At 38.7% G+C, this 1,140,872-nt stretch overlaps 2 protein-coding genes and 1 long non-coding RNA gene across 7 annotated transcripts; 2 read left to right on the forward strand and 1 right to left on the reverse strand.

The window, feature by feature from the left end:
• Positions 1 to 125,375: 125,375 nt before the first annotated feature.
• CTNNA2 (catenin alpha 2) lies at positions 125,376 to 661,110 on the reverse strand. Of its 4 annotated transcripts, none has more exons than XM_075752786.1 (19): positions 661,092 to 661,110; positions 568,527 to 568,633; positions 525,387 to 525,582; positions 498,188 to 498,354; positions 493,631 to 493,750; positions 491,298 to 491,564; positions 476,547 to 476,750; positions 243,584 to 243,664; positions 228,422 to 228,574; positions 189,765 to 189,857; positions 189,325 to 189,481; positions 185,986 to 186,186; positions 170,836 to 170,987; positions 164,095 to 164,208; positions 161,112 to 161,293; positions 158,258 to 158,363; positions 155,114 to 155,248; positions 142,403 to 142,546; positions 125,376 to 126,516 (listed from the first exon to the last, which is right to left on the reverse strand). In XM_075752786.1, exons 2-19 carry the CDS (start codon positions 568,626 to 568,628, stop codon positions 126,229 to 126,231), a joined length of 2,862 nt encoding a protein of 953 aa, XP_075608901.1. In that variant the 5' UTR covers positions 568,629 to 568,633; positions 661,092 to 661,110; the 3' UTR covers positions 125,376 to 126,228. The 4 variants fall into 4 exon arrangements, with proteins under 4 accessions (XP_075608901.1, XP_075608900.1, XP_075608902.1 ...); XM_075752785.1 differs by lacking the exon at positions 661,092 to 661,110 and adding an exon at positions 626,806 to 626,939 and having other exon boundaries at positions 525,387 to 525,574; positions 568,519 to 568,633; XM_075752787.1 differs by lacking the exons at positions 142,403 to 142,546; positions 661,092 to 661,110 and adding an exon at positions 626,806 to 626,891.
• Positions 283,173 to 286,444, forward strand: LRRTM1 (leucine rich repeat transmembrane neuronal 1). Of its 2 annotated transcripts, XM_075752783.1 has the most exons (2): positions 283,173 to 283,750; positions 284,257 to 286,444. In XM_075752783.1, exons 1-2 carry the CDS (start codon positions 283,720 to 283,722, stop codon positions 285,645 to 285,647), a joined length of 1,422 nt encoding a protein of 473 aa, XP_075608898.1. In that variant the 5' UTR covers positions 283,173 to 283,719; the 3' UTR covers positions 285,648 to 286,444. The 2 variants fall into 2 exon arrangements, with proteins under 2 accessions (XP_075608898.1, XP_010298475.1); XM_010300173.2 differs by having other exon boundaries at positions 283,173 to 286,444.
• Positions 626,965 to 636,286, forward strand: LOC142601797 (uncharacterized). Its single transcript, XR_012835444.1, has 3 exons — positions 626,965 to 627,226; positions 627,774 to 628,133; positions 634,657 to 636,286. It is a non-coding gene; the product is annotated as an uncharacterized LOC142601797 (long non-coding RNA).
• Positions 661,111 to 1,140,872: the final 479,762 nt, after the last annotated feature.

A 1,140,872-nucleotide genomic window follows, 5' to 3' on the forward strand; every position in this document is an offset into this window, starting at 1 on the left:
CAACATAATAGACCAACATATTGGTCTGGGTATACACGAATTGTAAAAGCAGTACCTGGTCATTTCATATTTGGAATACATCTCTGGGAGTCTTCTGTATACTGTGGAGCTGCTGTGGACAAGTGAAAGAGCAAGTCACCTTTGTGCTGTGGAGGAGCAGAGGAAGATGTCCATCTGTGTTGTGGGTCACACAGATGAAGTTTATAATGATTAAGTAGAAAAGGGACCCATCCACACTGTGGAACGAGGTGGTACAGATTTCTTTTCTCTCCTTAGAGCTGTCCTGATCTTTAGCAGATTGGGGGACAACTAGGGGACTAGAGGACTGGGGAAGTGAGCTGTGAGGTCAATCACAGTCTGTTCATACTTCCCTTTTATTTAGCAACAGAGACCAACCTTCAGTGGCTGAGAATTACAGTGATAGCTGAAGAACTATTTCTGATCACAGCAAGCAGGGCAAACAATTCAGTTTGGCTAAGAGTATGAAATTCTGGACTAGTATTGCAAAAAAGAAAGACTGCTCTTACTTGAAAGCAGATGCTAAACCCATGTATGCTTTTATGGTAAACTCTCTCCCAGCATTTCCCACCCAGCCCTGAGAAGTTTTTGAGGTTTGGTTCCCATATATAAACTGAACCCTTCTGGATCCTGCACCTAGGACAGCAAGGGTTCCTCGCCCTCTGCCTGCAGAAGATGTAGGTAAAATAATAAAAACAACAGTAAGTTCATATGGAATCAGGTCTTACCAAATGCTGGGCAGTTCCTTCAACCCTCAAAGTAATGAAAGTTCAGAAAATATTGTAGGAATGTAAACAATTCCAATTATTTTTTTCCCAAAGAACCTAGGGGATTTATCTAGGGCCACAGAGAGTTGATGAGTGGAGCTCTCCAGCCCTGCTCATCTTGACTCTTTATAGTGTCTGAAGCTGAAGAGGTTGGCTCCATTTCACCTGGCTGTGAAATAATTCAGCACTTAATCCTAGTTGCTTTCTAGTAGGGCTGATTCTGAATCTGGTGGTGTGCCAAAGTATAAGGACAGGATAAGGAAACAAGTGATCACTTGAGGAGACTCTGGACATAAAAAGCTAAGTTCTGTGTAATATGGTATTGTTATTATTGCTAATATTTGTGGCTATCACAGTGCCTGGAAATCCTAGTCCTAGACCATGATCACACTCCACTAAATACCACAGTTTCTACAATTAAAAAAAAAAAAAAAAAAAAGGTGACTAACTTCTCTTCAGGGAGAATACATGTTATTTTATTCCTTAGGGAGCATTTTCCTTCTGTTAATAAAGTCTACTAATAAAGATAAACCAACAGCATCTTAATTTGGGATGGACTGCTGCATCTTGTTTCCATTGACAGGAACCCTGGAGAATCCAATTTCATATCAATGCAATAACACCCCCTAAGTCCTAGCTGATTTCTCTATGTTCCCGCTACCTGAGAGAGTTCAGCTTTACAGATCAGAAAACTGAAGTATAGAAAGGAATTACTTGTCCAAAGTCACAGGGCAAGTTCTGGCAGAAACAGGAATAGAAACTGTGGATGGCAAGTCACACCACCTACTCTAAAGAACAGACCAAAGTGTCTTCTCATTCTTCAGCTTTCTCTCATGCATCTAGGCAATTACAGGACAAAGTCAAGGAACGATGCTCTTTTAAGTTCTTTGTTTTCTTTTTTGGAATTAAAAAAAGACAACTTTGTTTAGATGTCATTGTTAGTTATTGGAAATACTTTGGGTTTCTTTTGTTCAAAAGGTAAGGAGGGATCAAAACAATTCTATTTAATTACTGCTGTAATTTTACTTGCATAGTGCAGAAAAATAGTTTATCAAGTTGACAGGGAAGGAATTTATAAACCTAATTGTACTTGGAATAAAAAAAATATATCACATAACAATTAATCAGAAAGAAGAGTTCTGATTTCTTAAAATTGTGCAAAAGCTTGAAATATAATGGAAAATAATGAATTGTTCCTAGATTCCAGCAATGGAGTTCCTCCTTTTTCATGCTAATGAACAATGAAAGAAAAGTATGTCATCAAAGTGTAATCAAAGCTAGATTGTTTTGTAAATCATTGACAGGGACAGAAGCAGAACTTGGATTTTTTTCAATCTCACACTAATACTTCAGTGAGACACTGAAATGCACTGCGTTAACAAAGCTAATACTTCCCCAGAATATTTAAAAATGCAAATATACTACATGTCTCCCATTTCATTATATTAATATAAGCTCAACACATCAGCACATAAGTAAGACAGAGTTTGGAAACTGAAACTATTAGTCCCAAACTAACACAGTAGGGTATGAAATACAAATTACATAATGTATTTATGCCACCTGAATAATTTTTTACACCCCATTGGTAGGGGATGATCGACTGAGCAGGGATGTAAGAAATACACTGGCTAATCAGAACCCTCATTAGCTGCAAACTGAAGTAGACTCGTGAAGGAAATCAATACCACCTCAGCATCAGGATAATGACAGTGAACCTTCATCTGCAAATCCTCATTCATGGCAATTGAGGTTTCTCATGCAGCTGGTCCCTATTCAAGTAAAAAGGGACTAACATCACAGTAAAGATTTATAGGGTGAGATCCACAATGAAGTTTTCATTCTGGTTTTGCCCAGAATGAAGAATATTGAGTCTTAAGTAATCATTAAAGCAAACCGAGCAGGTTATACCATAAGGACAGCTCATTTTCCTTTATTAAAAGGAAAGAATTAGATGTGAAAAGGGCCCAAAGATTTAAGGAACAAGACCGATCAATCAGTTGATATGATCATGCCTGGGCAGTTCTAAATGAGAAGCAGAAACATGAAAAGATTGAGAAATTTTCATGGAGGCATCTTGCTCTACTGGTAGATACAAATGGGATTTCTGAAGACTGATAACTGTAAAACTACCAGGGACAAAAAGACCCAAATGTTTCACAAAAATACTTCACACTGATGCTAGGGGAGTCCAACGTATAACTGATCTCTATATGCTTGAACTATTAGCAGTGAAGTATATCTTAGAATCTTAGAATCACAGAATGGTTTGGATTAGAAGGGACCTTAAAAATCATCTAGTTCCAACCCCCCTGCCATGGGCAAGGACACCTTCCACTAGACCAAATTTATAATGAATTAAATTATTTGTTTGATATCCAGGGGTAGGTGGGGAGAGGAACTGTAGGAATCATGTTTCACCTTGAGGGCTGTACATGTTGGGGTGGTATTTATCAAGATTTCATCAGAGTTTTTTGGGTGTGGTAACTCTAAAATAAAAGCAAGTTACTTTTGAGAATGAGAGGAAAAGTTTACTTTTTTGGTTAATACCTAGCAAAAAAGGGGCATTCATCCTTTCTACTTCTCAAAGTTAGCATTTGATACATAACTCTGACTTTTTTGTCTCATTTAGGAACAAAGCAATCTTTTCTATAAGTTGGAACTCCTTTATTAGTCACCTCAGAAATATGTACCAGGAAAACAAACTGATCTGTGTTTACAGTATGATTTTAATTTTGATCCTTCAAAAGAATAAAGTATTTTGAAAAAAGGATAACCGTATCTAATATTTTCTTTTTTTTTTTTTTTTTTTTTTTTTTTTTACCCTCTTCTCCATCTGCCACAGAAATTTATAATGGATGGAGGGAACAACACAAAATGATACAGTGAATTTTATGTTGCCACCTCCTTCAGCTTCCATCTTCAAGAAACATCCATAGACTAGAAAAGAAGACTTGTGATTGATAGAAATTAATGCCAACCCTAACTGTGCTGCTTTGATGCATAGAGAGTTCTTCCCTAGAACTTGTATTAAATTCTGAGCCTCTTTACGGAGAGCTACAGAAGAGTCAAAATTTATTTTGACTTTATCACTGACCCACAGTGAGTAAGAAGTAGAATTACAGAATTAGAAGTAAAATGACCTAACATCTGTTTGAAATGCCTTGTACTTCAGAGACCAATGCTTGTCCTGTATTGTATTTTTATCTATCCTTCTTTAGCTTAAACCCATTACCCCTTGTCCTATCACTACACTCCCTGATAAACAGTCCCTGTCCAGCTTTCCTGGAGCCCATTTAGGGACTGGAAGGGGCTCTAAGGTCTCCCCGGAGCCTTCTCTTCTCCAGGCTGAACAAGCCCAACTCTCTCAGCCTGTCTCCATAGCAGAGGTGCTCCAGCCCTCCGATCATCTCCGTGTCCTCCTCTGGACTCGCTCCAACAGCTCCATGTCCTCCTTGTCCCAGAACTGGACACAGTACTGTAGGTGGGATCTCACAAGAGTGGAGTAGAGGGGCAGGATCACCTTCCTCAACCTGCTGGTCACACTTCTTTTGATGCAGCCCAGGACATGGTTGGCTATATATATGTCTCTATATAAATATAAATATTTATACCTCAAGATACCTGACTTCCTCTGAGAATCTACCGCTCCTGTTTTTCACAAGATCAAGGTCTATAAGAATGTCAGAAGAACAGATGAAAAATCACATGCCTTGCTAGAATAAATATTATACTACATGATATTATACTGTACTAATTCATCATAAACTGCCAGAAAAGTGACAGTTTCAGATTGCAGAAACAATATCTTTGTCCTCTAATTTTTTAAACTGAAGAACAGCTTGATATATAACTGGAAGCTGGAAGAAAGAGATTTAATGCAACTTCTGCATTAGTTTCCATGGGATGGAAATGTTCTGGCAAAAAAGAATGATGTCTCATATTGTAACCTAATAGGAAATATCTCATTTTGAATACTTTTAGCAACATTTACAATTTCTGATAAGAAAATGTTTGGTAGAAAACTTAGCATCTCATCAGGGTATTTGTCAGTGTGAAGTCAAAAGTGTGACAATTTTTGACTGTATGATTTTTTGTGTTATACAGACCTGTGTAAAAAAAGATAAACTCATGTTAGACAGATGATCTGAGGGTTTCTCCTTTTACAGACACTTTGCAAGAGGGGCAACAGAATTTTTACTTGTATGTTGAGGGGAATCACTCAAGAAAATTTACTTGCCTTATAAAATGCACAATTTAGTGTTAAGGTCAGCCCTACATAAAGATACTAAAAGGCCTCCTTCAGTTAGGTTCTGGTTCCCCAGAATGACTCAAACCGGTCATGAGAATTTATCTCACTGTGCTACCATTCATTGGCTCAATCAAGCTACTTAGATAAGAGTATTGGTGGAAATTTATAGGTTTGTTTAACTCACCGGTATTACAGACTTTCTCTTCTATGCAGCGTATAGAAGAACTACTTTCTTTGATCTTCTGATCCCCCTTTCAATTTCTTGAATTGCCTTGATGGGAGAGGATGGATGCTTGTCCAAATAGCACTGTTACATTTGCAAAAAAATGATTTCTCTTCCTTTGATTACAAAGGTGTTTTCTTTGAAACGTAATCTGTTTTGCTTTGGATGCTTGTAATCTCTCTAGACTAATCAAAGGATAAAATAAAAAGAATGAAGAGAAATGTCTGATAAAGTTGGGTATAAATTTCTGGTTAAGGTTTTAATGAGAAAATTGAAGTTTGGATTGATTGAAATTTTATGAATTACTGATGAACTGCTTAGTTAAAATCGTCTTTTAATTGTCTTTCAGAAGTTGAATTCTGTCTTTTTAACACAGCAGTGCCATTTCTCTATCTTCATATATTTTTGTCTCAGTTTTTATCTGAGTAGAAAGTATTAGGGTTTTGTTAAAATAAACAAGTAAAATTAATTTTTCAAATTACCTATGAAAATGTTTATTTAAAGCTTAATATTCTGCTTAAATAGGTTAATCTAAAATTAAAAAACTACAACCCTGATTAGTCAATTAAATTAACATTAGAAAAATCTGTTACCAACACAGTTCCAGCTGCTATTCAGTAATAAGTACATTTTTAACGATCAGTTAGTTACGAACAAAAAAGTTTCCAAATGAAACTTTTTTTTCCCCAGAAAATAAGAAAAATCTGAAAGATCAAGATACTATTTTCTTAATTTAGACATATTAAAATATGTAAAGATCAAAGGAATTGACAGAAACCTTGCAAGGAAAGTGATTGTGACTTTAAGTGAAAAAAAAACAAACCAAACATCAAACCCCAAACCCAAACCCTTTCACTTTAATAGGTGTAACTTAAAATGTCAGATTCAAGAAAGTATGAATGCATAATGCAAGTTCATTAAAGCATGTACATGGCCAAGTTTGGTCCAAATGTTCGTAAAATTTATTCTCAAATTTTAAATTAGGTTATATTTATTCAAGGATTTCTGTAAATCCCTTTATTAATCACACAGCTTCCTGGAACGGGTAGATTTCATGATTCAGAGTATGGGCACAAAATATATGAAGTTCAGTTTTTCTCTAGTGACCTGTTTGTATCTGTTGTGTTTTCATCAACTTCAGCAGTATTCGGACTGATTTTGACCACTTTATCCATGAGAAAGATCAAAACAAAGGTCTATTTCAAGGCCATTCACTCTGGAAAGATATGTGAGAATATTTATTTTTATTCTCTGCATCTCCATTTTCCTATAAGATGTTACAGACTCAGTTGTGATCTATAAGTCACAACCACATTATCTAATGTGTCCTCAAACCCAGAAATCTTTTTTTGCTGTAAAGCTGATTACTGGAAGATATATCCACCTTCAGCTCCTGCTCTGTCTCTTTCTGGCCAGCATGGGTTAGGTGGACATACACTGAACAACCTCTAGAAGAGGGACAGGGTGCTGGGCTTTGTGTGAGCAAGGAGATCCATCCCTTTCCCGACCATAAAAATCTCCACTTATGACCCACCTGGAGCCATTTTTCATGAAAGCAATTAAAATTTACCTCCAGCATCAAACCAATAACACAACAACAAAGGTTTATGAAGACACAGGTAGGTGATATGGGGGGGAGGGGACAGAAGAAAATTAAGAGAACTAAGAATGCTTAATCTAATTATCCTAAGATCAAATCCAAAAGTCTTTGTGTCTGTCTGATGTGTTGTCAACCTTTGCTTTACTCCCATGGCCAGCGACACGTTCTCTTGCCCATTCTGTGTGCAACTTGAGTTGCTATAACAGGAAACAGGCTTTTCTTGGCAAAGTGTGCTAGTTTTTATGTTCAATCCTTTTCTTAAATCTCCCTGGGGTTCCATTTGGATTAAAATCCTCCTTCCTCCCACCAAACATTATTGATCCTTAATTTATTTAGGAGGCAGTTTCAGCACTCCTTCTTCCAGGTATTGACTGCCCTTACTGCCTCAGAAATGATAATGGCCCTTCAGAAAAATAGGTGCTATCTCTCACACTTGAGTAGACATTAGAAAAATATTAACAGTTCTCCCCCACTTGGACAGACAATGAGTAAATCTCCTTGTGAAGTTTTTCTATACACTGAGCCTTATATTTCATATAAACGTGTAAACTCCTAATCATACATCAATGGAATTGATGCTGGTAGCTCATTAGTGGGTGTTGGTTGAGACAGAACTGAAAGCAAAAAGATAGAAGTAGGGCTTAGTAAAGTTGACTAAACAATTTGCTTAAGGAAAAAAAACAAACCAGGTCTCTCAGTTCTTTACATCAGGACCTGTACAAAACCTATGTGCAATTGCAACATTAGCATTAGCTGTCTGAAGTATCTTCTCATCAGACTCTCCCTCCTGAAGTTACAAAGCACAAGTCTATTATCCTAAAAAAGAGTTCATGAGTTAACTGTAACACCTGCAGGCTTTGCATATCCTGCCAGAGATAATAATTGCATCCTGTCATTTTTAGGAAAGACTGTCTCTCATGTATCACATTGTAGAATGCTAGTCACCTGTTTAATTACACCTCTAAACCCAGAAATACTCCTTAAAACAACCTCAAAGAATTCTCGGAAAACTTCTGTGGCATCACAGTTGACAGCAACTGACTGTCTAGCTTCACTACCCTGAAAACATTTAAAGCAGAGGAAATGCGTGTTCATCGCCTGCTGGACAGAGGAAAACTTGCACTTGAAAAATAATCGTTCTGCAGAATGATCTGTCCACGTTCTTATATACTCCTTGTTCCACATCAGTGTCTGAGATCTCATAATGCATGTTAATGAACTGAAGCCCACACTATGTCAGTGATACAGGAAAGTATCCATGTTCCCTGGCTTTACAGATGAAGAAATGATTGAGACCAGGAGAACCTAGAAGCACCCCCACTCCATGGCATGCAGCAAGGATTTGGGTGTCCCTGAACAGTATCACAACGTATTGGCCACCTCTCCTCTTCCGACTTCTCTGTATTTACAAACATGGCTGGGAGAACGGACACCCTAACCTTAAAAAAAATCCATCATGAAAATTTCCTTGGTGTTTTCATTTTGCCTTAAATGAAAGGCAAATACTCTCTGTGACAAACTTTGCTGGGTAATTACATTTGCTACAAAAAATGTTTGTTCTCAGCTATTGTTCCATGTGTTTATTAAAATAAATCAGGGCTAATGCAATCATCTCTGAGTGAATTCATCTCCTGGCAAAGGATTTCATTTCTAGCCTAGACTATCACTAAACAAGGATGTGGACTTCAACACATAAAAGCAATATGGATGGGCTCTCTGACAGTAAAACTTATCATTAACGTAATAGGTATCATGCCCCATTACTTTTAATGGATTGATTAATAACAATTATTACAGCCTTTTCATAATAATTTTGGAAAGTAATAAATGTGCTAATATTTGACTTGCAAAAGTGAAGCATTCATTTCTAATTGTTACTGTTTCCTCATCAAGTACTTGGCAGAAGCAACTGTCCTCCTTTAACCCATACATCCTTTGACTGGAATCCAGTGATTAGCTAGATTAGACTGTCACTTTCCTGAATCAGCCATCTTGTGATTGCCCCTGCACGAAAGGAAAAGGGAGCCTGCATGCTTAAGGGATATAAAATTGGAAGGCTAAATTCTCCAAACTTCTGTGCTACTGAGTCCAACTATCTTCCCCCCACAAACTGCCCAAACCTGCTCTCTAGGAGGAAGAAATTGATTATTAGTTGTATGTATGGTACCACCTTCCCCTCTGTGTACATCTGCAGAAATGTCTTATCCTCCAGCAGAAAGAAAATAGGACATAAACAAGAAAATTTATTTTTCTTTTTTTTTTTTTTTTTCTTTTCCCCATGTCTTTCTGTGTATTCATTGCAGATATAGGTCAATACCTGAAATATCTCTTGTTACTGATTTCAGATCACCCATGTTCAATTTGCTGGAGCGAGTCCAGAGGAGGCCACGGAGATGCTCAGAGGGCTGGAGCACCTCTGCTATGGAGACAGGCTGAGAGAGTTGGGCTTGTTCAGCCTGGAGAAGAGAAGGCTCCGGGGAGACCTTAGAGCCCCTTCCAGTCCCTACAGGGGCTCCAGGAAAGCTGGAGAGGGACTGGTGACAAGGGCAGGGAGTGACAGGCCAAGGGGAACGGCCTGAAGCTGCAGGAGGGGAGATGGAGATGAGATGTGAGGCAGAAATCCTTCCCTGTGAGGGTGCTGAGGCCCTGGCCCAGGTTGCCCAGAGAAGCTGTGGCTGCCCCTGGCTCCCTGGCAGTGGTCAAGGCCAGGTTGGATGGGGCTTTGGGCAACCTGGGCTAGTGGAGGGTGTCCCTGCCCATGGCAGGGGGGTGGAACTAGGTGGGCTTTGAGGTCCCTTCCAACACAAACCAGTCTGTGATTCTACGATTCTATGATTCAGTTGCCCCATTAAAAATGGTGATGCATGCTGACACACCCATCTCAATGATTGAGAAGTTAACACTTATAGTTATATTCTGAATTTGGTAAGTCAAACATGAAAGCATCAGACAGAAATACCACACATCTATGCAAAAATGTACAAGAAGAAAAAGCCTACCAGTGCTGCAGCTTCTGGTCAGTCTAGCTCATCTTCCCAATTAACAACCAGTATTACATATGCAGAAAAAAGAATACAGCAAAGAAACCAAATCCTTGGAGTCTGATATTTTGCCAGTATGTAAGAAAAGCTATCTAATTCAAAGAGCTTTACATCATGGTCACTATCATTTTGAGGTAGAGCAGAAGCAGAATTCAAAACCACGCAAAATAAGAGAGAAAGGGTATTGACCGTGTTTTCCAGCCCTGGTATTAGAGCCTTTCAAACAATACTGAGGTTTTCACTAATGTGATTTAACAGCTGTGGGTTGTACCTTCTCCAAGGGAATAAAGGTGCTGAGCTCATGCTCGGTGTGGAGAAGCATTACATTGATCCCCATTCCCAACCCCAGCCCTCATGCTGTCTGGGCTGGGAGATGTGCTGCCAGCAAAGCTGTGACTAGCACGACTCCCAGAACCATAAAATATCCTCAAACTTCCACTAAATCAAAGATGCTCTGGGAGCCAAGATGATAGAGGAAGAGCACTGAGCAAATGCAACAGACTCCAGATGTGATTTATCGGTTTAGAAAAGAAAAAGCCATAACCTTGAAAGAAAGGAGTGAGTGCAAGGAGCAACCTGCAAGCTTCTGCAGTGCTCAGACCCAGGCAGGAACAGTCCCATGTGAATCTCTCCATCCATGGCATCACAGAGGGAAAAGCGTGTCTGAAGGTATGACAGACCAGCACCCAGGGCCTGCAGAATAATACAAAAATCTCACTACAAAATGATTAGTCACAGTTTGAGCCCCAGGGCACATAAGTATAAGAAAAGATGAGCAACAAGAGAGGGAAGTGCCGAGCTGTCCAAACTCCAGAAGTGATTACACACAGGAGGAGAATGAGAAAGGGAGATGCTGCAGGGGCTTAGGCAAAATGAGAATGCTACAAAGCAGCCTTCCCATAGCCTCTGTTCCCAGATTCCTTACTTCTAACATTAAAAAGCATTTCAGTGATAACAGGGTGAGGACCCAACATAAGTGAGAAAATTTGGGAGTGTACTGACATAAATGATTTTAAGATAAAATTTTTAGAAATTATCTGTTCTATAGAAATGCAGCTTTAAGGCACTGACAACCAGAAAACTCAAAATAAGACTTGTAAGCTATAGTTTGTGTAGCTATAGCTTTAAGTTTATAGCTACAGGCTACTATTTTGCTCTTGAACATATCATTTAATCCCAAATCTTAAAGTTTAAAGCTAAATGGGCTTTCCCACTGGAATTAGATGCTTGTGTAACTTTGAAGATACAGGCCTTTGTTTGTTAACTGGAAACTGGAGAATAAAGGTGATGTCCTATGCCACATAAATTGTGAGGATAACTGTAATAAAGGTTATAAATAAAATCATGCAATACAACAGTGGATTCCAAGTAAACCTTGAAAAACGTGTTTTACAAACTCTCCATTGTATTTCCAGCAGAAGCAAACATTATTCTTCAGACTCCAGGTAAGATACTGAATTTTGAAAATGAAAACACAGTATGCAGTACCACGCTGAGCAAAGAGCCTATCTGGACTGCAGCATGCAGAAGTGACTTAAGAAGAACATACAGTACAGTCGATGATAAAATGTTTGTTGTTACCTCCCTGGAAGTTGTAGAAAATCAATATACCCATCAGTACCAGGCCCACTGGTTCTAACAGGCTCAGCCTTGCTGCAGGCTTTGATTTCTTACGTTCCGTCTGCATCCTGAGTAGGGAGGGAAGTGCTGTGCGTGTGTCGGTGCCTGGGTGTGTGCCTGTGAGTGAGAGATGTGCAGCGAGCTGGAAACCAATTAAACTGTAGTGTTAGATAGGTGACGAAAAGGGCTCTATAAAAGCAGGATGGTGCCAGAAGCCAGATTTAATATAGCAACTGGCATACAGTGAATAATAATAACATTAAAAATGTTCTGAACTGATTTATTTGTAGGGAGAGCTGGAATAAAGAAAAAAAAGCAAAGTTCAATCAAAATGTCAAGTTCAGGCAACAAACCTGGAGAAAAAGCTGAAGGAATCTCACCTCTGATGTTTTAAAAAATGCCCAGAAGTATAAAAGAGCAGTTAACAATTAAAGGCTTGTGGACTACCAAATACTGACTGCCAAATCTCCATTAAAAATTACCCTAAAATGTTACGTGATTGTAAAAGACTCTAATTAGGTGTGGTGGGGGGAGTATGAGTCATTACAGTCACTTTGCCAAATCTCTTGAATTTATCATCAGTATCCTCAAAAGATACTGATCCTCAAAAGATACTGGTCCTCAAAAGATACCGGTCCTCAAAAGATACTGGTCCTCAAAGGCCAGTGTGGCTTTTGGGCAATTGCAAGTGGAAATGTGGTACGATTTGCCTAGACTTTCAGCCGACCCCACCATGCTCTTTGGGCTGCTGCATGTGCACTTCACTTCCCCTATTTCAGGGCGAGAAGAGCTGCAATTCCTGCTGCCTCCTAGCCAGCAGTGTGGAAGGCAATAGAGACAGTAGGAGAGAGTTTCAGCTAGAAAGTCAAATGGCCATGGTCCCTCTGCCTGAGAAACAACTTGAACTGTCTAACCTGGAAGCCTGATCGTCAGTGTAGAGACATCAATGGAGACGCCAATAGAGAGTCACCTCCAGAGGTTGACTGAGGTTATGGGAAAACCAATTCATCTTGTTTTCCATATTATTATTTCTCTGTCCTTTATGCACCTTCTACTCTCTTAGTTTGCTCTAATCTTCATCTCTGCTTCCCCATTTGTAGCCCGGTCTAGCCTTGACACCAGGAGAGCTGCAGCACCATTCTTGGAGATCATCTTTGCCTCTCAGACTACCACACCCATCAGCCATATAGCTGGGTCAGGCACGTCTACCACTTAATTTTCTAAAGAATAAATAAAACAAGTCTCTCTCCATTGCCCCAGCCTTACAGGATGAGGAGAAGGGAGAAAGAAAGGTTTCCTCAGCACATTCAGTCCTCACACTTACCCACGGCTGTTGAAAACAGTCAGGATGCTCAGGGAAAGAATTCAGAAACATCTTTCAGCCCTGAGCTGCCTCTGGCAAGAAGCCGAATAAAAAACTGAACCAACATGGTATCCGCTTTATTAGATGCTCTGAGCAAGTGCACAGGCTTAGAGAATAGCCATATTCATAGGGGTTTAGGTGGTTTCGCTGGACGAGCTTCAGCATAAGACCGAACAAGAGCAATTAAAAGTGGCACTGGCAGGTTGTAACTGTAAAACACCTTTGGAGGTTCTTGTCTTTTTGGGATATCTTAGTAATAATGTTCCCATTGGGATATCTATTTAGATACCCTAAAAAGACAAATCTTTGAAAGCATAAACTGTCCCATTTCACTCCCACAGATTTGTAAGCTGAATAGCTAACTGTCATATTCCCTTGAATCTCTCAGCCTTCATGGACAAATACAGGAAGACAGAAAAAAACATTCCTTCTAACCGTAATGGAGCTCCAGTTGGTAGCTCACCATTCAGCAGTAACTATTCCATTCTGCATCTCTCAGCAAGAAAGATGGGACACAATAGGATTTCACCAAATCTGTTATAATGGTAGAATAATTGGAATAAGTCTACCAGAACACCGGAAGGGACTGATGGAGTATAAATACCATTTCCATTAGGAAGTAGATATGAGTCAAGCTCGCCTGCCAGCCAAAAAGCTCTCACATCTGACTAAGATTTAGCTCTGCTTGGTATCTCTTTTTCAATTTTTGTGACAGTTAGTATTATTTCTGCTTGCATGACATACAGGTTTTCTTTTTCTTTTCTTTTCTTTTCTTTTCTTTTCTTTTCTTTTCTTTTCTTTTCTTTTCTTTTCTTTTCTTTTCTTTTCTTTTCTTTTCTTTTCTTTTCTTTTCTTTTCTTTTCTTTTCTTTTCTTTTCTTTTCTTTTCTTTTCTTTTCTTTTCTTTTCTTTTCTTTTCTTTTCTTTTCTTCTTTTCTTTTTTTTTTTCCCTTTTAAATGAGTATGTAGGTTATTATTTAGGCATGGTAGGGAATAATGCAGTCACCTGTCTGTAGAAATAAAAGCACAATTCATGTAATTTAACTGGTCATTATTTCAATATGGTTCATATACACTGCTCTAACAGGCTGCCAAATTGCTGTTCCTTCATCAGCCCTGTTTTGCATAAAGAGTAACGCAGGAAAATTATTCAGGGGGGGCTTCTCTTTAGCTGTAAAACATTTTCAAGCCAGTCTTCCCTTCCTCTCTCTAACACATAAGTAAGTAATTTAACAAAATACCACAGAGCACAACAGAATTGAATGGAGGAGAACTAATTTTGAAAAGTTCCTTTTGAGAACTTTTCAATGCTAAGACACTGTAAAGATCCAATGCACAGAAGGTGTTTAAATGTTGTCTGGATAGTTAAATACAAACCCGAAGGGCTCAAGAACTCATTGATGACTGAAAACTTCCTGAATAACAAAACAAAACAACCAAAACAAACCAGAAAAGAAGAGCTGTTGCATTCTGTTGTTGAAACATCAGTAGATGAAAATGGAGATGACCGTTTGGAATAACTCTCAAATCTTCTATAGGTCCCTGAACTCCAGGAGACTTTCCTATCCTGCAGGAAAAACTGAGTTCTGTATTCCCAAATGTATCATGTATCCCAAATATATCAGAATATATTTTGTTGAATTTTGACCATTTTCCCAGGCATCTCAGGGCATGCCAACATTATTTATATCTCAGCAATCTGTCTGCTGTACTGTGATTTGACAAGATATAGGTCATTGGATATAGGACTGGAATCCATGAGAAACAATTTCTTTAATGACATCTTCCCATTAAGAACTTAATTTGCGATCTGTCCGTTATAAAGTTATTAATCCACCTAATGTTCTTTGTTCATTCTATGTAGGGAAAGTTTCTTTTATTCAAATGTCAGATAGTCATATGTCAAATGCTTTAGAGAAAACCAAAGTTTCTCTATCACAAACACTTTTTCAGCTAGACCTGAAATTCTGTCAAATAAAACATGCTATTGTTTTACAAAAACTTCTTTCTTTAAAGCTATACTGACATTAATCTCATGGGTTTTTTTCTTCTAGCCCTTTGCTGCTGGAGTCTTCTTCCATATTTTACCAGTTATATTAAATCATCTAGAATAAAACAACTGATTGATGCAATATGTTTCCCTACTTAATTCATTTTAGGCCTTTGCATTATTGAAATTAGTAATCTTCCAAACTTTGGAATCCAAACTTAGTTACTAACAAACATTCATGATTCAGAGGGTCCCTTGGCTAACTGATAGAAGTTACCTTGATTTGCTAACCTATTAGGGTTTGCAAGTTTTCTATTCCATCTACAAGACCCGAGAAAGCTCGATCATCTCTTGCAGCGGGGATAAACAGCTTGCAGCTCACACACGACAAAGGACCAGCAGCCTATTTTTCTTCCTCACACTATTTAGGGTGGTAGCAGTATATGCCTCTGTCATTAACGAGCAGCTCTCCACTCTACCTACATAAGCAGTGACATCTGTTTTCCCACTTCCACCTCTCAAGGTATGCCTGGACAGATGGACTACCCCTTCCCAAACAGAGCAACAGCCCCTCTCTGCACTTGCCGTCATCACTTGCAGTCCATTTGCATTTGACATAAGCTGCAGCCTCACCTTCTGCATCAGCAGTTGTCTCCTCTTTACTTTCTAAACGAGCCGAGCAGTCCTCCCCTTCCTATTGTTCCCAGACTTTGGGGAAGGTAAATCTATTTAGAAGATGTCCTATTTCAGTTTTTTAATGCTGATGCCTGTTGTAGTTCACCGCTTCCTTTGATTTCATTTGTAGCATTCCCACCATTTTGGTGGCCACAAATTCTTTCCACAAAACAAGTTTGACCAGGCAATAATCATGGGATACTTTCAGAGTTGCTGTATTTTAAATTAGTGATTAACTTTTTATTCAGAATATAAAAATTATCCCTTGCTACAGGACTTCACTGTATTTCTGATGTTTTGAGAATTAAGTGCCTTTTTTTGCAATGTCTGATTAGTATTCCTCAGCTAAAATTGCTTGGTGTAGCACAATTTTTGATGTAGTTCAGGTCATTCTTTAGAGAGGTTAGGTAGTGTGTAATAAATTCCTGCCCAGCAATTTCATTACATACAACTTTAATGAATTAGTATTTAGAGTCCTGTAATTCTCAGTGGTCTCCAATTAGGAGCATCTGATATTGACCCCGGCAATTCTCCTTGCATTCTGATTCTTGAGAATCACCAGCTCCATCACATTTCCTTTCTGAGTACAGTGTTGGCAACAGTGCATATATACTTGTTCTTAGTAGGCAATATGGGGTTTGACTTCGTCAGACGTAAAGGATTCCCAGCTCAGATTTCATGCCTGAGTATTCAGAAATGATCAGTCCATTTTTAGCCTTCTCTCTCTTGTTTGTTTGTTTAAATGTCTCTTGACTGTGAAAAGGCCAGCATATTCTTACAACCTATTCTCCCTATACTTGGCCCAATATTCCTTGGTCAAAACTATCCGTCTGGTGCCTTTTAAACACTTTGTTTCAGAATCGCCCAACTCTTTTTCTCCCTATACTGCAGGATAGTAGGTTTTCTGGGAAATTCATGGATAGCCTGGATATTTTTAACTTTTATCTTTCTACCCAGATTATTCAAGCTTTCCAGAATCTGAGGCACAGCACCAGATGCTGTCTCACTGATGCCAATAGAGATGGAGCCAAAGGTAGCCTCAATTTTCAGTCCTAAATTCTTGCTGATCCCTGAGTCATGGTGTTTGCCTTCATTCCCGAAAGGGAACAAATTGACTTGATATCCTCCCAATTTTACGCTAAGTCCTGTACACTTCTCTTAGCATTCTCTGCTTTGTGACAATTGCCAGTTATGGATACTCTGTTAGTCATATCTGTGCTTTATTCTGTTTTGAGTTGGGCTGTTTTGCCTACATCAACCATCGAAGACCTCTGCCAAGAGCACTCTCTGCATAGCCTTCATTAACACAACTGTGCCTTTGGAGGGGGAAACAGGCTGTGACTCACTTCAGCATCTGCTGACACCATAAGGGGATCTGAATGGATGGGTGGGTGGGTGGATGGACAAAGCTTTCCGAATTCACCTGCCAAACAGACAGAGGAGTCTTTCAGTTCCAGTGACAACTTCTGAACACGCCATCTCCCAGCTTTCATACCCTCCGTTGGCAGCTGAGTTGTGGACCTGACCCATCAATATGTCACATTCACACTGAAGTTTAAGGACAGAAGAAGAACAAGACTGTGGGGCTTCTGGCATTCACAATTCTTTTGCTTCTAACATTTTCCTGGCACAGCTCAATGGGAAGTTAAAAGAAATTACATTCCTTGTTCTCAGACTTTCTCTTCTCTACCCTCCCACAACAGTGTGGACCAGCATGTAGGACACAAGGATAGTAGAGCCTTGTGCAAAGTGTATGAATTTTTCCCATTATTAAAAGACACTATAATTATTAAAAGGGATTATGAAGAGGGTGGTGGATAACAGCCGCTTGAAAGGTGAAATATGGCACTTTCTGCAAGCAGGAGAGTAGTACACTTCAGCTCTAATCAACACAGAGCATCACATTTCAGAGCGTTACTGACAGCCAAACAAAAACCACTTCCAGGTCACAAAGTTTAACAGACTGAAAGAAAGACCGGACATCAATAAGACTACAAAAAATATGTAGAGCTGTAGTAGCTAATGCTAATAAGTTCTGAAAGGTTATTTAGCACCATGGTTCAGTTTTAATACAGACTTTGCATATTAGAGATTAACAGAAGAAATAATGTAAATAACAGATTATTACACTTCTGCCTAATGTACCTTTTTCTGTGAAATCTTGTACCATGCACTGTAGGACACTGGATTCTGTACTGGGCATCTCAGGCTTGAGCCTATATTGCCTTGTTAACTTGATTGATAGCAAATATTCCCAGCTGCTTAAGAAACAGCACTGGCAGGCTTTAAAAGGGAATTTCTCTATAGCAGGAAAGGGAATTCCTTTAAAAGGGAATTTCTCTATAGTCTCTGCCTAGAAGATACTGCCTTTAGGGGACCAGGACTCAAACCAAGAAAGGTAGGGGTCAAATCACAGGTTTTTTTTTTCAGAACGCCACTGGATAACTGCAAAATCTGAGGGATGTAGAAGTGGGAGGCAATATAAAAGGTTTAGAGACATGAAAGGAAAATTTCTCAAAGATTAATAATTTTGACTTGGATAGACACCCTGCTCAAAGCTATTCACAAATATCGTTTAGACAACTGAGATAGTTGTATCACATACATCCCTGGGACTTCAACAGCAAGAGTTGCACAGCTAAGGCTAGAGCTAAGACCTTTGCACTCCTGAAAATTTTAGTTAACCTGAGCCAGTCATCCCTGCAAATGAATAATTATTAACTTATTGTTATGGACTTGCAGACTGAGGCAGAGCAGAGGAGCTATTTTTCCCCAAAACTGCATGTCAAGTTTATTCCACCCTGCTTTCTTGAAGGCCTTTATTTATTTAACCTGGCTACCATTCTTCTTGCTTCTTCACCTGAATGCTATGAGCATGGAATAGTCACTCTTGTATTCAAATGTGTACGGTATGTTAAGAAATTCTTTAACAGAAAGCAGTAACTTAAATGACAAACATTTTCCACTCCCTAATTCTTGGGGTACGCTTTCCTCCTAAAATTTGGTGGTAACTGGATGATCGACATCAGTAGTGGTAGCATAAAACCCTTACATCTGTGTTCAAAGATCTAACTTTGCTAGATTGTACAGATAGCATGGTAAAAACCATGGATAAACAGGCTCCATATCTTCCAATTATATTTCAAATTAGTCAGAAAGTTACATCTTTCCTTACTGAATTTGAAAAAGCTTGTTAAAATGAATAAAATTGGATATTAATTCTAACCCAAACAAGAGTAATTGTTTTCAATTATGTTAACAAATCTGTCCTGTACATTCTTTGCATCTGCTGAAGTGTTAGAGCTGGATTTCATTTCCCTTGAGTATAGGCTGTAGGAAACAAGTCATGGGCTCTGCTGAAAGCCTTTTACATTATTTGCAGATTTTTTCTTTTTAAGAAACCCACAACATCCATAGGAAGTGAAAGAAATAGTGATTGAAACTTCTGCATTTTAAGCAGCAAAGAAAAATATCTCTAACAGCTGATACACTGGGCACATAATTCAAACTGTCCCTCATTACAGACCTAAATTTATCTTCCATTCCACACAGATTTCTACTCTATCACACTTTTTTGACTCAAAATTATTCACATCAGAAATGTAGGCTCATGAAATGCAGGGTAGCAAAAGTGTTATTTATGCTAAAGAAACCAATCCCACTTCTTATTCAAGCTTTCTGACTGTGGGTTTATTGCGTCCTCCCTCTTGGGGGTAAGTCCCATATGGTATCTCACATTTGCACCCAAGCAGATTGCAAATATGGTGTCTTTGCCTCTGACAGCTTGAATTAATATACTAGGACTCAGTCATAACGTACTATAAAGAGCTAGAGGCTTTATTGACTTTAAGCTCTCTGGATGCATTTTTGCCATGTGAATTATTTAAAGTCCTTTGCAAGCTTCCCTGGGGCCTTTTGAAAAGAAACTCACAATCGCCTTCAAATATGCTGTGGCCAGCCCTCCCTTAAAAAATCTGCTGTCTCTAAACACCATGAATTCTGGCAGCATCTACCCACCCCTGTGAGGAAAGTGGAGTCCAATAGTCAATATTTTCAGACCACTATATGGTTAGAAGTAATTCTACTCTAAATGACTGGCAATTTTATTTTTCCAAGATAATAGATAAAAAAATCTGCTAATAATTAGAGCTGTTCTGATGGCCTTTCTTCTGTACACAAGATTTGTCTTCATAGGGAATATGACAAGCAATGTTATTTGAGAATTGCACATACATTGCATTATGCGGTCATACAAGTTCAAAAATACTTGGGTTTGGTTAATTTGCATTAAATCTATTTAATAAAGTCACCATCATTCAGAAATTATTTCAGAATAATAATAAGATTTTCATTTCACAGTCTTTTTCAAGAATAATTTCTCCATTAAAATGAATTCAAAATTATATGGGGCACAGGAATTCATTATGAAAGAGTTCTGATAATAGAGTCTGATGATTACCCCAAACAATGCTTCCGGGGAACTTTGTTCCCAAAAGCTTTCAATTGATGAATCCAAGAGTTCAGTCTTAATATTATCTGTAGGAAATACAGCAATAAAAAAAGCTAAATCACCACCAATATGCAGATGAATTATGGCTTTAATTCTTTTTTCCATCAGACAACAGTGGAAGTATTTTTATTTTTTTTCTGTTCCTATAAACTGAAGCAACACTTTTTTTTTCTTTTTTTTTTTTTTTTTATTTATGGCTAATGGGGAAATCATGTTGTAACACATCAGCCAATTCAGGACACCGTGAAGAAGCATCATTACCCTGGTTTATCATCTTTGTTCCTTCATCTCTCCTCTTCATCACCTGTGATGATATCAGCCCCCACTCAAGCCCAGATAGAAATTCTTCACCTGTCCATACACGCTAGTTAGACTCTGAATAAACAATTTTATCAACTATGCCTGCCCTCTCTTCCATTTTCCTTTCTCTTTTTGAATTTCTGGCTCAGGCAGGGTTTGTCTAATGAGTTCATCCAAGGCTTACCAGGGAAAACCTGCCTTGACTTATGTTTGTTATGCACCACTTGCAGTGACAGTCTCAATAAATAATAAGTATTGATAATAAGAACACCACCATTACCCAAGCACTTTTCTTGAGCTGACAACTGTGACACAAGCTGTTAACAACACAAGAAACCACTTTATTCACCAAACAATCTTGACATTAACTTCTCCAGCAATAAATAATTATCTAAATTATTTGTGAAATTGTCAAGTAGCAACCTGCATTTTCCTTTGCAGATCCCACTTACATGATGAAATTGCCATTTGCATCACATTACAATATTTAAATTGAAGTGTCTTGGATGCTTATAAGATACTACTCTTACCCTGAAGAAAGATCCTTACCTGATGCAATTTAAGATTTCTTTCTCCTTTGAGGTTAATACTGGATAGCACTAGATGAGGATCTAGCCAACACTTTTAGTAGGGCTTGAACCCAACATTGTAAGAAACCTACCTCTTGTGTCGGAAGCAATAGATTTCTTTCTTCCCTGCAGAGAATTCTTGGTACAGAAAAAAGTACACTACCTTGAGTAACTGTGGGATAATGACAATTTACTCTCATAAGGAAGGTGGATTTTTGAGATTCCTAGATTTCATGCAATTCTATTCTAGGGCTAAAGTTAAAAGGCAAAGGTATAATCAGAAATTCAGAAGGAAGATCTCATTTCTTCCTAAACTGAGACAATCTGGTATTGCTGTCTCTAGAGAATGAATTTAATTAAATCTATCATGAGGAATTTGTTTTCTACTATACCTTTGCAGTAATGCACTTACTCATCTCTTGAATTCAGGTTCTGATTCAGGAAAATAGATAAGACTGATTCTTACTTTAATGTTGGAATTTTTGTCTCAATCAAAGACAAAAACCCCGTTATGTTGCAGGTTTATATTTACTTCAAAAAAATCACTCATGGATTGTCAGAATATTTCTAATAATGCACTGATTCTCTAAACAGTCTTTTCAGTGTCCTGAAAATAATTTATAACTGTGGAGAAAAATCAATTTCTCCTTTACACATTAAAACCAATCAGCAGGTAGAAGATCTTGAAATCTTCCAATATTGCAGTTTCTTGTAATACTAAGATTGTCAGACACTGACCAAACAGGTATTAAGACAAAACAAACCAGTGGGAAGACATTTCTAGTTCTTATATTCTTCTGGCAGTGGAACTCTACATGCATCTGCAGGAATATACTGATTATTTTTCTTATAATATATCTGTGTCTGGGAAAACTGTGAGGGAAAAATCTCTCATTGAAAGTAAAAACAAATATATATAAAAAATAATAAATTGCAGTAGGAGGAGCAGTTCAGAGATTATAAAAGTCACAATACCAAAGTCTGCATGGGGACTCATCGGCCAGAAAAAATAAATAAATTAAAAAAAAAAAAAAAATTTCCTACTCATGTCCTCAAGATCTTGCTCTTTTCTAAAAAAAACCCCAAACCCAGCCTCAGACAAACACAAATCACCACTTCAGCATTTCCAGCTGAAGACATCTTGAAGAACGGGATTTTTTATTAGAAGTTTTCTACTTCTCACTGTATCCCCTACTCCAAGGACCTACCTAAGTAGGAACGCAGAAATCTTTTACAAACTCTTTGTTCCCCGAAAAATGACCAGAATGAGATTTACCACTTACACTCAGAGGGGAATTTTCTATCAAATAATGATTTGCACCTAAATTAGAAAGCAACTTTCTTTGCTTCCCAACGGCAAGTAGTAAGTACAGTACGTGTTTCAGACTGGTGGGAAAGGAAAGTAACATTGCTTCCTACCTTACAGATGGAAAAATCTCTAACTAGAATTTTTCTTTGCTGTTGTGTTCTCCTCTCTTCATGCTTAAACAAGACACAGGAACAATCTGATCCCTTCTTGTGCGTGAACAATCATATCATTTTCTGACAGCAGATACAATAGATCCTGCAACTACTTTGGTTTGTGTTTGTTTGAATTATGGAAAAAACCTCCAGATATTTCAATACATAATCATATGGGTTCAGTTTTTAAGTAAATAGTAAATCAATTAATAAATTAAATTAATCTTTTTTTCATCATAGCACCTTAATCAAATCAGGAGATTAAAAATCCGTTAAGGTTACAAAAGTCTGATTTAGTAAACAATACATTCTGTAACACCATGTTCTAGATACTGTCAGGATCATTTACACATCGAGCTTCTGTCCCAGCAGTGCAAATGGTGGTCTCTCATTCCCCTCCCTTTTGCAGCACATAATTCACCTGTTTAGCTCTTAAATAAAACTCATATTTTACAAACTCTTTGCCTTCATTTAACTGTTCAATGAGCTTTCAGTGGGCCTGCACAGCTTAATATTCTCAGAAGTGGTGCAGTATGATTGAACCTGATCATAATTGCATATTAAATTGTGAATGCAACTTTAAATTGGAAAGGTACAAAAATAAGTGAACAGAAATTAAGAAACCATACTGATAAAGCTAAGGCTTGAATCTCTCAGTAAGAATTCACTATCAAATCACACTGAAAATACCTATTGAACAGCATATAATCTCATTAACTAAAAGAGAAAATTACATGTAATTCTTATTCTCTGAAGGTATGAGTTATAATAAATCCTACTGACATACCAGTGCATGGGCCCAGGAGCTGGGATCTATTATAATCTACTTACCCTCTGAGAACCTAATTTCCACTTGAAATAATAATTAAAAAAAAAAAAACCAACCTTAAATACATTGACCTCTAATACATTCAAAATGTTGGAATAAATCAAGTAGCAGAGTTAATAATTGACTCTTTACTAATGTGCTCTCATGAAAGAAAAGAATTCAATATGCTTAGCGCTATCCCTAATTTGAAGCTCTGTCTAATAGTCCATTCCTCATATTATTCATCCTGCCAATTTCCAAGGTAAACCTTCTTAAGCATTTGCAAGAGGGAACAAAGGTGAAATAAGAGTATAGTTGTAGCTACAGTACGGTGGTTGGAAAGTGTACGTAATTCGTTATTTTATGCCATATTTCCCACAGCAGATAAACAATATTTGTCATTTACCTTGCAATAGAAACACAGGAGCTTCATCACTGCAAATGTTATCACAAGACATCACATTTTAAACAGGCAAGACATAAAAAGATTGAAAGAAATCAAGCTACGTTTTTCCCATTTTAGAGGATGAAGTATGTAATGTACAGAGAGAAGAAACTGGGCAAAAGTCACACTAAAAACTTCAGACAAAGCAGAAAGTGGAGGCAATATGTTCCGGCTGTTAATCAAGTAGTCTAACTAAATAAGCATCCTCCTTCCCTCATCAGTTCAGCGGATGATTATCTGCATACCGAATATAAAATGTGCATACACGCATCCATTCTCTTTCTAAAGTTACCAGAGCCATTGATAAAAAAAATAAATAAGCAAGCTTATCTATGAAGGAGGGAATTTTCAGCATAAATAATAAACAGTAAAAAATACAATGTTATTTTTTTTTTCATTATTTGTATCAAGGTGAGTGAGACAGAATATCTTGGGGGGGGGGGGAAATTAATTTTTTATTAGACACATTACCAAGATTTTTTCCCAAGATATTTAAGGATGGAAGTGGTCATTTACATTGGTTCTGCAACTGAGTTTTATGTCAAAGTGTTTTGAGATGCAGTACCTATGATATCCTTGTGAAATGCAGCACTGTAACAAGTCACTAGGGCTGCTAGTTTTGACATGAAAAAATTTTTGACATGTAAATGTCAATAGAGGTTTTCATTGCAATGGTTTTTGACCGAATAGGAACACAACATATGCAAAGCTAATAATTATATGCTCCACAGACATTATTTTTATAATTTTTTTCCTTCTTTTTTCCTTTACATTTATTTTGTAGATGAAATAGATGGGAAAATATCTTTTCCTTTGGAAGTGGAGATATTTAAGAAATTATTTACATTAAAAAATCTTCACATTTAGAAATGACATGATGACATTAAAATCTCTGTTAAGTATCCATTCATTAAATAAAGGCATTAGTAAAATTCTTAACTGTGATCTTCCCAATTATGATCTGCATTGATTGTATAGTCGCATCAAAACACTTGATTATATTTGCAAAGGCATAGAAAGTCAAGAACAGGTAAAATGCTGTGTGACTGTCATTGACTGTCTGCGTACATGTATCATAATTTTATCATATAATTAATTAAAAGCTTCTAGAAAGTATATTTCTTCCATATCTGTGAAAGTATATGCACCGTCTTGTCTTTAGTTTTTTGTCATATTAACTGTCATATAATTCTTTATAATGTAGCTCTTTTAGATCTTACCAGGTATGGATAATACAAGCTGCTTGCTTAAATTCTACACGTAGGGGAAAGAATGTTTATGTCTAGGACTCTGTTTTTCACTACCTTTCACAGTACTTAGGTGTCTGTTGATCTGGTCAAAAGCTCTTCCATGGATATTATTTTGTTCAGCTTTGTTCAACTTGATCAACTTTCTGTTATTTGCTTGCCCACAATCGGATTGTGTGGCCCAACAGACCCAAAATGCAAATTTGAATGCTCAAATTATCAAACACATCTAAATTACTTTGGAGCTACAGCAACTTCAAAGCTGAATATTTTGATCCCTAAATCACAGAAATGCTTTAAAAAAATGTGATAGCAGAGCTTGGTTTCTCAGTTTCCGGCAAAATGTTACTTTATTGAGACCAGTAGCTATTGCTACAATAATCCCTTTATACTATTAGTATTTAAGTAACTGAAGCATTTTACCTTGTAGTTTGATTTTAACCTCTTTAAAAGTCAATGCTTTCAGAGAATGAACAAACTGTATCATGAATTAAAGTATTTCTATTTCTAACCTAATCTAGGTATTATTTCCTAGATAAAGAGTTGCTCAAGCATGCACCTCATCTTTCTCTTCATTAAAGTCACTTGTCACTCTGAATTAAGCATACCTAAAGACATATCAAATTGCTAGTAGATTCATGATCTATGACAAAGGATGACAACATGTTTTATACCAGCTGGGTAAACCTGCAACTCTGATTCACTTGGAGTTAATTAATTACGTCTTTCCCTCACATATGCTGATATTTAAATCCGTGTCTTTGGTGCTAATATTACAGGAGGACTTGTCACATCAATGTGCTTTCAAGTTTAAGTCTCCCTGCACTGAGCAAAAATGTGCACTGGTGCACGGACATGCAGACAATGCTGGGAAGGTCTGGAGTGAGCATCGCCTAGAGAAAGCATGGAAGTGTGAGACAGACCTGTGGTCTTTTGCAAGAGTATTGACAGGCATCAGCGCTCAAACGCAGATGCCAAGTACCAGGAAGTCAAATGAAATGAGTAATCATGAAACAGAGGCATACTCAACAGGACCTGACCCGATGATACCAGAGAGTATAACCTTCAGGATGGACAGGGTGATCAGGTTTGTGAGTTTGTAGGCTTCAAATTCGTGACTGCTGATGTCCTCTAATAGGTTAACGGGACAAAAGAGACTGGGCAGTAAGGTGACAGTGTTTGTCTTCCTGCAACTGTTGTGTAAACTTGCAGACATTTCTGCAAACTGTGGTAACATTATACATTTAGCAGTAGGAAATGGGAAGGGAGGAGTAGGTCCCATACCTTTGCTGCTCTGAGTACTTGTCTATCTGGGTAAGCTATGTTATAGTGGACCCCCAGAAACCCAATATGAACGAGTAGGTAAATACTTTCCTCATGTTTTCAAAGGTTTTGGCTTCCTGGAGCCTCTTCTGGAAAATAAAGGTGGTCCCAAACCTCCTTTTTGTGCAATGCACAGAGTCATGGGTAAGCCTTCAGTTACTCATTCATGTAAAGTACCATTCCCCAACACAGTTCTTTGCCCCCAGACATTAATTCCCATGGCCAAGCTGAGAGTGTCTGTTCAAAAAAATAACAGTTGTGAAAAGAGATATTCAAAAAGGCATTACTTTCCCGTGATTTCACACTCATTTGACTATTTCAAGTTAAAATCTAGCAAAGATTCAAGTTCATTAGAATGTTTAACACATTGTGTAGAGAACTTTGCATTGTACCCGCCTCTTGAAACATTTTCTTCCTGCTACACATCCTAAATCTTTGTTGTGATTTAACCCCAGCCAGCAACTAAGCACCACACAGCCGCTCGCCCACTCCCCATCAGTGTGATGGGAAGAGAATCGGAAGGGTAGAAGCAAGTTACACCAGTTACTGTCAGTTAAAACAGGTTACAACACATTAGTATCTTTCAAGGAAAGACTGATGTTTGGAAATATAAACTGTCAGAAGTCTAAATTCAGTCATCTAGAAACAGTTTGCTAATTACTTATACAACGGAAATCAAGTCAGTCTTCAGAAATCGGCAGCAACTGTGGCTCTTCAGGGAACTGGAATTCAGCAGCAGATAATCAGTTACATTCTCTGTTTAGAAGGACGACACAACACTTTTTATGAAATGCTGCCATAGACTTATAAGCATTGGTAAATATTTGAAAGCTACTTCAGCTTGTATTTAGAGCCATAGGTGCACTCTTCTCCTATTAGTGTGTGCATAATATGCTACAGCTACTATTTCACATTTATCCTTGCAGTACAGCAGTAAACTTTTGTTATTATGTATATTATCATTTTGTAATTCACATGCGGACTTGTATCCTGTTACTTTTTAGGAGTTTCCATAATAAAACCCATTTGTTCTGCCTGGGTTGCTATATATTTCAGCATGGTCATATGTGCCATAGATTTTTCTCCCGGAGTCATTCGGAAGGTGCCTAGCCAAGGGAGATCAGCCCAACCACACTGAGCAAACTGGGCAGATCGGAGCCATTTTTTTTTTTCTCCCCTTTTTATTCCTCTGTTGATTCTTCCAAACCAACAGGACCGGTCATGAAAGCAGCAACTCAACGAGGTTTAGAGAACAGTGCTCCTTCCTTCCCTCTTGAAAAGAGCTCCACAGTAGTCTCTATGTAACTGCAGGATATCAGAATCTCTGCAATGAGCAGAGAATTGCTGAAAAGCTGCAGTTCTGATATCAGGGACATTCAGGGCCTTACAGAAAAGAGAGTAGACTCTCTACCCTAAAAGCTCTTCTAAAAAGATTCTGCTCTAAACAGCTACAGTGTCAAGATCTGGAAGCTGAAGTTGGAAGTTAATACGAGATAAACAGGCAATGGAAGACAGTGAAAATATGTGCATTCTACACCACCTATGAACTATTTATAAAAATTATTGTAGATGAGATTCCTCAAAAGCATTGCAGATGCTCTTTATAAGCAGTGGCAGGAGTCATAGAGTCATAGAATGGTTTGGGTTGGAAGAGACCTTAAAGCCCATCTAGTTCCAACCCCCTGCCATGGGCAGGGACACCCTCCTCTAGACCAACACCCTCCACCAGATCATGTCTGGTGGGCCCCAAAAGAGCCCAGGCAGAGAGCTGCCAAGCAAGAGCACAAGGAGAGGATGACTTTGTAATAAAGAAAGTGTTAGGTGTATTTACCTAACTCAACGATAACATAAACGATATCGAAGGCCACAGCAAGTGGGAGAAACATAGAACAAGAGCTAACACTCCACAGAGGATGTGATACAGTCTCTAGATGAAATTAGTTCTCCCTGTTATTGATATTTCTATTAAAATGGCTGATGAGGCATAGGAGAGGTGAAGAAAACAGCAGACAGCCAGCTGTAAAAAATGGAAGAAACAGCACAAGTGGCAGAACTAGGATGCAAGAACATGAGAACCAAGACTCCCTTACAACAAATCAGAAAGCCTCCTAAGACTCATCTTAATGGGGCATCAGGACACCAATGGGGCACATCTAAATCCATAATCCAGAAAAATCTCTCTCAGATAAGAGCTGCAATGATCAGCTTCAGAATTAAGTGAAACTTGTTTGCCTTTGTTCACTGGTGTTGGGCATAATTTATAAAAGAGCAAAACTCCGGAACTTTTGTGATGGACAACACAAGACAAGGAGCAAGGAGGCATTATTTGCACGGCACAAACTGTTAGGAATATTAGTCTGCTTTAGATGCTTTGACTCAGTCAAACTACACAAATCAGCCATAAGCTTGATTTCACTGTTATTGCTGCTTTTTACCAACATAGTAAAACAGCTGGAGTACATTGATGAATCTAGCCCATTTCTTACATATTTTACAACTATCATCTAGTCCATCTGCTTTCATAGACAGAGGGGGTTTTTTTATATACTGGATACTTTCTCGGTCTTTAGTTGATTTTTCGACTGCTTTCACAGTTCAATAAGTATCCAGCCCAGGAGATGTATTTTTCCCTTCCCTGCATATATATTTCAATGTGTTTGCATTTGTCATTTGCTAAATGCATTATGATACACCATGGCTTCGATTCCCTAAAGAATTCCTCAGATGATACAGTGATTTGGAAAGCAGCTGATGAAGGCACTGGGCTTATTAAGCTCCTAGTAATAGCTAAATCCATACGCTTCAGCAAGGTAACAGCAGATGTTAAAATGCACTATTGCTACTGGATAAGTACAGTTTGCAAAAATAATTTCCAGTAACAGGCTTCCAGTTTTCAATTGCCAGCACATTTATTCTGGTTATAAAATATATACAGAATGCTTTGTAGAAATACACTCAGTAACTGTGCAGCCATTCCAGAGTGCCTTGATCACTGTGTTACCATCAGGATGAATTTCTGCTTACTCCAGCTGCCAGACCCTCTTGAGAATATCTGAAGTACAATGAGGCATATCTTCATCTTAAATGAATCTGGTTTTAAATGAGGAGAGACCAGTGGGAACAATTCTGCTCCATGACCTAATTGCACGTTCCCATTCATAACTCCTACAGTTTAAGCCTGTGCTACTGGCAATCAAATTCTGCTATCAAGTATGACCCCAGGGCGTATCCAAAGTGACTCCAAAATTAGTACTCGACTACTGCAAAACAGTTCTTATCTTGGAGAATGAAATCTCAAATGCAGACAAGGATTTACGTACCATCATATTCAATACTAGAACACCTCATTTTAGGGGACTTCACCTTCATTACCCACATAAGGAATCTACTCGGACTGCCAACTGAGACACTACTTTTGATATGTTCACCAAGGAGAGCTTAAAGAAAAGCAAGCAGGGCATTCTCAGCTATGTGGGCAAATACCTGCTCCAGCTTACTGTGAGACTCTGAAGCACAGATAGAGTAGCATGCCATTTCACCAGTATTTCATTATCAAAGACTACAGGATACAGTACATTTATTTAGCAACTACTACAAATTAGCAGAGCTATAATTAAGTGAGGTACTTCAAATGTATTGCATCACCACAGGGGACTGTGGGTCCTTGTTTCTTGATGTTATTAGGTCAGAACTTGCTTCCTTCTGATTCCTTCTTCATTTTCTTCTCTAATTATTAATTTCTTATAGACTCCTAGTTGCAACTGTGGAACAAATTTCTCTGTTGGAATAGAGGCACTTTCAAATTCACCTTTGTTATCCCTTATCTCTCACTTCTTGTGGTTTTGATCATCATATCACCTGCTCCTTTTTCTTGGATTGTTTTTGGTTTGGTTGGTTGTTTTTTTTCCCCTCTATTTCCAAAGCCCCATGCTCTGGCTATGTAAAAAACAGTGAGACAATACAAGTTATGCTTTGTCATAGTGTAAGCTTTTCTGCCTAGTTCTTTGCCTGCCAGCTCTATGACTGGGTTACTTTAGGTCCCGCACTGGAAACAGGGTACCTAAAATCGAGTGAAGGGCAGCTTTCCTCTTTGATCTGCTGAGTTATTCACCTATGGAGTTAAGATATCCACCTACTCTGCTCCAGAAAAACGAGAGCTCTCACCCTTAGGTGATGAACTGAACATGTATGTTCTCTGACTCAGCCAACTAACCCCTGTGGTGACATGAATGAATGTCTAATTCATGGTTCCTGATGAGGCTTAAATACATCCTGTTGAGTGAGGTGCTCACCAAAAACACAGGATGAGAAGGAAGATTATCAGATACAGGTTTAGCAAAGAGAGGCTATATTCTCTGCAGCCTGTATTGAAATGGATTCATGAACATTAACCCAATATTTATCTTTATGCCACACTCAGACTCAAAAGGCCAAATAATGCCAGCAGTAGCATTTTCTAAAGGGACGGTATCCCAAGGGTGTGATGTATGCATCTGTGGTGTTGATGACATGAGAGCTTTAGTGGTCTGGTCATATCCAGAAGCAGAAATTCAGGTGCTTGGGAAAATAACATTGAAAACTAGAGTTTAAGAGCATCTGGGGTAAAGTGACAGCCGAATGGAGGGGGTTTAAGGATTGCAGTTTTGGTTTCAGATAGTCAAAACTGGAGGTGGGCTGGAGCTTATGAATGAAGGAAAGATAGCAGGAGGGAAAATAAATATATACTATTTATATATGCCTGTGACATTTAATAATTGAAAGAAATATAGCAAGTGAATTCCATCCATCTGTCCCACGAACCACCATTAGTTAGTAGATTTCTTATAAGTCCCGTATCAAAATAGGGTATTGAGATTTTTTTTATTTTTTCCTCTTTTTTCACTTTGCCTTATGGATCACAGTAATGAATCACTATTTTTCCAAGTATTCCCATTTCTTCTTCAAAGTGGCACTTCATACTTCTTAACTCCAGTTTTAATTATCTCTTAAGTAAGAGGCTTCACTATACGTGATTTATTGTACACAGGAATTAAAAAATAGACAAAGTCCATTACTTAATTCTTTCCTTCTTGCATTTTTCCTACACTGAATTACAAGGTGGAAGGTGAAAATTGATAAGAATAGTCTGCCGGTCCATATAAATTTGATGCCAGTCTTACAATTTCTTAATGTACAAATTGACTGTGGTTTTATGAAACAATAAGTTAAAATAGTAAATTAGCTGTTGTAATTGCTAATAACCAAAGTAATACGTTGGTAGTCAATGTATATATGCAAATAACAAAAATACTATGTTACAGTAAGTCTCTCCGTCTCCTACTTTTAACCCAAAATTATTTCAAAACCAGAAATATGTATAATTATTGACTATACATGCAATTCCAGGTCTGATATTTGGGTAAGTAAGTCACTGCTTATCTTTTGTTCTCAATTAACTTTAAATTGAAATATTAAATACTAAAAACCAAACTGAGGAAAACAAGGAAAGGATAGATCTTGGCAATAAGTAAAATCTTATCTAGTTCTTAAAAATATAGTAAATGCATATTTCTGTCATGTGTTGATCCAGGCAGAGGAGATCATCTGACTATTTGACAATAAAAGTATCTTTTCTCACTCTTTTATCTGCAAATTATCACAGTTTAGCCACTTCATTAACACAATGTTTTGAATATTTTACTAGAAATTTTCTCCAAGCTATTGCTACATCAAAATTAAAAACTTGTACTTGACCTAGAATGTCTTTTAGAAAGTCATTAATTTTCAATTCAAAGAAGATAAATGATAGAGTTGTTGTTGTAATGACTAATGATACTAATTGTTAAAATTGTGCATTCTACAGCTTCTTATAGTTTTTTTTGGTTTTTTTTTCCTGATGGGCTAAAGTGCCCTTTAGTTTCAGAAGTCTGCTCCCCATGTGGATGAATTTACATAGAACATCAGTAGGTCCTCTCTTAACCTTCATCTGATAAGTTAAATACTTGAACGTTTTATGTTTTTATTAATTTATTACTGTTAGGCTGATTTTCCAGAACTATAGGTTTTTTGTTTTTTTTTTTCTTTTTCTGAACCTTTTGAATTCAGCAATGTTCACAGTTTAACACTTTATCTATAAGAAATAATTCTTTTGTATTGCTAGCCAGTATTGCCCTGATTTTACACGCGGCACTGTATTTGGTAATTTAATGATGACCTCATCCTCTAAACCTTATTGCTTATCACACAAAGACAAGAAATGTTTTGTAAGAATATACACCTTTCATTTAACCCACTTCCTCTATCACATGACAATTTGAAATACATTTTCTGAAGTTTCAAAGTTCCCTAATGTAGAGCAATAGAAAGATATACATAAACACCGAATTAAGGGAACGAACGGTGAGATTTAGCTCACAGACTAACGTGCTCAAAACTTAGCTTTGTGGTGGGGTTGGTGGATAAGATGCAGGATCTGGAAAAGACTCATGTCCCTTCTGACCAATAATTGGGGATCAGACTGGACACCAGTGACACGAGGAACCTATGTGTGGAGAACTGAACGAAGCCCTGAGCCAATACAGTCAGTGGAATCTGGAAAGCTGCAGAGCTCACTAACGTACATCTACTGCGGGGGACCTGAATACCTGCACTGGCTGTGTTGATTAGATCTCCTTCTACTATAATACGAGCTTAGACAGCCCAAACTGGCAGATGTGCTCACATTGGCACATTGGTTTAGGTGTCTAAATCTTGAAGCTGAACCCCGTCTGAAATGGCTAAATTGTAATGATTTACAAATGACAGGGTAGGAGAAAGAGCTATTTCTCTGCTGCTTTGCAATGGAAAATAAATAAGGAAAATGGTATTTGAAGTACTAGACATTAATGCAATAATTTTTTTTCCTGCCTTGTAGTGTATGCTATATTGTAACTTGAGGACCATGTTGTCCTTATTTTCCCTTTTGAAGCTACACAAAGCTGCTCAGGTAGCACTGCCTTATGCCTGCTTCAAGGAACTACTGTTTCAGATCTGGATATAAGTATTTATGGTCCAAGCTAAAATTTGCAAGTGAACTTTCCTTTTTAAATTTACTTTCTACATTTGTTGCACACAACTGGCACAGAGTTCTATGTGAAGCAGCACTGTTCTCTTTTAAATGTTAGAGCCATTGTTATCAGAGTGAACTGAGAAAAGCTGAAAGTATTTTGAATTTTTAAACTACGTTTTAATGAAGAAAATGTTGAAAATACGAAAATCTGGAGGGGAAAAAAAAGATTTGATTTTACTATAGTTAACCAACTAAACTCAGCTTGAAATCTTATATTTTGCACTCTGGCATTTTTGTACCTGCTTGTCTCTCTAATTATAGAAAAATAACCTTCAAATATTTTTCTTCAATGCTCAGAAATCCATCAGAGTCCATGATCTGACAGACATCCGTTTCATTCAAACTCTGAACGTTAAGTGACCACAAATGTGTAACTCGCCCTTCTGTGAGGTCCTTACCGGTTCATAGCAGAGCTGCACCTGATAGTAGCTCATCAGGTTCAAACTTTCATGAAACGGCACAAGCCTCAGTGAGCAAAACAGTGATTTGGTGATAGAAAGTTGGAATGGTAAAATGTGTCAGGGCACAGAGCTCCCGACAGTTTATTTCCAAGTCTATTGGTTTCAACCAAGTGTATAATTACCCATAAAGCATGAAACCAGTTTAAAAAATCAGTATTAGCCCCTCTGTTCAGCTCCATTTATCATCCCAGTAGTTTAAAATGCTGAAATCCTGAATGGCATTTAGCACCAGGACAGAAAGGAAATTTAACAAAATTACAGATCACGGGTGAAGAAGTGAAATCATATAGGAAACATATTCAAAAGGTTTGTTCTACAGAAAGAGTGGAGTATGATTCTGTGTGAAAGAGAGATAGTTTCAGCATTTTCCTCAGTCCTCCCACAAATCCAGAGGGAAAGCAGGATTGTAAAATCTGCCTAAGGTTCTGCAAATATGTGAGTGTCTTTGAAAACAATACAGATATCCAAGCACTGCTGTGGTCCAGACACTTGGTAGGGTTCCATAAAATAATGAAATGTGGAGATGAAAGATCATCAGAATCACCGTGCTCACAAACCTCATCCATCTAAAATGAGTCACCATCACGATCACCAAACTGTAACAGCTGGCTACTTTTAAGTACAAGAGCTGCACTTCATACCTGAAGGTGGTTCATCAATGGAATGTGCAAAACCCAAGATCTACTACATGTTATACAATCTTTCATGAAGAATGAGAACACCCTTTTGTGTGCTGGGTTGCATTATATGGCTGGTACAACTGTTATTTTAAAGTTTGGTGCCAGCTTCAATAAACAAGTAGAAGAATTGCTGTCACCTGCTTTGGAACTATACAGTATGGAAGTTTCTGTCACGAATTGAAAAACTCTCCAACAGGCAAGGTTTCTTACTGAAATTTGTTAAAATAAGAGAAGTAGTAATTTAAGTCTCAAAGCGTGTCAAATCTGTGTATAATCTTTGAAGAAGGTATATTGAGATAAACCTATTAAAAATCAGATCGATTCATGTTATGAGCACACTAGATAATCTATTTGGTTTTCTTTTTATGCAGGAGTTCCAAGTAGACAGTCAATAATTAATAACTCTGAGTAGTACAGGTTTCAGAGTCTATCCAATTCTAACACCAGCCTCAGTAAGTTATAGCTGAATGGTGGAATCTCTTTTAAGAAAGACACTTGGTCTTGATTCAGAACATGGCCTGAGAGGATATTATTTTTTTCTTGGACTGTTCAAAAGCTGTATTATACCCTCTCTGTGGCTTGTTCAGCTTCTGCCTTTAAGCTACTGGAAATTAAGATGCTTCTGTTATTTCACAGACCCCAGTATCAGATACTTTCTCATTTGTTCTGTCTTAAACAGCTAATTATACTGATTTTATAAAACTCTCCAAGCTTTTGAGCAATTTCTGTATCTCTTTCATGAAATCTTCAAACCTGTACTTGTACAGTTACTACAAAATTTACAATTTCAGGTTATATTATCATAAAAGATATGGATAAAACTGGATTTATAACTACTCACTGGATGACTGAAAAGGACAGACCATCATTAATACACGGTAATATATCACTTTCTTTAAAATTACCTTGAGGTCCAATGTCAAGCCAACTTTTAACATGTCTTATGCCATGTAAACTGAATTGTCCTAAGTATGCCATCAACTTAAAAAAAAAAAATAAAAAAAAGTCTGCTATTCTCTGAAAAAGAACTAAACAGCTGTGTAAAATGACAAAGAAAGTGCAGAGTATTTTACAGGGGTGGGATCAAAATAAGGCTAGTAGCCTCCAAAAATATTTCATCTAATACAGCTCATCACTATTGAAATTTTAAACCTTCAGAAAGAAAATATCAGGCTGTAAATGTGAAGCACCTGCAGCTTTGTAATTATCAGTTCACAGTCACACTTCAAACACAAATATCACTGGACATGTATCTTACTCTTAAGTGCTAAGAGCAACCTATTATTCACGATTTCACTTTTAGTGACAGAACCACTCTAACCGGATTTCTCAGGTCTGTCATTCAGAGTGTTTAAAGATCACACTCTTAGCACTCAAGAATAAATTTATCTGGAGCTAAAGATAAAATATATTACAAACTTGGCATCAAGTTAAAGTATTCAAGCAGGGAAAAGAGGTTAAAAAAAAAAAGGTCAAAGCAGATAGATGTATAAAGATACAAATGTTGGCATTACCTTCTTAGTTAGGTTCCTTATGCTCACAGGACTGTAAATACCTAGACAGAAAAATTGAGAAAATACATCTGAACCCTCCAGCCATTAAAAATTAAACTGATCTGAACATTGATGTAAATACATGTATAATAAAATTTGGAACACAACTCAGGAAAAAAGGAAATCTTCCAGTTTAGCAGACAAATTTTTCATACTGTCTGAGTTGATTAATTAACATTTTCCCACAATTGTTATGATGGAATCAGGAAAAACAATGAGAACTTTTCTGTTTTGAGGCGGCATCCTGATGTACACAAGAAGACCACTTCTTCCTCAGGAAAAACACTATTTAGGAAGAATATAAACTTGGACATCTAAATATACAAAAAAACCCACAAACCAACACAAATAGACCAAACAAAATCCCCAACAAAGCTTAGTGGAATCTTATCTCCATTTAATGTAAGAGGAATTGAAAGGCAGAATCATGAAGCATATTCCCAAGGCTACGCAGGTGAGGCACTAGGAAATGTAGTGATCTATGTAGTAAAGACAAGTAAAGGAGCCGAGTTTCCTGTGTCCTTCCTTACTCCAGGCACTAATGGAGTGGCATGGAGTAACTCCTAAGCACCTTATTCGAGGTGGGGAAGATGAGGGTAAAGACAAGTAAATGCAATTTACAACCTCTGCTATAGAATATGTAACAGATATTTATTTTTCCGATATATCAAATAAGAGAATTCATGATTTTTCTCTTTACCATAGCAGCATCACATATGATTAGGTATGCAACACATTTGAATTCTGTACGACTTCAAAACTGAGGGCAAGAAACTGACATCCAGCTTCCAAAATCTACAAGCTAAACTTGTCTTCTAGTCCAGAGCTATTCATAGCACATAAGAGTCTTTACACTTCTACTCATTTACTTCTTATTACCGGCATTCAGTTCCCAATTGTTCACATGGTTCCCCCTTTTCCTTAGATATAAAAGGATTCTGCTCATAAACAAGAAAATGTTATTTCTGTACACAGTCCATATGATCTTGGAAAGGGAAACAGAGGCACTGGGCAGTGAACTGAAGTGGGTATTTTAGTTGCTGTGGGTTCCAGTACACAAATCGGGCAGAATACTGGATAAGCTAAACAGCAGTCAAAAAACCAAACATCACCAACGAAGCACTCTTGAACTCTGTAGATTTTTTCATTTTCACTTTATCACACACTTCATCCAAGGATCTCAAAACTCTTAAAAATATTTATGAAATCTTACAGCACTCCTGAGAGGCATATTATCATGAGTTGCCACTTTAAAGAGTGGTGCACTGAAATTAAAAGCCAACTCAGCACTAGAGCTAGGAAAAGAATTTCACACATCTAACACTTTCCCTTCAGTTCTGAATAAAAAATTCCTAAGTTGTGTATAATGGCAAGTATTCAGAGACACCCTGGCAGCTCTGAGAAGACACATTTATATTGTCTATTAAATTATAAAAATACATGTTTTGCGTTAATTGATTTTCTGTCTTGCTATCCCTTCTCTACTCTGAAGAGTCAGTTAAGTGCTAGAGTTCTCAGAACTGAACAGGTATATACCCCGTTCCATGAAATGCCTCATCTTAAATAGAATTTTCAGTACAGATTCACAGAAACAATGAGAGAGGTGACTGAATGTTCAGTGTCACAGGGTGATATTTTCTTTATCAGTCTCCGAAACAAAATGTGTAAATGAAATTATTGACTGAAATGGAATGAGACTGGGATAACGTTATAATATTTCCACTGATTTGATTGAAGTTCCTTTGTATTATCTCAGTGTAATGGAGCAGAATTTGGCCAAAACCCTTGCATTAACTTTGAAGTACTGAAAAGTGAAACCCAAGAAGGAAGAATTCCACTGAGAAAGATGGAATATGCTACACTATGGAGAACAGTAAGTTAGACATGGTTTTGTGGTGGCTGGTTGCAAATGCGATGGAAACATGAGCAAATCTTAGAACCTTATTTTTCCATCAGTATTGGCCTGTTTTGTTTAATGAGACAGTAGCTGTTTAGGAAACGGACAGCCTCTTCATGCATTTTGCAGATACATAGCCCTGATGCCCATGTCTTTAACTGGAACTGGAACATTAACGACAGGACTCACTCTCAATCATGGTTAAAACACTAAAAACATTTTCAAGCTTGCAATATACATAGTCACCAAAGGCAATTTTTCACTGATCAGCAATGGTGGAGTTTTTTGGTTTGGCAGTTGGGGTTTTTTTGTCCCATAGCTGTTCTTTGGACAGATAAATTAATTCAACAGAAAGTACGTATTCATGAATTGAACCAAAGCAAAGAAAAATAGGAATGTTTTGATCTAGTGCTTCTTGTTTCCTTGTGCTATTTTAGGTGTGAGCAGTGCATAGCTCAGAACCAGCTAAGGCTAACTGTAAATTATATGGCTGTGCTCTAATCTATTCCTCAATTTCAGAAAGAAGAGAGTGAAAATGAGGGATGGGTTTCTTGAGAAGTAAATACTTTTGTGGGGTTGCGTGTTTTTGGCTTTTTTTCTCTGTTGTTTGGGGTTGGTTTTTTTTTCCTTTTCCAAATGAGATCCATACTTTCTTACTGGGCACCAGAAACACACACACTTTGTCATGCTTTAGCATGGACTACGAATCAATGAGATGTATAAAATGGCTGGACACAGATTATACATTATGCAGCTTTCTGACTTAAGTTATAGTGAAAGCTGAGATCTAAAGGTTGTGAAGGGAAGGTAGAATGTGCTTTAATCTTTTTTTTTTCTTTTTTTTTTTTTTTTTTTTTTAAGGATTTCTTTCTCTATATCTCACATTTAATACAAGGGAATTCTTTGCCTGTTGTGATAGATGTACCTCATGAACACAATTATGTATTCTGCCCTTGAGGTTGAAAGTGTTGTCAAAGTTGTTCCTATTACTAAGAGGAGGGGAAAAAAAACCCCTTAAAGAGTGTAACGCTTTTTACAGTTTATCAATCCCAATCAGTGGGGCTAACTGTCCATTGATTTACTGACAGCCCCTAATAAATTTTTAAGAAATGACTGCATGTCCTGAAAAAAAAAAATATTACTGTTCAGAATTTTTCAGTCCTGAAGGGCATAATTTTTAATACTTTAGACTGTGGTGTATTCTTCACTGTCAGCATTAATGCTCAGTCTTAAATCAGAGTTGCAGACCTGCAGATATTTTCTCTCATATCAGTAAATGTGATTGCAAGGTCACCAATTAGTTTGCAGCTCTGCTACTAGTCTGATTTCATTGGATTCACAAGCTAAACAAAGTCAGTACCTGTTAATATTTAGTAAGAAGACTTCCAGCATATTAACATATGCACATCTATAAGAGTTGCCTGCAATGTAGCTGTTTTAATAATTATTTTAGTTCGGAGGTAAGGGATTCCTCTGCCAAGACCTGGACTAGAGTATATCCTATATCATTCATTCTTCTCCTGCTCTTTCTCTGTGATAACAAGATCTGAATAGCACATATTCACTGCCGGCTGAACCTCGTACCCTTTGAGAAGGAAGGTCTTCTCTTTTTGCAAAGAGATGAGGTGACTTGTCCTCAATTGCTTAGACAAAACGTGGACTGTACAAGTGACTCTAGAGCTCCTTAATATGTCACAAAGCCACAATCATCCATGGCTAAACCTCCTTCCCCAACGCCTGCCAAATGCTTCTCCTCATATGTTGACCCACGCTGTATGGATCTTTTCATTCCCTCCCTTTCGATCTTTTCCTTTTTTTAATGTTCTGTCTCTAAATTTCTCTTCTGTTGTGCCCCCTTATCATTGTTGTGTTCATCCTGATCCTACCATCAAACCGAAATCAAAACTCCCATGGTCAGCACATATTCTTTGCCATGTCAGCACAGATGGCCTACAAGATCTCAGAGACTGGCTAGAACATCAGTACGCAGCCCAAATGAGTGTCCTGCACATCTAGTACATCCACCCAACAAAGGTGGAAGAGCTTTCTCAGTTGTGGACTCCACTTGTTGAAATGGAAGGAATGGACACTATGGTTGGACCTTCATTAACTTCCTCGTAATGCAAGATTATTGCCATTCCTATCATGGAGCACTGGCACACCATACAGCACGGCTTCTGCAAAAAAAGTGGTACAGAGACTACTTCAGCCCTCTGAAACATATGCCAGACCACCCACAGTGATCCATGGTACAGAGCTCATCGCCATCTGTTGCAGAGATACAGATGCTTGTCACTTGAATTAGGGAGACATTTGTTAGCTATAGCAATATTAAGCTGCAATGACTTGAGGATGACATGCCTAATGGACTATTTAGAGAGGTGCAGCCATACGCAAGCCAGGCATAAAATTGCAATCATGAAACATTCTTGGGTAAGCCCCAGAAAGTGGCGGAGGAATCCAGCTTCCCATGTCATCACTGAATTGGGTGGAAATAAGGGAAAAGGACTATCTGGCACCCTTTTTCCTTGCCCCTCTGAAACTCTAAAAAGACAACGTTGTCATATTAATAAGGAGGAATTGTTTAATTTATTGATTCATCTTTAAAAATGATGGGTGATGCTGTGTACCTAGTCATGACATCTTTTCTTAATTTGATGCATTAAGCAATGTTATATTCAGTTTCATTAAATGATCTCCCTTAATTATGACAATGGGTAACGATGGTCATTAAAGTAATGACATTTGTCACTATCAGCAGTGGCAAGGATAATGAATAATGAAGAAGGCAAATTTTCACAGAGGCTTTATTGTCTTATATTCCACTTAGCAGCAGGCTAGAAAAACACAGAAATGAGATAGTTCCCTGAGGACAAAAAAGTTTGAGGAAGCCAACAGAGAAGTTTTCTCTTTAAAATACTGAACCACACTAACCAAGAAAAAATAAGGATTAGTGATGTTGAATAAAGAACCCACCAAAACTTAAAAATATTGTGAGCAAATCCATCTTATTAGGTCTGCAATACTATCACCCCATATATTCTTTTCATAAAGAAACACGAAACAATTTTTAATGTGATTGGGAAAAGAAACAGCAATTCATTGTGTATTCTATTGTCAGATAGACAAGACAAATGCATGTTACAGTACCTGGACAAGCTGGAAGAGTGGGCTAGCAAGAACAGTACAAAGTTCAACAAAGACAAGTGCAAAGTCCTGCACCTGGGATGGAATAACTAGAGACACTAGCATCTGTGTGGCTAGGGAGTAGCCTTTCTGAAAGGGACCTGGGGGTCCTGGTGGAAAATAAGCTGAACATAAGTCGGCAGTGAAACGCTGCAGCAACAAAGGCAAATCAGACCCTGGGCTGCATCCACAGAGGCATTACTAGCAGAGACAGAGATGTGATCGTCCCACTGTACTCAGGGCTTGCCAGGCCACACCTGGAGTACCATGTCCAGTTCCGGTCCCTACAATTCAAGAAAGACGTGAACAGGCTGGAGACAGTCCAAAGGAGGGCCACAAAGATGATCAAAAGGCTGGAGAATCTGTCCTATGATGGAAGACTGAAGGAGGTAGGTTTTTTTTCCCTGGAGAAGAGAAGACTCTGGGGGACCTCATCACACTAGTCCAGTACTTAAAAGGTGGCTACAAAGAGGGTGGAGGCTCTCTCTTCACAAGGAGCCACATGGAGAAGACAAGGAGCAACAGATACAAGTTGTACCAGAATAGAAATCATCTTGATATAAGAAAATTTTTTACAGTGAGAACAATCAATTACTGAAACCACCTCCACACGAACATGGTAGAGTCCCCATTACTGGAGGTTTTCAAGATTAGAGTGGACAGGGTGCTAGATAATCTCTTTCCACAAAAGGATAGACCAGATGATCTTTCAAGGTCCTTTCCAATCTGTTCTATGTGCTCTTCTGTGATTTTATGATTTTACACTGAATCCCAGAGGTTGTTTAAATCATGATCTTGAACAAAATACAAACTAAATAAAGAATGCAGGCATGTATTTTGAGACTTAAGAGAATTGTCATTTGTCCACCTACAAAAGTAACTGACTCAATTTTACAGTTAACCTGTCTCTGTGGTACCTGATTTTTTTTTTCCTGCATGTAAGTACAACGGATTCCACATATAATAATCTTTTATTTTCTTTTTTTACATGTACATTCAATGTATATGCAGAAGAGTACTGCACATGTGTCTTTCAATTACATGTTAAACTCTTCCATGAAAACAGATGCAATATTGCATAGCGTGTATTTCTGTAAAGAGGCATGAGGAAATGTCTAGGGCAAAAAGCAGTGTAGGTAGTCTTAAACTTCATACCATAAATATCACCAAATCTGGCTGTATGTTCATTTTCTCTGAACAGAAAAGGAGACCAAGCACCTTATTAGTGTTCATTCTCTTTGCCCAGATTCTCTATCGAGCTATAGGACAAAGCAGGGAGGATATCTAAACTGAACAAAAGCAGTGATTGCAGATTAACTATCATTATGCACAATCTCTTCTACTACCTGCAGGACCTATTGCCCATTTAAAAATTGGCAAGGAGAATACTTAAGGCTGCTCTGACATGTGCTTTTCTAGGATATCACATAACTCTTCTGATTTAAAATGAAAGTACACTTTATAATAAATGCCTTGCTAGCTTTTAATCAGATGATGCATTATTAGCAAAGATTAAAAGAACTAATTATGTACAACATAGCTGAATGATGGCTGGGGGGAGAGAAAAGATAACTATCTCAGTGTATTTGAAAACCAAGCGCCAAGAAAAGAAAAGATTATGGATTTTTAAGGCAGCAGATAGGGGAAAGACTTCATTAAAAAAAACCCCAAAACCCCCAAAAAACCACCAACCAACCAACCAAAAAAAATCCCCAAAAAACCCCACAGCTGGAAATTCAGTAAAGATAAGTTTGAGGTCAATAGGAAATGGCTATTAGTCTGCAAACTAAACTTCTCAAAGTGATCCCGAAATCTCTGCGACCTTGGCTATTAAAAAGTCAACAAGAAAAAGTATTTGAGAAGAACCCAAAGGTTTATTTGTTGAACATGGAAACCAGATTGTCTGGATACATCTTAGACATAATGGGCAGCTGTGCCAGGAGCAAGGTCAGCGTCTGGGCAGTGAGAACGATAATTCCTCCTGCTAGTCTCATGAGTGTGATTTAGTTGTTATCATGTGGGGGTCCACAGCCTGTGATATGAAAAAGATCACGTTAGAAGACCACAAAACCATTTTCCTGGCATACAAATCTGTGATCTCAGGCTTCTTTAAGCACAGTTTTGACATCATTTTAAGTGGTTTAGAAGTGAAAACATTTAAAACTGAGTTTAAATAGCAGTTGTGACCACCAAAGTAGACATCATCTTTCATTAACTGTGCTAGCGGGCAGTAGAACTGTATTCTAATATAAAAAAATATGCTTTTAAACAAAATAAATGGCATAAAAATTATGTTGAAGTGAAACCTAAAAGATCATAAATTTGAGCATGCAGTAAAAAGATTCGAAAATTTGACCTGGCACGGATAAAGAGTTTCACTAATTTCAGAATGGAATTTGCTAATTTTTTGTTTGCCCATGAAAGAGGAGGGCTTGCTGCAACTTCCCAGGAAATGTCTGCCTCCGACTACATCCCACGGCCATATCAAATGAAGAAAACCGTTCATGAACGGAGCCTCAAAAGCAATGGAAGTTGAAAACAATCAACTATTTCTTCTTGGATGGAGCATATCTATCCCCACATACTGCTAGGCAGCATGGAGAAGAGCTGGAATAGTGTTTCAGTAAATGCCCTGTTCTCTTTATCCAGGGCAGTAAAGCATTTTCATTCACTGTTTCTTTTTCCCATACTCAGACTATTGTTAGAGACAGGCATGACTTAATGCTGTTATTTCCCCCCTCCTCCCCAGCCTTCTCCCTCCAAGGAGCAGGAGTAAAGGGGAAATAGCTGATGCTATTACTCCCAAGGCAGGCTCAGTCCATCAGGAAATGAAAACCAAGTCTATGATTAATGTGATTAATTAAAAAAAAAAAGGTCCTTCAGCTTCAAGAAAACCTTTTTTTTCCCCCATTATGAATGTCTTATTCAGCTGAGGACAGTAAACAGTCTTATGTTCAGTGACAGATGTTACATTCAAATGGACTGGAAATGTGATGAACTATCCGGTTTTGTCCCACAAATGCTACAGGAAGTACTGGAGTGAAACACTGAGAAAATGGCAACCAACCAGCCGAGATTTATGAGCAATCCAGAGGATAGGGAATATGGAACATGATCAAGAACATAAAATATCTGAACTTCTTTAAAATATTGAACCTTTAGAACATTATGTTCACTAAATAAGACTTAGTTGACAAAAAAATGAACAGGTATGAACACTATGTGGATTAGCTTGGAGATGATTTAGTGCTGAGTGAACAGTCCGAAGTACATTTTCTCTGCTCATTTGGCTTTCTGTTTGCAAATTGTCTGTGCCTAAGAACTAAAAAAGAAGATATAGGAAATTGAATTAGACCAGAATTACTACTTTGCACCATATTAAAAATTTTAAGAAGCTCAACAGAAGTTGAATCAGAAAGGACTTGAAAGCAAACAAACAAATATGTTATGTTTGATGTGGAAAAGGAGGACTCATGGACAACCAGGAAAAATGGATAATATGATCAGAGCAATGAGGTAGGAAGAACATCTTACACGAGCCTTTGAAGTAAATTGTAGGGGTAAGACAAACATTGTCTAGGGCATACAAAGAGGAGGTTGTAGTAATGAAGATTCCAGACAATAAGGTATTGTGAATGTTACTTGCAATTTTCGATCAGGTCTAGCACAAATGCTATGATCTGTGAGAAGAATATGAGCAATTTAGTTTGGAAGCACGTTCTTTTTTCTCTCCTATGGTATGACTGTATTTTTTTCCTTTAATAGATACTGCAATACGGTTAGTGGGTAGGAGAGGCCATGTGCTTTGTTTCCTTACTGTAACGTCCTCTTTCTCAAAGAGAAAACTACAAAACCCCCCAAACCTAACTATTTTATGGTTGATCTCCCAAACCGAGAAAGTACCAACTCTGAAATCAGAACAATAGCACACAATTGTTTGCTTTCTTACCACAGTGTTTCCAGAGTGGAGCAGAGTGAGAATCTGAGTTTAATCTGAATTAGTCTCATTCTAAATCCCCATGTTATATACACTCTCACGTCACAATTTTTGTTATACTTAACAAGAGTTAAATAATCTTTCAGAAAGTTGGCATCAGAACTAGGGGCTTGATAAAAAAGTTTAAGAACCATGGTTGGTTCCTAGTAAAATGGACATATTTCATCCAGGCACCATTTGTCCGATTTTAATAGAGACCCTTACTAAAAGCTGACTGTTAAAAGGCAATCAGAGTTTATGCTGGAAGACTAAAAAAAAAACCCAAAAAACCAGCACTCCCTCCCCCAAATAAATCCAATAAACAAGGTAAATAAAATGAAATTATAAATGAAGAAACATAACCAAAACTGGCAAAGGGAAAAATACATGATTGGTGTAATTCCACAAAAGGCAGGAATATTAACTAAGACCTAGACAGTATATGTAGAAATCTTTTGTGTATTATATTCTGTGATGTGATAGAATTCAGATAATTTATTTTTTAATGATTAATGAAGTCAGAATCATTAGCATTTGTTTTTTTCCTACAAAGAATGAAGCAGATGGATCTGTCGGGGCTTTGTAATGTTCAAATTAAAGATGAGGATTTTCCTCTCCGCTGTTTGCCTTCATTCTACGGGGGAGGAGGGCTGTGAGAAGGAAGAGTAACTGCTATTTCTTTGATCAAATAAATTTAAGATTCTGCATGAATTCTGAATAAACCTCTAGGTGTTGGGTTTTTTGGATTTTTTTAAGCATTTGGGTTTTTAAGCAGGTAAACTGTATTTTATTCCTTCTCAAGAAATTTATATTCTTATTTCTTAATAAGCCATTCCCAAAAGTCTTTCAAGACAGTTGCATTGCAATGGGGGCTTATTGCTATACAGTTGTATTGTCACAAGAATTCAGTCTCTGACTGAATAAAAGGCCTATAGGCAAAACTAAATCAATTTAATCCAATTTAACATCCTCCAGGGTCTTCAGGAGAGGTATCATTGCACAGGCATTTGAGCTCTTTTTAGCTTATGCAGCTGTAAATCAGAGCAAAATACCCACACTACTCCTGGGATTTCTAGAACAGAAATAATTGCCCAAGACATCATACGTAGCACATGTGTAGTGACGGTGTTTAACTTATATATCCAGCCTTCTTCATAGGTGCATGGTGGCTTTTCTCTTCCCTATCAGATTTACTAATCATGACAGTTAATGTTCTGAAGTTTCTTGATACACAGTTATCACACTGCTGTAGCTCTTTCTTTGTCAAGACTATCAGACTTCCAAATAATTCAAACCAAGGTAGGAAATCCTCACATCTGCTCTAGAAAATTTTCTAAGTGGAAATAAGAGCAGTGTAAAGGCTACATGCACGTCCAGACATGCAGACTACTTACTCAGACTAATACTAGTGCAGGTGCTTTATCACACTCCCACTGTCTCCTAATGACAAATCACCTCTCTACGGGGTTTTTAATACCTACCAGGTTGAACAGAGAGACAACTATGACAATTGATATGTATAAATTTGTTTGTCTCTGGGACTCAAGTGCCCACGTGACAAACTGGAGACCTACCATCTAGGTGATGTTCTCAGAAATGCTGTCCCACAATGACATCCAACTTTTCCCTGGTGTGAGTTGCTGCTTCCCGGAGTTTTGGGAGCTACAAGCTGGAAAGGTCTCAGCTCTTGGAGCCAAACCTTCCTGTTTGTACAGGCTAGCTACAGAATTGCCAAAACCATCTGGGAGCCAAATAGAAGCATCTTTGCACTATATCACCCTTCAGGAAGCCCAGTGATGACCTCTTCTATAAAACACAGAAAAATAAAATTCCTGGAAGAAAGAGTTTGAATTCAGGTTTTCTCCTGTCCCAAGGAAGCAAGGTCATGCTTCAATACCTCTAAAGAATCTTAAACTCTCTTGCATAGTGACACTTCTTCACTTGGATTTGATGAAACTTTTAGTCTTTGCATAGTGACACTTCTTCACTTTACTTAGATTTAATGAACCTTTTAGTCTTTGCAGTCTTTTTAAGTTGAAGGGGGCTAAGGTTGCAATATGGGGTAGGTGTGCAGCGTTTACTCCAGCAGCGCACAGGCAGGTTCAGAGGGACAGGATCAGACCCTACAGCAGACGTGGGCAGAAGGAATATCACAGAGGCTCAAGCACTAAGATCACCAGCCCCACCAAGAGGGACCGGTGCTGGTTGTACGTAAGAATAGTGGAACAGCTACGGACACATTCACAAATAGCTCAGGCATTTCTCTGCAATACTGCATTGAGCTACGTAGACGAATCTTAGTAAATTGGTTATGAGTTTTGAGGATCACAGTCAGACTCAGGCAGCTAAAGCGCACACCAAGTACCTTGGTGGTCTCATGGATTTTTCCTTCACCCTTAATTCAAGTACTTATCTCTGCTCATTTGCTTTGGAGATACTGTGAACCTGGCTGTCACCAGTCTAGGACTGACAATCACAGAGTCACTCTAACACAAAACTGAAATATGACATCAGAGCCTGAAGTAAGCTAAAATTAATTAGATTTATCTGGGATTAAAGAAATACCTTGTTATAATTAGAATGCTTTCCTGGACATTATCTGCTTAATCACACATCAGTCTGCCTGATTAGTTAATTGAATCCACTTAATTAATTTTCCACTGTCCACCACCCCACTCTATTTGGAAAAAAAAACACTTCCCAGCAGATTTCAAACAAGAATTGCATAAAATCTTTTTGAAAACTGTTCTGATAGAAATCATCTTAATGAAAACTTGCATGCAAAATTTGAAACAAAATATGAACATGAAGATATTATCCATATCTCCTACTGAAAAAACGTACAGGTTTCAATGTCATTGCAAGCAGTTACCTAAAGAGTTACGAAAGACTTTGTAGATATACCTGTCGGCAGTAGTAGCCTATGTGTTACAAGAGAAAGAGAGCCTGCTGTAAGAATAAAAACCTCTAATAAGATGAGAGACTTTTACCAAGCCACTCATGCTTGGAGTCTATTGAAAGATAATCTTTGGTACAGTACTTCCAGAAAAGCAGTGAACCAAAATCAATATTCAGTAAAAAATAGATTAAAGAGATGAAACTAAAGAAATCAGAAGTTGCTCAGCAGAACAGACATACTTCTTAAAGTTTATAATTCGTCATGAAAGCATGGGGCCTTTTTACCTCTTGGGAGAGAATGCTGTCTAAGGATGACACCCTGATTCCTCTTCTCTTTCACTGAAGGTAAAAGCCCATATATTACAATGAATTTTAAATCTCCACATTTTAATTTAAAATACAGTGGGTGAAGAAAAAAAAAAAAGCTTCAGAGATCAGCTGATCATGGGGAGAAAACCTATTTTTGTACAAAAAAGGAGCGTCTTTTTCCTCACACATTTGAATATGTCTTTGGTTTCTTGCTCTATGGAAAGAGATAATTTCTTTATTCTTGAGATGAGAGATGATCTTGCGGCTGGGGAACTGGATGAACATTCAGCAAAAGGGAGGTTATTACCAACTTCTTCAGAGACCTTCGGCCAATCTAATCACTCCATGATGCCATTCCCAAATGCAAAATGTCAGTAGTAATAGCGTACATCCTTCCTACTCAGATGGTCAACTCTTTGGACCTGCCATAAACTCTTACCATGAAAGTAAGCGTATAACTTCTTAACACAAAATTATATGTATTATGAAGGTATTCTCTGATTTCTCTTTCAATACATTTAATATTACTTCTAATTTGGAAAATAATATCAGCAGAAAAATAACATAGAAATCTATTTTGCTCTTCACTAAAGTGTATTTAGTATTGAACATTGTTTTAATATTTCCAACGTACATCCATAATTTTTTGAGTTTTTATTTGGCAGAGAGTAACTCTCAGTCCCAAAAAACCAAACTTCAAAATAAATTCAGATACTCATTACAACTCTACATGTTTACTGATGTAAGAAGGAAACTATTTTTAAAACATATGCCGCTAACTTTGCTTGTTTTTCTTTTCCTCTGGATTATCTTTTTCTTATTTTAAAACTTTCTTCGGACATTTCCTAAAAAAACCCATAAATTCATATTTATAAATGTTTTGGGTTTGTTTTTGGTTTTTTCATTCTCCTTCCCTATTTTTTTCTTTTTTTTTTACCCTTACAAGAAATAAAAGTTTAAATATTTGAACACATAAGACCTCCCCAAAGCTTTACAACCTTGAAATCCAATCCTCCTTCTGCCATAAAAATAGACTCTTTTCCTCCCCAGGATTGGAATTTAAATTTGCTACAGTAAGGTGAAGCTTCTCCTCCCACCATATCCTTCCTTCCACAGCTGCTTACATACAGACATTTTTTTTTTTTCTCCTTATGCTTTCAAAAGAAAAAGAAATGGCAAAACATGAAATAAAGGATAGCTGAAATTGTCTTCCACAAAATGCAAAAAACCTGAAAACACAGCTTGGAGAAGGCAATGATCAGACATTTGATCCTTTTCCTCTATTCAACACTAGGGAGACTCACAGATATACTGGAGCTAGTCCAGCAAAGGACCACAATGATGATTAAGGAATTGGAGCATTTGTCATATGGGAAAAAGCTGAGATCACTTGGGTTGCTCAGCCTGAAGAAGAGAAGGTTCAGGGGGATCTTATCAACATGTATAAACACCTGATGGGTGGTAACGAAGGAAAGAGAGCCTGGCTCTTCTCAGTGGTGGTCAGTGAATGGACAAGAGGCAATGGGCACTAACTGAAACACAGGAAATTCCATTTAAGCATAAGAAAAACCTTTTTTGTTGTCAAAGTGATTGAACATTGGAATAGGTTGCCTGGAGATGTTTTAGGGTCTCCATTGCCAGTGCCCTCCAACCTCTATGATTCTGTGATTCTACAGTTTACAGGTAAATGCTGAACTTTAAAAAAAAAAAAAAAAAAAGCGATACAAATACCTTAATTGTTTATTTGGTCATATTTTAATAAGAGCTAGTAAGCATACTGCATCCCAAGCTTGCTTCTAATATCCCTCAGAAGAAAGCATTCCCAGATGTGCCATCCCAGTTGACAAAGCCTCCAAGTTTTTTGCTTTTTAAATAATCTTCCTGGAAATCTTGCTTCTCCATCAAAAACAAACAAACAAACAAACAAAAAAACAAACAAAAACCCCACCCCCAAAAAAAACCCCAAACAACCAAACAAAAAACCCCCAAACCCAAAACAACCCAAAAAAACCCAACCACAAAACCAAAAACACAGAAAAAGATAAATATTATCTACAAAACAAGGCCTATCTTAGTGCCTATTCAACTTGTGCATGCCTGCTTAGCTTTCCACCATTTTAAATGATGTTTCCGCTGACTTTCTAGCACAAACAATATATTCGCTAATTCTGTACAGTGGCAGATTATCTGAGACTGATTATAAATAGGTGTACGAAGCTACGAGGTCACAATAGCTACTATGCAATTCACTGCTAGACTTCCGTGAACTCCTGGGCCAACTGCACCATCCCCTTGTTTCTCACAGCTTCTGCAACCTATAACAAAGGAGACATTCATCCTGTGATCTTTTGCCTGTCAGCTTTTCTTTTGTTCTTTCCCCCACCCTCCATTCCCCTGATGTTAAAGGAAAGCTATATTTTCACTGCAGAGCTTCACGGAGCATTTCTTGTGTGTACCTTGAGTCTTACACTCAACAGTTCACAGGTCAGAACTCTCACCTCCCATGACCAAGCATGGCCTTCAGCCTGTACTTCCGGTTTCATAGACTTGGCCTAGCTAGAAGCTTGAATTTGGGACAGCTCGTTATAATTCAAAGCAATAGAATACCCACTCTGAAATAAGGGAAAATGAGTCCCTTGCATTGACAGCTCTCCAGCTGTTTTCTTCCATTTTCTCCTTGTGCTCTCATGTCCAGGCACATTGCCTCCCGATCCATCTCCTATCAAGGTGGCACACCCAAGAGAGTCTCTGAAACAGATGTGCTGTCTTGAGTTAGACTTGCCTAGCAGCTCTTCCCTCCCTTTTTGACCCAACAAACTGAAGATGGAGGCTTACACCACCATTATGGCTTAATACAAAAGGAAGGGCAAATTCCTGGTGTGTAACCAAGTCAACTTCACAGTGTAAATGCTCAATGACAGGCTGGCTTAACCTTGCTGCTCAAATCTGGATGGTGATTACTTAAACTGACTTTGCAAGGCAAACATACCCTAAAATAAACATTACAAAGCTCCCAGAAAGTGCAAACTAAGCAAATTGCACCACATCCTTATGTCTGTTTATATCTGAGCTCCTTGGGGTTTTTTGCTAACTAGCTCTCAATTAAAATAGTGTACATATATTTGCTGATGTCAGAAGGCAAAACATTTTAGAGCTTTTCATCAGGAGAGGGTCCTGAATGGTATGTGAGAAGGAAAGTGGAAAGCAGAGGTGTATAAGACAGTTGCGTGCAGGAGGAATTCAGTGTAATCACATTTTAAGTGTTTCTGCTTCAGTACGTAGTCATAAGTGTCAGCTGAAAGTTAACTTTGTTGTTTATTAAATGTATGTTAATAATGTCATTGGAAATCTAAGTGCTCTATTGATTGCAAATGTAAATTGGCAATGCTGTGGTCTCTATCTGCCAGTCAATCACAGCTGTATGAGTTAGGGAGGTAAAAACAGAATAAGGGAGATGATTATGGAAGGCATTGAAAGAAAAGATAGATGGCAGAGAATATTTTTTGTATTTAGCAGTATCATCAGACACCCTACAATATAACTCTTCATGCAGCAGCTGATAAAGAGCCAAACCCTATATCCTATTTCTTTCAACTTAAAGCTCGCATGAGACACACACATACACCCCACCTCCTTTAGAAAAGAGCGAGAAGTGATACTGGGTTATAGGAGACAGCCCCTCAGACCACCATCTAGACCTACAGCTGCTGGATGGGATCAGGGACTCCTAAACATCTCCCTTTTCTTCCCTGCCATACATTTACTGATAAAATTGGCATAAAACTTTTTGTGCTAAAACTTCTGAGTGACCACAACCAGAGCAAACAGTAGCTAGCAACTAGCCATATCTCAAGAGGGTGATCAAAAATCTTCATGTGGGAATAGAGAAGATAGCCAGCCTTCTTGTAAAAATGGGCTGGAGTTTCAATCCTGCTTTTCTATCCGTGAACTACAAAGGCTTTGGCAAAATCCTCGTTAGTGAATGTGAAGTCCTTAATATTGCTTTATTTTTTATATTAACAAAAATTCATTTAGCATCAACAAAGGCTTACTATGTGCTGGAGTCAACAAGCACTTAAAATCTTAGGTTTATAACTTAGCCCTCTCTGCCTTAGACTCCCAGCTATCAAAGAGCATAACATTATTTTGTAAATCTTCTATGAATGTCTTCCTATATTGTTTACAATAATAAGGCTTCAAATTCATTTGAGCTCCTAATTACCAGTGTAGTCTGAGTAATAGTAAATCAGAACCACATTATTGTAGTATTATGCAGAAAGGGTCATAAGTGCTATTTGATTGACGCTATTTGTTTCCTGTACACAAATGAGAGTTTCCCTCTGAGCACAGCAGATACTGTCTTGAACAATATTGTTATGGAGATAAAGCACTGTAGAGACATCTTTTAGAGGAGAATTAAAATAACTCATAAGCAGCTGAAATAAAGCCGCCTGCTTTCCTGTGGATTTGAGTCCTATCTCCTACTGCTTTCCCTCATCATCTGTTCCCAAACCCTTTTTCCTGTGGCAATACTGAGTACAGGGCAAGCCACCGCAATGCTCCATCTGCCTTGTCATGGGTCCGGACTATTCCTTGGGAGCTGTAATGCTAGGACAAGGGGTAATGGGTTTAAGCTAAAGGAGAGTAGATTTAGATCAGATGTTAGAAAGAAATTCTTTACTGTGAGGGCGGTGAGGCACTGGCACAGGTTGCCCACAGAAGCTGTGGATGCCACATCCCTGGCAGAGTTCAAGGCCAGGTTGGATGGGGCTTTGGGCAACCTGGGCTAGTGGAGGGTGTCCGTGCCCATGGCAGGGGGGTTAGAACTAGATGGGCTTTGAGGTGCCTTCCAACCCAAACCATACTGTGATTCTATGAGCTGTACCTGTTTTAAGCTACCGATATGTCAGTCAGCAAGCACCAAGTGTGTGCTGATTGATACACTGGCTGGCTAAAGAGAATAGACTGAGCTTATATATTTTCTCTAAGGTTAGAGACACTAGTTTGGGTCGTTTGCATGTTCAGACCGAATTTTCACAAAACATTCTAACCTTTATCTGTCTGGAGGTGTTGCCACTTCTGACAAATGGAGCAATAATGGTCAACAGATTCAAAAAGCATAAAGAGGAAATTAAGCATCAGATACACAAATAACTTGATCTGATCAGCCTCGTTTACACACAAAATTATTCTAACTCCCTTCTTCAAATTTTACTTTTAAAAGATTTATTTCAAACTCAACCAAAACTGCTAAGACACAGGCAAATATATAATAATCTGCTAACAATTATTTTTGCAAACATGTAATCTGCTAATTTCAGACAAATGTGTAAGATAACTCTATGTCAAATTTCTAATACTGGAAAAAAAGATCTCAGATAAAGAGAAAGCAGTTTTGTTAGGTACACAATAACAATGCTGTAAAAAACCCTGAAGTCTTAAAATGTCAAGTGACAAATTATTTCATAAATGACTATTTAAGTCAAGTAGTAGTTGACTTGATTTTTCAAAAAGACCCTATAATTGAAGTACTTTACAATTTTTTTGCTGCCTATATAAAATAAAATAATTGCATAATTAGCACATAATTACATTCAGGAGTGACTAATTTTGGATTCTATTAAGTATGTATTAATTGCTATGCTTGCAACAGAAAAAAAAAAAAAAAGTGAAAAAGTAAAAGCCTTCCCTTATCAAGGTCAGCATTTGCATTGTAAGACAGTCAAAATAGTGTTAAATCAATTAAATAGTCCAATATTCAATGGCTGCAAGGCATGAGGCAGTGAAATGGAAGGACAACCATAGGACTCATAAGGCATTGCTGGCAGGATTCAATCTGACCTCAGACTCAAAGGTCTGGTGTTGCACCCTTGTAAAGACAAATGCTTCCGATGACTTTACTGGAGCAGGATTAGGTCCACTGAAATGTTACCTATTGACTGATGTTCATTAGCTATGCAGAGTCCACTCTGAAACCTCTTGTTCATAGTCTATCATACATAATTACTCCTATTGTTCATTCTGAGGAGTTACAGAATCATAGAATGATTTAGGTTGGAAAAGACCTTTAAGATCATCGAGTCTGACTGTAAACCTAGCACTACCAAGTCAAAGTAAAACTCGTGGGTTGAGATAAAGACAGTTTAACAGGACAGAAAAGGAAGACGATGATAATCAACGTCATCATAAAGAATATACAAACCAAGTGATGAACAGCACAATTTCTCATCACCCGAAGCTGATACTCCACAAGACCCCAAGCTGCCCCCTCTCCCAGTTATATACACAGCATGATGTCATATGGTATGGAATATCCCTTTGGCCAGTCTGGGTCAGCTGTCTTGGCTGTGTCCCCTCCCAGCTTCTTGGGTGCCCCTCGCCTTCTCATTGGCAGGGCAGTATGAGAAGCTGAAAAGTCCTTGACTGCTGGCAACAACTAAAACCATCAGTGTGTTATCAACATTATTCTCATCCTAAATCCAAAGCACAGCACTATAACAGCTACTAGAAAGAAAATTAACTCTATCCCTGCCAAAACCACTTACTTCTCTGATCCTCTCCCCCTTTGCGCCTTGGGAAGAGTGAGCGAGCGGCTGTGTGGTGCTTAGTTGCCCGCTGGAGTTAAACCACAACAGCATCTAAAATTTTCTACTGGTCTGGACAACTGTTTTTTCCAGTAATAACCACTCTGCAGTCACATTTGCAATAATTTTGGAGGGAGGAGGATCACCCCCACAGGTAACAGGCACACTAAAATCCTTCTGTCTTCCTAATGCAATGCTTTGGAAAAAAGGAAAAGTTACATAAACTGATTGGGCCAGGCAACAGTTTTCAAAAATAATTATTCTTATTGAAAAGCATAAATATGGCCTTCAACTAACAAAAAAATACATAAGCTGAACAGATAATTGTTTTGAGATACTTTCTCCTCATTATGAAGACTGACCTGAATATTTCCATCTTGCGTGAAGTGATTACTTCAGGTGCACAGAAAGTGGTACATTAAAGAGAAGATCAGTATATCGCTGTATTCAAAATAAATCAATAATCCTTTCCCCCCTCTCCTGATAAATTTACCAAATCATATTATTCAGTGACAACTTCTGCCTTACATAAGAAAACCTATGTTGACTATTATTAAGACGTGTTATGAATAAGAAAGGATTTTTAAAAGGGTCCTCTTAGCTTTCTTGATTTCAAGTAGAGTTAGATATTTAAGTAAGTTTGTTATGCCAAGTAGATTCTCTGTCATTTGCAAAACAAAGCCTGCAACATTTTAAAATTAGCTTTTAGGTCTTCAGTAAAGATTTTAAAAATGTTACATGATGAAGTAAATGTCAATGGATGGTAATGAGCTATTCCCTTTTTCTGCAGAAACATCTATACCTCACCAACAAATATTTTCCTTTGGCATAAATTAATTCAATTCAAAATGCTATGAAGGCATAAATAATTCAGTCTGGTTTTTAAAGACATTGAAAAAAGGACCTTTGCTCATATCTGTTGCAACCCTACTGAAAATGTTCATCGCTATATTTAAGAGTAAATGTCTATTTTGTATGGATGGAGACCATATTAAACATTGCAATAAAAATGCAACAGTAGCTGGAGAAAACCAAATGATCCTTGAGGAGCAGGTTAATTAATAATTAATTAATTTTATCAAAGACAACTAGAACCCAAAGCTGCTCTCTGAATCAACAAACCAGATTTTGGAAAGCTGCTGGTGGAGGAGAAACAAGATCTTCCACAGCTTGGATGCAAAATCTGGTATGCTGCAACTAGGGACTGGATGACAGCATGGGTATTCCCAGCAATAAGGGGAAAAGGGAGTGAAGGGAGAGAGGTTCAGTTCAGTTTCTCAGTTCCAGCCAGAGTTTATAGAAACATAGTCACTCAGCCTTAGAACTCCTCAGGAAGCATCACGTTATGTGAGCTAACCTTGAAGAGCATCTTTCCCTAAGGGAGGTGCCTCATACGTTCTGTACCCTTCTCTGAATCAGCATGTCAGAGAAAAACCTCAAAACCTACAGGTGACTACTGACTGAAAGAGTAAACTTAACCTACTTCATGGTCTATGCTAATTCTTCAGACTGTTTTCATACTGATTTTATCTGAAGATGTGTTTACTTGCTGCATATTCAGTACAAGCCCTTATAAAATATAAGTATGCTCGATATGGAATACATGTCTCTTACATTGCATCCTGTCCAGTATCTGCTTACACATCATTGTTGAACTTTGACGTCTCTAACAAGTCCAGGCTCCCAGGCTCTCACATACATACATCACACAACATAAGCTCTGTCTTGTCTTGGCATCCTTCAGTTAGAATATTTCCCTATACCTCTTTACTGTGTGTTGCCTTGATTGCGAAGCAAGTTGGAGACAATCTATTATTATTATTTTTTTAATAATCCATTGTTCTATTCACTGAGTCACACTGATTTGTGAATTGTTGTGCTGTTAAAATGTTTTTGATTGACTAATTTTTTCAACAAAAAAACCAAACAAACGACCCACACAGTTACATACCATTTTTGTCTCCTAGGACATCAGGAAAACTTAACATGTTCCTACGGTTAACTAAATGTATTAGCACTGCATGTGTTTCTGACAAGACCTTCTTTAACAGGAGGTCAAACCCCATTTGGTCTTTGAAACTTGCTCCTTTTTGGTTTTTACAGCTTTGATAATAACACCTTTCTTAAGATCCTGAAATCACCCAAGATAGCTGAGGCACTGATAATATCAGATATTTTAGTCACCTCTCATTAATATATTAATTGTCATGGAATTAATATACACATAATAATAATAATTAATAATAACATAATAATTACATCTAACATAATAACAATAATAACATAATAATTAATAATTACATATAATATCAATATTTTATATTAATAAATATATTATATATAATATATTAATATAATATATTAATTTTACATATAATATCAATATTTTAGTCACCTCTCATTAATATTACAGTCAAAAAAGACCGAATTACTATTTATTTTTTTTAATGTTGCATCCTTTTGCATTTAAACCTACTTAAAAATAAACCAGTATTTATTTATCTGAAATACTAGCAGGTCTGCTTGCAGACTTTTGGCCTGAACGTGGTCACATTAATACCAGCCTTGCAGTGTCTTGCAGGCAGCTATTTTCACTTCTGCCATTCCTTCTCTGGATCCCATCTGTATTTCAGGTATCTCAAAGTGATAATTAGCTGTACTGGTCAGTCTCACCTGTAGATCGACCACGAGTCATATAAATGACTGTGGAATAATCTAAATATCTCAAAAATCCTAAAAAACCAAGTCACTGCTAAGTTCAATCTACCTTTGGACAGTAGCAATAGAAGGAAACAATATGAGTGAAAGACCTTTTTGCAAGTCTTTCATGGAGGGTGAACTTCAATGTACTCAGACCGCGTGAGAGCAGGCAACTCCTGCCAACGAGATGAAATCGTCGAAGTGAATGAATTTAAAACCTCGGTTTTAACTTTCTGCCTATTTACATATCACACGGAGTTTAACGATTAGCAAATTAGACACAAATCATGTGCAAATCAATGCAAATTGCTGGTTCACACACACAATGTAAACTTCATTTTTCATGTTGGGATGTAGCCAGTTCTTAGTTAACAAGAATATGGATTTCAGATCTGGGGTAAATGATCTTCTTCGTCACAAGCCAGAACTTCCCTTCTCTTCCACCTTCATCCCCCTCCCAGTTCCTCCACTTGGCACAAAACCATCAGACTGCTAATTCAATCCACATGCTTGCCTTATGTCAGACTTCATGTAGCCAGGTAATAACTTCTAGAGTCATTAAATTAGGCTACGCTTTCTCTAATTTGTGCTTTTTGGTTAGAGTTTTGTGGTCACTTACACTAATTAGAAATGCTTGGTTTATAAACAGAAGATATATACACTTTGGAAAGCCCCTTGAGATCACCAAATTATTTATAGAACCCTGCAACTTTTGTTTTCTTGACTTTTGTACTACGTCGTACATAACTACTCTCAACTGAGCTGACAAAAGCCCTTTGATCTCATCCTCATAATTAGAAAAACCATGGCAGTCACTGCTTCTCCGGTGTCACGTTTTATTTCAGAGGGGGTCTCGCTTTCCCCAGAAGAGATTACATACAATCAGAATCACAGAATTGGGCAAGAGTTGTGTCTGGAAGGACCTTCGGAGGTCCATTCTGCAAACTCTTGCTCAAAGCAGGAGCAACATCAAAGATAAATCAGATTCCTTGGGAAATTGTGCAGCTGAGTTTGGAGAAATCGGCAGGGTCTGCAATTCCACTACCCCCTCACTGGGCCCCTGTTCCTGTGTGTAAACCATGTGATGGGGTAAAAACGAAATTCCTAATATCCAGTCGGAGTTTCCATTGCTGAAACTTGTGGCCTTTGCCTCTTGACCTTTCATTGTACAACCCCAAGAAGAGTCTGCGTCTTTCTTCTCTCTGCGTGCCCATAGGCAGTGGAAGGTTGCTGTGATTCCCCTTGCAACTTCTCTCATCCCATCCAGAAGTATCCTGTGCTCCAGCCCCCAACTCTGTGCCGTGCTCACGCCAGTTTCTCATCTTTGCGGGACTTCTGCAAGGTCTCATAGACCCCTCAGTAACAGATAAAATACATTACTGTCCATTGGTGTGCTGTTTTCCAATTATCTCTGAAGTCTGAATAATAAGCTTCTTATACAGTTACCAACCATGGTTTTTCTCCTTCTCAGCCAATCTGTGTAACAGAGACCTTCCTTAAAGGCCGGGTAGAGAAAAGGGCACCTGGAAAACTCTGTTTCTCACCCTCAAACTGACTTTGATGTGTTTCAGACAGGGAAGATCAAAACAGACAAATCAAGGGAGTGTGCTCACTGACAACATCCAATTCTTAAAACTCCAGTGTATCTCACAGAAAATCGCAAAAAAATATGTACATGCAGCTAAAGCTGAACTCTAACCATTGCTGAAGTCACAGCATCCATTTAAACTGCCTCAGGCTGGAGCCTCTAACTGGTCATGAGTGATTTCAATCCCTATCAGATGTGAATAACAAATAATCAAAGAAATATGTCTTCTCTGACATGACCCTTAATCACTGCAAAAAAAACCCCAAACACAAAAAAAGATGCTGACCTTGATTAACATTGTGCTGCTGAATTTGATATCAGAGATCCTGTTGAACACGGATTCAAACAACTGGGGCTATGCAGAGCCTTTATTTTCTTCCCTATGTGTAGTACCTATAGAAGCTAAAGTATGATCAAAACAGAGGAGAATATTACACAGGTTGCATCCATGATTTTCTGCTCCCTACGAATATGAAGTTCTTACTTTTTTTTGTATAAGATAAGAAAGAAATACTCATATAACCAGGGCTCAAGAGGAAATGCCAGTTAAGTTTCCATTGTGTGTGCAGGATGACAGAGTTAAATTTGTGTAGATAGCTCGGCTGGTAACATTTTGTTAATTTTTGTAATTTCTACAATCTAAAAAAATGAAATGTGCAGATTTATTTATTTATTTAAAAAAGGATTTTAACCTTAAGAGTCAGCGTTTAATCAGAAAGATGTTATAGTGTTCTGTAGCAGTACTGGCACTCTTCTACAACATACTGAAATTTATTAATTGTATGCTTTTTAAAAATTGTTAAAATTAATACCTTTTCCATGACAATTTTTTTAAAGCTTGTTCCTTTCACATCTCATCCCTCTTGATCTAAGCTCCTCTTTCCTTTGCTCTTTGCCTTGCTGCCCAAAGAAATTAATTCTGTCATGCCTGTGGTTTTGCATGTATAAAACATCAGATATCAGTGAGCATTTTCTGACCTTCTATTTCTTACAAAAGTCTGTTCATTATTCTGTGGCTTCAGACAACCAGGTACTATTCATATTTTTTAGATTTCACGATCACCCATCTGATGTGTCAAATGTTTTAAGAGGCTTAGCCAACAAATGTACAGCAAGCTGAAATTTGCAGAAAGCAGTTATAATCTGAATCTCAGTCAAAAAAAATGTCTACAAATGATTATAGACTGGTAGTGACCTGTCTCATGAGCCCCAGACATAGTCAAAGAGACCATGGTTATAGCTATATTCTAAATTCAGTATTCCTGCCAACACGTACAGCCCCAAAAGCTAACTGCAGTGGAAAGGATACGCCGCTCTAGAGCCTTAAAAAACAATAGCTGATTGCAAACTGTTGGGAACGACCTCTGCAATGTCCTGACTCCTAAATCATGCTCTGAATTTGCTTCACAGAAAGCTTGTTAGTGAGTTCAGGTCACCATGTGGATGTAACCTATGGTCTAGGTCCTGGAGGTAGCAAAGGGGAGGCACATAATGGCTAATGATTTTAACAATAGTTAGAAAATCTTTTATAGTACATTGGAAAGTGAACAGGGAGTTGCTTGCAGCTTCGGTTACTTGAGTTGCTTTTGAAAGCCGGCCCTCCTGCAGACATCCACTTCTGAAAACCCCTCAGTGCTTTGGGTTTAGGAATTAACCTACATGAGGACCATAGTGACAGTATTACTTCCTCAGCTGGGAGACTTCTTCATTTACAGCCCTGCATTTGAGATTTTTGCCCCTGTTGGAGTATATAACAGAAACTCATTAAATGAGGTGTCTGCGAGTCACTCGCTTTCTATCTAAAAATAAATTCTGTGCCTTATTTCTACCATGTGATCAATCCAAGAGGGAGATGTTTTTCTTCAGAAATCAAAATGTACCATCATGAACGCTGCATGTTTTTATCTCAGAAACCATATGGATTCACAGAGCAAGCAAAAAGGTTGTGGGTTTTGTTGGGTTTTTTTTTGTTTGGGTTTGTTTTTTTGGTTGGGGTTTTTTTTTTTTTTTTTTCCCCTCCATCCTCCTTTTCTTCCCTTTTGCTAGGGTTTTCTTTTAACCTCTTAAGTCTGGGCATTATAGAGGAAGGTTGAGCGCTAAACTGCACCCACGTAGTACATACAGCAGTACCCAGGCCTGGGTCCAGTGCTGCTATTGAATCAAAATAAACTGATATAAGCTGGACAATAAAATGACTGGGTTTGTGCTGTCATAGCTTTTAAACTGCTGTTGAGGTCGAGCTGTGATCAGACTGAAGTTTAACAAAATAAAGCAAAGAAAAACCCTCCTGAAACAACTCTCTCTGGCTTTGAATGAATGCTATTTTTCACTGGCGAACTTATGCCTTTCTTCTATGTGTTCATTCTGTGCACTTTATCTGCTTCCAGGATTGCTTCATTGTAAAGATGAAGACAAGTATGATACTGCTCTGAGCCATACTTCCTTTCAAAGGATCTATCAGGCAAAGCCATTGCTTTCTCAGCTTCTGCAGAAAAATCACTCCAACTATATATCTCATCTTAAACACATTTGCCTTTTTTTTTTTTTTTTTTTTTAAGTACATCTCCCTCTCTCCAAGTAAATGCAGCTTCTGTTGTAGCTCAGACGTAAAGCCTTAGATCTGAAGCAGGGAGAATCATGATCAGACTTACCAGGACATGATGACTTTGACTGTGGCTTCCATTCCAAATTAGCTGCTTTTCCTTCATAGCTGTTCTTTTAATCTTTTCCACAGACGTCACCTCCAGATAGTTTTTCAACCATGTAGTTATCTGTGCAGGATATTTGAATACTGTCTGTCCCTTGATATGGTATTTATTAATAGTCTGGTACCAATACAATATTTGGACACAAAAATTGTTCTGCTTGCACCCCAAGTCTCCAACACGTGCCTTTCAATTGTCGTTGCAGGTATAGCAATTTGATTTTTTTTCCACAGTTTCCCATCTCTCCCAGAAATGGAGGAGCAGGGGAGGAGTTTTACCTCATGCCCCTAGTGACTGTAGGACCTCTCATGATGGGATGAAATCAATTTGGGGAAGAATTATTAGAATCATTTAGGTTGGAAAAGGCCCTGAAGATCACCAAGTCCAACCGTCAACCTAGGCTGCCAAGTCCATTACTAAACCATGTCCCTAAACACCACATCTACATGCTTTTTAAATACCTCCAGGGGTGGTGACTCAACCACTTCCCTGGGCTGCCTGTTCCAGTGATTGACAACCCTTTCAGTCAAGAAATTTTTCCTTATATCCAATCTAAACCTCCCCTGGAACAACTGGAGGCCATTTCCTCTTGTCCTATCACTTGTTACTTGGGAGAAGAGACCAACACCCACCTGGCTACAACCTCCTTTCAGGTAGTTGTAGAGAGTGATAAGGTCTCCCCTCAACCTCCTTTTCTCCAGGCTAAACCACCCCAGTTCCCTCAGCTGCTCCTCATCTGACTTGTGCTCCAGACCCTTCATCACTTCGTTGCCCTTCTCTGGACACGCTCCAGCACCTCAATGTCCTTCCTGTCATGAGGGCCCCAAAACTGAACCCAGCACTCGAGGTGCAGCCTCACCAGTGCTGAGTACGGGGAGACGGTCACTGCCCTGATCCTGCTGGCCACACTATTTCTGATACAAGCCAGGATGCTCTTGGCCTTCTTGCCTATATGGTAGGTTAAGAAGTTAGAGAAATATGTTGACTGCAAAGTAGAAGACAGACAGATGATGTGAGCCTTGGACAAAAGTAAACCCATGCCACTGCACAGGCTGAGGGTCAAAAAGGACTAGAGTCAAAAAGGACTTGGGTATCCTGGCAGAGAAGCTGAACATGAGTCAGCGTATACCTTAACCACAGCAATGATAAACTGAATAGCTGCATTCGAAAGAGTTTGACCAATCAATTAAAGGAAATTATTTTTGTCCTTACTCCAGCATTTGTGAGACTGTGTCTGCAGTAAAACACAGATGAAGAAACTGGAGAGATGCACACAAAAGGATGAGGAAATAGGGCTTGTTTAGCCTGGAAAAGAGAAGACTTCATTAAATTTTAAAGTTGTCTTTATTTAAAAGAAGGAAGGTACAAGAAAATAGAATTCAGTAAAAGCACAAGAGGCAAAATCGTGCAAGGAAAACTCTGGTAAGAGGGGGGAAAAATAGTACCAGAACAGAGGGCCAAAAGAGCAGTTTCAGTCTTCACCCTTGGAGATTTTCAAGACTTAGCTGAGCACAGCCCTGAGGAACGTGCTCTGACTTTGGAGTTAGTCATTTTTTGAGCAGGAGGTTGGCCTACAGACCTCCAAAGGTCCCTCACAACCTAATATTTGTATTATAGTACATAGACTATTTGTGCCAACCAGAGATGGGATTAAGTATGTGCAAATTAAACCCACAAATGTATAGAACAGCTTCTTTAAACTTTCAGTTAACTCTGTAGACTGCTCTTGCTCATTGGCTTCAACAGAAAGGTGGACTGAGATACAGGCCAGTGTCTGCAGGTGGTAGTGTTTGATTGTGCTGCTGTTATTTAGCAGAAAGAAGGAGCTGATGGCATTGATTTAAGGTTCATGATTTTAAATAACTGACAAGCCAGGCAGAGTCTGTGGATGGATGCTTTCTATTGCAGTCAAATCAAAACAAATAATATAGTTAAGAGGCCATGCAAACTGTTTTCGTTATTGTCATATCATTACATGGTTTCTATTTCTGACAAACATTACTTACATTTCAAAACACTTTTTTTCCTCAGCTTTACATATGTCAGCTGCTATAAAGAAACACTAGAGTTAAGTGGAAAGAAAATTAAAATTATTATTTTTCTAGTCTCTGATCTTTAGATGCCCAGAGAAAAGCCCAGACACTGAAATGTGTGCTAAATGTCCAGCTCTACCCACAACTCTAGGACAACTCTACTGCCTTGAAGGATTGTCCGAGCACTGGAGGACTGCAGCAAATAACAAACCCATACCTTTCCCAGGCATTGCTTCAGTCATTCAAAACTCAGCTAAAATAGAGGGTTCAAGGTTGAGATCAAGATTCTTCCAATTCATGTGAATGCTAAATATATCAATCTCTTGGAGACTGTCTCAGGAGAGACAACAAGCTGGTCTATAGTGTTAATAAGCAGTGTTAAAAAGTTGAAAATAAGAAATCAAAAGAAACAATACATACTCTAATACAAAGTGGCACAGTGGGAAAATTTGGCAGAGAAGTAATCTTCTGGATGATTATTCAGGCCCTGTATCTGAAATGCCAAATTAAGTTCAGATCAGTCATCCCATGCAGGTACAATCATAGAATGGTTTGGGTTGGAAAGGACCTTTAATTATCATCTAGTCCAACCCTCTTGCCATGGGCAGAAACATTTTTCACTAGATTAGGTTGCTCAAAGCCCCATCCACCCTAACCTGAACACTTCCAACGACAGGGCGTCCACAACTTCTCGTGCAACTTGTCCCCATTTACTTTATAGGCAACCTAAAAAGCACATTTTGGGACCTAAACCAAGATAAAACCTACTTCATCTCCAATTCTTCTTGAACTAGCATGAAAAACATTTTGCAAGTCTTGTACTCACCCTAACTCAAGGTTTTGCTTATGTTCTCTTTACATAAAGATTTCCATAATACAGTTCATGCAGCAAGGTAGCATAAAAGCACCTCATCCCAAGTCAACACTTATCAGACAATTTAATAACCCCATGGCAACATCCCATGAATAGTTGCAAAATTTATTTAATTTCAAAGAAGACATAATGTTTTCATTACAGTTATACAATACCTGACAAACTAAGTTTAAGAAAATACAGTATTACGTGTGCTGTGTACGGCAGCGTGTCCAAAGAAACATTGAAGGCAATAATACATGGTATAAATGATTAGTCTGAGAAGTTACATGAGCACATAATCACGTATGGTCTTTAAAGTTTCATAAGAATGAACAAGAACTGCTCCTAAATGGCTGTTTAAAGCCAATTTCAGGTCATAAGAAAGGCGGCATCCATCTAACATGCTTCTGTTTCATCTAAAACTAAGCTCCAGGGAGCATGAACAAACACAAAAAGGAGAAAGTGCTGAAACTATTGCAGTTTTAAAGAATTTTTTTTTTTTTTTTTTTTTTGAATTAGCAGAAAGGATATTATTCTGGAGTTCTCTTGACCTATTATGGAAAATGGTTTCTGAAAATTCAGGTAAGTGGTAAGTAGTCTAGTGGGCATAGTGCTAAGGACAAGAAATCACTCACTGTAATTAGCAATATAAATGCAGATTTCAACAGGTGAGTGACAAGCAATTGCTGAAGTTAGATGTACTTTCAGTTTTAAATTCAGATAGTAATATGAGACAGCTACAGCATGTTAATGTAAAAAGCTACTCAAACAGTTAAGATGAAGGTTAAAGCCTACTTTGAGCATGTACCCTTCAGTTTCAAATTCATTGATGGATACAAATAGAAGAACAGCTTACTCACACAATAGCTTTACAGTTCCTGATTTCACGTGTAGGAAAAAGCATAAGTGCCAACCTCATGCTAATAGATTGCAGAGAAACAAAAGCAAAGTAAAAGATGATCTACTTTGCTGAAAGACATAAGGTTTGATACCAGTGGGCAATTTATTCTAGACAGGTTACACCATGCAGTCAGCGAAGCACAGAGTTTGCAAGATTGTGCATATGCGAGCTCACAATGAAAATATGGCCAACAAATCAGTTCTTACCTTGAGCTTGTCACCAGCTTCCCTTACATTACCCTTTTCTTTCCTCTCTATAGTAGCACCTACACTGCACATTATGTCTCCTCTTTTCTGCAAGAGATTACCCAGATTCCTCCAGTTTTCTTCAGAGACAACATTTCTAGATTCCTTATCACTCTTAATGCTTTCTTCTTCAGTTGATCCATGTTACCATTGATTATTTCTACCTGAGTATGGAAATTTGAACTTATCCCTGATGAATCTCAACCATTTTTTTCCAGGCCATATCTCCAATTTGTCAGGATCATTCTGAATTCTCATCCTGTCCTCCCAAGTGCTTGCAGTTTCTCCCAGCTTGGTGCAGCCTGAAATTCAATAAGTGAAGTTTCTATTCCATCATTTGGATCTTAATGAAAATATTTATTAGTACCACACTGGGACATATCCCTGAAGAGCCTCACTTGATTCATGATTCCATTTCTGTCTGACTCATTCTAAATACTCTCTGAAAACTGATCTTTAACCAGATTTGCACCCCATCAATAGTAATTTTATATGCACCAGGAATTCACAAGTTTGGTTTTTATTATTATTATTTCCCCTGGGTACAAGTATGAGTCCTGGAAGACAGTGCTATTGGAAAGAATGGTGGTGGATGGCAACAGTTCTGATAGTGACCTGGATCAGACTTGCTTATGAGAATATTTTGTCTTAAATATTGCTGCTTCTTCCTCCTGATAGCTCCTCTAAAGGACAAAAAAAATTTGAGAATGAAGCATACAGCAGCCTAAGTTCACCAATCCTAGCCAATCTAAATATGTGTTTTTTTCTTCATATCCCTCTTGCAGAAAGAGAACTTGCTGTTACAGATGCTAACTGATCTAATTGCGGTTTTCCTTCCCAGAATGACTGATGCAGAAAAGCATTAGTCCTTTAAGCCTTCTCCTCCCCACCTCCCCTATCTGTAGATAGCATTTCCTCCTCTCCCAGTTGTGGACCAACAGCTTCATTCATTTTTCCTGTTACTAGTAATGAACCTCTCTAGAGCGTTGTCTTGTTACCACACCCAAAGACCACAAAATACCTTTTCTTTTGGCTTCAGCTTTTCCAGGTCTACCCTTACAATCTGTCTTGAATCAACAAGATTACTTTCCATTTTTTTGTCTTTTAATAATACATATGAGCTCTTCCTTAGTTTCATTATTCAATTAATTTCATCTCTACTACACTTTGTGTTCTTCCACTGCTTTAAGCGGCTTGTACTTATGTCTGTAATACCGCCAATGCCAAGAACTGAAGGGGAAGAGTGGAAAAGTCTTCCACTAAGGATTAGGATGGTAAATTTTTCACACCAGTCAGTGAAAAATAGTATTAATGGGCTCCAAATTAACATTGTGGAACACTCCTTTTCTATCTGACCAATCATTGTAGCTTAATTATATAGAGACTGAAAAACTTAATATTCCTGAGAGGTAAGTGGCTTACAAATTACAACTTTGCCTTAAATTTAGGCATGGGTGGGGGTTTTTGTTTTGTTTTTTTGTTGTGGGTTTTTGCTTTGTTTTGTTTTTAAGGCTTTTAAACAATTACAACCAGTTTAAGATGAGCTGATTCAATCAGTCTTTGTTTGGGACAAATTAGCATAGTGCCAGTATTAATGATATATTTTTATCTACACAGGCAATTACATAAGCGTAAACATAAAATGCCTTCTGACCTCATACTTTCTGAGGGCTAAAGTACCTGATGTTTCTGTCAAATACTACTTCTCCCCTCCCAAAAATATATATTTATCTGTGTAGGCTTTTATATTTACCCTTATCGTCCTATTACGCCGATCCAGCCAAATGGAGGCATCTAAGTGGCTTCACATTAGAAACAAAATCCAAGAAGAAAAAGGTTGCTAATTCACTGGGCCTTTCATAGATCTAGAGATTTTTAATATAGTTACAGCTGACCTTGAAACTTTCTCTCAGATTTGTGGCCTAAGAAATAATGGCAGAAGTGCTGATAGACTAACTAGTGTTTTGGGATATGAATCTTTGTTGAGTTTACTCCCAGTAGCAGTATATCATTCTGTATCTGAAGTATTACTTATTCTAGTACTCTTACCTCTGTCAGCAGTATGAGTAGTTATCTCCCTCCATATCATTAAGGGAGAAAAATCCTGTAGAGTGGCAGGAAACAATTTACACTTTGGAACAAGAAAAAAAAAAGGGGGGGGGGGGGGAAGAGAAAGATAACACAATTTGAGTGAGAGCCATAAACCATGTTGCAGTGAGAAAGGACTGTAGTCTCAAAAACTGACTGAAAACAAGAGTCTGTTGTTACTTCACTATTACAAGAGATTAAAACAATCTTAAGATGCTCCAAGGGGTTTTTTGTTGTTTTTTTTCCTTTTAATTTCCAAATAATTCAAGCAGAATATTGATTACCTTACCCATTTTCTCAGAGACAGAATATAAGGGATAAAAACTAATATTTTCAAGCTTTACTGTATGAAATCAGGTTATTTTAGTGGCAGGCGGTGTGTTCAACATCTTTTCGAACTATATCACTTATCCTTTAAAATTCTGAGTCTCAAATTCTCATGACAACAAAAGCACTGAAGTTCAGTTTAATTACTGGGACCAGATCATCAAAAGAAGCGTAGCTATTTACATGCAGCTATGCAAACACATCAACTGATATACCATCATGTATTGAAAGAGAATAAAACAAAGCATAATAATTTTTTATATCCTAGGAATCAACTGCTTCCACCAGAGCATCAAGTAGCAGTGTAAAATTTCCTTCAGGTTCTGATGGCAGTTATTAAAAATTAAAATAAATAAATGAAATTAGAAAACCCTAAAAGATCATATAACATTTCTGGATGCTTATAAAGGTACTGAGCCATGAGTTAGAGGGATCATTTCTGGAGTTATGCAGTTCTTCAGTGTTCATGGCCATCCAGACCTTGACATCTCTGGTAGGAAAACAAGCATAGGCATCCACTATCAACAGCTCCCATAGTTGTTCAAGGTAGGCATTTGGCATTTAAAAAACACACTGAGGTCTCTGGTGCTCAGCAGATAGCACTGAGAGAAGCAACAGCTCTGCTACAGAGAGGTTAGAAAGCTCTTTGTTTAGATGTCTTCCATAAACATACCAAGATCTAAATAACTGCCTGCACTGATTTACACTGATCTGTGTCTCCTGGAATTGAAGTAAACTTTTACTCATATGATCCTTAATAACCCAAAGGATCTCGTAAGCAAAGGAATGATGGTGCTATGAGACCTGAACAGAGACATAAAGCTTCAAAATTAAGTTTGGAGCAAATTGCAGTCGTGTCCAAATGAATAGGCTGTACAGTGAAAACTAAGTATCCAAAACTGAGAGTCCATACAACTGTTAATTTGTGAGTACTGTGGTCATGTTACATCAGAATTAGGGATTGCATCGTATAATTATGGTTTTCTCAATATTTACAATTTGCTTTAGCACAGGCTAATCCCTACACATGCCATCCTAGCATGCTCCTAACCAAAACCGCCATTTCCTTGAGTTCACAGAGGTTCTACTTTTTCTTTACACTTCAGGCTACAGTGGTGGCTCTGGTTAACTCCAAATTATTTCAGTTGTTCAATAGTAATCTATTCTGGTATATTATGTCCAGTGCTTGTCTGAAGAAACAATATTGAAACATAACTTTAAAAAAATGGATCAGGACATAGAAAATATATTACAAGTTGCACATCAAGATGATCAGCCAGGACAATTTTAAAGCAGCCAATTTTCATGCAACCCTAAGAGAGTCAAGGGAACATGCTTTTAATCAATAAACCTGTCTGACACACTGCCAAAGATATGTTTTGGACTTACAGAAGTTCTGAGAATGATTTGTAAACAATTTGCTGCCAAGGTTTATTTTAAAAACCCATAACGTAATATCTAAATACAGGGGAAAAAAAGAATCAGGAACATTTAAAATACTTCTCCAAATGAAGTGTGGGAAAAGAATTAGTTCCCCGAATTTGAGACAAATTGGCCAAGCATATCTTAATGCTCTGCTACTCACGAGAGCCTGCCCTGGGCACCCCTGAAGGGGGACCGAATCAGCCACCCCAGAGACACACACTGCCTGAGCGGGAGGGAAAGGATGAAAACACAAGGGCTTATAGTCCCCACCAGTGACTTGGGCTGCAGAAAGATCCTGAAAATTGTTGTGACTATTGCAAACAAATGAAACTAGTAAAATTAAGTTTTCTGTTATCAGGCACAGCCATGAGTCCAGGGAGAGGGAAGGCACTCAGGGGTACTACAAGGGATGGATGATGCTGGGTTGATGCTCAGCCCGGTGTACGGTGATGGTCAGGAACTATGCGACTGTCTAGGAAATTACTACTCTCAGCATGTGCATAGCAGAGAAGGTAATTGCTAGCAACCATTAAATATGTAAATGACGCCATTGGCTGACTGGAAAAAGTGCCCTCTAAATGAAAGTGGGCAAAGTTACATGTAATATTAGAACTGTGATGGAGGGCATGAGGATGGATGGTGAGGAATATACTCGCCTTCTTCTACACACTTGATATTATTGTACTCATGATTAATACGTTGTCCATTTCTTTTTCTGGCCAAGTTTAGTAAAACTGAATTCTGTCCTACTCCTGCACATTCATTCTGTTCCAGCAGTCAAATAAGGCTCCAAACATTTCAAAGCACAGATTTTAACTATACTGTACCATAACCAATTGGGTAAGACCACTGAGGTAAAGCAGATAATATTCTGCAATCACAAAATAACTGCTTTGCCAGTGAACAGACTGTTGAGTCACGACCCAAGAGCCTCAAGTTCTACTTTTTCCTCTGCAGGGTAGCCTTGGACAATTACTTTGCTTCTTCCCCACCTCTGCAAAGGAAAATTATCTGTTTCCAGCAAGTGCTGCAAGAGATGCAGATGTTCTTTAACTGCAGAAGTCATGTAGCCAGGTAGTGCTACCTACTTAACTGACCCTTATCTCCCAAAGCAAATATTCTTTTGCTGTTAAGAACAACAATAACCTGGAAAAGGCACCAACAAAGATGCTTTATTAATATGGAATTAAGATTATACTTATGTTCTTCCAAGATTGTTGGAAGTAGTATTCTGCCAGCTAGGGAACACAAATTATATGGCAATGAAATCTTGACTCTGTACTTCCTGAGAAGCTCAAACACTTTGTTCTTGCAGATTTCACACTTCTTATGGAATGGAGGGTCCATGATAATTATTGATTACTATTTAAATTCCCTCTCCCTTGAAAAGGGAGAAGCTGTCTAGCTGAACCCTACTAGAGAAGGTACCTGTCACTCCAAGTCCCTAGCTTTCTCCTAGGATCATCTTCACACCTCTTTTGCAACCCATTCCCTGCTATCCCATGCTGTGCTCTCCTGCCCACCACTGCAGCTACAGTCTGCAAGAGTATCACATTTTACCGTCTCAACGGCAATACTCAGGACACAGATTCTGAGCCACCCAGTATTGACAAGGACCTTCAATCACACAGCAACAGCAGAGCATCACCAGTAGCTGCTGGCACACCTCTCCTCATCTCACACAATCCCTGTTTGCTGCTCCCTCTGCTTCCATCACAGCTACCTTGGGCAAAGCAAAAGCAGGTTGGTGACTGCAGGTAGACACCAAACACTAGTTTGGGTGTAGAAAGAGTCTGCTTGCCATTAGTATTTATCATTTGGGTATTTTCTCTTTTTCAAACATTTGAGTGTCACTACTGGTGTTCTGGAAAGGCAGATAAAGGAAAAAGCAATCTGAACTCTGCCTAATGAGCTTGTATTAACAAATAAAAGAAGCGGTCTGTGCTGTACTCTTAAATTTAAGTTTTTAATTTTTTTCTGATAACTGCAGTGGTATTAGAACAGGTCTCTTTGTACTGAGAAAGTGGAATTCATAGTTGTAATCTAAATTGTATTTTTATTGGTGAGCTAGAAAGAGAACAGAGTCTATAATATCATATTGTCGGTGCGCTTCCACATTTGCTGCTTATTTATTTCCCAAGAGCCCAGGACGTTTTTACTTTCATCAGTAAAAAACCAGCAACTTCCCTTAATATCCTTTGGGTCATACAATGTCCATACTGAGGCCATCACATATTGGTTTTTCATTTGTGGTGTTTTATTGTGGATTTTTGGGGTTTTTTTCTTTTTCTTTTTTTCTTTTTTTTGGGGGGAGGGGGGAAGAGGGAGAGGGAACAGCATTTGAGAAAGAATTGTGTAACAGACTACACCCTCTAGCCGTCAGTCGGCAACTCCCAGGCAACAAATTCTGCATCCAAGACACTCGATTTTAAATGAAGAATTAATTACTGGATTTAATTTTAAGGGAGGGAGGGAGGGAGAAGAAGAAAAAACTACACACCTAGTTATTCCAACTTTCAGTAATTAAATATTGAGCCATAATATGATTTAAGGTATCCTATTCCTGTTTCAGCCGGGTCATGTGCACCTTAAGAGATTTATACAAATACTGGTACATAATCATTAGCAATTTGTCTTCATCTGTCACAAACCATACAAGTCTCATTCGCATCAAGAGTGATCTTGCTGTGGCTCTTTCTGTCTATGCAGCTGACAATTGTCACGTTCTGGAGCTTTAAACAGCATAAAGGCTTCACTGCTACTGTGTCTAATGGATTCATGCACTTCTGCATTCACATTAATATTTACTGCTAATTATTGTTGTCAATACAGAGTAAGTAAATGAACTGTTGGATTCATCCGGCTGTCTGAGTGAGGCCAACATTTCACAGCAATATCTTAAAGCCTCAATATGTCCCATGAAGCTTTATCAGACTTGTGCCATACAGCACAATGGAAATAAATGCCAAAGGCATTAAAAATATAGTCCCGTACTTTTCTTTGAAAAACTGGCTCTATGATCACATTATAGCATAGAATGTAACTTTGTACTTCAAATATTTTTAGTTTCCGTCTGTGTGCATGAGTGTGTTGATAAGATAGTGAAACATAAAAATAAGATATAACTCAACAGCTTTCCTGTATGTGCAGCTATGCAAGTTGAAAAGATCAAAATCAGCAGCAGGAATAAAGCAGCCAAAAATCACAGTTTATAAAGGTCTTATGAGAAGATTATTGCATTACCTCCAGTGCAGAAGAGATACAGATCTGATTTAAACTGATTCCAAATCCATTTGGACTTCAGAATACTTTGGAATGATCTGTTTTGCTCCATTTTGCTGCGAGAGCTCATCTTTAAACACGTATCATAAATAATAGGGTTTCAGAGAGGCATAAAATGCCAGCCCACCCACTGCCATTTGCCTGGGCTGAATCAACCTTACCTAGCTCAGTTTTGATTAGAACCACCTACCATGAAAAAGCAGCATGATATAATTTGGGCAGCATCCTCCAGCCGGTCCTTGTAGCAACTGACTGTCAAGGACCACGTGGGGAACCCTGCACCGTAGCACGTCCTACCTGTGACTGACAACTTTGGATCATGGCCATGCCTTTAAACACAAAGCTTGTTGTCTGACATGAGATGCTGTGGTCTGGTAGAGCAGACTCAGTAGGACCTGGATATTTATAGGAGGTGATAGCGAGCAAAGGTATAGCTGGTCACTTAAAGCAAGCTCAAGAAAAAGTTAAACAAGTTAATCTAATTTTAAGAAATACAGAAAAGCACAACACATCAAGATCTTAAATTGAAACATCTTGAAGCGTACATGTTAACAGTATTTCCTGCCAAATTCAATGAAGTTTAATCACTAGCTTTCACCCAATTAGCTTTCTCTTTCATATCTCATTTTTCCTCACTTCAGTTCCCAAATCCTGCAATAGAGCGAGATCTAGCAAGTGGTTAATGGCTGACATGCTTTCAGCCAGAGGAAGCTACGTCAGGTGTGTGTTACTGATCCTCGTACAGATTTCAACTACCAGCTCACCTTAAGAACACTTGAAGAGTAAAGTTCACTTGCGTTAAGTTTATTAATGTAAAATTGACTGCTGAGCTGAATGCGTTACTGTGCTAGAAGAACAAGTGATCAAAACACAACAATGATTTTTCCCTCTCTTCTTTAAGAAACATTGCAGTCTGCTAAAACCATTCCTGCTGAAGTACTTCTTATCCTGAGAGGTTCACAAATAGCAGGTTTTATTCTCTACACTCACAAGTGGCAAGGTGGTTAGTTTTCAGATTTCATCTTTCCAGCAAGATCGTTTTCCCTAGTGATTCAGCACTTTGGCATTTTATTTTCTCTCTAAAAAAGGGGGAAAATGTCTAGTGGGAACACACAGACACACAAATTTTTGGAGACAAGATAGGAAAGGGTCAGACACTTTCTGTTATGCCAAGGAAATGATTGCACTAACTGTTGTTTTATTAAGTCACAGTGCAGACAGCTTGCAGTTTGTCCATTAGAACAGTCTTGCTCTTAATTACATTGACTTTTGAAAGCTTTGATTAATTATGATACAGAGCAAAGGTTTCAAGCAGAGAGATGATTATGTCAGACGACAGCTACTGGTTCTGACCAGTTTGGGTTAGTGTTTACAGAATTTTATGTCCCATAATACACTAGAGACAAAGTTGTCACTAGCAGGGTTGTAGATGCTAAGAAATATTTATACTGATCAAAGAGGTCCATGATTGCAGAAGAGTAGCAATTTATTTATTTATTTTAATTGGTGGAACTGAATGAAAGGAAAGAGACAAATAACAGATTTTTGGTTCAGTCACTGGAATGAAAATAAATCAGATTAAATGCATGTATTTCGTGTAGAGATGGAATTTTTCTCCCTCAACAAAGTGAAAGAATGTTCTGATTTTTTTCCAATTTTGGAAAATTCATTAACCATGTGGGGATTGCTTTGATCCCTATACTGAACTGCAATCATTTGAGAGCCTATGTAAACTGTACAGACAGCGAGATGCTCTCTGTATCTACCTCATTTCCGTCAAAACCCTCAGTGGCTTTCAGAGGTTGGTGCTAGTCCTTTCTGATATCTATGGCACTATTATAAAAAATGATATGCTTTCCTGAGTTGCATAAGAAAAAAATTTGCATTCAATTCCCCAAATAGCCATATAAGGTTTACATGTCCTTGAAAGCATCACTTAAAGTAGGATTCATTGAAACCTAACTGATAGTCAAGCTTTTCAATGGCTTTAGGAAGCCAACAGAGGAAAATTGAATTGCCCTCTGCAAGTGCTGCTGTCTCTCCAGGAACTATAGATGGAAGCTAGATGACAAGGTTAGACTAGATGCGTAGAGTTGCAAGACCTGTGTGTCTCTGCCTCATTTTCTACACCTTTAATTTGGTAATGGCAGCAATTCCCAGGGCTGCTATATGAGGGCATATTCATTAACATTTCAAGTCCTGCTACTAATGACAAGTATAGGTGAAAGATTTAAGAGAGTGACACTCTGGCTTCTTGACTGATTTTGCAGTGCTGATATTTGTGGCTTCTTAAATCTTACTGTTGCAGCCATTCCCATCGTCTCTGCGTATAGTGAGTGTTTTTCCAACCCCCTAATAATTTTTGGTGTTCTTTTTCTCCTTTACCTACGTGTCCTCTTTTGATGTCACCACAGTGATTACTTCTTATTTAAATGATCCCTAGAAATAGATATGCTCAGATTTTTTTCCTGATAAACAGATATTCCTATTTTTTATTATATTCAGTTTTAATATTACTAGTTGAGTTGTAAACTATGAACTGCAGTACTAGTTTCAAGACTGAAACATAAGCCTATTTGAGTTAGCTTTATATGACATTTTTCTTTGTCAACTATACCGTTACCCCATCAACCTTCAGACAAAAGCTTAGTGGAAATAGTCTATAGTACTGTTAGCTCAGGCTTCTAAATCTCTGTGCTTGAATTTCAAGCTCTTATTAAATCTGAACTACTCCCCAACTTTTTAAACTGCTAGTGGAAAGCAGGTCAACTGGGGAAGAAAACAGTATCTCAGGAGAGCATACATCAGCATCTTTGGGGGTCAGGCAATATAACACAAGAGACACAGAGAAAATTCAAGAGTCAGCTCATGATGTATTGCTTTCCTTACTGCCTTCAAAATGGGGCTCTATCACAAGCAGTACAGTGATATATTGATGCTGCATTTTCCTCGTTCACCCCACCAACTCCCCCTCTCCAGATCTGACATGAGTCTTGATCCAAAATAGAGCCTACACTTTTTCTAAACTCGTCTCTGGGATGTCCCTTTAGTTTAGGGAAAGTTTACCACTAAGAGTTCAAGTTCAGAAATTCAGCTACGTGCCCTCACTGGATTTTAGGGCCAAGCAGTCACGGGACATTGGAAATATAAAACATATTAGTGTCTTGATGGGAACACCTTCAAGGCCTTGGAAGGAGTTGCCTTCAGAGAAGGCATCTAAACAGCACATTTTCTACCTGTACTGGGGCAACAAACATTAGATGACCAAGATCAGCATATAGCCCTGCGTGTTCTCCAAAGGCTGCCCCTCAGACACTAATTACAGAGAAGTAAAGGACTCACAGCAGCGTCAGTGTGGGTAATAAAACCGAGCACTCTTGAGAAAAAAACAAAACAAAAAAACCCAACTCTCTAACAACCATCACTTGAAAAATCATATGCCATACTTCAAGTCATAGTCACACACATAGCTTTCCAATCTGATGTTTAGCATTAAACAGAATACCTGATGTTATATATATATACTCTGCATACAGAAACACCAGTACAGAGAGCCAACCACAGGGGAGCACGCATAGCCAGTGACTTAGCAGAAGTAACCTGAACATATGCAAGGACATCTAAGTGAAAGGAGAACTCAAACTTCTCTGCAATTAGACCTTCCCCTCACTGCACAGGATTTTATTTCTGACAATAAAGCTGTAAGCATCTTCCGAAAATTAAGAGGTCCAACTTGTCATCTACAGTCTTAGTTATAGGAACAAATTTTACAGTTTAACTTCCAACATTGAATATCATTGCAACAAGCAGTTCAATGAAAAACAAAACTATTAAAGCTTAATTATCTATAGCCTTGATTTAACAGTTGAATAACAAAACCTACCTCTCTTCTGTCTTTCCTTGCATAGACCTTTCTCAGCATAACAGCCACCAACCTGCCTCCTTTTCCCCCTTCCTCTCACTAGGGGACAGAATGGGCTATTTACAGGCCTGCCCATGCCGATTGCTTGAGTAGCTATTTTCTCCTGGCTACCACGTGGGTGTTACATACTGCAGTTATGTGCAATATATTGCACCTGTTGTAAGAAACGAGCCAACATTCCATCCTTTTGGCAAATTTGTATAATCTCTTCTGTCTTCTCTCCATAGGGTAATAGGTTCATAACAGAGAACAAAAATGAAAGCACTGAAAGATGCCAGATCCTCAGAAGTATTGAGTCAGAAATTCTCCAATGGTTGTAGAAGGGGCAGAAAATGAGCTTTTCCTGATGGCAATGATCTTTAAATTACTGCCCTAATTAAACATTTCCCAACCTGAATCCAGAAGTTCTTAATCAGAGATAGGAGTATGTATTTCACCAAGGGCTATGCTACAGCTGTAGCAAAAGAGTATCCTCTCGGTTTCCTGTGTTCTGGGTAGCTTCACTCCCTATCCCCTCCTAATAGTTAGAGTTTTATTTGTTTGTATTTGTGTTGCCAAAAAGCCAACTCTCCCCACTCGTTCTTAACCCACTTCTCTCCATTTCTAGAGCAAGGCCAACCTATCTGTACTGCTTTGGGGTTCTTTTTCCTTTTCTATGAAGTTTCTCTAATGACTTTTTGTCCTTCTCTCATCTGTCTCGAGCCTCTCCCACTCTAATGTCTATGACAGTTCTTTTAAAAAAACTTACTATGTTCTCATCAAAACCTACCTTCAGTGTGACACTTTGTAGCCACTGTAACAAAGACAGCACAAATGACCAAGCTCCAGAGAACAAATTCACAGAAAATGTTACTTGTGGTTTATTAGGAGAAGGACATAAACAAACCAAAAATAAAACGGACCCCTCTAGGCTGAGTTTGTCAAAAACTATCTTGAAAATGCTGTCCTCCAACTCTCACTCAAAATTAGTGAGATTCAAACATTTAGTAACACAGGTGTTATTTTATACGCTGCTATACTTAATCTTCAAGTTCAGCGAAGGCACCGTCTCTTTTCTTTGGGTTTGCACAGGACTTAGCACAGTGAAGTCTAGAATTGCTCTCCCTCTGTGCTACAAATGATGATTACAGTCTCTCTTCTCTAGGAGTAATTTATTTATATTTTTCTAAATGACCATTAGTGAAACATTATTGAACTCATGAAAAAAGGAATGAAGGATAAATTATGTTCCACTAACAAAGACATAGAGAGATTCATGATTTTTTCTTTTGTATCTCACATCCCCATTGGAATTTACCAGAAGAAAATTTGACGTAACATCTCATGAAATTTTATTTACAACCTACATACTAGCGTATATACCCATGCCATATAATCTGAGAAAACAGGGAAAATAAGAAGAATATATTAAACAGGAGTGCAACAGTAGGAGTAAAGCCTCTAATACAATACTCTAAAAACCTGGGTTATGCTAGATCTTAGAATTACTCAAGATTTTCAAGTGATAATGAAATTTCAGCACTAAAAATCATTCTTTTCAATTGGCAGGAAAGAATTTGATGATACTTTTGTAAAATTTTCTTTCTTGTTTTCAGCTACTTATATTTCTTTCAGATGACTTTAAAAATTCAGAAAGAAGAGGGGAGGGTAAACAAACATTTTTAAACTACGTATGATTTTCTCCTTTTTCCTTGGCCAGCTCTATTTTCTAGAGATAATAATAATTTTCTATTGTCTTCATTACATAATCTCAAAAGAAAAAAGGAAAAAAAAAAGAAAAAAATCATCTTGCCAATACTGCTGAAACACATCAAACTTGGAAGGGCTGAATACACCCAGCAGAGCAAGAACATACAAAAGAATTTTAAAACATTTGTGAAATGCTTAAGTCTTAAATCTGCAAATTTCTTTTTATTTTTAGCAACAAAACCAAGACAGAATCCATCCAATTTCATTAGTCTTCTCAACCTAATTAAGGAAGAGAAAAGCATCCACTTGAAGGACTATTTGGCTAACTAACACCACCAAAGACTGATGAGAAATTATTGGGCCGTAGCCAGTCCTGTTCCTAGTAACACCTTCTCTTCAGCTGAATCAATTATATCAAAGGGGTTTTTATATTCAGGGACATGTATTGTCACTAGTGAGTTTCTTTTATGGCACCATCTTCTTATCTTCAGGCTACCCAGCTACATTGGTTCCTGTAATTGAAGTTTTGAGAAAAGTTCATTACTTTCCAATTTTTTTCCTTCTATCAATGCAAATTTATTTCAGATATGCTCCTTAGATCTTCCAGTTCTCCTTTCTATATGCTGAGAGAGACTTCTTCTCCCATTTTGTGGTTACTTTCTTGCTTCCTGGGACTCCTTTCATAGCCTTTTTCTGCAAAGATGTAGGACAGAAAGAATTCAAAACTTTAGTCTCCTTCCCACAAAAAAAAAATAAGGCATTTACTCCAGTTTTTGGAACAACTGCTTAATCTCTCAGGTCTTTATCATAAGTCATCTTGAAAACACAACCGGAAAATCACACAGCCTGACTACATCTTTCCCAGGATAGCCTACTGCAGATGTGAGGTTAGCAAGTCTGCTCACAAACAGACTTTATCATCATCACCAGGTTTAATTCCATAAGCCATATGCATTAGTCACCCATGGGAAGTCCTGTTTCACTTTTAGACCATGATCTCAAAAGAACTTAACACCATTGGCAGTTTCCATGTTAATACTCATCCTCCTGTAAATTACCAGCTGTGGAGAGCAATGTGGGACCTTGGCACTGATTCTTCTCTCCCTTCAGTTGTCAGAAATCAGTTTAACTTGGTGGAATTGCATTAGTGGAAAACCAGATAATGGTCCTAACTCAATAAGGAACAATATTTGTTTGCTTTTTATCTGGTGCTAGTCCCATTGAAGTTAACCAGCCTTGAGCATATTCCAGAATAACAATGCTTTTTGAGTAAGGATTGGAATCTAAAGCTATTTAGCCTGAATACTTCCCCCCTAACCTAATATAGAACTATATGTTTATAATTTTGGAACCTATGATTTAGGACAGAGAGAGAGAGAGGGAGAGAGAGAGAAAAAAGAGCTGACGTAAATAACTTCATTGATGTGCCTGTGATAGAGGGCTTTCTTAGGAATGGAGAACTGTTATGCAAAAGGGCCAAATTAGCAGCTAGACATGCATTCCCAAGAGGCATACATGCACACACAATGCACTATGTGCACATGTAAACACAATAGGACACACAAATTAAGACGGAAACTCTCATGCAAACACAGATGGCACAAACAGGCCGATGCTGTTTCCCCCTGTGGCTGATGAGGATGATGATCCATCAATGGCAAATACATACATTATACAATCCAGGTCTTCCTGGCTTAAACAGTCTGTTCAGTAACTGGTCCCTTGTTCCTCCATCTCTCCCTGCCGCATGCACACAAACCCATATCCAAACAGGTCTCACAGTTGACTCGCAGGCCTCACAATTCCTCCTGTATTTGGTTTTGATCTTTCTGATCCCCCCAGTTGTCAAGTTGCAGACCCTCTGGTCTCTCTAGCATCTGTCCCAGACTTAGGTTTTCCTTGATATCTGGCTCCCAAGCCTCTTACTCTACTTGAAGGATGGATCACCTTGATGTTCACTAGCAATTATACAGTGACTTGTGCACCTCCACTAAACGTATGCACCCCAATTGCTCCAGCTGCTGGCACCACAGACATACGGACCCCTCTGACCCATGGTCTGACTCCAGTTGCTGGCGCTCAGCACCCCCTTACAGGCACATGCACACAGAATAGGCACCCTCTTACCCAGTAAAATAGTTAGAAATTGAGTTTAATGAGAAAAAAAGTCAGACTGTGCTGATCATGTGCAGGGCACAGCCAGTCAAGCACACAAGTGTTATGCAGACATAAATGCATTGGCTTTATGAGACTTGGCTTACCATGAAATGCTGATGAGGTTAAAAGTTCTGTTTTCATTTCAGTAAGATGTCTTCATAAGTGACCACAGCTAGAGCTGGACATAATGTTTAGAGTTTTCTTTCCTCCAAGAAAGCTGCAACTCAAAATGAAAAAAAATGCAACCACCAAATAAATATCTCAGAATAAATCTGACCATCAAGAAAAAATACATAATATGTAAAAACAGTGAAGTAAATAGCACAAAGAAAATGGCAGAAAGCTGGTTTCTTCGATCACTTTTAGAAACCCTAAATTAAAGCGCTGATGCCATAGCACACTACTAGGCATTGGAAGTAAAACTGGGCTAAGCAGTCTGGAGCATACTCCATCTTTCATTTCAAAAGAGTAAATCCAGCTCCCATTTCTACCAGTCCAAATCTAACACACCTCGACTAATTCACCATAAATGTTAATTGTGCAGTCCAGAGCAAAAATAATAATCTGAAGAAAAATCTAGTCTTCATTGGTTACTCCTGATCAATTTTAGAATGCCTCTAATTTTATCCCCAAATTAACTGACAATTATTATCAAACCAGAATGCCTATGGACAGGAGGTCCCTTCCACAAGTTGGTCGGTCTGTCTTATAAAACAAGACTCATAGTAAGTCCATACAATCTTCAAGTCACATGAAGAACTGTATTTTAAGCCTTCTCAGACAAACACAGCTGACTGACTGCCTTATCTCTAAGTATGAACACTATAATAAATTGATAGTAATGTACGTAGGTGTCCAAATAACGGGGTATAATGAAGAGGAGATTAGAATGATGTAAAAACTGTTACGTACTATTTTGAATGAATACAGTCTCAAGACACATTACCAAATTAAAAGAAAAATGTTTTGATTGCATTCTGTGTGATCAAGATTTTGTCTGCTTTGGAAATTGTGAGCAGTTATACTATATCAGTGGCAGCTAATTTGTGAAGGAGCTCTGAAATAATATACACACACAAAAATCAAAGCCTGCAAAGGAATATGCAAGATTTTCAGATCTATCTTTGAAGCAGGGAAAACAAGAATATCTTTATACCGTTGCTAGAAGAAGGTGTGAAGATTTAGTAGTTGAACTCACTTTTTTAAATAACCTAAAGCCTTCTTGAAGCATAGCAAATATTTAAAAGCACAATTGAGTTTTTACCATAGTAGAGGTTGGAAGTTCCTTTAGGACAAATGGAGGATGGTTTGGGCTTTGCATTACAAGTTTTAAGACAAGTTCTCTGCTCCTCAACAGACTTTCTCTGTGACTTAAGTTCTTATCTCTTATGCCTTAGTTCCCTATTTCTAAAAATAGGGATAATAGCATTTTTCTGCCTCTCAGGAATTCTGGGTGGATCAATACACTAAAGATGCAAGGCATTCAGATATTGAGGTGATGTGGGCTGTACATCTCCTAGATGGATGGCTGCTGAGTGGAAGCCAAAACTAGAGTTTTAGAATATCAGAGAGATTTATTATTCTGGTCCTTAAACAGGGTAGAGCTGCATGAAGAAAATATGACCTCGAGATTCTGCAACTCCTATTTTGATTGCCTCAGTGCCCAGAAAAAGACTGCAAATTAACCCAGACCCCCTCAATTTTCTGCTTCATTTGGGATTTCCATTAAGTGACCATCCACCTGCACTGACCATTACCCTCTTACACTGTTATGTAAAAGGGAAGAAAAAGTATCATCTCCTTAATATGGTTGTGCACCTTGGCCTGATACGATGACAGAGATTGTAACATCAAGTGCAATCTGGTGATACTCTGGGTCTATAAAAAACTCACAATCCCCCACAGGAAATAAGTGTGTCACCTACACATTAAAGTGTCACTCCTCATACGCCAGTGACTCTCCCATAGCTTTGCTTCTCAGTTCCCCATGAGCTACAAAAAAAAACTCATTTAAAAAAAAAAAAAATCCTTCTTTTCTTCTATCCCATTTTCCTGATCCATCCAGATATTCCAGCAAAGGCTATTGCAAATATAGAGAACTGGAACAAACTTGTGAAAAAAATGGAGATGTATGTGGTCCTATTTGGTTTAACTTTTTCATTGCACTTCAAAATGTTAAAGCAAGTCTACCAATGTGACCTACTAAACCCAATACATGTCTAATGAAAGATAAAATGGACAAAATACTCTCTTAAAGAACTATTACAGCTGACTAAGGATTCAGTTCAGGGTCAGAAAACAGAATTCAGATCATTGTTTCCTAAACAGATAAATTGGAGTTGGGGATGTAAAAATCCAGACCTGGAAATCCAGAAATCCAGAAATATGACTAGAAGCAGCAAGCAAGAACAATGTCTGAGAGGGCAAGGTGCTAGAAGTTCAAGTTTTATATTCCTTATTTTAACATGACGGGGGGATTAGGAAGTGTTCTTTCCTTCCTTATGTTCATTCGCAGAAAGGTGTTAAAATACCAGAGGTTTGGGGGTTTTTTTGTTTGGGTTTTGTTTGTTTGTTTGTTTGGTGGATTTTTTTTGCACTGAATGAGTGGAAACTATGAACATAAATAAAGTACAGTGTATATTTTGATCTTAATTAAATGCTTTCCCATCACATCCTCAGTACAAAGTTCATCTGCTGTCACAGAAATATACTGCCAAACAAAAGAGAAAGGGAATGAGTCAAAGTGATTGAAATCTCAGATAACAGACCATGAATGGTTACTAGATTCATATTCTTCATACAACAGCTAATTTGTTCAGTGTTTATCGATTCACTTGACCAATACTGATGCTACACACATAACAAATAAGCTGTAAGGGAAACCAATATATCATTGTCTCCTATTTATGCATAGGCACTCCAAGAATTCTCACAAAGCCTTAGTATAAGATAACTTAATCACATAATAAATAAAATATATTATAGTCAGGACTAGCCAGCTTGGCTACTAGAGCATTTATAAAACAAAAACATAGAAATTGCACCACAGGATTGCTAAGGTCACAGAATCAAAACCACAAAAATCAGCCAAAGTACTTCAACGTGCATTATAATATATTTTCTCATTACATTAGCTCATGATAATTATTTTTTGTTGCTTTCCACAGAGTGGATAGTGCTCAGTTTCCCCCTGATTTCTTCAGTGATGCTTATTACTATAGTAGCCATATGCTCCATAAACATTAGTTCATTTTCAAAACATTTATGTGGAATGAAAGCTGTCTGGACATGGTCCTGGACAACTGGCTCTAGGTGGCCCTTTTTGGACCACGTGACCAGAGGTCCCTTCCAATCTCAGCCATTCTGTGATTCTGTGAAAAATACTATTGCCCTAATTTTGTTAAAAGGGAACTAAGGTAGAGGGAGATTAAGACAGCTCTTTTTGGATCTCCCTCTCTAAACACCTCTGTATAATGTTTTAGGCATATTTGCATTTGTCTCTTCAAAGAATAGCTCTCTCCATCTTTAGCTTAGTATTTTTGCAGGTGAGATACAGAGTTTTTCCTCGAGAGCCGAAGAATTGACGGTCTCAAAGCTGAACCAGCACTCACAGAGGGGGCAGCTAGTAACCTTTCCTAGCATTACCTGAGGAGTTCGTAAGATTTTCTTTGGGGTGAACCCATCTCCAAGGAGTTTCTAACATTTTTAAATCATGAAACAATATAATCAGCTCTGCATTTCATTTGGTAAATCCATCCAAGAACAGCTCTGGGTTAATGTTATGTCTTGCACATAAGACTTTTCCATACACACAGTGAATAAACAGTAGTCCCAAGAAGGTGTAAAGGGGAGTATCTCCATGTCTTATATTCACTTGTTGTAATTGTGATGTATAAATGCACGGAAACTAATTTAGGGTTGCAGAGACAACCACTGTTCTGACAATTACTGACTTTTGTGCTTGAACTAAGACGCAGGATTCCTAAGATAATAAATGCAGTTTTCTAGTGTTTAAAGCTAACTGTAAACAAAAAATACATCCAACCCCAGTATAAGAAATTATACTGACATCCACATGGTTCACAAGTGTGTTTGGTGACTCATTTCCATCAGACAACTCTTTGCTAAGTAAGCTAGCAAAGTTACTGATAATGTTAGGGGACATTCATCCTTTACAGGAATCAATAGAAGAGCAGAACAGACGCAGTGCATTTCTCAGGTATTTGCTGAAAACAGAACTCTTTCCTCAGATGAGGTTTGAAACCATACCAAGATGTAAAATGCCTTACACCCCTGGATACAAATGTGCTTGTTCCCAGACTTGAGTTGTTCTTCTTCTATGACCTCCCTTTTCTTAAACCTGCTTGAAAGTTTCCTGATACCCTGTTCAGTAATCAGACCATCCATTCCCATTTTCTCCATTTTGATTTTCTCTTTCATCATCCTTGACTGATTATCTTCCCTTTCTCCAGCCAGCTCCTGCTTTCAAGTGCCCCTCTTTAGCTCTTCAGGAGATACCAGTCTCCCTTCTCTCTCAGTCCAACCAGTCAGTCCCCAAGCCTAATACCAATCAGTCCCAGATCTTTTATTTTTCTTGCTTGCTCTCCAGTTCTCAGGATGCTCATCCTAATCTATTAATCCCTAAACCTAAAGCTGTAATCTTATTAAGGTGTTTTTACCAGATAGTTTTCTCTAAATTAGCATCTCTACATTTTGTATTTACTGTAGGGAAAAAAGGCAGAGACTTCTGTGAGTGTCCTTTCTTCTTCAAAACCAGCCCAGAAAATTCAGCACAGAGAAGTCAGCAAGAATAGAAAACTTCAGCTCAAAAAAAAAAAAGCTAAATCTTGTAAAGCTGTAAACAGCTGAACACATAGCTTTACAACAGGGAGAGTGAAGAAACAATGTTATTGAGTCACTAAAATATAAAATGATACTACTTTTATTAAATGCATTTCTTGATTGGTAAATGGGTTACACATCTAGGTGCAAACAGTGCACTTACCAAAATTGAAGAGGGTATTATAGTGCATTTCTCACGTGACTAAGCCAATGTCTATCCTGTTCTGTCTCTGCTTTCTGCATTGAACTTCTTGTTCAACCCACAACATACAGACCCAGTGCTAGAACAATACCTGCTACAGAAGAAAAAGACAAAAAATAAATTGGGGAGGGTGTTGCCTTTTTTCCCCCAGATTGTTGAATCCCAGGTGTAGAAACATGATTATTACTTTCAAAGCACACCAGCACCAGAATGCCAACCTATCACAGCAATCTATCGCATTTGAATTGGAGGTCATAGGCTCAGCTGCTGTGAAGGAGAAAGAGCCCAAAGACAAATAGAAGTTTTAAAAAGAGGAAAAATCTGAAAAACAGATATCTAAAAATTAGAGTCCAATACATGCAGAAAAAGTTTAATTCACAAAGCATTTAGCTAAAGCAGTTTCATAGTAGCCTGTTCCTCAGTTAGGTTACAACTGCTCTAAATTAGGATAGGATTTTGTACCAGATGAGCCTCAAAGGTAAAAAGAAGCTTTGGGGTATGAGCTTTTGCCTAAAGCTTGGCTTTTCTAGCTGGAACTTTAGGGGCTAAGGAACTTTGTCTTGCCTAACATCACAGCTGAGATAAAACCAGTCGGTATTACACCAATAGTCCAATTCAGGGACTGCCAGAGCCAGGCTTCCAGCCTGGGGTCAGAGTTTCAGAGCCAGCAGCCCCTGGATAAAGCAAGCTCCAGTGCTGTGCTGACTTTTTCCAGCTTGGCAAAGCTTTGCCAGTGTCATGCAACTCCAGCCATTTGGCAGGCAGCAAACTACTTCATCAAATTAGTCCCATTGAGTTCAAATCATTAAACAAACCCTCAGAAAAAGCAAGAAATTAGTTATCATAAACTTCCGATTTTGTTATTTATATCAACAATGATAGCCAAATAACCATGTTCTTGGGAGTCTGTATCCTAACAGGCACACTCGTATGATTTTTTCAAAATTATGCTGGTGCCAGATTGAAAGTACAGTTACAATAAGCAGAAAAACTCAGGTTTTTCCTTTTTAAATTCTTATTTTTCTTTCTAGATCTTTCCAGTAACTTCCTAGCTGCTATTCAACACCCCCCCTTTGGCACCACCACGTCAACTTCCAGCAGGCCCACGTTCACAGTGGAAGCTCCAAATCCCTACAACTTGCTCTTCCCCATCTACCAACTTCACCGGGATACGAAGAGTAATTCCACCTACTTTAACACCTCTCTTCGCACGAAGCGTATAGCTGGGTCAGGCAGGCAATGTCTCTGCAAACAACCTGGTAGAATTTAGCAACCGAAGCAGAAATAGCTGACGACATCCTCAATATTTTCTCGAAGTGCTGACAACAAGCTCGTGGTTTTGAGTAATAATGCCAGCAGATTAATTAAATACTGATGAGAGTCTAAGAAGCAGGACCAAGTAAAATAGATATCATTGCAGTAGGAGCAGAGAAATACAGAATAAAATCCTTTTTTGGGGGTTCTTATACCCCAGACTGTGCGGAACACATGCCTTATTGACAGTAGAGCCTCTATGGCATCTTTTCTTCCTGCATTGTCACAGGCAAACAAAAACATGAAGAGGAGGATTAAAAGAGCTTGCACCCAGTAGAAAAATTAGCATAAAGGTAGCTAAAAAAGAGGTAAATATTTTATTCCGTTCCAGGGTTGTATCTACAGTGTTGGCTGAATTTTCTGTCTCCGCTGCTAATTTACTGTCTATGCAATTGAGTCTTAGTCCTTTCTCACTAAGGCCACTCCATGCCCATCTTACTGTCCCTGTGGGATCCTGCTCAGCTCATGTAGTTTCCTTTTTCTTAAAGTTATTCCTCTTGCAGGAAGGAAAATCCCATTGTTGCTCCTTATGCCTTTACTTCTTGCTATGACCAGAGCTTTAACATTAACTTTGCTATTCACTTTGTTCATTCAAGTGCTAGGTACTATATCCTCTGCCCATCTTGTTTATTTGGGCGACAATTCTTCAGTACAAGTTTTGTCAATGTTTCTGGTTTTGCATAAACTTTAGTGCTAGATGCCATATTTTTAATGGTAATTATAACACAACATAACAAAATACACGAGCCGTAAAAGGAGTACTTCAGGATAGAAAATAAGAACAGTCCTGGAAGAAAAGCCTTCAGGCTCATTCAGACTTGAAAAGAAATTAAGGATGGAATTTGTGGCATTATTTAGGACAGCAATAAATGTATGCAGTAGTATCCTATATTATTTTCATTTTTTGGACTAGCTATGATCATATAAAAATATGACTTTTTTTACTGAGCAAAGTTAGAGTCTAGATAAACCCAGGCTAAGCCTGTGCTTTCTTGGAATTCTGTAGAATTACGTGGGGATACTGCAAAGACTTGAGTCCTTGCAGGCTTGAGGCTCAAAAGTTCTCTAAAAAGAAAGTAAGTTTTGGAAATTACATGGAAACTGAGTGCAGTTTCTACTGGTTAAGAATTGTAACAAACCAGGTTAGTCAAGAGAATGTGTTTATACCGCATTGATGTCATATATGTATTCTACGGATGCATTTTAAAAACCCCTTTTGAGACAGACAAACTTTATTATTCCCGTTTTATAGAGGATTGAGGTACAGAAAGAAGAGCTTATCATCGTACTCTAAATCTGCAGTAGGTCAAAAATTAAAACAGTGGTGTTGTTCAAACCACAAAACTATGCTTCAAATACAAATTGCTAGACAATAAACATTTTCATGAAGTACTAATTGATTACGCAGTACTGCTGGATGTTGCTTTTAATGTGCTACAGATGTTTGGATACTTTACACACTAGATTTCAAATCGTTCATAAAATGGATGACCAGGTATAGAGAACCTCATAAGAATATTTAATGTCTTAGCTATTATGTTGGGTGTTTTTTTCCTTGCAGTTTCATACAGTGAAGCTAAGGATACCCATATTTTTAATTTTCTTTCTTCTCTAATGTGCCTTTATAAATTATATAATTGTGCAAACATCTACACAGAAATATAATATATATGCATGTGAAAAGAGCTCTGTGGTATCATAGAATACTAGTGTACCCTGCAGCTTTTTATTACTAAATAAATTTACTACTAGAGAGGCACTGATTTTACTGATGCAGAAAGCATCACCTTCTCAAGGTAGGTCTATTTTTTTAATAATCCAGTATTATGCCTACCATTTTCACCGAGTGGTAGGCATTCACCCCTTCTGCCGTGATGTTTTCTCCTTATATAAAATGTCTTCACAGCTTCATTACAAAGAACGAAACGTCACTCCCGTTTGGAGTTTTGTGCGGTGGCCAGAGCTGTGTCCAAAGCACAGAACAGGGGATTATTCAGATTACTTGCTCTGGTGCTGACCTCCTAGGTGACCTTTTAGTTACTTCATACATACTTAAACATTAACATTCCCAAATAAATCTCTGTATAATATCAGTTTACCCACTACACTTTTTTTGGGGCAGGCAATTTCTTGCGTAGTTGTGTGAGGTGAAACTGGGGAGTTTGAGACAATCATCTCGTCCTGTTGCTGTTGAGAGAAGTGACAGTAGAAGACATCAGAAGATTCATCAACCCATATGTGTCAGATCTGCTAAAGTTTTATAATGGATTTGGGTTGGCAGACCGCCTGTTCTTGGTTTGCACATGGAGAGGTGAAATATCAGTTCTGATGTTTGGCAGTGAACAAGACCACTCGTGGGTAAAGGAAAAGGAAGAAAATCTCCAAAAATGAAGGAGAGAAGACATATGTATGCCATCTCAGTATTCTGCCCTGTTTAGATGCTGCGCAGAACCATAGATGAAGCAAAAGGATTACTGACAAAACCCTCCTCCTTCAGGCTAGGGACACAGGGAAAATATCTTTTTTGAAGTCTGCAGCTGAGCAGATATTCCACAGACCTCATTTACTACCGAAATGTAGGATGTAGGACCAACACAGCAATTAAGTATCTAAAGTCATAAGTGGATCAAAGTGCATTTAAGAACAGAAAGCAAATATTTAAGTCTTTAGAATTAAGAGTTTTAAATAGTGAATATATATAAGGATTAGAGAATATATATAAATCCTCCACATTTCCTAAGGAGCTTTCCTTGATGCCATGCATAAAATAACTGCCTGCTGTACAGTATTTTGCATTATCTGCCAACCACCACCAAGCACAATATGCTGAAGTAAATGAAACTTCAAGTCATGGCCTGATGGCAATTCCTTTTTTCTTATGAATAGTCTAATGGAAAGGTCTCTTCCACAAAAAGCAACCCAGATAATACAGTTCTTGAATTTCCGTCGTGGGTATTCAAGTAGCCGTACTTTGGCATTGTGACCCAAACCAGATGAAGTGTGAACAGAAGTGTAGAACCCACATATGATTTTAACATAATCATGTTTTCTGAAGGTTGGGAGATAAAAAGAAAGATCTAGTTACATCTTAAGATGAGAAATAATTATTCCATTCAAACAATCTAAATAGAAGAGTACAATTTTAATTATTATAACAGGATGTAATTGTGACTAAATTGAGAAGTTGATTATTCACAAAATAATTGTGCCATTCTTCTACAAATAAAATGAGACAAAATGTGTTTTGTTGTTCTAAAGTTTAGCTAATACTAATGCAGTCACTATATTTACTGATGTGAATCTTATTCAATAGTCAAGTGAGTTCCAATCAATTTTCTCATATAAGCTGCATGTACAAATTTTAACTGGCAAATTAGATAGATGTCATCTGTTGGCTCTTTTGGGAAATAAGAAATCCCTCTACAAGATCATCAAATTAGTTTTCACCAATTGTATGAAATGATATGAAGTAATACCAGACTATGTTTTATTTATTCAAAAGTCTGCGTCAGGAATTGATAAGTCAAACCCAGCAAAACAATCCCAAGTGTAATTTTTGTGAAAATGTCTATTATTTCAAACCATTGAGTGAATGTGACCATTTTTAATCACTCGGGCACGTGTATGACTCACACACAACCTCTGTAACAGATTAGGAGACGGAGCTAGATTTACATCCCAGCTGAACCACTAGAAACTCAGTGATCTGGAGGTATAACCAGGCATATTCTGCTCCTCCTTGATGGGAAGCTCCAAATCACGTAGCCATTTTAAATCATCTGATGAGGGAGATTATCACCTAGCAGTAAGCAATAATGTAGGGATGAGAAAGCCTCATAGATCTCGCCAGCAAATTTTTGCATCATATAATACCACTTCTAAAACTCTTAAATACTTGACTACAAATAGGTCAAAAACTGGCATCTTCACAACCTCAGCCAGAATCCTTGACTATCTATCTGAACTAAACAAAAGCTTTTGCATCTCGCATAGAAACCTAGTTTACCAAATTAAGTTACTGTCAGATACATGACCACATTTATTAAATCAAAGTGTATCTATTCCAAAAAACCTTAAATGACATTAGAAGTTATTTTTGTGTAAAGACGGAGTGAAATTTGTGATCTGAGAACTGCAGCTATCCATTATGAATGAAAAGGGAACTCCACAGATGAAGACACCTAACCTGAAGTAGGCAAATAAAGAATTTTCTAGAGGTGTGACTAAACCACTTGGGGACTGAATAGGATAGACTTGTTTTGTGGTCATGTAACTAAAAATTATTTTCTTTTCCCATTTCCCATATTGTCAACTTCCTCTTAAAATTAACTATGAATTATTAATATTAATTTATTATGCCTATGCAAATCCAATCATTGGGGATTTTTACAGTCTTTTATAAACTTATTTTGGTTAAAATTACTCTATTTCAGTCTCAACTCAAAAATACTTTAGTTGTTCAATGTTCATTAATACTCATAAAAACCAACCCAAACCAAATGAACTACCTAACCAATAAACCACCTAACCATATTCCTAATAAATTCTTGTGGATTTTCTAAAATAAAAATGGTGTGTTATCTCTCTATGTAGTCAATGGGGAGAGGTAGGTACCTCCAAAGGACAAGTCACAGCAGAAATTACAACTGACATGGATAGTGTAGACCCTCTACGTGGGTCAGATCAGCCAATGATGTCCTGAGAGTATGTTGTTACAGCCTAACCTCCATGGAAAATGGAAAATAGAAGGGGGGGATCTGTTTCTCTCATATGCTACTTTATAAATTCATTATACATTGATCTAAGAATACACATTCAGGCTATTGTTTTTAAGGGCTTGAAAAGAATATCTATCTACATCCTTACCAACAGTGCTGATAGATCATTTCAATATCTGGCACCACTTACTACCTTCTAAGTCTTATGCAGTGCCAAAGAACAGCCAGGTTTTTTGCAGTATGCAGAAGAAGACACTATTCCCTAAGGGTTTGTAGGTGAGGAATGCACCTCGGCCATCGTGCTTCCAAGGGACTCCAAGTACCAGTACTGACTGGTCTCAAAGGGGGCAGGGAGGAGGGGAAGGTGTGAGAGAGCCAACTGGTGTAGCAAGAGAAACACCCAGTGGACTGTGTTCCTCTTCGAAGGCTTCAGTTAACTTGTTCTACTTCTATTTTATGCCATTCCCACACAGAAAAATGATATTCACTGTGAACATAATGAATGCATATTGAGAGCTAAGTATAAGTAAACATATAAGTGTTTTCTAAAGATATGGCAAAAATTACACAAACAGTACAATAACTGGGAAAACAAGAGCTATAACAGGAAATTCTGAAATACAGTTAATCAAAAAAATTTTGCTATTTTTGCAGAAATATTGGGCGTACAGCACATAACCAGAGTTCCTCAAATAACTTAAATGCCATTCTGCCAGAATTTTCTAAAGGGGGATGACAAATAAATGACCTTTAAAAGAGTATTTATCTGGGACAATAGACAATAAATAGCAGCAATTACAATATTCCTGTTATTAAATTATATCACTGTAGCCTAAATTAGTCAAGGAGATGTGACTGCTGAAGCTACAATACTTTGTTTTAAAACATCTAATTTTTGTGTATAGTAATGAATTCTAATATAGGAGATGAAATCTGTATGCTGTACCATTTATTCAATAACCTGTGATATATGATCCACCTATACATGGTGAAATAAATCACAAAACTCCCACTAACTTCAGCGAAGATATATATGCACACACACACATACACATGTATATACATGTGTATAAAACACCTCGTACAGATAGCCAGAATATTGGTTGCTAAACAGAGACTTGGTACAGAGACAGATTTGATGTTTTAGTCTTATCCTCCTGCATAAGGCCTAGGAAGATAAAATTGATGCCACCTTCAGCTGGATTTAGAAAGACTCAAGAAATTGTTCTGGTATAACCCTTAAAGCTTAACTGTGTGTAAAAGCTTCGTATTCTTCACTTTGGCAAAAGTTACTTCTGCTTGCATGGATTTAGTGACGCAGCAAAATGTCACTGAGTCTTCTGCTTCTATAAAGATCCAACATTTCAGAGTGAAAATCTGCCTGCACTGGAGTCAGAAGGAGTTTTGCAGTGTATTGACACAGAGCCAAGCTTCCTTCTTTGCATTTGAGAGTTAGGACTGAAGGCAAATCGCTATGGCTGATGACTAAGCCCTGGCTTGAGGTTAGGGAAAAAAAAGAGGCCCTAATAGCATTGGCAACTACTTCATAACAGTATGCACTAGGCACAGAAGAGAGTGGGTCAATCAATAAAAAGATGCATCTTATTAGGATACAGGTTTAAACTAATTTAAGCTTACTGAAATTATTCTAATGATTTTAAATTGTTTATCCTAAATAAGTTTTGAGTTAAATGGTACGATCTCCAAAAAATTCTGATCATATTAAACTCCAAAGGTTTGAAAAGTTACATCGCATTTCTCAAATAATTTCAGTAGGAAAAAGATAAAGTACATTTCAGAAAGGCCAAAATATTATGTGTTGGTGTACTCAAAGCAAACTTATTCAATTTTGCACCTTGAAACAATATTCCTGTCCAAAATCAACATGAAACAGTTAAAAAGAGGCTACTCATAACCAGATTTTTTGAGGGGGTCAGCTGGAACCAAAGTGAAACTCTTTTTTTTTTGCACAGCTCCAGGTATGAGTTGCATATTCAGCCGGCACTGAGCAGCAGGCTCGGCAGGAGAAAGAAATTAAAACGGAGAATGAAATACCAACCTCCTCATCGTGGTCCTTCCAGATCGTTCCTGAAGTATACAGAAGCTTTTACTGCCATCGTCTACACAGTACTTGCCTGCTTTGTCATTAACGGGGTGAATCAGTCATCATGGGTCCTGAATCCATTGGAAAATATTGGTTAGTGGAGCTATGCCAGCTCAGAAAAAAATGGCCCATTGACTTCTCCCTTTCAGTGACAAAGGGAAAGGTTCTTTCAGTAACAGGCAGAATTGACAACCTTTTCCTGTTGATTATAAAGGTCAAAAGTCTGAAGGAAAAATACAGCAAATGGACAGAGAAAAACTATCTTTGCTAAAGAGCCCATGAGCTATCCCTGGCACCGAATGCTTTGCTTTAGTTTGCATTGACATGCTCAGCGAAGTTCCCTAACCGCCTTCTCCCTGCCCTTATTTACCCAATAACCGTAGCGATATATTAAGGACACTGACTCATTTCTTGCTACAAATACTATTCCAAATTTGAGGGCCTTAATCTGATCCTTTGGATCAATAATACATCCAGAACTTGTTTCCACACATCAGCGCAGAAATGCAGCAACAGGAAGCACGGTCTGAAATAACACTGTGTCCTGAAATAACGCTGGATTTTCCCCAGGTCCTTTCTGACCGACTGTGATGGCCTCTTGCTGCTTGCACCAGACGAGGCGCGAATGACCATCCTCTCCTTTCCCAAGGAGAACCAACAGTCCTTTGATCTCACAGCTTTTTCCTACAGCGTTGCAGTAGGGAGGACGTTGACTACACACTGGAGTCCAGGCTTTTTAAGTGTCCTCGAGGCTGCAGATCTCCCATCATTTTTGCCCACTACCTCAACCACCACAACGCTTCTAGCACAGATTTCTGTAACTGACTCTTAGTCCTTACGCTGGCTGTCCTTCTCCTGCCTGGATTTGCCACCTGCATCTCCACAGTTGCACTTTAGTCCTGGTGTGCCTCTTTATCCAGTCTGACAAGCTGGGAATTGCCACTGTGATAAATATGAACCATACATTGTCCTTAATATTTTGAGACCATTTAATTGGGCCTCCTTGTCTTGTACTGGAGAAGCCGACATATCCTCACAGAACAGCAGTATATGTATATTGGTAGGCCATGTAAGATTGTGTATTTTTTTAAAAATGTGTTGTGGAGCTTTTATCTGTTGGGGTTTTTTTATATATATACAACTGCTTGATCTCTTTTCAGTGCTAACCCTGTGCAGAAAGCACAGTTGCAACATGTACCATCCCAGCAAGGTTTCCTGGGAGCGCAGAAACAAATCTCCTTGAGCAGATCAGTTTATGTGCAACTCCAAGCACGTGCTAATTTGACCTGATTTATTGATGCCAGCATCTCACCCAGCGTGTGGCAGCAGCTGCCCCACTTTAAAGGATTCATAACGTGCCGACGGGGGTAAACAGCTCTGCATCCTATCATCCCTTTCCTCTTCCCTGCTCCAGGCATTATCTTTTGTGCTAGCCCCCGGGCTCCCTGATCTCAGGGAGCACACCCGTGTCTAGCCTGGAGTAGGATCTCCCGAGGGAGCTGGGAAAGCTTGTTTGCACTTGTCTCCCGTTTCCCTAGCACCCACACATGGTAAGGCACAATCAAGCCTGTTGTGTTTGAACAACTCTTGTATTCATTTTTCTCCCCCTGGGAGCTCACAGCTTGAGTAAAAGCTTATCTTTTATCTGGATGAAAGGAATACCAGCTGAATTTAGCGGCTTTTCTTGCATTCAGCTTGCACTAGGGGGTCTGATCTGAAACCTACGTCAGCTTTTCCAGTTATTTCAAAGAGATTTGGATTGTGCTTTTAGCAACGGGATTCTCTTCTGATGAACGTAATTGTCCCACAGAGGATGATGAGGTGCACACGGCCAAACTGTCCGAGGCTGTCATTACCACTCACAAGTTAAGCTGGGTGGCCCTGTGAGTACATCTAACAGAGTGAAAAGGGTAATGTGACATTTTTCCAAGCACTGTGGTGTCTGCAGCTGACAGAAGGGATTTTCTGTTTACCCTGGGTAAGAAAGCCAGTTGCTGATTCCGTGTCTACTGATTCAGTAATTTATTTCAATAATCTCTTGATTCCACTACTGCTGCAGAGACCAGTAAGTAGAAACCAAGGATTCATGCAGCATGTGCCATTCAACCTTCTTCTAAAATTTACCAGTAATTATGGGTACTATCCTGGAGATAAGGTATCCCCGAATGTTAGTCCACATTGAACAGGTAAGTCTTGATTCAAAGGCAATTTTAAGAGAGAAACTTATACATTAAAATATTCCCTGGTTTACACAACATATTTTAGGAAGATCAGATGGCTTCTGGTTCTCTCTGCGTGTGTAGGAGAAGAACATATTAAATTTCCTGTACATCCACAGAATAGCTTCCTGTGTTAACATTTGGATGCTTCAGCCCAGAGGTCTGCATCAACCTTGTGTGAATGACATCTGTACAGACACAATCTGGTAGACATTTTCACACCCATTAGAATAAAAGAAACCATATAAATATAGCTTCTTTTTAAAGAAAACATCTACTTCTTTCTTAAAAATAAATCTACTTTTTACTAAAAAAAATAAAAGAAAAACCCCAAACCTAGAATTATTCAGCCATGGGACACAGAGGGTCTAGAATATAAATGCTCAGCCTTTTTAAGGGACATCTATTCTCTTTGGTTTATTCTAAATTCCTTTAATACCTGAAATCTTTTTAGAAGAAAACCTGGCACTAGAGAGATCTAGGAAATGTGCATCGTCCCTACCATGCCTCACTGGGGAAGAGAAATATCAGTAAGTTATGACATTAATTCCTTCAACAAATGTCATAAGGAGAATATAAATCAAAGAGAAACCACAGTGTCTTCAAGGAGAAGAGTTGACAGTGCTGAGGATATCTGAAAACCAGCCCCATTGTATCCTATTTCACAGAGCTCTCCATCAGTTTATACTTCCCGTTCCATAGCACCAGTATCATAAGATCCCTGTAAGTCTTTATTTGATGGTCTTTGAGAGGCATGAAGCTCACTGTGGAGTTTTTACCAGATTTTTGAAGATGTCTGTCTAATGGGGCACATATTGAGCTAAAGAGATTTTTCAGAAGTATCTGCATCTTGCTGTATGACTTGGTAGAAGGAATAACATTAAAGTTCCTGAAACATGGACACCTACCTGCTTTTAGTCATCTTTCTAGACTTCTATTTGTATCTTCAGGCACCCACACATGTCGACAATTCAGGTCCTTTGCTATTGCAAATAGGAAACAAAATAAGAGATAATACCATGGTATGATGTAACTGTAACGATACTATACACAGGTATAATTTCCATGCACTCTGATTTTTAGTTCACCCAGACCAACCAGAGTATAAATTACATGGCATAAATACTGCTGTCCTGCTTAACCAGGGATGTAGAATTTACAATTTATTTTGCTTTTGGGCCCAAAGAAAAAGAAAAAAAAGCAATCAACCAACAAAACCCCCACAAACACCCCCCCCCCCCGCAAATTTATGTTCAAAGTAGAAGACATCGTTATTTTATAATTATATAATACACCATACTAAATGCAAGCAATGTTGAAGATAAACTGCTTTGGAAGAAATCACTCAAGACCCATGACCTTAAGAATCAGACCTAGGGATTTTCTTGCAAGCAAGAATACACTTTCAGATTTGTCCTGGCCATCCATTTCCCAAAACATATAGCTGTGAAACTCTTACTTCCCCAAATTCAGTTGAAACCCCCCATGCCCCAGACCAACTCAAGTGCACTTCTATTATGTGACTAAGTTGCTCAGCAATTTTGGCCTGATGAGAACAGGTAAGTGTTTCTTTCCAAGTCACTTGCACAGCAATACAGAGAAGAAATAAAAACATTGGGTAGCCTTGTATTGCTTGTATTTATGTCAGCAGTGGGAGGCTTTTTTTTTTTTTTTTTTTTAAACATAGTGGACAACATAAAAATCGGGGTTTTTGTTAAAAAAACCAACTACATGAAGGGTTGATTCCATCTTGCCAATACATCAGCTAGTGGAGCTAAGCCAACCTGAGTGAACATTGAAGAGCTGGCACAGCTTCCTATCCTCCAGAGCAAGGATGAAGCAAGGACCAGTGTTTGAACTCCCGAAGTTCACAATTTGGATGCAGCTCTGCTTGCCAGGTAGCAAAACTGTGCATAGCCCCTCAGTAAAGTCTAAAATGACTTCAATTAGCTGCCCCTGTAGTTTGATTAGCAGTATTTAAAGGCGTTTTTGTACTTTTACAACCCAGTAGGCAATACCATCTTAGAGAAAGGATATGTATTATATTAACAAATCGAGATGAAAATGATACATAAACACCAGAAGATTTATTGCACGTTTCCAACACTCTGGGACCTTACATTGTAAAGACTAGAGACAACGCAATGCTTCAGTCTTAGGAAAGCTCAGGTCTGATCCTAAAAAAACCCACCTTGCATATACTCGCACCTACATTCAGAGGGTGAGACTGGTTTCCTTATGCATCATTTACACCAAGTTTTGCACTAAAGTGTCAAGCTCCCCAGTGAGAAGTCAGGCAACTCATGGAAGAGACTGAAGGGTTAATTACAGCGTAATAAGTATTATTATCCACAGCAAGAGGAAAGTAGGACCATATGTCACCTTGCACAACACCAGCTCCTGATTTCAGAATGGCCCAATTTTAGGCAGAGTTGCTAGTGATGCGAATTAATAAGGAGATGAATAAGTTGGCTAATGTAAAAAGGTTGGCTTCTTTGTCAGTATGACTGTCTCATAGGATTAAAAGGTCTCATCCCTGCTAAAGGCAGAAACTTTATTATAGGTTACAGAAAGTGCATGAGATCCCTCTTATTTTAATACTGCTTTAATTCAAAATGAAGGATTCAGTTGATACACACGTATTTCAGCTATTGATGTGCTGTTGAACATTATCTTTTACTGTTGTTCATTCTTTCTTTTGTTGTGTAAAGAATAAACCCTGCATATCTGCCTAACCTTGCTCACCTTTCTAGTCTTATTTCATTTTTTTCTTTTTTTTTTTTTTATTCTATCACATATAATTATGGTAATTAGTAAAAAAAATAAATAAAATCAGAATTTTTCTTTCTCCCCCCCCCCAAGCTTTCATTTGCTCTCATATCACTCTCTCTCCTTTCTTACATTAACATCAAACAGTTCATCTGTGAAGACAGTCACTCATCAAAATCACTTGGAGTAATTTCAATTTCACACTGATCACGCAGATCTGAAACCTCTCCAAGCAGAGATTTTCATCATAAGAGAAAATTTGGTCTCCTGTTGGGGTTGTTGGTATTTCAGGTCTGTCTCTTGTTAGCTCTTGGAATAGATGTGTCATGGGAGCTTACCTACAAAATTGAATTGATTGCAACAATGATTCAGGATTAAACAAGATTATTGTATTTCTTTCCAATGAGCATTTGTGCTGCATCTTTTTCTTTTCTTCTTTTTTTTTTTTTTTTTTTCTTTTTCCCTCTCTTCTTTTTCATTTTGAAACTTGGCCATTTTGGACAGTATAAAATCAGTTTCTGGTTTTGTCCCACCTTCTTACTGCTTCTTTTGATCCTCCTCTTCTGTTGTTTTCATGTTATTAATTATGTTGCAGCTGCACTTAGAGTCCTCAATCAGGAGAAGCAGTGATGACAGGTACTTCACAAATTGTGAAGACTATGCCCACAGCTTTCCAATACAAAAACCAAAGGCACAGAAAATGGAGCAGAAAGAAAAAAGGCATGTCTTATGACCCATGAATCTGTCCCAGATCTGAATTATCTGGCCATGCTCTGTTTATGTCTTCTGCTGTATTATTAGCTATACGCAGATTTGCAACTGTTTTCTGTAGACTGTGAGATTGTTGATACTAATCAAACCTCTTATTTGCATGTTTGGAAGCTGCTATATGAATATAAATCATTAATTAACCATAGACCACAATAACTAAGGTGACTAAATTTTATCATAAAAAAATATTTACTCTTTTTAACTAACTTTATAAAACTAGCCCAAGCCAGTTAAATATGTTGATTGTGAAGGCATTATTCACAGATTAATTTGTCAGAATACAGAAGAATTAAATGCTTTGGGTGTTATATATTCAATGTTTTTTCAGATTTCACAAAAGAATTTTTGTTGAATTTAAAAAATTTTGGACATTTTGGACATTTTGGACAAAAAGGAATATTTTAGATACTGTGATAATGAAGTATATGAAAAAGACACTGATGATTAAGTGACCAGAAAGATGAATTTCCAGAGCAATCTCAACAATGTTACTTTAAAAAAAAGAAATGGATCCTGGAGAGTAAGTATGAATATTAATCTCTCTTCAAAGTTCTTCAAGAAAGATTAAAAGTAAACAGTATATCAGTTTATCTCACTTTTCTATGACTTTAAATCTGGTACAGGTGAAGTTCAAAAGCTAGGACATTTATTCAAGCTTATCCAATTTAATGAAGTCTTACCTTTTCTTTCATAGAAATCTGTACTTCAAGTGAAATCTTTAGCCTCTACGATATTCCAAAGAGCCAGCTCTGATGAGTCTCTGTTTTACTCTTTTTTGTAGGTTTTTGTTTGTTTGTTTGTTTTGGTTTTGATGGTGGTGGTTTTGGTTTGGGGTATTTTTTGTTGGGGTTTTTTTTTGTGGGGGGGAGGTTGGGGAGGGAGGAGTTGTAAGGGTCTTCTCTGGACAAAGATTTGCTCCGAAATAAATTCTGCATTATGTGCAAAACAAAGTTTGCATTATATTCAGTTCTTATTTGGCATTTTGATAGTACTGCCTGGAAACAGAGGAAATACTGAAAAATTCTGTAATCCTCTAGGAGATAAATAAATGCAGATGACATGTAAAGGTGTCTGAATTCATTTAGATAAGAATTACAGGGGATGAAGCACACTGCTGGATCCAGATGGTGTGCAACCTAGCAAGCCTTGTATTCTTGAACAAGAGATGGTCCTGTGGGTAAGCATACCTTCATTACATGATTTTTGCAGGTAATGACTGCTTATCTATCTTCAGGCATGAATCAGATATCTCTTCATCAGATCACAACCTCTGGGAGACTTCAGGTGTTTGGAGAATAAATTAGGAAGATTGTCACTGATTTGGTTTCTAATCTTATAAATTAGAGATTATCCTGCGGATCAATATAAATATATTCAAAACTACAGGCTGAGGGTGATTATCATAAATTGCAGCAAGGGAAATTCCAATTAGATATTAGAGAAAACATTTTCACCATAAGGATATTCAAACGTTGGAACAAGTTGCCCAGAGAAGCTGTGGAATCTCCATCCCTGGAGAAATCCCAGGACCAGGCCCTGAAAAATTGGTCTAACTTAAAAGTTAAATGCGACTTTGATGGCCTGGTCTAAGCAGAAGGCAGGTCTCAATGACATCCAGAGGTCCCTTCCAGGCTGCATGACTCTGAGTCTTTGATGTTGAGTTTATTCTTCAGCTCTTGCTCTTACCCAGAAAAGAAGATTGTCTCAATTTTCTTCAACAGCTCAGAACTTAGCGCACTCAGCCAGGATGTGGAATACATGCCTGATTTACTCCTTCCCTGAGAGGATTCAAACGCACGTCTTTCTCCAGGAGAATGCACTAACCACCAGACTACAACTATTCCAGGGTGAAAAGCAGGAAGGAAATCCTTGACCCCTTCCTTTTCCACTTCATATAATACAATTAAAGATTCATTATGTTAGAGGGAGAGAGAGAGAGTTTACATCTCTAGCCCAGTGGTTGATTACTTTATCTGGGAAAGCTCTGATTTGTGTTTTCTGCTGTAAAAACTTATGCTATATTTTATACAGTAACTGTTTCATTGAGAAGACATCATCAGTCATTGGTGTTTAGGTACTGATGGGAAGAGGAAACCAAGTTATAAACAATAGTGCAATTACAGAATTTTTTTCTCATACTTTCACCCCCTACCTCTCAGATGAATCACTGCTTTCTGTATATCATATGGAAAAGGTTCAAGAAGACTTTATGTTTAGGTCATGGAGGCATGAAGATGAAGGACAGAAGGGGGGTAACTCCCTTTCTTCCACAATACCTTAAGCACCAAGCTATATGCAAGGGCTTCACCTTGTCTCCTCTCCTCCAGTGAACGCAATGCTAGCTACTGTGACTTCGTTAGAACTCGAGATAGGAAGCGAGCTCATTACAGGGTGACCTTATCAGGGCCTTCAAGCAAAACAGACAATGGAATTCCTCCTCAGTTTTGACTTCTGGTAGGGCCTGGGCATTTGGATGTTTGGTGGCAGATAGTAGACCCTTGAAATCCTTTATGGATTGAGCCTTGGGAGATAGACCTTGCCTAAGGCTACCCAGGAAATCTTTGGAAAAGTTGAATCCCACTTTTTCTGGATTCGTGAACTATTCCTCTACCACCTCCCTTCTGAAGAATGCAGTGTATGGAGGTAAGAATGAAGAAAACAATACAAGATGTATATACCTAGTTTAAATCTTCAGACAATTCCTCACATCTCTGTTGTATTTTTTGTGACGTATGGCAAATTTCAGCCTCAGACATACTGTATGGATAAAGCAGAACCTTATACTTCCTGCTATGCCTCATTTAGAATACCTGCCTACCAATATTCTATTGCAGCATAATCTGTTAATATATGCTCTTCTTCTCCTCCATACGACCAGAATAATCTTCCAGTAACAATAACTTCAACAAACAACCAATCTTCAAATGGCATCTCAGTATTATCTGACTTCCAGTTGAGAGACTGTTATACTACTGAATAACGCAGTGAACAGAAAAATATTTGTATATGTATTTGTTATAAATAACACGAAATATTTATTTTCCTAATATTTAAAGGTTAAAGAAGAATAGATACAATCAGGAAGAGAAAAGCTATACCAACTTAGATTACAGACGGAGACATATTTGTCCTATAAAAAAAGCAGAAAACATACTAGGAACCATACGTTGTTTTCAAGGGGTAAAGTAAGCAGCTTTTAAATGCTGGCATAGAAATCTCTTCTTTTTAATTTTCACACTCCTCTCATCTTTTAGAAAATATTGCACTAGGAAATGCTGGACTTACTCATAAAAAAACATTGCAGGAGTTCTAATCCTGGCCTCCTTAGCTGTGGAAAGGCTTGAAAAAGCTAAACTTTTCTCACAAGATGCAACATACTTTACTCATCTATGCGCTCATCAAGCTTAATTTATCCTTCAGTGGAAGAGTTGATACAAAGTTCATTTTCATCTCAAAACAACCCTGACAGTCAGGAAGAACCACAAGAAAGAATTTTTGGGTTTTTTTATTCTCTTATTTAAGATAAAGCATTGTGATTGTCTCCTTATTTTCATTATGAAAATAGTGTTAGTCCCTCACCTGCTTATGCATTCTCTAATGTTCTCTCTTCTGGTGGGTGCAGATTAGGGTTCACATCTCCTAACTTTATATAACTCCTGAGCAAGTCACTTCAGGTTCCCTTTTTTGCCAAAGGACAAAAACAGTTAGTGAGGTTTGCCTGACCAAAGGTAGTTGTCACCTTTAGGATGGAATTAAGAGCACCTTACAGTTGCTTGCTTTTTTTTTTTACTATAAGAGGAGTCTTCAGTGACTCACTGCAATAATTCAAATATCTGCACTGTAGAAGTCTATCTTTGCTCAGGCAAATCTTATCCCTGACATGAGACTCATACAATGCATTTTTAGCTAGTTAAACTCTGAGCATCTAATCTCCAATCATTAGGGCTTCCTCTGGGGACATCAAGACTTAGTATGTCAGACACAAATCAGCCAGTTCTATACTGCGCATTCTGTGCAATGCCTGTTGCACATGTATCCTGATATATTCAACCACTTAAATGCCCAGGTAAAACAGAATATCTGAATGTACAATAGCTTCCTTTTCCCAAAATACCATAGGATTTATTTTTGGAGAGGACAGAAGGGCTCTGCAGAATGCGTCCCAGTGATGCCAACACTTGTTCATCTCCCCAAGGAACATGAGATAATAGCAGCTGCCACATTACCACAGTACACAAGAATAGCCAGAACTTTTCACAAGAAGGCAAAAACACCTTCTTCGTAGTGCAGCCCATGAGAGCAGCACAGCGAGGTTATTCTCTTTAGAGCCCCTTCTTTCTCAATATGTTATTAGCTACTCCTCATTGTACAGCAACTTCATTAAAGGATGTAGTTTCACCAAATTGCTTTACATAGACATATAATCTGTTCTTATTTCTTCCCACAAAAACAAGCTCCGATGTGGCTCATGTCTAAAAACCCATCTGTAAGAATATGGGGGGTTTCTTTCAATATTTTCCCTAGAGAATTCAGATTTTCTGTGTATTCCTTGTCTCCAACAAAAAGCTGAGCAGAACAAGCTATTGTCCTCAAAGATGAATCCTGTTTCATTGCCACTGACAAGTTTAAGATTTTCATGATTGGGTAGAAATGGAATATAAGACAACAAAAAGAGGTCTTTCTGTGGTCAAAAGTATGAGCTAAAAATTGCAGGAGAATTCAAGGAGTGACTGTTTAATGGAAAGTTAAATCTGTAATAGCAGGTCATAAAACTTCTTTCAGCATAACTAGAATTTTGTTGTCACACAAAATTGCACAAACAATTATGACACCAACAAGGGAAGTGATGTTGTCAGAGTAGGTTTGAAAATTTAGTCCTTGGTGGCTTTTACTTTTCTATTCATGTCAAAGTCATTGAATTTTTTTTCTGTTATCGGCTTTTCTCTAATGACCTATTTATTAAATAAGCAAGATTCCTACCCTTTTACTTTTTTTTTTTTTTTTTTTTTTAATTGCCTATGATTATTAGAGAGCCACCTACTTTCAGTCACTGTTTTGGTGTTCTCTCAGCTGAAGACTGTAGTTAACTCACTTTATATTACAGTAATTTTACACACATCAGAAGTGTCAATAAAATAAAAACAGCCAGTTATAAGCTTCCGTCTGTTTTATCACATGCTGTATCCATGCACTGTAAAAGGTGTTCTTCCCTGTAAGAGCTGGAAGCTGATAAGTTGCTGACATTTAAAGAGGAGGCTGTGTGGTCTGGGAAAGATGTGCTTTCAAATTAGAAATGTTGGTAACAGAGACCTCTGAAGCTATGCAAGGAGTTTTTTATGTGTTCACAGATTGTCAGTCGCCATTTGAAAAAAATCTGAATACATCTAAAAGTATCTAAATTCACCAGATAATTCTATCAGAATCTCATCTAAAAGATTCATTCTCTCTTCAAGCCAGCAAAGCCATTACTAAATTTTCAAACTTAAACGTCCCATCTTAGGTGATTTATACATCTTTATAAGCACCATTCCTTGAAATTAAATTTCAGATAGTTTACATGGTCAAATGATCTGCAAAAGCCAGAGGCAGGAGCTGTGAGATGTAGAAGATATTGGAAGGGTATGAAAGGCTAAGGGGAGGCAGAGGGTTTGGGGCTATTGGAGTTAAGGGTCACATTGCTAGGAACCAGGGATTTGGCTGCTGTGCCCTTCTCTTTACGTTACCTGCCCACATGTGTAACTGCAATGGTATTGCATCAGGGACCCTTAAACTGTTCATCCTCATGAAAACACCACCTGCATGAACTGCATCTCGGAGAGGTCCTCAGTGCCCTCTGCAGGCCTTGACACTGGTGATGAGTGATGTCCCAAAGTGGTGAAGCCCTACTGAAGTCTTTGTAAGTTCTCTTCAGGAATCAGACACATCTTATCCTGGCCAGAAACACCACTAATTTAAATTGGCATAGCCAAAGAAATAAAATAATTAAAAAAAAAAAAAAAAAGAAAAAGAAAAAGAAATACAATCAGAATCATTCTGCATGGAGGTGGATTTAACTTGAGAGCACATTGCTGTTTCCCAGCCATTCTCCTTCGGCGGTTCTAAATTGTGACATTTTACTCCCATGATCACAAATGAGTTTAGAGTCAGCACGGTACACAGGAAATTAAAAGCAGCGCTACTGAGAAGGGATTCCTCTGTGAAATTTCCCTGCCAACACACAAATGCAACCTGAACACTGCTAGTGCTGGTAGACAACACTATCAGAGCCTGGATAGATAAACCGGTAGATTAAATTGAAACCAGGGAGTTGAAGCTAATGGGAGGTGGAATCACTTTTTAACTGGCAGAGGCCTTCAGCAGTTTGAAGATTCAACTCCAGAACTGATATTGATTCCTTAAAATGAATACCAGTAATAAAAAATAAAGAAAAGTGTACAAGCAATCAGACAGGATAGGAAGCGGGGGTGGAGCAGATGGGGGATAGGGTGGAAAGAGACCATCTTGAGCAAGAACAAGCAGTTCTGAGGAAGGGGAATGCTAAATTATACATCCTCAGCTAGTCTGTGATGTCTGATAGATGTTTCCTGGGAGTTATGTAACACAGTAATTGCTGTTATTTTTTTCATACCACGCTGATTTTATTAAACCATTCAGCAAATGCTAATTTCAGAGTAGCTTTTCCAATTAGTCACGACATTTCATGGGTATCTCTGCTAGTGTGCAGATTCTTCAACCTTTGCTCCTACTGAGCAGTGTTTTTACACCCTCAGATAATGCCTTGTGCTTCTCAGGGTAAAGGTGGTAGAATCTGCCCTCAACACTTTGCCATATACAAGTCATTTGCTTCATCTTAGGGTCAATAGAAAAAAAAAAAGATTACTCTTGTATATGGTGGTCTTCATAGCCAATAGGAAAATTATATCTCAATCTAAATTTTGATAGATGAAACAAACTTTTTCGCTTATAACCAGAACTTAAAAAAAAAAAAAAAAAAAGATGTTTTCAGGGAAGGGAGATAAGAAATCAGTGCTTTTCCATGTTAACTAGTTCAGATGTGGCTCTTCCCAATATGCAGATTTTCTTCTGAAAGATGAAAAAAACCCCCTTCATAATTGTCAGTACCAAAAAAAAAAACCCAAACACCCAAACCCTCTTTTTTGTCAGATTGCTTAAAAAAAACTTTCTTTTAAAAAAAATGTCCAATAGAACATTTTCAAGCAGCACTACTAAGTATGATCACAGCATGCTATTCATTATTTTTTTGCAGGTAGATATTGCACTGAAGAATGATAACTTATCTGGCACAAGGAGAATGGCTGATCTATTGTATATTTTAACAATTCCTAGTTTATTTTATTTAGCAATGAACATTACTTTCTTTACATTACCTCTATGATGCACAATACTGGGGAAATGGCATTTTATGGTATGTGAATTTCTGTTGTCTATAATATAACTGACCTCAATTTCTCTATCTGTAAAACAGAGAAAATGGTTGTGTTTATTTTTTCCCCTCACATTTTTACCCTTTTTAAAAAAATAAAATTTCACTGATGAAAAGTGCTATGTGAGAATCAAAGCTTTTATCCCTGAAACATTTTCAGTACAGTTGCATTTTGGTTAAAAAAAAATTGTAATGATTAGTTGCAATTATTGCGGGACAGGATTATTTTCACAAGCACACTGAATACATGAAATCTGGGGACTTGAAGTACATCTTCCTTCATGATATCCCTCAACATATGTTCCATTAGTTTATCATAAGCTAAATCTCATGAGGCCATCACTAGCTGACCCAACCTGGTTCCTTACATCACAGGAATAATGACCTGACAAAGAAACTTGTATTTCTTAGGGACGGAAAGTCAGGCGGTCAGCTTTACACAGATGTTGTTAATATGTAAACTGTGCGTCTGCGCTGATGTTCCGCTTTGATACTTCTTTGTCTCCTTCCAGTATTCAAAAAATTTAAAACGTTTTCTTGATTAACATGCTTTGCTCATTTTTTCCTCCTTTTCCAGTTGAAAGAGGACAATTTGAAAAAATTTCAAATTATTTTAATAAGGGAAAGTAATTTATTTTCACAGGGTAAAAAAGGTTCTAAAAAAAGCTTTCACAATAAAATTCCATAGAAAAAAAGTAGTCCAATTTTACACTTACCTGATTTCCTGGGGCTCAGGACAGACAGAAAGGTAATTGATTTTGTCTCACACCTCATTCACAGAACTGGATGGACAACGCTCACTTAATCAACTGCCACTTGATACTCTCATCTTTTAGTTTATTGGCCCTTCCTTTATTTACTCTGCCCTAGTCAACTTCAGCTTCAAAAACATAATTATTAATTTCTTCCTGAACCTTCTAGGGTGCTCATCACTAGAGAAACCAAGAACTTCACAAATATTAAGTTACCCTTGCTGGGAAGCAACAATATCTCCATTCTACCAACGGGCAGCTGAAGCACAAAGAGATTAAAATCAAATATATATGTTCAGTCTGAAACACCTGGAATGTTATTTTTTTCAGGGTACGTATCCATATATGATGGTTTTTGCAAGCACAATACTCAATGACTTCGTTGGTTACTGCAGGAGCTCAGACTCCTGCCAGTGATCACCCAGGGTCTTAAGGTGAGAGACCAGGATAAGAGAGACACTCAGTGACCATTTGTGTAAAGTTTGGTTCAAGTGACTTGCTGGGTACCACACAAGTTGAAGGCAGAGGTTGAAATATAATTAACTCCCTAGAGCAGCATGCAGCTACCTCACCATGAGGCCATCTCTTCTTTCTGCAAGCCTTTGGCTTTCCCGGTATTATTTCTGTCAGAAAGTGAGCATGAAGTCTGACAGACAGCCTCCTCTACTATGCAGTCATGATATACCCCCACAAGTCCATCCCACATGTGGAATAAGACAGGATTTTGTGCAAAAAAATTGTCTGTACTTAAATAATTAAAGATAGTGCCATAGTCTAGACCAACCAGGGAACAGAAATCGGGCTGTGCAAGGTAGCAGATAGTGAGACATCTTAACTTTGAGTTTTGCCTAATTTTGTGATATTAAGGATGTGTTAGCTATGTGTGGTATGCGTACATCTGGATTGCGATTTCCTGCTTGGCAGTCACTAATCATACCACACTTCCCTAAGAAACATCGCTCAGCTGATAGGCTTTGGTTTTCTTCCATTGTCCTATTTACTTTCTTCGAACAATATTTAATTTGAGAAGTTGACAGTGTGGACACCTATGAGCAAATCTTCCTAAACTGCCTTCATAACCAACAGTGAGAAATATGCATTTCCGAGGGCTCAGTTAATCTCACATATTTCATGATTATATGTTAGGATGTAATGAACTGCAGCTCAGCTGAACCTAGCAGTGTCATCTTTGACTGCAAGATTTATACATCCACATTAGGCCAGATGAATGTGTTTGATTTCCAATCTTTGAAAAAATAAATCTGAGAACACAGCAATCCCACAGCAATTCTCTGTGCCCTGCATCCACATTCTTCAAATGGAGATTGTGTTAGTATTTAGATAAACAAAGTAATTACAGCCACATCAGCCTGACAGTGGTTCTGAGGAAAATAATGGTTGACACAGGATATAGCAGATAAAAAACCTAAAGGAAGGGACTATAATTCACATTTTCTTCTGAGAGCAAATCCTATCAAGCTAATTTGATACGATCGTTCATGAAGGTTTCACATGGTTTCATGGTATCATGAAGGTTTCATGTGGGCACTAGTGATAGAGCCAGGAGCTGTCTGAGGAGCTTCAAGAAGGATTACAGAGCCCTGGGAGCAGCAGTAAGGGACTCTGAAGTTTTTTTCATCAATCCTCCTGGTCAAGGGAAGTGGTTTGAAAGGGCTGGTTGAATCTGGTGAGTCAACAAACGGTTACAGGACTGGTGCACCGCCAGGGGTTCGGCTACTTAGACCGTGGGACTCGCTTTGAGAAACCTGGTCTGCTGGGGGTTGATGGGGACCATCTGTCAGAGAAGGGGAAGAGCATCTTCGGTCATAGGCTTGCTAAGATGGTGAAGAGGGCTTTAAACTAAAGTTGCCAGGGGAGGGGAACCTCAATCCATCCCACTCCTACCAGTTTGATGCCAGTGCCAGCAATAGATGCCCAGAGCTGGGAGAAGCATCACAGGTCAACAGGAGAGAACCTCCAAGTGGAAACGTGTGACGAGTAGCGTTCCTTGGGGTCAGTACTGGGACTGGCACTGTTTAAAATCTTTCTTGGTGACATGGGCAGCAGGATCGAGTGCACCCTCAGCAAGTTTGCCAATGACACCAAGCTGTGTGGTTCAGTCGACACTCTGGAGGGAAGGGATGCCATCCGGAGGGACCTTGACAGGCTGGAGAGAACTGCATGAAGTTCAACAAGGCCAAGTGCAAGGTCCTGCATGTGGGTTGGGGCAATCCCAAGCACAACTACAGGCTGGGCTGAGAATGGATTGAAAGCAGCCCTGAGGAGAAGGACTTGGGGGTGTTGGTGGACCAAAAGCTCAACATGACCCAGCAACATGCGCTTGCAGCCCAGAAAGCCAACCGTGTCCTGGGTTGCATCAAAAGAGGTGTGACCAGCAGGTCGAGGGAGGTGATCCTGCCCCTCTACTCCACTCTTGTGAGATCCCACCTACAGTACTGCATCCAGCTCTGGGGACCCCAGGACAAGAAGGACATGGAGCTGTTGGAGTGAGTCCAGAGAAGGCCACGAAGATGATCAGAGGGCTGGAACACCTCTCCTTTGAAGGCAGACTGAGAGAGTTGGGGTTGTTCAGCCTGGAGAAGAGAGGGCTCCAGGGAGACCTTAGAGCACCTTCCAGTCCCTAAATGGGCTACAGGAAAGCTGGAGAGGGACTGGTTTAATAGGGAGTGTAGTGATAGGACAAGGGGTAATGGCTTTAAGCTGAAGGAAGGTAGATTTAGATTAGATATTAGGAAGAAATTCTTCACTCGTGGTAAGGGATTGGCACAGGTTGCCCAGAGAAGCTGTGGCTGCCCCTGGCTCCCTGGCAGTGTTCAAGGCCAGGCTGGATGGGGCTTTGGGCAACCTGGGCTAGTGGAGAGTGTCCCTGACCATGGCAGGGGGGTGGAACTAGATGGTCTTTAAGGTCCCTTCCAACCCAAACCAGTCTGTGATTTTATGTTTCTATGAAATTGCAAGTTTGGGTGATTGTAAAAGTTTATGGTGTTACTTTTGCATATTGAGATTTCTAAAAGCCTTTTTCATGGGATCACACACCATTTGGGTAAAAAAAAATAAATCAGAATAATCTCTAAATCACAGAAGGTATATTTAACATGATGAAAAAACAACTAGCCAATTGCTTAGCTCTGTACTGAAATGCAATTGTACATGAAGAATCGTCACTGCAAAGATGTTCCCTAATAGAAAGATGCTCTTGTTTCTTTTACACATATTTTCTCAGAGCCAATGTGAGCATCCCTACAAAAGCTATGCTATTTAAACCTACCCTAGAAGCCATTTGCATTAATGACACCAATGACATATTGCAATGCTCCATTTACACGGTGAAGGAAACACAGCTGACACGAGGCAGTGGTCCTCAGAGATACCTGCACAGGCAAAGCAGGACCAAGGGTGGTGGGTTTGGCTCCAGACAGTGGAGAAAAAGCCCTCTCTCCAGGGAGATTGACACTGTTTGTATTTACCCAGAGCAAAGCAATGCATTTTTTTTCTACTCTTATCCTCATATGGGACAGAATTGGTCAAGGTAATTTTTTTTAATTTTTTTTCCAGCTGGTTCTTAAACACTCAGTGCAGAAGCTGTCAGTCCTAAAGGCTATAGTTTGGTAAAATTGCCAGCATCCGAAAAGTGGGTCTTCTAAAGGCATGTATTGTCTAACTGTCCCAGTATGCAGATCCTGGTGAATCCTGCCTATAATACTGCAAGTGAAGAGTACAGTAAACTATCACGTCGTTAAAATCTTACCAGGTAATAACTTATAAGACCTTAAAGAGATTAACTTTTGATGTCAGTGTGGCTATTCGTGCTTAAATCAGAAGAAGCTGCTCTTTGTGACAAAGTCTCTGATTCTCTTGAAAACAGAACTAGTTGGAAATACATTGTTAAATTTCTCCTCCAGAGAAAAAAAAGTTCTTTTTTCATAGAAAGCTTTGTTTGATTTAAAATTTGACAGCAGGAAGATCAGTTGCTCACTGTAATCCTTCAATGCCTCAGTAAAGATTTTTCTAACTGAGAGGGGAAATAGATTAGGTATTTTGGGAAACTATAGTTATTGGATTTTTTTTTCCCTAAATTAAATGCTCAGAAAATATCTATGAAGTAATGTAATAAATATTTTTCCCTCAAAGTAAATACTGACAGTTTCCTAGCCAGGTCTGCTTGAAAAGAATGCAATTCAAAGCAAGTAATATTTTTTATATGATGTTTGTCTTTTCTTATATTTATTTTAAGGTAGAACTGACAGGACAGAGGGAGAATTTTGCTTAAGGATATAGCATCAAAATAAAGAGGTTTACTCTCACTTATAGTACTACACTTTCTACTAGGAAGATAAGGAGCAAAAAATCTTTCAAGCCTTGGATATATTCTATAAACTAAAGCCTTCACCAGTAGCTCTTAGAAACTTATTGCAAAATTATTCTTCCTTTCTATGGCAGAGGTGTTGATAAGGCACATAATTTGAATAATACCTCATTTCTTGTCCTCCTCTAGAAAAATGAATATACAGGTTCTGCCCAGTAAGAGTCAGAGGTTGTTAGATAGAGACCAGAACTGCCAATGGCTCTTTCTTGCAGGGAACATCACAAGTCTTCTCTGTCTTAGAAACACAAAGAGTGGCAAGAGACTCCTCAGTTTGCACTGAAATGTTATAAAATACAGAAAGCAAATTGCTTCCAGACTTCATTTTCTCCACCTATCTGTACATTTCCCCTACTTGACATTTAACTCTGTTGATGTCAAGGTGCTCTGTGTTTCAGGAGTTATTCTTAAATACTCCAACTTTAACACAGACACGTACTCATTAGTAACACGGTTCTCTGATTTCCTTTTTAGTTTTATGATCAGAGACAGCGCTTTGCCTTGTGTTCATGGTATGTTTGTAAAAGTAGGTTTAAATGCCAGCAGCAAGACCTCTTTGAATAAAACCAGAAATCTTGGTGAAGTCACAGTGCAATAATAAAGATACGTGCATGAGGACAACTGTAGTCAACATTAAACCCTCAGCCATCAATTACTGATGAAATGTTCTCCTTGTGCTTGCATAAGATTGTTTGTCAGGATCTTATTATTTAGAATTCTTAGTGAGATTTCATCAAATAGATACTGTTTCCTGCAGTTTGAATGCCTTTGAAGTTCACCTCTAGAAACTTTAGGGGTTTTAATGCTGGGGTCTTTTTTAGCTTATCTGAACTCTCTGATTCAAATAGCCTGCTGCTGAAACCAGAGCTGTCTAAATGTGGGACCACATTCTGCTCCTGCTTGCATCAAGAGAAGTCTCACAAATTTGTATAGATGTAGAAGTTTACAAAATGTAAAAAAAAAAAAAAAAAAAAGTACATAAAACTGTATAGATGAATCTGGGTCTGATGCTGCATTAGTCTAGTTAAATATCAGTAGTTACCTCCTTCCCCTGGAGAGGGGTTCATCAACAGGGCTGAGTAATTTCTTAAGCTGTTTTACATATGGAGAATTCAAAAGGCATAAGACTTATGGAGTTGGTGATCTCTTCAAAGACATGTTGCCAGAAAAAAAGGCAGGGCAAGCATTTGGAACATGCCAGGAATGCCTGCCATGGTGCAAAACAGTCCTTCAGCTACTCCTACCCAACAGCTTCCCACCTCCTTACTCTGGTGCTTCTTTGGCTTCTTGCATAATATGGATTAGTCATTAGGTTACTTAAACCTATAACACAGTTGTCTGCCCAGTAAGAGCAAGCAGCCAAGCTTCAGTGGCCAAGCATTCCCAGAGCTACCTGTGAAAGATGTTTAAGGAAAACCTGGGCTAGCATTTTAAATTTTATGCCGAAAAAAAAAATCCATTAAAACTGCAACCGGATTCCACAAAGGTAGCAAGCTGCCATTGATTGATATTAAACAGATTAAAGTAAAGAAAGAAACATTCCCTTCTTTAAAATTAAACATAATCCAAACACAACACTGCTCTTTGAAAAGATGTCCTTGCTAGTGCAAATTTAAATCTGGGTCAAATCACTACTGTTAAGAGAAAATAGATGTATAAGAACAAGATCTTTATTCAGTATCAGCATATTATAAGCTAAGCTAACTTATGACTGAAGGGTCATTGTGACAAAATAATTACAGGCAATTTATGCTAAAGAGAGTATTTTTAATTTTCTTCTGTTTAATTTGTATACATAGGGATATAAAGTCACTTTAATGTTACTGAAAGAATCCACAGTTATGAAGCATTTATATTACAAAATGATACACGGTTTCTTAACAGAACCTCAGGCAAAGATAATTAGAATAAAGGATGTTTGTGACAATTTCAAATAAGATTAATATAATCTCCCGATAAAATTCTTCACAAGGGGCTGCAGCATTAGTGATATGACTCATTGCTTTAGTATTAGCCATTCTCTACTAGCGCCTAATCTGCCAATGTATGGATTTTAATATAGAATTAATTGCGGATAGAAGATTTTACATAGCATATTTCTGAAGTTCCTGTTCATTTTGTGATTTTTTTTTTTACCTTGATATATACGTATGACTTCAGAAGTTGCTCTTTTGCAATTTCTTGATCACTTATTGTCAAATTTAAATTGGTTTCTGAAGCTTCCTCAGGCAGAGAGCTTCTGTACGCAAGTGACCTCGTACAGACATACAGTTAGATCATGCAGGTTAATGAGACAGGCAGGCAGAAGTGAGAATAAAAGCAAAGTAAACAGGTTAAACAAATCTTCACTGAGATTCATGCTATTGCACACAGGCTGCTTCTGGTCCCCAACCTGCTTGGCTAGCTCTACGCAGTCATGGATTTATTCTGAACACACAGGCAGGCAGCATGAAAAACTTCAACACCAAACTTGACCACGAAAGGCAACCCAAACCACCTCCATTTAGAAGTCCTGGGTGTTTTGAAGAGATGAGATTAACTTATATCTCCCACCCTTACTTTTCAATGATGGTTTGGTTTTCTTCACCACCTCCACCACTAGTTCTCACGTCTGCCAGGCTTCTATATGTTTTCCTAAAGTGTCATATTGCTTAAAAAATAAACAGAAGCTTAGCTGCACCTCCAAATCCAACCTCATGTAAATAATTATGTTAGATGCCCCAATACTGTCTTTTATGCCCTACTTGCATAAAACAACCCAGTGATTTATTGTTACTCAGCATACATGTTTCTATACCGCAAACTGCAAGCAAATTTTGTGAGTCTTACAGACAAAGGTATTAGCCTAAAAATGGAGCCAAATCGAGTGACTACGACAAATAAAACACCACTTCAGGGTCTGTCTGTCCTGATGAGAGATTAAAAGCCTAGAAAAAAGATTTACAGACAAAGGAAGCTCTTGCTAAGAAGGCCAATGCTGAGTAGTTGGTGCACACAGTAAGTTGAGCCATGCAAGGCACAATTTCAGTTCAGTAGGACACAAGTGTCCCTGTCACATAAAACATAGAAACTAATCTCTCTCATCAAAGTCCACTTAGAGAAATTTCACCTTGACATCAACCATGTGCAAAAAGAAAATAAAGTTGCCCTAAAACAGAGCCTGGGGCAGAGACTCTCAAGTCATCTTCGAGTAGAGAGAGAAATGTTAGGAAAAGTAGGTCCTCCTTGGAGAAAGGGGAAAATCAGATTCCAGAAGGGTGGCAGAACAAAGGGGAAAGACAAGGGAGCGGGAAGCATGTAGTTCAGAGAAGGGCATCTGTGTGATGCAGGTACCAGATGTGCAGTCCAGGCACTGAAGGAGATGGGGAGGGAGATGGGGAGGACTGATTTTGCTGCCAGTCAGAAAGCTGATGATTGATGGAAACTAAGCCTGAATGCAAGGAACCAGCTGCAATAGTGGAGTGGACAAAAGGTAAAGTTGCTTTTTTTTTTTTTTTATATATATATATATAAAATAAATATCCTGTTTGCTGAAGGCATGTTTGCATTTTGGTTATGTTAAGAAATATTATGGCATACATCTTAATGAATCTTGACTTTTACTGTTGTTTTGATCCCCTTTGGAAAGAATACTACAGAGAAAAATCGTGTCATTTCTGTGTTGAAACTCTGAATAACTTTGACTTCTTTCAGCCAGTCTAATAATGCTGCTTAGCAGGGTTTTACTTGCACAGAATATGTTTGTGATGCAGTTATACTGCTTCAGGTTTCAGGCACAACCAATTTGGTTAACTTCAAGTCATGCTCCGTGGCACAAGATAGACACAATCGTAGAAAACAACACAGAAAATAAAGAGAAACTAGTCTAGAGCCTGGACCCATCTGAATGGTGCAAGAGGAAGATCCATGAGAATCTCCTGTGTCATTGAAACCTTTGTGCTGTAGAGGTACTTGGTCCAAGCTTTCTCTTGCAGAAATGTATGATGAAAGATAAAGATGTTTGACAACAAACTTTCCTGTATCCCCAGCTACTGACAAAGCTTCCTGATGGTATCACAGGTGGGATATGATAAGATGCCCACTCAATTAGGTCAATCTAAATAATGATGCTTCCTCCTGAACACAAAATGCTTGGGGAGGGGAGAGAAAAAAAAAAAAAAAAAAAAGTCATAGTGGCTATACTCCAGACAAAACGCTAGAGAGTTTTAAACCCATAAAATCATCAGTAATCAAGTCTTTATTTAAGCAAGAACAGACCTTTCAGTAGCTTGACTGCATAACCTAAAATCTCTTGGCTTTGGCAGGAATGAGAAGAATCTGAAAGCAAAAAATTAGAAAGCAAAGTGCTCTGCATGATGGAATTAATAATGTAGAAAAGACTTCCCAAATAAGAAACACCAATCCTGCAAGAAAAAAGAAAACTTCTCTACAATCTAAAATAATTCATCAATAATAAATGAAATTCACTTTTGAATGAATTCTCTTAGCTCATTGTTTCCTGTAGAAATGCTGTGAATACGAGTAACCTTTGTCATATCACAAAAGCTGCATTCTGCTTTCCAGTTCAGCTGTATCTCACAACCTGATTACGAGCCTTTGAAGCCTCTTCCATCGCCCTTGCAGCAAGCAAGTCCACATACCAAACAGATTAATGTGAAAGTCTCCCTTGCCAATAGCCACACCTTTACCACTCTTTCCTATACAGAAAGCACCTCTCATTCAACTAAGTGGGCTTTTACCAGGAGAGCCTCAGGGGAAGCAATTAAATTTAATGGAAGGCGTAACTCCGAAATAAATCCATCTCTTAGCCAAGGCATCAGAAAGCAAAGTCTAGCTTACCCTCTGCAGCATGCAAGATACTCTGAGACATTCCCACATCAACTTCAGCATTTCCATTTCTCTTTCCATGTTTAATTTATGTCCTCATTTCCTAATGAGCTGCACTAAAGCAATAAGCCTTGATGAGGCAGGCATTATCATGAGACAACTCAGTATGCCCAACACATGATCTTCTACAGGTCAATTATAAGGTCAATTAACAAACCATATTCTCAGTCAGACATTTTTGGTAGTAGGAACAGTATAAATTAACAGGCTTTGGAACTGCCCTAGTAATTTTCTTTTTCTTTAAGTCTGAAAAGCATTTGAGAAGGAGATTAAGAAAAAAAAAAAGTCATTTAAGGAGTGATTTCTTCACATCTTCATTAAACCAAGGCAGTAGCTTCTGAAATGGAGAAAATATCAATGTCACTCTTTTACAGTTATATTTGAGTCTGGAAGCAGCTTTTCAGCTTTATCTTTCTGTAGCTGAAGGAAAGAACTTAAAAATCATTGTGACTAGCTATACACAACTACATGATATGGGAACAGGAGTGTCCTGGTTTCAGCTGAGAGTCAGGTCATTTTTTCTCAGTCTAATTTATATTTTCACCTAGATTCAGCCTGGCCAATACAACTCCAATATGAAAATCTTTATCCATGAAGTCACTTTACACGTATCATATAATTTCAGACCTAGATTTGAAAATTTCCCATAATCTGCAAAATTCATATCTAGAAAATTGAAAATAGTTTGACTTTGAAAGATGGTGAGAACAGAGTGTATCCCTTTAAGGAGGTGAGTTGCAGGTGTTATGTGTTTGGTCTATGGTACAGTACTGGTAGATCTGATATCTGGAAGAATCAACAGACAATGAAATATGTATCAAGGTGTTCTTTTTGTTTTATTTTGGTGAGGGTTTTTTTTAAGTGTTTTCTCTTGACTTGTGCTTGACAGGAAAAACTCCATAAGTTTTTGTTGTTTGGTTTTTTTTTTTTTTAAGATTCTTAGAAATCACACTAGATAAATAAAAATCAGTTGATGAAATGGATTGTGATAAAGTAGGATGTAGTAACAATGCGTGTCTGAAAATCCAACCCACCACAACGAAAAAAAAATTTTTTCAGTGATGAAACATGTTTCACACAGATTACTGATTTACATGTGAATATCTGTGTGGGTATAGACTTAGATTAATACTTGACATTTGATTTTGGGGATTTTTACCATCAACTGGGTTATGGGGGTTAAGCGGGAGTTTCCATTATCTACTTCTCATTCAAGGGAGACAGCAGCCGTCGTTGTTTGGGACTTTTTTAGTCTAAGAATTTATACAAAACCTTTGCAGACAATTTTTTTTTTTTAAACTTTAATTTTCTTCTTGAATATATGGTAAAACATATTTGCCCTGTCTGTAGATCACAGAGTAAGCGACGCTGTGTCTGCTAGAGCCCAGGTCTCTGCAGGGGTTACAGCCCTCTGCCTGCCTGGTCCTGACCCTACACGGCCACACGCCAGCTATAGGAGTCCCGGCTGTTGATGTCTATATTGAACAAGGTTGGTCCAGCTCTAAACTCCTACAGACGACTCTTACAGTAGTGATGCTGGCACCTGTCCAAACACTGTTCTGTGGACCCGTGGTATATACGCCAAGTTGGAGAGGAAACATTGCATCAGCCTGGGCAAGCACCATGTGCTCATCTGAATGCTGATACCACCATGACCAATCCTTGGGACAGTGAGAAAGGGTGGAGAGAGACACTGAAGATTCATCAAAACCTTGTGTTTCCTACATTCTTCCTTAAGGGTTATTAAATTTTAAATTATAAAGCCTCCATACACTCCTCTTTTTAAAATTTATCATCAGTTAAGCTGCATCCAAATAAATACTTCTTTAAAGTTATTTAACTTTTTTTCTTCATTTATTTCCAAGGAAATAGGCATTTTTTACTTCACCCTGACACAGCTTTGAGATGAAAATGTCTGTCTATTTTCTATTTTATCTCAGGATTTGGTTTTTCAGACTTCATTCCAGAGTGTCTTTTCAGAGATGCTAGAACAAAATGCTTTTTCTCCTCCTCCTAAAGACACTCATTTAAAAGTTTTCAAGGTACAAAGTATAATGGCTTTCACACAAAGCCTGTCATACAGATATGGCATATAAGACCCTTTTCATGACTCTTTTAAATGTAATCAGAAAAATGATTGCGTTGATTGCGCAAAACACAAATACCAGCCCTAAAATTTTAATGTGAGAGTTATCCAAGACCCCTTCAATCATAAGACTCTCCACTGTTTCAGTCCTTTAAATGAGCTCTCCTGTCCATAACACTTGTATTTACACTTGCACTACAGCTTCTTCATGCTGAAGGGATAACAGTTTACCTGTAAAAGAGAAAGAACAGGTTGAGATGGATCAGTCAAAGCAGGGAAGAAAACCATCAAGAAATAGAAAGAGAAAAAGCAACCAGCAGGGTCTAACCCAATGCAGGTTTTTTGAGTCAAGAACATACCTATGATTTATGAACTTACGTACCTCCTTCCCCTTCCCGTAGGTATTTCTTTCATATTGTGTATATGTAAAATAGGTGCTGAGATGTAAGTTGGCTTTTCTTCCTACTTGATCATTTGACAAGTCACTATTGTAGCTGAAAGAAAAAAGATTATTTCTATGAGCAATAGAAGATGCCCACACTGAGAAAAGCTAAAATCTCTTCCTGTGGAATGGTGACAAGTATTCAATGTGCAATATAGCTGATGTGTAAGATACATGTAGCACACCCTATGATCTCAGGCGAGGAATGTTTCCACCAATCATAACCCTAAATACAAACATAAACCTGTAGTTTAAACTGCTCTCAGGGAAAGGCAGCTCCCACAGTGCGTGACATCTAGCTGATGTGATTTTTGAGATATCATTGCCAGTGAAGAGAGATCATAAATGTCCCCTTGCCCCCCAACATAGACAATTGTGTGAGCAGCCAAATCAGGTCAGATCAGAGCACTAGGGAAAGCTGGAGGAGCTTTTCTTCACAGGGTGAATAAATGACTCGCTGAAATACCAATGAGCTTCTCCGAGCTCTTAGCTGTGCGTACTGCAGATTTAAACCCCTGTCTTAAGGGACAAATGAAACTAAAAGCACATAGGCTTCACATAGCTCTATGACAAAGTCTAGTGATTTTAATTTATTCCACAATTATGGCCCAAATAATGGATCTTCCTTATGGTCTCAGTTGTAGACCAGGGCCTAATTAATAATGAAAATTGTATATGACAACTAGCAGGGTCTCCGTTAGCTCCTGCAGGTTCCAGACACCGGGCTCGTAACACTGACTAATGCTGGGCCGTAACGCTGCTGGCAAGCTAATGAAAACAAGGAGCCAACGCTTTACCTGAACCTGGCTTGACTTCCATATAGCCAAATATACATATATATATACACATACACACACACCCATACATATATGAATACATATATACATGTATATGGGCGTACATACATAGAGATATCCGTATTTGAAAAGTCAGGCATTGGGATCTTCAGAGATCTTAAAAACTCTATACATCCCATACAGATGGTCTTGTGACATTCTTGTGATATTCCAGCTAAATAAATGTTACACCTGACTTTTAAAAAAAAAAAAAAAAAAAAAGAGATTTTTTTTTTTACCCATTTATCCTCCTGTTAGCAGCCAAATCTATGGTTCAGTGAGGAGCTAGAGCCATTAAGACAATTTAATATGGCCTCCTGGAAATGCAGGCCAAAGAACTATTTTTTTAAAATTTCTGCATGAAATGTTTCAGAAAAAATAATAGATCAAATACCTCCTTCTAGCAAAGTCATTACCTCTGAATATCATAGGGGGCTTTGGAAGCACTACTTCATTTCTCTTTCTTCCTTGCTTTTAATTTTTAGCGAGCTGGGACAAAGCAGGTAAGTATAAACATTTCACATTCTGCAAAGCTGCACCTCTCTTCAAGCCATTATTGTGCAGGAATTAATTGCCAAACAACACTGCAACTTTGAAATTTTACCCGAAGGGAGAGGCTAATATTAGGTAGCAGCTACTCACCTGTGACACCTCACCTGACATTATCAAAAGGAGGAAACATTGCTCAAGTAATTAAATATTTATTCCTTTAAAAGTATAACTAGAGCATGAAAATATATTTCTACCTCCCACAGCTTTTATCAAGCTGTCAAGTTCTCCATAGCTTGGTGTTAACTGAGTCATAAAGGGAAAAATATCTAAAGCAGAAGAAATGTGTGAACCCTTGCTTGAGGATGCACTTGGTCATTCAGTGAGAAACCAGAAAAATTCTTGACTCTTCCTGATTTCTGCAAGTACAAATCAGCAGCAAGCTCGGTATGTGCTTAACTTCCAAATAAATGCTTGACTTCACTGCTAAGATGACGGGGGATAATCTGTCTGTCCTTGGACACAGCTTCAGCTGTGACCTTTCTCTTCTGGACAAACTACTGATGAGGTTTGAACCGAAAAACTTCTCCACTTTCTCTCTTCCAGCTTCCTTTCTGCTCCACACATGCATTCATCCTCTGCCTTGGAAAAATACCTCAACAATCAGGTCTGATCTGAAAGGTTCTTTGAAGGCATATTTACAGAGTGAAAGGAGATACACTGCCTTATTTCCAATATAAGCCTTTAATTTAGATTCATACAGGGGGCTTCATTTAAAAAAAAAACAAACACAAAAAACCCCAAACCCACCCAAAAAACAACCCACAAAACACCACACGATTTTTGCTCTAAAAATCCATTGAAAACTACATTTTTAGATGCAGAAATGTCATTTTAAGCCTATATATACATCCTCTTTATTAAACTTGAGTTTCGTAGAGACACAAGAGACTTGTTTTGGCCAGCTTTCATGTGGAGCTATAAAACAATGTGCTAGATATAAAAATATCCACCCAGTATTTTTGTGTTTGTGGGATTGTTTCCCACTGCACTTCCACACCTTTGTCCACCTCTTTTTTTAAAATGTAAAAGAACTGAACTATTGATCGGTATTTCACACTCTAAGGACACAGTAGCAAGAAAATACTGGATCAAAGTGTATCTGTGCTGAGCTTTATCCCCTGCTTCCTTATTATCAAAGCATTTGTTCAGCTTTAAGCATATGAAAACTACCATTTATATGCAGCCAAGCACTTAAACTCATGTATAAGTTTAATGATGTAATTGAGACCACCGGGGATTAAGGATAAGAAAGTGCTATATATGGCTAATGTACTAAGTTATTTTACTACACTGAGGTTTCATTTCTTTGCCCCATCCAAAACCTCTATTTTGTAGTAATATGCCTTGCTCAGTAGCTCCTTGACTACTGGCTCCTTGACCTCAAATACATACTCAGCTATTTTAACCCTTCTTCTCACTTTCAAATTCTTAAGTTAAGAAGTAAATCAATAAGGAAAAAAAAATATCTTCTTTTGAATGTTATCTAAAAGTTGTCAGGCTTTCTGTTTTCTCTGACTTCTTAATTCAGAAATTGGCTGCTGTTCTTGTTGAAGAAGTATATTATAAATGGAAATATTCTGCTAGTCCTTTTTCCATACTTTATTAAGATGGGAAATAAGCCAAACTCCTTTCTCTAGCCTTCTCCTCATGGCCACAGGTCAAAGACACAGCTGTTTCTGGAAGAAGCATATAACTCACTCTGGTAGCTTGGGTTTCTAGTTTCTTGTAGAGAAGAAACAATTCCTTGCATGTGAATAACAAGAAGAGTGACCACAGCATGGAAGACTACACTAGAAGAGAAACTGCCCCTAGCTCAGGGATACCTGCCTGACCTCCATGCTGATCTTCAAACCAGTCATTCGCTGTACATTCATCTGCTGGAAGCAAATAATTATTTATAAATAACTAAATTTTGTCATCAAGAAGGATAAAATTGTAAATTTTATGCAATGTAATTGCTTCTCTTGCATTGTAGGTACAATTTGAAAAGAAAATATTCGAGGTTGTATGTATACAGGAATATGTATGGTACCCATACATTTGGCTTGTGAACCAAGGTGATATTCATGAGAATCAGATGTGACCTTCTGATTGAAGGTTGTGGAGGCCCATCAGTTCTTCATTACATTATGCTGGTAGTATGAGTTCCCCTACATCAGTGGAGGACTGGCTGTAGTGAGCATTTTCAAAATCCACATACATTATTTTATATCTACATTTTATATTAGACTTAAAGGTCTTCTAGATCTTTAAGATCTGAAAGATTTCAAGATGGAAAGTCTGTGGGAGGAATTCTTGGTTCATGTAGTCAATGGAATTACTATCATTGCGGCAACTGTGACATTGTGAAAATGAATTCCACAATTTACTTATTTAAAACAATAATGTATTTTTTTATATTGAATTTGCTGTTTGATAGTTCATTGTGTCACTCCTAATTTTTGAGTTATAAGGATCAGTGATTACTTGTTCTTTATTTATTCATCTCATAGCCTCACTATTGATGACTCTGAGGAAACTGGAGACTCTTACCTTATTTAGTCTCTCCTTATACAAAAGTAATGTCAGACTCGGTAATCCTTCTCACATTTCCATGTACATTTCTATCTTATATCATTTCTTCTTTCAGATGAGTCGATAAAAAACATGTGACATATTCAAACATAGGCACATCCCTGATGTATAGTATCATCCAGTATTTTCCTCTGTCTCTATTAAACCTCTTCTCATCGATCATAACATTCTATTGGCTTTACTACATGACCTGAGCACTGAACCGGTATGTTCTGGGTTTTGGTTTGTTTTGGGTTTTTTTTTGTTTTTGTTCTTATTTTCATGTGCATTACTCTTCATTTATCAATCATAGATGGGCTCCCTCAAAAAGCAAATAATTCAAGTGAACTAACTTACCCAATATCATTCTGGGGTTTACCTTCACAAACTCTAATTTTCCTTATCATTTTGCAGACACCATCACTATTTTACTGAGTAACTGATAATGGATTCCTTTTATTACAGTCTTCCTCTTTAGCCATGGACCTTTAATCAGGGGAGACTCTACAAGACATGTTCATAGATCTCATTGTCTGTATGCTTTCTTCTAAACATCTCTAATTTTGAGATGCCTCTTACAGCAACAATATAATTTTAAAACAACCATCCATCACAGTTGTAGACCAAAACATTTCTAAAGAATTGCTAAGAACTTATTTGTGGCCAGTTGACTATTTTCTTTTTTCATGACCATACTGGGCCATTTTTATTTGTCTGTTATTTGCAATTTTTTCCTTAAACTCAGCATCCATCTTTTGTCTCTGTAACTTCATTTGTAAAGATCCCAATTACTTTTAGGTAGCTTATTGGTACCACAAGTAGTGCCAGCCTATGCCAGACTACATGGTGTTATAGCAAAAGCTCTTCAAGGACTTCCCCAGATCTTCTAATGTGTTTTGATCACATGCACACTCACCAGTTCTGATTGGAGGACCTTTTTATTATACAGTACAACTAAACAAAGCAAAAATAGTAATTTCCTAAAAGGCCTCTGAGAGTACATTTCTTTATAAAGACTGTGTAGGAGGGCAATAGAACAAAATTTGGTATGTTGCTATTCTGAGGAATAATCAGCATATCTGAGATGAGCATCCAAATATCTCTTAAAAAACTCTGTAAGGGATCTACAGATCACTTATGGTGAACCTCACTGTTTCTCACAGTGTTTCAAATCCCTTAAGAGGTCGTGAATGTTCTCTTGTTAGTATTTAATTATAAGAAAAATAAATCCATGCTCATTGTTTTATTTTCATATGTACCAAGACCTTTTTATAACAATAATACAATCTCAGTAGTTGAGCCAACTGTTGGGGCCAAAATGGAATAAAAATAGATACTTTATTTCTTTGTGCAGCGGTTTTTATACAGGTCTATACAGTGTGGCACAGCAGATGATTTCCAAGGTTCTGAGATATCCATCTTATAAGTTTAATAAATTGAATTATCTTTACGCTGTTTCCGAGGTGTTGTATTCAAACAAATAATTTCTTCCCACACTTGACACGTACATCTCATATGTATTGAGGTTTAAATCTGTCTCAGATTTAAACTCTGGTTTTGACCCACTGATCATGTTTGGCTATCCTTGTTATAAAAAATTAGAAAATGAATGTAATATGTTGCCTTTCCTTAAAAAAAAAAAAAAAAAAAAGGAAAAGAGGAAGCATGAGGCAAAATTAATCACTGTCTAGATCAACTTTGATGCAGGAGATAGCTGCGCATTAAAAGAGACGAGCCGTATTGAGGATCCAAGGTTAAATGAGTTTATTGAGTTAGTGGTTACAATGGTATGTCAGATACCTGTAATCCAAGCTACACCTACATATTTGCCTCTAAATTCTCACACTGTCAGTTTCCGTGTCTCTAAACATTCCACCATCAGGTCTTCTATTACTAATATAATAATAATCATAATATAAAAGGCAATGTCAATCACCATATTGTGCTTCATACTCCACCATAAGGAATTCAATTGGCAAAAGTAAACCTCTGGTCATATTAATGGGATTAATCGAAATGTGAGCAATCATAACACTACTAGAATATAAAGAACAAAATATGGTTTAAAAGAAGCATTTTTAAGATTAATTAGTTTGTATCTGTTTTAAAAATTCACATACTATAATGAAGATGACTTAAAAGTTATATCATTTAATTATTGGGCCACACATTTAAGCATATTGGCTAGTACATTTTTGCACTGGAACAGAAGCAATACAAGCTTTATGGTCTACCATTACAATTCCATTTTTTGTCACTTAATATACCTGCCAACCTAATGTTTCTTGCATGCATAAAAATTTCTGGGTTTAGACTTGAATTTATTAGTTAATCCACACGTACCCCTGTGATGCAAATTCTTTGGCCAATTTAATGCTATAGTTTAGTTTAAAAAGTAAGCTTGGAATAAGTCCATTTAACATCAGAAGAGAATGCCCTAAATTTTGGCATTGCAGAAAGTTTAGTTACTTCAATAGAGTCCCAGGTCGCATGCAAATTGACACTGCTTCCCCCCACCCCATGCCAGACGCATACAAGTCGGCAGGTATGCATACAAAAAGAATATAAAACCCTCCTGGTAAAGCTTAGTGGTTTAGAATGAATCCATAGCTTTAAATTCACTTAAGGCCTGTACAGGGGAAATATGTTTCTTCTGGGACCCTCTTCTCACTCTTGTCTGATATTCTTCTGGTTTTTCTCTCTTTACTAGAGGTTTCTTCTCAGGGGCCTTCATCTTCCAAGATACAACTGGTGAGTTCACTGCAGCAGTACCATAGACCTTCTGATATTTAGTAGAAGCCACATACGATGCTTTCACTGTAAGGACCACAGCGTTCATCAGATTTTTAGCTGCCTGGATGAGAGAAGTGGCACTGTCCAGCTATAAATAGAAAAGAAAATGAAATACAGCAAGGTTATTCCAGGACTGGATCACTGGACCATTTCCTGACTGAAGCCTGGATACTCTCAGATCTCCTTAAAGATGAAATGAATCCTCTCCCTCAGGATTAATCAAGTAGCTTGTAGTAACAAGCACCAGCAACATCATGTACCTAACAGTAAAGGTAAGACTGTGGTACCTCACATTATTATTTTTTTTTTTTTTAAATTCAAAGGAAAAGCTTGTGTTGGCTATTTTTTTTTGTTGTTGATTCTTTTTCTATGGGTGAAGAAGTCTCCTCTTTCTTCACAAAAACCCGATGACTTCTCACATAAACCTTTAAAATTTTACTTTTACATGTCAGATACTGCAAAACAGGTCAACAGGGATTTTTCCAAGTGTTCAAGTTTGTTCTAATTATTCCTATCAAGCCCAGAATAACACCCCCAATGATGTCTACAGGAACAGTGTGAGGCCAGTGCTGAGCTTGTTAGAGAATTCCATCTGAAAAGATGAAAGGAGATTTTGAAACCCCTAAAGAAATAAAAAGATGAAACAGTTAACTGCAGGTTTTTGTAGCTACTGTAATATTTGAGCTAGTTATGTTCACAAGGAATCTTACTTTATGATTAGCAGGCTTTTCGTACATATACCTTTGTGTTTCTCCCATGCAAGAGTCTGCCTGAGGTTCCTGGGTCCTTTGGATGTAAGAGGCCTTAAGAACTTGTTGAACATCAAACCGTTGGGACTTCCAGTCAACAAGCTTCCATCATACACTGAAATCAATTACGTATACCTGGCCAAATTTTTCAAAAGTCCAGTTTGTAGGAACAATTTTGGATGTAATATTATTACTCTTCAATGCCACCCCACTCGCTCAGTAAGTTCTTAGCTATTATTTAATTAGTATAAAAGTCTTGCCTCCCTTCAAATCTTTCCTGCTCCATATTTGGGGAACATATGTGTTTCCTTAACATAAATGCTAAGCAAGGTAACCAGGATAAATACTGATAAGGCAATAACAAAAACCATATTATACTTCACCTCAAGTGTTTTGAATCATTAACAGAAGAATAATTCAGAAGAAACCTCTTTCTGAAGTGTCAGTGGCTGATGTGAACAAGAACAAACATTACAGAAAGCCTGTGTCTAGAACGACATTAATCTGTAGACTTACCTATTATTTTTTATTTCCTCAGCTGTAGTCTTATACTCATTATGATTCATTAAATACATAAACAGCTACATACAGTGAGGTGAAAAACAAAAAAGCATTTTAATGATTTTCACGTACTTGGTGTCATTCCCTGAAATGCATAGTTAATTGCCTGCCCCCAGTAAATATTTTTCCTCAGGACTAATTTGTATTTTCTGTTAGTAATAGAAACTAAGTTAAAAGATGGAAAATTACATTATATAGAAGAAACATGACTGTTCAATAGGGAGTAATGAAATATAATTCACTATAGTGTTATTCTATAACCACACTACTGCATGATTTATAAGGCAATCTGTATGTTTGTTGGCAAATAACAGATCATACTCTATTAAATTAGGATATTCTAATTTACTGCAGAGATCTACAATCAAGCATTATTCATTGTTAAACGATTCTTTTTGAAACACTGGTGGATTGATATTGAATATAAGTGGTACCATCAAATAGTGTTTTCTTCATAATCAATGTAGATAAACTGACTGGATCAAGCCTATATTGCACATTCCTGAATGAATTCTTTTTTGTTGAAGGTTTCTAATAGCCTCACATTTTCCAGCATTTCTTTATGAAAAGAGTTCTGGTAGCTATTTTAGATGGGACATATATTAAGGAACAAAATGATTAAAGGAAGCATTTTGAAATGAGGAGGCACCTAAATTAGATGCTTAAAATCATACAAAGGACACAATCTACGTCTTTAAACACATTAGTAATTTTATGGAGTATATCAATAAAGCTGTGCAGAAGCACGTACTGCAAGACTGGATGCGGGTTGCAATGATGTCTTTTAGAAAACCATGTTATATATTTTGATGCCACTTTAATTACCTTTAGTTTCAATCTGCTGTTACAGTACATAAGAGCTCTCGATTTTCACCATTATTAATCACATTTTAACATGCAGATACTTAGTCCTTGCCCTTAATATCCATTCATATTGTAAAATGCTTTCAATTCTTGGAATCAGAAAAGAGACATAAAACTCCCATAACAGTATTAGGCTGTGAGTGTTCTCCAAAATCTGCTGGTAGCCATCCCATGTATCCAAATTGGCTACCTAAGCACTTCCAGTGATTTTCTTATTGCCTCCAGCTCCTTGCTTGTCTTATGGCTCAGTAAAGAAGAATTAAACTGAATGAACATCATTCAATTAACATTTAGATCTTACTACACCACTGCGTTACTTCAGTTTTAAGCTGTGCTTTGTAATCAGCAGAGCTACAGTGGCATAAAAGTGGAACGAGGCAGCAGTGAATCAAGCCCTTAGCGCGTTAATTCCTTACAAAATCTGGGCACAGAAACATATGCACTTTTCCAAACAGATAATGTTAATAAAAAAAAAAAAAAAAAAAAAAAAAGAAGAAGGTAAATTAACATTTCAAATAAAAGTACCACTAGGAAATTATTGCACAGTACAGAAGGCAAACTTCACTCCCTAGCAATAGTTAGGGAATTATGAATATAACGATAGCTTTCCGTGCTAACAGCTAACAGAGCCTTTGACTTGCTACACAAAGTAATAATGTTCTGCTACTTAGATCTCTACAAATACATTTCCTTCCATTTAGGAAAAAAAGCCCTCTTAAACATAAGAGATAAATTTAGGTTATTGGCCCATAAAACTCCAAGAACAGAGAATGCTGGTGAAAATTCAAAATCCATAAAGAAACTAAGAATCACTGCACTGGAGTCGGACACTTATCCAGGTTAAAACTGCCATCTACCCAGGGAAGGCATAAATCATTAAGAAAAAAAATTTAAAAAAGATTTTGTTACAAGCTTATATTGTAATTAGTGAATGCAAGGGTAGAGCACTGGAGCAGCAGAGCCTATTATCTGCCAAGAAGATAATTTCAGGGTTTTCTTCACCAAAAAATGCATAAGGCTTTGAGGAGTTTTTGATCTCCTTATAAACTGTGCTGCATTTTTCCTACACTATATGCAGAATTTTCCAGAATCTTGTGACAATTAAGATCTCTTGCTTTTACGTATACACATAATCTAAGTAAAATAACCAGCAATTACAATACCAAAATAGCTGAAGAAGCAGGAAAGAATAAAACGGGGGTTTTCTCCTTGATAGTAAAGCAAATAAAATGAGATGTTCTCCCTGCATTGTCACACCACTGTAATGGGGAAGAATTATACCAGTTTTCAGAAAGGAGAAAATTTAATTTCCAGAGATTTCTTCATATTTATAGTCAGAAATATACTATAAACAGTAGGGAAAATAGAGGAAAAACCCCTGTATTTCCAGTGAGCAAAGATATATTATAGGTGATTTTAAAAGAGCTGGTTGTTTAAGAATGGTCTATATCATTATTGTCGATTTTAATAAACCTTGAAAAGTGAGGGAAGACATCAAAAGAATTGTAGATAGTTCCTAGTCTGGAAATATTTGAGCAGGGCAAATAGAATGACCTGTGAAATTATAGGCCAGTTCAGCTGACAGCAGTCCCAAATAAAATGATGCAATGTCTATGAAACACTGCATAAATAAAGGATGGAAAGAAATACAGTTAATAGTAACCAAAAGGTTTTGTGGGTACAAATATTTTCAAAGTAACTTACATCATATTTTGATGTGATTAAACTTTGGATGGCTTAAAATAATGCTGTTGATATAATTGAACCTTTGAAAGGTGTTTTGCTTGGTACTTCATGACAGTTTGATTAAAAACTCAGCTGATGATACAAAATTAACAAGGCACATACAGAATGATTCCACATCCTCTAATAGCTAAGTTTCCAAAAATATATATATATATATATTAAAAAAAAAAAAAATCATTGCTAAACGGTGACTTTTGCAGTGGGGTCTTGGAGAAACCATTTGTCAGCATTACAATATTAATATTTCTGTTAAAAACTTGGAAAGAATTAACTAATGAATTTTGCAGATAACATAAGAATTGGGAAAGTGGTAAGTCATAGACAGGGCATGTGATTGATATCTAATAAGCTGGTAAAAGTCAGAAATGTAGATTTCAGTTTGGCCAGCTTAATCGCAGATGATACCTACTTATACAATAAGGAACTTTTTCGTAGGCAATCACTCCTTGAGTATAAAAAAAGGAGGACACTGATGAAATACGTTAAATTATCACATTCAGGTTTTGTGTGTCCACGGTTATGGAATACTGAGTCCTCTTCTCAATGCAAGAACAACACAGGGGAACTGGAAAGAATTTAAAGAACCTCAAGAATAAAAAACATCTTTTACAGGAAACATGCAGTCAGCTCTGTTTTTTCCATTAATAATGTGAATGATTAAAAAATTAGTTGATTGAAATTAGCAAGCACATAGTAACAGAGAGCTGATAATATTTCAAGTTCAACAGATTAGACAAAGATATAACAGAACTTAATGGCTGAAAGGTGAAGCAGGTCATCTTAGTTATTAATTAGCTGAAAATTTTTAGCAGTGATATTAATTACACACAAGAACTCATGAAAGATAGCGATTCTATCTCTAGAAAATGTGAAATCAATATTGGATGTTTTTGCTTAATATGTACATTCTAGTTTAAACGTAACCATTGGACATTTTTAATGCACTTTAATTCAGGGAGCCTATGCATCAATTACGTAGGAAAGCAGCTTAGATGATAACAATGGCCCATATTGACCTTAAAATGTAAAAATACAAAAAATTACTATTAGTAATTATTGATTATTAAGTTCAGTCTGGTTTACTTTGTACAGACCAGGAGGAGCAATCGTCATTTATTTAACATGCTGAAAAAGAACCTGTAACCCTTTGAATACTCTTGGCTAAGACTTGATTTGTCTGCCTTCGGCAAGTAGTTTACGCATTGCCAAGCTCTCAAGGCTAGCTGTGAATTCTGGGTGCATTCCCTGCTTCTCCTCCTTTTCAAAGCAAGTTCAAACTTTTGTGAACAGGTACAGTTCCTGTTACCTCAAACCAAAAGTCAACTAACTTGCCTCTAGAGCAACTGAATTTACTTGAAGCAATTATGGATCTGGGGGGTGAATCAGGAATACCATTTTCCCAGATTATATTCTTATTCAACAGAACATTTTCCTCTCAGCTGTGCATAATAGTAAATCCAGTCCTACATATGTAAGTAAGATATATGTAAGAAAAAGATCTTATTCATAATACTTATGTCTCACATTTCATGCATAAAACATGATACTATTAGTGACAGCCAATGCAAGAATGGCCTATTTGCTATTCAGATGCACTCATCCCTATGGTAGGAGACATCTGCTATTTATCAGCACTACTACGCAATGTCTGAAGCCGTATTTCAGTCATTTACTTGAAAACGTGCATAAGGGTTTTGCTAGATATTGATCCATTGTGAGAAAACTATCCTACCTATTTGAAATTCTATAACAAACAAAATGTCATTATTTGGAATGTAATGTGGTTACAATGGTGTTAAAAAGGGATCTGTGGCTATGCAGAGAAAATAGTATTCTACTCCTTTTTTCCTAGCTATTTATTTTCACATTTGAATGCAATTAACGTATCCCCTTATACATGTTGGGTATTTAATTCATTCTGGGGGTAGTTCTGTTTTATAGGCGGCCAGTCCACTGAATAACTGTCCTCATCTGCATTTCTACAGTTACAGGTGAGAAACCCACAGGGATTCTCAAGACCATTTGGTTGTATTTAAGAAAGGCTGCCATCTCTTAGGCCAACAGAAAGCACACAAGTGTACCAAGGACTATGAGTATCTTCTGTCTTCTCTGGACCACTGCCATTTTCAAACACACATTTAGTTTACAAGGTCAATACGTTACCAACTGCTTTGTGCCAGTTTGAAAACATATAAGCATATAAAAATACTCCCAGTACTGGCGTTCCCAATAAAAGATGTCAAAGAGACATAATGCAGAGAATTTGTAGAGATGCATTTATACAGTTGATTTACTTATCCCAGGCTATGTTAAAAGAAAAAAGATAAATAATGATATCCCAATTCATTTGCTTTGAGGAGAAAACTTAATACGAAACTAAAAGCGATATGTAGATATAAATATAATCATAAAATACAATTCACCACTGGATGTCACTAGAATTGGGGGTCAGGGTGAGTTTCTACTTCATTCACTCAATAAAGAGGTTTGAAGAAGTAATCTGATTTTATGATAAAATAAGAATACTAACCCTGTAAAGTTAAGGAATACCACCTAAATGCCCTCAAATGTATCTGGAAGTAGCAATACATAAAGGCGACTTCACTGAAACACCAGGAGCCCAGCATAACTTTTGTTTCTGGATCAGCATCCAAAATAGTAAGTCATGCAGTAACTCAGAAATGCTCAGCTAGCAGAGACCGTACTTAAATTTCACAGTGGGTGCCAGAAAACTTACACATATTTCTTTTTTTTTGAGGAAAAAAAGTATTTTTTTGCCTTCTCAGTTGAGAGACCAAAACATGGGCTTCAACGTCATGATCAATTGCCTATTCACCCGTCTTTGCTTTGTCCTCTCCTCTCCCCTCATCACTAGCTACAAGTGGATGGATCTTTAACAGGAGGCCTTGCAAAAATCCTCACTCCCAGGTTATAGTCTGAAGGATACTGAATCCAGTTGGTTTTGGCCCAAGAGCATAGTACACCACTAGAGATATTAGACATCTCCAACTCTGCCATCCAGCCAGCTCTCATAAGTTATGTATGCACTGAAATTGCTTACTGGGTCATCCAGTAACATAGTGAAGTACTCAATTGTAAATCCTGATGAGATACGTAGACTGAATTTTAGGCAAGGCTCAGACACTTACTTTGACTTTATTCCATCTAGTTTTACATATGATTTGTTGTACTGGTGGAAATCACTAAACACCTTTCTGATTTAGACATTATTAAAATGATATTTTTAAATCAATGTCTGATGTTCCATATTGTCAGTGTTTGTCCTAATGAGCTAGCATGAAAGCTTGTATTTTAACATTTGAAATGGTGAAATGAAAAATAGGACAATTGGAAACAACTAAAAGTTAACATTATCCAATTCTTTTCGTGAAATATTATTACTAACTTCTCTCCATCTGGCAGGTCCAAAGGTGAAAAATATATTTTGGAATTATTTTATAGATATTAAAGGTTTTCTATTCTTCAATTGTACTTACAGTCAATAAATTATTTATCCAATGTGACATTACTGTAATAACACAAAATTTACATTTTTTTCTTGTAAATACTTAATGTAGATTATTTCCTCAATATTTAATATTAAGTTAATATATTGTTGCATTCTTTTCAGAATTTAATCAGGGAAAATATTTTGACACATAATGAAAAATTTCTCAGAATCAGTTCTTTTTCTTCTGCTCATTATCTGCAACTGCAGAGCAGGAAAAAAATGAAAAGAAAATCATACACCAGAAACACTGTAAGGACAAGAAATCGTATATAGCATTGAATTTTTTTAATAAGCTTGCTTTATCAGTAATTTTCATGGTACAATAACGCCCCAAAAATTTGCGTAAACATCTGGAACAATTCCACAGACCAAGGAAGAAATCCTCAGTCAACGAAGTCAAAGGAGTTTTGTAGATGGGAACAGGATTTCACCTTGCAACTTTGCCAGCACTATGGTGGCATATACTACACATTTTCTTTGCTAAGGTAATGTAGAGAAAGAAACACTTTCTACATCAATCCACAATTGACAAACACGTGAATGAGTCTCCTGCCATGATGGCTCAAGGTTTTCTTCTTCTATATTTGCCTCCTTCTATATAGAATTAATGACGGAGGATGGTGCCAATGATGGAATGTCATGGACAAAAAAATGATTCTTTAATGGCACCACAGTTGCATTATTAATTATAGCAAAATTAGTACAATCACATTTACGACTTCAAAATCATTCTATCCTGTGGAATGGTTTGATCTGAATTTTTGTGTGGTTAATGGGAAAAAGACTTTCGTATCATAGACTCCTAGAATGGTTTGGGTTGGAAGGGACCTTAAGGATCATCCAGTTCCAGCCTCCTGCCATGGGCAGGGACACCCTCCACTAGCCCAGGTTGCCCAAAGCCCCATCCAACCTGGCCTTGAACACTGCCAGGGAGCCAGGGGCAGCCACAGCTTCTCTGGGCAACCTGGGCCAGGGCCTCACCACCCTCACAGGGAAGGATTTCTGCCTCCCATCTCATCTCCATCTCCCCTCCTGCAGCTTCAGGCCATTCCCCTTGGCCTGTCACTCCCTGCCCTTGTCACCCGTCCCTCTCCAGCTTTCCTGTAGCCCCTGTAGGGACTGGAAGGGGCTCCAAGGTCTCCCTGGAGCCTTCTCTTCTCCAGGCTGAACAAGCCCAACTCTCTCAGCCTGTCTCCATAGCAGAGGTGCTCCAGCCCTCAGATCACCTTCGTGGCCTCCTCTGGACGCACTCCAATACGTATGACTGATTTGAAGATAGGCTCCTACCTAATCTTCGAGGAGAAGACAAAAAGTCTGCAACAAAGATCAAGTCCAAACTATATTTGACAGGATAGGCTAACTCAAACTATAACTAAGATTTTTTTGATATTGCCAGGAGGGTTACTAAAGAAAATTAGAGTAAGTCTGTTGAAGTTCAGTATCAGGACCAATAAAAAAAAGTCATTAATCAAAACTTTATGTAAGTAGTCTGTGTATCGCCAGGACTGTATACACCATTTTACACAGAGATTCATATGCCAGAAGTCTACACAATATACAGCATTGTCTCAACCTGACGTCGCAGAGTGAAAAGCGCAGACAGGACTCTGTCAAAAGCATCTCAGTACAAATTTCCACTTTCATATCCAATTGCAGTTAAATCTGAAAGAGGAAATATAGGATGTCTAACTACTCTGTGCTATGGACCTCCCTCCTCCTGACTTGAATTCTGACTAGTATGTAATCTGAAGATAGATATGATTTTTAAAAGCCCAAAATAATCTAGTGCTTTTTCAAATTGAGTTTTGGAAGCAAACCTTTTGTTCTTTGTCTAGAGAACTGGTATAATAACAGGAAAAGCGTGTCTTTCCTACAGTCTTACCTGAAGGGAGTCCAAATCATGTCTGGTTGGTTGGAAATTGTACTCTCAGTGATAAAATGCAGGAGACTTTAGATAAAAGAAAATCAATAAAGCATAGAAACACTATATTCTTTACATGAGAATGTGCTATCTCCTACTATTCGTCCTGATTTTGTCACAATGAAAACAAAAAGAAAAGCAGCATAGTGCAGGATTTCAGACTGCAATGCTGAGAAATGTGTTATTTTCCCAACTTCTTTTTTAATTTGTAAAAGTGTCAGAATGGTATCTGTATACGAGTTATCTCTGTGTCTTCAACTGTGAGGATCTGTCACATTTCGAGGCAAATTCGCTCCTTCAGCTAGCTTCATATCTCTAAAGTTACGCTTGCCCAGGTCATCACAGAGACACTTTGAAGACAGCTGTTCTATGGGCATAGCTGGCTTTTCTCAGGAAAGGGCTTGGAAACAACGCATCACACAGAGTCAAAATGAATAAAACAAAATCCTCTTGTAGAATGGAAAATAGTATCAGGGCAATTCTTCCTTGCTTCCTAAAGTTTGCCTGCTGTTGTTCATGTATATTTTATGTCTCACAGAAGCCGACAAAGGGCTCGCTCATTCAAGATATTGATCACTTCTGAGGTGCTAAAAGGCTTTTACTTCCTTGGAGTTGAGGGTGTGACTCAGCCCAGTCAGTGAAAACACTCCTTTCTCCGTTTGAGTCCCTGAGCACTTTCTAGGACTTTACAGTAGTATGCAATGAAATAAAGAAACAAAATTAAATCTCCACAGTAGTCTTCAAGAGACAGACCCACTTCAGCTTTTCAGAAAACTCCCAGCATTGACAGAGCTAGCGTCATAATATATGGCAAATAATTGGCAAAGGAAATTCTAACATTTTATTCCAAATACATTATTCACAATTAACTGTTCTATTTGTTAGACCAGTTCAATCAATGGTTAAATAAGATTCAGTAATTCTAGTAATGTTCCTTACTAGAAGGTTTTTTTCCCCTGGTCAATTACTGAATATAAAATTTGTGAATGCAATTGTTTGTTACATTTTTAACTTTAGCTAACACTAGATGTTATTTAAAAAACAGCCAAACAGGTAAGAATTACTGAAGACTGCAAACAAATGAAAACAGAACAAAACAGAAACAATTGTAAAGGCTGTTGCAGTTCACAAGGAAAGAACAAGGAAAGACAACAGCAAATTAAGAATAAAGCAGAATGAGTAAAATCTTGCTGTGAATTGTAAAGGCTCATTTATTACTCACATTTTATTATGCAAATAGTCATCTAGTCCAATGCCCTCTTTGCAACAAATTGAATTAGATGAAGTTTTTCAGGATTTTGCTCAACTTCAGAGGATGTTCAAGGATGGATAGTCTCCCACATCTCTGGACTAGAGATGTCCACCCTGCACTTGAATTTCACTACCCTTGAGGTAAAACTTTTATTCCTTATATCTAATTGGTATTTCCCATGTTAAAACTTGTGGTTGTTGCCCTTTTCCTGTCACTATGTACCTCTGACAAGTCTGTATCTGGCTCTTCTAGATCCTCTTGCTAGGTAGTTCTGGACAACAATATCTCCTTCAGCCTCTCTTCTGTATACATGCAAATGTATCTAAAAGAGTCGTGTAGATGATGTTGGCGATGTCATTTTCACTGTTACAAGAGCAAATGTCTTACCCAAAGGGAAAAACTGCATAGCTGTAGAAGGGAGGAAAAAATATTTAATAGCTCACTCAAGTTGGTTAAGTCCTGTACTACTCTCTTCAGAAAATATTCGTGTTAGGAAATCCTAATTTACTTGGTCTCTGTTTTGTTTTGCGATTCAGTACTTTAGATAGCATTTTCCCTGAACAACAAATGCAGAAGTACTTATAGCCTCAATGATTCACATAACCCAAATGGTTTCTGTGCTTTTCACCTCAGGACAATCTTCCCTACACAAAAACAAATTAATTCAACCACATCTCCAAATCTTCCCTCTAATCCAGAATTTATGTAAAGGAGATGAAGGTATAAACTCAGCTGTTATTTAGAAGAATGGTGAAATGAAAAAGCATTTGCACTAGCTCTTTTCTTATAAAGCTCTTACCTAATTTAAATATCGTACGTTAGTCATGATTATCTATAGACTTGTCTGCACTTACTCGGCATCAGAAAAATTGTGACTGAATGCATCTTAGTATTAGTCAGGATCCAAGAACTATTCATACCTTGTGCACTAGAACCCCCAGAAGCATTTTTTCAGATGTCTGTAACTGAACAATTTCTCAAAGAATGTGGGCATGAAAAATAGGGCTGCTCATAAAAACCATTGAGACGATGTGTTCAGTGACCTAGGTGAGGTTTTCAGAGTTTCCATTTCTTCTATAAATGAAGTCTTATCCTGCACTCATCCTACCTAATTCTAGGTGCTGAACCAAGGCATTCCAGGCTCCTCCTGTGCTTGGTGGAGAAGACCAGGAACCATGGAGCACCTGAGATATTTCATGGGTTCATTTTCTATGGAGATGGGCCAGAGTACCCCACCTTTTTTATTATACTGAGATATATTAAATTGCATTAGAATCCTAAAGACAGTACAGTGAATCTGGGCAGAGATGCTCAACATCTGCAAAAAATTGTCCTTGGATTTGACCCAGTAGTCCAAGAATTCAAACAAACTTCATGAATATTTTTGAGATTGCGTTCCTTAATTCTTCTGATTCCCAAAAGTGTCAGATGGGGGAAAAAACACATACTACAAAACATTTCAATTTCTCCAGCCCACAGAAATTAATGAGATTGGGGCCCCAAGAGAGCTACTTTATAAGATAAATGTTCCTTACAAGAGAATTTAAATATTGCTGTCCAGAAAAAAAATAAAAATAGGCAGTTTCCTTTCTGCAGCAGCTAAGTTCATAGAAAGTTTACATCTCTTATGTATGAATATATACCCTCAAAAGACCCAAGGCTAAACCCCCTGACTCTGTGCTTGTCTGAATACATGGTTTAATTCACTTGCCCAGGTAAGTGAACTCTTTCTCCTGTTTTTATTTTTTTAATTGTTATTTGGCCATCCAGAGTGGAAAATGGAATATAGAAGGGAAGACAGAGAAATGCTGGTCTTGAAAATTATCTGAGTCTTGGAGAAGGATGTAGTGTTTGAAACTCATCATGATTCTACAGATCTTTTCTGCCTTGAGTGTGGCTCAGCATTCTCATTAGCAGAAGGGAAATAATGACAATATTTGCTTGTTTCCAGTTTTACACTGTCTTTGCTTTGAGATGCTCAGATGGGATTGATAAAAATCCAAAGGATTATGATTGAACAGAATCGTGTTTAATATCTTTGAGATGAAACTGTCCCGGAAACAGAAAGTCCGGGGTGTTAATGCAGTCCTAGCTTCCTCCAACCACTCCAACTCAGTCCAAGTGCTATTAAGCATTTTTGTTGACAATTCAAATGAGCTGAGGTCGAAGTTTAAAAGGATCGCAATTTAAATCAACACAAACAGTCCTCTAGAATGCTGTGCACCATCGTTATGACTTCTTTTGCTTAAACAAGAATAAATCAAAAGTAATTCGTTTTGAGTCAGTGGTGTTATACCAGCCTAAAACTGCAGTAAGAGAGGGCAGGGTGATGAGCATCTATCTGCCAGCTGACACGGTTTGTGAACAGATGGTGCATTTCACAGCTCTCCCTCACTTCTCAGATAGAAAAAGAAGAAGGTAAGAACCAACCCACGAAGTTTTAATTCAAATTGTGAGAGAAATCAGCCTGGCAAATACAGAAAATGGGAATTTTACATAGCTACCTTAATCATACAGAAAAAATATTTGATCCCTATTTATGACCTTACATCATTAAAGTATTGCTCACACCTTGCCAGCATGAGTGAGGAACAAATCTGTAATTTAAATGCTGGCCTGCTTAAATATATAGGTATAAATATACTAGTTCCTGTCTTTGCTTCGAGTCAGTAATACACAATGTGTTTGCCAACATAAACCAACACAATTTTTAAGAATGCCTTATTGTAAAGTAACTTTCAGTTTGCAAAATATTTGTGGAGATTTAACTCATTTAAATTAGCATATATTGGAACAAGTTACTCAGATATTTGCTTTCATAACTTTTCATATTACACACTAAATAAAATCAGCTGAAATCTAGGCCTTATTATATTTTACTTTAATTTATGTACATGTAAATAAATACAGTTAAAACAAACGTTACAATTGACTGAATACACATTCAAGCCAAAGCTGTAAAATACAAGAATCAGTGCATTTTAGACATTTTAATATATTTCTTTTTTTTTTTAATCATAGCTGCCAGTAAAATAATTTATCAGGGGAATTAGCTCAGTAAATGTAAAACTAGGCTATTCATTCTCCCAGTGTTAGGTTACTCAGGCAAACCCACATCCTGGGGTTGCATGGACAAAAATTTATTAGATTTGGCACAGGCAGATTCCAGGTTAATTATCACAACAGTTTATGTCATTTTGAATATCATTCCTTCTCCAAACTCCTCCTTATACATAAGTCAGTCAACTGCTAATTTGCTCATCTTAAAAGATAAATGTAGAGAGCAAATTTCTCTGGATTTACAGTAATCCACTGACATCTCTCTTCCATAATATTTCCTTAGGCGCGGATCGGTATATCTAATTCACCTTAATTACTGAATTATACCAGTTCTGACTTCCTGGTCCCAATCCTTATATGACTTTTAAAAAGAATTTCCCTCTCTATGCCACTGAAATGCTTTCATATCATTGAAGTGAGATTAGAGGCACTGTGCAGTTGGTCCTTATGTTTTACTTCTTCTGCGCAAAAAAATTAGAGTCTTCTGCATTATGCAAATATAATTATGTGCAAAACCAATTTATAAACACATCAGCAAAAGGTGTGTTTAGGATCTTAATTAAATTTTATACCAAAGCATTTGCCTCTGAAAAGAACATCCTCAAACCCTCTCTAACAACAGCAATTTCTATAAAGTTTTCCCAATGAAACATTAGAGATTGACTAACCTGCTTTTCCCTTCCTACTTTAATGATCAAAGTTTGCTGGGGAAGCTAAATTTGCCAGACAAGTTCTTGGCTTTGCAAAGGAAGATTTGGGACTTCACTGTTTGGTTCACTAAAGGAATAAGCAGTAGTTATAAAACTCCTTGCACACATTATTCAAAGCTGGAATAAAAGCTACCACCTGTCAGGGAGCCAATTTTTACATTCTTTGTCCTTAGTTTTCTCTCTGACAGGAAGGGAAACAGTCATTAGTGAGAGTTTTGGTAGCTTTGTAAACAAGACTTTTGTTCTCCCAGAATTTCATTCGGATCTCCTATGCATCGACACAAAGAGCATCACTGCATCATCAGGGAGAAATATCTATCCATCACTACTGACCAATCCCAACTACGTGCCACTGACCAGAAGATGGAAGGCTCTGCATCCTATACCCAATTCCTCAAAGCCACCTAGTCACCTGAAGATAGAAGTACTTCATCAATCAGCCTACGGACCACCTCTGCTGAAAGGGCTGTGATTGCACTCTCTTTGCCCTTGATTCATAGAGTATGCATTGCTGCCTTTTAGTGTCTTTCACTGAGATATGACAAGACCCCACACAGAGCTGGTAGAGAGCTTTAACTGAACAAGAACAGCAAGATTTGCAGTATCCCTAGGGGTCAAAACCTTCATATGATCCTTCTTCTGCGCTTTAGTATGAAAGTTCTGACATCTTGACAGTTTTAATAGATACCCAAGAGGCAGAACACGAAAGGAAGATCTTCGTAGTCCATCTTGTCTTTTTTAAAATGCTGAGGGATATTAAAAGTGAAGTAGCAATACTTGGGGACAAGGGAAATAGGTAACATGACAGTGTTTTAAAGTGAAATAGTAATGTATAGGTGGTGACACAAGAAAAACACCAAGAAATTCAGTTAGCAATATCCCTGCCCATCTCAAATTCTTATCACAGAAAAAATCAAATGCTTTGATTTATAATTTCAAAGGTTAAATCTCAGTTATGCCTCCTGGGATTTGATTCCCTGCTTAATTTCACATCTTCCACAATTTACTTTTGAATTTTATATAATCTATAAAATAGGTCTTATAATTGGCCTATTGTCAATACACGGCTTCATAAACATTCTGGATAAAGCAAATAAAAACAGTAACAGAGAATACAGAAAATAAAAATCTTGTCCTGTATAAACAGGCGTTATCCACAGTCAGCAATGATAAATATATAAATAACACCATCTATTTTTAATCTAAAGGACTTTAGAAAAATGATGGCCCAGCACTCCTGTAATTCAATTAATGGCAGTTTAGCAATTGAGTTCAAGGGGACCAGAGTCTGCCTTTTCACAATGCAATATAAACATTGAAGGATCCGTTTAACCACCAGTAAATGGACCACCTCTGCAAAGAAACATGATCATTGCTTTATAGATGACGTTAACCCTAGGATTTAGAATAGGAAGGAAATTATTTTTTTCCCAGGTGACTAAAACACAACACATGCAATTCATTCTGTGAGCCCTATGGTTAATTAAAAGAAAAAAAAAAAAGAGGCTAACAACAAAATCTCCCATTCTCATGTCTTTTCCCTCCACCCCCAGATCTATAGAGAGAGTTAAAGATAGAGATGAGACAGGAGGTTACTCACCGTCGAGGAGTCACTGCTTCCGGTCTCAAGCGTAGCTCCCTCAGCACAGGTGGGTGGGTGGGTAGAAAGTTGACTAGCCCTGCCCCCATCTATGACATCACACTCTACCTCATAAAAGGTAGTGAAAGTGCTCTGAACTCCAGTCTGATTTCCGAGAGATACAGAAAAGAGATAGTGAGAGAGAGAGCAAGAGAAATATTGTGCCGTAGCGTAGAGGTGAGGAGAGAGGAAAACGTGTGCTGACGGAGCTATGCTTGGTCAAGGAAACAGGGACTCTTCCACGATGAGTAACCCCGCTGTCTGGTGGTTCCTTTCACTTGCTCCCATAGCACAGGTTAGGCATGCAAGCCCCGTAGGGTTTGCTGATTGGGAAAGGGGATAAATTTTGGCACCTTTTCATGAAAACCAGAGAGGATAGAAAGCTCTATCCCCAGTAAAAGGTGACTGACATCAGATCGGGCATGACTTTGATAGACTTCCAAGTAGCATTATTTTGTGTATGGTTTTGAACAGCCAAACTGCATAAAAATATAAACACTGATGCAAGCAGCTGAAATTCCAGTGTCTAAAACTGGAATTACACTTGCGTCCACCAGTGCTGAATAAACATTACAAGGCCCAGACCTCTGGGCTGACCCTTGAATAGAGTGAGCCAGAGGGTAGGTCACCTATAGCACTATATGGAGGAGGTCAGGAAAGAATTATGTTTTTCTCGCATTGAAAATGAGAAATGACAAACTGTGCTGAAAGAACAAGTGAGGGAAGTATAAAAATTCTGGGCATACATTTATTTACAGAGCACACTTTAAAGTTCCAGAAAATATCAACAAATTTGCAAAGAGGTTATGCTTTTAAAGACTGTACATTTTTAGACAACGACAACCTTACAGGCTGAAGCTCATTTTTTTTTTTTCCAAACAAATTCCCAAGAACTGAAACTGGAGGGCTTAAAATGGGATATTCATTCTAATTTACTGTAAATGGAATCTTTATCATCCAAATTCTGGAAAAGCAGGTTTGAAAGTAAACATAATTGCTTATATTATCCACTGGGATTTTCTTAATAACCTAGCTGTATACTAAAATTGAAAAAAAAAATAGTATATGCTGCTAAATGTAACTCCATTAAATAAAACTGCTCAGAGAATGGGGGACTATTCAGTGCCAGTAAAGAGTGCTAGCGTAAGATCCTGCCTTTTGGAAGAGGAAAAAATGAATGCTCTTTAAATCTTTTTTAAGAGTATGCATTATAAGCACACAGAGTTAATATTGATGTTTTCCTGTAGGCTTTTTGTTGCTACAAGGATCATGTAAATTGTAATCATGATTATTTTTTCAGTCTTTGTAATGATTAATGTGTATTCCCTGCTCTGTTTGTGTGCTCTTTGTTTTTCTCTCCTTTCCTTCTATTGAAAAAAGAAAGTGTGTGACTAATGTCTAGTACCAGTCACTTCACCTAACCACAGAAGTCAAGTATTTTTCTTCTTAACCTTCAAAACTTTTGTCATAATGTAATCCTGTAGGATCTGCAGATGCTACTTTAAACCAGTATATTTGAGAATTTAAAAACTCAACAAATGGGCTAGTCTACTTGACTAAATGAAGAGCTGTTGTGCCTGTTAATATATAACTTCAGGAACACAATGCAAAACTAGGCTGCATCTGAGTAATGCAAAGTGATGGTAGTGCTGTGAATTTCAGTTCATAATTGAATTAAATACATGTCTCTCTGATTTCTCATTACCTCACCTTGATTTCAAACTATTTGCATGTATGAAGATAGAGAGGAGGACAAACACCTCTGGTACCCTGTATTGCATCTACTCCTCATTAACATATATGTCTACTAGTCTGCCAAAGAGAAAAGATAAATTGAACTTTTAAAGGCTTTTATGGTAAAAAGTACCAAGTAGAATTCATTAATTCATAACTTAGGTAACCTATGACTTGACTATTGCACCACAGTTGTTTTTGCCAAATAAAGTAGGAATATATTTCAAACTCCTGTGACTACCAGACCTTACGAAGCCTAAGCAAGCTTGCTCATTCTGATAAAGAGAAGGATGTTCAGATGACATATCCTTAAATAAGAGAAATATTACACTTGTAGTAGCAGTTCTAAGATCTCCTAAAAAGAAATAAATTGTCTTTTATTGGAATAGAAACTTATGGAAGCAGCACGATTAAATTCCAGAAGACAGTATAGCCAAGAAAATTCTCCACTAATAACACAAGATGAGAAGTATGGAGAAATATGGTAGATTCCATCATGATAATGCAATATAAACAGTTCAATAGATTAGGTGGCAGATAATATCCCAGATGGTATTTTGGGGTTAGCACTGCTCAAATCTGAAATCTTGTTTTGACCTCCTTAGTATGATATCTGTAGTTGATAAAGAGAAAATTAAGGGAGGAGCAGAAAAGACAAGACTGATTTGTCAACATATGCTAGAACACATTACTTGCCTAAACAGTGAACAAAAGCAGAAAAAGAATATACCTAACGGAAAACATTTTAAAAATGTGTATACATGCAAGAAAGGAGAGGAATCGTTCAAGCGTTCCAAGGAATACAACTAAGATTAATTAAATGATTGCATGGAAATGCAAAGAGAGAGTAAGCGAAGACTTTAATACTCTAAAATATTTTCTTAAGGGACGTAAGTTAAGCCTAACAGCATAAGAAAACTATGTGAACACAAATCAAGTCATGATTTAATTACTTTCACCCAGGCACTAGAAATCAAGTTAAAAAAAGGGTCCATGTTCAGTTTGACATCGAAGAGCTGTTGGAAAAACACCAAAGTGCTTGCTTTCTTACTTAAAAAGATGGACAGATGATGGGGAATGGGCAGGTACCGCTAAGGTACCAGTAGCTGCTGTCTATAAAGTTTGAATACAGCAAGACAGTGAAAAGCTGAGGAGTACCAACCGCGCAGAAACATGATACGTACTACTGGTATACCTACACAACTTAAAATTTTATATATTTTAAGAAACTGAAACAACAGCTTGAAAAGGCCATGGAAAAATGCCATGCTGACACATATAAAAGATCGAGACCTTAACACAGACATGCCTCTGACCCAGAGATATCCTGTTGCTGTAGTGGATCAGCTTGAGGGATGAACAGAAAAATCTTTTTTGTTCATTATTTGTCATAGCTAAGTAATGATGAAATATGTAACATCCCATCTGAGATTGAGTAAAGCTGTAACTTCTCTAATTTTTTGACGATGGGAACGTTGCATGTAAAAAAAAAAAAAAAAGGATGAAAATGTTTCTGCATTTTTTTGAATGGAGTATTGATGCTCTAATCCAATTTTATAAAGTTCTAATTTGGTCTTCAATGAGATTTAGGACAAATCACTTGTATGTTGCATCTCATTTTCTAGTGATAATATTACCTACCTGGCAACTGAGTTCACAAGGTGTTTTGATGATGTGTTAGCAAAATCAGAAAGAATCGATGTTAAAAGAAAGCATTTGAGAATATGTAACAGTAAAATGTTAGGACTGATTTTTCTGACACTGGGTAGTTTTTTATTTTGACTCCATATCAATGCCTTAAACACATTATACAAAACAAATGCTTTTTGTTGACGCAACTGCTTATCAGTTGTGTAAGATTAACGATGTGATGTGAGAACAGACATATTTTTCCTTTGCTCCTATGAGATTCAGAAATAATAACAGTAATAGTAATAATAATCTGTTCCAAATGTGGAAGAAAATATTTCAGAGGGTAAAGATATAAGGGAAATTTTAACCTTCCTCACTCAGTTTGAACTCTTCCTAAAGGCTATTATGACCTCCCACATTTAATGGAAATACATCCTAGTGTGAGTTTTATTAAATACTTTGTTGTAAGCTGTTTTGTTCAGTATTTCCAACTGAATCTGCTCAGGCTGGGAAAACCTGTAATGGTTTCCCTTGAGGGTATGTCTTCTTGTCTGTGAGTGTTTCTGTGTGTGTGTTACTCATCTGCAACTCAGGTTGTCAAGAACTATAATTAAAGTGAAAGAAACTGATGAGTCTGAACTGACGTTTTCTTTTAGTATCTGCAAAAGCAACACCTGATAGTACTTTTAGAAGTGAGATTAAGTGTCACCACTATCCAAATCAAGAAGTTAAATAATTGCAAGAGCTAAAAGATGTACTTCTGTATAAGAAACGCAGTCCAAAATCTCCTATTGTGTTCGAAATCTGTCATTATGTAAATTCAGTTCTCCATAATTCCATGCTCAAGAAACAAACCTAATTTTTATTTAAAACCTCGGGATGTATCTGAGAATGCCCCAGGGGAAAGGAATTCTTATTTAATACAAAATGCTGAAGCTTGGTCCCAAACCACCTCCTTTAAAGGCAGTAAGACAGGAAAAGAAGTGAACCTGAGATAGCACTGAAGTCCTCTCTTTCTTTACAGCAATTTTTATAGGAATAGTCCTTCAGGACCATGTCTTAGGGTATGACAGAATGGTCCCTAGGCCTTGCTAATTATTGCAGGGCTGGTGCAGTTTGTGTGTCGGAAAGTCTCCCATCTCATTCAGCATGACCTGGAATAGGAAAACAAGCTGGACTGAAGCCATCACTGCTGTAGCAGGCGAGCTTTGGATTTTAGAGCGGTTACTATTTTTAAAACAAATGCTGCATGTAATGAAGCATATACGTTAATATTTCCTTCGATTCTCTGATCTTTTCTATGATCATACTTGTTTCAAGCCTCAATCTTGAATCCATAACACTTTGCTTGGTTCTCATGGAATTAAATGGCTTAACATTATTTGGTATCAGAAATGCTTTTCTTTGCAGAAAACTCTTCTAATGAGAAATTTCAATAAATGTAATCTTCAGAAATTCATGAATATTTGTTACCTGATAAAGCACAAGAGTGTGTTCCCTGTAGCCAAAATGCTTCTTAACAAGAATAAAAGTCTGACCTGTCTAAATTTTAACCTACTAAATGTAGACATATAGATTGTGTGTGTGCTTCTTGTCTCCATGAATATATTCTAATGAAGACAAGTTCGGTGTGATTTTGCTTTGCAAATGAAGCTCTAGATAACATCTTTCCATTTATGCAGGTTACATTGTTTCATATTTATATGTACGTGTGTTTACATGTGCATTTATATAGAATGAGATATTTTCTTAGTCCTGAAAATAGCCTTATATCAAAACACTGTCGCTTCAAAGGAACTGAGATTATTTCATAAAAAATATTTTCTTGTTGAGTTTTTTAGTTATGTCTTAAGCTTCATTCATCTACTTTTCCTTACATAACGCAAGCTCGGCCCACCACCAATCCACCTTCACTCAGCTGCTTTGAATAACCATAACACTAATAAAAACAAATCGGCCTTTCTAAAGTCTTCTGTGCTATTCTTTATGCGGATCATACTTAAGACCCCCCAGATGCCAAAGCTTGAGATATATACGATTGCCCAATCTAGCAACAGTTACCAAGGTAAAATCTTGTGAACTCAGAGATGTAGAAATAAGATCCTATGGGATCTTTCACTTATCTGAATCAAACCACCATACAAGTGTCACTTAAAAGAGACCTCTGGAGGTCTCTTGTACAACTTTTGACTTGAAACGAGTTGATTACCAACATTAGATCCGCTCAGCTGCTCCATTGTCTACCTGGGGCTTGAAGCCCTCCAAGGATGCCAACTGCATAAACTCTCTGGGCTCCTGGTCCGCACTACCTTTCCTGGGAAGCAACAGGTAAGCGTCATCTAATGAACTAAATCTTTAGTATTGTTGTATATTTGAAAGAGGTATTGTAAATGGCTTTAAAGCTGCTATAGATACATCTATTTATGTCTTCTTTTTCTGTTTGTTTTTGAGCTGCTTCATAGGATAATTAGGAATTCTTCACTGTTTTAACTTTCAGAAAGCCCTAAGACAGTGTTTCCATAAAATACATCATATATAATGAATATATGACCATGAGGGATTTTATCAGCACTCATTTTGATTAACCTGCATAACTCACTGATGCCTTTATCCTTTAGGAGTAGTAAATTGACTCAGTGTCAGGATGATAAATTTTTTATGTTACCCCATCACCCGGTAGTCCCTTTCTTGGACAGTGTATTGCGGGATACAGCCTGTGCCAGCAGGAGTTGGGAGACTCCTGTATTAGTCACAAATAGAAAAGCTCAAACAATTTGTTCCATATAAAGGCTTATCAAAACCTGTATATTTATAAGTATCATGTGCTTCATATAGCCATATATTTTGGAACAGAGTACACTTACAATGGCTTTATTTCCCCCTCTCCTACATCAGTATGCCTGCATACATTCAAACACACGTGCAAAGCTTACTTAAATACATCTCCATCCCAAAAGGCACAGCTGAAACATCTCCCTGTATTTTTCATTTCTTTAATTTCTTCCAAAGCAGATGATGTGAGCTAGTTGAATACACAATGTAAATCAAGGTTTCTCACTTTCCGCACCTAGCCCCAGCCTTCCTGTCCTGGAAGCTGTGTTTTTACAGCAGAGCCAAAATAAAGACCCCGAGTTGTTATTTTCCCTCCTTGCTTGTTCTACTAGGAGAGTAGAGATTACTGTGGACTCCAACCAGCTTTATGGTCCTGGCTTTCTCTCAGTCCTTTCCCATCATTGCAATTCTTTGATTTCATGTTCCTATCTTGCTTTTGGGTTGGCTTTTTCTTCCCCTGACCCTTTCCTATATTTCAAGTGTCTTGGCTTACTTCCTTCTTATTTCCAAAGTCCTCTCCTTTACCCACTGCTTTCGTTCCAAGTCTCAAAGCAGAATTTATTTCCACCAATGCCATCCTAAACAAATATCTTTCCATGAGACCAATGTCACATTATTTTCACAGCATTGGTACATACGGTATACTGTTCATATTTGCAAACTCCCTTTTTTTCCATTCTAACTTTTTACTACAATCTTGTAGGTGAAACAATGAATAAACATGAAAAGCAACTTGCAAAAAAAAAAAAAAAATCCCCTAAATTAAAAAAGAAAATCACAAAAGTAAAATTATATTCTTAAGCAATTTAGTAATTATCTGTAGGGTCTCTGGGTCTGTCTTTCACTTCCCTTTACCAATTTGAATATATTAACTTGCGTTATAGGCACTTGTCATGTATTACCACAACCCAAACCCTAGTCTTGCAATGGTGTCAGCTTAGACATAGGACTACATCTCTTCCTTGCGGTGTGTAACTCTTTGAGCACCCACTGTCCAATAACCACGAACACAGTAGTTATTTAGGAATAACTGCTCTTACTCTCAGCTCCAAATAAATTGAATCACTAGCAGACAAAACACAAAATTTCTATTAGTGATATCTATTAATCATTAAGTATAGCTAGGTCTTCACTCAGGTGTTTTCTACTGAAAACGCTGACAGCTTGCCAGGCCAAGCAGCCCAGCCCAGAAATATCTACAACCCCTGTTTTGTCACACTGCTTCTGTGAGTATACTTCACGTAGTATTCTTCTATTGCTGTTATAAATCAATAGTAAAACTAATTTTGTTGCTAGCTAAATAACAGGAGTAACCTTTTTGCACTCCTGAGAATCTTGAAGAAAAGGAACCCGACAGTTTTGTCAATTTGCCAACTCTCCCTTCAGCAAACTTTCTTTTACATAGTGCTAAATTCTTGCCTGATTCGGGAGGAATTAAATTACTTTATTTACCGAACTCCAAACCAACATTTTCTCTGTAGTCTTAAGCATTTTAAATGCAAAGGGTCTCTCCGATCGCCTACTTGAAAACAAACAAACAAAAGAAAAAAAAAAAAAAAAACGGAAAGGCTTTCTGATGCAGGGAAATGAAATACCACATCAGTGGCTCTTAAGCAACTGCTTATGCACAGGCTCTTAATCCCAATTCAATGAGACAGCCTTACTTGCTTTTAATAGCAGGTGTACCTTAAATTACCTGACTTTGAGTCTATAGAATTCATAAGTAGCAACTTGATACTCCACTGCCCATATGCATACCAACTTGCTTTTACAGCGTGAGGTAGTTTAAGGTGATTCAGCCTTAAATGAAAGAAAAGTAGGACCTTTCAACCATTTTGGTTTACTAGCTGTGAGATCCATAGGCAGAACTGACAGGGAACCTGTTTGCCAGCTCACCTGAAGGAACTGCTGGATGCACACTGTTATTCTGTCATAAATAATAACAGGCTCATTCTTTTTTGATGAGGACTATCTATTTCCAGTTCCCTTATTCTTATCACTGATCAAGAATAAACATACAATTATTTTGCGGTATATCCAATAGCTGTTAAAATTTTTATGTATCCAACCTCCCAGTCCAGGCGTTAAAGGAACTTTCATGATGTCCTACCCAAAGTTAATGGCGTGGCTCCGGCCCCTTTACCTTCCTTTTTCCCCCCAAAGTCCTCACTTAAATTCACCAAGCAAGAACTCTTAGATAAAGTCACAATCTTAACTGAACTGCCTTGTATCTTCAAGATGTCATAAGAATCTTTCTCTTAGTATTGTAGCTGAGCCTATTATGCTAAGATAAATGGGCTTTTGAAAATAATTGGAAATTGGACCCAGCTAAAGTATGCGTTTGAGTGTGCTTTGGCTATTGATTCGGTGGTTTTGGACGGTGTTCAAAGGTACATGGCTGTTACTCTGTACGCCACTGCATATCTCTCCGGCTCAGAAGTTTAAGACTCTTTGGGCAAATTTTCTGATAATACAGCTGATTTTATCTGTAGAGTTCTAAATCAAACCTGAACACGATAGGGGGCTGCCTTGGATAAGGGATTTTCTCAGATTCTGTTCAATATAATCCTGCAGGGAAGATTGTAGCAAAGCTACTAACATAAACAAGAACTTTAAAAAATGCAAGCTCATAGCCTAAATGGATAGTAGGCAAATGAGCTGATCAGCTTCGGAGCAGCACTAAACAGAACAAGTGGGTATTTATTCTAGAGTAAGAAATGAATATATAGATCTGTTTTATTGTAATGGCCTAGCTAACAAGAGTCAGACAGGAATACTAAAAAAATAAAGCAGCCCTAGAGTTAGTAGAAGTTTGAATTTTTATCCAAATAACAAACATCATGGTTAAACCCAATTCTATTCAACAATCACAAAATGGCTATCATCTATCAGCATGAGCTAAGTATATGTAAATGGTATTTACTTCACTGAGAGTAGCATATGCTCAGCACCTCAGAGGATTCATTCCAATACAATGGTGCAACTAATTTTGACGCAAATATACATTACATTAAATAAACTAAGGCAAGAGGCAAAGAAAATTATTCTGAAGTGCTTTTAGTCTGTGATTTTATTAAAAGAGGTTGTTTATTTTTAGAGGGGAATTAGAAATTGAATATTCAAATTTAAAATTACAGAAACATATCTCTTTATGGACCAAGGTCAAAGATACTTTTATTAGGAACAAGGATATCATCTACACAGATTAGAAATATTTTTTAAAATCTTTTGCATTTTTTTTAATATTAATTCCTTCTTGTTTTTAATCTAACTTCCTCCTCATCCCTTTTCTTTCTTCTCTATAATCTTCTTCAAGTCTACAAGGCTTCTCACTGGTATCGCATAGTTTTTCCTTATTTTACTTTTCAAAATTCAATTGGAATCAGGAACTAAGAGTCTCACCTTGCAATGTAAAGGGCCAAGTCAACAGTCTAAATTGGCCGTGCTCCGTTGATATTAATGAGGTTAGGCTGATGTATGCTAACTCTCATCTGCCAGTTCTTACTTATCTGGTAAAAATAATTTTGCTATCTGCATGCAGGGAATTTGATGGGAAAGATCAAAGAAAGAACTGAGGGGAAAGGAATGGAAGAAAGACGGAAAAACAACAGTGGGTTCTCTCCTTTACTGAAATAATTTACACTTCAGGAATGTGACATTTTCTTACTTTTTGATCTGTTTTTCTACTTGCAGCAAAGTCAATGATGCCAAAAAGAACCCCTTCATATGCTATGCTAGTATCATATCAATCTATAGAGGAAAAAGCAAACAAAATCAGCTTCATACTTATTTGCAGAGATAAACCATACTGAACTACTGAATCTTATGGGGAAAAAAAGAAATCAAATTTTCACCAAAAGATATATAGCACATTATATGTTACGTACACAGTATTTTTTAAGTTGTTGCAACACATTTTTCTCTAACAGAACTATAAGAACTGTTGGGTGGCTTTCATCTGTCTTTTAAGTTTTAATTGGTTTTATGTCTCTTTCCTTTTTACATAAATATACATATGTCCACACATGGATTCATACATAAGCATACATTCATTTCATTTATAAATATTAATATTCTTAATAATGCAAAACTCTAAGCAGAGATTGTACTCCACATAATAGTTCTGAATCATAACTCGTCTTTTGGATCAATCTTAATTATATTGCGGTTCTTTGTAAACACAGTAGTAAATTACAATATTGTAATAATCATTCTGGTGCTTGATATTTGCATCAAAACACTTAAATACGGTGAATTCACATAAACTTACTTCTGTAGTCATAGGTTGGGAGCTTGAATTCTGGATTTGTATTGTACTTCTAACATTGTACTGTATGCAAGTTGCCAAATAATGGTATTTCATTTTAATGTAAATAAAATACTGTTTATTTGTAATTGGCTATCCAAGAGAAAATGAAGAAGAAGATGGAAGCTGAAGCAGCAAGTAGACAAGCAGATGTAGATGTGCACTTGTATACCAGATCTCTGGATAGCAAAGGAGCATACAGTACCCAGCACCTTGAAGATAAACAGCTTCAGGAAAGCACTCTGCTGACTGTGTTATACCAGATAACAAGATAATGCTCTCAAAAAGGGATGCACAGGAGTTCAACTCTCTATATCACCTCCTGTTCAGAGCAACAGTGAAGAAGCAAGCTGGGCAATCTTAAATTTTTCTGTACGTCAGTACTACTGAGTCTTTGGAGCAGACCCAAATAATTTCTGTGGTTGAAGCTAGTTATGCCTTTGTCTGCTACTGACTATGAAAACCCAACCAAACAGAAACACAATGGTGATGAAGCCTGGTAAGCAGCAGATGCTAACAATGCCAGACTGGAAATGATGAAGTCAAGCGATTCGGCCACTTAAATTTCACAACGGATGGTGATGTTCCAGTAACGAATAGATGCTAGAGATTCACAATGGCTTATTCAGCATCCACATACACTGAATAAAGAGACTTGAAAAAGAAACACACACAACCACAAAAGCCAAGCTGGTAGAAGCACTGATTTGGGTAATTGCTGTAGATAGATGAATATGACAACTCAATGGGTATGAAAAGCTGGACCCAGATGGCAGTAGGTAAGAAAAGATCATAGCGTTTACTATGCAGCATAGCTGTCAACGATACAAGGACAGATCACTCCATTACTATCAGGAAAATGGAAGAGGATCTTTTCATTGCTGTGGGAAGATCAAGGTATTAAAATTACATATGTACATACGTCAAGAAGTGAAGACCAATTGCAGGACAGACACAGGAACATTTAAGCAGCTCCTTTTAGGATTGCATATATGACTTGAGAATGTTTGATCCAAGAAAGCCTGGCAAATGTTTAAGACCTTCTATAGTACTTTGCAAAAAATCAAAATGTTATGTAATTGAGAACATTTGCTCTGACTTCTGACACGTGTGAGGAAGGCCAGTGATTTCACTGGGGAATCTTATGGATGAAATGAAGGGCACAAGTTAGTTGTCCTAACAATCTTCGTACTTGATTGGGCTTAAACAATGAAAGGGTGCTTTTTCAAAACCGCATTTGAAAACAATCTTGTTTCAAGTATCCTGGGTCTCACAAATCGTCATCATTTTGAAAACACACTCAGGAGAGTGAAACATATTATACATTTACATACATATGGTCTGTATTTGAGTTAGAATACAACAAAGGTGTCGTGGGGCTACTACTAGGGTGATTAGTTAAAAGAACAAAACAAGAAAATCGTGAAGAGCAGCAACTGCTACTGCTTGGATCTAGTAATCTCCCAGAGGCACAGAGGAGAAGGAAAGAAAAAATAGTTAAAAAATGTAGAAAACTCATCCTTTATAACATTACTGCTGCTGCACATTCCTGTCTCGATTTCTAAAAAAGATTGTGTGTAAAAAGTTTGTAGTGTTCATTGAAAATAACTGAAATAACTGGACGGGAATTAGAGTATATAATCATTGTGCTTGCCAATAGTATTTGAAAACAGCACGTGCATCATAAAATAAAATATTTTGCCGGCCTTCCAGAGTTTTTGCTAAACCTAGTGTGCATTGGAACCTGAGTGAATGAAATCCCATTAGTCATCACCATCTTAACAATATGCACTTCATACAGAGCTGGCTTCTGCACAGAGGAAGGAAATTACCAGTACTAACAAAGGAAAGAAGATTTATAATGAGCAAATATACAAAAGCTCCAAATAATTATAATATTCACAGCTTGGCAATGACTTTCTAGGCTATGAAATTACTTTTCTTTTGGAAGAATGAAGATTTTACAAGGTTAGTATAAACAAAGGGTAATTGGAAAACCAAATTGCTCTATGCAAGTTATTGTAAGGTCTGGAATAATGGCGATAACATTTTAAAAAGCTTGCTTATGAATCACTGTATTTTTGTTTTGTACATTATTGCCATCAAAAATGCTCCCTTTCAAGTGCTACATGGGAAACATAAATGGCTAAATACAAATACCAGCTTACCCCTGATACAATAAGTTCTCCTCCCAGGTTCTGAACTTCTGCCTTCACTTTGCTGCAGATATTGAGTTGATGGCAGTAGAGGGCAATGCGCTGCAGGTAGGCTAGCAGATCCTGTTTGCAGGCTGAGTCTGGGCACTACAGACAAAAGAAATATGTCATTAGATGTAGCTGACTTTATATGATTAGAGAGAGGTAATCAGAGGAGATAGTGGCAATGTGTGTGTATTAGGTGGATCCGTTTCACTTCGTCTTTACATGAGATACTTGATGAAATGTGAAAATTCAAACTCTACCTTTCAGTTAACTCAACTTCTAATTGTCTAATTGAAGATGCACTATACCTTTTTGTAAAAAGAAGAAACCTCCCTGTCAATCACTAACGAAAGACAAATAATATGCTTGCTATGTTTGTGGGGGAGGTTCACTTACGATACCAGTTTGTACAAAACAGAAGAATCTACTGAGCAGCCAAAAGACCAAGTTTGACCTGACACTCTAGGTTGCTTGCTGGGTGTCCAGGTTAAGGTACAACATGGACTAGTTAAAGTCCACATAAACCCAGTTCTGACTGATGACATCCACTCTAATGACAACTCTTGTCTGTCTTGCCAGCTTCCCCGGCATTTGTGCAGACCTTCAGAGGACACAGCTCTGCTTCAGACTTGGCAGAAGCCAGGCCCCTTACTGACACACTAAGGACTCGCGAGGCAGATGTGAGGCTGCTTGGGTTTGGTATTGACAGATTTGGCAAGCTTATTGGTAATGCATAAATACCTTAATCTGTGCCAGAAGACAATTATTTACTAAAGTGTAAGTGAGATATTACAGAGTCTCTCAGCAGATGACATCAGTATTGCAGCCCTCTCAAGAACACAATGAGGTAAGTTGGTCCCTCTGCACATCTAAAGGATACCTCTTCATACCAGAGGGAAGGCTGTCTACAGTCCTGTATCGTTTTGGATGCTGCGCATCTTAAATGTATTTTGATAAAATTACATCAGGTCAAATATGGTAGACTCAGTGAAGGTTTTATAATCAATATAACTAGAAAAGGCCCAAGTACAATTTATTCATAGTCTTTGGGACTCAATAGAAACTGCATCACCCCCCACGATATCAACAGCATAATAAACAACACTCTTGTAGTTAATATTCAAAGTCTAGCCTCAAGAGAACAGACCTCAGTAATTCACACTGATGAAACATTGCTGAAAGGGTCCATTGCTAACAGCTTGTCTCCAATAAATACTCTTTGGGGCTACCCAATCAAATCTGACTGACAATATTCTTTGAATGTATAGCTTGGGGAACAAAGATTCCAGACGTTTCTTTTTAGCATTTTACAAAGTTTATGCTCAACTTTTGTAAAGTATTGTCAGAGCACTTCAACAAAACCCAATAGAACTGAACACACGTGAGTCAACAGCATCACAGCCTCTGGCTTGAGATGACTGCTCTAGCCCCAACAGCTGCTGCTGGCAAGGAACATGTTTGCAGTGAAGTAGTTGCATATACTGTCATCTACAACCCTGAAAGCAGTCACTTTGCTTTTTTCTCTCCTTTTAAAGCTAACAATAAACAAAGCTGGAGGTTCATTGTGGCTCTTAGGTTTAATCTGTTCTATGCTTATGGCAGTGCTGTAATGCCTCTTCTTGCTCAGACAGTTGCCACATCTTTCAGGCATGGAGCCCTAAAAGACCTCTTCTCCCTACTGGTGACAATTTAATACAGAAATATTTACCCTACTTTTGAAGTCTATGAACTGACAGAAACGAACTTTAAAGCAATACTTCTTGAGAGCTGACAAGGCTTTAAATACAAGTACTTTGGAGCAAATGAAAATGTAAGATATCTTTCATTGGAACAGTAATTAAAAATGCAACTGTCCATAAAAAGTTTATATTGCACAAGTGTCTCCAAAGTTCTGTAAAGTATCATCGAAGTGGAAGCATTAAAACAAACCCTTCATTCTCATAGTTATTAAAGTGTGGATGCTAGAGTCATGTGAAATTTAAAATGTGACTCAAGCCAATTCACTCTAAGCATAGCAAGTCTCTTTGTGTTTCTTTCTTTAAAATATTCCACCTCTGCGAATACTGTAGACTCGGAATTTCGTCAGCTGACAGATGGATTTCTTCTTTCTTATGCTAAAATGAACAGATGCTACATTTGACGGACTGGAATGGGTTAACTACAGGAAAAAATGCTTGCTAATAATGAAGAAAACCTAAACCCAAAATTTCTGAGGTTATAGGAAAATGGGCAACTTCAGGTTTCTTGCCACTCTGACCCATATTCTTTAGCACAATGTGTTACACAACATTACATGCTTACTTGAAGAAGAAATAGAAATACTTATTTTGAAGAGAAAGACTAGAGGCAAGGAAGTTATCAGTTCCCACTTCCAGCAAAATTTCTCCTGATGACAATGACAGGAAAGAAACTACAGGAAGTTTACAAGGGGAAAAATAGTCAAATTTAATTTCCTAAATCTATAATTAGCTATGTAGAACCTGGATTTGAAATTTGGCTCTTGATTTCTACTATGATGCTGCTTCTTGCTCTCCAGATGGATAGAGAATCCAATGTGAAAGAAAGGGGCTGAATATAGAAGGTTCATTTTTCCAGTTGTGACATGAATTTGGTAAGGGGACTGAGGCCATAGACCCCAGACCACGGAGCAGGGGACTGTAAGGTGAAAGCACAATACCCTGATGCAAAGCAGAAGAAAGGGAGTCAGGGAATCTTGAAAAAGAAAAGTGTCATATCAAGGGAAATTGCTAGAAGAATGAGCTGAAAAGAATATTCCTAGGCGTATGGCAAGGGTAGAAGAGCATCCAAGTCTCTACTGCTTTCATGACAGCAAATATATCAGCCTAGTACTAATACAATCACCTGGGCCCCAAAGTGAGGCGGCGGAGCAATTCAGATATTGTTGAGGTTTAGAGAGATTCATTTATGACTTTCCTGTACTGCGAAACTCAAGCTGATTGGTAAAGAAACAACTTGTATTCAATGGGTAGATCAGTATCCAGGCAGTGACTTTCAGCAGGTAATTTTCTGCCAAGTAGAGATAACCTTTTTCTGCAAAAGGCAACTCATTGATAGAGGTTACATTACATTCCAGCTCATTTTTGCTGTTACCTGATCAGCTACCGCCCGTGCCAATTTGTCCATCCTCGATCCTGCCTCTGCAATTTTCTTGGCTGCATTAATGACATCTGATGTATTCTTCAGGGGGCCTTTACCTCTGCGAAATACAATACAATTATGCACAATCTAAATAAATCATGAAAGGAAACAGTTTTGGTGACCCTGTTTAGTGTTTGATTTTAAAATAGTAACACAAATGACTTCTTAATTTATTACAGTTTCACCTTTTAACTACTTTATAGCACAGCTTGATTAAGAAATCGGTCTGCTATATTTCCTCTCTCTCACAAAATGCCTCACTAGCAATTTAGTCTGATGGCGCCTTCAAGCACATGAGCCATACTTCATAGTATATGCATTTTTAAGTGCTCATTAAGCCAACATTCTTTCTGGAATACACGACTATTTCAAAATTATGTTATTCCCAAGCCAGTGCTAGATGTTAAGCCTGTCACGTCCAGAGCAAGATGTCACATTTTAGAAAACCTTTGTTAGTAGATTTTTGTAAGAAAACAAAGATAAGCATAATACTTATATACATAACACTTAAATTTTACACTTAAAATGTGTACAATTCGCCTTAAGACTGATACTTCTAAGATGCTGCACAAAACTGATTTTAGTCATTCAAGTTACCAGAACATTTATAGACAAAAAGTAAAAAAAAAAACCTGCAGGCTTTTCTGAGTTTGCTTCAGATTCAAAACTTTAATTTAAATTTAATAAATTTGCTACTCCTCCTGAGACTGGCTCAGTTGGAAGTGAGCTGATTTTCCTTTTTTTGTTTGTTTGGCTTTTTTTGTTTTATACTATGTGGAGAAATATAGCTTCAGACAAGACTGATGGAAAATCATTGTGTGATCAAACTTAGGGTTTTTTAAACTAAAACTGAAGGCATTTTTGCTAAGCACAACATAATATTTTTTTTTCCTTTTTTTTTTTTTCATCTGTAATGCCAAGAATAACATACTGAAACATATTTCCATTTTTATCTTCTTTCCATACTTTCACTTCCACCTTAAACAGATGTTGAAATACAAGTATCCCACTTGTGCTGAACTTAAATTGTAGCAAAAATCCGTCACAGTGACCTCGTATGCTTCTACATTAATTACATCAGCAGACCTGACTGTCACAAGTTCCATGCATTTGAAAAATTATTCTATTTTAACACTGCTGAGGTTACAGTCAACTAAAAATGTGTGAAAGGCTTTGTTCTGTTTTAATGGAATATATTAAACAAGTTTTTATTGAATCTGATGTAGACGGAAGTGCACTTTGATATATATTTTTTTTTTTTAATTTACTTCAAATGCAACCGTAGTTTTCTCTCATTCTCATATTAGTTCTGTTCTTTTGATGGTAGAAAATGTAATTACAAAACTTTCAATTTGATGTTCAATGTATCAAAGGTTGTCCGTGAGGTTGCAGCAAGTGTTCATATTCTGGGCTGTTGCTTTAGAACATTATTTCTTCCTTCCATGAAATGATGGCACTGTTTGGATAGACTTTCACTCTGGTTTTGGGCAGAAGGATCAGAGACCCAAAGACAATTCAAATGCAAAAGTAATTCAGATTCCTCTAAAATATCACCCTTCACAGGAGGTTCTACACTGGCATTTGGTATACAGGAGTGATGGGCTTACTGCAAAAAGAACAGTTGTAAAAGCACAAACTGAGAGAAAAACAAATAAGCTGAGAGAATAATTACTTGGAAAGAAGTACAGTAGTAATCTATTAAAGTAAGCAAATTTCTATATGCATAACAATTTAAAATGGATAAAAATGTTTGCTGTTACCTATTACCAATTAACTATGCAAGTGCAAATAATCAAGCTATTTGCAAATTAACAGTATTTATACACACACACTCTCCTATCTATCCATCCATCCATCCATCCACGAGGTATGTGCGAGCCCTGTACTGTCAATGCAGAGACTGTCTCCTCTGAAAGGGGTTGATGGCTCCAGACCCAGGGCATGTGATCAGTTGGAGATTAAGAAATCTATTTGAGCATCTCGGTGAGATGAATAAATGGAGGTCTTATTTTAATTCTTTAGGAAAACATGAAGATTTTTGTCCAGTTTTGTCTAATCACATTTTGATAAATACCATTTAAACTTTCAAACTCTCACTAAAAATAAACACTGAAAAACCTTTAATTTATTACGGTGATCTGTAATTCAAAGAATCTTGCAAAAATTTTCTCCCTGGTGTGATTAACAATATGACTATATTTAAACAAAATAATTATGTTTATATGATATCATTAATGAATGGCCTTTTGATGCTTTGCGATTAGAAAAGAACAAGACATCAACAGACAAAAAAGAAATGAAAGCAAAAAAAAAAAAAAAAAATCATTACTGACAGGCTCCAGTAGAGTATTAGATCAAAATAGTTTCATTTCATTTGCGATATTTTTGGAAAGAAGTTCAGTGTTCAAAATGATATAAATAGTTTTGCCATTATTTTTGATTGACACAAATTACGTTGAAATGTTGAAAGTTCAGAGAGGCACATGCATTTAGATGGGTACTAAACGAAATGTCAGTTGAGTGTCTGTAAGGTCACAGACGATCTTTGCTGCTGAAATTCAATATGATCTGCAAATAAAACAGATTCGCAAATAGGACAAAAACTTCATGTGATTAATCCCATTTGGGGAAATCTCCAGAGCAGTCATTTGTAGAGAACTGTACAACTCATCCCTTTATGCATGATGTGTGTCACCTGGCTTTGCATCCCCCAACACACAGCACACCATCTCAATAGGCTATAAATTGCAACAAAAAGATGTGGGATGTCTGAAGAAGTCCCCAGCACGGGGTATTTTGTCCTTACCTAGTAAAGTCTGTCATTTCCATCATAATCATGCACATCTGCTTTGCCAACACGATGATGTCATTACCACTGTCATCCCACTTGGCCACCTCCGCATCCAGTTTGCTCTTTTCTTGGTGGAATATCTCTACCTGTTCAGCAATCTTAGCCTTCTCTTCCTGGGGAAGCTGAGCCATGATAGCCTGGAGAAGAAAAGGAGGAAGTTGGACATGAAAAAAGGAAGGTAGAAACTATACATTGCCGGTGGTCTAAAGAGCATGCTCAACTTCTACTTTCTTTTTATGGGAGTTGAAGATACCAAGCAAAATCCAGTAGGTATTTGATTTCTGTTAGGACAGGCAAAAAAACCCACCAGACAAAATACAGGATGTTTATAGCTCTTCTTATACCTTCAATAATTTTAAAAAAAATAATATATGAAGCTATAATAGACAGATTATTCACCAGAAGATAGGGGAAAATTCCTGTTAAATCTTAACGTTTAGGAAGAGGAAAATGAATGACATCTATGGGAAAAGGCAGACTAATTTGCCAGTATCTCCCCCAGTTTCATTCTCTGTCAGAAATAGAGGTTTTCTGCTTAACTCAACACTAAAATAAGCTATGACATGCAAGACAATACATTTGAAGTGAATTGTAATGAATGTACCTTTCAATGATATTTAGTGGTCTAATTGTCTTTTGGAAGCTATGCAAAAAGGCACTACACAGGTTGATACTAATCTGCCTCGACATTATCAACAAAGCAGAAAGTTCCCTGTCCCCCCCACCAAAAAAAAAAAAAAAAAAAAAAAAGAAAACCTTGCAAAATTATAATAATTACTTTTGAAGATCAAATGGACATTTCCAATAATGCTTTCCAAGTTGAGCTACTATTTGGCTTTAGGGGTTCTGAAGACCACATTATGCATTTAATGGGGTGTGACATATATTTAAGTGTCATTAAATTTTTCTTGTTTATGTCACTTTCAATCAGCCGAAGTCTTTCTCTACATATTCTTAAAATGCTCTTGGCTTTTAAAAATTCATAATTGACCTTTTCCAAAACTGAAATTAAAAAAGGTTATAACAGTAGATCAGAAAATGAGAAATTTGCAAGTTAATCAAATTAAAATTCAACACATGAGTTTTAATTAGGCCTTATCAATGTAACTCAGCAGTTTCAAATGTTAGCGTTCTAGTCTTTCCGCAGAAAAATGCAGTGGAAGTCAAGCTAATAAACATACGAAATACACATAAAACACTCGAAAAGATGAATTAACTGAAATTAAGAGAATGTGATAGGAGTAGTAAAATTTGGAAAGCTGATCCGCATGTCTTGCATGTGGCTTCTTTCTGTGGGCAGCTTCACCTGCACACCCTTTATATATACAGCGTTTTAACATTCCTATTCCAGCTGCAGATGTATTTTCAAAGGAGCTATATTCTATAGCAAATGCAGCTCATATATTCAAGTTTTATTTGTATTGAAGACCAACACAAGTCTTTCTAGTGAAATCCTAATAGCTTTATGGAGTAAGCATATTAAACAAATCCATTACATTCCACACATAAAAATGTAGCTTTTATGTAGAAAAGGTTCAAATAAGATACTATTCTGCTTAGCAGACTCATTTCAATGAGTCACTCAAGAGTGTGGACTGGGTAGCTTCTGCTTAACGTGTTTTCATTCTAGATTTTCATCGTTTGTTGCTTCTTGTGACATATTGCATTCTACATTATTCAGGAATGGGACTGTCTTTATAATGTATTATGTTTATACAGTGTGTAGCTGATCAAAGTAGAAGGTTTTAAGTGCAGCAGTGATAATAACCGCAATAAATGTAATGGAATTTAAGACTCCTAAGTCCCTAGGTGAACTAGATTCTGAGTAAAAATATTACTGCAGTGTTTACTTGGTTTTCAGATCAAGAAAAGATGATAATGCTACCCAATCCTAGATGTAACTGAAAAAAAATAAAAAAGACTGTGAAATAACTATACTGTATCTCAATACTTTTGCAGCCGAGACTTACTTTAGTAGTCAATTCTTTGAATATATCAAACAGGACTTTATGCTCTTTAAAATACAAAAAGTTACCAGCTTTTCCTATAGTGTTTGAGTATTCACTTTTAGCACTTATCAGAAGAAACCGCAGACCTGTGCAACACAGCCACGAAAATTATTCAGGTAATTCCCAGTTCCCCACTGGTTCTCTGCTGGAAAATTTTAAGGCTTCTTTTTTGTTAAACTCTCTTTCCAGTCAAATATATCTTCATGATGTCATTTGCCCCCCCAAATTATATTCTGATGTTGATTTTTTTTATAATCTGAGCCAAGCAGCCTATTTAACAAAAGGTAAACATTCATCAGATGGTGGCTTAATCCTGAGCATTAACAAACTTCATTTCTCCAACACCTGTGACCCCTGAAGCACTCATCAACTTAATTTGCAATCCCCATGCACAAGCCGAGGTCGCAAATCACAATGACTTGAGTTTATCATGATGTAATTACCCTGGTAAAATTACATTGACTCAGTAACAAATGTCTTCAATTACAATTAAATTACAGGCACTACTCGGTAACTTAAACAGATCTTCTTGACAGGTTTGTACGCTGGGAAACATGACTAATGTAAGATTTCTCTGGTTACAGCACATGGTGCCTGATGGGATTTATTTATTTATTTATTTATTTTAATTTACTGACTGCTCCTACGGATTCAACATGTTCCAAACCTGCAAGGTCTTCTCCTACAGCACTAGCAGGAGCAAAAGGTTGATACAAGGCATTCCATAAGCCCAAGGAAGACCATTCAATAAAGTCAGTGCTTTTCAAATAGGTGAGACATAAAAAAATTTTAAACACCATGGTCAACTTACTCCTATCCTTTCTTAAGTGACCCTGAAGATTTGAAGTCACTGCATTTGCTTTCCGAGGCATAGCTCTTTATTTGTAGCTATACAGATGCTTAATGTAGTACGTGGGTTTTATACTCACCCTTGCACTCTGGCCAGCAATAAGCTGGTCATCTTCAGTCTGAACACTTGTTCGGCTGCGAACATCATAATCTTCCTGCTCAAAGTCTGAATCATCCTCCAGCTCTTCAGGGGTCTAGAGAGAGACACAGGCAGAGAAAGCAAAAGAGAGGAGATGACAAGCTTATAGAGGATACAAAGTCCTATGTACAGTAAGCTCTTATTTCATCGACTACCTGCCCAGGAAATGCTCTTTCTCTTTCTTTTTAAATTAACTTCTCTGCCCAAGCAGTCAAGAACTGAAAATGAATTGTCTCAAAAATTAAGTTGTTTCAACTCTAGTTTTCTTTACAAATGGCTTTTATCATTACCTTGCTGCAACTTTTCTTAACTCTGTTAACATGATGAATACAGTTCCAGGAACAAATATCCTTTGGAAACACTAACAACCGGAATGCAGTATTTCAAAATAATGCTATTTCATATATAAATGGACACTAAATGCTATTATATTACCAGAATCTCCATGTTATCTTCAAAAGAGAAAGTAAACACCGGGGAAAAAGTAACTAACATCCTGGAGGAATAAGTTATCAAAGCAAATAAGAAATTTCCCCTTGAAAGAAAACATAAATGATGTCAACTGGTTTTCAAGCAAATGTAAAGTCTATAATGTGCTTTTTCTTATTGGCTCACATGATTCTTTTCAGTTACAGACCTTTGGAATTTGCCTCATCCCCTAAACTCAAACCACATTATGTCCATTGCTGGTGCTACGAATGGTGTAAGGGTCGCTGGGCAGGTTGATTGAATCTAGACATGTATATGTTGGCTTCAGATTGTTTAAAATGTTGGAAGGTTAGAGGGAAAAAAAAAACCAAAAACCACAACTGATGGATCTGTTTGTTTGGTTTTTTTCACCTTCTAGCAAAAAATTAGGAGGAAACCCCCAAATTTCCTCATGTATGTACAGACAGCCTACCTTAAATTCACTATTTAGTACCAAATTTAATACAGATGGTGCAACACCAGAAATAGTCTTTAGAAGGAAGATTATAGTCTATTGTGTGCTTGAATAGCATCTAGTACAACAATCTGGCCACGAACAACTTCTGTAGGTATAACACATGATAGTGGTAATAGAAAAAAAGATCACAGTGACTGTGCAGAGAAATCCTCACCTTACTGGGTACCCATATGCCTCAGTGTTAACCTAGAGGGCCAACCATTACAGAAGAAATCATCCATGCTGGCATTTCATGCTTGGAGGCAACGTCAAGTTTGCTAGCAGAGGTGCTAATCATTGCCAGTTGTCATTACGGCTCTGTCTTGAAGATGCTCAGTCACCAGGAACTGGTCCAAACCCTCTAACATAATGTAGAGAAGTCTTTTGGCGCCGTTTATGTTACAGCCTGGTTTTCCGAGATGAAGTGCACATCCCTGTTTGTAATGGAAAACCAGCTGCTTTGCTAGCTACATGGTGAAGTGCACATGATGGGGAGAGCAAAACACAGCCATCTTCATTTGGCTGAAAGAGTATGAATTAAATACGTGTTTTGATGCTGAGCGCTGGAGGAAGAAATAACCAACTATGACAGTATGGTAATGAAACGCAGGCTGCATCTCTGCAGAGATGCATGTACAAATAGTGTACATAACAGGATAGACAGGAGTTGAAGGTTAGGTGAAAAAATGAATTTATCTTTTCTCTACTGCCACAGGAAAAAAAAGAAAGATTGGTACCCGTCATTATAATATCTAATGGTCTTGATTTCCAATCGCCTTTAATCACTTTATTTTCTCTGCTCAGCTTCCCGAGGGCAGGATAGGACTTTAAAATCTGCCATAAGCAAACCAGCTACTAATCATACAACTCTCAACACTATAACCAGTAAGGACATGAGGATGCCTCTTGAAAAGCTACAATATTCTGAAAATGCTATGTTTCAGGGATTTATTCTTAAAGAAGAAGAAACATTCAGAAAAAAACTGATTGTCGTTACTGCCTGACATTCATAATCTTAAAATTTGTGGTCTTTAAAGATTGAAACTTAATGAGTATAGATGTTGAACTTGGAGAAAATATAGTGCAAACCAAAAGGACAAGTTAAGGCAATTGTTAATAATACTATAAGCACAAGAAATCTTCATATTTCCCCTCTGTACAAGTGAGATCTAATTCAAAACTCGCTTTCAGATTCACGCTCTTCAGGTTTTCAAGTGTGGTGAATTGAACACCCTCCTTTTCTTCCAGAAATAGCTACATGAAGAACAATAGTCAACTGTTATCTGTATGCTGCCATTTCAAACATGTGGTGTGCTTTTCACTCTTGCCCTGTTTGTTTTATCCAATTTCTCTATACTATATATAATAGGGTCTCCTATGTGTTTGGACACAAAGGTATAAAAAAAGAAATATTATATTGAAGTACCTTGACTTGAAGATTTTTACTTTTAGCAGGGCCTTCTAAACATACCATAATAATTCTAATTGTGCACAACTAACTGGTCCCTGGTATTTAAAACCCAGTTTCCAAGACAACAAAGTCTGGAAATTAATTTATCTGAGTTGGAAGACAGAAGGACTGAATCAGTCTTGCAGACACCTGAACCGATGGTCACACAGACATAGGAAACATGGAGACAGCTTCCAAACAAAACTAAGACAACCATCAGTGGCAGAAGGAGCTAGAGTAATTTTCAAAATTAATAGATTTTGAACTCATTGGTTTCAGCAGAAAAATGGACCATTTTCATAATTTTTAGTCTGTCTGTTCTGTAGCACAGGCCGTAAGACTTCCCAGGACTATTTTTTTGTCAAATACATTATCTCTACTACACATAGAGCATATTCTTTAATTCATTCATCTAATTCAGATGAATTCTCCCAGTGAAGAAGAACCTTTCACAATCTCAAATAAATCACCCAGTAAATATTCTCTTTTAAGATGCATGCTTTATTTCTAATATGTGGCTTTGTTTTGGGTTTTTTTTTTTTTTTTTATGATAGCTCTCTGGCTGCTAGACTGAAGATCTTGGTGTAAACAAAATATCTTCCATCAATATGATTTTGATTTATCTCTTATAACTAAGTATAAAAACGTGAATTATGCATCTATAAGTCATAATATGGCATATATATGTGGATTTCTAAATGCTATTTGTTTAATATTTCACCAATTCAAATATACTTGATGAAATAGAAACCCCACTATGTTATACTGCTATATGCACTTTAAAATTGTAAGATGCAATTATAAGAATTTCAGCACCATAAACACCAAGTCAAGCTAACCTTGTAATGAGAGGAAAGAAAGACTTAAGAAATATTCCCCCCCTTTTTTTTTTTACCATGAAAATACCCTCTAATTCTAAAAGACGGAGAAGAAAAAATCCTTTATAATATGCACTTCTATTCAACTCCATGCTATTCTGTTAATTTGTTTTTGTACAAAAAGGCAATTGCAACACCTGAGCGGCAAAGCCAGAGAACCTCTCTCACAGCAGGTCTTCAGCTGTTTAACGATTCACAGTAAAATTGAACACTAAATTCAACCTGAGAAGCAACAAGCAGTCGATGTAGACAAGGGACCCCGTAGCACCCACTGGAGGTAAGCTATTTAAAAAGATGATGGGATTCTGCACCAAGTCTAATTTTCCAGAGGATCTGAGACGTTACAGCACTTTGGATTTCACCACAATGGCTACCCCATGGGTGATCACGGCTAAGCCTACACTGACAAGTGTGGAAGAGTAGAAGAGGATTTATACATCCAAACCGCTGGTGCTAAGGACCCCACATTTGCACTGCCCTCATTTAATTTTTATTCAGGCTCACTCTAGTCTGTTCCCATGGACTGAAATTCCCTGAATGATAGAATAGAAATGCATTTAAGATGCTCCTAGAGCACATCTTCCAGGATCACCCCAAAGAATCAATTTTATATACTTCAAGACTAATCTGTAACTAAAGCACTGCAAGAGGGAACAACTGGAGATTGGCTCCAAAAGTGCACTCCTGATCCAAACAAATGTAACACTAATGCTAACGTAGATGCAACTAACTGTGAGGTTGCCAATAGCAAAGACCATACGTGAAGAGAGAAGACTGGCCTTGGAGATACATAAGAAAGAGAAAAGGTGCCATTGTGATTCTTCCTAAGTGTAGAGAGGGTTTCTGTCTAATAACTGTGAGAATTTCATAAGTACCTATGGAAAAAAAAAGTGTAATTTGATCCCGACTCAGTAATATAAAAGATGTTGGTACTAAGTTATTATTTTCTATCTTATCTTTAGGTTCTATAATTACACTCCTAAATTTATTTATACTACTTCTTAAGTTGTGAAAGAGATTTTTTTCTTCTATATAGATCATAATAACAGTCCCCAATGCAAAAATGAGTCTCCTTTCTCCTCCAAAACGACAATAAAATCTCCCCTTTTCAAGGGAAAAGAGAAGAACAGAGATTATCTCCCTTTCCTTCAGCTTACTAAAAGTAATAATACCAACAAAAATTAATTTAAGAAGTGGCTTTATTTCCTCCATGGAATGAGGGAATCATCTCAGATAAATTCAATCTTTCATGGCATGCACATGAACAATTACTGCCTGAAAATAATTGTTTATGTCAGATGCTCTAAAAAGTTCGCAAGGTTGAGGTTTTTTGTTTGGGTTTTTTTGTGTGGTTTTTTTTTTTTTTTATAGTTCTGCAAGAAGCTTTACAGCATGAATTAAAGCGGTACATGAGATTTAATGGATTATTAGATAAAAATATTCTAAAGACTGTCTTTTACAACTTAATGCTCACCCTTTAATTATAGATTCCATTTCAATGTGAGATGTTCTGATGGGAATACTAAAGAGTGTCTCAAACTGAAAATAATTTTGTTTTCTACAGAAAATAAAGTTCTGATTCAGCAAACTCTGGTCTATGTAAGCTTATATATGTGGATTTTCCCAGTTAATTCACAAGGATAATGAGTCCATTTATGTCCTTTAGTTCTCTGCCTGGGTAAGGAGCACTACATTTAGCTCCATAAATAAGTTAATTGTCTGAATGCAAAAATGCATCTTCCTAATCTGAGTAAGCAGAATTCATTAACTCATATCACACAAGGAGCGGAAAGTGGTGGTGATACAATGGCAAAAGCAACCTGGGATGTTTCTAAGGAGACTGCAAAGCCTGCATGCTGATCAGCCTTCCAAGCTAGTGGTTAATATAACAATAAGACAGCAATGAAATAAGTGAACGTGCCTCCAGAATTTAAAATGGTGCTTTGTGCTCAGCAGAAACATCTCACCCAGTATGGACAGTGTCATGGCAACCTCTCTGGGACAGCTCTGATGTACAGGTGGGTGCTGGAAGCCAGAACTCTGCATACGGGATGGGAAAGCATGGGGCGATAGCAGAGCCCACCTGATGGTTGTGTCTCATGAGGCAGTTTAAAATGACTCACGAGAGACTATAAAAATATTAAAATGTGCTTAGAAGTGGTTCTTGTCCTAAGAGAAGTTTGGAAACTGCTGTTACTGACTAAGGGACTGGGTAATCAAAGGAAAAACGGAGATCCTTTCCTACGCAGATCTTTCGTTTCCATCGCAGTCGAGAAGAGTTGCAAATACCCCAGTGGTGCAAACCTAGAAAACAGGGTGGGTTTGTCCCCATCGTCAGTCATGACTATCATTCAGGCTACCTGAGATTAGCACTGGGTAGGGGACAGCATTTATGTTTCGCAGTTATAAAATTAAGCCCGTCAAAAAGCTTTTTGGGTAAATGTTAATACATAGTGACAGATGACTGAAATGAAGCTATTTTGGAGGAGTGCTCCAATTGCCTGAAGTCTTACATACTACATACATGACTTACATACTACTTGCCATACTACGCTCACAACCACAAGTGTGTGGTACCTGTTTGCCCAAAGCGATGAGCTGTTATTTTAGCACTGTTGTTTGCTTCATCAGTTTTCTCTGTGATTTTCACCATAGCTTTATTTGGACGTGACTTTCTGTGGTGGGCTGACACTTTCACTGGGGTGGATATACGGTAATTTAGGTTTCAGATAAGTTTCAATTGCTGAAGAGATGTCCAAACCAGGTTTGGTTTGTTGGTTTTGGGTTTGTTGTTTTTTTTTTTTTAATCTTTGATTGCAGACTACACTGAAAAGCAAGACATGCATCTACTCTAACAATAATTTCGTTGTTCTGTGGGGGTTTTTATTTATTTGTTTGGTTTTTTAAAAAGATGCCTAAGCAAATTGAATCAACTGGTTAGTCGACGTTGAAATGACACATTCTTTACCTCAGTAAGCATTCAAAACCATCCCTGCAGAGGCTCACTGGAGCAGCAAGAAAATTTATTTATTCATTTAGATTTTAACCAGACTTACCTCATATTCTAGGCAGCACACATACATTAGGAAAAAAACAAACAACAAAATTCTACACAAACTTTGAAGATCTTTGCAAATTAATGCTATTACTATGGAAACAGTAATGAAGTTTCCATCTATTGGCAGTTGTGATCAAATCTTCTCCTAGGTGATTAACAAATTAACCATAGTTCATGCCCTAAGATACCCTCATCTCTTTACTTACAAATTCTTTTTTGCTGCACATACTTCTGTTTCATACTTGCTTCAGTGTCAAGTTTTCTGTCTTATTCTGAAACAAAGTTGATTCCAAGAAGCTTTTATGTTCCTCTCATCCAATGTGACACTTCCCTGTAAGTCCCAGTTTTTATTTCCCAGGTACCTTACATACCCTTATCATCAGAACAGCTTTCCTGATGTCACGAACTCCGTCATAAACCAAGCGGGAGGCATCTATGAACTCATTCTCTTCGAATGGCTGGGGCACATTTGCACTCAAAGCTTCAATGGCAACCTCAACTTGTTCAGCAAAACGTGGCATGACTAGATTAAACAAAATGAAAGGCAGTCAGATTAGACACCTTCTTTCGTGAGCATTTTTCCCCTGCCCTTGGGCATAAATACCTTCCAGTAGACATGGTACATACTGTTGTTACAATTTCAAGACCCAGGAAGGCTCATGGGGTGAGTTTATACCGACTCGACACATGCAGAGCACACTGTCTGAAAGCATGAAAATAGCCATCTTCATATTCTGTCTGCCAATTGCACAACAAAGAACGTAAAGCTTCCTTTGAAAAGTGTGATTTCCTAACTTTTAAACGACTGCAAGCTATCTAAGCTATCAGTAAAGAACATTTAAAACATTTACAACTTGGAATGAACACAGTACATATTTATACCAAATAATCAAAGCAAAAAGTAGCCATTATGCCTACTAATTTAGATAATTAACTTCAATCTAGCTCATAATGGATAATAATAATTGTATAAGGGACAAAATATCTTTAGAATGCAAAGTCTAGTAAATGACTTTTGTGAAGGCACATAAACTAACATCCTGTTTCTTCACTTTCATCGTGTATATAACATAAAAAATAACCATAGATATAAGCTAATGGTATTATAAGCTGTGTTATGTCCTTCATGAATACATATCTTAAAGCAATTATTTACATATGTAAAATTCTTTGAAGTAACCAGAGGCTTTTCTTCACATTTTATACAGGATTCCTTTGAAGGTGTAATCACTTTCTGCATATCACATATGCCGAAAGATAAATGTTCCCCAAATCAGTCCTCTAACAACTGAAACCCAAATCCTACAAACAGGAACATGAACATCAGGTGCCGATAATTACAATACACCTATACTCCTGTACTTAGTTACTCCTGTTCTTCAATATTTTAACATCAACATTGGAGGACTGGGGTCTCATACACCACAGGAAAAAATAGAATCAATGCTTCATTAGAAACCTAGACACAAAATCCATTGGAATTATTTCTTACAAATTTAAAGAACTTGTGTCAAGCTTGAGTTTTATAGATAACCATCTTTTCATTATATTTACATCTTTTTTATTATTTGCCACCTGCTAGCATCTAGGTATCGAGATCATGTACCATCGGCTTTATAATTTTGGCACATTAATTGGAAGATCAAGAAAAGATGATTCCTAACTCAGTTGCCTTTTTTGTTACAATATTATCTTGCTTTATCATCTTTTCCCTAGACCCTAGTTTTACTACACTTTTTTGTAGCCTGATGAATACAAAGAGAAATCCCCACTGTCATTTTCATCAAGAGCAGTGATAATCTTTCCTAGGAAGTAAACTGTCACTGTGGCAGGAAACCACATTTTCTTCTTCACTGAACATCCTTAAATGTGTCTTACTCATAATGAAAACTATGTTTTATGCATCTTACTTAGTATCTGATTTAAAGTAAAAAAACCCACAAAAACAATATGATTCAAGAATAGTTTACATTTTGAAGAATAACTAACAGCAACAATGAGCTCAACATTCCTGTTTCCAGCATTTAAGTATCACTCACTGGATGTTAAAAGGGAACCCTTTAAAGGGATATATCTATTCAAATCTTGTTTATTCTGCCTATGTATATACAAATATATATATATATGTTTGTTCATGAACACAGATGAAAGAACAGAATTGTATCTTTCATGTAGATAATGTTCAATACGCGCAGTCAGTCCTTGAGATATATTGGAGAAAACAGGAAAAAGTGACAGCAACAATAGACTTAAGAAAAGTAAACATTAACAAAACATTGTTAGGCAGAAGGGAAACATTTTAAGTAAAAAAGGAGTTTGAGAGCTGAAGTTTTGGAAAGAGTATTCATAAATGCATATATCAAATTATCTTAATTAATGGAACACTTGAAAGCGTAGTAGGAGAGTAATATGATTGCATAAGGAAGTCTTTAGCCTGAAAATCAAAAAGCAATCATTAAAAATACAATGAAAACAACTAAACATAAAGAATAAAAGAAAAGTTATTTAGAGTCATAGGGATAAAACAGGTAAAGCTAGAGATGCAAAAAATGGCAACAGAAAAGGAGGCAAAGAGCCCTAATATTTAGGGTCCTTACATTTCTGTTTAGAATTTCAGAAATAGCAGAGGTGGTCAGGTATTTAACATAATTAATAGTAAGCACAACAGACCTGAATTAGGAAAGGTCAGTTTGGAGAACATCTACATAAACATAAAGAAATGTATCTATTAAATATGTCTTCAAGTTAACAGAGCATAGTAAGATTGACACTGCGGTTCTTAAGAAAATAATCAAAACAATTTCTGAACCATCTTTGAGAATGCAAGAAAAACAATAACAGTAAAAGTTCCAGAGATTTAGAAAAAGAAGAAAAAGCAGATAACTATTTTTATAAAGGTAGGGAAGAAAAGAAGGAAGAATTATAGGATATTCGACCTAATTTCAGTACACAGAAAATGAAACATGATGTAAAGCAATTAATGTTTCATTATCCTGTAAACAATAAGCAGATGTTAGACAGGTAACGGACTTGTCAAAATAGGTTGCATCAAGCTGTTGCAATATTTTCCTTGACAGGGCAGCTAACTAGTGGGTTGGGGGAAGCAGTAGATATGACACAACTTGACTTTGGTAAGATTTTTGACATGGCCACACATGACATTCTTAGGAGCAAAACAAGGGAAATGTAAATTAAACTCCTATAAGGTGGACATGGAACTCATGAGAAAAAACATCTCAAGGAATAATTCTGTGGTATGTTGTCAAACCAGAAAGACAAGTCAAATGGATTTTTGTAATGTGTCTAACAATGGGATGCTATTGTAAAAATTAGCAAAGGTCAATCGATTACAATATATAAAAAAGACTTGGGAGAAGATACTGTGAAGTTGCACAGTGAGGTTCTAGTTGGAGTACTATGCCCATTTTTGAGTGCCCAACTGAGATTTTTGTAGTGTGTGTACCAGATGTGAAAATGTTTTTTTTTTAAAAATCCATATTTTGTGGCTGTATCCAGACATATATTTCTATTTTTTGATAACATAATTTAGTCCAAATGACATAAACGCTTCTATATGCTTTATCTAGAAGCTATTTCTGAATCATGTTTGAAATACTCAAATGAAGGAATTTCCACCAACTCCTCAAGGAAATTTTTCATAGCCTGATAGAGTTCACTGCAAAGATTTTTTTCCAAAAAAAAAAGATAAAAACGCTTTTTTTAGTTGACCAGTGCAATTAATTTCTCTTCTTGCCATATATATTGTAATTTACATTTAACACCTAAACATTTTATTCAGGCTACAATTATTGACCTATGAATATGAAAGCACACAGCAAAAGCAGGCAGGGATACACGCTGCATTTGTTATGCTAGTCTGGCTACAACCAGACCCTCTGAAGTTGTAGTCTTAGGCACAAAGATCTACAAGGGAGATATAGAAGTGAAATATTTTAAGACATTATTTACTTGCTAAACCAGAACTCCCCCCGGTATCATGGAAATTGTTGTCAAAGTATATAGTAGGCAGCTACAGGGTTTTTGCACCAGATCGTGCAAAATGTGACACAACAAACGCTCCTCACCAGAAATAAACATTTAATTTCTGAGAGCTGTTTTAAATTCATACATTACTTAACATTATTGGACTTACAACCACCCTTTGCTTGGAACGAATGTACGAGGAACACATAGGTAGAGGACAAAGCAGAGCTCAGTTGTCAAAGGATGACAGGGAAACTGGAGAGGGACTGGTGACAAGGACAGAGAGTGACAGGCCAAGGGGAATGGCCTGAAGCTGCAGGAGGGCAGATGGAGATGAGATGGGAGGCAGAAATCCTTCCCTGTGAGGGTGCTGAGGCCCTGGCCCAGGTTGCCCAGAGAAGCTGTGGCTGCCCCTGGCTCCCTGGCAGTGTTCAAGGCCAGGTTGGATGGGGCTTTGGGCAACCTGGGCTAGTGGAGGGTGTCCCTGCCCATGGCAGGGGACTGGAACTAGATGGGCTGTGAGGTCCCTTCCAACCCAAACCATACTCTGATTCTATGATATTTTTCCATATTCTCTATGGGATTTATTTTTCCCTTTCCACCTAAATTTTAAAGACCTTCTTCAGCTCAGCCAATGAAGCCTTACACCAAAAATGTTCTGGCTTGAAGCCCCACAGGCAATTTTTCTCACTACAGCTCTGGAAAGATGTCAATAGTCATGACTCCATTCTTTCATTCAAGCAGCAGCAGTAGAAGATTCATAAGCATCATGCCACAGGGAGCATATGGAAAGTTACATTTTGCTTGTTTTGGTGAACAAGAGGTACTTGTTCTTGACCACATGTATTACCACGGGGACTGCCCATTGGGTATGAAAACTCGTTTCAACAATTTTGACCTTGCAGACCTGGCTATAATTTAGTCCTTAATTTACATTAGTAAACAATAACATTATCTGCTGTTTCAAAATGGAAATAGCTATTAAACCATATTATGAATTGTTTGCTTGCCAATTACATTTTTACATCATTGCTCATTTCTTATTACACAAGAAAAAAACATCTTAAACTAATAAGATACTATTCCTTATAGTTTCTCTAAGCATATGTTGTCATTTAATGCAGTAAAGTTTTTGGAAATTAAGTTAAGATTTGTAATATTCTCCAGTTAAGGTCATTGAGCCACACTTGAGGAGCTCCATTACAGTTACGTATGGGGAATAACCGAATTCAGCTGCACCCACAAAACCTTCAGTCTATCTTTTCTGTCATTTACTGTACAAAGAAGGATATTCTTATGCCGACAGTGAAAGAGCTACAAGCAAAGGCATAAAATCTGAATCTGGCATTGAAACTTGTAGCTGGATCAGAAAGAGGATGATTCATTTATTATGTACAGAGAGATTGGCTATGAATTTCAGATTCAGAAGCAAATCAATACCTTGGGGGAAAAATTAAATATTGTTTTCTTAGTTTGAGCTGTGGTCTTGAAAACAGTTATGCATACACTTAGACTGAATAATGTGATCCACTAACATCTCTCAGTCTAACTACATGAATTAATTAGGCACCTGCATAAATGTTGACAGAATCAGGTCCCAAGTTAATACCAACATGTCTAATTCACTGACTTTGTCATTCTAACAAATAAAGATTTTAAAGCCTTTCTGTAAATGAGTTTTCAATGGCACTGAAAGTAAGATCACTGCCAACAAAATCTCGGCTGAACTGCTGCTGGAGAAAAACTGGGAAACAATAAAGTTAAAATTACTTTCATTTCATCTATTGATTATTTTAAAAAAAAAAAAAATATTACCAGCATAATAGAAAAATAGCATATCACCATGGGTGAATTCATGTCTTGATAACAACCTGTATTTTCTTGTGAACCATCCTGCTCCACATAGAAAATATTTTCTCTAAAGCTTTTCTTGTTTTTCTCCCACCCCACCTGTATCTCCTACATATTCAAATTATCAACTAATTATTGATTTGCTAAAAATATATTCTCTGTTGACTTTTTCTCCTATGGTAATCACTTTGTACTGCAGTGTTTGTACTTAAAAACATAGCCACAAATTTTGTTTAATGATATGGGAACAATAAGATCACTTGATAGACAGGCAAAAGTTACATAATAACATTATTGATATTGTTAAAAAAAAAAGTTTGGGCTTTATTGTTTATAGCATTAGAATATTAAGTTTCATTATATACAAGATTAAATGAATGCTTAGCTAATTTTAACACTTTTATGGCCTTATTATTGAGGAATGCAAATTCCTTACAAACTTGAGTAGATGTGAAAGTTCGGTAACCTAGAAAGGGAGAGTTGAGAGACAAAAAAGCGATAAAGGTCAAGGTCCGTCTCCAAGTGCACCGATTTCTAATTCCCAGTAGCATCAATAGGAGTTAGGAACCTTGGCCTGGTTTCATCTCACTGCGAACATTTGAAAGTCAGCAATCTGCATTTCCCTATACCAAATGGAGAGCAATAGATGTTCCCATTAGACTATTAATCATGCGGATTTTAAGAAAGCAGTTCAAGTTCAGCTGAATCACATTCTGATATTCCTCTGCCCATTGAACAGAAAGGGAGGTCAGACGACTGGCTTTGACCAGATGTCTGCTTTGGACAACCAAGTTTAGGCATAAATAAATCCCATTCTTGCACCAAATCCTGGAACACTCTTGGCTCTAAACGAGAAGGGTGCCCAGGAGGGCACTGGCAGAGGAAGAAGTGGCTACTTTTCATCCAAACCTCACTGGAACCGAACGGTTCCCAAAGGTCTCAACTTTGGGGCATTTTTTCTATCCGGAAGACTATTTTTGACAAGCACCTAATCGAGTCTCTAGTATCCAGGGGTTTGGATCTAAGGGAATCACCCGCCTCAAAGACCAGAGGTTGTTCTCTGGAGCCAGACTGGCCTCAGACAAACCAGATGCTTGATCCCCAGAGAAGTGACTGATCTCATATACCCCTGTATATTCAGTTCTGCCCTCGGGCTCAGTCTCGGTAGCTCTGCGTTCATTTAAACATTTGTAGCTGCCATTCAGAAATTTGATTTTCCCTATGCCACGTTCATAGAGATGTAGACATGTAATTTTAGGTGCCAATCACCTGATCGAAATAGCCCTTAAGTGCCTGTAAAAATCTGGTCTGATTTGGGTAAGATTATTCGAGAATGAGGTGGCAGTCTAAAGGTTTGGACTGCTACACTGCTAAAAGATGAAGGACGGATCCCTGAAAATCTCTTGCAGAGAATCTGTGCTTCTACTGAACATCACAGTTGTGTATGTCACGTATCCAGAATGATTGGCAGTACTGTAAGCTAAGGGTTATCAAGGAAGACTAGTAAATCAAAAATCCATGAATGACGCGCTACATTTAAAAAATGATGCTCTGTTAGGAAAAGAACCCAATCATTATCCAGATTTAAGAGGTTTTAGTACAGGAAATTCACAAAGCTATAGCTTAAAATTTCAGAGTTTTCAATGAAATTTCTTCTAGTGTTTAGGTTTTTGGTTTTTTGGGTTTGGAGTTTTTTGGGTTTTGTTTTGGGTTTTTTTGTGGGTTTTTTTTTTTTTACTTAATTGAGGAAAGAATACAGTCTGTTACTGGAAAGTTTAAGTATTTTAAACAGGTATTTAAAAATAATTCCTATGGGATAACTGACATACTCTGTTGAAGACAGCATAGTTTCTCAATTTAGTTTGAAGGATGAATAAGGAATCAAAAATGACACCTTATTTAGCTTGAAAGGTTTGTCAAAGTCTCTTTCTAGAAGAACTATAAATTCCTTATCAGAAGATTCTAAATATTTCACAAAATGTTTATTAAACCCTGGTTTCATATCATAATTTACAACATTTCACTCATGATTATTATATTGCTAATTAAAAATAAAAAAGTTTTATAAATTAAACAATATATAACAGTATTAGACCAACTGGTTTTCTGAGAAGTAGATTTGATTTAAATATTTTGTTCCTTGGGCTGATGTATGCTTCCATCTATGTATCTTTGTAGTGCACACTGTGCATAGACATATCATGCATACACGTACATATATTAATAATATTTTGGTTGTCATGGATGAAGAAATGCCCATATATAATTATGTCTGTGTCTTACATCGCTGGATTGTGTTTTCAGAGTGTTTATCACTCAGAGAACAGTCACTGACTTCTGTTACAGCTAAATACTCATCAGTAAAAATGTGAATCCTCACCAGTTCTGGGTATCAAACCCTATGCATCTCACATTGGTCACTCAGGGAAAAGGAAAAGCAAAATTAGGGTAAAATTTGCAGCATGCTGGTTTAAGTGCTATGGCATGGAAAAGGATGAAACATCACAGTCCAAAGCACAAGATCATCTTTTTCTTTTCTTGCTGTTTACTGATTCACTTTCTTCCCAATGAAATGGTTAAAGGATAGATGTAAAATAATGAAACCACATACCCTATAGAGTTTTGCAGTAAACACAAGACTTTCAGGAAGAATCAGCCTTCACTGCCAATATACTGCACCACTGGTTTAGTCACAGACCATAAAACCAATGTTCTCAAGGTGCCTTGAATTTACAGCCAAGTCCTGACCCTTTGGCCCATATGTGTTAAGTGAGTCTTCTGGCACTTCACAGAAAGCTTCTACTTTATTGTGGGCATACACAACTATGCAATATAGACATAGTAATGCAACACTTTGATTTCCTCATGTGCAGTACAGGTGAGCTGCACATTATAGAAATTAATGAGATGGCTGGAGTTACATTACCAAGTATTGTGAGATATGGACACACATAAAATTAAAAAAAAACAACCACCCCAAAACCCCCCAAACAAACAAAAACCAAACCAAACCAACAAAAACCCAAAACCCCCCAAAAAACAAACAAAAAAATATCCCTAGACCAACCCCTTCAAACTTTGTCCTGATTGAATTGTCATTCGCAGAAAGATAAAATGTCAGGGGAGAACCAAGGTAAGCGGTGTCTGCAGGGAGGTGCCTCGTGGCCAGCAGAGTAGGCAATCACGTCACGACAGCCTACACATCACAAAGCATACAAAGAAGGATAACCAATGATGACTGCAGGGACATATATGTCTCACCAATTTCAGATGTCTCACTCATTCTCCTGCCTACTTGTGCAAATAAAGACTACATACAGTGAGCACCCCCAAAATATTATTACTACTAAACGGAACTCCCTTCTGGTTAATACTTCAAATAAACCTAGCTGCAGCTCTTCAAAAAATCCCCTTAAGAAAACAGTTGCATGATGTGGACAAAAAATGGCTTATATAACACAAGCAAAACACTCTGTCTGGCTTTAGTTGTAAGTTTGTGTATATCTGTTCGTAGGTGTGCGTAGGCAAGGGAACGCAAGGAATGCCAGTGTTTTTATTTTAAAAGATTATTGTACAATTCACACATATTCACAAAACATTCTGGTGGAACTAGTCAATATGCACTGCATTTTTCTGCCTATATTTTCTACACTCGGTATCCTCCACATCCACCCTCCTTACTTTAAAAAATGGCTCTTAAGAACACAAGATGTTTTTCTGAGAAAAGATTTGAACCACAACTAAATAATAATGGTCTATGAAAATGGGCACTTCTATCATACTAATCTACTGTTCATTATCCAAGGTGCCTGCCACATCCAAAATAGATATTCCTAGTCTTTTTAAACTCTAGTAGAGTTAATTTACCTCCAAATCCCCATATTTCTTTAATTTTGTCATCCTCATATCTTGAACTTCTTCCATTTCTGGAAGATCTTCAGGTTGTGGAGATCAAAACTGAAACAACTCTTTGGGGCATTCAGTGCATATCCTCCTTAATGTACAGGCTAACATCCTACACACTGATGAGAGGGCTGTTGTGCATGGAAGAGGTATCTTTGCCCAGTTGTCCATAATGATGCCATATTTTTTTCTGAGGATATGTATTAGCTGAGAGCCTTCCTGTCAGTGTAGACAATAGGGTTAAAAATTGTTCTATTTACCTAGAGAAATTAAATAAGACTATCTTTTATTATTTTCTTTCTGATAAGGAAACTCTCCTACTCCCACCAACCAAACCAGGATTTTCCTTTTGGCAAATTTTGCTTCTGTCTATTCACCTGTTAATTAATACATTATACAACACCAACCACAGCGCTGACCTCGGAAGCATCACAGGATTTATCCTTTCTGCCTGCTGAGCTATGGTCATTTATGCCTTGCTTGTGCCTTGTAACCAGTTCTTAATCCATCAAAGGCCTTAACACTCACTCCATGGTTACGCATTTTCCAAACAGCTGTGTGTGCAGGACTTTATGAAAAGCCTTTGAAAATCTAAATCAATTACGTTATATTCTCCTTTAGTACTATATTCTATTTTTAAACTCTAAAAGTGGAAAGAAAAAGAAATAGTATTTAAGCTTTTAGACACCATGGTGATTTATTCATCTCTTATGGTCTTGCATTTAATTGTTTGAGAATATATTTTACATGATTTCTTACTGTATTCCTCTGCATATCGAAGGCAGTCTGTCTGGTTAAAAATTCTTTGGATCAAACCAAGCACTGGTGGAACATAATATTGGGTATTCTCTGGTCCTTTTGTAAAATACCAATTTTTTAAATAATGCATTAAATGTTTTGTGGGGTCTTTTTTGTGATACCTTGACCTTTGGATTTCAGTTTAGCAAAACTTTAAAGAAAATGCTACAGTGCTTTGCAGAATGAAAGCCGTTATTTCATCAAAACCATTGGATAAATGATCTCATGTTCTCAGGATGATGGTGCCCATAAGTTGTACTATAACCACCTGAAATGCCCATAAAACATGAATTTAACATAATTTATTTTTTAAATAGGCTCCATTTTGCAATTTTTAGCTTTCCCTCTGATTCAATATGCTTTTTTTTTTTTTTTTTTTTGGTTACAGCTATGCTTAAATTAATCTTCTTGCTTCTACATTTTGTTTCCCTTCACATCACTTCTGAAAAAATCCATCTTTACCACATTTTAGTATTAGCTTTGATAATATCATTGAGCTGCCTTTTCCTAGTGATAAATATCTTTAAAGTTTGTCCTACTCTTCCTGATAAAACTCTCACAGGCTTACTGCTGAATTGCCAGGAGTGCTGACTTTGAACTTTAGTCCATTCTGATAAAGACAAAATAAAAAAAAAATTAGTCAAAACAGAAGTCAGAGAGTGACCTACTTAAAAACAGCTAGTTACAAAGTTACTATGATAATTTAAAAACATGCTTAAAGCTGGAACTCTAATTTCTGGTATGAATTAGATTATTTCAAATTTCCAACATCCTTCCCAGGAGTGAGTAACCCAAGTACTGTGGTACTGGCTCTTCCAGGATCAGTTAGAGACATCCCAATGCAAACTGAAGGCAAGGCAAGGCAAGGCAAGGCAAGGCAAGGCAAGGCAAGGGGAAAGGCAAGAGGAAAGGCAAGGGGAAAGGCAAGGGGAAAGGCAAGGGGAAAGGCAAGGGGAAAGGCAAGGAAAGGCAAGGGGAAAGTTTTTACAACCCTTCTCAGCTAGTTGTGGTCCCATTTGTTCTGCTTTTTCTCCTTCGCTTCCCATTCACTCCCTTTCAGTACAACCCTGCAAAGCCTACTAATTTAAATTCAACCCTCTGAACTTCAAAGAATGTCACAGCTTTTTCTCTTCCCTGCATTTCAGAAATCTTAAAAAAAACCCATTCAACCTCATTGCCTGTTACTTGATTTATTTCTATGGACAATTCTTTTTACCCATTTAGAATCTCATGCTTCTTCCCTTCAGTTGTTACCGCTTCTCAAACAATGGTTGAGCAGACTTCAGTCTCCTCCTTACGAGAGTCCATGGGACACTCTCAGCTGGCCTCGGTCACTGCTAGGACAGGGTGCTGAGCGGTACGAAAGATCTCAATATTCAAACAGAAATTGTGTTCTGTTTTCTCTTATTCTATTCCCTTGCTTTTCACCTTTTTTCTTCACCTTTTCTTTCTCCTCTCTTTTCCTTCCCACCCTTCTCGCCGTCCTTTTTTCATGGACCATCTGTACTAGGATAATTGTATACTTCTCTAGAAGTGCTGAAGACCAACATAACATTTAACAGGAGCCATCAGCATGGCCCTGCCTACCGATCCCTGGGCTGTGTCTGACCCCAGTTACCCCAGTGGGCCTGATCCTGACTCCCACCGCTGGGACATCCCAGCCTGGCCTCAGGCCATCCCTGTCCCCACCGAGGTGCCTGATGCCCAGGGCTGGGGCTGCCCCAGGGAGACCCTGGCCCTTGCTCTTTAGGAAACCAAGCCAAAGATCTTAGTAAAACTTCACAGTGCCCAAAAAAGCAAATAAAAAAAATAAACCCTGAAGCTCTGGTTTACTCCTGCACACAATTAATATCCACTAAAATCCCTGAGTTTTGCCTTTGTTCCCAGTAAGCCTCACAGACTCTGTGGTTTTATGGTTTTCATCTTGGATTTATAAGAAAGTCAGCAAGCGAGAGTCAAGTTTTCATTTTGGTTTTAAAGGAAAAAGTAAAGTGCGCAATTTTAAAAAGCCATTAACCAATACGTCACTACTAATACTGCTGTCAGAGATAAGAATCTAGCCTCTACCAAGTACTTGGCTATAAAGGCAGTGGGTTAGTCAAGCACAGGCAAGAAAGCACTAAACCACTGAAACAAACCAGCCCATGTATTCCAAATGCTGTAAATTAAAACAATAAACAAATAAAACTTTAAGGTGAAATCAGTCATTGAAGTAAGGTTTACATAGTTTCAATTTCTCAGAACCTACCATTATTACTTTCATTAAAGATGTATTTTCTCCTGCCCCCCAAAAATCCCATTAGCAAGGTGTTTCTCTTTCCAAAATAGTGTTCTGTGAATCAAACCCAGTACTCACATAATAATATGAAAACCCAGAGGGTTGGGGTTTGCCCCCGTGCAGCTCAAAGGTAAAGAAATAAGGTTTGCTGCTGCTTTTTCCTCAAAGTTTAGTGTCATGTGTTTTTTAGGTGGGTTGATATGAAAATTGTTTTTATTAGTCCCCCTATTTTTTACTACCCAATAAGGGATCAATGGAATGAGTACTGTAATTTTAGCTTAGTTAAAAAGTCTATGAACTGGTATTATGAATTCACAGAAAGAAAATACTCTGTACAGTTTGATATGGTAAAATATTTTGTTGTAATCTTGTGTTAAAGCCTCCTTTTGGTAGAAGAGAGATTTTGAAGAATTCTTCCTATTGCTAAGATTTCTTTATTAAGCAAAACTTATCTTCAGGCTTTTTATTCGGCTAAAATTCTGACCTAGTGTTCTGTAAATTTTTTTTGTTAATAATTTTTCAACAGACTAACTGACAGTTATAAAGCACAGTCATATAGATCAATAATAGGCACAGTAAATATTTACATCCTGTACTTAATGCACTTTTTGATATAATTTGAAATATAACTAAGTGCTAGAAGCTCTGGACTAAGTGCATCTTAACAACATCAACTTGTTAATGCTGAGATTCAGTACTTAAGACTGAGCCTTTGTTCCTCAAAGTCAAAGTTATTACTGATTTTGTATTTTGTAAAATGTAAGCAAACTTGTGAGTAATAAAAAAAAATAATTAAAAAATATCACGTTTTAAATGTTAAGGACTGTACGTCATGTACAAATTGTGCAGCAGAAGTTCAGAAGACGGAATGGGCCCAAATTCAATGGAGCCAATGAAGCTAAAACAATTTACGCCAGATGTGAATGTGGATCATTAGTATTACAGCACAATTTCTGACTGCAGCTTTTCAGGCCATTTACAAAGGCATTGATTATTATTTCTCTATGATTGTTGATTAAAAAAGGTAGAATTTACTGACTCATTTCTTCAACCTAGAATGAAGTGGTGAAAATGGTATTTAGCTCACCCTATGCCCGTTTATACTCTGCCCTCTCCCCTAGGGCTGGTCTCTGTCTACATATGCCTCAGTGTACCTATGGATAGAGAGCAATGGGTATCTAGGAGTACGTGCATATTTTTATATGGGTTCAGCCAGATGTAAAGGGAACGTGGATGCTGCGGAGGAAATGGCTGCGTAGCGCCAAATGGGATGCGTACCATAGGCTGAAGATCATGGTCCTGATTTCTGACCTCTCTACAAAAACGTCTTTCTGCAGATTTCCCAGGAAAGAGTCTGCGACAGTTAATTTCTACCAGAGTCAAATCGTTGGCATAAATTCGCAAGGACTTTGGGTATTCGAGCACAACTTTCTAGTCATAATCGCCATCACAAGCATCCACCCTTCAGCTATAATTTCCAATAAATCATAAAGAAAGGTCAGAAAAAGAAGAAATGCTTGATTTTGGACATTGGGATTTATCTGTGCAATTAGGGTTTGGGGTCCCTCTTAGGGCTAAAAAATAATAAGCTGGGGACAACAATAACACAAGTTCTATTAAATCATCCTAACATTTTTTTTAGCCAATTTTGCTGATTTCTGTTCTCAAAGCTAACACAAGGGCTGCCAGAGCTACAACAGGTTTTGCTTTTCTATCTCACAGAGAGATTTCGTCTGAACGTTGCATTTGTCGTGTCCTGAACTGGTACATTCTCATTTGTTCCTTCGAAAATAATCTTGATGATTTTAAAGCCCAGATGAGCAAGAGCAGCCAGATCAGGGAGGATCAGCTCAGACATTTTCAGACATCTGCAGAACACACACCTATATCACAGCTGGTCACTTGTACAGCGAGCGGAGACCCGGTCCGTAAAGTTAATGAAATTCAAAGCATGATTCATCGGAACAAATGTAGACCACTGCTTTAAGATGAGAGCACTTGATAGTACTGCCTGCACTGAACAATTCAGACGCACATAGCAACAGATAATACTGAGTATAAAGGAGTCTAAAATGACCAGCTTAGACGTAATCACCTATACTTAGATGAATCCAACCCCTGCTCTGTGAAGGTAAAAACAGGTTAAAAAAATAAAATAAAATCAGTGTTTTTTCCAGCCTAGCCATCTAGCAGACTTTTCTATTGCTATAGAAACTGTTTATTTTACAGTTTTTGTATTTTTTATATAACGTAGTAGACTCTTATATTTTTTCAATCAGTTAATAAATTTTCACTTGCTCAAATGAATTTTCAATGTAAAATTGTTCTGTTTAGAAACACAACTTCAGTCACCGACAAGTACATTCACCTGCACAGACCACAGCGTAACGTTTGTAATCATTTTCTAGAGACACATAATACACAATCAACTTGAAGAAAAGGCTGTGTATTATTTACTCAAATCATTGAAACTTTGATGAAGTAGACTAGCCTTGATGGGTTACTGAATCTCTTCTCTTCTACGGCTTTTGTCAATATGACTTCTCCAGTAACATTGAGTAGAGAATAAAAAAACCCACTCATGGTCATTAATTTATTGTTTATGTCTTGTTTTCAAGCACAGGTTCCCCTCTGAGTTACAGATTTCAGAGAACTAACTGAAAGTTTTAAGTGACTTAATATTGAACAATATTTCAAGTAAGCTTACCGGTTTCAGAGAGCAGTTTGGTAGCTTCCAGTACCTTCTCAGTATAAACTCCAGTTTCATAGTTTTCCATCTCTGCATTAATGATGTGAATAACTCTGGCTGCACGGCCTCGGATGGCACCCGCAGTTCTGTCTAGTGTATCGACATCCCCCTCTTGGAGAGCAATCACACACTTATTCACATCTTCCAGAATATGGTTTTCTGGAATGTAGGAGAAAAAAAAAAAACCCACAAAAAAAGCTCATTTCATTTCGTTCTCCCTCATAGCAAAGCTTACTGATTTGAGTAAAAGGCAAATGTCAGTACATTAAAAAATTGATATCAATCCTTACCCAGTTCTGCAAAATAAATAGCATTCTGTGATGCTATGCCACAAAACAGTAAAAATCCCAAGTGTGATATTTATCTTTAAAAGGGGACTGGGCTACATCCTCTAACCTATACTGGGAGTTGCAACCTGTAATTCTTTGAAAAACAGTCACAACATCACGCTGAATTCTATTATAGAGAAAGTGTAATAAAAAGCAATCCCAAAAGAAAAGTGGTCAAATATTATGCAGATGCTCTACTAAATAGTTGGGCAATTTTCTGGAGATGAATTTACACATTCCTATGAACGGTTAATATATTTGGTTCAACGGTGCCTAAATAAGTTAGAAAAGCAAATAAATCATTTTGAAAAGAGAACAGCAAATGGCCTTTGTAGATAGCAGGAGCCTGTGCACAAGCAGTTCATCTCCTTTGCTCTAAGCCAGAGATTAAGGTGTGAACTTTTCATGGCACACAGAATAATCATATATGACTGTGCGTATTCTGAAATAAGAGTCGACAACAGCGAGTCTGCTCAGATGATGTAATATCAAGAAGGTTTATTGAAATCTTGGGAGCTTTATTGTTTTTTCTCAGCTCAGATTCAGGCCATCTACTCTCACGTGCTGCAGTATCATATTTTATGTAGTATTCTCACATAGAGATAATGTGAAAGGACGAAGCAGATTTTGACTAGCTCAGACATTATTTCCCTGCAGCCTATACAGTTAAAAATCATTTCAATAATAAAAATATGACTGAATTTCATATTTGAGCAAATTCACTCCGAGAAACTCAGTGATTCTAAACAACAACTTACTTTTCTACCACAGACACATCGAAACTGAGAATGAAATGCTGTTCTTTGTAGTAATAAATAAAACAAAATCAATCAGTTCACCAACTGCTTTTTGTTAATTATTCTTGGCCACAAAAATAAAATGACACAATAATCTTCACTGTTAAAAACCCCAAGGTTAGATCATTTGAGGGTTTCAGAAATGTTTCACATGATGTTGAATTTTAAACTGTAACAAGTCTGAATGAAAAATGAAAGTCCCCTGAGCTGTGAATCAGAGTAACTTGTAAGGCAAAATCCTTTGTCTAAAAAACTCTCTATCCACATTTTCAAAATGTTGCTTTGCTAAAATATTTCTTCCTCTTCACAATCTCTGTTTTCTTTACCACGGCATAACCAAATTTTGCCCAACAAGAAGTACCTTCTGAATACAAACGTCCGCCGCATTTGGAATATAAAGTAATTGATTAAAATCATGGTCAACCTCTTTTTAGTAGCCCCTGTATTCATAAAACATGCCAACATGACACTCAACATGGAGAGGAGGAGGTGTCATTTCTGAGGTACGTTTAACCGGACACAAGCCCATTTTGAACGCTTCACTGGTTTAACATCCAAAAATAAAACTACCCTGTGTAAGCTGAGGCTTCCAAGCTTACAGCTAGCAGAAACAGACTTTCTGGATACATGAGATAGTTTCCTATTTTTAATAGATAGAGATGTCTATGGACAGTATTAGAAAGAAATCTAAACCCAACAGAATTACTGCTTCTCATCTCCCTTGGGAAGTTTGGATCTAAGTCAAGACTATCTCAAAAAACATGTTAGAAGAAAATATGATTTGAGAAAAACAAAAAATAAAAGTGTCATCCGTTCAAATAACTTCTGATTTTATGGATACAAGTGCTCGGAGTGAACAAAGCCCTCAAACAAATAACCAAATGGCCATTTAAGTGTGTTTGCCAGCTCTTTGGCTTGTGGACCCGGTCTGCATTTTACAGCTTGGTCTGCCCTTCCGTTGCAGGTCTGTTGAAAAGTGTTTGCCAGCTTCAAATCTCAAATGAAAATCGATGTGCTACCAAATTCTGAAGTACCCTTTTATTCTGAGAGTTCATTTTCATTTTCTCATCATGGCTTGCAGTAAACACTCTAGCAGTGGTGTTGAATAGTGGAGTGTAATTATACTAAACCAAATAGTTTCCCTGTTGCTAATAATAGCAGGATACAACCAAACATAACAAAGGGGAGGGCAAAAAAGAAAATTAAGGATTATTTATTTTAAGGATTTTTTTTCTCCAAAGATCTTAAATTTTTATTAGGTAATTTTAGGAAATGTCAAAGAAAAGAATTTAAAACGAAACATAAAATTAAGACCACACTATTTCTTGATGTTTGGCTCTTCTGTAACATTAGAATAAGCTAAGCACACTTGGCACACTCTATGTCCTTATTCACAACAACGAAATTCACCTCTTTCAATCCATAATAGGAAAATGAGTTTTCTGCAGCAGACAATTAACCCAAGACACGCAGCACTTGGCAATTACAGTACTCATTGTGTATGACTATATGATAACAATACGCTCTGCCACAAGTTGTAGCACTTGACAAGGAGGATGGAGAAAAGACTGTGACACAAGGTGTCAATGTCCTTCTCTTCTGGGACCCAGCCGTGCTTCCCAGCTCTCTGGAAATGTACGCTCTGGGCATGCCCTGACAACATACCTAGATGGGACTGCTTATTTCCCTTCCTCCTACCCCCCTCCAGGGCCTGGTCACCCAGGATGGATGATCAGGGGGCCAGGACTGGGTGGTACATCCGTCCCACTGATCAGACACAGCTGATCTGAGCAAAGCTACAAAATAAAGGAAAGTTCATCTTTCCCACAGCTACACGGGGACTTTAAACAATTTTTGCAAATACTGTCAGCCTGTCACAGGTCTGCAAAACATTTTTAAAAGGTGGCCAAAATCCTACTTTGTGCCTGAGTTGAAACAAAACTTCTCTAGAAACAGAAGCACAAATAGGATGCTATTTTCTCAGAGAGGGAAAGCTAACCATTGCTGCCAGGGATTAACTGGTGTGGCTTGGTTCCTCCTACTGAGTGTAGAAGATCAGCATTCCAATAAGGATGGACTAATGATGCTTTAGTAATTATAGCTTTTCTCTGCTCCAACCCATTACTTTAATTTAGCAGTATATTTTTAGAAGACTCCCTTGATCCCAGTACCTGAAACGGAGAGGAAATCATCCACCGAAGTGATGTCATCAACAGCTTCAGTGAGAACTCGCACTTGTTTCTCCCACTGATCTTTAAAGACATCCATGTTGTCCTGTGCTACTTTGCTCTGGGGTCTGGCAGCCAATGTAAGTGCAGCATTTATTACCTGTTATTCAAAATCATTTGTTACAAGGAGTAGCAAAATTTGTCACAAGGGAAAGAACAGATAGATTACGGTATGTGTTCAAAAATACAGCGTTACACCCCATTCGATATGCAGGTCTCAAGATATGAATGTATTTTTCACAGTTCATGGAAAGCAGGCAACAATGGAATGACAAAGGAAAGGCTATAATCTTCATCTAGGCTTTTTTTCCCTGTCATAGCTAACTGATGCTTTTTAATGCCAAAAGAGTTCTCAAGCACTTTTTAAGAGGAATTTTACTTACCTGTGGGCACAGACTATCAATTTGTGTTGCTGCCATACGGACTAACTTCACACCTTCTTCATTATTTGAGATTGAACAGGCCAGATTTGCAACCTGCAATGAAATCAGCAGAATGAGAATCAAGTTTTAGGCAAGCGGGCCATTTCATACCTTTCTCTCTTCTTACTGAGCCTTGCCTAGAATGAAATAATTGTATACAGGAGGAATGAAACGGCATCTTTTGTGCTGGTGAACAGGAACTCATGCAGATTATTTCCTTACTAGCAAACTGAACTAGCCATCTTCATTTGATTTTTATCAAAAATCTCCCCTCACTGTCAAGTGTTTCATATCCTCCTCTAAAGCATGAAAATAACCTCCTGAGAAGTCATACAGATAATGTAGATCATCCAGACAATCATCTATAAATTTCCTTTCCTCACACTTTCTTTTTCCTTGTATTCACCATGTCCATTATGAATACTAATAATCGGGCTAATCCATATACTCTGAGCTTTGCAAAATAAGGAATCTTTGATGTCCTAACGTACGGAATTCTGCTCTTCCACCCATAAACAAAACTCTGATACCTTCACTGATACTGAGAAGTTACATATTTCTCAAGTATCGTCATTGTTTCAGATCCTGATGGTTTTATGCATGTTCAAATTGTTTTAAATCTCAGGTGAACTTCTTTATTTCTATGTGATTTTCTGCCCTAGAGCAAAATGTCCATTAGCAAGAATATCATAACTCGGTCATGTGAAATGTCTCTGTTGAAAGCCTCATTCTGTAATGTATGCCTGAAGATCTCCTTCAAAGGTGTAGGAGTCTGCTCTGGCACAGCTTTGGGAAGTCTGAACCTCACAAGACTGCAGGCTGTTTGGATAAGATGAAGACGGGGGAGACTTAGAGAGACACCTGAATGAGACCTAGCAACCAGACGATGCCTCCAGACACTGCAGAGCTGCATCTCTGCGTCTTGGGTGCAAGTGGCAGAGTAATGTTCTCCTAGCTCATACAGTGCTGCTTGAAAAAAATCATGCCCAAAAGCTTTGTGCCAAGTCCATGACTCTGCCATGGGTTTTCCAAACAGCAATTCATGTCACACCACACATAATTAAGCTCATCAGTGATATTTAAATCACAAAGGTACATTCTGGGAGAGGGGGGAGACAAGATTTTATTTTTTTTTTAATCATCCAAAAGTATGGCTCTTAATTCTAATCTACATTAAAACAAACTTATAAAATTTTAAATATGCTTCCTTGATATTATTCACTGTGCCTGAAGGCATAACTATCAGTTGGAAATGATTCATGAATTAGTTCAAATACCCCCATCTTTACAATTTTCCTCCAGTCTCCCCTTGTGGTATTAATCTGTTCTTGTCTCCAGTGCACATCGCCACATTAGCCCTGGTCCATCTGTTCTGCATAGAACCTATTTCACTTCACAGTTATGCAGAACGTGGTTTGCATACATCAGAGCGCCAAAGCCCAGGGAAGAAAACAACCTAAGGCTTCAAAGAGTCTTGCAGGCATTTCCTAGTCAAGATTTTATCATAATGTTGTGATTTTTATTTTCATTTCATGGTGAGACAAATGAGTTAGTCTGTTTGTTAACAGCCTTACAGCGCTCATGTCAAAAACGTTCTTCTAAGCTGACATCTTCCAATTAATTTACCATTTTCTGTAGTCACTTCTTTGCACACATCAAACAGACCACTTTAATCTTCATGAGAAACAAAAGCTAAGCAAGATAATAATTAGAATGCATTAACATGAGTGAAAATTACAGACCTTTAAAACTAGCAAACGGCATTAAGTTCAGCAAAAGCCATCTTCCTGCATTTTAAATAAGTGGTTTTTCAGATTGCCCTTTCATTTTGTGATTATCGTGATGAAAATCTGTCCTAAGGCTTCAGATGCACCAAATATCTTATTTTTTTCTTAGATAGCAGTGAGATATGTGACTGAAAGGGGCTGGGTGTCATGAAATGGCAATCAAACTATTAAGCAAGTCTTTGAGTTCTCTTGGAAGATATTTTTGCAGGAAAATCACTGAAAATAAAACTTATTTCTTCTCTGTCTCTGTTAATTACTCTTGCTTTAGAATCTGATGAGATAATATTTGGATATTGTAAAGTGTCCTGATTTTTCAAGGAAGGATACAGACATAACCAGCGAAAACTTTTTCTGCTTTTTTAAAAAAATAATTTAGAGGTAGTACATTGTTTCGGATGTCACTATCAATACAGAAGGAGTACAAATGTAATCTAGGCTACATTATATATTCATCAAAAGAGCATTACAGTTATCATTTTAAAAAAATGAAAGTGATACATATCATGTATAATCCTAATCTAAATAGTTTCTGTGGTATATTTCAAGTTTTGCATAAATATAGTCCTGTATCATCAGCAGTCAGAAAGCAATACTACTTTCCCAATTCAGCAGGGAGTATGCCAGCCTGTACCATGGGAAGATCTGATTATGTCAAATAAGCATAGAGATAAGCAAATCCTACAAAGGTAGATGCAATCTGAATAAAATTAAGATACTATGACTTTACTCAGAACTTACTTTTAAAACATGGCAAGAAATAGACATTGCTTGCTAAAGCCTGCATTTCAGTGCCATCATGTAAGCATAGATTTATGAAACAGTACAAGGTTTAAGTGCACTCAATCACCAGATACAGCACTATTTAATTATTTTGATTGACTTTGTTATCAAATACACAACCAAGTTACCATCAATTAAGATTCTTGGCACAGCAAGGCCCATATGCATGCTCTCAGTCGATAGAAACCATGAGGTAATTCAACATGCTTTAGCCTACTGTAAATTCAGCAACTTCAAATATTTTTCCTACCTAAACTATGACCAAAAAATCTTAGACCCAATTCCACCCTCATTTAGCTGAGACCCTTTGGGTAGGTGCCAAACTGATCTCTTTGGATAATGGATAAAAAGAGAAACGCACTTCCAGAGACTGGAAAGTCTCTTTCAGGTCTTTGGTTGACTATCTCATCCTCTAGACGTATCTAGTTTCGATTTAAACTTAAATTATAGCTGGCCCTGACGATTGCTGAAAACGGTATTACTGAAATAAAAACCGTTTTAATGGTACATTATAACTTGTTTTGCATGTGCACATTTAATATAACATGTTTTGTGAAGTACCCAGACTCTTCAAGGTTGGGAATTTGTCTAACACACCACTCTTGAGTTAGATGGAGCAGATGATAGCTTGGAAAGGAAAATAAAAAGTCTGTATGTATTGTAGCTGCCAATTTGCCAAAACTTTGATTTGACAGCCTTTACCTTTATGCTTCAAGTGCTCTGTCTCCACCAAAGCATTGAAGAGGAGATTTCATGAGAGGCTGTGGAAGTAACCAGGTAATTAATTTTTTTTTTTTTTTTTTTTCTGTTTACTAAGTTCCTTGAGCATACTGGATTCACTGATTGCCTAAACAGAACTCAAGTTTGTATTAAGATCAATGCGAACTGTCTGAAGAGTATTTATATGAATGAATACATTTTAAATACCAAAATTAATGAACTATGAATCATCCTCAAAATGCATGGAAAACTTAATAACAGTGGAACTGCTGTGTAGATAAACATTATTGTCCAGAATTTCAGGTCTGCTAAGCTACTCTTACACCATCAAAACAATTGCTAAACACCTTAAACCTGTCCTGCAAGAGCACAGAAAAGTAATGTGCAAGAAATTAAACACTCCAGCTCCAGCGATGCTGTATTCTTCTGCAATCACCCAAGCCACTGAACCAATCCTAGAACTGAGGAGGTGAAAAAGTGCCTACCAACTCCTTTATATTAATTTCCTATCACTGGCACTGATAGTTCAAGATGCGATTCTGCAGCTTGCTACGTATCTATCTTTAATCATGCAAATAGTCCCATTAGTTTCAATTGTTCATAATATATGCAGGATCAGTCCCAATAAAATGTATTTGCATGTATTTGGGTGCATTTTACCCTCAAGCAGTTTCTGCTGAATAGCAGATGGGGGTAGTGAAGGATTTTGTTTCTAATGTAAATTTTTATTACCCTTGTTGAAAAGACATACTACGGACAGGATTTATTCTACAGATATATGGCAGCTGGAAGTATAAGTACTGTATGGACAGGCAGTGCCTACACTAGTTTTCCACTAGCTAGCAACTGAAGCACAGATTAGCATTTTTTTCACTGTTTTTGCCACACATACTACCTAAGACAGAAAAACTATATTCCTGCCATAAAATTGCACTCCAAGTTACAAAAGTAATGAAGGATCTTTCATACCAATTTTTACACTGATGAAAATCAAGTGTAGTTAGCTTGACTTGTGTTTTTAAACTAGACTATTTCCGATTTTGACTAGAGCTCTTTGAATTATTAAAGGTAATTATGACTGTCAAAATGTATTGTCCTCTGGTTCAACCTTAAATTCAAAGATTTAACATGGCTACTCTGAATTTAATGTAAGTGAAAAGGTGCAAAAAAAGAAGTCCATTGCTTAGAGCAAAAAATGTAAAAAAAGGGACCAGTATACGCTATAGCAAAGGGGCAACATCAACACAAAAGCTGCAGAATATTATTGCTATTGTAGGTAGTCTATTTTTAAATTTTTTATTTTATTCTTTTTTTCTACCATAGATTGCTTAGAAGAAATGATACAAAAAAAGCTCTATTCAGCTTCCCCAACCATTTAACCATTTGAAGGTAGAGAATGCAATCTATTTATATCTTAGTTTTGTGTATTCTTTGTAAATATGGGTGAGGTTTTTTACTTTTGTTATACACATCTTTCCTACTTATATAATTTCTTTTTTCACCGTAGTTAATTGATTGAAATATTAGGAAGAAGAATATTTACAGCAAGTTATTATTTTTTTTTTAGGGAAATATAGTATAACTTAAATCCAAGACACCGTCAAACTTACCTCTCTACACCACGGATTTGAGAAACAAACTCTTGAAGGTGGCTTAAGTAAGAGTCTTCTAAAACATTCAGAATGGACTAAAGCCAAGGAAATAATCGGTTACCATATTTCAGTTGATGAGTTGTAACTTGCAGAACTATGGTATCTTGGCTATTTGTAATTATTTATGCATCCACTTAGTAATTTATCTAGATATTGTTCCAATCTCTGTATCCTTCAAAATTTTGACATATATTAACGCTGGTACTGCTGTAGGCACTCCAGTGATATTATTCATGGAGCCACAACTAAGACATTTTTTCTAAAGGAGAGCGCAGAGTTGAAGCTAAGTTACCCAAGATCTTCAACTTAATTATCCTCACCCTATTCACTCCAACATTAGATTATGAGCAAAATCCTATTTATCACTAGATGGGATGGTTTTGCACATACACAAACAAGTGGCAAAAGTCAAAATATCACTGCGAGTACATATTGCAGCAGATTCCTCTTCGTGCAGTGCAGTGCCAGTTTGTACTCCCATGAAATATTAGACTGTGGTCTCTTTCTCAGTACCTATTCCATATAGCATGGGAGGAACCTCATACTGGATCACATTGCCCATTGCCCCTCATTTATATTAACTAGTCACATAGCCCTATCTAAATAAGAGACGTATCTTTACGTTGCTCCCACGTATGTACATTCACCTGTATTAAAAAATCCAACTATATGCACAGCAGTAAAAAAGGCATTTCTTTTGTAAATTAGTAATGATCTAATTCACTGAGTTTGACATTTGCTCTGAAAATTTTTTAATACCAAACCTTGAACATATTTAATATAAACTGCTCAGACATTTACAATACTCTACACATATCTAAGCAGGTCAATAACAGCAGGACGTTAGAAAGCTACAGAGAATTTTAAGCCCAACAGTTAAATGTTTTATTTCATGTCCTATATACTGCCCACTGAACCTGTGAAAAACTCTTTTCACTTCTCAAAAGGTTAACAGCATATTCACTCATCCCTACTACAGGAATAAGGCTTTTCCACTCACTCAAACTCCCTTGAGACTTCCTCCAGATCAGAGTTAGTTGCAAGAGCCTTAAGAGATTTCTGCTTTTGGTAAAGTTCACAGTAACTCTGACTTGAATAAATTCAGTGGGTCTGGGACTGAGATTTTTGAAAGAAACTTAAGAGTATTAGAAGCCTCATGTGTACCGAAAGCTCAATTCAAAATGCAAAAATCCTAGCTTTAGACATTTTCGGTGAAGTTTTGTTAATGTAACCTGAATGTCCTCCATTTTCTAGGACCGTTCTGATATGTGCCATGATTATTGCCTATAGGATGGAATAGAAGTGAGACCAGAAGTGAAACACCTTGAAAAATCCTTCTACTTTACTATTTTCATAACTGAAAACAACTCACATTGTTTCATGTTCAATTACAGACCTGCCAGTAAAGAATACAAGAAAAGGTTATTGTATTATGCCTGATTCTTTAAGTTTAATATTAGACAATAATAATGATTTTAGATATGAATAAAAAGATATTCTCCAGGAGTAAATACTGACTCCTTTTTTTTCTTTCTTTCCCTTTTTACATGGAATTTGACCATACAACTGTTTCTTCCTGAAACAGGTCAAGTTTATGACTTGATCATAAACAGGTCAACAGCTCAAGAAATGTCTTAAGTTTCATTTGTAAAATTATTCAAGTAATGCTGTAGGACGCTTAGAGTGGAGCACTGCCCAGAACTATCAACCAGTTCCAGTTACCATACCCGAAGACCTGATCCCACAACTAAAAGTTTAGGCATACATCTGATAGGGGTTCTGTGTTGCACCAGCTCCGAATAGCCTGAAATTCAAGGACTTCAGAAAAAGTGGGTGTGGATGTTAATTCCCAGAGCTGGAATCAATAGAAACGCTTTCTGCTTTGACAGAAAACTCCCTTAGGAATTAGAGATGATCCTCCCTCATTTTCATAAGAGCATGTTTCTGAGGCATTCAGCTGGAATACAATTAACTGATAGTCAGGAGCAGTGGGGAACCCGTGCACCTCCCGGCTGGGCAGCACAGAGGGAGATGAGGACAACAGAAAAGTGCTTTTCTCCTGAGGTTCACTCCCACAGGAGTTGGGAAGTGCAGTGGGGAACTCAGCTTCAGACATGTGGGATCTGTCCCTTCAATGATGTGCTCACTACATTGATGTAATTTCTGAATTTTCTCTGTGTACATGGGCATCCATTTGCTGAAGAAATATACAGCAAACAGGTGTCATAAACCAGGAAGAAGAGCAGGACTCGGTCTCAAAAACAGAGTTAAGATCAGATTTCTACTTTAATTTTAAATAGTCCTGAGCAATATAGCATTGCACTGATAAAATGCAGCAAGTTTCCTCCTACAAGAAAGCAGCTTATAAAGCTGTAGGGAATCTGTTCTCTATTGTCCATCTATTCAGGCGGGCCATGAAGCAGATATCCTGTTCTAAACCGCATAGCTAACACGACTGCTGAGTCTGGGTCATACAGCCAGAATTGATTAATTTGATTTACTGATTTTCTGAGTTACAGGTATAAATGTGTTTGACATTGCAATGGTACACATTTATTTTCTTCCTTTCACAGAAAGCAAACATAACATGTTCAACTTGAAGAATTCCTGCTGTGTAGGTTGGAGACCGGTGACCCATCTCAGTGCTCTTTTACCTCTGTTAGCAGGATCAGGTTAATTTTCTATTTAATTTGACAACAGGTAAAGGCTTTCTTATACCATTCTTCCATACCTTGTTAATTTCTGAAAAAAAACAGTGACCAAAGAATATAGTGGAACATCAAAACCTATAGCAACATCTCTGAAATATCAGACAACAGAACCTTTAACCAACAGTAACTTTTATGCTCCAAAACACACAAAAATAATTTCTTGGTTTGGTATACCAAAAAACTAGGAAGAAATTCAAGGTGTTTGTGTATTAATCCTTTCTGGTCAATCTGCAATCAAGGCCAGTGCGATTCAAACTCATAATGAATTATGAACAATGTATACGGAAATATTCAAGGGGCAAGAGGGAGGTTGGTGTTCCATGGAAACAAGATTTGGAAGACTGCAATGTGTATGAGTTGATCCCAGAAAGCAATGTGGACAACGTACCCCTGGCAGTGCTATCGTTAATAGATTTTAATAGCAAGTAGTTACCAAAGCAATACATCTACCTGATAACAGTCCACTATTTTGGCAAACTGTTCAGTGACCCTAGAACAGGGATGCATGACTGACTAGGCTGTGTTAATTAAACGTTAGTTATATTATCAGGACACTATATTTTGACAGTTGTTGAAGAAAAACAGAGGGTTGTGGTAGGAATTCAAAGTTCACGATAGTAACAGAAGTTTTGAAGATATTAACACAGTGTGATATCAGACACCCCAGGGTATAAACAAATCACAAATTATAATTACGATCCCTAAAGAAACATAACTCGTGAGTTAGATGGAACCAATTTTAGGGCTGAAGTTGAGCAGATAAAGAAAGAATTCCATAACAATCTATTACAGCTGCTAGTGACTGATAGCACAGGTGGGGACACCTTTAAATTCTGTATAAGCATCCAACAATAGCAACTTGTTGTTCACATGAAAACCTGAAAATTGGGTATGCAGAACTAGTCACTCTGCTATCCTGCATTGCTATCTACATAAATATTACTTTATTATCATTAAGGAGAAACGTACCTCTAGTCCTTGTGCTTCATCCATGACCCTGCCTTTGAGGCAAGGTTAAGCTTTGTGACCAGTGTGCTGGTCATCCCCTAAGTGACATGAAAGACCACATCTGTGTAGAAGTAAGTGTCCCACTGAGGGAGAATTCAGCTTTTTGCTTATTTGGCCTATTTGACAGCCTAGAAGTACTGGTAAGCTCAAACACTTACTCAGCCACAGCTCATGCTGCGTTTGCCCAGCTATAAAATGAAATATAAATAGAAAACATGGAAGGAAGCTTTGAAGACAAGATGAGGAAGTTAATGGGGATGAAAGAATATGGGCATAGATGGCAACTGGAGACATTGCAAAAGTAGAGATGGTGATACACCATCGTAAGGACTGGAGAAAAACTGTAGGTATTGCATGAGAAGGAAGATTGCTACTGCGAAAGAAATCTGAGATTATCGTGGCAATGCAAATTTATTTTTAAGAAATCAAGACTTATTAGTCCCCTTGCTCACAGACAAAACCTTGTAAAATACTATGATTGCCTTCATAGGGGCGAGTGAAGAGATTTTTTTTATTTAGGACATATTTTAAAGGCTTACAAAGTCAGATTCAGAGAAAGATTGATTTTACTTGTATCCAATCTTTGTGCAATAATAGCCTATAAAATATTTTTACAATAATTTAGTAACAATTGAACAGTAATGCGAAATGATGTCATCTGCCCAGAACCAGAATGTGTAGACAAGGAAACAGAACTAGATGTTCCCTTTTCTATTCCTGCTGTCAGTATGCTTTAACCCTAGCATGGAGAGAGCTCATACTGGCTCGAAATAGCATTTAGTTTACTTAACTACTGAGTAGCTTTTTTCCCAGCTAATACATCCCCTTTTCTCTTGGAAAAGTCATATTTATGATAATTATTTTTTACAAGATGAGTGTCTGACACCAAGAAACAAAGACCCAGAGTATTAAACAGAAAACAATATGTGGATGTAAGAGGTATTTTCCCATTTCTGTGTTGCAGAAAAAAATGGTCAGTCAATTACTCTTCCTCTTTTGTCCTATCACTGTATAGCCATACTTTTTGTATGATCAGAAACAGAGACCCAAACAGATGTTTAACAGCAGCTGCAATTAAGTGAGCTAACCAGAGCCAAGACACAGACCTGAGCATTTGCACACACTCATCCACATTTTTCAACGGTAAACATAATCCTTAGCACAGTTTTAGTCTAAACTACCCCGTCCATATAACACATGGTCTCGCGTACATCTATTAAAAAGATGTGGGCAAAAGAGATGGCACTGAGAAACCTTATGTCTCGATCTGTTCTTACAGGTAAGTAAAGAACAATGAGGTGAGAAAAACTGCATTTATATTTAGTTCTTACTCCTCTTCTGAAAGGGGAATACATTAAAAAAAGCAGTATTAATTATTCAGTGTGCTGGAGTTTATATCCTCAAATTATATTTTCTCTTAATTTAAGACTGCATTCTTATGGGTTTTTTTAATAGAAATTTGTTTCTGTTCTAGTACTAATAAAAATGTGGAAATTTTCATCTTAGTTGCAAAAACAATCATATGGTTTATTTGATTAAGAACTGTTATTTGCTGACTCAGTCTTACATTTTATCCCAGTTCTCACACATTTGCAGTTCTGTGCATGAAAGCTGATTACCTTTTCAAAGGATCATCATTAGCTCATAAATATCCAAACCCATTTGAACAAAAACAGGATTATTGCTTGTGTTTTAGAATGCTTTTTCTGGCTTTTTGACTCTTCAAAAAGAAAAAAATGTCATATGCATGCAGCTCACACGCACATAGTTTTTAATAATGAGTTTTGATATCAAGAGCTCTTCATGTGACTTTTACCGTTAAACACAAAATGGGAACAAGCGTATATCTAAGAAATCAAAACTGATGTCAAAATTCTAAATAGGACTGCAGAGATCTTTAATTCACCGTGCTCTGATTTATGGTCCTCTTGGCATGCAGAGATCAGTGTAAGTAGTCCATTGTCTTTGCTATTAGACTTAACGGCAATATCAGTATGCATTTGGGCTCCTTCGTAAACTGCTAATTCAAAGTCTGAGGCCAGTGGGTCCGTGATAAAGCTGCAGAGAGTCTCTCCACCAGTCCATCTTAATTTTTTAAGCTTTTAATTAATTTAATTCAATTAATTTTTTTATAGGGACTCCTGACCTTTGTGATATGGTTAAGCCAAGACTGTTAATATCACTCCAGACATGTGAAACTCTAGGTTGAGCTGAGGAGTTGCTCCTCACTTTGGTATCTTGTGTCTGTAAGAACTTTTCAGTAAATCACCTTTAAAATTAATTACAGGTGAATGAATGAGTTATTAGAGGAGATTCCCCCCCCCCCCCCCCCCCCCGTGTTGATTAGGAAGCTTCATCAAATTACAGGTCATCATTCAGTTTTCCAAGAGCTGTCTTTATATTAACTGATTCCCAAGATATCATCCTGGAACAGGAAAAAACTGGAAAAACATTGGAAATGCAAGGACATATACAATAAAATGGAGCATTACTGAGTCCCCTCCTTTCAGGCCTATTCCATGCTGTTTGGAGAAGCAGTAATTGCATCCATGAATAGGTCTAGATGAGGTGATGGATGTTAACAGCCCTTTTTTTTTTATTTTTAACCCATAGATTGCTTATCCATGTAGCAGGTGAGGAATAACACCTCCTTATGATGTTCTACAGGTGTAGGCAAATCAATTTCTTTTAACGTTGGGAACATTCTGGCCAAATTTGCTTAATTTCATCAGGAGATTAGATACCACAGGAACATCCGTTTCACTACATTGATGTTAATATAATATTACTACAAGTCATGGAAATTGGAGCTGAAAGCAACCTTGACAGATGATGCTCCTGTCTGACGGCAGGATCAGCTGTAGCTAAACCATTCCTGGCAGATGTTTGTTTCACTTAATCTCACAATTCGGCATTGATACCAGTTGTATGGATTTCTATTCCTGTACATGAAACATTTAATTAAGGAAAACAAATAGCAATAGTGTGTGACGAGGTCAGATTTACTAGGCCAACTGCAATGAGTGTGCACTAATCTGCGCTCAGGGCCCATTCAAATACATATTAAGAGATTAAGGAATGACAGCAAGAAGTTAAAAAAAACCCCAAACAACAACAAAAAAACCCCACAAAACAAAAAACAAAACCGAAATATTTTTTCTTTCCTCTGCCTACTTCTCCTTTGCAGACTCAATGTTAGCTAAAACATGGATCGGAGCTATTAGACTTTGTGAGTGAAGAGAACAAGGAAAAAAACCCATTTATCTACTGTACAGCAGTAAGGTTATTTGCATCCATTAGGACTATCTTTACATGCTTATAATAAATTCACAGAACTTCAGTCCCTTAAAAAAATAGAAACCAAAAAACCCTTAAAATGGGCCTTACCACGAAGCTTCATACATCAGTGTATGTGGCATTTTTAGCTAAAAAAAATTCACATCCCTTCATACTGTCTTTTTTGGCATGTGCATTTCTGTGCTTGAAAGACCACCACAAAAGATTATGGGTTGCGTCTAAAGAATTCATCTTGTAAATTAAATTTCCACATACTACCCAGGCTTTTACAATATCTTTATGCACTTGGAAGACCAAAGAAAAAAAAATACAACATATCTTTGAAGGATTTTTCTTTCTCTGACACGTTATCTTCAGAACAGGTGACATGCTGGTTCCTCTGAACTGTTTAATGTATTGTTATTGCTGTCTCTACTCAGATATCTGTAGTGCCTTAGACTCCCCAAATAATGCAAATACAATGATAAAAGTTTTGATCACTACTTAAGTTATTTAAAATGGACTATGGTCAACTCAGTTCTCTTTATTTGAAAACCAATCCCTGTTTGCACAGTGAGAAACACCAACAGAAGTCCTCAACATATTAAAACGTGTTAGCAAATTTTAAATATAAATTCTTTAAATTGTGCGTGTGAGAGTAAGAGATGGAGAGGCTTCAAGTGCAGCTATAAAAACAAACAATTAGGCACTTGCACAGTAATGAACTGCAGATCACATTCAACATTTCACTCGATATAATTCTGAAGTAGAAATACAAACCTCACCAACTGTAACATAAAATGACCAAGTTTCTTCATTCAATGCTTCCAATGAGATGGAGATGAAGATCCCCAACTGATGTACAGCAGCTTTGTTCCACTTCAGCGATTTACAACTGCCTTGGCTCATACAACACACTCTTTGGTCAATATTTCGTAGCTTTGACAAACCAAGGTAGAAATGAATTCCGCAATCAATCCACCAACGATACACAAATGGTGGTAGATGTTGCTCTGTTTTCACTTCTCTACGTGTACAATGGCATTCCAGAAATGTTTACAGGACTCTATATAGAAGTTTCTCTGTAGCACCAGTCCACATATAGAAAGAGGTAAATAAAATAGGATTTTCTAAATGTGCCAATTGATCACAAAAGTTTTTTTTTCCACTGGCGTGAAAAAGACACAATTGGTTGACTGAAGAATGTGTTGTATTTTATATATATATAAAAATGTGCATATCATTGCTACCAGAAATAATGAATAATGTATTAAAACCCCATATTGTTCCTCTATCTTTTCATTCTTCTAACGTGTATCTTTTTAATGGTTAATTTATTATGAATTCAATGAACAACCATCAGCATATATTTCCACTGCTACAAACTGGAATTTATTCATCTAGCTGCGCACTGGGATTTGTTTAGTTATCAGGGGTCAGTGAACATGTAACACAGTTTTATAAACTGATATTGAACAGGAAGAAACTGCATGAGAATGAAGCCAGAATAACAATAAGACAAAGAGTCAGGTGAGTGTTTCTTGCTTCAGCTGTTATATACACATATTTTTTTTCCACTGTCAGGAAACTGATGCTTTTATTTTATTTGATTTTAAAAATCTTACTTACTTTCTATTACAAACTTTTTTTAGCTGTTTAAACCCCTTGGAAGCTACCACGATGACAGCCTCCTGCCAGCCAAAAGGGCAGGGGAAGGAACGGCCCCAGCGGTCTGACAGCGTGCGGCTGAACCCAGCAGATGACGGGGTTTCATCCCAGAGACAGCGATTCCCAAATGGCAACGCGTGTTGCAACTTTTCAGTGCTAAAACCTCTTTCTTCAAAAATTACAGTCTGCTATCAAATCATTGATTCTTTTCTTCCCCTATATTTAGCATTACATGGTCATCAGCTTCAGTAGAATTAATCCTGATTTACATCAGTGTGAATGACAGGAGAAATGAGCTCAGAAGTTTGAGGATAACGGCTGTTGAAAGTGTTTATTTGCATAAACACAAGGAAACCAATTCCATTTCTGAGTCAGTGGAAACATGACCCACCCTAGGCTGTTCCCACCTGAAATACTCCCTCTTCTGAGAGAATGACAGTCAATAGTCTGTAAGCTATTACCTGCTGCCTATGATACGAACATCGTGCTATAGTCTTAAGAAATACATCAAGAAATCATACAGAATTGTGCAGTGACACAAGAGTGCCATTCAAATTAGTTGTGAATATATTGCTGTGATGCATGGTCACCTGTTTGGTTAAAATTACAAATATAGCATCTCAGACACACATGGGCTCACAGCTGTTCAGGATTCTTTGATTATAAAAATCTGAAGAAAAAATATTTTTCAGTTTATCAATTGGGGCCAAGTTTCCTAAATTTTCTTTTCCTAGGTTTCAAAATCCAATATAAATAATGGTAAATAGACTTGTGCCGAGCATATTTGGATAGAACATATGTTGAGAAAACACTGATGTACTTAAGATCAGCTTTACTGCTTTTGGAAGTTCACAGAAGAACAGCTGATTTTCGTGTTGTGTTATTCCCAGTTTAGGCAAGCATTCAATTTGAGAAGGGAGCACAGAGGTGATTTACATTGAATATCTCGATCTCATTTCGAGAGAATGGCTTAAATGCCAACACAGTCAGGTTGAAAGTCTTAATGTTCTACTTGAATTCACATGATTTATGGGAGGAAAAAAAACCTATACTGTTTCAACAGGCTGAGAAATGCTAGTTTCATCTACATGGACTAAAGGAACCCAAATTCAAACAACAAACACTCAAACTAACATTTAACACTCCAGCTGACATTCAACATTGACATTCAAACTAACTTTCTGGCTAAGAATAAATCTTTTGAAAAATTCTAAAGTAGGGCAGATATTGCATTCATCTATACTGGTATAATTAGACATACTGGACTGAATTCATGTTCTTACTCTGGATTTACACCGTGTAATTGAAGCCTACCCTTCAGTCTTGAGATAAATGCCAAATATGCCACTGAGAGTCCTCAAGTGACAGTTCTTTCTGCTCAGAAACATTGTTCAAATTGGAATTAAGAAAAGATACCCAAATATGCCAATGCAAGGTTGCAGTATTATTGTGAAAGTTTCCAAAGTATTTTGAAGCATTTTTATCTGTTTTCAGAATCACTTGCTGGCTTTAGTAAGCTGTTCTTCACATTTGAACTGCACTCTTGTATTCTCAAATGGCCTATAGGGAAGTACAGCTTTTCCTTCTGGCTTAATAAATGGCTCTACTTTTCAAGGGACGGCAGCGTCTGCTTTCCAGTTCTCTATATATTAATCTCAGTATATGCAAGGTGACCATATAATGGCAAAAGTTGACAATCCTTACTTGCACATCTCTGTTCCCACCAGAACAGTAGTTAGTCCCTGCCATGCTGATATCATAGAATCGTTTTGGTTGGAAAAGACCTTTAAGATCATGAAGTCCCACTGTTACCCTAGCACTGCCAAGCCCACCACTAAACCATGTCCCTAAGCACCACATCTACACATCTTTTAAATACCTCCAGGGATGGTGACTCAACCATTTCCCTGGGCAGCCTGTTGCCTGATTGACAACCCCTTCGGTGAAGAATTTTTTCTTAATATCCAATCTAAACCTTCCCTGCTGCAACTTGAGGCCATTTCCTCTTGTCCTATCAGTCATTTCTCAGGAGAAGAGACTGACACCCACCTGGCTAGCAATTCTCATACTCATATTCAATCAGCTGTCAACCAACACGCCCAGGTCCTTTTCTGCCAGGCAGCTTTCCAGCCACTCTGCCCCCAGACTGTAGCATTGTGTGGGGTGGTTGTGACCAAAGTGCAGGGCCCAACACTGAGCCTTGTTAAATCTCATACAGTTGGCCTCAGCCCATCGATCCAGCCTGTCCAGATCCCTCTGTAGAGTCTTCCTGCCCTCAAGCAGATCACTCCTGCCCAACTTGGTGTCACCTGCAAACTTACTGAGGGTGCGCTCAATCCCCACGTCCAGATCATTGACAAAGATATTAAAGAGAACTGGCCCCAATACTGACCCCTGGGGAACACCACTTGTGACTGGCTGCTAACCGGATTTAACTCCATTCACCACAACTCTTTGGACGCGGACATCCAGCCACTTTTTTACCCAGCGAAGTGTATGCCCATCCAAGCCATGAACAACCAGTTTCTCTGGGAGAATGCCATGTGAAACCACGTCAAAGGCTTTACTAAACTCTAGGCAGACAACATCCACAGCCTTTCCCTCATCCACTAAGCAGGTACCTTTTCCATTCCTTGCTTTGCTTTGCTTGTGCGCGCGGCTTTTGCTTTATCTATTAAACTGTTTTTATCTCAACCCATGAGTTTTCTCACTTTAACTTTTCTAATTCTCTTCCCCATCCCGATGTGGGGGGAGTGAACGAGCGGCTGCGTGGTGCTCAGCTGCCGGCTGGGGTAAAACCATGACAGAAGGAGATCAGGTTAGTCAAGCAGGACCTACCTTTCATAAAGCCATGCTAACTGGGCCTGATCACCTGGTTGTCCTATACGTGCTGTGTGACGGCACTCAAGATGATCTGCTCCATAACCTTCCTTAGCACCAAGGTCAGATTGACAGACTTGTAGTTCCCTGGATCCTCCTTCTGGCCCTTCTAGATGGGCATCACATTTGCTAACCTACAGTCAACAGACCTCCTCGGTTAGCCAGAACTGCTAAGTGATGGAAAGTGTCTTGATGAGCACTTGCACCAGCTCCCTCAGTACCCTTGAGTGGATCTCTTCCACCCCCATAGACTTCTGTGCATCCAAGTGGTGTAGCAGGTCTCTAACCATTTCCCCTTGGATTCTGAGGGTATCATTCTGCTCCCTGTCCCTGTCTTCCAGCTCAGGGGCCTGGTACCCAGAGAACAACTGGTCTTCACTGGAGAAAAGCAAAGCTAATCACTCACAAAATCAACCTAATGAGCATATACAGAATGATGAGCTTGCTTTCCAGACAAAAGCTAGTGTATTAGACCACAGGCTTCCATAAAGCTCCTTAAACATGGGTGAAGATGGAAGAAATACTAACATCACAAGCATCAAGCAGGTCCCTGAGAGTCTACCTTTTATAAGGTGTCTAGCATTTACTTGGCAGAATAGAAGCTCTTTATTAAATAACACAAACTCTCTTATTTTCTCCACTCTAATTCGGAGGAAAACTTTTCTTTATACAGTGGATAAGCCATTTAGAAAAGAATTCCTACCCAAGCCAGATAAATAACTATTGTATCAAACTTGAGAACAATTTGCAAGGATTTGTGGGACTAGAGGTTTCTTCTCTAGATTGCTGGCACACAGGTGGTTTTCAAATTAACTAAGATAATCATCTTCCTTAATATTCACTGATAGCACAGCTGCTGCTGCTGCTATCAAGCAGTTTTCTTCCTTAGCAAGTTAAAACCTCAAGTCCACTGTAAAAAGGTAGATAATGTATAATTAACTGGTCTAATCTGGAGAGCATTTTAACTTATCAGTGATGTCTCAACTCTGCCTTACAGGGAAGTTTGTTTGTTTTTTTTTTTTTTTTATTACAGACAAAAGAAAGTACTGACAAAGATGAACCAGAGACAATAACTATCATAGGGTTTTTTTGCTACTACATTATTTTTTCTAAGTTAGTTCAACATGTCAGGTGGTTATGAAGGGCTATGCAAGTTTGGAAGGGAGGATCAGGGAGGGCTCAGCTTCTGTCTATAATATTACAAATTTGAAATTTAGTTGCTATAGCTGATTAAAAACTTGTGTACCCAGAAGACATTATTTTTTCTCCACCTTTACCAATTTGCTTAACAAAAACTGGAAAACTACTCTAAGTCAGGGTCTCAGAACTCAGGTAGACTACCATTGCTTTCTGTAGCCAAAGGAACACTTTGGGTTTTCATTCAGCATTAACAGTGAAAACTGGCCTCAAGATCTCAGAGCAGTTTGTAGGAAACCAACTTTACAGAATCTCAACCTGGTTTTGCTCTCATAGCACAGATGAGCGAATCAAGGGAAAACCTCTGTACCAAAGGCTCACAGCTGACAACGTTTTCCAGGAGGTGAGAACGTATGTCCTCTCACATTCTACCTTCCCAACAGCAGTGTTGTCTCCTTGATTTTGAAATATGTTGGGAAGAAGTGTTAATATAGTCTCATCTTTGTACAACAACTTAGGTTTTAGACATCTAGGACTATTTCCATTCTTTGCCTGAAGGTCCTCAAACCCACAGCTCTAACCTCTGTAGACAATGCCCAAACCACCAGGCTACAAAGCACTTGTCCTTGCTGCCTTTGCACCAAAGTTTTAACACTAAGCAGACAAACCTTTAAGATTCAGTGAAAATCTAGAGTAGGTTTTGTTCTGAACCCAAATACAGTCAGTTACACATAATTCAGAACCTCCTTCAAATGGAGTTTTGAACAAAACAGTCATCCTTTGGTAAAACTCAGACTAAAGCGGCTAAAACTGCTAGGGCAAGGAAATTTTAGTTGTTGAAAATCACAGCAATCCTACTCATTCATTTATGTCTCAAAAAGGAAAAAAAAAAATCAGCATTTTTTTATTGGCATTTTTCTCCAACAGTTAGTGAAATTGAGTTTAATTTATGACAGTAATTACACATAATCTTTTATGGCTAGAGTATATGATCCTGTATTAAACTGTTACAGGGTTTACAAGTACAAACATATATACTTTTTCCAATCACTACAACGTTAGCTTTTTTTTTTTTTAAAATAAAGATAATCCATTACTTCAACATAAGTAAAATACATATTTACAGGATTTCCTTTCTATTTCAAGTGATAGATCATGTGTCTCAGTCCACTGAATTCCAAGTAAAAAGACAGACAAACATAGGAAATGAAACATTATAAATTGTTTCCTTGTAATGATTTTGTTGCTCCTGGCCAACTGTGGCTCACTGAACACCTTAAAAAAACCCTAAGTTGACATCAAGAAATAACCAAGATCATATCATCCTGTTATAGTAATTTTTCCCCCCTAATCTATGCATTAAATACAGTGTAGAGATCAATTTTATTGTCTTTAATATCTATATGCTATTTTTCATCAAACACAGCTAATAATTTTTTGTCTTTCCAAAAAAGTCTGGTGGCTTTTGTAATGGAGTATATCAGCTGCTTACAAAAAAAACCCAAAAAAACCCAAAAAACCACAAACCTGGCAATTTCACTTTTAAGATTAAGGAAGTAAATGAAGAATATATTAACTACACAAAAATGAGGGAGATTGAGTAAAATAGTTTCAACAGTAATTAGTCAGGGCTTTATGTTTGATAGTACACACTACTGCAGGAAACAGGACCATGTTTCTAAAATATGTGAGAATTCCCACACAATTTCAAAAGATATCATTAATACATGAATTTATCCTTGTATCTTTCCTCCAGATCATTATTGTTAGTTAAGAAGAATATATACATGGGTGAGGGTTGAGACTTATTATGAACATATGACAGATTCGGGAAAATTCTTTCCTAGTAAGAGAATAAAAACACAGAAACTGTGCCAGACAGACTATCTGTATATGAAATATGTGCCAAAAAAATTAGAACTGTTTAAATAATACCTTTTTCTGTTAAGTGGCTGCAATGAAAAATAATTACAAAAAATGGTCTCAGGTCGATACCATATATTTCTAGTGGCCAAATTCAGTAAATTTTCACAAATAGTTTATGTTGTCCTAAAACTGCATTTCTTACCGGGAAAGAACTCATGAAAAATTTCACCCACTTATCTCTAGTTTCAGGTTTTCCCAGAATAACTCAAATCCATAATTATACAGTATGCATTTCTGTGTTTCACATCCCCAACGTATATTTGTTTAGAGTGCTCGGAAGACTTTGTGTTCAGCTGTATAGATTCATTGCATCAGCTTTAGAATGGCCCCACCTGTTACCATGCAAATAAACCCACTGCTTTTCCCTGCCACGTACAAGCTTTACCCTTTATTATCAAGGCTATTCTCTTTGTGTTTAGATTAGCATCTGACACCGCCAACAAAATTTAATAAGCTGTCTTATTTTTCAACTGAGAGCCCTTTTCATTGAAAATTTCCACAAATTTTTCAGGGAACTGACATTTTGCTGCACCATCCTGCCATTTTTCAGCCTTATATAGTCACACACTGTAGGTGCAAGTATATTTATCAAACAATTATCATCGATTACCTGAGAGTTCGAGCTTCACAGACATTTTATGAATTCCCGAGATTTTCCAGGGTACTGACATGACAAAATACACGTCAGTATGTTCTAAATAGTCGAAACTGCATAGCCAAAAAATGATGTGGAAAAAAAAAAGTTCAGATTAAGTACCACTTGCTGCTGCCATTATCATTCTGCCTGTGCAGACTTCAAACAGTACTCTGGGAAGGAACCTTTCTTTTCAAGAAGGACGGTCTCACAGAGTCTCCAGGCACAAAGTGATTTCCACAAATGATTAAACACTGTCTCTCTGTCCCTTTAGATTATACATATGTGTCTGATAGATCCTTCTTGCCTTAAAGCGTAACTCGCTTATGTTACAAGGGATGTAAATGGTTGCTTCGAGAAAGAGATGTTATACTATGTCTATATTGTTAAATAAGATAATTCTACTGAATGATCTCAGCTCTTGCATCAACTCTCTGCTTCTCTTTTATTCAGAATTATAGATGTATCTATCAAAGCCAAAAGGCTTGGACTTAACTCTCCGAGGAACTGCCAAAGGAACATGGATTACCTCAATGTCCATCAGAGCAAGAAACTGCAGAGCACGGAAAAGATTAAGCAGAAATAGAAATTATATTGCCTGATCAATCATAAGGAATTATAACAACTCTGACAGGTTACAAACACAGATGATAATCTATCATAAGAGCCATACTTATGTAATCAATTTTAAAGACTAAACAGACCAGATCAGAGATAAAGTATCCAAGACACAGGAGTAGATAAATATGTTAGGGGAAAAAGTCAATAGTGATAATTTAAGAAAATATATTAAGTTTTTAGTACAAACCATTGCAAAGCTTCACTTAGAACACTCATATCCATAAAAAGAGTGTGAACTGCACAAGTATAAAGAGTTTCTAGGAAGGCTGGGGAAACAGGACATTAGAGGAAGTGACAATAGCTTTTTACAAATGCATTTGAGAAAAAATAATTAGAGCTTCACATTCTGGAAAGATTTTCCAAATGAAATTTAGAAGATTTGTGATCATTATGGGAATTAAATTCACCTTACAAATAGCTCTTTGAGCTTGAAAGTTTCTGGAATTACAGACTAGAAATTGGACTGGAATTAGAAATTAGAATATGGAATATTTAGAGAATTTGATCCGATGTTTTACCATTCTTGATGATCTTTCTTGCACTTCATTTCTATAACATTCAGCACATAGGCAGGGTTTTCAACATCACCTGTTAAGGCTTCTCCCTCCCCTCCCTGACTTTACAGGCAGCCTCCTGCACCTTCATAGCAGGTATTCTGCTCTCCTGGTAAGTGCAGGACGTCATACATCCTATGAGAAGAATTTAAGAAAATTCTGCCTTCTAAAACAATGAAAGGGTCTCTTAGACTTCGAGACCAAAAAAAAAAAAAAAAAAAAAGAAAAAAAGAAAAAATAATTATCCTGTAAGTATGACAGAGTTGCAGAATGAGGTACAAACATGAAATTTAATTTGATCACAAAATGATCTTGAAGATGATTATTTAATTATTTATATAATATACATATTCTTACTTTGTATTATAGTTTCTTATAAAATGAAAGTAGAATTTCAAATCATAATACTCTTCCTTTATTTCTCTCTCCCCTGCAAGCCTTCTACAAATCACCTCAATAAAGATTAAATAACTCCCTCTTGTAAGGTTCCGATTTCCATTACTTTATGCACAGAAATAAAGATGGGCTTTTTTTTTTCCAAATCAATATTACAACAAAAATGCCATAATTAAAGTATAGGGTATGAAGAACAACACATAAGAGCTTGGTTTTATTCATTATATTACTGAAGAAAAAGGCAAGCAGGAAGAATAAAAACAAGTACAAAAATCTGTACAGAAAAAGCTTTAGAGAACAGGATCAGTAAGTAAAAATATAGATTTCTGCCTCCCTACTATAAAAACTGCTGTGAATGTCATCTTTATTATTTAATTGCATAAAGTTGTTTTGTCCTTTTTCTTTGAAAACACTGGAAAAAAAAAAAGTTAAGCCATCTAGAACTAAACTTAAAAAGCATGCTCACATTTGGTTAAGGAAGATCAGTTTTACCATGTCTGTGTCTTAGATTGTGGTACAGGTACATCTGTAACTATGTGTGCAATATTTATAGTTGGTATAATTGGAAAAAAACCCACCAAAACCCAAACAAAACCCCACCAGACAAAGGCCCTTCTACAAAGCACATTATATATTCACAGCACCTCAAAGAAAGTAAATATTCAAATACATTGCTGTGTTATATCAGTCTTTCAGATTTTTATTTTACAACCAAGTATTCCATAAATATTGCATACTTGTGAAGAATGTGTCACACATTTTTAATATATGCTCATTGATTTGATTATGTCATTTTTAAAATATTTGAAACCCCAATCAGTGTTTGCCAAAGCGTGAGTTAATTAAAATGCATCTGCACTTCAGTCTGACAAATGGGATAGGAGCTGGAAGGATGGAGCCTAAATTCCTGTATGAAAAATGAATCCTGAACATGAAAAGGTGTAATAATAACAAGCTCTAAAGATCAAAAAGTGTTGACAAAGTGTAAAAATTGCTAATGAGACCTTCATCCTTTTGTCAGAAGCCAAGGTGTACGGGGCAAGCATCCTTTTTAACTGCTTATTAATAACTATTCTCTTCTGATCTTCACATTGTATAGATATATAAAAACTTATAGTGTTTATTTATCTTGAGGGGATGGTATCCTTGAGTTTTGCAATGGTATTCTTGAGTTCCTCCAGGAAGTCTCTGGCAGAAAATAAAACCTGGCCTGCTAAAGATTTAGAGGTGGTAGCTGGTGCTAGAGCTACAGCCAGTAGAGCTGGTGTTACGACACAGCTTAAAAGGAGGGTAAATAACTGGAGAAAAGGGGGCATCAGGAACTGAAAACAACAGAACAAAGGCACTAAAAAAGAAAACCTTCTCCAGAAAGTGATAGTCTTGAGATTAAGTGTGTTGACCAGTTTTAGCACAATTTTTTACTTCCTCATGTTGCAAGCCCTGTTTGTCTCAATCTCTTTTCAGTGATACTGAAAAATAAGAGTCTGACTTTGGAAACACACACTAATGAAGCCTGTGTGCACTACTACCGATGTTATTTTGGCTTCCTTGTCTTAGTCAGAAGAAAAACATAAGTTTTCTAGGCATTTCATCCCTATGGTTCTCATTAAAGTCAATGGAAGCATCTTTCAATCCCATGAAACCGTTATGAAAACTGACCTCTTCATCTATTGCAATTACAGGATTGCAACTGGCACTTGTTAGCTATTCAGCTTGGTCCACAGTGTAAGAAATTCTTGGAAGTTTATTTTGTGGTAATAAAATCAGTTTAGCTATTTAAATGCTGAAAGTAGAGGTCAGCCAAGTTGCACTGTGTCCCATCTGTTGTGTTAAAGTTACATGCCAAGATAGTTTTCAATGCACATAAGATGAAACAGGAGCAACTTTGACAGACACTGCAGACTAAAATAATCTGAGAGAGCTCAAACAGGTTAAGATTCAGCCGACCACAGGCAGTGGCTTCAGGATATTATTTTTTTTGCTGCCTCTTAAAAGAAAATATTAGAGAAACATATCTTTAGCCTGCATGAGGTGGGAAATCTTGATGCTCCCCTTAGACATACGTGCCACTGGTTGTCTCACTTTTAAAGAGACTTGGTATTATAGTGTTATTACACAGGAAGAATTTGATGCAAATGAAGCATTCTGGACTTTCACAAGAAGGTAGTTACAAGAACATAACATCTTCACTGCAAGTAACTGAGGGCAGAATGAGATGTACACCACAGTGACTTCTGAGTTAAAAATCTTTTATCACAGACGTGACACTTTTGTCATTACGGATAGAGGTTCACCATACGTAACTCAACATTAGCTGTCTAAAGGCATTTATTACCACCTATTTGCATAGGATCCCCAGAAAGTTGCACAAAGGTATCTTCAGAGTCAATGCATCCCACATATTTTGACTGATAACCCTACTTTCTGATGGTAAGAAACATCTTTTAGAAGTACATCTCTCCGCAGTGATGACCCAGAGGCCGTAGACAATAGCTAGGCTAAAAAACTAGTCTAAGGCAAAAGCTAGGCAAAATTAATTTCATCTTCTATGTTTAAAAGGTTCTAGCTATTTAACATTAATCCTGGAAGTATACTATGTTTACTTTTACTGGCTTATATATAGTAAAGTGTAGGCTGTATGTAATGGCTTCTAAATGCTCGAAGCTTTTTGCTCACTTGTATTTTAAGTGATATGTAAATAACAAGCCAATGAAAATTCAAAAGAGAGTACAGATAAAATCCAGAAACTGGAACAAGGAGTGTGAAAGTCTCACTGATGAAACACTGATAGAAATCACAGTAATCAGATTCTTTTTCTAGATCTGCCACACTTCCACTAATACACTCTGGGCAAATCATTTCACCTTCTAGGATGTTACCTACCAAATGTAGATAATATTAACGATTAAATTTAAAAAGCATTTTGAATTGAACAATAACAACAACAAATCTCTCATGTAATACAGACTTTTTTTGCTCTTAAGCACTAAGAGGTGTTTGAGGCAAGAAGCATCACTCAAATCCTAAGATGACCTGAGTTCTTAGTTCTAAGTTCAGTCAAGCTAGACACCTTAGATTTACAACTGGTTAATGGAGACCAACATTGATCTTGTGAAGATGGAGGAAGTCTTATTTTATACCAACTGAGCAATATACCAAACATTTTTGTGTTAAACATTAAAAATGTGAAGGAATAAAGTTCGCTGTTCTCCTATTTTGAACAGGAAGAACTAGAATTCTTCTCTAAAAGAATTTCTTCTAGAAGAAAGAATTCTTCTCTGAAAGAGAAGAGTCTTTGTGAAGGTAAAGAGGCAGGTATAGATAAGTAATGTGATTGTATTCAGCAAAAATATCGAGGAAGAAGTTTTTGTATTTGTAACTTTAATGCATACAAAAGATGATTCATTCTAATGATTGCTACCAAATTTGGGTATATTTAGATAACACCTTATTCATTTGCAAATCAGCAAATTCAAAAGTGGGGAAAGGGATGCAAGTTTCTCAGCAGAATTCTGAGTTTTACTAAAAATAAAAGTAAAAGACGATTATTTTTTTTTCCCATGATATGGATGAGATGAAGGTAACTTCTGCAGAAAATAGCAAAGACAGAAAGATGTAAGGTAAGACTTAAGATAAAACTATACTTACACACTGCATTCCAGAGCTCCTACTGCTTTCTGGCTTTTTGCCATCTCATTCTCTGTACATCATTTCAGATGGGAAAACTGCTATCAGCGACTTTCAGAAGCAAAAATATATGGCGTGACTCAGAAGTTCCTCTCTAATCCAAAAAGGGATAAAGAGGAGATACCTGGGGCGGGGTGTGTGTGGAAATAATGAGTTCTAGAATATTATAGTACATTTGAAAGATTCATTAACCTCAGTTTTCAATTGAGCAGACAATAAATAAAAGACTGACTGAAAATAATCAGATTAAATTAATGATTTATGGTCTTAATGCTTTTATCTGTTAGGCTTTTGAAAATCATGTGTCACAAATTAGTATAATAGATATTTTGCACTGATGTAGAACCTTTTGTATAAGGTTGCCAGTGATCTATTCATGCTATCTAGATTTACCATTATTCAATGAAATGGGCAAAAGTTACAGTAATGTTGAGATATTTGTGTACAACCTAAGGTACAAAATTTCATCTCTTCTTCCTTTCTCTTACACAGACTGTGAACGTGAAATGTTACAGCTTCCTACTTGTGTTATTTAAGTGTTTGGCTTTCTTTAAACCAGTGGATGTCAAGGTAACTCAGCAATTAATTCCCACACTATGTACAATTAGAGGTTTAATATTATACAATATTGTAAGTACCGTGGTCAGTAGCAGCTATTCCTACCATTTCTTGTGTACATTCAAATTTTTATTACAAACATTCTTTTGTTAAAAGGGAAGTCCTTTGCTACTCTTATCTGAGAGGGATAACACAAAGCCTCAGCTCTTTGCTGCTGCTACATCAACTGTACTCAGCTATACTGGCATCCCAGTAAAAATAATTATCCCACTGAGGAAGTTACACTCTGAGACAAGTAAGGTATCGTTATTGCTTCTTTCTTATTCCCCCTCTCACCTGTCTAAAAATAATTTCCTTGTTCTTTTGTTAACATACTTTGCTGAGCACCTTCATCTTCCTTCTGACATTATGGCAATAGAATATATACATATATATATATATTTTTTTTTGGTAACAAAAACACATCCATGGGACTTTTCAGTCATGTCACAAACAGTGGTTTAAGGTCTTATAGCAGCTCTTAACTGTTTCCTTGGGCATGGTAAAAATTACAAATCCATCTAAGTTATACAACAGTACGCATTGTGTATTGGAAAGGTAACACATGATCTGCTACACACTCTGCAATACCCATGAGTAAGAATTGTACTTACTTTCATTACAAGAAAAACTTGAGTCATTTAATTGGTACCTCAAAGGGTATGACGAAGGAATTATGCACTACAAGGAGACACGTAACATCACCATTTTTTGCTCAATGATAATAGGTTCATATTATAAAACAGTAACTTGACTTTCTTACCTAGGTGTAATGATCCAGACATTAGGGTGATATCACTAGCCTGTAAGTATCTGATCTTTTAGACGCAGGGTCTCTGCTCCACAATCCTTTTGACTGCAAGAAGTATGGTCATGGATAAAATCTTGACTTTTCCTTCCTTCTCTATCTTGTGCTTTCAAGCATAATATATTGTAAAGAGACTAAGGCTTACACAACCTCTTTTACTGAACTTTCGAAGTCTTGAAACCACTTCAGGATCATCAAAACACAGTTTTACCTGGATTTTTATAGCCTGTGTACTGTGAAACTAAACTTCCTGTTGAGATTACGCTTTCATGCTAAAATCCTTTTCTCAGATGCTTATAAGTTTCTTACAAAGTTGTCCTCAGGTTGAAGTTCCTCATGCTTGCTCTGAGACAATAGGAAGAACTTTCTGGAACTTTGAAGGAAATCCATTTAATTATTTTATTTGATTTTCAGAACTCTGAACTTGGAAATAAACCAATAAAACCAATGACTTCGCATGCTAAGCCATTAAGTCAGTCTTTATTTATTGTGGTTTTTGTTTGGAAACATCTCTGAATTAAGGTACAAAAACTATTTTCAAACACTAAGAAAACTTGTTATTAGGATTGTAGTATTTTACTCAGTAATATCTAGTTATTTTCTGAACGAGTTTAGTACTTTTTTAACTAATAAGGTATAACAGGGTTGCAGCACTATAGGTTTTCCAATGTGTCTCTTCCCTCATCATGAGCTCAAGTTTTTACCTAGGAAGACTACGACCAAGAACACTTACTTTCTGGATCCATATCTACATGAAATGTTGAATTTTCTTGTTGAATGCATGGGCTGTCAATAAGTAAAAAAAAAAATAAAAATGACTAAACTCTAAAAAAATAAATCTAGTCCCATATGTACTTGACATTCAGCAGCAGCATTACAAACACATTTAAATAACATCACTGAAAATTTACCCTAAAACCTTCTCCTCTCCCAAAAGCCCTCCCAGACTCTTGTTTCTCACAGCTTGCTGTGTCCATTCATAGCATCACCCTGATCTCATTGCCATTTCCCTCACGCAATTCTGTAGCAAAAGCTTCCAGCAAAAGATGTAAGTTTTGCCCAAATAACAACTATCCTTGGGGAAACAAAGACAGTTTATCTGACTCTGCTGGTAATCTTGAGGATCTATTTTGACAGAAAAATATTTTAAGGCTGCACAGGCCATCCAAGGCTTAGACTATAGGTGTGAAAACACAACAACAACAGTTATTGAACTTATCCAAAATGGCAAAAGGTGCATTTCATTACTGAAAACACCTGGAATTCCAGGAAAAGACAGAAAACATATTGATGTGACAAGATTTTTTCATTCAAGTAAAGCCACAAAACACTATGCCTACAGATATTACTTCCATCTAGTAAGTGGTAAGAAAAAGTAGGAAATTTTATGTTTGTACATAGACGTACTAGTGGAATAGCTGAAAAAACAGGTGACATAGAGAGGAGTCAGGTAATTAAACTTTTGGGGAAAAAATGGTTTATAGGAAGAGATCAAAGAACTCCATTTAACAACCTAAAGTTAGGGAGTTGTTGGATCAGAATTTGCAAGTATCTACGTGGAGAATAGATTTATTATAAGAAAGGTCCCTCTTAACAAGGGTGCAGATAAAACGTGGAACAAATTGTAAGGGCTAAAAATATGAAATATCCCTCTTTAGATTACAGATAAAGTAATAAAGTTTATTACTGAGGGGAATTCACTGTTGAAGTTACTTGGCATAATTGATTATGGATTTGGTATCAGTGAAAGGTTTCTAATAAAAACTTAGGATGGAGGAGTTTTGGTGTTCTCAAATAAGAAACACACAAGGGTATTGTAAATATCCCAACGGAAATGGATGTGGGTGCCACTATGAACATGCAACAAACTGTGTTTGATAAGGTCCCAGTGTACCCCTCTGGAACAGGAAGGTCGAAAAGCCAACACAGCCAGCAACACTGACCGGAAAATTTAGGCAATAAGGATTGTTATGACATTCACACGCTACCAAGTAAACACCTACAGACTTGGCACTGTAGTAGAAGCAGTAGGATATACCTATGATGTGTACATCATCATAACCCAAATATTTGTTAGAATCTAGCTAATGGGATACAGGGAAAAACCAATAGGATAAGATACACTATGACCCACATATTGCATAAGCTGAAGCAACGCAGACACTCCTGTACAACCCTAGTGTACCTAAAATACTAATATTTGGAGATAACGATTTCTGCATTTTCACACTTTGTTCTGGATTAATAAACTTTATTACTTGAGGGTCTATATTTGAAATTTTGCCATATATATCTCAACTGTAATCTTTTTTAGAATCAAAGGTGCCATGACTTTTGTTCAAAATCATCAGATTTCTTGATTACAATTTCTTCTTTTACATCAGTTCAAAACTCCATCATTAACCATGACATTCTGTCCTCAAGTCTTTGATGTGGCTTTTCCTTGTACATCTTCTGCTGATTTTTTGAGCATGTTTGAATGCTTTATTTCTGACTCATTTTCTTGTAAATGCACTTTTCAGAGCTCAGAAGTACTTACTGCTTGTACTGAACTTTTTGGCTTCTTAAATAGTTCTAGTCGCTCTATCTCCATCCTGCATGTTGGAAATGGCTCAATCATGGATGACAAATTCCTTTTCTCTATAGTAATATAAGCTGGGGTTTTTTGTTTCCTATTTTGTCATGAGTTTGGAATACCAGCGTAGCTTCTTGTATTTCATCCTTTCTTTTATTCCCCACAACTCCCCTTATTTCTCTTAAGTTTCATGCTCTAAGACAGGTTATTTGATTAAACTCTTCTTTCTTACAGTGAAACCTAAGATGCATATGCAAAAGCACAGTTCTTAATATTCACTGACTGAAATATAACTGTGCTAATACATCACGGAACAAAAGCTGGGATGCTAAGAATTTTACGTAGTATTAAAATATTAACCTGTCTTGAGTAGCAAAACTTAATCCAAACATACAGCTTCTAGGGCCTAGGTTGAAGTACCCTTTTTAAAGGAACACTGTGAAAAGCAGCTGTCATGGTTAGGGCTTGTTACCAAAGACAAAAACATGCGAGTAAAAACAAAGAATGAGGGTAGCTAGGTGGGGCTGTCTAGAAAATATCACCTTTGAATAACTAACATGCCAAGTTTCAAAAGCACATATTCCCTTCAGATCCCCACAGCTGGCAACTGCAAGTAGGAAAGATGTCTGCATTACACAGCACTTTGAGGATAGTCAAATGAAATGACGAGATTAAGAAGTTAATGGATAGAAGCCATTCTGAATATTAAAAACACAGTAATAAAAGAGCCTTGCTCTGGGTTCATCTTGAAAACTTACCCAGTACCCTTTCTACATCTGAAATGGGTTGAAAGATGAGGAAGCTAGTAGTACTCGGCTGCGGCACTAGTTGTATTTCTACCAGATAGATCCTAATCAAAGGATATGCTGTTAGTCCAAAGAGATAGATTTGCTCAAATTAATCTTTGGCCCTTTTAGCTCCAGCTGTGTATCTTACTAGAGATCACCCTACCTCTTGTAACAAATCCTTCTTCCAGTTGCGAGAAAGAGCAGTCAATGGGAGAGGAAAGGGTAGTCTCATAACTGATGCCCTCCTGACACATGAATGAAACAAGTCAAGCCATATGACTGTCAGAAGGACAGGCAGTTACCATCATCTTTTATTAAACTCTCAGAGGTTAATAACACTTGATGAACTTCCCACTTCCAATCACAATCCATTTTTTGGGGCGAGAGATCACTTTCCTCCATGTTGCCAGAAAACTAATAGGTTGGTCAGTGCAAAATGCTAGCAATAAATTTCATCAGCTAAGTGAAGAGGCTTTCATATTTTCTGACTTGTGAGAAGAAATATAAAAAACCTCCAAATCTAAAAGAAACAGAGGGTAGGTAAACCACACACCTGCCAGTATTGATTTCTAGCTGCTAAACAGAGTGGGCTGAGCAGTCGTACAGCTGGGAATTTTACACCATGTCAGCACACAGATGCCATGGGTTCATCCTGACAATTTGAGAGCAATGCCTCTGATAACTAGTTTTACTTCTCTCATTGAAGAGGGAGTAATTAAGGCTTGTATCTGTCTCAGGAGCTTCTATTTATTTTCATCTCTTTCATGATGGAAGAGATTACATGTCTGTAAATAAAAATCATGTCTATCAGAAGTGCTTAAGTTCAAAGTAAAAGGACATTTATGTTCCAGAAGGCCCCTTCTACTAATAGGTTCATATATCCACTCCCTTCAAAGCACTTCTTCCTATGGAAGAGTTAGGGGATGATTTCCAGCCTAGATGTTGTATGGTGTCTTAGTGTACTAAGGTTACAAATTCAAAACAACTGATTAGGAGGAGCTAAACTCATAATTCATATAATCAATTAATTAAAATGGTATCAAAAGCTCTTGATTGTATTATTAACAAGTTTTAAATCACATAGACTGCTACGTGATTGGATTGTATGAGATAGTAGACATAAATGGATACTAGAGTTTGTAGGAGTCGTATTATTTTGGGAAAGTGTACGACATGATTCATATAGCACAGTAGCATGAGAAGTGAGTCCCTAGCTAAGCAGGTGTTATTCACTAGGAAAATATTCCTAAAAAATTACTCAGTGATTAAAAAGGGCATAATTGGACTTCATTTCTTTTACAGAGGCTGCAAATAAGCATGGTTAAAAGTTAATTATCTTTTTTAAAAAATCAGCTAACTGGAAAATATTGGGAAATTACTAGGAATAAGTTTTTCTGCAAGGAGAAAGTCAGATATTTCTCAAGAAAACAATTAATAGAGTATACAAAGAAAAGATATGTTAAAGAATAACAATAAAAAAGTGAGGAAGTGGCTAAAGTACATTTTAATTTGAGGAAGATTATCCAACTATTTTTCTTAATGACTAAAACCACATAATAAAATAGTGCAGTCATTTCCTAAAGAATGATGGACCTATCGGAAATCAGATAACAGAACAAGCACAGCACTAGCTTTATGTCTACAGTCCCAAAGCTAGAGATGCATTCAATATGACGTGCAAATTCTGCAGCAATTTACCACTTATTTTTTTAAATTTTTTAATCTTGTACTCTCCTCCTGGGAAGGAAAAAAGAACCGTCATTACCCACAGGTTGCTAACTTTATGTAGCATGTGCTTATTATGTACATTACAAAAAGATTGGAACAAATAAAATTATCCTTCAACCCTTTTGGTGTTGCTATGAGATGCAGAAACTTAGCAAGCTAAGAATAAAGAAAAGGGACAAATGAAGAGAAAATTATTCCTCAGAATAATACTAATAGCCTTACAGATTCTGGTACTTGTTTACCTGGGTGTTTATTCGTGGGAAGAAATTATAGAAAGAGGACTATATTGCCAAAGTAGCTGTGAGATAAGGAAGCTCCTTCCCTTTCAGCCATCCTGGATTCCTGGGTTTCATGAGAAACCTACTAAGGGCAGGTGTTGAGGGATCAGCATCCAGGGTCTTCAGCATCTGCTCTAATCAAGTTCTCCACTGCCAAATTTTCTTCATTTCACCCATGTTTCCTTGTTAACAATACAGCCTGCAGATCACAGGCAGGTTCTGCAACTGCCTCCTGCTACAGCAGAGATGGCTTTTGGATGAAAGCAAACTTGAAAATGTAGGCATTGATCATTTAACTCCTTTAATAACCTATCTTCTTCAGGAAGAAGTACACAACAGGCTCAAAAAGTGACAAGGCAGCAATCATTTCTGTGCCTCACCTTTTCAATAAGGCAATTTGATTTCATTTCAGTGTTAATCTAGAAGCCAGAAGATGAAACTGGCATGTATTGCCTAGATCCCAGTGGACTACCAATATCCAGTGGCTAACGTAAGTAAAAAAAAGCCAGTGTAAAGAGTTCACCAGTGACATTGCATTACCAGAAAGTTTTATCCTGAAAGACTTTGAGTTCACTTTATCTCTTAACCTTGAAGGTGAAGAGATGGACAAACTAGATCCGGCTGCAGCAGGGACTGAGAAGAAATAAATGCAAAGAGTTCAAGCTTTTCACGCTCTCATTGCACATAATTGGGCTCCTGGTTTTAGCTACCGTCAATATACTCATGATGTTTACTAGGAATTAAGAACATCTGTTGTCCACGCAGGGAAGAAAGACCTGAGATGGAAATTAAAACTAAAATGAGCAGATGAAACACTAGGACACAGAGGTAGCCCACAGCTTTAATTTCAAATAAAATCTCTCAACTTGAAGGGCTTGAATTAAACTAATCTATGACCTTCTTAACACTCCTTGATTAGAACCAAGGATTACTATCTTCTAAATATTATTTCTTATCAAGCATAATGTCAACTAAAAGAAAAATACAAGAATAAAAGCTGATCAGTCTGTAAGAGCAAACCCAGGGATGTATACATTTTTCATGAGCGAAGTTGGATATAGAAACTATGAAAGAATATTGACACTTTTTCTTCATTACCAGAAGCAAACAGGTAGTTGATACTCCGATAATGCAGTGATGTGCACTTAAATAAAAAAAAAAAAAGAAAAAGAACATTTCAAGTAAGGACGGTATTCGTGAAATATATCGGTAGGAACATGCTCTGTTCCTTGAACTAACGGTGCAGAAATAAATGAGCCAATCTTTTTCCTCTTAGGCTTCTGACTGGGTTTGGTCTGTCTTAAGTGAAAATCCAACTCAGTTCATGAACTTATACAATATTTACAAAAGCACAAACAAAACATTATTATATATTCCTTATGAAGATCACTAGTACATCCTGAAAGTGAGCTAGAGTGCCACACTGCAAACGGTCAGAGCTCCATCCATCTCAAGTGCATTGCAGATTTACACCAAAGATCTTCACTCCCTACGAGAAAGTCTAGCTTTGTGTTTCTTAGGGAACAAACGCTCCGCATGTTTTTCTGAGAGATATTTCAGGAATGAAAAAAAATTCTGGCTTGGGTATTGGTTCTGTTCCTGCTGATGTAAATCTAGATTAAATTCATTGTCCACCACTACAGTAAAATTTCCTTCCACACTCACCCCTCTCTCCTCTCATTACCAAATGAGGTAAGCAGGGGTCACCGAGCAGGTCCGATTGCTTGGTTTGTGTGCTGTGTATGCAAGCAGTGGGTTTCCCCCCCCCACTTGTCTTCAGTGTACAAGCCTCTTTCCACATTTATGATGGGAAAACATAAAATCAGTCTGAATTAGGGAGCTACAAATAATGCAAGTAATGCTTGGAAAATGAAGGATAGCCTGCATCATATCTTATAAAGTTCAAACACTAACTTTTATTTTTGCTTGACATTGTAAAGGAAAAAAAAAAAAGAAAACAAAAAACCACCCCTGAACTCCTAAAAGTAACCCCAGTATCCACTTCAAAGTGGCAATTAGATTGTCAGGAGAAAGTTAAAGACTCCTGCAAGCCTAATGGACAAAGAGACTATAAAACAGAAACGCTGCTGTTAGGTTTCATCTGCTACAAATTACTCTCCAACCTTGTGATACTATTGATTTGCTTGCACTATATCAAATTTTAATCACCATAAACCATTGCCTAACAGTTCTTCCACTAGCCAAGTGTTCTTAGAAGATAACTACGATTATTTTGGGTGTCTCCAGAAATCTTCTATGAGAGATGAAACTGATAGATACACGTAGCCTCCACAAAATTCTTCTAAAAATTAATTCATACAAAATTGGTAAGGCACTGTCTTTTCAAAAGATTATTTTTAGCTGTTTCAAATTTGGTGCTGCATGAGTTCATGCTAAAGAAAAAAATCCCCTTCATTCCAATTTTGTTGGAAATAAGTTTCAAGGAAGAATAATGCAACTGGTTTTAACTCTGGTAAATGTTCACTGATCACCAAATTGTGAAGTCCTTCCGTAAAAATATTTTAAAACCCCAAAACTTTAATGATTAATAGAACTCACTTGGACTTTTCTCCATCCTTGTAAGGATGGAAATTCTGATCCAATCCACTAATTTAACTAGAAGGCTCTATAATCTGAATTTTCTCAGTTCTTAATTAAATGTCAAACATGTTGAAGTTTCCTATTGAAAGCCAATAAACAACTTGCTATCATGGCTTTTAAGAATGGCTGCTGAATTTCATGTCCCAGGAAAAATGGTTGGATTTAATAATTTAATTTTGAAAAAACAAAAAACCCCTACTAAACAGTCCAGAGGACTAACAGTTAAACCAAGGAAGATTTACTAAACAGAATAATAATAATAAAATTAATTAGCTCCCATAGAGTGCTTTGATAGATGCATTGAATAAATCTGAGCTGATTTATCAGTCAAGTGCCTTTATGTGGTAGGTATTAGAATTATCTGTCATTAACCTTATGCTACAAATGAAGGTGCCTGGGTACAGAAGTTAAATGACTTCCCAAGGTCACATTTGAAGCTGGCAATACAACTCAGGCATTTTCTGACTTGCAATCATTAGAGATAATTCTTTTAAAAACATTAAAAGGATTCATGAGGTAAAGATCATGACCTGGAAAGGCACTATCACTTCTCTATCTTCAGTTTCAGAAGGCAGAAAAGATGAAAAATGACTGCTGAAATATGATTTGAAGAAAAGGAGTTAGCCATCCAAGTCTGGAATGGTACCATCTAAATTCCGTTTTATTTTATTATTATTTTTTACCTCAAGTATCTGTATGACAATTTGAGTTATTTTTGATGATTCACATCATAATTAAGCTGGGTCTCATTCATGAGGTGCTCTGCCTTCTTGGACTCTAGAGGGACCCTGAGACAAGAAGGCTTCTAAATATAGGTGTCACATATAAAGTGCCTCAAGTTTCATGGGATGACACATTACTCTGGGTTTCCAACACAACCCATAGACAAAACTGGTTGTCCATGAACGTCTAGAAAAATAGGAATTCATCTTTGTGGTTATCATTCTCAAACAAGGAATATCATAGCAAAACAAGTGAAAAGCAAAAGCCAAAATGTTGTAAGAGGTGGGGAAGGGAAAATACAGAAATGATTAAAGAAGCTTTTAAGAGAAGATTTAGGTATTCTGCAATACGGACTATATAAAAGAAAGTTAACTCCCATAAGCCTCATTCATACAGCAGATATTTTTGAAAGTGTATTGGCTATGCAAAGAAAAGTTTGCCATGTGTATTCATCAAATATCAAGAAATGTATTTTTTTCTTAGAAAGGTAAAAAGTAGCTTTTACATAAAGAAGTATTAAAACATCACTTATTTTCCCTGACCTCTTGACAGACTTTCTATTGAGCCTTGTAAGACATCCAAGAAATTCAGATTCTGGTTTTTAAAATAATGATTAATATCACAGAGTTCTCACTGTATTGGATTTGCAGTGACAAATTCCTCTAACATACGCAAGGGCAACTCCATATAGTTCAATGGAACTGTGTTCGCGTATATTAGCAAGCAATTCTGGCCCTGTGCCTCGGAAAGGATCTTACATTCCATAGTCACTTGATTATGTCTCATCTTTAAACAGCATTTTACTATTTGCAAAATACTTGACCCACAAAACCATAGAAGCCCATCTGCTAAGATACCATTGTGCATCATTAAGTAAAAATGATGAAACTATTTTAAGTGCAAAATCTCGTGTACAAGGGACATAAATCTATTCCAGATATTTATTTTTCTGTGCAGTCTGATGAACCTGAAACTTGGGTTTCAAAATTCAACTTGCACTAGAAATTAATTTCTTCAAGATTACCCAAAACATAAAGAATCCTTACAAATAAAAAGCTAATATCCATCTACAAGAACTCATCCTTGAAAAAGAGTAAGGATGGACCCACAGTCTAGTACCAGATGTCAGACATACAAGAATCAGTTAAGTATCTGCTTCTAATAGTCTAGAACAGCCTAAATGGAATAAAAATATTAGGTATTAGGGCCAAGACATTGTTACTATCAGCATTTTTTTATTGGTGGAGTACCTAAAGTGATCACATAATGCTCAAAAATCAGGAATAACCAACTTCAAATACAAGTCTAATGTGATGCTAGGCTTGCAAACCAAAGCAAGATAACTATAACCACTCTCTTGTTAGGTTTCGTCCAGTTGGAGGTGGGTTTGGTTTTTTTTGTTTTGGGAAGAGGGCTGGTTTATTTAACTATAGGCTTTAATAGGTATTTTTCCAACTTTTATGTCATCATCTCTTATTATCTTTTTAATAAGATCTACTTAGTAAATTTTAACTTTTTAGTAATGCTATTAGACCTGTAACTGCAACACTTTGTTGCAAAGCTATGAGGGGACTGCTATAATACTAATCATATATGTTCATTGCATATTATGTATAAGGCTCCAACTCTGACTGCCACTACAATATAACCATGTTTGTTTGTTTTTTTCCTCTCTTTATATACCTACTGGCTATTTCCTTTCTCATTGCCACAGCTCCAGTCACCGGGCGGCAGTAACAAATCTTTGCATAAGTCAGAAGAGTTGGAACTGAAAGCTGCCGACAGTCCTGTGCTCCTCTTGCAGATAACAGTAATAAACCTTACTGTATTCAGGATTTTACAGAATCCATACAGTAATAAACCTTACTGTATTCAGCATTTTACAGAATCCAGAGCTTTTAAACCCCAGGAACTACCTTTAGGTGCCTACAAGTGCTATAGGAAACATCTGACTCCCAGACCCTGGATGAGGTACCTCAATTCCCTGTTTTGTACATGGGAGGAGTGAGATGCTCCAGAACAGCACCTTACTCCCACTAAAAATACACCCCACCCCACCCCCAAACACACACATTTGTCAGGGAACAGTCTGTCTCTAGTCAATAGTAATTGAGAAACCTTTACTCCTTGCTACAGCTCAGGGACTAAAGAATTAGGACAATGCCTGCTTTAAGAACAGAAGCCATTCAAAACTATAGTTCAATACTTGTCACATCAGTAGTTCCCAAATAGCATTTTCCCTTGCTAAATAACACATAGTATGGCTAGAGAGAAAGGATGTTACAAAGGGGCTACATATTCTTCAAAATAATGCTAGTACACAGAAGTCAATAATGCCACATACTGGCAAGCTGAGTTATATTTGTCTTCAGGAAATACAAGCATGTTTCGTTGTTCTTGATCTGTTAAAGGGCAAACAGAGATAAGCATTATCATGATTTTATTAAAAGTCCATTCAATGAACATCCAGGTTTCAATCACTATGTTTTATACTCCCGATGGTAGTACAGAGTTATTTCAATGTCATCCCTGAAGACTTGAAATTATCATTTGACTTTAGACAGTAGGTTTCTTCAGAAAGAGAAGATACTATAGATATTTGTAATACAGATCTTTCAAGAGTAAATATGATCTTAAGGCTATGCTTTCTCTATATGCCCTTTTCCATAATTTACTTCAGCATGATGAGCTCTTAAGTCTAGAGCAGCCTTTGGCCAGTACCAGATACAGTATGAAACACCTGTTTGGCTTTTCACTTAATAAAGATTAAGATCTATTGTACTGTTAGTAAAACTGAACTGAAATTTACTTGTTGTTGCACATGACTTTTGACAAAATACTGGAAATACCATTTTTAACATGCTCAATTTCGTTAATAAGCTACTAAAACACAGCACGTGCTCCTCTCTGCCAGTCATCCAGACATTCGCTGTGCAATCGCCTGGATAAAGTTGACCAAAACTCCTGAAATTACAGAATTATTGCAGAAATGCTACCTCGAACATTTCAGCCAGTATATCATTTTCCTTACCTCTCCTAGAGAGTCAAGATGGAAATCTAGCTGTGTCAATAGGGTCACTTACCTCAACTAACTTGTTGGCGTGTTCACGGAAGACCTGAGCATACTCCTTCACTTCTTTCTCATTACCACTTTTTGCAGCTTCAATGAGAACCAGTAATGGGACATTGGTTTCCAGGAATGAATCCGATATATGATCCATTACTGCCTTCCGTAGCTGTGACAAAAGAAAGCAGACCAGTAAATAAAAGTAGAATTATCAATATACATGCCCATTGTATTCATTAGCTACTTATATTTAAGCATTGATCTGTCGCATCTTACAGCATTGTATGGGAGTTTGGGCTTTTTTCTTTCTTCCTTTCCTCCAATTATATATTTGCAGCAAGCTTATAAATATCTAACATTTAAGGACCTAGGCTCTCCAAAACCCTCCTGAGATTCGTGCTGACTCACACACCTAATCCTACTGGCCTGAATGGATCTATATAGGACGATAGTGATTATCCACATAATACATTGCAAATTGATGAGAATTGAAAGCTGCACGCTACTTTAAAAAAACAGTTCGGCTCACTTAAGATAAATATGGATTAAGGAGCTTAACTTCAAGCAACCATTAAAAATATTAGCTTGAATATTTCTAAGCCTCCTCTAATTCCTGCACTGAATACTATTCTACGCAATAATGAGTATTTCGTTTAGCACATGCCTTGTGCTTTGTATTCTTGTTCAAATATCTCCAACAGGTAGATACAGAAAGCCTTTCTAAGCATTTTCCAGGCAGTTTAGAAAATACACTACAATTTATTCTGAAGGAAAAAAAACCCCAAACAACCACCCTACAAGTTACTGAAGATTAAACACCTGTTATTTCATAAAAACATCTGTTTGAAACAATACTACTGTAAGAATGATGTCACTAACCTTGCTAATAACCACTAATTAATGTCAAACTTCACTAAAACTTGAAAGACAGCCAGAAAGATGACTGAAATCGTAAGTTATTCTTCCTGGAAACTTAATTGCTTTATAGGAACATGGATCAGAAACATTTTTAGCATGTTTTCTCCAGCTTTTTGGTTGTTAAGAATGAAAAACTGTGGACTCAAATGCAAGCTGGGAGCTATTCAGCCTGGAGGTCTGGCTAGCTATTAGTGCCCTTAAATCATGCATTTTTAGTTAGGTGAAACATCAGGAAAGGTAATTTTCTCTGTTTTGCAGTCCAGACAGGAAAGCTCTAACTAGACAAGGTGTCACCAAAACACCCAATCATATTGAAAACTGCTATATTGTTAGGCACTGTAAATACATGATCCAAGATGCATTTGCTGTTTGACAGCAGCAATTGTCAGCTCTGTTTGAATAAGGAGAACGCTAACTTTGAATATTTCCATTCAATCCCTGAGCGGCGCAGTAAAAACAAGCAAAGCAAAATAGCATACCTGTGTTTGCATGCAGTATTCCTTTTATTTCTATTGCAACTAAAGCAGCTAATGTAGAACAGTAATACTTAATTTCTCTAAAAAATTTCATTAGACTCAGATTTTACCTGGAAAGTATTTTTCCATTTTCCAAAGTTATTAAAGGACTCAGAATAGCTATCACAGTAATACATACAAACAGGGGGAAAAAAGACAAAAATAGAGAAGAAGAATATATCAAAGAGACCTGCCAACAGTTGGGAAGCTGGCATGTAGTAGCTACTACCTATCATGTTGTCACCTTGTACTCTTTCTTTTTTTCTTTCATCAATCTGCTGATATCCACTTGCTGACTCTTGTTTCATCCTTATATCGAGATCTCTTTCAGACCGTCCTTTGGGTCTGTTTGCACAGCATCTAGTACCACGAGATTCTGATCCATGAATAGTATATCAATCCCTCCCTACTAAATGGTTTCATCTATAGCCAGCATCAAGGGAGAGATACTGACAGAGAGGGTTCATCTCACATTTGCTTCATCACCCTCTGCAGGTGTCCATCTCCCAAAACTTGCTAAAAAACTCTACTCTCTAGTTAGACGCCTCACTTTACCACCTACAGTTCGACTTTCGATGTCCATTATACTGAAATAGGCCAAATGGTAGCGTTTCCAAAGGAACACACACAGGTTATAAGTTTCCCGTCTCATTCTTAGCAAAAATCCTTAAAAATCCTCTTGCTCAAGTTCATTTCAAGCGTCAGTAAAACCTACTGTCCACTACACTGAAAAAAACCCCCTCTTAAATAAACACCGACATTTTTCTGTTTATATCATTCCATAAGGAGGTATCTGTTTCAAAGGGTTGTGCTCAACGAACAAGCAATTCAATTTCTAATCAAGGTTAATGTGGTATTATAGATCGGATTATAAAAATACGCCCTATAGAACTGTAAGAAAAGTCTCAGCATGTTTAAGTATGCAGTTTATTTTCATCAGTATTAAATATCTTCAGCCTATAACTACATACCAGAAATCAATAAAAAGGACAGTAAAAGCATCAGCTAACCAGCAATTTGGGGTTTACGATTGTAAATATACAGTAGAGTTATATCTGAATCAAAATAGAAGAGTAAAATGGATATCTTGTTTCTAATGGTAACTGTATGTTGCCTTCTACAGTTCAGACTTGCAGCAGCCAAAAAAAAAAAAAAATCTGAATTCTGTCACAGGTTTGATAAATATAAAATTAACAAATTCTATTTTCCTATGCTATGTTAATCAGAGATGGCAGCAGCATATTTCTGACCCCTCTTATAAACATGCATTATAATGTCTTTAGAAATTGGTTATCTGAGTTTTAGGACGCCCTTGCATTGAAGTTGAAAGGTATAGTTAACGGGTTTTATATACACAGGAGACCACAAATTTTGCTATCCATCACCACAAGCTATAAAGAATGACTTGACAAAATCATTTGTTAAATGTGCCAGGAGTACGAACATAAGACATTCATCCAATAGCTCAAATGGATACATGACAAGGTAATATTAATTGCACAAGACAAGACATTTAAAAGTATTAGCTCAGCATTACCAGTCTGTTTGATCCAATTAGAGCTATTCATCAAGGTAAATAACTACTGCAAAACTAATCTTGTATGTTCCTCTGCAACAAAGTCCAGCCAAAGAGATTGCTTACGCATCCACAGATTTTACCGCTTCATACAACTAACCTCTGTTCAGAAGGGAATGGGAGAAGCCTCTGACTTGAATTTAAATGGCCATAAAACATGCAGCAAAACCATGTCAAGGTTTAGTCTAAAACCAGCATGAGATATTGCGCTCATACATACATTAAAAAACGTCTTTGCAATGCCTTAATTTACCCTGCATTCTGATGTAAATATTATGACACAAACTATTACTCATAAGACAACGCTTCAGGGTTTTTTCCCTCCAGTGAATTTTTAAGTTAGAGGTGACTTCAAAGTGTGGGTAGTTTCCACTACATGAAACTCCATTTGTCAGAGGAGAAAACACATTAAATAAAGGTCTTGCTTAATTCATTTTGTCATGGAGAACACTTAATTCATTAACATATAGCTAAAAGAATAAGAAGTTAGCCAAACCAGCACAAAGATATGAAAGGAAAATATCAAGACCTGCAAATATTTTTAAAAATATGAATGGTGTACCACACGGCAGATTTTATGCCTTTCCAGTTCAGTCGATTTAGTCAGTTTATGGCGCACGGAGTCAGCTGCTGGTTTTGATAGCATCATGTTCTACTGTTCTAAGCACTATTTAGGGCTGTTTTATCATTGTCGATTCACAGCTATAATTGAGCTCAAAGAGGTTAAACTGCCCACTGAAATGATGTTTTCCATGGCTATATAACAATTTTAGAACCAAAATGTCTCAGTGCTACTTACAGTCTAGTAGAGAATTAAATGTCTAATCCTGACACTGGAAGGTAAAGTCACAGCAGGAGATTAATGACTAACAGGTTGTTAAACTTTATAAAGACTGGCAGTATAAAGCTATCTGTAACAAAAGTTTACCAAGGAGCACCTTATTCACCATTTTCTATTTAACGTGTATTACAAGCTGAACCTAACTCCAGTTTGCAGCTGCAAAGCACTCCCAAACAGGTATTCATTTAATTGAAAAAGATGAAAATAAAGCCTTCTCCACTGCAATTAAATTGAGTCTCCTCCAATATATTGTAAAATTGAGTTCTGGGGAATAAGACAGTGATCGTTAGAAGCTACTGCAGTATAGCACTAAAGAGAAAGTCTCAGTCGATTCTGCACATTACAACCTATAGATGTGTGACCAAAAAATGGTAGATTGGGGGATGTGGACATTAATGCCATCAGTTATGTCTTGATAGATTAAACAGCAAAGAGATTAACATTTAAAGCACATATCACACCTGGACACCCAAACTACAGATTTCTGGAATATACTAAATAAAAATATTTAAGATTTGAATCTAAGATAAAAAGTCAGGAAGAAATGCTGTTAGAAAACCTGATCATATTTCTTCATATATTTTTCTGTGTGCGAGCTTTCTTCTCTCTACAGAGAAACTTGCCTAGTCAGGGAGAGACTGAGGATGAATCTACAACTTGAAGTGACAAGTTTTGACCAGAGATTTGAAAGAGAATAAGACACACACAAAAGTGTTCCTCCTAGTTGTAGGTCACCACAAAGGATTTCTCAAAATGGTAACTAAGTTCTTCTGATTTTTTTTTTAATTTTTTTTTTTTATACTGCCTTTTCAAAAAATCTATTTTGGCAAGTGCAAGCCTTAGGCTTGCTAACAACATTAGGGCAATTACACAAAAGCAGAGAAAAATGTATAAGCTTGGGGGACAGATATCCACATACACCCCAAATATATGAATATTATCAGGGAAAGAACTCTGTCTTGTGTCATGTCTAGAGAGAACAATAAAATCCCAGTGCCAATTGGGTGCTGGGATAGTACCAAATATTTATTATTTCTAACAATAAAGAATGAGACAGGGCATTAAAGTGTAGAGGACAGTACAGTGATTACCATCAAAAATGATGGAAAAACAGGAGGACAGAAATACAGGTAGAGCCTGAACAGTTAGCAGAAAGCATTAATGAAATAAAAATAATCCACCAGTGAAAGAGCATGATTAACTTTCACCTTCTGTACGACCTGGGAGGGCAGAACCGTGAGAAGGAGAATACAGAAGGATGAAGTTGTAGAACAGGACATTACACGTAGGAACAAAGAAGAAGGGAATGATTGTAGGAGGTTACCCCAGTAGAGAAGAAAAGGGATAGGAATTTGAAAACTATCCTTGTGAAAACCGAGGAGGAGGAGGAGGCCTGTAAAGTGTCAAAAATGTCACCAAGACCACAAGCCGAGAGGGTCTGATGCAAAAGAGGAGAGAGGTGTGACAAAGAAGAGGGCACCGAGGAAGAATAAAAATCATGCCTTAAACATCCATGGATTAAACTGAGAACTACAGCATATTGTGTATCTTCATGAATTGTCTCAGGCTCTGTTGAAATGATATTTAAATCAAGTAGAATGGCTTTGGAGCTTTATGTTTTTTATAAATATAGTAAATAAAAAAACAATATTGGGGACAAAACTGCTCTGGGGAGATTAAATAGCTATGTGGTCACAAATGGGAAGGAAGTTGTTTATGAAAACCCTTCATGAAGTTATCCTCATTATGATAAGCTTGTGTAGTAACTTCATTTAAAAGCAGTTAGATCAAATAAACTTTAACAGGTTGATAGAGTGTTACACGTGTCACACTTGCACTCCCACCCACCCCAGCTGCATGAACAGGTTGGCGTACTAAATATTATCATCAGCTTCTCTAAGACCTAGAGATTTAGCCCCAAGGGAAGCTGATGACAGCTGTCTTTTGTAGACCTGTCTATTGGAGTTCCAGACAATGGCTGAAAGAAGATTAAAAATTGATTGTGTTCTGCAAAAATGGATTTCTCATCATCCTTTCCAGGAGTCAAAGTCACAAACTGATCCTGCCCCGGGGACAGAGGTGATTGATATCTAATATTATCAATTATCATCCATAGCTTTCAAAAAAGGCTGTACTGCAGTGAGATTTTTCATGGGTTTGTTTTGTTTGGGTTTTTATTCCTTCCCCTTCACAGTAATTTCTATCAAGCAAAAACTGAAAACAAAACTTTTTATATCGCTGGTTATTTATTATTAAGTAACATTAAAGACATTTTATAATACTTTAGAAATAGTATTACTGAACTAAATTAATGTCAATTAAGAAATAAATGCAATGTTGAAATCCCATTTGGAAATTAAATTCTGCGTACTTCGCCATTGCTCATAAGTCCATTAGGAGGACAGAATTATAGAAGTGTTTGGAAAAGGACTGTGTTTTCCTCTACATTTATAGTGCTCCCTACTTCATGCTACTGTATTATTGATAATGAACATCAAAATTTGAAGCTGTCTTTATGAATCCAAGCTTCTATAAACTTCTTTAGCTGATACGACTACGGTCATACTCGAGCAGACACTATGGAACAGCGAAAGCTTCTTTATGTAAAACTATCATCAATAGAAATTTCTTGGAACAGGTTTTTGTTGTTTGATTTCTTTTCATTTGGTTATACGCTTCTGCTGAGCTTCTCCCACATTTACAGTGTCTCTCATTAAAAAAAGTTTTAAAAACTCCATACTTGTTTTTCTGCAGTGATTACCGAGGGAGGCATCTTCTAAAGTTCCTGGAGTGAGTACAAAGAGTTGTTGAAATATGTGAGCTTTTATGAAGACTCATTATTTGAGGAATAATAGACAAACTATGTGCAGTAATCTACTCTAACGCAATGTAGCTGTCACCGAGTTTTGCCTCATAATTCCTCACAAGCCACTTTGAAAAGCCAATCCACTGTGCTCACAACTTCATTCAGTTAAAAAAAAAATCAAATCCTTATATCAAAAAGCAAAAGCAGCTATAGGTACCGCACTCTTTGGATTTTACCAGACAAAAATAATCCATCATAACTATTATGTCGCAGATCAAAGTTTTCTTCATTTGACAAAAATGTTACACACTGTAGTCTTACACAAAAATACCTGATATGGGTATAGTTTCCTGAAATATGGCACCATATGTGCATCAGTAAACATTATGTGTAGAGTAAATTAAACCGAGCCTTATAATTAGGCAGTAAGGAAATTACTGCAGACCTGAAAGAGTAAATCAGCAGTATTAAAACACTCTCCATTTCCTCTGAAGCACTTCAGAGCACCATAAAAACCTCAATGTCACAGTGATAAACATCTAGAAGAAATGCATTTTGAGGGAGACAAAGACACATGAATTCAAATAAGTTCAAGTCAAAATCACGATTAAGAGCAATTGAAATAACAGTTCATTGCCTCTAACTTTTTAGACATTTTTCTAAAACTCCCTTCCTAAAGTAAATACACCAGTTAGTCTATCAAACGGGAGCAGACAAAAAGTGGATGCAGTATTGAACAGCATGTCAGGAGCTTACGTTTCAGTTCAAGCTGGTGAAATTCAGAGTATGCCTACTTCTGTTGCTTTAAGGAGTGGCTATAAATTCAGTGGAAGCTGAAAAAGCAGATGACTTTACCAAGCGGAGCATTACTATCTCTGCTTTATAACCCAGTATTACACCACACTCTTGTCTAATACCTTTGTACGAGCTGCTAGAGAAACCCGGTAAAGAAGCACTGATGTACACGCAATGCGGCACACCCGCATTAAATGAATACAAAAAAATAAACATGTAGTGCTGGCAGAGAAATAAATCTTTATTAGCATTTGATAGACTGCTTTCAGAAAGCCAGCTTCCAGATTTCCATAATCAAGAGCACTAGAGTCACTGCAGGTGAAAACATAACCTATTAAGCAACAAGGAAAAGGTGATGAGTTTCTAATGAGCAAGGGCTGATGCCGCAGGTGGCCTTATGTTCAAAGACATTTAGATTGACTTATGGCTGGCTCCCTTTAAAAAAATGCCAACATTATGTCAAGAAGCATTTTCATGCAACAGAATGAGGCAATATCACCAATCACACTACACTTTCCCTTGGGAGCAACCAATACCTCATCTTTGGCAATGTAACACAACCTTAGCAAGACTCCTGTGGATGATCTATTTAAGTATGACCTTGCTTCAACTTTGCCTTCACAAAATAAATCTTTAGTAAACATTCACGCAAGACTAAACTTTGAAGTTACAACCTTCTTGGATATTCTGCTACTACTTAACACTTGCATGAAGTTTTGCATCTTCAAAACACTGTATCAACGCTCTTACAAATTCTCAGTCTTATGTGAGCTGTGTAAAGTCCATGACCCTCTCTCTTTGTGTTTTTAGCCCTTCTTAAATTATACAGATCTTGAATTAAAAAAACCCCACCTTCAGGATTTATAACTGTAACCAGTGCCCTCTTCTCTGCAACAAAGGGTACATCAGAACCTGCTTTTATGGTAACAAGAAGTAGAGCTTTCTTCCCCGGTCCTCCAAACAACATGCACCTATTGCTGCAGTGTTGACTGTCCCTATAGCTTGACAGTGAAAGGATTATCCATACAAACCTACCTTTAGGCTCCCATCATTGGGTGCCTAAATTAGGACGCAGTTTGTTCATGACTCCTTATATATGAAGAAAGACGAGCTTTTGAGAACATGTCCTTGAAACCCCAAACCACCATCTGAAAGTGAACTCTATTGACTGTATGAGAGATTGAAGAAAAAGCAGCTTCCTTATATTATCACCCAATTTCCATACTTGACATCAGCTGGTGTGAATTCTCAGGGTTCTCTCCTTTTTTCTTTCCCCCACCCCCTCAATATGAGTTTTTGTTTCTTTGCGTGTGTTGTTCAGCTTCTCAAAGGAGCCGAAAGGAATTGGGTAAACCTATTAATTTTGATTAGAATTGGGTACGCTGTTTTCTTCTGAAGATCTTAGTTTTGTTATGTTTTCTGAGTACTCATACTTCCCTTGGGCTTATATCTTAATGTACAGATGCTGTGTACCTCTTCAAGCTGGTACAACACAGAATACCTAAGTTGAGGCAGCTTCACCTTCAGAAGCAACTTTATTTTTCTGTGTTTCAGATTATTTGTCTGAAAACTGAACAATAAATCTTGCTCGTCTTCACAGAGCATTTGAGAAGGGAGAGAGGATAAACAAAAAATTTAAGTCAGTAAATCATGATTCAGGGCAGCAAGGTTTAATTTCTAGGTGCCACTGGCCCTCCCTACAGCATTTGACAAGTCATCTGGTCTCTATATGAGACAGTAGCTTGGCTGCAAAATGATGATGATAAAATTTCCTCTTTTGGAGGGGGTCCTGTGTTTTTTTCAAAGCGTTTACATACTGTAAAGAAGCAAGCTATCCATATACTTGAAAAGACAGAGATTTAAGTCCAAACACTGAAAACATTATATAAGAGTCTATCCATAATAAAATTTGCATTATATGGGTTAGATATGATAAAATCCATTCCAACGGAAGATTTTTTTTTCAGTTTTAGGTGTCCCTTTAGTCTAATTGCATGAGATAATATTCATGTTTTTTATTCTGAGAGTCCCTCTAGAGTCTACGTCAATTTTTGGCAGGTTTCAAAGTGCTAAACAATTTTTTTTTTACCGTAAATAACATTCATAAACAGTAGTGATACAACTTAATCTAAGTGGAAGTGACTGACATAAAAAGCAAATGGAGATACGCTGCCTCTCAAGAGCTAGAAAAAAAGATACGACAAATAAGCCTGAGAACATTATGAAGGCTGTTATCTAATTCAATCTGTTGTAACCCATATTAAAGAAAGCACGCTGAACTGCGAGCACTTACAGCGACCTACGAAGTAGGTAAAAGCTGAGTACGATCAAGAAGTTCTCTCCAAGATCTTTGTTGTACTATATTCGCATGAATAAATTACAGGAGGTATTTTTCTCATCTACCTTTAACCTTTTAAAAGTTTGACTTACACCTAATACAGCTACTGAAACAGTACTATTGCGGGCTATAAGGAGTATAATAATTGTAGCTGTGCAACTGAAGGGAGGTATGCTGAAGAATATGGCTGATAACAAATTAGTGAACACCATGTCTGTAGCCCACCAAGCGCCTTACAAAGATTTGTATTTGTATTTGTATTTGCGAGAGGACAGCTTAGCACAAGGATAATGTAAATGATCAATCAAAAATATATAAGGGTCATGTGAAAGGATGTATTAACTACATGATACATAAAGAATTGATTAGACGTATAGAAAGGGCAAACATAACTTGGATATATATATTTTTTTTAATTTAGGCTGCTGCAAAGTATGTGACTGAGCAAGTCTGAGTATGTGGTTGACAGAAAGACACCATAGGACAGTCATTATTAATAATAGTCTATGCATAAATAGCTAAACCTGATCCTGAGTACCCAAAAGCACGTCACCATTCCTAGGGTGCTAGTACTGACTATTGGGAGAAAGCAGACACTGATAAGAAGCAAGCAACATCCTAAGCTTCATCAATATTGGTAAGAAAGAGGGAGACAACTCATCCAAACCAATACAGAAATCATGGAGGTGCCTATCCTTCAGCTTTCAGCCTACAAAGTAGCTGAAATTAAATAACCAGCTTTTAAAGGACAAATCACAGCCACACATGAAACCCATTTTTGGAAAATCATATGGGAAAACAAGCTGCATGCCGCTGTAGAAATCATATTGCAGGGCTTATTTACGGATAATAACATACTATAGTTATACAATACCAGTATTACTGGCAAGGTAGCACAGTAGGGGGTCCTAAAATTAAATATAACTTCGAAAATTTGGAGTGTTGGTGCAGATAACAGAGTGAAACAGAACAGGATCATAGTCTTGACCATAAAGGCTTTTGTTTCTAGACCTGTTTTCTGAGGAAATGAGGCTCATTACAGTGACTGTCCATTTTGTCCAATATATTTTAATCTCTTGGCCAATCTTAAAACAATCCCACAGACATAAAAGCTTCTGAAGATGGTAAATAGCTGGAGTTTGATGAAAAAATGTTTGGGTAGAATGGTGACCCAAATTAGAGTCCTATGGAGGGAAATTTGTTATGTGAAGTCAGTAGCTGGCTGGCCAGCGTACCGCCATAGGTATCAGCTGGCTGACCACCACGCGGGGACCAGCTGGCCAGTTGGCAGAGGAGGTGCCAAAACTGGCCTCACATCTTCCTGCATTTCACCGACCCGCCTGGAGAAACAAGATGAGGTAGCAGCAGAGAGGAGAAAGATGGATGTGAGAAAATGAGAAGAGATATTAATATATTTTACAATAAAATTTTGTTGCCTAAAACTACAAGGAAGAACCCGAAATCCAACTTTAAGAAAAATACAGTACGTTTTAATTTTTGCTTTATTCTACTTTGGAATGAAACATGAAAATTTCAAAATTATCGAAATGTCTTAAAGCAATGGAAAACGTTCTTGACAATTCTGAAAATGTGTTTTAATTTTCAATATTTATTTATATTTATATATTTATATTTGCAATGCTAAGCTAAAATAAACTACTAACTTTCAAAATAAAAATCTGAAACTAAAAAGAAAATCCAAATGTGACTTTTCAACACCGTCAGGCCTTTTTTATTAGTATTATTTTCAAAATTAAATTTCTGGATAATTTCTGTTGGTTTTCAGTTTTAAAGAAAGTAAAAATTTTCTGTTGAGTATTTATTTCATAAAATATTTCTAGCTAGCTTTACTAATGACATAAACCTACGTCTGCAGGAGGTGGATGAATTGTCCTTAACAACTATATGAGACCATCATTTCCAGTATAAACTGAGAATTGCTGGTAAAAAAAAATCTTCTTATTTCTTTACAATTCCTTACACTTGCACGCATACAAAGTATTAGTCTGGTGTGAATGGACAAAAATGAAGAATTATTTGATTTCAGTCTACTGTATAGAATACTCCAGACAGGCTGCTCTGTTAAAATTAGTAGCAGTACGGATATCTGCTCTTTAAGAGAAAACTAATGGGTTTGGTTATTACACCTTGGGGGGAAACCGACTGGCTAAGACAGACTGAACAAGCTCAGCTGATCAACTGGAACAGGACACGAGGCGAAGAGATGATGGCAGCAGGGCAGGAGGCAGCGGCACTGACAGGTGGGACACCAGTGGTGGTGACAGCAGAACAGCTGGTGCCCCGCTCACACAACTCCAAATGATCTATAGACCGTGTTGGTCCTCGCTAGGCATCCAGTTCGTCTGTTAGCCAAATTCTTTGGTGTGTCCTTCTTGCTTATCTTTGTTTCAATGTCAATGCAGAGTTGCAATGCTTGACATACCGTGAGTGTGTGATGCTTTGTGATTAGCTGTAGTATTTAAACTATAGGGTTAGTATTATTTTTTTTCCCCTATGGAGGTAAAACAAACAAACAAACTAACTGGCATCAACAAGCACCCTGTCACTGGTCTAGCTTGCTGTACCACACAGTGAAAGATGCTTTTGTTTAGCTTTTAGGTTTTGTATATGTTGGGGTTTTTTTTGTTGTTTGGTTTGTTGGGTTTTTTTTGACAGACTTGCATACCAGGGGGGGAAAAGACCCCAAATCCTGCCAATTGGCACAACTTGTTATCAGACACAGAACTCTGTGCTTTTTCCAAATTGTTCAAAGTAAAGTAAGAAATGGCAGCAGTAAGCTTTGGGCTGGTGAGACTTGTCTGCTTCCAAGAACTTGTTCAGTCAGACTTAGGCTGATGTTCTTGCTGGCAGTTTGTATTAAGACATATAATTACATGTCCATAATAGTTTTCCAATGCCCAGGAGAGTTTAAATGATGAGTATAAAAGATGTAATTCCACCAGAATAAGAAATACTGATGTGACTGTAACTCGTGAGATGGAATTTTAGCACTGTGTAGCCCAACCACAAGCACTTCACAATTCTGCGTGTTCTGTAGATAATCAAATAAAATCTCAGAAATAAAGAGCTAAGTAACCTAGGGAGAAAAAGAAAAAATCAGTCTTAAATGGTGGACTACCGAAGCCTTGCAAGGGAGCCTGACTACCAAATGAAATATATATACCTTCTTCAATACCAAAACATATTTTGTAGATTGTCCAGTTTTACGGTAGTAGCATTAAGCTTCATAAATCTGCCAAGGAAAGCTGCTTTTAAAAAAGGGATTCATTAAAAACGAAAGGCATCATGGTATTCAAAGTTGGTTGCCTCTCCCATGATTTAGCAACACTGCAATCCCAACTGTGGTTCCTTTCTTCTTAATCCTCAAGCCCCTTGCCTCAGCCATTAAACTAAGCCCTCAGAGACATCCCCATATTCTGAAATTTAGCAGGGGTTGTACAGGCAGGTCTGGGTAGACATGCACATGTATATTGTTGATTATAAATGTGATGAAGCAGAACATTGATTATGATACTAAAGGATAATGATTTATCGTCAGAACACACATTGTTGAAAGCAGACACTCCATCTTCCTCTATGCTTGTGCAAACCTAGCACAATTATGATCTAATCTTGATTAGTTTACTAGCAACTGCCAAAATATAATAAACATTCTATGTATGTGATTAACTTTCATAAATATCAGAAACTATATTAAAAGCTTCATCTCCAAGCAGGAAAATATTTATATATGTGCTTCACTTTACCCACATACAGAGTTCCAACCTTTCTGAGATTGAATTCAACACCCATGGGGCTGAATATACACGAGAAGCAGACAGTTTATTAAGAAAGGTGCCATTTTTATATCACGTTTCAGAGTAAATTTGGCTTTAGAGATGAGTAATTCAGGCAACTGCTGAGAGCCTCACACAGTACAGCAACTCATGTGTTAGTCTGCTACTTCCTTCAAGCAATAAGAACAGAGGTGGGAGGCAACACATGGTACGAGCTCCACTGCAGAACCTAGAATCCCACAAATTTGGAGGTCAGAACAGCAGAGATCTTTCTTCTGTCATTAGCTGAGCAACAGATGTGATGTTAGGCTTTATACAGGAGAGTCAATGATTCATATTGTCTTAAGTCCGTTGTAATATTATTATTATTTGGAGAAATAAGCTCTGCGAATATGATCCTCAAACATGTTTGCTGAGAGTTAAGGAAGCGATGAAATGAGCTGGTTTAGCAGTGCAGAGCACTGATTTCAAAATGCCTATAGGGGCCACTCTTTCTGAAACTATCATGTTGCAAATAGGTATCTGAAGGTACATTGAAGTTCTTACTTGGTTTTGCAGATATGTATATTTTAGATCATTTTCACAGAGGCAACCTTTGACTATTTTTTTATTGATTTTACCAAAAATGCAGAATTGGGATCATCTCAAAAGGAGAAAAAAGAAGTAAAAATAGGCAATGCCTCCTGCCTTAGCTTTAAAAATGTAAAGAGAAATCTATAGATGGTTTCTCCCTTTTATTTCCAATCTCCCTTTTATTCTTTTCCATCTGAAGCTTTTTAAACAAATCTTTCAGTCTTATTACCAAACACAATGATAAACATAACATAAGAAAGTCAATCTATATGCTTTAGAGTTATTCATAGAATCATAAAATGGTTTGGGTTGGAAGGGACCACTAAAGGCCATCTAGTCCAACCCCCCTGCAGTAAGCAGGGACATCTTCACCTAGATCAGGTTGCTCAGAGCCCCGTCCAACCCAACCTTGAGCGTTTCCAGGGATGGAACATCTCCCACCTCTCTGGGCAACCTATAATTTATTATAGGGCATAATAATAATTTATTATTATTATGGCATAACCTATATTATTATTATAGGGCATAACCTATAATTTATTATAGGTTGCCCAGAGAGGTGGCAACCTTCTCCATATTTTCATGGAGATCCTTCTCCATATTTTCATAGGATCTTTATTTAATGCAGTACCTCAGAAGTTTTCTTTGAAAATATTCAGCTCATACAAACTTTTTCATATTCTGTTCGTCATTCCTGTTATTACAATGAGAGTATTCAAATAAATACAAATAAGCACATATGCCAGTGTTTTTATGACTGGGGTTGCTGGGCTGCAAAGGCAGTGAAGGTCTGGCCAATCTGCCTACCCTCCCACACATTAAGACCATTGGGAGTTACGCTTGGAATATGTCTCAGTCTCCCTTTTTTGGCTCTTTGCTTAATGTCAACTGTAATGTAGTGTCATATCTAAATAAGGACACAAATTCTTTATATCTCTACAGGTGGCAAAACCAGCCTGAAGTTTAAAAGCAATGACTTCCTCGGAAAATCAAGAAGCATTACGAAAAGCATAGATTACCTGTCTTCGAAGGTCCCGTGTTTTCTTGGTCATCTTGTCAATAGCAATGTTGAGCGGGTCTCCCTTCTCCTTCCTTCCAGTCTGTTAAAATTAAATTTTGGAGTTAGCGAAAAACACTCCAGAAAATATACACTTTTAAAAAAAAAAAGAGTACAGATTTATCAAAGGAAATCTATGCATCTCTTTTTGTTTGCTTCCATCAAGTTGTTATTTCCAATGCAATGTTTTTCACATGTTTACACGTGGGGGGCATAGCAGACTATTTTAAAACAATCCTAAAATGATAAGGAGAAAGATTAAGGTGACTCACTGGAGAGTTCAGAACTTTTCCACCAATAAATTATGTGCATATATTATAACCCATGCTCCAAAAATCTGGCAAGACCTTTCACTATAAAAGGAATATTAAGAGTTTCTAATCTCCATCCTGCCAGGCACCGGGAATGTTCAACATGATAATAAGCAGCAACACAGCTTGAGGACAGAAGGAAAATGGTCCCTACGCCTGTAACAAGAATCATATTGGCAGACATTAGGTGCAGTATAAAGAAGACTTCCACTTAAAACACTTTCCTGCAGGAACTCTCAAAGCAAAAATGCTCATGAAGATTAAAAAGGGGGGAAAAAACCTTTTTGTGGCTCATAACGAATGAAAAAAAATATTTTTTTTAGGTTCAATGGCACAAAAAGCATTAAGTGACTTTGTCAGCTGTATTACCTTTCTCTTAAGAGAAAAGTGCTTCTCTAAAGATTTGTCACATCTCTTACCACATTGAACTCTGTTTGATAGCTTTTCATCAAGAATCAAAATGATCTTCCATTCTTTCTGGCAGTACTCTTTCCTTCCCAACGCTATTTTCAAATACTCCTATTTAGAATTGTTCCTTGCATATGATTAAGAGCGATTTTGTATTTCCAGCTGAGCCTAATAGCATATGTTTCTGGGAACTATTGAGAAGTCACTTTTGGGGCGGGATGGGGATTAAACATACCCTTTCAATAATGATCTCTCAAATGTACAGCACTGTTATCAGCTCTACATGGCCACATTGGCAAGTGGCCTGCGTTCCAGTCTTCTGCTTTAAGCATTCATTCAAGGGAACGCCTGCGTTCTATTATTGTCTGTAATTCTAATTATGACATGAGGCCGATGCATTCGTGATCTTTTAGATATCTGTAAAACCTATCCCCTTATTTTATTTAGAAATTCAAACATAAAAATATCAAGTGCCACCAGAATTTAATGTAAAACATAAATTTACCTCTTAGGTTTTAAAAAAAGAATCAATTACAAATTCTGGAGTTAATCATACAAATTGACGCCAGAAAAGAGAGAGAAAGCATTTGCTATGATACAAGAGGAGGCATCTGTGTAACCCACTGATATTTTTATCTCACTTTTCTTGTGTTCATCCTTTGACTGAGTTCTTCTGGTCCCCAGATAACTATGGCTCTTTAGCCTAAACAATTTCAGCACATGCTTTTAGTTTTAGATGTCCTGAATTCAGTCCCTGGTATTTTGTCCAAGACAGCAGCTGTCATATGTGCACACAATCTATAGTTTTTCAAGCTGAAATTTCAAAATAAAAATGAGGCAGATAAGTTTGGTACAGGAAGCCTCTGCTAACTGTTGAAATGGTACAGCAGGGACTGCCAGATGAGTTAGTCTCAGCCAAGTTCCTAGTCTGTTAGACTATAAAGCTATATTCTAAGAAAAAATTCAATTACTCTGGCTGTATGCTGTGTACTAGCTGAACCAAGTATCCTTGGCGACGTTAGCATTCTGGGATGCTTTATTTTCCCAGTAAAATAATTAAATTTCTGTAATATTGTTTAAAATCTTCTCTTCCTTCTTATTGTTTAAGCTTTAATGCATTGGCTTAGAAAGATACGTAACCACACAAAATATTTTAAGATGTTTTGCTGGGGCAAAACCAACTTTCCTCCCCCCCCCCCCAAAAAAAAATCAGGGAATAATCTGCTAAACTGTGCAAATTGCAGTGAATATTAACATAATCAAAAAGCAAACACCGTGACACTTAAGGCTACATTGGGATGGTATTTTACAGCTCTCAAACAAAACAACTAGTTAACAATTCTTCACTGATCTCATGCAGGGCAGATGCATTTTGTGTTCACCACTAACATGCAAGATTAAGCACTTAAAGCTTGTCACACATTTAGCGGGTCAGAAAATTGTCCTGAATAGGCCCTTGGGACTTCTTCCAGGGTAGTCAGCTAGAGCATAGAACACTAAATAAATTAGGCACCTGATAAACTGCACTGTTTAGGAGCAAAGGCTCCGGACATTCCTTAAATGGTCACTGGAAAAAAGTAGAAATTTGGAGATTGACTCTAAAAGTTTGTAATTTGGGTTCCTAATGGGTGATTTGTATTGCACATAGGAGGAAACCATCATGGAGAGTAGGCCCATGGCAGCCTACATCTAGCACCTCTCTTAATTTGTCCTGTAACTTTATCAAATTTACCCTATAACTTTTTTAGTCTAGTTTTAAATTACGTAAACAGTGGCCCTTAAGGTACACCCAACACAAGACAACTGGAAACCCTTCTGTGACCCTTAGGCCACACAATGCAAACTGGCAATATCCATCTGGCCAGCCCCTTCTCCCTCCAAAACAGACAAAAGCCTCATCTACATTGCTTCCTGAAAAAGTCCCTGCTCTGTGAACTGCCCGAACCATGCCCACACACCCTCTGAGATGCTAAATGTCACGAACCAGTTTGTACTGGAAAACAGGCCAACGAACCAAGTCAGAGACCCAGCTGAGCTCTCTCACTGGCAGTATTTTATTAACACAGATCAATACGGATGAAGTCGTAGAGGCGCTTCTCATGTTCTGCACAATTTTTACTTATCTGGGAATGTTGAGTGTCCTTCACCTGTTATTAAAATGGCTACTGCCTTTTAATCTGGATACAAACCCCCTTCTTCACTGTACGATTTCAAAGAAGGAGAAATTTGTTTAGTAAATCACATTATTGAAAAATAAATAGCATGGCATGTGATGTTACATAGCTTCAGGCAGGTCTGTCAAACACCATCTGCTCTGTGCTGAAAATATAAGTTTATTAAAGTTTATTTATTTAAGTCCTTAAATACTCTTATATTAATGTTGCTCTGTGATAATTTTTTGGCCTTCATTCCTAGAAGGGATTGAAAGGAATGTAGTGGTTTCCTGTGTTTCTGAAAAAAACGTAAAGCTTGGTATTGAGCCTTATAGCCTTTCACTGTTAATCTCTTTCTGCAAAGGGAAGAAAGATATTTTGGAAATGGGATAAAAAGGAAGTAAAAAATTGCTTCTGGCATTGGGATAAAAAGAGAAGGAGGAGAAATGCACAGAATTCCTTGAATGCCAAAATACTAGTATTCAGAGTTCCTGTGGACAGAATTACATCTGTTCATGATGTAATAAGGAGAACTTTGCTACAGGAGAATATATTAATCTGGTCTCTAATTTCTACTGACCATTAGTATTTGCATACTGTTTTTACCCAATTTATTTTCAAATGATTCTCTCAATCTATGTTACTCCCATCCTAGTTTCCTTAGAGCTTTGCCCTGCCTGTTTGATTTATTCTCAGTTGATCAGGATGAGCTAATTTCCATGGGCTCTCGACCAGGGGCTGTGCTGTCTGCAGAGTCCCCCAGGTCAGGAATGGGTCTTCTATTGCACTTCTACCCCAAGGCTGTGGTCTCCCTCCCAGATCACACAACATAAGATATTCAACTCCCTAAATATATTTTTCAAGCATTTTTAAGCCTGATTTCCCACCTGGCATCAGAGGTTGAGTAGTTTTTTTCAACACATTCATGTCCAAGTAGTGGAAGAAATCCAGGTACTGCTGTTTTATTCTAGAAAATGCCTACAGTTGCAACCACTGTCAACAATATTACTTGAACAATACAACGAATACAGAATACAATCATTGCCTTCCTTATATTAAACAAAGTCTAAAAACCTTCACAGCTAAAACTGCCTAATATTAAGGTAAGCATTTAGTTATATTAGGAACTTCATATTTAGGGAACTTCAACTTCATTAAGTTAGGAAGAGAAATAAAATAATAACAAAAAGCACTTAAGCATCGTAAGAAATTTCAGCATCTGCTAAAATGATCTCTGCTAAGATATAGCATTGTTTTTTCTTTTGAAAAAAACCCAAGCTTTTTCTCTCTTTTTCTTCTTTTCATGAGCTATTCACTGTTTATACTGTTGGAGTAAAATAAAAATATCCCAAATTATTTTTTGCAACTATTAAGGACATTTATATCCCTCGACTTGCTCACTATAGAATTCTTAAAAAAAAAAAAAAAAAAAAAAAAAAATTAAAAGTGTTTAAAAAAAAATCAGCACAAGGTACTATATAGGACGCTCTTTTCTAACCCTAGAGAATATCACAGAATCAAGACATGGAGAGTCAAGCCAATCAGCCTAGAGACATAGCGCATTTTGGATGAGACACAGTCAACCTTGGAAGAAGATTCTTCAGACTGGAACTGTGCTGTTAGTTTAGAATAATTCCAAATACCACCAATATGGAAATCATAAAGCTGAAATTTCAGCACATGAAACAGAGAAAATTACTACTACCAAAAGTATTATAAAGAAGGCTTAGATGTTATGGTAATGAATATCCTTACATTGAAAAGTTAGGATTGCCTACAGTTGTGTGAGATGCAACTGCAGGCCTCCAACATAGTCACAGACAAAAAAACGTGCATGACAATTAACAAGAGACGTTAGAGAGAGCTATTGTCCTTTTTCTTTAAAATGCATAATTTAGAAGTTCAGTGTTTCAATTTACCCATAATAATAATAATGGTGATTATAATAATAATAATAGCCTAAAACTGTAAGAAATTTTGGGACCACTATTTTCACACATTCCCCTGTCTTCTCTGCTGCTTTAGATATAAGCCAAAATACCTGGGAGAGCTCAGTCTCCTACCATAGTACATGTTGCATGTCCAAGACATCTTCACTACCATTAATCGAGTAATTTAGCCTCCAAGAGACAGGTGGAAAGATTATCTATTGATCCAAAAGCTACCAAACCTTGATATACTTTTATATTTTCATCATCCCCTAGGTAGATGGTTCCATTATTTACAGTTTATTCAGAACTTCAATATCACCATGTTTTATTAAAGCGTAAATTGCTGCTCAAAAATATATCTGTCCTAATATTTTAGTTTAAATGTTGAACAACATGACTCTTTAAAAACTATGCTCATGTTCAATAGCCCTTTTAAAAGTGATGAAGGGAAGCTTAGTACTAAGAAGAAAAACATTTTGAACAACACACATAAGCTGCATCAGTGCTTTTAAGCAGAAAGCTAGGTTTAAATATACCAATACATAGCCTCCTTCTGACAGGTTAAGAAGACTAATTTTGGGTCAGGAAAAGGCTAACCTATATATCCTAGCAGAAGTGAGTAGAGACTTAATTTCACTGGAATTTGAAAATTGTAGCTATTAGCTAGGGAGATGGGTCAGGAAAACATATTTTAGAAAATTTGTGTGGTCCCTCTATGGATGAGCTGAAGAAGACATCTTAGAATAAATAAATAATTTTTTATTTTTTTTTTTTTTTTTTAAACAATAGTGAGAAAAGCTCTTAGGAGCATGGTGTGAATGTGAGTTACTGTTCTATTCACCTTACTGACTTTATCCATTCCTTATGTTTATTCCTATGAATGATTTTCATTGTTTTAGATTTTATTCCAAGTAACTAGATAGAAGGTTCTGCAATTATTTGTTTTCCATCTTTCGTTTTGCTAAAGAATCACCTTATGTGGAATAAAAATGTGTACATTCCCTTTTCCTTTTAATCATTCATTTTTTCTTGAGGGAAAAAAAAAGATTTTGCATAAATGGGGGGAAAAGGTTGCTTAGATATCCTTTTTCTACTCAGGTCTTTTGGCCTTTGTTTAAGCAGTTGCAAAGGAGAAAGGTTCGGTCACCACAGAGAAAGGACAAGACTGAAAGAACCTGGTATGTATACTATCTTGCCATCATAGAACCTTTAAGGTTGACCTCTACGATCGTCAAGTCCAACCATCAACCCAACACCACCACGTCTACTAGACCATGTCCGGAAGTGCTGTGTGTACATGTTTTTTCAACACCTCAAGGGATGGTGACTCCACCACCTCTTTGGGGACCCTGTTCCAATGTCTGACCACCCTTTCAATGAAGAAATTTTGCAATAAAATACTCACTTACAGGCTTTCTTCATGGAGCTTCCACAATACTACTCAGATCTAGAATGCCATTCACTAAATAACTTGCTCATAAATGTACGTTACAGACAAGACGTTCTCCTAAAACAAAACAATTGCTTTCAGCAGTGATTAATTACCTTACAAAATTGTGACCAGATCACAGTGAGTGTAATTGGTTCCAGTGTGGCATAAATAATCACAACTATGCAGAAAACTGGATAAGCCACATCCTTGCAATCCCAGATAGTAAATAAACTCAATAAAATATAAATGAACCATGAGCTGGACATGATATCAGTACCTGAGGTGCACAAATCTTGGCCTTGGCCTGGATCCAAGCAAGATTTATTTAGATCTGTAGACAATTAAAACTGAGTGTATAATGAAATAAAGAGATTATAAAAAGTGAATATGTAAATGGTGGAAGAATAATCTCTTTTTCTATTTTATGTATGTTTTCTAGTGGGATTTTCCTAAGTTACAAGGCAAGTGTAAAATACAAATCTCATTGATTTTCATTAGGTAAAACATATGCATTGGTTCTTTTTCGGGGGTAGGTGGGGGAAAGTCATACATCTATTAGAAATTCTTCCCCAAGGCAAGAATATCCTGCATTCATTTAAGAGTTGTGTCATTTAATTAAATCCAGATCATAATGTAGCGCACACTGCCATTCGAGAAAGCAGTGATAGTTTTCAGGGTAGCACCATCTCATTTAATTTTGCTATCTAGAAATATTGAATCAAATCTAGTTATTTTTGTTTCTTCTATATTCAATACATAGTGACAGGCATTTTTAGAGCACCCAACTGTCTAACATATTTATTTTAATATCGGATACATATCACCACATGGGGTTGCTTCACTCCATTGACAATGGAGAGGGTCTTGTGGTACTAGATGATTAATTCTTAAACAACTAAGTTTCATGAGAAAAAAAATCCTTAGTAACTACAAAGATTGTCCATCTCTCCTAAGGATCTGGCTAGAGACTGCATCTTCACAGAATCCCAGACTGGTAGAGGTTGGAAGGGACCTCTGGAGGTCATCTAGTCCAACCCCCCTGCTAAAGCAGGGTCACCTACAGCAGGTTGCACAGGATCACATCCAGGCAGGTTTTGAATCTCTGCAGAGGAGGAGACTCCACAACCTCTCTGGGCAGCCTGTCCCAGTGCTCGGTCACCCTCAGACTGAAGAAGTTTATCCTGGAAAATTTATGTACGGTTCGGATTATTTTCTTCCAGAGAATTTAAAAATATTAGCATTGTGAGGGCACCTTTTTTACAAGCTTCCCCAAAAGACATTCCTGGACTTTCAGGTTGTGAGATTTTGAGGTTCTGTAAATAATTCACTTTCTTCCCTCTGTCTAAAAGAAACACACTTCATAAATCTTAGATGAAGTGTTGCATCTTAACAATCTTGCCTGTTTCTCCATGCTCATTTTCACCCTTCAAAACCCTTAAAATACAAACACATACACACAGAACACTTTATTACTTTGGTCATCACTACCAATGGCCTTAGGACAACGCTGTGTAAAAGCTGTTTCATATCCTTGTAATTATAGGTGTGATTGCAAGAGACAGACAGTTGCTGGTCACACAAATATCACACCTGAATGAACAAAACAAAACAAAACAAAACAAACAAATGCTATATCTGGATTTCTCTAATCTGAGCTTTCTCAGATAAAGACACATGCCAACATTACCCTAATTTGGAACGGAAGTTTGCCGATAATAGGGGAAAACAAGGAAATGCAGTTGGAGGAGCCAGGACTGATAACCTGAGACAGGTTTTCTGATATGTCCTCAAGAAATCTCTCCGAGACGTGTGCAATGTGACCTATATCACTGCAAATGCAGGTGGTACGAGTGTTGGCATGCAAGTGTACTTCTGGTCCAGGTTTCTGTCCTAATGTCCTTGAGAACCAATGTCTCTGAAGCTTTCCCTCATTCCTTTCCGTCTGAGAGGGGTGCCTTTGTAACAATATGTGTTGCAACATTGACCTGCAGAATATTTCTTGTAGTTAGAGCATCTTTTCCTTGGCAATGCTTACTCAGGGGACTCAGAGAGGGAAACATCAGGGTTTTCATAGAACAAACTGCGTATTTCTATTCAAAAGATGTCAGTATACAAAATTGATGCTGTTACACTTAAACGCATACAAAAAAAATTAGAATTTTAGAGGAAAGCAATGTGGATGGTGCAAACTGTTATAAAACCATCAGCTTCACTGAAGACACACTAATTTACACCAGCTGAGAATCTCCCCACTCATCAGTTAAATGAAATCTTGCAGATGCTTCCATTTAGAAGGTCAGAAATGTTTACTCCAGAATTTGAAATTATTCTAATTTCCTCACAGACATCCACTCGCAAAGGTTCCACTACAAATTCATCATTTAACCACCAACTGCTTTCCAGCTGTAAATTGCAATCTGCTTTTAAATTGCTTCTGGATGGCTTCTCTTAATCTAAAATAACTGGAGGAAAAGGAGATAGCACACATTTTTTCTTTCCCTTCAGATATGGAAGACCGCAGTGAAGGACTATGTAAATAAAAAGTGTTAAAATTTACCCATTTTGATACATGCTCTTGAGAAAAGTCTATTCTATTAATATAAGCATAATAATTAATGTTACTAAGTAATGTTATTAATAGTTATTAATAAAGCTTCCTATCATATTTTCTATTAAAATGTTATATGTTAAAAAGTTTAAGTAATATCAGGCAACTAAGAAAAGAGGACTGGTAGAAAAGGTCAGGACTTCTTACATTATGTAACAAACAATATCACATGCATCTAAACTCGGAAAATTTATTGGGTAAATCTTTGTTACCTCTCTGTTACAAATTAGTGGAAATACTTGTTGGAACTCTTGACTGAAGTTGATATTGATGTCTGGTATGGCCACTGGGCTCAGTTTTATGTCTCGTTCCCTAGAAAGCACCTGTAGCCAATCTCTTCCTGGTTGATTTTAGATTAAAGGTTATATTATGAGTCACAAGGATGACTGTTACTCACTGAATTAAATGGAGGACTTTCTAAGACATCTCAGCACCCCTTGAAAACATCTTTTTAGTATTTTTCAGGTCTCCCTCTCAAGTGGAATAGGAGAACCACATAATGTTATTCAGTTGAAAGCAAAGACCTTTTAATTTGTTGATGTGTTTAAGAAAAGGGTCCATTTGATGACATATTTGACTGTTATGTTGGGTTCTGTAGTGCGGAGCTTTATGCATTTTTTTTTCAGCAAAGGAGCTTTTTAAACAAGTAGACCTCTCTGACAAATGGCATGACTGTTGTAAGTACATCAAAGAGTTCACAACATTTACAGGTATTAAACGAACATTTATAATGAACATAGTGATTCTATGCCATTCTGTTTAGATGCAGAATTGTTGTTAAAGACGTAAAGACAGGTAGTATATAGCCTTAGCGTTCAAAACCCCCAAATCTGGCCTGTCTGTAGGAGGGACAAATTATCTTGACTGCACTTACAGTGCTTTGATTATCAAATATCACTAAACAATAGGATTTCAACTAGTTGGTTGCATTGGTCACTATCTAATAAATCTCTTTATGAGAGATGTATCAAATATTACATCTGCATATCTTTCTTCCTAATTGCATCGCGCTGATATTCCTCGGATGATCTGCAAGGCAACAAGGGCTTGTTTATTTCCTGTCGAAAATGTATTCATCAATGTACGCAGCTGGAAGTTAATGCTAACTCACTATTTGTACTTATAACAGAGAATTAAATGCTTTTTCAAATTCATTGCTACTTTCTTTTCCTTTATCTTGCCAGTTCCCTCCAGACCACTGGGGTGTGTTTCTCTGTGAGGTTTTTTTTTCTGTTTTTCTCTTCATCTTCCAACCTGTTCTGAACATTTTCAATCACAGTCTACACCAAAACAATATTTGCAATTATTTTGGTGGATGTTTCTTGCAGCCAGTGAAACCACTGCGACTTTCCAGCTCTGACACCCTACTTGGCAGTGTACTGTGCAGCCTACACAATATCAGGGTAGTGCCTGTGTCAGACTTTCTGAGGGCAGTGGCGTGTGTCTGGCAGCAAGGCTTTTCAGTCTGGCACATCTCCAGTGAAATCCCCACCTGCAAGCAAACAATGCGCGTGAGGTTTAATTGGACACACACTGTAACTTTAGCGACTGTTTTGAATGAATGGAGAGAGAGGAAAGCCTGGGAAAGACAATAACTCAATCCTCATTATAGTAATTAATTGGTCACTTTGAGTACTGGCTTCTTTGTGTCCACATGTTCCTTTGTAGGACATCACAACCATGAGGCATTAGTGCTGAAACAAAACAAACCAAAATAAAAATAAAAGAACTATTTAAACTCTAACCAGACATTCAAAAGAATGTGAGAGCAAAGGACCGGCTCCTTCTATTTTTACAGAGCAAAGCCATCGTCTATTCCTGTCACCACCTCAGATCAATGTGCTAAGTGATATCCATTCAAATTACTTGCTAGTTTAATCAGAGGAAGTGAAACACAATTACAGGGCATTAGCGTAAAAGCCAGCACAAAATAACAGAATGTCCATGTGGGATATCTGAAGCAAAAGCCTGTTGAAAATAACTCTGTGACATTTTCATCAACAGTCTTTTTATAGAAAAAAAAAAAAACAAAAACAAAAAACCTTTGTAAATGCTATTACAAACTAATTAGGCATAAAATAATCCTTTAAATCTATAAACTGATTAGAGTCCTTATTTCTCCTTGTAGATATCAGAATTTTTTTTTCTTTTGTTCTGTTCTTAGAAAAAACCTAAATGAACAGAGGTAAAGACCTTTACTGAATGGATAACTGGTGCATTTACAAAGCCTCCCTCTGCTCCCTCTCAAGTCAGCAAGAGTTTTACCATTATTTCCATTGAATGATTTGAACATTCGCTTTTCACGGACAGTCCAAATTTCCACTGAATATAAGCTGTGGTTTTGGAATCATGAAACAGATGACTTGCATTCAGTGGATGAAACGGGAGCAGGGAAGGAACTCCTTCTTCTTCCCCTGAAGACAGGGATGCAAGACCGGTGGATTCCAAAGGACAAACAAATGCAAACCTGCCCCTGAAGCCTTGCTTGGAGTCCTCAGGTGGGATATGCTGGGGTGGGCTCTGGTGCCTGGAGTCCCTCTGACTCTTTCATCCCAAGCTGCACCACAGCTCTGTTTCAGTGGGATAAGTAAAAATATACTCCCAGTCCGGAGGAATAAAGGAAATAAGGATTTGTGAAGCCCCACAACAAAGAATCAGACCGAAGCCTCTCATTTTGTGGGTGATACCCAGCTATTAAACCTTCTTCCAGCCCTAACTTGCTTTTTAAGATCCAGAAGGCGTGGGGGCTCAGACTCTACCCAGCACAGTTAATCTCCTGGATTGAGGTGACTTCACTTTTTTCAATAGTCACAATGCATAGCCCAGGTCTTTGTACCCCTGTGGTAAAAAAATCACTTAAAATGTTCATGTTGTAATTCCGAGCTCATAAACTCTGAGGTCTTTAATTGAATTTGGCCCTTTATCTTCTATATTCATGAGACAGTAATTAATTTGACCATCCCTGCCTAGTCTACAGGGTAATTGAATGAATAGCTCGGCACTTCCACATAAATGCCTCCAAAAAGAGTTATTACTATGAATGTGCAATATGACAAGTTAACGCTGCTACGTTGCTAATGATGGCATTGAAACTGTTAAGCTAAGTGCGATTGGAGCCCATCTCATAGCTAATGGAAAGGGAAGAATGTGTATGAACAGGCAACGCACAAAACCACTGTACAATTTACACTCTGTCTAGACTTTTAAAATAAAAAAGATAAAGTTAATCCTATTTTTCAAATTGCCTTGATACACCTTCATCTTCTGGAACAACAAAAATCCCCAAAATATTGCAGAAGGGGTTAAAAGCAAGATAGTTCTTTTGGTAGATTGCCACAAAGACTTTCTGTCGGAAATGAAGTGTAAAATATTTTAAAGAATGTTAAATGAAATCACAGCAGACTGAAACCTGTGGTTCCAGTGCAAGATCTGAAATAACTTTTGAAACAGATGCTAATTGGCACCACCTTCATTCTGATGTTCATAAATGAAACCGAACGAGCCTTCAAAGGTGCCAAAGGAACACTAGCTGTCCAAAGAACATTAAAATGTGCTTGGATTCGGTTTGTCAGCTCCAAAGTTATTTATATCTTGCTAAGTTATTTAGATGCTTTTGAAAATTCACCCAATGAGACAAGTGTGTACATTTTCAAACGGGTTGAAAGTCTGTGGAATTATCCTGGATATGCCTGCATTACCAATTAGCATTGGCTTTGGAGGTGAACTACCGATCTGGACTTGTACTGAGTTATTCACTGCAGGAGATTTTTTTTTACCAGGGAATAGTTCATGGTTTGTACCAAGAAAACGTGGTAGTTTGTGAGTCTCAGTACAAATTATGCACTATCAAAAGTTATCCAGAGACATCTGCAGCTGTTTAGAATACCTTTTCACAACAGATGTATATAGAAACTAATTGCAAGTAGTAAAAGTGCCAACTGACTTCTACATCTGGTTTTCTTCTTTCCCTCCTAAATAACTTAAACTTTGATGTTCCAAATTAAACTTATTTTTAATATATAAGGATATAAACCATTTTAAATAGTATTATTTTAGTAATTCACTAATTTGGCTCTGCAGTGACTTCAATAGCAATTTCAGTATTCATACAATGTAGCATTCCACACTTCCTATTTATTACTCTCTTCTTATATGCAATACCCTATAATTTCATTGGAATCATCTACAACATTATAATTGGATAAACATTTCCTATAAAAATCAATGATTTCAATAAAACAGGAACAATTGTAGAGATTCTTCTGCATGTTACACACGGGCATGATATACACCAGCAAGATAGCAACTGAATGCACCGTCTATGGGAACCAGACTCTACTTCCAGTTCCCAGTCCAGTTCTGTTTCTAATAGATTATATTTTAGCGAAGTTTTCTTTAGTATGGCAATTAGCGTTAAGGGTGAGTCAATTCCATGATGATCAAACGCCCAAAGAAATTTAAAAAAATAAACTAAAGCCCGGCAGGAGAAGCTCTGCGGCTTTCCACACCGCATGATGCTTTTCACTTCAAAACTATTAAGTAAATTACTGAGAAAAAGTTACTGTGAATAAAATGGGCCGCACTGTGTTAAGTAATTATTTCTAAAGTGTGAAATGGGTAGGAAGTATCTCATCTTAAAGTAGTGCCATGATGCATATTACCTCTCTAGTATAAAGTGAACAGTATTTTTTTATATTTTTTTTTCTTTATCTTGCAGGAGCAAGCACAGGAATGAAAACTTTATTTTTCTAATGATCTTTTATGTGGGAGAGAAGTGTAAAGACTCAACCTGTGAAACTATGCTGTACTCTGCTATTTGTACCGTGCTACTGTTTCTGGAAGAATCTTCTAGAGTTTCATGAGCGATCAGGAAATGCCCAGTAAATGATAAATATATTTGGTTAATGCCCCCCATTTAAGGAATGCATGATGGAGACATGATCTCCTATGCTAAGGACCAGCATTTCTGGAAGCATTAAGGGATGCACCCCAGTTAAGATTTAATTTGTGAAGCAATGCAGAACACAGCTTGCCTTTAAGTATGTCTTGCAGTATGTCATGCTGCACCCCCATTCTGCTCCTCTGTCTTGAAAACCAGTGGTAAAAAAAGGTCATTTTAATAGAAAAGTTATGATCACAGCATGGGTAAGGTAAATACCCTTATGATGCTTCTGAGAGAACTGAGGGGATTCTTGCAATTAATTAATACCTAGATGCATAATAACAGGCTATTTCACCAAGAAGAAAAGCTTATTTTTTCTTCTGGGGTTTTTTTGGTTGATTGGTTGGTTGGTTTTTTTGACCACGGCTATTAAAAGTTGCAGGGATGGAGGATAAGAAAGAGGAAAACCACACCAGAATTAAAAAAGAGCTTTCTCCAAGACAAAAGGTGACACAAATTGGCAGTAATGACTTGTGTATATAAGTTGGATAAAATGCTGTTGTCCATTTAAATGATAATTGCACATACATTGTAATATTTACGCAGAGTACATATGAAATCAGTCCCAGATCAAAAATAAGAGGTAGTAGAGATTTAATAAGAGAGTACTAGTCTGGGTTGAATGACCAACAAGCATAATTTAGAGAAAATATTTTTTCTTAATAATTCCTTTCAATAACATGCAATACAGGTTTTTGTTTTGTCCATGTACATAAGAGATTCATTCCAAAAAGATCAGAAAGGGTTATTTTCTCAGATTAAATATCGTATGGATATCCAAATTATACTTTGCGAGGGCAAGACTTCTGAACGCACAAGGGGCCGTTTAGTGACCTGCTGAGGAGAAAGAGTAAAAGTGTATCTACAAAGCGTAAACTCATTTTGGCCTCAGTCCTGAAACTGTCTTTGAGGTTTGACCTTCAGAAGAACTTCACGTAACACAGATGGGTTGACTAGGGTTGGCCACAGGAAAGTGTTTAACAAGTCAGTGTTGCAAAGCACTCCGTAACGATGCAGAACAAGTCTCTAAATATATCAAGTGAGCTCTTCTCTGCTGAAATATCTCTATGTTAATAGCTTGTTCTCCGGGATCAGGAGGTGTTACATCCAGGAAACGAATGGATAGAACACAAGAATTTCAATGCATGGCGTTGACATTATATTTTATTACTTCAAATTTAATACTTTAATATCTAATTAATCTGATAATTTAATAATTTGATAATTTAATAATTTAATTAGTTTAAATAATTTTATAAATTTGTATACTTTCATATACAGAAATTGTAAGGTGGGGTTAATCTGTATTTAGAGCTAAGCAATGGCCAATGCCAAGTCCTTTTGGAAGCTTCCCCACAATGTAGGAAAATTAGGCAAATTAGGCAAAGTCGACAATACTACAGCAGACGGTTGCTCTGGCCATCATGTACACTCACTGATGGTTGTAGCCCTGATGTGCATGGACAAGAGGGGGAGTGGACAACCTCAAATCCATGACCATCTTATGCCAAAATATCAGGTGAGGTACTTATAAATGTTTCTGGTGAGCCTGTTTTACTAATATCACAGGCTCACACGAAACAAAAAGTACTGCATTTACAAAATGAATATTTCCTGGGCTTCTCTTTAGTCAAAGAGATCTATTCTTTTTTTAAAAAATTGCCTTAAATGCACAACTATGTGCACATTTCACCGATATTTCTATACTCAAGGATGAACTTTCATTTTGTTGATAACTTCCTAAATCAAGATAAGAATTGCAATCAATCATGTAATATAGCTAAAGAGTAGAAATTTTGGACAGGAGTGGTTTTTTCTTTTAAAATTGAGGCTAGCAGAATGACTGCCTATGCCAGTATTCATTTTGACTGATGAATTCCAGGGCAGTTTACTACAACAAATAGCATCTCCTAGTAAAATTATCTACTTCTAATATCATTCTGCTCTCCAAAAACATATATTTTGACATCAGAAACAAATTGCAATGAGATATAGAAGAATGAGCTGTTGCCTTAGAAAGCTATTTCCAATATTCCACATAACTTCAAATTTTATCAAGACAAAAAGAAAGCTGCATGACGTGTATTTATGCATTTGTGTGTGTAATGTTTTTGTCATTCAAATCCACTATATTTTACCTTTATACAATCAAAATAAATTAAACAAAATCAAAATAACCATGTTTTCTTGACTAGCATATTTAGCATTTTCGGTGCTAAGAAAGGCAATGCCCAATATTAGGCATTACGTTAAATATCTTATTTCAACTTCTACTTGTTTTTTTATGCCAAAATTTGTTCAAATTGCTGAACCACAGACTTGAAAATAAAACACTAATATTGCAGCTGCCTGCTTAGCTACACTTTCCCCTGTTTTAATACAATTATATGATCAGATCTTAATTTTTCCACAGGAACTCTGCTAATGTGCACAGGATAGATGAGCTTCATTTCTTGCTCCATTGTTTATATAGCTAAAAATGTTGTGTGCAAAATTAACATAGATTAATATAGTACGCTAAAAATGTTGCTGGATATTTCATCAGTTTCTTATAAAACCAAAACCACGATTTAGTTGTGAGAAAACATAGTATTTCAGATTGTAGGCATGGCAGACCAGAACAAATCTCACTTTTGAAATTTCAGAGGGAATGTTTCCATAAGCAAAATGGTATTGTTCGAGTTGGCATTCATGTAGGATTTACTAAGTAATGTCAAGTGTCACCGGGATGTTCAGTTATCACATCTGCTCTGCCCTGTTTGCACTTTAGAACAAAAAAGAAGCTCCCCAGGAGTGATGGGGAGAGAGTTGAGCTGTAATGATGCTGCAGAGAAAGTATTTAAAACTCATGAAATTATGAAATTAATTCACTATTTATAAGTCATGAAATAATGAAATTTATTCACCATTAAGTAAGTATCTGCAGAGAAATGCTGTAGCACAGCAAAAACTGGCGTGGGAAAATATTTTCTTCTGAATACAGAATATCACAAAAGGTTTTGGTGTGGTGTCCTCATGACTTGTAACTTAACTTGACATTCGAATTATACCGACTTAAGTGGTTTTGCTATCACTTCTGATATCTTTTCTTATACGAAAAGACAAGCATTATTACGTTTTGTTACTTTTGTAAACCTTCAGTCTAATACGTTAAATGTGACCATGATTCTTCCCTTCAGAAATAAATCCTAATAACCCAACTAGATTTCTATCAGCCTATTATATAGTACGTTCCTGAATGCAGACCGATTTCCAGTTCCTTGGACTAGAAATCATGATCATGTCTAATCTCTCTGTGCCTGACAATAAGTTTATGATGGTGAATGGGAAAGCTCACTGACTTCAGAGGTCACTGAATGAGATCACAAACTATTTTATACAGCACAGTTATTAGTTAAAAATAAATAAATAAAAATAGAGCAGTAAGAATAACAGACAAATACTCCTATTGCCATTTATGTTGCTCTACACTACATGGATTTTATAGGCTACATTATTCCTCAGATGACATACTGAAATAAATACAGAAACTCAGAGCAAATGGAGATTTTTTACTTTTTTTTTCCACAAGTCTTTTAGGAATTTCAAAGTTCAAATTTTGAAGCTGGATGCCCCCTCCCTGGAATTCTTCAAGGTCAGGTTGGATGGAGCTTTAAAAGCAACCTGATCTAGTGAAAGATGTTCCTGCTCATGGCAGGGGGTGTTGGATAAGATGATCTTTAAAGGTCCCTTCTCACCCAAACTATTCTATGATTCTGGGATTTGTTGGGATTTTGGTATGTATTTTTGATTATTTTTTTTTCCTAATCAGAATAGTTGAAATTAATCAAGTTCTGCCCTCTGTATTACCAGAATGAGAATTAATCCACTAGTCTAAGGAACAAAACTTATATTTCTGATTCTGCCATACTAGATGGAGTATTTGTGTGGTAGCTGTGAGATCCCGCTGTGCTCTGCTGGGAAACGATGCACAGCAGTGGTAGGATCAACTGGGTAATTCAGTGACCTGGAATGAGAATTTGGGCACATATGATATCTCTCACCAGTAAACACAAGGCACGTCTCCACCTAAACTGAAATAATAAGAACAGCCACTTTGTGATTTCCTGCACAGATAGACACCATAAAAATTATTACTTTTGAAAGTTATGCATTGTATTTAATTGAACACTGTAAAATCAGTGTTTAGATACAATAATCTTTTTAAAAGAACGCACTGAAAATGAACAGACCTGTTTACTGCTTCATAAACAGAGGGTGAAATATTCTGGTTTGTAAATACGAACTGCAAATCTTTATTTTAAAAAGCCAGTAACCTAAACATTCTTCTACCCAAGGTTTTGGGTTTTTTTTTAAAAAAATGTCAGTTAGTTACATCACAGAGTAATCATATAGCTAAATGATGCTTTAACCAGCTTGCTATGATAAGTGTTCTATGACTGCAACAGAGTATCTACAAAATGTTTTCCGTTTGATCCAGCTGTAGGACTTGTGTTGAACCAGTAAACCAGGGGAAGGGGAATAAATTCTTATACCGATTCCTAGAACACATATTACAAACACAGTAGGAAAATTTCAACAAATTTTGATATTTCATATCTTTCCAAATTTCTTTTCTGAGCACCCTTCTGGAGTGACTATCCTCTTTATATCCCTTGCAGATACCATTAGCGTACTGTACTGAACATAAAAAAAGATATGATCCCTAGACAGAATAGTCAGTCTGAAGAGTTTAAAACCATAATATAGACGATGAAAACAAAAGAATGCTGCTTAAAATACACAAGCTTTCTAAAAAAGTACTACTTTTTTGTGTTATACTTATTTGCCTTTTGGCTTTATGTCTTAAGGAACTGTGTTTCAAATATTTGTATGCATGCCTGTCCTGGTTTCAGCAGGGATAGAGTTAACTTTCTTCCTACCAGCTGTTACAGTGCTGTGCTTTGGATTTAGGAGGAGAATAATGTTGATAACACACTGATGGTTTTAGTTGTTGCCAGCAGTGAAGGACTTTTCAGCTTCTCTACTGCCCTGCCAATGAGAAGGTGGGGGGTGCCCAAGAACCTGGGGGGGGACACAGCCAGGACAGCTGACCCAGACTGGCCAAAGGGATATCCCATACCACATGTATATATACCCCATGTATAACTGGTGGATTTGGCTGGGAGGCGGGGTGGCTCAGGAACTAGCTGAGCATCAGCTTCAGGTGGTGAGAAATTGTGCTGTGCATCATTTGTTTTGTATATTATTATTATTATTATTGTTATCATCATTATTATCCTTTTCTGTCCCATTAAACTGTCTTTCAAGCAACAAGTTTTACTTTTTTTAATTTTTTTTTTATTCCCTCCCCCAATCCACTGGGGAAGGGGACAATGAGCAAAGGGTCTTAGCTGCCTGCGAGGTTAACCCATGACAATACCCATCGGTGAGAAGTTGCCTTTATTAAAACAAAATTAAGAACATTTTGCATGAAAGAAAGATATGGGATTTTAGAGAAAAGTTAAATATTTGGAGACACAGAAACAGAAGAATTAGCTACAGTAACTACAAAACATAAACAATATTTGCAATCTTAATTATCCTCCTACTCTCTCATATCATCAAACCCCTTCTCTGTTCTAGGGCAGTAACCACCTACTCCCTCTAAATCACTTCAGTGAAGCCTGCAAATGCTATCTAACATTTATTTTCTGTTAGATAAACATATGCAAATGCTTATCCATATGCATAAGCACATAGACACACCTCCAGAATAAAACTCAAATCCCTTCATCAAGGTCAGAGTCCTTAACTCATAGCTCCCATCCCAAAGAGTCTAATTGAGACGTGCGTTACAGTGAGCGAGGAAGGACAGGGTGAAGGCAGATTGGGAATAATAATATTGTCATAGAGGCTAGTTACAGGAATGATAGCTTGACGGTTTAGTTGTTTGTCTCTTCAGTTCCTAGATTCTTACGACTCTTCTACTATTTCTTGGCCACATCAAAAGTATGATTCAAGGCTTGCTCCTGTTAGTGGCATTTCTATTGTTTAATTTCTTTCCATAGAAACAATCTCTAATTGACCGCCTAGCTAGGTTATGAGTAATTTTTCTTACAACATAATCAAAATCATCTTCACGGTCTTTTTCATAAGTTCATTACTCCCTTTCCATATACCCACTAAAGAAGCTGGGGTTTGTCTGTTGACACTCAATATTCTGCAGAACACCTATGTGTGCTCAAGAATTTGCTTCAGTTCCACAACAGTGTGGTTTTGTTCCCTGAGTAGAGATGCTACCATGGCTGAGTGTGCTTTCTTATGCCTCCTTGCTCATCCAAGTCATTCCTTTTTACTCATGAAAAAGTTTCTGGACTTGCATCTTGCCAACACCTAAAGAGCTCACGAGGCTTCAATGGAGACACCTCCTGGTTTCTTAAGACACTCTACTGAAAATGCAGTCCCTCAAAATATCTCAAAACCTCTCCTCTGCCTTGTTGCTTCCATTTCTTTACTGCAGCGGTGTCCCAAATTTTTGGAGCAATGGACTATTCAGCCCTCAGTCTCTCCTGTCATACACGATAAATACAAAGAGTTACTCTGAACGGCAGGTTTGAATGTTGTTCGATGAGTAGTCTGACTGCCGTCATAGATAGACATGAATATCAATTAAATCTGGGAAGGAAGTAAAAAATGTATGGGAACATTTCACATGCTAGGCAAATATTATTTAAAAAATTGAAATTCTGTATATTCTTTTTTTCAGTGATTTAGTACGGCAATTAGTATTATAGCTATTTGTATCTGTGCAAACATAATAAAAAGGATTGAAGCACAAAATGTTACAAACTAAACAAAATAATAGCATCAGTCATCTCTGAAATCATTATCACAGTTGAAGAACATAATAAAATTCAAGTGTATGGGACTTTCCTGGAAATTTCCCACACACATTTTTAAGACATCTGTTCAAAGCAGAAATGTAGGGTAAACTTCTGGAGGTGGAAAAAAACAAAAAACCCCAGTCTCTTTCTTATTCCCCCTATAGATTACACAGTTTAGAGCAATTTCTTTGGGGCATTACATGACCTTTTCCGCTTGCATGAATTTCTCCTAGGCTCTGGGGCACTCACAGAGAAGCATTGAATCAGCTCTGTGACGCTTTTCCATGAGGAACAGCAACGGACTTTTAGCTTGGCTCTCTGTGTCTACAGACACAGACCCATATTTAACTCATTTGTCCCACTTAAATCAAGTGCTTGTTATAAAGGGACATCCCCCACCACCCACAGGAACCTGATGCTGACTGCACTGTGAACGGATTTCTTTTCTATGCTGATCTAAGGATAGCATATTGCGCTGATCAAAACCGCATTAAACACTGCCACATTCGCAAAGAGAGGCAAGAATTTAATTTAAATGTCATTTTAAACTTCCACTAGACTTCCGCTTAGACTTCCTCACTATTACTACTCTCTTTTTTTTTTTTTCTTTATTCCAAAGCTACCGAGTATCTTTATGTTCACAGATTTTAATTTTAATTGCATACTCAACTATCCCAAATTACTAGGCAACATACCAAGGTAGCAGCAAATTGGCATTATACTGTTTTCTCTAAGCAGGTCAAACTGTATCACCCATATGCGATATTCCTCTCTGATGTGAGTAAAGCCAATGAACACAGTCTTTGTATCTCTACAACAGACTGCAGAATTGCTTCAGCAGATCTTGAGGTACCGGCACCAGTTTGTAAATCAGTCTTATTGGGCGCATTTTTCTCTTAAATTACAAAAACTAGATCACTAGACATGTATATTCGCATAGCTTCTGTCTCCAAAATTAGTTTCCACCAGTCCTATGAAATTCCTGCAACTTTCTTGCAATATCAGTACCTGTAAATTTATGGGGTTTTTTTTTCTGCCTTTGTCCAATATTGTATTTCTCCATATCAACAACTTTCTGCTTTAAATCCTTCTGAATCAATTTTGCCTTTATTTTCTCTCTTCTCTCCTTACTCACAATCTCGACCGCACAAATTGGCAGCCTCTGCTTTCCTGCCTTTCAAAGCCAGATGTAATTTCTGACTCTAGATTTATAAGCTGTGCTTTAAGCCAGCTCCTCACCAAGAGCCGAGAAGCATTGACCAGTTTGAGCTTATTCTGCCCATACGAATGCTTGAGATGATTCGCCAGAGAGGAGAACGAGTTACGAGTGTTGTCAGCGGTGCCTGCCTTAAAATTCCCAATTTACAGGTGTTTTGTCCAGTTCCAGTTCTGAGATTCCATTTGGAGCAGAAACAGGAGCATCTCAGGTTTCCTGATTTGGGAACAAAAGTATGGGGCACAGAGAAGGGAGCTTAGAGAAAGTACTGCGGGGGAACGTGTAACCATAAGGAAAGAAGTTCATGCCCAAAATACACACTCATCTGCAGGGCAAAATGGTCCTTTTTTGAGGCGGTGGTGGCAAAACTCCTCTCAGCAAAGCTTTCCCCATGTCTGTGCCACAGCTGGGTCCAAGCAAAGAAAATACGGTGCAGAGATTTGCTCCTTTTTCTGTAATCCGTGACAGCGAGTAAGCGCAAGACATGATGCATCTGCAAATATTCAACTGCTGTCCAGGAACTGGTCTACCTCCCTTTCCCAGGCCAGTCAAGCAAGACACGGTGCAACAGGAGACACGCTCTGCATTACCTGGTTCAAGGGATGCGCAGGTCCCAAAGGCATTGGGATTGCCATTAGGAGCTTCGCTATGGGTGATGCTCGGGTGCAGCTCTGCGTGGCTGTTGGCATGTGGCCATCTCCCGCTGCAACCTCCCCCCCCCCCAAAAAAAAAACCAACCCCAAAGCAGTAGGACTGGCTCATGCCCTACAGGAAGGAGCGGCAGCAAGATTAAATGAGAAGAAAATCACAGTTAGCAATAGAAATGATAGATTTTACCACATTGGGGGAAAAAAAATAATCCCTCAGGGGTTTAATAAGGGACATGAGATTTGAAGCTGCACTGGGGGAAATTTCATATTATACAGAGCATTTAAAAACTGTAGCATGATTCAGCAAAATACTTCTATAGAGATTTTAAACCTCTGATATCAAAAGGATTGAGCAGAATAGCTCCGAGTCAACCTGCAGCCAGCCCTTTGCAGACCCCATGGTGGAAAAGTATGCCTAGAAGACAGCAGGACTTATCTGGTCTGCCACGGGCTGACGAGATGGGGCATGCGAGAGCCTGCGTGTTGGGACAGTCAGCAACAAACCCCATATGTGACAGTCAACCTCCTCTGAGAGGCAGGCTACAATGAAACAAAACCTGAGATAAAAATAAAAGAATGAGAAATACAAAAGGATAAGCCAGGTCTGGACAAGCGGTTCTTTTTCCTTTACGTGCCTGATTAAGGTATTATGACCTCCTAGGCATGAAAACCAAATTGCTATGTGAGGATGAGCTGAGAATGATGTGTTTTATACAACAAGCTCCAGAAAAAAAGGATTGGATGCCCGGGGTGCCAGTTTATGACTCCTGAAGCACAAATTCTCTGCTTCAGCATAGGATTCCTGCGTGGTGTTTGTCATGTTAGTTTAGTCTCTGTCTACCTTCTCTATCTATTTATAAGCAGGAATATTTCAAACAGGTATTTTGAAGATAAATGACATAAAGAAAAATATTGGAAGTGCAAAAATATTACTGTACTGGAAGCTATAGAAGTACTTTAGATAGCCAGAAGTGTCTAGAGTATTGGACAGGTGTCAAATAAATTGAAAGTAATAATATAATAGATTATACCACATGAGCCAAAGTTTGATGGTAATGCTGTTTAGATAACAAAAAATCATATCAGCTTGTCATTTATTGTTTGTGTGGGGGCTTGTAAATAACCATCCCAACGAACCAAAACAAAACTCTTTTACTATATTCCCAGGAGAATAATAGTACTAAAAAAATTTCAACTCAGCAAACCAAAGCTGTAAAAGAGAGTCTCCTAGATGAATATATTCTGCATAGATGATGGTCACTGACTAACTGGGATGACATTGAAGTGTTACAGTTTAAGGCAGGTAAATATACATGCAACTTAATGGATATAACATATTCCAGGACTATACTGAACTAGTTAATGCCTTTGAGAGTCCTCAGGGACATAGCTGTCCATGAATTTTTACACATAATGCAGGTAATCAGTAATTCAAATGTTACGTCCACCTCACAGAGACAGGATATGTGAATGTAGTGTGTCTTCTCACAGAGACTTTACAGCTAGAAATGAGGAGATGTATCTATTTCCACAGCAGACCACTGAAAATGTTTTTTATAATCTTATTTCATATTAAAATAAAAGTTATGAACATGCACAATTCAGCACAAAGTGATTTGTGCATTTAAGCGAATACCTAGCATCGCCCAGCTCTATGGGAACGGCTGCTACGCAATTGAAATGGCAAAGATGGGGGCTGCAGGCGTGTGAGCATCCATGGGATCAGAGCAAATGGGAAGAAAATCCCTTTTATTGTAAGTCCTTGCAAGTTTCCTTATTTAAATTACAGAGTTTATTTGTGTTCTACAGACTTTCTGGGCAGGCAGAGGAATGAAGCATGTCTTACATTACTTTCTTTCTCATTACAGGATTCTAAATGCCCAGCTCAGTCCTAGAATGACAAGGAGAAAATTTGTTTTGTTCTCCCTGTGTCCTGCCTGTGAGCCTTAGATGGTACCGAAGCACAGTCAGATGACTTCAACTCAGGCAGGAATTGAGAGGAGAAAAGGAAATCTCTGTGTAGGTTGAGTTCTTCTTCCATCATCACTGTTAGATGTGGATTACTTCCTTCTTTTCCACAGTTTCATTAATATAATATAATTATCCATGCCATATCATGAGCTTGCTACCTAAAAGCAATTCTTTGACTCACTTAGAAATGACACAGAAAGGTCTTTTCTGGGTCCATCAATGTTTCATATTGTCATTAATGACCTAGGTGATAGAACACGGAATACGCTTATTAAATTTGGAGGTGACACCAAGCTGAGAGGCATTGAAAGTACTCTGGAGGGCAGAATAAAAATTCAAAATGCTTCTGACAAATTGCACTTATGTCCTCAAAAAAAAAAAAAAAAAAAAAAAAGAAAAAAAGAAAAAAAGAAGAGATGCTATCCAACAGGGTCATGTGCAAGATGTTCACTCAGTCAGGAATAACCAGCCATAAAACACAGAACAAGTAGTAGCTACGTAGAAAATCTGCAGAAAAGGTTCCAGGGGCTTTTGTGAATCACAGGCTGAACATGAGTCACCAGTGTCACCCAGCTGCAGAAAAGGCAAGCATTGTTCTCAGGCAGAAAAACCCAACCGCAGCCAGGGAGATGCTGTTCTCCGAACTAGCAAGGTCTCACCTCGAATACCGAGATTTTTTTTGGCACTGCGTATCAAGAAAATGTGGACCATTTAGAATGGATCCAAAAAAGATCAAAAGCAGTTACCAAAGATCAGCAAGAAACTCCACCAATACTAAAAGCTTGGACGCACGGGGCTTGTTAAGCTCTCAGTTTAATGAGAGTTTCAAATTTGAAAAGTGAAGCATTGGAATAGATTTCCTTGAGAAGTCTTCAGTTCTGGAGTTTACAGGAGGAGCCAATGTGTCAAGAATGACAAAACTAATGCTGTCTCAGAGCAAAAAGAGGGACCAGGTGATTTCTTAAATCCATTGCCTGTCTATGAACGAAGGTTTATGTCACAATGACTTGCCCAGCTATAACCGATAGAAAGAATCGCGTTAAATAGAGCAGAGGGGCTTTTTAACTCTTATTCATAGAATCACAGAATGTTTACCTTTCTTTAGGAAGACTGGGTTAGATGGGAACTGCCAAGTAAAAGATTATTTATAAGGAGGCTCCAAAATACTGTTGAGGCTGAGACTCAAAGCTTTAAAGGTACTTCGGACCTCCACATCCCATGATTTTGGTGAGAATCCATTTCAGCTCCAGAGGGTCTTTAAGAACACACGTCCTTAAATGCTGTCTGTTCTCCATATTCTAACAAAACAACACTGAAGTCTAACTTATTTTAGATTTAAAGTAGAAAGATTTTTAAAAGATAAAAATAGAACAAGCACCTAAAATAAGCTCCACTATTGTATTGGACCACTACTGTCTAAAGCGGAAACTAAATGGAGAAAGTTCATGCAAAGGGTGATGTCTCATATCTTGACTGAAACTCTGCTTTTTTTTTCCCTAGACATTAAATGTAACGTAAGAGAAATGGATCTTAGGGACATGGTTGAGCGGTGGATTTGGCAGTGTTAAGTTTACAGTTGGACTCGATGATCTTAAAGGTCTTTTCCATCCTAAATGATTCTACAGTTCTATACATACTGCATCTGTACATATTTTGTTCTATTTCTTGATATTTTAATTAAGCTGACTGGATTACAAATTTCATGTGAAGGTGTTTTTTTCTTCCTACTATGTGAAATGTTGTTTCAACCTTACAAACTGTCAAGAAAAACTTACCTATATACAGAATTTACTCAATTAGCCTTGCTATGATGTTGTCTAAAATGATATTCTCTAAAATTGCAATACCAAATAAACACATTGCAAGAAAGAAAATATATTTTTAGTCTGCTGTAGTTTCTAAACCGTTCTATTCTGTTTGTGGAGAAACATCTGAAAAATCTACTTTGGAATGAAAAGTAAGGAGTGTGGTGTGTGGTATACAGCAAAAGGAGAAGAATTTTTTTTCAATTCCTGCAGTTGTTAGGCTGGAAATAAACTGTGCAAATGGTTATAGGGAAAATTTCACTGTATATATAAAATAATTATTTATATTTAATATTGGACTACAGGTATAGCAGTTAAAGTGCAATATCCATCCTAACACTCACCGTCTGATTCAAATTTTAATGGCACCTCTTAGGTAATGTTGCATTTGAAATGTCTGAACATAGCACTCAGGGAAAATCCAGTCAGCAAGAAAAAATAAGATGAGAATGTGAATGTGCTTGTGAGCTATCCAAGTAATGCGCTGGAAGACTTTGTCCTTGAAAAGCACAAAGAAAAGCCAAACACCTGTCTGCCTCTTATCCATTACCAATCTCTTTTTAATATCAATCACTTCTGCATTTCAACAGATACTTCAATCTGTAAAAACACTGAAAGAGAAAAAATGCTTCTATACTTCTACATTTTGTAAACTTCACCTCACAATTTTTTAAAACCAGATCACTAATGGGAAAGCTAGCAATTTGGTTTTGGGATCATAAATCCAAAGTCTTTTCTAAGTCAATATTTTAATCTTACCATCAACACGAGCAGATTTTCCAAACTAGAAAAAAACACAAAAACCAGTTGTTTTTACTTATTGAAGAACTGCATGTTTCAGAAATACTTGCTCCTATGAGTAGGACAGAAATTTTAAGGAAGGCATTTTTTATGATGAGGATGGTAAAACACTGGCACAGGTTGCCCAGAGAGGTGGTAGATGCCCCGTCCCTGGAAACACTCAAGGTCAGGTTGGACGGGGCTCTGAGCAACCTGGTCAAGCTGAAGATGCCCCTGCTCATTGCAAAGGAGTTGGACTAGATGGCCTTTAGAGGTCCCTTCCATCCAAACCATCCATAGTTCTATGATAGGCAAAGATAAGCAATGCTGATCCTGATTGGATAACTTAGGAGCAGGAGCAAGGATTTGCAGGAGGAAATGGTATTTCCACGCTACCCCTCTCATAAATACTGTACTCACACCAGGAGAATGAGCTGTAGGATTTTAATGGCTTTTGCCAGTAGGAGCACCACAGAAATTATCTTGATGCTTTGCTTGTGCTCCATATTTTAATCGGAAATAAATGGCAACCATCTCCCTAACTCACGAGATCTTCAGGATACACTTCTAAACCACATCCTTCATTGATGCACGTGGCAATTCAATCAGTTTTTAGTGGATAATAATATCTAGTTGTACAGTTTGAGTGTGGGGAAAGAGCTTCAAATGTATGCTCTGCATTTACTAATAGGAGCACAAGGTCTTTTCAATACTGGAATAGAATTTTTGATGAAGTGCCTGGTGGCGAATTTGAAATACTAGCCTGGGGGCCCCAATGAGACATAATTCATTCCAGTAGCTAGAACAAATCTAGCTTCTACATCCATTCCTCTAAAGTCATTATTGACCCAAGGGAAAATGCTAGCCTTAAGCAAGTTTTAATAAAGACTCTGGTGGAGTAGTTTCTGTAGCACTAAATGCGATAATGAGAAACAAGCCACTTAGCTGCAATAGACCCAGGACCTGTATATAACCCGAAAGTCAGTTTTCTGAGGTTCTTGGGATTCTTTCCAGAGATGAAACAGGCATCCAAAAGAGATTTAATTACCTTGCTCACTAATTTGTTACATAAAAATCAGTCAGGCTTAAATGGACCAATATTCTGCTTGTCCTATATGAGCATAATTTATTTTAATACTGTTTCTGTGAAGTAAAAATGTCCACAGACTAATCAAGTCTGGGTTGAAACTCAAGATTTTTACTAAACTAATAAAAGTACGAACATCTAAATCTGGCCTTAAACATTGCTCTGCTTTATAACTTTTTGCAGTTTATTTTAAACAATAAATGTTTGTATCTGTCTGTGACTGTAAGACCTAGTATCAAACAGCATCACTGACGCGACAGGCTGTGGCAGTTGGAAAGTTTCTTATGCGATTACTGAAAACTCTCTATGGATGAAGTAGGTAAAAAACAACAGCAAAACCTGGTAAGTAGCATGTATTCTTCTGAAGTTAGATCTGTGTTTATTTAAAAAAAAATAATAAAAAAATAAAAAAGAATAAACCATCCCTCACTGTGCCCCTTTTTAACCATTGACTGCAAAATAAAACCTTGCTAGACATGGTGGAAGTGATTTGAAAATTAAAGTACAGGCTTGATATAGAGAGATAGAGAAAGGACCTTTGTGTGACTGTTATGATCATTAGTCTCCATCCCAGGCAGAGCAATCACAATCTTTTGTGCCTGTTGTTGATGTCTGGCATTCATTCACAGAGAGATGCTTTGTTTTATGTCTTCAAATTCTACAGGCAAGTATTTAAGTTGTGAAACTCAGCAGAGGAAAATGGAGAAATAGACTCCTCTGCGTTGATGCTTTGGTAATACAATTGATGGGATGGAATAAAAGCCCCAAGGAGATAGGCTGGATGTAAGATAGGCTGGATATAGCAGTGATTTGAGTAAGAGGGGGAATCTGAGAAGATTCTCATATCCTGTACAACACAGTAAAACCCCTGGTCCTGCTCTTCCCCTCACCCAAGCCAATCCACATCTAGGTACATCATCATCATATTCACAAAGAGATATCATTTGCAACTTTTAAAAAGTCTGATCAAGTATTTACTGTGCATAGCAAAAATAAATAACATTAAGGAAGGGGAGGTGTGGACTATATGCTTTACAGTCAAACCATCAAACTTAAAGCCAGCATGCTGTATTTGCAGCCAATGCATTCATTTACTTCACATAAAAAGAAGTTTTGGGTACTAATCCTTTTTATGAAAACACCTAAAATATTTTTAAAAGTTATGGGGGAATCAGTGTGTGCTTTATGATCCAGGAGGATTGGTGCTTACTGATCTCTTTTCTTTTTTTTTTTTTTTCTTTTTTTGGTACAGTTTGAGTTCAAATAAGATACTATGTGGTGATTGCAATAAAAAGTAAAATTGAATCACGTTTCTGTGAAACTCTGGGCCATTTATATAGATGAGATGCGGGGGGGAGTAGGGGGGGTGCAGAAAATACTTCTAGTTTGAATGGAGATTAAATGTCAAGAAGACAGGAGTTGCCATCTACTGGAGTGCGCGAAGAATGACAACTGACACGCAAAAATCCTGAACTGAAAGCATTAGTCACGTTAACAGTCTAGGTATATCGTATATTTACTTCATAACTAAAAAATAAAATAAAATAAAAAGTTATAAAGGAAATCGCCAAAGAGAAGGAATTATCCTCTAGTCTTAGCTTTTGGAAAGTCAGCAGATGCGTGAGGAGGCTGTGCTAGAACAATCTCATTTGCCTACATCATTTATCCACATTCAGCAAAAGATTATATTTATCACTTCTCATCAGAACACAGATAATTCCGCTTTCCAGCTTCAAAAGCACAAAACAATGTCAGAATCTGAAAAAGGAGAGAATGATAAATTCTTAAAATATAAGCACCTAATCATTGCCGCATTTTTAAACAACCACTTTGTAATACTAGGTAATATTACAGAATATGTTCAGTTGATGAAACACTGACAAACATAACAAAAATCGTCTTAGAATTGCTTATCATCAGGGATGGTTACTCAATATCCACTGTGCAGTTCCAATAATGTATAATAATTTCAAATGCAGGGAAAAAGTATTCGCTTTTATGTTTGTAGCTGATCTAAAGCGGAGTTTTTATTTCCTATATACAGATCCTGCAAAAGACCCATTATTTACATAAGGAAATTAATAAAATAAGTGTTTAAAACTGGACAGACAGACAAACCAGATCTCTCCAGGGGAGTTCAGAGGAGAACAGAAAGGAAAAAAGTCCTTAAAGTGATATGAATTAAATTACAAAGAATTAGCAGGAGACATGATGTTAATGACGGCTACAGCCTAGAAATTCAGTGCATTTGTAGACATGAGCACCAGACCAAAACCTAGTTAAAAACTACATGGGCACTGGGATTTTTTGAAAGTAGTTTAATATTTTCTCATATTTAGTGAAGATGTTTATTAGTCTCTTACTAAATGTAGAGTATGAAGTGACTGGACAGAAGTAGCTGACATATGAACTATGTTATTATGATTAATGGAGTTCATACATAAAGGGTTATTTCTCTGGAAAACGTCAGATTGAATAATTACTGGAATTAATCCCAAAGGGCTTTAGAAAATTTTCTGCCCAGTTTCAAGTCACATTTTTATCACATTTTTCTTTTGACTAGAGGGCGATCTTTAATTGCAGTTTTAAGTAAAACAAGTACTGTAAGCAATTCATCAACCATTATGAAAAATGATGTATTTCTCTAACAGTCCTTGAAAGTAGCTAATTCACTTTTTACCCTCATCTCTAGGCAATATAGCAAAATCCTATCAATAAATAAACTGGTTTTGTTCTTCTTCTGAAACAAAAAAGCATACCGTCCCTATTTTTCATGCATCAGGTTAGGTATAGAATACCCTGGAATTGATATATAGGAATATTACTGGCAATATTATTAAGATAAGTAGGGAACAGATGATGGCATTATTTGGTCTCTTGGATTTCTTAAATCTAATCAGTATTTAATGGACAGAACGGTGCCAGCAAATCCAGAAAGTCAGAGAACACATCTCAAAAGACTCAGAGATGAATGTGTTTCAGGGAAGTATCCCAAGGTCAGCATTACTTTGCGATGCTGCAGATGCATCCAACAAGCTCTGCAGTCCAGCAGACTGAGGACCAAGAAAAAGAAGCATGTATCAGAGGGTTGGTTTGTTGGGGGGTTTTTGGGTTGGTTTTTGTTGCTGCTGTTGGGGTTTTTTTTCTGAGAAATGTTTTTATAACCGTTGCCAATATGATTTTCTTTGGGCACAACGTAAAGAAGCAAATACCTCCCAACTTCTTCCCTCTGGCACTAGGGAAGTTTCTTCCCACTACATCTTCCATGTCTTCTGATGCTCCTTGCCTTCACGGCCCTCATGGCCATGAAAACAGCTATAAGTGATTTCTGCTGACCTAATGTCAGTGCATGGTCCAAGCTCGGCTAACAAAACCAGCTGCAAAAAGACAACGTGACCAAACCTCAGTTGTATAGATGACATATCTGGGAGCATTGTAATTCACTAATTCTTGTCCGACAATTATTGCCTTGAACACCCAAGCTGTGTTGATTATTGTCATATTCATTAGGACTTAGCAAAAGAGAGTCCATGCCGGGCATTATACAGAGACACAGGAAGAGACAATCCCTGAAATTAAGAGCTGGAAACAGAGAAAAGAAGCAACCTAGATGTTGGAAGAATAAGTGCATAGAACAAACAAAAAAAAAGTTATAGACAATTAGAAGGAGCAAAGTGAGGATCAGGACACATAGTGCTGCTTCCAGGATTATTATTTTTTCTAAAACTAAGTATCTTTAACGCCCCTCTGCTCAGACACTGCTAGTTCCAGGTTTTTTAAGTATGGAAACGATGCCCGTTTGCCATTCTCACTCCCCTTCTGATCTCTGTCGGCATACTTGGCAATCACTATCGTAGCTTGCTTAATCACCTTTTGCCCCTACCTGCCGATTCCCCAATTGAGACCCCGCTGAGCGATGTACGTGGTGATGCCGGTACAGGTTCTGGGGCTGAAGGATGATGCTGGGGAAGATTTGGGAGCTGCTCCTCTGCCCATCATCCGGAGGGCTGGGGGCAGAATGGGAACACTGGGTACAACATGCCATGGGACATGAACCCGCAGCCAGCGTTTATAGACCGCACCAAAGAGATGCATAATTCAAGAGTTTCACACCAATGATTGCCCACATCTTTAGGATTGCTGTTAGGAACATTACCGATGTAATCATGAAAAATGGTTATTCTTCCACAGCCATGCATGCAACATACAGTATCCACTTAAATACATAAACACCTTTTCATAGACAAAAATCTCTGAATAATGGGGAAAGAACTACCATATATCTTGAGCCACAGGCATTTCACAGATACTGACCTTTGATTTTGATTTAGAGGCTCTAACTAATAAAGCTTGGCTCTACACCAAATCTGAAGAAGAAAATCAAGCACTCTCTTGTCAAATTATAATTAATTTGCACTACAAAAAAAGAGCAGAAGTAAGCCAAGTGTTCTTTAAAAATGGTCTCTAGAATTCAAAACACACAGTAAAATGCCCTATATCTTGAAAAACAGGCTGATCTTTTCCTGTCTTTTTGAGTTGATTACGCATCTTTCCACTCATTTAAAATATAATTTGAGCTTTAAAAAACAATAAGCTCTTCATTTTACATGAATATTAAAGATTCAGAATCAGCAGCAGGAGAGGAAATATGATTCTGAAACATATCTGAAGTAAATCCTACAGCTTTGTTATGATTTGCCCCCCAAATCTGCTATTTCACCTTTAATAACATATATAATGTGAGGGTAATTTACATTCATATTATTGTATGTATGTTGAGAATGTGGCTTACATATGCCTTCTATAGCTTTGCAGGTAAATTCAGAATCTTAGGATATGTTATTAGAATTTACTATACTTTTCTATACATTTATTGAGAGTAAAGGCAAAACACAGTTTTGACTACATTGTAGATATCTTCCTTATAAGGCCTAAAAGGTCTTTAGCACAGGCACATAAATACTTTGAAATAAAACCGAACAAGGGTCAGAAAGGCACGTTTCAAAGATTGCCATTGGATCTCACAACATTAAATTAGCTGTTGAGCAAAGCTGGGTTTCTAAAGATTACACACACACACCACACACAAACCACCCCCACCATATTGAAACTGTTCAGTATTGCCTCAGTATTTTTAAGTTGTTTTTTTTTTTTTTTTTTTAAAAATAAAGGTCAGGTTATTCTCCTTTTTTTAGAAGGCATGACTATCTTTTGTTATGCCTTTAAATACGTCCTTCCGAGACTCCTGACCCGTGATTATTGCTCTTAGACATTACATCAGTTGCAAATAATACGTAATGAAGCCATAAATATTTCAGGTAGTCAACAAACTGTCGTCTTTAAGTTTGCAAAAACCACAGTGACTTCTATCTGCAATGTGAGTCTCCAACCTGGTTTCTGCATTGTTACTTCTGTGTAAAAGCTAATGATTCAGATTCCCTCTAATCTCCCAATAAGATGCTATACACAAACAGCCATAATTTCAACACATTTTATCCGGAGTTTTCCCTTCAGATTATGGATATCATCAAGGCAGAAGGGTGGAAACATAAAAATTCTGCCTTCTCTATCTGCCAAAATCTACCAAGAAGCACACATAACTGCGAATAATACAGTCTGCCAAAGATCCGATTGCCTGTTTGCTATAGACGCTCTGCTGCAGTCCAACATCTATTTCCACAACTACATAATCTAGCTCATATTATTCACATCTTCAGTAATTCCAGGAGCCAGATCTATTCTATAATTCTATAATTTCCAGGTAATATTATCCAAAAGCAGAGTTTCCCAACAAAACTCCCTTAGGAGTCAATTCAAATGGTACCCTCTGTGATGGAAGAGAGATCAATCAAAGTCCTTATTCGATTTTTAAAATACTAGTTTAGCACCAACTTTACCACCAACCTATACTTCTTGCAATAATGTATCTACAAAGGCCAGCATAATGTTTGTTATGTTTCCTGATTGTGCTTTAAAATACATTTGGAAAGGAGCAAAAGAAAAGGATTAAGAACAACTGATTGTCTAATACTGAAAAGAACAGATTTTCTGCTCTGGGAAAATTTTCCAAGAGCAGTTCATCCATTTGTAAAAAGACTTTCCAGGAGACTGCCAGGAACAGTGTTTAACTTGTTCATTCTAGCTTTTAATAATTGATTTCATAAACTCCTCTCAGTTCTCTCTACTTCCTGCACCTTGAAAGTCTGAAAAGTGTTTACTGCTGCTAAAGTTATGTCCTTGATAAAAAGAGTGAACTGTTCTGCATCGGGAAGGCTATCCCAACGTAACACCAATGACTTCTCTACAGCAGGAGTTTGCTGGCATGGTTATGCTTGCATCTCCAGGTAGGACTTGCCAGCTTCCTGAGCAAGCCAAGTTTTTCTGGAGAAGGACACAAAATGTTGGTAAATCATAGACACACGATAGGATTAGAGTCATAACCGGTTTGGCCACGGGGGAGCCCACCTGCTAACCAACCCTGCTATTCTGTCATTTTGTAGTGTCTTTATGGTTAAACCATCATCCAACCTCTCTCAGGCTTGATGAATCTCAGTAAATACACCCAGATAAGACAACCAACCAACACGAGATGCAATGGTGTCAATCTCGGATTAGCTGCATCCAAGTAAGAACAGAATCCTTTCAGTAAAAAGGAGTCTTAAAACGCAAATAAAAGACCATTTAGCACTAGAGTTTGTTCAAAAATAACCCTTGCAGATGAACTATCAACAGTAGAAGAGGGCAAACTAGATGCATTCAAGTGTATGGATAACTGTGGCCCCCTTTTTCTTAAGCTAATTGGAAATCAATCACCGTTCGTTTGCTGGCACCTCCAGAAATGCTTGGGAAGGTCTTGAGGCAAACCTTTCTGGAGTGTCTAGCTTAGCATTTCTGAAGGTGGAACTAATTGATTTCCAATTAAATATGACTAACTAAAACCTTTACAATTGCTAATCATTGCAATCTACATGTGCTTCCTGAAAGACTTCCCAATACATTTTTTGAGATATAAATTAGCAAGAGTTAATTGAAAACCAAGGTTTCAATTTCTACTTTCCCTATAAACCAGGAGTTCCAACAACCCGGTAACCTGACAGTAACATACCAGTCTTTGCTTAACCAGGATGCTACATGATCACCAGCAATGTATTGATGGATCACAAAAGTATAGCTTTTACTTGTTGTAACACAAGTCATTTTTTCCATTATACCTGGACATTCACAACCAATAACACTGACAGCACATCCAGAAATCCATAGGTAATTTCACAGCTACTTAAGACAGTCAGTAACTCTTTAGCTTATTCAAGTAGCCTATCAGTAATGAATGGAGGAGAGGAACACTTCAGCTGAGCACTGATATATTTTCCTGAAAATTGACATTTCCGCACTGCATTGACAATTCCGCACGTAGGTCTCTTCTGTGGGTGACTTTATAGAGCTACACGTGACTACCTGCTATTGAATGTGGCTGATGATGAGGATGAATGACTGCGATGAGATAGAAAAGTGTTTATCACATTGTCAAAAACTATAAGGTGATTTACGTAAGAATATCTATTATTTAAGGATAGTAACAAATCCAATGTGCCTGCACTACAAGAATTTAATGGTAGTTATCACTTTTTGACCTCTGGAGTCGCCAGGAGTATTTTGGTCAAAAACTTGCATAATATAGGGCATTTTTATTTTTACCAAAAAAGACATGTTATGTAGGTGATGGACCTCTTATCAGCTGAAACCCCAAATTCTATGCAGAAAGGACAGCTGGCCAAATGTCAGGGATGACTGAGATATAAATACCAGAGAAATAACAGATTTAATTTGCTTTACTTGGAGTCATATCTTTTTCTTCCCTTTTCTGTTTTTAAATGTTTCCTTTATACAAAATGACATGGTTCAATGCACTTGAAAATTAAAGACTACCAGGTAAGATCAAGGTTTGAGTCTGTCCATTCATGAAAGGAAATTAAAATCACCACTAAAAGTCCCACTATTTATTATACCAATATAAACCCCTCAGAAAATACCAGAAGGAAGAAATATACTCAGTATTTTATATACCATTTTGGTTCTTTGGTTTTTTTCGGTTTTTTGGTTAATATATTAAAACATACATATATGCATAGTTAGACATTAGCGGCCAGATTCTGATCTTATTTACTCTGTCCCAACCCCATCTGTACTGGATTGCAAACTCAGGCAGATTAAATATCTAGGCACAAACGGTAATGCCACTCAATACAAGGAATTAGTAAGAATGAAATCATTCTGAGGCTAGTTAAACGATAGGTGACATTAAACTGAACACAATATTAAAAATGTGTAGACTAAATACATTGAAAAATGGTTTCCTTTTTCAACCTGAACAATTTCGACAATCACTGCAGGGTGTTGCCAGGAAATTACACTTGTCATGACTCCAAGAAATAGCTTCCCAGAGAAACTTTCTAAAACTTTACTCATGTTGTTCTTCTGTAACCTACTTTACGTTGATTTAATCAATCTCCCCTAAACACATAAAAACTTAGTTTGCACTTCTTAAAATGTTTTATAATAGCACATTTAATAAAGCTAATTTAAATCTGCTAATTTATAGAGATTTGCCAGAGGCTTTGAAACTTCAGAAAATGTGTAAACTTAACAGTTTGGCTGTGATAACAGCTCAGACAGTGGAAATTAAGCCCTTTGCATTACAATCATGTTCAAAGTGGATTCCTGGTTTTATTGCAAAGAAAAGTGCATTTCAAAAACATAGAAGAAAACCAAATTTACAGCAGATATTTCAGGGCTAAAACATATATTCGCCCAAGTTTGTCTTTTCAGATCCACGTGCCACAATTCTTGAATTTGGTCACTACTCTGCCTCAACATCACAGCCCCAAACATATGTCGGGGGTTCTCGTTTTAAGGCTACCTGGCTTCTTTTTTAAAACAAATTTTGGATAACTAAGAGCAAATAAGAGCAGAGTCCCTCATGCAATAAACCTCTGACAGAGCTGTGAGATAGCATGCTTGGGGCCATTCATTCCGGGTCCCTAATTCTAAGTTGTCAGCCTTCAAGCTGATGCTGCATAGGTTTGGTACCGTCTGCTCTTATTTCTACCTCCGGAAACCAAACGATAATAGATTATATGCCAGTGTGGGAATAGGCAGATTGGTTAGGATCCAGGCTGTATCCCAGGTGATCGCAGGAAGCAGCAGTGAAAAAAAGTATTCAGCTCTTCACAGGGATGTAGCAAGGAGTTTCAACTCTACTAGAGGAATTCTTCACTTTATGCATAGCATTTAGATGGTAACTAAGTGATCATTATCATCATCTGATTTGCAGAAAATGTCAGTTTTCCTTGAAGACATAGTTGAAATTTTTAAGGCTACGGTTGCAGATCTCTCCCCAAATTGTTACGTGGGAGAGGGCAGTAAGAGCTACCCCATGAAGACTCGCAGGGTGGCTCTCTTTACGGGATACAGCCTTATCGCTTTCAACCTTTTTTTTCGGCATCTGTAAAGGTGAAGTACTCTCTTTAAATTATTTTCCTCCTAATTGCATCAAAATATTCGGCAATGTAATCCGGAATGTATTCTTGGACAAGGTTTTTTTAGTCTCTTCTCCTGCTTCAATGCTCTTTCTCCTGCTTCTGTCATTGCTTTCCCTCCTGCTTTTGTGTGCTGAGAAACAGAATTAAGGTGTGCTGCAACCAGTGGGCACTTGCATAAACAGCCTGCTTTGAATAAAACAACATCATCCTGGGAGAGGAAGAACGCATTCAGCTTTCCTGCCCAAATGCTAAAACCTATAAGAGGTTCCTATACTATTAAAGCATCACGGTTTTGCTTTGAGATCACTGAGATGCAAGGGCTGCGAATAGCAGACAAATGTAAATAAACCGAATCGGGGACAGGAAAGCACATTGATTCCCAGGTTCTGAAACCGCAGTCCAAAAGTGGTTTATATTTGTAATTTATTTAAGGCTTTTTTTTGGCCAATACATTTGCAACGAATCTCCTTCACACATTTTTGTGCACGAGAGCTTAAGCCTTCCAGGACTTCTGTAAAACAACTTTTACTGCATCAAATTACTGCATTCCTTGATCTCTACCAGCACACGCTCACAGCAGCCAGCCACACTCAAACACAACGAACAGCTCCAGGATTTCATAGCTCTGCAACAGATACTTCAAAAAGAAGATTTTTTTTTTTTTTTTTTAAATTAATACAGTCGTGAAAAAGAAAGCAAATGTAACGGCTTTGCCCTGCCTCCCGCATTTCACAACTGATGCTGACTTAAAATTAGCCCGATCCTCTGCGATACTTGTATTTCCATGTGAAACTTCTTCGTAGAGAATTCATGCCGAATGGTGAGCTGTCAGCTCTGATCGCATTCACCAGCACACGAGCGTTAGACTCTATTTCATAATAGGAAAAGATGGCCAGCGTTTTCCTGACAGAAGTATCGGATATTTTTCAGTCAGTAAAAATTACAGAGAGAGCTCATTGTCGATGCATTTCCCATAGATAATGAGGACTGCAAATTATCAGGCAAGGATTTTTTTGGTACACGGAACAAAACCCAGCACAGTCTGCAGAACTTACTAACTAATCGGGTTTTAAACCCCTGCTTTGCATGCTGCCGACATGGTCAGAGTAACCTACACGTTGATCTTATTCCAAAAGCACAGTAATCTTTATGCTGAGAGAATTATAGTTTTGTGTGCCGTAGCGTACGCTGCAATAAAAAAAAAAAAAAAAAAAAAAAAAAGCCTTTAGGAAAGGCATGTGCTGAACACACACAAAATATGCAGGATGGAAAAAGACCAAATGTAATTAAAGCTTATATGAAACCAGACATTCCTATTTGCAGAGCTCTGGCTGCATTTCTATGAGAAAGAACGCACAGAATTTCAAATCATGCTCTATTTAGACAATGTCAGAAGAAAAACACATCCCCCCCCCACCCCCCCCCCCCCCACCCCCCCAATCCCCCACCCCAAGACTCCAAAAGGCAAATCTCATCATCAGAATTAGAGAGAAAAAGCAATCCGAAGATACTGGTTTACATATTCCTTCCCAAACCATGAAATCAAGTATCTCACTCTCCCGGCTAACAGTTTATAAATTCAGACTTTAAACAAAAGCAAAAAAAAAAACAAAAAAAAAAAAAAAGAAGAAATCCTAATTCTCAAGCTTCCTACTTAGCACTGCCTCGCCGTTGATGATTTGTGCGGCTGTGTGTGCGTGCCTGTTTGAGAAATGGCGAGATAGGCTTAAAGTATTTTCCATTTCATCAAAGAGCATATATTACTTTCCCGGTTCGCTCCACTGTTGGTTTTATGCCCACCCCTTTTCAATCTGCCCATGCCTGAGATGCACAGTGCAGGCGTACAATCCTGAGCAGCTTACGACACTCAGTGAACACTAGGTGCCTCTGCATGCTCTAGCAACACACTGCTCAGCTGAAGGGAAGGGATTCTCGCTGTCTCTCTCTGCTCTAAGCATCACCTAACAAGCAAAGCGAACAAAGAATGGGAAATAAAGCTACCCTTAGCCGGTCAGTGAATGAATGGTAATCTCTCTCTGGAGTAAAGGTTGTGCCGGTCAATGGTCGTTGCAAATGATGGACATTAAAAAGATTGACAAATCCTGTGGAGTCGTTAGTAAAGAGTTTGGAGTTTTTTTCACGCCACAGTGTTAACTGCAGAGAAAAGGACAGAGGGAGAAGGAGAAGATCAAGCTCATGTACATAGTTCTGAAACTTGCAGGTCCTAGGAGTCAGCTAAAAAGCTAGCTGGACAAGCCTTTCGCTCGTTGAGCAGAAGCGAAGTGAGACATTGTGAGCTTGCCAGCCTTGCACAAAATTGAAAGGGACTGAATTTGTAGCACAGAGGGGTCTTTTTTAGCTCTGCATATAATTAGTCCAAACACAAAGGAAGCAACTGAATGGAGGTTGTCACTCTCTGGAAAAGGGTGGGTAAGACACTTTTTAATTAAATTCTTTCATGAAGAAAGATTTTTTTTTTTTTCTTTGCTGCAGCATTTAACATGAACAAAATCACTATCATTTTACCTTTGAATGTCTGTGAACTTTAATGCTGCACAGCTCCTGCATGCTGTAAAGTGAAATATTTGCCTCTGTGTTTGTTCTGTTTGCTGTTTTGCTTTGGTTTTCTGGCTTTGTTTTGTTTTGGGGTTTTGGGGGCTTTTTTTTTTTTTTTTTTTTTTTTCCCCTTAAATAAAATATGATGTAGAATTTGAAAAGATTCAATGGACATTCTCAAGCATATTTGGAAATATTCTTGCTAATGGATTTCCTTCTTATTGGTCTCTGTTTAAACTGGCTGCTGAGGAAGCCCCCGGGGTTGATATTGTGTACGCTGGGTATCTTTTCTAAAATGCTTCCAGCCGTGAATAGTGGGTGTCCACAGCTCTGTCGGTGTGAGGGCAGGCTTTTGTACTGTGAATCACTGAATCTTACAGAGATGCCTCGCAACCTGTCGGGCATGATGGGCTTGTCTCTGCGGTACAACAGCCTTTCAGAGCTGCATGATGGACAGTTCACAGGGTTAATGCAGCTCACGTGGCTCTATCTGGATCACAATCACATTTGCTCAGTGGAGGGGAATGCCTTTCAAAAATTGCGGCGAGTTAAAGAGCTCACCCTGAGTTCCAACAAAATAACCCAACTGCCCAACACCACTTTCCGACCCATGCCAAACTTGCGCAGTGTGGATTTATCGTACAACAACCTCCAGTCTTTGGAGCCTGACCTGTTTCACGGGCTGAGAAAACTAACAACTTTGCACATGCGGTCGAACGCCATCAAGTTCGTGCCAGTGAGAATTTTTCAGGACTGTCGCAGCCTGAAGTTTCTAGACATAGGATACAATCAGTTAAAGAGCCTGGCTCGAAACTCTTTTGCAGGCTTGTTCAAACTCACTGAGCTGCACCTCGAGCACAATGACTTGGTAAAGGTGAATTTAGCCCATTTTCCCAGGCTCATCTCCCTGCACTCTCTCTGCTTGCGAAGGAATAAAGTTACCATCGTAGTAAACACTTTGGACTGGATATGGCAACTCGAGAAAATGGATCTCTCCGGCAACGAAATCGAATACATCGAACCTCACGTTTTCGAAAGCGTACCTCACCTCAAATCCCTGCAGCTGGACTCCAACCGGCTGACCTACATCGACTCCCGAGTCCTCGACTCCTGGAAGTCCCTCACTAGCATCAGCCTTTCTGCAAACGCCTGGGATTGCAGCCGGAACGTCTGCGCCCTGGCCTCCTGGCTGAGCAACTTCAAGGGTCGCTACGACAGCAATCTGCTCTGTGCCACCCCCGAGTACGCGCAGGGCGAGGATGTTTTGGACGCGGTGTACGCTTTTCACTTGTGTGAAGACGCGGCAGACCCCACGAGCGTTAACACCCTCTCCCCGGTAACCAACAACAGCGAGCAACCGTTCGGCTACGGCTCTGCCACCGCCACGTACGACGTGCAGGACAGCGAAGGGGACCGCACGACATACGCCATAACCGTGACCATGCCCGGCGAGAACTCGGAGAACGCCGTTCAGATTCATAAGGTGGTGACGGGGACCATGGCGCTGATTTTTTCCTTCCTCATCGTGGTTTTAGTGTTGTACGTCTCCTGGAAGTGCTTTCCAGCCAGCTTGAGGCAACTAAGACAGTGCTTTGTAACACAGCGCAGAAAGCAGAAGCAAAAACAGACCATGCATCAAATGGCTGCCATGTCAGCCCAGGAGTATTACGTTGATTACAAACCCAACCACATTGAGGGAGCCCTGGTGATCATTAATGAGTACGGATCTTGTTCCTGTCACCAGCAGCCAGCGAGGGAATGCGAGGTGTGATTTTCCTTGGGGATTTAAACAGTGTGCAACCAAATAACGGCGTGCAGGCAGACAGTGGCACGGGGGGGGGGGGGTTGCTGTGCTTTGCTGGTGATTTCTGACGGGCTCCTCTGCCGAAATCGTTAAGAGGGGCTGTCTCAAAGACTCGATATTTTAGCTTTATTGTGTCTTAAAAATCTTCAGGACAGTCAATCTTAAGATTTCATATGCTAATACTCCCTTTGAAGATCTGTCAATATTCAGGAATCTGAGAGTGTAAAAAGGTACCAATTATTGATCTTTTGTAAACTAAGAAAACTGTTTAAAATAAAAAAAAAAATAGCATTTACAGTTTTTACAGACTGGTGTATATTACATGAATTGTTCCCTGTATACGAGATGCAACAGTTTAACCTCTTTTTCTCTTCGTACTGAGTGTTGAAAAGAAAGTCTAGGAGCAAAGAAGCCACATAAAATAGAAAGCTTAAAATTAACCAGATGGCTTCACGTTGTAATTAGTACATGTTCACTTACATCATGTTACTGAAGATATGAAGCATGTCACAGGAATTTTATTTTTGTTAATGTGCTACGTGTACAACAGTGCACCTCAGAAAGGCTAAAGTTTTGCCTGTGTCCCTGGGACGGGATTTCTGAGGATTTTGAAGTACAGCTCACTTGTTACTTGCTGTAAGATCCATAAAAACTGCATCGTAACCCCTAAAAGGATTTTATATCAAACCTGATCCTATTGCAAAGTCTCACTAAAAAGAAAAAAGAAACAAAGCAACAAACCCCAAACAACTGAAACACTGCCAGTGCTCGTCATCGTTTTCTTTAAAATAAAAAAGCCAAAAAAATCTGAATTTAAGGGCTTTTACTAGCATTTCCCACTTTTATGCTTGTTTTGAGATGTGCTAAGAGGGCAGAAACCCTTGCTCTGTGCACTGTGGTGCCATGGTGAATGGAGGAGAGCAAAAGCTATTTGGTTCTCAGTGGTGAAACCTCTGTGTGTTTCAAGAGTAAAACCTCAGCTGTAACACTGTCAGAGTAAGCCAGAGAGTTACTAGAGCGTGCTTCTGGGTCCTATAGTAAACTGCTAGCAAAGCCCATCTCATGTCCCTCCCTTTCACCACCCGCCTTCACTAACAACTCTAAAATCTCTGCAGAGGCTGAAAGTACACGAACCCTCCTTACTAACGACTGATAAATGGAATTGATGGATATAAGCAGTGATTTAATAATGTAGAATCACACAGCTGTTTCATTTGACTGCCCTTAAATAAAGGCTTCCTTTCCTTGGATTTGGGATTTTTCATTCCAGGATGTGAACAGCCTACTGAATGATTTTTTCGACACCTCCACTCATACTAATGAAGAGGAGGTGGGTTTATAACATCAGGCAGAGCATCTTGAAATTTTCTTCATACAGCATTACATGCTAACAAAATGTTACAGATAATGAATTGGCTAACATTGCTATGCTTTGTACATATTTCCCTATCCTTAGGTTACCACCAATAGAGGAAAAATTCAGAAATCTAAGATATATTTTAATTTAACACAGGTTTTTTTCTTCTTGAGAGCATCAAAGTGCCACCTACTCCTAAATGGTACAGCTACAGCAGACTTAGGAAGCAGAGAATAGGCACAGAATAAACCATTTTTCTGCACAGTAGGTTTTAGCTATTGATTTTAAACAGAAACAGTGAATTTCATATTTTTTTTCTGACTGAGACTATTTTTAAAGAGTCAGAACTTATTTTCCTCTATGTGGTATATCTCAGCCTGTTTAATATTAAATATGATGTTAGCCTCTTAACCAAAATTTTTATTTACTGAGACTATAACGTCATCTGTGAAAGCCATGAGACTATCTATAGGGAGAGGACTTTTTTTTTTTTTTTGTAAGAAATTTAATGACAATCAACTGCTTTTTTTATTAAAGCCACTGAAAATTCACCCACAGCTTTGGAACAAGCTAGCTCTGTTAAAACTAGGCTTCCCCCCCCCCCCCCCCCCCCACCTTTAAAACAATGCACATTTCTGTCTCTGTGCCTCAAATCCACAAGGATTTGATCCTGATCCATCCCGAAACCCCCAAGTGACCTGAGGGGTTGAGCGTCCATGTATGAACCTAAACAGTGAGGGCAGAGAGTAGGTAAGGAACCCCTCGTCTCTTTGGGTGCCTGATCAGATTTTTGAGAGAAAATACTTTATGCCCCGCTAACTGAGGACCAAACCTGATGCATTTTCCCCATTAAGCCCTTGTCCGAAATCAATAGGGAATTTAACCATGACAAATCGGCTCTCTGACTTTGGGTTATGTGGTATGTTCCTCAAATCAACATGCAGCACTGCAGCCAGAAGGACTGGTTACAGCTAGTTGCCAGGAAGCTTCGGAAACCAACCAAGATGGTCAAAATATTGTCTGCCTATGGTAAAAAAATTAAATAAATATATGAATTAGCTTTATTTCTACAGTGCCCCCCTGTTGCTATAAGGAAACGTTTTAATTCAGTCATGGTTTTGCCCCTGTAAATCTGATGCAAGACTGATAGCGACAAACAATCATGCCGTGGTTGTATTTCTATGTATTTTTAGCATATTTGTGGGTTGTATTTTAAACACACTAGTGATTGCACCCCTCTGGAATTATTCCTGCTGTTTATTGGTGTTAGCAACCTCAAGCTACGTTTGCAAAGACGTGAGCAATTCCGCCTTTGGAATTTATTCACCTCTGTGCTTCATGTATCTTGCATTGACAGCTCAAGTAAACTGAACAGAACATTTTTCTTTAAAGGTGCAGTGATTTCCTAAGTGAGAGCTGATTTCGGTATTGCCTGTTGCCATTTCTCCTGACGAGAGGTAATGACCACCAATGACTTGCCACCCTTAGCAGGATGATGGATGGATCCTCCATGTAGAGCAGAGAACTTATTAAACTTCAGAAAACAATATATTTCAAAATCTTCATGCAAAAACCTTTGCTAAGGGTAATATCTCCCAGAGACATCCTCCTAATGATCTCCAGAGGATATCTGGTGATCTGGATACCCTCTGAATATCTACTGGTGGAGAGAGGGGTGGCATTGCTATTACATGGCATGAAGGTACTCCACAAGGTGCCCACATCTATTCTGAAAGTTTACATGAAAAATATATGGGTTGTAAAGAAATAAAGGAGCAAGTATTTCATTTCAATCCAGCTATTGTAAACCCAGTTACTCATCCTGCTCCAGGCTGCTTGCATTGGTATATATGAGAGTTATTATATTCGGACTGCATTTATAGCAATTGCAGGGACAAATTTTCCCTATTCCTTTCTTCCAAATTTCATGTTCTCCAACTGTCCAGAGATATGTCATTCCCTCTCTTTTGATGCCCTTATTCTGGCTTAAGAAATGGCTCCAAAAAAAAAAAAAAAAAGATGCTTTTGGGGTTAGTTGTGACAGTTTTTTTCTTCAGGAGATGCTTGGGGAATATTGAAAGAATGAAAATATTTTAAATATTCCCTTTTTAATGTTCCACTTAATAGGACTAATCTCCCTTTTATAAATAGTTAATTAACATTATTTTCTTTTTTATTTGTGTCTTTTAACACGCAAGACAGGGTGAAAGGCAAGCAAAAGAACTACCTTTTTTGAGGATGGTTAACACTACCAGTGTTATAGATCTCAAATATGCAATCTCTTGCTGCTAACATCAATACACACTCACAGTGCACCCAGTGATGAAGGAACTGTTGCTGTGTATGCTTTGAATGTATATAAGGGATGATTTATTTTCCTTTCTGTCTTTTTTCCTTCCTTTCTGTACTACTTTAAAAAAAAAAAAAGAATTGATATGAAACCACAGAATCAATGCTAATGTACCACATTCTGTTTCTGGCCTGAATATATAAAATACAAAAGAAATTCCGTGTTAAAGCTGCAAATTCCCTCCTTTACCATGCTGTTTGAGTGCTGCAGGGGGTTAGACCAAGGGGATGAGCTGTTCCTCCATGTGCACAGCAACAGCTCGGATGCTCCGTACGAGTCCGAAGATGCAGTCCCATGCCTGCTTCACAGCTGCCTTGCACACGTGTGCCAGAGAAGGATCACCACTGATATCTGAGGATATTTTTGTATGCTTTAATATATTCTGTATGTTTTTATGGCCAAGGCATTGAGGGACACTTGAAAAGTGCCTGTTTGATCATTTTCTTTGGTTCTGATAAAAAAGCCCTTCATTTGCTTTTGAGATGGACTAAATTGGTTTCTTGTATGTGTCTCATTCCACATTAATAGCAAAAGGATGCTCTGAGTACCCCTCCCCTTCCCCCAGCTTCTCCAATGGCATTCAGAATGGCAAATAAGAAGGAGTATTTAATTAGAAAGCTTATTTCTAGGGCTACAATAATAATAATAACAGTAATAATAATAAAAGAAATTAAGAGGAGACAAAAGGTGAGAGAAGAGACTGGAGTAAGGACAACTAAATCAGGTCGTTGCTGGCTCCCCATGCCTTTTCTTTTTTAAAGATGGTAAATCTGAAGGACTAGCACAGATGAAAAACCAAGACTGAAAGTGGGTGGAGAAAGCAGTTTTAAAACCTGTGCAAGCAGGGATGAAACAGCTTCTGGCAAGGAGGGTACAACACTAAATAGCTTCATTGAGCAAGAAAGAGAAAAGGAAAGGGTGAGGGGACAGGATGAAAGGGACGAGGAGAAGGCAAGGGGATCACTGTGCGCACGGGGAAAACGAGATTTTTCAGTGCCTTCACCTCCCACGTTAAGACCGTGGCAAGGACAACAGCAGAGATTTAAGGGAGATGCCCAGCATCTCTCTCTCTCTCCCTGTCTTTTCCAACTCCCAGTCACACTCTCTCATTCGCAGAGGTGCGGACAGACATGCGTTCCCAAACACACGGCACCCCGTCAGTCATTTCCTCTGCCCCCCCGGCCCTGGGAGCACAACGTCCCCCTCATCCATCATTTCGGTGGCTGAACTCCAGCACCGTGCCTCTTCCACTCATTTTTTTTTGGCTGGACCTCTTCACTATCCTAGTCAGCGCTCACCACAGACTTTCTAGAAAATCAGAGTTTTCTACCCAAAATATCTCTTTTTTCCCCCCATCCCTTAAGAAACGCTGGTTTAGAGACAGAGGTGATCTTGAGCAATAGAAGATTCTCCTGCTAATTATATCCACACTCACTCTCCTTCATATTCAGCTTTCATATTCACAGCTATTATGACAAACAGATCGGAGATATTTTCGCCGTGTTCAGTTTATCATTATGTACCAAGGTTACACTTTTCCTTGACCTGCTCAACCCAGTCTAATATTAACAAATTGAGCGTTTATACGGGTTCCTTTCCAAGCATGAAGTTGATTAGGAATTTAGGAAATGGTGGTGATTTAAAGATTAACCTTTCATATAATTACTGACATAAACCAGAGCTATTAAGGTTTTAGAAATGATTATTCAGAGCATATTCTAAGTTAAAAAATACCACATTTAGAACCATGCAAAAGACCTTCCGTATCAGCCATTTTTTGTTATTTTTTTTTATTTTATTTTTTTTTTTAACAGCAGAAAACCCTGGTGAAAGGAAAGGAGTAAGTGCAGTCTACCTCTAAAGTTAGAGGAAAGTAAGGCTACAAAAATATTACAGAAACCAAGCAACAGTCTTCTGCTGGCAAGACACAGCCTGTAATTGGGTGGGTGGCTGTGAAGATCCAAGCTGAACGCTGCAGAGCACTGTAATTTTATTGCAGTGTGTCTGCTTTAAAGTGAACATATTTGCAATGAAATCCGAATTTCCGTGAGAACGGGGCAATTGTTTTTGTTATAAAGATAACGTCACTTGTTGGCATTCAGACACAATTATTCAGCCTTTAAAGCAATTACTGTTCTTACTCGCTTTTGCTGGTGGGATAGTTTGGAGAGACAGACAAATGTAACAGGGAGGTTGAGTTCAAAGTACCCAGATTTGCATTACAAGAGAAAGAAATTCAGTTTAAAATAAACACCTTTTCCACCGTTTCTCCTCTTCCCAAAAATCCAAATAGGTACATCACTTAGAGAAATTAGAGATAATTGGCAGTGGCTAAAGGATAATATAATGTGCGTCTGTGCTTGGCAAACAGCACCTACTAGTCTGCTAAAGCACTTTTTATTTTAAACCATTTCGCTGCTCTCATGTTCTTCACATCCTCACCAGACACAGTAACTACCGCCAGAAAGATGTCTTTCAACACGGCTGCTATGGGAACGTGACCGATTCGGTTCCATTTCTGAGCTAACAAAGACTAAATCCAAGATTTCAAAGGTAATAGGTAAGTATAAAAATCTACTTCCTCACCGAATTACCATTTTCAGCGCGGCAGATTTCTCCGACCGACGTGGTTGGACACCGAGCCTGGTCGTTCATTATGACAAACTTTGTTGCGGCCTTTTTCAAGACGTACCTTTCTCTTAATAGCAAATAAAAGCGTGACACCGGAGAGAGGACTGAAAACTGTATTTTCAGTAGAACGTGAGCTAAAAAAAAATATATGCATGGACATATCAAATTGATTTGAGGGCTTGTCCGAGGAAGGCGATGCCGTTTGTATATACGGAATGCCCCCGAAGCAGCGCACCTCTGTACCCCAGTGGTTACAATAAGGTATGAGCCAACATCCTCCCAATAGCTGGGGGAACTCAAACTGGAAGCAGATTTCTGAATATCTTTTAAAATATATGCTTTCGCCCTAATTTTTATCCCTTCTCACCCACTCTCCCTTTTTTCATTCCCCAAACCTCACAGGCAGAATGGAACAAAAGGCGGGGGGGGGGGGGGGGCAAGAGGGAAACCCTGAAAATCCCAAACTGAACTGCAAGAACAGTCCACGGCTGTTGAATTCCAGAGGGTTTGATTCTTTTAACAATTGCCAGCCCTTTGAAACACATCTGCTATCAACCCTCTTTGCAAGACGAGAGGTAAAGTGAGCTCCCGGGAGTAAACCCGAATCTGTCTCTGTAGTGCAGTGCCTCTACTCACAGTCTGGCTTGCTAAGAGAGCCTGGTAAATATAAAAGAAAGTTAATAATAATGAGATGAACCACCTGGGAATTCCCCCCCCCCCCTTTTTTTTTAAACTTGGCTCCGTACTAAAGTTTATCTTGACAGAAAATTTACTTCTCTGATCTAGATTATTTCCCAAAGCAAATTTTTTTTTAAACAGCAAACAAATGTGTGGCTGCTGCTAAAAGGTTTGCAATCCCCATGCCATGAGGCCACCTCATGTCAAATGTTTACCTTAATTTCATGTAAACGTCACTCCAGATTGGACATTCTGTATTTCTTTAGCACCATATGCAACTGCCTCCATCCTCGCAAACCTTCTCCTTGCACCCAAACTACCTTTACAAGCAGCCCGGAACCCAATGCTACTGTCAGATCCAATTCCCAAACAACAACAGGATGTAATGAATTTATTATGTAATTGCTGGAGTCTAATAAATTGAATGTGAATCCTATGGCCTGAAACACAAAGAAATAATGGAGACAATAAATGAATAGAAGAAATGCATCTGACATGCTCTCTGTGGGGAAAAAAAAAACCCCGCAAAACAAAAAACGCTTTGTCAGAAAATGCTTAAGCTTGCAGAAGGTGGAGGGCATCGAGCACAGCTGCAAAAAGGTGAATTAGGTGGGATAGAGAAAATCACTGCTAAAAAATAAAAGGGGAAATCGAAATGGAGACAGTGCCCATAGCAGATTAATCAGCAAGAGAATTAGGTGAAAACCAGCACAGGAGAAACTCATCAAGGGCAAACAAAGCGCTGTGGTGATATTTGATGGCAAACGGAGTCTAGGCAAACGTGTATTTGCGGTGGGGGAAACAGCAATCCATGAAGGCCCATCACGCTGAACCCTGAGCTTTTTCCTTTGTCCATCTTTGCTCTGTCACCATGGGCTTTTTGGTATATTTTTAAAACTCTTAACTATTTTATTGCTCGCATGCACAGAACTGAACCCTTGGAGATGGTGCTTTTACTGTCTGTGAAATATGCTAAGCCAATAGTTGTTTTTTGGATGGACGGCACTTCTACGCTGAAGTAAACCCTATTGTATTGGGTTTCTGAATGTATTTCCTTGCTTCCAGCAACTGTGAGGGATTACATCAGGTTATTCTAGTTGATGGAATGAAGATCTTCCCAAAGAAGTTCATCTAAGTAGTTCTATGAATTTATCTTTCATAAAAAAGGGAGTTGAAAACTTTTCTCTTTTTTTCCCTGGTTATGTTTTCCCCTTATGTAGAATAATCTAGCCCAAATCTGTCATTTTTCATTAGCAAAGGAGTCAAGCTATGGCTCTTAATGACAACTCTTAATGAGAATTTGATGAATAAGTCCTGGAAAATCAAACTTGAAACAAAGCCTAAAATCTATCTCAAATCTATTGTTTCCAGGTAATAGAGATGTTAGCAATCGGTAAATAAAAGTGAGTGTGTTTAAAGCAAACTAGGGCATTTAAAACAACAAATCAGTAGGTCCAAATACTGTTTATCAAGAAATTAAGAAAAAAGAAAAAGTTTAAAAATGAAGTGGAGGAGCTGGTAAAAAAAAAAAGCAGATTTCTAGTAAAAGTAGCAGTTGCACCAAAACCTGAATAACTAAAAATACACTGCAGTTCCCCTAATTTAGAGCTGATTAGAGATGGTCATTACAGACAGGTAAGCCTTATCTCAGCAGCTGTTAAGTTTGTTTCGAGATTTGTTAAGGTCTGTAGTACGGCCCAATAGGGATAACTGACTGGTCATCCGTGGAGTAACATCACGGTTCTCTAATAACCTGCAGTCCCGAACCTTTGGACTGCCGTAACAATATTAACAAAGTGGTATAGAGAAAAGGCAATTTTATAGTGGGACTTTTAAAGAGCTTTTGACAAAATGCCTTTAAAGGATGTGCAGTTTCCTATAAATAAGACAAGCTCTATGGTCATAGGAAACCAGCTAGGCATCAAATAATCCGGCGGCCTTTTACTCAATACAGAGAAAAAACAGAGTGCAGTCCAAGGCCAGGGCTGCTGAATCATCCCAGCTACGGTCAGGAAACGTATGGCATTTTTCAAATGACAGATTATTTATATCACAAAAGTAATGAAAATCATAAGGATGTGCAAAGGGACTTCCAAAGGCTGAAGATTCTATAAGCTTTGATGGGTGAAATTCTGAACTGCCAAATACAAAGCAAAAGACACAATATAAGGAAAACTGTTCGTCCATGCCTTGAAGATGTAATTTATATGCAACAATTGGATAACTATCTTGCTGGCTATTGCATTGAAAATCTCTGCTCAGTGTGCAGAGAAAAATAAAAATTAAAAAAAAAAAAAAAAGGAGGGAAAGCCAAAAGTAGAATAACATCTCAAATGTATATGCAACGGAACAGCTCTCGAGAAATTAAATAGCTTGATATAAATCACTACTATGCCTTCAGTTAGAAAACAGTCCCCAGTTCAGTTAAGAATAAGTTAGGAAAGGATCTAAGTGCTAGATAAGGCGAAGCTACTGCCAAGTAGAAGGATGAACGATTCGGGGAAAGTTTGTGTGTAAGGAGAGAGGGAAGAGAACCTGGACCTGCAACTGCGGCACGAGAGCAAAACGTGTATCCATCCCCCCTCTAGTGGCCACTCCACACCGGGCTACTGCAAAACGAAAAGCAAACCACGGAGGGGAAAGGCAATACACTGGCAATTGATTTTAAAACAAGTACACACCCCCTCTATTTTATTCCCCTTGCAATTTTATGTTGCTTCGCTTCATATTATTATTACTATTATTTGCTATTCCTCATTAAACTGCCTGCTGAATTCCTTCGTTGTTTCTTGTCATCGCTTAGCGCTGAAGCTGTTCTACAGCAGAGGTAATTTTTTTCTTGTGATATGCTTGTACCTACCTGCAAGAAGAGGTTATGGAGTGTGACAGGGGCCCATGTACATTCTAACGTTAGAAATAATCATAAATTAAAAAAAAAAAATAAACTTTGGAACTCATTGTATAAGACATCACTGATGCAAAAAATAGGCATTTAAAAAAAAGGAATAGTTGTACAGAAATGGGAACATTGAATTAAATTTGTACGTATACCACTAAAATGTTTTAGATTAAAAAAGGTGCTTTTTTTTAGGAACAGCATGCGGTGGAAACGGTCCTTTTAATTTCCTACTTATGGAGCAATCACTGAATTTCAGTGTTTCTAACTAACCTGCACAGCTACAGTCACCTGAAGAAACCGAGGCCAGATGAACCCTTCACATCCCAACACAGCAAATAAACACAGGTTCTTCGTGGTCAGTTACTGCTTCCTCTTTCTTCTATAGGACAGTTGCTAAAACTGAAAGAATCCTCATTTTTACCAATTTCTCTGAATCATAGAATCATACAGGTTGGAAAAGACCCTTAAGATCATGGAGTCCAGAATAATGCAATATAACCGACCACCTTCTGTTCCTGCCTTAAAGGCATCCTACCCTAGAACATGTGATGGGCCGAAGGAGCTGAGATGCTAAGCTGGATGCACTGAGGGATGCTGCTGAGGACTGAAAAGGAGCTGGGCTCTGTTTCTGGTTGAGATAACGCCAAACACCTGGTTAGGACTGTATGTTCTAAATTCAGGTTCTCTAAAAAAAAAAAAAATAAAAAAAATAAATAAATAAAGAAAGAAACCTGGTGGCTTGGAGCAGATGTGAACATCCCTTGGTTGCCCTTTCAAGGGACCTACTACATCCTCAAGCTAATAAACTCCAGTGTAACAGGCTGGGGTTACAGGGAAGATGAGAAGTAGCAAGGGATTAAGTTTTGCTCTTGTAAAATATTTCCTTCTGGCAAAGACGAAGAACTAGTTTAGATGGAGTTCAGAGCTAGCACTTCTATGTTAATTTTAATGTGTTGTTATTAATTTGTTCAACTGAAACTAAAGAATAATACAACAAACAAGGCACAGTTTGACTTCTCACGTCTTAAATTTAAAAAATGAACCCATTTCCAATGCGTCTTAATAATTTTACCTAATTAAAAATATTTAAAATCAGATTATTCAAATGATTTGTATATAATAATGTAAGTACTCTGCTCTTCCAGCATAAAATTAATTCATTACTATCCACAGTCAGAGCAAATTTGATAGTCTGTCCCTTACGATGCAATTACAGACAACACTTGTATTCATAATGCCCGCTGTCAAGACTAAAGAATATAAGGAACTGCACAGATAATTTAAAAAATAAAAAAAAAGGCCCTTGAGTACTATGGTGATGGGTGCAAGTAGAAGCACAAGCTTACAGGGAAACCTAAAGAAAACTGATTCTCTGCTCCGTATGGAAAGAAGACATCCAGACTGATCTGTTAAGGACACCTCTTTCTCCACCGACGCTTACAGAGAGGCATATACATATTTCTGGAAATTACAGAAGCTATTGCGAGTGGGTGACTTGGAGTATTTGATCGAGCACCTCATGCTGGGTGGGAATTCTTTACCTGTTGTTTAAGCGCAATAATATGCTCTGTTTCATACAGAAAATGCATATTTTCAAACATAGAACTTATTCTTCTCAGTCTAACTCTGTCAAATAATAAATATTTTTTTCCTAGAGTTCCCCTCACAGCAGACAAAAGGCAACGCCTGATTTTTAGGTGAAGAGATACAAGTTTCTACAAATTGAAGAAAAGGGGCTCTTCAGAATGACAGCCTAGTGTAGTCTGTGATTTCCCTTGAATGCCATTACTGGGGTAAATTAAGTGTCAGGTTCCAGACTAATTCATCACTTATTAATTAACAATATCAATGATTCTTTTTTCATCACAGATAACACATTTTACAGACTACCAGAAGCATTTTTTATTACTAAAGTTATCTCAAAGGCTCTTCCCCAATATCTGCCACAATAAAAAAAAAAAAAAAAAGAAAACATTCCATCATAATTTTAGTGATAGATCACTTTTCCCTTGACTAAAATTAAATCTTAAAAGCCATTTAATTAAACTGAATGATAACTGAATTACTTTAACCACACAAAGAATTAAAACTAAGGATGGTCTCTCCCCAGACACTAAAATATGGCATGGCAATGTTTTACCACGAGGAAGCAAAACTTAACAAAGCAAACCATTCTGAGTGGGTGTTTCTTATACCTAAATAAAACCCCTCTTCAACAACCTCATTTCTTTGTTTTTTCAAATTGCAAATTTATACCTGCGTCTTTTTTGTAACGCGCAGAATGACACCACCTTGCTCAAGTCGGACTGCGTGCTCTGAACAACAGCAAAGAGTAACACTTCAAAAAAAGGTCCAGGTTCCGTTTGGTATCTCACTAATTTTAGTAAAAGAAGGAGTAAGTTTTATGCTAACTACCTGCTTAAGTCTCCTGCTGTGCCTTACAAACACAACTCTCATTACATTATTAAATCAGCCTTGGCCCAGATTTACAATATATAGTATATGAATACTTTTTTGTGTAACTTCTGCATGATGTTCAACCCCATCCTAAAGACTGTTTGCAACCAGTAGTAAAGACTTAGTTGGTATAATTTCTTCTTCTTTTTAAATGGTGTATCTATTTGATCCTACTGCAGAAGTTTTATCTAACCTGTAGCTAACCTTGAGTGTTTGTTTTTCTCTTCCAGGAGTTAAAAAGAGAAAGTTTCTTTATAATTCATATATAATTTGCTAAGTCTCTTATGTGTGTATTCTGTGCTTCCAGAGGATTAAAGAAGGAATTTTATCACCGAAAGAATAGGAAAATAGATTTGCAGATGTAGCAATCTTGTAAAACCCAGAGTTCAGAAAAACATTCACGCTACCATCAAGGAGGAAAAGTCATTTCCCAAATTGTCCCAATCTCTTCCTACAGAGATTAAAAGGACAATGATGCAACTCCTACGTGACTCCTTTCAACTGTTTATAACCACAGACCAGCTTCAGTTCCATCCCTGCGATGATGCTCTCAGGATTATTTCACGCCTGTCTCTTGGTTCCTATATTCATTGATGTTAGGCATTTTTTGCAAGGTGAACACAAGTTATTTTATTCAGAGGTGTGAAAAAAAACAAACCCTGTTCCTTCATGCATTAGTCAGATTTCCATCACTACAAAGTAAAGCATCAATTGGGATTAAACCTCTAGAAATCACATTTTTTGAAACTCTTGCCAACTACATAATTATGCCCCAAATGATTTTGTGCCAGGTGGTTTGGCTAACAGATGGAATGGTATATTTGTTCACTCTTCATAAACCAAGCTCCACTCCAAAAACTGTGAGCCAGAAGTATCTAAATTATTGATTGACAGTTACATATGCCTAATAATTAATTAAACCCTAGCTACAAATTGCAGTGAGTCCTGTGAGCACTTAAGAAAAAAAAATCATATAGAAAATGTGTGATATTGTCTTTACAGTAACGTTTTTAAATCATGGCAGCTAAAAATAATGGTACGCAATGATGCACTACAGACAAAAGAGCTTTGGTATGAAGCATCTTTAAAATGCTTAAAGAAGCATACGTTATATAACTTTACATATTGTTCCTGTAAGATTATTTTTCGCAACTCCAAACTTCACCAAATGCTTACTAAACCCACCCAGGAGTTGTGCCCAGACCTAACAACCGCAGTCAGGTTCAGACGACTCTTCCCAGAACACATATATGCTATATAATCACCATTAATGCTCTGGAGGGAGAAATCAAACTGAGCTCAAACCGTGAGCGAGCCGTTGCTTTATACATCCTGAATTAGGGGTTATCTGAGGCTCGTGTATTTCCTGCCTGCAAACCCCAGATGGAAATACGGACACCTTTGTCAGCCAGCGTACGGCCAGAGAGCCCATTTCATCTGGATTTATCAAAATTATTGTGTGCGCGTGCTCGACCGGTAACGAAGGCAAAGACGGTAAATCCAACGCGGTCTGAAGGTGTTGGACTTCCAGCATACACGCAGATTAATTGTGCTGAGGACGCACGGCAGGCATTTCAGGTTGATGAATAGCACATGTCATCAGTCATTCTCAAGCTGGAAACAGGCTGGACTTTCTGCTCCTGTGCCGATCCGCTGGGTCACAAAGGTACAAGAAGTCTACAGCGGAGCTGACCCTGTCCCGTTCAACATTTCCCTAAACGCCTGCAAACATCACCGACTTTCCAGCCCGTGCAACGGCCCTCATCAGAATCCCACCAAGCTGAGGGTAACAGTGTATATATTTCCCACCCCCCTATGGGAAAATAGTAATTAATGTAAAAAACAGAGAATGAGAAAAGCTTTTTGTCATAGTATATTAATATCCCTACTTCTGCTATCACAAAGCTGTGCCAGAAACACTGATTTAATAGGCACTGCAAAGCAATTACCATGCAAATAATATTAACCAGCAATTTATTATTTTTTTAGTAAAGCCCTTGTTTTGGCTAGCAGACCACAGTAACAGATTCCAATAAAACTGGGTAATTGAAAGAAATTTCAAGTCTCTAAATAGCTGTGACACCGAACATATGAAGCAACAGTTCTCAGACTGGCCTGTTGGTCCGCTTGCAATTTCAAGTACGGACAACCTGGGGAGCCACCAAACAACTTAGCAGAAAGAGAGCGCTGAAGGGATGGGAAGGAAAGATGTTCAGGAAAACTTACTTTCACTAGTGACATTAGCAAGGAGGACACTGGAGAATAACGTAGAGGGTTTTAAGCCACTTAGGGAATAGCTTTCCTGCCATAACTCCTGCCTTTGCCTCTGCTCTTCAAAAGAAACGTTTTAATGGAGTAAGCAAGTCCATCATTTTAAGTAACATAGACTGGTCTATTTATAGCACAGGATTGGAAACTTGCTTAGATTCACCAAAGTGCTAAGCTCCATGTTCAGCTTTAGATGTTTGCCGGCAATGCTCTTGTCTTGCATTGATTGGAGCTATAGGATTTTACCTTAATTCGCTTAATTTTTCTGTTCTTCATTTCAGTACCAGAAAATGAACAAAGTTGCTTAATTCACACCAGAGTGCTTTGACACTCACTCTGAACTTTTATTCTATAATGACTGGTCAAAATATGATGATTCTTGTTCCTTAAATCCGACATGATTTTGCCTAATCAAATTAGTGAAAGAACAGATTTGATTGTGTGTTATCTCTGCAGCTAAAGATGAGTTAATTAAGATTCAACTTCCAGATACAAGGCAGGACTCAATATTTTTTTCTTATTCCCCTGTTGTAGGATGCTGATTATGTAGCATATAAAAATACAGTATAAGAATACATACCTTTGCTATGGTTCCCTTACCGCTTTAAAATTCAAATTCCTCTTTTAATTAACAATCTAAATACTCCAAATATAGAAACACATTTCTGTGCATTTTATGAGGAGAAAAAGCAAAACAACACTAGCATGTGTCCTAAAACTTCTAAATATTTTTGGGAGGAACAAAAGAATATTACTTTCTAGTTTAACTGATGAATATACAAATATTGACATTGTTGTGCTCAAGATCAAGTACAAATTGAATCTGTGATTTCATTTATGGAAATAGGTAAGCTGGGAAATGCAATTACTATCTATAAATCATTTTGCTATAACCTTCTACTTCAATATCCTTAAATAGCAAAATGCAACTGAAGCTATTTTAGTTAAAGCCCGAACAAAATAAATCCTTGTGGCAACACTCATCTGTCAGGGGATTTGATGTTCTCCAAAGTACTTGTTGGTATTAAGCAAGCAATCTCTCACTTCTAACAGACTTTCTTATTGATATGTATGAGCTAAGTAGTTTATTATTTATAGTTAAGTGTGAAATGATATGTCAAAGAAAAACAGAAAATTAGGGAAACTGCATATTACAAGATCTAAAATATTTAATTCCCATACAAAACAGCTACTAACAGTTGTGTACTTGGAGACATAATAACGTGGCTAACAACTAAATGGTGCCTCCTAGGAAATCTGGGACAAGAAAATATGTCACGGTCAAGCCTGTCATGCCTGGAAAGACTATGAAGATCAACATATATGCATGCACTTTTCAGCAGGCCCAGCAGAAGCAAGAAAGATCACCAAAAAACTAGTAAAAATGCCAACAGTAAAAAGAGATAAACAATTTTTACACAAAACTTGCCGACTATTTGAGACAGTGAAAACCTCACCAACGATCCAGCACTCAATTCACTACAATCTGAATCAAGAAACAATGCAATGGTAATGATCCTATTGATGACTAAGATGCTCAGAGGGCTGGAGCACCTCTGCTATGGAGACAGGCTGAGAGAGTTGGGCTTGTTAAGCCTGGAGAAGAGAGGGCTCTGGGGAGACCTTAGAGCCCCTTCCAGTCCCTACAGGGGCTCCAGGAAAGCTGGAGAGGGACTGGTGACAAGGGCAGGGAGGGACAGCCCAAGGGGAATGGCCTGAAGCTGCAGGAGGGGAGATGAAGATGAGATGTTAGGCAGAAATCCTTCCCTGTGAGGGTGCTGAGGCCCTGGCCCAGGTTGCCCAGAGAAGCTGTGGCTGCCCCTGGCTCCCTGGCAGTGTTCAAGGCCAGGTTGGATGGGGCTTTGGGCAACCTGGGCTAGTGGAGGGTGTCCCTGCCCATGGCAGGGGGGTGGAACTAAATGATCTTTGAGGTCCCTTCCAACACAAACCAGGCTGTGATTCTATGATTCCATGTTGTGTAGTGCAGGTTTATGCACAAGCTCAGTGTCTTTTACTGAATCCATCTTAATATAAGTGAATAAACATAAATATATATGAAAGTATATGCCTTCTTTGAAATAAATACCAGTCTTAATTTCTTTTTATCTCTAATAATCTTATCTTAACCTTATTTTATGCAGATACCTCTGCTTGCATGGTAATTGAATTAATACTTCAGTATTTTGCAATTGAAATCTCCTTCATTTCCTCAACAGTTCTGCAGGCAGAATGGCAGCTGACATGACAAAATCAGGCAGGAACACATTTGGCATTTGCCACAAACCTATATCAAGATACGTAGTCTTGACTCTCTAGCTTTGCCAAGGAGTAGGAGTATTCACAGGCGAAGATCCCAGTTTTAGACACAAGATTTAAAATACAATATTGGTGGTTAATAAAGCACGAACTGTCTATACCTGAATATACTGCACAACGTCAAAGCTTGTCTGTCTTTTTACAAATTGGTGGATCATATTGTTGGACTGATTCTGTCACTGTTATTTCAGACATGATTTTTTTTTTTTTGGTATAAAACAAACTTAGGGTCATTGATGAGAAGCTGCCATTAGCATTGCTGTTTCCATCTGATGTGAACAGTAGGACGTTCCCCTATCCAAACACGGATCAAGTGCTGTGTTTTCCCAGGGAATGGCGGATGGCCTAGAAATGCTGTGGCATTAACATCTGAAATCACACTATCTGTAGGTGAGTTGATTACACTCCTCACCACAGGAGTCTTGTAGGAAGCCAAGCTAATTGTGCTTAACGTAGCTCAATCGCAGTCCTCCTATTCGGTGTAGGTTTTCATAGCCAACAGGTTATTTCTGCACCTGTCCTGAGAAGTTTGCGCTCAACTCAGTTAATTTCCAAGTCTAATTTTATCACAGGAATTTAAAAGATTGACAATTATACCAGTATCACGGAGAAACCAGAACCTCTTTGGTTACGAAGCTTTTTCCCTTTGCCTCTCTGGTGGGAGTACGCCTCATTTCTACAGATGGGAGCTTTGCGTTGATGATGCTGATTAAACTGGAGCACGTCTGGAAGGATCCGGAGGAAGATATTATGTTTTTCTGAAACACATCACTCCATCAAGGATTTGGTTAGATCTCATACTAATCTTTAATTCTCACCTATCAGTATAGTGCTCCTAAATAAGCTTCTTGTTGTCTTGTTTCACTGTCAGTGGCTACCTCTATTAAACAGTGCTTGACAGCTAAGAAAATATAAACATAGACGATTAGACCATTCTTTTAGAACTCTGTGAAAGAGGTTGGTTGTAGCTTAAAGAGATTTTAAATTAATATATCAGGGTCATCGAATAATAATTTTTTTTTTTTTTTTTTTTTTTTTCTGTTTTACTTCTGCCATGGTATCTAAAAGGCTTGATTCTCAGATCACAGGTAGTCTGGTTAATCCAGAAGGTTTCCACTTCTCTAGTGATGCTACAGGCTTCATTTTGCTGGAAGTTTCTGCTAAATTTGTGTATTCAGCTGGCTGGCTGCAGATATTTCAAAGATGAGTGAAGTTTCTCCAGAATTATCCTGGCAAGGGAGTATCAGCTCATCCCAGAGATCTGCAAAATTCTTGGGAATGCGAAGCCAGGGCTACGGACAACGACATTTCCTCACACAGATAGAAAATGCACGGACTCCTATTTCGGAGCCAAGGAGGAACAGCCTCCAAGCCACACAAGGACATGTACGTCTCACCAGAGAGGACAGCAGCTTGCTGAAAGTGACTTTGAACAGCTACTTCCAGAAGCAGCCATAATTTCAGCAGCAAATTCCACTGAAATAACCGAAATCACCTCCAGCAAGGTCCTTTATCTCTGACTGATTGGGTAATACAAGTTTCCCCATCAGGGCTCAGGAATTGGTGCACTCAAATTCACACCCTACTTCAGAGTCATTTCCTCAAGTAAGTGGGTAATGTCGTTTGAAAATATAGATTTGCTTAATGTCAGAAAAGAAAAAAAGAATTCCTTCTAATAAGGTACTGCCATTGGCATCTGAAATGGCTGAATTAAAGCTGATTGAATACTTCCAATTTAGGATAGGCTAAACAGTCGGTAGAATAGCATCAGAGGATATTCACAGGATAAGAAACTATTCTAGAGAAACGTGGCTCTGAAAAAGGACACAAGGTTTTCGAATCCTTTATAAGGGAAACTGCATTCAATCTTCCTCTATGTCTACGCAGGGTAAGATAAGTAATCAGCTCAATTTGCAACAAAGGAGATTTGGGTTACATATTAGAAAGCATTTTCTAACTGCAAATAGAGTTCAGCACAGAAGATTAAACAACTTCTATTTGTGCCAAGAATTTTGGCATTTTAATCCTTTATTGCAACTGAACTGTATTAGGACTCTTCCAAATAACTGTCCACATTATATCGCTTTTTAGGAACAACAAGAACACTTTGTATTTTAATTTTCAAAATTAAGACCTTTTTCACTTACTGCCATCTCAGCAATTTTCTTAATTCAGACATCTATGCGCACAAATATTTAAGTGAAATATATATATGTGCATGCACATGTATTCATAAGTTTTTGACAGCATGCAAACTGACATGTAATGAAACCATTAAATCGGACTAAGGTAATTGGCAGGGAACAACTAACCTTTACATTAAAGCTAGTCTGTGGAAATCCATACGCTTGCATTGGTACGTATGCGTGCACCATTTTGAGCTGTGAAATTACTGAGTGGCCATCAACCTTCGATCAGGTGAGCAGGCGGCTGCAGTGAGAATCTTACAGCAAGGTTTGATCTAAAAAGGGGTGTCGCTCGGGGAAACACAAACTCCCATTTTCATTGTAAGTGCATCTACATATTGTCGTTAATACAATACAGGTAGACTTTACACTGCTTATCTCCAGGTCAATGGAAATTCCTGTTGACTTGACGGCACAGGCAGACCACTGCTTAGTGATCTGGAAAATAAAGTGCAAGTTTGAGATAGAAACAAGGACATGCGATGTTAGTTTTATTCTATTTGCTTATTTTATGCATAATATAAAGGCAAAGTAGGACAGAGGTATAAATCCCTCGTTTTATTTTAGTGAGCTACTAGTTTATAAACTGGACTTGTTTTGATCCCTGCATTCTTCATTTGCCTTTTCTTCCAAGAATTTTTGTTCTTTTGCAGTAGTTTAAAGAAGAAAGACTGCCAGGAGAAAGAATGGGTATCACTAACTCAGACTTTTCATATTCAGAACAGGACTAAAATTATAACAATTCCAGATGGGTTCGACAACAAATACAGTTTAATTCAAAGACATCTTTGTACTTTCATTTTCTAAAATATTGTATTCAAGTGTATTAAATATTGTTATTTAGCAGCTAAAATGATAGAAAAAATAATTGAAAGCATTTTAAGAAGCTATTTAGCTCCCTTTCCTACAACAAGGCAAAATCAATTGTATCATTCCAGAGAAACGTTTAGCTGTTATCAAACCCCTCCACTGATAAGGATTTTGCAGTATCCTCAGGCAATATTCTGCTGTGCTGAACTCCCTTTACTCCTAATACATTTTCCTTAATTCAAATCTGAATCTTCCCCGCTGCAATGTTATTCCGGAACTATTTCTTCTGTCCAGCAGGAAAATGAAACCTGTTTATTCTCTTTTACTTTGCAGGAGCATTTTACATAGTTCAGGACTTAGAGAAAAATGGTAGCAATTTTCACTTCTCCAGACAAAACACCACCAGTTCACTCAATCTTCTCTCATCAGACATATTTTTTCTGGGGCTTTGATCATTATTTTTACTTTCCTTTTCAATCAGACTTCATCTTTCTTGCAGTCTGTACCCCAAATTGACACAATACTTCAGCAAAGGTCTTACAGAGGCAGTTAGGCGATATATCCCGCTTAGGCACGGCTGGCCTGGATCAGATTATGGTGTACTGTAACTCACCTACATCCTTTTCTACAGAATCTCTGCTTCCTTAATCAGTTGTTTCTTTTTTATAAGATGCGTATTTTGTTATGTAAAGATATTTAGGGAAGCAGATCAAGAAAACATATTTAGGATTTTGCTTTCGTACGTATAAATATTGAAACTATGCATATCCACGCTTACAAATAATTTTAAAAAATCTTTTTTTTTTTCTCTCGCTATAGTCTGTGTTTTGTTTCATTAATATCTCAGTTGCATTCATAAAGTTCAGTTCTCTCAATACTGTGTATACACTGAACTACACTCTTTTACGGAACCACTTTTCTTTTAACGAAGCAGCTCGTTTGCCTGAATTGACCACAGATAAACACATTTGCACAAGCAGGGTTGTTAACTTCTCTGCCTACTTCAGCCAGGCACTTAATCATATCTTTAATGGGAGATATACTTTACAGTGACCTAAAACTGAGAGTAAGCCAGTCATTCAATATAAAATAATAAATCCTTCCTCTCAGAAACTACAGTCCGGAAATACATTGTATTGGAAAGCGCTTTTAAAAATTATTTTAAGACAACAATTTTGTTGCAGAAAATAATTTAGTCATAGAAACAACAATATATTGGACAAGACACTACTAAACAATATTCTTTTTTAAAGTATATTGAGAATTTTTTTATTTTTTTTTCCATATGAAGACAGAGGTTTCATTTTCTTATCCCTTCCAGAGAACGGCAGCTCTCCTGACAGTGCTGCAGTGCTGCGTCTGGATGCGACCCAAGCACGCTGACGTTTGAGAGACGTTACGGAGCTGAGAGGAACTATGTCAATTATTAAGAAAAGCCAAAGCTGTCTTCAGAAGATCTCAAACAACATCATGTCATTCAGTATTGTTTAAAACATATTGGGGTTAAATTACACCCCAAATATTATTTTAAGCTCCGATCTTTTAATTAAACAAAATAAACCATGCATTGGGAATAATGCTTTGGTGAGACTATGAATATTCAGTGGGGAGACGTGAATCTGTTTAACTGGTGAGCGCGCTGAGGTGCCTCCATGCCCTGATTCAAAGCCCACTGAAACAAAGAGAAAAACTTCACGTATTAATCAGCCCAGGATCAGCCTCATCCGTCAATATTCACAAAGTTACCTTACACAAACTTCTGATTTTTGTCATAAATTCTCTGTTTTTCTTTCCCTCCCACCCTTGAAATAGCTGTGCGCACACACAAATCTGCCCTTTTCTCTGTCTCCCAGCCATTCTTATGCACTTTCCCACTTAAACAAATTTCATTTCACTACATTTTTCTTGGCTGAATTTTTTTTCACCCCTTCTTGTGTGTTTTCACACCTGGCACCAGCATCTCTTCCTCAACTGTCTCTTATCTCCAACTCTTTCCTAGTCCACATTATTACTAGCAAAAACATCTTCACGTGAGCTCTCAAGAAAGTCTCTCACTATGCATCTCCCTTGGCTACAGACCTGATTTTTAAGACTAATTTCTCCTATCTAGCCACATCCCCATGTTTTCATTTTTTCTCTGCTACAACTCTTCCTCTTTCTTCGCTTTTTTGCTAATCTATCTGATGCATACATTTCCTGAAAAAGCATCGCAACCTGAAGGCTCACTGTTACTCCCTGCGTATATTGAGCTAGAATGACTTCCAAATATATCAACTTTCTACGTAGAGCTGTGATGTCAGGTTTTCAGGCATTTGATCCAGTTTCTGTTTGGGTTGTAATCTCTTTGGGACATACTTTGTGTCTGTATTTGTGTTCTGGACGTAACGTGATAAATTATTTAAAAAAAATAAATTAAAAAATGTAGGGGTTTGTTGTTGTAATTTGTGGCTTTAGCATTAAAGCTAGTATCTGGAAAAGCTCAGTCTTTACAATGTTTCTATTCAGTTCTAATTCAGGCAAAATTTGACTGGATTTAATGAAATCCCTGACTAAATGCAGACCGATGTAATACTTAGAACTGTGAACGCTGGAAGTTTTCCATTACGTAAATGAATCCAGAGAAATAATCTAGAGACACATTATGAACGAGCATACATATATATATATATATATAAAAAAAAAATTTAATGCTAAAAACTGATTGGATATACTTTTTTTTGTACATGCATGTATGAGTAACTATAGCCTGGTACTTCCTGAGTTTTACTGCTTTTTCATTACAGTTATTCCTAAAAATGATTACTGTGTGGAAGCAGACAGAAATGCTGATTACCACAAATTAGAAATTTTATTTTGTGTATTCAGGATTAAATATCTTTTTGATGAACATTATTTTTTAACTATCATATTTTCAGACTTTAGAGCAAGGACTGCCAAGAGTTTGCATTCAATCAATTTATTTGGGAGGTCACATGAGTAATTTGTATAAACCAGTTTTATGTTTCACATAGATGCTCCAAGACTGTTAAAAGCTGCAGTTCATCTCTTAGCTCCAACGCAATCACAAGCTGAATTAATGAATTCACAGCCCGACCTTAACACTTTACTATTTGGTTTAGCACAGGCAGAGTAAGTATCACGTATAATCTCTCCCCGCCACCTCTCTCCCCCCCATATATAAGTGTATATATAGGCTTATATATACTATATATATATACACACACAGAAGAGAGATATATGTGTATATATATTCATACTGACTGATATTTCTGTTCCAGCCATGCTATTCATTATTAGGCATGATAATCTTGAAGAATCTACTGAATTACTTGTATTGCATTTATAACAATTTAATATTATCAAGGAGTTCATACTTATCAGCTTGCTTTGGAGCTCTTAGAATTAATTTTACCAGCAAAGCTAAGAGTCTGCCCATCCTGCTAAAAAAACAGATGCAGCGAAGAGAGCGAATCTTCAGGAGAAAAAGAGTCTGTATTATAAGGATGGAACTAATACTTCCTTTAGTTCCTCATTACTTATCTATTTTTAACTGATGCTATTGTTTTCCCTTTTCCAAACACATAACCTTAGTGAAGGCCTATCCATGATTACTAGTCAAAATCTGGCAAAGATCCCAAGGAGATTTGCAATCTTATCAGATGATAATCCTTCTGCTAAAAGCAAGCAGCCACTCTACGGGGATCTTTATGTGGCTTTGCTAAAACATTTTCTTTCTGACTTGTCAGCAGTCAAATAACAGGACTTCAGTGACAAATGATCTACTTAACCCTCCAGAAAGGAAACCTGACTTGTTTTTTAGGACAGTTTTCATTTTTAAGTCTGAAAGATCAGACAAAGACACATTACCTTTCAAGGAAAGTGATGATGCAACTGCAACATTTGGAAAAGAATCTCATTCCACCTGAGTGTTTTTGTCTTTTTGTTTGATTGCTTTTGGGGAAGGAGGAGGATATATACAGAATGTAATAAAAATCTGATCTGCAATGGAAATATTGTCCTAAATTTCTGACATATTATTTCCCTAATGCAGTAGGACAAATTATCTATGTTTTTAACTTTAAGAGGTAGAACCTGGAACAACCACATGTCTCCACAGATTTGAAGTGTCGTTAATGAGTTGATGCAATGACAGAGTCCTCCAAACCTCCAGAAATCCCCTCCATCTTCAACCATTCTGTGATCCTGTGATTCATAGAATCATGGCATGGGTTGGGTTGGAAGGGACCTTTAAAGCTCATCTAGACCAAATCCCTGCAGTGAGCAGGGATGTCTTCCACTCAATCAGGTTGCCCAGAGCCCTGTCCAACCTGACCGTGAATGTTTCCAGGGATGGGGCATCTACCACCTCTCTGGGCAACCTGTGCCAGCGTTTCACTACTCTGTAAAAAATTTCTTCCTCATATCTTGTTTAAATCTCGTCTCTTTTAGTTTAAAACCATTGCCCCTTGTCCTATCACAACAGACCCTCCTAAAAAGTTTGTCCCCAAAAGCAGTCAAAGAGAACAGGTATAGACGAGACCTTTGGAGGTGATTCAGTGTCTCCCTTTCTCCTTGGCCATTGTCTCCTGACCCTATGTCACCCAGAGGATCATTTGTTTCCGAATCTCAGACTTTTCAACAAAGCGAGTTTGCTTCAGTTACTGGGTTTATATTCAAAGAAAGGAAGAGAAAAAGATTTGGTAAAGACCTACTTGTAAGAGAGGTCTTTCTGTAAGGGAGTCTTGACTAAAGCAGTTGATTTTCACAGGTACATAAAAAATGAATCAGGAGATATCTGCAAAGCCCTTATACAACTCCCAGAGAAGGCAACAATATGTTCTTATTGATTTCAGCGTAAGGTGTATTAATTCCATTACCAGGAAATTATTTTTACCTATAAGTAAATGGTTCAAGGGAGTTCTACTCATTATCATTACTGAGCTTGGAGTAATTCCATATTTGTCTTGACCTTCTTAATGAAGACATTGCTGATCTTCAGCCTTAACCCTTCTTGGATTCATCTCATTTCTTCTCACCAAGTTACACACCACTGGAACTAAGTTACATAATCCGCTTCAACAATTTATCTTTTTTTTTTTTTTTTTTCATATTCATGCTTTTCAAACACCTACATACATATCACATCCTCCTTAGTTGCTCTAATTCCAATGTTTTAACTAATTCTTCATGACAGGATGTCAATGTCAAGTATTATTGAGCCTTAAACAGAGTCAGGGATTGCCAAATGTAATGTTCAAGCACCTTCCCAACCATTATGTAGCAAACTGTTTAGAGCTGATTGTGGGGAGGGCTTAATTCAGCTGCACTTACATTTCTGAGAACAGCTTTTTAACCTCTTTTTTCTGTAAGGTTTGTTTCTGCTTCTTTTTTTCTGAAAGGTGCAGTAATCTATTGCAGTAAGGGTTTGTATGAAAATTATGTTCAATTTTCATCACTGGAGCAGAAGAGGCTATGAAGCCAAGGCACAGTGAAGAAGCTCTTGACAAATAATGCGTGGTCTACTTTCCTCTTCCTTCGTAAACATAATGGAAATGATATGATGGTGCAGTTCACAGGAGTTTTTCATGGGGTCTTGAAAAATAAATATGAAACTTAAAATTGTCTTCAAATTTTGAATTAAATGTACTTTAACAACCATTGTTAAGGTGGATGATTCATAAATGCATAAAAACTATTACAGGAGCAGGAAAACAAAATTGTGCAAATAAAGCAGATTCATTTTTAAAATTGCTGTAATATTTCACTAAACCATTTTTATACATACATCCTAAGAAAATAATAACAAAAAATCAAGCCAGGCCACACAAGTAGAAATCTGGCATAATTATTACTCTTTTGACAACTGTGAAACTATTATTTTCAATTTGTAATTCAGCTGAGCTGATGACAGATTTCTCTTCATCATCTTTGATTTATGAGCTCATCTTGTCAACTTTTCCCCCCCTTCCCACATTATTTACACAAGTTGAGGCATTTTTTTTCTCTTAGAACAAATGGCAACATTTCAAGAAACACTATCAAATTGTGTAAATCCACAACTGCCTTTTGAAATTAAACAGATTTTCTCTGGATGCTATAGCTCAAGTACTATAACACTCAGAAATAATTAGAAAGCAAAACTAACAGAGTACGATATGATGAGAGTCCGAAAGTACTGAATGTCTTTCTCTTCTTTTTCTCACTCCAAAAACCAGCGTGCCTCCTATCACGACCACCTTCCCTGGGACTGTTCATTAGGACTAAGTAGATCACAACAGGTATGAAAAGTATATTTGAATCTAAAAATCCAGTCTTTCAAGATACGCAGGTTTTTGGGGTTTAGGTTTTTTTGATTGGTTGGTTGGTTGGTTGGTTGGGGTTTTTTTAAGATGGATCTGATAGTTTATTCCTATTCTATTTTAATAAAAGGACATTTATGAAAAGCAAATGAGTTGTTGGATCATTAATTAACACACTGCTACTAAGCATATGTATAATAAAATGAGCAATAATTCATCTTTTATACTACTGATATCAATCTGAAGATGAGAAATGTTCAAGAAGTATCTATCTTACATAATTATAAACTTAGTTGATAATGAAAGATTTCACATTCCACAGTAAAAAGGAAGCTATTAAAGGGTAACTCCAATAGAAGTTGGAGATTTGAATCAGCATGCTTAACTGATTTGCATTAGATCGTTAAAAGATCTAGATGGTCAGTGCTCTAGGATGTAAGGGGAATAAATACGGAAAGAAGAGTGGCCCTATGAAACAAACTTCAGAAGTTAAACCAAACACAAGGGGAAAGGGGAATTCTGTAACAGTTATTTTCAGGCTGGAATTTTTACAGCTTTAGACAGTGACATTTCACTGAACATTTGAACTTCTTTCCAAACGTTTCAAAATCCCAGCATTTAATTTCTCAAAATAAAACATATCAACCAATTCTTCTTGTCTGCCCTTCTGTTATCTTCTACAATTTATATAATCTTTTTGACCTTACACCTCCAACATGAAGGATAAGGGTTGGAAGACATAATGTAGACATGTAATTACGATACTTTTATTAGTAGATAGTATATCTTGTATGAAATTGGGAAACAATAGCAGGTAAAAGTGCCTTCCTGTCTTTTGATTAGCTGAATAATCAAGCTGTTGTTTCTTTGAATGACCTTTCCTGTTATGATATAGCTTATTATCAGCTTCCCTACAATGCCTGTCCTCTAAATACTGTTCTCTCTATTGTAATTTCTTTCTTGACTCCGGAAAATATATTTTCTCCCTTTTTTTCTATTGAAATTGTCAGCATCTCCCACAATGCTAACTCTTTGACCTATTAGATCAAGGTAATTGAATGCTTATCTCTTATTTAAATGATACTATTTAAAGTCTCATTTTAATATCAGTCTTATTTCATACTACGTATAATTTACACAAGCTTCTATAACCCTGTCAGCATATGAAATTTTTTCAGAAATACCAGGGTCAGCTAAGGCTTTCCATTCAGTTGTCAAGCACCATATTACTTCACTTAGCCTGAAATACATACAGGAATTTGTTAATTGTATTCAGATGCCAAGCTCTAAAAAACCTTGCAAGAAGGATATTGTGTAAGAGTTTCTGGGGTATGTGGTCCAGTAATAGTAGCGTGGAAAAGTCCAGTATCTTTAAATAATGGTACTTGCAAGAACAAGGATATTTAGTATGAATAACTACCGGAGGGCCAGGTCCATCATTTGTGTATGCTGCTTTTCGCTCTTGGTCCTACAGAGACAATTTAGTTTACCTGTCTCAAATTCTGGGGAGGAAAAAAAAAAAAAAAAGGTGCAAATAGGTTTTTGTTGATGTAATTTATGGAGCTACTTTAGAAAAAAACACATAATGTCAGCAAAGGGAACTATTTTTATCACAGTATATTGTTTAACAACCCTTCACGGTCATCAAATTTAGTGCACCTATAAAATGTGAGGCAGCTGCAGAGGATGAACCAGCAGTTTAAAAATACTAAAGAGCCAAAAATTGTCCAATTCCCCATGTCCCTGCTCCACTGATATTGTTAGTTCTGCACAGAAGTCATGTGTATACACAGCATTTACAAAAAGTTGCCAGAGTTTTAAAATTAGACAATTTTATTAATCAATCTAAGCAACTATTAAAATTAGGAGAGCGAGTGACTGTCTGGAGTTACAAGCTGAGTTAATGTCCTCAGAAATACTTTCTTCTGAATAAATCAGTGAAGTTCTTATAAGCATGAGGTAGGATTCACGCCACTGAAGTATGTTGGTGTCAAGACATCTGCAGATCAGATCTAGAGAGCCAAATTCACACTTAACGTGAGCTGCTCAATTTCATTAACTTCTGAGGAGCTGTGCTAATTGCCATCACAGTAATACAGAAACCTGACGTATAACTGGAAACTGTTAATGGCCCACACCCCCACAAACCAATTCTTTATAAAAATAATATTGTGGGGGTTTTGATCTTGGTTTTGCTTTGATCTGCATCCTGATGGCATGTGTAACAATTAATCATTGTGCTCACTCTCCCATTTACTGGGGAAAAAAAGGCATCGCTCAAAAAACCCTTGCTTTTTCTTTTTTTTTTTTTTTCCCCTATTCCTTTAGCTTTCATCTAGCCTCCAAATATTTGGCTCCATGTTAACTATTCTCTCAGCTTCCATTTCTGCTGCTGTCAAGCCCACATCCATTCTTTCCCCCACTGAAATCTCCATCACTAGTTCTGCCCTTCAACCCCCCTACCTGCTCCTCTTCCCATCACTCTTTCAAGATTTCACCTCTTCACCTGGAGTCAAAGACACATTTCAAAGATTCAGGTAGAAAAAAATACTGCTGTGAAAAGCTAACTAAAATCCTAAGCAAAAGAAAAATCACAACAACAAGGAATTGGATGCCTGTTCCGAGAAGGAATGAAGGAGAACCCTTCCACACCTGGAAGGCCTGGAAGCCAGCACTGAGTATGGCATCGGGGCAATGACCGTATTAATGCTTCACTGAGTAGTATTTAGCTTAGAAACCCGCTGTATGTAGTAGTCAATAAATATTTGCTCTGCACTCTTAAACTGCGTGTATACTGCTTGGACAGGTTCCCTGAACACGGCAAAAGATGCCCAAAGAAAAGTGGTGCAGAGGGGAAGGAATACATAGGCAGCGAACTAGGATTTTTCTCATCTTGGCAGGGCTAAATTTTCCTAACGATTTTACTAGTGATAGAGCTGGTGACACGTGATCTGATGCCATTGGAAAGATAACCCAATCTCAGCCAAAATCCCACCATTCCGAAGAAAAATCACAGTCATCGTCAATATTTTGCAGCAGCTTGATAAGTACTTACTGTATTTATGCAGACTAACGATTCAATTTTATTTTATGAATGCTATTTTATCTTCCGTTTTGTGCTGAAACCTTCAAAAGAGTAACAAACAACCCTGCATCTACCACAGCACTAGACATGGAGAACAATAAGAGTCCGTAAGGCGGCTGATTTTTCATTCCAATGGAAACAGCATGGCACAAATAGCTGGCCACTACCCCGAAGAAACAGTCCTGCCAGGTTGCTTTGTAATCCTTCATTTAAAGCTGGATCAGCTGGTCTGCTTTCCCTGCTTATCTGGGAGTCGTTTTCAACTAACGTTCCCTTATTGCAAGGACCCAGGACCAATTTTTAATAGTCTATTGTACTTGTAGCTTTTGGTCTTTCCCTAATGAACTGAAATTTCCTAGAGGGTGTTCAAAAGCTTTTCTTTGAGTAGGTGGCCTATGAATTCTCCTCCTGTTGATAATTTTGAACTCAGCCAAGAGAAAGTGGGTTTGGTTGTGGGGTTTTTTGGGGTTGTTCTGGGGTTTTTTTTTTTTTTTTTTGTTTTGTTTTGTTTTGTTTTGTTTTTTAAAGGATTAATTAAAATCAGAAAAAAAAAAATCAGCAGGAGAAGTAAAAAAGGAATATCTTGGTTCCTAAATGACCTTCCATAGCCTGGTTTTGCTGATTTTCATACAGAAATCTAATGCTACTTAGTCATAGACTCCTTTTTTTTTTTTTTTTTAAAGCATATCAAAGTGACAAAATCTATTTCAATCTGACAAAAATATACCAGACATAAAGCGCTATTGTACAATCGCATACAGTTAACTCTTCTCCTCACATCTTCTCTTTGGCAGTCAGTGAGATTTCTACATACTGGTACTTATTATTGCTGCCTTTCAGAGGCCTCGGATCTCTCTTTTCACATTTTGCAAAGTGAAATTTGTTTTCGGCTGTAATGGTCCCTCTAAAATCTAAAAGTCATTGTTGATAATCAAAAGCCTGAAGTTTTTTGTGTCTGTGGATCTTTGACTTCAAAATACCTACATGCAAATGAGTGCAAATGAAACAGCTTGGAATTTCCCTGAATTTCTCAGGCAATTCATCCAGACAACCTTGGCCGGTTACAGTATAGAGACAGTGTTAATCAGAAATATTATCAATTAATAAGTGCCAAATTTACACATACATAAGCTTTGGTCTTATCATCCCTGAATTATGAAGTCATCCAGCTCTTTCAGAAACATTGCATTTCTGCTTGCCTTTCATGCCACAACCTTTGCTGTTGTGTATAAATCAAAACATTTCAGTTAATAGTACATATCAACAAGTGGACATAACACATGAAAAAAAGTAAAAAATCCTAGCATGAAGGATTGGAATATAGGATGTTAAAGATGAAACCTGGTCTGTTTAGGAAAGGGTTGATGTAAGCTGGTAGCTGGTGTTAGAAAGGGATGGGTTTCTGTAAATCAGGGAGCCCTTTCCTGCTCCCTACTTTCTAATCCTGGGGTCTTATAATGGGTACAAGAGGAATATTTTCTACAAGCATATAATAATATGTTTACCACTATCATAGATGTGGATGCTCGACAGCAAATGCTTTACGCAAGACTGCAGTGCAGTCACTGCTACAGTCCGATTTCCCTCTGCTCATCACTTCTGCAAATCTTCACACTCCTCGTATTTGTTTTTCTCAAAAGGTATTTACACTTCTCTGAACGGAATAGATAGTTCCAATAAGAACATGAAAAATAGCGACAAAATAAAATGGAAACAAAACCAGAAAATAAGCGTAAGGCAGCTCGGCGTTCACAGCTGAACTCAGCCTGTGTGTGAGAGCCAGGAGGGGACACAATGTGAAAGTCCTCTGAGTATAACGACCATAGCTTTGAGGATCAATTGAAATCATGACTGTGAGGAAAAAGAGGTGGCTCCTTCACATTTTTGCAGCGCTATGAAATATTCTGTCGATTCAAAGCTTTCCTGAGCTAATTTCTGAGTTAGAGCTGCAAAGCCATGTGCAGGGAATACCCATCAGAACATCAAACAAATGAATTACTTTCATTCATTCATTAAAATGGGAAAGACAGTTATGGCATAAACCCATTATTCTCAGCTTACTCACCAGCCTCACTATTTACTTTTCCTAGACCTGGCCATGATACTCCATCTCTCAAGCGAACGGGTGACAATAGACCTCGTCTGGGAAGATAAACTGATCTAGAGACACACGTCTTTTCAGTGCTAATCTTCTCCCTCAAAAAGACACATAAACAACAGCGCCGAGAACTCCTACATAAATCGCACAGCTCAATAAGTTAGCCACCTGCATATTTATCTCATGTTCTCTTAAAAGATGCTGTAACCTTCCATAACAGAAAAAGGAAGTTCTTTGTCTCTGTAAATGATTTGCAAACAGAAAATGAACACTGTAGATAGCTTGAAGTCAATGTTTGGGATTTTTTTTTTTTTTTAATAGAGAATCCTGATTCATCAGGATTTGACAATTTTGTCAAGACTTTTCTTCACTCTCCTGAATGCACTTTCTGGAATGAGGAAGACAGACATAAAATCATTCAGATAGATAAAGGGCAGAATAAATAATTCCTCTCTATGTAGACCAATGAATCTTTAATTGTGTATACAAACTGAAAGCTGCAATGGGAAACATTAATTCCACACTCTTATGGTCCTGGTAATTGTTTGATTGCCAGGTTCAAATTCCTCCATCAATTTTGGTACAGCAAAGTCTGTGTTTCCCACGTCCCTCAGTTATTCTGTGTTAAGAGTAGTACGGGTCCACGTGTCAAAATACCTTTTGCATATCCTTTTGCTTCGCAGGATAAGAAATAGCTTTTGACGCTCATTTTTAGCAATTCGTTCTGGTATATAGACACAAACACACACACACATCTCTATATACACATCGATAAAACCACAAAGGCACCATGTGAATGAAAGACATAACTGAAAACCACAAAAAGCAATGTATGAAATTATGATTTGATTAAAAAAGATTATTTTCATTATTAGTAATAACACTCTATTAATATTAATTTAAGCCTAAATAACTGCAGTGCTTAATTATTAGATTAATCAAGCAGCAAGCTCTTCTTGGATCCTTTCAAGAAACTATTCCAAGCCATCAAGACTGAGATCTCTCGTGGCTCAGATGTTGTGACAGCAAATCATGAAGGGAGTTGGGTTTTTCTTCTCCTATATTCTTTCCTCAAGTCTGAAAATATGGATTTTGGGAAGATGAGGAGAAGAGTACAGTGAGAGAAAATTCTGGGAAAAGCAGACTAGAGAACTGTACAAGAACAATACCATACAGTAATGAATAAAACTTCCTTTTGTCTTTTTTTTTTTTTTTTTTTAAGTAACGTGTATGTATTTTGCAATCTAGGCATTTAACCATTAAAAATAAACATTAAAAGAAAAAGCTTTCATATGGTACCTGAACCGTGTAACCATAATAGAATCTGATTTAATTGATTTAAAAGACTCTTAACGGTCCTCCAACCTACACATCTCTTCCATTTAACTCTGCTTGGTGCCAGGTACCAAAGGGATTCTGGTTTTGCACCTGTTAGAAATAATTGATTTAGGATGAGCAAAAAGCTCATTCTAAGCATAGCAGTGATAACCAGATGTGGATGCAATCCTCAGAGAAATACGCATCCTCTGTATGAATAAACAGTGATTTAGGGAAAATTAAACCTGGACGCCAATTCCGAAGGCTGCAGAGAATGATGCCCAGACTTGGAAGCGATACATCCGTGATATCAATGTCATTCTCACAAGGAATTGTAAAAATCTAGGGATTGTACTGAAGATTACAGAGGGAAGTCCTCTGCCCATACTCAGAAGGCTTTCCAAATTGTTTAACTAAGTCCTAATAAAGTGAAGACACTAGTAGCCATGTTTAGGCTAAGCAGCACAATAAACAATTAGCGGAATAGAAAATTCAATATTAAGTGAACGGTCTGCCAACCACGCTCCCAATAGTTTGCTGGTGCATACCACAGAGACCATCCCTAAGGGCGCTGGTAAAGGTTGGGTGTTGTGGAACCAGACGCACAGTCACTTACTCTCACCCTCCCTCCGCCCACGCTCACGTTTTCTTTTCCATTCTCACTGCCCGTGAATCTTTAGTGGCTCTTTTCTCACCCCTTAATTCCATATAAATATTTTTCAGACGCTGCTTCAAATGTGCAAAAAGAATAATTGAAACTCAAGCAACCTAACCAATCTAAACACTAATTTTAGCCATTTTATTTGCAAGGAAAATTTGATTTTTTACCCACACTGACTTCCCTGGTATAACTGCTAAATGCTTCGTGGCAGAGGCTCTCACATCCTGACTCTGCCTATTGCTCGCTGCAAAACAATACTTCATCTCAAACTGTCTCCTGGTGTTTTTGTTTTATTACCAAATAAGTAATAATACTGGCTGAAAATAAATTAACCTATTAGCATTGATTGAATGAAGAAGGGTATAATTGAATTAAAAAGAGAGTTAATACCTCCTAGTCAGTCAGAAGAATCAAAAAGAAAATTAATTAGTAACATTTCTGCCAAGATTCATGGGTTTTATAAAAGAAGTTTGATATACCTTTTTGCTTCAGAAGCCTTATAACAAAGTTATATTCTACAATGTCTTTTTAGGAATGATTAGCTATCCAAAGTGAATGTGATTTTTTTAATTATTTATTTATTTAGAGGAAACTCTTTATATATTAAATAATCAGAGATTACTAATCTAAGAAACTGGTTCACCACTTATTTCAAATAAACTCAGTTTTAAAGGTTAAATTGAACTTTCTACTGTAAAGTTATAGACTGTTAGGAAGTCTGTGAAAAAAATGTAAATTTTTGGTATCCTATAGAATTTCTATCATCACTAAAAAGTCATGACATTCAGTTCATAAGCTACAAAGCCCATTCTAAAAATTAAAAGGAAAAGAGAATCTGAAACAAATGACATGGCCTTCAGTTCCTTACAACCGAACAGAAGTTAAAGGGATATTACATGCTCCTCATACCCAGATAGCATTAACATTACAAAAAAATACTGAAAGCATTTACAGCAACTCCAGCAGAATTTGACACCCTAAATTTTTGGAAATCTAAAAGCTTGGATGATAATATAGCATGCTTATCAGAATCACATATATTAAGCCAACATACTTTTAAAAACTCATTCAAATCTACAACATCTGTGTAGAAAACCCCAACCTTTTGGTATCCGTGACCTTCAGTAACTCAATCAGTGAAATATCATAAACGCACACGAACATTTCCCACCTATTATCAGTAGAGAAACAATGGCAAACAGCAGGTATGGTAATTTATAGCCTTCGGCCTGCCTGAGGATAGATTGCAAAGTGTCATCCTGTCAAGATCATTTCCCACTGAAGTATTGGTGCATCAAGGCTTGAAATCAAATACCGGCCCCGTGGTCAACACACCATTTTTCTTTCTAGCATATCATTTGGTCAGAGTGTAGAAATGTGATCTTGAAAATTGGAAAACCCTGAGTCGTAGATTATTCCCCACCTTTGCCAAGTGGCTGGGTACTAGAGCAGCTGGAAAGCTTAACTATTTAATCCAGTTTAATGCGACAACGAAAGCATGTTGACATCCCTGAGCCACGCATAGGAGCTTCGCCTCAACTGGATGACTTCACAACTATGTTTCCTCAAGATGCAGTAGTAACAAAATGTAATAAAAATGTTAATGAGGTAAATTAAGTGCAAGAAGTTAAATGATGCTGATAATATCATAACTCTGTGTCAGCTATCTTGTGTATAACATTCACACTAAGTCAAAGGAAGGAGGTGGGGTAAGCTATTCTTTGCATCGAGCGTGACAGTTTTTGAAACATAAACAATTTTCTCAGATAATGAATTCACAACAGAAAGTCAGGAAGAAAATACTTTTCTGTGGTGTAGAAAATCTTTTGTTCAGATTTTAATTTTCCATTTGTTTTAGGCCTACTAAGGGAAGGAAGGAAGGAGGGAAGGAAGGAAGGAAGGAAGGAAGGAGAGAAAGAAAGAGAAAAAGAAAGAAAGAAAGAAAGAAAGAAAGAAAGAAAGAAAGAAAGAAAGAAAGAAAGAAGAAAGAAAGAAAAGAAGGAAAGAAGGAAAGAGAGAAGGAAAAAGAGAGAGAGAGAGAAAGAGAAACAGAGAAGGAAAGAAGGAAAGAAAGAAGGAAAGAAGGAAAGAAGGAAAGAGAAAAAGACAGAGAAAGAGAAAGAAAGAAAGAGAGAAAGAAAGAAAGAAAAAGAAAGAAACTTGTAATATACCCAAATACATGCCAAATAGAAACTGGTGACAGTAATCTGGGTTCTTTCTTACTCTGCTTCCCCTGTATTTTCACAGGAGCTGGAGCGTGCTTGAATTGCCACGTACCTAAATTGCAGGATACAGCGAAACTCCTCTCATTGACATAAGTCTCCTTTCGGTAAAATCCTAGAGGAGCAAAATGACAGGCAGAAACTCCGCATCCCGCTGCTGACTCCTCTGCGCCTTTGCCCAAGCTCACACAGGCCCAAAGGAATATATGAATACCAAAAAGCTTCAAATACTGATTGTAAAGTTTAAGGTAAGCTGCTTCTGATTTCTAGAAATGCGGAGCACCTCAATGGTCCCAAATGACTTGACTGAAGTTGTCTGAAATTGGAAACTCAAAAAAGAAGAAAAAAGAAAGAAGAAAAAAGAAGAAAAAAAAAGAAAAAAAAAAAGGCACTGAAAACATTTGTTCCGACTGAAAATGCTGGCCATGAACTCTGGGTTGCTTCACTATACTCTGGGCAGTTTTGTCATTTCACAGCAAGCAAGTATCAGCTTCAGTGGACAGAAGCAAAATTTACATTTTATAGCAATAAACTGCAAATTCCCTCTTTCCAACTGTACTCTAAAATATGTATTATTGATAATTTAAGCACTATACACCTTGCACTGGGTAATTTCTTGATTGTACAACTAGACTGGTTCATTACCGACATAAATACTGGCATACGTGCTGTAAGTATATAATGCAGCATATACCAAAATGCTGTATCTACAGCTAAATTGCAATCATATGCATCCCAGTGCATATATACATATATATGCACATATATATGTATATATACTATTTTTTTCTTGTCTCTTTTTCGTATCCTAATCACTCGCTACCCATATTCCTCCCTCTTAGCTCTACGCATGTCACTGCACCCTATTTTATCCGTTTGCGCTGTTAATATTCATTCCACGCATGCACTTCCTGACCTGCGGGGGCACAGGGTTATCAGTATGGAGTTCAGCACAAAGACATGGTATTGACTGCCATCATATTTTAATTTATTTGCTTTCAAGTGCACTCAAGTGGTTCTCAAGTAAGAATTAATTCTGGTTTATTTTTCCATGGTTGGATGAGACTTGACTTCACATTGATGATTTTTCTCCACCAGACAGTGGCCGTGAAGGTCTTTGAATTGCTTATGTCTAGTTTTATTTCACTTTCTTGCACCAAGTTTTTCCATACCTGCCTGGCTCTAACATTGGCCCCTCTTTTACTACCATACTACTATACTTCCATAGTTCTCTACTAAGAGTCTCTGGTTTCATCTACTCTGCTGTCCTAGATCTATAGCTGCTGCATATGGTTTCTGGCTCACCGCAGCCTCAGCTGCTGTCTTTCCCAATATATGTGACTTTTTGAGGGCTGAACCATCGATTCATCATACATCTCAGTTTCTTGTCTCCTTTGCTGTATTAGGTGCCAACACAACCTCATTATCTCTTAGTAGGTTCTGTCTCCTTTTTATTACTTTGATTTTCTATACTTCTGTTATTCTGGTATTGCTCTTTCTCTGTTGTTTTGGAATTCCCATCCTTGATATCCAAAACTTGCCCAGATAAGACCTTGAGCAACCTGATCTAAGATGATGAGAGGCTTGGACCAGAGACCTTCACGAGTTCCTTCCAACCTAATTATTTTGTGATTATCTCACTGTGCAGTGGACAACTAAATGCAAAGCAGAATCTGGGTTGTCTGGTCTGTCTCAATGTATGACCCCTGAAATCTATACAGCACTACCCAACTTTGCTCTATATTTTCTTGACTTGCTTTCTTTTGTATTGAAGTCTTGCTTACTTTTTTTTCCTTTGCCACCAACGCCTTTTGTTACTTTGTGGATATCGAGATGAAGTCAGCCTGTACTCAAATTCCATCTATAGCTCTCTGTCCTTGCTATTTGGAGGAATTTCATTTGCTCAGATTTGCTTTTCTCAGCAAATGATTCACAATTCCCATGAACACTCCTGCTTCTAATTAGAGATTCGTTAACATTTTCAAGGCTATTCCCAGATATCACAGCTCTAACACTGCAGTGTCTACTCTTTTGCTTTTTATTCCATGCAAGAGAAAATGTAGAGAGCTTATGAACAATGATCCCAACCCATGGAAGGCAGGAATCATCAAAACACATATAATTCCTTACCTTACAATTTTTCCCCTAAAATAGGGTAAAAAATTCTTACTTCTGAACTTGTCATTTTTGTGACACAAAATGCACGCACTGAGTGCTTTTATGTCGGTGGCATGACCAGTGACCCTGGTAGCAAAACTTATGGAATTTGTTTGCCTATTGCTCACACTTTCTTCCACATTTTGGGATTCACCAGACAGACCGTGATCACTTGGTTTGGCCTGTTTCAGGTAAAAGCATTTCAGAGACCCCATGCCAGTGCAATCAAACTCTCGCTTCATAAGGGGGCACTGGTAAAGATTCTGCGACTGAAGGTTGCCTTCAAGACTGGCTTTCCTTTATCTCCTCCAAACATTTATTTCCTGCACCTGACCATTTCTCCAGCTGTGAGACAGATCATTGTAAATACAAAATTTAAAAGATGTAAAAAGTTTGCAGTAGGACCATTGGAGAGCAGAGATTCACAAGTACATTTAGCTTTAGAATACTGGGATTAAGAAAAAATATCTCTTTTGGGGAAGAGCCTTACTTTTTTAATTTGGCTGTCTTCATTGATAGAAGTTTTAATACAGTTCCATAAATAATTTCATTGAGAAGCACAACTGGAAGGCAGCTTCATGTGGCATGAGAGTGAAAATGAGCAACTGGATAACTGAAATTCTTGAATCACAATTATTTTACCAGAGGAAGAGTAATGTGAAGCTCTCCCCTAAAGGAAATTCTTATGCAAACCAGAGTGGATTACCAGCGTGGCCCCAGCTGCTCATTTATTAAAACACGTATCTGCAGTTGCAGATATTAGAATCATCCAGAACCTGAAATCGATGTCCTTAGTACGATGCTATAAAGGACAAAATCTCAGACCTGTACGGTCTGATCAAAACCCTTCCTACATCTGAGAAGGGTCTTACTGATTTTTATGGACTTGACCTATTTCTTATTGGAATAGTAGGTTTTTTGCTGGAGGAAGATACGGTACATTGTTCTGCAATTTATAAGTTAAAAAACATGTCTTGAATACTTCAATTAAAAAAAAAAAAAAATTCAATTACAACTTTCTGCTGATTTATCCCACTTCAATTTCATGTAGATCATTCAGCAGTAAATCTGATTAACCGCATTGGATTTTTTTTTTTCCCAACATTTTTCTAATACCCCAAAATGATCAAGAAGGCAAACTGTAATGGAGTTGGCTACTTTCACTATCTGACTATCAAGTTGTAGCTTTATACTTAGGGTTCATGTTGCAAGTAGCAAGTGAAATAATATTTCTTTTCAAGAATATTTAACAGCAGCAATGGAAAAATCACAACTGAACACCTTAGTTTTCCTTGCATCAACAAGACAATAAAACAAAAATATCAGAGCAGTAAAAGTGGAGCTCAGCCACATGGTAAGGTAGGTTGAGAAGAATATTTATGGGATGATCAAGTAAATTTAAATTTTCCCTATTTAAAATAAACAATGAAAACAATGATTGCAAAACATTCCTGAAGATAATTCAGCTTTAAGTAAGACTCTAAAGACAAAAATATAATTTTATCTATTAAAAAAAATATCATTTTTTATTTACAATTATGATGAAAGATGGAGAAAGTAGAAATGTAGGAAAATTAAATTAAGGAAAAAATAAATCTATTTGGAGTTTAAAAAATAAGATCCAACATCTGTTTTCATATTGGTTTTCTGCATTACTATTACACATCTCCAATGTAGGTTTCCTCTGCTTTGCTTTTTTTTTAATTGCCTTTTCAAAGAACTCTGTTCTTTGCTTCTTCGCATATTCCATTTTTCACTTCTTTGCCTCTCATTGCATTCTCTCTCTCTTTTCTTTTCCCTGGCAGGTAATCATGTGGTTTTGCCCTTATGGTCCAACCTATCCCATACTGCTGCTACCCTGCTCCATCTAGTGGGATTACTGCAGGATGGGCTCCAAAGACCTCTACCGCACTGGAAAAGAGATGAAGAGCACAGAAACCAGCCCGGCCACCGATAACAGCCAGCTTCCAAAGACTGCAGCTTGTTACGTGGCTAGATTTAACTCTAGAGGCCACAGTTTATTCTACAAAATGTGGAGCACATGCCAAAATCACTTCTCGTATTACCTGAATTTCGTAGCAAGCTTTATACTTCTGAAGACCTATGGATTATGCAGAACATTGCAACTGGGTTTTTGTCTCACTTGTATCAAACAAAAGTAAATGCAGATCTGCAGCTTAATATTAATGCCCGAAGAGCCAGCCCTGCCTAAAGATTTATTACTGAAAGGGTATTCCTACAGACTCTGAACGCCAATTTGGTCAATAAAGTATTTAAGCCCTCAGTGCTATGTGGTCTGTTGTAAGATTAATTTTTGAAAGTCTTTGGCAGTGTAAAAAGGTCTTTAACTTATTTTCACTCTAAGCATCGTGGCCAGCACCAGTGCCGGAAACTTGCTTTCCAGTTATTCTTTTAATATCAAGGCTTTTGTGATCTGGTGGACAAGGCAGAACTCACGCTTATACCTTTCGCTTCAAGGTATATTCACTGTGCATTGAGCCCTGAAGCGCTGACTCGAGGAAAGTCTGTCCTTATCACACACTAAATAAATACAGATCTCACTGTCAGGCTCAGATTTACTCATGGTGGTGACAGCTGAGTCAGCACGTCGGGTGAATTTGGAATTTAAGTCGTTCGGGTTTTCGGGCCAGCGGAGTGAGCTCGCCTGCCTCTGGGCCCAGCCGGGAGAGGGTCTGCAAATTACTTTTTAATTGTACTTATTTATTCTGAGCATGCATTTTACATCAACCTTTTCAAGAAACTTGAGCAGAAGATACAGATGTGCAAACACCACCACCTTCCAACTGCCACTTACTGTTTGCAAAGCGATCCAATATTCTTGTTAAAATTCATTATATCAAAGTAGCAGCACATCTATAATCACCCCATAATCAGAAGATAAAGCATGGCAACTGGGACTGGTTTCTTGAGCTGCCTACTGATTTAAGTGGTTTTAAGCAGTTTTGGAAACTCATGCTTGTACTGAATGTAGTGTCTAGAAGGATACATGGTGAGACCATAGCAAAGCAGAGACTACTGTAGTCATCATGGGGCCTACAGGAAAGATGGTGAGGGACTGGTTAAAAGGGAGTGTAGTGACAGGACAAGGGGAATGGCTGGAAGCTGCAGGAGGGCAGATGGAGATGAGATGGGAGGCAGAAATCCTTCCCTGTGAGGGTGCTGAGGCCCTGGCCCAGGTTGCCCAGAGAAGCTGTGGCTGCCCCTGGCTCCCTGGCAGTGGTCAAGGCCAGGTTGGATGGGGCTTTGGGCAACCTGGGCTAGTGGAGGGTGTCCCTGCCCATGGCAGGGGGTGGCACTGGATGGGCTGTGAGGTCCCTGCCCACCCAAACCATTCTATGATTCTGTGATGGTTTTGCTGTGCTGCATGTGTATGTGTTTATTTAATAACTCCAGGAGTTATTCTGACTTCAGCATCCTGCAGTCCCTGACCCAATATGCCACTCCACTGGATATAAAAGCCACGTGATCAGGCACAGAGTGGCCTGCGGATCCCGTTAGTAGTAAACAGGACTGCTTTGCAAGTCCCATCTGCTGGGAGGTCAAGACTTCATTATCAGAACCAGTGAATGAGAGATTAAAATGGACTCTGGCCAATTTAGCGCATCTGCCATGGAGGAACATCAACCACTGGTGCTTTCAGGGGAGATGATAGGTTATTAAACGAAGTTTCTCCAGAGATATAAAAGATATGAAAGACACAGTAATGCATCAGCTGCCTCTTGCTGGGACAAACCTTCCTGATCCACCATCCCCACAAACATCCTTGGATGTATTGTAACTCTGCATGTTCACTGAGTTGACTGTACTCCCAGGTCTATCCTGTTAACAAGCAGCGACATAACTAAATCTTTCTGGCACGTACCTGCTCATTTGATGATCAGACACAAAACAGTTTTTGGAAAATTCTTCAGTGCAGCCCATGAACAAATGAATACAACAGACATGAGTTAGGCTCATACTAAAGACAAAAAAATTAGAATAACATCCCACAAGAGTATCATTTCCAAAATGAACCCAAATCATCTTGTAAATGGAAACCAACATCTATCTGCTAAGATGTAGACCAAGTACATGCACCCTAGTGAGCATATGATGCTGCAAATGGTCATTCTAGTAATTTATTATTTTCATTTTCTTCAATAAGTTTAAGAACTGAACTGTATTTCTATTAGGGAATCAAATTTGACTATAAGACACTTGTTTCCTTAACCCTGATCCATCTGCAGAAAGAAGGAAAGCATATTCCATATTTTTCTTTACTGACGTTTTGATGCACCAGTAAAACAATGTTTAAAGTTCCCAATCAATGTATGACTCAAAAGAACCCCTAAGAAAACATCTCCTCGGACTAATACAGAAGAATAACTGACCTGTTTGATGAAATAAACCCCAGTATAATTAATTCGCTATTATTTTGAGTAATGACACTACACCTTGAGAAAGACTGTGATTACAGCCAAATACAACAGATATTCTGGGGTTTTTTGTCAGAAAAAGATGCTTTCCTTTTTTTCCATAGTATAGTTTAGTATAATAATTCTCACGTAAAGATAAACCGATTTTTTTAGCATTAAAAGTACCAAAAATTACTGTATTTATAATTCTAAGTCCTGCAACCTCAAGAAGTATAAAATAAATATTGAGTGGAAAAGCGTAGAGGCTGAAAAAGGCTTTGTGCTCCCTCTTGTTACAGTCCCACCATGACTATTGTTTTTTTTAACAGGAAGAGCAACTCAGTAATGATACAAAATTCTCATATCTGTAACTAGAACAAGAGGAATGGTAGAGTTTTAACAGCTCCAGGAATATTTTTTTCCTTTCGACTCCAATCACGAACAGTTTTGTAGGCTTAGGTACATTCCTGTAGTTAAGGTTAAACTCCACTAGGTGTCATCTACCACTGTATTTCTACAGGGAATAACAAAATGCTGGCTCCTAAGATGTCTTGCATTAATATTTCTATATATTAGTCATTCCTTGTGTTAAGTTCTGGGGATGTGTCTATAAATTCCTGTTCTATATACTACTTATGCACATATCTTATTATTACAACACTGCTGCTACTCTTAATTAAGCTTATTTTGGTAGAAAATGTACTTTCTTGAAGGTATGGAAAGCTGTCACGTTCTCAGAAAAAAACATATACAAGCTAACTCCAAAAGACAACAAAACCTGTTCCCTGCCTTTTTATACAACATTCCTTATGCCTGAAGAGTGCTATTTCTTGATGAACACACCATTTCTGAGATACAGCTAGAAATTATTTCAGACTTGTAATAATACTACCCTGAATGTTGCTGAGAGCTTATAATTCAATGTATATTTCTGCATAGTCTGACAGCATCATAGAAACTGCATTGCTGAGAGACTGATGCTCATCAGTTAAGTAGCTGGAGCAGGCTAGCTAGTGCAAAAAAAAACATGTTAGTCCAGACAAACGAAACTATCTACCTTTAGTGTTCTGACTTTCTACATGAGACAATCTTTGCAACAGCCCCTGTATAATTTCAATCTACATCTGGTCATAATTTATGCAAATAAAATGTTCAGCTGAGATTTGAAGCCAGCAAATAGCAAGATAAATATGGTTTTCTGATGCATGATGGAGTTCATGCATAAGCCAGTATAGAAAGGTATCATTACTGCTCTTTGAGGCATTGATACTGAAAGACGATAAATAATTCCATCATTCCTGTTCAAGACCTATACACCCCAAATATAAGTACTGAAAGAAAATTGCTGTCAGAGCACGCCGAAGCACAGGACTGTCTAGGCAAGGAACGGGGTCCCGAGGAACCTGCTGTGTTTAGAAGAGCAAATAAAACCAGAAGGACATAATATTATGGACAGCCAAGACCTCCAAAAGAAGCAAAGGCTGATTCAAGCTAGAGGGAAATTCTGCCCCAAGAACAACTAGATACGATAAGCAATTAATTTAAGTTAATTCAGAAAGGATAAATAACCATTAAAACGTTAAGGTTTCTGAAATGACTTCTCAGCTGGGAGTAATAGCTGGCCAACTATTGGTAAGGTGGACATTTCTCAGTTTATCAAAGTTATATGATACAATTCCTGTTGGAAGAGGTTAGGGAAAAAAATAAAAGTCAATGAATCAATTTTCTGAAGTAATTGAGTTAATATCATTTTTTTATTTGCATTGTTGACATAAGACATGGAAATAAATGCATACCATAAAATTAATCTGATTTTTCTTTTATTATGTTTACACATTTTACTATCTTAAAACTTTTCATCTATTTTCTCCCTCAATGAAACAACACACCATAATGTAGTAATCATTTATCTGTGATAAGGAACAAGATGGTACTAGTGAAGAATAATTTTCATTCCTTCTTATTGTATTATTTATTAGGAACTGACATGTGAGCAGCTACCAGTGGGGTTCTAATAAATTTTAATGAATTTCTTTATATTTGTATATACAACATTATCTTATAACTGTACTTGTGTGGCCAGGTTTTGGTAGCAGGGCGGGCTACATGGGTGGCTTCTGTGAGAAGCTGCTAGAAGCTTCCCCTGTGTCTGACAGAGCCAATGCCAGCCGGCTCCAAGATGGACCTGTTGATGGCCAAGGCCGAGCCCATCAATGATGGTGGTAGCACCTCTGGGATAACAGAGTTAAGAAGGGGAGGAAAAAACCAGAAGGAATTGCAGTCAGAGAGAGGAGTGAGAAGATGTGAGAGGAACAACTCTGCAGACACCAAGGTCAGTGCAGAAGGAGGGGGAGGAGGTGCTCCAGGCACTGGAGCAGAGATTCCCCTGCAGCCCATGGTAAAGACCATGGTGAGCAGGTTGTCCTCCTGCAGCCCATGGAGGTCCATGGTGGAGCAGATATCCACCTGCAGCCCATGGAGGACCCCACGCCGGAGCAGGTGGAGGCACCTGAAGGAGGCTGTGACCCTGTGGGAAGCCTGGAGCAAGCTCCTGGCAGGACCTGTGGCCCTGTGGAGAGAGAAGCCCACACTGGAGCAGGTTTTCTGGCAGGACTTGTGACCCTGTGGGGGACCCACGCTGGAGCAGTCTGCTCCAGAAGGTCTGCACCCTGTGGAAGGAACCCACGCTGGAGCCATTTGTAAAGAACTGCAGCCTGTGGGACGGACTCACGTTGGAGAAGTTTGTGGAGGACTGTCTCCCATGGGAAGGACCCCATGCTGGAGCAGGGAGGAGTGTGAGGAGTCCTCCTGTAACTGATGTGTTTAATTTTTTTAACCATGGTGATCTGATAGGTTATGTGTAGTCTTTGTAACCAGGGTGATGGGACCAAGGTGATGAGATTATTAGCAATAGTAAGGTAATGGTCGAATGGTTGTGTTGTTAGGAACCAGTCATGCTGCTATGGCCCCTGTACGGCCCCAACCTAACAGGTAACCAATAAAAACATTTTAAGAATGAGAACCTGAGAGCTTGGTGGTACCATGGAGCTGATAAATTGTGTGGTTGGTACATGAGCCAAGTAATATTTCATTTTCTGTCAAAATCATGTCCTTTGAGTGAACTTTGTTCATTATAATCTAATTATAATACCAAAATACACCTCCATTCTAAAAGCTACCCACCTCCAAGGTACGACCACCCCTCACTGGGCACACTCGCTGAATTTCTTTAAGTCTAGAGCTTTAAAAGCAAAGTGAGAAAGTTTTACACCAATCATAAGGAAGTAGCTACGTGATGTAATCGTAACTATGCATGTTTTGAGAATATAAATCTGTGTATGTTTGCAGGCTGGGTGGAGAGATCCCCCATGCACCCAGTGCTGAATAAACCAGTGTTGGCTTTCTAAATTGCATGTCTGTTTGGAAAGTTTTTATTGCCGTTTGAGCAGTAACGCTCCCCCCGAGGAGGAAGGAGCAGCAGAGACACCGTGTGATGAACTGACCACAACCCCCATTCCTCATCCCCCTGTGCCGCTGGGGGAGGAGGCAGAGAAATGGGGAATAAAGATGAGCCCTGGAAGAAGGGAGGGGTGGGGGGAGGTGGTTTAAGATTTGGTTTTATTTCTTATTACTCTACTCTGATTTGTTCAGCAATAAATTAAATTAATTTCCCCAAGTCGAGTCTGTTTTGCCTGTAACAGTATTTGCTGAGTGATCTCTCCCCATCCTCATCTCAACCCACGAGCCTTTCGTTATATTTTCTCTCCCCATCCAGCTGAGGAGGAGAGTAATGGAGCGACTTTGGTGGACACCTGGTGTCCATCCAGGGTCAACCCACCACAATAACTTATATTTAAGTACACTATGTTACTAACTAGATGTCATAGCAATATCATAACATGTTTATAATCCGAGGCCCATAGGCTACAGTTTTTAAAATGTTGATTTTTAAATACTGCAAAACAGTTACCTTCTTTTGCACAGACTTTATGGTACACACTGGACACTGGATTTGCAGGATTTATAAGTCAATATACCTCTTTCGTGATTAATTTACTCCTCTAACTTATATATTGCCTTAATGCTTGGCACACACTGTACAATTAAACTAGGAGGTATCTTGAATTGTGCTTTACACAGGTGGTAGGCACTTAAAAAGAGAAAAACATAAAGTAAATAAAATCCAAAATTAAACAAAAAAATATTACAGGCAAAATGCAAACATGAAATCTTCAGGCTGAAATATGAGTACTGGTAAAGAACGAAGAAGCCCAGATAACAAAGAAGGAAAATATTCTAGAAAATTAAGCAGAACTTGCCCTGGCACTGTATGAGATGGACCAGCTGTGTCGATGGGTAACGGCGTAACTCCAAATACCGTAACGTCACGTGCTTCAATGCATACGCTCCCCACCAGATAACGTTTGTGCAGGCAGGAGAAGGCAAGACCCCCCTCTGCTGCCGTTATACAGGCACTTCTGCTGTCACACTCTTGGATCAGAACAGTTTCTTACAGCCACATACTCTGCAGCTATATTTTCCTATGATGTTTCACAAAAGAGCCAAACTGGAAACTTTTCTAAAGTTTCCAACTTCAAGGTGTCTTTTGGGAATCGTATTTAGCAAACTAACTGAAAGAATCAGGGTTAAAAAAAAAAAAAAAAGGCAAAAAAAAGCAAGCTATCTCTGCAGAGATTTAATTTCTTATTTTTTGTAACTTCATCCATGCAATCAGACAATGTTTAACTCAATGTAAAGTGTTTCCTTTATTATTAACAAAGATGGTGCTGCCTGGGTGGCTTCCTATACAGGTCTCTATTGTATCTCTACTCCTATAGTTTCTCTTTACCTTTTTCTAGCGACTTCTTTCATTTCAGTCTTTGTATTAAGAATGCTCGTAAAATATCAGAGCGTTGAACAAATAATGCAGAGTCACACCATATATTTGTACTTCGAATTTCATACGCTAAATTCACAAACGAGTTTTCAAATGGCTTCTCTCAATAGTCACGTAGTGACAAGCTTTATACAGCCCACAGATACCTAAGTATCTGAATCAGCTTAAATTCCCAATATTAGGGAAAACTTTTCTCCCTCACCTCCCATGTACATTTATTTGTATTATTTCCATATAAGTAGTGCTTTATAAAAGATGCAGTAGCTGGGCTGTTGAAAGCACATGCCTTCGAACAAAATAACACTGTTACCCATGAATTCAGTCAGAACAGCTCCTAAAACAGTCCTAAAAGCCACATTATTTTATTTTTCTCACAATAGCCCTGCACAAACCCCTCAGGATGGGGAACCCACATCCTAATTAACAGCTGGTCTTCTGCTGTTCCCCCTTTTCCCACTCAATCAACTCACTATTAGCACGAAGCAGAAACATCTCAACTTACTAAATATCTTGCCATTTGCCAGGCAAACCCCACAAAATACAAGTGCTTCCCTTTGATCTTAGAAACATTTGGAAATTTGAGGTGTGAAGACCACAGTCTCCAAAGAGACTTCAAGAGCACACAGGAATCTGTAATGAATTCAAGCAAACTGGTGAAAATTCAAATTAAGAGATAAATCTAATGCTCCCACATGAAAGCGGAAGGAATGATTTATTCTGCTTGCAGCTTGGCTTTTCAAGCCCTGCCCCTCAAGTACAGAAGGATGCACATCATTTCCATGATTGAGACCCTGTATTTTTGGTATTAAGTTGTATTTCCAGAAAATGCATGTCTAGCACTAAATACTACGGATTGTTTGTAAAACGGAAAAGTGTAACTTGAAAAAATCGTTTTAATGAAGAAATGTTTCCACAAACCCTCATGTGAACCAGACCTTCTGACATTTGACAAGCAACACCGAGGTCACAAACTGGGTGACAGTTTTTTCTAACACGGAGCATAAAAGCTAGAACTTCACCAGAACAGAATATTATATCAAGGTGAGACATTAATCTTGCACCATGAAGATCTGCTTGTGGTTGATTTTCCAAACACATTGTACACTGTCTACCAGTGTAATTATCAAGATGTAAGAATTATTTACACCCCCTTCCTCTTTGAACCTAAATCCTTCATTGATGAGGGTGAAGCTAGAGCAGACACCTAGAGCAACAAGCTCACAAAAAGAGAAAAAGAAGAGTAATAGTTATTTTTCTAATTAAAAAATATGCATGTCTTTAAAAAAGGTTGAACCCCAGGTGTGTAATTACAGGGGGAATCTCATGGAACTTCTGATTTCTCATTAACACTTTCCATATCCAACAGCAGGGGTAAAATTGCAATATTTCTGCCCTGCACTGAAGAAACCACTCTGTCAGCATTGTAACTACCCTGCTCAAAGTCCTGCCGGCTTGGGGTGTACAAAGAGTTCAAACAGTCATTGCTTTGGGGGTTTAGTCTGTACAACGACAGCTGCATAATGGCAGGTTTCATCCAGGAAAGGTTACAAGTTGCACAAAGAAGTACCACACCTCTGCACTCCCGCTCATGTGAAAATGCCTATTTTCTCTTTGTACATAGATAGACGGCAACATTTGCAAAGTTTCCAAATTATTTCATTTTCTTGGGAGAGAGACTGTAATTGGGTGGGCTGTGCAAGCTCATTCTTCCTTCTGCTACTTAAGTCACAGACGTTCATCTTTCCACAAAGAGCCCAAATTGTTCCCATCTGCGCCGTATGTTTTGTTGTCTCATTTTAACTGACCTATTAGACCATAAAGAGCAGAACAAGGCCTCCACATCTCTTAATTGGTGTCATTAGGAGTCCTTTCTCATTTCCTATGAAAAAGGACTAACATCTCCTAGAGAAAAACTGAAAGCCTTATGTACGACCTCTTGGATTTGAAGTCAGAGGCAACGCTGATTAAATATAATTCTTCATTAAAAGATACAAAGTAGCTGGGGCTGGCTTTTTGAGTATACAGACATTTCTTATTAAAGTTCAAACAAATAAATAAAGTTTCTCTTGCTGTTTTCTTTATCTTGCATTATTCCCCTTGCAGCACAGGCTGCTGGCTCACTGTGAAGGAGAGCAGCAGAATTATATTCATGTGACTGAAGTTTCACCTACGTCTCCCAAATAAAATACATTATTTCCAATACACCCACTGCCAGAAAACATATATCAGCTCAACGCTTTGAAACTTCAATTAACAAATGACCTGTAGGCAGCGTTGCCTCGCCGTGATCCGTGAACACCCATAAAGCAGCGTATTAAACCACTGTTATATTAAGCAGCTTCACAGAGCACTGAACACCCGAAGACAACCTGTTCTCTTTCTACCTTCACAAAAGACTTTGTTCCTTTCCCAATACCGCACGACACAAACCGTCCTTAGTAAGGTACACCGATTGCAAAACACGGCGCTGACACCGACGGCTGGACGGCACAGAAGGACATTAACAAAGCCGTGATCCAGTCCCTCGAGAGATCCGCCGCTATCCAGGTAGTTAACAAGGACATTATACGGCATGAATATCCAATAATAAGGTCATCGCTCCTTTGCTTGGCCTTGTTAATAAGATAAACGGATGCTGGCTGAGCGGAGGTGGTTAAAGGCACGCAGGAGGAATGTGCGGGAGGGCTGAAAGGCGGCCGAAGCGCTGGATGCTACGGCCGGAGCCTGGCGGCTCTGTGTTACGGCAAAGCGGTGGCCAAGCTGCGCCACCGAAGGGGATACAACAGCAAAGAGCAGACTTGGAGATATTTGGTGGCAGCACTGAAAAGGCCTGTAAGTAAGATAAAATGCCTGCTGCTAGGCGCATTTTTAAACATTCTGGCTTAGACTTGGCTTTTTACCAATTTTCGCGTCTACACTGGAAAACAAAACAGCAACTAGAAAATCCTGTAATGTATTCAAGTACCTGATTAAATTACATGATGTAACAATTCTGTTGGACTTTCTGGGGCTGATATCTGTTAATCAGGCAGTTTATAGAGCTCTTTTGTAGAAACATATTGTAGCTCAACAACTATTCAGTAATTCTCATTCCATAGGTGATGAGGTCTGTCTCCAATGCCTTTCAGAAGTGCATCACGAGCCTGCTTCCTGACTATCTTCCTAATTTTTCTGATTTAAAACAAGCAACAACAACATTTTTGGCAGGATTTGGAAAAGGAAAGCTTTCTCTTGACTGCTAATGATGCAAATAATAACAACAATCTAGGGTTTAATTTGCCCTCTGCACAAAACTTGGAGTCACAGAAATTGTATTCACTCAGTTAACAGCAGAATTTCACTCCCAGTTAATAAATAAAAGCACTTGTATAATATAATCAAAGAAATAAACAAGTTGTAGCACTTCTGTATGTCTTTTCATCCAGGGCTATATTTTAACAGGTCTTCAAATAAAATGCCAGACTGTTCCTTGCTAAGGGGTTTTTTTTGTTTCGATAATCATCTGATGACCCACATACAGAGTGAAATCCTATATATCAAGGCGATTTCTGTTCTGTCTGGTCTTGTCAACTTTCTTACCCCTTTATTGCCCTGCAAACTTGCCAGGAATCGATGGGTAGCTGGGTCACCTGGTCAGCTAGCTCCCTTCAGCATCCAGATCCTATGCTCTGAAATATCAGCAAGTAAAGGAACATGAGGGGTCATCTAGCCTGGGGGCTGCTTCTGCAGAAAGACTAGAAATAGGAGAGATCTCAAAAACACCAGGTTTATGTGGTTCACACCTTTTATTTTTTTAATAGGCACCTTCAGTGGATTCATTATCCTTTATCAGAGCTATTTAAGATAATAACCAAAAGGAACAGTCCCAAAGGTGAATGTCCTTTCCATTGACCAGGCTGGGGCTTGGCCATCATCGTAGAGAAGACGCCTACATTTATATGGTTGAGGCCAGTTGGAGTCAATGTCATGCATTGCAGAAGATTTAACATCAAGATACACTGAGAGGAAAAAACAACATAAGTATATTAATTTTAAAATACTTTTTAATGTTCATTGATTAAAAATGCCTTGAAATAGAAGGATCCATTATTATACCAGCAGCAATCAGTAACTCAGAAAAATTTACTAGTCTTATCCCTGTAACAGTTGCTCTGACCATGTTTTCAAGATGTCTCTTGTGTCGGACAACTGCACGTATGGACTGCTTGCTGCCAAAAGTTGCAGTCCTGCTCCTATTAACACCAATGCAACATGATTTGGAAAAAAAAATAATTCTACACCAAAATGCGATCCCCAAGAAAAGAGAAAACAATAACTCTGTAACAATTTTCTTGGATTTGTTTTAATGACACTTGGTAATTAATCTCTGCAGGGAGGCAAGTTAACATTAACGGGGTTCATCCATCCAAATACGGACAAAAAAAAAAAGGCTCTGTTGAATAGCTATAAGTAGAACTGAGGCACTGATAACCCAACTGCTTTCCCTGAGACATTTTATAATCTTCAGGTAGAATCTTTTGGGTATTTATTTTGATAGATTGACTCAAAAGCAAAAGCCTGCATACGGATAGACTTATCCCAGATATCTTGCAAACTTCACATGGAATGCAAATAGTGTGTCCTTCTGATCCAGTTTCATCCTCAGTTTTACTCCTCTCTATACGAGGAAAAATTCTGACTCTACCTGTGATGGTTGATAGAGATCTATACAGAAGATTGAATACTTGGCTATTGGAACTAAACACTTTCAGAATACCAATAAACTCTTAAGCAAGAATAATAAACCCAAAGGAAAAGTGATCAAAGCTCAGTGCAATCTTAAGATGAAAGCTGCATGGGAAGGGTTCATATCAACTAATTTGAGCTACTTAAAGTATGAGGCCAGTCCAAACCAGAGTCCAGGCAGTGGGGATAGACAAGACCCCCAGTGGGCAGCTCAATTTATTACGTCTTAAGTAACTGAACACGTGGGATGAATCTTTCTTTTTTCCACTTACTTAAGAAAGCTGAGACTATATGACTATTTTTTTGAGAGATGAAGTTAGGTGAGATACATTATTCATCACCTTTCAAAGAAGCACAGGCTTAATCATCAGACCTAATGCAGGTGGAAATTTATGTCATATGTTATGCCAAAGGTCAGATTACACATAATCAGAATGGCCCTTTTGACTTTAAAATCTATAATGGTTACAGATTAGGAACAGCTCCGTTGAAGGCAACGCAGTTACATGGATGGGGAATTGATGTGAGATGAAAGTCATTCATGACAACTCTGTTATATTTCTTTTTAATAATGGATGTCCATAAAGAACAGCTCAGTTCATTTTTAAATGACTGAACTTTCTGAAGCGATCTGCTAATGGCTCCAATGACATTGACAAAAGCTGAAAAACATTTATCAGGTACATAAAGCTGAGAACATGGTTTGTACCTTGCATCAGAGAAATTTATCCTAAGTTGTCCCATACTTGCTGACATCTTTAAAAAAAATGGCTTTTTTACCCAATAAATATTAATACTGTCTCAAGAGACAGATAATATAAAATTCTTCCATTTCCCAACAAACCAATATATTTTATCTGTGTAGAATATTGTTTTTTGACTTGTGTCTGGAAATAATGCAAACAAGCAAATTAATAAACATAATAACTCAGTTGAGCGTGTGGGGGGAAAGCTGAGTAACCTCAGATTTACACCCTTTTTAAATAAAGATTGTTTGACAAGCTTGTAATATTTTACCTCATTCAGTTTGGATGTTTTCACTGGGATTTGCCAGATGCGTGCACCTAAATAAGCAGGAATGAGATATAACTGTGTACAGGACTGGAATTTACTGGTAAAATAGATATATCACAAGAGAATCAGAGAACATATTTTTCTTAAAATGTGTTCTATAAACCCTTCATATTTTGGCATCTTCATGATTCGTATTTAAATATGATTATTTTCCCCAGTCAGAATAATAAAACAGACTATTATTTTAAAAAAAAAAATGGCAGGAGTTCTCCATTGACAAAATAGAATGATGTACTTTAGTCATATAATGACATTTTTATTAATACACTGACATAACAGAAACAAAATAATAAACCACAAGAGAAATTATTATTTAGCATGGCTGTGAAGGGTAGAGATGTTCAGTGGATAGGAGAAGCCAGATCTTATAGCTACAATTTTTCTCTGAAGCATTGTTAATATAATTTCATTTCTCAGTAATTTCCTTATCTAAAGACTATTAAGAAATTACTATAAAAACAATTGGGACTCTCAGAAGAACTTTGAAACATAGAATTGAACTGGACCACTAGGCAGTCTGCAACAGTTGCCTCAGGGATTACATAAAACACTTTTAAAACCCCTACAATTAATTGAAAGCCTAAATTCTGAGTGCAAAAGTTACAAGTAAACCCGACAGCAGGGAGAGAACATGGCAGCTTAGAGCCATCACCATTGTCCTTGCTCCCTTGAACCATATGGATTGCATGGAACAAGGCAGTTCCAAAAAGTAGAACAGATAACTCAGTCCCAAAAAATCCTTGTTAATTTTTCTTAATAAAGAAAAAAAATCTTACTAACCAGAAATCTGGTGACTCTAACATCCTTAAGGAGAAGAACTTAATCCCAGCAGGAGTACCCTGTCTGTAACACATCTCTAGGTGAGATTCTCCAATAGCTCACAGCAAGCCAAAAGAGTCAGAGAAATGATGATATCAAAGCAGTAGGAGGAGTAATGTCTTAATGATCATGAGAAGCCTTGGATTATGAGATGAATATAATATAAACACACTCCAAATCTTAGGTATATCAAAAGGTTGTATTGTAAAGATAAATGTTCTCTGGAAATCAAGTCTCTTTATTCTTATCGTCATAATCATTGCCAGGAAAATGGGTAAATAAAGTCTTTGTTTATAGTTGTCTTCAAATTTTGATTAAATTTACTCAGATTTAGGTCCTGTTTCTCTTCCATTTACTATCAAAATTTTCTTACCCAATTGTACAAATAAGTGTTTTAGTCTGTTCATATCTCCATATTTATCAAGTTTGATATTTTAAGATCCATCTACTGCATACAAAAGCCTCACCAGGCAAGGGCAGATGACGAGCAAGGTATAAGTAAGCTTTTTATGGCAGTTTAACAGTACTACCACATCAGTAGGATTTTGTGATTGATCCCTTAACAGAAGCTCTACAAGAAACTATTTGGTACACGGGAGAATTCCCTCATAGATTTGTATCCTGTTAAAAGACCAAAGATGATCAATTTTCCCAACGAGGGAAAGTTATTAGCAGAATCCCACAGGGATCTGCTTTGGGTCTTGGCTCACCTTTATGTCCATAATTGATCTAGAGCTGGTGAGGTAGTGAAATTTGCTTATTCACCATCGTCAAAACTAATCGACAGCGTGAAAAGTTGCAAGGCACTTGGAAACAACCAACCAAAAAAATCCCCCAAACAACCAAAAAACCCTCAACCATCAAAAACCACCAAGCTGAAATCCAGTATTAAAGTTCTTGCAGCACCTGAACAGTACATTTATAACAGTATTTCCTACTTTAGCAATTCACTCAGGAAGGAAATCTTGTGTCAGTTTGGTTGTTCTCTGAAAGCACAGCTATAATGTTCTGGGATGACGACGAACACAAACAGAAGGAACTATTTTGAAAGAGTTAGAGAACAACACAGAGAGCATCGCCATGAAACCATCCAGATGTGGGGTGTGCCTGTGCCTGCAATGCCACAGCTGAACCAAAGAACAAAAATACAGACAAGACTAATAAAGGTATAAAAATTCTTCCATTCAAAATGAGCTTTGTGGACAAAGGAGACAAAAAAAAAAAAAATATAAAAAGGCAGACCTGTGCATTTATAAACTTAATGGAAAAGGTGAATAGAAGGTAATTATTCATTGTTCTCATTATACAAGACCTTGGGGACAACTGCTCTGAATGATTAGACAGAGGAAAATAAATACTTTCTCACATACAAACATTTGTCACAGATATCTTGGAGCCATATATAAAAGGACTCAAAAAGCAGTAAAACAAATTCAAGAATTATTACACAAGATGTCCCAGATGCAACTTTTATCTCAAAATTTCCTTGATTCTAAAAGAGAAGGATCTCTCAGCACTTGTCCTGCTTTATTGTTTACTTAAGCAGCTGTTAGCAGCTACTCTCAGAAACAGGTTAAGCCTAGAGACCTTTGGTTCCTCTACCTCTCCAGATATAACTGCCTTCTTCATTTGTGGCAAACACCCTTACTTCTCTCCACTCCACATTCCTTACTCTGAGTCCCCAACATATCCCAACATTTCAAACTGCTCTCCACAAAGAACCCATCACTTCATGCTGTCCCCAAATCCTCTCTACATCATTCATAATGTCTCTTCCCACCCAATCTTCTCAGCCTGTGATGAATCCCAAACCCTTCCATAAAACCCTGAGCTCTTCCCATGCTCCTGCCTCACGTTCCTTAACCCAGAGAGCCCTTCCTGGCTGTTACAGCTCCTCCTGCTCTGTTTGATGAGGCCCCAAATTGTGCACCGACAGCCATCGCTGTTGGCTACTCTCTGATGCTGAGCTCTCCTACAAGTTTCGCTATCCCTGGAGAACTAAAGCCCTTGCACTTGCTCTCACAAAGATCAAAACCCAACGAAAACCCTCAGGCAGAAAGGTGTTATCAAAAAATGGCATGAGTCTGGAAGCCAAAAGGAGGACATAAAGGAGAAAAACAGGTATAGCTTGTTTCCAGGCAGAATAGGTTGGGGTGACTAATTTTCAGAACATTTGCAACATTTGCTTCTCTTTTCAGTGCTTGGTTTGGGGGGGGGGGGAACATCCTGTGTCATTTACTAACACAAAATGCTCTTCTGAAGTGTGAATGCTTAGTATCTTTAACAATCAGGCAATTTATTCAAATGTCTAAAAATGGATATAATAGAAAATGATTTCCTTTCTGTCAGCTTTTATAAAAAAAAAAAAGTACACTGAGATTCAATGGCTTCTGTACTTTTGTATCTTATCTTAGAAAGGCTTAAAAAAACCCTTGAGAACTCCACAACAAGCCTGTGGATGGGTTACACTTTTGTGTTAAAAATGCTTCTTTTCCAGAAGGCATAAATAATTGCTGGGAGAATGATCATAAGTCTCATCCAAAGTCAGTAGGAAGACTCCTACTGACATCATCATACCTGGATCAAGCCCAGGGTTTGTATTATAGCCTAATGTATTTTTATACTGTCACTGCAATGAATTCCAACAAAAATAAAGTTTTAAAATGTTAAAGGGGAAAGAATAGGTTACACTGCTAAATCCAGGGAAATTTTGAAATGGATGTGCTTCCTACACGCAGAGCATCAATTCTGCTCTTCTATTCCTGTCTACAACAACATAAAAGTCCCAGTAGGTGTAAAAATCTTCTCATAATGCTGTCTCCTTTTCAATACATACAAGACAAAATGCACTCCCTAAACATATTTCTCTTCAGAAAGTGGTAGTTAAGTAACAATTTCATCTCCTCTCCTCCTTATTTAACTCCCGTCTCCCCTTTCTCTAGCTCTAAACATTTAAAGAGCTTTATACTGCTGCTGATCCCTGTTTGATTAAATTTGCAAGGCTGTTTATTTCTTGCAGTGATTTGAGAAATAATCTATCAACGGAGCTTTCAGCTTCTCAATAGCATATACTTGGGAACACGTGCTCTTTTCTTTAGGGGACAAATCGGTTTTTCAGATGCCACAGCTTAACTCAGGCTGAGAGGCATCCAAATTCTTTGAGGAAGTTTCTTAGTGGAGGTAAGATAAACATTTTGATAAAAGTAGTTGTGCTTTAAGGTGGAAACCTTTACCTAAAACCACAAACTATCACCAGATTAAAAATCTAACCCAAAATAAGGTATGTTCCTCTAGGGATTATTAGTGATTTCATATTTTGCACTTTCAAAACGTGCCAGGGAAGAATTGGTGAGCACGTTTACGATACTTGATTAAAACTATAGAGATGTTCTGACAGAAAGCATGGGAATTTTTTCATCAGAGAAGAAACAGCGGTGAAATCTCATTCCCTCACAAATGTCAGGTCAGCTAGGATCATGAATCTTGAATCTGAGCATCATTTTTTCTCACAGCACATCAGATGCAGCTGCTGGAATTGGGATGTGGTAGTTGGTTTGAGATCCAGTGGTGGACATCATGAATTTCAGAGTGGAATGTTGTCTGAGAGATGAAAGACTGTAGAAATAAAAGATTAAGGGCAAGAGGGGGGAATTCATCAATATTTGTACTTCTAGCGTGTATGTGTACTTTGGCCACATACTCCTGCAGCATCACTGTATGGTCCTTAATGCAAACAGCCTTGTTTTTTTTTTTCTTTTTCCCCTTCCTCGGTGAAAAATGGTGGTAATTATATAAAACTGCATAGCTACCAAGAATTTAATTTTGTGCTTTAACAATACAGAAATTAGGCACCAGCACAGCTTCTCTAAATGAGATTCGCTTCATTTCCCTGTCTCCTAGACAGAATGCTCCCTCCTTCCTGAATAAAATACGCAGAAATCTGCAATAGCCCAAGGGAATCCCCTCGAGGACGGATCCTCTCCAGAATATGGGCTCATGGAAAGAGAAATATTGGGAAGCTCCAGGTAGCAGCCTGAAGGAAACCCAAGGCATATGCCTGTACCCAACCCCCTACTTTTTCTAGAATAAATAAATAGAATAAATTTTCACCTTAGCCCAAGTCTACTAATTCCTCCTAGGCTTAATATCAAGTTTCTTCAGATGTAGGTTAAACATTTTTCAGCTGGTGAGCTAAGGCACAACTGCAGATCGCAGCAGGATCTGTTTCTCAGCTGGTAAATGCAGCAAACTGAGCCCTGTGGAAAGACTCGATGGGTAACGGCGTTCTGAGAGCAACTCATAACTTGATCACCAATGCCAGCATGCCAGATGACGCCATATTTCATTGATACACAGAAGTAGAATTATTTCAGTGGAACAGGATTTGTAAATGATGACTTAAGCATCAGAATTTGGGCTGGTTTGGGAGGGTGGGGCTGTTGTTTTGGTTTTTAACTTGACCAAAGTTATAATATTCTAAGAGTGAAAAAATTACTGAAAAATTACTGATTGTATTACTGAACAAATCAAATAAAGGGGAGTATACTGTCAATATTACACTGTATTTTAATTCTTTGTGTCTCAATAAAATAATCTGAAATGCCTATCCTTCCTCCAATAATTTATCTTGCAGAAAATTTTTACAATGAATATTAATGCCCTTTGCTGATCTGATGTCACTGATATCGGTATTTATTGCAGCTTTTTATTAGCTCTGCTATTATAATTCACAGAAAACAAGGCACAGCACATATAAGAAATGCTGTAAATTGCTATAGAAAGCAAAACCAATCAGGTTCCTATCAAGGCGTGCATTTTAGACCCAGTTCTAATACAGCATTTTATTGTGCACATAGGCTAAGCCCATCTATATGGTTTAGATAGGCACAGAATTTTACCTGCTTTATCACATCAAAACTAAACTTTGAGATATGTGAATGGGAGAAAGAGTGGTCATTATTAAAAAGTGACTGTGCTACAATCAGAACTGGGTTGCATGGGAGATATGCAACTCCACCTACAGTACTGCATCCGGCTCTGGGGTCCCCAGGACAAGGGGGACATGGAGCTGTTGGAGCAAGTCCAGAGGAGGCCACGGAGATGATCCGAGGGCTGGAACACCTCTGCTGTGGAGACAGGCTGAGAGAGTTGGGCTTGTTCAGCCTGGAGAAGAGAAGGCTCCGGGGAGACCTTATTGCAGCCTTTCAGTACTAAAAGGAGGCTTAGAAGAAAGATGGGGACAGACATTTTAGCAGGGCCTGTTGTGATAGGACAAGGGGCAATGCTTTTCAACTAAAAGAGAGGAGATTCAGACTAGATACAAGGATACGATGAGAGCGGTGGAACACTGGCACAGGTTGCCTAGAGAGGTGGTAGCTGCCCCATCCCTGGAAATACTCAAGGTCAGGTTGGATGGGGCTCTGAGCAACCTGGTCAAGCTGAAGATGTCCCTGCTCATTGAAGGGGGTTGGAACTAGATGGCCTTTAAAGGTCTCTTCCAACCCAACCTAGTCTATGATTCTATGATTCTATATCAAAGTATTTCCCTTTAAGTTATTTGGAGCAGTCAAGGATTATGGTGTGTCTTGGAGACTGTTCACATTGTTCCAGTGGCCAAAGTACACCCACTCCTTGAGAGAAGAAGCCTAACTAGCAGATATCTGAGAATACAGTAGTATAAACAAATATATGATAAATACTCTGTCAAATCTAACAAAAAAGAAACTAAGAACTTACAGGTTTTGGCAGAGCACCTGATTCTATAAAAAAAAAGAAAAAGAAAGAACACATAGTGCAGCTTTAAGCTTTTTTAATAGAGTGCGTTTGTGTTTAAACCTTTTTCAAAGACTGGCACTTGTCCCAAGCTGTGTCAATGTGAACATGGGAAGCAATCTTAAAAGCAGCGCTACTGCTTCTCCACCCACATGGAGCTTTACAAGGGTTTTCAGACAGTCATGCCTGCCTCAGACGCCAAACCCATTTGGTTTTTCCATCAGCGAGCTTAGCATGATGCTTTAATTATTCCTTAGGTGGCAGGCATAAATATATAGGGGTGCTTAACTTAGTGACAGAATTATAATGCAAGTTATGGAAAATTTATTCCGCTTTTAAAATACATGAGTGGAAATTATCAAGTAATTCTATGGATGATTTAATTTCATGTATTTATTTATTTACTTACTTATGGGCAGAAAAGAGGGGTGACTGGTAAATTTATAAATTTATAAACCCAAAAATTATCTTGATATTATTGCCATGTAAATATTCAATGAGAAGTTCTACAGAAGTTGAAAGGAAGTTCACTACCTTGGCAATATTTGGCACACTGATTTCTGGAAACTGTGACAGTGTTAGAGAGATTTCATTTAAACAAAACTCTATTATAAAGAGCTTGGTTTATAATGAAGTAGACAGAAATTGTAGGGAAGAAAAGAGCAGAAGCCAATATGTGAGGCTGATTAAACATTCTACAGAAGTCAGTTTTATATCATAAGGGAGAATCTGCAAGCAAATTTCCATTGCAAATGTCATTTATCTATAAATACTAATGCATAAATATTAGCTACAACTATTTCGTACAGCTGCATTAACACAACTTGCATATCCATGATGTAAATATAATAGCTTATTATTTTTAATTTTATTACTTGTAAGGAATGATTTCTGGATACGTTTTATATAACTACATTATATAATTCACTAAATAAAATTATAATACCATGTGCCTAGGATGAAACATGGGATTCATTATCGCAGGTATACTTACAGTTCATCGGAAAAAATTGTGACCATATTAAAGATAGTAGTAAAACCTAAACTTCAATGAGCAATATTATATTGCTTCTTAAGATATACAATTAAGAATGCTCTACAGATAACTATAATACTGTAACACCAGTTGTAACTATAACCATAATACTGGTTGAACCTCATTCAAAAAGCAGCCTAAAACTTTCTAAGGTCTGCCAAGTGAAGTATGTTGAAGGTGGAACATACTCCTGGGGTAAGAGGCAGAGGATCTTTACTTGGCAAATTTTAAAATGTCACAGTAGAAGAAAAATCCTGATTTTATATGAAAAAGGAATGAATGACTTAAAATGGCATTTCATTCATCCTGCGAAAACACTGTCAAGAGATGGAGGAAAATTACTGCCCAAATTGGTAATGCTCCCCTGTAAGTGAATCAGAGTGAATAACATGCTCTCCTATCAATTTGGGACGGACATTCCCACAGCAGAGAACACCAAAACCAGGACCTCCAGCATGACCATGAAAGCAGAGAAAGGAAAGGAGCACAAAATTTATCTTACCTGATGTGAGCCACCCTAAAGTCGAGCTTATAAACTACATTAGATGGGAAGAAGAAATGCACATTCAGAGCCTGATTCAGAAATGCACATTCAGAGCCCATTCCTCCCTTGGGTGTTGCAGGCACCCAAGCCAGGGGATAAAATTATCCCGTTGCCTCCTTTTGCTGACAATATGAAAAACATAGAGATTTTAATTGTCTAAAGAGCAGGTGAACTCCAGAAAGGGCAGAGCCCTGGCTGGGTACCTGCAACAGCCCAGCGCAGCCAAATCAGCACAGGGTGGGAAATCAGAGGAAAGGTCTATAAGCAATATTTTGATGAAATTTCTTCATGCATATAAAGAACACCACAGATAAATTTCATCCCTACCTCGGTCCTGGAATAACACAATTGCAGGCTGCCTTGTTTTTCAGGGTGAAATACCTGAGTTTGCCCCAACCATATGTGGTCGTTATTGTTCTGATCATGCATACCGGAAAACAAATACAGGGAAGAACCATAGCAGGTACGGACTGAACTCCAGTCACGCTCTGAAAGTTGGTCTAAGCATCGTGTTAATTGAATTATGAAAAATACATCAGTGATCACTCGGCATTGATTTGTGTTTGATTCAGTCTGTTAAAAGAAAAAAATAATAAAATAACTGCACTCCAGGTATAGCATACAATTAAGGAATACAGTTTTACCTATTTAATGCTTTTAATACAGATTGAGGTTGTTGAAAACAGAACAATGTACCAGTGAAAGAATAATGTACCACTGTTTTAAAACCAAAGTCCAGGTGTTAACATAGTCTTTGCAGATAGTTTGAAAAATAGGAACCGCATATAAATGACCAATTCGTTCCATGCGTACTTGGAAAACCCTTGAAAGGAAATCTACAGGGACAGCAGTGATCAAAAATTGAAATAACTCCAGATGAGAACAATTCCTTCAAGCTGAACCAATCAGTTCATTTCCAATTCATAACCACAGCATGATTTTCTCTAGATTTATTACTTACTTTTACATTGTATGTGGAGACCACAGCCTGGGTGAACCACAATCTGGTAGTCAGTGTATAAAGTCGTATTAACTTACATAGTCTAAGAACACACAGAGATATTTTTCAGATGACTGCAGGGGGGTTGGTGTCAACTATAATTTAATATTTTTTCCTGTCATTTATTAACTTTTATTTTCTCAGTTGTAGACAGGGAAAAAATGAGGGGAACTTTCTATGACATATGCAAACTTATGCATATTGAACTATCTGCAAACCAACATAGTTTGGGATAGGCTAAAAATAGACTATATTGCTCTTAAAAAAACAATAAAATATCAGATAGAGAACTCTGCCCTGGTAATCGATAATGTGGGCTGAGTGTTAATGCCTGCTAATGTCTCCATTCCCACCCCTCGGAGGTGATACAGCCAGTTGAAACATCTTATCCTGCAAATCCCCTACAAAACATTGACAAAGAGGAGTGAAATATAAACTGATTTTATTTAGTGTTTATTCAGCTTCTTGCTACCATATCTGCCAGTTTCACTAACCAAGAAATGGGATAGAAACAGCATGTTCTGAGAAAAATTGGGACTATCTGGATCTATGATTGTGGTTCGCATTTTTATATGCATTGTGCCTGCCACAGGTACCGTACTTTTGCAACTAGCTATTAATAAAGAATTTCCCATTGCCTGCACAGGCAGTCATTTCCATGATGCAAGAAACTTAGAGTCACAGTCTTAGCTGTCTTATGATAACTTTCTATCATTCAAATAATTCTACTGCATAAATATCTGTGAAATAAATACCAGGGTTTGATTAAAAAGTCAAAAATGCAAGAGCGGCAAATTGCATCCAATATTCTGTTTAGGAAAATACATAAATGAAGCTATTGCTTTAGGGCAGGAAATGTAATTTTCTTTCAGTATAGAGCATTTAGCATCATGGGATCCAAATCTGGCTGATAAATATGTCTAGCCAAATAAAAGAGTCTTTTCCAGGAAATCTGAATACTTTTAATCAACTTGTTTATCACAACTAAATATTTATTTACTAATTAAAACCTTAAACACAGGGCTTTTAAACTTAAGGGAATTTAGCACAGTAGGTCTGTATTTGTTGAATACGAATCCTACGTTGTTTGCAGTCTGCAGTCTCAAGTAACTGAGGTTTGTGCACTCACGCGTGCTGTTGTGAACCCATCTACAGCCTTTTGTACATGTACGTGAACTTAAATGTTATCATAGAACAGAATCATGGCATGGGTTGGGTTGGAAGAGACGTTTAAAGGCCATCTAGTCCAACCGCCCTGCAGTGAGCAGGGACATCTTCAACTAGATCAGGTTGCTCAGAGCCCCGTCCAACCTGACCTTGAATGTTTCCAGGGATGGGGCATCTACCACCTCTCTGGGCAACCTGTGCCAGTGTTTCACCACTCTCATCATATCCTTACATCTAGTCTGAATCTCCTCTCTTTTAGCTGAAAAGCATTGCCCCTTGTCCTATCACAACAGGCCCTGCTAAAATGTCTGTCCCCATCTTTCTTCTAAGCCTCCTTTTAGTACTGAAAAGCTGCAATAAGGTCTCCCTGGAGCCTTCTCCAGGAAAAGTTCTCTCAAGAGAACTCACGAACCCCCCACTCAGCTTTGTTATAAGTTAATAGAAGGGTAATAGCAGCTCTGAAGATACCTAACTTTTGAAAATACATATTCAGGAAGGTAGAGGAGAGACATCCTATTTGTTCTGCCCCTTATAAAAAGGCTGTAAGGTAAACTCAACCTTTACAATTCACCAGGGAACCCAACCACAAGCCCCACACCTCTGAGACAACTTCAGTAGTTCGGTTACCCACAGAAGTCAGTCTTGGCTAGATTTAAGAGTACAAGGTTTAACTAAACTGAGGTGGTAAAAAATCTATTTAATTCAACTTGGCTAAAGAATTTTCCATTTGGGGATGAAATTGTGTCTGTCCAATGATGCTAACAGTTACCAGAAAAACTGAGCTTTTAGTACTGGGCTTGGTCCAAATCCCATTAATGTCAACTGAAATGTTGCAATTTCAGTTTCTTTGTGGAGAACCAAATCTCACTCCATTGGCTTTACACTAACCACCATATTTTTCAGCAACTTGTTTTCCTCTCATACTTTGTCACTACAGATATTACAAAAAAAAAAAATGCTTAAATACCGAAATACTACTGAAAGAACAAAAAAATTAATCCTAAAGTATCTTCAGTGGGTTTTTTCCTCTCTCTTTCCAGTTTTGCAAGGCTAATCAGAACTTGATCCTGCTCATAATTCTGAATGGCTCTGATGATTTTTTTTTCAGAGTGAGAGAAGGTTCTTAATTTAATTCCTCAGTTTATTTGGGATCAGTTTTCTTGGATGACTTCGGCTTGTCCAAAGTTTGTTGGGCACATTTTGAGTCAGTCTTAAGCAACCTTAAGTTCTGCTGGTGCTTTTCACTGTGGAAGGGTTATTACTCAAGCCATTCAGTTATGCAAAGAATGCTTGATTTACAGCCAGGGTAACGAGCAGTAAACCAATGAATTATATTACAATAAAAACAACTGACAAGTGATCCTGGTTTAAAAAGTTTGCTAGAACCTCCCTAGCTAAACAATTAGGAACTGGTTTATCTTTGAGTTTCATCTGCTCAATCTGCTAAATCCTGCCACTTTCCAACAATTTTACCCACTACTGCAGAACAGGATTATCACATACCAGAGTATTATTTTATGAACGGTGCAAAACACACTCAATACTTTACAGAGAAAAGAGGTATGAGTGTGACTCTGCTATAGCGGCATTCTCCATGCTCCATGGAATTTTCTCCTCACCATTCCCCCTTTTCCCCAAATTCCCTCTATAATACCCAATACTGCATATTCCAAAAAGAAGAAAATTGAAATCAGAAAAGGATCAGTTCTTGAAAAGCATATTTATTAGCCAAGGTAAAACCATCTTATGCAGGGCTGATTCACAAATATACATAGAGGAGAATCAATATAAGAGCAGGGAAGTCTTTCTATAATATTTTTCTTAATTCTGAAAACATATAGAAATATATAGATACACAGAGAGAAATACAGGTGTGTATATCACACACAGTAACTTAGCTCTGAGTACACTTCAAGGTCTTAATAGCACCATATGCTTTTGTTTCCTCAAGCAGTAAGGTAGTTGGTAGTAGCAAGGTAGACATGAATAGTCCACTCAAATGAATAACATTACTCCTAAGTTTAAAGACAGGTATACATTAAAGACCTTTACGGTGAGAAACCTGAATGGTACGAAACTAAAAATGCTTCTGACACAGCATACTTTCGGCACGGTTCACATTGTCTGCCACACAACAATACACACAATCATGCCTCTATGTCTCTCTCTCTATTTTTAAATGACATGTACATTTACAAGTTTGATGTCAAACTATGCATTGAACGTGTGATTCAAATGTAACCTAACATCTCCTGCTTTTGTTTAAAGGTTCCTTCCTGTGCTTTTGATTCCTTCCCTGATTTCTCTTCCTTCCCTTGTGAAAAACCACCCTCATGCTTGCACTCTATCTGACTTCGCAGACTGTACAGTGGGGAGATCTCATCTTTACTGTTGTAAAATCATTGAATATAATAGCAATATATTCAGGGAAACATCCCCAGGACAAACCAGTCCTCCTTTACTCTTCCCGAAATGGGTTTCTCGCAGCAACTGAACAGTTCTTTGCAAAGGAAACATTACTAGTGGGGCTCGGGGAATACACCGCTACTGAAAACAAGTTCAAGCACCATATCTTGCCAGATCACATACAGAATCACTCATACAAATAACATTTTTATTTAAAAAAAAAAAAAAAAAAAGATCAGATTAGACTGTCAGGATTCCAAATTCAGAAATGTAATTAATGCTGCAGGCTTGAAGAAAATCACCCACCCATGGAAACTGGTTTCCTCTGGGACCCGCTAATGTAGACGTAGAAAATAAAGAATGCTGCTAATAAAAAGGCCTCAAACCTATGCTAGGTGGGAAGGCAGAGTATGTTCAGAGCTACTTGTCCATTTTGCACATCTGAAATGGCCGACATTTTTATATTCATGGAAGCAGCAGCATCATGCAACTCAGAACAAACACCTTCCTGCACAGAGCCCAGACAAGTAACAGCAAAATCCCTTCTTCTTAGGGCAAATAAAATTTATCATACAGAAAATGGTTCTTACAATTTTAATACCTATAATATAAATATTCAAAACAGCTCTCATTTTAAGACGGCAATTAAGAGAAGGGAAAAGAAAAAAAAACCCTAAAACTTTTCAGAATGTCATTTGAAATTAATTTATCTCCATGTTAAAATGGAAATTTATTAAGTTTGTCAAGTGTTTTAATGAGACCTTCTTCTTAGAGCTAACACAGAATCGATGTCTGAAGGGAAGTCCAGCTCATCAGACTGCACTAGCAATACTTGCTGATGTATTCTCCCTTTAATAATATATTATCTTGACTTATACTTCATATGAGTTGTCTTGTCTTAACAACAGTAAATAAACCTACAAAGCAATAAGAAATACCGGCAGGATGATGACACTAATTGTACTGTCTTGACTTGAATTAAAATTGCTGAACAGTAAATGAGATTACTAGCCTAAGGATAATCTTAATTTAAATGTGCAGCTGCATTTATCTCATCTCAGATGCAATTTTCCAAAGTGCTTAAAAAAAATAGTACCAGGCAGCCATCTAATAGAAACCTTTATTTCTGAAGGTTTTAAAGATAATTAAAAGTGCCCTCATATGTTTTGTTCTATTGCCATATTTTATAACAAGCAGTAATTTATACATCAGAATAGAAAAATCAGGTAATTTCTTAAATTGTTATAATTTTTCCTGCCTTTGATATGGTCTTCTAATTTTTGTTGGACATTTCCAACATGGAATGTCTTTGATGAATAGAGGAACAAATAGTTAAAATAGATGAAATTTCACACACTCTTGACTTATGGATAGTCTATCCCGGATCATATAATTTTTTGTAAGTATGGTAAAGCATTAGAAAAGCTTTATGAAAATAATTTTAAAGTATTACTTAGCCTACCAATTCTAAATAGCATTTGTTTTCATTAAAAGTGTATGCTGACAAGCTTAATTAGAAGATTCACAAACAGAAATCATGCTTTCATTGTATTTGCACATATATCTTTCCCCAGAACATATGAAATGTCTCTGAAAACATTTTTTCTTTTTTTTTTTGCTTGTTCTTTTTAATAAACACTAGACACATATTGAATATGTGCAATACACCCTGCCAACATATTTGCAATCCAAGTTCATTTGCAGATACTCGGGCAAGAGGGAGGATCCCAACCGGTACAATGCAAAGCTTCAAAATTAAAAAAAAACAAACTCAAATGAAACCATCTGAAAGAGATACTTCTGAACAGATTAAAATCTTGTTTTAACATTTTAAGTTGCAGATTTTCACCAGATAAGGGTCAGCATCTTTGTGAAAATATCTCATGCATTCTTTAAGCTCTCTTCCAAAATTCCTAAACCTTTATCACTCTGAAGTAATAGTTATTACTAATTATGTTACTTCAGAGTAGCTAGGGAGTATTTTCTATACCCCAAAAGTCTTCAAGCACCTTTCTTTCCAGTGTAAAATTGGATAAGGGCTGCACATAGTTCCATTTGGAGTGGAAAATACTATTTTCAACTGCAAGGACTCTTGTACATAACATGACCTGGAACACACCTGGTATATTAAAAGTTTTAAGGGTTGTGCAGGCTGCTATCATTTGAGCTCTTTTTTTTTCCATAAACAAATTCACAAATGAATTCTATGTCTGTTAATGTGATATTTTTTCTCACAAAAAATGTCAGCTTGAAGAGCAATAAACTACAAGCGCTATAATAAAATAAAACAGTGGGGGAATGTAGCAATTATTTCTTAAAAAATGCATTTTAATCTGAGCATAGAAATATATTTACAATATAGAGATCTACTCTGATAGATGTCTAAAGTCCCTATACAGTGAATAGGGCCAGGGCCCTTTTAGGACGCTACAAACCCATCTTCAGATAGTTGTGTAAAACACCTCAGCTGAACCACCTGCTACAATTCCTGGTTTTCCCATTAACTACGGGAGCGTTACAGCCAGCTCACATGTAGGCTTCCACACTGTGAGAGCTGAAACAACGGTGAGATGACTTCTACTGCTCTTGCAAAGGACTGGTGGCTGTGGCTTTTTGAAAGACTATACGAACCGTTACCTACTTTGGGGTCAAGCATACTACCAGGCATCCACTCACCCTTGACAGGCAAACTTCACTGGTATAGTTGCATAAAATCCTCAAAAGATAGCTTACGTCATCATCACATCGCAACATCCCTTTCCCGTTTGCACAGCTTAGAAACGACAAATATTCTGTTGAATGCCTGCCTTTCTGTGAGCTATCTGTCTCCCAACAGGTTGCAATGCTCTTCCTGCAGACTTACACACAGTAGAAAGTGGCCTCCTTCACCCTGCCATCGCTCGTGCTGTCAGAATACAAATACTTCCCTGCGTTCCTGCATTTGAATGCTTTTGCGTGTCGCTCAGTTTGTCTCAATATGAGGATTTGTATTGATCTTCATTTGAAAGGCAATTCTTTTCACAATTGATAATCTTTCATGGCTTCATAACTCCAGGCTGGCATTTAACAACAGACTCCAGCAGACTGTGGAAGTGCTGAAACGTAAAGGTCAAGGACAAAACAGAAGCTTTCACGAATTGCAGGTCTCACACCATGTTCCTTACAAACATGCTTTTTGAATTACCAAGAGCTGTTGATGCTGAGCAGATGTAAGGAAACGGACCTGGTTTGTCATCTGAGTTACATTAAATAAAACATTTTATTCCACCTAGCTCAGAACGCCTTACTGTTCTGTCCGTCCACGGTACCGGCCTTGAATTTGCCACCTCTCGTACAAGACGCACGCCAATTCTGAAACACTTAGCTCTCACAAGTCGTAAAAAGCAAATGCTAACTGTAGTTCACATTGTTGTGATAAAATGTCCCAAGATGAATGAATCGGTAGCAAAAAAAAATCTTTTCCTTTCTCTACCTTTGCTGGTAAAAAGGTCGGAGATTTAATCAATTAAATCCCCTTCTCTCCTCCAAATGTACACAAACTTTGAGGCAGTAGACTTATCCCTTCCTCAATTACAACCCGCTCCCCCTTAAAAAGTAATCTTAAACCCATCTATGTCACCCTTCCTAGAAGCATCCAGGTTCTAACCACAAGGATCAATCAACTCAAAGTCTAGATTTACTTTTTTTTTCTTTTTAAAACCCCTCTTCCCTCTGGGTAGATGCAGTTGCATATTGGTAAAAGCAAAAAGAACTCACATTTTTCTGGTATAATATTCAGTTATTAATACTCTGTGCTCCGTTCTTTTCTCCACCAAAACATACATTTATAAACTATATTCATTATTCTTTAATTCTGCTATTAATATTATGATATCCAATGATATGTTCTAAGCAAATGCAAACAGTCTCTGAATTTGGCATGACTGCATGATATCATAGTATTTATTAATCTTGGTGACTCTACTTACTCCACTTTTTATAATGATTCCATGAAAGTTGTTCTATTAATTTTAAAAATGTAATTGTTTGAAAGCAATTCTTATAGATCTTATGAATTATGGTTAAAACTGACGTAAGTGATGTTACCTGTTTACACGTACTACATAATGGATATTCATCACAGAATCTATGGAATTTGATATAGGAAAGTTTGCATGCATTCATATATTTTCTTTCCCTATAGTTCTGTTGTCATTATACATTTCTAAAGTCTATTCTTTCTTGCTCTTTTCTTAATTGTGGGAGGGGGGTTTGTGTTGGGGTGGGGAGTTTTTTGTTGTTTTGTTTTGTTATTTTTAATAATTCCTAGCATTTTAGCACTATGCATTTAGAAGACTGCTTCCATTTAGAGATCTAGCTTCTGGTCTTTGAGTAATTCTTTCATGACTATTTGTAAAGATAAACTCTATAGTGAATCACATATATGACTCATCTAATTAATAGGCATAAAGTGTCATAATAAAGAACTTAATTCAAAACATAGTCTCTTTCAAACTGACCTTCTTCTGTGCTAACAATGTCTACAATAACGTCAACATATGAGGCAGCTGGGAGTTCCTAGAAAGAAGACTAACAAGTGGAAGGGTGGAGGAGATGTAAAACACAAATCTAAAAATCTTTCCATTTCCTTGGAAAAAAAAAATAAAATTACAATACCAGATAGTTTGTTATTATTTTCTTTTAGGAAATGATGAAGGCTCTATTGAGTACTTTTTTTCATTACGATTTCTGAGGAGTAAAATGCAAAATATGATTAAACATATCAATTTTTGCCTTCTGCACCACTGATCACCTATCCTGTTTCTCTTCTTTATGACTCCTGAAGTGTTATGTACTTGTATGCTGCAACACAATCAGCTCTCTGTCATATCTAATTATTGCTTCTATGGGAAAAACATGAAAATAAAATATTAATACATTAATTGGCATATGAAAAATCCACAGAAAAAGGGTTGGTTTCATTTCATCTAACCACGAACGTGTAAAATCAAGGTATCCAGGCTAAGCTAGTTACCTAGGCTGTCTTCAGAAACATGGAAGAGAGGAAGGCTTCTTCAGAAGTGCAACCATCATGAGCAACTATTCTAGATCAGAGGGAATCCCCTTCAGAAGATAACTCTACTGACTGTAGAGGGATCATAAAAAACAAGATTACAGATGATGCTTGCATTTAAGATGGTTAGAATTTGGAGACAAATTCCACTCTCTGTGACTTTCCTAAGACTATATAGCATGGCTATAGTAGAATTAAAAGAGAACTGGTCTCATGAGTCCCTTAACCACAAGAACTTCTGGGAAGCCGTATGACTCAAATGTTTTCTGTAACAGACACAGCTGTTGCATCACACAGGAGAAACTGATAGTCAATTCAGTTACCAAAAATGGAATTTCCAAGCTATAATTTGGCCAAGTGGACAACACAGTTGATCCTCATTGATATTTCACAGAACATAGTTGATGTGCCCAGAGAAATAAAGTCCCCAGAGGCCATTCACTCACAGTTGTATTGAGCATATAGACCTGTATGTAACTGGTAGCACACCACATTTCATGGCTTTCTGAGACTGGGTAGAAAATGTGAATGAAAAGTTCCAGCTCCCTATATACTGTGGCCAAACTTTCAGAAAAGTTTGGAAAAATTTGAAAAAATATGGAACTTTTAGAAAGAAATATGATTTTTTTTTTCAATGTTAAGACTATGCCTACATATCATTTATCAAGAACAGCAGAAAAATGAAATGTCATTTTTTATCCTTTCCTTTTTCTTAGAATTCCCTCCACACGTGTTCTTTCTTCAATGACCCTATCTATGTCTGCAAAAAAATTCTGGTTTCAAGAACTTTTTCCTCTTTTACCCTAAAGCTTTCTAAATATCATGGTAGAAGTCTCCCATATCTGACTAATGTACCCCCAAATTGTTTTTTACAATACTACTTTTTATAAAAAAGTACTTTAAAGTATTTTTAAAAGTATACTTTATAAGAAAAAAGGTGTTACTTGTTTAAGAAGGTCCATTATTCCATTTCATAGAATCATAGAATCCCAGACGGGTTTGGGTTGGAAGAGACCTCAAAGCCCATCTAGTCCCAACCCCTGCCATGGGCAGGGACACCCTCCACTAGCCCAGGTTGCCCAAAGCCCCATCCAACCTGGCCTTGAACACTGCCAGGGAGCAAGGGGCAGCCACAGCTTCTCTGGGCAACCTGGGCAAGGGTCTCAGCACCCTCACAGGGAAGGATTTCTGCCTCCCATCCCATCTCCATCTCCCCTCCTGCAGCTTCAGGCCATTCCCCTTGGGCTGTCCCTCCCTGCCCTTGTCACCAGCCCCTCTCCAGCTTTCCTGGAGCCCCTGTAGGGACTGGAAGGGGCTCTAAGGTCTCCCCAGAGCCCTCTCTTCTCCAGGCTGAACAAGCCCAACTCTCTCAACCTGTCTCCATAGCAGAGGTGCTCCAGCCCTCGCATCATCTTCGTGGCCTCCTCTGGACTTGCTCCAACAGGTCCATGTCCTTCTTGTCCTGGGGCCCCCAGAACTGGACGCAGTACTCCAGGTGGGGTCTCACGAGAGCAGAGTAGAGGGGGAGGATGAACTGTGTTGTCCACTTGGACAAATTTGAAGATCTAAACATCATTCTCATCTATGTGATAAAAAATATCACGTTAGTAGACGTGCCGTAGGAATTGTAGATGAATCCTTCATGAGGATCTTGTGTTGCAGAAGAAAATATTAAACAACTGCTGATTTTCTTAACCCATGGCATTTCATCCACTAACATGCATCCATAAAGTAGAACATGTGTTATAGAAATAACACAGAAATAATAATGTCCAAGTCAGTGAGTTATTGGAGTGAAGCAGAGGTAGGCTAGGCTCAAGAGAAAAAAGGATTCTGTCTGTTCTTGCACTTCTGCAATATCCTCTTGGATACTTTAAATTATATGACACATATACTCTGATCCTGAAAAATTAAGGGATAGTCTCTGGACAGTAAAGGCAAACTTGAAGAAAGAGTGTCAAAAATAATATTACATGGACTTTGTTTCGTTTCCTGCTTGAGGAAAAAGCCCCCATCAAACACAGGCTTCGCAGCATCTATAAAAACACATGCTTCCCTGGGGCTACAAAGGCAAGTTCTATTTTACCTTTCCCTTTACATCAATTTTCTAGTGCTATTCTGCTGGTTTTTAGCTTGTGTATTTTTTTTTTTTTTCTTCTTCTTCTTCTTTTCTCCAAGCTCAGTTTCCTGGCTGCCTTTCTTTTCCCTTGGGTTCTTAATCTTGAACTAATATAACAGTCTTTCCTTTATATTTTATTTTATAATCCCCTTCCGTGATTTCACAAGCTCACCTACCACTGGAGTGTTCCTGAGTCAACTAGTTCTACTGAGAGACATGAGAAGGATCGAATGTTCCTTTACCACATGCATGTGTCTCATCTTTACGCTATTTCATCCATTACCTTATTTACATACCTTCATATGAGTGAAATGGTCCATGAAAATATCTTACATTTCCCCTGTTATGCCCTGAGCTTTGACTATATTGAGCTCATCTTGTTTCCCCCCACCTATCTCTTGTCATTCCCGTGTCCTCTGTAAACACATGCCAATAATGCCCCATGGGTCTTGAATTTTCAAATCCTATTTCTATTTCTATGCACTCTGCCCCCCCTATTGTGAGAATATCTCCTGATTCCTCTTCTGTTTTACATGCTAGATTCACCTGTCTTCTCTTCTGCTGGTAGTAAAATAGCTTAACTGTTGCTATAAGCAAATTCATCACCACCTGCAACATCTACTAAAGACAGTAACCACCTTAATAATGGATGCAGTCTCTATTCTACAGAGACTGATATGATTTATTTTAGCAAAGTGTATTTATGGAGAAAGTATCCCAACTTTCTTGGCAATGAGCAGATTTAAAAAAAAAAAAAAAAGCAAAATTAGAAATACAGGACTTAAAATGGCATAACACAGCTGAAAATGCTGTTTCCAGACTATCCCAGAGTTTTGTGTGATTTTCCGGATTGCTGTAGCACTCAGGAACTTTGCCTGAGCTCAGCTCTTTGCTCGCTTCTGATATTGCAGCAACATTAAATACAAGCTCCCTAGCGCATCCACGCTTTCTCAGCTGGCACAGAATGGCACCTCTACGTTATTCAAACGCTTGAGCGTACAGGAAGGAACATATTCACTACCGTGCCTTCAAGTACTGCCTACAGCAAAGGTAACGGCGGTACTTCGTGCACACATGGAGTAGCCTAGCAGCGGTCAGTACTTACACAGAAAGCCTCCAAGAGCAATCGGGGCGTTGCAGAAAGCGGTGGCGTTGGTGCAAGATTGCAGCTGGCCTGCGTCTCTCCACGCCAATAGTAAACTAAAGACTTAGCACAGACTGAGACAGTGGTGAGCTATTACATGTACTACTATTGAACGACACCAAATCAAATAAAGTCTGAACAGCTCGAGGTCAATGAAGATGGCGACGTAAGCGTTGCAAGAAAAAAAAAGATGGAAATCGTGGTGATGTAATTAAGACATTCTGTTGACGAACAGACGTCTCGCATGACTTGGGATATGACATCAGATTTCTGAAACAAAGATAGTGCTGTTCAAGTTAACAGTTATTCTACCTGATGGGACTACTTGTGTAGTAAGAAGTTATTTAATGGGACTATCAGCAAAAAGTCTTCTTCCCTGTAGCCTAGCTTATCATAAAATTAAACTGATAAAATGCCCTTTATTCATTGCTTACTTAGAGAGTACGTTCTTTAGAGCAGAATTTTTTCTTTAGGATGTTGTGATGTCTACTGCCATGGGCCTCCAAAATGCTTCTGGTAAGTCCAAAAAAAATCTAATTTATTTGTTTTTCTCCAGCCGCAATACTTCCATATTTTCCAAATGCTGTTGTATTTTTTGAAACTGCTACAACCGTTCAAAGGATGGCTGCATTTTGGCAATAACAAAAAAAAATTAGTGGGTGAAATGTTTTGTATGCTTTGAAGGGAAAAGAGATGTATATAACTCATCATTATTAAAAAAAAAAAGTACATCTTAGGAGGCACATGGAGGTATTCTTCGGCTGCTGTTTTAAACCTAAGAAGAAAAGAGAGAGGGAAAGACACAAAAAGGGAGGAGAGGAGAAGAAGACAATAACAAAGAGAAAGAGAAAGTTAAGTGAAATAAATACCTTGAAAGTGACTGAAAGTGGAAGGAAAATACGTGAATCTGCAAACATCACTTCTAAAAGCAATATAATCTTCACTCTCTCTTTGCTAGACTACCTTCTCTCAATTTCTTTTTTCCCTTTTTTGGGAAAAAAAAAACCCTTAAGCTTTTCTTGTTTTGGAATATGTGTCCTCACAACTTAATATTCTAACCTCAGTTTTGCATGATGACTTTAGTTTCTTTCCCAGGTCCTCTTAAGAATTGTTAGCAGATATGAGGAAACAGTATCAATCCCTTTATTAAGGTCATTTAACAATCCTCATGATATTCATTTCCCCAGCTATTTTCTTAATAACCCTAATAATTTTATAATTTACAATGGTACTTTGAAATTTATCCAAGACTTAGCAGCCATCAAGGAGATGTCCTCAAGCTAGCCTGTTTGTGCTTGGCCAAATTATAAGTTTCAAGAAATCATTATTTGCACTGTTTGCTGTGACTGTAAGAGCTTGCCAGAAGCATGCTGCTAAAACCTTTCAAGTTTATCATAAGGTCCATAATTTTCTACTAACCTGATTTGATTAGCCTTTGTTTGTCAAAATACTTATTGGTGGACCAATCCCACAAAACTACACAAACCAGAAACAGAACTGTATTTCTAATATAAGAGCAGTGTCTCATGCAACCCAGTGATGCTCTAAGAGTTGTATGGAAACTGGAATTCCTATTTCAGAAAAAAAAAAAATATCCCTGGAGATGCAGAGGAGATTATTTTTGAACAAATATCACATTCCTCATCATGTCGAAATGCCAGAGTTTTTTAGGAAAACTCAAGCTACCATCCAATTATCAAATATTTTCAGCCTTCCAGAACTATCTGGAGCGTCCTCGCCGAGAGCAAGCACTGCAAAAGTGAACAGGGAGCTTGGAAAGCCGATATAATCAGAATTTAGCCAAAACTGAGACTTTCGATCTCAGTATTTCCCATGAAAAAAAAAAGTTATACTTGGAAATTTCCAATCAACTTGGGTTATCCTCTTTTCAGAGAGCTCGGCCACACTGCACAGCAAAGGGGAGAGAGATCTAGAAGTCATGTTTCCTTCAGATCGTACATCAACATCAGAGGTAACACATTCACATCTATTACCATTTTCAAAGCAATTGTCAGGAGTAAAGGAGCTCAGTCTGGGCACTAAGAAAAGGCTACCCACCTTGACAAATACCACATAAAAAAATTCTTGAGCAATTATTTAGCATCAAAACTGAAGGCAGGACCCTGAGGCTTACCCACAAGGCTTCTTATCATTTTCTTTTGACTTCTTGCTGACTATTCCTGTTTCCAACTATTCAACTCATACAGTTAATGAAGTAAGGAGCCTACAGAAGTAGCCTCATTCATTATATAACACATCTCAAAACAGAAGTCACTCATCAGTGGCTATGGTCAAAGGCTTAAATATTTAAGTTTAACTAAAAGACAAGTTATGCTGAGGCTAATCCCCATCATTTAATCTGAGAGCTGAAACTCGCCCTTTATATTCAGCCATTCACTTCAGGATTTTTCCAGGTTTAATTTTTGGGGTCCCTCTCCCACACCTAATCTTTTCTCATATCTATTTTTCACAACTAGGTCTTTGTATTTGAACTTTGGTAGGATGGAAGAGTGAGAGACACCATGAGATATTTCCAGCTTGTATTTTATAATGATTGAATTTCTTAATGCTAGCTAGTTAACAAAATCATGTTAAAAAAACATGACACTGCTTTGAAATCATAAAAGCAGAACTATTTGATTATTGAAAAGCAAAGATTTTTGGTTTATTCTGTTTAGTATATATTCTTTAAGCTTAACTAGACAGCTTGCAAGAGAAGAAAATTAAATGCCATTGTAGAGACTGTAAAACAGAGAACTGAGACGACTGCCATTTAACTACTAAACTCACCTAACATACAAAATAGACAGACATCATTATTATTTTATGTTAAAGGCAAAGACATGATGTGTAAAATACAGTATTAAAAGTGAAAATGGGACATTATAGTTTTGCATTGATTTATCTTAGGAGAAAGCTATACCAGCTTAATAGTCGCATCTTCTCTGTTAGGAAAAGAATTAAAAATACACCAAAACCCAACAAAAACCCAACAGTCCATTTCTGTACAGCACATACATGGAGAAGAGATGAATCATTTATAAACTTCAAATCAGCGGAGGGAATTTTTATATAGCAAGTGTAAAACTTTACAAATTATTGTTTAGTCAATTCTTTCTCCTACAGTGTACAATTTTTCAGCACCGTATCTTTTTTCGCTTCTTTCCTCCCACATAATAAATCAGCAATATTTTCTGGCATTTTCCAGGGACAACAGATGCAATATTTACACTGGTTTCTGATAATGCTGAAAAGTACTTTAAGCAGTAAATATTCAGCTTTGCTGCCAACCACTCTGGTTTTCTATTTTTTATACATATATTTGTAGTTTATGTATTTATATATATAAAAATGAAAACTCTAGACTTCCTCACATGCACACATACACACATTTAGATACATCTATGTTTAAATATCTAGTGAAAGATAACAACCCAATTTTTAAGTATTTAGTTGCTCTTGTTGTAAAATGCAGACACTTAAAAAATTATTATTTTACTAAAATATTAAAGGATCTTAATTTTTTTTGGCACAATGTCACCACCTGTATAAATCTACGGACTTGAAACTTTTTTCTACAGTCCCTCAATCATTTTGACCTGGGATGCAAATTTTCCCAGACTGCCAAACCTCTCTGCAGATAATTATGCAAAATGAAATAAAATTATACATGTTTCAGGTGATGCTTTTTGGATGCAGCTCTGATCCAGCTCTCACTATAACTAAGGTGAATTGTGAAATCTAACCTATGAGCCTCACTAGCCTGTAAAAATTTATTTTTGCTAGGAACTGGTTAATTTTTTTTTTTTTTTTTTTTCTTTCCCTAAACTGTAGCTACTGATCTTTTAAAACCACTGAATGTTTAAAGAGTTTGAATTCCACAGATATATCACAGTTCCTAATAATTCACAAAGCGCTGGACAACCATTGTGATTGGGGAACATGAAAAATCCTCACGGATAAGGATTTTTCCAGAAGATAAAAGACACTATAAGTTCATAGCAAAGCTTATTTTGTGACAAGAATACAAAGGTATATACTGAAAAGATTTAATAATAAATTTTGTAAGAAGGGTTAAGAGTCTCTAGCAGTCATAATAAAGATCCTTATGCTGTAAATCCTGGAAGATTTTTGAGGGGAAAAAAGTACAAAATGGGGTAAAGGCATGATAATTTCTGTGATAAGTATTAAAACATGAATAAATGCTATGAGGACTGCAACAAATACTAACCATTAATATGCCTAGAAATGTATCTTTTGTTTTCTTTCTCTTTGAGAAGTTCCTTCCTATTTCCTAGGAAGTTCTGCTTAATGCAGTATTTGCCCTCCAGTTGCAGAGTAACAGAAGGAAGAGAGTTAAGAGAAAGAATTAAATACAAAAGATATTTACTTAAAGAAAAGATAAAAAGAGGAAAAAATCTACAGCTATTGCACAAAGCACCTTTAATAGTGATGAAGTGCAAATATCAATTTCATCTATGAGTAAACCCTTCTCCTAGGATGAGCAACAGGCCAAGCATTCTTGTCAAGAGGAGAGGATGCTAAAAGCTGATTCTTTCTTTCTTTTCCTGAAAAAATAGCAAGAAAAGGTAATTTTGAAAAGCATTAATTTGAATGGGACCCCGTGACAGAGAAAGCCATTTAGAGTTTATTGCTTATTTTAAATAGCACTACAGATTTTATACATGATTCAACCTAAAGTTATGAGTGGTAACGGAAATCCAGTTTGGGTTGAAAACATATTGGGAGCGGCATGTTCCAATGGACAAAGCCTTAGACATGGCAAATATCTTGGGATATTGCTGTAGTCTTCTGTGACTTTGAGTAAAATAACAGATAGTACTTAGTTTCCCTATCTGCAAAATTCAACAGTGATACTTCTTATCCTTTGTCATGTATTTTGACATCTCCAGATAAAAGGTATAAAGGCAGATAAGTAATATTAAATTCTTCATTTGTGATGAATGTAATTATCTTCATCCACACAACTTTCTCTGACTTTTTTTTTTTTACTTTTTTTTCTTTTTTTTTTTTTTAATCTCAGCAGTTAGTTACAGGGAGTTTCAAAATCCAACTTTATATTATGCTAAATGATATTATTCTAGAAAAAAGAAAGAATAAAAGATCATTACACTTGACAGTTCCAAGGGATAATTCATCCCATCACAAATAGGTGTCTTAAACAGTCTATGACTTTTTTTTTTCTCTGCACATCTCCCCATTGACTACCCAAGGATGACTATCTTACATTAGGTGCGTAACTTTAACACAGCTGAAAGAACCCTATAAACACAGAAAATCAGGATTTGGGGTGTAACCTCACAGTTTTGGGGTTGCAAACTACACAAGTGCACAGTGTTTACAGTATGCAATTTTGCAGCTAAACACATTAAAAAAATGCAAGTGTGAACCTTCTTTACTTTTCCAATGTCATTAATGTGATTATATGGGGAGTAGAATTTTACTGCTGATGTGTTACAAAATCATATTTTTAACTGGAGGAGGATAAAAGCATACTAGATATTATGATGTAGGGTCTTGATCTGTGTATTTGAAGAGTTTATTGCCAATATTTTATTTTGGCTATGGATTATTCCTCTCTCAGTTGTCTAGAGGGGCTATCGATCGCTGAGCCACTGCTCAAGGGAATTCTGTGGAATCACTGTGCCAGGGGAATAAAAATAAGCTTGATATAATTATTTGCAAATGAATCTTAAACTGTCTTAAAAATTTCCACTGCTTTATGGTTTTGAATTAAGTTTTAAAAATACGGCATTTTTCTCTTTGTACGTATGGCATTATGACTTCTCTTTAACCCTTTCAAATCTGAGAGAATCCCTCTGCATATAGATAGGTACTTACATACCTAGATGAAGTCCCTCACTATTTACTATCAACTCACTTCAGAAAAAGAAAATAACAAGAAGTGTTTGAGTGAACTATCTGGATATAAACCCTGCATACTAATATATGCATATAAACTCCTTTATAAACAAACCATACTTTTCCACTCGTTTACAAATATACATAATTGTCCATGCTTAGAGTTGTCTCGCCTTTCGAGCTGAAAAGCTGATATAAACAATTCTCTCTATACAGTTCAGCTATCAAAATAACAAAGACATTTTAATATTGCTAATGTGGCTAAGGACAGTATTTGTTCTGTAGCGATAGTGTATGTTGTTTTCTTCTCTACAATATTTTGAACTGTTACAGAGACACCTCTGTATTAAAACTAATGGGTTTCAAATTAATTCGACATTTATATTCCGATAACATTTTCTATCATAAATCTGAAAGGATGCACTCTGCTGATGGTAAAGGGCTATAGGAAACAATACTGATTATTTCGAATTAAAATGGCTAAATTGAAGCTATTTTAGGCTGAAAGGAGCCTATTGGTGCCTTTCTTTGCTAGGTGCAGTCAAGTCACTGACACAAGGACCAAGTAGGTGACAACTAAAGGGACTGGGTGTTTGACCTTCCCAGTGCTCAGCAAGGGGGGACACAACCCCTCATGCCTCTCGCTGCTCCCCGCAGGCTGTACGGCTGATGGGGTTAAAGCAATTGCTGCTAGGGTTGAAAACCATGGTGTGATGGTTCTGACTTCCTCGTCCCTTCTCCAGCCATCTTTGCAGAGCGGCCAGGAAAGCTCTGGAAACTTCATCCTGCTTTTAATTCTACCACTGCAGTAGAATTCTAACAGTAAATAGTAAATCTCAGAGCTGCGGGGTAACTCGGTCTCATATGTACTGACCCTATGCATTAGCAACCAATAAATTGTAAAGGGACACACATACACAGGAGCGCTAAATGATGAAATCACACCATATAAGTACTAAATACCATCAACCAATATTTCAGATATCTCTTTATGTATATGTAATGCAATGATATGTAGCAATATGTAATAATATGTAATTAAATAATTACATATAAAATATATGTAATATAAAGTATGGAACGTACGTAATAAAAATCAGCTCTGGGGTCCCCAGGACAAGAAGGACATGGAGCTGTCGGGGTGAGTCCAGAGGAAGCCACAAAGATGATGCAAGGGCTGGAGCACCTCTGCTATGGAGACAGGCTGAGAGAGTTGGGCTTGTTCAGCCTGGAGAAAAGAAGGCTGCGGGGAGACCTTAGAGCCCCTTCCAGTCCCTACAGGGGCTCCAGGAAAGCTGGAGAGGGACTGGTGACAAGGGCAGGGAGTGACAGGCCAAGGGGAATGGCCTGAAGCTGCAGGAGGGGAGATGGAGATGAGATGGGAGGCAGAAATCCTTCCCTGTGAGGGTGCTGAGGCCCTGGCCCAGGTTGCCCAGAGAAGCTGTGGCTGCCCCTGGCTCCCTGGCAGTGTTCAAGGCCAGGTTGGATGGGGCTTTGGGCAACCTGGGCTAGTGGAGGGTGTCCCTGCCCATGGCAGGGGGGTTGGAACTGGATGGGCTGTGAGGTCCCTGCCAACTCAAACCAGTCTGTCACTCTATGATTCCATAATTATATGCATATGCAGAAATAATTTTTGCATACTATTTCAGGTGTGGCCTCACAAGTGCTAAGTGCAGAGCAATAAGCGTCCCTTGGTCTCCTGGCTGCTCTCTTGCTGATGCAGCCCAGGAGAGTCTTAGCTTTTTGGCTGCAAGGGCAGCACTGCTGACTCACGTTGTGTCTTTTCCTGAGCCTGCCTGTAGTTAATGTACAGGCAAGCACTAATGGCAGTCTGACCCAAATAGAGTAAATTTATGAGCCCTTGTTCTTCATCATCATCACCATCATCATCAGAAAGGTATCTACACAATTGTGAGACTGGGATGTTTTGTCATAAGAAAAGGCAGAGGTAGCTGCACTACTCATTGTATTTAGCTATATTACACCAAAAGACATAACAAAGACAATTGCCAAGTGCAAGTCCTTACATCGGAATCATTCTGTGGACTAACACAATAATCAGTAATCGGCACGACTCCATTTTAAGGTCAGAACATCATTTGCCCTTGCAACCATTATCTGCCCATTAGATAGCTTGAACAAACAAACAAACAAACAAACAAAAAAACCCCAACTAGGCATTACTACTAAAAAGGCAGAACTTTGCACTTTTAGAGTTTTATTAATATAGTTTAATTGCTTGGTACTCCACATTATTTGCATTTGGCTAATTATCTGTATACCGGTTTGCCACACTGCCTATTTTTGTATTTCTAATATACGACTGGCTATCTTCAACGGGTGAAAGGCTATATATCTACATAAATCAAAATATTAAAAAGCAAAAATGTTAAGCTTATTAAAATTATGCTTTAGACATAAACCTGTCTTGGACATTTCCACGGCCTTTTTTCCTCCCTACAGACTTCATTTTGACAATTCTTTTAGATAAGTATAAAAGAGAATTTGAGAGTTTCCACTTCAGAAATTGTAATGTCCTCCAATTGCTTCTGGGTTTTTCTCCACCACAAAAGATTTGTAGTCTTCTACATTGCTGAAGGTCATGGATGGTTTTATCATCCAGCCAAGCAAATAACCAGAATTTGGCCGGGCAGCAGAAAGTCATTTTTCAAGTTCTGCAGCTGCCTGCCACAGAGAGATGATCAGGCCTGGAGACTTCATTTTAATTAGTCTCTCTTCTCCCTCAAGCTGATCTCCCCTTGATTCAAAAAGGGTCAAAACCTGACCTCGTCCATGACTGCAGAGATTGTTTGGAAATTTTAATAATAATTCACCTGAAGGTGGGATTAACTGCCTCAAATCTTCTCAAATGACAGCCAGATACTTTGTACTCAGTTAAGGAAAAAAAAATAAAAAATCGCATTAACTTTATTTTTAAGCTAGTCTTGCTCCATGAGAGAAATCTCTTACCCAACACAAGATGCTACATATACATGCCTTCAAATGAATGTTTGTGTGACAGTGAAAGTGCATAATAATACAGTATTTTGATTCCAAACTTACATCTGGTTTACAAAATCACCTTCCTCAGTTCGTTTCCATCATCTAATTATGATCCTTAACACACCTGCTTTACTTTACAATTAATAATGTTTACAGCTTCCCACTGAGACTCATCTAACAATGGCAGAGTCCACAGTGACTATGGACTGGCCTTTTGCCAGGTAGAAGCAATGATCCTCTAACAGAATAACACTTTTCTAGGTCAAAATACAACAAAGTAATGTGTAATTCATCCCTGTGCCCACGCCAACCAACTGAAACACCTCAAACTCTTCCTCACCATCCAACAAGGTTTGACTTTCAATTATTGCCTACAATTGTACTTCAATCAAGACAAGTATCTTAAAGCAATAACAAAAAAGTCTGTCTAATTAAACATAATAAACGAAATTAATTTTCCAGTGAGTTATACATCCTAAAACTGATGGATAGATATTAATTCAGGAATGTAAAAGTTATTTTTCCTTTGTAAAACCTGTAACCAACTTTCTCCCTTCCTGCTGGGAAAGAAACCATCACCCTACTGGGAAGCTCTACCTAGAAGAGAGCAGCATAGTGAACAGCACTGATTTCCCAGCCACACAGGCTGCAGAGAGAACAGCAAATCTGTCCTACACTCCTGTGACAAAGGTAAAACTCTTCACTGCAGGAGACAGCTTTTTATTGCTCAGCTTGAAACTGTAGGGGAAAAAAAAAGAAAAAAACTGCAGAAAATAATGCAAATGTCTATGTTCGATAAAAATATAGAGAAGGCTAAAGAATATATAAAGATATAGACACATACAGACAAAAATAAAGCTACAGATATAGGAAGATGAGGAAGCAGATCTGGAGAAGAATGTCCAGAAAATTAAACATTAATAACGCAATGTCTATCTTACAGACAAAATTATTTTTACTCTGAAAAGGATTAGAGGAAGCATAAATAGTTCATGGCAGCTGTTTGACATATCACTAAATATACTTTACTGGAAAACACTACAATAATAGTGAGATGCAAGAAGCAGAAACTGCTAAGCATGAGAGCAAGAAAATTTAGGGATTTCAACAGTTGGACCTTTTAAAAATAATTGAGATTTCAAATTTGACTGCATGACTATAATTTACATGAAAAAAACATGTATTCATTAGGAAATTGGTCATAAAATTCTCCAGTGCAACAGAGATGTAAAGAATTATCAGTTAAAAAAAAAACAAAACAAAACACTAAAAAAACCCAAAAAACCCCGAACAAACAAACCCAGCTGAATTTCAACAAGCTATTACAAGTGCCAAAAGTAAAGGAAACTGGTTGGAAAAAATATGCCTATGTCATTCATGACATGATAAAGAAAATCCAGTTTACAAATATGAGAAAAAAGAATCTGAATCTGGAGGGAGCAAATCGCAGCAGTCAGAATGAAGCATTGACATCTCCCAACATCCACTTCACCTTCCCTACCATCACTTTGATTTTATTTTTTTAAAGCACCTTAAAAAAAAAAAAAAAAAAAAAAAAATCAGTGGATGACCCCAGCTGGCTTGAGGTGTAAGCTGAGCTGTGAACCTGCTGGATCTGCACTTCTCTCTCTCCTTTGGGCTGGTTTTCTGTACCGACCTTTCTACCTGCATCCAGAATTTCAACGGCATCAAACAAGACTGCTGCTATTCCACTTCTCTTTGGCACACAAGCCTACTTCTCATAGCAACCCCAAACCCAAAATCCAGACTGACTTCACTGAAGCAAATAGCTTATTCCACCTGGCTATCAAGCACTTTACGCTGGCAGTTTAGACATTAGTGACTGGGAGTAAAGGACTAGACTCGTGTTTCAGTTTACCTGAGAAGTTGTTTAAATTACGATGAAGCTTTTTTTCCAAACCATACTCTTTCATCATTCAGCATAATAAAATCTCACTCAAAAAGAGATTATTTTTGTTGTTTTTCTTAATCCAGACTCCTAAATGAAGCCCTCCTGCAGTTAACTCTAGTTTAAATTATCTTTCTAATGTGTCATAGGATTCATCTATGTGAGAACACTATTTCAATTTAACCACTCACAATTTGATTTAGTGGAATGCAACCTTGCTTTATTTCAATTTATCTTGTTACAGTTTAAGTTAATGGGGAATTGACTGAAGCTCTGGCTCAGCTGCATGGAAGCAAACAGCTGTAGTGATTTAAGATGTTCCTGTTCTCCAGCTGCTCACTCTGTCCCTCTGCCAGATATTATTGTCCCTAGAAATTCGGCAAAAGGGAGCCCGTGCTCAAGCCCTGGCCACTGTACATTCGTACATATCGATATAACGTTTTCTCTGCTGAACCTACGAAAGCAGCAATAACCTTCAGAGAAGGGACACATTTGAAGATGGCTTTCTGCTGCTTACCTCTTGCTGAGCAACATTTAACACCCCACACAGGGGACCTTATAGAAACTGTCCTTCCACTGGCATGAGAAAAGTACCCCATGTTGCTAAGTCTCCAAAAGTTTTCAAATATTTTGCTTAATTTATAGATTTATCTGCACGTGCTGGTCTGCCTCAATTCCTTGCTCTCACGGAAACTATATGTCTTGTATCTGCCAGGCTCATTTCAACACAAAAAAAAGAAGTTAATTGATTAAAACAACAGTAAGAGATTAAATTATTGATTCAAAAAAATGGGAAACAAAGTTACAAAAGGGAAACATTTAATACAGTATGATAACACCTTAGACACGATCTCCCTTCCAAGATGCCGACAGGATTTCTTTGTGAACTCTCCTGAGAAAAGGCAAGAGGACGGAGCAGCACTCCATTCCTGAGCAGCCACCTTTCAAAACTGACCTTTACAACAGGGGAAGGGAAGAGAGTGCCCATCTACTCAACACTTCAAGTCCAGGACCAGTTTGTTTTGAGATATGTTGTGTATCTGTATCCTTCCTTGTTTCCTTGCTCAAGACAGGAACCCAGAAACACACTGGCAGAGGGATTATTTTTAGAATAGCCTTCCTGCCCTTCACAACATTTTCATCTTTGGTGGAATATTTTTATAAAATGAGTGTGTAACTTTCCAAAGTTATCATTTTGCTGTCAGATCTTCCTAAAGACTATTGATGGCGTAGTACAGGTGAAAGCTTATGCACGCCAAGTATTTTCTCCAAAATCATCCTCCCATCAACATTTCAGGGCTCATGATGTCATAGCAACTACCTAAACGTCCACACAGCCAGATCTGCCTTAGAGCCCATCTGTCACAACTCTGTCTAAAATTACATTAGTGACTCTTCAGAGAAAACAAGACTGAATGTGAGAGGTTGCATCATTTAACAATTTCATTTTTTTTTAATAGATACATTGACTGTTTGGGCAAAGTCGTAGGGAAGGTGGAACAGAAGATCTAAAATGCCTAAAGATTTTTATATTGATTCTGAGCAACTGGTGACTCTAGTGAAATGCAACTAATCATCATGGTAAAACATGCTGTTAGCCACTACCTACCAACATCTCCTGATACTACAGTAAACTTCAGGTTTTGTTTGTTTCTTTTTCCATGTATTTAGCTTTTTTTCCCTTAGAACTCAAAGGTTATTTCATATACTACAAAGCGCCTTCAAGTAATTATAAATATCTAACTGCTTTGGGGCTCCAGCATCACTTCACGTTGTAGTCTTGAAAACACACTTGTTTGCTGAGGGCTATTATTCTTTAGGTTTTACAGAATTATTTATTACCTGGAGTTTATTTTCTTAACTGATTAATTGACAAAACTATATTGTGCAGAAAAAAATATCCTACTTCAGCTTTCACCTATTTGTTTTTAAAACAAAAGTTATTAAACTTTAATAAAGGTGTTTATTACTGTAATTCTTCCCTTAAAAGTACAAAAGCTAAACCAGAAATCCTTTAAAAGCATCTCAGCATCTCTAACATTTTATCTTCTGGCCCTGAAGATTTGCTTATGTTAGATGCAGCAGTCCTTTTTAAAAAATAATAATAATAAAATCAGTTTCTTTTTTTAAAAGAAAGATATTTAAGACAGCAGCCTTTTGTAAGGCTAAGAGGGAGGAATGTTTATCTCATGTCTCACCACTCCAGGAATAAATAGTGCTATCCCAAGGACTTTTTCCAGCCTTTCCTCATTGCATGGTTTATCACCTGATATACAATATAGCAAGAGCTACCTCTGTCCAGTGCTTTTCTGCTGACCACACTATACTCAGAGTCACAGGAGACTTTGTTTTCTTGCTATTATCCACCATCTTGACTAGCAAGACTTTGCTTAAAGATACTAGCCAAATTATCTAACAGAAACTTCTTCACTCCGTTGGTTACGGCACCTCAGCATAAGGTAAAATATCACGTACTGTTTATCTGCATTGAATAAAAGCACAGTACGACAGCATCTGACCTAGTGTGGAACAAAGCTGGAACATTTAGACAGTGAAATAGAGCATGAGACAAATGCGCAGTTGGTTTTGCTTGGGTGGGTTGGTCCTGCTCCATCAACTGACTCCTACTCAACAAAGAACCCTTTGGTAAGGTCCATCTGCAGAATCCCAAGTTATATAGATAGAAGCATCGATGAGAAAAAAGCCAAACAAACATTTTGCAACTTAAGAGGAACCAGTGTTCTTCTTGCATGAAGTCACAAGGTCACTCTTTGTATTATAATGTGAGAATTATTTAACAATACAGGTAAAAATGGTAAAATGTTAAGGATATTATATAGTACATGAGTCTGAATATATACATACATATCTAAATATACATCTATGTACAAAAGCACGAATTCACGGTGAAAATTCAGGCTGCCAAACAATGATTCCAAACGATTCCACCCATTCCTCCTGTAATGCCAAAAAACCCTGTAGAAATTCTAGGAACAACTGGAATTTAATATCACAAAAAAAAAAGGTGAAGATATCAACTGATTTCTTCAACACATCCACGCTTACAGATTCACCCTGCAAGAACATCATTCCAGCCTTCTCCTGGCCCGTGTACTCCGTTTTCTGGTGCTTTACTCCACTTGTTGCAAGCAGAACTGCAGACGGATTGCCAACACCCACGAAGAGGGAGGCTGCCCACGTCTTTCTACTGCAACGTGCTAAATGGACTCTTAGGTAAAATGAAAATGGAAACTGTTTATGAACAACGCTACAACCTACCACTGAGGAAAGCAAGATCTGTTAAGCTTTATATAAAACAGAAGAGTGAACTGAAAATTTAATATGAAAGGCAATTTACCAAGAAATCTGATACAATGTCATGAGTGGCTATAGGGAGGAAACAGTCTGGTTAGTCGATTAAAAGATTGACAAATGTTTCTTAGGGATCTGAAGATGGACAGCACTAGATAAATGCTTAATACTGTTCAAGGGAGTCAATTATTTCCAAACCAGTAAATATGACATAAGGTATTAGGTTAGATACCTGTATTTACCTTATAACTAGTTCAAGTATTTTCACAATAACTTTTTCTACAGCACACAGGTACTCAGATATTGACTTCATCCGAATTCCCCAGGAGAGTATTAAGTCCTTACGTCCTCATCAACCATCACCGAGTTTCATTGCACTTCATCCAGGTCTGCAACTGGGTATAGAGAAGAGGGGGAAAGAAGCAACAAGGAAGGAGGATGATCTCTTCAGCATCTCCCCCTACTCATCTTCCCACCTGCACTCCTGAACTGGTTCCTAGAATGGTGAAAACTTGTTCGAGATCACAAAGGTAAGGAATCTTTTCTTCCTTTTGTCAAAGGAGGCAGAATTTGATCTGCAAAAGCATTTAATTATGGCATTTAATAATTTGTTTTTCCTGAATGCAGAGAGAAAACAGATTAGACACCAATAATTTTTTTAACCTTGATTTTGAGGGAGAAAAATAGAGAAATGCATTAAAATGAGAAATTGTGATTAAGGGGAAAATAAACACTACAAATCATCTCTTCTAATGTCTTAGTGCAGCATTTCAGCCATCTGCAAACCACCTTGTAGCCTCCCACTAATCTGACTTTTCTAACACACTGCAGGGTGACATCTATTGGCATCAGACTTTAAAAATGCTTCAATCAAGATCTGTATAATCCTCATAACTAAAATGTCTTTGTTCTGGTTTATGATCAAACATTTCTGAAAACACAGCCACCAGTCCCAGCAAGCATTCAAGATGCTCACAGGTGAGTTAAAGCACAATAAAAAGCACAGTAATCTAGCAAATCTCCTTGGAGAATGTGGTGTTTATCACCATGCCTGCAGACTCTCACACTACAAACGTATTGGCAACCATTTCTAGCAGATCATATACAAAGACATGAATGTAATTTGAAAAGTTTAGAGATGCACAGAAAAAGCAATCAACAGCCTCAATAGGAATTTTCAGGAAAAAGTAAAATGATTTGGTAAACATGAATGGTTGTTAAGTCCTTCAGTGGAAAAAAAAAAGGAGGTGGGGGGGGTGGGAATTGGAGAGGCAATGACCTCTTGTGCCCATCCTTCAAGTAGCAGTTTTTAGAAACTTTTGTATTGCCCATAAAATTAACTAGAAGATAAATCTCACTATGGTGATTTGCTCTTTATAAGTCCAAAGCCAGTGTTCTGAGTTCTCACTGTATAATTACTTCAATATAGATAAAGCATGAGTCATCTGTTCTAGCCTAACCTTTGCATTTAAATTTGAATTTTATTCTTGCTTATCTTTTTTTCTAAATTGATATTACTGTCTACCATGTTTATTAAAAACAACTTAAAGCCACAGCGCATGTCAAACCCTGCACTGAGGCACCATTTGTTCTGTTATTTTAATTAACATGTCTCAGGGAGATTACAACTCTAATAATTTCTATTAACTATGTCAAAGTTTTCTTTTTCTTAAATGTCAGATTTTGTGTCCCATTTCAAATTATGCCTTAATACTCAAGAGGCTTTTAGTAAATGCTCTGCACACCCAGGTATGAAACTCAGAGGCACTGTCTTGTTTTCCTGCTAACATCACAACCACGGCGTGCATCTTTACGCGTACATACACAACAGGCAGTATCTTTAGCAGGGTCCCAAATTTGCCCCCTCTGGATCTTTCTCTTCTCCCATTCTTAGTGAGACAGCACCGGACTCAAAGGGAAATTAAAAAGAAAGTCCCCCACATCTAGACTACGGTGACGGAAGATTTTAAGGGTAAATCCTTGGTGGTCTCCATACAATTTTGCCCATGACTTACCACAATCCTCCTAACGCACACTTGGGTAGTAAACTGGATCTCAGTGTACGTAAATGGCTGCAGGATGAGCTGCTACGCACAGAGAAAAGATTCAGTTAATACCTTGTTTAAGTGAATTTCTTACAAGGCTTGGCCCCAGGTATCTAACAGTGCTCTAAGCCACTGAAAGAAGAAGAAGGAAAAAAAAAAAAACCCACCTTCCTAGACTTAAGTGGGTTGCTGTGGTTATTTTTAAAAGTTTCCTTTCTCGCCTTGGCCCTTCCTTTTCAGTGACCCAACCATGGTATCTATTATTTTTCCCCAGCCATTATGGAACTGCATAGTAACACTTTCTGCTGATCTGAATAAACGAAACCACAGGACTTATTCAGCATTTAGAATGGGATTCCCTTACTTCATTAAATACTCTTTTTTTTTTTTTTTCCATGACCAATGGATATGAGCCGACTGGAAGAAGCGCTACGCAGCAGCGAGAGCTCGGTGCTCATCACAGCTGTCAGGCTCCCCTGCAGGGAGCTGAATCTGGAGAAGGTTTTGCAAATCACTAGCAGAGAAAGCAGACAAAGGCATGTCAGTCTCAAAGACTCCCACACACCACACGAAGACGCTACATCAATAACTTTTTTTAATGTCCCTTTTTTTTTAATTAAAGGATGAGTGGTCCATTTACAACCATCAAGACAGTTTCCCAGTCTGAAAGACGATGCGATTCTTTCAGCTCATAGTTTTGAGACAGGGGGATGTACCAACATGTGCAACTTGACGACTGCTAATTAAATTCACCATTGCTGTCTGCTGTTCCTTTGGAAATCCAGACAAAATTAATTGATTCTAGACTGATTTTTTTCTTTAGTCTTAAAATAAAGAAAAAAGAAAAAAAAAAAGTGGAAGTTTGGTACAAAACTCAGTCTTATTGTGCAACTAATCTGCCACCATGTAAAAGCAGACCTTTTACTGCAGATTTCTCTTGTTTATAAATAGAGGTCAGGATCTTTGAATGAAAAAGATTGAATTCTCACCGGTGAAAAAAAATTCCCGAAGTCTTTACACAAAGCTAGGTGTTTTGCTTCCCCTTTTGTTGTGTAATGCAAGAGAGACTACAAGAAAAATCCCATTATTGTGCCTCCAGCTGTATCCTTCAGATATGTTTAAAACCAAACAAACTCCTTTAATTCTACCCATCTCACCTTTTCATTCTTACTTAAAAGCATGGTATACTTTCCATCCTCTTAATCACTTCTCACAATTTTTTGCTCAATCCGTTTTTCTATTTTTCTCTGAATTTCCTGAAATATGTTGATCCAAGTAACCAGAGCCCTACAATTATTAGCAAGATTCTAGATGGGCTTTCACAATTATTTGGCGGTGCTGGAAGTCTTTGCCTAGCTTTCTATATCATAGCAGGTACAACCTGCTGAAATCAGCAGTGTAATGCTCTCTGAGGTTCACTGGAGGAGGGTATCACTTTACTTTGCACTTTCTAGCACACTCATGGACTTTTTCCAAACATTTTCTCTAAACTCTTTTTTGTTTTTCTTGACACTTGAATGTAGTTTTCTCACTTTCCCCCTTCTGGTGAAAAAAATGCAGTTTGGTCCCTCAGCGCGTGTTCAGAAAGCACATTTTGAAAAAAACAGCACACGTAGGAATGAGGACATGCAAGAGCTCTTTTAGCCTAAAAACTTACAAGTCGACACACAAAATATTCAGCTCAAATCCATCAGCTTTTCTAGCAGTTCTTCAACGATACTCTAGTAACATTCACGTTTATTCACCCATCACTTCGGTCCCTGAGCAAGATATATCCAAGCACTATTCAAACTGGGGAGAATGGAGGTTGTCTCCCAAATGCAAGGCTGTGTTTCACCCTTTCTGCTTAAACCCCCCAAAACTAACAGGAAAGAAGAGGAAAAAGAGGTTCCTATGTGGTTACACATACTGTAGATCAATGCCGGCCTGAGGTTCCTACATGTACTGTAGATCAACGGCAGTCTTTTTAGAAATTGCAGTCCTTTCCAGCTCAGCATGTACAAAGAGCGAGAGTAACTGCTGAGCACAAATATTTCCCATCCCTCAGCTGCTGAGGTTTCCTATAAACACATTGGAAGAGTACAGTCTGTTCTCAGTCTCCTGCATTAAAGACCTGAACCGACACCAAACTGGGGTGGAGTAAGGGCTTCCCCTGCCCTCAGACTCTACTGTAACCCTAAGGAGACCATGACCCAAAGTTTTAGACCTCCTGAAGCCAGTCGATGCTGGCAAGATTGCAAAGGGCACTTGAAATGACACAGGATTTCAGGCCAGAGAGATGCACGTCTTTCCCATCCTTGTTTGCCTCAAGGCTCATCGGACTGAAGTAGCCAAGAAGAAAGGACAATAACCATAAATCCAGAAAAAATAATTTTACTGTCTGAAACTCAAAACACAACACTGGCCTTACTTTTGTCTACCTGGCAGGCAGTCTGGCAGAGGAGGGCAGTCGAGCAAGAGGGAAGCAGATAAATTTGGACACTGTGACATGCTCTACGATCTGCCCTCCTGGGAACTGTGTTGTATAAACATCATTTAAGAGTTCCTAACATCCCTTTCAGACCTTTGTGGGTGTGCATTTCATAGGTGAAGGGCTCTCCTCTCACTAAATTAGACTCTGGATTTAGAAAAACACCGGTACCGCCTATGTCACTGCAGGAACTCTTAAGCACAACTTGGCCATAAGCCTATTCAGCGACTTAGTGAAGTAGTATTTAAAGCACTTCATGGAATTTGACAGCTTTCCCAGAATAACCTCTTCACTAATCAGTGAGATGCAAAATTACTTTTTCTAAGAAGTGGACTCTTACAATTTTAGACCAGATTTTTTTAAAACACAGTGTAAGGAAAGTCTTTGCATCTGACCAACAACTAAATTTTACACTTCAGAAGAGGGTAAAGTAAAAAAAAAACAAGAAGAGAAAAAAAAAAAGGAAAAAATAAAAGAAAAAGCAGCTTTCAATTCTAAGCATTCAAGATGAATTACAAAGGAGGCATAAAACACATACTCTAAAGGCATATGTTTAAAATCTGTTCTCAGAAGAAGAGCTGAATGGGAAAAGAGGAGAGGGAAAATCTGAGGAAGAATTCATCTAGGCAAATTATTTTCTGTCCATATCCGTCTGCTTAGCCTTCAGTGCATTTGTCCACGTAAGTCTTTACCAAAGCTTGGAACAGGATGGGACTGTAACACAGTGGGACTAATAAATAAGTAAAATATTTTGACTTTTTGTGTGTGTGTCATTGCTGATCCTGAAGCAGTTTCCAGGTTGATGGTACCGACCTGCACCTACAAGGTACATATAGATTTTGGCACTATTTCAATACCGAGCAAACTCTTGCAAAGGAGAGTTAAACCACTTTGCTAAAAGTTGCAGAGTTTGGCAGAGCCATATGATTAATGTCTTGTTGCTTTTCCCTTTTTCATCAAAGTATTCAAAATAATGTGATATGAAATGAATTATTTTTGTTTGTTTGGCAGCTATCCAGCATTTAAATAGCAGGGTGGCTGCTGTGCTCAGGATGGAATTGTCCCAGCACATTATATTTGTACAATTTCATCTCTGTAGTACACAAGCAGGCAAGGGAATAACAAAAAGTTTTTTAATATTCTGTCTTTACAACACACAAACAACCCGGAAGAGTGGATTTCAAATTTCGGCTGGGGATTAACATAAAAAATATTCTGAAAATTAGGGATATAATTATGTGAAGTCAATTAGAATTTTCAATTACATATTTCCTAGGGCTTTATATTAAGCAACGCTGGGCATCCTGGGCTTGTAACTCCTCACAGTCCTTTGCGTCATCTATCAACAAAGAAACACCACAACCAAGTGACTCAAAAGAAGATGTTAAGAATTTTTTGGGTAAGCGAAAGTGAAAAAAATAGTTGTGTGTCTCAGCTTCAAAAAGTACATGGGGCTCTTGGCCATCCAAAGTTTTCACTATGCTATGGTCATAGCAATACAAAGCTGAGGACTCAGAAATATTTTTTTTTTCATTCCTGGATCTGTTTATTTTTAAATAAATTTATCAATTAATAAAATAAATGTGTTTGTGTGTGTGTGTCTTTCTCAAACTTTATTCACAGTTTATATGTAATAAAGAAGTGGGAGTCAATTAACTGTATTGAATGTAATCACAAGCCCATAAATTCTTTTTACTGTATTTAGTTACAGCTTTGCATACTAATGGTTCATATTCATCTTTTTTTTTTTCCTAGAAATTTTGACATGGTAATTACATAAATTGCAGCATTCTTTTTTAGTGGCCACTGGAAAAAAGTAGTTATGAATTTTAAAACAGTCATTGTTTCCTTGCTTTTAAGATAATCCCACATATGTAGACCCATGCATCACATGTTCGAAGAGAGCACTGTAAGGAAATATCAGCCACTTCCATGACTGGAGAAGTCAATTCAAGTATTTTCTGGAATTAGAAGAGTCAACAACAAAGACAGACAATGACAAAGGAAAGGTGAGAGTGGTGGGTAAATAGATCCTCAGATACAGAATTGAGTCCATTTAGGGCATCATATTTTAAGATAACTGCAAACTTCTCGGAGAACATACAAAGGGAAACTGCAAGCACATTGAAGAGATAGAGGAAACACATCCTACAAGAGAAGATTCTTTGTTTAGTCTTAAGAAGAAAAAAAAGGATGGATAATTACATATTAGTCAAGTACAGCATGAGTAATGCCAACCTTAAGAGGACCTTAGCAGGCCAAAAGAACATCTTTTGGAGAAGAACTCTATTTTATCCTGCCGTTAAATGAGAAGAAGGGATAGAGTGATTTCTTTAGGTGTCTTGTAGGCAACGCTACGATTCTTTGAAAAGAAGATGAAAAGGCAAATCTGAAATTGAAAGAAGCCTTAAACTATTTCATCTGAGTTCTTAAGATCTACAAAAGCTAAACAACTTTAATTTCTAGGTTACATAAACCGTAATTTACTATATGTCTGTTACATGACTACAAATAGCAAAACATATTTAAATTATGCATGGCTACAAAAATTGCCATGTTTGTCCAGCAAGTTACTGAATACCTTTAGCATGCCTCATAATTGTTTCTATACACTAATGACCAAAATCATTGTTAGTATTATTTTCACTATTCACTTACTACTGCTCAGTTTTGGAATATAAAGTGCGCTTGATAAAATAAAGAGTTTTCATCAGTTACGTACTGCCAGCTAGCAAAGCAGAAAATAGAGAAAATGGCCATTCTTATTTCATATCGCTTAATATCCATCACTTTAATGGAAATGAGATAAAGTAGATAATGGTAAAAAGAATAGTAGTAGCAGCACATACATATATATTGCATATTTCTCAGAGGTACCATTGTTGTACCATTTACACTGTTAATATTAAAATGTCTCAAGCAGTACAACCCAATGTAACCAACTATAAATATTACCTTTAATATAAAAGAGTTGAATGAGCTTTTAACCTTGAATTTGATACAATGTTGAAAATAACTTTTATACTTATATGGCATAGCTCATGTGAATAGCTAAGTACTTTTTCCCTCAAATAAATCTTTCTCCAAAGTAAAACTTCCTTGGACTATTCTTAGCAGTAATGTCTACTGCACATTAAGGGATCGTAGACCTTTTCTGTACTTCTTGTAAGTGTAACTCAGAGGCAGAAATGTCAATTTAGACGAAACCTTTGTAAGTAATATTAAATACAAAGAAACACTTTAAGGAATGTTCCATTTTAGGGTTATTTCATTAAAGAATAATGTTCAGGAAGGTTATCCACATGTCCAAATATCCAAGTCCAAGTAGAAATGTGATTTAAAATGGCTTTTGAATCAGAAGATTTTACAAAAAAAAAAAAAAAAAAAAAAAAAGGAAGGGGTAAGAGAAAAGGAAGGAGTTTTGGTTCTTTAAAATCAGCATCACTTGGATCATAGAAACATTCAGGTTGGAAGAGCCCTCAGGAGGTCGCTACTCCAACCTCCTGTTCAAAGAAGGGTCAGCTATGAGAGATCAGATCAGTCTTCTCAGGGCTTCCTCCAGCTTGTCCCATGTATTTGTACCGTGTTGGGCTAAACATTGAGGACAGGAATTAGAGAAGTAGAAATGCATGTTGCACTCAGAGTGTAGTTCTGTGCAAAGGAGCCTGCGAGGGAGCACGTCTTCACTTTGCTCATCCAAAGGCAACAAGGTCAGGAACAAGGCAAAACTGGGAAGTCTGAGCACAAAACATTAACGGCAGGGTTAGGAAGAAGGCGATTGTTTGATCCTATCTGCAGGGTGCTGCAATATGACCAAGGACGAAATGGCAGGGCACAGCCTGGGCAAGGGAGAAATAGGAAAATCAGTGCAGGAAAGAAGTGAACTCACTGCCAAATGGTACGAGCAAATGGACGTATAGAGTGTGCGCTATCCTCTGGCTCACACTGCTGGCATGACTATTTTTATAAAACTAAGATGATAGGTGTGATACTTTTAATTTCAATTTAGCTAAATAAGTATCAAAAAAACCCATATTTATTTAGCATAATGTATGTCAATTTAATGTAGACGATATAAAGTATATAGTACCCTCAGATATACAAGCTGGCAGTCATGAAATTTGATTACGCAGAAAAAATGGAGGGAATCTTCAATTTGATTGATTTGAATGACTATCACGGTGAAGAACTGGATAACCGTGAGGTTTAAATATAAGACGTAGGTTAGAAATTAAGAGTTTGAAGCTCAACTTCTTACACTAGGGACTATTGATAAGAATATTTTGTAAGTCAGATATAACCATCAGGTGGTAATGGAGGGAAGACCTAGTACTCTTAATAAGTATAATCTACCAGTACAATGTGCCTGTGAATAAGGCAAATGCAATACTAGGTGTGTTGGACAAGCAGAGATCGGAACTGTTAATGATATTGCATGAGGCAGCGGTGAGTTTTTACCTGGAACATTGTGCACTTGCAGTCATTTACATTCAAGAAAGAGGAATTTAAATGAGCAAAGCAGAAAAAAGGAGTTAGGAGGATGTGCTAAGATACAATTGCTGAAAAAAAGCTACAAAAGCTGGGATTGTGTCGTTTTAGCAAAAGGAAGGCTGCGAGGGGACACTGTAGGACTGCTCCGTTGAAAGATATCATTAAATGAAACTGTATAGAGTAAGATTTATTTAACATGAAGTGCACTGTTGGCAGAAAATGAATCAGGTATGAATTGTCTAGAACTAAATACAATCCGAAACTACAAAGTTTCTGAAAATACCAAGACTAGGGTGCTGAAACAGCCCTTCAAGAAGTGTTGGGGCAAAAATAACCTTAAATTTAACGAGAATCTTCATGGAAAGGAAGATTAAAAGACATGTGTGCAATAGTGGGGCATCTGGTCATAGGATATATACGAGGCTTCTTTTTGGCTTGTATTTCTTCTCTCACAAATCTCTACATAAGGATACATCAATTGTTTATCAGTGTGGTGCTTTCACTCACTATGCAAAGACAAAAACTCCATGGTGCAACAGGAAGAACAGAAGTCCTCTATTAAGAACACAGGTACTGTTTTATTTTTTGTAAAATGCTATGATGGAGTGATACAGCAACCAGGAAAAAAAAAAAAAATCAACTTCAGATCTCCCAAGAATGACATTAAAAAGTTAAGCAGCACTTAGTCTTCTTTAAGATGTCATTTCTGTTCAGTGTAACTGTTAGATGCTTAATGTGGATAGATGGGCTAAGCAGACTCTGCGAAGACAAAATTTCCTCCTTTACATCCACCCTAAAAGCTTTTAAAATCTCCCTGTCAGGAACAATTTGACTGCATATCAATTGCATTCCCCTACTACTGCAAAACTTATAATAAAGGAATATCACGGGGAAGAAAAAACACATTTTGATAACTCTGACAGTAAAATGAAACACTGTCAATCTAATCGGCTGGAAAGCTGGGACTGTACATTAACCTCACTTTGCTCATTAAAGTTCTCATTCAATTAAAATAGCAGCTGGGATACGTCTGAGTGATGCCACACTGTTGTGCTGCCAACAAGTTCATTTCTGGTGTTTCTCTGTTGACCTCCTGAAGAACAGGCTCTGGGACTTTAAAGTTTTTAATCCAGATCAATTAACAAAATACAAACTGCTTACCTATATCCCTGACACAAAGGATGCGCAGTGCCTATATGTAAGAAATGAGTCAGACATTTTCCTGTCATTTTCAACATACAGATGATGTTTTATAGAGCTCTTCTTTAAGTATAGGATTTATATAGACAAAATCACTCTGAAAATGAAAGATGTGGAATGGGTCTTCATATTCTGCTATTTTTGTTCTGTTGGTTTTCTTTCATATTTAGAGAAGAAGAAATATAAATTTCATAATTTAGCCTGGAGTTATCAAAAGAACAACAACAAAAAAATCCATTTTATCCACAACAATATATATTTATCAACATACTAAAAGGAGAATAATTGAATCATCTTCCATATATATCATTAAGAACAATAAAACTGATCCTCAGGGAGACATTATAGTGGGGGTCTGCTACAGGCCGCTCGACCAGGAAGGCCAAGTGTATGAGGCCCTCTATAGACAGATAGGAGCAGCCTCACGTTCACAAGCCCTGGTCCTCATGGGAAACTTCAACCACCCAGATATCTCTTGGAGGGACAACACAGCAGGGCATAAGCAACCCAGGAGATTCTGGAACAGGTTGATGATAACTTTCTTTTCCAAGTGATAGAGGAGGCAATGAGGAGACGTGACATGCTGAACCTTGTTCTCACCAACAAGGTGCTCAAGGGCAGCCTTGGCTGCAGTGACCGCAAAATGGTGGAGTTCAGGACCCTCAGGGCAGCGAGGAGGGTGCACAGCAAGCTTACTGCCCTGGACTTCAGGACAGCAGACTTTGACCTCTTCAGGGATCTGCTTGATAGACTATCATGGGACGAAGCCCTGGAGGGAAGAGGGGCCCAAGAAAACTGGTTAGTATTCGAGGATCACCTCCTCCATGCTCAGGAATGATGCATCCCAACAAAGAGGAAGCAAGGTAAGAACACCAAGAGGCCTGCATGGATGAACAAGGAGCTCCTGGGCAAACTGAAACACAAAAAGGAAGCCTACAGAGGGTCGAAGCAAGGGCAGGCAGCCTGGGAGGAACACAGAGAAACTGCCTGAGCAGCCAGGGATCAGGTTAGGAAAGCGAAAACCCTGATAGAATTAAATCTGGCCAGGGATGTCAAGGACAACAATAAAAGCTTCTATAGGTACATCAATGACAAAAGGAAGAACAGGGATAATGTGGGCCCTCTCTGGAAGGAAATGGGAGACCTGGTTACCTGGGATATGGAGAAGGCTGAGGTACTCAAGGACTTTTTTGCTTCAGTCTTCACCGGCAAGTGCTCTAGCCACACTGCTCAAGTCACAAAAGGAAAAGCCAGGGACTGGGAGAATGCAGAACCGCCCACTGTAGGAGAAGATCAGGTTTGAGAATATCTAAGGAACCTGAAGGTGCACAAGTCCATGGGACCTGATGACATACATCCGTGGGTCCTGAGGAAACTTGAGGTGAAGTTACTCAGCCCCTTTCCACCATATTTGAGAAGTCCTGGCAGTCTGGTGAAGTTCCCACTGACTGGAAAGAGGGAAACATAGCCCCCATTTATAAGAAGGGAAAAAAGGAAGACCCAGGGAACTACAGGCCGGTCGGTCTCACCTCTGTGCCCAGGAAGATCATGGAGCAGATCCTCCTGGAAACTATGCTCAGGCACATGGAAAATAAGGAGGTGATTGGTGACAGCCAACATGGCTTCACTAAGGGTAAATTGGGCCTGACAAATCTGGTGGCCTTCCATGATGCTGTTGGTGGATAGGGGAAAAGCAAGTGACGTCATCTACCTGGACTTGTGAAAGGCATTTGACACTGTCCCCCATGACATCCTTATCTCTAAACTGGAGAGACTTGTAGTGGAGTTGATGGATGGACCACTCGATGGATAAGGAATTGGCTGGATGGTCGCACTCAAAGAGTTGCGGTCAACAACTCGATGTCCAAGTGAAGACGGTTGATGAGTGGTCATCCTCAGCAGTCAGCATTGGGACTGGCAATGTTTAACATCTTTGTCAGCAACAGGGACAGTGGGATCGAGTGCACCCTCAGCAAGTTTGCCGATGACACCAAGCTGTGCAGTGCAGTCAACACGCTGGAGGGAAGGGATGCCATCCAGAGGGACCTTGACAGGCTGGAGAGGTAGGCCCGTGCAAACTTCATGAGGTTCAACAAGGCTAAGTGCAAGGTCCTGCACATGAGTTGGCACAATCCCAAGCACAACTACAGGCTGGGTAGAGAATGGATTGAAAGCAGCCCTGAGGAGAAGGACTTGGGGGTGTTGGGGTATGAGAAGCTCAACATGACCCATCAATGTGCTCTTGCAGCCCAGAAAGCCAACTGTGTCCTGGGCTGCAGTATCAACAGCGTGACCAGCAGGTCGAGGGAGGGGATTCTGCCCCTCTGCTCTGCTCTCATGAGACCCCACCTAGAGTACTGCGTCCAGCTCGGGGGTCCCAGGACAAGAAGGACATGGACCTGTTGGATCGAGTCCAGAGGAGGGCACGGAGATGATCTGAGGGCTGTAGCACCTCTGCTATGGAGACAGGCTGAGAGAGTTGGGGTGGTTCAGCTCGGAGACGAGAAGGTTCCGGGGAGACCTTAGAGCACCTCCCAGTCCCTACAGGGGCTCCAGGAAAGCTGGAGAGGGGCTGGTGACAAGGGCAGGGAGTGACAGGCCAAGGGGAATGGCCTGAAGCTGCAGGAGGGGAGATGGAGATGAGATGGGAGGCAGAAATCCTTCCCTGTGAGGGTGCTGAGGCCCTGGCCCAGGTTGCCCAGAGAAGCTGTGGCTGCCCCTGGCTCCCTGGCAGTGGTCAAGGCCAGGTTGGATGGGGCTTTGGGCAACCTGGGCTACTGGATTGGGGTTGGAACTAGATGACCTTTGAGGTCCCTTCCGACCCAAACCATTCTATGATTCTGTGATTCCCCAAATGCCTATATCCTTTATATCAGTAAAATTATAATTCTCCTCACACAGTCTCCATTTAGCTTGTAATTTTCACAATGCCTCTAATAAACAGCAATAACAGTGGATATTTCCAAAGGACAAACTGGTGGCTTTATTCTCAATTCACAGTACTGCCTAAGCCAAAGCAAAAAATGAAATAAATGTTATACATGCGGGGAAGATTGGGAGCAGCTCCATTAATGCCAGTTGTTATACATAAAAATACATAGAACTGGGGAAAGAATAATAAGAAATGTCTTTAGATAATCTATGAGAATCACAGTATGAACCCTCAGCAGAGATACATCTACAAAGAGAAGTTAGTCAAGAGAACCAATTTTTAACTTGCAATTTCAAGCTAAAGGGGGAAAGAATAAAAATTTCATAACATCAGCATTGTCTGAAGAACTCTTTTGTGCTTAAATAGTATGTCCTGAACACTTTTAAAGCTCAAAGTGTGGAAATTAGCATGACAATCCATTGTGTCTACTGCTTTCATTTGTGAATGGAGGTTATTATTTAGCAGGACTGTCAATTTGGCATCTTCAGTGACCAATGCATTGCTTAAAAAGAAATAGGTCTTATTAGCCAAAGACAAAGTATTTGCATTATTTTCAAAAGCTTTAAAAAGTGATATTTTTTCATGGTTTAAAAAAGTTGCAAGCATCTCTGATTTTCACCTTTGGACCAACTCAGGATTAGCAATAGCAGTGCTGATCTGAACTGCAAGTGTATTGATAAAAGAGACATCAATGACACTTCTAAAACACGTATTTTGACATAGCCTTCCACTTTCGTAGGAATATATGAGAGGCTGCATGGAGTTTATTAAACAAAAAATCACTGTAAACTGCTGGACCGGAAAGCTGGGCTGGAGGAAGGGACCTACAAGGACACAGTAAGCAGGGAGACTGATTTCCAAACTTCTCCATTAAATGCTGCACTATGCCTTTCAAGTCTTCTCTACTTGTCTGTTTAAAGAGTTACAATATTCTGGCTTAGGATTTTGTGTTCTTAAGAAAAAAAACCAAAACAAAACAAAAAACCAACCACACAACAACAACAACAACCAAAAAAAAGAAAACCAACAAAGCTTAGTAGATTAGAAAGCTCCTTATTCATCTCAGTGTGCTTCCACTCAACCAGAGGAAGTTGTCATATGGCTCTTGCCAGCTCAGCATCTTCTCAGGTTTACACCCTTATCTTGACAGAGAGCGAGACTTCTCTAACCAAACAGACATGTCTCCAACACAGACACAAGATGTCTATATTAGAGCTAGCTGTCTGAGATCTCCTTAGAGTCAGTAAGAGGAAAACAAAACTTTCAGGTTACCATACATGGCTCTCTAAAGTATCTCTAAGAGAATCTATTTCTCCTTAAGAAAACTTATTTTCTTCTTTGCCTAGAGAGTGAGCCCAAGGTGAGAATCATTTCAGGGGACATTGATCTCACCCAGAATGTCTTGTAGAGGCACATCCTCATGAAAATATGGGGAGCATGCTTTCTGTTCATTTTTTCTTGCCAAAGACAATTGATAGCACTGATGAATATTGTTTTACCATAAGAATGTCTACATGTGATTCCAGCATGAATTTGTTCATGTGGCTCTAGCTATGGTCTGCTAACAAGGTGCTTTCTGCAAGAACGGAGGGGGAGAACATTTGTATTGTCAGTGACCATCTGCATTGCTCTTCACAAGGCGCTTGGGTTTCAGTGCTAGGACAGCCTCCTGAGAAGCATATTCTTCACTAATATTAGTGACGAGCTTCAGACATTAGGGAGAAGATGAACAGATTTTTACCACCATGACAGAATTGCCAGATACTACAAGGAATAAATATCCTGATAAAATTAGTTTAAAGAACAAAAAACAATTTTAATGGGCATTTTTTTCAGGTATCAATAGGTTTTTAATCTCTAAATTCTAATCTTCTGTCTCCTTAAGAAGCAAGATCTACACAAACCATGCATTAACATAACATCACTCTTCCTTGTTTTGCTCCACATGCATTATTTGACCTAATACTTGTACGTGTCTCTTTTTTAACATTTGTTTCCAAGGTCTTTCCCTTGCTGACTAGTAACTGCATTCATAACGGCTCTTCACTGTTTTTCAGGCAGCGTCACTGAAATGCTGAAAATGTCAGATCCCATAAAACCAAAGTCTCAGAGCAATACAAACTATTTTTGCTGGAGAAAAGCCAATTTAGCAATGGAACTGGGTACTGCATTGTCTCTTCTCTCCAGTTGCCAAGTAACTACCCTCTATACAAGCCTTGGTTTCTTCTCTCTCCCCCATCCACCTGCTCCACCCTCTCCCTTCACCAAAACAATTAGCATTGACTTGACCAGTAGAAGGGACATCCTCCACTGATAAATCACTGCTGCAGTGGATAAATTAGACCAGATTACCCCATGCAATGTTCACAGGAGTGCAACTCAAGGTACAGAGACTCTATTCCCAGTGCTGCCATTTGTCTTTGAATGATGCTGTACAAGTTGTACCACCCTTCTGTCCTTCAGTTTTCCATCTAAAATGGAGTTATTAATACTCAGTCTTTTATAATGTAATTTGAAGTCTACAGCTGAAATGAGATACTATTCTTTTTTTTTTCTTTTTTCTTTTTCATCATTGACCCCTCAGATTTTCTAATTTATTTTGGTCCCACTCTTCATTCTAAATTTGTTGGTGGAGTAGGAGGGAGTTAAACAGGTTTGGTAGCATGTTGAGTTCAAGTCTTTCGCACTGAGCCTTTAAGGTGTACATTCAATCTCCAAGATCCAAGAAACTCAAGAGTGGTTACATGGTGAATGCAATCGGTTTAACTTTAACAAACACATTCAAGCTTTATGGTGCTCCAGATACTCCTCAAATAGTTGTTTGCTTTTAAGCAAGATTTTTTTTTTTTTTAAATAATACATATACTGAATCAATAAAATGCCATCTCTTGCTGCATATTTTACACAGCTCTCACCTAGCAGTTCAAAACATTCAATTGATTTATAATGAACTTCATTGTCCCCAGCTGCACTTGGTTTTTCCATCCTTTCACACCTAATCCTCACCATCTGCACATGCAAGATTAGACATGATCCCTGGTGGACCTTGCAGCGTACGAGCCTCCAGCTCAGTGGTTCTAACAAATTTCTCTCATCAGTCAAACCACATCCCATGCACCTACAATTACTTCATAGCATTAGAGAGAGAGAGGGACTCAGTTGAGTCAGAGGACTACATTAATATTACTTTGCAATTATTTGGTACCTGGGAGAATTATACTTTTAAATCACTCATAAATTGTTAGCATATGAGATGTTACAGGTTTTCAGGTATTTTAAAATTTTATAACTAAAGTTTAATGTCTGTTTATCACCGTATTAAGACAGGGCCTGCCTTCTTATACTAGATTTAGACTTTAAAATAGAAGTTTTATTGTTCAAAACAATCTGGGTACAAAGTGTATAGAAATATCTTTTAAAGGTCAATTCTAAAATGATCATTATGGTTTTGGCATTTTAGATTTTTTGCACTTATTTGAAATCTTAGTCCTAGAGCTATTTGCACAGAAAAACAAGCAATGCAGTTAGATAGCTCTAAATACTTAAGAGAGTAGGTGCCATATAATTCACCTTTCACATCATTCAAAGATACTTCTACAGCTTTCATTAACATTGCAAAGTTAGCAGCAATATTCTTGGCTACGATGCCTTTGAAGACATTGTTATCTCTGGCTGTAAAATCAAACAATAAGCCGACATATTGGCTAACTCATTAAATGCTGTCTCCTTTGTTGTTGTTTTATGGCTGGTTTGTTTTTTTTTTTAATTATTTATTTCTAAGAAAGAGATTCTATGTCCTTTTTCATGTGAGAATTAAAGCCTGAAGGATGCAGTCCAGCATTAACGCCCATGTGATCTACATGAGAGTCCAATTATGTAGCTACTTTTGCATGCAGTGATTTAAGAAACAGAAACCTAGGGTTACCAAACCAGTGCGTTTCTTTTTCTTACTGAACATGTAAAATTCAACTGAAGAGTGCAGGAAGTAATGGTGCTACTGCTCCCAACCAAGGGAGTGACGTAAAGCTAGATTACCAGCACAGAGCCACGGTAACTGAATACGACAGCATCCTTTTAACTCTCCAGCATCAGCATAGCCCCTAAGTTCATGGCATGCTCCACATCCCAAATGCTTTGAGCTGGGAGAACGGTTTTACATGCTGGTCCGCATGCAGGACCAAATTCATTCCAGCGGTCAGACGAAGCCAGGACAGAAAGTGCTCGAAGCTAGTCCTGCTACACAGTTAATGCACAACTCTATGTGCTAGTGGATCTGAGGGTTGAGAATACTCCTGCATCCTTCTGTTTAGATATATCTTCAAGTCGTCTGGGTCCTTTCTATCATTTATTTACACTTCAGTAGAGTCCCAGGTACACCTTGAACGGGGAGTTAAAATGCAGTCTGTATCTTCAGAACAAGCTACTACTTAAATAAAAATAAAATAATGATAAAAAAAAAAAAAAAAAAGCATACAGGAGTTGGTCTCCACCACGAAGTAAAACTAGCAACGTTTTCAATTTAATGTAACAACTCTCTTCCTGTCTAAAAATTGTGGCTCTCAAAGAAGTTTGAATCTATAGGAAATACCAATTTTGTCCTACTGTATTTTCCTTGATACTTTCAAAATAATGAATAGTTTTAAACAAGAGAGAAAAGAAAGTTGTAATTGCTGCCCTGGGAAAAACACCTCTATTTTCTGAACAGCAATGAGCATGTTTATCTTCTATTGAAGTACAAGAATAATAGGTATTAATGATGGCACTTCTACTAATTTCAGAACCCTTTCTCCCAGCTGAGTGAAACAGGCTTTATTCAACAACCCTCAATGAGTTTAAACATTTGAACATCGTACAGTAGCGCCACTGCAACAGCATCATACAGCATACCCAAATACTGCAAATACATGTATTTTAGCTAGCTGCAATAGACAATAGATTAGCTATATTTGCACTCCTCAATAGAAAATGCTCTTGAAAAGAAAATTAGCCTTTAGAAAGAATATTTCAAAGGCGTCAGTGAACCCGTATAGCTCGGGGAAATGCAATGCAAAGTTTGCAAGAATATATCTTGCAATTCCATTTTATCGCCTTCCGTGATTTTTCCATAGATTTCCAAATCCCTAATTTTAGAAAACATTTGTCTCCCTCATCAGTTTCTTGAATATAAAAGAGTCATCTCTAGGAACATGAAATATGGATGTCAAAACACCTCATGTACTAGACAGAGTTATTCTCTCTTAGAAGTAACCATAAGAAAGCAATGAGCACTGACACAAAATTCCTGGTTCATAGATCTGAAAGTTAATATGAATTGTTTTAACAAACGGGAGTCTTATTATTCTTTGACCTACACAAAATGGGTCAATTTACAATCAAAGTCAATCTGCATCTGTTCAATACCCGTACTACAACACTGAAGTTAAGGTACCTGGAGCTGTACTGCACCACTCGCATCCCAACTGAACAAAACTTTCTGTCAACTTCAGTCTTGGATTTCTGCAAGTCAAGTTGGAAATCAGTTCATGACACGTATCTGTAATCAGGAAGAGTGCCGCTGTTTTCACACAAGCATGGGTCTGTTGAATGCCAAGGAACTGTTCTTGAGATGTCAAGAAAAAATACCTTGGCCATAACTATTTCTTCAGGAACTTCCCAAGGACGTTAAGGAGATGGGGAAGGGAAGGGGACCTGGAAATAGGATCAGAAAGGAGAAAGAAGGACAGTCGGAAGGCTAAGGTGAGTGGTACCAGAGAGGGTTGGCTAAAAGAGGTGGAAATTTGCAGCTGATGGGAAGTGAATGAGACAGGCTTTCTGCTGGGCTGACAGCATATGATAGGGTAATTAAATATTTACCATAATGAGTAGTCACAAGGGAGTGTCCATATGCAAAACTCGTATTTCCTTCTGACTGCTTGGCCTTGCGACCCTAACAGTGCTCTGTTAACGACGCGGGGGGTGTGCGTGCGTGTGTATTAAATGTAATTATACACACACGCACTTCACACCACATGCCAGTTTTCATATGGGGATATTAACATTCCTTACAAATTAATTAAGCCTAACAAGACACCCATAATTAGACTGCTAAGGTTTATTATTTCTGTTTTACTATTGGGAAACAGACCCAGTGAGATTAAGTGCCTTATCTAAGTAAATGAACCTCTAAATTACGGTGGGAAGACAGTCCAAGGGCCCTGATTCCCAACCAAATGACTATTTAAGCTTTGAAGGCTCTGTGCATGGGCATAAACCAAATTTGTCTGTGTTTAGTTTTGAATGTGCCCTTTTCTGGATGAAAAATTGCTTCTACAATTGGATATTAACAGTAATAGCTGTGAATCTTTTCCTTAAAAGATTAAATCAACCCAACACCTTTCTGAACTTCCTCTCATGGTCTTAATTTTGTGTGTTTGCCTGCAGATGACTTTCAGCAACACATAGTCCATTTACACCCATCTCTGTGAGATGCAGGAACAGCGCCTTTACTAAGCCACTGCTCTAATTAATGGAAATGTTTTTGTAGATTGACAAATACATTAGATAAATTACAGTTTCTTCCATCTAGCTGTCTGATCAATTTAGACAGGAGCACATACAGGTACTGAGGCGTTATCTGGTTATTTTTTAAGCTTCAGCTACACAGGACTTGGTAAAAGCAATGAGATTTTAGGAAATGTTTCTTCTTTTAGATCACAAACAAATGCTAATTAAGTACTGAAACACGACCTTGAGGTCACCATCATTTTCACAGGCCATTTCTAACAACTGCAGATTAAAATACGGAGAAAAACTTTTTTTTTTTTTTTTTTAAAAAAAAGCTATAAGTAATGCAAGTTGCAAGAGTGCAGAGGAACTGAAAGACCATTAGTCTAATCCAAAGTGGCAGTTCCTATATTCCTAATGAAAAGAAGCCATATAACAACCTACAGTCAAATCCTTTACTAAAAGTAATGACCTATTAACCTCAAATCACATTTTCTTACTCTCTGTTTAATTGCAAGATCACTGAACAACTGCAATTTCAGATCATCTGCATCCAGCTCCTTATAAAACCTCTACGTATGGGCGAGCCCTAAGCGGTCCTCGTGACGGAGACTGTCACAGAACACGTCAACTTACCTTTGCATACCACCTGAGAACTTGAACGAAAACCAGACAGTTGTCTTTAGGCTTGAAATCCCTCATTATTGATCCATGGAACATTAATGTATTTCACGGTTTGTTCATTCCATAAAAATAGTAACTAGATTGTGTTAAAGCACCGCTTTTTAAAGAAACAACAAAACACAAAACAAAGCGAGACAAGCCTCAGCGGGCAATTAGGTTCTGCTGACGCTCTTGGAAAAGGTCAAGACCGTCAACTTCCACTTCAGAAAAGCCAAAGCAAGTGATTTCTCAACAGCCCCACAACACTGATGTATTTGTCTCGGCTCTTGGCCAGTCCTGGGCACCAAGCAGACACTTCAAAGGGTACAGAAACATCCTCTGCTCTTTGGGAATCTCCTGTGGTATCTGAAAGCTGCAATTTGACTGAGCTCTTCTGGTTTTCTCTCCTCCGGCTCTACAATCTTCCCAGTGCACAAACCCGTCCTGGCCCTTCATGTTGCTTCTTTACCTTCCCCTGCCTTCTGCCAGGGAGGTGACGGCTCAGTGGCTCTTTGGCGTGTATCGCTATTTCATGCACAGAGTCCTAATATGATAAAAATGTGGAATTATTGCCTGCATCAATCATTCCAGAAACAGAAACCGGAATTTGTACCCTAAGCAGCTATATCAGCAAATCTTTTTTTTTTTTTTTTTTTTTTTTTTTTTGCATAACTAGCCTTGTTTTTCCCTGCTGCCAAAGCAGCAGGCACTCCATAACCACTCCGTTGCTCTCTTCTTGCTGATCTATCTTCCGTTGTGACTTACTGCTCTGCTGCAAGTACTCTCAAAACAGCCTGGCAGGAGATGTGAACACAGAGAAACACAAGAATGACCTCCACGAGCAGTACTGGGAAACAGAATAATTTTGACAAAGCGCAAGTACAGCATCACCTTGTCAAACACAACAGATAATGAGCTTGGAATCAGCCTCCAAGCTACTTGAACCAAAAAAGATGAAAGCTGGCCAAATACTGGTTAGTTATTACAAATTGTTCAAAATCTGTCAGTCACAAAGGAACCTTTTGACAGATGATAGCTTTTCCCACTCCTAAAAATGACAAATAAAAAGAAAATATCAAGAAAGAACGATTTTATTTACTCAGCTCTCCAACCCGCGAGTTGAAAAGGAGTGCCTAGAAGTCCTCTGGTTTCTCTCCTGATCTACAGAGCCCCTCAGAAAGGCTCCAAAATCATCTGCAGACATGGAGAGTTATCAACCACCTCAGCTACCTGCTCCCCCAGACTCCTGCTCTGCTTCTGGCCCCAGAAGGAGGAAGCGGGCTAAATGACAGACAAAAATATGAGAATAAACAATAACTGGATGGTGAAACTACCACATTCAGACAAGAAAGAAGTATACTTTTTAAACAATGAGAATAATTAATCATTAGAAACGATGAAAGGATTTCTTTCCGGAAGATATGCTCTACTTTAAATAGAAATTTAATGAGGGAAATTCTTTTCTCTGTGTTATGTAGAGGTCAAAACAGATGATCAAAATGATTCTTTCTTGATTCACCATCTGCAAATCTATGTCTGTCTTTTGCTAGGAATTGTATTTATTTCCTTCTGGAGGAGGATGAGAATGAAAGATACTTCACGAAGGTAGAACGAAGTAAAATCTTGGGAAATTTTATTCGTGCTGCACAGCAATCTACACCAATGACAGCAGAGTCACATTTTTGTTTTGTTGTTTTTTTGTTTTTTTTTTTTTGTTAAGGAAACATATTGTGCAAAGGCTATGCTGTGTTTATTATTATTCAGTGCCACTTAAAGTAAAAGTAGCCTAAATTTGGAAAAATCATTTCAAACTGTTCATAAATCCTTAACTGTTGAAACAGGGAAAGGTAAAGTGATCTTTAACTTAATGTGATATGCACTAGTATATTAAATAACACAGTTATAAGCCATACAGAAACATATAAAAATAGGGTAACCTAATTCTAGACTTAATACATGGTGACCTATCTGATAATTATAAGATGTACAATATCGTAATGACATCCATTGAACTTGCACACAAGATAATACAGACTCCTAACTTCTGCTGCATGCGTTCACCCAAAATACACCAAAATACATTTCTTTTGGAAGTTAAATGTAAATATTTCTCCTTAGTAATATGGTGCTGGTACTGTCTTGGTCCCAGCTATGGTGCCTGGAATACTACTGCTTTCACGGTTGTTTTCATTTGTGCGGTTTTCAGCGCTGCTTTCTGGTACATAGGCAGATTATATTATACTCAGCCCTCGGAAATATTTTTCATAGCTTTATGCACTCTTCTAGTGGAAAAGTAGGACCCAACAGTATCTTCTCTGCTTGCTAATAAGCTTAGTTCTGAGCAATATTCTTTGTATTGATCTTTTTCCCCCTATAGTTGAAACAAAAAGCTGTCAGAGCTGAAGATTTACAAACAATGCGCATGACATTCTTCTCACCTATTCCCCCTCCCTTTATTCTCCTTCCTCACTTGCCTTTTTCTAACTTACTTTATTTAATTGCACCACCTACATTTCCTTTTTTCTATCCATCCTCCTTTCCTTCTCCCTGCTTTTACTTTCTCTACCAATTTACTCTCACTTTCTCTAGCAATCCCTTTTCCCCAGCAGGCAGGTGCTTGTGCTTTGCGGATGGAGTGGCCAAACCTCTTAGTCAGGTTATCAAAAACAGGGAGAGGATGAGGGGAAAAACAAAAACAAACAAAAAAAAAAAAGGTAAGAGAAAGAAAATAACAACACTTTAGAAAAGAAATAGAAATACAGTGGGTTTAAGCTGAATAATGACGCTTACACCAAGAACAAAAGCACTGTGAGTCACAGAACTAAAGATCCTCCTTTGGAAGAAATAATGTTTGAGTTTCCAAAACAAACAAACAAACAAAAGACCCTACAAGATGAATTTGTGATTGTGGACTGAAACAGTGTAGGAAAATATAATGCAGAGGAAGGATTTAAATGCTGCCAGTTTTTCAAAGCAACCCTTCACTTCATGATCTAGAGCTTTGACACTCCCTGTCTGAAAATTCAACTTATATTGGCATTTTCTTCTTTCCCTCCCGGGTGAGCTTTAGCCGTGAATCACCTGCTCTGCCGCTCCTGAAGGCAAGATGCTGTTAACAATTTGACGTTCCTCCCGCTGTGCTCTAACCACATTCCAGCTCTTGCTCCTACTGATTGGCAACAGGGCATAGGGTTATCGCAGATAAACATATTTATTATGCTATCACAACGCCTGGTCACACTTATGCCTTGACGGCTAGCAGTACCTATCCAGCAATACAAATCTGAGGAATAAGCAACTCTGACACGGAGCACAAAGTTGTGGGATGGACAATTCATACCTCCTAAAATACAGAATTGTCTCCAGTGGCTTCATGTTTATTTTATATTAAATGTCCATGTTGAAAAGGATAGTAACATAGTTTTATCCTAAAGTGCTTACAATCTGAAAGACAAGAGACACAAACACGCACAGTGTGATGGAGAATGATGACACCATAAATGTGTGATCGAATTATAATTGTAAATATGAATGGTAAATGAAATCATATTGATGCCAGTTAGTCTTCATGTCTTCTAGCAAAAACCTGGTGTCCTGAACAAGAGACCAGATCCACCAAGCAATTTCAGTATATCTTATTCTTATTTATCTAAACTGCTTGAGTTTTTAAACAACTTTGTGCCCAAATTCCTGTGCTATGCAATACTTAAATAAATTCACATTAAATCTTTGCCTCGGTTTCCCTTTTATACTTGACTGCAGCAACAGATAGCATTTCATTTCCACTGCAAAGCTATGTTCATCCTCTAATTATCACTAATGACCACCCTGCTTTATAAAAGATCAAGGGTTGTGAAGGTACAGGAAATAAATATACCTGGAGGTATAAAAAAGCTGGCTGAGAGATACCGAAAAGCAGATGGAAAAAGAAAAACTTGACAGTTTGTTTTTTTCTGTCTTGGGGGGGGGGGGGGGGGGGGGGGGGGGGGGGGGGGGGGGAGAGGGCCGCAAAGACAATAAAGAGAATACTAAAATTATCTTGTTTATGAAAAGAGAGGAAATATGCCTGTGACATACGGAGTGGCTGGTTTTGCTGCCTTGTATTTACAAATAATTCAACACTTGGGGAACATTTAGGTATGATCCCACCCCTTGCCCCCCCCCCCCCCCCCAAACCTCTAGTTAAAAGATAGACTAAAAAAAATCTCATTCATCGATAAATATATGGAAACTTTTAAGTTACCAGAATAAATGTGCTAAAAATAGATACTAAATTAAATGCTAAAGCATAACATAGAGATATTTTTCATCCTGCTTTTACTTTCCCATTCCTATATATATACATATTGCTTTTGGAGGGGGGTTATACTTCTGCATTCTAATCCCCATCCTAACAAACATGGTTTTTTCCATGTACAGCTCTGCACTAAAGAGCAGAAACATTACACTCAACGCTATCATTGCACCAGCTGATTCAGCAAGCATCACGCCATTTAAAACAACAACAAAAATCGTGACCTAGGAGAGAAGTCTGTCTGAAAAATAAAAAAATAAAAAAACCAGAGGAGAGAGGGCATCATCTTAAGGAAGCCAGTCCACCATCCACATCCCTTTATACCAAGACTGTCCGTGAGGTCAGTCCTGCAGCTTCAGATTTTGACCTTAATGGGTTTTCTTTAGCTTCTGTTGGATAAAATGCCTCATTTTTCCCCTTCTGTCAAAGACAGTTTAAATTTCTTTGGTCAGCCATGACGACGCCACCATGTTTGACACCATTCTTACAGTTTTGAGGGGAACTGGAAAAATTTCCATAGTGTGGAAAACACAACTTACTGTATGCAAGGAAAAGAAACCTCCAACTAATATGCCAAACGCTGTTGTTTATTTTCACGGGTAGGAAACTAGGGGTCAGAGACGACTGTAGCAAAGTCAAGAGAGATCAAAAGGCAGCGCAAGCAGTGAGTCCAATCCTCGCTGCTTCAATTCCTACACAACAGTCACCAATCATCATCTCTCAGCGTTGCAGGGACGTAACAGCTGCTTATTCTATAGAGAGCTGGAAATAAGCACCTCTAAGAAGACATTAGGTCACATTGCACGTTGGACGTTGTAACCCATCCTATTCCCAACGTTGGAGTCGGTTGACAGGACCCCAAGTGCTGCAGAAGACACCGCGGCTGCTGGGCCAGGCACACCGGGCTTTGCCAATCTACGTTGCACGTGCCTGGTGAATGGAAATTAAAAGCTGACACCAACATGAGCCCAGAATCCCTGTAAGTACTGATTACAGGAGAGGACCCTGCCTCGGCACGCGCTCCTCCTGCTCAGTCCGTGACGATCCCTTTCCTCCTCACGTGCCACAGTCATAGGGTGCAGCAGAAAGACCTTCAAATTATAAAGTCTGGAAGAAGAGATTTACCTGTCAGATAAGAGATGTGGTGGCTTCTTTTATTCATTTAAACCCATTAAACCACAGACATAATTTCCCTATGGTCTGTTAGCTCACAAGTAGAAAGCAATGCTCTCCAGGGTTTCAGTGCTATAGCTACAGCCCTTTCTCACATTCTTTGCTGTGGCTTTGTTTAGTTAAGAATTTTGCATGAAACTTGAACAGGACACCTGATACATATGTACAAACACATAATTTATTTTTTTTTTTTTAACTCCATTCCCGCTCTTGTTTAGTGAAATGATGGCATCTATCACAAAAGCAGCAACAGAGTAGACTGTTACAACTCTACTACTAAGAGGAAAAGTGTGAAGAAATGATTCTGAATGCAGAAAATTGTAGCAGAGATCTTTTAATTGCTGTTTGTACTGTGGCACGTGCTTCAGGCTACACCAAAAAACAAAGGGCAGATCCCTATCCGTTATTCATTAAGCCAATTTTCTTACGCACAATAAGCTATTCAGGTAATAATGAATATCCTTTAAAAGCAATTTAAGAAAACAGAAGAGATACACACCACAGTCAAGCCCTTTCTTGTAGTACACGAAACTTGTTCTCTACTTCATCGAGCGCCCACGACTTTAAGTTTTTCTTCCGCAACGCACTTTTATAAGCAAGCCAGAGGATTTATCCTGACTTCACTCTCTATACACTAAGGTAGACAGAAAACTAAGAGCACGTGCTGCGGCACATTTGCTTCCTACAAAACAAATTTCTGGCAACTTCAGCAAGAATATAGATTCTCGCAGCATGCAGTTAACCTCTTGGGCAAAACAGTATTTCTAAATACATCTCCATGAATTTGGAGACAAGAAACAGGCAGTATAATTTTGTGTTGGCTTTGAAATACACAAAAATATTTTATTGGGCCAACATAGCTTTCGGCACTGACTCTCTGAGGTACCCAGTAACGCAGAGAGAAGAAAAGGGACAAGGCTGGAATTAATTTACTGTAGCACCATACATGGGCTTCAGTCCTTCACACGCAGTAAGGAGTTTAGTTTCTTTCAATTCACACGTATAATTATGTTTCATTTTTGTTACACAGACTCTGCAGGAAGGGTTTTGTTGGTGGGTGCTTTTGTCCTTTTTCCTTCACATTTCTCCTGGCTCACAGGAAGACAGAGTTCATTATGAGAGACAGCAGTAAGTTGTTTTTTTTTTTTTCCCAAAACAAACCTTTATCATATAAAAATATAATGCAGCTTTTGTTTTTTAGCCTTAGCATGTGGTGGCATGAGATACAGTTACAAACTAAACATTCAACATGTCCTGCAGGATATAAAGAAGCCACGCTAAAATCTTCAGCTTTCAGGTACTCTTTGAGAAACGCACATTTCTGCCTCAGAGACCTTTAACTCCTGTTGCCATTCATGGAATCACAGAACAGTTTGGGTGGGAAGGGACCTCTGAAGGCCACCTAGTCCAACCCCCGTCCCGCAGCGAGCGGGGACATCTTCAACCAGCCCAGGTTGCTCAGAGCCCCGTCCAACCTGACCTTGAATGTTTCCAGGGATGGGGCAGCTACCACCTCTCTGGGCAACCTGCCCCAGTGTTTCACCATCCTCATCGTAAACAATTTCTTCTCTACATCTAGTCTGAATCTCCCTTCTTTTAATTTAAAACCATTACCCCTTCTCCTATCGCTAATCCCCCTTTAATTATTGAAAGGCTGCTCTAAGGTCTCCCCGGAGCCTTCTCTTCCCCAGGCTGAACAAGCCCAACTCTCTCAGCCTGTCTCCATAGCAGAGGTGCTCCAGCCCTCTGAGCATCTTCCTGGCCTCCTCTGGACTTGCTCCAACAGCTCCATGTCCTTCTTGTGCTGGGGACCCCAGAGCCGCATGCAGTACTGCAGGTGGGGGAATTATACCACCCGGTCTGACAGCACTGCCTGGTGCAATTGCACCAAGGACAGTGTGACTCCCCAGAAACACAAATCTCAGGCATGAAGGGGTTATAGATATGACCACGGCTTCATCTCTTGCTTGCTGACTCTCTTACATGATTTTTTTTTTTTTTTTTAAAGAAGGAAAGACACCGCAAAATATACCTATCTGGAATAGGTCAAGGAGCTGAAAGACATTCATATGCAAAGCTGATCAATTCCTAAATCACTTCAATACAGGATTGAAGCCCTAGCATTTCTTTGACACTGCCTGGGTGAAGCTACATCTCTGCAGTAGCTCTTTCCCATACTTCATTTTCTCATGGCAATAACAATTTAACCTATGCCAATAGGTGACTGTCAATTGATGTGACACTTTTCAGGTAGGAATGAAATTATGGCTGCTCTAAGTTTGTTCCTCAAAGGCAAAATCCTAAATATAATTATAGCAAAACGGTATACTGGTCCGTGGGATCTACCCTACTTTTAAAGCCAGGTTATTGCAAAACATCCCCTCCCTTTCTCTTTTAAAACCAAGTAATTTTTTAAAATTTAAATTTTCAAAAGTGAGCTAAGAGAATCAGGGAGGGGTTAGCCATTCGATGTTAAAGACGAGTGAAGAGAGGGGTTTTGCGTAACCAGATATCAGTAATCAGTAGTTTTAACTGACTTCATCAAATCATGCATTTTTATCATTTAGTTAGTTCAAACTCAACATCTGACGCATGGTTGCCTTTGATTCAAGACATTCAGAGTGACAAGAAAAAAGTTTACTGTTAAAGATTAATCATGTTCTTCTCTTCCCACTCTCCTTCTGCTCTTAGATTTAGGAGGATGCACTCAACTGTAGCTTTATTTTCACATTATGAAAAAAATCCCGTTTAGATTCTGTTTATTTGTAATTTATTCTTCCCCATTTCTTACTCAATAGACACAAGTGTACATTCTGCATGTAATAAACATTCATTTCATTCATTATTTTTGTACTTGACTAATAAATGGTAACAACTTTCACAAAGTCCTTGCGTTTATCCATGATTCTAAAATGTGTAGCTTGTCTTTTTAATTCTTTGTTCTTCTCACCTTTAAGATGTCCTTATGGCCATTAACTCTCAATTTAGTATCACTTGGCAAAATTCTTACTCCTGCCTTCCTGCTTTTGGTACAGCAAGCATCGCTACTTACTCTTTTTCAATTGTTTTAAGGCGCAACTCCACTCCTCATCATGCTGTAAGAAAATGCACGTGCTGTGCGCCCTACTTATCGTCCACAGGTTCTAACACCAAAATATGACATTTTCCTCTTTAGCATACATGATTTTTATCTTCATTCACTATAAAGATTACTATATCGGGAGCAGAGAGCCTGACATCCCAAAACTGACCGTTTGTTTACCGAATCACATTCATTAATAACAAAAAAGGAAATAAACCCAATTTTTCTGTTCAAAATATCTCATCCATTTCTTATCCTAAGCCTAACAAAGCCATATTTTCATGGTAAGTAACAATACTTCCCACATGATTCCCATCAATGTCTACCAAATTCTAGCTTTTATTTTAAATGATATTAAAAGGGATTCTGTCATTTAGAGTTGCAAAGATAACTGCTGAAACCTGAAAGCAAGAGTATCAATGCCATAGCTGCCTCCTGACAGCTGCAATGCCTCTGCTGCTGCTCAGAATGAGATGCCAAGCAGCCAAAGTGATTCAAAAAAAAAAAAAAAAAAAAATTAAAAACAAAACAAAAAAGCAACTTTTCTCACTTTTTCAGACTACCTCCTCCCCACTTGCTGTTGCTCCTAAAAAACTCGCAAGCAAACTCCTTTCTTTTCTGCGTGTCTGGCATGCCAGCTTCTGATGATAAAAAGAGACAATTAGAAAGAACTGGAATTGAAAAGCATTCCTCTTTCTAAAGGCAAGCACGGTGTCCTGCACAAAGGAAAAGAGAGAAAAAGATGGGATCGGGGGGAGGAAGGGGGAGGACGGTGGGTCGCTTAGTTCCACTTTGATGCTCGCTCTGCTGTTGCGATGCTTTTTATTCTTTTTGGACTTTCACCAACAGGAGCCCGTTGCCCCACGCGGAGTTTTTCAGCTGCAGGCAGTTAGCAGGTACCCCTGACCTGAAGGATGCAAACACGTTTGTGCAACCTCTACCTACGCCACTGCGGTCATCTCTTTTACCGGTGAAGGATGTAACGGCTGTGACATCAGAGCTCTCTGATAACACACTCTGCCCCACTCAGAAAATGTTAACTCATCTGAACCTAAGACTTAAAATCCAATTCTAAAAACATTTATTTCAACAACAGCAACAACAAAACCCCCCAAACAAACCAAAACCACAAACCAACCCTCAAACAGTTTCTTTCAAAATGGAGGTAATCAAATACTTCGGCTATGGTGCTGCTGATGGGTTTTACCTGATTAAATTCCTCTTGGGAGGACAGCTGGTGTCTCACATTGGTGAGATGAGAAGAGAAGAGATGAATGTCGAAACAGTACAACATAGTAAAACTACTGTGCATGATGTATCAGCAAAATCCTGACAGTCAAGGGGTTAACTGCCATACGTGAATGCAATATATACGAGTAATCACTTTTTATTGTCAATTATTTGCAAATGTGTAGATAAGCAAAGTAACTGAATGTGGCATTTTCCTTTCAATAAGCCAAATACCGGATACCACATGTCACCGGTGATTAGACAATTTAGCTGTCTATTGAATGACTGAAGTAAATACAATAGTCCAAAACAGAGTACCTCTTTAAAGCATGAAGAAACTGTATTTCTGGCTAAAGGAATAGGTAACAGTGGAATTAAAACTGGGTAAACCTCAGTTACACAATTACATTAGCAATTACAGCAGCCCTACAGAGTTAGTTATTGCTCAATGATTGACTAAATCTTTCCGTGGTAATGGTCATTGCATTCAAAACTGAAGGATGATATTTTTATGGACTCCTGGAGGCTTTTAATTCCTTTATAGCACATTAAAATATAGTCAGTCTTTTAGCCATTTTAACCTTGTTTAGCACAAATGGTTGAACTTGAAATTCATCGACTTATATGGTCCATGGAAGATATCATTAAGAATTGCCGTACTGGATTTTTTTTTTTTTTTTTTACTTCTAATGCATTTAATTATTGATGTCCCTCTATCATTTATGGCCCATTGTTTTTCAGATTTTCCACATCTTTCACCTTACCATTTCAAAGAGTTCCAGGAGCCATAACATAATATTCCAGATATAGACAAAGACATTCACTGTTATCACTAGATTCTGCATTAGTCAAAAGTGGCCACACTTTGAGTCCTGGTGATTATACAAATATACAAGGTTAAACTGCATAATAACCTGAGGGCAAAGCTATCATATGCACAAGACAGTCTGGAGATATTATATGCTCATACTCCATAGAATGTATTTTTCATGCATATATATATATATGCATTATTTTAGTTGTTATTCCTTTAGGATAAGATGACCTCTGAAAGTAATTTTATTTATGTTTCTGTGACCTACCGTACAAATGCAGGAATACAGGTTAACTCTCCGATTTTCAGTAACAAGAGGGCCTGTAACCTTCACAGGTTATTAATTTTCATCACTTTGCCTTGAACAGCTTCAGTGTTGTTAGATTTTAACCTGTGATCTGCAAAAGCTGATCTTCTTTCTGTAAAATTCAATAGCAGAGTGAGGAGCAGGACTTGCTTTTGAAAGAGGAAAGGGAAAAAAAAGTCCCATAAAACCCAGCTCCATTCATCTAGATGATACTTGTCTTTTACTTCTCTATAGGCTAAAACAATGATTTCTTTTGTAACATTGCTGAAGGAATCAAGGACGGTCTCTTGTTTGTTTGTTTGTTTGTTTGGGGGTTTGTTGTTGGTTTTTCTCTCTGTACAAGAAGAAAACTGTATGAATAAACCACCAAACATAGAGTTATCTACTTGTCTTTCTTTCAATCATCAGGTATTGGCCACTGTTTTGTAAATAAAACTGGACCGGGTCTTCCAACAAACCTCTTCCCTCTGGCAGGTATTTCCCAGCTGCACACCAAAACCTAAATTCTTGTCTCTCGGCTGGGTATAACGTACCCCAGGCCCGTGAGAGCAGCCCTAAACCAACGACAGTGCTCCAGGTCTCACCACCATCATCTCCAACATCCAAAGGAATAGCTGGAGCCTGTCAGTGGGTAGGAAGAAAGTGAAACACCTGTGGAAGGAAGCGACTGAGCCGAAGGAGCAGCCAGATTTAAAATATCCGGAAAGATTAGACTGGGGGAAAAGGAGGGAATAATAGAGATGGGAGCCCAAACCTCTGCCAATTTACTAAGGAAAAACATTTATATGAAAATACATGTTATATATCTTGAGAAAAAAAAAATAAGGTTCATTTCATGCAACATGGGCCCATCAATACTATTAAGAAAAAAATATAATTTCTCTACGGCTTGAGTACAGTTTTCTGTGCTATTTTACATAGTTTTCAATAGCCTGTGAGATTGACCATCACTGATACATCAACAGGGTCCCATCTCACCTCCTTTCTTTCCTGATCTTTGAGGAAAATTACTTGACAAGATATCAGGAAGCCCAGAGCTCCCAGACTGCTGCCACTGGTAGAACTCATATGTTTGCCCAATTTTTTGGCAAGCCATCTCTGGGAGTCAAGAAGCCAAGATGATGCAGGGGAAGAGAACACTTTTTTTTTTTTTTTTTTAAATGTAGTTTTCAGAATAAATCTAGAAAATACAGAACATTTGGCACCGACCATTAAAGTGATGGGAAGTCCAGCATTTCTGCTGTGGACACAATAAAAGCTGGCGTAGCGAGAAGTTTGTTTCAGTAAAAGAGTATCTGGATATCTTTCAGCTGCACCAACGAGTACAAATGGCTTCGCTCCAGCAGCTAGGAATTTTTTTTTCTTTCCTTTCCAGGACATGCTCTCACACAAGCCTAATTACTACAAAAGATCAATTTAGCAGCTTCCAGTGGAGCACTAATTGCCACAAGTTCACATCAGCTTTCATACCAAAAAGCAGAAACACAATAGCAGAGAGTTCAGTATTGTAAACTTACAACCTTGAGCACACATCTCTGTACATAAAGCAAGATAAGACATATCAAAAAAAAAACCCAAAACAAAATAGTCTTTTTTTTCCTTTCATTTTTCCTTTTAATTTTTTAAGTTCTTTATAACTTGTTTGTGATGCTGCTTGATAACTCAATGAAACAAAAGAATCCATTGACTCTTGCAAAAGAAAAAAATCATGTAAATGTTAAAAGCAACAAAGGGAGTAAGGATACTTGAAAACACTTTTCATTGCACAGATCTATTTTTATGACCTATGCCTTTCCATGAAGGTATATTTTCTACTGAAATAAAAAAAGCTGAAATAACAATAAAATTTAAATTTATGACATTAAGTCAGCATGAATATATGTCTCCATTTGGAAAAACACATCTATGGAAACACCTTATAAATAAAGTAATGAAAATATTTTGTGCATCTGGATACAAATTTGGATTTACTTACCAAAAAAATGCAACAAAGAATAACAGTATCCAGTGAACCACAACAGCACAGAATCGTGTACATTATATCCACGTTTTTAATATCTGCACAAGCAAGTGCTGGAAATAAAACTTTTCCACTAACTTTTTAACAACCGTATTTTCATTTTCAGTCTCATCGTACTGTACAAGCTGTGATTTAGCACAGGCTGGGGAAGCATTCTAGGGAACCATCACTCCCCACTTGTTCTATGGAGATATTTTTTTTCCTAGGCACCTCCTGTTGCCCATGCTATGTTTTCACAAAGTCGTAGGAATCTTATTAGAAAATGTTTTTCCAAAGAAGCTATGCAATTCATTGGGCATATTGGGGGGGGGGGGGGGGGGGGGGGAAGCGCATATGCAAGAGTCCTACAGGCTTCTTTCCGAGCTGGGAATACAGAGGCAGCAGCAAAAGCTGCAATATTACATATATATTTAGGTCTGGTAATTCAGTACAAGCAGAACAGAAGGTATTTTCTATACAGGAAGTAAAAAATCAAAACAAAAGTAAAACCTGCTCAGTTTGGCCACGGAATAGCCAAGTATAGTTCTAAAATTCCTGCATAGTGATGAAGAGAACCCAAAGCTTTCAAAGTGAGAAAAGAAAAATTTTAACACAGTACTTTTCTTCTTTTACATTCAACATCACATTTTATACCCATACAGTACTAAAAATAATAATATCAAATCAACAACTAGGTCTGTTAAGTCCATTCATTCCAATTTGATAAGAAAATAGAGCTCTCATCTTCAGTGAAGAAGAGTTAAACTATATGTTTTATTTCTGGGATTTCTTCAATAAATAATCCATATCGAATAATCAATACAGCATGACAGCAAGTGATCTCGTCTACAGACAGAGAATTTCTTTCAGGTTTTAATTTCCGAAGTTTCACTGGTTTCTATCATAATTGCTCTGTTTATAAAAATGCAATTACTCAGATATGTGTATTTAGATTATGAGATATATATATATATCTCTTTCTAAAATGTCTGCTTATTCATTACTTTACCTAAATGAAATATTACGTCACAAAGAGACTAATCTATGCCAAACTGTTCCCAAGGGGTTTAAAATGTTCCTGCACAATACTCATTATAAATGGAATATTAATGAGAAAACTTGTTTAAAAATTGTCTCCAGTTTCCCAGGGGCTTAAGATTAACATTTTAAAAGTGAATGCAAACTCATTTTGATATGTCACAGTCCTTAGCAATAAGTAAGTCATATTGTTTCTCAAAATTACTACTAAATTGATCTTGCGGTGTTTTTGTCAATTTAATATTACTATAGCATCTCAACAGACTGACACAGTAAACACTTACTGAAACTATATCACCCTTACAAAATAATCCTTTCAAATTCTGTTTTCCAAGTTAATAAGTCTAGGAATGTTTAGCCATATTGCTCATGAATATGTGCACAGATAGCGTGTAAACTCTAAATTTAGACAAGCCCAGTATGTAATGTGACATAAATATATGTATACAAATAGAAAAAAAAAAAAAAAAAAGAATAAAAGAAAGGGAATTAATTAATAAATAAGAGAAAGAGTAAATGCCTGGTCTGATTTTCACAGAAAGAAAATAATTCCAACTGGAAAAGGAAGAAAGTGGTGATTTTGCTTTTTTGATCCTAGGTGTTCAAGCTGTAGAGATCATCAAGAGTAGAATAAACTAATAAATATTTCGATTCTAAGACAGGAAGACTAATGAGTACGATGGCCTTCCCACGAAATTCCTGGCTGGGCAGTTAGAAAGTCTGATCGTACCATATTCCTACTTTAGGAAAAATAAATCAGTGTGACCTCAAAAGACACCAAGAACTGAAACGCCATTAAAGGTCACAGATAACTTCAGACTTGATAGGAACAACGAGACCTCTCTCCTATTTTTGTTGTTGTTTCTGGTGTACTTTTTGATGTCCCAAAGGCATCAGGGATGTCCTATGTGCTGGGTTCTCCCCGTTCTACAAAGAGACCGATTTCAGCTCACTCTTTAGTATTTCCAAAGAGAAAACAGGCAGAAGACCTGCCGCATCACTGGTACTGCAAATCATTTAGAGTCCAAAAGTAAGTTCAAGTAAACTTCTTACCCTCTCATTTTACTCAAAATACATAAAAACCCAAGAAAGCCAGACTACGTGACCACAAGCTAGTCCCTTTTCCTGTGGCACTCAACCTCATGCGGAAATTTCTCCATTTCTCTCAATTTCTCACCTAGATTTTCTTGTTGCTGCTGAAGTGTGTGGATGGGAGGGAAATCACATGATACTTCTCATCCTCTGGTCAAAATGTGAGATAAGGATTTTCCCCAATGTCAGGGAGATTACTCATGGATACAGCAATACTGTATCTTCAGCTTCGGTCATCCAAAGCGCTAACCTATTGGCTTGGTGCGAATCAATGACGGCAAATACAAAGTTTCGTGTTTCTTCCACAAGAAATTACAGCTTGAATTATATAATCCATGGAGCTTCTCAATTTACTATTACTTACAAATATAAAAAAAAAAAAAATAGAATTTTGGAAATGCCATTTTTCTTCTTTTGTCAACACCAACAGGAGTCCGTTAAAGCAAAGCATTGCAGAGCTGGCACTGAACGCTTCCTTTCTCTTGACTCAACTCTTAATCCAAAGTGAACTCTTAGGTTTTGTACATTATAATCCAAGGAAGGTGTTATAATCGAGCTCATTGTGTGTGTGTGGGAGGGGGAATGAGGAGCGTGCGTGGTTCTGAGTATATTTAAAGGAGAGCTGAGAAGTTTTCTAGTGAAAGGCTCTGTTGATAAATGGTGGTTAGAAGAAGAAAATTGGTTATTCAATGAACAAAGTGGTGTGTAATTTATTTTACTTCATTAGATGCTGAATTCTTCAAACAGTGCTAGGAATTAGAATGCTTTGAAACTAATTATTGTAAGTACATTTAATCATAGCTTTGAAGTTACTTTCAACATAGCATGCTCTTTTAGATTAAATTGTATCTTTCTGTTATTCCGCTGCGACTACCCGGTTCAAGGGCAAAAGAGGAGCAACAAAAACCCTGTTAAACGTTATAAGTAAACAAAAGAATAGCTTTGCCCTGTTTTTTTGAGAAGTATTTCCATAGCCTCCTATTGCTACAAGTCTACCAGTTCCCGCAGAAACTCAACTACAATTTGGAATACATAAAAAATATCATAAAATTCAACAATTATGTTATTATATATAGTATGAGTAATCGTAAGCAAAAAAGTAAAATAGCAGGGAGCACCAAGATGAGAAAAAATGCGCTTGCAAGGTGCACGGATTTGCTGGAGCAAAGATTGAAGGAGTTTAGTATACTCTGTCCCTCACCCTCATACACATGGTGCTGGTAATTCAAGCACTCGGTTACCGGATATTTCTCTTTATAACGGTCAATGCTTTCTGAAAGGAGCTAGTTTGGGTTGGGCCTGCTTCCTGCTTGAAAGAAAATGTTGGTTCAGTGATTTAAAGGAAAGCAGAGCACCATGAATCTCCTCCCTAATCAGGAGCTTGACTTTGAAGTTATCTACAGAGCGAGCTAGCTGTTTGCGTGCGTGCAAGCAACTTGAACTTTTATCAGTCTGACGAAAGAAAGCAAATACAGTTTCAAGCAGCTTGGCCGATCTCACCGATTTCCAATCACCTTTCCTATTTTGAAATGCGCACATAGTACTTCAGTGATTTCACTGGATTTTAACTGGTTCAGGCTAAAGCCCTAAGTGAAGAGACAGAGTGGTTTTCTCCTCATCTCTCTGGCTATTTTCTCTCTCTTTTCTCTTTCTGTGCAAAACACCAGTACAATAGTGCAGGCATAGGCACTACGTTAGAAAAGTCCCATCATCTCCCAGACAACTAACATGAGGAAGGACAGAATAGTCCTTTCACTTCTATTCTTTTTTAGGTTTATGAACTGTCCGCATAGCATCTAACAATAAACGGTAAAACTACCTATGGTAGAAATTAATATCGTTCATAGTTTAATATTAAATTATACGTTTTCTAGTAGTACCAACTCTGCAACACGGGCAATTTATTGCACTTGTCTGAAGAGTTGGGAAGGTTAACTGCGTAAGATTTATTTTGTATTTCTCTGCAGAGAAACCTGTACAGCAAAAAAGTGCCACAGACATAGACAGACATAGGTAAATACCCATTGGCTAAATGGTCCTAGTTTCACGATAGGAAATAGGAAAAAATCTGTTTATGATGTGGATCAACAGAACTAAAATATTTCCAAAAGCAAGAAAGTGGAAAATGGCAAAGCATGGCCTGGAGACAGGGACTTGTGAGGGCAATTAGAAACATCCAGAGAAAAAGTAGGTGAAAGAGGTAAAATAAGAAGCAATGGCTTAGCTGACCAAATACAGGGTGCAGTAGTATACAAATAATGAAATGTAAAAGGGAAACAAAAGAACGTGTACCGAATATTATCAGCAGCATATGGAGAAAAATAGAAAATGAGAGAACATCTCTTCCTCCTTCAAGTCAAAAGCACAATATTCAACAAATAATTGCAGCCTATCCCCAAAATGTCACCCAACTGAAAAAAAAAATAAAAATCCTTAATGGCACAAAGCAGTGGTTCTGCTTGTTCTTTTTACTTTTTTTCTTTCTTTCTTAATGGCATATTCCATCAGTTCTGAATTTGTCAGAAGCAGTGATTAGAGGAGGAAAAAAAAAAAATCTCTTTTGTTATCCTCTGCCTAAAACTTCAAATCAGCAGTGACAGCGAGTGAAACACAACCCTACCAAAGTGAGCATTTTTCATTTTCTAAGATTGATATTTACAAGTTTACAAGACTTTCCTAATCACGCTTCCCAGAACTACCACAAGAGCAGAACATCACAGAAACCGCAACTATTCGGACGCATCTAGTTCTATTTTGCCACGATCCGAGGGCTTCAGTGTACACAAACTGTCTCAAGAGTTGGGAGAAAATAATAATAATAAAAAAAATACCTTCCTCCATTAACAGAGAAAGAGTCATGAAATGTTGTTGGGTACCATTTCACACACACTCGGCGACTTTCATTAACTTCAAGCGCTGGCCAACCGCTTCAACTCTACTTGTTTTACAAGGAATTTGCTTCGCAAAGGTCCCACATCCCTACTCCTCCTGCCTTTCCCTTGTGACCCCGGTGTGTTATTCTCTGCCATCATGTTCAGCCTATCTTTGAACGTCCAGATCACTAGGATCTGAAATAATCTCCTAATCTGTTTTGCACAGGATACTGATAAACCATTACGAGCTTCCCAATCAAGAAAGAAATCCCCATTATGTAACTTAAATTAACTGTTGGATAATTTTGAACGAAACTGAAGGACTCCCTAACATTTGAGCGCTCTGAAGCTAAAGAAGAGGCAATTCTAGACAATAACCCGAACGCACAATATGCACGATGTCTCCTTTGACAGAGTGAGGAAAAAAAAAATGTGTAAAGGTTCTTCCGTAGACATTTGCAGTTGCATAAGATTCAGAAGAGTGACCTAATATTTTCTTTCGGTTTTATACGGAATTCAGTCATTGTTGTAATAAATGAGCTTAAGTTTGGTATTGGAACCACATTTTTAGACTGAAAATCACTAAATCCTGTATTTTCTTAAAGACATTTTCAAATAATTTTAATCATAAAAAGCTCTTCCTATATAACTTTATTGGAGAAAAGATCATGCCTTAGTGTTTTAATTAACTTTTATCGCATACATTTGGTGCAAGAATCCATTCTGAATATATGGAAATTATTTTTGAAATAAGATGTGAATATTGAGAAGCATAAAAGTATGTAAACCAAAATAATATATTTTAATCATTTGAATTCTTACAGTGTTTCCATCTATCTTATAGCAAGATACAGCAATGAAGATTTTCCAAAGGGTAGAAAAAAAAACCCAAACAATTCTTCAGCATTTTGAATTCCCTGAAATCAAACTTTAATAGCCATTAGTTTATGAGATGCTACAAACTGATACATTTATTCCCCAGTCCTTACTGACAGAATAAAATGAAACAGGAAACATCTATGCCGCAAATACCAAAACCAAACTGCTAAATAAAAAGTAATTTAAAGTCTGTTTGTTGTGGGTCATATAATTAGGAATATGATTTTAATAAGATTCTAATTCTTAAGCCTCTGATACTGCTAAGTTCTGAAATAATAATATACACTTTTATTGCTTCCAAGCTCTGTTTTTAAAGTAGCAATATTCATGTAAAATATGCCACACTTTACATATCTGCATTATATGGGCTTCTGATTAATCCTATTTATTTTTTAGTTGTCTGCATCTTCTTTACATTTTACAAAGCCACCTTCTCATATGTAGCAGTTTTAGATAACTAATTGTAGCAATTGCATATTTTTAAATCACAGTCAGGTTTGAAACGAAACATATACTAGTAAATTTATGGTTATGCCTAGACATTTTTTTCTTAAAGCCTCTATAAATGTATTCTCTTCACTTTGCTTTGGTTCCCTTGTATTATTGTATTATTGTGCAGGAAAACAGGATGAGCTTTTTGGACAGACTTGCTATCAAAGAGCTTGCAAACTTGTAACTTAAACATTTCTATACCGGATAATGAAAAGCCGCATATAGTGCTGTAAGTACATTCCTTTTACACATTCAAAATTTCCTATATTATTCTGGATTTTATTTTTAATTCATTATTATTTGTAAGGTATTCTTCAAGATTTTGCAGACTGCAAGTTTTCATATTTCATGTACCAATCAATATCAGCACTGTTATATCTAGAGGTTTAGTTTTCCAACATAATTATAATGGATTGCTAGTCTGCTCAACCAATCTTACAGAGAATTGTCAACAGCCAAATAAAAAAAAAAAAGTAAAGATATTTCTAGTTTAAAAAATAATTACAGAGGAAAAAGGAAGAAAGCGTTTAACACATTTAAATTCTTATTGTAGGAGGAATTCAATTTAAATTAAAATATATATATATATATTGTCAATCTATCATGTAGATTGATACTCCAGTAGTCTAAGAGCTCTACAAGATGGCATCATGTAGAGCTGCCTAGGAAAAACTCACCATGTTAGGAAGCTTGACAATTCAGTCTTTTACCCACATTGGAAAGAGAATCGACTTTAAAATAGTATCAACAGGTGTGGATTTTAGTCCCACACTAACTTCAGGACTGTGACCTTCATACAAAGTCTTGGCAATCTCAGAGTCAGTACAACTCATCCAGGATACCAAGGAGACGCATTGATGGTCAGCACAGTTTAATTCCTCTGATTAAATTCAAAATACAGAATCAGATTTTCACTCTGCATTTTCTTGTGCTTTCCAATCTAAATTCTCTTTGGTAACTAAAGAATAAAAAAAAAAATAAAAAAAAAAAATTAAGAGACATATTATCCTACAGTAACCATACCAGGTAGTTTACAGCTGGCTTAATTTATAACAATGATGTTCAGACTATCACTGTAATGACAAGAGTAAAGACGGAAAGAACAACCAGCAAAAATGAATAAACATGGCAGTGTTAAAGGAAGACTTAACAACAACAATATACGGTGAAATGTTAATGCTACAAATGTAACTATTATTTTTACAAAACACAGTAACAAGAAAGTTGAAAATATATAGCAGAAAAGTACCATTAAGAACAGTGGCATAATGTTGTAAAAAAATCTATGATGGCTATGTGAAATAACATTTTAATAAAAACTCCCTCTCCGATGTGGCAGTTTTTAGATGAAGTCAACAAAACCAAAACAAATATAGTCTTATCTGAAAATAACAAACCCCTCAGAAATATTCTATTAAAGGCTTATTAAAGAAAATAGCCATGAAAAAGATTGACTTAGTATCAGATATTCCATTATACTACTGTATATAAAAAACAAGATAAAAGTATTCATCCTGCACCTAATTCATCATCTGAATGACGGCAAATTGACCATGCTCAGGCACCTACAACAAACTGTTTGTTTGAGGGATACTTTAGTTTTTGATTGAAAAATAAAGATATTTGTGAGAAAAAAAATATTTAGAATTTATATTTCCATTAGGGCTTTACAAAATCTTATCTTACTTAAGTAGTACAAAAGAAGAGATTGTGGGTATGTAGCAATGTTCAAGCCCTTCTCCTATGAAGACAGACTGTTGGGGTTTTTCAACCTGGAGAAGAGAAGGCTCCAGGGAGCCAAGAGAAGCTGTGGCTGCCCCTGGCTCCCTGGCAGGGTTCAAGGCCAGGTTGGATGGGGCTTTGGGCAACGTGGGCTAGTGGAGGGTGTCCCTGCCCATGGCAGGGGGGTGGAACTAGATGGGCTTTGAGGTCCCTTCCAACCCAAACCAATCTGGGATTCTAAGAAATGCGTCCAACCCCCATCCTCAGTGCTTTCATGGACGCTGCAGTCACAGTAATCCAAAGAACCAAGATCCTCAATGGGACCAAGCCAATGTGGAACCACGGTACCGCAAATTGGATGAACGATGCAAAAAGCCATCACTTTTTCAGCCTCAAGTATCTCATGTATGTTGCCAGTTACTCAGACTGACGGCTCTCCCTACTTGTCACCAAGGCCTTAGTATAAACTTTGCTTGTGAACAAGCCGTCTTGTGGTGAAATCTAAAAAAGCCTAAACCTTGTAAAACAAATAATATTAACTCATTTTACAAACATTTTACATTATTATGGTCAAAGTTGATAGTATAATTGTGCAATAAGTACCACCATTTATAAAGAGTAAAGAGATGTTTTCATTCTAATACCTAATTGTAACTCTGTAATGAAAGTATCGGGTATCTAAGGTGAGAGTATAATGCAGACACTCAGCCAACAAGAAAAATCTAATTTGTCTGCCATGCTCATCAAAAAGAAATCAAAGTGAAAAAGATCAAGATCACCTGGCAATAGCAGATGGTTGATGATAGTTCTTGTCATGGGTTTTGCAATATTTTTCCAGAAAGGGGAAGATCAGAAATAAGCCAATCACTACTGTTCATTCTCTTTATCATTATTTATACAGATCTATACTTTTTCAACTCTCACATGTAGGAAAAAAAAAAAAAAAATACCCTTCACTGCAGAGAATCAGTACATTGCAGATTTATGAGGGCCTCATATTTCTACAGAAAACATCAAAAATACTTCACATACTAAAAGTTAAAATGCTGTCTACAATCTACTCACTTTAACAGATGGGCTGTTTGTAGTACAGAAGAAGGGAAGGAAGGAAATGAATTACATCAAAGCACAAACCACAGTGTTCGTGTGACCGGCTGTTCGGCGATGCACAGAGCCCCAGATAACATACACATCACTCCTGCTCAGGTTCTAGAATATTCAGTATTTTCCAGAACAAATTTGCCACTATTTCTGGGAAATGATTCTATGGGGAAAAGAATCACAAGGAACTTCTGCTCTTATGTTGTCAACAGTTTTCATGCACAACAAAAACCATATAGCCCTGAACTCTCAGTCCCTAACGGACCTAGTAGCTAATATCTAATACCTAGCTGTAACTGTTTTTTAATGTACATCATCTAATAATTCATATATTAAAGATCAGTGATTCAAAGTAAACAGTTTACTTACTGCTCATTTTTATGACTAACATAAAAAAATAATTAAAATGTCAGTATGTCATTTTTTTAGACTGCAGTTCAGATGCAAAATACGTCTCAGCTGGTGATGGCTTTGCTGCTTCCAAGAGCCACATCCACAGCGGCATCCAAGCTGCATGCACAGTGAACCCCATTTTTGTACCTTAAAAATTACTCCCATGATTCCCAAACACTGTCACAGAGGTACCTTCAGGAACGCCGGCTTTTCCTCAAGCTTTTGTTGCATCCCCTGCATAGTCCTATCACTCACACTACACCCCATTTTTTTATGGCATTCAGATTCACCATATTTGGGTAAATCTGTGAGTCTGTCTCAGAGCTCTCCTTATCACCACTCCCTCAGCCTCCTTACTCATCTCATGGGCTAGGCGTGCCCCCACTTCCTAGTTTTCCCAAGATGGAACACGAAGAGGGACCTGCAGAAGAGGCTCAAAAACACCTAAAAAGACTACAGGTCAAATGTCTTCCAAAAGAGGAAATTCAGAGGTGCCCAGTATCTGGAACAAGCGTGATTTGTGGAAGAAAAATTAAAGTTTTGTGACATTATAAGTGTGAACAGAGAATGCAGGTGTCTAGGGCATAAGAACTTTATTCTTGGCAAATGCAAACCACCTTGGGAATGCTCCATAAATAACCTCAGGCAAGAGACAGACCAGCACAGTTATACTAAAAATAACATTTCCAGAGCCCTGACATCCTCTGACAATTTAGCAACTATCCAATCTAATTTCTGAGGCTGCCTTAAAGCACTCTAGAACTTACTTATTAAAGGAAACATAACAGCCTGCATCACACCTCTGCAAATTGCAGTCAGCGACCACTTGATATAACACAACCTGAACTAGGTGTTTGTCTTGACGAGCGTTAAGAAATGCTCCAAAAGAAAGCTTCAGAGTTTGCTGCTTCTGGTAACATTCATGTCTCTTGCATGAGCTCTTATGGTTTCAAAAGTTCATTTTAAAACAGATCCTTAACTGAGAACTTCAGAATTATTCCAATATTTCTTGAGCTACTTAACATCTCACCACACAAGCTGATAAACCATGCAAAGCCACAACAAAGTAAGTAACTATGATTTAAAATTAAATGTCCAAGAATGTTGTGTCATATCTACTATAACAACAAAAGCAGATTTGTTTCTGCAAAGCTGTATTGTTTGGGATTTTTTTCTTTTTTTTTTTCCCCAAAGCACAGCCTCGAAGTACAAAACAGCGTTGGGTCACTTCAGGCTTTCGTACCGTGCTGCATGCTGCTGTCAGACTATCAATAAACTGTAGGGAAGAAAATGATAATGCTTAAAAAAATTAGTTTAAGGAAAAGCCTATGATTCTGTCTGTTCTATGCAGGCCCTGTTCCAGAACAAATGGCCCGTGATAGCTTTTTTTTTTTTTCAGGTTTTAACTTACCTCATTAATGAGAAAAGTTTGACTAATTGGAAAGTCCAACTTCCCACTTACTTTGCTTTACCTATTGCCTTTCTAATTAATTTCTAGATTTTCACATTTCTATTTTCACTGCTTAAAATGGCAAAATGATGTCTGTGATTGGACAAGTGTCTTTCTTAATATACCATATGACATGGTATTTCCTAGTTTGACAATATTTAACAAGAAAAGATCTGCTCATTTCTGTAAATCCCGTGTTGTCCAAGACCTTGATTAGACAAAATGTTTCTGTGAAATTCAGCAATATGTAATTAGCCTGTTTGATTATTTGAAATAAAATCAAGTCTCCAAAATTATTAAATCACCATGTACTTTTCCATCGCATTAATTTGCTGTAAGTAGGGAAAACCTGAGTACTTCTCAGCGCACAAAAAGAATGACAAATCTATGGATCTACACCCATGTGCCCAAGCTAAAACACCAGTGACAACTTGCGATAAGCAGTCCATACCGTATTTAAAGGAACAGGTAAAAGGAGATTCCTGTTAGATGAGAAACAGGGACAGATTGAAGCCTTGGACACCTCTACCCGCAGCCCTTTACTCTTCCACCTCACAAAGAGGGACAGTGAAAGCATCTCGCACATGGAAAGCCTCCAGAAGTATCTGCAACCTTTCCTCTTTAGCACTCACTCCTGCCTGCTCTTCTCACGACAGTCTTTCTCCAATGGAAATACCATCATCTTGTTACGGCTTTAATTTGGAATTTCTTTTAAAGCACAGCCTCTTTACCATGTTCGGAAAGCGCCGTGTGCGTAGCATACTATTGCATGTGTATTGCCTTCAATCTCTCTTCACTGATTTCGTATCTTCATGATGCTTGGAACTCAAGGCACTGCACCATGTAGTCACTCACAGGGAGGTTTCATCCCTTGACCTCATCTACTTAGCAACCACATAACGCCCTGGGAAAATCCATTCACATGATGGAAAATTTCATTTTTAACAGAAAGGGAATAAAAGATGATATGTTCCAAATAATCTCATTTTGCTCTTCCATATTAAAATTCTGTTGGACTCCCTCCTACTCGTGATTAATCTCATTACTCTTCAATTAATTTGGGAAGACCAGCAACTCATTTTACACTGCCGTAATTATTTCTATAATGCTAGCAAAAGCAAATTACCTTAATACATTACAAATTAACACATGATGGCCCACATTAAAGTTTTTTCCTCTAAAAAATACACATGGATTAAGGAAATCTAAGGAACGTGCCTAACACTGCAAATGAATCTAGGCAAAATGGAGAGAATGCATGTCAAATCTGCAAACTTATTTTCCCCATCATCACATCCCATTAAACAGCTAGCTGTAACTTTATTACTCTTTCTCATTTTTTTTTCCCAAGCACCCACGTCTTATTTTGATCCCTTGTTTGTTGTTAAAATGGTAGTAATGTTTTACAGAAATAGCCTAAAATTAAGGCATTGTGCTTATTGCTGCAAGTTTTCAATTCCTTCCTCGATATCTTTTTCCAACATTGCAATGAAACCTCCCGAAAATCTAATTTCAAGAGTAATTAGCAAATTGTATTAAAAACAAATTGAACTGATCCACCCTGAGTTGTCAATAGTATTCAGCTGTAGCAAACTGTCAGACAAAGGTCACTCAAAGATAATAAACTGTGTAACATCAGCATAAACTTGTCGTGTTATACTTCAGTGCTGCCGTCGGCGGTTGTGAATACCAAAGTAGATACCTTCTCTGGATACTCACCATTCCAGTCTAGTACCATTTTCTTAATAACAACAAAGCCAATTCTAAAAAAAAAAAAACCAAAAAAAAAAAAACAAAACGCTTGGCTGAAATTGTGCTCTATCTAGGTTTGGATTTGACCTCGTTCTTTTCAATTCTGTGAAGATGCAAAGCAATTCTCTAACTGTCCACCTAAGGTTAATAAGTTGTACTGCTTGACTTATCACAACATCTTTCTTTGAAGATATTATTCAGTCGAATATGAGCACTGCCTCCACATGTTTTAAATCACCTTATTAAATAGCACCAAGTTACTAAACATTGTATGAAAAAGGATAGGTTAAAAAGATAATCATATACACATTGTAGGACCAGGGTATTCTTTCTTTAAGAATAAAAATGACAAAGTAAAATATACATTTGAGGGCTCAGCATCTCTTAAGAGAGTGGTAGATGCAGCAGTTCAGGTTCTAAAGAAAGAAAACGGTCATTAAGTCCGCAAAAGAGCGAAAAGAGAGAGATCGTTATTTTGTAACTTGGCTACTAATCAATAAATTAGGAGATCTAAAATAGGATAATCAGGTAGGACATTTAAAATGAACAACAATAATTACTATTTCATACAATACCTAATTAATTTCAGGAATTCATTGTTGCAGGGAAGGTCAAACATATGAGTGGGTTCAGTAAGTCTTTAGAAAAATGACTGGATTATAGGTCCATTGTTGGCTATTAAAACAGTGATTCAGATGCTAATTTCAGCTCAGGAAGTTTCTAAATCACAGCTGCGTGGAAACTTGGAGGATATAGCAAGGAAAAGCTCACCCCACGCTTTCCTCGCTCCTTGTACTCTTTGCTAGAGCATGTGCTACCGGCAAATACCAACACCAGGACAGCGAGCTAAAGTTCTACTGGTCTGACCCACTGAGACAATTGTGTCCTGGACTTATTTTTTCTTTTTTTTCTTTTCTTTTCTTTTTTTTTTTTTTTTTTCCATAATCTCATTTCTCTCTTTGCATTTTTTTTTTGTGTTTTTTTTTTTTTCCCCTCTTAAAAATAAAAGGAAAATATTGAGCCCTTTGACTTCTAATAGCTGGCAAGAAATGAAAAAAATACTTTGTATTATTATCTCAAAAAAAAAAAAATCTGCTTTAACCTTTGGATCTAGCTGATGAGCAAATATTTTCTGCCTAATTTGACATGTGGATACACTCTTAAATATTTCCCAGAGATGCTTCTCAAATTTCGAGCACAAGCTTGCTTACTTCTGTGAGATGTTCCTGGCTCATGTGGTGGTGTATGTAAGTAGACAGATTTTATCATTTTCCAAATATAACCCTCATGATCTTTCTAAGTAGGAACCAAGGTTTCAACAGTAAAGGTCACAGACACGCAATACAAAGTTACCAACAAGACAGTCTTTTCTTGGAGGTGAGGTGGGCTTTTTGCATATTTCTCCCGTGAATAGCAGTGAAAATTTAATCTAAACCCAAAAATTCCACTGGCATTTTCAACTCTCTCCTTCTCAAAGCTATCTTGTATCTGTTATTTTACTTGCTTTGACATTAAGTTCACAATGATTCTGACAATTTCACTTTTAAATTCATTGTGCAGTAGAATAATGCTGACCAAATTATACAAATATGTTTTAAAAAAAAATCAATCACCACCACCACTTCATCCTATAAATAAATGTTGAAATATAAATGGTAATAATGTCTTTTCAGTCTGCATGAGAGAATTCTATTACCCTCCAAATATATCCCAACTCATTTTCATCTTACACACTGAATGCTGGGCAGCCTCTAGTTATAAGTGAACCCTAAAGTCACTCCAGTTTAATTAAACTTTGCAATGAACAAGAATGACACATAAGGTCTTGATTATAACATGTGAGATGGCAATTTATCTTTGAATGTTTGAATTGATACAGACAATATGTGCTGGTGGTGCTGGTAATAGTTCTCACAATATCACATTCATTTAATGATTTAAACTACTATATGACCTAAACACTTTTTTTCTTTTCCAAGAGAATGTAACAATCAAAATGCAAAGCACAACAAGTAAACTTTTATTATCATAAAATTTCAGTACTTTATCAGTGTGATTAAATTCTCTGTTTAAGATGGAAAAATAATTATCCATCAATCCCAGGAAAGTGATTTTTTTCTGCATGCATACTCCCAGGACAAAGTAGAGTATTTCATTTAATTTTGGAGAAGATTACCTCCTACCAGAAAACGGATATAAAATGCAGTAAATCAAATTATGAGCAATAACACTGATTTTTATTTTTTTTTCCCCAGTATTTTCATTTTTATTTTAGTTTTGTAGTGACAGCTTTTTAAAATGTAATTGTGTTATTTGAACATATAAGAAACAACACCTGGCACTTAGAATTCCATATTATTTGTGAATTCTTTTGAAAATAACAATGATTTGATTCATGGGCATCAAGTGGAAACTACTAGTCATAATATGACAGAGAAGAAAAAAATGTTTAACGAGAGGAACAGTTATGATATGTGACTCCAAAGCTGGAGTGGAGATTCATCTGCCCAGATGTCGCTGTATAGATAAAACTCCATAGAGAAACATTTTGGCAACCACGAGTGACTCTACATCTGCATTTTAGGATTGTGCCTCTGTTGGTTCCCATTTACTGCACTTGGGTTCATACCACGGCATGGTCTTCAGATATACGGACTGGACTAATTCCAAATAAAACTAAACGAGGTGGTGTAATTCAGGAGCTCCAGCCGCTGCCAGGTGTTCACGCCATGAGTACAGACTAGACCTAGGTCATCACAAACCCTTCTGAAATGGGTGTGATGCGGACACCAGGTCCTCAGCACCAACTCCTTTGTCCTACAGATGCATTCGTTTTTCTACAGGTCTGCCTCTATCACACAACTTTCCACCAAGTTTTTCTCAGCTCTGACACTAGAGTCTTGTTTTACCCTAGACTAATATGAATTTTATTTTACAATCAGTTTGGTAATGTAAAACTGTTGCCAAGGGAAGCCTGTTCTATCACTTTTTTGGTGCTGTGACTTTGTCACTTCAAAGACACAAGGAAATTCTTTGGGTTTGATACAATCTTAATCAGTGATTTGTTCGGACTAAATCTTGAGATTGGCAAACCTTACACTTTCAGTAAGGTTGAAGTTAATTTATACTAGTAAAACTACGCAGAGAAGTTAACTCTCACTCGATATATAAGAATTTAGCTTATGAAAATTCAAAAATATGAGTAACAGATTTCCTGAAATTTGTTAAATTATTACCCCAATGCTCAACAGATAATTGCATGCTGCTTAGTGCCAACAAAACATTCAGACTGCTTCAAAAATTTTACAGTATTAGAAAATAGAGACAAACAAATAAGGCAACAGTACAGACAAAAATTATATTAATTTACTGGTATGGAAGTTCTGCACCATTCTACTGTTTGCTTGCTGACAGCTCAGTTTATCTTCTATGCCACCACTCTCTGTCCATGTTGTCTCCATTTCTGACTACCTTTAAGGTTCAATTCCACATGTCCTTTTCTTTCCATTCTTTCTCCAACTTTTGGGGAATTTAGACATAATAAAGGAAAACCTGACAGCACTGAAGGAGCAGAGGAATCAAACTGACGAAAGGGACCAAAGTCTCCCTTAGACCTTTAACTTTCAAAGAATGTCCCTTTAGTGATATCAGTATGGATGCTTTCTGTACTGAGAAGTAAATTGAGGGAAACCAAAGAATGAGAGTCCCAGTGGAAGAAATGAAGAATGGGAGATTTGACAGAAAAAAAAAAGAAAAAAAAAAAAAAGTAAAAGCAAAACCCCCAAAAAATATACATCAGGTTTTGAAAGCAAGAGAGGAAAGAAAAGAAGCAGGAAGCAAACAAAACAAGATGTTTCAGTGAAGAAAAGAACTCAGCTAAGCATTTCATTTAAACTGTGAAGTACGTACGAAATAATAAAGCATGTATCCTGATCTTTGAACAGTTTCAAAAATAACTGTTCAAACAACCTTGAACGAGCTACGAGTTGCACTTGTAAAATCTGAAGCCTCATTTTGAAGACTAAGCAAAGACAAAAGCAAAATTTTGTTGAAATGCATTACTTGTCCAGTACTTTTGAAACACTGTAATTGTGCTTACTCTGAACTCCTGCATGCAACATTGAGTTCATCAGCCTGCTGCCAGGTTTTCATTCCACATTGTATATTATTGGAGTGTAAAACTGCTGAATGTGTTCCAATGCGATTTTAATCATATTATAGAAAATGTTCCAAGCTGATGTAATCAAATGCTTTTAATTATGGCAATCAAATGTATTATCAGTTTACTATTGCTAACCCATAGTCAGTACACAAACCCCAGCCTGAACTACAGCATGGAATACCAGGGTCTGCTGTTTATACATGACTTAGTTCAAGCTTATGGTAAAATGCCTCTTTCAGTTTAGGTGCAAATATTTTAGTCTCTCTTCACCAATTACTTTAGAAAAAAAAAATTACTTTAATGGAAATGGATACTTTATATAGTTTTCATAAAAAAAAAAAAAAAAAAAGACAGATCATTGCATGGCAAATTCACAAAACAAAAGCTATTTATCCCAGATTCCCATTGCAGACAGGGGGAAAGCACCCCTGGAGAGGACCATGCCAAAACGTTCGAAACACGTGCAGAACCAGACACCTCCTCATGCTCTGGGCAAGACTCCAGTACCCAAATCCACCCCGTCAACTCAAACTGAATTTGACTGATGTCCAGATAAAGCCTAAGATACTGTGAAAATAAAGTTGCCCAACCAAATTGTGGAGTGTCTACCCTTGGAGACAGCGTGAGAGGACAAGGCCCTGAACAACCTAATGCAGCACTGAAGGTAGCTTTGCTTTCAGCAGATTTCAACCAGATGACATCCACTCATTCACTCCATCCAAAATTATTCTCTGATTCTGTATTAGTGCAGTAATCGTTGTTCATAAACCTCAAATCTATGCGCTAATGTTGAAAGAAAAAAACCTCTAATGACATTATGCTACTGAGAAGATAATTCACAGTTAGAACTTCTAAGAGAGCATTAAGTTTCCTTGTTAAGTACATTGAGTTTATTTTTTTAAATAAATCATAGTTTCTTACTAATCAGACAATCTTTGCAGCAAAATACAACAAGAAGCTGCCATAGTTACACGAGTGAATCAGTTTGAGGGGGCCGTGCGAGTTGTCAAGATATTAGGAATTCTATTTAGGGAAATAATTATCCACTCACGATGAAAATATCAATCACCTCAAAGTTAGTAACAAATGTGCAATGTAATATGGCTCATTAGTATCCATGATGCAGATAGACAAAACAGAAAGTTTCTTTGTCACCGATAGTTACAAGTACTGCAATATGGTTTCGCTTGTCTGAAACAGATAGGAGTTCTGCAGAAGAACAAAACATCCTCCTTTTATCCCAAAATAGTGTCAGGAGTCAGGATTCTTGCACTGTTGCAAGGCTATAAAAGGAAAAACCTCACCACCTGTGATACACTCAGAATATCTGGCAGCACTGTGAAGGTAACTGCCCCCTCAGTTAGCACGAAATAATAGCCACGTCTGCCAAGACAACTCAAAATGTATAGGTGACATAAGCACTGGAATATTCACAATAGGAGAAGATCAGCAAGCCCTTCTGAGGAGCTAGTGCGGGGTAATTTTAGCATTTTGAAGACAGGAATGGGATTCATTGACAACGCTGACATGAAAGACTGAGTCATTGACAGGGACTCACTCATTGACAAAGATTTTAAAATACTCTTCCCAACTGCAGTATGCTCTGAAGTTGCAGGTTGGAAAAAATATAGGTCAAAAAGAGAATCGATTTTAAATGGATTGGGACAAATGCTGGGATACCAGCACCTGGATATAGAAATAGCATGGTTACTAGTGGCAGGAGCAGCATTTATTTCTCTTCTTAGCACAGCAAAACTCTTGTCTTTAAGAAATTATCCTGGTTTTTTTATTAAAGTAGTTACCTAATTATGAAGACAGCTCTGTTTCTCCGTAATGGACCTGATTCATGACCTAACCTCAATCCACAAATGATTTTTTTAATTACTTTTTTTTTTTTTTTTAAGTGTGGGAATGGGTATTTGAATGTGGCTACTGAACATACAGTATCTCTTGCAGATGTGGAACCAGTTTCTCCATAAGACATCAGATTCATGTTTTCTTGAGGAAGATGGTTTTCTTGTGATTTTTGTCCATTGCTGGCTGTGTCTGCATTAGTAACTAGGGTAGGGTAATGAGAACAGGAGAAATTGAGACAAATGCAAGATTTTACAAGGCTCATGAAATCCTGAATTAAGTAGAGAAGAACTGTCAAAATCAGAGTAATAAGAATTTTAAACCAGGATATTTGAAATCCTAATTTCTTTTTTTTAAAACAAACTGGGGGGCCCAGTACAGGAGAGACATGGAGCTGTTGGAGTGAGTCCAGAGGAGACCAGGAAGCTGATCAGAGGGCTGGAGCACCTCTGCTATGGAGACAGGCTGAGAGAGTTGGGGTTGTTCAGCCTGGAGAAAAGGCGGCTCCGGGGAGATCTAATTGCGGCTTACCAGTACCTGAAGGGGCCTACAGGAAAGATGGTGAGGGACTGTTTATCAGGGAGTGTAGTGACAGGACAAGGGGTAATGGGTTTAAGCTGAAGGAGGGTCGATTTAGACTAGATGTTAGAAAGAAATCCTTCCCTGTGAGGGTGCTGAGGCCCTGGCCCAGGTTGCCCAGAGAAGCTGTGGCTGCCCCTGGCTCCCTGGCAGTGTTCAAGGCCAGGTTGGATGGGGCTTTGGGCAACCTGGGCTAGTGGAGGGTGTCCCTGCCCATGGCAGGGGGGTGGGACTAGATGATCTTTGAGGTCCCTTCCAATCCAAACCATTCTATGAATCTACAATTCTATGAATTAAAATTTCTCCAAACAAAAGTAAATATAACAGCAAGTTTTGGAGAGGGAAAAAAAATGCTACAGTAGACTAGTTAGTAAGATCAAAGCCTGCTGATATTTAAGTTTTTTGGGTTATGTTAATGTCAGAAGAAACATGCCTCCTTACTACTTACAAGTTGAACACTGGCAAACTTTACCGGAAGATAGATCAGAGGTTAGAACTGTCCATGTAAACATCTTTAAGAAGACAAATTCACCCCTCAAAGCTCTAAAAACTCACACAAAATCCCATTATAGATCCACGCTCCAAAGTTGGATTTGGATTTGTATGCTGGGAAATATTAGATATTGATTCTGGACTTTTATTCTTACTTCTAAGAAGGAGCATTGCTACCGCTGCTGCTGAAGATGTTATCTGATGTGTGCTTGTTAGAAAATTACAAAAGCAATGATGAAAGATAATAGCCAAATATACAATTTTATGAGCTCAACTACTTATGAAAGAATGTGTATTTAAATACACTACCTCAAGGCAGGATTATCATCACTTTGTGCCAAAAGGTCAACTATTTCAATTCAGATGTTTGGCATTTCTAAGTTTATCACTTGGCATTACTTAATTCCCAGGTAAGACTCTGGATCTCAAAATGTTGTCTGCTGAAATAGGCTTAATGAAAAGCTTAGGACCAGATTATCTGACCATGTAGTCTGCAAAGTTAAAAGCAGAAGTGTCACAATTTTTTTATAAATTCCATGAGAAAAATGAAAGAGGAAATGCAGTTTAATAAAGGAACACATAAATTAAAGCCTCTGCAACCACAAGACTATCTGCAATTGAGCAGGCGCAGTACAGGCTTCCAACTCATGAAAAAATCAACCCGAGGAGAGAGAGTGAACCAGAGATCAGCAGTGGAAGGAAACGAGCACCATCCGGACTTGTTATCTTGGGCAGCTTTGACTATAAACCGTATTTGACTTCAAACCACAGAAGAACAAGTCAGATAATATCTGAGAGCTCATGAAGAACAGAATAGCTTACCATTCAACATATTATTCCTCTTTTGTAGGAGAATGCATAAGGCAACGGCTCTTTGAGGCAAACTGCATTGAAATGTAAGAAGGAACAATCCAAATATATTTTGGTTGAGAAGATGTATATTTAACATATATTTTCGACTTTCAAATATTTTCCTCACAAGTTATTTCCCCTAATGTTCACTAACTTGCTATTCGTTTAAGAGCTTCATTATTTGCAGACTGTCTCAGAAAACTCATTAATCACCTCCTAGAAACACTACGCCAATTAGTATGTATGGCACCTTCCCGAGCGGAGCTCTGAACTACGGCGTTGTTACCTACTTCCTTCTGTAATAAACTCTGCTGTCATCATCATGACTTGTAACGGCGACCCAGCGTAGACATTTTACAACACCCTGGTAAAACACCACGTTTTAAAACTGTCATCTCTTTAGGAAATGAGTTCTTCAAGATCCAATTAGAAGAAAAGAAAAAAAAAAAGATACAGGTTCACTAAGTTAATAAAAGAGTTCCACAAATTTGAAATTCAGTGCTGTTTTTCTCTTCTTAATAGAACTAGCTAATATAAAGAGGAACTCATATATAGCCAACAAGATATCTCTTTAAATCTTGCTTTAACAAGCTGAATTGACATGCAGGAGATTTATATGCAGCATATCAAAGTAAGAATTTCTCTGTTTTGCTATTAGTGTGAGTTTGATTTAAAAATTAAGAAAAAACCCCTAAGGAATTAAAGAGGATGATTTACTGAAAAGATTTAATTCATTTAAAGGAAAAGATTAAAATGCCTTTGAAATAAAAGCAAAAAAACTAATACCAAATCTTAGTTCTGAAGAGAAATACAGTCTCTGCAACACACAGACAGCTAAAATATCCTTAGGTTACTTATGTTATTCACAATTAGTAGCAGCCTATGCTACCATTACAAATTGCAACAAAGCCTTTCTTTATGAGAACATCTTCTTTCATTTCCAACTAACAATGTAAAAAATATACTACCTTAACTAAAATATGAACTGTATCACCTCTAAAAATACATTGGGATCTATATGTGTTCCTTCACTGAAGACATTTTTAGCGATATAACCAGGCAGCATCCCAACAGCTCTTTCAAGAATCAACAGGAAGCAGAAAGGGGTAAAAATATCTATTTCACTTAGGTCAGGCAGCCTCATGTAGCATCGTATGATTTCTACAGGCTGCCAGGCAACAACATGCTGTCTGGCAATTCTCATCTCCACTTCCTAAATTTCTCAAATTCGAGGAGCAGAACAGTACAAAACGTGCATTAATGAGCAGAGCATTCCCATTTGTGTACCTTCCTCCCCAATTCCACCCACTGGTCCTCTCCTCTAACTCACTTGTTTCAATTCTTGCTTGCAGATTTTGTACTTTTAAAGGTTAAGTTCAAAAAAAACCCAAAAAAACCCAAACACAAAACCAAACACCAAAGGAAAAAAAACCACACCACCACAAAAAAACACCAAAACAGGACAGAAAAGGAGAAAAGGGGAAAACAGAGAAAAATGCATGAATACAGTTCAGTAGTAAATCAACTAGTGTAGCCCAAAGGACTGTTAAAAGGTATTCATTGCTTTCAAAATATCTTTAAATGATTTGAATATTGCTTAGCAACACCAACACTATTTAAAGGGCTGTGACAATAACATATGTATGAGTAGGTCCAGAACATAACAGCTTCATGGCATTCATAGCAGTGCTTTATCCAGAAAGCAGGGTTCTGTCTTGTGTCCTTCCTCTCTCGAAGGAGGAAGTTCTCATCCCAGAACCCAAGTGAGATTTACGGGATCTGTATGTAGCAGAGTAAAATGACATTGCACGGGCCATGCACTTCTGGCTTTAAAATGCTGAAGAACACAGTTCTTATAAACAGGTTATCACTGAACTTATTGTTTCTCCTTTGGTAGGAGAAATGACCACAAGTTCTGTCCTGTGATTATGAAACCCTAGAAGATCTTTAAAAAATGATAAAGTGAGGATTTCCTTAATAGATAGAAATAAATAGGTAAAAGAGATGCAGTGCAAGTCCTGTTACTACATCAGGTTGTGAAGAGGGGACTGGAGAGATGATAGAGGGACGGTCATGCCAGCCTAACTTCTCACAACAGCCTACTTCATTCCCACATGGAGCTGGATGATGCAAACAAGACAGCAATTGTCAAAACCAAAATGGAGGCAGCAAGTCACATAACATCCATTTATTAAAAATAAAGCAGAGAATGGGATTTTCCACGCAATATGGCTTTATCAGTTTAATGCGATGTAATTGCTGCATGTGTTTTACAGTTAACCCACAATATGGGATTGAAGAACAGATCTCAATAACAACAATGACAACAAAAAAAAAAAAGAAAAAAAAAGAACAAAAAAAGAACTGATATACATTTGACTATGGAATATAACAGCAGACATCATCATAGGACAATATACACATAGAATGGAGATTTGGGGACATTATTCTCTCCAAGTGGTAAATCATAGGCATGAAAAGGATGAGAAATTCAGTATTATCGCAAAGAGTTTTGCAAAAGAAGCCTTTTGCAATGCACAGTAAGTTTTATTCAGCCTACAAAATCCATCAACAATGCTGCAGGGCTGCCACCTACTGGAACTTGATAATATACAACTATAGACAGGATTGATAAATCAGTGATGGCTGGATGGAGAAAAAGAGGGAGTGGCTGGTTACAAGGCAAATTGTGATATTTATAGTAAGTGCATCCAGATAAAATTGGATTAGATTCCCACATCTGAGAAAAGAGCAATGATACACTCTCTAAGTCCTTCAGACAAAATTACATTTAGGAATCCAGACTTCAGCGACTTCTCTGCACTTATCAGGAAGGTTTTTTTTCCAAAGGGCTTGGGCAATGGTCCAAGACATGTAAAAAAAGATGGAAGAGCAAGCAGAATGCACATCCTAGCCCAGAAGCATTCCTCCTACCACAATGCAACTCAGCCGTAAAGCTCTACCATTAGCAGAGTTCTAATACTATGAAAACATCAGAAAAGACATGAATTAAAGTGGGTTTTGGTTTTTTTAGTATTTCCACTGAATGGAAAAAAATATTCTTATTTTTACACAAATTGATGAAACTATCCGGCATTTCAGGTTTAAAAAGTATAGCTTTTCCAAATGTGACAGAATTTCTGAACCAAAAAGATATCTAAATATTGATTGTCTTACAACTTAATGCACTGCCGCATGTCTTCCTTTTTCCTTTACTGTTCTATATCTCCTTCTTTGTCTCTACCTTTTCATCTTCTTCCTACAGTTCCTCTTACTTTTAATGTTTCCATGGCAATGACAGCTAAAGAAAAGATTAAATATCCTTTGTGCATTTCTTTCTTTTTTACATAAAATTTTGAAAGATGATGAAGAAAAAAAAAAATCACATGTCCCTCAGAGAATAATACAAGCGTTAGGACAATAACTCATTATGCAATCACAAAGATTTAATAGCTAACAGCTATTTGTAAACTCATTTTCATAAACATTTTTAAATGAGAATAACAATTGTAAAAACATCATGTTAAAAAAACAGAGGGAGAGAAAGTAAGAAAGTATAATCCAATGGAGAGCAAAAGTTAAACTGTTTAACTTGAGCTCTTAAGTGTTAGTGCCTGTTGTATACCTTTAGGATAACCTCCAAAGTGCCTTCTGCATTTTGTTTCATCGAAGTCTTTACATTATGGCAAAAATTTGCAGATCTGCAGTTAAGAATAAATAGAGTTTTGCATCCTGAGTTAAAAATCAAGAAATTCACTTGGAGGAGCCTATCCAGCATCTGCATTTTTTTAACCCTTCTCAAAGCACAGAGTCGTCCTTTAATAGCTCATTAGTTTGAAAAGGAATTCTGCGATCAGGCTGCAATCACTACAGCTCAGGAACCTGGCAGATGCATTAAAGAGGTAGCTGAGACTGTTTATGTTACGAATAATTCAGAACTTAACAAGAATAAACTAATTCTATTTTTTAAAATCCTTCTCCTGAAGCACCCACGGATCAATAGCAGACATTCCCAACTCTTTCATGTTAACAAAGACACACTATATATCTTCAGTACAACTCCTACAAATACATACAGATGTGTACATCAATGCAATATAAGAAGAGAACAGACCATTTGGGGAACTCAAACTATGATACTTTTTCATTTGCAACTATGGGACCCCAGTAAATCTGGGCTAAACATAATCCAGCTTTTGGTGTTACAATGGACAAAAACATCCAAATCGCAAGATGGCTCCCTTTTTTATTTTATTTAAAAATGGTTCAGACCAAAGCTAATTCAAGTCTCCCTCAAGCTTTTCTTTTAGATATCCACTTTAGAGTACTTTGGTCCCTTTTGACACAGAGGAATATGCTGCGAGTCTTCTCTTTTCATTTCTTGCTTCAGTATTCAAACTGTAGTAAATGCTGGTGCACTGATATTTAGAGAACTTGTCTATTTACAGAGGAAAAAAATATTTATATTTCTCAGTGAGTTCAAGTACCAAATATATGTACCCACATACAAGGTTGTAAACCCTAGAAATTCCACTTCCATGATTTAGAACAAATATTTCTCTCAAGCACTGTTAATTTAATCACATAGTTATGATATCTAAACATACTATATACCATCTTTCAAAAATTAAAATGTGTTTGAAATTACAAGGAAAATTGGTTATTTCCTGCCTATGCAGAATATGTCTTAACTTGAAAGGTTCAAATAACTTTTAAGCTTTTTTTTCCTATCTACCTCTAGTCTGTAAAAGATCCACCACCACCTTAATCAATGTGAAATGCCCCAGTGTTTTGCTCTTGCAAATTCTATTGAATCAAAAGGTTTGAGTGTGTGTTTTTTAAGTTTTCAAGATTCCCACAAAATTAACACCATTCCTGTATATATATATGGATCTTCAAATATAATGGAGAACACTGATTAACCCTTAAAACATATTTTGATCCACAGAGAGTTTATACAAATAACCACAGAAAATCAAGTTTTCCAATATTAAATTTCTGATGATATGTTTAAAGCAGCCCATTATAAGAAAACAATAAATGTTAGAAAAGTAGACATTACTAGTGACTGATTTCCATCCCATGTCTACAACTGCATACACAATTAACCGATTGACATGAAGATTTCTTATTAATAAGAATTCTGGAATCTGTGTGCCAAGACGTTTAAATGCTAATATGATATATTACTTGATTTGTCTGCAGAAAAATAACCATACTGGCTTGTCATTGCATATGTAACCATCTATTTAATGTTCATAATAGAGTTCTTATAATTTGAGCAATTCATCTTTATCGACCTTTTTGTGACTAATTTCATTGTTCTCCCCCAGTAAATACTCAGCCAAGTGACAATAGGTGCTTTTATAAGAAAAAAAAAAATGATGATATGAGGATATACTAAATTAAATTTCAGAATGTAATATATTACATCATATATTTTTCTTAAGCAGAATCCATATTAAAGTGCATAGAATGGTTTGGGTTGGAAGGGACCTTCAAGCCCATCTAGTTCCAGCCCCTGCCATGGGCAGGGACACCCTCCACTAGCCCAGGTTGCCCAAAGCCCCATCCAACCTGGCCTTGAACACTGCCAGGGAGCCAGGGGCAGCCACAGCTTCTCTGGGCAACCTGGGCCAGGGCCTCAGCACCCTCCCAGGGAAGGATTTCTGCCTCACATCTCATCTCCATCTCCCCTCCTGCAGCTTCAGGCCATTCCCCTTGGCCTGTCACTCCCTGCCCTTGTCACCAGTCCCTCTCCAGCTTTCCTGGAGCCCCTGTAGGGACTGGAAGGGGCTCTAAGGTCTCCCCGGAGCCTTCTCTTCTCCAGGCTGAACAAGCCCAACTCTCTCAACCTGTCTCCATAGCAGAGGTGCTCCAGCCCTCCGATCAGCTTCGTGGCCTCCTCTGGACTCTCTCCAACAGCTCAATGTCTCTACTGTACTGGGGACCCCAGAGCTGGACACGGTACTGCAGGGGGGTCTCACCAAGGCAGAGTAGAGGGGGAGAAACATATCTGTGTTTCTTTTGAGGTTTGCTTGGTTTTTTATTCACTGTGACTGTTTGCAAAGGGTAATGCAATTTATGGAGCAACCTTAATTTTGAAACCTTTCAGGCCTCCTTGCCCTCTGATGCAAGTTTTCTGTAGATGGGACTACAGTTCTATCCCTCTTGGGAATCTTCACAGTTACAAGTCACATTAAGGAGTTTGCATTGAAGCCTGTAAACTCTTTTCCTTTAGAAACCTGTGACAGAATAAATTTCCACTAAACAAAACTGTTTTCTTACAGAAGCAGTTCTTTCCAAAAATAAAGCAGAATTTAACTGCAAGGTAAGCACACAACTTCAGAAGATTAAAATTTCTTTCTTTCTAACATGCATACTTATTGTCTCCACTGTTTATTAACTTAACTTGTCTAAGTATAATTCAGCTTAGTTTCAAAAATCTCCTTTTTGCACCCAAGAGTCTGTACTACGCAGATCCACTCCCTATTTTTGTATTGAGTCGTGCGTCATTCTGCTCAGGCAGTTGACAGTCCTTTCTTCAGATCCCATCCCTTATTTGCAAGATGAATTCCTTAACTGTCCACCGGGCTTCGACTGCCGCCTTTGCCGCTTTTCCAGTGCTGTCACCTAAACTGCTGTGCACTAAATCAGCATCTTCCTCATAATTAATTACTCTGCCAACCGAGGTTGAAGTGTTGCTTGTCTAGATCACTATTTTGACTTTTACCCATTTTGATCTGACATAACACAGACTAGATCGTCTTAAACAGGCAGCCAGAATGGACAGAGAGAAAATATTAATAAAATAAGGATACAACTACGTTCACGCATGCATGGAGCTGGTCTCTGCTGGCTGGTCTTTCTTTTCTGGATAAGACAGCATATAGGTTTTCTTGCACTGACAGACCTGAACCTTTATAGATGTAAATAACTGGAACAAATAATTATTCTGGAGTCACAACAATCTCAAGCCTTTTCCCTCATCCTTCTGGTTACTTTATATTCCTTTTTTATATTCCTTTTTATATTCCTTTCTCTCTATTCCCTTGGCATTCAGTCTTTCACCTATGCGGGTCCATCACTTCTTTGCTCAGTTTTTTAAAATCTTTACTATAAAACATTATTTTCCAACACAATGCAATACTATTCCTCACCTGCCAACACATCACTGTACCTATTTCTAAAGAGACAAATAGCACACACATCTTTTAGGGCTGGGAATACAGACTCCAAGAGCGTGATGTAGCTGTGAGGTTCATTTCTCAAATAAGCTGGTGGCTAAAGAAACCCATACTCCTATGAGAAAAGAAGAAAACAGGTAGGAGTGAGAGAAGGCCAAGTACCTATTAACAACAAGAACAGCCTTAGACACTCAGCAGCTGAGTCCAAGCAGCTCTAAGTGATGTAATTCCTACCTGACGCCTTCCAATGCCATCATGGTGGCATCAGTGATGAGGATGGATGTGTCAACTGGGGAAGATAACCATGTAGGATTATTTTAACCCAGAAAGGCTCACAAACTGGTAAGAGGAAATTCTCTGAGAGTGGAAAGTATCAATTTGGTCCATCATGTTCTTAGGGTGTTATAAGAGTCTGAATGATTTCCCATAGAATTTTTCAAACAGGGAAATAATCTCTTGCAAAGAAAAAAAAAAAAAAAGTGTTTAATATCAGGGCACTTGCAAATACTCTGTACATTCTCATACTTTTACATTTAACTGAGGTTAAATAGAAAAAAAAAAAAAAGAGCTAGGAATATATAATAAACTAAATACAAAGAAAAGCAGGGAAAACCACCATTTAGAGAGGCCCATATCATTCCACAAGGAATTTACAAAGGAAAACTACACACAGGGAGGTTTAAACTGCTAATTTCAAAAACTATGTGAAGGTTGTCTATTAGAAATTATTCTTAATGGTATTTGTGACAGCTTAATTTGCCTATTTAAAATAAATATACTCCAATTCCTTTTTCAAATGTTCTTCTCCCACTCTTAAATGGTACAAGCTCATTTAACAACTGGTAGTCAAACATGTTCCAACAATAGCAAAGCAAACTGCTGAGGATTATTACAGACAAAAATAATTCTGCCATTCTAAAAAAAGTGGCTGGCAATTAGTGATTTCAGTTGGCCTTTTCCCCACAGTGTTTAGCAGAATGTTATATTTAAGACTTACTAAAATGTACAGAGATTCTCAAATCTTAAATATAGATTTCCTTGCTAATTCTCTTTCAAAGTCAAATAGATAAAACATAAATGTGGAAACAATCTTAGACAAAAGAAATGGAAAGGCCACATTATAAAAGAAATCCTTCTATTAATATACCTACATTGTCTGTATCAGTTTTTGATATTCCAGAAGAGTACTTTTTTGAACAGTGAGGTTAAACCCTATTTTTATGTAAGAGTATCCTGAAACCTAACAGGGTCAAGAGAGGATGAAAATAACCACTTTTAGAGTATATTTATATGTATTACATTTAAGCTGTTGGCTTTTTCCCTCTCTGAGTTTAAACTCACAACTCCTCATGCATCTTCTTTACGTCCTAGAAAATCCACTGCTGCTTTTGTCAGAAAGTGTCTACTCATAATTGAGGGCCTGGAGAAAACATGGATGTACTAGATTACCTGAGGTTCTTTAAATTATATTCTTGATTCATTTCTACATTAATCTCAACATTTATTTGTACAATATGAAGGCATTTAAGTTTACTTGTCTTGCTTTTTCATCAAAATAAAATGTAGCATCTGATTCTGATTTTGTTACTCAATCATAACGAGATGCAAGTGCCCCACACAATGCCATATTTTCTGTTTGTTTTTGTCAAACAAACAAACAAAAAAAAGGTAGTGAGCTAGGCTTAGAAGAGACAAGCACAGATTGTCTTCAAAAGTTTTCACTTTTGCGAGAGGAATTGGTGGAGGGCATAAAACCTCACAGCAACTTCATAATCATCTTTCTACTGTGTTTCCAGAGGAAGAAAGTTTAGGGGGGGGGGGGGGGGAAGTCATAACAATGACCCATAACTATATTCCTTGGGGCTGTGCACAGGCAGTTAAACACTAGATACACATTCTAGACTGTCTCTTGCTTGCCCTTAGTGCATAAACAAAGATGATTTAAAGCAGTTTTTATGGTAAAGTTCCTTTAGATTCTACAAGCTATAGAGCCCACGTGGAATAAGGAAACAAAGATTGGATCCAATTAAAGACTCGTATATTTTTCTTTCTGATATACTAGAAAAGCTGCAAAAGGGGGCAAATATCTAGCTATCTTGCATCACTTATCACAGTATTATATTTTAAGAGTTCTATTACTTTTCAGCTCTAAGTCTGTGCAGGCTCCTCCTTCCCCTGCCCTGCAGATCCTTCACCCTGGCTACCCCTGGCATACAGATAACGTAGACGTGGCACTTCGGGACATGGTTTAGTAGACACGGTGGTGTTGGGTTGACGGTTGCACTTGATCTTAGAGGTCTTTTCCAACCTTAAAGATTCTATGACTCTATTCTATGATTCTATAATGAAAATCTTGTCTCTGTTCCATTCTCTCTCGGTCCACGGTGCAGGAACAGCCTGCAGTGAAGACCTTCACTTGTCTTCACTACTTCTGTCTTTGCTAATAGTGACTGTTACTACCGCTGGATGGGCCTCTCATTCCTTTCCCCACTTATTGCCTCCCCCGCCACTATGTCAAACCGTAGCACAAATATTAATGTGGAGGAAAAATATAGATCAGAGAGAAAGTCTATGTCATTAACCAGTGAAGAACAGACTGCCTTCTGGAATATAGCGTTTCAGTGGCACACTAACACAAGGATGCAATGCAATCTCTGGCAAATACTTAAAAAGAAACATTTTGAAAAAAGTTGCCATTTCTTCCTTTGACTTCTTAACCAAAATTGAACCACAAAACCTACTTCAATTGTTATAAGGTCTCTCACTGACTATACAGCGAAGACAAAAAATTAGAAACAGTCTAATCACAAAGAGTGGAATAATAACGGTAGAAATTAATGCAATTAACTATGTACTCCTGACTATCCAGCGCAAGCATAATCATTTACTTTCTGTACGTGCTGAGCTTAAAAGTTAGAATAATGTTCTTTTTGATGAAAATTTCATTGAGCAAAGACATTCTTTGTCCCTTTAATAAGAAGTTAGGATATGTATACTAAGGAATTAATACAGGAGGCAAGCCTGCAAATTAGTGTGGTGAAAACATTTGCAGAATAAGGATAATACTATTTACTGCCTTTCCAAATTTTTATGCTATGCATAAAACCTCCCCAGTATTATAAAGAGTATTTCAGAGACAGGTGATAGAAAAAAGTTGCTAGAATGTCTATGTTTCCATTTTGAGAATGTGTGCTTATTTTACATATTAATAAATATCAGTGAGATTAAGTCAAAATAACATATATGGGCAATTGAGCAAGAAGTTTCTGAATCATTAGGGATTGCTAGTATACTTATTTATAGGAGCACGAAACAAATCTGTGATTATATTAAAATACAGGTGAAGCCTACATTCATGCAGAGGAGGTATAATGAAGACTAAAAAGACAATACACCTATACTATTCTTACAATGAGCAAAGAAAAAAATTACCATTTCTCATTCAACAGGGAAAAAAAAGTCAGTTTCTCAGTTCATTAAGAAGAATGAAGTGAAAAACAAATTTTGCACATATTAGAAATTCTTCACAGGTTTAAAGACATTAACAGTAGAAGATGCAATTCTGATCACATTTTTTTGGCCTTCAATCCTAAAAAAATAGGTAAGAAATTCCACTGAGTGTTTTGAAACAAGATTATAATCTCTGCTAGATGAAATGAGGAGAAATAAAAATATGTCTGTCTGTTTCTGTTTACTTTATACATTATTTCAGATAGTGAAATGTACTTCAGAAACAAGTGACAAATGTCTCTAAATAAAGCAATTCAATAGATTTTTGTGCTGCATAAATGCTAACACAGGTTTGCCATCACGTAATTTTCCCTGAGACCTGGATGATGGCTCATTAGGTGGTTCGCTTATGGTTCAGTTTTGGATAAATGTCTTCATGTGTGTGCAAGATGCTTCTCCAAAAGCAATGGGACACCTACTTATGTGCATCTTCTGAATCAAGACCACAGGATGTGGGCTGATGAAATATGTTACACCTCAGCATACTCTAATTAACCAATATGGAGGTCTTTCTCTAAATCCAATGCAGTTTCTGGGCACTTTACTACGGATGAATACGCACATGATCTTTACTATATAGAACTGTTTCAATCCAACTGCTTCAATCTTTCATCCTTTTCCTTCAACATCCTTCTCCTTAGTCGATCCTTGAACTTTCTGGACACTTTAAGGCCCTATGGATCTCACTTCCCACACAGGCAACCACAGCAGATACACTGCCCACCCTGTCCTGCTGAAGATGGAAAAACATAACTGTTTTTCAGCTTCCTTGATGCTATGGCCATGTCCTTTTTCTCTCTAGCATCCTCATTTTCCCAACCCTCAACACTTGAAGGAACATCTTCCTTTTTCTCTTGCAATCCAGAGACCCCATTTCCCAGAAATTACATTTTAGCATCTAAGATATGTATTTTGAAGGCCACAATCACTTGGTTTTGGATGTGATGAAATATTACACTTTCTAACCTTTTCTCTTCCCATATTTAAATCAGACAGACTTAAATACAATACAAGCCCCACCTCTTCATTTTGAAAAGCACAGGCAGAATTTATACAGAAGCTTCTCCTTACTGTCAGGGCACCTGTCCTCAGAAGAGGTCTAGGTGGACACTACCCATGCAGGTAAGACACCTCATATTTCTCCCCGTTCCCCATAGTGTCAGTGGAAGATGGGGGAATTAACATATGCCGTTTGGTATTTTTGGAGAATTAACTTTTCTCTAACAAAAAGAACCACAGTTGCTGTTTTAAAGCAAAGTTCTCCATCTGGATCCAGGTGAAGAAAATTTCAGTGAGACATTACCTGCGAGAAGGACCTATTAAACAGAATTGCTTTTCTCCCAAATGTTTGTTCTCCTTATGGTTTAGGAACTCCACTAAACTTCACTGTACAGGAGATCGGTAAAGCAAGAAGGAAAACCCAAAACCTGATATATTTGAATGGCAATTATTTTCTATCCCCTAGCTGTTTCTAGCAGTTATTTCAAAATGTCAGAGAATTCATTGCATCTTGATGAAGGCACTTGTTATTTCTTATTTGTGAACAATACAGTCCAGGGCGCAAAGTTCAAAAGATAGCATTCGCAGAAGGAAATAATTAGAACTAGTTGACTACACTAAGATGCTATTGCAATTGAACAGCTCTGTCTGCTAGTAGTAGGGTCAGAAATTTAATGTTGCACCATTTGGTGTAATGGCTATGATAACTGCTTGCTTATTTTCACACCTATAGTAGAAGGTAATTAAAGTAATATCTTTTTATTTGCAATTAGGTGTCAGTATTCATTTAACAAAAAAATGAGAAAAGTAAAGGATCAGAAACACGAAGAAAGTATCAGATTTTATAATTAGCAGGTCACTACCTTCCCTAGCCCGAATTTATGTCAGAAAACAAAATTATTTAGTAAATGCCTGAGAATTAAATGCCTCTGGACTTTATTCTTTTTTCTTCAAAATATCAAAAAGACTAGAGAAGGAATGGAATGTGATTTTTATATTTTTTAAATAGAGCTTTTATATTTTACTCTTAGGAAGCAATTGCATAAAAATGAAAGTAGAAAAATATTATGTTTTATTATTTGGTACCGCTTAATATTTTGATTCCACACCATCCTCTTGGGATAATGGACAAATCCTTCGATATACATAGAAGAAAAACAGGCTCTGAACCTACAGATTCCTTTCTGTATTTGTAAGAAATTTCCTTTAACTGTTGAATTTCATTTCATAACCTTCCTGGACCTCTGATGAGGTAAAAGCTTGCACTGAGATTAGAAAGGGAATCAGCATGATTTGACAAGCCATTTGATGTATTTGCCTGTAATAACTTTGGCATCGCAACCTTCAAGGGGATAGAAAGCTGACAGCCAGAGAGAGGAGGCAAAGAATGTAGTTCTGTGACTAAAACCAGTCTCAAATAAAAGGCTCTGGGTTTTTTATGAGGGGGAAAAAAAAGAGACACATTTATTAAGCTTTTTTTTAAACTTCTCTCATTCTGAAAACAAAGAACATCTGATTGCTAGATATACCTAGTGATCAAGATAAAAACTTGTAATAGTTTGAGCATAAAATAGTCAAAATGTTCCGCACATGAAGATAATTAGAGTATCTGAATGCACAAATCAATATTATGTAACTGTTGGAGGTGTTTGGACTTTAGAATCAGATAAAACTCTTAAAGAACTAAAATCGTTTCACTGCTAATGGGGCAATGCTAGGTCACCAGAAAAACCTCAAAGACTTTTTCTTATTTTTCTCTTCTTCCCTTATTTTTTTACTTTTACTTAATTTTTTAAAACTGTGAGTTTTACTGCTTCTTTGAGATTCTTGTTTTGACCATCTTGAATACTTCCAGCTATTTGCCCTCAGAATGGATTTCTGCCTGGCTCATTCTGCAAACACTGAAGATGATAGCGCAGAAATGTAGATCCCTGTAGAAGTCCACAGAGCTCATTGTCTAACACCTTTGTTCAGTTCCTGAAGTATTTTATTCTTCATGTAATGCTGTAACAATTGGCAAAACTATTTATGTAATGAAGCATATAAAGAAAAGTGAGCAACACAGCCCAATGCAATCATTATAAAAATCAGAATAATTCTGCATGGGATTTATTTATGCTTTCTCCACTCCATTAATTTGAAATGAAAATATAAGTACCAAGTCACTGAAAATCTCTCTTCTTAAATATGCAGATGTGTCTCCTGGATTTCCCAGTCTTGAGTCATGCAAGCTGTACATAATCATTGAAATATTGAAATACCATAAACTTGTTAAAGGTCAAGCTTTTCCTCAATGAAATGCAGAAATGGAAGTACATCAACTAAATTTTCTCATTTAATTTTCATCTATTGGAACTTAAAATTCTCTGTATAAGCTTGGCTGAAGACAAATGTTAATGCTGGGGAGAAATTCCCAAGTAGAGTTACTAGAGGAAACATTAAGTATTCTCTTATCAAGCAACATGAATTTTGTGCACAACAAAATCCTGACTATGAAATCAATGTGAGACTTCCATAACAAGAAAAGCTTATAACTGCATGTCTAAGGAAGTGTCATTTATTCAGGGTAAATGGTTTTAAAAATGCTAGAATATTAGCAGCATCTTTATGTACCAGAAAAGAGTAGTAATCTGGGGAAGGAAAAAAGAAAAAAAAAAAAAGTAAAGGCTGCTATGATTATTTATCAATTCAATTGAAAGTTTAACAAAATGCTTCAATGTTCACACCACCTAAATTTATACAAAACTACAATGTTACTGGTTTTCAATTCTAAGTAGCAATGATTTTACCTTTGACAGTACCCAAGAAGTATGAGGCAAGTTTTTTGTACAAAATGCCTGATTCCCTGTCTTGAAATGTTTTCCAACTAAAGTCACGGGCTTCCTTAAACCTGCTTACATGGGTAAAAGTCTAGTTAGAAACAGGAGTCAAAACATTATCCAAGGCAAAAGAAATATTTTCAGAAACTATTAATCAAGTTCCTGGTTTTTCTCTTAAGTTTTTAAACCTGCAATCCCCTCCCTCAGATATAGGTATAGATGTGTTACCGAGAAATAACAAGGAAACTACTTCATAAAATATTATTAAATAATACTCTTCCAAAAATCCATTTCAGTAATAGTACATATCAAGCTCAAGAATAAAAGTACAGCCAGCAGTAGCTTCTGCAAACATGATTTACTCCTGCTACTTAGCACGCTCTCATTTCTTACCTGATTTTGCCTAAGGGAAGAGATTCACAAACTCTAGTACCAACTGAAATTACTGTCAATACGCAGGCAAATGATTGTAAAAGTAGGGCACTGAAATGATGATGAAGTAAAAAGGCAGGGCAGAACAACCCCATGAAAGCCTGAGAGTCAAGCAGAACGGGAATAAAAGAGTATATATAACCCACCAGTATGAACCTACTCTCACAAAGAAATAACATATTTGTATGTAAGTGGCAGTAGGATTGTCCAACAATGTATTTAGAAGAGAACAGTTTGGGAGATATTGGAGATATTCAAAACTCTACTAGACATGGACTTGGAAATCTGGACTAGTTGGTCATGCTCTGAGCAGAGGGGTTGGACTAGAGGCTCTCCAAAGGCACCTTCCAACCTCAACAACTCTGTGATATCAGTGGTACGTATTAAAGGAAGAATGAATCAAACTTGGCCTATAGAGCCAACTTCAATGGTTTGGTGGTTTGGTTTTGGTTTGGGTTTTTTTGTTGTTCTTTTTTTTTTTTTTTTTTTGAGTTGATGTGGGATACACTGAGGTCCAAAATTAGTTCTTTGGAACTGAGAATCTTGATTATAACATATAAAGTCTAAAATTGTTGAAAACCAGGTTACAGTAGATATCCTCCATCTTTACACTGCTGAGATGACACTGTTGGGATCTACTTGGGCATTCACACTCTTCCCTACACATGAAAGCTACTAGCACTGAATGTTCTGAAGAGTCCTTCATTTCCAAAGCTAGCCTCTGGCCTTGTTGCACAGCCCTGTGTTCTCCCTCTTCTCTAAGGTTTCTCTAAAGATACTTAGTTCAGAGCAGGCTGAGATAAGTATATTCGGAAGCAATCTTTTGTTCTCTCATGACATTTCTGTCATAGAAGTGCTCACACAGGTGTTTATCCTTGCACTGTCAAAATTTTGAAGGAAATGAAAATAAAATATTAGATCATTTTAAGCTCTGCTTATCTTTTTGCCTAAGACAATAATAATTAAAAAAACCCACAAAAAACCACAAAACAAAAACAAACCACTGAGAATGTATATATTTTAGTAGACCATAAAAGAAGAAGAAAAACATGCTTTGTAACTATTATTCCTCCTTACTCAATAAATGGTCTCAGTAACATTCATCATTAATTAAAAATGATTCATCTCCCTTGGCCTTTATTCCCTGCTTAATGTTTCTAATGAACTTAATGTAGCAAGTGATGTAATCAGACAAAAGCATGGTAAGAGCTCTTTCTGCCACTGTAGGCACAATCATATTTAATTAAGAATTTAGTGTTAGAAGTTATTAGTTAACTATTACAGACCCAAGATATTGTCTACCTTAGAGAAGCATTCTCCTCATTAACAAACAAGAACTAGGATCTAATTGTTGCCTCTTTAAACTGCTAGGTGTATTAGTGTCTCATTAAATGTGCCTCACCGAACAAAAGTATTTCTTTGATATTATTGGAAAGGATTAACAAAACCATAATAAATTCTTGGAGGCTTTATCCAGGATCCATTTACAAAGGAACAGGTATAACTACCCATTAATTATAGCATACCTGAAAACCATAAATAAAATTACATTCTGCTGACTGAAGCATGGATAAAAGTTTCAATCTGTAACCAGTGTTTATTGATGAATTGTACATTTTCCTCTGCAGACAGCTGTTAAAACAGCTCAGTGATTGAAGAATAACATCTAGCATGTCCTAATTTAGTCTTCTATTTCTACATACATTTCAGAAAAATATTTCACTTAGATTCCAACATGCATAGCTTGACACCACTCCTTTCTTCTCTATGCACTACACTATGGAATGAAATAAAAGCATAACAACTTTAATTTTGTGTTTGTTTTTTTCTTTTTGTTTAATTTTGCAAAAAGGTAATCACCATTCCAGATCCTGTTGGGTTTTTTCCCTTCATTTCACGAATAACCTTTCCATAATTTCATAGATAAGCATCCCTGTGATTACCATGGATGTAGGATATCTGTTAGAAGTTATATGTCTCTGTTTTCAAATAGGCACTATGATCTCTCACGAAGCAGGTCCCTAAAATGCTTGGTTTTCCACAGCGAGAAAAGAAATACTGCCTGTTATTAAACAGGCATGGTGAGGCATGCAGGACATGTTTACTGTGCTCTCATCATATCAGCTTCAATATCAGATGGTATCCAGGAAAAAAATTCCAACTCTACCTCTAGCACATCCTTCAAGTAATTTTGACTTAGGGATTCACTGAGCACATCTGTTTATACAAAATTATTAGGTCCTAAAACTTGGTAACACAGATAACAGTTAAAGATTTAAAGTAATCCCATACTGGGCTTTGGTTAATTTTCAATAAGTAACTTGTGCAAGCTAATGCTGTGGAGATAAAAAAAAAGCTGATTGCATGTCTGCGATAAAAGAAATTTTGTCTGAATAACAATACTTAAAAAAATAACTCTCAGAGCTATCAGGTTTTTTTGCAGAGATGCACTGATTTTTCACTGGAGAATGTCAGCAGGTCAGAAATACAAATACCATAAAATATAATTTCAGTTCTTTCTTACACTCTTTAATGACTAATTTCATTCATTATTGCAGTCTTGAAAAAGTGAATCAGAGTACTTCATATTTAATGGAAATGCTTCTAAGTAGTTTCCTCTAAAATATGTCTTGCTATGTTTGTTTTTATGGTATTTTTTGCAATGTTCCCCCTGCAAAATATGTGCAAAGCAGCATGTAATAAAATATATCATTTTGATACTAGTAAATGATAAAAAAAATCTCAGAATCTTCCTGTTGTTGTCTTCTAACCAAGACATATCTACAGAATCTACTAACAAGTTAAACCTAACACAAGGAAACTAAAAAGTTCAGAAGATAGCCCAAAAATCGTGTATACAATGTTTTGAAGACAAAAAAAGATTAAGAAGTGAGGAATTGTGAATAACTAGCAAAATGGGCAATGAATTACATGCTCGCTTTATGCTTAGAGTTGCTCTTTCAATCTACAATGTCAGGTTCATTTTTAAGGAACTACTGCTGCTAACAGTGACACAAAAAAGTGTAAAGAAATGGGACTTTTTCTTAATTTGCTTTTCACGAGAACATGCAAATGTTTGATTATTTATTTATCTATGGCTAGCAGTGGGAAATTCTTATCAGTATACAACAGTGTCCAAATTACATTGTGTGTTTGCCTTTTCCATGGTTAGATTCAATGTCGGTGAACTGCAAAGGCTTTTTATTACTGATTACGTCAGGTCAAGATTTCACCTACAAGCTCAATTCTGAAAAACTTGCAGGTTCAAATGGCAAGTAACACAAAAGGCATTTTTCAGAGATATGGAATAAAAATACTAATTCAAAATACATGTATACTTATAGTAGAAACCAGAGATCTTATTTGGGACAGAACTCATGAAAATTACATTTCCCTACATTTTTTTTCAATCTTTTTTCAATTTAAGGGTATGCTGGGGCAGAGTTACATAGAAAAAAAATAGGATGTAACCCTCTTACTAGCTTCATTAGAAAATGGTCTAATAAACATATACCATACATGCATACATTTAAAAATAGTAACAATTCACTGATTTTATCAGTGCCTTAGAATTCTTATGAAATTTGGTCATTGGATACAAAAGTGAAAGAAATGTAAGACCTTCCATGAGGAAATGGTATAATTCCTCATTAGTCTGCATTCATGCAATGTGCAGGTTAGAAATTCTTCCGGTGATTAGACACCACCAAACATTCTACCGTCCTTGGATTTAAATAATCCTTCTTTGAAATAATTTAAATTTCTGCCTTCAAAACATCTAAAGGCAAAAAATTCTACAAATATGACATGCAAAAGAAATCACTTACGTCTTCTTTGCTTTAAATCTGATTTCTTAAACATTTCTTTATTTCTTTATGGACCAATACATTGAAAAATCATTCCCAATTTACTTTTCCCATAACATTCTTGGTTTTATAAGATCTCCTACATTACCTCCCTTCAATCATCCCTTGAGCAAGATGACGAATAATATATCTTTCCTCTTTAGAAACATCTCTATATTTCTAATCATCTTTGTTAATCTTCCTTGAACCTCCTTTGTTCTTCTTAATATACAAATAGGACTACACTTCAAATTCAAAAATTAATTTATACAGGTGTAACAAGGCATTTACCACCTTGTTGACTCTTCCTTCACCAATAATTCCTAGTACTCCATTTGCCTTTTGAGGCCACCGGCCTGATGTTTTCATAGAAGTATCTACAATGACTCCAAGTCTTCCCCCTTTCTCTCTGCTACCCCACCCTGAGTGACAAGAGCTAATGTAGAGTTTGGGACTGCGAATTGAGTCATCTTCTCTTTAATCACAAGTTGCAACTCAACAAGACTGAATTTATCGCCACTGAATTGCATCCAATTCCTTTCTGTGAAGCCTCTCCGCGCGATGCCATCCTGACTGTTCTAAACAATGCTGTACTAGCTGCACACTTCATTACTTTATTACTTACACCTTTTCTAAATCGTTAATATATACATACATGTTTAGCCTGGGAGTCAGACCTGCTAGGAGTTCCACTTATTCCTTAGGCCTCTCTCTAAAGCCGAGTCGTATTTGGCACCTTCCTCTCCTCTAGTACCAATGTCAAATCAGGCAAGAGGTAAAAAAATCACAGTTAGTACTTCAACAATTTCACAGTTAGGCTTGTTTTAGATATTTCCATGCTCATGGCTTACCTCGGTGTATTATTGTTCAGTACAATACAATCTCTTCTACTGACATTTCAGCTTGAGACACTTTCATCAGTTTATCCACTTTAAAGAGTAGCTCTGGCATGGGAACCTCCCCGAGCTCCTACACACGCAGTATTAGAAATTAGTTTAAACATACTCAGGACTTCTTTTATACCATAAGTCATTTACTACCTCTGAGACATTTCCTTCTTCCGGTATATTTGAAACCAACTTGCCCTCAGCAACACGCTACTCATCTCTTGTTACGGCTTTACATTCAATTTACCTTTCAGTTATCTATTTTCTTCATTAGCATCTGGCTTCAACTTTTTAAAGAATGTCCTTTTATTTACGGGACACTTTTTCTTTGCTATGGAATCATGTGGGCGTGTGTTCATTAAGACTGTTTCTTGGGAGTTTTCTGTTTGCACTTAGCTGCATGTCTCAGTATATTTAAAATTTCTCCATAATGCTTGTAAACATGTTAACCAATTGACTGTTCTTGTAACTAACAACTGATTATTTTTTTTTTATATTTTTTTTTGTACGAAAATTGAGTGATGGGGGGCACTTTTCATCCCTTTTAATGAATTTTGACAACTGTCCAGTAGCAATATCTTGAACAAAGTCTGGTCCCTAAGAATGATCAGATAAATTGTTCTCTCTCTTCTTGCTGGTTTCTTAACTAGTTGCTCCAAGAACTAATCATTTTAGTGTCAAACACCTCAAGATGATGTCCAGTGTATATAGAAATAATGAGGTCATTTCCAGAGGCTCCAATTGTGTTTTCCTATCACAGACATTTCCACCAAAGTGGTTGGGAGTCCAACAAAATAGGTCTAACACTGACAATAGTTCTGTACTCTAAAATTCCCCTTTTGGCACTGAATTTCATTCCAGAGTTTCTATGGCAAATTTTTGTTCAATAACTCCCTTACCTGATTTGACTCACATGTTTCTTTTTTAAGTGCATGGCAAGACTGAGCCTATTATCCTTTATAATTTCCACCATGGCATTACAGAGTTCATTGTAAACTTTAAGCCCTATTGACAAGAGCAGAAGTTGTTTTCTGGGTGAGGAAACAGGCTAATACTCAGACAAGTAAATACATACTGTTTTGTTATTGATCCACGGATCAATAGAAAACAAAGCCAAAGAGGACCATTAGATCATCTAGTGTGATACCTAGTATAACTCACATGATTGTATTTCATCCAAATATGCTACGTAAAGAAGAATTCAGTTGAGTTAAATATTTCAAATCCTCTCTGCCTTGGAACTAGATGATCTTTGAGGTCCCTTCCAACCCAAACCATTCTATGATTCTATGATTATCCTTCCAAACAAACAAAGCACACCACAGTAAGAAAATAAAAAAGGCATAGGCAACTGCAATGGCAGAGAACTAATTAGTAGAGAGAGGTAAAAGTGATGCTAGCAAAAGGGTGACAGAGAAAGGCAAAAGCAAACAAATAAAGCAAGCATAGAAAGTTTCCCTGCCCACTTAAGCTGGGAGAAGATTCAATCACGTTTCCATCTCTAGAAGTTGCCCCTGTTAATGATTTGGGAGACACATCACAGAGGTCAGGTTCAAAAGGTACATTATTACTAGCAGACCCAATCAAAGTGTTTTAAGCCTTTAGTTAAAAAAAGCAGGTTTCTGGCAGTAAAGTGTAAACTTAAAAAACCCCAACAAATAAACAAAACCAAAACCCAACAAAACCTTATGAGTAAACTTAAAATGTGTGAATATTAAGATACTGTACATGACTCCATCCCACAAGTTGGCAGTCCAGCTACCTATCCCCAGGAACCCGTCCTGACTCACCAGTCCTCCTGTAGCCATCACCCGTAGTCATTCATTTCACAAATTCCCACCAAAGACGGAGACCTCGTGGGTTTCAGCCTAATCCTCCAGGACAAACACAACAGAACAACCAAACCCATGGGAATATATGGAAAGGTTTTACAGCGTTCTAAACACATCATCGCTTTTAGTCATTGAACAAAACCCAAGGTGTTACAGATCGGTAGAAAAGCTGAATACATCCCATCCCTCTTGGAGGTTCACTAATTCCCTTTGGTGCTCCGAGAGTCTGGAAGCACTGAGGAAAGGCAGGAGCCTTGTCCAGCTACTGATACAAGCACCTTACCACCATCTTGTACAGCAGAAGAGGACCAAGAAGAGAGGAAATGGGTCAGAGATCCCTTTTATCATTCTCTTCCTCTGCCAAATCAATGATTAGCTTCTTTCAGACAATAACAGAGGATTTTGTTGCCAAGGTGACCTCATTTCTGAGAACCCAGATCTCTTCCAGGGTGATTACATTTCCATGCTATAGCCCTGAAGGAAAAAAAAGTCTTCGATGCTTGTATTTATTTTAATCTCTGCACTGATCTATAATTTTTAAAGGAGAAATTAGTTAACACATTAAAAAATTGAGTTAGTGGCCCATTAAAGACACACAGAGTCTCAATGTCCCACTACATGTACAACAGAATCTTAACATCCCACTACATTTACAACGGACAGGTAGATTTTTCCAAACTTGTACAGTACAGAGAGGAGACTGCGAGCAACAGATCAGTCACATCCTCCTGAATGTCACTTACTTTCACCTCGGTGAAGGCAGAGAACAAAGGAACAATTCCGCTGCTTTCCCAAATCTCAATTTCCCCACTGAATAACGTAATCATTATGCCTTAAACATTCACCTGAAGTGCCTGTCTTAGAAGACTGGATAACAATTATTGTCTTAAAGTAGTGTGAAAGGTATTGTAAACATGTTGAGATCCATACAAGAAAACTTGTGTGTGTTTTTTTTTGTTTATTTTTTTTCTCCACAAAACCCAGGGAAGAAAAGAAGTGAACAGAGAATTTGTGATTTCTCTTACTCCATTGAATATGGGTTTAAAAGATTCTTCCACAAACTAGAGCATAATATTCATTTCATTATGCTGAGCATTTAAAAGTTTTTAAAACGACAATTGTTTATTTTTCTTTTTTTTTGATAAAAATTAAGAACACGACCCATACAGAAAAAGAAAATAAAAGAACTAAAGATGTAAACAAACAAGCAGATTGTGCTGTAAACAATCCCCTGCCCACAAACTTTCTACTTTCTCGTATTCTACAGAAAAGTGAAAAGTACTTTCAACCCCCCCCAAAAAGGGCCAGGATCCTGGTTAGCACGGTGAACTGTAAGTAGGGAGGCTGGCGTTCAGATCCTCTCCAAGCAAAGGACAGAACTAACTTTTCCCCCTCCTGGCCACATGTTCAAGTAGTGAAGAAGCAGAGAGGAGCACTGAAGCGGCATTACTAAACATCAGTCACATCATCGCCCTCACAAAAAAAAGGAAAATGAAAGGAATAGCGAAGCATAGGAACCTCTGCCTGGAGCCTGGACTGGCAAAAAAATGTCTTTTGGACTGAAAACAGAATTTCTGAAAACAGAATGAGAAAGTTCTTATTCCTGACCGTTATTTGAAAATCAAATGTTCTATTCAACATCACGGCTCCAGTCAAATCTTATCAGTGTGGCCTGTTACACAGGACAAAAGCAGGCACAACCTCATTATTGCTATTATACATCTCTGAATGTATCTTAAAAAGTGTTAATTCTTCTCATCCTCGCATGGAACACGCAGACCTCTCAATCTCCAACAAATGATCAACAACTAAAGAATGGTTCAGGATTTTTCTGTTCCCAAGTGAACCTCTACAGTATTAATATTTAAATGATTAATTACTTATAGTATCTCCTTTACTAATTAAATACATACTATTAGTAAAGAAGTATGCAAACCCTAACATCATGATTTAAAGTTATTGTGGCTTTTCTATGAAGTTAAAATCAGTGACAGTCTAACAACATTCTGATTCCACAGTAAATGATCATTAAATTAGTTCCAGTAAATTCATTAAAATAATCAAACATTAATTGGTTTCTTAACTAAAATTACACTCATACCCAATGCCACCTAAGTCCACTTTTATTTCAAATATCTGAGTTCTTTAGAAAACACCTTGGGAAAAACAAATAGGATATTATTGGATAGAGCTCTTTAAAAGCCCACTAATTTTAAACTGGAAATCTTTTTTGCCGGGGACAGAACACTCCTTTCAATTGTTTTTCTTTACATGTTCTTAACTTTGGGGAGTCAGTTATTTTTTTTTAAATATTTTTAATCTTTTTTAAAAGGCTTGCATCACAAAAAATGAATAGGTAAAGAAAAGCCTATATTCTCATAAATCACATTTTAAAAGCCTGCTTCCTATAGAAGGCAGTTTCATTTTCATAGTTTGAACATAGTTTATGTGACAATCAATGTGGTTTAATTACGTTAGCTAAAAACACAACTCACAAGGGATTGTCACAGAATTCAAAGAACATTAGTGAAAAACAAGCAATGGAAACTTATTTTAAAGGTGAGTTCTTGGCTTAAAAATTAGCATGGCCAAAGACAATCCAATGCAAATCATTGTTTCAACAGATTTGCTAAACAAAAAAAGACACCCTGCGAAAACTGAAACTTTCACACAGAATCTCAATTTATTCTCTAAAATAAAGATGGCCCTCTTTAATCCAGGTTGGTAAATCCAGGTTGGTAAAGTGATTCAAGAGTTTCAAGTTAGAAAACATCAAAAGGCTTATTTTTTCTTCTTTTTTATGATACATATATTATTCTGAAATATACTTTGCTTGTAGCATTCAGGGCTCACACAAAGACCCAATGCACACTTCTTATGCACTGCATTTATTTCACAAAGCTGTAAGACATTGGTTACAGCCAGTGCAGTAAAGACCTTTTTTATTTTTATTTTTATTTTAAATTTTTAATTTGAGAAAAAAAAAGATACTAGCACTATGACTCTTCTTCATTACATTAATCAGCAAAAGTGAAGCAAAAGTATCCAACATTTGCTTTTAGCTTAAAAATTGGCAGAGGCATATAGGGAATCAACCGTGACTTAAGTGTACCTTCGTACCATCCTTCTGCAAGAAATCAGTATCCATTTTTAATCAATATCGTACTTCTGTGCTACTTCATCAGTTGACGGGAATATCAGTTCTACCACACTCTGCAGAATGCCAGAAATACAAACTGCCGTCAGCTGGAAACGTATGGGAGCTCTGAATGTCAAATGGGCTGTTGCTGTGCCCAAACTCCCTTAACTGTCATAGCATCATAAAATAATTCAGTCTGGAGGGGAATTCAGAGGTCACCCAGTCCAACCTCCTACTCCATGCAGGATCAGCTATGAGCCCAAACCAGGTTGCTCAGAGATTATCCAGTCTGGTCTCGAAAAGCTCTGTAGATGGAGACCGAACAACCTCTCTGGGCAACCTGTTCCAATGCTTGACTGTGCTCTTGGAGGAAATCTCCTCATCCGTGGAAGTGTTCAAGGACAGGCTGGATGGGGCTTTGGGCAACCTGGGCTAGTGGAGGGTGTCCCTGCCCATGGCAGGGGGGTTGGAACTAGATGGGCTTTGAAGTCCCTTCCAACCCAAACCAGTCTGTGATTCTATGAAAACTGATACTCTTGTTAAACGTCAAATCACTTCACAAACCAAGGAAGAAGATACAAAGTGAAGCTTGCTGGGGAGTTTGCCATATTTCCTTAGAGTTCCCCTGTTAGAAGTTATAGGTGCTAGCTAGCAACTCAGTAAGAAACCCAGCAACTGGAAGATCAACTCTTCCAATAGATGTAGACTTCCTTGGGGACTGTCCTGCTTCCTCTACTTCAATTTCATTAGTTAAGTCCAAGAAGCTTTTAGCTACAAAGTTCCTTTCATCAGGCCAACAAAGCGTGCAGTGTTTATGGGCTGGTAAACCTGCACATATGTCCCTTAGCCACCTTGGTACAATAACAATAATAATGAAAAACAGATACTGATTCCACATACACCCCCCCCCATAATGCCCTCTATACACAGAAGAGTATTTTAAAAGTACTCATTGAAAATGTTTTTAGGTTTTAAAAAGGATAGGAAAAAAATCAGGTTTTCCCAATAGTCATGACCCACTTCTGCCCCATTACTTATTTAAGAAAATAAATATACTAGGATAGGAAGAAATATTATTTCTAGAACCTGGAGGAAAATTGAAAATATTTATAGGTCCCCCAAAATCATAAAATTTCAGATATGAGGAAAAAAAAATTAAGACTGTTATAAAGCAAAATCTGATCAGTTTATAAGTTATCTCAACTATACTTTTTACCATCCCCCTCAGAGAAGTGTGATCACAGGTGCCAGACACACTTTAATATCATAAAGTGACAGGCGAAGGTTGCATTTCATATCCCAGTGTCAGGCTCCTTCTGCTCCTTTTCAGCTGAGGTCTTCCCGCATTATGTTCCAGGTAGATCTTGTCAGTTATATGTCAGGAAATTTGGAAAGGAGACAGGGAAATGAAAACGACTCTACTAAGAGTAATACAGACATCAAGATCGAGATGAAAATGGTAAGAATTGTTCTGAATTCTTAATAACTCTTTCAAAAGGTCATTTAGCAACTCTGAGTTTAGGTACTTCTTCCACAAAGGAGAACTGAATGAACTAAAAAAGACAAATTTTAGTACTGTTTTCCCAAAACTTACTAAAATATACCCTTTTGCATCATGTGCTATATATGGCGCAAAGTGCATACAGTATATAATTTTTTTTACAATAACGCATCACAAAATGAAAAATCTACCTTCTTGCCTCTCTCTTAATAAAGGTTTGCAATCCACAGAAAGCTACACCAAAAAAAATGCTGAGAACATGAACTGAAGACTTGGGCACTATAACCATCCATCTATGTGTTGTGAAACCCAATCCTCTAGTAGTCCAGTAGTACTCTTTTTGCATTAGGCTACGATGACCCCACAAAGGATGCAAGTTTCTCCCTTCTTTGGATTCACAAAATCCAGTTATAGCAACCCTTAGGAGAATGCCATGAATTAGATGAGCCATAATAAATACATTTGCCTTTGGTATCCAGCAAAACAATAAAAGTAAAATTTGCACCTCAACTGCTGATTTGGATGTCCAGAATCAAACAATAAAGTTCTTTCATCTGGTATTCAAATAAAAGGTCAATAAGGAAGCCAAGGGGTTCTCCTCCCCATGTTGGTGACCTGGAAGATCAGGCTGTTAGCTAAGGGTAAATACTGTGTTTAAAGAAGACTGATGAGGAATCCAAGCGAAGACAGTCATTTTTATTTTCTTCAAGAAAACAATTAAACAAACCAAGAAATATCTCTAAGTCAAGGATCTTGTTGCCATTACTGGGAGATTTACTTCAGACTGGCAATGTTGGGGCATTGTATAACGCACATTAACGCAGGAGCTCATTTCCCTCTTGTACCATAGAGCTGTCATAAAAGCCTGTGCAAGCACCAAAAAATAGGTACTTATGCCTCTTGTTTTCAGAGGCTTCATCGAGTACCTCTGTCTCGGCCTACTCCATGTCTCGGCCCACTCCATGTGCAGGCTCTGAATGTGCTAACACACACACACAACACACATATATATATATGTCAGAATGTATGTTAATGTCAAGCTGCTGCCTTTAGTTTGAGCTTTTGAAAAGTTATAATACTTCTTTCACAACTCCCAATTATCTGTATTTTCCATGGTCATGACAGTTACTGTGGAGAAATAGCACTCCCTGACAAGAGCGGAAGCTCTTTGGTTTAGGAGGAAGGCTGTAAACTAAATTCAGGTGGTTTGGGGTTATTTTTTGTTGGTTTGGGGTTTTTTTGGGTTTGTTGGGGGTTTTTTTTTGGTGAGGTGGTTTGTTTTTTTTTTTAATTTGGTTTTAAGTTCATTATCTAAAAAAAAAAAAAAAGACAAGATGACAAGACAATGAAAAAAATGACATTCCTCTCAAAAGGCCTCATTGCTAACCAACTCTACAAGTGATGTAAATCTTTCATGCCTTTTACAAAAATTTTCTTGTGCCAAATTTCCAGCCCTCACTAATGTTAATTAACTTTTCTCTCCAATTAAAATAGATCTGTTATTTTTCTTTATATTTCCCCATCCTTTTTCAAGCTATCCTTGTCCTATTCTCATTATTGGGCCTCTTAAGCAAGCACAGGGATCTGAAAATACAACCCTACTATCTGTTCATACAGTAACAGGTTGTTAAAGACACTACCAAATGCTAAAATAGAAATTGGAAAAAGTAAAGATAATATATGGAAGGACAACATGTGAATTATGAATGCTTTAAGAGCCAAATTGCTCTCAGTATCCTGACAGTTGTGCAGGCAGTAATATTTCAACCCTATGACTGCAAATATATAGACTGTATATTTATTTCTAGGGCTTATTTTTTTTTAAACAAACTATCACTCAGTGACTGAAATCAACAGGATGAATTTCTTATCGAAAGTGATTCTTGATGTTGTTTAAATGTTAACACTTCAAGGTCCTGAAAATTCCAGTTATGCTGTACTTGTGTAAGCATGAAAGCACGGCCAATTTATATTTTCCCACCAAAGGGCTGGAGGTTTTTGTGTGTGTCTGTCACCACGAATGTGAAGATATTTAAGAAACATTGTGAGATATTTTGTAGAATATAAATTTCACAATAGTGTGGTTGGAGATGCATTTCTTTTAGGAACTTCTTGTTGAGAATCGAAGAAAAATTACCTGATTGTTAGCTGATATACAGGAAGTATTGGTGGATGAAAAGCTCAACACGACCCGGCAACGTGCACTTGCAGAAACCGTGTCCTGGGCTGCATCCCCAGCAGCGTGACCAGCAGGTCGAGGGAGGGGATTCTGCCCCTCTGCTCCGCTCTGGTGAGACCCCACCTGGAGTACCGTGTCCAGCTCTGGGGTCCCCAGGACAAGAAGAACATGGAGCTGTTGGAGCGAGTCCAGAGGAGGTCACAGAGATGATCGGAGGGCTGGAGCACCTCTGCTATGGAGACAGGCTGAGAGAGTTGGGCTTGTTCAGCCTGGAGAAGAGAAGGCTTCGGGGAGACCTTAGAGCCCCTTCCAGTCCCTACAGGGGCTCCAGGAAAGCTGGAGAGGGACTGGTGACAAGGGCAGGGAGTGACAGGCCAAGGGGAATGGCCTGAAGCTGCAGGAGGGGAGATGGAGATGAGATGGGAGGCAGAAATCCTTCCCTGTGAGGGTGCTGAGGCCCTGGCCCAGGTTGCCCAGAGAAGCTGCGGCTGCCCCTGGCTCCCTGGCAGTGTTCAAGGCCAGGTTGGATGGGGCTTTGGGCAACCTGGGCTAGTGGAGGGTGTCCCTGCCCATGGCAGGGGGGTGGAACTGGATGGGCTGTGAGGTCCCTTCCCATCCAAAGCATTCTGTGATTCTATGATTCCATTGCTATAACAAATACCTACTTTTTGTTTATACCTTGTTGTAATTGAACATTATAAAACTAGAAAACTCTGTTGTATTCTGTTCTTTGTGGACATCACTTCTTTATTACTGAAGATAGATTTAATTTCATTTCCATCAGCTGGTGTTGCACTTCAGTTATTATAGTTCCAATGGGTGTAATGAAATGTCACTGCACTGCAATACTAGAGTCAGAAACAACATTATAAAATCAATATGATGGTTAGGCTATTCTTGGCATTCATAATACTTATGGTTTATTTTATAAAAATAGTGAGTGCTAACTGTATTAAGGTTTCTTCCCCTTATATCCTCTGGTTTTCAATTTCTTATGGTATTGAAAAACTTCAACTGTTCAACAGAAATTCTCCACATTTGGCTAACCTAGTGTTAGTTCCTTTCAGAAAATCTCACAGGTATTGCCTTTCTGAATACGCAAGACAAAAGATGCAGAAAACAGCAAATTTAACTCAATTTAACCCCTATACTATGTATTGCTGAAAGCTCCTTCCCTTTCTTTCATCAGATTCTTATCTGGGTTCAGTGACGACAATCAGCCAGGGACTAAACCAGTGCTTGAGTGGTCAGGAAAATGATCCAGCCTACCCAAGGCTCCATCTGAAATCAAACCTTAATGTGTCCTTCAGCCAGCTCCCCGTGCCTTGTTTCTGCCGAAAGCTGGAAATTTGGATTAGCTCAGCTCTGCTGCTGGTCACACAGGACAGTCAGAAACGCGTTCATGGCTTGCAAGGGATGATGCGTGGCTCAAGCACTGCAGCTGGGCACCGAAAAGGTTACCATTTACACATGGATAGCGGAACTGTTTTGCACCTTAACTTCCCAAATATTCAAATTATTCAGATTTGCCTGAAAAAATATCAAGAGTAAATTTGAGGAAGATGATGTACATAATTCAAGTCACACACTCATTATCCAATGTCATCATCAATACTCCTTAATGTATATGTATTTGTTACCTTCATTAATATGGATTTTAGAGACATTTATTTCATTGAAGAGCTGGGGAGAATTGGTTATACTTTTCCAGACATATCAGTTAACAAGAAGAATACTGATGGTAAACTGACTTCAGGCTGAAATAAAACAAACTAATATAATCTCTGGCTCTGTGCATGTGTCAGGGACAACTACAAAAACATGACACAACTCGATACTGGAATGCAAACGCAACCCAGACAGCTCCTGCCGCCTGACCTGAACACTAGGCGCAGGTTTTTAGTCTGATTGTTTCTCTCTGTTAATTCTCAACTACCCAGATTAACATTGTGTCTACTGTATGTTAAAGATGTTGCCATGACAAAAAGATTGGAGTGTCTCATCATGAATTTGGATGGAAAAGGTAGAGGCCATGTTTTGACGTAACAGACATGAACAGGAGAGAAATCTCCTATTTTAATTGCCATGTTTTCCTCCTCCTTGTTTTCTTAGATTGACCCTGCAACGAGCGTAGAATTATAATCAAAGCATTCCTCCTTTCTTCCCCTGACCAAAATTAAAAAATGACACCACGCAGTGAGAAATTGTTTTAAAGACTGCAGTACTGAGGGTCTTCTAAATCTATTTTAGCAGGTTTTGAACAGATTCTCCTCCTTTAACGCAGTGAGTGAGATGATAATGCTGCACTTCACCCAGTCGCTCTGGTCTCCCTTAGATCAGAGCGTGCAGATCACTACCCAAACACCTGTATGCATTGGCTAAATGTTAATGTATTCTGTCAAAACCAGATTACCTTCCACACTAAATTATTCAATGTCATTATCTGTATCGGCCATCTGCAAGCCTAATGCCCTTGTGTTCTAAAATTCTGAGCACCTGCTGTATTATTTTTGGTTTACATTCCTGCATAAATCCGTTAAACTCAATATGTTACAGCAAATTCACAAAATCAAATGCAATCTGCTGGCCTATAAAACACCAGTTACTGAAAATCGAAGGATTTAATATAGTAACAATTCAAGAAGTCAGTAAGCAGTCTTTGTGCGCTGAAGGTCGAACCACATGCTAAGTAACAAGTTAGATAATCCACGCTGTAAAACAAGGTATGTATTTGCTATACATAGCGTGGCCTTGAACCCGTTCGTGTATTTCATATCTAATAAAAATCTGAACAGTTGGTCTGATTGGATTTTAAGTGATGCAAATTTGGAAATCAAATAGGCAGACTCCCTTTAGACTTGGTCTATTTAAACTATAATTGTAAAGAACTGCAGATTACATTTACAGTGCTGCTGAATTCCCAAGAGATTCAGTAAGAATTTTACAGAAGGAAAAGTATTTATGATTTTAAATTTGTTATTAACAAAAATGTACACAGCACATGACGCTGTATCATTTTGTTACTACAATTTTGCTTACATGGCAGTAAAAGTGTAACCAATCTTCAGTGAATGGAATGCTTTTTAGTTTTCATTTAATTACATGGTTTGACAAAACCCAGTTATATTATTGTCATTCAGTTACTCTGGCAACACTAAGTAAAGAGAAAAAAATACCACTTACATTTCCCAAACTCCAAATTAAGGTATGATTTGGAAACCAGATTCACATTCTCAATTAGAAAGTAGAAATTTCATCTTCACAAAGAAATTTTAAAAGCAACAGTGGACTTGAATATCATTTTCTACCTAACAGCATTCAGTGAGAGACTTAATTTATCTTTGGTTAAGAGAGAGAGAAGCTAAAACCATGAGATACACAGCCCGATACGTTGTGAAATGTGAACTCATATAAACATGAGCTCAAAGCAGGATGAAAAAAACACCACCTCTTCTTTTTCACTGTGATTATAGTATGTCCATCAGATAACCCATGTCCTAGCTCTTGTAGACAGGAGATTTATGAACATTGGAAAATCACAACAGTGTTAAGATTTTCTTGCCCTTTCACATCTAAAATTCATTTATTTTTCTCATGTTTTGACACTGCTTTTATTCCTTCTCTCTGGAGAAAGTTAGCTTGTGCACCATAAATTGCTGGAGGCTAAGATAATAAATTTTGCAAAGAAGAATCACAATCACAGTATGTTTGCCAGGTTCCTATACTCTTCTTTAGTCATCCCCCGTGACCATTATCAGAGATAAGATACTAGGCCAGATAAAGCTTTATTCTCAGCCATTTTATGTTCTTATTCCCCCAAATGTTGTCACCTTCTTTGAAGATAAGAGCAATTTTCAGTGCTAAGAACCTATATACAATTATCTAACATCATCGCAACAAACTCCCATATGATATGAGCAAACCATCACAGGAAGTTATTCACAGTAACAGAGGCTAACAATTTGCTACATCACAATTTCATTCAAATGTGGGATGGCTGAAAGGACCATGGGTGCTCATTTGCACAATATGTTTGAAACACACTTTCGAAACCATATTGCTGACGTTGTCCTTCATCAACTGCCCTGCATATCTTTGGGCCTGTTCTCTACGTAGATTTTTAAGTCATTTCCAAACTTGCCTTTTGTATGATTTAGTCAATGGTAAGAGAAAAGCATCCCCAGCAAATAGTCCAGGTCACCTGGAGTATGTTTTGAGAGTGACAGTCTCTTTCATCCGACTTGGAGGAATCCACAATGACCTGGTTCCTCAGACGCCTGAAAAAGGTTTCTGGAGCGATATGAGACCAGGCCCAAATGAACAACCGTTCCTCATCCTAATCACCTGAAACATCTTAAAACCATAAAGAGAGGCAAAAATTCTTTAAGAAAACGCATATTAAAAAGCAAATATTATTCTTGCACTGTCACCCGTGCAGAATCATTCTTCTTTTGCATTTTACACATAAGTAGTTTCATACGTACTCAGAAATGAGGCAATAAGAATGGGTTTGTTTATTTATCTATTGAAACAAAATCCAATATAGATAAAGACAGTTGGAATAACTTTCTAGCCCAAACGGTGTCCAGGGAGGATAGCATCTAAAGACTCTGATCACTACAAACCAACCAAAATACTAGAAATTGATATAAACCTGTAAGAACTACAGTCACCTTAGCCATTTAAAGGCAAAATACTTTGTTTTACAGTTCTACAAAAAGTTGTCCCTCTAGCTCCTGTTTGTAAAAACGGAAGAGAAAGAGAGAAAGAGAGAAAAGAAAAAGAAGAGCAATTTGCCTAAAAGTCTAAATCACGCTAATGCAGTTAGACTACTGTGGGGTTAGCCATCTGGCTTCGTGGCTCATTAGTAGAGAAATGACCCCTACGCATAAAACACAGTTGGGTCATTCCAAGCTAATGAGCCTTCAAGTTTTATTGTTTGGTACATACAAATGGTTGGATGTAGATCTACTTTGTAAGTCTAGTCTTACACGCTTGCAATCAGGCATACCTTTTATTTATTCATTCATTTATTTATTTATTTATTTTGAAAGAAGAGAAGAAAATTGCTTGAGGAGAGAAATAAAATTTATATTCATCAAACGTGTGGGCAGATTTCTTTAAACAAAGTTCCTTAATAGCTTCTAACAAAAAAAAACACAACAACAACAACAAAAAAAAACAACCAAAAAACCCACCACAACCCAAACCAAACAACCCCCCCAAACAGAAAAAAAAAAAGAAAGAAAAGAAAAAAGAAAGAAAAAAGCCTCTGTATTTCTGCTTCAAAATGTATTTCACTAGTTAAAGCATGATATGACATTGCAAATCATTAACTTCTTTATTCTTTGGTTTTTTAAACATCTGATTTCATAACTCTAATTTAAATCCACACTGACAAAATGCTTACAATTGAACATTTGGATTATTAATTAACCACTGAGAACACATCAGGACAAACCAGCTCCCGTTAAACCCAACCCCCAAATTTAACAATGTATATAATTAAGTTTTAAATCTTGAGAGTTAGCCTTACTGCCTTTCCTGGGGATATCTATATACTGAAAGTCAGGCATTTTATACTCCCGACTGAATCCTTTACGCATTTGTGTACCAATGAATGACTTTCCACTGACATCCATGGGATTTGGGTCTATGGTCCTCATCCTGTATGCAGAAATCAGAAGCACTGCATGAGGCATAAGGGTTTGTGCTCACCTACCCCGTCAGAAGATGACATAATTTTGTAACAAACTAATGGAGTTATGACTGACATCAACAACAAAAAATTCCTCCTCCCACTATCTTGCTCTTTTTTTTTTTTTTTCTCTTTTCCTTCTTTCCTTATTTATGTAGGAATTTATTTAAAAAAAAAAAAAAGAAATACTCTTTTTGGATACTCACAGCTACTATGGAGTCTTATGACACAGACCCTTGGTTTTACTTATGTAATAAATTACTCACATTAAAGTTTGCATTACAATGCCTTTAGTCACTAAATATATTGTTCAGTTTTAAATGATAAAAAATGTGTTTAAAGATAAAATAATGGAATAAGAAATGAGTTCAAGTGCTTGAATTTTGTAACTTTTTAAAAATTTTAATCATTTGAATGTGCCTATATGGAAGACAAAAGGAAGTTAAAAGGTCATGCATCTGATAAAAATAGAATTCCACTGAGCTAAACCATCATAAGGTAGTTCATAGAGAAAAGAAATGCACAGGCAAGTGTCCTGGCCATTTCACATCACAGCAGCTTCTGTTCTGCTCTCTACGAACCAACCCCCACCTTTCAACTGCCTCAGGAAATTCCCCGCGTGACTGGTCCCACCCGCTTGGGAAAACTCAGTTTTGGACTTTTTGTTTCTTCGTTTTCTTTCCCTTCAAATTGTTATCATAACATATAACTAATGATTATTTGGGTTTTTTTCCAGTTTCTTAGGGTTATGGTGCTCCAGATCATGCGATTATGTTACTATGTGTTTCTGTGCCTACGTTAGATACCATCGTTCGTCTCACCTATCAGTCAATCTCTTTTACTCTACCACGACATCTCTTTTCAACAAGAGATTGTACGGTGTTTAATACAATAGCTTTAAGAGAATCAAAGGTTTCATTACGTTAATACGTCTCTGGTTAATTCTACCTTATCTACTTATTCAGCTTACCCTTAAAACCCCATTAATATCTAATTTATCTGATCCCAGGATTCAAATACTATCTGGCAATGCATTTGACAGCCTTATAGTAACTACGTTACTACACATAATGCCCCAAGGTATTTTAGATCATGTCAGATAGAGCTCAGTCATTGTCCACTTAAAGCCACACGATTATACTTTGGGGATCTCTGATTTTACACTGAAATGTATAAATTTCATCGCAATGTTAATGCAATTATAATGCATCCATCTCGGTTGTCACTCTCCTAGTGTTGTTTTGCTTTTCTTTTTAAATAATTGCTGAACAAATGAAATAATTCATCGAGGTAGCAGTTAAGTAATCTGACAACCACATAAAAACCCTACGTAAGTATTGTGAAGATGTATGGTCAGTATGTTACCCTAAACTTAATCGCAGCTTACCTCATAAAGCAGATAAGCTTAAAACTATTATAGATAAATGAATTTCACAAAATATTTCATTTCATTCTGTCGAAACGCATGCAAAAATATTTTAAAACAGTTGCAACATCTATTAAAAGGAAGGGTTCTGATAAAGTTTTCATATGCTACTGAATGTTATGAAAACTGGATCGATATTTAAAATTCCAAACCAAAACGAAAAATACTTATTCCTCTAGCTCAGTCACCTTAAAAGAAATGAAACAGTACTCTCTCACTCCTACTGGTTCACTAAGGAAGTTTCAGGGAACTGATTACGGTAGAGATGCTTTTTCTGTCTTTCATTTCTCAAGTAAAAATATAAAAATAAATGGCTCCCTGTGTCTGGCTAACACACAGTTATGGAAAAAATGTCAAGTTACTGTGGCACAAGACACGATGCCCTTCCACTTCTACTGTATTGTGGAAGTCGTACGATAACTTCCCAGGTCAAATATCAAATCCCACTAAACATCGATATATCTCATTTCACATTCTCATACAGTCGGCTGTTGTAGAAAGCAACTTGTAAATTAGCTTGGAATATAATGCGTATGTTCTGTGCTCTGCATCATACACGTGCGTCTGAAATAATTTCAGAAAGGCAGGAGAGGCTCTTGCCCCTTGCCTGCCAAATTCCTTATTGAAATGAAAACATCAATGCCTTTCAAAAATACAAGTAGAATTTAAGACCTCATCTCTATTTGATAGTTCATGCACTTAATATTAATTTGATTAAAATATATACATTTTCCCCAAATCTTTTGAATCTTTTTTTTTTTTTTTCCTAAAGATCCCATAACTACTAACAAGGTAACCTCTTAATTTTCTGTATTAGTACATTTTCTTTGATTGCAGCTATACCACATCAGCACGCAGATCTTTAGTGATGCACAAAACATTTCTGGTGTGCAAGTGTGCCCTCTCCTGGACATCTAATACAATCATTTCAGATGAGAAGTCTCTAAATTACATTGAATTCTCCCCTCCCTAACTTGCAGTGCCTTGTTCTCATTTGTAAAAACACTCCTTGTGTAAACAAAACCCAAATAACGCAAACCAATGCAGGATACATAAAGCGCGGGTTTACACACACTTCTGCCATTTTCTGCTTTTGTAGTTTTGGTTGCTAATCAAAGTGTAAATACAGCAACGGCACTGCTCATATGAAAGGAGTTCTGACTTTTGCCTGTGGTAAAGTGTATCCTTGACTATCAAAATAATGATCTAATGTACTAAATGGGACAAATTTCACTTCGCATTCTCTATCCTTCCCCTAATTCGACGTGACTTCCTACCAGCTTTTAATGAATCATAGAATCACAGAAGGGTTTGGGTGGGAAGGGACCTTTAAATGTCATCTAGCCCAACCCCCTGCCATGGGCAGGGACACCTTCAACTAGACCAGGTTGCTCACAGCCCCGTCCAACCTGACCTTGAATGTTTCCAGGGATGGGGCATCTACCACCTCTCTGGGCAACCTGCTCCAGTGCCTCACCACTCTCATAGTGATAAATTTCTTCCTTATATCTAGTCTGAATCTCCCCTCTTTTAGTTTAAAAAAAAATTACCCCTTGTCCTATTGCAACATCCCTGCTAAAACTTTTGCCTCCACCTTTCTTCTAAGCCCCCTTTAAGTATTGACAGGCTGCAATAAGGTGTCCCCGGAGCCCTCCCTTCTCCAGGCTGTACTCATAGCAGAGGTGTTCCATCCCTCTGGTCAGAATGAAGACAGACTACTACAAAGTGCTCAAAGCTGATTTAATCAGGGACAGTGTCTACCCGCAGACCTGCTTCTCTGAGGGAGACCGACTCGAAATGGTTCTCTTGTGGTACTCCCTTTATACCCAACTCAAACCCGACCTGTGGTCATATGTGGTCTCCTCCCATTGGCCAAAGACCTCAGCTTCATCAGCTGCCAAGCAAAATGACCACTGCCCTGTGGGCATAATTCAAACTGTGGTGGGAAGGTGCGTGTGCCACAAATGTCTATCGTGATGTTAATACAGTTGGCTACATCAGATTTTGACAACGCTCACGAGGAGTTATTTGGATTTATTTCCTAAATTAGGGCAAACGTACAATTAAGAATACGTTGCATGGAGCCCAAGCCTCTTTACAGCTACTCCCTCCTCTGCTCACCTGCAGAACAATAATATCTCAGAGAATAAGCGTGCATCACCAATATACTCTTTGTGTTTCCATTGCTGCCTTCAGGTTTTCCACATGATTACCAGAATTTGGACACGTTATGCATACAAAAAGAAAAAAACCCCAACCTTAAGTGACAGAAAATGTTATGTAGCCTCCAGGAGACACAGATTTTGATGTGAGTTTCTGAAAGCTCACTAATTTCAGTAGGTCCATGCTTATTTTATTTCAATGCATTTCCAAAAAAACTCTATAAGCATTGGGAATATTTTTCTTCGCATCCCAAAAAAAAAAATAATAATGCGCAACACTGTTAGTCTGGACTGTACAAATATTGAAAGTAGGATCCATACACCAAAAGCAGATATACATGGAGCTAATAATCATATTGCTGTTGGTATAGTATAAAATGTATTAAAAACCTCTCACGTACTGATATTGACTTGCAGACATGGAAAAACAACAAATTAATGACCCATAAATGCTAAGTTCAGTACAAAGAAAAATTATAGAAGTTATGAATCACACTATATGCATGAGATTGTTAAAGGACTTTTCTACAGGTGAACAAATCGCTTTAACAACATTCTTTCCAGATAGCCTAAGTCTTGCAAACATTAAGAAAGACAATGATTTCCTGCCTATTAAAAGCACTGATGCAGAACTCAATACTTGTGTAAGAATACACTTTAGAAAAAAACAAAACTAATTAATGTAAAATAACACGAGTTAAAACATGAAAATCACTAGAAGAAACTTCAATACTTTTTTTTTTTTTCCTAAAAAACCCCTATTTTTTGTCTGAATACACTGAGTTTAAAATGAGCCCATACTCTGATAAGGTATCAGAAGTATAGCCAGACATTTTGTATGCACACATACGTACATGAGGTAGAACAGAGAGGAATAATAAATACATTTGTCAAAAAAGGAAACTTTTCTGGAGGCAAAGTATTGATGAACTTGGGCTCGACTTAATAAATCATTTATTCCAAACTATGGCATGTAGGAAATTAATATCACATTTTATAGGAAAGAAGTTTGGGTTGTTGGTCAGAAACAAACAAAAAAAATCATCAACATGAAATCCCACGTAACTTCCCCATGACTGTTGTGCCCACTTCATTCTGCATCGTGTCATTCCTCTAATAGGCAAACAAAAACCAACCAACCAACCAAAAAATCATTATTTGCCTATTTATAGCAAAAAATCAGTACAAGTGCTAAGGAGATTCAGGTAGTCTTTAAGGAGGAAGAAATCAAATTGAAAATCATCGCTCTTTGAAGAGACAAACATGCATACCCTCCACCCGTCAAACACTACAGTTATACAAATACTGCAGTATTATTACAGATTTTTATTTTTATTTTATGTGTAAATATCAAGGCACTTAAACTTTAATGAATTAAGTCTAACATGACCTCAAATTTTAATGTTGGAGTAACGGAAGCCCAGAAAGACTGTTATATGAACATACAAAAACAGTGATAAAGGGAAAATAACTTTACTTCCAGGCCTGTGACTTAACAATTAGTCATTCCTTCCTACTAAGATAAATAGCAAAGAAAGGAAGAAATGTAATTTATAGAATTCTCCTCCATATTTAAATTGTTTATGAGACTGAAACATTTGAATTTACATGTGGAAAAAACCAGTTTCCTGATTAGGCATAGAGTACTTTTAAAGGCAAAGACAGGGAAAAAGTGGAAAATCCAGAGAAAACAAGATCTGATAGAAATCTAGAATATATTAGAATTACAAATGATTAAAAAAGATGATACAAGACACCAAGAAAATAATTATTCTTTAATATAATTCTTAGAAGTTGAATTAGCTAATGCTAGATTAATTTTTATTTTCTTTTGTGAACTGACAAGGATGTCAAGAGGCAGGTGGAAAATACAATACCTCTGGCTGAACTGCAGTTTGGAAGTTGTCAGCCCTCATGACCCCAAGGAACTGAAACTGTTAATATAATAAACTTGGGTAAAAAATTTAAACTTGTGACTAAATCCCACCAAAACTTAACAGAGTTTTAATTTAAAATGTGCATAGGATGTAGTGGGACCTGAGAAGTAAAACCAGATGAAGATCATTAAAAACCACCACCAACACCACCACCACAGTGTTGAAGACAATTGTTTATGGCTTAATTGCAAATCCAGTCATTCTATATTTTAAATTTTCCCAAAACTATTTATTATCATTATAAAGAAAGTTATATTTATTAGTATATACACATATCATTATTTTCTAAAAATATATTGTTTTCAATCGTTCTTATAAACTGCTTCATAGCAGTGGAAAATAAATGCATAAGAATTATCTTTAATATTTCTTGAAAAGCTAGACATTATATATGTAAATATAAAATGGCAATTTGAATACACTGCAGTGGAACCTAGAGAAGATAACAGAAAGAACTTTGATATTGCACATTTGTGATCAAAACTGTGTGTCAATTCTATTGACATCTTTCAAGAATCTAGTTCCATCTCCAATTTCCTTGTATTTAATTACTCACAGGTCTCCTAAATATTTTATGAGCCTACCCATATTGGCATATACCTACATAGAATTTTAAAAAAATACAACCCTTTCATATTTGTCAGTATCAGATGAGATTTGGAATATTATTTATTTTTTTCTTTTCAATTCACAGAATTTTGAGAAGGGAAGTGGGAGTTGCCTTTCCCATTTCTATGTTAGTGACCAATACAAAAAAACCATCATCAACCTTCCCACCCCCCAAAAAAATTTGCTTTTGGAAAGATGTTTCAGAGAAAAAATAAAAAAGTGAGAATGGCTTTGAAAAGGTAAACCGTTCTGTCTCTTGAACCAGCTCTGTGTGTAACTTAGATTGAAAATCATTTATATATGTGTGTTTGTACATATATATAAGGCTTTTGTCACGTAGTTTAACCCTCTTCTCCAAAACTTGTCAGATGTACTTCTATCACTCCTCTTACCTACTCTTTAAAAACATCTGGTGACAGAGATTACATAATCTTCCTGGGCAATATATTCACGGAATATTACCTGAATTAGAAGAGGTATTTTAGAATGCCACAAAATATAGAATCATAGAATCATTTAGATTGGAAAAGACCTTTAAGATAAGATACAGTACTTTTAAAAGCTCAATTCCTATGAACAGAGCATACACCGTCTGAAAAATCATACTGATCCCTGGCTTGCTTTCTGTTTGGTTTTCTACTAATTTCCAATAAGAAAAGAAGTTGTGGGATATAAAATACAGAAAAATCTGGAAAAAAAAAAAATAATTATCAGCAGCAGCTTAGAACCGAATGGTTTGGACAGTCCCAATCACCGTATCCAAAGTAACACCGACAGAACACTAAGTGGCATAGACAGGATAAACATGGAAGTAGCAAGATGGAGCTCCTTGATATCTTATCAGATCTACGTGAGATGGTCTGCTCTGCAAAACATTACTCAGAAACTACGCCGAGACATTAAGGTCTATAGAGTTTTGTACTCACATAAATGGAATAAAATACATGCCGCCCCTGCACCCTTCGTTTCCTATGATTTGGCAAGTTAAGTTGGAAAGCCTGTTAGCCTCATGACCCACCATCTACTGAGATGTCTGGAAAGGAAAAAGCGTCGGACAAGTCTACACGCATTAGTCTGCTGCAATGTTTGCAACTCTGAGGAAGTTCACCTTCACTCTTCAGTTATGGAAACACTAAATTCATGGTTTCAAATAATGTGCATGTCGGGATTTAAACAGATCCTTAAAAGCGAGTTCACTTAATAATGAAATAACAATAAACTGATAATAAGATAATTCAGTGAGGCACTGGAACATAACATGATTTAGATCTTTTTTTCCAACCCTTCAGGTCAATCAATGGGCTTCATTAATTATATAGAGCCATAAAAGGAAGTGAGAAAATAAGTCCTCACACACAGGCACTTGGTTGGATTTACAGGCAGTCCTGAAAATTTCCACGCTAATTTGGAAGGAAATATCTTGTCAGAAACATCACTCAACCAAATACAGTAATTCAGCCTTACATTCCAAAAACCCTCATGTGATTTATTTACATTTTAACAAGAAATACAAACCTTTTTTCATGACGCATCATGATCTGTCTTTAAAGACAAAGAGCATAAAGGAGGCACCTATAAAATGTTCTCCAGGGGACACCACCAGGGAAAAGCTATCAGTACTGTCGTTCAGAAACAGCTTTTCCTCCCACAAATATTAATTCAGGAAATTTAAAAATCTACTCATCCAAACATATAAAACACCATAGGGCTGTGGAAATTTGCAACCACCAGAACCTGAAGTAAAGACAAATTTTTAGCATATTTGTCATTTCCAAGTCATAAAGTCCCACTTTCTCACAGAGTTCTTCTATTTGTTTCTGATGGAGAACATCAGCGTGGTTCTCTGTATCTGCTAGGAAAAACAAAACAAACACCGAACAGGGACCTGCAAACCCAGAAAATACAGGAATGAACAAATAAATCAAAACTCACTTGTGCCATTGTAAACGGCGCAGCATTTCTGTAAAACTATCAAAAAATACTGGGCGTCCCCTGCAAGGCCCTGATGTTATCAACGAAAAAGAAGAGTCAGAAGGTTCCGTAAAAGATGGCTTAAATTAGATTGTAGGTAGCATACTTAGACAGTTATTTATGTACAGTCACGAGAAGTCGAGGCACTGAGGAAGGACGCACAAATGCAAAGAAACCTGAATTGACTGTGAAGTAATGCCGTGACACATCATAAAACATTTGCCCGTTTGGGAACACATCCTATTCCTCCAGTAAGAACTACTGTGTTTCTACTTATTTCTTCCAAGTTAAGAAAGACAAAATTGCTCATATAGCCTCTAAAAGAGCAAAATGAAGAGTAAAGTAGCTTATATCCAGCTAGAAATAGAGTAGAAAGCTTCAAACAAGCCATTGTCCTCTAACAATTATTCAGAAAGCTAGGAACTCAACAATGGTACCGATGGAAAAATTGTCCTCCTGAGCCGGTCATGCCTAAATCAGGCGATCCTGATGACCCAGCAGTCAATCTCTTGTCACTCATCCTTGATTACTCATCTCAGGACAGCTACGGACATTTCTCTGTCTCATAAGTCTAATTTCCTGCTCATTGTCACCCAGATTAACCTCATGCAAGTCAGCACCAGAACTGAAACATACACCAGAATTATTACTTCTCTCTCAAATATGAATTCAGATGGAGCTGCTATATATGGAAGCTGACAGTATCTTGAGAGTTTATAGATTTTCGTTTGCTATCATGTTTTTCATTCTCCAATCAAACACAACAACTTCAGCTGTCCGTTAAGGACATTTCATTTTCATGTACTGCAGCACTATAATTTTACTTTGAGCGATTCAAATTTTGCACTGATCTATTTGTGAAGAAAAACTGCCCGCAGATTTGTGTTTTCTCGTTCGTTCTTCTTATATTTTGCATTTTCAAGATATGACATTTTCTTCTCTGTAGGAAATGGGAATTAGAGCCTATAGCATCTCGGTTACAGTGAACAGACATCAGGAATGAGTAGTAGCTTTAGAGAATGAGATTACAAAGAGCAGACACTGAGCAATGCTATTCCTATGGTAATATCAGTAAAATATCAACAAAAAAAACCCCCAAAAGCCTACCCTGCAGTTCTCTGGCCCTCAACTCTATACATTAAATCATCAGTAGTAATACAAGGACTTGAGAAAGGACTGTTCATTCCACTTGGATACACAGAAATATTCTCTGTCCCCAAACCCAATTACAATGAAAAGAAACCTCAGGCTCTTCCGAAATGTTGGCAGTGGCTGGTGGCAGGAGCACTGGCTGAGAGGAAACGGAAGGCATGAGAATGAAGGTTGGCTTAATAATCCAAAAGTATTAAGAAGGTAACCTTGCATTTGAACCAGATAGGAAATACCTTTTCAAATGGTGACTTGAATTATCGCCAAGCCAGTGTTCAAGTGATTACAGAGTTCTTTAACAGTCATGGCTTACCCACTTGTCAACTGGTTTCCAAATTTCTCTTTAATACACCCCAATAATCGAAAATTTAATTTTATTTTGCTTGGCACAGAAATCAATTATGTCAGAGGAATTTCAAAGCATCCATTTTTAAGTATATTTTTCTAAAGATATCATTTTCTTCCTTTCTTGTCTTAATCAGACATCGGCACAGCAGTACCCTGATGCTTGCTAGAAAGGTTGCCCAGCGTTGGGTTATATGAGTTTGGCAGTGTGTTTCTAATCCTAGAGTCTGAGTTTAAGAGCTGGAACTCCCACATTTCTAAGATTTTTTTTTTTTTCCCCTGACAGCCTGCAATACAAATCATGAAGGATCCAGGAGAGTAAACCAGCAGGAAACTAGACCACAATCAGAACTAACCATCCATTAAATAATTTTTTCATTTAGACAAATGGAAAACAATTGCATTAAGAGCTTCTGTGGAGCTGTATTTAGTTCTTCTCTGTAGGACAGAAGTCTAGAAATGTAATTTTATTTTGAAAAAAATTATGAGATTTATCACATATACATAACAATCTGTAAAAAAGCCCTATCAATTTTCTGTGAGGGACTGGAAAAAAAAGTCATATGACCTAGCAGACTGAGAGTTCTCCTGTCCCAGCTTCCCAGAAATAAAAGATTGTAAAGTTCAGCTGAGTTCACCGCAGAAATAATAGATACCATGCTGGGAAAATATTTTGACAGAGTTACTGATAAGACAAATAAAACTAATATATATTGCTAGATACACAAACAATAATGAAACTGTTTACATCTCACGTACTGTGAGGCTCCAGTCAGTGCAATATACTATACAAATACCTAATTATTCATAGAACTGGTAAAGATCCTAGGGACTAATTTTCCCGTAGCAATAATCATTCAAAAACCTCCTACAACAATAATTCCATAAATAACCTCTGAATTGAGACCAGAACATCTGAATATTTGTGAAGTTAGCTTGAAAAAAAAAAAAAAAAATTAAAAATCTTATTTGACATGTAGGAAATGAAACAAACCAACATTTGTCTGCAGAGAAGGAAGGAGGAACCAAAACACATCTCTCCAACTGCGTCTTTTCACAGTCCTCTAAATACATTTCTGTCACTTTTCCTAAAACCTTTATAACATAAAATAATGAAGCTGCAAAACCAGCATTATTTTTACTCATCTACATTGAAATCTACCCTATCCTCCTCTTTACAGAATTTCTTTTCATATTTTTCTTTGATTGCCAACATTTTGAAAGTGAGTATCTACAATTTTTTTTTTTTTTTAAACTCATATCCCTATACCTTACAGCTTGAAGCTTTGTTTCACCAACCTTGGCTCCTCCTCACCAAATGATACGATTACCTGTGGCATCTGCCCATCTACTTTCCTGAATTGCAAAACAGCTTTAACTTTCTCCAGTAAACCTCTGGATTACACACAGAGAGATTTTACCCTTGGCATAATTGCAAGACCACCATTATCTACTTGTTAGTCTGTGATGGATCCATAAAAACTGGGTAGAGGAACGGGGAGAACAATGTTGTTATGTGTGTTAAATTATACCTTGCTATGTAGCAGAGCATATTCATCCACTAAAGTCTGGTAAAGCACCTAGCAACCAAATAGATCTCAGGTGCAGGGAATATACCAGCAGATACGATGGATGTACTTAAAACGCCCCATGGGAGCGCAGAAGATAAGATGCATCCCTCTCTACAGGGAACTTTCTAAGAAAGAGATGGGCACAGGAGGGAGGTTCTGCAGGTGGAGGAGGTTTTCTTATACTTCTTATACTACTTAAAAGGCAGAAGTTCCTACATTGTTCAATTGGAAGTTATTTCCCTTTCTTGTACACAAAACCTGGGAAAACCCATTTTTCTCTTTGCACTGCCTTCAGCATTCATCATTTGAAGTGCTAGAAAGCACGACGCAGCATCACATAACCAACCCTGTATTTCATACAGCTCCCTATAAACCTTCCAGTTTCCGATTCCTGCCTGCAATACCATCCACTGGTGCAAAAGCAAAAGATCAGTGGAGCTTCAAGAACAATGTCTCCATTCTGAGTGTGTTTTTTTGCAGTCAGTATTTTACTTAGCTTCCATGAAAATTTAATATAGGATAGAACACAAACCACAACCACACAAACCACAATCGATTTATATGGTTCACTTTGCAATGTAAACATCCAACAGGTAAAAGGGAATACAGAATCTACTTAACAACCAAAAAAATAGAAATTCTCTTGTATACAAAAAGAAACACCCTTCTGAACCCAAATCATGGGAGTAGGTAACTTGAAAGGAATGATTTTAAGTTGAAGAAGGATTGAACAACATTCACTGTACAGCACACTGCCAGTACCCTGCACTTCATTGTGTGTATCTTTCAAATACGACCACAAAATATTTAATTTGTTTTATGTTCTCTGTATTTAACGGCTAACATCGAACCCAGCACATTTGATTGACTATCACCAGCCAAAAATGATCTATCATTTTCCAGGTATCATCAAACAGCAAAAAACCCAAAGCATCAACATCTGAGTAAATTTCAGAGTCTTTCTAGTGAGAGCATATCGCAGTGGTTTAAGGCTGTATGCGCAGAAGACGTTAAACATGTCCATCTTTGAAAAATCGTCTCAAAGCTAACATGCTCTGACAGTCTAGCCACCTCTTGATCAGACTTACAACCGTGTTACGTTTGGGGTGTGTCTTTCAGTTTTACCGTCTGGAAACCCATCCAAGCTTTTAAAAAACTTTCCAGGTGAAATCTTTTATCATAATGAACATGCCTAGCATTACTGTGAACCCAAGAAAATCCATCCCCAGGTTACGAATAAATGGTTAAATACTAAAGCAAATTCTGCCATGGGCAGACAAATGTGTGAAAGTCAGTCTCTAGATAGATTCCTAAACCGGAGCCGCCTACAAGCTAGGTATCTTCCATCCTAGTTAATGGAGATTTAGTTAATATAGAGTTATTTAACTTATCCCATATTAGATTATAACACCTAGTCATCTGAATGGCTCTTCATGTTCCCTCAGCAGTATTGATCTGATCTCCACAAATTATAACAAGAGTTTAGGCAACTGAAGCTGAAAGGAATTGATAAAGGTAGGACTCTGGCCATTTGTTCTTCCCTAGACCATACGTGACATGGAAGTGGGGCTGGCAGATACGACACAAGAGCCACGGTAGGTCCAAACACTTCTGTTCAAATGAGCACTGGACTATTTAAACAGGTATTTTTAAATGGCAGTAGGCATCTATTTTAAACAACTGATTTGAGACCTCTAGTTTACCTATCTGTACTTACGTGTCTTAATCTGTAAATTGAACCTCATCCCTTTTATCTGCTGAGATCAGCTTGGAAAACATTTAATGCAATATCATTCTCAAATCCTACAATCCCAGATGTGTTTAAATTAGAAGTACTTCACTTTATGTAACTTAAGTATACATTCAGTTCTTACAATGTTTACTCAATAGCTGTAAAAATAGCTTAAACTGATTACATTCCAATATAAAGCAGAAAAAAAAAAAGAAAAAAAGGAAGGGTGCAGCTCAGACTAATTAGAACGGGGGGTGGAGGTGAAGAAAAAAGGAGGAAGACAAATTAAAAAAAACGTACTGCAGTAACCATAAAAACAGATGCTCAAACCACTATGTGTTTAAGTACAAATCATGAAACTATATTAGCCACCTTCAGTGTGGTCATGAATGCCTACAGTCATTTAAAACTCTCCTTCCTTTGTAAATGTGGTCAGAAATAAAATAAAAATGTTTCTGGTCCAGGGGCAAATTGCATTGTTACCAAAAACCTGTGTACTTAAAAAAAGGCACCAGAACAAAATAAGAAGTCACAATCCATCGGTTCTCAAGGTTTTTTTGAAAGACTACAACTAACATTTCTTTAAAGATTACACCTAACAGTTCTACAAAGCAAGACTCTGCAGGAAGCAGTCCGGCAAGTCCTCTTCCACCACAGTCTCATCACCTGTTATTTAATGCTCTCTTTATAATTTCTATCCCATAATACAACGACATAGACTTTGCTTACATTCACAGTATAAGAACCTTTCAACTATCACTTCATAAAAACCAAAAAACAAATAATATACGCTTTTAAATTCTGCACCATCAGAAACAGCTGCTCCGTGAGGTGACTCTGTTAGATGGAATAATACCTTAAAACCATCATAGTTTTGAACTGTACGGTAAAACGACTAACGGACTGAAGTTTGCACTATCGACACTGCATTGTGTCACTCCACCAACTAACCATAACTACCAATGAAAATAACAATGTTAGACGTTCATCCTTGAACAGCCTCTTCAACGTTCTTTTGATGATTTTAGCAAAACGGGATGAAAATATGCCACCTTATACTCTGGTAGCAATGACAGACAAGAAACAGCAAAGTATCAGATGCTCAGTTTGATACCTGTATGCAAACATGTCCATGTTTATAAAGGTTGTTGATGTACCTTAGGACTTCATCACACATTCTCCAGACGACACAGCGATAGTACTTACAAGTTTTAATTCATAACGTTAGGCAGACAGAATTTTCTGGGATAAGTTCCGCAGAACAAAGGTCACACGCTACGGCTTAACACCACATTGAACAATTTAACACCTCTTCAAACCCTACACAGATTTTCTTTGTGTGAACAGCACCAGCGCTAAACTCATGAGTTTCAAGGCACCTGAATATTGAATAGCTCCAACAGCAAGGGAAGACCTTCAGTGGTTTAACCCACACAGCAAAGAGACAATCTCACATCAGCTATCTACAGGTAACATCCTCATGAACAAACACAATGACCACCACCACCCAGTGGAAATCAAGTGGGAAATCAACTGCATTCACTTTCATGAAGAAAATAATTCTTAGGCCAATTCCCACTTATATTGCTTGCCATTAGGTTTCCTTTTAAAAGTATTTTACCTCAAAAGGAATACTTGTTGGCTATTTATTACCTAAGAAGAAACTTTAATGCTAAAGCTATGGGGAGCATGGAGTTCCTTCGCAGGTAAAAAAACATTCCCGTGAGCTTCTGATTGTATCAAACTTCTGTCAAACATTTGCAATATATTAAAAAGTTAAATAATTCAAGTAGCATTACCATTAAAAAGTTAAATAATTCAAGTAGCATTACCTTTACTCCTGGTATAAAGACGCACTGTTGTTTTTGTTAAATATTAAAGTCATAACATTAGCCTCAGAAAGGTTTAATCATCTACTGAAGAAGAAGCCAGTAGTAAGAGCGTATGACTTACGTTATTCATATACTCGCTGAGCAGATCCTGCAGAGCCTGCCGCACGGCATTGCACTCAGCTACGATTCGCTCCCGGCGGTCGTCTCGCGTGCATGAAGAGTCCGCCATCAGCGCTGCTCCGCTGATGATACTCTCCAGCCTTTCTTCAAGAGACGGTCTGAAGCGGGCCTCACTGAAAGTCATTGGGTCTAAAATAATTTTGTTCTAAAAGACAAAATATGAGTGGGAAAATTATGAGCGTGCACGGGTCTTGGGCATTTTTTAAGTGTCTCTTATTTCAGTGGCTTCACGGGGTTTTTAGTCTTTTGTATAAATAAATTATCAACCAAATTCCTGAAAAATCTATATTACAGGAGTATCTGGTAGCTCTGAAATCCCAATGTATAAATAAAATTTAAAATAATTATGTATACAAATAACTCACAACTTACAGTTATAAAAGACTACTGTAAAGAGCAACACAACCGGTTCAAATATGTATTTGGGAACCACATAGTACAAAACAAGTCAACAAATCATAAACTACTGTAGTATGCATGCAAAATGTGTGTGTGTCTCTACCTCTATCATATGCATATATTTCATCTTGAAGTAAACCAGTATTATTCTTCTCTGAATCTTCTGAAAATTCGTATGAATAGTCAGAAAATTCATATGAAGGGTGCAAGTTATTTATGACTGAACAGACAGTAGAATAGTCTCTGTTAACTAATTGCTTCATTTTGATTATTTTTATTAGTAGACCACACTGCTGAAATGCTACTAGATTTTCTCAGTATGAAAAAAAAAAGGAAATTGTCATTAACACTACAAGAAAAACATTATTAGATAATCACACAGAGAAAAATGTGAAATATCTCTGATTCCCATTCTGTAGAACATCTTTTAAAAACCTTTTTCCAAAGGCTTTTACAAGCTTGTTGTTTTGGTTTGATTTTGGGGTTTTTTTCCCCCCAATCGGGGAAAAAGTCCTGGATTACTTAACTAAAAAGAGAGCACTACAGGAAGACAAACTGAAAATATCTTTAATTTATCAAATAGCCTACTGTTTAGCAAAATATCTTTATTCCACTAGAAAAAAAAATAAAATTGGTTTTCAAAGACTGTTTTCTATTAAAGACATTTTAATTCTTAAATTATGATCACTGCTAAACACTTGTCTACTTTATATATATCAAACTTATTACCAAATATCAAATAGGGCTAAATCACACAGATTCTGCCCCTATTAGTGTAGAACCTTATGTAGCATTATGAGTTTCGAGTCACCACTCTATTATATTCTGACTTGTTTTTCTCCCTTTCTAGTTCAAGGTAACAACTACAAAAGAAATAATTTCCTTCTCCCACTTACAGGCACGTTAGCGACACCGTGTAATTCAGTAACCTTTTGCTGCAATCATGGAAAGAAGTTTCATAATTGCATATTACCTAGAAATGCTCTGTAAACCCTGAACTTCTTATTTGAGCTTTAAAAGAAAATTAATCATGAAACAGGAATATAGGAGGCAGATCTAAAAAAGTTAAAAGTATTCTGTTTTCTAATAATCACACCTATTTGAAAGCACATTGGATTTTCGTTAATGAACCATTTGAATTTTCACAACATTTTGATAACTTTATGATTAGTCTATTTCCTTTAATATCCAAAAGCAATCAACGAGTGCAAGCCAAATGACACGGTTAATTTGAAAAAAAATACACCATGGTATATTAAAATCAGGATTTAGGGACATGATACATAACCAACATCTGCCTCTAACACTGAAAACTGTATCTGTTGTTATGAATCAAAATATGCTCAAATGAACTCATTCTCGGCTAAATTCTGATTCCGAGTGAATATGCTTTCTTTAATTCAGTGGGACAAGGCTTTTACAAGAAGTCTGCTTATTTCTCAATAAAACTTCCAATTAACTCCACACATAAAAAACCATACCTCTCATTACTATACAGGCAAAGAGGATCAAACTTTCAGCAATCTATAACTTAACTGAATGCGTAGCCATTAAAAAGTAATAAACATTAGGATGTGGGGAAATTTATGAAGATTCATTATTTAATAAAAAGGACAAACAAGAATTTTAACCAGATAGCATATTGTTCCAACTCCAGGAACCGCTGACTTAACAGAAACAAATGCAGCAATACCCAGAATGCGAAATAATGTCTCATATGTATCTTCTAGGGTCTATGTTTCACAGCAGTAACCAGAGCAGTTTTACAAGCATCTAAATTAGAAATTACTTCTCTACGAGTTGAGCTTATGCACATTTATGTAGCTGTGATTTTCAGTCAAATGATAATACTTAAAGAACAGAGCTCACCACCACACTTTTCTTCAGAAGCACTGGGATTTTCAGAAGCTAACTATATCGATTCATCTTCACAACAGCATATTCAATTCAGTAATAGCAAGACTGAAATTGCATCAAATGAACTATGTTAGCAATTTTAGCCATTAGTAAGAAAAAGTTATTAAAAAAAAATTAGCAGCATATTTGAAAAAAAGTGTTTTCTTTTTTCAAATCTGGTTGTGTTTTGTTTTGGGGTTTGGTTTTTGGTTTGTTGTTGTTTTTTTTTTTTTTTTTAAATGACCAGAGAATGGTCATGTTAGTGGTTATGTGTTCTTTTTTTTAAAAAAAAAATATCATAAAAATTGTCATTAACAAAGACAGGAAGTACTCTTTACTAGAGACTAGAGGATTTCCAATAGTCAACATAGATTCTACTTGTAGCAAATCTCTTTCTTAATCCATAGACTTGATCAAAGCAATATCCGTACAGCATTATTCCAATTTTCATGTTGCAGTTATAGCAACATAAACATTCCTTCCAGAAATGCCTCACTTTTCCTCCTCTTCCTCATAGCCGTAGGTATAAGGCTCTCTACCTACACAGCAAATTTCAAACTTTAAATCTCACACCTCTCAGCAAGTTATGAATCTCATTTTTTCTTCTTAGAGGTTTGAAGACCCCACACTCAGTCTTTTGTGAGACCCAAGAACCTACCAAGAATGTATTCCTGGAATATTTCCATCCTTTCCAAGCCTCGAGGATGAACAATCTGCAGATCAAATATCTCAAATATCTCTGATCACTGAAACCCCGCTCACTATTTTCACAAGCAGTTACGTCATACTCCATGAATAAATTTAGGAAATTCTGTGCAGGCTACATGCAAATACCGTTTACATTTTAAATAATACAGTGTGTATCACTGAGGCTATGTAATTAATCCAAGCGAGCTTTCCTCGCTGTGAAACATAGAAAAGGAATGTATTTGTGGGGTTTTTTTCTAAATAAGAAATCTTTACAATCATCAAACCTTAGCTCATGAAGAATAAAAGGCATTGAGTTGCACTCAGTAATTTTTCATCCATATCCCACAAAAATGTTTGTTTATAATGAATTTCTAGGCTTAAGAAGTCAGTTAAATATTTGTTTGAGATATTCCATTAATGATAATTCAGAATCACAGAATAATTTCGGTTGGAATGGACTTCTCAAGGTTATCATCTGCATTAAAAACCCCTTTAAAGCAGAGTCAACTTTGACATTAGGCCACGTTGCTCAAGACTTAATCCACTTAAGATGAAATCTCCATCCTTGGAGATTTTTCAAATCTTTCTGCCCCCCTTTCAGTGTTTGATGACATTCACGGTGTGGGGTCTTTTTTCTCCCCAATATCCAAACAGAATTTTCCTTCAATCAGCTTCTACCAGTTGACTCTCGTCCCCATCCCATGAACCTCAAAGTAGACTCTAGCTCCATGTTCTCTACACCATCCTACTAGGCAGCTGAAGACCCCAAGATGCTCCTCAAAGCCTCTTATTCTGCAGTTCAAAAGATTCCCAGCTCTGCCAGCCCCTCCCCATTTGTCACGTCCTGCAACCCCTTCACCATCTTGCATTCTCTGCTGGATCTGTTTAAGTATGTCAGTCTTCCTTGCACCAGACTGGATCTGGATGGCCTGATGCAATTTCATACGTGCCAAATACAGGGGCAAAGCTCACTCTCCTTGACCTACTGCCCACACTCTTACTAACGCAGCTCCATAGGCAGCTCACCTGCACGACCTGCTCTGCTGATTCAGGTTGAATTTGCTGTCCACCAGGATCATCAAATGTTTGTTTGGGGTTTTTTGCCTCACTGTTTTCTTAACCCTAATGTCACACAAAATGACCAGAACCAACTTTTAGGCCTCTCTCAATTCGATTTTATAACAAGAAGCACTGCTGGGAAGACAACCTTAGAGATTCTAAGGAAAGAAACAGAACAACTATGCTTTGTTTAAAATATAATAAATAACAATGTAGTTACTTTCTGATGGGTGGTTATAAATAAATGATATTTTAGATGATTATTTTAAACTCTAAACATTTCTTGAATATCTCACAAGGACAACAGGTTTTTGAGCTTTGGGAAAAACAGAACGGGGATGAGAAGCTGCTACATGACATTCAGTTCCCAAAGAGACACTATTTTTTTGCTTCTGAAAGGTTTTACTCCTTTTCAAAGAAAGCTTGGTATCGAAATGCAACTTCAGGTTATGTTACTGACACATACAAAATGCGTAATATATATACGCATATATGAACAGTAGTTAACAAGGAAACAGGGTCTTCTTGGAAGGAAGAACAAATAGTTGCCAGGAAATTTGGCTAAGTAAGTTCCTTCAAAAGTCTCAAGTTCCCGTCACTTCTTGATAGCCACTTAATGAACGATGAATGTAAATGAATTGGAACATTTTACATTTCTAATTAGTTAACTAACATTAGAGCCACAAATCAAGGATTCACACCATAATTCAGGCCTTATAATTAAGTGTTTCAAACCTCTTCACAATTGTAGACAGATTAGTGCAAACATACTCATTTTTTGCTTCAGTTGCTGAAACAAAGTCTATGAAAATTTATTTAAATATAATTGGAGACTCACTTGAAAACTATTTAAACTTGTGAGTATATCTTCTTTAAGCATATTATAGTTAACTATTTTCTCTTGTAGTCTCCGTTTTTTAATTGTATAAAGGTGTGTTTATAGAATAGTTGCAATGTTTTCATAAAGAATAAAAACTTTTAGAAAATAGACGTTTTCATACTGATAAATACTATAAAACATCTTCATTTTGCTGAAACAGGAATAAACTATCACGAACACTAATAAACTACAGGGCACTACTTCTGAAATTTAAAATATCAGACAAATTATTCACACTCTAACTAAAAATATGAAAATAACCACAAAGCCTACATAAATGTATGTGTATTGTATTATCGGAGAGCACATAATTATTGAAATTTGGTGAAATTTATCTGCACATAATGAAATTTGGTAAAATTTATCTGGATTAGAATATCTTTTTCAACATTACCAAAAAAATCCCAGTTTTAATTAGAAATATAAACTTAAAAAAAACCCAAAACATTAAATTAATCTTTTAAAACAATTTTAAAACTCAAAAAGAGCTACGATTACTGTATCACTGCCTGCGTCTTCCAAATTAAGTATGTGCTCTTGCAAAAATTTGCTTATTATGTGCATTGCCTTATTGCTCGTGAAAAATCTGCTCATCTACTGGTTTCCGTAAGTAGAAAGTCCTAAGGAAATCTCAGCAGCTTCTTCAGAACCACAGCTTTATTTAATTTTGAAACATATAAGTAAAGTTCATGATTTGGGAGGCTGGAGGGAGGAAGTTCCATTTTGGAAAAAGTTGAAAATCAGCCAACGTAAAATGTATCCAAATTCATTCCTAAGGCAATGGATAGACTCATCAACTTTGACAGAGCTCAGCATTTTGGCACGCTTGGAAAAAAGCACATGGAAAGCCAAATTTTTTTCAAATTTCTAAATAGCGTTAATGAAACCACCACTACTACTACAACCACCTTGGAGCTGGTAAATTATAGCTCTGCTATAACTCACAATGAAATTGTGACAAATAACATTCTTGAAGAAAAGAACCCAAACCAAACAAAAAACCCAAACCACACCTCCATCAAACTGGTCTGCAGAGATTTCCTGTTTGTACAGTTGTGTGTCTGTACGCAAAAGGGAAGGTCAGGTTCTTACCTTCGTACAGAGACTCCTTTCTAGAATTCCCCACTGAATTACCTCTCACTGAGAGAAGGAGGAGGAATTCAATATTTCCTTGTACTTCCTTAATATTTCTATTAAGATGGCGCGAGTAACGATGGCCTCTATTGGGCCCTTTATACAATTTACTGTGCTCTGTTCTTTAAAACACACGAAAATCCCCAATTAAACAAAAGATATTTCCTCTTGTAATTGAGTAAAAGTGAATTTTAAAAGAAACTATCAAATCATATAAAAGCAGTCCAATATCAGCTTGTTCTGTTCTAATGGGAAACAACCTTCTTATTTAAGAAAAGGAACAGTTTGAAAGCGGTGACTAGAAAATACACACACACAAAGAGAAAAACAACAAAAAAACCCCCAACAAACACATCATGCTCTTCTATAGAGCTGGGGAAGGAAAGCTGAAATGATTTTTCAGACTCATATTCTCAAAGAGAGGAAAGGCATAATGAAACAGTTGTGAATCTAGCATGAGAAGCTACGAGAAAAAAACCAACCACACGAATGCAAAGTTTGAAAAGTATTTAGAGAAGACAACGTCGTGGCATAAAACTGATGAAGCAGCAGCTGCAATCCTAGGTGCAGGTGGAGGAATTCTCCTAGGCAGAACAGAAACGTCTTTCAAATAAGAAAATTCCGTACAACACAGTTTTATAAAAATTTACATCTAAGATAATCCCAGTAAATCCCAGTACAAGTACGGAGCAGAGTGAGCAGCACAGTACAGCAGCAGAGACATTTAACTGGAATTTCGGGCTCTTTGGCTCCTGTATTGACTCTTGTGTTAATCTGCTGTGTGACTCTGGACAAATGATACCTTCTTTCCTCCGTTTCTCTTTGTACACTTTATGAATTCATCTATTTAGAATGTAAAACCTTCAGGGCAGAGATCATTTCCTAACATGCTTCTCAGTGATTTAGCACAATGAAAACACGATTTTTAAGGCAAATGCCACTGCAAAGTGAACAATATGTCAGAGGAGGGAACGAAAAACTCAGTGGCAAATGCCATTAAAAACTTAAATTGATAGATATCTTAGATAAAAAACGCCACAACCACAAGGCAGTAGGGAAAATTGTGGAGCATGTAATATACTGAGAGACACAGTTTTTCAGAGCAATCCGGTGACACGACTGTATAAATAAGGGGGTTCAATGATTTCTTTGCCAGAAGTGCCTGCACTACCGTGAAAACAAAGGCAGCGTGCTCGCAGGTTTGGGTACGTACGTCAGCGTCCCCCAAAGCGCTAACAAGGCTATTTAGTTCTCGTTCAGCGATAAATCAAATGTTCCCACCCGTCGCTACGCTGCGTTTCACAGCCGTGCCCCACAGCCATGATTTGAAGAAAGAGGAACAGTGTGACAGTGTGATGCCACGCTGCTGCTGGCGATGAGCCGGTCCGATGCGTTAGAAGAACAGAGAACTAATTCAGAGAAACAAGGGAATATATTTAACAGTTCAGTTATTCACACTTATTATTAACAATGAAATGAGCAACCTGTAATAAATTGAATAATGGAATAATTGCATTGCTACAGAACACACATTTCTTCATAGAAACGTCGATTAAGGTTTTTTTGAAGTGTGTTTCCTTTGTGTGTTTCTACTATCTCCAACAAATTTGTTTAGATGAGGGTTAACTACAAAAACTCCTTTGCAAATAAAGTGGTTCCTGCCCTACGACGAACAGGTTAAACACAAAGCACATGCTGCGATGGCGTACTACATTTTTCCTGTTAAAACAAGTGGTAGCAATGCGGTATGATTAAAATTACAAACAATATTTTTGATTGCTAAATCTTTTTACAATACTAATTTACTACACAGGAATATTTCAGGGGGGGAAAACCTAAAATCAAGAAACCCACTAGATGGTGCTCTTATACAGCAAATACATTCTCCCTGCTGACGGGGCAGGACGGTAACAAGACCCTAACTGCTAGTAAGGAAGGGTCCAGAGGTCACATTTCTGCTGTGCTTTCGAGACCAAAATCCTGTCATTTCCAGTGCTCGCCATTGTACTCTGGAGCTCACATGTCCGCAATAACATATATACCTTTCCATACATCGATAAGCACAGATAAACCGGTAACTGTAATACACCATAAAGCCAACTACTAAGATTAAAAGTAGATTGAACTTCTGAAACAGGTGGTTAAAACAATTTAGAATCATAGACTTATCATAGAAACACAGTATGGTTTGGGTGGGAAGGGATCTCAAAGCCCATCTAGTTCCAGCCCCCTGCCATGGGCAGGGACACCCTCCACTAGCCCAGGTTGCCCAAAGCCCCATCCAACCTGGCCTTGAACACTGCCAGGGAGCCAGGGGCAGCCACAGCTTCTCTGGACAGCCTGGGCCAGGGCCTCACCACTCTCACAGTCAACAATTTCTTTCTAACATCTAATCTAAATCGACCCTCCTTCAGCTTAAACCCATTACCCCTTGTCCTGTCACCACACTCCCTGATAAACAGTCCCTCACCATCTTTCCTGTAGGCCCCTTCAGGTACTGGTAAGCCACAATTAGATCTCCCCGGAGCCGCCTTTTCTCCAGGCTGAACAAGCCCAACTCTCTCAGCCTGTCCTCATAGGAGAGGTGCTCCAGCCCTCTGATCAGCTTCGTGGCCTCCTCTGGACTCGCTCCAACAGCTCCATGTCTCTCCTGTACTGGGGCCCCCAGAGCTGGACACAGTACTGCAGGAGGGGTTTTATACAGAAAGGTTTGCATGGGAAGGGACCCAGCAGCTCTCTGAACAGATGCATTTACTTAACTCACCTTGCATCTTATCCCGATGGTTTACTAACTTAGTACTTAGAATCATAAAATCATGGAATGATTTGGGTGGGAAGGGACCTCTAAAGGCCATCTAGTCCAACCCCCTGCAATGAGCAGGGACATCTTCAACTAGATCAGGTTGCTCAGAGCCCCATCCAACCTGACCTTGAATGTTTCCAGGGATGGGGCATCTACCACCTCTATGGGCAACCTGTGCCAGTGTTTCACCATCCTCATTGTAAAAAAATTTCCTTCTTATATCTAGTCTGAATCTAAACTCACTTTGAGCTTCTTGCTGCTAAACTACTTCCATTCTGCATGGAAAATTCTGGGGAAAATAAACCCAAAAGTAGCACACAGAAGGGGTTGTAGTGGGCAGGAAAGTGCAGTAATGACACGGAAGAAAAATTTTGTTTGGCCACCTTAGTGTCATCAGGAGCCTGAACATTTACTCTGCTTATTCCTCTCTTGAAAGGTCAGTTCAGCATCCTCAAACATATTTTTTTGCAAACAGGTGAAGTTTTTAGGTATACTGTAAAGTGCCAAAGGATCTCACTACTGAGTCGGAGCTTTTGAAGCGTCGGGACGCAGCCCTGCTGCCGTCACAGGTGACACGACGGACTCGACACCATTCCAGTTTAAAAGCTATTTCAGCTCCACAAGGAAAAAAAAAACCAAACAACTGCATTTCATTCCAAGTCACATATGAGGTTATCTGAATTTGCAACACGCTTTCTCCGAGCACAGGCTAACACGGGTGTCCCTGTTTAAATTCCACATAACTGCTACTGTACGGAAACGGCCATCTGATTGTACTTCCCTAGACACTAGAGAGCAACAAGTGCATCTTCAAATTGCTGTCAGACAGGCAGTCATATTTCTGCAATTGTTTCTTATGATTTCAATATTGAAACAAACACGTTTCAATTCTTATTCTGAAGCTCACATTTTGTCCTTTTATCTCCAGCATCACAAATCTCTTTTTTTGAAGAACATATTTACAAGTAAACTGAGATTCCGTAAATATTGTGCAAAAATCCATTCTCGGGCTGAAGATCTTGTACAGTTATCTGTCTAAAAAGCAACAACATTTTAAAAAGTCACTTAATGATACAGCATCTCTTCTGTCCGCTACCTTTATGTCACATTTTGACTGCTCTTAATTTTATTACCAAAAATGCATCCTTTGCTATTGTTGTACCCAAGTATTTTGTCTTTTCAATTTCTATGGTGGTTTTTTGTTTTGAGGGTTTTTTATTTTCATTATATACCTATTAGATCTTTCACTCTGTTTAAGGAGCACTGCATTCACTGTAAAATATTCCCAAAGGATTATTAATAACTTCAAGAAATATGCTATGATAGTCTATTTATTAAGTATGAACTTCATTTTACAGCCTGGAGGACAGTGACCAGTGTCATCAGACACTTTTTTTCTCATAAAAGGTAGTTGTCTCCCAAATGTTAGACTTGCACTGTTGAAAAAAATAGTAAAGATTGAGTTATTCTGCCTGGAATTTTTCTGTTCAAATCCTTCTCATAACAAAACATGGTATATTTTCAGTACCTCGAGGTCCATCCCAAATATAGAAATACCTCATGTAGCAAAAATAATTTTAACCACCTCTTTCAGTTCTCAACCAGATCAATCCCTTTATAAATCAAATTATTTCCATATTCATTCAAGTCTCCATGTGATTTTGAAATCAGAAAGTAAAGGGGTGACACAGGCAGAGCAACAGAAAATGTAAGATGGATCAATGTTGCTGGTGAGCAACTTTAAAGACAAATGGATATGTGCACACACACAAACAATAAATCATCACAGTATTCAAATGGAATATTAAAATAACATCAAGTCTAGGGTATATCTGTTTGGATTAAAATGCATTAAAAAGCAAGCAGTATATATACATTTTAACAAATACAATATCATTTTATTCCGTTGATAGATACAGAACTTGCCAATTTATTATGTACACACGCACAAACACAAAACTCAAGGAGAAAGTCAGCTAAGCAGTCGCATCAGTTCTGATATTTTCTTTCTGAACCAACACGAAAGACAAGAGATAAGCAGACTTTTTAGACCTTTTTTCCTTTACATATCTCTTCTCCCCTCTTCGTAAGTCACAGGCTTTATTAATTTATTTTATCCTTGACTCATAATTTATTGTAGACAATCCAAGCCTTGCTCCAAACCCAGAAATACTCCTTTCTATGGGTCTACGCTGCATGCATAGTAAACATTTTTACATTGACAAAACTTACACCTACCCTCACAGTACTGTACAAGAATTATTATCCTCCTTTTTCATACCAAAATCTAAAGCACAATATTTAGAATTGTTTAAAGTATTAAGTACTTTAAGGTGCCCCATCTGAAACCCCTAGAATTTGAATTTCCGCAGTAGTTAGCACTTCTAAAGTTTTGTCAGCACATCCCACCGACACAGCTACGGTTCTAGAAACTAGGAAATCACAGTCTCAATCCACGTTCTGAACGGAGGCACTCTCCTGCTCATCGGAGATCCCTCTCCATTCCGTCACGCAGAACACGTCCCCCTCCTATCTGTCTCCAGCCCTTGCTGTGGTTCACACCCATCACTCTGCATCTATTTATCGAGTTGTCCACCCCACATCGGAGTGTCGACACCATCTATCTTCAGCTCAGTTTTCATCTAGCACAGATTTCCTGGTCCTTCTCATTTCATTTCTTTGCAATCAGTAATTTTACTATCTTTTTATCTACCTCCTCACTGCACTCCAGTGTGATGGGTCGGTCCCGTCTCTCGTACACGTCGTGACGGCTATAGGGAGAGTACGGAGGGTACAGGATGAATCAATCCCACAGCACTCAGCATGTGCCAACACAGCAGTCGCTTGATAAGCAGAAAGGTTGAGAGCTTACCAGACCAAAACTACCATTTCCTCAGCAAAAATAGAATACGTTCAGAATTCACAATAAGTTCTCAATTAACTCCTCGACGTAACTTGAATGAATCTGGGCAGGTGTCACGAAAGGAGATAAAAGGTGCATCCTTAGTTGCAGTAAGAACGCAGAAATATTTAACAAGCATAAAATATATACCAAGTTTTACTAAAAAATTACTAATAAAACCAGGGATAGCTGGATTTAAATGATCTAAAATTAAAAAAGGAACATTTACGCTAAAAGACAAAAAAAGAGGCATTAAGCATATACTTTTGTAATCAGTCAACTTCAAACAGCACTTTAAAGCAGAAAATCTGATACGAAACAGATTCGTGAACTCTCTTAATTTCTACATAAATTATCTCCGAGAAGCAATAAATGATAACTCTTTCCAAAACTTTGTTACTAACAACTCTCAGGTGACTCTATACCAGAACTCACCATTGTATAGAGTACGACAATTAACATCACACCTATTTAAACACAATAGCTGAAGTGCTTAAAACAGATGGAATGACTATTAATATTAAAAGTGATGATATTTGGATTGAGAAAGTATTCAGACAATTTACACTGCAGTTATTTGAAGCAGTAAGCCGCAGAAGGCTGATTCGGAAATTTGAAACAACGAAGCCTGCGAAGTATTAAACATTATGGAAAAATAAACTTATTTTTAATATAGAAGAATTATCTTGTCACATAATACAAGGTTTAGTATGCACTTCATACCAAATACAAATCGATCTCAGTCAATATGACTGATACTCTAAAATTATTTTCACTAGAAAATATGAACTTCCTTTCCCTTGCTGAAGTAATATATTACCAGTATGAAAATTAAACTTTTTTCTCCACCATGTTTTTACCCATGACACAGTTTCACTAGTCTGGCAATTTTTCTTGCTTGCTTTCTTCTAAAACACAAGGGTAAATTCACAATCATCCCACCGTCGCAGCTAGAAATTTCGGCTTTCCCTGGAGTTCAGTTTTTCTGTTGCAAAATTAGGCGTGAATAAATCTCATTCAACAGGTAAGTAGTGAGGCAAAACAGGAAATATGGCTAGAAAGCAGAGAAAACAATAGCTTCAATCTTTATATCCTCAGTAAGTCAGAGGAAAAAGTTTTCATTTAGGTTCTTAAAATTAGAAAGAGAAAACTCTCAAAAAAGACGGGCTGTTTGTGCACACGTACTTGTGAACAGAACAGGATATTACGGCTTTATGTCTCACACAGGCACTCAGGATGCCTGCAACATCATGTAAAGCGGAAAAGACTTTACCTGAGGAGAAAAATGATGAACAAATATCCTCACAAAGAGGCAGGGGACAATATCAGACGTCTCACATATAGTCTTCACAGACCCAGGAATCGCTGGAGTTACTCGCACCAGCCCGCCGCCTCTCTTGGCATTGAACAGATCGAACAGAACGGCCCTTTCCAGAGAGCAGCACTTTGGGACTGAGCACTCACATGTTTGCTGTGAGTGTCTGTCAAACCTTCTGCTGTCCATCACATGCAAAGTCCCACACAAAAGCCAGAGCACAATTGGACCGAACAGGGATATTATTCTCGGGATCTTACTAGTAAGGGAGCTGTGAGCTGAGAAGGCCCTGAAAACTAGGCAAAATTACTTAAATCTTGATCCACAATAATTTTACAGGAAAAAACTATAGGTCTAGAAATAGATATTAGAAATAATAATAAAGAGATCAGCATAGTCAATGCAGGCAGTACTGTTTCACTTACTTGCAAAGTGTGATGGAACTCTAGTCAACCCTGCAGCAGATCTGAATGGTTTTACCCTCTTTGTTTGTCTCTTCCTACGCCTATCCACACAGTTTCTGCTGTCATGTTTCCACACCTAATCCCATTTCCCTTTGCTATTATTTGTGTACTCATTCTCTGCCTTTTTCCAGTATCTCATTCAGTCCCGGATCTTCCCTTGATCCTATAACATTTACCTTTTCTACTGCCGTCTCCAAAGCAGACCCAAGGACAGTAAGCCATCGATGCAGAAGAGAAGCCCAGTCCAACACGACATGAGATGAACTACCTGTACTACACCTCCATTTTCGACCCTGAATACAGCAGGACTGAGTACCTCCCGACTGCGCGTGACAGATGCTTGTCTTGCAACGGTAGATATTAATCAAAGTGAAAAGGACACCGTTCTCATAATTATAATTTTAACAAACACTTACCTAAAGTCAGAATGAAAGAGAAAAAACATATTTTCAGATATTGTCTGTAATTTTTTTTTTTTTTCCACTTTCTAAAGAACACTCCTCAACTGTAAGATAGGGAAAAATCGTACTATAGGACTGGCAATGACATTAACAGTGAAACAATTAGCTGTTAGGAAAGTTGTTGAAGCAAAACTGTAGCTATTTCTGGAACAGAGGCTGCAGCACCTTGCCTGCAGGTGAAGGGACTGGTATGAACTGTGTTTGAAAGATGCTTTTTACATGTCTTTGATTAACATAATTCATGATGCAAGTTGAATGTTAATGTTTCCGGGATGCTCAGCTCCACCACCGTTGTTATTTTATTCTCCTGATTTGGCAGATAAATATGATTTACTGTTCAACCAATCACAGATCTTGGTCACAGAACTAAACTGCCAGATTAATCAGACTTTGCATTACTTAGAACTACGTAGCTAGATTTTTCAAGGACACTAGGGCAAAAGATGACTTCTTTCTATCACAGCCGCTGCATATTAGCGCAAATAACTCCTTATAATTCAAGTCCAGCAGCAGCAAACTATTCCTCATTAAAAATAACACAAATCAATGTCTGCACTTTGCCTCTGCAGTCTGAGGAGATGGACCTGAATAAAAAGGGAAATTTGAGTCCTGTTTAAGAAGCACTGAGTCAAAAGCAGCGTAGATTTCATGGAGAAACACTTCATTTTCCATACGCTTCTGATACTTACATCAAATTCATTTAATGCAGCAGCAAGCTCTCCTATGCCAGTGTGCCCCTTGTTCTCATCGGTGGGCGAGGTGGCCTGGGCAGCATTGGAGATGCCAGCGATCGCTTCTTGTACTTGCTTGAAGACGTAGTCTCTGTTGGCCCTGGTGGCTGCAACGTCAGGGTGACGGAGAAATGCTTGGGATGCAGTATACAACATCGTGGCGTTCTTCTTCAGAGCACCTCGAGCTGCAGCCATTTCATCCCTGCAGTGAGGGTCTTTCAGTTCCTATACAAAACCATGCAATTTTTATAGTTGTAAACGAAAGGTTTCACGTTAGAATGTATTGTCTATACCGCTTAAGCGTCTCTGCATAAATGCTGTCCAGTGACTTTGCAGAGATGGAGTCAATGACAGAATCTACCATAAATGACAGAAAGAAATCCCCCTCCTGCCCAAGAAAGTCCATTCCTTCTGCGTAGCTACATCCTGCTCACCATATCTATCTTATACTTCCCTCAAAGACCTGCAGAAAATTTATATGAAAGATTCAAAATTACTCTTCCTGATTGACTGGATTCAGTCTGCTGATTCCATAAAGGCAACACGAGCGCAACAATCCTGTTGGAGCAAGTGCCATATTTTTGAAAGCACTATGCCCATATCCTTTATAAAATCATCGTAAGGTAGACCTTTAAAAAAAAATCCAAATAAAAATATTACATTGAAGAATATGTTTTTAGTTCTTAAAGACCTAATAAATATGCCTCTAATTATTTTTAGCCTTTCCTTCATATTTTGTTTTACTCCTCATACCATTTAATGTTTGTTTTACTAACATATATACTTTTGTTTCCCCTGACAACAAGCATCACATACTGTACAATACGTTACCAGAACAAGATGACACTGTATTATTGCTATTTAATCCATTAATTTATTTAATTATAGGATATATCCCACTGTCCATGGGATATATCCCACTGTCTATGAAAGCCGTGCAAACATTAGGTAAGGTAGTCCTAACAATATTCATAAGGAATAACGAAACATTATTTCTCCTGTTTTAAAACTATGAACAAAGAGGTCTGGAGAGCTGAATAGTTTACTTGTGTTCACACATAGAATGTACAGCGAAAATTTAAAAAATCCTAGGATTTAAAGGGTCTACTCATCGGCCAATTTCAACCACACATGACTGACAGATAACAGCTTTCAGAGAGAATTAAGTTCCTAAAAACTTTATCAGGCTAAAAACTAGAAGAGATGAAAGGAAAATGTACAAACATCTATGTAGTAAGTTCTAATGCTGTCAGATTTTCCACAGTTATATGGAAAACCTTACGGCATCATAAAAATATGCCTAGAAAATTTTAAAAAGCCTATAACTAATATTTTCTTTTACCTTTTCATACATCCAGTAAGACCTTAAAAGACATATAGCTTTATCAGTTTTCACATTTTTCTCTTCTTCCCCTCTTTGTAGCTATGCTTCCCCAAGGGAAGTGTCTGAACTAGTGACTAGATTTTACATTTTTAACTTATTTAATTTCAGTATAACTCTGAATATATTATATTTAATAAAAAAAATACAATAATGACACAGAAGTAAATTGTCATGACTATAATGCAGAAAATAAATGGACAGATGAATATGGAAAGCCAGCTTTCTAAATCGGGGGTGCGATACGTAGATAACACATCCCTGAATGATCGGTGGTATTCAGATACAATCGAAGTTGGAGAGACCTTACACAACTCCACAGCGACAGCATTGTCTGGACTCTTAAAAAGAACAGCGTGAAAGAGAAAGTTATCTTTATTGCAAAGTTGTATAAATTGCGGGCACTGAATAAATGTTATCGTGACTTTCTGGTCTTTTTTCCATCTACCTTAATAATGAATGAATTGAGTACTTGTTGGGTTTTTTTTAAAGTATCTGAAAATTAATAATGATGGCTTTTAAACACAAAGTAGATTTCCGTTCTTCCTGAATTTGAATTATACTAGACTTCCAAAGAACTCGTGTTTTACCAGCTGTCAGAGTGACCTCAAATCTGCATAGGTTAGAATTAAATGGGAATAATCATCAAATGAAAACTATCCTTAACCTCCTGAATCACTTGCCTTTTCACTCTTCATTCTGTTATTAACTGAAGCCACTTGGAAAACATTCTTAAAGAAATTACATTTTTTAAAAACTTAATCACATTCAAAAAACCCTCAATGTGATGAAGTTATAGGCCACGACACAGCAATTACTTATCGTACATTTGAAACCAGACTTGGAGATAAAATACAAGTTCTTCAGAACCAAGACTAACTTTTTCACCCACTGCTTAAAACGTACTCACCTGTTGCCGTCTAGCAGCTACGTAGTTCAGTTTTACCATCTCTTTTCCAAATTCTTTAAAGCGATTCGCTAAATCTTGCTCATTTGTTGCGTTTTTCACTGCTTCTAGTGCTTCCTCTACCTAGAACATAATACATCGACTGTGTTAGCATTTTAATCCGGGTGCACTCTTTGACAAAGTCTAAACTTTTTCTACCCAATGCTCTCCATTATATGGATCCAATTTAGCTTTTACCTCCACCACTGTAGAGTGGCTTTATGATAGTCCCCCTAACTTTAATTAGGTTTCTTAATAGAGAAGCTGTCTGATTGTCATTCTGCATTACTTGCCGTGTCTTGTACTTCGGTATCACGTAAAACTAATGTAAAGGGCATAACTATATTAATTTCCCCACTCACACTTATCAGATGAAATGTTTCATATCTGCAGGTTTTAAAACAAAATAGATGAATACGTTCTCAACGTGTGGCACAGGCTTTATGGGAAAACAAAGGGAAGTTATTAATTCTGGACAAGAAATAACGTTTAAAAAGGAAACTCAAACTTACCACCAGCATTTAAATTTACCTTGATATATTCAAAACATTGTATCTTTACGAAATAAATGGAACAACAATAGATTCAACCCAGAATATATTTCTTATTTCTTTTTCTCAGCTTTCTTTTTCCAGTTACTTCAAAATCACGAAAAAAAGCTACCAAAGAAAACATACCTGCCGTTACTGACTTGTCCTGTAGCTAACAGGCAAAGATAGAAAAGCCCAGTTATACCAACAAGTTAATCTACCAAATCTATTGTCAAACTTCACCTTAGGTACAGCAAGAAAAAAATATCTGAAGGGATAAAATGCTCTTTTCATACAATAAGTAAAGGAGATTTTTCCTGTGACTAGATGAAAATTCAAAGTTGTATTTCTCTCCGTCACAAGATAAAAATGCGATTCCAAGCAAAAAGATTGAGAACTGAAAAGCTTCTATTCATCCTCCTTTCTAAAACCTATTGCTTCAAGTCACGACAACGTGTATAAGCTTTCAACAACAGACAATTCTTCCCCTCGAAGAGAAACAGCTAATTCCGAAAGGGACGTGGCTCCTATGCAAGAACAGAGGTTTGCAGCTTACTCTCCAAACGCCTCTGGGAATCCATAAATTCAGCACTAGCTGGCGCCTAATGAATTTAGAAATGCACAATTATGTGCAGAACTAGCCTTTTTATCATTTGTGTTGCTATAACTGTGTTTTCCTGCCAACGAGAGAGGATATTTTTATTTGGAACTTTTACCTGCTTACTGTGGATTTACAAATCACAGGGCAGTAGAGTAGCAAACCCATACTTTTCTATTGGAAAATATATAATTAATTCAAGCACGTAAAGCCATAACTGTTATGTTGGAAATTCTATACTAAGCCTGAGAGTTGCAAGCTACACCTTATTCAGATTCCAATTACCTCTTCTTTTACTCTTTTTAAAAGAACAGCAGTTTTTAAAGCTTGAACTATCTTAACTGCCTTAACCATTAACACAAATTACAAATGCATCATTGTACTAATTGCTTCTTGCAGGATTCCTTGCAAAATAAGAACATCTTCCTTGCAAATCAAGAAGTGTTTATATTAAACTACATGAAACTTTCATCTTTAATACGTTTGCAATGCCAAGCACCGGCATGACAAACTGATACACGGGTTTGTAAGTCCTGCCAGCTCCCTATTCAATAAAATTGCTAGAGAATTTCTTAGAATCCACTCCAATAATCAGGTTTCGAAAGATGTTGATCATACTGTAATCGTGTCTGTCTGGGCTCAAGCCCACAAAATTCCAAAATGAAGAACCTGGTTATGAGAAGTATTAGAAAGGACATGGGCACAAACACCTTTTTTTATTACAATTTCTTTTATAAATCTATGTTGGAGCAAGTTCTCTATCCTCAAAAAAAACCAGGACTTCACTCAACTCTACAGATGTGTTCCTCTGATTAACTAGCATGTAATTAATTACAATAGACTCATAATTCTGTATGTGCATGATCACATACCATGTTAGTATACGCTATTTTATGAGTGCTAGACAAGCTGCACTGCAATAAGCACTATCACTAACTTCAGTAAGGCAAAAGATAATCTGAAAGAAACGACCGAGTGTCCTTCCAGAAAGCATCTGCATACATTGGCTCTAAAACATTAATTAAAATGCACTATTTCCCGTGATGTGCGAAGCATAACTCACTCCTTTGACGTGCTTTCAGTGAAAACTGATTACAGCACGTTTCACTATAAATCAGGCGTCATAACTTTGACACGCAGAATGATCTTAGTTTATTAATTTTAAGGTGAACTGACACCAGTCTTTGAATGTTACCTTTGAGTCAATACCAGAGCTGTTCCTTTGTCAATTTTGTAAACTATAAACACTTTTTTTTGTCCTGGAATTTTAATTTTTATTCATCTAAAACTAATTTGCATTATAAAATGGTAGGATACAAATATTTACACTGTCAATCTTCAGAAATAAATTACCTTTTTTAACGTGAAAAAAAATATATAATTAAGGTCTTTAAGTTGAATTTTGCTAAAAATAACCGGAGATATCTGGCTTGGCAACAGGATTCATAATAACATCTGACAAACCACGTTGCCATACACTGCCCTTGCAAACCAAGGCTGCAAACCGTGTGAGTAAATACACCCACTTACAAAAGGGTATCGGACATTTGTGTTTTAAATAACACAGTGCACTGCTGTGACAGAAGGAAGAAATTTTACATGTGAGAACAATAATTCTCATCGCCTGTGAAAGAGCTTGAATCGGGATTTTAATCACAACGTTTAGAAAAATCTGTTGTTTATAACATTAAAGTGTTAGTATCACTAGCAAAGGATCATTTGAATTACAGTTGCATGGAGTACTATAGCGGGGAAAAATTAGAGCAGATTAGAGAGAGACGATGCTTACACTGCTCGTAATCACAGTCACATGCTGACAATTGCAAGAACAGCGTTCTGTTCGTTAGAGCAGAGCTCACTAGAATCTGTGCAGAAAAATCTGCCTTTTTCATTTCGAAAACTGTTTTCAAACTATTTAGCTTTTCTGCACAGTTTGCACGTTGAAGGGTTCTCATCGTTTTTCTAGAATATAATATTGTTGTACAGTTACACTCTTAAAAAGATAATTAAAAAAAAGAAAGTACTTTCTGGACAGTTATTGAAGTAACTCTCAATCTCTGCTACAATCACACGTGCACTCTGGAGGCTTTAAGTATTCTGTATATAAGTTTGTGTAGAATTTCCCTTTCTTTTTTCAGAAGTTTTTGTTTATTTCTTTATGCAATAAACATGAAATAATCTAATAGCTAGCAAAAATTAATTACATTTCCCAGTTTCAACTGCGAAGCCTGTTAATATTACCGCATAAAACCATGAATGGTGGCAGCCAAAAGTGAAAACAAATCCATACCAAACTGTCTGGCAATTTCTACATCCTCTTTATTATATTTTTCCTCTCTGATGACTGATTAGGCACTTGTGCTATTGTCTCACTCCAAATTAAAGATTCAATCTTTTAATACATCCAGAAGTCGAGCAGAAAAAAAGTAGAACTGTAGTACCTAAACTCTGCCACAAGATAGCAATACTTTACAAGTAAAAGCAGTGTGACCAGCAGGTCGACAGAGAGGATTGTGCCCCTCTACTCCGCTCTGGGGAGACCCCACCTGCAGTGCTGCGTCCAGCTCTGGGGTCCCCAGGACAAGAAGGACATGGAGCTGTGGGAGCGAGTCCAGAGGAGGCCACGGAGATGATGCGAGGGCTGGAGCACCTCTGCTATGGAGACAGGCTGAGAGAGTTGGGCTTGTTCAGCCTGGAGAAGAGAAGGCTCCGGGGAGACCTTAGAGCCCCTTCCAGTCCCTACAGGGGCTCCAGGAAAGCTGGAGAGGGACTGGTGACAAGGGCAGGGAGTGACAGGCCAAAGGGAACGGGCTTAGACTAAAAGAGAGTAGATTTAGATTAGATATTAGGAAGAAATTCTTTACTATGAGGGTGGTGAAACATTGACACAGGTTGCCCAGAGAGGTGGTAGATGCCCCATCCCTGGAAACATTCAAGGTCAGGTTGGACAGGGCTCTGAGCAACCTGATCTAGTTGAAGATGTCCCTGCTCATTGCAGGGGGTTGGACTAGATGGCCTTTAGAGGTCCCTTCCCACCCAAACCATTCCATAGGATTCTAAGTTAGTAAGCCATTGGGATAAGATGCAAGGTGAGTTAAGTAAATGCATCTGTTCAGTTCAGAGAGCTGCTTAATAGCAGTACTAATCCAGTCATTGAAGATATCTGACAATTTTTATTTTAAGTCTTTAAAAATTAATTTCTGCAAAATAAGAAAATGAGTAAGATTAACGTATAAATGTGTTATCTCCTACATCTTGTTCAGCATTTTAAGAAAAAAGCCCAACAGTAAAACAGAGTAAGAAATGTGAACAGTGACATCCATTATGGATTTGTTCCCTATTTTTCTACACATAAAACATGCAAAACCAATACATAATGCTAAAAATGCATACAATTTTCAGATGTGATAGAAGCCTCATGACATCAGCCATATCAGCCAGGATGAGTAAGCGAGTGACAGCAGAAAGCAAGGCACGAGCAGCCCGCACCATGGTGCCCCGCTTCACCGAGGAGCACGGGTCGTCAGCAAACTCCGAAGAGGCAATTCTCATTGTTTCTCCTAGAATTGGAAAAAAAAAAAAAAAAAAAAAAAGGGTAATTAAAGAATTAAAGACAAGTTTTACACTTGTACTTTTTTCCAGAAAGTATAAATCACTCACTAAGTAAGCTAACTGCTGTTAGGAAAAAAATAATGGCTTAGTTACTGAATATTGAATTGCTCAGGAGAAATTTTTTTTTTAAAACACGTGCAGCACCCGCCTTGATACTCCCTGACTTTTTTTCTTTATTCCCAAACTGTTGTTCTTCTAGAGCAGTCACCTGTAAACAACTAAAAGGGAAACCAAAACACCAAGACAGACTGCTGAGCATAACCAGTACAACATAAGAAAAACAGCAGTGTGTGTTATAGAAATACAGAACTCACCTGCGCTGGTAGGGAGGACAGGACAGCACCCCAACAGTATCATCCCATTTGCATCTCTCTACAATTCAGCCTTCCAACTACATCATTCTCCTTCACTCCCGCTCCCTAGTCCTCGCCGTCTTGCTCAGATACTTACTCTGTTCTCCTACACCTAGAAGAGCTATCACTCCTCTTAAACATTTCCCCCCCAAATCACAGAAAATCATAGAGTCATTTAGGTTGGAAAAGACCTTTAAGATCACCAAGTCCAACCGTTAACCTCACACTGCCAAGCCCACCACTAAACCATGTCCCTGAGCACCACATCTGTGCATCTTTTAAATCCCTTCAGGGATGGTGACTCACCACTTCCCTGGGCAGCCTGTTCCAGGGATTGACAGCCCTTTCAGTCAAGAAATTTTTCCCAATATCCAATCTAAACCTCCCCTGGCACAACTGAAGGCCATTTCCTCTTGTCCCATCACTTGTTACTTGGGAGAAGAGACCAACACCCACCTGGCTACAACCTCCTTTCAGGCAGCTGTAGAGAGTGATCAGGTCTCCCCTCAACCTCCTTTTCTCCAGGCTGAACAACCCCAGTTGCCTCAGCTGCTCCTCATCAGACTTGTGCTCCAGACCCTTCATCACTTGGTTGCCCTTCTCTGGACATGCTCCAGCACCTCAATGTCCTTTCTGTAGTGAGGGGCCCAAAACTGAACGCAGCACTCAAGGTGTGGCCTCACCAGTGCCGAGTACAGGGGGACAATCACCACGCTGGTCCTGCTGGCCACACTGTTTCTGATACAAGCCAGGATGCTCTTGGCCTTCTTGGCCACCTGGGCACACTGCTGGCTCATAGTCAGCCAGCTGTCGACCAACGCCCCCAGGTCCTTTTCTGCTCGGCAGCTTTGCAGCCACTCTGCCCCAAGCCTGTAGCGTTGCCTGGGGTTGGTGGGACCCAAGTGCAGGATCGGCCCTGAGCCTTGTTGAACCTCACGATTCCCTTTGTGACCATCGCTGCTATGATTTACTGTGCAGTCTTCTCTACTCTACTACCCACCACCCCAAACTGCCCACATATCCCTCTTGCTGCCTCTGTGGACAAAGCAAAACACTCTCCTGTACAACAAATGAAACATGCTGGTGCCTGGAAACATTATTCTTGTTTAATTCCAGCAACAAACATCTTATTCACCATGGTACCTGGTAACTAAATCAAGATTTTTAAGGATGAACTTTTTAGCAGATGGAAGTACTAAGAAAGAATAAGCAGTATTTAATGCTCCCAGCACAGAAAGGGCTTGAGGTCTTTCTGTAAAGCTGAGATCTAATAGCTTTCAGCTACTAAAGGAAATGGTGCTTTTAAAGGAGTAAGGCTAGGACTAGGTTGGAGTACGGTAGCAAAAGGAGGAGAGGGAGAAGCTGAAGGAAATACCTGACTGGAACGGAGGGTGAGCACAAGGCATTCAGAGAAGCAGGCAAGATACCAATGGCAAAGGCCTTGAAATCAAAGTGGCAATCTTTTTCTCCCCTTATTTACAGGAAGGACTAAGTTGCATAACTGGGCATGAAAGATTTTTTTTTAAATCATAACCATCTTCCAAAGATCTGATCATCTAATTTAAGCCAACACAGAACACGAAGCTCAACCAAAAAGCTAAACGTTACGTTAAATTACACATAAATGTGGTTAACATCACAGGGAGACCAGGTAAATTCTGATATGTAAGAAACACTTAATAAATGTAAAATAAACAGCACAGCGCTGGAAGTCAAATAAACTAATAGTTTAATGCAGTGGTAATTGAAAAAGAATGCACGTATCTTTTCCTTTCATATATGACTCACAGAAGACAGTGAAGGGACTTCTGCCATCGGACGCTTCTTTTTTTGAAACTACCAGAAAAGCAACAATACATCACATAGACCATGCAGAAGTGTAGAACATATATCAGCCCATAATTTTCCAATGCAATTCCAAACACCTAAAAAAATAACATTTTCACTAATCATCTGGAAAACAGAATGATGCATTTATATTTCACAAGTTACTCGCAAAATAGTATCGTTCTAGATATAGGAACAGGAACCTGGACATATCATTAAAACTAAAATCTACAAATTTATACTAATAACTATACTTCAAGTATTATTGTAACAGCAGAACTGAAATCCAGCTGATTCCTAGATGTGATGTGAACATCAAGGATGAATTGACTAGAACACGTAAAATAAATTTTACATAAAATGCTGAGGCCCCCAGAAAAATTCACAGGTTCAGAAAGGTTATTAGAATGTTTTTGAGTAAACCGCAATCTTAAAAATTATTATGAACTAAAAGAATGTTATTTTAGGCAACAGGGAAAACAAGCATCACTTGCTAGCACCTTCATCCTTGTAGGAAATGGGTGATTACACTACCTTACTTCTTAACAGTGTCAGCTGAAAAATAATGAAGTGAAAATGCATCATCTTCCTTCATAATTCAAGAAATGAGAGAAAAAATATGCATTAAAAAATAGAAATTCAGAGATGATACCATGAATCTGATCTATGAGAAAAACCCTTGCGTGTTTTAAAGGACTCGAAGAGCCTATGGGAAACAACCCACTACAGAAAGCTCTAAACCCAAATCCCAGGCGCTCGCTGTCTCTGCGGTCGGAAGCAACTTAGCGGTGTCTGCGCAGCGCCACGTGCCAGCTGATGAGTCCCGCTCAGTTCTAATTAGGTTTGACTGTGCCGTGCTGATGACTCAAGATCCAAGCTAGTGTCGCTGCGTAGGGCCGCCCTGCTGTTAGGCAGCTTTCCCAACTTCAGACGAGCTTGGGTATCTCCAAAACGTATTGCGTTCTGCTGTGTAGACTTGATAAAAGTATTTAAAAAAAGCTAGCCCAGCTGTGGAGTGCAATCCCATCGATATATTACCTGGAATTATATTGTGGCTATGCCAAGCAAAAACTTGAGTTTTAAGACGATCTACTGACTTAGCTTTCTTTATCCTTTGCTGAAAGCAAGCTCTGTATGCAAGTGCCTTTCTTTAAAACTCAGCATCATCTAAATGCATCATAAAATTTCAGCAGTTTCTATATTTAAGTTTGGTTGTTATGACCTTCTTTTCAAATCACAATTTTATTAATTCACACAATAAAAGTTTGTGCCTGCGCAGCTGAATTAATAGGTTTATGTTAATTTTCATCTATCTTGCTACGGTATTGCCTGAAAAGCCATTCCGTCGTATTTTCTCCATGACGCTTTCAGTCAGAGAGACACAGCACGTGCTCTGCCAGGACTACGCATGCGTTGCCCGACCAGGCAGCCAGCGGCAAAGACGATATTGAATTGCACCTGCCTTGCTCTTGGTGTGAACACAAGTCAGAGGTTTTATTTTGTTGCTGATTTTTTATTTATTTTTTTTTAATTGTGTTTACATTCTTTCGCGTGGATTGAAACTGGACAACAGTTTAAATATATTAGGAGTTACCAACAGATCAATAATTATGCAAGCCTCATTTCCCCAGGAAATCAAGCTGAAAGAAGAGCAAATACCATTTCAAATGAGATTTTACATTAACCCAAAGTTTGCTATTATTAAAATAAAATAAAAAAAAAAAAAAAATCCTGTTTGTCTCCAGTGCGAAGCTGAGAAATAAAGTGCTTCTAATGTGAAATCAAAACATATTTACATTGCTTTTAAGACCATTATAACAGCATTAAAAAAAAAATCCCAGATGACATCTTCCCATAAGACGATGCAAACAGCGGAGGAATGACTTAAGACTGTCACAGTGAATAATTCCCATCAGAACTCTTTTCCTTATTATATGACCATTAGGACCACGTGTTCTTATTATAATTTGTGTGTAGTATGTCTTGGATGATAAACTTGGTAATATACAATTTCAGTAGGAAAATTCAGATGGCTCATTTCTAAGGCAGCATACTTTTCTTAGATTTCCATAAGGTTGCCAAAATTCTCAAAGGAATTCTTAAAACAAAAGGAACAAACAATCATTGTCAGATAAAGAGAAAACAAAACAAAATTCTAAACATGCTTAAATGCTCAGCGTCACAGAGTCAAAGTTCTAGGTACCTGCTCCCTGCAGAGAAACAAGAAGGTTTCTATGGAGGACCACCACAGTTTCGTCCCTACGCTCCCATCCATTTCACCTGTGTGCCAAAAATCACTGAAACGAGGAGCAAAGAACTCTGAGGCCACAAAGATTTTTCTGATACATACTTTAAATCAGTTCTTGGAAAAAAAAAATCAGCAACTCTCGGCTGAGAGTGTGCTAAAAATTGGGAATGAAATTTCCCCAAATCTTCTTTCTTTTTATTATTTTTGAGTCAGTGACTCAAAATATTCCATGTAAAAGGAGAGGCTGAGAGTGATCACAGAATAGCTTAGAGTCTAGCGTGTAGGCAAGGGTTACATTAGAATTTCCTAACGGGGGACTTTGATCCAAAATGTGGATGACTGGATTCATCTAATCAGTGTAACAGTTGGGAAGGCATCATAAGCTTTGGTTATTTATTAAATGAAACCAACTATTACAGCTTTATGTAGAAAGTTTGATCCAATGTGCACTGTTAGAGCATACCTAGCTGATGGAACCCAAGGAGATACATGGAACTGTATGAAAAGCCCAGCAAGGCATTTTGTTATTTAAGCTCCAAGTTGGATTCAGATGAGTTGGAAGTGATTCTGAGCATCCAGCAACAAACATTTCGTGTGTGAAAATACTTGAACTTTAGGTGTATCCAAGGTGAAATGGCAGCCAAAGCAAGCTTAGATTTTGGAATCAGATGCTTAAGAATTGTGTAGCTTCCATTTTGGTACTGAAGACATTTTACTGTTTTCTGCCAAATTATGAGTCTTTAGCTTTAGATAAATATTAACATTGAACTATGAAAGAAGGAAATAATATTTGGTAATTGGCTAGTGGTACCAGGAGAGCAAGCAGGAAAATTATCTTCTTAAGCTTGAGTATCCACGCAGATACAACCACCAAATGTATTTTAAAATCAACACTGGTGGACAGAGGGAAAATACATGGAGGGTCAAAACAACAGTTTAAAAAGATTGGATTAATTATCTAACTTTACAAAGCTAAATTTAGGTGAAATAAATCTCCAAAATAATTAAGTAGAAAGTATTAAATAGACATAAACAAATAAGCAAATAATAAAAAAAGTATTAATATAAATGTTCATAGCAGGTTCTTTAAACCTTATAAAGAACTAGCAGTTCACAATTTAAAATCTAAGAATCTAGAAAGCCAACTGTTATTGGGGAGGAAGGATTTTCTATCTCATTGCCAATTAACATATTTTTATCCTTGTACAGCAATGGTATCAAACTACTCTTAGGCCAAAGGTAATGTTGGAGCTACAGTTAGTCATATTATTTTTCAGAGAAACCTTTTTATCTGGAAAAAGCCAAGCCAACTTCAGTTATCCATTTCTTTTCAAATTCATTTCAAGTTATTCCGTAATCTATATTAAATTACTTTCAGTGAAAATTAGGTCAACACAAGAAACACAGACGTCTTGAGTCATCAGGTCTGCTTCCTTGCCACTGCAGACAGTCATGTCATAATATAATTAATAATAATCTTAATATGATAATAACTACACTCACAAACTTATCAAGCTTCCATCTTAGAAACAGCTCAGACATTTAACCCAAATTAATCCTACTGGAAGTAGGAAACTCATTCCAAAATGAACTCCAGAATCTGACAGGTTTTTTTTCATTAGAGACACTGTAATTCCATACCAACTGTATTTGTAGATAATTTAGATGCACTTCTTCTCATGCCCCATTTGTCTTTCCATTTAAGTAAGCAGTATTCTTCCACTGGGTCTCCTATTGTCCCTTTCTCCCTTCCTGCATTTTTGCGATGAGTCATGACAGATTAAAGGCAGTACTTCAGTCTCCCCTTTTGCGTGGAAAATCCATTCCTGTAGTCATTTCAGCAGCCCTATGGAACAATTATGTTTCTGGAATACATGAGATAAGATCTGCAGTTTTCTAGAAGATATCATTTGCAGCTACGAGAAATACTTCACCTGATACCTTGCAGCATCCATATACCTTGTTTGTTAGGCAAATACTGTCAGACACTTTCTCGCTAAGACCCACATACTAAATTCTTTGGCACCTCGCTTTGAGAAGAAAGTGTGCATTTGATTTACATTTTGTAAATGAGGAGTCTCAGTTGGGTTAGAAAGTGATTTAAAAAACCTAGAACATTCAGTGGAGAAAGTCCCAATTAGCCACATTAAGAAAGGCTCATCATAAAAAGAAAACACACAAACCAAAACCAAAAGCAAGCAAACCCACCCACCCTCCCCAAAAAACCCTCTCAACACTGAAATCCAGCTTAATTCCTGAATTCTAATGATTACTGGTAGAACTGCTGACTGTGTGAAAATAGGACTCATAGCTGGACAACAATTCATGTGCTTAGATGCATTTTGGATGAGGGCGAAAGGCTTTTATTTCTTTTAGAATTCTTTTCTTTTTGCCTACTGCAGCCTGGGATACGAGTGGCCTTCTTTGCAGTATTGCCTGCAGGTGGAGGAGGTGGTCCTCCCCCTCTGCTCAGCACTGGTGAGGCCACACCTGGAGCACTGTGTCCGGTGCTGGGCTCCCCAGTACGAGAGAGACACGGACAGACTGGAGAGAGTCCAGCCAAGGGCCATGGAGATGGTGAAGGGACTGGAGCATCTCTGCTATGAGGACAGGCTGAGAGAGCTGGGGCTGTTCAGCCTGGAGCAGAGAAGGCTCCGGGGGGTCTCCTCAACGTCTGTAAATCCCTGAAGGGAGGGTGCAAAGAGGACAGAGCCAGGCTCTTTCCAGCAGTGCCCAGTGACAGGAGAAGGGGCAATGGGCACAAACGGAGATACAGGAGGGTCCCTCTGGACATCAGGAAACACTTGTTGACTGGGACGAAGACTGAACACTGAAACAGGTTGCCCAGAGAGAGGTTGTGGAGTCTCCATCCTTGGACATATTCAAAAGTCGTCTGAACACAGTCCTGACCAACCAGCTTGAGAAGGATGGTTAGACCAGATGACTTCCAGACATCCCTTCCAACCTCAGGCATTCTATGATTCTGTGAATCTGATAACAGCCTCACAACAAGCCACTTTCCTGCACTTAAGTAAGGACTAGAAGATGTGTCCAAAGTCATTATTTAGGTTCGGGGATTACATCAGCCTGAGAAGGTTAAAACCTACAGCTACTGTCTCTCAACATCACTATCAAACCACTTAACTTGCTCTGATAGGATTTAACTGGGGGACCTACTCTATCTATCCTGCCCAGAGGGGTAATGCAAGATTACATTTAGTCATACTCAGTTACTTTCTCCTAACAAAGTTACAGCACCAAGAAACAGAATTTTTTAGACCTGATTCTCAAAAAAACTCCCTTTTGCTTTACATTTTCAAAATAAGAAAATTTCATTTCAGATATTAAATTCAGACACTCAGAGGAGCAGTTAAAAATGTCTTAACATATATTTAACCAGAATGTACACATACAAGTCACCTGGTAATTCAAGTACTACGAGCTTAACGTCTGCAAAAAGTTATCAACAGATGATTGCAAAGGTCACCAAAATTCTGAATGATTCAGTATAACCCAAACCCTGAAGATTTCAAAAAACAAACATCAAAAGGGCAAAAAGAAGGTACAGTCTACTGCATGTCTCATGCTGAATCCTATTCAAATTTCTACTATTCATCATTAAAGTCTTAAAATGGAATAAGGTCCCAAACAACTGGAAAGGTGTTAAGTGATTACTACATATCAAAAGTGAAAATCAACCTGAGGGAAGAAAAAAAAAAAATCATCTGTTTTTATGAAGTCAACAAATCTATGTATTTTTTCCTATAATTGTATATATTTATATACACATATTCAAAACCTATATATATACACACATCCATTCAGAAATTTTTTATTTTCTGAACATATTTCCAGAAACTATGAGGCTGATTGCTTTTTACTGAAAAGAAAATATTTTTCTTACACCAGTAGTTAGGGAAAGTGTTAATAAACAACAGAAATGTGTAAGTATTCCATGATGTTCTTAGACAGATATACACACAAAAATATATGTACATACCTCTGCATGTATATCAAAGAGAAATTAAAGGATGCTGACATGATTTTTTTTCCAGAAAATAAATAACCTGCAAGTGTAACTGACAAAAAGTAACCATGCTATTTTCATAAATGGGGGCTTTCATAGAAGATAATTTACAAACAAATATTCTGATAAAAACCTATTTAAAAATAGTAGTGTGGCCATACTAAGTGGAGTAACAGAACCTTTAAAGACCACCTAGTCCAACCCTCCTGCCATGGGCACTAGATCAGGTTGCTCAAAGCCTTGTCCAACTTGACCTTGAACACAAGGAGAGCAGGGGATTGTTGCTTATCTTGACTTTAGTAAGACTTTTCACATTATTTCCTGTAACCTCTCCATAGACAAACTAATGAAGTATGAGCTTGCTAAGTGGGTAGTGAGGTGCACTGAAAATTGGCCAAACTGCTGGCCTCACAGAGTTGTGATCAGTGGCGTGAAGTCCAGCTGGAGGCAAGTCAATAGTGGAGTATCCCATGGGTCAATACAGGGGCCAAGACAGTTTAACCTCATCATTAATGACCTAGGTGATGGGACAGGGAAGAAGTTTGCCAATGATACAAAACTCGGAGGGGTGGTTGATATACCAGATGGTTGTGCTGCCATTTAGAGGGAGGTCAACACTGCAGAAAAATGAGCAAATAGAAACTTAATGAGGACAAATAAAGTGAAATGCAAGGTGCTGTGACTGGGCAGGAGTAACTCCAGGCATCAGCACATGCTGAGGATCCACAAGCTGCAGAGGAGGACCCAAGGATCCTGGTGGATCATAACATGAACATGAATCAGCAATGCACCCTTGTGGCAAAGGTCAACAGCATCCTGGGCTGCATTAAGAACAGCGTTGCCATCAAGGTCAAGGGAGGTAATCCTTCTTCTCTATTCGGCACAGGTGAGACCACGCCTGAAGTGCTGTGTCCAGTTCTGGGTTCCCCAATAGAAGAAAGACACCAACATATTGTGGCACAAACCAACAAAGGGCCACTAGATGATTAAGGGATTGGGGTATCTGTCATATGAGGACAGGCTGAGAGCTGGATGGCTCAGGGAGATCTTATCCATGCACACAAATATCTAATAGGAGGGAATGAAGAACAAGGTTCTTCGCAGTGGAATTTAATAAAAGGACAAAAAGCAACGGACATAAACTGAAATGGATTTTCCATGTTTGTTTGTTTTTTAATTTTTTTTATTGTAAGAGTGATTGAAAACCAGAATAGGCTTCCCAGAGAGGTTGTGAAGTCACTATCAGTGGAGATACCCAAAACCTAACTGGACATGGTTCTGGGCAACTTGCTCTAGCTGACCCTGCTTTAAGTAGAGGCAGTGAACTAGACTGTCTCTAGAGGTCTCCCCCAGCCTCTGTGATTCTGTGAAATCTCTCCTTCCTCCAGTCATCAAACAACTTCAAGAGCATGCGCTACGGCTGGTACCACCGGATCTGGATCTTATCAGCTCTTTTCTTCAGATGCAATCACACGATGTTTAACAGCAGTGACTAAACCAAATGCTTTGATCATGGCTTCTTTAGGACTAATATGTAATTTGCAGTATCTTGAAAAACAAGGGCACAGTCGCTTTGCTTTATGGATACAGAACTGGAATCCTGTTTAAAAACGTTACTCTAACCAATTTTCTTATGATACATGACTAAGCTGGCGCATCGACAATTGTGTTTCCTTTGCCCGACACACACATGCACAGTCCTGCTGCCTTCACTCTGCCAAGTCTGGCAGGCATTTCCCAGTATGGTAAATCAGTTTTCTACAAGCTGGCAAAAACCTAACCAGACAGAAAAAAAACCCAACCCATTTTCTACTTGTTCATCAAATTGAACTGTCTTCTCTCACATCAGACAAAATGCCAAAGCCAACACGATGGGTTGAAAACACATTGAAAAATAATTGTAAAATGTATAGTATTTAAGTAACAAACAATGATTTTGATTTCATGCAGCTTACAAAAAAAAAAAAAATCCTGTAGAGATAGATGCATTTCATTTACACACATGAAAAGCTGTCAATTTTTATACACCATTTCCTACGGTAATCATTGACTGGACTCATCATGGGTAAAGAAGATGTTGTCTGATCCATGTCTTGAAATAGTAATCCCTATTTTAGCCTAGTACAACTTGCTGGGCATGGCATACAGGAAAAAAAAAAGAGTAAAGGGATGGCTGAGGGGTACCAATGTTGATTACTGGCACATTTTTTGGTAGGGCTGTATAAACATGCTGCATTGGGCTACTGGAACTTTTGGAATCATAAGCAGACTTAAAGGTAAGCATCTAACTATGAAGAAAGGAATGGACTACAGCTTTTAATGGTTAATACACTGAGGAAATTCCATTTTTTCCAAAGCTTTGAAGTGTTTATTAAGAGATAGAAGATTGTGGGCACAAAGCAGCAATCTAGAGAACAGCTATGATCAGTAGGGGATGCTGACAATACTCCAAACACCTGGAAATAATTAAGGAAACAATGACAGCTTGATTGTACGTACCATTCCTGAGGAGTTCTCAAATGGAAGAAATTAATAAAGCTATAGTCTAATTAATCCATCTCTTTTAGATTTTGTCTTTCATTTTACATGTCCAAGACTAAAAAGACGTGACAACTGATCCATGACCTAATTAAAGTATTTTAGATGGCTCTCCTTGCAATTAGAGCAAAAGCATTATTATGAAGCTATTCTAAATTATAATCAGGTACAGGCTCAAACCAAGTTGCAGATTCCATATAGAACAGTGTTGATGATACTAAATGATAATATGATAGATTTGAATAACCTGTAATTGCTAATAGGGTATATTTAAATAACGTAAGCAGGTTTTTTATCCTTTCCTCATGGATGCTGACTTGGTATTAAAAACAAACCAACCCAAGCCCTTCAGGATGCAAAAATCTGCAAATTTATTGCCTTTGGACTTGTCTAGAAACTCACCAGAGTAGGACCACCTACTGTCCATTCCAGTATACTTGCCAACAGTCAAGTTTCTGATTCAGGAATAATGAACTAAATCTGGTCTTTGATGGTTGGCTTCTCACTGTCTATATTCCTCCTACCTTAATCATCATATTGATTATTTACTCTGTATCCTAAAACATCACATCTTGTTTGCAGTCCTTTAAAATCCATGCTCCATATCTGAAAATGGTTCATTTCAGTAGTAATCTCTATTTGTCATTGTATAATATTTTTAAAAATTTGGGAAGTAATTTGTAGAGTATTTTTGTACTGAAGAATGTTATATAATTACTAAATATAAATATGCATTGAAAATGCTATTCAGAATTCCCAAAGCTTCACACGAGTATCTGTTAAACCTTCATCTCCCCCTCCTTAACATTTTTCTTTTAAATCTTTACTACTCTGTCCCCTAAACCCATTTCCCCCTTCACTTGCAGTTGGGATTTTGCTCTCCGTCTGTGGAAGAATGACCACCGTTCTCTAAATATTAATAGATTTCAAGGCCAGAAAAGGCCATGTATGATCTAGTCTGATCTTTTCCCATTACATTACAGCTACTAGAGCTGCGTCTCTCTGGAATTGATTATACAGACAATCTAGTGCACTTAAATTTGACTCACTTTATGTTTGACATTTAGATAGGGCGACGGAAGATGAATCACTATGTATTTTAAAGCACAATGGATATCCTTAAAGCTAGCACGTATTTTAAATTCAATATTCACATTTAGATCCAATAGCACACCATCACATTCACTTCACAGACCATTAAAATGTATACTTTTAATTAACCCAACTACTTCTTTCCTAAGGGACAGTAAAATACCAAGAATATAGAACTTTAAGATATTTAGCCACATATCTATGACAATCTAAAGCAATTATTTCACAAATGTTACATTTTAGAAAGAACTTTTCTAATTAATAGTCAGATTAATAGTGCATTTGAAACATCACTGATACTCGTAAGTACAATAAAGCATTAATTAAATTTCAATTCAAAAGTAAATTGTTTTTGATGTGAGAATACATTACCATTTCTAATCCCTCTTTGTCTGCAGCTCTCCGCTACTCCACAGTTTAACATCCTTCAGGGATAAACTAATCAACTGATTAGCCTCCACTGAACTGGAGAGTTCATGAACATCAACATGAACATTTTAGATGTTCAACATTGTGGTTGGTGCTAGGGAACATGTAACCACACTGGACCTCTTAAGATATCTATAAATACAGAAGCAAATTTAGAAATTGAAACTCAACCGAATTACAGCATAGACTCATTTGTATCCTGGCCAAAATCATGCAATTGAACTTCCATGTTCTACAGAAGTCAAGGAAAATGTTTCTTTTTATCTCAAAGTAGCATCTGTATTGCCAAATTAGCTCCTTGCTTTGTTCCAATGGCCTGATAAACCTGATCATCCGAGGCTGTACACAAGCTAGTTAGCTCTCACGCTCCAATAAAATAACATCCTTTCCTAGGAAAACTGGGTGTGCTCCTTCGCGTGGTTCAGACACCGAAAGCGGCAGGACTGTCCTTCAACAATCAGTACGAAGCAGAGCAGATTTCTGCCATGCAGCAAGATACTGGGGTGCATGATTCAGCACTGCAGGAAGCCTGTTGTTTCTTTGTTCAGTTAGTAGTTCTTCCACGGCTTCTATCTTTATACTAAAAATCTGAGATTTTAATTAAAAATAAGTGTTTCCTTCTTTACCAGATAGCTGCAGAACTGAGACAAGAAACACATTCAAAATGAGTAGAATATTTCATGCCATAAACAAGACAAAACTATTCAAATAATGACAGTGGCAATTGCTAGGAAAAGTTGCCATCTTTTTGGCAAACTGTGCATAGTACATTTATTAAAATAATTATTGTAAAAAGGGACTAAAATGAATGTAACTGACAAAGAAAAATCTTTTTCTGTGAGCCCTACCAATTAGAGTCTTCAATTTAATCATTTAATGGGTTTCTGCATAACAATTTATGAATTGTATAGAGAATCGTGATTAATAAAATTTGGGTGAAACCTATCAGGTATAGAAAGGAACAACATTTGAAAAGCACACACAACTTCCTAACAGGCATAGAAAAGGAAGAGCTCTGAGAAAAGTACTGTGGCATTCTCCATTAGGCAGGCAGCTTCCATCATTCTGGATATTATTTTCATTCTGGGACTCGAAGAGGCTTACATATTCTCTATAGCCAAGCGAGGTAGTGTGTAGATTATATCTATGCCCCAGGCACTGTGAACTAAGTTCAAAATCATAATTAGAATCAGTTCTATCATTCTCTATTATCACATTAAAAAAAATGCCCAATGAAAAGTTTAGATGAAATTGATATTTTTTGAGATAAGCCTGAGTTTCAAAGGGTTGGTATTTTCCAGCAAGCTACGTTTTCGTAACAAAATTTCTCAAAAACTCCCAGGGAGCTCTGAGAAAACACGGAACAGCAAGTTACTAATGTCGACTCATGTGAGGAGATGGGTAGGATTGATGATGAGATTGGTTGGTCTAGTGGATTGATCACCTCACTAGATGTTCTAAGGGGTTGGTTTTGTATCCCTGCTAATTTATCCTTTTTTCTTATACTTAGTTTCTATCTGTGAATGACTTGATGGAAGCAGTAAGAGAAGTAGGGACCACGTGGCTCTGAACAGAGCACGTTTCCAAGGACAATGTAGCCTGGGGATTAATATTGCAAGAGGTATTGCTGCCTGCCGATCACCCAGCTTCTGATGAGCCTGAGATAAAGGGAATGGGCAGATTATGAAAATGATAGAGGCATACAGCATATTCTTAACATTGTTATTAAAATTCTGGGGAACAAACACCGCTAAAAGTAAAAAAAAAACCCACCTTTCCGCAACACCCTGACTGGGATTAAGGGAACAGGCACATTAATGCTAATTAATTAATTAATTTAGGGTTTTGTGGGCAAGACAGAAAAGTAACAGGAAAAATTTAAATATAAAAATTGAAAAAGTAACTCCAGTATGAGATAGCATAAGAAAGGAGAAAAGCAGACCAAGGAGAGTCACCAGCACAGGGTAAGTCTATAGTATAGGTATAAGAAAAGATAAGAGAAAGAAGAAAACAGAGAATACAAAGGAAAGCCCTTGCAGGTTTACACAGAGCAGGGGCTAGACGGTACAATACCATTTTTAAAAAATTAAGTTATTTCGTTTCTACTATCTGTTCACATAATCTGCACACATTCTTTACAGTAACTTATATCTGAGACCCAACGCAGTTATATTTACACCATAAAAGAATTTGCCAAGGATTTCTGAAATCATGTCCAAAGCATCCACCTATATGAAAACTAAGCCTGTCTTTCCAAAATTGGGAATTACATCAGAAAAAAAATTAATTCAAAGACTATAGCAATCTTTCATCTGAACTTGACTTGGTAACATACCCTCATACTTTATTGCCAGTTTCAATCAGAATTCATATACCATAGAGGTGTTAATATAACATAGCCTTTTCTACACACATTGCACGAATGTTTAAAAACTACAAGAGCTTCTGTGCAGAGAGATAACGAGATACCTGAACTTCACACTGGGACATTACACTCTGGTGCAGGGCTCAAAAACACAAAGCCGATCTAGGGACCACCGCCACCACCACCTAGAAAGGCAGACCAGTGTGTTCCATATAATAAAAGGTTCATAAACAATTATGAAGGAGGGTTGATTTAGATTAGAAGTTAGAAAGAAATTCTTTACTGTCAGAGTGGTGAGGTACTGGAACAGGTTGCCCAGAGAGGTTGTGGAGGCCCCATCCCTGGAAGTGTTGAAGGCCAGGTTGGATGAGGCTTTGGGCAACGTGGTCTAGTGGAGGGTGTCCCTGCCCATGGCAGGGGCTTGGAACTAGATGATCTTTAAGGTCCCTTCCAACCCAAACCATTCTATGATTCTATGATTATTCTTAGATTTTTAAAGAGAATAGAAAAAAAAAAACCCAACCAAACAACAATCATTAGTGAGAGCTGCAAGTATAGGTGTCACTGTGGAAGTATATTAAGGAACATGAGAGCTTAACTATCAGGAACAGTCATCAGCTGCATCTGTTCGATGCCCTTGTCAGCAGGTATATTAGTCCATATAGATTTCTGTGCTAACCTAGCTAGGGCATTTTTGCTCCTTAAATTAGCATATTTAGAGCTAATTGAGTATTCCCACTTCACATTGAACTGAAAAAAAAAAAAATCAAACCAAAAAACCCAAACCCAAACAAATCACACAGCTCTAGTTTGCACTGAGGCAAAGGCAGAAAAAGGAGATTGGATTAGTCAGGAAAATCACAGTCAAAGTGCGGGCGGTGGTGGGGGCGTGAAAGAAGGGCAAGACAGTGGAAATAAAGATAAATGAACAAAAAAATTAAAAGGTTTTTCCTATCATGCATCCTTTGGATAGAATTAAAAATGGGCCAAAATGATTTTCTAAGTACCGTGTTTGACCCTTGCACTCAACCAGATCATGTTGTATGCGGGAGCCCAGAACTGGAAGGATTCCTACACCATCGTGTCTGGCTACTTGCTTCCACCTGCACTCCTAGCATACAGTCCCAGTATTCATCATCAACACACAGATTTATTCTACAACTCCCTCACCACCTTCTGCCTCTGTTCTTGCTACGTCTGGGTTATTCCAGAACCTTATTCCTCTGACTTTGAAACTTTCTTTTAATTTCTCAGCATATGGGATTTCTATATTTATATACATGTGTTTATATGAGGAATGTATACCTATTTCTTTTCGTTTCAACATTGTACTATAAATTCAACATAATTTCTGCCATGCCCAGGTATCTATATATAAAGGACAGTCCTAATTCTCAAACAGTAATTGTTTCTGTCAGCTATACAGACTCAGAACAAATAGAAAGAGGGTTGTTCTGCACAGAAAGCATTCTTGGAAGTAGAAGCAAACACAAGACAAATGAGAGGAGCAAATGGAAACTGCTCCAACCAGTGGGAAATATATTAAGATTAACCGAACAGTAGCTTAATTCAGGCATGTGCTTGTGGACAATCATAACTAGCTTGTTAGCCATAAAATAACAGCATGATCAAAGTAATAAAAGAGTGATTTAGAACAATAAGGTCCAGGAGAAACAGGTGAAAGGAAGATAGGGTCGATATATTTTTGTGGAGAAAAACAGCGTATGCTTCTTCAAATGCTGTAGAAATCAAATAATAATATAAACAGAGGATATAAACTGAAGTCTCCGCAATTAAAATAAACATGAAAAAAAGCCAAGCACAGCTCCCGAAGTCAAATTTGGAACAATTATGGATGAACGAGATTTGCAAACATCACAAATCAAAATCAGTGGAGAGTCTAGACTTTTATTTTTAGTAGTTATAAAAATAATTCTAAATTCCATAGGCACTACAGAACGGTCTCCTTTTCCAGTTTTCATATACAAACAGCAGCCATAAGATCTTGCAGACTTAAGTTTCAGAAGTACTTGTCTCTGACAAAGGGCCTAAAGCTGAGAGAGAACAAGATAGCTGGCACTCAGAATACTATAATTTGATACCGCTCAGAGGAAAGCAGCGCGTGTTATTTGATTATAACATTTTATATTCCCTCACTCTGTAAAGTATTACTTAGGATACTGGCCTTTGTAAAAAACGTATTCCAGACAAAGACGTGTTCAAAATGGTAAATGGAAAGACAATAAATTAAAAACTTTTATACATTGACTAATCACCTTTTAGGATTCAGACATTAGGAAGCATATTTCAAATTTTCATGCTGTCATTTTTATTACTTTTCTCATCGACTACCACTTTCTGAAACCATATCCAAAATTAAAGCCTAATCCGTATGGGAGAATGAAGCTTCTTCGCAACTGCTTTTAAAGTTGGATGGCTGCCATGGAAAATTCAGTCCAAAATAAAGACCACAGGAGGAAACACACTTTAGGCAAAGAGGAGGACCGAGGAGGGTGCAAGGAAGACTCCCAGATAAAGTTTACTGCTCCAAGGATTGCTTACATCTTTCTCATTAAATATGACTGGGTAAGTAGCAGAAATAATCCTGGTAACACAGATCAGAACCCAAGGTTCCTACTTTTTTTAGGTGAATTACTGCAGTATTTACAATGATATTCTGAACAACAAAAACCTTGCTTTTTTAAGTTGAAAATATATTTTACCACCTCATTTACAACACTTACTCAACAGAATGAAAAATTTTTGTATGAATTTATTAGTGACTTTTTTCTGTGTCATTACCAAATCACTCTCGAAATTTTCCAGTTACAGTTTTTGAAAGACTAATAAAAATCCCGTTTTCATCATTCAGCACAGCGAGGGGGGGAAGGACTGGAGAGGCGGAGGCAACAACAACAGGACAGGGTCACAGTGGCGGTGCAGAAGGAAACCAGTCTTTCCCTTCGGGTGCAGGTTGGCTTTGTAACACATCCCACAGTATCCACCAGCTCTTCATTTGAAGCAATGCAACTGAAGCATAAAGTAATGATCATACTCAAGCTCACCTCCTTGACTTCCTCCATTGGATGGACTACTTCCCAACTCACGTCTCCAAGACAATGTCTCTGCAGCGCTGCGGATCACCCTCCCACCCAGTTTCCCTAACCCTGTCCATCGCTACATCAGACAGCTGGTGAAACTCATATTACCTTTGCTCTGTTAAAAAACTCCATCACTAGTGATGGAAGTTTTGGAGGGCACCTACACGCAGTCATCTGAGGTCGCTCCATTGCCAAGCTGAAAAGAATCTCCTTCCAAATACTTTCAGTCCGACTGAGGCTGTAAAATAACTGATTTTCCAGTTCAAAGGGTGAATCAAAATTTTTATTTTCTTTCTTTTTTTAACGTTGGGCTGAACAAAAAGAAATTCAGTTCAGAATTTCTGCCCAAGGAATCAATAGTGATTTCAAGCACTCAGCTGTGATCCAGATGATGTTTCACTAGCACATAAATCAGAACAGCTTCAAAAGGAGAGGCCGAGATGCTCATCCCACCGTGCTCTATAGCTTCACAGTAACTGCGTTTTTCTGAGGGGTCAGAGACTTCAATTCAAATCTCTATATTGAATTATGCACAGAGAGGACTTAAATACAGATTTCATGCATGTCAAAAAATCTTCTTGCAGAACATTGCTCGTGGTTATCTCAAAACTTAATTAAAAGGCCATACCTTTAATACTGCTGGGGATTACTGGCTGTGGACTAAGCCTACCCAGTTCTGAAATTACTGCTGGAAGACAGAACAGGGCAAGATAACTGCCGATGGTACCTCTTCCAATTTGTAAGAGCCTTTTTTTGTTTGGTTTTTTTTTTTTTTTCCAATTCTAGTGAAACTATTTTCCAAATTTGACCTGAATTAAGAAATTTCATGCATACTAATACTACACCGTGATGGGTGGTGCAGCAAAACATTTACCGAAAAACATGCTCTAGTTATAATCCCTTGATAGGTTATTTTTTTAACTGTGTTGTATTTCCTTTCTCAAACAAAACCTTTCTTAACAGAAATATTGTTTCTAAAAGAACAAGTAGTAATTTTAGGATCTGATTTTAGAACTCAAGTCAAATATTTCTGGAAGAAACACTATTTCTATAACTTTCAATTTGTGAGTATAATTTAATTTTTGACAACTGTCAGAAGTCGACATTCTAAAGTAATTTTATTCTTTCCTGCTAGAGAGTCATGATAGAAATAAAATCTTCAGGAAATACAACAAAAATATTATGAAAAAGGAAAAAAATCACCTAATAGTTTATATTATTTTTTAAACGTATATCACTGTGCTTTTGTAAAATCTGTCTCAAACTGTCATATCCGGGCAATATATCACACACCAACCACCCTTTATAACAAACATTTCTGGGAGATGTAAGTCGCTGTCATAAATTTAAACTAACAAGAGCTTAAATAAAATATTGAAAAGCGAAATGAATACTAGAAAAGCTCTAACTAAGGCTGGAACAGAAATAAATCTTTTGAAAACGCTGCAGAGAAAAGCTCAGGCTCCCAGTCCTCAGCTGGCTTTAACAAGAACCAGTATTACCGTCAGTTCAAGACCTCCCCAACTGCCTGAACCATTAAGGACGGGTGCAGAAGATCATCTGTACACATTTCATTTTTCTCTATTTTTAGCTTCCTGCTGAAGGATACAGGGCTCATCATGGGATGCAGGGGAAGAACGTTTTAGGACTGCACAAGACTTGTAATGGGATGTCCAGGGAAGGAACCAAAGGTGAGGAAAAGGAAGGACCGAGATGATTTGGGGAGGAACAGGAATGGAGGTGTAAGAGGATAAAAGCCCAGCCGTGTGTGAACAGATTGCTGCTCAGTGCTTTTGTCCGGCCATGCCTTGGCCCAGATTTCAGATTTCCAGCTGCTGGAGAGACCACAGCGTCTGGAGGTCAGCTGAGACATCTGCTTCCATGTGTTTGTGTCCTGGGGGTCTTTGGGAGTGGGGCAACTGGGATCTGGGGGCCAGCGATGGGACAGACTGAGAAGCTAAACCCAGCTACCGGAGGGACCTACATTAGATACAAATACAGCTATTTCCCACTAACGGACCTCCGATCCCAATCAGCCGAGGCGGGGAAGAGGATAAGACACTTGGTGCTGTTGGGTTATTGCCAGTGCCGAGTGTCTGATGCGTGTGGTCAGTATATATGTATACGTGAGCTATATATGTGTATTTGTGTGCAGGTGCCTACTGAGAATGTAGGCTCAGGCTCAGCACCGCGGGCACCCGGGGCCACGGAGCTGCAGCAGCCTCACCACTGGATTCGGGAAGCCCCGACGCTACTTGTCTGTACAACAGCTCTTTGAGATTCTATACAACGTCTGCTCTTTCATCAGAAGTGTTCTAAATCATCTCAGAAAAGGAACTTTAAAGTCTTTCAGAAGCTAAATTCTCTGAGAACTGAGAGATAATTAATGGATTTGAAAAGTGTCTGAAAAAGCTAGTATTAGAGTATTTGCATAGAATGACATTTAGCATGCCATATTTCTTAGGATGAGCACTGCAAACATGAATAACAATTGAAGTCACTTCCAAATGTAACAAGCAATTCAAAATAGATTATGAATATTTTTGAATAACAAGATAGAGTTTTCAGGCCACAGCTTCAGTGTCTTGCTGAATATAAGATTTCAAATCTCCATGCTCAAAGCTTCCTGTTGGACAGGTGTGAGCCATCGGAGAGACTGGAAAAAACCAAGTTGCAGAGTACCTCATCATAGGTACTATTGGCAAAATAGAGAATATGGTTATTGCACACGCAGGTTCTTCCAAAGCGCAGACCATGACTCATTCTCCCAGTAAGCAGGACTGAACCACAAGCTTTACTTCATCTTTCAGAAATTAATATAAAGTCCATTGTCTCAAATAACTGCTTTTCAGTGATTTCTTTACACACACTTTTTTCCTCTATCTAGAAACAGTGGTCACTAACTCCTATAAGCAAAAATAAGATAAGTTCTTACATACCTTAGTGAAGAGCATTAGAAATAAACTTAGGGAGAACATAGATTTAAGTGATATGACCAGACAATTTCTTTTCTAAAAAAGATTTCTCTAGATCCTAACCCAGATAAGAAACAGGTTATGTAGACAAATTCTAAGCGATAAAATATTAGTATAGATGGACTAATTTCTTTTAAAGAACCCATTATTCCTCTTTCATACTTGCCAGATTCAAACCCGATATCCTACAGTTCTTTCATTCAACTCAGACTTTGGGAATAACAATCAGCCAGAAAGACTCAGAAAAATGCCAAAAAAGCCCTGAAGTGATCAGTGCTTAGTTATTACAGCAAGATACCTTTAAGTATATTCAATTGCAGATCGTCATTTTGAATCCTGTCACTGGGACTCAGATTTGAAAACAGATGCAGAAATCAGACAATACTTCATCATCTGCTTTCTCCATAAAAAGAGTTTCCCCTCCACATCAATTAATAGTTATATTGTGACATGTCCTTTAATGGCTTCTACAGAAACACCCTCATGAAGTAATTCCACTTCCATATATTTTCTAAACTAGGAAAAATGCTGAAGAACTAGCAGAGAGAAAGAGGGAGCAAGCCTACACCCATTAGTTGAATTCTTAGTAATCAAATGAACCAAAGTGTAATGTGTTCAGCTAAGGCTGTTTGTATTTTAAATGTCATTTTAAGTGAACACCCAAACTATTCCAGGAAATCGTTCAGATACTAATGGGTACAAATCTTTCTTTTTTTTCTTTTTTTTTTTTTTTTTTTTCCCTCTTTATAAACAAATCAAGACAACAGAGAGAGTAGATTGGGTAAATCAGGGCTCCTGGAAAGCCTGCTGCAGCTCCGCTAAGCAAGTACGTTTGAGGCATCAGCGTAACACGCTACGCAAGAAGATGTTCACACCCTTGGCTTAAATGTAAATAAGACAGGCTTACTTGTAATGCTTTCACTGTGAGAAAGGAAGGAAATTTAGGGGAAAAAGGGACAGGATGGATAAAAATAAGTACCATCAGATGGATGGGCTAAGAGAACAGTGTGAAGAAGGCATCCAGGGGCAGAGAAGGATTCAGAGAGGAGTGTAAGCTACTGGTAGAGAAAACAATGACAACAAACAAGGTATGTTAAGTTGTAAAGTAAAGGGGGAGGAAAAGTGATCAGTAAAAAGATTTTTTTTTTTTTTTCTACTTTGCATTACAAAACCTTGAACAAGAGAGACAAGGAGAAGGACCTCATGCGAATACAGAACTAGGGTATGAGAACGAGACAGAAGAAAGAAGGGTTAACGGAGAATGGGAGATCTGCAGAGACCGTAAGACAGGAGAACTTTCCGGCCTTGAATTGCAAGACAGATAAAATAAGTGTATGACCACTGAAGGTAGTAAAGAAAAGGAGAGGGAAATGGAAGGGGAGTATAGAGGAGAGCAGTATAGGCTCCTTGGGAAACAGAGATGGCTGTTAAGAGTTCTCTGTAAGGCAGGTTAAAAAGGAAAATTGATTGGATCAGAGAGCAGGGGAAAAAAAAAAAGTCTGAAGAGAGTGGAAAAGTTTTAAGGCAGGCAAAATCTGAGCAGAGACTTTCTGCTTCAGTCAGGAGAGTCAAGACTTCCAGGCAGCAAGTCTTAAAGACTTGGGATAGCACGCAACTGCGGGGACTGGGGTTTAGGGAGGAACTGTTGGTCTAACAAGATCTAACAGAAAGAAAATTGTACAATCAGGAAAGGTCTCCTGAAATACAAATTGTCAGCTGAACTGGGTGCTGTTTTAAGCCTCAAAGAACGCTGTGCATTCAGCCAAGAGTTCCGCAGTCTCCGGGAACACAAAAATGAGAGGGTTGTTACACTACGTGACATTACAAATAGGAAGGTAGAACCTGTCTCTCTCCATGTCATACTGCCGTCGTTGGAATCAGAACAGCTTGAATGAGCTTAAATAGCATTAGAAATTGTTATAAAAGCAACCAGCATCCCGTGCATGTATATTTTGGAGTTTGGTCCCACCACCCGAGATATGCAGATTCCCTGCTTTTCTCCCACGGTACCTGAAGACAGGGAGCAGTAAGGAAGGACACCTTTCACAGGGTTTACTTTAAAATCTTTGTTTAAAAAGTTTTAAAAACTAGGTAGTTAAAAGCATTAAAGCATTAAAAATATTACCTCTTAGTATGTTCCAAAGAGAAAAAAAAGTTACCAAGAAAGTTAAATTTATTTTTGTGTGCCGGATGTTGATATATACTTTCAAGTTTACTAACAGTCAAGGAGTACATGGATCATATTTTTTTAATGCAATGTGCATAAATCTGCACGAACAAAAAATTAAGTCTACTTCAAGTTTACCTGTCTTCAAACACAAAAAACATGAACAGCTATTTTCTGTCCCTTGACTGCAGTATAAATTTCAGATTACTGTGTGAAGTTGTATCTACGTTGCTTGAAAAGCAAAAAATTTAAACAAAACAACCAGCTGCTAGACTAAATCATGGTTTTAATGGAAATTTTAGCTGTATGCCAGAAAACTTCTAGGAAAATTATAATAAAGTCAGGCAGTCACTAGCACATATCTACAAGACGGACAATGCTGATAGACATTAAATAGTCATTTAATAGATAGAATTAATTTACCTAAATATAATCTATTCCCTTGTTTTGCTTTCCTCAGTACCCTAGACTGTTTCTTAATAAATTTAAGCAGACCTGAGCCCAACAGACCAGCAGTTCTTTGTAATTTTTCTGTGTGAATCACAACCTGAATGTCTCCTCCATAGGGAATTTCCTCCTTCTGTAATGATCAAGAAGGGAGCAGTTGCATTTAGACACCTGTGCCATGAGAACATACCCTCCTGCTCCCCTCCCCGGAAGGTATTTCTTATTTCTGAGGAGTTCTTCACCTCCCCGCACGACTCAGGCTTTGTACCTTCAGGGCCGAGGGTTACTATAACCAAAAAACCATACAAAAATCTCACTCCTCCCAAAACTTCCCTATGCAGAAGACTGTCTGCTTTGCTTCACCTCTAATGTAAGATGACATGGATGACAAACATCAGCGTTTCCTAGGTCTCATTTGTGCCCCATCTGGGAGATCTTTTACACGGCTCTGACAACATCGGAATAACTAACCCATACAGCAAAGTATTCAATGGCACAGCAATTGCATAATTGCATTTAGATGGTTTGGAACTGTAAGGCCAAAGTATTCCTATTATGGAATTATTGCAGGATAAATACATACACACACATACTTACACAGTTATGAGTTTTATACATAAAATATTTATTCCTTTTCATTAAATTGGTGGGGGGGGAATATTAAAAATCTATCTTCTTACTCTTAGGTTTTTTTAGAATTCAACTTCGCAAATCAAAACTGTTGATGATCAGAGTTTTGTACAGCTATACAAATATAATTTACCCTTCCACATTATTAAAGTAACAAGCATCTTAAAGCTATATACTCTTTGCATCCATTTTCATTCCAAAGTATTTTGCAAATGATACATACATTCATTTCATACCTATCAACAGAAAGCAACTCTCTCCTGGATGAATTGCAACACCTGCTATAGTAGCCTATAATAGTATACAGCAATATAGGGAAGGAAATGAGGAGCACACCAGAGCCAGCTGTAACTGCAGGAGACGTTTTTAGGTTGACGGTGTAATTATCCAAGTTGGAATTTTGCCAGAAAATCAACTAGCAATACTCTGGCAAAACACAGCCTCGGTTCATTAATCCAGCTCTTTATGTCACTGAGCTAAACATATCATTTCACTTTGCACCAAGGCTGGTCTAGTTTACGCAGCTCGTGTGCGCTAATAATGGTGTGTGGTGTCTCCTGCTCTCCTAATTATGGACTCGTGTTGTACAGACCCAAAAAAAGCTGCTCCACTTTTCTGACACTTTTTTCTAGCCTGTACTGTTGACAAAAGATGAATGCCTGCATCATTCCGCGTAATACTGTTTATGGTCTTTTTTCTTCTCTTTTTTCTTCTTTTCATTGTTTGTTTTGTGGGTTTTTTAATGCAGATTTAAAAAAAAAATAAAATATAAGGCTTATTATCAATTAAAAAATCAGAAATTCAGTCAAGACAAAAACCAAATCCTCTCAGATGCCTCCAGCTTTACAAAGAACAACTCTACATAGAAATCACCGTTAACTAATACAAACCTCTAACGACAAAGATAATACGCAGCTCTGACACAATGCTCACGAACGTGGTATATTTGCCTACATCAGAGAGCATGCACCAGTCTAGGTTGATGACTCTAACTCGGTGGAAGGCGCCTGGGGAGAAGCTAGAAAAACTGAGTCAGCCCCGCAGCCCCCAAAGGGAGAGAGCGATAAATTCAGCGGGAACGAGGGCACTCGCGTCAGCGCTGAAGATGCCGTACTAGAATTTGACATAACACAAAATAAGTAATGTAAGCAAGGGGAAACTGAAGTAGTTGACAAATGAAACTGCGTGCTGGAACAACCAGGCATCAGCATTAAAATTATAAAAACAGAACAAAAACCAAAACTAACCCAAAAACCTAAATAACAACAACAACAAAAACCCACAACAGAAAAACCCACCAGAATACTGGCAAAACACTGTATATAGAGTATACAGCAAATACTCAACCTATTATGATGTATTAGCAATTGAATGTTGTTGGAAAAAAAAAAAAACAAACAGCAACAAAAACCCAAAAAACCACATAGGAACAGGAAAACAGTGAAACCAAATACACATATAGCGGATAGGAGGAAGAAATAGCCTAAGGATAGAACAGACTGGAATATTCACTAATCAGTGTTTATGTATACAAGATTTTAACCCTGCCTGCTCATATGCTCATTTGAGTCCAATTTTTAAGAAGTTAAAAAAACATCGTATGGTTACGGGAAGCCTAATGCACTGAAAATCAGTATTTTATACTAAAGTCCTTTAGAATCCTTTTGAAAGCCCAGCTGGAGATCTGCCAGTCTTGTTCCAAAATCCAGGACTGATGATACTGGCAGATGGTATCTTTAGATTATAATATTTATAACAGAAAAAACCTGAAAGGTACTTAATGCTGCTGCAATAAAGATAATTACAATCAAAGTCAATAAAAGGGAAAAGTTTTGGGTTGAGCATATATTGAAAACATATTTTTTTTTCCCCTATCACACATATAAATTTACAAACATCTGACATACATTTTACATTTTGAAGGAAAATTGTCAGGATATCTATGATATCTCTAAAATTTCAAACCCTTACTTGAAAGCAGTTTTCTTAGAATACAAATTAAAACTTCAAATATTAAATCAGGCAAAATCAGGATTTTTTTTCTGCCAGTAATGAAAATGTTATTATCCCATGCCTGAGTCCCACACCCAGCTAGGCAATTTTTTGTGACGTTGCGTATCTTGAAACTAAAAAGTTTAACCTATGCAGTACGCAAACTAATGTTAACTTCTATCTTACTAGCACCAACACCTAGAAAGAAAAATGTTTTAATATTGCTATTATCTGTATATTTTCAGACTTTGATAATCATTGTATATATTTCAATATATACTTGAAATCACAAGTAATTCTACATTGTACTATTTGGTCAATAATTGTTGGAATGTTAAGAAAGGTATGCGCCATAATCCTAACTCTACATTTGCATCCATGGGTTTTAAACCACTGCTCAAATTTAGTAAAGTGAAAAAACATGTCATTTTGTTATACAGCAGAATAAAAAACAAGTGGAAAATTAAACTATAAGCTTTGGCACTGGGCAGCACGGCTGCTAAGTAATATCTGAATTCGCTATTTGGTGACAGAACAGCTAAAAGAGGGGAAAAAAGAAACCATCACAAAACAATTCCCATTTTTTAGCCAAAGTTAGAACATTCTTTATACTCATTGCCATCCACAAAGGTATAGCTATTTTAATACTTATATGCCATATTACGGATATACTGTAATACAGGACATAGTTTCAGTAACATTATCAGAGCAGCTGATACTCATTTCAGAAGAAATCTTGAAAAACATCAAATAAAGCCGTTACCCCGTTAAGCATTTTGTTCCACGTACCTTGTTTGCGTACATCCTCTACAGCAGCAACCAATTCTTCCTTGAGATCCTGGCTCTCTTTAGCAATTTGATCTCCTTTTTCTAAAAAGTTTTGAGTGGCCTGCTCTACGGAAGCAGCCAACACGTGAGCCTTCTTAGAGCGCCCTTTCTTTTTGCCAGATGGTCCTTTATTGCTTGTGTTAACAAGCGTTGTTACCTTTGGGAAAGAAAAACAAGGTTTTGTCAGTTTGAACAATTCTTCGATTATTAATAACACTATAGGTGGTCACCTAATTCAATACCCCCGCTATTTTCTTTCCCGTTGAAACGATGCATGTAGTGAATAAAGAAAATTTAAAGTTTAAAATCCAAAGCGTGGCGGTACATACCCTCAAAAAAGGTTTTTCCTTTTAACCTATATTTAGTCTGGGCTAAGCAAATCACAGTCAAGCAGTGAGGGAGAAAAAGATAAGAAATAGGTATGGAAGGGCAGTGGTGCTAAAGCATCATTTTTGTCACTGTTTTTCACTTTTACAAAAATGAATACGCTGATAAAATGAAACCCTAACACATGGGGGTCAGAAACCATTCAAAAAGCAATCGTCCCTTGAGATAAGCACTGCCAGTTACACGCAAGTGGTGACAAAAACATTGTGGCTGTTTTCCAGACGTTAAGGAACGAATAGCTCCTGCTGCAAAGATTATACCGGTTAAAACTATTCAGCTTAGTATTGCCCCAGTATGTTTATAATATATTATATTGACAGATAGTGAAATGATCCTGCTTTCTCCCTAGTATTTAAAACCAAAGAAAATCTGGTTCCATGTTTGTAGAATCTCCTAAAGGAATTCCTTACCGAGCTGTCAATAAACTGATTAGAAACTTTAACCACAAAGATTAACGATACAAACCAGCGTATGCCACAGATTTTGCTGGACCAAAAAAAAAAAATCTTCTATCAGTTCAGCAGTAGAAGGCTGCCTTTCTGTAAAACAGGAACACCAAATTGGATATCATCAGGTGTTAAATGCATGAAAAAATAGCGACGGATCCGTCATGCTCAGGGATGCAATTCCCCCTAACCAGGACACAAGCCAGGGCAGTTGAAGATACGTATCGGTGTGCTAACCCAGGAATTTACTGTAAGAAAATAAAAACCTTTGCAATAAAGACAGTGCGCTACAAAGGAAAAGATTTCAAAACAAAGTATAAAAATTCACTGTCATCCCATTCTATTAGAAGAAGCGTGACAAGGTATTTGGTACGGTTGCGACCAAAGAGCCATTTGTCACGCTCTTTGTGCTACAGGTTTTTCTCTTTGAGCTCTGTTGGGTTGTGGGGTTCTTTTTTGCTTTGTTTGGTTTTTTTCAAATCGCAACTGAAAACTATAGACTATGGAAGAAGAAAATAAAAAATAAAAAAGAAAAAAAAAAAGGATTATCAGGGCTTGGCAAGACCATATGTATAGATGCAGGGATGTATTGGGTGAACAAAATGTATTCCAGAGCCGCCTTTCAGGAAGGAGTCAGCCTGGCTACAGGAAGGTAATATTCTTCCATCATCTGTTTTTTTTCCACTATTTATATCTAGAAATAATATTTCCGTTATTAGTTTTCTCTTTAAATTATTCTTCATAAAATTTCCTGAAGATCATTTCATGGTTGATCATTGTCTGTTTAAGGATTTTAGAATTTTATAAACAAACGAGGCCGCCTCTGTAACCTAACTCAGGTTTCGCAGATGGAAAGGATTTGTCCAGCGCATCGTAAGGATGACTAAGAAAAGCTTTCACGTACAGCAGGCAATAAAATTGTTTCAGTATATGCTGAAATTCACGTAGGAGACTCGAAGATCAAAAGAATAATGTTGGAACTTGGTCTTAATTATTTGCACAAACTAGAACTAGATTGCCAGAATAGTTCAGATGGTATAGAGAAGAAAAAAATCTGAAGTGAAAAAAAAGTGGTCAATAAATTAAATCAAATCAGACAATTTCATAGGTCTTTATTAGGTAGCTACGGGGGTCATAGCAAAAAAAATACTTGAAATAGCACAACCACAAAGAAGTTGTAGCTGGCAGAACTGCTGGAGTCCTGTGAAGACATAGGAATTGCCTGGATTGCAGATTTCTTTTGGTACCCTAAAATTGCAAAGTTTCCCATTAAAATTCAACAAAATCAGTGTTACTGGATTTTAAGTCTGCAAATCTGCTCCTTCTGTGCAGGATTCAACTATCAGTTGGGATTCTTTTCACTTAACTTTACCTACAAAAAAGTTACACATCTATCGTAAGATCATCTACAAGCGCTGAACTAACGCAGTCAATGAACGGGAAGAGGGACCACAGCTGTCATCGAACAGGATAGATTTGTGCCCAGGGATAGACAGTCGATGACACATCATTAACAAGGAAGGGCACCCAGAAAATCAGATTGAGAACACGCAAATCGGTATTAGATTGCTAAATTAACTGAAATAAATCCTGAACAAATATTTTACCATGATAATCTCCAAAATGTTTTGGTGGTGTATAAATAAATATGTGTTTTTATATATATATATGGATATGTATACAGATATAGACACATATACATAGAGTGTATGTGTGTGTGTACTTTAACAAAATGTTTCTACATACCGGATTTACTACAATGGTCTGAGCAGAACTACAAACCATTTTACATACAGCCTTCAAAACACAGCAATTATCTCCAGGCAATTTTAAATAAAATGTACTTCGAAAAGTAAATATCCTCATTTAATTTACACCAACTGCCTTGAGTGACAAGCGAGGCTTTCCTCCTAAAACTGCTAAGTATGAGGCAAGTCCTGCAAAAATCCATTGCTTGAATGGGTAAGCGTGAAATATGCAAAGGAAAAAAAGTAATTGGCTGAACATACATTGATTTTTATTATGTGCGTGTGTGGTTTAATGGGAGCTGGCTGGTCATCAGTTATCACTGGGTGGTTTTGGTTTTGTTTTTTTTTCAAGAAAGCATAAGGACAAAAGCAAAATTTGGATTTTCTTACATAGTCAGAGTGAACTTCGGGACATGGTTTAGTGGTGGACTTGGCGGTGCTAGGTTACACATTCTGGGTTAGGAAAACACCAGCAAAAACAATTAGATCTTTTCACAGTACTATTAAAAAAAAAAAATTAAAAAATCAACTTAAATGGTTGGAACTTTAAGATATAGCTAAAATGTTTTCCCATGGGAAAAATATCCCCTATGGGGAAAAAAAAAACCAAAAAAACAACATCCAAACAAAAAAAATTCTAAGATCAAAGAAAAAGCTGATGGAGATTAATGAAAAAGTATTTCTTAATAGAAACTACAAAAAGAAGGAAGAGCAATATAATCTTCAGTGTGCACCTCTGGAACATCTTAACATCTCTTCCTCTAACATGTCCTGTGGATGAGAACAGCAGAGAGAAGACATCTGTTCTAGTCCCAGCACCGTCACTGACCTTGTACACATCACGTCTCCTATCTATGATTTAATTTCATTTCTCTATTCCAGATACTTCCATCTGCCTGGAAAATTATTCAATATCGTGTTCACTGAAATGAACTTAATAGATAAAATTAATTTTTATGCTGAATCCGGGTCCCAGACTAATTTGATCAAAACAATATTATTCATTCCTTTCAGAGACTGTCTCATTTACAGCTCTAGATGCAAACACTGGAGCTTAGTTTCCTGAAGAAAACAAAACACACACTGCACCCAGACTTAATGTAACAGATGCATCTTTCAGCTACTTTTAACAAAAGAATAAATTGAAATCTCTGCTGCATATAATAATTTGCACATGTAAATACATGTCCTTCAAGAACACCTCCACATTCTGAATTTATCCATCGCTGCCAGTATAGGTGTAAACACAGCGCAATGTGGCCCAACACAGACTACTCCCAATGTATAGTTGCAAAAATTAATTGGCATATCAAAACTAGATGATGCAAACTTATGAGAACAGCAACAAATCTAAAAACTTTTACAGGTTTTTAAAAGTACAACTTATGAGCAAACAAGAAAGCCTCAGGACGCTGAAGTGACGTATACAGTAAAGAAAGCATTGAGAGTAAACACAAAGAGTCTTTCCAAAATGTAAATATTTTCCAAAGAACATGACGAAATTTCCTAATCTTGCACCATGAGCTAGAAATCCCTACTGTAATTGTCGCTGCTATGCCTAGAAAGCTGAGCACCTTCTTCTATGAACATTGGCGGTCATCTTCTGCATGCAATGAGTCAGAAAAAACCATCATGGACTTACTGTACTACTGAAAGGATTTTATAGTGAGCATGTCTTGTGTTCCTCTGCATTTATTTTTAGATGACTTAATCCCCACAATTAGGGACAGAGATGACCTGGTGCCAACAATGGAGTGCATGCTCATCGAGTCGCGGGTGATGGATTGCAGGTATCAGTCAATACGCTTCAGGGCAGGGCTGTCACTCAGAGGAACCTGATAAAAGTCAACAAGGACAAGTGCACAGTCCTGCACCGGTAGAGGAGGAATCCTTGGCAACAAAACACGAGAGGGACTTGACTGGCTGGGAAATAAATCTGCTTCAAGGGACTTTTGTAGACAGCAAGCTGTCAGCAGTGTGCCCTGGCACACCTGGAATATCATGTTCGGTTTTGGGGTCTCCAACAGCAGACAGACAGGCACAAGTTGAAACAAGAGAGCTTCGAACTGGATATAAAGAAAAACTCTTACCATGATTTACACAAGTACAATGAATTTCATTTATAAGGCAGGTTTTATTTAAGGTCTCCTAAAGTATTTTGTAAAATTTAAGATGATGGCCTAATAAAAAGGGCAAAGACAAGTAGAAGTTTGGACCTTCCTGATGCAAAGGAGATCTTCCCCTTCCCAAGGAAATATTGTAATCAATGAACCATAAGCTAACTGGAACGGTGGGGTTTGCTTCTCTCTAAACAAAGCTGGGCCATCATGCTGCAAGAGCGAGAAGACTCATACGACTGAAAGGCAGGAAGCAAGGAGAGGAATCATCCTGAACGTGGGGCTAGGACTTTCACTTGGGCAAGGGCAATTCTGCATTCCAGCCTTTGCACTAACAGGTTGGGTTCTGCATAATACACAGCCCTTAGAGGAAGAAAATCACTCAAAAACTGGAATCTTGCAATTTTGCCCACCTTGTGTCAGCTGCTTTTAAATTACATTAAATTACCAGTTTGAAATGCTGAGAAAGGAGTCTGTTCCAAAATTAGAAATATCATTCAGAAAAGTCAGCCATACTGGGAGAGGGGAAGGGGGGAGCAAGACTTCTTATATCCATAACAGAAAAAAAATCATTGCATATTAGCTACTTTCCCCTTTTAAAAAAACCATACATCAACCTATAACTTAACAGAAGTTGTATGATAAAAAGAAAAAAAAATAATAACCTGTTATCTTGTTAGCACTATGCTTGAGTTTTTCAGAAGTGTCTATCCAGAGCATTTTAACTGCATTTGTTTAAAAAAAAAAAAAAAAAAAAAGAAAGAAAGAAAGAAAGAAAAAGGATAAAGACAAGACAAGAACACAGCTCAGTTTTCTGGCAGGCCTTTAAAGCTAACTGGTTTATCTTAAATATCTTATCCCACCTATGCTGGTACAAAGGAAAGAATGTCTCTATCAGCTTCCGTTACCAATTAATGCAGACCTCACCCAAAATTCTATACAATTATCAAATATATCACTTGATAATTACCATAAGCTCATTTGGCAACCCTATAATGATCCTGGCTTTATGATCACACTAGGGAACCTTGCTCTTTTATTTTATTAAAGCAGCTTCACACAGTTCTAGCGTAGGTCTCTGTTGGAAAAACAGAACTTCACTAATTAATAGTTCAGTCCCATCCTGAATTAAGTCTTCCTTATGCAGCTCCAGCAGCACAAAAGAAAGGTGAGGATGTCTTTGCTAAGAGCAGAAAATTCTATTAGCATGGATTTCCCTATTGCAGAGGTCACGTGCGGGCAGGGATGCCAGAAGTGAAAGGGGATAGAGCTAGATCACATACTCATCAAATTAATCCCGAGTCAGCAGCTACAGTTTATAGAAAAACATTCCTGGCTCTGTGAATTAAACTGGCTTCCCTACAGATTTCTGAAATGCATCGGCCAAAAGTTTAAGAATTTTAATACTTCCCCCCACCCTCTTTCCTCAAAATCTGCTTGAATTGCATTATTTACTTAAGATTTTTCATAACCACATTACAAAATACATTTATATTCACAATTTTTGGAGAAAATATTGATATGCGCTTTTTTTCTATTATACTATTAATCCCTGTGGTTTGTCACTGATCACCCACCTAGGACTGAAGCCTTATTATCTCTTCAGTACAGACTGGATGATGAAAAGATTGAGAGCAGCCCTGCGGAGAAGGACTTGGGGGTATTGGCGGATAAAAAATTAGGTATGACCCAGCAATGTGCGCTGGCAGCCCAGAAAGCCAACCGTGTCCTGGGCTGCGTGTCCAGCAGCGTGACCAGCAGGTCGAGGGAGGGGATTCTGCCCCTCTGCTCTGCTCTGGGGAGACCCCCCTGCAGTGCTGCGTCCAGCTCTGAGGGCCCCAGCACAAGAAGGACATGGAGCTGTTGGAGCAAGTCCAGAGGAGGCCACGGAGATGATCCGAGGGCTGGAGCACCTCTGCTATGGAGACAGGCTGAGAGAGTTGGGCTTGTTCAGCCTGGAGAAGAGAAGGCTGCGGGGAGACCTTAGAGCCCCTTCCAGTCCCTACAGGGGCTCCAGGAAAGCTGGAGAGGAACTGGTGACAAGGGCAGGGAGTGACAGGCCAAGGGGAATGGCCTGAAGCTGCAGGAGGGCAGATTCAGACTAGATATAAGGAAGAATTTGGTTTGGGGTTTTTTGTGACAATGAGGGTGGTGAGGCACTGGAACAGGTTCCCAGAGAAGCTGTGGCTGCCCCATCCCTGGATGTATTCAACACCAGCTTCGACAGGGCTCTAGGCAACCTGATCCTAGTGAAGGATGTCCCTGTGCATGGCAAGGGGACTAGACCAGATGATCTTTAAGGTCCCTTCCAAATCACATAATTTTATGGTTCTGGGAGTCTATGCTTTTTAAATATCAGTGACAAAGGCTGCTGGAGTTTTTCAGAGGGCGGACAGCATTTATCTGTTTGCTTGGTTTTAATAAACCAAAGCAGGTAAATCGAATATGGCTATGCAAACGGACATTATGAAAACCATTCACACAAACACTTTGGTTTGGTTGTGACAGATGAAATCAATGTAAAAGGGTTTCTCTGAAAGATCATTAATTATTTGCAAGAAATTTCACTGTTCTCCCCTACGTCCCCTCTATTTTCAAGTAAATATTACTTGCTCTTCCCAGTGGCATTTCTTGAATATGAACAGCTACAAGTTATTCCTCTCTTCTCATATATCACCAAGCTGCTGGAAACACTCAATGACCTGAAAAAAGACAGCCCTGACATTTTAGTGTAAGGGCCCTTTTCCTTCTAGATATAAGGCTACCCTTCCACTCGAATGCACCATCTTACTGCCTCGCTGGTTGTACTAATGGTATCCCCTTGAGTGTTGTTTTTCAAAATCCTCCTGTTGCTGAAAGAAGTTTGTTTCATCAAAGAAAAAAAATCACTGCAACTGTCTGGAAAACAAGAACTTCATTTTCCAAACTGTCTCAGGGTTGGGATTTTTTGTTTGTTTGTTTGTTTCCTTTGGCAGCAGGATGAAACAGAGACCTGTCAAAATACTTTGGGAGAGAAACAGATTGCGTTATGGGTTAAAGCACTGACATGGGCTAAAGCATTGGCATGGGTGTAGGAAGATCAAATTCAATTCATTGCTCAAAATGAAGCAGAGAACAGACCTAAACACTGTGTTTGTGACCTTCTTCACCTTCGCCATCCAGAACCAGAGCAAAAACACATGGGATTTTGCTTTATATATTCCCAACTCTGCACACCATAACTTCCTTTATGACATGGCTCTCAGCAGTAGCTCATTAGGTACTCCTGATCCAACTACAAGATATTATTGAGCAAAATACAGTAGAAAATACTTTCAACAATTACTTCTACTCCATTCACGTACAAAACAGAGAAGCAGCTAACTTGGGTTTTTTTCCAAATTTGTGCTTTTTCTCTAGTAGTATGTAAAAAACTGGGCGTTTTTTCCTTATTACACAATATAATTGTGAACACAGATGTTCTGCTGAGCACGATTCAGTCCTTAATATAACTCCTTTTTTTGATAATAATCGTTCTTCAATTTAGTCTATCAACTTAGAGTAATTTGCCACTGTCCTTAGCCCATAAATCATAACAGCTTACATAATTAACTCTTGTAATTATCTCCACACAATTAGCACCAGCTGTCTACCTAATTCATAAAACTGAAATTCTTTCTCTATTATATCTAGACATTTGAATTTTCATTGGCAAATATAGCTTTCGCTATCCACATCAGATTCCAGTGTTTTAACCCAGTCTGTTTGTACTCCTTCCAGTTCCCTTCAGTGTTTGCAAACACCTGCTGGTTAGAAGAATTAATAAATAAGCAGTCTATTCTCTCTAATGTATAAATTAATAGCTAGGATGTTAAAAAATGCCAGTGACACACCTAGCTTTTGGATGCAAAGTACATAGATAACTCAGGCAACACTGATTAGAGCCCGTATATTTTAATCCCATCTAGCTTGGGGACAGCTAGCTGCTCTGATTCACGTTTCCTCTGCCAAATACAAATTCCTGAACAAATTTGCATATTTCTATTCTGTCTACACGATGTACCTTTAGGATGTAATTTAGAGATAGCAACACTGTTACTGTTAATTTATATTCTTCTTATCAGTGTTCATACCATGGGAAGAGGCTTATATCCTAGCCAATGTGAATGAATATTATATAAGGCACTTTTAAAGTTCTTCAGCAAGTATTTTAAAGTTCTTCAGCTGAAGAACTTTAAAATACTTGCTGAAGTTCTTCAGCAAGTATTAATCCCCTATGGAATTTCCTACTTGTTCTGTTAACAAAAAGAAGGAAAAAAACCCAATAAAAAACCAACTCGTCATACTTATTTTCCTCCTAGAAATCTTCCTGAAATATTATCTTTTATATAACAGACATACAAACTTGCAATATGTTTTCACTGACTTTCCCACAACTGAAAGAAGAACAGATATAAGTTAAGCTAATAAAATGTCTCCCCTGATATATATTTTGGCTAATTTGTAACAAATTAGGAGCAAAAATTTTTAAATTCGCCTTTTGTGACAAAGTTTTACTGTTAATAATTGGCACTAAACTACTGTGATGCTATTTAGAAGGCAAATATGAATTCCAGCTTCTTTTCTTATAACTCCATCACATAAGGAGTTACCTGGTAGACAGGAAAAAGAGATTATGTTAATATTCCACTCATGAAAGACAACAGATTTGTGTTCCTCAAGTTTCCTATGGATTCACTTGCTTGTGTACGTGACTCGAGGTTCCCCACACCACCCAGACAACTTGCCTCAACTGTAATCCCAGGAAAATCCCTAAAAATACAGAAATATTTGTTCAATTGCTACAGCTTGTTCAACCCCTGGGCAAAGCCTGACAAGAAGAACGCCAATTAGTGCCATTTATGGCGGTGCCGCGCTGTGGTGTGGACACTTGTCAACTGGTAACACCACTGGGACCAAGACCAAGAGCATGGAACTGGCAGTACAAACAGCAACATTAATTACAAAATATCCTCTCTGCCTCCGTGCTGTTAAAAGAAAGGTTTTGCAGTCCTAAGAAAACCTAAATAATCCCCTTCCTAAATACAGGTTTCTAGTATCTTGTTAGGAATTTTGATAATTCCAGCTTTTGCCAAGCTAGAAAACCTTAAGCAGGTGTTTAACTGGAGGAATTACACAAAGGCTCACTATCACTTTGAGAAAACAGTCTTCAACAAAACCATTGGTTTAATCTGACTCGTAAAGAATCTGCTCAATGCCTTTAATGCAACCAAAATATAAAAGTCAAGTTTTAAGATGTCCCTCTCTATTTCTAATACGCTGTTGTTCTAACTGCACAAAAGAGCTTGCTCCCAGTCAAGTGCAACTGCCAAGACAGTATGAAATACACAGATTCCCGTTATTTCCGTTTTTTTAGGTTACATCAAGCAAGTAAGGCTGCACCATTTCAAAAATTTAAATTTATGATTAGTGTTAAACATGTATTTTCTGACATCTGTTTCTTCATTATGGATAAGAATAGCTGATTCTATACTAAGATGGATAGATGAACAAGAATTCTTCCCCACATAATGGCATAACTTTAGCAGGATGGCTATCTTCCGTAGCTTTGAGACCAGGCTATGAACTGCTGGGTATAGCATTGTCTTGGGGGGGCGGGGGTAAGAAATGTGGGTTTGAAGTACACCTCAGACTCAGGAGAGAAGTGAGCCAAGTCTTCTTCCTTCATGGGTGAATACCTTAACATCTAGAATATTACATAAGAAGGTGGGCTGCAACACAAGTGTGGTCAGCTTTGAAAGGAGAAGAATGAGCCGCTTTTTCATCTTGAAGGAGGACTTAGACTAACTCCAAGCAAACTTGCTGTCTGTTCATCACCATATGACATAAGCTCCCCTCTGTGGGCTCACAGTTGAGCATATAACTTCCAGAAAGGGACAGAATTTCAAAAAGTCCACTTTCTTTGACATCTCTCCCACTTGCCATCTTATAAATCTCACTCCTAAGCATCTCTCTTCTCCATGTGTTGTACAGGGAGCCTAATCAGGTAACTTTGCTTTATGAATTGCACTCCAGGAGCTGGGTGCCTAAAAGCACTTGGCATCTCCATACCTTAGAGGCTTCCAAAGCTCTAAATCAAAGATGCTTATGGGTTTTATATAGCATAGATGATTGAATTTTAATTGGAGCCACATTTGGAGATGCCAGTCCTTCCTGCCTGTGATCTTGTGACCATCTTCCTTCTGTTTATCATTGTCCTAGTAAGACATCATGTATCCATGTGGGAACTTAAAATGTTGAAACCAGTAAAGGCAACCTAGCTAGCTCCACATGATCATCTCTGTGCAACTCAGCAGTGGTTAACAGGCTACAATTCAAAAAAATGTTCCCTTAAACAGTGAAATATGAGGTTCACCTTACCTCAGCTAGAAGTAATAAGAAAGCTAAAGTCTATCTGATAATCAGTAAATACACGTTAAGTGGTAAGGACCTCAAAAGCAGACAGAAATGTTAACTTTCAGTGCTCTGTCCAATGGTCTTAGCAACAACTGAGCAGTAATTGAAGATGAAGTAATTTTTTGCATTCAGTAACGTTAATTTATTTAACTTTTCACAGTTAATAAATTATTACCAATGCAAAGCCCCTATGGCATATGTTATTTTCCTTGTTAATTAAAACAGTAAATGTCACACATGCCATAAGTCCATTTTCCTAGTTTTCTCCAATTTTGCCAATTTTTAATTTGGGGCAAAAACTTTCCTAAGTACAAGAAAAGTCATTATCATACGCAATTTGCTGTAAGGATATGAAACCTTCAAGAAAAGCTGCTAGCAATCTACTTGAATGATGAGAAATAAAAAATAAAAAAATAACACCTTATTAACTCTAATTCCTTCCAAAACTGAATACAGAACTAATAGTCAAGCTCACAAGCACATAGCATGCATGATGTGAGATATGTAGAGTAGCTAGCTAGGTATTATTATCACAAAATTAAGTTTTGTGGTACTCAAATGGTATCTAGTGTAAAAGACTACTGGTATTAGAATGAACTAGATGATCTTTAAGGTCCCTTCCAACGCAAACCATTCCATGATTCTGTGATTCTATTATATATTATGTGGGTGAAAACCATCAAAGTTTCCATTTCTATAGTAGAGTTATCAGTATTAACCAATCAGACATGAAGCCACGTTGTCCTAAATCTGAGTAAGCAGACTCACAAAATCTTAAAAAACAAGACAAGCAAAATGTACACATCCGCTGTTGAACCAGAACAAAATGCAAATATATTTGTACTCATCTCCATGTACCAAATCATTTGAGACCTGTACAACAAAAGAAATACCAAAGATCTGCTTAGCGTCAAACCATCTCCCATTTAGCTAATCGTCTTTATTTCTCCCAGTTCTTTAGTAGAATAGACAATAAATTCAAAGGGTGTCTGACTCATTCAGGGAAGATACTTAATTTAACCACATGAGGGCACAGCACACTAGAGTAATAGTAGAACACGCTACCTTTGAAATCCCTGGGTTTAGTGTACTTTGTGCTCTATCGCTGGATCTGTATGAGACTTGTCACTATAAGCACTTACTTCACAAAGTGAAATTGTTAGTTGATATTTAAATGTACCATTTTCTTGACACTTCTTTTTGGTTTTAAAAAAAAACCTGTTAACAATCTTAAAGGCAGCGTTATTTAAGATTTAGTTCTCAAAAAGGAACTCGACCACAAAGCAGGCAACAGTTTTATTGGATAGGAGGAAAAAAAAAAGTACAAAAAAGAGATGGTAATTTCCTTACTTTTTTTTTACAGCTTTTTCTAACTTCTTCTGGGGTTATTTATGTTGGGGGGGGGGGGAATAAATAAATAATTTCCTACCTTAGTAGATATTGGATCTAGAATAGAAACTTTATCTATCTTTGGGTTTTTTCCCAATGTCTAAGACATTGTATTAGAGGAAATAACATAAGAGGATTTAAATAATCCTTAACTGAACACTAAACTAAGACAGTAGGCAACTATAAAGGCAGGTTTAGAAGTTTATCATAGGCAAGCTGTTGTCCCCAAGGCTTCCACTAGCCGAAGAAGAGAAGCTGGTGCTCCTGGGAGTGCTCTCCACTAGCTATTGATGGACCCTCAAAGGCTAGCTCCCCCAGGGTACCGTTATTGTTTGTGAAAGAGCATTTAAAACAATCATCTTATACATCACTGAAAACCTAAGGAAAAAGATTCCCAGGAGTTTCAATTTCAGTTAATGTAAAGTACTGGAAGTGAAGGAAGTAAAATACTTCAGGCATATGCAGGGAGTTAGTACTCTAGTTTCTCTGTAACAAGTAATACATTTTTTCTTAATGAAAACCTTTCCCATAAAGAACAGCAGAAAACAGAAGCAAACAATCTTCCATGCTATTTATACAATAGATTAACTCAAAATCCTCAAAAATGGATATTATTTCATTTTCTGGGAGTTCTATTTCCAATAGTATGAAGAATAATGAAATTAACTTATTCTTTGAGTCTTTTTTTTTTTTAATAGTAAACAAATGGGGAAAATTAAGAAAATCATTAAAAATGACTACCGTGAAAATGAAGAAAATATTTTTTTCCAAGAAGACTGTATAAACTTATTTAAAGCAAAATGTGGACATGTTATTTCAATCTATATCCAAAACAAATTTATTTAAATGAAATCATAGCTCTACAAAATGGTACAATCTGAGACAGATCAGATGAGACCAGACTATTATACTTTTTATTTTCTTTTCCTACCATTTTTTACCTTTATTTAATCAATAAGCAGACACTCAGGTATCCAGTTTGGAGAAAGAACGACCTGAATTATAGAGTTTGAACAAAATAACATTTCTGATCATGAATTTTCACATGCTGGCACAGTTCACCTTCAGCCACCCATTTCATGGCGATGACAACCTCCAGAATAAGTGCAAGTACACAGGCAGATGGAAATAACTGTTTCAGTCTTTCCATTTTAGTTTGCCAATTGTTTCAGTTCCAAAATAATTTGAAATGCAGTCTTGAAAGAATCACACATCATCATCATCATCAATAGCCACGCCATCATTAAATTGCACTCATGCTAACATGAACAACAAAGAACAAGCTGCAGAGATTGTAAATATAGAGCACCTATAAATTCTCAGTCAAAAAGACAGAAGAGAGTATTCCCTGAATGGTGCTTTTTGTAGGCTGCTTATTTGGCCCATTTCACACATTGTATAAAATCTCCCTTGCCAACTTAAGATTCAAAAATTATGTTGCTATACATACCATCATAAGTTCATTTTGGCTGGAAGGGACCTCTGGAGGTCTTTAGAGCAGGCCGTCATCAAAGCAGGGCCAACTTTGATGTAAGATAAGGACTCATTCCAGGATAGCAACATCCTGTTTACTCGTGAGCCTCAAACAGGACTCAGAACTGCAGATGTGGTCTTACAACTACTGATTAGAGGGGAGCAATCACTTACGTTTACCTTCTGGTTATGCTTATGCTAAAACCACCAAAATAGCTCAGTATCTTGGGCCTTCTTTCCCACAATGTTGCACTCCAGTCTCATGTTCAATTGGTAGGACTCTCACGTCCTTTTCTGCAGAGCAGTTCCCAGACAGCCCATCCCCAGCCCTTATCATGACATCAGATTACTCCATACCACCGCACGACTTTGCATTGGCTTTAACTGAGCTTCATTAGGTTTCTGTCAGCCCATTTCCTCACCCTGCTGAGATATGCCTCATGGCAGCCCTGGCTTTTGAGCATATCAACCTTCCTCCCAAATCGGTGTTGGCTGGAAATGTATTGAGGGCACATTTCATCCTGTTGCCCAAACCAATGACAAGACATTAAACAGTATGAGCTTGACACCAAGCCCTGTGAGACAGCCCCTCTCAACTGTTGGCCATCAACCTTTGACCGCTATTCTTGAAGTCCAGAAGTCTGGCCAGTTTTGGGGCAGCTTTGTAGCCCACCTATATCCCCTGTACATTGTACAGAGGCTGAGGAGGCTAAGCCTGTATTTCGTCTAGAATCAAGATCAGCTCCCTTGACAGCACTCCATTACTCTCCATTGTGTACCTTTTGCACAGCGATAAAGGAAAGAAAGCTATCCTAAAAAAACAGAAGAAGAATACAATTGTGCTATTACAAATAACTTGTGTGAGAGACTTGAAGAAATTTATTGAAAGGTTGCTTTCTTTTTTCTGTTTGTTTTGGGGTTTTTTTCTATAATATCAGCTGACTGAGCTTTCAAGTTATTACTATTCAACTAAAACGAGATTCAAAGCTGTCTTTTGACAGTCAAATACGTGGTGCATCTGCCACTAGAGAACAACCATCTCATCCATCTGAGCTGGGAGAGGATACTATTCTTCAGTAGAGCATATTCCGTACATTAAAAGGGTACTGTGCTATGCTGGCACACAAACATATTTAATTTTATTTTAGAATTTCAACACTGAGGATCTGCGATGGCGGTACAGCTTGCTAATTCAAAGAGCTTATTCAGAGACAGAATTCTAGATATGACAAAAGAGAACCTCTCCAGAAACCAGCTTTGGTCAAACTAGAAGCAAGTATTGGTTTTTCTCCCAGGCTTTGCCAGGAACAGAAACCATCTCTGTATTCCCTCTGCTGATCTTGATTTTTTGTCAGAAGAACAGAGAGCAGCAACATCATCCCACACAGCTCTAACAGCTACTTCTGTCCCACACATTCCACAGATAGATGTAGTTGAGTAGACATCAACAATTCTTTCATTGTTTGTTTCAACAAAACCATGAGTAATACAACTAATTATCCCGCTGCATATGGTACCTAAACCTTTCTAATCACCACAGTACTAGGCATTTGTCTGCCTACCTGATAACTGAATTTAGGTTTGTGGTTTTGCCCCCAACAGTAAAGAGATCAGATTATTTTCCCCTTTGCTGCAAATGAAATAGTCCTTCCTAACCCACTGGCTCTTACCTTTACCACTATCAGCATCAATTTTCTGAATAGTAACGCAGTAACAATAGCTTTGGATTAAACTTAACCATATGGAGAAGGAAAGACCAAAATTACAAATTTAAGGGAAAATAACCCCAACTGGCAGTGACAGCCAATAAAAGTCTTAGAGATATACAAGAAAAGAATCTGATATATATATTCCCAGCAGTAAGTGGTAATTGGCAGAACAGAACAGCAGGTGCCAAAGAGAACGTGTTATGTCTGAAACACAGAAGTGACATTAAGTTGGTTTTCAACTCATTCCAGCACAAGCAACAAAGGCACACAAAATAAGCTTTCCTTAAGGAACGAACGTATTAATTAACATTAAAGTATATGGACTTCAGGCTGTATTTTTAACAATAAGCTATTTAACAAGGATGTCATCCCTAACAATATATAATTCCATACTACATTTTTATACCAATTATCTCAGTAGGTTATTGCTGCTAAAATTTAAAAAAAAAAAAAAGTAGATTTTTTTCCCCATTCAGCTTCCTAACAAGCACCTCTTAACTATGTTTCCTTTAATTACGAAAAGCCTTTGCAAAATGCCAAAATTCTCTAACATAACTGTTACAGAAGAGAACGTAACTGTTCTGTAACTTAACTTTCTTCTGCCGCTAATTACTGCTCAAGGAAAGAATGGTAGTTCTTCACAAACGATACTAGACATGTGAAAAACCGCCCAACGTAGTCTCTGAGGACACAGTTTAGGTTCTTCATCTGCCAAGCAATGCATAGGAGTCAGTCGAAATTTGTAGATCTCTAACTAGGAAAAAAGAAAGGATTGACTCACAGAATACCAAAAATTTGTAAATAAATACATCTGAATGTACAATATAGAAAGTTTCAGGCAGTTAACGCAGGGAATGTGTAACAGGTTGTAAAAATATTATCTGTAGTATATATAACCTAGGAGACTCTAGAGATTAGGAACAGAAATATTAAGATGAGTATCTATGTGTGGAAATGTTTGTTAAGCACCACACTGAAAGTAGAGCAAAGGATTAAAAGATCATTTAGTCAAACTAAACATAAAAATTCGTCCACTCTGCCACTTGAAAGATTACGCATTAGGCTAAGTACTACTCTGCTGTTTCAAGGAGTGTATTTGTACTCGGGTTGGGGATTGTTTGTGTACTTTTATCTTAGATACAATGAAATGTAATGAATTACTACTTTTTTTTTTTATTAACCCTGTTAATTGAATAAAGTTACACTTAAATACGAATGTGTCTCCTGCGCTGTTTCTAGATAACTCCTCATTTTTGCTATTTGCTATAAACTATATGAACATCATTATCAAGGAAGGAACAAAAAACCTAATTTTCCTTCTATCTTTTTATGAAGCACATGGTTCTGAGTTGCTACAGAAAACATTCCCTTATAAATGTAGAGGGAATTACACTTATATTGTGCAATATATGGATTAACCTAGGTACATTCTGGAGGCCAACAAAAGGTGATTTTGCTGTTGAATCACTACACAACATAATTCTACATCACTGAACATCAGTTTCACTAAGATTAATCTATCAATGCAAATTCTATATGTTTTTATTTATGGGAATTATCCACAAAGATGACAGAATGATGTGTTCAGCCTGTCATTGAAGCTAAAACATTACTTTTTTGCTAATGTATGAAGTTTATGAGGTGTCACCGGAGGTTCTTGAAACAGAAGGAAAAAAAGAAATATAAAAGCCTAGTATAAAACAACCCCATTTATTCTGGATTGTTCTAACTCTGTACTTGAGGGTAGATCTGTACTAGAAAGATTCACTGCCAGAACTGTTGCTGATTGCTGAAGCAAGAGTCCTTACGCAAAGATTGATTGTATTACTTCAATGTTTAGATACTGCTCCAGATTTAACGATCAAAAAATTACAATCTTTTAATTTTCCATTCAATATGTAAATCTTGGATTTCCTCAAGGCAATTTTCTTTGGTCAACTTGACATTTAAAATACAATAACGGTAGAAGGACCAAGTGAACTTTCTTACATTTGATGCAGGTCAACACATTCTGACTCAATTTTTATCCATTGTAACACCACATTTAAAAGTTCAAGTAGGTTTTGTTCTTTTTTTCCAATTTTTTATTTTGTCTCACTACTTTTGGCATCAAGTTCTCTAATAAAAACCCACGCAAACGTTTTCTGTACACACCAGTTTTCATGACAGAGCACTAACTAAAGGTGTTTCCTGAGTACTAGCATTAAGGATTGAAGATTAAATGTCAGTCTAACAAATTATACTTATTTGGTACTATTTATTAAGTAAACCATTTAGTATTAAAAATATCTAGTTTTAAGTCTGAAGGTCTTTGTTAAGTGAACTAGTTTTCCATTAAATTCTAGGCCAAACAAATGTGATTCGCTGTGTTGACAAGCTGTGAGAAAAGTGGAAAGAGGTTTTAGAAGTAGAGGTGGGAGTATCATATACAAAAGCACATGCCTAACAGATGTTGGGGGTTTGGGGTTTGTTTGGTTTTAATATCTGAACTGGAAGACAAAAATATGGAACACATCCTGTGGAATACCCTTTTGAAAAGATTGAACAGTTCTACATTATTTAGTGCCAGTTACTTGTGTTCTTTTGAAAGCTAAATGCAGGTTAGATTTAATTAGGTCATTAGAGTATATTTGACATAATTTCATTTGAATTCTCAGTTTCACCCTATCTCAAATCACGACTCCCAAGAAAGAAGAAAGGGACTGCTCATTGCACGTATTTCAGCCAAATAAAAATATCAGCACTCAAACTCCAGAAGTTATGAGATTCCTGAAACCTGTGTGCTTTACAGAAAGAACCTGCACTTCAATACATATTGCCTCAACCCTGCTAAGTAATTTTTTTCAGCTGGTTGGTCAGATTGTTTCTAAAGTAGGAAAACGCAATCTCCAGAAACAACTTCATTTACGCTGAATTGTTGAGAGCTAATCCATAACTTCAAGAGAAACTTGGAAGAAGAACAATCTTACTGCACTCATCCCACCAGACAGACAGGTCTGCAAAAGAGTGACTATGTTCAAAATATATGAACACAATTAGTAAAGTTATTAATTTGTAAGGAAAGAGTAGGAGAATTCTGCTTCAACTGTTGTTAGCTAACAAGAAACGCTGTAAAGCTTGATGAACATTTAACAAACGTTTTGAAAAACATCTTGACAACATCAGCAATTTAGAAGGATGAGTTTAAAGAGGACAAACATCTTTCTTGGAGGTGTTTGTATGAAATTAAGAAAGGGATTATACACATTAAATAGCAGGAAATGTTTCTTTTCAGGAAGATAAATAGATCAGTGTGCCATATAAGAATAATTAGGAAGATTTACATTTCCTGGGTGTCATCCTCTCTTATCTAATATTCCTCTGTGTATTCAAGGTTTGTTGTTATCGTTGGTTTTAACAATTTGAAAAATTTTCACCCATGACTGTGAATACAAACAGTGTGGAAATTGATTAATTAAAATACAATCAGCAGGAAAGGTTCCATTCTTAAGTAGGTAAATCAACTCAAGTTAACATCCAGAGATATCCTCCCATGTTAGACAGACAGTTTTATTAATACATTCAGATTTTCAGAAGACCTAAAAGCTGCTCAGTACTGGAATAGACATTGGCATGCTTATTCTCTTGAAAGGCTTGTTCAGGAATTCAAAATTCAGAGAAAGTTTTGTGGGTTTTTTTTAAAATAATATTGACTACAAATTAGATAAGTTAGAATTAAGTTACATAGAAAATAAAAATTGATAGCATAGCATGAAAACAAGTGGCAAACAATAAATCTTGCCTCTAACTGAGGCAGGATTTGCCACTAAATGACAAATTTATTTTTTTCAGAATTCACACACAGATCTTCAATATTTCCAGTACCTGGCACCAACATCCAAACTCAAAGCGTAAATCGAAATAACCTGATGGTTCCTACATAGGCAAATGTAGGTAGAAGTAACGTGTTCAAGAGGCTTATTCATTTTCATTTCATAAATGAAACTGAAATCACAGAGAGGACATCAAGTTAGACAACCTTAGAAAATTACCGTAGAAATCCAGTTTACATTTGCTAAATATTTTTGGCCAGAATATGAATTCAAGCAGTTAAGTATTTATGATCTCTTTCACATAATCAGTTATGAATGGAAAATTGATTAATTTTAATGTTTGATTGCACCAGTAAAGATTTCACACCTATTAACTTTTAAAACCCAAAATATTTCCTATTTAACCACAGAAGCTCCGAAGGATGTTTCCCCCGCCTCTATTTCAATGTCTTTGAAAAAATTTCTAGCTTCAGTAGCAGCCTTGCCTTTTGTTTCAAACAATCCGCTCTTAAACAGCTTTATAAAAATTCCCGATGCTGAATTTAACAGACAGATGCGCGACGAACTAACAAAACAGGAAAGTAGCACAGACTAGAGGAGCGAAAAGCTCTTGAAAGTACAAACAGTCACTTTGTTGTGAATTTGTACGGCACACGGCGCAACGGAGCTCTGATCCACAGCAGCACAGGCTAGAAGTTACTGAAGTCCAAATACGTGACATTATTCATTAGGCATATGATGCTAATGCCTGAGCATTTCGTAATGAATCACAACTTCGCTTCGCTAAGACTCGGGGGCACAGCTTGCACTCAAAGATAAAGTCCCCATTTAAAATCCTGTTACCACAGGAAGAATGTCTGCTGATTTATCTCCGGCTGATAAATTTCCCAATTTTTAAGAAGGCATTAGGTTGCTTATTAGTCTCAAACTTGAGCAGCAGCTGAGGTTGGGGCGGAGGGGGGGAAGCCAGAAGTTCCTTCCCAAGAATATTAGGCTCTTTCAGACTAAGTGGAAGGAAATAAGTTGCTACCAGAATAAGAAGCTGACCTGAAACTCTGCAGTCTCAAAATAATAAAAATGAACCCCCCACAGACACACACACACACTCCAGGAGCACATTCCCTGATTGTTTTTAATACAGAAAAAAAGAATTGCTCTTGAAAGAGATGGCAGGGAATTTTCACAGAAAAAGGCAAAACTCCCACAATATTTAGTTAAAATTTGATAGCTCGTTATTTCTGATTATCAGTCTCTGAGTGAGGACAAACCTTGTGGTTGTTTATTCTTGACCCAGTCCTTGATGTCAACCCCAACACTTAATAAAAATCTACAGCTTTCTTAGAATAGTAGAATCTGCCAATCTTTTTCTTCTTAAAGAAAAATGTCTTCAGAATTAAAACGAGCGAAAGGTCAAAAAAAGCATTGTGACCTTTCCTGCTTTCTCTATTATAAAAATCTTAATATTATGCCTTGTGTTTGTTCACATCCTTTTTTTCACAAAATTGCTCAGATTGTAATCATAACCTTTCACAAACCCCAGAATAACATAAGTCAATAATAAAAGTAATTAAAATGTAACAGCTAAGTTCCCTGGACCCAAGATCTTACATGCAGAGTATCTCTGATCATCAAAGGTCTCCATCAGTTTCCTTACCTCCTCTTGGGCCTGCAAGAGAGATTTTTAACTGAAATACTTCGGCCTTCAAATTTAGCAAAGGACATATGAAAGATGCTGGAGAATTTAGGAATAATTCTGGTGTTTGATATATGAATAAAGTGGAAAAGAAACAGATGACACAGTAAGCATAAAATACTACATTATGTTAATGAAATTAATTAAAAACTAAAGCTGACCACATAGAAGCACAGAGGGTGCTTGCTGAATTTGATGATAAAATGGCAGATAAACTTCAATACTGAAAAAATAAAGGTACACACAGTGAGGAAAAAACAAGGATATATACTAAGCTATCAATACTCAGAAGAGATCAAAGAGATGCTGTGAATGACTCTCGGCATGCCAAATGCTACCACTCACTGATGGCGAAAAAGGTAAAGACTTAACAGGAAAGAAAGAGAAGGGAAAGAAGGTGGTGGTGGGGGAAACCCAACCAAACCAACACTGCCCCCACCCCAGCAAAACATTCTGCCACCACATGCGTGGAAAGGACCTCAAAAACATATCTGGGCTATCTCAGCCCAAAACAGAATCAGCTCTACCTCCACCATTCCTGACAGTGCTATGGCAGGACCATTCTCCACTCCAGTTTTAAAGACCCTGAATACCGTCCATTGCATGACTTCCTTGGGCAATCTATCTCAATGCTTCACTAGTCTTACAATGAGAAAGATTTTTCTGATATCTATCTGGAATCTTCCCCTCTGCAATTTAGGTTCATTATTTCTCATTCTATCCACTACAGGCACGGAGGACAAATTGTCCCATTCTCTCTCCATGTATTTGAGAGCTGTTAGATTCCACTACAGTCTTCTTCCCTTAGAATAACAGCTCCAATTTGTCCAACCTTTTGCAGGATGTCATGTTTTCTAGACTTCTGGTCTTTGTTATCCCTCTTCTCTAGACTCCTTGTAACTGTTCAAATCTTTGCTGAAATGTGGTGCTTAAATTAGCTTATTGCATCTTACTTGACCAGCACAGCCTTCCCAGTGCTGAAAAGCATGGGGGGATTAGTTTTCAGGAAGGTGGATTTCTGTTTACAGCTGAATTTAGTGCATGCCTGTTTAGTAAATCACGACACTCTCAGCTATGATCCACTACCATTCCTTACCTCCTCTACTACGGCAGGTCACTGACGTGTATTTATGCAGTTAAATATGCCTGGCCAAGTGCAGAGCTTTCTAATTGCCTGTACTGAATGGCATTCTATGTTTTGAGATTATCATCTGCAATTTGCCAAGGTTACGTCAACTCCCAATTCTGTCTACCAGCATACTTCCAGACCCAACTCTAGCTTGGTTATCTCTGCAAAGGTAGGTGTCTCCATTCCATTGTCTGGACTGTAAGTTAAAATATTGAAAGAAGAATACCGTTCGGTTGACTCACCTATATTGACAGTGAAAGCTAGCAATAAATCTCATTTCATAGCATTTTCATCTAAACCATGGATTCGTTCTCAGAATGCCATTTCAGGCAGTATTAAAAGTCTTAAAGAAGTCAAGATATATGATAACAAATTCTCCTCACTCAGTTAACTTTCCTCCCTGGCAGTGTTCAAGGCCAGGTTGGATGAAGCTTTGGGCAACCTGGGCTAGTGGAGGGTGTCCCTGCCCATGGCAGGGGGTTGGACCTAGATGATTTTTGAGGCCCCTTCCAACCCAAACCATTCTATGATTCTATCATTCCGAGTCTAGTCCCTGTTACAGGAGGTAATTGCAAGAATCCAATTGGGGTTTTTTGCCACCAAAAAATTATTTCTTGGCTACCAGAGTACTAAAAAGCATATTCAGTCCCACCTGAAAAATCTGTTTGAAAATTGCCTAGCAACTGGGTCATTCGACTCCACTGATATGGTAACAAATGGTAATAAATCTGCCCGAGTCTACTATTGCATTTGGTAGCGACGAAAGCAAAGGTAGTTCGGAGTGGCTGAATGAGTAATGTAAAACATTACTCATATGTGCAGTGGCAGAGTCTGGCAACAAACACCTCTCCTGCAGCATCATATTTTAATTACCTTTTTGCAGTCTCTGCAGAGTTATGGACATACCACATATTTTTTTCTTCTAAGGTGTAGAAAAATAGAATTTTAAAGCTTGAATATCTCTTTTAGTAAAATACACAATTTAATAAATAAATAAATAAAGACTTCTAGCTTTTTTTAGATTTTTATTTTATACATAATTTACTGTTAGATGTTAACAACAAAGTTAATGCAAATCTTTCAAATCTTGTCACACAACTATAAAAAGAATTAAGATTATAGCACTTAAAAAAAAAATGCCTATTTATTTTGTACAGGTACAGAAATCAATCCAGGACAGCCTTATTGATTTCCACCGTCACAAGCTAAAAGGAATTGGATCCTGCCACCTTTTTTTTTTACTTTTTTTTTTTTTTTTTTTTTTAACTGGCACTTGTACATAACCAAACAAGAGCTAAAAAGAAACGGGACTGAAAGTTACAGTTCTTATCAGGAAGCCATCTCAACAAAATACCTCTAGTCAGGATGGCACTTAAGTATATACCTAGCATGAAACAAGTACTTATAGTAGAATTAATAGGAATTTCAATTGTTTTCATCAGTCCAGTGAATAAGAATGACCCAGTGCATTGCTCGCAGTAAATCCCAGAGCCATGCAACAGAATTATAAGAAAACATGTTGTAAATGAGAAAGATAGCTTCTTAGCTACAATATTTCTAACAATACAAACTTGTAAGAACTAGAAAGTAGAAATTTGAATTACTCTCAGCTGATAAACAAACAAATAGGTAGTGAGTATTAGACTTGAGACAATCTACTACTAATATTCTGTTTTCAAGTATTCATAAACTTGCATGAAATTATATCTTCCCATTTGCTCCACTTTCCCACTCTGGGTGTACATATTATACTACGTTTTTGTGAAGAGGATCGTCAGCAATGGTTTTACTATCTCCAGACCACTATCACTCAGAATGTGTTATTTTGCCAATATCCGATAGCCCTTTTGTCGAGGAGACTCGGTGCCCCCATCTCTTGCATTGCAGACACGCAATTTCTGACGGTGCAAGAGGGAGAAGAGGCTGCCCAGCAAGAACGTGGCGATGACCGGTTTTGCTTTTACTGCCACTTTGAAGTGATTTTTGCACCTCTCTACTGCAGAAATTTCAAAGTGAACAGTAACCCAGGACAATTCAGAAGGTCACACCAGAGCTTTTCCCGATTCCTTAGTTTATTAAAAATTAATAATTTCACTCTCCTATATCACAGACTATAACAAATCATTGATTTAAGTAATGCAGATCTTAAGCCAGCAACTTTTGCATAACTTAGTAATAACAGTGTAGCGCTTGCAAAGTATTCTGATTTTGGATTAGGTGATACACCTTGGACGAAAAGAATGTATTATAATTGTACCCCACAGTTGGGCAAGCATTCCAGAAAAAAACAAATACTGGTAAAAGCCTATGGAACAAACACCAGTGTTTTTCAGTAAATTTATTTCAAAGTGTGTTGGTATAATATCATTGCAGTGCCACAGCACCTCAAAACAGACCTCACAAAACAGCAATCTCTCTTTTGAGCTCTAAAAATTTCAAATTGCCTATGGCATTCTCCAAACACTTAGGGTTTTTTTTTTTTTTCAGCTTTCAAGAAGCAAGACAACTGCTCATCTGTCTCATCTAGGAATTTTTTTTCCCTTCGGCCATTTAGGAAGCAAGGCAAAAGCAGGTCAGATTTTCATTGTAAGTAGATTATGCTAATCTTTTATACAAGTCTGGTAAGAGACCTAGGGACAACCTTGTTATCATATCAAAATTTACCATGGGAGGATGAGTCTTAAAGTGGTTTCTTTGTTTTGGATGAAGTGCTGAGAATAAGACAAGACTGTTCTGTGAGCACCTGTTCTATGAGCATCTTATTCTCCAACGTGTTTTGTCTTTCCAGCTCCCCATCACTTGCTTCCCAGTACGCCCAATCCGCACAGCTCCCGGTGCAGATGGGCTGACTGGCTCGCTGCCGCTTGCATGGGAATTGGTCAGCTGGCTTATGTTTCTCTGTGCGGAATGACTTGTAAAAATAAAGTATATGTTAAATGCATAAATATATGGCAAACAACAAATACCTGATAAATAATGAACTATCATACGCACTTCATCTCTAAGTAAAACCAATTTTTGAATATAAATTGTGCTGGGGAATACAATATAATATCAAGTCTTATATGGGGAAGAAATGTCCAAAATATGTTTTCCAAATTCCTTTAAGACCAGAACTAAACAATCTGATGAAGTAAAACTTTTTTTTTTCCTTTTTTTTTTGTTGGTTGGGGGTGTGTGGTGTGTGTGACATTGACAGATGACATCCCTCTAAAAGACCTCCTATAAAAGTAAAAGTATTTGAGTAATGTGTGACTCTTGCCATAAAAGTAATTGAATATTTAAGTCTAAGGTGGTTAATCAGAATTGATCAATACTGTCAACAGAACATGTTGACTTGATCAATATGGAAAACGTAATGTAAAATGTCAGTATTTTTTCATATATGCACCTTATATCAAGACAGAATCTTTACTAAACCCAGAATCTATTAAATCTAGATCTCTACTAAGTCACCGAAACATTTGGAATATATAGATTTAGTTACTTAAAAAACAAGAATAAAACTCAATTAAAAAAAGCCTCTGATCATGTTATTTATGTAATGGTCTTCAGTATCTTGTATGAGATTTACTAAATTAGGACAGTAGATAAATTTACAAGGACAAGCAACATCATAAAAAAATCATGAAAAGTGAAAATTTAGTAGTATAAAATCTAGTTATAAATGTTAATAAAGGTTATATGAATATCAAGTTGCCCACACACTCTCAGTGAAACTTAATGGATCCAGCATAAGGTACATTTTGAGGAAACAGCTTTTTGACAGTTCCACCCTACATAAATGGAAATGCAGGAACCCAGCATAAGCTTCCCTGTTGGACTTTTGTGAAATTAGATGCTGATTACCTATATTAATTTTGTGGCTAAATAAGCTTCTTGCAGAGTGTTCAGACACTGCGGTGACAAATACATCATCTCATACAGAGGGTGCACAGTGACCGTATCACATACCTACACAGCAAACCATATAACCTCAAAGTTTACATCATGTAAGCTTACAGCAGCCACCGACAAATCAAGGAAGATAATGTTCTATACTGTATTTGGGTAGTGTGATGGAGGAAAGGGATCATTAAAAAAAAGAGGATATATTGTGTCCAAATATATATCTTCTTAATATGTGGTCTTTGAAGCCTCAGCTTTCTGATGGCCACATCAGTAAAAGAAACACACTTCAGAAGAGCAGCTGACTCACTGCGACTGGGTTGACTCATAAAGAGTATATATTACCTAGGTATATGCCAGCAGTTCAATAGAAAATTTGTAATTAAATTTGCAGTTCAGACCGCCAAGTATACAGAACATTTGTAACATGACTGATTTTCCAGTGAATGAATGAGATTTCTTTAAATGAGACTTATAAAACTCAATATATAACCAGCTGATGAATTCAGACCCAACAGCTTGTTAACCTGAAACACTTTTCTCTAAAACAGGAAATTCTAAACGAAAAATGCAACTCTGCTCATTCCTGCCCTTTTCTGTAATAAAAACACACTAGCCCAAAAGCTGTGTCAGAGTGAAGAGTAAAGAATTACCTAGGACCCAGACGTTACCATGGGAGCCTTGAGGAACTACTGACGTACCTACTGGAAAAGCAAGGGCTTACTAAGAGTTTGGCAGAAAGAAATACAGACCACCACAGAGTGCGGCCTGAAGAAAGGCACAAAAATTTCTGGGTTAAAAGCAGCAGTCATTTTTTTCATGCAATGATTTTAACAGAATCTAGAGTACCCAGATGTTATAACCAGGAAGAATAGAGAGGAAGAAAAAAAAGGAAAATAATTATCACAGGACATAGATTGATGATGTAATCACTAGAAATTTTTTGGCCAAGGGAAATATTTGAAGGAGTAGACAGAAATAGTCTAGTCAAATGGGAATAGTAAGACAATCCTGCATAAAATTATGATAGGGAACTAAAAACTGAAATTAAACTTATAAAACAATCACCTCCAAAGTTCTAAAACTGCTTCTCTCTACTAAATTTCCACCTCATAAAGAATGAGGGCTTAACTATTTTCAGTACTTTTCCTTCCAGTTCAAAAGTATTTAATAACACTTTCTTGACATGCTATTCATAAGTTTTATTGGTATTTTGGAACAGAATGGTGCCTGGGGAAAAAACCAAGCAATTGGGAAAAGCAAAGGATTGCAGGGCCAGGAGGACGAGGAGATGAGAGGACCACATTATGTAAACTTAAAGATCCCTTGGTTTCCCTGCCATGGCTTAACATTTGGTATGAAGTCCAGTGGAAGCCACAAGCTGTAGGTCAGCAGAAGCAGTAGCAGATAATCATTTCAAGTCAAGGTTTTGTCCTTCACAGCAGCAGCTCTACAGTCGCACCTGATTCTAATATGGGATGAAGAAATACCCTCTGTAAAATGACTTCTTTTCTGCTATTGGAATACAGACTCCTGAGAAGCACCAAGGTTTTTGCATTTTTAAAACATTTTAGGGAGCTTCTTGAAATTTGAGATTTAACAAAAAAAACTACTACCCAAAAATGAAAGGGTTTGATTGGTTTTCTAAGGATGCTGAAAAAAACATAGTGTGGGTATGACCACTGGCTATTCTAGTGGCCTCTCTTTATATTGGCTGAGTCCACAGCCTCTACTGGATGTGACCGTGGTATGTATTTACTAATAAGTCACTCAACACTATGCAAGATTTTAGAACAGAAATAAAAAGGTAAAGTGTCAGAGAACCGTACTCCAGACAAAAGTATATGTGCTGCGGTCATTGAAGCCCTCAGTCTCAAGTAGCGGAGGGACTGTAGTGAATCAGCAATTAACGAGGTAATGGATTCACAACTACATGCGAACAGTGCATTAGCACATACCTTCTTCAACTGATGATTTTTAAATGTACAAGACCAAAAAGCTCTCGACCAGCACTCAGGACCATGCCACTCGTAGCAACTTGCACTTTGATTCCTCTCAGGAGTAGTGATCCCATTTCCAAAAGAGTTAAGCTCCAAATTATTGGCTACTTAATAGGACTTCTATGGGCATCAGCTCACAAGATCACTGACAGAGACATCCGCAGGACTCCTGTTACAATCAGTGGTGGCTTGTATCTACCTCCCCAGAGAGAAGAATGTCAGGCTTGCTTCCTTTGCTTCTCAGGAGACTTGGAGGAAAGGTTGCAGACAGAACAACTCTGAAGGATGCGTCCTGCTTCAAGGCAAATCGGCATTAGAAGCATCACTGTTAATGAACAGGGAAGCATCATCTAAGCATCTTAATTTATTCTGACTTAGTTTCTGACATAATTGTTTTAGAATTTCTCTGCTGAGAGAAGCATGTATAAAAATACACCTTTCTAATTATTTGATTATACAGAAAACTCACACTGCTCAGTACAAACTGATACTATGGGCTTCCTATCTCATTTCCATGAGGGACGTAAAATAAATGATCTATGGATGTTTAATGTCCTTGCTGGCTCAGCTAGCCTAATCGGCTTTTGCTGGGGTATAAAACCAAAACAGATGTAAAACAAAAAAAAAAAAGAAAGAAAAAAAGAAAAAACCCAACGAACCAACCAAACAAAAAACCACACACATAAAAACCACAACCAGAAAAGGCAAAAAACCCTCACACTAATTCAGGATACTCTCCAAAGTCTAAAGAGAAAACTGCAGGGCCAATCACTTGAATAGAGAACACAATTGTGTAAGTTAATTATACCAATTTTACTCTTGATCATTTTTAGTTTAATGAAAAAGGCTGAGAGGTGTGAAGAACATATGCATTACTAAGCTTTCATTAAAGATGTATAAAATATTATGCAGTGACTACTATATTGAGCTGAAAATTTCAGTCTTCAGGTTCAAAGTGCTTAGTAACTTTTGTCCAGTAAAATTTAAACACTCACAAAACCTCTAGGATGATGACTGCAATCATAATTTCCATTCTTGTAGTTTGTCCGCTGCAAGAAGAAAGTCAATTTTTTACAGGAGACTATAGACCCTAAAGACCAGTAAAACTTCTGCAATTGTTTTAGTGCCACAAAGTACCCACCCCACCTTTCTCTTTAACAAAACTCTCTCACTACTTTCCATATAATATTCAAAACAAACTAAAACATAAATAAAGAGAAGCACTCCCAACATGCCCTTTGAGAGAAAAAGAAATAGCTTTGAGCTGTATCAGTCCACTCTGTATATCATTCTACTGGTATATATCTATCAACAAAGTTGACAGGCACTAATGGAAGCATGTACAGCTCCAAGCATTCTGCCCAAATAATTTATAATACTTGAGAAACAGGGTATGTTAATAACAAAAATATGAGGCCTGCCACATTAGCAGGTACGCATACTTCAAAACCAGGTCTGGCCTTTTCAGTTTCAAGTAATGGTCCAAACCAACAATGGCTGAGGAACGATGGTAAAGTGCTGAGGCTCCTAAATTTTACCTTGATTTAGAAGAGAAGACCAAGTTTTCACTCTCCATGATATGGCACTGCAGCTTTCTACCTACCTTTACTGCAGGTGATGAACCCAAGAAAACCTGACAGGTAATCAAGCCAAGAACACAGGAAAGTCCCTAAGAAAGACCGAAAGCCTCTAGCAACGAGACAGCAACCAACATAGGAAAATAGAAAATAACGTTCCTAACTCCTTTTACTTATCCCAGCAAGCTAGCAAGGAAGTAGAAACTTCTGTCTCCACCTAAGACTGCAGCGTGGGGAAGCAGCCAGATGAAGCTCACATCCTAGAGTTTCTTGTTGTTTGTCCAAACACACACACACAATCAAATTATCGTTTCTGAATTCCTGATACTTGAAATAATGCAATTAAAACCATGCATTCGTTTCTGGTTGGAAATAAATGATGTAGCCCAGATAAATCTTGAACAAACAAGCTAAAATGCTGTTGACTTCAGAAACTCAAAACAAAGATAACTATTTGAGAGTGAATTTATTCTTCACATAAGTGGCTCATAAAGAAAAACATATTTTACAGGGCACGGACCACATTATAAAATGAACTAACTGATCATAATCAGTACTACACCAAGAATAAATCTGCATGTTTTCAGTTACTCTAACAAGTACTTCAGTTATGTCAGACAGGAACTTCTCAAATAAAGCCCATTTCCATCAAAGTGCAAAAGTCAACAATATCATATTTCACATATGTGAAAACACCAAGTCCCTGAGTTTAAAAAGAAATTAAAAAAAAAAAAAAAATGATACAAATATTAGAGCTTCATGGAAGCATGCAAAGATATCTTATGTAATGGAAGATATGAAGGAAGCAGATTAAAAGAATATGGACTGAGTAGAAGACAGGAAGGAAAAAATAAATCGTGCATATATATATATGGGGGGGGGTATATACATATATGTAGTGTCTCATGCATTCATTTTCCTCAAGTTTTTTGAGCCAATTGCTTTTTTCGGAAAAGTAAAAAAACTACCCGGCAATTAAAACATTTCAAGCAGAGTAGTAAAAGCTTAATCATTCTGCACTACAGAGTGCAGATATGTGTAATTCATTGGGAAAAACTGAATAGGTTAATACGTATCCCCTGGAAACAACTCAATATTCAGTAACCATTCAGTACACTGGATTCATTATGCTTCTATATGAATACCTTCTAATAAAAGAACTTACTATTAGCATAAGCAGATACAATACATTTTCATTACTATAGACCAAAATGAAATGAATCAGGAAAATTAATTCCTGTTGCAAATCTCATTTCTCCAAAATCCTGCTCTGAAAACTTACAATTTAACCATTTGTACAAGCAGATAAGGTTTTAGAGCAAGAAAATGTACATGTTTAATAATATCATCACAGAATCATAGAATGGTTCGGGTTGGAAGGGACCTCAAAGATCATCTAGTTCCACCCCCCTGCCATGGGCAGGGACACCCTCCACTAGCCCAGGTTGCCCAAAGCCCCATCCAACCTGGCCTTGACCACTGCCAGGGAGCCAGGGGCAGCCACAGTTTCTCTGGGCAACCTGGGCCAGGGCCTCAGCACCCTCACAGGGAAGGATTTCTGCCTCCCATCTCATCTCCATCTCCCCTCCTGCAGCTTCAGGCCATTCCCCTTGGCCTGTCACTCCCTGCCCTTGTCACCAGCCCCTCTCCAGCTTTCCTGTAGGCCCCCTTCAGATATCGGAAGGATATACGATCTATAATATGATAGGATATTTGATGCTCACAAGCAGAAGGCTAGCTTGCAATTTCACAGTTTGAAAGGTCAGTATATCGTATGTTCTAAGGATCACGAACTCACTTTGAAAGGTTGACTGACTCCCAATCTGATTGTTGCTTTGCGAATGGAATTAGACGACACCTGGACTTGGTGCAACAAGTGCTCCCTGGTAAGTCAGAGAAAGTGCATGACCAGCTCTGTCAGGAAGACAGTCTCAAGGATTCATCTGTTCTGCACCCCTTCCAACCCAAATGCATGCTGACAGGCAAGATAAAGTTTAGGGGAAAAGCAAACAAATAGAAAAACAGAACATGGGCTGAATATGGCATCGGATGTCAAGAGTTTTCAAGATGGGGCAAAAGGTGGAAAAATCTTCAAATGTTGTATCATATGATACAGGAGAATAGAAGCGGTCAAATGACTCCGGTTACACGAAAGCTGTGTAAGATCCCAGGTCAACAACCAAGTGTTCTTGGGAAGGGGCTACCCCAGGCTGGTGCCAAGCAAAGGTCAAGTAGGAGACACCAACTTGGGTTGGGCGCAGCTGTACCACAGCTCTCCTGCTCCAGGATCCACCACGTCAGGAGCAGCCCAGAGCAAGGGACACGGCACAGGACACTGCTAAGCCACATATACCAAGTATCAGTGCTGCGGCAGGTGGTTTGGAAAAGGAGAGCAGATTTAGTGCAATCTGAAGAGTCATGTCTACAGTAACTTTTATCAGGTGAGGAATTATTTATAGTTTATCCTCTTCCACACTAACAGTTTATTAAGCTAAAATTAAGCTGTGTTTCTTGGTTTAAAAGGGTCTGTAAAATCAATTCCATCTCTTTTCATATTTAAAACTAATTTCTAAAGAAAAATACTCACATAAAATAAGGTGTCAGGGCTACTTTGTTACAATTATGCTTTTTTGCTAAATAGTCTTTTAGTTATGAACTAGCTATCGGCCAAGAGTGAAAATTTGAACAACTAATCCCTTGCTCCACACTGGCCCAACAAACTAAAGAATGAAAATTCTAGTACTGACTTCATTTAGGACTTTAAAAAAGACTTTCTCTAAAAAACAGATATCTACAAAAAGGAAACTTTCTACTCAGCAAAGCAATAATGCTTGTATATTCTTCAAAGGTCATCTGCACAATATTGAACACATCTGTGTTGAACATGCTTAGCATGAGGTGCATATGCTTAAAAACCCCATTAATTAGTAGTAAAAGGTTTGAGAAGTCTCATCAATGAGTCCTGAATGACTATAGTAGTACACAGAAATATATTAGAGACAAACTTCAATACATCAAGGGGAAAATATTAATCATCCCATTGAAAGAGGAGGATATTCCCTCACAATCTGAGCATTTGCTGCTCAGACACATAATATTCAAGAACATCAACCACTTATGAGGTTGTGGGAAGAGATACTAAAAATTAACTTACCAGACAGGAAACTAAACAATGGTAATTTAGACCATGTGCTTAAGGCAAAACTGCAAAACATTTCTAAGTTTCTTTGGATGAAAATCAATGTCTTGTTTAAAATACACCAAAAGCTCAAATCTCTCTCGTTCCATACTACTGCTTTTTATAAAACATTCAAAGATCGCTACAAAATGTATTTCGATCCATTAAAAAATGCACACCCAACATAATCAATATTCCAAAGAAATTAACATAGAAAAGAAAAAAAGAAAAGAAGAAGAAGAAAAAAAAGATCCATGTATCCATGCCCTGAATTCTATGAACTGCAAATAAATCAGTCAAACTTCAGAAATATATATTGAAGGGAAATGGAAAAAAAATTACCATTGCTTTTCAGAACATGCATCTATTATAATTAGGTTAATTAACACCTCAAAGCAAAATCTTGTAATTAGTGTATCCTTTTTGTAATCAGGCTTATTTTGCAGCCTTTCTAACTTTAGCGGATTGATGACATACAGCAGATTAAGTTAATGAAAAATAAGAAAGCGAATAAAATTTTTACATCACTCTCAAGAATGAAGCTAAGATGGATTAAACACTTTAATATTCAAATGGCTTCCAAAGTCATTAGAAGCATACCGATTTAATCACACAGGTTCTGTATATATATTTTCTCTTTTTCCTCTCAAATCTGATCAGAAAACAAGAAATCCTGCTCCTGCTTCCACCTTGATTCATAAAGTGAGTAGCCCCATCATTGCACAGCGTTTTGTTCTTCCAGTAATTCTTTTCCCAGTTTCATAACTCCTGGCATGTCCTTCAACAACATATCCAGTTTTTAACCAAAGATTCTGCTAGGACTGAGTTGCCAACCATTCTAGGAGAACTATTCCAGCAGGTACGTTATTTATAGTTTATTTACAGTTTGTATTTATTTATAGTGTTGGTTTCCAGCCAGAGGATTTTGTCAGATAAAAACCCCTTCACTACGATAAAATTTTCTGCTCATACAGAAATGTATCTTGGTTGAGATCATAATACCTCTTAACTTGCTACAGCCTACTCCTGTAAGTACTTACTTCAAAATTCTTACTGAATATCATTTTAATGATGGCATGGTTTAGTTTCAGAGTGTGAATCCCATTTTTTTAATTTAGGTTAAATTAATTCTAGAATGTTATTTACACTATAAGTGCTATCAGAAATAGTCTTAAAATCTATCCTGGCAGTTAATTTATTACTATTTCCTTTTATTGATAAACCTGCATATAAACAAAATACATCCAAAGACTTTAGTCTGCCATTAAAAGACAAAACTCAAATCATTCACATAATTCTTCTCTGGTCTCCTTCCAATTTGTCAAGATCTTTTCTGCAAATAGGGAATCCTTCCATAACAATCTCATTAATGCTATGTTATAACAATAATACTGCCTCGCTAAATTTATTTATATCCACCAGCTGTTCCACTTAAGGATCATATTATCTTTCCTTATGATGAGCTCACATTCACTTGGATATCGTAACAGCTAGTTTGAAGTTGCTGCTTACCAAACCATACCAAGTCCCTGCATATACGGTGTGTGACTGACATTATTTATTGTTAATACATTTGATTCACATTTGGTGATATTAAAAACATTTTTTCCAGTTAACCCCCTTCCTAAGCACTCAGTTACATTATCAAACTGTCCTAGATTTAGAACTATTATAGTTATATAAATTATTGTATTAGCAGTTATATCTGCTGCAATAATTTTGACATCTTTTATTTTAACCACTGGAAGAAACGTGTCAAATACTTTTAGTAAGTACAGGTTTATGATACAAACAAGAAATTGCTTATCAGCCAAACTGAAAATCCATTACTTCTTTTGTAACAAGGCCACTGGCTATTAACTATGAAATCATTTTATAAAACAAAAGCTGATAAACCTATCCTGCTTCAATTAGCATTTTTGACATAAAAGAAAAAAGACTGTAATTTGCTAACACATTTGTTGACTGTGAGAATTTTTGGAAGTGACATGTAGCTCACAAGATATTCTGAAAAATCAAAACATATAACTGCTTTTCAAGCAAATTGAAAAGAATTAACTAAAAATGTAACCAAAGCAAATTTTCCCTCAAAACTGTTAGATGTCCCCCTTCTACGGCGATGACCCCATAGATTGTTCTACGGCGACGACCCCGATAATTGTTCATATCAGTTTGATCTTCTTGCTTAGAGTTTGGAAATCCCAGGCAAGAACACTATTTTCTGAAAACTCTTCCACGACACATTTGCAAGAAAACTGTATGCAAGAAAAGAATACGGTTAGGAAAATGGCTAGACAAGTGTCGAAACTTCAAGCTGTACTATATGAGTAGCGTAGAATAGAGTAGAATAATTTCCGTTGGAAGTGACCTACAACAATCATCTAGTCCAACTGCCTGACCAATTCAGGGCTGACCAAAAGTTAAAGCATGTTACTAAGGGCATTGTCCAAACGCCTCTTAACCACTGACAGGCTTGGGGCACCGACCACAGCCCCAGGAAGCCTGTTCCAGTGTTCGACCACCCTCTCAGTAAAGAAATGCTTCCTAACATCCCGTCTAAACCTCCCCTGGTGCAGCTTTGAACCATTCCCACGCATCCTGTCACTGGATACCAGGCAGTAGTCAAGATGAAGACAGCATCGGGGAATTTCCCAGCTATGCAATTGCTTGCACTGATTCTTCCCTGATGAATGCCCTACACTTACAGGAAAGATTAATCCGGCTTCCCCCTGCCCCGATCTCTCCACTGCAACTCATTCATTCTTGCAACGGAGCCACAACTGGAAATACCAGCAAAACTTCTCAGTGCTTACTCTAGCTTGATATTCAGCTCTCTCTCTTTCCTTGTTGTTTATGTATTACACTTCTTTTCAGTCAAGACACTAGCCCCGTTATGATTACACTCTAATCAGCCATGATGGGGGAAACTTTACAGCAGTTCTCTCTCTTGAAGTTAAAAGTCCAGCTCTTTGCAAGGACAACTGGTACCCCTGCTTAGCTGAGCGATGAGGTTTGGGGCTGGGGGATTATATGAATGTGCACACCATCCACATAAAGCTGTGTTTCTACATGGTGTATGTCTTCTTGTCATTAGATACATATTTAGTCCCTGTGTCTCTTCTCTTGGTTTGGCTTTGATGAGAAGATTTCAGAAGCCTGGACCCAAAAGAGAGTCCAACTTCAAGAATACAGATGGATCTCAATTTGTAAGAAGAGCTAACTCTGTAGCTGGGAAAAAGTGTCTATCTTCTGCTCATATAATAGTCAAGGGCATGACACAACCTACACAAATGCATCAAATCAGATAGTTTATTTACTCACTGAATTTGCAAATACATCCAGCAAGTTCCTTCTCAGAACTTACTCATTGCACTTGGATATATTCATGTCATACACAGCAAACCTGCTTCATAAGATCAGACTACCTGTCAGACTGACGAGTCACAGCAGTAAATGTTTAAGTTAAATCGTGATGAAAACAGTTTTGCCCACATCATGTAAAGTCGAAACCGCTTTCTGGTAACCCTGAACCACTAATAATTTGCTAATCATGAACAAGATCGATGAGTTTGTCAATGGATGGAAAGTCTAGCATGTAAGAATACAAAGAGTTACTCAGTAGAGTAGGTCTATTTTAGCCGTAAGCCTTTTCAGTCACCATTTACTGCACACCTATGATATTCTCATCATAACTTGCATTTCCCGTTATGACACACCAATAATAAATTTTCTCACCGTCTCTCCATATTAGCTTGTGTGGCAGAAGAAAAGAAAAAGTAGCCATTGTGTTTCATAGCTCTGAGTTTAAGCACCATTATTCCATAAAAACGGAACACAGGAGTAATGGATGAGATCTAAAGCCCTCTGAGTCTTCATTTTCCTCCCAGCAAATGCTAACCTGCATATACATCAACTCAGAAGTACAAATACATACATAAACACCTCTAAACAGTGAATAAAATCACTGGGAGGCATAGACTGACAAGGTCCAGACCTTACAGGACACTACCTACTATAAGTAGTACACAATTTTCCAGCAAGGGAGAATAAAAATAGAAAAGATAAAATTTAGTTTAAGGTTCTCTTAGCCAGCACAAAAAGTCTCCATACTGACAAGATCCCACCTAGAGTTTACAGAGAGGCACAGATGTTACTGAATCCGATGGCAAAGAGGAAACAGTGGTGGCCAGAATACAGGAGATGTTTCTTGCAGAATCTAACGGATGAAAAAAACACCCAGAAGTAAATAGGCACCTGCTAGTTTTTAGTTCAGAAATTATTTTAAGTGATAAATAGCATACTGATGGAGAAAGTAAGGTGCATTCTGTTCCTATTCAACAAAATAACTTCATAAACAATGTTTAAAGTTCAATTTCAGTCAGAAAAGAAAAATTCAAAATTCATGGTCTGATAGGATTCGTCTTTGATTCCCCGACACGAATGGCCATCCCCTAACTAGCCCATGCCAAGGAAGACTGATGTGCAGTCTGACCTCCCACACTCCCAGAAACACCACAGATCTGCAAGCGCTTCGATATAAACAGAGCTTAAACAGAAACTAACTGCACAATTGGGAAAATAGTCCTGTTTCAGTTAAAAAAAAAATAAAAAAATTGACCTTATTGCACAGCTGAATTGAGCTCAAATGATCACAGAATCACAGACTGGTTTGGGTGGGAAGGGACCTCACAGCCCATCTAGTCCCACCCCCCTGCCATGGGCAGGGACACCCTCCACTAGCCCAGGTTGCCCAAAGCCCCATCCAACCTGGCCTTGAACACTGCCAGGGAGCCAGGGGCAGCCACAGCTTCTCTGGGCAGCCTGGGCCAGGGCCTCAGCACCCTCACAGGGAAGGATTTCTGCTTCCCATCTCATCTCCATCTCCCCTCCTGCAGCTTCAGGCCATTCCCCTTGGCCTGTCACTCCCTGCCCTTGTCACCAGTCCCTCTCCAGCTGTCCTGTAGGTCCCTTCCAGTACCGGAAGGTTAGAATGATCAAAAAATAAACCTTTATAATTAACTTTCCCTTTGGTGTGTCTTGAAGAAACTTCAGCTGAAACCAGCTACCAAAGAGAGAAATTGCTCGAAAATTCTGCGCAGTTACCAGCACAGGCGGAACGTGTATCAGGCATACAGTGCTCCGTTACCAGTTCCTCAACTTTTCTCCAAGGCATTTGAAACATTCATGCTTGTTCACAAACCCTCCAAAAGTAAAGCCGTGTGTGTACGTGCATAGGCGTTGTTCAGATGCTGCTCCTTGACAATAATAATCAATATTTGGCATGGAAATTAGTTAGCACAGCAGATTTAGGGCTCGAATGCAATAAAAACAAGGTTTATTGAATATAAATAACATCTGCATCAACTGGAATGGTTGGGAATATATTTATGTTTCTCACAGCAACACAGAAATTAGTCCATTTTCCAAATATACTGCACAAGCAATTAGATTAGGCACAAGTTCTTTGAGAGGAAATCATGAAGTATAACATCAGCCGTAATTACTATGATTTTCTAAATAAATTGCACTAGTTAAAACTATTTGGAATTTTATATAATGACTTGTTTATTTTATAGATATAAGTTACTTAATTTTACTGAGTGATACTATATTTAAAAAAAAAAAGCAAGATCATTATTCAATTATTTTTGTCTGCCTTACAGCATATTATTGTTTCATTCTAAGTTACTATAACGGGCATCTTAAATTCACTGGAGGAAAAAAAACCCAAACGAAACACACACAAAAAACCCCAAAACACATGCAGTGTAATTCCGAATTGTCCCTTCACAGCAACTCCAGAAGGACAGAAATGTGTCATGCTGAAGGAACACATAATCAGTCATGCAAAATCTGCAACAGGAACACTCGCTACTATTTGTGTTATTGTTACAATTCCGAAATAATGCATAATAGTCCAAAAATGAAAAAATCAAAGATCTTTAAAAGCACAACTACTGGACGGCTCTGGTAATAGAGGCACGTTTGTAAAACAACCACACTGCTATTTAAAAATACCTGGGAAAAACTACCGAGAATAACCACAGGTTGACACTAGAAAATTGAAATCTCATCAAGAGAGCAGATCTTATCTTCAAAAACTACACACAACTCCTTCATCTTTTCATCTATGTGTTCACACGAGTATTTTTGATGTTTCTCAAAAAGAAAATTGCATTAATGTTGCTGGCTTATGGTTGGGTTTTTTCCCCTCTCCTTAACATATATATGTTGCATTCATATTTGTATTTCATTATTGTGCAAAACCACCAGAAACAAAAAAAAAATATCCCCTGAGTACTTATAGGCAACCTCGACAAGCACTATTTTCTGGCATATAAAATATCAGATAATGGCATATAAAATATCAGATAATGGCAGTTAAGCCCTTCCTAAAAATGTAATGATTTTTTTCTTATGAAAATCATCTACAGTCTGACAAATAGAATTGTAATGCATTTTGGTTAGCATGCATGAAGGTGAGAATAAGAGGCAGTATCCCTTGAAGATGTATTTTAGTTATACATTTCCTCATAAAAATTTCATAGAATTAAAAATTGTAAGAGTTATAGTAAAAAAAATTAACTATTATCAACTCAGAAAACAAACCTATCAATAAATACAATTACTTTTTACTTTTAGCTAATTGCAACACTGAAGCCAGAGAAAAGAAACATATTTCAATTATTAAATTCAATATTGTTGAGAACAGAAATTCTAATAAATTTTTCAATCACACATTTCTTACAAATTCTCAGTAATATTAATGTGATAAAAAACATGTGACAGGGCATATCTGTTACTCTTTAAACATGACAACAAGCTCTGGGAAACAGGTAACTCAGCAAGCTCTAATACTCTTACATCTCTGACAGCCAGAGAAAGTTTTAATTAGTTTGCTAGTTCAGGGCTTCCTAGAATAAATGCAATTCTCTCATTTCTAATGCATTCTCATGATCAGTTAATGGATTTTTTTTTTCTTTTTTTTTGCCTCCAGCTCAGACAACCTTCCTGTCTTATAATTTCTTCTAAATCAATTCATAGGTTATCCATATTTTCTCATCCAGAACACTAATGAGCTTGTCTAAAATTCAGTTTTAATGCATCATCCTCCTGACTCACTGCGGTGTTCTTTTTCAAATGCACATCGCATTTCCGTATTACTCCCCAAAATTTCAGTAGAAATCAGTGGATGCACCACCATTTGAAAATCTGTCACTCGTGTGTCTATATATACACCAAGTTCAGAGCCTAAATCACACACACAGAGACACAAAAGGCTTGATTAGCATTTTTGGAGCCCAACAACTTGTGTACAACTGTTTCTAGTTTTCCAAGCATTCCCCAAAATCATACACAGCTTGGATAACAAGAGGTTATTCTAAATATTCAAGTGTGAATGCCAAAATAGAACATGGATTTGTCATGGTGGTGCTAGAAATCACAGAATCAGACAAATTCTGGCTGTACAGGATCTTGGGATGTCATCTACTCCAAACTCCTGGTGAAAGTCAGATCAAGTTGCTCAGGAACTTGTGCAGCACAGTTCTGCTGCATTTTGTGGCCATTAAATCACTCTCTTCTATCCAGTGACCTGTTTTCAATGACTTCTGGTAGAACTTCACATCTCTCTGATTTCTGTGTTAAGCAGCTCTTATGAATCTACAGTGAACTTCAGAGTTCAGACTGAACAGGGATTAAATATTTATGTATTTATTTTTCTGCCAAGATAAACTTTAAAATTAGATGTTCTCTTTAGGAAGGAAAGTGCTTTGAAACTTTTTAAGGAGATCCAAATCTTTGCATGTGGAATGTACACATGGTATCTCGTGGTGGTTGTCACTGCATAGGCAGATTACAATCTAAGCCCAAACAGAGGTAAACAAGATACTATTGTTGACTTTGCCAGATTGTATATGCAATTTTAAGCAGAAAAAAGAAAAGCCTTTAAACTAGCATAAGTGTTAACTTATCTGAGAAAAGCAGAAAGAGCAGCTGAATAACTCAAGCTAAAAATGCAACAGATGATAAACACAATTTGAAGGTAGCACATTTCTCATCATTTGAAGCTTTCATTTGTGTGGCTCACAAAAAGATGCGTTAGTCAAGTATACTTTACTGGATTCAAAATAGAGGAAAATAAGTAAAACTACTTATGTGTCTAATAGAAGAAATTAAATTATATGTTCAAAAAAGTTTTTTTTATATGTCCATACTATCTAGAAACCTATGAAATGAAGAAATCAGAACAGAAATATTCATAAATGTTGAATAAAACAATAGCCAAACATTTCTTTTACTCCTCTTACTGCACTTTATTTTCTCTAGTCTTCCTGACATACTGCTAAAATACAAATACATTGCTCCTCATCAAAATACAAGGGTAAGGATCTTGGGGACCTTAGTTTCCACCACTGAAGAAATCCATGCCCTGTAGCTCAGCTAGTAATTATTTGCATTTGTTGAGGTGTGCTACCAAATATAAATCTAGCTAAACAAAAAGTTAAGCAACTTGAGAAACTACAGAACTACAAATGTACTTTCTTTCACTTCTTGGCTGATGTATTCTCCTTTTTGGGCAAGGTGTTGGAAAACAAAGTGAAAGGAAAACAGGAAATTCACTCACAGAAAGCTCAGAAATTTGTTCTTTTCACAACAGATTGTGGTTCACAGCAGCTTCACTTCCTGTGCCAACACCAGGATCAGAATAACAGAGAGCTCATAACCTCATTTTCAGTTGGTATCAAAATGAATTCAGGATTTTAGTCAACAACAAAATTATCAAGATTTATAATGAAAGTTAATTACCACGTTATCAACAGCTATATGAAATGAAACATCTTTGTCTTTTGAGTCTGTAAAGTTGTGTACATTATTAGAGATGTTCCTGTCCAGAAAAATTTGTAGAAAGATAACGTGGTGGGTTTCTTGGTTTTGATTTAAAAAAAAAAAAAAAAAAAAAAAAAAAAAAAAAAAAGAAAGAATAGGTGTGATTTCTTTGGAAAGTGGGTCAGTCTAAGGAGCGCAGGAACCAAAGAGAGACATCATTTTTGTGGAATTAAAGAAGTAGCAATTTATATTTTATCTCTGTTTTATTCTGAAAACAAAAGCATCAAGTCTGGTGTCAGTATCAAAAGAAGACCGACATTTCTATCCAGCAGACCAACCTCAAGATCCACAACATCTATGAGAAAACCATTAGTAACAGGTGGATGGACAGATGGGGTTAGCTGGCATTCATTTTTAATATAATGAGCATTCCTAGAAGAAAAATCACTTGCGCGTGTATTTTACATATTGGGGCTACCCATCTTGAACCTTACTAGAATAGAATTACGTAACCAGCTTCCATTATTCATGGCAACTCAGAAACAGAAAGGCACCGGGCCACAGACTCAGCAAATTCCACTGACGGTGACAGAAGTTCGATGTCTACTGCCATATTTCTCCGGATCGCGCTGCTCCTGCCCCTGCCCATGCACTCGCGGCACACGCAAGTTTGTACAGACGCGCAAAACGTGATGTGCATAGATACGCAAAGATTTTCTCTGACAATAAAGAAATTGGTTTACCTGGTTAAAACTAATATATACATTATACATGTTAACTAAAATCACTGTCATCTTGCTCTTTTTAGAGCATTGGACAAATGTTTTACCTTCTTTTAGCAAATTTTACTCAGTTCAAAGATAACTTGTTGAGCATACACTCCTAATCAATCACAGCATGAAATGAAATGGGTTTTAATAGTTTCTTTAATTTGGTTAGTTTTGTTTGTTTTTAATGTGAACCTGTCTTCCATGGTATAACAACAAACCACGAGTATGTACTCAGTCAATCCCTGTCTTAAACTGACTGTTTCATAAATTTCTAAACTGGTTTTGAAAGACAAACATAAGTAAATAGTTTCTATTTACTACTGTAGTCTCGCTCACACTTTCAGACTGTAAATTATTTAGAGCAAGAACCTCTAAACATGTTTGAACAGAGCTTTCCACTAGAGATCATGAACAAAAACTGTTCAAGTTTTTATTATCAAAGATTACCAAGATAATTATGTAAAATGAGTAAATATAGCACCAGGCTACAGGAAGAAGCAAAACAAATCGAAGATACTTGCCTGGGTAACAAGTGGCTCCAATAGCCTCTCTACTGTGAGAGTCCTGATTTCCAAACTTTTGGGGTCCCATTTCAAAATGATAGGTGACGTTGCAGAAGTCATACTCCCTAGAACAGACAAAAATTACAACATCCATGAAAATTATTAGCATAATATCCAAATACTGCATATACTGTATATGCTGTTCCCGTTCACATATAAAATACTTCTCCATAATCTTGCCAGCGTTCCTCTACTGAGGACTCCCAGGCGCACCACTGCCACATCTGCTGAATGCTTAAACATTTATATTCAGAATTTTATTCTCTCCTATACCGCATAAGAATAGATACCCTATCATGCTGCATACATGCTGGTTTGGGTGCATATGGCAGGGTTTTGGTAGACGGGGGGCTGCAAGGCGGGTCCTGTGAGAAGAGGCCAGGGGTTGTCCCATCCTGGACACAGCATGGACCCACCACAGGACACTGCTGAGCCCTTCAGCGATGCTGGTGACACCTCTGGGAAAACACATTTAAGACAGGACAAAATGTGGCCTGGCAGCGTGAGGAGCGAGGTGAAGAAAGTGTGAGAAACAATCCCGCAAACCCCAAAGTCAGAGAAGGAGAAGGCGTAGGAGGTGCTCCAGGTACCAGAGCAGAGATTCCCTTGCAGCCCGTGGAGAAGACCATGGTGAAGCAGGTACTTCCCTACAGCCCATGGAGGACCACATGGGAGCAGATATTCCTGCAGGCAATGGAGGACCCAACGCCACAACAGATGGATATGTCCTGAAGGAACTGCATCCTGTAGAGCAGGTTAATCCTGAAGGACGGCAGCTCGTAAAGATGACCCACACTGGAGCAGGGGAAAAGTGTGAGGAAGGAGCAGCAGAGATGAAGCATTATGAACTGACTGCAACGCCCATTCCCCGTCCCCCCCGCGCCACTCGGGGAGGGAGAAGCAAGGGGTTAGAAGACTCAGGAGTGAAGGAGTGAAGACGAGACTGGGAAAAAAGTGAAGGTGGGGGAAGGTGATATAGATTTTGTGGTTTTATTCTCATGATCCAACTCTATTTTAATCAACAATAAATTTATTTTCCCTAACTCAAGTCTGGTTTGCCCATGGCGGTAACTGGTAAGTAATCTCCCTGTCTTTATGTCCACCCAAGAGGTTTTCATCCTGTCTTCTCCCCTTGTCCGATTGAGGAGGGGGAGTGAGAGCATGGCTTGGTGGGCACCTGGGAGCCAGCCAAGGTCAACCCACCAACACGGGCAATACAACAAATCCAACACGGCTGTTCAGCTTTTTGAGTAAAACTTCCCCACAGTATTCAGGATTTCATAATTTTGCACCAAAACCAGTAGTATTCATTTAAAAAATAAAAGGATTCTCCAGACCATTTTAGGCTTAAAAGCTTAAACAAAGCCTAAAACAAAGGCAACAGCAAGTTGCCGTCATTTTATTTGCCATTTCAGGTTTTCATTAAATTTTCTTGAGAGACTTGACTTCCTTTTTGAAATTCCAAATGCCGAAAAATCTAGCTGCCAAGCTGTAAGAGACGTACAATGCACCTCATGGAGCTGGAAAGTGATACAAGTATGTGGTGACAAGCAATGCCACATGTAAACTAGCTTGTCTATGAAAAAAATAAAAAGAGGGAGAAAAAATATCAGGGGAAAAAAATTTTAAAAGTTCTAGTTTAAATATTTCCCTTTATTTTAAAATTAAAATAAAATAATAAAAGTCTCATATACCTAGAACACCCTGAGAATTCTAGCAGGGAAAGACAAACCAATATCATATTGTACATTGCATAAGTGAGATCCAAATCAAGCTCTCTGTATATAATATCCCAAATGTTTAAAAATGTTTTCTCCAGAAAGTTATGTTTAACTGACAAGCTCATTTCAGTAATATTAAAAAAACCACAAACATCCCCAAAGAAGGGGGAGGGGGGTGCGGGGAATCAAAAGAAGTTCAGCTATTGCTCCTTAAATAACAATCCACTTTACAAAGCTTAATTCAATCAGGAACATATTCAGTACTTTACAACATTATCTGGTATATACAAAGTAAGTTCTACTGCTTTATTCAGGAGAATGTCTTGACTAATTACTATCACTCAAAACTACCAGGCTAGTAAGTCTATGCAAAATTCATTCACAGTCTGCAGAAGATTGTCACTGTATTACTAGCAGACAAAACACTTGCTCAAAACGAGAGGCGTATCAGAAATCATATATAAAACCAGCCCTCAACCTCCTCTCATTTGCAAACATTTGTTAGCAGAATTATCTGATAAGATCTAGCATGTGCTAAAATTGCTATTATTCAGTTTCTACTCTTACGCAAAAATTTGTTCGGCTTCAGGCTTCACAACGCCGAAAGCACCCATACACGTGATTAAAGAAAACTAGGAGACAGTTTCTAGTTGCTGTAAACATGGTTAATGTGGGAGCTACTCTCATTTTTCTAACAGACAACGTTTAATCATCTTTCAGAACCTGTTTCTTTTTTATATAAAGATGGTTGCTACTCCAGTTGGCCTCTGTATTCAAACAGTTTTAAGTAGACATCATTCTAGTCAATAATTTATGAGTTATGATACTTTTAAATGTGTCAAATACAGTTTCTTCCTTTTTAATAAGCACGCTTTTCCTCACTAACTATTAACATGAGTACTCAAACATACACCTCTCATTATACAAAAATATAGTTAAAGTTGTAACGTAGTCCAAAGCCTACAAAAGCAAATTAATTTCAGTGGATGGCAATTGTACAGGTGCCACAAAAGATAACCTGGATGATCAGTTGTTTCAATCTGCCTCAGTCTCAACCTTTATTAAGAACCAGAAAAAAAAAAAAAATCCTTCAAAATTCAATATAAAAGGGTGAGTAATGCTTTCAACTTTAAAAAGAATACATACAAGAAAAAGCCTCGTTAAAGACCTATAAGAAAGTTTTTCTCTTGCAGTAAAAATCTACCCCACAGTAGCAAACAAATAAAATTAAAAAGTCAAATTAGTGCATTTCCCTCAACATTCCTCCAGCTGCTGTCACAACAGCAGTTTTAAATGACAAAAGACTAAAAAGACATTACCTGCCCAAGTGTACGTATACGAAAAGATGGAATATTTCTTCCTCGCCATTTCTACAACAATCTTCCTAGACTGAACAGGTGAACGGGGACTGCTCGGGTGGATAAAGGAAAGGATGCTAACGAGATCTTATGCCTATTTGACCAATTATTCCCCAAACAATTAGCTTGAAGTACTTCATTGGAAACATAAATTACTTCATAGGTTATACATGGCTTGTGGTTGTGCAGTACCTGTGAGGAAGATAATCCATGTGAGCGGAGGAAAATGGCATCCCATAACATTTTTCATGTAAATATAAAAGTGTATTATCGTAGAATCATAGAATGGTTTGGGTTGGAAGGGACCTCAAAGATGATCTAGTTCCAACGCCCCTGCAGCCACAAGTAAGAGATCTCTCCTTTCCTATTACTTTCTAGACTAGACTGATATCCACTATGTTCACAGCGGATATGAACACTATGCACCAAAGTGTTCATCTACTATGTTAAGTACATTAATTTTTATTTTTTTTTCATTTCCCTGGAGTTTCCAACTTATTGTCATGTTTTTAAATAGCAACATACTTGGACAACAATCCATTCTTTCTTCAAAATGTGAAATTAGGTTTGTCATCTGAATTCCAGCATCTGTAATTTAGAAACACGTACTAATTGTTCTTTGGGGTAAATCTCACTGAATTAAAATGCGCGTGTTGTTCTTATGATTGCAGAGTTAGAAAATATTTGTAGCAGAAAGTTTCAGTGAAACTTATTCTCTGCTCTTCACATACATTATCAACTGGCAATGCACGATTAAGTTTGAATGTGAAATTTGATATTATCAAATAAGGAAAGTAAGTTTATAGCGCTGTTAATAATAATACTTCTAAAGAAGTATACAGATGAGTGCCATCCTAATCCTGAAACTAGCTCCATATTTTTTCAAGAGTATATTTATTGAATTCTATTCCCTAACTGTACTTTTTCTTCCTAGAACATGTGCCAAAATATGTCCATCTCTTGTTTTAAGATTTAGCTTTTCCTAAATATTGCAAAACAGAAATGCCTAGCCAGTCTGGTAACTATTGTTCAATGGGAACATTTGTTTAGGCAGTCTGTCTTCAAAGCTTATCTGTAAAGAAAATAAGTATTTACTTAAGCCAACGATTCATTAGAGTGGATTCCTATATTATAGCCAAAAATCTAACTATGTCATTGGAATTCTTCATTAACATAACATTCACCAAAAAACTCACCCCACGACCACCTTTATCACCAATCTTTTCACATAGCAGAATTTTACTGTTTGGAATCTTCTACAAAACCAAAATATTTTGCATGTGAAATTACTTGTTTGTCTATTACACTATAACATCACTTCCACAATAGTCCTGCTTTTCTCAAAACTTACACAAATATATATTCTGACGGTCAGAAACTGCTCACAAGTGGCTGTACATCTCATTTCTCTGCTGCAATTCAAATGTAGAGTTAACATATTTTTACTGTTACATGAGCAAAAGCAACGTTTGCTGAAGATAACTGATAATTTTTTAGAAATATAAGCATTGCCAGCCAAGAATAGGCCTCCAGTTGTTAGTCCAGTTCTCATCTGCAATGCAGAACACTGCAGACATGACAAATGCTAAACATTTCATACTGAATAAAGAACAAAAACATTCTACCTGATCCATAGCAAACCTGTAGGATTAATCTTTTGGCAATACTAGATTGGCAAGACTGGCAGCACGGTTCTGTACTTCCAACGGTATATTTGCTACTGGAGGGCAAAGAATGGTCTTCACGGGTGAGAAAAAAAAAGATGTCCCACAAGGTAGCAAGACAGTAAGATGAGAGGAGGCAAAAGGCAAAATAATAATAATTTGGCCCTCATTTCCAAATATTAAACTTGTAATAGGCCTAATAATTCAAGAGAATTATACAGACTATTAAAAAAAGTACGCTTTGTAGATGATTCTCCCACATCAATCACCATCTTGGCTTTCAGTCCACATGTCCAGACTAACGGGGCACTCCCACCCATGCTTCACACCCATCTTCTCCTGCACAGCTGAGGGGCCAGTTCAGCTCTTTCTCCATGTTTCCATCCTTTGGTAACAGCACTGTAAATTCTATCAAGAACATCACCCGGTTGAACACTAACTAATCCAACAAAAGAAAAACGAGTTTTCAGTTCCCTGCAGGATCGCAGAGCTATGTGAGTGACAGCACCAGTGAGAAGTGAAGCTCCAAGTACAGCAGCAGAGGTGAAGGCCAGGACAGGATTGCATTTTCAGCAGCAGCATGGGCACAAACTGGTTGAGGATGACTGAGAAACTGAATGAAAGACTGTCTGTGCTTTCTTGGTTTGCATCCTTAGTTTGAGAACCATGTCAAAACAAACACCTCTACGCACAGCCAGGCTTACGTGAAGAATACGGAATTCCTCACAGCAGGATACACAATCTCTTGAGACAGATACAGAAAAATTCTGACTGACTTCACAGACGTGTTTCCATGTTCCACTGGGAGCTAGAAATCTAAATACTATATGGCTAGATCCTTGACTATGCCTACGGACTATAACAGCGTGACATTAGAGAGATGCAAGCTGGCTCTGAAATATCTACTACAGGTGCAGGGTCGGTTGGAGCACAGGACACGCTGGCTCAGGCATTAGATATCCTACCAATGTGCGCAGCCCTAGAAACCCCACCTCTTGGCTGCTGTGGCTGGCAGGGGACTGCAGTGATACCTGGGCGCATATATAGCTGAGATTCTGCCGTTACCTTACGTCTATCTGCAGTATTGAGCAATGCAGACGTAGGTCGACCTGAGCAGCGTAAAATACAGTTGCAAGAGGTCTGATATCCAAGGGAGCCTGGTTTCCAACACTATTCGCAATCCATTTGCCCATTCTCTGTTTCTAGTAATACGAGAATACAAGTGGAGACAAAAGGGCAGAAGAATGAGCGCGTAACAATTGCAAAGAAGGGAAATAAAGGGAAAATGCTAAGAGGTCAGAGACTAATAACGAGGAATAAGAGAACAATGGAAAAGGGAATAGAGAACATCCCTTTCTACAGATAAAAGCACCTATCATTAGTCAATGACAGCCCAGTACAGCCTCCAGCAGATCAGGCTGGAGGAATATCTGTCTCCACATGTTTGAACCACAAGTTTTTGACATGCTTGTTTATCTTGTCTCATAAAAGTGACTCTTCTCTCTTCTTTCCTAAAACTTAGGCAGGAAAAAACAATCCAAAATAAACCTTTAGGTTCCACTTTCAAGCTTAACCACGCAGAGAATTTTTAATTTGAGCTTTTCTAAGCTCTCAATTTCCTTTTGGATTCACAGCCCCCTCCCCTTCTGCTAATCCCTCCACCTCCACATTGGGTTGAGATTCTGGTCTGGCCTCAACAAAACGAAGTTCTTAAATGGAAGCAGCCCCTTACACAAACCCAGACTTCTAGCCAATAAACCATTAAGTAAGGAGGAAAAAGGCCTTGACAAGAGGAGGATTACCTTGGTAACAAAGCCAGCGGGATGGTGACCATGGAGTGCCCTGACACAGAAACAGGAAAGCTATAAAAAGGCAATGGCTGAGTCATTCACACTTTTCAGTCACATTAACCAGCCCAGTCTTGGAGACAACTGCCTACACCAAGACCCGACTGAGCCAGGAGGGAAAACTGCTTTCAGAAATCAAAAAGGCCACGAAGAACTCAGAGGGAAGGTGCAAACTGCAGTGTAAGGGTCAGTGTAACAGAAAGGTTCCACTTGCACCCACTCGCAGGACCTACTTCCTCTTCTGCTTTAACTAAAAACAGTGATAATATGCTTCAAAATTCTGTGCAAAGCCTAGCTGTGGGCAAAGTCCAAATTGTTTTTATCAACTATATGGCTTGGCAAAATAATTCTACTTTAAAGGCTCACACATTTATAGCTACAGGCTCTTACATCAGCACTGCTTGAGATGATGGCCCTGAGGAACGTGGTACTGTGATGTGGCAGTGGTTGTACATCCCATTTGGTCCAGCAAACCTTTGAGCTGCATCCAGTCCCTCAGAGGGACGTCTCAGAAGGTTTACACAAACTATAATATGAATCTGAGAACAATCTATGGACACTGGGACAAGGAGTTGGACTATGAATTCAACTCTCAGGTCAAGTTTACGACACAGAAGATCCTCACTCTAGGACAATGTTAGATATAATACCCAATTCTTAAAACATCTAAAAATCTAATGGTTGGCTTTCCATGAGTAAGCTGGTGATTTGGGGAGAGCCATCAGTAGGAAAGATGAAAAATACGGGGAGATTCACATTTTTTTTCCGCTAACAAACATTAGGAGTAGAATTGCTTGATGTGAAAGGTAATTTACTCCAAGTAAGCAATTAAAATGCTTGATAGCTGTTTTAAACAGCCATAAATAAAATCCTTATATTAAAATAATTTCTTGCATTGTTCCTAAGAACATGCTTTTGTCCACTAAATAACTTTCACTGTCAAGGTATGGGAATTTCTTAAAATGCTTACTGAATTTGGAGATTTTAAGGAACCTATACCAAAAGGGAGCCCAAGCCCCAGCAAAAGTGACTTCTGTACAACCGAAGATTTTTCCACGAATCGCTCTGTATTCACACAGCTCTTCAGCGCTTCCTAATAAAAGTCTTCTCACAGAGTTCTGGATGTGATCAAAGCCTCTGAGTTCACTGCTGCTGGGATGTTGGTTCATGTAGGGTCACATTGCAAGCCCAGGAAAACCAAAAGATTTTAAATCAGGTCATTGGTGCAGATCCTATGTTCTGCGTTCTCTCTCCATTATATTTCCCCTCAAATGACTGCAAATTAGACATTTAGATTACTGTAGATATGATCAATTTCCATAAATGGTCCTCCTTTTTAGTAATAAACCCATAATTTTTTAAAATTTTTTCAAGTTCTGTTCCTTCTTAAGAAAACATAATCTCAAATCTTGCAGAAAAAAATACAAAACTTTTATTCACTGAATCTATTTAACCACTTATTTTTATTCACTGTATTAAACTGGCATTAGGAATAGCAGCTGATATTTTACAAGAGCATGGAAGTACTAAGCAAGTTTGGTTTAAACTAAACTAACGCATGTTTGCTCCCCTTGTAACCATGAGTTTGCAAGCTTCTGCTTCGGCATGTAGGGGTCATTCCGCCACTGAAAGTATCCTACCTACAATTCCTCATACTTGGAAACTACAATTAACCTTACCTCTGTATTTCCCTGCAGCTTTTCTTCATTTCTCTGAAAGAGAACTCTTTATTCCACCAGATCAACTGTTGCTACCTTCAAATGAAACAATTTACATTTTTTCCTATGGAGAGTCAAAGCTTTAGGGGGTTTTGGGTGGTTTTGGTTTGACTGTCTTTTTAAGGAGACTATTTCCCTGCTGGTTTCACCACAATAGGAATACTGCTAGTTTCATCTCTATGTGCCTTTCTCCTTCATTAACCTTTAAATTATCTAACTACTAAATATTTTGATGAAGAGTTTTTTTGCTCTTCTTCCTACACACGCAACACTATTTCCCTGCACTGAACAGAATCTTTTAGTTGTCTGAACTACAGACACAACCAGCCCAAAGCTTGTACAATTTCGCTGTGACATACTGGATGACAACCGTTTCCACTTGTCCTTGTAAAGTCTACAAGCTTCCATACTATGGAGAAGGAGCTGTTCCATTTTCCAATTCCATAATTAACACAGTAGACAGGATTGTTTTCAAACAAAGCCCTGTGGGAGCACAGCTGACATTTTCCTCAGCAATTAATATTAAGGGCCATTAATAGTCCTTCTGAATGTTCCCACCAACCTCTAGATGCACACATTGTCTTGTTGCTGGTATCTGCATTTGGCAATCTGTTCATCAATTGCCTCTGAGAAATTCCTCAAAGTCTTAGGGAAATTTATCATCTAACCTTGTGTTCATTAAATTTGCTCTCACTTTAAACACGTTAAAGAAAGTTGCTCTATCCCTAGTAAACCCATTCAGAACAGACCTCACATTTTGCTAGAAGCCACATGTACCATCCCATAATTATTTACCACTGTTCCACTAATACACAAAAAAAAAAAAAAAAAAGGACAAAGTAAAAATCTGTAATGATGTAAATACACTTTAAGAATAAGAACTAAATTGTTTAATTCTGCTTGATCTCTTATTACTGAAACTTCTCCTGATGTTATTCTTAGGCTGACGGATGTTTTAAATAAAGCACAATGCATAAATCACCATCCACGATGATATTGAAAAACTTTTATCTTCCCCAGCTGTGTGTTCACAGGATTTGCTGTAGTTTTGTTAGTCTGGAAATACTGAAATACAATGTGGCATAAGAATCACATCACCATTGTAATTAATTTAATTAAAGATAATAAAGGTCTGTGTTTCCTATTCAGAATAGTCCTTTATTCAGAAGGAAATAAGCAATGTAGACAGAGAGCACATATGACTCCTAACGTAAAAGACAGCATCCAAAGCCATAACAATACAGATGACATGCTTAATGGAAACAGTAAAAAGTAGCTGTTTCTCTGAAAACCTACAGACAATTTTGGAAAAATCTAATGTAAAGAGAGAGACCAGAGCTCATAACACCTGTCCTCTCTCTTTAATCTATTATATTGTTGGACTAATTTTGATTTTTCCTTAAAATATGGAGCACTGAAGACTTTCCAGAAGAGTAGAAAAAAAACCAAAAAACTTGTGCCTTTGTTTAAAATTGAAAGATGGAACAACTTCAGAGTAAGGCCGTCAATCCAACATCAATCTCTCACAAAACAATGGGAAAAGTAGGTACTTGAATCTGTTAACAAAGAATTACACAGGCATTACAAAATTACTGTTGGTATCATAGATTTATAATTAAGAGAACTTTAGATATCATTTTAAAAAAAAAAATAAATTATTGTAACAGACACCTTGATCCAGGCCAAGTTGTACTAAAATCCAGTCAGTGAAAGCCAAAATTAACCAAGTCCTTAATAGAAATAAACAGCTTTTAAAATATTTTTAACTAGGGAAAATATTTACGGGAAGCGATTTACAAGGACCTGAGATGGATTTCCCATCACTGCTTATTTTAAATTCTGAACTTCACTGCCTCAGAGGTAAGGATTACTTTAAAACAGGACCGACTTCATTAAAACATAGGGTGCATGTTATGCAGGTGATTAGACTAATCGCATCTCTTCCTTCCAGCATGCCATTCTGTCTGCTTAGAGTTTTGTAGAGGGGCTGCTTGGTTTCAATCAAAATATAAAAATATTACTGTATTGCACCTGGAGAATGTTGCTACTTAACCTCATATGCATCACAAGACATAAAAAACCAAAAAACAACTTAACAAAAAAAAAGCAAAGGATGGGATCTGACTTCATTTCAGAAAAATCTGTACAGCTATGGGAACACTTTGAAGGTCATTTTATGGTACCCAACAAACCACCAGGTTTCCAGAGAAGCTGATTCACATGCCCCAGCAATAACTAAATTCCAGAACTCGAACTCTAGCAGTGAACACTGTATACAATCTACAACGCTACTTTCCATTAAGATAAGAAGCATGTAGATTTAAGAGTTCCCACTAATTACAAATGTGCTGGTACGGGTCAGACAGGCCAGTGACATCTAGAGATTTGCGCTCCATGAGAACATAATTCATATGGCTGGAAAGCCACTGGCACTGACTGGTACAAACCGCTATTTCTTTAAAACTACCCATAAAATACAGACAATTATTTGATGTGAAGAGTGAACACGTTGGGGTTTGTTTGTTTTAAGCAATGTTTCTCTAGCTTTAGCTAAAGGGATTACTTACATAAGGGAGAGATGGAAAGATAACAACCTAGTGACAGCTGATATTTACATTATACATACAGAGCAGCAGCATGAAAAGTTACTATCATTGTAGCTAATTTCCTAACCATACCACTATTTTAAAGTTTCCTCCTTTATATATTACTATGGGGAAAAAACCAGTTTTCAAGACAGCAAATCCATTTTATTTGGCTCACATCCATGTCTTTAATAACTTCAGTGTATGTTGCCAGCTATCGCAATGATGCATGAATGTTCTTGGGTTTTACTAGGGTCCCCACAGTAGAATTGAGAAAAACAAAGAAGATAATGCAATAGCAGCAAGTGTCATCGTTATTTCTCTTCATTGCACGGCATGGAAAGTATCCAATATCACCATTTGTCCCTGATCATGGTATGTTCATTCTTTAAGCCAGAGTAATTTTGGGGTTTGTGCACTGTATTCAAATATCTAACCAATAGGTGATTTTCCAGCTCTCGCTAATCCATAGCATCCCATCACTTGTTCTGCTGCCATGTACAAAGCACTGTAAGCTTGTCCCTTGTGGCTATTTTGTTGTTCAATTAGTTTTTCCTACATGTTTACATCCCACTCTTTAAATTCCCTATTTGTCTTCACATAATTCCACTGTGGCATACTCTTTTTTTTTAAAAAAATAATTCTTATCAGTGCAGCTCCAGCTTTCTAACGTCTGAGACCAGACGAGATGTGGCTGCTTCCAGTCTACTCAGCAATTCTATTAATACTCCAGTTTGCAATATGATATCTAATGTATTATCATCAGTCCGTATTTTTTGTTTTCTGTGTAGTACTCATAGCTAAACATTTTTTCCCCTTCTCATCCATGAAGGAACTGTAGAAGGAAACAGCCATCCCAAGGACAAATAAGAGTTTACTACTATTATATCCCTATTCATACATTTCGTGACTTATTCATTCCTTTTCGTCTGAGATGTAATTGTGTTGTCCTCTTAGCATCAATTTGGAGTCCAAGTCAACAATACCTGTAACACCTGCAGAACATAAATGGCGTTTCAATAACATTGTGCTTTTCAAAGGGCCAAAAATCATCTTTTTAAAAACAATAATTTCCTCAGATTTGTGTTATTAATCAACACCTGAAATAGGTAGAAGAACAAACAAACAAAACAACAACAAACACCCCACCCAAGCAAAACACATACTATAGTGGCGAACAAAATTTGCAATTTTCTAGTTTTTGTCAGCCAATTGTCATACATATGGACATGTTATCTATATTAGCTGGAAAGTCTACAGTCATTGTTCTAGAAATCTTTAGGTAAAAATCTTTTTTTAAAATTAGCTGCTGATATCTATGGTATGACCGCAAGTGAACACAAGACAGTTGCAATAAAATTAGTGGCCAGTCTAGACTACATCTGCAATTGCCAACAGATTGAGAGAATTTCTCAGATTCATCACTGTGACTGTAACTGGGCCCTACATCAACCACTACTTTAAGCTGGATCTACTTATAGCTTTTCTTTCAATTAATCGAACCAAAAATACTACAAGGGCTTTGAATTAGTAAAACTAGATTTTATTAGAACACAGCTTGGCCATTACAACAAAGAAAATTCAGAAAGACAGAACCAAAATGAAAGGGATTTATGAACAATTGTATCTCCTTTCTACCGTGTCCTTCCAGGGTAGATCTTTTCCTTTGGTCTTGCTCTCAGGTCTAGCACTTTGTGGAAGCTGGTTGGGTAGCAACGCATTTTACTATGTCTTTGATAGCCTGAAAAAGCCCGTTTCCAACACTGTTATAACACATCTTCTTGGGTGTCTAGTCATTACTTCTTAAGAAGGCATCAGGTTTCTGCTAATGCTCCAGGTTCCAGACTTGCTTCTGTGCCTCATGCTGCCTCCCTGAGCCACCATACTCTTATCATTCAAACAAACTATAGATAGTCCGTTTTATTTTCTTTTACTTTCATGTCCTTTTCCCCTCCTCTTGTGTTTCTGAGAAACTTAGTTACTTGCAATAAATTAACTGATCTCAGGACTGAATACAACATCTACTGAAGGGCACAATGCCAACTCACATAATCTGATCATTTAACTGTTTCTGCCTTTTTACTTCCTTCCACGCAAACAAGAACCATAGAGCAGAATTGCTTTGAAGTTCATAAAGTGGCTATGAAAAAGATAGATGAAATTTAACTTTAATAAACATGAAGTGATAAAAAAACAGGAAAAAGGACCAGGATCCTGATTACATACATAACGACGGACTCTGAAATTGGTTATTAATACCCAGGAATGCAATCTGTGAATTATAACAGCTGTATGTAAATGCCAGCCTAACACAGAGTAGCAATCAAAAATAAAGTGAGGAATTATTCTGAAAAGGAAAGAGAACAAAACAGAAAACACCATTATGCCATTATAAATCCATATCATTAATACAATTTGGCCACCGCTTTTCCACCAAGAATGTCACAAAACTGAGAAAAACACGGTGGCAACAAGGACGATCAAGGACTTCAAGAAACAACTAAATAGATTAAAAATTTTCATTCTGTAGAAGAAAAGACTGAGGAGGAATACAATACAGCCAACGAAACCTGAAGTATCATGGATAAAGTGAAACAATCTATTGCTTTTGTCTTTTTCAATGAAAAAAAAAAGAAAGAAAAAGTAAAATAAAAACCTACTATGTTATCAGCAAAGGTTTTGGAACTCCTTGTCATGGGTACTGCACATGCTAGAAGTTTACATCAGCTCATAAATTAACTCAATACATTCATGAAAGGGAAAGGAGGGAAAAAAAAGACCCAGGAAACAAACAAAAAACCCCTAACAGATTGACCTTAAGTCCCTGAGCTGCAGGCTGTCTGAGGCTTGGAGGGTAGTCCACTAAAGTATCCCGCGGGGAGTGCTTTCTCCACAGTTTTGCTCTGAGGGATCAACTGTTTCATCTCCTCATTAAACGGAGTCTAAAACTGTTGACACTCTGGCCTACTGTCTACCCTGGTAGAAAGAGAAAGACAAATCACTTGGAGACAATCTCCAGCAAGATAAGGAAACCTCAAGGGAATGAAAGATTGGGCCAACTGTTTAGAGTGAGATAAATCTACTCCCTTTCCTATTTTTGTGTGACAAAATAACTAGGGCAGTTGGTGCCAAGCTATTACAGCAGGAATAGCTTTGCCCTGACAAGGCAGATCAGGAATCGAGTAACCCAGTAGATAGTGAGGGTAAACACAGAGATGACAGCTCCAATTTGCCTTTCAAGCACGAGCAGCTTCATTTACCAAAAGAGGCACACAGAGAAATCATTCAGCTTGGCACACAGGCACTCAAGCAAATGACTTCATATCATAGATCTACAACGTTCCTGGAAGTGAGGAATCGGTACTGAGAATGACAGGCACGGAGAATAACTCAAGTGTTGAACTGGTGGTGACACTTACAGTGGTAAGTTACACACGATACAGTGGTACTGCTTTCAATGCCTCTCACACCACTAGAAGTCAAGAGAGAAGTTCAGACAACACTATGGGCTGCTGGTGAAAAAAGAGATAGTAAATGCATCAGAGACAATGTAGATGTAGACCATGTAGATGTAAACATGACCTATTCATTAGTCAAGACAAGGACTGTTTTTGTCTTGTCCGTAGACATAGTGCATGTGCCCTTCTCTCCCCTTCAGCACCAAAATGTAAAGGCTCCTTGTTAGTCCATTTCAGGTTGAACAGCTCCTTCCTATCATTTTAGTTTGACAGTAAAATGTCATCTCCAATCAAATATTCACATTCTTTTCTGCACTTCTTCCCTTCTCTAGTCCCAGCTTGTAAAGGACCTCAATAGTTCACACATTCTCAAAACTCGCACGCAATATAGGTTTAAATCCTCTACACTACTTTTAATCCATGATGATCTTGCACAATTACTTAATAGTAAGATAGTAGCTAATGAGAAAATTCAAAAGGAAGTCATTTCAAGAAATAGGATTCTATTTAACAGCATTTAATTACTTCCTTAGATCACAGAAAGGAATTCAAACATTCATACCAGCTAATTTCTTTTTTTAATGTAATAACGGCAAACTCTTCTGAAACCAGATATTATTAAGAAAATACTTTCCCTTTGAAACTTTTGGGTTTTTTCATTTCTGTATGTCATGGATAGAAAAGTATCCCACTGCAATATTTGAAAATAATATAATCTAACAAATCAAATAGATGCCTTAGCAATAAACCACTTCATTTCTGGATGGCTCTTGCAATTGTCTTTCATTTGTCATCTACTATAACATTAGTGTAAAAGACATTGCTTCTCTCCAAATATAAAATTATTACCAAATTAACTGCCCCCAATTTCTTCTTAATAAATTGTTTCAAAAATATATGCCATTCCCCCCCCCCAATTTAACTCTAAAAAACTCCCAACATGTAAAATATGCTATAATCAAAAAGATATCAGTAAACTACTACTGTTCTAATTTTTTCAACATTAAAAAAACCAAAAACATTCTTAAATTCTCACAGTGGGGAAAAAATGAATAATCAATGAGGCCATACTATGAAAACCTGTGAAATTATCCCCAGCTTTCCTGTTTATATTTCCTCTCATTCTGTTAAAATGCTTACATGTTTAATTGCTACTAAGAAAAAAAATAGCTTGTGCAATGCCCAGATAAATTACCAAATCCAGCTTTGTTACAAAAAAGACTGCAGTACAAATGCCAGCAAAATTACCACAAAAGAAATACTTCCATCCATTTCTTTTTATTTATCTCTTTTGTTATCTCTCCCCTAAGTTATCTCTAGTGACAGCATCTATGACATTAAAACTTTCCAAGAGCAGTAGCATCATAAATTTACTGGTTCTTAGCCCATTTTGCTCTTTCTATTGTTCCATTAGAACCACTTCAGCTTCTCCTAGAAGTTCATTGTGAATTTGAAATATTGAACCTTCCATAACTTCAAAACTCCTTGTTGTATACGAGCTAGGTATGAATTTGGGAACACCACCACAGAGGTGGCATCATAAGGAAGCTTTTGGTAACCACTAATACAAGTTTGGAATTAAAAAATAGTTATACATAATTTCACTAGTTTATTTCAAGTAAGCCAATTAAATTAAAATATTAACTGAAGATAAATCTTAGCTGTGTAAGCCTTGCAACAATATAATGCATCACAACAAAGGGCAAATTTAATCAAAGCCATAAATGCATCTAATCTATTAACATATGCAAAATTCAAGCCATTTCTATACAGTATATTACTGAATCATACAAAATGCTAATCCCAAAAGGCTATAATTTTGCCTACCTCTATGTAGCAAAATTTATTTATGGAAAGACAGGTTTGAAATCTATAACTACATGGGGTAACTCAAGGTAGTATTTGCTAAAAATTAGAATATTGTAAATAAGATTTATGGACCACAGGATTTTGCTAGCACTATCACAGAAATAGCATACGTGTGCATTATTTTAAATTGAGTTAGGCAGGATTTCAACGTACTTATTCATTTTCCTACCAAAATAATAATACTGAAAAGTAAAAATCATAAAGAAGAAAAGCTTAACGTTTTATTTTTATTGCCACTGAAATATCACATTCAAAGCCTGAGTTCAAGAAGATCATACAATGCCATTATGGTAAATATCTCACATTATCAGACATCTTGATAGCACTTATTTGGGAAGGGTAGCAAAATTTATGACATGTCCTAATCTTTCCTCTCATTTGTACACATCTCAGGACAAAAGGAGCATTGCCTCCAAGAATATGATGACCTAAAGGGAACAGACCTTCAGCATTCTTCTTCACTTTTATAGTTACAATGTCACCTTTTGCAATTTCTATACAATTCTCTTCAGATTGGGAGCCACAAACTTATCTCTTTTCATTAATATTTTTGATGCTACGTATTTTGTTTAGAAGCACAGTATTCATGCCTGAGAAGAAAGCATGAAGTCAAAAGAGATTATTTTGTGGAATTAATTTTGATTCTGTCAGTGAGAAAAGTGCCTAAGAGGGGAAACAATGACAATTTCTTAAATGTTCTTGATACAATCATGTCCTAATCACCACTCCTGTGTCCTACTTTCATTCAGACTTATCTATCCATCATCCGTAGTTCCATTCTCTTAAAACGCCTTAAGATAATCCGTTTCATTTTACCAGCAAGTAGAGGAATGAAAAGTAGCCTAGCTTATCCTGGCCAGATAAAAGCCATACCCTGAATGGATCCAGCTACTTCTAGTCCCATTAAAATAAACTTAATTAATTTAAATGTAACATTTTCAGAATAAGCTTTATACACAGTTGACCTTGCTCTCTGAAGAAGCCTTTTACACCATCCTGCTTGAATCACATAAATTGTCTCCTCTGTCACCCCAATTCCCTACGGCTATGATTCTTCTTTCTCACATCCTGTCCTTATCAGTTGCCTAACTACAAATATATCTCATAAATTAGAGTGCCTCAAAGGACCATAGTATAATTTTCTACTGTTGTAAACTACAGGTTAAAATTACAACGACAAAAAAAAATGTATGGAAATATAGTTATATGCAAAATATTTAATTCACCTTCTCATGAAATAATATGAATATATTTCTATGAATGAAAGATTGTTGTTCTTTAGGAATTATTTCCTCTTTTTCTTTATTCGTGCTCGCACCACCACCACCAAAATATAAAGCAAACAAAGAAAAAGTAGGTGTACTTTAAAAAATAACCTAGGAAATTCAAGTTAATCCTTCTCGGGAAAAAAAAAGCAAGTATGATTGCTCCTGAAATTGAAAAGATCAATTTGACAAGTTACTCTTAATTTCCACATTTCCCACAGAAGAACATAATACACGGATAAGTTTTTTTAGGAACACTAAACTATACAAAGCCAACTTTCTACTGTAAGAGACAAATCAACATTTTTGTGCCTTTCGTTGTTAAACAAGAAGGAGCACTGACTTACTTACCAAGCATTTATATACTCTTTAACTCCTTCTCCTCAAATGTGGCAATTACTGAAGTGTTTAAACATAAAATTACACATAACAGCATTAAAATTTTATATAAATCTCTCCAATCACAATTCTGGTTTTGCATTCAAAATCAGAAATTCCCTCTGATTGCTGGTCAACAAAATTTCAAAGCAATTTCAATTCTACCAAAGCGATGTTGGATTGGGAGGTTCCACACATTACCTGCCTTTCCCAGTGTCCACTTTCAGCATTCCAGTGTCTACTGGTTTTCCAGCCAGAACTGATAGCACCAGAGCCCTTTTCTAATCTCACCTCTTACAGAGACCCGGCTTGCTCAGACTTGCCAAGCCATACAATTCAAGCTGAAATGGGATTTGTTACACAGGATTTTTTCATGTAGTACCCAGAAAGCTTAACACTCCACATTGCTGATCCAACAGAACACACATTGCTGATCCAACAGAACAGTCTAGCACCTAACTATACAGAAGCCTGAATCCAAAAAAATCTGAATCATGGCTCCTGTTTACAAGCGTCTGATGAGTTCTTTATGCATTTGCCTATAAGTTACCATTTCCTTTATGCACCATTAGACACGAATGGTTAATTAGTTTTTCCCATATGCCAACACACACAAAAATTCCAATTATTAGCAGTGTTAGATCATCAGTTTACACAAATTATCTTTAAATCTAATATTTGCATATCTTCAGTCTGCATATCCTCCTCCAGACAACAGCATATATGTTTCAGAGGATTTTATTAGTTCTTTGAAGAGATATATGCTTCCTGATATTTAACCAAGTATTTAAATTGTCATCACTTACATCACCAAGGTCTTCATTACTTCAGCTGAAAAACTACAAAATTTGTCCTAGGCTCACATACTGTAATTGAAGGGCACAATAATGCTGCTTCACATATAACATCATTTCTGCTCAATGCAATAGTAAGACTCATAAACCTGAGAGCGCTGGATGGAATTTCCAGATAAGGCTGAATGGCATTTCCGATTTCACTAAAACAAAGTAAAAGGCATAGCGTTCTTCCACCTCAAATCACTGAAATCTCCATTTATTGAACTCTTGCTCTTAGTCTTCAGTTGTGGTGTAAAACAGAAACGCTAAAACCGTACTTCCAAAAAGAAGTTGGCTGAAGGAGAGAGAGACAAGAAGGAAACCAACCTTTTTTTGTTCCTTTGTAGAAATGGTAGCAAGTACTAAATATTGAACAGTTAAGGCATGGTTTACATTTCAGGCCAGTAGAATAGGATCTATGCCTGGTACGAACACGGTTTAGAAACACTAGCACCTGACTGCGTGCTCATACCAGAATACTAAGTTCAGCTTGTTGGATGAATATGTTTGCTCAAGCACAATCCCAAGCTATGAGAACTTCTACCATTTTGAGACCAAAAGTGTACCATCACTTCCCATCTAGAAAACAAGCAGTGCCATCTGCCAGCTGGGTGATTCCATCTTACCCCTTGAATCTCATCTCAAAATGCGTTCTGGCTTACTGTCACGGTTTGACATAATTAACGTGAAAGAGTATATAAAAACAGAACCTACAAAGAGTATTCGAAAGTGTCATAATTCAGACAGACATAGTACCTTAACAGTGTTAACTTTATCAAGAAAATAAGGAATTATATTTGATTAATGACTCCACCAGCCGTAGTGGAATCCTCTGGGCACAGAACACACACTCGACTTCATACTGGTGCCAAGCTTCACTTTGTAGGTAGCTACTTTTTCTTTTTTTTTTTTTTTTTTTTTTTTTTAATAACCTGGGTATTGACTCCATGGGTAATTCAGGTAGCTCGTACATGACAAAATGCTCAAAAATCAGATTATAAGTAAAATATAGAGTCAGGTTCTCTAATGACTATTTACTTTATAAGGTATAATGGGAAGGGGAAAGTAGTTAAAATGTGCCAGCAACTCTAGAAAAGCTAAATGAAAAGCTAAGTTCCCATTGACAGCCACATTATGATTGTTGAGATTTTTCATGAAAGGTCTTCGGGGAGAAAAAATGCTAAGCTCCATAAAATAATAAGCAGAACAAACCAAGGTAAAAAAAAAAAAAAATATATATATATATTTCACTTAGAACTCTAGTATTATAAACCACTTCAGCTTTGCCTTATGCTGTGTAACTCCTACAGAAACTACCGAGTTATCTTCTTGTACTGCAGCAAAATGCCTTAATTTTTCCCAATGTATCTGCTAAGTTTTTTGCTCTCCTTTGCTAACTATGGAACTTAGGTAACACGGAAACATCCCAGCAAGGTTTTGGATGGAAAAAATTTCAGTATCAGCCATGGATACACATATGCTTAGTCATGCCAAAATGTTATAATGGCATTCACTATGTAACACAAAAGAAGCAATCATCTGAAATAAGGACCGCGCAGAAGACAATCTTGTTACCCAAGGAAACAGAACAGCAAAGTATCTCATTTTTCACACCAGATTACACAAGCAGCTACAAATTCTAAAGGAAGTATGCTAAAAGGGCTACTTTCCACTAAAAGAGAAAGGATAAGATTTTACAAGCCCAATATTATGTTTTCATTCATAAAGTCTGGGAACAGGGCCAGACCTGACTGCATACATTCAATTTGACCTTTCAGGAACGTTTATTTCACTGCAAAACCTCCACACTAATACATAACTTTGAATTATACGACTAATGCCAGTCACAGATATCGCCTCCCAGTGAAGTAGCATTTAATTAAATAATCCTTCTGGGACCATCACTCGTAAAGTATCCGTCCTACAGATTACACCAAAGAGCCTGGTTGTCTAAAGAAAGTGACAGTTTTGGATGCTAGCGATGCAGTTCACTACATTGTGTTGATTAACACAGAATCTTGCAATAATGGTAGTGACTGTGTCCAAGAGAATAACTCCACTTTTCTACGACTGTTCAGTTCAATGGTGCCCAAACTTTTCAGCCACGAGTATTAGCTTACCCTATTGACAGGAGGTGGCTGCAATAACAGCAAGATCAAGCCACCCATAGATAGAAGTCATCATAGACAGAAGTCAAAATATCCGCAATGACTATCTGTTCTGCATGAACTCTACGGTGCTTGCACGCAAAGATGCGTCCCAGACCAGGATCCCTCATCCGAACTAGTTGTTCTTTTACTAGCAGAACAACACGTAAGTCTCACACTCACCTTCTAATTTCCTCGGAGACCTTGAGAGAGCAAGCTCTAGCACAGATACTTTTCCTTCTGGGCATACGTTAGATAGTTTGGAGTGTAACTGATACAGAACTGGATTAGAAGCCACAAAATTTTGTTACAAATCCTTCCTCAGCTTTAGATTTTTTTAGTAACTTCAAGATGTCATCTCCTCTGCGTTATTCTTTTTCCTTGCAATAAACAAATAGAGTGTATCCTCCAGTCCACCAAAGTACTAGAAAAAAAATTTTGTGACTGTGAGATGTTCAACATTATGATTTCAGAACCATACAGCTATACATTGATATTATGCATGAAAAAAGAATATATACAATGTAGAATGAAACTTTGGTGTACTCAAAGTAAGTGGATGTGGTCACTTGAAGTGACCAGCAAAAAGAATATAGAAACTGTAGAATGAAACTTTGGTGTACTCACAGCGGACTTGGTCACTTGAAGTGAGCATCTCATTCATCCAGACTCTAAAAGAGGGGTCTAGTAGGATTACTTTTCATTGTATTTCAGACTCTCTAAAAGTCTAAATCTTTGTATAATTCAATTTCTCTAACAGTCAGTATTTTTTTTCATAACAAAATCTAGCACCAATTACTTTTCTGATAACATTCCACTAGTAAAATCAGTGTAAAAGAAAATTGGAAACTGTATTTGTTCTGGGACACTCTCTTATTCTTTTAGATGTATCACTTTTTAATAAATTGCCAATTTACTGGCAATAACTGAAACAATGCATACAATTTATTTATCTATGGAGCCATGCCATCTCAGTAGATTCATTAAAAACCTTGGCAACATAAAATTTTAAAAAATCTGACCACTTATATAGTATACAAATTTCAAAAACTAACCAGACTTTAATAGGATTTTTTTCAGACTTTTTATCCTGAACCTAATGACAAACCTGAGACTCAAGTCTCAAATGATACCTCATCGTTCTTCAGATTGTTTGAAATAACTTTAGGTTTCTTTTTAGACTATACTTACTGGTACTGCAGTCAATCCACCACATTTAAGTGATAATTATGACCCCCAATGCTGCACATTAAGACAGCATTCATCAGTTCTTTGGCAATACAAAAGAGCGTGTCATACACGAAGGGATCTTAGAAGAGAGGGAATTTTTTTCTCCCCTTACAGACCATGACAGGGGTTCCAATCCTGTTTTATTGAAACCATTAGCAAATTTCTCTATTGCCTTCAACAGGAAAAAGATGAGAGTTCCTGTTACGCAAGATTGATGATGACTACATGGTGACTAAAGCACCAAAAATTCTCACGCATGATTTACTCAATCTTTTTGAAGACAATCTCTTTTTTCTTTTTTTTCTTGTTTCCTGTTTTCCATTCCCTTTCTATTATATGCACATCTAATTGCTTTATTAACAACCTTGCAAGAATATTTCTAAATTTGATTTTTCAGATCAATTCTTTCTTATTAGTGCTCAAAAACTTTTCTAAAAGCACCTTTTCCCATCAACACAGCCTTTAAAAGATGTAAGTTACTTTCTGTTGACAGTTTCTGATTATCAACACTGTATTTTTGTTTGTTTTAAAGTGAAATATACAGAGAACACGGTACATTTAAGTGTTTGAAAATAAAGTTAATTCTGTATATACAAAAAAAAACCCAAAAATGGGAAAACAGATTTTTATTCATTCTTGTCCCCTTTTATAATATTAAGCTGATGGTGTGTGATACACTTAGCAGAACTGAATTATGGATTTCACATAATCCTTCACAATAATCAGAAGAAACTTCTCCCTACTTACAACATCACACATTTTAGAACCAGCTATATGAACAATAATCACTGTTGAATTATATTGTCAGGTCTTTGCTTACTAACTTTGGTCTAGAAAGCTCACAATGCTTTAAGATCCGATTCAGGGAAAGAAAACGCTCTATTTACAAAGAAATATGTGTTACTGAGGAGGATACTTGACCTAGATCCATTCATTTTAAAGGCCGGCGAAGCAACTGCTGCACTATTGAGCTTCAAGGGAAACCTGGACCTCGAAGGCTACTCGTGTGTGGGGTTAATAACAACTTTATTCTTCCTAATATCTAATATGGCCTATTTATCCCAGTTAGCCAAATTTTCCTGGAAAAATAACCTATTGTACCACTAACACTGAAGCGTAGAGACAATTTGTGAACAGAATAGATATAAAGCAAAAAGGAACAGGACAGTGCTAGGCAACCTAGAATTCGATGATTATTCTGAGTACTCCCACTAAAAGGTTTACTTCTATTTTTCAAACTTTCTCTGTAATTTCTTCTGTTATTTAAATGCCTCATTACATACATAACAAAAGCCCAGCAAAAAAAAAGAATTTCCATAGCAACTATTCTAAGCAACACAGTTCAGCAAGTGATACCATAAAATTTTGTATACTTTGACCACTGCTTTTATCTAGATGGATTTCTTTATCTATTTTAAAGCGGAAATATTACTATTTGATGTGTAGACTTTCACCTTAACACATTATTAAAAACTAAACTTTACCCAGAAGAATATTCCATGATCCTTACAGAAATTGTGATGTAACCTTCCAAAGTTTAGCTTTTCCAAAACTCTAAGGTGATTCTAAAGATGTTTCAAGTAAGAATTCGGTTTAGTATTTGAAACATCTACAGTGACATCACATAAAAATACAGACAGAATTTATACAGATTTTTACATTAAACAAGAATTTTCCACAGCAAGAAGATAGAGAAGCAAAGCTTCTGATTGAAGAAGCCTGAATCCATATTTAGACTGAGTGCAAAGTTTTTGATTTTTATTTTTTTTTCCATTTAGAATTACTTTTTTTTTTTTTTAAAGTTTGGAGTAGATTAGTTTTACAAATCCTTTGGTGATTTATACGGTATCCTTTTGCTCTCTCATGGCAACATATTAATGCCAGCATGCTATGTAGTGTATAATCATTTTTTTAGATAAACAAATATAAAGAATTATTAAACTGTCAACCTCAAAAACCTCAGAACAGATTCTCATTGTACTGTGACCAGAAAAATCTTTAGTACAATCTTAGTCTCAAAATATGAGATTTTTAGGCTCATAACAGTAGAGCTGACAAAATACATGATATTCCAACATAAGCTCATTTAAGTGAGATTATTTACTTAACATATACCTGGTTGTATTCTTCCCTATAGCAAAATACATTTAGATTACTTTTCTTGATTAGGGAAAAAAAAAAAAAAGATATAGTTCTTATCAAGAGAAAATTCCTATCTAACAGTGCAAAATATCATTGCCGTTTCCTACTAGGGAATCCCCTAATTTAGGAACGAAGGTACATTCCAACAATATTTTTACCTTCACTTTCACAAGAAAATTCCAGCTGGCAAACCACACTGGAGATTAGAAACAGAGGAATATAGACACCTCACATGCAATTTTTTGTTGGTTTTTTCATGACCTGCGTGTCGTTCTGTCGAAGCCACCAGATTCACATGAGAACCTGTCAAAAAACTTCCTTATTACTGAGTAAAGTCTCACGTCATTTTCTTTGCAATACTGAACTTTTCTGAAGGAACCTACCAGTGGAGTTCAGTATTTAAGCTGCCTCTGTGATAAACAGAGCCTCAAAGAGCCTCAAATTAGCCACGCGCGGAGCACAATGTCATCTGAAATAGCTGTCTGGAAACAGAAAAGAGTTTATCTTGAGCACGCTTTCTCTTCAAGGCTTTAGACTTTGCTCCAGATGACAGTGCTGCACATCGCGATTCAGAACGGGCAGCCCCCTCCTACAGGAATCCGTCCCATCCAAACAGGAGCGACGGGCACTCTAAACCGAGAGACGTAAGGAGCAGTCATGGTGTCTCACCACTCAGCTCATGGTTACAAGTCTTCATACAGACTGGGAGAAAGCTGTCGCCGATACTTTTCTCAGCCCAGAGTCCTTATTCCCTAGGAAAATGTCCAAAGCAACAGATCACAGCCTCCTTTCCTCTACACCCCCCCAGCCTTTTTGTCCTTACAGTGGTAGGACTTCCCAAGCGCTAAGATATGCTACTTAGAACAAAACTTCATGGAAAAAAAATATTAAAATCTGAAAAATAATTACAGTTAAGGGTATGTACTCAAAATTCATAATAGTCTGAGAAATTTCTGGTTTTAAGACACTAAAGAGTCGTAGTGGGCGGTTTTTTTTTTATTATGTTCATTAATAGATAACGACACTTAAATGCAAAAGTACCAAAGCATCTAATGTTCCAGCAACATCTGAAGAAACAATTAGTTAATGCTGAAAGTGAAGTTTTCAATCAAAACCAAGACAAAGAGTATTCTTATAACCGAATGGCCATAGAAATTGTTAACTGTTTCATTAAAAATACACAGACAAATGTGTTTCCAGTTTCATAAATAATACTCGCTCATACTTAAGTACTGGTAGGGATAGAGAAGTGATTACAGGTATCTCAACCTTTGGTCTAGGATGCCTCATCATTATGAAATAGTTTTAGCGCATTTAGATGGGACATGTTAAACACAACAGAAATTCATGTAAAGTTCAAGAGAAAGATCAAATAAAGTTGTCATGGTAGAAAGGAGAAAAGGAGAGTTTGCAACATGTCTATCTATCTAGAGGGATCACAAAGTCATAGAAGAAAGAAAAGGAAAATTACTGATTGAAGGAAGGACAGAAGCTTTACAAAGAGCAGAGAACAAATCAGGGAACTTGAGAAGAGGATGCTCCAAGGTGTTCCTCTGCTGCTTTAACCACCGATTAAAAAAATAAAATAAAAAAATTAAAAAAAAATCACAGAACCAGGAAATCCAAACACATCCCAAGGTATTAAAGTCCAAAGGCTTTGAACTGTAAATTATTCACACTAAGTCGTCTATAAATAGCTGTGACGTAAAGAAAAGAGGGAAAAAAAATAAAAAAGGAAAAGTAAGAACGTGAAAAGGCCAAGTATAGAAATGATGTGATTCTCTTTAATCACATCAACCTCTCAAAAAGAAACAGTTACAGGAATGCATGAATGCATGAACGCATGTCCAAATTAAACAAAATAATACTAGCCATAACTTCAATAAACTGAAAATACCTGGACCATCAGCAGCAACACTGAGCTCTCCACAAAGAGCAAAAATTAAAGCAAGAAAGGCCAAAAAGCTCATTTGATTATGTAGAACGTCTCGTTTTAATCAAGCAATCAGTTGATTACTCTAGAGTGAGAGGTCACTTAAAAATAAAACAAAAGAGAAAAACATTGACTCATTAAAGGAGTGGGGAGAAGAGGCAGGAGCAAATAAAAATTTTTCCAACCTTATCCCAAAAATGCTTTTAAAATTTGCTGTTCTCCAGCTTCCTGGTACATTTTCAATAGAGGAATGCACACTTTTACCTAATGGGGATATTTATATGCTTCAGAACCCATGTAGATATGCATTGTGGATGGTCTGAATTACTGCCTTTTAAATGTGTTTCTACATTTTTTTATTCTTTATTCATTGTTTCAAGGAAAAGCGTTTCCCAAGAATCTGCTTACAGTGAGCTCCACTGGAAGGAACTGAACAGATGGGTTCTTGTAAGCAGGCAGTTTGTAACGGAGGATTTGCAGGTAAGGGCAGAAAAATATTCTTCCACCGATACAAACCCCTCTCCCTTAAAATACAGTATCACTATTTATGATCAAGCCTTCCAATGTATGGACTTTACATTCATCATATCTTGAGAGGAAATAGTCTTTTTTTGTCTGTGTTCTGCATAGAAGCTGTTCATGGTCAGAAGGGCAGCTACAGTAAGAAAAAAAAAAAAAAACACCACACCAACTTCTCCAGAGGCAACTGAAATATGACTGGTCATGCCTTTTTTACTCAGATACATATATAAAAAATATCACCCTATAGGCAAGTATCACAGTGCAACTGTGGCTGCTCCATCTTCCCCATTTTTACGTAACAGTTTTGGTGTGAAACCTGACTTCGCATTCCTGAGAGATGATCTTAAAATAATATATAAAGGGAGTATTGGTTAGTAAAGCTATCAATATTATATTAAATTAAGCCTCAAAAATTCAGTAAAAAAAAATAAGTAAATTAGCAAGATACAATGTGTTATTCAATGTCCTAGCTACCTGTTCTATAACATGAATTATTACATCTGCATAGATATCATCCATCTGAGCAAATTAACAAAATCCTATTGTATTTTGAAACAGAAATCACATCAGAGATCAACAGTGGTTTGTGTTGTCACATAGTACTTACGGTTTTTAATCACATAGGTTTTAGAACTTCTGATCAATACACAGCACTTCTAGCTCACTAAGATGAAAACTAATGAGCAAAACTAATTTAAATTTGCAAGTTCATCAATTTATAACAAAGCAGAGGATAAAAAACTGTTTTGTTTTAATTGCATATCTTTAGAAACCAAAATTTTGCTTTCAGACAACTTATAATGACTATCTTGTAAAACTTAGCAAGAGAAAGTAAGAGAACACTTCGTTCTAAAAATTCACTCAATAGTTTGGTAAAGGGTCAGAAACATGTCAGACTAGTGAAATGAAAGAGTGGGAGGAAAAAAGGTAGATTCAGAAGAATTATTTACTGAAAAAAATTTTCATATTTCCTTATATATTCCAGGAATACTTTTCAAAATCATATTTTTTGCTATAAATACAATATTAAATTTTAAGCCAAGCCTCAATATACTTGTTACCCTCATGCAAAATAAACAGCTAAGCAGAGTGTAAAACTGCCCTGTACTCTCTGTAGGAGTTATCAAGGTCAGAACTGAGGTTCCAGCTGCATTTTTTAGGGCTACGCATATACTCTAAATCACAGTTGGGTTTATGTTTCTACTTTACAATATACTTCATATAGAATATACACATGCTACACAAACCAGCGTTATAAAAAACTGGTAAACTATTTAAAGAAAATTATCAAGGGAGAAAAAGTCATCGTAAAGGAGTGACGGAATGTAAAGACATTAATATCTAAATGTAACACATTCACTACATGCACCCTAACGAAAGCCAAACTTAAAGTGGAAGAATTCACTGCCTAAATAGTTGGAGGGAAATGATGGAAAGCTTTGTTTCTTCTATTCATCTGGGCATTTGCCAGGAAAAAAAAAAAAAGAGGGAAAAAAATAATCATTATAATAACCTGAGCTCTACCAGAAATCTACCTTTTCTAAAACTTCAAGGATATGATGAACATACACACACAAAAAAATAAAGTCATTCGTAACTACAGATAACATTTGTTACACTGATTTAAATGGTAAGAAAAATAATGTAATCATTCTGCATATACATTTTATTAAAATAAGAACCATTTAAATACCAATTTTATGCATTTTAATTAAAATTTCCATTCAAAAGTTCAACAAAAATATTCATCTATCAAATAACATTATCCAGCACTTTTTAAATGTAAATTATTAAAAATTAAAATACTAAGCAAAGGAATTTAAAAAGCTCATAAGTAGACAGCCAAAGTGAAAGACCACAAAGGAAATTTAGAAGGTGACTACATTGGGTCAGTTTGTCAAGTTTGTGTTCTCATGAAAAATATGCCTCATTAAAATTAGATTTCAATTTTAATGTAGTATTTTCCATATCTATAATGTTTAAAATAAATTCATTTTAGAGTGATAGACAAAAAGTAATGTTTAAATATGAATATTGTGGAGCCTCCTGGCTTTATTTTCATTAGGAATGTAAATGATGGATTGTAGTTCAATGTAAATAAACAGATCAAGAATGATTTGCCACTTAGAAGAGTAACTGATGAGGGTAAAACCAGTACAAACTTCAAATTATTTTTTTTTAAAATGACAATTTTTTAACATGAATGAGAAGACAAGGAAACAACAAAACTGGAGATATATGATGTCTTTCCAGTGGTGAACTGTATTTAGAGACTGTGGAGAAGAATGCTGGAAAAGCGTTTGTGATTAGAACAGGCACATGTATTTGAAAATGTTGTTTAAGGGAAAAAAAATACTGCATTGTCAAGAAAATAATCTGTACAAACTTGACAGGTCTTTTCCCACTCTAATTCCTGGGATTTCAGTATTTGCAGATCATACATTACTCCACAATAAAACAGAGTAAGAAGTGTTTAAGACATAGCTCTACTGCCTGAAATGTCAGCAATAAAATACCAGAAAAGAGATGATCTCCTTTCAGATTTAATTGTGTCTGCCAGCAGTGTGTGCCTACGTTACACAGATTCACTTGTAGCATTCTTGTGCCCTTTTAAACTATCTAATAATTAAAAACAAAAGCACATAGATATCTATATCTGTTACACACCTACCTTTTCACACAAACGTGCCTAATGCCATCGCATTCCATATCAAATATGGAACAACTATTCCATACTTGTAAGAATACCACTAATCGGAAAAAAAACGAAATGAAAAAGCTTAATCCACTCTACACACTCTATATAGAAATATATAAAGAGAAATATATACAGTCAAATAATAATGATGCTATAATCATTTTCAGATAGGGTAAGTTGTCTTTATTATTCTTTAACTACCTACCTAAGAATATCTCTACTAAATGAAACTTTGAGACTTTCAAGTAAAAGAATTGTGTTCATGATTTATTTCTGCCATTTCCAAACATTATTCCACAGTCCAGACTAGTGTTTCAGGCTATTTTCAACCTTTATCTTCTTCAAAAAAAGAAAAACATGTTTTACGACATTGTAAATGTGGGTTTAAAGCAGTCATTTGAAGCCATTCTGGATTTAAATAAGTTTGAGTGTAACAGAACTTCTTGGAAAACATATTTGAGACAAAGATGAGCAATAAATTCAAATTAAGCGATTAAGCATCTTTCTCACGCACAGCACCTCCAGAGCAGAGGTGCAATAAAATATCTTACTGCTGGCCTTAAATTCATAAGGACCTGAAATTAGAGTTTTGACAGCTGGAATGACATTAGCTCTCTGCCTCGTGTTGATCGTGGTTGGTTTGCATTGTTGCTTCAGAGAGTAAGGAGGAGACAGATTTTTAAGAGGAATGATTCAGTGAATTCCTAAAGCAGAACCTGGGGGAAGGAGAAAGAGATCTATCAATCTACCTTCCAATAATAAGAGATCAAATAACTCCAAAGGTTGAGGCAGAAAAATCCATATGTCCAGAACCGGTGGGGGCGGGGAAGATGTCCTTTGGGCAGATTTCTCACGAGCCAGTGGCATCAGTTAGGGTGTAAGTAATATCCCTGGATCTGAAAACTGAGCTCCACATGAGGTACAAATGTAACCTCTAACTTTGCTTCAAAGAAAGACTCTCCTACCAACTCTCAGCCTATTTCAGCTCTGTCACTTACTAGAACAAGGATGGTAAACTTGGCATCTCTTATAAGCAAAAAGGTACATACGATTTCTCCAAATCCTTGCCTACATTTCCCATACTTCCCTATTTAATAAAACAGGTCTCAAAGTTATATTTCCACACAGCAGAAACGACAAATCCATGTACACACATGTATGTTTGAAAAGAGTATGTATTTCTGGAACACGTTCTTCTGCAGCGCCAGCTCGCGCTCCAGAGCGCCTAAAACCCAGCATGCAACAACCACGTACCAAAGAGTAACGTGAACCGCAGAAATTCTTCCCAATTCATATGAGTTATTCTTTTACTTTTCATTTTGATCTTTATGAGACCCAAGCTACTGGATTTTTTTTTTTTTAATTTGTTTTACTTTTTTAAAAAATATTTCTACAGCAATTTCAGAGACTCGGAGGTCGAGAAGTTGCAGTATTGAAAGTAAATTTGATCCCAAAATTTCCATTTCTGAAACTCAGGTATAATACAGGAATAATCAGAACTAAAAGAGCGGTGACTAATTTTTCCTTAATATATGAAAATCACTATGTGTCTATAAACTCCATATTCTAAAGAACTGCTGATCTTTTCAATAAATAGACCTAATGAAGAAAGAGAAAGCCGTCAGAGGAGAAATTGGTTAAAATGTGTGACAGAAAACCAAGGCTCTTCATTTTAATAATGATAATTACAGAAATGGAATAATGCTGGCAATGGCATGATAATAATTATACACAGAAAAAGTGAATTAAGGGAATAAAATAATTTTAACATTACTTAGAAAAGCTGCCTCATGAAAATATGTACTTTCAATTTTTTTATGTTTTAGGCAGGAAATGTAATATCACTTTTTTTTTTAATAGATGTGATTATTGTTCATTTCTCTTAGAAAAAACAATTTGTGACATCACTTATAGATTTATGATCTACATTTTCCAAAACCATCGGCTTCATATCAATAGTGAAATAGCAAAATTTAACACAACTAAAAAACCCTATGTTAACTAAATTACTATAGTCCAAAACTTAATCCCAATCAAAAAAAAGCACCATTTGAAGCCATTTCTTCTTGAAGCAGAACTACCTTGATGTGCTGCTTAGAAATCTAAATAGAGCTCTAACAAATGTGGTTTTTATTCCAGTTGCTAATTCAAATTTGCTACACATGACATCTTGGGAAGAACCAGTTCAGCACAGCCTCCTTGACCACAGTAGTCCTGCCAGAGCAACATCCTGGTGCAGAAGCTGCCTTGTCGTCTCTTCTCTTTCCACCTTTCATCCCAGCCCAGTTCTTTTGTCACATGGCCCACCAACATTTCTTCACACACTGCGATGGTGGGCTACTTGAACATCCCAATTTTTTGCATCTATGTAAGAGATGCTCAAAAAAACCCGTTATGCTGTTTTGCAGATGCTAGTGGGAAGAGGTTTGCTGAGGGGTAATCTTGATTTTTTTTGCTCTGGCATGCTAGAGGAGCACCTGGCTGCTGCTACGGGTGCCCTTACAGTGCTCATAACCTACTCAACCTCTCACCAATGAGTTGTTCCTCATCAAGTAGAAACACGTGTTGAGTTTCTTACACGTCTCTGATGTGGGTTTACGCACAGGGAAACCAAAGGCCTTTTCTTCAGCTCCTGCTTCTGCTTCCCAGGCACAGCCTGAACATCACTTTCATCCTCAAGGTAGCGCAAACGGCTGCACGTCCTGAGCTGCTCCTCTCCCACACAGCACGGACAACTGCGCGTGAACTACAAACGGTGCCTGAAGTACAGGAGCAAAATACAGGGACTAAACAGGTGAAATTGCACATTGCAACTTCCAATTTTTTATTTTAGACTTTCTGGTGTGCACAAATTAATAAACTGTTACTAACCCAAGTCAAAACTAAAGTAGCGGAGGAAGAGATTGGAGGAAATTTCAGATGCCGCTGAATTGGCACTTATCTAATGAACTTGCTAGTTTGAATTCCTGGCTACAATTAGAAACTGGATATATCGCTTTTCTGGTAGAGACTGCTCATAAAACCTACCAGCCAACACAAACTGCTATTCACTTTTTACGATGACACTATTTTTTTCAACCATGAAGCCTGTAACTTCATACCATTGGCAAGATTGCTACAACACTACTAAAAGCGCTATTACTCTAAATGCTTAAAGGGATATAGTATAACCAGAAAAAGAATTTAATTTTTTTAAATTAAATTCCAAATTAAAAAATTTCAATACATTCAATACAATTATTTGTTGTATCTAACAATAGGCCCAGGATTTTCCTTTGCCAATCCCACAGTTCTGATTTGCCTTGAAGGGAACCAAGAAATCCTTCCCTGTCTCTCAGAGCAACTGTCTTTTGATTCCAGCCTTTGCACGTCCCAGATGAGATTTCTTAAGTCACTTAAGACTTCGTGCCACATAAAGAAGTTTACCAGCCAGATTGGAAATTCAGCATTTAGGCAAATCAGGAGTTCCTTTGAACCCAATAAATACTTTTTTAATCGAGAAAGAAGTTTACAAAAATATTATAAAAATTGTGTCATGTGTTTGTTTGTTTGCTTGGTTTTTGTAAATCATCAGCACGCTATGCTACTTTAAAAGTATTGGGGAATAGTTTTTAATACTGCAGTTTCACCGTGGAAGAGCTTGACTGTATTTGTATTACCCTGTAAATGGAAAATTAACTCTCTTAAACTTGCTAATTCATATAATGGTTCTAAAATCCAATTATTTTTTTAAAAGGCAAATTTTGACTACAGAGGCATTTTCAGTTCCATTTAAGCCAACATTTATGTTGTACTAACTTTTCAAAATTTCTGCAATGATTCTAAGTTCCCTCAGTCTCTGAGAACACCACACAAGCATGTCCTGCATGAAACCTTTCACAAAATTATACCTAGAGCATCTTTAATTTGGAGGGCAGGGCAGGAGTGTTTAATATCACACATTAACTGAATACATTCTACCTGATTATTTTATGTGCCAGCTTACAAGTGTAATTTAAAGTTCCTTCAAAAGCATGTATGAGGACAAAAAGTAATATAGCTGATGATGTATACCTACTTTTCCTCAGGCTTCTACTAATACGGTGAATGCAGCAATAAACAACAACTGATGTAAATTACTGAAATTACCAGTTACTGTTTACATATATCTCTGCTCAAATTCTGACTTAATCAGCTCTTAATCTATGCAGAAACCATGCTTAGCCTTGCAGGTAAAGTCAAAAAGTATTCAGTAACAGAATTTTCACTTGTTCTAAGTTATCCTCTACATTAATCCAGTGTTAGTCCCCCCCATACCCCCCAACCTCCCCCCCCCCAAAAAAAAATCAATAAAAATATCTTCACTGCTACAAAATACAGAAGTACCATTTAAGAACATCTGCACATGAAAGTTTAATGTGGATCAACTGGCAAAGGCTTACATCAAAATTCAGGTGACCAACATAACGATGCTTTACTGCTTTACCTTCCTTTTACCATGACGAATGAGCATTGATCAAATCAAAAGCTTTAATTATCTGCTACAAGTATTTCCCCCCCCCCCAAAAAAAAAAAGTCTTCCTGCCATAATGAATTTATCTACCTCAAGAGAATCAGTTTAGCTCTTGGTATGAGTTCTCAGGTAGAAGAAAAATTTTCAGGCTCGTGATCCATTACTTGAAATAAAATATTTTCCCAAGCACCTTATATTTTCTACAGAAGAAAGATTTAAAAAAAGGAAAAGAAAAAAAATCACAGGTGAAATGGTAAAAACTGCAAACACTGCAAAGATAAACAGACACCAATGAAAATAGCGCAGCCACAAAATCTGGAGTTATTTGGTAAACTGGGATCATTCAAGAAAACTGTTGTAATATAACAAAAATGCAAAAATATAAAGCAAGAAAGAAAAAAACTGACTACTTCTGCAGAGAGTGGGAATAGTGTGAAAAGTAATGACTGAAAGATTTTTAAGGTCATATGGAAAGCAAGAGAACTGCCATACTGCATTCAGTCCTGATACTCAGATTTTAGAGCGGTTACCAAGAAACTAGAGAGTTATAGAAGGAAGTCACATGGCTTCTGTACCTTGTATTGGGATAATCATATCCACAGTCAAAAATGAAATTATTCTCTGTCCTGTTATACAGGTATTATTTTTTTATTTCCTTTTATGTCATCCAATCCAAGCTACACATAAATATTTCTGTTATTATACTCTTCTGACATTCTGCTTCATCCATTTACCTGAAGCTAAACTTCTTCCCCTCCTCTTTTAGATATTATCATCCTGCATCTCACTTTCTGTACTTTCTGTTAAGGGCAATCTTAGTCTATCATATGCACTCAGAAAACTATTGCAAAGCTACTCTAGGTTTTTGTAAAGTCAGTGCTTTCTCAAACTTCTGCCACTAACTGCATCACCTTTCTGCATCCTATTGCTCACCTTCACTTCTAAAGCTTTTCAAAACTTTACTACAGACAACTACCGGGGTATAGTTTAACGAGCCTTTCCTTCTACAGCAGTGATGGTTTCAGCAGGATCCACCTATTCCTCACCACCTCTTCCTATCCCCGTGCTCTGCTGAGTTTCGCTCATACAAGTACTTCTGCAGGTGCATAATGAACCAGATGAAACCAAGAAAAAAAATCCACGTTTAAAACAAACTTCTTTTTTTTAAACAAAGAAAGTTAATTTAGTACAGATCAGCTGTGCACAAATATTACAGCATAGCTCAAGAGGTGGCACAGAACGAGAATTATCAAGAGCAGCTGCTTAAGTTGGCCCTGGAGCTAAAGAATTAAAGAAAATAAGCCTTCTGCAATAGGAAGTTGACTTCAGCTATTACATCCCATAAAGCAGCTGACTAAATTGTTAAACAGGTAACTTCACACCTTCTCAAAAGCTGTGCTTGACACCTGCAAGGAAACTCTCCCAAAGATCTGTCTCCTCATTGCTTTCTTTTAATCTTCTCCCAGTACTTTTCTTCGCTGCACCATGTAAAGAAAAGGGTGGTTGGGTTGGGATGGGTTGTTGTCACCAAGCCTTACCTTGCTGATCAATTCTAACTCGACCTGTGCACTCCATCTGTCTAAATCCAGCTGTTGTCTTTCATAGCATCACAGAATGGTTTGGGTTGGAAGGGACCTCATAGATCACCTCATCCAATCCCGTGCCATGGGCAGGGACACCTTCCACTAGCCCAGGTTGCCCAAAGCCCCATCCAACCTGGCCTTGACCACTGCCAGGGAGCCAGGGGCAGCCACAGCTTCTCCGGGCAACCTGGGCCAGGGCCTCAGCACCCTCACAGGGAAGGATTTCTGCCTCCCATCCCATCTCCATCTCCCCTCCTGCAGCTTCAGGCCATTCCCCTTGGCCTGTCACTCCCTGCCCTTGTCACCAGCCCCTCTCCAGCTTTCATTTTGAACAGAGAGACTGAGTCTGGTTTTGCCGGGTATTTACATAGTACTTAGCACACACAGAATGTGATCTTTGTCCAAGACTCAAACGTACTAAAATATATGAAAGCCAGCATCCCCCTCCCTTTGAAAGAATCATAAAAACCATCACGACTCACATATGTATAACAGCTACAAGGCGAAGTTCTCTTGCTGCCCCCCCTTTTTTAAAACAGGAATTAAATCTGGAAGCACTGGCATAACGTTATGCATTATGGATCAAGTTCTTGCTATACAGACATAGATACAGGAAGCAAAATAAGTAAATGGAGAATAATGAAAAATAGAGAAAAATAATATTTTGGGGGATTACTAAATAGATGTAATTTAACTTAGATTGAACTTTAAAAAAAAATCAAATATATTGATCACTATTTATTGAACTTTGAAATGAATGCTTAAAGAGCTGTTGCCCTATTTAAGCATGCAGATAGAATTAAAAGAAAAATAATTACTGATAAAATATTTTTTAGTCCATAAACTAAACTTTTTTTTTTCTCATCATACAGAGAACCCTAATCTGACATTTTTTTCTCTCTGAACAAGCGAGTCTGGATTTTTTTAGTACAATTTTTGCAAACTGCATGTCTTCCTGAACAGGAGGAAAGGCTGTTTGGAGAGCATTTTTCTGCAAATAAAATTTGATTGGTTCAACATGGACCTTCCATGTAATGTTCTTATAATGAATAAATTAGTAAGTGATATAAAACCGCAAATGGAAAGACTAATGGAAAGCTTAATATGCTTTTTACAGCAATGCTGAAAAAAGTGATGCCATGTTTAAGTTGATCATGTTTTTATTCACACCCCCAGGCAAACCGGCAACAACTCAATGAGTGGTGTGATTTTATTAAATATATTTATAATGAACAATTTTCTTCTCCTTCGAAAACAACTGACTTGAAGGAAGACTCTAGCATAGTGACTGCCTGGGTACTACAGGCTTTTCAATTTGCACAGGATTCCCTATTATTGACTGAAGGTGAAAAAGCACAAACACAGAGAGAGAAGAGAAAAAGCAGATTTAAGAAGCCAGGAGCACATGAATTTTAAACAGATGAGAAAAGTATAGCAACTTTGTAGGAGTTGGTGGGAAGCGTGCTAGACTTAGAAAGCTGTTCAAACATCCCCTCTGCTGAGCCTATAAGAGGATGCTCAGGACACCCATTGACTTCAAAGAAATCTGCAATCATCATGGATTAGAATCTGCCTTGATTGCATCCATTTGTACCAGAAGCAGGACAGCACTTGTCTTGTCAAAACACACTACGAAACGTTAGAGACAATATACTTAGCTTTCTGGATATAAATCTCTGCTCTTGAGAATGATGGAGCAAAGGGATATCAGACAATTACACAAACGTAAATCGACTTACTTGGTGTCATCCTAAATCCGCAGAAGAAAAAAAACCAACTGGCTGACCTTGAATATTCAGAAAAATCCATATGCCAGAAAAGAAGTAGAACTTAAATACGGGATCTTTCTATATCTCTTACATAAAGAGGTCTGAAGAACAGTGCTCGATCCTTAAAATATCCATCACTCTACAACTGTACTTTTTGAACCAGAAGACATATATAAACACACATGGATACAGGCTGTACAGTTCCAGAGAGAGAGATATTGTCAGATATTTAACTGAGAATCCTCAAAATTCATTCATCTGGAAAAGTAACAGCCATATCCATATGGTCAAATTACTTAAATCTGAGATGTTTTCGGTTCTGCATTCCCAAGTTCTGTAAGTAGCCATTTCAAAATTAATATGAAAACTTAAAAAAAAAAATCTACAAAAATCTGGAATTTCTAACATAAAAATTTCAAACTTTATTACATGAGGTTCTTCTCTATGTAAGGATATTTTAAGGAATTAAAAGCATTTTCTCACTGGTGCTATTCTCGGAAGGAAACCGATTTCATCACTAATGACTCTGGGAAGAATCTTGAGAAGCCACACAAAAGGGAGTAGTGTCAACTCAGAAAAAAAAGAATACATAAAGATATCCAGATATTTAACCGCAATAAATATTTTCCATGCCTTTAAATCGAGGAAAAAAAGGTACAGTAACTGCAGTGTTGTATTTTGAATTGTGTGCAACCTGTCCAAGCGATTACCATCCCTATGTGCCCTGGCAACAGAGGAAACCATCATCTCTAACCTGGTTCTTTTTCAGTCTTCAAAACACCTTTCCAGTCTGACTACAAAATGATTGTAACAGGAACTGAATATCCCCTGAACTTAAGACAGAAAGACAGACAGAAAATTCATTTTCTTCCCTACTGACATTAAAACATGAAGTAACTTCTTGCATAAATACATAAAAGTCTGCAAATTACAGTGAGAATAATTAACAAGTGACTAGTCTTTCCAGGCTAAAGGAAACACAAGAAGTAAACAGGTGACAATAAAGTGCCAGTTCTTCAAAAAAAAGTAATTTAGCTAACGCCAGATTAATTTTTCCACATAAGAACTTTTCTTTTTGTACACAGTTTCCATCTTGATAGTGAATCTTTGATCAATGTGTCTGAAAAAATAATCTCTGTGAAGATTAAGAGCACAAAGGAACACAGATAAACTGGAAAATGGCAATGAAACTTTTCAGGTCATCAGGTAAATAAACTACTACAGGCACCTTAATGGAATACAAATAGGTTTTAAATAGGATTATAATGGAAAATGAAATGTTTTAAAATAAAACAAAACAAGGCAAAACTGTTACCTTATATATCTTTTCAAACAAAGCAATACATTAAGCATTACTAAAAACTGGCAAAAATCAGATGTCAATCCAAGAATTATAAAAGAAGTTAAAATAAAACTAATTAATTCTCACTGTGCTATAAAACTTTGTTGTATCTGAGACAGAGAGCAGCAAGTGTGAGACCAATCATTAAAAAAAATAAAGTGGTGATCTTAAAAAAATAAATAAATAAATAAATAAACAAAACACCACCATTCGATTTTAGTGACCTGATACTATTCATTGTATCTATTTCCTCTAAAACACTTTTAATTAACATTTCAGTCTCAGACACCTTTCCTGTAAGCGCCTCTGTGGAAATCCTCCGTATGCTGTTCCACAGCTAACAAGGATGCACAGAATCTCCCTGTTTTTTCTGCTGGGCCTCGAGCTCCGTGAGTCCACCTTCTCTACCCCGCTTGTCTACCGGCTGCCAACTCACTGGAACACTTCTGGCTTCCAAAGGATTTGAAAGAGATTCATAACTGGTTTTCAAGTCTTGAACATTTTTGCAGAATTATTTTTGGCCTCCCTTATAATATTTTGGGCATTGAATACTTCCACACTATAATACCTTTCAAAAAAAATATTTACTTATCTAAAACTAGCTTTCTCTGTTGTCCTGATTTCTCATTGCCTCTTCTTCATTTTCTATTTTAATGTATATTACTTATTTTCCCTACTGCCTTGAAATGTCTTAAGAACAAAAACCCAAAATAAATTAATATGTCTTAGTGTTCATTTTAATTTCCTTGTAAGCCTGTCTCCCTGTATGTGCAGTTCCTTTTGGAGATTAAATACTACTATAGTGAATTTAGCTTTTTTTCCCCCATCTCCTACAAGGCTTTGAACCAAAATGTGTATGATCATTGCTTCAGGGGTTTTCAGTAGCAATGGTTTTAGTCCTGTGCTTGTCCAAACCAAGAGTCTTCCTCTTCTGTGATCCCTGACAACTTCTGCCTCATCATCGGTGAGCTTTTCCTACTTCATCACAGAACTTCAGTCCATAACAATATAACTATACTGCCTATTAAAATAGTTAACTTTCTTATCTAACTAGATTCTAAGCTTTCTGGGAGGTAAAGCACAACCCCATATCTTCCCTACATAACTTGTATAGTATCACTAGTCCACAGACTGAATTTCTGCCACCACTTGGGGGTAAAAAAAAAAAAAAAAAAAAAAGGAGGTGAAGAGTGAAGTGACTACTTGCTAATGATAAAAGAAAAAAAAAAATCAGAATATTCCAGTATAAAACTCATTACACAAAATTGCAGATCTGATCAAGCTCAGTGACCGGGACAAAAATGGCAAATAAAAATGTATTTTCCACCATTGTAAAATATGGGGAACAACATGGGGAAAAAGCAACCCTATTTTACATACAAAATGATCGGCTTGAAGTTAGCAGCTGATCCTGGAGTCACAGTTGGAGCCTTCTAAAAACCAGCAGTTCTACACAGCTTTGTTCAGGAAAAGGGGAATACTTGTACATCACTGTATAAATCTATTACACATTTACATCTTTAATGCCACGTGCACTTCCACCTCCAAAAAGGTCTGGTAGAATTAGAAGATGTATCTATAAAGTCTCCATGAGGCATTGAATGCTTTCCATATAAAGAGAGTCTAAACACACTTCAGTCTTCAATTTTCAATATAAATTACAGAGAAGCAGTACAATTAAAAATCATGTGAACACAGACAGCACAGAGATGAATAGAACTCAATATTTCCTACAAGAACTTAAATATATCTCAAATTCTTCAGCCATCAGGATTTTAAGTATCAAATAGGCAGTACTTCTCTCAGAAGTGGAGATTGTGGAACCAATTGCAGCAGGATGTTTCAGAGATGAAGGGAACATTAACGACAGAAGTTATGAAACAATAACTCATCTGTCCTCAATTAAAAACTATTGTCCAGTTGCTACCCTGACACTCAGGAACTCCACAAACAGCTCGCTCTTACAGGCTAGGATGGAATAACCAGGGATGAATCAACCTATACACGTCCTCTTTGTTTTCAAGGTATTCTTTTTTTTCTTTACAGAAAGAATACCAGCTTTTGTTATTAACTTTGCCTATATTCACCCTGTTTAATATTTTCTGAGTTGCAGAAATCTTTGTACGACATGTACTTGAACTTGTGCAAAGTTTGGCATTCATATATGTTATCAGATCAACTCGCATTTCTGCTAAAATCCTATACTACTTCTAACACAAGCTACTTAATAGTCGAGGGGCTTCATCAAGCTTTTGGTGTTCAGTCCACTTCCAAACTTTTTAGGCATCCTTGTGTTTGTGTTTAGCAATCAAAGTTCCTTAAATAGCGTCAACGGAGGCACCTCCAAAAATGATCCAAAACAGCTTGGGCAGACATTCCTAGTCGTAGTTGAGTCCTACTAAATCCAGTTCATCCCAATATTAGCAGATTTATAAATGTGAGAGCAGCACTTCCCAAGTCTAATTAAAAAAAAATTTCTAACTTGCACAGCTGTTAAAAGCAAAAATATACCCCAAAAAATAAAATCCCCCAAAACACAATAATAACAAACTACATGCTTCACTTCACATTCATTCACAAATGTATCAGGTTTTATTCTCAACAGAAGATGACTCACTGAATGTTCACTCCCTTCAGTCTTCAAACATTTTGTTAATATATGCAGGAAACAGCTACAATAGTTTGCTTATAAAAAGAGTGGGTTTTTTATAAACTAGGAGCTTGCAAAGGATGGAAGAATTCTACTTGTACAGAAAAGAATATTTAATATACAAGAGAATATTTAGTTACAAAGACATACTTTCATTGTAATTTATCCATGTCTCTCAAACCAACAGAGAAATAATAATAATGAGGAACTATTACTCCATGAAAGAGAAATTATCAAGTAAGTTTGGCCCAAATCTAGAGGGAAGTATCAACCAATCATTGATAGTGATTGACCAAGGTTACCGTTTCATTTACGTAAGAAATGAACAGAAATAACCAAAGCCACAAAAGCGTACTTGTAGTCTGAATTTTATAACAATACGCTACTCTTGGCCAAAATGTAATGGAGAAGGCGAGAATGCTGAAAACAGTAAAAACCAGAATTTACTCTCAGTCTTTCATCACAGACTATTTTTATGTTATTTGACAGGAAGCCACCCTAGCAGCTCCTAAAAAGTAAGAATGTCACAAATCTTAGTTTTATTGTCCTTTTCATAGAAAGTTCTTCAAAAGCTCATGTTTCATACATCTTTTTACTCAAGATTTTTTTAACTTTAATGTTAGCTTTTTAAACATACAGGTATTTTAAACTGCCTTTCATGTTGTGTTTCCCAGTTGCACATAATAGCATCCAACCTCCCTCCATAAGTCAGAATTCCTTCTGCTCATTTTTATTTCTTAATGCAAGCCAGAAAAATGCCTCAATTACTTTTTAAGTCCCTGTTCTGTACATAGCAGAAATCTCTGATTTCAAATCAAACAAAGGAAATAGAGACAGCTGTAAGAAACAAGACAGCTTCTCATATTAACAGAGGAAACGTATCTCTGTTTTTCTCAAAAGCACTCAGACAAAGACCTATGATTTTACCTCTTCTGGGGAAGAAATAAAATCTACAATTCCTTTAAATAACGCCATAGGCTACAGCCTATATTATCAATCATAACTATTACTCAAATCTAACTGATCCCAACATCCACTGGCCTTCTCTTCTCTCAGGCACTGTCAGTAAAAGCAGCAAGACCATTTTTCAAACTGAAATACTATTTAACTCTAACGGTGGCAGATGAGAGAGAGCAAAATAAAAGTAAAATGAAGAATACACTTATGTAGGTCCTACCATCCTGTGGTAACTGATGAGGCCACTGTTGTTCCTCCCAAATCTTCAATGAACTGAAAATTTACTTCCATTGGCTCACAGAGTTGGCAAAAACTGCTTATAAATGGATGCATGGAATTAGTACATTAAAATGCAAGCTTTTTCTGTAAGTAACCTCCACCATGTTTTCCTGAAGGCTGCTTTTCTAGAGCTACTTGGAATATAACGGAAGACAGATTCCGGCTGACTCTTCCCCACTTCTTACTAAATGAGTTTATGATCATATTCCATTCCAATGTCCTGTGGTGCAAAACCCGTTTTCTACAAAAATCTGTTTCCCCACCTCAAAAGCAGTCTAAGCTAAGGCAAGAAACGATAGCTCAGCTGGAAGATAGAGAACTTGACACTTATGACTATTAGAATAGTCTGCACTCCACAGCCTCCAGGTTAACATTCCTTTAAAAAAAAAAAAGCCAGTATTAAACCAAAACAAACAAAAATCCCTCTAAAAATTGGGTTTGTATTCTTCATCTTATATGGATCTTTGGCAAAAGGAAAATGATTGCTGTTTTCAAATAATATCTGTTTAAAATTGATCACAAGAGCTTACATTGTCCAGTGACCATCACTTACTCCATATTTTTTTCCCCATTTACCACTATATTACCATGGAAAAAGTTAGCTCTCTTTCTAGGGTAGTTGTTACCACTTGACCTCTAAATACAAATTATTCGACAGCGCTTAATGCAGGTAAGTCTCAGAAAACTGGTCACTTGAGCTGCAGGCTCCCAGGTAATAAAAATTTGATAAAGGGCTTTCATTTTCTTTGCCTCTGAGGTACCCCAGTCTTTGAGACAGATGCAACACAACTCTTGATGAAGAAAGAGACCTGCTGTGCTATGGGGAAAACTCAGGTTTTGCCTTAAAACCAGTTCAAACCATGTAATAATTTAAAAAAAAAAAAAAAAATTATTTAGCTGTTTCTGGTTTGTCACCGATTGGATTTAAATGGAAGTAGAAATTCGGGTTCTTTGTTCATTACAGAATGTTTATGAAACCGCACAGAAATAATTCACAGTGCTGGACTGCGACAGCAAAACTGTTGGAAAAACAACAATAAAGGAGACAGTGATTTCATTTCAAACACACCTCAGCGAACCGTAGGTGGATGCTCCTAGAAAAAAGGAGAACCTCCTAGAAAAAAGGAGAACCATCATTGCTGACAAGACTGCTTCAACCTCCCCCTAATCTAGGGTGCCGATTTGGGCAGAAGGGCTATAAAACCCAGGAGTCATGGATTAAAAAGTGACATTCTTTCTAGAGGACAGGCAGCTGTTGCTTAGAAACTGTTTACAGACAGATCCTGCTGGTGTATCTAAAAAAAAATTTAGGTCATTCTTGGCTCTAGGTAGGAGAGATCTGTATTGATATCAAGTCCTCTACATCTTCTCGTTATGTTTACTGCCAATAATTAAAAATGTTTTAGGAAAGCTGCTTGGATGCTCTTTTTACCAATGCCTGCACATTCCCCATGGCAGAATTACCAATTTTTAAATAATCTGGTGGATAAACAGAGTGGATTCGCATCACAGTTCACTCAGCGGCTGAGCCCAGGCTCCAGGCTTAGGGATCATCTTAGGAGAGGACTAGCATCAAAAGAAAAATCAAAAGAGAAATCAAAAGAAGGGGGGCAAAAGTGCAGTTGCTCTTCTCATCCATCTCTCAATTGTTGTGGGGAAAAAAAACCCACAGAAATTAAGAAAAGAACACGCCAGTACCACCAGACCAGGAAAAATCTCAGTTCTACTTTTAAAATGTATGATGAAACCAGGTCTGCTAAAAATGAAAGGGGAAAGGCCGTAACACTCTTCTTTGAAGCCATGAGGGAACAAAGTTTGCCTTGAAGAACAGAAGGTGAGGTCTGAATCAGATCATTTTATCAGGGGAAATGGTACAAGGAGCTCCTTGGTGTCTCAAAGTTGCAACACTCACTGCACAGAGAAAACAAATTAGTTCAGAGAAGATGGGAAAGAAAAATTATCTTAATCCAGAGCCAGTTTTCTCCCCTGCATAAATAATCCACACTTGAACAGTTTTTCCTCATATAAATAACTACATTTATAAGAAGCCTCAAGTAAGAAGGCTCTTATATCATTATTCACTTAAAAACCACTCAAAAAATTCAGACAAATCACTGCTTTCTAACTAAAAGAAAATAAAATGCACAGCTTGTGGTAATAAACAGCTCATTGTCATCATTCCAGAGAAAGTCATTTTTTTCCTCTTCACTTAAGAATAAATGTAGCACGGGCTTGTTTTCTTATATTAAGCAAATCCTACAAAATAAATACAAGAAAAGTACCACCACATGGCACCTAAGGTAGCGAAGGTCCAGATGTGATAGCGATAACCCCAAAAAAGCAAAGCTGGTGTTTAAGAACAAGTGCCTCTCCGGTTTAAACTTCAGGGGCAGATCTCAAATGCAGTTAACAAAGCACACATTCTCTATAGCGTCAACATAAGGTCACCATACCGTTCTTTAGGCAGGAAAAACACGGATCACGAAAGCATGTGTAATTTAATCACTGTTGCTTAATTCAAAGACCCTGTGTTCCGACGCTGTGAGTGACAAAGAAGTTCTCTTAAGACGACTTGTGGAAACTATAGGTGGAGTTAACACACGAGATATATGTTTGGGTTTCAAGGGTTATCACAACGTACCACAAGTTCAAAGTCTGTGAAAATTGTTTAACTCCCTCGTTCAATGCATGGCTTCCCACAGAAGGAAGGCGGCTAATGGGGTAAGATCCTACTCGCATGCTAGAAATATAGAAAAAAACAACAAAACCCAAGAAAAGCCTCTACAGAACTGCAACTTTAATTATCCACAAATTAATCTAGAAATATACGTTTGATAAAAATAATCACACAGAGAACGTTAATTATTTACAAAATTGAAGATAATGTGGCCCGTTTCCCAAAGGTTCATAAAGCCACACAGGAGACTTCTGAAGCGTGGAGGAGAGGCCAACCAGATTTTTATTCATGTATTTCTGTGCTTATCTACATGGAAAACAGAATTCCTTTGTATTTAGCCCTCTGTCAGGTTTTTCAGTTATTAAAATAACCATTAATGAAATCACAAGCCTTCACTACAAAAAGCAGTAACGAAAATAGCAATAGGACAGCAAATATTGGACCGTAGCAACTCTGAGCAAGCGTGTAGCAAAAAAGCATCTCTTTACATTAAGTTGTCTTGAAATAAACCACCAGGAATAATAAATTTCACTTTACTGAGGCCTCACTACAATGATAAGCACTTGCTAACAGTTTTCACACAAATACAGCTCTTAACTGCTGTTTTCCTTTGGTTTAAGAAGATAACTTCGCATGAAATAGTTCAGTAGTGGAGCTGTTCATTACGTTAACACATAAGATACCCAGAAATGACCCGAAGCATATACAATTTATTATGATAAAAAATAGGGTTGTCTATTTTACATCTTTTCCGCTGTATTCCCCAAAACTAATTTTTAACACATTCAAATGTTTTTAACTCTAAAAATACTACCAACATAAAATTTTCATTAAATTACTTAGAGCTATAGAGACATTTTGGACTGAAGTTTGGACTAAAGTTTAGGATTGACTATAGACAAAGACTGTCTTTAACAGAAGTAAAACCTGGCGGTTTTTTGTTTTGCTTTGCACTTTCAGATAAGAGGACCTTGATAAATGTGGCTAAAAACCAACACTATGTTTAGCGGTGATTAAACACATGCAAGGACTGCACATGGGAGTATCACTGTTGTGACAGAAGAAATCTAAGTGATTAAAAACCTTCATCAAATTCATCTATTTTATTTAGTGGAACCAAAAATTAAAATGCAATAGTTGTTCTTCAGACACCAACATTTCCTTGGAGAAACTAATAACGAAACCTTTCTAACACACTGACTATGATCACCATCCTTGACATATCTTGCATCTCACTTTGTAATATTTTCCATAGTACTCTCTGTATTTAAAACACAGACCCACAACAAATTTAAATCCTTCCTACAGGATATTCTGCATATGAGATACATACACCTATAACACACACAATTTCAAGACAACATTCATAATTCTCCCTATTTCCACTTATCTGAGGGATCTCTGAAATGTCAGTACCCTCACCAAATTTCATAATTATTTAATTTACCTTGCCACACTAAAGACTAACCAAGAATTGTGGTTCCTCCCGTGGCATTTTTCCACCAACATTAGCACCATTTGAAATAAATATAATGAAACTCATCAAGTAACTCAATGCTCCGATACATTTGGGGTTTTCTTTCCACCACTGAGACGAGCTATATAATACAGGACATTGTACAGAAGCAAGACAGCAGCGACAGATACGACAGAGGACCTGCATGAAACCCATCACCTAACTGAAGAGCAAGCTGAATACAGTGTCTACAACGGCGTGCTATGAGTTCATGTTTAGGTAACTGAGTCCACCTGTAATGTTTTGTTCAACTGGCCCAACATGACAGAACAAGTTTCTCGGATCAGAGGAAAAGTTATCTTTACATCAACATAGGAACAAAAAATAGGTCATTTAAAATAAATGATACAAAAATATACAATACGCATTTGAGCAGTGCGTATTGTATATTTGCAGCACATAAGAAATCAGATGCAAAGAAGAGCTGATGTACTGGACACTTATTACCTTTTTTTTTTTTTTTAACTGTTGAAAAGTTAAAAAAAAAAATCCTACTTATAGAAATCATTTGCCTTCTAGAGCATGTAACAGATAGAATTAGTACTCATAACAACTCTGTAAGGTAACACAGATAAGCATTTGAATTTTCCAGAGACGTAAGCAACTTTTGTATCATTGTAATGCCACACAGGACTGGCTCCTGCTACACCTAGAAGATACCAACGCAGCCCTCAGCCAAAGGCAGAGCCAGCTCCACAAGTGTTGGGTAAGAGCTCTGCAATATTAATGGCAATTCTGTAATTACTTTTAAAGGATCAAGGATTTAATCTTGCATAATCTGAATACCCAAACTAGTCCCCTAGCTAAAATACCCAGAAACCCATCTGCAATGCTGGAAGAGGCCCTCGGTAAAATTAATCTTTCTACTTGGTCACTGTGAAGTCTCTCTCATGTTTTGCACATTTCTTGAGATTGGAGAAACATATTTCAGATTCAGGGCACTTAAATTCCTACAAAAGGAGTATTATGTAAACACCAGAGCTCAGAGTCAATATGGTGCTCTTTTTGTGTGTGTGTGTATTTGATTTTTTTTAATGCATAAAGGAAGTTCATCTACTCAAGACACAGTATTTTATTTTTTGTTGTATTTACATACTTTCCTCTTATTTAAAGGAGCTCTAAGTACTAGAAGCTATTGAAAGTCTTCCTGCAACGTACACAGCAGCTATGCTTTGTCTGCATTTCCTATACTCTAGCTGTAATGGCCAAGAGGTGACTTCAATTCTAAGCGTTTTTTAGTCATTTCTAATTAAAGCTAGGTGGAAATGATTAAAAATATATTTTTAAAAGAATAATCTAAAAATTCTTTTTTCACTTACATGATCTTGGTTTCATCCCAGTAAAGAAAACTTCTTAATGAAGAACAGCAATAAGAAACATCCAAACCAGCACAGCCGACAGCTGAGAGGACAAGGTCACTCAAAATCTTGGAGACCCGGGTTCAAACTCCAAATTCAGATCACTAATTTCAAGCACACCTGGAGAAGTGTTTAAACTCCAACATCTTGTTTCTTTGGGGAATGTGGCTTTCAGGTCTTCCTTAGAAGCTGTTCCTTTTGTGTAATCAAATACTAATTGTTCTGATCCACCCATGTCCTAATCATTACAGAGTTGGTCTTGCTCATGCTCTGTTTCAAGAAATAATTATTGTGGATTAGCTCCCAAGGGTTGATCAGGAAAGGCTTCAGCCATCACAAGTCCTGCAACATCCTTAGGTACAACATATCTTTCTGCTGGATATCATGGAAATAGAATGGACCTCACACCACCCCCAATACTTTTATGGTGCAGAGAGTGATCAAAACTAAGACAGCCCAATTTTTACACCGTTATGGAAAACTCATTTAAAAAAAAAAACAAAAAACCACAACAAAAAAACCAAACATCTCTAGTGTTTCCCCTTCTTCCTGACTGATCTTTTTATGGAAAACTGGCCAAGAAGCTGTTCTTGGGCTATGTAATTTTGTTTCTTTTGGCTGACTGTCAACCACCCAGCAAAAATAAACTCATTAAGCTGAGAGGAGACCTGAACACACTCCTGTTGTCAGTGCATCTCAGCATCATTTTCGTGAACCCAAAAGCCACAAAACAATTAAAGTGAAGCTGACTCCACCCTTAGGGTGCAACCAAGTTTGGAAAGATGTGTCAGTCCAAAGTCAGTCTCTCGCAACTTCTGAGCTAAAGGGTACAACTTCAGCACCTGTCGAGCCAAAACAGTTCTAAAACTAGTAGCAAACAAGGAGAACATGGAGTGCGGAGCCTCAAAAAAGTATTTGTGTCATCATTACAGGTCTCAACCAAATTGGGTTTGCAAGCTTGCTATTTTTGCATCCAAACCACACTGCTTGTCATGTGTTGAATCTGTCCACACATCTATGATTTTTCTTTTGTTGCCACCAAATTTGTAGCTTGCTGAACAGATATCCCGTTTAAGGCTCTCACATAAAGGCTAGTAAACAGTGATGTTTCTACTTAAAGGCAAAAAAAAAAAGTCACCATGGCTACTAAAGTCTCTCTGCTTTCTCAACTACTTCAAGACATTAATTCTGAAGGCTTTTTGGCTATGTTTGTGCAAAAGGTATGCTTTGGTATTACTCTGTCATGTAAATGAGGTTATGCTGCAGCATTTGAGATCACCTGGGACCATACAATACCTCTGGCTGGCATTCCAAGAAGACTCCGCAAGAAGCAAGGTGATAGTTTCCCTACTCACATTAAGGAAATTATAACGAAATATATGAAACATAATAAAAATTAATCATAAAATTCTATTTCTTACCCTGCCTACTGCAGGTAAATATTGAACACAGATATCCCATATATTTTCTGGTTCTTAGGCTGAATTTGTAAACAAAAATACTCTTGGTAGTAAATACAGAATTAGAACAAGGCAAGCGAAAAAGTATTTGTAAGGCTGTAGAAAATGCTCTGGAAATACACTTAAGTTATTTAGAAGATGAGGAAAGCACACAGGGGAATGATAAAATTTATATAAGGTTTGATGCTGGTTTTCACACAAACAGAGCATGAGTAGAAGACAATCCTGCTCAGGACTCGTGTCCCAGCTACTCTTTAGCACCTAGAAAACACCCGTACAGTTCCATTACTCTGACCTGCGCTGACCCAATATTGCCTGGGCTCAGGCCTGAACACAAGGGTTTGAATTTGAGTATATTAAAAAAAACAAAAAACCCAAAACAACCTTTGTTCAAGGATGCAAGTCACCTAAAAACTTTTCAGCGTGAAAGAGCAGATTAAAGCATCCAGGGATCCAGCATGCTGGCGAGCTTAGCCATGCACTGAATCCTCCTTACGCCACGCAAATAAAATTGAATCATAAGACAGCAAGAGTTTTTCTCTCCTTTTTTTTTTTTTTTTTAAATGTTCCTGTTCTTGCTAGATATCAGATGTGACCCAGAAACATTATTTAGCAAGTCCAAAACATTTTGTCAGCTGAACGGAATAGGCTTGCATTTTACAGACAGCATGGGGAGCCCACCCAAGCACAAGTGCCAGCGCCGCGTACTGCTGAGGCTCCCAACTTCTTCGTGGGGCAAAGCGCTCCCAGCCAACGAGAATCTATTTATTCCTATTCTACCCCTACACAGCCTCATCTTCCTTCATTCATGGACTTCCTGACAATTCATTTTTCTTAGAAGTATTTCTGCATAGCATCTAAGCACTGGAAATGTAGATTACAGAGACAATAGATATGTTTAAAATTAGCCTAGGCAGCTGTAATTCTGAATTTGCATTTCTGACTTGATTATAGTAAGCACTCAAGTCTATTTGTACAAGAACTAGAAATGACTTCATATGCTGCAATAAATATACATGAATCTCTCTGACTTTGACCCCAACCAAAAAAACCCCAAACAACTGGGTAACAAATGGAAGTTGTTTCTTTCTAACCAGTAACAAATGGAGTTGTTTCTTTGCAATTCTGTAACTTCGTTTTAAAGATTCACCTGTGGATTTTAATCACACGAATTAAATTAGCCGGCTTTCCTATATTTTACAAATGGAAGAACTATTCCCCTACTTACTCTGGATTTTTCTCACTTCAAATTTTAGTTGTTATCTATTTTATAAGTTTCCTTGAAATGCTGAACAGTCTTTTGTTATCTAAACAGCCAACATTTGTAACCACCGGATAACCATTTATGAAGTGTTTTGATAAATACTCTATCAAAATCAAGCACATATGACACCATTTATTTTACTTAAATATTCTGGCACAACCAAAAAAAGTTATTAATCAATGCTTTTCTATTTCAGTAAAAACTGAAGTAACCATTTTCACCATACAATTTTTACAGAGATGTAGAATAAAAAAAAAAAAAAGACAATTGGGTTCTATATTCAGATTTTCTCAATAAATATAGTGGCATATGTTAAAGCAACTGCAGGTTTTGCTTCCAGGAGTTAAAGCATGAGATCTAGTCATCTCAACAGGAAATATGTATTATGTTTCTTTTATCTAACAAAATAATCAGATGTTGTATTACACAGCACTGGCCATAAACAAATTTCACCTCCGTGCATTAGCCCCATCTTGCTTACAGATGTAATATTGCATCCAGCGGGGAACGTGTAACGGTAGAGATATGAACTCAAATGAAGAATTAACCATGGGTAACTCATCACAGCTGATCATATTTATATCAGAAAGAAAGACCACCCAATAAACATTCAAGGAAGACAATAGTTAATGACAGAGAACATCGCAGCTATTCTCTATTTAATTTCACGCATTTTCTTAATACTATTTAATTACAGAAAACTCTAAACTGACTCAAAAGTTACAGAACAACTTTAAGAGGATATCTTACTATACTAAGAAGCAAACAACAAAATGTTTTTCCAGAGGCAGCAAAGGAACAAAAAATATCTCACCAGATAAGTATGTCTGCCTCAGATTATTTAAGCAAGTTAAAACTGCAAATAAATTTTTTGGCTCTTTTCAAGAATTTTATTCATATTTGTTAATGTGGTTCCTCTGGAAAGGACACAACTATTGCTACTAACATGATGCTACAATAAAAATAAAACCAGTGCTTACTAAAATTTTGTAGTCGTATTTTACTCCATAATCTAACTTGAAAGTTAAATCTTTAGGAAGGGGGTCTTCTGGAGTTTCTTTTGATGTTTGAAGAGATTTAGAGAACTGATAAAAGTGGTTTTCTCATCTCTGCACAGGATGGATACAGTTTCTGTATTTAAAATATAAGAAATAAAATATTTCCAATTGATCCATTTCTTATAAGCAAAACTTAGAGAATTGAAAGATTTAGCTGCCTTTGCTGTGCTAAATGGGCTTTAAGGGAGAACTTCCATAAAGGCAGATTCAATGGAATATAGAGCAGTGGCTTTTTAATAATTAAAATTTAAAGTTGATTAGTTGTAGAAAAGAACAAACTGATTAATCCATTTACAAGAAGCTTTAAGTAACTTAAAAGCTTTAGCCCCATTTGCAGAAGTCACCTGGGCAACTGGGAGCCTAGCCTGACCGAAACCACTTCCACTTTCTGCTTATAAAAGTGTATTCAGAATTTAAGTTCCACTTACATTGAAATTGTCTTCTGTTCTAAAATTCTTGTCTACTTTAAGCATAAGGTAACATAAACTTGTTTTTAAAATACAGAAAAGGACAAGCACACAGGAGAAAGAAATGACACATAATAATTATCATAACACCACTGATAACAGATCGGAATATCTGTAAAAATAGCTTGAAAACACTCTGAATACAGAGATTCTTTTGTATAACTGCAAAATCTACTGTTTTTCTTACCTCTCAAATGAAAACCCTGTGAGATGTTCCTACTGTTGCAGGATTCAGCTTCACTTAATAATTCTCATTACTTAATAAGCCTGAAAACTTGGGCAGTCTCTGCAGCAATGTTGAAAATGTTTCTGTACTGTTCTCAATACTAGAATACTAATGCAAGGGGTGATGTGACTGAAAAGCATAGCTAGCCAAAAAATATTCCAAAGATTAAAAAAAAACCCAAACAAAACTAAACAAAACCAAAAAACCTTGCTGTCAGAAAATTCTGATTCAGCAGAGTTAAAGTACTTAAGAAAAAGTGTGTTTTCTCAACACACCCAATGAAAAACTACTGAAAAATCTTTCCTCCTGCCCTCTATAAAGTCAAAATGCTTTGTCTGATGACAGGATATGAAATTTGAAACAAAATATGTATCTTGGGGGTTGGTAGGGGGTGGTGATATTCCTACCAGGGGAAAGGATTTTCATTGTGTTGGAAATTTTAAACTTCACCAGCTTGTTCCAACCCAAAGGAAAACACGATTCCTAAACATGAGGAACACGAAAATCCTGACTTTCAACCCACTGTATTGGTAAGTGATGGTCACAATAATTTCATTTCCTAGAGCTGCTGATCTTTTATTACGTAAATATGACTTCAACGGATCTTACTGTTTGAAAACTTTCAAGAGCGCCTTCTTGTATACAACCATTGTTTGGAACCAGATAACTTGGTAGTCTCTCAATGGCTCATCTATGAAGAAACTATTTAGAAAACTGAGATGTAGAGCTTTTACCCAGAAACCCAAGACAAAACTCATTTATATCCATAGAGTGCTGAGTCTGCTCAACTGAAGATTCACTACAAGAGTGTAATCACCCTTTGAGATATATTTAGATGTGTTATGAACTCCCATAAGACAATAAGAAGCTGGAATACAAGAATAACTTAGTTATTAACCACTTCTTTAACAGGCTAAAAACTGGTTTCTGTTCTTTGTTGTCATGTCTTCAACGTATGTGTTACAGCAGTCTTAAACACTTTTGTCTTTTCAGTTTCCATCAAGGTTCGATGGAACCGCTAGACTTAGAAGCGGTTTGATCTCCGTCAGGTTCACGGTGGTGTTGATACAGCTGGAGGACCTCACCCATCAGTAACGCAGCTCCCCAGAAGAACTCGGGGCTCAGCCACTTCTGCTCCCTGCAGAAGCCTGCTGTGTTGGAAACCGTGCCTGGGGAAAGTTCTCGCTGGTCAATTGATACACTTTACTGTTTAGCTAATTCCTCAGGAAAGTTTATCCTAAAACAACATTTTGTTTATACGAAATTAACAGATTTATTTTAGGCAAGAAGCAGCTCTTAGCTAGCCTCTAAACCACAACTTTCTTTTTGCCACTTTCATCTTCCCCTCCAATTTTGTTCTTTTTATATCTTCTTCGTGCATCTTACCTCAAATTAGCTTTAGGGGAACAATTTCTACAGACCTGAGCCATAAAAACTCCAATCAAGTTATAACCTAAGTATGCTACTGTACTTACCCTTAGGTTAATGTTGTTATTCTTGATTTCTGTATGCCTTCCCTTCCTCTTTCCAACTACACATTGTATTATTTATTTCTGTATCCTTGCCCTTCATATTTCCACTGCCACTCGGTCTTATATCTAAAACCAAAGTATGTCCTATGCTTTGTATTGCCTCTGAACAAATTATGGAGAAAATAAATAAAGAGCTTAACTCTCTTTAGCCAAGCCTTGAAACATGCTATCTTAAAAGCAAAAGCCTCTTCCTCTGCAATGTAATAAATTGTATGGCTCTGTCATTGTACACAGAAAAAAAATAATCTCACACTCGCATGTTCAGACAGCATGTAATACCTAGAAGGCATTGTCATAACTACTACAATTTGGCAACAAAACAGATTTCAACAAATACTGCTATTAAAAGTAAGAAGCCATACATAACAAGAAAAAAAAACTATTAAGGGATACAAAATTGCATGTTTTTTGAATCAGTAAGTGTAAAATTTGATTGGAGAGGATGAAGACATTTCATGGCAACAGGGAAAAAACAGGGGGGGATTTGTAAGAACAAAAGAAATCTCAGCCCTCACACAGGTGTGCTACTAAACAGGGACTCTGCCACACTCATAGTGCAAAAGGGCAGATGCATTCAGTAAGTAATTCACTTTGTAAAGAAGTGAGATGTTTTGCTGGTACCTCATGAGAATGACGAATTCCTTCTTCAGTCCATTACAAGTACAACCTCAAAACATTATTACTTTGCAATAAACATTTTTGACCAGCAGGACTAAAGATCTCCATAGAAGGCTGTTCTCACAGAAGCATCCAAGGAAATGTCTATCCCACCAACATGAATTTTTTAGCAATTCTGAAAATACCAGGGAAATTTCAGAAGTCTGAATGAACGCTAACGTTGCAACCATGCTCTAAAAGAGCTAGTGAGAGACTGTTTATAGCTATGGGAAGGTTAGAACGATGGCAGTCCTGAGCAAAACAATAATAAGAAAAAAAAAAAATCATGTGAGATTCAACTGATATGTCAGATCTATATAACAAATAATAGGAAGCAAAATTAATGAAAATAGCTCTTCTTAAATGAATCTGGTTTTATTCTTTGACAAAATTGATACTTCCAATTGGTAAAAATGTCTGTATAAACTTCTATGGCACTTGGTGTAGTATTCTGTGACAGCTTAATGACAAAATAACACCCATTAAACAGGTCAAGAACCAGTTAAGTGCCATCTCAAAGAGAAAAAAAAAACAGCTCTCAAGAAGAACACATCACAACATAACGCAGATTAACATGAAGTTCCCCAAAGGTGGAGCCCCTATCACAAAACACTTGTTCAATTATTTGTAAGTCTACACAATCAATCGGGACAAAATTTGCACAAGTTATAAACTGATAGAATGCTACATAACTGAGATAAAACAGTTACAAAAAGCAATCGGAAGTGTTTGATATATTCAACCCATGCTAGAAAGAAAACATTCTTAAAAAAAAAAAAAAAAGAACCCAAAGTTATAAAGCTACAATCAAGAAACACATGCTAGTCTATAGAATGATGAACTCTTGTGGAAAGAAACAGTCCTGCAAAGGGTTTGCCACAGTGAGCATACCCAGTGAAAAGGGGATCAAAATGTAGTGCTGCAGAGGAAGGGTTAATATGTAAATACAACGTATAAACAGAAGAGTAACACTACAGAGGTAATATTTAAACTCACAAAACACTCCTGAGACAAGGCATTGGCATGCTGTATCCAGCTCACGTTTTCACAAAAATGCTGAAAAAGTGGATGTGGAAAAAAAAACCACAGAAACTGAGTTGGGAGGAAAATGCATGCAGTGACAAATTTAAAGAATTTTAGTCCAGTTATTTTTTTACAAATAGTAAAGAGAGGGAATACTAGGTTACAGCAGAGAAATACCTCCATGGTAAGAAAATACTTTGAGTTCTTTAGCATAGTGGAGAAAGGCACATCAGTAACCAGTGACCAGAAGCTGAAGCCAAATAACTTAATGAACAGCAGATTCTCCACCTCTTGCTGTCTTCCGATCAAAATTCCAATTTTTCTGGAAAATACGTTTTAGTCAAATACATGTTATCACACTCAAAAGTAACTGGATAAAATCCAACTGACTATAATAGAAAAGGGGTCAGAGCAGAAGATCTAATTGCTTCCTTTGGCTTTAAAGTCTCAGTCTATGAATACTCTTGGTTTTCAGTGGTTCAAAGGCATTTCAGTAGTATCGTACATGCTCATCGTTAATATTAAAAAAAGAGCTTTCAGAAAGCTGCATAAATTAGGCTTGTGTTTCTATTAAGGGCTCAAGTGACACTGGAGCTTTCCTGGTGAGGCTTTTGTCATCAACAGAGCCCATTAATGGAATTACAGCTATCTTGTAAACAGCTGAGGTGGTATTTCTGTAAACAATGATTTACACAATCGAGTGCAAAAGTTCATCCTTCAGGTCAGTACTTCTCCTCTAGAAAGAATTGTGTTTGACCTGGAGTATAAAAAGCCTGATACAATACATAGTATCAACCATAGACACTATAGGTGAAAAGGGAAACCAGCAGCATCGTCATAGCTACAAACCCAGTAAAATCTGTTGTTTGCATCAGCAACGTCATTTAAGACTACTCGTTTATGTTACTTATCTACCTCATACTCCAAAACACAGAACATTCGCTGCAATCTTGACGAGTTAACAGAATCAACATTTCTCAGGGAATACATGCCAAGATAGTGTGTAACATGCATGTGTTTATATTGTTCAGGCTGATAGTTTGGCTATAGTATTGGCTGCTGTGGTATCTATAGATTTCTAAAACAACAGGGGTTTTGAAATGTATCTATCCTGATGAAGTATAAACAAACTTCTAATTCAGCAAACAGAGGCTAAAAAAAGGCTACAATTGTCTGAAGCACGCTAAAAAAAAAAAAAATCAAATAAACGTTCTGCCGCTACACAACTGATGCAGAGAGAAATAAACCCACCAACTGATGATTTCAACTGACGGAGCATCACCTTAAAAAGAAAACAGGCATCGCGCACAGCCAGCGAGACACGAGGGAGCGCGTTCACCCCTCCAAGCTACAGAGAAGCAGGTGCGTGCTACCTACTCCTCACGCTACCCCCCACCGTAAATACGTAAAAGTTACTTTCCCAAACCCTTGGCTTATGGACGCTCCCCTAAGAACACGCATCCACAACACCAACTCCCAAAGGGGCAAGGCAGCCGGGGAAGACTCGCAGCAGCGACGCTGCTTCCCACCACCACGTCTAAGCAAAACTTCTTCCACTCCTGAAGCCACGCAACGAGACACTTTGGCCGTCGCCTTTCAGCCACCATCCACGCAGCTTTTCGCCATCCCCAGCGCGCTCCACGTAAAGACAAAGCCGCGTTTTAAACTTTCACTCTTTGCCACAGGAGGCAAATCCTTTGACGGGAGCTGGCACCTTTCGGGTTGGATTCCGGATGGGATACCAAGCGGGTGGTTGGAAAGGTCTCAGACCCTGGAGGAGGCCTAGAGGGAAGGGATGGAGGAAGCTGCTTTCTGCCGTCGCCCCCTCCCCAGCGCACAGCACCGCTCCCCGCGCCCCTTCCCCGCCGGCTCCCGGCTCAGACAATCAGAGCAGCAGCGACTGTAAATTACAGAGACGCACAGTGGACGGATAAAAGGGAGGAAGAAATCTCTGATGCCTGAAGAAAGGAGAATAATTTAAAAAAAAAATTAAAAAAGGCTTAAAATAATAGGGAGCTAGGTTTCACCTCAAAGTGATGCTAGGTAAATAGATGAATAAGTGAAACAACACACCTTTGACCCTTTCTTTTCTTCCCTAAATATAATCCCCTGCCTCCCATAATACACACACCACAAAATGACCATTAATTCAAACCCATTCTTTAAAGGAGGGGGGATTATCTCTGTCTGTGGCCGACTCTGTCTCTTTCTCTCTCCCTCTTTCACTGGGCAAGAATGAAAATTGCATTTAAAAAAGGAAAAGGGGAGGAAAAAAAATTAAAAAAGAAGGCATGATTATTATTTCTGGTGGGTGCGAAATGTGGGCATGGGGAGAAGGAGTCTGGGGGATGGGGAGGAGTGGAGAAAGGTGGCTAAGGAGAGAAGAAAGGAAAGGAGGACCAGGAAGCGCAAGGAAGGATGAGGGAAAGGCGAGATAAGGGGGAAGGAGGATAAGGAAAGAAGGATGAAAGGAAGGAGCTCGGGGAGGGGGGGAGGAAGGATGAAAAGGAGGAAGGGATGAGGGGAAGAAAGGAGGATGCTATGCCCTGGCCTCACCTCAGCTCGGTGGGTGGGGGTGGGAGAATCTCTCGCCGCCACCGCCGCCGCCGCCTCCTCCGCCTCCTCCTCCCCAGCAGCGACGGTTACTGACGGGCTGGGTGTGCGGCACGGCTCCTTCACACAGCGCCCGGCCCCAGCCCACGGCCCCCGCCTCCCGCCCTCGCCGCCCGCCTCCCGCTGCCGGCCCGAGCCGCGCTCGCTCGGCTCTGAGGGAACCCGGGAGCTGCCGCCGCGGCCGCCAGCCTCCCCGCGGCAGCCACTAGGGGAGGAGGCAGCGCGCCTGCGCCACCGCCGCCGCCGGGCGCGGGGAGCTGCCCGCCGAGGGGGTGACGGGGCGGGGGGAGGCCTTGCCGCCGCTGCCGGTCCCGGCTAAACGGGTGCCCAGGCCGGCTGCGGGCCGCCTCAGTGCGCAGTTGCTGTGAGTATGGAAACGGCGTTACCAAGCGGCCGGGAGGGGGAGAGAGGGGGCGGCGCGGCGGAGGAGGCATGGGGCTGGGGGTGTGAGGGGAGGGGAGCGGGGCCTGCGGGAGGCGCCCGAGGGGGAGGGCCGCGGCTGCTCTGTGGGCCTGGAGGGGGCTCGGAGGGAGGCCCGGGGTGGTGGGGGCCACCCGTGGCGGGTGGGGAGCTGAGGCGAGGGCACCCTGGCTGGCCGGGCGCTGTGGGGGAAACCGGGCTGCGCCGGCCGCAGTCCGGCTGCCTGGAAAGCGGCACCGCGGGGGGATGGCGCGTCCCGGCACCGCGGCGGGGCGAGGTGCGTTCAGTGGCCGTGGCGTGTCCATCTTGTGCGGGTGGGGAGGCGGAGGAGGTCGGGGGGGGCAGCTGTGCCTGGCAGCGGGGGCTTCGCAAGCGCAGCCCGGTCGCCGAGGGACAGCGCTGGAAGCTGTGGCAGGAGGGGCCGGCGAACAAAGAGCTGGGAGGGTGTTTGCGTGGATTTATTCGCGTAATGATCTCTTGTGCTGCTTCAGATACTGCGCAGGGGGAAGAGAGTTGCTTTATGAGTGTACCGCAGGACCGATTGCAAGGATTTCGGTTCTCCTCTTAAACTACGAAAACTTTGCTTACGGCTTTCTCGTTACTTGGGTGTTGTAGAGCCCTACGTCCTCTATACCAAATGTCAGGGTTTGCCCCTCTCTGCAAAGCCTTACACTTTTCTTTTTTCTGTTACTTCACTTGCATTGCTGATCTTACCAAGCTTAAGTTTTTTTCACTATGCTCCAGCACCTTCTTCTGCTCTTTCTTTTGGATGGAACGTGCTGCCACCATCCTGCTCCAAAAGCACCAAGTCTGAAGTCCCGTAAGCCCCAGTGGCGGAGGATCCCTGTGGAGTAGGTGTCGTTGAAGGGGACTTTGCTGTTTTGAGGCAGTGTGAATTCCATTTACGTGCTGTTGTTCCACGCATCCTTTGCACTTCTTGTGGCTTCCATCTGGTTCTCCAGCTTCTACGTAAACTGGCAACAAGGAGAGGGATGAGTCCTTCCACGCTTTTACTTTTCTTGCCTGTTTTAGGCTTGGAAGGAACTTGCCAAAACAATTTCCCTGCCTCAGCCTGTAAAGGAACGATGTTAGTAGTTCAGGTATCTGTCAGGCCTCAAGTAGAGGCAGTAGTTGCCAGTCTTTTTCTTCTCTCTTCCACAGCCTGAGAAAAATATTGTCAGGATCTACATTCATTTTTACAATGAATAAATGAGGAAGGGAGCTTTACTGGAACCTTTTATTAAGGCAAAACAGCAGAGTCCAGGGAGAGATTGAAGCAGGGAACAGAATTTCTTAGGCAAGGACTCATTTAAATATGAATTTAAATGTGATCAGATATATCATGGCACATACTTGGTACAGCCATATAACAGATGTGACTAGTCATAGTCAGTAGTATACAGAAATACTTTGAATTATTTTAACCTCACAGTATCATTTAGGACCGAAACATGACCTATTCTGCATGTGTAAACAGCGATCATGCTAGGCTGATCTCTCCTTTATGATGATGTCTAAATTATTGCTGTAAGGCAAACTAGGCATTTAGTTTGTGTCTTTAATAGTCTTTCAGGTTGCATCAAATAACTTTTCTAGGTACTGGTATTGTCTTTCCCATCCTATTGAATGAAGCCATGTGATGTTAGGAAACCTTTACCTACAGACCTTCTGTCTCGTGCCTTCATTTCTGTACTCCATATCTCGGACCTGCAGTGCTAGGTTAACGGTTAGACTGGATGATCTTAAAGGTCTTTTCCAACCTAAACAATTCTATGATTCTCTGATTTTTTTTGGATTGCTAGTTCTTCTAGGTAGGGGCAGTGCCTTACTTTGTTGTAACTGGCTAGTCTATTGTGAATATTAATGGAAACAAGCGGGGTGCCCAAATAGAACATAGTAAATTACCTACTCCTTTATCACAGTACATCACTAATTGAATGTCAGCTAAATGTTTCTCCAGACATTTGACTAAAATAAGCGTGAGCTATAGTGTACATATAAGAACCACAAATAGCAAATAAGTATGATTATGAAAAATGATATAACTTCCTCCCTTCACGAGTAACTAAGCTGCAAATACATCTCTTGTAAATTTGAACCAAAGGACTCATTCAACTATCTGAGCATGTTTCTGTTTAAAGTGTGTCAGTTTAAGAAACAAATCAGATTATTTACCTAGTCCAGATTACTTTTATCTAAGACAGAAGACATGGATTGCTGGACTGTTGCCGAGAGGTCTGCCAGAGCGCGATAAAGAAATCTGAAAATCTGGAAGAGCTGTATGAACTTTTTTCATGGTCCTGAAAGAGGGCTCTGTCCGCTGTTTCGACATTTCTTTCCTTCCTTTAGGTTATTAACCAATTTCTAAAACTACCCTTATTTTATATCACTGTTAACTGTCTCAAAGAAAAGGAAGAAAACTGAATTCGTTACCACTGTTTACTAAAAACTGAGATAAGCTGCTAAGCTGCTCTGTAAATGAATGTAGCACTTACCAGCCAAGGGAGCCCAATTGACAGCTCCTAACAAACGGCCATGGGATCTCCCACTGCCAACATTCAGCTACATATAGAGACATCACCAAAGCATCAGAAATATTGGGCACTTTGATTAGCAAGACAGACAAAAAGACTATTCAGCTTTAGTGAACCATGCGTGGATGCTTTTTGTAAATGTATATTGTTGGTTTTTTAGTTCTGTGCCAACTGTGGAACTGTCACAACATAGAACCCAAATATTAAGCATGTATATGGAAAACAAGAATGAATAGAATAAGATCTGCAGAAAAATACAAACAAGGCATACTTCGCATTTGTCAGTGAGGCTGCTCCCCGTTGGCCGTTTAATCTTTACCCTTCCTGTACTTAAGATTTTCATGTTGAGTTCTGCAATACCTAGTTACTCAAAGGAGTAACTAGTCAGATACAAGTTGCATTCACTTTGCAATCAGCTTTTACTGAGAGCAGCTGATTGAAGTGGAAAGGAAATGTGCAGAATTCAGGGGAGAACACGCACTCCGAGACACAAAAATACGCGTGGGCAAAAGGTCCTGGGAGAGTTGGGGTTTTTGAAGCAGCAACCCACAGCCTCAGCCCGCCATGTGCCCCTCTGATTGTGTCCGGTCACCTCACGTAGGTGTAGTAGTCCTTAGCTATATAAAAGGCCATCAGGAAATGAGTGGGATCATTGTGGAAAGACGTTAATGCAGGACCAAGACCTGTAATAGCAGTATGATCAACCAGAGGGTAGATGTACAGGAGAAACCGTGCTGTCTTAAGACCTCCATAGACAATTTGCAGTATTTACGTGGAGGAAACTGCATGGCAGAAAGAGCAGCACTTTGCTGCTTTTGAAGAACTCAAACCTGCATGATCCCTGGGATAAAAAGTGAAGGAAATCAAGGGGGTTTTAAGTTTCTCTGCTTAAGGAACTATATGTTAGCATTTATGGTTATATAGGCAGATTGTTGGTTCCAAGGGTATTGCGTAGCAAATTTCAGAACATGGCAGTCCTGGTTTTCGAATACTGACTTATAGTTTACTCATACCCAGACAGATCTGAACTTGACTTTCTAAATCATCTGTTGAATATTTTTCTATCTGTTTGGGGTTTTGTTTGTTTGTTTGTTTTATGACAACATTAGATAGCAGGTACCTTGACATGATGTAATGTACTGGAAATCATTTTCTTCTGTGTACCCTTTAAATCTGTAGCAATCAAGCCATTGTCTGTTACCTATTATTACAATAGCTGTGACATGATATCCAGCAAATACAGGCTTTGTCCATAAAATTACATGTTACATGTGTTCCTGACAAGGTTATTTTTGGAGCATGGGGATAATAATCTAGACTTTTCATATTCTCCAGAATACAAACAGAATTTACACTGAGGGTAGATCTAAAATTAATCTGAGCATATTTAGATAATCACAATATTATATCTTAATGCTAATTCAATCTTTCTTTTCTTTTTTATAATATAGCAAACAATTTATCTTATTTTTTCCCCGTGTTTGTCTTAACTACTGGGAGTTTAACTTTGGCTCTAATATATCTATCATGTCATTTAGCTCTTTTTCTCTATTTTCTTCTGTTTTCCTAGCATCCAAATACTGTACAATATCAACTTCTTCAGTAGGACTGAATATTTGATGCGTTTCAGTCTTAAGATAGGTTAGTCCACTTCTTGAAATATTACAAAGTCTGGTTTTATTTTTGCATCCAGGTCCCAAAAAAGCACCACAGCAGGAATTATCCCCCTTACCCCCTTTACTGCATAAAGTCTCAGCATTCTGTCTGCATACACACCAAAAAAAAAAAACAAAACCCTCCACACCTTTTGCTCATCTTTTCTCTTGTAGAACATTCTTCTATATGAAGAGAGATTATTGCTAAAAACGATCTTGATTGGTTGCTTCAAGAACATGAATTTTTTGAGTTCTTTTTCCTTTGTTGTGATCTCAATACCTCTTTGTGTCTAGATGGACTTCATTTTTTTCGTCACCTAATCCTGAACCCCTGTTCCTATTTGGACATTTGTGCTTTATTGAAAAAGAGATTTTCTGAGAATGGGAAAGCTATGACTAGTGGGGATTTTAGTGGAAAGAATCAGTTAACTAATATCTATGTCAGAGAAATTGAGGAGGATCTGTATCTCTTAGGCAACTCAAGCAGACTTTGAAAGCTGCAGGTGGAACTTAGAATGCTTTAAGCTTCTCTTAGGATCAGTTATCTTTAAAGACAAACCAACTAACAGATTGTTTCTTTAGAGTAGATTGTTACTTGCCTATACTGAAGGGACATTGTCAGCAGCTCTGAAAGGTATTTCAGTGCCTTGTATTAATAAGACATTACCTTTCGGACTTGATTGTCTGAGTGCACTTAAATATGCAGGAATTGACTAAGATCATTCACCATCCCTGCACACATTTGGGCACCTTTTGGGTAGGTATTTGAGACACCTGTATTTTGGTTTAGGTATGTCATTTCTGGCACATTTGCTTGAGCGGTTGGTTGCGAATATTTCTTGCTTCTCCTCTGCAGCGAGACACTGCCGTGCTAGATATTAGCATGAGCAGCGCAGTAAGCAACAGTAAAGCCTTCACACCCTGCAGGTCATTTAAATTGGATACTGTATAAAGAGTCATATGCCAGGTGGGTTCTGACACTGAGCCTCCTGCCTGCCGTGCCCTCTGCCACCCCTTTTGACTGTTTTCTCTGGCTCAAAAGAATCTGCCAGTCAGAGTATCCAGGGACTTAACCTGACTTGTATCTCTGAGGTAACTAGAAGGCAAGTAGCAGATGCAGTTTGTTTTGAAAAAAACACAGGGGGTATGTCTATGCACCTTTTCATGCTGGAGAGGATGGGCAACTACCTTTACTTCTTTCAGAAAGCTGATGTAAAAGTTCAAAAGAAATGCAAAGAAGACATCTGCTCTTTGTTGTTGTCGGACTAATGTTGACTAGATTAATGAACACCATAGCCAACTATTACAAGGCCTTTTCCTTAAATCATTAGTTCTCCAAACCACAGGAATAGATTTTAAATTTTGTTAAAATTTTATTTTGAACTTCAGTTAATGCCACCTATTAGCAGGGCAGGGATGTGTGTTTGTAGAGGTCATCTCTCATCCTTTAATTGCCAGAAGGTCAATGTGCGGTAGATTTATTGTACCTCCATATTTTGAAGAGGGGTGGAGAAAGAAGGGTTTAGAAATTTTGCCTATATTCAGAGAAAGTGCTATAAACTTTTGAATATTCAATTCAAATGCCATAAAATCTCTCTTTTACATTTTTAAAATGAATCGTGTTCTACCTGGACAGGGGTAGCAGTTACGGAAAAAGAATGGGACTCAGGAACATGTAACTTCTCAGCTCTTCCTCAAGCCTCCTTGAATAACTGACTTGATTTCTTTAAAGCTGCCTCAGTTTCTCTATATCCAAGTTGTCTTAAGTATACATCTATCAGAAAAAAATATTTTTTATATCTTTCCTTAAGGCTCTCTGCTCCTAGAAAAACCTCAATCGGACAAGCAGCTCTTAAGCAGAGCGCGCTGCTTTTCATGTTGACCACCACCTTCTAGCTGTTTCCCATCTGTTGTTTGTAAACACTTCGTGTCTTGTGCTGCTGATGTTGTTAGCTCCTTGGAAAACAAGCTCTATTTTCTTATGTTTGCACACTGCATCAAAACAACAGGAAATCTGTCCATGACTGTGAATCCTAGGCAATGCCAGAACATAGGGTTTTTTTCTTGCTAGAAATCTCAATTAGTGAAACTTATCAGAGGTAAACAATTATGTTGCAAACTGTAAGACAATGTAGTTCATTGTATATGTATATGTTCAAGTAGTCTCATCTATGGGGGAGAAGATGACAAGTGGGAGAGAGACCAAAGGCGGGAGCAGGGCTGCGTGTGTGAGAGAAGGGACAGGAGGTGGTAGAGGAACTAGGGAGAAGGTGCACAGATTAAAAACTGCAGTATGTATTTTTGTCTCACGCCTTGCAGGGCTAGTTGAAGTTGTCTTCTGGAACTGCTCTGGCCCTAGAATTCCTTTCTTTTCCTAACCAAAGAAAGACTTAAGGGGAAGGATTAATATCCAGATCCTAATAACTGTCACAGAGTAAGAATGACTCTCTCCAAAATTCTCAGTCTGAGAACAGAAGGGTTTTCTGTGCTGCCACAGCTCCAAATGCAGTTCATTAAGTATTCCTCTGCTGAAGAAAACAGCCAATGGATTTGCTTCACATCAGGAAAATTACTGTCCTCAACCTTCTGCTTTTTCGATTATTACATCCGGTTGTGCTTTCTATACATATGAGGTGGAATGGAAGGCTGTCTGCTACTTGCTCATCCATGTGAAAATTGCTGGATTCCTCCGCTGAATCATAGTACTTTTCTGCAATGTCATTTACGAGTATTGGGCTAAGTTTTGATCCTTTCTCAGTCCTTACTAATACAAATTCCTGTTGTCTTTATGAGACTTTCAGTAGACAAAACATGACAGGGAATATTCATATCTGACATTACATCTTGGTAATCTAGAGGTAACTAGCTGTAGAACTTTTGGTCTACAAGAAAAATAAACTTGTTTTTCTTTTTATTAACCTTTCTTTTTGTTTATAATTTCTGGTTTGCCCTACATTAAAGATACTCTGTACTTAATTAAGCATTAAAACAGATACTTATATTACTAAACGTTTTTTATCAAAAGAAATGCAATCACTTAAATATATTTTCTATCTTATGGGCACAAAGCAATGGTGAGATAGAATCAAGATTTGGTTTAGACACAATAATGTTTACAGAAATTATCTCCCACATCTTTGAAGTATGTAAAATTTCTAATTTCTTTTTTTTTTTTCTATTGACAGAAGCCCAAGACGATGCATCTTGCCATTAACATCTGTAAAAATCCACAAAAGAGTTTTAACTAAAACGTGGCCTGAAGAAAGTTAATGAAGTCATTAGTGGTTGCATCCACAAATGAAAACACTATGGATGATTTTGGTGTTATCCTTCAGGCCTTGATGAATCATGAAAATGACAGAAAGTTAATTTTGGTTTGTTTGTGTTTAAAGGAGCAGTAGCTGTAAGTAAAAGGAGAAAAATCAAGAACAAAATTAAATATTGGAAAGCTGATGACAAGAGCTACTACTAGTAGCGACCAGTTTCCTGTAAACTCAAATTTTCTTGCATCTTAATGGACCTTTTGACCTAATTTACAGAGTTTCATGTTAATTAACTTTTTTAGAAAGGTCAAACCTTTTTTTCTGCAAAGATAATGTACTTCAACTAAGGAATCTTTTATCATCTACAGTAGGAATACAGCAACATAAAATTCAGGTTTTTTTGAATATGAACAAATTAATAAATCACGAGCAGTAAGCCTGGAGTATTTCATACCCCTTTGCTCTGTCCTCACTTTTTCTTGACAGTTAAAGAATGATATAAAGAATTCCTTTTTGTGTTTGTCTGTTTGTCATGACCAGTGCGAATAATCACACAGGCTTATGAAAGCAGACAGGTTATCTATAAGCAGGCTCATCCACTTCCAGTTTGGAGATGGGTATAGTTTCAAACAGAAAGAAAATGACGTTCTGAAAATCCACATGGACCTCTTAATTGTGGGAGAAGTGCGAGAAGAATGCTCCATGTAAAATGAGCATGCCACATCTAGATAAAAATTTCGATTTCAATATCAAAAATGCTTATTATGCAGCTTATTACTTCTGAAAATTGTTGTACCTCTTGATCGATCAGGTCAAGAGTTACATGAAGCCTTACATGCTTTACATACAGCACACCTCAAATGGGAATGACACGGCAGGAATATTTACATTTTCAAAGCATTCTTCATATTTGAATGACAGCTGAATGAACCATCCCTTAAAAAGAGAAAGAAAGAAAACAGACAATACTTTTTCATTAAATTAATGAACATGATAAGAAATATTGAAGGAACATCTAGCAAACTATAATGATCATAGGACTTGCAATAATAGACTGTGGGAGCAAAAAAACCTACCACTCTCTTAATTGGGAAATTTCCCTGACCGAGTACTAGGATCCATTCCATTTCGTGATTTCTTCATGCAAACTGCATAAAATACTTTGTAAAAACTGAGTAATTTCCATAACAGAATTTTGGCAAATTAAATCAAAACAGGTTGCTATGACAGTTCCTACAAATATTTCTATTTTAGCTTTATTTTGTGTTATAAATATGTCAAGATGAAGCCATTTCTGTCAAAACAGAAATTTTTCCTCTTGGGAAAATTTTCCAGGCATTTTTTCAATGCCCTAATTTTCAGTATCCGTCAAAGTCAAGATGAAGGCTAATTTCAAATGCTCTAACTTACATCTGCATAATCATAAACCCACGAGACATAGCTTTAGTCTTATAAACGAGTAATGTCATTAGATGCAGTGTTGTTAGTTTAATTGACTTTGTTTACTGCTCTGTATAACAAGTGACTGAAAAATAAATGACACTTAACATTGGGTAAACTGTTTCTAGTGTTTTCTGAAATGGAAGTCAATGGTATAGATACGAGCCATTGCCAGCAAATGTTAACAGTTCTGCTTTTTTTGTTCCAGTAGCACAATGGCAAGTGAAATCTAAGTGGATACAGGGAATTGCGTCTAGTCCTTTGTAAATAAGAAACAGGTGAACTCTCAAAGGTACAGACATAAAAATAGCACAGATTTATTGTACAGGCTTCATTGATGAAATCTTACATAAGGAACTCATTTAATATTGGTGCCAGTGGACCACTGTAAGTGTTAGGCAATAGTGCAAGTAAAAAAAAATTAAAAAAAAAATTTCTTTATGTGTCAGTGCATTTACAATAGGATAAAGTTGACTCAGAGTTTTTATGGTGGATAGTAATTACCAAATTGGTAGTTGAGTCTTCACGCTCAGAGATATAGAAAGGAGTGGGTATTTTCAGGTTTTAGATTTTTTTGACATCAGATCATAAGAACTATAGGTTGGAGAAGGAGGTGCCAAAGATAGAGTTCACTTGTTTGGGGCAATAAAGTTGATAAATTATAGTTAAAGATATTTCTTTAATTAAAATTTATAGATACGCCTCCCTGAAATTAACCCAGATGTGTCCTATACACGTGGGTAAATCATGGGGTTTAATGCAAAGGGGTTTTTTGGATTATTGATTGATTATATCTCTTAAGACTAGCTGACATCTATGATGGTTTATGCCACAGGCTCCCAGAATGTGGTTCAAGAACTACGATATGGCAGCAATATATGCTTGAGTTCTGTCAAGATATTTGAAATCATTTGATTAATGGCAGCTTATTTCTGGTGCTCTGAAGTTGCTAAGAAAGAAGGAAAAGGGAATATCTGGAAGCAAGGAACAGGATAACCAGAGAGCATATTGAAAAAGAAGGGGGAGACAGGCAGAAGGTGTAATATTCTGACAAAGCAGGTAGAAAAGAGCTGATTTAAGATAGGTGAGCTGAGGAGCTGCAGGAACCAGTGTTACCTGCATTTTTTTAGCACATGTTAAAAGGGATAGAACACAGACATTTTTCTTGTTCTTTTCTCCCTCAAACGGTGGAGTTGTCTCAGAGATGTTAAGCAGTTGGGAATGGAAGAGAAAGATGGTCCATATAACTATTTGAGATGTTACGTAGTCCTATGAAAAGTGCTTCATGTCATGAAATGTTAGAGAAACTCCTGATATTTTTTCTAAAGTCAAGCTCTAGCTAACTTCGCTCTTTCCTCCCACACACACACATGCTGACATTAATAGGACTTTTGCAGTTGACTTAGAAGGAGCAAGATATGTTTATTTTATGCTTTTATTTTAATGTTTCAATGTTTTTGTGATGTTAGCAGGTTATAGATGCATATGGTTTGGGAGAGCTTGGAGTAATAGGAAGTAAAATGGAAAGTGCTCCTGGGAAATTGGTGATTTGTATAAAGTTGATGAGAAAACAAGTGCTTTATGTGAGGGCTCTGACTCTGTTAAAGGACATTTGGCTTGAGAACAGAGTAGTTGGCACACACATTTAGGTTTGTCTGTTATCACTCTACTTCGTATTGTGCACAGAAAAACTGTATGTCAGATGCTTTTTATTATGTATCTTTGCTATATGTGTCAGCATGTATTGGGAGTATACAGACAAATTGATTCTTTGTATGTGTATGTCCAAAGAAGATTTCTGCTATCACTAAGAGCTGTCATGCATTCAGTGGAGCTCTAGACATGGAGAAACTATGTAAAACTGGGAGTCAGCACATGTAACACAACTTTAAAGGCTCAACAAGTGTAAATTTGTGTAGCAGTAAAAAAGGGTATGACTACTAAATATCTTTAATTGCTACACTAGCTATGAATATGTTTGAGGGAGCACAATCATAGAAATACACTCATCATAAGAGTAAATGACAATATAAAGATGTTCAAAGTGAAGTGGAAAGGAAAATAAAAAGAAAGCTTACCATTCAGCATCTTGTTTTCTGAAAGTCAACGGCCAGTACAGGCCATCCCGTGAAGAGTGCTCAAGCTGTGTGTTACTGATACTTTCTCAACTTACCTAACAGTAAAAAGCTGTCAGAGTAGTTAAAATCTGTGATTTATCTGACTCTACAAGGGTTTTAAAAATCTTACTAATTATTTAAGAAAAAGACATGCACACAATCCTAAAAGATGAGCGTTATTTAAAAGTAAATGTGTGTGGTGCCTTGACTCCATTTAGAATATTAAGAAGTATGCTGCATTAAAGTATTGAATATATATTGGCATTATTTATTGAGTGGCCAAAAATATCTTAAGAGCCTTTTAGGTAGTGTGTAATAACATCCCTTTCCCAAAAATGGATTAAAGCTTATGTAGCCTGCATTTACAACGTGAGTCCCACTTAAAAAAAAAAAATCCCAACCGTACGGAAGGAGCTAACACAACAAAGGGTCCAAATCCTGTGTGTCTCAAGTGAGTACCTCCTTTGGCCTTGATATGCCTAAACCTGGAGTAATAGCCACAGGATGTGGTCTAGTATATATTAATGAAAAATTATCTTGAACTCTTTATGACTTCAGTGCTGCAAAAGCATGATGATAATGTATACTGGCTCCTCGGTCTGCCCTCCAGATGAAAATCCCTCTTTCCCATTAGAAGAACAACAGGGAGCCTCTGATGATAGGAGGGAGATCTGCCAGGTTACTGCCCACGACGCAAGATTGTGTCAGAACAAAGGAGCAGCACGATCTGAATTTGACATAATGAAGCACCCAATCCTAGTAACAGTGATGAAAAGGGAAGAAGTGAGCAAAGGTTGTTCTCACAAGATCCTCCGTTTGTTCAGTTAAGGCCTTAATTGTTGTACCTTTTATTATTTGCAGGGAATTATAAAGATGTAAATTACAAGGTAGTTTGATGAGTTTTAGCTCCATGGACATCAGATCTAAGCTGAAACTGTAAAAGTAAGATACTGAGCAAATAAGCTTTAATACTATCATATTCTGCATCTCGCCTCTCCTTGCCAGAGCTTTTTGTAATGGTATTTCCAAACGGTATGTTTCAGGAAGAATGTTTTCATAGTATGCAAACATTTAGGTATTCCAGTACATTCTAACACGCTGAGGGCTTCTATAACAATCTTTCTTTTTCTTTATAAGGTGACAGCAGATATCTCTTGAAAAATTGCCTAATCTCTCTCTGTTTTATCTCCAGATTCTCTCTGAAAACTCTATCATTATAAATTATAATGAAACTCAAAAAGCAACCAGAATAGTAATTGAAAGAACATTTAGAATCTTCAAAATGAGACTTAGATGCTTAGATAAATGTGGAGGAACAGAACTAAACTGCCCTTCAAGAAAGTTCAGAGTAGTCCTGGTAGGTGTATGTTATGTAATACAGCCATTAAATATGGTTTGTCTGTAAAGATGAAGCAATTTAATGAGTCAATCCAAATTACTGAAGTAAGCGACCATAATGATGTACACTTGGAATTCCAATTATGTCAAGATAGCACAGAGGAAGTTAAAAGTAAGGTGCTGGCTATCTGGAACCAAAGTGTAAGCTGAAGTAAACCTGACGCCTTTATTCTGAAGCGGTGCGATAGTAATGGAGTGCTTGGACGTGGGACTGGAGCGCAGGAGAGGAGGTGCTGTTTCTGGCTGTTACACAGACCTCCCGCGTGTTGGCTCATAGGCGCCTTCTGAGCCTCCTGTGTCTTTACATTTCATCCTAGAAACATTGTAGTGTCAGTAAAATGGAAATTATAAATACCATCTTTCCAATGCTGAAGGAAAAGGGGACTGCAGACCAGTAGACTACAGTTTCAGGCAATAAATGGATTCCAGGTTCTTTACTTCTCGTGCCAAGCAGCTCCCTTCTGCAGTCTACTCAGTGAGCAAGAAGGCTCTAGCAAATGCTACAGAATTAGGTTCCTGGGTGGTTTTTATTATTTATTGTCTGCAAAAGTCCCAAAATTATGTGTTTCTGTATGTATATGCCAGGTTCAGCTACGGCAGGACAGGCAGTTCTAACAATTATGTCAGCACTTCCAGCTTTGTGCCCAGTCCTTGAAGTGGCAACTGTGGGTTTGAAATCCCTCAGACTGGCCTCCAACCCAGATGTTCTTCCCAAACAACAGGTTGGCTTCGCTCTGCCCCTTTACCGGGCTAACCAAGGAAGGCGGCTGATTGATTGCTGCTTCTTGTCCTACCCGTCCTGTGCTGGAACAGATCCATCAGCTCAGGTTCCTCAGGTGATCCGGAGGTATGTTTCTGAATTGTGTGTAGCCTTGGGCTACAAGTAGCCACTGATGCAATCAAGGTGATCATGCTTTGTGCAGTGTAGGAGAAATTTAGGTGGTTTAGTAAGTTCTCTCGGGAGGATGTGTGTAATTACAGCTTCTTAGGAACCAAAGTAGTTACGCTATAGCAATATCCCTCTTTAGGAACTGGGTCTTGCAATCAAATAAACACCTAAGGTACCCAAATTCTTTATCAATTCTTCTCTCGCCAAATTCTTCACGGTACTATAGGGGCAACACCACTTCCCATAAGAAAAAACCCTGTACTCAGGTGCACGGGGGGCATAATTTTTGGCACTGCAAATTTAAATAGAGGGAAGAAAAAAGTTTTCAGCCATAGTCTCTTCTGTATTTATAAAAATCAACTCAAAATTATCTAATAATTAAATAACCTTAATATAGACAAAGTATTGCAGCTCTTCTAGGAAAACTTATGTTAAAAGAACTCCAGTATTCATTTATGCATAAAGTGCAATAAGTTCTTGCATTAATAGTATCGAAAGACATATCTTTCTGTGGATTTCTGTCCTATATTTTCTATACATGCTCCTCAAAATCTTTACGTATCCCCTGCTTTTGTTGTGTCCAGGTTTTTGACTCCTTCATTTCAAGAAATGGGATATGCTACGTAAAGCTTTGCATATGCCAGTTACCCTGCTAATACGCATATGTTGTCGGACCAGCTGGCTGTTGGCAAACCGCAGAGGTAAATGTCAAGTCTTTGCCTGTCCCCCTACTATGAGGACAGCACGGAACTATTTTTCTGTAAACAGCACAGTATAATTTTAGTCCACTGATTCCGTTTTGTTTAGGTAGTTTACAATATTGCAGAAAGTAAACAGCAATAAAGGGGTCAGTCACATTTACAGAAAGAAGGAAGTGCTCTGCAATTAATTTCTCATGAGAAATTTAAATTTAGTGGTTTTAATTAAGTTTTCCCAACTTAATCCAGGTGGTGTTACACAAGAACTGATGAACAGTCTTCAGAGCTAATGCGTTTTTTTTTTTTCCCTGTCTGTAAAAATGTATTTATTTCTTACTAATGAGAAACGAAGGGCTAAATCATCAGATGGGAGAAAGCTGTGTTACTCCATTCAACTAAAAAGAGATCAATTTGTACCAGATTTATATCTGGCACTTGTTAGTTCTGGTCTGCTTATATGCCTCCAGGGTTGAAAGGAAAAGAAATCCTCCTATGTGATTTTGTCAGAACTGTCGTGTTAGGGATCAGTTTGACCTTCTCCTCCACCATTCACGTTTTGGAGTTCCTAGCCACATCAGGGCCATCAGCAGACTGAGAGGATAATGGAATAGTGGGGAGTTGCGCTCTGACATTTTGGGGGGGTCGTGCACAGCTGCGGGATGGGCAAGGACAGATGTTACAGCAGGATTAATTGTTCATAAACCTGGGGTAGAAAATGTGTTGAAAATGCTTGTTGTAGGAAAAAGGAGTGAGGAATGTTCTTGCTCCATGGACTGGGTGGGCTGTACAAGACATTCAGAATAAATGTGGCTGTTGAACAGCTAGTGACACCACATGAAAAGAGCTTTAGCAGGGGAACAAAAGCGATACTGTTTTATCTTTACTGCTGCTTAAAGTCTGTAAGTACTGTATCTGCAAAAGTATGCACATTTTAAACAAAAACCTGCACGATGTCACAAGCAAGAAAAACAAGTCACAGGGTGCAAGGCAAAGCTTTCCTCCAAGGCATTGATGTTCAATCAGTCTGCTGTTACTGTCCCTCTCTCACAGTGACTACAGTGTCATCCGAGTTGTGGATTTACTGCATTGTGCCAAACAGTTGCCATAATCCAGCTGTTTAACACTTTCCTATGCTCAGCGGAACCACGAGAAATACTAAGTCTGGAGTAAATAGAAAGTTTTTTAACTGAAACTACCTTTCAATGAAAGATAGGTTCATCCTGAAATAACTCGCCATACCCAACATCCCCTCCAAGTATGAAAAAAACAAAAAAAGAAGACCAGACATTAAAAAAAATGAAAACAGAATGCCATAGGAAAAATAATCAATGACATACTGTTAAAGAAAGTCACTCTGTGGAACAGATTTAGTGTAGCAAAAATCAGTCATAGTTTTAAAAAAGGTAGTACATAACAGATAAGGAGATCCGGAGAAACTCTAGAGAGAGGTTTACTCGGTATTAAATGATAATGAAACATCTGTACATTCCATCTGTATCATCCATCACTGATTATGTGAAAGAACATTTGATTCGGCAAATTACAGAAGCCTAACCCTCTAGCTTTTACACAGAAAAAAAAAAGGAACAGGTTATACAACCTTGAAAATATCCAATCTTTCTTTTGTGTACACAGAAGCAAAATAATGTGCGAGTTTTTGTATACTAGGCTGTTTCTGAACACTTAGTCATTAAAAATATCGGGTTTTTTCTCCTAGAATGAACAGTTTTCAAATATACTGAGAAAATGTGTTTTATTTAAAAATATACATGTTTAAAGATAAAAGTGCAGATTCAGATCCCTACGTACAAAAGGCTCCAGATCTACGTTGCCAAACTTGAACCTGTTCCTGCAGTTGTAGTCCATGCTTCTACCCAGAACTATCCATTTTTCCTTCCTAATGCTCACACAGAGCCATCCATCACACTGACCCTCAGTGAAGTCTTTTCTATCCCTATCTATTTTATATTGCTCTGTTCATGTTTATAAATTTATTTTTTTTTAAGTCCTTTTCAAAAAGCATCTTTCTTTACTAGTTTTCCACCAAAGCAATTAGATTGTGACATCTGGCACAATCACTGCAACAGGCAACTACAAAGAGCCACCCAATTTTCTAAGTTTTCAGTTTCATTCACAAAAATAGCAATGATGCTGAATTTTAAGTTATCCCACAGCCAGATCTTTGAACCTTAGCCCAGAGTTAGTCCTAGCCCAAGTATTGCTTTACTTGGTCTAATCTGTAAGGTTGTATTCAGATCCAACAGGAAAGTACTGAGTCTTCCAAGTTTCAGCGTGACATTTCTTCATGGGTGTGCCCTTGCCCTGTAAAAGAAGTAAGCCAACGAAGAGAAGTTTGATTTTCTTTCATTCTAGGATGGCTTAAGTCAAATTAATTTGCACGTGATATGGATGCACACACAGACAGTGAACCACAATTCTGTCATACGTGGTTACGTGGTAAGTGTTGGTAACTTCACCATGATGCTTTACCAGACAGCTAAGGGAAAGCTAATCAGCAGACAGTGTACTAAATGTGTCTGTGTAACACGCTTCCCTAAAGAGTATCTTCAAGATTGAAAGTCTGATTAGTCTTTGCTCAATCTGACATGAAGCTGGGTTGCTTGAAATTGCTTTTTGATCTGAATAAAGGCTGTGATACAAGAGCGATGTTGTAGCAAAGGCATTTTGGGGTAGCATCAGAAGAGCATCACCTCAAAGGAATTGCCAATTATTTTTTCCACTTCTACAGTGTACAAAGTTCAAGACAAAAGTTACTTTGAGAATGTGAATCAGGTTATAACATTTCCAAAATGCACGGCTAAGCAAGAAATGTCATTCACTCAAGCCATCATCGAAATGTTTCTAATTACATCCGTGACTAATTACATTACCGTATACTTTTTAAGTAGTGGTTTTAAAATTACACCACTTGGCTCAAAATTGATTCCTTATTTTTAGGCAATTCTTCCTATCAGCTTGAACCAACAGTGCTTAATCAGATGATAAGTTTTCACGTAGAATTGCTGATTATAGTCCCAAACCTGCAAAGTGCCGCAGGATCAGAAGCAGACAAGAAGAGGAGGGGGTGAAAAAAAAAAAAAAGGAAAAAAACAACCCCCAAAAGGTTCACTTCGTTCTATAATTCAGCTAGGAATAATTAGTGCAGTTATTTTATATGATATCCTAAGGATATACTGAAACTCTGTGTCTTTTGTGTGGTATCAAGAAAGGACACTGAAAATAGGCCAGAAATTTGAGATTGTTGCTCCCCACCAGCATTTCTGCCACTGAATGGGACATTCCCTTAGAGCTAGAAAGTCCTGTGTCTGCAGAACACGTCATACACCTTAGTTGGTCATCACAGGAGACAAATCTAATGCTGTGCTGTTATCTTCTGGGTTTTAAATAGTCAATTTGGCTTTGATGGCATGAAGAAGCTAACCATCATTCTAGAAGCCTACAACAACTTTGCACTGTCCGGTTCTCATGTACAGCTCAGGAGTGGGTGCAGAGCACCAGCGGCTTTGGATAGGCATGACCTGTGAGAGCAAATCGTGACTCAACAGGAAGATTGTCTTTCCAAATGCCAATTAAAAATAAAATAAATAAATAAATACATGTACTCTACCTATTTTTTACCTGACTGCACTAGATACCTAGATAGATAGTGGGTTGCTCCTTGGTCGGATGTTTTGTTTTCTCTTCTACACACATTTCCCGACAGCAGCCATGTGCAGTCAGCTCAATACTCCCCAAGTAATTGTACACGTGTTCCCAAGAGGGTTTGGCTTTGAAAACCATTTACAGCATACCAAAAGGTGAATTTTCCTCTCCAAAGCTGCTCCAGCATTTTTCAGACCTTTAAGCTGACACCTTAACTAAATTTTCTGATGTTGTCTTGCTAAAGATTTAAACTAATGGGTATAGATAAATCCTTTAAGGAATACATGATCTCTTGCCAACATTCTTGGCAAAATTTATGCTCTTGTTAATAGTTTTGTACTCATACATTAAACAGCCCTTAAGTGCTTCCACTTGGCTATATAAATACGATCATTTTATTTATGTGAATATTTCTGTTCAGTATATTTGTTGTGAGGTACCTGATCTCAGTTTAAATCTGGATAAGACAGGAAAGGTAGGCGATTTCCGTCCCTTCCTGGCATTTGGTTTGGACGATGAATAAAAAGGTCGTACTAAGGTCCGGACTTTTTTGTGGCAGGTGTTGCAGAAACACATCGTTGCCCAGCACACTTTGCAGATTAAGACACGAACACATGAAACAAGACACGAAGGTTGAATTTGCACTTAAATGAATGGAGGAAAGAAGTATTACAATGTTTTCTGTTCCATTTATGTTTCTGAGTATGGGAAATTTTCCCTATTGAATCTATTTGATGAAAACCAAAAGAAGATGAATCATATCAACCGAAATATGTGAATACTATTTGAAAAAAGGGAAAAAGCTAGAAACAATAATTTTTAAATAAAAATAATGTTTAAAAAAATCAATTCCTTTATAATAAAAAAATGGAGCTTAAGAAACAATTTGAATTACTTTGTTTAGGGTCAAACAAATACTTTTTCAATTCAAAATAGTTTCATCTTTCTTTTCATTTTTGCCAGACTGACTATAAATGAAAGTAAAATGAATTATCAAAAGAACATATTGATTTTTATTTTTTTTTTTTTTCATTTCAGTCCACGGACAATAACAAAAATGAAATCAGGTATTCACGCATTCCTAGTATTTTTGTTGTTGCGAATGCAAGGGTAGAGGTTGGAAGTAAACAAGTAGCAAGAAAGGAAGACGTGAGTAGGTTACATGAGAGAGATGAGCTGTAAATCAGGGTTTGAGGAAAGATGAGGTAATGAATGTTTGGATTTTAGTATGGAGCTTTTCCTGTGTTTAGAAGCACAGTACAGGGGAAAGTGTGGATATACAGGATAAGTTGACGGCTGGACAGTAAAATCTGAGAGTGTTGGGAAAGGTCAACATCCTAACAGGGTAATGAGTCAAACAGGCTGGAGCTGGCTAACGAAGGGGCTTGACTTTAAAGACAAGAAGCTGTTACTTGGTATAGACATGAAATTGGAGCTCGCATTTGAGTATTCTAGTATTTGGCAAGCTCCCTCATATAAGAAATGAAAGTACTAAGTGTTGTGGATTTAATGTGCCCCATTTGCTTTCCTCACTCACGCTGATTTTGCTGTCAAAAAACCCCAGTGGCATTTGGCTAGCTAACTTGGTATATAAGCCGTATGGTTTCAACTGGCTTTTCAAAGTAATTCTTATTTGCCAGAGGGGAGAAAATGAAAAAAAAAAAAAAAATCGTATTTCCAGGACTGTTTCTGTGGTACTAGAAATGTACAATGTAATCTGTCCGTTATTTCCCATTGCCACCAAGGTCACACCTATCTGGCAAAAAGCCTTGATTAGAGGCTATTTTACCAGACATATTTTAGCTGTTCAGAGTTAGACATCGTTTTGCTATTGTGTGGACAAAGATTATAGTGTTTAAAAACCATGTTCACCCCCAGATAATTTGTCTTTATTACAGTAAATTTATATATTGATCTTTTACTACAGTAGCATCTAACATTATGTTTAGCATCCATATTCTATCATGCAGGCCTCTGCACAGCTATAAGAATGTACTCTAGGTATGGTGGATATATTATTACATATATATAAAATTTAGAATTATATATAATATAGAATTATATATGTCTGAGGGAGGAGGTTTTTTCTGGGATCCCATTGACTGTAACACTTAGAAAATACTTCCTCTGGGGGTTTTTTATTCCCCTTTCATAAGGATTTTTTTTTCCTTAATTAATTTTTTGGCAAATTTCTCAGAAATTTTCTACCTATTATATATCTATACATTTTTCTTTCTTCTTCTTTTTTAACATTCTCACACTTCTTTGCATTTGGAAGGATATCAAAATACTAGAGAGGCCATACTACTTTCATTGGCCCTTTCAATGAAGAAAAATATAGTCAGACATAATAAATAGACATAGAAGAAAAATTAAGTACTATTTCTCTGAAGAACATATAAAAAGTGAGCCTATATATATAGGCTCAAGTCATATATAAATGACTTGATGCATATTTTTATTTAAGGGTTTGCAGGAAGATGGATCCCAGCCCATTAAAACTAAAATTTCCAGAAAGACAGGCACTCTGATGTATCATCTGTCAAGGTAAGGGTACGAAGAACCACTAGCTGACTGATATGATGGATTTTCATTTTCTTACTTGCTTTTCGAAGGAAGAAAGTGTGGAGCTGAACAGCTGGTAACATTTGCTAAAAGATTATGGTGCTGAGATTCTGATTTAAATTTGACTTCTTGGCCATAAACATATGAACAACACACGAAATGTTCCTATTCCTTAACATATTTTCATTTGAGAAGAATTACTTCAACTGCTTCCTATATAAAAAGTGTATAGGAGTAAAGAGCAAAGTAGTCTCCAACTGAAAAACCCTGCATTTCCTGTAAAAGGAAGTCATATAAGAGGCACAAAGCTTTCTTTAGGGTAGCTGCTACCACCTTCTGTAAGACTGTTGAAACACATGTAAATGAGAAGAAAGGTTAAGAAAAAATTAAAAAAAATATTTGGCAATATAGTAAGACTCTTCCCTAGATTGTCTCCTTTAGGCTTAGAGCTACAAAAGCCTTTCCTTATAGATGTGACAGGGTAACCAAGTCAAAATATCTCTGACTACTCCACCGTATGATGTAGCTTGGCAATATTTTAGAAATGGTGTGAAACTAGCTCATATGCTGTCACAAATACTGTTAGCACCTCTCATATGTGCAGGTAAAGAAAGTAGTCTGTGGTATTTGCAGCCTTTGACCCATCAGTACGTAAACTCTACTGGCTGGACAGTGGGATCGAGTGCACCCTCAGCAAGTTTGCCGACGACACCAAGCTGTGTGGTGTGGTCGACACGCTGGAGGGAAGGGATGCCATCCAGAGGGACCTTGACAGGCTGGAGAGGTGGGCCTGTGTGAACTGCATGAAGTTCAACAAGGCCAAGTGCAAGGTCCTGCACATGGGTTGGGGCAATCCCAAGCATGACTACAGACTGGGCAGAGGATGGATTGAGAGCAGCCCTGGGGAGAAGGACTTGGGAGTGTTGGTGGACAAGAAGCTCAGCATGACCCAGCAACATGCGCTTGCAGCCCAGAAAGCCAACTGTGTCCTGGGCTGCATCAAAAGAGGGGTGACCAGCAGGTCGAGGGAGGGGATCCTGCCCCTCTACTCTGCTCTGGTGAGACACCACCTGGAGTACTGCGTCCAGCTCTGGGGGCCCCAGGGCAAGAGAGACATTGAGCTGTTGGAGCGAGTCCAGAGGAGGGCCACGAAGCTGATCTGAGGGCTGGAGCATCTCTGCTATGAGGACAGGCTGAGAGAGTTGGGGTTGTTCAGCCTGGGGAAAAGGCGGCTCCGGGGAGATCTAATTGTGGCTTACCAGTACCTGAAGGGGCCTACAGGAAAGATGGTGAGGGACTGTTTATCAGGGAGTGTGGTGACAGGACAAGGGGTAATGGGTTCAAGCTGAAGGAGGGTCGATTTAGATTAGATATTAGAAAGAAATTGTTGACTGTTAGAGTGGTGAGGCCCTGGCCCAGGTTGCCCAGAGAAGCTGTGGCTGCCCCTGGCTCCCTGGCAGTGTTCAAGGCCAGGTTGGATGGGGCTTTGGGCAACCTGGGCTAGTGGAGGGTGTCCCTGCCCGTGGCAGGGGGGTGGAACTGGATGGGCTGTGAGGTCCCTTCCAACCCAAACCATTCTGAGATTCTATGATTCTGGTAAAATTTAGAGGAAGATGTTTGCTCACTAAAACTAGCCTGAGACCACCAAACTTGTTTAATTATAAGCAAATAAATAATTAAATAAAGTCATAGCATTTTCCAAGCTTTGTCATCAGAAGTTGTCTATGAAAGCCATCCAGAAGCGCAAGGCTGGACCAGTATGTGGAACTGGGATAACAATACATACAAGGAAGAACACTGTTCTGTTTTTCTGAGAGGAGTCCTTGCAAACATAGTGTGAACATTAGAAATCTCTAAAAACCTAAATAAAATCTGGATCATAACTGTACTGCACTGTAGATCTGAGGTAAGTGATCAGACAGCATGCCTACGGTAATTGTCAATGAGAGCTTTGAGTTATAAGAAAATTGCAGCGAAGGGCTGATTTCACAGAGCATTCTGAATCATTTGATGAGGCGACCTGATTTAAGCTACAGAAATTTCAGTAAAACCAGGAAAAGTCATACAAATAGAAGTAGAAAATATGTCAGATATTTCAAATATGGAACTGTATCTTGCGAAGCGGAGAGTCTAGAAGAGTGTTTGGATTTATAGAAGTCTGGAAAGCCACCTTTACAGTCAAAGACTAAACAAGATCAATTTAGTTTATCTGAGAAAAGATTATGATTAAGTCACCTTCTAATCTATAAGTAGGAACATGGGGAGAAGACTTCTGATAATGGAAAGCTCTTTAATCTAGCTGACAGAAGCAGGGCAAGAGCCAATGGACAAAATCATTTAAATCATTTTGGAAATACAACACACATTTTTAAACCATGGGGGCTCTGTGTAACAAATTACTAAAGCACGTTATTGATTCCCCATCATTTTAAGTCTTTATGGTGGGATATTTTTCTAGGAGAAGAGTCCTAACGCTGCCAAAAGTGAGAGCCTTGATGCAAGAAGTGCTTAGTGAAATATATACATATATATATAGTGAACTGTACCAAAGATCAGACTAGGTGAACATAATGATGTCTTCTGAGTTTATAATTGATAAATCTTCAATATTACATCATGGTTTATGCACTTCCATAGCTTCTGTGTGTGATAAGTTGCATTGTCCTCTGGGGAAAATTAAAAATAGATAATTCTTTTGTGTTCTTTTCCTTTTCATTTTGTGGAATCTTCTAACCTAGCTGGCTAGTTTGTGCCTGCTGAAGAGGAGAGTTGGTATCATTTAGCGCTTCACAAACCTGTGGCATATGTTTCTGGGCTTCATTTTGTACACTACAGCTCACTGACTCTAAGATTTAATATCTTGTACCCTTCATTCTCCCACGCACCTCACTTTTGTTGTTGTTGTTGTCGTCCCTGATATTTTTAAGAAATGCAAAAAAAACCTTCCTGCAGAGCAACTGCACCTAAATACTCATGAGCTTCATTTCTGTGATACATTGGGTCATCTCTGCATCTATCACCTGCAGCTGAAGTTGTGGATGTGGTTTTAAAAGTCTAGAGCAGGAGCAGAATGTGTGGGAATATTAGAGGAGGTTGCTAAGAAAAAAATGTATTGACAGTCACATCAGTTTATTGAGTAGCAGGCAAGAATTTAATGGCGTTTGCTAATATAGTAGTTTGTAATTGTTTTGTTTAGTAAAAAAAAAGTAAGATAGGCTGTTTCCATAGAGCAAAGCAAACGTAGATATTCAGCTGTAAGGGGGTGTGTAGAGGGTGTCTTAAGTTGTGCTCATCAAGTGGTGAAAGATTTTACTGAGCTGAGGTTTGGTAGAAGTCTTCAGAGAGGGTACATCAGTGCTGGTAAAGAGAATTGGTGAGAAATGATTTTTAACGAATAACGCAGGAAGTGGCAGTAATTGTAACAAACAGTTCTGCTGGCGGGGATTGACTCATTCCCACAGTCAAGACGTCGTTGATAGAAGTACTTTCACTCACATTAGGATCCTGACTACCCGAAATCATCCCAGACATAATGGCTTGCTTTGAAAGAGCAGGAGGCATTAAACAGATTGGCCAATCCAGGACAAATAACCGTACTAAAATTTATTGAAAGCTTGTTCACCAAATAATATATCCTGCAGTTGAATCCAGTGGCTTTTGGTCTCCACATACTTGTAACCCAGCCTGTGATTTCAACTCAATAGCACTCAATAGATTCTGTAAAATATGTCTTTGGAAGACTGTAATACTAGTAGAAATTTTGGGTCAAGGACTACATAAAGACAGAAGCAACAACAAAATTGTAGTTCTGTAAAGAGGAGGGAGACCGGTACACTAACAGTATGATTCATCCTCCTTAACTCCAGCCATCCAAAAGGTAGGTGTTGAATCAAAGTTAGTCATCCCTTTTTTGTCACTTACGGAGGAAGATGTATCCTGCCTGCTTTAGACAGCTACTTTGGGAATTGCTCTTTAGAAAGACTTCCCTCCCTCCGTTGCCGGTGAAGGACACCCAGGGGAGCAGCCACTGGAAAGCTACATCTTCCAACCTAAACCCAGACAAGAAGTCTGCTCTTAAGGTCCACTCTGTGCTGAAACCAAGGATCTGTGGCTCAGTCTGTTCAAGGGATACGTACAAGGGTACGTTGGTTTCAGTGCATGCACAAGTTTCAGTTAAAATAATTAAAATAGAAGAGAAAGCAAGGGAGAGGCAGAGACAAAGTAAAATTAAGTTAACCACAAGACCTCAAGAATCACGCTTGCCTCTTCAGCCGATAGCAAAAATAAGAACATGATCCTATTCTCAATGAATTGAAACAAGGAGAAAAATTGTGTCCAAATGAGGGGATTCAACCAATATACTGTCATAGTGTTGTTGGGGGTTCAATTAAAAAAAAAAAAAAATCAGCAGAGAAAGTATAATAAAGCATTGAAAGAGAAGTTTGGATTGGCATTTCGCTTTTTATCAGCTCTCTGCTACAGAATGATTTACTGCAGGGTTTGTATTGATTTACAGTTATTGGACAATTTGTAATTTATGTTGATAAAGCAATAAGGGAGTACTGAAAATATTTATTAAATATGAGAAACTCTGTAGCACTTGGGCATTAATCAAAGCTGATCATCTACAATATATGTGCTAATAAACCATTAGTGAATATTTAACCTGCAAACACAAGACAACAAGCTGATAGATCACCTCCTTCAGGAGCAGATAGACTTCATCTAGAAGATGAAGAATCTTAGAATTATTTAGCTTGTGACGCAGCACAGGAATTAAGAGTGGGAAGCAATTTTACCCTGTGAATTTCTTTTTTAGTGACGGAGTTCTTTAAGAAAAGAGTGCTAGAACTATTTTTGTTTCTTGTTGATTTCAACATCAGCAATCCTGGGGTTTGCAAAAATCTTAAAAGATATTTATAAGGGTGAGTCAGATACTCTATTGTATAATATAATCAGGTGGCCGCCTTTGATTTTAATACAGAAAGCGTAATAAAACGTGAGTATGAGAACAACTTCATGAGAAAAGCCGAAAGGAACTGAGGCTTCTCAGCACTTCATTGCAGGTGTCAGAGAAGTATTAGGGGTCAGTTTAGCTCTTGTGTGAGTGTCCTGGTTAATCAGAGATTAATGAATCGTTTGTTCAACAAATGGTGCAAAAGACTGGGCACCCTTTTCTGACCAGCTGAGCTAGTCCCTTGCTAGGCAGATCTCCAGGTCAGGGGACAGGTTTCTTGCTGGCCCTGTCCTTGAAGGGGTGGAGGGTTGCTGGAAGGGACACTGCCTAGGAAGGAGTTAAGCCATTAATGCCTCCTGGTTGATTCATTTTCTGCTTCAACTCATTTTAATTCTCATTCTAATTGTTTCCTTTCAAGAAGGGCATTTGTAGAAAGGTTATCAGCTTCTTGGAAGGACACACCAAAGCCACCAAGCACAAACCTAGCTCACTTTTCCAAATGAAACAAGCTATAGCCAGACAAATCCTGGCTTCATTCATGTGAATGGGAGTTTTCCCCGTCAACGAAGACCAGAATTTGGCCCTAAGCAAAAAGTTTCAGCTCTGAGTGACATGCATATTACAAGTGTTAAAAGATGGTTGCTTTTAAATTAGGAATAGGGAAAGGAGGAAATGGGCTTCTACAATCCGTATTCAGTGATGGTGGGCCATATAACCAAGAGCCAACAGCAGCAGCAAACTGCTGTTACCGGGGGAGCATAATATGGGATGTGAAACATTAAGCTTTATAGATGTGGAGACTCACTACACAGAAGTTAGCATTATAATTACCGGAGGAAATGATAACATTATGGCAGATACTGAGGGCGTGTATGATGCATTTATGAGACAAGGAATTACTATGAATTGCAAAGGCATCCCTTAAACTATCTTAACTAAAGACCTTTCAAAACTGCCATTAAAACCTTTTTTAGAGAGGCTGCAAAAGTTCACCATGCATTAAAAATTCCTTTTGCAAAGTTTCAACCTGTGAAGCATTAATATTTCCTTTAATTTAGCTTGTGTGCTATTTACAAATTAGAATTGACTGCCTATGTAAACAGAGCAGTTGTAGGTAGTTATTCCGTTATACGGAATGATTGCTTTTGTTATTCCCCACCACCCCCCCAGTTAAAACTGCCAGACTATACCACTTACTCACAGGAATGACTCTTCACGAAGATTTTTATTTCCCAATCACAATATTGATACAAAATATATTCAATTCTTAGTAGGTATTCCTGGCACACACTGTAACAGTCCATCTGTTACTAACACCCTGCTATGCATAATGTTTAAACTGTGTGGCTTAGGGGTAAGAATGGTTGGGATTTTTTTTTTTTTTTTTTTTTTTTTTTTTTTTGGACCATACCTGTCATTTGTTTAGCACAGTGGGCATGGGAGGAAGGAGAAGCCGGCTTGGCTGAGGTGTAGGTGCTGCCGAAGTGTGTGTTAGGAGGTGCAGTAGCAGGACATGTCCTAATAATACAATCAAGCACAGCTATAGAGTAGCGGGACTGTTGGCAGAAATCTGGTTTTAAAATACAGAGATGTTCTGCTATAGCTTCTGAGGACCCTGCTCACAGGTGTAATGGATGATAGAGGTATAACCTGTCCTCTCATACACCTTGTCTGGTGACAGCAGCACCGATGGTTCCCAAGCCTTTTCCCACACCATGTTTGTGTCCATGATTCCTCTGCTATCTCACTTTGACATTCACTGATCTACTTCTGTTGTTCAATGTAAAGATGTCAAGGGGACCCAATAAGGGTTGAAGACTTCTTTCACTTTATGCTATTTAGGAAATATATTTATAAACAAATGCAAAGCTGCAAAAGATTTTTTTTTTTTTGTTTTGCCCAGAAGGATGGCATATCAGAGTTTCCATTTATGTCTCTAGATATGCTGGAGGAGGGGTGGTGAGAAAAGACCTTGTAGGTACATCCAGTGATTTTTCTCCACGGCGGCATTTAAAAAAAAGGAAACAAAAAAGTTTATCCAATGCATGCTTCAGTGCCCTAAATTTTAAACACAAATGCTGCTTGCCCCCAATGTTTTTACGAGTTCCAGGTGGAAGTTCTATAGCCTCAATGATTCAGCAATATCTGGAGATAGCGCAAGCCCATCAAAGGTGCAGGAATTACCCCAATCCTTCCTTTCTGTTGCCAGTAGAATACACAGCTAGCAATTCCCAAAGCCTCCCTCCAGCATTTCTCTGTTGGATTCACATAACATGTCAAAAGAAATGGTTTTTCTCTTTGATTACTGCACTAAAATAAAAAGCACCGGAAAAAGCAACATCTCAAAAACTTCCATCGCAGTTACATGAAAAATCCAGCTCCCTGTAAAAAAGCGTAGTAACTCGGGAGTCACAGTTGCTGCTCCTTGTTACAGCACTTTAGTATTACAATGCCATTTTGAGGTCCTTAAGTAAGAAAGGGCAAGTCAGCAATCAACTTCATAGGCCAATAGACTAAAATATATCAAGTCCAGCTTTAGTGCATGTGGACTCTGCAGAAGTTCTCTTCGGTAGCTTAACTGCAGAGCCTGGAGGAGAACAACGTTTTCCTTTCCTGTTGGCTTGTAGTTAAAGCAGGACATGAAGTTCTGGCTCTAAAGGTCTAAGATTTATTGTCTTAAGCGATCATAGACAAATATATAAAATTATACACACAGCTTTAAGTGTATTTAGGTGCTTAAGTTTTACTAAAGCAATTTGGAATTAGGCAACTAAATACCTTTCAGAAGCTTGAAGATCCCTTTCAAGCTCTGCTGCTGCCTTTTTTTCCTTCTTTTAAATTTCTAAGACAACAAGAAACATCTGTGTTAGTGGCTTTATTTTCAGCACTGCCAATTATGTGCTGTTCTAATTAGAGTCAACGAGAGGTGTGGGCTTTTACTTCCCTTGTAAAAACATTATCAAATGAAACAGGGCATTTTATTCCAGCCTTCTCACTTGATTCAGCACATCAGAGGTGCGGGGTGGTGAAGATGTGAACGCACGTTTTGAAGACCTGAGAATGAGGAGAGCAGGAGGAGCTGATCCCGTGTGTTACAAGCAGCGCTACAGCCATTTGATTACTCTGGATTTACAGCAGGACTGAGGTAAAGATGGAACAAGCACACGCTGAGCCCCAGACCCAAAGGTGGAACACCAAAAGGTGGAACAAGCACATGCTGACCTCCCAAAGAGTTCAGGCTTGGCTATGCAAGACCATATCTACAAACAAAAGCCCTTAAAGGACTCAACCTCAGCCCAAGCACTTTGCAATTAGCAACAACTTTGTAATTAGTGTGACATTTTCAGTACAGAAGGACATTTGAGGTCAAGATCTCAGTATCCCCTGTTCAACACTTAGGATTTCCCTTTCTTCCTCCAGCTACCATTGCTGCTACTAGGCTTGGCTGGCTCCACACCAAATTGCCAATTTTTTCCTCTTTGCACCGAACAACCAATTCAAAAAACGGCCACGTGGATGATGGATACAAAGGCAGGGAGGGATTTAAATCAGTTGGGAAATACGGAGATTGGAAATGTTTGTAGCAAAGGGAAACTAATGGGTCTTACTGAGTAGGACCATCTTCAGCTCGGCTTTCTCACCCCTATTACCCATCAAATAGGACTGAAGTTACATATTTATCTGGGGAAGGATAATGAAGAAACTGTGAGTAGAAAACAAAGAGCTTGTTACAAGTCAAAGATTAGCTCATGTTGTAGCCCAGACATCTCCCTGCGAGCAATATAGTCAGCAGAGCATAAAACTACGTTTTACTTTCCAGGTGCATTCAGATACTGTAGCAACAGCAGAAAAACACACAGCTTTCTAACAAGACAGCAGAATAACTCAGCTTTCTTCATTGGCTAGGAGATCAATTTACCCACAGCCACAGGATGCCAGATACTCAATAGGAAAGCAGATTCCTCCGTGGAGTTGTTTGCCCCGTCAAAACCCACTGGATCGAGTTGTCATTGGGAGGCAATCCTCGTTCACCTAGGTGAGTGGGTTACGCACCAGTTGCCTAGTTTGGGGATTGCTGATTAACTTGAAGAAATACAGCATGCTTATTTGGAAACAATAGTGAAGTTACCGCTGGAGGAAGATCTGACGTGTGTTATACCACAAATCTGAGTCACCAGTAGCGCACGCAAGATTTGGCATAGAGTGTCAGTAGAAGAGAGTATGTGATAAAACAACATTCAGGATGCAAAGGAATTACAGTAATATTGATTCTTTATGGCTCTGGGATGCTTTCTAATTAATTATTCAGAGAAAAAGAATAAAACTGCTGGTTCCCACTGGAAATACAGAACAAAGTTATTTAATGAGCCACCGTAAAACATAAACAAGTTCAGTTGGCATTATGCAGATAAACTCAAAGAACTTTTTCAAGATAATAGTTTAAAAAAGGGAACATACTTCAGAAGTTATAATAACATTACCTCACAGTCCAGCTGTTTACATTGTACTTTCAGCTTCTTTGAAATGATGCCAAAATAAAGCAAATTTGAATATTATCTGCAGAGAAGTTCTCTATGGAATAATCACCAGAATGCTTTTCATTATAACACAATTATATCATCAGCTTCTAATGATCAGAATGCAGAGCAGCTGATTATTTTCATAATGCAATTACTTCATAACATTTTAGAAAACTCAGCTGCATGCAAACAGTTCTCTCCAAATACCTCATTTGTCTGATTAATCGTATGATGGGAACTCCTCTCTCTTGCCCCCTTCTAAATGTTCACCTGTTTTCAGGGTGCTTGGTGATTACAGCAATAAACGCCCAGGAGGAAGATGGGTTGTTTCTCAAGAATATACAGACTGATCCTAATGGGCAGATTTGCAAAGTGAGGCAAACGCAATTGTTCACGGATATTTGCCCTTGCCATTTTTTTATGTGTGCAAACCTCAAGGTACGCATATAAATCAGGTATTTGTGCGTGGGTTTTATGAGTTTACAAATGCAGAGAGCTGACGTGCTGCTCCGTTGTACACACGCCCAAGTACTTGACGTGTCTAATGGGTATTTTTATATACAGACAATTCCAAATAGCTGACTTTAACCCTCCGGTCCTCGCTGTCAACACGAATCTCCAAGGCTTTTGTTAATAATGCTGTCTTTCATGTATATTTTAAAATAACTGTAATCCTAGTGGAACTAACCACATCATAAGAAAATATAAAAGGCTGCAGTATTTGATTGTTCAGCAAGATCATTTATACATAGATGTTGGAATAAAAATAATTAGCACTTCTAGGGACTTTCAGCTGAAGATCTGAAACCTTCTTTGTAACAGACGAGTTAGTCTTACATTTAGTCCCTTCCTTTGCAAAACTCCCTGACTTAAATAGAGAAGATACATGTGGGCCGTTATCCTGTTTCACTACTGAGGCGTTTGGGGGGTTTTAAGGTGCTTTGCTAAAGTTCACAAATCTTAAATGAGAGGGCCAAGAGCAGGACTGCATCTCCAGATGCCCAGTCCCTCTCCCGGCGAGATAACCACGTTACCTCTACGGATCAATAACGTTCTGAGAAGGTGAGAACTTCTGAAGGAAAAGATTTCAGGCAAGTCTACTGAAGCCTAGACATAATAAGCATGGATATTTACTTGAAAAGGGATCTGAATTAAATGCAAATATGAGAAGCAGACTTATGAGAAAAGAAAATTATTGTAACAATTATAATGGTAATAACAATGCTATTAGAGATAAGACTCCTATTGTAAATGCCTGTGTCATTTTAGGTGAATAATTTATTCATTTTAATTTCCTTAGACTGAAAGTATGCAGATTATCAGCTTTACTCAAAAGAGTTTCTTCACAATTTGGAAGGGGGAAAAATTGGTAAAATTACAGCTACTTAAGCTTGAACTCTAATTACAGTTAGAGAATCCCCTCTGCCTAACATTTTATTTCATATTGGTTCAAGTCACATATTCCACACCTGGATTTCTCTACAGCTATTAGCACCTCTGCATTTTAATTTTACCAGGCAAGTGATGAATGGCAAATCTAGGCTCAGTTTTTAAATAGAACCTTACACTGAATGCATTTTTACCATTTCCTATTTAAGAAAGAAAAAACCCAGCGATAAATATTCTTGCCTGTGCTTTATTCTGAGAAGCAGGAACCTCACTTAGGAAAATAATTTGTTTTAAACCAGCTTCCAACTCCTCCCTGAACATTTCTGGAAAAAAAAAAAAAAAAACCAAACCCCAAAAAAAACCCAAACCTGTCAATATCTAGCAGAGATTTTCCCCGCATCCCACAAAATCCCCTTCAATATGTGACACGTGGTTCTGCCCAGCGGGAGACATCACATCACCAACATAAAAACAAATAAACAACATGTTTTATCTGCTGCTCAGATTCCAATCCAATGCATTAAACTAGTTAAACTGGCTCTTTATGCAATTTGTTTATAGATTTGAAGAACTTCTATAAAAGGGTTTACCTGAAGCCAATGTAATTGGGGAAAAAAATGGCAAAAGAGAAGAAAAAAAAATGAAAGCCAAATAGAGCTCAGAGGCAGCTTTTGTCTGCGCTGTAGGAGGATATGTACATCCTCGCTGGGTGGCTCGTAACGGGTTTTTAGGATACAGGAAAGCATTTTAGGGAGCTTTAACTAAAACTGGGGATGCTCATGACTTGAGCTGTGGAAGCTCCGATCCTTTTGTCCTCGGCGCGCCTGCCGCTGGGTTCCCGGCATACATCCGGAGCCTTGCCTATGGAAAACGCGTCCTGTTGCATCAGTGGGACGCAAACTTCTTCCTAAACCTGGAGCCAGGCTGCCTCTGACCAAGCAGTAGGCAAGATGTTGCCTTTTCCCTCCATCTGCTGGCAAGCAGATTTGGTAAATATAGAAATAATTTCTTCAGGATTCTCCTTCTTGGGATTCTCCTTCTCAACTGCTCTTATTCCTAGCAGCTCTGGGAGGCTGTTAGTTGAACGCCTTCCCATTTTCTTCAGCACTTTAAATCAAGCCATTTTCAGTTAGTCATTTTTTACACTGTTTTTTAAATACATTGTCACCAAAAGATTGGCTGAATTTGTAACAGAAAACCTACTTTTGTGGCAAATAAAGCATTTAGACAATCATTTTGGAAACATCTAAATAAAAAAATACCTATTTATGAATAGTTTGAAGGACGCGAACTTTTCATAACATTTAAGGGAATGAAAAAGTCTTTTGGATCTTCCCAAAATAGCATGGGAAAAATTTTGATGGAATGTAGTAACTTCACATCGTACATGACAGGCCAACATACAGTAATAAAAAACTATCTGTATCCTTCATTAGGTGCTGTATGTGCGTGTTGTTTAATGAAACATGTCACTGGTAGTGTACAAGGGAAGCAGTACCCTGCGCAAATCTCTCCTTTCACTCAGCTGGACTTTTGCCACTGGTTTCAAAGACAGCATGTTATCTCATAATTAGAGAAAGCCCAGCAAAAACAGAAAAATAGGTCATCATGTTCAAAACAACTATGATTCGATGCTTCTGGCCAGTTATTTTTGTACACTGTGATTAATTTAAATTAATTTAATTTAGCTTGTTTTAATAATTGCATAACTTTTATCCGGATGCCCATGCCAGATGGCTCAACCAGCCTGAAAACAGGAAAGATGCTGTAATTGTGGCAGCGTAATAACATTTATTTACTACAAGTCTGACTGTCTCTGATGCTCATTAGAACTCTGCAGTATTGTGCCTTGCAGTATATTGCTTCAGTGCATTTCACTTTTATTCCACACAGCCTTTTTCTTCTTCAAAATGATTTGTGTAAATTTGGGAGGGGGCGTTAATGCACTTTTCCCCTTTTGTGCTTCTTATGAGAACTCCACCAGATCTCCCAGTTCTGGGTTCTGCCTCCACGCCGCTGCAAATCATCGGTGTTACTTCAGGGTTAAACTGGTGCCAAATCAATTCCTGGACTAATCATTGCCTGGATGACTTCTATGCTTCAGGAATTCTCTCTTAACGTTTGGATGATAAATACATCTTCAGGTTGTTAATTCCCTGATTCAGAATGGAGGAGATATTCTCCCTCTAAGTTCTTACTCAAAATCTTTCATTTGTAGAGCTGAGAAATCAGGAACTTTCTGCTTCCAATCAAGCAGCATGTCCTTTGGCTTCTTTCTGCTTATTATTTGATTTACATCTGCACACAGTAGGAAGCAAAAGTCATTTTTAATCTCAGATTTAGCATTAATGATTTCCAATGTTCCTCATTGCCCATGTGCACCCCAAAATTCATGCCAAAACTCTTGCATGATTTTTCAGAGACTGAGCAGTGATGTCAGAAAGATGGAAATATAACTGAATTAGCTTGTTTGAAGGGAAACATCTGAATTTTGGAGCAATTTGGGTGCGTTCAGCTTAGTTTCTCTTCACTACTACCCCTTTGCAGTTACTCCACTGCAGATCGTCTGCCCTGGTGGTTTGCTGACCCACCCGGATGCTCTTGTGCAGAGAGAGGACGGGTATCTGCCAGGTGCCAGACTTAGGTGTTTGTGCAGATTGCCAGTGGCTCTGCTCTTGGAGGAAGTCGTGTATCTCTTCTTTGGAAGCAACGTGTACATACCTGCTACTCCTGTCCTCAAAGAGGTCACGAGCAAAACTCATGACAGCTTCAGCTGGAACGAGAACAGGAGCCTGGTAGTCTATCTAGAACAAAATGCTGACCCTATCAAGCCACATACAAAAATTGTAGATTTTCTAGAAAAATCAAATGCTGCTGCTGGTTTTCTATATTAATGGAGAAAGAGATAGTTATAAATACACATCTTTGAGTATGTCAATGCAAAACGTTTGTTTAAATAAAATAAATCCATCAATATGCGGTTATTTGGGGCATTTCATGCTGTCATGCCCATCTGTGTTGTGCTACCAGAGATCCAAGTACTTTTGCCAAACACACATCAACAGGTCCTGTAGAACCATCGGGTTTTTTCTCACTTCTTCTGTATGTGATAATTTTGTACTGAAATAACAGATAATTTTAACGAAGCTTTTTAGGTAATGGGGGCAGGTTTTATTGCTGAAGTGACTGAAATACTTTCCTTAGAAGAACTGAAATCAATTGATTTGAGGAGAGAATTCATTAGCATGGACCAAAACCTATTTTCACTGAAATCAGATCAGCGGGAAATTTGATATGCATGATCAGGGGCCCACATTCTAATTACAATTAATCAGTTATCCGGTGTATTTGGCTGCTCTTTTTCTGTTCACAAATAATTTCGCAAATCACACTGATTTTCTTGCATACTTATTTCTTGTTTGTAATTGTTCAATGACTAATTTAAGCAAACACATTTCAGCTCATGATGTGTTCATGCACTATTTATTTAGATTTCAGGAGGGGTGTGTGCTTTGCTGTTTCTGAATGAGACATGCTACTTTTCTCTCTTTGAATAGATGTCTGAAAATTTCAAAGTGGGGATGATTCAAAAAGAAATGAGCATAATTCATTTGGAACACTCGTCTTGTTTGTTTATTAACCGAACAAAATGTAGTTGGGTTTTCATTTTCTTTCCCTGTTATCTATTAAAAGTCATGGGGAAAAGAAAGATAAGGGAAAATAAAGAAGACAAGAGCCAAAAATACTGGTGTGTCTTTTTTTTTCTGATTGAAAAACCAATGGCTGCAAAATGCTGGGCAAAGTGAAAAATAGGAGTCCTTGAGAAATGGTGGTTTTGTTAAAAAAAAAAAAAAAAAAAAAAAAGTCAGTGATATTTCATCAGAGGATAATGAATAATGAATGGCAAATAACAATAATATAATATCATACACATGAGAGTGCAGAACAGCTGTTCATTGGGCACATACCTGATTACACACTTTTTAGTGACAAAAAAGGACAGAGGCTGAACTGAGCAATCATTCTGACCAAAAATGAATGTTTTTGAATGCTGATTTTACAGCAGTTAGGCAGCTCTAGACTTGTTTTCTTGGGAACAGATAAATTAGGAAACGACCCAATGCCCGTTGAATGTCAATGAAAAAATTCCTTTTGATGTGAATGGACCTTGGGTGAAGAAAGGAAATAATGAAATGTAAAATGGAAAGAATCAGTAGTATGGGAAGCAACTGCTGGGGTAAGTAAACCAGTCCATAGATGGGCTCTTAATTATATATGCATAAGCCCCAATTTGCTAAACACAACTCTGAATAGATGTCAGTGCTGGGGGACTGGCATCCTGTGAACGCTTCGCAGGATACAAAGCAGAGACCTTTAGGCTTTACATTTTAACAGGGCTAAATTCTCTAACCGCCTCCAGTTTACTATATGTAGCATGTCATTTAATATACCACCTTCGTTCTTGGCATTTTCACGGTTGTTATTTAAGTCATTCAGGAAAATTTACAAATGAACTTTCCAAACATGTTATATCAGATAGCCCATTTAATTTGTCTTTATGGTGTCCCAGGCTGATTAATTATCTTCTGTAAGTGCTATGTGTATCTCAGACTTCTGTTTTACTGAATTTTTAGTGTTACTCTACGTTGCCTGAGAATGCACCTGCTTCTAATTATATGCAGATGATATACAATTACATCTTTAGAGGGATTCAAATGGCAACGTTTCCCTGACTTTTAGTGCTGCCTTTCTGACATAAAGCTCTGGTTTAGTACAGGTATTAACAAAGCTAAAATCAATTAATCATATACCTTGAAATACCTTGGCTTAGGCATTGTGAATGAAAAAAAAATTGAAAGCTGGGGCCTCAATTATGAGTTGGGCAAGTATCAGGGGAAGGTTGCATGAATATTTTAATTTTAAGTGCTTTTAAATCACTATGGTATTTTCAAAAATTCTCATTCTCACAGGCAACTGTACCAGCAGAATTTTGGAAATCAATTTAGAAATTAGTAACAGCCTCATTAGAAACCTAATTCTATGATTTACAGTCATCCAAAAAATGATTTTAAGCATATAAAATGATGTCTTTGAGCATCACTGAGTCTTTGAATACAGAATTATTACAATCAAATGTTGACTAATGAGCTATAGAAAATACTCAGCTATGGATACAAATAATGTTTTCCAAAGAAATCATAACATGGATAATTCAAGAAACAGAAATACATAGAATTCAGAAAACACTTTTTTTTTTCCCACTTATTTATTTCCTATTATCATTTTAGTAGATATCTAAGTATTTTCTGCATGTTGGTAGCATGTCTAGAATTAGGACATGTCAAAATGCATGTGTGTACAGAAGCATGTACTCATTGCATACTGTCTTAGCACAGCTACTTTCAAAGCAGAAATGCATTGGTCCTAAAAATACCTCTTAATTCTCTCCTCCTGCCAGGTGTCTTCATCTACATGCTGCCAGATCTGCAGGCATGTTGCCAGGATGATATGTCATGCCAGGAAGTGCCGCATTTCCACTAGCCGTCTCAGTCTCGACAAGGAGAGATAAACGGATGCTTCAAGTCAATTTTTGATTTCCATAAACCATTTTGGAGTGACATGATTAAAGATGGCAGTTCAGCCAAAAATTCAGAGAAGGTTTTGTTATTTAATAGCTCTGCAGTATCCTTAGTAACAATAAAAACCTAATGTCGTTAAGAACATATGTAGATTGGCAAAAGGCATCCATTCCTGGTACAGAACAAGAAATTTACTGAAAAGCCAGAAATACCTGCTGCACTGGTTTTGGCATCATTTACTTATGCCTCATCTATTAGCTAACACAGAAAGGTAATTGTTTTCCCAGCTACCCTAGACATGAGACGGGGATTCCTCTACTACGTTTGAATCAAACCCAAATATTTATCTACAAGGTCCCATAGCTCACACAGACACTACAGGATTGATCCAAAAATTCTGGGTGACGGTCTTGTCTTCAAGTGGAAGGTGGCTGATGAAATCAGGTACAACAGCCGTAGCTTAGTGAAGCACTGATAGCTGATTTTGTACGGTGTGTTACTTATGCTTTATTCCATTTAGCTGGGAAATAATATGCACAGACCTGTGTTTTAAGAGGATCTGTCTCAAATGAAAGAGGGAAACGGTTGTTTCATTATACGGTGGCTTCCATCATTTCATGCCAGTTGGTAAAAATGCTTGCAAACCTCTGGGCTGAGTGATTCCTAAATGATACTTTCCACATCTGCCCTTCCATTGCACTCTCTGTCCATCTTGTCCACTTATCACTGAGTGTAACTGAGGCTCTGGAGCTATTTATTATCATTTTCAGTGGAACACAATTGACCTTGTGTTTGTAGAAAATTTCTTTTGACCCATCCACTTTAAAGAAAAAAACACCTCCAATTAGTTTATAATGTTGAAACAGAGGGAGAAATATAATGGTATTGATGAAATGGATAGAAGAATACTTAGGCTGCATTTTAATTCAGTCATGGTGTGGTTTGCATCTAATAAAATTCCTCTCAGGAAATTTTTTAAGCTGACCTCTTCAAAGTAAATCACAGCATGATTCACCGTACGCCACACAGCCAGTTTTCATAATCACAGTCTGTGAGATAAAGTAGTATTGAAGCGAGGCATGCAACTAGAGGACAATTGCAAACTATGATCCCACTAAGAATGAGCGGAGAAATTCAATTAATGTTCCACTTTTTAAGAAGAATCAGAGAGGATGCATTGTATTTGTTCAGAATAAGAAATGACATTCAGGATTTCAGCATTCAGGTCCTAGCACTGCTACCATCCCTCTAGAGATGATTTTACTAATGGAAAGACCACAGTTCCTCTCCAGTTGTGGCTTTCTGTGATGGTCTGTGGCCATTACTGCATTGCCAAGTAATATGATACAATAAGAACAGAACTATAGGGTGAAATATTCAGTGCTGAGCCCCCAGTGTCCATGTTGTGTACGTTTCAGGTGTTTTCACGCTGGTTGTAACACTAGTCCTCCAAACAGAATGTGTGGCAGCTCCTCCAAAGCCAGTCCATGATGTGAACTAACTCGTGCTAGGAGGAGATAGTTCAACTCCACATCAAGTGATTATCCAAACTAGACATGCAACCTCTGTGGGCCTGACCTGAAAGGATAAGCAGATACTGTCCACGGATTATGAAACATCCCCTCACATGGCAATACTTAAATGATGTAAAAAAATGTGCTTTTTGGTTCTGTAAACTGTGGGTGAATTCCACACTGGTGATCTGAGAAGAAGACACGAGTTTTAATGCTGAGTTTTACACTATAAGATGATTTGCAATAAAACCACTTCAAAGAAGAAACAGCTTTAAAATCCTTCTTAACTTAAGCTCTTCCTCCTTCTCCCCAGACTTAGCGCAGTTTTATTTACTTTTTAGATAGGGATCCACTTATAGGATGGTATTGGATGGTTGCCTCAGACAGGCTCTGTTGAAACTATATTTGCTTACTGCATATGTCATGTTATGAGGCTTAAGACAACTTTTAAAGGAAGAAAAATCAACTGCAGTTGCTGATATTTTCAACCGTATGGTCCTAATTTCCTAACATTCAGGGATCAAAACACAGAGGGAGAGAATGCTGAAATAGCAGAGTCTTATAAATTTTGTAACAGCAAATACGAGATAGAAAACAGACCCTTACCCACTAGTGCTTTGGGTGCAGGCAAGGCAAGTAAACAGAAGTTGAATACATTTTTTTTTTTTTTTTTCCTAGTGAGATTGCATAGAGCAAAGGAAAGGAGAAGACTCAGATCCTTCTCTTCCTCACCCCGTTCAGTCCCTACCCAGGTACTGGTCCTCACCTTCATGGCAATGGCTGAATCCTCTTTCTTGCAAGGAAAGGCACATCACTGTCTCCTTACTGGGTAGCCTGAATTGATTGCAACTGGGGCTGCTGGCACATGCTAGTTCTCTTCACATTAAAATCAGACTTTTTTCCACTGAGACGCTGTGGGAAATACACATACGGGCCTGTGGGAGTTCAGTCAAACTCCAGAAAAAGAAATTAAAACAACATCATGGTTATTTATAGGGAAGATCCTGATGAGTCTGGAGTCATGAGTTGGACTGAATCACTTGTATTTTTTTCACATCTTTGCTTAAGTTCTTACTGCCTCATGTTCAGTTACCTACATCTGTGACAGATGGTAAAGAAGTTTGATTTGTCCTTGTACAATTTATTAGCACATGTACATTTTACAGCCTGTTCAAATATTGTGAGGGTGGGCAGTGGAGAAGAGGGCTGCTGTTCTTTTCCTGATGGCAGCTGAACACGTCCAGGCTGAAGAAATAGGATGGGGCTGTGACAGAGAGAGATTAAACTGCAGTTTATGGGCAGACTGAAAGACCTCTGGGAAGTATGAAGATAGTTTTGGAAGGGACCCAAAGTTAAACTTTGCAGATGGTGGGAGAAGAAAGACTCCCAAAAGGACAGTTTTCCAAAGCAGGTAAAAAAGGAAAGCTGGAAATCAGTACTGGGGGAAGGGACCTATACTGCAAGGACATAAGGAACAGGCAGTTTTACAGTCTTCAGTGTCATCTGTCTCACCTAGCGAATTTGAGATTTCCCTATGTATAGAGGTCTCTTGTTCTAGTTTAGTGGTTTGCGTTACAATAAACATAACGGTAGCACTTATAAACCTTCAGGGTCTCTTCTTGTAAATGAGGATGATGCAAGTGTGTCCATGTATTTGTATAAGCAAGTGAGAGTGGAGATGGACTTCAGCTCAGACTAGAGCTTTGTAGATAGCCCTCACAAACCTCTTGGAAAGGAGGACATCATCCTTCCACGTTGATTGAGGTTCTTTCTCCTCTGTACTCCTTTCAAGGCAGCAACTGCAAAAGACACACAACAAGGGAGAATCAATATCCTTCGACATTTTTTCTTATGCATTTTGTTTGTAGTTTGGTTGCATTCCTCCTGTCTTTTCAGCTTGACTTCAAAGTACTTTCTCAGAATGATTCCAGAAAATGAAGCTCTGGTCTAAAGTTATTAGATTTCTGCTGACTTCAGAGGAGCTGTAATTTTGCAAGTGTCATATCTGGTTTTCTGGCGAAAAGCTCTGTTGATGCTATGTGGGAGGGAGATGGGACTCCTACTGTTGTCAGACTCCTGAATCCTGCGAAGACAAAGCACAGAGCTACAGGAAGATCAGCCACCTATATGTATCTATCTGGTCAAAAAACATTTTATCCCCAGATGAGTTTTAAGAGCAGTATCAGTTAATGTCCAGGGAATGTGTAGCATTTCCATAGCAGCTAGTGACGTGAGATAGAAGAATTTAGAAGTCAAACAGAATGGGAGACACAAGACTGCAGAATATACCCTGTTACGGGAAGAAATCCCGATCTGCACAGGTGACTCATCATAACACAAACATTCTCCCACGGGAAAGTCAGGGGATGCAAAATGACAGAAGGAAAATCCACAGACACATCAGCACACATACACTTGCAGACACACTGGCCCACCCTCCTTATTTTCTTGAAATACCTGTTCATTTACTGTTGTGCGTAGTGCGGATAAAATGTTAGCAAACCACGATGGGTCTCTGAGTCACCCCTGCAAAAGTGCCTGATTCGACCACCCCCATATTCTACCGATTTCACTCTCTTACTGATTCCTTCTTGCTGTGGAAGACACTCACAGCATTGTTGATACCTTGCAAAATTATAACAATACCAAGGCTGCCCCAGAATCAACTGCTGGAAAAAAATGGGCTTGTTTCTTTCAGGTGAGTTGTTATTTTAAAGTAATTCTTCACAGGAAAAAGAAAAATCATGAGGAATATGAGAAGCCACTATAACTTCCAACACTTTGATATTGCAATCTGTAGTACTACATACTCATAGGGACCCTTAAATGTTTCAAATTATTTGCCTTATGCTTATTCTTCTCAAAGTGGTTGTGCACAACTCAGCTTTCATTAAAAGCAGAATTTCTTTCATCATGAGCTTTTTAACTCTTTGACTTTGAACCTGGAAATCTTTAAATGCAATCAGTACAGAACCCATTTTTACCAACTAATTCTTCTTTGTATTATTCTTTATTGTGATGGTTATGTATCTCAAAAGAACATCGTGGTGAATGCTTGGCTGCCACTAGCTGTGATTGTGTTTTCAGCAGGAATGGTTAGCATGAAGAACTTCATTCAGTATAGAAAATAAATAAGTTCCCACATGCATTTCAGTGCCTGCCAGAAATCATCTTTCTATTTACAACTGAATGACCTGAATTACCTTTTTACATATATAGATGAACCAAGACTCTGTAGGTAATCAAAAGAGCATTGCACAATTTTAGATGCTGATCTCTGAAGTAGAATGGCAAGAAGTCCAGAACTGTGTTTAGTGGAAAATTCAGGTTTCAAAATACATTTTCCAGTGTGATACAGAACAGAACTGAAGTTTTGCAAATGTGTTTTCAGTTACATGTACAAAACAACCCCTTGCCTTCCCTAGAATAATAAATACACTGACAGTCTGGTGTCTAGAACCCTACTCTGAGGTGTGGGATGACCGGATTCATATTCCTCATCTGCTCAAATGGGATAGAGAGAAGTGATCCTGGGCATCCACCTTCTCAGAGTTTCCTGGATTATTCTGTTATTATCCTATATTGAGCATTTTCTTGGGGAATACTAAGAAAAATTGCATGTGGGTGGGGTAATTTTTTCACTAAAGTATATGCACTCCTTGGGAAAGTTTTAATTGGACAAACAATTTGAAGTCTCGTGTGCATCTGCGTGCGAAGGTGCCCCTTTTCTCCTCCCCTTTCCGTGCACACTGTTCTTTGCTAACCCGGTGCGAGTATCGCTTCGGGCTTCTGCTGGCACAGTGGCACGTACCTCTTCCGTCAGAGGCAGCAGCGGGACAAACCGCTCACGCGCTCCCCAGCAAGGCTCACTAACAACCACAGCCTCTCCGCCTTCATGAGACGTGCTTCTGAGCTTGGGAAACCCTCACTAAAATTTCAGGTATCCACGACGTAACCGTTATTATCTGCAAACTCCCCAGCCAGCTCCATTCGATATCATGTAATGCAAACCGGATATTTATCCTTTTTAAAAAAAAAATTATTATGGCATATTGACTCCCATCATCTGTCCATGCTCTGGAACTGATGAGATTGCAGCTGTTTGTGGCATGCCTCACCTAAATTTTATAGAGTGCCTTCCACTCTTGATTTTCAATTGCAAAAACCCACCAAAGATGTGCTGCTTGGGGCTCTGAGTCATGGGAGTTAAAGTGCATATTGGAAGAGTAAATTGGTTTTTTTACTTTAAATTGAAGGAAAGTCATCGTTGGGGTAGAGAAGAAATAATAACTCTGCTTTCTGGAACAAATAACAGCTCTCATGGTTTCCAGCAATAAAATCAGGAAGAAAGGCCTAAAGACATGAACATTTAAACAAACAAGTTGAAGATCTTAAAAAAGAAATGACAGTGGGAGCTCGGAAAACCATTGCCAACTTTCCAAGAAAGCCTCCTTTGTTTGTTTGGGTTGTTTTTGTACAGGAAGGTGGTAGGGGGAGAGAAAGCATTTTAAATAAGGACTTCCTAACCACATGGGTTGAGGTAGGAGACTGTGCTTTCATACTGGTTGCATGCAGAGAAATAGTTATTTTAACATTTTAAAGGGGAAACTGTTAAAAAATAAACAGGGGGCAGAAAAACAGAGAGCAATAGCAACCTAACAGCACACTCTCTGAAATTTGAAGCTTTGGGGAAGAGTAAACAACCAAAAATATGTCACTGGTAGATGTTTCCCTACCATAAGAAAAGTTCAGGAAGAGGACATTGCCCAAATCTCTTATTCATTCTTCTATACTCCTTGGTGTCCAGAGGCTCAACTATATCCACAGATGTATCTGCATTTCTTTTTGGGACAACATGAACCTTGGTTCCTGGAGTCTGTGCTTTATAACCTGCAGTGTATCTCCTTCCTCCATACTCCTGTGATAGCCAAAACCCTACAGGCAACCTTCTGTCTTGGATGCAGATCTGCCTTCCTAAATTAAATCCTTGAGGAAGGAAAGGATAACTATATTGCAGGCTCTTTTTTGCCTCTCTTGCTTTCTTTGTTTCATTTATGACCCTTTTGCAAGTCTATGCCAAGCCTTAATTCAACAGAGGTTCAACAAAGACATCTCTGTTAGAGACAGGGCCTGCCACAAAACTGAAAACTCTCCATAAATATGTTACTTATTTTTCACATCTCATGTATTCTCTCAAAATTGCTGCACTTTATTTGGAAGCTGAGCAAAATGGACCAGACTCCACAGTAATATTTCATTAACTTTGGTGGAGTGACACCACTCCTTTGGTGCGCTATGTTATCCAATACTTAGCCACAGACCCCACTGTCAAATGCCAGCATTCTTTCTAGAAAAAACAGTATTCAAGTTAAGAATTTTCACATTGCCATTTAATTATTAATTGTGCTTTAATTGGCTGTCATAAATTCATTTGCCCTTTTATCTGCAACAATGATTCTTTGGAATTGTTATGACTGCCTGCAAGTATGAGTAATGAGTTTGACTTCAAGCAAAGATGTCAGAAGAGCGTTGCTGTTACAGCTGAGGTGGCTGAAGGAAGTCAAGTTGTAGAGGTAGCGGGAGGACGGAGAAGTTGCAGTCTTCCAGCATTTCAAAGCATGATTATTTCACACCAGAGAAGAGTTAGGTGTAGACCAGCCAGCCAGAATAGTGACTGCAATCTACACAACTGTCTGTTATTGTAAATGAAAATTAATAGAAAATAAAGGGGGGAAAAATAAAGAAAGGAGCTAAAAGGTGCTTCCTTTAAAAAAGATGGGTCAAGTGATCTGACCGGTCAGGTAAACTGGGAGGTTGGTGTGCATCACTGAACTATGGCTCAGGTTGAGCCATAAATCTCAGATGGCTTAATGCAATGTGATACCAATATATAAATATATTTATATAATACATAAAATATAAATCTGTCAGGTAATGCTTTATAAAAGCTGCATATTTTCTGAGTGTATGGACACAGCGCACTGGAGTTAATGAGAAGAGCTCTTCAGAAGGCAGTCCTGGAAGAGACGCTCTGCGCTCGGAGTCCAGTCCCCTGAGCGCGGGCGGTCTGGCAACAGACTCTTAAGCCCGGCAAAGTCTCACATCCCTTCCTGTCACTCCCGCACATCACAAGACACAAACTCCTCCAGGAAACACCCTATAGCAAACACAGATACTTACACGAAATGCCAAAAGCCACAAAACTATATGGAGGCTCATAAAAATAAATCTTTTTAGCTCTAGTGTATAGCTATATATAAAAAAATCTGTAAAAGAATATATTATTCTCTGATTTCTCTGATAAGTTTTCCAATGGAAAATGCATACAATGAGCATAATAACGCATCCCAGGCCAGTACTAGCACTAGCTGCTGACTTCTGTATGAGCAAGTTGGCAGCAGATTTGATCCAGGTCAGTAGTTAGAGCGAGAACATCCAATTGAATTACATAACTTGGCAAACTCCTTCCTTTTCCAATCTCTTGCATATTCAATGTACCTTACTCCTAGCAACTTGAAAGTACAGGCTTTGGGGGAAGATTTTGCTTTAACATTGGATTTTCTACATCCTGCTCTGAAATAACCTCCCCGTGTCCTACACATTCACTTGAAAGAAGCTCCTTTTGTACACCACAGACTTTTTGCTCGCATGGATCCAACCAAGCTGAGGGCCAGATGATACCTGGCTCCATTTGCAAGAAGGCAACTTCCCGTCACGCTTGCTGCCACAGACATTGCACTCCATCTCCAAGGAAACAGGCAGGGAGAGATGCTTTCATTCCCCAGCCGCTTTCCAGAGATGCCCAGGAAGGATGGGTGTCCTCTCTCTAGGGCAACAAACTGGGATTTTTCACATTCTTTCACCACTGTTGCTCCCAAGCTGTTGTGTGACCTTGGGGTGAGTCGTTTTCCCCTCTTACTTTTTGGCATTTCTAATTCTTAACTCAGTCAGGAGATGTGTTTTTTGCCTTTTCTTTTTTTTCTTTTCTTTCTTAATCTTATATTAGATTTTTAAAAAAAATCAAAACACTGAGATTTATGTAATTCTGAAGTTCTTCTGCTACTGCTTCTCGCAAAGTGAAAATGAAGAGAAAATAATAAACTCACTAATGTCTGTCATGGGCATCTTCAAAAAACATCCCTGGTGTCCTGAGGGAATGAATAGATCTAAATGCCAGAGGAATTCAAAGAAAGAATGAAACTCCATCCTGCTACAGGAGTTCTCTTTATTGCAACAAACAGTAGTGAAAAAGTTCTCAATTTCTTTATGCATCTCTGTGTGTTGGGGATGAGGGAGGATTGTTTTTAATTTCATCTTTAAAGAGAGGGTCAGCCTGACACAGGAAAGATTCGGAGTTTTTCCTCCCAAGACATCTTACCCCTTGCGTCAGGCAGCTTCTGCCTCCAGCGCACCCACCCACCCGCCCGGCACCCTGCCATGCGCTCGAATAAACAGCACTCACCACTTTCACACCTCGAAGTGTCGAGAGGCTTCTCTCTTGGCGATGGCAGAGCAAGGAATTTATGCCTGAACGCTGCTGAATGATAGGAAGAAAGAAAAGCCCCACAGAAGCACAAGTAAAGAAGCAGCACGGAATCCCCCTCTGATGCTGACCTATTGTTCCAGTCCCATGAGGAAAGCAAGAGACGTCGGACAGCCCAAATCTCCCATTGCTGGCGTGTGGTCTCACCTTTTGAAACCTTGATTCTCATGTAGAAGATGGAGATGATCCTCAGACCAAGGGCATGCAAGGAGAATTAATTAGTGCTCGTAAGGTGCTTGCAAGACTGCCAAATATTTGGAGCAATGAAAAAATAAACACAACATTGCCGACATTTTGGGGAGACACTGAATTCATCAGGTGAAATTGTCAGCATGTGTTGGGGGAGCTCTTCTGACTCAGTCCTTTCCCCTTTGTGCTTCTATTCACCGTGTAGGAATCCATTTTCACATGTCCCCACTAATTATAACTGCCTCAGTTTATGGGTACTCATTGCCTTTTCCGGGTTGTGAGTATCTGCAGACTTCACTGATTTCAACCAAATTTGTTGGCTTTGAGTACCTTTGGAAATTAGCAGCCTTGGCATCAGAACCAAGAGGCTTTTTTTCTAGATTTTTACAGATTTAATGATTTAGTCAAGGAAACATAGAAGTGATGCTATTATAAAGCAGAAAAAAGAATCCACAGTCCAAGCTTCCTGATTTAAACTCAGAAAAGTGTTTTTCTGAATTATTTCTAGGGAAATGGCACATTTCTATTTTATTTAAAGGAGACACAGCATATTTTCATTACCAGTAATAAAACTTTTCAAATTAAAAAGAAGCTATGAATGCACATCCTTCTTCCAATAAACTCCCTTCATTTAATGCGAATTTTACATAACCTAACTTCTCTATACCACTGATATCAGACTTTATTCTTTAGTAATTACTGGAAGTGCGCACAGTCATCAAGCATTAGTGCTTTTTCATCTCTCTGAAGCATTGAAATTTCCATGTCTAGGATAAGCAGTATTCTTTGCCTTTGATTCATTTAAACTCAAAGCATTTTGCACTCAGAGCAAGTGCAATAATTCAAACAAAGTGCTTTTTCTCAGCAAAGTCTGGGAGTCACCAGTAATGACAGCCTCAGAAATGCGCGCTGTCTCGAGCAGCGGTGATGGCAGCAGCTCCCATTAGCATCCTGTGGTCAGTCACATTTGCTTGCATTACCGTCTCTCGAGTTTAGCCTTACATCACCTCCTCATGGGAGCCTCGGGGCAAGCTTGGCTGCAAGTCGCCCACGGGCAGCGGAAAGCTGTTCATCTCCATCGAAACCTCCACCCTACTTAACCTTTGTGTGTTTGGAGAGGTGGAGAACGGGAAGCGATGATTCACATCATGAAAAATGGGGTTTCATGTAGTTGTGCAAATGAATTTGAGTTTATGTAGATTTATTTGTGGTTTGTCTTTACATTGTGTCAAGCTTCCTTCAGGTGCAATATATATATTTTCGTCACTTCTCTCCAGGCCAGGCTTAGCTGCCCTCATACCCATCCCTGCATATGTTCTGTGGCTGATTTTAGGGGATAGATTTCCAGAACAAAGCACTACTCGCTGTGAGGAAGAGGACCTGGATGACACCTGCACATGCTCCCTCAAACCCTGCATCATTCCATCAGTAGCTGGAAAGCCTCGGGAGCAGAACTGTAAGCCTCCGTGCTGTCTCTGCCAGCTGCAGATTTTCCAGCCTTAAACAGATTTGTAACGATCAGCAGTTCCCAGTTTCCAGAGGGACACAGCTACGTGTTCCTGGAACATTGCTAGGTTTTGTTTTTTTTTTTTTATCTGAAAGCTCTTCCCCAACAAATTAAAAAAAAAAAAAAAAATTAAAAAAATCTCAGGGCAAAAGCTCACACACTTCAAGGACTACCTCTTTCCTCAGGTTCCCCTGAGCCTGCCCAGCGTCCATCAGCCTGTTATCACAGCTGCCCAGCATGATGAGCCCTCTCTGAAAAGTAAGACCAAAAGCAGAAGAAATAAAGGATAGGGGAAAAAAAAAAAAGAAAAAAAAAAGAAGAAAAAAAAGGAGAACAGACTGAATATCCCTTCCAAAAAAAGTGATGTTCCAGAATTTTAATGCAAGAGAAGCTTAGATATTCCAAAAGCTTTACAACAGACTTGGTTTGTATTCTTTTTTTTCCTTGTGGATATAACATCTTTGTTGAACAATGGTTGGTTTAAGAAAAATGCTTCTGAGAAAAAAATTGCCCTTTGAAATTATTGACTTTTCCAATGTGGCCTATATTTTTAGTGCAAATATTTTTAGTGCAAATACAAGGCTAATTTATTACAGTAAAATACATGGCACTGCAAACACATAAGGATGTGAGGAAAAAAAGAAAAAAGTATGTGTTTATTCCACACAACAAAATGGAAACCATTTCGATTTTCAGAAAACTAATTTCCCTGTGGTTTTACCTGTTACATTTAGATATGTCTAACAATCGTAACATGTAAGTTCTGACACATTTTTGGAATTACAAAGCCTAATCAGAAGCCTGAGCTGCCAAGTTACGTGATGCAGGAATGGGAGCAATTGAGGTCAGGCAAAATCTGATGCTTGTACAATATTAAGATTCTCCAAATACAAGCAACACTTCTGAAGGGCTCATTTTTTAGTAGTTCTGGAGTATACACCGTGAGAGAAGAAGTGTATTCAAGAAGAAATAATAACCCCCCCCCTAAAGTAGTTGACAGAATATAAAGGGCAAAAGAAAACACTCTCTCTTACAGGTATTTGAAGTCAGAAATATTAGCTGGAGGTTGATTTGACTTGCAGATAAAAAGAAATTCTGTGAATCTTAAATAGGCACAGATACATACAGCAAAAAAAAATATTGCAGATACACTACAGGAATGTCATTTAAGCTGTTTCCACTTCAGGCATTTCACCTAATTGATCACTGCTGCCTTTTCGCAAAACCCACATCCAATATGCAGCTACTGGCACAAGAGCTGGCAGACCCCGGTGATGGTGACTCCTAATATTGAAGATGGAGGGCAGGTCCCAATAAAGGACAGAAACTCAGAGAAGAATTTGTGTAAAATTAAAGAACATTATGGATCATAAATTGTGATCCATACAATCTCTGGCTCTGTTTGTAACTCAAAAAAAAAAAAAAAAAAAAAAAAAAAAAAAAAAAAAAAAAGCAGCATCTCAAAGATTAATGTCCTTATAAAGAACCGTCCATCCCGTAATAAGAATTTTAACATCTCTGTTAATTCTCTGACTTAAGCTGGAATAGAGTCAAGGAATGTTGAGGACCCCAAACTAATAAACACCTTCATAGGAGATACCCAAAGATAGATATGATTGTGATCTTTGTCTTAAAATGTAGTAATGTAGTGAACAGTACATTCATCCAAGAGGTGTGGGTTCTGAGCTGAAATCTGTCCTCAGCCTGAGAGCTGTCAATCTCATCTGTGCCACCTTGCAGAAGATGACAGTAATCAACTGCTGACATCTATGGATCATACATGGGGTGATGTAGGAATATTGCAGTGAGCTATTTGCCATTACGCTATTTTGAAGCTGCTGCTCTTTGCAGCCAAGAATCTAGAAGTCAGGGGGCCAGGGAAGATAATAATGTAAAAAAGAGGTGACTGCAAATTTTTGCTGACAGGTCAGAGAAAAAAGGTAATTCTGGGTTCTCTCCATTTTTATCTGGGCAGTTTAAGCGTGTTATATAATGGCTGTTAAATTACAGAAACTGTCCCAGGAAAGCAACTGCAAAACAGACCTTCCCATGTCAAATAAAGCACTAGGCTAGAGAGACACCTTTATGGCATTTTCCTCTCCGGTACACAAGTATCGAGTAGTAGCATTAAGAAGTGAAGCACAAAGTACCCAGAATAGCCCAAAGTTGAAAAAGATTAAACTTCTGTTCTGTGAGGTGAAGGATGTGGGCTGAAACCCTTTCTGACTGAAAGGGAAAGTGAACTGAGTCTTCTGCTTTCATCTTGAGTTCTTCAGCCACCGCTAAACAACGTGAAAGGTGAGCAGTGCCACAGCACAGTTTTAAAAGACAGCAGTGAATTCTGATCGTATTTTTCAAAGAGAGGGAGGTTATTTCAGTAGACTCCTTTTATGTAAGGACACCTTAAATATTTGTACGTTCTTAATGCAAGGGTTTGGCATATGCATCTAGCTCTGGCATTTGTACAGGGAGTAATCCTTCAATGCATCAGGTTTACTCTGTCTCCTTACAAGTCTGTACAAACTGAGGCACCTTGCTAGGTGAATAGTACTGACTCCCTAAGGCTGAACTGGTCAGGGATGTCAGAATATGAAGACGACAGTGAAAGGACCAATGGAAGAGGTTTCAGAGAGATCCAATGCCACATTTAAAATGTAGCAGAAATACTGTAGAAACCACAGACTAGCTCATCATTCACGTATTAATGTATTAAGGTAAGCGCTGCCAAATAACCCGTTCGGTGGGCAGAGTCATCTCTCTATGGTCCTCCCTTCCCCTAAGCTGCAGGGAACTTGCACAAGGCTGAGGTGACTTTCAGAACCAAAAAGGTGCCAAATGCTAGAAAACAAGGTCCTATTTGCTGTGTGTCTACCTTGGAGCACACAGAAGCTAAGCTCTGGGATCCTTGGTGGTGCTGAATAGCATGGACACCCAAGCTTGGGCACCTCTACCACTGCATCATCTGTCCAACACCTCCTCTACCCCTAACTGTGTGTGTAACAGCTCTAATGTGGTCTTGCTACAGCTCTGATGCAAACTTGACAGGTGGGAACCAGAGCTTTCCAGAGTTTTCAGGACTGTGAGAGACTTCTGTTGAACATCCTATCCCTAAGAGAGAGTTTCATGGTTCACTGGCCCATTTTTGTCAAAGATGCTCTCTATTTAAGAGTACTCAGATTAAATCTCAGTGAGTTTAATTTTGTTTCGATACTTATGGAATAACTCCCAAATGATTATGAAAGGCCATGTTTATTTTTTTTATTTTGTGTTATCCCTCTTCTGTGCAGTGTGTGTAGCATAATTACTTTGCCTGATTGCCGTGCTCAAGTTCTTGGTACAATTTTGCTGTGTGTCCATTTATTTAACATTTCTTATGCCAGAATAAACTAATATTTTATTAGGTGCAGTTCTGTGGCAGGTTCACCAGGTCAGTGGTGGGACATTATTACATCAGATTGCAATATAATAGTAAACTGCTTTTGCTTAATCATGTTCTGTCTTCCAAGGGGCAAATGCTCCCATTTTCTCCATTTTTTACAACTATAACAGGCTCATAAAATGTCAGCTTAACACTACTCTGAAAATACATGTAAACATAATGCCTCATTTCAGAACCATGAGGAAACAAATCAGTTTTTGCCCCAGAAATGTGGGTCCAAGAATAAATAAAGCCAATGGCCATACGCATTTATTTCTAAAGCAGTTTCATCGGAGCACTTTGATATAAGCATAATTAATTGTAGCATTGTGCAACAGAGTGGGACAAATAAATAGGATAAAAGTATTTTGAACATTTATGCAAATAAAAGGCTGACCAGCCTGTTGCTGAGATATCTGTAACTCGGTTTTGTTCAAGAACGTTCAGGTGGATGCACTGATATGTATCACGATGTGGGCAGAAAACAAAAGCTTCCCAGATATTGTAAGCGTGCCAGAATAGTCTCAATGGGACTGCACTCACAAACATTTTGGAAAGCTCTCCTTTCAAAAAAATCACTTTGCTAGTGGATTATATCGTGTTGTGGCCATGTCTCATCCTTGCATGTGATTAGATTTAGTGGGTCAGTGAAAATTATTTTGGGACGCACAGAAGTTGTGCTCTGTCTGCATTACGGAACAGTCAAAGGGGAACAGAAGGAAATATAATGGTAATCTGAGAATAATTACCCAGGATCACTTGTTTATACTCCTAATGCTGGAGGCTGGGAACCTTCAAAGCCTGAAGGCTTGATTCAGTTTGCAAAAAATGGCTGATTCATAACTCATAAGGAAAGGGGGGGTGGGGGGGGTGGGGGAGAAAAAAAAAGAAAGGATTTTCTTATTTTAGAAATATGCCATACAAAGATGGTGATATCCTACACAGATAGGCCATGGATAATCTGCTATGTCCTCCTCAGGAAGATAGGTCTAGAAGTAGAAATATCTTCCTGCTAAAGATAGTTCGGTATCAGAGCAGAGAAGAAGATGGATTCTTCACTACTATATACTTTAAAGAAGTGGTTAAACCAGCCTTTGTCAGTGACAGTTGAAACACATTCAATTTGTCCTCAAAACATTGGTTTTACCTCTGTGACTGGATTCTATAGCAAGATCCATATAGCATTTTCCAAATGAGATTTCAATATATAGGACATGCAAGTGGCTTCGGAAGGGAATGGGAGCATGGGTTTTGAGCTGAACCGGTGTAACATAATTCCCTTTTGATGATGCAGTGCTTGTGCCAACTCTGAATGCCTCATGGAGCAGATATTGCATGGAAAGCTTCTCTCATCCAGTTTGTTATAGCTGTATGGCAGCTTGGCGGATGTCACATCTTAAAGAGTAAGAACGGAGGCATTTGCAAATGGATGACTGTAAGCATAAGTTTGTCAATTTGAAATTGAAGCCAAAGGTGTGAGGATAGTTTTCAAAACCAATGTGATTTATCTCAATCACTTCATCAGGAAGATATGCCTGCTGATAAAATGGACATATTTAAGAAGTTAAGGAACTTGCTTGCTCTTGTTATAACAAATTTGGTTACTCTTCAAGCTAGCAGGACTGTTGCATAGTGATTAGTGAATAAAAGTAAATCATTATCTCCACCCACCAACAACATAGCCAGATAGGATAATACATATGGATATTATTCAAACTTACTGTTCCATTTATCTAAGTACTTACAGTAATATTCATGATTCATAATGATTTAGGAAAAAAAGTAATTGCAATCAAGAAAGCTCAAGCTATAAACTGATTGGCAGACTCCTTTATTCCCTTGCTTCTTTCCTCCCTCTCCCTTTTGTATGGCAAAAGGCAACGGAAAATGAATCTCACTAAGCCGGCACTAAGAGATGCTATGTACATAAATAAGGACAGTTGTCTGTTTTGTCACACTAATAAGCCAGAGGGCAGAGAAACATCTCCAGGACACTAAAGATCAGGAGGAGAAAGAAAGCGTGCAAAGGTTAACAAAGTGCAGTCCATATGGTATTTGGCTCATATATTGTCAAAATAATAGGAGGAGAGCAGTTTTCTAACTTTGAAACTGTCCTTACAGAGCAAATGGTGGTGTTCAATGGGGGTATTCAATACGTTATTTATGTCCTGTTTTGAGGACTCATGGTATGTAGTGATGAGGTAATCACTGCTGTCAGTAGCTGCTGCTAGCTTGGGGTGCAGGATGCCCTCGTGGTGACTGCTTCACTCTCATGCTGACCTTGAGCTGCAAGACAACACAAAAGATGGATAGAATTTGGACAAGAAAAATATGCAAAATTTCAGAGGAAAAAATGAGAAAAACTCCTCTTTTTTTCATTTTTAGATACCACCAACTGCAAAGTGCTATGTTTTTTTACACGGTATGCTAAGAGATGAGCACCAAGCCCAATGCCATAGGGTAAACTGTGTCTTGCTAAGCCTTTTGGAAAGTAGTGCTTTGACTGTGATGTAACTACGTTTATTTGCGTTGGTCGACTTCTTGAACTGTCTGGGCAAATGTTCACTCTTGAGACAGGCAATCTGTATCAGCTTTCAGTGATGCATAGTAAAACCACCCACCCCAAAACTGAACTCAAGGTATGGGTAAACAACCACCTGAAGCTGTTTTACCATGAGTTGTAGACCATTCTCTCAACAACAGTCACTGCCTGTAAAATCACCCTGGTTAGAGGAAACCTCGGGACATCTCAAAGCCCAATCTCCAGCTCAGAGCAAGGTCAGCTGAGAGATCAAATCGGATTGCTCAAGGCTTTGTCAATTCAACTCTTCAAGCAAAGCATGTGCCCATATCTAGGCTCTGTATCTGTTGCACATAAGTGCATGTGTTTATTTAAATTGAGGTGGGTAAAGTTAACTTGTTTTCCCTTGTATTTGCAATGGGATAAGAGTATGCAAAAGACCGGTGAGTGTAGCTTGACACTGCATTACCCACAGTAATGTCAATACTTGTAATATTTCTAGAGGGACCTACCTGCACAAACAATATTTACCTGAAGAGACTGTTGACCCAGCTTACAGCTTCTAGATGCTACTGGAAAAATAGGAAATTAACACTACAATAATTGAAGTAAATAAGCATCCTATGGGCTAGAATCGGGTTCTTACACAGTAGCCTTCATAAATTTAGTTCCATCTTACAGTTGCAAGTACATCTTATAGTTCCAAGTACAGTTGCAGAGTAGGTTAATTTTCAACACTACATATTTAGCATAAAATAGATTATATTGGTGATGGCAGTTTCTTTTTGCAGGGAGGTGGTCTTATAACTATTGAACGCACCAAAATATAGCTCTGCTACTTAGCTATATGTACAGGGGTAGCTACCATGTGGAAATGGAGAGATTATGTGTCTGAAAGAAGAACTCGATAGCAGTATATTTCTATAGTGTGTACATTTTTAAGGTAAGGTAGGTCTCTCTAAAGAAAGAAAACAAAGTATTACCCAGGGCTGTTTGGGACGTTTCTAAGAAATTGCCTTTTCTTTGATAAAATGCAGTTTCATCAATTTTTTTTTGTTTGTTTTTTTTTTTTTTTTTTCCCCCTTGAAGCAAACTAGATATCTGTTTTCTCAGAAAAGGCATTAGGGTGCAGGCAGACTTTCTTGCCAAACTGAAGAAGAATGGGGGTAAGGGGCACAGAGACACTGTCAGCTATTCCAAAGAGCCATTCATTCCATGGAAAAGGGATACTAGGCACTGCATCATGTATTCATAATGCAAGTAGGTAAATGTGTGTGGGTCTACGTGCTATAAAGTAGCAATATGCAACACCACTTGGTTTCCTCTGTCTACATATTTTTTTTTTGCAAAAGAAATTTCAAGAGGAACCTGAGTTCCAGCCACCTCCCCTTGAGACAGTGTCTGAACCACTGAGGCACTGATATCATGAAATCTTTTTGGAAATCTTTCGACTTTACATAAAATTGAGTGAATGTTTGTTAGAACATATTAGGACTTCTCTTTCAGTCTGTTCCTTTCCAATCTCCTAACGACCAGACTTACCTACAAGATAAGTCTGTCTGTCTTTCTAATTTTTCATGATCAACATTGTTGTGAAGTTCGTCTCTATACACACAGGTACCATTCTTCAAATCGCACACATTTTTGCAAAGACAGAAAAACTGCTTCCTGCCCTGCTCTGATATTAACTGGCTGGCACCTCAGTTTTGATCCCATTGTTGCTCTCTGCACATAAATCTTGTTTAGTCGATAGCATTTGCCTGCCTGAAGGAATGCATGATCAACTGCATAGAGAAGCATAAAATAGATTTTTGTGCTTCAGATCCTTAAAATGTTTTTGTCGGGAAATAATTCCCAAAGCGGTATTTGGCTAATATTTCTTTTCCTTGACTGAACTTTTTTCTTACATTTTTTGCTTGCTGAAGGATATGAACTTTCATCTCATTTATCAAGTCTTCTGGTCTAAATTTTACCTTTCCTTCTATATTCTAAGTTTGCTGTATTTTAACACTTATTTTGACATCTTTATTTTAACATTTTGGCATTGATGCATTCTCTTGCAAGAAGTTTGTGTAGAGTAATGCTAATTCACCAATCATTGAGTCAGGTGGGTTATTCTAAAGTAATCCAGCACAAAAACATAACATTGCACATTGAAGCAACTTGGCAATATTCCAAAAAACTTGAGAGTAATGGAATGTAGTAATACTGTATAATAGCTGGTTGTGCAAAATTTTGTTAGCATGCTCTGCCAGTGATGTACCTCTACATGAGCTAGCTATGATACATCTGCTAATGCAATACATCGGTTGCAAATGGCATGAAATTCTCTGGGATATCGTCAGTAAATTAGAGAACCTGCAGTGTAAAAACCAGAGAGGTCTTTAATGAATATGAAATATATTCAATAACCTGGCCAGAGGGGATGCTTCCTCCAAATGTCCTCATTGGCCATTTGGCTGCCATCCTTTTGGTTGATTATGTCTCTTCTTAGTGATACCTATGTCTAAGTTGGAATGTTATTAAGTTACTTCTGAAAGTGGTTAAGCTCTTGAACTGAGTTTTTGTAGGATTACATGTAGGTATTTGTAGGTTGTATATGTGATTTACAAAAAAATTCTCAGAAATTTACTTCTATCAGTTCATCTTTTAGCCCCATATAGCTAACCCCATAATGTGTGCTGCAGGAGAGGGGGAACTGAGCTTTTCCATTCATATTTGTGTTGCTGATTTTAATGTTACCCTCACATCTTTTATCTGAATCCTTTCTTTTTCCAACAAATTACTTCTGAAGGGGGCTGACCACAATTGGTCACAATGTTCAAGGTGACCGAACACCATTGACTTAGGCCATGGCATTATAATACTTCCAGTCTTAAACCTAACCATCTCTTAATATATCTTGACATTTTGTTTGCTTCTTGATCACTGCTATGCACTGAGCAGATGTTTTCATGGAGCTGTCTACAGTGACAGCAAGATCTTTTTCTTGAGTGATTACAGTTAATTTATAACTCAGCTATGCGTATGAGCAGTTGAATTGTCCTTTCCAGCGTGTATCACCTTGAATTTATCTGCAGTGAATTTCATCTGTCATGAATGTTCTGCAGAGAGTTTAGTCTGGCCATCTAGAAATCTCTAAAGTCTTATTTAGTCTTGGCTGATCTAAATTATGTCACATAAAATACACTTTTCCTGGCAAAAAAAAAAAAAAATGTTCTGCTGCTAAAGGCCTTGTTCCAGATTATTAACAATATTTACTGCTATTCGTCTCAGCTACTGCCTGGACTATGCAAGATATTTTCCAAGTCAAAAAGAAAGCAAGAGCTATCCTCCAAGGAGTTCAGCTATTAAACACAGTTTTGAGGCAAGGGATCCACAACATCACTGGAATATTCAGGATGATCATTACACCTTGTTTAGAAAAAAAAAAAAAAAAAAAAAAAAAAAAAAAAAAAAAAAAAAGAAGCTATAAGATTCTTTTCAGACTGCTCAGTGTACATAGCTAGTATCCCTGTAGGCAACATCAGAGAGTTTCATTGCTGTTGTGGATTCCTGTGACAATTGTCCTTCTGTGATGAAATGTGACTATCAAGTCTGACCCTTTTTTATCTTTTTACCAGTTTTTAACCCCAGGCAGAACTTTGCCCCATGATAAATTAGTTTCTTGAGCAGGTTTTTGTAAGGAATGCTGTTAAAAGCTTTTTAATAAATAATGTTAACTGCCTCTCCTCTAACCACTATTTTAACAACATCCTCAGGCTCAAATTCAGCAGTCAATCCATATTTAGCAGAACACTTCATCACAAGCTAAAAACTAAACACATGGCCTACTGATTTGCTGAAGAGAGTTGGACTTCAGCATGTTTTTGGCTTTGCTGAACAGGGGACTTACAGAGTAGATTAAGCAAAAGCTGAGCAGAGACTTTCACATTCAAAATACTCTTTATATTGTTATCTTAATCTCTCAACCTCTGTCTTTTTTTTTTTTTTTTCATCACAACCACCTGCTTATGTATGTAATACATTGATTGTAATCCTCCTAGGACATTGACTGCTTTGCTTTGCTACCTACCTGTATGACACCTGGTTCAAGAAAATACCCGTCCCCACTTGGGTGTTCTATATGACATGTAGAAATCTATGGTGCTACTGTTAGTAGACTAGTAGCTAGTAGCTTTTCCAGTAATTTGGAAAGGCACAGAACCCATCTGTGTGCCTGCTTAATATTTGTAAGTGTAATATCTCCATGGAATTGAGATTGCCACATTCCACTCTTGTATAGCCTCGGTGGAGAAGTGGCTATCCATTTTGCTGGAAAGCAAGATAAGAAGTGTTCATTCTTCTGTAGCTAATTCCCAGCGAGAGAAAGTTTCAATATGTCACTTGTGCCTCCAGAAGTCGAACATTCACTGTAGCCCACAGATCACCCAAACAGCTTTCAGCTGTAGTTCTGTTTCTTCCTTCTTTCCCCACTTTATGCCATATCAATATTCTGCAAATTATTTCAATGTCTGGCAACACAGAAGATTGGTGTAGCTCAGGGTTCTCAATATACCCCATCACCAACTTGGCAACGATAGGCAAACAGAAGAGCCTTTTACAGCAGTGAATGAAGACTAAATCTATAAAAATTTAATTAACCTCTGAAGAGCTTATTGAATCCTAACTGAGTTTAATCACATTTTTTTGTAAGTTAGGAAATGCTTGGTGTATTTTTGACTCTTGTACAATAGTTTTAATTGGGTATATATACAAACCAAATTTATAAAACGAAACAAATAGATGCTGTTATTAGGATTTACTGGTGTAGGAATTGCCACCTACATGTACAAGCAAAAAACCATTCTGCTATAAATACAGCTTTTATTTATTTTCCTAAAATACAGATAACCAAAAAAGAAGAAAAACAAAATCAAAAAAGGTGACATGAATCAATGCATGGAAACAAAATAGTAACATATATTATTTTCTACTGACTGGGCTTAACATAGCTTGTGCTCTTTTGGTCCCATAGATGTCATTGTGAGTTATGTCAGTTCACGCTGAAAGAGTGGACTGAAAATTAGTTGGTCTGGGTTGATCCATCCCCCTCTTCAGTTTCAAGAGGATTACGTTAAAAACTCTTACTTCAGAACTAAAGACCTATCAAAGTTACCTTTGTTATTTATAGTTTTTTATAGCTGTCACATCTCTATCTCAAGGTCATTGACCAAGACTCCATTGAGCAAGGTAATGTGGACAAAGCGGGGTGGGGGAGAACATGTTTTGGCATTGGGAGATTAGCTTTGAGAATTAAAGGATACCACTGAGTCAGAAGGAAGTATGAGGAAGGAATAAAATGGTGCTGGTCAGCCTGGAGGAGTAGGCAGCATGGCTCTACTAAGCTGCTGGAAAGGAGTCAGTGGGCAGCTCCTTCCTGTGGGGACAGACAGACTGACATCACAGCTGATGGGCCTGAATAACTGGCAGAGGAGTGATTGTGTCCACAGAGACAGAGAAAAGGTAAGAGGGAGGGTCTGAAGGAAAGATGAAGAAACTTGTCTTAATTATTTTGAGGTTGACTTGACAGCTGCAGGTTTGCAAGGCCAAGATGTTATCATGGGCAGGAAGAGTCAAATTTGGAAAGGAAGGATTGATTTTGGTCATCCCTGAAGCGGCCAGGCAGTTGGACTAGATGATCAACAGAAACATTCTGTTCTGTTCTATTCTATTCATAGAATCATAGAATACCAGCTTGGAAGGGATCTCAAGGATCATCTGGTCCAACCTTTCTTGGCAAAAGCTGTCTGGACAAAAGCACTGCCTAGACAAGATTGCCCAGCACCCCATCCAGCTGAATCTTAAAAATGTCCAATGTTGGGGAATCTTCCCTGGGGAGATTATTCCAATGGCTGATTGTTCTCATTCTGAAAAATTTTCTTCTTGTGTCCAGCCGGATCGTCCCCAGGAGCAACTTGTACCCGTTACCCCTTGTCTTTTCCATATGACTCCTTGTAAAAAGGGAGTCTCTATCTTCTTTGTAGCCACCCATTTTCACCATTGAACAGACTACACTTTTTGTCTTTTTAAATGAACTCAGCTTCTTGACTAAGATAGATTCATCATAAATTTTCTATTTGTTTAAAGAAAAAATAAGACATATTTGTTTTCCATTCATGAACTCACTTGTTATCTTCAAGACTTAGGATGTAGGCTCAGAATATCTAAAAGACCATGTAAATCTCCAGAGTAAATATCATGGCCAAAAAGTTCATTTCTTTGCCACACCATGACTTTCTTCAATAGAGTAAAAGGTCAGATGTGCAGTAAATTCACTGAGGCCAGGACACCGTCCTTATAAATCTTACCATCTTCATGTCAAAGTGCCAGATACTTGCTTTTTATTCTATTTTTTCACTCCTCCATAAAAATATATCAATTTACTAAAAGACATCCAGCCTCCATGTACCCTAATTAATGACATTCTAAAAAATAAAAACAAAACTGACCCCACAACGCTTTGAAAGAGGCACTTCGCTGCACATCCTTGTCTTGCTACAGAGACAGGAGAAGAACAAATGTGACAAATTATATCATGTTGCTCAGTGTGGTATTGGAAAGCATTCAGATGTTATGGAGGTGATCTCAGCATCTATATAAAAGACTCCAAAATGGAAGAAAAGTGATCTTGGACCAGTCTCCAAATTTCAAGTCTACTCATGAAACACAGATAATATTTTTTCACCATTCTAACTTCAAAATACTTATTTCAAGAGCTGCTGTTCACATCACGCAGTGTTTCTCTGTCTAATCAGAAATGGAAGATTTTCAATGCTGAAATATCTTATTTCAGATCATCAGCCGGCAAAAATCAGCCAGTTGCCATTACATACCTATTTGCACCAGCTGAGGTTCTGACCACAGCTGTTTTCCTGCCAGTGAGTAGGAAACGAGCATTCATGTGAAGCAAAAAGAGTAACCTGAAAGCTAGAGAGCTCTCTATAAACTATTCATGGCTAGAACAAAAGAAGCGCTGTATGTTCCTATCCACAGATGCTCTTAACTTTTGGACAACTCTATAACACAGGGAAGAGGGAAGCAGGACTGTCCACATTTGCAGTACTGTGTTACTCGTGATTAGGGAAAACAGATTAAATATGGCTCAGAGCTTTTAGTGACTCATTTTTCACTCCATATGTGCAGTCATGTGCTTCAGTTACCATTAGGCCAGCTAGAAAGGATGAAGAGATAGGAGAAATCTAACCTAATATTTGAAAACCCTTTAATGCACAATAAGCAAAACCAGTGTTTTCTGTAATTGGAGAGCAACACACATTATCGATCATAGTTTGGGATCTAGGGGCAAATGCTGGACCTGTTATGGAGCTGGAGATCTTCATTTTGCAATGACAAAATTCCTCTACTTGCTTCTAGACTCTGTGTATTATAAGATACTTGATTTTCAACTTGCATAGAAACACTATTGTTCGTTCTGCATTGAACTGAGAGTACCCTAATCTCAGGCAAGAAAAATTCCATGTTTAGGCAAAATGGAGAAAAAGCCCCAGAAGCTTTACATGGTTATGTTTAAAATAATATAGCGGCTGCTTGAAGCCATTCAGAGATTTTGAAAGTTGGAAGGAACTCAGGGAGAGAAATAGACTGAAGGCTACAGTGCAGGTGAGGAAGGCATAAAAATGCAATTTATCACCTGCTTATGAAGTTTATTACATGAATATCAACACCAGGTGGGTTTTTAAATGAGATGTGCATATATTCCTAAGCCTTTCTAGCAAAACATCATCAACCTTCACAGTAGTTTAGCGCTGGATGCAAGTGCATTAGAATACAGGATACTGGGACTTCTCAGTATATCAAATATATATACTCACATTTTGCAGTAATGGTCATTACCATGGGCTATAGGACAAAGAGATTTCAATGGATCTTTTAAAAATCCATTTTAAATACTGCCAGGAAATGACAAATGTGCTATCTAGTTGCAGGGAGACCTTGGGAAAGGAAAATGTATTATCCAAACATGCGTTTAGCTCAGAAAGGGCGCTGAATGCTCCTAACACTTGTGAGCAATACCACGAGAATAGCTTGTTACAGGCTGTCAGGGACTTGTCAATTTAGAATGTTTAATTATATATATCTTATAATTACACCTTGTTAGTAGCTTTGGTTGTTCTATTGTCAAGACATTTTAATGATTCCCATTTCCAGATAAACCATAACCAAATAAAAATAACCTGTTAAATGGTTATCTTTGCTAGTAGAAAACAATTTAGCCGAAATTATTGTTTTTTTCAAAGGGCTGGTAACTATTTATTCTTTTCTGCTTACTTTAACAGGGCTTTTTTTTGCTGAGAGTAAATGTATTTTCCATCCTGGCTCTTAGCCAAAGAAAGGAAAAAGCTGGAGGGTAAAAGGAGAGAGAACTTTGGTCATCAATCTGTAACCTTCATGAGCATAAAGGCATAATAGTTATCTATCACTTTGTTCTGCATTCCCCAGGTAGGAAAAATGGCCATTGCTAAGAACAAGGATTGCCATACCTGGTGATACATATCAAGTATAACCATTGCTGCCAGTTGGCTCTCATTACTAAGAACAGGATTCCTTTCCAAGTCAAATTTGATTTCGTTTTCCATATATTGGAAATTTTCCCAATTTCCTTTTGTTACTCAAAGCACCATAACTCGGGATTCATAGGCTGCCTTCTATTGCTGCTTAGTGATTTTTTGTGGAGAAAGGTACTTTTACTATTAGATGCTTTATTTAGGAATTAAGTGTTTAGTGTTCATTCCACATGTAAGTGATGGAGAGAGGCAGATACTCGGCTTGGATGCTCTGCCCTTCGGAGTCCCCATGGGCCATAAACTATATAATTAATAGTAGTATATAATTAAACCAGAGTAAATATTTCTTTTATAAGGACTTCTCAAAAAGCCCCATTTAAGATCATGGTCTTGCTAAGCTAAGTATGGTATAAACACACAGGAAGAGATAGATGGGCCTTGCTTACTCAGAGAAGAAATGGAGGTACAGAAATCTGAAATGGCATTGCTAGTTTCTGACAAAAACCTTTCGCTTGGATCTTAAGATTGTCCTCTTTCTGCCCCTCTTGGCTTTACAAGTCATTGTATGGAAAACAAGTATAAAGTTGATAAGCATACCCATTGGTACCAAGAGGAGACTCCCAATCCTGCTTTGTGACCTCTAGAATCAAACTGTCTTAGTAGAAAAGTAAAATAAAATTTCCATCAAAAAAGTAGGAAATTAGTAAACAGCATTCTTTGTTTATATTATGGTGGTCCTTTAGGTGTATTAGGCCCTACACAAATGCACAGACACTCAGATCAGGTCCTCAGGTAGTGGACATTATTATAGCTTTCAATGATTCTTGGGTTTTTACTTCACAGGAATTACAATGGTTGATACCAGATGTAGGTGTGATCCTCTTCCTAGGTGGCATTCTCATCAGCACGTATCTCATACTGTTCAAATGGTATTGAGGGCCTAAAATAGATTCACTGAGGTCACATCTGTTCTGCACGCAGAAAAGATGGAGTGAAAACTTCAAGGTGGTGTGAATAATAGGGGATTTGTCGGTATTTTTTTTGTGGTGGCTATCAGTGGGAGCTCTGCCTGTTAGCACAGCATCAGAGTCAAAAAAGCCCTCAGTGTACGAGAGATTATCATGGGTTTAGCTAACCCAGGTTCTTACAGAAAAGTCATGAATGAAGAAGTGGAAATGAAGAATGGCAGTGTTTTGGCTGCATCATTTGAGGTTTTGGGAGGCTTTGCTGCCTTATTTTTAAAGGTAGTAAGATGCAGCTCCTGTAGATGACTGGAGCTTTTCCAGGGGTAAGATGGTGACTGGGAGCCAGAAGTTCAAGACTGTGGTGGGAAGGAGGGAGAATTTGAAGTGAAGCCTCAGGCGGGGTTGTTGTGGGGTTTAAATATGTAGAGTATAATTGGGAACTAGGACACGGCAAGCGTAAGGTAGGACAGAGGAAGAAGAATTTTATCATCCTTGCTTATGTAGCAGAATTTTGGACATGAAAAAAATAAACTCAATCTCTGTAGAGGTTTTGGGACACCCAACTGATTTGGGCTAGTAAAAGAGAGAGGGATCTCTGTTTCTGTACAAACTGATCCCTGTTGCACTACTCCCCTCCTTTGCACACTAAAAGCACAGTCAGATCTTCCTCAGGATAAATTCCTTTAATTTAGGCCCCAAAGTCACAGAAATTAACTGTGATTTGGTGCCACACTGGGGCATGGGTATGTTCTCAGTTAAGTTGGATCCCAGCCTGTTCCCAAGGCCAGACATTTTCAGGAGCAGAGATGTGGAACAAGCCATAATTTCTTTTGGGGAAGCATGTGCACGTTGTTGTGCATGCAGGATCTCATCCATGTGCTCTGGATGCCCTTCTGCTCACCAGCAACTACTGATGAACAGGATGCTAGGCATAAGGTGTCTCTTCTGAACCCACATTACAACAGGGTGGCTCTCGTGTCTCAGGTCTTCGTGTGCCTCTGCTGTCCTCCCCTTAGCTCCTGTAACACCAGGGGTCCAGAGCAAGAACCTCATTTACCAGGAGGCAAAATATCATAGGATGTGATAGAGCAGGACAAGCCCGCAGAAAGCTGGAGGGCAGAAGAGAACAGCAGGATAAAATTGGGGGCAGCACGGGCCTGCTTTGCCAACAAGCAGCCACTAGTTATGATACAGTCTTCTATTAAATAATGATGACTCACTCTCCAGACAGTAATTTATTTATATGCCTTCTTTAATGTTTTGCAAATCACTGCTTTAAAAAATGCCCAGCTGGAAGACAGGAAGGCTTGGGAGACAGAGAATCAGCTTGATAGAGCATCAGATTAAATAAAAATGACATGGAATTTGACAGCCAGTGCACGTGGTTGGAAATAAAAAACATAACCATCCCCCAAGCAGAAATGCGGCCTCATTGCTGGGACTGGTTGCTGTAGCTTGAGAGACCCAGTTTTTACTCTATCTAGTGAAAGAACAAATTGAAAAAGATAGGAAGAGGAAAAGAGGCATTGGCTTATATTTAGTGACAGCCTTTCTTCCTGTCTGAAACACCCATGACCTTACAGTTTTTCAAGCCAGAAGGGACTACTTTAATATCATAGTCTGAATTTTGAAAACTATGGTTGTGCCTTAAAAGAAAAGACCAGTGGAACCAGTAAGAGAGAGAAGATACTTTTAAAATGTAATCAATGTAGAAATGTGTATAGCTTGCGGATAGCAAATTAGCATATGGACCACACAGGAGGCTTCAGTGGATGTTGTAGCAGGTGCAACAGTCTGGGTTTGGCCTCTGGATTGGAAAACAGATAAGGACAAGTGGATGAGACAAGGCTAAAATTCCTATTTGATTTCTAATTATGCCACTGAGGATTTCCTGTGCCTGTGTGCCTTGAGTCCTCTAAGACCATGGGGAGGGTAATGCCTTCCTTTGTAAAGTGCATTGAGCTTCACAGGTATAAACTGCTTTATCAAGGGCCAAAGTGGGGATTTCCAAGGGACTGACTCTGTTTCAAAGGCAACAGGGCTGAGCATCACACATACTACTGGTGCTTTTGAAAATCTCCCCTAACTGCAAATAATATTAAAGCACTTCAGCTGATGCCTTCAGTTTCTGTCCCAGGTGGTTCCTCTGTTCTCTTCATGCCTATGACTTGCTGGAAGTTACTCCAGTAGCTGTGTAGCCTGGAACTCCTCATCTCCTCTTGGTGTTTTGCTTTGTGATGATTATTAACTTTAATATATCCTGATTTTATTGTCACCACTTCCGTATCTATCCACCTGCCTTTCCCTGTGCCTGGATGCACAACCCTCAATCTGAGCTGGTGCTCAAACCCAGACAGGGATTTTATTGTTTGCTGGACAGCAAGAACTTGGCCAACTGCATTCACTCTCTTTATAAGCTAAATTACAGTTGCTCCGACAACATGGCCAAACAACAGGACTGTCTATTGTCTGCCTTTAAAAGGGGTCAGATGCTTCATTGAAGATTTAAATGTAACCAAGGTCGTGCCTGCATGGGTGGTGCAGACAGTCCCAGCCTCCTCTGCCCAAGCTCTTAGTTGGCTGGATATGAGCCAGCTCCTGTCAGGAAACCATAAAGCTCGTAAGTCTTACCCGGTTAGTCTTCTCCAGAAGTACTAATGTGCTAAGGTGGTTATGCAACTTCGGGATGGGAGTGCAATGAGAGAAACTCAGGTCTTGGTTTATGTTGATATAGCAATGCTTTCTCCTCAAATGTTCACATACTGATGCTTCACTTAGTTTGTGTTCTCCAGAAAGCTACTGAGAAAGTCTGAACCCCTGTATTTTATTCCCCCTCCCAGCCGCTGACATTGAGATCCCTGTTGCCTTAGTTCACATCCTCTGCACATACATTTTTTTAGGGGTATCCTGAGCTCATCTGAAGATTCAGAGGTCCTTTGGTTGGAGGCCAAATGCAAGTGGAAAGAATGACTCCTTATCATCATAATTCTCTTAATTCCAGGATAATAAAAGAGCATAGAATGGTGTATTTTGATGTTAAATTATTATTTTCCATGTTGTTTCCATTATCAGGAGGGCACAGTAATAAATCAGTTAAAAACCAGCTTTGGATAAATCCAGAGGTGCAAAACCAAATGATGCTCTGGATTTGTGCCGCAATCTGTTTTCAAGTGATCCGCTTGTCCATGGGAGAGTGGTTGTCCTGCTTGGGAATCTCATTGCCTATCTTCAGCCTTTGCAAAATTTGTCACCTAATCTTAGGAAGGCATGTGTTTTTAAGGATAAAATGAATGCACCTCTGGAATTACCTACTGCTCTCCATTGGCTATAGCAGGGGCACAAGTACTTGGCTTTCACTAAACACCTGACTTAAAGATCTATGAAGTGACTGAGCTTTAGACTTCAGCAGGCATTTGTAACATTAGCTACAGGACACAGACATGACATGGGGCTCTGATGTGCCCCTTGAATTCAAATTTTTTTTATCATTAACATTTATTTAAGCACTGTTCGTTGAAAATATAATTAACCACAAAATTAGGAGGAAAACACATAGTAGCCAGTGATCTTCTCACATCTGTTCTTCACTCCTGTGACTCTAAGCTTGTTGTTACTTGTGCTGAGCTTTTGTAGTGATGGAGAAGCATTCTCTGTGGTAACTGCTGCGCAAAACCTGTAGCTCCTTTTACACATTGGGATAAGTCAGACCTCCGCCAGGTCTGTGCTTTCTGTACGCAGTGATCTATCCTAGACCACGGCATAATTGATTTAATTCTGCATTTCTCTTTAATGTGTCCAGCAGCAATTGACATCAAACCCGTTCCATCAGTTGGTGGCAAAGTGCTCATCACTAAAACCTAGCCTAGAGACTGCTTTAAAAAGTAGAAAAACATCTGGATTTGGGGCTCAATTGCATGTTTAAGCCACCTGTGGAGGGCAGGGCAGTATGTGAGGCACAGCACCATAAGGGAGGGCTGATAGTGAGATTCCCCCAGGAGGTCTGGGACAATGTAGGTGACAGCGCCCTTGGGAATGGCAAGCATGGATAGAGACGGGGGGTGTATGGGGGTGGGTCCTGCCTTCTGCCTCTCTGTACAGATACACACAGCCAGCACCCGCATGGGATCCAAGTAAATGTGACCTTTCAAGGTGCAATTCAATTGCTCTCATTATGATTATTGCATCGGGTGCTGTTATCCTCAATTTGTCTGCTTTTCTGCTTGTTACTATCTTTTTATTTTTTCCCCGCTGTTCTTCTCTTTGGCTAGATGGCTGTTGAGAGCATTCAGTTCCACTTAGTTTTGATTTCAGTGAAATACTTTCTGACGTACAGAAAAAGCTAGGTTGGGGATTTTGTTCTCTGTCCTTTTTCCGTGGTACGTGCATTTGCTCCTGTACTGCTGTGTGGACTATATACAGGTTTTGCTCCTCAAGAGAGAGGGAGGAATATTGTTTTGATCTCCAGACACTTTGCAATGTCATAATCTCTTTGTGCAACACATTCAAAATTTAATGGTAAGAAAAATTAGGATATGTGTAGGATGAACTATACGCCACAGCAGTGAGTCCTTGTAATTTTCCATCTGAAATGTGACCTTGAATAAGCTTAAATTTAATTTATTTGTTTCCCCTTCCCTTTGCTCCAGAATTCATATCAATATTACAGCACTGTTCAAATCCTGCTTGCCGAGCCTACTTTCATTTGGGCCTGGAGTCAGGATCCTGAGTTTAGTGGAATTACCCCCATGTAAGACCACAGTGAACAAGGAATTGCAGCTCTTTGGTCTTGGCTCTTTTTCCTAGGCTCCCCTCTCGACGTTTTCTCAAGAAACATGTACACTTGAGAAGTTCTTTGGTGGATACCTGCTAAAGTGCTCATACTATATGGCTCAAATTTTTGCACAAGATATGATGTAGATTAAAATACTGTATTTTTGATAAATTTACTGGTCTCTGGTTTCCTACCATCACAAGAAGCTGGTTTTAAAAAGGCAAAAATTAGAATGTGATGGTCAAGAAAAGACCTGAGTTATAAAAAGCACAGCATATCGGCACAGACTGCTCCTTTTGGGAAGGTGTTCTTGGCCTGATATCTATAATTACTGCAACAATCAGAAGAAACTTACTTTCCCTCATCTCCCGCCAAGCAAATTAAAAGCGTTATCTTCATCTACACCTATGCCAGAGCTGGTTTGGGTTTTTTTTTACTCTGATAAATATTTTTTTTTTCTTTTCACTGGTCTTGGCCTTGTTTAAATGCAGTCTAATAAAATCCAGAATGGCAGTAGATTCTTCTTTAATTTATCAAAATCCCATCTGGCAAGCTTTAGGCCAGGTCACTTACTTGCTTTCAGTCCCTGCCTTAATCTCCAGCTTCCTCATTATCTACCTGGAGTCTTTGGTGTGCAAAACTTGATTTTAAAAATATGCAATTCCAGCCAGAAGGATTAAGCCACCTTTATCGCGTGTTCTACTAGTCCAACCCTCTTTTTGAGCACAGTGACACCACCAGCAACTTAGAAAAGGCCTTTTGCCTGATTTTTTTTTGTATTCTCAGTTATCATTTACCCAGAAAGCAGAGAAATCACTATGGGAAAATGGAAAGGAAACTCCATTTCCCAAGATTTCACAGACCATCTTATCTTGTTAGAAAAAAAATATAAATTGTATTAACTGGGAAATAAGACACAAGTCTCAGCGGGATATAGTGTTTTGATAATCTGAATCTATTTGGCATTGTAGGATGTGTCTCTCTTAGTTAATCAATATGTTTTTGGCAAATGGCACATTACTGACACCCTATTGGGATACATTATTCTCTGTTCACTGTTTGACCCACGCTGGCTCTTGCAGGCTAGCTGGAAGCGTGCTCCAGCTCCTTGCATCCCCAGCTTGTGCCAGGTTGCAAATCCCATGGTTTTAGTGGTGAATCACCCTCATTTGAACCTATTGCTGCCAAGAAAAGAATATGTCCATGCTTGTCATACTGACATGAGCTCTCTCTTAATATCAGATGAGCTCGAAGAAAACATTTTATTCTAAGACAGCGAAGTTTTTTTCTGTTAGAATATTGGTTGCATATATAACATTTATAACAATGTTAAAGCAGGAAGCACCAATGAAGTGTAATTGTAGATCATGCTTTCTTAGCTGTTCCAATACATCAGAAATTTAAAGCCTGGCTGTCTGCTTCCCCCTAGTCTCAGTCTTCTTTAGTCTCAGAATATATCATGAGTCAAAGTGGAATCTCCCTTTCTCACTTGTATCTCATTTTAATTTCCTTCTACCAAACGAGAATGTAATATTGTATGTTTAATATCTCTATTGAACAGGAGTGGCTAGAACTGTATGTGCAGCTCCAGATGAGAAAAGACTGCTGCTTTGGAAAGCGTAATTAATATTTCCTGATATCTATTTGAAGCATTCAACCTGATACCCCCTAGAATCACATTTGTCTTTTCCATAGCCATACCGTGTGGGTGGCTCACAGCCATACTCTGATTGACTAATATACCATGTTATATTTTCCTGTCAGCTGTTTGCACCGTAAAGCTTGAAGCTTTACTAGATTAATAGTTCCTAGTCTCCCAAGTGTGTGACCTTATAAATTCAAAGTATTGAATCTCATCCCATTTCTGTTATTTCAGTTCCTGTTCAATTATTTCAGTAGCACTCCTCTGTGTCAGTGATGTCTCCCAGTTTTTGTCATCAGTTTAATTAGCATACTCCTAATTTTGCCAACTTTATTAGTGAAAGCATTAAACAAGATCATTGCCAGAACCCCATACTGGAAAGTCTCCTCAGAAAACCTCTTTCCTTCTCCTTCAGCCCAGTCCACTGACATCCTCTCATTCCCTTTCATCTCTTACTTATCTTGTAGCTACTGTTTTTCTCTTGTTCTTCCACTGAAGTAAACACTTTCTTTGGAACATCTTACTAAAAATTTCACTTATATTTAAATGAGCTAATCTACCATCTAAATCAGCATTTTCCAGAAGATGAATGTATATGACAACAAAGAACTCTTTTCCATATCAGTGGCAAAGGAGAAAGTACTTTTCCCTTTATGATATCAAGGTTCATAACTAATGACATATGCCACGCAGTGTTCTATCCCCTTGGAAAGATGACATATGCTTCGAGTATGAGGTTGGACTACATAAATCCCTGAGGTCCCCTTCAAAAGGAACTGTTTCTGTGATAAAAAGTCAGACTTGAGAGACAAGGAAAGGAGAATAGCACTACTGCTTGGCCATGAGAACAGGCTTCCTAGATGGGGTGCACGGTCTCCAGCCTTTCTCTAGGCTGGACAAAGCCTTGTGTAACCTGGTCTGACCTCAGAGTTGATCTTGCTTTGACTCATGATGGTCCTTCCAACCTGAGTTTTTCTATGACCCTGTGATCACACATCTTGCTTTACTTTATCTATTGAAAAATGATATTTCTAGGCTCCAGGTTACCCACATCATAGAGGGAAAAACATTTCTCCAAAGGCAAAGCTTCCCATATATACATTCTCAGTTGGAATGAACTGGCTATGACTCTTCACTAGTTCCCTAGAGGAAGCTTATAAGAGCACAGCTTAGATTAGCTGTGACTTTACATGGTTAAGGTTGGTCAGATGAATCCTGCCTTAGTGTAGTTCACTGTACCATATATTTCACATGTTGCTAAAATAAACACGATGCAAGAGACTGCCTTTGGATTACAATTACATCCATGTAAACCTTCACAGGGTGCCTCAACTGACTTTTTTTGGATGGATAAGTTTGTTTTACTTCCAGAACTGAGAATGTGAAAAAAGGGAAAGGTGTCTGAATATCTTCTGTTGTTTTTTTGGGGGAGTTTTTTGTTTCTGTTTCTTTCCCAATATAATTCGATATAGGAAACTCCTCGTTCACCACTCTGTCTAGCATTGTTATGAAAAAGCTTTCTGCACGTACATGTTCAGAGAGCATAAGGCTGCTTGAATTGCTAGGAACAAACTTCATGTTCCTCACATACACACAAAACCAACCGCCACGTACATATAGCACGCTGTCTGCACTCTGTCCCAGCCTATAAACACTGACTGTGGAGGGAAAACGTGGTAAAATATCACCTAGAGGTAGAGGGTTACTGAGACTGTGAATGCAATGCCTGGAGCTAAAGGCTGAAATTTTTTCATATAATACTTTTTTTTTTTTTTTTTCCTTTCTGTCCTGAGGGCAATATTTCACTCTGCAGTTCCTCAAAATAAAAGGCCAAAGAAATATTATGATGACTCCCCCTGCAATTTTTTGCCACACAAACGTGTATAGCCCACATGATTTTATTCCATTTCCTTTTAAACACCAGCTATTAATGAATAAAGTGCAGGTTGAATGTGTTTCATATACGTAATAGAAAATAACTAGAAGAAAAAAAAATGCTTAGGCTATAAAGTCAAATAAGTAAAACTCAGGAAATGCCACAGTTAAGGCGGTTCATGCAACTTGACCTTGAGTCTCTTGTGGCTGTGCCCTGGGTTGCAGTTATTGCATGTTATTTTCCAAAGGCACATGTTACAATTATGCTATTTCAATCTGTTTCTTTGTGCCCCCACTAAAAAGTATCACATTACCAAAAAGCTCCTACTCCACAGTCTGCTTATTTTCACTTTGAGTCTTCGAGCCTTCTGTCCCTCTTGTCCTCAACTTCTGCCCTTCCTGAAAAATAATATAAAACAAAATAAATGAATAAACCAACCAATGAAAGTAGGGATAAAGTACGCCTTGCAATTTTTTTTTTACATGAAATTAGGAGAGCCAGGGGCATTGCATACTTTAGCTTTATTTTGGCCCTTGTGTGAGAAAGCTCTGTTTGAAATTAAGTGGAAGGTGGCAGTGGAAATCGTTACGTCCTTCCACAGGTCCTCTTGAACAGAGCAGTGTTATCCATTGGATTACTGGGGGCTGGCACTGCTTTGAGGGATTCAGAGTTCCAGCAATGAGTGCTGTTTCTACGGTCTTGGGAAGGTTACAAAGGGTGTTTGCCGTCATAGAGATAGGAAGGGAACAAGGCATTGAATCACAGCTCAGCACCTTCATTTCAGGACCCTTCTCCTAATTTTCTCAAACTCTTTTCCTTCTTAATTTCTCCATCAAACACTAGGATTACCCTGGGGATGAGCATGGTACAAATGCCCTCACAAAACATCTTACACTGCTTGTAAGATGGTTTATGATTCTCTTGTGAAACTACCTCTCACAGATTTTTGAAAACTACATTTCCCTTTCTATTAGTTTTCTTTCTTAGCCTTGTAAACACATATGGAGTGAATTAATTTTACACAGTTATTGTCTGTCAGTTATTACTTTATGCGTCATGAGGTTTATTTGGAAAAGAAAATTAGGGTGCTGCTCCTTCAAGCATTAAGCAGATGTTCAATGCTAGCAGTGAAAGCAGCCCCCCCCCGAAATCAATTAAATTACTGGTATGTGGGAGGCTAAACAAACCTGCCTGCATTTGCAGGAATGGGGACCTCAGTTAAAAATAATACTTGTATTGGGTAAATGTCCAAGATTTCCAGTTAAGACACCTGGTCCAGAACTAGCCATAGAGATACTGCTTGCTCTGTTGTGGATTGGTTTTTTGGGGTTTTTTGGGTTTTTTTTTGTTTTTTGCTTTTCCCCACTGACCTCCTTATTAAATATATACTGGAAAAAGGGCAGCAGATATACCTAGACACAGAAATAGCAATGTTTTACTGTATTTTTCTGTGTATTTTCAGATATCGCCAGCATATGGTGGCTCCCCCTCCACAGCCAATCTTCTCCTCCCCCAATCTAATTAAAATTGACTGAGAAGGGAGCTATGAATCTTTTTTTTTTTTTTTTTTGGCATCACATATTAAAAGGTGACAGCTCTATCATATCATAGCAGCGAACCTTTGCCTGATGCCTGAGTCATACTACATTTCTCCAGGCAGAGAGACCTGTTATTATTCTTACACTTTTGAACACATGTGGCCACATTGTATATACCATGTTGTTGCTCTAATATATTCAGTAATTTGTGCTGCCTGTACTTTGTTTATGTAATTTTAGAGCTATTTCCATGTTGACTTCCTTAGAATGTACTATAGAGCCATTTCAACTGTTCATGTTAGTGCCTACCAGTAATTTTCAGATACCTAAAGCATATAAATATTTGCATTTACTTTTTTTATTAATTCTTTAAATAACCTAAGAAAGAAAATTTTATGGTTTTTTAAATGTTTTAATTAATGTTAAATTTTATGGTTTTTAAAATAGCATATTTGGTTCTCTATTCCTTTAAATATCCTTTAATATAGCCTTCATTTTCTTTCTGATAGGAAATGGGGATGGAGTTGGAGCAGACTCCAAATTTTGTCCCATAGTGAGAATTGGACCATATTGCTGAAGTGTTTTGCACTTCAGTTTCCTCATTTGCAAACTAGAAATACTAATGATGTTGGTTTGGGGACATGACCTATATTAAAGTGATATCCAAATTCCCGTTAATACAGAAGAGGAGTCTTGCTTAACTCCAACTCCGACCCAGTATCCTGAGGGGAGCGGTGAAGAGATTGTGTAGCCTTCCCTCCCCAGCTTCGGAAGCGCACACTGAACGAAGTGCAATCCTACACGACCAGTTTTGCACTTGATTTTACCCAGAGCATTTCTAATTTCCTTGATCAGTGCAGGCAAAGTCTGTCTGGGAACCCCTTCTCCTCCCCTCATGTCATGCCATGCCTTAAGTCTCTGGTGGTAGGATTTTTTTCTAGCCTAATAGTCCTCATTGAAATCACTCCTTGACTTATGGCAGTGACAAGAGTTTTGCAAATCCCCCTGCCTTTGTACCAGGGAGCCAGACAGCACAAACTCCCTTAAACCTTTGTATTTATAACAAGGACAGAAAGAGCTGTGGGCACACACCCACGCAAACCACAGAACCTGAGAACTTCACATCCCTCTGCAAACTTCAGCTGCTTTGACAACATGCTGCACATTCTAATTTTTCATGAACAGCAACTTTCTGGCCCTCAATTGCAATTGCAGATGTAGAAACAATTGCAACACCAAAACCAAACCAAACCAACAACAAAAAAAAAAAAAAAAAGAAAAAAAAGAAAAAAAAAAGACCATTACCCAAGCTAAGAAATTACAGCATGCGTGAGCCCTCTTAAATCCAGCACAATTTTCCTCAGGTATTCATTTGCATGAGACTGCAGTAAGAAAATGATGGTATAATTTGACTATTTATGTTAAATTTTGTTTAATGCCTTTAAAATGAAGGAGGTAGGGAAAGAAGAATTTTGGAAGGGAAGGGGTGAGAAAACAATGGAAAAAACTGATTAATATTGTCTTGAATAAATAGCTGCCTTCAGGGGACAACAAACTGGGTTGATGTACTGCGCATACCAGAAGCTGAAAAGATTTTCAGAGCTTGGGAATTCATTTGCTGCTTTTTCCAGAGTACTTTTTACTTCCTTCCTCTCCCCCACCTCTAGTCAGGAAAACAAGCTAGTCCAGGGGTGTGGAAGTTGAGATGCTACTTGCTGAAGTAATTCATGCAGTAATATATGTTAAATTTTTGATGTGGAGAAAAAAACCTTGCCTTAAATGCCAAGCACATCTCTACATATTTACATTTATCTTAATCTGTTTCTTCACAATTAGTCTACCGAAAATCAGGGGCCTGGTTTTGTACAGCACACAGAACAAGAAAGAAACGTCACTTACATAAAGCATTGCAGATTAGGTGGCAAGGACTGAACATGAGGCTCATTCAGTACATGATCCTACTTTGGAGACATCTGAACTCCTTCATCAGAGGTCTCAGCATACAAGCTTGCACAGAATCAGGCCCAGATAGCTGAATTAAAATGTTAAGGATAGCATAGCACCTTTAATTTCTTTGACTTCTTGGCCTTGTTGTCTCATTTCTTCCTTGACATATTGTCCTCAGCTTTTATTGAGGGGTTCAGGCAATATCAGACCAGACTTCTTCCTCTCCAATGACAAAACTCACAGAAGTAAAAAAATGAAATATTTTCCTGCTTACATTTAATTTTTCTTACTCTTCTTGAATTTCCCGCTAAGTGATGAAGAGGGAAGCTTTGAAATGAAACAAACTTCCTCCAAGCCAGGACAGTGTAGAAGCTAATATACATCCTTAAGCAGATTAATGAACCACTGGGTCAAATTTTAAGCCTACCCTATGAGACAGTGACCTTTCCAGGGCCTCCACCTTACAATCTCATCTCAGACGTGACTTCTGCAACCAGCTTGTCCTCCTTGCACCTAAAGCTTTTTATTCAAACCATTATCCAATAAAGATAAAAAATGAAAAGGGAAAATGAAAGTGAAATGGAAATGAAAGATTTATTCTTGTGAAGTGGCTAATGTGATTAGCTTTATTGTAAAGAAGAGCTGGTGAAGCTGTAGTTTTGATCTCTCTTTAGCTGGGGAACTGTAGCCATGTTGTACAGCATGCTTTAAGATCTCAGTGCTCTGGGCAAGGGGACCGGCCCTTTGAAGTGCTTTTTTTTCCTCTGCTTCTCTCTCTTTTTTTTTCTTGGGTGGACAGGAACACTACAGAATGTATTTAAACAGCCTAGATTTTTTCACTGTCTGTACTGATCTCTGGGTAGCGATAGTCCTTGCGGTTTGAGTTGCGACCACCAGCATCAGGACTGTTTGTCTGGAGCTCTTGGCTTTGTGCTGAATGTAGTGATAATAGTCCCTTAAGTCCCAAAGTGCTTTGTAGAGGTAAAAGGACAAGCCCTGTTTCACAAATGGGATATTTGAGGTACAGGGAGGTTAAGAAACCTCTTCATTTTCTGCAGCGAGTCAGTAATGGAGCTAAGAATATTCAACACATCTCTCTCATTTTGGAAATGAAGTACAAAAGTAGAAAGTACACAAAGAAAACAATCGAATCATAAAAATTCCCTGCCACTACCACCACCTCCATCACCAATATGTTAAGCAAAGTTTTCTTTAGGAGCTGGAGCACCTTCCGCTGGTCCTACTCTGCGCTTATTGTTCCCTGGAGTGCTGTTCTCCACCAGCGTTGCTGAACTTTTCTCTGTTTTGCCTGGTGCGATCACAATGGTTGTTGTTTTAAACTGGATTTGAAGGGCTAAAGTCTGTGCTTTGCCAGGAGGTTTGTGCATACAGCATTTGCTTGAAGTCAGTGAAATTCTTGCAAAGTAAGTTGGTAAATGCAGCTTCTTCTTAATTAGTTAGTCAAGACTTGACTTACTAGTCAAAAAATCTGCCAATAGTTTGCCTGTGAACTAGCTCTTTATCATCCCTTTACAGTCAATAGACATAAACAAATGCTCCTACAGCACAATTTATCTCACCACAAGTAGATACCTAAAGTATGTACTGTGATTCTCTGTGCTGTGAACTCCTGTGAGAGCCAGTTAAATGACTAACTCAGCTGTAGACATAAACACTACCTAAAGTCAAAAATCTAGAAGGAAAGTGAATCCCACCCAAAATATCTTTATCTACAAAACTTTTTTTCCTAACTTTATATCTTGGCTTGTAAATATTTTCTTTTGCCTGAGTTTATATAAATTCTATAGATGTCTATGGATCTGGATGGAGAAATAATTACAAGAAAACAAATGCTGAGAAGAGGAAATGTGTGTGCTGAGAAGCTAGTGGATGAAATTTCCAAAGGAATTATAAGGTCTGGAGACTAGTATGATCTGCAAGAGCTGATAAATTCAGGAACCAAGAGGACTATGGTAAAACTGGAAACTTACTTAGATGAGAAAATAAGCATGTGCAGGTAGGTAGCTCATAGGAGACCGTACCCCTGAGGGGACATGAAGTTGTTGGCATAGCTGGTGGGGAATGTTGCAGAATAGTGAATAGATCAGAAGGGTAATCCACGGGTGGTGTGATATGATGTACCTGTGTCCTTGACCTCTACAAGGCAGAATGCCAGAGGCTATGAAATAATGGACCTTCCCTTTAGCTCAAATCGCATTTTGGCGCAAAAGATCCCAAGCGTATTAACTGTTGACAAGGAAATCAATAAGGCAGCATTATGCAGCAGACATGATGATTGCAAAATCTTATTATTACTAAGTCTCAAGGAAAAAAATGACCGATGCAACTTAGTCATTACTAATTATTTGCATGACTGTTATCTCCTAGAGATCCTACGTGATGGTCACGGGCAGGACCTGTCTGTATTGACAGTAAGAAAGTCTGTAGCTGGAGACCTTATTCATCCTTGTACTAAAATGAGAAATGGGTGCAGAAACCACTTGTTCAACAGAAGACTAGAAGCTGTCCTTCCACACAAACAGTTTAGGTGCCTTTTTGCTGTTGATTACTGTAAATGAAGTCCCTCTGTTGAAGATAAGACCTTGGTGGTACATGCTTCCTTCTGTATGTTTTATTTTGCTAATGCAGTTTTGTCCTTGATACTAGCAAAGTGCAAAATATCAAAGTGATAGTTTTATAAGGACAAAGTTTCATGCAGAATTTCAGCACTGGGATACAAGGTAAATACACCTTACAAAGCCTCTCTGCAAATTCAAAGTTAAAAATAAGACTGTAACAGTATATCCTATTGGTGTCTGCAGTTCACTGTTTTCACCATCAACCTCCCTGTTTTATAGGATTCATAAATCAGCTTTGAAAATTTACTCCAGGCTAAATTTTGGCATAGAAGGTCACAGCCAAGACTTGGTTTCACTAAAACTCATTAAAAATGGTTTGATGTTTTAAATTACATTGAAGCAAGAGAGGAAAAATTCTATTTCTGTGGCTTTCAGCATTTCCTCCCCCGCAGTCCCATCCAATTTGAATTAAAATGCATCTGAATAACTGTGTTGTGGTACCACTTTCTTTTTTTGTGGTGTTGCCATCCAGTCTTTCTGTGGGTAAGAGAGCCCCTTTCTAATCTCTAGAATGTGCAGCTCAGCTGTTGAACATGTTTGGAAAATATTTCTATTTCAGAAGTGGTTTTCCACTTCGAAAATGTTGTAAAATCTATGGCAACCTAATACCATCTGGGTCCAACTGAAAGCCCATCTAATTCTCTCTACTGACCTCAGTGTACACTGGAAGAAGCAGTGTAAGAACCAAATATCACTGCTTTGGATAATTTTTTATTTAGATTATGATATGGGTGGCTGGAAGAGGGAATGGCATATGAAATTAAGCATTGCTAAACACAAAGTAACCCAAGTGGAAAGAAGCAACCATAAATATCCATTTTCAATTAAAGGCTCTACATGAATTATTGGCACTCGGAGCAGGGATCTTGGAGAGACTGCAGACTGGTGCAGCGCTTTAGAAGGTGTTCAGATGCAGAAAGGATCTTAGGGACTGTTAGGATGGGAATGGAGATCCAAACCACCACCACAACTCTGTTTAAATCCACATCTACAGTGTCTCCTGAGAATTATGTTATCTCAGAATGGATAATTCCCCTCAGGAGGAAGGGGGAAAAAACATGCAAAGATGGCAAACATGACCAGAGATGTGTTACAACTTCTGCAATAAGGAAGAACCTTATAAAATAGTCTCTTTAGCTTGGCAATGATTGGGATGGACATGATCACAGATGTAGAAAACAATGAATGACATTGGAAAAGTGAGCAGGGAATCATTCTTCCTTTCTTGAAATACACAGAATAGGGGCCACACAATTCAATTATCAGGTAAGAAGTTCAAAAAAATCTAAGTGAACTACTTTTTCATATGGACTGTAATTAAATTGCCCCAGAAAGTTGTGGAAATTTGAATGAATGTGCTCAAAACCTGACTAGACTTTTTCAATGAGTATGTATCGGTTAGGAGCTATTAATTGCGGCGGCAAGTCCTTATACCCCTGCCTGCCTGAAGGATTTGCCAGGGAAAAGATTTCACTATAAATGTTGTCTTTGTTATACACTTTCCCTAAGGATCTGCTACTGGCCAGTATCAGAGATAAGGAATTAGCCTAGATGAATTTTGTATATGGCTCTATACAGCTGTTTTTAAGTTCTTTTCTTATTTTATTTTTGGCTTTATAAATTCCTGTACTGGAAAAATGTGTTTGATTAATTTAAGTTTATAGCCTGTGGGAAGGGAAGTCAGTTCCGAAAAGCTTAAAAACACATATAAATCTACCAAGAAATGTTCAGCTTGGAGAGACTATAGAGATGGGAGGGTCAATTTTGAGCAATAATTGTAACTGGATGCATCCAGTTATTCATCCACTTAGCCCTCATCCTGCATCTTTGCAGGCAGTTTCTACATCCACACCGAAATTTCCAACCATCCTTGCCATTGGATGGTTGGGATAATGAATGTGAACAGCTGGTGTATTCCTGTTAAAAAGTAAAGCAATATATACATTTATGTCAACTTTGAAAGCAGGATGGGACTCAGGGTCACACATTTCATAACCGATTACTGCTCCTGAAAAACATAACCAGTTTATTTATCAGGTATGACAAGGTTCTAAATTGGTTTTGCCAGCTCTTGAGATGTTGTCATTTTTAATGCCACATCTTCAAAAGTCATGTCATTATGGGGGAATCTCAGTTCACACTTAAGAAAAAGAAATGTAAGGATGAGATTCATCCTGCCTATTGCTGAACAGCTACAAATGGAGTGCTCAGTCAAGGTTTCTTCGATAGTCAATGAAATCACGAACTCCTTACAGATTCTACCTCGTGAAGGCTGTTGGAGGTGCCTTCTTGCTATGCAGAAAGACCCCTAATGTTCAGAAAGTTGGAGATATCAGAGATAAAGCCTAACTTAAACTGTAGTTGTTTAAAAAAAAAAAAAAATGCTGCTAAAAATTAGTCAGAAAGGGCAAAAATACACTTGAAATCACCACGTGAAATATCAAGACATAGAACTCATCATAAGTCTTTTTTTTTTTTTTAAAGGGTTGAAGCTGTTTAGCTTTGGGAAGGCATATCAGGAAAAAAAAATCCCTATAAAAGGAGAAGCTCAGAAGTGTTGCGAGTGCTGTAAGTATGATAGTTATGATTACACAGCTCATTATTGCTCTATGATTTACACATTAGCTTTAGTCAACCCAAAGCTGAAAAGATGACAGGAAAAGAGAATTAATTGTTTGTGTCAGTGTTTCACTGACTCAAAACTGTTTCGCACTGTTTTAAAAAGAGATTCTTGTCCCATAGCATAGGTTCCTCAAGAGTTTTTTATTGCACAAGAGTCTGGCTGAGACCAGGTTATGAGTTAGTTATTGAGTTGTATCACGTGATTTACGGCATCAGGTTATTGTTTTTTCTTAGTGCATCAAATTGTGTAATGAAGTTTTTGAAAAATCTCTGCTTTTACCTAAAAGGAATTGCTGTTCTCATAGTAACTGAAGAAAAGCCTGAAGAGACAACCTTGCAATAACATGAATGCTCAGAAAATAAATAAAAAGAATATCGACCTGATCGGTTCTAGCAACTTTGTGCAGTAGGGACCAAGCTTTGGGTTTGTAATACCTTTGGAAAGTGTTTATCTTCCTACACATTCCTCTTTTATTGATTTAAAATCTTTTTCAATAGTTATTATGTATAACAACAATTTCTGAAGATTTGGATTAAGCGTGGAGTCAAATAAGGGAACATCAAAACCCCTGCTGTGATTCAGGAGGCCTGACTTTGTAAAAATACCCCTCTACAATCTACCATGCTTCAGAGGACCAAACTAGATGTACTATACCAATAGATTACTTTATCTTTGAGGAGTTATCACATGCTTAATTTAATGCACTAAGAGTAGCTGAGTTCATGAATTTAATCTTCAGAGATAGTGAATTTTCATTCTGAAGATTCTGCTTTTTCTTAAAATGAAGAATTTTCTCCAAGAATATTATTTTCCTCTTAAGGTTTGCAGGTTGGGGCTTTTTTTTTTTTGGGGGGGGGGGGTTGTGGGGTTTTTTGTTTGTTTGTTTGTTTTCAATTTTATTTCCCTTTGAGGAGAAATAGCCACCAAACCTCCTTTAAGATCTCCACTTAAAAGGTATCATATTTTGAAACTGGTCACCGTAATAGAAATCAGCAGTTGAATACAATCTTAAAACAGAAAAAAAAAAGGAGCTGTTTAACACATCTGAAATGCTTTATTCTTCTGAAAAATTGTATTTTACTTCAGGGGCTTCTTTTTTTCTGATAAATATCCAGACAGTATATATAAAACTCAAGAAATCTATTTTTTATCAGAAATTCTCATTAGTGGAAAATTGGTTTAGACCAGTTCTACAAAACATGTTCCTCAAGATGAACACTTGTACAAGCTTGTTGCCATGGACTCGGTTTCTTATTTAAGAGCACAGACTCATGTTGGTTTTTGTTAAAAAAAAGAGCCCTTCAACACATCAGCATTTCGAAACCTCTCTGCAAGAGTTTTCGGTAGACATTCTCAGGTATTATGCTGGTTGCATTTAGTTGGAACATAGCGAAGAGATTTTACGTGATGGTGACACCAGTTTAAGTCTATTTGCTTTTGTTCTAAATAGTACTGGGCTTTTTTTGCCCTAAACCATAGCAAAGTCAAAGTAATGAATCGCTAGACATAGCTACAAAAAGGCATTTTATGGCCTTTTGTTATTGCAGAGGAGAAAAAAAAAAATCTGGCTGTATTGTGTTTAATACTTAGTGTGCACCCAACCTATAATTATTAAAAGATGCAGTCAAATACCAATATGACCTGAAATGCTTCATTGCATTCTGCTACAGTACCTGCAGCTTGTGCTTTATAAACCATATTCACAAGGATTTAAGTGCTGAGCCCAAGTAATATTTGTGTGAGAGTGTTCCCCAAGGAAAACTCAGACGCTGCAGTTAGCGATGTTATCAAACAGTGAGCAGCACTACCGATCACACCTAGTCAGGATGAACCACTCTCTCTACACAGTGTAAAGGGTTGCCACCTCAAAATTATTCTGCAAGTGCAGGGAATGACTAAGAACACGACTGGGTGAATGAAGAGTGTGTGAAATAACAGGAAACTAAAATAGCTTCATATCCCCAAAATGATTGCATAATGCTCTACTACTACATAGTTAAACAGTGGGGTGTGGAAACAGCTATTTGAGCTGTAACACAAGTTAATGCCTGACACAGGAATTAACAGTTTTCATTCTTTACGTTACTGGTAGGCACCTAAAGGTTTTTTGGTGGAGTTGTGAATCCTACAAAGTTAATACCTATATATTGAGTCTGTGCTGGCCGAAAGGCCTCTAGAAGTTCTCTGTAGACTAACCAGTGTCTGCAGATCATGGGATGAAAATCACAGTTAATTACTGAAACCTGAATAAGTTCAGGATGGAAATCAGAATGAAGTTTCTAACTGCAAGATGACTGTGGTTGTGTGTCAGAGCCGTCCAAGAGAAAGAATGGCAGCATGAATCCTAATTGGCTTCCAAGCTTGACTGATTTATGAATGACATGATAAAAGCCATAAGAATTTAATTTTAGGACTACTTTATAACTGTATTTTCCTGTATTTATCCTTGAAATCTTCCTAGAAGATTGATCAACATGAGAAGCCTTTTAAAATTTAGCTGGAATTTTTGAACATTCAGCAGTCCTAGAAATTATTTTTCATGCTGCTGAACATTTCCCTGGGGAAAATTTTAGATAAAACTAGAGACTATGTGCATTGTCACACATTTAGAACTGCTTCATAGTTAAGACTTGTGGATGTATGGCAGCAAGCTGGAGTTTCTATACCTCCATGGTGAACATATGGGCATATGCAATAATTCTGATGATTTTGGAAAGCATCAGTCACCACACAGACTCTGCACGTTTGGATGGGCCTAAGGTATCTATGTTGCCCAGTTTTTTCCATAGAGGTCTTCAGTATATCCAATACCATACTTTCCATTTCTAGACAGCATTCACTAGTTTTGTACCCTGAGATATATGGACATAGGCCACGATAGGTCTGGCTTAAATCATAAGCTACTGACTTGAACAAAATCAGGATATGTTTGGAAAATTAAAAGCAATAGAACTAATGTTCATTGAGAAAATCCCACCTACTACATGAGATAGATTAAGTGAACATGGTCTGATTTTAGTATCACTTAGATTTTGAGGTAAAGACAGTTTATCTTAAATAATTCTGAGTGTGATTTACCTAAACCATGTTATAGCACAAGTGAAGTGACTTGAGCATGACACAGCCAGAGTTGCCTTCTCTGGCCACGTCATCAACTGTAACTTCCTTTAGATCCATTAAGAAAAATGTAAATTTGTTCACGTGGATTTGCAATATGTTTTCAACATATAAATTGCTTTAAAGGACAATTTAGTTAGACAAGCACATTTTTAACATATGTAATACATTCTTTCAAGGCTATCCTTCTGCTGACTTGAACCCTGCTGCATTTTTAAACTCAAACAGCCTGGGATGCGGCTTTTTGCCTCAATCCTTATTCTAGTGAAGGCAATGGCAAAAGTCCACTCACTTCAAGGGGAAAAAAGATCTGGCACTAGTGGAGAAGCTTGGCTGAAGTGCCTTTGGCTGAAAATCATTTGCCTGGGGTGTGACCCAGACATTAGGGTCACCTCTCGAGAGTCTTTCTGCATGGGTACAGTCCGCAAAGTGTATACTGAAGGTTATGTGGCTAAATTGTTAGTGATGACAGTTAAGCTAAGCTTCCGTTTTACAGAGCTAACTTAGCTTATTCTTTTACTGACTAAACTGGAGTTGAGGGAAACAGAAATGTCACACGAGGCCTGAGCTCCTGGAAAACATTTGTTACCTGTGAGGCAGATTGGTGCAATGCAGTGCATGGACTCACTTTTGATGTTGAGTCAGAAAGGACAACCCATGTTTTTTTAGATATCATATGTTCCCGTTTGGCCTCAAGGATATATTTCTGCTTCACCAGAGCCAGGTAGTTCAGACAACTGCATGTTCTTCCCTTCTCCCACTTCTCCTGACCAGTATGCAGAAGGTATTTCTTCAGATTAAAGGGTGTCCCTTCATCCTCGTGGTGTTTGCACTAAGAGGAAGGGGGAGCTTGCTTACCTGCAAGATATCCTATAAACTGGCGCTTAAAGCCTGGCTGTGGAAAGACACAGCTTTTTATTTCCTTGGACTGAGGTGGAAATTAAAGTTATGTTAGCTGTCTCCTGGGATATTGATCTAAACATTGCTGCCATTTGAAGGCTGCTGATGTGCACTTTTTGCATAGATGACCTTAGTGATAAGTGTACTCAACCAGAGCCCCCTTGCAGCCAGCAAGGCTTGCTGGATTCCCAGGGACAGGAGCTGTGACTTTGTAGCCTGCTGGCTAGGACACTTAGATAGGGGTAAGGAAAACAGGTTTGTTTTCTTTAAGCTCCTTCTGCTTTTCCTTTCTGCTTCTTTAATCCAAAAATTATCTAAGGTAAAGTATGTAATCAGTTGATAGAGAAAATAGTGACTTAAGCAACTGAAATTGTTTCCTGCTCTTTAGGTCTAAATTGTAATAATGCACAGCTCTGTAGTTGCAGCCTTCCGAGACATGTCCTCAGTCATGCACAAGACAGGTTAAAGCGCAAACAAAACAACTCCTGTTGATATTTCTTGCCATGTTAATGCCATAACTCTCAATCGGGATGTTAGTGCTCCCCAGAGCTCATGTAGCTGCATAGGTGCTTTGCCCTGTTTTGTGATATTTCATCCCTGAGATGGTTATCTAACTTTAAACAGTAGGCAGTGCTGACGGTTGCAGTGCCAAATTCCTCTTGTAATTCAGTGTCTCCTCGTTAACAGGGGAAGGTATTGTTTCATTCCTGTGACGTCTTGTGAGGCTGATGGCATCTTTTGAGGAACTGGCCAAACTAGATCAGGTTGCTTAGGGCCTTGCCCAGTTGAATTTTGGGTATCTTCAAGGAAATTAGTCCACCTCTCTGGGCCCCTGTGCCAATGCTTGTCAACCTTCATGACGTGAAAAGTTTCCTTCTATCTAATTGGATAACACCTTGTGTCTGCTGCCTTTTGTGCTTGCACTGTGCACCCTTGAGAAGCATCTGGCTCTGTCTTACCTAAATCCTCCCACTTTGTAGTTGTGGACAACAGTAACGTCTACACTAAGACTTTTCTTCTGAAAACTGAGCAAATCCAATTGCCTCATTCTCTCCTATGATATATGACAGGTGCTCACTTAACTATAGGATGCCCCATGAATATATAAAAAGAGAAGGATTGATGGAAGGGCTCTAAACAGGCTCTCCTTTCCCTCCCTCTCTCCCCAGACCAGGGCAACTCTTTCTGTATCTTTTCTGACAGATTTTATTTACCTTATTCTAAAAACATGTCCTGCGGTGGCAGTTGCAGTCTCCCTAAATGCTGGAGTCCTATGATGACTCTTGGTCTCAGCCTCCTCTTCCTTCAGCTTGACAATTCCGTCAAACGACTTGATCACTCTCAGTTCTCCTTTCTGGATTCCATCCAGCTGGACCATATTTTTCTTCAGCTATGGTGTCCATAACTGGACACAGTGTTTATTGGAGCAGAAAGGCCTGTTTATGCCTCCCAGAGGGTTCTTGTCTCTGCAAGTGCCTTTCTCATTTCTAAGTCTTTCACTAATCCTGGGGTTCCAGCCAACGGGCAAAATGTTTGCTTAGGAAAAAGCAGGATGCAAATGTGTGGTAAATCCTTGCTTTGGATAAAGGGTAATGTGTATCTTAAGGTTTTGAAGTTTTTGATGAATAGGGATGTCCAGGACAACTGCATAGAGGGGTCACTTAACCTGGTATGAGTCAGAGTAAACTCCCTTGTCTGCTCAGCCACTGCAAACCTGGCTCCATCCCTGCCTTCTTTCTTCTGGTAGGTACCAGGATGTCTTATCCTCCCTTGGTGTAAGGAGCTTTAACGTGCTGAGGTGTGAAATGCGAGGCTGCCACTCAGAAATGGGCTCGTCATGTCAGAAGGTCATACGGTTGTATTTGCACTGATCACTTTAGGAGCCGTTGGAGAATTTGGTTTGAAATAGTTCCTCACAGCTGGTTGACAGCAGCCTGATAGAGGTTTGTGAATGTTTCTCTGTCCATCCTCAGCTCTTTTATTACTTCATTGCTTATTTGCCATTCACAGTAGTAAAGTTTCATAATCATAAACTCTGACCAGAATTCAGTCTTACTTGCTAAAAAAACCCCCTATAGTTTATCATAATTTTAAGACTTAATGCCTAAATAGACAAACAAAAATAGATTAAAACCAAAACAAAACCAACTAAAAAAGAGGGGTTTAGAGATAAATTAATAGTCTTTTGTGGGGTTTTCCTTGAATTTTCCTGTAATATTTGAAATATGGCCTCTTTGTGACAAACACCAATCTTGCATCTCTAGCGTGTATAGTAGGCTGCAGGCTCTAGGCTGATAGTTCTAATTTCTAACGTCTAATAGTTCTGATTTCTTTACAGGATATCTGTGCTCACAACTGATATAATCAAAGACAGTTCATAAGAGGCAAACGCTTGTTCACTGATAAAACATCTTAATTTTACATGACCAAGATTTTCTAATCTGGGAGCTTCAAGTTAAGCAATTATATGCAAGCGTTTAGGGAAATGCCCTTGATTTCAAGAACAATGATTCACATGGGGACGGGTTTTCTAGAAATGCTTCACAAACCCCTCACAAATTACCAATTCATGGGCAGTTAATATCAGGTATATAGATATGAATAAGTTGTCTACAATTAAATCCTTTGCTTGAAAACTGGGGCCGATTTTACTTAAACCTTAAATTTAAACCTGGGTTTGATGATACTGTCCATATCAGATATACACATGTCCAGATCAGCTCCCATATCTTGAAAACAGTTTCTTGTTGAGCAAAGAATTTAAAGGTCCTAGATCAGGAAAGTTTATGAGTTCGTATAACATTTCGGGAAGCTTGCCAAAGCTGTAATGCAATCCTGGCCTTTTTAAAGCTCACTGAGTTGTATTATTAACCTTGGAATAAAAAAATATAGGACCATTTGCAAATCTTATTTTGATAATTAACATGCAGAAGTGATAGAAAGCAAACAGCAACCTTCCCCTGGACACCTACTCCTCATTTGCGCATGCTAATTACTTACATTTGCATAGATATATGAAAACACAGCGCTTTCTCCATTAGTACTGATCACATTCCTCATTAAGTTAAGTAAATACCCCCAAAATACAAACACGGTTGTAGCTAATTTTAACATTGTTTTACATAGACTAACAGCCAATGCACTCTTTAGGCTTTTTGGCTCTCCTGGATAGTAACGTTAAAAGAAAAAGAAAAAAAAAAAACAACAAACCAACTGCATGCTTTGATACTGGAAACAAATCAAACTCTGGCCGGGTCACCTCCTGACACTGTTATGGTTTTGGTCGGCAGTTGTCAGATGTTGGGAAGCTGAGCAGCTCATCTGCATGCAGCTCAGATAACGTCTCCTCTGTGCGAATTGTGAATATAACTTTATTCAGCCCTCGCTTCACTTCTGAATTGCCACGGGCTCCGCAGACCCCTCTGTTCTAAATATTGAGAGAGTTCAGAGGGGAGGGTGAGAATAAAGATATTACATTTCTGCCTGGAAGTTTGGATGGACATTGCATAATTATAGGTGCTAGATTGTGGGTCGGACATTGCTGGGTCTGGCTAAGGAGTATGGAGATCAGTTTAACAACTGTGCAGTGAAGTCATTCAGACTACCACTCAAACCTCTTGCTGCCACAAAAATTTAGCTCAAGAGATGATGGATGAATAGGTCATCACACCGGGATGAATATTTAGCTTCAACTCTCAGTTTACGTTAGAAGAGTAATACCTAAATATACTATACACTCTGAAAATAGCTCAGGTCTGTTCTGAATTTTCCAAGACATGGGGTCTGCAGCAATCTCATTGCTCTCCTACCCTAACCTGAGCCAGCCAGCTGAGCTGGGTTTACATCACCAGAGCAAGGCGAAGCAGTCACAGAATACCAATGTATCTGTCCTGGTCTGTGCATGCACTGCTGCTTCCAGGTATACCTGGAATATTCCAAGTAGAAGTGTTGGCATAAAGATGGCGATTTGCTGAAACTCTTCAGTACCTCATTAAGGAGTAGGGATACAATCAAAATTCTCATTTTTTCCTCATGGCAAGAAGATATCAGTGAAGAAACTGAAATATATGCCTGAAAAAAATGATATTGTTTAAAGTATGCTTTAATAATGTACAAGATTATTATTATTCCATGATTCTAAGATACGGTGAGCAGGGAAAGAGCAGGAAAATTTGTAGGTAACAATTACTATGATTTCCAAGGTAGGAGAAATCTAGGCACAAGGAGTCTTCCAAGCTGGATAAACAGAAGAGGAAATTCAATGTTGAGATACAAAAATAATGGACAGTATCTTGAAATACCCATGTGTTTATTTGATACAGCTGGTATGCAAATTCTACATTAACTGTTTCACCTCTAGTAGATGATCTGTGAATCATTATAAATAATTCAATGAAAATCGTACTGTGGAGGCAAGTTCAACTGAACAAAATTGCTAGCATGCATAAAGAGCATAATGGAGAACAATAAAGAAAATTATACAGACCTGTGTAAATCAAAATACCCTTGGATGCCATGTGCAGTTCCAGGCACCTAAACTCAAAAGTGGACTCAGCAAAAATGGAAATGATTCTGTAATTTGTAGCAACAACTATTAAACAGTGAGATCATTCACTTTAGAGAGGAAAAATAAATTAGCCAGACCATACTAAATGTATTTCAATAAATAAGCTATACAGATGAAGTACTGGAGACCTCTGATTAGCACTTTCTTAAAATGTTAAAACAAATAGAAATTCCTGAAATTGAAAGGCAACAAATTTTAAACTGGAAACCAAAAGAATTTTTGCGATAAAATCATAATTAACCTTTGGAATGTATTGCTACATGATATTGTGGTGCTCATTGTTTAGCAGAGCTAACAAACCTGAGATTCCTACATATTTGTATTCTAAATCCCTCCTCTTCCCTTGGCTCATTGCCACGTCTCCCACCTGCTGGATTAAGAAAGTGGCCTGTGTTCTCCTGATTCCCATCTGTCCTGGGCAGCACACACATACTGGTTAGTTAGTGGGTATTTCCTCAAAGGATGAGATTAACATGTTAACAAAAACTTCCCTCTTTCTTCTTTCATTCTAAAAGGCTGGTGGAGCTTGACAGCTTGGAGACTTCTCTGGTTGAAGCTGAGCAAGATGTTCAAAAGAGAAACAGGTAGATAGGTTATCAGATCAAAAGAAATAAGGATAAAAGAGTCCTGCTTTTCCCTAGGGAAATATAATTTTCTCTAGGTTGCAGTTCAGTTTTCATCCTGGGGTAGCCTCTGAGGAGAGTGATCCCAGAATTCCACCAGGTCTGGGATATTGCAGAAGATTTTGTGAGCATTTCCACTATTGGCTGAGCACTGAAGTCAGACAGTGCTCCAGCGTTGGCTGGACAGGGAGCCAGGAACACGTCACCAACGAGGACAGCTCTTCTCTTGCCCCCTGCCCAGCTTCAAAGCCAGCTGGAGGGACATGGTGAGAGATGGAGAGCCGTGCCTGACTGAATGCAGAGGCGAAGGATCAGTAGGTTTCCTGGGGGAAAGCCAGGGCTGAAGCCCAAATTTGGCATATGAGAACTTGAAAAAGTTGCAGAGCAGCTAGATGAGGAAATTTTGCCAATGTATTTCTGTTGAAAAGATCACGTGTCAAGCTAAGGTTGCTAACTCCTTCCTAATTGAAAGAGTCACATTCTCCAGTAGTTGTGAATATTTGCTTTATATTCAAATAAGCTTTTATTTTCTCTGACCTTTTCTCTGAGAAATAAGGATGTTTTGTTTCTGAGACTTCTTTTCCAACTTGCAATACTAAAAGAGCATATGCTGTTTCAAGAGAGTGAAGAGCATGTACTTTCAATCCAGCATCAATTACTTGGGATCAAACAAAACCATGTGCAAGAAAAAAATATCTCCAAAAGACATTTTATTGTCGTTACACATCTCTCCTGTAAAAACGTGGAACAGTTTGGAAAATAAAATGTCTTCTGTCATCACACACAGGTCGAGATTTTTCAAAATCAGAAAGCACAATAAAAAGCAGACAAAGTTTACCGAGCTGTGGAGCATCTTGTGCAAATAACCTAGTTTTTATCTTCACCCTACTAGTATTTCCGGAGATCAGTGTTGAAAGATTTAAGTAATACATTTTGATCTAGAGCCCTCTGTATCCTCTAGTTTGCAGAGAAAACGCTTCCATTAGTGCTCCTTAAGCCTACTGTGAAACAACCTGAGGAGCTGAGTCTGCAAGCCATGTTGTATCTTCTTGATCTGCCTTTACTGTAGAGACCAAATAGATTGGGTGCTGCGATAAGTTTTGAAAAGTAGGTATTGTGGGGCCTCAGTGTGAACAGAGTTCCATGAAAGGGTCCCATTTGTTACCATTGCAAAAATCTGCGTTTGATATAACTTGAAAGATAACTGTACTTTTAGTGACTACCTGTGTAGCATCTGTAAACTTACTGAGACAGTCCTTTTGTGGGATTTACATGGAAAAAACCAAAGAAATGAATGAGTTTTACTAAGAGGTCAGACATATTTGCAACTTATTCAAGGGAGATTAAGTAGCAAGACTTTGAAGTGGGAGGTGTAGAAATGCATCCTTGAAATTCTCATTTTTCTGTCGTTTTAGGAAATGTATGTGTGTGCCAAAGTATCTCGTTGTTCTGATGTTTTTATCAGATCCATGAGAAATGCATTTGGTTCCAGCCTTGAAATGCAAATTTGTCTTACACTGCTCTTGCTGCCAGTAGGAAGACTAAAAATACATATGTAATGATGTTCCTGGAACACTTGCAAATGCCTTTAGATGATGATTCCATTTTTTTTTCCTGCTATCCAAAATAGTGTTAATTTCACAGGCTCATTTTGGCCAAAATGGATGGAGTTGTATTTAAATTAAAAATTCCTCTGAGGATAAAATGACCTAATTATTAGAAGAAATTTGCCAAGTAGGTAGGTCACCAAAGTGGAGCCTGAAAAAAAAAAAAAAAAAGTTTATTTTATTGCACCAAGGTTTAATTTAGGTTTAATTTAGGTTTAATTTATTATGCTTACATCTGGTTTCATGATTTTCTTGTTACTTTAAACATTCTGTGAAGTATTAGAATCCCAAAACAGCCCACAAGCCTGGTAATTCAGGAAGGCTTATAATTGAGGCTTATTTAATTTCATTGAACAGAGAAAAATGAGAAAAGTAACAAAAAAGTTAGAAAAAGAAGCATAATCATCATAACCAAAGGCAGTTGTTACAAAGGCTTCTCACTAATGCCAACAGAGATTTTGAAATTGGGGACATTTTAAGTCTGGTGCCTAAAAATATGGATTTAGGAAAGCATACGAAAGTGACTATTTAAAGCTTGGACTCAGGAAATTTAAAAACCATATTTAAAAACTAGCCTGAATGGAGGCACAACTTGATTGATTTCAAGAGCCAAGATACTTTTTTTCAAGGAGATCGTATGTCCCTGTATTTATTTTGAAAAACAGTCGTTTTAAAGATTTTGATCACATAAAACCTAGAAGGGCAAGATGGGACACATTTGGATTTGGGTCAATGTCATATTTTTAAATACAAATGTAATTGTGGAATTCATTTTGCCCAACTTCAAATAAACATTGAACAGAATGTGTTTCTGTTTGACTTGCTTGTCCACTTTGCTTTCAGGCAGTGGAGAGAGGCATGACAGAGAATGAATCATCTCATCCTTAAGTAGGTATCTAAACCTGGTCACATGAATCTTCCCCTACAAGGGCACATTTCTCTCTATGCTTCTAAAAGGAGTGTAGCATGGGTGTCAACACCACAGATGTCTCAAATTTTAAGAGATACATCTTGTCCCGGATACTAAAATCCAAGTACCAACCTGTGAACATTTTACTTCAAATTTTATTCTTCCTTTCACTGCTTTTAATGTATGATACGATGATGTCCATTTAATGATTTCTTTTCCATGGTGTGCACAGGTGGAAGAGATTTATGCTACTTGGTAAATTTAACTTCATACTTGGTGCAATAAAGAAAGTGAAAGTGCACTTAAGAGTTATAAAAAATCTTGGCTCTCAAACCGTAAAATTTCTGCAGTGTGAGTATTTCAGGTGTCTTATTGCTGAAGGTGCTTAAACTAGCCTAAATGGTCATTGATGATAGGAAATCAGCATCAGTAGTATAGTAAATCTATGTGTTGTCTAGATAGCAGTGAGAGGTTAAATGCCATGAGCAATGATATCAGCTAATGGTACACGGAGAGTTTCGAGAAATACCACCTACAAAACTCTGGAGAAAGAGGCTTCAAGATAACGCTAATAAAACAGATACGTCGCTAACCTGATGTGATTCAAGGTGAAATTCAACTCCGAGAAAATTCTTGGTCCTTTGACGAGAGCACACTGCTGTTGTAACTGCAGTTTCTAAAAATGCATGGCAGTATCACTCAGACTTAAAACTAAATATAGTTTGATAATTAGCTGCAGAAAAGGATTTGAAATTATATACAGTACCAACAAAGAAAATAAGTGACTGAAATGCTTAACAAAATTACAGGTTTTTAATGAGAATCAACTCAGCTTCATTTTAAATTACTATAGAGACTGAAGGTCATTTCAGTCATCAGACAGTCATGATTTATTCCCTAGAAAGTAATAGGCACACTCCAAACCTAAACAGAAATGAAGGATTTGCAGCATATTACAGTATTACATATTGGCACTTAGGAGGAAGGCTTCTTGCATGAAGGAAAATTTTTTTTTTTTAGCTGTAGCATGGTAGTTCCTTGAAGAACAACAACAAAACCCCAACAAAAAAAGCAGCAAGCTATTTCTAAAATATAATGCACCACAAAATAAGAAATGGAATTGAGTGAGAAAAATACATCTGCTGAGGACAGAATCAGGAGGGAGAATTTATAGCCCTGTGCTAATTTCATAATCTCAGACCCTGAGATGGATGGAAGAATGACAGAAAAGGACTTAATCTAATAGATACGGCAGAAGTGGTGAGATTGAAAGATGATAATCTTCATCTGAACTGCTACCAAAGATTCATATTCATAGAGTTAAATGTTAAACTTTCTCATAAAAGTGAAGTGTTTGCACTTAATATATTTAGAAATTAGAACCAGGAAGTGCTTCTCCTTCCATCTCATCTTCTGTAGCTTTTCGGCATAAACTAAATGTCTTAAACATGCTAGGGAAATCAGGTAAGTGGATGCTGGGCCTGTTTGCTCATTCACTTACATTACCGAATTGAAAGAGTTGTAAATGTGTTTGTAAACAGTAAGTTATGGGCTTATGAATTTGCTGTGCTTCGGAATTATCCAAGTCACGTAGTCTTGTAAATTTACTCTTGCAGCGTTTTCAAACAAGATCAGGCAGGGTTTCTGAGGAGATGGGAGGCCCATTTGCTGAAGAAACATTAGGGTCAATGTTTCACTAGCTGGCAGCCTGCCCTTTAAAATAGTAGAGCAACAGGGAATGAATCTGCTTTACCAGTATTTAAATCTCAACCTTTTACTTAATTGCATAAGTGTAATTTAGTCTAAGTTTTGCTTAAACTTCTGAAAAACTAAAGCAAGCTGCTAGCATGCATGCAGCATGGCGTTGGGGTCTCTTTTGCCCTCAACTCTTTGACCTCTCTCTCCTGTTGTAAGGTCAGCCTAGCCAGCAGCATCTTACATTCAACATTTCCTAGCTTGATCTATGGCACTGACCACCGGAATATTCCTAGTGGACCTAAAATCAGTATAGTCAAAACCACATTCTTATCTTTTCCCCTACCAAACTCACTCTGTTTCTGCACCCACAGGGAACTTGCTTGTTCCTCTCTGTTGCTCTGCTGGGTAGGTTTGGCTTGAGCCTGACTCATCTCTGAGCCCTCCCAGCGCAGCCAGATCTAAGCTGTGCCATTTTGGGGGATGCAATGTCGTCAGGATCGAGCTTGTCTGCAGGGGAAACGTCTTGTTCAGGTCGTTCTCATCTCACATCCTCATTTCGCCCTCTTACCCCTGACAACCTCTTCTTCATTCACGTACAGACTTTTAAAATAGAGGTGAATGTTCCTGTAGTTCATCAGTTAGGGGAATAAAGCACCTTGTCCCTGTTTTGCATTCCTTCACTGGAAATCTCCTGCACAGCATTCAGCACAAAGCACTTGTGCGCTTTCTCAGACCTCCGCAGCCTTTCCCAACCCTGCTGATGGCCTCCTACACCTGCTGAGGTGCTGCCACTCAGGCACAGTCTACAGACATCATGACTGTCTGTTAAAAATATTAGCTGCTGCTTTTTCCTCCTTTCTTCTCTTCAATCCCTTAACTAGGGGGAGTAGACTAGATGACTTCCTCAACTCCTTTCCAACCCTTTTTTCTGTAACTCTGTAGGTAAAACCCACAACCTATTCATAGAGCAATTCACTGCTCACCTTCCCATTTTGCTTGAAAACCCTTTGCGGTGCTGCCGATGAAAAAGGAGGCAACCTTGGCAGTGATTAGGGATACAGCTTAATGAGGCTGCTGCTTTTCAGGCTGATCAGGCTGATGATTCTCTCTCAATCTCCCCCATTCTACAAAGTGTCGTGCCTGAACTCTCGGTGGCAGCGGCTCCCTCTTGGTGAGGTATTTGAGCAGTACACGGTGTGATGATGCTCTGGCTCCCTGATGCTGCAGGGTAAAGATAATAGCTCCGAATGGACACAGTTTGAGGCTTCACACCAATTATGACTAAAGGTAAAAGATTCTGTCCTTTCCAGCACTAAGAAGTTCTCACTGACTGAACTGTAGCTTTTGTGGTTTATAATGAGTCACTAACTCGATCCAAGAATGTGTATGTCTTGTATAAAGTAACAGAAATTGCAAGTTTAACAAAATGAATCTGGGAAGTAAATTTCTCCATCAAATACTGATAGTCAAGGCTGCAGAAGAAAAGTATTGAGTGCTGCTCTTAGGGGTGTCTGTGGTCTTTGGTAATTCCATTTAACACTGAAATATTTACTGTATAAAAAGAAAATTCTGCTAGCAATGTCTGAATGCAAGAACTGGACATTAAGACATTAATTTTGATAGGTAAAGACTTATAAATATACCCTCAAACAACACAATCAGGCAGAGCTCTGGAGTCTGGGCCTGATGAAACCCTATTTGTGTTGATTATTAGCGTTAATTCCCATCACCACGTCTGTTAGGTCACAAAGAACTTCAGCTCTGGACTGAGCATGAGACGTGGGAGCAGAATTCACTTTCCTGCTCTCTTTTGCATAAATATAAATCTTCCTGCTCCCTTTGCATAAATATAAATGCTGAGATCAATTATACAATATCCAGACTCTTTGCTGGCTCATTTCTTTCCCCACAAGAAATCACACTCTCCAGAAGTTCAGTTCTTCTTAAACTTCTCAGAAGCTGGGACAACACATTATCTAATGGAGATTGCATACCTTCAACATGTCTGCAACCACGAATAAAATGAATTCAGCCACCCAAGATGTGTGATTACTTCTGCATAGCCATATTGCTTGAGGCATCCCGCTGTCTCTATTGCAAACCAATCCTCACACTTATAATGATATCACACATCTATTTTGCAATGTGGATATGACTAAATATTTTTTTTTTCCTGATTTGGAAGCAAAAAAATACCAAATAAGTGGCTGCTTCACCTCTGATCGGCTGATGTCATGATGGCGAATAAAGATATGAAATGGCTGGAAAAAAAATGTTGGCTCCAGGTAAGATAAAGGTGGAGTGACCTGTTTAGCCATCGACTGGTTGGAAGAGAGGAGGGCAGAGACTCCTGGCAAGGCAATGAAACAGATGGACAACTTTGCCCGAACTAGAACTTTTTCCTCTCAAAGAGAGAAATGCTGGAAAATCTGTGATGAAGGAGGTGTACATGAATATTCTAGGAAACCAATAAGATTTGGGCTTTATCTTTAGCTGGTGTAAACTGGAAGCTAATGGAGTAGTGAACTGGGATTGGACCTATTGCGCTCTTCCTAGCTGTCCTTTGAGTGAAGCAGCCGAGAAAAAAGCGATGTTGCCCCTACCCAGGTCTGTGGACAGTCACGTATCTGCACGGTTATCCGGTAAGTCAGTGGTAGAGCAAAGAGAACGTATTCCATGATATATGGAGCATATGTGGCAAGACAAATCGGGACACTACATTATACTTTGCAAATATATTCCTAGCCTTAAATAAAACATTTGCTACTGAAAGAACCATTTTAAGAAGGTAACCCAGAGCCAGACTGTGGCTGCAAATCAGGGAGATCATCACATGGCAGGGTTGTCTGTTTGGGTCCAAATTCAGCCCGTGTGCAAGCTAGGGCAACTCTTTTGCACTCCTACACTGGAGTTTGTGCTTCCACTGCATCCAGGGCACACAGAAACATTACTTCCCATGCCATGCGACATTTTATTGCTCATGGGCTGCTAAAGGATTATTGGTAATTCAGGTGATTTGCAGAGAACTCCAATAACAGTCTTTCACTGAGCCCTGTGCGTGAGATAACGATGAAAATGCATTTCAAGCTGGAAATATGCCTCCTATCTCTTACCTCCTCAAAAGCAATTCTACAGCAGTGAGGTGCTTTACTCAGAGATGGATTTTAATCTCCCATACGCCAGTGGAAATTAGAGAAACTTCAGGTAGAATCAGTAGAGTTGCAGCAACATAAATCAATTCGTTTTTCAGCTGTGTAGGTAGGGAGAGAGACTTTTTTCCAAATAAAGAAGGATTGAAAGGCAGAATTCTTTCTCCTTATATCTTCGTCCCTGTATATACTGATGAATTTCAGGTAGAAGGAATCAAGACAGGGTGAAGCACAAAGGAGATCAAGTAATGTTGACAAGAGGTAGTTGGTGACAACAGCAGTTAATGCCAAGGAGGCTGAGAGAGGATTTAGTGGTTATGGCACTAGTACACGGAGGGAGATAAGGCAGAGGCAGTCAGCAAAGAAGCAGTAGGAACAGAGTCAGCAAAAGACAAAAGGAATGAAAGGAGTGGCTCAGTGATTAGGAGAGTAAAAACCACTTAGAGGTATTTGTTCCCATCACCGCATGTACTCAGCTGCCATGGCAGTACAAGAGGGCTTTGTCTTGGCAGGAGAATTGAGCCCTGTTAGCAGGAAGGCTATGTGCCGTGATCTATATAGTCAGGTAGTTACACGGCCCTCATGGCCGTAATTTTTGATGGCAGAAGCAGGGTTAAAATTCAAATTGCTGACTGCAGCTGAGGTTACCCATTGTGCATGGCAACCTCACCCCGCCGATGACTCAACAGAGGAAAGGTTTCACCTCACGACCCTACAGTGGGCTGATATAGGGGCTGGTGAGCTGAGAGGCTGGCCTTGCGACTCTATCATTTGGTTTCTGGTACTAATAACACACGTGAACTTTGTACTTTAATTTACTCCTTTAGCCTGTGTCAGAAGATTGTTTTTCATAAGGTCAGTGGCATTTTTCAAAGAGCGAAGCAGCAATTTTTGCAGGATGCTGCTGCCATGTCCTGAGCACACATTTAGATGCTATCCTCAGCCAAGCAATGGGATGCTCACTGCATTTCTGTACCAACATGAAGGGAAAGAAAAAAAAAAAAAGAAACGGATTTCTATGTGCTTTTGAACTACTTGGAGCGTTCCTTCGTCTAACAGATTCAAAGCATTGGAGACAACATGCACAAAACTCTGCTGAATAGGGATAAAAGCAACACAAATTCAATGCTTTTGCCCAATTGAGTGCATCCTGCTGCAGCTTTCTGACAACATTCTGGTGCTATCACTTAGTGACTTTATATAAAAGGTCTCTAAAGCCCTGGCCCTGCTGACTGGCATAAGCATGCGAAGAGAACAAGCTGCCAGCCCCAAGCATGTGTTCAGCCCAGAAGACTGATAATGATAATTTTTCTCTTGAAGCACCCAGAGGCCATGATCGTGGTCCAAGACCCCCCCAGAGTTAGGTGCTGATCCACCCCAAAGAGCAAAATTTTACTTTTTAATAAGACAAAGCTGGCAAATTGTGCCTCTTATCTAGCAGAACATCTTGTTTAGTACTTACATGTTTGCTTAAATGTGAGCATTTGTAGAGTACCATAAGAGAGACACTCATCCATGTGTACTCAGCTGGCCTTTGGACAAGAACAATTTGAAAGATTTCACCTTGCAAGACCAAATCCTCACCTCCCGTACCCAAATGAGCACCTCCTTTTCGTCCCTTGCAAGTAAATAGTTTTCAGCATGGAGATTTTGGATGTAGAATATTGAAAGTAACACCAAAAGAAGTTAAAAAACGTGGACAATACCACCATTTACCGGAGACAGTGAAAAACAACCTTCTTGTGCTTTTTTTGTTCCTGCTTTTAACTTACTCCAACTGTCCCAAAATGTGTTCTGGCAGCTGGGTACCAGCAAGCCAAATCTGGAGACGTGCATTTCCAGCAACAGTCCTTGATCCTCAGCCACATCCCTTGTCCTGGTCAGGGTGAAACCATCGCTCCGGCCGTGCAGATTTTCAGGATCGCGGCCACATTCCTCCTGTGATCACAGTAACCTTGGGGCTATTTTGTACTGGCAACAAGCTGCAAAACAGCTACAGTGCAGCTGAGGATGAGGCCCATGGAGTTGGTCAGTGTAATGATTTACATTTGGTATGAGCATCACCCAGCTCGGAGGGAAGCTCTGCCAGAACCGTGGTGAGAGCTGCATTGCATTTAAATGAGACCTTGAAAAGCATTTTGAGCTGTTCAGATGGGAAAGACATCTGCATCAACATCCTTAGCCCATGTTTATAAAAGGCACGTATCTCTAAGTACCAGTGCACAATTTTAAGTTCACCAATGGCATGCAAAAATTAAGACAATACAGTCTTGGCCACTGATCTGTTGAATTTATGTCCAAAAAGAACCCAAAAACCACCCAAAGGAACCATTCAGCACAGATGACTTCAATGAGACTTGCCCCATCTCCTGCAGCAAGTTAATTTCCCACAGAAAATAATTGACAAAGAATGACAGTTGCAACCCTTGTGTGTGTGAGAGAGAGAGAGAGAGAGACTGCCTCTCTATCTCCAAGCATTTTTTTATGAGATTCTGGAATGGAGCTGGTCTGGGATAATTGTTGCTGGAGACACTGAGAGGCACTGAAAGCACCAGCAGGCATTTTTGACTAAACCCAAGAAATTCTTAAAATGTAAAACACAGCGTGAAAGAAAAAAAAAAAAAGAAAAAAAAAAGGAAGAAAAAAGAGAAAAAGAGAAGAAAAAGAAAAAAACCTCAACCCACTAACCTCCCCCAACCCAAACCCTGCAGTTGTGAAGCAAAAGGAGCCCTCTGAAGACAGACAGTAAAGTCGACACCCTGCAACTGAGAGTTCTTGTAGAGAAGACACAAGTGTGAATTTTTCTTTCCTCATGCCCTGGAAAAAAGTCTTTGATATTCTGGAGGGAATTAGAAAAAAATAAAAATGAAAGCGAGTGAACTTCACTAACAGCCTTCTCCCCTTCCCTGCCCCTTGGCAAAAGCGTTGGTATTAATTTATACAGTTGCGGTGTAAAACTGGTCAGATATTTTCTGACAGAATGCTTTCCTGTTTGAAAATGCTGTTTTGCCTGGTATTTTTCTGGAAGTTTTTTGTTTCCTTTCTGAAGCCTGGTCTGATTTATTCATATTTCTTAATGTCCAGAGTTTTACCTTATAGGTACCACCCAGATTAATTGTGCAGCTGTGAAAGGGGCCTAGAAATGTGTGATGCTTGGGTGGGAGTGCCAACACACGCAGAAGACCTGCAGACAGATTTAAAAGCAACAACAGAAATCGGTAATGCACTTGCCTCAGTTGCTTCTGGTAGTTTATTACTTACCTAGAAAATTCAGCAGTGAGTTAGACCCCGAGTAATTCACTTGCCCAGTACACATTCAGTCATCAGATGTTTTTCCGTGCCTCCGAAAGCGATCAAAAAAGAGGATATCCCTGTCTTTGAAATCCTATGTCTTATCGTATGAAATACAGGTAGATTTTAAGGCTTTCCTCTACAGCACTTGGCAGATGATCCATAGACGCAATGTGGGGAGCACAGCAGCTCTTTTCCTATGGAATAGCATACACTAATTTGTCTTCTCTTTTTAGTTACTCCTCCCATATGTAGTTACTTTTGAGGTTCCCTTTCAACCCCTGGCTGGGTGTAAGGCACCCCAAGAGTGGGGACGACATACTCCATGGGATGCGAGCTGTTCCCTCATGGCTGATTTAAATCACACATTGAAACAAGTAAAACCAACATCAGCTGCAAAAATGGCTACAGTTTCCCATTAAAAGTGATTTTTTTTTCATCTCCATTTTAAAAAAAAAAAGTTTAAAGGGTTTTGAATTTGATTTTGCATCTTTGTCTGTACAGTTAAGACTCTTTTATGTACCTGTCAGTACCATAATGTTGCCTCAAGAATGAGATTTCCTCTAAGCATCTGTTTCAGCTGATTGAATATTCTCTTACTGTATAAGAGTAGCCCATTGTCTGATGAATACATGTTATTTAATTTTTGAACAACATGTCAGGGACTCCTATGGTTTGTGTATGCAAATTCTTCATGGCAATAAAAGAGCCGTCATTTTTGCATCTTGATGGATCACTTTTAAGGCATAAGGCAGATAATTAATTTATTATATATATGGGGATTTTTTAAAAATATAAAAGCATGATTTAACACAGAGAACCATTAAGTAGATGTGAAAAGTTTGCAGAATTAAGAGCACTGGCAATGCAGATTGGGCTAACTCACAAAGAGCCTTTGTTGTGGACACATTGATATTCTAGATAAGTCCAGACACTTCTAGTTTTTTTGTTGTGGCTTTTTATTCCTGGGTTGCTTTAGGGTGGTTTTTTTTCTTTCTTTTTTTTCATTCCTTTTTTTTTTTTTTTGAGGTTGTCTGAGGTTTTACAGTAGCAGTTCTGAGATGTACAAATTACAGTCCTAACACAAAATGAAGTGGAAATGGTAAATTAGTGTAATGCACAGTAAAGTCTGGCTGATAGATTGCTGCAGTTCACTTGCTTTGAAAACAATGCTGCTTTAAAAATCATCTTTGTGATCTGACTTTCCTTTTCACTTAGGAAAGAAAAGTAAGAAGAGAAAAAAAACCCCAACCTGCTCTTAACTTGAATTAACTTGGCATCATTATTTTGAGATAAAACCTTAGCAAAGACAAGGCAGTTAGGCACTTTTGCACAGGTTACCACTTGAAATTAAAGCCTTCCTGAAGAGACAGCTACAGGCTGGTGTAAATCAAGAGCAGCCAGCCCAGGGGCTGAAAAGCATACTCTGATCCAGACGGCATATGCCGTTCTCATGACTGTCAGAGCACAGGAGGTTGCTGTGGCTACAGAATTTAAAAAGTGTGACTTTTCCAGGACCTTTCCCACGAATCAGCGATGTCCAGCACTGGTGGATTTAGCGAGTGTGCTTTAAGCTGACGTATAAATATGAATGACTGGGCAGGAGACATGATATGAAAAAGCCCTAACGAGCCCAGTTTATCTTGGATGCAGTCTGTTTGCCTGCCTACCACCCAACCTTTAGTGGTGGTGGACTTGAAATGTTGGCTATGATATTTCTGAAATGGCCAGAGGCAACGTTTCTCCATCACGAGTGAGCAATTCACGGACCAGATGCACTGCCTACAGTAAATGTTCAGCATTACTGTAAATCTGATACAACCCTGCCCTCAGTGAGCCCTTTCCCAACTGGATAAGCAATTGTCCCTGTCAAGGCTGTTTGATAATGCTTTAGACCTATCCTGCACCTCTACGAGGTGACACATTTCCAGTGATATTAAAGAATAACTCTGGCTGCAGCAAAAGCAGCTAATAACAGTCCCTTGGGGCCTTCCAAAGTCAGATTTTTCTTTATTTTTTTATTTTTTTTAAAAGCCAGTATCAGCATTCCTACCTCAACCTTGTGCAATGTGGAATAATGCAAAGATTTTCTTTCTTTCTCATACGAGATGTATGTACTGTGAACAGGTTATGCACTTGAGTTTTATTAAAACAATAGGAATCTTTCTTCATATGCTGGTTCGCTCAGTCTTCTTTCTAGTACAGAGAAGAGCTAAAATGCTGGAAACGATTTTGGACGAGTCCCTTGCAGGACTCAGGGCAGGATGTGGTTGTTATGGAGGGTGCAGAGGGCTCCTTAGCTACATGGACAATAATCTTGCATGCAACTGGAATGCAATCTGGAGAATGAGAAACCCAGAGTCTCCTTAGTTAGCTGGGTAGATCCCCTTGTGCAAACCAAGAGCCTCAAGAAAACATTAAAATAATGCAGCAAACACCTTCTTCTTCCTGTTGGTGGTATGAAAATAGATGTTTTATAGTCATTAAAAGGAATGGCCACACTCTGTCTTTTCTGACTTGCTCATTATAACAGTAAAAATTGTAACAAGATTTTTTTTTTTCTCTCATGATTTAATTTCTGTTAGGTATAAGTTACTGCCTGGGCACTGACAGGTTCTGCAAAAACTCCCGGCTTCACCCACCAGGTCAGTAGTCATTCTGATGTGCGTAATCCTTCTATGAGGGGATAATTATCTACTCCCATGTCACTGCTGTATGTCCCTAACCTCTCTAGGGCATATCTGGCCTACATATATACATATATACATGTATATAAAGAGTCATTTGCTGAATGTCTGTTTTCTCTAGTTGATGCTTAAATAAAGAATTTTCAGGGTGATGCTATTGCTTGACAAGCTTGTGTCATGTCTACACCCCTTTCTACCGTATCACTGATAACAACAGTTACACTAGCACAAACTACTACACCCATAACTTTATAGAGAAAGAATGGAAGTAAGAGTCAAGCCAAAGCTATCCAAGATGACCCTGAGTATATGAGATACTGGCAGATATACCACAGTGTCCTGCAGACAGCTGCAAGCCAAGTGCCTCTCTCCTGGGTGTCTAAAGTAGTGCTGGACTTTAGACAACAAAATGCGGACGTGAGTGACCTGAAGCCACAGATTATAACCTGCTTATCCAAACCCATTGCCCTAACCACACTATCCAGCCTTCATCTCTAATCCCCACTTGTCAAAGACGAAAAGGATGCTCAGGTCTCTGCTGCCAAATTGCCTCTTCAAGAAATATGTCTTGCCTCTCACTAATGGTAGCCCTGGAAGGTTACAACTGAGCTCCTGGTCAATGTAACTGGGAAAATAAGGGAATGGCAGTGGATTGTTCTCACAAGTGGTAGTTAATCATTGGATTTGACAAGGAGACAGTTAGTAGGGAGTGTGTATCCACATGGGAAGTGAGGTAATGCAGGCAGAAGCATTAAGTTTCTGTGGGTCATATTTTCATAGCTAATGGCACAAAATGCAATTAGAGAGGAAAAAAATTAGATTTAGTGACTTCCCATCTATAAACACATGCACTCAAGCTGCATTTTACGCCAGCTGCACAGTCAAATGCAAAGTATGGAATGACTTTAATTTGAGAGACCAGCTCCTCAAGTCTGAGGCCAAGAAGAGAAATCAGGGCCAGTTATCTCAATGTGGAGGAGATTAAAGATTAGCAATCTCTTTTTAAATATTCATAGAGCTCTTGAAGCACTCTGTGGATGTCAAGAAAAAGAAAAAGAGAAAAGAGGGGAAAAAAAACCCAACAGAAAGCCCCCTCAGTAGTCCTTGAATAAAATTTCATTCTGAACTACTGACTCATTGAAGATTTTATATTCTGACTTAGTCAGGACCACAAAGGAAGGATGGTTCTTCTATTGTAGGTAAGCCAATTTCTGTCTGAAACGGATGGTTTTTCAGCAAACTTGTTACATCATCCGCTTCCTTGAACACACTAGGACCTACTTAACCTTTTTAATGTCCAGAACCCAAGTGTCATCTGACTTTATTCAATTTTAAAAGGAAATACATTGTTTAGGTTTCTTACCTTGGTCTAAGATTATGAGGAGTTGGGGTCTCCGAGTTGGTACAGTAGTTTGCAAAACAAGGCTCTAATTTCTGTTTGAGCTTCTAGGGATTACAGAAATGTGCCCTCTTTGATAATGATGAGAAAAAGATTTATTTTTATCTAAAATCATGTTCAAGGAAAGAGTAATCAGGTTGTACTGATGCAATATTTATTCTTAGCTCTATTTTAATTTATTTGCACCCATCATAATTTAAAAAAATGCAAAAATTAAGAACACAAATGTATAACTCCATTAATTTTTTGTTTGTTTGTTTGTTCTTTAATGTAACAGAAGAATCTGTCAATCCTTTGTCAGTCCTGTGGTTGGCTGCCACTGAGAAATGAAATGTTATAAGGTATTTCTGACATGGTTTAAGTCATGTCTAGAATAATAGCTGTGAGTGCAATTGTGTTATCTGAAAGGGTGCGGGCGGGCAGGAAGAGATTGCTTTCACCCTCAGTTGAAACCACTGCACTGAGGATTTCTAACTGTACTTCAGCCATGTTTAAGCCTTAGATCCAGTTAGTTGTCTGTAGGAACACTAAAGTGAAGGATATTTTTACAGGGCTCTTCATCTTGCCTTGAGATAGATGACCAAACCAGCAGCCCAAATCCCATCAGAAGAGTCTACCTGTTTCCAGTGAAGGAGTTACTTAAAGAGGTATGACTTAGTTTGTATTTGATGTCTGGCTGTTGGAGAAGTCCTACCAAAGTGAATATTTTGAAGGCAGACTAAAACCACATCACAAAGAATATTCATATTGACAGGAAGACATATATAAATCAGACCACTTCTCCTCCTTCACAGACATCATCACTCACAAATCATCTTCTATGTGTGTTAAAAAAAAATAATGGCTCAATTATAACTTATTTTTTCCCACAGTTCTTCAGACACCTAATGTGTGTAGGCATGCTCAGAAAATCCCAGAAAGTATTTGCATCTGTAGGAGTCTGGAGATCTTTGAAAATCTGGTCCTAAGGGGATTTAAAAATGCTGCCCTGTGTTTTAGCCTTTATTATGTGAACTTTTCTGCTGTCATCTCTTACACTAAAGAAACGTAATGTGGTAGAAAGAGTGAGTGGTTTTCTCCAAATATGTTTGGAAGCTACGTAGCAGCATTTACAAAGTATTTTTTGACCAGAATGATGCAAAGACAGTGATTTTTTAACTCTGGTAATATAGGCACAAATCTGGTTTGTTAAAGAGTAGCTTTGCCAAACAAATCACCGTCTTCAACTGCTTGTAGTAACCTACTCAGCACGAATGTGTTGCAGGGATGCTAAAGCTCGGACTATTCATGCAACAAGAAAAGGATACTGGTAAATCCCATAATATTGCTTTTGTCTTTACATAAAATACGGTGTGATTTCAACATAAAAACAGACATCGAGCACGCTGCCTGATAATTTGGCTTGGATTCTAATCAACAGCATGTTTACTCAAGTGAAACATGGTGATAAATACACTGAATCAGAGGCACATTGTGATTCACTGCAAAATCCTCAGTGTTAAATTGGCTTTTTTTTCCCCCTAATTGAAGCTCTTTCATTACTTCAACAGAGACAACAGAAAACAATTTCTTCAAGGAACCTTGTCAGTCAAACTCTGGATTTATCAAAGTCTACCCAGTGAGCCTGAAGCCTCTATAACATTACTTGTAGAAAGAATTATTTAAAGATGACTTGCATTGAATGTCCTGGATTTTTTGGGGGGTTTTTTTTGGTTGTTTGGTTGGTTTTTTCCCTTAAAAAAAAAAAAAAAAAAAGTTTTGTCTTTCACAAAATCTCTTCCATATAATTTTCCTTAATTTCATTTACAGGACTGAGAGTCAGGAATCCCACCATGGAGTCATGAAGAAGTATGAAGGGAAGAAGTCTTCATATGAGACTTGTTTAGATTTTTTTTGGTAGTTGCAGTGAAGATTTAGAAGACTTATTTCAGAGCTGTTGCATTTTATTGCTTGATCCTCTGTGTAAATCAACCTCCCTCCCTCCCTTCCTTCCTTCCTTCCTTCCTTCCTTCCTTCCTTCCTTCCTTCCTTCCTTCCTTCCTTCCTTCCTTCCTTCCTTCCTTCCTTCCCACTGTCCTTTCCTCCCCAGCATTCCCTGTAAATCCTATAAGGAGCAAACACTTCTCACAGCAAAACAGCAAAAATACAGACCCTGCTGAACATACTTCCCCAAGCAGGCACAGCCTTTCTAATTGCCCGAGGATCAGAAAGACAGATGAGCCCCCGATGAAAGCACCCAGCGAGTCGCCGGGGCTGCTGCTCGGCTTTGCTCTGCAAGCAGTAAGCCACAAATTCAGAAGCGCTCAATTCTTTCTGTGACATTTATGACCAGATTTTCCAGCTTAGTTCACTGCCTCATGTCCAATGTCCTGAGGAAATTCTAGCCTTTAAAGTCACTCTTCTTGCATGACTTTCACTTAAGTCCATATGTTAGTGGTCTCTGAAGGCCTAGAGCCAGCCCAAAGAACATATCAGGGTGAGGGATGAAGACAAAAGCGAGACCAGAGGAATTTGGGTTCATTTCATTTCCTAAATGGTAGCTGAGGTCTTTGGAAAACCTTATCTTTAATCTCAGTTCTCCATCTGTATGAGGCAGGGAGCAGTCCCACCTTTCTTCTACTGTTTATACATCCTGTTTGCTTGGAGTATAAACCCTTTAAGGAAAGGATGGTCTTTCGTGAAGCACAATGGGACCTCAATCCCAGTAAAGTTCATAGATGTTTCAATAATACACATAGTAAAGAATCACCTCAGTTCCCACAAATGAGTGTCGTGCATATAATCTATTGATTTTTTCCCTCTTAGTGAGTTGCCTCTTTCTTTCTCCTTTTTTCTCTGATCTTTTTGATGGATAAAGAAGATATAGGTTTTCAAGGTCAGAGGCCTAACAGAGAAAGAGCAATTTAACTGCAACAGTAAAAAGAAATCTGAGCAAAATATCAATCTGCAAAGAAAAAAAAAATTCAAAAGATAAATAAGAAACCAAAGAAAGATCAAATTTGAAAGAAAACTCCTCTCTAAAGGAGATGGAAGATGAAAGGCAAATGATCTTTAAGATTAAAAAGAACTACCCAAACAGAAGTCCAACATGATTTTGTTCTAAAGTAGTAGAGGGGAGAAACAATTAAATAGACTTAATAAGAAGGAGGTAGAGAGAGATGGAGGGAATTATAAATCAACAGAAAACAATGATAGGAAAGAGGAAAGTAGGGCGAGTAGGAATTAACAGAATAGGAAGAACCTTGGTAGGCTACGAAGCCCACACAGTGGAATATTATTTTAGAGACAGATCTCTACTTCCTTAAAGCTTGATGGAAAAGCTTGGTATGAAAGTCTCAGCTGTTTTCTTACATATCTGATCTGCAATTTTAACTGACAGCCCTCTTTCCCAGCAAAGTTCTGTCCCTACTTCCCCACCACTGCAGTCTTCTCTTATTTATAGAGCAAGAATTTGAAGTACGTGAATACCCATCACCACTGTCTTGTGTCCGTCAAGGTTCTGCTGATACCCACCTGCCTCCTACAGCACAGTAAGGGTGTCAGGGCAAGCTGTAGAAACTGTAAACTCTGATAAACTTTCATTTTATTAAGCTTCTCACTTTGTCTCAATGTCAGAAGCAGGGAAACCCTGGCTCTACATCATCTGCGGAAAGTTTAAAAACTCTTAAGGGTCACACTTGAAAACCGTGATCAAGTAGCTTACTACTGCAAGGTGAGGATGAACTTTTTAATGTTAAGTTTTTCCCTGGCTAAAAAATGACCATTCCAGTTGTACTTTCCACTGTCAAACCCTATATGTTGGACTCTGAAGAAGGAACACAGTTTTTGTTACAATGCCGGGGAAGGCTCACGTGTGCTACCACTCTTTACTGAGCTGATGAAAGCAGGCTCTTGGTCCATTTCTTACCAAAGGAAATTTAGACAGCGACATCTGCGCAGAAAACGCATTTTCACGGCAGAGTTCATTTTAGTGGTAACCCTATGTGTGAGCAGGTGCTTGGCAATACAAGAAAATCCATTTAAAAATGCCATCTTGGAACATCAGATGAAAGAAAGCTGGGCATACACTCCTGAAAATGTAGGCCAGGGGTAGCTGGGTATTTTTATTTCTTTGCATTTGAAATGAGCAATCATACTCACTGACCTTCTAAACTAAACCTATGTACGCCAGAATGCATGTAGACCTAGCTGCAAAATAAATATATTGCAGCCACCCTCCCTTACACACACACATAAATATAGGAATTTTGTATACGTATAATTCAAAGCAATTTTCAAGGCAATTTTCTATCTTTTCTATCATTCGCAGTATAAGTAAATGTCGCAGCAGTGGGTAAATCATAATCCTTACATTTCTATGGAAAAAAAAATCCCGTTTTCTTTTGTAAAATGTTTGCTAAAGCCCTTGATTTATTCTTATATAGACACAGAAAGTGAAGACCTGTCTGTAACCTGTGAAGTGCAAAAAATGAATGTTAAAGAATGCATGATGGGTCCCAGTTAGTATAAAATATTAATAATGTGAGTAAGGCTGTGTGGATATTGCAAGCCTGCTGTCATCTAATTACAGCACATTGTTTCCTAGCAGAGTTATAATACAAATGTTTCTTCTGCATATTCCCAAACTCTCTGCTCCCCCACCCCCAAAATGCTTGTGAAAATTTAGCATCTTTTGTTGGTTTGAGTTTTTTTTGTTTGGTTTAGTTTGTTTGTTTGTGGTTTTCTTTGTTTTGTTTTGCTTTTTTTTAAAAAAAAAAAAAAAAAAATTAAGTCCTTTTGTCATTAAGTACCAGCTAGAAGAGAATGCTGGAGGTCACCTATCCTGCAAATTCAAAATACAGCCCGCAGAGAGTTTCTTTTTTTTCTGCTATAACCTAAGGTGAATGAAAATAAGTCTTGAAATGCAGAAGAAAACCACGGTGGTTTTTAGAATTGGTGTCTTTCTAAGCATCTTACTTACTGAAAGCAAAACCACTGGACATGCTAAGATATAGGTTACTAGCAAATCTGTCCAAGGACCTTAGTCCTACAGGATACTCCAAATGGCAGTAAAGAGTTTGGAATTTGGACTGATGCCTTGCCAGGTTTCACTTGACTTACACAAGTCCTTCTCTCATGGCTATTTATTAGCATATTATAACAATTTTAGTTCTTTAGACACATTCCCTTGGAAGGGAGATCTAAGGTTCTCTGGTTGGATTAGTCCACACCATTCAAGTACCTCTTGATGGATAGGTAAAACACCATCAGTGGGTAAACAAAAGATAGTCAGTCTTTCAACATTGCTCCTACATCCTTCACTGGCACTGATTAAAGGAAAAGGTACCCAGTATGGCTTGGTCTCATCACATGGACCTGTTGGTGCAGGAGATGAGGTTAGGAACACTGACTCTTCCAAAAGCTGACCTTTCACCAGAAGATGCCCATGTGTCTCCTTTGTCTGAATAGGAGTATACAGGTGAGAAAACTTTTCTTCTGAACTTCTCAATTACAAATAAAAAGTTAGGTAGGATGCCAGGCTAAAGGAATGAATACACTGCACTAACTCTAGGGTATGGGACCATGTGTTTGTGAAAAGAGAAGGACCTAAGCACTTGAAATCAAAGCTCACACTTTCAGTAATGACAACAATTGGTGTTTAAAAGTCATGAGCCAGCCTCTTAAGCCAGCAAATTTGGCTTATAAATAATCTATTAAAACTAGATATTTCATTTCTAGCCCCGCAATTGCATTTGGGTTACATTTGCAAGCTTTCTTTATCATCACACTATTTTCTCTTTTCCTCAATGCCACACTTAACATGACTCGATTTAGCCAGCTGGTATCCTACTATCAAATGTGTCAACACCTCAACAGTGTTATCCTACATAGGGCGCTGTGGGATTCAGGATAAGAAATGCTTTATCAATGTAAAATCATAATTACTGTAGTCAAAGGTTCATGCACATCTGTCAGTGCAAATCTTGCATCAGAATTTTTTTTCAGAAGGTCATTTCACTTTCATCACATCACATGAGCATTTCACACAAGACTGCCTCCTTCTTCTTCACAAGGTATGGCAGAAAATGTTTCAGGTCTTGCCAGATGGCCACTACTACAGAATTGGGAATACTTAGATGATAGTTTCTCAGTTAATTCTGTTTTTATATGAGCTCTTTTCAACCACCACAGTCAGTGAGTGACTTTCTCCCTCTCTGATGGTAGTATTCAATTACTTTAAAACAACCGACTAGATTCTAGCTTCACTACAAAGTCTGAGTGTATGTAATAATAAATCAGAAGCATATTTTTGTTTACATCTTCTATCTAAGGACTGCAAAGAATTTCACAAGAAATCTTGTGTTTGAAGCAATCCTCATGAAAGTGTTAACTTGAAAAAGGCAATCTTAAAAAAGAAACTGCTGGGAATTTGCCTATGATAAATGTAGGGCAAGATCAGCCATTGAGATTATACACTATTTCTCACACGGTCTATTAAATGTGGTAGTCATGTCCCACCTGACATGATCTCATTTCTAATGTAGATTTTGTCAGTGATAGCTAGGACTTTTCATGTAAGTGAAGAGAGTCTCAGCCCCTGGCGCTGATTGTACCTTCTAGAAAAATACCCGTAGTTTTGATTGAATGACACTCAGCTCTCTCCTGTGAAGAATTTTGTTGTATGAATGAGCAAGAATATCCTGTTAACAGACTCAGATTATTAGTTTGGTTTTTTTTTTTGGTTTGTTTTTTTTTTTTTTTAATGTAATAAAACAAAACACTCACAAATGATCAGTTAAGATGTGTGACTTGAAGCACTCAGACCCCAGACCTTATGCAGAGTCTCCCAAACCTTTTTGCACTTAACGATAAGGAAAACACCTAAATATCTAGTGTTCACACCTTTGTTTCCTGTGATCATGGACTCTGATTCCTATGGTGACAAGTAACAGTTCAGCTCACTTATTATCCAGGCTAGTCTGGGAACACTGCAGCAAAATGTGTGACTTTGCTCGTTAGCATCCCAGTCATAAGAGTCATCTTTCTAATTACCATCCTGACAAAGATATTTGAACAGGTGTCTTCTCTGGGGGGACATGACAAATCTCCATCCCTTATAGATACAAGATTCATTTGACATTTCTTTTTCATTCAGTGTTGCATTTAACTTCTGTCATGGACCAGCAGTTTTTAATTCTTGGTTTCTTACAGCTCTTTAGCTTCTTAGAGTATGTCAACATCACACACTGGAGTGAAGTACATGTCTCCCTGATCTATCAGAAGCTAGTCTATCCAGCGAACTGGAAGAAATACGGCTAAATCAGAATTGAGCTGAAAAGTAGGACTTCCTATAGCTTTTGCAACTCTGCACTATTTTTTTTTGTATTGTTGGAAAGACTTAAGATGGTATTTCAGTTTGGTGCCGCATTGTTTTGTATAAGATAAACCAGGAAATTTTTTCTTTGCTACATCTGCTTTCAGGTCAGATGTTGTCTATGCACCATACATAAAAAGTGTCTTTCCTCTTCCTAGAAGGTGTCAAAATAACTACAGGTCACAGTAGTCTACTAAGATTGTGTATTTTCAAGGTCATAAGCTGCTCCAGAAGATGACCCACGTTTTTGGCAGAAGTCCTTCTTTGTCTTGACTCCAGGTGATGAAGTTCCTAATGTGGCTGCTTTTGCAAGTGCCCACAGTCGAATGGCCTGAGACGTGGTTGTTGGGGAACCCTCCTTGCCTATTCCGGGCTATTCTAGCCCTTTATCTTAAGTGTGGTTCAGAGGACCAAAGATCAGAGCCTGAGTTCCCATATGTACAGACCATGGTAGGGGGAGTCAATCTTTCAATCTGTGTTGACCCATCCAAAGCAGTTTGAAGGATATAACAGCGGGTGTAATCTGAATGCTCAGTCCTGTTTTGTTCTCAGGTGTTGTTCCACCCCAAAGGGCAGGTTCTAACATTAGTTAGAAATTAAATGTACATTTAAGTTCATAAATTTTTTTTAGATATTAAGAATTCAAATAGGTAATGTATTGGGTTTGCTTGGCAAGGTTATGGTAGTGAGGGGGGCTACAGGGATGGCTTCTGTGAGAAGCTGCTAGAAGCTTCCCCCATGTCCGATAGAGCCAATGCCAGCCGGCTCCAAGATGGACCTGCCAATGGCCAAGCCTGAGCCCATCGGTGATGATGGCAGTGCCTCTGGGATAACAGAGTAAAGAAGTGGAGAAAAAAACCAGGAGTAATTGCAGCCAGAGAAAGAAGTGAGAATATGTGAAAGGAACAGCAGCCCACCCTGGAGCAGGTGGAGGCACCTGAAGGAGGATGTGACCCCATAGGAAGACCACGCTGGAGCAGGCTCCTGGCAGGACCTGTGGACGCATGGACAGAGGAGCCCACGCCAGAGCAGGTTTGCTGACAGGACTTGTGACTCCATGGGGGACGCACGCTAGAGCAGTTTGCTCCTGAAGGTCTGCACCCCACGGGAGAGACCCACGTTGGAGCAGTTCATGAAGAACGGCAGCCTGTGGGAAGGACTCACATTAGAGAAGTTCGTGGAGGACTATCTCTCATGAGAGGGACCCCAGGCTGGAGCAGGGGAGGAGTGTGAGGAGTCCTTCCCCTGAGGAGGAAGGAGCGGCAGAGACACCATGTGATGAACTGACCACAACCCCCATTCCCTGTCCCCCTGTGCCACTGGGTGAGGAGGGAGAAAAATTGGGAATAAAGATGAGCCCTGGAAGAAGGGAGGGGTGGAGGGAAGTGTTTTAAGATTTGGTTTTATTTCTTATTACTCTGTTTTGCTTGGTAATAAATTAAATTAATTTTCCTGTGTTGAGTCTGTTTTGCTTGTGATGGTAATTGCTGAGTGATCTCTCCCTGTCCTTATCTCGACCCACGAGCCTTTCGTTATATTTTCTCTCCCCCATCCAGCTGGGAGCGGCTTTGTGGGGCATCTGGTGTCCAGCCAGGGTCAACCTGTCACAGACAATAAAAATATTGGAGTAAGGTGCCAAAACTGTAAAAGAGATGTCCAAAGCACATTAGAAACCAAGGCAGAAAGGGAGCCTGGGTTGATTTTCTTCTTCTTCATTACCTGCTCTCAGCAGGTAGTAAGAAAGTTCAGGCTACAGGTTCTCATATGTCTCTTTTCCCTTTCCCACAGTCTCAGAAAAGTATGTGCTCCTTGACTATCTTCTGTGTCTTTTTTTAAAAATTTTCTTTTTTAAAATCCCTTTTTTTCACTTATGAAGATGAAAAACCACTACCCCTGTGGAAGTAGCCTCTTGCAGAGGCCATGTCACGAAAGTGGAAGAAGTTACACCTCAAACACATCTTTTATGACTGGAAAAAAAAAAAAAAAAAAGAAAAAAAAGCTGAACTTGCTAAGCCATGTGGGAGAAGTAGACTTTAATAAGGGCATAGATTCAAGTCTGCCAATTCCCTGCCTGAATTTCTTTCAATGTCAGCGAAGCACATTTGTGTTGAAATTCTTCAATTGCCTTGAGTTCAGTGCAAGATCAGTCTTGCACTAATCTTTGAAATTGGGAATGACCTTAACATTTACTGCTAGATGAAATCAGACACAAATACAGGAATCGTTTGAATGTCATACAATTACCTCCAGTCTCCGGCATGTGTGCGTACATATAAGTAAATAAACAAGGCCTTACTTTTTGTCCTGTTAAAGAGCATATGGAGGCTTTTTTCAGTGCAAGGCTGACAAATTGAGTGTTTACTTTCCTATAGAGGCAGTAAAAGTTTGCTTGCTCTTAAATGCCCCTCCTCATTTTCAGCTTCCTCTCTGTTGCTTCACACTGTCTCCAAGTGAACAACATATATCTGTCTTCTGCATTTGATTATGTATCAGATGCATATTGAAGCAGGAGAATGTAAAATATATGAAGACTGACCAAAGAATTCATGATCTCAAACAAACCAGCCAGCTGGTTACTCTATATCACAACCATACTTTGACCTTCTGTTAGCCAACAAACTGGTTCCCCAAAATGGGGAATCGATTAATGCAGAAAAAACTCAATAAAAAGTTATGACCCTTATCCTGACCTTTTCAGCCTTCAGCTCTAACACCACCAGGACTGCTTCAGGGCTTTGCAAAAATTTCAGGATCTGTCTGCACTGATCACATTACAAACCCAACACCTTGCCTTGTAGATATTCCTAGAGCCAGTATGCCACTGAGTAGTTCCAAAAGTGGCAGGAATAGATCTGGTAAGTCAAATAACCTGAGAATTAGTCTCAAATTCCACTGGGCATACAAGAATATGCTTAATTTCTACTTCTGCCACAAAGCATTTAATCACATGCTTAACTTGGAGTCCCATCAAAGGCAATTACTGTTAAGTGCGTGCTTGGACACTCAACTGAAGACACATGACCTTCAGAAAAGAAAGCTCAGTTTTCATTTAAAGTATTTTTTGCTTTTTTGGGGATGAGAAGTGATTTGTGACATGCAAGTTAATGTCAACTCATATATTAATTAACTATAAATGAATAAAGACAATTCATGCTGTAAAGTGAACATTTATTGTATCAGCAGCTCCAGCCCCTTCTTTTTTAAGCTTTTGTTTGAGTGGTTGTAAGTGTACGGTAGGATACTTACCCTATTTCCTTCTTTGAGATATCTATCTATCATCTGAGCTGTTCTCTCTTAAAACTCTTGAGTGAAATTTCCTTTCCATAAAGATAATTATTACCACTCCATAAGTCTAAAGGAGAATGGCCAAGTACTCACATTGAAGGGTCAAAGGTTTGTTTCTTAAAACACCAACCACATAGCATTCTGTTTCACTCAGGGATGAATAATGAATATTGTTGGAAATGGAGTAAATATTAAAATACGTAGTAAAGAAAGAGGAATTTCAGAGGTGTAGAGGTACGGTGCAGAAATTACAGCAGCCTCTGCTTGTTCCCTTGAGACTTCATTGTGACACTAGATTTACCCTTGCGCAAAGATGATGCAGGTCCAAGTTTGGCAGTACTTTTCAATACCTCTTAAACGTTAAGCTTGAGTCTACTTTTTTTTTTTTTTCTTTTCTTTTTTATTTTCTTTTCAATGAGGGACAATAACCATATTAAAACCTAACTATGAAATCTTGGCCATATGGAGTGCCCTGGTATGAGCTGTGAGGAGACCGTTTCATATTTCTGCATGCAACTACTCTACAGTCTTGATATTAAGAGTAGTCCTCGTTCAACATTTTCAGGAACACTCAAAGATTAACAAATTCTGGCTACAAATCTATCTGATGGATACAGGGAGATTCAGCTTTCTCAGTTACAAACTGGTTAGACAAAGTGGCCCATGTTAATTGTATGAAATATGTTAAACATTTTTTAAGATCTTCTTCATAACAAACTGCAATCATTTATTAGGTATTAGTTTAGTCAAAGCAACCACTGAATCAGCTGTGGGCAGCAAACTATAAGGAAAATGATGGAACAAGTCACTGTAGAAACTAAATACAACTATATGGAATTATATTCAATGTAATAATGTTGCTTAATAAGTCTTTTTATAATATAACAAAATGTCGTTTTGATTAAAATACAGTTTAATTCAAAAAGAAAAAAAATATTGTCACTGTTGTTTCTTAGTGTGAAAAGAATAACAATCTCTGATAATCCAAATAGGACTAAAAGAAAATTGAGTGCCAGGAAGGAGTCACAGGCTAGTTTCATCCTTGGCTGCATATTGAGGTCAATGACTTTTCAAGGAAAGTTTCTTACATGGACTTGAGTGTGCTTGATCCTACTCCTATACTTCATTCATTATTATTTATTTGTCTCATCATAGTGCCATGAAGCTTCAGCGCCAGAGCAGGATTATCCTGTGTTAGGTACTGTGGAAACACACACTGAAAAGTCTGATCTTCCCTAAAAAACTTAAATGTAAAAAGAGACCAAAGACAAAAAATACAATTACCCTGGGAACTAGAGGAAAGAAAGGGATAGTACGTATGACAGGACACAGTCTCCTCTGAATTTTCGGAGGAAAGAAACATATCTAGGAATACATTTACCCATCACAGCTACATTTACCATGACAACATTCTGCCTTCCTGTCTCTCTAAAGGGTAGGAAAACATAACCTGTGGAGCATTCCCATGTCTGTTTACCAACTGCTCATGGAGTTTAGGTCATGAATTTAAACTAGATGCTGGGCATACCTAAACATACCTAACACAGCTAAAGCTAGAGAAGATGAATCCCATGTGATAGGAATTTGAATGAGAATTTTGCCTTGAAGTCAAGTAGGAAAAGCTGGGGGGTTTGTTTGTATTTATTTTAAGGTATGTTAAGATAACTCTTCCCTGCCCTCAACCACGATTCCTTGCCTGAAGGACGATACAAGCAGAAGATGCTGTCTGAATCCATGGATGAGCACAAGAATGGCTATACAGAATGAAGATAGCCCAGAGGGATCACAGGAAAGGATTATAGGCTCTGTTCTAACCTTGCTGGGCTTGAACTGGTATGTAATCACCCACAAGATGATGTTACTTTGCCTGGAGGGAGATTCTGGAGTAGAGAGATCAATCTCTGACCTTCCTGCTTAGAAAAGATAAACATTAGTTTGAGATTTACCTACAAGTGAGTGGCAGATCAAGATGTTGAAGGACCAAGGGAAACAGTCTTATGAAATCCAGGAAATATTTAACAGATGGGAGGAGAAGGCAGGGTGGAAACTAGAGTCAGAATTTATTGTCTAATTCTGGGCTTGCTTGATGACACCATGGCTACAGCTAAACTTACTGTGGTGTATGTTATTTTTTTTGTAGAGGGGCTCAGAGGTGCTGTAATGCAACTTCCAGCAGACAGCTATTGGGAGGTCTTCCTGGGAATTCAGGTGTTTTCCAAAGGTTATGAAAGGTTATTCTCCTCCTGGATCATTGGAAATAGGAGATGGTACTCTCAGAACCAACTCATCTGTTGAGGAAAGTGTTTGCTTTCATTCTTGGAGGTTGTGTCTCTACTGCTAAATTAAATGGGGAAAAGAAAATTTCTGCAGACATGAGGTGCCTTCATGAGATGTGATATGAGATGACGTAAGCATGTTTTACAATACAAAGCCTGCTGGGGTAGCTTTGGAGAAGTATACAAGGTGGAAAGGTAAAGTTCACACCACGCTCTCCACACAACCTCCTGAGAGCAATCCTGTTCCCCCGACTATGCCTGGGCACTGCCTAGGAGAACACTAGCTGACACAAAGACAAAACTGCACCAAAGAGCATGTTAGTAATTAAACAGTCATGGGTTAGTACTTTCGCCAAATGCCCTGTTGTATTTGGTGCCATATAGTTAGTTTGAGAAACTGAAGTAGCATCACTACCTGGCTTTCCTTGCTATTTTGACTTGGTGCTCTTATGGAGCCTCAACAGTAGGTCGAGGTCACTTTGGCTAGAGGTGGAATCCAGATATGCTTGTTCTCCTGTGCTTTATGAAGTGCCTCATCCTTAATTCATTGCTCCACTTATAGCACTTTTTTCTCCAATAAACATGAGGAACAGCAAATTCTGTCATGTAGGAAACTTGAAAGAAACTTGAAAGAGGAAAAAATAGCCAACCCCCTAACCAGGACTAGTGTAAATCAAATTCTTCAGTGAGATTCACATCTTTGCTCTGGTCCATCCTACCCACTTAAAGACATTTAACTGAGAGGACTATACTAAGATCTAAGTGATCTTAGGTTTCTTACATGGTCCAAAGGAGAAAGGAAGATAAATTCATTGTTTAGGAAATTTAAACTCAGTCTTCCAGAAGTGCCTCTTCCATCAAATATTTTGGCATATTTGTTAAGTGTTTAATCAAAGTGTAATACAATCTATCATATCAAAGCAATGACTTTTTTGCTTATTTTACCAATGATTACTATTTTCCAATGATTAATCAACATCAGTTACAAAATATTGATTGCCAAATGATTCAGAAGTTGGGATAAAAACTACCAACTCATGAGGCAAAACTTAATGGTTTTCAGAAGCAGGGAATATAAGGTGTTTCTGACATTCACAACCACTGCTATCCTGAAAAAAAAAAAAAAAAAAAGAAAGAAAGAAAGAGTATTTTTATTACATGGGAAAGGTAGGATAAATGCTGGAAAAGTGAATAAATATCTTATGCAGAAACAGGACAAAATGTTCATTTAGCTGTGGGTCATGGGGCAGGAGTAAAAGCTTTAAATAATGGCAATAATAGCACAACTAATGCATTTGTAATAAAGGCTGAATCAATATTTGTTTGCAGAGGAATAGAAATTTACTGTTGTGGAAAATATTAGAAAGAAAAAAATCACAACCAATACAGAGAACAGAGAGGAACATGAATAAGGAGAGAAAGGAACTACCTGGTAAGGTGATCAAACTGCTGCTTTACTCTTGGAGGAACCACTACTACTATAACCAGGTGGAAGGAGGCGGTTTGCCTTGGGCCAGTTGGGGTCAGCTCTCCTGGCCATGTCCCCTCACAGCTTCTTGCACATCACTAGCCTTCTCACTGGCGGGGCAGTATGAGAAGTTGAAAACTTGATTTGGTGTAAACATTGCCTAGCAGCAACCAAAATATCAGTGTGTTATCAACATTATTTTCATCCTAAATCCAAAGCACAGCACTATACCACCTGCTAGGAAGAAAATTATCTCTATCCCTGTCGAAACCAGGACAGCCAGCTTAAAGATGAAGGTAAGAACATGAGGCTGGAGGTGAAGAAGAGAGGATGACTGCAGTAGCTCTGATTTACATTAGCTAAAGCCCTGTGGATTTGCACTCTAAGAGTGTTGTTAGGGCTGCATGGTGGTTTATGGGCATCCTAACGCACACACACACTTGGGAGCATGTGTGATAATAAATGTGGCAGAAAATCTTGGACAGAAAGAAAAAGTGCTGTTAATAAAAACTTTAGGGAATGACAGTACCTCATCTGTCTGCAAAAAAACATAAAATAAAAAAATGATCAGGCCTCTAGAACCGAGGAGGTTGGCAAGGGAAATGTTCACAGCCTCAGAAAGTTCACAGCCTCTGTATGTGGAAATGAGGTGTGAGCCCTGCCATCAATTTGAACTGTAGCACCATCGATCGAACACTACGAACGTGCTCATGTTAAGGCGGCAGAGACAGAACCAGATGATTCACAGCCACATGGTTTTCATCCTATTAAATGGAAATGAAGCATCCCCAGCTGAGGTGCCGGCTCAGGAGAGGATTGTGGCTGTGGCCGTAAAATAGTAATGGGTGAGTGATTTTCCAATTATTCAAACAATGGTGAATGAGGAGGGCTGCCTGCCTGCTCAGAGATGCCATGCATGCTGTGGCCACAATCCCACTTCCAGAAGAGTTATTTACAAACCTTTATAAGTTCCCTCAGTTCAGTGCATGTTTAATCTGGAACTTTAGGGTTATGGGATCTATAGACTCATCTGGATCCATAATGACCTCTCCCCTCCCCAGAGAAAAGGTTTGATCATACTGAAGACCTACACTGGAGGTCTCCCGATCGAGGTCCAGTATTCCAGAAACAGTTGAAAGTTCATCATGATTAAGGGAAACTATTCCATCATCTTTAATCACCTTTGGAGCAGAGTCTTAATGAAACCATCTGTTCCAATCCATCTTCACAACAGAAAGCACAATTTCAGAGGAAATTTGAGATCATTGCTCTTCTTTGCCTTTTGTTTTTCATTCTTCACCATCTGCCCTCCCTTCCTCAGGCGAGTGATAAGAAGTTCTTAGGTGCCACAGAGAGGTGACCAGCGAGGTGCAACCTGGAAGGCATAAATGATACTCCATCTTCTGGCTTTTGGCATCTCCCTGGAAAGGTCTGCATTAAATGCTGTGAGGTTCCCGTGGGTTTGTGAACATAGCCCGAAGCTAAAGCTGTCATACCTGGACAAAGGTGACCAAACAATAAAGTCTGCAGCCTCTGTTGGTGGTCCTACCCCACATTACAAACTCTGTCTGCAACCTCATAAGTGCCAAGTTATCTCCAGGTTACCATGTTTGGACGGGAAGATGACACACTCTTCTTGACACCTATTATTGGAGTAAGAATTCTGCCCGCTAGTGGGGGCACCCAGTTCTTTGACAGAGGCTGCTGTCATTAATTAGGCAGTCTCTACAGGGGTCCAGAGCTCTAGAAGGTATCTGCTCTGCTCTAATGGCTCCAACAAAGAGTCAAAAATCACATCCTTACTCAGGTGGCGTTCCTGGAGTAGCTGTTGATGCTCCTTCCCGATATGAATGACACACTTCATGGCATGGGAGTTTGCTGAGGCAGGAATGGCCTTGAAGTATCAGATTTGAACCCTCCGATGTCACCAATGGCATAACGAAGTAGAGAAAACAAACATCACATCTGACCTCACCTCAAGGCAAGCTGTAGGATGGGGCAAGGAGAGATGAAAAGAAGTGACAAAATAGAAAAACGGTTAATACACAAAGCAATACTATGATCTAAGCTGGGCAATAGAGAAACTGTGGATATGGAGCATGCACCAGTCCTAACAGGATGGGTAAATATGTGATGACATAGGAGAAATAAATGTGTCCTAAAACTATTGCTGAGGTGATAAATTCTTAGCAGGAGTGTAGGTACAAACACACAAAGGGAAATGCAAGTACCATAAACCTACCTCTTCAGTTGCATCATCATCTTGCCAGGTGCAGGGCAGTACTGAGTCAGTTTTCCATGAATTTTGATGTCTATTCCTTAGGAAGTTGCTGCCAAAGCACACGTACCTTCAATCAACAGCAACAAGCTGGCATCTTGTACTCAAACAGGAGAGCTAAACAAAATCAAATCAAATGAGATCAAAACTATACAGAAACAAAACACCTCCCACAAATCTTGACCATCCTCAGCTCAAGATTCACATAAGCAGGAGAAATATTGTGACTTCTTTTTCACAGCTCATTCTACCCTTCTGTCTAGGTGTGGCAAACATAATTGCTGAAGACTTGTTGCTGCTGTTTTCTTCAATGTATATTCTCCCATCTTTGCTGATTGGATGACACATCAGATTTTTTTTTTTTTTTTTTTCAAAAGGAAACATTTCAATTTATCTAGCTGAAGGCTTGACTCAAAAACAACAGGAGTCATTCAATGGGTGAAAAGATTTTCAACCTTTTCTTCTAATGCACCTTCACAGGCCATAAAGGGCTGCTCTGCTAGGCCAGCAGATGACTTGCTATCTATGAAGGTACTGCATAGATACTAAAATGTATATATACTGAAATAGTATTATTGTAGCTTTTTCGCTTAAGACATATTTGTAGCCAATGAGAGGGGCAACGTCCCATCTATTTGAAATCCATATCTAAGGATGAGATGAATCATACTTCCAGTGGTGCCAACCCTTTTCCATCGACTACTGAGACAACCTAGACAATGACCTTAGATCAGTCACTGAGATTTTAGATGCATGTTCATAAATGAGTTGTCTTTTCTGTAAGTTCCCAAAGCTTTCTGTTACTTTCACTAGTCAAAGGAGAGCTCTCCCTTCCTCTGATGTTCTCTGCAGGATAGCCTGTAAATCAAGCCACATACTGCTTTATAGACATAAAGTGATAACGTGATTTTTTTTTTTTTTTTTTTCCGCATTCCTGGAGCAGGAGGGGCTGTAAATGCTGTCCTCTTTGCTTTTTGCCTTGAAGCTGCAGTAGGTAAGGCAGTGAGATCTTAGCAAAGAGGAAATGAAGTTCAAGAACACTCAGTAGAATGTGTTTGTCCAGTCATGTCATGTAGGAGTGATGCAAAGTTAAACTCTCCCCTGTGGTGGAGATAAAAACTTGTCAAGTTGCGGCATGGACGTACATCCCTGTACCAGGGGCATCATTTCCAAATAATGTGTTGCTCTAGGTCATTCTTAAATCACACCGGCTGTTGAAATGACTCAGGTATATAATGTGAACTGAGAGACTCATGGATATTCTTACTGACAGCAAGGATATTACCTTTTTTTTTTTTTCTGCCTTAGTGGTCAAAAAACAAGTTAGGATTGAGATACGAAAATGTGAATTGTAAGTTGGATTTCACTTCTGACTCCTTTACATTTGCCTGGAGTAGTGCCTAAAGTGTCAGCAGAGCCATAGCATTTCCACTATTCCCTTTGATATGGCTAAAACACAGACAAAGCATACAAGGTTATCACAGAAAAAAATTTATTTGGGGTCCCACTGAAGTGAATAGGAATCTTAGCCACTGCCTTAGGTGGTTGTGAGAAAGCCCTTGAGCACTTAGTTTCAGTAGTCAGATCCTTTCCAGGCTCCTAAGTGAAGAAGGAAAAAATTTTGCAGCCTGGTTGGTTAGAAAATTGGATGAAAGATTCCTAACGTGTTTTTACTGTATGCTCAAAGTTGGCTCAAATCTACACAAATCACATCTGAGACCCTCCGTCCAGCCAGTACATTTCTGTTTTCTGTTTACGGTGATCCTGTTAGGTCTGCCAATATGCTTTCCACTGCTGTCCACCTCTCTCTAAAGCTAATAGGAAAATAGATGTGAGTGTAACAAAGCAAAGAATGTTGTATTAAAATGCAAAAAATTCTTGTTGTTGATCTTTTGCATTTCACTTGAAAAGCATAACAAAGTTAATATGCTGTCAACAGTTAGCTTTGAGAATCCAGCTGGGATCTAAAGATAACAGATCAAAAACTGTCACTGAAATCAGTGCCACAGTACTGCCAGCCAACAAACTGACCTAATATTTACAGGTCATTTAAAAAAATAATGATGGCCTGATTCTCCCCCCGATATGATCCCTTTGCACCTGGGTTCTATTGCAAATATCCTGGATATTAGCCATATGTCTCCATCTGATATAAACCTTCTGCTAGTGGCTAGCTGGCATAATTGGATGATATATCGCCTTCAACTGCTGGCTGTGGCAGAAAGATACATGAAGACATGTGAGATAAGAAGGTCACAGGCAGAGCTCACTGGATAAATGTCTGGTTCCTTGAGGACCTTTGCTAGCTGGTGTAAGTCAGTTGTCCCAAGGGAGGAATAGCATTTATAGAAGCCACAAACATAAGTACCTTCAGAACAAAATAGCACACATAAAGGCTTTGATATGAAAGTGGTTTCATGCCATGATTGGAGTCTGGGCTTTTAATTTACTGGGCTGGTCAGGCCAAGCAGAGCTGCTGGAGGTCTGCATGCTTGCAAAGAGTCCGCCAACCTTCCTTCAAATAAAATATCCAAAAATATTTATTGTGGCTTGTATCTGCTAATATGAGCTCTGCTAGTGATATCTTAACTACAGTTAATAGCAAACGTACAGATACCGGGTCATATAAGTCCCTAGGTACACAAAGACATCAGAAAAGTTGAGGTGCCTTTTATCCATTTGCAATTCATAGAAACACCCCCCCCCAAGATTAAAACTGAAAGGCACAACTGTATTTTTTTAATGTGCTGAAGCAAAAAATGCCACATTTGCGCAAATAAATGTGCTGTGCTGTGCTGTACTGTACCTATGTTGAAAATCATGACACCAGAGAGAGGATTTGGACTGATTTTTTTAAATTATTTTTTTTAAAGTGTCTCAGGAGCTTATTCTTTGCAATAAGGACTATACTCAAAAGCATTAAAGCCTAAGCAGATGTGAACATCACTGTAATTTCCTTCTTCTATGGTTTAGCTGTTGTCAAGGTGTCAAAAGCAGGTGGAATGGGGTAAGATACTTTGAACTGGATGACCCAAAAGCACCAAAATATTAAGAAAACAGAGAATGCACTTCAACAGTCCATGAAATACAGTCAGGAACACAGCTGCAGTGAAGGAATAAAGTGTGGGCAATTATATTGAGGCTTGAAAAGGTACCAAATGGTTATATTGTATGAATGTCATTGAAAAAAAGTCTCCATTTTTATCAATTTATTCACTATGCACTAGAAAGGTATTTAAAAAATAAAGAGGAATTTGTTTTAGTTGAGTGTCTAGGTATGGATTTAGGCAGTAGAAATGGGGTACCTTAGTCCATCTATCTAAACATTGCATGAATTTCTCCTGTAATGAGCATATGGACATCCCAGAAGCAACACTAGAATCTGAGGGTGTTCAACACCTCTGAAGACTAGATCATTTTAACTGTATGCTAAATATAGGAATGGGTGCCTAGCTTTGTGCAACGCTGTTGAAAAGTTTGGCCTTGGGCCATAATTGCTTATGCAAAATGCAATCCAAGATTAAAAACACCCAAAACAATGGGTTTTAATTGCAAAGATAACTAACTGACTTGATCTAAACTCACAGGGGCTCATCATTTCTAAAATGCACTAACTTGGACACTTAACTATGAAAGAAGATGCAATTAGGCCTGCATATTTTAAAATCCTAATCTTAATGAATGTAGGAGTTAATACGTAACTTTATCTACAAATGAGGGGAGAAGAGGGCAATAGTTCTCAAGTGTCAAGGAACTATTTTCTCTCCAGTTTTTGAGACTAGAAGATACTGATAAAAGTGGGGGCTAGAGTGGAATGAAAAGAGAAAGTAGCAAGGATTTATCAAATAAAAACATTGGAAGCACAAATGCATCTGGTTGATCACCATCTGAAGCACAGAATGAAGTGGAGGGCAAAGCTTGCTTTGAAGTATAAAACACATGGTTAGAATTATGTTAAACTTTACCCTTTGATAATGTTGTCTGACATCCAGAATCTGTGCTGCATCACTCTGCCCTTCCCAGACTTTGCCCTTTATGTTGTAGAGCGTCAAACCTCTTTGAATATGTCATTATAAGGATTTTCCCCTGACTGCAGCCACCAGAAGGGCTGAGTCTTGCAGTTAAAAGGGAATAAAAGGAAATCTAGGTAAAGAGCAGGAAGAGGCAGGGTACAGAGTGGAAGGAAGAGATGAAACGAAAAAGTAGAGAAGGACTGGGGTGAGGACTGACCTTTTCCACATTCCCAGGGCTGCGACACTGCAGGGTAGCAGCTAGATCCTCAACTGATAAAGAGAGACCTGGATTCAGCCTCTTGTACTTCACAAGGATCCCCAAAGGTAGGATCCCTCTATAATTGGTGGACACCATCTCACAACCTGAATAACACGGAGATGCCTATAGAAGAAGAGGTACTTCTGTTCCTTTGCTGGTTTTGAGAACAGAGGTGGCAGAGTTCAGCACTGATTTTTGAGGCATGGATCATGACTTTCTGAATATGGGTAGTTGTCAATCCTGAGATAACCTGAAAGGATTCAGAGGCTTTCAAGCAGAGCTGAAGTCTCTTTTCTCATTACCAACCTGTGTACTGAGGGTTGAAGTGTCACAAGTAGCTACCAGAAGGTGAAAATCACCATTTGGTGAGAGGAGGAAGAATACTCTTAGCCTGCAATGGCTGGCAGACTCATTCCAGCTAGCAAGTATAAGACAAGGACAATCTAATACAGAGCTTAATATCTACTCAGATGGAAGGAAGAGATGCTTTCAGATGGTGGCTCAGAACTGAAGAGGTTGGTGCACGCTGGAGATGTCTGTCTTGCACTGTGGCAGGAGAAGATCCCAGAGTAAGTGGCCTTCAGAATGATGTGCCGCACCGAGTTAGATGGGAGCGGTCCTGTATGCGCTCTGTGGGGTTGCACACAGTCAGCTCATCGCTGCTGTAGAGACACAGAAAAAATCCAGCAAAACAGTGCCTGAGACAATACGTGCTGTAAAATCAAATAATCTAAAAAAGAATACAGATGAAGGGGCCTTTCAACTTTTAGGTGATCTCACCCCAAGGGAGCCGAAAGGAGAAGACAGATAGATGCTCAGTGGGCAGCAGAGACTGAGCTCCATGTTGCCATGACTACGCTACTAGCAAAGGGAGATGCCTGTATCCACATAAGGTGGATTTTTACTGCTGGTGACAGTATGGACAAACTTCACATTGTCACAAAAACCTACACCTGGAAATAAGCCAGAACCTCCCTTTGGTAGAACTTCTCTTCTCCGACATGTTCCCAGCTTGAGATCCAAGGCAGTAAACATCCCAGCTGTGCTTCAAGCAACATTTTTTGAAAATAATTCATTAAAGATCTGTAAATTGGCCCTACTACCCCAGATTGCCTGAGATCCTTGAGGAAACATCCAATAGTTACGTGCATAGCAGCACTACTAAAGCAGAAACAAAGCACAGATCCCTGAGGGATCGGGAACACCAAGAAAAGAAATGCAGACAGTACAACCCTGTGGGAGCACACACTCCCACCCTGAGTCCCCACAAAATCCCACATCTCTTTGGCCAGAGCTTTGATCTTTCACCGTTTCCAGCTATGACATTTTGGGACAACCACTCCATGAGCAATGTGCTACTGATAGAAAACTGAAACAGAGCAAACTAAAGGAGAAAATATAATTTTCTCTAAGGTCTGAATTGCTGCTGGCTGACACTATGTAGAGCAAGACACACAAATGGCAGCTAGGACCCACACTACAACCAAGTGGGGTAACATTCTGCGGCAAAAAGATATTTAGAAAGAGCCTGAGAAAAAGCTAGGCTCATAATTTTTCCGTTGTTTTTGTCACACACATAATATTTCCATACATTGACAATTTTATGTACAGATATTACATCTTTATGTGCATGCTGTTTGAAGGGTGCGAGGGACATAGAAATCAATCCGAGAAGTTAATTTTAGGCTTAAAAATCCAAGTTCATTTTATATCAATACCCAAGTGGATTCATCTTTCTTACTGTCAGGAAATTATGACGAATGATACAAGAAGGTAAGCTTAATATTGGGACTAAATGAAGGCAGTTATAAGTCTTTTGAAATTATGATGAGATTTTCAGAAATCTTGGGTCAGACTTTTCAGAGCACTGTGCTTAGGAGAATAAAACCCTACTGTGTATCTTGAAAGGGTACAGCAGAGTGCAATTAGGCTTATCTGAAATAAAAGCGTTATGTATAAAAAATGTCAGTAGTCAAACAACTATATTGCGTAGCAGTGTATTATTTGATGATTGAGTGGTTAATTCTATAGGAGAAATACAATTCTGATGCCAACATGAGAATTATACAGATCTCCCCTGCTGGAACAGATCACAGATCTGTCAGAGATGGTTTTCTTTGACTGGAAAATGGATGGTTTAAAGGGAAAGTGAACACACTCAAACCCCTATCAAGGGATCAGAGTGACATTTGCATTTCAGCTTTCATTTTCACCAAAATTATCCATATTACTATTCAGTGGAATAAATACTTAAACCATATAATATAGCCTTTTAGGAATGACCTTTAGGTCCTGGTCTCTATAAAAATCCAACCCAAACAATAGCAGTCCAACAAATAAATAAAACCCAAATGGCTGATAAAATAAATCCATCCATGGGAATTTAAGATGCAGTCCTCATCAGAGAGCACCAGAAAAGCCAAGATTTTTGAAAGCCACTAATTATATTCAGAGCATAGCATATTCTGAAATTCAGCCTTCTTCAAGGTGTATCTAGCTGAGCACCTAATACCTGAAGCACCTGCAATAATTAATTGCTTTTCCAAAACCTGGACTAGGACCCAGATTCCAGTATTTGCTCAAAGTCAGGACAGCAATATCTGGTCCTTTAATGAGATTTCTTTCTCATGCAACACTCTTCTGAGATGCATGAAGGGGATGTAACGTACACTTTTCAGAGTCGTACTGAAACTTATACTGAATTTGGAAAGCTTCCAGCAGTATTTTAGATGCTATCACAGTACAAACAAATCCAACAGTAACAAACCTTGTTTGCTATTAGATATATTTTTTAAAATAAATGCGGAGGAAAAATTGTCAGCAAATTGGACCATCTGAGGCTTTTTACTTTCCTCCTGATTTATAGCTATAACGCCCCTGCAAATTTTAAGCTAGTATCAAATCCCTGCAGAATCTTTATCTGTCTTAAACCAAATAATTGTCTTCTGCAGTAATACCAATTTTCCTGTGCCTCTAGGCTTGTGGGCTTTGATAGAAAGTTCTTTTGGATGCTAATTTATTTGGTTATATTACAGTGAGATAAATCTGTTTGCAGCCAGTTTCGGGTAGGGCAAAGGAATATAAACCCACATCACCAGTGTCTATTCCAGAAACATCATGAAAACTAGAAACAGGAGGAGGAAATTATATAGGAAAAAATGGTCCTCCTGAATCTACGTGATCTCCCCAAGTAACAGGATTATTCACTCTATATGGCTGTGCTCAGGGCTGCAGAGGACAGTGAAGATTGAAGGGGAGGCCAGGGAGGCTCAGGGGATCAGGTGTGTTCTTGGGCTGTTGCAGCTCTCCAAAAATTTGGCACCTTGCAAAGGTGGTTATCCGGACTCTCAGTAGCTGATGTAGAGAAATTAGTACCTCTGGAGGATTTGCTTCTCATCCTAAGGCAGAGGTCTGTGATAGGCAGATAATTTTCCTTCAGAAAAATAGATGCAGCTAACACTGTTCTTCTCATTTCTAGCTTGTTTTTCATTCAGCTTTAGTTTACATGTAACTGAAATATTCCTTTCCACGAAGGGCCAAAACCCCACTTGTAGCTCAACTGTTACGACGTCTGGGCCGGAATCAGGACACCAGTCCCCATCTGTTTCCAGACTTTTGTCTTTCCCCTGGCTCCTCAGGTACCTCTGCAGCTTCCAAGGCTGAAACAGCAGCAACATCCCTCTTTCTTTTTCTTTTATAATTTGTTGGAGAAACAGATTCATTGGTAGGGTTATAAGTTTTACAGTTTTAGTTAGCTTCTTTATGTTTAGATGTATGGAGTTAAACTTACCTGCTCTTTGCATAAGCAAAGATGGTCAGTGCAAAACTAGGGTATTAATTATTTTGCATGACTAACAAATTGCAGATTGATATAACCATCCTTTCATTGATTAGCAAACTTGATTGTTAAGCTCAGGTATTTGGCCACAGATGTAGATATGTTGCTACTTTTAGAAATCTGTCTTCATACAACCTAAATTCCACTGACGAGGGACTGACTTTTAAACTCCAAATTCCCATGGATGGGCCAACAAAGGATAATTAAACTCTTCAAGTTACGACTGTGAATTCAGACCAGGACAGTGACACTGACATCCTTGTTCCTGCCGGAGTGGAAAAGGGGGTTGTCTAACCCAAAAAAAAAAAAAAAAAAAAATCACTCCCATATTGAGATAGAACTATGCTAGTATAAGAAGTAAAATATTCATATAAACAAGACTTAGGAGCCAAAACCTTAAAACTAACCAGGTGTCTGACTCATAATACTCCATTTAGGGATCAACTCTTTGTTCCCCTTGGAAAATAAGCTTGTATTTTAAAACGGGGTTTTTTTTATTTTTTATTTTTTAAAAAAAGCTCATCTGGTATTTATGCACCTTGTTCTGAGTAAACAAAGGAGGTCCAGACTGTAAATCTTCAACCTCCTGAGGTTTTCTTTTTTGTGTTGCTCTTTTACAAGCCTTTGGACATAATTGCAGCAACTTCATTGTTCATCTGCAGACGTTTTAGAAACAAGTCATTGTTCCTGGAACTCTGCAGGCTGTGGGAAATCATATTTTTGAAGCTCTATTGGTCTCAAGAAACCAGTATTTCAAAATCTTTATTAACCATAGGTAGCTGCTGCTCCAGTAACCCTGCTGAGTTCTCTTTTGCTAAGCAACAAGACAATTAACTTGACCTGTGTCTTCATAAATTTAAGTCAGATCTTCAGCAGTTAATTACAGCAAAATGATAGCAATATTACACTTAAGGCTGTGCAGGTTTTGTTTCAGTAGGGGTGATAATGTTTTCTGAAAACCTGTATGTGCTGAATTATAGCATTAATTTGAAATGGTTATTGTAATCTGTGCAATGATTAAAGTTTCTAGGACAATTTCAAGGTAAGAAAGAAACCCCAGGTGTATTAAAACAGAAAAATATTTAAAGGAATAGTGTAAGTGACAGTCAGACAGTTAGGCAGATAGATTCTGGGCCATATTCTGGGCTGATTTACCTCCCTTGAAGTCGGGAGAAATTTAGCTTCAGTTATAAGCGGTACCCATTGAGGTACAATGTAACGCCACACTCAGGGCAGATTGTTTAAAATTCCCCAGCACTTTAAAGTTAAAAAATCATATGATTTCATAGTTTCTCCCTTTTATGAATAAGACATAAAGCAAGTTTTTGTCTTTGGGGTTTTTCTCTTGATGCACTTCCTATAATGCGGCATTTGCTGCTGTTCTGATTTTGCAGCATGCCTACTTGAAAAAATCCCACATCATTTGGGAACTGAAAGCAGGAAGCAGGTTGTTTTTTTTTTTTTCCAAACCAGTTCTCAGCTGAGAACTCAGGTATATATTCTCACTCATTTAAAAAGGAAATCAATATTTTGGACTGGTGGCATATTATTTAAGTCATATATTGCATAGTTGGCTTGCTTTAAACAAATATTAATAAAATATGCAATGACTGTTTCTCCTTGGTAAGTACCTGTAAATTGATCTATGCAGCGATGCGCTGCTGTGGTTACAGACCATCACACACTGACGGAATTTTTATTGAAAAAATCCTGGGGTTGTCACTACTCGGACTGCAACAAATGCAGTTCAGCTTTCCATGTTTGAGTTTTAGTTGCCCTTGGTTCTTCAGAGATCCAAATTGTGGGCCACTGAAAATGTGGCTTTTAAACAAAAAATGCGGCAACACCTGTGTGACTGTATCAGTGCAAGCCCTCATTACTCTGGGGTATCAGAGGGAAACCACTTGAGGGTACTCAAGTGAAACCACTTTCTGACTACTGCAGCACATCGATATAATATGGGGTTGTGCTCATGCGATATCAATGCAAGAAACACAGTTGCATCAGTGCAGAAACCTAACGTAGAGGAAAAGCTCTTTACCTCTGGAAGTCATTGTACCTCAGAGAAAGGGATGTTATAAAATCACATAGAGGTTTCTGTGTCCTATGTTATAGTCAGTGCTTATTAGGTTTTAACTCTTCTTGGAGCATCCCAGAAAAGGAGGTGCCATAAATATAGCTAATAAAATTTCTAATTTCTTTCTCTTGTACCAACAGGCAACTTAACGATGTTGTGCTATTGAATGTGTTGGATCACAGAGCAGCTCCCCTACGGGCACTAGTTCAGTGCCTCTATTGCGGATAAAAGACCACCCCCAAATTTCTCCCTGTTGTACGTATAGGCATTGGGCGATATTCTCAGAGAACACCAACTTCGTAAAACTGAAGTGTCCCTTTCCAGAGAGAACCTTTTATAGAGACCTTGCAGCTGGTTTTCCCCTCCTGCACCTACTTTCACATCTCCTTCCAACCTGCTCCCTGCCAGTTCTGCAAGGTTTGCTATGATTTAGACTTTGGTATACCAGCAAAATAAATTTGCCTCTAGGTGATTACTTTCCGCCTGTGATTTCTTACGTAAACACAGTTGTGTGGTCTTTCCTCCACCTAAAAGTGAAGCATTAGAGCTTCTGACAATGCCGCTGAAGGGCTTGTGAAATCAGAATGTGGGAAGAAAGGCTAGTGTTTCACAGGGGAGGGCAATGAATTCACAGCAGATGTCGAGCCCTTAAAGGAGGGCTTGTAAGAAACACTGGAGCATTGCGGTGGCTGGTGCATCCAGTGTATATCTCTCAAAAATACATAAAGCTACATGACTGCATTGGTAGCTTAAAACTAGGGCAATCACAATTCCCAAACACTTACCTAGAAAAGAAAAAAAAAATAAATTAAAAATCTACCCACTGGCTTTTTGATCTGTTGTTTCAGCAAGGATTCATGCTTCATTTTATTGTATTGATACGTATATATAAATCTAACATGGGCAGGGCCAGCTACTGACCCTGGCTGAGGGTCAGTACCTAAGTCCTATTGCTTGAGAATACAAGCTAATGTAATAGAGATGGGTTTTTTTCCTTTCTGTGATTTTTTTTTTTTTCCCCCAGAGCTTGAAGAATAAAGATTAACATTCTTCCATTAACTTAATTCATTCCTTCTTCAGTTGTGTTTGCATTCATTATTAACTTTCTAAAAAGACATAGCTGTGTGATCTTATGTCTACAAAAACCAAGTGTCTTCCTGCTCCTCCCTCCATCTCCTCACGACTTTTGAAACTCATTAGTCAATCCCAATCACATTTGAAGGGGAGTAAGTAGGAGATTCGGAGAGAATTCAATATCCACAAGGGCGGTGAAATCTGTTGTTGGGCGGAGGAAAGAGAAGGGAATTAGCACCCTCTAAATGGAAAAGACAGTAAAAACTCACATTGGACAATTTATCTGGTGGCAGCTGGCCAGCCAGGCAGGTATTGGCCCACCAGCTGGCACGTATAGCTCTGAAATAGGCATAACGCACACTGTTTCTCACCCAGCAAGAAACTGAGAGTCTCAGAGGGAGAGCTAGAGTTGGTGCTGTGAAGGCACGAATCTATAATGAAGCTGGTTTCGTTAGCTCCTCTGCTCACAGAATGACTTCTTTCATCCTCTCTTTGTTACTGGTTCAGGAAACACAACTATTTTCATCAAAGAGAAGTTACTGAACTTACCCAGGAGAAACCAGCTGAAATTTGGGAAACTTAGATGACCTCAGAAAGCCCTCTGGCTTTAAATCTTGAGAAATTATGAAAAAATATACAGATCAAAAGTGATTATAAAGTGAACTCCAAAGTGACCTGTGCCGGCAGATGGTAGAAATTGACTGTTTGGCTGGTCGTGGTCATCCAGGTGGTGCATCGAGGTCATGCAACCTCTACAAACAGTCATAAATAAGCAATATGGACAACATTTTAATATCCCTGATCAGTCTGTGGCATCAAATTTCAGGAAAAGGTAGCTGTGAAATACAGCAAAGTCTTTGAAGAAATCAGTAATCATGAAATCATTTGTTTAGCTCTAACAATTTCCTTTCCCTTTATGCACAGAATTGACAACGATCGGATTTCAAATGTAATGAATGAAACTTTTGCAATAGGGAGCACCTGGGAGAAGCAAATAAGACAAGGTAGCTAATGCACGCTTGTGCTTTAGCTTTTCACCTCTGGGGACTTGATTTCCAATCTCTTTTAGATCACAACAGGGAAGAGGAGAGAGGGAAAAAAAAGGGGAAAATTGGAGGCTGCTGTTAGAGTCGCTGTATAATAGGCATCCCTTGAGCGCTATTTGCTCAATGCCATCACTAGCACCCAAAATTCAGTCACTTCTGACACTCTGAGCCCGATGCCCCTGTGTCTTCCCAACAGCATTACCCCTGATTGTCACTGGTGTGAGAGAGGAGAATCGGTCGCTCTCTGTATACAGTCCCTTTTGAGATGCCACCAGGGGACAGAGTGTATCAAAGAGGATTGTATCATCTGACACAGCTCTTTTAAAGAGTTGTTTAGTTTTTCCAGAGAAGTGGGAAGCTTGCCTAATCTATAATGACCCAAATCGTTTTGCAATACATTCTTTTAAGTAAGTTTGGCCATGTAGTTTCTCACTGACAAAATCCCTTGATTTTCTAGGGGTGTAGAGAAAGATTAGTGCATAAAAGACCATCTGTCTCCTTGTTGCTGACAGGCTAAAAGATGGTCTTTTCTTCTCTGTGGAGCAGGTTGCAACCCTCCCAATCTGGAGGCAGCGAGCATTTGTTATCTCTGTGAAGCACTAGTCTGCAGCAAGCGTTTCCTTTTCCTGCGATTTGCTGTCGTAGGGTAATCACTTGGCCACTCAATGGGTTCACCTGTGTGTGAGCTCCCGGAGCCCCTCACACCCAAGAGACACAGACTCATATATCGGGTATCGATGGCTTGGCTTCAAGATTGGATATAATCGTGTCTTTCTACTAGGTACACAAGCTGGCTTTCCAGCATGAAAGCTTTCCTTCCTGATTACTGATAAAGTCTTTTGGGAAAGAAGTGAGATTTTTCCACCTGTCAGAGGTAGCAAACCAGACATTATTTCCTCTGTTGTGGCCAGTTCTGTGAAATGAGAAGCAAAGAACTGTTTGACTTTTGTTATTGCTTACACTAGTGTGGCATTTGGAGCCTAGGGCCCTTCCATGCTGTGCACTTTGCAAACTCAAAATAATAACTACTTCCCATCCTGGGGGACTGTAGTGGGAATAGGTCAGCCAGGCAAAGAAGATAAAGACTTATATTCCTGTGTCAGGGATGGGAAACATCCTGGGAGAGACTGAGCAATCTGCCCACAATAACATGGGGATATAAGGTCAGAGGTGGGAGGCATACTGAAGTCTTTCCCAGTCCCTTTACTGCCCTATTTCTCCACAACTTTCCAGTTTGAGTTGTTCACATCCTTCCACCGCAGGCATGTGCTTACACTTGTGTCAAGAGCATATATAGATTTGAAGGTCTTTAGCATTTATGACAGGGGCAGAAAACATAATCCACAACTGTGGGTTTCTCCGTCCTTGCTTTTGGGTGTCATACAAAATATAGTTACTCACCCCCTCACACATCACACATGCAGTGGGCTAGTGTGATATTGAGTTAATATTTAATAGTTGCAAAATGGTATGCTATCCTAAGGGAAAGATGCTTTTTCAATGTAAAGTGTAATCTCGTATTTGGTGGATTTGAGCTTTGCACATGTCACTGGATCAGCTGCTGCTACTACCAGATAGGCTTATCTAGATACTTACAGAGCTAAAAAAAAGTGCATATATGTATCTTTGGGATTGTGGTCTGTATATCCTATCAGCCATGTTCAATTGCTTATTTCTGGGGATCATCTTTTTTTCTTGAAAAGAAGACTCAGTTTCTTGCCTTCTCCCCTCCCTGCATGATTTTTAGGCATCCTGGTTATCAACACATTCATTTCCCCATCCATAAAGTACAGATAATAAGATAGGACTGTATATAGTGTGAAATTGAAGTCCCTGGCTTAATCATAACATCTAAACGCAAGCCACTATAGCACTGACATTCCTGGAGGCCAGTCAAGGTAAGTGAGTGCTTGTAGTACTTTCCTCTTGGTCCATGTATTTTAAGAATGAGGACAGCTTAAGTCATAAATTGTTTAATGGAACCAAAGGTGAATTTAACTAACAAAAGCAAAGCAAGTACAGGACAGAAGAGAGAATCCAGGAGAAATTATCAGCACCTTTCCAGGCAGAGAAGGGAAAGAGGCTCCAGTGCTGGGTTTTTCATCTGAAGGTTCGTAGCATTCACACAGCTCTTAAGAAAGCACGCCTCATATGGCAAATCCCCTTCCCCAGGTGTTGTGGTTTAACCCAACAGGCAGCTAAAACAACCACACAGCTGTTTGCTCACTTCACCTACCCCAGTGGGATGGGGGAGAGCATAAAAAAAAGTAAAAATTGGGGGTTGAGATAATGCCAGTTTAATAGGAAAGAAAAGGATGATGATGATGATGATAATAATAATAATATACAAAGCAAGTGATGTAGAGCACAATTGCTCACCACCTGCTGACTGATGCCCAGCTAGTTCCAATCTGTGGTGTTCCCCAGCCAACGCCCCTGCCCCAGCTTATATACTGAGCATAACGTCATATGGTATGGAATATCCCTTTGGCCAGTTTGGGTCAGCTGTCCCAGCTATGGACACTCCCAGCTTCTTGTGCACCTCCTGCGGAAGGTTCATGCCTCCTCACTGGCAGGGTCCGGGAAGCTGAAAAGTCCTTGACTTAATTATAAACAATACTTAGCAACAACTAAAACATTAGTGTGTCATCAACATTCTTTTCATATTGAATCCAAACGACAGCACTGTACCAGCTACTAGGAAGAAAATTAACTTTATCCCAGCTGAAAGCAGGGCACCAGGAGAAGGTAGCTGTAGCTTTCACCAGCCAGACCCTTCAGGCTCTCCAAGCGAGAGTTTTAATAATGCTTTTTGTTTCCACCATGCATTCAACATAATGCTGTGTCAGAGTTCCCTTCACACCAGCTGGCACAGCTCAGGGCTATGCTGCATCTCTGACTTGCTTGGAAGTCATGAGGCTATGATCTTGATACTCCACTGGTTTTTCCTACGGCTGCTTGTGCTCAGACTTAGCATAGTGGTTTTGCAGATCTCTGACTCTGCACAGTTTGCCATTAATAGGAGACTGTGAGAATGACTGTGCTGGGTCAGACCAAAAACCTCTTTCAGACAGTAATCAGCTCTGGATGCCTGGGAAGATCATAGGAGCAGGCATGCATGTCGTCCTACTTCCTCAGAGGACTTGTTCAATCTCTATCAGGTTTTGGCTTAGAGCTGTGCTAAATGAGAGGTGGTGGTTTTATATTTCACCAACTTCAATGTAGGGCATTTTTTCCTACGAATCTCTTCAGTTTCTTTACGCACTGATGTAAATAGGAGTCTGTCCATTACGTCCTGTGCTCACTCAGGCTGGGCGCTTCACAATTACTCTTTAAATGCTTAGTCAAATGTGTGGGAAAGGCTTTCTGCTGTGCAGAGAAGATGGATGAAGAGAAAAGCTCTGTTTTATGCTGAGAAAGCTGTACTGCTTTACAGAGAATATAATCCAGGTTCTTGCAGCCTGGAAGGAGGAGATGCTGAGCTTTAAATGCCTGCTGACAAGAGTGTGAAATGAACAGGTTTGATTTATAAATCCTTGAATTCTTCGCGTGCTTCATAACCTATTTGGTAGAAAGTGTTCAAGACCATTTCAGATAGTTCTCCTGCCCATTGTGTATCTACAACTTTCTTGTACATCATATAGTCCCCCTCCCCAAGGCCTGTGTTTCTACCATTCTTATAGCACAAATTGTTATTGTTGTGGAGTTGGCAGAAACAGAGTAATGTATGTGCAAACTTGTGTCCCTACATTCATCTGAGAGGGACAGCTGTAGCTCTAATATGGTCTTTCTTTCCTTGCCAGCAGATTAGAAAAGGAATATGGAAAAGCAGGATACCAAAGGGGAGCATCATTTCATGTCCAAGGCAATACTCCAGTTGGCATCAGTCACTATTTACTCTGTTTTACATGTGGGATCAACAAGGAAGATACAAGAAGAGAGACCAGGAAAGCCTGGAAGTGGAAAGCATATTGCCTGGCTGTTTTCGTTCTTTTTTATGTAGCGCAGTGCCAACCTGCAAGACAGCTACAGTACACACAGGAAGGACGGATTAAAGATTTGGGCATTAGCTGGCGTTCATGTTCTTGCCCCATCACAGACTCTCCATGTAGCCTTGGGCAAGCTGTTCAGCACCAGACCTGAAACAGTAAGGCATGACCACAGTGAGAAATCAACACTGTGAGAGAGACCATCAAGTAAGTTGGGAAGTCTCCAGAGTACAGAACCTCATGACTGGGCAGAGGGAAAGCTGGCAGAGAGCTCTCGAAGTTGGCTACTTTTGGTTAGCATTGCAGAAGCATGGATATTTCCACATCAGACTCCATTGTAAGGTACAGGAAATACCAGACAGATGGAAAGTGGGGAAAGCTGGTTCCTAAATTCAAAGCCATGATCATGAAAATCGATGTTCTTCAGATTCCTCAATTCTAAAGATCTTGCATTGTTTTTAACTTAAAAATTCCTTGAGCATTCAGAAGTTCCAGTGTTACATTTGCCCCCCAATAGATTTGTCCTGGCTGGGTTGAGAGGCATGACACCGATTCTGCACCCAAGCCTGGCTGGTGCAGAAACCATCTGTAAGTCTCATGTGGGGAATCATTCCCATAGGTCTCAGACTGTACCTAACACAGACCAGTGGGATTGGTTTGCTCACCAAATCAAGTCATGACAACAGTTGTTTTGAAGTATGATTTAAAAACAACCAGCCCACCTTTGTGCAGGATGGAACACTCACATGAGCTCTATTCCCTGGCCCAGATCTGGTGCCACTCAATTTCCATGTGTCCCACATATGTGGCTGGTGTGCTCACCTCTAGGCTGTTCTACCACAACTCTGGAAAACATGTCACCATCCAAGAAGTAATTCAAGATCCACTGGGCTGGAGAGAAAGTATGTGTGACTAAACACATGACAAAGTATAAAATCTATGGAATCAGGGAGTTACAGCTATGAAGGCTAGCATACATATGACCACAATTCCCACTAATGTTCCAGTGTAGATACCTGAGTTCTGGGTGGGTTTTGGGGGGATTTTTTTGTGGGGGCTTTTTTCACCTTAAATAGTCTGTTGAAGTCCTTGGGACAAGCACTTGTAAATTGCTGCAGGTTTGGGCTGAAGTCTCTTTCCAAGGAACTCAGGTCTTTGTAGAAGGAAAGCTTTTGTGCAAGATAACAGCAAGTGACACATTTTAAATCCACTACACTAGGCCTGTTAAAGTCACAAAACTTGTTTAAGGGTTAGAGTGAAAGATTAGTTCCAATGGATATGTTCTTATTGGGAAAAATCTTCCAGATGTAATATAGTGTGTTATCTCCCAGGGCAGAGAAGTGCAAAGTAGTGCAGCTCTTAAAATGTATTGGAGAGCAGGACACACTAGGGAAGGCATTACACAAATAGACATGAGATGAGTTAGTAGGTCCTTTTTGCCTCCATTAGAAATATATGATCCAGAAGAAAATATGCAAACATCAGGGCCACCTCCTACTACCCAATTATTCAGCAAGGATAGAGTCCAGGCTCTGCCACAGAGAAGCACTTAGACTTTCTCATCAAAATGTGACTCTCTGGCAAAGTGAATACTCTGGGAGGTCAAATGCATTACCGCTCAGTGCAGTATCACTTCCAACAGCCTGAATGAAGGATTAACGAAGATGACTTGACATTTACCTAGATTCGTGTGCAGCTAATAGGGTTGATAAAAGTGCTCCATGAATAATTTATATTGGGTAATTCACAGATGGAAAGATTCATCTTCTTCCCATAAGCAGAAGGGAAGGGGGAGGGTAGGACGTCAGACAGAAAAGATTGGTCTCTAGCTCCATAATACCCTTATCAGTGGAAAGAGAGGTCAAGACTTCCTGGTTTAGTATCATGGTTACTGCCATTAAGGAAGTAATTTCAATTACAAAGAAGGTTACAGCACATCCTCTTTTTTCTTTTTCTTTTTTCTTTTTTTTTTTTTTTTTTTAGTGGGGGGCCAAGTGTTTGGAGTAATTAGCAAAACACTTTGCAGCTGAGGTCCTTGTTGTTGGTACATGGAGGGGCTGCGCACAGTATCACAGAGTCACAGAATAGCTGAGCTCAGAAGGGACCTCTGGAGACTGTCTACTCCAACATCCGTGATCAGAGAAACACCAACTACAGAAAGTTGTCCAGGAAAGTGTCCAGTTAGGTTTGAAAATCTCTGGGGAGGGAGACTCTGCAGCCTCTCTGGGCAACATGTTCCAGTTCAATCACCCTCACAGTAAAGATGTTTTTTCTTGCATTTAAATGGAATTTCTTATATTTCAATTTGTGATCATTGCCTTTTGTCCTGCTACTGGTCACCACTGAGAAGAGTCTGGTTCCATCTTCTTTACTCCCCCATTAGGTATTTATACACATTGATAAGATCATCCATGAGGAGGATCTTCTCTCAAGTCAATATAGCCCCAGTTCTCTCAGCCTTTCTTCATGTGAGAGATGCTCCAATCCCTTAGTCATCTTTGCGGCCCTTTACTGGACGTGCTTGGACATATGTCCAAGTCTCTCTTGTACTGGGGAGCTCAGAACTGGATCCAGCACTCCAGACGTGCCTCATCAGTGCTGAGTAAAGGAGAAAGATCGCTCAACATGCTGGCAATGATCTTCCTAATGAAGCACAGGCTTTTGGGTTGTATGTTGACTTTTATTGCTGTTGCTAGCTCATGGTCAGCTTGGTGTCCACTAGGATCACGAGGTCCTTTTCTGCAAAGCTGTTTTCCAGCTGGTCAGTCCCCAGCATGTACTGATTCATGTGGTTATTTCTCCTGAAGTACAGGACTTTGCACTTCCTCTTGTTGAACTTCATAAGGTTCCTGTCAGCCCACTTCTCCAGCCTGTCAAGGACCCTCAGGATGGCAGCACAACTGGACCCAGTGGTTCAGCCAGTATTCAGTCCACCTCACTCTCTGCTCATCCAGTCCATACTTCATCAGCTTCTCTATCAGAATCTTATGGGAAACAGTACCAAGAGCCTTACTGAAGTCTAGGTAGACAATGTTCACTACTCTCCCCTGATCTATCAAGCCAGTCATTTCATTGTTGAAGTGTATCAGGTTCGTCACGCATGACTTCTCCTTTGTGAATCCATGCAGACTACTCCTAATGCCTTCATATGCCTTCACGTGCCTGACTACTCCTGAGGTCCTTCATGTGCCTGGAAATGGTTTCCAGGATTAGCTGCTCCATCACCTTCCCAGGGATCATGGTGAGGCTTGTTGACCAGCTTGTAGTTCCCTGGGTTCTCCTTCCTGCCCTTTCTGTAGATAGGAGTGACATCTGCTTTCCTCCTGTCCTCAGGCACTTCTTCCAGTCACCCCAGTCATTCAAAGTTTATTGAGAGTGGCCGTGCAGTGACATCAGCCAGCTCAGCACTTGTGGGTACATCGCACTTCTGCATGTCCAATTTCCCTAAGTATTCTTTAATGTGATCCTCTTCCACCAAGGGATTGAATACTTAGGGAAATTGGACATGCAAAAGTCCTTGAGCCCTGACGGGATGTACCCATGAGTGGTGAGCTGGCTGATGTCACTGCAAGGCCACTCTCAATAATACCCTTGGCGGTACAGGTCCTCTTGTCTTTATCTCCCATACACTTGAAGTGAGCCTCCTTTAATCCAGTATTGTTGCTTACAAAGTCTACATCGCCCTGCACTTTGCTTGCCAGCCTTGTCCACCATTTCCTCACTTGATTGCTTGCTATCATTTCCCAGAAGAGGAAGACTGAAGAAAGCCAGAAAGTATGGTGACGTCCTCAAGCCAATGCTACCGTCATCTGTTGTGGTGATATTTGGACCATGGATGCAGTGAGTCCTTGGGTTCACAGGGAAAGGTAAATGCAAGCCTTTGGTGGAACACTTTCATGTTCTAGATTACAGTTAACAGGAGCAACTATCCACTCTCTCCTGCAGTTCGTGGAAGGGGTGGCCACAACCTCTCACTGTGCATCTGATGTTCTTCACAATTTTTCTTGTTTATCTTCACAGTTACTTGTAAGAGAGGCTTAGAGAAAAAAGCGGCTTGCCCAGAGCCAGCATTAATGAGGCTGATTCCTACTTGCGGCCATAGCACTCTGATTCAGTTTGGAAAGTGTTGCTGTGGGGCTTTGTTCAGTACTGTGATGGGACAACGAATCAAGCACAACTTTCAGAAGGATGTGTCTAGATAATTTAGTAATATCCCCATGAAGACCAGTGCCCTTTAAACTCAAAAAGCTGTGCTGTATGCAGACTAGAATAATTACCTTTTTAATTAGCACATCTCAAAGCAATTAGGTGAAGTAGAGCAAGAATGAGAAGTTTCTTGAACAAGACGCTCTGTCCTTGCTTCTCCTTTTGATTTCAGGCAGCTCAGTGATTTTCTGGCTTTCATCAAATTCTGCACAATTTCTTTGTTCTCTTCAGCAGTTTCCCAGTCCTGACCTGTAGCCTTCCAGGTTCTTGCTAAGCTCTCAGTGTCTGCCTCTTCCTGCACCTGCCATATCCTTCAGTCTTGAAGCCTTCTAGAGAAGGTCAATTTAGTCCTAAAAGAAGAACTGCCTCTCCTTCTGCAGAATTTCATCTGACCCACTCACTTTTTACAGGCATGTGGCATATGTTACAACTTAAACAAACCAGATATCCTTTGCCATAATCGATCAGCTGTAAAGGCTCTGTCCTGTTGATGCAATATGGCAGCAAGCTGTGTTTCACTGGCAGTCAGATTCTCCTTTCCCCATTGATTTGTGCTCCAATGCAGTGTCCTTGAACCAACTGGCTCCACATCTCCATTCATCTCTACATTAGATCTGAATTTTAGTCTGAAGGTGCATTTAAATGAAAGGCAAAATTCCTCCTGCTTTCAACAGAAGCAAAACTTCTTCGCTTGAGTTGAATTTTACCCAGTCAAGAGTTCACACTTGTCTTGGTAAATAGGAAAAGACATAAGCAAGCTGGTGTGAGGTATTCTGACCAAACTCCCTGAGGCTGCACAGAAGGGTTAAGTCTTCAGGGACATGAAGTCAGGACATCTGCCTCCAACACTAGAGTCTGCTTCAAACTCAGTAACAGGGCTTGGGCATTGACTCTAGGGGCACAAAGCGCACACAGCTCTCATCAACATGAGTGATACTGGCCCTCCTCTACCACCACTACGGGACCTCAAAAACAGTGAGACCACTGCTAAGAATGAAGCTGTTAGAGCTCTGTAAAGTGGGTCAACACAGCCTGGACTGTAGCCACAGACTGGTTATGAGCAGGTAATGCCAATATTGCTAAAGAAAGGCAGGAAGCACCACTGCACGGCAAACGCTGTTAAACCCTGTTCTGCGCCAAAAGCTCTGAATTTTGTGGCTTCTAAAGCATGATATTTAATCAGGGGCTGTGTTCCTTTTCTAGAACAAACTGTCAGAGGTACCGAGTCCTTCATGTGGTGCTTTGTACTGCTTCATCATGGCTCTTTGTATATTCAGACACTGTGCGAGACTGTGCCCGTCTGCATGTGTAACAGCCACTGGCAGCTGCATCTCCTCGGGGACATATTTGTGGAATACCAGCTATTTAGTGCCATCTTGTTTGCTCAGTGGGCAAAACAGAAATCAGTATGGAAAAAACCCCAAACCAAGGTTTTCCTTTCCTGGAAATTCTTCTGGCAATACACTTCTCTTATCTTGCTAGACCACCAACACAAGCAAGGTGAAACGATATGGAGAATGTCCCCAGGAGACCGAGCCTCCTTGCACTTTGTTGGATGTGTTGTGTCGCAGGCAAGGTTTCCACACTGCTCTGATACCGCATCCAAAGCAAGGATTATTGCTTTTCTACAAATTATGGTTGAATTTTAACAAGAGGTAACTTCTAGTTCAAGACTGAATTGCTTCTGAGTGTATAGGACTGAATGCAAAGGGACCTGAGATTGAGCTACCACAGCAGAGAGAAAAATGGTAATGATACAAGAGAGAAAGCAATCAAATGGGTGAAAAGTGAAATAAATGAGACAACAGGAACATGTTCACTTCAGGCCAAGTGAAAAAATCTCTTGCTGAATATGAAAAGTAAATATTTCTCATTTGGAATTACAGGAAGAAAAACAAATAAGAAATGAAGGACCATGTTCCCTAACCTGGAGGAGAGGCAGCTGCCAAAGCACTGACCTTGGATGCAGGAGCCACAGATTTCACTCATGCTTTTGCTTTGATGTGTGGAAAACCCACATCTCTGTGTCCTTTAATCCTTCTGCTGTCAGGTATGTGGGGTATAGTTGCTTCCGTTACTACTTTTCCAGTTTGCTAATACATTTTGGGTGTAGATATTAGGAGAGAGGTATCTTGCCTCCCATGTGAGTGTCCCAGCTTATGCTTGGGTTCAGGGAATACTGAACACAAAATGGGACCCCTCTGACGGGAGAACTTGAGGGAGAAAATGCCACTGCAGTACTCACCTGAGGCTGCAATCCCTGAAACAAGCAGCACATAGATGTAAAGCTAAGACTCCAGCCTCCAGGGAATAATGGCATGCCCATGGAGGTATAGACAAGTCTGAGCTGGGGCTTACTAAATTCCTATTTCATTTTCACTAAGGCAGGGAAGAAGAAGGAGTTTAGCAGTCAGGACAATTAATAATCAAACCTTATGTCAGGTGAAAGTTTAATTAGCAATGCCAGATGGAACTGCATCAACAGGAGGCATTGAATGCTCTTCTCCCTCATAGGAATATGCCGCATCGTAGCTGCACGGGTACTCCTCCGGGACAGGGGGCTGAAATCTCTTCAAGCAGAAGAAGGAATTGGATTTAGGTTTGCATCTATGGACAGACGCCATAAGCCCTGGACCATTGGTTAACATCTCCTGCTGTGGCTGTTTTGCAACTGTAATGCTCCTCTGTCTCTCCCTTTTGTTTTCTATTTATGCTGCAGCTACTTAGTAAGTTACGTAAAATCTTGAATAGATTTGGGGAAAACTATATGACGCTTTCTGTTGGTAAATGAACTTCTTGCCCTTCTATTTCTTACCCAGTTCTCAAGTTTCTTACATGGAAGAAACATCCAAGGTATTGTAAAAGTAATATATTTTTTTTTTTAACCCAGCTCTTTAGTAAATAAATTGCATCACTGCAGACTGCTCACTTCCATATTGAGGAGGTGGAACTCATCTAATAATCATTACAGTACAATACTTCCCCTCGCAGCACTCCCAGGAGGCTCTCTTTATCTGGGAAAGGAAATATTCACACCTAATCACCACGACACTGAAATACAGTTCTTTAAATGGGAAAATCAATTTTCCCTTAGTATTTAAAATACTAACAATATACTTTGCCAGAGCTAAGCAGTTAGATAAGATTATACATTCACTGCTGATGATCAGGAGCATAGTGTCTGAAAGGGAGGCAGGCAAAAGGAGACATACTCTGGGGTTCAGTAATAGTAACTGTTTGCAATTAAAAAGCAATTTATTTAAAAAAAAAAAAAAAAAAAAGAAAAGTGTTAGATGACTCCTCTGTTCAGTTCCACACATAGTTAGTTTCAATTAAGATTTATTCCTACCATGCTGGAGCAAAAACCCAGCAGTGTTGATCCCTCCGGTTAAAGACCTGTTTTACCATCCTTTCTGATGCTCACAGGGCTTTTATCAGCCAGTGGTGCCTGCTTGGATCCCTGACACACAGACAACTTCGCAGTGCTCACCTGGGATTCTGGTCTCTTTTCCCTTCACTGTACCCCCACCGTAACTTTGTTTTGTGAGTCACGGTGGTGGCAGCAATTCTGTCCCTTGAGATCACATTAGGAACTTCCACAGAAATTCATGTGATAGAAAACTGAATCAGCTAAACATTCTTTTTTAATGAAAAGTATTTCCTTTCTGTGGGGAATTCACAATGTTTGTTTAAAAAAAAAACAAAACAAAACAAAATCCCAAACCTAAACAACTTTCCATCTCAAATCCTTGATTTTATTATGTAGAAAATCTATAGGGGTGAGCGGTTTTGTTTGTTTGTTTGTTTAAGAAAAAAATCTATTATTCTACTCAATGTGACTATATATAGGGGATAGCTGAACAAATCTAACCTATTTCTTTTGTGCAACCTCCTTGTCTCCTGAGAATTTCAGTTATGTCCCATTTGTTTCTGAAAACAGCCCTCAGTGCTTCCTTTCTTCTTTCTTTCTTTCCTTCCTTCTGTTTCTTTTCCTTCCTTCCTCCCATCCTCCCCTCGTTCCAGGTCAGTCTAAAAAATCCAGCCCTAGGAAAATGTGGGAAAACCTAGCATTTGCTATTATTGTAACCCCAAACAGAAATCAGATTAAAACCTGAAGCTCAGTGATTCTATGGATGTATGCAAGGAATAGGTATGATTTATTGGACGTGTCAGGGGTCCATTGCATCTTTAAATAGGAAAGCCATGAGGTGTAACTTGATGACTTATTAAAAGAATGTCACACTACCTAAAAAGAGCGACACCATAAAATACTTAAACACACAATGATTTCTGGAGAGGGTCTTGTCAGAAGAATATCCCAGCATAGCATTTAATGGAAGAAAATAATTATTCACAGATTGTTAGTTTTGCTTTTTGCAAACAATGAGTACAGTTAATTTTGTCATATTGCTTGCTTGTTTTTACAAGCTTCAATCACTCTTTTAAAACAGCCTGACCTTCTCAGGGCACATGGCTTCAAAAGGCATCATTTTAATGGGCTTGTAGCTAATTAAAAAGTGTGACATTCAGAATGTGTCTGGAACACGGCATAAAAAAGTAATTACAGAACAATACATCATGTCACGGACAAGTGGCTAAATGTGAGCGTGTGCTGGCAAATATTATGTAGGAAAATCCAGCTCAAACTAGGCTCTTGCATATGGTCAGAACCCTGCATGTTTCAAGTGGACACGAGCGGTGGATGCGTTTTTGTTCCTGCAGCTCGGTTCCAAGACCTGTTTTGCAATCCCTGCAAGTTTCTGCCTTTGAGGCCGCGGTGCAGATTGATTTGTGTCCTAGCGATGGGCAGGCTTCTGGTGAGCACGGCGTGGCAAACAGCGTCTGATTCCCAGGAGCACCATTTTGTGCAGTGAGCAGCAAAGATTTTTGTTCTTTGTCTGATGTTCTGTATTACAGGCAGCTTGGTCTCCCTGACTACGCCTACCAAGTAAATAAATACCTTGGGTTTGACTAGTCCCCGTGTGTTTAGGCCATGCGAAATGTGCTTTCCTGAGCTAATAAGGGATGCTGAGCACCACCAAGGGGCTTTCAGCCCCAAAGGGCACCAGTTGCCTTTGCATATGGCTTTCCATGTAGAAGAGAAATTTCAAACATCAGCCTGGCATTCAGCAGGCAGCTCAGCACAAAAACAGCCTGAATGAGAAAAGCTACTGAAAAATATTTGGAAACTATAATACCTTTCAGGACAAGGTCCTGTGTGTCATGCCTTCCTACAGAAATATCTGCAACCCAGTCATTACATCACTTTTGAATGGTGCCTTGTCACCTGAGCTGTCTGTATCGTTGTAGCTGTATATAGCTATTTATGTAGATCACTATAACTATTCTTTACATTGCCGTAATGACTCTGAGCCCGAAGATGGAGCAGAAATGCGGTACCTGCACAGAGCTGGTGGCAGAGCTTGCTGCAGAGCAAATTGAAGGAGGCAGGAAAGCTCAAGGAAAGGATAGGTCAGCTTGCTGGAAAGGAGACAGAAAAAGGTTAGTCTTATTTATTTGATTTCTAATAAATGTAAGAGAAAAGAAGGATTTTAAGGAGGGATTTGTCAAAAGGTTAGTAGTCATGTGTGGATCATCATAACTGAGGTCTTCAAATAGATAATGGAAGGAAATGCTGCTGTATTAGCTGATTAAGTTAAATATTTTTGTGTGCTAAACTTCTTCCCACCTGCTTTTTAAAGTATTTCTATTTACTGCAGAGAATTAATTCTTTTTCTTTCTTAGCTACAGATATTGGCTTACACTACCATAAAGATTAAAGGGGGTTTGGTATTTCCATTTAAAATCTTGTTAGAATTAGCCCGGGATTCATAAATTTGCAGTCAAAATGGATTCCATGCTGAACTCAGCAATTCATTTTTTTAAAAGAGAAAATTAAGAATATCTATTTGGCTGCTTTTCAGGGAGAATAATGCAAGGAAAAGGAAAAAAGGGAAGAAAAAAAGAAAACAAAATGTACCTGTACTGTTAGATTTATTGTTTTTATTATAATTTCTTTGGCTTATGTAAATTTAAATGAAGTTTTTGTGACCATTAATCCATAATATAGACTATAGTCTTCTTTGTACTTAATTAAAAATGGATACATTGATACAAGAAGGATGAGATTTTCAGAACTCAATGTTGGCCAACTCAATGTTGGTCTGCTTTGATTGAAGTCAGTGGTGAAACTCCTCCAGAATTCATTAAGAAGGGAGAAGAGCATTGTTGAGCATTTCTGACAATCCTACCCAAATGGAATGTGGTAAGGGATCATTTTCAAAGCATTACAAGGTGTTTAACAGTGTGGCTTCCATTCAGTTCAGTTTCTTATTTTTTTGGCTAAAAAGTGACTTAAGCTCTTTGAAATGTACATCCCAGAGAGGTTTTGTGGGCTTTAAAGGATTTTTTTGAGCTGTTGTGTTTGGGTTCAGAAATTCAGACTAGCTAGCAGAAAAAGACATTAAAAGCATACATAAAGAAACTGGGAGACGTAGCAAGTAGCGGTGTTTGGAGGCTGAAATGAAACAAATAAATACTGCAAGAGTGGATTTAGAAAGTGTTAATGGATTTATTATTTGCAACTGACACAAGTCTCTAAGGGCAATAATAGCTTCCTCACCTCTGGCCTCTTGAAATCCAACATGAAAACCAGAAAGCATGGATGAACCAAGCATGAGAGGAGTCCTGGTGCAGAGCTGGGAGAGGGGAACTACACCACAGCATCAGAAAGGACAATCCAACCAAGATCTTAAAAACTCATAAAACTCAGCAAGTGTGCTTATGATACAAAACTGGGAGGAGTGGCTGATACGTCAGAAGGCTGCGCTGCCATTCAGTGAGACCTGGACAGGCTGGAGAGTTGGGCAGACAGGAACCAAACTAAATTCAACAAGGGCAAGTGTAGGGTCAGGCACCCAGAGAGGAATAATCCCAAGCACCAGTACAGGTTAGGGGTTGACCTGCTGGGAAGCAGCACTGCAGAGAAGGACCTGGGAGTCCTGGTGGACAACAAGCTCTCCATGAGCCAGCAATGTGCCCTCATGGCCAAGAAGGCCAATGGTACCTGGGGGGCATTAAGAAGGTCAGGCCAGCAGGTCGAGGGGGGTTCTCCTCCCCCTCTACTCTGCCCTGGTGTGGCCACATCTGGAGTTCTGTGTCCAGTTCTGGGCTCCCCAGTTCAAGAAAGACAGGGAACTACTGGAGAGAGTCCAGTGGAGGGTGATAAGGATGATGAGGGGACTGGAGCATCCCTCGTATGAGGAAAGGCTGAGAGAGCCGGGGCTGTTTAGCCCAGAGAAGAGAAGACTGAGAGGGGATCTCATCAATACTCATAAATATTTGAAAGGCGGGTGTCAAGAGAATGGGGTCAGACTCTTTTCAATGGTGCCCACTGACAGGACAAGGGGCAATGGCCACAAACTGGAACACAGGAAGTTCCATCTCAATGTGAGGAAAAACTTCTTCACTCTGAGGGTGACCGAGCCCTGGGACAGGCTGCCCAGAGAGGTTGTGGAGTCTCCTTCTCTGGAGAGATTCAAAACTCACCTGGATGTGATCCTGTGCAACCTGCTCTAGGTGATCCTGCTCTAGCAGGGTGGTTGGACTAGATGATCTCTAGAGGTCCCTTCCAACCCCTACCAGTCTGGGATTCTGTTATTCACAGCAATTCAAAGTATCAGGTCAAAATTTAAAGCCAAGCTGTGCTTTCTAACTATAGAGGCCCATTTGGTTTATCTTTACCATTGGGGAAGACATAGTGTGTTACAGAGGATTTGTTCCTAAGGGATCAGATTGAGAAGAAGACATAAAGTAAAACAACTGACCTGGCGGTTGTATCCCTAACTGGCCAAATGCCTACGAAAACGTATGGTCCCTTTGCCACCGCAGAGGCTGTAGGAGAGGCAGTTTAATTGGTCTCTGCACAGAAATTTTAGAGCCTTTCATACCTCAGATATAAATGATACATTTCATCTTTACGCCACCCTCTTAAATCACAAAAAAGTAAATCCCGTTAATGCTGAAAGGCAGAAGCCCTGAGCTGCTGCTTTGCTTTGCTATTTATAGTGTCAGGGCCAGCTCTGGCTTAATCTTCCGGGTGTAGTTCAATATATTTCTGACCCAACCAGGTAGAACGGAAGCCTTGGCTGTATTTCCAGGCTCTCAGAGGTTTTAAGACAATCCCACAGCTTTCTCTGGAAGTAGTTTTTGCAGCGTACTGATAAATAATCTCAGGGAAAATGTAATTGTCCACAAGAAAACATCAGCTGTGGAACAGGAAAAAAAAAAATAATCACAAAACAAAACAAAAGAAATAGAAAAGGGATGTACTGACTTTTTTTTTTTTTCCCCCAACAGATGTCTTTGCTGAAGTCCCTCCCTTCCCTGGCTCCATTTCTGCCATGTTAATTGTCATAACTATCCCCTATAGTTCCTTGGTAGGAGAATTGTACCAATTAGCCCGTGACTTTACACCAGCTGTCTTGGCATAGACGAGGCGATGTGCTTTGGACTCCGAACACCTGCAAACCCAGTACATGGTGGATGTTTGGATGCTAAACCAAACAGCTGTTGCATTTCAGACTCATTCTTTTTGGGGGGCGGGGTGATGGGGAGAGAGATGGAAAAATGTCCATATGCCCGAATGCCATGATTTTCCCTTTTTAAGGTTTATTCTGTGCATTCCCTTCCTCTATACTGTGTCTCAGCTGATTAAGGGATGGCCCTAGCAGTTATCTGGAGCTTATACAATCTGTAGGGGTCCATATGTTACAAGGCTTTGTGAGTAGCTCTGAGTAGCTAAATATAGTGAGGGGAGGGGGGAAGGGAGAAACAACCCCGCATTTATTTTGATTTATTTCCAATTACTCCCTTTTCAGAGCTCTTAAAGGACAGTTCAATTTGGTTTGTACACTTCTCGATTAGTGTAATCTGGAAGCTGGCAGTTAGCACTTTGGCAGTTTTATCCCAGTGAGTTTAATAACCAAACAAGAATTGCCTAGAACAGTGGTATCGAATTCACAGAAAGAGCCATGAATGCATTTCTTTTCCCCAGTAACTGTTCAGTGGGATTATTCAAGAGATTTAAATGTGGGTGGCATCAATTTGAAATGCAGATGGTGTATCTTATTAAACACCATTTTAGCTATTTGTAGTGCTCAGAACAGTATTTGCCCTGAATTTAAATAACGATGTACAGTATTTGTTAAAAAACATGCTTGGGCATGTTTTGTTTAATTAGTGGCTTGAAATTTCCTAGCATATGGCTTGTCATTTGGTAAAAAGATATGCAATTATTAACTTCCTTGAAGTTTTACTATTTAAATGCAAAATTAACTTACTATGTTCAGCAGTTAATGGCAGGCCATTAAATATAGTATTTACTAAACAAAAGGCATATAGGAGCAGCTCAGTACACTTATGCCATCTGTACCTATATCACTGTACAACTTTTAGTTCACAGGAGGTGGACTGGACCCAGTTTTCTCCCGCAGTTCGTTACCAGACTTTTCTGCACGTCAGTGCAAACGACATTGTGTCAGTTTATTATCTTCAAAAGCCTGGATGCTGCTTTAGAAACATCAGTTTAATTTTTATTCTTCAGGAAAGCAAACAGACCATCTGCTTAGATATCCAGTACTTTCTGAAGTGCTGCAGATTTTTTTCCCCATCAGATTTTGGATGGCCTTTTAAAGTTTTTGGAACTTTTAGTTGCTCTCCTGTTCATTTTTCATTAGGAAATGGAAATGAGATTCTGGAAGACTGAAGGATGATGCATTTTTTTTTTTTTTTCCCCATAACTTACCTGCTTAGTTCCTACTCCTCATCATGACAGATGACTAATTCAGTGCCTGACTCCCTTCCACCAGCTCAAGCCAGTTCCTCCATCCACCACCTTCATCGCTCCCCAGTCCCAGCAGAGCTGATGAAAAGACTTGCCTCAGGCCTCTCCACCAGCCCTCACTGCGAGCAATATTATGCACTCAGATGACTCACAAATTGGAAGATTCTCATTTTTACTCTTGAGAATGACTTATCTCAGAAAGCAAAGAGAGAAGCAATGAAGCCTGATGAAGAAGTGTGAAAGGAATGACCCCAGCCCGACACATTAGTTTCCTTCACAAATCTTATTTCATGGTTTTATCACACACTGCACATCTTCAGACACAGACAGCAGGATTCATCTCAGTGTATTATAGACATCTACATATGAGTGAGGGCCTCCTAGGCTTAGTGTCTATTTATAAGAGAGAAATAGATTTTTTAAGGATTTTACCTCTTCTAACACTTCCCTCTGGAAGAGGTGAATGACAGCCCTGCAATGCCTGTTTCTCTTCATTAACTACAAAGGGAGTGTAGGTATTTACGCTGTACGTGTCTACTTTTGGAAATACAGACTCCAAGTGCAAAGTTCACAAAACATTATGGCTGAAATCTTGGCTGCTGGCATCAGTGTCGGGGAAGGGAAGGGAAAAAAGAAGAAAAGAAAAAGGAAAAGAAAAAGGAAAAGAAAAAAAAGAAAAAGAAAAAGAAAAAGAAAAAGAAAAAGAAAAAGAAAAAGAAAAAGAAAAAGAAAAAGAAAAAGAAAAAGAAAAAGAAAAAGAAAAAGAAAAAGAAAAAAGAAAAAGAAAAAGAAAAAGAAAAAGAAAAAGAAAAAGAAAAAGAAAAAGAAAAAGAAAAAAGGAAAAGAAAAAGAAAAAGGAAAAGGAAAAGAAAAAGGAAAAGAAAAAGAAAAAGAAGAAAAAGAAAAAAGAAAAAAGAAAAAGAAAAAGAAGAAAAAGAAAAAAGAAAAAGAAGAAAAGAAGATAAAAGATAAAAGAAAAGATAGAAAAGAAAAGAAGAGAAAAGAAGAGAAAAGAAGAGAAAAGAAGAGAAGAGAAGAGAAGAGAAGAGAAGAGAAGAGAAGAGAAGAGAAGAGAAGAGAAGAGAGAAAAGAAGAAAAGAAAAGAGAAGAGAAGAGAAGAGAAGAGAAGAGAAGAGAAGAGAAGAGAAGAGAAGAGAAGAGAAGAGAAGAGAAGAGAAGAGAAGAGAAGAGAAGAGAAGAAAAAAAAAAGAAAAGAAAAGAAAAGAAAAGAAAAGAAAAGAAAAGAAAAGAAAAGAAAAGAAAAGAAAAGAAAAGAAAAGAAAAGAAAAGAAAAGAAAAGAAAAGAAAAGAAAAGAAAAGAAAAGAAAAGAAAAGAAAAGAAAAGAAAAGAAAAGAAAAGAAAAGAAAAGAAAAGAAAAGAAAAGAAAAGAAAAGAAAAGAAAAGAAAAGAAAAGAGAAAAAGGAAAGAGCCACCACCTCAGGCACAATGTTATGTTTTTTTAATAGCAAGCTCTATATGCAGCTTGGACTCTAGTTCATCCTTCTAATGAAGTGCTTTTTGAAGTCCAGCATCCTCCAAACAACTGTGTCATATTTCCATTCCAAAGACAATTAATTCTGGGCTGCTTTTTTCCAGATCTGTCATTGTCTAAAATCCAGCCAAGATCAGACAGGCACTTCCCGCAATTTTTCCAGAGTTCTAATGGCCACCTCCCTTCGGTATGGTCAGCAGCCAGTCCCTGGGCACTTCTGAATATCCTGGTAATGCCTTTCTGCACCTGAGGTATCTAAAGACCTCACATGCTGCTCTGAAAAATGCAACCTTCCACCTTTTTTTTTTTTTTTTAATTTTTTAAAAAGCTCCATCAAACATTATGGAAGAAATAAGCCATGTTTTGATTGCCCATTAAACAGTTGTGGCTGGGAACAAACATCATTGAAAATAGTTCACCTCAGGGAATATTTTTAAGAATCTAAATATTGTTATTAAAAATATTGGAATAATTCATTAACCCTTGGACAATGTTTCTGTTAGGTATCAATAAAACATTATTGTAACTTTTCGCCTTTGAATTGGTGCTTCCTTTTGACTTATTTTGCCCTACCTACAGAATACTTCATTTTGCATTCAAACATGATGAGTTCAAATATTGTTTTATGCCCTGATCATATGTTCCTTGCTGGACAAAGGGCCATTTTTTTCTACAGACAAGAAATAAAAAGGAAGAAATTAAAATATGCACCAGGACATCCATCCCTTGTGGCTTTACACTGTCACTCCAGCATCAAAATAACCCCATCCACATCACAAGAAACCAATGAGGCTTGACAGTAAAGCATTAGAGGAATGATGGAGAAAAGAAATAATTCAAACTTTTAAAAATGCAAACACATTTTAAAAAAACGAAAATATGACTTTTCATCCTACCATCCCACATCCAAATGAGATTGAATGTGGTGTGTTTTTGACCTGCTCAGATGCCCCAAAGTCTAAGCAGTGTTTATGCCATCCAGTCAGAGGTAACTCCAAAAATACAACCACTATTAAAAATAAATGGTACTAATGATTCACCATCGGGAGCTTTTTCCTCTGAGTTGCTGTGAACCAATACTCAAGTGGGAAGTTGGGGTCACTGTGTTTCTGGATGTCATTTCTTAAAAAGGAGACATAAAAGACACCTTGACAAGTTGTCATTAAAGATTTCATGGCAATATCTGTAAGTGCAGGGATGCCTACTCTGTTGCTGTGGCAAAATTCACATTCAGATGATTACATTTTGCCTACTTATACTCAGCCTGCATTTTCAATTCCATATGTCATTCTTCTTGTCTTCTCATCTTAAATTGCTGTATAGTGCTGCTGTGCATTATTAAACAGTTGCCGCATTTCACCCCAGTGGATCTTGCATTTAAATGATGGATTTACAAAGTCTGTGCTGCTTTGTTAGGTTTGCCTGTACAGCTGGTTGAGTTTTTTTCTAAGAAAAAAGTTTTCCTTCAGAAACAGACTTGAAAAATTATTGGTTTTCATTAAAAATTGTCAAAATCAATTTTGTTTTTCTTTTTTTTTTTTTTTTTTGCAAAAGTTTCTGGCCTTCTGAATTGAAAATGAAATTAAATATGTATATATAAAAGAAATGGTGTTAAAAAAATCAATGCTATTATTAACTAAAAAAAAAAAAAGAAATAAAACAAAAAAAGAAAAAGATTTTCCAATTAAATATTGAAAATTATTACAACGGTATTTTAGACATCTGTTTCTGGATTTTGCCATGAAAAAAAAAAAAAAAAGTAATCCATTTCAAGAAATTGAGAAAGAAAACAATGTCAGAACTGCAAATATCACAGCAAAAATATTTCAGTTCTTTCCAGCAAGTTCTTTTTATACATCATCTTTTGAAACTTGCAAAGTATTGTACCATTCGGAAGGAAAAACTGCCTTTAATTCTGTTTCTCAGTAGATGTATACATAAAATGAAACCCAAGTGCAATTTGTTTTTTAGATTAGAAACTCAATGAGACAGGGATCACTGCTCCATGAAATTAAGCACGTTGTATATAGGCTAGAGAAACGTTCCTAAACAGACGAAGTATTAGAATCTGTCCCAAGGAAGACACAGTGGCTGTCTAGGGGGTTTGAAGAAATGGAGAACTCCGTTTCGGACAATGAAATAAGAAAATATCTATGTTGGGGAGGTGGTTGAGATGAGATACTGATGAGAGGTATTACCTGGTGATAATCTGTTATGCTTCAGCTGCTGTTCAGTAGTGGCAAATGAAGACGTTCGATTGATTGGCCCAGTCAGGGAAACCAACATAGTGTGAGAGTGTTGTGTTATCTTGGGAATACAACAATCCCCGAATGCAAAATTAGAGCAGTCAATACCCTCAGAAGAGAACTTAGACTATTTTAAGACACATGGAAAGATCTCTAAGGACACAGATTCCCTAGAACACTTTAAAAAGCCTTAAAGCTCCTCTTTTTATCTATAGAGAACTTCATGAATTCAGCTGCTAAAATGTGCTAAAATAATTTGTGTTGTAGAGTCCTTTTAGAAACAATATATTTCTCAGGATTAGACTTCTAAGCAGGGCTGAACACCTCTCTGAAAGGTGAGTACCTTCCATGGCTCAAAGTATTGATTGCAGAGGGAGCCCTAGACAGATGCTAATGTAGAAACAATGGAGGAAATTTTGCAAAGCAAGAGCAAAGCCAGTAAGTACCATGCATTTAAAAGATGTTGCTGTGTCCTACTTTTTAAAAAAAAAAAAAAAAAGTTCCCTTTGTATTTGCTAAGACCATAGGCTCCTTGCCTGACCATATAGAGTTTCCTTCAGCTCTGAGAACAGACAGGATTCTGCTTTCTGGATTTAGCAAAGGTTTGTTCTGGCTATCAGTAAGATGTCAGGAGCTATGTATTGCTGATGAAGAAAAAGAGAGGCCTCCTATCACCATCTGTGGAGCATCCAACCCATGTTTTAAAGAAAAGCTGGAATTGCAATCAAGTACAGTAATGTCAGAAGGAAGGGCAGTCGATGAAACACTCTTTCCAGCCAGACACAAGTAGTGGTTTAGGAATAAGCTCTCAATTGCTTTTTTTTACATTGAACTGGATTAAGAGAAGTTGTCTCACAGATTAAAGGCAGGCTTGTAGATGAGGATGGACAACATGCACATAGAAGGCTTCTGGATTACTTTTGAGGGACTGATACTTTTTGCATCCAAGTTCAGCAATCCAAGTTTGCATCAAGCAAAGCAGCATCTACACAAGCTACACAGAATCATAGCATCATAGAAGGATTTGGGTTGGAAGGGACCTTGAAGATCATCTAGTTCTAACCCCGTGCTACATCATCAATGATTTTTAAAGCGTAGACACGCGTTTTGTGATTGTCCAGTTCAGAGCTCACTAATGTGCCGTTAAATGAGACAATGTTCTCACTGGACAAAGAGAATTGTACAGGTGAATTCCAGCTATGTAGTGTGTATTATTTTCACATCGTTCCATGAACGTTAACTAATTAATCCTCATAGCACCCTGGAGCAGAGAGCGGGAAAGAATAGTTATGCAGGCATGTCATTAAATATTTAAATTCTTCATTTTTTTTAAAGGACTGTTATGGGGTAATTCAACAGAGGGACTCATTGATACCAGTCCATTAAAAGAGGGAACAACTGTGACATGACAGATAAGGCATATTTTTAAAAAAATAATCCTATAGGTGATGTAATGTTGCAAGCAGAAATCACTTATTTCAGTGGGACACTGCAGAGAACAAATGAAACAGTAAAATCCACAGTGACACAGATGCTCAGGACACTTGCTTCTGAGACTCCCATTTTATCTTTAATTACAAAGGCAAGATTGTCACTTATGTTCAGGGAAGATGTGCCAGAGGAGGGTTGCCATGGCAGAGGATAACCACATTAAGTCTCCCAGCCCCCAGCATGTCTGCTCCTATTCCCACCCACTCACCCATCTGGCCAGGTTGCAGCAAAGGTGCGATGCCTCCGGGCTCAGCACGCAGAACCACCGGGGAATTCTTGTCTAGGCAATTTGTGGCTGGATTACAGCATTTCTCATCACCACCCGTGTTAAGCCATCCAGGCACAGTCTGCAAATCTGGCCCGATAGATTTCCCACCCTGAATTATGCCCTGGCCATCTTCCAGCTATACCATTTGGGACTATGATTTGATGAATCCGATTCCCTTGCAGGGTCAGGATTGATCAACACAGGACTTTTTTTGGCAGCACACTGGAATGTGTTCTTTGACCAAATCCTGTACCCATAGAAGATGAGAGTAAATCTCCTTTTACCTTCATAAAGGGCAGGTTTTCAAATTATCCTCATACATGTAGTGCATCAGGGCATGCGAAAAGGTGATGAGCACCAGTGTCATGTCGAAAAGAGCGAGGGAAAGACTTAACTCAGCACCTTTCAAGAGCAGTGCTTCAGGACTCTTTTATTCCACTTGAGTCAGGATTGAATCCATACACTAGCTTCATGGTAGAAGGAATCCTGCCTACTTCTGGTGGCTTTGCTTCAGGAGAAATATAAAACCAGTCTGCTGGCTAAATTTCAGTTTCGGTAATTACATTCTGCTCACATAAATTACATTAATATTTTCGAGGTGGGGAAATTACTCTCTGCTTACTCTTCCAAAGCTATTTGGTAGTGTTAGTAGGAGAGTTGAAGTGGGCAAACCCACCAGAGAGATGGCTGCACTTTAATGGGAGGTTAAATTCCCCCTGTAGAGTACATACTTTGTGCAGGGAACTTCAGTCCATGTCCAACCTATGTGAAAGATGGAGGGCTATTAACATCTTTCTGAAACCTCACAACTCTCAGCCTGTGATATATCTCCTTCAACCTTACTCTCATGCATCAAACTGTCTCTCTGACAGCTCTTCTGGGATGGCTTTATAAAAGCCTGTTCTTATACTCCTCATTTTCCCACTGTAAGCTTGCTGGTTTCTTCCTTTCTTTCCTCCATCACCATCCTTCTTCTTTCAAGATACACTCTGCACCTGGGCAGTTGTCTCCTGTTATCATCCTCTGACATCCAGGCTAGCTGCAAGACTGCTTGGCTTTGTATCCATGACATCTAGAGGAGCCAGGCTTTTGCAGACAACGCAAGTTGTCACACTTTTTCACACACACAAGTCTATGGGGCTGGAAGGGATCCACTCAAGGATATGGAGGGAGCTGATGGAAGCACTCACAAATGATGGAAGCATTCCATCATTTGTCAGTAGTCCTGGCTAACTGGGGAGGTCCTACTGGACTGGAGGTCAGCCAACATGATGCCCATTTACAAGGGCCAGAAGGAGGATCCGGGGAACTGCAGGCCTGTCAGTCTGATCTCGGTGCTGAGGAAGGTTGTGGAGCAGATCATCTTGAGTGCCATCATGACGTATGTACAGGAAAACCAGTGATCAGGAGCACTCAGCATGGGTTTATGAAAGGAAGGTTCTTTTTAACTAACCTGATCTCCTTCTATGACAAGGTGACCTGCTTAGTGGATAAGGGAAAAGTTGTAGATGTTGTTTAGCTGGACTTTATTAAAGACTTTGACACCTTTAAAAGACATCTAGATGTGGCACTTCAGGACATGGTTTACTGGTGGAGTTGGCAGTGCTAGGTTAATGGCTGGACTTGATGATCTTAAAGGTCTTTTCCAACCTAAATGATTCTATGATTCTATTCTGTGATTCTAAGCTAAACCTCCTGTCATCGACCTGTGCACCCAGTTCTGCATGCCAGTGCAGGACCATCCATTTGCGCTGCTGCTCATGACAAACTGCAGCTCCCAAATTATTCCCTTCCTCTTTAAATGATCCTTCTGGAGCGTGGCTGTGGAAATGATGCTTTTAGCTGACTATCTTCATCCTTACATCTTTCTGATGCAGGCTGATTTTTCCCCTCTGTACCCAATCCAGTATTCTTATATTTTATCTTAGGCATCAAATTCATTACAAGTTTCCTCTTTCTTACTGTTTCTTGCCCTTCTTAAATTTCTTCAGTGATCTCGTCTATCACATCACTCATTCCTGCCTTGATATTTCTACTGTCATCACTTTGTGTGTCTTTCTCATGCCTGGAATGTCCTAATTTTTCACATCTTTTAAGTCTGTGACCCAAAATGACACTCTTCCTGAATCAGGGAATCAGCTATATTATCTTTATGATTATTCATTAAACAGAACTTTTAGAACAGCTAATGCATATGCATAAACTTATTGTTCACAAGGTCTGATTGTTCAAACACTCATTCTTTGAATTCATTACCACAAGATGAAATTTCTTCAGTGTATGAGGAACAGAGCAAAAGACATACATGTAGGACGGGAACATTTTGAAGTGCAATGTGCAAGATTTTCAAGCAAAACACATGATATTTGGAGGCGAGGATTATGCTGCTAAATGGTAGCACATGAGTCTCTTTCCCAGCTGTTTCTTGCAGGTTAGCACTACAGGTACCAGTATGGTGGACTAGATGGATTATTCCATCTGCTTAATTGCAGAAATCCCTACTCCCTTCCATAACCTCCCTCCTGCCGCTTGTTGAGCTTGTTCATTCGGTCAGATCTGACATTCTGCAAAGATTTATGCACATCTAATCTGAATATTGACAGCAGTCCCACTGATGATCTGTGATACTTGCAGGACTAAAGTACTGATCTAAATCATTGCATGGGCTGGAATTTCTTTGGCAAGGCTTGTAGGTAATTCTACTTACCAGCTGGGGATCAATCTTATCTTAGGTGTCTAAAAGGATTATTTTATTTTTCTTAAATCTTAGATTTTGCAAAGCAACCCGCATATTTCTAGATGTTGCAGCAGTTTTAATGGATTTGAGGATTTGACCTTCCACTGTTATTCATACAGAGATGAACAGCCCAATGCTGAAAGAAGCACAAATATATTCCCTGCATATCCTTATAAAGAAGAGAAAGAAATCAATGAAGCACGGTATAAAAAATTCTTCATAAATACTTCCCAGGAAAAAATGTATTATTATGTCATGAAGTTAATTTTGAAAGTTGTGGGTGTGTTTTGGACAGTAAAGATCTTTCTCACAAGTCACTGTTTTTATTAGGTACTAATGTACACAACATCATTTCACTGTGTTCTTCTTTTGAATAACCCCGTATCACTAACATTTTCTCACTAATTTTTTTTTTTTTTTCTCATTTTGTGCATCTTTTCTCCCTCTGTCCTCCCATGAGCTTAAATGTTATATTTGCATATTTATGTAATATGTGATTTGATGAAACACCAGGATGCTTCATGGGTGCTGGACAGCTTATGAACAGAAATTCGACATATGCCATAAATTATAGCAATACTTTGGACTGCTGTACTCCAAGAAAGCTTTGTTAAGGTCACCTATGTGTCACACCATAGGCAAGAGCTACCTGGAAAAAAACATACGAGTTTCATAGATGATTGTGAAGTCTTGGAAAATTTTAAATGTTAAATCAATGGCAAAAGAAGAATGCACTGATTTATTTTTCCTCACTGCATTTTCATTCTGCAGAGCTTAAATGTTCCAACATTTCATTCTGAATCCACCAAGGTAGTCTCATCACACCAAGGCTATTCCTGTTTCTCCAAAACTGAAATGTGCTTCCCACTGTCCCTGCCTTTTTGTTGGGATGGGTTGGAGAAAGGGAATCTGCAATCTCCTCCGTGGAAAATGGTTAGACAGACTGCCAGGAAACTGGGAGCTTGGAAACTGGCCAGGTTTGCTGCCAAATGGCTGGTGGGCTGGGAAATTTGATTTTTACTCAAAGGACTTGAAGTTCTAGTGCACCTCTCCTATGAAAAGAAGCCAGATGAGAGCTCATGGCTCTGGAAAGCTTGGAAACTTCTGATCCTAAATCAGCCACACTCAAAGCTTCTTGAAAATCTACCAGGCAGTCAAGGATCCCAAGTTCACTAATATTTGTAGGCACGATTTTCATGGTCTTCAGTGAAAATAGATATTCTAACTGAAGTTTCGGCTCTACAATTTCTAACAGAGAAGCATTTGTTCTGAGAACTCCTAACTGTAGTTAGACAGAGTGTCTCCAGAGCTTCAGGGATATATTCCAAGTTACAACCTACAAGTGCTACAGAGAGTGTCAAGGCTATATATCTGAGAAAATGCAGTCAGCCAATGTGCCAACAATGATTAGACTTCATAAGACTTTTAGTATTGTCTTTGACCTAGAGTTTTTAAATACCTGCATTGCATAACGGCACTGTCAGTTATTAAATACATCCTGTAATTCGTTAGAAAGTCATTAATGATAACTTGCTTCAAAACAAAACAGCTGGTTCTGTGAACTTCTAGGCAACAAAAATTGCAAGAACAGGAGGAATAGTAATAATTTAAGTCCGCAATATATCCAGTTGCTCTTCTAAATCCTAAGGAATTAAATTTTTACATGTATTTCAATAATAAACTAATCCTGATACTGTTTCTGTTTAAAGTTTGCAGAAACTGAGTGTTGAAAAGGTGTGGATTTTTTTTTTTTTAATCAACGTGAAGCTAGTTTAATTTGGAGTAATAGCTCTCATTTGTGTCTTTAAAAAAAAAAAAAACAAAAAACACCACCACCTCAAGAACACTTGAGTTCTTAACAACTTCACTATCATAAGTCAGTATAGCTTCCATGAAGCTTTAGAAATGCTGCCATGTGCCATGATTTGACGCTCCATTCTTTGGCGCTAGGTGCCAGCTCGACAGTTCACTAAAGTTTACTAGAATAGTTCTAATCAATATGGAGAAAAAACCCCTCTCAGGTTTGGTTTGGTTTTGTTTTGTTTGTTTTTTTTTTTTTAATGAGAATTTCTACTACTTTTTTAAGAGTCTGATCCTGTAAGGTACGTGATTCCACATCTCCTGTATTTGCAAAATCGTCTCATTGAGTTCAGTGGGAAACTGGGGCTCTTGACCCTCTGCAGGACAGGACCCTAATAGTTGGAAGGAAATTGCCTGGCATCTTGTACAACCTGCTAATGTGCTTGTGCATTCATGCACAGCAATTGATCTTACAAGCTTCTGAATGTTCACTGGACTTGCCATTATACCATGAATATTTTATAGCAGCACCACTATAATAACAGTAATTACATTTGCCCTTTTACAGAACCTTTTAACTAAGGATTTCAAGGTGCTTTATGGATGTTAATTAAGCCCCATGGTCTTTTTGTGGAGGAAGAATTATTATTACCATTCTGCAAATGGGGAAGATGAGGTAGAGAAAAATCTAAACTTGACCTTGCCCAAGGTCATATCACAAATCCCTGCCAGGACTAGGAGCTGAATTCAAGGTTCCTTGCTCCAGAATCACTTCAGTTAATTACTTGATTCGGACTATGCCAACAGCCGAAGAAAAGTGTTTGAATTTGAAACTTTGGATATTTTCCTATTAGTTGGAGTATTGTAAAAATATTGCTTTGAAGAATCACTATGCCCCTCAGTACTCCCTCACAGTATAAGTACTCACTGAGATGAATTTGAGGTGCTACACCCAGAGGACCTGATCCTATATCAGAGATGCCTGTAGAAACATCTCACTAAGTTTTAGCCCAGTCTTGCAGGTACCAGTACAAACCTATTAATGCCATCATGAGCCGTCAATGAGCTGTGAACATTGTAAGTAGTTGAAAGGCACTTTTCTCTCAAGTGCTTTACTAATAGTGAAAAGATTCCCAAGGTATGTTCTAATGTCAGTGCCTGTCATTTAGATGAATGAAAATGACTCACTGTGATTGCTTCTTTGATAAACTTATTTACTATGAGAGTGCAAGCCCTTGATTGCTTTGTAAAAAAAATGTAGTTATTATACAATGATTATATTGTTAATCTTGTGTCTAAAATGAACATGAAAAACACCCATTCAGCCCAGGAAAATGAGTGGAAAGGTACCTTAATGTAGCTTTGGATAAAGAATTTGTTGGATGGTCACACTCAAAGAGTTGTGGTCAATGGCTGAATGTCTAAGTGGAGACCAGCGATGAGTGGCGTTCCTCAGGTGTTAGTACTGGGACCAGCACTGTTTGACGTCTTTGTCAGCGACATGGACAGTGGGATTGAGTGCACCCTCAGCGAGTTGGCCGACAATACTAAGCTGTGTGGTGTGGTCGACACGTTAGAGAGAAGGGATGCCATCCAGGGGGACCTTGACAGGCTGGAGAGGTGGGCCCGTGTGAACCACATGAAGTTCAACAAGGCGAAGGGCAAGGTCCTGCATGTGGGTCAGCGCAAACCCAAGCACGACTACAGGCTGGGCGAGGAATGGATTGAGAGCAGCCCTGGGGAGAAGGACTTGGGGGTATTGATTGATGAGAAGCTCAACATGAGCTGGCAGCGTGCGCTGACAGCCCAGAAAGCCAACTGTGTCCTGGGCTGCATCCCCAGCAGCATGACCAGCAGGTCAAGGGAGGAGATTCTGCCCCTCTGCTCCGCTCTGGTGAGACCCTGCCTGGACTACTCTGTTCAGACCTAGGGTCCCCAACATAAGAAGGTCATGGAGCTGTTGGAGCGAGTCCAGAGGAGGGCCACAAAGCTTATCAGAGGGCTGGATCTTTAAGGTCCCTTCCAACCCAAACCATTCTATGATTCTATGTACCTTAATCAAAATGGGATGCATACTCATAGTCACAACAGGGCATGACAGTCTTCAGGAAGGTAAACTTTCAGAAAGAAATTCCAGATTAGCAAGCCCATGTGCACAGCAGAAGCAAGCTGCAGTATTTTTATCTCAGCCACAGCACTGAGGGAACACGAAATGTCTCCACATTTCCAGCTTCAGACTTAATATGACTGAAACCATGTGTGGGATTTCCCTGCAGTTGTGTACAAGGTTATGCAATGTGAGAATTGGGGACAGTGGTCCCATGCCCCCAGCTGCTGCTCCCCATGGCGCTGAGCTGGTTTGGGATAGCAGAACCCACAGAAATATGTATGTAAATATAAAATGCTCTCACTTCTTAAAGTGTACAAAATCCTGGCTTCACAAAAGTATCTGGGAAATTATCAGTCACTTCTGCCTATGCAGGACATCCTTCAGGGAGTTCAGAGATAGCTTTACCAGTGAGGAAGGCACTGTAATTACTGTAAATGATGTAAAATCCTTTAAGCTATGAGAGATTTGACCGGTCTAATCAATATCTTGCAATAACAAGGTTTAGCCTGGTAAGAACTATTGTGCAGTAATAACATTGTTTATGATTTATTCTACTTAACTTCTAAGTTTTTAGTCTGACAAACCTATGTCTTTCAGCAAAACAGTACCACAGAGCAGTGCTGGTGGGCAGAGTCATTTGGACATTACCACAAAAAAAGCAACGTGCTCCTGGCCTGGGTGGAGGCTGAATGGGCATGAGCGGGGTGTCAGCACATCCAAGGTGAGCAGGAGTAAAGCGAGACCACTGTTTCCACAGAGAAATGCCTCCTTGAGAAAGGAGTTACTCTATTAGCACAAGTTTCCTACATTTATTTTTTTTTTTAATTTCTTCTTTCTTGTAGGATGTATGTACGGATCCCATCCTAAAAAAAAGATGGACTTTCCTATCCCCAGCAGGGCTGTGTGAGAAGCTTCCTCTTTCTTCTTTGTAACAGGATTATTTGTGGAAAAATAACCAAAGGGAACTACTCAATATATCTTTAACTATAGCTACTCATCTGAAATAAAGCATTGGGCATGACAACATTCTACTGAGTAGTGTTCCACAGATTGCCAACAGCAACTCTCCGAACTGTACATTGTGAACAGAAACATATTTTAAGTTCAAGATCTGATTTGCAAACACCTTAGTATAGCCTGACAATTTCACTGTTGCCTTTTACTTATTCATTTCAGCTCTTCTGCCTTACCACCTCTCAGCTTTGAAGCATTGAGGGTCATTAGTAAGTAAAGCACATTTAACTTATGCTGAGTTTATATTTCTGAACAGAAACAAAAACTCATACCAATTAATTATTTACTGAGCTGGAGACTTCTAAAATGTATCTCAAGGAAGTTCACAGATGTATTAATTTCAGTTGATCTTATTTGGAGTTTTGTCAATGGGATTTTCAGCAGGTAAATAGCTGTTTTATTTCTACATGCATCATACTCAGTTTAAATGCCATTTCATTAAATGCTGTTTATGAACAAAACACTTGAAAGCAAATGTGAATTGCCCAAAGCTTTGTCTCCCATTGCCTGTGCTTAGGCTGTTCCCTGAAATCAAAGATTTGATGGATTCTTGTTTTGTTTGCATTACAGGTTTTTACTCCATGCGTGTAACAAATGAAAAACATGAATTGCAGTGGACATTGCATTTTGAAAACCACAAAGCACTTGATTTATTCAAATTATGTTTACACAGGAATTATTTCTCTCATCAGTGAAATGCAGCTGCCTCTGGCTTGGAAGACATCAGTCTTTAAAAAGAAACCTTGTTAAGTGAAAAGAACTTTATCTAATATAAAACTTGAGGAGCAATGTAGGCTTGCAGAATGCAATTACTCATTTGGATCTTAGCCCAGACACCAAAGCTATCATTCCCTCTTTAGCAAAAGTAACTTGGAATCTTAAGTGGTTATAGATAATGAAAGCCTTGATTCTGCAACCTTCCTGGAAAATAAAAATAGTATTAGTAGTATAATGCTTCCCAAATATTTAGATGTAATTGCATTGAACATTTACACAGCACTTTAATCAAGAGACCTCCAAGAGCTTTATAAAAGTAAAGGTGTGTTTGATTTTCGAGGCAGCCTTATTCACCACATTTGGTTCTCCATGTTTCAAAGCCTGAATTATGTTGTTGCAAGGCAAATAATTGACTCTGTTCTGGCCTCTGGATTCATGCAGGACTTCTCAGTGTTTCTGGCAGGGAAGTTTTCTGCATGGATCATTGGCAGATGTAGCTACAAGGATGTGGTCACACAGTAGTGACTATGACAGCCCATGTTGGTTTGAAGGATTGGTTTGCCTTCCAGACTATTGATTTTGGGTTTTGTAGCAGCATATTTAGCACTGGTGTCAAAGTCATGGATGGTTTTGTTATAAAGCTTCTGTGGTATTTTAAAAGCAGTGAGAGTGAGATTCCAGAGTGGGGACATCCATTTTCTGCATGATGTCCAACATCTATGCAATCATTTCTATCCACAGCAAAATGTAACCTATCAGTCAGTGAGCATGTTTCGGCAATGGAGATGTTATCTGTTTCCTTCTGTATCCTTGACATTTTCATCAGTTTCCCCAAAGGATTCTCTGTCTTCCCTTCCCAGGTTTTGAGATATCGCCAGACTGTCATCTGAAGATCTGTGTTATTTTACATTGTCTTGGGAAAATATCTGTCCCATAATTGGAGGAGAAGGGAAATATTATCCAAATGGTACTAAAATCCATATTTTATGTACTACAGCAGTTTCATAAAACCCATTGGGAAGATAGGAAGAGAGACTTTACAGAGAAAAAAAAAGTGGAAGGTTGCAAGGAATGACACATAAATGAAAAGAACGAGAGTGTGGGTTTATGGTTATTTTCTTTTTAAAACAAGGACTCTAAATATCCTTACCAATTTTTTTGACAGTCTTACCTTACAAAACATTAGCGAGTCTGTTATGTGAACTCTCTGTAGTAGTAGTAGTAGTAGTAGTAGTAGTAATAATAATAATAATAATAAAAAAAAAATAAAATGGTGATAATAATAAATTCCATGCAGTTTATGATATATCAATTTATTTCTGTGAAACTGTAAGCATGTTCCCACTGATCACATGAGCATTAGAGATTTCATAGCAAATTTGGTGTTTGGTAAATTTGCCTTGTCCCTCTCTCTGCATCAGGATTACAGCATCGGGATTTCCTGAAGAGCGATGCTGATTATGTCAATTATATTACTGAGCTTGGGGGCAGGAAATAAAATTTGAAGGTCACATAAATTTCTCTGATGAATAAACTTTTCTGTGTGTGCAGAGGAGACCACAGAGGACAAAAGATCTTTTTTTATAATAGGGGTTGGTTACTCCCACACTTTCAAGGCAAAATTTGTAGTTGAGGATAAAGGTAGAAAAGAATTTTGGCAGAAAGAGCTATTGTGACCTAAAATAAAAAAAAGTCTTTATATAAAAATCCTGACTTTTAGAAGTACTCTCAGCCCATAAGTGTCCCTTCAAAAGGTCAGGAGGTTCTATTCCAACATCTTGGGTGGGAACTGTGAATAGGAACTTCATTTAATTCTAGGGAAGATTTTCATCATAGTACTGGGATATTGAATGCTTTATTTGCCTCAGTCTTTACTAGTAAGACCAGACTTTAGAAATCTAAGGACTTAGAAACCAGGGTTAAAGTCTGGAGCAAGACAGACATGGCTTTGGTGGAAGAAGAACCACCAAATTCTGGTCAGAGAATACTTAAGGAAACTGGAGGTGTGGAATTCCATGAGCTCTGATGAGATGTACCCACAAGTGCTGAGCTGGCTGATGTCACTGCAAGGTCACTCTCAATAATCTTTGAATGATTCGGGTGATTGGAAGGAATGCCTGAGGATGGGAGGAAAGCAAATGTCACTACTATCTACAGAAAGGGCAGGAAGGAGAACCCAGGGAACTACAAGCTGGTCAACAAGCCTCACCATGATCCCTGGGAAGGTGATGGAGCAGCTAATCCTGGAAACCATTTCCAGGCACATGAAGGACCTCAGGAGTAGTCAGGCACATGAAGGCACATGAAGACATCAGGAGCAGTCAGAATGGATTCACAAAGGGAAACTGTTATGGTTTAACCAGGCAGGCAGCTAAAACAACTAAAAATCCATTCACTCATTCCACCTCCCCTGCCCACTCCCCCACCTCAGTGGGGAAAAAAATAAATAAATAAACTTGTGGGTTGAGATAAAGACAGTTTAATAGGACAGAAAGGAAGACAATAATAATACTAGTAATGACAAAAGAATGTACAGAAAAAGTGATGCACAGCACAATTGCTCACCAACTAAAGCCGATGCTCAGCTAGTTCTCGAGCCCCACTTTCCTCCTGGCCCACCCCTCAGTTGTATATGGAGCATGTCATATGGTGTGGAATATCCCTTTGGTCAGTTTGAGTCAGCTGTCCTGGCTGTGTCCTCTCCCAACTTCTTGGGCACGCCCCGTCTTCTCATTGGCAGGGCAGTATGAGAAGCTGAAAAGTCCTTGACTGCTTGGCAACAACAGTGACGACAGTGTGTGAATCAACATTATTCTCATACAACCCCAGGCACCAGGATGTGCTGGGGCCACCCAGCTGGTAAGTAGCTTGGCACAAAAAGACCTGGGGATTCTAGTGGACACCCAGCTGATCAGAGGCCAGCAAGGTGCTCTTGCTGCAAAGAAAGCTGATATTATCCTGGGCTGCATTAGGAAGTGTTTTCAGCAGGTTGAGGGAGGTGGTCCTTCCCCTCTGTCAGCACTAGTGAAGTCACAGCTGGAGCACTGTGTCCAGTGCTGCGCTCCCCAGTGCTATAGGCATACAGTCACTGGAACGATGAAGGGACTGGAGCATCTCTCCTATGAGGAAAGGCTGAGAGAGATGTGACTGTTTAGCCTAGAGAAGGAGGGGATCTCATAAATGTATATAAATACCTGGAGGGAAGGTGCAAAGAGGATGGAGCCAGGCAGTTTTTCTGTGGTGCCCAGTGACAGGACCAGAAGCTTGTGGGAACAAACTGAAACACAGGAGGGTCCCTCTGAACATCAGGAAATACTTTTTTACTCTGAAGGGTGACTGAGCACTGGCACACGTAGCCCACAGAGGTTGTGGCATCTCCATCCCTGGAGATATTAAAAAGTCATTGGGCCACGGTCCTGGACAGCTGGCCAAGCAGGTGGCCCTGCTTGAACAGAGGGGTTGGACAACATGACCTCCAGAAGTCCCTTCCAACCTCAGCCATTCTGTGACTCTGTGACACAGTAATTCTGTGATTCTGAGTCTAAATACCTTTCAGCTTTATGAAATTTAAGATCTTCAAAATAAGATCAGAGATGTAAAAACATCTGGCTTTACAGATGCCCCCCTGGCTGTTAAAAGAACCTGTTCTCCTAAGTCTACCAGGTGGTCTGAAAATTCCCTTTTAAATGTTTCGAATATTTTATCATCTGATTTAAAATATCCTAAACCAAAAGGCTTCTAATTATACATTGCCCCAGGGAAGAAAAGTGCAGGTTTCCTGGGTCCTACTGTTGGATTTCATCCTGCCCATCAGAGATGTGGGGTAGAACGTAGAAAGAGGCCAGCGTGTGGTGGAGCAGAGAGCAGCAGGCAAGAAGGGATGATAGAGGAGTCTGAGAAATTGCTGGCAATCGTGGTCCAGACCTTGAAAAATTTCTGTCAAGAGGCAGCACCAGACACATGCTATTTTTCAGTAGTCTGTGAGCTTCCCATGATAATGAGAAAAGCTTGCTTTCTTTCCCCTCCCCTTTGCTCTGTATGCATGTGTTTGTGTCCACGTTGTAGAGGTAGGAAGGATCTATTAATTTCCTTATGAAATAATATTTGAAATCTTCTTTCCCCGTTAACAAACTCATCCATCTTCCCAGCATCTTTGCTAATAGGCAATTTCTACAAATCAAGCTGAACATTCAATCTGTGTTGTTTTTAATGATCATTCTTGCCAATATTTATAATGTGCCTTGAAAGCTGAGGCAGACCATGGGTTAGATACTTAGTATTAATTAATGTGTCACTCCCCAGAACACGCACATGCTGAGGAAACTAGTAGCCATGTTTAATTCTACCAGAGAGGTTGGGGGCACTTGTAAACTGGTAATATATTTAAAAAGAGTTCCTCCCTCCCTTTCTTTGGAGATTGAGTTCATTTCTTCCTGCTCTCCTTTCTCTTTTATTTGCTGCAATCTCACTTCTCCAAACTGAATTTCACCTCCCTCTTGTCAAACACCCATTGCCTCTGACTCTAGCTATCTTAACACACTTTCTTGCATGCTTATTAGAACTTTTTATAATTGCTATCAGCAATTATACAGTAGCACCTAATGGGGCAGGTATAGATAGTTTTTGAAAGGTAAGAGAAGGCTCCAGAGAAAAGGATCCCAAGTAGAGAGGACGCAGAGGTGACTGTCATGTCAAAAAATGCATGGGTTATTTCTACACCAGTATATAAATGAGGGCCGAATGTGTTCACTGTGCTAAATGTCACTCAAGAAAGACCAAGAAAAGTTCTGCCATTGATAAATTGTGAGTTAACACTAAGATAATAGACAGAACATATAGATATGAACAGAACAATAGATAAGGGAAAAGAACCCCAGTGAGAGTTCTGGTCAATGTGATAAGGAAACTGTATTAGTACTATGGGGCCGAAGACGATCAGAAAATCAGCCTTCCCCTCCCTTTTCTATAACATAACAAAAACTTTACCTTCAGGACTTCAGTAACCTACAGCCTAATGAACTGAGATTTTAGTCTACACTCAGAGCATTTAGGCTCAAGGCTTGGTAGCTTTCATGCAATGATACCCCAGGTGATAAATGACCAACGCAGTAGTGATTATGCACATATCTTCCCTGCTTTCTGTGTTTATTTTCTGTTTTCCTTTTCCAAAGCAAAATGTCACACAGTTTGTGCTAAGTGTGTCTCAGTGGTAATCAAATAATTCATATAGAAGAAAGGTGAGGTAAATTTTTCCCCTCTTTAGCAGGTTAAGTCTGTTGGAGCTGTTGTTGTTTGGATTTGTTATACCATAGAATTGTCTCAAGCTCAGTTCCTGTGATTTTCCCATGAGAGCAGGTGGGAGAATGCAAAAAATCGCATGTTGGAATTATTTGTTGGTATATTAAATGTCATGTAAAAGCCATTAGTATGAATTAAATTCCTAATTTAGATTGGGTCTTTTCTGCCTTTATCCTTTTCCAGTATATCACTATCCCCATGTAGTCTTCAACATTTCCTAAAGCTCTTCCTTAGGCCACAAATGCCCTTTCCTAGATCTCTTCCTCTCTCCAACTGCCTTATTCCTTTAATTCTTCCTTATCATCTCAAGAGAAAGTTAGTGCATTTTTAAGATCTAGTTTCCCCTTTCTGGATCCATGTGAGATCAACCTAATCAGAGTTGCTGTTGAGAATAACGTGCTGCCACCAATGGAATTAATAAGAGAGGAATAATAATACATTTTCAAAGTCTACCCACCTCTGTCCTAGAAAGTCCTTCAGATGGACATGAACTGAATGCACTGGGTTTAAGAGATATTAACAAATCTCAATAAAACCCCCTAGATTTCACAGAGCTATGCATTTCCCAAGCTCACTGTTAACTTACCTCTGCTGTATTGGTGACATGCCAGCAGATTGATTTGCAAAATTTCTGTCTGTCTTTATAACATGCTATAAAGTACTTTACGGGACCAAAGACAGATATATCCCTGTCTTAGAGAGCTTCCAAATTACAGCTTAATTAAAACACTGTGGGACACAAAGGGAAGACAAGGGCACCAGATGAAAATCAGGGGTTTATATTCTTGCACAATGGATTCCCATTACTCTAAACAGAATCATACCAGAGATCGTATGTCTCTCAGCAAGATATTTTTTATGACACTGTAAATACAGCCAGTAAATGCTAGAGTTTTCATTCTGTTGGACAGGGAGAAGTGAAGGTCAGTCAGAAAAGAAGAAGGGAGTCTTCGAGGTGTAAAACGGTCCCCGGCACACGGTGACAACGAGCCTCTTTGGGCAAATTCCTGACAAAAAGGCAGCAAACCCGGGTGGTGGAAGCCAGACTAATGCAATGAAAAGACAGGGGAAGAAATATTTGTGTGCGCCAGTGGAAGGACCGAAGTCACCTCCGCAGAGCTGCGAGTTCTGCATCACCTTTGGAGTCTCGCCGTCGCGGGGAAGCAGCTCTTTGTGTTGGTTTAACTCCTGCTCTGTTTATCTTTCTTTAGGTTTGGGTACTGGTGCAGAACCTATTACACAAAAAGTACACAGAGTAGAGAGGAGGATGATAAGCCGTTTGATAAAAGCATGTTTATGTAATTACATTTTGAAAATGTGATATTACTTTTATCAAGGGAGCAACAGCCAAACTGAAGACCTCTTGGAATCAATAGCAAAACACCTGCTTATTTCAGCGTGGCCCTAAACACTTAAAAGAGATAAGAAACACTTCTGGGGATATGGAAAAGCAGTATCTGGCTACTTTTTAGCGATGTGACTGTGTTTAGGTGAATCTAAACTGCCAATAAATATTAAAGCTGTTAGGTTCCCTTATTCAGCGCTGCAATGCAGGAAGATGAATAGTCCTGTCTTAGTTCAGGACGCCTGAATGCCAAGAAGAGGTAGAAAAAATGACACCCAGAAACAAGCATGAGAAATTATTGATTAAGGTGAAGGGATTGATTTAGAAAGAAGGAAAAGGTGAACCTAGAGTGATGTAAAGGCAGGTTGCTTTACAGTTTCTTTTGCACTGGACATGTGTGATGCTGGGGTCCTGCCTTGCAGGGCACATCTGTAACCTGAGTTGGAATTTAGTTCCAGATTAAGACCCCGTATTTGATCGCCCATATGTAGGATAGTGTTTGGGGTCCTCACCATTGCATAAATACATACACTGCCTACAAAATACACACATAAATTGTATCCTTGAGTTGGAAGTATGGGGTACTGACATTGAATTGATCAGCTAGGATTTTCTATCACAAAATCTTAGAGAAACGAAGCAGTACAGTTCTTTCAGAAGGGTATATCATACAAGGTCACCCTGAACAGCATAACGTTCTGGTTTAATTCACAGCCTCATAATAATAGCTGGAATATTCTTAGCCAAACTGAATTATGTAGTAAAATGACGACAAAAGCAGTTCAAGCCAGAATGTTTTATTTTGCAACTGAGATGGACTGAGAACCCAACTGGTGGTTGTCAGGGATCTGCCAGTGAGTGATAATTCAGTGCTTTCAGCCATGTGTCCACATTCACATTATTTGGGAACCAACAGAGGGAAAAACAATGCAAATAAAGCCAGAGGGGGTTTTGCTCAATTTTATTGAACTAAAAATGGAAGTATGAAATTAGGTTGAACAGGCAATAAGATGCATACACAGGACATTTTTGGCTTCAGTGGAAGGATAATTGCAAACTGCCAAAGTTTAACATTAGCCTATTAGTACTGGTTGCACTTTAATATTAGATCTCTAGACCAGGAAAAATGAAAGGCTTGCTTCCTCCTTGTGGTACATGTTGCACTGCAAGAAAAGAGAGAAAATACCTAGAGCAACACATAATTAGTTAATACCAGAAAATAGTCTTTCTTTGTTAAAATCATCAGCCTGTGCTGAGGTCCATATGTGACTACCTCCTGGGCATTGTTCGTTTAGCACTATTAATTGTAGCTGATGCTATTAATTGCCTTTTGCATTTGTATGTCAAATGTGGTAAGAGTTATACTGCAAACGCAATCTCTTTCTAATCTTCATTTTCAGAAATAAGGTTGGGGAAGACTGAGGAGAAGAGGCTTCGAGACATACCAGCCCTGTGTGATGAAAAGTCTCAGTAATCTCCCCAAGGAGACTTGTAGTATTCATGTTCAAACTTTGTAACAATAATGGGGTTCGGTTTAATATTTTACGGTAGGATTTTTCTGATTGGATCAGAATTCTGCCTTAAGTCTTCATTAAAAGGACATCTCCTCTTTCCCATGCCTAATTCTCCCTATGGAGCTGTAGATGCTGCTGATTTTGTCTTAGGGATAATAAAGCATCAGATGTGCTTATGGACAGCACTCATTTCACAGCTATTAAAAAAGCAGCATATGTTGCTGTGTGAATGATGTTAAGTCTGTCCTATACAGCAGTTGGAGGGGGGCACACGTTCCCATGTTCAGCCCCAGATGTGGCTGCATTTGATGGCACGAGCTCCAGCACTTACAATCTAGTGCTGTAAGCCAAACCCATAGCATAAAGTCTATTACAGGGCTGTGGTCTGCGTCTCTGAAACATGTATTGTTATAGCTCAGGAGTCTATAAATGCAAAAGCCAGAAACTCCTATTGCAACCATTTTCTGTTATCTTTTCTACAACCTGGGCAAGAAAAACCATCATGATTTATCATGGATCCTGTAAACACAGAGCCTGCCAAGGATCTGCCTAGGAGGTCCTAATTGCAGCCACTCTATCCTGGCCTGCATAGGACACGGGGAATAAACACAGGAAGAAAATTGCATAGGTCTTTACTCAAGTTCCTCACCGCCTAGCAACTTGTGCTGTCATTTATAGATATACAGATTAAGTCCTGAATTGGTTTCATACGGGGCCGACCAGGATACCCTACAAAAACCCCAGTGCACTCAACCACACAAGGAGGGGAGGCAGACCCTGCTCTTCTCATCCACTTGAGCTTGCCAATGTGGGAATTTGTCCGTGCAGATAGACAGCCAGCCAGCAGCAGAATAGCAGGCAGAACCTGCAAATGTAAACCTTGGGTTTATCAAAACAAAAATCTGTTGACTGCATTCACTTGCCTTTGCACGGAGGTTTTTGCTCCCTAGGTGAAAAGAAAAATTGACAACATTTTAACAATTTTAATCAAACTGTAGATTTCTTTCAAATCATGCTACTGTATTAGGATGTTTGTTGCCAAATTTGGATCAGTAATCAGTGATTTCAAAGACATAATTGGAATAGCTTAACTTGCAAAAATAAGAATTGGAGCACCCACCTTCCAAAAAGGAGGTTTCTTCATGAGGCCAGCTTAGAAATGAAGAACTGACGAATCCTTAGTGGCCACTGAAAAATCTGGGCAAGGATAACTGTATCTTTATAGTCAAGAGCTTTATTATCTTAAAAGTTTAGAACTTATTGTCGTGTAATGCAACATTTAAAACTCACTGTGTTCTCTTGGATTCATGTCTTTCCTTGCTTTTAAGATTGTTGGTAGTATCCCTGTAGGACTCAAAGACCCCAGGGAGACAATGATTTCTGTGTGACAATTTCAATCTAAGACTTCAGCTCAAACTGCCACAATGGACAAGGGAAACAAACACAGAAAGTCCAAGCCGTTTGTTCTCAGATCACACAGAAAGAGAGATACGAGAAAAGTGAGCTGTGGTAATAGAGATACTTATCCAACAGGCAGTGCAACCTGGAAATTAAAAATCTCCTCTCTATTTGTTGAAGTACTGATCCAGCAAGTGTTTTCTGCAGAAGGCCTGACATGAAAAATAATTTTAATAAATACTAAAGAGATGTGTTTCCAGATTTTCTAAGTGAAACTATAAGCCATGGTAAATCTGGTATAGAGAAAAAAAAGAAAGAAAAAGAGAGAAAAAGAGGCAAAGACAGAGAGAAATACAGAAAGGGAAGGAAGGAAGGAAGGAAGGAAGGAAGGAAGGAAGGAAGGAAGGAAGGAAGGAAGGAAGGAAGGAAGGAAGGAAGGAAGGAAGGAAGGAAGGAAGGAAGGAAAAGAGAAAGAAAGAAAGAAAGAAAGAAAGAAAGAAAGAAAGAAAGAAAGAAAGAAAGAAAGAAAGAAAGAAAGAAAGAAAGAAAGAGCCAGACTGAGCAAGCCTGAAGCAATAGGAGATAGAAAGATAAACTCAGAGGTAGACTGTTAAATTCATTTAGCAGCCGAAGAATCCAAAGATACCAACTCTGTTATCAATGTCAGCTGTGCTGCAGGCAAAATTTCCTTGGTGCATTATTGACCTTTAAAATTACATCCTACTCCCAAATATTGCTCCATGCTGCTATCTTTTATTATACTTGGCTTTCTCGCAGCAATTGTTTATCAGGCTGCTCTTCTGTGTTTACCTTAAGCCTTTCAGAAGCAATTACATAGAGGATGGACATAACCCCAAATAACAGGTATAGCACAGAGCAGAAGAGAGACTAACAAAGCTCAGGATGAGGGAAGAAATGAGGAAGGGATTAAAGCTGAACGAAGGAGAAATGACAATAAATAATATAGAAGAAACCCTTCACTTCTCATTTGCTTACAAGCAAATAGGAAAAATCCAAAAATTACCACCCTCTATCAGACCAGATGTCAGGCACACAATCTATGAGTAAAATAATGCTGAGAGATGTTGATTCCACGACACCAGAAATGATCCTTTGCTAGACTAAAACCCTAGAGTCAGCCTAGAGTTAGCCTAAGCCACAATTTCACTAGGGGAGGTGGCCTAAATAAGTGCAAAATGGATGAGCCCATAGATGGTACAAGGAATCATCCTACTGCAACCGAGCAGGGTTTCCATGTGATTTCAGACACCACTGACATACTACATACGGCTCAGTCTTTCATGCCTGCTGAGTTTTGCCTTGATTATTATGGTAGATATAAACAGAATATAATTTCCTCCTAGATGTGACTTTCTTCAAAGATTTTCTTTCTGGGAGTGTTCCCACGACATAGCTATCCAGATAAAAGCTTCATTGCTCCTGTTTCTGTTAACATTAATCTACGGATTTCTCCTGATCTTCAATCAGAGAGATAAAAATAATTCTGTCTCTCTATATGAATGGTTCAAGCAATAGACCCATAAATGACACCAAAGGGGAGAGAGCACTAAGCTGCTTTACAGGGTCCTTTACGCTGCCTCAGGAGGTAGAAAAATACTGTAAAAAATAAAATAAAATGAAAGGCTGCAAAAAAAAAAAAAAAGTAAGCTTGTCCTTGAATCTTCTTTGGCTTGATATGGCGCCTTGCTGATTTGTCAAGTCTGATTTTGCTGTCTCGTTGCATGAGATGACACATACACAACGCAGTTTCAGCAAGTTCATGTCAGCAAGTGGAGGGACACTGGGCACATGGCAGAGAGAACTTCCTCTTTCCTTGTTGTTCATTTTAAATAAATTTTAGACGTATGAGAAATGTCAGATTGACAGCCAAGCAAGCACTGAGCAAAGTCATTCAGACAAAAGGACCATTTCTCCATACGTTGTGGCCACCATGCCTCTGACTGGAAAATTAGCCTTCAGTCCCTGGGATTTTCTTTTAAGAAATTTGGTTATACCTTTGGTCACCACTGGTGAGCTCCATACCGCTCAATACATGACAAAACCCAAGCAAAAAGTTGGTACTTAAGGGCCGTCTAAGCTCCACATATCTCCTACACATTTTCTACTTTGTATTATACGCAACTCATTTAGTGTGCTGGGGTTTCTCTCTCTTGTACAGGAAAAGCTAGGCACAAGTCATCAAAGAGTTAGATGTTGCATGATTGAATGCAAGAGCCCTTTACAGAGCTGTCCCTAGACCTGTCGGGACCTATTTACATGACCTATCTTCTCCATCTGTAAAGCAGGATGAAATAGCCTATCACGTCTCAGAAAAGTGTTATTCAGATAAACACATTATAAAGATTACAGGGTGCTTGGAGACCAAGAAGGTATAAGCATTATTAGCAGATTATGATGTAGGAGCTGCATTGAGACCCCTGAGCTCATTTTCATGTAGACCTAATAGTTATTTCTCAACAGCTAATGATTTTTTACTTTCACCTGCACAGACTAAATTCTAAGGTATGGTGTAGAGTTCATTTGCCAGCATATCACAGTCAGGTCCATTCAACTCATGGGTTACTCCAGCCTTGGGATTCTGTTTTCCCAAGGCATGTGTTCAAAGAGGGCTGATTCAGGTGGCACAAATAATCAAATGAGTTGCATTTTCTAGTTTCAGGCTGAGAGACTTTGAACTGTGACATTTTCTGTATGATTTTTCCATCTAATACAAAGATGTACTTTTTAAGGTGGCAAGGCACTTCTTCCACTACACTGCCGAGCGCTGTTTATAAATAGTGTAGCTTTGGGAGGGGGAATATTTATTTTTTTGCAAACTTGTAATCAGATTTGCTCATGAATCAGCAGGGAGGCCACTGAATATAACAGAAACATTTACATAGACTTTAATAGGCTTTGTGTTGGACCCATAGCATTGTGAGATAACATAGTGCATTATTACTTCCTCATCTAATAATCCCACACAGAGATGGCCTTACACATATTACATTGCTTTACAAGGATAAAATTAGCTACTTGATCATTTAGCCTCCATGCTAAATTATTCTGTCAATTATTCTGCAAATCATAAACACCATTTCCATTTATTTTCAAATATCTGTGTGGAATGTCTGAAGTATACAAATCCTCTTTATCACAGCAGACCACAATGGAAAATGTGTATGAGTTGATGTTTGTGTCTTTGTGTGTTCTGCTAGGAATTTAACTCATTTTGCTCTGATATCATCATGTATGTATGTGTGTTTTAGGACTCAGAGAACTGCATTTTTCCATGGTTCCATTAATCATGTCAGACCTTCAGTTATATTTAATTGTAAGTGTCAGTCTGAAGAAATTCATTTTGTGGCTATTATCATTAGGCAGAACGGTTAGTGGTTTAATACCACTCTGTAGAGGAAACCCACAGAGCAAAAGATGAGAGTGGTAATAGCTATTGCTTTCTCATTTTGAAGCAAGAATTACTCATCAATCAGCTGATTTTTCTGCTTTAAGCATATTTTCTCTTAGTTATCCATGCAAGGGAATTATAAATTTGGGGAAAGTGTTTCTGAATAATCCTTCACCCTGCAAATCGTTCGACACAGCATTTTCCTCCGAGGCTAACAGTGAGTACGGCAGCATGCTGGCTATATACTTTAGACCTGTGGACAGTCTTTTGGCCGACCCTCTGGCCTAAATGGTTCTTGAACAGCCAGGTGCACAGCAGCTGCCTTGGTCGCAGTCCAAGACAGAAGGGAGCCTCACTCTGTTACGGATCTTCTTCAGAAAAACTCTGCTTTCTTCACGCATGGCCCAATTCTCATGCATGCTAAGCTCATATTTACTGTGTTGGCTGTGTCAAGGGGCTTTAAATTTAGTGTACATAAAAATAATGCCCCTCAGGCCAGACCCCAACTCCAAAAACAATAAGAGTCAAGGGCAAATATTTCTTTTAACTGCAATTAAGAGGAATGTTTGGAAGTATGCTGGAATTATTGCTTATGTTTTCAAGATGTATGAAAACTTTTCACACGAAAAGTGCATGTTGGGTCAAAAAGTCTATTTTCCCATGAGTCCATTTTCATGCTGCATTGGTTTTGCACTTATAATGGCAATGAAAATTATTATTCCTTTTTCATCACTCGGCCTCTGATTCCACCTTGGACAATGATGTAGCTATTGTTTACTTGTGGTGTTATCATATCTCAGTGTATCAGTTAGTGAATGCTGGGAAGTGGAGGGTGAACAATGGACATCAGTTGACATGCTGCTGTCTTTAATTTTTTTCACAAGCCTCCATGCCAAAATATCCTTCCATTTCTCACCTGAGACCTGGCTTCCCTCCACATCCTTTTCGTCTACAGTTCACCTCAATGGCTTCATCCTGCCTTCAAGCAGATGGGTTTGTTCACAGTCTCCCTCCAAGGAGTGGCCACTGCACCACATCCTTTCCACTCCCTAGAAGACCTCTTTACATGATTATTCTCATTTTATTGATTACTATTAAGGACAGAAAAAGGATGCTATTGCTATGTACAATCATCAAAATTACAATGGACGCAAAGCATTTGTCAGCAAGGAACCACATAACTCAGTTGACTTTCACTCAATTTCTTCTCTTCTCTTTTGCTAAAGTTTAGCAGAAAATTGTTTTGAGTAATCCTATGTCTATCATGGTTAGAAACATAAAATCATAGAGTCATAGAACAGTTTGGGTTGGAAGGGACCTCAAAGCCCATCCAGTTCCAACCCCCCTGCCATGGGCAGGGACACCCTCCACTAGCCCAGGTTGCCCAAAGCCCCATCCAACCTGGCCTTGACCACTGCCAGGGAGCCAGGGGCAGCCACAGCTTCTCTGGGCAACCTGGGCCAGGGCCTCACCACTCTCACAGTCAACAATTTCTTTCTAACATCTAATCTAAATCTACCCTCCTTCAGTTTAAAAACATTACCCCTCCTCCTATAGCTATGGGTGCTGAACAGGGCCATTGAAGTCTTCACTGAATCCTTGTGCTATCATAATCTTCCTTCCAGATGTTATAATGTTTTTTGAAAGTAGAATTTATATGAACTACAGGGCAGTTCAGCATCAAAAAATTATTTCAACTCTTTAGGAAATTCCACCCTGATCATTTTGGGCTATTTATTCAATGAAGGCAAGGTTGAATTAGAAGAATCATAAACATGTTCTTTCTTACTCTGCTCTGTTTCTCCACTTATCGCCCGGTGGTTTGCTAGAGTATTCTCACAGGAAATGAAAGTTTGTATCCCTTGAAGCATAGAACAAAATTGAACCTGGAGAAGTACTGTAACAACTCAATTTTGAGTTCAGTGGGTTGATTTGTAGGGTTCTTTTTTTGCTCCAGTGCTTTAATCTCACATACACACTGCAAGCCTGTTACATCCCTCTTCGGTTTCCTTCTCAAGAACAACTCCCAAATCTGGACTCACCACGCACTCGTGGGTGTTTTGTGTAAATGACTGGGGCCCTCAGGCAATGTCAGAGGAAGAATGCTGACAAGTAATTCGGAGACTCGTGTGGGAATTAGATGTGAAATAGGTACTGGCAATCACACTCTTCCACTCCAGCAAAAGTAATACACTTACGAACACAAGCAGAGAATTAAATATTTGGAAAATTTTCAGATAAAAAGACCTTAAATGTCTGTGGATTTGGAGTGTACCAGTTTGTGGCAGCAGATGAATGGGATTTTGATTCTAGCTCCCTAAATCACACAGTCCACAATTTAATTTGCATCCCTGTTTTGTCCTATACATGTCTGTGTTATGGACTTTAAAATTTTGTGAAAGGCTCAAAGATGCACTGAAAGTGGTAACTGAATCACAAAGCTTGTTATTACTCCATCCTTACCATAACAAAGAACGACTTTCCACCAGAAGGAATTTACATGTCAAGTTTCAAACTTTGACTGTGACCTTTATTAAAAAAAAAAAAAAAAAGGTGCAGATAGAGTTTCTCTTTGAAATGGGAACATAACAAATGGAGCAAGGAGCAAAAGGGCCTCAAATATTACAACTGGGTTGCAGTCAAAGATGGAAATGAAAAGAAATGTTTTACAGAAAGTATGAGAAGTCTGAAGACAGCAGTGTCCAATATAAACAGCTTTTTCAAGTGCACACAATTCTCATCAACGTGCTCCGTGCCTTTGTTCCTCCCATGCGGGAGATTTGCTGAAGGGGTTTGACAATTTGCTATTGCTTCTAGCAAATAAACTTAATTCTCCATCTAAAACTCATTGAAGTCAATGAAAAAAAGACTCTCATTGAGTTTGGTGGGTCTAGGCTCAATCTCATTGACATTTAGCTGAGGTAGCCTTGTCCCCCTTGAGCCATCCAGAGATTTTGTTGAATTGAGCTTTCTTTTACAGTGTGAGGTATAATGGGCCGTAGTTGAACACATTAGTGAAAAGGAAGACCAGAAATCTTACTTCCTTGTTCCTAGCATTACTATATAAGACTCGAATTCTGTTAAAAAATCTAGAAGATTTCAAGGCAACAGTCACAAGTTAATGGGGACTATGTATATGTGAAAGCCAAGAAGCAATTGGAAACACTTCATCTGTTTTCTTTGTGATCAAAAGAGATAAAAAAAAAGGGGGGGGAGGGAGCAAAGAACTGCTTCTATATTGCTGTAAACATCTGTTGTAGCAAATTAACATGGGTGCAGAGCAAGATGCATTGCAGGAGATCAGCACCTGGCGTGGCAGAGTAGCATCCAAGGCTCTGAAATGTCTATGATGTGGTTTGCTGCATGTAATGCATGCCAGAGCAAGATGTTTCAGAGAGAGATTCCTAAAAAGCAGTGTCCTAAGCCAAAAGCCATCAGATTCAGGGTGTTCTGCAGGGAGGGAAAGGCAGAAGGCAACAGTTTACTTTAATTTCCCCCCATTCCTCAGGGTACTTTATTTGTAGGGAAATCCTTCCTATTTAGGACTGATAAACATTAACCCTTCTCCTGAAAGCAGAAACTGAGGTCCTTTCTTTGCAGAGTTTGGCAGAGTGTTATTCCAGTATTTCACTGCACAGCAGGTTAGTTTCACTATATATTTACAAAATAGCTCTGTTATCAGAGCACCTGGGCAAAACAGAGCACATTGGAGTGCTAGTCTCTTCCCATCAGCTGGATTCAAACCCTGTGTTCAAGGACAGCATCATATGCTGCAAGGTAAAAGAGCAGCTCCCCATCCATTTTGCTGAAAGTTTCCATTGTACAGATATGAACTGAGTGTATATTGTGCAGAAAAGGTGCAAAAAGGAGATAATTGTTTTGTGGAGCCATTAGAATGCTCCCTAAGGGCAGCTTAGGGTTTGAGTTCAGGTTAGGGACAAAGATCTTAACCTCCTCTTCAAGGGCTAGATGTGTGTTGTAAATAAATTTGCAATTGTATAACCTGAAAAAAAACAACTCCAAGAGCAAGGATACCCACTTGTCACATGATAGCACTAACTGCAGTGTCGAGTGGTTTTGCTTTTCTCCAGCCCTCTGGTCCCACACTCGTCTGAAGTCAAAAGCCAAAGCTTCAAATCTCTCTTCCTCTTTTCTTCTTTTCACCCACCCTACATGATTTGGGTTTGAGATCAAGCAGGTAGGACAGGACACTAAACCTCGTTCTCCCAGGTCCTTGGTGAGTGCTCCAGACCGGGTGCAGGAAGGGAAAGGTGCACGGCATGCCCCTCCATCACCAGCTATGGTAGAAAGGAAAGCCTTTCCACCCGTGTGCTGCATGGACCCTCTTCCAGCCAGCTGTGGTCTCTGTGTCCTTCCCATTTCAACTCCCTTGGGCAGCTGGGCAGAGGCATGCATAATTTACAGGTTGGCAGGGTTTAGGGCTGAGTGAGGCTCCATATCTGAGCCATCATGGGCCTGAAAGCTGGATAAGTGGTTAGACTGCCAGCCTGATGAGAGGGCTGTGATGTTCTGTGTTTGCATGCAGCATTTTCCCCTTAACAACTGCAGTAGTAGCAACAGTGCTCAGGAGTATCTGTATTTCCACAGGAGAATGGTTTAAAAAAAACAGAATAAATCAACAGCATTGATCCAGAAATATATTGTGTCTTGCAATGGACTTGCAGCTTGACCTCTGCCTGCATCCCTCACACACAATTTTTGCTGTACTCCGTGTCAGACAACTCTTACTGAAGATTTCTGTCAGTTATCTTTCCTAAGAGAGCTAAACAGCCATATCTTCAATTGCTTCCAAAGTCTTCTTTCCAGATCATTATGTTAAAGATTGTTTTCCTGTGTGAAGCTAAAGGAAGGCTGTTACTACTACCTACAGAGCTTCCTCTGCCTTGACAGCAATCTTGCACTGGTGATTTTTAACTCAAAGAATTCACCTTTTCAATTTTAATTTTTTTTCCCCAGTACTTCTTCAGCGCAATCTAAGGATAAAATGACTCTTTATGAACATTGAAATAGAAGTAAGCAGTGTTAAGGTTGAAAGCCCAATTTTCATTCTATCATCTCCTCTATGTGAGCCACATAGCATCGTCTTCACTTATGTAACACGCCGTGCATCAACCAGAGGGGCAGGAAGCGTAACAGAGCTGGTGTGATGTTATGCACCAACCTGGCAAACCCTCGCTATCAGCTGAACAACTGCAAAAGATGTTATTTTCACACATCCAGCCAACTTGCAATTTCTCCCCTCTATCCTTTTTGAACAGAAAGAGTAATTATAAAGGTGTCTATCCTAGAGTAGAAACTCGTTGGGCTAAGCCTTGCTAAAGAAAAGCATCATCAACACATTATGGCTAACTTGCCTGTGAAACTCTAATCAGCTTGTTGAGACAGAGACCATCTCTCAAAACACTTTCACTCTTTCGGGATGTAACACGTCTACGTTACCAGTTTTCCCACAGACACCATCGCTGTAAACATAAGCAATTGAGCTAAATCTGTGATCTGACGTTTTCCTGAATGTCTGTAGGTCTAGACCATGGAATCTAGATAACATATATCCTGCAAGAACTAGCTGGTTCCCCTCCCGGATTGCTTATGCGTGAGTATCCTGACAAACCAGAGACAAAAGCATATCTGCTTTTGACAGTTTCATGATCTTTTGAGATATGTAGCAAGAGAGAAATAAGGATGCAAAAGAAGAAAGATTTTCATTATAAAGCTCATGTGACAAGACACAGGATATTGGGGAGGCAATATTATTTCCAAAGGCTTAGAAGGTAGAAAGGTGAGTAATAGACTGCAGGACCAAGTTATTATGCTTTGTTACTTTATACAAGTGGGTAGAAATGTGAAATTATAGGAGAGAGAGACACAAGTAAGGAGCCACTGGAACAAAGTACAAGTCTGGAAAAAAACCCCAAAACAACAAACCCCCCCCAAAAAAAAAAAAACCCACATCTTCTCTAGCAAGGTATAAGGTCACAAGTTTCCAAAGACAGCCCACTTACCAAGGTATGGAGTCCATTTTCCTCCAAGATTTGCCCCTGCAATACACTCAAAGCGCTCCGTACTGTGGTACATGGTCGGAATATAGCAGTAGCCTTTTAAGCTGTTTGTGAACTAAAGACTGTTATTTATGTCCCCAGCTGTGCCAGGGTGATTTCTTTGCATTAATTTTTTATTGCAGAGGTAGAGATATATAACACCTGCTGTATCCAGTCTAATTTTAAATATGTTGAGCAATGGGATTTCTATCAGTTTCCTTATGAGGCTATTCTGCAGTCTAATAGATCTCACTGCGTTGGAGCATCTTTCTTGATACCTACCTACTTCTCCTTTAAGTTCATCCCATCACCTGTGAAAATCTGCACAGACCTTTTCACCATGAGAATGACTGTTCCCAGGATAAATTTTCATGTTCTACTCCTGACCAAGACTAAACAATTTTATCTGTGCAACAGGGAGTTTCACAGTCATTGAGTCAACATTTATTTAGACTATCTGGTGCTATTTATAGGCCTCCCCTCTATTCTCTGACACTTTTACTTAAAGGGTTCTGAAATCCTTCTTAGCCTGGTAGAGATTTACAACAAGTTCACATATCTCTTACCTTATTTTCTTTATAAATTCAGATATCAAAAACCTACTGACATAAGGGGATGTGGATTGGGGAAATAGTTACAGAAATCTTATTTGGTGGATGTTTCAAATTGCGTTTTCTTCTGATTTGGCAATCTACCCTGCAAGGGTGTCCTGAACAGAAGTCTGCTGTGTGTAAATTGGTGACAAATGGTAGTCGATTAAGAATGCCTAAAAAATCTCTCTTTATTGACTAACAGCCTGCAGAATTGCACATTCTTCCTTCCTTAGCAGGAAGACTTTTCAGCATGATTAATTACTTTCAAATCTCCATAGATTCATAACAGCAAGATACAAGATATCTACTATAAATCTGCAAATGAAGTATTTATTAGAGAAAATAGGAAGTGGAACATTTCAGCTCTCCTACTGAAGCCACAATCCCATGCAAGGCTATTGGGCTCAACTGCCTTCTCTGAGGACTAAGTTAACCCCACTTCCCCCACCCGCCCCCCTCTTTTTTTTTTTTTTTTGTTTTTTTTTTTTTTGTTTCACTGCACTATTGCATAGTGGATGTGTTAAAAAAAGGCTATTACCTTGCACCGTTCTTCTGCACCTCCATGCTCTGCCTGGAGCGTGGCCTTGAAATAGTATGTGAGATTTGGATGTCTGCTATTTGCAAGGCATGAAAACAAGCTGAAAAGGATGTGAAAGTAGCTACAAAAGAAAAATCTGATATAAAGTCTAACTTAAAAAAAAAAAAAATCAGACACATTTTTCAAATGTAGACAGAGTTAAAAAATTGGCAAGCTTATACCTTTAATATTACTGACAACTAAGTGTTCTGTAGTGTGGAAACAGTGACAAAGTCAAACTTTGTATCTAGAAGGTGAATTTGGAGAAATAATGTATATGTTTCTATTTAATAATTAACACGTGGAACACAACTATTGCTGAAGGGAGTTCCCTTTAAATTGGAGCATTTCAGTTACACGTAGGTAGTTTTGTAGAGTATAAGAAATAGCTCAGCATAACTCGCAAGTTCTTGCTTGCTCTCTCTCTCTCTCAAAAAAAAAAAAAAAAATTATGGATGATCCTCTCTCCATCTTATAAATAGCTGACATCTCTCCAGTGTCCTTCTACAGGTCAAGGAGGTCCTTGAAGCCTTGAGTCTCGGCACAACTTTTCTTCTTCTGCTTAATATTAACTTGGGATCTGCACCTTACTTGATACAACTCATGCTGGAGCTGGGGAACACGTGGGACCCAAGTCTTGTTCTTCTACTGACAATGACAGACAGCCTAGAGATGGTATGGAATCAATGGAAATGGAAAGTTTGCACACAACAGTAGCAGCTTCCATGGAAAAGTCTCTGTCAATAGGAGAATGACTACATATTTTGAAGAAAAAGGATCGAAGGGTCAATAATCATGAAGCAAGGAAGATGATTACCCACAAATTTGGAACTGCTGATTCAGTATTTCTTGCTGCTTTTCACTGAATAGGTTTTGGATGAGAGAGGAAGTGTCCATCGTCATGTCTACAGAGACAAAAAAGAAGAAACACAAAAGTGTCAAAAAAAGGACGTATTCAGGTGAAGGACCATCTTGCAATTAAAAGTAGAGAATTTGAGGGAATAGCAAGGTCATGATTGCAGTAGTGCTGTGACAATTTAATCATTGGCACGGCATTGTGCCGTAGCGTGTTTTGAGGCTGATTGCTTCATTCAGTGGGGAGACAGCTGAAAAACTGTCCTCCATCCCTCCATCTCACCCAGTCTTAAATAGTTACGCAGCAATAGTTATGAACATCGTTAATCCTCATGAGGGAGACCTGCTCTACAAGCTACCAGGAAAGGCACAGCTTCAGAAAACTCTCTTGCCAAAAGAGAAGGAAGGACAAAAACAAAAGATTGATTATTTAAGTACCAAAATCAGTATCGGTGAAGATCACCAACTGATTTCCCAATAGAATAAAAGCACTAGAAGTTTGTAGAAGGTAAAGCTTTTCCTTTTTGGTGCCATGCCATCGAGAAGGTCTGCATGGAGAGAAGTATCTTTGAATCCAGAATTCACAAAGCAGACCAGCAGTTTCAGTAAGTGGAACCAGCCAGAGCTTGTGCTTGTTTTCTGCTGAACAACCTATCCAGTTGTTGAAAATTAAAAAATTATTGGGGTTGTAATTGCACACCCTTGTGCCAGGTTCAAACTCTGATTCTTAGATGAAGAAGTAACAGTGGCATTCAAGGCTCATTGCAGAGTCACTGCAACACTGGAAAAAGTGATTTGACAGGATTTGTGGCGATCAGACTTGTATTCTCATAGGCAGAAGGTTGGCATAATTCACTCAGATCTGAAATAGATGCATGGGGTGGAAGTTTGCATTTTGGGCTTTTCTTCTGCCCATTGCCCAGCTAGAACCAGGACAACTCTGAGGTGAAAATTAGTGATGGTAAATTATTAGAATTACAGGGTCAAAGGAGAAAAGTAGAACATGGGAGGAATAGGAGAGACAAAATTACAAAGGATATTAAAGTGAAGACGAGAAATGTAACATCACACAAATCTTGATATTCTATTCTTACTGTTAACTGGCTCTTATTAATTTAGTTTTTATTTAATATTATCTAACAGCAGCAAAGCTTTGGGTTACCAGTTCTTTGTAGACAATGCAAAGCATATATGTGCACTATTGCATTTTTGTTCCTAAACAAAGGAATATTTTCTGATTCCTGTTAGAAAGTAAACATTGTGCTGCTTTTGCATGGCCACAGCAGCGGCTATTATTAGTTCATTCCTGTTAATTGCAGGATGTTGTCTTTCCCAGTAGGTATTGACCAAATCTACAAACGATGGGAAACATTTGCCTCTGTATAAACGGTAAGTGATTATGCATTATCTAGGCTGGTGGTTTTGCAAAATATTAAATCCACATTATGTCAAAACAGAGGAGATGGAGTTGTAATCACACTGATGCATGACACACAATTAAGAATGTTTGTAAATTTGCATTTATGAATAAAATTCAGATTTAAATGGATATTCAACAGACACTAATGAGGTTTTAAGGACACAGCTAAGGTATGTTCATACAATGTAAATCGATGAAGCGTGTGTGCTGAACAAACATGTGAGCATGGATAACACATTTCTTAATGAAAAAAAATCAGAAAAAAACTGGCAGGTTTAGCACTTTCATCATCAGGCTTCATGTCCTTTTGAAAGGACTAAATCCTGGAAGCAGGACAGTGTTGGATCACCTTGAAGAACAGTAAATATTGCTCTGCTCGGATGATTTATGAAAACATGCACAGGTTTCTCATAACTCTTCCCATGCATGGTTCTCCCCAATGTGCAATCCTTAGCCTTCCCTCACTGTTTACCAAAACAATTTCATAGAATAATTTAGGTTGGAAAAGACCTTTAAGATCATTGAGTCCAACCGTTAACCTAGCACTGCCAAGTCCATCACTAAACCATGGCCCTAAGCACCACATCTACACGTCTTTTAAATACCTCCAGGGACAGTGACTCAACCACTTCCCTGGGCAGCCTGTTCCAATGATTTACAACACTTTCAATGAAGAATTTTTTCCTCATATCCAATCCAAACCTCCCCTGCTGCAGCTTGAGGCTGTTTCCTCTTGTCCTATCACTTGTTACTTGGAAGAAGAGACCAACACCCACCTGGCTACAACCTCCTTTCAGGTAGTTGTAGAGTGATCAGGTCTCCCCTCAGGCTCCTTTTCTCCAGGCTGAACAACCCCAGTTCCCTCAGCCATTTCTCATAAGACCTGTTCTCTAGACTCTTCACTAGATTCATTGCCCTTCTCCGGACACGCTCCAGCACCTCAATGCCTTTCTTGTACTGGGGCCCCCAGAGCTGGACGCAGTACTTCAGGTGAGGTCTCATGAGAGTGGAGTAGAGGGGCAGAATCCTCTTCTTCAACCTGCTGGTCATGCTGCTGGTGATGCAGCCCAGGACACGGTTGGCTTTCTGGGCTGCAAGTGCACATTGCTGGGTCATGTTGAGCTTTTGATGCACCAACACCCCCAAGTCCTTCTCCTCAGCGCTGCTCTCAATCCATTCTCCACCCAGCCTGTAGTTGTGCTTGGGATTGCCCTGACCCATGGTGCAGGACCATTGCACTTGGCCTTGTTGAACTTCATGTGGTTTGTACTGGCCCATCTGTCTAGCCTGTCCAGGTCCCTCTGGATGGCATCCCTTTCCTCCAGTGTGTCGACCACACCACACAGCTTGGTATCATCAGCAAACTTGTTGAGCGTGCACTCAATCCCACTGTCCATCAGAGATTGTCCCACCAGCCAACAAAGATGTTAAACAGTGCCAGACCCAAAACCGACCCCTGAGGAATGCCACTTGTCACTGATTAACTAACTTCCAGTCACCTGGGACCTCCCCAGTTAGCCAGGACTGCTGATAAATGGTGGAAAGGGGCTTGGTGAGCACTTGCGCCAGCTCCCTCAGTACCCTTGGGTGCATCCCATCTGGCCCCAGAGACTTGTGTGTGTCTAAGTGGTGTTGCAGGTCATTAACCATTTCCCTTCAGAATCTGGGGTCTGCATTCTGCTCCCCATCCCTCAGGGGGCTGGGTACCCAGAGAACAACTGCTCTTACTATTAAAGACTGAGGCAAAGAAGGCATTAAGCACCACAGCCTTTTCCTCATCCTTCATCGCTATGTTTCCCCCCACATCCAATAAAGGATGGAGGTTCTCCTTAGGCCTCCTTTTGTTGCTGATGTATTTATAGAAACATTTTGTACTGCCTTTCACAGCAGTAGCCAGATTAAGTTCTATTTGGGCTTTGGCCCTTCTAGTTTTCTCCCTGCAAAACCTTACAATATTTTTGTAGTCCTCCTGAGTGGTCTGCCTCATCTTCCTACACTCATCAAATCTCCTTTTTTTTCTAAGTTCCAGCCAAAACTCTCTGTTCAGCCAGGCCGTTTTCTTCTCCACTGGGTCATCTTTTGTCACCTGCTCATGCACCTTTAAGATACCCTTCCTGAAGAGTGTCCAGCCTTCCTGGTCACCTTTGCCCTTTCAGAACTGCCTCCCAAGGGACTCTGTCAACCAGGCTCCTAAACAGGCCAAAGTCTGCCCTCTGGAAGTCCAAGGTGGCAGTTCTGCTGACCCTCCTCCTTACTTCTCTGAGAATCAAAAACTCTATCATTTCATGATCACTATGCCCAAGATGGCCTCTAACCACCACATCACCCAGAAGTCCTTCTCTGTTCACAAACAACAGGTCCATCAGGTGCCTTCCCTAGCTGACACACTCACTTACCAGCTATGTCAGGAAGTTCTCTTCCACACACTCCAGGAACCTCCTAGACTGTTTCCTCTCTGCTGTATTGCATTTTCAGCAGACTTCTGGTAAGTTGAAGTCCCCCATGAGAACAAGGGCTAGTGATCGTGAGACTTCTCTCAGCTGCTTATAGAATATTTCGTCTGCCTCTTCATTCTGGTTGGGTGGTCTATAACAGATTCCCACCATGATATCTGCCTTGTTGGCCTTCCCCCTGATTTTTACTCATAAACACCCAACCCTACCATCACCATCATTAAGCTCTAGACAGTCAAAACACTCCCCAACATACAGGGCCACCCCACCACCTCTCCTTCTTTGCCTATCCCTCCTGAAGAGTTTGTAGCCATCTATTGCAGCACTTCAGTTGTGCAAGTCATCCCACCACATTTCCACGATGGGAACTATATCTTAGTTTTCCTGATGCACAATGGCTTCTAGCTCCTCCTGTCTGTTGCCCATGCTGTGTGCATTGGTGTAGATGGACTTCAGTTGGGCTATTGATCCCACCATCTTATTGACGGGACAAGACCTAATTCCTACACGACCACTTTCAGGTGCTTCTGCGATTTCTAACACATCAATAATCCTTGCATCTTTGCTGCCGCATGGATCTCCATCCCCTACCTCCATTGAGATGGCAGACTGAAGGACCTTGCTAGCACACTGTCCCTCAAACATTGGTGTGCCACCTCCAGGCTTCTCTCTAGCAAGCCTGGTTTTATCCCTTTCCCCCTTCAAATCTAGCTTAAAGCTCTTTCAATGAGCCCTGCTAACTTCTGGGCAAAGATCCTTTTCCCTCTTTGAGACAGGTGTACCTCACCTGTTGCCAGCAGGCCTGGTGTCACGTAAACTGACCCATGATCAAAAAACCCCAAATCCTGCTGGTGACACCAGTTTTGGAGCCAGGTATTGATCTGCTGGCTCTTTCTATTTCTCCCTTCATCATTCCTTGCAACTGGAAAGATAGAGGAGAACACTATTTGTGCTCCTGATCCCTTAACCAGTCATCCCAAGGCCCCGAAGTCTCTCCTAATTGACCTCGGACTTCTTGTTTCTTGCAACTTTATCACTGCCTACCTGAAAAATCAAAAATGGATAATAATCTGAGGGCCATACCAGGGTTGGAAGCTTTTTCTTCACATCCTTAACTTGAGCCCCAGGGAGACATCAGACTTCCCTAAGAAGTGGGTCTGGTCTGCATATTGGCCCTTCTGTTCCCTTCAGAAGGGAGTCTCCTATGACAATACTCATCTTTTTTTCTTTATGGAAGCAGTTCTGATGCAGAGTGTAGGCCAACTTAACCTTGGCAACACCTCCAAGCTAGATGAACCATCATCCTCATTAGCCTTTGGTTCCACTTGCAAAGCCTCATACCTATTATTTGCTTTGAGGTTGTGGGTGAAGGAGGGTATTAAAGAACAGGCAACATTTGAATGTGCTGGAAAATGTTGGTAGCTCTTTTCTTTCTCTTCTCTTTTTCTGATTTGGTGACCCTCCAGTGTTTTTCCTTGCAATATTTCATATAGACAGGTTTGGCTTTATTACAGCCTCAGGCATCTACGCATGCAGATGTTCGTAAGTAATGTTTGGAAGTAGCAAGTATGTGTATTAAGTTTTTGCCTTTGGCAAATTTAATGAATATTTGAGTTGGGCAAGACCAGGTATTTCAGTGAACACAGTAATGTAAAATATTCAGAAACTATGAACTATTAAAAGGCACTGAAGCATCCAAGATGCGTGCTTTTCCAATCCATGCTTACAAATGGGCTACCTACAATTTTTCAAGAAAAAAAATAGAAGGGCTAAACAGACCTTTGCCAGCTTGAAATGTGTTTCAAGGAGATTGGTAAAGCAAAGAAACCTAAGCCAAAAATGGTCATTGCAGGAAAAATAGCAAAACCCTCTTACCTATGAAAGGTAGCCACTGTCACTGGCTTGCAATTTAACACAGCATTCACTTCGTAGCAGCTCCTGCCCAGGCACACGTTGATAGAAGTGTAGGTAAATCCAAGAAGAAAAATGATTAGTAGGAAGAAGGGACTGACTTTTGTGAGACGATCGGAAGAACTAATCAGGTAGAGCTTGGCTAAAGGAGAGCTCAGGAAAAGCACAGAAATCTACCTACATTTGTAAGCTGAATACCAAGTCAATACCAAAGGCAGGATTGTTTAAATAGGATCATAACAGAAGTGGGTGATCTGGGAGGGAGAATGGGGAAAACAGTTCAGTCACTGGAAAAATGCATGTTGATAGTGGAAGTGAATATTCTCATTAATTTTGGTTGAATCTGATCTATACCAGACCCTCTGCTCCAAAAGTTACATTTGAAACATTTCAGTCCACTGTTTTTAAATGCCATGTTTTGACTTTTTCACATTTCAGATGATGCTTTAAGGTTACATATAGTTACACTTCATTGTTTACAACAATTAGAAAAAAGAAAATGAACCAAAATACCTTGGTTTAAATTAAAAGAACTATTTTGTTTGACCTGAAAAATGCCTGGGGGGAGGGCTTCTTTATTGTTAAAAATCCCAAATGTTTTTCATTTCCAATCAACCTTGAATAATTCCCCTCCCCCCTGTTTGGCAACGAAACAAAACAAAACAACAAAAAAAATCAATTATTCACAGAGCTCTACTCCTGGGGGCACAATTAAGAATAATTGGAAGAAATTAAGCAAGAGAGAATGTAGGCTTCGATAGCAGGACTAGCTTTTCTCCTGGTGAGAAATACAGGCTTGATCCTGCAAGATGTTGAGTGTTGCTTGTGAGATGCTCAGTCTCATTATAGCATCCCTTGGGAGATGCCAGCACTATTAAATGTCCTCAGAGCACAGTTCAAAATGGCACTAGGCACAACTGCTTGGAAATATTCTTCAGTCCATCAGACATTAGGATTCACTCTCATATTATCCAAAAAACAGAGATGACAACCCAAAAGCGTCTCACTTTCTGTCTCTGTCTTGTACCACTCTCTAGGGCAGCAGCTGGCTTAACAATATCTATGCAGGGCTATAATTTATTTTTATATATATATTTTTTTTTTTTTTTCTTCTTTCCCCAGGATCTTTGATGTAACAAATCAGGCAGAATTTCTGGAGTTCCCTGCTGGGTGTTAGAGAATTTCTATATTTGAGGAGCGTAAGGCTGGGAGGGGTGCAGGGGCACTGTAGGTCAGACTGGCATTAAACCATAAACTCTGACATCCACACAGTGTGGTCACCTGTGCTTCACTCCTGCAATCAGCAGAGCAATCTGTGTCTGTATCAATGAGTTTATATTTGTTTCCCAAAGATGTGATTTCCTCATAGGCAAAACGTGTCAGTTAGGTGGCAGGGTGTATTGATATTTTGTAATGCTGTATTTTTAGTCGGAAAATTGTGCAATATGAAGGCAAGCACTTTAGGAAAGTCTGCTACATTTATCAGTACATTTTCCAACTAAAATAGTAATCTCCTTGAAGAATGAAATCGGGTTTGTTTGACAAGGCCCATTTTCTAGAGACAGTTTTGATTGGCATTAATTATACTCACAGTCTTTACCAAGTGAATCTCATATAAGCTTTTCCATTATTTTGTTTGGGATTGATAGATGTCAGGTCTCCAGCTTCTTCTGTGCCTAAGACAGTATGATCTCACATATAGTCTTTCCGCCTTTTGGAATTTCAGAGGAAGGAAAAGATTTATTAACATTCACAGCAATGCATCAACCACCTCCTGTGCCAACTCTGTCAGAGTCTTCTGGAAGTTATCTGAACCGGTTGATGATGAGAAGAGGTGGTTTTGGCGGGTTTGGCTACTTACAAACAGAGCAGTCATCACCAAAAATATGTAATAAACTCTTGGCATTTTTCAGGGAGCATTTCTTGTTATTCTGTGATATTATTCATAATGGTTACCCCTCTCTCTAGCAAAGGCTTATACTGCTGATACCATTTCTTTGATCTTAATATATTTAAAATTTTCTGTAACACTGCCTGCAATGGCTTTTCCCTTTATGTCATCAGCTTCTCTTATCAGTTATTTTAATCTCGTAATTTCTTGGTGATAGCAACTGCCATTTAATTTCATTTATTATAGTTTTAGGTTTTGCTCATTTTTTGTTTGGTTTGGATTTTTTTTTCAATTTCTGCTTTGCTTTTTCATACTGAGCTGAGAGTGTTCTTTCTGGTAACCAGTTTCTTCTTATTTGATCTTGACTTGGTGGGGTTTTTTTGGATTTTGAATCTATTTGCTAAAAGAAAATCTGAATTTTCTATCTCTATTTTTGTTCCTACCTTCTTTGGCTCATAATTTTCCTCAGCATTGGGAAATGGCCCTTTTGAAGCACTAAGTGAAAATATTATTGCTTAGGACTGTCCTCTATATTATTCCTTCCTATAATCAGGTCATGACCACTGGTACCTTAGCAACCATCATCATCTAGTCCAGTGATTAATTCATTTTTACTCAACATACCCAGGTCCCAAATAGAGTTATCTTACATTCTGTGTACTACCTTCTCATTGAAAATTAAGGCTAGCCTGGTGGAAGCAGTCTGGAGGATATTAAATAACAGCAAAGGTGAAAGCACTGAGGAGGAAACTCGGTATACAGTTAAATCAGCACTTTGCAGAGAGAAATAAAAGTGTGGGAAAACAGAGAGTTCTGAAGCTCCGGAGAGGGTGCTGAGAATGGATGCCAAGCAACCTAGCAGAAATACAGCAAAAAGAAATCAAATCATCATCTCAGCTGGCACACACGTCCGTTCGAGCAGGTACAGGAAAATACTTTAGCAAGTGAGGTAATAAAGATGGTCCCAAAGCATCTGGAAAGTCCTTTCATTTGAGCAACCTGTTGTGGGGTGAATGTGCATTTATTTGGTCTCCCTCTAAGTACTTCCAAAAAGCAAATGTTTAAGAGTCCATTTTAAGACAAAATCCATCTGTTTCTCCAACAGTTTCAAGAAACAGTTTATTTTGTCTAAAATTAACTTGTCTGACACATTGTCATGCTTGGTTACCACAGCAACAGTGGCAACAGCTATGCCACGTGATATTCATTTTATCTGAATTTAACCACCTTACTTTTTACTTATATGTATGTACTTGTATATATATGTGTACCTAATTCGCAGTTCTGCACCAAACGCTCACCCAGCTGAAAATATCCTGTTTAGCTGACAAGCTTCAATAAAAATGCCCAAAACAATATTTCTATCTTGAGATTTACTTTTTGATCTCGACGCAGCCAGCAGTCTGCTTAGTTCTCTATAAATAAACTATGTAAGGCTCTTTTCTGCTGAACCCCCAGTTTCGTTCAGATGCACGCCTCGGTTCTGACATCCCCAGAGCACTTTGAGCAAGAGCGTAGGGCTGAGGAGGTGGAAAAACATTTGTATGTCACCCAAGCTGTGTAAGCAACACAGGTTGAAAATAAGGACATGTTTTGCAAGCATTTTTCCCAACATAGTCACTTGCTTTCCCCATTTGAAAATTTCAAAATGGGGCTAGTTCTAATGGGGTCTGAATATTACCCATTTATAATGGGAGCTCAGAGGTTTCATCACCATTATAACAGTGCAGTGAAACTGTGGATTTTAACAATCTGTCTTAAAAATATTTGAGACCTTTTCTTGTCCTCTGTTTCCACTGTAATTTCACCATCTGCCATCCGCATCCACAGGAAAGCAAACAATGAGACTGGTCACATTTCTGGTCATTTTAGAGGACTAGAGCTTTCAATGCAGGCAAAGCTGAAAAAAAAAAAAATCTACTATAGTTTGTAAAGCCTTGTAAAGGTAAGGTTAAAATTTCATTTAATGTGACAGAGAAGAAAAGGGCATCTTTGGCTTTGGACTTTTAAAGCTGTCAGTCTCTGTTGGGTGGTCCTAGAAAGCCTCAACCTGCAAGAACCTGGAGCTAGAAGGAAAAATCAATAAGAAGAAATTATACTGGCAGTATCAGAATCGATAATTATTTAAAGGATTTCTTCCTTGCCCCAGGAAAAGTGCAAATCAAAGGAAGAGAAGGACTTGGGCAACCTGCCCACCACAGAAGAAGTGAGGAGAACCGGAAAAGCTCTTTAGATCCCACATACCATCCATCACAGCTTGGAAAGTCTTTCAGAGAAGTGCCAGGCAAAGTGGCTGTGAATTTAATTCCTTGTGCATAACTTACAAAGTGATGTTAAATAAGTGCTTTTATTGCTTGCATAATTTAATGCAAGTTCCTTCCTAGGTCATATATATTTTTTGTGACTTGAATCAATTATATCAAGGACCATAATCTTAAGGGGTGCTACGGATATGGAAAAAAAAAATTATGCTGATTTGCTCCACTTATTGATCAAACCCCTATCTGCTACAAAATTACTGAGAATCCCCATCCAGACAAACGGCTTATCCTCTTCTCCAGTCCTTTGTGCTCTACCAGTGAGGTCCAGGACGGCGGTCGGCATTAGGTATCAACCGGGACATCATCAAAATGTGGCACAAGTGTATAGGCGAATAAACCATGCATTTATAGTGAACAAACACAAGAGGGTGCAATAAGCATGTCCAGAAACCCTTCAGCTGTCATGGCAACATCTTTGGCTCAGAAACTGCAGCTCTAATGTATATCTATTGATTTGTATCTGGTATTTAGAGGGCAGCTGCGTCAGAGGCACTGCTGGGCTATTCATCGGCATTCCAGGTAGAAGATGAGGCACTGTGAATCTGGATTCACAACGCACATGCAAAGTAGTCTCGTTCTGCAAAGAAAGGATGATGCTCTGTCTGTGTGGGGACCAGAGAGAGCAAACCAAACAACATGCTAATGAAGAAAAAGAAAGATAATTACAGACAAGTTACTACAGAAGGGATAGATCGCCTGTAGAAACTCACTGTCTTCCTTGAGGTGATGCCTGCCCACCTCCATTCACGGACTAGTTAGCAAGGATGCTCCCTAGGAAGCTCACCTATCACGAAATGACAACTCTGGTGCTCTCTGTCATTGAAGCTGTCAACGCCCATGGTTTTTTGTTCTGTGATATTCAGTTAGCCCCCTACTGAAACCAGATTGGACCAAGACCAAGAGTTCAAATGTCCCGGGTCACCCAGCTAGCTGGTATTACAGCTAGATCTCCCAAGTTCCTGTCCTCCGCTCTAGAAACCAGGGAGAACTTGCTTTTTTATTAACATCTGTCTCAGCTGTGTCCCAGCTGTGCTGAGAGTCTTGGAGGCAGATTTTAAAATGTTGTCTGATTTCCCTTGAAATCGTCAGGCCTTTAATACTGTCCTTTGAAATCCCAGTGGTGCTCACCAGACTTTTCCTGTGATGCAAATGGCGGGTGCCTTATGTCAATGAGATAATTTTTGTATGTCCCAAAGGACATCGTGTTGCCACTGGAGACAAAACCAACATTGAGTCATCACAGACTTGATGGAACTTTTATATAACTGACAAGCCTGAGGTCCAGTGCCGTGATTAAAGTCTGTAGCCAGTGCTGATTTCCTAAAACCACAAATTCTGCTTTTATGCATGTGATGAAAGGGTGGACCTCAGCTGGCATAAGTGAATGCAATCCCACCACCGTTAGCTGAACTCACCTGTCGTATGCAGCAGGGATCCAGCCCATTAGCCTTTCCTGCATACGAAATAAGATGAACATTTAAAAATGCAGTTGTAATTTTCTACTTGAGAAGTTTCTCCAGCTGGGCGCCTGGCTTAGTAGTTTTCTATTCTTGACTTAAGCAGTACAAGAACTGCAAATCGATTTTATCAGGATTTAATTAAATTTGTGCTGTGACCTGCAATACAGTGTAATTCACACAATTAAAATCTCTGATTGCAGCGAGACTGAGCATGGACATAACGGTTTGTTATTTGGACCTTCTCGCAATCAGTAGGGCCCAGCACGAGTATTTCTAGTTCATCCAGTATAGTCCTGGGCATATGAAAATTACTTCTCTAGTTGCTCTCTGTCCACTTCAGCCTGAGCATATGAAGCAGATGAAATAACATATCCAGGAACCCGGATTATCTACCATCAGCCTCAGACTGGGATTTCCTGAGGGAAGTTATTCAGCGGCAGGACAGCTATCAACGCTGCCATTCTCCATGGCTGCATCTACTTCCCACGTCTAAAACTCAATGAGAAATCAATAGACTATTGGCAAATAAAATGATGTGAATCCTCTGGAGCTGAGATTTTTGATTTTGCAATGCAAGCCATTGACTCCTGGCTGTATGCAACAGTAATTATTTTAATCACCACCACTGTAGCATTAAGAAGGCACTTTAAATGCCTTTTTTTTTATTGAACTGCATATTAAGGCTGCACACAGACATGATATAGGCATTCAATACGATTCGCCTTGATGTGAAAGCAGTAATAAGTCTGCATTCACATTCTCAATTCACTGAATTAATGTTCTTATGCCTTTTCTTCACTCACTTTTCAGAACTCAGTCCACTGCACAAATGCTTATGCCTTCTTTTGGAGCAAGCTTCATTTCCAGAGGGAAAAAGACATTTCTAATCACTGTGCTCATCCTGGAATGCAGAGGATATTTCCAATCACCTGAGCCACTGAAGACCTGAAAAGCAGGACTGGTGCCCTCAGGCTGGCTCAATATTTCGTGGAAAGCTGAAGCAGAAAGCCAAGAGCAGGCTCATTGTGGTGATGTACTGAAAGGTGTTGAGCACTGATGCTTTAGGTCTACTTATACCATGCTGTCACTGTTAAGCTGTGAAAGCATGAGTACGTGGGACTAAGCTACCCCTGGCTAACCAAAGACCACTGAAAGTTTTATTACAGACTTTAGTGTCAAAGTGGACACCAGAAACTCTTCTAAGCATTTTCCCAGTGCTGAGACACAGTAGCTGGTACAAGATTGTGCATACAGACACTTATGGGAAATATATGTCAACACATTGTTTTTTAATTTTTTTTTTTTTAAGAGCTTTCAGTTTTGATAAAATTCAACACCAAAACTGTATTGCAGATTCAGATAATTATCTGGATAACCATTTATAAGGTCACTGGAGATGGATAGGCACCTACTGATAGGGAGATGGTCGTCTCATCCCAAAGCAGTTGGCATGGTCACCATTAGAAATGCCTACTCCTTTCCATCATCTATAGGGGGAACCTACATTATATTACTGTATAATGTACTTCATATTACTAATATCAACCAAAGAAAGAAAAATAAGAATGAAAAGCACTACAGATGAGCATTCATGCATCTCTTGATTGAGTTTACAAATCAATGACTTGTTAATATTCACAAATATTTCAGAAAAAAAATAGTACACACTTTGTCTTATGTGGATCATGATGATTGTTTTCACTTTAATATTTTCAAAGCATTTGGAGTTTCCACAGACTTCGAAGGGAATAATATAATATTGGAAATTTGAAAGCCAAGCTTTTACTCTTAGTCCCTGATAACCAAGGAGAATTTGAGTTGGAAGGATGTCTATAAATTGGAAACTTGGAAGCTGGTTTATATGGTACCTAAAGCCAACATTTTTGAATTTTGATGATAAATTATCTGCTTCAATATGGACCTCATTAACCAATTTCAGGCATTTCACTTTGAAAGCGTTAGCTGAAATCTAGAAAACCCAGTCCCAAGAATGGTTAATTAAGAACAAAAAAAAATGCGCAGAATAATGCACAAATATTTTATGTACTGAATAAGGAAAAACCTTTTGTGCAGACATAAGTTAGAAAAATGTTTAAAAAGTCTTGCCTGAGAAGTCAATAAAAATCCTCAATATTTACCCACAAGCATTTCATTTAACAGATTTTGTCATCAAAAGAAACCATCATATCATTCTGTACATAAAGGCATCCAGCAGTTAAAATTATGCTGGGACAAAACCCCTGATCCTGGTGTTGGGGCATTTGTCATCTATTTGCAGCTTGTCCCTAAACCTTGGCTGACATTTAATGCCTTTGTGCTTTAGTATCTCTGTCTATAAAATCCAAATACTATTGTTTCTGACTTACCCATTTGAAAATTCATTTATCAATCGTTCTAAAGGATTTGGGGGATCTCCATACAGAAAATCAAAGTATTATCACTGGGGCTAAAGCAGAACATGTGTGTTACCTACGAGACTAATTTAACATCATTCAGTCCCTCGATTATCAAGGCCGGGTATGCACAGAAGGTGCCTTCTTTCCACACTGTGCATACTTTGGGCTCGAGCATTTGTTTACTTTAGCAGAAGCTGTACTTGTGTTAATGCTGCTCTTCACATTAACTGCGTACTTTGGGTGATGGATTGACGTTACAAACTGCTGTTTCTCATTTATTCATTAAACAAGAGCTGAAGCGTATTGGCCCTAACAGTTTTAAATGTATTAATACTCTTGATGGCATCAATCTGTAGAGAAAGTGGTTTAGACAGAGGATATAATGAATGTTAACAAAGCACACTCTTACTTGTCTTGCTCCCATATAATTTTAAGCCAGTGTTTTCTGTGATGATTTGCCTTCTCTTTGGCATTCGTGAGACTGCATCTGGAGTGCTGTGCCCAGTTTGGGGCTCTCCAATGCAAGGAAGACACTGTCGTACCGGAGTGAGACCAGTGGAGGCCACTGGGATGAGGTCAAGGTGGTAGAACATAGAAAGTACAAACAGAGGCAGAAAGAATATGGTTTGCTTAGCTTTAAAAAGAGGAGCAGGGGATGGACCTCTTGTCCCGCAGAGGTCTCACTCAACCCAAGCTATTCTGTGATTCTGTGATTTTATTCACCACAGAAACAAAACAAAACAAAACAGAATACCTGGGTTTAACTTCATCTAATAGGTGAACAGCTACATGTTTTCATGCAAGTCTAGCTTTATCTATGACAGTAAACCAACCCTTTGTATGTCCCAATTTTTGAAGTGAACCAATCTCTGTATTGGTGTGCCTCTGGGGTCCTCTTCCGCTTTGTATTTGCTGATCAACCAACAAAGACTGGAATTTGGGGAAGTAATCAAAGCAGAATGAGTAAAGGCTATGTACACATCTTGTTATTTGGACTATGCTATTTTCACAATATTCAAGCTGCCTTGGCAAAATGTAGCAGTCCAGCCTCTGGTTTCCAGAGCAGCTCCAAGCACCACAACACTTTTTGCATGTCTGGTCCTTTCTATCCCAAATAGCCTCACCTCCAGGTTCATCAGCCATCTGTTCCCTACCTCCAGCCCCTACACACCTCCACAAAAATCCCCCAAGGAACTGCTTTCCTCTGTTCTGCTCTTCAAAATATGCCTAAGACCTGTTTCTTCTGGAAGTGTGGAAATGTGGTTGCTGCAGACACTGCAGTTCATCAAGTCCACCTCAAATCCACTCTCCAAATTATTGCACAGATTAGGGGAAGGGAGATCAGGAAATAAAAGTAATACCTGCCCCATCAAATGGCTTCTCATCCCTCTCTGGAAAGTGTGTGCCAGCATTAACCTCGCTGGCTAGCAGCGGCAATCCAGAGAGGATTTTTGGTGGGTGAGTGAGAGGGTAAGAGACAGGAAACCGTAAGTGGAAAGGTAAAAGCAGGGAATTTCTCTGCCAGAGTACAGATTCCTTCCTACCTCTTCATTTGAGAGCAGTGGATACAGAAATACTTGTCAGCCTGCCTACATTAACTTGAGCTGCAGAAGCAAGTTTATTACACTATACACAGTGTGAGAAGCTCCTTAAGGGAAAGCAGGTAAATCAGCTGAGGCAGACTGCCTCACTGGCATGGCCACGCTCTCACCGTCCTCATTATCTCTGTACTGGTTATTGCATGGCGCGGATACACCCAGAGGAACGCTATGGTAATGGTTTCAGTTCAACCCAAAGATCCCAAACCCAGCACTGTGACCTGATTTCAAGACAGCTTTTTCTTCCATATACATTTTTTTGTTAACATTATGGTGGGTTATCACAGAAAGGACTTTTTGGAAAACACAGCTTCTGAACGAGGCATTTGAAAGACGTGGACTGACACTGAGAACTCAGATCAATAAGGATCTCTATAGAGAACAATGGATAGGGAAAAGAAATTTGTCTCTGTTCTGCTGCAGGTCAAGTGGGTAAGGTATTGATTTTTTTCTCTCAGCACGGTATGACCTAAGAGTGAATTGTATTAGGTTACAGAATGCAATGGCTCGGACCTCTCTTTGGATGGCATGCATGTTTTAGCAGGCTATGGAACATCAGTGGGAAAGTGAGTAATGACTGCTGAAAAATAAAATAAAATACAATATCAGCAATGGAAACTTGTCTAGTAACAAATGTCACTTCTCCAGAGTGTCGCTCATACGTCTGAGCAACATCCCCCTCCAGAGCTAATCCAGCAATTACATGAATGTTTGCTTAACTAAACACAAAATGCCTTTCTGTTGAATCCAAAGTCAACGAGTGGAGCAGAGGATTCCTGGACTTATACATTCAGCAAAGAGAAAGTGAAGCAACTTGGCCAAGCGCAATAATCTTTTGATGGATACATTTAGCAAACAATAGGCTTCTGCACAGTGTTTACCATCAGCCTCAGGGGTACATGCTCTATGGGCCTGAGGCTTCAGGCTGCATCATTAAGATAAAATAAACTCAGCTGCAACTTCTTACATCCACTGTCTTCCTTAATGTTTAAATACTAAGGGGAGCAGATAAACTGCTAAGAAGCGGCTGCCTCTTTGAAGCCCTTCTAATGCCAGAAGGTCCCAAAAGACTGCAGAAAAGATCTGCAGGTGGGAAAAAAAGAAATAATTAATTCAACCCATGAGAAGACAGATCACAGAGAAGGAGCTAACACGTGATGACAGAAATAAACCCCTCATTTTTTTCATGTCAATAGCTTCTTTTTTTTTTTTTTTTTTCAATAGAAAGAAATAATACTTCTTGTTTATTTTCTTTTTCCTACAAAAGCTGATCTGGTACACTTTTGAAACACTGATACCATTCCTCCCCAATGTTTTTGGCATGTTTGAAAAAACATGGAAAAAATTCTACCCAAAATGGATAGATTTGCATTTCTAAAATGCTCCTGAAAATGTCAGTAGCCGCAAAATACGTGCAAACACCTGTTCTATGAAAAAGGAGGGAAAAAAAAAAAGTTAAAAGGTCATCTTTTGATTCGTGGAAATCTCGTGGGAAGATGAAGCAGTCTGTGGATGAAATATCCTCAAAACAGGAGCCAAATCTTTTCTCTTGGGTAGAAACACCTAGCCAGAGTTTTAACGCCACATCTCCTTGGTTTCTTTCTAGGTGTAGATTTTTGGCTTCATTGTGTTCAGGTTCAAGCAGAAGGATTTCACTTTGTATGTCTTTTATCTGCTCTTTAAGGCATCTCCTGAGTGGGTCAGGTCTCAAGCTAAGGCAGATACTGTTTCTGGTGTCTGAGAAAATACCATCTGGGGACTCTCCACCTTGCACGCGGTACATTTGCCCTCCGTTAGTGAGCATGTCAATGCTTGCTGAGACATCTGTATCCTTTCCCTGGGCTTTTGCCTTTTTTGAGGTTGTCCTACCAGTATCTCCTATCATGGGCAGAGGGACAAACTATGATTTAAGGCGGCTCTTCCCTCTTGAATGTTTATGATCTGTCACTACGCTTTAGCAGAGTTGATCTTTAAAACGCCCCTCAAATAGTTGCTACAGCCAGCCAGGGGTAAGAATTTCTAATCAAGAAAGATTAGCATATAAAATGGGATATTGAGGTTTTATAAGGTGCTCTCTGTATTAGCGTATCAGAAATACTCATCATTCCATCCACTCAGAAATGGATTGTAGAATTTTTGCAGAGCTGGCTGAAAAGTTCAGGCAGATTTCTATGTAGTCTTTGACTCAAGGACAGTCTGTATAAAATTCTGATTAACTGGAAATTGGGAACTTTTAATACTATCGGTCTGACACATTGTCCTAATTCCAACTACCTTCAGTGAGAATTACTGAGAAGGGGAGAGTCCCCTTTCATTAGCAGTTCCTGCAAAAACTACCTCTGTAAATATAGTGACATGCTACATTACTTGACCTAAAGCAATTTTAGAAAGTCAGTTGTCCAACAAAGAACGCTTCAACCTAGTATATATTAGAAATGATAGAGCTAAGTCCTATCCATCATGTGAAATTCTGATACAGTTATTATAACAGCACTCCCCACTTTTTTTCTTTGTAGCCACAAGCTATAATCAATGTAAAGATTTATAAGCTTATTTCTTCAATTATATGGAGGGGAAGTTCACAGTTGTGAGTTATGAACATGAAATTCCCTGTACACTAATAAGGAAACCAGTCTGGTGGATTTTCCCCATGCGAGAAACAGTAAGAAGCCATCTTTCTTTTTCACACTGATTTATTACTGTCTGAATGTATTTGAGATAATATCTTAAATAATCATGCTTGGAGAGTCTCAATGACTTTGCGAAAATGGGCAAAAACGTGCTTTGGTTGTGTATTTGTGAATGAGTGTCCCGCATTCATTCACTACAGAGCTTAGATTATACCGTTTCACTCCTTCCCTAAGCTAGCTAAAATAACTAAATCCAGGAATCTACAACACATTGATTTCTTCTTCCCTGAGCTCCGCAAAACTACTTTTATTTTCTTTTTTTAGACCAATAAATGGAAAATGTGATGCTTCTGAAAAGTTTGACACAAAAAGGCTGTTAGAAAAGACAGCTAAAATGCCACTTGTCTATAAGTAGGCCTGCTGGGAAAAAAAAGGAGTGTTTTCAGATGGTGTGTACGTATGGAAGCCTCACCATTAGTGTGGATGTTTCCCAGAATTGCTCCTGCAGCAGTTAAAGACTATTATATAAGCTGAAGGAGTGATAATTTGGGGCAAGAACATTAAACCTTGTTGATCCAAAAAAATGACAACTTCCCATCATCTATGGCCTGGGCATAGAAACTTACTCTTTCTTCAATCAAAATCTGTTCTGGAGTTTTTAACTCAGTTTAATATATAGATTCAGCCACAAGAGCCTGCCTTTCATTTCTGGTCAATTAGACTCTAGTGGTCTTCAAATTTTAGTCAAAAAAATCAAGACCTGTCATACTAAAATTGGCAGGTGCACCATCTTTATGGCAGAAAGTCCATACTGCAGCTGAGCTTTTATATGCTGTTTTTCTTTTTCATTCCCCACCTGCAAAAATCTGTCAGGTGAACTTGACCTCAAGTTTAATTGCTAGTCGTAGACACAACATGCACATTGCTTTTTATTGCAGTTTAGTTTAAGGTACTTGGTTATTAAATTCCTGTGGAAATCTGAGACATGCCTCATAAAATGTCATGAAATATCTTTTATACCTAAGTGTCGGTTACTATCTAATTATCTAAGATGACAGTCTCTTCCCAAAGGAGTTATGCAAGGAAAAAAATAACCATGGAGTTGGAAAAGGTTCTTTAATAGACAAACAACATTTCATTTAAATGCAAGTGTTGTTAATAATGTGGTAGTTTCCTAACTTTTCCTCCACTAAGCTACTAGTGATTATATAGTCTTTTTAAGTCACTTTGGTAACTGTGGAGTTCCATTTCCTGAAATATTAATAATTTTGTTAACGAGGATTTCTTTGTCATTTTTACAGTACTTGATAATATTTTCCTTGTTAAATTTTTACAACTCAGTGACTTATTCCAGGTCTCTGTATAAATCTTATTTATTACTCAATTTTCATTAAATCTTTGTGTTTATCAGAAAATTATTTTGATTTTTAGTACGTTATTTCCACCTCTTCTATCTTAGCAACATCAGAAAGATGAAACACTATTTGATATAGAAGTCAGTTCATTATCTTCACCTGCCTCGCGTATTTTCTCAGTGTTGAAGCAGCCCTCCTATTTCTGTTCTCAGCCTTTTGTTACCCAAATGAATGTCAAGACAGAGGCCTGCAGCAGTTTCAGGTAGGTAGGTGGGACACCTAAGAAAAACATGTGGAGGAAGTAATGAGGTTGGGGGGCTGTACACATTTTATCACATTTAACTTCACGCCTAAGACTGAAGCTTTACAGTCTCATCTGGGTCCTATCTTGTGTTCCAGAATTAGGCCAATAGGGTCTTTCGGCATGTCCTTCAGATCAACCCTCACACAAATCCCCCTTTTGCATTTCTCCAGCCAAAGCTCAACATGAGCAAGATACAGCCTTAAAGAGAAGGAAAGCATTTCAAAATTCTAGGAGACTGTTTTGAGCTGGTTCATCTGTGATTTCTCAGTGATGAACTGCTTACAGAAGTTTCGGCACTTCTCTGCCGAGTTCTGCATGAGCACCATGTGCTACCAATTTACTGCAATTGTCTCCACTCAGGGACTGATACAGCTGGCTGTTTTGATCCAACAGGCAGTGATTAAGATCCTGAAGTCAATTAATTCTTTTTTTCCATTGATTTCAACAGAAATCAGGTCTTGATGGTTCCTGAATGAAGTGAGGAATATAATGAAAGCAGTCTTGTGCAAAGGTATTGTGCTAAGGGGAGGGAAGAGAGAGAAAGATAGAGGAGGAAAACAACTTCTTATTTAGTAGGGTTAAAAGATGAACTTTTGAAACATTCCTGACTTCTCTGAGTTTTTGTCAGAATCCTTTACGGTATGTGCTTGAATATGTTGCAGCTGAAAAATACCATTCCTTGACCCCATCAGGACCTCTGCTGAGTTCTTGTCATGTTTCATGAACTCTTCTTCTAAACGTCCTCAATAGGAAGCCGACTAATATTTGGAAATAATTGGGCTCCATGTTACTTCTTACTTTTTCCTAAAAGTCAGCCTACTTTTATCCCTACTTCACTTTTTATCGGTGTTCAATTTTTGCTGTCCTTTTGCTGTCACGATGGAAACTCTCTTTTTAATACAACCAGCATATGAAATGCTCCTATCCATAAGAAACTAGTCTGTGAAAGAGTCATTGCAGTAATCATCTGAGAGGCACCTCTGATAGTATCCTGCCCGTCTTCAGGTCTACCTTGTTTCTTGGCTAAGGTCATGATTTCATGAGCTTTGTTTTTCACGTATAAAAATGTTACTTCCCATTAGGAAAAGGTTGAGAAGCAAGATCTGAAGAAAAATGCTCAATGCAAAGTTTCTTAGCACTGTGGACAATGCTGAATATTGGCATTCCCAGGACTGTTCTCACTATAAGTCAAGACAAAGGTGGATAACTGATGGGAGTACCCTAAAAAATGTGGAGGGTAATTTCCGTAGGGGCTGTCTACCCACAGTCGCTCGTTCCCCACATACCTGTTCTCCAACAGTGGCACCAGCATCCAGCCATGTTTTCTAAGGCACTGGCGCATCCAAAGCTGATAGATACATGCTCCCCACTACGAAGCTGTTTGCTTACAACTAAAACCAGCCCTGTGAAATAATAACTCATAGCTTAACCCTGATCTCTTAAGAGCAAAAACCTTCAGAGGGTTGAATGGGATTTGAACTGACATTATTTCTCCTCGCATAGCCATGGAGTACTGTTGTAAATTATCGGTCCCAGTAGTGGAGGACACCAGACTGACAAACCAGTCTTTAATCTTGTTTTTCCTCAAGTTGTTCCAGCAGTGTTTTTGCAGCTGTTACAGGGAATTGTTTTCTCTTATCATTTCCAGCAGAAATGACAGGCTGGTCTTTTTCCACATCATTAATATCATTCTCGCCCATGGCAGTACGCGCTGTGCAAAATGAAACTTGCGTTAGTCTGGAGTTGGAGGACGTATGTTTTCTCACATTTTATCCAACAGAAGTGGGGCTGGGTTTTATCCAAATCCATTCATAATGTCCCGTATTCTTTGCCACAATGTGCCGTGGCTTCGTGGATCTATTTCCAACTGCAGCTATCACAGCTCTCCATCCCCAGCACATCCTGCATGACTGCATCTGACACTGACAGGGGGATTTCACTGTGAAATGGGAGAATGACACACGCGCTCAAAATAGGCCTCACATCCCTATTCTAGATTTTTCCCTCTGCATATGGCATGAATAGTTGTGTGAGGGTTTTTTTGTATTGCAGTTGGATCTACGACGTGTAGGTGAATCGGGGATTCCTTAGGCTTGCTAGCACTGCTGAAAATGAATTCAGTCCTATCAGAATGATGAAGGTCCTTCATTCTAAAAATCAAGTACCCAGTTTTCATTTTGAACTATATAAAAAATGTTTAAAGCAAAACATGAGATCATTCTGAATTGGACAATTGACACAGTGCCTCTTTAAGTAAAATTAAAATTTATTTTGAAATTTATATTTTGTTTTTATTATTTTATTGTGGTTGCTTTATTTTAAACAGAGGCAAAACAAAAGAAAAAGTTATTACCTTTTCATTTATAAGCAAATCATTTGGTGAAATTGAAATTGCTTTGGGCAATGTTTCTGTACAGCTAAGACTGTACTCTTAATTAAAATCAGTTGTCTTCATGACATACTTTTTTACCATTCTGTTTTAAGGACATGGTTATGCTGACTTCTGAGAACCCATAAAGCATGGTACCATCCCTATCCTGGGACATCAATGTTTAAACAGGAAGACTTATTCTCCCAGTCTTTTGCTATCAGGGGACTGAAATGGAGACATTAAGAAATTGTTCAATAAAAATCTCAGATGCTGTAAGACTGATGCTGCTGCACATAAATTTCAGAAGGATGGTCTGCAAAATAGATCCCAGAAGCAAGGCATGTTAGGTACATACAGTTCCCACAGCAGATGGGAAAAGTTAAATCCTCCAGAATGAGGCCCAAAACAAACCACCTGATCAGTTCAGAGAAGCTTAAAATAAAAGCAGCTGATGAGCAAGATAAAGATGTCTCATATCCCTCAGGCAACTGAATAGGGCCTCCAGGAGGTATCTCTGGTCACTTGGGGATGTCCTCCTTGAGTCTTGAGATGAGTGTTCATGGCTACACCTATAGTACCAAGACCTGAGCAGGTAATCAATTCCTATCTGAAGTGTAAAAGCCATCAGGCAATGAAACTGGGATGTCCCTTGTCTGGCAGATTCCCAAGGTGTTGGTGTATGGACCCACAGTGAATATTTGAGGAGCTGCCTGAAAGATGAGTAGTCTGGGTTGGAGTCCCAGAAGGACACAGAGGGAGCTGAGCCCCGCTTAGGATGAATACGGGAATCCGATGTTTTCTGTAAATAATGTGAACACACATTTCAAAAGAAAGTGAAAATATCTTTATACTTCAAGAAATGGTGGGTTCAGCAGTGTATTTGTCATGCTCCAAGACCACTTTTGTTTTGATTGCCCCTCCAAATACTTTTGTGAAGAAATGTCTAAATTTGGGGTGCTTGGTAACAAGAAGATCACTGAGAGGCTAAAATCCTTTAAACAGCCTGAGCTTCTTTCCTTTCCCCTCCTTCCTTATTCTGTGTTATTTCTTCCTGTATTTCTTTTTCTTCTGGCTGAAGGCCTTCATAATTTATGCAAGTTTAGTGTAAGTCGTTACAGAAATTTATTTTACATTACTTATTCTATGTGGCTGGTTGAGCTTGCCAAGGATTTCTGGGGAGCAGATCTGTGTATGCACGTATGGCAAAGGGAAGGGACGGTTTTGCTTTGCTGTCAGTGCAAGTAGGATCAAGCCAGACATCTGATTTGCACACACACCCCCCCTGCAGCATTAAGGAAATATCTGATCTTCTGAGTGGAAAAATATAATGAAGAAAATGAAGAAAGTTTCTTTCATTCAAGGCTTGGGACTATGGAAGAGACTGGAAACTTTTGCTGTGCTCTACAGCTGAGCAAATCTCTAATTTATATATTTTACAAGAGGGATAAACTGTTGCTTAATAAATTATCCTGTACTTCGTCTGAAAAATTGTTCTGAACAACACAACTTTATAGCACCATGCCAGTTAGGTTTTCCCGAGAATTTCACATTTCCCTAATAGCTGAGTTTTATCCCCATTTACTTAATGAATAAACTGAGACCTAAAGATGCTGGATGACTTGTGCTGGAAAAATGTGCAGGTTAGCAACAGATCAGGGAACAAAACCCCATGAATGCCATGGCCCATGCAATAACCAATAATCAATATTTAAGATGATCAAGGAGGAAAAAATAACCACTTTGTTCCAATGTAGGGGCCTGTTTGTCCGTGTGCTGTAAATATTTATATCAATGTGACTGCCTTCCATCAGGATAGGTCTTATTTAGCAGAAGGAAGAGAACAGGATTATTGTTTATACTCATATTCAGTGAAACAGGCCTTCACCATCTGTGAAGTTAATGTAACAAAACAACATTTTCACATGTCATTTACTTTTAATTTCTTTTCTGTTTTTAAAAATGTAGTCTAATTAAAGAAGGGATTGTGAAGGAGAAGAGCAGGAGGTGAAGAAATCTAAATGCAGAGCTTGAAAGCACCATATTGTAATTTGGGATTAGAAGAGGAAGAGATGAATTTGCATGATGATGCCTTTCATATTTATTCAGTTAGAAAAGTGTTTATTGAATGCTTTAGGCAGAGAATAATGATTACAGACAGACTCAAAATCTCAGCCACTCAAAATAACAAACTAAAATATACTTTCTCCTCCTTAAATGGAGTAGGTTTAAAAGTCATAGATGCCCTTGCACTTTTCTCAGATCACATACTAGAGATGTCCCAAGAAGCACCAATATCTGTTTTGTAATTCTGCAAATGTTTCTTTTTCAAAAATAATTTAACACATACCTTTGATTAAATGTATTGAAGTTAAAAATGAATTAATATGTGTTGCTAGACCAATGCCTTTGGTTTCTACAATTTGACAAGGAAAACTGAATCAGAAAAGGAAAATCAGAAAAGCTGATATATAACGTAAGGGAAAACTAGCCACAGCCACAAAAATGTTATCTTGGCAACTGTAAGGTTCATTAATAGCAAGTGAAAAAAACCAGGAAAGTTTTCATCCTGCTTCAACAGAAAGTGGGAGTTGTCAACAGACAATGCCAAGTGGTCATGATGCTTAATGTCTTTTTTGCCTCAGCCTTCACTAAAATAATTAGCCTGGGCCAGATAGATACACTAATAAAAATTGCACAGAGCAGAAAGGCCAACCTAGCTAATGCAAGAGGTAACTAAAACCAGAAGCTGAAAACAGAAAGACAGTGGTGGGAGGTATTAAAAGTGTTCTTCTAACTTTATATTGTTTAGCTACCTTCATATAGACAAGTGGTTGAAATAACTTCCAAACAGCTGGTGATTTTTCTGTAGAATGGATACCTGCAGCCCCAGTAGCTGGAAAAAAAAACAACAACCACCACCAAACAAACAAAAAAGACAAAACCCCAAAAAAGCATTCTATCTTTTAAAAAGAGCTAAGCACAGCACTAAGGAATTATCATCATGCATCTTAATCTCCAGCTGATTTAAAAAAAAAAAAAAAAAAGCTAGCATAGAGTAAACAATTGGCAGATAACTAGGAAATAAAGAGTTTAGGAGCTAACATGAACCTATCCAGAAAAAAACCTCTTTCAGACCAATCTATTTTCCTTTCAAGATACACAAAAAGTCCTTAGGGAAAAAGCGGTTGATGTTGTATCTTGACTTTAATGAAGATTTTGTGTTTCCTATATAACATCCTTAGTGGCAAGATATGAAAGCATTAGCTGGGTGTTTTAGAGGGTGTAACTGCTCTATGGAGGGTACAAAAAGCTGAAAAACTGTCCTCTAATTATTAAAGGTTGACTGCCAGTTCAGACAGAGCTGCATGGCACTGGAAGTCTCTTGGGTTTGGTGCTATTACATATACTCAGTAACCTTGACTAATAAAAAAGTACGATTTTAGGTTTGTAGACAACCTAAAATTTTTTAGCAAAGAAAGACTGTCAGCATACTGGAGGTGATAAGTAAAATTCCGAATATTCTTGATTAAAAGGGGAACCATGCTACTATTTTTTACAAGTAAGTGCAAGTTTCTACATTTGGACAGTGACAATCCTCTTTATAAATGCAGAGTAAGGAAAAAAAGCTTAGACAGCAAATCCACTGAAAAGAGATTTACTGAAATTCAAATTGACAACCATTAAAGAAATCTCCTAGAAAAAAAAAAAAATCACATTTCTGGAGAAGGATAAACTTTATACTGGGCTGTATATACACGAATGGCATCTGTAAGATACAAGAAATTATCCGTCTCTCCCTTTATAAAGCCTAATCTTGGATACTCTGACCTTGATCTGAATTCCATACCTCAATAAAGCTGTGCCTCTTCGCTCTGCGTCCAGAGGAAAGAAAAGAGAAAGATCAGAAGTTTTGAAAATACACACCAAAAAGGAAAAAATTACGGAACTGCAGTGACAGAGCCTAGAGAAAAGAATGGTAGGCGAGACTGTGGCGAGGATCTTCAGACACATAAGAGGAAACTGCAAAGGCAAAATATTGTTTTCAATATACACAGAGATAAGACAAGAGCAATTAAAAATAATTTCCAGCTCAGCAGATCCTTGAGTGTAAGAGGTAAACTAAATTATCACTTAAAATCTCTTTGTATTTTTATTTTGTGTTTCTGCTTCCTAGAAGAGCACAGAAATTTATTTTTTTGGGGGGTGGGGTTAAACTTGTATATTATTTTTCTTGTTTTGATGGTTTTGAGGATCACTCTTGACAGAAAACTTGGTAAGGTGTGACATAATAGGAACATTGCACCACTGTACTCTTCTTTTAGGCGTACACATCGCTTCGTTCAAATGTGCAGGTAATTATTTTAGTAACTCTTTCAGACCTAACTATTAGTCGGTTGCTTTAGAAATTCTTTCACTTACCTACTGCTTAAGTTGCAGTGGATTTCTCCAGGGCTTGCAATAAATCCATAAATGATAGCAATTTGACACCGGGACGCATTGTTAAAACAGCACGAAACCCAGGGCAGTTATACAACGAACAGCTTTCATTCCACAGGCATCATATGGCATAAATAATGGCCATTTTATTCTTAGCAATATGTAAGCCAGATTGCAGATGCTTTACTTGCAATTTTGAATGCTTACTCCCATGGGCCAAGGCATTTAGAAATCTGGCACTTTCATGCTAGTATGATATTTCTACCACGCTCCTCAGGAAATCTGACATCATGTTTTGTGACATATCTTGCAGATAGCATTTTCTTTTCAATTGCTCGCACAAATGTTCACTGCCTGTTATACACAATAGAATTTAATATTGCAAGCTGTTTCTATACCCTGCTGTTAAGATGTAATTTTTTCTTTGTGTTTCTTCTGTAAAGGGCTGGTGGCGTTCATTTCTAATGCTCAAATTAGAGAAGAAACTCAGAAGTGAGGTTTACAATTAGACGAGGAATTTGATAAACATCAAAGAATTAGAAGCAGCCACTTTTTAAAACCAAAGATCAAAAGAAATTCTAGAATGTACATGGGCTTGAATAACGATTCTTGCATTCATAGTGAATGCTCCTGAAATTATAAATGAGAAACATCTAACTTCAGAAGAGTCTCAATTACAGAAAAAAGAATATTACAATAACTGTAAAAAAAATTAATTATGTGGCAAATATTGCCTAACATAATCACCATGACAAGAAGGAAATTAAGATACAGAGACTTCATTTTTTTTTAAAAAACCCCAACCACAAACCAAAATATTTTCATCATATTGAAGCAAATGAGTGAATGAAATTTCAAGAGAAATTGAGATTTAAACAAAATTAATTATATCTTACAAGATTACTATGAACCAAGAGGAACAGTGCCTTTAGCTGAAACTAAAGAACCCTTAATACAATTTTCATATTTGGAATTGTTCTGGTACTTGTTGTTTTAGCCACAGCAAAGGGATCTTTCTGGGAATTCTCTACACTTTGATCACTAGACATGAAATGAGAAAGTAAATGCATGCAACAGAGATTTGCTCATCAGGTGACAAAACTGTGTCATGCAATCCCATGTCATTAAGTCCCTTGGGCTTGCAAAGTATACTAAGAGAAGCTGAGCACAATTCATTAATCTGTAATTTATTGCTTGTCCTAATGTTTGCTGACACTGTAGAAGAAGCTGTAGAAGACCATTTGAAGTCTGAAGTTTTAAGGAATAATTACTTGAAGCTCTGTCTCCCCATTTTGTAGTCATCCCCTTTCTTTACAGAGAGACTTGCAAGGAAACAACACTCCAACTCCAAATTTACAAGGGGGAATGGTGAGCCATGGTGCTGTTCAATACCTTTCTGCTCAGACCCTTGTGGGTGGGTAGGCAAGTTATGTGTGTTAAGAAAGAAAAGAATGGGCAATGAACTACCGTAGCATACAAATAGCAAACCCCTTGTATGGTGCATATTGCACATATCCTACCGTGGCGTAACGCTAAGGGAAACCCAGTGGAAGATAACAATGCTACTGCTAGGTTACAAAAATATGTGACTGTTACGGGAGAAAGCTCAAACCCACATGTGAACTCTTCTGAAGACAAGCATGTATCTGTTAAGCCTGTGCCTCTTCTGCAAGGTGGTGAGAGGAAGGAAGAGAAAGCTTTACTCTTCACTCATATTTGGGTGGGGTGTGGGGGGGAAGGTCTATGTCAGAAGAAAGCCAGATGCTGAACCCATCATCCTCTTCTCTTCTTCTAGATGATATTGAATATTTATTTCCTTGCACATTTTCTTTTGTTGCTTCAGAAAAAAAAAAAAGAAAAAAAAATAAACATACCCCCAAAATCCCAAACCCATAGTGATCACAGAAAAAAGTCTTGAATACCAATGAAGGAGGAGGAAAGAGTCAAGGCACTGCCGCTTATTTTGCCAGCATCCTATTCTTCACAAATATTGCCCATCACAGGGCTTGGCACTTTTGGGATGACAGAAGCAGGGTTGATTTTGCTGAAAATAGTCTGCGTCATGACCGTTCACTCTCTTCAGACATTTCCAAGCAACTGGAGCTGCGATGGAGACCTTCAGGCTCATGATTCCACATTTCATAGTGCAGGGGTGTATAAAGAAATAGTTTGGTCCAGCCCTGCCACATACCCTAGCCAAGTGACCTTGCATGGACATGGGGCTGTACCACAGGTATACCTTTGCGCTGCTCCCAGGCTACATCCCCAGCAGGGTCCAGTCCAGCCTCACAGGTCAGCAGTCAGAGGGAGTTGTGCATTTTTCCCTGCAATTGAACTAAGCAGTAAATTTGTCTTCAACACAGGGGCCTCAGTTTGGCTTGAAGCAGGAACGTGCTCCCAGATCTTTCATGTATCCCTGATAACATTAAGTATTTACTAGGTGAAATCAAGAGTGAGATTTGCTCTGCAACTCAGCTTCAGATGTTTCTCCTAGGCAGCAGGAGATTCCAGCACAAGTCCCTTTGGCAACAAATATTTAATTAGTTCTAGCTGGAAGAGGAAAGACAAGAGATCCCCATTTCACAATAATGTAGAGCTCACAGACTCAGGCACACACCCAGCAGGTAGGAGGCATTAGCTCAAGTTTGCACTTTTTTTTTTTTTTCAGCTACAGGAGTTAAAAATGAACCTAGTTTTGCACCAGTTTTTAGATTTGAAGTGTTGCCTCTGCAACAAATTCCGGCAAGATGACAGTCTGGCAAATTTTACTGAATTTTTAATACAACTCCTTTGTAGCAGTTTGACACCTGCCACCTTCTCCCCTGGTGCTGTGTAGGAAGCTCAGGCACTTAACTCAGATTCGTTGAATCTATCAGATGACTGGAGGCCTAACGGGCAGCGCTGAGCTTAACTCTTCTTTGTGGATCTTGCAGAAAATTCTTGTCCTCAGAGGCTTTTCCCTTGCAAGAGCACAGGAGTTCTTGTTACCGGTTCTTGTAGAAAAGAGAAGGCTGCAAGTGTCCTTAAACAAAAAAATAATGGTAAGATGCTTCACTTCTGCCACTTACTTCCTGAGACCCCTTGACCCACTAACCTGGGTATTCTGCTGAATACATTAACATTGAGACCTACTGTACGTTGACGTGGAATAAACATCCCAACTTCCAAGATTTTATATTCCCAGTAGGAAAGAGACAAATATGGTGCTGTTATGACATATAAGTACACTATACACACACAGGAGACATACACAGCAACACTGGGAAAAAAAAAGGCATGATACCCACTGGTCTCTACAGATTTTTTCCTAGCAAAAGTAAGTGTATGCCCAGAATATTGATCTGAGTATATACAATAAAGAATGGAGGCACCAGAACAACTAAGGGCATGATGTGGTTTTGGGGTGGGTTTTTTTTAAAGATACAAGTATAGAACAACCATTTTTCCAAGATCATGCATGCCCAGCAATCTGGATGAACCACTACCTTCCTGCTCAACAGGGCAACACGTGACACAGAGAAGCAACAACCTGCGATTGGAAATAGGCAAGTTGGGAGAGGAGTGGAAGGTGGGAAGTGCAAACTTTCCTATAGCAGCACAACAGGTTTGCAAAACCACTTCAGTGCTTTGGTGATGCAAATCTCTAGATTTTATAGCTATTTCTACAGCTTCTTTGAGAAGTTTGTTTGCTAGACAAGCCAATGGACAGAACCTGGTGAAAGGTCCCAATTGTACAAACAATGAGTTAAACTAGCAAGATTAATGCTTAAGTTCTCTTCTTGCCAAAACACAATGGTATAACTCAATATTGGAAGTATGCGTGTCCTTCAGAGTACACAGAGACTGAACTTCAGCTGCTTTATTCAGTTTGGGAGGGTGAGGATACAGAGAGAACAGGAAAAAAAGAAACATCTGGAGTTTTTTTTTTTTTAAGTTGTTTGGAACGCATTTTCACAGCTGGTAGCAGGAAGTTGTGATTTTGTAACGATTACAAATGATTCACAGACGGAGGAGAAGCACAACATTTAGAAGTCGGACTGCAACCTGGACAGCAGAACATGTGATGAAACTTCAGAAAAAAAAGTAATTAGCTGGTCAATTTATCAGTAAATAAATTCTTTTTCCACAAAACAGTCCTGGTCAAGCTATATGACTACTGTATTCAATTACCTTCCTAAATTAGTATTTATAAGCTATTTTAATAAGACTCTTTCCCTGAAATAAAAGAAAAAGGAACCTGCAAGTCAATAGAAAATAGTGTCTTAGCCATTTCAACCTAACTCTGAGTCTTCTAGGCTCCTTTATAGTGCTTTTCAGTGCTCATTTCACTGAAATTCTAATCTTTCACACTGTTAAATATAAATGGCCATCTGATAATGAGAGAGTAACATGGAAATTGCAGATACTCAGAACTTATCTATGATTCATCAACTTGAGAATGGCAAGGATGGTTTCATTCACATTTGCAAATAAAATGTCTTTTTGCAGAATCCAAATTAACTGAGGTGACATGGTACAAGAGCATTTTGTGAGCTTGTGTTGGTTTTGCGTGGCAAGGTTTTTGGTAGCGGGGGGGCTACAGGCTTCTGTGAGAAGCTGCTAGAAGCTTCCCCTGTGTCTGATAGAGCCAATGCCAGCCGGCCCCAAGACGGACCCGCCGCTGGCCAAGGCCAAGCCAATCAGCGCCTCTGTGATAACATATTTAAGAAAGAGAAAAACAGTTAGAGAGCGCTTTTGCAGCCAGAGAGAGGAGTGAGAAGATGTAAGAACATCTGCAGACACCAAGGTCAGTGCAGAAGGAGGGGCAGGAGGTGCTCCAGGCACCGGAGCAAGATTCCCCTGCAGCCCGTGGTGAAGACCATGGTGAAGCAGGCTGTCCCCCTGCAGCCCATGGAGGGAGGATGAGGGGGTGTAGAGGGGACCCACGCTGGAGCAGTCTGCTCCTGAAGGTCTGCACCCCGTGGAGGAGACTCACGTTGGAGAAGGCCGTGAAGGACTGTCTCCCATGAGAGGGACCCCACGCTGGAGCAGGGGAACGATGAGAGGAGTCCTCCCCCTGAGGATGAAGAAGCGGCAGAAACACCATGTGATGAACTGACCATAACCCCCACTCCCCGTCCCCCTGTGCCGCTGAGGGGGGGCGGAGGTTGAAGCCGGGAGTGAAGTTGAGCCCGGGAAGATGGGAGGGGTGGGGGGAGGTGTTTTTGAGATTTGGTTTTATTTCTCATTCCTCTACTCTGTTTTGCTTAGTAATAAATAAGATGAATTCCCTCTCTAAGTTCGGTCTGTTTTGCTCGTGATGATAATTAGAGAATGATCTCTCCCTGTCCTTATCTCGACCCGTAAGGTTTTTTTTTTCATTGTACCTTTTCTCCCCTGTCTAATGAAAGAGGGGAGTGATAGAGCGGCTCTGGTGGGCACCTGGCCCTCAGCCAGGGTCAACCCACCACAGAGCTGCAGAGTGCATTTTGGATCAGAAGACAGGTTCTCGGATTCTAAAAGAAAGTGCTTTGGTGGGATAGGACTGCAGTTTTGGGCCAGCACTTTGTAGATGTGAAAGTCAGCATTTCAAATAGCTTTCAGGAAAAAGTAATGATGAGCGATCATCTAGCTGTTTTCTCTGCTACAGGGTACTCTTCGTTGGAAGTTGTTTACTTTCTGACTGTCCTTGCTTGACCACATCCAGGTACTTTATAAAGGAACACTTGCCTCTTGGGAAGCATTTATTGTACTGGAACACAGGATGTTCCATCTCAACATGAGGAAAAACTTCTTCACTCTGAGGGTGGCCGAGCACTGGGACAGGCTGCCCAGAGAGGTTGTGGAGTCTCCTTCTCTGGAGAGATTCAAAACCCACCTGGATGCCATCCTGTGCAACCTGCTCTGGGTGATCCTGCTCTAGCAGGGGGGTTAGACTAGATGATCTCCAGAGGTCCCTTCCAATCCCCACCGGTCTGGGATTCTGTGAATCTGTGATCTGGATCATACACGAATCTTGGTCCCCCAAAAGTCACACCTGTGAATCAATGGGAAAAGATTTTTTGAAATATGCCAGAGAGTTTGCAAGGATGGAATTTCCCAAGGAATTTTGAATTTATGGGTCTATTCTCCCTGGAGCAATAAAAAAAAAAGATGGAGGGAAGCAAAGGATTTAACCTGCAAAATATATCTCCACATTCCATATACCCAAGTGTTTGTCAAGGACATGGTTTTGATTGGGTTTGTCTGAGATTTCCTGAGACATATTCAGGTTTGTATTTTCAAAATAATAAACATATAAGACTGCAAGACTAAAGAAACTGTGCCAGAATCCAGTTCTTGGCCATCATTTTCTTCTTGTAAACACAGAAGAAGTTGCTCAGAAATACTAAATTTTCACAGTGATAGAAATGGGCAAAGATTCTGGAAACTGACTTGTTTTAATTTATTTGGCTCATCCCTAGTGGGAGCAATGCAATATTGACAGCATATCCTCCCCCTACTCATGAACACAACTGGTGTTATGTTTGAGCCAAAAGAGAAAATATGAACAGACTCTGCTATTACAGCATTTCGGCAAGATTAAAAATCTTCAAATGACTATGAGAGAAAGTGTTGCAGTAGAGATATTAGGAAGTTTCACAAGTATTACAACCTGAACCTGCAAGAATTTGGGCTGGGTTGACTTTTATCTGTGACCAAGCTGCAAGAAAATATTTTAAACTGGTAGCACTCTGAGCAGAAAAGTTAGCCTCAGGATGGAGGTTTCTCTTTCTTCCCAAGGGATCTTACTCCGACAATGGCAATGGTGTGAGAATCAAAGCTTGATGAGTAAATCTCCTTGAAGGGCTTTTTCTTCAGCTGCTATCAAAGACATTTTGTCCCTTTTAGACTGAACATAGAAGGCAATGCTTAATATGTCCCGAGCAGGGGGAACAGCTGCTGAATCCTTAACTCATATTTAGTAGAAACTGATATATTGGATGGAAATGTCTTTGTGAAAACTAGCTGGATGCAAATGCCTAGATTAAGGATAATTTGCTTAAAAACAAGCCCAGTCCAACAACACTTGGCAGATCTAAGGACCTGTGCAAGGTCCGCTGCAGAGTAAGGACTTTCCATCCTGCTACCTAATGGCCTGGCCATGGGGTAGTTTTGGGCATATGTGAAAGTATGATTGCCCCATCCCACTTTTAAAATGGTCCGGTTCAGGGTACCATGTAGAGGATCCTCACTACTCAGCAGTGATGAGACCTCATTTCTGTGTCCTTTTCTGGGCTCCTGAGCACAGGAACAGGAAGAACACACTAGAGCAAATCCAGTGAAGGGCCCTGAAGATGATTAAGGGCTTGCAGCATCTGTCACATGAAGAGATGCTGAGACAACTAGGGTTGTTCAGCCTCAAGAAGAGAAGCCTTGGGAGCAGATCTTATCAACATGCAGATGTACCTGATGGGGGAAGTTGGACTTATCTTGAATGGACAAGCAGCAGTGGGCACAACTTGATAAACAAGAAGTTCCATTTAAATACAAGAAAAAAACTTTCCTGCTGTGAGGGTGATCAAATACCAGAATAGGTTTGTCCAGAGAGATTGTGGAGTGTCCATCCATGGAGATATTCAAATCCCAACTGGACACGGCTCTGGGCAACCTGCCCTAACTGACGCTGCTTTGTGCAGGAGGGCTGGAGAAGACAATCTCTAGGGGTCCCTACCAACCTAAATGCTTCTGTCATTCTGTGATTTTGTGTTCCACTAATTGTGTAGCTATCGAATACTCAGCTTAAGTTTTTAAGCCAGAAAGGTCCAAGCACCAGAGGTCAAAAAGGAGGATGAGGCAAGCACTGGCAGATAACTGGACCAAGATGTGGGAAGAAGGGGAGCCCTTTCATTTCTTAAGACTTATGACAAATACATTAAAACATGAAATGTGACTTTTAGCTCAAGATGCCATCTGAAGGTGCATGCAACATAGTCCTAAGCTGTGCCTATGAGTGGAATATAGCAAAAGCACAAACTTGCATGCGGTTCAGTTGGTAGCACAGGAAAGCAAAAGGTAAAATCCTATCTGCTTACCCCTCTTGGAGATTGTAGTGAAATTTTCCATACCAGGCATAGTACTTGCTTAGATCAGTCCTATGGCCCATAATATGCAGAATAATAATAGAAACCACATACACACACATAATATTCCAACATTTTGTAAAGCGGTACAGGTCCATTGAAATCAGCAAGAAGGTAGCTAAAGTAATATCACTGTTCTCCTTGTAGGAAACAGGGAGCACAAGCAATACCATGGTATGAATGAGAATGGAGTAGGAGAATTTGGGAGCTGACTTTTAACATGTAGACACTTGCAATGAAACTGGAAGATTTTAATCAGCCACACTGTTTTACATGTGCTATGCACGTTGTTTGCTTATTTTGGGAACAGCTTATTACTTGGTCTGGTCTACTGTAAATGTTAATGCATGTAAATGCTAATCAAGATTCTTGCTCTGGTTTCCCACCTCACCTAATTGGATTGCATCAGAGCTCATTTGAAAGTTTGCGTTCAGAATCACAAATGGGATCGGATCATATCTCCTTGTCTCAGCATGATGGCAGCTGTGCTGCAGAGAAAGAGTGGAAACGAACAGTAGCAGGGCCAATATCTCAGTGAAGCCAAATCCCTTTTTTATGCAAATAAATGTCCTGCAGAGTTACTTGGAAATGGTCACACACCTCGCTCCAGTGTCTAGCAAAAATAAGGAACTATATTATTTTACAACAAACAATATAGGATTTGTAGTGGCCACAAGATTTAGGTGAATGCAGGAGTCTATTTATCGAAATATAACATATTACAAATACTGTGACCAGACTTAGGGAAGGGAGGAGTATGAGCTTCTTCCTCCTGCTATGAGTTTGGCTTGGCTGGTATTGAAATCTGAGCAGCAGCCCCATTAACTACCATGTGGCTCTCAGTGCAACATTTGGATTTAATGAAAGAGCCACTCCTGAAACACAAGAAAACAAAAATAAAATTTACCATGTAGCTGAATGTCTCCCAGTTTTAATGTGCAACCACTTTTCTCAAGGGGACAGTTCTGCAGATGCTAGGGCTGTGACTCTACTGTCTGTTTATTCTTCACCCCCTCCCCTACTGGCTAAAGTCTGTATCCCCAGAAACTCTACTTGGAAGATGGATTTAAAGGGAGAGGAGAGGAGAGGAGAGGAGAGGAGAGGAGAGGAGAGGAGAGGAGAGGAGAGGAGAGGAGAGGAGAGGAGAGGAGAGGAGAGAAGAGAAGAGAAGAGAAGAGAAGAGAAGAGAAGAGAAGAGAAGAGAAGAGAAGAGAAGAGAAGAGAAGAGAGGAGAGGAGAGGAGAGGAGAGGAGAGGAGAGGAGAGGAGAGGAGAGGAGAGGAGAGGAGAGGAGAGAAGAGAAGAGAAGAGAAGAGAAGAGAAGAGAAGAGAAGAGAAGAGAAGAGAAGAGAAGAGAAGAGAAGAGAAGAGAAGAGAAGAGAAGAGAAGAGAAGAGAAGAGAAGAGAAGAGAAGAGACGAGAGGAGAGGAGAGGAGAGGAGAGGAGAGGAGAGGAGAGGAGAGGAGAGAAGAGAAGAGAAGAGAAGAGAAGAGAAGAGAAGAGAAGAGAAGAGAAGAGAAGAGAAGAGAAGAGAAGAGAAGAGAAGAGAAGAGAAGAGAAGAGAAGAGAAGAGAAGAGAAGAGAAGAGGAGGAAAGGAAAGGAAAGGAAAGGAAAGGAAAGGAAAGGAAAGGAAAGGAAAGGAAAGGAAAGGAAAGGAAAGGAAAGGAAAGGAAAGGAAAGGAAAGGAAAGGAAAGGAAAGGAAAGGAAAGGAAAGGAAAGGAAAGGAAAGGAAAGGAAAGGAAAGGAAAGGAAAGGAAAGGAAAGGAAAGGAAAGGAAAGGAAAGGAAAGGAAAGGAAAGGAAAGGAAAGGAAAGGAAAGGAAAGGAAAGGAAAGGAAAGGACAAGGTCCATGCTCCTTCATCTTCAGGTTTTTTTCAAGGTTTTCAATGCACTAATATAACTGGAAAGGAATACCCATTAAAAATTCTCAGATATTTGGCCACTCCCTAGTACAATTTACCTAACAATCACAACACTTTACATAAGATATAATATATGTTATATTTAATATTTAATTTATATAAATTTTCACAAATGGTGCTGGTCACAAATTCTTCGAGAAGAAATCTTAATTGAAGGTGAAACATTTGCATTACACCTATGGTGAAAAACTGCCAGTTTCCTAGCTCAGAACAGCCTGAGTTCCTGACAGCTGTTCCCGGGGTCTCATTGGGAGATCAGCTTTCCAGGACGGGTGGTCTGAAGACAGACCCTGCTGTATGGAAGAGAGCTGGTAACTCCACCCTGCCTGAGGCAGAGGCAGGAGCCCAGTCTCCAGCGCCTAGGCACATTAATCTCTTCCAAACCTCATTGCCCAGGCTTGCTTGCTTAGACTTGGTAAGAGCTGCAAACAAGACACCTGTAACTGCACGGATTTCGAGTCCTCATTTATTTTTTATTAAACAGTCTTCTCTGTGTTTTTCTTCCTTCCACAGAGAATTTGAAAGCATTCATTTTTCAATTTCTAAACAGAAACTCTGAATTATAAGAATGGTTTGTGCTTTCCTATTTTACAGAAGGCAAAATAGGAGCTCAGATGTATTAAGTAATATAGACCAAAAAGCATTTAAGTACTGCTAAAATACGTGGGACTTAGGAGTCTAAATATCACTTCAGATTTGGCTCTCATATAAGATAATAATATCGTCACTGTTTTTCCCCAAATACTTAGCTAGCTACCAAGAGGGAAATCTGACATTTTATGTATGTTAATGTTGCTCATTGAGGTTCTCCATAAAACTGTCCAAGCCAAAATGCTTCAGACTATTTGTAATTTTATCACTGATGGAACCCAGGAATGAGAAAGTATCAGGAGTCACAGATATGGGGTATACACATTTTTTCTTCTAATACTCCAATTTACTGACATACACTCTCTCTCAATTCATAACTCAGTGCTGAAACGCACTGCTGGTATTTTACAATTTTCTTTACGTCCTGGACTAGTGGCAGGAAAGAAGCCTCAAGAGGAGGACAGCAGCCTCTCCTCACTTCAACCCTTCGCAAAGAGGAAGACTGAATGAGTCATCTCAGTGGGAAATGAACCTCAGGAAGATCTCCAAAGAGCCAATTTTTAACCCATTTTTGTGTTGTGCAGAGATTCTTAGCATGTCAAGCTGATTTGACATTGAATGAAGAAAACTTAGAGTGAATTAATTTGTGTGGGGAAAAAAAAAATATTTCCATTGCATGTGCTCTCTACTAGATTCAAAGAGAAGGGTGACCATTGAGAGAGAGAAAAGAAAAGAGGTACTGAAAGGGAGCAAGAAGTTGAAGGTGTAATAACCCCCAAATGGTAATTGTCATAGTCCTGGTGATTACTTGTATCTTACAAGTATAATTTCAGAGACTACGCGATAAAATATCATCTGGATTTCTCATAAATCACCTCCCCTATTTATTATAAACACAACCTGACTTGGGAACCAGCAATGACAATGATGAAAGAATTACCTCTGCTTCTCTGAGAAGCTTGGCAGCTTTGCCATTGCTAATGCTTTTTCTTTGCATCTCCTAACAGTTCAGCCCTATTTGCTGCAATCTTCATTGCGGGTGCTGAATACTCAGTGTCTGTATTATCTTTGCAAGCCTGACATTGAGTAATAGCTTTCTAAAAATGCCTTGAAGGCCATTTTAAATGTGGCAAAACCGTGTGTAACAAAATAGGTAAATGCAAAAACCTCATGGGATTTATATAAAAAGCCCTTGAAGAAGGGAAGGAAACTAATTGCTGTCTATGTTCAGCTATTGTGTTAAAATACCTTTTGCTTCAACACTTTTCATGGATACAATACTAATACACTTTTTCTTGGGGAGATGTAGCTTTTCTTACAAGAATGTCTATCACCTAGAGGATAAGACATTATTCAAGTGAAGAAATGCTCCAGAAAAGTGCATCACATATGGGAACAGTTTCAGGTACTTTATTCCCAGACATTGCAGACCCTCATGGAAGACCCTTCCATGTGTCAATCATCTTTACAAACCCAGATTCTGATTGAGAGGTGTAATCAAATCTCTTGGAAAGGTGGTAAACAGCAGGAAAGATCAAACAAAAAATCTTTCATAGTTTCAAATACTTCAGTCTACATAAACCTAACTACAATTTGTATGTGCTAGATTATATGTAGAACGTTATCCCACACTTATAAGCACCTAGGGTTGGTAGCCATCTACATAAGATGATAGAATAGTCTCTTAAATAGTTTTCTCAGTAACCAGAAACAACTAAGAAATAATGCTTTTAGGATGAAAAAAAAATATTGTATAGACAATTGACAAAGATTTTATCTTTACATAACGATCTTTTTCTGTCTCCACTGGAACAGAAGCAAAGTTGATAAGTTTCCTTGAGGTACATTTTATGTTTTGTTGTGAGCATTACACACAATCTCTGCATGCTGTCCAAATGCTTTGTTAGGGTTGAGTGGGGATAAGGATGCCACTGAAGTTCCTACCATAGGTAGAGAATAGGATATTACCAACACCTTATGACAATGGAGCTGAGCATGCAATGAAGAAACAGTGAGTTGGGCACACATTTGTAAGCAAGTATATCCATGATCCATATATAAGTCACTCATTGTAGAAGCTGGAATGACATTAGTGGTAGAAACTATGGTGACACTCAGGTGACAACAGCAGAAAAAGCTTTCATGAGGTGGAAAATAATGTAAGCAATAGTGAATGTTAAGAGAATCATCCAACACTATATCCTCTATCAGCATCATCCATGAAGCTGCCTGCATGGGAGGCACTCAGTTACATCCCACCTCTCTGGGGGTCCTATGACACTTGCTGGTTTTGGTGACCCACCATGCAGTGCACATCAGACATAAACTCCCATCTGTCAGGAGCACAGTCACTGCCCACAGCTCACAGGTATGGGCCAACACAAAATTATTCTTGACCTGGGGAATGAAAGAAGACATGCGAGTATGGACCACTCTCCCTACCACAGTGAGGAGTGCTTTGAAAATGCTTTTAGCAAAGAAAACAAGTACAGAAAGAAAATCTGGCAATCAACCTGGCACCTTTCACTCAAGTGAAACCATTATTTCAATCAGCCACATACTGACTCTCTTTTTCCTAAGTAGACACTGCAGGGTGTATCCTGAGATGTCCAGATTTTATTTCATAACTGTTCTGCTTTATATTTCATTTGGCTTAGCTTTATTATTTTTACAGTCTACCAAATGCATTGCAGGGATATGACAACCATTTTAAATGTCTTCTGTTTATCCTTGAGGCAGTTCCCTCCTTCCTGTTGCTAAACTACTTTGAATAATGTGGTTATTCAAAAAATAAATACATTTCTGTGAAATGCATCTAAATGTGATCCTCTCTGAAATGTTATTTGAATTCTATACTACATCCTTGGCTCAGAGTTTTGGGCATATTTCTTTAATCCCTCTCCCTCTAGTCTTTCAGTCACAGATGAGCTTTCCAGGAATAAAACTTTCAAGAGCCTTACACATGATACAATGAAATTCTGCAACAGAAATGACACAAACTTTTATCCACTTGCTGGAGTCAGATTATTTCAAGAAACATATTCTGCTCAAAGTACCAGTCATGCTCCTCTACTGTACGTGGTTCTGAAGTACTCATGGCTTTCATCACTTTGCATTTAAGGAGTCTTACGCTGTTTCTCTCTATGCCGTACTATAAGCAGTGAGGACCTGTCAGCCTGAATTACTTTCATTCTCATTATCAGAGAATGAGTCATTATCAGCAAGGGACTAAAGGAAGTCTTGTTAAGAAGTAACATCCTCTGCTTTTTCTTATAACTATCTTTATTATATGTTTAAAAAGAATAAGCTTTGAAGACATCTACTTTGAGAGACATTACGAAATCAGTAAAGCATTGTAGAGATTTGGATCTTTAAAAAAAAAAAAAAGCTGGGTAGGAGAATGCATGCAGAGGTATCAGGAGACGTTTCCTGGAGCTATAATGTAGATGTGCTATAGCTAAGGAAGTTGATTTTACCTGCTAGAGGAGGGAAGCTGGTGATAGAAAAGATTGTGTCCACTGGCAGTTTGCATTTCTTTAGAAACTTCATTTTCTGGCAGCAGTTGCACAGGAAACCTCTTCCACTGTGGGATACCATCTAACAGAAAAGTGTAGTTACTGATGGAGAAAATGGTATGTGTGCAACCAGAAAGAATTTATCCATCTGCTACCCATTGCTAATAAATATCTGATTATGATGGAGAAGGTCTAAAAATATTCCTAAATTTTCAATTAAACATGCCACTGTGCAAGATTTTCTGGGGACTCCTTCTCAACCTTTTTTTTTTTTTTTTTCAAATGTAGAGAAACACTTCTTTTAAAAGTTATTAATTGCCCAAATAGAAATAAAAAAAGAAAATCTGACTATCAAATTTCATCTGTAATCCAATTATGAACAACTCTTACTAACCCTTTATGACAAGAAATATAAGAAAAAAGTAATAGAGAAAAAGCCATGAGGTTAATAAGAAGGTCAACATGAAACTTCACATTGAAATGCTGCTCCAGTGTTTACAGAAGAGTGAGCTGTGAACGTATATTGCTTTTGGCCCACAGAGTAAGACTAATCACAGAACGAGAATGATCCCAGATAATCCAGCACGGATTTTTAATTGAGCTCTGCGCATTGCTGGGATAAGGCTCTGGGAATTTAGTCATTTCTGTATGATTAATAAACGCCAAGTTAATGGCCAGAAGGGACCAACAGATCAATCTGTCTGACATCTTGCAAAACAAAGCTCATGAGATCTCACCCGCTTGTCCTGCACTGCTTCCAGAAACACATTTAGTTTCGCTCTGCGGATAGCCAAAGATGGAAAATCTGTTGCCTCCTTTGGGAGCCTGTTTCACTGTTAAAAATGTCTGTCCTACTGGCAACTTGAATACCTCTAGTTTTATTTTTCCAGCTGTTGTTTCTCACTAATATTTTCCTTCCTGAGTTAAAGGAAGTTTTTGTATTTGAGGTTTTCTCCCCACTAAGCTAAGCGATACTGATAATTGAGTTTTCTTTCTCAGGTTTATTTGATGCGAGAGTCTATCAGTGTGCAGCACTCCTCACAGCACTCAAAAACTTTTTGCAGCTCATTTTTTTATTTCTCCAGAATTGTCCCAGGAGGCTCTGCATAATGTGGACCCCAGCCCAGTAATGACTCCAAATGTATATATTAGGTAGATGTTGACAAATTTTATATTTTTGTTTGAAGGGTTTCTTCATTATCCCAAGACACAACAATAATCTTTTTGCATACTCAGTGCTATAATGAGTGTTACATTGCACTTTTTAAAATCTCTATCTTTCTGATTTCATGTGACTAAATGCTGTATGTCTGGCACTCAGAAGCTTAAGTAAAATTAAACAAACTACTGCATTATTTCAACTCGACTAGTAATTGAAAGATTTAATGGGATGCACTTTCTCATTTGCATTGCATTCGTGATGTTGTACTAGGTAATTATTTTATAGGAAGTAGTTCTGATTTAGACCTCTGCCTTCCCCGTTGGCTGTTTAACTTGAATTTACCCATCACATCATCTTCCTCAAGGATGAAATTATTTAACAGAGGCTGTACTTTCTGATTTAGAGTTTACTTCTGGCACCGCAGTCACAATTCTCACGGTAAGAGGCAGACTCTAGCTCGCAGTCACGCTGATGGTGGACTGAATCACATTACCTTTTCTGCATACTCACACCAGAGTTTAAATACTCCCTGGCTATGAATGCGATTGATATGTCCTACAGAGCATCTTTCTTGGCCTGTTCTGATCTTCCAGAAATGGTCTCAATTGCCATAAGAAACGCATTGTTCCCACTACTGCTTTTCATGGTCTGGGTAACAATTATGGGTAACATTTTATACAAATGCATACTGTCTGCCTGTATTTTGTGAAAATTAGGCAATCGGAATCTGATTCTTTCCCCTCTGCAATTTTCTCACGGGGTTCATCAAATCCCATTGTGTCCTCACTGAAGAGGACACTTCTCTTCAAAGCACAGTGCTCTTTAAAGCACTTGGAATGCATGCCAAAAAGGTGACAGGCGAGGATTAGGAAGAGTGATACCCACAGGCTTGGTAACTGTTTGTAGGGAGGAAAAATATGAACAAAAGTTTCATAATATGAGAGAGAGAGTTTATCTATTGAAAACCATCTGATAGACTTAAAGTCAAGGTGAAGCTATTGAAATGGGCAGCTGGTTATCTCATCCCAGCTCACTGTTTTTTAAGGTGTTTTTCCTCCCAGACTCTATTTTAGACATCTACCTCTAGCATGTCAAAATCTAAGATGGTTGCCTTACCTTCCTTAAAATCAACAGAGAGAGGTAAGAAATTCCAAGGTAAGTCATGTTAGGACAGGTATCTAGGACAGATGGCTTAGTTTTAGAAATCCCTATCTTCCTCCAATAATTAGAGAGGGAGTCAGGGTAACGAGATTGGCCTTACATCTCAATTTTTTAGGTGCACAGGATAGGGAAGAGACATTTGATCTTCTGCATCCCATGTTGTTTCAGGTCTCTTTTTGGATATATGCTGGCACATTAGGACTGGATTTGGCTCATTGAATCTCAGTGCCCATAAGATCCCCCGGAGTTTGATACACATTGTGACTAGCTCCAATATCCTGACAGGCCCTGTGTGTAGTCAGTGGCAGCTGGTAACTGCAGAAAATTGTTGAGTGAAAGAGGGTTGGCCAGACCTGTGACTCATATTCTTGTCTAGTCATTCTGCAGATTGTGCTCAGAAAAGACTGAGCACAATCATGATACGAACTCTTTCATCTGCCGTTGATTAGTTTGACAACTGAGCATCCTGTCTGGAAGATTTAAAGAGATTCATGCCCTTTCTTCATATTACCACGCAGTGAATCCATTCTACATAAATGGCCTGTAGGACTGGCAAAACATATCATTTCTTATAGAGAAACCAGCTGATGTTCCTGGTCCTTAACCACCTGATAACACAGTTTCAAGGAGGGTCCTAGCCTTTACCATATTTACTACATCCCAAACTGATTGCCCTTATAGGTTAGATCCTAGTGCCTCAAATGAGGCACTCATGATCTCAAATAACAATTTTAAAGCAAACTGAATGTTGCAGAGGGTTTACAATCAACAGACCATATGTAAAATAAAATGGAGGTGGCAATCTGTCAGAAAGACAAACCTCAAACTGTTATTTCATGCATATATGATGTCCATGTGTTCAACTGATCTAAGGGATTTTCCCTTGGCGCTCTGTGGTTAGCAGAGACACACAGACATCTCTACTTGATGATTCGTCCCTTCCTGTTGCTGGGCACCACTGGCCTGTCCCCATCCTCTTGAAACCTGCCCTTTAGATATTTATAAGTATTGATGAGATCCCCTCTCAGTCTTCTCTTCTCCGGGCTAAACAGCCCCAGCTCTCTCAGCCTTTCCTCATACGAGGGATGCTCCAGTCCCCTCATCATCCTTATCGCCCTCCACTGGACTCTCTCCAGTAGTTCCCTGTCTGTCTTGAACTGGGGAGCCCAGAACTGGACACAGAACTCCAGATGTGGCCACACCAGGGCAGAGTAGAGGGGGAGGAGAACCCCCCTCGACCTGCTGGCCTGACCTTCTTAATGCCCCCCAGGTACCATTGGCCTTCTTGGCCATGAGGGCACATTGCTGGCTCATGGAGAGCTTGTTGTCCACCAGGACTCCCAGGTCCTTCTCTGCAGTGCTGCTTCCCAGCAGGTCAACCCCTAACCTGTACTGGTGCTTGGGGTTATCCCTCCCTAGGTGCAGGACCCTACACTTGCCCTTGTTGAATTTCAAATCAGAATCTTGATAAACAGGTTACAACGTGCAGATTACTCTTCATTGGCTAGTATTGTGAGATGAACCCTACCTAATATTTGACTGCAAACAATAAGAATAGAGGAGTGAGATCAAAGGTAGTCTGTCTCAAATAGTACCTAAAAACATCTTTCTGTGCAAGAGTACAAAACCAGCCAAAAGTGGTATTTCTCCCAAGCAATATTTCTCCCAGCCTCCAGACTTCTCAAGCAAGATATGGCTTCTGTCTGCAGAATTTATTTAAAGTTAATAAAAATGTAAAAACATATGATAATCTCTAATGGATTTCTATTCCATGAACTTGTCAAGTCTTCCCTTGTCTCCTTATAAACTTTTTGTATCCTCTTTTCACATCATCTTGACTACATGTTCTTCTGTTTCTGTTTTGCTTCATTAGACATGCTCACCACCTATCCACCCACCTCCCACCAACTCAGGACTTTACTGATCTATGTCACACTGCACCTTAGCTGTCCCTATAGTCAGAAAAGTCCTACCTTATTCAACTGTTCCTCACATGGGAGTTTCTTTTATTCTGCACATTTGTCACTAATTCAAGAGAATGTGAATTCTGTTGTCTCCGTTTTATTCTATATCATTGTCTCATGGGCAACCCAGCACCCCATAGGTGACTCTTGTTTGGGAATGTTGGTCCCTCAAACCATGAATTCCTGATGCCAGAAGGAACATGGAATGGTCTTGTAAATCAGAGCAGGCAGGTGACACAGAAGTACACATGAAAGATTTTTAAGGTTACTTGAGATTTTTCTGAGCAGGCAAATGCTGCTATGAACATTTATAATAAAGTCTCAACACTCTTACCTGTGCTGTCTTGCTGATGTACCTATCTATAGAATTACCACATAAATTTTGGAAATACTTTTTATGAAGAGTTATGAATTAAAACATATCTTTGTGAAATTATGCTGCTGTAAATTAAACATTGATATACATGTGATGATATTTTTGTTTGTTTCAAAAAAGCAAAACTCAAAAAGTTTCTCATTAGAATTGCATCATAGAGAAGGTGTGCATTTATTATATACACGCATTAGCCAGAGAAAAAATGTTATGATTTGCATCAGAAAAACCCCAGCTGTTTTTTATAACATTTGGAAGTTGCTTTTTATTACTTTAATAAAAATCATTCCTATTATATGATAATAATGAAGTAAAATCTATCATTTTTTTCCTTTTCCAATTGTGATCGGTTCAAAATTGATTTTGTTATTGAGAGGTTTTATGGCAAGAATTTCAAAAGTGATTATGCATACCTAAATTCATTGCACCCTGAAGTCAGTGGCAATACCTGCAAGTTCCAGTGAGGATGTGATGTGCTCAATGCAAAGCAGGTTAGATACTGAGCTTTATGTATTTACTTCTTTCACATCTCTATACCTCATTTGTGCTCACCCTTTTCACCCTAAAACCACTCAAAAGCACCCATGACTCAAAGAATTACTTGTACTAAGCCACATTCATGCACATGACACTGTATCATGTGTCCGTATTAGACTAAATTAAGGCTTTTGGCATCAAGCCCCTGCCCACAAGAATTCCCTGTCTCTGCATCTTGTTACAGACTGCACCCCATCCAAATGCCAGGCTCAGCTCGCAATTTCACAATCCCTTCGAGTAAGCACAGTGGAAAATGGTTATTTTGTAAAATTTTGCCTTTGGTGGCTTACTGATCATTGAAACAGAGGATTGCTCACCCACATGAACAAAACAGAAATTGTTTACCCAGAGCTGTCCTGTTGAAACCATATTTTTGCACATTGTTTGTTTTTCCCATTTTTTTTTAATGACTGAAGCATTTTATAAAGCAGCTGAAAGACTTGAAACCAGAGAGAAAGGTGATTTAAAACAAAATAGAATTCCTATTAGATACTACTTCATGATTTACAGGTTTATTTAACACATACATAGATGAAATTGTCCTTCTGCATGATTTAAATCCCTGGTAGGGCAAAGACAACTCAGCTACCATTTGTATTTTATGTCTTCATGTTAAGTATTTCATAAGAAACTATCTGGTTAATGAGGTCAAACCAACACGTTCATCGGTCAAAAGCAGTCTTGTTGTCAAAGCATTATTTGGGAATTTAGAAAATGTAACCTCAGGACTGATTCTGTCTTAATATAAGCATGCTATTTAGACCAGATTTGTTGAAGTAGTTAGGTGTCCTACAAATGCAAATTTTTATTCACCTTACACAATACTTTGGCCAAGGCTGGCCTTTACTGCAAATGTCAACAGTGGGCTTCGAGATTCAAATGGGTCTTCAAAGCCAGGCTTGTTTCAAAGGAAGCTTTTGGACTAGAAATGAGTTTTGAAGGACAACCTGCAAACTTCAGTGGAAGACCACCTCATATAGTAGGTGTCCCGTGGCACAGAGTGTCAAAGGAGCCTGAACAGGGTGATCAGACTCCTAAAGTCACCCAACGTTGTGTGAACATAGTTCAGTAGAGGAGACTGGGGAAATGGAATCAAGAAGAATGCCAGGCCAGGTCCCCCACCTCTGTCATCTACACTCTCAGAAACACAGTTTTAATCAGCCAACTCTTTCAAACTTTTTTGTTCTTGCACCCTTTTTTTTTTTTCATCTGTGCAAAAAAGTTGTCTTTAAACACTGCCATGACTGTCCGAGTTCACAAAACTTTGGAAGAGGGAATAGTTGCAGATGTCACTTGTTTAGGTTGTAAGGAAATTGTAAATACCAAACAATGTTTATGGATTCCTTGGGTTTTTTCTCTCTTCCGATTGTCATTTAACTCTTTGCAGAAGAATGACATGCACATTATTATTATAGGAGGAATAGAAATCTACCACTTGCCTTGGCAAAATGAAAAAGAAGTGTCCTTCTCTTATGGGATGCTTTTAAAATTCCCATGAATAGAGAGGCTAAAATTTAATTAAAAATTCTGCCTAGAGAATATGCTTTATTTGTTTGCACACAAGGAGCTGAAGTGATAGCTTTCTGTTCAATACGGGGCTCTGCTGGCAGAGGCAGTAAATCTCTGTCAATGGGAGACTGATTCATACCGTCCACAATAAAAAATGAAGTGTGTGTGTGGGGGAAATGTAAAATGGAGAATAAACAGAAGTTTCTTTCTGTAAAAGCTCTATGTTTTTATGTGAGGATGATGGAGAGATGCTTTCATTCAGAAAGGAGAAGAGCCAAGGATATTCATTTTTCAGGAGGATGAGGATAGTTAGCATTGGGGTACTCTATAGCACAGGCAAACCTACTCTGATTCTCAGTTTAAAAATATGCATTAAATCGTCCTTGGGGTATCCAGAATAACAAAGCACTTCAGCTGGAATTTAGGATGGTCACAGAAAGAATAAAGCACTGAAATAGATTAGCTGAGACAGCAGGAGCATCTTCAGCCTCAGAGGTTTCTAAGAGCAGACACTGTCTGACAGGACATGTTCACACAAAGCTGAGTCTGTCCTGAAGCAGAGGATGGACAAGCTGACCTTCCAAAGTCCCTTCTAGCCCTGTTGCCTCTAATTTTGTGTTTCTTGTGTATAATACAGGAATGGATTCACTTAAATACAGTGAGAGGGTTTGAGCTGGGAGCTGAGAATCACAGGTCTGCCAGGTTTGCTGCAAGGTTTTTTTTCCTTTCCTGCACAGCATTTTGGGGTGAAGGGATTTAACTGGGCCATTAAACAAGAACATTAAACATGTGCCATGCAGTAGCTCAATGGTAAATGTCATCTTTAAATTTTGCAGAAACATACACCAAGACTAAGGGCCAACTGGAGGCGCTTCCTCCTCTACCATAAGGGTTATGGGGCAGCATGAGGGAAAAGTGGATGAACCAAGATGACAGTCTGGTCCAAGGGTTGAAAATAACCAATCTAGTCAACTCCTAGCATTTCGTTTTCTCCTTGTTTGAAGAAAATTTTTATTAATTCTGTTATAATGTAATTCTATATTTGGAGTCACATCTAAAAAACCCAACCTGCAGCACACATTCATTCTGGCAGTGTCAATCTCTTTTCCAATTATTACCCTCTAAATCCTTTTGCAAACAAAATCAGTGCATGCAACTGGCTGTGGGACTTTTTTGGTAACAATAAACAGAATGACGTCTCGATGAAAAGGTCAGTCCAAATCCATACAAGACATCTTTCTCTCTCAGTTCTGAAGCTGCTATGAAGGGATTCAAAGTAAGACAAACTCAAGTGTGAAGTCTGACCCTGTCTTTGTGTGATATGGGATGACAGGTAAAGAGAGGAGAAGAAATTAAAACTTTAGCTATTTTTATGGTAACTTTTTAAAAATTTATTTACAAACAGAAAAGCTGAATGTTATTTCTTTTTTCTTTTTTTTTTTTTTTGATTGAACCTCAGCTGATTAACAGAAATACTTTTTAGATCTTTTTAATTCTATCTAGTTGTAGGACTTTTTTTTCTTATAGAGATACTGCTAGTATCCAGACATACTTCCTGGGAACCTAAGAGCTTTTAGTAGGATATTTGGAAAGAAAAAAGAAAAAAATAAATAGATAAAAAATTCCTGAGAAACAAAAAGATGACTTTCATCTGAGAAGGCATCATTGACAATTTTACTTTAAACGCAACAGATATCTTCTCCCAGGGAAGAACTGTTCTTGCTTTCAGAACTTTCCTGTGTCTTCCTTGTATAACTCATAGTTTTTTGCTTCTGCTTCACCAGAATAAGTCAGTAAAAATTATGGAGATGATCTATGTTGTTTTCAAGAACAGGATGTTTCTACGAGAGCTATTATACTCTCTGCTACTTTGTGCAGAGAAGATAGTTCAGGCAGGAAGGCAAGGAATGGCTTTCGATCACAGGCACCACAGTTCTCAGAGAACCATGCACCACCTGGACTTCATAAACTGACTGGATTGAGTCTGGAGCCTCAGGGCAAAGAAGGAAAACATTAGGTGGTTAAAAAGCAGAATCTGGCAAATAAAGGGATTCCAATGTACAGAGGAGCAGGTGAAAATCCATACCAGGGAAGCAGTAGCACATGGGAGAGCCCAGGTCTGCCGTATTTTGAGGGAAATGGTGAGCCTCTTGAAAACCATGCCTTTGTAAGCCCTCAGGTGCTTTCACCTTTCCTTCTTGAATGTTATGTTCCTTTTAGTTCATAAAAATATTGCTATGTTTCAAAGAGGCTGTGCATCTTCTTTGGGTAACAGCTGCTAAAGGAAGAGGTCTTGCAGGCTCCAAAACCTGCTGGAGTTGTTCAGAAAACACATCCTATAAACTAGGGTGAAGCATCTTAACAACATGCTGTGAGAGCCAAAAAATCCTTGGATTTGGGCCTGATATCAAAGCAGTGGCAGGGCTCAGTCACAAGAGAGGGTTCGTTTCAGAGACGCTGAGGAATTGGGGCAGCTCATCCTGGAAGTGCTGATGCAAGGTAATCATGGAACTCAGTAAAACATAATGAAAGGTAAGATCTTTTCCGGCTCAGTACTCAGTATTATCTTTCAATGTATTTGTTTCTGCAGAGCGTTTAGTGTGTGGATGTATATAGTGCAGCCCCCACCGTGATATAGCCCTCATCATAATATCATAATATCATTCTTCTCCCTTCACTATGAGTCCATTTACTTGCAGATCTCATTTTATTATTAATTGATATCACATGATGTGCTCATCTACACAACAGAGAATGACACAATCACTGTTTAATGGAGCATACAATTGAAGATAGCAAAATGATATGTTGGAAGGCCTGCAATTGAGGATCCAAGCTCAGTGATACGAATTTTGATTATTCTGGCTTTTTTTTTTTTTTTTTTTTTCTTTCAACGTAGGCATTGTTTGTAGGAGTGGGCACTGTTGAAATGTTTCATGAAGACATCTGAACCTAACCAGCTGGATGTTTTTGATGAGATTTATCTCCCTTAATTTTAGCTATCTCTTTTGTATTGAAATCTGAAGGGTTGTGGACCTGAGCAACACTATACCAGCTGTGGCACCGTCTTATACAAGATGGGCAAAAGCAGAATCCAAGGCAAGATCTAAGGAAAAATGTAAGATCAACACCTTAAGTTTTGTGGAAATTATTGGGTGAAGACCAGACATCTAAATGACTCTTGAAAAGCCAACAAGTTTTGAAACATTGTCTTTCTAGCTGGGAAGCAGGAATGAGATATATTGATATATATTTACATTGAGATATATGGAGATATATTGAGAAGACCTTTTACCATCAGATGGCTTTTCAAAAGAGATGCTCTCAATAAATATGCCAACCCCAATGGGACTGTGAAACCCATTCAAACCAACCCTGCTATTCAAACAACCCTGGTCAATTCAAATCACAAGGCACCCTTACTGGAGAATTACTGCAAACTCTTGATCATAGCTCAGAGAGTGGGGGACTATATGAAAACATTCACTGACTTTGCTTATGTTTTTCCAGAGTTGTAGTTAGAGGTATCCGATGTCAAAATTTGTATTATTTGCCACAGTTTACTAACAGTAAACTATACTGCTGCAAGACATGAAGTGACCACTGCAAATCCAAAGAAAAGGGACTTATAAGGGGTAATCATGGGTATGGGACTCTTTTTACAGGTCTCTTGGGAACGTAATATTTAAACAAATCTGTGTTCTTTCTGATGTTCAAGGAGATCTTCACAGAAATAAAGCAGAGTTAATGATTAAAAAAAATAGTGTGATAGCAAAAAAAGACAATTATGGAACCCATTGAAAAATGTCAATAAATTTAAGGTGAAAAAAGACAGCACTTCAGAAGCATGGCTTGGGTTTTTATCTAGTTTGCAAAACAGCATTATGTTTTCCAGCTCTGTTGAAAACCAGAATTATTTAAGTGGAGATTCACAAAATTTAATATAAATGAACATACACCATGTATTTGTCATATTTTATTACTTCAGCATTGGCATTCTTTTCTAGCTACATTTATACTGCTTTTCATGAGCTAACCTGATGTGGACCAGAAAACCAGATTTGCATGCTGTATAGACTGCAATGTTTTGAAAGTCCACGCTCAGCCATGTGCAATAAGTTAAACTGCTCTCAGACTTCCAGGTTGCCTAGACACTGTCCAAGAGAAGAAAAAACACAGCTGGGCTGTGAAGCGTGATGATCTGTGGGACAGTGTTGTACCCACCCGTAAAGGATGAGGTGGTATTAGGGGTTATGGTGTGAAACCAGATCATATGTCTTACACTAGGTAACACCCCTTACACTAGGTCTCTTATAGAGACCATCCTGGGCAACTTCCTAGGCAGCAGGTATGTCAATGGCCATGAATACCCAACTCGGAGTGAAATAGCCCAAAACACATTTCATAAATCAAGATAAAATACAAATAAGCCATAGCTTATTGTGGACAGAGCTATTCCAAATCCTCCTGAAGGTCATACATGGACTGACCACGTGTCACAGAACCACACAAACTAGGCCAGTCCGATTAACAAACAATCAAACAAAAATATTTATTTTACAAAATGGAAGGGGAAAAACTAAGTTTTGTTCTAGCTGAAACCACTCTGGCTCCAACAGACATTAACAATCCACAGGTTTAGGATGTCGGTCGGGAAATTAGTACTACTCTGCTGACTTAAGAGCTCCTAAGGTTTATGGTTGATGACCCAAAATGCACAAAATCACTCACCTGTGTAAGATGAGGTCTCTCAATCTGTACAGAAGATGACCCGCAGGTGTTGTCCCAACCCACGGGGAGAGCCTCTGACCGCAGACCCGCTGCCCTGAGGGAGACCGACTCAAGGTGGCCCCTTCACAGGACTCCATTTATACCCAATTCGAATCTGACCTGTGGTATATGGTCACGTAGGTCCCTATTGGCCAAAGACCTCAGCCTTGTGTCCTGTCAACTGAAACTGCCACTGCCCTGCGGGCGTAACTCAAACTGCGGCGGGAAGGTTTTCCTGTGCACTTGCCACACCACATTGAACATAAGATTAAGTCAGTGCTTTGCCTTTTGGCATGTTTTCATTTGTTTGCTTTTAATTATACCACCACAGCCAGGAACTAGCAGGAGGTGGGGATCTAGCTTGCTTGCCATTCAAGGACAGTGCCTAAAGTCCTGTAGCTCATTAGTCTCGCCGTCTGAAGATGTACCATTGCAGCTCTTTCCACAGCATTCTTGAACACTCAGCATGTACTGAGGTGTGGCTACACACACTCTTGTGACCTGGTTAACTGTATTTTCCCCCAGACGTCTATTCTGAAGCTCCTGGCAATGAGGAAAGCACTGCCAGTTCTCTCTATCTGTTTTTTTAATGGGGTGCTGACTCCACTCCCCAGCGATCCTAAAAGGGGCAAAGGGCAGAAGTCACCAGTTTCCCTGCTGAGCTCAGATCTTGAGGCATCTGAAAAGAAAGCTTCAGAGAGCTTATCACATCTCTTACTGAAGATTTATTAATTGCAGAAATGTAAATCCCATTCAAGAATTCTGACTTGACTATTCCCATTGCAGATATGTGAGCTGTGCCAGGGAGGGGGAGGACTGTTGACCTAGCAAAGACGGCAACTGTGAGCATCAGGAGAAAGCTATCAGTCAAACTTTCTACAAATATTATGTGGAAAATCTCTTGACCTGCGTTTACATAACAGCTTTAGCTTTAGCTGTGATTATCAGTGAGCTCAGACCATTCTTGCGTGAACTGAAGGACAGAATCTCACAAATGGCATCTACGGTAGATGCACATCCTTTATCCCTGGACACAGAGATGGACGTGAACTGCTCACTAAATTACGATTCACTTCTCTCAGGGTCCTTAAATGCTAAAATGTCCACATAGGATTCTACATCCTGCAAGAACAACTTAAGTTACTGGCAGCTCAGGGAAGAAAAAGAAAACAGCTTAAGGTCCATTTTCCCATCTTTAACATCTATTGCTTTTCTTTGTTGCATTGCAAAGAAAAGTATTTAACTACAGGAGCAAGTCTCTGAAATGTCTTTTCAGTAAAATCAGAGAGGGAAGAGCCAGGCAGACACAAGGTTACTATGGGATGTTAATTAGCTGCCCGTTTGACCCCATCTGCGACCCAGAGTGAGTTTGTGTATTTAATTTATTTCACACATCACTTGCTCTTGCAATCCTTTTCCCACAATGCCAACCAGACTGTACGGTAACCTTGGGCTCTGCTTCTGATATTAACTGCTGTGCAGCGTGCTAAAGTCAGCACAAGAAATACGCGTTAGCGCACACATGCACGGCGGGTGGGATGGGGAGCATCCTTTGTTTTAGTGAAACAGCTCATGTTTGTGAGGCAAATTGTGTCTAGTCCATGAATTAACAGGGTGGAACTTGCCTTCTTCTGGGTCTATCCATTTACAGATGAGGCATAACCACCATTCCCTCTGTTACCTTTGATCAATGCCCACAAAACTAGTGTCCGTACCACATGCAGCTTAAAAGCAGTTGCACTGAGCATCTCCTTTAAATATCTAGGAGTCGTGGGAAGCAACACTTAATAAGGACCTTATTGTACAAATGGCTTGTGCTGCTGAATGGGGAGAAAAGCAGCTGAGAGTGAATTGGGGGCTGCACAGCAGCCAGGCAAACAACAGCGTATCGTGTGGTGCAGGAGTGGGTATTTTCCCTGCCGGATGGATCAGGAGGTGTGTTTCTCCCGTTTCTTGCAGAAAACCCCACAATTCTCAAATCTTAATGATGCTGCCAAAACATAACCACTGATGGGCATTAAAATATCTTTGCTGAACTGCAACATCTGTGCATCATGTTGAGCCATCATCCAGGAGATATAACACTGCAAGTCTCTTGCCATTTCTCCGCCCTGGTTCCCTTCCAAGAGAAGCATGTCATGGGCAGGGGACATGCAGAGCTCTCTCTGACACACATTCAGGCTTGGGCTAGAGCGGGTAACCACGCTGCTCCACTCAGAGCAGAATAGGACCTTAGTGAGGACAGTGGGGTGCATGTAAACGCATCCACCGATCCCTTTCCAGGCTCTGATTTAGCCGCGGTTTGTATGGATGGTTTAGTACCCAGAACCAAACATCCACAATTTGCATGGCTACGGGACACACACTCAAATATCTATGCTTCTGGCTTGGGTTATTTTACGGCTCTGCAGCTTCTGACTCTGAGCATAGTCCCACTGTGCTGAGCTATACAAATGCAGAATAAAAAGATTATCTTTTTTTTCCAGTCTAAGTACACAGCAATAAACAATAGGCAGGTCAAGAAGGAGAAAAGACTATGACGGTATTGCTTGGCATGTAAGGGAAGACAAATGGCTTTTTCATATTACAGGGGGAATAAGCACAAATAAGAAGTGACATGCTCAGATGCTCTTTCCCCAAGTCTAGCAAAGTAGGGGAGGGGAAAATTGTGCAGATGTGACAATCTGCAACCTTCCTGCTTCATAATAGTCAAGACATGAAGTCACAAGAGCTTTGAATCTCTTGCGATGATGACAAAGTGACGTGGAGATATTATATCAAAAGCACCAGCAAGTTTCAGGTCAGACCTGGGTTGACCCTGAAGTCCAGATAAAAACCCACATGTTTTATCAACTGTTACTCTGTTTACAGCGTTCCCATGCGGTGAGAAACAGCTGTAAAAGAGTTAAGGCAGAGCAAGGCTCATCACAGACTAACCTGCAGGTCTTTTGTCTTCCTTTATCCAGTGTGACTGCTGCAGAGAGCTGAGCCATCTCATTTCAAGGTGGTTTGACTATGTCTAAAACTTCTGCCTGTTGTCAGCTCTGCTGCTGCACCCAGTGACTGCTGAGCAGAGATGCCCCCAGGTTACAAGTGGAACTTTCCAAGGGATTAAGGAAAAAATTTACTGAAGGGTTTCTAGGGGAAGATTAGTCATTGTGTGTTAAACATGTTTAGCGTGAACTAATGATCAGACATAGCAACGAAAGCTACAGGTAAGAGGTAATTAAATGAGGGTCTTGCAGTATATTGGCTGCTTCTCAATTCCATATCAAATGAGGCCCATTATACTCTTAACAGGCAGCTATTTTTCTTCCACACCTGCTAACTGAACCTAACATTAAATGCAGAGTGAAGAGTACTCTGCAGTGTGGAGTATTAAAAAAATGAAAAGAAGGAGCTTCAGTTTTTAAGCTGATGCTATAAATCAATTTGCCAAAAAAACGAAAAAAAAAAAAAAAAAGGATTAAGCCTAACAAGCTTCAAGGGAAGTAAACAAGCACACTGTTTGCCATTGGAAATTGTTTGCTTGGTGTAATGTGTCTTTTAGGTCACCGTGCCTGCATAGGTAATTACAATGAACTGCTCTCATTTGCAGGATACGTCTGATATATACTGCCACAGATTCTCGCCACTCCACCACGGAACTTTGAACAGCAAAAAGCTGGTGAAGTATGTGGGTTTTTAAAGAGATGAATGTAGAATAAGGACATCTATAAGTAAGAATCACGGCCATGTGATTAATCTGGCTAGAGCACACCTTTGCATAGCACAGAAAATTTGCATCGTGTCTAGGTGAATCTGTTCTTCCTAAACTAAGTGGTCAGGTGTCCATTTTACAGCTGGACTAAGAACGAAATCCAACAGGGTTTAAGATGTTTTTTTTAAAAAAAGGAAGATAGTTTTTATATGAAAGGATCAAGGCAGTGCCAAAATAGAGAACTGCGTATGGCTCTCTAGTAATAGTGACGGTGTGATTGTAGGAACGTCACGTAGGTTAAGAACTGCTCATTAGGAAGTCATGTTCTTTACGACAAATTACCACAGCAGTGCCTAAGACCCTTAAATGAGGTACCGCTTTGCCACGCAGCATGTGGAAATGCAACCAAACGGAGAAAAAGCACTGGGCCATTCAACGCATTATTTGGGTCATGTTTATGGAGAAGGTTGGTTCCTAACCTGCTGAAAACTAGTGCTGGGGGCTTGCTGGAGTATCATAGCCTACGAGCAAGAAACATTTCTGGTTTTAACCCTAGGAATGACCTAGGCCAAACAAGACCTAAGGATCTGCCCCACTAGTCTCTGATATTCAAAACCTCCAAATTAAAAAGAAGTAGGGAATCAAGTCCAGAGTCAAGCACACCCCCTGCCAGTTATGTCCTTGAAAAAACTCCTCCCAAGCCTCTAATCACATCTTTAATGTAGCAGGATGTGTCTTGTAAACAGATGAAAATTAATCATGCTGAATTTTTCAGGTAGACATCACTCCCAGACTACTCTGCTTGTCTCTTAAGTGCTTTGCAAACATCAGGTGATTACCAAGGCTTGAGGCTAACCCCTCTGTACCGCCAAGCTGCTTTAGGAAAGCATGGCGGGGGGCTGTGGTTTCCTGAGCAAATGTGTTTGTGCACCAGGTGTCAGCACAGTACAATATTTCATTTCTGCAGAGATCAAGTCTGAATAACATGACTCCAGTTAGTCAGTTGTTAAATTACTTCCCGATGTGTGCTCAAGGCAGTCCTTTTCCTATAATTTCTTTCATTAGCGCTCAGTTGTGTTTTTCTCTGTTTGGTGAATGGCTCCTTGCCTTATTAGGCTGTGCAAATGCTTGATAATTTTTTTCCATCATTTTCTCAGAAAAAAATATTTAATGTTGCAATAAGAACTGATTCTGAATAGAAATTAATGTTGCACCATGTAAATGAGAGTGATAAATGTTTTAAAGACATTTAGAAAAATAATTCAGCCATTAGATGATGTTTTAGTTACTCGTATTCTAGTCCTTGCAGTTTTAGGTCCAGATTTAAAGGCATTTAGGCAACTGATGTCCAGAAAAATCAAAACAATGTGTATCTAGTACCTACCTTTGATTCAGATTTTCATCTGTGAGCTCTCAGCTGGAGTTGAATGCTGAAGCCAGACTTGCCTTTACCCCCACAAAAAGATAGCCAGGCAGGGGGAGAAGGAAGAGAAGAGATACCACTTGAAAGGCAGAAGACATGATTTCAAATCTCTACTCCACTGAACCTGGAAAGATGTTTTCTTAAATCCCAGAAAAGAACCATTTCTTCTCAGACCTTTCTATAAAAACATCTCTTAAAGTCTCTGCCTGGACTATTCCATTTGGTGTAAATAAATATTCATTGGAACAAGTGCCTGACCTTGCCTCTCCCCTCCAGATCCCTGGATAATACTTGAATGACCAGACAGTAACTCATTTTTTGGCTTGTTTACTCTTAGGTGCATTGGATATCGAATTATTTATACAAAACAGGGCAACTTCAGTAGGATTAATTTATCCAAACTGACCCAGCAGCCTCACGATTACAGCAACCTCTTTAACAGCAGGAAACCTGCTGTTAGTTCTCTGCTTCAAATCAAACAGCAAGGGGAAACAAAACCAGGTTTTCCAAATCCCAGATGAGTCCCCTAACTACTGAACAGTGGGGCAAAATCAAATAAGGTCCCTCTTTCTCTTCATGTGCAGTGATATCTGAGTGATATGTTTGGGAACCCCTAGAAGACAAGATCTTCCCAGGGCTGCTGGGGTGTCATTGAAGTCTTAGAGCAGCGTGAGCAGTTGGATGATCGCGTGCACGCCCACTGGCAGACAGCGGTACCTGGAAAACACTATTGACAGAAAATTAGGTACCACAGGAATAGAAGTCATGTGGGAAAGAAGTGAGATTTCAAAATCTTGGCTGCACCTGAACATAAGGCTTCAGCATCTAACATAGCTGTTGGATATCTCTCTCCCCTTGCTATACCCATTCTGATCAGGTGCAGCTTTTTGTCATGCTTGTATCAATACATTTTATGTTGTAGACTGACTTGACACCAGAATGCTTGTGACTCTGGGCCTGGTGACCCAAATTGTAGTTTTCTGCATTTTACCTGAGCAGTTTGTTTGTTAACAGCCCGCCTGGCTGTTCCCCTTACTTGACGTTGCCTCGGGCTTTTCTTCTGTTGCAAGGCTGCTTATTTACAGAAAGCGCACGCACAGTCCTATTTCTCTCCGCTCGGGAGAGATTTCCTCTTCTTTCCTCTGTTCCTGAAGACCACATGCCAGCAGTCTCCCCATAAACCTTCTCCAAATTGTCTCACTGATCCTTCTGGAAGTATTTTCTACTAATCCACTGCCTTATGCTGTGTCCTGTCCTTGACTGTGGGCCATTTCTAGTTGTGTCTAATCATACACCATCCCTACGCTGCTATAATCGCACTGGTATGTTCAGCAATATTTACCTGTGATGTTGGCTGCTGGTTCCTGTTGCTCAAGATACTCAACTCTGGAAGAAGTTTAGTGGCTTACATTTCTGCTAAAGGAAGGATAGACATTACCATCAGCTTCAGCCCATTGTTATCCAACACTCAGCGTAACAGTACTTGAAATAAAAATGACACCAGGATAAAACCAGAAGAGATGAATTTGCACCTTTGTCTTTCAGTGCGATTACCAGCATTATGTAAGACATCTAACATTCTAGGGACAGGCTGGAAAAAGAGAAAAACTGAAAGAACTTAATCTTCTGGAAGCATTTCCAAGTTTTATCAGGAAGGAGCTAGATCCATTCTCTTTAGTATGCTCATGGGTATATGAATGCATTAAATTGCCTTTTCGATCAGCTGGAAATATAGTCTGGAACTGACTAGATCCAAAATCCGCTAAGTCACAGGGGACCTTTTGATAGATGTCTATGGACTCTGGGTAAGAATTTGAAGATGGAAGTAGAAAATCCAAGCATCTGCAATGAATGTCATTGAATAGGGTGAAGGAAATGCTACCCATGAATACCACAGCTGGAACTGCTGTAAGGCATTTATTTTGACACTTAAGAAACACTTTTTTGCAAATCTACCCCTCAATGAGGTTACAAAAGATTTAAAACCATTTCTCCTTCTTAGAAATGTTCCGGTAAATCTTGATTGAAGTCTGGACCAGCATTATGGGGAACAGGATGTTTCTTTTTTATTTTTCATTCCTCTGAGAACACTGCACTTTTTTTTTTTTTTTTTTTTTTTTTTTTGTAATGACAAGGCAATGCAACACTACATCTCCGTTGGAGTTGTTTGGGGGTTTTTTTAACACTGCTGTCTTTTTCAGGCACAGTGAAGGCTATAGTAGAGCTCTGTTTCTGCACTGTGCTGCTCTGAGATCCTGTGTAACGGACTAGGAAATCATCTATGCCGTTTCCATTAAGACAACTTCAGATGCTCCCACATATAATCCTAAATGTGCCCAGAGCAGCTGATGTGCTAGGACAATATCCTAATATTGTCCTTACTACAGAAGTCACCAGATCTTTGCTGGCACTTACAGCCCCTCCGAGCATCCACCTTTCTGTCCACTTTTGTTACAAATCTGCTTAGGCTGCAGGATTGAAGTGGCAGGGACTTGCTTTTGGTTATGTGTTTCTACACCATCCACTGCAGAGGGGCTTTGATCCATTTTTGGGGCTTCTAGGCTTCCCTGAACTAAAATTGTTACCAATACAAAAAGATGATAATATAATGAATAATAAGAACGAGAATGCATATGAAAGCATGTTCAAATCAAGAGAGAGCTGGTAAAGCAGACCCAGAGAAGCACAAATATTAAGAACATATAAATGGCAGGAATATCCTGGCTTTCTGTGGTCTAGTTTCTAGTAACGCAGGCCGTTGTACGATGTAGTCTTGTTCACAAACACATCAAACCGCCTCTTAAAACCAAACAGGTTTCTTGTACCAGCATTTCAGTTTCCCGGCTTTAAAAAGAAGTATTTATTAAGGCTATTTTGCTATAGTTCTAGCAGATAATACACGTATTTTCTGTACCTTGGTAATCTTGAGCATCTGAAAATGCTGTGTTAGACCTTCTCAGGTTCTTTTAAAGTTCATGTGGCTGCGCAGCTCCAGCACCGTAGTTTGTAAAGCTATTCAATTCCATAAATTAGAGTACATACAGTTCCAGAAATTGCAATCAGGGTTTCCTAAAGGGGAAAGTGAGCAGGGGCATGGCCAGCAGCAGCAGGAGCTGACATCTGGCTTAGTGCATCCTTGGTCTCCCTCTTCTGGCTCAGCTGGAAGGAGCACGCCTCACCCATCACCGCTGCTGCCCGGTGGTGAAGGGGACATTTGTGATGTGGACATGGCCAGAAGCGATTTTCCAGCACGTAGATGCCACTACCAACATGGAGCGCAGAGCAGAGGGCATTTTCAGGCAAGCTCTCCCACCCTCCTCCCATGTTTTGTGGACCAGCTTGAAACTTTGAGAAAATCACCAGATATCTCTTTAATACATGCAGAGGGGAAAAAAAGATGGAATGAAGGAGTTTTGGAAATATGAGTGGGTAAATATATACAGGTTGCGACCCTAGATGTTCTGATGGAGTCGTTAATGCTCAGCTCTGGCTAACTTGCACGTTTTAAGTGCTTGCTGGCACTAAGGGCTTAGAAACTCTAAAACTCTGTTACTAAGTTACCGATCATTAAAATATCCACAAAGGCTTTTCTGCACTTTTTTGTAGTGTTACAAGTCCTTCTGTCAGCAAAATCAGATGGGAATTTAAGTTTCCTCCAAACGGATTTTGAGGTGAAGAGCACATTTTGGATTCTTCCTCTTTACCTTTGGTTTTCTGAGCCTTTCTTTCGCAAACAAGCCTCTAAGTAGTTTTATTTCTTTTAAAAAAAAAAAAAAAAGTGACGTTTACAGCTGTTAACATCTGGGTTTTTTAAAAATGCAGCATCAGACTTCTGTGCCTCACAGTACCACGGTTTTGTGTTTTTTGAAGTTAAGCATGAAACTGTGAGAAACAGCATCACCCAGTTGAATTGGCTTCCTTTTCCCAACCCCTGACTTACAGATATGTGACATTTAGAAGGGAATTTGGCACTAGACCCAAAAAAATGGTTGCTAGTAGGGTGCGTAAGCTCCGAGACACAAAAAGATAGACCACCAGGGAAATGATTTGTCTTTATTTTGGGATTGCTGCCTATGAAAGCCAGGGACTTGTAACCCACTGTTTGACTGTGGCTGGTACAACAGTCCTCCATCTGTAAAAACAAATGTCTTTGGGACTTTTTACTTGAAATGGTATATGACAAACATCTGCCTATATATATATATATATATAATAGCAATCTCAGAAAAGCTGAACTTGTTTGTGCTGTGCTGCCTGTAACTGCTTTTGACTTTTCTTTATTGTGTGTGTCCTTGCTGATGATTTATGTGTGAAATAAAACCAAGACTTCTGAAGTTTGGAAAAGAATCTGATCTAAGTGTGTTGTGGTTTGAATTGTCTGTCAGGTTTTCTGTCTTTGTACTAATAAGTGCTTTGGGGAGATGCGTGACACACATGGAAGAGTCCTGCAAGAACCTGTGTTTGACAGGAACTACAGCTCAACCCAATATTTGCTGAGCCAGATAACTTTTTTTTTATGCCATTATTGGGATTTTAGAATTAAAAAAAATTAATAATCAAGGTAAATAAGGGAAGACTGTTCTCAGCTTAAACCTGACAAGGTATGAGAGACCAGTTCCTATGTGCAGCTGCATACTGGTACCTAAAAATCAGTGCCACTTGCTCAATTCCCTAACTTTCTCACCAAGATAGAGGGATTCCTTTTTGCTATAGCCACAGTAAAAGTTGGTAGCAAGATTAGAAACTATAAAATTAAGAAAAAAAAATACGCGTAGCAAGATTAGAAATGGGTCTTACTTTGTTAGGAAAGGGGAAAGATGGCTTTAATACAAGATCTCTTTAAATTGTGGATTTAGGAGCACAGGGATGTAAATCGTGTCCTTTACAGAGGCAGATTTCTGAGTAATTGTATCTGTTGGCAGAAGTGCCCGTGTCCAGCCAGCCAGCTGGGATGCGACACAGTTTGTGTGCTGCTGCTTGTGATTCTCTGACGTCTAATCAGCGTAACACGGAGCCCATGAACTAACCCTAGAGGGCTCTCACGACTCAGAAACTGTTCATGGAAAAGAAAGGATTGAAGTATCAGAGGAGAGCTTTTTAGTTCAAGCTGGAAATTTTATCCTTTGAAAAGGAAACACCTGTGATTATTGTGGGTATATCTTTACATGTATATATGTGTATTGGCAAGAGTTTTGGTGCAACATTTCTCAGTTTGAAATATAGTTGGGAAGTCTTTGGGGTTTTGATACACTTTTTTCCTTTCCTTTTCTTTTTTCATCCAGGAAGAGAATTTTATGAAACAACAAACAGGATTTTTTAATACATTTGGGAAATCTATTCACAATTTCATAATAAAATATTAAATGTCACTTGATGAGCTTCAATTTTTGGAGGCCTTTTGCAGACTAATAAAAATAACTGTGAATTAGAAGGTGCAAAAGTAATACATCTTCCCTTCATCGAGATGATCGTGATGCTAAAAAAGGCACATAGAAATATAAGATTTGTGATAAAATACCATGAGGGCTGCAGACATTCAGAAAGAGCACATGATGTGTATATTTGATATGAAATTCTCCAAAGCAGAACATCTTAGTCAACCTTTTTAGGCTTTTTGACATACATACAAAAGTTTTATGACTCCATCTCTAACAACAGAAATTATGTTTGTCTGTATGGGCCATGTATTTAGTAGGAAGTTTTACAGCTGGCTTATTTTTGAGCCAGCGTAACAGCTGATGCTGTTAGCTGGAGTACAGTCTGTCCTCATCACAAGGGGCCATGTCAACACATGATGTAGCATCCCATGGCGAGGATCCTGGCATTTACAGGACCAGGTACATCACTGGAGCACAACCACTCTGAAATTTTGCCAGGAACTGTGGATCAGTCAAAGACTTTTCTCATTCGAGTAGGGGGCTTCGTTCAAGGGACACAACAGCTGTGTTTTGCTGGGTTGCATCAAATCATTGCAAAAAGGTGACACAAAATCATAGAATGGCTTGGGTTGGAAGGGACCTGTTAACAGGTCTTTGTAATGAAGAAGAAGCCTAAAGATGGTGTTAAGTTTATTAGTTAAAAAGGTGGTTTACCACCTTTAGTAGTTGCCAAGGTCATGGCAAAGGAGAAGAAGACAGCACAGGACCAAGAAGGGTGAGTAGGAGTTTAGGTTTGGTGCATCACTTCTGACAGTCCAATAAAACTTGGTGTGCCCCAGCCAGATACTTGTCAGCTCTTATCTCTTTCACAAACATACCTTTAAACTACAAATAAACTGCTCATTTGAACTTGTGGGGCCTGGGTTAGGTCCTATTAATCATATTTGCCTAATCAATAACATTCTCTTAGCACAGTTTAATGTGCTGGGTAATTTTTTCCTTATCTGCTGGCTATATCTGCAATTATACCCTTGAACTTAAGTGTTCTGATTAGGGAAATAGTTCCGTAGCATTAAGAACATTTTACATTAAGGATTTTCAAGTGAGTTTTTATACACCAGTGATTATAATCCTAATGAAGACGTTATGTTCTGCTCCTCCAGAAGATAAAGCCCAGGTCTCAACACCAAACTAGTTGCAAGCTTTTATTTTTCCAGACATTCTAATTATATATGAGAACAAAAACAAGACAGCATTCCTGGCATCTCAGATGGAAACTCTGCTCCTTTTTTAAAAGAAAAGGATGGCAAGAAACTCTTTGCAGTCAATCAGGAAAATCCCACATTATTATTCAGGATTTGTTGGTTTGGTTTAGAAAAAAGCAGGAAAGTATTAGTGCCAGGGATATTACCTTGATTCAATTATATTGGCTGATCTGAAAACATGTTAATAATATTGTTAAAGCATTGAAGATAACTTTGCTTGGGTACCAGTGTACTAAAACCACACAAATTGTAAAATAAAAATAAAATGATAAAACTAATCTACCAGATTAATAGATTTTTTTTTTTCTTCCCCAGAAATATGACAAATTCCTCAAGAATAAGAGCTGGCTTATATATTAGGGCCTGGAGTAAAATACTCATAACCCTTTTGTCTTTTGGAATGTTCATCCTCAGTTACTATTCACAGCCATCAGAAGTTGTGTTGCACTAGTAACGGCAAAGAGGAAAACTTTTCCACTCTGTGACAATTTTCTCCCATTAAAGAAAACAGTATCACACCGAAAGCAGGAGGAGAAAGTCACTATTACCATCACAAAGTTAGCTGAACCAAAACAGAATTATGCTGTTGCTGCTAGAGGTTAGTAAGTCAAATCTTATTGTGATATCGATCGGAGTATATCAAAACATTAACCTGGAATTCCTATTAAAGAGAACATTCCTGTAAAACATAAGGATTTAATCTGAAATAACAACTAGGATGGGAAAGAACATGCAATCGCAGTTTGTTCTCCTGAAACATGAGAAAGGAAATTTGATGGCAGGGGATATTATTTCACAGCTTAGGAAGGGCTGATTGGCACAAGGAGCTGATTCATAAACACCCTTGCAGAAGTTATGGTTTGAATGCGCACTTCTAAAAGAATCAACCTCTGCAAATACCATGCAGTGGAAAAGAGCAACCAAATTTAAGCTAAAAAACTTGGAATTTGCCACCTTGTAACTAATTGCTCCTAAACAGCAGAAGAGGCACTATGGAACAGCTATTCTCTGGGCACTTATTTATTCCTTTTTCTTCTATTCCACTATACATCACCTTCCAGCCTCCAACCCTGCCTACCTTCCTGCAAGATAAATAAGATACAAACACCATCTACTAGTTAAAATGCTACACAAAATAAAAGAACGACTAGATGCAAAGTAAAGACTTTTAATTTCTAAATGGCCCAAGTTAAGTATCCCAGGCAAGTCTTAATTCAGGCCTGAAGTATTACAGTATTATTGAATTAGCTATATAATCTCTTTTTTTTTTCTTTTTCCCCTTGTGCTTTGGCAGCTTGAAATCCAGCTGTAGAGAAAATCCTGCTCCTCCTTGTAGCTCCAAAAGGGGTCTAGAAGGTCTGTGCTGTAAGTATAATTATCCTTAAAGAGATGGTGAGGGGATACAGGATACTCAGTGCAAGTTGTTGTAATTCATTACTGTATTCAACCATATCTCTACTGAACAGGCACAAAAAAGAGTTTTCAGAAGCTTGTAACAATGTGGATTGTGGGAGAAGAGCAAATAAACCAATCTGACTGATTTCAAGTCTTTGCTTCAAAGAATGAGGTGAATAACAGTAAAATGGTTTTGGTTTTAATTTTTTTAAATACTGTTTCAGGCTCTGCAAGCAGAACATAACTTCTTTAATTTCCCCTGAAGCATATAGAGCACTTTAGAGAAAAGTAAGGGAAAGAAAGAACCAACTGTCCCCTCCTCATCTTACTCTTTTTCTACCCCTAAGAGAACAGAATAGCTCAAGACTGCCGGAAAATGCCAGCATGGAAAACTTCAGCCCAAACTAATTATAGTTCTTATTTTAGATGACCATTAAGCTTTTTCAAGATACTTTCTGCACCCCTATGTACTGACTATATCAATCTCAGTGTGGTAATATCTTCCTACCTACACTGATTTAACAGACTCCTCACAAAGGACCAATATTGGACACCGGGGTTGCCACAGAATATACATGAAGAATTAGTAGGCTTCTCTCTCTCAGACGAGTTGATCTGTTTGGAAGGTCTATTCAGGTAACAGATCGGGGGGGGCGGGTTGTGTTTGTACTCATTGTTAGAGATTTTAGGCATTGTGAAATTTCCACCAAATCTGCGATGAGTTCCTGCAACTGGGGTCAATTTTCTGCAACGTTTTCTCACTGCACATCCTTCAATTTTATGCAGTTGCTCCAAGACGAGGCAGATTATGGCTGATATCCTTTGTAAAACTGAATATTTTGGCCTGGAAAACATGATAGACCACATTGTAGGTAAGGAGAGTAACCTCAGGTAAGACTGAAAAATAAAAAAGGCAAGGGAAGGTTTTAATTGCAAGTAAACTCTTTTTTATTTAATGAAAGAAGTGTCACTTTGAAAATACAGAACAACAAAACTTCCCTGTCTCTGCATGCATCTGCTTTAGCTGCATCAAAGCTGGTGGCTTTCTTGGCCCACGAGGTCCCCGGACTGCAGCACGCCTGGAGGACAGTTGCTGGTCTGCAGACCAAGCTGTCGTTGAGAAGCAACTAAAGGTTCCCAGGCTGCAAACTCCTGGAAAGCCAAGCAGATTATTTCTAGTCTGAAGGTGAAAACAGAGAGGAAAAAAGTGGTCACTTGTGCTGAGGACACTGATGCACAGAGCACTTGTGTTTCCCACTTTGATTTGTGCTGAGTGGCCTGTGAACACCATTTAATTTGGGTGCCCAAAGTATTATCATGCAAACAACCTTGAGATGTCCCATAAAATGGGCTGCACGTGATGGGAAGCAGAGAAAGTCCTGCAAACGGCTCCTGAAGAGGCAGCATAAAAGATTATGGTTAGTCGTTTATACCATTTCTCAGCTGAGGCAAAATAATACTCTGAGAGCCTTTTTCTGGTCACCTCCATCAGTCCTTGTGCATGACAGTTTCCCAGTAATAAATGGAAACAAAATTCAAATGCACTTAGTAAACAGTCTAGGGAGAGACTGACTGTTTTCCATACCAAAATTCACACAAAGCCTTGGCCGTTTTACCTGAAACCTCATCGCATTTCTGCAATGCGATATTTGATAAAAAAACTCCTGAGCAAAGATCTCAGACCAGTGTCTCCTCCCATGATCCTGTCAATGTCTTTGTCATTCCTTCTTTGAAGCCACTTCGTTTTCTTTATGTACAAATCTGCATTCTGTGCTCAGATTTTATTTCATTTTAGACAGCACTATGGAAAAGGGTGGGAAAGAACCAGTGAACATGAAACAGTTATAAAACAATAGTTCAGACAACCTTGGAATGGAAATAGAAAATACATATTAAATGAATCAGAAGTGACTTTGGTCAAAAGAATGAAAAACAAGTTATTGGGACTGTGTCCGGGATGCGTGTCAATCTCTGGTTCAGTGTAATGCTTTTTCACGGCACTTATTCTAGTGCACCGTTACGGTACGGTCAGAGGCAGCACGAAGAGCTCGCGTGAATTGCAGCAGCCTTCGTGCCTGCAGTGCGAGCCACGCTGATCAACACCATCTGAGTATTTGGCCCAATGATTGTGTTCTCTGCGGACGAGCAAACAGATTTCAAGGCACTCAGTGGAAATTAATTTTAAAGGGTGTTATTTTGGTCCCTTGCCATGCAAAACTATGCAGGTTCTTTTTTTCTCTCTCTCTCTTTTAATATAACAACAACAATCTTTGCCTTTGGGGACCTGTTATAATTAACAACATTCTCTGGTTGCACATCAAAGACGTGGGGAAAGAAAATGAGTCAAAACCTGAGCTCTTTAACCGTAGGAGTCTCTCCATCCCACTAAAATTGCAGGAAATACAAGTTGCTTATTCTTTTTCCTTTAGCCCATAAAATATTTCAGAAGAATTCAGCTGAATCCAGTTTCTTGTTTCAGATAGGTCATTTAGAACTATTCAAAAAATGCATAAGAAAGTGGGCAAGTACAAACAACTTTTTCCTGGCTATCTCCTGCCATTTTCCAGCAATCCACAATTTAGGAGCATCCAGGAGTATCTGCTTTTCTGCAGCTGCTGAGAGTAAGAGTATGAGGGCAGAGGGACTCACTTCAGTGTTTCTCTGTAGCACATGAGCCAAGATCTAGCTGCCACAACCCTCTCTGGAAAGTTCATATTAATTGCAGCAATTTCATTTCCACTTCTGCAAATCCAAGGCTTTTATTATTTGGAACAAGACAATTTATTGTTCTTCAAAACATAATGATTTCCTGATTCTTACTTCTCCCTTTCCCAGGTTTAGTCCCTGTAGGTATCCACCACACCCACCTGCTTCTCCAGAAAGGCCTCTTTGAGGAATCCAGCACGCTGTGAAAGTCACAGAGGTGCCCACTACTCTTCCCTCCCTGAGACAGGGCCATGGCCAACAATTTCTTACTTTGCATTCATTAGCAGAGGAATTGTAATTTTCAGAAACGACTGGGGATATTTGACCAAATTTAAAAAACAAATTTACTTTTCAGTGTTATCCTTACAGTCCCCTTCAAGAAACTTAATATCTTGAAAGTTTTTCTCTATATTCTCCAATGGAAGACTTCTTATGCTGCCACTGATTTTTAACATGCTAGCCCTCCAAAAGCTGGACTTTGATGTTAATAACGAGTTCTGATTCCTTCCTGGGCAGAAGGAATTTTACATGATTACAAACAAGAGAATAAGGAAAATTCCTTCTGTACCCAAATTCCGTGAATATCTATATATTTCACGCTTATTTTTTTGTAACTTGCAAACATTATTACAAGCTTGTCAAAGGAAACAGATCACTGCTGTTTATAAATAGCCTAAGGCATGCAGCAAACATGGCACTGTTACCGAGGCACAGAGAGAAGTCATATTCATCAAAGTAATACTTTCAGGATATTTTTAAGTGGTCACACTTCTAATTTGCACCCTACAGGCATGAATTCTGTGAAACTATATAGAATTATAGTCTTGCTTTCTTTTTCATACTGTGCAAGCAATTGAAGTTCCTTCAGCTAAAACTGAGTAATAAAGTCATTGCTGAACAGACTACTGGCATCTTTTTTGTGTTATTCCAAGAAGCCAAGAGCTCATCGCATCATAGGACTTGTCTGGAAATCACACAGTTAAACACCTTTTCTTGCACAGCACAAATATTTAGATTTGTGCGATTCACAGCCTGTAAGGTCAGGACATCAGCTCTTTAGAGACAATCAATGCATCAAGCCCTCCTACAAATCAATTATTTGCTCACATTAAGTTTAGAGTCTCCAGAGAACCATTTGTGCGATCTTGCTCCCAGTGTGCTGTAAAATCCAATGGATGATCTTTGACTAGAAAAGCTCACAGATATCAAACTGCTGCATCTCAAGGTGAAGATATTCTGTCCTCCAAAGAATGAGTAATCGCAGTCTTCTAAAATCTGTTTCAGAGCAGACAAACACAATCTCTTTTTTGTTAGGATATGGCAACAGCCAAAGGTAGTCAACTTCAGCAAGAGAGATAAAGTGTGATAACCTCTTTTCTTTTGCCCATGTGCCTTTTCAATAATTTTGGGATGATCTGTCCATATTCTGCAAACTGAATAGCCTGGGCCTTTTATTGCTTTGTGTTGTCTCTACATAAGACATCTACTCTGAAACATTCACCTGAACAATTAACTTGCCAAAACTTATCTACCTGTATATGTACAGATAGAGGCATGTGTTTTATAAACAAACACACGCTCACCCTTCCAAAAATTCCCAAAGTAACTGCAGATAGGGTAGAGATTGCAGAATTGCTTTGGATTTAAATGTTCTCAGGGGCCAGGACTGAATCACAAACCTACCAAAGCAGAAGATGTTCCTCTTCATTGTTCAAAAGAACAAGACCATTTATTACGCTAATTGCTTCATACAGTTTCTGCTGCCAGGTAGATTACAAATGTCCAACCAATCAGTCACATGTTCTCCTATTACCTGAATAGACTCTCCCAAAACCTGAACAAGTCATCCTACAGTTAATCTGCACATCAGGAGAGTGCCTGCATGAATAACACTGATTGAGAAGGTTTCTAATGAGAACAAAAGATTCTCATTCCAAGATCAAATTTTTCTTTTTTTTTTTTTTTTTAGCTCAGCTTCCTTTAAACTTCTTTGAGAATGACAGTTAGATTCTTTTACCATCAACAGTGTTTTCATAGCTTACATCGTAACAGTGAGGAAAGACAGTGACACCCTGTCCCTGTTTCACTTCTAAAATGTTTGCAGAGTTTTTGCCAAACTAGTTGATGCTCTTTCTGTATTCTGCATGAAACTACATGGTTTTTATCCCAAATATAAAGACAGATTTCTCTCATGGATATTTCCAGATCCCTACTTTGTTTCCAAGAAACAAATGAGCTCTTCCTATTTCCCTCACCCATATATGTGTGAGCAAAGGATAAAACTGAATTTCATTCCCAGATTTTTGTAAAGTTGGTTTCCCAGTATGTCCCCACCTTTTCCTCTCTCTGGATGGTAATCTGTCCTCCACCAAAGTGCAGATAACACCACTGGCCTATCTCAAGAACAAGCCAATTATAGAGCTTTGCAGCCTGGCCATCTTCAGTAACAATCTAACATTTGCTAAAGATTTTTCTCCATTAAGCCATATCAAATAAGAAGGATGTGTACTGTAATTTCAGTTTAGTTTGATCCCATAAATTGCTTCAAGTTTTGGGGTTTTTTTATCCAGTGGAACAGGATCCTAGTGTTTAGGTATTTTAAGCTGCTAATAATTTGAAATTGGGAATACATGCAATTTCTTGAAAATGTTAACAAGGATGAGACAATTTCTGGCCTGTCATTATGATGTCCCATGGTGATACATTGCCTAAGAAAAAAGGATGGTACTTACGTGGAAATCATTACTCTCCTTCCAAGTAGTACAGAGGCTTGAATTCCATGTTTCACTCCTGTGGTGGGTTGACCCTGGCTGAGGGCCAGGTGCCCACCAGAGCTGCTCTATCACTCCCCTCTTTCATTAGACAGGGGAGAAAAGGTACAATGAAAGAAAACGTACGGGTCGAGATAAGGACAGGGAGAGATCATTCTCTAATTATCATCACGAGCAAAACAGACCGAACTTAGAGAGGGAATTCATCTTATTTATTACTAAGCAAAACAGAGTAGAGGAATGAGAAATAAAACCAAATCTCAAAAACACCTCCCCCCACCCCTCCCATCTTCCCGGGCTCAACTTCACTCCTGGCTTCAACCTCCGCCCCCCTCAGCGGCACAGGGGGACGGGGAGTGGGGGTTACGGTCAGTTCCTCACGCGGTGTTTCTGCTGCTCCTTCCTCCTCAGGGGGAGGACTCCTCTCATCGTTCCCTCGCTCCAGCGTGGGGTCCCTCTCACGGGAGACAGTCCTTCACGACCTTCTCCAACGTGAGTCTCCTCCATGTGGTGCAGACCTTCAGGAGCAAACTGCTCCAGCGTGGGTCCCCCATGGGGTCACAAGTCCTGCCAGCAAACCTGCTCCAGCGTGGGCTCCTCTCTCCACGGATCCACAGGTCCTGCCAGGAGCTTGCTCCAGCGTGGGCTTCCCACAGGGCCACAGCCTCCTTCAGGTGTCTCCACCTGCTCCGGCGTGGGGTCCTCCACGGGCTGCAGGTGGAATCGCTACACCCCCTCATCCTCCCTCCATGGGCTGCAGGGGGACAGCCTGCTTCACCATGGTCTTCACCACAGGCTGCAGGGGAATCTTGCTCCGGTGCCTGGAGCACCTCCTCCCCCTCCTTCTGCACTGACCTTGGTGTCTGCAGATGTTCTTACATCTTCTCACTCCTCTCTCTGGCTGCAAAAGCTCTCTCTAACTGTTTTTCTCTTTCTTAAATATGTTATCACAGAGGCGCTGATTGGCTTGGCCTTGGCCAGCGGCGGGTCCATCTTGGAGCCAGCTGGCATTGGCTCTGTCAGACACAGGGGAAGCTTCTAGCAGCTTCTCACAGAAGCCACCCCTGTAGCCCCCCCGCTACCAAAACCTTGCCACGCAAAACCAACACAACTCCTCTCCATGTTTTTTAGTCCTTTACTATTCTGGGCTTCAGTTTTTAAGAGAATGGAGAATAAATCTCAGCTAGTCCACTCTTTATGACTCTAGGATCATGTGTATTTATATTAGGACTATACATTTTCCCTTATACAGAGTGCTAGGTAAATAAATCTATTGTTACACTATGATTACATGGTCACTAGTCACGGACTCCACACCAGTTCAATATCTCAAATACACGTACATTCTGCAGAAGTAGTTATTCCCTTCTTTCCCCATCAGAAGTCAGAATTCCCCATCTTCCTTAACATTTAGTTTGAGTTGTATACAATTTGAAAGAACAACTGAAATCCTGTGCACTGCAGTGAAAATCAATTGTAATACATGATAAGACTTTGTATGTTGATATTTTTGTAACTTTCTCATTTGTAATCCATAGACGACCGAATTTGTCATCAACTAATCTGTTGTATAAGCTTAATGCCTTGCATGAGTGAAACAGGATGTGAGTCAATGCAGAATGTGATTCCTTGAGTGCTGTTCATTATAATTATCATGCCCCTAGCAGCTTTGCCAATTGTCGCAGAAATATTTGATGTTCCATTTTAGAACCCCAGCGACTTCTGGCTATATCCTGAATGAGAGGGGGAGGGAAAGAAAAAAAAAAGGAAAACTTTCTAGCTCTGGTTTTGGAATAAAGAGCTTGAGTGCATCCCGAAAATCCCGCTGCTTCCTAAAGGTTGAAAAGGATCTTTGAGGGCTTACATCCTAGCGGCAACAAGAAATTCTTTAAGAATATATGCAGTTTTCTGATAATGTACCAAAAAGCCAAGCAGAATTTGTAGAATGTAGTATTTTCTGGAGAAAGACTTTTCCAATTAATATGTTAATGTTAGTTCAGCTCCAGTTGTTATGTCATTTTCTAATGTCAAATTATATTTATTTCAGGAATGGGTTGCCCCTCCTCTATATATTACTTGTTTTTCACTGATTCTACCATTTCCGCTTCTAAATCTAAAATTCGGTATGATTCCTCTTTAATTCTCTATATGGGTGAGTGGTTTAGTTTTGGTTTTCACAGTATAAATAAAAGCCCTCTTTCAAAGAATTCTAGCCTCATTCAATCAAAATGTACGTAGTAACCACCCAATGCCTGAACACTCCTATTTGATTGATACAATTTTCCTTAAGGGCAAGTGTCCTTGGTTGCAGCTAAGTACCTATTTGTTTTAATGAACAGGTCAGGAATGCTGAAAAGTGTGTTCAGAAAAAGCACAAGATTTTCTCATTCATGAGGAAGTTGTGAGATTAAGTAAAACTCAATATGCTTTCAGAATTTGTCCAATAGTTTAGTTTTCACCTCAGCTTACTGCTGTTGGAAGTCAAAATAAACATCTATGAGAAAAACACTTCATTGGTGGTTAAATGAGTACAAAATTGGATTATTGTAACTCACGCCCTTTCTCTCTCTTACATCTACCTACTGTATACTGCAGTCTCATTCCTCTTCTAAGTACAAAGTCTTATTCTCATCTTATGATATTAAATAACATCCCTCTTCGTTGCAGAACAGCACAACCTCCTTGGGATACAACCATGTTTGCTGTGGTTAAACAGGATAAATGCAAATGAGAAAGAAGATATATGTTTAACTTTAAGAATGGCAACTAAAACCAGTAGTAAATTCCCCATATGAAGTGTGGTTGCCTTTCTGGAAGGTAAACTTCAGCCAGAAGCAATGCATGAAAGAATGAAAGCAGGATGATTAATTGTTCCCTTCTGCTTCCCCTCTGACTTGCATCTATGAATTTTGCAAGAGTTACGCAATGGTGGTAATCACCATCTACATAATCTTTATCATGTGTTCACTGCTTTGAACATTTTTGCAGCAGCAGATGGTTTTGTTTCACTGCTTGTCTGCAGAGTTCACATGCAAATGTGTCACTTCTAGTATTGACTGTGTCATCTGCGGTCATTGGAATTCCACATAAATAACGGGTTTGTTATATATTCTACTAATCATTCATCATCTTGCGGAAGGGTGTAGGATCTTTGCCTGATGGCTCCTAAGTCATGTTGAAATCAGGTTTTGGGATAGGAATAAAGTTAGCATAAACTACTGGAGGGACTTTCTGAGAACTTACCTGAAATTTCCAGGGGTGGCATTAAAGAAAGCATTCTAGACCTTCATTTCTAGTATTCCAGCTTTACTGTATGCTTTATCAAGGGCATTGTTTGACTTTTCCTTCTGACAGCGCTACAAAGTGGTCCTCAGAGATCTGCATCTGAAAAGATAGGGCATTTTATCCACAGCAGTGGAGTGCACTTGTCTGAGGGCTGGTACAATTAATTAAGCTAAAGGAAATCTGTTTTAGATGTTTGGTTCATTGGTTTTCAGAGTTGAAATGAAGGATAAAATAATCTTCCTTATGCATATTTTAGGGGAAAAAAATCTTCTTTTTCTTTGCAATAAATTAAACTTCCACTCCAGCTGAATTAAGAAGTGGGTTGCCTTTATGTACTCCTTTACACCACTCTTTCATGCTTGAATACCAAGGAAAGCTCTTTCCAGATGGAAAAAAACCCCAACAAACCAAAACAAAACAAAAACCTGAGATAAATATTGCAGTTGTTTCCCAATAACAATTATCTTTCTCATATGTGACTCATTTTCTTCAGAGGGCATAAGCTCACTGAAAAATAAACACGAGGACATTATATTTGCCGGTAAGGGCACATGAGATCTGATTTTCTGCTAAAATTGAAACTTGGCTGAGAGATATTCAAGCAAAACTGAAAGGCTTACCAAAAGTGCAGAAAAAAAGTAGAAAGAAGACGTTCCTTTTCCTGAGTTCAGAAATTGTTTGGGTAGAACTACCTGCCTTAGAGTTAGACATTATAGTGGGGGTTTGCTACAGGCCTCCTAACCAGGAAGACCGAGTAGATGAGGCCCTCTATAGACAGATAGGAGCATTCTCACCTTCACAAGCCCTGGTCCTCATGGGAAACTTCAGCCACCCAGATTTCTCTTGGAGGGACAACAGAGCAGGGCATAGGCGATCCAGGAGGCTCCTGGAACAGGTTGATGATAACTTCTTTCTCCAAGTGATAGAGGAGCCAACGATGAGAGGTGCCATGGTGGACCCTGTTCTCACCAACAAGGAGGGACTGGTGAGGAATGTGAAGCTCAAAGGCAGCCTTGGCTGCAGTGACCACAAAATGGTGGAGTTCAGGACCCTCAGGGCAGCGAGGAGGGTGCACAGCAAGCTCACTGCCCTGGACTTCAGGACAGCAGACTTTGACCTCTTCAGGGATCTGCTTGATAGTGTACCATGGAACGAAGCCCTGGAGGGAAGAGGGGCCCAAGAAAACTGGTTAGTATTCAAGGATCACCTCCTCCATGCTCAGGAATGAGGCATCCCAACAAAGATGAAGCAAGGTAAGAACACCAAGAGGCCTGCATGGATGAACAAGGAGCTCCTGCGCAAACTGAAACACAAAAAGGAAGCCTACAGAGGGTCGAAGCAAGGGCAGGCAGCCTGGGAGGAACACAGAGAAACTGCCTGAGCAGACAGGGATCAGGTTAGGAAAGCGAAAACCCTGATAGAATTAAATCTGGCCAGGGATGTCAAGGACAACAATAAAAGCTTCTATAGGTACATCAATGACAAAAGGAAGAACAGGGATAATGTGGGCCCTCTCTGGAAGGAAATGGGAGACCTGGTTACCTGGGATATGGAGAAGGCTGAGTTACTCAAGGACTTTTTTGCTTCAGTCTTCACTGGCAAGTGCTCCCGCCACACTGCCCGAGTCACAAAAGGCAAAGGCAGGGACTGGGAGAATGCAGAACCGCCCACTGTAGGAGAAGAATATCTAAGGAACCTGAAGGTGCACAAGTCCATGGGACCTGCACAAGTCCATGGGACCTGATGACATACATCCGTGGGTCCTGAGGAATCTTGCAGGTGAAGTTACTCAGCCACTCTCCATCATATTTGAGAAGTCCTGGCAGTCTAGTGAAGTTCCCACTGACTGGAAAGAGGGAAACATAACCCCCATTTATAAGAAGGGAGAAAAGGAAGATACAGGGAACTACAGGCCGGTCGGTCTCACCTCTGTGCCCAGGAAGATCATGGAGCAGATCCTCCTGGAAACTATGCTCAGGCACATGGAAAATAAGGAGGTGATTGGTGACAGCCAACATGGCTTCACTAAAGGCAAATTGTGCCTCACAAATGCCTTCTATGATGGGGATACAGTGTTGGTGGATAAGGGAAGAGCAAATGATGTCATCCAGCTGGACTTGTGCAAAGCATTTGACACTGTCCCACATGACATCCTTCTCTAAATTGGAGAGACATGGATTTTATGGATGGACCACTCCATGGATAAGAAACTGGATGGATGGCCACACTCAAAGAGTTGCAGTCAATGGCTCAATGTCCAAGAGGAAACCAGTGATGAGCGGCACTCCTCAGGGGTTGGTATTGGGACCGGCACTGTTTAACAACTTCGTTAGCAACATGGACAGTGGGATCGAGTGCACCCTCAGCTGTGTGGTGCAGTCGACACACTGGAGGGAAGGGATGCCATCCAGGGGGACCTTGCCAGACTTGAGAGGTGGCCCGATGTGGAAGGTCCCTTCCAACCTAAACCATTCTATGATTCTATAAGTAAATGCACTAGATTATCTCCCAGGGTGTCTCTTCTGCTGGCTTTCGAAGCTTATATGGTTTTATTGAAGTAGTGCTGTAATATGGCTTGAGGAAACAGACCTGCTGAAGATGACATGAGCATTTGTTAAAGATGGCAGATACACAGAACATGAAATAGTGGTAGTCAAAATAATATTTTTAGATAGATGCAGTCTATATCCAATATATTTATCATACAGAAATGACATTTTTCACTCAACCATGTTATATTTGAGTTATATTTGAGATCTGCATTTTCCTCCTGATGCTATATTGTATATTACTAATGTGATGGACACTATGACACACACATAGATTCATCACATCTAATTTTTGGCAAATATGCCTAAATATATGGCAAAATATAGCCAAATTTTGATCTAGGTGCTCTGGGTTGCTCCCATAGCCAATGGAGAGAGGTGAGTGTCAGAAGAAATGCCAGATGTTGAGTGGGCTGAATTGTCCTGTGTCTGTCCACCAGCTGTAAAGGAATCCTGTTATAATTGGGCTCCAATGGAATTGTTTCTGGTAACTGCGTAATGTTAAACAAATCTTCTAAGATAGGCTTTGAGATGATGGGGGTTTGTTTGTGGTTTTGTCTTAAACTGCTTATTCTGCTTTAAATTTTTTTGTTGTTGTTGCTGTTTTTTTTTGGTGTACAGTGGACCCTCTGCTACTTCCTTTCTCTGGATAAATGTTAATGGCTTTTTGATAACTTTTCTGAGATTAACACCTGATTCTAATCAAAGTATGTAAGAGCTTGGAGGCAAAAGACAAACAGAGAAAGTTCTGAGAATTTCTCCTCACCTCTTGGAAAATGCTTTCTGTCGGCTAAGTTAATTGCAGCTCCAACCAATTTGTATACTAAGTTTCTGAGAAAAAAAAAATCTTAAAAATTAGAAAATAAATTTTGTGGCAAATTGAGTCATTACAAACCAAATAGTTTCATGCTTCAAATTTAAACTCCACATCTGCATAATGTGTTCCCTGAATTATAGTATTTAACTATTCAAATCAAGACACATCACTCGTCTACCTTCAAAAAGTATGAAAATATCAGTGACATTATCTAATGAAATATATATTTTTGAGCTTTGCTTATGGCACAAGAGACAGACACTTTGTTAGGGTGTTAACTGTTTCCTTTCTGTTAAGTTTTTGGGGTTTGCAGCTGATGGAATTAGATACTTTGCTGTCCCAAGGAGACCTTCAAGAATTAGTGCAAAATGTCTTTGATGTGGATGTAAGATCAGAGTATGTTTTTTATCTGGACTCTTCAACCTGCTATTCAAGCTAGCAGTTGTCCTCAAACAGGGTCATACAGCCCAGGCTGCTAGCTCCTACAGTGCTTCAACAAGCAATTTTGTTTGCATTGAATAATTCATGTAGTGCAATTTAAAAACATAAGCCAAGAAACACTTTGCATTTGTACAGTGCAGTCTATCTAGATTTTTTTCATCAAAAAAAAAAAAAAAAAGTCATGCACACTCTGAATCTGTGCTTTCTTATTTCTCATACACTTCTCCCAGTTTTGTTATACTAAATGTAGACCTTTTTCACTGATAGAATAAAATCTCAGTTTTCTTGTAGGTTGTGTTTACAGAGTGCCCAAGTGACAGACAGTGGGCATGTTGCTTTTGAAGGAGATCTGCAGAAAATGGTGTTACCAGAGATATCTTTCACTCCTTCTGCCAATCAAGACAAAGTGAGTATCATGGAGGCCTGAGGACATTTTGCCAGCGAAATTCAAGAGCTGATTTGAGGGGTGAAACCCTTCCAGGTATATCTTGGTTAACATACCACTAGCATGGGTGAAGAGGTTGCCCAGCAATGCACAGCAGCCGGAGAAACCCATATTGTCAGAGTAACTGCCAACAGCAGAAGCTTTAGCTCAGATTGCCAGAATTTAAGCTCTGAAAGACAGATCTTGGAGAGCAAGTTGGAGATGTTTCCTGCCTCCAATAACAAAAATGAAACATTTGGCTTTTCTCACCTTAGCTACCTTCTCAGTCTTCCTGATACACACAGCCTATGCTGTGTAACCCTCAGCAATGTGTGTGCCATGGGCACATCATGTCCTCTTCAGTTGGAGCCACTCTGTGTTATTCCTCTCTCCTTGAGAGATCGTCTGTTCTGCCCAAGTTGCACCAGAAAGTTACTTTACCCTCAAGTAAGTGAAGGTTTACACCACTCCAGACCTTGATGTATCAATAAAGACAATATGTGTTATGATGTTATCTCACCCAGGTATCAGCACCCTAGAAGCCTTCACACAGACAATGTTCAAGGCCTCCAGTCTTTGGTGTGTCCCAAAAGGCTTGCTTTCTTCCAGGAAATTGCTTTGACTACCACAGGAAAAAAGGTGGAATAAAAATTGAAGTAAAAAGAAGTGACTGCTCATTCATTGCTACCTGACTTGCAGATTTACTATGCTGTAAGGCTTGTTAGATGGGTGTTAACATTTTATGGAGAAGAGTATTTTAATGAAATGAGATCATCTGCTTCTCTGATACTTTGGAAGCGTGTGGTTAATAAATATAAAATACAGATAGGAGTAGATGGGATATCCTGAGCAGTTTCTGGGTTTTTTTGGCTGAGTACTGCCTGACCTGCTGAAGATGTAACAGTGTGACTGAAGATGATGACAGAAATAGAAACAGTGGAGAAGAACAAACTGTATTTGCACTTTGTACGAATTTGCTTGGCAAACCTGGTGTGGTCATGTTCTGAGGATTTAATATCACAGCTTTGGCTTTGGCATAGTAATTTAGTTTTTTTAGTAAATGTCAGGCAGAGGTGTGCAGGGGAGAAAAAAAGCCATATTCAGAGAGCAACCAAATGCATTCAGCAAGTGTCTCCCAAGTCATCCCTCTCATCCCTGCACATATATATATTTTTATACATATATTTTTCCAGCTCATTGTGGAGTCAGTCCAAAAGCCACATTGACACTGTGCAACTGCAACATCTTTGGGGCATGCAAAAGACCAAATCTCCCACTTGTCCACCACCTCATTAAGCTTATGAAGCTTTTTTGGTAAGCCCACCACACCGCCATTAGAGCTGGAGCATTGCATTGCCTGGTTCTCACACAGCCCACCAATATGCCTCTTGGGTTGTCTGGTTGCCCCCACACCAACAATTCTGTCTGGAGCTCCTGGGTCCATCTGCCCAAGAAAGCCCTCTGCATCCCCATCCTCTTCTGTTACGCCCCAGATCTGTCACGTAGAATATGTCTCTTAAAATACTCTGGAGCAAATCCATGCTAGCAAAGCTGCTGCCTTACAGAAAGTATGTTCCCCATGCTAGAAATATCCATCCCTTCTCCAGACTCACATGATCCCCTGCTTCAATAATCTTCAGTCATCCCTAGCCTGACCAAAGGCTGGGTGCACTGATGGCCAAGGAGACGCCAGCCCGTTGCAGCATGTCAAGCCTGAAGCTTTTATGCTAGAGGGGGAAAATTAAGCCTTGTACAAGAGAATCAGAGGACATTTTTTGCACATTTTAAAGCCCTTTATCCATTCCTAGAATAATGCAGAAATGCTTGGCACTGCTGCACTGAGTATCAGCCATTCTGAGTCACAGGGTGAGTTCAGTTTTCAGAGTAAATTTTCCAAAACCAACCACTTATTCGGAGGATCCTATCATATTTGAATGCCAAATCCAGCTGGTTAGCCTGAGCTGTGTTAGTAGGAATCTGCCACTGGACCTGAGAGGCACCTGATTAGATTTTAACTGATGACAGAGTAGAAGGCAGTATAACAGGTTTCCGAAGCTGTAGGGATTATAAGCCAGGATTCAGATGTCATGGCATGGGGTAGAGACAGCATTTCCCTGAATGTTACATTCCGCAAATGTATAGTTCCAGGGGAATTAATATTCTCTGAACAAAATCAGAATTTAAAATTAGTACTAAAAAAAAGCCTTCTGTGGAATATTCTTTGGTATGAAAATGAGTTGATCGTGTCTCATGTCTCATTCTGAAAAAGTGCCTAAATGCTTAAATTTTAATGCAATTGAAATGGAACTTTTTGACTATGCAGGAAATAAACATTTCAATGTTTTGTTTTACACTGACTCATTTCAGAATGCTATTATATATGAAGTTATTTTATATTTCAAGTGTTTTATCCAAAGTGAGATGCACATGTATTTTTGTATTAATATATATATGCACATATATTATATGTATTTTATATATATATTTAATAATTTTGGTTTAACATGTTAAAAAAGTGTCTTTTCTTCCCACTCAGAATAACAATGAGCAGAAGCAAATTTAAAACATGGAATGAAATTGGATAGAACCAGATACTTCTCATTTAGATACAAAACATTCTTCTGCACAGCAGCATGATCCAGTTCAAACATAAAAGCATTGTCTTCCTGATAACAAAAGGAATTCACATGTTTTGAACATTGTCTACCTTTCTTCAGTACCATGATCAGCTTATCAGGCCCCTTCACTGTCCTAATAAATGGGATGGACTGAAGACAGTTGTGAACTTACTGAAGGCAGTTTCCTCAAACTTGTGCTGCAAGCTGCAAAGAGCAGAGCCATGAGAAGTGGCATCATTTGCACTGCCAAGAAATATTTCTGAAGTGTTTGTTAACATGCCTCCAGCAGGAAAACCACCAAGGGATATGTATTAGGTTTGCGTGGCAAGGTTTTGGTATCAGGGGGGCTATGGGGTGGCTTCTGTGAGAAGGTGTCAGAAGCTTCTGACCTATGTCTGATAGAGCCAATGCCAACCGGCTCCAAGATGGACCCACCACTGGCCAAAGCCCAGCTCATCAGTGACGATGGAGGCACCTCTGTGATAACATAGTTAAGAAGGAAAAACAAAACAAAAAAACCCCCAAAACTTGGGGGCAGGTTTTGCACCCAGAGAGAGGAGTGAGAAGATGTGAGAGGAACAACCCTGCAGACACCAAGGTCAGTGCAGAAGGAGAGGGAGGAGGTGGTCCAGGAGCCAAAGTAAAGATTCCCCTGCAGCCCATGGAGAAGATCATGGTGAGGCAGGCTGTCCCCCTGCAGCCCATGGAGGATGATGGTGGAGCAGATATTCACCTGCAGCCAATGGAGGACCCCGCACTGGAGCAGGTGGTTGCACACATAGGAGGCTTGACCTCCTGGGAAACCCAAGCTGGAGCAGGCTCCTGGCAGGACCTGTGGACGCATGGACAGAGGAGCCCACGCCAGAGCAGGTTTGCTGACAGGACTTGTGACTCCATGGGGGACCCACGCTGGAGCAGTTTCCTCCTGAAGGTCTGCACCCCATGGAAGGGACCCACGCTGGAGCAGTTCGTGAAGAACTGCAGCCTGTGGGAAGGACTCACATTGGAGAAGTTCATGGAGGACTATCTCTCATGAGAGAGACCCCAGGCTGGAGCAGGGGAGGAGTGTGAGGAGTCCTTCCCCTGAGGAGGAAGGAGTGGCAGAGACACCATGTGAGGAACTGACCACAACCCCCATTCCTCATCCCCCTGTGCCACTGGGAGGACAAAGGAGAGAAATTGGGAATAAAGATGAGCCCTGGAAGAAGGGAGGGGTGGAGGGAAGTGTTTTAAGATTTGGTTTTATTTCTCATTACTCTACTCTGTTTTGCTTGGTAATAAATTAAATTAATTTTCCTGAGTTGAGTCTGTTTTGCCCGTAATGGTAATTGCTGCATGGTATTTCCCTATCCTTATCTCAACCCACCAGCCTTTTGTTATATTTTTTCTCCCCTGTCCAGCTGAGAAGGGAGAGTGACAGAGCGGCTTTGGTGGGCACTTGGCCTCCATCCAGGGTCAACCCACCACAGAATATTAGAGATAGATGTTGGCAGTCTCTGAAAGAGGGCTTCTCTAATACAGTTTAGGACTCCTAAGTGTCAATTTTGCATTGATAGTTTGGCTAAGCTAAAATTCTCCTCTCGCCTCTGCTTCTTCCCATGCCAGCTATAGGTGAGAAAGACCACCCATAGATGGGTGAATCCTTCCTCTGTCGCATGTTTGGAAGCCATTTCAGGAGCTTCATGGGAAAAGATGCCCCTCTGCTTTAGTCAGGAAGGCACTTAAGGTTGAAAGGGTGAGAAGGTAAGATGTGGCAGCCAGCCCTACTTACTGTTTCTCCATGGGAAGTGATTCCAAGGGCTACACTTACACTGCATGTTATGTCTTAGAACCTGGGGTTTAGCCTCTGACTTGCTTGTAAAATTACAGCATAGCCCAGTGAGGGCTGGATGTGTCTCCAGACTTCAAAACTCACTGTTTCCTTTGGAACTGCAGCATTTCCCTCTCACTGTATAATTACAATGGGGTGATCTAAAGTAAGTGCTTTTCAAAACAGTGGTCAGGACTCCTCTTTGCCATACCTTGAGATTCTGCCTCCATATATATATATTTGCTAGAAAGTTTGGATTTTACTTAAGTACTCTGAACTTCAAAATCCAGCATTAGATGTAATGCCACTGGCACCGTCTGCAATTGAGCAATGTCCCTGCAGTCACTTTTCTATTATTTTTAAGTGCTCTTACTTCCATAACTCCATTTTGTTAATAGTTTATGGAACTATGGTAAAATATTTGCTTTGCCATCCCTGGGGGGATGTATTTTGCTGAAGGATTCAAAGCTCATTGACTCACCTCCTATAACAGGTATTTTGTTTCTCCTTATTCTTCTCAGATTGAGGTCATTTGTAAAGAAAAAATGGGCTGGCAGCACAGATACAGAATAATGTCTTTTAAGTTTCCCTCCACGTTCATGACTTTCACAGATTTCAGAAGATACAGTACTCAATGCCCAGTTTGTCTGTGTCTCTTTTGCTATTTCTTGTCCATATCAATACATGCTGCAGTCATACCTAATGTCAAAGCCTCTGTGTGAGAAAATGGTCATCACGCTTTGACAAGCCATCATTAGTTTCCACTGAATCCCACTTCATTAGGGGATTCTAAAGAACTTTATTTTTAATGTCTGCCACTTTTTGCCATGTAGCTTTAAGCAGATAGAGAGTCCTACCTGATGCTCTGTCAGTTGGAACTTTTGATACCCTCAACTGACAGGTCATTTGTCTTTCTCTCTCACTATATCTGTTATCTGTACCTGATTTTGGTTCTGATTATTCCATTATCTTCTCAAGCCACAGGAATACATATTTTAAGACCTGAGTTGTAATAACTGAAAGGACAGAGGTACTGCCTACTCCACTTTAATTGATAGATGCTGAAGGTCTGGCCTCCTGGATCTCTGCTCTGTGTTAGCTGGGAAGCTGACAGATCTGGGGCTATCATCTCTAGGGAACAGTCAATCCTAAAGGCAATGGCAACTCCTGCTGCCCTCACTGCCATAAAATGACAGGTGGAGAACTGAACAGCACATTAGATACACATCATCATTCCTGTGGGCTCAGGTCCTGGGAACTCCAGAGTTTTGCTGGGCTCCACCACTTTCTTCTGAAGACCGCCAAGTCAAGACCTTTGAGAGACTGGTTTGCAAGAAAATGCAAGACTGTTCTCCCTCATCCATTTGGACCTCTCCCACCCACCCTGATGTAAAATTGCAAATAGGTCCTTGATAGTCATCACTGCCATGTGAGTGCAAAGCAAATTAAACAGGAGGAGAATTTTGCACTTGTCAGTTGGAATTGGCTTCGTGCACGATGCTGCATCTCCCAGAAGCTACCTGCTACATCTTTAACTCTAGCCCTAGGAAAAGTGAAAAACTGTCTCATGAATGCTTTGTAGCTAGTGTGTGCAATGTGCATATAGTCCTTGGTTCTCGTTCTGTAGTAGCCATGCCATATAGGATATTTGCCACCAGTTCTGGGCTTACAAGGTAGCTCTTTGGCTCAACTAATAACATATCTCAGAAATGTGGAGCTTCAGCATTTGTTTACTGAAGGGGATAAGAAAGTTTCAGCCATACTGTTGATGCTGACTGGCATGTCACACATTCCTGTATCATTTGGCCAGGCACATGGTCATGCGGTCTTCTCTATTTGGATTACAACTGTCCTGATTCAGCTGAAAAGTGTGGAGATTCAATCTTCACAGGAATAAATTCAGATATTTTACAGTGCCGCTGAGGGAAAAAAGAGCTGGGCATAATTTTGCATCTGGCAGCACCATCATTCAGTAGTTCAGCATCAATCTGTTGTAAATAACACTGTGATTCCGAATATGAGTTTTCAGACTTCTTGTGGATTACACTGACTTGTCAGCAAATTAATCTGATCAGTTCATTGCTGAAACATATGTTTAGAGTGAAGATTCCTGGTAGTAAGACCCCCCCCCCCAAAAAAAAAAATCTGTTTGGGATTGTGGGTGACAAAATTGTAGATGCATTTTACACAAATTGAGACCAGAGTTATCAGCTTTCACTCAGTGGTGGCAATGCCACTTCTTTGTTGATGAATAACATGCCTGAACTTTTGGTCAGCCCTGAAGTGGACTAGATGGTCAGTATTGGGACTGGCACTGTTTAAGGCCTTTGTCAGCAACATGGACCATGGGATCAAGTGCACCCTCAGCAAGTTTGCTGATGACACCAAGCTGTGTGGCGTGGTTGACATGCTGGAGGGCAAGGGATGCCATCCAGAGGGACCTTGGCAGGCTTGAGAGATGGGCCCATGCGAACCTCATGAAGTTCAGCAAGGCCAAGTGCAAGGTCCTGCACATGGGTCCGTGCAATCCCAAGCACAACTACAGGCTGGGTGGAGAATGAATTGAGAGCAGCCCTGAAGAGAAGGACTTGGGGGTATTGGTTGATGAGAAGCTCAACATGACCCAATAATGCACGTTGGCAGCCCAGAAAGCCCATAAAGCCAACTGTACGCTGGGCTGCATCAAAAGAAGCGTGACTAGCAGGTCAAGGGTGGTGTTTCTCCCCCTCTGCTCTGCTCTGCTCTGGTGAGACCCCCCTGCAGTTCTGCATCCAGCTCTGGGGGCCCCAGTACAAGACAGACATGGATCTGTTGGAGCAAGTCCAGAGGAGGCCACGGAGATGATCAGAGGGCTGGAGCACCTCTGCTATGGAGACAGGCTGAGAGAGTTGGGCTTGTTCAGCCTGGAGAAGAGAAGGCTCCAGGAAGACCTTAGAGCACCTTTCAGTACCTCAAGAGGCCGGCAAGAAAGCTGAAGAGGGCCTGTTTACAAGCACATGGTGTGATAGGACAAGGGGGGAATTACCTGAAGCTGAAGGAGGAGAGCTTGAGATGAGATGTGAGGAAGAAATCCTTCCCTGTGAGGGTGCTGAGGCCCTGGCCCAGGTTGCCCAGAGAAGCTGTGGCTGCCCCTGGCTCCCTGGCAGTGTTCAAGGCTTTGGGCAGCCTGGGCTAGTGGAGGGTGTCCCTGCCCATGGCAGGGGGCTGGGACTAGATGGGCTTTGAGATCCCTTCCAACCCAAACCTTTCTCTGATTCTGTGATTCTATGATTGTAGGTCCCTTCCAGATGAAAATATTCTATTCTATTCTGTTCTGTTCTGTTCTGTTCTATCCTATCCTTAAGCTTTATCCTGTAAAGGCTTCCAAAATTTTAGCAGTATGTGTAGAATTTTGTCAGCTTTACCATTCCTGTATACACTGGAGACTGCTGCTACGTCCCCATGGTCTTCTTCTAGATAGACATTTCTGCTGGAGCTTGATGAGTTTCATCACCCTTAACTACAATAAAGCTACAGCTTGGGAAAAATGTGTGTTGGAATGGGGTGGTAAAGATTAGGAAGTTATTTAAAGCTCACTGCCTGAGGCAGGCACCCATGGACAGCAAGGGCTGACTAGAAAGGGCCTGAGACCACTTTTTGAGGACACCATTAAGGAAGAAAAACAAATCTCTCAGTCTAGGGACTGCCCTGGTCCCTGCTGAGTGAAAACTCTGAAGAATCTCTCCTTTAAAACAAAATGCAAGAGTCTGCCTGTGGTATGTGCTGGATTAAAAGCTACATCTTTTTTCCAGAGGGAGTCCTTTGCTTGAGCTGGTGCTAGTCACATACATTGGTATCATGGTCCCAAAGGAGGCAAAAAGAACGGCAGTAATTTCCATTTTATTTTCAGGAAAAAAAAAAAAAACAAAACAACAAAGGAAAGGTGGTGGCAGAATATTAACTTGTACCTTTAGAAGTCACTTGATCACAGCACTACTGAAATTAAAATAACTTCCTAAATTAACATTTGATCTTACAGAGAATTTAATTTAGATAGATTTAAGTAAGAGGAGATGGAATGACCTTAGTTATGACTGCAAGCCACTGCCTAAATGTGGCAGCCTGAAACCACGCTACCCGTGATGAACCGTTTGTACAGCTGTGTGCCTTTGATCTGAGAGTCTTGAATGCTTCAGAACATGGCCATGAGGTGGGAAATATTCTGAAGGTCAGTAATGTTTACTCTATTAGATTAAAAAAGGAGTCCTAGTCCTGGCAATAAAGCAGTCATATTTTCACAAGTACATAGGATAAATTAGATCCATTTTGAATTTATTTTTTTTTAAGAAGCTGAAAGATATTTATAAAATCTCTACAACTTTCTCCTTTTCCATTTTTGATACACTTAAGGCTAGAATCATGCACAAAATCATTGTGTATGTCCTCCAGAGATGTGCTAGTCCATCTTTCTATGCCAAAGTAGGATCAGGTAGAATTTCTGACCCAGTAGATATTTTGCCCAACCTGCTTTCAAAGGATTCCAATGATAGAGATTGAACAAAGTCCCAGACAATTAATTTCAGCACTTCATTATCCCTACCTTGACAAAGTTCTTATTAATGTATATTTTTGTTACTGTTGCAGTTTATGTTTTTTTACTTCTTTTTCTGTATGCCACAAATACGGAAACGTATTTCTGCCTTTTCTTTGCAAGAACACTTTCCATATGTGAAAATTCACGGCTCACAACAGAGCTTGCTGAGTGGTCAACGACATGGGGATGTCAGCTGTGGATGATCTTTCCTCTGTGATGCATTGCAGAGAGCTCCTGATGTCCTAGCAGTAGTAAATGACTCATACGAGAGACTCTGCTGGTCCAGGAGTGGACCAGCCTGTGCACCAGAGTATTGAGGTTCTCCTCACTCTTAGAAGCCTCTAAGCTTTTTCACTGAGATTTACACAAAAAATAACACCTGTGATAATAATTACATTGTGCAGCACTAGGTGGAAATTGCAAGGAATGGATACGTGTGTGCATTCCCTGGGGTGGTTATAGTGGGGGTTCTTATTGCAGTAATATGCTTGTGAGCGTGTTTGTATGTGAAGCTAGGTAAAGGTGATAAAAAGGAGACAACAAAGGCACCCTCACAATACCCACTGAGGTGCAAGAAAGGGGGAAAAAAGACATAGATGACATTTAAAAGCTCATAGGCAGCAACTTTATCCTCATGTGCCCTGTCAGGAGCCAGCTCCTAATACCGTTAACTGCTTTAAGGTCAAGGTCAACAGTAGCTGAGCTGCTGAACCTACAGATAGATACAAGCTGTTATGAAATGATTAAAGTTTGTTTCTATAAGGCAGGAAAAGGTTGTGGTATGGCAGGAATTGCTGCTAGTGCTCATTAGATGGCACCCTTCCTTTATGTTAGGAAGGGAAATTAACAGCTTGGCTTGATTTGAGTTGACTGCAATCTCTCTAGCAAGCATAAAAAAATAGATTCTTCCCAATTTTGTTGTCATTGGCAAGTTTTTATATTGCTATGTCGACCCACCACCCACACTGAATTCACCTCACCCACCCAAACTTTCCCTGCAAAAGCAATCCAAACCAGTCCCCCTTCCATGACTCACAGAGATGCTGTAAAAAGCGAAAGGTGAGCATATTCCTCCCTCTGAAGACACCTCCAAATCACTCTTGGTTGAAGCAATTCCTAGACAGTGAGTTATGTATAGAGTGCTCTCTGGAATATTTCCAATGCGTGAGACTCAATCAATGCGTAATGATGTTATGTAATCTGGCAGAATAATATGCCATGACTGAAACGGGCTTCGGTAACGGTGGAGAGCCCCGAATTGTAATGTAACATATAGTGTCAGCAGAGAGGGTCAGTGTCATGTTCACAGAGCATCAAAATCATCTGAGTGACCTTGGTTTGAAGTTTTGTCATTAGCTATGAAATTCTGCTTTCAAATATGTCATGAATTTTTTACTTTGCATTAAATAAATGCCTTTAGGATGGCCATGCTGATGGATTATTTTTTTCACCCTTTTTTAGTAATAGGAAACATTCCTTTTTCATTAGCTGAAGATTTAAGCTCTACAGTAAGCTCTTTTAATTGATTTTGGCATTCATCATGCCTTTAATTGACTTAGTTCATTATTTTAATGCCAAGTCTTTTTTTTAGGGGGTGTCCGTTCTATTATCTAACCTTGAAAGGCAAGTTGCTAGCTTGCAAATCAGCTTTATTATTCTTCTTCTAGATCTAAGTGAAGAGAACTTTGTTAAGAGAACAAAAGCTAAAACAAAACAAGCACCGTGATGTATTAACCACTAACACTTTGTTCAGCACATATAAATTGTATTATAAATTGCCATGAAACTGATTAGGATGGGAGCTAATCACAACTAAAATACATCTCTAACTTCATGGTGCTCACAAATGAAGCAGAATTAATGGTATCTAAGGTTAGTAGTCCATGCTTATTAGAAATCCAAATGGTGTGCTTCGTAAATTTATCGGTGCACCTGATAAGATGTTAAAACCAATAAAGCAGCTGACATTTACTTGCTGAAAATGTAATAAAATATGATGTTTCAGTACCCGCATCTTAGCAATTCTCAAATTGATGCTCCTGCCACTGTAAATTACTCCGAATCATTTAATTCCTCTGAACACCTGCTCTGCAGTTTATCTGCAGACATTTTGCCACGTGAAAGTAGAGGTCTCGTTCATCTGCGTTCCCATTTGTACTGGTATGAACCTTCCAGCTCACAAAGATAAAAGGAAATGTTTGTAGTTAAGGACGTAGAGGTCCTTGCTGTGCTTGGCATTGCACGAAGAGGAGCAGACAGTGTTTCTTCTAAGGAGCTTATAATCTAAGTAGAAATGTTACAGCTAGGATTGAGGGAGAGTTACAGCACACAAATAGAGTGTGACAGCAGCTAACTTTCTCTCTTTCCTGCTTGGCATTTTTTAGAGTAAGGTGGGTTTTTTTGGTATGTGTTGACAAGCAGACACTGAGAAACAGGAGGATGCTAAAAAGGACCAGGTAGAGAAAAAGGGAAGGAGGGAAGGTGGAGAACTGCGAAGAGAAAGGAGGACTGAAGGATCAAGGGAAGAACTGGGAAAAAGGAGCAGCAAAAATTAGTTGCACACTGCAGACGTCTCCCTGGATCCAGAGGTCTCAGCTCAGATGGATCCCAACTAATTAGTCATTTCACCACGGCACCTTATTTAGGGACTCTTGCCTTGCATTTGCTATAGTTAATGGATAGAGATGGATGTCAAAGATATCAATCTTTCTTCAGAATTTCTTCTCTGTCTCCATTTATGACGGACCAGCTCCAGAGGAAATGTGTCAGTCTGCCTGACACGGGTGCCTCAGATGGATATCTAAAGGTAGATGGGATCAGTCCAGGCCTTGGTGTTTCCAAAGGGCGTGTGGCTCAGCTGGAGATCTCTCCAATACCATCCTACACCCATTAAGTTATTGGGAAGAGGGTTGACCTTGGCTAATCACTTTTACAACCTTATTTTTCCACCGAGTCTTTGCTTTGCCTGATGCTATTTCTGCCAGATGGAGAATTCGGATGTTTCTTTCCCTTGTCTCTCCTCATCCCCCAATAGCACATGGTGGAGTGTACTGGAGATGGGACAGTATCCTGGTATACCACGGTTAATCTGTTCTTCCTCCAGCATGAGCTGCAATTCAAAATGGGCAGTCAGTTTCCAGAGAAATGAAACAGAAAGCTCCCCATTAATGCTATTTGCCAGAAGTCCTTAATATCTTACTTGCTTTTCGGCCTTACTCATCAACAGGGAAAAAAAGCCCCACCAAAACCAAGAAACATTCTGATTAAATCAGATTTGACAGACCTTTCCTCAAGAACAATGGCTTTCAAATCAGCTAGAAAAATGTTTCTAAAAATACACCAAATTGATCTGTCGCCTTTGAAAAAAAATCAATCTTAAGATGAAAGAAGAAAATTCTATTATTCCCCTTCCACCTTCTCATAATTATTTTTGAAGTCTAGGTTTCACCAAGAAAGCCATTTCAGTCAGTTCTTTTAAAATGGGTTAGAGAGTTCCTCCATTCTTTTCTCTTCTTTTTTACCTTGGTGCGGCAGCATGGTACACAACACCTTTCAAGTCTCTACTGAAATAATGAATGCAACTCTAAGTTCCATGACCAAGAAAATGTCATGAGGAAGAATCTGAAATTAAGTGTATTCCTAGTGCTGCCAAAGAGATATTGGAGTTCCTTTCATTTACTTACATATTCATTAATTACTGAATCTCCCATTGGCTAAACAAAATAAAATTGTGTAAGATACATAAAGAAACATCAATTAACAACAAATTCTCTGTGAATCTTGGTCAGCTCAAGGTATATATATACATCACTGCAAATCCAAAATAATTTCAATAGGAGATATATTTATATATATAAATATATATATAAAAACAGACTTTTTATTAGGGCCTGTAGTGATAGGACAAGGGGTAATGGTTTAAAACTAAGAGGGTAGATTCAAACTAGATATAAGGAAGAAATTTTTTACGATGAGGATGTCAAAACACTGGCACAGGTTGCCCAGAGAGGTGGTAGATGCCCCATCCCTGGAAACATTCAAGGTCAGGTTGGACGGGGCTCTGAGCAACCTGATCGAGTTTGAAGATGTCCCTGCTCCTTGCAGGGGGTTGGACTAGATGACCTTCAAAGGTCCCTTCTAACTCAAACCATTCCGTGATTCTATGATTCTGTGATTCTATGAATCCTGGTAAGCCCAAGGTAGATATGTACATCATTGCGAGTCCAGAATACTCTCAATAGCATATATATATTTGTGTGTGTGTGTATATTGCACACGCAAACATTGGATCTAATGTTCACTACAGTCTATGGAAAGATGGTAGTCGTTTGTAATGGGCTTTGAATAAGATTTGTAATTGCAAGCTACTGCTAAATGTATCTGCCATCTCCCAAAACAGATAAATGATGATGAGAGTAGAGTGGTGTCTCAGTCCTCAGAGGCAAGCTCACAGGGAAATACAAATACTTATCTGCAAAGCTTTTGGAAGAAACACACTGATACGCACTGGTAGACTATTACTAGAATCTTATTATTGTGTCCCAGTTCATTAGTTGTTCAGAAAAGGAACTAATAATCACTTGGCACCAAAGAGCCTTGATGCCTGACTTCAAGCTCATGAGTACCGTGGCTTAGGCACACTCCCAAGCTCAGCATTAGCGGTTTGCTTGGGGACCTTTCTGAACTGGCACCTTGATGAAGCATTGCAAACTGGATTGCAAGCTGGACCAGGCCACTCACTCATTTTGTCTTGTAGCTTTGAGAATGGGCAGTCTTTCTGTCTCACAGGAAACTGCATGAGAAAAATTCAGAACAGACTTCTGCATGAGAAAATTACAGAATAGACTGTATCTCCTGAGAAAGTCTTTTCCTGGCCACAGTATATGGAAGTTACTTTAAATCCTGAGTCATCCTGGTTTGTTTTCAGTATTGGGATTTTTTTTTTCTGGTATAACTCTAATTATTTGTTACCTGACTCATTCAATCAAATAAATCTCTCTCTGCAGTTTGAGATACATTTTTTTCAATGCTTGTTTACCTTATTTGACAGGCTATGTAATGAGCCCTCTGTTATTTCACAATGTAATTATTGCATTAATCATCAGGTGAATACATTAATCATCAAACGATTACACGATTTGGAAGCCTTCCAGACAACACAGAACTATGATCTGTCTGTCTTCGGTGCTGTTAGAAGTTCTCACAGTTTGGGTTTGGATTTCTTAGTCTTTAAGATCATTTTTAGGGTATCTCTAATTTTTTTTCTCATGCCTTTTTCCCAGGTCCTTTCCCCAGAATATGTTGGTGCACACATTAAACTCTCATCCCTAGCAGCTTGTTTGTGTTCCAGAATAATGACAGACCAATGAATAAATCCTGGGTTTACAGGTTTCTGATTAGCAGGTGGAATTTATAGAGGGATGCAAACTACTGCATGTTTACTCATCAGTATCCTGTGTTTGTTCTTAACATGCACGATATCTTCTGCCCGTGAACATTTCATTACACTAACCTCTTCCTCTGAATGTATGCAAATACTTTTTCCTGGGCACTGTTGTGCAAGCGTCAGCTTACACTCTCCAATGTCCTTTTAAATTTATTGCTTGTTTAGCAGGCATGGATTTATCCTGCCAGTAGAAAAGGGTAGGAGAAAGGGTGGGATTTTAAGGTGGCTTTAGTATTGGCTGATGTAACAAGCCAACACCTGTAATTACCTCTGGTATACAGCTCCTCATCTAGTATAGTCAACTCCCGGAAAAAATTGAGTGTAAATTCATACATGAAGAACAGAAATTCAAGCCTCTTGTTGAGCTGCAGTGTGAAGTATTACATATGCAAAAGACTGACAGAAAAGGCAGTATCTTCAGCAATTGGTAAATGGACGGTGATCTTGGCTCAGGCAATCCTCATCTGCATGCCTTCAGAGGAGCTGCTTCACCTCCCGGTGCCGGTTTCCCTTCCTGCCATGCGTCTGTGTTGCAGTGGGAAAGTCCTGGCCTCAACGGGGGGCATTAGGTGGAACTGTGTGGAAACAACAAGGCTAAATTTTTGGTAAGGATCAACATTTGGCAGAACTATGGAAACCATGTTGTAGAAAGCAGAAAATTGAAATGAGACTTCTGGCATTTGTGTGTATGTGTGTGTATCATAGAATCATAGAATCATAGAATGGTTTGGGTTGGAAGGGACCTCAAAGATCATCCAGTTCCAACCCCCCGCCATGGGCAGGGACACCCTCCACTAGACCACATTGCCCAAAGCCTCATCTAGCCTGGTCTTAAACACTTCCATTTTCCCATCCTTTCCACTTTCCATATTTTCCCATTCTTTTGATTTATCTATGTCTTCCCAGGCTATTATTTGGGATGATGAGCTTGTTGACACTAGAAAGAGAAATAAAGGGATAATGGAAGAAATTTGCTACAGAATAGGTCTGTTTCTTTGAGATAACTCTTGACAGTTGCATCCTCTGACTAAAAACCAAAATTGCTTGGTCATTAAGAGTGAGCAGGTGTGAACTGATGGATTCAGAGCACACATGAATTTTGATTTCTAGGTGCAATCAGCTAGTCCTTTATATTCTTGACAGGACTTAAAAATGCAAATACTGAAGCAAGCTGAGAGCAGCTCACAGTGATCAGTACTATCAAAGGAGAAGGATTTAGTATCATTAACACAGTAATCTTATCTCCTTTGTGTTTAATTTCTAAGAACTCTTCAGAACAGTCTTTCAGGTAGTGATATTATTAGTCTTCAACTTGCAGAGGAACAAAAAAATCCCCACGAACTTGAAATGCTAAAGACCTCAAACACTTTGGATATTATCAGTGAGGATAATAGTTCAAACATACAAATATAATTGGAAATGTAACCCCATCACAAACAACAAAAACAACAACAACAATAAAGGAAGCTTTATTTGTGGGTAAGACTGTTGAAATCTTTGAAAAGCTTGTATCTAGACATAATTTTGGGGGAATTCTGTGATTAAAAAAAAAGTAACGGACTGCATGACACTTGTCAGGCATAAATTTCTGTAATCTTAGGGTGGGAGAGACTTCACTGCATGCAGGATTTGACATTCTGCGCCAGGGTGTCATTATTGACTCATGTCCAACATAGTGTGGGGCTTCTCCAGCAGCTTATTCCAATTTCATCTGGTTGCTACCCATTAGTTCATAACTTTGCTCACCTACAGTGTTTTCAGTCCCACATTTCCACCAAGGGCACAAACAATCACCACATTCCTATGAGTTCTCTCAGTTGTCTGCCCTCATTGTTACTGTCAGAGTGAAAACACAACATAAAGGGGAAGTGGCAGAACATGAGTCTTGGTGTTAGTTTCTGAAAGAGATGTTTGACAATTTTTTTTCACTTTCATCAGAAGAATTAGACTTGCCCAAATCAAAATGACTACGCTATCTTCTTTGGTTAATTCTCAACTCTCTCTCTCTCTTTTTTTTAAATCATTGGCTGTAATTTTCCAGCATCTTTACATTATAACATCTTCACTGGAAAACCATCAAAGCCTAGTTTCACGAGATGATCATAGAATTATAGCATCTTTAAAGTTGGAAAAGAGCTTTAAGATCATCAAGTCCAATCATCAACCCAACACACCTGGATTCTTAGAGATGTTCTCTAAGAATCAATTTTATCTGGCATTATAAAAATGTTAAGGAAACTTCTATCTGGGGAAGGAAAGTGAGGAAAGTAGAAGCCAACTGTGAACTTATTATTCCAGCATAATAAAGATTCATACTATACTTTATGCATTATTGAGATTTTAATACAGTTTTCTTTAAAGAAATAATTCACTGTTTTCAGTGAGGCTATATTTAGTTATAACAATGCTCAGAGATTATAATTCCTTCTTTGACTGGAAAAAAATGTTCATCAAATATTCACTATAAATTTTTATGAACCAAATATTTAATTGTGTGTATATAGTCTTATAATTTTAAAGTAATGATATAATTCAATATAAATTTCCTACACTCTAATATTTCAGTGCAATTTAAAAAGAAAGAAAAAAAAAGTTCATGCAAAACTTATGATGAATATTTGAAACATAAATAGCATTTTAACCAGATGTGTTTTCTTGCCAGCTCTAGTAAACATGTTGTCTCAGGTAATATTTTAAACTGATTTAAATTAATGCAACATGCCCAGTTTGGAGTTTAAAGTATTAAATGAACAAAAAGACTTTATGGGAAGTTAAATTTACAGAAGGAATACAGGGAGACATGAAGACATTTTGTATTGATTAGTGCCTCTTCTAACTCCACACCTCCAAAAGCAATTTTTTTCTCCTATTTTGTTGACATAACAGACTACAGTTCTGCCCCTGAATTACAGATACAGTAAGAGATGGTTTCACGAAAACCCTCTAGTCATTCTGCAAATAAATATTACAGAGTTATTCTTTGTCTGCATGAAAGATTGAGTAGAAAACTAATTTCCCTGTGGAGAGTAAAGTAGAAGTTGCATTGAGAAAAATGAAAAAGGAATCAAGACAGCCCCCACAAAATGTCAGAAACAAAAATTAAAATAAAAATCAAAGTACATAGACCACACTTCATACTAATTAATCAGAAAGATTGGATAATGGGCTCCTAAGTTAAAGAGTATTGATTCTCATGCAGTGCATACTGCATGGATAATAAGACAGGTTTGCCACAGTGAAAAGCCAGGCAAGCTGCCTAGGCATTACAATGTAATCCCAGGGAATATCCTCTGGATTAAAGTTGTAAAGTGTAAAAGCTTCTCTTTGATATGTTAAGAAAAATGTGAGTGAGGAGATGAAGACAATACAAATCACTGTGTCAACCTATTCAAGCAAAAAAGGGAACATTTGTGGTACCTACGTACAGAAGGTCACATCAGATTTCCACATCTTTGCTTTAACTTATATTGGAAATGCTGATCATTGCAAAAACAAACAAAGCAAACAAACAAACAAACAAAACCCACTCTTGAATAATGGAGACGTCTTTCCTTCTCTCTGTTCCACTTTTTTCAGTTCTTGTGCAGGAGTTTTCTCCATTGGACGGACACTGAAGCTCAGGCCTGGGTGTAAGCAGAATCAATATGGCACAAAGACGTGATGAAACAGAAGTGAAGACTTAAGAGGTTTGCTGAATCAGCATGTGGGCTTGTTTCCCCTTCTGTTTGTGGGATCCACCTTATTTTAGCAATTTAAAATTTAGGAAAGGTAGTTACGTGAGGCTGAAAAGATAGGTAATGGATAGAGAGAGACACCGCCATGATGTTCTGAAACATATCAAGACATTGCCATCTAGAGCGTTTTGGTATTATTAGGGGATTTCATGTAAATAAATACTGACAGTGCAGTGCAGTGCTGGGCCTATTTTGTTTACACTACCTGTTCTCCAGACTTTCAGAAAATGCTGTTTTGTTTCTGTCTGTAAAGGTAATTATTTTTCTCTTACATAACTTAATTCCAATTTTTTTCTGACTCGGTACTTGCAAGGTCCATTTATTTTCATTTTTTTTCTTTGATAGATAAGATTTTCCCTTTATCATTTCTGGGAAACAAGTACAGTTTGTAGAGGAGAGAACAAGGCATACAGATTGACCAGTTTTGCATTCTCCTTATAATTTGTTATGCTATGCCAGTACATAGAGAAATGATCCAGGAAAATGCCAAGCACCTTGATTATTTTTTATTTGTAATGACTTTTAGGAACCTGTCATGTTAATGGGTGAGAATATAACAACAGTTTAAACCAGCAGTTAAATTAAACCAGGAAATATAGACCTGGGCTTCTGTTCTGTGAAAGATTTGGAGTCCCAGTCCTGTTTTTCAAAACTCCAGCTCGAACCAGGGCATGGTCAAATGCATACAACTTTCAAAATGTGCAGACATGAAGTATTAACTAGTCCTCAGAAGCATGAGTATAAAGACAAGAAATGTTAGCTAGTCCGCAGAAGCATGGTTATGAATCCTGGCTACAATTGTAGCCCAACAGATGATGCAGGTCCCTCGAGTCTGGAGGAGGAGGAGCACCCAAGGGGGCGGGGAAATGTTCACTTTCAAAATCTGCCTCAGAGGATTTACTTTCAGAGTTATTTCTGTAAGTTCCTTTTTTGGCTTTCGTGTCAGGTCAGCTCGATGCAAGTTAGTATAGGAAGGAATGTCACCACTGAATAGAATTATAAGCATGCCTCTCACTCCTTGCCCCAATTTTACCATAAAAACAGCAAAGGTTAGAATAAGACAATGGCCCTTTACAGGCCAAATCTGTTCAAGATACAGACTGAATACAGACAAAAGATATTTCCTACTTTAAAAGACACAGGGCAATCAAACCTTTACCTTCCAAATTTGATTTTTTTTTTGTTTATTTTTTTTTCTTTCCTCTCATTTCCCAATTCATAAATACTTTATTCTTCCTTAAACTTTAGCATCTTTTCTCTTTTTTCCTAGGCTGATGGAAGTCCTGTACATTTTCATCGCCTCTAAATCTCGTTCTTGTTAATCACAGCCAGCTCAGAGTAAAAGCAGACTGCTCTGCTTTGCATCCGTAAAGCACGTTTCCACCTTCTGCAATTCTGGTCTGTAGGCCATGTTAAATGATAGGCATCATTCTCACCTGAGAACTAGAGTTCCATCAAACTCTGGGGTGAATATCATCCAGTGCTGGAGTTTGACTGCTGTCCGTTTCCTATTATTTGCTGAGAGATATAAAAAAGGCACATTGGCTCTTCAGTTCAGTGAGAGTTTTGCAGAAGAGCAAAGTAGGTCTGGTAGGAACACCAGGGTTTCATATTTGTTCTCACTAGTAGCTCGGATTAGAAGGCCTAGTAAGAATGACAGGCCAAGCAACACTGAAATGCCTTGATAAACATATAGTATACGCAGCTAAGACACTGTACAGTTCATACTGCATTATCTAAGCACTTCACAACCTCTGTGCACGCATTCTGCTCAGACCATAAACTCTTTAGACTATGTTTCTGCTGGCTGTTGGAATAACCCCCAGCGCAGTGAGGCCGTTCTCCATGGATGACGTTGCAAAGGGGAAACTGTACTTCATAGAAAATGATGTTGCAGTAACTCTCTCATTTCATAGAGAGGAACTAAACCACCAAAATCAACATGACTGCTCAACCTTGCTTACACACTTAGGAAAATAACAGTAGAAATGCCTAGCACAGAATCACACAAAATGTGTATGGTAGACTCGATAAGAAGCCAAATGCCCTAAAATTTCTTTGCGTCCCTGGCAGCTGACTACTTCTCTTGTCTGCTTCTGAGCTTCCCAGATTGCAGTCAGTGGGATTAGTCTCCCTGAGTCTTGTTTATTTTAGAAGTTATTTTAAGGGTATCTATATTTAATATTGTGAGGCGCTCATTTTCAATATGCATATGTATTTAAATTTATTCATACTCCCCCAACTTTCAGTGTAGTGACTGTCAGCTGTGTCTGCAAAACCTGCCAATTATTGTAACTTACAGAACAATAACAGCCTAATTGATAGGCAAAGTAAATGGAGGAGCAATGAAGAGATCATCAATGCCGGCAAGCTAGTCAACAGCACAGAAAGCAGTCATCAGATATTTGCTATGTTAAGGAGTTCAAAGCAGCTAATAGAAATTAATATTAAAATGCACAGAGAAGAAAGTGTGTGACCCAGCTTGCTTCACTCAGGTTGGTGCAGAGTGAACTTAAAATTATACATGATTTTAGAGGCTTTTTTTTTTTAAGTGCCCGAAGTTTTATGAGGAAGGACCTTATAGAGAAGGATTTCTCACAAAAGTTTGCTTGAACTGCGTAGGTTCATATTGCCTACAAGGACAGATAGGCTCTAAACAAAGAAGCATAGTCCTTATTCTTGGTATAAATGTATATCTTTTCAATGTTTTGAGTCTCGTTTTGCATTTCTATGTAGTGCAACATATATATACCCAAATACTCCAAGTACGGAAATATTTATCTTACCCTTACAAAAGGCATGAGATAAAAAAATTAATTCCCAAAAACGGACCTCAGATGGCAGATTTAATCCTTTCTTGTCTTCTGGATGGTGGGCAGTTGATTTCTACTTTGAGTAGCATTTACCGCCTACATTCTTGCTATGCTGATGGGTTGATTTCATGGGCTGCAAGGAGATAAAGTCCTGGACGAAAGACTTATGGAACCTTTGTGTCACAAGCAACTTCTAAAATTTGAGACAAATAGCATCCTCGAGACTTTTTCTGAAATGCTAGAGCAGAGGTTTAGGTTGTGAACTTGTATCAGTTTGTCTGGGATATCAAGATAGCTGTTCATATTACCAAGTGATACTGTTATATACATGCTGTCATCTTGTTTTACTTCAATTACAGGTTGAAGTAAAAAAAAAAAGCCTATGAGGAAGATTTTAGGACAGTAAAAAATTGCTTTTCTGGGTTATTTGCACAAGGTTATGGTAGCTGATACGTCTAGGAGGCTGCGCCTACCTTTCCCCCATGACAAGCTCTATTCTAGAACATATATAACTATATAAATAAAGGAAGAAGTCACACTTGTAATATACCCAGATTTCAGGATGAGCCATCCTCCAATTCCCCGCTGTAAGGCAGTGCTAAGTGTCAGAAGATGATGATTTTTAGCAATGGAACAGAGTTTTCTAGGAGAAAAAGAATGTGAGTGCCTATTACTCAGAGACAAAAGGCGGGGGGGGGGGGAAGAGAAGCTAGCAGAAATCAAAGTATCCTAGAAGGCCAGGGATATGAGTCCTTATGGGTACTCAGATACTTGTTTTGCTATCCATGGTGGGTTACCTCTGGCTGAACACCAGGAGCCCACCAAGGTTGCTCCATCACTCCCATCCTCAGCTGGATGGGGAGAGAAAATATAACAAAAGGCTTGTGGGTTGAGATAAGGACAGGAAGAGATCACTCAGCAATTACCATCACAAGCAAAACAGACTCGACTTCGGGAAATAATTTAGTTTATTGTGAATCAAATCAGAGAAGGGTAATCAGAAATAAAACCAAATCTTAAAACATCTTCCTTCCCACCCCTCCCTTCTTCGTGGGCTTAACATTACTCCTGATTTTCTCTCCCTCCTCCCCTCCAGTGGCACAGGGAGATGGGGAATGGGGGTTGTGGTCAGTTCATCACACATTGTCTCTGCCGCTCCTTCCTCCTCAGGGGGAGGACTCCTCACATTCCTCCCCTGCTCCAGCGCGGGCTTCCCACGGGGTTACAGCCTCCTGCGGTTGCTTTAACCTCATCCAGCGTGGGGTCCTCCATGGGCTGCAGGTGGATATCTGCTCCACCATGGACCTCCATGGGCTGCAGGGGGACAGCCTGCCTCACCATGGTCTTCTTCAGGGGCTGCAGGGGAATCTCTGCTCCAGCACCTGGCGCACCTCCTGCCCCTCCTTCTGCACTGACCTTGGTGTCTGCAGAGTTGTTCTTACATATTGTCACTCCTCTCTCTGGCTGCAATTGCTCTTGGTGTTGCACAGGGTTTTTTTCCTCATTCTTAAATATGTTCACCCAGAGGTGCTACCACCATCAATGATTGTCTTGGTCTTGGCCAGCGGCGTGTCCATCTTGGAGCCAGCTGGCATTGGCTCTGTTGGACATGGGGGAAGATTCTAGCAGCTTCTCACAGAAGCCACCCCTGTAGCCCCCCCGATACCAAAACCTTGCCACGCAAACCCCATACACTACCTTAGTTACTGAAGTCCATTACAAGGGAAGCATTGCTTTATTTGTATCTACAATATAATCTTGTGAGCTCCCTGTGCTGGAAGATGTTACGTGTCCAGCTGTGGCACTTGGAAATTCACCTAAGCGCTGTCTTACATCTAAATTTTTTTCCAGAGCTTTCCCCCAAACAACGCCCAGGTTGTTGAGCTGGGAACACATCATCACTGAAGGTAAACCCACAGGCAACTCCCTCGGCAGCAGCAGACTCAAAGCACAACACTGATGCGGATGAGGCTGTTCCAAAACCTTGAGAAATATAAATATACCAGCATAGGAGCAAGAAGAGAGAAGTACTGACAATTACAGAGACAGTCACCTTTAAAGTGTCTGTACTGAATTATATAAAATCAACATTTCAGAAAACACCTTGGAGAGAGAGAATAAAACCACTACAGCTTTCAAAAGTTATTAGCAGTCTCTGAGAAGCTATGAACTGGATTGATTTCTAATGATCCAGTCATAAAATGTGCAGTCATAAAATGAAGTAAAAATGTCAAAGAAGAGAGGTTCAACAGAAAAAGCTATTAGATTTTGAATACAAAACATGGACATTATATAGAAAGTTACAGGCTGAAATGACAATTTTAATAGCGATTTGATGTACTCAATAGATATAGAATAAGACTAATAATTCTAAAATAACAACAACAACAACAACAACAATAATAATAATAATCTACCTCATATATTCTTTTTCATTAGAAAATTGGTAAGCACCTTACAAATGAGATCAACATCATTATCACTATTTTAGATTTTATAAAACTACCTGAAAGAGGATGTTAAACAGCAGTCCCTCGGTAGACTGCTCTTGGAATTTGCTCATGATGCTTTCCTCTTTTGTCCATCAATGGTATTTTCAAGTATAAACAGCCTAGCAAAATTGTACCAGGTGCTTTTTTCCCCCTCTTTAAATATGTAAATATTTTTTTTTTTATAGTGACTCATCAGAACAAATCCAGGAAAAAACAACTTTGCTTTTACACATTTCTAGAGTAAGACAACAAGGTTGCTGCAAGATTTTCCCTGGAGGCTTTTTCCTTCCAAGTAATACAGAGTGGCACCATGTTCTCCACCCTGAAGTGGTTCCATGTAACTCAGGATGATTCCTTGACCTTATATCTGGCTTCAGCCCACGTCTTATTTACTTAGAAATAAGCTTGAATGTGATTATCCTAAGACAATGGTGCCTGTAATTAAAAAAATTAAACCATGATGATATACAATTAATTCCCTCCATCATTAGCTGTGGTCATTGGATATTTTTAGCCAACCAGAACCAAAATACTCTTCATTACAAAGTAATTGGCTACATTTACAGCATTGCAGATATGTTTTCTATGGGTATCTTGAAGTGCACATCAGCAGCTCTCGCTCTTTTCAAGTGCTATGTCAAGCTATGCAAGAGAAAGACTTAAAGAATTTGCTTGATGAGTGGAGTGACTACTCTGGTTTCATTCAACCAACACTAGGGAAAAAAAACAGAATCAAACACCCCAAACAAACAAAAAAATCCACCGGAAAACACCCTCTGGCTGATTTTTCTCATTTATTGACTGCAGCATGGTAAAGGGTTGCTTTAAACATCCAATTGCTTGGAAGCTTGGAATGCTGGAGGAGGAGTTGCTCTGTACATGCCCTATTTATCATTTACTTCTTGCAACTCCCTTTGTGCACCACGGTCACAGATGGGCTGTTAAACTTACTCTGTGCCCAGTTTGGGGTATACACAAGTGTGTATGTATGCAAACACAGATGCACGTGGTTGCTTTTAGAGGTTTCAGGTTAAATCTGAAACCCTGAAAGTACTTGAAATTCAAAACTTAATTTAGCAGTTTGCAAATATTGTTGTTTATTTTTTAAAACACTTCCAACTTTTCAGTGCTTCTTATTCAAAAAAAGTGGAAAAAACAGAGATCACTTTCTTGCATTATTGCTGCTCTGCCCCAACCCAGAGCTTGAGAATCTCAAGAATTTGCTCTCATACAAGAAAGCATTCCCAGAAGGATTTATAAAATAGTCCAAAGAGTAGAATGAACCCTTAGTGGAAGCTCAACAGAAATACACAGAGATTAAGAGAAGAATCCACTTGCATGGATAACTCACACGTCTCCGTCACGCAAAATGCTGCAGAGCACAAAAGAATCCAAGCTACCTTTGGACTGGTTTGTTCAGGTATCAGAGGGAATCCAAAGCACAGCAACATGGACTGAAACCTGGGAAAACCTATCTCACAAGGCCCACACCAGAAATGTGATCTGCTGCCCACTAGATTGCCCTTGTCTTTAGGGTTCAGGTATACGTATTCAGGAATCTTCTAACCCTGAAGTGACTTGAGACACTGTCAGGCAGTCCCCATGATCAAATAACTATATTTTCTTAACTCAGTCAAAGTTTGAACGTCTACTTCTGCTTCCAACCTGTTTTAATTAGAAGGTGGTGTAGAGGAAGGCTGCAGGTTTGGGAGCTGGACCAGAGTTCATTGGAAAGCAGCTGAGGATCGTCTAAGGAAACAAGGACTGGAAGATGGTATTGAACTTCTGGTCCAGGTAAAAGGCTGTTTCCCTGGTGAGAAAGATCACTTTAACATGGTCACTGTAGCATGGAGGAAGATGGGCCCATTGCTGTCACTCTTACTGGGGAGAAGATTGTCTTGTTCTTTTGTGGTTTGGCAAAAACTACTCTGAACCCAAGGTTTTTGTATCAGTGCGTTTGCAGCACTTGTTGCCTTCGCTGTTAGGAGATATGACTAAAGCCCAGGGGGACCACAACAGGGGCAACACAGGAAGGTTTCTGGTCTGTCCGAAGTCTGGAGCAGATTCCCATTCTGCCAATGAGAGGTGTGTCCTTTGACTGGAATTCCTTTAACATGTTGCATGTAAAAGAACGGCAACTTAGAAAAAAGTTTTCTTAAATCTCATATCTGTAGCATAAGACAAGGTTGTACTTGTTAAAAAAAAAAAAAAAAGAAAAAAGAAAAAAGATAAACCCTAGGGAGAAAGGAGACAATAGCACCTGAAACATATGCCATAAAATTTTGGATATTTTAAACACAATTTAGCTAATTTAGCTGCTATCTCCCTTTCCTGCAACTCAACACATGCTTCAAGACATCCTGAGATGCCTCTGCCTGTCTCAGCTTTCACACCAGCTCCAAACTCTATTGTTTTGCTTGTCCATTGAAAGCAGGGTGCGGAAGAGGGCTCCGTGCAGATAGATCCGACAGACCGCAAATACAAGTCCCTGGCAGAGATAAAACTCTCATTTCCCCATCGTTCGCTGCAGAGGGTGCTGTCTGCCCACATTCCTCTTCCTCAGGAAACAGGTGGGAGGAAAAAAAGATTGTGAACTGTTTAAAAGTTGAAAAGGTAGGTCATAGGATATTATCAAAATGTACTAAACATTTCCACAGCTAAAGAAATAAACTTACATTTCAGAGTCATGACAAAATAAGCCACGTTGGAGCAAAGCTGCCATCAAAGCCTGATCGGTAATCTCAGCAGCACGAGGTACAGTCAGCCCTGATTTATAATGCAAACAAATGAGGCTTTCTTCCCTACCTTTAATGAAGTTTAAGTCTTTCTGATATCATGCATTTAGGCAGCAGCACTAAGGTAAAAACAACGGCTCTTTCCTGGAAAAATCACAAAGCTTTGGAAATTTCATATTGATTTTTCACTCCAACTCTGAAATCCAGTTGAAACATCAGAATTTTGCTATGAAAAAAGAAATCCGGGAAAGATATGTTCTCAGTGTGTAGCTGCAGTTTGGTTTCAGTAAGAGTGGGGGTTCATTCAGAAAGTAGCACCCAGTACTCAAAGAAAGCCAGTCAGTCATGTCCTTTGCATGTATGTGGGGCTGTCAGGGGAGGTCTTACTTTCTGTTTAAATCACTCATCTGATAGCACCAGAAATAGGGATTTTGGTCCCTATACCCAGAAGTGTTTATGAGTCCTTTTTTTGTTCTGAGAGTCCAATGGCTATGAGAATCATTTTTTAACTTGGTCATGAGAACCAAGTTAAAAATAACACCATATCTTGTCAAGTCAGAACTGGTGACTCTGAACTAGAAGATGAAGTCTAGAGGTGCATGGGATGGAGTAATGTGGCAGTCTTGGGGGTCCTTTTGAGAAAGAAAGAAAAAAATTCTAAGTGGAACGCAGGAGACAGGAGCACACTGGAAATGACAACTCCATCTGAACCCTCCTCTCGATCAGAAATAGACAGAAGGATGATGGAGACAACAGGAGGGATTTCAACACAGGTACACGGTACAGTTGCTTCCTGGGAGGACAGGAGCTGCAGCCGTCATAAATGACCAATGAGCATGGCTGCTATATGTGGCGTGGAAATTTTTGCACAATTTGTCATGATGAATGTGTCTGAGCAAGCAGAGCTGAAATGGACTCTTTTTATTTGGCCAAGCCAGTCATCAGGGTGCAGCGAACATTCCCATGCTTTGCCTAACAGACATCTATTCACTTTGGCTTTTTTGGAATTCTCGTTCTTAGAGGAAGATGCACTGGCATGAAATGTTGTGTCTTAATCTGGAAAATATGGGGTCGCGGGCATTTTATGAATGAGGTCCTTTCCTGCTATTTGATAACAGTTGTGCAGGTTGAGTCACGGTGTAATTGTTCTCCATCACTGAGATACATAATCTCTAATGAAAATTCAGATTCTTTGTTCCCAAGTATGCAGCATTTCAAAGCTCCATCCTGTTGCCAAGGCTAAGTGCTGTTGAAGTGGTGGTTTCCCTGTATGAGAGGAGAGCAGTGAACACAATGAAGGAGGGCTAGATTTAAAACTGAGAATAGCCTTAACAATCATGACAGCTAAAATAAGGACAGGAGGGAAAATGAGTCATTCAGACTGTTGTTATCCCTGGCCTTTGAGTTTTTTCTTAAGAAATCCTTGGATTCTGCCTGCATGAACCTAAGGACGGAAAAGATCAAGGCTTCTCTGAGAAAAAAATTAACTCCTTCCTTACAGGATCAAAGTCAGTTATTTATTCACCTTCCATCTAAGTAATTTGCCTTGATTGCTTAAGCAAAGACCATGAATCTTGAGTTGAATCAGGTGAAGAATCTCTTGCCTCTACACCAATTAATTTTTCATTGCATTAGGCTAGTAAAAGTGAAATCATAAAAATTTGGAACCCTCTCCAGTTCTAATGAACATAAATTAAATCTTTCATGATCAGTACCAATTCATTGAACTGTTTAACTAAACATAGGTGTAAATCAAATTAAATCAATTAATCTTTAAAAAAATTAAGTGAAAAACCTCACAAAAGTCCACAATACAATAAATATTCCTCATGACAGACAACAAATAACATTTCCTTGGGGATTTGCCTTTCCAGACCCTTGCTAGGAAGAAGTTATTGAGCTCAATGGGGATTTTGCCTAAGCAAATTTCGAGATTTGAGCCAGGATCAATCCCAGAAACCAGTCGAGCAAAATGATGGTAAACAAGTCATCATCATGACACTGAATGCAGTGGTGCCGTTTTTTTCTTATCAGTACATGCGATGATATTGTGTCTCCTGAAGAGGACATCATCGCATTCTTTTAGTTAACTTTTTTGCGTACAATTCATTATTTGGACTATCGAGAAGCGTTCATTCTGGAAATATATTTTTCTTTTTTGCAAAGGCGACCCTCTTCTCTCTCCTTGTGTATAGAGGCTTGATCTGTGTATGGCTGAATCATCTTCATAGGCAAGAATATTATGGGTGGAGATACTGTGCAGTGGAATCAGCTGGACGCAGTGTGCATGAACAGAGTCAGTTTAAAATGGTGACAGAAAAACACTGAAACTTCCAAGGACCGCAGGAGAACAGGACTGCTAGTTAATGGCTGTCAGAAGACAGCAGGATACCCCATACTGCTAGGCAGAGCCCAGTTCTCCAGCAACACATCTGTGACTTATAGAAATCCTTTGCCTAAAGAAATATCCACATTCTCTCAGTATCACGCTACTCCTTACCAGCTTGCCATGACAAGAAAACAGACCGAACCTACGCTGAATGCATTTACACCTTTGAAACACTAAGGGTTTTACGCATTTGGAGATACCTCTCATAAACCAAGGGCCAAAGGGAACTTTTCTGAATGCATAAAGCTGGCACACACCAGACATGTCATAGATCTTCATCCCGTTGCCTGCTGAGCAGCATGTCTAAGCATCCCCTGAGAGATATGCCCCAGTTCACCTAGAAAAGCCATCTAAGAAGCAGCCGCGGTTGTGTAAACATAGACATGCGGAGCCGTTAGAGATGCACCAGGATACCTCAGACATCGGCACAGGCTAGCAGGTGACTCACACAGCCAGACAAGATGCACCAGGGTGTCTATGATTTGAAATTAAGTGTGTAAAAATGAGATAGAATCCAAGCGATACATTTTTTTGGTGTGAGCTATTCCAAAGGCCAATTAACCTCAAATTTAAAGGACGTATAATAGAACATTCAGTCAGCTAAACTCTTAGAAAATGATAACTCCAGGGAAATTTTGAGAAGATATAGTAGAAGGTACCGTGATATTCTCAACTTTGGAGAATTAAAAAAAGAAATCCATGAAATAACTTGTATTTTAGTGACACTGCTTTTCACAAAATAGATTTTCTAGGGAATGTGCACTCTACAATAAACATATAGTAATTTGTATTCCATATCACAGACTTGTACTATCTTATAACTTTGGCCTAATTATTTTCATTAATATTTAATACTTATTGATAAACCAATAATAGCAGCGTTAGTATCTTCTTTTTTTCTTTTTATTTTTCTCTTTTTTTCTTTTTCTTTTTTTTTTTGTTTCTGTTTTTTATTCCTGTGGAAATATTGTCCACTGAACCAGTAGCAAAAACCATCCTTTTGCCATTCATGCTAACAAGACTCACCAATCTTATCAACAAGGACTTACTTATAGTGATACTAAACTCATCAAATATCACTAAAAGATGAGTTCACATTCAGAACACACTGAGTGTGGCAGAGTGATACAATTTTGATGCCATGTTTTGTGTAAAGAAATTCTATGCAAGTTGACAATACAATGAAATATTCCCTTTCCAGCATTATATTTGTACAAGTAATTATAAAATTCAAGTCTGACAAGACCCTGGAAGATTTTTCTGGTCACTGGCTCAAGATTCAACCATGTTGAACTTGAGTGACCTTTAGCAAGTGTAAAAAAAGTAAGTGAAATATCTCTTGTGACTCTCACACATGCAAAAATTATTGGAGTTATGATACTATGAGGGTAGAAGCTAGTGAATCCTTATAGCTTCCCTGTCTTCCAGTCCTGTGGCTTGTGATTCAATATTAATTAATTCAGTGCAGATATTTGATTATTTGTGTAAGCTTCAGACCTGCTTTTGCACAGAACTGACCATAGTCACATTCATTACCTGGCTTTCATGGCATTTCTGAAATACTGTAATAAGGTAGAAGATGAGTTTCTGAACTGCTGGAATTCTTCTGGAATAACTGGAAAAAGTCCCTTAGGTCTTTTTCTAATTCTGGAGAATTGCATTAAATTTCTCTCCCACCTTACTGTTCTTTTTCTCATTTACTGCATCACTTCTCACCTTCTCACAACACCTGACTGTGTTCATTTAAACATCTCCTTGTTAATGGTGTATAAATAGCTTTTAGTTTTACTTCCTGTCAGATTTAATTACAAGCTTCATGTTTCCTTCGCTACACGTGCCTTTGCTGATGTTTAACCAATCTTTTTTTCAGAGAAGAGTAGGGTTTGCACAAAAGCTCTGATTATGTTAGAGATAATTGCATCTCAGTTTTTGGAAGATTATGCTGCTAGGCATTTATGCCTACGTGCTTGCAGTCACCGCCACGATCTCACAAACCAACAGCCAAAACAATATGAATGGGTAAATAGCAGTAAGTCACCAATAATCTGATCCTCCAAGATGCAAAATGACCTTTTAATCCTTCCTTTAACTTGTTGAACATATGGTCTAACATATGGTCTAATCAGTGCTTCTGAGTAGCTTATCAGTGATTTGTTGTATTTTACTTATAGATGTATTCAGGAAGCAACTATCCCTTTTAAATTAAATTCTTTCATTCTTCAATTGAATTTTGTTTTCTATTTCCTTTTAAAGAACTGCAGTGGCACTTCCAAGACCTTTGTCACCTTTTTCCTCTGTTTACTTTACCTACATTTGTTTTATCCTAGGTTGCTACCTAACATTTTTGGTGCGTTTGTGGTTGTTGTGAGTTCCTTCACTGCTACTTCATCACAGACAACACCAGTTCTCCCATCTTTCTGATGCAGTCAGACTGACAAGTTGTTTTATGTGGAAGCATAATAAACACAGAAAAACCTGCTTCACTTTTTTTTTTTTTCCCCCCATCTTCTGGGGATATTATTTGCATGTTTGGACACAGTTGAAAAAAGACCAATGACCTATACAGTCAACTGCAAACCTGTTTGGGTCTAGTTTTTTTGGTCTTTTTTTTTTTTTTTTTGTGGTGGGGGGGAATGTTTGTTTCGTTTTGGTTTTGTTTTGTTTTCTGCTTTCTGAATGTCCTACTTGTCTTCTGACTTTCACTCTGGAATGTGGCTGTCAGTATGTATGGACTTGCTTTTTCCTTTTTCAGTCTTACATACTACTTTTCCCTGTGTTGATGTTCTCCAGTGCATTGGCACTGAGGATCCTACTGTGTCCCAAGTAGCGAGCTGAGAAAGAGGTGATTAAACAATGTTGTGGTGTTTTGATGCTGCAGGCTTCAACTAGGCTTCAGTGGCTTCCTTAAGGAAGGGAGGAAGGAAGGAAGGAAGGAAGGAAGGAAGGAAGGAAGGAAGGAAGGAAGGAAGGAAGGAGTACAATCTGGTGAATATTTCTATATTTTATAAAATTAACACATTCCAGAATACTCTGATGTAGAGTACAATTTCTGCCAGAAAGAGGGTCATTGCCAGGGAACAATAAGGTGTATTTGCAGCACATACATTGCTTGAACTTATTTAGGAAAAATATGATAGGATATATGTAATTTTTATATAAGTCTGGGGTTTCTTTTTTCCTTCTGAAGTGAGGTTAGTGCTTTGCCAGAATATTTCAAGATATCTTCCAGTCTCAGACCTGCTTTATTTGATTATTTTCTTATTCCAGAGGGACAGTCAAGTGACTGTCTTTTTTTATTTTTTTTCCCCTAAATTTTCTTGCAGAAAGTAGAAATTTGACTTTATTGTATAAGATGAAAAGGAAGAGCAAGGCAAACAAATCCTCTGTAGTTTCAGATTTTGAGATTTCCTCTTCAGGCATATTGACTACATTTGTGTTTAATATATTTCAGCCTTTTATTTTTTATCTTTTATAATTTGTTGTCATTGTGAGTTTAAAATCACCTGAATATAATTAAATACTAAGTTAAATTAAGAAATTAAAGGAATTAAATACGACCTCCCTCCCTTGAACTATGAAAGATCAGTGTTTATCATACTACTTTAAAGCGTGGTCAGGATAAAGTTTTCATTCAAGCAGATTCAATGCCGTAATGCTATAATGATCTGTGCTCTTTCTTTTCAACCTCACTTCTATGGGCTGAAGGGAACTGAAGTTAACCTGATAATAGCATACTCACCAGGGCAAAAATTAATAGTAAAAAAATGAAAGCTTTGGACTTACAGGGTCAATAGTGGTGATTTTTGATGCAATATAGGAACTTTTTGGTTGGAAGTGACTGAGAAGAAAGACCTGCATACACTGACCGATCATGGAACAGCTGTGACATTGGCTTTTTCAGGCCTGTGATCATAGTCTTCCTCATGTCTTTGGGTTTTTCACACACTCCTGAACCAGGAAAATGCATGGGTGTCAGTTAGTCATGCTCGGTGTTGCACAGAGTTGAACAAGTTCTCATGTTAGATAGGAAATTCAAATATTTCAAACCTTGTTAAAACAAAAAGTTTAAATATTTCTTAAAAGTTGTGGGATAAAATGTTCTGAGAAAACTTTCAGAAACGTTTTGCCATTAAATAGTATTTTCCTGTACGGGAGCATTGTAACATACAGGAAAGATTCAGCCTCTGATAAGGAAGGAAGAGACTCAACTATTCTTTTGTGCATTAAATGTCTTCAAATGGTCTGGGCTAAATCAACTTCACTCTAGGACACTTACAGAACTAAGACACATTAGAAGTTATTTCTAACTGCTTATGGATCATGACTGAGCTTTCAAAGATGGTAAAAGCTGCTATAAAACTAGAGAGACCCATCAATGCATGTAGATTAATATCTGTTTCTACAGGCAGCCCTCCTCCTCCCATCCCCTCAAAAAAAAAAAAAAAAAAAAAAAAAGATTTTGCACTAGAAAACAATTTTGGCAGAAAGTAACTCTCATATTTGAGTAAACTAGCATCCTTTGTTGTTGTTGTTGTTAATGTGTCACTTGCTGCAGCTCAGATGTAGTAGTAAACAACTAGTAAATAAAATATTTGATCTTTAGTCTCTGCAGTACCTAATGAAGATGACTACCATCTATGCTGCCTCAGTGCATCTGGTCCTCAGGGTCACCCAAAGTCAACTGGGGCCTCCCAGAAGGAAGGAAAAAAAAAAACCAGCAAAACAAAACATAAAATCACTGAAACCTATAATGGCAACTACAGCAACAGCTACATACCCTGAATGGGTTGGAGTCCTTGCATGTACTGGGATATGAGATTTTTGTCTGGTATTTCCTGCTGGAAATCCACACTGTTGCTGCTGAGTCCCCTGATGAAATGCAGGGATCTGCTCATAATCTTGTAAAACAGTCATGTTGTGGGAATGATGCAGATACTCAGAAAGAATAATACACTTCCTTTACTTCTTCAGATATGCATTTGTTATTTTCATTAGAAACTCAATTTGGACATCCATGTACAGTCTTTTAAAAAAGTACTGTTATACCCTTTGCTGTATGGACCACAGTAATATAAAGTTTTTTTCACAAAGTAGTTGCTTGCCCATATCAATAAAGATGGAGCACAATGCAAATTTAAGAGCAGATATGCTACAGACCCATCTCGCTTCAGCCAGAACTCTTTTAAAAGACTATGATTCATCAATGAACAGAACAATTTCCATGCCTAAAGCTCTTTTTCATTGTATCTCTCAGTACCTCACAATCAATGGAGAATTGACATTTTCCAACCCACATTTATATCATGAGCTAAGTGACTAACCTATTTGAAGTATTTAGTGTACAGCTTGGAAAACACAGAAAGATCCAGACAAAAGGAGAAAATTAACATCCTGAGGAATATGAAAAGCTCATGTAAAGCTGAAGATTCATATAATCTGTATTCTAGTCTTCTGAAAAATACACAAAGGTCTATGAGCAAAGATTGTCACTAAATTTGTGGTTGATGATATACCTGATACTGAGTTTTCCCTAAACAGAAAGTTTTATGATGCTAGAAAAGTTGGCGCTTAGACTGTGCAAAACTTTGGAGGAGTCTTTGGAGCACCGTATGTGAAGAGATAGAAACAAATGAAAAACGAGATAAAATCCAAGCTGAATTTACCATGGGTAGATAGTGCCAGAATGACTTGATACCTTTCTCTGGAAATATAAGACATTTTCCAGAAAAAGTGCTACATGTTTAATCTAGCTGAGTGTGGGTATAGCATCTGATGCAATGCCATGGAGACAATACCAGAACTCTGTGGTGAGAAGACACCAGTTATAGAGGAGATGACAACAGACGGCAGGTAAAGAAGTCACTGGCAGAGTTCCCTCAGAATAAGACTCAGGTATCATTTCATGGTTTCTTTTATGAGCTGGCACAAAATGAGACTATGTTAATTCAGTTTACAAGCTAGAGGGCACCTTCTATTAACAGAAAAATCCTAACTCTATATCCTAAAAGCTGGGTGACTTTGAAAACTGGAATTAAAAGAAAGCTCAAAGGAATCTGACAGAAGAAAACATAAGATTGCATACATGGGTACTGACCATAGGTGTTTCTGTTGCGACCTGTGGGTTTACCAGTTGAAAATGAGTGAGAAAGAACAGTGGTGCAGTGCAGCTGATAGCAGGGTGACCGTGAAATGTTGGTGTGATGCAGCTATGAGGAAGCTGAATGCAATAGGTAAGAAGTATTTCCAGTAGACTCAAGAAAAATTAATGCCCTGGTGTAAAAAATTGAAGAGATCTCATTTGAAATCTAGTGTTCAAATCTGGCCATTCATGGTCAAGAAAGACTGAGTCTTGAAGAGGTGTGAGGAAAGACAGTCTTGATCAGAGGGGCTGAGAACCCTCCTGTGGGATGAATGAGTAAAGGAAAACTAACCTTGGTGTGCCAAGTAAAAGGAAGGCCAAGAAGAGATGAGATCGTCCTCTATCAGTACCTCAGTGGAAAAAATTCCAGGGGAAGAAAGGTCTTTTTAAGCTAAAGTACTATCTTGGAATAAGAGCAACTGGATTTAATTGTCCATGAGTACATTTGAGCTGATTTCCTGCTATAAGACTGGTGAAGTTTTGAAACAGAATTTTAATAGAAGGGAAAGAAAGAAACTGATTTTGTAACAACTGCCGTGTGGGATTCAACCGTAGTTTTCATCTCTGTCACAAGAACAAAGAAAGGTCTTTCTGAGCAAAGTACTGTTATATCTTTTTAGGAAATTCTGGCTAAATGCTTATCTCTGAATCTGCAGAGCAATGCAGTAATGATTTCTGTTTTGGCAGATTATATCAGGGAAAATAATAACAGCTCTAGAATTTTTCTTTCACCCTCTTATAGTATGGCATGATCAGAAAAGGCTGTTCCCTCATGAATCCATCGGATTGCTGCACAGTTCTTATCTGTGCTGATGAGTTCCTACATAGTCCACCCTAATTGATGCTCCCTGGTCAAGATCTCTTCTCTGAACTGCACAAGAAATTCAGATGTTTATACCACTGAGCAGCACTACTAATTTAAATGCTGCTCTGCTGCTAAGAGTTTGCAATTTTAGACACATTTTCATAAAAAATAATACTGACTACATATGTTCTCTTAGCTGCTGGAAAAAAACCCTATATATTATTTCACTTATGCTCAATTCCTAGTAGTTGCTGAGTGGAGGCAGAGTGAATCCACAACCTAAACTTGCAATTGGATTTTATTCCTAAATTAATTTTTTTAAAAAAATTCAGTTCATTGAATTGAAATTAACTGAATTGAAAAGGAAAAGAGATTTTCCTTTAAGCTTATTGCCTTAAATTTCTTCAGATACTGCTCATTGCCCTTTATAATGCTACTCCACCTAACTTTAACTCCTGCCTCTTCTCTGTTTAGATGAAAAGTGTCACTGTAGGCTTTTAGAGTGCAGAACAGTGACATGATTTAACCCCAGGCAGCAGCTAAGAACCACGCAGCCACTCACTCACCACCCACCTCCCCAGTTGGATGGGAGAGAGAATTGGAAGAGTAAAAATGAAAAAACTCGTGGGTTGAGATAAAGACAGTTTAATAGGTAAAGCAGAACCTGTGTGCCCAAGCAAAGCAAAACAAGGAATTCGTTCATCACTTCCCATGGGCAGGCGGGTGTTCAGCCATCTCCAAGAAAGCAGGGCTCCATCATGTGTGACAGTTATTTGGGAAGACAAATGCCATTATTCTGAACCTGACTGCCTGCCTTCTCCTTCCCCCAGCCCTTTATATGCTGAGCATGACATCATACAGTATGGAATATCCCCTCGGTCAGTTTGGGTCAGCTGTCCCAGCTGTGTCCCCTCCCAACTCCTTGTGCACCCCCAGCTACTCACTGGTGGGGTGGGGTGAGGAGCAGAACAGCCCTTGGCTCTGTGTGAGCACTGCTCAGCAGGAACAAAAACATCCCTGTGTTATCAGCACTGTTTTCAGCACAAATCCAAAACACAGCTCTGTACTAGCTACTATGAAGAAAATTAACTCTCTCCCAGCCAAAACCAGCACATACAGAAAAGTGCTTTGTGATGTGACCTTGAAGTTTTCCTTATGACAAGGAACAAAACCTGATGTTTTCCAGAGGACTGTTCATTTGGAACAAATATTGGAGACTGGAGATTCTCATGTGGACTATGTAGTTGTCCCCATATTATTACTTTTAAACACATACAAATAAACATAGCTAATCTACTCTTTTTTATCTTGAGAGAAGCTTGTAAATCTAGTGCACTTTGACAGCAGTTCATTCAAAAATTATGCATCTTTTGCACCTCCTCCATTTTCCTGGAGCTACTCATGTCTCTTGTCACCTGTTTTTTAAGTTGGCACTTATTGTGGCAAGTACTTCTGAAAAGTGCAATATGCCCTTACCAGAGGTTCCCAGGATGCTCTTCTTAATCTCCTGTTTTTCCACCATTATTTCCTTATCTGACAAGCTCAAAGCCCTGCTCCCATGCCCACATCTCCTGGTGATCAACAATTGGAAACCCAAAAATCTATAGAGGCAGGTTGAGAAAGAAAAAAAACCAACCTACCAAACACTATCCTGTTCTCATCTTTCTCTCCATCTTTATAGGAGGGCTTGACACGATTCCTAACAGAATTTAACAAAGCATGAACCCTTCCTTGTCACTGTTATTCCAGGTGAGACCTATTTGCAGTTTACAGCTTTGTTTTAGCAGGATGACACTGAGAGGAATGTTGTTTATGATGAGAATAAAATATGCAGGATCTGATTCAGAGTAAAACCAGAAAGATGGGTCCTATTTCATTGTTTTGTTTTGAAGGATAACTCATTTGGACCTAGTTTCAAAGGCAAGTTTTCATTAAAAGCACATTGAGTGGATTTGTAAAGAAGTGGCTAACTGTTAGAAGGTCAGCTATCTTGTAAGAGCAAGTCATGGGAAAATAGTGCTACTATGGGTTACATAAGCATAACAGCTTTCATCTCTAATTACTATTTAATTTGTCCTCTTTGAATAGATTGCACAGCTCTGTTGTCCTTCAGGGCTTTAGTTAACATGGTTTTTGACTTTTTGCTGGTGAAAGATACTTCCCAGTCAGAAAGGAATATAATGAGACCTGTTTCTTCACTTTCAGTGGGCAGAAGAGAGAATATAGTACAAAGTAAAAGAACACAAAGATAGCTGGAGCACAAATTGCACCAGGTAAAGGGCAGCTGGGATTCCAGGACAGGCTGAATTTAAGCTCAGAAATTCTTTGTTCATTTCTGAAACATTGAAGAAGGGCATGTCCTGCAGTGACTGCTAAAAAAATGGAGCATCACTTCTCATCTGTGAAGAGTAGACAGGTCTTAGGCAGTATGTAATACTCAGAGGGAGGAGAATGATTACTTATCATAGCTGTTCCAGAAACTGTACCAAGCAATTGATCCATCCTCAGGTTCAAAGCTTGGAAGCAAGATGAGCATCACAGAGACCGACCATGAGCTGTAGAGAACAAGCTAACACAAGCAGAGGGCTAGAGTCTAGAAGATGAAACTAGTATCACCATATATCAATATATCTCTCTACGTGTATACTATTGGACACATTACAAAATAGAAGAAAGGGTTGGATGGACATTTGGCTGGAGTTATTTTCAGGTTATATTGTTATAACCAGGAGCAGGAGAGCTCCTAAGCATATATATAGGACTATATATTTGTTGACCGTCACTGAGACACATTTGCTTAGGTTCTGCTCAGCTCATTCAGCTGTCTAAATGTCCACTGAATAATATCTAGAGTAATGCATGCTTGAAGCTGGACATTGACTTGGAAGCGCTTCTTATACACGTTAGTTGCTTTTCCTTTTAAACTTTTTTTTTTCAAATTGACAAGTACATTAGCTGATCAAAGTCAAGTGGTTGAAACGAGTTAAATCTGAAAGATCCATCCAAACTGAACCAGAATTACAGAAATTGCCCTGCTGACTGAATATGAGAAATGCAGTCTAAGGTTTATTTAAAAGAAGTTACATTCAATGACAGCATCATTAGTTCAGATGTAGCACTATGCAAAGCAGCTTCACTGACAAGATAATGACTTCTGGAGCAAAATTCTTTATTTGTAGTTTTTAGTGTGTCCAAAGCTAATGCTGTAAACTTCTTGGCAATTGATAAATAAAGCTAATGTCTTTTCTTTCACGAGCAGGAGATTGACACATTGCTTCTTGCAGTTATTTTGGCCTAGGACTATGACTCCGTTAATTCTTCTTATTTTACCAGTTAAGATATAGTGCAGATTGTATTGCAAGTTTTGAAGAAAAAGTCACCTAAAGAACAGAAAGTCCCCTAAGTGTTACCACTGGTACATGACCAGGCAACTATGATTGCACTATTATGATGCTGTCTGGCCCACTCAAGTTCTCCAGAGAAGATCATCACCTTTTATTCTAAAGACAGACTCAGGTTCTCCCTCCTGCATATCACCTTTAGGACACTATCATGTTAATTTCTATAGATATTTATTTTTATGGTAAGCTTCTTTATTTCCATGGATATTTTCTATCTCTTGTCATAGAGAACAGACTAACAATCATACTTTTTTCTTTATTAGATAACACACAGCTGAAAATCCTTTTAATATATTTATTACACAAATTAGAAAGTATTTAAAGATACATTTTTCCCTTAAATGTTTCAGTGGATATTTAGGCTGAGACGTGTATAAATTCTGGTTCTGGAGACATGGACATGTGCTTACCTTTACAAATAAATGCAAAGGGACAACTAGTGCATATGTTTTTGCAAGACTGGAAGCCTAATGTGCCATATAAGAATAGCTGAAATAACTACCTTTCCAGGAACAAAACATGGAAGTGTGTTTTCCCAACAGGTCTATTTTCCTTAATGCTTACTGTCATTTGCTTTGAAGGGTGAAAAATGACTCCTTGAAAATGCATTCTCAGATTGAAAAATTAATGACTAAGACATGTTGCATATGTTCTTTCATCACATGAAAACAGCATGAAACAGTGAAAACACTATTTTGTGCGTAAACATCTGGGGAAACATCTGCTGTGTTTCATTAGAACTAATTCATGTACCAGCTCCCTTGTCCTGAGTTTTTCTATCCCAGTTTCCACTACCTAAGCAAACAGATAATTTGTGGTTGACTATCAAAGCATAAGATTTCACCTATCTTTCCCAGCAGTATTTTTTCCCCCAGTTATTCTTGGTTTTTTTCCATATTAAAATTGCAGTGTTTATCTTTACCTGCAACCCAAACAGTGATGACTATTAACCTGCATAGTCCATATTTTCATATCTTTGCCTCTTCCAAATATTTAATTTCTCTTCCCCTCTTTGGCTTTCAGCTTTGGAAGTACTTCTCCAGTGATTCTTGGAAACTTATGGCATTGGAATAAGTTTCTATTTCTCTATCAAATAATCCAACAACAGGATTTCCAAGACATGTATTGCAACAAGCTGATACAGGAATTGGAAAAGAGAGAGTATATGGATCTTCAGTGCTTGTAATAATTGAATGTATTTCTGCCTTTGCTTCTCACACTTACAATATATGGCTCAGGGGGGAAAAAAATAGATATTTTTTTTGCAGAGTATATTTAGAAGAAGAGTATATTTACAAAAAAAAAAAAAAGGCTTGATGATTCCTGTCTTTCTATAAGACCCATATTGTAAAATATATTTCTTCTTCTTAATTATGAACCTTGAAAATTCAAGCTAAAGATGTGAATGAACACTATTATTTCACAAGGATTAAAGGGCATCTATATCAGTGATACAAGATATGTTGTAAATCCAAACTAAAGATGTCTTTTTGAGCAAGTTTTTGAGATCAATACTTATGAGCAGAAAGCAACAGTTACAATATCCCCTGGCTTTAGATCAGTTACTGGATCATAGATTACTTTGCTACTTAGAATGCATTGAAAATAAGAGAAGTGGCAGAATTGCCTATTCTCCAAATTTTGTTAGAGATTTCTTAGTGTTGTAAACCATGGCCCAGCTCTAAAGATTCCTGATATCTTATAAGAAATATCATTTTGCTACTATAGAAGGTCTTAAAGTTGGAAAGAAAAGTTGAAAATATGATTCTAATCCAATTCAGCTGGTCATGATTTTGAAGATTTGAAGTTGACCAGACCAGAAAGATTAAATAAGACTGGAATAATGTTCCTTCTTTATATCTGCTTAAAATAATCCAGGATATAGGCTTAATGAAGGTTAGGCTTTTTGGTGACGGGTTTCTCTGCATGTATGTATAAGGCAAAAGAAGATTTTTGTTCCTGACTACTCCAGGCAGGAGAGGATAGCATTTGGGGGTTTAACCTCATTTTTCTTAGAGGAGTTATTTAAACTTATCAGCTTCCATATTCGAGTGAATATGTCGGTAACTAAGTTGTTAGTATCCAATCAACTTGGTTTTATGTAGTGATAGGAGTGTACAATCTAAGCTTCTTCTCTGTCTTTGGAGTTTTCTATTAGTTAATTTACACCGCTCTCCACTCAGCTCACATGGTTCTTTGGTTCAAGCCCACCATCCCTGAGCACTGAAGGTGAAGCCTAAGGTTTGTGCCTACAACAGGGGCTAGAGGCTTGGCTACAGAGACATGAATTTCTGCTCATGTGCATGAGTACAGGGACCAGCCACGTTCCCATCCTCAGCCTTGTGCTCTTTTCTGAATCATCTGCCATAATTTTTCCAAGACTTTCTAATGCAGAAAAGCCACATATCATAAAACTGTCAAAGGCAGTAGCAGTGAGAAAGTCAGTTTAGTGTTTAGAGCCAAATTAAGAAAGCTTTAAGTTGTTTTAAAGGAGAATCTACAAGACAGATTTCTGTAAATACAATACAAAAGTCTTCTTAGTGAAAATAGATTTAATGATGGGAAAGGTTGTTGATTTTGCTGACACCCGTGAGATTCCAGATGAAAAATAAAATAAAATAAAATAAAATAAAATAAAATAAAATAAAATAAAATAAAATAAAATAAAAATAACAATAAATAATCTTTCAGTGCCCCATCGTGCAAGATGATAGGTTTGCCTTCTTATTTTTTCTTTTTTTTTTGTTTTCATGAAGCAGCCAAAGTAGACATATGAAGAAATAAAAAACTGCAGAAGATATGGTACCCAATAGCTAATGGAATCAAAATCCAAAGTGAAAAGAGAAAGCAAATATAAAGGACTTTAAGTTTGCAAGTTGGCTTCAAACTGAAGTTTGAACTGCAGTTCAAAGTGGAAAATGTGGATTTATCTCAAGAGGCCACAGATTAAGATCTGCCACCTGCCCTGAAGACTTTACACTCAAAGTAAATCAAAATGAGAGTCTCTCTGGGGATTGCTTAGTGCCCCTAGAAGGAGCCTTATGATTACAACAAAATGCCTTGGAGCATTTTGAGCGAAATCCCAGTTTAGAAATAAATGATCCAATCTCTGTTTTCTGTTATCCCGCAATAAATCCACTGTAACTCTCCTGATAAAAACTTGGCTCACGTGTCTTCACCATATCTAAAATGTTAACAAACTATGATGTTGCCAGATTGTAACAAAAGTTGTAGAAAAAGCCTCTCCTTGCACAGTAAATCTAGGAAGATTAGCTAGAAACTCTTTAAACTTTGGCCTGACAATTTCTGGACAAAAATATCAAAACAGAAATAACAGAAACTAAGGCAAAATTTCCAGCTGAATCAGACAGCTTTGTGAGCCCACATAAGGAAAAATAAAGACAATTTGCTGGCTTTTGAGAAATGTGGACTTTTGGCGTTTTTTTCTTCAATAATGGCTCTATAGCTGTACCAAAAGAGCTATTTGACAGCCCTGAACACTATTTATTCCTAGAGCACCTTAATCATTCACACTCATTTGTTTTTCACAGTTGAGTTCACAAGATACACGTAAATTTTGGGCAACTGTTCTTGCAATATTGATGGCAATCAGAAAAGAGGAGGGAGAATGAGTGTGTAAGTAAAGTTTACCCCAAATCAATGATTTTTTAATTATTTTTTTTTTTCCCGGAGGAATTTTATCCAATCCCATAATCCCAGGATGTGGGATGGAATCCCAGTAAGTCTGATGAGCAATGAGGAGGAATGATGGATTTTTGACTTAAAGACACAAATAGCTGCAGGCCATATTCGTGGCCAACTGACAGGCACTTGGCTGCATCACCAGCCATCAGCTGAGCCCTGGTACATCTCTGGGAAGTCCTTCTTCCTGGCCAAGAACTGCAGAAGACTCTGATTTGACACCTTGCAGCAGTCAGCAAGACCTGAGCTCAGGAGAGAAACCAGCCTAAACCAAAAGGAAGGTTGTGCAGACAAGTAGCCCCATGTCTTGTCTCACTACATGTGGGAGTATTGTCTGTAAAGTTCAAACAGATATCCACCCCATTGTGTAATACTAGTGCTTGAGTGGCCTGAAGCTTCTCTACCCCTTGTAAAACTGTCTCCATGCTGTAAAACCATGTCTGCATGTGGCCAGCTGCCATGGCTCAGCTGGCATGCAGTAACTCGGTCTTCACAAGGCAACATCCCAGATCCCACAAGCACCGGCCTGAGCTTCCAACCCCGCTCGAAGCTCCCTTGAATGGTTTACTGGGCTTTCAGTTGCTGTTTTTAAGATGGGGATAATGATACTTCCTTTCTCCTGCCACTCACTTTCTTTTTTAAAAATTGATTTCAAATTTGTGTAAAGACTCCCCCATAATACCAGGGGTATGGATCCCTTTCCCAGCTTTCCCAGGGTCCCACTGTGATGGCTTGCAGAAGAAAGGAACAGATACCTAGCATCAAATCTATCTTTAAGCTAATGAAGCCTCACAGCAAAACACAATTGCCAAAAGAAAAAAAAAAACAGAAGGAACATAAAATCAGCATGAGAGGGGGAAAAGGGGGGAAAAAAGCAATAATTATCAGAAAAATCATCAGCAAAAAATAACTTAAGGCTATAAGTTATACTGTGGGTAGCGACTGAGCCACCTCAGCTAGTGACTTAAAAAATAAGCAAGTGGGCAGGCTGCAGGAGAAAAATGAGATTGTTGAAAGGAAGCTTATAGTGATTTAAAGATCCCAAGACCCCTCAGACAGACAAGACTTCAGATCATCTTTTGCAAAAAATTGTCTTTCTTGCCATTCAAGAGGGCACATAAATGTGTTTTTGGGGAGCGGGGAGTGATAATTGATGTGAGAAGGATAGAGACACCCAACGCAACAGGCAACTTAGTCACACACAATAATCTCTGGGGTATTAAGCCTGCAGGTTAGAAAACCCATTTCCTGGAGACTTATTTTGCACACAGGATTATTTCCACTAGGGCACCGTTCATTTTTTGGCAGGCTGACATGAGAGGCACCAAAGCAACTTGAGGAGATGCTCAGGGACAACTGGCGCAGAGCCAGGAGATGCTGTCAGAGATGGTACTGCCCGTCTCACCACATCCCCGCTGCCTCTCCAGAGAGCAGGAGATTATTAGCAGGGGAAAAATGTGTTGGGGAATGTCTCACAAGGGACAAGGATACTGCATTAAAACTTCAAGGCAAATTAAGAGGGCTAGACTCTATATGTCTCAGAGGCAGCATCTTTCCCCAGCCCGACGTTCCTTTGCTTTGCCATGTTGCAGGTGCAGTGTCCCATGCGCACACTTGGCTCTTCCTGTCCATTGAAGCACTGTGATACCTACAGGGAGGAGTTCTAAACCTTAATTCTCTTCCAAAAAAAGGACTTTTTTTAGACTCTTCAAAAATTCAGACAGGCTTCAACAGGTATTTTTTGCTTTATTTTCATATCTAATCTTGGACAAGAAAAGTCTATGGGGCACTTTCATTTCCAGAGGATGTCACTATCAGTTTTTATGCAGAGTGTTAAGATATACAGTACAGGACAGGACAGTTTAAACACATTGACCAAACCTCTTACCTATATGTTTCTTGCAAAGTTAAAATTGGGGCTGAAAATTGCCTCTCCCTAAAATATTTTTCAAAGCCTTCAATGAACATGGCAAGTGATGGGAGAAGATGCCACTCTGCTGTTACACCAGGACAGATGGGAAGGGATGTATGGAGGAGACGTGCGATGATGAACCAGACACGTGGGAGATGCCACTTGTTCACAGATGGGAGTGTTTGAGTAGGTGATCCAAATGAAGAAAAAATATAAAAGACTGAAACAAGTATTTCTCACATTGGTAAGACTTGCAAGAAAAAATGGGTGGCAGTTTATGTCAGTTTAAATACAACTCCCAATTACAAAACTGCAAGCTTAAATACTTTTAAAATAGGGTTTAATCACCTTATGCAAAGGGCAGTATAATGAGGTTGCCTGGGCTGGAAAATCTCTGTTGTACCTAAATGACAAAATCTCCTAAGTGACAGTATGCCCAAAGAGTGTCCTCTGGGGAAGCACAGGAAAGAAAGAAGGATACTGCAAATTTAAACTGAAAAATCAAAAGAGTTGGTTGTGCCCCTTTAAAATAACACATTGTTGGGCCTCTGTGTGAAATGGATTTCAACTGGTTTGCAGCAGTGGATATCTGCTAAACAAAACAGCGTTATTCCTGAATATATTTGGATAAGTAAATGACACAATTATCATGACTACAGTACCCAGAGCGTGTTCTCGCTGTAGGATTTCATCCAGAAAGGCTGCATACAAAGCGCTGAGAAATAGCTGCAGGCAGATGAGAGCAAAACACCAACAAATGAAGGGCAGTGAAATTGGAAGATGAAAGCTTCATGGAAACAAAACTGTCCTACTTCTCCATGTCTGCTTGTCTTCAAAGCAAACTGAAAGCAGATGAACCTGGGAGCAGACTGCTGCTCAGGACCGTGAGCTTTGCTGCGGGCAGTGAACCAGCTCCCCAGGGAGATGGAAGAGAGTGGCTCCATCAGTCTCCTCCTGGCAACGACTCCTTGTTCTTCTCGCCTGAGGCTATTGGAAGGATTTAGGTACACTGGACATCTCCATGCCCCCACAAGGCAGGTTTTTATTTTGTTCTATGTCTGAGAAACCAAAGCATGGGGAGGTGAGTTGACTCCTGACAGAAAAGCTCCTCATTCCTACGGAATGTAGCCCCTCTCTTCTGCAAAGTTAGCCAGGAAGATATAAAATTAAATATTTAAAGCAAGTAAATATTTCATCAATCTTAACACCCACTTCTTCTCTGCTGTATTCCATTTCTACATTCCTTCTTTGTTTCATGTAGTCTTTTTAACTCTTCCCTTGCCGCATCCCCCCCGAGAGTGGTTTATGGCATTTTTTTACCTGTCAGTCATACTATTGCTGCTTCCTCGCCTCTTTTATCTACAACCCAAATAGTATGCAATGTTTTCCACCACACACTGACTTTATAAACAGAAATTCTTGAGACATAAAGCCTCCAATCTTCTCTAAGTATTCCTCGCCCTGCACCTTGCGTTCCAGTTTCCAGGCTTATTTGGTCCCTACGTGGCTTAGTGCTGTATAAGGAGAAACTACCACGTCTCACGTGATGAGATGACTGTGCTCGGTCAGTTGCTATAGCAGCTTGTGAGTTGGGTGACCCAACCACCACCACAGCTCTGCCAGCTGGACCTGCTCCAGGGCCGGCGTGAGTGGAGACGTGAGCACATGTTGCAAAGGGCCAGAGAGCTGCTGCTACTTGAGAGCCACTTGTGAAGGCTTGACATGTTGATCTCTGATGGTGCCAAGTGAAGTCGAAAGGCTGCTCTGGAAATCACTACCTATCCCTCTTCCCTCCAGGGCTAATCAGAGGGGAATGAAAAAGCTCATCCACCCTCCAGGACATGCAGGAGGGGAACCAATTTGACTGCATACAGATGGCAGGTTGGGCAAGTGAAGTAGTACTGGAAGAAGGAAGGTGTTGCCGTCCTCACTAAAGCCAGGAAGAAAGTCCCCTGACACAAAGGTCATCTGGAAGTTAAAACTTGCTAGTTTTTGAAAGACTTTCGAGACAGTTAAACTTTCATCGTTTCGTGTTTTATCATCATTTTGCAGACTCGCAATTAGGTTCTGCAAACTTCTCAGAGAAAAGGGCTAGTTAGTTGCAACTTACATGATAGTGTCCGTAGTTACTTCTTTTTTATTCCTCTGAGAGTTATCCTATAATTTTTGAAGTTGCAGGTTGGTGTCAATAAGCTTTTTTTTCTGGGCTTTTCTATTCTCTAAACTTCTCCTATGTTCTCACACACTCAGAGACAAACAAAGGCAAAAATGTCCAATTCCATAAATTGCTTACCTACAGTATTTCACCACTCTGTCCTGGATAATTGGATATTAGTCACCTTATGTTCTGTTTCTATTCCCTGGACTTCTGCATGGAAATGCAGTCAACAGTCAGTAATGGACAAAGACTTTTCCTTCTTCCAGCTACATCAGTCCATCCACAGCTGAACAAGAGTGTTTGTATGAAAAACAATTGCTCCTTAACCCCCTGACTTAAACAAAAAATGCATCTACACAAAGAATTACAGCAGCAGAATACCAAAAACAAGCAATTTTGACCTGAGCAGCTGTTTAGAATTGGGGTATTATTAATTTTGGATATTTGCAACTAAGGCATGCAAAACTCTTGGTTTTGTCTCAGATTTTTTGTCAAAGAGAAACTCAAGCAGGCTTCATTGGGACATTGTCAGTGACACGAGTGTTGGATTTATGGCCCAGGGATTTGCTCAGGTTTTCCCACAGAAGTAGGCAGTGTTAAAAGCAAATCCAAGCTAATGCTGGAGCTCCAATGAGCAATACAAACCAGCTTTTTTCCTGAGCCTGGACATTGTGCAGGGTGTAAAGCATCGGGCACATGCTGCCCACTGGCACTACCAGGGACAGTAAGGGACCTCAGTTCTCTTTAGCCCACTGAACCCTGTAAATGTGTATTTATTAACCTTCCTGGAGCATTTCAGATCCCAATATGAGTGTGTAGTCAAACGTTGGTTTTGCTTCCCTTGGACTCTGGGAAATTTCCCTTCATCTTCACGTATCAAATAGAACTTTTTTCCAGCAGGGTCAGTCTTTTTGTTCTTGCTTTTTATAGTGTGGGGCACCCCGGCTTCCGAGTAGACTGCTGAAGTCCTACAACACTACAGACGATTGGTACCATCAGTCCCATTCCTGATTCAAAGGGGACTTTCACAGTTTCAGTGCATTTGGTTTGGAGCAATTGGGGTGGAAAAGATTTTAAAAGGCAGGCTGGAATCAGCATGCATGTACAAATCAAGGAAGATGACAGCCAATGTGCAAAAATGAAACTGAACTTTATTCCGCTCTGAATAGTAGGACACTAGGGGGAGTGTCTGGCCTTTTCCTGCCAAAGACTTCTAAGGCTAGAGGGAAATACTTTCCTGCGAGCAGTGAGTTAAATGCAATTCATATTTAATCACAGAGAATCATTTGATGTGCAGAGAACCAACAATGAGTCATCACATTGACATATCACCACGACCTCTGGTCAGCTGCACTGTTGCTTCTCCCACACCCAGTGTGTGGTTCTCCTCTTTCCCCTGTTTTCCATCCCCAGACAGGATCGTAACCTGGCTGGGGCAGCACTGCCCTGTTCTCACGCTTCTGTGCTGCACTAAGCTCCTCTTTCTCCCTTAAATAACCATAGTAAGAAACTGTGCTAGTGTATTCATCTGGTCAGGCAGGTTAGCTGATAATTCAGAATAGGTCTTTAAATCAACAGAAGATCATAAACCGGTAGAGATGCAAAGTTCGTAAATTTTCAGTTACAGATGGCAACTAACAGTATTGTATATTAAGGAAAGATGACTGTATATACATTTGTTTAGACATGTTTTATATACATATGTTGCTAAGTCTAATTTTATATATATGCATTAGCACATAAAGTATCCAAACAGTATCCAAAGAAAAATAGACTTGTTAAGACTGAGGATATGTTTCAGTTCATGTTACCTGTCCTAACCTGATGCATGGCTAAAAGTCAGGGTGAAGCAGATATTTATCTCAGAGTAGCTAGACGCTTATCATGCCAAATAGCTCTTTGACCTCCTCATTGTGATCTTGTTCTGCAAACAACATTCAGAGGAGAACCCATTAACAGAAAGGGAGAGCAGCACTGGGCGGGCCACGATTTGCAAGCTCACTCGACTAGCAAAGGGGCCATGAACCCAACAGCTACATGCATAGGAACTGAAAGAGAAGAGGAAATTTCTGAACAAGCACATGCCAGTAATTTGAGAGGCTAATTGGTGTAGGAAGCAACATCCTAAATGTTCTTGGAGAGATTACATGGACATCAATTAAACTGCTTTAAAACACTTTGAAAAATCAGCTATCATAAGTGACAGTCTTGGGTTACACCATAAAATAACTGATTAAGTGGAAATAAATGCAATTTGATTTGGATAACTAAATCATAGACAGCCAAAGGGGATGGATTAGAAAGTGATTAGGCTAATCTTGAAGGGCAAATTAAATGAGAGGAACTTTCCAATCCTTAAATGCTGTCATTATCTTAGTTAACATGGACAGTATTTGATTTTGACAGAAGTAGGGCATAAGAAAGAGGTATACAAACTGATAAATTATTTAGCAAATGAGAGCAAGACACTCCTATATCTCCCCTTTCTTACAACAAGGAAAAAGGAAGGAAAGCAAAACAATCTTTAGAAGGAGTCCTTAGAAGATGTCACAATATCTTCAGCTCCCAAATCTTTGCAGAATTCCAAGAAGGATTAGAAACTCATACAGACACTGCAAGCAGGAAAAATACTGTAACTTGAGGAAAAAAAAAAAAAAGTGTTAGAGTGGCCTTTAAAGGTTAGATAATCCATTCTCCAGAGTTAGGATCAACTCTATCTCTCTCATCCTCCTAAGTTGCCTTATCTCAGAAATAGCTTATCAGTTTCTGTGCAACAAAGATTAGCATGTTTTTCTGTATAGCCCCATGTTACAGCTTCCACCATCCTTGGAAGGAATAAAAACTGGGTAACGCAGGACATTACTCATTGTTCTGTCCTGCCTGGTGGTTCGTAGATCCTGAGACCACATACACCTTTTACAGGCGTGTACAGAAGTGGCGATAACTGCCCTTCAGATATATGATCTGGGAATTCACAAGGTGGTCATATTCAGATCTGCTGACATTTAAATTAAAAAGAGATAATGATATCCATAAAAGATTTACAGCCTTTTCAAATAGGGCATAAGGAAATATTAGGGAGCCTGTGAAACTTATTGCAGTAATTCAATGTGACAGCCCACAACAGCTTTTGAAAATATACAAGCTTTCACAATCACGTCATATTACCTCTTCTTTCCCTGAGGTTTGTGAGTGTACACAGCCACTGCAAGCGAAAATGCAGTAACTCGAGTGTCATTTGAGAGCCATTATTCACAGGACTGAATAGTCAAACCTATGAGAGCACTACAGACTTCAAAAGCCAGGGATGCAGGGGGAAAAAAAGAGGAGCTGAAATGCGATGCTCTTCAAAAAGGCTCAAAACTCATGATAAGATATGACTTAGAGGCCACAACACAGAGGCTTCAGTCAATGCCAAGATCTTCCTGTGCTTCAGTAAAGTGCAAACAGACACAAAACCTTCCCCAAAGCTGGAAAAAAAACAAGATGAGAAGTGAAACACACAAGAAGTGGTGGCACTCAGAAAGAAGCCTACACCAAGTACCAACATAGCTTATGGACAAGCAGCAGTTGCTCACTGAGTGTAAATGTATGACCACCAATCCCCATGCCCATCTCTGGAGTCACTGTTAACTCTTAAATACTCACGGATGAGTAATGTAGAGAGATATGATGAAAGGATTGGCCGATGCTTTGCACATCAGGGAGGAAGATGAGCCATCCTTGAGGTGCAGATCTGAACAAACCTGCTCAATCAAACATCTGCTGCCCCTCTTCTGACTCTGCATCTTGATGTTTTACCTTAGAGGACCAAGTCTAGGGTAGGATACCAGCCCTTGCATCATTCCTCCAACTGAACTGCAAGAATACCACTATGTGGCTGCAAGTCTAGTTAAAAGGTTGAATGAACGTACTCCCAGCGCTTTGCATGATGAAAGATCCAACCTTGAGCAGCCGACACTTTTGGAAGCACCGTTACTTTTATCAGCACAAAGAGCAAGGGCAGAGTTTTAAAGAAAGCTAGCTGAATACTTTTTTCCACCATGTTTCATCTTTACTATGGAAAATAAAATGGTCTTCACTCAAGTCTCTAAGTTTCAGTTACATAATGATGCAAAATCCAAACACAGTGAAGATAATGCAGTGTAGAGTTTTCACAAAACATAGTGAATTGAGTAAAAACCTGAGGGTCCTCTGTGACCATAACTTTGCTTGCAAACGTAAAAAAGAATCTGCCTTCTCAGTAGAAATCTATCTTGGTGTTAAAAACACTTGAGAAAACCTGAGTGAAGAGAAGGCCATTTTCATAATTGGCAATGGTGAAGGCAGTTACGTATGGTCACAACAGGTGAGTCAACTATAGAAAGTGGGGAAGAGAACAGATGGGAGATATTACATTGGAAGTAGCTTGAATAATCAAAGTACGAATTTCTGGGGAAATAAAAAAAAAAAAAGGTTTTGGTGTGTGATCAAAATCAAACGTGTTAGGGATTCTGGGAAAGAAAACGTTTGGATACAAATTCAAACTAGTTAAGAAGAGATATATGCTGCCTTCACTCTTCAGTCTGTTTTGACCTCACTTTAAATGTTTGGGGGCATAAAAATACATAAGATTCTGAAGGAATAAACTATACATCTTTTCAAAGACCGCAGACAAAATGGACCAATACATTAAACAATGATTTGTAAGTCTGATATGATTTTAACTATGGAAACAGTAGAAAATAATGCTGGCAGAGATTCAAGACATCATCCCAACCACCACCTGAAAACTGCCAACCTGGTATCTAGCCGATCCTGAGAGAAACACTTTCACACTGTTCCCCAGCCTGCTTTTTGTGGGAAGCAGTGGAATTTCCCACAACAGTCTCTTCTAGGGCTTAACTCTCCTTATTCCAAGAGAAGTTTCCTGGGTAGCTAATACAAATCACTTTTGCTATAATTTAAACCATTTCTCCTTTCCCACACAGAGTGAACAAGAAGGGCATGTTTCTACATCTGCTGCCTTTAACTCAGTGGAAGACTCTTGCCACATCTTCTCTCAATCTTCATTAATAGCCACAGCTTTAGGGTAATTTTCTAGAGACTTGCATTGATTTTTAAAATGCTTGAGAGACCTACAGTCCAAATGTAGCTCATGTCATTCAACTACACAATAACATCTGCATTTCAGCTAATTATCCTGATCTTTCTTTGTACCCAGAAGAGACAAATACACATATTCGGAGCTCTCTGTTGACTACAAAGACAGCTATGAGGCAATTGCTCAGATGGAGGCGTCGTCACTGGAGAAGAGTGATTCAGCTGTCTAACAGGCATTTGGTACTACTCAAGATGTTTCAGAGTATATTGTACATCTGCATGGAGCTGGCAGACGTGCACAGTCTATGGAATCCCTGTGCCATTCTGATTGCTCACAAAATGTCCCATATTATTTTCACCCTCTTTATCTTGGTTCAATAAATTCTAAATGCTTTCCCTACATAAATCTCTACTAAAGTACGTATTTTTGATCACCCTATTGTCTTATAGAAAGACTGTTTCAGAATCACAGAAATTTAAGAGCTATGAGCCCTGTTTAATTTCTTCCCAACTTTATCTAAGATCAATTAAGCCATGGAAAATGCTACAGCCTTTTGCACTTATGCCAACATGTCCTTTAACACTGATAGCTCCTTCATACTCACTCTTAGTTATTCTCCTTTTCCTTGCTTGCAACAGAAACAAGCTCTATGGCAGGCCGGCAGGGGATCTACACAAGAACTTCCCTATTTTCTTCTGAAAAAAATAATCATATTAAAAATATCAAAGTGGCAGCCTGAGGGGACAAACCACCTACTGCCTCTTCTCTTTTGCCTTCCTCATCTGAACATAGCAGGTTTCAACATATCCCAGAGGAACATTGTTTTTTCCAGCAGAAGAACAAACAGGGACAGATGGGAGGTAAAATAAATAATCAGAAAACCAGAACAATAACATGGTTAGCATCTACCTGCTGGTTACTTCCCAGCTTCACCAGAATGTGTATGTAAAAAACAATGAATCTCCCAGCCAGGAACAAGATCACGGAGTTTCAACAGAGCTCCTGTTTGCAAGTTGTCTCTAGCCTTGCATAGACCCTTTTCTGGAATTATTTATTACCTGTAAAGTTAAACAGCACTCTCCAGGGAAGCTGTCTCAACTGATTTTTCAAGTAGTTTGAATCAGAAATGCTTGTATCATTAATCCATATGAAAACCTATCCATGCTTGCTCATTGCTGGATAAATGTAGACAAGTTTCCGGAGCGCTTGAGCATGCAAGCTGTCCAGAGCCCACTCAGAGTCTTCTGGTGTGGATTCACAGACCAGTCTGAAAAAGTAGAAAAGAGGGTTGAAGCGGCTGTGTAATGCATCCCCCCCCTCAACATAAGATCAGGTATAATTCTGCCATTCCTGGTCAATATTTGCCTAGCCTGTTCTTAAAAATATATAGTGGTAGACATTACGCAAGCTTTCTAGGCAAGACCAACAGACAATTCAGCAGGTTGTTTCAAACCTGTAGCTTGGTCCAAATGAGCCCCTGTGTTGCAGCACATGCTGCGTTGTCATTAATTAATGCCACTCCTTCTATGTAACATCTTCAGTGAATTTCTGTCATACAGGGCAATGGCTGCATGACACAGCTCGTTCATGCACAGTTAATACAATCTTCCATGGATCCTAAGTATCACTTATTTTGTTCTCAATGACTTTAAACTCACAGACACTTGAGTACACACTCTTTGCTTGCTGATAAGTTTTCATTTTCACCACAAAGGGATTTACAGTCTCTTAAAAGGCTGCTCGTAACACTTGCGCAAGACCTGCTGCTGCTGCCCAGCCGGAGTTATAGCCAATACCACACTGCTTGAAACACAATGTAGATAGGCTTCATTGTGAATATTGTCTGTTCTTTAGAAGTGTTTGGATTTATAGTGAGAGGGAAAACAATAAAAACAGTCAAAAATTGCATGGGCAAAGGAAGTTTCATAGTCATCTACTCTGATGTCCCCAGAAACCTCGTCATTTTGACTGGATCCAGAACACCATTGGAAAAGAACAATCAGTCTTACAGATTTTTTGGTAAACAATTCAATTCAAACAGTATTTTCTGGAGAAAAAGCTTTTCTGCTTCACAAGGGATGGATTATACAGAGGGACAAGGCCTTATAATTCAAGCATTGACTTCTGCTATTTGTATTTAAGCTAACATATTAATTCTTTTTTTAATGTCAGAAATGTTAAATTCTTAATCTGCAATTGCTAGACCAAGTTCACATTATTTTTCAGCAATATTTATAATGTAAACATAGTCAGTTTCATTAGTTTTTATGAAAATTCTTAATCTCTCCATTCACTTTAAGTAATATTTTGTTCACTTTAATAGATGAGTACAAGCCCTCATGCATGCTATAAACCCATATGTCCATCATAAATCAAACCTGATATGATTAAATTATTTTGTTTTCATTTCCTAATCTGAGCAATGCTAGGAAATGAAAAGTCAGAATAGCTTTTTATATAAGAATATAACACAGTCACAGAACTGTCTCAGATCTATTTGCTGAAATGCTTTTTCTTCTACTTAAACTCTTGTAGTATTTAACAAAAACATTTCTCACTCTAAATTCTGAATGTCTTGAGGGTATATTAACAAATGTAACTACATCCCAGTGCAATTTTGAGTTCTTTGACACTTCTCAAATTTAATTATTTTGCCTGCATTAGCTTTCGTCAGCTTAAAATTTTATTACCAAGATATAAATCAGTAATTTATACTCAAGATATTAATTAAAAAGGATAAAAGAAAACCTCTTGCTTGAACTGATTGAAATTTTGAAGATAAATATACAAACACTTTATTCAACTATATAATTTTTATTTATTTATTTTTTTACAGCTGTGGTTAGTGCTCACTAAAGGTATCAAAGTGTTTTTTTTCCATATTTTGGAGCACAACTTTGCAGCCTTCCTCAAAAACAAAAGTCAATATTTACTGTAGAAGAAGAAATCAAGCAATGAATTGAAGAAAAAAAAAGGAATGCTCTTACAAGCTGCAGACTTTCTAGAAAAGATAGTGGATGTCTTCCACCATCAACTTTGTAAGGTGCCATGTGATTTAACAGACATGTGATAGGATAGAAATATTCTCTCTGACATTTATGAACAGTGCATTATATGTAAAATAACATATCCTCTTTGGCCACAGAATTATCTTTCCCACAAGGCAGTAAAACCCTAACACAAACCAAAACCATTTCAATCTACATTCTCTGAGAAGATGCAAAGCTGAGAATTTTCAGCTTAGAAGTCCAAGTTTTCTGCACCAATGAAAAGCTAAACAGCTAATTTAGAAATTCAAATATGGGCTTTGTTTCTTCATTTTACATACCTGCATGTGAAAATGTAGTTCCAGGACTTAATGTATATGGATTTCTTCTTTTGGTTTCATTAAGTCCCTCCCAGCTAGAAACACCAGGCACTTAGCAGTTAGCCATCCCATTATTTGCTGCTATTCTGTTGACAGTCTGTCAGCCTCTTTTCACCACCAATTCACACATTCACCAGGGAATGAGAAGTCAGACTGTTAGGGGCTATCTTGACAGCGAAGTGTGACCAACGACCAGCGATAGCTTGCTAAGGCCTCTCTCCTTAGCATTATCCACTCTGCACTTCCTGCACTTCCAAGTTGTAGCAAGACAACTCATCTACGTCACTCACTCACGGTCTTTGGTAATCTGCTACTAGTACCAATCTTTCCTTCTGTTGTTTGTACTTTTTGCATTTCGCTCTTCCCTTACCCCAAGTATGTTGATAATGGTGCTCTCACCCAAATTATTGTGTGAGAAATCATCCTTTCCCCACAGGAGCATACTGACAAGGTAAACTTTTCATCCTCTTTTCATTTCTTTTGTCCCCTCAGCAACTCAGAGGGTCTGTATATATTGACTGACATAAAGCTTGGACTGGGGATGCCAGGATTGACTCTGAATGATGTGAAGATTGGTCTTGGATAAATGAATAATTGAAGTTTTCAAGCAACATTAAGTTGGACTAGTTTTTCTGTGTCTTTTCAGACAAAAGTTGCCTTAATGTTTTGTCATAAAGATAGATACTGAGCAGAAAAATCAAACTGTTTTTAAGGTTGAAAGAGAACGGAAGAGGTTAGGAGATCATGCCTAATAAATCTCTGAAATGTTCTTTTATTGGCAGCCATCAGGGAAGTGTTTATCTGAGAGGGGAAACATTACGATGGGGGTCTGAATCAGGCAAGATGCATCTGCCTCCAGAAGTCACAATAGACATATTTATCTACATTTAATTGCTCTTACAATCATATACAACAAAGTTTTAAAGTAGGGTTGCAATCCAGAAATTCTTGGTTTAAAAATCTCATCTTGTCATCAGCTGCTCATGATACTCAAGAAGATAAATCACAAGAAACGCAGAGTGCATACGCAGGACACTAATGACCAACATCCAGAGGCACACAGGCAATTTCCCCTCCTCGGGAACTGGTTAAGATGGATGGCATGAATCAGTTTCCAATTCTGGCTCTCTCTTTCTCTCTATTTAAACTAAAGGAAAGTTATAAGAATAATTTGTACCAGACAACAAACTTTCAAGACAGGAGAGGTCTACTCACCTACCATTAAAAGCCATGAGTAAATGAATTGCAGTATTACTACCTAGCAAAGATGTGAAGCCTAATATTTGACAAAGTGCTTTTCAAAATGCATGAAATGGCTCAGCATGCAAACACCTCTATTACCACAATAGGAGCCAAGATCTATCAAATCAAGAAAGAAGATGTTCTGTCCATAGTAGAACAAAACTACACCACAAGCTTGACTGCTCTAAACTTTACAAAACCAGAGAAGAGCCTTCCATGTAAACCAAAGCAACATTTTGCAGTGAGGAAACTGAGCAGTGAGGATCATGGTGTGGAACTCAGAGCTGTATGGGTTTATTATAGTCTTCCAACGCTTTGCATCCAGCATACAAAGGTGGTGTGAACATTGAACTGGGCCATTACTGAACATTTCAAACTCACTCACTCCCACCTCTCTCTGGGCTTCTTTTGTGCAATCCTTGAAACTATAACCAATGCCGGGGTAAAAGAAAAATATGATTTGTGAAGGACTTGGAAACACTGGTAACACTGCTCAGGATGCAGCCAGTCATGGAGGATATATTGCATTTTTATGTTATTTTACTATTTATTATTGGTTTAGAATATTCTTATTTTGATGTTCGGATCCTTTGGACTGTGCTGGCTGTGTACAGTTGAGTGCTAGACCCATTTTTATTGACAGCTTGAGTGTGTACAACAATAGAGTGGTATAGCAGCAGACAACCAGGGTATAAAAAGGGTACATGGATGGGTGAATTCTGTCATTGTTGAGTTGCCAATCAAAACCCACATTATTATACAAAAATAGGTTGTTGCATACACAGAGATGGAACTTGGCTGTCAATCTAAAGTATTATACACAGACACAGCCTCAGACCAAGGTCTAAAAATGGTTTGAATGACAACTGTACTCGGCAGCGAGAGCAGAATTCTCTCCTCCCAGGTTTAATTGCATGTCTCTTGTAAATACATATATTTAAAAATATTAACTAAGATGCAGCTGTGTTTAACTATGATTTTCTTCCTAATCTTCCAGAGAGTTCCTTAGTATTTGTGCAAGACTTTGAAGAACTGCATGACATGGTAAGTATTATTGTTAAGCTGTCTGCCTCTCATGAAAATTACAGCATAGCTAAAGGAAGCAAGAGAGTTTCCAATATTGCCCATGACTGTTAGATGCTGAAAACTTCCAGAAAACAAAAGGTCTTTTAAATGTGAAACTTTTCCTGTCACTCTCCAAGTTGAGTAATTTGAAAGGAAAATATGATCCACTTTTTTCACTTGACATTTCCATTCCAACTCATTCTCTTACTTCCCCTCTTCTCACGTTGACTCAAACTAACTTACTTTCACAGCCATGAGTGCAGCTACAGTGTCCTGACTCTGAAAGGCTGTGTACATACTGATAATTCAAGGACAATTTTGGTAGAAGACCAATTGGATATAAACTAAACTGGAATGCTTAGGCTGGTAAAGAGAAGAATTTCTGCTAATTCTATGTAGTGTATGTTCTTCGGTATTAGCCAATGAGAAATATATTTGAAGGTTATTTTGACAAGGATGGTTTATAACGTTAAAGGACTTTTCTGTCTTATGCTGAGCTGGGAACTAAATTTTCATGATGGTTTGTGTCAATAAGACTAGCTACATTTTGTAAGAACTTTTGCAAGAAAATTCTAAAATTTTTAGTGATTTTTTTAATGAGTTTTTTGCCTTGAACTTTTCACAGTTCTGTTTTTACAATTGCCATATGGATAACAGTTATGATAATTTGTGTCTGGTGCTTCGGTATTTTTGTACATCTGCTTTTAAAATAGGCAGATGGAGTTTAGCTGAATTCTGTAGAGCTGTAAACATGTGGGTATGGACCAGTGTGTGAAACAGTGTGCTAAGCTTGCTCCATTTCATTTGCTCAGCTGCAAGAAGAGATCAAAGCTTCCTAAGGTATATTGACATCACTGATTGCCGAATAGTACAAGAAGTTACATAACCTACCTATTGAGGTGCATCATAACAAACAACCTTGACAGACACAGGAGGAGAGCCTGCTCTATAGAGGCTGCCTTGCAGAAGTGATAAATACAAAGGAGTGTATTAATAATTAGACAAGAAAGGACAGAGAAAGCAAGGAACCTCCAATAAATTTGCCAGATTAGCCAAACGAACCATGTGCTCAACCTACACATTCTGGATTTTGTTAACATTTCTGATATGCTCATTGCAAAGATATTGAATGTGACCAAAATATTTTTCCCCCTTCCATCATGAGAGTATAAAGTAGCTACCAGCTAGAGATGCTGAAAAAACAGATGTCCAAAAAGACCTGTCTCTGATCATACATGGGCAGAGGACACTTGGGCTCCTCACCACAGCTTCATGCTGTGGTTTTGTCAGACACCTGCTGTGTGTCATGCTGTGTCTTGGAGCCATCACCTCCCATTTCTGAGCAGCACCCAGCATCCCTCTTTCCCTTGTAGTTAGGTGCTGGTGGCCAGCTGAGGATTTTAGCAGCAGTTTGTAAAGGCAGGAAGTTTGTACCCCAGCACTTACCCTGCGGTCTGGCTTATTCATATTGGGAACTCTGAGGGAAAGTGGTCATCCTACCATGAGTCTACACAGCACATGATACAGCAGGCCACAGTCCCAGCCAGGGCCCCCAGACAGTACAGCTATGTATAAATAAATGGTTATTTCAAGTACCTAAAACTGTTGGTGTGACTTACATTACCCTTTATCAGGTACTAACTAAATGCCATAGCCTTTTAATACAATTTCTTGTGCTCCTGTGTCAATTCTTGGAGTGTTTTAGGGCACTGAGATTCATTATAGATATGGCTACAGTGACATTTGGTTTAATTAATTTCTCTATTATATCACAGCTTGAATGAGAAGCAATCAGATATTATTAAAAAATGAGAGTACTACGCTTATTTAATACTTTGGAAGAATCTGCAATATGAAATTACCTTGGAAGTAAATTTGTCAAAGTAAAGTAGTTCTCCACTCCTGACTGGCATTGTCAAGGTTTTTTGGTTTGTTTGTTGGTTTGGTTTTTTTATTTTATTTTTTTTTTCTTAAGGCAGAAGATGGTTTTATTACAGTTATAGTGTTGCTGGTGGTAGAGTCTCCTTGTTCTGGTTTTGAACAGCATCAGGTGCAGTGAGATTCCTGTCTTAAGACGGGGCTTTCTTGGGATTGCTGCTAAACAAATATTGAATAATTATTAAAAAGTGGCACATTGGGATCTGCTTCTCCGATGACTTACCATACTTCCAAAAAATCAGGAGTAAATATGAAAGCAATGCTGTCTAAACCTAACACTGCCTAAATCCAGAGCTCCCTTTCTTTTACCCCTACATTTTCTACACCCACGCATGTGCAGAATTGCTCCGGCCCAATGACCTGCTCAAGCTAGGCAAGTCCCAATTGCCACAGTGACAGGGCTAAGGCGGGGACAAGGGGCTGCAGAGGCCGCTAATAAAAACAAGCCAGTAGAAGAAGGTTTCCCATCGTGGTTGTTACTCTATCCTGCCAGTGGCACTACATAAGCCGGCAAAAGCAATTGCTGGACAGCACAACCACATCTGCATTCAGCGTATCTTCTGCAGTGAGAAAAGGTGAGTTTTGCCATACTGCTGTCTGGTAAAATCATACCAAGAAAATTTCAGTGCAACCTTGACGTGGTACTGTATCCTTTTTCCCATCCAGACTAGGCAGAATCCAGACACAGGTGCCTCGGGGGGTGCTAAAAGGCATACTACAGTCCCCAATTGAGTCAACCTCTACCTGGCATCTAGAGTGATCAGGCATTATCCAAAGGTACAGCTACTCCACAACAAAATTATTAAAAATGCAGTGCTGGTCATTATTTTCATTTAGGACAAAGGTTGAGCTCACTTTTTAGGCAAAATGTGAGAATGTACAGTATTTTCCTAGGAAATGGGAAGCCTAGGTTCAGTTCTTTCTGTCCCTGAAAAATCTGTAATCGGCAGGTTGGACTCTGGAGAGTGATTCAATGCCCTGGGTCTGCAAAATAAAGAAAAAAAAAAAAAAAAAAAAAAAAAGAGATTTACTGAGTCAGAGACCTGAAATGTAGACATATCTCTGCATTGCAATCACTGAGACACCCAACCCTCAGGGGACGTTTAGATGTTGGTCTCAGCATCTGTTTTACATTTTATCCAGTGACTTTTTAATACAGCAGTCAAAACACTAATATCTCCCTTTCGTTGCCACAGGTTGGCATTTTCCTGCTCCATGGTGATTTATTTGACAGCAAAAATTAGCAGGTAGATTCAAGTAGAAAAGTTTTAAATCGGAGTGATAAATAGCAAATATTACTTGGATGGGAAGTAATTAAGACTGTGATGATACGTTTAGCTCAGGGGGTGGGGAAAACAGAAATAACACCTAGTATTTGCAGTCATTAAGCACTGAAGTATTTTGCCAATTAAAATCCTACAGTGAAGGGAAAGCATAAAGTACTTGCAAGATGATGACTCACTTCTTGCTCAGACAAACCTGCTAATGGAGAATTTTGCATGCTTTCACAACTAGATTTCTTCTCACCTGAGCCCCATGTAATAATATCAGATTTGACTTATGATGAATTAGAATATCCTGGGGAGATAAATAATACTCTGGTAAAAATCCCAATCACTTCCAAACCCCACTACCTCTATCTGGACAGCCACTTCAGTTCTTAAGTTACATCACCCCAATAGCTAGATGATATCAGCGGATATTTTTAGGTGCTACATGAGTAGGTTTTGGTCTGGTTCAGACCATGCTGTCAAACTTATGTCATAGGCTGGGCTAGTCTGACATTACTGCTAATAGAAGGATCATATTAGGGGAAAAAAAAAAAAAAAAAAGAAAAAAAAGGAGGAAAAAAAAAGTTTCTTGCAGCATAAAAGCTTTGCAGTAGATAGACAATGAGTTTAGGCCATGTGGGGGTCATTTTATACTAAGGAGTGAGCAGCATGAGATTTAATTTGACCTAAGCCTAGCTTAATTTCAGATGCTTTGATTATCATAAGCGCTTCTTTTTACACAGAAAACCATTTCCCTGCTTTAAAACTGCCTATCTGTAGTGTGCTAATATTTTTGAAGACTCCTAAGAAGAAGGATTACCTTATGCCTTGTTCCCTTGCACTGCCTGGGATGAAATTTATATTGAGTTTCTAAGCAGTAATGCGAAAGTGGGAAAAATAAGTGCATTTTAGACCACTACTTAAGAAACCTGTGTTGTTTTGTTTTGTTTTCCAGCTTTACTCTGCCTTACTAAAAGCAGATTAACTGAATATATTAATATTAGGTTAACAGTACTATTATTCAGTTTTGGCACAGGCACTCACATTCTGTGTGTGTTGAAAACCCACTTGTATTTTATTGGGATCTTTGCATAGGGTGTCTTTGCCTGGGGATCTTTGCTCAGGTCTTACATACAGCTGGGTGGTGGTCCTATGTGCCCAGTCCCACTCATGCCTTGTTATAGATTATTTTAAAATGCATGCAAAAAACCACTCCTAAATATCTTAACTGCATAGAAAGGACTGTGCTAGATGGCCATTTCTGCAACTCAATTGTTTCAAGTGCGCTGAGTTCTTTTCTAGGTGTGCTGGTCAAGACAGCCAACTGCCTATCGACCTTCTCCTAATAAATTATCTATCTGCTGGCATTACAGTCTGACAGCCAAAGGGTAGAAATATATCACTCCATCCAACTGATTACAGTTACCTAATCATCACTGAAGCCCAAAAGAATAAATACAATTCAAGTGCTCTACTACTTGTTACTATAAACATCAATAGTTAATATAAAAGTAGGGGTTTAGCCTGCTGATGTTCTGCAGTAATTAAGAAAAAATGAACATAACATTTTGCACTGTATTTGTTTGCAACACACAGTTTTAGAGAATTAACCAACTGCCCTCGGTTTATTCTAAAGCAAGATATAGAAAACTAATATTCTGGTTTTATCCATATCCACAGCTTTAAAATGTAGAGAAAAAAAGCACCAAAAAACCCACAAAGTACATTGTAATAAAAAGATAATCAAAAAACCTCCCTTAAACAGATTTTTAAAACACAGTGGCAATCTAAAGGTTATATAAACTTCAGCTAAGCCTCTGTTAAGCATAATGGAAATTTGATTTTTAACTTAGTGTAGTACAAAAAGGCCATTAGCCTAACAAATATATGAGTTAAATTTGAATGCTAAACAAAGATTATTGGTTATTAAAGCCACCATAAAGTAGAGATGTATTGGTAGCTAACATGAGTCACCCAAATTGAAGACTTTGGTCACAAATTCCTTTCAAAATATCGATGTTTCTACAAAAAAGGAAGAAAAAAAAAAAAACAAAAAACCTCAGATCATTAAATGTAGATTAGCATGTTGCAGGAATAAAAATGCATTATATACTAAAACAGTTAACAGTAAAGTATTATATTCAGATAATGTAGAGCACCATAGAGGGAAGGATATAACTAATTCTTCTCTGACTTACAGAGTTTAATCTTTCCTTATTTTAAAAAAAAAACAACAAAAACACAAAAAAAAACCCCAAAACAAAAACAAAACCCCAAACAAACAAAAAAAAAAACCAAAATAGTCAATAGACCATAGCCTCTCTGCTACCTACTATATCATAAAGACTTTGGGAATAATTTGGTTTAAATAACCACCCATCAATATAATGAGAGCAGCCCTGAGGAAAAGGACTTGGGGGTGTTGGTTGATGAGAAGCTCAACATGACCCAACAATGTGCATTTGCAGCCCAGAAAGCCACCCGTGTCCTGGGCTGGATTCCCAGCAGTGTGACCAGCAGGTCGAGGGAGGGGATTCTGCCCCTCTACTCCACTCTGGTGAGACCGCCATGCAGTTCTCTGTCCAGCTCTGGGGTCCACAGGACAAGAAGGACATGGAGCTGTTGTAGAGAGTCCAGAGGAGGACATGGAGATGATCGGAGGGCTGGAGCACCTCTGCTATGGAGACAGGCTGAGAGAGTTGGGCTTGTTCAGCCTGGAGAAGAGAAGGCTCCGGGGAGACCTTAGAGCCCCTTCCAGTCCCTACAGGGGCTCCAGGAAAGCTGGAGAGGGGCTGGTGACAAGGGCAGGGAGTGACAGGCCAAGGGGAATGGCCTGAAGCTGCAGGAGGGGAGATGGAGATGAGATGGGAGGCAGAAATCCTTCCCTGTGAGGGTGCTGAGGCCCTGGCCCAGGTTGCCCAGAGAAGCTGTGGCTGCCCCTGGCTCCCTGGCAGGGTTCAAGGCCAGGTTGGATGGTGCTTTGGGCAACCTGGGCTAGTGGAGGGTGTCCCTGCCCATGGCAGGGGGGTGGAACTGGATGATCTTCAAGGTTCCTTCCCACCCAAACTACTCTATGATTCTATGACTGGAAGTGGAGGTATCTTTCTAATTTCAGAGGCAGGAACATATGGTATAGTAACCTGTCAGCAATCAGATGGTGAGGAAGACTAAACTTCAATCTTTTAAGACATTAATTAGCAGAACAATTTGTTTGTTTATTTGTTTGTCAGTCATTGGTGATCAGTTCTTTAGAGAGGTTCTTAGAGCTCACAATACAACCATTGTATGTCTTAAAAAGAGTATTTTGAAGAAATAAAGGAATTCAAAACCAAGTGCTTTCAAAAGAAAACCAAAGTTTTTCAGAAGAGATGAGATAACTGTAAGAGTACATTTGATTTATTTTGATAACAGACTTTGATCAGGAGGATATTGGTGCAAATGCGGAGGAGACATTTTCTTCTAACAACCACCCACTTTCCAGTCCTAGTCCTCCAAAAAGTGACAGGCAAGGAGGAGCATCAGGAGCTGAGGACTGTGTCACGCATCTTCCCAATTTAATATTCCTGTTTGATCTTGTTTAGACTTCATTCTCAGAGGGATTTAATTATCTATGGTCATTGCCAAATGAAAGCACTTAAAGTTGTTATCACTGAAAATGTATTTATTAACCTTTATGATCCTTCCCAAGAAGTTTCCAGCTTCTACAGCAATTGAACTGTAGGAAAAATAATATTTTTAAAAACAAGATCTTTACTCTGCTCTTGGTTTCTTTCAACTATGAAATGCTCCTGCCATATAGATTTGTGTCATTTAAAAGGTGTCATGGTTTTACCCCAGCCGGCAGCTGAGCACCACACAGCCACTCGTTCACTCCCCCCCATCAGGATGGGGGAGAGAATTGGAAAAGTTAAAGTGAGAAAACTCCTGGGTTGAGATAAAGACAGTTTAATAGGTAAAGCAAAAGCCGCGCGCGCAAGCAAAGCAAAGCAAGGAATTCATTCACCACTTCCCATGGGCAGGCAGGTGTTCAGCCATCTCCAGGAAAGCAGGGCTCTGTTATGCATAACGGTTACTTGGGAAGAAAAACGCCACCGCTCCAAACGCCACCGCCCCCCCCCTCTCTTCCCCCAAGCTCCTTATAAACTGAGCATGACGTCATATGGTATGGAATATCCCTTTTGTCAGTTTGGGTCACCTGTCCTGTCTGTGTCTCCTCCCAACTTCTTGTGCACCCCCAGCCATCCCGCTGGCAGGGCAGTGCAAGAAGCAGAAAAGGCCTTGGCCCCATGTAAACACTGCTCAACAATAGGTCCATAGAACAAAAACATCTCTATATTATCAATGCTGTCTCCAGCACAAATCCAAAACATATCTCCACACTAGCTACTGTGAAGAAAATCAACCCTCCCAGCTGAAACCAGGACAAAAGGCCATCTACTTACATAAATAATTGCATTGCACTCTGCCATTTTCATGTTGCTGAAATGCTATTTCTCCCTTTCCAGCTCTTTCTGCAGAAATACTGTCTTGTACAAGTTGGGTAAACAATATATTTAATTGTCTTTCTGGTGCCAAGTGAAGCATAAAGTCGGTGTGGGGTAGCATTCATAGCTATCAAAACAACTCCCTGGAAAAGATTTCTGTTATTTTATGGTACATCTCTTCTCTCAGAACGTCATTTGGTTTTATGAAAATCCTGGATTGTAACTTTTCAGGGTAATGAAAAAAAGACATGACTCATGCTTTTTTTTTTTTTTTTTTTTTTTTTGGAGGGGGGGCAGGGGAGTGTGGAGGTTAATACAGTTGCTTGAAACATGATGTGTTCGAGAGAACTTTATTTAATCCAACAGGGACCTGGATAGTAAATCGATGTTAATCAGGTAATATACCCAGGGGAAATTGGAACCATTGTCACATTTGGCACACTTATTTGTTACATTTATGAACTCATCCAGTTAGTTAATAATTATAAAACTCCCAGTGTGTCAGAGTGGGACCCTCTGAGGATTTTTCTCCTGTCTACAATGCATCTAAAATGTTTCCCATTTCATAGCAAGATTACAAAAGTCATGCAGTGCTTCCAATCCTCAGTCAGTACCTACACAAGATACTATTTCAAATAAGTATCATGAGACGGGGTCGAGCCACAGAAACAAGTTACTATAAAGCAAATAGGTATGAATTTTTCACCTGTTAGCTACCTTGCAATATCTGTTCTCATGCATAGCTTTTAATCAAAGAAAGTGTGTCATAATTTGGGGTAGGTTACCAGGCTTTACAGGACCAGAACAAACTTGGTTTGAGTTTGCCTAAGGACTAGAACAAGTGCAAAGGGAGCTAAAGAGCTGTAAATCCACACCCTATAGAGCTTATTTTATGGAAAAAAATTCTGCTGGATAAAACAAGATGAAACTGCAAGTCTAGGTAGATGTAATCCTGTCTGTATTCTGGGACAGTCTGGAGCTGGCTCAAGCACCTCTGCAGCACTCTTCAAAAGACTTCAAAATTGCATCCAAATAAAAACTTTCTATTCACAATTTGCTTAGGTTTCTATAAGCTTCTAGAACTAAACAAGAGTTTGAATTATATTATTACCAGAGGCTCTGTATTCTTTTAGTTGCACAAGGATGCAGCTCCTTCTGAGTACTTACGCTCGTTGCTATCTTTGGAGGATACTCATCAATGAACCAGAACCCTGTTGTCAGGGATGAAGTGCTATAGATGCACTTCACTCGCAAGAGAGAAGCAGCAATGTATTTTGTTAATTAAAAAGTTCAATGATAAACGTGGCAGTTTTTTAACAAGATTCAATGGCAAGGTACGCTTATTTACTGCATAGAGGACAGGGTCAGACAAAAATGTCAGGGAGTTCCCCCAGTTGATTCATGAGGTTCAGAGAGGACCCCCTTGCTTTCTAGACCCCCTTGCTTTCTAAACTCCTACTCAGAGGAGTCTAGGTGCAGCTGGATCCAGTCCTAGTCCCAGCCTTGCTCAACAGTTTATGTCTAAAGGATTATATGTGCACAATCAAGCCTTTATATCTCTTCGCTACAATTTTCAAATTTTCAGTGTGTTTTATTCCCAATTCACTTACCAAGTACCTGATGCAATAAGGATTCTCTCAATCTCTGGGTGTAACCTTGAGAGGCGTCCCAAGGGGAGATCACAATGTGCAGCCTGCTGCCGTGCAGGAGAGCTCAAAGGGCTCTTGGGCTGCTCACTATTTATGGGGATAAGATGATTGACTCAGAGTCATATTTGCATACAACTGATGATGTTAGCTTCTTCCAGATTTGGCTTGAGTTAGACATTGACCAGCACTGTGGCTAGGTGGGCACATTGCTCAAATTAGCCCTTGGCTATTGTGTCATTATCTGTCTCCAAATCCACTTTGAGCCTAATGAAAACCATCAAGACCAGACACATCCACTACAATCACCACTGCTCAATCCCTTGAGCAAGGTTACAGAAATAAAGGTCAGGTGTGGAGAGGAGCACGCTGTCACACCTGTTTCCAGTGCAACCACCCAATTCATACCTTTTTTCATATATTCATCGCGGCTAAGTGCTCTGGGCTTCTGCTGTGGGAAACAGAAGTTTCGTGTCTTGGGGCAAAAACAGAAATAAAACCCACTAAATCTTCATACAGCCAAGGAAGATGGAAATATTTTATACATTCAACTCTGAATTATGCTGGATAACAAAGATTAGGAGCTGAAAAAACAAAGAAAGCCCAAGTAGATAACACAGAAGCAGGCTAAATTATAACCATATGGTTAGTATATTCATCTTTGAAGAACTTACTATTGTGTTTCTTTAGAAAACAGCTTTAAGAAGCAGAAAGCAGAGTAGATGTTGAGGTAATGGATGTTGGTTAATAACAGCCCATGCATCTTTCCCCTCCTACTCAAAGAGCTGAAAATGGGTGGCATCAGGTTTAACAATCTGCATGAAGTGAAAGATTAGGACATTTAATGAGATGGAAAGGACCTCAGCAACCTCGCTGCCAAAGCTCTTGCTTCCATGTACCGTCACCTCCACTGTTGCTTACCGAGTGAAAGACTTCAAAAATTGCAAAGACAGCTTTACAGCGGTAGCTTTAGAGCTACTAACTAAAGTACCTCAAACCAAACCAAAATAATAGATTTTTCAAAAGAGTGCAAAACTTTACATCTTATGACATGTTACTTAATTCATTTCCAGTCTTTTATATTTTCATTTCCTTCTTCCTAAAGAGAAATAGGCTCTGTATAGTCTTCTGTGCAGGAAAAGAGTACATTCTGAGTTTCCACGTGGCTGTTACTGTCTCCTGTTTTTTAACTCAGACTCCAGGACCTTTGCCTTTATTTTAGCTTCTCCATTTTTATTTTTTTTCTGGGTATACTAATTCTCAATCCTAACTTTCTTAATTCATTGGTAGTGCATCTTGCTTTAATTTACTACTTGTATGATTTTGGTAAATAGTACAGGGGAAGTTGTCTAAAATGATGTGAAATAAGTTTTGAAAACAGTTGCAGTATTTAGAATGATAATTGGATTGGCCAGAGATGAGTCATAAGTAACAAAATGCAAGGAATAAAAATTTGATGCTATCTTGTTTGGCTGAAACAGAGTTCTATTCCTTCAGGCCAAATCGAGTCAATAGTTATGTCTTGTACCTTCTATTTTTACGATTTTTTTTTTTATTTGTTTAATATAATGGGATTATGCATCATGATAAAAGAAAAACATGGTTGTTATGAACTTACTCTAAAAACATAGCTATTTTTGGTTATGACTTCAGAATTATTATTTTTCAAGTCAAAGTCAATTCACTGCCTGTTTAACATTGTTACATTAATATCACCTGTAAGATTTATGGAAAATAGCAACGAAGTAATAAATATGACCCTTCTGATATCAATCAGCCTTCGCAAGGGATAATATAAGAAACATGTCTTATTTTCACAAAGACAGGAGCCAAACTTTCAAGTTTCAAAATCAGACTTAAGTATATGCAAGACATAAATGGAGGGAGAAACTCCAGCTCTGTAGTACACATATATAAATATCAAGGATTCAGATGAAGAGGAGGAAAGATGGATAGACTGTAAATAGAAGATGACCATCATGTATACATGGTCTCTTTTAAGAACTCACCTCCAATCCACTATGACCAATTTCATACCCAGCAGACATGTATCAGGAGCCTGCCAGGAGCTGGGATTCCTGGAGCAGGACTGAAGGTCACCATTCCTTGTGGCGCATGCTACTTCTAGGTAACCTTCACAGAAAGGCAGGGTGGTTCAAAACTTCCATGATAAGTTACAAGCCACCTCTCTGCAGCTCTGCCACCTTTGCTGACTCAGAGCACTTGGCAGGTGCAGCAGCCAAAGATGTTTGCTGCATCATAACTCTTTTTAGCAATGCCAGGGGAACATCTCTTCTCATTATAGGAGGTGATTGCAGCCACTTGTCATGTTAATTATACACACAGCCTTTATGATAAAACTCCAGCATGTTGAATGTTAACAAGTCTTGGGACAGTTCCAGGTGTAGATCATATTCTTCAATAAAGCATTTCCACATCCATAGCTTAGTGCTATCTCACAGTCCTCTCAGTAGACTTAAGCAATTAACAGAGTGGCATTTATTGGGTACAGCCAGCTCAGTGGTCCATAGCTGGACTGTGCCACTGCTCAGATAGTGTTATGCAAACACTTTCATCCAGCTTATGTCTGGAGGCTTTCACATGTCTCGAGGCTTTCACATGTCTCATACCCTGAAACCTTCAGCCCTCCTAGGTCTAAGCTCTCAGAAGAAGATCATGCTGGGATGCACCCAGAACAGAGACACCCACGGTGCTGGAGCTACTAGTTGTTAGCTCACAATTCACTAAACTTGTTAATGTGGGCTCAACACCAGCCTACCATGGTGCACATAGGAATGGGGGCAGCAGTCCTGGAGGAGAAGTCTTGGTGTGTTTTCCACCTCCATGCAAATGCCATTACCTTTTTGGGGTGTAACATGGTATGCTCATCAACATATCAACATATCAGCATATCAACAGCAAGTAATTCAGAGAAGAATATGAAAACTGCATATTCAAACAGCCCCATTACTTCATTCTTTTTTTATTATTATTTTAACAAGTAAGAAAGGGTTATCCTATTTACACTCTATTCAAGAAAAAACCCAACATATTGGTGCTATCAAAGACTTGTGGCATTTTAAGAACCTTGACAATAAATCTTTAATGTTTATAAGGCTACATCTTCAGCAGTATTTAACAATGTGGATCTGCTGTGGATTTACATGATAGATAGAAAGTGAGAATACTTAATGAATTGTCAAGTCTCATTGTAATACCTTGACAGCCCTTGGTAGCTGTCTGTTCAACCTCAGTCACTTTTTCCTACAATATTCTGAGGCACAACAGTGTGAAGAAATAATGGAGGGTGCCACGAGGTCAATGCTGAACTATTTCCAGTATGTTCTGATCTTAATCCTTTGCCCTCTGATACATATTTTCATTGTGCAAATTTTATGACCAAAGTCTGCCAGATTTAAGCTTCTTATTCTTTTCTGTAACAATTAGACTTCTCTTTTGCTGTGCTGCCTACCTCATAGATATTAATTCAGCACAGATTTTTTTTTTTTGCCAGAGTTTCTCAAGATAAAGCCCAACAGATACAGCAGTGATGTATATTTTCTTTTTTAAAGAATGAGATTTTTTTTTTTCTGGTGGCAGATCTCAAAAAACAAACAAAAAGGCATGCAATTTCCAACTGATAAAGGTATAACAGGAAAAAAAAGTATAGTCAAGGTTGCCACAGTCACTGCTCTGGAGTTAAAATTTTACTGTAGGTCAAGCTGATAGCACGCAAGAACTTTGATATGTGACAGCAGAAAATCTGTACAACAGATGAGGTTTTCTACCTTAAGCCAACAAAAAGTTTAAACTAGAAACAAAGGAAGATTTTCTTTACCTTGTGATGGAAGTGTATGTTTATGGAATTGAGAAATTGGGTTGCAGTTTCAGCTTCATATGTGATGTGCAGAGGTTTCTATTGCATTTATGTCTGTTGTTTGCAGGATATACTTTTAGTTTCAAGCTGAAGCCATTGCAGTACCATGACGCCTATGGTGACTCCTTGTTAGAAATGAGCCTACATCACTTTGTTTCATGAAATTTTTGTACTTCTTGGAACTTTTTAAATTTCATAGTCCTGGAAAGAGAGGTTATTATAGCAAACCACAATGATAAGGATGGATTTATGCAGAGACAGTGCTATACCTCCTTTTTTTTTACCCTTAGAGGCTAAATTTTTCTCAGTATGCATATTCAGCTCATGAGAACTAACACTGGCATCTAGGGTGATTCAAATACAGGGGTGATCTAACTTCATTTCCCATTGGACTAGTGTCTAAATTTGCAGTAATTTCCAGAAACCTATGTTATTAATACACATGGACTTGCAAGACCTCAGTATGGGCCAGTTGGTCATTTCCGATGAACTCAGAGAGCATTTGACTGATAAGAATCTGCCAAGAGGGGTTAATGGTTTCATTAATGTATAGCCAAATACCTCCCTCTTCCAAGCATGTGCACGCGCACACACAAACACCCTCTCTTCAGAATAAAACCCCCACTATAGTGAATGCTTTGAAAAGCAGTGATCAGTGAGACTGATTTCACCTATTTCTAACATTTTGGAGAGGTATTGCTTGACAATAGTGAGTTAAACCCTGCGCTTCTCAAGCTTAATGCATAGCTTCTCCGGCAATGAATAGACAAAATGGTTTTGTGAAAACAGTATAGGAGATGATTCGCATTAAGCAATTCTGAGCATGTTCATGTAGTTTACTACTAATATCAATCACACTGAAAAGATCATATATTGAAATGCTTGGGAAAATTTCCACACAGAAAATATTTTGCAGAATTATTGTAGGGAAAGACAATATGAAAATTATTTGGTTTGTGTCTTCTAGGAGACTGTGATAGGCTTCATTTATCCTAACTGAAAATGTCAAGATTTGAGCCTTAGATCTAGACTTTCTTTCTAACCACTGGGAAAGACTTAATCTTATATTGGTAAATCCTACCTTGGGAGGAAATTAATTGTGCCCTGGAAATGTCCATTTCTCTCCACCGTGTAATGACAATCTAAGCTCAGACGCACAGAAATACATTACAGATATGAAGAGTTTGATGAGATGAATCACATCCCACAGATCAGGAAGATAAGTTACTACAGCAGCACTCACCTAATTTCTCTTTGTGATACTAAATCAATAAATATTTACTGCTACAATTAGTAGTAACATAATTTATTTTACTCTTAAATTATGTATTACTATTATATTATTAATATTTATATTGTTGCTGATATTGTTAATGTTGATCATTAATATTTATAAACTTAATAAATATTTATTACTTATGTAATACAAGACACTTGTGTGGGAACAGACCGTAGATCTTCAAAGTTTCTTAATTCCTAAAGTTGCTTAACTCCATAATTCCTGGATTTATGGTCAAGGGAAACGTATTGCTAGCTATTTTACAATACTCTGACATCACAGATTAATTGCCCCATATCAGAACTATCCACAACAGGAATCACAACTTTGGTAAGATGCCCAAAATACACGATTGAGGGATGATGAAACCAAGATTGCAGTCAGTTTGACAGTGCTGGGATTTAATCGTTCCAAATAAGAAAGCCAGGATGTATAAGCTTCGCAGAGATTAAAGGGAAAAGAAGAAACTAATTTCATCTAGTTATTACCCATAGAAACAGCATTTGGGAAAAGCATGCTACTGATGCAAGAGGTTATTACATGAATATCAACCAATGTGAGGACAATTAACAATAAGTTAATAAAATAGTTTGACTGGCAGAATATAAGGCAAACTAGTCCAGATAATATATTATATACTGATCTACATGATGCCATAATAGTTCATACATCCTCAATTCCAATGTTCAAGAGTCATTAAATATATACAAAATATTCAAGGATCAGAAACGTACTATTGTACTCGACTATCTGCAGTATTATAAACATTAACTCTCCTTGCTTTGCTGAAACAAATTAAAAGAGATTAGAGTAATTGGAAGGACATTTTTTATAACTTGAATGCTGGCACACTGAATGTTATCAAGATAAATGCTCTGTTCAGGCTTAGTTCTCTCTGTTCTGTCCACTGATTGCCTTGAGCGGAGAGAAAACATTACAAGATTTCCAAGTGGTAATTGGCAAATTTATCTGGAGTGAAAAATTCACTGGACTTCAAAGGAGAAATCAACCCCCAGTTCTTCCACCCTTACTTTTCTCAGTCCTCCCACAAATATCAAAGTGCAAATGAACATGAATCAATGCTGCCTGCCTTGGTGGGAGCACTGCAGCAAAGTGCCAAGTTACATTGATTCCCAATGGGGTTAAGTAAAGTTGAGGGAGTTCGATATCTCTTGGCATCAACACCTTCAAATGAGAAATAAAGACCTTTCTTTCCAGTCAACATCTCCACTGTACCTATTTTCAGACCCATTCTCTTGATTTGCTCAAATAATTGCTACAATTAAGTACACAAATTGGGGAACTGCAGACAAAGAAAAGCCAGTTTCAAGATCTCGGTTGTATTTATACTTACCATTAAGAGTGACTCATCTTAAGGATGGAGAAATAGCAAGACTAAAGAAACAGACCCATTTAAAGAAAAATTTACAGTTCACCTGGTGCTTGCAAGAAGTATGGAGGTTGTTAATGCCTGGTATTTAGGACGTAAGTGAAGCCTTATCTTGGAAAATAATAATAGAGTTTGGTTTTCTTCTCTGTATCTGAAAGGAATGACCAAGTTTGGAGTGTTTCTGTGGAGGGAAAACAAAGTTGCGACTGTCAAGCATAAACAAAACCCTGAACTGAGCCAGTCTGGGAAATGTTAGGCTGCAGATCCTTTTTGGGGAAAGTTTCTGTTATCAGAGGCACCTATTACCGTGAATCAGCACATGGTGATTAGCCCTGAAGTAAAACTCCCTCTTATACTGATGGGAAGCTTAACCTTTGTTCCAGACAATGGCTAAGAAGTCATCTCTAAATGTGAACACAAAGACAAGAGTCAACCGTCAGCTTCTTTGCCAGTTCTGAGAGATAAACACCAATACCGTTCACATGACATTACAGGGGGATAAAAGTAAACAAGTTGCTCTGGAAAGTTTCACAACCACTGACATATCCAGTAGGGGTCAGGGTGGACACAAGGGGAAGGATGTCTTGGACTGATATCTTGGACTGTTGATATCCAGGACTGTAGAGATTCTCCTTAAGAAAAACGATGCCTGAGATCACCTGGCTGACTAGTATTCTGTCTTGCTATCTAGTGAGTATCAGGTAGAAGGAACCTCAAAAGAAGCAAGAGGTTCAAGAGTAAACCTCAGAAATCTAGAAAACCTCATTGAGCAGTGTTTAGGGCATGCACTAGGGATGTGAGATGACAAATTCTTGCCACAAGCAGGAGTTCAGTCAGAACTTTGATAATGCTGTCCCTTCAGTCATGCTTCAGAAGATTCCAGAGATTAATGTGATTTTCTTCACCTGCATAAAAAGTTTAAGGCCTACAAGTAGTCAGTGGAGAAATGTCCTTCTGTTGATATAGGCACAGAAGACCTGGCTGAAGAGATCATTTTCCTTTGTTTGGGGACTGCTGGAAAGAAACTTGGCCATGATGTCTCTAGTTAATACAAAAACTGATCATTTTTGAAAGAAGCAATATATAAGGATATCCAGTTCTGGTCACACAGAAATCTATAAATACGAAGGTAATTGTGGATACACAGCAAGAAATAACTTTCTCTGCAAAGTGAACCCTACCGAAATTCATCCTTTTGCTGGCCTTGCATCCATGACTTCTCGGGTTAGCAGCAAGGAAACTTGATATGGGCTTGGAAAATGTCATGGACAGGACCAGCTGTTTAGTTGCTAGCATTCTGCCCTGAAGGCACTGAAATGATGACAGAAATAACTGATTTTTCTGACAAAAATAAAGTAAAAGCCAAAATATACCAGTAGAGTAGGCAAAGGCAAATGTTGGGATAGAACTGAAAAGAAAGCTAAACATTATTCATTCTAGGCTATTTGTGTTACAAATAGTAATCTTTTAAGTGTTTTAGTCAGCACCAAGAATAAGTTGTTTAGTGTCTTATTATACTTTTTCTTTTAATTGTAAGAACAGAGACACAAATATAACATGGCAGATTTACTCTTAGAACTCTGTGTTTAGTTAAGTTTCCTCACCGACCCTGAAGTTAAGGTTTCTAAAATTAGAAAACATCTTTTTTCAGCAAACTCTATTATTAAATGGGGAAACTTGGATGGCTGTACAAGGTTTGTACAAACAAATTATCTGTTTGTTTTGTTGGTGGGAAAAAATGTTCCAGACTTAGAAGCAGAATGGCCCCTTGTAAAGGAGGAATCTGGGCTCCAGCGTGTCCTTCAGACCTCTTAGCTCCAACAAGTTGGCAAGACCTGAAGCATTTGAGAAAGGCACATCACTGGTGGATCTTTATAAGACCTCTCTTGGAGACCTTACAAAATTCCCATCTTGTATCTCAATGGTTTTAAAATTACCTTAGGAGCATATCTGATCCTGCAATGGCTCAAGTACAGCATGGATTGAGGAAGCTAGGACACCACCATCATTCGAGCCGTGGAGGTTGCTGCTTTCTTTCACTGAGCTCTCAAGGCATTTATGCAGATTTATGTTGAACTTTTATAGCCTGGAGCAAGCTGCTTGTAGCTCTACCTACTGTGCCACTGGATCTCTAATAACTAATGTGAAAGCTAGCGTAGGTAGAGATGTCCATAACTATATTAATGTAGATGAAGCTGCACCTTCACTGTCAGGTAAGGATTTGAATTCACAGGTTTGAGGCTGAGATCTCTAATCCTTTGTAGTGCTTGTGTGTTGAATTCCTGTTGGGCTTAAGTCTGGAACGAGCCAGCTGAATGTTCAGGTGGACAAAACCACATCAGGGCAGGTGTGACAAAGCTATTACAGGTACAGAATAGCACTCTCTTCAGATCCAGCTTCACAAAGTCCTCTTCCTTCAACCCACCAGACCTCAGTAGAGGAATTCAATCCTTCCTGCTTACTTCCTTCAACCGCCCAACAACTGGAGCATCCCTGCAGAGTCCTTGAGCCCCATCTTTGCCCTTCTGCACACAAGTCCCAGCAGTGAGTCCTTCTGCCCTCATGTCAGTGCCCACTCCTGCCTCTCCTCAGTCCAACCCACACTGGACATTAAGTCTGCCAGCATTTCTGCTCAGTAAGGCACAATTCAGGGGCAGATAGCAAGATAATGCAGCAGATATTAAGACAACCCCATTGTGCACTGGAAGACGATGGGAAACCAATTGTTCTTCACAGACCAGCCTGAATAAGAGCAGATAATTAACAGGTCAGTCTGTTAGCCAAAAGCAGATGAACAACCTGTGCTACCCACACATTTCTTTTTTTTAGGTCTTCCTTGTGATTAAGGTGAAGGCATAAGTTTTACGGAAGAAAGCACAGATAGCAATCTGTATGGGTAACAAAGAACACTGATTAATACCAAAGAGGTGCTATTACCTTTGAAGAATGCATTGCCACGGTTGGAATGCTGCATCTAGTTAGGCATTCATATTTTAACATTCAGGAAAGTCATGCAAATGATTCGAGGTGTGGAAAGCATGCCCTGCACTGAGAAGGTGTTTAGTCCAGTAGTTCATTTGCTGGAGAAGTTAAGAGGAGAAATAATTCCCTTTCAGGAGGGACAAGGTGCCTGACACTGCTGAGTAGGTACAGAGCAGCATCACAAGGCTAAGAATTTAGAGTTATAACCAGAAAAAATGAATGTGGCATCAGCATGCAGATCTTTTAGGAAATTAACTAACTACTTAAATCATTCACCCCATTAATCTGGGGTCTTCAAGTTGAGATTAATTATGCAAAAGGTCACTGAAAGTAATTGTTTTACATTGTGTTTGTGCCCCTTCCAGCACACATCCCAGTTTAAGTCTAACACTGCCCAATCAATATTATTGAATCAAAGACTGAATAATTACTTCAATCCATATTTTTAAATTAATCTTGGCTATAAGCTATGTTCTTTGGACTGGAGATAGAAAAAAATATGAGTGCATTGCCCTCAAAATGCTCAGGGTACTTTCTTCTGAGCATTAAGATAATGATAATAATTAATATTCATGTTTCAGTATTTTATGTCTCCTGGGTGACTTGAGCAGGATTTAAATTTCCCTTGGTACAAAATCGGGCAGGCATATTTGTGTATCTGCGATTTGTTTTGGCTTGGTTTCATTGTCTGCAGCTAGAGGCAGGGCAGGGAACAACGCAGGTCAGCATGCGCCAAAGCAGACAGAGAACATACCTTCACAGAGACTTTACTCACGTCTGTTCACAGCATGCATGAGGCTGGGATTCAGGAAGAAATCACAGGGATTGCTGCCATCCTCCCTGTGCACCTTTTTTCTTTGCTCAGGCATCCCTTACCTACTTCTTTTCAGTAGCAGCCCTGGCTTTCCCCATGCCCACAGCACGTTACAGGTAGCTCTTATGAGAAATGAAAAAGCATCTCATTCTAAAGCTACTTAACTGACAGGACACCCAAAATCATGGTGCATGGTAGGCAGATGCAAACTTGCTTTCTTTCAGACGAGTTGGAGGTAAGCAGGCCTTAATCCCAACTGTACACGGCTTCCGTACTCAAATGAGTAAAGCCTAAGTAAATTGCTACACAGTCTGGTGTGGAGCTGGCTTGTATCCTGCTAACTTAAAAGTGACTTTGCGTGTACCTGAAATCTATTCTCTATATATACAGATATCCAGGTAGGATTTAATAACCAGCCTTTTCATAAAGTTCAAGGCCACAGGAGACCATGACATTTATTCTGACCTCCTTTATATTACAAGTCCTAAAATAAGGATGCCAAGTTAGTAGATACATTTGACCTTCATCTTCCTGCGTTTCAATTTCTCATCGGCAAAACAAGCCCAGTAATAAGGGAACCTGTGTTCACCCCAGTTAGGTGTTGTGAAAATTAAATACATTCATATTCGGAAGGCAGAGCACTGTATCAATGAGACTTACAGTAAAATCCAGGAGAAAGTTGATGTTTTTGAACCATGTGTTGTACATCAGGCAGGACCATCGTTCACAGTGTAGGGGGGAAGATAAGTAATGAATAATTTCTCTTTTAGGGAGTGCTGTTCAACCCAGACCACGAATGAGGCAGAGCTCCTACAAAAAGAAAAGCAAGATGTGATTCTCTAATTTTAATCCACAGGATGGATGCCAGAATTAGATGACTTTTTGTCTTCTTCCAGTTGCAAATTTGCACCTACAATGGTGTTCTTTGAAAAGTAAGAGGAGGGTGATATATGCATGTGCTATTATACAAAGACTATTGTTGTTTGTTGTTTCTTCTCTTTCCCACAACGCTTGTTGCTGTGAACATTACTGGATTTTCCAGAATTGTTTTCAATCCTTGTGATTTTCAGGTCTGCTTTCTGCATCTCTTTTCTGTACCTATACAGAGCTACATGAATTCTTAGTCATAAAGACCAAAATCAAGGAACACAATTTTAATTTGCACAAAATACTTGTTACAGATTAAAGATCAGCATACCTATTCCTGTTGAATTTCAGTTAGTTTCAGCAATTCTCTAATACTGCAAGAAAAACAAAACCCATCCCTGTCTCACTTCTATGGTGCCTAAACTTTCCAACATAATAGTGAATTAGTGTTTGCACATGATAGCAATCTCCTTGTCATTTTGCCTCATCTCTGAGCCACCACAGAAGGCCCCAGGCAGCAGTGCTGGTGCTCTGGTTCAATTCTTCCTGTTGGGATTTTGGCACAAGACAGGGTGTAGAGCCAGTGTCTCCAAAAACTTTGGTTTCCCTCCAAGAATCTTCCCTTGCCTTACTGGAACATATGTTTCTAAACTGTGAGTGGGTTTCTAGAAACATGTGTTCCTCCAATTTATGCATATCAACAATGCAGAGGATTTTTACATAAAATACCTCCTTCTAGGCAACAGATTTGGTATTTAGTGCCTAGGTGGGTTAACTTATAAGCAAAAACCATCGAATGTGTTTGTTTATTTAAAACACTTGTGTCAGACTAGCTGCAATAGTTATACAGCCAATATATTTATTGTATTTGCAATTAATTTTCAAATAATATTCTTCTCTGTGAAGAAAAATATCTGAGTAAGTGACAATTGACTCCAAAGGAAATTTGAGATTTAGTTCTATCCTTAGTCTCTAGAGAACTTGGTACAGCTTTAAAACCACTAACTATTCAGTATTTGAGGGTACAGCCTTGTACCACCTCAAATCAATAGATCACCAGCACCATCTTGGTTTTTTGACATTTTGAAAAACTTAAAACCTACAGACTAATGAGAATTTCACTGTTATTCAACTGAAAAAAAAAAGATGAAGCATAGCTACCATGGAAGTGAAACACACATGTCACAACAGAAGATACAGACAGGATGTGAAGATGAATATGTATATGCTACTTAAATATATGCTGGGTATATATGTTGGTAGATGAAATGCAGAGAGACCCAAACTTGAATTTCCATATTGCAGGAAAGAGTATTCCTTTAATAAAACAACAAAAATATGCCATCAGTTCTTTAAGGAGCACAGGAAGAAAGATATTTTGATTTCCTGTCATTTCTGAGTAACAGTGCTGTGTCCCAAAGCAGTAGGCTTTAAGTCTTAATCATCCTTAGCACGCACGGACACACTGCGGGGCAGAGATATCTCCTCTCTCATAGACAGAGGAAAATGTTCTTGCCATTAGGATGTTAACCCAGGACATGGGAATCCTGCATTGAATTCACTTCTCAATCAGTATCTTCCTGTAAAACATCTGACAAATTACTAAGCACCAGTCTTATTACTCTCTTGAAAGCCATAGAGAAAAGAAATGCTCTTCTGTCTTCAAGAGCTCTTGCCACGAGAAATGTTTTTAAAGTTACACAATACTTTTGTAATAGATATTCCCTACAGTGACTTCAGACAAATCTGCTAACTATGAGGGTAGCTGAACAACTGGAGGAGAACAATTCATAATAAATATACTTGCTCAGCCAGAGTTCACTTTAAAAATTCTGCCATAAAACCCAAAGTCATCATAAAACCTGTCCCTGAAATTTATCTTTATAAAGAAGATAGAAGACATTCTCATAGTTCTTTAGACAGCCAAAAAATGTTTAGTCCAAACAATGTATTTCTTCCTTTCTATAGAGAGAACTAAATGGTCAGAGGTAGTATTAATTTACTCTCATCTCCTTTATTTTCAACAAGTCTGTTGCAACAGATGTAGAACATTAAAAAAAAAAAAAAAGAAAAAAAGGTCTTTTTTCTTGAGTGTGCTTCTACACCATATTCTCACTTTTCTCTTAAAATGAATATTTTTTCTCAAGTGCTCTTCAAATTCTTTTATTAACCAGAAAGTTTTCTGACTATGTTGATTTCCAACACAGTCAATTGGGATTTCTTCAATAAACCCAAAAGTGAGCTTCTATGTGATGGGTGACTTTTTTCCAAAATACAGCAAGTCAGAGATGGAAAAGATTAGAGACTGCTTAGTCTAGAAAGAGAAGATTCAGGGAAGTCAGAATAAGTCTTCAAATTAAATTAACTGCTTATACAAAAAGAAAATAATCATTTATTGTTCTTATCTAGTGTAGCTGAAATGAACATAAATGTCAGTTTACTTGACACAACACATCTAAGTCAAGTTAAGGAAGAGGGCACATTTCAGACAAACACCACTGAAGTATTCAGACCTTCTGACTGTGATTTCATGGAGCATGGTTATGCAAAGAATTCAGCCCTTCGCTGAATGGTCTAGTTCTGGCCAGATGCTGCTGCCCCAACTCATAGATGCCGTGACAATAGCAAAATTTGAGGCAAAGACCCAGTGAGCAGCAGAGGGTTCCAGTGATTTTAATACAGCATCTTCTGTTTGGCACTAGGAACCCTAAAACTAATTTTAATACGTCTTCAAACACAATTAAGGGGGCAGCTTCTCTTATTTGTCGTGTTTTCAGTGGCAAGTTACTGTCATAGAATCATAGAATCATAGAATCATAGAATGGTTTGAGTTGGAAGGGACCTTCAAGATCATCTAGTTCCAACCCCCCTGCCATGGGCAGGGACACCCTCCACTAGACCACGTTGCCCAAAGCCCCATCCAACCTGGCCTTGAACCCTGCCAGGGAGCCAGAGGCATCCACAACCTCTTTGGGCAAGCTGTTCCAGTGCCTCACCACCCTCACAGCAAAGAATTTCTTTCTAACATCTAATCTAAATCGACCCTCCTTCAGCTTAAACCCATTACCCCTTGTCCTGTCACTAAACTCCCTGATAAACAGTCCCTCACCATCTTTCCTGTAGGCCCCTTCAGGTACTGGTAAGCCGCAATTAGATCTCCCTGGAGCCGCCTTTTCTCCAGGCTGAACAATCCCAACTCTCTCAGCCTGTCCTCATAGGAGAGGCTCATAGGAGCCTTGTCCTTCCACAAGACTCTCCCACAGCCCAGGAGGACAATAATTGCTGCTCAGAGACGAGGTGATGCAAAAAAATAGAGTGATGCCTCAGGACACTGCCAGATTTTTCCTTAAAGTGTGTCGTGGGTTGACCTTGGCTGGACACCAGGTGCCCACCAAAGCCACTTTATCACTTCCATCCTCAGTTGGACAGGGGAGAGAAAATATAATGAAAGGCTCATGAGTCGAGATAAGGACAGGGAGAGATCACTCAGCAATTACCCTCATGGGCAAAACAGACTTGACTTGGGGAAATTAATTTAATTTATTGCCAAACAAATCAGAGCAGGGTAATGAGAAAATAAAAACCAAACCTTAAAAGCACCTCCCCCCACCTCTCCCTTCTTCCTGGGCTCAACTTCACTTCCAATTTCTCTCCCTCCTCCCCCAGCAACACGGGGATGGGGGTTGTGGTCTGTTCATCACACGGTGTCTCTGCCGCTCCTTCCTCCTCAGTGGGGCGACTCCTCACACTCCTCCCCTGCTCCAACGTGGGGTACCTCTCAGGGAGACAGTCCTCCATGACTTTCTCCAACGTGAGTCCTTCCCACAGGCTGTGGTTCTTCATGAGCTGCTCCAGCATGGGTCTCTTCCACGGGGTGCAGACCTTCAGGAGAAGACTGCTTCAGTGTGGGTCCCCCCCAGATATCTTACTGATATTTGTGGAGGTTGCTCACAGTGAAGGAAAATGTCCAAGCAAATCCCATTGTCTACTTGGTGGAGTTAAATGCTGCAAGGAAATGTTGCATAAGGAGGTTTTGACATCACCATGACAGCGGTGAAACACTAGAGGTACTGGGAGAATCTCCATCCTGGAAGATATTCAAAATGCAACTGGATAAGACCCTGAGCTACCAACTGTAAATTTGAACTTCACCCTGCGTTGAGAAGGTTGGCCTAGAGAGCTCCACAGGTCTCTCACACTCAAAATCATGCAATAATTCATCATGAAGTTGAGCACATCTGGCCTCCAAGACAAGCCTTGTGCCAACTCCCCTTTGAGAAGGACCTTAAATTGCCTGAGGTGCTGGTGAGTGGCTGTTTGTAGTGCCAGCATTGCAGCAGAGCAGAAAGCAGAGAATGATGGACGTGCACAGCCCAGATGTCAGAAAAGCTCTCCCAAAATGCCGTGGGGCAGGACAGCTGTCATCGTCTGCTCACTTTTGCAGCTCCCCTCCAGGCACGGGAGTGTGATGGGAAGAGGTTTTGCTGTGGGAGGGCACACAGAGCCAAAATACATTCGTCAAACATCTAGAAAGCACATTTTATCCAAGCACCTTGTCATCTCTGTGCTTCATTGCCTCAAGCCTGTTGCTAATGTCACCTCTAGAATCCCATTAAAAATAGACCTCTTCAGGGCCTGGGCGAGGTCTCTTCAGAGCTGTATGTAGCATCAAGCACCCTTTTGAATGCTATATAAATATCCTTATCAGGGCCTGAATGAAAAGTTAATAAATTGAATACATTGTCCTCTGTGTAGCAGAAGGGGACTAAATGCAGCATCCATTTAAAGCAAATTATGCTGAGTGATCTGAAAATATGCAACATTAAGCATAGTCATATTTTAAATAGTAAAATTCCCTTTCACAGGACAAGAGAGGTTATAAACCATTAACATTTGTATTCCAGGAGCCCTTACAAGCTTTGTTTTGAAAGCTTTGTATTAACTTGTAAGATCAGCTCAGAAAAAGACATGGTTTTGTCATTGTCACTACAATGGTGGCACCTACTTGTCTACCTCTGTGCTTTGTTCTGTTTATAGTGAGAAACAAAGGTCCCACGTGTTTTCTGCTTACTCTTCTTGCAGGCAGTGACTGGGGTGCAGACCTGCCAAATGGGAATGATAACAGCTCTAAAAAAAGTAAAAAGCTCTGGAAAAAAACCCCAGGAATTTCCCTCTGACAAAGCAGGTCCTTACCCTGCCCTCAATTCCCTCTCATCTGCGATGCCTTGCCTGCAAACCCACAAGTGAAGGCTTCTCAAGCACTGTTCGATGTCAGCAAATTCTCGATACCTGCAGAAGGATTATTCAGTGATTCAGTGACTGAGCTTGCACATCTCTCTTTTTTTTTTCTTTTTTTTTCAGTCAAAGTGTACTGAAAAAAGCAGCTGACACACAGCTGTGAAGCTGACTACTTGTGATTACTGGCAATGGTTTTTGGTCCTGGATTCTTAAAACTTTAACCAACTGCAGCCTTTGCATCTTATCTATGCATGGTTTTTTAATTGATTCACGTGCTTCTCTGTCACCTTAGGCAAATTTTAAAGCCAAGGTCAAAACTATTTTATTATCATCATGCTCAGTCTCCAGTATCTTCCAAATGCTCAGAGTTGTCATGGGAGAGAAGAGCTAAAACATTCTTTTTAAAAGTTTGTAAAATTGCTTAAGAAATCCAACACCAAGATTGATTTTTGATATGACAAAATATTTCTTTTTATCCACTGGTGTCCTGCAGGACAGAAGATGTTCCTGGAGGAGACGTTGTCCTCACCGGGCACAGCTTGGGGGAACCTTTTTGACATTACTATGTTGAAAATACGTAAATCCCTTGTAGCCAAGGTCAAAGCACGCAAATCCACTTATTTTTCACTTTCTCCTCTGTAGCATACAGCTTTAAAAATTGCATCAGTTCTATCTCCTTTCTAGCTTTGCCTTTTGAAAATAATATTAAAAAAACCCAACCCCCTTTCAGCTTTGCCTTTTATCAATTGTATTACTCTATTAGTCCATAATCAAAAGTGTCACCCTGGTTGGCCTTAGGGCTTGATGTCCATGTCTCCAGTAAGGCTGGAGGGTTTAATGATGACCTAGCCTGGGGCAGGTGAGGGGACATGGGGATGTTTTCTGTACTTGAATGAGGTCCCTAAGCTGGCAGCCCTGGGACAAGGACGCTGCCAGTGTCAGCATTTTCAAATGCCCTTGGAGCTGGCAGATCAAGTTAATCAGACAGATTTGCGGAGTCCCGTATCAGCAGAGAAATCCTCTGCAATATCACTGACAAAAATATCTCCCACTCAGCACTGAGCGTGGCACTGGCCAAGAGAAACTGTTCTTAAGGGCCAGAGGAAATCTGGCAAATTTTCTGATAACAAAAAATATACATGTAAACAAGTCAGGTTTGTTGATTCTGGAATATCACACTTGAAACCTCTTAGTTTCAAATGAACATCATTACAGTCTCCTTTTCTTCTTTTCTTTTTTTTCTTTTTTCTTTTTTTCTTTTCAGTTGAGGAACTTTATATTTGAATGAATTTGGATTTGGTAGATTACTTTAGGACTGGAAAACAGATACTTGCAGCATTTAAATCTCTGGGTCCAGCATGCCACATTGACTGTCACAGAAATGGGCATCTTCCCCTTCCCAAGCCAGTTTAACCGGCAAGATGCGGCACTGAGGAAAGACAAGCCTAAAGCAAAGGATCCTTCTCCTAGTGAGGGTAAAAGCGACTGCTCAACACTGGAGAAAATAGAGTTTCAAATGAAGCTGCGTGGAGCCTGGAAGGAAGCAGACTGGCCAAGAGACTGAAGGTGAACCAGCTGGATTATTTTGGGTGCAGCCTCAGAGCGGGAGAATTTCAAGTATTCCTGGGTTTTGTTCTATGCACATTTTTACGAGCAAAAATCCATAAACTAGAAACTCTGCCTTCAGCTCCTGATTCAGACACACAGCCCATGAAAGGCTGCACTGTTTTATTAAAAGAAACGCATGGGCATCCTGCTGTCATACGTGGGGACATCAGCTCTCTGCCCCCAAGCTGTTCACCTTGACTACAGACATGAAAGCAAAACCTCTGGTTACTGAAATGTTAGCAGCGCATTAAAGTTCCCCAAAGCTACACAGAGATACATCTGAATGACTTTGGTCATTGAGGCTTGCCAAGCTGGTGAAGAGGGATTTAAACTACAGTTGCTGGGGGAGGGGAACCTCAACCCTCAACCTCCTACCAGTTTGATGCCAGTGCCAGCAATACATGCCCAGAGCTGGTAGAAGGATCACAGGTCAGCAGGAGAGCACCTGAAATGCAGCACAAAGGAATTCCAGCCACTCCACCCAGTAAGTTCATCAGGGCCCCAAATGAAATGCCTCTATGCAAACACATGTAACATGGGCAATAAAAAACAGGAGTTGGAGAATGTGTGCACACCTGCAGGGCTATGATCTCAATGGTATCACAGAGACGTGGTGGGATGGCTCCTGTGACTGAGTGTTGGAATGGAAGGATACAGGCTCTTTAGGAAGGATAGACAGGGGAAACAAGGAGGAGGTGTTGCCCTCTATGTCAATGACCAGCTGAGGTGCATGGAGCTCCACCTGGGGATGGATGAGGAGCTGACCAAGAGCTCAACATGACTCGACAATGTGTGTTTGCAGCCCAAAAAGCAGATCATATCCTGGGCTGCAACAAAAGAGGTGTGGCCAGAAGACAGAGGGAGGAGATTCTGTCCCTCTACTCCACTCTCATGAGACCCCCCTGCAGTGCTGCGTCCAGCTCTGGGGTCCCCAGTACAAGAAGGACATGGAGCTGTTGGAGTGACTCCAGAGGAGGACACAAAGATGATGCGAGGGCTGGAGCACCTCTGCTATGGAGACAGGCTGAGAGAGTTGGGCTTGTTCAGCCTGGAGAAGAGAAGGCTCCGGGGAGACCTTAGAGCCCCTTCCAGTCCCTACAGGGGCTCCAGGAAAGCTGGAGAGGGGCTGGTGACAAGGGCAGGGAGTGACAGGCCAAGGGGAATGGCCTGAAGCTGCAGGAGGGCAGATGGAGATGAGATGGGAGGCAGAAATCCTTCCCTGTGAGGGTGCTGAGGCCCTGGCCCAGGTTGCCCAGAGAAGCTGTGGCTGCCCCTTGCTCCCTGGCAGGGTTCAAGGCCAGGTTGGATGGTGCTTTGGGCAACCTGGGCTAGTGGAGGGTGTCCCTGCCCATGGCAGGGGGGTTAGAACTAGATGATCTTGAAGGTCCCTTCCAACCCAAACTATTCTATGATTCTATGATTCACTCTGCGGAGGACTACAGTGCCATTTCTTAAGTTGAGTCTACACCCAGGATGATGAAAAATATATTCAATGGACAGAATGGAGCTTTTTAATTATTATTATTATTATTATTTTTTAAAGGTGAAAGATTGCTGCATGTCTCCATGGTAGGACAGTGTATTGGGAAAAGTGCAAAGGTTCTTACTGACCTTTCCCAACCATCCTCTTCCCCGTCTTTTAATCTCAGACTCCAAACATCTTCCTATCCTCCCCTTTTCCCCTTAGATACATACCTTACTCTGTATTTGACTACTACAGATATTCTTTTTCAATTTTATCTTGCTTAGAATAAAATGTTTCAATTTTTTTCAGGCTTTCCTCATTGGGCATGTTTTTTTAGGAACCACTCTGTATCTTACAGAAATAATTTTCTCAAAAGTAAGGGTTTCTGAATGTGTATTTTCTCTGTAGGCACCTAAATAGCAACACAGAGCACAACCTGTTAATACTTGCTTCCTTTCAGAAACTGTTCTGTATAATTAGTGGTTCACCAGAGATCTGCCTAAGCCAGGCTTCCATCTGATGAAAAATTGTGTATAATTGCTATGGCATGAAACCCCAGAAAGCCACATGAACAAAGAAAATTTCCTGGCTAATAATGTTTTCTCAGGAGATCAAGCTTAGCTCTATTAGTGCCTGAAAAGGCACTAAATTAAGCCTGCAAACTGAAGGGAGAATATCTGGAAGTGGCTAGAGGAGAAAAGGAAGAGGTAGTGCCAATGGGCTGGTCAACAGATGTTTTTATGAAGAGTTGCCACCTCTTAAATCACAGTATATGATCTACTTATTTAAGCTTCACAGTTCTAGAGGTGTACTGACATTTATCATCTTTAAACATAGCTAGCTGGATACTTAACATTGTTTTGGTGATCCTGACATAGCTCCACTGGACTTGATATCCAAGAGAGTTTCACGGCCTGAAATGCAGAAAAGACCCCAGAAGGGCAACAGCATTGCTTACCACTGTCTAGTTTTGCTTTACTCATTTTCCGCTGTGTTCTTTTTCCAGCTGAACAGAGACTAAGAAGTCTGTCTTTTTTATGTGTATTCATTGCACTCACTTAACAAAGGAAATATTGTCAGCTACAATTTATCAGCTCTTTCTCCACTGCCCACTTCTCAGACTGGTTATTTCTTACTTCATTAACTTTTAACCCTGAGATAAAAGGGCTTATTGATTTATTTGTTTACAGAAGGTGACAGATGTTTGAACCTGGTTTTGTAATCTGTGAGGTGAAAAAAGAGAGATGATTATTAGTGTCCTTATAAAAATCAGGTGATCTTCACAATGAAAAAAGACTCAGATTAAAAGCATTTCTCTACAGTGGAAAAGTGTCAGACTGCTGACCCATCCAGAGACCTGACAATGAGTCACACTGTCTCAATCAGCAGAAGTCACCGAAAGTGATATTGAATTATTTTAGTCATGATGCATAATGTATTAGTAAGAGCATCATTAACATGCATTGCTCCTGGACAGCACATCAGTTATTGCAGCGCGTGTTCATGTAACCTTAGATTTTGTTGTTTCAGAGCCCGAGGGTAGTTTAAGCCAATATGTGTTCCTTCCCATTTGCAACAGTGCTAAGGACATGGCCACAAGCATTTGTGTGGCCCAGATGAGGACAAGTGATCCATTAAACTGAAATAATTTGAATGCTTTAATGAACTTCATAAATCCATGAAGTTACGTTGGAAGAAAAGCAACAATTTTGAACTTTTGTATGTATGTGGCACAAAGTTACTCTGGCTTGACAAAGCGGAGTTAGATGATTGCTGAGAAGTCCATATAGTTATATATAGATATATAACTCTTTTCAGGCAGAGACCTGGGGTAACACTGGATAAGTGGGTAAGTAATAAAACAGAGACAGTGGCTTACGTAAAGCTAAGTCAGTAAGTAGAGTTGGCTTGAACAGTATTTATTAAAAGTTCCCTTTTTTCATCTTTGAGCCAAATTCCTCTCTGGCTCCAGTGGTAAACTCAGAATCTTACAGATTTATATGTAAAGCATATTTATTTTAATATTGCTAGAGAGACTTCAAGGAGACAGAGAACCGGTATTGCCTACACAGGCAAACTCAGACCCGTGGCTCTGAGACTTTGTATTTGTCATCACAAACACTTCATTTTCTTCTTTCATATCCATACCCAACATTATTGCAACGAAGGTGTTAATGTTTCACATTCCTGCTCAGAAAACTAGATTAAAAGACTACAACTGTCAGATCAACCCATATGTAGTACAAAATACGTGAAATATAGGAAATACAGTCTTGTGACACTTTTCCACAGTTCAGAGTTTATGTGTTAGAAGATTTCCATCAGTTTTCAAGCAATTTCAGTAGCCTGCAGTCTGTTCCAAATGCCCGTTCATGAAGGTTGTACTTTAAATAGGAAACAAAAGTAATGAAGAGACAATACTGAATTCATGCTGTGCCATACTAAGGAAAACCCTAACTTCACACAGTATTGCTGACTGACTTACCCACAGTAGCAGCAAAAGTAAGTTAAAACAAGTTTAAACTTGTTTTTAAACATGGACTTTCTTTTGGAATAGGAATGCAACCTGTGGCAATTTTATGATCTGGTTCACTTATTTTCTTAAACTAAAATTTGTAACTCACTTTATTTTACAAGTTTAAACTTGTGAAATTTTTTCAACCATATACGAGGCAGAAAAGACTGCAGGGGATAAAAAAGAAAAGGACAGATCTTTGGATAAAAGGGAAACTCTTTATTCCCCAGAAAAAGTAAGCATTGAATTACATTTGCAAGAAGCATATGGAATAGATGAGGGTAGATTTTTTTAATTCCTTATGCACAAAGAGTACAACTTTAGTCTCGTGTCTCCATGGTCTTGTACAAAACCTTTCAACAAGATACATTCAAATGAGGATAGCAACAGAGTGATCCCAATCACAAAATGCAAAAGAGGAGCAGCGTTTAATTCTGCTCTCTCCCACTTAATGAGCAGGAGATTCCCACAGCTACCATGTGCCCTCATGATCATTCAAAAGCTTCCCTGAATGACGAGACAGTTAAGACAACTGATGAGTGCTGGAGTATGTAATGATCTTAGAATAAGATGGAGATCTGGAGTTAAATGGAGATCTGGAGAGAGTTTATGCACAGTGGAAGATGAAGTCAAGAGCTCAATTTTTTTGATACACCTGTGTCTCAGCTGTAGCAATTTGATCCTGCAGCTGCAGATGGGAAGCTTCCTTCTGCCCTTCGGATTTTCCTAAAAAGCAGCAAATGGAAATTCAGGTAATACCCACTGGCCCAGCTGTGGGACAGTGCATTGGCAAGGACAGAAGGGGCCACCAAGACACTGCCATTGGATCCCTACAGAGAAAGGATAGAACTTGTGAAACACTCATAGATCTGCAGTGTGACACCAAACCAGCAGCTGTCAGAATCTGGCCACTGGGCATGAATCGGACAGTCTCCTCTGTGAGGAGATATCTCACAGAAGACCACCAGTAGAGATGGTACAGCTAGTGAGGAGGTTACTGCAGTGTACTTTTACCAGTCCCACATTGTTCCATGTGCAGGACATCTGCTCCTCTCTTTTCTTAAAAGAGGACAGTCATACAGAACGTATACAGGTCTTTTCCACTGTGAACAGGAACTCCATACTGGAGCCATGAATTCAATACTGGAGCAATAAACTAATAACTTTGCTACAAATCTTTAAATCTATTCAAAATATTTTAAATTCCAGTCAACCTTCAGTCCCATTTTGTCTTGATCCTAAACCAGAAACAAGTTCTTATCCAACTGGATCAGCTGTTTGTCTTTGTGATTCTGCCTCAATCTATGTTCTTAACAGTTTCCTTACAGAAGACTCTGAAGTCGGCCATGAACTAAGTTGTCATGAAGAGATATATTGGGGGGGTCATTTTCAGGGATGTGTTGCTCTTATGGACTCTACAGTGAGCTTACGTGACAGACAGAATAGATGTTGGCAGATGACAACATGAGATCTTTACAGCCTGTCAGCAAATTATGTATTTTACCAGTCATTTTCTACTCTGAAGGATGTTCTGTGTGTCTGTCTAATTATAGCAAAACTGTACAGATTGTGTCAAAACTGCCCACTATTATCCAAGCTGTACCAGCTACGGCTGACAAAACATGCACATCTCCTAATTAAGACCATTTTAAAACTGACTTATTTAAATTAAGAAAACCTCCCAACCTTCACTTTTTTGACAACTTACTGTGAGATTTTTGTAGCAGGAGGAGAAGGAAAGCAAGAATATTTTAGATTTCTTCCCTCATTTCTTAACTGTATAGAGCACTAAAATAAGTCACAATGTGCAAATAATATGTCAGAAAGAAAGTCTTTGGCTTGACAGGTTACAGGGCACCACACAAAATAAAATTGTGTTGTTCTGAAAATCTGAAGTACAGAATGTAACATGCCTTAAATACTTCGTTATTTTAAAGATCTCTAAATGTTTAGACATCTCAGGTGATAGCTTCATTCATTCATCCATTTAAGTTAATGGCATGTTTCTCTCGCTGAGTTCTTGTGTAAGTGAGCAGAATGCACGTTTGCTAACAGTACAGGAGGACTTCTAGGTTGGCTTTCAGAAATTGCCATGTGTGCTGGGAATAACGTGAATACAGGGATCAATTCCATCTGGCTTCCTTTTTTAAATAGTGCAGTTCACTTTCTTTTTGTGGTTACAAATATACTTTGCGAGGTAGGCACTTTCGAGCACTTGCAATTTTGTTTTCTAACCCTACTTTGGAAGTCCTCATTTCCAATCAGCTCCAATTTGATGATAAAGGATCAAATTCTGCACCTAAAAGTCAACTCAATCCCAGGTTACTTGTGTGTCTTCTAATTCTCCAGGGTGATGCCAAATTTGTTGGCCAAAACCATAAAATGAATGAAAAATGGAGCTCTGCAGAGAACCTAAATGCAGGTTTCATGTCTAAGAACTGATGAGAGGGCAAGGAAGGGAAGAGGCTGTTACTCACCTCAAAAAACAAAATGGATTTAAAGATTCTGTTGAACACCAGAAATGTTTTCACAAACAGATTAAAATTATTTCACAGTGTTACTTCCAAGTTAGTTGTAAGAAAGACACAAAAATAACAAAACTCGTCATCTGAGAATAGCTCGCCTTTTCACAAGACGGCAGCGGAGACACCAAACCGACATATTCTAAATGGCAACTTATGAAAGAGCTGGAGTCGAATGGTAGAACTCAACTCCTGCCTCACCCATGGGCATGAAAGCCGCACAGTGCACAGTCCGGCAACGCCTTGCCTTGTTGCAAGGTTCTGGGATAGGCTGTGCCCGGAGACGTCAACAACCATACCAGGAATTTGCTGTGTTCTCAGATCAGTCCTTTCTGTCATTTGTGAACTCTTTGCAGTCAATTTGTTTAGTTTTTGAGTTGAGTTGAAAATAGTCAGCACTGACAGCGTGACTGACTGACTAAAGCCACCTTCCCAGTAGTCTCACAAAGCAGTATGCCAATGAATGCTGGTACTGGATCGCCCTCCGTTTCCACACTGTTATTCTTGTTACGAGGCCAAATGTTTTGGATCCAACACTGTATGAAGGGGAAAAGGAAATTCCTCTTGCTCCAAAGTATGTACTCACACATGAGACAGTCCTTCCAGACTCCCTTTCTTGACAGTAAAGGAAAGAAGTGCTTTTTGGCCTCAAATTCCACAATGTATTGACCAGCAAAAACCCCTTTCCAAATTGTATGTTTATCTCATAAGCTCTTAGGAACTGAACACTTCCCGTCTGAAGAAAGAGAATTAATTTGTGAAAACAGCCATGAACACAGGGTTTTATTCTCAGCACACAACTCTGCAATAGTGTGACAATAGAAACCTGAAACACCACACACCTCTTTCCAGGGTGCTTTACAACCTCTAGAAAAATGCTTTAAAGCCTCTAATCCAATAACTCGACATTGGTGGTTCGGTTGCAGATGGGGTAATTTAAGATCTGCCTTGTCTGGTACTGACAGGAGTTGCCACACTTAATGCTTTTGTCATAAACCCGAAAATATCTTTACAGGAGACACTGTGACGGTCAGGTCAGCTGCTACTCACAAACATACTGTACATTAAAGATTCACAGAAAAAAGTGATGTCTAGTTCCAGTGATGTAAGTAGCTGATTCCACAATTTAGTTTAACCTGAAATGTCTCTTTCAGGGACTTTCTGAACATATCTTTCTCCTTCTTTGGCAAACAGCTCTGCTTAAGCCTTCTTACAACAGAACGGTGTGACATCTGTCAACAGTTCAGCCTACCTGCTTGGGAGGAAAGCCAGCATTGCAATAGAGTTCCTTCAACTTACACAGTTCAGAGGATGAGCCCTCACTGGTGTTAATTATGCCAGACTGAACCAAGTAGAATGACTTCATGACACGTAAAGACCAAATCTAGGCCCTGCTCAGTGTAAAGCTGCATTAGTATCTTTGACCATCAAGTGGGGTTTTGATCCACCTTTCACAGAGGTCACCACACTTCTAAGTATAAAGCATCAACCACATGAGAATCAATACATGGATTATTTCAGCTCTGAAAAGCTCAAAAAACCCCATTTTTAAAACACTGACTGAAACAACCTTGTGTCAGAACTTACACTGCAGTTTATAATTCCATCATTTTTTGTATCAGTATAAAAACACTAAAATCGACGCAAGGTGAAAACCATATGATTAAAGAGGTCAAAGGAAGGAGTTTTCCTGGATAGCCCCAGCATCACAGATGTTTTGAAACTTAGTGACTTGCAAAGAATAAAGTAATTGTCTATTTTAAGTACCTGAGCAGTGTGGGATTTTTCATGGGTGAATAGCACAAAGACCTCTGAGAACTGACAGACTCCTTGTAAATTTTAGACTGGTAGAGAGACACATCTATATTTGGGTCATCCAAATTTTTCCTATCTTGTGCAAAGTGGTTTCTGGGCTTGTATACCTCTGGCTGTTGCAGAGGTCATCTGCCAAAGGGAGAAGTGATGCACTTTCCTCCAACGTCAAACAATAATTCGAACAGCAATGCAGCAGCAAAACAATGGAACATAACATGATGGAGTCATCCAAAGAATTTCCTTCAAGAAAATGGTATTAATTTCAAAATCCCCAGTCAAAAAGATCTCAAATTAGATTTCTGGTTAAGATTTTCAGTGCTGAAGGAGATTAATACGGGATTCAAACAAGCACTCAGGAGAAACAGATTTAGAATTAAAATCTCAAGGTTTCAATCCATTGTCTTCCAGAACTCATTTCAGCAAGAGAGAAAATGTTAGTTTGAAATGCTTTGCTGAAAGGCAGTTGTCCAACTTCAGGCCTGTTAGTATCTCACTGGCTTCTACAGTTGCATTTTCAGCCCTTAAATACATGGAAATCCAAGTACAGAGCACATGAAAGAGATAAGTGCTATAATAAACTGTAAAGCTCCAAGAAATATTTAAATTTTAAAAACTACAAAAGTCAAAATGTCCCGAGATACACAAGCAGAATTTTGAATGACTATTGCTCAGTGGTGAGAAAAGCTATTTTTTAAAGTTTAATGGATTTTATCCTACCTGTGTAATATCAAATCATAAGTAGTTATGAAAATATTTTCTTGAAGTACGGAATCCTGATACCTGGAGCTGGAGTTATTTCAAATGTTCAAAATGTCAAACAAGTTTTTTCTTCTCACTTGCACCTTGAAGCACAGCTGCCGGGCTCACAGAAACAAATATTTCCTTTTGGTTTCATGTGTCTCTTTTCCAGGCACTGATCCATACCAGCACTGCTAATTAAACTGTGAAAGTTTTCACAACTGCTACTAACAAGCATGTGAAGGAGATGTTTGCATGACAATTTGCCTTGTGAACTGCAAAAAAAGAATTGCAGCTTCTTTGTTTCAGTTGTTCCTGAATTAGTTAAGCAACTGGTCCTGTCAACTGAGCCTCTCACTTTGAGGAACACAGAAGCAGGAACAGCTGCTCCTTGGGTAATGAATATAGGCAGGCTGAATTTTTCCTCCATTGTAACCTCCCTGCTGGCAGATAACATGCAGGATTTTTAGGAAGGTGAATGCTGCCTGACCTGATGTCGTCCTGTCCCTACTAGCTATCATGGATGGAGTGGACAGTCCCACCCGTTATTAGCGTATGTACTGCACGCAGCAGGACAACCTCAGTTGTATCACCTCAAAGTGACATAACTTGGGAACTAGTGGTCAAAATCCTGCTGCTTCTTCTTAACCAGAAAATGTTTTATTTTTGCAATGCATTCCAAATACCTTATTCAGAGGCCCTGAATAAAAATGAGTACCCTCCTACAATGAATAAGACTGATTAGTTTTTCCCCCTTACAGCTTTCTAGTTCCTTCCATGGACATATGGAAGAAAACGTCTCAGTAGGGTTGGGGTATGGATTTCCTAAGGGTCAGGGGTTAACTAACCGTGTTCAGTATGGTAGGTCATAAGAGCCAAATACATCCAAAGTCTCACTGTGATAGGCACAATCCTTACTGCGAAGAGATGATATCTCAGTAAATATGACAGAGAGGAAAAAAGGAAGGATAGAACTTGCAAATAGAATAAACAATGCAATGACAGCAGTTGTTACTTTAGTTGGATGGGTTTGTTTAGGAAGTGAGAGGACACTGAAGGCAAGGATGTGCTCGGACAGAGATGAAGCCGCAAACCAACTCTGTAAGCACACCATTGCCTGTACTGATTTTCCAATCAAGGGTTTAGTTTTCAGTGCTGAAGGATATCATACACTGAGAAGCTGAGACAATGAGGGGTTTGACAGAATCCAGAGGTGTATCTGACTTGAGATGGCAAGCAGCTGTCCAGAGCTATGTTCATATTGGCCTGAGCTGTAAGATCTGAACTGCTTTGTCAGCCGTCATACCAATTTACATTTACAAGGTGGGTTTTTAGCTTAAGGACTTCATATTCAATTGGTTTAATGTCAGTTTGGATCATCTTTTTTCATTATATTCTCTTTCACAGTGCCAATACTAACTGGTGGTGTCAGCCATGGATAATTGATCTTTCCTGTTTAAACTTCAGCTAGGTTGCTCCAAATTGCAGGGGTGAAATCTTGTAAAGCACATGTTATGAGAGCTGGGGGGAAAGATTTAGAGGAGGCAGTACCACATCACGAAAATGGCAAGACATTATCTGCTGTAAAAATGTCTGGATGATTCTGCAGCAGATTGCATATTTCTGTGGATCCTGTAAGACTGAATTCAGAGTCTAGATTTAGAAACTGAGTCCCTTGTTGAGAGTGCTTTCGGAATCACTGACTCACAAATTCAGGTAGACAAAAGCTCAAATTATAAGCTCAGGGCTTCTAAATCTTGCTGAAAAAAGTTTAACATGAAAAAGACTCTGTTCTTAGTATTTCTGACAGAACTTCATCATTCAACATGCTAAACAGGCAGTCCCTATGGAGAATTGGGTTGCAACCCTGTTACCAAAATGTGCAATATACCACAGTAAATGCTATGTAACAGAGCAGCTTAAAGCAGGAAAGGCAAGCCTGGCAAATATTTCACAAGAGCATTCACAGGCTCCTCAGTGCTCATGGGCAATTGCCAGTTTATAGTCCCTTGCTATCCCTGTGATCATAATTGCTGGTTTTCAAGATCTGAGAATCCCAAACATGTCCCTAATTTGCCCAGTGCCTGCATCCTATAATTATATTAATAGAAAGCCTACTTTTTCAATGTCATAATGAGGAGCTTCAGACTACAGTGGCAGGTTTCTTCTGAAACGTAAGATGCATAGGATGGTTTCATGTAAAATAATGATTTTTGTACTAGTTTAGAATATATGCAGTGGAGACAGTTGACCCCTTTTCCTGCCCAGCAACATAGATGGAGCATTCTTTTGTGTGATTAGTGATTATAATCTACTAAAAGTGTCAGAAATTATTATGCTTTTCATTTATAAACCTATTTTTGTTTTTCCTTTTCAAAATTTATTTTTGCCTTACTTAACTGAATGGTACTTTAAACAAGCAAGCAAATAATGTGTTTGTGTCTAACTTGTTATCATCATATATTGATCACTGAGAAGTTATTGAAGGCAAAGAAACAGCTCAGCATCACAAATTTCTGCTTAAATAATGAGGAGGGAAAAAAAAAGGTCTCCAGATGGAAGTAATCTATCTGGTCTAACCTTTAATTTTTTTCTTTCCAGACACTCATACATGAGCTAGTCACCCAAGGCTTTCTTAAGAATTAAAGGAGAGAACTAGGCAATTTTAAATCATGAATCATCAGACCTACTTTACACACCTGCATCATGAGCTGACTCATCCTCCAGACTCATTTGAGTATATTCATTTGATTCCCACCAGCTCTTGAAGGATCCTACAGTGATTAGCTCTGATGTAGATGTTTGCATTGCACGTGTCCCCATATAGTTTGGCCATCGTGCATTTCCTTTAGCAGGAGACTGTTTGCAAAGCTGAGATGCCCATTACCCAGGCTTTGGTGTTTTGTGGAAAGGGCTGAAGAGAAAGGGTGAGGTAGTCATGAGACTACTGAGGAGAGGAAGCATGGTTTTGATATTTGACTCTTCTGGTCACTGGTAAAGAAAAGCTCTTTCTTCCAGAAATGAAGCAGAAGTTCCTCTATAGAAACATTCCTCTGCCTCCTGTGGAGCCAATCCGATTTATTGAAAAGAGTTTCAATGGTAAATAATTGAAGTACTGTCTTTGTAAAGAGATGGAAGGCACAGTCATATTCTCTTTTGGGACAGAATTTCTTTCTCTGCTCACTAAGCTCCCAGTGAAAGAATGGATAGGACTTGTCTTTCTCCAGTTTCAACCCCTTGGTGGTCAACATGGGTAGAATAAAACTCCCTACATCAGAAAGGAAGAAGTAGGTTGTTTTCAGTCTGTGTTGTATTAGCTTTCAATAACAGTAGAAGAGACTTCACTAGCCATTAACAATTACTCTCCACCAATTTAGGTTTAGTGTAAGATCATCATCCAGCTCTGCTGTCTATCTATACCAAGCTTGTCCCATGTTAGTCAAACAAATCTAAGAAATTGATAGTAAAGTGAAAAAAGTCTGTTTTGCAGACTAAGTAGCATATAGAGAAAGGATCAATAATATTTTGTAATTTCTTGGCTCAAGCTTGAAGCAGAAGGTCCAGGAGACTGTGCAGACTATCTACTCTCCACAGTACACAGTTTCTCAAAAATAACCCAGGGCTTCCATAGCATTGTCAGCAAAGTAGATCAAATTTGATCTAAACATTTCCAAAAGAGCAATGGACACTTGGTCCTAGAGATTCAGGTGCTAGCTTTAGAAGGCTTGAAATTGAAATTGCAGGTGCTTCAATGCACTTACACATTTTCTCAGCTTCATTGGTGGGTGTGAGTTCCACCTTCACAGAGAAAACGCTAGAACACACTAGAAAAGCAGGGAGACGGTTCTCTTGTTGGATGGACAGTTCAGATCATGAAGGTAGGAAAAAATATGGGCAAGACTGCCTCAGAAGAACTAATCTTCTTATAACTCAGTTAATGAAATGGTATCATGAACACAGCTTTAAAAAAACCTTTTAGTCAGTGGTTATCTCTTCAATCATCTGTTACGATACTGAAGAGTTTTTCTACACTGCAACCATGTAAGATGGTGACATTTCTCATTTTATAGAATTTTCTTTAACAAATGACAGCAAGATAGGCAGTTCTATCAAAATACTGATTAGGCACTTTGATGTCCCAGATGCGAGAATGAATCTGAGGGTTGTTTCAAGTCCTTGGCATCTGTGACCAGAAATTTGGTATGATAGCAGCATATTCACACATTTACTGCTGATCTTCTCAGTCCCAACTTCTCTAGACTAAAAAACCATCATATCATCTTTTTTCCTCAGTCCTAAAAACACCTATCTTTTCCAAAGACATGTGATAACCCATCATCTGATTAAAACCCAAGCAGATGTTTAAATTCCAAGGAAACTAGTTTATCACTATCATTTTGCATTTCTCTTTCAGTTTTTATTGAAAGAATAAAAGACTAAAGGAAGTAAAAAATGAATTAGGAATATCTTGAGGACAGCAATTCCCTCCCCTAGTCAAAAGATGTATTAGCTCACTGTCTTTGAGTCAGACTGCAGTAATATCACAGCAAAGCATGGAGGGAGAAAATTTGATTGGCTCATGAAGAATCTGTAAGTCAACTTGTTTTTTCTTTGAATCTAGGCAGCAGTTTGGAGCACTGTGTACATTGGTGAAAAAAATCATATTCTTGAAACTCCTAAACTGGTAAATTTCTAAGGCCGTATTTGGTATTTCAAGTTTAGAATGCAACAAAACTATCCATTATATTCATTAAGTATATACAATGGAATGTTTTTCATATCAAACTGCAGGTTTACAAAATTATGAGCTTTCTTTCCCCAAAATTCTTCATCAGTAATGCACTTCCTGCTACAGCCAAGAATACATTACATTTCTATTCTTTATGAAGGTAGAGCCCACATTGTGTTTTTTTGCAAGCCCCATGATAGTCAAGCCTTATTCTTCATCTAGCAATGATTACCATTGAAGAGCAAACAAGGAATAAAGGAGAAGCTTGATTTAATCACCTTTCAGGAGTATGAATGTAAAGAATAACTCTGAGAATCCTATTGATATCTTGATGTGAGATTTTTCTCAGATCCTATATGAAGAAATCTCATACTGGAAAGGGAAAGGTGGGTGAGATTGATTGTTCCCCATTAATAGCAATATATCCAAAACTATTTGATATGTCAACTTGTCATTCTCTTCCTCCACTGCTAGGTTTGGCTTCTTAAGCTTCTCATTGAAGAGTAAACATCTGGCTCTACAGATGAAAAGAGATGAAGGTTCACCTGCCAGGAAAAACATTTCTCCAAGAGCTTGACCGGTTTTTCCTCAAAGCAGAGTTTTAGAAGACTAATTGGCATGTGTGCTAACTAGGCGGGAGGATATCTGTTGAATCCTGTATGGGTTGCCTCTGGCAAGGATATGGAGATCCAGCCACCAGCAGGTGTGCTCGGGACCTTCTCATATCCAAAGATCAGGAGCAACTTCAAGCCAGCAGTAACAGGACTTTCTTCCTCCTGTGCTATGTGTTTTTTCTTTCAACATTTCAGTTATGATCATGACATCAAAGGACATGCAAAACTCCCTCAGCTTCTGCCTGAAGAGTAATGGGAGTGCTTCAGGGATGAGACTCAACCTTCAGAAACCAAATAGCCAAATGAGGTGAGGAACAATGGATGACCTTTCCCTGATTGCATGCTCTGCAGAGCCTGCTGTGCTAGCTCAAAATATTGGAGCTGGACTTCTCTGAGGGAAAAGAGAGAGATTCAACTAAGAAAAGGTGCTGGAGATGGCAGGTTGTAGGAAGCTGTTAAAATTGGCAAATATCACACACCTTCTAAAAAGTACAGGTTACTTGTCATTGTGCTTCTTGCATGTTGAACATTAATTTTTCCAGCATCAGATTGAATTGTAAATGAATCGCTCAATTTGTCTGAGGAGAGTTGTGTGCATACAGGGACAAAGGAGAAGTTATTTTTTGATAAAATAGGTCGTATTCTATATGCTGAAGAAACAGCTTTCTAGAATTACATCATGAGATAGACTAAAGCTTTGGAAATCAGACAAACTGTAAAAATTATTAGTTGCACTTTCAAAAGTTATTTTGTAGAAAGTAGGCAGAAAAAAAAAATCGGTCAAACTTGTTGGGTAAGAACAGACCTCTGTAGTGACAAGTCTATGTGCTTCCTTCAGCCCTCACTTTCAGATCTGGTGAACAGTTTATGAATAGCGATGCCAAAAACAAGCATTGTACAGCCTAAGAGTCATCAGAAAAGAGTCTCCACTGGGGAGAAAGGAAATCTGGTGCTAGGATACCAGGGCTTTTTTGAGGTGACATGATGCCATTATACCTGAGGCTGTGCAGCTCTTGAAGTTATTAATCTTCCTTTGCTATTTCAGTATACAAGCGCTTAGGAGAATTAACGGTGTTATTTCTTGTAATAACCTGTAAGCCTGTGGATTGCGCTGACTTAATCGTGCTTGTGTATTGCCTATATGTTTCCTAGGATGTAGAGATTTTGAAAAGCCTTAATCAAAGAAATCAAAGCCTCTGATGAGTCATAGCCAATTAGTCATAGGTGGGATTGGCTTCTAAGGGTTGGTTGCCCTCTTGCAGACCTGCTCTTCAAAATTCCCAGCAGTTGTCATGCTTTCTCCCACGCTTCCCTCAAGAGTGGGAAGAACTCAGCAGATATCCACACAGTCACCTTGCTGTCCTCTAAATCCAGCTCTCAAAATGCCTAGAGAAGAAGGAAACAAACTCAACGGGGTTAGTCCATTGCTGCATTACAATTGCTATATTTTATTACAACAAAAGTGTAAGTTTTCTTATGCTGTTCCTGTTGATTATTTCGCAGCATATTCTGCTTTGTCTCATGTGAACTTTCTGGGACAAGGACAGTCACATACATGCAAATTTATATATTGCCCAGCAAAATGGTGCCTAAGGTCCACCTTAGATATAAACAGCACCAGGCAAAGAACCACATTAGCATGCCACTGTAAACTTGTGAGCATATGTGAAGAGTATATACTTTAATTAAATCTGGATTATGTATCAAATCTTGCAGTAGATGAAGAATAACCCCTCTTCCCTTGATACTGGCCTTAGCAGTTGTTTGGAATTGAGCAAAGAATTCTGAATTCAAATAATGGATCAAAAGAACATCATTGATTCAAAAACCATCTGCACATATTCTAAGAAAGAAGTTTTTGCCAGCGTCATCAGCAGTGGCCAGTCAGATTGGAACAGAGACAGCTGGGCCATAGAGACAAGTAAGTATTTTTCACAGTGTCTTCAAAGAAGACTGCTTCTCCTTAAATTTCCTTCTAAATTTAAAATTGAGAATATTTGCCAGCACCTTCTTAATTAGGTGCCTAAATCTGTGATAAGGATGGAGATCCTTTCAGCTGAAGGATCATGTAAATTACTTGGACATAAACCCACATTTAGTTTGATTAAATATATCCGCATTCTTTTTAAGAAGTAAGACTGCTTGCACAGAAATGGTGGCCTCAGTTGCTATAGAAAATATCTTATTCATACCAAAAATACTTGGCCATATATCCTTCTCCAATTATACTGCTGCTGCATCCCCACCAAGGAAACCAAAGATTCCCTTAGTGATACTCCCCAATAATAATCTAGCTCATCCAATATGCTGAGACTTGGTGAGCTCTGCCTTGGCCATGCACTCAGAAAAAAAGCCATGGTATTGGCAATGTCCACGAAGTGGGATAACTGATGCTCTTGTGTCCGTTATGTGGGATAACTCATAAAAACTTCCTCTGCCACATCCCTAAACATAAGGGAATGCCATCAAAAGGAGTCAGCTGGTAGCTACACGTATGTGACAGAAGGTTTGACATAAAAATGTGGAAAAAACCCCCAACCACCTATCTATATATCTATATCTATAGTTATTCAAGCCAAATTCATCCTGATCATGCAAAATATTGCAGAGAGCTCTCCCAAAGGAAGCCACATATAGTGACCCAGAACCTAAGGCGGCTACAGATTCCCCAATAGCACAAATCAAAGAGGGTCTTCAATATAAATGCTTTTTAGAAAGACTCAACTTTAAATTTATAATAAAATCACACATAAAGGCACTGAAATGTTGGCATACAAATACTCTGACGTCCAGCAACTAAGTCTTTAATCATGAACACATCCATTGATATCTGATCTGATTTCCTTCAAGAACTTATTCTGAAAAGAGTTTGAAAATAATTCAAAATTTGACTTTTACATGTTGAGTTTAAACAAAAAACAAATAAGATGGTGTATAGTAAATGCCATTGACTTTGAAAGGGGTTTCTTCAGTATTAGATGTAGAAATTTGTGAAATAGAATTAAAAATTGAAGAAAGCAATACCATTTCAAGGTAAAACTGTTTTCAAGTGGCTATGTAGTTGACAATTCAGGAATCAAATCTATAATTACAGTGAATTATGGGAGAAATGGGTAAAAATGCAGGACAGATCCATCTTAAAAAAATCAGAATTAAGAGAACCCTAAAGGCAGGGTTAGCACATTTATTCAATATATGCTGATCACAGTCATGATTCCCAACAGCATCAAAAGATGCTAGTCCCCAAGACAATGGGTGCTGAAAACTAAATATATTAATAAATAGAGGACACTTACCACTAGATACATAGTGCTGCAAATAGTTGCATAGATAATTTCTATTAGGTTGGCAAAGACACGCCCCATTAATTTTTGACAAAGAGGGATTATATTGCTCTCCAGCTGCTCAGAAAATAAATATCTTGCAGCTCACTATGCAACATGCCAAGAAAAATGTGTTGGTTTTGATTTATTAATGTATGAAAGTCTCTCCTGGGTGTTAGAAGGGAAAGGTTTTGACCAACATGTAATCAACTTCATTGAAAATGCACATCAAAATGTTATAACTGGTTGAGAATGATGACAGGAGTGCACACAAGTAGGACATCTCAAAGCTGGGATCAAATAAGGAGACTCAGTGTCACTATTTTTCCATCTGGTGATTGATCTGCGATCTTTAACAGGAAAACAGTGGTGGTGGTTATCAGTAAGGAAGACTACTACTATGGAAATCTCAGAATATTTGGTTTTATTGAGCAAATAATTTGAAGGCTTGAATTATATCATGGCAACTGTTGTGTCTCCTTGCTACTTGACTGGCCAAGACCCATGTTAAAAAAGCTACATTTTAATGAGCCCACTCACAACTCATTTTCAACCAATGACTGTGAGACCTAGAAGGTAAGCACTGAAGGCTTGAATACAAGATCTCTAGGCAAATCTGGAAAATACTTGAGACTCTGGCTGATCCCAAGTTGAAACAGAATAATGGGGAAAAATTGCCACCTGCTTGATGAAAATTGGAAACGTACTCTTGAAATTGCTGGGGAAGCTCTTGCTTTTTCATGTATTCTCAAGCCCAAGACTCACTTATCTAGCTGATCATTCAGATGCAAAGGACCTTTCTCTCCACTTTCATCACCAGTAATTAAAAAGCAGAAAAGACATCATTTCCTTGCTAGAACACAAAACAATCTTCCGTATGCCAGTACTAGAGATGGAGACCTGTGAGTAGTGAGACATCCTAAACTTACTCTTAATGTGAAAGCTGCTGCTCACATGTGCTAGCCCACTCTAGTGACACTATGATCCACCAGACTTTGTAATGGAGAGATAAGATACCAGAAAAATGTAGAGAAGCTATTTCTGACTGGTGGAGACATAGAGAAGGACAGATGTGGCATTTCTGACCACAAAGCACTTAAAGAAACCTCCAAAGCACCAATAAGTGCTAGTAGTTCTTTTAATTTAAACCAGTTTTCCCAGTGTTTGTAAAATAAGAAATAGTTCATTCAAACAATAGACTGAACTACGAAGATAAGGCTGCAAGCTGGGGCATTTTTAAAATTGTCCAATTAGCATTGACTTGATTATGATTTTTGGAGTTGGACCAAGGCCAATGCTAAAGTGTTTCATAGACAGTAACTTTCACACCCGGCATATTTTAGGCATCTACCAATCTGTGAAGAATGCCTGTATTAAAACAACAAGAAACTGTGCACCAGGAAACCAAGACATACATATGGACAGACCATCTAAACACACATCTCAAGGATGAGCACAAAGAACTCAAAGCCTGACTTGATATTTGCAAAGGAAAAACTGACCCGGTTGGTCGACTTTGCTGTCTGCTTTGAGAGCAAACCTACTGCAGTCAGAGATGCAGCTACACAGTTTGGAAGCAGAGTATTTTGTAAGAACAAGTGACACTAAGCAAGGGTCATCAAGATCACCACAAAGGTCAAGTACTATTTCCTTTCCTATCACAGCTAGAGAGAAAGAGTATGTAAATAATGACAAGTCATTAACAACACAAGGTATTTCAGAAAAAAGGCAAAGTTGGATCATCAAGATTTTAAACAAACTGTTTGGGGAGAGTTAGTTGTTTGTTTTTAAATATGGGAACATTTCAGATATTGGATGGGCAGCTGGTCAAGACTATGCATGGGCTGCAGACTAACTGAGTAAATCTTATTTTAAATGACAGTCACATTAAGGACTCATGCTGGCTTGAATAGCATATCTCAACCTGAAGCAGATTCCCCGTAAGCCTCTTACTCCGAGAGCGCAAGGAGCATTGGCATCCAGCCAGTCCTGCAGACAGTGCCATCTTGCACTAAACTATTTAATACCCATTCCATTTTGATGCAATAGGTGCTAAGAACATTGTTAAAATGGACCTTCCCATTGGTAAGGGAGTGGTTCAAAACCACAGAGTTCCTCTACAACATGGGCCTCAGCACTTCCAAGTCAGAACCAAAAGAATCTCCAACATGTGAACATGTCTCAGTGGATATCTACAGATTGTCCAGTTCAAAAGGAGGAGGAAGATGAAGCTTTCTTCAGAAGAAATTTCCTGATTCTAGTCTCTAGTTCTCAACCAACCTGATATCTCCTCAGAGGACAAAACAGTAGGGTGCAACCAATGCAGATTTCTGTAGTACCTTGGGGAAAAAATTGATGCTGATGTAGGATGGCTGATTTGGTGGAGTCCTCTACTGTATGTGCTACTCACAAATAGGGAAGTAGTAGCTGAGGATGTGATGGATGATCACAGCTTTGGCTTCAGGTGCCACACTTCAGAAAATGGGGGAATTGAGGAAGGCAAGTATCTGGCAGAAGACCCTGGTTTTCAGGAGACTACACTTCAGCTTATTTGGGGAATTTCTGGGCAGGACCCTGTAGTCCTGAAGGACAAAAGTGCTCAGAGGAAATGATTAGTTATCAGGGACCACCTTTTCAAAGCAGGAGAGCAATCCATCCTCATGTGCAAGGAAGCAGGAACACATTTTGGAGGATGATTTTGGCTTAATAGGGAACCCTTGGTCAAATGCACACACAAACCTGCTATGTATGGGAAGTGGAAGCAGGGACAGGCACAAAGACGGACAGACAATCACACAGCTGTCCAGGTGTGCAATTTGGGTGGCCAAACTTTGGAGATTGGGAGTTAAGTGGTGAGGTATGGGAGCAACAAGAATGGCCTCTATAGGTACATAAGCAGCAGAATAAAGACAATGGCTCACTGCTGAACATGGCGGGAAAACTAGTGATGAAGAGCATGGAAAATTCTGAGATATTCAGTGTCTTCTGTAACTCTGTTTTAACTGGCAAAACGTTCTCTCAAACCTTCTGGATCTCCATGACTAGTAGCGAAAGTTACAGGAGACAAGTACCACAGGTAGGGGGTACTCACTGCCTCAGAAAGGGACTACTTAAAAAATCTAAACATATACAAGTATACTGGACCCAAAGTGATGCTTCTGTGAGTGCTGAAGGAGCTGTCTGAAATAATTGCAAGCTCTATGATCTTTGAATTTTTGCTCTGCTCAAGGGAGTTGTCCCTAGTGACTGGGGGGGGGGGGGGGGGGGGGGGGGGGGGCGGGGAAGTGAATGGTCAAACAAGACAGGACAACAATTTGGATATTTACTGGCCAGTCAACCTCAACTTAAATCGTGGAACAAATTCTCATGGAAAATATTTCCAAGCACAGGAATGACATGAGGAAAATTGAGAATAATTAACAAGGATTTTTCAAGAGTGAATTATGCTTGATACCAGCCTCATGGTCTTCTATGGTGAAAGAATTAGCTACAATAATCAGGCTACAACTATGGTGCTCAACAGTTTCAGGTTTAAGAAGCGGCATTCAAGCATCAATATTGTGGTAATGCTGTTAAACTGTCTTCATCAGCGATCACAGCAAGGAGGCAGAATGCATCTTCAGCAAGACTGTGGACAGCACCACCCTGGGAGGGGAGATGTTTCCTCAGTGGAGGACAAGACTGCTATTCACATTGGCCTCAGCAAGCTGGAGGACCAGACCAATCTGAATCTCATGAAGTTCAACACAGACAAATGCGGAGTCAGCACCTGGGACAGAGCAGGACCACAAATCGATGCAAGTCAGCATCAAACCAACCATCCCTGGAAATGGTCAAGCTCAGGTTGGACAGGGCTTTGGGCAACCTGATCTAATGAAACATGTCCATCCCTGGAGGTATTTAAAAGACACGTAGATGTGGTGCATAGGGACATGGTTTAGTGGTGGACTTGGCAGTGTTAGGTTAACGGTTGGATTTGATGCTCTTAAAGGTCTTTTTCAACTATAACGCTTCTATGTCCTTGCCCATGGCAGGGAGTTTGGACTACATGATCTTTAAAGGTCCCTTCCAATCCAACCCAAATCATGATTCTACGATTCTACTATTCTATGGTTCTATGGTTCTACTATTCTATGGTTCTATGATTCTATGATTCTATGATTCTATGATTCTATGAACTGGCTGAGAAGCAGCTCTGCAGAGAAAGAAAAAGCCATGGGGACAGCAAGCTGCACAAGAGTCAGCAGGACACCTGGCCACCACAGAGGCAACAGCATCCTCAGCTGTAGTAGCAAAAGAACATCCACCAGGTCGTGGCAAGTGATTGTTTCCTTCTGTTTGGCGCTTGTGGATAAGAGGGAAGTACTGTGTGCAGTTTTAGGCCCCCTAAATAAATGAGAGATGTTAGAGAGAACACAGACTTGGGACCCCCAAAAATCTTGTTGGGCTGGAGTCTTCCATTATCTAAAAATCTGGTCTGTCCTTATAGATGAGGTGGAGCTAGACTTCTCAAACAGGCACAGTGCAAGGAAAAGAAAAAGAAAAGCAGCAAAGAAAATTCTTTTTGGACAGAAGGGAAAAATTCTGGTTTTGAGAGAGTGGTCGGGCATGGTTCCCTAAAGAGAAGTTGACTATCCACCCTAGGGGACATTCAAAATTCAGCTAGGCAAAGTTCAGCTGCAAGCAACTCGATCTCACTCTGTAGCTAGCTTTGATTTGTGGAAAAGAGAAAGTTTGACTCTGGATTATCCAAAGGTTCTCTTCAAACTGATTTTTTAATTATGTCTATGAAATGTGATGTCATGGGGAGGGAACATATACGTTTTAAAAAAGCTAAAATTAATTTACCCTTAAAAACTACTTTTAATACCTTTAGTTTCATAGTTATTACCTGATTGCACTGAAAGTCACATTTAAAACTTTTTTCATCTTAATTTCTGGTATTTCTGAGTCCATTCTTAACTATCCTGGTTTAATTTGCTAAATTTTGGAATTTAACACATCTTTATTTTCTTTTTACTTTTTTTTAATTGCTTTTTACCCTTTCAGCCTTAGCATCATCTTAATTTTGTTTTGTTTGAGACTTACTGTGATTTAATGACTTAATCTTGTTTTTTAGGTTTTAAGGCAGTAAAAAAGATTAAACCATCAGACAACATTATTAATGCCCTACACAGCTACAACACAACTATGAAGAAGCAATCCCAGGAATCCTGTTACAGCTGAAAGGAAGGTCAACCTGAGTGTGGTGTTGATGACTCATTTTTGGTAGAAATAAGCTTCTTTTGTTTATAAAAACCAACAGTTAAAGGGCAAGAAAAAAACCCAAGACATTGACTTTTGCAGCTGATGGTTCCCGCTTACTCAAGAGTGCATTGCATCTACCCATTTTACCTTTCTAACTTTTATACAGATCCCCTGTATGTGAAGTGCCTCTTCTCTCCCCCCAACACTTTTCCCAGAAAGGAAGGGCCCAGACCTGCTAGGACTGTTTCACAAATTTCCTTAGCATCAATTTAAAGCAGGTGCATTCTGAGACTGGATTTTACAGCTTTACCTCCTCTAAACTGTTTTATTTTCCCTGAACGAGATCTACAGCAAGAAAGAGAACCCAGAATGTGTATTCAAGTACAGCAGAGAAGTGAAGGAGATCCTTCAAATTCCTTTTAATACTGCCTATGTCACAAGAGAAGTAACCAGAGATGGAAATACAAGCCATATATCTCCATATATGAAATCCATTAGCCAGCTTCATTCTGTTTCTGTCTCTTGTTTAAAATGCAAGCCCCAAAGATGGTTCACCTGAACAAAGGGAAAGATCAATAAATAATAGCACTGAGACTGGATGGTTGCTCAAAGAAGCCTTGAAATTATTAGTATTTCTTCTCTGTTACTTTGACTACAGACAACCCAGAGGGAACTTGCTTAGATCAATATCCATGAAAGCAATAGTAGTTCTGAGCTGTTGGAGTCTTGTTCTGGGATTGCCTCTTATTTCTTTCACTTACTGAAGTTTGTAAGCCCACACACAGGAGAATCAAACAGTGTGAGAGGTCTGAATGGAGAAAAACAATCCAATTTAGCAAAACTAGCTGCTGGGGGTTATAGTCATACCGTGGGAAGTGGATGGAACAAACTCATCATTGCTGAAGACATTGAGGTGTATCTGAAATGAGAGGCAGGACTTCCAGGTCCTGGAGGCTTCACACACCAGGTGAAGACCAGAAAGTTGTTCTCTCGTGTAGTCTTTGAGTGCTTCCGGCTCAGCCCTGCTCCTCATGATGTGAGAAATTAAGAAAACTCCTACAGCCACTGCTTATGCTTTTCTCTAAGAACAGAACAGGGACTTATGTCTTCATGGCAATATTCCCACAAAAAAAAAAAAAAAAAAAAAAAAAAAAAAAATCCATACTACCAATCTCTAAATTCTGTTAGGAGGAGTATAGTAAGTGTTTGTCAAAGTTAGTAGAGCAAGCATCAAAGATCTACAAGTTTCCATTCTGATCTGTGCTTCTATGTAAAAAACGTACATTTCCTGACCCAAGAGAACTCTGTGGACTTCAAAGTATTATACACTGTGATCTACTTAATCTGCAAAGTGTACTTAGAGAAAATTCATCTGCCATAATCAAGTCCATGAGATATAGAATTACTGATTTGAGTTTTTATTCATAGACATAGATATTCTAGAATGGATGTGTAAGTGTGTAATAAGTTACATTTAAATGTTGACTGCAACAGAAAATATATGAACAGGCTACTGGATTTCAGCAGTTGTTCTCTCAAGTTCAAGAAAAATCAAGTCAAACTGGAGGAGGCTTGCAGAAGGGCTGGGAGGTGGGAGACAGAATGGAAACCCCACCATGGGAAGAAACCAAAAAATTCTGTTTCTTGAGTGTATGAAAGTGACAAGCTGAATGGAAGATCTGATTCCCACCCATAAATGCATGGAGCCAGAACTGAAATCACTAGTGAAATTAAGATAGGGTAGGAACAAGAACAAACATGACCAGTAATATATTTGGGTTGGAAATTAGACAGATTTTGCCATTTCAGAGCAATGAAGTTCTGGAACAGCATCCCATTAGGACTTCAAATGCAATTAGTTTGCAAAAGATAATAAACTAGTAGGTCTCACAGATTGCACAAGAACTGTGGAAGATAGGCATAACGTTCAAAATGATCTGAACAAATTAAAGTTATGCTCTGAAATAAATAGGATGCAGTTCAGTGCAGGAAATTACAAGATACTACTTTTAACTGGGAATAATCAACTGCATGGAAACAAGATGAAAAATTCCTTGTTACGAAATTCTGTAGAAAATGCACATGGAAAGTAGAGTGGGTAAAAGAAAGCACGAGTCAGTCTTACCAGGAGAACACACACTGTGATGCTTACAACATTACTGTCACTATAAGGTGTGTGAAGAAAAGCATCCTACTTTTCTCTAGCGCTGGAAATGTCCCAGACACCGGTTGAGGCACTATAACTGCAGAAATACACAGATAATTAAAAGACTTAAAAAAGACAACAGGAATGATAAAAGTTTTGGAAAACAGAGCTTCTAAATAAAAAGCCAGAGGAATTCAGTACAGTTTAGTTTTAGGGAAAATAGCATTGTCTCGAATAAATGTAGTCAATGAAGGTTTGAAAAACATGATTCATCTTTTTTCCTTTATTATTAAGTTAGGCATCCCATTGTTACTAATTCATTTGGGACTTGTGCCAAACAAATATTTTAGAAAATCTCAGAAAAAAGGAGCAATATTTCTTAACCAAATTGTACACATTGTGGGTGTATATTTTAGACTGTGCTCATAACGGAGGTAAGACACACTGAAAGAGTCCTGTCTGGAGTAATGTGTCAAACTTTATACATATCAAAACTAGCATAAAAGCAATAGCTGACAGATTCCCAGAAACTGAAGTCATTGTTAATGAAAACATGGGTTGATATTGATTATGCAACAAAACAAAAATAAAATGTTTCCCTGTTTCTCAAGCTGGACTACAAACAGAAGCAGCCCTGGAGCTCTTGTGGACATTTCTACACAGTAACAAGCAGTTATCTAGCTTCTTCTGTCACTTCTAATTAATAATATCATGTAATGTGCTCAAGAAGTTCAATGGCATGATGATTAATTACCACAAAGCAAAAACTCCATGTGTAATTGATCTCTAAGTTTCCATGCTAATTGCAAACCTGCCACTTGAGGGTGTTATAAATGTTGATTTCTAGTGTAACGTCTCATTTAGATTTTCCATTTGGACATTTCAGTGTTGCTCATTATCATGGTATTCAAGTGAACAAGGACATAAACTTATTCAACGAGAAAAGTTATAATACTGTGGGGAGGGGAATTAAGCATGGAAATAGCCCTGAAATGACCCCACAGAAAAAATGCTGTTGTTAATGTAGCATTTTCTGATAGTGGAAAAGCCTGGAAATTTATCACTGATAATAGGAGGAAATTTGAAGTTAGAAATATAACAGTAAGAAGTGCTATTTTTTCAGTATGCAACAGTAAATATGTGGGTCTTTTTACCGTTACTCTTTCTGCTTTAATTTGTCAAGAAAGCAGGTCATTTGGAAAAAAAATCAAGTATTAGAGTAAAACAGGACAAGGATGAGATCACCTCATGTGCAGATGATGTCATATCTTGTACCTTCCCTAGTCTCCACTTTGTACTGAAATGTAAGCATAATCTCAGCTGTGCTGGGAGGAGCTGTGGCAGCCTCCAGGGTAATTCTGCCCCATCGAAAGCCCAATACTTTGTGTTGCGGTTGGTGTTAGGAAGGGCAGAGCACCAGGACTTCACCACATTGCTCTGCTCAGCGTGAAAGTAGCAGAGGTGATTTGAGTGGAAAAAAAATTTCAGTCCAGCCTCTGAGAACTAAGTACGTATACAGAATACCGAGAGGATTGGCAGATAATAGGATTAGAATGACTCAGAATAGCAGAGTTTATTAAAACATTATATTCCACCCACATAAAGGGGCAAAACATCTCTTTCATTGGGAGTCCAGAAGACTTGTACATTAGAGATCAAACAACTTTTCTGTGTGTCTTCTGCAAAACTTTTTGGACTTAGGTCAAGATGCTCAAAAGAAAAAAGTGTTTTCAGGATTGTCTGTTTTTTTTTTTTCTCCCACATCTGTTTCTTTCACTTCTTGGAAAGAGTCTTTGCTAACCTCTACAAATATGCTCAAAGCTTTAAGAAGATGGATGAGAGGAGTCCACCCCAGTTCGCGTTTGAGTCTGGCAAAGGTGCAGCTCAGTTCAGAGCAAAGGTTTGGCAGCTGCTCTCAGGAGCACAGCCATGAGGAATAGATACCAATGAGGAGGACCATGCTAAGGCCAGAAGTTATCTTTATGTGGCTTTACAAGATCTACAAAATACAACTGGAAAAGTTCACCTTTGCAAACCAAGCCCTGTTCTTTATATTTGACTATTTCCAGCTAGAGTTTAGTCTTGAAATCTTCATTTCAGATGCAATCCATCATAACCCATCACAGCTTTTTTTCCAATCGTTGTTCAACATTTGGTGTTCCAATGTCTGGAGATGGTTTTGGAGCAGGCAGAAAACCAGAATTGTCCTCACTGCAGGAATGAACACATTTTAAAGCACTTGGTATTTCCAAAATTAGAATTAAAGTTGGGAAAGGGTGGGTTTTTACAGAGTCTACAGTCTGAAAAATTACGGATTAAATAGTATTTTTCTAACAATAATGAGTCTATCACTGCAATTTGTAGAGTGGTTATTTTTTTCAGGTCCTCGACATTTTGCAATAGATTTCGCCATGCAAGGTACATCTGTAGACACAGCCCACCAGTGGAGAAATGCCTCGTCCAATATGCAGTTAAGGAAAGAGAACAGATGAGGACTAGGAAGGAAAAGAATATAGTGCTCCTAGAAAACAGCTCCTGAGAGGCAATAATCCCCAAGAGATTACTGATGAGTCTTCAGCAGCCTTGCAACAAACATCAGCTGATCATTTCAAACTGAAATATTTCAGTGTCAGTTATATTGACCTGAAATATTGGTGTTCAGTTTAGAACTGGGACATTTTGGTTAGGAACATGAAAAATTTCAGCAAAAGTATATTTTTCATGATCACCATTGGAGTGCGGGGAACAAAACAAGGGAAAATCCCCCATCAAGTTTTCACTTTCTAACTTAAGAATTGACTAGAATGAACCTTCCAGTATTAGTTCTTGTCAAATTCTTCTCCTGGTGTAACAGGACAAAAATATAGCTGCATGCATCCACCTTAAGGCTTTTCAGGAATATCTGCCCTGTTTTGTGGTATTATGTGGGAAAGGAAGAGAAATGTTAACTCACTTCAGGAAACATTTTTTATGCACTTTGTCTCTCACCTGAAAAAAAAGCAGCTGCTTATACTTTGCCTGTTAGCTTGCTTATTTGGCATTGCAAGTTTTTTTCTTTCCTTTTCTTTCTCTCTCTTCTTTTTTTTTTTTTTTTTTTAAGGAAGGAATATTTCATAGAACACAAAAAAAGATTTTACGTGTATTATTCTGAGGATATGCTGTTCTTGGATCTATAATCTTTTCCTTGCTGAGGGCTATAGAGGCCTTTCAAATATATTTGGTGGGTCTCAGAAACATACACTTTAGTGTTATTTATAATAAAGAGAAAAAATTCACATGGCTTCAAGCTATAAGAAATAAAATGTTAGATTTATCCAGACTCCTCTTACATGTTGATTCATAGCTGAAGTTCTCTATGAAGGGTATCATGCTAACCGCATTTCTGTACTGAAGGTTTATTTTTAATGGGGATTTTATTGCACTATTAAATTGTATAAGACACTTCTAGATAAAATAAATACATAAGATAGATAGAAAAAAAATCCCTTTAGTTTTAGAGCAGACTTTGGTTTCTGCTCAAGTGCTTAAGATTCTGGGATAAAGACTGTAGTGATAGTGAAGAGTGTTACTGAAAAAATTAACCACCTTTCAAATCTAGCAAGTTAGATAAGATAACACAGGACTTAAATAGAAAATGTTCCAAAATATGATTGCTATATAATTATTCAACCTTGTTATTTACAGTAAGGAGATTTATAAGCTAACGCTGAAAATCTTTGATAGTCTGTGTCTGCATCCTTCCAACACCATGTGGACTGACTTACTGGAATAAACTTAATTTATCCTGACTTTATTCCTCTGTGTTTGTTTAATGGTGTATTGTAGAGCTTGCTTAAGAAAAAGAAATCACATGAGAAATATTAACTCAGTGAAGCATGACTCCAAAGCAGAGCAACAACTATTGCCCATAAATTAGCGCTGAACAGACAACTAGATGAAGAAATAAGGTGCAGGTGAAGGTATACTTCATAGCTTCATTTAATTGAGGCCTTATTTATAATTCAATCTAAAGGATGGATTCTAAAAAGGAGGAGGAACTCTAGGATGTAACATGCTCCATAGGGGTGTTTTTTATGGGGAGTGCATAGTACTTGTCAGTTGCAGAGAATCATAGAATGGTTTACATGCCCTTGTAAACAGTCCCTCTCCACCTTTCCTGCTATAAGGTCTCCCCGGATCCTTCTCTTCTCCAGGCTGAACAAGCCCAATTCTCTCAGCTTGTCTCCATAGCAGAGGTGCTCCAGCCCTTGGATCATCTCCATGGCCTCCTCTGGACTCGCTCCATGTCCTCCTTGTCCTGGGGACCCTAGAGCTGGACACAGTACTGCAGGGGGGGATCTCACCAGAGCGCATTAGAGGCGGAGAATCTCCTCCCTCGACCTGCTGGTCACGCTGCTGGTGATGCAGCCCAGGACACGGCTGGCTTTCTGGGCTGCAGGCGCACATTGCTGGGTCATGTTGAGCTTCTCATCCCCCAACACCCCCAAGTCCTTCTCCTCAGGGCTGCTCTCAATCCATTTCCTGCCCAGCCTACAGTTGTGTTTGGGATTGCCCCGACCCACGTGCAGGACCTTGCACTTGGCCTTGTTGAACTTTATGCAGTTTGTACAGGCCCACCTCTCCAGCCTGTCAAGGTCCCTCTGGATGGCATCCCTTCCCTCCAGTGTGTTGACCACGCCACACAGCTTGGTGTCGTTGGCAAGCTTGCTGAGGGTGCACTCGATCCCACTGTCCATGTCACCGACAAAGATGTTAAACCATGCTAGTCCCAGTACCGACCCCTGAGGAACACCACTTGTCGCTGGTCTCCCCTCAGACATTGAGCTGGTGACCACAGGTCTTTGACTGTGACCATCCAGCCAATTCCTTATCCACCGAGGGGTCCATCTGTCAAATCCATGTCTCTCCAATTTAGAACAATTTATAACAGTGTTTGTTAAACTAGCTGCAATATTAATAAAGTCAAAGAAAACCATTGGATATGCAGTATAGAAAAATAGCAGTCTTGTTTCCCAGTTTGTAAAACCTACTTTCAAAAGGTCATGTGAGCTGATTAATCATTTTTCAGACTTTTTTCCTTCTATGAAAGGAATAAGATTTCTCACCAATTGCCTTTAAATTATTGCCAGAAGTGTTCTGGAATAACTGAGATAGATACAATTACACAGCTTTATTATTATTTATTCCTTTCTTATGCTCTTTAATTTCAGGTCAAACATCTCACACATTTTATCTTCAGAAGCCTGAGTCATTTCTGCAACTGCATCTAAGATTTATACCTTTCCTGACACTAACAACCTAATTTTGCCTCCATGAGAAATAAGACTTACATAGAAACCGATTTCCAAAAGCGTACCTCATCTCAGGTTTTAGATTCATTGCACTTTCAGAATCTTTTCTCACCCTGCCTTCAAGACACTGTTTTGTACAGATACTTAAGAAATTTGAGTCAGTAAAACTATTCTTAAAAACTCATAGTTCATGGGAGAGGGGAGCAGATTCAAGAAAATGGAAAATATATCATTATGCATTAAAAAGGGAATCAGAAGTACCTCAAATTCCCTAAGCTTCACTTTCTGGAAATAGTGGAATTAAATTATTAAACATTTCATAAGCACTTACGTCATAGCAAGGTGATAAAAATATGGCCAATGTGGAACTGTCAAGAACAAATTATGTTAAAGCAATGTAATTTCCTTCTCTGGCTGATAATTTAGCCTACGTAAGTGGAGAGAAAGAAGGGGCAAAGCTTTTAAAAGTGTTTCATACTCCTCTGGTATGAAGTTCTCAAACAAATTAGGGAATATGGTCTATATTTTACATATATGAACTGGAAAATCACTGCCTAAAAACTTGGACAAGAAGAAAAGGACATTCTTTTGGTTTTCTGTAAATGGGAGGATGTTTCAGGTGGAGGTCCTACAGAATCTTTTCTGAACGTGTAGTAGATCCAGCTCTTCTTGCTTCTTCCTCAGAGGTGACAGAAGGCCGAGATGATCACCCAGTGTTCCTTCAAACGTTATGTGTGCTTGGAAAGAAAGAGATATGGGAGCACTAAATAACAGATACTGGATGTCCTAATCCAGCATGTCATGTACTCATTGGTATGATGGTATCAGAGAGCTGAGCTGGGATCTCAGAGCACAGTACAGGCAAAAATCCATTGAGCTGAAAACATTCAGAGGTTTCTGCTATTCTGGAGTCAACTTTTCCAGGAATGCGGTTTTGAATTTTTAGCACTCATCCAAGATCTCCATTTATTATTTCCTTTGAAAGCAGAATGCACTCTTCTGTGCTGTGGGACCAGGATACTGCAGAGTTGGACACAAAAGTCAAATGTAGGGCCCTACACACTGAAAAACTTCATTGCTTTGAGGGGTGTGGGTCCACGTGACTTCCCCCCTCTCTGATGGTCCAGCTGTGGAGATGTGTGTCCCTGTCCTGAGTCAGTGAGCTTCACTCTGTGCCTCTGCACATAGGAGGGAGTGAAAAATCCACAAATGCCTGATTATCTACAATGCAAGCAGATCAAAATTTGCCTTCCAAGGCAAAATGTTACCCAGGACCACTATGATCAAAGACCTTGTAGGCTTTTGAAAACCCATATGTGCACAAGTGGATATTTTCCCTTTAGTACTTGATGTCAAAAGTCTAAGATGAAAAAGGGCCATATCTATTTCTGTTACTATAATGTCAGGCACATTAACACCTCCAGAAATTATGTTCTTTTTTTCCCCTGAGATTGACCTGCTTGAAATGGAGTGAAATATTCAATGTGAGTCAAACCATTCACTCAGCAGTTTCAGCTCTTGAAGCACCATCCTTTCTTGCAACATGTTCAAGATGAGTCCATGCTTTTCTTTCCCTAAGAAGATTTTTAGGACACCCAATATGTGATCATTTAAAGTATGTTATTAACACACAATTCATCAGTGTTTCAACAACCCTAAGAGATATCTGTAAAAGCTTGATCTTATTGTGTTTAGTGTAGTTGCTTATTTATTTATTTATTTAAGAAATCCTAAATTTAAGAAAGGGCAAGTAACAGGAATGCAAGCCAAGTATTCAACAGGGGTTTTATTGGGAAGATATTTCTGTATCAAACCTTTGCTCAGATATCCATATTCTGTACAAAGTTCACAGCTTGACTGAGACAGCAAGAACTAAGACATGTCAAAATCCTTAAATCATTGCCCATGTACTCAGACCATAGCCAACATGATTTTACTTGATATCTTTGCAAAATCCCACTTGCACACTCTCTGTTGAAGAAGATGTCTAGTAGAGAAATAGAAAAAGAAAATAATCCAGACATGAGCTAATTTATGTTTGGGATGACACAGGACAACACCCACAACAATCTGGTTTCTCCTCCTTATTCAAACCTACATTAAAATATTTATAATTTCCCACATTGGATTCACCTCCTGAACCTGTGCTATAGAGATCTACTGGGACCATTCCCAACCTCTTCACTTTTCTGGCCATGGGAGCAATTGCAGCATTTTATGGCTCAGCCCCATCAGAGAAGCTGCTGCTCCTGAGTGCTCTGGAGAGCCATCTCACATTTACTCTTGCCAGCTCAGCCCCTGCACTAAGCAGAAAGTCACCGTCATTTTAGCAGCATCTTTGCAAGTTCTTACTTGTCTTTTACTTTGTGGCTTTTCTCTGAAAGAGAAGCGTGTTGCTGGCCTAGCAAATCAAAGGCTTCTGGATTTGCAAACGGCTCATGTAGACTATTACATATCCGTTAACTAATGCGGGGATCAGAAAAGTACAGCAGATATCGATGGAGGTGAATGTTGCTGGGTGGGAATGAGATATCTGTTTAAGATTCAGCAGGAGCAAAGAGGAGATGCTGCACCAAAACATGATGTCAAAGATAAGCTGATGAGAAATGAGAAGTATCTAAACTCTGAAATGCAATATCTCCTGACCTATTGGATTTCTACCAGCAAATTTCTAATTTAGAAAGAAAACTATCACCTGATACATGTGTTTGAAAAGCTGTCAAATCCTTTAGTGTCAGTGACTCTCCAGCATCCTGTCAATCATAATGACCTTGAGTTTTGAATACCTTGGAGTTTCTTTTTCAAAACCAGGAACATTTTCTCTGATTTTGCCATTTCCACATATGCAGAGGAGTCTGTTATGAAGAAATATGAGTTCCTCTTGCCAAAGAACAGTTACGTTGTCACATTTTGCCAGGGGGTCAGGAGAAGGGGATGGAAAGCCACAGTATATTTGTTTGTGCAGATCAAACTGCATAAATGCAACTATTAGGAGGCATTTTGCCATTATTTTTCTGTCCTACAGAAATAGTTAATGGCTTAGCCAGATTTCTTAAAAAGTTATTGAGACCTCTGGAGATTCACCCCTTTTTTTTTCCAGTTTGGTCTCTGCAGTTGCACATACCTGGTTGTACTTAAAAAGAAAAAAAAGCCACTGTTTTATACCAGGACCCGTTCTGCAAAAAAGGACTGGAAGGTCCAGGTCAGAAAAAAGTTGAACATAAACACTGTAAGTGTGACCTTGTGTCCATAAGTGCCCAGCTGCATCCTTGGCTGTATTAGCAAGAAGAGAGCCAGCAGATCCAAGGGAGCGATTCTTTCCCTCTTGTCCTGCTCTTTTGATCTGTGTCCAGTTTGGGGTCTCCAAGCAGAATAGAGATGTTGGCAAACTGGACTGCATAAGTGCATTGACAAACATGAAATGCATCAGTAAAAATCCTCCATTCCTGCAGATCCTTGATCCAGGGGCAGGTGCACTTGCTTATTTAGAGCAAAGCACAGCTAGATCAAGCCTTTCTGACATGTCTGATAGTGGGACATCACTAAGTCATTTCCCTTAAATGTCTGTAACTCCTCCAAAGGGCAAATGTTTTCCTCATTTTGCATTAGCACAATCTCCTTTTTGTTTTAACTGAAAGTCATCTGCCAGAACTTCTTCAGGCAGCTGGGAAAAGAGTAATGCTTCATGACTCTCGATCTCTGAATCTGTGTAGGCATTTCAGGAGACGAAAAGCCGTTGATGTTCCCATCATCTCTTCAGCTACACATACACAGTGGAAAAACTCCAGAAGAGTATGCAAGAGCAATCTGGCTACAAAGAAAATCCAAATTCAAACAACATTTCAGATCCCCAGGCAGTGGGGATAAGCAACTCTACTCACTGAGCAAAGATGTTCTGCCAGTTGATCCAAAACCACAGAGATTGTAGTTGCAATGTATTTTGCAGAACACCATCACCTCAAAGAAAGTCCTGAGCTATTCAAACATGCCACAGGAGGAATAAGAAGGAATTTCATGAACAAAGTTCAGCAAAATATGTTTTCTCCAAAGACCGGAGTCACATTTGAGATATAAGCCTGACTGTGTTCTGTGCAGATAATTCTCATGTTAAGAAACTATGCACTTGCTAAACAAAGGTTTCCAAGGGTTTATCTAAGTGGTCTTTTGAGGGATCGGTTTGGCAGAGCTCTGAACCAACTAGTAGTTGTGTAAACAGTTTTCAGCCTAGACTAGGTTCGTTCACTTCTTGATAAGAGTTATTAGTGGACGCTCTGCAATGTAGCTGCAGCTATATGGCTTCCAGATATCAGACTAATTCTGACTTCTCATTCTATACCTGCTTGTGGAATATTATTTGCTCCAAGACCCAAACTATTCCATTTTTTTGAAAACTTGAATATCTGCAATTAGTCTCATAAAATTTCATTGAAATCCAAAATTTTGCAAGGAAGACAGAGAAAAGCTTTTACAGAGGAGTTAATGAAAAATAAACAGTTTTCAGTATTTTTTTAACTTATTTTTTAATTGTAAAGTCTTATTATTCCTTTTCCACTTATTTTTAGGTGACAGATAGAGAGGTTTTGCCAACATTCATTTACAGCCTGGTTCAAAAGAATAATCACAGAGTGGCTGAGATCAGAAGGGACCTTTGGAGATCATCTGGTCTAACCATCATGCTCAAGCAGGGCCACATAAAGCCAGTTGCCCCGGACCATATCTGGACAGATTTTTAATATCTCTAGGGATGGAGACCCCACAACCTTCCTGGGCAACCTGTCCCAGTGCTCGGTCACCCTCACAGTGAAAAGTGTTTCCTGATGTTCAGAGGGACCCTCCTGTGTCTCAATTTGTGCCCATTGCCCCTTCTGTCACTGGGCACTGCTGGAAAGAGGCTCCATCCTAAAATTATCTTTCGAACTTTAATGTAACCAAAGTTCAATCCCAAAGAGAGATGACTTAAAACTAATACAATCTGCAATATTTTCTTTTCTTCCACTTTTGTTTGTGTATTTGATCAGTGTTGTTCTGAACAACACTGATATTTCTATTGCTCTGGTGTCACCATCTTTCTTACTATACACACCATAATACTATTTTGGGGGAATTCTCAGGGAATGACACATTTCCTGTACTTTTATTATCTTTATGTTTCTAAGTTCTTTAAGTTTTACAAACGACCCAAATTATTTTTCAAGAATTCTCCTTTTATGTTTAAATGAATATCATGATTTAACCCCAGCTGGCAACTAAGCCCCATGCAGTCATTCACTCACTCCTCCCTCAGTGGGATCAGGGAGAGAATCAGAAGGGTAAAAGTGAAGAAACTCCTGGGTTGAGATAAAGACAGTTTAATAGGTAAAGCAAAAGCCACACACACAAGCAAAGCAAGACAAGCAATTCATTCCCCACTTCCCATGGCAGGCAGGTGTGCAGCCATCTCCAGGAAAGCAGGACTCCATCATGTGTAACGGTTATTTGGGAAGACAAACGCCAGCACTCTGAATGTCCCCCCCTTCCTTCTTCTTCCCCCAGCCCTTTATATGCTGAGCATGACATCATACAGTATGGAATATCCCCTCGGTCAGTTTGGGTCAGCTGTCCCAGCTGTGTCCCCTCCCAACTCCTTGTGCACCCCCAGCTACTCGCTGGTGGGGTGGGGTGAGGAGCAGAACAGCCCTTGGCTCTGTGTAAGCACTGCTCAGCAGGAACAAAAACATCCCTGTGTTATCAACACTGTTTTCACCACAAATCCAAAACACAGCTCTGCACTAGCTACGATGAGGAAAATTAACTCTGTCCCAGCCAAAACCAGCACAATGAAACCTGAATTTTTACTTTAAATCCCTCCCATCACACAATGTCTTCCATTTATTACTATGTTTCACTGGTTCTTGAGGGTTTTTTTTTCCTATATATGTTACTGAGATTTCCAGAGATGTTCCCTTTTCCTTTAAATAATTTCTACTATGACAGGTTATAAATTATATCCTAGGATCACTACCTTCCCAACGCTCCAGTTATCTATCTGCATTTTGTAATGCAGTCACCATGACATCCAAACACCAGCAAGGCATTTAACCTTGTCATTTTACCTGAAATTAGGTATTCAAATATTTTCTCTTTGTTTTATATTATTTTGATTTATCAGTGAAACCTTCTGATTGCAAGTTGCCATTTCCAGGATTGGCTCTGAAGGTGTTTTAAAAGCACTAGAGATGTAAAAGGGATTTTTCTCCCCCAGTAAGAGTTTGTTGGAGATTATCCATGTGACAAATTCATTGGTATTTGGGCCAGACCTGATTTAAAAGGTTCACTTCATTATTATAGAGGTGCATTTAAAAAGCCCCTCATCCATCTAATTTATTTTATTGCTTTAGAAGAAAGATACATTACAGGTTATCTAACCCTCTGGCTAGATCCATAAAGAGATACAATGATCCGTGACTGCCTACAAAGTCCTGGCAGGCACAGGATAGATAGGCATTCAAGGAACCTGTGGTAAGTGCCTGTCAATCAAAGTGATCACAAGTTCTTGAAAGACGGAAGGACAAGGAGGAGTCTTGTTCCTTTTATTTTTCCTTCTTTTTTTAGATTTTGTTTTCTCATATGCAAAGAAGTCTATTACAAACAAGGAAATAGGTAAATACACCTACACCTCCTTGCCAAACAAGAGATCTGTAGATATTTTCTGTCAAGGTCTCAGTAGGATGCTGTTAATGAATAACTGGCCATCTATTTGAAATTGTTGTGTCAGCTCCTCTTCCTCATCAGTTACCAATCTTCTCTACATTTGTTTATTCGTTGGTTTACTGCAAATTTGTGTACAATACCTCTCTTACAGAAGACCTTTTAAAAGTTTATTACAAAAGCAAGTCTTTCCATATAGAGAGGTCATTTCATCTTTGCCATTAAAGAGCTGTCTCAAGAGATAATTCTGTCCTACAGTGTTCTGCAGATCTTTAGAGCCTTATGAGATGATTGGCATCACTACCCTTACATTGACTTGGTTTAGATTCCTTCTAACTCAAAAAGGATGCTGAGTCTTTCTGTCTAAACCTTAAGCATCATTTTATAAAGTTCTCTTATGGACAAAGTAGCAGTTTTTTCCCATTTTCATGGAGTTCAGGCACCTCTGGTGAAGAACTTGGACTTTGAAGGAATGTAGTCTATATTACCAAAAAAAAAAAAAAAATTACTGAAGGCATACACATTAAGGTGGTCAACTGCAACATGCAAGTGCTCTTCTCCCCAACCTTGAAAGATTTGCTAGACCATTTCTACCAAGTCAGGAGGATCAAATCATAATCTCACTGAAATCACATGAAGCCTGGCATGATCAAGGACCAAGGGTCCTCACTTGTACTTGGCAGAATGGACGTTAGGTGTTCTTTTTTTACACTTTTTCTTTTTTATCCCTAGGCTGCATGTTATGTCCATCAAGGTGCTCTCAGGAGAGACGTAACTTGCAGAGATTTGAATGGAATTTCCAGAAATATTCACAAGAGGCCTGACTTTGCCCTGCTGTGAAGGCACTAAGGTACACCAAAAAGTACAGTCACAGCCTGAATATATGCACCTTCCTTGCCAAAAATTACCCAGTTCTTTTGGCAAAGGGGCATCATTTTCTTAAGTGGTTGGTACAGCACATAGCACAACCTTTCTTTAATAACTAGCACTCAGACCTTGCCACATGAATATGGAAGTGAAAGCACAGGGAAAGTCCATACCTGTTTTTATTTTACCTAGTGCACCCCTGTTTTCCTACTGTAGCAAAAGTCACTGTCTAAAGTTTCCCAGTTTCACTTGAGGGTAACATCACAGAATCACAGACTGGTAGGGGTTGGGAGGAACCTCTGAAGATCATCTAGTCCAACCACCCTGCTAAAGCAGGATCACATACAGCAGGTTGCACAGGATGGCATCCAGGCGGGTTTTGAATCTCTCCAGAGAAGGAGACTCCACAACCTCTCTGGGCAGCCTGTCCCAGGGCTCGGTCACCCTCAGAGTGAAGAAGTTTTTCCTCACATTGAGATGGAACTTCCCATGATCCAGTTTGTGCCCATTGCCCCTTGTCCTGTCACTGGGCACCACTGAAAAAAGTCTGTCCCCATCCTCTTCACACCCGCCCTTTAGATATTTGTAAGTATTGATGAGATCCCTCTCAGTCTTCTCCAGGCTAAGAAGGCCCAGCTCTCTCAGCCTTTCCTCATACGAGAGATGCTCCAGTCCCTGCATCATCCTCGTAGCCCTCGCCTGGACTCTCTCCAGTAGTTCCCTGTCTTTCTTGAACTGGGGAGCCCAGAACTGGACACAGAACTCCAGATGTGGCCTCACCAGGGCAGAGTAGAGGGGGAGGAGAACCTCCCTTGACCCACTGAGCACACTCTTCTTAATGCACCCCAGGACATCATTGTATCCACTCCACATTTTATAAAAACCTGCCAGCTTCAGTACTTTTGATATCCACAGGTAAGCCAAACCCAAAAGTCTGTAGCACAGATTGAGGCCATATAAACCACATGGGATGTGAAGGCATGTAAAACCATTTAAAAAGCAGGCAAACTATGGATCCTTACTCTATTGCTTTTCCTGAAATCCAGGGGTACATCGTCTACTTACTTTCAGGACTGCTATCATCCTCCCTTCTACAGGATGCTTTGGACTTAAGCCATTTCCTGGCTGTATTTTTAATGCACAAAGCCTAAGAAGGAAACTTTCGTCTCCTTTTTCACCACTGTACACAGATTTCTGACTATAGGCACCCACAGTAGATATATCCCAACCAGAGTTTTTGCTAGGCTGGGTAGAACAAGCTGATCTGTGTCTTCCTATTCATCTGCATTTGTGCCAAAGCAAATTAGGACCTTGGTTGGGTCCTTGATAGCCTTCATAATAATATCTTTCTGCTAATTCCCTGTGTGTGTGTAAACAAATCTGTAGCACAGAGAAGCCTGACACTGAAATCTCCAGTTAATGTGCCTGTCCCCAGCGTGTTATGTCGCCTGCCAGGGTGAGAATGAAAAGCTTCACGAGCCTTCATCATTTGTTTTTGTGCTGCAGCAGTGGCACCAGGATTTCATCCAAATAATTTCTTGCTGAATAAATCAGCAAGCTTCTTCAACAACTATCACGGGCAAGCCTTTGCAGGAGGATCGGAGCTGAGCTACGTCAGCTTCAGAGCTCTGAGCAGCTTCACGCTAACGGAGCTGTTACACATTTTCACCCTCCCAATTATTCCTTGCTCTCAGCACATCCCCACCTACCATTGCTGTTGTAAGTCTCTGTAATTAAAATACTGCGTAAACACTCTTCATCAGCCAGGCATTCTTGTGCTAAACGAGGCCACTGAACTTCATTCTTGTTTTCCTCTTCTTCTTCACTGTTCCAATGTGCTTGGTTTTATTCAGAGTTGGGTTGTGGTTTTTTTTTTTTTTTTTCCCCTGGAATAAGGAATAGAAAGGGGTGACTTGTTTTTGGTATGGGCATTTTTGCATCCGTCTAATGTTTTCAGTAGTCTCCAGACAGGGTCCTCTTCAAAAGCATATGCATACATGTTGTACATGTGATTTACCCAGAGTATTTCCTTCTGCCATCATTTGCAAAAGTCAAAGACCCTCAGTTGAAAAGCATCTGTAGGCAAAGCCTCTGCCACAGAGAGACGAGAACATCAGAGATATTAGATTAAAGGAGGACAAAGTTAGTGAATCTAAAAAGCATTTGAAAGCCAGAACAGAATGTGTGTGTGAACAAAAGAACAATACATATAGCTAACAGCTGCTCAGGGTGTCAGTTCTTAGTCACTTATGTCTACAGCAGCATTTGTCAAAAAAAATTAATCATATTTCTCCAAACTTTTTCCCCCTCTTTAAATCCCAGTCACATGCACTTCTGCTGTGCACCAAGATTCATTATTCACTGCATTATCATTGCCTGTTGTTCACTGGATTCTGACCTTTTCTTTTAATTCAAGGAAATTCCCGCTGCAGACTAGAAAAAAAGTCCCTGTTCTAGCAGATGACTCATTTCTTTGCTGCCACATCATCTTCCATAGCATATTTAACTTCGAAATATTACTGGAACAGAGGAAGAGAAAAGAGGTGGATCAAAAGGTCATTACTAGTGTTCTAGGAAGAAACAAGTGAATGTCGTGAGACTAAAGATAAAAAAGGGACATAAAAAGGTTCACTGACGAAAACTGAAAGCGTTAACAGTAAGAAATGAGTGGTCATCTTTCGGGGAGATCGCAAAGTAGAAAAAACCAACATGAATGTGTTTAATAGAGAGAAATAGTAAGGTGACCTGTAGTAACAACGTTGTCCCGAGTCCAAAGAGATCAATGCCTAGCTCAAACCCTTTGGACAGCACAGTTCTAAGTGACACTTAGGAGAAAGATTATGAAATTCAACCAGAAGCCTAACATGGACTGTACCAAGGGCAATGAAAAGATGGAGATCAACACTAAAAACTCTTATTATACAAAGCCTTTCCAATATGTGAGGAACAAATCTCTTCTCCTCCTCTTTTCAGCTGTTCACTATCTGACCACTATCTGGAAATTCATGAAAGCTGGTGAGCTTCTGGAAGCAAAGAAATGATACTGAGTGTTGGTCAGAACTATACCTCACTGGCACTGGAAAGAGAAAGGAGAAGACATTTTTCTTCCTGAGCCTAAATTATATTTCTTTTTTATTTCCAAGAATCTGTATAAGAAGAAAAAAAGAAGTTTGCTTGCTGGATGTAGGCCTTATCCTATGAAACTCACAAAAAACATAAAATCATAGAATCACAGAATTATTTAGGTTGGAAAAGAGTCTTAAGATCATTGAGTCGAACCGTTAACTTCACACTGCCATGTCCACCACTAAAACGTGTTCCCAAGTGCCACATCTACACGTCTTCTAAATACCTCCAGGGATGGGGACTCCACCACTTCCCTGGGCAGCCTGTTCCAGGGATTGACAACCCTTTTAGTGAAGAAATTTCACCTAACATCCAACCTAAACCTCCCCTGGCACAACTTGAGGCCATTTCCTCTTATCCTATCGCTTGTTACTTGGGAAAAGAGACCAATACTTGCCTTGTTACAACCTTACCAATGTAAGACTGAAGTGTGACTATGATCCCAGTGTGAAGTTTAGGACTATGGTCATATTGGGAAGAGTGAAGATGTGTTAGCCATACCAATATCTGGAGCATTTACATGAAAAAAAAAGGTATTTTACAGTCACTTCTGCCACCTGATGGCAGAGATCAGTGCAGGTCTTTTTTTTGGACTTCAGTGTCTTTGGGAACAGGTCAACACAGCTTTGAGATTTGGACAGGTCAAAAACATAATACCAGTTAATCTTTCAGAGTTTAGCTCTCATGTGCTGCCTTCACTTGTTTCTTCTGTTTCTGTTCATCTCGTCTCCTTTCATCTTTGCCTTGTAGACGTTTCTGTTGTTTTGAAAGAGTTCTGCTTAATTAACTAATGTTTGCAAAGGAGAGTATATGGAAGGTGCTATTATAACTCTTTGGCAAAAATGTATGATTAAGATTCAAAGCACAGCCAGAACAGCTGTCAGAAAAACCTCTTGTACTGCTGATGTCTTAACAATGCAGATGATGCCACTGGATACAAATTCATCAGCAATTAGTTCTTTCTTGAGCTTGCAAAATAAATTCTAAAAATTGTCTGAATAAAATTATTTTCTGCATCTATTTTGTCTCACTAGATCCATTGAGCGAAGGCTAGTATACTGCTTCCTTGTATAGTTTTCATCTATTCAGGACAAGCAGTTAGCCGAAGTAAGTGTAATCAGACAGATAATTAATTTAACAGCTACTTGCTTTTGTAAACACTTTCCTGTTAGAACAATCATTCTGGGGCAGGCTTTTTCATTGATATACAAAGAATCAGCTGGACCAAAACCTCAAGTTGATATATAATAATTTTCTCCCATTGAGTTCAGACACATACGGACTGACACCAGCAGAACTGGTCCATTTTGCTTGTCAGTCCCAATTATGAAACAAGAAAACCTGCATCATTTTTCAGATCCTAAAAATTTCAACTTTTCCTCCCTTTTTTACTTCTATTACTTAAAAGATTATTGATTCAGTACATTATTAACACCATTCTAAATTCTTTTTTTTTTTCTGCAACTGACCCATGCTGAAATCCCAAAGTTAATCTGCTTGGAAGTTTTGCCTGATGTGCTCTTGTCTTGGTTTCTCTTTTAAATTGCTGTGAATAGAAGATCAGGAGAACACAGCTTGAAGAATCTGAACTGATACATGGCCAATGAACTAATAACCATTATTCCAATCCTTAAAGATCTTTTCAGAAGAAAAGTTAATCTTTAGAGGGTGCAACCATTCCCTGTGACCTTGAATTAAATTAACTATGTTTCCATGGGAAGCTTATTCTTTAGGCTCAGTCATTCCTGACTGCCTTTACATTTATTTACAGTAGCACCTGGAGTCTTCAATCAAGTTCCCGTTATATGTTTAAGTGCAGTAGCACCATACAGTAAAGAAGTACTTGAGAGGCTGCAGAATAATTTCAAAGATAATATGTTTAAGAATAATCAGTGAATGTCTATATTAAAGGCAAATGGCTTTTATGCAGGTTGTGCATAGACACAACGAAATACCTAACCAACATTAGTGAAGGGGTTCCCCTTTCTCTTTAAAATTATTTTCTGATATTGTAATTGTGGTGTTTTTCTTACACCCTGCTTTGCACACATTAACCAATTTATTTCTCTCTTCATTTTATGCCACTGAGCAGAAGTGAATTTAACCCTTCTGATAATTCAGGAGAAATCTTCTGCAAGATAGAGTTGGAATATTTTTTCATACAGGAAGATCTGAGAGCCAGGGATCTGAAAGAAGTTTGGGTTCTGGGATTTTCACAGTTGCTTTCCATATTACCATATTTCTGTTTCTGGTGTTACCCAAATGACTAGATTTCCAGCTAACTCCCTCTGGGACATCGTTATCTTTAGTCACATTTTAAATACTGTAGAGACTCCACTCTGGTCTTTTCCCAAGTAGGTCAGAAGAAGCTAGCATGTGTATATGCAAGCATGAATAAATACATCTGTAAGGTAAAGAAAACTAAATAATTAGTTTACAGAAAGAACTATAACACATATTTGCACAGAAGCAACTTTTTTTTTTTTTTTTTTTTTTTTTTAAAAAAAAGCCCTTAAACCTGAACTTTTTCCATTGAACCCCAGTGAAGACAAGAACATCTTTCATATTAGATGAAGGGAGGCTCTGGGGATGCTCCAACCTGGTACAAGAGTAACAACCTGATTTTCCCCTAGAGAAGGTGGAAATATCTGCTCAGTGAAATCTCCTCAAATGCTGAATGAAGAGAACATTGGGGTTTTCAAAAGTGGAACTGGAAATAGCTCATTCTCCCCAAACTTGGTTCTAACCTTCCCCAGCTTGAGGATTGACCAGAGAAATACATAGATAAGGTTTAGATCTTGAGGAGAATTCTACTATACATATTTTTAATATCATTATACATGTGATGTAATTTTCATGAAATCATTAACACAAATATTGAGATTAACAAAAGACTGGATATTTGTGGCAGTTCTATTTGTGTGAGTTTTCACTCACACCATAGTTGGGAACATATCATAATAAGGCAAGTCAGCCTCTTGAGCAGCCAAGAGGTTTGGTGTTTGCCAAGCTCATTTGATTCAAGCCATGTGGGATTTGCAAAAGCATATAAATAATTGTCAGGTTCCTACCTGCCAAAGAAAAAATGAGTCATCATTTAACTCTTTCAGTCCCAAAAGAAAAGGAACAAAAATTAAGAGCAGAAAGATGAATTGAATCCTACAAGACAATAAAAAAATGTGTTCAGTAATAATCCTTCTAGGTTTAAGGAAAATACATCAGAGATGCAAGCAGTTTGCACAGACATCAATGAAAAGCAATAAAACCCTGAAAAAATAATAAAAAAACTGCCCTTGGACAAGGTTAATGCCTTTTTTGATGCAATTGAAACCAATGTAATTTATTCTGGCATCTGTTATTCCCTTCCAGTTCTCAGTCACATCTTCATATTTTTCCCCCTTCTGAGATATTGTTTGGAAGTTTAGCTCTCCTCACGTGTGGTAGCATAAGGAGAAGTCGTCCTGAAGGTACTTTCCAGTGCTGTTCCAACAGCCAGGCTTTTGCTCTTTCACTTTTGCTACCAGGGTCCTATTTAGGAAGCAAGAGTCTTTGTTCAAGGTCATCTTAACGAACTGATAGATATGCTTTCTGAGAGTATCAGATGACAGGATAGTTGAACTAGAAACTACTGGTAATGATTAACTTCTGGAAAAAAAGGATTAAATGATGGAAAGCATCAAAATATGTTCTCTGTGAGTCTTTGTGGTGGGAAAAGGCATATGCTGATCCTCGTACTGGATATAAAGTTCCTAGGGAAATCCTGGGCCCTTTACATGCATTTTCCTGATGAAAAGACCTGGGAAGTTACTCAGTCCTGATTCTAGAGCATAAAACCAGCGGGATATAAAGTTGGCAGATTCAAAAGTGCCAGTTTACTGAAGCTAAAATCTTTGAGTTTTTATCAGATTTACCCATATGATCTGCAGATTGTTTAGAAATGTACCATAAAATCTAATTCTTTGTACAAGAGAGAAATTAAAATATTGGGTGAGTTTCTTTCTTCTTGGTCAGTTTTCCCACTAACAAAATAGCAGTAATTATCCTTCCCACTTTGTGTTTGACCGTTGAGCTCTGCAGAGAAAAACATGATGTCACCAAGTGTTAGTGTTATGCTCAAGCTGACTGCAGTGACCAAAGACAACTACACCTCCATACTTTCAAATTGTTGCATTATTTATCTTTCAGTTACACAAATTCACTCTGAACTGTATAGTTAACACTGAATTTTTTATATAGTCAGTATGGACCCTCTGTGCTGTCTTACCGCAGTTCCTTTATTTTCTAAATTTGAAATGTACATGAGCATGTTCCTCCCCATGGTCATGAACTAGTTTTTCACTTTCAACATCTAGAATCTGTCTGATATAATAACAAGACCACGCATTATGAGATCTGAAAGCAGATAGGTTTCTAAAGGTACACAATTAAAATTGCATATATAGGATCAAGCGAAAAAAGTAGTCAACTTTTCATATAACTACCACCACCGAAGGAATACAGCATCAGATACAATTGAGAAAGAACAGGGTAGGGAATACCTGGCCACATCTGATGTTTTAAAATATGCTGCGGAGAAAATAAGGCTTAAGATTTCAGGTTTACTAGAGCAATCACAGTGTTTTTTGTTGGCTCTCTTGGGAACATGGAGCAGATGGGGGAGATTTCTGAAGGCTGGGAAAGAACCCAACATTTTCCTACCTTAAAAACAGAGAAAAGAAGGAAATACAATCACAGACTGAGCTTTTTAAATTTCCATTCCCAGTAACATGCCAGAAAAAAACAGACAACCCAAAATAAATATCTAGAAGACAAACATAAAATAATATTCTAAATATTCTAGATATGTAGAAGACAAACATAAGAAACTACTGAATTGTACTTTATGAAGGGAATGTCAAGGCTCATTTCTTTCTTAATGGGTTAACATGGAGATGACATAAGAAGTAACGCAATATTTATCTTTAACTTTCGAAAGATTGCTGTCAAGACAGAACCTGTTTGTAGCTATTGAGGACACTGCAAGAGGGAATGTAAAAAACGGAGAACTGGAGATTTGGTCAGACAACAGGTAAAAGCTTTCAAGTGAACATAGTTAAGCAGCTAAAAGGGACAAGTTGTGTGTTTATCATTGGAAGATTTTAATAACAAATATCTGGAAAGTCATCTGCTAGATAGTGATGTAAATAGTCACGTCTTGGAGCAGGAAAGAGGGTAGATGGTCCCTTATGGGTGATTGAACTACAGGCTCTGGGTGGCAAGGCTTGAAACTAAATGTAAGAAATCTTCAGAATGCTAACATTAAATTAGGCTATATTGAATATCTCAAATGGTTTTCTCCTGCTCCTACTAGTCAATAGTTAAACACCAAAGCTTCTATTCTCTGTTCCACATTCCTGATAATACATGCGCTAAATATTTTTCATCTTAAGGAAAGCATCTTGGGCAATTCCAGAAGACAACTCTATAGAACCTGCTCTGACTTTAATAGTAACTTAGATGTCTAAGATATTAGTAATAGCTGAGGCAAATATTATCTTCTATTTAGAAATATAGAAGAGTATGTGCAGGACAAAACAGGAATAAAATGTCATGAGTACGTAGTGAAGACTGAAAGGCTTTGAGGCTGGAAGGCAGATTAAATATAAATAACAGTTAAAGATTCTGTTATTCTATTTCTCATAAAAAATACAAAAGAACTTCCTGAAGTATATTACAGAATCACAAGGGGTTCAGAAATTGGTTATGAAAATGATCAGGGTGCTGGAATAAAAATTTCATAAAAAGAGATTGAAAGATTGTATGATTGTTTACAGAAGAGATGAATACAAGGAGTTATGATGAAAATATATTAAATTTTGAGAAGTTAGAGGAAGAGCTGCTTATTCTTCATTTTGTCATGTCCAAAAAGTCAGAGGAATTTCCATAAAATTCTCCAGATGATAAATGTCATTAATGGAAATGATGCATCTTGAAATATGTAAACCAGTTATAGAACTCACTGCCAAAGTGTGGTATTGAGGATGTCTGAAAATAAATATTAAATATTTGCAAACTAGACTAACGATAGTTACAGTAATCTTTGCTGTGGTGTACATCTGAAAAGTATTGTTTAAATCAAAGAGATAAGCCTAATTTTGCATCTTTGCCTACGAATACCTGAAATGCAGCAAATATTTATCCCACTTACAGTGGATTTCACAGGTATCACATCATTGCATGCAAATCACAATGGCTATCTGTGTGCAGATAAGCATAGTGAACAAATTAAAATGTAACTTGTTTTTTGCTTTTCCTGTCTGATATTACCACGGCGTGAAACAATCCTGGCCAAGTTCAACATTGGTTTGATCTGGCACAGTAACCTGCCTGCCACTCAAAACAATATCTTACTTTGCAGCACAGTTTATGCCTACAGGACTCTCATAGGGTAGGAAAATCATATTAATTTCATCTATTCATATTCTTCATCTGATCACACTCTAAGAATAAGTAAACTGACAAAATTTGTTCAGGTACCCAAAATGGAAGTGAATGAAAATAAACAGCTTCACAGGACTCCTTTTTATTTCGGGAAACCATCTTTCATTTCATGGGATGAAGATCCTTCCCAGGCTGCTTGTTTCTCCCACTAGCTATCAAAGGGTCCTAGTTCCCTGCTTAGACTACTTGCCTCATATTTGGACTGCTGAGTTTATGTAAGTAAAAACTTTTATCAGATTAACTAATAATAGCAGTACCGGCAGCCATTTAGTTGTAAAGATGTGTACGCTCATAATAGCAAATATAACGATGATATACTGATTTGTTTCCTGAAACCTTGACATTTAAGCTATGGGTGTTCCTATCACCACTGGCTTGTTTCTGTCCTCAGGTAAATTTACTTATTTTAATTTGCAAACTTAATTCAGTCCTCAGGATAAGATATTAGGCAATTGAAATGAATGATTTTTCCCTTGGAAAGCTGTGATGCAGTGCTCATCAGGGGTATGGGTGCTTCTGCCTCCTGGTATCGCTGGCACAAAGTTATGAGCATCAGCACAAGCATCCGAGAGCTCCAGGAAGTAAAGAGGGTGGGACAGAGATGCTGATGAGATGGTGGTCCTGTGGATATCAAAAAGTTTGAGCACATAAGCAAAAGAGAAGACTTTCCACAGTGATGCAAATAAAAAGGGAGGTCTGTCTAGCACCCAGAAGACTGAATGGTTGTGGGAAGTGAACAGAACCAATATTTCTAAAACCAGAAGTCTTTTTTTTTTTTTTTTTTAAAGACGAACACTGCTCCTGTATCTGAGCACCAACACCCACGCAAGCTGCCACCCAAATGAGATCCTGCAGTGCCAGGTCAAGCCTTGGCATCCTTGTTTGAACAAGCCATGCATTAGGCAAGAGCAATAAGTGATATAATTACATGTTGATAGTGGAATCAAGCCCTACAACTCTCTGTAGTGATTTATATTACACTGATGAAATTACATTAATCTACAAGATTATGGAATAATTAATAACATTATTCAATAAGTGAAGGAATGTAATACTCAGGAAGGCCTGTAGATGAAAGACTAGAAACATTAATTTGGGTAATTAATGGCAAACAAGAAGCTATTTAAAAATTACACCACTTGAATGTTCAGAATAATTTTAGTAAAAGATCCAGCTACGAAGCTGGACTAAAGCTCTAACTGAACTCTTAAGATCATGAACACAGTTTGGAAATAGTGTTTTCCTTATTCAAATACGTATGAGCTAGATGGAGAAGGTTATCCTTTACGATCTGGTAGAACATACGTATACAATTAGACGAGCTGGACAGTGTTTAAATAACATCTAATGCCAATGAAGATAAGGTATGGGTCCTGGAGACTTTAAGCTGCACTAGAACAACTCTCCTGAAGGGCAATTTTAGTTTAACATACACCAGGTTGTCATTGTCATCACTCATAGTTTTACTGCAAGGCTCAGGGTTTGATATTTTGCTTTGAACTTCAGCCCTTGCAGTCACACATACATGAAAAAGTATTTCCAACTGTGAAGAAAAATGTAAAACGGCAAAGATATTTATGACAAAAGCTTGATGAATTTTTAATAAGCTGTGGACATCTGAAACCTAGAGCTGAACATTCTGCTCTGGGCTAAATTTACCGCGGGATTTCAATGAGAGTAACAGTAACAAAATTCAGTCTGAAACCATTTACTCTGACCTCCAGCATTACAGACATCTTACTGCCACATTTGTACCAGGACCATTCCTCGACTAATTTTTTTTTTATTTAAATACAGCCTAAGATTAGCCAGACCCTCACTGCATCTTTTACGAGCTTGTAGCCAAACACCTGTAGGGCAGCTACAACAACGAGGGGTGGGATCTGAGCTCCTCCAGCTACAAAGCTTGCGTTAAGTCCTCACGCTGTACTGCTCCATGGGTTTGCTTTGGGCAGTTCCTGCACCCCTACATTTGACTTGGAGAAGAGCACCCTGACACAGACACAACACACTCACTATGGCAGAGGATCAAACATTAGAGATGATTGATGTCTTTGAAATGAGGGAGGACTGAAAATTTTACAAAAGCTTGGGTGCCAGCACCCTTAGAACAAATGTCATTTAATAGTAAAAAAAAAAAAAAAAAAAAAAGCAAGAGGGAACAGTTGGACTGTGAGAAAAAAAACATATTTGAAATGTACAGTATGCCTAATTATACTAATTACATTATGCAAATATAATTAGGGAAATACAAGTGTAAATAATCAAACTTTTTTCCCGAGAACGTAGCAATTATTTGCATGCATTTTCCTGTAGTTTCAAGGGACTGATTTCTAGGAATGAGCAAACCTACTGGGCTTTGTGTTTTCTTTCAATGATGCAGATATTTGCAACGCTCTCCGGTCCCAGTTGACAGAAAACCACCTAACAGATCTGGAACCAAGTTCTGAACTTAATTGAATATTCATATACTGATATTGAATACCTTAAATATAATATTTACTTTAAAGTATGTGAAAAGTTAAAGAGGGGTTTTTTTTTTCTCCCTCTTTCTTTCTATACCTGGGATGTGAAACCTCTTGTAGCAGGTCCTACAGCCAGGGTGCTTTGGTACTAGAACTCAAGCACCAAAACAGGAACGTCCACTCTTTCTCAGTTCTCTGGTTAGATTAAATAATTCTGGTTTGAAATAATTCCAGGGACACTGGACCCAACAGGCTACATCACAATCATCTAATCAGATGCTGTGAGACATTAGAATACTAGGTCTGAAACAAGTACACAGTATTGCAGGAGAGTCAGTTCTTGCAAATAGTTTTTCTTAAGTGACTACATACAAAAAAATATTAGTAATAAGGCATATAGATCTACTAATATGTGATAAGGAACTTTATACACAAACTACAAAAAAAAAAATCTTCTTATGCTGTGCTTTAATAATAAAACAGTATTTCTAACCAGCTAGAAAATAATGCCATATAAACAAAGTGTGTTCATTTGTATGCAATGATTCTTCACTATCCCACAAGTAAAAGAAATTCCTATTTTAAAGAAAATTGTGTCTCAGTGAGTTGGAAATCCTACTTTCAGCCTAGAAAATATTTCTAAACTGTGCAACTTTTACTTCTCCTTACTGTGCTTGCAGCAAGAATTATGCACTGAATATCATTGAAAGATCTGACAAGTTACATGTTGACTCTTGCCTGCATTAAGTATTCAGCCTTTAGAAATTTGTCAGCCAAAAAAATTATTTTTATTTTAATTTTTTATTTAACAGAAGTTGTTTTCCTTCTCCCTTGCACGTAAACATGGAAGTACTGAAAGAGCTTAGATGTGCTACTAAAATATCTACCTAGAAGTACATGTTGTCTCTCAAAAAAATTTAATCTTAAATAAAAAGTACCTAGCAAAAGATAAAAAGGAAAATGAATTGAAAATATCGCAAGAAAGAACAAATTAAACTTCAACTGTTTTATTTCTTCTTACTTCCACTTCAATCCATTTATAACCTATCCTAAATATGTACAAAGAACTAAAATATATCACAGAAGGATTACTGCAACAGAAAAACCCATTTATAAAATAAAGCCCCACTGGGAGGAGCTCCACTAATCGACAATTAAGTCAGGTCAATATGTATATATAGAGGGAATAATTGCAGCTGTTTGATTGTTTTTAAAAATTATGACTTTCTTTGTGGAGGACCTTTCAGCCGTTTGTGAAAGGGGTTGTCCTGGGGTAAGCAGAAAAGCACTAGCTTTGTTCAAGGCTTTCTTAGAATTAAAATAATGTTCCTAAAAAAGTTAAGTTTTTGTAATTATTAAATAATGTTAGCTTTTTAGTATTTTTCAGAACTAGGTGTCTTGGTCTTACTTTTTTCTTTATACTAATTGAGGAAAAGAGAAACAAGAGGGTAACTATGATACAACCAACTTGTTAGGAGGGTTAATAACTACTGTTTTTCTCTTAGTATACTAATCCTAATCTTTTTTTTGTGGGCAAAATTATTTTACTACCCAAGTGCTCTATAGGTTATCTGAATTTATTCTAATAGCTAGTTCATTTTGTCGTAAGCTATGCAGATTTAAATAGCTTGTAAACTATTTTTTTTCTTTCACAAATAACATCCCTTATCTGAGTACTTACCTACTGGGATATTCAGTTCCTCAGTCCTGAATCTCAGAGCACGACTGGTTTTATCTGGTTGCCTGCAACGTATGAAAGGGTACAGTGCTTGGGTAGGAGTTTTCTAGCTGGTGTTAATTTTTTTTTAGTGACTTCTAGGTTTTAGACTTATATAAAAAGACTTTGGAGTTGTTAGCTTTTTCTGGCTTGTATAGCTTCTGTTGGTCATAATGTTCTTTTCTAGAGAAACGAGTATCTGTTAATATCACAGGATCCTAATCTAGAAATAATGCTTTTAAGCTGGGAAGGAAATACCTTGCTATGTCTTTTTTCATCTCCTGACAAGCGGTAAAATAACTTTCTCTTATGGGCATAAGAGAAAGTACTGAACCTCAAGTGTTTTCAACTAGAATGAAATCAAAAAGGTTATTTTTCATCCAGTTGACTTGCTGCAGGTCTCTCCAGCAACCACTTTGTTAGGTGTGCTCCTTCCTTGAACACCTTTTCTCAGGTTGCATCTAAGCGAAGTACCAGACAGATGCCTTTTGCTAATTTGAATTTTAAAAAATACTTTGAAGCTGCAGTCTTCTTCCAGCATAGATATTTTCTCCTTTTCCAGGAGAGAATTCTCTCCTGTTCCAGGAGAACAGGAAAGCTGTTCAGACTAACAAATTCTGGCTTACCTTTTGGAAATACAAATGCCACTGAAATCTATAGCTAAACTTCTATTCAACCATCTCCCTGTATGGTCTAAGATTCTTGTATGGATTTGCATATGCATTGCACTGTCTACCTTTTCCTCTAGATTCTGAGGAAATTCCCCCAAGCATCAGACTGGGGAACAAATTGAGCAGACTTTGGAGAAATGTAGAATTTTTTTTTCTTTCAAGGTTCAATTAACAGTACTAAACACACTTGTGGTAGCAATTAAACTAGTCAGCATCCTACAATTTAACTTGATACTTCACATTCTACCCTTAGCTGACTGAAAAAGGTAAGCATACCAGATAATTGTAAAGGACTTGGTTAGTAACAGTGTCTTCATCTCATAGAGGTTTTCCTCAATATTAATGAGAGTGAGGGAAAAGGAAAAATAAGTTTCCTCCTGATTGGTTCTAGGTAGTGAACTTGGTAGTGTCCTGCCTCTTAAATAAGATTAAATATGAATGTGTGTTGGTAGAGGCTGAGCCTGCAGAGTTAAGAAAAACATGGGATCTGAAAACGCTGTCCTGTCAAGTTTGTCTGGAGATTTGAGAAAAATACACTTTGCTGATTTGGTGCTGGATAGTTCTGCCCTACTGACATTGAAATAGCTCTTACTGGGTGTGCAGAGGGGAACTTCTGGCTCCTGGACACAGCATTGAGTCCCCAATGTTAAAGGCAAGTGGGTAGGTACCCTAGGACTGCAAGTTTCAATTTTATATGAAATTCAGATGCCCGAGTCCCACTTCAGCCATTGTTTCAAAGTCCTTTGCAAGAGTGGCTTTTTTTCCCACTAATAGCCAAGAAAAGAGTTGACCCATCTTTTGCTTAAACAGACACCTTATATTCCAGGGTGTATTTTTTGTTCATGTTTATATTCAGTTTCAAACTATCTTGGGAATTGAATACAGAGGTTAGAGTAAGGTTATTTCTTACTGAGGTTTTAATTGGTCACTGATTCATCTGAACACACAAAATGGTGTGTTCCCTGTGGATTACTGACTTGTTGAACTGCAAGCATAAGAACTAGTTTTCTCAAAGCACCTGAAGTCCTTCAAGGAAATCTGCATGCGGAGCTACTGATCGGATTGCAGACACAACTGGCCACCTTCTGCTCTGGGGTCTTGCTAATTGCTGCCTCTCGATGATGGTTAGAAACCTTGTTTGTTTGTCTGTCAACACATCTCCCACAACAAGACTTGGTTGGGCACATGTTTTTAGAAGAGGGGTGACAGACAGTGGGGAAACAGATGGTTTGTAGAAAGAAGCTGTCACCATTTGGGATTAGGCAGTAGCCCTGGCGTACTCCTTTGCCAGACAACCTCCTCGGACCTGAGATGTGCTAACGGATCATGTTCAATTTCCCTTCCTCTGCACTTCTTCTGTAGGAGAAACAACTGGATTTATGCTAGCAAGCTTTTCTTTACAAATAAAATGTTTGTCTAAAATTCTTAAGATTGCTGCATATCTTTGTCTTGAGTTGGGTGCGGTACATTTTTCTTTCTGTGCTTGTTTTGATGCCTCCCTCCCATTCTGCATTTGATTACTTCTAACTTAAGCACCTGTCCCACAACACTGCCCATCCAACCGTGGGCTTGTCTGACAAGCTGCCTTAGCTCGCTGCCATGTGTCAGCTCACAGTGACACGAGTACTGCGCACGGGCTGAAGGGCAAAAGGAAGCTTTTTCCTCCTCCACCACTTCATGGTCATGTAGATTAAATCAGGGAGTCAGGCTTTTTTCAGAAATCACTTCATTCAGTTTAATACCTGCCACGTTATATTCTTATACCTTATATTTATACCCACTGAAAACTACTAAGGGCAATATTTAGAATTTAAACTGTGCACAAGTGATGTTCCATCTGTCCACAAATTCATTGGGTGGTATTTGAACCAAATGTCAGTGTTTATCTATCTTTTAATAGTGCTTGCGGGCATTGTTTCTTTCTATCACTGTGCATCTAACAATTGCTTGGTCAACTTGCTGAAAACAACAGTTCAGTGTGAAACTGCACTGTTGCTGATTTAAGGACATTATGAGCCAAAGAAATGCATTGCTTTGTGGTAACAGCAGTTTTAATCAAGTGTTGGAGGTTTAACTGCCTTTTCCCTACACATCTTATTTTTTTTTAAACCTACCCTCTTAAACTTGACCATTTGCACTGTTGTATCTGAGACCTGTCCTGTTTCACAGGTTTATAAAGGAAGACAGTTTAACTTTTCCTAGCAACTGGACCAATGCCTCCAGTCACCACCTTATCTGGACTTGAGACATTAATTTTTATATTTACTATTCAAGTTATTGGATTATATAATAGCTTAAATTATTTATGAAATCATTTATTGCTCCTGACAAAAAAAAAAAAAATTGTGATATTTTTAGTGGCATTAAACAACTCCTGTTCCAATCCAAATTCCAGTTCTATGGCTTGCGTATACCTCCTTGCAAATCAGCCCTGCCTGATTCTGTCCCTATGCTGTATTTTGGAATTGGGCTCAAAGACCTTCTGTTTGGGTTTCTACACTGAGAACTGCTAAAATATCTAATGTATCTGACAGGTCTCTTGTTTTGTATATAATCCCTTGCCCTTCCACCATTCCACTAAAATGATCTATTTGTGAAATTGTGACATCTGATAAAATGCCATTCCTTTATTATGGCTTTAAGCTTCGTTTGAAGAACATACTCACTTGGAGGACCTATAGAGACCTCACTTTTTTTTTCTCCCCTAACAATAACAGGATTTTCAAATCAGCCTCACTAGCCTCTGTTTCAGAAACACAGCATACTCCCATTTAAATTAGATCTGGGGTTTGTTGCATTAGCCCAATACTGCCCTACCAAGCTTATCTCCTACATCTAAATGAGCACTGCTGTTGGACTGTTTTTCCCCAAGCATATTTCTCATTTGGCAGTGTTGATTATCTCTCCCGTATTGGCAAATTATTCTTGATTTCTTGAAATGCCTAATTCTGATTCTTCCTCTTAAGAGAATGTTGCATCTTTTGCCTGGTTCTTGTGAAAGTAATCTCATTTCTGCAGTTCCTTTTTTTGATAATAGAGGTGATGGTCATATTCTCTTTTGCCTTTAGCTTCATTTATCCAAAGTTTAGTGGCATTATTGCAGCTATTGATAGTGTTATGTGGCTTAGAAATATACAGCCCCTGTGTGAAGCCAACCAGTATCCCTGAGAAGGCGGCTGTCTTTTTTTCCTTATACCTGCAAAGGCACAAACAAAATGCTGCTCTCCTTTTTTCTAGTAAAGCTTACGCTGACTTTTAGCTTGGAGGCTGGATAAGGCTGCTAGAAAACACTTGAGAAGGACCCTGTGAACCTTGGTCTGTCTTCTGGGTACAAATGGATGCCCTGTTCCGCCTTTCATCCTCACTCTGGACTTCTATTCAGGCTTTTCAGGTTTTGTCCTTTTTCCTCTGGGTATGCTTTTCGTAGCCACCAGCACTAACCTCAGAGCCTCTCATATAGTTCTTGCTATGCTCTTAGTAGTCGCTGCAAACACATTATTTGCTAATAATCCTCTACGCAGGTCAAACTGCAAATCTCATCCTCCCGTCTTGAAGGGTGTTCTCAAAAAAAACATCACAAATAACTATGCTGACCATCCACTTTTTTCATACTACTCCTTGCTTCAGCTAGCTCAGGTCAACTTTACCCCATTATACCACACTGATCCTATCTGGTCCTTGTATCAAGGAATGAGACTGTGGCTTTTCACAGCTACTCGAGCCAATTCTTGCCATGGCCTTGACCAGCTGGGTAACATAGGGTGGTATGGAGAGTGAGATGTTCCACTTCTTCCCTTTTGTCTTGTCTATCTTCTACAATGTTCTCCTACTCAAGTGCTAGAAGTCACTACAATGTTTTCCAAACTTCTGCCCAGCAAGTGCTTAAGTTTACTGTCCAAACCTTTTCTGAGTCCTAAACTGGTTCAGTAGACTGCCATCATTATCCACCAAAATCATGTTGCAACAAAAACGTGCTAAGCCTACCCCACTAGAATCAGATAGGAACTGAAACAATATCCTGATTTATTAATAGCATATAATTAGCCGCAACCAGTGTCAACCATTCAGAGTCAACATCTGTGATGCAACAGATAGACAACACTATTAGATACAAAAATTGTAACAAACACCCCCAGATTTCTGAACACCTTTCTATAATGATTCCAAAAAAGTTTCAGTTGAACACACTCATACATATAACCACTCTCAAAGGATATGTGGGTGAAGCTCTGAAGCTCACACCTCCTCTTCCATAGATGCAGAGTCTGCTACTTGCACATCCATCCAAGTTGGAGATGTGGGTGCTCCTGCTTTTGGGGTACCCCCACTGGTCCCCACAGCCCATCATGCCCATGTTTGTGAGGAAGCGAAAAATGCACAATATATCTGATTCTCATCAACAATGTTTTCTCTAAAGTGTGAATCTGATGCTGCTGTTTAAACAGAATTGCAGATAATTGTTTTGCTCCATCTGAAAGGAATCTAGTTCCAAAACCAGGGCAAAGCAACTGTATCGCCAGAGGATTTGCAGTAGAGTTTAAATTTTCCATTTAGCTCATTGCAACAGGCATAGCCCAGAGTTAAACTTCATTGGCAGTGACACAAAGTTAGAACAGTGATTATGTGAGGAGATAAACATAAATAGACACTTCAACTTGATGTTGATCTTCGCAACTTAAAACATTTGGAGAAGATTTTAAAAAAACCAACAGTCCTCTATCCTATGAGGATTTGTCTTCCAAAACCAGCCATTCCTACCTATTCATCCTTGAATTACCATGTGACGGCATAAATACCTTCTCCCTTGGGGAATAGTGTTAGTGATACCTTCTGGAAGCATTTTAAATCTCCAAGCAATTATAAATAAATCTTGTAAGCTCTTGGATTTTCGTAAGTAAAATGCTGAAACCCTTGATGTAGGCAGTGTGCTGAACAAAGTAAATCAGCCACAGGCATTAGGCTGATTTTTGTGGTAGCCACAAGCTTGCAGAATTACTTAGCTTAGAAAAGATATTTGGATGTCATCTGTTCCTTCCTCCCCCTCCCCCCAAAAAAAGTCCCCCAAAACCCCCAACAAACAAAACAAAACAAACCCCCCCCCAAAAAAAACCACTTAAAAATGCATTAGGTTGCTCAGCGATTTTGGACAGCCTCCAAAGATGTACACTCCACAGCCACTGGACAGGCTTTTATTTCTGATGTTCCCCATTGCAAAGAACTTTTTCCTTTTAACAAATTAGGAGTTCCCTTACTGACAGCAGTTCCTGTCAGCTCATGTCTCCAGACTGTGAAGGAATCTCTGAATTGGAGCCACATGGTAACCTAGGGATAGCTTACATTAAAAAAAAAAAAAAAAAAAAGGGGACAAAAAAGACAGTTGACATCTTTGTCACTGACAAGTTTTCCCAGAGTTCCCTGAATAGCGCACGGGAGATGCTTCTGGTGCACATCTATGACCAAAAACTCTCACGGAGACTGTTAAAACTTTCAGTCAGTACCTTTTGTCACAGCCTACCTTCTCTGTCTTCCCAAGAGACTTGGTTTCCATCCCCTCCTTCTTGTTCCTGAAGACAGGGCATCATTGCTCTACCATGACCCACTTAGCAATGTCACCATCTGGATTTACACCATAAAATAACATCAGGGGTCTCAATGCTTCAATACTGATGCTTTTTTTTTTGTTGCACCCATCTTGCAGTGCATTTAAGAGACTGTGAATCACTGCCAGGAAGCTAGGGGTGATCCAGCACAGATGGAGCAGCAATCCCAGGGAGCAGTTGAGCAGGGATGGGCTGGTGTCTGAGCCTGAGCTTATATGGGGCTCCTGAACCCACAGGCAGAGGATGTGACGGGGGACCTCAGGGGAGACTGGTCCAGGAATTCAAGCCTATAGGTGCTCTCGGGGCCCTGCTAAGCTGAAGACGTGGATACGCTATGGTTAGGCAGGCATTGAAATGTTATTATTGCACAAACCCTTTGGGGTGCTCCCAGAAAACTGGATAAACTTTCCCACTTCTGCTGAAGGTGATGCTATTTATTTGGGGTGAAAAAAAAAAAAGAAAAAAAGAAGAAGAAGCTGTTCTTGGTAGTAAAATGACAAACCTTAGTGATTCCAGAGACTCTGCAGCCCATCTCCACAGCCTTGTTCAGTCCTGGGGTGCCCCAGGTATCCATAAGTTCTCTTCCTTCACTGTTGTAGATACAGCGTGGCTGGATGGGTGACACATGGGACTGTTAGCTTGCTGTTTACCCTCGTGGGAACTGTGGGGAAAGTGTCTTTATGGTGGGAATGATTTCATTTACCCAGCCCCAAACGGAACATCATCAAAAATAACTTTGGGGTGCCTAATTGGCAGGGTATTGTTTTCTATCAACCCTCATGCTCATAACCCCGTCTGAGCATCAACTCTCTTCTAAGAGGTGAAGAGAGAGCTGCTTTCCCACGAGACGGCGATTTGCTGATGGAGGCAAAAGCTCCTGTCACAGCATGTGATGTTTTATAAATGTCAGAGATGTTAATGCCTCGGAAAGAAAATTGCTTCTCATGAGCAAGGGTCTGCTTTCACACCATCTGCGGATCTTTCTCTCCCTTCCTCCTTATGTAGAAACCACAGAGGAGAGATGCCAAAAAGAACGTGCAGCAGATTTGCAGGCGCTGCAATGTAAACACTTGTCAAACAGCATGGAGAAGTGAAATACAGTCAAGGGCTTTGTGCTCTGATTATTTACTCTGAGGCCACATGCCAAGCAGTTCAATAACACTGAGGAACCCAAACCATCAGCTATATAAACCCGGCATGACCTATTGAAAGAAAACTTGCTGGGCTTGCTTTTCCGAAGGTAGAAACCAGTTGAATTTCTGAATTCATCTAAATGAGCATGTTTTCACTAATTTTAACTGTTTTTTCCATGGGCCAAGTTGATTTTTCTGGTTTAAAAGGAAGCTAGGAACAGCACCTGAAATCTTCAATTTTTTAAAAGAAAAATTAAATCTGTGATTAAATCAGGTTGGTGATAAAGTATCTGAATTTTATAGACAGTCAAAAATAGACTATTTGTCAGACTTCCAGCTGTATTCCATTAGATAGCAGGTTTTGAAGGGAACCGCAGTTTCTCTGAGAGAACAAAATGATCTTACTGTAGTTAATTCCCGGGTGCAAAAACCACAAGGGTTTCTATTTTTGCCCTACTATACCATAAGCAAGTGTCAAATCCAGGCATGTTATTAAATAATTATCTCCTCTCCTCTTGTCTGGGTTGAAGATAATTCTAGAAATGTGGTTGCATTTGTGATCTTACACATTTCATCACATCTGGGGTGCAAGTTTTGGCTCCCAGGCTGATGAGACTTCAGTTCTATTGTTGGGTTGTTCCAAAATTCCATAGCCTACAATTAGTAGTCCACAATTAAATTCTTGAGAAATGAGAAAATGTAAAATGAGGCCCCTAAGGTAAGAGGACAACTGAAAAGAATCCCACATTTTTATCCCTTAATATCCTGCCACTAAAATTGAGACACTTTTACAAATATTGCTTGTTTTTAATGCAGGGTCTCTGAAATCACTAAGGTTTGTCATTTTACTACCAATAACAGCTTTTTTTTCCAAATAGAGAGCTTCACCTCCACCAGAAATGGGAAAGTCGATCCAGTTTTCTGGAAGCTTATCCTTCCCTTTGTCCCGAATCTTCCTTCACGTGTATATTTTGAGAAATCCTTCCCCAAATGAGAAGATCTGACCGATTTTTTCCTGCACCCTCTGGTGGCGTTAAGTACAACTATATTCAGTGGCGACTGGCAGCTTGACAAGATGGTTCTCTGATAATAGCTGATGTTATCGCATCGCTGCCTTCCTACCTGTAGCCTTATGCACTCCAGGGACCTTTTGAACTAGGGCTAGGGTCAAGGAGAGATAAATTCAAGATTACATCCACAGGCTTAAATTCCCTATGGCTCCATCTCCTTTAGAAACAGATTTGGAAAGTTTGTGAATCACAATGTCCTAAAATATAAGCGAGAAGTATCTTCGCCTCTCCAGCTACAGATCAATTTTATGAAAAAGACTGGAAAATGGAATCACTTCGACTTCAGAGTTTGGTTGTATAGCCTTCACTTAGCAGGAATTTTTTTCTGACTCCAGTGGGATTTTTTTTCCTTTGCTTTTAGAAAGGAATGTAATTGATTTGCAGTTTTAAACAAACATTGCACACACATGCCAAGTGTAATTCGCTGGATGTGAACCTTAGCTGTCAGTTGTTCTGCCAATACTTTAACAATGAATACATACATACACCTTTTACGTAATGTTTTGGTGAAATATCTTTACTTTCTGGAAGCGGCAGTCTGTAATGAGTCTACATATCATGCAGCTCTTCACAAAGTTTCTATATGATCAGCTGCACGTCCTGACAGAAAATAATGTGCTAGAGCTGGGTAAAGCTCTTGGGGGTTAAAAGTCAGGTCAGCACAGCTTAACTTAATCTGTTATTCAGCAGGATTTTGTAACCCAGCCTGGACTCCGCTGCAGCCAAGCAGTCTGGGTGCCTTAGCTATTTTTTCTGTAGTCGGCAGTGGCTGCCAGCATTGCTGGTTGCTCTCAGGGACTCTACCCACAGGTTTCCACCCGTGCACGCACCAGACCAGCATCACTTTGGCCTTGGGTTCTTCTCACCAGTTATCAACCCTTCTCAGACAACACCAAGAGCGATGACAAATGGGAAGGGTGTACTGGGTTTGTGATGGATTGCTTAATTGGTTATTCAAGTGACCTAGAGAAGCTTTGAATTCCTTCACTGGAATGTTTGACTTCCCTTGCAAAGAAAGGTTACGCATCTGCTTTTATTGTTCCCACTTTTGGTCTATTCCTAGTTCCCTAGTAGAACTTCTGTCGAGCAGAGCAGACATCAATCCTCCTTTCACTCTGAGCTGAGAACTGCTTGATTTGCTCCTGTATGAACATCCCAGAACCAGAGGGGTTTATTGCCCTCATTAAGGGAACAGGCAAACTTGAAAGTTAAAAACATATGGAGTTTCTGTGTTATTCCAATAAAAATGCAGGGAGCTGTGGTTTGTTGGGGGTTTTTGTTTGTTTTTGTTGTTGTTGTTGTTGTTGTTGTTGTGTTTTTTTCACATATTTGGGGGGATTTCTACTGTTCAGTTTTCAGCTTTATTTTGCCAGAATAATATATGCAGAATTTTCTTCCCCTGAAAAAAGATGGACAATGTCAGAAGGAGAAATTTGGTCTCTTTTTCTCCTGTCAGAGAAGCATGTTATGCAAAATAGGTGAAAGATGTATAAAGAAGTATATTTCTGATTTTTTAGATACTGAAACATAGACATTAACTTTTAGATTTGTGGATCAAAAAAGTTACACAGCATGTGATGAAATGTGCATATTATCTGTTAAAAAAAAAAAAAAGAAAGAAAGAAATCCTCTCCTGTAATATTCTTGAGAAGATTACTAAAGCCTGCAGTTCTTCAGTCCAAAATAAGAAAATACAATAGTATATCTTATATTTAACAAAGTCCAATACTTGTCCTAAGAAGACTCAATTTCCTTCAGTTGGGCAAACGTAAACCACTTAGGCTGGAATTTTCACTGTCTGCCCTGTGTCAGATTTGCCTTGTGTAAGGTTTCAACAGTTTCCTGTAATAAACCATGCCCTGCATTGGTGCTCCCGACACCGGCTCCCTCTTTCTTTGCAAGGTGGAGAGGATGCAGCTGCTGCCCTCGCAGCAGGTATAGAAGAACCAGGACACCTGAGGAGGAGAAGGAACTGTTATGATCGCTAAATATTGCCTGGGAGAACTCCATCCTTGTTGCTTTCACACACTTGCTGTGTGGTGGACAAGACATTACTTTTCAAATCAACTGTTCTTTGTTCTTCATTCCCTTTTCTTCAGGATCCAGGGTACAAGAATACCAGCCACTGCTCCTAAACTAGGTTAGCTGCTACTCTCTGGTGGACCTGTGCTTTGAACATAGAAATTATTGCAGAAATATCAAATACTAAAGAAAATCGGGCTTCTGAGTTCAGGCAAGGTGTAGAAAACTATGTGGGCTTATATATGTGTATTTTATTTTTATATCACTCTGTAACTGTGAACTCCATAGAAATGCTCATGGAGATATGGACATATTTGCATCAATTAAATGGGCTCGCAGTCATGTAAGGATGAAAAACATTAGTGAGCTAAATCTGGTGGACAGTAGGACACAGAGATTCCTCCTTGACCGGTCTAGTGAGATGAGAGGTTGCTCCTTCCTCTAAACACCCCAACTTCTATACATCCCCAAAATTCTCCATTCCAACCCCAAATTCTCTTTGTCCTTGCATCCCATAATAAGTCTTATACCCCTGTAGGCAATAACACCTGTTAGTTCGTACAGCATTCTGGAGAAAGAATTTCTTTGGTTGACTCTCCGTGGTGGGTTTCATTAGAGGGACAATAGTCTAATCTCTCTCCTTCGGTGATCGTGGGAGTCGCCGGTTTTGGCGCAGTCTGTTCTTCCCCGCGTCGGTGGGTGCATCCACCCAGCATCCTTCCTCTGATCCTTGCGGGCCCTTTGTTTAGTTCGATTCACCTCTACTCAGATAGTACACTATAGGTTATGAATAAATAGCTATACATTAAAGGACGCATTTGTTCTGTGTGAAAGTGGTAAGCATTATTAAAAACGATTTCCTAATGCGTATGCAGAGGAGGGTGGAAAAAAGGTTCCCTGGACAAATCTTAATGTTCCTCATTACTGGTATTTTTTTCTATAACCGTCATTGTACACGAAAATTTTCTCCTGATGCTCAAACACATTAGCATGTCATCTAGGTCTCCTTATTATGTTTTTTTACCTGTTTCATAAATACAAGCAATCTTTCCTTATTTCAAAAGCTTTAGTTAGCTCTCAGGGAGGGGAAGGGTGGTATTTCTTGCAGGAAAGGAAACTGAAAGCCTGTTGAATGAGAGGTATTCAAAGGCGTTATTTTTAAAAGTGAATAATCTGATATATGCCTGAATCCTAAAAACAGAATTACATTGTAATTCGACACTAGCTTTTCCTTAAGCTTCAGCAATATCATTTAATTCTAAGGAAGAAAAAAAAAGTAATTCTTGTTTCATGCATGACTATGTCACTGAACTGTTAGGAGTATTGGAACAGTGGAAGAAATGGGTAAAAGATATAGAAAAATCTTGATTTAACTATGAAGAAATGATGATGACAGCCTTGAATGACTTTGGCAGATATGCCACGTGTCATTTTGCTGTCAGAAGAGGCACTGAACCCTCTTTGCACAGAACTCTGTTCATGTCCTTTTGCACGGAAACAAATTGTCCCACAATATATTTGTCAAAAGAAAAAGGAAAAAAAAAACCCAAACAATCAACAAACAACAACAACAACAAACTCCCCTGATAAGCTTTTTTCCCAGTAGCCAAAAAGCATACAAGTTTTTCAACAAGCCACGGAAACAATAAAACTGTAAACAGTTTGACAAAACAATACGTTCCATTAGACCAGCTAGAACACCATTCAGCTTTGTCTATTTTCAGACTTGTTTCTTCTGGTTTTGCTCAAATTGTTGTCGTTATTTTTCCTTTTCCTCTTGTAAAAGTGCCTATATTCTGCATCCAAGGAGGCAATAAGTTCCTCAGCTCTCAGCAGTGGTAATCTTTTTAATAATATGGAACGTTTACTGCATAAGACGTTAGGAGGGACTCTGGGGCACTTAACTGCATGGTTATGTATTTAACAGTTGTGAGCACAACAATGATTCATATGTTGGGTCCTTTTCACAAACACTTATTTATGAGACCTCCTGACAGGGAGAAACATGCCTAAACTTACTCATTTTTTATTTTTTATTTTTCCACTGTTTATAGAGTTGAGCAAATGGAACTGGAGCAGTCAACTGCTGGCAAGGTAAACTTTTGTTTCCAGTAGTGATAAATAGGGCACTTAACCTTCCAGCGTAAATGTGCTTCACCCTGGACAGCTTGCCCTGGAATAGGGCTTGTGTTTTGTTTTATTTCAAGTTGATTGAGGAAACATCAGGTTAGACAGTAGTTTTACCCTCTTCAGAAGAAAAATGACTTGGCTGATCTTGATGTCGGAGCAGAGACTGTAGGGTGATTCAGGTTGGGAGGGACTTTGGGATGTCACGGATCCAACCTCCTGCTCAGAGCAGGGTCAACACAGAATTTAGACCAGGCTGTTCAGGGCTTTACCCACTGTGGCCTTAAAAGTCTCCAAGGTTGGAGACTGCACAACACTTCCGTGAAACAACTTCTTTTGCATTAATTTATGATTGTAAGTATGATACAATGGACAAGACTAATCTTTATTATCATATTAAAAAAAGCCCTGTGGTGCATGATGTTTCAATACCATCAATTTTTAAACCACTGAGTCAATGACAATGAGAAATATAAATGGTGGTTATTTTCCTTCTTAAAGATTTATTCATCAAATATTTAAATGGGATTACCTTCTCTATATTCCTAAAAAAGATTTTTTATTGCTTTTACTCAGCACAGTTTTAACATATTTATTTCTTTTCTGCTAACATTTGTGTGTGAAACTGCTTGGATCAAAAGTAAACATTTTCTCAAAAAAAAGTGACGGGTGATGTCTGAACTGGTGAATAAATATTCAATACTGAAAGAGGTGGAACAAGAGTATATTCTTGCATTTTGGAAAAATGAGATGGACTTGTTCATTAATTTAATTTTACCTCTAGTGAGGTTTATAAATAGAAAGTTCTTCAGATAAATAAGCTTGTATAGGAAGCTTTAGCTATATTGCAAAATGTCAGTATGAGTTCCTTGATAAGTGGCAAAAGATTCATTAAGTACAGTCACAGTGTAATTCTAAAAAGGCTAATTACTGCCCTACATGGATTCTTTTTGCATAAGCTGAGGATCTTATCCAATACCCCCAAAAGGCTTTTTTGTGGCTTTTTTAATTGAGTTTTTTGCATATGTTTACAGGATATTGCATGGCAGTTAAGCTTATTTATCTCTGCCACTTCTTTTAGGCATTGAGCTGCTCGTGTCAGTATTGCAAGGTCACTTTCTCTAACCTACTTTTCATAGAGGGCAGCAAACACAACTGTTTGATATAAAGCTGAAAAAACCTGCCCAGGTTATTCAGCCCTGTCATTCATTCCTGTGATGAAGCCGTGACATATAACCATGTCCATAAATACAGCAAGCTTCCTCCTGATCTGTGAAAACAGTTAAGGTGTGTGTCTCAAATGTTCTTTTTAAAAATTGTTTGGAATCTTTCTAATTCAGCTGGCACAAAAAGCTTTTAATTTCTGGGTCAACTCATTCACAAGTTCATTTATCACATTAAGTCCTGTGTCAAGAGCCACAGTGCAGGGTGGGAACAGCAAATGTGTAGGCACTCAGATTCAGAGGACAATTTCATGCAGTTTTCTTAGCAATATTAGGACAGATGTTTTATTAGGAAATAACAAAATTTTTATTTAGAGGAAGATGGTTGTTCTTTCTTCCAGCACTACTCAAAGCAGAAGTCAATGTAAGCTAAAAATTCTCCTGGTACTTATCCTCCCTTTACAAGAAAGGTGTGAGAAATTAAAAAGCTGATGTAAGCACAAAGAAATAAGGTGTATTCAAAACAAGGGGGTTGAGTCATGGTTTTGTGTTGATCAGCAACTGCTTTTAAAAAATGAAGTTGCTTACCAGCCTAAACTTTCAAATGACAGGAATTAGTTGATCCGCTCAGGAAAATAACTGGTTGTATAAAAGCTAGAGCTTCAGTTGGTGCTAAGTCATTCATTTGATAGCTTCACTGCACAGAAGACATGTATTTATACTGAATAAACTCAGGTCTATGTTCAAATATATTGAATTCTTAATGCAATTGAGCACAGCAGTGAATAGGAATAGATGTTGGTATTAAGCAAAATAGGCCATTTCTTCTTCTGATACAAAATGAATGTGTCAGTATGAAAATGATGTGCTACATTTGAAAGAAGAGTTGACTGCTTTTATTTTCCTGTCTTGTGTATTATTAGAGTTTGGGGATCACTATCCCATTTATAACAGGGCTCAGACCAGGGATGTGATGCTCCCAAAGAATTGTCCTCAAGGTGAGAGCACTGGCCAGCTCACACATCAAAGACAGGAAAGACAGTGAATAGTATTAGGCAATGTGAAAAATATTTGGAAAAATAATAGCTGTTCATGTTCACAGCATATGTCCACGTTAGAAATGCAGGGAGCTACCTCCGTAGCTTTCAACATACACAGGCAAGATACATTATTGTTTCACCCAAAAAGTTTAAAAAACCACGGTCAATATCTGGACTATTCCCCCATATGTGATCACAGACTTTTTTTTTTTTTTTTAATAAAATTGTGGGAAACTTTTTGAGGGGATTAGCTAAATCTTTTATTTCACCATAATTTGATTGATAAAATCATCCCGATGGGAAGGGGTCATCCACATTCTTTGATTCTTCCTTTCAGGGTGCTCTAACTGCTAGGTATTTGCCCAAGAGACTCGGGTATCAGAACCAACATGGTGGCCCTTCAATAAGCACATCATAAATTCAGGGCGTTTTAACTTTTCATTTCTTCCAGCTGCATTGCCATGTTTTAGTGACTTACTTCTAGGCTTGTGAGAAAGTTAAGGTTTTCTACTAATTAACCGTACTCTTACTCAAGGCAACGTGTTATCATCTTCTCTTCCAGCTTAGTGAAATCAGCAATTTCTTCATAATCCCTATATGTTTTTCAACTTAAAGTTAACTGTCTGGATTCAAGTCACGGTTTCTCTAAATTAAACTTCTAGCAATGTTCTGCCTTCAGAAAAAACAAACAAACAAACAAACAAACAAAAACAAACAAACAACCGGGAATAACAACCTGTGGAGTGTCAAAACTACTTGTATTTATTACTGGAGACATATTCTGCTCCTTCTCTAAATATTATTAACATATCACAAACTTATTGGCCCAAAAGTTAGTGTTTTGTTGCTGTTACCCCCTGACCCCTTTATAAGCAAATAAGGGGGAAAGTGCATCTTAACAACACAAGAAACTGTCTTTGGAAAACTTGAGCTCTTCAAGATAAAAATAAGGGGGAAATGCAAAGGCTAACCTGAGATACATCCTCAAGAGTGAAGGGGTGCCTTAGATGGACATCATATACCCAGACTTATATGACTATAAAAGTAAAAAATTATACATAGTAAAAGAGATTGCACTTATGGGTGATTCCCCTTTGAACCCAACAATTGCTCTAACAATGATCTTAATGAGGAAAGAGCTTATTTGCTGTAGGAATTCATCATTGGAGAGCAAGCTCTTCCTCTCTGTCAGCTTCATCCTTTTTCCAGACACAGAGCTGACTGTTATTTTAATCTTCTTGACATGAACTCGTGTTAGCACCAGTAGTTTCAGGAGATCTTGACTTGCCGGGAGCTATGGACATGCTACACTGGATGACCCTGGATTTCCCCTAGGCCCTTGAGGGTAGGGCTTATGGGCTCACATTTTTTTATTTCATAATCATGGGCAATGCAGGAAAAAAATGCTATTACTAGAGACTTGAGTCTTTTATATAATTCCACAGCAGAAAGCTGTTGATGAATTCTAACCCTATCTGATTATAAATTGCTCACTACACTACTGGAAAACTCAGCAAAGAAAAAGAGGAAAAAAATTATTTAGCAGCAGCCTAGGCTGTGTGGTATGGAATATAAGGATGCTAAAAATATTCTGTCCTGTTCTTGTATTGTTCTGACTCGATGGGAAACTGTCATGGATTTGTTTTCTTATTGATACAGAACGTCAAACTCTCAAAACATCTGCCAGTATCTTTTAAAGACTTGTGTAATTGCAAAGCTATATTGTGTCTGACAAGTTCCTCAGTTGGGAACAGTCAGAAATAGGATGGAAAATGTTTTTTCCTTGCTGTGGGTTTTGATTTCCATTAATAAAAGTTATTTTGCATATGACACACAGAAATGTTAAAAATCCAGAATAAAATATCTAATATTATAGCAAGCAAAAAAAAAAAAAAAAAAAAAATTGTTCCTGTTCTTCAGCATTGTTTTAGAAACCTGGTGGGTTTTTCAACAGCCTTCACATTTTATTCTGTTCATTATGATACATGTTATAAAATTCCACATAGACTTAATCAGATAGATGTGTCTGATCTGCTTGTATTAACATCAAACTCCTGGACACAGAGTCTGGACTGAGCCAATGTCCATCTGCTAGGATTATATATCATGGAAAAAAGACAGCATGGCATTGAAGTATTCCTCTGCAGTTTACGCCTTTCCAAATGTAATTGCAATAGGCTATAGAATAACAAGTATTAGAAAAATAGGAGGTGGGTCATGAAGCACTTGTCCATAGATTTTTAAAGACTGAGAGCTGCATCGTAAGTCACTTTTTGTCAGTATTCAGGAAATCTAAATAAAGGTGATGCATCCAGCTCAAAAAAAAAAAATACAAATCAAGTATTTTTCAGATCTTTTGGTTTATTGACATTGGTCTTTTCTCCTTCCTACTGTGAACTTGAACTCTGCACTCATATCTCCTTTGGATTAGATTGAAAGAAGAGGGAAAGAGAAAAACAGTATAAAAACAGTAATCTGGGCTTCTCTGACAAGTGTTACTATAATTTCTTTTTTTGTGTAATTGGCTCCCAAGATGAATGCAGAGTCATCAGCTGCACGGTTAGAAGGGAATCAATCAGTTGTTGGAAAAATGGGGATAGCTTCCAAGTTGTGGTGCTGTAGCACTGGCAACATAAAAGTAATTTTTTTTTCAGTGGGAAAGAAATTGGGTTTTCCCCTGTCGTATAAGTCAGTGGCTGTTGAAATTGAGCTTATAGGTAAATTTATTTTCACAGAAGGAACCTGGCTGATCTCCTCCTATTGAGATATCTTCTACTGTCATCATATAGTTGCTATTGCTGTGGCGGTAGAGTCTGTCTGGAGGATATTTATAACTGTCACCTACTTCAGTAGGAAGGAAAATATAGCTCATTATTCCTTTCTGCTACACAAAATCATAGAAATAAAGTGTTGGAAAAGACATCAAGAGCACATATAGTATGAGGATACCTAAGTCAACCTCATGTGATGATTGATTTTGAAAATTAATCAGAGCCCACGGGCTTATAGTCCCTTCAGCAAGACATGCCTGCAAGTACTTGGGTATCTGAGCATGTGAGCTATCATGTCCAAATAGACCCTTCCTATGCTAAAGTGGCCCTGAGGCTGCTCCTAGACCAAATTATACACTGGTCAGAATTGTATGTTCGAACAGCTCTTAAGACTTGCATGTGCTTTCAGAAGGAAACTTTGATTTCTCTCTGCTTCTTGTACAACTTCAAGACACGTAACCTTTCATGCCCATGGACCTAGTACCCTGTCTCATCTGGCCAGCATGATCATGAGGTGAGATGTGGTAGAAGCTTGCTAATCCTGGAACATTTTTTGATGGGTCCTGATGCTGCCGGGTGCCGGGTGTAACCTGCAGACGGTCTGCCTTTGGGGCCAGCACAGCTGCATAAGGCTGGGTGCAGATAGCATCCCAAGGCTTTGAGAAAATCATGACCCGTCTCCCCACGTGAGTGGCCTGTGAAGTACATGACTTGTCTTCCAGTTACGTGCTGCTGAGTCAGGGTTCGGATAGACTATCCTGGAACAAGACAGCAATACTCCTGTTACACTTGCCTCCGAACAGAAGGATAAGAGGTGTTGTGAGCAGTGTGTTTATTCAATTATCTGAAGTAACAAAAATATCCTGCAGTAAAATCAAATGTCTGCTGTTCAGGGATCCAAAATACTCATTTTGCAAGTGAATTTTCTAAACTTTTTTTTTCCCAGTGGCTCCCAAAGGAAAATTACTCCACGCTGTCTTTGTAAACTGTTCCCACACACACAACAACAAGCAACTAATAAGCCTGCTAATAATTTCCTTTGCAAAGAGTGTAACTGAGCCTTCCTGGGACAAGCTAACTGCTGTTGAAAAGGGCTCAGGGGAATGATTAAAAATGTTCAGTTGAGGGCTGGTTCAAGGGGCCAATGGCTGCCTTAACAGCTGGAATGTGCAGGAAATTTGATTTACCGAAAGGCACCCGAGCCCTTCTTGACCTTCTGGGATTGAGTACTCACTGGTAGCTGCTCCAAGGATAGTTTAAAGGGTTCCCTTCCCCTTATTCAAGCAACTGGCAAAATGTGGAATGCCACGCCAGGAAGACGTGTTAATGCTGAATAGTACTGGAGGGGACAGGATGTGCCCCATCCTCTGGGATGGGACAAGTGAATTTTATAGCAGTAGCAAAAAAAATTAATAGAAACTAACCACAAAGGGAACCCCTGTTCACAGCTACCATTTTAAGGAAAAGGAGGCGTCCCAATTCAGCCTTGTCTACACCACTAGATGTCATTAATGAGAATGAACTGAGTTGGCCATATGAATTAAAGCGCATGCAGGCCCTTGCATAGAAAACTAGGACTAGAACTAGAAGATCCTTAATGAGAGACCAAAAGTCACAAATTAAACGTAGCATAGGATGAGAATACAAAGGACAACTTCACATCTGTGTATTTTCTACTTGAGCCACAGTTTATAGCTGGTCCCTTAGCAATGAAAGCCTGCAGGCTGGACAAGAGCCAAGGCTCAAAGGAAGTATTGGAAATGTAAGGAGAGGATCTGGAGTTAATGCTGCTTGGTGCACCACATCACACCTTTCACCTTCTGTTCTCCATAAGCCTACCTATCTTCTATGGAAATGTCCCAGTATTCAGGTCCGAGTTAGTTCCTTCCTATTTCTTTACCAAAAACCAGATATTGTACTGCTATTACCAAAACACCCTGCCCCCTATCCTATACCTGTTGTTAAGGCACTGGAGGTAACTCTGTGGCACCTACAGATGCAGCTGCCAACTTTTCACCAGACCCTCGATTGCGTGCTCAGCCCTGTTCTTCTAATCCTTCGCACTTCTCCCTACACCTTCTCCTGGTTCCTTGGCCAGTGAAAGCAGCTGAACCACTTAGGACAGAGCTAACACTAAGGAGAAAACTGCTGTCTTATCACGTACATAATTTTCGCATGGCCTAAAATCCCCAATCTGATGTTTTCTATTAGCTAGGCATTTATAAAGTCATTGAGTTAACCAACAGGAAATGCTAAATAAGAGACTTGTGCGGAATTTGAGCTATATTCGTATGGCATAGAGTATCCATTCCCTGACCTTGCGCTCCACTGTCCTCTACCATTGATCCCTTCCATACCACTGTGCTCTTGCATGCTCAAGTGAGATCTTTCTCACGTGGCTTCTTTCAACAGCTTTTCCAAGGCCAGTTCTCACAGCTGATGCTCCTGCCTGGCCAAAATCCCTTAAGCAACAGAACCACTCTCTGCAAGCAACTGTCTTAGAATTTTATTTGCTTGAAAACAGGCTGGCTGGCTCTCCTGTAAGGATTCTTTTACTGATTCAATAAAGCCAGATGATGTGTCTACCACACTACCACCTAGGATGGTGGATATTCTTTAGTATCGACAGGTTAACATGACTTCAGTAACTGATACATCTTGAGAAGAAAAAGAATACTTTCCTTATTCAGTTTCACTCCCATTATTGCATGTGATGAATTTAGAATTTAGTTTTTCTGACTAAAGACTAGTTGCATCACTTAAATGAGTTCAACCACTTAGATCCAGTGTAAAATGTTTCCAATGAATCTACCACAAATGCTATATTTGAATGTCATGCGATAAAAATAAACACAATGTTTATTCCAGGTCTGTGCTTAAATAAATAACTATGGCTGAGATTAATTTAGTAAAGTAGTCCAAACAAAAAAAAATCTTCTGTGTTAACTGATTTCTACTCCAACTTTCTCCTCAGTGCTTCTTCCAGCCCAGTAGAGACATATGAATGGAGAAGTTGTCACCCAGTAATATGACTTATTCCAAGAACAGGTGCCTAAAACAATAAATATTTAGCATACTGAGGATCTTATTACTGCCTACGGCATTGCAGTGAGAAATGTGGTTCTTCTTACTCCTTGGAAGATTACTGCTGCTATACTTCTCATTTTTTGTGGTTTTATGATTCAAGAGTAAAAGAACATTCCAAGAAAGTGTGCAATCTGACTAGGTCAGTCCTTCACTTCTGCTTTGTTTCCTTCTATTCAGTTCAGTTACAGGGAAAAAACCCTCTTATTGGGGAGTTTTTTCAGTTCTAGGTTACTCTCCTCAATCAGGTTTTTACATTTTACTTTTTCAGATAAGGTGTTAAAATTATACACAGTATTCCAGAGTTTTAGTACAGAAATTCTTATATGATAATTAATATATTCTCCAATGAGTTTGCCAGTAGTGTTTGGTTTTAGACATGCAAAAAAGCAGTTCTCTGTTCCTCAGAGCATGATTTAAGAAGATGGATGTAGACCTGGTAGAAAAGTAACCTAGTTGTAGCCCTTGCTGGTTTAGGTGTGGTGTTCATAGATTAATGGTCTCTAGTGCGTGGTTGAAAGGCGAAGTGTTACCAGTGCGTCTCTCCCATTGCTCACAGCTGTAGCAAACAGAACGTCTTTTTTTCAGGCTGACAGGGAAGTCAAAGGATGATGTCCTTCCAGCATGCTGCTCTCTCAGTATCATTGTGGGCTAGCGATGGCTGAGGCGGGACCATTCATGGAGCTCAACTGCATATAAGTGTTTGGAAAGAAGTTTTCGTTCAGCATTTTAACAAGTTTCAAGGTCAATGCACAACAATTCAGTAATTAATCGAGGTCAAAGTTTGACTAAGACTAGGAGTAAAAATTTCTTCATACCTAGTTTCTCTGCGCCTACTGTAAATTCCCTTTAAATGTATAAAATCAGTTTTTATATATATATGATGTTCACAGAACAAGCAAATTAAGGACACCTTGCTGGGAGACTGGTAGTTATTCGCCGTGGGAGGTGTCATCTTTTCCCCATGCCAAAGGAGAATAACTTTCTTCTGAGTATTTTTCCAAAGGTGTAACTTTATCACTAATAATAAAATCACCCTACTTTACTATATTTTCATTCACTCTTGGTTACTGGGAGAAAAGAATTTTTACTGTGACTATTTCTATAAATGAGCACTTTACTGTGCTCATGAGTGACCTTCAGGATTAGTCAAACAGAAGAATGAGAGCTGCTGTGTAGATGTCCAAACAGTTTTTATTTTTATCAACAATTAATTTGTGCCCAGAAAGAATGGAGACAAGCTTGCAGAAAACTTTTCAGAAGCGATATAAAAAAAAAAAAATAAAAAATTTGAGAATGAAAACTCTGGGCCAGGTTACGATCCAAAGTGCATGAGTATAAATTTGAAGTAAACATCTTAAAATTGATAGAGGGAATCTGAAGTAATTCTATATAACTTCAGGAAGAATATAATGCTCCTAATTGTTAAAGCTTTCCTATATGACAAGTTAGTTCTTTCTGTTAGTTCATTGGATCATACTCAGTGGAATTTATCTTTTATTTTCAAGGGTGTGCTATTAAAAATTCAAATGAATCAGAGGTATATCACACTCATATGTCCTTCTGACTGCTGCACTAGTTGTGAATGTAGATAATGTGGAGAGAATCTCACCTTTATTTGCAAGGTACCTTCCTGCTTTGGGACTACAGCCAAGGACCTGTAACTGTGCAGCGAGATTTGACTGGTAGGAAAAACAAAGTGAGGATATAAGTGTTTCACAAAGACACTTGTATTATTAAATGCCTGAAGATACAACGATAGTGTGTCATGTAGCACAGTAAGAGATATGAAATGCATTCTTTTTTCTCTTTTTTGTTTAGAAGATTAAAAAAAAAATAATATGTAGAACTCAGTACTATGCTTTATGGGCAAGACTGGGCAAGACAAGAAAATGCAATTGATTTTTGGGATGTTTGAGTTTATATACTGAGATCTGTTGGCTTGGAAGTGTTGTACATTTTGCACTCCCGATTCTCACGTTGAAAAACAGGAACTGCAAAACTCCAAACTCCCTTCTGACTTTGTAAAAATTTTGCAGCCTTTTTTAGCATCAGTTTGGAGCTTGGAATCAGCAGCTGGATTGGAGGTTTTTTTTAGTTCAATGCTGGAGAATTACAGAACCAAAAAGGAGCCCGAGAGCTATTCATTTACCATCTAACAGCTGGATCGCATGCACCATTGAGGTACAATCCCTTACAACTTTCCCAGACAGGTTCCTAATTAAATTACAAACCAGAAAAATCAGGGCAGTCTTGGCAAGGCATTTGAAGGTATGGCAGACCAGTCGCTTGGAAAGATGAATTTAGGCAACTTGGGTTTTGGCCTACAGGCTACTGAAAGAGTAATGGGTCATTTATGCCAATATTAATTCTGAAAGTCACTTTTCTTTGCTCATTCTTAAGCTCATTCCAACCACCACATAGCTCAGAGTTCCTCAGAAACTCATTGTCGTTTTTGGACAGTTGTGATCTGCCTACATGGAAGGATGGGACCAGATTGCTATCTTGAAGCAGTGCTCAGATCTCCAATGTATTTGTTTTGGGTGACTTGGGGTGATCTGAAATTTAAGTACAGTCCATCCTAATGCGTAAAAGACTTTAGTGTCCATGCCCTTCCTGCTTTGTGATGGGCCATGAACACCCTATAAAGCCCTTGCTTCAGCCCTGGATAATGCCCCTGCCTTCACACACCTGCAGGGCTTAGAGGCCAAGTTCTCTGCGTGGTATAAATGGCATGGCACGCTGCCTGTAGTGAGACCAAAACAGTCAGTGAGCTGACATATGAATCCCTGAGAAAACTGCAAAGCAGGAGGGAACAGGCTGCTGTGGATATTTTGTGCTAGGTGTCACTACTTCTGCAGAATGAAAAAAGACTGAGTGAAAATCTGAGTGTCAGGGACAGTAACATGCTCTACACTTCAGGTTTCCTGCAGTTCTCTACACAGACATGCACTTATCTCACTGAGCACAGATCTTGTTTCTTGTCTTGACAAAGAAAGCCTTCGCTACCTTAATTCAGTTTTTCCGTAAATAGTCCTAAGGTAGGAGCAGACCAAACACTAGCAACCTCCTGCCACTACCGGTGTGCATTTGTGCCCCTTGAGACACTTTGCCTGGGATTAGAGACCTCCAGAAGCTTCTTTCAACTAATAGTTATGTGATTCCATGCATTAAAGTCATATAAAAAAAACCCCTTAATCTGCTCATTGCTTACCAGTGCTAGAGGATTTAACTTTAAAAGCAGACATTTTTTTCCAATTTCTTTTCCCATGTACCTCTTATAATAGTGTAATCAAGAAGCAAGATTCTTCATGCTGTCCAATGACTGCAGCTACTGGGTACAAGTCCTGTAGAGTGGCATGACTGATGCCCAGAATGATGTTCTCTGTGTCAAGGGAGGGAGTGAGGCAAGGATTTGGGGAGGACAGAGGGAACACAGACTCCAAAGGGAGCCAATATTGTCTCTGCAGGTAAACTATCATGTTATAGAATTTGGCAAGATAAAATGCTTTCACTAAGAAGGAATGGTCTCTGAGATCTCGTGACAATTCAATATTCTCACTCAATTTTTCCTGCCCTTGCCTAGCATGAGTGAAATCTGCAATTAATTGAGCCACTGACAAATGACTGAGGCAAGACCAAGTTGATCTGAGGCCAATTACCAGCCATGGGGTGAGCATGACTTTGGGTCATTTCATGAGCTTTTTTTAAACTGACAACACATTCACAGGCAGGATGCTTTAAATAAAATGACAGGAAACTGGAAGCAGATTTTTCTGAGGGCATTTGGGACGTCTCCAGTAGGATTGGTTTGTGAACTGTGACCAAAAACGTTTGTGCAATCAGATATCCTAGCTGGCTGCCTCTGATCCGAGTCTGCAGGGAAACTGCACAGTTCAATACACTGATAGCAACAAACAGGAAATGTGATTCTTACGCATGCTTCTCAACCTTTCTGGAATTAGGGGGGGGGGTGAGAATTTTTTAGTATGTTTTTAATGAAATAGACCATCTTGTGGTGGAATTATGTTTAAGTGCAGACAGGAAATCTATGTCACTAACAGTTGTCCATCACCATTTGGCTGTTGTATATCTATCACATTTTTCACCAGGTCATTGTTCTCTAAGGCAGTCTCTAAGCGTACAAGAGTTTTCTCAGAGGTTAAAATCTGGACTATAGCTTCAGTGGGGTGGCTCTTGCTTGGAAACCAATGATTTAGAGAAGGCCTTAATGCCGCTGGAAACAATTGTCACTACACGCATAGGATTATTGAGATGTGGTGATGCGAAAACTATGTGGTGAAGAGGAGGAATCAGAAGTGCAGAAATAATGATCTTCGTGCAAACCAGGGGAAAACTCACTTAGGATGAACTTCATGCTGCTTCAGTGAAATGGCTCTGCATCAACTGGTATAAAGATAAGTCCCATATGGAACGTTCAGATTATGTAGTAAGTACACCTCATAATGAGAGTAACCATGTGTCAAGATATATATTCAGCAGTACTTCATTATCCTCTAAAAGGGCTTGTTCACTTGTTCTTACTGGCATATTCTTAAACAATGAGTGTTTGAGGGCCCTGTTTGACCCAAAGATCCTCTACCATGTATAATGACAGATATACACTGAATAGTATGGAAATGTGAAAACTAGCCATTATAAATAAATATTGTCTTCTAGTAAGCTGTCGATGATATGGAATTAGAAAACATAAAAATGTAAAATGTTCTTTTGCTTTGTTCTTTTCTGCAGAGCTCACAATAAATGAAGTCTCAGTTTATATGATAAAGCAAAGTTCTGTTAAAGAAAATAGTTGTAAGTACAAATTTCTTAGAACATTAAGTTTTATTTTGTCTTTCTGTAAGCCTAAATTGTATACACTGTCCAGAGTTTTCAGGCTAATGAAAGGAAATCTAATAGTAAATTAGGCATACAGCAGGGTGCACATCTATAGTCTTAACCATTTTTTGAGATCTGATTTGACATAAGTACTGCCGTAAAATTTGGTGATTCATTTCCATCACCACTGGCAATGGACACACACTGAAACACGGGAGGTTCTGTCTGAACACCAGAAAACATTTTTTTATGACCAAGTACTGGCACAGGTTGCCCAGGAAGGTTGTGGAGTCTCCCTCCTTAGAGATACTAAAAAAAAGGTCTAAACACAGTCCTGGGCAACTAGCTCTAGGTGGCCTTGCTTGAGCGGAGGGTTGGACCAGATCACCTCTAGAGATCCCCTCTAATCTCAACCATTCTGTGACTCCGTGATTTTTCTTTAACATGGGAAAATGATCAGCATTCCTCAGTATTCTTCCTTCTGAAAGGAAACCTTAGCAACATTACGCATAAATACCTTAATAGTTTGCAGGGTGTGAAAAGGATTTCGCTTGAAAGGTTGATATAGGTATTTTGTTCACTACCTCCAAATGCACAAGGACAATGCAACATCATCTGCCAAGGCTGAGCGGTCAAGTGTGTAATTACCTCAGTCTGAAGCTTCTGCAAGCTGTCCCACTCCTTTTCTGTAGCTGAGTGCTACTTGGAGGGTTATGAAGGGTTTGACAACTCTGTAGATGTTAGGCAGTGGCCCGAGAAGGAAACTTTAATAAAAAAATATGAATTTAGCTTCTTGTTAGCAGGAATTAAACTTGCCATGAGGATGAATCCATTTTTCTATTAAAATATGTCAGAATGATATTGAAATGGCCTGTTTGTAAACATGTCTAAAATGTCACAAAAAGCTTTCGAAGTGACAGTTCCACGATTCGTTCCACTCTCACCTCAGCACTAACTCTTCTCAAATCATAGGAGAAGCTTCAAGAGAGATTTGGAGGGATGGAAATGATGAGAGCAATTAGCAATTAGAAACATCATTAACAACTGTACTGTAATGGCAGGGAAAAGAGTGGAGAGTTTTACAGCAAGTGTTGAGAAATGGAAGCTTCCCTCTTGTTTTGCTATTTTTTCTTCTTTACATGCTAGTAAAGAGTAAGTTCAGACTTTAAATGAGCAACACATAGCTTCCAGAAATCCTTTAAACACCCATCACATAATTGTTTTTCACCCTGTCTCTTCTTACAAAGGTAAAATAAGGATCCAGTGTTTGAACACTGGGATAGTCTAAGTTAGAGGTAAGAGTACTGGAAGCAGAGATGTAAAGAAATCAGGAACATATAACACAACAGCTGCCTGACGGAGAGGAAGAGGACCTTTGATCAAGGGGGCTTGGAGATATGGCTGAATAATAAATGAATGATTCTCACAGCCAGCTGGAGAAATGTTATCACCCTTCAAATCACACCACGGCTGAATGTGAAGCTAGGAGTGTGCTTTCTCATCTCAGAGTCCCTGGGGACAATATATTCCAGGTGCCTGATAAAGAAAGTTTCCTCTGTTGTTGAAAGGCTACACCACAAGACTGAAAGAATTTTATCATTAAATAATAGCCTTGGCCTTTTTTCATCTTTATTTTTTGAAAAAGAGCATAGTTTTTCCCAGTAAAGGGTGCAGATCCACTTTTTTTCGTAAACACTAATGGCCATCCCATTTTAATAGTGCAATAAGGAAAAGGTTTGGGGAAGTTATTTGGACACTTAGAGCTATTTGACCTTCTACTCTTTATTCTTTAGCAACAGGACTGGTGCAGGGAGGAGGAGAGGAATTGGCTTCAGGGGGGTTGATCTGCCTCTTCTGATTTCAGCAGTGCTTTTGCCACAGAGATAAAAAGCTCTACAGGATACGTGTAATGAATGGAAACAACAGCTCATTAATTGCAAAACAGGATTCCAGGGAACCTTGATGTTTCATTGTTTTGTTAGCATTTTGACTTGTCCCATCAAATTTGATGTGTTATTAGTGTTTCACATACTTGCCCATGCTTCTAGAATTAATCAGCGCTTTAAGAGAACTGCACCTGAATCCTGAAGCTGACAGTCCAGACACGTGGATACAGGCTGGTTCATGAGTGCTTACTCTGATATCTGCCCTTTTCATAGATAATTCACTTAGGGCAGAGAAGGTGGGCCAAATTGCATTGCTGTAAACTTCTGTACCTCTTTCAAAGGAAGTATATCAATTCATGCATCAGAAGATAGATGATCTTTATTTTAAAAATGCAGTTAGTAACTGCAATGTTCTACATTGATGTAAACTCATGTATTCTAGTAGAGAAACTGGCTTCATCAAGAATTTTACATAAAAGTGAAGCACTCAGGTGCAGATGGTAGATTTCATCTAGCAATTATAACTGACAAGACTAATAAAATATGTCATTTGAGATAATAAGCATGCGTCCCTTATTTAAAGCCAGTATCTCTCACTGATGAGGTTTGCTTCTGTGGCTTTAGGACATCTATCTAAAGAAAACCCTACTGGTGCTAGAAACAACCAGGCCTTACTGGTCATTTATATCACTTTCCAGAGAAAGTTTCAAGTTAATATCCATGAACTGAAAGAGCCTGCTCTTCTAAAATAAAAGTGTATGTCTTCCTGGTAACATCACTACTACTCCCTACTATAAATATCTACAGTTCAAAAACCAAGATGATTCAAGTCATGCCCAGGTAGTAAAGAGGTTTACTGACTACACTCCAAAAGCAAGAATGGGGTGGATTTGCTGCAGAAGGATGTCTGGCTGGTTCATGGGCTTTCAAAAGACTTGCTTATGCATTTCAGGTCAAATACATAGGTGTGCTTGCAGAACCAGTAACCTAAGTAAGGACCATCTAATGGCTTCCCTAGATACTGGGTCATGCTGGAATAGATCCTGGTACAAAGTACTAATGGTGTTGGAAAGGATAGAAAACCAAGTACAAACCGTTTGTGCTCAGCATGGTCCCAGGAAAGGATAGAGGTTGTATAAATTTTGCACCAATTTGATAGAATCCACAAGGCACACTCCAAAGATGCTCCAAAGATGTGAGGAGGAAACAGCTTCTGAAAGCTGCACTGCTGCAAGTACTTGGAGGTACCTCACTGCAGGCTTAAGTGCTTGCTTGTGACACCTGGACAGCCTGGGCCAGGGTAAAGTCATGAATGCTGCTGACCAGGGCTTCCTGAGCATTGTGCGAAAATTTTGAAGCCACAGGACATCCCAGAAAAGTGTATGGAAAGTATTTCACTCATGAAACTCTGCATGTTTAAAATTCCTCTGTTTTGCTTTGAATGTAGATGCAGCCGAAGGTACATCTTTCTTTGTGTCCCCTGGGGCTGTTAGGATACTTTATGCCTAAGAAAGCTTTCACAAACAAAAGGAAAAGAATACCAGCATCTCTCCTCCTTCCCCATGTTCTATTCCGATAGACAATCCCGTGCAGCAAAGAGAGCTTCTTCCCTCTTGTTAGTAAATCTGTCCTCAGACGGGAGCTCGCCAGTCATCCTAGCCCACACAAGCTTTCCCTTTGTTTTAAAACCTTTAGCTAAGACTCATGCACAGCTCATTTATTTCCCCGGAAATCTATCTGGTGAATTTAGAGCAAACTCTGTGTTGAAATGTTGTGTGCTAAGACATGAGAAGGAAAAGAGGGATGGCATGTACCTCTTGCATTGATCCTGTAGAAGCATTATTTTGAGTGATACCAAAGAGCAGTAATCCTAGGAACATGAAAGTTTATAACGTACAAAAATCAATATTTACTACGGGAGTCATAATGGGGCTTTCCACATGAGTAACTGCAGTATCTATAATGCTATCTGTGATGCAAAATTACTCAAGAATCTCTATTAAACTAGAGAAAATTGGCTAGAAGGGACAATAAAATTAAGGATGACAACAAATTGGAGAATGAGTGAGCTGAGGAAGTGGAAAAGACCTTTTGCACAAAGCAGCAGCTGCAAAGGAAAGTGATCAAAGACAAATGAGGCAATAAAAATAGCAACTCTGAGGAATTCTTCTATATCCAGCTTTTTGCAGAAAAAGCCATTATACCAGAGACAATAGCACTCTAGATTTGAGCAAGGAAGTGGGAAATATGAATGATCATTAGCCTAGTGGACCAAGATAACAGTCTGAGTGCAAGTGATGGTAGCTGCTGAGAGTGAGTGGAAACAACTTAACCTCTATGAGGAATATATTGAAGTGCTAATCACTATACATGGTGATTTTATTATCTTCTTCAATTAACACCTCTGGGTTTTGGTGAAGAGCCAAGAAATTCTGTAATTTAATGAGAATAGATTGGGGTTTTTATTACACTCAGTCTCCTGTCTGCATTGCTTATTCATTAGGGCTGGTGACATATTGTATTTTTTTTTTTAATTATTATTAGGAGTAGCTTTGGTTTTCAGCTAAGGAAACCATCTTGCAGAAAATCATTGTTGTACGATATGTCCTTGGAGGGTGGGGGTGGGGTGTACATATATATTACTTTCATTCCCTTTCAATTTATAGTGTCACATGACAAACCTTTTTGGGGTTTAGAATTACACAGTAAGAAAATCTGAGAAAATATTGTGGAAGATATTTTCTTCTTTGCTTGCTTCTTCTGAACTTCTTTGTTTGCTTCTTCTGAACTTCTTTGCTTGCTTCTTCTCACTCAATTTTCTAGCCCTGTCCTTTCTATCCCTTCTGCTAGGCATCAAAAGAAACAAGAGAGATTCAGATTCCAAATGACACACGGTGAATGGTAGGACTGTCTTGTCTGAACAGACTTCTCTATAATTTGGGGGGTTTAAGTATGACTCCATGATAATATGGTCCTATGTTATTGATGTTTCATTCTTCAGCTTTATCCTCAGTCCTGTGTCTGTAACACCTGCAGCGTGGTTATTTCAGAACTGGGACTTTCTCATGTTTCAACACAGTACGGTCATCAAAACTATTCTCCTGTGGCTGCTTTTGTTTCCTGAAATTAAGTGCTGGATCTTGGCTTGAAGTTCCTGCAAATACAAGAGGTCCTACAAGACATCCTTCTAGGTTCTGTAGTGAAAAGACAGCCCCTGCCCTAAAACACAAAGGCTATTGCGGTAGGATGTTTTGGTCATTCTGCACAGACATGTACCTTTCTATTTCCAACTCACAGTTCAGGAAGATTGGTAAGGCACTAAAAAGATGGCACCTACAATGTCCAGGGATTTATGCTGCATATGCTTAGTGGATGGTAGCCTTGGGCCAACCAGTATTAATTGGAACAGCTCCACTGACTTTGGTTGGATGCCAACAAGAGGGAGCTCAATCCTTTTGATTTCCAGAGCTGTTAGTTGCTCCCGTTGAAGCTAGACTAACGTCTTGATTTCTGTGGGGGTGTGCTAATTTGCTGGCTGCTTTTAATGACCCTGACAGCTCCTGAACCCACACAAAGAATCCTGAAAAAGGAATTCGCACTGTCACTTTCTCAGGAGGTCTGTACCTCCTCTAATGACTATGTCCTAATTAGCTCTTGTAATTATAACCAAAGTTTTGACACTCCCGTGATGTATAACAAGTTTTAGGTTGAGCCAAAAGTACATAGTGTTCTCTCCTTGAAACTGGGAGTGTCTGCAGATGCATTATTGATGAGGATTTCTATAACAGTACAGGTTTATTCTCCTTAGGACAGTCTTCTATTTCTATGAGAAATGAAAGCTGGTCTTATGAATATTAACTTGCATTCCTTACGTAAGTAAGAAATGTGCATATAATTCATTGACAGGACACTGTAATACCTGCATTATAAACAACGGTATTGTTAACGAGTAATTAAAGACCTTCAGAGTTCCCTTTCAACCAGCATTTCTATGACTGTTACTTAATAACGTGAATGTAGAATTCGTGGAATGAGTGTGTGTTTAGAAAAGCCCACAGCCACATTTGATCATTTGACTCATGCCACCTGAATGAGTCAAGGCTAACTCAATTTTTGGGTCTTATACATAATTAGTGTAGTCCCAAATCTTAGTCAGATAACACAAAAATACTCTATATAGTTTATAAATATCCTCCTTAATACTTTAGTCAATGTTATTTATTGTTTTCTGAACTAAACCACAATGTAACCTTTCTTTGTAATCTCGCACAGCTGCTGTATTCTCCTGAGCACTGGCTGTTTCACAAAGGTGGGTGAAATATCTTTATTGCCAAGCTCAGCCCTGTTTCGTGTAGATGCAATACCTGTGAAACCTTCACTGCTCATTCTAGACCCATTATTTCATCCCATCCCATCTGTTCGCCTACTTTTATGAAATGCTTTTAATCTCAGAAAAAAGTTTTGCCTATGGCAATCCATTCCTTCCCTGGTAATTGCTGCCCTACTGTATGGCAATATCCAGATCTTCTAGTGTCTCTTCACAAGTACCGTGTCAGAGAGTTACTCCGCTTTTGGGAAGTGCTTTGGGGATGACACTGCTCTCTCTCATTCAGTGCTCTCTGTGGTTACTCCAGCTGCCCATAATGACAACGAGCTGGAGCATCAGGCCCAGAGCCAGTCAATGGAGACACTGCCAACCCTCCAGGAGCTTATTGTGATATTCATTTTATACACTGCTGCCAGAGAATAACCAGCAGGAGGAGATTATGGATCAGACGTGCTACTTATCTCATCATTAGAGGACAGACTGCACGAGGGTTTGGCAGCTGTCTTGTGAAGAATTCAGTCTGCTTGGTACACTCAGAAATCTCCACGCAGAGAAAAAGCAAAAGCAACTGACTACAAACGTGCGATTTGGATGGAGCAATAACAAGGATGTTCCACACTACCTTTAACAGAGGGAGGGCAGTCTCCACCGGATGTGCTGTAAGGCGAACAGATCAGCACCCTTGTGCAGTTAAGGTAATTCATCCTCACGTGGAGATTCAGAAGTGAATTTTCTCTGGCACAAGAAAGAAATTGGGATCTAAGAAAGTCCTTTCCTTTACACAAGTGACTGGACCTCGACAGCATCTGGTGCTGCCTCCCCTGGCCCCCATGGAGAGGTCAGTAGAGATCCAAGGGATGGAAATCTCCTGGCTACACTGCTCAGCCCAGCTGCCCTCTCTAACTCCAGTCAGCTGTCCTGACTGCGTCTTGGTTTTGTTGGTTGATCTCTTCTGGTCTTATTATTTGGACTGCTTCCATTTATAAAGAATTGCATCCTTTTGCATTTAAGATGATTAATAAATGTAGCATGTTCTACATTACTTTGTCAACCTTCCTGCCCCTACATGGAACTTGAGCTGGTTTATTTTTGGAAGACTTTGTATGTCCTGGAAGAGGTTCTGTCAGTCCATCACAGAAGACAGTCCTGCGTTATGGAGCTTCACCATTCAACCATTGCAGCTGGATGCAGGCATTGCATCCACCTCCACAGCAAAAAAAAAGGCAACTAGAACTTACCAGAGCAGCAGCAATTTGGAATCTGCTTGAACAGAATTCCTAGAAAGGAGGGTTTCTCCCAGCACGAGCAGTCTTTGAGGTCAGCCTAACTGATGCAACATGAGCTCCTGAAATCTGAATACTCATGCCAGAACCATAATCTCATCACACAGGATTTGCTTCAGGTCTAAATATGGCTAGAAGTGGTTTTAATTCTGCATATTTCTGACTTTTCATAGAAACTCTGAAAGAACAGTCACATTATCATGTGAAGCAAACTAGAGCAAAACCTTAAAAATAATAGCAATAAACTTACTGCTATATTTCTGCAGACTTCCAGAACTGTGACCCATGCTAATACCTTATTGCTTTTGTAAACATAGGTGCATCAAAGACTCCTTGTGACAAGTGCTATAGAATGAGTACCTGTTGACTCTCACATCAGCAGTCAGAGGGAACAGATTCGGATCTCCCTTCATAAGAGCCTGTTTCTCTCCAATCAAGCTTCACTTTCCACCAGAATCATTGCATGAAACTTTTCTGCAATATTTGTTTGTCTGCTAGCTCTGTTACAGAACAACGTTTTACCTGTATGAGGCCTTTTCTCCTGAGCCCCTGAGGTGCTCTGCAATGTTCTTGCAACAAATCTCACTGTTATTGTAATTCTTAAAGGTTGATGTAAATGGTCTTTTAGTTTACTTGTACGTCCTGCCAGCACGACTCTGTTTGGTAGAGATGAGACATGATATACCTCTCGACTGGAAAAGTTTCTGCCAACAGAACACACCGAAATGCAAAACTATTTCATCAAAACTGTACTATATCATCAGAAAGGTTCACTTCACTAAAACTCTACATGGTATGATTTTTGCTGGGTTAATCACAGGCACATTTATGGGAAACTAACTGTCAGTTAAGCCAGCTGTCAAGATTATCCCTGAAATCAAGAGAGAGACAAATATCTCTTAAGATTTCCCTTCTATCCCAAAATAGGTGGAGGGGAAAAGAACTTCCTTTTTCTGCACACCACAGGGGGAGCTTAAAAATATTAAAGTTAAAATCTAGACTCATTTGATCCAAGATAAATCTGAGCCTGGACATGCTTTGACAGTGTGGCTGGCTGGTCATTGCTATACTGGTGAATATTGGTCTGGATACATACAGCATTATAGTAAGAAACTTTCAAGGCACAGAGTGAGGCAAGAGAAGAAAGTGGTAAAATCCACCTCTAAACCACACACTGCTTACAAAAATCACAAGAGAATTGGTAGTTAAAGATTTCCTCAGGATTTTAGCAAGTTTAGTAAGGATAAGAACTCTTTTCTCTTCCCACCAGAATACACAACTTAATGAGCTATTCTAAAGGGCAACAGGAGCCCTTCAGACGTTTGTGAAGATAGTTCTGCTATTATACCTGAAAAGAGGAACTAGGCAAGAACACCAGGAGGGATAGTCCTGATATGGTTAAAAGATCAGAACTGAATAGTAGGAGTAAATGAGTGGCTTTCATAATGGAGGGAAGCAACAAAAAGGATTCTGTAGGAAACTCTGCTGCTGAACACATTCATTAGTGACCTAGAAAAAGTATTAACACTGAGGCTGACAAAATTTGCTGCTGTTATAAAGCTATTCCAGAGCAATAAGGACAAAGACCAATTGTGAAGAATTGGAAAAACACTTTACAAGATTGAGTGAGAAATAAAATTACAGAATAAATTCACTGTGGATAAATGTGAAGTGAAGGGGGAGATGAATGTAAAGGTGGATGATTGAAAACAGATCTGATGGGCTCTTATCGAACCATTACGACTCAAGTGAGAGCTTGATATTACGGCAACAGTTCCATGAAAACATCAGCTCAGAGCTCAACAGTAATCAAAAAATGCTAAATGAAATGCTAAGAATTATTAGGAAAGAAACAGAAAGCAAAATAGATCATTATGACACTGTATAAATGCATGGTTCTCCCAGACTGAATACCATGAACCGTTCTGCCACTCAGTATGCAAAAGCGATATATTACAAATAGAAAAGCTGCTGAGAAGGGCAATGAGGACAATTAAAGACATGGTGTGGCTTCCATATGAAGTGTAATTGCGTTGACTTGGTCTCTTCATCCCAGAAAAAAAGATGTGTTCAGGGATTAGACAGAGGTGTACAGAATCATGGACAAAGAGGACTAGGGAATCACTTATCTACTCATCAATTTCAAGGCCAGACCTAGCAGGTGGTAGGGTAGAAAAGGCAGTTTTTCTAAAGTATGATGTAGACCTGCAAACTCATTGCCAAAGGATGTCTTGGATGATAGAAGTTAGGACTCGAGGGAGAAGACATCTATCATGAGTTATTAAATTAGCTCAGAGAATAACGACTTCCATGAAGATATGGATTGGGTGGCTCAGCTGGGATATTTGTTTCCCTTCAACCTCCCTTTTGTGGCTCAGATATCACTAAAGAACTTCAAGGTTCTGAGGGGGTCCTAGCAAAAGACGAGCAGTTCATGGTCTCCCACAGGGGAGACCTTCTTGTTCAGAAGGTGGTGGAGCTCTGTGGTGGAGCTACTGTTGGGCTACTGTACTTGAAAGCAGCCAAGAAATGTGAATACCTGCATGCTCCTGATCACAGGGTCCAGCAAGCACCGCATCCAGCACCTAGAGACAGAACATCAGCCCTCAATGATGTGTTAGAGATTTTGACACTATTTTATCTCATCTTTCTGGACTAGCAGGAGATTCTCCTGACAACCTACATAAACATACGTGCTTTGTGGGATAGAGTTTTTCATTAATTCTTCAGAAACAAAAAAGTCTAAAAGCACAGAGCTTGCGCCTTATCTGTGTGCATATCTACAGGATAAAGCAGCTTTTACCTGAGCATCTGTAGGCACTGAAGAAAACCAGTTGTCAAACTACAGAGAAGAGGAAAAAACCTTCTTCTAGAAGGATGACTGATGACAGGAGAGTCCTAGAAGTATCTCAAACTGAGCATTAGGATTGGTGGAGATATAGGAAAATTTGTAGCCAGCAAGGCTACCAACACCTAAGAAGAAAACAGCCAAACAGAGGACGACTCTAGGGGACAGCACAAAATATGAACACGGTGGCACAAGCATTTGACATTTTCCCCTAGCCAACCTACATGCAGCAGCAGTTTTCATGTCCTCGATGGAAAAGGACAGTCTAAAAGAGATTCCTCCTCTTGAATCAGCTCTCCAGGGAGCAAGAAATGTGTTTTAAGTGATCATGTCTAATCCATAACAGAACCTGCTCATGCTGCACCTCTTGAATCTGCTCTCTGTATGGGCACGGTGCTCCGGCTGCAGAGCCAGAAGCGAAAATAGAAGCAATGCTTGAATGTGGAGTGTGTTTGTAGCTGTGGGAGGCAACAGAGACAACTGTGGCTTGGCAGACAGGTTTTTCAATGTGAGAGGGCAGGCAGGTCACCTTAGGCTAGCTCAGAGGTTTGGCTTGTTTTCCTTAAAAAGTGTGATTTTTTTTTTTTTTTTTATTCACTCAGTATTATCAACATTTATTCATCTCATACCATTGTTTTTTCTTTCTGATGAGATTTAATACAGCAAAAGAGAGGTAGCATGGAGAATGAGAGAAGAGAGGTAGCATGGAGAAGAAAGGTGGCGTGGGGAATTAGGCACAGGTTCTGGCAGTCTTTAAGAAACACCGCAAAACCTCCCTATTCAGAAAACTTTATATCCTAAAAAAGAGATTCAAGCTCTGACATCAAACCACATTCAACGAGCCAGAGCAGATGAATCAAATCCCTTGATTTTTTTGTTCCATTTAAATAAATAAATACTTTAAAACAAAAAAAAAAAAAAAAGGAAAAAAAGAAACTCATCATCATTGTAATGTTCACTGGTCACTTAGTGTTGCTGTTCATTTCATGTTGGAAAAACTCTGGTCATCTACAACTCTAAGATGGCTTCTAAAGAGACTGGTTGCAGTTTTCTCCCAGGTTCAATAAAACAGCTTTTATTGTTTCTGTGAAGTATGCAAATTTTGTATTGCGTGCCTAACTTTGTCCCTATAACTACTACCATCTCTCAGTTGAAGAGAGCACTAACCATTTAAGGTCAGGACCCATTAAAAATTGTGATATGCCAGCTGCCTCTGAAATTTGTGGACTTAGTGTTACGCTTGCAGCCATTGTAGGCTGGCTAACAGTGACACGGTTTAAACCAGATCCTATGTAGAGGAATGATCCCAACAAATTTTCAGCCTAAAAATGCTCCCGTATGTCTAATCTCAGATGCCTTGAAAACCAATGGGGAGAAAAAGACCCTTCCAGAAAACAATTCAACTCTGAAATACCAGCTGTAGAGCAAAAGAGTTGGAGCCATCCCATGGAGAGCCCTCATCTAGTCTAGATGGCAAAGTTCCATTTTCTTTCCCTTTGCAAGAAAGGAGCATGTCCCTTCTGGAATATATTCTTACAACACACATGCTGCCTTGGCAAATCTGCTATCAAGATCCTCTCTGCAAACATGCTTGGCAGCATTTCTTTGCAGGGCAACAGGACTAAAGGCAGAGGGCAGGTCTTCTCCAGTTTAGCAGCAGCGTTACACATCAGGGAGCAGCGCACGTCCCCCTTTGGCAGCAAGTTAATGCCAACTCACTCTGCAGATGGGAACTGCCTCTCAGTCCTAGGAAGAATACAATTATTTTTATTTTTCCTACAAACAGCTATTCTCCTCCTTTTTTTCTCTCTTCCACCCCCTTCTGGTCTCTTTCCAGCACTTGACAAACAAGTGTGTTCTGTGCTTGTTTGGGTAGCTTTCAACAAATCTTATTAGGTTTCTGAGCAAGCACACTTCCCAGGCTGCACTCATGATTTCTGTGAAGATGAAGAGATGATGGTGACACTACCATCCTATGTTCAGTCTTCCAAGCTATCAGCTGTCATACTTAGCGAGAAGGACAAAATTACCTGAAAGAAGGTGTAAATAAACATGGTTTGAGATTTACCCTTTTCCAATTGTAACTTCTCCATTTTTTCCTTTTTCTCCTTTTACAGAATCCTCTGTTGCATCAAATACATATAATATTTCTGCGACCCTGCTGCAAAGTAGCAGTCACACTGTTTTATAGATAACTGATGAAAATTTTATGGAAGTTTTTCAGGATGTCCTGTGTGGGAAATTGAAGTCCTGAGAAACTGAGTCTTTCCATATCCAGATTATACCAATGTTAAGGGCTGTTATAAAAAAACACTTCTTCAGCAGTAGTTTGCTCCCACCACCCAGCAATACAGCTTCTGTCAGCCTTGTCCTACATAATCTTGTATAAAACTTGCAATGAGTCATAGGAATTCATGAGAAAATCGCAAAGGTCTTGCACAGAGGGGGGAAGTTTTACTATCCAAATGGTTTCCTGTTGTCACACAGTTTTTATACCATCTCTGTTGCTTCCAGTTCAGGTCCTTTCTCTTGTCTTTTCGCTTGCCAAGTGAAGACTTTCCCATTTGATTGAAATGGTGGGAGTCTGGAGAAGAGGGACCATGAAAATGATGCATTCCAAATGTATATGTTTCTGGCAGGCTTATTTTTTCAAGCACCTCTTCCTGATATTTCTCTGAAATTCATTGTTGAGATTTCCTACTTATTGCCAGTTCTGGTTGCAGTTATTGAATGGGATGAGTATGATCCTTAGTTGATGGAAATCAGCACAGCCCACAAAACTTATAAAATGGACAGTGTTTTTTGTCATCTTCAAGGCCAGAGCATATATCAGTTAGTCACTCCAGCTTCTAAGGCCTGAGTTACTCCAAAATCCCCTCCAGTAATCCTTGCAATAAGCCAAATAGCCAACGGCTTTACAGAGGTTCATAACCTCACCAACATGCTTTGCAATGCAAGCATTGTATTTACCAACCAGGTAATTAGAGACCTCAAGACCAACTTTCAAATTCTGTGGTTCCTCCAAAGAGAAGAAGGAAGAGGAATGACTACCCATATACTGGACTATTTTGACTGTGGAGCATGGAGTTACATGGTGCTTCCCATACCCTGCGAGGCCATAGGATATACTAATTTTTTATTTATCACAGCCATAATAAGGTAGCTTGCAGAAGATGGAACAAGGAATCCAATCTCTGGAAATCCCTTCCTGGCAATGGTCAGTCACTGCAAGCCCACACCGACCCATCAGCAGCCTTTCATACCTTTTGTTCATGTAGTTTGGCTAATTCACTCCAGGAAAAGTGATTGATTTGCACTTAAGTGATCCTTTTCCTCCTGAGAGGTGTCGGAGCTGTTATCAGTCAAACTCCTTGTCTTTGCTTTAGCATAACTTTTCTTGGCTCCTGTTTGCCTTGCCACAGCGATGACAGAGGACTTGTGTCTGGTCTCTTTTTCTCTGGGCTAGATGGTGTAAATCCTCAGCTTACCCGTTGCTTGACTTGAGGGAATGTATTTAGAGCAAGTTGGCACAATCTGTCTTAATGGAAAAGTGAGTGTCAGCTCTTCTAAGTTTTGGACTGAACTTAACACTCATTGCAATTTAGGAGACAAACCTAACAGTTCTCAGGGCAACCCAAGGGAGGATTCGCTCCTGCAGTCTCCTCGAGAATCCTCATTACCATGATAATAGGGAACAGCACCATCCCACACTCTAGGCTGATGCTACCTTGTCAAGATGCCCCTATACCTTCCTCACAAGCTCCTCCACATCCTCAAATTTAATGCAGACTAAGTTCTACTTTCAGTACTTATATGGTCCCTGCTGCCGAGAGATGGGTTCGTTGTTCTGAATCTGATGGAAATTTTTAGTACTCTTAGAAAACATTGCCAGCTGGAATATTCTCTGTGTGTCCAGCAAGCAGCATTTTCCATTTCCTCAGTAAAATCGTCTTGGCTACAGCGAGTGCTGCAGAAACCCATACAGTCATGCAAATAAGGAATAACGCAGATTGGGATCTTGCAGATTGGAGTTGCAGATTTGAAGGCAAGGAACAAAATTAGAGGCTTCAAAAGATGAGGTTCATCTCCTCCAGGTGTCAGTCAGGTCACCATCTCTCAACTTGGTGACGTTATAAAGCAACAATATATGTGATCTGAGCAGGCAGGCTTTGCAAGCAGCAGTCTTCCCTTTATCAGGCAATTGCTTTTCTTGGTGCAGGTTCATGGATTTCCAATACTATCTATGAAAACAATCTTGTTTTGGAAAAACTTTTGGAGTAATAGGTTTAAGGCTTTCTGGATATAATACTCAGCCAGTTCTCAGTTGTTGACAAAAATAACTAATTACATCATTTACATGTATTTCTAATTCATGGCTTGTCATTTCCTGTTTCCTATTTTAGAAAATCAAAAATCCCTGATTTAGGGCCAGATTCTCAACCCTTTTGGTACTGAAGATACACTGATTTACACTAGTTAAAAACATGTCACGTAGATTTTCTTGGGTTTGGAGGGGGGTTTTATGCTTTTGGCTTCCTGGGTGAAATGTATTTTGTCAAAGAACAACCTGGGAGTGAGCTATATCCTGATAGTCAAACTTAGGCATAACATGCCATCCGGCATCCTGAGCTGTGCACTCTTGCACATGAATGCAAAGAACCTGGAAAATGCCCAGTACGTTGAAGCTTGGTATTCACTGGTGGAGCTGATGACCCACATAGACAAAATAACCAACCTATTTTTTTCCACATAGTCTAGTTTTGACTGAGACAGACACTATTTTGGTTCTGCGGAGCAGATGACTTTGAAGATCTAGGTCCCAGTTTTTCCCAAGCTGTGCACAATCCCCAAGATTCTGGAGATCAGAACCAGCCCAGAAAGGTTCCAAGAGGAATTGGAACTAGATGATCTTTAAGATCCCTTCCTACCCAAACCATTCTATGATTTTAAGATTCTAAGACACTATAAACCCAGCTAGATGTCATGGGGATGTGAAGCCTCTCAATCATCAGCTACTGCTAGAGCTTACACTTCCAGCTCTGGAGTAGCCAAGAATTTTGTCTACAATTCCTGGTGGGCTTGTGCCCTTAGTCTACTTCATCTTCCCAGATGCAAACTCATGATATTAGCACACCTCTATTATGCAAGGATAATTTAAGGATCTCTTCAGTAATTCAGGGTGGTTTAAGATGCTTGAACACATGCAGGGTGCAATGGGACAGTGAGACTAACATGAACTCCTGCAGACCAGCAAGACTGAAGGAGATCTCACAAAAATGTATGAGCAAGTAAACCCTGCTCAGATACCTGCTTAGCTATGCTTGTTTCTCAGTGTGGGTAGCAGCCCCAAAAATTACATGGGAGCTATAAACTTATACTCCAAAAACTTGTGAAAACAACTCGATGAGCAGTCTTGTCTGTGTTAGGAGCAGTGACTATGCTCTGAACACCAGCAAGGATGGCTCTCCAGGGTGGTAGTCTTCAGTAAAGCCGCACTTAGACTGTTACCCTGTCTCACTTTCTAGCAAAAGCTTCAAAGCCACATTAGAGCAAGGAGGCTTTTTAAAAAGTTCTGGACCTGATTCCCACCTGGTGACAGCTGCTGTAGAGAGAGGTCTGCTCAGTATACCCTGGCTAAGACTCTGCCTCGTCCATTTTCCCCACCTCAGTCAAAATCAACTCCAGCAACAGTTTGCAAGGGAATATGTGACAAAGCTTCAATGTCCTTGAGTGGGGTTTTTATATGAACGTTAACATTGCGATGTATTTGCAAACTGATGAAATGTGGCCCCAGTTGCAGATTATGGTCTGCCAAAAAGACCTCTCCAACTGCTCTGCTTACTGCTCCACAGCACTGCAGGGAGCTTGCACATATATACAGGGAGTTTTGTGGGTGAAAAGCGCTGGGGAAGCACAAGGCCTTATTGTATTCTGTAGATGCATTTTGCCAGGCCTTGACCTTTCAGGTTGCTGCTGAATGTCTCCTCCTTGCAAGCAAGATAAAAGAGTTAACATTTCACTCCTGCTTTTCAACCTCAATAGAATAATTTTTAACAGGGCATGAAAAGAATAAGCCTTGTCCCTTCCTTCCTTTAACCTTTAAAGGGAGTTTTGTCTTTCCATGAACTCTGCTTCTGCTTTGTAATTTGAACTTGCTATTAGGAAACTGACATTTTAAAACTGATTCAGGTTTCTGATCAAAGATGCTGATGGTTGAAAGGACCTATGTCACTAAGCCCTCTCCCTGGCTCAGCTGGTGTTATTTGCTGAGGTCTCAACAGGTTGTTCCTTCTTGGTTTTCTCATTGATCTGTCTCAGTCCTTATTTCAGTACCTTTTTCAGTCAAGGGTAAATATATCATCTCTCTCTTGCTCCCACAGAAAATAATCCTCTGAGTCCATTGGCTCTGTACTGATATCAGACCATGATATTCTTCTTTCATTTTCCACTCTGAACTCACAGCTAACTGTTAAGCAGTTAGGATGAGAGACGATGAACACTGTCAGGAACATGGCAATGCTTATGTTGTCCAGTTCTATGTGTTTTGTGATATTTAACAAATTCTTATTGTACGTGACCCCTTCCTTGAGTAGTACTACATGATTAATGAGCTTGGAGACTTTTGAAAGAGTTTTCTATTTCTAGGTACCTAAACACTCCAGAAAACCTGATATTTGCTTACATATGTTACATGCTAAGATACTGTGCTTTATCTTGATTGTAGAAATTTGCGGTCCCTAATTTTTCTTTGATTTGACTCAGATTTCATACTTATCCATTGACTACTGTAGTATTCCTCCTGATTTACATTCATGGAAGTGAAACTTGGATTAGCTCCTAAAATGGTAGATTCTTTTCTTTAGACTGAAGAGTCTAAACTCTTTTCTCTGCTCTTTCCTTGTAAATGTGAGTTCCAGATCCAAGTGGGGCTGGGCTAGAGCAGTTCAGAGCCTATAGAGCCCTCCTGTAAGATTGTGGCACCCATCGACGTGATCAGTAAAATTCCCCTTTACTTCAGCAAAACCAAGATCTCACTGCTTAAAACTCAATTAAATGTTTCAGAAAACAGCAGGGATCAGTCGATGATCATAGAATCATAGAATCATAGAATGGTTTGGATCGGAAGAGACCTTAAACATCATCCAGTTCCACCCCCCTGCCATGGGCAGGGACACCCTCCACTAGCCCAGGTTGCCCAAAGCCCCATCCAACCTGGCCTTGACCACTGCCAGGGAGCCAGGGGCAGCCACAGCTTCTCTGGGCAACCTGGGCCAGTGACTCACCATCCTTATAATGAAGAATTTCTTCCTTATATCTAATTCTCAATGATTCTAAATGGTAGCATGTTACAGATTTCAATACAGTTGCACTTATATATACTGAAGCTGGATATCTGTGCTTATTAATGTCTTTAAAAGAAGTTGAAGGCACCATCTATTTGTTAACAGTTCTCTGCAACTACTTTCTTCGGTGCCAGAAGGCTAACACTGACATGGCACATCCTGGTCTTTAAAGATGCTCCTTTGCCAGTTGTACACGATGCATAAGTTGGTAGGAAGGTGCTAGCAACTTTCTTCTGCTGCTTGTCCACTATAGATAGGCAGTAAGACCACATCTGTAACTAGTGGAACTTTCCAGCTCATCCTTCCCCTCAGTCATCAGCCTTTCTAGAAGTGGCAAAACACCGAGTAAGAGGAGATGGTTGGTTAATTGCTAAATGATCCCTCCAATAGGATAACACTTCTGCTCCTCAGCAAATCCAAGCGATAATGGAGAGTGAACCAGGGGTGGGGTCAGATCTCTTGTCTCCTGCTTAGACATTGTCCATGGACATACAGTCCAAAGCATGAACTCTTCAGTGCAAAGACCCTATGTCTTTGAAAGACTGGAGAGTGGTAGCTCTCCTAAATAAGTGATAATATTTGAATGGAAGAAAGGCAGAAGAATAATCCAATTAGGAGAAAGAGGAGGTTTGGGTGTCAAACAGAAGTAGCTGGGAGAGAGGCTCTGAGGCCCTGAGGGAGTGAACTCTGGCAGAGTGGTAGAGAAACCATGATGTGACTCTCAGAGACAAAAAAAACCACATAGTGGTATAGTTCTCACCCGCCTGTTCTTTTCTAGAAGTCTATTATACTGAACGGGGCCCTTTCTCAGACCAAACTGCATTTGGATTCTTGGAAATTTGACAGAAATATCTCTTGAGAACTGGCCGGTTTCCTCTCTTTCCAAGCTGACCTTTTAATGAGGTGTCATTTTGCTTCCATAAGCTGAGAACAGAGTGTACTAGATCAGCATAGAATGTGCATTGTCTTTCTAGGATTTCTGATCTGGTTCATTCTCCTATACATTTCTACTTTGTAGGGGGCCAAATCTCAGAAAAAATGTCTTTACCTTCAATGAGAGGTTGTTCTCTGAGGAACCAACAGAATGGATCTACTTACCCTTAAAACCACTGCTATTCTCAGACATCCTAAAATAGCCACCTATTCACTGTATCTTCTTTCATGACTTAGTACAACTCTTTCACGACTTAGTACAACTCTTCACTTGGGATGTTTGGTTGGTTGGTTGGTTTTTATCAAATAGATAAAGGTAACGGGAGCATTGATCGTGTTTCTGAAATAAAAGTCAAAAATATCTTTTGATCTGTTTCATAACAAATTATTCTGTGGGTTTTTTTACAAGACCTAATCCTGGTATTATTCTAAGGATGCATCAGTAGATGCTAGAAGGAAAGACTAAATCAAAGGCTCCTATTCTATGGACATTTAGGATCATACTAGGAGTGGAGAAAAGGGCTTGTATTCAGTCTGTTTCATCCCACTTGTTATACACACAGCAAAAAATAGAGTTGCAAAGTTCCTGGCCCAAAAACTTGACATCATAAATGGAGGAGATTGAATGGGATGGAAAGTTAGCCAGACTCCTTGATGGAAGGATTCGGGAGTCTCTTTCCTTCTTTGAGAACTGTTCAATCCTGTCAGGAGACTATGAATAAGTGGTAATGGCACAGAGTAGCTTTCCTGTCCAAGATCTGGATAGCGAAATGAAGGAAAGTCACTTGTGGTCAACCTGAGCTTCTAAGGAAGGGAGAGCAGTGAATGAATCTATGCTATCTCATCTCCATCCTGAACATCTTGTGGCTACTAAAGGCACGTGCCAGAGTTAGGAGCTTGGTAGCAGAAGGAAGATTTTATATCCTCCATCAAGCTCCTGAACAGAGACCATTATACCAAGGGATTTGGAAAACCTATTCCGCCTTAAGCACTTGCAAGCTGATGCAGTTACTCTTCCTTGGCATGCTGTGCACAAGGGATATTACTACTCAGTTATCTCTTCTTCCTTCTAAACTACCACAACAAGGTCACAGCTTTCAATGATTGGGATAGTTAAGGCAAACAACAGGTTCTTCCATTGCTGAAATGCTTCATTATATTATTACTTGATTCAAAACGAGATGTTCTAGCTAAGCTGGAAATTGATGCAAGATTTACTGAGTGGCCTATATTAGACTGGAGAGTGACGGACTTAAAATTGATAGCATGGGCACAGGGACCTCATTCTGTAAAAACAGCCACGCTGGGGAACCATTTAGCAAACATCTAACAGAGGGTCACAACACAGTGCTGTGCACCACTGTGCTGCAGGTGCAAATTCAGTCCTTATGCTACTGGGTGTTTAATCAAAAAGCTCAGAGCCAACATGTATATATTTTCTAACAGTTCCTTGCATCTTAGCTCAAAAAGACAAGGAGTAGAAAATAACTGCTTGATGGGAGACAGGGATTCATGCTCCTGCTCCTCATGATAAGTGACAGAAAGCGAAGTGTTCATACTCCTGCTAATCATGATAAAGCAGAGCTGGGAGCTTGTAAGGTTTTGAAAAATGGAAGTGATAATATTTCATAGATGTGCTCACACACATATAATCCTTGTTATAGGACCGTTTCTTTAATGGTGTCTTGGTCTGTAGATCTCAGCAACAACTTTAACTGAACAAAATATACACTCACCTGCAGAAGAAAATAAATAGCTTGGTACAACAGGATAGTGGCCTGAGGTATTCCAGGCTGAGACAGCAGACAACTTATGATTTCCTCCTATAACTCCTCCCAACCTCTGCCATTGCAAAAAGATGTGAAATTCAGCCTGGTAGGTCAAAGGAGACGGGACATGCTAACAACAACTGCACTAGCCTGATGCGTTCCTAGGTTTGAAAGAGACTTTTACTACATAGATGTCACGTTTGAAAGAGCAACCCAGCAAGTGTGTAGTGGATGTCTTCAGACAGAACCACAAGGACATCTGGAAGTCACGAGGCAGCCACTGAAGGCAGGATTTGTAGGGCTGCTCAGGCCAGAGACTGGGCTGCCTGAGGCTTTCCAAAGGCAGCTGGCACATCTTGCTAGTTGGAAGAGAAAACAGTCCCCAGACAAACCAACAGCTCAGCTCTGGACAAATACAACTCCTGAGGAACTTTGCAAACTGAATTCTAGTGTTGTCTCATGTCAACAGCTAATTATTGCTCTGTATAAAGTCCCTGAGATGGTAAAATATGAGGGTCTGAGACTATCCATCTTCTGGTTACTCCAGATAAGGATTGCAGGCTTAATAGAGTTAGTACTGAGTTACTATATTTAGAGATGCAAAAGATTACCCACTAAAGATATTTCTTGTGCATATATTTTATTACTTTCGTTATGCATTCAAAACAGAAAGTTTATGATCAGTGCTTTTCTGTGGAAGAAAGAATTAAATTGCATTTATAATAACTTCCCTCCTTCTTCCATGAGCCTCTTACGTATTATTTGCTACAGGAGCCAGAGAGACTGATTTGATTTTGTAAAGTATGTTCCTATAGACTTTAATTTTAGTCTTTGCTTTTCTTCCTTCTGATGAGAAAATGTGGCAATTTACATATATAAAAACGCTACTTCTTCAGTTTCTTCCTCCTTTCTTCAGTTGAAGCTCATTGATTTTCTCTAGACTGCTCCTCTGGGAGCTGCAGAGAGATCGATATTTGAAGAAAATGTGAGATAGCTGTAACATCACAAAAACTATCCAAAAAAAATAATTCAGTATTAACTCAGACAGTTTTCACATATGGCTGACACAAATGGACATTTTAAAAGGGTAAATAACTGTTAATATTTTCAAACATAGTTTAAAAATAAAAGATAAACACACAAAAGTACACCATGTTAGCAAGGCACACTCCAGCCAAAATTAATTAAAGCAATGGCCACAGGGCCAGATCTGTAGCTGCCTAAAAGAAAAACTCCATTAAATTCAATGCTCAAAAAGTTCCATTTCAATTTATTCCGTTTTAATAAACAGCATGTCTGGGGAGGTTGCTGCTACAGCCATGGACATCAGATTGCCTTCATTTTGGAAGCTTTGTGAGATTATAGCACCAAAGTTCTCCAGAGTTCAACTGTGAGAAAATAAATACTGTGCTTTATTACAGTTGGGGTCAGGAACTGCAAGAGAGGTAAGGAAAAACTCTTGACACTTGTTGGATATCCAAATTTACTGTGCCATCTGAATGCGGAGGATGACACTAGCATGAGGAGGCTGATAGTGCACTGGTGACTTTTGTGCATGGATTAACTGTGGTGAGCGTAAAGAAAAGGACTGGAGAAACCAAAGAACGATAGAGATGGAGATGTGATGCATCCCCTGAATATCTGTTCTCCCCTTCTTTGATGTGTTTAGAAATTGGGAATAAATATTTAGGACATGGACCAGGCACCTACAGATTTTTATTAATTACTGGCAGAAACAAATAGATGCACTGATTTAATCATCATTGCAAGGTCTCTTGTGATTCCACCTGTATCCCATCCTGTTTGTGAATTGCCTAACAGTTAGACCCATTGCCTAAATGATATAAACACTCTTGCCTTGGTGGCTGTAACTTCATGCCCTGTTTCCCTACAGCCACTCTCCCACTGTCAATGTAGAATTTTATTTCAAAAAGTACATCTGCTGTGAGTTTGACATAAAAATAGCTGGCAAAAGCTGATTGCTACACTGTGGCTAAACCACAGGGAGCAGGAAAACTTATTTAAGTAGTAAATTAACAACAACAAAAGAAACTGCTATGTTCTCCAGGTTTGCCAATCAGTAAATATGATTTGGCCAAGACATAGGACCACAGTTTCCCCTGCCCCTCGATACTCGGCACAGGAGCTAGGGCATTGATTTTTAATAAACTGCGCTAAAGACATAAGGACAAGTTTTCTGTGAGAGGGCAGCAAAGAAACAGGTTTTCCAAATTAAATAGGTCAGAGGTTTATGGAGGAGAGGGTTTCCTCCTCACTCAGTTTTGGAGGACAAAGCTCAGTGTACCTTTTTTTGTGACACACACAAGTACTGCTGAAGAGAATGCTGAGAGTTTTCTAATGCCTCTTCCTGCCAAGGAGTGGCATCACTTCTACAAACGCACAAGCATACCTCGTTTAATTTATACTTAGTGACTTCTACTGATAAACATTTTCCTAAGTCAATTAGACTTAATTTTCAAGTTAAGGATTTGGCTTCTATAATCTGCTTTCTGGCTACTCTTAGTTATCTCCTGGCATCCTCCAGTCCTTTCTGCTCCCATCAAATATTGAATATGTTGCCCTGAAATCTGATATTTTTTAAAAATATATATTTAAGCTGCTTAAACATGTTTCAAAGGTTATCTTACTTTTTATGTAATTAGTGACATTTCATTCCACTATAACATTGATCCAAGATCACAAATTTATTATGGGAAAGGGTCAAGAAGTTTAACCCAGCAGAATGGAAAAAAAAAAAAAAAAAATTAAAATGGGAATTTAATATCCAACCTGAAGAAGAAAGCCTTGGCATTTTGCTGTCCAGCTAAAATTGATGTGTGCCCCAACAGAAATGCCAGATGTGGGTTTTTAATGTAAAAGGCTTTGTCAAAGGGATATTTTTGATATTTTTCCTTTCAATGAATGAATACATTCCCTCTTGACCTCTCTTCTTGCCTTCTCTGAGATACTACTATTGACTTAATGCAAAAGGAAGGGCTAAGGCTGACTTGCATTTCTGAAAGCCCCATGCTGATTAATGCACATAATGATTGTGCAATCTTGATTCTTCCCAAGAAGAGATTTTATTTTTTTTTCTGATTCATGTAAAGGAAGCATATTCTACTTTAGCGATATGACTCTTGGTCAGACACATACGGTTTTTTCCTCACTGCTTTCCTACTGTATGCTGTGGCTACTTCAACAAAATCCACATTCCAGCAGTTTACTGGGTCAAAACTCTTCCCTACAGATGGTCTACTTGCCATCAGTGCAGCTAAATTATCTATTCTGAGTCATTTGCCCAGAGAAATACACGAATGCATAAATTATTGGCACCACCTATTGACGAAAAAGGCAAATTATACAGGATTTGTAGGTTAGTTAAAATATTTTAAGTAAATATGGCTTCAAACATTCCTCCTGTTATGATTCATTTTAACCATACAACCCAGTAAGGCCACTCAAGCTTTGCATTTCCCTGTGCCAGAGACAGCTTCGAGTTTAGATGTCTGACTGGGAATACATCTGCCACAGGGGTCACACAACAGAGGAGGACACAAGGCATGAAGCTACAGGTGGAGCAAGTCTCACCAATCTGAGTTTCAGGTTCATAGAATTATAGCATCATAGAAGGATTTGGGTTAGAAGAGACCTTCAAGCCCATCTAGTTCCAACCCCCCTGCCATGGGCAGGGACACCCTCCATTGCCCAAAGCTCCATCCAACCTGGCCTTGAACACTTCCAGGGAGGGAGCATCTATTCTTCTAGGTATTTTTCCCCTAAGATGCAAGCACAGTTCTACAAGTTGTTTTCCACCCCATCACCACAAGCACCAGCCGCATCTGGTCCATGAATTATGGATCAGAGTGACCTTAGTAGCCTTTGGCTCTTGTGACCAGGAAAGAAGCTGCATGATACAGAACTTGCTGAGGCAAGTGCACAAAGTAGTGGAAGGAATCTGAAAATTTCCTGTTAAGGAGTTCTGACTTGAATTACCGTTTTACACCAGAAGAAAAGTGATGAAAAACCTCTGGTCCATGGGAAACGTTGGTTGTTTGTGGCTATTGGTGAACAGACTTGTGTGAATGATTTGCATTTTCACTGAATCAAAGAGAGGGGGAAAGAGAGGATGGCATTTTTTTCAGGCTACTTTTTCTCAAATCCCAAAGACTTGTTTGGTGATTATATTAGCATTAAGTTATCTACTGAGGGGAATTTTTAGCTCTTGGTGTGATAAACTACGCAGTCAGGCAAGAGCGTTGGATTTTGGCTCAGCATGGTCTAATTGAAATATGGAAGGGGTCCGCTGGATACTTTAGCACTATCGCAACTCATCTTCTGAAGTTTCCTTGAGTTTTGTTTCTTTTTGTCTTCCCAGACTTGGAAAAGCACTGGTATGGGTAAACCCCTCCACCTTCTCCTTTTCTTGAAAATCTTCCAACTGGAGGATACCTACCTCAGAACATTTGTTCTCTTGGTATTGTACATGAGTTGATCAACTCATACTAGCATGGACAAAAGTCATCTTTTGCTGTTATTAACTTGCCCAGCAGGATGGGCTCCTGTGCTCCAGTTCTTGGAAATAGTAGGAATAAGTGAGGACACTTGATAGACACAGAAAGACTCAGGCAGACTTTCTGAAATGTATAAAGCACTGCTTGATCTGTCTAAAGGTGTATCTAGACACTGCCATGACCTAACCATTACAAAATCTGAGTACTTATACTCTGTGGAGAAGGACTGACTATGATATATAGGAAATAGCTAAGCTCATATACCTTCATTTATTTTTAAAGAGAATATTATTCTACACATTCTGAGATGAAAAGTGATTGTGGTCAATTTTAGCAAAACTAGCACCTGCATGAGGCAGTGCTAATGGAAGAACAATTTTCATTTGCCGTTGATTGTACTTACCTGACAGAAAGAACATTAATAAAGATGTCCTATCGTGTCTGATCTTCTGCCTTGAATAAGTGAGAGGGCATCTTCTGCTTTAAGAAGATCAGTTTTCACTTGAAAATACACATTTCTCTATGGGCTTCTGCTGCAAAACACAACCACATTATTTATTTATAGTGAATGTCTATTGTCTTTAGACGAGTTGAAGATAAAATATAAAAGCTTGGAGACTCAATTTAGAAAATGCCAACTTTTATTATTATTATTTAGATTTATAAGCCTGTCAATAATATACAGACTACCACCACTGTGTGAATCCTATTTAAATGAACTGAGAAGAAAGCAGGAATTTAGCATTTCCTCGAACCAACAACTAGCAGGATACCAAGCTCGTTTCCTGGCAGGTCCCATGCATAGGGAGACTTAGGGCATCCTGCATAGTTTTCACCCATGACATGCAGCAAAGTACTAAGCATATATTGACCAGAGAATGACCAGATCATGTGATTAAAGGTCTTCAAAAAAAGAGATGACTGTATAGAGGTAAAATGTAAATGAAATCTATTTCTCCAACTTGGGTCTGGTCTGCAATGTGAACGTTTAAGGGTAGGTGTGGTACAGATGATGGTTTGTCCATAGTCTGATGTCCTCCATGGGGAGAGAATGGACCTGCCTTACAGAAAGCAGCAATTGTTTGAGTGCATGTCTTAGCTGGTCAGGACTGGCAGAGTCCATCTTAATTGATATTGACTGTGGGCAGTCAGTTCTGAATAGTTCTGTTCAGATGGTGGCAGATGAGTTGCATGGATGGCCTTTCCCAGGAGTCTGCAGCTGTTTAAATAGCCACCCTGCGGGAGCCACAGCACCACAACTATGTTTGACATTATCGTACCTCAGCAGCAGGGACAGGGAGAGCCATGGGGACAAGGAGTCCTTCCCACTTCCTGGCTTCCATAGATTACTTTAATTGGTAAAACTATGTTCCTTTCACTGGAGAGGACGTGTCATAAAACAAAACATGAAAAAAAAATCCTAAGCCTAAGAATTCATTTGCCCTGAGGCTCAACAAAACCCTTCTGGGTAAAGCTGTGTCTATTGGGAGTCAGAGCACCAGCAGGGAGAGGAATTCCTTGGAAAGGGGACAGGCTTGTCACACCTCTCAAAGGAGGAAAATAGTGAACAACCCCTATGGATTCCTGCCAGCCTTCATAGCCCCCTCCCCGCCCCCCCCTCCCCCCCAAAGTGATTTTTGAGTTTTCCATCAGAAAAAGTACATGCATCCTCAGTGTAGAGTCATCATCTTTCCAGGGTGAGAGAAAAATAAAACTGTTTCTCTGCGTGTGTGTATGCACACATATATGTTAAAGTAAGGGACATTATTCTAATAAGGTGCCTTTTTACTGGTTTCACATTGACCTCAGTTATGACAAGTGTGAATGCACTATTGGAAGTGGTACTTAGCAGCTCTCACACTTCCAAACACATCTTTTATTTCTGAAGTTAATTGATAAAATTTTTACAGGAACAAATAATTCTGATTTGTGACTAAACTTTAACAAGTTCTATTAAACAGGCTCCTTTAATCTAAATTTGTTTATGCAAGCCTGTTTTATTTGTGCTAGGGATGAACATCGTAAACTTTACAATTTTAAGAACAGAGAGAACCAGGATTTGAAGATAAACTATACTCTCCATACAGTAAAATGTAGTAAGCTAACGGTCCCCCAGATATTGTGTTCATACAGCCAATATTAATCCCATAATAGATGTGAGAAAAAAATCATCTTTAGTTGCTCAAAAGATAAAGTAATCCTAAGTACAATCTTGATATTGCCTACAGTTGTTCTAGAAATATAATTTAAGCTTCCTCTCCAGCATCTCTGCACTAGGCTATTCTGTATAAAATCAGTAAAGACATTCAGATCTTTTTGCCTTTAAATGTGCTGCAGAATGATAACTTCTGTTCTCCTGAGCCTACCTGCCTGATTCCAAACCAACTGATTTTCCTATCAAAAGGGCCTTTGACAGAGTGAAGGTCCCATTCCTCGACCTTCAACACAGCCTGGGCAGGTCCTCGTTTCTCAAGCATCACATTGCATAAGGTAAGAGGGTTTCTTCCACCTCAATTTTCCTCCATAGTGCCCAGCCATTCCCCTTTCCAGGCTCAAAGGGACATAATTTATTTTTCCAGTTTCTCCATGTGGGTCTGAGACCCTTTCCCAGTCTCCCAAAGGTCTCTGCACAGGACAGTAAGACAGTACAATAGAGCTGCCCTCCATATATATATATATATACTGCTGATCCTGTGTGGAAGTTTCCAAGGACTTCAGGCAAGACCCTGTAACACAAAATCAGAAAAATTTCAAAAATTAATATGTTTTAAAACCTGGCTTTGAGCATGCTACTTACTGAACATTAGCAGGAAAGCACATGTGTGACCATGTGTGGCAAACATTTTATACCTGCAAAACCATTAATAAAACTTTCCAAAAGTTGTTTTGGTTGGGTTTTTCCCAACAAGCAGAGTATCAGAGATGAAGTAATGTCCATAATTTTTATTGCATTCATGTATTTGGGTTTTTTTAGTTTAACTTTACTTAAAAACTTTTAGTTCACAGAAAGCAAGATTTGATCAACAGTCACTTTGTTCAGTGTTGTTCTGATAAACTTGGTTGACAGGTATCTAACTTTCATTCATGTGATAAAAGAGAAACAGAATAGTCTTTAATGTAAGGGGGAAATGGTGTATCTGACAGCCTTTAGACTGCAGATCCATGTCACAAAGGCATGGGAGATGTCATCCCAACATCTCTATGTCTCCCACTCTGTAAGAGTTCACTGTATAAGAAGTTCCCATGACCGGAAACCCAAGTTTCATTCCATAAGGGTTTACTTTGGAAAGAAACTTGTTCCTGCAGCTTGTGTCCATGTGATCTCTTCCAGCTTCTAAGTGCAACTTGGTTTTATTCCAGCAAATGTTGCTAAATTGAAAATCCAAGAGCGAGAGATTTCCTGCCCCTCTATCACATAATTACAGTCGGATGGAGACAAAATTGGTGTTTGATCTCCAACCTGGCTCCAACTTTGGAGCTCCAACATGGACTGGCCAATATCTTAGCTCCAGGCTTTCTAATCTATTTGTGAAACATCAGGAAGGACACCACGTAATCATAATCAATCTTTTAAAAGTTACTAGATAAAAAGGTATAAATAGCCCTTGGAACAGGAACTGGAAACCAGCCTCCGCATTTCAGGTGATGGTCCTATTGCTTTGGCTAGCAGATGGCCTTCCTGCTACCCCTCTTTGATCCAGAGGAGATTTAATCCCAGACATGCTGCATAATGTTTTCAGCATGATAGTCAAAGGATTCTCTCCCCTGTCTCCCCAACACGTAGGCTGTCTGCTGACAAAGCCATTAGTGGAGCCTCGTGGGAGAGTTTGAACCTCCACAGATGGTAGGGGCTGGAAGGCTTTCAACTTTCCAGAATACGCTTGAAAGGGGGCAGCAACTATCTCCTCTTTCTGCAGCCCCCAAAGAGAGTAGAAAGTGCACATTTTATTCTTTTAATAGCAAAATTTTACACATTAGTTCTAGAAGAGGTGACCTAGATAGCAAGGGTCTCCTTGTGTCTAAGAGCCACACACCAAACCTATGGAAAGGAAAGAGTTCAAGACACCTTGGAGGTTATTCTGATATCTACCACCCTCAGTCTGGCAGACGTTGAATAACGCTTTTGGAGCCATCTCTTTTTCCTGAGCATTTTAGGGCTCTGAGGCTGAAAGGACCAGCTCAGGAGTCAGGAAACTTCAAGTTAGGTGTTGTGACTGTTTGGTGTTCATTTCACCTGTTAACCTCCTTTTAAAACAGACCTTCTGTCAAAGACTGTCATCTAACATAAGGTTTATGTAGAAAGATGCTCTTCCAGGGTACAACTGGTTGAATCCTAAGTTCAGTGAAGTACTGCTACTGTCTAGAGGTTTTCCTCTCTCTCTCCCCGCTCACTCGACCTATCAAAGACTATATCAGACCCAGGATCTTGCATCAAGAAGTTTTACTTAGGTGAGATAAATCCTACTCAAAGCACCTAACCTCTGCTGGATCTAACCCTTTAGCTTGTTGAGTGAGGCTTTTATAAAAATGGAAGAAATGACTGAGCTCGCCCAGATTTTTCTTTTCTCTATTTAGATGGCAATTTTCCCATAGTAGGGTTGCCTTTTAGTAAGTGTGTGTCTAACTTCCTGGCACAATGGCATCTGAATCTTAGAAATGTGACAGTCTGGAGGTGTGCATTTGTCACTTATAACCTGTTTTGGTTTTAAAAAAAAGACATGTTCCTTTTAGCTTTCCTATAGACTTCAGTTTGTCTCAAAAATGATACCTCCACAGCCTTTTGCAGTAGGCACTTCAATAATACAAATGATACGTTATCCAATGAATGATGATTATGGCTGTTCCTAAGTCTCCTCCCTCTCCATTTTCTGTTGATTTGCTTTTTTATTAAAGTCCCCGTACCAACTGAAAACCACAGAGCTCCTGTGGGTGAATTTTAAATGGGTGTATCAGATGGAAAATATTGATTTCCAGTCAATTTCTTTTTAAAAAAAAAACCCAACCCAACACACATTTTACAATGGAAAAATTTCACACAGGACACAGGAAATAGAGAAAAATGTTTCCTTCCCCCTTCAGGGCAGGAGCTACACAGCGTGTTCCAACTCGGAGAACATGCAAACAATGTTCAGTCTTCAGGCAAGGTCAGTAAAGCAGATGTGACTTTAAGTTTACCGCTTGTATAGCGTGAGAACAATCCCCGGATAATGGAAAGACCTTATGGGGAAGCCATGGAGTTTGCTAAGCGTCTTGGCTAAACGCACCGTATGATTCACTGTGTGCCATTTCCACGTTGCTTAATACTCTTGGGGCTGCTGGAACAGCAATGATTAAAAAAAAGAATCACTTTGAGATAAACATCTTAGAAGATTGTGGGGGGAGGGGAGAAGAAAACAGCAAGACTCCAGCGCTACCGTTGCAGTCCTCCATCTCCTATTGAGTGTAGACCACTTTGAAGGACGCCCTGCTCTCCATGGACTAGTTGCATTACTATAGATCTGAGAAGTCATCCTAGGGTAAGGTACATCCTACTCAGCTCCTAGATTTTCAGCCACCCTTGGCTGTTCCACTGGCAGCTGTGAGCTAAGACATCTAGCATAAAAACTAAATGTATGCATGGCCTTTGTGTATGTTTAAGTGATTTCAGGTTCAACACTTAGTTTACTGGAGTCTTGATCTTTGACAGAGATCTCTGCATTGTATTTCAAGGAGAAGGAGATGAAAACATGAATTAATGTTAGAGCAAAAAAGCAGGACATTTTCCTTGGAAACTTCTCACAGACATTTCAAAAAGTGAGACCTGTCCAAATAAATATGCAGTTCACTGACAACTGACGATTATCCACTTGTAGTTCATTAGTGTTTTATCATAATAAAAACATTAAGGAGTTGGTATTGCCTTTCAAATTGTTTGGAGGGGGAAGAGCAATAACATTGTCAAGTGATGTATGTGACAGAGTAAGTTAACCTTTGTAACTCTGACCAAGGTTGGAAAATAAATTTTAATCCTCCTCTATCATGTGGGTGCTAGGATTTTCTGGCTCTGGATCTCACACAGATGTGATTCAAGCTCTAGTTTTCTGCTAATCTGCTATTCCATAAAGTAGTAATGAATTGGAAGCCGAAGCTAGCAAAACTCTAATGTGATATTATATAGCTGGGTTTTTTTCTCTAAGCATACTTAATCACTCGCACAAACATCCACCAAATGAAGTTACATTCTCCTTCATACAGGAGTCTCTGAACTGGCAGACTATGTTTTCCTGAAAAAAAAAAAAAAATTAGACAGAATTGAAGAATCACTGGATATCGGTTGAGGTCTGTTTTTTATCAGCAATCAGACTAACTGGTTTAACAGTATTTATTCTGCAACTGAGGGAAGTAATGGATTTAAATTAATTTACATGCCTTAGTGAAATACATATCTGCAAATTAGGATAGAAAATTAACTAGCAACAACCCCTTATCCAAGATATATGTCATACTTTGAAAATAATTTTACCTTAGTCCAGGTTCTGGAGCACAGATATCCACCTTATAAGAAAACAACCACAGATAAAATTCTGACAAATAACCTTTCTGATAACTCACCTGTTTTTCCTACCTGGATGGTCTTCTGCTGTACTTATGTTCTAGCCTTAGCTGATTTTCCCAAGATGGGATGCTGAAGCAAGCTGGTAAGGTAAGGTGAAAAACTTGCCATCATGTGCATTGCAGTCAGCTATTGTGTGGAAAAATAGGTAATTTAAGTCTTACAGGACTGAAGAACTTTCATTTCAATTTCTTTCTTTACTCACACAAATTTTAACAGAGGGATTGGCGCTCAGTTGCCTTGCTCCAGAACGTGGGCTCATGGTTGCAATGACTGAAAAACTCTTCAGCATCTTTAAAAGTTTTGAAGTCAAAAATTCTAATCTGTGATTAACTCATAGTCTTTCAGATGATGTCGTGAAAAAAAGTTTTATTAAAGAGTAAAAATCTTTATTTCACATTAAAGACAAGAGTCTCATTGTTCAGATGATTAAAGAACAGAAGAACTGAGATAATGAGTCTGATGTACACATTGACACACATTTTATCCTCTATGGTCAACCCTACCAAAAAGTCAACTCTTGCTCTACCTCAAAACTGGAGAGAGACAACTGTCCATGCAGGAAGGGAAATGCTGGTCCTGGAGGAAACTGTCTCACACTCAGTCTCTGTCCTTGCAGGCAGCGTGGGTGCCACACAGCCAGAACACTTTATGTCCACAGGTAAAAACACTTGGCAACAACTGTGGATCAACTTTCCAAGGCTATCACAGGAACAGTCCTCGTTTTGCCAAAAGGGAAATTTCCCTGTGGTTGTGGACAAGGGATGTCTTGGATTCTCACACCATTCGAACAAGCTCAACAGAAGGATTTTCCATCTCGAACTGCAGAGACACATTACTACATTTTCCGTGATGACTACATTGTGAAGATGTGAAGAGGTGCTGGGGTACACAGGACATGCCTTTCTTGCAAGCACCCACATCTAGGGGACGTCTAGAACGAGTAGTGTTGGTCTGTCTTCCACACTGCACTGTCCTGCCTGTAGAGATGAGATCTGTTCCTCCCAGCTCTTACAGAGATTAAAAAATAAAATAAAACAAAACAAAACAAAAAAAACAAACAGAGTATGATGGCAAGATAGAGGAAAGCTGGACAGGCAGAGGTGAAAGCAAAGGTGAAAATTCAAGAGAAGACATCCTAGCTTCTCCCTGCATCTCTTTTTTCCTGAACCTTCACTTTCCCCCCACTCCTTTCAGCGCTTAATTACCCACATATGAACCTATGCCACTTGCACCTTTATCATCCCTTGGTATCATTATCCTTGAAGAAGTGAGGAAAATTTATATATGCAGGTTCACGGATGGCTCTTCATTTATGGTCAAAAGTGCTTCTTCACAAAGGTTTCTCTATTCACGCATGGATAGATCCGTATGCACACCCCCTTCCTTGCTTAAAATTCTCTTTAAGTCTATAATTACATAGTAAGTGTTTCAAACTCCCTCTCTCCTGATGTGCTTCATAGCGAACACTTTTTTTGTTTGTTTGTTTTAATCTTTTCTATTTCTTCAGCATATTGATGGAACATTTTTAGTTTCAGCATTTACACAGGAATAATGATGTTCTCACACTGTCCATTTCTACACATGACACTGCATCCTGATGATTTTGCATCACAATGGGTTTTTTTACAACGTTCCCCAGGCAGTCATAGTAATGACTGATCATCAGTCTGATGACTGAACATCAGTGGGGATGTTGGAATAACCAGATCCAACTCTGCCCCTGACCAGGTGTAGAAAACACTACTCAAAGCATGAAAACCATGCAACAGTCTTGGAAATATCTTTAAAACCTTCAACTCAAGCTGCCTGGGGACAAAAATTGGCTGCTCCTTAGTTGAGTTGTTTAACTCAGAAATGTAACAGTGGTGTGAAACTTATGAAAATTAGGAGATAACCTGTTTCTTTTTCTTTTATATGCCACTTAATGCAATATCAAACTAAGCAAAAACTGTAGCTGTATTAGGGAAAACAAGTGTTTCGACTGATCCTGCATGTCTTCAGAATAAGTGCCTCAGACCTGTCATGTCTTCAAGACTGAATTAGACACTGGAAAAAGACTTGTAGAAGCCCAATGTGTGGATGAAGCTAACACTGACAGACACTCCCCCACCCTACAACTCTTGAACCTATAAGCCAACGTACATAAAATGTTATGGATGGAGAGCAGTCGCAGATATATTACGACGTCTTATGCTTTATAATTATGTGACTACGCAGAAGAAGGAGATTCTGTTTAATGTCCTCTCTGAAAGAACTTACTCAAGTGCTCACAAAAGGCCACACTTTAGCAAACCAGGCTCCGCTGTTCCTTTGCTCGTGAACTGACCTCTGCATCTCACCGTAGTCTTTTCTTGGAGAAGAAGAAGAAGCCACAGCTTGTGCTGGAGAAAGCTATCTCCAGTCCTGGAATTGTGTTCTCCTGCATGTAGAGACTACTACAGGTTTTAAGTTATTTTCTTCTAAAAACGAAAAAATCATTAGCAGGTTAGAGGGGAAAATATGAGGCTGAGTCTCTCTCAGGAATAGAGCACACAAAAGCTAGAGTCAAAACCAAAAATGATAGAGGTCTGACATGATGCAGTGATGTTTTTGAACACTCATGGTTTAGATGAAGCAGATTTGGAATCAGACCACAGGACTCTTAACAGTTTGTGGCAGGTGTAATGTTAAGAGATGCCAGGCATGTAGTTTTCTCCAATTAAAATAATTACATAATTGGTGATCAATTACTGCACTTCTGAAAAATAACTGGGAATCCCTCACCCATGGATGTTCTGAACGACTTTTTAAGACTTTCTGTCAAAGAGATATGATAATCACTGCTCTGTATGGAGTATCATATCCACAAGATCTCTCATGCCCAGCTGTCTTTTGGCAGGTTGTTTCTAGCTGTATTAAAATGGCCTCACAAATGTGAACAAAATTCCCTTCTCATGCGTTTTTCTAACTACTTCCAGAAAGCTGGTAAGATCATCAGATTTCCAAGATGTAGGAATGGTAAACTGGGATAAATTCTTCCTTCTTTAACTGTACATGCCTTTGAATATTTGATCTGCAACCAACCCTGAGATCGAGCACCAAAAAGTGGTCTGAACTTTATTGTATACTAAGCCACCAGTAAACCTCTTCTCTGTCACTCCACAGTGACTTGTTGGAAAATTTTTCTGATAGTTTTAAAAAAGTAAAAAAGATCAGATAAGGATCCTCATCCTCTCAGAAGGGGAGAGAAACCTTGTAAGGACTGGGAAAGGAAAAGCAGATTGCATCTGCCCCAGGACCCCCTTGATTTACTACAAACACAGTGCTTAGCCAAAGCAAAGCTGTCTGGATGCAAGAGCATCCTGTGATGGCACAAAACCACAACCACTGTTGTGAAGTGGGAACATGAACTCCTGAGGAAACCATAAAGTGTCAAAGGGGGTGGGATTTCATTAAGCAATTGCCTGGACTGTATCCAGAGCTGCAAATTCATGTTTCCCAAAAATAAGATGAATGCAATAAGGTTGTGGGCTTGTAAAAATGACTTCTCCAGCAGAACAGCCCTTCTGGACATGAGACTGTGAGATCTTCCAGAAAGAAGACTCTGGTAGAAGGAGAAGCAGCTCCCAGAGGAAGTCTATTCATCTCCAAATCCAACAAAAAACATTCATAGGCAGGGGAGGAAGGGCAAGCAGATAGACACCAGGATGCTACAGAAGGAGAGGAAAGCCAGGAAAGTACTGCCAGCCTATGGAAATAGGAAAGCACATTTGGCACCCATCTTTACATAACACATAAACCATTTCAGAGGGTTACAGAAACCCTGAAGACCTTGAGATCCTTCTGGTGGAACAAGCATGGTAGGCATTCACTGCAAGGCTTCATCTTCAAGTGTAGCAAATGAACTAACATCTTGGTGCACTCCTAGTAGCAATGGACATGTTTCAGCTGCAGCTCCTGGTGTAATTCCCTCTGACAATCTCAGCTCCTGCACATCAAGCTCAGCAAGAATTTCAAGCCAGTGCAAAGCAATGGAGAAAACTGTGGGATTTGTGTGAAGCTTTATTGCCCCTAGACACCCACAGAAGACCAGAATTTAGGGCCTAACCTCAGACATTAAGACTTGAATGTGGACAAAGCATGGCTAAAAGCAGCTTGAGTTCATGAGATGTGTAAGACTTTGTGTAGAAGTAGCTTTAAGTATAATGTTCCAAGTGGCAACGCTGCTCTCCTCCAGACCACTGTGGAACTTGGGCCATTGACCATAGACATTCAACCCTCATGTGAAATTTAGATTTTATAGAATACATTTTCAAGACAATAAGAACAAACGAGGCCAAATTTGGGCACTCCAAATTTGCCTCAAGCTCAGTGCTTGGCCTGAGACACCTAACTGCTGTGCTTATTTTATCTCTGGTCAGGAACAGCTCACAGCCAGGGCAGCTTTTTTTTTCTCCAGTGGTTTCCATTAGGAAGGGGATCTCAAGGGTTAAATATTCTATTTATGAATCCTGCCAAGATTTTGCAGTGTTTCAAATACATGGGCGTATTTTTAGACAGAGAATTCTAAAATTAACCATTCGGCCTTCCTAAAAATACCCTGCCACACTTCAATAGTTCCCATTGATGAGACATGAATATAAAATACATTTTAATTTCCTACAACCAAACAGAAGGAAAGGAAAATGTTTTTCCCTCTAAATGCAGGGAGAGAAGTAGTTACTTGAAGTGGCAAGTTTGACATCTCAACCCTGCCATGTATAAAAGGCCTTGCTTGGTGAATCATCAGGTTTATGGGGGAAGGGGAAATAACCCTGAAGACCTCTGCGCTTGAGATTTCAGGTGGAAGGCACATCTTTTTTTATCAAAATAGCACCTCAAATACAGACATTCAAGGAGGTATATATCATTGAGTTTGTAAAGCGTTTGCTACATTTTTTGGTGATAAAATCCAGGTTTTGCCTAGCATATCAGAGGTAATATCCTGTCTCTGTGGAAGTGAGAATTTCTGAAGTATTTCTAAACCTTCAGAATTTCATCCACTATCTTGTCCTTTCTGTTTCTTCTCCAAGCTTTAAATAAAGGGTGATGTGTAATAACAAACAAAACCTTCATCTCCCTCAAAGATAGGGAAAGATAACAAAAGCTCAAATACCTCCAATTATCAAGCACCTTCCCCACTCCAGATCACATTGCAAATTGCCACAACTGTTTTGGGAAAGAGTCTCAGGACACTGAGACTACCCTTAGCTATTTCTATCAAATAGCTCAACTCCCTGTATTGGTTTCAAAATCCCGTATCTTTTCCTGTGTGAAATCAGGTATAAAACTCTTATTTGTTCCTTGGAGACACTATTCCAGTTGACTTTTGGAAACCTCAATGATTTCACTGTAAGCTATGATCTTGCCGAACAGAATAATAACCACAGTCGGTTTTGTTCATATCCATTTCCTCATCCAACAACCAAGTTTCCACAATAATTTAAAAGTAGGCTTCATTTTTCTTGATGGAAAATATCTTCTTGAATACCCAGAATCAGCTTGTCCCCCACGCTAACCACTTTCTGATCTCCTACAATGTTATGACAATCAGGGATTTGTAAACTGACTATTTGCTCTTTTAAAAAGTAACTATCATTTCAACGGCCAAATGGAGCAGTGCATACTGTGGTGGGGATCAGCTCTGCATCTCCTAGTTGTTTTACACATTCAAAGCAATTTTGCTGTCAAGATAAAAACTTTCTGAATAAATCACTTTTAGATGACGTTCATCAGTCCACTTGGGTTTCTGAATAGTTCCAGCGAGACCAGGTATAGAACTATTTTTACAGTCTGGTTGAGAATACTTTAAATGGAAATAAACTGACTTTTAAATCTCCATCTCAGGGATGTCTTCTGGGACTATCACTTGTTTGTGCATGCAAGATCCTACGCACTGGCTGATGAATGAGTCATCCTGCCTGCCACCTTATCTGCACAATACCATACAATCTGGAGAGTGTGGTCACATCAAAAAGTGATTTTAAAACTCCTGACTGCCCAGGCTAGAAACTGAAACAGAAAAATGAGACTTTTTACTTTTTGTGTGTTATGAAAGTCCAATACACTTCTTTTTTAATTGCTGATTTTGATTTGCAGTTAAAAACTGTCAGGAAATAAACCTTGCTTTTCTCTGTGGCTCTTTTACTCTTTCTTGCTTTAGAACTGCATCTCTAATTTATTCTGGTAATCAGTGCTTCCTCCCTCCAAAAGTAAAAGCTGTGTCTACATATTTGAAAGGCAATGCAAAGTTGGTTTCATATTCTTATCTATGCAAGCAAAATCAAGGCCAGGTCCCAGATGCACTTAAGGTTAGGCAAAAAAGAGCAAAGCACTCCTAACATCAGACAACACCCATGCTAATACCTTTCCTACTTCACACATTACCACTCCTGGAGCACACAGTGAAATTTCTGACTTATGCAATCCCCTCTGTTTTAAAAACCTGTATCTTTATTCAAGCCAACACTACCTGACCCATAGCAGATAACATAGGCAGGTGACAAAATGCCTACAGTGCCCCTTTGAGTGAATGCATATCTTTTAGAAAAAAACTTTCCATTATGATTTAAAGAAAGCAGCCGATGAAGAATCATGAAGTCTTTGGGGAAGTTGTTCCAGTGGTTAATTTATCTCACTATTAAAACATCTGTTCTTTATTTCTAGTCTGATTTTCTCCAGCAGTTCACTTTAGCCTGGACTCCACCTATCACAGTGTCCTTTTCTCCTAGATTAAAGAGCTGTGTTTTCTCAGAAGGGGTATTTCTGTAGAGATACTTGCAGAAATTAGATCAAGTCAACTCTTAACTCTCATGGTGAAGCTGAAGAAAGAAAGATTTTAAATCCCTTGATTAAAGTTTAATTTAAAAACCCCTTGTTGCTGCTTTTTAAAAAGCCCTTTATATTTTTTTCAATATTCTCATTGAAATATAGGGCTTGAGTAAATACATCTGTAATTGTCCAATTAAAACTGCATTCAAGATAATACAACCTATCTGATAATCCTCTATTGCTATGTCAAAGAATGGCATTGTCCTTATATGCAACAGCTTCATGCTACTCAACTGTTTCTCCATGACCTTATTGTTACCCTCCATAGATGTTATTGACACATTTAGTGCTGCACTTTTAAATCCTCAGAGGGAAATGGTTCATACAACCAGGCAGACCCAGGAAAATGCTGGTGTTTATGCCCCTTGTTGATCAGAAGATACTGTTTCCCAAGGGTTGGAATAAAGTCACAAATGCAGAGAGTAAAAGTTCTCCTTGGGAATTGGTAGAAGGTAAATTGGAAAAAGGTGCAAGCTTGATCCTACTGCCTCTGAACTCTTGTTATATTTAACGGTTCAATGACACCAAGTTTGTTAATGATGCTACTGTTCTTGGCTTTCCTTGTTTAGTTATGGGAAAACGCCTGCCCTGAAACTGCCTGGAAAGGTGATCTGGCCTGGCCACACAAAACCTACCTACATGGGAACACCACATCCATCAGCCTGTTTATAGTTCACCTCTCACTTCAGCTGCCTAAAGTCGGAAAAAAATCTGCCTTAAATCTTTAATTTAAAATCAGAAGAGATATTGCAGTGCTGTTTCTTCACTGTGCTCTTGGTGACTAGGTACTACATTGAGATGATGGCTGACGTGGGAATTTGGGCGCAGAAGCAATAACCCAGCAGGCTCTTTACCTTTACCCTTGCTATTGCACTAGTTTTGTGGGCCCCTCCTCTGTTTTGGATCTAATCTCCTAGACTGTTTTAATTCAAGGAACAGAAACAGAACTGATGAATGCATAGTGAACAATTTCCACCTTCCCTTCCTGACAGCCTAGTTCAGTCTGGAAATGCCTCTGGATCAGTATACTAAAGTCAGGAGCCTGGTACAGTTAAAACCTTTTATCTCACTTCTCTATTACATTGTCTGTCTAGACAGAATCTATTTATACTTGGCTGTAGCACCTAATTTAGACAAATAAGTTCATTTTGGTAGAAGTCAAGTCATAAATGGCACAGACGTTGCTTTCTCTGATCTTTAAATCTGAGCCATCTTACTATGTACCTATCAAGGTTTCTGCAAAAGAGGAATTTCCAAGCAAAGACAGATGGTACACTAATAGGAGGGGATTTCAAGTCACACAGCACCTCCACTGCATGCAAGATCACAAAGAAAATCTGTTCTCAGTGTAATTAAATCTGTGGAGGCTCTCAGAACCCCCCCTCTTTCCTCCTTTCCAGACTACTACCACCGTTATTAGGCTTCATTCTCTGATCAGTGTCATCTGCTTCAAAGGAAGATAAAAACCCATAATGAGTCACACCTACTTGTAATGTCTTGTATCATGGGATGAAGTTATTTTCACACCCGTGTGATGGATTAGCAAAAGACCGGGTTGCATATGTCTTAGTAAACTGCTAATATTCTTTGTCCTGATAAAAGACCAATGCTTTCTTAGGGGGCAGCTGCTAAAGTTATTTTCTGTTCTAATATCTTGCAATAGCAGCACCTCCAACCCCTTTGTGTGAATCCCTCCAAAATGCTGATCAGCCCTAAAGGAACTGGGAAGAGCAAATGCTCAACGATTTCACTGTGGCACAGGATACTTTGGGTAAAATTTATGATGTATTTGTGAACAGAAATTAGGGAAGGGGGTGTGCCAGGACACATCGCTAGCTCTAAGATGGGCTTGCTGGTTGTATTCACATTATGCTGTTGAGTTGGATCAGTCCACTTGAGCCAGAAGCTATTTCCATTTAATTGGACAGAAAATGTTTGCACAGGGTCTCTTCCCACCCCAAGCATTCTGCAACGCCCTGAACCGTGGTAGAGTTCCTTTCAGTCTGTTCCTATCTTGCTGTATCAGCCTTGCTGATAACTCACAGGTGGGAACAGACTGAAAGGAACTCCTGCTCAGCATTCTCTATGCATAAATCCTGGCTATATTAACAAGTTGGGGATGGAGGGTAGGGGGTGTATTTCCTCTCCTGGCTTTTTTTCTCGTAAAGTGTCCCCATCCTTCCGTCCTCACCAAAACCAGCTGTTAAGCAGGGTCTGTAACAATGTGCAGTTGTCAATGTAGTGATGGAAAAATATGTTGATTTTTTGTTGCTAGCTCTGTGAAAGGTTCTCAGGGCTCACTACAGTCTGCTGGTAAGCCAGGAAGAGGTCTCAGAGCTGCAGATTCTCCTTCTCTCCTCTTCAGTCTCCCATGGCCAGTGGTCCACTCTAATGGACAGAAAGGATCACAACTGTCTTCCAGTCTATGGCTGTCCAGTGTCCTGGACACTGGTTTTGGAGATAGAGATTAAAAGCTCAAGATTAAGGAGGACATTCCCAGACAGGGGAGAGCTCCAACACCCAAACCACTGCTTACAAAAAGGGGACCAGTGCCTTTGCTCTTGCATATGGCTTGAAGGAGAGGTATTGTGGCTACTGCTCTTTGCTCCACTTGATGCCATCAGTCTGTAAATCTGATATGATCACATGCATGGGGCAGCCTGGGCAGCAAGAACTACTCTGCAAATTCCAGGAGTATTTAGGCTTGATATAGTTTTGTGGAGTTCCTCAATCAACTCTCCAGCTAGGCTGAGAACCAGAATTTAAATTGTTGAAGGTTTTCTGAGGAAAAAAAAATAAAGCCCCCTATGGTCTCTTAATTGCCTAAAAATGCAAAAGCAAAATTTAGGCACGTACTTTTGGGAGCCAGGGGCTTTGTCTTTGGTTTCTATAGTGCTCAGTGATACTTCTGCTGCAGTTCTTGCTCTGCTCTACTTTACAGGAGTGTTGCAAGGATAAATGATGTTTGAGTGCGGGTCATGCCCATCATTAAGAGGACCCTGGATGAGTGAATGGCTTTTGAAGCAAGCCCTGGGGACATGAAAGAACAACTTGCACAGAGCATGTCTTCTGTTAAGTTTCTCTTTTGACAAACTCTCCATTTTGGGAAGGCATAAGGATACCAATTGAATTTCTTGTGTGAAGAAAAATCATGAAATTGATTCAACTTGAGGCATTTAAGCAACTGCACTGAAGGGTTCACATCCCGCTAGTTTCAGTCCCCAAAGCTCATCTTTCTCCTTTTTCCGGAAACAAAAATTGGCAGACAATATACCAAGCTCTTAGCCGTTGTTTGCAATACATAATGAAAATGTCTGAAGCTGGAGAATAAGAAGGAAAAAAGGCAAGTTGCTGAATACAGAGCTCCTGCCCCATCACATCCTTGCTTGCCTGCTTGTGCCTCACTTGCTGTACAAAATCATTCCACAAAAAAACCAAAACAAAAACAAAACAACAAAAAAAACCCAAAAAAACCCAACCAAAAAAAAGGCATTTCCCTCTCTTCAAGTGGAAGCTTCATGATGAAACAGGGCCAGGAAGACCCACTAAGTGAGCAGAGACTGGCAGGAGCCGTTCGTAGTGTGTATGTGCTGGGGAGACACTTCATTGGGTGCCCAGCAGTCCAATCTCACCCAGACTGAAGTTTATTATAAATCTATTGCAACTGGAAAGACATTTTTCCTTGAGATTAGTATCAGATCTCTTTTGCTTTTTCTTGTCTTATAACTGTCCTGTGAGCTTTCAAAAATTGTATAGAAATCCTCATTCTGGAGTTGAATGAAGCAGCTGATTTCATCATTTCCCAAAAATAATAGGGGAGGAGAATATGCGGAGAATAATGAGGTTGCAAAAACACAAAGCTTACTATGCGCAGGTCTTTTTTGAGTATCTTTTGCTAATAACCCTTTCTGTAATCATTACCCATACTGCAACTGCTTAGTTAGAGCAAGGGACCTTCCAGCTAGATTTGAGGCACTGAGAGTAGCTTTGCCCAAGTGCTGCAAGTTTGGGGATGAGGCTATAGTCAGTCACCAGCAAGGAAAACTGTATAAAATGCAAAGAAGAGGGTGTCATAGGACATTCACTAAAGAGTTTTCCAGATGCCCAAGAGGATAGTTATTGCAGCAAGGCAACTGCTCCCACCTTTAAAACACTTTTGTTCTTTTCCATCTTTTTTTTTTTTTCTTGCTAAATATTTCACCCAGCTCCTACATGCAACTTGTTCTTGTTAGCTGCAAAGCATCACCTCCCAGAGGCATTCAGTCATTCCCACCCTGCAAACCTGGATACTGCTGGCGGGTTCCCAAGGCTGCATCTGAAGGGCACGCTATGAGTGCCAGGAGAAGGCTCTCCAAACCTCATTAGACCTCTTTAACCTGTTTTTGGGGAGTGGCTTGTGACTTGATCTGTTTGTGGCTTGATCTGTTTGGGGTGGATGTCCTAGGAGAAGTACATTCACAAGTCTGGCAAAGCATGAGAGAAGGAGGGTTGTCGTGCTGCACAGCCCCTTTCTGTCCTCCCTCGCTACGGCTCTTTCTAGCCCTTGCATTCGTACAGGGCCTTTTCCGCACTGGATGCTGGTTTGGTTTGTTTAGTGCCATCATGGCAAACATGACCAGTAATATCGTTATCCAAAGTGTGTTTGCATGCAGCTTGTGCAGCTCTGTGCAATAGTTTGGAGACACTCCAAGAGGACTTCCGCTGGGACCCAGCTCTGCAGCCAAATAGCTTTCACTGCTACGAAACATTTCCTGATACACTGAGTGTCTGTCCCTGAGGGGACACCCTCACCATTTCCTTTCCTGCTGGTATCTGCCTCCTTCACACGCTTCAGATGGATCCCTAGGCATCCTCAGGCCTGGCCGTTTGGTGATTTGCTTATGCCACCTGCAGTTTGCAAAGAATGGGTCACAAGTTCATATTTAGGTCATTTAACAATCAATCTGTTGCTTAGTACTGATGCTGTGATGAAGGTTCCTGCTGATGGATGCAATCACATGCCCTACCACCAAATTCTATATTTCCAAGCTGTCCACTTGCATCCTCACAGAAACATAGGAATCCCGTTGCTGTATTTTTTCTTTCTGACGCAACACCATCAGAGGCAGAGAAGGGAGGCAGAGTGAGCCTATAGGTTATCAAAAGATGTTAGGGGTCATGAAATAAACTTCCTCATATGTGCCCCGCAACTCCATGTAGTCTGCACTGTTGCTGAAGTGCAGGGTTTATTTTTAATAACAACTAGGGGATGAAGTGTGGGATGGTGGTATCACGGGATATAATTTCAGAAGAAACCTTTGCATGGTCAGAACACAATAAACCAACGTCGCAATGTACCTGCCTTGATCGAAGGGCTGACATCCAGAATCTGATGGTAACAAGCATTTCATCTGCTTATCATTGACATAATATTGGTGTCAGACGAGGGATAGCTCAAGTCCCAGTCCACAGCACAACACACTATGTTGCCTGTACACATGGAGTTCAGTGAGCTCTTCCCCTCAATGCACTAAGATTAGCAGGGGGTTTTTTTGTTTGTTTGGGGTTTTTTTGGCTAGGTTGAGGGTTTTTTCTCTTTTTACTTTCTATTGTCAAATAAAAACAGAAAAGCACTGGAAAATGAAGAGAGGATGCAATATCATTTAGGTTAAGAAATTTTCACTAATCATCTTAATCCCTTTAAAAATACGGGGGAGGGGGGTAAGCATCCCTAAGACAATGTTAGTTCTTGAAGAATAAGATATTTCAAGAAATAATCAAAACAAAACAAAAAGTGTGAGAAAGATCTGTCGCCATGGTAACAATGTGAATCAAACTGATGTCAAACATTCTGTGAAATAATCTCACCAAGTTGTAAGATGCAATGATGAAGCAGGCTACAAAAGGAGTTTATTAGTGTATTATTTATACTATTTTTATACACCTATTTGCCTGTGTGGTATGCATATATCACACCCACACCACCACCCACAGCACACACCTGTCCATCTGAACTATCTTAGCTCTACTCCAGAAATTCAGGGGACAATGGTGGAGCAAAGACAGGGAAAAGAAAGGAAAATAACATTCAAACTTGGAAAGAAAAAATAACACTGCATCTTTTTAGTACCAGACAGACATTAGTTGAATGGGTCAAATTCAGTCCTCACCTTGGTTATTTGTTATACGGGTTTCAGTAGTACAATTCCAGACTTGTGCCAGTGGAATTGAGATCAAAATAAGACAAACATTTTCTATGTTAATACCTTTTTGTTTCATTTGTGCACTCTGCAAGTGTCAATGCATGGACATCAATCAGTCTGAAGAAACAGAGCTGGGGATGCTGTATGAAATTAAGTCACGGAATCACGGAAGGAGTTTGGAAGGGAACTCTGGAGCCATCTGGTCCATCGCCCCTGCTCAAGCAGGGCCACCCAGCGCTGGTTGCCCAGGACCATGTCCAGATCACTTCTGAAGATGTCCAAGGATGGAGACTCCACAATATCCCTGGGCAACCTGTCCCAGTCCTTGGTCACCTTCACTGTAAATAAGTGTTTACTGATGTCCAGAGGGACCCTCCTGTATCTCCGTTTGTGCCCATTGCCCCTTCTCCTGCCACTGGGCACCGCTGGAAAGAGCCTGGCTCTGTCCTCTTTGCACCCTCCCTTCAGGGATTTACAGACATTGAGGAGACCCCCCGGAGCCTTCTCTGCTCCAGGCTGAACAGCCCCAGCTCTCTCAGCCTGTCCTCATAGCAGAGATGCTCCAGTCCCTTCACCATCTCCGTAGCCCTTGGCTGGACTCTCTCCAGTCTGTCCATGTCTCTCTTGTACTGGGGAGCCCAGCACCGGACACAGTGCTCCAGGAAGGATCACCTCCTTTGACCTGCTGGCAATACTTTGTCTAACACAGCCCAGGACACCACTGGCCTTCTTTGCCATAAGGGCACCTTGCTGGCTCAAGGTCAATCTGATGTCCACCAGGACCCCCAGGTTCTTTTCTGCCGAGCTGCTTTCCAGCTGGGTGGTCCTCAGCATGTACTGGTGCCTGGAGTATGTGAGGTTGATCCTCCCTGGCTGCAGGAGTCTTCAGTTAGACAACTGAACAACTGACTTGTCTTCATCCCTTCATGTTGCAAAGGGAAAACAAAAGCTGGCGATGCACTTTTGTACTTGTAGACACAATGGGCCAAGTGAACTGCTCAGAGGACAAAGCTGAGGCTTGTAATTACTAGCATTAGTATTTCTGCAGTTGTCAGAAGAAGCATCTGGGCCTCCTGATGGGATCTTGGGAAATCAAGAGGACATACTCTGATTTGCAGCAATGCAAGCAGAAGAGAGCCACCATCCCTGAGGGCCGGAGTGGATTTGGAAGCAGGCAGCAGCTTTAGCAACCAGCAATTAGTATTCTCAACAAAATAAGAATGTTTTTCCCCCATTTGGCCCACACTGACTTCTATGTAACTTGTACTTTTTTACCTTCTCTTCCTGCCCTTACCAGGTATAGAGATGCAAGCACATACATCCATCTCTGCACAAACTTTCTAATTCCCTCTGATATTCCCTTTCCATTTTTCTGAGGACACTTCTTGGGTTCATTTGTGCAAACAAAAAACTACAGCTGCTGTAAATCTGAGTAGCCTCCTTATTCCAGTGACACTTTGGTTCATTACACGCCTGCAGGGGAAGCACCGTGCTCCTTTAAAGTATATGACACCTCCTTGATGACCTCAACTAACTACCTATTTTAGGGTCATAAGAGCTGAACTAAAACATTGTACAAAATTATTCAGATTGGTCATTTATTGCTGAAGCAGGATTTTGTTCTACACAAAACTGAGTGGTTGGGATTTTTATCCTTTATTCCATGTTTCACTTGATCAAACTTTGCCAAAGATGACAATCCCACTGGATAAAAGTAAGGTTATTTTGGATTTCTTTTCAGGAGTATGCTAATTTTGTGCAATCAAAACTGTTTACAGGAAGCACCTGATTTCAGTAAATTGCCTGTTTTTTAAACAGAAAATTTGTGAGAAAACAGGAGGAAAACTGTGATATTATGCATTCCATCTTTGACATTTCCACAAAAATAACCAATGTTTTCTCATATGGAGCAAACTTTCACGATAAAACAGCTGCTGCTTCATACAAGTATCTACTTTTAATGGATGAAACAAGGATAAGCAGAGACATCTTTCCTCCTCTTTTGCAGCGGGCCTGTGATTTGCAAAGTCAATTTACAGCTTTGGACCTTATGCAGAGAGTTGCATCAGTAAACCCCTAGCAGACCCATTCAGCACCCACCTTTGCTAGCAACCTTAATCTGAAATGAAAACAAAACTCACTGTACTATGTGATATTTTGTTCTTCCATTCCAGATCTTTGGATTTACCAGGATTGGTTTTTTGCAATTTTCTTCTCTGGAGTTCCTAGCCCTGGGGCAGCTGCATTTCTGCACTGTTTATAGCTTGCAAAATAATTCAGTGCCCTTCAGGGTAAAAAGTATGATGTCCAACTCCTTAGTCCTTCCTGCCTGCCCTGTCTCTTGAGGTCCTTCATGCCATGCTCACCAGTGTTGCTCATGAAAAGTCAATGCTAATCCAACAGTAAAGCTGTGGTGTTAAGCATGCAGCACTCAGGAAGCCCAGAGATAGGTTCTCTCAACCATGCAATGGGGCCACCTAATGCTCTGTCACTGAACCATGGCCCTGTCACCCTGGTAGCTGAACTCCTTCCTACGTGGTGGGCTCAGGTCACAGGGCTACATAAGCACCTGATCCCAGCTGATGGTCTAGAGCCCTGCAAAAGCCAGGGAGATGAGGAGCTCAGGGGAGTTTTAACCTTCTACTGATGTGCTCCAATATGTAGAAGGGCAGGTGGTCTCATTCCCTTCCAGATGTCTCAGACATATCAGTTTTATGAGCTGAAAATAACCACTTTCCTGGAGCTGGGCTTAATGCTGTGTTTTTATTATCCACCTACTGAACTCCACGTGAGGCAAAAAGGAGAGACCATTACACCGTCAACATAAAGTTACTGGGAAGCATGGAAGAGCAGAGTATTGGTGTCCCCTCTGTATGTGCGTGCCGGGCTCTAGCATCTGTTAGAAAGTCTGGAGAAGAAGCCAGCCCTGGATATTTCAATCTCTGGAATTACAGACGGGATGGGTGGAGCTTTCCTGGTTTGTTTATTTTTGTTGGTTGTTGTTGTTTTTTTCTCTTTGGAAACAAGCTGAAATGATGAGCTATTATTTAGAGCTGGCCCTTTGCCAGGCTGAGATTTCAGGACTACAAACAGCCTGGAGGTTAAGCGCAGGAGAGAGTAAATCTTGTGCTTACTCCTAAACAAATGAACACCAGTGCTGTTGCCTGGGTTTCTAAATGTCCTTAGGAAAAAAAAAAAAAAAAAAGAAAAAAGCAGCAGAGGGGGGGGATTTAAACTGGATTGCTCCACGGGTGCGATGGAATCAGCAAGATCATGTTTAAGCGAAGTCTTTCCCTACCTCCCCTGCCACAGTTCATACACCACTGCTTCAGAAACAGCACAATTTCAAAGAATGAGATGGGTCTTCTCATGATTTAGAGCTTTAAAAATTAATTTTCAAGTGATTCCAAAAGGAAAAAAGAGGACTCAAAATTCAAACAGTGTCATGGGCTATTTAGGGATGCTAAAGCCGCAGGCCAGTTTGGTGAAGAGCCCACGAATGACAGTAAGACAGTCTAGGGGGAATTTAAGCCCTTTGAACATAGTCCTCTTGTTTTATCCAGTGTCCCTCTCCAAGCTCAAACCTGACAACAGCAGTGGGCAACATGTGGGCAACTCTACTGCCTAACAGGGGCTGTTTCTTGCCCTTCATTCTGGGATTTGATGCAGTCAGACCATGGGGGAAACTCCCTCTGTGTCTGATGTGTAGCACTTGCCACATCTGATCCAGTGAATTTGCAAGTAGGAATATGTTAATTGTGTGGATGTGGGAACACCAATTTGGGACAGGGGCAATTACAAGCTCTACCACAGACATCATCTGTGGTTGTGGTCACATCACATAATGTCTTCCCTTCATCTCTTTAGAAACATTTAGGTGTAGATTTACTGCAGAAGATTAAGCATACTTTAGCCCACTGGCCAGCTGCTTTCTCTGATGTTTCTCCAGATATTTCTGCTCTGTTCCTGTGCACCCCCTCTGCTTCGGACCCAGGCAGGCAGTTTTTCTCCCTCTTGCTTGACAAAACTCTCAGATTTGAGGGGCACAATGAAAAACTTTCACCACTGTATCCTACAGATCTTCTCTGATAATAAAATAAGGTAATAAAACCATGCCTGGATTCCCAGAGTGACATGTAAAATTGGCATTGCAAGGAGGGGACATGCTAGATGGAATATTGGGTACAAAAAATTCCTTGGGGTCTTCACTTTGATGAATGTATTTAATTAAACATTCCAGACACATAAAAAGATCATCACCTGGACTAAAAATACTCTGTGAACAAAGAGCCATAGAATATAATGGTGTTTGGTGTCTCCCTTTGTTTACTCTGGGTGAAACTGGAACTCTTCCATTTGTTTGGATTCTTGTTAGTGCCAGTGAAAGTAGAGAACCACTAGTTTTGACTCGTCACTGATTTCCAACTGCAGTTCATGGACCTCTCCAGTGGGTGTGGAAAATATCCTTACCTATTGTAAGTCAGTCGAAATTCATAACACAGATGCCTCTAACTCCACTAATGTAATTTTACAGCTGTGCAAGCTGGAGAAGTTTGGAGATCACAAGGTCCAGATGCTCAGCTGTTGCAAGCTGATAGTACTCCATTTCAACGTCAGCAGACTTGGCTGTCTCTCCTTGGCTGTATCAGGAAAGATTTAATCATTTGCCTTCGTGTAGCTCTTTGTACTCACAGCTATCCAACACAACATGTTTAATCAAGAAGCCACATCTGCCTGGCAGACGAAACTGATGCAGAGCTACAGTTCATCTAGGGTCAACGTTACCCAAGCAGTGGTCAATAAATCAGGTGGTGATGTTGGCAGGCCTGACTCTCCCAGTACCAGTGAAGTCCATAGCTTTGTGTATGTTTCAGTGTTCCTGTACTGAAAGGACTGAATATAAAAAGTGTGGTGCGAAGCCAAATGCTCTGCCTTTTTTTTGGACAAAAAGTGTGTGAGTGAGAGAGGGAAGCTGGAGGGTGTTTGAGGATTTCTCCCTTAGGCTACCCTGAAACACAGACTGAACAAATGATCAACCTTGTTCTGAACCAGTCAGACTACAGTGCCTCTGACACATTGCATTATTGCTTCTGCCACAGGGTCTTCTACAGTGGAAAAATGTATTTCAGTGAATTCATTTTTTTGGTTGAACTTTATTTTTCCCCAGAAAATATCTTTCCAGTGAAGAAATCCCCCTCTTGGGTATATTCTACAGAGCCTGCTGTAGGCACTTAATGAATGCAGATAGTGGGTTCCATGTTGTTTGTGGAGGAAAATTGTTCCTCAGAATGGGGAATTTGGGAGGATCATAGCCTGATTCATCTGCCCGGAATCACCAACTGCAGCCCTTTAACACTTCTCCACTGGTCAAAGGAAGTTAGTCTCCTATTTATGAACCTAGCATGAAGCAGCCCACAGGTATTGGGGTGGCACAAAACAAAAGATGATCTTCAGCCCTTTGTGCGACTGGCCTCATCCTCTAAAACATGAAGCAATACAAAAGAAAAATGGTCAAAGTACAAGTTCCTGAGGTGAGGCAAGCACCCAAGTGGGTTGGAACTCACCTTACCCACCTTACATTGGGTGAGGTCATAGCTAGTGGATCAGTTCCTGTACCAACATCCAGGATGCATCATCCCTGTACCAACTGACATTCAAATCCTCTTTCTCATATCCTTTGGGGTTTGTGGGGGGGGCCACATACTTCCAAAAAAATCTCCCTGCACTGAAAACAATACTGCAGTCGTCTTGGGCAAAAGCCTCACTAGAAGATTTGATGCGCAGACAGCTCAGGGACAGTCACCCTGGGGAGGAAAAGGCTTGTGAAGAGGATGATATCAAATCAGGCAGCACATCGTTGTGTTTGGAGAGGAGATTGTGAGTACCCCCTAGTCCTCCAACCTGATACACCTGCGACCCCAGGACCCACCCAAACTGGCTACTGCCCCCAGGAAGATGTAGAAATGACATATGATAACTGGAGCTTTGGGATCTAATTGAATTAAAAGGGTTATCAAACATTGGAACAGGCTGCCCAAGGAAGTGGTTGAGTCACCATACCTAGAGATATGTAAAAGACATGTAGACGTGGCGCTTAGGGATATGGTTTAGTGGTGGACTTGGTAGTGCTAAGTTAGCGGTTGGACTCAATGATCTTAAGAGTCTTTTCCAACTGAAATGATTCTATGACTCTGTGATTCTATGATTCTATGAAAAGGTCCAAGGCGGCTTCCCCTCTTAGAAACCTCCCCTCCTCACCAACTTGGGGTTGTCCCATGAAGGAGATGGAGCCCAGGCACCAAAGACTCCAGCCCACCCCAGAAACATGTCTCATCAGACTAGCTTTTAGTCCCATTTGTCTATCAACGGGAAATGCTATTTGATGAGGATGGTGCCTCTGGCTCATCTCTGAATTGCTGCATTATCTGTAGGTGAAGGTGCTGCTATTTTCTCATAGGCCAAACAGTGACAAGAGCAGCTCAGCTTTATAAATTGAGCTCCCTAGGACATGGTGCATCAGTCAGGGAGGAAATCATCAAGCTTGTTCTACTGACTTGCTGTACGCTCAGGCTTCCCTGCTCTGTAGCTGGTGGGAACAGCTGCACAAACCAGTTACAACAGGAGTAGTCTCAGTCTTTTATTTTCATTCCAAGTTGGTGTCAGCATATTAACACCGAAATCTTCACTCAGATTTAATTATAGTTAATCAAGTTAGACTGTATGCACTAACTATAAGTCTACCTTGCCAGATCCTTATGTAAGAGCAGGGTTTGCATGCCCTAACGTTGGCCAGATCTTTTCTACAGTGCATAAAAGAAATAATAAAATATTTCTCCATCTACTGAAAGTACGTGATTTGTCCACATCTGCTGAAAAGATTAATGAGACTTCTTGAACTTGGTTTACTGCAACTCAGATTTATAAATTACAAACATTCCTTTTTTCCCAAATATGTAACAAAGTAAACAAAAAAAAAAATACTGTTGAGTTTTTAGAAGTAGTAAAACTAACCAGCTTAAAAGAGGAAACCTGACTGAAAGTGAAATTTAACATCAAAAGGAACTTCACAACAATCAAAAGTTTTATTCCAAGGCTCATCAGGTTAATCTGTATTTTGATGTTTTCAGCATTGCCATATGAAAAATACAAAAGTAGGGCAGGCCTATAAAACACTCCTCCAGCTGGGAACATAGTGGGAAAACTTGCATATCAGTTCGTTTTTCCAGGCACACTACTCAACCACTTAACCAAGGCGTCCATCGCCCGTGCTTGGATTTCAGCACTTCTTTTACTTCAACTCCTTGTCACTGAACCCTTCACAGCAAATAAAAACAGTGGGCTTGCTGATGTCCCAGACCTGACTCAACCTTTAAGGGCATTGCCTTGTGCTTTTAAATTGTCCTCAATTCCTCTTTGCAGTGACTCCCAGTAGAATTCTATTAGATGAATATGGAGTGAGCAGGAACTATTGTGGCTGAGCAAATGTTAGTTATTTAAATTTTCACACGATTTGTCATCTTTGGACCACGCCCATGTAGTTGCGTAGTCTCTATGTCTTCATCCACTCTGTCTGCTCTCTTGAGATGTTCTAACTGGAAAGAAGGTGCAAGGTGACCATATCAAGGATTAAATTGTCTCTTTGGTTTCAAATGATCCAGAGCTAAGTGCCAAGGCAGGCACCAAGCAGGCACAGCAGTACGGCCATCTCCCATCTCTGTGTACGGACGCAAAGGGAGGCAAAGACTTCTGGTGTGGAGTCCAAGCTAGTGGAAGAGAAAGATCTGGTGAGAATCAACAGTAACTTCAGGAACACAGAACAGAAGCTGGAGGCAGGTTGTAAATGGGTGTGATTTTATAACTAAATCAGACAGAATCTGTCTCTCATTTTGCTACATCTGCCTGGCTGGGTCTTTTTCAGGGCATTTTTCATACTCTTGTAAGAAGGCACCCCTGCAGTCACAGGGGTCTTGTAGCAACCCAGGGGACCCTGGCACAAGTACAACTCTGCCATGTACTGCAGGGTGGGGAGAAAGAATGTCTATGTCTGCATCTGTCAGGCCAACACATCCCACCAAGCAGAAGACAGAAAACATAAAAAGGAAAGCATGTTCTCCATTTTTCCTTCCACGGTGAGTAAACCCACACTTCCCTGCAGTAAGCCAAGTGAGTATTTTGTCAAAGCTAACAGTTCCTAGGTTTTAATTTAACATGAGAGTCTGTGTCAAATCTGAAAGTAAAGTAGAATAACCCCAATGTAGCACCAGTAAAGAAACCAGCACCAAAGCAGGGTGTTGCACTGACGTAACTGCTCAGCATGTGCCTTCTGTTGAAATAGGTTCTGTTTGTTGCAGTTTGACATAACACTTGAGATCACACAAATCCTTATTCTCCATATTTCCAGTATTGTATTGAGTTTAGTTTCTATTAACAAGATTAAAGAGAGCCATTGGCTTGAGTCAGCTGGGAGTAGAGCCTAAATGCCTGTCTCAAATCCTCAAGCGTGCTGCTGAGTGCTGAGATGAAGTAGTAGTCCTGGAAAAATAAGGATGAGGATTTGGGGACTCTTAGGTATGTTCCAGACTCAGCAGGTGAGTCTGGGTAAGAATCATCAGTTTGCATGGTGCAAGTTAGTCACCCTCAGGTTGCTTTAGCATCCATGAAAAGCTATATAGACCTAGAAGAGGGTGATGCATCTCCTCCTAAATTGGGTTATCATCAGTCTGTCGGATGAATTTTCCCCTGGAGGCACCAGTTTCTCCTTTTTCACTCTAATGGAAGGTCATGGTGACTGACTTAGAGCAAGATATCTCATTTTAGATTTCTAAGAGTTAAGGGAGATGAATATCCCCATGCAACCTCTCTTTGGTACCATAGCTGTAGAACAAGGATAGGGATTCTGTGCAACTCAGGGAAGCTTCAGCAGTGAAAGTTGAAGGTACTAAGAAAGCCTCATAGAAGAATGTGAAATTCTTGATAATGATGTGTGTCACCCCAACTTTCATAAAGCCAGATAAATCTTTGCTCATGAGATTTGATCTCATCAATAGCTTTGCAAAGCAAGATACCCAGGACTGCGATGAGCAGAAGTGCTTGGCCAGGAGAGCAGGACTGCTGAGCAGCTATGCTTTGGTGCACTGTTCAGAGCCAGCCTGGAGGTACAGAAACTTATCGTGAGATGAATGGTGGGAAGTGGCGGGGAACTTGCCCAGCAGCTCTTCTCCAGCCAGTCCCTATCTCTGCTGCCACTGCTCCCTGGAGCCTGTCTTGAGGGCAGTCTTTAAGTCCTCCTTTAGTTATGACCTTGACTGAGGAGATCACTTAGCACTCAGTTTGCCCTTGTTGGGACATCATCCCTCTGATCTTGAACTGGTGGAGGACAACCACAGCAGCCCATCTGCCCCTTCACTGGTCCGCTCATCCACTCCCATTGCTGCCAGGGGTTTCCGCCCCTCAGCTAGAGAGCAGTGCGTTTGGTGTAATTTTTGGTGCGTTTTGTCCACAAGTGGAGTGAAGAGTGCAGCTGGCAGGACCTGCCGAAGGTAAGTTGAGTTGCGGTGGGAGAAGGAGGCAGCCCTGCTCTTGGCCAGACATGCCTTGCTTCAGCTGCCTTCTGCCCGCAACAACCTGCAAGGTAACTTCACTAACGTGTTCCCTTGGAGGATGCAGCTATAAGTTTTCTGACTTTAGACCCATTCTTGTTTACGTGCTGTCAATGCAGAGAGGCAGGGATGGTGTGGATGAAGCCCAAGGGAAACCCTCTGCTCATATCCTACCCTGAAATGATGGGAAGGTCAGAGCTAGTCTCCCTGCATCTGCCAGAGTCACCCCCCTTTCCCATCCCTCCCCCTGCTCTGGGGACAGACAAACCACCCATGCCAGAGGCAAGCTAGTCCCAGCATTCATCAAAATGTTTCTGAAGAATAAATTTTCTGCTGCAAGAAGCCAGATTGCACAAACAGGCAGATGTTTGGAAGCAAATGTCCCAAGGAAGATTAAAATCTCAAGAGACATTTTTTTCATAGCTCACATCCCAACCGCCATCAGGATGCTCGAATTGCTCACTGGAGACAAAATATATAGAAATTACCAGCTGAGACAATAAGAGGTGGAAATTTCCAAATGATTCCTTCCTCCATGATGAGAGATGAGGTTTGTTTATAGGGAACAATAAAGGAATAATCCTCATTCATCAGGAGTGCAGCAGTGCTCTGAAATCCCACCAGAGACTGGGGCCTTCATATCTATAGGAGCAATGAAAGTCTGCTCTTAATCTGAGAACAGGTAGGTAAAATATTGTCATCCAGAAGAGAAAAGGACCTTGCTGCACTCCTGCATCTGATTTATGTCAGTCAGTGGGGACAACCTACCTCTGCCATCCAAGATGGCTACAGCCATTTGTGTCCCTTTCTGATAACCCTATTTTACTTTCGTGCAAGACAACAACCCAGCTTTTCTTTGCTCAAAGGGAGTTCTAGGACACACTTCAAAGCATTTATACTGAACCATCTCTTCCTTGCAACCTCCCACCCAAAGAATTATCTGTCAATAAATCTCTGCAGCCCAGCAGACTGAAACGCCTTTCAGGTCTCCAAGATTTACCTCCAGATTGGGCTTTGCAGCATGTCCCAACATCCAGGAAAACAAGGCTGGAATAAGTGGCTAAGAGCTTCTTCTAAAGACCTGTAAGATCCCTGTATATTCATAGCTCTCCTCTCCCATGATCCACAAAAGTGGGATGAGTTATACAGACCCTACAGACAGATCAACAGGTAGGCAGATACAGATTTACCAGGGTGCTATGTTCATCTCTCCCCTTCTCCTGGGAAATCATTCAGGTTTGTGCATACAACTAATTAATATACAACCATTCTCAGATCCTAACACATACTGCAAAACTAGCATTTTTGTTATTTGCACATACAGGTTTGCAATGCACTTATATGACTTGCCCCAGTTCCTTAGTCCCATAAGCCAGAGTTGATTTTCCCACCAGCTGCAAGGGCTGTGTGTGCAAGAGGAGTGCAGTAGTGTCATACAGATGCATACCCATGGCCTCTCACAAGAGAGGGTGTTCTTTTCCAACATGAGCATGAAAATACAACTGCACAGTCCCCTTTTGGACCTCCTTTTCCCCAAGTGCATTTGGGACACAGGCCCTTGTGTGGGGCTGGTTTTGAGTTTTGGAGGTCCCTGGCTCTAAGTAGTTCCACCTTAGTTAGCAGCTCCCATGCTGATGGATGTGAGTATCGAGAACTCCTGAGCTTGACACAGTTGGTTTTGAGTCTTCTGTTCTGTGACAATCTCAATCTATCCCCACAGGAAAAGGTATAGAGGCATTAAAGCTAGAAACGATCTTCTCTATATTTGTGGGCGCTACAAATCTTTCTTCTGCAGAAGTTCTCCGCTTCTGTCCTTTCCACAGGTTTTGGAGTTCTTCAACTTCTGTGCATTTCTTTTTTTGCAGCTGATGCTCCCATCCCTCCAGAACTGCAAAGCTTTCCCATGGCTTCAGGCAGAAGAAATTGCAAAAATACTTTATTCAGCCTCTGAAGGGACAGGCAAAAATTGTGTCCAACAAAGATGGCTTCATAAACAGGGTCAGAGAACAGTTGTACCCGATAAGCTGGCCTTGGCATAACTATTTCAGCACATATGAGCCTGCGATTCTAGTTATGTAGTCATTACGCAAAGGACTGCGTGAGACCTTGATGACTCACGCTCAGTACTTTCAATCACCCCATGAGCTAATCTCTTGATACCATTGCCTAAACAAAACTAGTTTTCATTTCACTGCAAATAATGCAATTCATTAATGTCACTAGACCACATATTGGCTGAGGAAACAGCTCCCTTGGATTTTTGGAAAGGACCCTGGACTGCAGTCCTCGGCCTGTCTGTCTACCTGTTGTCTTTCCAAACAAGCCTGGGATAGGCAACCCAGCCAAGCAATCAAGTGCCCAGCTACTGGGGTGAGACTGCCTGGAGCCTTACATGAAATATGTTTGGGAGGAGTCTGAAGCTTGAAGCCAAGGCTGGTTAGGGAAAAAAAGGTCCTATTTTGGGTGCTCTCGCTGAACATTCCACTTGAAGGAATTTCCTCCTTTTAAGAAGGAACGCGAAATGGTCAGACACCATTAAACTGACAATTTTATATTTTCATTTTGTGTGTGGCTATTTGTAACCATAAATCTGCATGGCAGGTCAGGTGGTGAGGAATGTCCTAAGGACAATTTTTAACCATATCATCATTGTGTATTTTCTTGCTTAAGAAACCAAGGTCTCACAACCTTGATAGGCAGGGAGGGAGTTTTAGGTTCCTATTTTCTGTACCTATTATAAGATCTTCCTTAGAGGTTTTCAAATATAATCTCTAAATTAGAATGAGTGAAAGAGAGAAAGAGAGAGAGAAAGAGAGAGAGAAAGAGACTGCAATTCAGTGTTGCTGCTTAATGTGTTCAAAATTGCACCTTTTTCCCCTTACAGAAGAAAACGCCAAATGGTCAGATTCTGTTCTGTTTCCCACTTTGAAGAGGAAATCACTCCTTAAGTAACCTCCCCCAAGCAATCAGGGCTGCAAATAAGAGGCACACTCCCTAAAGGTCTATCCCATGTGGAGAAATGAAATTCCCCACAGGAATACCTGTCCTGGCTCACCAGTGTTCAGGGAACAGGTTCATCTCTGGCAGACGCACAAGGTTACCAAACACTTGCAGAGGCAGAGAAGTGGCAAAACCACTTCAGAGGCAGTTTTGCTCTGGGAATCCTGTGCTAATGACTCCCTGATGGAGCCAGATGGATTGGTGATCACCCAAGCAGCTTCACATCCACTGTCCTGTTCTGTGCACAGATATCCAAGGTTTTGGCCTTGTTTTCCACGGATGTTGTGCATACCTCCTCTAAACTGCTTGACACCCTAATGAACAAGGATACTTACTCTATAAATACTCTTAAAGCACTCCATATTTACATGCCAGAGGGTGAAGGCTCTCCATAAACATGGATGTCCTCAATGCTGGATTGAAGAAAGAGACCAGAGTTGTTTCAGGGATGCTCTGTGGTCCAACAAGTCCTTTTCATTGTAGCAGAACTGCTCTTATTACACCTGAAATGCACCCACTGGTGTTTAAACAATGGCACTCCAATCCAGAGTCCAGTCCAAGGCTGGGCACAGAACCAGTAATCCTGTCCCCAGAATCTTGGGTACTTCCTAACTGAGCACACCCCAAAGAGCAATAGGTTTTCAGCACTGCCATTCCATGATCTTTATTTTCTTGTGAAGGTCAAGCAGTGTGAAATTCACTGATGACAGGAAAAAATAGAAGGAGCAAAACATAAAATACCCAATCTGTAAAATGACCAAGAGAATGTAACACAGACAATATAGAGAAGATTCAATATGGGTAAAATAGAGGAAAACCAACACAGAGAAGATCCACCTGGTTCCACAATAACTAATGGCTTGTATAGATTTGAAAATGAGCACAAAATGAAGTGCTGTGTGGTTACAAGTTATTCCTGAACATTACCACATATATATATTTTCATTCCCAAGTGACAATGCTCCACTTCTAACATACAGCTTTTGCAAACTGGTATCTTGTAGGCCTCCAGTACCTGAAGGGGGCCTACAGGAAAGCTGGAGAGGGACTGGTGACAAGGGCAGGGAGTGACAGGCCAAGGGGAATGGCCTGAAGCTGCAGGAGGGGAGATGGAGATGGGATGGGAGGCAGAAATCCTTCCCTGTGAGGGTGCTGAGGCCCTGGCCCAGGTTGCCCAGAGAAGCTGTGGCTGCCCCTGGCTCCCTGACAGTGTTCAAGGCCAGGCTGGATGGGGCTTTGGGCAACCTGGGCTAGTGGAGGGTGTCCCTGCCCATGGCAGGGGGTGGGACTGGATGATGTTTAAGGTCTCTTCTGATCCAAACCATTCTATGAGTCTATGATTCTATGTAGCCAAACGTGTAACGCATCAGGTGTTCCTCCATAGGCAGTAGGTTTGTAACTGCTGCTATCAGAAGCTGCAGTACCTTACTGATCTAGTGAAACATCCAAGAAATTACCCATTTTTTTCCCATGTGAACTGCCATTTGTGAATGCTTTCACACTGTTATAACTTGTTTAGCATCACGCTGCACTGTCATCTTCTCCACCCACAGGTCCTGAAAAACTTAGCTTACAAAAAAAACCAACTGAAAACAAACTAGTTATAATTCAGTGTATGAGATGTGGGACTGACAACAGTGTGATGTCTTTTGCAGTTTCATTGACTTTGTTGGTCTTATTTGTTGAGTCCCAGGCTCTGTTTGTGAACAAGGAGAGTTCAAAAAACATCCACCAAAAAGAGGTTAGTCTTCCACCCCAAGAAATATGAGATTTACTTAACAACATACTTCACAATGCAAAAAGTAAATAAAATAACAATGCAATAAAACTATGATAGGGCAAATACTTGTACTATGCTGGCATGAAATGTGTGTGGGTACAAAATACAAAGTGAAAATAAAATAAATACTTAAAATAAAAAAGAAAAGGTATTTCTAAGGATCTTGCAGGTAATTCATAAGCCAAGGCAGAAAATCCTGCTTTGGGTTGTTGGGTTTCTTTGCAGCTGTTTGTGTCAGAAGCAAACTATGTTGCAGATAGTCAATACAAACAAATAGGTGGAAAGTCTGCGCGCAAGTTTCTCATCCGCCACAGGCTGTGTGCTGCTGCTGGGCACAGATGGATTGTGGCAGCTTGTATTCTCACCCACCCCTATGTCTCATATAGTTTGACCAGAAGAGACAGAATATTCAGGCACTAGCACACCTTCAACAGAATTCATACTGCCTTGCAGCATTGTTGTAAATCCACACACTCCGGAGACCTCCAGGAAAGTGCTATCTGTAGTGGAGATACCACCCTGTACGGGCTCAGCTCCTCTGCCTTTGTCAGGAATGCAATAATCCCTGTTTCTCTGTCTGGAATCACCACAAAAGCAAAATCCCATCACCAGGCAACTTTTACAGTATAGATTAAAATTTCACGTCATCCTTTCAGTCTTACGTGTTCTCTCCAGGAACTGGCATTGCACCCTCAGCATTGATTCACGAGGCTTTGGACCCATTCCTCCCACTCGCTCGTTGGGTACCACTCTGTCTGTGTAGCCTGACCATCCTGTTCAGAGGAGTATCTCTGCTAACTAGCTCCCACCCGAATGCTCCAGTTGTTGGCTGGATCATAGCTCGCAGGAGCTGTACGTGCCTGGGCCAGATACTGACTATTGCTGAGCAGAGAACTGGCTTTGTGGGAAAGCTATTCTTTGCGTCCTCTCTCATTTTCAATGTCCCTGTAATTTTGGGTGAGTTTTCTGACTGGCTTCGGAAGGGTGGAGAGGAAATCAGAGCTATTCCTTATCCTCATGGGACAGCTGCTGCAGGTATTAAGCTTGGTCTTGTCTTTGCCTTTAAATCCAGATGGCTTTAGGATTTAATTACTAAGTTGTTTGTTTGTGGGCTTTGGCTTTTTTTCTTCCATCTGAAAACCACATCTGCACCAACGACACAAGGAATGCATAAAACATTTGATTTATACATTTCTGGGATATAATCAGCAGCACAAATAGAAGTAGTGACCAGGAAAACACTTCAAATTAAAATCAAAGCAAGCAGTGACAAAGCTTACTTTGCACAAAGAATGACAGCTGCCATTTTCATGATTACACTCAGACAAGCAGGGTTCATTGTGACCCCACTTTTAGGAAAGGATTTCAACAAGAACCCTTCTGGCTCAGGGAAAAGGAGGCAGCAGATGAAAAAATGTCTTTCAGCAGACAAAAGTGGCGTGTTCTCATGATTGGATGCATGGTTAGGGAAATGCCAGGTTGCGTACAAGCTTGATTTCAACTCTAGGTTGAACCAAATCCTAATGATCACACCATGGGTATCCCGTATAGAAAAATCTGACAAGTTTTAGTAGGAAAGCACTTTTTATTTTGTTTTGGAATACTTGGCAAATGCACCCAAGACTTGCATTTGAACACCTCTTACATACATTGTCCTCTATAGGCAATGGCCTCTGGTGGCCCTTTGCTTTCCAAAACATCCCTCTTTCTTTGCCTTCCCTTACCGAAAGGCTATAGGATATCATGGGAGATGCAGTCTGATTGTGAGGGCCAGAAAACATCAAAGAACTGTGGTAAGAGATACCTAAATAATGGCTCCTGGGAGGAACTGGAGCAGTTTGGGTGGACACAGAAGAGTGTGGAAGCCACCAAAACAAAATTATTTACTATTATGTAAACCAAACAGGTTTGACACAGAATAGCTCAAAGACTGTGTTATCCCAGAAACAAGCAACCTCGTGATGATACGTAGCTCCTCATTTCTATTTTGCGTAAGAAAACACAGTGATAGGAAAGCAAAAAAACAGCAAAGAAAATGGCAATGATTTTAGCCCATACACAAGCACTTTCCTTTGAAAAATAAAAGCTGCCTTGAAATTTAATGCTCAGAGTTCAAAGGGCCCAGGCCAAATTCAGATCGCCAAGGATGATTAAGGATTTCTTTGGAAATTGGAAACGAGAGGCTGTTGACATTCTTGCGATGATCTCCCTCTGCAATGTGTATTCAAGAAGAGCAGATGCAAGGCGGGGGCAGGGGGAAGAGATTACCTCTGGTAATATTTCATCCCAGGTACAGCAAAAAAATGACCCCAGAAAACATAATCCTTGCCTTGTTCTGGGAATTGCTACATATTTCTTGAAAAATGTACAAGAAATTTTGTATTTTTCCCTCAGCTTGAGGGAGACACAGTGAGTGGACAAAGCAGTTTTGAAGCTGGTTTCACTACATCTGCCTGTAATTGCAGTAGGGTTTTGGGGGTTGGTGGTTTTGTGGGGTTTTTGCTGTTGATTATGTCATTGTGTGTTTTGGGACCTGTTAACTGCAAACAGATGTGAGTTTATCGATGTTCCAGCAATGTTTTCTATCGTTTCAACTCCCCTGCAAACCAAGGACTTATGCTCCTGCTTCATGAGTAATAGACTGGTTTTCATTTTCAGCCGGAAATCTTGCAAGTAGAAATTTATTCTGAGGTAACAGAGGAAAGTTTTGGGTCACAGACATGGTCCTCAGGACTCCTACACTATTGGGAAACCTGAGATTTGCTCGCCCTGCCCACCTCTCCCCGCAGTTCTCACGCCAAACGTGAATGGAAGTGGTAACTACTGGAGGAAAACAAAGAGGGGTGATGAAACAGAAACACGACCGCTCCAGCTGCAGGGAAGTGACGAGATATCTCGTTGAAAATCCATCCCTGTATATTTTCTGATATAAACCCAAAAGTTTGCCTACTTTGGCTTCCAGGAGACTCTTCAGATGATAGCCTTTCCTCCCGTTCAGCACTAATGCTGGTTTTCAAAGGGGTTGGCTTAGAAGTGGGGAGGCAAAAAGGAGTTTTTCTGGAAATTGGTTTCAGATTCTAAATGGCAGATGAACTCCTGAAAATCTTGCCTTGACGGTGGGTGACAAGCAGGTGAGAATTTGGCTGAGAGCTTTAGAAAAATCAAGCTTGTAATGCTGAATAATAGAATATATAGACAGGAAAGACCTGATCTCTTACTGATATTCCCCCCAGCACTGCAAAATTGCACTCAGCAACACATTTTCCAGAATCCACTTCCATGTTAGACAAAGGCTCGCGCTTTCAATCTGTGCAGTGAGAGAAAGACGAGAGAAGAAACAGCATCCTGCTTCTTGGGCAAAATGCTTTTTAATGAGCACAGTCTGAAATACTACAAGGACAGGCAGTTGTTTTACTTCTCACACTCACTTGCAAAGTCCAAGCTGTGAAATTCGTATTGCTAGGCACTGCTTGGTGGTCCGCCATAGGACGGTGGCAGTGGTATATTTAGCAAAGTGATGGTACAAGTGCAGGCAATGGCCACAGGGCATAGAAAAGGCAAGGTTTGTAAGTGCTGGTAATGGTTTTTATTAGGTCAGCTACTGCAGCTGAAAAAGAAGCAAAAAAAACCCCACCCATGTTTGTGGCCTATAGTCCATTTTCGAGGTCCTGAAAGTTTCTTTCTCATTAAACCCTCCAGTAATAGCTGAGGCTGGGGAAAGATGCTATCTCCTACACGAGCCACAGCCTAAGGAAATAAGATTCTTTGTTTAGGACTTGATAATCTGACCTCCTTTCAATTGCAGTCCCCTGTACCCTTCATTTATTAAATTCTGTTATGAAACTTAATTGGGGAAGAAATCCCCAAGTATATATATTGTTTTGCAGTTACTGAGATTGGCTGAAGATCTTCCCAATAGACGCACTGATCACTGAAATGCTAGGAGCCGGACTCACCATGCTTCGTTTCTTAATGTGCCTTCTGTAGTTGTTTATGCTTGTGCCAGAAAAGCAGGGAACGCTGCTACATCTCACAGCTCTTGCTGGACCATCTTCTGCTCACAGCCTCTTCGGTAAAAGAGAAGAGTAATGTCAGCCCCACAAATGCAGCTGTTTTGCAGTGGTGTAAATGAGATTGGGATTTGCTCCAGGTGCAAAGCACTGGAGAATCCAAGCCAGAGAGCAGAGCCAAGGACATCCATACGCTCTCTTCCTCCATGCGTGCTGCTCGTTACTTTGACCCACTGAACTCAGGGCTGAGTTACGCCATAAGGTGTGAAAACAAAGTGGAGGAGAAAAAGCAAGCATCAGGTGCTCCTGAGAGACCAGAGCTCCTTTGCAATAGAGCAAATTATTTGCTTCATTGCAGGGTCTGAGTAATTCACCCCCTGGATCTGAAAGTACTTCTTAGTCTAAATGAAGATAAAAATGAGAACGTTCAATGTGTTCCTACACATCTGTTAATAGAGACGACACTGACCCTATCCTTTAACTCTCTGAAGATGCATAATTAGGTTCTGGAGTTAAAATGAGAGATTTTGAATGAGAACTAACGTTTAGTTTCTTTTTCATAACAGCAGGAGTTAAAGACAAGTTTTGAAGGGCTGTGGCAAATAGCATCTTCAGTCCTGAATTCTCACTATCATGCCTGAATGACATGGCTGAAAGTACTTGCTTAAGAAAACAAATGACTGGATTCAGTTCAAAAGTCAACAGAGGAAGTCCTTTCTCTGCTCTTAGCTAGAGGTTAAGCTAGACACGATGTTGCCTCTTGTGATTAAATTCTGCAAAACTGACTGTATGTTTGGGGTAAACAGTCACACAACAGCAGGCTGACGAGGCATGGGTTGTCCACCTTCCCAAAGCTGTTTGGCCATACTAGCGTGAAACGATGCTAGTGCTGCAATGCCCCATCCTCCACAGAGACATAATGAACGTCAGAGCCCCACTAGCTTTATTCAAAAGTTGATGATAGGAGGCGGGAATTTTGTCCCCCTAAGCACATATGTGATATCATTAGGCTATTAATAGAAACTCCAGGGCTTCAAAGTAACAGCAGATACTTTAATAAACTTATCAGTTGCTTTCAGGCTGTTGTCTACAAATCCCAGAAGGAAATATGGTTTCTTGGACTGCCTCTGAGCCCATGAAAAGCAATTAAGAAATCAAAGCTACTGTCAGCAAGCTGAAGTTTGCTATTCAGGGATCCACCACTCAGCAGAAAACACCGAGATACCTGCAAAACACAAAAATGTTGAGAACTTCTGCACTGGGGAAAGTGCAGAAATTACAAAAATCAGCATTACCCTCTGTTGAACTGTTAATTCTAACACCTTCACTTAACCAGAACATTGCAGGGGATGGGGCATTTCCTCCTCCTGGAGCACCACAACCCCTTGCAGGACAGCTGCACTCCGGCAACTCTTGCCATCGACGGACAAGCTCTGGCTTTCACCCACTGTGACATTCTGTGAAAAACACTAAGCACTTCGTTTTTCCTTGGTGGTGTGAAAACTTACCAGCAGAAATGATAGATCTAGGATTTGGATGTCTATTGCTTTTAAGTGTTTTTCAACGTCATTTACTGCCTGTGCTGGTTTTCATGAGCTACCCGGTATTAGATGTGTGTTTGCTCCTTCCTCTCCCTGCTACTGTTTGGTCTTTACCTTGTAACTGAAATGTCACCCCCTTTCATGCAGAAGTGGTTTTCTTGCTCCCTTGTGCATCAGCCATTTTGCTGCTGGAACAGTTAATTTTCATCCGCTGCCACCTCCCAGAAGCTGCTTTCACTCAGGTAGACTTGGGGTGTCTGTAAGATATTTAAAAAATCCCCATTCATAAAAGGCAGTTAGAAACCATTTCCATTTGTGCTGCAGAGGAGAGACAACTACCCAGCACAGTCGGGGTGTGAGGCTGTACAGGACAGCCCCGGCTTTCCCTGCTCAGCATCATCCACCTGAAAATAGTCAGAACTGTCCAAGTAAGGCACAGGGACACCTGGAATTCTTCTACATCAACATGAAGTCCCTCAACAAGGGGGCCATCCCTAATGGACCGTTAAATCTAACTCTGAAACAAGGATTCACAATTCTTGATCAGTTGAGGAAGGGGTCTGACTGAGAATGGATCAACCATATAAGAATACACCTTCCTCAGACAGGACCACTGTCATACTTTGATAACCCTCGGTTATCAAATCTTCAATGATTTTTTTCTCCCATAATTTTTGTCCACTTTTTTCCTGAAGCTGTGTAAATGTTGGGCATCCACAGCATCTTGCAGTGAGGGGTGCTGCAGGTGACAGGAGGACTTGTGAAAAGGATTTTTGCTTTTGTTTGTCTCCTTTTAGTTTCTTGGCATACTGTTGCAAAAAAAAAAAATATTCAAATAATCACTTCTTGGCATTTTAAAAAATTCTTTGTGCTAGATATGAGAAGAAATTAATTTTCTGTGCTTAGAAATGGATGAAGTTTTACCTGCAATCCCACCTCCAGTGTAGAGGACTTCCGTTTAAGTCAGAAATGAATTGGAGGAAGTCCAGGTTTCACCAAAAGTGGCAGATGTGTTAAAAAGTGACCTGAATGAATCACTGAAAGAAATAAGATTTTTTTTAGTCTAGAAATAAGAAAACTGAAGGGAGGATATAATGCTCTGCCCAGCTGAAAAAATGCTGCATATAAAAAGACAGATCATTGTCCTTTGTGTCTGGGAAATACTTTTTGGGGCAGGACACGATGTAATTAGTTTCCTTTGCAGGAAAGGAGATTTTGGTTAGAGATGAAGGCAATCTTCCTAACTATAAATCTCTCAGCAAATGGGAAGGGTGAGAATCCCCAAGTCCTGGTGAGTTGCAGGATTAGGGCAGGCACCCCAAACAGACAGATGGACAGACTTTCTGTCTGCTCCCACCTCGCAGCCTACCTGGTCCCCACCATTCCTACAACCCCAATTGCATTCAAAGGATGATCAATTTTTGATAACGTCACCTTAGCTCTCCTGTCAACCTTTCCCAAAATGGCTTGGGAAGAGCATTCCCTGTTTTCTCTCAGATATGCTGAGCAGACCAAAGCACTTCTATCTCTGAGTTTTCCCCACTGTAACTGATGTGGTGATCAAGCCTCCACAGTCACGCTTGCTTCATTTGATGTGATGACGCAGCTTTTCCCAACTGGGCTGTGCTTACCCAGTGAGCATAAGCTAGTTGTCTTCAGACACCAACAGTAACAGATGGATTGATTTACTCACCCAGTAAGTGGGGGATCACTGGGTAAGACAATAAATACAGTCACAATCCACATTTTCTTCCAAAGTTTTCTCTTTTTGTGTCATACATTTCCCATGCAGGGTGTGAGGTTCCTCTACCATGTGATTCTCCGTATATTTGGCAGCCCTGGTGTGATAAATTTTACCAGTATTCCTAAATAAATTCTGCCAATGAGTGCACTTGAGGCCTGTTCCCCAGTTCCCACACCACAAAATCATTAGTTTTGATCCCGGCCTCTGTTTTGATCACTCTAGCTCTCTGCAAGGCCAAGCCTGGTTTGGTGAGAAGTTAACTGCAAGGACCTCTCCCAGCAGGCAACATGAGTGAGACTACATTTGGGGTTCATCTTCCTCCCTCTGTACAGTTTTACAACACTACTGCCTGGCTTTGCATCCTTAAATGTCCCTGGGGACCCTCCCATAGCAATAACACAGGATATGAAGTGCAGACCCTCCACCTGGTATTACCGATAAAAAAATCCCCCCAAGGGCTTTGTAGTAAGGACATGGTCTGTCCAAGAGGGGACTAACATGAAGAAGTGCAGACATGAGGCATGGTGCATTACTTGGCCTCAAGGTTTGGGATTGCTCCTTGATCCTCTTTTATTTACCAGCACAGACATACCCTTTGAGCTTCCACTTTCTCCAGATGAATGTTTGTGAGAAGAGAATGAGATCGCTACATTTTCACTCTGAACATGTCTTTTTGATCAGATGGACTTGTTTGTTTACTCAGAACAAGAATGGAGGATGAAAATGAGAGAAAATAGCCCCAAATTTCCTTTTTTATCTTTTTCCTCAGTGGTTTCAATATAAAATCCTTAAGCATGTGTCATTTTCACTTATATTGTGCATCCACTTTTTTTCTTTTTTTTCTTTTTTACAAGGAGAAACAAGGATTAATTGTCTTTTTTATGGAAGAGTACAGAATCAGAACATTTTCTACCACTTCACAAGGAAAAGAGATATTTGGAAAAAGAAAAAATCATGCTTTTTTTTCCCCCCTCTTAATTTGTTTGGAGAAGAAGATCAAGGTGAAATGTCAGGTTTTCTGTGTTTCACCAGCACAGGTTTAAAACTCCTGTAGCCTTGGTTGCCAGATGAAGCTGCATCTGTGCTGGACATGTTGGTCTCCAGGCTCTGTTCCCCTTCAGCCACTGTTCTCCAAACCCAACTCAACACATTCCTGCCCCAGATGCCTCTCTGAAGGCATCTTACCTCTTCTGTTACCTTTATTGCCCCATTAACCATCTCTTTGATCCATTCATCCTCAAAAGCACAAGTTTTTCTCCTTTCCTTGATGTATCTTCTCAGGACAGAATTAGAGGACAAACTTCTGCTCTGATCAACACAGAGAAGGACTCAGAACTACACTAAACCAGCCTGGCATGGACTGCTATGGCCTCCCTGTTGACTGAGAGCAGGTGTACCCCAACAGCTCCAGAGTGCCAGCATCTAAAGCGACATCCACCCCACTGTTGCATGACCACCAATTCAACTCATATTGATGTGCAATGACATGGGCTACCTTGGACCACTTTTAGGGTGGTACCTGTCACCCCTGCCTCCTTTGAGCTGGGATGAGGTTAGCCGTCTCCTGCTTTTCTTCATTTTCCTTGGATGAAGCAGCCAGAGAGGACAGCTAGAGCCCTAGCTATGACCCAGTCATGCAAAAGGGAGCCAGCTGACCTTGTGAGTAGCATTCATCATCCATCATTTGAGCAGATTTTCCCTGTCTGCAGGCAGAGAGAGGCAGGTTGCCATCCTCAGGGGCTGAGTTCAGCGCCTTGCCTACAGCTGTATCGCCAGTGTAGAACACCATCTTCAATTTCTCCCTGTTCCAAAGACCAGATTCTTCCCTCTCCCCATCCTTGATTTCTGGTCCGTCATCCTGCTCTGAACATGATGGAGGATTTCTCTCCCTGCCCAAAAAGAGTTCTAGCAGCACAGAAGCAATTTGCTTTTCTAAGTGTTATACTTTCCAGGCTACCTCTATTATAACCTCCCGGAGGGCTGTTATTTGCCCTGATATGGGGCCTCGGTTTTGGAAACCACTTCGAGGATGTGGGTAGCTTCACCTCCTTGCATTTTACCTCATTGAAACACAATTTGTTAATGTGCTTGCAGTTCATCTCCAAACTGTCGCTCCTCAGACCCAGCACAAAAACATGCTCTGTGCATGCTGACAGCACCAACGCAGCTGTGAGGTCGTTAGCATCAGACTGCATCTGTTTGACACCATTTATGATCTAGATAGTGATTAATTGTTCGTATTTGGAAGGAACTGAAGCTTCCCACATAACTGACATCATTCAAGGGGTAAGGTACTTTCTGTAGAGGAAAGGGAAAGAAAGACACGAGCAGATCACAGCTACTGAGAAAACTGACCTCATCACACCAGTGATCCATCCACTTGCTATGATGCCTCCAGAAATGGTAAGGACCAGAGCCTTAAAAAAAAAAAAAAAAAAAAAAAAGGCTGACAAACAGTGCTGAAGGTTAAAGGAATGGCATGCTTTAAGTGATTTCTTGGAGACTCAGATATTGTGACAAAACTTTTGCAAGGCTCTGTGATGTCCCCAGACCTGTGGAAGGCTGGAAGACCTGTTATAATTGTAATTATAACAATGTCTTGCAGACACATGATTCGGAAGGGCTCCAGTGAGGATATCACTCATTTGCCAAAGGAACAAATAAAATTAAGTCCATTTTAGAGGTATTGATTTGCAGTAGCCAAGGAGTTTCTGTTCATTGCTCTAGAAAGGAATGGAAATCTTGTAGCATCCCTGTAGAGTAGAGAAACTGAGGAATAAAGTACTATAAGCCAGGTCTCTTGCTTTTTAGCCTACTTTCCTAAGGAAATAAGGCTTCACAGTCACATTGTGTATGTTATCTGTCCTCTTGTGTCAGCCCTAAAATAATTTCAGCCCTTTTTACAGTATTAACCAAATTTGACAAGCAAGGTGAAGTCTGAAAGATATTATGTCATATTGAAGATGATAGAATTTTCATAAAAATACTAGGTGGAAATGATTCCTGGTGCCTCTGTGATGTGACTGAGGGAGTTTGTAGCTTCTTTCATATCAGATATTCTCCACTCAGAAGAGCTGGACAATATCTGGCCTCCTCTCTTCTATCTGAGCAAGATGCTCTCTAACCACATGGTCACTATTGCTCTTTAAGGAAAAAGAGGTTTTATTTTCTGCTGATCCATTTTAGCCCAGAATGGCAAAATGCTACAGACAGTATAATGTGAGCTAACGGCTAAGAAAAATTAAAGCGTAAGCAGGAGGAGAGCGGGGCTTTTATCTTTGCCTTGTTATTCATGCTGCTGTCTTTCTCAGCACTTCTCTCCCACTTGTCTGGTAAATTAAAAACATAAGGAGATAAAATAAAAGGTTTCATTTCCAAAAGTTCCCTTTTTATTGTAAATGGTTTTCAAGCCCTTTCTGTTCTGCTGTGGATGGGACTCCTACAGTCATGCTTTCTTCCAAGCATAAAAGGACTTCAAACATTCAAGAGCTGCTCTAAACATTTGCCACATGATGCAGAAAATCAATAATACCATTTTGGAGCATCCCCAACGCAGAACAATCCTGTTAATGGCCAGGTCAGCATGCCCACTCCTCGAACCCTGGGATAGTCTCTGTTTTGCTTCTGGGTAAACTGAGATGCAGAAGCAGTCTGTGAATTTTTTGCACAAAAAGCCACTACTTTTAAAATAGGAAGTGTTATTGTAACTGCGCTTAATGGATGGTCTACCCTTTTCAGTGCTGAGCCATAAGGATTCCTTCCATTGTTATATGCTGGCCTGCACACCTCTGCTTGGAGGTGCCACGGCGCTGAACAGAGAAGCATCTGCCAACGAGCCATGCAATCAAATAAACTCCCAGCCCGAAGGAGAGCAGCCAGTTCTGAGCACTCTGTTACCCAGAGGTGCTGATTGCTGCATCAGTAGTAAAGAAGGAATAAACACAAATTTCACAAATTATTTCTATATTTTCAGCCTATACAGGGGAGAGTAAAAACAGTCTGTTTCCTGGCTGCAAGGCACACTTTATGTTCACACTTTTTTCTCCCCAAAAAGGATTATCTTGTCTGTCCTGCCTTTCGGGAATGGTCCTTGGCAGATGGCATCCCCTGAAATTGTGCTGTCTAGGAAAGCACCAGTGCAGGGTAAAATCACACCGAGGTGCACAGGATGGTGAGCCAGGGCTGGAGGCTGTGCCCTGGGACTGCCTGGGGACTCAGGTAAACATAATCCACTGGTGCATGATGGAATTCCTAAATCAGCTCTTTGTGCAGTGCAGGGATGCACAGACATGGACGAGACGTGTCTTGAGGGTTGGAACAACTCCTGGCTGTCTGTAGCGATGCACAGCAGTCTTCAGGCTGTGCTGGTGATGGCCTCCTCAATGACGAGCTCTTCGTTAACTCCAGTTTTGGCCCCAAGACCTCTACCGTAAAAAGGTGGCCAGCCCAAACTCACGAAGGCAGCATTTGTCATTTAGGATTAACGATACACTGGCAGAGAGCGGAACTTGCCCTGGGAATTTTATGCATCTCATTTCTGCCTCTAGAGACTGCTGAAGTAAGGGAGAAAAAAGCAAATCAAATCCACATATTGTCTTTATTTTCTCATCATGTACAAGAGAGGGGAAATAACACAAATCACCAGTAAACCCAAGGTCTCTTCTGGGAGAAAATCCTATTGCATTTGTAAGAGGCTGTTGACAGATAACTGGAAGCATTGAAAGTGTTGTTTCATTCAAGCTGCCCCTCTCTATTTATAACCATTGACAATGCTGGGGAGTTGGAGGCAGATTAAATGGGAGGCACAGAAGTGACAACCGGAGTTTTAAAGCAAACAGAAGTGTATTTAAGATGGGGATGGGTTGTTCCCCATGCTCTGCTTTAACTGCCTCTGAACACTTCTCTGAAGTGAAGCAAAGCGACCTTGTATGCCTAATTTCACTTTGATTTTCTTTACTGCATCCTCCATGGCCAGCTAATTTGGGGAAGCATTGCCACAGCATGAAATAAGCAGAAACCCACCCACACCCACCCCAACCCCCCCCCCGGTATTTATCAGCAGTAGGCTAAAAATAAAATAAAGTAGGCAACTGTAGTACTGCACCATACAGCCAAAAAATAGTTAGTAGCTGAAATTATTCTTTGACCTGTGTCACAAAGGAACTCGTGGGAGAAATGTGCAATGACCTCTCGCAATCTTTATGGTCCATGAAACATTCATTGTGACTACTTTGGGCAAGCGGTCATCTCCCCCAGGGTCTGTGCATATGTGCAAAAACAAGCTAATTTTCAAGCTACCTTGCCTAAATTCTGCTGCCATTTCTAGGGCTGCAGCTCCCTGGGATGAGTCCCCGCTCACGAGCAGAACCTGGCAAAACATGGAGATCGCTACACCATGGGGCACTGACCACTCAAAGGTTTTTTTGGATTTGACTATGGGACTGCTAATCACCGAGTGCCAGAAGGGCTTTTCCAGCATGGCAAATGACCATTTTTATGCTGATGTGTTATAGATCATTGATTTATGAAGTATTCTGGAGGATTAAAGGATATTTTTTGCTTTCTCAGGCAGTAGAGCAGAGTGGGCAGTGCATTGCACAAGAGATTCAGTTCTACTTGCAGCTCCAGCAATGGCATAAAATACATGACCGGGGGCAATTTACTTCATCTGCTGTTAAATGAGGTAAGGAATCTTACTTAAAAAAATATTTTGAGATCCATTGATTAAAAAAAAAAAATTAGATAAACATCAAAAAACCCACAATATTACTCAAGCAAGGAGCTGTGAAGCACTCTGCAGATCAATGTTCCTCAGAGGCAGCAAGAAAGAGCAAAAGAGGCAGTGACAGCTTTAAACAACATATAAATGCCATGTCTAGCTTTTCTCCTGCTTTCCTTACTCAGACCTCCCCTAAATTTTGCTTTTCCTACTGAAAACTCCCGAGGTGTGACTTTGACCACAAGAAGACATATTTATTTGAAACTAGGGGCAAGAATTATTCTGATTTTTGGAAAAGAAAACACAAGACTTTTGGGGACGATCAAACAAAAACCATGTGAAAAGTGATTGCTCTTCACTTTTCTACTGCAGGAGAGATGTGCTGGTGGCAGAAAGTGAAGCACAGCCTAGCAAGAACCTTGGTGGAACCCGTTTATGCACGTTCAGGTGATGGTAAACTCAGACTGGGCTGAATTTTTGGCAATTCTGCTTGTGCAGACTGTGATGGGGGGGGGAAGGGGATGGTGGAGAAGAGGGAGAGGGAGGTCAGGATGTTCTCATAGGAACTTGGGGCAGGAAGAGACCTCTGGGGTCTTGGGGTCTTGTCCTGGGTCTCACAACCCACCAAATCCTGTAGACTCTGTAGTCAACCCAGCAAGCTCCACATCATGCTCAGCTACCTTAGCCTAGGGGGATATTATATTGCCAATGTGCTGCGAAGCCACACATTACTGAGATACAGCCACTTTCCTGCAAAACAGTACATATGTAACAGCTGAGGCAATTAAACTCCTTGACTTGTTTTGGGTTTGGGTTTTTTTTCTCTTTATTTTTCTCTTTTAGAAATCCACCCAGAAGGCTGTACATTAACCAACAGCAGTAAGGAGGCTCTAACCCACCAGCAAATGCTGAACTTGAACTTGCATGCAAACCCTGAAACCTGAAATGGTAGATCCCATCATGTGTGCACGACCCAGCACAGACTTACAGAGCTCATTACCTGCTCTCTCTGGAACGAAGCGGTGTGGCTTTCAAATTGGTTTCCTGCAGGTTTTGCCCTTTTTTTTTTTTTTTTTTTCCCCATTTCAGAGTCTTACCCAAATGGATAATAAAAGACTGTTCTGACTGTGCTTAAATAAAATTTAATGTAACAACTTTCTGAGCCTGTGCTTAGTTCAGGTACCATTTGGGGGGCATTTTTATTTCCTGACCATTTCCCCATTTTGTTGTTTAAAGGTTAAGCTGCCAAAGGGACAGTCGTGATTGCTAGGTTGGATGGCTGATGGAAGGGATTGAAGAGCTTTGGATACATGACAAAGCTTTGGGAGGACTGGCTGATCAAAACTACTTCATGGGTAATCATTATCAGCGTATCTGAATAATTAGGCTCATTTTCCCGTGGATAACAGCTACTAACTACAGCTTGGTGCTTTGTGGCACATTGCCATTTTTATAGCTGTTTAATGTAACCAGTCATTGACCCTTCAGGGGTCTGCGCAGGGCTGTACTGCAGCCCAGGCAACTGGATCAAATCTCACTGCTCTGGACTCTTCTGGAAGTGCTTCATGGGTGAACCTCTCCGAAACAGACTCCAGTGTGAATACCACGTCCTTGCGCTCAGCTGCTCCATGATGTTGAATGTGTAAACAATTTAAAATAACAAAGTGAATGTTGTGTGCTGTGTTGTCTTTTAATGTATATTTTTGCTAGGACAAAAGCATTTTTGTTGACAAGTCTGGAGCCAGAGACATTTCATGTGTCCTCCAAATGTTTAGAGCACGAAGGAGTTGCTCTCTCATTCAATGCTTGAACTTCAAGACTTGACCTAATTCAGCCTCATGGTCTCAGACACCTTCAAGGAGATGGCTGGTCCACATCCCAGAAAACCAAAGTCTCTTCATATAGTCCAGCATCTGGCAGTGTGTGCCTGCCTCTCTAGGACAAGTTGAGTTTTACCCATGTGCCTGAAGTGCCAAGGACTTGTAAAGGACATGTGAAGTCTCAGGGCCTTTCCAGGTTCCACACTGCTCCCAGAAGTCAGGTCACATGCAGCCAGGTAATTAGGCAGCCAAGACTCTTCACATGAGGGTTTAGTCAGCACCATTTATGTGTTTATCGCCCTATGTCAGCTGCTGAAACACAGGCTTCGAGGACTAAAAAAGGGTGTACTCAGAAAGATGTGAATAAAGTGGATTTGTGAACTGATCTTTTCACCAGTACATTCATCCATCCATCTATCCATCCAAGAAATTGCCCTCTTGTCCAAAGTCAGAAGGCTGCAATATTGATTTACTCAAAGTTCATCTTCATGATTTCTAATTAAAATAGTTGCTGGGCTTGTTAGCAACAAGAAGACAACATGGGAACAGAGGAAAGCAAGTCTTACTCATGGTATTCTCTTCCATGGGTTCCACAGTATAGAGAATATGAGACTTCCCAACTGGAAGCCAAGCAAGAGCCCTGCCTCTCCCTGTCTGCTCTGCAATGATTTAAGAGGACTCACATTTTCCAATTAGCTCTCTCTTCACTGTTAGAGCTTGTGAGAGATACTGCAATTCCTACGTGTGTTTTAGCCACAGGTATGTAGGCAAGATTTCTCCAAAAAGATTGGTACACCTTCCACTGAACTCCTCCTGTTGTGTGCCCTTTGAAGAGCTGCTTGAATAATTGGCTGAGACAGATGGAGTTACAAGTCAACAACCCATCTCCTAGGCATGTGGCTTTTGCTGCAAGCCCCTTAGGCCTTTTTAAACCTCACAGTATTTCAAAGTCTTTCAGCAAAAGCACTATTATATTGCTATTACTATAATGCTGGCTGGCAGTTTGTTGCTGCTCCGCATTGCTCATGTGCCCTTTTTCTCACAGTTTTTCTGTCTCAGTCTGATTAATAGATGACGTTTTTCAAAGGCATCTCAGCCTTGACGTTGGGCCCTTTAAGTGGTCTGTGACCTAACACCTTTCGCAACTATCCTCAGCTTCACCTCTCATTATTATATACAAGGTGAGGGTTTTTCTGCAGATTGCTCCCATGTATTTGGCTATTTAATAGTTACTGGTTGTACGCTGAAGTGCTCTTATAAGTCCTCTATTGTTCTCTGCTGGACTGTGACACTCTCCACTCTCCAACTCATCAGCCAGTGTGAAATGACACTATTTCATATTATGTTAATAGCCATAAATGCATGGTTCAATATTAAAGATGCTCCAAATTTCAGAGCTGGGCTCGCTGTATTAGATTATTAGTGAAAGGCACAGACAGCTTTGCAATGGATTAGACATAGTGCTCTCCTTGGCGAGCAGAGTCATGAGGGTTATCTCAAATCTGCTCAGGAAAGAAATACGGTTATCCCTTTGGACTAATCTAAGCATGCTGCCACAAGATTCTTGAAATACTTCAGATTATACCCTTATCTTATTTGTTTTGGGGGCAAATCTTACATTTCTCGAAGTCAGCAAATATATAGTTTACTTAGATTAATTACTCATTAACATAACAAACCTGCTTTCGGTACAAGTAGAGTCATCTGCTTGATGTCACACTGAAGTCTGAGAAATGTTGTGAGTTCAGACAAGTTTAAGATAATTGAAAAACATTGCACAGCTGCGCTTCACAGTCACTTGCTTAGTTTAAGCACACTCTGCTAAGCAGACTTGTGCTATCATTTCTTCCCCTCCCAACCCTGTAACCTCAGTTACTCTATCACCTTGACATATTTGCTAAATGGATATAAACGACAAATATTAACAAATTCCTGTGCCGTTCACACAGGTCAAGAAAACAAGCAAACATAAGATTAATACAAGTTAATCGGATACTGTTTACAGAATAATTAAAATCTTGAAACACATCCTCTCTGTTTTTAATAATGAATATTTGTAAATCATTGGTGCCACATGAGATCATTCAGCATCTTTTCTGCCTTATAAGTTTCGGCCTAATTTTAATAATGAGTGCCTTTTCAGTCTAACAATGTTCTTTAGATTTAAAGTTAGCAGATTAATATGCACATAAAAAATAAGTACATCACCTCTAATATCTCCCCGGTGGTCAGGTTTTACTTTGCATGACTGACTCATTATGGATAATTAATATTGGCACGATTACAGTTTGGCAAATTAAACTACGTGCCCATGGAGTAAAAACAGAACCACAGGAGAACTTCTTTGCAAGCGAGATGGCCGTATAAAATCTCAGTGACTTGCTTCTACCCACTACGGCCTGTCTGCTCTGGAAGGCTGTTCTCCCTCCAGGTCATATAATTTTGGTGAGGTTTAACAGATAAGTGGTGTTGACATCCGTTTTGTTGATCCGTGCCAGAGCCACCGCATCAGCACAGGAATTAATCCCTCTCTGGCAAGCAGCAGGCTGCCAGCAGCACTCTCAGGGTGCCAGATGTTGGGTGAAACCTCACCACCTCTGCTAGAGCCAGATGTCCTCTGCAGTGCTATTCTTCTAAAAAAACCCTCAAGCTAAATAAATGCAGTATTTCATTTTTAGCATTTAATTATTTATTAATAATAATTCTATTCTATTCTATTCTATTCTATTCTATACTATTCTATACTATTCTACTCTATTCTAATTTTTCAGGAACATGATAAAAACGTTTAGTGGCCATAAAAGAAATAGATTTGATTCTGAGCAAAAGCCTTTGCAGCAACCTGTGCCTCAGTTTACACTGTGATGTTACTGACCCTAATTTATGAACTGAAACTGAATGGAATTTGTGAACATAATCTAGTGTGTTGGCAGTTTAAAGAAACTTCTGCTATGTACAGTCCTGTAGTTTCTGGTGGTCATGTTCATAAACCACAGATCCAGTGCTCCAGACCATCTGCATCTTGACCATCGCGGGTCCCATTCCTGCAGCTGTAAGGGATGATTCAAATCGTAGAATCAAAGAATCATAGAATACCAGGTTGGAAGGGATCTCAAGGACCATCTGGTCCAACCTTTCTTGGCAAAAGCTCCATCTGGACAAAAGCACTGCCTAGAGAAGATTGCCCAGCACCCCATCCAGCTGAATCTTAAAAATGTCCAATGTTGGGCAGTCCACCACTTCCCTGGGGAGATTATTCCAATGGCTGATTGTTCTCATTGTGAAAAATTATGTGTCCTCTTGTGTCCAATCATGTCCCAAGAAGTAATTTGCACGCATTACCCCTCGTCTTTTCCATGTGACTCTTTGTAGAAAGGGAGTCTCCATCTTCTTTTTAGCCATCCTTTAAGTACTGGAACATGGTGATAAGGTCTCTTCTAAGCCTTCTTTTCTCAAGGCCGAACAAACTCAATTCTGTCAGCCTTTCTTCACATGGCAGGCTTCCCAGTGCTTTGATCATCCTGGTGGCCCTCCTCTGAACCCTCTCTAGCTTGTCCACATCCTTTTTGTATAGTGGGGACCAAAACTGAACACAGTATTCCAGGTGTGGCCCGATAAGCACTCAGTAGAGTGGGATAATGACTTCTTCATCTCTGCTGGTGATGCCCTTGTTGATGCAGCCCCACATCCTGCTGGCTTTCTTTGCTGCCGCAGCACACTGTTCGCTCATATTGAGCTTGTTGTCCACCAGGACCCCTAGGTCCCTTTCCACGGAGCTGCTTTCCATCCAGGTGGATCCCAGTCTGTGCTGCACTCCTGGATTAGTTTTTCCCAGGTCCAAGATGTTACACTCGTCCTTCATAAGGTTCTTGTTAGCTCACTCTTCAGCCTATCCAGGTCTTCCTATAGGGTGGCTCTCCCTTCCGAAGTCTCTACTTCCCCACTCAGTTTGGTATCATCTGCAAACTTCATCAGGGTGCACTTCACTTGATCCTATCATCCAGATGACTTATGAAGATATAAAACAGCATTGGGCCCAATATCGATCCCTGGAGGGCCCCGCTTGTGACAGGTTGCCAGTTTGAAAAGGAGCTATTTACCAGCACCCTCTGGGTGCAGCCTGTCAGCCAATTCCCCACGCACCGCATGGACCACTTGTCTAGACCATAAAGCATCAGTTTCTCTAGGAGGATACTGTGGGAAACCATATCAAAAGCCTTGGAGAAATCCAGGTAGACAATGTTCACTGCTCACCCCACATCAATCGAGCAGGTTACTTTGTCATAGAAGGCGATCAGGTTTGTCAAGCACGATTTGCCCTTGGTGAATCCCTGCTGGCTTTTCCCAATCATGTGCTTTATTTGACTTGTGATAGCCCCCGGGAGGATTCATCTTCCTTACCATCTCTCTTGGTTTTCAGTTACATTAATGATATCTACAAAGATGATGATTTTATTTATAACTTATAAAGGACCCAACAATGTAAGGCAGACTACAATAAAGGAAGAAATTGTTCTCACTTTTTATCCTCCATTCTTTTGTTTAGTGCAGGATCAAACATGTTTTTGCAGCTCTTTTGAATTTTCCAGACTGTTAACTGCCCACAATAGTTTTTTTCTGAGTGCATCTTGTAACTTCTTTCTAAAAAATCCACTATAACTTCTTTTATATGTCCAAAGACTTTTTTTTTTTTTTCCCCTCACAGAAAATATCCTAAATTGTGCAAATATGGGTGGCCAGATATGAAAGACACTCTGTGACTACCCTCACCTTTTTCTTCACCAGCAAAGCAAGAAGTTGGTCTCCTCTCCTGGCTTCTCCCATCTCTTTAGCTATATCAATGCAACCACAGCATCGAGTTGTCCTGTGTTTGTTTTTCATACCCTCTGCCTTTCCCTGACACTCTCTATCCAGACTGCGGGCTAAGAGGTACTAAAATTTCTTGATGCTTTCAAAGTGCTTTTTTTAACCCCTCATGTTCTTATTGTCTTATTGCCAGTATGGAAACCTAGACTGTCACCTTTTATTTTTTCCTTGGCTTTACCTTCTCCACCACCACCCCACTTTGTTTTCAGCAGGCTACAAAGGCAATATCTTCTGCGACCAGCACTAAAAATGGCCCCCATGGCCAGCTATGGGGTAAAGGATAAAACCCTCAAGGAAAGTTGTGCTTCACTTTCTTGTTTGCTCAGACTTTAACGCTGTAAAATGTTTCAGCATGACCCACGTCTGGAAGGCATTTTACCGAACAGAAGTGTTTTGCTGCAGTAACTCGATCACCTGGTTATTCCTGGTGCTATTGCAAGTTCTGTCAATGTCAGTGCAGTATGGTTTGCATTGGGTGATTATGCAAATATAATCCATAATTACTAAATTGTAATCACAGTGCAAACACTATTAGCACCTGATTTATCGATCACTACCTTATTAACCATTCTGATTAGTATGAGCTGTGAGAAAAACCTCTGGGTACTGATGCAGTGATCTACATCTAAATATAGCCATAATTTTGGCAGTCCAGTATTGAAACCACCCAGTTCAAACAATCAGTTCATAAGTAAAAGAAAAAGGCAGCATGTCATCTCCTGCAGCATTAGCCAGGTTAGAGATATATCACAAAACAAACGGGCTAAAATACCTGTTTTTATCACTGCCCTTGTTTGGGGAAGCTTTCCTCTGCTATTAGATATATCTGCTGCATCTGTAAGCTGGGTGACACGTCCCAGAAATGAGCTGATCGTTGTCCTGGAAATCTTTAGTATTTACAAAATGTGATGTGGACACCACAGTTCTTGGCCTCAGTGAATTCCAGTTGCTCTTCTGCCATTTTTTCCCAGTTTCACAAAAAATTATTTTGCTTAATGCAATTTATTGTAAATCAATCCAAAGCGAAAATATATATATATATTTAATGCATACATACATAAATATATATAGGTATGTACATAAATTCTTCTTATATGCTTTGCTGAGATTTTCAACATGGTGGTGGGGAGCAAGAATGACTCTTACTGAATTCAGGTTCTGCCAAGTTATTGTGATATTTTCTGGATTCCTGGATTAGAAGCGGATTCTTGACAAACTCTCTCTCAACAACTCTCATGTATTCCAGACACGACACAAAGTTTTTTGATAACTATGGAAAAACATGTACAAAAAACAAGAAAAAAAAAGCATTTCAAACATTTTTAAATTGTTTGTGGATCAAAAAATATTTCAGGCAACTCGGGTTACTTCCTCTCTTTAAAAATCCAGAGAGTTTTCATTCATTTAGGCACAGCATTCTTTTTTCCCTGCTAGACAGCTGATGTATATGATTTGTGTATCTAGGGTAAGTTGCTTTATCTGAGAATTTTAGAGGGAATCAAAGGGCAAAATGTGTTCTGACGCTTAATTTTACAAGTACATTTGTTCTGCCAAATAATTAATTCTTTAAATTCTTCCAAATGGGAAATCATGCTTTCTGGCCCATAAGCAGACTTGTTATTCCTAACCATAGAGTCTGAAAAATAACAGCCTTTTTTGCAGATATCAGTCTACGTGGTACCTATAATTTACAGCATTTGTAAATACAAATGGAATTAATGCCAGGTAAGGTTTCCAAAGGGCCTGGGAATCGGATATGCTTTTGAAAGACTGTTGACCGAGGATCACAGACTAATCTGTTTAAGGGACATGCCTGGCACACTGTCTTGAAAACTTTTCTTCACTGAAGTAGCGGTGTTGAACTCAGCTGTTTAACATGTCTGGGTAAGCGCTGGCAGGATTCACCGCTCCTTAAGTTTCTACATTTCTACAGAGCTGTCTGGACATGTAGGAACAAGCTCTAACTATAGCTGACTTATTTATGTTGTTCATGCCAATCAAAATATTAAAGGACTTGGGACATTAGCACCCTGTTATCTCTTTGTCTGTACGTATTGCAATCCATACAAAAGTAGAATTAACTCTTTCCCCCTTCCCTCCCATCCTTTTTCTTTCTTTGCTTAAATTATCGTACAGTTGCAGTTCATTCTTTTCAGCATCTTCAGCTTGTAGCATTTGAATTTTGGCTTTCAGGATTATCATAGGATTGAAACTACCTTCATTTTCACCCCTTCAGTCCCTCTGAGAAACACTGAAGAACCAGAGGTACAGGTGATAAAAGCAATACTCTGTCTTTGGAGGTGTTCCAGAGTCAACTGGGCATGGTCCTGAGCAACCCGATCTACTGAAACCTGTTTTGAGCAGGGTGTTGGACTAGGTGACCTCTGGAGGACTCTCCCAACCTAAAACTTGATGATACAGTTCTATGAAATTCCAGTTGAACTACATTTCCCATGATGACCAATATCAATATACTGGACAGACTTCATCATTCCACCAATGCTGTAACCCTGTTGTAGAAGGCCACCAAATCTGTCAGGCATGATTTGCCCTTAGTGAAGCCATGTTGGCTGTCACCAATCACCTCCTTATTTTCCATATGCCTTAGCATAGTTTCCTGGAGGATCTGCTCCATGATCTTGATGGGCACAGAGATGAGACTGGCTGACCTATAGTTCCCTGGATCTTCCTTTTTTCCCTTTTAAAAGTGGGGGTTACGTTTCCCCTCTTCCAGTCAGTGGGAATTTCACCAGACTGCCAGGACTTCTCAAATATGATGGACAGTGGCTTAGCAACTTCATCTGCCAGTTCTCTCAGGACCTGCAGATGCATCTCATCAGGTCCCATGGACTTGTGCACCTACAGGTTCCTCAGATATACTTGAACCTGATCTTCTCCTATAGTGGGTGGTTCTTCATTCTCCCAGTCTCTACCTTTGCCTTCTGCAGCTTGGACAGCGTGGCTAGAGCACTTGCTGGTGAAGACTGAGGCAAAAAACTTGCTGAGTACCTCAGCCTTCTGCATATCCTGGGTAACCAGGTTTCCCATTTCCTTCCAGAGAGGGCCCACATTATCGCTGGTCTTCCTTTTATCATTGACGTACCTACAGAAGTTTTCTCTATCTTCCTCTCCCTTGAGTTGAGAAACAACTGTGTCACGAACATTTATCCCATTCTTCATATACTTGTCAGATGTTTTTTATTATTCTTTGTCTATCTGATTTTTGTCCCTATATATTTGTGCTTGTCTAATAAACTTGTCCATAGTGCTTTGAAGTTGCTGAATCCTGCATGTTTTCTACCTGTCTCTTAGATCTCTAAAGTTCTGTTTAGCCAAGTAAGTTTCTTACAATTTTCTCAAGCCTTTTTTCATGTCGATATAGTCTGTATGCCTGCCTTTAACAGAAATTTCTTAAGGCATTGCCAGTTGTCCACAATTTTTCCCCTTAAAATAGTTCCCTCATGGGTCTTAACCGCTTCCATTTGAGGAAATGCATTTTTCTAAAGACCTTTATCAATACCTTGTCTTCTTTTCCTAAGACTCATCCATACTGTTTCAGTTTCATCCAAGCTGTCCTCTACCTTCATGTTCTCAGTCCATTCCTAATTATTCTATTAGAAGTCATAACATCTCCTTTTCTCTTTGCTTGGGTGTTTTGAGTTTTTTTTAGTTGCTCATCAAAAATTTACGCTTATTAATGTCTAGAGTTTTTTGGGTTCTTTACATACCCTGCTTTACTCTTCTTTCCAGAAACATCTATGTCAAGGAATTCCTTTCTTACATCTCCACTTGCTGCCAATAGATATTGCTGTGACTAATTCTGTTAATTTTCCAGAAATGGATTGAAAGTTGTAAAGTGAATCTTTCACACTGAGAGCTGGAAAATGCTTGTGGCACATGACCAAGATATAATCAGTGTTTAGCAAAGGAGTGAATTGTTGCTACACAAGAGGCCTTTCTACAAGCATATCAGTTATGGCATCTCTCATAAACACTAAAACAAAATGAAACATCAAATAAAGCCAACTGGTGCACACAGCAGAAAAGAGTGCTTTCCACAGCGCTGGGCCATTGCTGGAGTGTTGGGATCATTCTCATCCTAGCTTTATAGGAAACCCAAAGACTGTTCCAACTCCAGGCAACAACTCTAATTGTGGGTTTTGGATACATGGTTTTACATAGACTGTGGCGAAGCTCCATGGAGAAGAGCTTTTTCCCAGTTTATTGGCTGGATTATTTATATTCCTTACAGTTTATTTGTCTGCTTAATTAGTGCTTGAATCTCTTTGCATTGTATTTCCTCTAGAAGCTGATTCTAGGGTATTTTAATATCCTCTAGGAAATTTCTTGTAATGCTTCAATTAGAAGCTTTCTTTCTTACACTTATTTTAATTTAGGGCTCTGCTTTCAACTGATAGAGGAACAATAAAAGGAAAATTGGTTGGATCCTGCTATTTTGATAGGTTTAAAAGGTGAACATTACTGATTGCATGGGTTATCTCTTTGGTTTCTTCTTCTATTCTATATGCTCATCTATGTCATGTACATTTCTGTTGTGTCTGAGCACTTCTTGGTAATGCATTAAGCTATGTGACTTACACACATTATTTATATGGTTTACATTATTTATATGGTTTACATTATTTACATTACTGTTCTCATCTTTCCCCTTCCACTGTGTGCATAGAATCTTTTCCTAGTTTATTAACTTACTTACTAAATACACCATTTCTATGAGACATATCACTATGCATTGATGTTTAAAATGTCAGGACTAAGGAAAAGAAGGACAGCGGGTCTTAGCTCAACAGCCTCACTGACAGCTTTTTCCTATGAACAAGAAGAGCTTTACCCAGTTCAAGGAAAGTTCATTGCATGAGAAGAGTGAATTAGCCAGAATTTTCATTTGATGGATATTGTTGATCTCCTACATATTCCAGCCCAAGCCATCTTCATCTCAGAATCCATTCACTAATTACCCCTTTGTATGATAAAATTAACCATAAATTTAAACCTCCTTTTGAAGCTTCCAGTTTACATTCTGTTAGGGAAAGCATTACTGCCTGCAAATTTTGTTAAAATCTTGCAACTTTATGAGTTTGCTAGGTGAGCCATGCTTATCTCTTCTCCTTGATTTGAATGCATCTGGCTGAAAAAAAAGTAGTTTGAGTGGGGTGTCTATGATGATTCATGGTTGTGATTGCCAAGAGCTAGAGACAAGCATACAGTGCAAAAGTACAAAATAAATCAGCAAGTATTGGGCTGGTCAGCGTGCTCAACATCATTTGGACGAATGTCCCAGAAACCTAAATACATATCACACCCTGCACAGGGCTTGCCAGGCCTGCCCTGCTTCGGCTACGCATCTCAATTAAATGACCATCACTGTGATTTTCTACTGTGGAGTTGACCCAGTTTCTGGAGAGAAGCTCCAATTAAGCAAATACCTCAGCTGTGTAGTTTTTCTTAATAGGAACATGTTGCTTTGAGTACATTGTTTTGAAGGATATGGCATTGCTTTGGGAAAATCGCTACTGCAAAGAATCCACTCAAGCTGCCCAGCAGATACTTAGGAATTAAGTATATCATATGAGAAGGAAACAACACATTTTCTAATCTTTGCCAACCACATGGAGATTCATCTCTTTTACGTTTCATGTCCTGAGATAATGACCATGATAAGAATTGACTTAAATCCCCCAGACCTTGCTTTTGCTTGCAAATTGGCTTAAGCTCATCTCCTAATCAGGTAGTTGAACCATTTATGTTTCTTGGCTGAATTCCAGTTTGGGTTCATCTCTTATGAAATTGTTCCACTTCATTAACTAGTCTGGTGATCCTGAACTAGTCATTATGGGAAAATACAACACTTACAGCCAGAAAAGGGAAGATGACCAAGGCAGATTTCGGATAAGAGCTTTAGACCCTTGTCTTGTGACAGATCTTGAAGGCTGCTTCCCAGCAGAGTGTCCCAGATCCTACCCACCTCCTTCAGCTTGGCATATAGAGCTGAGCACCCAATGACCCTGTCATGACATCATGAGTGATACCAGTACGATGGTCCACCTTCCTTCTTGCCAGTGCTGGCACCCGCAGCCTCAGAGCACTGTGCCCATCGCTCTTGCCTGAGACTATTATTTGGGGTAGATCAGGGGATGGATGCGGCAACACAGTTTAGTGAGGCACACCAGTCCTAACAGGGCACCACTGAGGGTAACAACTTGGTTCCCCAATGTGACGGAGAGGCATCAAAGGTGTGCCTTTGTTTGGGAAGGACTGTCTGTTGGTGATGTTCCCGGAGCTGGCTTTAAGATTACCAAAGTAGCACACGTTTTTCTGTCGGTCTTGTACAGAGGGTCAGAATATGGCACAAAAACACGACACTTCCCTTGCGCATTCCCCCTGCCTACTGTTACTTCCATCTCAGAAGATTTCCTGAATCTGATGCAATTTTCTCATTTTGTAATCTATTTTTTCAAATACTTGTGCAATCCCTCAATTGAACCATATAAACTCCCTATATTACAACATCCTCTGGCAAGGAAGCCTGTTGCATAAATGGCCACCTCCTCTTGTCTTTTTTTTTAATCTGACATGCACCAGTTTCATACAATGGCCCCTAGTTCTTACTTTGGGAGAGACCAGGAATAGTTGGTTCTTCTCCACCACCTCTATTCCCCTGGATTTTTAAACCTCAACTTAAGTGTCTCTTTCCCCGACTGAGGAATCCTAACCTACTTAATTAGACTTCATAGAAAAACTGTGGCTAACAGCTGCATGGATTTGTTGCCCTCCTCTGTAGTTCTCCTATAACTCCTTTGAGATAAGGGTGCCAAACTCACACATAGCATTTGAGAAGCGGGAAAAATCCAAATATTAAGGATTTATGCAGTGTCATAATGTTCTGTGTTTTCTTTTCCACTTTTGTGGTGTTTTTTGTTTTACTTTATTGAGCTTTGGGCTGTTTTATAGAAATCCTAGGTATTTATGGAAGTATCTAGCATAATCCCAAGAGCTCACTGCATTTTTAGGTATCATCTATTGTGAAAGCAGATAATTCCTGCAGTTCCTGCAGCTGACACCTGAAGGCATTGCTTCAGCTGAATGTATCACACTATTCTCACCACATTCAACTTCAGCTCTTCCAGTATGCTGTAAAAAAACCCAAAATTAGTTTTGTCAAGGAGGTTTTCTTAATCTGAATCCAGCTAGTTACTTTCAAAGAATTAGGTGATGCCCATGGAAATATTCAAAAACAGTTACATGGACTATAAATATAAAGGGCTTTTTTACACAAAATTGTTCCATCAGCTCCCTTCTTTGTCAGCTTTATATATTTTAAGTTTCATTGCATAAATACAATGAAAAGAAGATGAAGTCTGTTGGAAACTCAGGAGACCAGAAGTCTGTTCTAAGTGTTACCAGAGTCCTGCTGCCTGGCCTGTGGCAAGTTGTTGTATCTCTGGTTTTTCTCTCAAATTATTTCTTGATTCTGTTTTCATGGGAAATCCTTGGGGGAAGAGGTTAGCATATCTTCTCATGCAGTGGACTTGCTTCTCCTCTTTCCCCAGTACGAACATGAAGAGTGGCTTTGTGGTGACAAGAAAAAGATCTAGAGTTTTGACAGTAGCAGGCTGCCTAGGAAAGAGAGTAACAGCAGGGCAGGGAGGTAGTAATACACCTACGTGCTGCCTAGACTATACAGGTGTATTACTCTTCCTCCAGCCACAGGCAGAGGTGATATCTCTGTGTTTGGTAACTTTATCAACCCTTTTCCCCTCCTTTAGTTAATTTCTTGGCAATTTTGGCTGCATTTTAACAACTAATCTGCAGCCAAGAGGATATCCATCCTCAAATACTCACAATCTGGTGGTTGTGCCACAGCCATCACCATCAAGGCGTAGCCATTGTGCAAGCAAACCCAGAATTTCTCACTAGTGCAGTACTGCACCCAGCTATTTCATAAATTAAGAAGCGATCAGAGCTGGGTCACTGTTATACAAAGGGATTTTCATACATGGTCGTGCTGAAAATACAGGATGGGTGCTAAGAGCTCTCCTAGACAAAATATTTTCCTAGCATTCAACTAGCTATTAGCATTCTTGCTAATTTTGCTCACATTCACCCTCTCTCCTGGGCCCTCTCTGCTGTGTTATGGTACTTCTGTTGCATGGAACTATTTGGATTTAGTAGGCACCCCTGGATGGTGAGGACTTGAGTTTTGGTCTTTGTTGGCTCTACCAATTGACTGTTACATTCTTCATACACAAATATAACCTAAAAGGCAAACATTTGCTTCTCACACTTTCTCCAGCAAATATGGCTTCAAATGTCGGCAGGGGGGACGACGGACAACACATGACACGGGACAAACTCTAAGACCGCCTCTCAGCTTTCGATAACTTCTGCATTCATTTTTCATGTTTTGTTTTCCCTCATCCTGGAAGGAAAGTGAAGCAGTAGAAAGCATTAATCTCTAACCACAGTAATTTCCTGAATACCAGAGAACTGCTGTCAAAACCGAGGATTCACTTACTGCTGAAACATCTGTATTAGATTACTGCACTTTCCTTTTTGCTCCTGCATCATGGCCTGCCATCAGCCACTGCTCCAAACCAGAAGCTGGAAGCAGCTGCAGACTTCAAAACTGTTCCAGGCTTCCCCTATCCAAGTGTTGCAATGTAATTTTTACAGCAAAGGCATCTCTTTGGATTTTATGGATG

This window comes from Balearica regulorum, chromosome 4, assembly GCF_011004875.1.
Source record: "Balearica regulorum gibbericeps isolate bBalReg1 chromosome 4, bBalReg1.pri, whole genome shotgun sequence".
In the NCBI taxonomy this organism is placed as follows: Eukaryota; Metazoa; Chordata; class Aves; order Gruiformes; family Gruidae; genus Balearica; species Balearica regulorum.

Coding starts and splice junctions, on each gene's coding strand:
- LRRTM1 (XM_010300173.2), top strand. CDS start 284,082: ATGGATTTCCTTCTTATTGGTCTCTGTTTAAACTGGCTGCTGAGGAAG.
- CTNNA2 (XM_075752786.1), bottom strand. CDS start 568,628: ATGACTTCTGCAACGTCACCTATCATTTTGAAATGGGACCCCAAAAGT. Junction 525,583..568,526: donor TGGAGCCACTTGTTACCCAG/GCAAGTATCTTC, acceptor TCTTTCCCAAAG/GTAACAACGCTTGTTAACAC. Junction 161,294..164,094: donor TTGCTGGCCAGAGTGCAAGG/GTGAGTATAAAA, acceptor TTTCTTCTCCAG/GCTATCATGGCTCAGCTTCC.